At 49.0% G+C, this 1,153,433-nt stretch overlaps 3 protein-coding genes, 1 long non-coding RNA gene and 1 other non-coding gene across 11 annotated transcripts; 2 read left to right on the top strand and 3 right to left on the bottom strand.

Annotated features, from left to right (window-relative positions):
• Positions 1 to 528: 528 nt before the first annotated feature.
• Positions 529 to 103,388, top strand: LOC140408296 (tetraspanin-5). The gene is made up of 8 exons (XM_072495288.1): positions 529 to 537; positions 54,666 to 54,717; positions 73,681 to 73,827; positions 84,426 to 84,596; positions 86,693 to 86,818; positions 88,423 to 88,470; positions 91,583 to 91,699; positions 101,764 to 103,388. Exons 3-8 carry the CDS (start codon positions 73,762 to 73,764, stop codon positions 101,827 to 101,829), a joined length of 594 nt encoding a protein of 197 aa, XP_072351389.1. The 5' UTR covers positions 529 to 537; positions 54,666 to 54,717; positions 73,681 to 73,761; the 3' UTR covers positions 101,830 to 103,388.
• Positions 103,389 to 131,511: 28,123 nt separating this feature from the next.
• On the bottom strand, positions 131,512 to 239,675 carry rap1gds1 (RAP1, GTP-GDP dissociation stimulator 1). 4 transcript variants are annotated; one of them, XM_072495291.1, is made up of 16 exons: positions 239,312 to 239,672; positions 235,227 to 235,326; positions 218,244 to 218,351; positions 196,534 to 196,656; positions 191,798 to 191,923; positions 181,825 to 181,971; positions 169,711 to 169,839; positions 169,316 to 169,441; positions 162,088 to 162,231; positions 158,102 to 158,233; positions 152,601 to 152,735; positions 149,678 to 149,803; positions 141,634 to 141,773; positions 137,915 to 138,041; positions 134,262 to 134,390; positions 131,512 to 132,199 (listed from the first exon to the last, which is right to left on the bottom strand). In XM_072495291.1, the coding sequence occupies exons 5-16, from the start codon at positions 191,916 to 191,918 to the stop codon at positions 132,072 to 132,074; spliced, it is 1,584 nt and encodes a 527-aa protein (XP_072351392.1). In that variant the 5' UTR covers positions 191,919 to 191,923; positions 196,534 to 196,656; positions 218,244 to 218,351; positions 235,227 to 235,326; positions 239,312 to 239,672; the 3' UTR covers positions 131,512 to 132,071. The 4 variants fall into 4 exon arrangements, 3 of the variants coding, with proteins under 3 accessions (XP_072351392.1, XP_072351390.1, XP_072351391.1); XM_072495289.1 differs by lacking the exon at positions 235,227 to 235,326 and having other exon boundaries at positions 239,312 to 239,673; XM_072495290.1 differs by lacking the exons at positions 181,825 to 181,971; positions 235,227 to 235,326 and having other exon boundaries at positions 239,312 to 239,673.
• Positions 211,325 to 211,488, bottom strand: LOC140409657 (small Cajal body-specific RNA 16). The gene has a single exon (XR_011940460.1).
• A 39,894-nt stretch (positions 239,676 to 279,569) lies between the features above and the next one.
• On the top strand, positions 279,570 to 929,315 carry stpg2 (sperm-tail PG-rich repeat containing 2). 3 transcript variants are annotated; one of them, XM_072495293.1, is made up of 15 exons: positions 279,570 to 279,629; positions 282,100 to 282,319; positions 287,551 to 287,657; positions 296,189 to 296,338; positions 307,666 to 307,815; positions 362,474 to 362,589; positions 367,545 to 367,653; positions 407,558 to 407,665; positions 415,235 to 415,394; positions 457,243 to 457,397; positions 473,767 to 473,856; positions 609,772 to 609,925; positions 685,459 to 685,574; positions 907,123 to 907,277; positions 924,858 to 929,315. In XM_072495293.1, the coding sequence occupies exons 2-14, from the start codon at positions 282,196 to 282,198 to the stop codon at positions 907,243 to 907,245; spliced, it is 1,662 nt and encodes a 553-aa protein (XP_072351394.1). In that variant the 5' UTR covers positions 279,570 to 279,629; positions 282,100 to 282,195; the 3' UTR covers positions 907,246 to 907,277; positions 924,858 to 929,315. The 3 variants fall into 3 exon arrangements, with proteins under 3 accessions (XP_072351394.1, XP_072351395.1, XP_072351393.1); XM_072495292.1 differs by lacking the exon at positions 279,570 to 279,629 and having other exon boundaries at positions 280,875 to 282,319; XM_072495294.1 differs by lacking the exons at positions 279,570 to 279,629; positions 609,772 to 609,925; positions 685,459 to 685,574; positions 907,123 to 907,277; positions 924,858 to 929,315 and adding an exon at positions 506,743 to 507,347 and having other exon boundaries at positions 280,871 to 282,319.
• LOC140409469 (uncharacterized) lies at positions 696,068 to 753,666 on the bottom strand. Of its 2 annotated transcripts, none has more exons than XR_011940337.1 (3): positions 753,552 to 753,666; positions 718,714 to 718,891; positions 696,068 to 696,612 (listed from the first exon to the last, which is right to left on the bottom strand). It is a non-coding gene; the product is annotated as an uncharacterized lncRNA (long non-coding RNA). The 2 variants fall into 2 exon arrangements; XR_011940336.1 differs by lacking the exon at positions 753,552 to 753,666 and adding an exon at positions 721,053 to 721,296.
• Positions 929,316 to 1,153,433: the final 224,118 nt, after the last annotated feature.

The raw sequence follows: 1,153,433 nt of genomic DNA on the forward strand, positions 1-1,153,433 counted from the left end.
CCAGGGACCCGGGTTCTATTCTGGCCTCGGGTGACTGACTCTGCGGAGTTTGCACGTTCTCCCCGTGTCTGTGTGGGTTTCCTCCGGGTGCTCCGGTTTCCCCCCTCGGTCCCAAAGGATGTCATGAAATTTGGCTTGTCAGCTACGACTCTCACCAACTTCTACAGATGCGCCATAGAAAGCATTATTTCTGGTTGTATCACAGCTTGGTATGGAGCCTGCTCTGCCCAAGACCGCAGGAAACTACAAAAGGTTGTGAATGTAGCCCAGTCCATCACGCAAACCAGTCTCCCATCCATCGACTCTGTCTATAATTCCCGCTGCCTCAGAAAGGCAGCCAGCATAATGAAGGACCCCACTCACCCCGGACATCTTCCACCTTCTTCCGTCGGTAAAAAGATACCAAAGTTTGAGGTCACGTACCAACCGACCCAAGAACAGCTTCTTCCCTGCTGCCATCAGACTTTTGAATGGACCTACCTCGTATTAAGTTGATCTTTTCTCGACACCTTGCTATAACTGTAACATTATATTCTGCAGTCTCTCCTTCCTTCCCTATGTACGGTCTGCATTGTTTGTACAGCAGGCAAGAAACAATACTTTTCACTGTATACAATACATGTGACAATAATAAATCACATCAAAAGGATGTGCAGGTTAGGTGGTCACGGGGATTAGTTTTATTGTCATGTTTGCTAACTGGATCTGCGCCAGTTGCTGAAGTGAAAACACACGGATGCATTCTGTGCTGGAGAGCATTTTATTGACTTGGTTCACAGTCAACACTACTCCTTACCTATGTGGGAGCGAATGACACAGGGGAGGTAACGGTGGCAGTGGTGTGGGAGGCTCTGAAGGCGGTCGTTAGGGGAGAGTTAATCTCCATCAGGTCCCACAGAGAGAAGGAGAGGGCGGAGAGGCTGGTGGGGGAGATCCTGCGGGTAGACCGGAGATACGCGGAGGGCCCAGAACGGGGGCTGCTGAACGAACGCCGGAAACTTCAGGCGGAGTTCGACTTGCTGACCACGGGGAGTCTACGAATATGGGGAGAAGGGGAGTAGGATGCTGGCGCACCAGCTGCGCAAGATGGAGGCGGCTAGAGCGATTGGGGGAGTGCGAGATAAGGAGGGCAACATATTGCTGAGCCCAGAGACGGTCAATGAAGTCTTCAGGGAGTTCTACGTGAAGTTATAAGAGTCGGAATCCCCTAGGGAGGGGGAGGGATGAGGCAGTTTATGGACCGGCTGAGGTTCCCGAGGGTGGAAGTGGAGCGGGTGGAGGGATTGGGGGCCCCGATTGAGTTGGATGAGGTAGTCGGGGGGCCGGCAAGCATGCAGTCGGGCAAGGCCCCGGGTCCGGACAGCTTCCGGGAATGCGGAAGTGGTGGCTGCAATGGACTCGGAGAAGGCCTTTGACAGGGTGGAGTGGGAGTATTTGTGGGTGGCGTTAGGCAGGTTTGGATTCAGTGAGGGATTCATTGGGTGGGTCAAGTTGCTGTATCAGGCCCCTGTAGCGAGTGTGTCCACGAACCGGCTAAGGTCAGTTTGTCAGGCTGCATTGGGGGACAAGGCAGGTGTGTCCCCTGTCCCCGTTGCTGTTTGCCCTGGCAATTAAGCCGTTGCGCTCAGGACTTCAAGGGATTGGAGGGGGCTGGTGCGCGGGGGGGAGGAACACCGGGTCTCCCTCTACGCGGATGACCTGTTGTTGTACATTTCGGACCTGCTAGAGGGGATGGGGGAGGTCATGCGGATCCTGAGGGACTTTGGGAGCTTCTCTGGGTATAAATTGAACGTGGGGAAGAGTGAGCTGTTCGTGGTCCAGCTAGGGGCCAGGAGGAGAGACTGAGGGAGCTCCCGCTAAAGGTAGTGGAGAGGAGCTTTCGGTACTTGGGGATACAAGTGGCCAGGAACTGGGATGCCCCGCACAGGCTCAACTTAACCCGGCTGGTGGAGCAGTTGGAGGGAGAGTTTAAAAGGTGGGATATGCTCCCGCTTTCCTTGGCGGGATGGGTGCAGACTGTGAAGATGACGGTTCTCCCCAGGTTCCTCTTTGTATTTCAGTGCCTCCCCATTTTCATCCCCAAGTCCTTTTTTAAGCGGGTGAATAGGATTGTTACGGGATTTGTGTGGGCGAATAAAACCCCGCAAGTTAAAAGGGCATTCTTGGAGCGTAGCACTTTCCCTAGCATGCAGGCGCTGGAGGAGAAGTTTGGCCTGCCCCCGGGGAATGGGTTCAAGTACCTCCAGGTTCGGAACTTTCTTAGAAAACAGGTGGGGACGTTTCCGCTGCTACTCTCGCTTATGATCCAGGACAGGATGGTGTCTGGTATCTGGGTAGGGGAGGGAAAGGTGTCGGACATATATCAGGAGCTGCAGGAGGTGGAGGAAGCCTCAGTGGAGGAGTTGAAGGGCAAGTGGGAGGAGGAGCTGGATGAGGGCCTGTGGGCCGATGCCCTGGGCAGGGTGAACGCCTCATCATCATGTGCCAGGCTCAGCTTAATCCAGTTTAAGGAGGTGCATCGGGCGCATATAACGGCGGCAAGAATGAGTACGTTTTTTGAGGTGGAGGACAGGTGCCCGAGATGTGCAGGGAGTCCGGCGAACCATGCCCATATGTTTTGGGCATGCCCGGCGCGTAAAGAATTCTGGCAGGGGTTTGCGAGGGTGATGTCTAGGATTTTAGTCACTCGGGTGAAGGCGAGTCCAACAGTAGCGATATTTGGGGTGTCGGAGGATCCGGGAGTGCAGGAAGGTCGGAGGATCCGGGAGTGCAGGAAGCGAAAGAGGCCGAGGTTCTGGCCTTTGCCTCCCTGGTAGCCCGGAGACGGATCTTGTTAATGTGGAGGGACTCGAAACCCCCGAGTGTGGAAAATCTGGGTTAGCGATATGGCGGGGTTCCTCAGCCTGGAGCGAATAAAGTTCGCCTTGAGAGGGTCCTTGATGGGGTTCTCCCAGCGGTGGCAACCGTTCCTTGACTTTCTAGGGGAGCAGTAATTGTCGGCAGCAGCAGCATCCTGGGGGGCGGGGGGGACTGTTGATATAATGTAAGTTTTATATGAAGACAATATATAGACAAACAAAAAATCCCCTTTCTACCATTGTTTCGTCGCGCTATAAATCAGTGTCATCTGGTTGTTGTTCTGTTTAATAATTCTTATTTTTATTTTTAATATTATTTGTACTTCTATCTTTATGTAAAAATGTTGGTTGGAAAAGCTTTAATAAAACATTTATTTAAAAAAAACACTACTCCCTACATTCCAGTGTCTCAGCTATCCCCACTTATTGGTGTACAAACACCAATTACCTGTTTAACAATGTAATTGCCAATAAATGTACAATATAATTCAGAGTTCTGAGGAGTCATAACTGGATTTGAAACGTTAACCCTGTCTCTCCCTCTCCTCAGATGCTGCCAGACCTGCTGAGTTTTTCCAACATTTTCTGTTTCTATTTCATGATTTTCATGCTTGCGGCTATGTTGGGACCTTGACTAACCAGTCGGGTAACCCAGTATTAATGCTGTGATTCACATGGGAGCAGATGCTCGGGCTAAAAGACTGAGCATGTTGTTATTGTTCAAATTTGTTTTTAGTCCATTCACAGCACCTGTTGAAGTTGGTTGGGGGCAGGGGTGAAGGGCGGACAGAAGAGTCCTGATAATCAGATCTTACAGCTTCCTTCATTTCAACAACTCCAATCGTCCACTAGCGTTTGTAGTTCACTATTCCTGAGGCCTGTGAATACGCAGTGGTTGAAGCCATTCTAGAACGAAGATCAATTTTTTTTTTTTTTTTGCATGCTGTGAGAAACAAATGATTTGGGGATAGGGTGAGGAAGGTAGAGTTGATCAGCCATGATATTGATGTTGGAGAAGGCTGGAGAGTAATGTTCCCTCTGAGCTGTACAGCAAACTGGAAGCTGTCTTGCACATCATCCCCTTTTAGATGTGCCTGGCCGTGTAAAGAATATTTAAAGGTACTGTGTGCATAAATGAATAGACCGTGCACAACAAATATTTTGGAGAGGACATTGCTTAAGGGGCTATGTAGAATTATAGAATGGGGATACCGAACAGAATAAGGCCATTCAGCCCATTGTGGATCTACTAGCGCCCTTTAAGTACAATTTACCGTGGGTCACTCCCCTGCAGTTTCCCTATAACCTGTAGTGTTTACCTCTTGATAATTATCTGATTTACCTTTGAAAGCCTTGATTGAATCTGCTTCTGCCACACTCTCAGGCAGTGCATTCGAGATCCTAATCACTCGCCTGTGTAAACAAAAACAAAAAATCCCCTTTCTGCCATTGTATCGTCTCGCTATAAATCAGTGTCATCTGGTTCTTGATCCCTTCTGCCAATGGAATCAGTTTCTCCCCACTCTGTACAGACCCCCTCATGATTTTGGGACATTTCCATCAAATCTCTCTTCGACCCTCTCCAAGGAAAACAGTGCCAACTTCTCCAATCCATCTACTTAACTGGAGTTCCTCCTCCCTGGAAACATTCTCGCGAATCTTTTCTGCATTCTCTCTGAAATAGAGAAACATGCAAAATAGGAGCAGGAGAAGGCCATTCGGCTCATCGAGCCTGGTCCGCCATTCATTACAATCCTGGCTGAAGTACTACACCCAATGCTCCATCTGAGGCTGAACTAGCGACCTATACAAGTTCAACATAACCTCCTTTCTCTTGTATTCTAGGCCCCTCCTACAAAGCGCAAAAAGCAATGAACCTGCATAAAACGCTAGATCAGCCCAACTGGAATATTGCATCCAGTTCTGAGCAGCACATTGTAGGGAGGACATGAAGGCATTGGAGCAAGTGCAGAAAAGATTCTCGGGAATGTTTATAGGGATGAGGAGCTGGAGTTATGAAATGGATTGGAGAGGTGAAGGCTCTGAGGAGATGGGTAACTGTGTGGAGTTTGTACATTCTCCCCATGCCTGCGTGGGTTTCCTCCGGGTGCTCCGGTTTCCTCCCTCAGTCCCAAAATGTGCAGGTTAGGCGGATTGGCCATGATCAATTGCCCCTTAGTGTCCAGGGATGTGGGGGTTAGGTTATGGGGATAGGGTGGGGTGCTGCTCATTCGAAGGGTCGGTGCAGACTCAATGGGCCGAATGGCCTCCTTCTGCACTGTGTGGATTCTATGATTCCATGATTTGATGGGGGTGTTATTTTTGAAAACTCACCACTATTCCTAGAAGGCCCCCTATACCAAAAAGGGCCGACATTCTAAATGGTGATCAGGGATTCTCACTCCCCGACTCCGATACAGGCTTCAGTGGGTGCTATTCAGGTCAAACTATGTTTTCAAGTTATCCCCCGGTATAACCCATACCTTCACCAAAGATTTCATCTACTTACCACTTAGTAGCATCGACCCTGGGTCCCGCATTGCTAAGTAAGTAAAGTAGACTTTGGAATAACCACTATTTCAGGTTAAATTAAGTTATTTTATTTATTTTTTTTCTTTTAAAAGCTGCAATTCCTGTCTTTACAGGATGGGAAAAAGATCTTGCTTCTGGGTCCTTCTGGTTGGTTGAAGGGACCTTCAGGCCCAACTTGACAATCAATCTTCTTTAAAGTCTGGTCTTCTTTAGATGTATTTGCTGGTTAGCTCAGTAGCTGTGTCCTGTCTTTCCCATGTACCGAGCTGTGAGAGCTGGCTCTGCTGGCTGTCTCTGAGCTGACTCTGCCTACTCTTTAAATTCTAGTCTTCCTTAGATGTATTAGCTATTTTAGCTCGGCTGCTTTGCCCTGTCCCTTTCCCATGGCCGAGCTGACTGTAATCTGACTCTACTTCTCCTCTCTCTCTCTCTCTCTCTCTCTCTCTCTCTCTCTCTCTCTCTCTCTCTCTCTCTCTGAGTTCTGGTTCTGCCTTCGGGTTTATATATTTTTCCAACAGTTATCTAGTTTTTATGACTTTATGGTAAAGTAACTCCTGATTTTCTTTGATTGTAAAAAGTATCTTTGATCTAAACATTCTAATCCAACTAAGTACTCATTTTGACATGACTTCATCTCATTGACCTGATTACATTGTTTCCTTTGTGATGTTCAAAATGCTTTGACTTCAAGAGGTGTAAATTTTGGTTTGGTTCCTGTCATTTCTATAGTTTTATTTTCCAATTGTGTCCTCAGCTCATAATTTTGACTTTGATTTTGGCTTTGAATTATGTTTCTCGTAGACTGACAGTTTTCTTTAATTAACTTGGTATGAGCAAAATTTCACACCTAGAATTATCAGCAAATTCAACTGAACCTCATCCATTCTTTTCCAGATCCTTACTAAGATAGTTACTTTCAATGAAGGTGTGAGCCATTGTTTTTGGCTTCATTCAAAATCCTGTTTGTCTTGTTTGCTAAGCCTGCTTGACCAAGGCTATCTGCGTTTTACAATCCTTCCCTGGCAGCTGCTGTTAACCCTTTGTGGGATCTTGCCCTGTAACCTCTCATGTTTCTCTCAGGCCAGATATTGCCAGACTTCCATGTTTCAAATGACACATCTTTCCATATTTTCAATTACAGTGTTCAAAATCATGAGGGGACTGTATAGAGTAGATAGAAAGAAACTGCTTGCCCTTGTAAAAGGACCACAAAAGGAGAGGGTACAGGTTTTAAGTCATTGGTAAGAGGAATGCGAGCAGAAACCTTTTTCACACAGCGAGTGGGTAAGGTATGGAATGCACTGCCTGAGAGGGTGGCGGAGGCACGTTCAATTGAGGCTCTGAAGAAGGATTAGAGGTGGATTGGCCATGCTAAATTGCCCTTTATGCCCAAAAAGGTTAGGTGGGGTTATGGGGCTGTGGTGGAGGTGTGGGCTGAAGGGTGCTCTTTCCAAGGGCCGGTGCAGACCCGATGGGCTGAATGGCCTCCTTCTGCACTGTAAATTCTATGAGCTATGACTGCTATCTGGAAAGGAAGAATGTGCAGGGTTACGGGGAGGAGATGAGGGAATGTAACTCCAGGACTGAGGGTAGCTGAAGGCACAGCCATTAATGGTGGAGCGACCTCAAATTAGGGATACGCGGAAGGCGGGAATTGGAGAAGCGCCAAGATCTCGGAGGGCTGGAGGAGGTTACAAAGATGCGGAGGGGATGAGACCATGTGGAGGGATGTGAAAACAAGGATGAGCACTTTAAAATCATGCCATTTCCAGACCTGGAGCGGGTGTAGATCAGTGAGCACAGTTCAGGATGGGTGCAGATTAACGAGGCATTTTATTGTAAATGTAATTGAATAGAGGTGCACTTCACAAAATATTTTATTTTGCTAGCAAACCACAGGATTTGCACCAAAATAAATATCGCCTCGCGTGTGTTCAGCCTGTCACAACCCCCAACAGATAACGATTCGTCCAATAACCCTTCATGAAGGTGGTGAAATGTGTTCCAGTTCTATAGTTTTTTTGTTTCTGATCCATTATTTCCAGCATCTCGTGCATTTTCTTGTGATGACATTTGTAAGGGGTGTGGGTAAAAACAGGCAACATAAATCTTTTCAAATTCTTTCATGGGTTGTGGGAGTCGCTGGCGGGTTGTTCCCCATCCCTAATTGACATGGAACTGAGTCGCTTGCTCGGCCATTTCAGAGATGCAGTTAAGTTACCCCATCGTTGGGCGCCCAGGTTCGGTCCCGGCTCTGGGTCACTGTCCGTGTGGAGTTTGCACATTCTCGCCGTGTTTGCGTGGGTTTCGCCCCCACAACCCAAACGTGTGCAGGGTAGGTAAATTGCCCCTTAATTGGAAAAGAAATGAATTGGGCACTCTAAATTTAAAGATACCACATTGCTGTGGGTCTGGAGTCACATGTAGGCCAGACCGGGTAAGGGCGGGCAGATTCCCTTCCCTAAGGGATAGTCGATGGTCATTTCACGATCACCATTAGTGAGACTTTCAATTCCAGATTTTATTAATTGAATTTAAATTCCACCATCAATGTGATGGGATTTGAACCCAAAGCATTATTAGCCTGGGCTTCTGGATTACTAGTCCAAAGACGATACCAGTACACACCTGATTAACCAGGATTTTACAAGCCAGTGAGTCTAACTTCAGTGGTAGGGAAACTACTGGAAAGAACTGAGGGACAGAACTCATTTCCACTTGAAGAGGCAAGGATTAATGAAGGATAGGTAGCATTGTTTTGTCAAAGGGAGATCATGTCTTACAAATTTGATTGAATTTTTTGAGGAGGTGACTAGGTGTGTAGATGCAGGTATTGCAGTTGATGTAATCTACATGGACTTCAGTAAGGCTTTTGACAAGGTCCCACATGGGAGGCTGATGAAGGTAAGAGCCCATGGGATGCAGGGAAATTTGGCAAACTTGATTCAAAGCTGGCTTAGTGGTAGGAGGCAAAGGGTGATGGTTGAAGGTTGTTTTGTGACTGGAAGCCTGAGTCCAGGGGTGTTCCGCAGGGATCGGTGCTGGGCTCTTTGCGGTTTGTAGTGTATATTAATGATCTGGATGTGAATGTAGGAGGTATGATAAGGAATCACAGAACAGTACAGTGCAGAAGAGGCCCTTCAGCCCATCAAGCCTGCACCGACGAATGGAAGGCCCTGACCTGCCCACCTAATCTCACTTGCCAGCACTTGGTCCATAGCCTTGAATGTTGTGACGTGCCCAAGTGCTCACCCAGGTACTTTTTAAAGGATGTGAGGCATCCTGCCTCTACCACCCTCCCAGGCAGCGCGTTCCAGACCCTCACCACCCTCTGGGTTAAAAAGTACGAGGTAATGAATTTTGGGATCACTAACAAGGCAAGGGAATACACACTGAATGGTCGGACCCGAGGAAGTTCAGAGGGGCACAGATCTCTGAAGACAACCGGACAGGTAGATAAGAAGGCCGAGGATTCTTACCTTTTATTAACCGAGGCATTGAATATAAGAACAGGGAGGCTATGCTGGGGCTGCGTAAAACGCTGGTTAGGCCCCAGCTGGAGTGTTGTGCAGAGTTCTGGTCACCACATTATAGGAGGAAGGAAGTGATTGCATTGGCCAGGGTGCCGAGGAGATTCACCAGGATGTTGCCTGGGCTGGAGTGTTCCATTATCGAGCAAAACTGGATCGGCTGGAGTTGTTTTCCCTGGAGCAGAGAAGGCTGAGGCGGTGACCTGACTGAGGTGTATATAATTATGAGGGGCATAGATAGGGTGGATAAGGAGGTACCTTGCCCCTTAGTGAGGGGTCAATAACCAGGGAGCATAGATTTAAGGTAATGGACAGAAGGTTTCGAGGAGATGTGAGAGAAAACCTTTTCACCCCGAGGGGGGTGGGAATCTGGAACTCGCTGCCTGAAAGGGTGATAGAGGCAGGAACCCTCACCGCTTTTAAAAAGTACTTAGATGAGCACTTGAAATGCCATTGGAAACAAAACTCTGGACCAAGAGCTGGGAAATAGGATTAGAATAGATAGGTGCTTGATGGTCGTCACGGCAGCCATGGGCCAAAGAGCCTCTTTCCATGTTGTAAAACTATATAACTCCATGGCATGAGAGCCAGGTGGAGAATTAAAATGGCAAGGCCGACCTTCAGTATTTTGGGGGAGGGGTTCCAGATTTACAGTACCCTTTGTGTGAAGAAGTGCTTCCTGACATCACCCCTGAACAACCCACCTTTCTACCCTATCAAATTCTTCAATGATGTCAAACGTATCAATTAGATCACCCCTCCATCTTCTAAGCTCTCATGCAACAGGTCCTCTTAGTTTTTGAAAATATTCTTATTGAAGTTTTCATTTGATAAAACACAGAATAAACATTCATACAAACAGAATGCCACTTACAAACCCCTACCCTTGTGGGGGGGGGGGAACAAACCCAAACCATAACCCCCCCCCCCCCCCGACCTACTGACTGTGACCAATTCCTAAAGGCAAAAGGCCGAGGCCGCCACCTCTGGCCATCCCGGGCCCAGGACCCGCTCAAGACAGCCACCAATCCCACCCTCAGGATGAGACACAGAAAAGCCCTTAGTCCCAGTCAGATCCCTCCCCCCATAACACCATATACCTGAAAATAGCTTTCCAGAGAGACAGCCCCATCTTCTCTAATCTTTGTGGGGGTGAAACCCACACAGACACGGGGAGAATGTGCAAACTCCACTCGGACAGTGACCCAGGGCCGGGATTCGAACCCGGGTCCTCAGCGCCGCAGGCTGCAGTGCTAACCACTGCGCCACCTGCCCCCCACAAGTCCCCCTCCGCACCCTCAGTGCCTCCCCATGCTCCTGCACCGCCTGCAAAGTTTTTTTCCGCCTCATCCCGAATTGGGTCAAGTGCCTCCTCAGTTGACCGCTTAAGGGTTTCCATCATTACCTGCTCCTCAAAATGCTCCGCAAACTGTTTTTCAAAGTCCTGCGTCATCACCCCAGTCAGCGTTTCCATGGTGATTTGGGTGGCCACACCCAAGGCCTGGTCCGCCACCTTCCCTCCTGCTGGGCTTCGTGTGCTTACTGGCTCCGTTGAAGGATTTTACCCCCGTGTAATCTTCTAACCACCAGCCATCTTCATACATGTCAACATATTTTTGCTGACACATTCCTGATCCCATAAGATGGGTCAGTTTTGATGACTAAAATCCCCGGACACGGGGTTCAAAAAGTCCAACAAACAAAGACCATGGCGGGAGCCACCTTGTGTGTGACCTTCTCCTCCCTGTCGCCACCGGAAGTCCCATGTCCTCTGTCGTGTTGTGTGTTCCAATACACAAACGAACCAACACGGTTGTAGATGGTATAACTCAGTTATTATTGTACAGAATAATAAAACAATTAACTTCTGGCTGTGGTTCGCCAGCTAACCTGTGGACCCAGCCCTTGCACTATCTTAGTGAGGCACTCCGCACATGGTCTATGTCTGAGTGGCGCGTTGTGAGCTCTGTGCTCTGAGCTATCTCCTGGTGGAATGAGCGGGAACTGTGGTGTTCCCTGTTTTATAGTGCGTGTGCTCTCTCTGGTGATTGGCTGCGATGTTGTGTGATTGCACCATGATATGTTAATGTGGATATCATGTCATCCTCCTAATCCAAAAAGATAAAGATCTGACGGAATGTGGATCATACAGACCCATTTCACTGCTGAACGTGGATGCGAAACTACTCGCAAAGGCCCTGGCCAAAAGGCTGGAGGGCTGCGTACCAAAGGTGGTCGCAGAGGACCAAACCGGCTTTGTCAAGGGTAGGCAGCTCACAGCGAACATCAGGCGGCTGCTGAACGTAATAATGACCCCCTCCGGGGAGAGAACACCAGAGGTGATCGTCTCCCTGGATGCAGAAAAGACCTTCGACAGAGTTGAATGGAAATACCTCTTCGAGGTTTGGGCTGGGAGTGGGGCTCACCGCCTGGGTGAGGCTCCTGTACAACGCTCCCAAAGCGCGCGTCCGAACTAACACCACCAGCTCTGAATACTTCCAGCTGCAGAGAGGAACAAGGCAGGGCTGCCCCCTGCCCCAGTCTTGTTCGCGCTAGCGATCGAACCCCTGGCGATAGCCCTGCAGGACGCGAAATGCTGGAAGGGAATCCGGAGAGGAGACAGAGAGCACAGAGTCGCACTCTATGCAGATGACCTGCTCCTCTATGTCTATAAGCCACGGGAGGGACTGAAGGCAATACTACAAATACTGAAAGAGTTTGGAACCTTCTCGGGCTACAAACGTAACCTGGGCAAAAGCGAAGCATTCCCAGTGAACCCAAAAGGGGGAGGGAGAGTGCTGGAGGGACTCCCGTTCAAAACAGCCCAGAACAGATTCCGTTACCTGGAGATCCAGATAGCCAGAGACTGGACACAGATCCACAAGTGGAACCTGACCAGCCTGGTGGAGGAAGTAAGAAGAGACCTTCAAAGGTGGGGCTCACTCCCACTCTCCCTGGCGGGAAGAGTGCAGACGATCAAGATGAACGTACTGCCAAGGTTCCTTTTCCTGTTTAGATCCATTCCGATCTTCACCCCAAAGCCTTTTTCCAAAACGTAGACAGTCCAATCATGGCGTTTGTGTGGGGGAACCCGAGAATTCCCAAACAGACACTGCAAAGAAGGAAAATCAAAGGGGGTTTGGCCTTACCAAACCTACAATACTAACACTGGACAGCAACGGCAGAAAGAGTGAGGGGATGGGTACAAGAACCCGACACAGATTAGGTACAAATGGAGGAGGCATCCTGTAAAGCCTCCCCGAACAGGCGCCGGAATGTGGCGACTAGGGGCTTTTCACAGTAACTTCATTTGAAGCCTACTTGTGACTAAGCGATTTTCATTTCATTTTTCATTTCATAAAGGAACGACCCGCCAGGACCTGGCTACAGCAGCACTCCCATCCTCCTCAACAAGATACACAACGAGCCCAGTGGTAGCGGCCATGCTGAGAACGTGGACCCAGTTGAGACAACACTTCGGGATAACCAAAATGTCCCCCGTGTCTCCCATATGCGGCACTCACAGATTCCCCCCAGCCATGCTGGATACCACCTTCAAAAGATGGAGGTGGGATGGGGGTGCATTAACAGTCGGGGACTTCTACGTAGGGCACAGACTGGCGACACTGGACAAACTGACGAGGAAGTGGAGGCTAGCAAAAGGACAGGAAATGAGACACCTCCAAATAAAACACTTCCTCCGCAAAGAGACAGTGAGGTACCCTGGGGCCCCAGAAAGCACACTACGAGAGGACCTGATAGGCACAAGCATGTGTGAGAAAATATACAGACAGCTACTGGACAGAGCCCGGACTCCACTGGACAGAAACAGACAAAAATGGGAGGACGAACTGGGGACAGAGGTAGGATGGGGACTCTGGAGCGAAGCACCGAGCAGGGCTAGCTCCACCTCCTCCTGCGCAAGGCTAAGCCTAATGCAGCTCAAAGTGGTGCACAGAGCGCACTTGGCCAGAACCTGAATGAGCAGGTTCTTCCCGGAGATGGAGGACAAATGTGACCGGTGCCAGAGGGGCCCGGCCAACCACACCCACATGTTTTGGGCTTGCCCCAAGCTTGCTGGGTTCTGGACAGCCTTCTCTCCGAGGCAATGTCCAAGGTTATGGGGATGAGGGTGAAGCCTTGCCCAATAGTGGCAAGCTTCAGGGTATTGGAGCAGCCAGAGCTACACTTGGGGAAGGAGGCCAACGCCCTTGCTTTCGCTTCCCTAATCGCACGCTGGAGAATCCTGCTCTGCTGGCGATTGGCAGCACCACCCAAAGCTGCAGACTGGCTCGCTGACCTCTCGGAATTTCTCCACCTGGAGAAGATTAAGTACGCCACCCGAGGGTCAGTGGGGGAGGAACCATAGACCGATCCAGAGGGCAACGAAATGCACATAGGGTCAGTTAAACGAAGGACAAACTAAACCTCTCTGTATGATAAAGGAAATTAGCGAGGGCGAGAAAAATGTGACGTGTATATATACAACTGCTTATAAGTATGGACATGCCAACAAAAAGATTTATAAAACAAACCCGAATTCCTTTTTAAAAAAAAAAAAACATTTAGAGCACCCAATTCATTTTTTGCAATTAAGGTGCAATTTAGTGTGGCTAATTCACCTACCCTGCACATCTTTGGGTTGGGGGGGGGGGGGAAGTGTGTGGGGGGTTGGGGGGGGGTGGGGGGAGGGGGTTGCTGGTTTGGGGGGAGAGCGGGGGTGGTGGTGTGGGGGGTTGTGGGGGTGAGACCAACGCAGACACGGGGAGAATGTGCAAACTCCACACGGACAGTGACCCGGGGCCAGGATCGAAACCGGGTCCTCAGCGCCGTGAGGCAGCAGTGCTAACCACTGTGCCACCGTGCCGCCCTCAAAAAACATTCCTGTAGTAGTAATAATATAAATCTCAAACTCTTATTTCAGTCACACCTGTGGTAAAGCATTCGGACAGAGAAAACGTAACAAATATCTTGGTGGATTTCCATCCCAAAAATGTACTCTACATTCACCTTCCTGGTCATAATAAAATAAGGCTATTTTAAAAAAAAAAATTAATTTACTTGATGTGGGCGTCGCTGGTTAGACCAGCATTTATTGCCCATCCCGGGGTTGCCCTTCAGAAAGTGGTGATGAGTTGTGTTCTTGAACCGCTACAGTTCCTGAGGTGTAGGTGCATCCATAGTGCTGTTGGGGAGGGAGTTCCAGGATTTTGACCCAGCGACTGAAGGGACGGCCGACATATTTCCAAGTCAGGGTGGTGAGTGAATTGGAGGGGAGCTTCCAGGTGGCAGGGTTCCCAGATATCTGCTACCCTTGTCCTTCTAGATGGCAGTGGTCGTGGGTTTGGAAGGTGCTGCCTAAGGAACCTTGGTGAGTTCCTGCAGTGCAACCTGTAGATGGTACACACGGCTGCCACTGTTCATCGGTGGTGGAGGGATTGAATGTTTGTGGATGGGGGAGCAATCAAGCGGGGCTGCTTTGTCCAGAGTGGTGTTGAGCTTCTTCAGCGTTGTTGGAGCTGCACTCATCCAGGCAAGTGGAGAATAATTGGAGAAAAGGGAGCTAATGTTCCACGTCTGGATGACTTTGACGGAGATGCTGTCATACCTGTTGAGATTGTCCAATATTTTCTGTTTTGTGTTGGGGATTTGGGGATTGAAACCGGGTGCAATCTGAATATGAAGAGAAACCTTAGCAGTATGTAGTTTTTATTGTCTGATGAGTCCACCACGTTCAGATCTGGTTCACCACGCGGGTCCCCCTGTTCTGGGGTTGGAGTTACCGTCTCCTTATGAAGTTCAGCGTATCACTACTGTAAAGAACCTCGGCATGATTTTACTGCATTGGAGGTGCTACATCAAGGCAAGTTGTTGATTTTTATCCTTCCTCGATACTGGGCCCAGAGACATCGATCCATGTGTGATTGTGATTCCGATCAGTAGCCTGAATAGCGAGGTTCGGTAGAATGGGAACCAGACCACAACACGCGCGTGGTGCTGCGGTTGAAGTGAAATGTCTGGTTGCTCTGGCTCGGGCTTTGCAGTGGTTCAGTGGTAAACACTCCTAGCTAGGAGTTGCACGTTTTGAGTCTCACTCCGGGGAGGAGGGTTGAGTGTGTAATCTAGACTTGACACTCCCAATACAATACTGAGGAAATGGATGCGCTGTGAACGACTCTATTAAAATTACTCTTAACTTTCTCTGCTGTAAGGGCAAAAATCCAACGTTTCCATCCATTCCTTGAACCGGGCTATATTTTTAAATTCTGATAGCATTAAACATAGAAAATAGGAGCAGGAGGAGGCCATTCGGCCCTTCGAACCTGCGCCGCCATTCATTATGATCATGGCTGATCATCCAACAAAGAGCCTAATCCTGTCTCTCTTTCCCCCCCCCCCCCCCAATATCTTTTGATTCCCTTCTCCCCAAGTGCAATATCTAACTGCTTCTTTAGACTGGGTGAAGCGATCTTTGCCAGCCAGTGGGTGTGAAGGTGAGGCAGGACTAACACTGAGCAGCTTTTCCAAATAAATGAGTCACTGCAACATACTGGAAAATACAACTCGTGACCAAAACCACAGTAATGTCTCCGGATAACAACAGGGTGTTTGCTCCTGAAAAAATACAGTGAGTGGAAGATGTTTATGCAATACAAATGTTGTATGTTGCATCAGTCAATAGTGTGAGACTAATGGTGGGGTCACCCAATCATCCTTATTTTGGCGGGGAGTAGTGTCACTGTATGGTGGGACTCATTGAGATGCTTTCTTTGTAGAGAGCCAACACCGATATAATGGGCAAATAGCCTCCTCCTTTGCTTCAACCATTCTGCGAGATTATTTGATATCATCAGTGACTCGGTGGGTAGCACTCTAGCCTTTTGAACCGCAAGTGTGGTGGTAGGGTCTGGTACACATGGGGTTAATGTGGGATTGGGTACGGTACCACCCACGCAGTGATGTAAGAAGGCACATGACCCAGAGCCAGGGGCAGTCTAGAGATGTTTAACGACCTAGGATAGATTCTGCTCCATAACCTGTCCCCTCTATTGTGTGCGTAAATGTTTGAGTTGTGAATAAAGACTTGCCGTTATACTCAAAGACTATGTTGCCCATTTCATAGTGTCCAAAGCCGGATTTTTCAACATGATTCTGGATTCAAGTCCCAGTCCAAGTAGAGTACAAAAGGCTGACACTCCCGTGCAGTACTGAGGGATTGCTGCACTGTCAGAGATCCTGGGCGCGATTCTCCGGTCACGCGCCGGTTTGGAGAATCGCCTGGGTCGCCAAATTTTCCTGCCACGCCGTTCCGATGCCCTCCCGCGATTCACGGATGCGGCCAGATCGGCACAATCGCGTTTTGCGCGGCGTGGTCCAGTGAATCGCCCGAGACAGCCAAAATGGTGATTCACCGGTACCCCTGCGATTCTCAGTGCCGGATGGGTCGAGTGGCCTGCCCAAAACGGCGGGTTCCCCCTGGCGCCATCCGCACCTGGTCGCTGCCGGCGGGAACAGCGCGGGAACGCTGGGTGGGGGGTGGCCTGCGGGGGCGGGGGGGGGGGGGGGGGGGTGGGGGATCCTGCACAGGGTGGGGGGGGGGGGGGGGGAGGGCCTCAAATGGGGTCTGGCACGCGATCGGTGCCCACCGTTCGTCGGGCCGGCCTCTCTGTAGGAGGACCTCCTTTCTTCCGCAGCCCCGCAAGATCCGTCGGACATCTTCTTGCGGGGCGGACTCAGAGAGGACGGCAACCACGCATGCGCGGGTGACGCCAGTTATGCGGCGCTGCCTTTACGCGGCGCCAAGGCCTGGCGCACGTAAATGACGCGGTGCTGCTCCTAGCCCATTATCGGGCCCTGAATCGGTCGGGATAGGGGCCGTTTCGCGCCGTCGTGAACCTCGACGGCGCAAACACTGTCTCCATTTCAGAGAATCGCGCCCACTGTCTTTCAGCTGAGACATTAAATCAAGGCCCCATCTAGCTCCTCGGGTGGATATAAAAGACCCCCAGGCACCATGGTTACTCATGGAGGCATCGCCTTCTCAACCTTGCCCCTCGCCTGAGGTGTGGCGATCCTCGGGTTAAACCACCACCCTCAAAATGGAAAGCAGCCTGGTACTGTGGCGCCTTTTTATTCTTGTAGCAGTCAAAACAGATTGACCATTTGCCTCGAGCACTGTGCAAAAAAATAATGTTTGTGGGATTGGCTTAGCCAAATGTCCAACGCATTGAAAACAGTGAAGTAGGTGAGAGTTCAAGATGATTATGCTCTTGTAGCTAAATCCTGCTGGAGTGGGGGGAATCTGCATGTCCCGTTCTTTAGACATTCTCTTCCACTCTTCAGCTTGAGATTCCTTGAAGTGCGGTTTGGCAATGGGGTCTTCAGTGAACAATGGGATCAACAATCTCTCTCTAATCTTTGAGATTTAAAGATTGAGCAAGAGACAGAGATGATGGAGAAGGAAATTGTGCGAGTTAAGAGTCAAGTCGGCTACAGTAAGAGTAATTGAGAGGGAAAGAGAGACTGGAATGAATGAGAGAAGAAGGAATTTTAAGTGCAATTTGTTTAATATCACTCACAATTTGCAGGACTGAGGCCCCACGGTTTAAATTATTCTCTGTGCTGGAGAGATTGAGCATTGCAGAATTATAAATTTCCTCATTAAAAAGGATCTTGAGTCATTAAGTAGATGCCCTAAATTTACTTGTGGTTAATGCGTAAATCTTTACAGTCACAAGGTGCTCGAGGGCAAGCTGCCCTGTTTGAGAGGCACAAATTGCAATTCAGTAACTTGTGGCCATTTGCACCTGTTCCTTTTTCCAAGCGGCTGTGTTGTTTACATTATTAATATGAATGGATGGATTTGTTTATTGTCACGTGTACCGAGGTACATTGAAAAATATTTTTCTGCGAGCAGCTTAAACAGATCATTTTTTATTAGGGTATTTGTAGCTTTTATAATAGTAATAACGACAGCAGCAACATAAACATGGTGCATAAAACATTTCCATCCCTATCACGTTCTTCGTACCACCAATCAATGAAACAATAGCCTAAACCCCCCCCCCCTTAGATTTCTGCCTCTGCTGACGTTTAAATTTTCTCCGAGAAAGTCGGCGAACGGCTGCCCCCTCCGAACGAACCCTAACATTGACCCTCTCAGGGCGAACTATATTTTCTCGAGACTGAGAAACCCAGCCATGTCACTAACCCAGGTCTCTAATTTCAGGGGCTTCGAGTCCCTCCACATTAACAGTATCCGTCTCCGGGCTACCAGGGAGGCAAAGGCCAAAACGTCAGCCCCTCTCGCATCCTGGACTCCCGGCTCTTCCAACACTCCAAAGATCGCCACCTCCGGACTTGGCACCACCCGTGTTTTAAGTATCGTGGACCTAGCCTTAGCGAAACCCTGCCCAAACCCTCCAAGCTTCGGGCATGCCCAAAACATATGGACATGGTTTACTGGACCTCTCGCACACCTGTCCTCTACCCCAAAGAACTTGCTCATCCGGGCCACCGTCATGTGTGCCTGGTGAACTACCTTAAATTGTATTAGGCTAAGCCTGGAACATGATGAGGATGTGTTAACCCTGCTTAAGGCATCCGCCCAGACCTGGCTCTATCTCATTCCCTAGCTCATCTTCCCACTTACCCTTTAGTTCCTCTATCGGAGTTTCCTCCGAATCCATAAGTTCTCAAACCGATCATGAAGTACATGAAAATAAAATAAAAAGAAAATACATAAAAGAGCAACACCAGGTCCGCGATGTAAATACATAGACACCGGCATCGGGTGAAGCATACAGGGGTATAGTGTTAATCAGGTCAGTCCATAAGAGGGTGGTTTAGGAGTCTGGTGGTTTAGGAGTCTGGTAACAGCGGGGAAGAAGCTCTTTTTGAGTCTCTTCGTGCGTGTTCTCAGACTTTTGCCCGATGGAAGAGTGAGTAAGTCGGGTGGGAGGGGTCTTTTGGTTATGTTGCCCTCTTTCCCCAGGCAGCGAGAGCTGCAAATAGACATAAGTAACAATGAGTAATAAATAATGAAAAATAATAAATAACAATGCTCCCCATTAAACTGGCCAGCGAACTGTGTTTCTGAAACGTTCTCTATGCAGTGCTCTATAAGCAAGGTGAAGGTCACAGTGGAGAAAATAACATTTGAATTTGTTTTTAGTTTAAAAAAGGAGCTCAAGATGTTCCACTAACGGGACTGATACTGATACAACCTTTTGAAACTCTCTGCAGAGGGTCTTTTTAAAAAAAATAAATTTATAAAAAAAAAAAAAAAAAAAATATTCTACATTTTCACATTTTCCTTTAAAGATTTACACCCCACCCACAAACAGTAAACGGTAACAAATACAAAATCAATCCCCTCAACAATACCAACAATACCATCCTCCCACCACCCCAAACAACGGCCCACCTGTCAATATATGCATCCAATAAACCAAACCCTCCCACGGTGGAAACAGAAAACAAAGGAGAAAAAGAAAAAGGAGTCCGGGACCGCCCATGGTCACCATTGACCTATAGAGTCCACTCCCCCTCCCCCCCTACACTCAACGCCATCCAGCCTCTGAAAGAGTACCGTACATGATACCCAAGAGTTGTACACCCCCCCCACCCCCCCCCACCCCCCAAGTCTCCAGCTCCTCCCGTCCACTGCCTCTTGTAAAATTCCTCCTCCCAACCTCGGTTCCTTCCCCCCAACTTTCCACCCCGGCTAGACCACTCGGATGCCAAGCTCCGATGGCCGCAGCCCCTCCCCCCACCTCACTCCCGTTCACTGGCCGGCTTAAACCGGCCAGCGTGGAGGCCCCCGCCCGGGTCCCTTTCCCCCTTGCCCGGCCCTAGGAAAGCCCAGAGATCCCCTTTTAGCACACAAACCCCGCATATCTACCTACACCCCAAAGAGCCCTCATTTCGAGTGAAAGTCCCATCACTTCCCTTGTCCAAATATATACAACATTGGCTCCTTTAGCCCCTACACCCACGCGCAGTGAAACAAAAAAGAAGAAAATACAGTTATGAGGTTACATCGGCACATGGCCATTTCTCAATTTGTCAGTTCTGCCACAGTCCTTCTGCCTTCGCAAACTCCTCCGCTGCTTCCGCCGTTCCAAAATAAAAGCCCCTGAGCTTATAAGTCACCCTCACCTTTGCTGGATATATAATGCCGCACTGCACCTTGCTAATGTACAGTGCCCTCTTCACCAGTTTGAAGGCAGACCGCCTCCTCGCCAGCTCCACCGTAAAGTCCTGGTATACACGTATACCAGCTCCAGCCCACTGCACCACCCGCTTCTGCTTGGCCCAGCTCAGGACCTTCTTCACCCTGTACCTACGGAAGCACAGAGTCACTGCCCTTGGCGGCTCACTCGCCTTTGGTACAGGCCTCCACGACCGATGAGCCCGATCCAGTTCATATCGGGATGGATCCTCCCCCTCCTGCAATAGCTTTGCCAGCATCGCGGCAAAATACTCAGTCGGCTTCGGTCCTTCAACTCCTTCGGGCAGCCCCACAATCCTCAAATTCTGTCGCCTGGATCTGTTTTCCAGGTCTTCCATTTTTCCTCGCAGATCCTTGTTAATGTCCATCACCTTCCGCATCTCCTTCCCCATCGAGGCAAGTTGATCACCATGCTGCAATAACGTCTCCTCCACTTCCTTCAGCACCTCCCCTTGCTCTCGCACCTCCGCCACTGCGCTCGCCACCTCCGTCATCACCGGGGAAATCGCCTCCTCCACCAGCGCACTCAAAACCTCCCTCATCTCCTTCCTCACCGTCTCCATCCATTTCGCAAACTGCTTTTCAAATTCCGCAGCCATCACCTTAGTTATTCCTTCAGCCGTAAGCAGTGCGGCCTTCCCTGGTGCTCCAGCCTCCATTTTCTTTACTGACCCCACTGTGACCTTTCCACTCCCCAACGGACTTTTCAGCCGCTTTTTTCACGGCTGTTTTTTTTTTGCTGGTCTTCGACATTCTTCTCCTCTGTGCTGTCTCCCGACCTTTACTGCCTTCGCTGGCCCTAGGACCGGGCGTTAACTCCCGACAATGACGTTCCCGAACGGGAGCCCTCCAACGGGCGGCTGCCTCCCGCCCGCCGTCACCGGAAGTCGCCTCTGCACAGGGTCTTCTAAAGGCTGCTTTCACATTGCACTTTGGGCACAGGTTACTCCAGTACTAAGATTTGACAAAAAAAAGAGTCATCCTGACTCAAAACGTTAGCTCCCTTCACTCTTCGCAGATGTTGCCAGACCTAGAACATAGAACGATACAGCGCAGTACAGGCCCTTCGGCCCACGATGTTGCACCGAAACAAAAGCCATCTAACCTACACTATGCCATTATCATCCATATGTTTTCTCTGTTAAGAGTGCGCAGTATTTTCTGTTTTTGCTCTGCACTAATGTTGTGTAGGCCAAGAGTAGCCATTATCAACAGCCCCAAGTTGCATTTATATAACCAGTTGTAAACATAACACACACATCCCCACAGCACCTTGCAGAGGTCTGGGTGAAACACTGACGCTAAACCAAACAAAAGGGTGTTGTAAGGTAGGTCTTAATGTTTGAGGGGTTCAGAAAGGGAATTTCCAGGACATTTCCAAATTTCCTTGGCAGCTGAAGGCATGGCTGCAAGCTGGAGTCAGGTGAGGGGAAAGGGGGATGATGCACAAGAGATCAAAGTCTGAAGATTGAAGAATTTGGAGAGAGCCTGTAACCTCCTCCAGCACTACAACCCTCAGATCTCTGCACTCCTCCAAGTTCAGCCTCTTCCACACACTTAATCATTGGCAGCCATGCCTTTAGGTGCCTGGGGCCTAAGCTCCGGAATCTGTTCCCTAAAATTCTTTTTGTTACAGTAAGAAGTCTTACAACACCAGGTTAAAGTCCAACAGGTTTGTTTCGAATCACTAGCTTTCGGAGCGCAGCTCCTTCCTCGGGTGAATCCAAAGAAGGAGCTGTGCTCTGAGAGCTAATGATTCCAAATAAACCAGTTGGACTTTAACCTGGTGTTGTAAGACTTCTTACTGTGCCCACCCCAGCCCAATGCCAGCATCTCCACATCATGCATCGCTTGTTAGACCATAAGATATAGAAGCAGAATTTGGCCACTCGGCCCATCGAGTCTGCACTGCCATTCAATCGTGGCTAATATTTTTCTCATCCCCATTCTCCTACCTTAACCCCGTAACCCCTGATCCCATTATTAACCTAGGGCCGCACGGTGGTACAGTGGTTAGCACTCCTGCCTCACGGCGCCGAGGTCCCAGGTTCGATCCCGGCTCTGGGTCACTGTCCGTGTGGAGTTTGCACATTCTCCCCATGTCTGCGTGGGTCTCACCCGCACAACTCAAAGATGTGCAGGGTAGGTGGATTGGCCACGCTAAATTGCCCTTACTTGGAAAAAATGAATTGGATACTCTGTTTATTTAAAAAAAATAATTAATCAAGAGAACCTATCTATCTCTGTCCTTTTATTAAAAAAAATGTTTTTCTTTTATAAATTTAGGCTACCCAATTCATTTTTTTTCAATTAAGGGGCAATTTAGCGTGGCCAATCCACCTACCCTGCACATCTTTGGGTTGTGGGGGCGAAACCCACGCAGACACGGGGAGAACGTGCAAACTCCACACGGACAGTGACCCGGGGCCGGGATTGAACCTGGGATGTCGGCTCTGTGAGGCAGCTGTGCTAATCACTACATCATTGTGCTGCCCATAAGACACTGATTTGGCCTCCACAGCCTTCTGCGGCAAAGAGTTCCACAGATTCGCCACCCTCTGGCTGAAGAAATTCCTCCTCATCTCTGTTTTTAAAAAATGTTTTTTTTTAAATTCTCCTTTGTCACGTTTTCTCCCACATTTACATCCATCAACAATAATCAGCAAGATATGTCAGTCCCCATAATAACAACGATCCCATCCGCCCACCAACCCCCAAACCTCAACCCGCATGTTTACATAAACAAATGACAAAAAGGAATCAGGGATTACCCGTAGTCACCCTTAATCTACACGGCTCTCCACCCCCCCACCCACCCCCACAACCAACGCCATCCAGCCTCTAAGAGAGTACCGTACATGATACCCCAAAGTTGTACCCCCCCCCCCCCCCCCAAAGTCTCCAGCTCCTCCCGTCCACTGCCTCTTGTAAAACTCCTCCTCCCAACCTCTGTTCCCTCCCCCAACCTCGGTTCCCTCCCCCCAACTTTCCACCCCGGCTAGACCACTCGGACCCTGTTCTGCCAGGCTCCGATGGCCGCAGCCCCTCCCCCCACCTCACTCCCGTTCACTGGCCGCTGGCCGGCTTAAACCGGCCAGCGTGGAGGCCCCCGCCCGGGTCTCTTTCTCCCTTGCCCGGCCCTAGGAAAGCCCAAAGATCCCCTTTTAGCACACAAACCCCGCATATCCACCTACACCCCAAAGAGCCCTCCTTTCGAGTGAAAGTCCCGTCCCTTCCCTTGTCCAAATATATGCAACATTGGCTCCTTTAGCCTCTACACCCGCGCGCAGTGATACAAAAAAAAAGAAGAAAATACAGTCATGAGGTTACATCGGCACATGACCATTCCTCAATTTGTCAGTTCTGCCACAGTCCTTCTGCCGTCACAAACTCCTCATCTCTGTTTTAAAGGATCGTCCCTTTAGTCTGAGATGGTGTCCTCTGGTTCTAGCTTTTCCTACAAGTGGAAACATCCTCTCCACGTCCACTCTATCCAGGCATCGCAGTATCCTGTAAGTTTCAATAATATCCCCCCTCATCTTTCTAAACTCCAACGAGTACAGACCCAGCGTCCTCAACTGCTCCTCATACGACAAGCTCTTCATTCCAGGGATCGTTCTTGTGAATCTCCTCTGGACCCTTTCCAAGGCCAGCACATCCGTCCTTAGATACAGGAGCCAAAACAGCTCAATATTCCAAATGGGGTCTGACCAGAGCCTTATACAGCCTCAGGAGTGCATCCCTGCTCTTGTATTGTAGCCCTCTCGACATGAATGCTAACATTGCATTTGCCTTCCTGACTGCTGACTGAGCCTGCACGTTAACATGAAGAGAATCATGAACAACGACTCCTAAGTCTCTTTGTGCTTGATTTCCTAAGCCTTTTACCATTTAGAAAATAGTTTATGCCTCCATTCTCCCTTCCAAAGTGCAGAACCTCACGCGTTTCAGTCTAGAGTGGGGTCCTCAGGGTAAGGCTGGGCCATTTAGGGCAGCACGGTAGCATGGTGGTTAGCACAATTGCTTCACAGCTCCAGGGTCCCAGGTTCGATTCCCCTGTCTGTGCGGAGTTTGCACGTTCTCCCCGTGTCTGCGTGGGTTTCCTCCGGGTGCTCCGGTTTCCTCCCACAGTCCAAAGATGTGCAGGTTAGGTGGATTAGCCATGCTAAATTGCTCTTGGTGTCCAAAATTGCCCTTAGTGCTGGGTGGGGTGACTGGGTTATGGGGATAGGGTGGAGGTGTGGACTTGGGTCGGGTGCTCTTTCCAAGTGCCGGTGCAGACTCGATGGGCCGAATGGCCTCCTTCTGCACAGTAAATTCTATGTAATCTATATGTAAATTTGTTCTCTCGGGGCCGTCATTCTTTGAAATTCTCTGTCCCGGGGAGCTGTGCATGCTCAGTATGATCAAGATGGAGATCGATAGATCTTTGTGCACTAAGGGGATAGGAGCGAACAGAACACCCATGATCGTATTAAATGGCAGTCACAGCGCGAGGTTTGTATTTTAAAAAATAAATTTAGAGGACCCAATTCTTTTTTTTTTCTCCAATGAAGGGGCAATAGCATGGCCAACACCTAGTCTGCACATCTTTTTCTTTAAAATGCTTCTTGAACTTGTCTAGTTGGTCACGTGCCCTGTTATCTCCTGTTGTGTCCCAGTAACCATCTGTTAATGTGCTGGACGTACATCGGGCACAGTTGGAACCAGTCTGCAATGCGTAGGTTGGGTTAAGGGGTTATTGGGATAGGGCGGGGAAGTGGGGTTTGGGTAGTATGCTCTTTCAGAGGGTCGGTGCAGCCTCGATGGGCCGAATGGCCTCCTTCTGCACAGTCGGGAGCCTATGATTCAAATGGATTTATTCACAAAGCCCCATAAATACAGAATACTTTTCCTTTCCTTACAATTCCCCCACTGCACAGCTGGAAACTGGGTCTTATAGATGTGCCAAACCGTTCCCCAAATTAGGTTCAGCTGCTCTTAATCACATCTAGAGCATGCATTGGATTGTCAGAGCGTCTGCCACATTAACAACCATCTGAACAACGGTTGCCGTAAGACACGATGTACTTCTGTTTTAACAACACCGCCTAAATCCGTGACCCTCTACTACCTGTAAGGTCAGGAGCAGGAGGGATAAGGGAACACCATCACCTTGCGGTCTCCCCCTGAGCCGCTCACCATCCTAACATGGAAATATATCATTCTTCCTTCATTGTCATCTGCCCAAATCCAGGAACTCCCTCCCTAACAGCACTGTGGGTGCACCTACATCCAGATGGACTGCGGCAGCTCAGGAAGGCGGCTCACTGTCACCTTCAAGGGCAACCAGGGATAGGCAACAAAAGCTGTCCCTGTCATACGCCATCAACGAATAAAGCAAGGACATTGCATCAGGAACACCACATCGTCTACTCAGTCACCAGTGTGGTACAACGCATCCCATGCCAATCTTACAAAAGCCCAGCTCAGCACAACAATACGTACCATCTCTGGGACCTCCTGGTCATCTCCGGGACCTCCTGGGGCAGCACGGTAGCATTGTGGATAGCACAATTGCTTCACAGCTCCAGGGTCCCAGGTTTGATTCCCGGCTTGGGTCACTGTCTGTGCGGAGTCTGCACATCCTCCCCGTGTCTGCGTGGGTTTCCTCCGGGTGCTCCGGTTTCCTCCCACAGTCCAAAGATGTGCAGGTTAGGTGGATTGGCCATGATAAATTGCCCTTGGTGTCCAAAATTGCCCTTCGTGTTGGGTGAGGTTACTGGGTTATGGGGATAGGGTGGAGGTGTTGACCTTGGGTATGGTGCTCTTTCCAAGAGCCGGTGCAGACTTGATGGGCCGAATGGCCTCCTTCTGCACTTTAAATTCTATGATAATCATCTCAGTCTTGAGCAGCATCCCGCTCCCTCACATAAGGAGGGAGATTGCAACAAGAAAGCTCCCGGAGAAGGTTTACATCAGCACAAGCCTGCCGCTACACAAGGACTTTACCAATCCACCTGCTGCTGACCTCCCATCACGCCAGCCTGTATAGCTAAAGCCACCGTGCCGAGGAATAACCGCAGAGGCCGTGTGGCAGCGGGAATGAAACCAGCACACCACCATTAAAACCACTTCCTCATCACAGACCCCACAGCCCGCCCACCCGGCTTCAACCTTCCAGGCCATTATCAGACACTCGTCAACCATTTCCGGACTAGCCAAGGCGGTTGTTCAGCAAATGGGTACAAGTGGGACCTCATAGGGAACCAGGACTGCGGCTGCAGAGACTCACATCACTGAAGACTGCCGCCTGACAAAATTCAGAGCGGAAGCTATTACTTGACTTGATTATACTGCACATGCTAATAATAACACTGCTTCAGATGCTTATTGGGTTTTTAATGAATGGCAGTTGTGGTAGCGGGTAGCACTGTTGCTTCACAGCGCCAGGGTCCCAGGTTCGATTCCCGGCTTGGGTCACCGTCTGTGCGGAGCCTGCACGTTCTCCCCGTGTCTGCGTGGGTTTCCTCCGGGTGCTCCGGTTTCCTCCCATAAGTCCTGAAGGCGTGCAGGTTAGGTGAATTGGACATTCTGAATTCTCCCTCTGTGTACCTGAACAGGCGCCGGAGTGTGGCGACTAGGGGATTTTCACAGTAACCTCATTGCAGTGTTAATGTAAGCCTACTTGTGACAATAAAAGATTAATTTAAATATCGAAGCTGCCCTTGTATGTTGACCAGATTTTTCCTTTTGAATTAAAACCAAAAATGCTGGGTAAACTCAGCAGGTCAGGCAGCATCTGTGGAGAGAGAAACTGAGTTAACGTTTCAAGTCCATGTGACCCTTCTACAGAACTGAAAAGGGATAGAAGTGTGATTAGTTATATACTTGAAATGGGAGAGGGGGTAGGGCAGAATGGCAAGTCAGTGAGAGGTTGAAGTTAAGGAGTAACATTCTGAATGATTAGTACCATGGAATCCCTACAGTGCAGGAGGCCATTCGGCCCATCGAGTCTGCACAAGCCCTTGGAAGGAGCACCCTACTTGAGCCAATGCCTCCACCCTATCCCAGTAACCCCACCTAACCTTTTGGACACGAGGCGGCAATTTAGCATGGCCACTCCACCTAACCTGCACATCATCGGACTGTGGGAGGAAACCGGAGCACCCGGAGGAAACCCACGCAGACACTGGGGAGAACGTGCAAACTCCGCACAGACAGTGACCCAAGCCGGGAATTGAACCTGGGGCCCTGGAGCTGTGAGGGAGCAGTGCTAACCACTGTGCCACCATACCAGTAAAGCACATGTCAGTGGTACTGTGTTCACTACAAACATTCGCTGGCAAAGAGCGGTTAACCCAGGGACATGAACATCGCAGCTGTACTTGGAGAGTGAAAAGGCAGCTTGGGGCGGTTTAACATTTACACTGCCTTACACTGCCATATTGTGTGTGTGAAATTAATCAAATGGCCTTTAATGTGCCAGCCAAGATGCAATGGAACCCTCTAGGTTGATGAATCCACTTGTGTTTTCAGCCTTCAATAGTGAAATTAGCTGAGAGTTCTGGATGATGTCCCGTACAATAGAGGATTGTCCTTTATAACAGCGATTCTGTTGAACAGCTACAAACAATGCTGCAAGCTTGGAATGCAAAGCTCCCCGAAGCAACTCTCTATCACAAACTGGGTTGAAAGGCTTTGGGGCTTATCACAGGCAGCCATGTACGTCCAGCAAATAGATCTGCCCATTTCTCCTCCTCATTGTTGTCAGTTACAGAGGCACAGCTTAAAGCACAGTGAGCATGAGAGCTATTTGGTGCAATTCAGTCAGTACTCACCCCTGCGGATGTGGCCCATTGAGTCTGCGTTGACAATCCAGTTAGCCCCACTCCCCTGTCCCTTCCTCCACACCCATTAAATTATTCACCCAAGTATTTATCCAATGCCCTTTTGAGGGCAACTATCATCTGTATCCACCACCCTACCTACTATCAGTGCATTTCCAAATCCAACCATTCATTGGAGAAAAAAAAAAAAAAATTTCATGTTACCTTGGATTGGATTTGTTTATTGTCACGTGTACCGAGGTACAGTGAAAAGTATTTTTCTGCATGTAGCTCAAACAGATCATTTAGTACATGAAAAGAAAATATGTCCCCTCCTGGCTCTTCTTAGCTCTCTCATTAGGTCCTTCCTAGCTAACTTGGGTGCTCGAGAGTTACAAGTTAGCTCGGAAGGACCTAATGAGAGAGCTAAGAAGAGCCAGGAGGGGAGAAGTCTTTGGCAGGTAGGATCAAGGATAACCCTAAAGCTTTCTATATATATGTCAGGAATAAAAGAATGACTAGGGTAAGAGTAGGGCCAGTCAAGGACAGTAGTGGGAAGCTGTGCTTGGAGTCCGAGGAGATAAGAGAGGTGCTAAATGAATATTTTTCATCAGTATTCACACAGGAAAAAGACAATGTTGTCGAGGAGAATACTGAGATTCAGGCTACTAGTCTAGAAGGGCTTGAGGTTCATAAGGAGGAGGTGTTAACAATTCTGGAAAGTGTGAAAATAGATAAGTCCCCTGGGCCGGATGGGATTTATCCTAGGATTCTCTGGGAAGCTAGGGAGGAGATTGCTGAGCCTTTGGCTTTGATCTTTAAGTCATCTTTGTCAACAGGAATAGTGCCAGAAGACTGGAGGGTAGCAAATGTTGTCCCCTTGTTCAAGAAGGGGAGTAGAGACAACCCTGGTAACTATAGACCAGTGAGCCTTACTTCTGTTGTGGGCAAAATCTTGGAAAGGTTTATAAGAGATAGGGTGTATAATCATCTGGAAAGGAATAATTTGATTAGACATAGTCAACACTGTTTTGTGAAGGGTAGGTCGTGCCTCACAAACCTTATTGAGTTCTTTGAGAAGGTGACCAAACAGGTGGATGAGGGTAAAGCAGTTGATGTGGTGTATATGGATTTGAGCGTTTGATAAGGTTCCCCACAGTAGGCTACTGCAGAAAATACGGAAGCATGGGATTCAGGGAGATTTAGCAGTTTGGATCAGAAATTGGCTAGCTGGAAGAAGACAAAGGGTGGTGGTTGATGGGAAGTGTTCAGACTGGAGTCCAGTTACTAGTGGTGTACCACAAGTACACCTGGAGGAGGGGGTAGAAGGTTGGGTGAGTAAATTTGCAGATGACACTAAAGTCGGTGGAGTTGTGGACAGTGCGGAAGGATGTTACAAGTTACAGAGGGACATAGATAAGCTGCAGTGCTGGGCTGAGAGGTGGCAAATGGAGTTTAATGCAGAAAAGTGTGAGGTGATTCATTTTGGAAGGAATAACAGGGAGACAGAGTACTGGGCTAATGGTAAGATTCTTGGCAGTGTGGATGAGCAGAGAGATCTCGGTGTCCATGTACATAGATCCCTGAAAGTTGCCACCCAGGTTGAGAGAGTTGTTAAGAAGGCGTACGGTGTATTAGCTTTTATTGGTAGAGGGATTGAGTTTCGGAGCCATGAGGTCATGTTACAGCTGTACAAAACTCTGGTGCGGCCGCATTTGGAGTATTGCGTGCAATTCTGGTCGCCGCATTATAGGAAGGATGTGGAAGCATTGGAAAGGGTGCAGAGGAGATTTACCAGAATGTTGCCTGGTATGGAGGGAAGATATTTATGAGGAAAGGCTGAGGGACTTGAGGCTGTTTTCGTTAGAGAGAAGAAGGTTAAGAGGGACTTAATTGAGGCATACAAGATGATCAGAGGATTGGATAGGGTGGAAAGTGAGAGCCTTTTTCCTCGGATGGTGATGTCTAGCACGAGGTGACATAGCTTTAAATTGAGGGGACATAGATATAAGACAGATGCCAGAGGTAGGTTCTTTACTCGGAGAGCAGTAAGGGCGTGGAATGCCCTGCCTGCAACAGTAGTGGACTCGCCAACACTAAGGGCATTCAAATGGTCATTGGATAGACATACGGACGATAAGGGAATAGTGTAGATGGGCTTTAGAGTGGTTTCACAGGTCGGCGCAACATCGAGGGCCGAAGGGCCTGTACTGCGCTGTAATGTTCGATGTTCTATGTAATAGGGCAACGCAAGGTACACAATGTAAATATATAAACACTGGCATCGGGTGAAGCACACAGAAGTATAGTATTAATCAGATCAGTCCATAAGAGGGTCATTTAGGAGTCTGGTAACAGCGGGGAAGAAGCTGTTTTTGAGTCTCTTCCTGCGTGTTCTCAGACTTTTGCCCGATGGAAGAAGTTGGAAGAGTGAGTAAGCCGGGTGGGAGGGGTCTTTGATTATGCTGCCCGCTTTCCCAAGGCAGCGGGAGCTGTAGATGGAGTCAATGGATGGGAGGCGGGTTTGTGTGCTGGACTAGGCGGTGTTCGCGACTCTGAAGTTTCTTGTGGTCTTGAGCCGTGCAGTTGCCAAACCAGGCTGTGATGCAGCCAAATAGGATGCTTTGTCAGAGAATATAACAGGATATAGATAAGCTGCAAAATTGGGCAGAGAAATGGCAGATGGAATTTAACCCGGACAAATGCGAGATGATGCATTTTGGTAGATCCAATTCAGGTGGGAGCTATAAAATAAATGGCAGAACCATCAGGAGCATAGAGATACAGAGAGATCTGGGCATGCAGGTCCACAGATCCTTAAAAGCGGCAGCACAGGTGGAAATGGTGGTACAGAAAGCATATGGCATTCTCACCTTCATAGGACGGGTTATAAGAGCTTGAAAATTATGTTACAATTATTTAGAACGTTGATCAGGCCACATTTGGAATACTGTGTCCAATTTTGGTCACCGCACTACCAGAAGGACATGGAGGCTTTGGACAGAGTACAGAAAAGGTTTACCAGGATGTTGTCTGGTATGGAGGGTATTAGCTATGAGAAGAGATTGAATAAACTGGGATTGTTCTCCCTAGAGAGACGGAGGCTGATAGAAGTTTATAAAATTATTAGGGGTATAGTGTTGCTAACTTTTGCCTTAGTTTAATTGCTCTGTTTTATCACCTTTGCTCTTGAGTCGCCAGGTATCTTTCTGATTCCGCCACGTGGTTCAAGTCCGAGTAATGATCAATAATCCAATACACCGCTTAATAAGATTTAAATCCAGGCACATTTATTATACACTGTAATCACTGCTCATGTACAAATTCTACGTCTAAGCTACTTCTACAGCTAACAGGCCAATACTTAACTTGGAACTGACCCACCAGGTCAGGGAAACAAATGGCCTTTCGTTCGGGTTTTGAGCCTGCGGGATTCGAAGTTGATACAGATTGGTAGCTAGGAGCGCCTATCTCGTAGCGAGTGTTGAAGTAAGACTTACTGGATATCGGCGGCGACTGAACCGGTCACTGTCAAGGGTTGGTTCGCGTTGCTGAGTGACCCGGTCAAGAAGAACGATTTGAACTTGGGGCTCAATTCTTATAGTCCCCAGGGGCTTCCCGCCTTTCGGGGCGGACCCTGTACCTGGTTCCAAGTGATTGGACTTTGTCTCAATCACTTGGTTCGATTTTCTCCAATGCTGGAGCGGTTCCCTGATCGATGGGCAGTCTTGAGGTGGTCGTTCACCTCCCTTTATGTAGGCTTCTGCTGGCGCCAAAGAGTCTGGTTTTGCTTTATGTGTCTAAATGTTGCTCATTGTTCCCGGGGATTGCTCATTAGTATGCAGATGGCTGGTGTTTTGTTATGCTGATGGTTGCTGGTATCGATCTTGTCTGGCCTTTCCAGAGGTAAATACACAGCCAACCTGCACCGGCTCGTTTTTGTCCTGTTGGCTGACTTTCCCATCAGCCTTTGCCGTTCGCCATTTTAAATCGGGAGTTAGCCAATTTAAGTGGCTACAATAGTTAGGGTGAACTGTTGGAGGCTTTTTCCCAGGGCGGAAATGACAATTACACGGGGGCACAGGTTCAAGGTGAGGGTGGGAAAGGTTCAGTGGAGATGTGCGGGGGAAGTTTTTTTTACACAGGGAGGTGGTGGCCTGGAATGCACGGCCAAGTGAGGTGGTTGAGGCAGATACGTTAGCGACCTTTGAGACTTATCTGGATAGGCACATGAACAGATGGGGTATAGAAGGATACAGGCGATAGATAGGATACGTGATCGGAGCAGGCTTGGAGGGCCGAATGGCCTGTTCCTGTGCTGAATTGTTTTTTGTTCTTTGTTCTTTCTATGGTGTATCTGTGAAAGTTGGTAAGAGTCAACGTGGACTTGCCGTATTTCCTGAGGAAGTATAGGCGCTGTTGTGCTTTCTTGGTCACAGCTCTGGTTCTTTTGCCAATCACCTTAATTCTGTGCCCAGTAGTTATCAACCCATCAGCCATCGGAAACAAGTTCACAGGTTGGAATCCTTCCATCTGGGAGAGGTGATGGAAATGCACCTCCGGGTGAGGTCAGATGAGACGATCAGCACCTCTTCTGATGGCTGAACTGGGCAATCCAGGAAAGGAAAAATCTGCCACACATGAAGTTGTCTCTTGCTGATGATCTTTGATGCCTTGTTTGTGGGGCTGGTGCCTGCTTTGGAGCACGTGTTGTCATGGTGACGAACCCCTGCCCACAGCTGGTGCCGCCATTTCCATCGATCGTCAGCGAGGGGTTTCCCCACTTGTCGTGATTGTTGCTGAGGGTTTTCATGTCACTTTTGACGACATCCTTGAATTGGGGGTTTGGGGCGCCCTCTTGGTACAGGCGACCTCCCCGTCCTTGCTGCCGTCTTCTATCCTGCACATGTGCCCAAGTCAATGAAGCCTCTGTTGCTTGATGAGCACTCGTACGCTTGCCATGTTGGCCTGAGGAAGGACTGCAGCTTGGTGATTTTGACCTTCTGAAGATGTGCTGTTGACTCCTCAGATGGAGGTTTTTGAGATTTTGTTCCTGGTAGTTGCAAGTTGCCTAGTTTTCACTGCTGTACAGCAATGTGGTGAGGATACAAGCCTTGTAGATAAGTGCATGAGTTCTGCGGGTCAGTTTCTGTGTTTTAGCCTGTTTTGTTAGTCGTCCAGAGTTGGTCAGTGTTATAAGATCTTCGTCAAGAGACAAGTTGTGTGTCACCATGGGTCCAAGTTAGCAGGATTTGCACATTATTCTTGTAGAATGATAACAGAACCGAGCGATTGGCAGGACGGATGTGGAGAAGATCTTTTCCACTTGAGAAAACCAGGACTCGGGGCCATAAATGCCAGTCACTAAGGAGGTAATTAGTCACATTCCATGAAGCACCAGAGACATCTCTGTCCATTAGGGAGAGAGGGAGACTATTCGTTATATAGCTCGAGGGACGCCACTCCGCACCAAGCATGGGGCAAGGCAAGAAGGTAGAGCTCCATGAACTACCGCAGTCAGTATGGGGATTGAGCCTGTGCTGCTGGCATCATTCTGCATCACACTCTATCCAACTGAACCAACACCCCACAGTCACTGATAAATCCATAGAGAATTCAGGAAAAGTGTGTTACTAAAGAGTGGTTAGAATGAGGAACTTGCTACCACAAGCGGTGGTTTAGTGAATATCATAGATGCATTTAAGGAGAAACTAGAAAAACACAGGAAGAATAGAGGACTAAAGGTTGGGGGGGGGTGGGGAGGAGACAAACTAGGGTGGGAAGAAATTTCCATGAAGCATAAACACCTACACAGACCCATTGGGACAAATAGCCTGTTTCTGTCTTATAAATACCACCTAATTCTATATTAGGGTGACACATTAGCACTGTTGCTTCACAGCACCAGGGTTCCGGGTTCGATTCCTGGCTTGGCTCACTGTCTGTGCGGGATCTGCACGTTCTCCCCGTGTCTGCGTGGGTTTCCTCCGGGTGCTCCGGTTTCCTCCCACAAGTCCCGAAAGACGTGCTTGTTAGGTGAATTGGACATTCTGAATTCTCCCCCGTGTACCCGAACAGGCGCCGGAGTGTGGCGACTAGGGGATTTTCACAGCAACTTCATTGCAGTGTTAATGTAAGCCAATACTTGTGACAATAAAGATTATTATTATTACATCTCACTGTGTCGCATACAAACACGCCCATTTGGATATTCCAGTTAAGGAGTTATTGAACCTGATTTTAACACCGTGTAAATGAATGTGTTAAAATCTTGCCCACCATCACATTTGCTTGATCTTGATATTTTTTTTAAAAAATGGCCTTCTGCTCCGCCTGTGATTTGCTAGTTTGCCGAATCTGGTCATCTGATATTCCAGTTGGCAGAACTTTCTTGGCCTCATCTTTGAGTGGCTGAATTATATTTTTCTAACCAAGCTGATTTCCTTAATAGTAAAAGCAAAATACTGTGGATGTTGGAGGTCGGAATTGAAAACAGAATGTCGGCAGCAGCATCTATGGAGCGAGGAAGCAGAGTTAACATTTCAGAACTAATAAGGATCCTTTTCAGAGCTCAGTTCCGAGGCTGATTTCCATGCCCGATTGTGCGAGGAATGTGTTGTTGTATGTAATACATCTGTCAGACTCTAATACACAGAAATTGGGCAGGATTCCCAAAGGCCTAATTTCCTGAGTGGCAAACTCTTGAAAGTGCTGATCCCCAGCATTGCTGCCCAGAGATGTTTCGTCGTTTGTTGCAGTCTGGCTATATCAATATTGTCGAAAGAAATGTGTTTGGCCAATGGAGAGATTTGTTGGTGTGTAGATCAGCACCTTCTGCAGTGTAATGAAAGAGCTGCTCCTTTTATGTGGCTGACCCATCTCTGTTGCAAACCGTGAGTAAGCCTCGCAGACGAGAGTGTGATTTATGCACACGCTTCTATTAAGCTCCATCAGCTTGTTTCAATAGCTCTCACCACTTCGTACAAAGCTTTTGAGAAGCCAAGGTTAATTACTTCAGTTCTCACAAATTATGAACTGAGAAGAAGCTTTATAGAATGAATAGCATTGTGGATAAATAGTCAGTTTTATATATACCCGGAGGAAACCCACACCCACACAGGGCGAACATGCAAACTCCACACAGTCACCCAAGGAATATATACATTCCTTGGGTGACTATCTGTGTTGAGTCTGCACGTTCTCCCCGTGTCTGCGTGGGTTTCCTCCGGGTGCTCCGGTTTCCTCCCACAGTCCAAAGATGTGCAGGTTAGGTAGATTGGTAAGTGTCCAAAGATTAGATGGGGTTGCGGGGGAATTGGGCCCAAGTAGGGTGCTCTTTCGGATGGTTGGTGCAGACCTGATAGGGTGAATGGCCTCATTCTGCCCTGTAGGGATTCTATATATAATATATTCCAAGCTATGGGATCTTTAGAAAGGTCATGTGCAGACATGAACACAAGGAATAGAGGGAGCAGGAGTAGTTCTTACAAAGCTCGAGTCGGGTTCGATCCCGGCCCTGGGTCACTGTCCGTGTGGGGTTTGCACATTCTCCCCGTGTCTGTGTGGGTCTCACCCCCCACAACCCAAAGATGTGCAGGGTAGGTAGATTGGCCACGCTAAATTGCCCCTTCATTGGAGAAAAAAATAATTGGGTACGCTAAATTTATTTTTAAAAATACAAACCTCACGCTGTGACTGCCATTTAATACAATCATGGGCGTTCTGTTCGCTCCTATCCCCTTAGTGCACAGAGATCTATCGATCTCCATCCTAATCAAACTCCATGACTGAGCTTACACAGCTCCCTGGGATAGAGAATTTCAACGAATCACGGCACCAAGTGATCAAATGGCCCAGCCCTCACCCTGAGGTCCCCCACTGTGTTCTACACTGAAACGCGTGATGTTCTGCACTTTGGTTGGAAGAATGGAGGCATAAACTATTTTCTAAATGGGAAAAGGCTTAGGAAATCAAGCACAAAGGGACTTGTTTGTTCACGATTCTCTTAAGGTTAACGTGCAGGTTGGGTCGGCAGTCAGGAAGGCAAATGCAAGGGCAGCACGGTGGCACAGTGGGTTAGCCCTGCTGCCTCATGGCGCTGAGGTCCCAGGTTCGATCCCGGCTCTGGGTCACTGTCCGTGTGGTGTTTGCACATTTTCCCTATGTTTGCGTGGGTTTTGCCCCCACAACCTAAAAATGTGCAGGCTAGGTGGATTGGCCACGCTAAAGTGCCCCTTAATTGAAAAAAATGAATTGGATACTCTTAAATTTATTTTAAAGAAGGAAGGCAAATGCAATGTTAGCATTCATGTCGAGAGGGCTAGAATACAAGAGCAGGGATGTACTTCTGAGGCTGTATAAGGCTCTGGTCAGACCCCACTTGGAGTGTGGTGAGGCCCCGTATCGAAGGAAGAAAGTGCTGGCCTTGGAAAGGGTCCAGAGGAGGTTCACAAGAACGATCCCTGGAATGAAGAGTTTGTCGTATGAGGAGCGGTTGAGGACTCTGAGCCTGTACTCGTTGGAGTTTAAAAGGATGAGGAGGGATCTTATTGAAACTTACAGAATACTGAGAGGCCTAGATAACGGACATGGAAAGGTTGTTTCTACTGGTAGGAATGACGAGAACCCGAGGCCACAATCTCAGACTAAAGGGACGATCCTTAAAAACTGAGATGAGGAATTTCTTCAGCCAGAAGATGGTGAATTTGTGGAAGTCTTTGCCGCAGAAGGCTGTGGAGGCCAAATCACTGAGTGTCTTTAAAACAGAGATAGATAGGTTCTTGATTAATATGGGGACCAGGGATTATGGTGAGAAGGCAGGAGAATGGGGATGAGAAACAAGTCAGCCATGATTGAATGGCGGAGCAGACCCGATGGGCCGAATGGCCTAATTCTGCTCTTGTGTCTTATGGTCTTAATCTACCCTGCCAAACACTCTTTAAAAATAGTTTACTTTGTTTCAATGGCGTCACCTCCTATTCTGCCAAAGTTGAAATAAAACAGGCTCATTTTGCTCAGATGAGACTTCCATGATTAATGAAGAAGATTAAAATGTATTTATTTTCACAGCCGAGAATAATGATCAGATGCCAGCAATACCAGCGAATCCAAAATACATCAAGGGGAAGAACCAAATGGATTTAATATAAGTTGTAAAAAAAAAGATGGGAATAGAGAAATTTACAGGGCATAAGCTGGACAATTCTTCTGGGCTTGATAGTTTCTATCCCAGTAATGTAAACCTACTTGTGACAATAAAGATTATTATTATAATAAAATAGGCCAGGAAGTTGCAAGTGTGATAGTATTACTTTTACAAAGACCCAGGAATTGTGATGTTGAATTGCAAACATCACACTGTTATTTAAGGAGGGAGGGAGGTTACACAGCCACTTCACATCAGCTGTGGGGAATTTATTGGAACCTATAAAGTGACTAAGTATCTGGGCAAACGTCAACTTGGATTCATGACGGGTGGGTCGGACCTGACTCGCCGAATTTAATTTTTTTGAGATCACTTGTTCTGTGTTGCCTCTGAATGTTGTCTCTCTGAACTTCGAAAGAGGAGAGTTAGTTACAAAGGGACCTGGGCTGGCATTTGCCTTGAGCAGGGGATCAAACTTTGTTTTTATGTGCTATGCAGATGGTTACCTTGGGGGAGGAGGAGGTGGGGCACTTAATATATCACAAAATGAAAACTTCTACATCAGTATTCGTGTCCTTTCCGAGCTGTCCTTTTGCCACTGTGTTCTTTTGATTTGTTTATGAAATGAAAATTGCTTATTGTCACAAGTAGGCTTCAATGAAGTTACTGTGAAAAGCCCCTAGTCGCCACATTCCGGCGCCTGTTCGGGGAGGCTGGTATGGGAATTGAACCGTGCTGCTGGCCTGCCTTGGTCTGTTTTAAAAAAACAGCGATTTAGCCCAGTGTGCTAAACCAGCCCCAGTGAGAAATAATTTAATTTTTCTAGTCTGTATAATATAATATTTTATTGTCACAAGTAGGCTTACATTAACACTGCAATGAAGTTACTGTGAAAATCCCCTAGTCGCCACGTTCCGGCGCCTGTTCGGGTACACAGAGGGAGAATTCAGAATGTCCAATTCACCTAACAAGCACGTCTTTTTGGACTTGTGGGAGGGAACCGGAGCACCCGGAGGAAACCCATGCAGACACTGGGAGAGCGTGCAGACTCCATGTAGACAGTGACCCGGGACCGGGATCGAACCCGGGTCCTCGGCACCAAGAGGCAGCAGTGCTAACCACTGCGCCACCGCACGATGCCCATTAATTCGCTTTTGATTGTATCTTAAGTTAATGTCTTTCGGTCTGGTTTTGGAGGGAATGCCATTGGAAATTGGCCTTTTCCAAAATAAGTCTTCAGTGTCCCCATAAGTTGAAACGAAGCAGCAAGTTTGATACAATTTACCTGAACATTGAGGATCAGGCTTCAGGAACACAAACTCGGCTTCAAGGTGTACAGGCCTTGATTGAAGGTGCCTTCCATTTGGAATGTTAAAAGTTTACACCTTGTCCACTGCTGCCGGAGTAAGATTTCTCCAAATCTTCAGAGCTACGGACAAGAGGTTTCCCCCCTCTTAAATGTAGCCTCCAAACCTCCAGTTCGGCACCACTGTGGAGGCCGCCAAAATAAAATGACGCTTACAACATTGAGTTATAGTGGTTTTTGTTTTCCTATTGGGCCCTTCCTTGTTCATTGCATAATTTCACCAAGCTTGCTGCATTTCTATGAAAAATTGCCCCCTTACTGCAATCAAGTGAAACTTGTCAACGGTGCCGGGGTCTGTGCTTAGGCGCAAATCATTTGAGTGCGAGTACTAACCCAACACAACAGAAGCACATTCTGGTGAGTGAAAAAAGTAACAGCTGTTTGTATGAAAAGTTGGCGGGTCAGCTTCCCTGATGGTGGAGAAACGATGCAACAATAAGAATTCTGCATTTACATAGTACTTTTCTCTTGGTAAATCATCCCAGGACTCTTCACAGGAAGTGATTGGCAGGCAAAATGTGCACAAAAGCTTTGGTCAAAGAGGTAGGTTTGGGGGCAGCACGGTGACGCAGTGGTCAACACTGCTGCCTCATGGCGCCGAGGTCCCAGGTTCGATCCTGGGTCACTCTCCGTGTGGAGTTTGCACATTCTCCCCATGTCTGCGTGGGTCACACCCCCACAACCCAAAGATGTGCTGGCTGGGTAGATTGGCCACGCTAAATTGCCCCTAATTGGGAAGAAAATAATAATTGGGTACCCTAAAAAAAAAAAAAAATTTTTCAAAGAGGTAAGTTTTATAGAACACTTGGAAAGGAGGAGAGAGAGAGATTGAGTAAGGCCGTTCCAGAGTGATGGGGAATTCATCAAATGATTGCCCCAGTTTACTCTAAAGATGCTGTGATCTTGTAGATCAAATAAGATTTGAAAATAAAGGCCTGAGGAACAATTTCAATGTGTTCCCATGTAAGACTGAGGAAGAGCCATTTCCTGAATGGACCATATGGTATTCCTGTGGAATAATTGTTTTGATTTCCTTGAGGTATTTATAAAAGCAGAGCTGGCACAAATGTTTCTTTTTTTCCCAGGATCTAATGATTTGTTGCTTATCTGCTCTTCAAAGTGACACCTTAATATACCTGCCATTGAATGATGCAGCACAGAAGGAGGTGGGCACTTGAAACGCCATACCATACAAACGCTGGAAAATTGGGTGAGATCAGATAGGTGTTTGATGGCCGGTGCAGACACGATCGTCTCAAGGTCCACTTTTTTGGTGCTGTAAAGCTCTGATGACTTTGTCCCACTGTCCGTGCCAGTTCAAATTTAAGAGCTATCCAGTTAATCTCCCTCCCCTGTTCTTTCCCCATAACTCTTATCAATTCCCGGGCAGCACGGTGGCGCAGTGGGTTAGCCCTGTTGCCTCACGGCGCCGAGGTCCCAGGTTTGATCCCGGCTCTGGGTCACTGTCCGTGTGGGGTTTGCACATTTGCCCCATGTTTGCGTGGGTTTCGCCCCCACAACCCAAAGATGTGCAGGGTGGGTGGATTGGCCACGCTAAATTGCCCCTTAATTGGAAAAAATGAATTGGGTACTCTGAAGTTTTTAAAAAAAAAAACTCTTTATCAATTCCTTTTCTGAAAGTTCCTATTGAACCTGCCGGCAGTGCCTTCCAGAACACAACATCTCCTTGCATTTAAAAAAAAAGAGAGCTCCATCTCCCTAATTATTCATTTGCTAATTATCTTAAATCTGTGTCCTGGAACAGAAGGAATAGCTCTTCTGCCCCTTGAGCCTGTTCAATTAGAACACGGTCTAATTAGATCTCACTTGCGCTCTTTGTACTTGGGTTTTCCATGTAAATGACTGAAGATTGCAGTGCATTTTGCAATTTAAAAAATGAGATATATAATTGTGGGGGAGAAAAATGCAGTCAGCCTGGCTCCAGCTGGTCTAGAATTGAAGATGAACATTGGACCAGCAATCAATTCTACTGGGGACTGGAGCAGGAATCTATTTTAAAATGTTTAATTGCACCGTGGCTAGGTTGTGCAATGCCCAGGCCCCGACTCCCATGAAAATTCTTTTGATAGTCGAGAGTCCAGTTTAATTACAATTGTGAGGATTGTATTCAAACAAGATGGCTAAAAGATGAGAATGGAAAACCTGCCCTCCCTGAGGTTTTGTATTGAGCACTGCGATAAACTGATTCCAGTCTCCACTGCTGTTTCCTCCCGAATCCTTGGAGTATGGAACCTCCTTGACAGGATCATGGTGCAATGTGTTTTCTGCGGTAACATCTGCCAAAGTCATCTCTGAGTTGTTAAAAGTGCACAAAGTTTAAAAACAAAGTCACGCGAACAAAGCGCCACAGATGCTGGAAATCTGAAATTAAAAACCGGAGATACGCCGCTCACGTTAAATGTTTCGGGCCGATGGCCTTTCGTTGAAGCTGGAAAAAGTTATGGACGTGACCGGATTTCAGCAGGTGCCGCAACAGGGAAATGGGAAGAGGTGGAACAAGGAAAAGGGGAAGTCTGCGATAGGGTGGATGGCAGGAGAGGTTAAATGAGAGAGGGATGATTGGTGCAATGCAAAGGAAGATGGGAATCGGACAAAAGATGCACGATCACCTTGTTGCTGCAAATGAGAGTTGGATTTGGTGGCTTGTTCTATACTGTGATCCTTACGGAGCTGGTTTCTATGGTGGGTGGTGGGGGGAGTACGGTTGTAAGATCATCTGCCATCGCTGGTTCTTCAGATGTAGTTTTACCATATTTGAAAGTTAATTGACTGTGAAGATTTGGTGTCTCAGCCGGGCCTTATCCATTTGCCGAAGAGCGATGGATTCGTGTATTTTTTTATTGGAACCTCAACTTGTGATGAGTTGATTCAGTTTGGAGAAGAAAAGCAAAGTTCTAATCTTCCAGATTTTTCTGATCCAATAAATATGTTATAACAACAACAAATCTGGGATTTATGTAGCATCCCTAGCGTTTCATTTTGGCATTACCAGACAACATCCAACACTGGCCCACGTGGCGAGGTTCATGGATTTACGTTTGCGATCCTTTCCCAGATATCTGACGGGTAGAGGGGCTGGTTTAGCACAGTGGGCTAAAGAGCTGGCTTGTAAAGCAGACCAAGGCCAGCAGCGCGGGTTCAGTTCCCATACCAGCCTCCCCGAACAGGCGCCGGAATGTGGCGACTATGGGCTTTTCACAGTAACTTCATTTGAAGCCAACTTGTGACAATAAGCGATTTTCATTTTTGTTATCTCTTCGATTTAATTTGTCCACGTAGTAATTTAAAAAAATGTATTTTATGCTTTTAACAGAGTAAGTTCCAAGGCAATAAAAGTTTCCCTTGTGACTCTCAGTCCTGCCCAAACCACAGAAGACAGTGTCTTCTAAACTAGTTGCTGCAACCTTCCAGACACTGCTATTTCAGCACTCTCCTGGCAGCACAGTGGTTAGCACGGCTGCCTCAGTGCCAGGGACCCGAGTTCGATTCCGGCCTCTGGTGACTCTGGAGTTTGCACGTTCTCCCCATGCCTGCGTGGGTTTCCTCCGCGTGCTCCGGTTTCCTCCCACAGTCCAAAGATGTGCAGATTAGGTGGATTGTGTTTTTAGATCACTGCACGATTTCACTCCTGTCAATCTCTCTAACTCCGGTCAGGGCTCTTTACCCTTCTCCAAATCTGGATTTCTGCACATACCTGATGTCAATCACTGCACCATTGGCAGCCATACCTTCAGGAGCCTGGACCCTAAGCTCTGGAACACCTTCTTTTTGTAAGGGCCACAAAGAATCCAGCACGAGCTTTAAGGATACAAAGTAATAACATTTATTTACAATAACATATATGACGACAGCAGCAGCAACTTCCCTTGCTGCACACTACTTCTTGCAGGTTCCAAACTGGCCAGCTTTATTTATACATGGAGTTTACTAATGGTTTCTCCGCCCCCCCCTCATTGGGGAAGCTCATACTCCCACAGGATTTTGGGATTGTCATTAGTCCCCAGCCAATGGTAAGCAGGCAGGTTATAACACTTCTCTTCCTCATGCCTCCATCCACCATGATCAATTGTCCCTTAGTATCCAAAGGTTAGGTGGGGTTACGGGGATAGGGTAGGGGATTGGACCTAGGTAGGGGCGATCTTTCGGAGGGTCAGTACAGACTTGATGGGCCAAATGACCTTTGCACTGCAGGGATTCTAGGATTCAATGATTCTCCCACGTTCGGTCCTTCTCAAAGGAAGGTCATCCAAAATTCTGCTACTTAAGGGGATCCCAACTTGCACCAAGTCCAGACGATATTGAGTTCTTCCTGCCCTCAGTCTGGTCTCAGTCAAAGGCTGAGTCGGATTTATAAACATTCCTTTGGTTTATTTCAAATACCTTGGAAGCTAGACTCACTCTGATAACCCAGGACCAACACTGTTCCTGAGATCCCCAGAGGAAGTGAGTGAAAACAAAGCACATAACATCTTATACACATGAACATAGAATCAAGTTTCACACACGACCAAATAAGGCAAGATGGCAAATGCAAGATTCTCATAGGTCTTTCTCACACATTCCTTGACCTGGCCATATCAGCTGACCCTGGGGCCCCTTTCACCCAGCATCCTCTGCACAAAGAATCGGTCCTATTGGCTGCCCATCCCCCTTCCTCCTCTCTTGAATTCCACTTGCAGGCTGCACATTAAGATTTTACTCCTAACTTGGCCTAACTACCCATCATGCCTTTCTGTTCATTTCCTCAGTCCTGTTCACCTATCAGCCCTGCGCTCGCTAACTACTGTGGCTCCAGATCAGGCAGTGCCTCCATTTTAAGATTCTCACCTGTGTTTTTAGATCACTGCACAACTTCACTCCTGCCAATCTCTCTAACTCCGGGATCAGGGCTCTTTGCCCTTCTCCAAATCTGGATTTCTGCACATACCTGATGTCAATCACTGCACCATTGGCAGCCATGCCGGACCCTAAGCTCTGGAACACCTTCTCTTCCTCACGCCTCCATCCACCAACACCAAAACTCTGCCTCTCTCTCTCCTTTTAAGACACTTTTTAAAATTTATCTCTCTGGCCAAGTTCTTGGTCACCTGCCCCAACACCCCCTTATGTGACCAAAAACAAATTTTGTTTGGTAATCGCTTGGGATGTCCCACTCGGCCAAAGGTCCTTTATAAAGGTCAATTGCTATTAATATGACTATTCGTCCATACCCCACACATCAAGCATCCTTGGGCATGTCTTAAGTAAAGATGCCAAGCCTGCATTAAAATGGGGGAAGTCTTGAACCAATGGAAGATTTTGTATGGCTACTGAAAGAGCACCCTATCCACACCCCTGCCCTATCCCCTTTTGGACAGTAAGGGTCAATTTAGCGTGACCAATCTACCTAACCTGCGCATCTTTGGACTTTGGGAGGAAACCGGAGCACCCGGAGGAAACCCACACAGACACGGGGAGAACGTGCAGACTCCAAACAGACAGCCGCTCAAGACCAGAATTGAGCCCGTATCCCTGTACTGAGGCAGCAGTGCTAACCTTGGACTCCAAACAGTAACTCTTTCCCTGTCCACAGATGCAGCCAGACCTGCTGAGTATTTCCAGCACTTTATGCTATTATTTCAGATTTTCAGCACCCGCAGTATTTTGCTCCATTGACCCCCCGGACATTTTCGCTGTCAAAAACATGTTGGTGCTTTCGGAGTCGACCCTCAGGGTTCTGAACCTGACATTGTTGTGTTGGTTGTTCCGATATACAAATGACCAAACACGGTTGTAGATGGTACAACTCTGTTTTATTGTCTGAAACAATAACAACTAATAACTGCTGGCTGTGGTTCGTACTTCACCAGCTAACCTGTGGACCCAGCCCTATCACTATCTTAGTGAGGCACTCAGCACATGGCGTATGTCTGAGTGGCGCGCTGTGAGCTCTGTGCTCTGAGCTATCTCCTGTTAGAATGAGCGGGAACTGTGGTGTTCCCTGTTTTATAGTGCGTGTGCTCTCACTGGTGATTGGCTGCAATGTTGTTTGTGTGTTGGTTGGTCCAACTACCTGTCCATCAGTGTGTGTGTGATTGCACCATGATATGCTAATGTGGATATCATGACAGACATTGTATCAAAACCATACTTCATTGGTTGTGAATCGCTTTGGGCTGACATGAGGTTTTGAAAAGCACAGTGTAAATAAATGCAAGTTCTTTGTTTTGTCCATTAGCAGCAGTCAGCTGTCTTGTCAGAGCAGAGATTGACATTAAAAAAAAAAAATACATTCAGCTGCTGCCATTTTTCGAAATTTTAAGTTGTGAAGTAATTCAGTTTTAAGTGCTGTAGATTTTTTAGTTTAGAAACGCATTGCCCCATTATTTCCCTCTTGCAGCTGGTCCTGGATCAGATGAAGTGACAGATGGGGCCTTGATCTCCATCTCATGTGCAGCCTTTGAGAAGTGGCCAGAGTGCCAGTGAGTGGGAGGGTAGATCTGCAGTCTGCCAATCCAATCTGTTCTGGAAGCACCCTCGCCGCAGGGCAGCTTGGCTTTTAACACCACTCCTGTTTTTAATTACACTGACTTCAACTGGCAGATTCACCGAAAACTATCAGTTATTCTGCCACCGGTTAAGGACATGTGGGGCGGGATTCTCCCAGCCCGGGGCCGGGCCGGAGAATCCCCGCAACCGGATCACGCCGCCCCGATGCCGGCACGCGATTTTCGGCGGAGCGGAGAATCGGCACCGGCGCGTTTGGCGTGGCGCCGGTCGCGGGCCGCTGTACACGGCCGGTCTGCCGATTCTCTGGCCCGGATGGGCCGAGCGGCCACTCTGAATAGGCAGAGTCCTGCCGGCGCCGTTCGCACCTGGGCGCAGGGTCAGGGGGAGGCCACCGCGCATGCGTGTGTTGCCGCCGGCGCCACTGTGCATGCGCGGATCCCGCGCCGCACATTCCGCGCCGGGGTGGGAGGCTAGAGCGGCGTGAACCGCTCCAGCGCCGTGCCGGCCCCCTGTAGGGGCCAGAATCGGTACTCCCAGCGGCCCGTTCACGCCGTCGTGTTTCCGACGGTGTGAACACTCTGCCGCTGAATGGGAGAATCCCGCCCCCTGTTCCTTGAAGGACCTTGGATAAGGCTGTGCCAATCATTTGTAAAGTTAAGTTTGACCATGTGAAAACCAAGTTTTCAATTTAACTGATTGTAATGCCTCCAAAATGTTACCTGGAGGTTTATAGATAACTTTTTAAATGTTGGTGTTCCACTGACTTGACTTTTGTTGGAATCAATGTGCTGATCCTTGTTGGCATTCAGGTGGCTAACAGCTTTGATAAAGAGTCATCGGGACTCGAAAGGGCAGCTTTCTTTCTCCCTCCGCAGAGGATGTCAGACCGGCTGCGACTGTCCAGTACTTTCTGTTTTTGTTTCCGATTCCAGCATCCGCAGTAATTTGCTTGTATTTTGGCTGAGATGGTGTTGTGTCTCTAGCTCCCTGTCTAAGTGTGTGGTGTGTAAATGTATAAAGGTATTGCACACGCGTGGACACAGGGTCATTACTGTGCATGTATGTGATAGAAATATTGGGCGGGAATCTCCGGTCCCCCAGTGGCGTGTTTCTAGGCGACGTGCAGTTCGCTGATGGCGGGTTTCTGTTCCCGCCGCTTGTCAATGGGATTTCCCATCGAAGCCACCCCCACACCTCCGGGAAACACGCAGGCGGGGGGTGCACTGCCGGTGGAAGAGGAGAATCCCAACGGCAGGAGAATACTTTTTTTTTGTCTGAACGGCAATTAGGATGGCATGGTAGCACAGTGTTTAGCACAGTTGCTTCACACTCCAGGGTCCCAGGTTCGATTCCTGGCTTGGGTCACTGTCTGTGCGGAGTCTGCACGTTCTCCCCGTGCCTGCGTGGGTTTCCTCCGGGTGCTCCGGTTTCCTCCCACAGTCCAAAAATGTGCAGATTCGGTGGATTGGCCATGCTCAATTGCCCTTAGTGACCCCCCCAAAAAAAGGTTGGGTGGGATTTCTGGGTTACGGGGATAGGGTGTGGGTGTGGGCTTAGCTCGGTGCTCTTTCCAAAGGGCCGTGCAGACTCGATGGGCCGAATGGCCTCCTTCTGCACTGTAAATTTTATGATTTTATGACGTGCACAAAATGGTCGAGATATACACGTAAGGTGGCGCAGTGGCTAGCACTGCTGCCTCACGGTGCCGAGGACCCCGGTTTGACCCCGGCCCCGGGTCACTGTCCGTGTACTTTGCGCACTTTAAATTTATTTTTTTTAAAATACACATATGAGTGGTATTCGATTCTTCCAATATTGTCATGGCAGACTTTAAATCTAGCTGAAAGGGCAGATGTCTCACTTTAATGTCTCAATCAAAGGACAGCACCATTGACTTCCTCAGCATTCCACTGGGATTGTCGGCCTGTATTTTGTGCTCCAGTCCCTAAGGAGTCTGTGTGCCTGTGCACTAGTCCCTTGTTCATTCATATTGCCAATTATATCCGGCTGTAGCTCTTGATGCTCTAAAACAGTGTTTTTCAAACTTTTTTGCCCGGGGCCCATTTTTACCAATCCTTCGCGACACACACCAGCCAACCTTCGCGACCCACCATTTTCTCTTACCTTTAATGCACAATGCCTGGGTTTATATTCTAGAGTAGCGAAGAATGAGAAGTTACCACATTGAAACAGGCATTATTCTCTCAGGTCTCTACAGAGCAGGTGCAGAATGTAAGTTTTCCTCAGGTGGGTGGTTCACAGCCTGGGGATATCGTCTGCAAATTACAATGCGACGATTTTGGACATCGAGGAGGAGGAATTACTTAACTCAAAGTATTGTGAATCTTTTTAATCTCTAAAATTCACTGTCAAAGAGAGTTCTGCAGGCTCAGCCATTGAGCATATTCAAGTCAGATGTAGGAAGACTAAATTGAATTAAAAAAAACCCCAAAAAACCTTCTCCTGCGCGCTGACGTCAGGAGGAGGCGGTGTTTCTCTCTGGGCTCCGGGCATGCGCACTGATGAGCGGGCACGCATGCATTTTTAAAAGCCGGCTGCTGCGGCCATTACGCCTGAATTCCCGTGATTGGGAACGCCACGATGGATAGCTCCCTCCCGACACACGCCTGCTACCCACCAGCGGGTCGTGACCTCCACTTTGAACATGCCTGCTCTGGGATAAGTCAGGTGATTCGAGATCAGCAGTGCCAAAACTGACCAGATTGTGACGGTGCAGTTGTGTGAGTTGCAGTCGCAATTTTCACCTCGACATTACGGTGATCGCTTACTGCTGAATGTTTGTTTCGAATATGCTCGATCTTAAATTTGCCCCCAAAAATCTTTTGTTTGAAGAAAATTGAACAATAGGAACTGAAACCGAATGTCGAGTTTGGAGTGTTTTCCAGTTCTGTATGTGCTTTCACTGAAGCTATCGCACCACACCCGCTGTAAAGTAACAGACATGGTCTTGAAATTCTCTTCACAGAGTGACTTATATTCTGCATTTCTTATTTATTAATGGAACCGTATATTTTTCTCCCCTTTCTGCCTAATGAACACAATAATTTCTAAAGCTCTTTTCATAATCATTGTGAGTGTTGCAGTCCACCTCCTGTACACATAGAATCTCTGCAGTGCAGAATGAGGCCATTCGGCCCATCGAGCCTGCGCCTGCCCTTGCAAAGAGAGCACCCTACTTAACCCAACGCCTCCACCTTATCCCTGTAACCCAGTAACTCCACCTAAACTTTGAACACTAAGGGGCAATTTACCTAACCTGCACATCTTTGGGAGGAAACCGGAGCACCCGGAGGAAACCCCATGCAGACACTGGTAGAACGTGCAAACTTCGCCCAGTCACCCGAGGCCGGATTTGAATCCGGGTTCCTGGAGCTGTGAGGCAGCAGTGCTAGCCACTGTGCCGCCCCAAATGAATGAAAATTGCTTATTGTCACAAGTAGGTTTCAATGAAGTTACTGTGAAATGCCCCTAGTCGCCACATTCCGGTGCCTGTTCGGGAAGGCTGGTACGGGAATTGAACCGTGCTGCTGGCCTGCTTGGTCTGCTTTAAAAGCCAGCGATTTAGCCCAGCGTGCTAAACCAGCCATTTCATTTCATTCATGACCATCTGGTGACCTCAAAATGCATGACGGTCAATGAAGTACCTTTTTGAATAATAAGAATAATCTTTGTTGTCACAAGTAGGCTTACATTAACACTAATGAAGTAAAAGCCCCTAGTTCCGGCGCCTGTTCGGGTACATGGAGGGAGAATTCAGAATGTCCAAATTACCCACCAGCACGTCTTTCGGGACTTGTGGGAGGAAACCGGAGCACCCGGAGGAAACCCACGCAGACACGGGGAGCACGTGCAGACTCCGCACAGACAGTGACCCAAGCCGGGAACCGAACCCTGGGACCCTGGCGCTGTGAAGCCACGGTGCTAACCACTGTGCTACCGTGATAATGACCAAATGATGGTTTTGAGGGATGGAAATGTTGGATATGGAGAAAACTCTCCTTTGCGTCTCCAAAATAGTGTCTTGGGATGTTTTATACCCACTCGAGCAGAATGATGGGGCTTCAGTTTAATGTCTCATTTAACCACATATGTATATTAAAATGCTCTTCAATCGCCATCACTTTGACCAAGCTTTTGGCCACTTGTCTTAGTGCTTCCTTATGCGACACGATGTCGGATTTTGTTTAAGAATACCAATGAATCACCTCACTATGTTTCACTATATTAGAGATGCTGTGTAAAGCAAGCTGATGTTGGACAAGATTAGTCAGGGCTGACTCTGTATTAATTCGATCCAGATTGGCGTGTGTGCTGCTTCCATCATGTGCTCTGTCAACACTGCCACTTTGACTCCTATATGAAGAAATTTGCCAGGAGCCGTAGCATTATACAATCTGGATCTAATTGTCACCTTCTGGAGTCCCCCCACTCCACCCACTATCCCCAGAGGAAACCATTACTCTCTATCTACCCTATCAAATACTTTAATTATCTTAAAGACCTGGATTAGATCAACCCTTAATCTTCTGTACTTGAGATACGATAAACCTAGTCTCCGCGACCTGTCTTTTTGATTTAATCCATTTTTTGTGTAACATTTAAGAGTACCCAATTATTTTTTTTCCCAATTATGGGGCAATTTAGCGTAGGTAGTTCAGGCAGTGTCCTTTTGGGCCCCCCTCCACCAAGACCCCAACTCCCTCCCTCCCCACCACCCTCCTTTCCCCTCTGTCTCCATCACCCCCCCTTCCTTTCCCTTCTGTTGGTACAGAGGCGAGGGTATCTGGTCTCTCCAGCGCAAAGTTTAGTGCGTTTAGCTCACTGGGCTAAATCGCTGGCTTTGGAAGCAGACCCAGGCAGGCCAGCAGCACGGTTCAATTCCCGTACCAGCCTCCCCGAACAGGCGCCGGAATGTGGCGACTAGGGGCTTTTCACAGTAACTTCATTTGAAGCCTACTTGTGACAAGCGATTTTCACTTCACTTGTACCATTTATTTTTTGTAGAAATGTGTTGTGAACTGTTTTAATAATCAGAGTATCCACCCCACCCCCTCCCCGTACATTGATACTGAGGGGAGGGCACCCTGTTTCTCCAACACAAAATTAGTGTTTGTACCGTTTGGCCTTGTGTATATTTTTTACTGTTTTATTAAAAAGATATGGCCAATCCACCTAACCTGCACATCTTTTGGGTTGTGGGGGTGAGACCCACAGACATGGGGAGAATGTGCAAATGAATTAAACTTTTTAACCTTTTTAGTTCTTGTCTCTGATTGCACACCGGTCAATTGGCCTATGCTCCATCTGTACCCAAACAGACTCCTGATTTCTCTTTCTTTCTCTCTCTCTCTCTCTCTCTCTCTAACTCTCGCTCTCTCGCTCTCTCTCGCTCTCTCTCGCTCTCTCTAACTCTCTCTAACTCTCTCGCTCTCGCTCTCGCTCTCGCTCTCGCTCTCGCTCTCTCTCGCTCTCTCTCGCTCTCTCTCGCTCTCTCTCGCTCTCTCTCGCTCTCTCTCGCTCTCTCTCGCTCTCTCTCGCTCTCTCTCGCTCTCTCTCGCTCTCTCTCGCTCTCTCTCGCTCTGCCCCCAACCCCCCACCCCCAACCACAACACCTTCTCAGCATTCGCCGCCCAATAGTAGAAAAGTAGGTTGGATAGCCCCAACCTGTCTGACTGCCGGTCCCTCTACAGGACCAGTCCGGATCCTCACCGCCTTCCCTGCCCATATAAATGGCAAAACCATGCTTTCCACCCCTACAAAGAACACCTTTGGTAGAAGCACCGGCTGGTATTGAACCAGGAACAAGAACTGTGGCAAGGTATTCCTCTTCACTGATTGCAATCGCCCAGCTGACGAGAGTGGGAGACTATCCCACCTCTGTGGGTCTCTCTTCACCCTGCTCACTAAGCTTGGAAAATTTAGCTTCCTCAGCTGTGACCAATCCCTTGCCACCTGTACCCCTAAGTACCTGAAATGCGAATTAGTCACCTGAACGTCAGCACCCCCAAATTAGTTCCCCTTCCCGGTGGGGTGACTGGAAAACATTCACTTTTGTCCCAATTCAGTTCATACCCGGACAAAGCTCCGAACTGCTTTAGCAGTCCCATTATATCCCCCATCGTTGGGACCAGATCTGTGATGTACAACAGCAGATCGACAACGTACAGAGACACCCTATGCTCCCCCTCGTTATCGCCCTCCACCCATCCAAGCTCCTGAAGGTGATGGCCAAAGGCTCATTCGCCAACGCGAGTAGGAGAGGGGACACAGGGCACCCCTTCCTCGTTCCCCTATGCAGTTGGAAGTGGCCCCCGCTTACATTATTCACCGTCGCATACCTACCTCCCAGTTCTCAAGGTCCTCCACCTTTGCTTCCAGACCCCTATTCCAATCTTCCATCGTGGCCATTTCAGCTTCAAAGAGGCAAGCTGGACATGTGCCTCGACAGTGCCTTCTCCACCCCTTTTTGATACATTGCCCTGCTCCTGCACTGCCTCTGACGTTCTTCTGAGTGTCTCCCTTATCGTAACCAGCAAGTCATCCACCAAATGATTGAGGGACTCCAGCATCTCCCTGGCCTCCCAAAGTATTTATTGAACTGCTGTTTGACCTCCATTGCCGTCACCTCCGTCAATGTATCCACCGTTGTATAGGCGGCCCGCTCGGCTCCGCCATCTACCCTGCCCATGCACCCTTCCTTGTGCGGCTCGAACCTCCGGTGGACTAGCGTTCAAATCCTTCCTCCCCTGATTTCTCCACAGGTTCTTGGTCATCCTCCACCAACCCCTCTCGATGGGGACAACTTTTCACGCAATTTTGCCCAGAACAAACACGTGATAAGGGCCTAAAACTCAGGACTATGGCGAGAGCAATCCAACCTGTGACAGGGCATCAACCGCAAGTCCCAGTAAAACATTTTCTCGTTAAATACACTTTCCGAACCCTTCATGATTTTGAACACCACAAATAAATCTCCTTAAGGACATATTTAGCCGATCATATGCATGACATTTTCCAGTCCCGACACCGTAAGAACCTCAGTCTGCACCTAGTTTTGATGGTTGTTAGCAAAGCTTCAGCATCATAAATCTGGTGAGCAAGTAGCAGGTAGTAACCACCGGGGCCACACGGCCATTGCAAACCATACCAGCTTGGTTGCCATTTCAATACTGTAACCGCAACTGGTGTTTGTGTAGGGCCTTCAACATTGAAACATTTTACAACATTGAAACATTTTACAACATTGAAACATTTTACAACATTGAAACATTTTACAACATTGAAACATTTTACAACATTGAAACATTTTACAACATTGAAACATTTTACAACATTGAAACATTTTACAGGAGTGAGAGATTTTGGGGAGTGTTTGCTTTAGGCCTGGAGGAGATTACAGGAGGGGAGGGGGGAATGGAGGGATGAGAATTTTGTAATTGAGGCATCGCCTAACTTTGGAGCCAGTGTAGCGAGCACCGTGGGTGACCGCCAAATAGGTTCGGCTAACCTCTGGTTTTAATTAAACCCAGGGCAGCACGGTGGCGCAGTGGGTAGCCTCCTAGCTCTGGGTCACTGTCCATGTGGAGTTTGCACATTCTCCCGTGTTTGCGTGTGTTTCGTCCCCACAACCCAAAGATGTGCAGGGTAGGTGGATTGGCCACGCTAAATTGCCCCTTCATTGGAAAAAAATGAATTGGGTACTTTAATGTCGGGTAGACAACAGTTTTTTTTTTTGTTGTTGCCTAGTTGCACTTTCTCTGCACTTTCTCGTAAATTTAAAGTACCCAATTCTTCTCCAATTAAGGGGCAATTTAGCGTGGCCAATTCACTCACCCTGCGCATCTTTGGGTTGTGGGGGTGAGACCCACGCAGGCACGGGGAGAATGTGCAAACTCCACATGGACAGTGACCCGGAGCCGGGATCGAACCCGGCTCCTCAGCACCGTGAGGCAGCAGTGCTAACCACTAGGCCGCTGTGCCGCCCCTTACTCACTGCACATCGAAGGGTGAGTAAATTGCAAAGGCATTGCCTCCACACGCAGGAGTTCAGTGAAGTATGTGTAATGTGTTGGCTGCAAATTTTTCACAATCGAGCTAGGGGTTTGCAGGTGGGGGGTGGATTCTCCATTCTGCAGCTGGAATAATTTATTTGCTGGCTTGTAAATTAAATAATTTACTACCCAGAAGGTTCAACATGTCAAAAGGGTGATTCTTGGGCAAGCTACAAGCTCAGGGCTGCAATGAATATGTGCAATGAGATGTGTGATGCGAAGACCAAACAATGCATTGCTGCACGAGTCCGTTTTATAACCACAGATTTGGAACCTTATTTCCAGTGAGCTGTTAGATTGTGCATTGTTACTTCAGTCTGAAGATCTATTGGGTTTTCTCGAAAAATGGAAAATTGTAAATTACCTGCTGTGGATCAGCTTTGAAAAGCTGCAGCTGTGATTTTTGCCCTAAAAATTACGGGTAGATGTCGTGTGCAGCAAAAAAGGAATTACTAAATCTGATTAAATTTAGTCTTTATAGAGGCATATTGAACAGAAGGTGACCATGGCCCATCATGCCTGTGCTGGCTCATAGGAGACATAGAATCTAGGAGAAGGAGTAGGCCATTAAAACATTCAGGCCTGCTAGAAACATAGGAACAGGAGTAGGCCATTCAGCCCCTCGAGCCTGTCACACCATTCAATGAGATCATGGCTGACCTGTGACCCCCCCCCCCCCCCCCCCCCGATGGGCCGAGCGGCAGTCCCACCGACGTGAATTACACAAAATCTATACTGGCGGGACCTGGCTCTGAGTGCTGCCTGTGGAGTCCTCGGGGGGGGAGGGGCGGCGAGGGGGATCTGACCCTGGGGGAGGGGGCCCCACGGTGGCCTGGCCCACGATCGGGGCCCACCGATCTGCGGGCGGGCCTGTGCCGTGGGGGCACTCTTTCCCTCCGCGCCGGCCTGTGTAAAGCTCCGCCATGGTCGACGCGGAGGCGAAACCCCCTGCGCATGCGCAGGAACCACGGCAAGGGTTCTGGGAACACGCTGGCGCTCCTGCGCGTGCGCCAACTCGTGCCGGCTGGCGGAGGCCCTTCGGTAATGGTTGGCGCGGCGACAACCACTCCAGCGCCGTCCTAGCCCCTGAAGGTGTGGAGGATTCCGCACCTTCCGGGCGGCCCGACGCCGGAGTGATTCACGCCACTCCTCGCCGCCGGTACGGCCCGCCCCGCCGGATAACGGAGAATCCCGGCCGATATACCTGCCTTTGGCCCATATCCCTTAATATGTTTGCTTAATGAAAATCTATCTCAGATTTAATTTAAAAAAAATCTTGAGTACCCAATTCATTTTTTCCAATTAAGGGGCATTTTAGCGTGGCCAATCCACCTACCTTGCACATCTTTGGGTTGTGGGGGTGAAACCCACGCAGACATGGGGAGAATGCGCAAACTCCACCCAGACGGTCACCCAAGGCCGGTGTTGAACCCGGGTCTCTGGCACTGAGGCAGCAGTGCTAACCGCCATGCCGCCCATTCAATTCAATGAGATCATTCCTTTATCTTCTATACTATATATTTGAGTGTCTCTACAAGCCTACAGGTTATTAGTAAAGGTTGATTATCCAATGACCATACTAATTTCCCCACTGTCCATTTCTGTTTTGCAGTTTTTGGGAGTGGCCTTTCTAGGAATTGGTCTGTGGGCCTGGAGCGAAAAGGTAAGGCAGCCAAGATACACTTACTGCATTATATAAATTAGACACAGGCTTACTCTGGTTTCATTTTAACAATGGGGAATCTTCCTCTTTGGTTCAGGTGACCAAACGTAAAAATTGAGATCCATTGAAAAATGTTGGGAAGGCCACATTCCACGATGATGCACATATTGGGTGACCAATGGCTATAGTCTGGGGGGGTGAGGGGGGGGGGGGGGCGGTAGGTCATGTAGTGGCAACAGAGGAACATAGGAATTAGGAGCAGAAGTAGGCAATTCAGCCCTTCGAGCCTGCTCCACCGTCCAATTAGATCATGGCTGATCTCAAATCCACCTCCCCACCTGTTCCCCAAATCCCTTTAACCCATTTTTAAAATCAGAAATATACACCCATCTCCTTGAAACCATTTAATGACTCCGATTCCACCGCACTATGGGGCAGCGAGTTCCACAAATTCACCACCCTCGGCGAGAAGTAGTTCCTCCTCATCTCTGTTCTAAACCTACCGCCTCTCAACCTATATCTGCGACCTTTCATTCTAGATTGCCCCACAAGGGGGAGCACTTGATCCACGTTTACTTTATCAATCCCATTTAGTATTTTATACACCTCTATCAGATCCCCGCTCAGCCTTCTAAACTCAAGCGAGTATAAGCCCGAACTGTTTAATTTCTCCTCATACGTCAACCCTTTCATCCCCGGAATCAATCTGGTGAATCTCCTCTGAACTGCCTCCAATGCCACCACATCCTTCCTCAAATAAGGAGACCAAAACTGGACACAATACTCCAGATGTGGCCTCACCAATACCTGACCCAATTGCAACAACACTTCTCTGTTTCTATACTCCAGCCCTTTTGCTTCCAATATATATAGCACTTGTGGAGAATGGGATCAAAGGCTATTGGGAGGAAGCAGGATTAGGCTATTGAGTTGGATGATCATCCATGATCGTGATGAATGACGGAGCAGGCTCGAAGGGCCAAAAGGCCTCCACCTGCGCCTATCTTCTATGTATCTATGTGTATCAAGTCAGGCTTGGCAACCCTATTATTAAGACGTTGGTTGAGCATGTCCCATGATTCCTGAGTGGGACTCGAGTGGGGCACAGTGCTTTGAGAGATCGCTTGGCAAACAGTGAGATCCAGGAATCATGGGGACACGTTATGTACTGCCCATGCTAAAGCTGAATTTAGCTTGCAATTCGGTCTATCTGCCAAAAGTTTCCGGAGCATGTCATCGATTACAGCATGGTTTCTTTCACAGTCACCATTACTAAATGGGCTTTCCGCAGCCGTAATCATAACTCTGATATTCACGTTTTCTCACACATCCCTAAACTCACCATTAGCAAATTCTCCCCCATTGTCCGTAAGGAATTTTCTGTCCCTATCCATTTTTCCATGATTTGATCGAGAATTACTTTTTTTTCTTTACTCCGTACAATCGTTGATTGACTAAATCTGTTGCTAAATCTACAAAAATGCAAAATAAATATATTGTTGGCTTTATCCCAGATCTTGAGGTCCATGGCCACAATGTCGTTAAAATCCCTGGCCAAAGGTAGGGTTACTATCGGTCGTGCTGGTGTCCTTCTGTACTTCCTACAAACTTCACAGCGATCACTAACCTGTTCTATTAGTTTAGTATAGTCGTCCCTTACCCCTGCACTCTTTAAGAACATTTTCAGCCTTCGAGGAGACGAATGCGCAAATTGCCTATGCAGTTTTAATACAACAAGCTTTTGATCAGCTAAAGTCCCATTTTCAACTGCCAACTCTACTTGAAATATTATTTGTCAGTAATGGAATACAATAGTGTCCCGACTGTATAAATTGTAAGTCCACAGTCTTTCCAAAAACTGTTGCCTTATCCTGTTCCATATCCAGTTTCATGTGTGCTTTCTTCATCGACGGTCTGCTCAGAAGCAAAGGTATCTCACTTGATACAACATCCGTGCTAATGAAATGATTCACTCCGGCAATATTGCAAGGGATCACCACTCTTTTCAGCGACTTCAGAGTATTATCATCCCCAAACCTGAAACTTGTGGAACTTTCAAATTCCTTCACCTTGTTACGATTTTCAGCATTCAAGGAGTCCAGGTAACATTTTAACCCTTTTTATAAATCTTATCCATATACCTTAATAGATTCTGCAGACCTTCTGAGTCTAACTCTTCCAATTCCAGCTCAGAAAACACTTTGCTCCGGATTTTACTGCCATATGGTAGAGAAAGAGCCAATGCCATACCTTGTTTTCTCTTTCCCAAGGCAATTACCTTAGTCCACATAACTCCTGCACTTCTCCATTGGTCGTACAATTCCCTTTCAGAAAATATGGGAGGGTAGTCATATCCCGCCATCTTTATCCTAGGTTCAGCCATATATCTTTTTTTTCCTTCTCACTTACTCCTGGGTTTGGTCTGGAAAAGTTGGATCTTTCAACCCTTCACATTGGCACTGCAACCAACCTCTGCTACCATCTGTTAGACATTTAGCTACTGTTGTATAAAGAACAGTCTTCAGAACAGTGACCACGACACCACACAACCCTGCCATGGCAATCTCTGCAAGACGTGCCAGATCATCGACATGGATACCACTATTACATGCGAGAACACCACCCACCAGGTACGCGGTACATACTCGTGCGACTCGGCCAACATTGTCTACCTCATACGCTGCAGGAAAGGATGTCCCGAAGCGTGGTACATTGGCGAGACCATGCAGATGCTGCGACAACGAATGAACGGACATCACGCGACAATCACCAGGCAGGAATGTTCCCTTCCAGTCGGGGAACACTTCAGCAGTCAAGGGCATTCAGCCTCTGATCTCCGGGTAAGCGTTCTCCAAGGCGGCCTTCAGGACGCACGACAACGCAGAATCGCCGAGCAGAAGCTTGTAGCCAAGTTCCGCACACATGAGTGCGGCCTCAACCGGGACCTGGGATTCATGTCGCATTACATTCATCCCCCACCATCTGGCCTGCGAAATCCTACCAACTGTCCTGGCTTGACACAATTCACACCTCTTTAACCTGGGGTTACCCGATCTCTGGATCTGTAAAGATTTAATCACCTGCATTCCAAGCATTGTCTGGCATCTTTGAATTTGTCTATATATATGTTTCTGGAACATACCTCTTCATTCACCTGAGGAAGGAGCAGCGCTCCGAAAGCTAGTGACATTGAAACAAACCTGTTGGACTTTAACCTGGTGTTGTAAGACTTCGTACTGTGCTCACCCCAGTCTAACGCTAGCATCTCCACATCGTTGTATAAAGAGTCAAAGGTTCTGCTCCTTTTCACAAACACCTTTATTTCACTTTAACAGACTCTACACAAAACTCTATCATCACATTACCTGACACAAAGACCCGCTGAAGTCCCTTTACATATCAGTGTCAATTATTGGATACTTAACATAAATGAGACAACTAATTGGAATGTCTTTTTTTAATTATAAATTTAGAGTACCCAATTCATTTTTTCCAATTAAGGGACAATTTAGCATGGCCAATCCACCTACCCTGCATGACCACTGCGCCACCATGCAGCCTTCTCCCCATAACCTTTGATCCCATTCTCCCCAGGTGCTAAATCTGGCCACCTCTTGAATATATTCAATGTTTTAGCATCAACCACTTCCTGTGGTAATGAATTCCACAGGCTCACCACTCTCTGGATGAAGAAATGCCTCCTCATCTCTGTCCGATATTTCAGTAGCAATGGAAGGGGGGGGGGGTTTGAATTAAAGCATGCTGTAGTTCTTGACAACCCCCAGTTTTTTTTTTTCATTTTAGAGGACCCAATTCTTTTTTTCCCTAATTAAGGGGCAATTCAGCGTGGCCAAGTAACCTACCCTGGACATCTTTGGGTTGTGGGGACGAGATCCACGCAGACACGGGGAGAACATGCAAACTCCACATGGACAGTGACCCAGGGTCGGGATCGAACCCGGGTCCTCGGCGCCGTGAGGCAGCAGTGCTAGCCATTGCGCCACCATGTCGCCAGAACAGCCCCCCTCAATTATAGAGTGACAGCTTTAAATCAAATTGGAGAGATGGGAAAGATTCAGCGCCGCCATCTTCTAGCTAAGCTCACACATTGAACTTCTTCCTCAGCATTTCCCACTGCCTGAGCAGTCCAATTTTCTGAGGAAGGAGCAGTGCTCCGAAAGCTAGTGTTTGAAACAAACCTGTTGGACTTTAACCTGGTGTTGTAAGACTTCTTACTGTGCTCATTCCAGTCCAACGCTGGCATCTCCACATCAGTCCAATATTCATAAGGAAGGAATTAAATGGAAGGACTTTATTTAAAAAAAAAAATTTTAGAGTACCAAATTCTTGTTCTTTTCCAATTATGGGACGATTTAGCATGACTAATCCACCTACCCTGCACATCTTTGGGTTGTGGGGGTAAGACTATTAAATGGAAGGGCATTGAGACACAGGACAAGGTACAAAAATGATTTACCAAGATGATGCCAGAACTGAGGGTGTTAACCATCACGAATGTCTGAACGGGCAGTGGTTCTTTATTCTGGGAAAGGAAGGCTGATGGGTGGGGAACTTGATAGAGGGTCGTTTAAAATGATGGACGTTTGACAGGCTAGACGTGGAGAAGGTGTTTTGCTTGTTGTTGGTGGGGTGGGGGTGGTGGTGGTGGTGGTGGGGTGGGGTGGGGTGGGGAGCAAAATGAGCATACGTAATTATAAAATGGTCACTAATACATTTCGTAGGGCATTTAGGGGAAACCTCTTTATTCGGAGAGTGGTGAGGATGTGGAACTTGTGTCCACAAGGGGCGTTTGAGATGAATAACATAGATGCATTTGTGGGGAAATGTGCAGGCAGAGGGAGAAGGGGATAAAAGGATATGTTGAGATGGCGAAATTAAGTGGGGAGGGGGGAGGAGAATGTAGATCATGAAGAGTGGCGTAGACCAATTGGGTCAAATGGTCTATTTCTGTGTTGAAATTCAATAGTAATTTTCCAATTTAGCATATAATTGGAGGGTTATAGGGAAGAGAACAGGACTAATTGGATATCTCTTTTAAAGAGGCAGATTGTGCACAGTGGCCCAAATGGTCACTTATTGTGCTATATGATGTTCTAACTCCGCATTAGAGGCTGCAGTCATGACTAGTTCAGTCCTGGAATGCGGTGGTGCCATTTAATGAATAATGAATGCAGTCAGAAATATTCTTTTTTTTTCTACACGTCCGATCGGTCCCTGAAAGCAACAAATGAAAAGGACACAGGGCATTTTTGTTTGTGACGTGCAGGGCATCGGGCGTGGGCAGCAGATGGGCGCCTGATGAAATAAATACTGAGTCGCTAATAATATGCTGGATTGTTTCAACGGTGTCCAATTGACTATCTGGGTCACTAACCCTCTCGGGCCATATGCTAACGTTGTAAACCATTGCTGGGCTGATTAATTAGTGTCATTTGGAATTCAATGATCCTAAATGTTTATTACAATGCAAAGCAAAATGGCTAGCAGCAAGCTCAATTTCAAAACTGTAAATAATTCTTGGTCGCTGTTATAAAGCAGGAAACGCAGCGAAGTCCCACAAACCACAATGACCAGATAATCAGTTTTTGTTATTATTGAGGGATAAATATTGTAAATGAAGGGTGATGCAGTGGTTAGCCTTGCTGACTCACCGTGCCGAGGATCCGGATTCGATCCTGGTCCCGAGTCACTGTCCGTGTGGAGTTTGCACATTCTCCCCGTGTCTGCGTGGGTTTCACCCCCAAAACCCAAAGGTGTGCAGGTTGGGTGGATTGGCCACGCTAAATTGCCCCTTAATTGGAAAAAATATAATTGGGTACTCTAAATCTTTTTTAAAAATCATGAGGGTGAATTGTCGTGTGTCCCCCCCCCCCCCCCCCCCCCCCCCCAGGTGTAGAAGCACAGCGGAGGTGCCATTTGTCCGTGAAAACATTAAACCAATCCACTGTCTTGTCGCCTCTGGTGAATGTAAAAGATCCCGTGGCGCAATTCTGAAGAGGTGCAGAGGGCTCACCCAAGAACAGATTATCGGGTCATTGTTGCAGTTATGCTTGTGGGAGCTTACTGTGCAATTCCTTTTAAAGCAGCTGTGTGTGTATGGTGGTTGGGGTTGAGGCCGGAAGGAGCTGGAGAGAAGGAATACAGGAAACTAGAAAAAGACTCCTGATGGAGTCGGAGTTCAGAGCCAGTGGGCGGCTCTCGCATCTTTGTTGTACCAGCATCAGGCAGCATGGTAGCATTGTGGATAGCACAATTGCTTCACAGCTCCAGAGTCCCAGGTTCGATTCCGGCTTGGGTCACTGTCTGTGCGGAGTCTGCACATCCTCCCGTGTGTGCGTGGGTTTCCTCCGGGTGCTCCGGTTTCCTCCCACAGTCCAAAGATGTGCAGGTTAGGTGGATTGGCCATGATAAATTGCCCTTAGTGCTGGGTGGGGTTGCTGGGTTATGGGGATAGGGTGGATGTGTTGACCTTGGGTGGGGTGCTGTTTCCTAAGGGCCGGTGCAGACTCGATGGGCTGAGTGGCCTCCTTCTGCACTGTAAAGTCTATGATTCTACCCGGTGTCGTTCGTGGGAGCTTGCTGTGTTCAAATTGCTGCCACGTTTCCTAAATAACATCAGTGACGCCGCTTCCAAAAGAAAAAGGCGGTCGATCGACTGGAACGGTCTTTGGGATGTCCTGAAGTTGTGGACCCGGATGTAAAAACGCAAATTTGTTCTTACTTTGGGAACCGAGTAAAAATCCTGGTGGAATTCTGAGTTTCTTTCTGCTTTCCCATTCACCCTAACCCCCACCACCTCCTTTAGCCTGCTGCTTCCCATTTTAAATTGTTCTGGTAATCCCTCTGATACGATCATCCAATAAATGCTGAAATCCTAATCTCGTCTGGACCATCGTGACTGCTGTACCTTCAATAGGATTACCTAGAAATTGAAATGCTGAAACCAGATTGTTAAGCCCAACCAGTCTGCATGGAAGTTTATCCCGCACTCAAACAATAATCTTAATCCTATATACTCTCCGCGTTCTCTATTTTTAAAAAATGGTTATTACATTTTTTTCCATAATGGTCAATACGAATCCGAACAAGCAAAAAGAGGGGGAAAAAAGGCAAAACGTCACAATCAAAAAAAAAAGAAGAAAAAAAACACAACGCCTAAACTAATGTCCTAACGACTGGCAGTGACCAACTCCTCAAAGGAAATAACTGGCTGCCACCTTAGGTGAACCACTCCACCGACCCCCTGACGGTGAACTTGACTTGCACAAATGGCATTAAGTCACCCAGCCAAGCAGAGGCATTGGGCGGAGTGGGAGACCTTCAACCAAGCAATGTTCGCCTCTGGGCCATCAACGGGACAAAGGCGGGGTCATCCGCCTTTACCCTAGACTGTATCGCGGCCAATCCAGATATGGTCACCAGCAGACAGGGATCCAAATCTACATGGAGTATCTCCGACATGTAAAGAATGAAGCCTTTACGTTTGGGGCAGGACCAGAACATATGCGCATAGTTAGCTGGCCCAGGGGAACAGCGCTCACCCCGATACTCAACACCAAGGAAGAACCCACTTAGAAAGAAAAAGGCTTGGATACTGAGAAGGGGGAAACAACCATATTTTACGGGTGACGTGTATTGGCTGATCATTGGCCCTTCACAAAGCCGGTTTGATCTTTCGAGATTATAATTGGGGGGAGGCAAGGCTCCAACTGAAGATCCAGCACCTTATCTTTGTCCCTCTTAAGAAGCAGGGAAATAGAGGCTTGAGTGGTGGGGGTGGGGGTGGGGGGGGCAACCTGGGATAGGGATTCATTGAACATGTCCAGAATTAAAGGCACAAGCTGCTCCGAGAACGTCTTGTAGAATTCAATCGGAAAACCATCCGGACCAGAGACCTTACCAGATTGCATCAGCCCAATACATTAAAAAAAATTCTTCACGGTGCAACGGGGATTGCAAGTCGCTGCTCCCATCTGCCTCAATCAGTGGGATGGGTAGACAGTCTCCACAAACCTGAACATGACCGACCCATCCGCAGGAAGCTCTGATCCATAAAGATCGCGGTAAAAGGATTCAAAAGCCGCATTAACTTTGAGGAGGGGCCTGAAGTGAGGTTACCGCTTGAATTGAGCATCTGAGTGATCTCCCGCGAGGCTGCCTGATATTGAAGCTGGTGAGCCAACAGGTAACTGACCACCTTCCCGTACTCATTAAAAAGTGCCGGTAACTGACTTGCCGCCTTGCCAGTTGACAATAGTTCGAACTCGGTTTCTACAGTTTTTTTCCTACTTGACTGTAACTTGGGAGTAGGATCAACTGAGAATTGGTGGTTCATCTCCAGAATGGAGTCCACCAGCCTCTGCTGCTCCACCCTCATTGGCCTCAACAAATGCTTTTTACAGGAGATAATTCCCCCCCTCCCCCATCGAGGATCACCTTAAGAGCCTCCCACAAAATGGAAGGTGAGTTTGAATCTGATTATTTATATAGTCCTCTATGGCAGTGGACATGCGCACAGAATTTTCATCCGCTAACAATGTTGCATCTAATATACAGGGTGGGCACTGGGTGGGGCCAGACTCTAGCGACGAATCAATAAAGTGCGGGGCATGGTCCAAAATAACAACCGCTGCCCGCCCAGTCGCCCCCCACTGAAGGGAGGAGAGCCCCGACCAAAACAAAAAATCAGTACGCGAATCCGGCTAGTGGGCTTGTGAAAACAATGAAAGTCTTTATTCTTTGTGCGCAAGAAGCACCAAGGGACCCCCCCCCACCCAAATCTACGTCATGAGAGATGATAACGCCCTGTCCCCAATCCAGCAAGAGATTTAAGCTTGGAACGATCCTCTCAAGACACTCCACTCAAGTCCCCCAGCTAAAATAAGTGGATTTGAATCTAAGTTCGGGAGGGAGGCAGGCAGGGAATTAATAAAATTCATAGCGCCCCTGTCGAGGGGTAAATGTTAACCATGACTGCCGGGGAGCCTCAGACAATAACATATCGTCTGTTGGGATCGGCTATGATCTTAGAAGCAGAAACCTTTTATTAATTGGTAACCCCATACCCTTGGCATTCAAACCCCTAACGATCCAGGTGACCAGACGATTCCGAGGTTTCCCACATCCCCCGCCCCCCCCCCCCCCCCCCCCCCCCCCCCTCAGTCCGGAGTTGGCCATTGCCACCCAGAGATATTAACCAAGGGATACTGAAAAGGTAAAGGAAAAAGTTCCACCCAAGGCGGCCAACAAACCGAGTCAAAAGACTGGACAAAGGAAAATCTACAGACACCGTCAGCAAACTGCCCCCACCCCCCTCCCCACGGCACCGTCACCACTGAATGCGACCACACCCAAACAGAAGCGAGGCAAACAAAAACCTCAGAATAAAGCCTACATTTAACAAACAAAACAAGAACTCTAAGCTCATTATCTAAAGAAAACTACTATAATGAGCTGCAGCGAACCTTCCAAAACTGCTCCTGTTAACATAACTCCTTAGTTAGCAGGGTGGCCCCCGACTGGAGTAAGGGAAAAATAGATATAAATAACAAAATAACCAAAACCTCACTTAACTTGGACACTGAAAGGAAGCTGTATATTAATACGAAGAACAGAACCCCACATCGTGTAAAACCCCAATTCGAATCAAGAACTATAATAACTCGACCTCAACAAGCACAAGAAGAAAACGAGGACAAGCACAAAACCCCAACAATGTAACAATACCACAGAGCCGGAAACCAAATTACAGCACGCCCAACTTGTGTTTTTTAACAAAAGAGTCCGTTTCTCCTGGCACTTCGAAGAAATAGTCCTTTCCCTCAAAGGTTACTCTGAGCTGGGTAGACCAACCCAAACTGGGCTCTTGTACAGAGCAACCTTGACTCTATCGAATGCGGCTCTTTTCTTTGCTAAATCCGCACCCATGTTCTGATTAAAATCTAATGAAGTGGCCTTCCCACTTAGTCCCGGTGTTCCCTTGCCCAGTGCAAAACCTACCCTTAAGCTATGGGACTCGCTATCACCGCACGCGGCGGGCCTTTCAGGTCGAGGCTTCGGCCGAAATATGTGCTGGGCTTGGTCCAATTCAGGCATCATTTTCCAGAACATGCCTGAAAAGTATTCCATGGGTGTAGGGCCCTCAATCCGCTCCGAAAACCCCCACAATCCGGATATTTTGTCTCCTGGACCTGTTTTCTAGGTCATTCATCTTGACTCTCCGCATTCGGTTCAATGACGAGGCCGTTCGGATTCCAGCGTGGCAATATGATAATCATGGTCCGACATGGCCACCTCCCTATCTTTGATCGTGGCTCCCAGGACATCGATGGCCTGATTAGTTTTCCCCAGAGCTGCTCGAATGGGGACCAAGGCCTCTTCTGCTTTTTTCAAAATTTAGAGTACCCAATTATTTTTTTTTCCAATTAAGGGGCAATTTAGTGTGGCCAATCCACCTACCCTGCACATCCAAAGGGTTGTGGGGATGAGACCCGCGCAGACACGGGGAGAATGTGCAAACTCCACCCGGGGTTGGGATTGAACCTGGGTCCTCAACGCCCTGAGGCAGCAATGCTAACCACTGTGCTACCGTGCCACCCTGGCCAAGGCCTCATTGATTGATTTTTTTTTTTAAGACTTCCGACCCAAGTAGTTGGTGCTTTTCAAATTCTTTCGCCACGGTTTGGAAAGAGCCACGACCGTTAGTGAAGTGGATGGAGAACCAGAAACCGACTCCGCATATTACTTACCGTTGAGCTCCGAGCATCCTCAGACCCGATGCCGACTGAGTTTCTGATCCCAGATTTCTGTTCCCTGATTTGTTTGAGCATTTGTCATAAAAACACTGTGCCTTCAGTTATCTGGGCCTGAGCCTAGAGGTCCCTCCCAATACCTCGCCACCCCTCTATCTCGCGTTCCTCCTTTAAGACACTCTTTTGACCAAGGTTTTGGTCGTCTGACCGAATATCGCCTTTTTGTGGCTTGTACTGAGTTTTATCACCTTGAAGGACCTTGTTTATAGAACATTAGACCATTACAGCGCAGTACAGGCCCTTCGGCCCTCGATGTTGCGCCAACCTGTGAAACCACTCTAAAGCCCATCTACACTGTTCCATTATCATCCATTTGTTTATCCAATGACCATTTAAATGCCCTTAATGTTGGCGAGTCCACTACTGTTGCAAGCAGGGCATTCCACGCCCTTACTCCTCTCTGAGTAAAGAACCTACCTCTGGCATCTGTCCTATATCTATCTCCCCTCAATTTAAAGCTATGTCCCCTCGTGCTAGCCATCACCAGCCGAGGAAAAAGGCTCTCACTGTCCACCCTATCTAATCCACTGATCATCTTGTATGCCTCTATTAAGTCACCTCTTAACCTTCTCTCTAATGAAAACAGCCTCAAGTCCTTCAGCCTTTCCTCATAAGATCTTCCCTCCATACCAGGCAACATTCTGGTAAATCTCCTCTGCACCCTTTCCAATGCTTCCACATCCTTCCTATAATGCGGCGACCAGAACCTCACGCAATACTTCAAATGCGGCTGCACCAGAGCTTTGTACAGCTGCAACATGACCTCATGGCTCTGAAACTCAATCCCTCTACCAATAAAAGCTAACACACCGTACGCCTTCTTAACAACCCTATCAACCTGGGTGGCAACTTTCAGGGATCTATGTACATGGACACCGAGATCTCTCTGCTCATCCACACTGCCAAGAATCTTACCATTAGCCCAGTACTCTGTCTTCCTGTTATTCCTTCCAAAATGAATCACCTCACACTTTTCTGCATTAAACTCCATTTCCCACCTCTCAGCCCAGCTCTGCAGCTTATCTATGTCCCTCTGTAACCTGCAACATCCTTCTGCACTGTCCACAACTCCACCGACTTTAGTGTCATCCGCAAATTTACTCACCCATCCTTCTACGCCCTCCTCCAGGTCATTTATAAAAATAACAAACAGCAGTGGCCCCAAAACAGATCCTTGTGGTACACCACTAGTAACTGAACTCCAGGCTGAACATTTCCCATCAACCACCACCCTCTGTCTTCTTACAGCTAGCCAATTTCTGATCCAAACCGCTAAATCACCTTCAATCCCATGCCACTGTATTTTCTGCAATTGCCTAACGTGGGGAACCTTATCAAACGCTTTACTGAAATCCATATACACCACATCAACTGCTTTACCCTCGTCCACCTGTTTGGTCACCTCAAAGAACTCAATAAGGTTTGTGAGGCAAGACCTACCCTTCACAAAACCGTGTTGACTATCTCTAATCAAATTATTCCTTTCTAGATGATTATAAATCCTATCTCTTATAAACCTTTCCAAGACTCTGCCCACAACAGAAGTAAGGCTCACTGGTCTATAGTTACCGGGGTTGTCTCTACTCCCCTTCTTGAACAAGGGGACAACATTTGCTATCCTCCAGTCTTCTGGCACTATTCCTGTAGACAATGACGACAAAAGATCAAAGCCAATGGCTCTGCAATCTACTCCCTAGCTTCCCAGAGAATCCTCAGATAAATCCCATCCGGCCCAGGGGACTTATCTATTTTCACACTTTCAATGTGATGGTTAATTATGTTAAAAGTGCAAAAGTTGTTGTATTCTGCAGTCTCTCAACCTCTGGATATATGTTAAAGTGCTTTTGTGCTGAAGCCCGAAGGCCTTTAAGTTTACTTCTCTTATTATTGACACCTTGATGCTGCAAAGCAGTTGTTTGTATCGCCAGTCTCAGGCCTTCTTACGAAGGAACCCCAGCCTGTTCGATCTTTCCCGATGGGTATAATAACTGCCCCGTTTTGGTGGTATTTTTGTACCTTCGCATGCCTCTACCCCCTCCCTCCCTCCCCCTCATCGCACAGTATGCCATGTGCGATCCAACTGTCAACATGTATTAATAAAATAAAAATTCTGCGGAAATAATATCCGAAAAGGCTGGAAAAACTCAGCAGGTCTGACGGCGCCTTTGGGGCGAGAGACGTTCCGAGTCTGTATGATGCTTCTACAGAACTATCAGCATATATTAACCACCATTGATTCATTACAATCCTGAATGGAGTCATAATTGTTGCATGATGGAGCGGTACAGTGGCGCAGTGGTTAGCACTGCCGCCTACGCCGCTGAGAACTCTGGTTCGATCCCACACTGTCTGTGTGGAGTTTGCACATTCTCCCCGTGTCTGCGTGGGTTTCACCCCCACAACCCAAAGACGTGCAGGGTAGGTGGATTGCCCCTTAATTGGAAAAAAATAATTGGGTACTCTTAAATTATTTTTTAAAAAATTGTTGCGTAATGTGTGCCATTCGGCACGGTAGCACTGTTGCTTCACAGCGCCAGGGTCCCCGGTTTGATTCCCGACTTGGGTCACTGTCTGTGCGGAGTCTGCACGTTCTCCCCATGACTGCGTGGGTTTCCTCCGGGTGCTCCGGTTTCCTCCCACAAGTCCCGAAAGACGTGCTGTTGGGTGAATTGGACATTCTGAATTCTCCCTCCGTGTACCCGAACAGGTGCCGGAATGTGGCGACGAGGGGATTTTCACAGTAACTTCATTGCAGTGTTAATGTGAGCCTACTTGTGACTATGATAAAGATTGTTATTAATTCTAGTTATTAAAAGCTTAGTCAGTCAGTTATGCAAGAACCAGCTCATGCTATCACTGTTTAGATTGTCAGCTGATCCCTCTGGCATCCAGCTGACTCCAGCTTTCATGGTTGGTGGAGTTGTGCGTGCAGTTAGCACCAACCTTGCTAATCAGCACAAAAGCTGGAGGAATGGTCAAACTGGGTCAGCCCTTCCAGTGCCTCCCCGTGTTTATCCCGAAGGCTTTTTTCAGACGGGTTAACAGGAGTATAATGGGGTTTGTGTGGGTGCGAGGTACTCCGAGGGTGAGAAGGGTGTTCCTGGAGCGGAGTAGAGATAAGGGGGGGGGCTGGCGCTGCCCAACCTCTGTGGGTACTACTGGGCCGCTAATGCGTCGATGGTGCGCAAGTGGGTGATGGAGGGGGAGGGGGCTGCATGGAAGAGGCTGGAGACGGCGTCCTGTGTGGGTACGAGTCTGGGGGGCGCTGGCAACGGCGCTGCCGCTCCCTCCAAGGAGGTATACCACGACCCGGTGGTGGTGGCGGCCCTCAAAATTTGGGGGCAGTGGAGGCGGCATGGGGGGGAAGTTGGGGCCTCGGTGTGGACCCCATTAGCTCGGAAACTTACCAGGTGATGCAGGAGGAGGAGGCCTTGGTGGTGGAGTTGAAAGGGAAGTGGGAGGAGGAGTTGGGAGAGGAGATAGAAATGGGCACGTGGGCAGATGCCCTAGGTAGGGAGGGTGAACTCTTCGTGCGTGAGGCTCAGCCTCATACAGTTTAAGGTGCTGCACAGGGCACACGTGACCGGGACATGGATGAGCCGGTTCTTTGGGGGTGAGGACAGGTGTGTTAGGTGCTTGGGGAGCCCAGCAAATCACACCCATATGTTCTGGGCATGCCCAGCGCTGGAGGAATTTTGGAAGGGCGTAGCGAGGATGGTGTCGAGGGTGGTAGGATCCAGGGTCAAACCGGGCTGGGGGCTCGCAATATTTGGGGTGGCAGAGGAGCCGGGAGTGCAGGAGGCGAAAGAGGCCGGAATTCTGTCCCTTGCGTCCCTGGTAGCCCGGCGAAGGATTCTCCTTCAGTGGAAAGATGCGAGGCCCCCAAGCGTGTTATCCTGTATCAGTGATATGGCAGGGTTAATCAAATCGGAGAGGGTGAAATCTGCCTTGAGAGGGTCGGAACAAGGGTTCCTTAGGCGGTGGCAACCGTTCTTAGACTTTCTGGCAGAACGATAGACATTGGTCAATGGCAGCAGCAGCTTGGGGGTGGGGGAGGGGTTACTTTATTTTTGTTTATGTTATTTACACTGGAGGGTCTGAGGGGGTGTATACACCTGTTGTGTTAAGTCAGGGTGTTAATGTTAATTTATTATTTATGTACGGGGGGAGGGGTTTGGGGAGTTGCTTTTTTAGATTGTGTTTGGTACAAAGAACAAAGAAATGTACAGCACAGGAACAGGCCCTTCAGCCCTCCAAGCCCCTGCAGACCATGCTGCCCGACTAAACTGCAATCTTCTACACTTCCTGGGTCCGTATCCCTCTATTCCCATCCTATTCATGTATTTGTCAAGATGCCCCTTAAATGTCATTATCGTCCCTGCTTCCACCACCTCCTCCGGTAGCGAGTTCCAGGCACCCACTACCCTCTGTGTAAAAAAACGTGCCTCGTACATCTCCTCTAAACCTTGCCCCTCTCACCTTAAACCTATGCCCCCTAGTAATTGATCCCTCTGCCCTGGGGAAAAGCCTCTGACCATCCACTCTGTCTATGCCCCTCATAATTTTGTAGACCTCTATCAGGTCGTCCCTCAACCTCCGTTGTTCCAGTGAGAACAAACCTAGTTTATTCAACCGCTCCTCATAGCTAATGCCCTCCATACCAGGCAACATTCTGGTAAATCTCTTCTGCACCGTCTCTAAAGTCTCCACATCCTTCTGGTATGGCGACCAGAATTGGAACACTATACTCCAAGTGTGGCCTAACTCATGTTCTATACAGCTGCAACATGACTTGCCAATTCTTATACTCAATGCCCCGGCCAGTGAAGGCAAGCATGCCGTATGCCTTCTTGACTACCTTCTCTGCCTGTGTTGCCCCTTTCAGTGACCTGTGGACTTGTACTCCTAGATCTCTCTGACTTTCAATACTCTTGAGGGTTCTACCATTCACTGTATATTCCCTACCTGCATTAGACCTTCCAAAATGCATTACCTCACATTTGTCCGGATTAAACTCCATCTGCCATCTCTCCGCCCAAGCCTCCAAACAATCTAAATCTAAAAGTGAGTTCTCCCAGTGAGCCAGAGAACGCTTTACTGAAATCCATGTACACCACATCAACTGCTTTATCCGCATCCACCTGTTTGGTCACCTTCTCAAAGAACTCAATAAGGTTTGTGAGGCACGACCTACCCTTCACGAAACCGTGTTGACTATGTCTAATCAAATTATTCCTTTCCAGATGATTATACACCCTATCTCTTATAAACCTTTCCAAGATTTTGCCCACAACAGAAGTAAGGCTCACTGGTCTATAGTTACCGGGGTTGTCTCTACTCCCCTTCTTGAACAAGGGGACAACATTTGCTATCCTCCAGTCTTCTGGCACTATTCCTGTTGACAAAGATGACTTAAAGATCAAAGCCAAAGGCTCAGCAATCTCCTCCCTAGCTTCCCAAAGAATCCTAGGATAAATCCCATCCGGCCAAGGGGACTTATCTATTTTCACACTTTCCAGAATTGCTAATACCTCCTCCTTATGAACCTCAAGCCCTTCTAGTCTAGTAGCCTGAATCTCAGTATTCTCCTCGACAACATTGTCTTTTTCCTGTGTGAATACTGACAAAAAATATTCATTTAGCACCTCTCCTATCTCCTCGGATTCCAAGCACAACTTCCCACTACTGTCCTTGATTGGCCCTACTCTTACCCTAGTCATTCTTTTATTCCTGACATATCTATAGAAAGCTTTAGGGTTATCCTTGATCCTACCTGCCAAAGACTTCTCATGTCCCCTCCTGGCTCTTCTTAGCTCTCTCTTTAGGTCCTTCCTAGCTAACCTGTAACTCTCGAGCGCCCTTACTGAGCCTTCATGTCTCATCTCTACATAAGCCAACTTCTTCCTCTTGACAAGTCTTTCAACTGCCTTAGTAAACCACGTTTCCCTTGCTCGACCACTTCCTCCCTGCCTGACAGGCGCATACTTATCAAGGACATGCAGTAGCTGTTCCTTGAACAAGCTCCACATTTCCATTGTGCCCATCCCCTGCAGTTTTCCTCTCCATCCGATGCATCCTAAGTCTTGCCTTATCGCATCATAATGCCCTTTTCCCCCAGATATAACTCTTGCCCTGCGGTATATACCTATCCCTTTCCATCACTAAAGTAAACGTAATGGAATTGTGGTCACTATCACCAAAGTGATCACCTACCTCCAAATCTAACACCTGTCCTGGTTCATTACCCAGTACCAAATCCAATATGGCCTCGCCTCTCATTGGCCTATCTACATACTGTGTCAGGAAACCCTCCTGCACACTTTGGACAAAAACGGACCCATTTAAAGTACTCGAACTATAGCGTTTCCAGTCAATATTTGGAAAGTTAAAGTCCCCCATAACAACTACCCTGTTGCTTTTGCTCCTATCCAGAATCATCTTTGCAATCCTTTCCTCTACATCTCTGGAACTTTTCGGAGGCCTATAGAAAACCCCTAACAGGGTGACCTCTCCTTTCCTGTTTCTAACCTCAGCCCATACTACCTCAGTAGATGAGTCCTCATCAAACGTCCTTTCTGCCACCATAATACTGTCCTTGACTAACAATGCCACCCTCCCCCTCTTTTACCACCTTCCCTGAGCTTACTGAAATATCTAAACCCCGGCACCTGTAACAACCATTCCTGTCCCTGCTCTATCCATGTCTCTGAAATGGCCACAACATCAAAGTCCCAGGTACCAACCCACCTGGGTCGGTACTTTGCAAGTTCACCCACCTTATTCCGGATGCTCCTGGCATTGAAGAAGACACACTTTAAACCACCTTCCTGCCTGCCGGTACACTCCTGCAACTTTAAAACCTTACTCATGACCTCACTACTCTCAACCTCCTGGATACTGAAGCTAAAATTCAGGTTCCCAAGCCCCTGCTGAACTAGTTTAAACCCTCCCAAAGAGCATTAGCAAATTTCTCCCCCAGGATGTTGGTACCCCTCTGGTCCAGGTGTAGACCATCCCGTTTGTAGAGGTCCCACCGACCCCAGAATGAGCCCCAGTTATCCAGAAATCTGAAACCCTCCCTCCTGCACCATCCTTGTAGCCACGCGTTCAACTCCTCTCTTTCCCTATTCCTCATCTCGCTATCACGTGGCACGGGTAACAACCCAGAGATAATAACTCTGTTTGTCCTAGATCTAAGTTTCCACCCTAGCTCCCTGAATTCCTGCCTTACATCCCTATCCCTTTTCCTACCTGTGTCGTTGGTACCTATGTGGACCACAACTTGGGGCTGCTACCCCTCCCCCTTAAGGATCCCAAAAACACGATCCGTGACATCACGCACCCTGGCACCTGGGAGGCAACACACCAACCGCGAGTCTCTCTCGTTCCCACAGAATCTCCTATCTATCCCCCTAACTATGGAGTCTCCAATGACTAATGCTCTACTCCTCTCCCCCCTTCCCTTCTGAGCAACAGGGACAGACTCTGTGCCAGAGACCTGCACCCCATGGCTTACCCCTGGTAAGTCTCCCTCCCCCTCCCCTCCCCCCCCCTCCCCCCCCCCTCCCTCCCCTCCCCCCCCCCCCTCCCCTCCCCTCCCCCCCCCCTCCCCCCCTCCCCTCCCCCCCCTCCCCCCCCTCCCCTCCCCCCCTCCCCCCCTCCCCCTCCCCCCCCCCTCCCCCCCCCTCCCCCCTCCCCCTCCCCCCCCTCCCCTCCCCCCCCTCCCCCTCCCCCTCCCCCCCCTCCCCCCCAGGTTAGGTGGATTGGCCATGATAAATTGCCCTTAGTGACCAAAATTGCCCTTAGTGTTGGGTGGGGTTCCTGGGTTATGGGGATAGGGTGGAGGTGTTGACCTTGGGTAGGGTGCTCTTTCCAAGAGCCGGTGCAGACTCGATGGGCCGAATGGCCTCCTTCTGCACTGTAAATTCTATGATAATAACACCATTCAGGAATTTGCTGCACCAGGAGATAAATGACCATTGTTTTCTTGTTTTGATGAAGTTTCTTTAAGATATTTCAAGTGTTAAATTTTGTAACGATGTGCCGTTTAATGAGGAAGGTCGAGCCTATTGGGGTTTTGAATTGTGTCTATATCGTCCTTTGAGCTGTGTTTCTGTTTGTTTTCTTCCAGGGAGTATTGTCCAATATTTCATCAATCACAGACCTGGGTGGCTTTGATCCGGTCTGGTTATTCCTCGTGGTCGGAGGTGTGATGTTCATTCTGGGATTTGCAGGCTGTATTGGAGCTCTACGTGAGAACACCTTTTTGTTGAAGTTTGTAAGTACGCCAAATATACTTCATGGGGGAAGTCCCTGGAACTGTGACAGCCCAGTTCTTGTCTTTTGAACTGGGGATAACTAGGGGTACTCTATATGTGGAACAGAACTTACCAAGTAGTGAAAACAAAGTGCTGGAACTGGTCAGCTAGCCTGGAAGCAGAGAAAGTGGTCGGCACAGTGGTTAGCACTGCTGCCTCACAGCGCCAGGGAGCCGGGTTCGATTCCGGCCTCGGGTGGCGAGTGACTGCGTGGAGTTTGCATTCCCCCTCCGGGCGCTCCGGCGTGCAGGTTAGGTGGGGTTACGGGGATAGGGTGGGGGAGTCGGGCCTAGGTCGGGTGCAGACCCGATGGGCTGAATGGCCTCCTGCACTATAGTGATTCTGTGGATTCCTGCACTTTGTGTTTTTATTGTAGATTTGGAGCATTTGCGATATGTTGCTTCTGGTTACCGAGGATGGGTGGTAAGGGTATTTGATACAAGCTGTCGTATCAGATAGCTGGCCCACTTCTACTAACTCCGATGTTTGAATGCAAAACAAAATAAATGCTACAATGGTATATCGACAAATTTGGCTCTGGTGAGAAAGTGGAACCCCCCCCCACACACACACACAGTGGTGCTGTCACTTGACTTTGCATCATTCTCCGACTTTTTGTTTTTTTTTAAAAGAATCTAATTTCAAATTAATCAAAAAGTGCTCTGTATGTCGAATAGCAATAGTGAATTCTATAGTTCAGTTTCATCCTGTGAAACAAACTAACTGAGCCACTGGCAGTCTTGAAATGCTGTAATTTAGGAAACTGGGCAGCCAATTAGTGCACAGCGAGCTCTCTCGAATAATTACGTGATTGTGACCAGACAATCTGTTTTCGGCTGGTGGTTGAGGGTTGAATGAGGGTTGAATGCGGGTTAGGACACCCGAGATAATCCTCCAGCTCTTCAGAATAGTGCTGTCTCGTCTATTACGAGATGCAAAGGCATCTGATAGATGGTACCTCCGGCAGCGCAGCACTCCCTCAGTACTGCACTGGGCTTATTGGCCTAGATTCTCTGCACCGTCTTCTGACACCGTGACGCGAGTGTTACCCACTGAACCACACCGACATCTTTGCGCCATTGCCACCAACTCAGACAGAAGGAGCAAATGGCAAAGAATTAATTTACCAATGGCAAAGAATTAATTTACCAATTTAGATCAAGTAATTGATTTGTATTCTTTTTTAGAGAATGAGCAACTTATTTAAATGTTCTGCCTGTGCTGAAAGCAGCTGTGGGACTTCTTCTGCTGTTGGTTAAACATCAATTCGTTTGCGTGGAGGTGTTATTTCATGGTAGAGGGAGGCCATTCGGCCCATCGAGTCTGCACTGAACCTTCGAAAGAGCACCCTACACATGTCCACTCCGCCTTACCCCGTAACCTCATAACCTAACCCCTACATCCCTGGACACTCGGAGCAATTGATCATGCCAAATCTACCTAACCCGCGCACCTTTGGATTGTGGGAGGAAACTGGAGCACCTGGAGGAAACACACGCAGCCACGGGGAGAACGTGCAAACTCCACACAGACAGACAGGCACCCGAGACTGGAATTGAACCCGGGTCCCTGGCGCTGTGAGGCAGCAATGCTAACCACTGCACCACCGTGCTGCCCTACTGTGCCACCCTGGGGACAGGTATGTTGATGGAAGTGTGGAGGCTAGAGTTTTGGAGCAGTCAATTTTTTTTAAAAATAATTAATTAATTAAGAGTACCCAATTCCCTTTGTTTTTCCAAATAGGGGCAATTTAGCATGGCCAATCCACCGACCCTGCGCGTCAAAGAACAAAGAAAAATTACAGCACAGGAACAGGCCCTTCGGCCCTCCAAGCTTGTGCCGATCCAGATCCTCTATCTAAAACTGTCGCCTATTTTCTAAGGATCTGTATCCCTCTGCTCCTTGCCCATTCATGTATCTGTCTAGATACATCTTAAATGACGTATCGTGCTATCGTGCCCGCCTCTACCACCTCTGCCGGCAATGCGTTCCAGGCACCCACCACCCTGTGCGTAAAGAACTTTCCACGCATATCTCCCTTAAACTTTTCCCCTCTCACCTTGGACTCATGACCCCATGTAATTGAGTCCCACACTCTGGGGAAAAAGCTTCTTGCTATCCACCCCGTCTATACCTCTCATGATTTTGTAGACCTCAATGAGGTCCCCCCTCAACCTTCGTCTTTCTAATGAAAATAATCCTAATCTACTCAACCTCTCTTCACATCTTTGGGTTGTGGGGGCGACACCCACGCAAACACGGGGAGAATGTGCGAACTCCACATGGACAGTGACCCAGAGCCAGGATCGAACCTGGGACCTCAGCGCCGTGAGGCAGCAGTGCTAACCCACTGCGCCACCGTGCTGCCCTAGGAGCAATTAATTCCAAGTTGGAGCGGTCTGGTCTCCACTGCTCAAGTCGATAAACGGATTGTGTTCAATAGTTTCTCTTTCATTTTGGGTGTTTCTGAATTCAGCCGTTGAGCACAGTGCTCCCATTGTTCCAGGCTCTTAAGCAGCAGGAATTCCAACGCTCTGTGCACTTGCAAACTTGGCCACACCACACATCCTGTTATGCTCAGTGGATCTAGTGAACATTATGTTAGTAATGGGTGAGATGATGCCAGGACAATCTCTTGAATGTTGCAATGTGATGGGACACCTTCAGCGTGTGAAAGATTTCAGGGCTTGCCATTTTGCGGTTGCTTTGAGGATTTTTGGATATTAACTGCGCAAAGCGTAAAGAAAAGGTTATAAAAAGCAAGAGCAAAATCTTTCATTTATACAGCACCTCGGGTGCTTTATAGAAGCCGAATCAAATGATGTATTTCACCCAAGTCATACTAAGAGATATTAAAACAAGTGCTCAAAGTTTGGCCAATGAGGTCAGTTATAAGGAACGACTTAAAGGAAGAAAGAGAGGGGGATAGTTTTAAGGAGGGAATTCCAAAGCTTGAGGTCCAGGCAGCTGAAGACACGGAGGCCAATGGTGGAGCGATTAAAATCAGCGATGCTCAAGAAACCAGAATTGCAGAGGCCTCAAGAGGGCTGAAAGAGGTTACCGAGATCAGACAGGGGACAAGGATGGAGATTCGGAAATTAAACCAAATGATATTGTTTCCATTAATGATTGCACGCACCAGTCATTTTGGTGCTCGCTGGTCCTGGGATACCTCATGCATAACTGAACATTGGACCCTCTCTCCCCAAGGCCTTCTCTGCACGCACAAGGCCATAGAAGAGAAGTGATTAGATCCAGAGTGATCCCAATGGCTCATGTCCATGGCCATTTTGGCCGGGCTCAGCAACAGGCCAATATGAAGGTCCTCTCAATGTCTGCTGTTATTGAGTAACTTATTTGTTTTCTGTTACTCCACTCACTTTTCCTATTTTGTAATGAAATTACTTTTTTTAGGTTTTAAACATTTTATGCAAATTATATAAAATATCAATCAAAGCAACAAACCATGTATCATCAACCTCATCATCCGCCCAACAGCTAACAGTGACCAAATCCTTGAAATGCAATGTAAACAGATGCCATCTCAGGCAGAACACGTCAAGCGCTCCCCTCATTATGAACTCAACCGTCTCAAGATGCAAGAACTCCATTAAATCATACAGACATGCTGTGTCACTGGGCGGTGCCGCCTGTCTCCAACTCAGCATGATCCACTGCCGGGCCAGCAATGAAGCAAAAGCCACAGCGTCTGACATCACCCCCGCCCTCAGTTCTGGTCTGACACCCCAAATATCGCTACTAATGTGCAGGGCTCCAAATCCACATATAAATTGCCGATATGGGTCAAGGAAAGGCCGCCAGAAACCCACATATTTGGGGCAGGGCCAGAACATGTGCGTAGAGTTTGGAGGCCCTCTCGAGCCCCGCTCACACCTATCCTCAAACCCCTCAAAAAACACGCTCATTCAGGCCTTGGTGAGGTGCGCTCTGAACACCACCTTGAGCTGAATTAAACTTAACCTCGCTCAGGATGACGTAACGTTCACCCTACAGAGAGACTCACTCCATGCCTCCTCCTCCAAAATGGACCCAGCCCCCCCACCCCACCCAGCCTTCACCTCCTCTACCGATACCAAGTCTTCCCCCATGATCCGTCCATATAACCTGGCCGTACTATCCTCCTCTGACCCCGCACATGAAACAATTCTCTCCCCCCAAAAATGGGGAATGTTGGGAACGCTCATCCGATCCAATCACGCACCTGAAAGTACTTGAACGTATCCATCCCACCAAGACCTACTTTCTCCCTCAGCCCCTCCCAGTCAGCAAACTGACCCTCCCTCCGAAAATAACTCCTTTACCCACTCCAGCCCCTTACCTTACCACCCACCAAACCTGGCATCAATTTTCCACGGCAGAAACAAATGGTTCCCACAGGGGATATGGGACCACCTTGACACTGCTCCCAGCTTGATATGCTGGCGAAGCCGCTGCCATATCTTTAGCGTATGGATGAGCATCAGGTTCGATGAATACTTTCTGGAGCGGACGGGAGAATAACCGTCACCAATGCCTCCAGACACGACCCTTTACGTGGCCCCGACTCCATCTGTACCCAGACCACATCCTGGACCTCGAACCAACCCAACACCTTCTCCGCAATGTCAGCCTAATGGTAAAACAAGGGGTTCGGCAGCGCCAGCTCCCCCACCTGCCTCTCCCTCTGCAAAATCCGTCTCTGATTCTGAGGCGGTTGCCCCACCCATATAAACCCCGTTATGAGCCGCTCTAGACCCTGAAAGAACGCTTTAGCAGAAAGACCAGAAGGCACTGAATCAAGAACACAAATCTTGGCAGGATATTCATCTTGATCACCTGCACCCAGCTGCCGGAAACAACGGAAGGCTTGCCCCATCTCAGCAAATTCACCCTTGGTCTACTCGCCAAGCTATTAAAGTAAGGCGCCATCTGAACCCCCAAAGAGCTGAAGCTAGTTCCAGCACACTAAGAGGGCAGCCCCCCCAGCTCAGGCCCCCCCCCCGCCAGTCACAGTGCAAACCACAAAAAACTCTCACTTCCCACCATTCAATTTATACCCAGAAAACAAACCGAACCTCTCCAATATCCCCATAATATCACCCATCACCGTCCCTTGGGTAGGGTGCTCTTCCAAGAGCCGGTGCAGACTCCATGGGCTGAATGGCCTCCTTCTGCACTGTAAATTCTATGATAATCTATGATTAATCTAGGACAAAGGTTCGGCACAACATCGTGGGCCGAAGGGCCTGTTCTGTGCTGTATTTTTCTATGTTCTATTTTCTATGATGCCAGCTCCGAAACCCCCCATCTATCCTTCCCGGGACGAACCGATGATTCTCCCGAATCGGGGACCAAACCGAGGCTCCCACCTCACCCGTGTCGCCTCCACTGCCCCCAGATCTTCAGCGTCGCCGCCACCACCGGACTTGTCGGCGAGAGCGGCAGCGGTGCCGTCACCAGCGCCCTCAGGCTCGTGCCCACACGGGATGCCATCTCTAGCCTCTTCCACGCCACCCCCTCTCCCTCCATTACCCACTTACGGATCATCGCCACATTGGCTGCCCAATAATAGCCGCACAAATTCGGCAGCGCCAGCCCCCCCCTGTCCCTGCTACGCTCCAGAAACACACTCTTCACCCTCGGGGTCTTATTCGCCCACACAAAACCCATCATGCTCCTGCTTACCCGTTTGAAAAAGGCCGTGGGGATCATAATGGGAAGGCACTGGAACACAAAGAGAAACCTCGGGAGGACCGTCATTTTGACCGACTGCACCCTACTAGTGAGAGTGGCAGCATATCCCAGCTTTTAAAATCCTCCTCCATCTGCTCCACCAACCACGCCAAATTGAGCTTGTGCAGGGCCCCCCAACTCCTAGCTACTTGGATCCCATGGTACCGAAAGCTCCTTTCCGCCCTCTTCAGCAGTAGCTCATCTATCCCCCTTCCCTGGTCCCCTGAATGCACCACAAAGAGCTCACTCTTCCCTATGTTGAGTTTATACCCCAAACTCCCTTAGGATCCGCATGACCTCCGCCATCCCCTCCACTGGATCTGCCACATACAGCAACAGGTCGTCAGCATACAACGACACCCGGTGTTCCTCTCCCCCCCCGGACCAATCCCCTCCATTTCCTGGACTCCCTCAGTGCCATGGCCAGAGGCTCAATTGCCAGTGCAAACAACAAGGGGGACAGGGGGCACCCCTGCCTCGTCCCCCGGTACAGCCGAAAGTACTCCGACCTCTGCCGATTCGTAGCCACACTCACCACCGGGGCTCTATGTAGCAGCCTGACCCAGCTGATGAACCCCTCCCTGAACCCATACCTCCGCAACACTTCCCAAAGATATTCCCACACCACCCGGTCAAAGGCCTTCTCCGCGTTCATAGCTGCCACTACCTCCGCCTCCCCCTCCACCGGGGGCATCATAATCACATTGAGGAGCCTCCACACATTTGTATTTAGCTGCCTACCCTTCACAAATCCCGTCTGGTCCTCATGAATCACCCCCGGGACACAGTCCTCAATTCTCGTAGCCAGCACCGTTGCCAGCAACTTAGCATCAACATTGAGGAGCGAGATCAGTCTATACGACCCACATTGCAGTGGATCCTTGTCCCGCTTCAGGATCAAAGAAATCAGCGCCCTAGACATTGTCGGGGGCAAGGTCCACCCCCTCCGTCGCCTTATTGAATGTCCTCATTAGCAACGGGCCCAGCAGGTCCACGTATTTCCTGTAGAATTCAACTGGGAACCCATCCGGCCCCGGGGCCTTCCCCGCCTGCATGCTCCCCAATCCTATAACCAGCTCCTCCAGCCCAATCGGCGTCCCCAAACCAGCCACCTCCTCCTCCTCCACCCTCGGGAACCTTAGCTGATCTAAGAATCGTCGCATCCCCTCCTCCCCTGCTGGGGGCTCAGACCTGTACAGATCCCCATAGAAGTCCCTAAATACCTCATTTATTCTCACCGCACCAGCACCATGTTGAAGTCGTCTCCCCCCCCAACCCCCATTATCAAGCTTCCTACCTCCAGATCCGGAATCTGACCCAGCATGCATTTCATAAATCCGGCATCATCCCAATTCGGGGCATATACGTTCACCAGTACCACCCGCACCCCCTGCAACCTACCACTCACCATCAGATAGCGACCTCCATTATCCACTACAATATTCATTGCCTCAAACGACACCCGCTTCCCCACCAGTATTGCAACCCCTCTGTTCTTCGCATCCAGCCCTGAATGAAAGACCTGTCCTACCCATCCCTTTCTCAGCCTCACCTGATCTGCCACCTTCAGATGTGTCTCCTGGAGCATAACCACGTCTGCCTTCAGTCCCTTTAAGTGCACGAACACCCGGGCCCTCTTGACCGGCCCATTCAGGCCCCTCACATTCCAAGTTATCAGCCGGATTGGGGGGGCTACTCTTCTTTCCCCCCCCCCCCCCCTGCCGACTAGCCATCTCCTTTTCTAGGCCAGCCACGTGCCCGCGCCTCCTGCACCCTCCAGTCCCCCAGACGGCGGGACCCCCGCACCGACTACCTCTCCTACTTCCAGCTCCCCTTTGGCCAATGCAGCAGCAACCTTCATCCCCCCCCCCTCCTCCTCCCCCCGCTGGATCCACATCTAGCCATTTTACTCCCCCCATGACACTCCCGTAAGTCAGCTGACTCCTGCTGACCCCAGCCCCTCCCGCCATTCCATCGACCCCCCAGTGTGGGAATCCCCCCACCCCTTGGCAGTCAGTGTGTGCTCCTCTCCAGCACCCCCCCCCCCCCCCCCCGGCCCCACCCCCATCTTTCCCTACCGCGGGGAAAAGCCCATGCTTTCCTGAGCCGGCCCCGTTCCCTCTGGCGCAGCTCCTTTTTGCAGCCTTACCCCAACTCCCCATCCCCGTGCCTCCACTTCCCTTCTTCCTCCGTGGGGCCCTGCCCCTCCCAACACCAATGCCCACACTCTCCCACAGCCCCCACATCAAATCCATTCACCCATCCCCACCCAGCACTCAAACCATGAGAACATTCCCCAAACGCAATAAACACAGTAAACATCCCCCCACGACCAACCCTCAATTTGAGTCCCAACTTTTCAGTTTGTATAAAGTTCCATGCCTCATCGGGCGTTTCAAAATAGTGGAGCCGATCTTGGAACATGACCCACAATCGCGCTGGCTGCAGCATCCCGAACTTCACCCCCCTCCGATGGAGCACCGCCTTAGCCCGGTTAAAACCAGCCCTCTTCTTAGCCACCTCCGCACTCCAGTCCTGGTAAATTCGGATTTCCGTGTTCTCCCACCTGCTGCTCCGCTCTTTTTTGGCCCATCTCAGGACACACTCTCTGTCCATAAAGCGGTGGAACCTCACCACTACAGCCCTTGGCAGCTCGTTGGCTTTGGGTCTCCTTGCCAGGACCCGATGAGCCCCATGTAGCTCCAGGGGCCTCGTGAAAGCTCACGCGCCCATCAGCAAATTGAGCATCGTGCTCATATATGCGCCGGCATCGGGCCCCTCCACTCCTTCAGGGAGACCCAGAATCCGAAGATTCTTCCTCCTCGACCTATTCTCCAGGTCCTCTAATTTTTCCGCCCACCTCTTGTGCCGCGCCTCGTGTGCCTCCACCTTCACCGCCAGGCCCGAGATCTCATCCTCGTTCTCAGAGGCTCTTTGCCGCACCTCCCGGATCGCCACCCCTTGGGCCTTCTGGGTCTCCACAAGCTTCTCAATCGCCACCTTCATTGGCGCCAGCATTTCAGTCTTCAGCTCCTCAAAGCAGCGTTTAAGAAACGCCTGCTGCTCCTGCGACCACTGCGCCCATGCTGCTTGGTCTCCACCCGCCGCCATCTTGCTTTTCCTCCCTCGCACTTTTCGCTGCCCCAAGATAACTTTTTTAACCGCTCCACTCCTGGTCCAATCCATATAATGGCGGGGGGACCTTGCTGTCACCTTCCCACACTGGAAGCCGTCAAACAATTGCCGTTGGGGCCCCTCTGGAGAGCCCAAAAGCCCGTTCCCGGCGGGAGCTGCCGAACGTGCGACCTACCTCGGCATAGCCACAACCGGAAAACAAGGTTCAACCTTAACGGCAAAACTTTACCTTGAAGTTTTACATCCACATTAAGCAGAGAAATTGGCCGATACGACCCGCACACCATGGGATCCTTATTCTTGCACGGGACTGGGGGGGGCACGGGAGGCACGCATTTCAACATTTTTCAGACTCAAGGAGGCCTATGAGCAAATTTTGGAAAGATCAAGTTTGGCACAACATTAAACATGCATTCAGTATGAAAAGAATCAACTTGTTAAACAAAGTACCATGAGTAACAAATAAAGATGAGCATTAGGGTTAAAGGGTGTGTGTGTGCGTTTTTCCGACTCGCTCAGTCACATCTCACCCTCTGTAATGAGAGTGCATGATGGTGTGTGAGGGGGAGTGAGAATCACGATACTGGGAGTTAGCCAGGCTTTTGTGGACACATTCTGTTGCCGCATTCTCTACCCACTCCACAGTCTCGCATAACCCAATCTATTTATCCCTAAGCTTATTCAGCAGCAAACATCGGAAAGAAACAGCCTGTAATTGGAGGAGCAGCTCCTTGCAGATGCTTCTATTTGACCGGCATTTTGAAACTGGGTCAAGGGGCCGCAGAGAGTGGCATTGATGGCCCCGGGCGGCCCTCGGGCGGCATGTTGGAGGAGCCTGGTTTACATTGAATGAACAGCACAGAAACAGACCTTTCAACCCAGCAGGTCGATGTTGGTGTTTATGCTTTACTGAAACCTCCTCCCACCCCACCTATCTCCCCCTATCAACATACCCTTCTATTCCTTTCTCCCTGTTCCCTTTCAATGTTTCTATATTATTCATCTCAGCCACTTGTGCAGTAGCGAGTTCCACATTCTCACTACTCTCTGGGGGGGAAAAACATTTCTCCTGAGTTCATTTTTAAAAATCATTTAGAATTTCTTTTGGATTCAGAAGTTAATTGCTTAAAAACTTTTCACCACCGTTCTACTTTTAGCCTATTCACATTGCGGTTTTATTAATTTCCTGGTGCATTCTCCATGCTAATGCATCGACCAATCAAAATCCACTTGCTAACCAATTGACACCCTCTTCTCGTGCAGTATAAATTATTACTTCCTTTAAAATTTGGTATTCTTGCGTCTGTCCTGATGACTTCGAGACGACAAGCTTCAACGACATCTATACTCAAATTCGGCACTGCAAGCGACTCATTGATATAATTCGGTTTGTTCATTCAACTCTTTTTGTCTTTTTAAAAAGAAATAAGGGGAAAGAAACTGTATAATCCAAATATATATGGAGTGCACTCTTAAAATAATCAAGAAAAAATCCCTTAAATGGTTAATGAGAAATAGAATTCTGTAAAAATGTAACTGATGCTATGCAGGGCAGTATGAATGTGTGAAAGGAAAATCTCTGGTTTTAGATAACATGTCATTTTGTTATAATCTTTGGGAAGCTAAATGCGTAAGTAGACACAAAAGTTCTTAAACCATACTACTACTTTTGGATTTTTGTTTCAAACAGTTCTCTGTATTCCTCGGTGTGATCTTCTTCCTGGAGCTCACTGCTGGCGTCCTAGCTTTTGTCTTCAAAGACTGGATCAGGGATCAACTTAACTTCTTCATTAACAAGAATATCAGAGCGTATAGAGATGACATTGATCTCCAGAATCTTATTGATTTCACACAGGAATATGTAAGTGCTTTGTACTGGGATTTAAGGAAATCCTGAAAGTCAAGCAGAGCGACGTGCATCCTTTCGGGAAACCCTTTCCGGAGGCCGCTGTAGCTTTGGGTCAAGCTGGGATTGCCTTGGGAGATGGTTGATCAGGATGTTAGCGGGCCTACAAAGGTTAAATTGGGAGAAGAAATTCCATAAAGTAGGCTTCTATCCCCTGGAATAAATAATGGTAGTAGGTGATTATATTGAGGTTTTTTTAAAAGCATTTTGGAAGGAATTAATAGGAGAGAAGGAGAGAAACTATTCCCGTTAGCAGGGAAGCACAGGACAAGGAGACATGAACAGATCGAGGTAACAGTAATATTGCAATCCTGTCACAGTGAGGTGCGTGTTCTAGTTGTAAGTGAGCGCAGCCGTTGATAATTGGGGAATAGATTGGGGCATTATTCTTAAGTATACATAAGAACTGGTGTCTTATGAAGGTGAGGAGAGTCAGATGAGTAAACAGACGATGTTTATTTATAAGAACGTACTATTTACAAGTGGCCTGGTTAAACCTCACTGAGTCTCTCTCGCTCTCACTGCCCTTAGCTGAAGGCCCATAGTCCAGGACATTATCATGCTTACAGGACCAACACCAATAGTGCAGGAAGATTAGGCAATGATATATTCTTTCATAGGTTGTGGCATTGCAGGCATGGCCAACATTTTGCTTATTCCTAATTGCCCTTGAACTCGGGGTCATTTCAAAGGCCAGTTAAGACTCGGACACATTGCTATGGAACTGGAATGAGACCAGACTAGGCAGAGACCAGATAAGGATGGTGGTTTTCCTTCCTAAAAGGTCATTAGTGAACCAGATGGGTTTTTACAACAATCGATGAAAGTTTCGTAGTCACCATTACGGAGACTAGCTTTCAATTCCAGATTTTATGAACTGAAATTAAACGGCCATTGTGGGATTTGAACCTGTGTCCTCCGAGCCGAACCATGAGTCTCTGGGTTACTAGTTCAGTGGTATTACCACTGTGCACTGGGTACTGATATAGCTGGAGTGCTAGAAATGATTGGGGGGTTTGGGAGAATCCAGGATAAACTGGCTTAACCTTAAAATTAGAGCCAGACCATTTGGGAGGGGCGATGCCAGGAAATCTGAAGCATTCTTACCCCAGGAAGCTATCGAGATTAGTGGTCAACTGGGAATTTTGAAACTGCGAATAGATTTCTGTTAGGCACGGGTGTTGAGGATTACTGAGTCAAAATGCTAAACAAAGTTGAGGCTCAGCTTATTCATGATCTAACAGAATGATGGAGCAAACTCGAGAGACTGAAAGTCCACCTCTTGTTCCAATGTTCTTATATCTAGGGTAATGCTAAAGTTGAAATGTGTAGGAGCAAAGACTATATAAATCAAGAGGTTGAGTTTTGAGACCGTGCAGTTAATGGCAGGAGGGAGATAAGTTGTACTGGTAAATGTTATTTTAATATATTTTTTTAATTTAGAATTACAATTTTTTCCAATAAAGGGCAATTTAGTGTAGCTAATCTGCCTAACCTGCACATCTTTGGGTTTGTGGGGGTGAGACCCACGCAGACACGGGGAGAACGTGCAAGGTAGGATGTTCTTAACTAAAACCTGCACATAAACTACGCACGGGAGCACAGTGGTTCGCACTGTTGCTTCACAGCGCCAGGGTCCTGGGATCGATTCCCGGCTTGGGTCACTGTCTGTGCGGAGTCTGCACCTTCTCCCCGTGTCTGCGTGGGTTTCCTCCGGGGGCTCCGGTTTCCTCCCACAAGTCCCGAAAGACGTGCTTGTTAGGTGAACTGGACATTCTGAATTCTCCCTCCGTGTACCCGAACAGGCGCCGGAATGTGGGGACTAGGGGCTTCTCACAGTACCTTCATTGCAGTGTCAATGTAAGCCTGCTTGTGACAATAAAGATTATTATTATTTTTGTCACTGCAATTGGACAACTTCAGTCGTAGCACTTCGAAAGCTGAATTCAGATCGCAGATTATTGTGATGTAATTGTGTGCGCCATTTGGTTTGAAGCTTGGAAAAGCAGTGAGATTTGAACCCTTGTTATCCTCCTTTTTCCTATATCCAGTGGGAGTGCTGTGGCGCCCATAATGCAGATGATTGGAACTTGAATATTTACTTCAATTGTACAGATGGCAACACGAGTCGGGAGCGCTGTGGAGTGCCCTTTTCCTGCTGTACGAAGGACCCCACGGTAAGGCAGCGCTGCTAAAGTGGTGAAGCATTTCGCTCAATTAGCAGCAAGGCCCTTAAAGTTGAAACCGAGCAGCAACATTTGGCATTCATTTGCAGGAGTGTTTCAAACAAGATTTCAGTATTAGGACAGGTGGCCAAAGGTTTGGTCAAAGAACTGTTTTGAAGGAGTGCCTTAAAGGAGGAGAGAGATCGAGAGTCAGCAATGTTTGGGAGAGGCAATTGGGAACATAGATAGGGCTCATGCAGCTGAAGGCACAGACACCATAGAATTTACAGTGCAGAAGGAGGCCATTCAGCCCATCAAGTCTGCACCGGCCCTTGGAAAGAGCACCCATCTAATCCCACACCCCCACTCTATCCCGTAACCCGGTAACCCCACCCAACCCAACCTTTTTTTATGGACACTACGGCAATTTATCATGGCCAATCCACCTAACCTGCACGTCTTTGGGCTGTGGGAGGAAACTGGAGCACCCGGAGGAAACCCACACAGTCACCTGGGAGAAAGTGCGAACTCCGCGCAGACAGTGACCCAAGCTGGGAATCGAACCTGGGACCCTGGAGCTGTGAAGCTACTGCGCTAACCACTGTGCTACCTTGCCCCCCCACCACCACCACCACCAGTGGTGGAGTGGTTAAGAGATGTGCACGCGGCCCCCATTGAGGGAGTGTGGAAATTTCCGAGTGTTGTAGAGAACTTCACAGAGATAGGGGCGCATCCATAAATTTAACCAGCAAAATGCCAACGTGACAAAACATGTCTGGACAAGGACAAAAACGTGAGAAAGATTCAGGGATAGAAAACCCTGGAGGTGTAGAATGTTTGAAATGAAGACACAAAATGACGTAATCGCACTGTTGGTTCTGACCTATTATATTAACACCACTGCCAATGCCCTCGACGCAAAGTGCTCAACTCTGGGCTAGAACTGTCCTTAAAAATAGATTTGTTTTCTGGATTTGGGACCGATGCTCAAGTTACCATCAAACCTAGATATGGAACCTGAGAGAATATTAAACGACTTTGTAGCTAATTAGCCACTTTAAAAGGGACAGAAAGAGAAAGTGATTGGAGCAAGTCGCATGTGGGATGCGGCATTGTTGGAGGTGCCGCCCGTCGGATGAGCCATAAAACCCACAGTCGCAACTATCCCCTCGGGAGGATCTAAGAGATTCCGTGGAACTATTTTGCAGAGGAGCAGGGGAGTTCTCACCAGTGCCCCTGGCCAGTATTTATGCCTCAGCCGACATCACAAAAAGACAGATGATCTGGGTGTTTTCGCACTGCTGTTTGTGGGAGCTTGCTCTCTGCAAATGAGCTGGCACCGCTCCTACATTGAAACAAGAACTGAAATTAAAGTACTTCCTTGGCTGTAAAGTGCTTTTGGATGTACTGAGGTCACGAAAGACACTATAGAGAAGTAATATTTATTTATTGCAAACTCACCCCGATCTGATGGTCAAATAGTGAAAATATAATGCACCTCCACTTATTTATATAAATATAGGGCTATGACATTAGTGGAAACTTGTTTAATTCATGTGGTAAACCTCATGTTTGCTAATAGTTAATGTTGTTTCAATATTATCTTCTTTCTTCAGGAGGATGTCATTAATACCCAGTGTGGTTATGATGTGAGACTGAAGGAGGTGAGTAGGAACGGGTGGCAGCACCAAGGACTAAAGGGGTTTCTTTTTTAAATTCACTTTTACAGGATGTGGGCCTCGCTGGTTAGGCCAGCATTTCTTGCCCGTCTCCAATTGCCATTGGGAAGGTGGTGGTGAGTTGCCTTCTTGAACCGCTGCGGTCCCGAGTGGTGTAGGTGCACCCTCAGTGCTGTTAGGGAGGGGGTTGCCATGATTTTGACCCAGCGACAGTGAAGGAACGGCGCTATATTTCCAAGTTAGGGTGGTGAGCGACTTGGAGGGGAACCTCCAGGTGGTGGTGTTCCCAGGTATCTGCTGCTCCTGTCCTTCTAGATCGTAGTGGTTGTGGGTGCTGTCTAAGGAGCCTTAGATTGTGGTGGTCGTGGGTTTGGCAGGTGCTGTCTAAGGAGCCTTGGTGAGTTCCTGCAGTGCATCTTGTAGATGATACACACGGCTGCCACTGTTCGTCAGTGTTGGAGGGTTTGAATGTTTGTGGAAGGGGGAGCAATCAAGCGGGCTGCTTTGTCCTGGATGATGTCGAGCTTCTTGAGTGTTGTTGGAGCACTCATCCAGGCAAGTGGGGAGGATTCCATTACACTCCTGACTTGTGCCGTGTGGATGGTGGACAGGCTTTGGGGAGTCAGGAAGTGAGTTACTCACCACAGGATTCCTCGTATTTGACCTGCTCTTCTAGCCACAGTATTTGTATGGCTGGGTCCAGTTCAGTTTCTTGTCAATGATGATGCCCCAGGATGTTGATTAGTGGGGATTCAGTGAAGATAATGTCATTGAATGTCATGGGGTGATGTTTTATTCTCTCTTATTGGAGATGGTCAGTGCCTGGCACTTGTGTGGCACGAATGTTACTCGTCACTTGTCTGCCCAAGCCTGGCTATTGTCCAGGTCTTGCTGCATTTGCACGTGGACTCTTTCAGTGTCTGAGGAATCGTGAATGGTGCTGAACATTGTGCAATCATCAATAAAGAACCTCCTGTCTAACCTTATGTTGGAAGGAAGGTCTTTGCTGAAACAGCTAAAGATGCTTAACATTAAATTATATTTTGGCTTTCTGTGCATGTGATACATTTAGAGTGAAGACATTTGGTTGGCTGCATAGAGTGTCACCACTATTCCGAGCCCACGTGGAGATGGTTGAGTAATCCGCCTCTTTATCAAGCTCGGAAACTACACTGGTGTGGGTGACTGGATTGATTTTCCACACTCCATTTGTATTATCTAACTACCCCACTCGCCGCATTTTGCTGACAAATAAACCTGCTTTTACACTGTAGTTTCAGAAATGAGTTCTATTTGCAGTAGGTTGTAGGGCCTCTGTTTAAATAGACTCTGTAGACTGTTTGCTGCAGTGCATTGTTTGAGTAGATTCTTGATGTAAAATAGACCGTTTGCTGTGAGTTCTGCTTCAAGTCCCAGCCCATTTCCAACTTATTGATTGACTGAGTGGTGTCAATAGGGAGATACTCTGGACATTTTGCAGAGTGAGAGTGTTAGCTCCTCAGGTATTCAGAGTTCCATTCCTTGTTTTTGAATTTGCTGTTGTCTGTGTCGACAATTCCAAATGTATGAAACCTCCACATGGAGTGAAGGAAGAATAGGTTGTTCTTGTGCTGCTGGTTAGAATTGGGGGTGCCCAGGGAACAGACACTTCCAGCTCTGACTTCAGTTGCAATACCTGGAAAGATGAGATATTTGGGAAGAGGTAATAGGAACATGCGAACTGGAGTGGGCCATTCAACCCCTCAAAACCTGTCCCACCATTCAGTTAGATCTGTACCTTAACTCCATCTAACCATCTTGGTTCCATATTCCTTAATATCTTTGCCTAACAAAAATCTATTGATATCCGCTTTGAGATTTTCCATGGAGGTATTGATACTTGTTGGAAAATCCGGAATGGTTTCCCTGCTTTGCAAATGTTCATTGTCACACTGCCAATCTGGTTCATAGTATGTCCGAGATTTTGTGTTGACAAAGTGTTTGCATTCCTCTTAGACTGTGGGTGCAGTCGGGATGAGGTCCAAATTTGTGCATTGAAGTAAGACGATCAACCTCACCCACTCCTCCACCTTCCGATAATCAAGTCGGAAAAATGTTAGTCGACACTGCAATAAATTTGTTTCCTTGGAGGAATATTGTAAATAGTTTCCTAGGCTGTCTAATTTGCTCTTCTGGACATTCCAAAATGGGCAACTGTACACTGAAGGGTTCACCATTTGTGCCCAGACTGAAACTGAGAGACCCCTACAGTGATACAGGTTTGGTGAGGGCTGCTCTATTGATCTCCCCTTTCCCCAGCTTTGGTCATTTCTTCAATAAAGCCCTCATCCATGCCTGCTGCACCTTCAGGAGTGATTATTTTTGTTGCTTTACTAGTTGATGTCCCGCAGTTCACCTTCTGTAAACTGCAGTGATCGAGGGTTGGCTTCTCCGATTCTGCGGCTATGTCCGCTGGATTCGTTTGGTCTTACGACCAGAAAGTCGGCGCCGCCCCCGCCGATCCTTCGCCCGGTGGGGGTGGGGGTGGGGGGGCTAGCAGCTGTGCAGCGTAAAGCCCCCGGCTTTACCTGCGGATACGGCCGCAGAATTGCCGGGTTCCGTGACCGGCAGACGGACCCTCTATTTAACATCCGATGTGGAAGGTGGCGCCTCTGACAGTGTAGAGCTCCCTCCTTGCTGTGCTGGGACTGACGGGCTAGATTTTGTTCAGGTCTCTGGAGTGAGACTTGAACCCTCGAGCATCTGACTCCAAGGCGAGAGTGTCACCCTCTGAGCGAGGGCTGACACTAAAAATGATTTGTAATTGCTGCTTTCCCCGACTGTGGCCAGCTCAGGACATCGGAACAGGAGGAGGCAGTTTAGATCCTTGTAGCTGTTTGCCATTCAATGAGATCATGGCTGACCTGTGACCTAACTCCATCAGATTTGTGTGCTCGCTTGGATTAATGTTAAAAAGGCATTTTTCAAACGTAACGGGAAACTCGAGGATCGTTCTACCCGAATGTCGGCTGCACAGAATTTTCACATTGTGTTTAGTTTTTTTTGCATTGCTGATTCCAATGTGACTTCACTCTAATTACATTTGCATTACTTGCAGGTGCTCGAGCAGCAGAATTATATTTACACTAAAGGTTGTGTGGGACAGTTTGAGAAATGGCTCCAGGAAAATCTGACGGTGGTCGCAGGAATATTTATTGGAATCGCATTGTTGCAGGTGAGGGTTACTGTTGTGCGGTCTTGTGCTTGCTTCACATATTCCCTCCATGGTCTCATCCCTCCCCTGTCTCCGGGATTGCCTCTTCCAATTCCACATCCCTGGGGTCCCTGCGCTCCTCCCATTCTGGCCTCTTGAGCATCGCCATTGGTGGCTGTGCCTTCCACTCTCTGGGCCCCGACTTCCGCCTGGGCCCCGAGTTCTCGAATTCACACCCCAAATCCCTCTACCTCTCTCCTCCTTTTGAAATGCAATGAAATGAAAATCGCTTATTGTCACAACTAGGCTTCAATGAAGTTACTGTGAAAAGCCCCTAGTCGCCACATTCTGGCGCCTGTTCGGGGAGGCCGGTACGGGAATTGAACCGGGCTGCTGGCCTGCCTTGGTCTGTTTTAAAAGCCAGCGATTTAGCCCTGTGCTTAAGACGCTTTTTAAACGCCTCCCTCTTTGACCGTGTTTTGGGTCTCCTGTCATAGTTTCTGCTTGATGTCAAGTTTCATTTGATAATCACTGCCATAAGGCACCAGGTTTAGCTCAGTGGGTTGGGCAGCAGGTCCATGATGCGGAGCGAGGCCAGCAGCGTGGGTTCAATTCCCGTACCGGCTGAGGTTATTCATGAAGGCCCCACCTTCTCAACCTTGGTCCTCGCCAGAACTGTGGTGATCCTCTGGTTAAATCACCACCAGTCAGCTCTCCCCCCTCAGAGGGAACAAGCATGGTCATCTGGGACTGTGGCGACTTTACTTTTCACATGATTTATGCTGGCATCTTCCATCAGGGTGAATTTCACTGGACCATTGTTACGGAAAGCAGGCATTCCTTGGAGGCTGGGTGGTGCTGTGGAGGGAAAAATGTTTTCCTTTCCATTCTGCAACTGGGCAAGATCCAACTTGGATAGATAGCATCAGTGTTTCCTCACTAATACTAAATAAAGTTCACTTTATGTAAACTCTAGTCCCTTGGGGACAGGATTGGTTGCATGATGTCTACCCAGTGTGTTCTCTCACTGAAAGGTCTTGAGAGTCGGTCATGTACAAAGTGAAAATAAAACACCAGAATGTCAGTGTTGCCCTGGAAACATCACAGAATTGTTACAGCACAGTCGGAGGCCATTCAGCCCACCATGTCTGTGCCAGCTCTTCAAATCAGCAATTCTCCGAGTGCCATTACCCCGCCTTCTCCCTGCACACCAGGGGAGGCAGTGGCGCAGTGCTATTGTCACTGGACTAGATTACTGAAGCGCTGGGGACCCCGGTTCAAATCCTACCAAGGCATGATGGTGAAATTTGAATTCAATTTAAAAATAATAATAATCTGGAATTAATGGGTGACCATTGTCGTAAAAACCCATCTGGTTCACTAATGTCCTTTAGGGAAGGAAATCTGCCGTCCTTACCTGGTCTGGCCTACATGTGACTCCAGACCCCCAGGTATGTGGTTGACTCTTGATGTGGGAATTTGGGAAGGGCAATAAATGCTGGTCCAGTCAATGAAGATTAAAAAAGAACCTTTTCAGCTGGTAATCCAATTCCCTTCTGAATGCTTTGAATTACCCTGTCCCCACGCCACACTCGCTCAATGCTGCCCACTCGCAGTGTGACAACATTTCTCCTAATTCCTCCACTGCTTCTTTTGTGAATTACATTAAATTGGTGTCCATAAGACCATAACATGTAGGAGCAGAAGGAGGCCATTCGGCCCATCGAGTCTGCACCGAACCTCTGGAAAAGCACCTAACTAGGCCCACGGCCCCCGCCCTATGCCCATAACCCCACCTAACCTTTTGGACACTGAGGGCCAATTTATCACCGCCAATCCACCTAACCCGCACATCTTTGGAGCGCCCTGAGGAATTCCACGCAGACACATGGAGAACGTGCAGACTCCACACGGACAGTTACCCAGCGCAGGAACTTTACCCGGGACCCTGGAGCTGTGAGGCAGCAGTGCTTACCACTGTGCCACCCTGCTCCCTATCTACTCAGTCCAGATCACTCATTATTTTGGGAAACTCTATCAAATCTTTTCTCTGCCTTCTCTTCTCCAAGGACAACAGTCCCAACTTCATTCTCATGAATCTTTCCTGCACTCTCTCAATGCCTTCACAACTTGCCCCTCGGCAGATACACATATATTTTGCTGCCGCCTCTATCTTTATCCCCCATTACTAAATTGGATTAAGAAGGAGACAGGATTAACATTGCTATTTTTCAAGTCTGTATTTTTTTTTGCAGTGATCAGATAACGAGAGAGGAAATAGGTTGAGTCAGGGGCAGTTTTCCACTTGCGACACTGGATAACAGTGACACTCGCCTGGGAGTTGGAAAGTTGTGGGTTTAAGCCCCACCGTGGAGACTTGAGCCCAATTATCTAGACTGACGCTCAACGGCAGTACCTCAGGGAATGCTGCACTGGCAGAGGCTCTGTCTTTTTGAATGAGGCATTAAACCAAGGCACTGTCTTTAAAAAGTTATTCATGGGATGTGGGTGTGACTGGCTTGGCCCAGCATTTACTGCCCATCCCGAATGGCCCTCAAGAAGGTGGTGGTAATCTCCAAGTTTCTGGGGTTTTATTTTGTACTTTCTCTTTGTTCTTTTGATACTGCGGAGCCGAGAACTGTGCACGTAATATTGTGGAAGTTAAATCTGCACAGATTGGCAAAATCACTAATAACGCTTCGCTTTCCTGCTGGAAGGTGGGATCGCACATCTGAAAACAGCATGCCACCTGCCTCCAACCTCCTGACTCTTACTTTTGTTGTGAATTTGATCATGGAATGTGAGTATTGCTGATGAGGTCAGCAAGATGGACGGCGCGGCAGCACAGTGGTTTGCACCGGCTCTCCAAATGAGCACAATGACTTAGTGCCATTCCCTTTTTCCCCGGACCCCTGCACAGTGTTTCTATTCAAATAATCATCGAATGCCCTCTTGAATATCAGGAGCGTGGGCCTGAAGTGCAAACAAAACTAATGGCATGGTAGCACAGTGGTTAGCACAGTTGCTTCACAGCGCCAGGGACCCGGGTTCGATTCCCGGCTTGGGTCACTGGCTGTGTGGAGTCTGCACGATCTCCCCGTGTCTGCGTGGGTTTCCTCCGGGTGCTCCGGTTTCCTCCCACAGTTCCCGAAAGACGCGCTGTTAGGTGAATTGGACATTCTGAATTCTCCCTCAGTGACCCGAACAGGCGCCAGAATGTGGCGACTAGGGCCTTTTCACAGTAACTTCATTGCAGTGTTAATGTAAGCCTACTTGTGACAATAAAAGATTATTATTATTATAATTGTTGCCCATCCCTTTTGAGAAGTTACACGCAAGGAAGTTCGGCTAAATTGACCGTTCAGTTGCACATTGCGGGATCCCATGAAATCATCGTGGGCTCAATCTGTCTCTCTAAATCTGGTACATTGGCTCAGAATTACTGACTTCTACTCCTGCTAATTATATTTTTGAATTGCTTCCTTTCGGATAAACATCTGTTTTTTTTTAATGCACGTCAGTCGTCAAGCTATCTGGCCAGTTCTTCTGACCTTTTTTGGGGGGGAAAATGTGGCGCCACATGGGTGTTTATCATCATCGAGCTTCAAACACCCCTGGCGGCTGCCTATCCTTACCCTCAGCCCAAGCCTCAGGGGAACAGGCTAAATCACAGCTGCTTAATAATAATAATCTTTATTCGTGTCACAAGTAGACTTACATTAACGCTGCACTGAGGTTACTGTGAAAAACCCCTAGTCGCATATCCTCCGTCAAGGGGCAGTCGGTTCTCCAGTAAACCTTGTGAGAAGGTCCTAGCACGTCGTACCTGTCCAGGTGTGGTCGCCTGCTCTGATTGGTTGATTTCCAGGAGGTTTCATCGCGTAAGAAACTGGCCTGTCCAATCAGAGGTTTTTTTCCTTGGGCAGCACGGTGGCACAGTGGTTAGCACTGCTGCCTCACGGCTCCGAGGCCCCAGGTTCGATCCCGGCTCTGGGTCACTATTCGTGTGGAGTTTGCACATTCTCCCCGTGTCTGAGTGGGCTTCGCCCTCACAACCCAAAGATGTGCAGGGTAGGTGGATTGGCCATGCTAAATTGCCCCTTAATTGGAAAAAATGAATTGGGTGCTCTAAACTTATTTTAAAAAAGAGTTCCCCCCCCCAGCTTCAATGTCACGAATGAGCAAAAATGTTCTTGGAAAAGTGGAAAATATGCAAAACGCCAGATGTATTGGCGCAGGTCAGACAGTGTCTGTCGAGGAATAGTCCACTCCTCCGGTCAATAACCATTCCTCAGAACTCCGGTCACAGATACGTCAACCCTGTTCCTCTCTCTACAGATGCTGCGTATTTCCAGCCTTTTCTGATTTTCCAGTACTTGCTTTTGTATTTTTAATGTCTGTGTGATTTCCTATCTTTCAGCTTGTTTGATATTGAATTCCCAGCGACTCTGGGGCATTCCTGCAGGGTAGGCAGCCCGATTTGCTGATTGGGCAGGGAGTGTGGCATTTCAGAGGGTTGGTATGCATGAGGGCAGAGTAATGATGAGACGGCGACAGCGGCGGGGAAAGGTTTGGACATGAAAGTGAAATGAAATGAAAATCGCTTATTGTCACAAGTAGGCTTCAATGAAGTTACTGTGAAAAGCCCCTAGTCGCCACATTCCGGCGCCTTTTCGGGGAGGCTGTTACGGGAATTGAACCGTTCTGCTGGCCTGCCTTGGTCTGCTTTCAAAGCCAGCGATTTAGCCCAGTGTGCTAAACAGCCCCTTGACATGATTGACAGGATGTGGCTACGCCATCGACTCCCGAGAAGGCCACGGTGGGTATGCATCTTTCCTCAGACTTGTCAAATAAAATCAGAAACCGGGCTGGGCCTCAGACTGAGGGGGTGACCTGATAGAGGTCTTTCCGTCCGTTTAGGGGTAGATGGGGAGATGTTTCCACTTGGGATGGAGTCCAAAATTTAGGGAGCTTAAACGTAAGAGCGTTACTAATAAACCCAAGAGGGAATTCACGGGAATTACCCAGCGAGTGGTGCGAGGGTGGGTGGAACTCGCCCCTGCAGGGATAGCTGAGTCAAAGAATCTTAACTGAATCAAAGAACAAAGAAAGAACAAAGAAAAGTACAGCACAGGAACAGGCCCTCCGGCCCTCCAAGTTTATTCAACCTCTCCTCATAGCTAAAGCATTCCATACCAGGCAACATCCTACTAAATCTCTTCCGCACCCTATCTAAAGCCTTCACATCCTTCGGGTAGTGTGGCGACCAGAATTGAACACTATACTCCCCAAGTGTGGCCTAACTAAGGTCCTACACAGCTGCAACATGACTTGCCAATTTTTATACTCAATGCCCCGGCCAATGAAGGCAAGCATGCCGTATACCTTCTTGACTACCTTTTCCACCTGTGTTGCCCACTGAAAGACAGGGTAGGGAATCCATGTGTGGAGCCAGAGGAAATGGGCGAGGTACTAAATGAATACTTTGCATCAGTATTCACCAAGGAGAAGGAATTGGTGGATGATGAGTCTGGAGAAGGGTGTGTAGATAGCCTGGGTCACATTGAGATCCAAAAAGACGAGGTGTTGGCGTCTTGAAAAATATTAAGGTGGATAAGTCCCCAGGGCCTGATGGGATCTACCCCAGAATACTAAAGGAGGCAAGAGAGGAAATTGCTGAGGCCCTGACAGAAATCTTTGGATCCTTACTGTCTTCAGGTGATGTCCCGGAGGACTGGAGAATAGCCAACATTGTTCCTATGTTTAAGAAGGGTAGCAAGGATAATCCAGGAAACTACAGGCCGGTGAGCCTTACGTCAGTGGTAGGGAAATTACTGGAGAGAATCCTTTGAGACAGGATCTACTCCTATTTGGAAGCAAGTAGTCGTATTAGCGAGAGGCAGCACGGTTTTGTGAAGGGGGGTCTTGTCTCATTAACTTGATAGAGTTTTTTGAGGAGGTTACAAAGATGATTGATGCAAGTAGGGCAGTGGATGTTGTCTATATGGACTTCAGTAAGGCCTTTGACAAGGTCCCTCATGGCAGACTGGTACAAAAGGTGAAGTCACACAGGATCAGAGGTGAGCTGGCAAGATGGATACAGAACTGGCTAGGTCATAGAAGGCAGAGAGTAGCAATGGAAGGGTGCTTTTCTGATTGGAGGGCTGTTACTAGTGGTGTTCCGCAGGGATCAGTGCTGGGACCTTTGCTGTTCGTAGTATATATAAATGATTTGGAGGAAAATGTAACTGGTCTGATTAGTAAGTTTGCGGACGACACAAAGGTTGGTGGAATTGCAGATAGCGATGAGGACTGTCAGAGGGTACAGCAGGATTTAGATTGTTTGGAGACTTGGGTGGGGAGATGGCAGATGGAGTTTAATCCGGACAAATGTGAGGTAATGCATTTTGGAAGGTCTAATACAGGTCAGGAATATACAGTGAATGGTAGAACCCTCAAAAGTATTGACAGTCAGAGAGATCTAGGTGTACAGGTCCACAGATCATTGAAAGAGGCAACACAGGTGGAGAAGGTAGTCAAGGAGGCATACAGCATGCTTGCCTTCATTGGACGGGGCATTGAGTATAAGAATTGGCAAGTCATGTTGCAGCTGTATAGAACCTTAGTTAGGCCGCACTTGGAGTATAGTGTTCAATTCTGGTCGCCACACTACCAGAAGGATGTGGAGGCTTTAGAGAGGGTGCCGAAGAGATTTACCAGAACATTGCCTGGTATGGAGGGCATTAGCTATGAGGAGAGGTTTAATAAACTCGGTTTGTTCTCACTGGAATGACGGAGATTGAGGGGCGACCTGATAGAGGTCTACAAAATTATCAGGGGCACAGACAGAGTGGATAGTCAGAGGCTTTTTCCCAGGGTAGAGGGGTCAATTACTAGGGGGCATAGGTTTAAGGTGCGAGGGGCAAGGTTTAGAGGAGATGTTCGAGGCAAGTTTTTTTTTTTTTTTTTTTTTACACAGAGGGTAGTGGGTGCCTGGAACTCGCTGCCGGAGGAGGTGGTGGAAGCAGGGACGATAGTGACATTTAAGGGGCATCTTGACAAATACATGAATAGGATGGGAATAGAGGGATACGGACCCAGGAAGTGTGGAAGATTTTCGTTTAGACCGGCAGCATTGTCGGCACAGGCTTGGAAGGCCGAAGGGCCTGTTCCTGTGCTGTATTTGTCTTTGTTCTTTGTCATCTTTAGACTTTTAATTCCAAATTTGTATTCAATACAAATTTCACCATCTGCAGTGGGGGATTTGAACCTGGGTCTCCAGAGCATTACTCTGGGTCTCTGGTTTACTAGTCCAGTGACAATACCACTGCCACTGCCTGCCCCGACTGCAAACGTCTTGAGCAGGCCAACACATTTAAGTCTAAATCATTAATATATACCTCATAAAGCAGGGGTACTGTTACTGAGCCCTGCGGAATCCCAGAGGAAACAGGCCCCCCAGTTGCAAAAATACCAGTCAACCATGAGCCTTTGCTTCCTTTCACTCAGTCAGTTTTGTATCCAGTTTGCTACATTCCCCGAGATCCCAGGGGCTTTTATTTTGCTGTATGAGACTTTGTCAAAAGGAAGGAAGGTGGAAAAACACATGGAGGAGGAAAGAACAGTGGGCGGCAAGCAGTGGTTAGCCCGCTGTCTCATAGCGCCAGGGACCCGGGTTCAATACCCGCCTTGTCGAGTAGGCTTACATCCTTAAGTAGGCTTACATTAACACTGCAATGAAGTTACTGTGAAAATCCCCTAGTCGCCACACTCCGGCACCTGTTTGGGTACACAGAGGGAGAATTCAGAATGCCCAATCTACCTAAGAAGCACGTCTTTCGGGACTTGTGGGAGGAAACTGGAGCACCCGGAGGAAACCCACGCAGACACGGGGAGAACGTGCAGACTTCGCACAGACAGTGACCCAAGCTGGGAATCGAACCCGGGTCCCTGACGCTGTGAAGCAACAGTACATAGAACATAGAAAATACAGCACAGAACAGGCCCTTCGGCCCACGATGTTGTGCCGAACCTTTGTCCTCGATTAATCAGAGATTATCATTGAATTTACAGTGCAGAAGGATGCCATTCGGCCCTTTGAGTCTGCACCGGCTCTTGGAAAGAGCACCCTACCCAAACTCAACACCTCCACCCAACACCAAGGGCAATTTTGGACATTAAGGGCAATTTATCATTGGCCAATTCACCTAACCGGCACATCTTTGGACTGTGGGAGGAAACTGGAGCACCCGGAGGAAACCCACGCAGACACGGGGAGGACGTGCAGACTCCGCACAGACAGTGACCCAAGCCGGAATCGAACCTGGGACCCTGGAGCTGTGAAGCAATTGTGCTATCCACAATGCTACCGTGCTGCCCTTAAGAACAAATAAATCTACACTATATCATTTTACCGTAATCCATGTACCTATCCAATAGCTGCTTGAAGGTCCCTAATGTTTCCGACTCAACTACTCCCACAGGCAGTGCATTCCATGCCCCCACTACTCTCTGGGTAAAGAACCTACCTCTGATATCCCTCCTATATCTTCCACCTTTCACCTTAAATTTATGTCCCCTTGTAATGGTTTGTTCCACCGGGGAAAAAGTCTCTGACTGTCTATCTATTCCCCTGATCATCTTATAAACCTCTATCAAGTCGCCCCTCATCCTTCTCCGTTCTAATGAGAAAAGGCCTAGCACCCTCAACCTTTCCTCGTAAGACCTACTCTCCATTCCAGGCAACATCCTGGTAAATCTTCTTTGCACCTTTTCCAAAGCTTCCACATCCTTCCTAAAATGAGGCGACCAGAACTGTACACAGTACTCCAAATGTGGCCTTACCAAAGTTTTGTACAGCTGCATCATCACCTCACAGCTCTTAAATTCAATCCCTCTGTTAATGAACGCGAGCACACCATAGGCCTTCTTCACAGCTCTATCCACTTGAGTGGCAACTTTCAAAGATGTATGAACATAGACCCCAAGATCTCTCTGCTCCTCCACATTGCCAAGAACTCTACCGTTAACCCTGTATTCCGCATTCATATTTGTCCTTCCAAAATGGACAACCTCACACTTTTCAGGGTTAAACTCCATCGGCCACTTCTCAGCCCAGCTCTGCATCCTATCTATGTCTCTTTGCAGCCGACAACAGCCCTCCTTACTATCCACAACTCCACCAATCTTCGTACCGTCTGCAAATTTACTGACCAACCCTTCAACTCCCTCATCCAAGTCATTAATGAAAATCACAAACAGCAGAGGACCCAGAACTGATCCCTGCGGTACGCCACTGGTAACTGGGATCCAGGCTGAATATTTGCCATCCACCACCACTCTCTGACTTCTATCGGTTAGCCAATTCGTTATCCAACTGGCCAAATTTCCCACTATCCCACGCCTCCTTACTTTCTGCATAAGCCTACCATGGGGAACCTTATCAAATGCCTTACTAAAATCCATGTACACTACATCCACTGCTTTACCTTCATCCACATGCTTGGTCACCTCCTCAAAGAATTCAATAAGACTTGTAAGGCAAGACCTACCCCTCACAAATCCGTGCTGACTATCCCTAATCAAGCAGTGTCTTTCCAGATGCTCAGAAATCCTATCCTTCAGTACCCTTTCCATTACTTTGCCGACCACTGAAGTAAGACTAACTGGCCTGTAATTCCCAGGGTTATCCCTAGTCCCTTTTTTGAACAGGGGCACGACATTCGCCACTCTCCAATCCCCTGGTACTACCCCTGTTGACAGTGAGGACAAAAAGATCATTGCCAACGGCTCTGCAATTTCATCTCTTGCTTCCCATAGAATCCTTGGATATATCCCGTCAGGCCCGGGGGACTTGTCTATCCTCAAGTTTACTAACCACTGTGCTACCACGCATGGAAACTGGTGGCTATATTTAAAACAAACTTTTACATTTCACCCAGAATTCCTGTGCATTTCATTGGACGCTGGACCCTTTGGAATATTTAAACTATTTTTGAAGTGACTTTAATATTTATATACCGAATAGTACCTTGGTATTTAAAAATGCAATGTGTTTTTAATTTCTCCCTTTCTCTCTCTCACAGATATTTGGCATCTGCCTGTCTCAAAATTTGGTCAGTGATATTGAAGCAGTTAGAGCGAGCTGGTGACTTAACACCCCCATCATGGAGTGAATACAGCAAGGGACCAGGACAAGAACACAGCAGCTCCCTGAATGTCACTTGCACGCCGAGCCCTGCGATATTCCAGGATAAGGGTGGGGAGAGATGCACGTGATGCTTTGTGAAATGGATGCTTCCCTCCCAACTCTTTCCCACCTCCCCACCCCACCTATTCCCACCCCACCTCAACTGCTCTCCAAAAGTGTGACTGCAATTGGATTATGCAGGATGGATGCTGTTGTCACAAACCCGCCCAGAGGAGATTCAAAACAAAGCATCTTCAGTGATCAATGATCGCCTGGCTGAACATGTCCTCCCTCCTTAACAGTCCTTACACAAGTGGTCGTGGTGATAACTTCCGGTGCTAGCATTGCCGAGATAGCCGTCCTGCGTTTGAAAGCACAGAGTAAAGTGTCTCTTCCCTGACGGACTCAAACTTTACCCCCTTGTAAAATGTTTTAAATTACATTGATCACAGAATTTGCAGCCCAGGAGGAGTCCATTGTAGTTGGGCCACTGCTAACCTGTCTGTCCCTGCCTTTCCTGGTTGGTGTCTTGTTCAATCTATTCCCTCTCCTCCCAGTTGGAAACTTCGCAGCATCTTGCAACCCGAGACCGAGGGGGGTAACAACGCAGACGAGGGACCTTCACAGACTGATTTAGATGGTTGAATTTTATGTGCCTGTGACCTGAGGCAGTAATTTGATGGTTTTGTGAAGTTCTTTGCCAAATATCTGTACACTTTTATTAAGTGCAAAAAAAAAGGGACAATGTACATTTTCTAATTCTGCAGGGTGGTATTTTCCTCCTTCAAACTTCCTTCCTGTCCTTCATGTAAATAAATGAAAATACAAAGTTATAGTGTTATATGTAGGATAATGTCTTCAGTTAATACGTTTTCGTAGAAGCACAAGATAACAGAAACCAATGTTACACATGGACACCTTTAAGGTTATTTTGTTAAAGCAAAAAAACTATTGTAATATATTTTTAAAAATCGATGTACCCCAAAAGCATTCGTACGAAGCATTTCAGAGAGATGCAGTAAATTGCTAAATTACTCACTTGCAAATGATAATTGAGATAGAATAGTAGTCCCATTCACTTGCAGTATAACCCAAGGTTATAGAGCTAAAACTGGGCGAGTTATAAAGAAAGAATGCATTTTCGCAGTGATGAATATTCAGTATTACTTAGTCCTAAGACTGTCAATTTCCTCTTGTACTTTTGTTAATTCTGCCTGCATCCAGCTTCTGTGCCAGCATCGGGTGTGACGTTTATGATCATGTTTAATCAGCTCCCTCCTGTTTGCACAGCGTTGCATGATTGTTTGCTGGGATCGCTTGTTGAGATATGAGTGGATAACCCCTCCATGTAAAGAGTTTTACGTGTACGACCCAATGACACTGTGGACCGATCAACCTTATCACTGAGTGACACCGGTTCGTGAGACCCACAGAAGATGCTGTTTCAGTCAGATGTCACTATACTGGTTTGTGGATGGCGGACATCCACTTTTAAATAAAAGAAACACTTTTCTACACTGATGGCCGTGTGTGCTTTCAAAATACAGAGGTTTCACACCAGGTGCTTTTTAAATATCTCGCTATGTTACCCATGACAAGTCCTCAAAACGTAACTGCTCACTTGCCCCAATTTTATATGAACGTTACACCTCCAGCTTGCATCTGTAAAAACACCGCATGTTTTTTTTTGACTTCATGGTGAACTTTGGACAAAAATAAATGTGCCAGAATAAAGCAAATATATATTTTTTGCTGCCCTTTTTTTTTTAAAGACATGGGGGGAGGGGGGGGGGCGGGGTTGACGCTCGAAGTCCTTCGAAAATTAATTGGAATCTAACCCAGATGCTGGCACTCTGAAATTAAACGCAGAAAATGCTGGAAACACTCAGCAGGCCAGACAGCATCTGTGGAGAGAGAGAAACTTTTGTGGATCTGATGGAAGGTCACAGACCTGAAACACTAAATCTGTTTCTCTCTACTGCCATACCTGCTGAGTTTGGGCGTCGCTGATTCGGCCAGCATTTATTGCCCCATCCCTAATTGCCCCATCCCTAATTGCCCCCCGAGAAGGTGGGGGTGAGCTGCCTTCTGGAACTGGCTGCAGTCCCTGTGCAGTAGGTACATCCACCGCGCTGTTAGGGAGGGAGTTCCCGGATTTTGACACCGCGACAGTGGGGAAATGGTGATTATAGTTCCAGCATTTGCCTATGGTCTTTCTACCCGTGTCAATGACCACTTCCGAACCTCTTCCAACTTGACCAATCAAGGGTGGGGTTGCCAACTCTTCAAGGTTGTCCTGAAGTCTCGGGATTAATCTCTAAAATGTTCCTGTGGGGAGAAAAAAATCAGTGCTAGAATTTTATTTTTGTGCTGCAGTTAGTTTCAATCGTTAAGAAAAAATATCACAACTGAAATTGACCGACGTCAAGATTTAACCAATGGGACGTTGAAGACTTTGTTTTCAATTGGCCGAGGGAAGATGGGATGGTCCTAAAGGATATACGTGTCAGCTGGTGAATGGCAGGAATTTGGGATAGCAGTCATCGGGTGGTCTGCGACCAAACATCCTTGAATATTCCCGAGGAGGAATGACCGGAATCTTCAATCGAGGGAAAGCCTATAATGCTCAAAGTAGCTTGGTTTTGGGAAGGTGAACCGACCTTACCCTGGGTAGGGGCAGGTCCAATGGCTCAATAATGTACAGCAGTGACTAAATGCATGTGAGTAATTGACAAACTCTGCACTTTGCCCCCCCCCCCCCCCCCCCCCCACCCCCTATTTTACTGCAGTCACAATTCATGAAAAATAACTTCATTATTTTAACAACTTAATGGAGCTTCCTCTGGATGGGTTCCTGAGATGATACTGTGGCACGGGTAAAGGCCATCAGTTTATCTCAGTGTGCTGTGCGTTTGTATCACACTCGACTCTGTGTCAAAATCACAAGGACTCAAACACAGAAATCCAGGCCGCTGACCCTATGTGAGGGAGTGCTGCACAGTTAGAGGTGCCATCTTTTGGACTAAACACTGAACCATAAGGCCTTGTCTGTCCCCTGAGTGGTCTCAAGGATCCTCGTACTACTTTGATCAAGAGCAGGACAGTTTTTATTGGCAGATATTCATCCCTCGGCCAACACCCAAGAACATTATTTGGTGGTTATCACATTGCAGCTTGTAGGAGTTTGCCGCCTGGCTATCTTGTTCCTCCGACATTGCAACAGTGTGAAGCTCTCGAGGTCATCAACGTTGCTATTAGATCAGAAATCCACGTTTTTTTTTTTTGGAAACCGCAGCGCTGAGCCTGAGCATTCCTGAATCAAGGAAAATCACTGTGGGTTTGCTCCCTCATCACAACATTTACGTTTTCCAGAACATTGGACATGTCGAGGTTTGGGCCTAGATTATGATGGCTTCCAAAGTCGAATAGCATGGTTTTTATGTTCTTTTATGGGATGTGGGCATCGCTGGCTGGAGTCAAATGTAGGCCAGACCAGGTAAGGACGGCAGATTTCCTTCCCTAAAGGGCATCAGTGAACCAGGTGGGTTTTTACAACAATCAGGGACTGTTACATTTTCACCATTCCTGAGACTAGCTTGATATTCCGGAGTTATTAATTGAAAAGCTTAAGTTTAAAAAGTCAGGGTTAAAGAGCACCTTTGAGGAGAACGAGGCAGAAGATTTTGCAAGAGGAATTCCAGAGCTTGGGAAGAAGGCATCTCGAAAGCACCCCGCCAATGTGGAGCAATTACAATCACAGCTGTGTGAGCAGCAAGAATTGGTAAGTTTCAATCTAGGTTGATAGATGAGGATTGAATCTTTGGGAGAGGATGGTTAATCCCCACAAAAGTACCCTGTGATGATGCAGCATCTACATATGCAGTGCAGAGAATTAGAAAGAGGAAAAAATAATCAAGAAAAAGTACTGAACTACTTAACACAAGATTTAAGAAGACCAGTTGTTATATTTGGAATCCTATTGTACGGAAGGAGGCCATTTGGCACATCGTACTTGTACCAACAGAGCTACCCAGTTAGGCGTATTTGCACAGTTATTTTCCCCTGGACTCTGCGGTTATCTCTGCTGCAAGTATTTAATCAATTCTCTTTTGAAAGTTGCTGTTGGAACCACTTTCACTAACCCAGGAGGCAGAGCACTCCAGCCCACAACTCACCATGTACCAAAATTTAGTTCTTTTCCCAAACGTTATCAATCTGTGTCCACTGGTTTCTGAACGTACTACCGGGGAAACTCTCTCCTCGTTTACTCTGAGTAAAAACACTCATTTTGAGCAGGGTATCTTTTTTTTGGTTTTATACATTTAAAGTACCCAATTCATTTTTTCCAATTAAGGGGCAATTTAGCGTGGCCAACCCACCTAACCTGCACATCTTTAGGCTGTGGAGTCGCAAACACGGGGAGAATGTACAAACTCCGCACGGACAGTGACCCAGAGCTGGGATCGAACCTGGAACCTCGGTGCCGTGAGACTGCAGTGCTAAACACTGCGCCACTGTACTGCCAGGGTTATGTATCTCGAATGGGGCAGCACGCTGGCACAGTGGTTAGCACTGCAATCTCACGGCGCCGAGGTCCCAGGTTCGATCCTGGCTCTGGGTCATTGTCCGTGTGGAGTTTGCACAATCTCCCTGTGTTTGCGTGGGTTTCGTCCCCACAATCCAAAGATGTGCAGGGTAGGTGGATTGAACGCGTTAAATTTCCCCTTAATTGGAAAAATGAATTGGGTACTCTACATTTTAAAAAATAATTTATAAATTTAATGAACTTTAAATTTAAGAATGTGGCCTAAAGTCAAACTAAAGTGAAATTTGTCAGTACGACTTGTGTTCTAGTACGTTGCAATGATTGAGTCTAGTTCGTGACTAGTTAAAGATTTATTAAATTACAATAACGTGGGAAGGAAAACAATACTAATACTACTAAACTTGAACTGGTGATAGCTATAATATGAGAGCTGATACAAAACACAACACCTCTTTTATTACACTCCTGTATTATCTAATGTGTTCCTCAAACCTTGGTTACTGATGAGGTCTTCTGAATCTCGATGAAGACTCAAACTTGTCCAGTGGTAACAAAGGGGTTAACATAAGGGGTTAATGTGTAATCAGTAGCACCACATGATCACCAGAGGGCCGGACCAACGGGTATAAAGATAACCACATTGGGAACAAGGCAACTTGTTGTAACTATAACAATAATTGCATGAGTTCTTTACTTTAACATTGATACTAGTGATAAGGTTGACAAGATCTAACTACAGTAACTGCACTAACCATCTGAGCTAATCTGATACTCCTGCCCTTATCACAATCCATCCAAAAGAGAGGGAGAGACCCAATGTGGTTGCCTTTTGTACCCCTGTTGGCCCGGCCCTCTAACGATCATGTGGTGCTACTGATTACACATTAACCCCTTGTGTACATGCACATACAGAGATCACTACATCCCCATTTTTTCCTTGTGTTACATATTTTCTGTATGTTGTAAAGAACATTGAACAAACATAATGGATGCAGTTTGCAAATGCATGACAAAATCATTGAGTTAATCAGTCAAATGTTAATATATTTAGTCTCTTAGGTTTTTCTTTTTTGTTTGTTTGAAACAGGTAGATAAATGATGATATGTGCAAGTTATGGTATTGGTGATTATACAAAGCCAATTAATATTTGAGTCCAAACTTAATACAAAAAACTGAGTCCAACTTTATGAATTTATTCGGCTGAGTTGCTTTCTTCTGATGTTGATGTTGTCATTTCTTTGTGAACGTCATCAGTGTTCTTGTGTTTAGGTAACCAATAAGTCATCATGAGGTGTTCGAATGGTCGAATCACTGTGTTGTCTGATTTTGACTTTTTTTCTCTGCTTGTGGTAGCGATTCTGTGTTACATCTTTGTTGTCTGATGTGGACTTTTTCCTGTGCTTGCGGTATTGATTCTGTATGTCATCTTTCTTGAAAGCTGGTTTGCTTGTTTGTAGTGGAGCAAATGTGAATTTGTGAGATTCATTGTCATGCCATCTTATGTTTGTACTCTTGCCATTGTTTTGAGCTGTGCTGTTACATTGTCCTTCATGTGCAGAGTTGTACCATGTCGTATAAGTTGTTGTTTCATTGTTGTTGTTTCTGTCATTTCTGTCTTTGTTGTTTCTGTTGTTATTCTTGTTGTTGTTTTTGTCATGCTTGTTGTTTCTGTTTTTGTTGTTTTTGTTGTTATTTTTGTCGTGCTTGTTATTGATGTTGTTGCCTTTGTTCTGTTTCTTGTTGTTTTTGTTGTTGTGCTTGTAATTTTTGTCGTTGTGCTGTAGTTTTTGTTGTTATTCTTGTGCTTGTTGTTTTTGTTGTTGCTGTTGTTCTTGTTTCTGTTGTGCTTCTTGTTGTTCTGGTTACGCTCAATGACTGTTCCGTGTGGATAATTTGAGTCATTCTCAAAGTTATTGGTGTCAGTGTCCTTTGTGGTATCTGATGTTTCATTGCGCGTTTCTTCTTGAGGATTGTAAGAATGATCTGATGTTGTGTTGATCTTGGTGACATCAGTCATTTGTGGTGGTTTTGATTCCTCTTTGATTCCTTGGTGCTCCTCTTCTGGAGTCATTTCTGGTTCACTTGAATCATATTTGGTTTCTTGGCGCTTCTCTTCTGGAGTCAAAGTCTTCAAGATTTCATTTTCTTGTGGGTAGTTTAGAGTAGATGAGGTTTTAATTGTTGAGTGCTTCTGTACATACGAGCTTTGATCTGCCAGTCTCGCTGTGATCTTGCACATCCTGTATGTCGATTGTGATCACATTGTCACTATTCTCACATACAATGGGTAGACATTCAGTGTCTTCTTGTTGGTTAAATGAGCTTGGTAGACTTTCATAGTCTTCTTCTGGTGGCCCAAATAAGCTGGGTAGACTTTCATAGTCTTTTTGTTGTTCACGTGAGCTTGGTAGACTTTCATAGTCTGCTGCTGGTTGCTCAGGTAAGGGGGATAGACCTTCATAGTCTTCTTCGGGCACGGTTGTCGCTCCGGAGTCTTTAATTGCTTCCATTCTGGAGTCTGGTAAGAAGTCTTACAACACCAGGTTAAAGTCCAACAGGTTTGTTTCAAACACTAGCTTTCGGAGCGCTGCTCCTTCCTCAGGTGAATGAAGAGGTATGTTCCAGAAACACAGAGATAGACATATTCAAAGATGCAAGACAATGCTTAGAATGCGAGCATTTGCAGTTAATTAAGTGTTTACATATCCAGAGATAGGGGTATCCTCAGGTTAAAGATTGTCGCGCGATCACCAGGCAGGAATGTTCCCTTCCACTTGGGGACACTTCAGCAGTCAAGGGCATTCAGCCTCTGATCTCCGGGTAAGCGTTCTCCAAGGCGGCCTTCAGGACGTGCGACAACGCAGAATCGCTGAGCAGAAACCTATAGCCAAGTTCCGCACACATGAGTGCGGCCTCAACCGGGACCTGGGATTCATGTTGCATTACATTCACCCCCCCCACCATCTGGCCTGCAAAATCCTACCAACTGTCCTGGCTTGAGACAATTCGCACCTCTTTAACCTGGGGTTACCCCTTTCTCTGGATATGTAAACACTTAATTAACTGCAAATGCTTACATTCTAAGCATTGTCTTGCATTTTTGAATTTGTCTATATATATGTTTCTGGAACATACCTCTTCATTCACCTGAGGAAGGAGCAGTGCTCTTACTGTGCTCACCCATGTCCAACGCCGGCATCTCCACATCATTCTGGAGTCTGTCAACGAGCTCTCTGTGGACGCTTGCGTCGCTCTCTCTGTGGAGTCTTTCATCGCTCTCTGTGGGGAGCCATGCAGTTTTCTCTCTTTGGGGTCGTTCTGTGCTCTCTATGTGGTGTTGTTTTCTTCTTGGCTGATTGACAGGTTGCTGTCATCCAATGTTTCAACGATCTGCCATTGCATCATGGTATTGGATTCATCTACCATGAGTAGATTCGTATTGAGCTTTTCAACCGTGCTGCTGATGCTATGATCATCATGTCTGAAGAACTCCGCCATGTCTGAGTAGTGTTCTTCAATATACAAATCATCTATTTCTGTTTTGCATTCGTTATTGTGCTCTTCATGTTCAATGAACAAATCATCTTCTTTGGTTTGGGGTTTGTCACTGTGCTCTTCACTTTGGGTGGTGCAAACTGCTTGTTCCATGGTGCTGCGGAGGTTATTTCCAACTGCTGGTAGAAGTTCAGGCATTGTTCTGTCTTTCGAGGTAAAAAAACTTGTGTTTTGTAGCTTTGAAACTCTTTCTTTTTCAATTTTTGGGTATTTCCCCTTTAAGTGGGCGTGGTCTAGGTCCTCTGACGTCATGACGCGCGTGACATCATGCGTTGGACTCGATTGCGCATGCGCACGCCGAGTTTCCTTAACTGCGCTCTTTTCGCAACTGCGCATGCACAAGAACACTGTTCTGCCGGTTTGCGTCTTTTAGGGAAGTGCGCATGTGCGGACTGGTCAGACTGCACACGCGCAAAATGGCTGCCGCTCAGAACTTCCGTCTTCTTCATTTTCAACCCTGCCTCTACCTCGTGGTGAGAATTCGCGCCATTTTTACAGATTTCGTTTTCTGGATACTGATTCTTTGTTTGTAAAGACCCAAAGTATTGATTTTGTTCATAAGCAAGGCATTGTTATATAGCGATTTCTATCATTAGAAACTTATTTTGTGAAATTCTTCCCTCAAATTTTTATCAGATAGTCCAGAAATTAATTGATTCATTATCATAATGTCTCTGAAATCAGCATAATTACAGCCTTTCTCTGGCATCTGTGACAAAAGTTAAATCTTTCCAGCATCTCACCAGACTGACTTTTACAGTGTTCTTCAAATTTTGCAATAATCACTTTAAATTTAGTTTTATCTTCACCTTCCAAGAAATTAAAGGAGTTATAGATCTCGATGGCTTCATGTCCTGCTATTCTGAGTAGTAGTGCTATTTTCTTTTTTTCAGAGACCGTGTTTAAATCATTAGCTGCCATATATACTTGGAACTTTTGTATAAACATTTTCCAGTTATTATTTAAGTTACCGTCAGTTTTCAGTTGCATTGATACTTGATCGTGGTCCATCGAATCGTTTAGTCGTCGAGGATCCATCTGCTGTGAAGTCTTCCACATTCGAATATCCGGTCTGAATTTTCTTCTCATTTTGTCTAACCTAATCTGACTAGTTCTTTTAAAGCCAACATGCCTGGTACCATCTTTTATTACACTCCAGTATTATCTTGATATACTACGGAGTGTAATATGTGTTACTCAAACCTTGGTTACTGATGAGGTCTTCTGAATCTCGATGAAGAAGACTCGAACTCGTCCAGTGGTAACAAAAGGTTTATTGAGTAACTATAACAATAATTGCATGAGTTCTTTACTTTAACATTGATACTAGTGATAAGGTTAACTACAGTAACTACACTAACTATCTGAGCTAATCTGATACTCCTGCCCTTGTCACAGTCCATCAAAAAGAGGGAGACACCCAATGTGGTTGCCTTTATACCCCTGTTAGTCCGGCCCTTTAGTGATCATGTGGTACTACTAATTACACATTAACCCCTTATGTACATGCACATACAGAGATCACTACACCTCCTAACCCCAGATTCCTCGAGGCTACAGTATTGCGTGGTACATCTCTATTGCCACCTGCCGGTTGGAGGTCTGACATGTTAACATACAGAATTGCTTATGCATATCATTACAACGAGGTTGGAAATGTATCCTCCTTTGAGGTCATTCACATCACCGGGTAGTTTAGCATTGAACACAGGCTTGTTCAGCTGCCCCACCTAGTGGGCATTTAGCCACATTGTCTTAAAGTACCCAATCCCAATACTGAAAAGTGGACCCTTTGTGGAATGAAAATTCTTGTAAAAAGCAATTTCATTGTTCAATTTATATATATTTTTAAAAATGGATGAAAATTATTTTATTAATTTTCCAAGTTTCCCCTGTAATTTTTCTGCAAGATGAATGGACGATCTAATAAAGTATTTGGCACCTGCCTGGGGAGACAATGGGCACTTTGTCATTTGCAGATTGGGTGTTGCTGGTAGAGACTGATTGGTGAGTGGCAGTCCCTTCCGCAGCTGGCACAGATGAATAATGTTGGCTTGTGGCCGACTGATTTTTTGTTTTCCTTTCCCAGGACTCTCTTCATGTGAGGCATTTAAGATTGCATTTGATAGGGTGGGTAGACCACAAGACAAAGGAGCGGAATTAGGCCATTCGGCCCATTGAGTCTGCTCTGCCATTCGATCGTGGCGGATATGTTTCTCATCCCCATAACCCCTGATCCCCTTATTAATCAAGAACCTATCTATCTCTGTCTTAAAGACACTCAGTGATTTGGCCTCCACAGCCTTCTGTGGCAAAGAATTCCACAGATTCGCCACCGTCTGGCTGAAGACATTCCTCCTCATCTCAGTTTTAAAGGATCGTCCCTTTAGTCTTGTGCCCTCGGGTTCTGGTTTTTCCTACAGGTGGAAACATCCTCTCCACGTTCACTCTAGGTAGCCTGCAAAAGAGGATCTTTCCACTTGTGGGCTGTGGTAGGCTATATTAGGGGTATCGCGGTACCTAGGTGGGATGTACCTTATACTGTAGTATGAGTGGTAGAACCTGCCTGCTGGTTCCGCCCAGCAGGCGGAGCATAAGAGTCTGTGTTTCACCCACAGCAGTCATTCTGTACCGGAGCTGCTGGGGTAACTACTTGTTCATTAAAGCCTTCAATTGGACTACAATCTCGCTTCAGTCGTGATTGATCGTGCATCATGGGCAAGACCAGAATTTGAGGCCATCAATATGATCGCGGCTAATAAATCCAGATGGGAATTTGGAAGAAACGTCTTTAGCCAGAGACTGGTGGGAATGTGGAACTCGCTGCCGCAAGAAGCATTGGGTGAATGGTATAGAGACGTTTTTTAATATTAAGGGGCAATTTAGTGTGGCCAAGCCACCTACTCTGCACATCTTTGGGTTATGGGGGTGAGACCCACGCAGACACTGGGAGAATGTGCAAACTCCACACGGACAGTGACCTGGGTCCGGGATCGAACCCGGGCCCTCGGTGCCGTGAGGCAGCAGTGCTAACCACTGCACCGCCCGTTGGTGTAGAGACTTTTAAGGGGAAACGGGATAGACACGAGGGAAAGGGAACAGAAAGACATGCTGATAGGGTGAGATGGAGAGGTAATGGACGGAACTTGTCCGGCGCATCAATGCCAGCAGCTGGGCTGAATGACCTGTTTGCTGTAAATTCTATGTAATTCTAGACTTGCACCCCCATTGAGAGGGTAAGCCTGTGTTTGTCTGTACGTCACTGACACTTCCTGTGTGCGCACGGGGCTTTGTCAGATTCCCCCGTACCACATCTGGTGTGAATTTGCCCCCGTTTTCTTTCTGTGATGGAGTTGCGTCTGCCCTCCTTACGCTCTGTCGCTAGTTTCCAAAATCCTGCTTCCACACAAATGAAATGAAATGAATGAAAATGGCTTATTGTCACAAGTAGGCTTCAAATGAAGTTACCGTGAAAAGCCCCTAGTCACCACATTCCGGCGCCTGTTCGGGGAGGCTGGTACGGGAATATTACTTTCATGACTGTGTCTGAACAAGTCTGCTCAATAAAGCCTCGATTGAAGTTCTTTACGTCTCTCCTCGTGTGTGATCGATGGTGTTACAGAGGGGAAATGAGAAGAATTTCTTTTCACATACAAGAGTTGTCGTGATGAGGAATGCGCTGCCCGAAGCAGGTTCAATAGCAACTTTCAAATGGAATTTGATAAAAAATTGCAGGTCTCAGGGGAAGGAGTAGGGAGGAGAGAGACTGATTGGATAGCTCTTTCAAAAAGACAGAACAGGCACTATGGGCCAAGTGGCCTCCTGGGCTGTATCAATCTATGATTCAATAAGTCAGAGGTTAAAATTGGGACACATGGCAGGGGAGTGTTTGTAGCTTGAGCTTTATATATCGTACTATTCTCTCAACATGATCGTCCGAGGTCCTTCATTAGTTTTGTCCCCTTGATTCAAAAACCCAATGCAGATATCCGTAATTTGAACATTTTCATGCAATATTAACAAAGTGATAACATGACTGCAGTGTTAATGCCCTCATGCATCAGCAGACATTGCAGCCTGCAAGTACTCTCAAACAAGGTTTATCAAATTAGGGGTCATGGCACGTGGGTGGGTGTCAGGAGGGTCGCAGAGTGACTGGTCGCAGTGTTCACAATAGGTGCTCAAGGGCCACGACTGGCTCTTAAGAATGCCAGCCACAACCGGCTCTTAAATGCGAATGCTCATCTTACCGCCAGAAGCAGCACCAGAGAGCCGGTTGCGGGCCCGGCCTGTACACTGACATCATGTGCCCTGTACATCCATGCTTTTGCCGTGAAATTGTGGAGGAGAAATTCCTCCATTTCGTCGCTGCAAGTGAGGAACTGAAGACGGATTGTTTTGGTATAAGGATGAGAAGACACGAGTTACAAACAGGCCAGGATCGCACAAATGAGTCTGCTGGAGAGAGCTGCTCAGGAGTCAGCTGACAGGACAAAGCAGTGCTGGTGTGAGCTGTATGCAGAGCTCCAGGGCCTCTGGTGAACAGCCTAAGAAGAAACTGAAACCGGGAACAAAGCAGAATAAAAATAATTTCTTGAGGTATAGCTTTGTTAATTGTGCCAATGCAAATCAGGGTACAAAGTCCATGTGTGTTATATGCAGGGAAATACTGGGAAATGAGGGTTGGATGTTGAATATGTCTTACCGTCCAGACATTTTTTTCAATTCCAAATGAACTGAACCTCAAATTGCAAGGGAAGGATTGCTTTCAGCACTGAAGAAATAGATGCTTTCCAAAACTCATTGAAAGTTTGGCAAGTGCGAGTACAAAGCCAAAACTACTACATGTTCCCCACACTGCTACAACACATTGTTTCAATAGGTTGGCAAGTTTTATTCAGTCGCATCTGGCTGTGCTGATCAACAGATTTTGTCACTACTTTCCAGAGACGTTTCAGATTTTGAAAGGGGAGAGGTGAGTTTAAAAATCTTTTGAGATCCTAGAGTCAATTATTAACTTACGGGCAGCATGGTGGCGCAGTGGTTAGCATTGCAGCTTCACAGAGGCGAGGTCCCCAGGTTCGATCCCGGCTCTGGGTCATTGTCCGTGTGGAGTTTGCACATTCTCCCCGTGTTTGGGTTGTGGGGGCGAAACTCACGCAAAGATGTGCAAGCTAGGTGGATTGGCCACGCTAAATTGCCCCTTAATTGGACAAAATGAATTGGGCACTCTAAATTAAAAAAATTATTAACTTACAACTGACTCCAAATGAAGAGACTGAACTTCTGCACCTCACCTGTGACAGTACATTAAAAACACGTCACAAGTCCATGAGGCTGTCAGCATTCTAGAGTACTATCTCAGGAGTATCCAGTGCTGAGTAAAACAAGCATTTTGTTGCTAATGCCCTTCAGAATGACCCGCATGCGCGAGGCTGGAAATTCTGTCCTCACAAAGATGAAGACGGTACAAAGGACCCGGTTGAACTCTGCAACTGATACGCGCATTTCCCTCTGCTCCTGTCAACCGGAGTGAGATCGTGAGGACCTAGCAAGCTCACCCGTCACATTGAAGATGAGCGGAAACGGTGGGTTGCGAAGGTCGGCCGATTGGTAAAAGTGGGATCCCGGGGGAAAAGGTTGGAAAAACACGGATCTAGAACATCACAGGGCTCGCGTTTAACAAAACCAAATAAAAATTCCCACTGACCATCACAGCAGTGAAAATAAGTAGCAAAAGCTCTTTCCAAACACAGTAATGCACACACGGGAAAACTCTTAATATTTCAGAAACTCATCAGTCTTATTCCAAATTTAGATTTCTACCGTGAGTCCGTTATAAAAATTATGCTTTGACTTCACAGCTGTTTCAAACTGCTGTTTTATAACATGATATTTATAAGGTGTTACCAGAGCTGAGAGCTTATGCCATCGGGGAAGATTGAAAAGGCTGGGTCTCTGCTCCTTAGGAAAAGAAGATGAGGGGGTGACTGAATAGAGATCTTAATAATATTATAAAAGGATTTGATAAAGATGTTTCCATTTGCAGTAAAGATCAGAATAAAGTGTCATAAATATAAGATAGTTACTAATAAATCCAACAGGGGATTCAGGAGAAACCTTTAAAAAAAAATGAGGCGGGAATATGTCACACCTGCCACGGGGGGTGGAGGTGAATAGAAGAGATAAATAACACATGAGGGAGGAAGGAATAGAGGGATATGGGTCGGGGCTTGGATGGAGTTGGGTGGAACAAGGAGGATGGTAATCACCAGGATAGACCAGTTGGGCCAAATGGCCTGTGTCCCTCTGTTGAAAGGAAGATATGTTGTCAAAGGAGGAATATTTTGTCATGTTTCCTTGGCAAATCCTGCTGGGATTTAAATCTGTTCTGGAATGTACTGTTTGAAGGTCTCACACAAGTGAATGATGGTTTGTAGGTTCTGGTCCTTTCACAGTCTTTGATAAATCTCTCTTGATGGTCCTGGTGTTTTTTTTTAAACTTTCTGGCAAAGTGGGTTCCCAGGGAATTAAAATGTAACTTTAATAGTTCTTGCCTGTTGCTCAACGTCCTTTCTGACCCCGATTGCTAACTTCTGAATATTAGGTTATAATGAATGGACAATAGGATTTTCTTCTGACCTTTTCCAACATGCATTCCTTACTTAGCCTCTTTGTCCCTCGAGGGCCATAAAGCTGCTCTGAGCTTCCACCATCTTTCTCTATCTTTAGTCACATTTTGTGCTTTGTCCCATCTCATTCAGCTCGGCCATCACAGCTCTGCACCAGGTTGTCTTTGGCTTGCCTAGCATTCTCTTCCCTGGTGGTGTCCATCCAAGGGCCAATTGTGCCAAACAAGTTTGCTGATGACACGACCATAGTGGGCCGAATTTCGAACAACGATGAGTCAGACTACAGGAGGGAGATAGAAAACCTAGTGGCGTGGTGTAATGACAACAATCCCGCCCTCAATGTCAGCAATACTAAAGAGCTAGTCATTGACTTCAGGAAGCAAAGTACTTTACACACCCCTGTCAGCATCAATGGTGCCGAGGTAGAGATGGTTGACAGCTTCAAATTCCTAGGTGTGCACATCACCAACAATCAATCCTGGTCCACCCACGCCGATGCTATGACCACAAAAGCATAACAGCGCCTATACTTTTTCAGGAAACTAAGGAAATTCGGCGTGTTTGCATTGACTCTTACCAATTTTTACAGATGCACCATAGGAAGCATCCTATCTGGCTGCATCACAGCCTGGTAGGGCAACTGCTCGGTCCAAGACCGTAAGAAACTACAGACAGCCATGAACACCGCCTAGTCCATCACACAAACCCGTCTCCCATCCATTGACTCTGTCTACACCTCCCGCTGCCTGGGGAAAGCGGGCAGTATAATCAAAGATCATTCCCACCCGGCTTACTCACTCTTCCAACTTCTTCCATCGGGCAGGAGAAGTCTGAGAACACGCACTGACAGATTCAGAAACAGCTTCTTTCCCGCTGTTACCAGACTCTTAAACGACCCTCTTATGGACTGATCTGATCTCTTCACACCTTCTCTACTGATTGATACTACACTTCTGTAGGCTTCACCTGATGCCTGTGTCTATGTATTTACATGGTGCATTTTGTTTCCTATTTTCTTTTCATGTACGGAATGATCTGTCTGAACTGTGCGCAGAATAATATTTTCACTGCACCTCAGTACACATGACAGTAAACAAATCCAAAGTCCAAATCTATTCTCTCCGATGGCATTCTGAATATGTGACCAAGCCAACGGAGCAAGTCTTAGCTGGAGATCTTGCTTGGACAGGAGGTGTGGTAGATTTTCCTTTAACATTCATTGTGGAAAGCTTCCACTTTGCTTGAATCTGACTTTCTGACTCACCAGCACTCATAGTACCATGGGAAATATCACTCGACTGTTTATACAATTGTCACATTGTGCTGAATTCAACATCTAATTATCTCCTACAAAAATGTCCTGCTTAATTATTCATAGGTAAATAAATGTCAACATACTTATGAATTTTTTAAAAACAGGAATTAATTTTTCTGTCAGAATGCTCAGGTTAATTTGGTGGGTGGGAAATTAAATGTGCTTTTTCAAGTTGGTTTTAGTTTAGCATATGAGCATCAAAATATAAGATCAATATATTTAAGGCCGAGATGGACAGATTCTTGTTCAGTAAGGGAATCGAGGGTTATGGGGAAAGGGCAGGGGAGTGGAAGGAGGAATGTTGGATCAGCCATGACCCTATTGAATGGTGGAGCAAGCTTGAGGGGCCGAATGGCCTCCTCCTGTTCCTATTTCTTATAGTCTTAATACACGTCTCTAATTGACCCATTAGTAATCATGGTCAATAAATGGACAAGAGGTCTGTTTTATATACCAGACCCCTTCTCTTCCTAATTACTCAGTTTCTGAAAATTCCCAGGCAAGTGGCGAAACACTGCAGATGGTGGTATTCGGAAATAAAAACAGAAAATGCTGAAAAGTCTGTTTGGATGAAAATTCACCAGCCTGAAATGTTATCTCGGTTTCTCCCTCTGCAGATGTTGCCTGACTTGCTGAGTATTTCCAGCATTTTTAACATTGTATAATTAACAGAGGTCAGGTCTGACAGAGGTCCTCAGTAAAGGCAGTGTACAAAATACCATATTGATCATGAGATGTTTGCGAGAGCCAGGTAAACATTTAAATCCTTTTTCCATTTTACCGAGAATGCGAGCGGTATTGACTTATAGCAGTGAATAAGTTTACCAAATCAGTGTAAAGAGGGGAAGTCCAGTGGCTTTGTTCATCTTGCAGTGCATGGGTTTGGCACCCATCTGCGACTGCCATTGCCTTGGCTGCCTTCTGGAGCCCAGCTGCACCTCGAGTCATGGATAATGTTGACTTGGCATCATGGGTTTCTGCCGTGGGTCTTGCGACCAAGCCGGCTAATTTGACCCTCAGATATTTTAGGGTATGTGGGACAGGACACTCCACAGGTTACTGGGATCCGGGGTTCAGGATTTGCTTCTTTTCCTTTCCTTCTCTGAAGTCACCATCTCTGCACAATCGAGAAGGCATTGCAACTCAAAATGCGGTGCTACTTGATAGTTAGCATGAAAATCCCAGGCATTGTCAATGCTGCTGTGCCTCCAGGAGAGACTCAAAGTGTTTCCTTTTTCAACCCGTAGAACATTGGCCATTTGAGAGTTGAAAGAACAGTCCTGGCGAAAGAGATATATTTCTGGCTATGTTGGGCCTCTCGAGGTCAATGGCAATTTAGCAGCCGCACGTATCTTTTCATTAACAAAGGATTTATCAACTGAGGTCTACCTCCTCCAACTCCATTCAACCACTCCTCTCTCCATCCTACCCTCCTCCTTCCCATATTGTTTTTTTTTTAAATTTAGAGTACCCAATTCATTTTTTCCAATTAAGAGGCAATTTAGCGTGGCCAATCCACCTACCCTGTAGATCTTTGGGTTGTGGGGGTGAGACCCACGCAGACACAGGGAGTACGTGCAAACTCCACACAGACAGTGACCACGATCGAACCTGGAACCTCGGCGTCGTGATGTAGCAGTGCTAACCACCGCGTCACCGTGCTGCCCTCCCACAGTATAGTTTCTATTGATCAATACAGCATTGAAAAGATATTCTGACATTATTCTAAAGATATTCAGCAGAATAAATATCGTATATCATGCCAGTTTTTTTTAGTTACTTACAACTTTACATAGCATCATTTTTTAAAATTGTAAGATTTTTTAATAGTTCTTTTATGACCAAGTGTCACTTTGAAAGGTTGAAATTCTGTAAGAGGTGAAAAAATGCATTTTTAATCCAATTAGCTAAAGATGCAATTTTTATAAATTCAAACCATCAAATTGCTGTTAGTTGATGGTTATTGGCCAAATTTATTCGTTGGAAAATACTGTAATGATTAACACTTTAAAAATATTTCACTTGCTGCAGCATTACCTCACCCCTCAGCTAGCTTCTCTTTTGGAAAATTGTTGTGCCAATATGTGCATTTTGGATATTTGAAAGTGTTCTCAAATCTGCGTGTCTTTAACATTAAGTCTGACATTGTTACAATCCTAGTTGGAGTCATAACGAGTCAGGCATACCAGAATGGAACCCTGGCTCAAAGGACTGGAACTTTTACTTGTTTTTAATGAAACGTGGAGGAATAGAGTCACAGGACCACTAAATAGTTTTAACAAGAAAACCAATTAAGCATGGAAAAAATGGATTATGATACACTGCTTTACTCCCCCCATATCAACGAATACACAGGTTTAAGATGAAAACAGATGATAAAGTACATGGAAAGCTACAATGCTCTCATTAACACCAGAAGTCCATTCGACACCCGCAAGATGCCTGTGGTCAAGTACACACTCCAGTCTGAAACCCCAAGTAAAGGACGTCTCCTCAGAAGTGCCCAGATGATTGTCACATGGAGGTTTCCAAATTCTAATCCCCAAAACATGCTTTAAAATCTTATCACAATTATTCTCTTCGTTAGCGGTTTACATGCTGAAATCCATTTTTTCCATGCTTAATTGGTTTTCTTGTTAAAACTATTTAGTGGTCCTGTGACTCTATTCCTCCACGTTTTCCAAAAGACTCGTGAAGAACTTTTGCTCCACATTTACCTGTGAATCCACTCTCGGATTTTACACCAACACCTCCGTATTCCTTTGTCTTGACTGATTTCCACTGTTACACCTCTGGAAAGACAGTATTGGCTGGATATCAATTACTTTTAAAATTTGTTTTGCAGACTGCAGTAAGACAGTCCAAAAGTCTAGGATTACTTTCAAAACCTATCTCCTCACCAGCTGATTCCTTCTCAGCTCTGTGGTGCCGTGAACAATATCCTGCTATCGCCAGGTTTCTGGAACCAACTTTCCGTTAGTTCCTCTGGAGCTTGCTTTCTTGCATATTACTCCATTATACAGCTTCTCTTTCCTCGAGCAGAGCTAAGAGAGGTTTCCTCTCCAGCTGTCTATCTGCATCTGTTCTGGCATTCAGTTCAGTTCAGTACTGGTCTACCTTACAAAGGCCTCTAGTTGCTAAGCAACCATTTATCCTTGCCCAGGATTTATATTTCACAGCTTGGCCCTCTCCAAGCACCAAAATTATCCCAGTTGGAATTGAAATCAACCCCCACACAAACACCTTTGTCCAGCATGAATTTAATTATAGGTTTTACCCTAAAAACATTACATTAAACACACTTAAACCTACACCTTATTTCTGAGGTTTACCGATACAAATATAAATCATTTAAAACTACCTTAGTCTTCCTAACATCTCCCCCGTTGAAAGTTATTTACATTGGTGTTATATCCACTTCACACAAACTTAACATGATAAATATCTACTCACATAAATTATTACATCATAAAGTATGATAATACTCCTTTCCTCCCTCTTATCAACAAATACACACATTTTAAGATCAACACAGATGGCAAAATACATGAAAAGCTAGAATGGTCCATTATCAGAAGTCCATTTGACACACACAAGATGCCTCTGGTCAAGTACGCGCTCCACTCAAACCTCAAGTGAAGGTCCGTGGGTATCTCCTCAGAATTCTCTCAGATGATAGTCACCAAGGTTTCCAAACTCTTTAAAATCTTCTCAGAATTATGTTTTCATAGTTCACAATTACACGTCACAATGTATAATTGCAATGATTTAACCAAACCAAAGCAATAACTTTAACAGCAACATCGGAATCTATACATGGCAACAGCATCATAACTGAAGTCTTGTTTTTCTTTTTCTTCGGATTTCCAGTTTTCAACTCAGAAAATGTTTCATTTAAGTGTACGGTTTAACCGACCCTCCTTTTCTTGTTCAAGGTATTGTAGGCATGGGACAGAGGCACCTGCAATATATGTGTGTGTGTGTGTGTTAAGTGCATATCCATGCACAATCTACAGACATGCACGAATCACAAATCACAGTAATATATAATTACACACTTACTAACACACAACCATAATAATAATAATAATAACCTTTATTAGTGTCACAAGTAGGCTTACATTAACACTGTAATGAAGTTATTGTGAAAAGCCCCGAGTTGCCACTTTCGGGCGCCTGTTCGGGTACACCGAGGGAGAATTCAGAATGTCCAAATCACCCAATAGCACGTCTTTCAGGTCTTGTGGGAGGAAACCGGAGCACCCGGAGCAAATCCACGCAGACATGGGGAGAACGTGCAGATTCCGCACAGACAGTGACCCAAGCCGGGAATCGAACCCAACAGTGCTAACCACTGTACTGCTAACAATCCTAAAACCTGCTTTAAAGTGAAACATAGCAGTTCACGAGGCATAGTGGGGTTTATGGCTAATGAACTTGACCATTTGTGAAACCTTGTTACTTCCACGGACATACATGGGAATGGCTTATTCAGCGGGAAATCCATCGTCAGCAGCTGCCTCCGAGGAATGTGCTTGGAACCACAGAAACAAAGGACAGTGGATAAGGGAGGGGCCACCACCTGTTGTTGAGCAGACTATGCAGCCTAACATCCAATAACGGTTATTGAATTGTATCCAGTCGGCATGGACTGCGTAGCTGTTTCCATTACTATATAAAATGCAAATGATTTCACATGTCCAGCGGACATAAGCTTGGTATTCCAGCGGATTGCTCCCCGCTAATATAGTAAACTCACGTTGAAGCATACCAGAGTGTCGAGTAATTCTTCTGGATTCATTCCTGCTAACAGTATTTTACATGATACTTCACAAATACCTCTGATGCTTGAAGTTCAGCCAAGTGTTAAATGAAGATCATTTTTGCCAAGACTAATATTTAGACCGTTCAACTCCTCCGTCAAATGCTCCACCTTTCCTGACTGATGCTCAATTGTTCTCATCTGTTCTCTTTTTCCATTTCCAAACTCCTCTTTCATATGTGCAAGTTGGTGCGTGTCAATCTGGTTTTCCTTCAGTTGCTTGTCATCTGCAATAAGTGTTTCATTTTTCTTCACAGTAGTTTTCAAGTTTGTTAAGGGAGGGGGTCATGTGATGTGAACGCGGGAGCGGCCGAGTTTTCACGAGTTTCGGCTTTACAACTCCAGTTTTAAATCATTGATTTTATCTAATGCATGGTCCATAATTACTATTTTGGGGGTGTATGTCTTGCGCTATAACCCTGGGCGATCCTGGTGATGAGGAATGAAGTTAAATCAGAGAATTCCCATTTGATTGAGCTGGTCGGAGATGGCTGGGGTGAGGTCCAGCTTGCAGTGCCGTTTTTTCTGGTGAGTGGGCCCAGCCTCAGTGGTGCTGTTTGCATCGGGATGATGGTGGCTGCAGTAGCCACCGGAGTTGGGCACTTCCCGACTTAAAATGGAGAACCGCAAAGGCTGAAGGGAAATTTAGCCAACACAGGCAAAAACTAGCAGGCACAAGTTTACTGTGTATTAGACTCTGCAGAAACCCAGGCAGCATCGATACAAGCAGCCATCTGCATAGTAATGTAGCAGCCTTCTACATAGTAATGAGCAACCCCCGGGTACAATAGAAACATTTAAGCTAAACAAAGCCAAGCCAGACTCCTCGGCGCCAGCAGGAGCCAACACAAGAGGTTAACGGACACTTAAAGACCGCCCAACGATCAGGGAACAGCTCCAGTATTGGAGAAATTGAACCAAGCGATTGGAACGACGTCCAATCACTTGGAACCAGGTACTGGCTCCGCCCCGAAGGGCGGGAAGCCCCATGGGATTATAAAGTAAAGCCCCCCCAAGTTCAAATCATCCTTCTTGACAGGGTCACTCAGCAACGCGAAGCAACCCTTGACAGTGACCTGTCCAGCTGCCTCCAAAGTCTCACGTCAACGCTCACTACGAGATAGACGCTCCTAGCTACCAGTCCATACCAGGTTTTGAATCCCGCAGTTTCAGAACCCGAACAAAAGGCCATTTGTTCCCCATACCTGGTGGGCCAGTCCAAAGCTAAGTATAGGGCCTGATAGTGATAGAAATAGCCTAGAAAGTAGAGTTTATGCATGAGTAGCGATTTACTGTGTATAATAAATGTGTATCGATTTGAATCTTACTAATTGGTGTTGAGTTATTGATCATTACTTGAACTTGAACCTCGTGGCGGTATCATAAAGATACCTGGCGACTCTAGAGCAAAGGTTATAAAACAGAGCCAATTGAACCAACCAAAAGTTAGCAACACTGCCATGGCGAATTATGTTGAATGATGGTCTCAGCTCCGTGATGCAGGTCTTTGGTGCTCACATTGATGAACTGTGAAGGGAGAATGGTGGAAGTACAGAAGAGAACCCGGAGAGCAATTTCACTGGTAGGGGTTCACCTTCGGTTCATAGAAACCCTGCTGCATGGTGTGTCCTGACTGATTCAGGACGTGAGGGCCAGACAAGGAGCGTTTGTGAGGCCGATCGAGAGATGCGGAAAGCAAGCTCCCGATGAGTTTGCAAATAGGCTGCCAGGTTTTAGCAATCTTGATTTGGAGGCTTGGGTTCAGTTGGGGGGGGGGGGGGGGGCAACCACAGGTCTTATATCATCACGTTCTTGATGCTTGTCATGACAGGTTTGGGGTGGCTGGTCGTGTTGAGCAATGCCCCCCGGCCGGGGCCTCGGTTCCTAGTTGTCTGGGTGTTGGGGCGACTGAATGGTGGAGGTGCTTCGTTTGATGACCTCTCAACGGGCTTAATGTTTTCTCTACCATTAATGCTTGTATCCCAAGTGTCAAAACTGTTTTGCTTCACACTCAAATTCAATGAGCTTGGCCTGCTGGCTGCTTTCTTGCATTTTGAAATTTCTGTCTACGCCTCAGGGACCACTAAGGATAAAGCGGTGGTGCGGGCCAAGGGTAGGATGCTCTTTAAAGGGTCAGTGCAGACCCAATGAATGAAAATTGCTGGTCACAAGTAGGCTTCAATGAAGTTACTGTGAAAAGCCACTAGTCGCCACATTCTGGCACCTGTTCGGGCAGGCTGGTATGGGAATTGAACAGTGCTGCTGGCCTCCCTTGGTCTGCTTTAAAAGACAGCTATTTAGGCCAGTGTGCGAAACCAGCCCGGGTCGAATGGTCTCCTTCTGCACTGGAATTCTACGGATAGCTTTCTTCACTGCATCATAATCTAGATACCTCTTCTGACAATCATGCATACACCTTACAAGCTCTACCTACCAATCCACTTTGTAAAAGTAATGTCCAAACTTCTTTTTTGCCATTTCATCTGTTTAGCCACATTTTCAAAAGAAATAAAGAATGCTTCCCCATCTTTTCCCTCAAATTTTGGAAGAGCTTGTAAAAACGTAAACATTTCTCCACTGGGTTCATGTCTAGAACTACTTCCTTCCGCAACCTGCTCTAGTGTCTCTGCTTTAAAGTCCAGCATTTTAAATTGAATTCTCTCTGCCATTGCCAACTTCTCCATTTCCAATTTCCTTTTAAAAGCTCTTTTCTCTTTCCTGCATTTCTAATAGTTTCATATTTCTAATAGTTTCATTGACTTTAGCTAATTAAATGTTCTCACAATCTCAGCTTTCCTTACCCTTGCAGTTAACCCCAACTCCGATTTGTCCGCCAATTCGGTTAACTTACTCTTGGTTACCTTCTCTAAACTCGTCAAAATTCCATCTTTAACAGTCTTCGTAATTTATTTTTAAAAATATTTTTATTGATTTTTTAAAAATGAATAGAGAAATAAAAAAACACATCCTCAAACGAAACCGCAACTGCGCCCCCTCCCCAACCAGTTGTGACTAGCTCTTTAAAAAACTGAAAGGACGCAATCTTTCATAAAATAACCCAATTGCCAGTCTTTGCAATTTCCAATGCCGTTTTGGATTCAAACCTATGCACCTCACAGTAACTCTAATTATTTTAACCAGTACCGTTGTACCCCACTTACTCTTTGATGGCTCTTCACAAAATCCTTGGCGTTACAATATAGGCATAGAATTTTAAGATGTGTGTGTATGTATGTATAAAATTTGTATGTTGCCGTACACTGTATTGGTTTCACATATATGCTCACTAGGGCTGAATTGTACACTCTCCTAGCAGTGGGTTTGCAGGCCAGGTGGAAACCTGTCATTCCATTCCCCCTCCTCCTGCCGGTCCACAATTTTACTGTAGGTCAGTTGAGCCTGTCCATCCTTGCCCCAGTTGAGGCTCTCAAGTGGGCAGTTAGTCATTTCCCTTGGCCTCAATTTTCAGGCTGGCATTCTGGATCAAGGGAGCCTGGAAAGGCTGCTTTGGGTGTTGAGTGGGAAGGGAGAAGCCTTGCCTCTTTAGCGAATAGAGTACCCCATCTCATGAGATTTCCCCCCCCCCCCCACCACATCCCCCCCAATCCCCCATCTTCCAAGTCCCTAAAGGCCTCACACCTCCCTCCTCGACACCATTTCCACTTTGTTCTTGACTCTGGGATTTAACTTAGAACCTAGAAAATAGTCCCAGTACTGGCCACTGTGCTATAGGCTATTGTGCCAAGGCCAGATTGGCTGGCGGTTCTTTGAGGTAGGATGTCCTCCTGAATGAAGGGCATAAATTCCATTTCCCGCTAAATAATGTTCCTCAGAATAACAGTTGCAGGGCAGCCAGTATCAGAGGAAATATGTTCCTCACCTATTTTCTGGGTGGTGGGTCAGGAAACCCAACCCTCTGAAAAATCCCACCCCATGTCATATATAACAAAAAATTATGGAGCTACACAGGTCCGGCAGCATCTATGTGGCAAAAAAAAACATTTCAGGTCAATGCCATTCCATACACATGTAATAGTTGGTAGTAATGGTTAGCAGTGTATGCTTAATTTGCACGAATGCCTGTTGAAATGCTTACTTTAAAAAAAACCATCCATTCTTTAAAACCTACCTCTTCAACCAAGCTTTAGGTCATCTAGCCTCATTTTGGGGCTGGTTTAGCACACTGGGCTAAATCGCTGGCTTTTAAAGCAGACTAAGGCAGGCCAGCAGCACGGTTCAATTCCCGTACCAGCCTCCCCGAACAGGCGCCGGAATGTGGCGATTAGGGGCTTTTCACAGTAACTTCATTTGAAGCCTACTTGTGACAATAAGTGATTTTCATTTCATTTTCTTTTATTCATTCATGCAATGTGGTCTCCGCTGGCCAGGCCAGCATTTATTGTCCATCCCTAACTGCACTTGGAGAGGGTGTTGAGCCACCTTCTTGAACCTCTACAGTCCATGTGTAGGTACACCCACAGTGCTGTTAGGCAGGAAGTTCCAGGAGTTTGACCCAGCGACAGTGAAGGAATGGTGATATAGTTCCAAGTCAGGATGGCACGTGGTTTGGAGGAGGACTTGCAGGCAGTTGTGTTTCCCAAGTATCTGCTGCCCCTCGCCTTCTGGATGGTAATGATCGGGGGGTTGGAAAGTGCTTTCTGAGGTGTGTTCCTGCAGGAGATGGCACACATAGCTGCCACTCTGCATCAGTGGAAGGGGCACTGAATATTTGTAGAAAAGGTGCCATTAAGTGGACTGCATTGTCCTGGATGATGTTGAGCTTCTTGAATGTTGTTGGAGCTGCACTCATCCAAGCAGTGGAGAATATTACATCAATGGCGCTAATGCCATTGCCACCAGCCTCCACATTATGCGCTCCACTGCCGTCGCACCTCTCACACTCCTCGTACACAGCTCTACAGCAGACGCCGCAACCTGGAAACCAAGATAGAGTCCATATTTTGAACTTGCGGTCAGGATGCAGCAGACCAGCTGCAGAACACCGCCAAACAGATGAGACGATACTATGCCACCTATATGCACACCAAGAACAGGAAGCTTGAGAAACCCGGCATCACCACCAGCAGCAACCAAGCCTCCCCGGTACCACAGTAGAAAACAATACAGGGAAATCTATTGTCAACTTGTTGGACTACACCCTTCAACCAGACGAAATCGAAGTCCTCAGCCGAAGGCTCAATTTCTGCACCACCACCAAAATGGACTCCATCAGTCTCACGGCAGACACGGAGGAATTCATCAGGCGAATGAGGCTCCCAGAGTTATTCCACAGACCCCAAGAGGTCAACAGCGAACCCGATGAGACAACCAACGAACCTGAACAGCAGACCGAGAGAATGTTGCCTGGTATGGAGGGTATTAGTTATGAGGAGCGGTTGAATAAACTCGGTTTGTTCTCACTGGAACGAAGGAGGTTGAGGGGCGACCTGATAGAGGTCTACAAAATTATCAGGGGTATAGACAGTGGATAGTCAGAGGCTTTTCCCCGGGGTAGAGGGGTCAATTACTAGGGGGCATAGGTTTAAGGTGAGAGGGGCCAGGTTTAGAGTAGATGTACGAGGCAAGTTTTTTACGCAGAGGGTAGTGGGTGCCTGGAACTCGCTACCGGAGGAGGTGGTGGAAGCAGGGACGATAGTGACATTTAAGGGGCATCTTGACAAATACATGAATAGGATGGGAATAGAGGGATACGGACCCAGGAAGTGTAGAAGATTGTAGTTTAGTCGGGCAGCATGGTCGGCACGGGCTTGGAGGGCCGAAGGGCCTGTTCCTGTGCTGTACATCTTTGTTCTTTGTTATGCTCAAGCCGTCAGGAGTTGCATCAATGCCAGATTCACCAGTCGCATTCACAAGACAGCCCCGAACGTCACGCACAACGCAACGCCATCCACGCTCTCAAGACCAACCACAACATCATCACCAAACCAGCAGACGAAGGAGGGGCCACCGTCATACTGAACAGAACGGACTACTGGAAAGAAATGTACCGGCAACTCAACATCCAGGAACACTACAGTTACCCGCAGATCCGACCAAGGAACACACCCACCAACTCAACACTGATCAGGACCTTGGATCCAGACCTTCAGAACATCCTACGTCCTCTCATCCCACGTACTCCCCGCGTTGGAGATCTCTACTGCCTCCCGAAACCAACACACCAGGCCGTCCTATCGTATCAGGCAATGGGACCCTGTGTGAGAACCTCGCTGGCTACATCGAGGGCAGCTTGAAACCCATCGTACAAAGGAACGCCGAGTTTCTGTCGCGATACGACGGACTTCTCACAGAAACGCAGCACCTATGCACCAGTTGAACCAGGAACATTCCTCGTCACAATGGACATCACGGCACTCTACACTAGCATCCCCCATGACGACGGCATTGCTGCAACAGCCTCAGTACTCAACACCGACAACTGCCAATCTCCAGATGCAATTCTGCAACTTATCCGCTTCATTCTGGATCACAACGTCTTCACCTTAGACAAGTTCTGCATCCAGCCACAGGGACCAAATTCGTAACTCAATATGCCAACATCTTCATGCACAAGTTTGAACAAGATTTCCTCACCACACAGGACCTTCAACTGACGTTATACACCAGATACATCGATGACATTTTTTCCCTTGGACCCATGGCGAAGTTACTGAAACGACTACGCAATGACATTAATAAGTTCCATTCCACCATCAGACTCGCCCATGGACTACTCTCCAGAATCGGTTGCATTCTTGGATACACATCTCCATCAAGGACGGTCACTCAGCATTTCGCTTTACCACAAGCCCACGGATAACCTCACGATGCTCCACTTCTCCAGCTTCCATTCTAAACACATTAAAGAAGCCATCCCCTATGGACAAGCCCTCCATATACACAGGATCGGATCAGACAACGAGGAGTGTAACAGACATCTATAGATGCTGAAAGATGCCCTCGTACAAATGGGATATGGCGCTTGACTCATCGATCGACAGTTCCAACGCGCAACAGCAAAAAACCACACTGACCGCGTCAGAAGACAAATATGGGACACAACCGACAGAACACCCTTTGTCGTCCAGTACTTCCCCGGAGCAGAGAAACGACGACATCTTCTTCGCCTTCAACACGTCATCGATGAAGACGAACATCTTGCCAATGTCATCCCCACTACTTGCCTTCAAACAACCATGCAACCTCAAACCATTGTTTGCAGCAAACTACCCAGCCTTCAGAACAGCAACCACGACACCACACAACCCTGCCATGGCAATCTCTGCAAGACATGCCAGATCATCGACATTACATGTGAGAACACCACCCACCAGGTAGTTGGTACATACTCGTGCGACTCGGCCAACGTTTTATAACTCATACACTGCAAGAAAGGATGTCCTGAAGGGTGGTACATTGGTGAGACCATGCTGACGCTGCGACAACGGCTGAACGGACATCGCGGGACAATTGCCAGGCAGGAATGTTCCCTTCCAGTCGGGGAACACTTCAGCAGTCAAGGGCATTCAGCCTCTGATCTCCGAGTAAGCGTTCTCCAAGGCGGCCTTCAGGACGCGCAACAATGCAGAATCGTCAAGCGGAAACTTATAGCCAAGTTATGCACACGAGTACGATCTCAACCGGGACCTTGGATTCATGTCGCATTACATTCACCCCCCACCATCTGGCCTGGGCTTGCGAAATCCTACCAACTGTCCTGGCTTGAGACAATTCACACCTCTTTAACCTGTGATTATCCCTCACTCCAGTTGTTCCGTCTGGACCTGTAAAGACTCGCATTCAAAGTATCGTCTTGCATCTTTGACTTTGTCTATATCTGTATGTTTTTGGAACCTACCTCTTCATTCACCTGAAGGAGCAGTGCTCCAAAAGCTAGTGATGCGAAACAAACCTGTTGGACTTACTAACCTGGTGTTGTAAGACTTCTTACATTACGCGAGGCAGTGTTCAGTTTCCTTCAATAGGCACCCAGGAGTCCCTCTCTCCTTTGCTGTATTTGGAGCAGTTGTAGGTTGGTCCAATTTAAAATCTATTTTTGCCCCTTCGATGCTTGTTACTGCAATATTTGGTCATTGTTGGTTTCTAAGAGCCATATTCATTGTTGCGAACTGTGCTGCAGACTTGCTTGAGGCTCCTAAGATAACCTGGCTGCTTTTACCAGCCGGCTCAAGGTGCAAAATCAAACAAGCGGGGATATATAATTTCAGCAGTCAAATGCCATCTAGAATTGCAGTACCCAACATTTTAGTGGAGTGAAAGTCAATGGAATTTACACCATAGTTTTCCCACTCTCCAACCATAATGTCACAGAAGATTAGATTTTGATATTAGAGAAATAACAAATGGCCATTTCTCTAAAGTTAGGTTGGGATAATAAGAGCATGCTGTAGAAATCAACCTCAATATACCTCATTCTACCAACCCCTCAAGGAGGATGTGGATAAATTACAGGATTGTAACAGGTACAACATTTGAAGGAGAATGCGCTATTGGAGGTTAAGGTGAGGAAAGGGAGACACCAGAGTGCAATTCTGCCATCTTGGTAGCACCACCACCGTGGAGTTTGTGGAAGATAGTACAACCAGATGACAAAGCTTTTTGTACGAGTCACATTTCACACAATAAGCCATGTTACCACAATCACTCATTTTGTGAAAGGGAAACATGAACAAAAGTGTGGTCAAGCAAATAGTTTACCAGGAGTACCATATTCAGAAATCCGGTTCTTAAAATACAACACATACACAGTGGGGAACTCGAGATTTAATTTATTAATTCTATGTACCATGATTTTACATCATTAACAGCCAACATCTGGACACCTGGAAGGACTGATGATGCACGCTAGTTTATTTTTCCACTTTTTGAGAGGCTTTTGGAAGCATGAAGAATGAAGCAAGCTTCAACATCTGAATATAAAGGAAATCTAAGGTCTAATTTCTGCATCCTGCACTATCCCCAGTTGATAGCTTTATAGGGCTGTACGAAATGGAATGGGATAGCTGTACGGGTGGTGTGCATTTTTTCTACAAACATGGTCACATTGTTATTTTACTACAACATGCAAGTTCTACCACATTGCTTCAGGCAATAAGGGACATTAAGTGGACATGGCATGACAAATGGCTATGTTTTTTTTAAAACCACAGCTTACAGCTGAAAGTACCTTGGCCCCAGTTTTCTTTTGTCAAGGCTGGACCAATCTAATGCATGCACGACAAGTGAGAAGCAAGGGTGCTGCAAGAGCATTTCACAGCAGACAAAGGTGACTCAGTGACAAGACACTGAAGAACAGGCAAACAGGAACAAATCTCAGCTTTCAATAATCAGTCTTTGCTCCGTCACTAATGCCTGCTGGGCTACAAGTTTATTCTCGTGGCAACGAAGCTTTGACATGACCTCTTTGAATGGCATATTTTGTGCTTCCTTTCTCAGGAGCTCTGAAAAATATAAAACCAAAAAAACCTTGCTTACAATACATGACTACAAACATACAGGTGACAAAAGTCTGTTTGATGCGCACTTATGGTAGTAATAGTACATTCACTGGTAGTAACTTCACATAATCGAATAAGTCAAGACACTATTATTGATCACACCAACTTGACGATTACACCATTTATCACTCACTATAACTGAATGAGGCAGTCAAATGTATAAATGATGCCAAAATATCCCTCCACACAACCATTGTACACATACAATTTTAAAGCTCAAAAAAAGTCTGCAGTGAAAACAGAGGAGAGAAGAGTTCCAACCAGTTAACTACAAGTGGTGTCGACTACATCCACAGATCATTGAATAAAGCACAACATTGAATTGTTTAAAAAAACAACAGGAAATATTTGGTTAACTGTTATGCCCTACAATTCTGTTTTCAGCAGGTGCATCATAAAAGTGTTAGGGGAGGAACAAACATAAAATTGGGCAAAGCAATTGAGAAATCTTCATGGGCAATAATGAAAAATGAAACTTTTGAAGGATATACGGAGAACTTCTCAAACAATCAATGCTGGAAACACGGAGGCTCCGAGCCCTGAACATTATAGCAGAGATGTGAAATGTATGAAGGCAGTGATACGCAGAATTTTTTCTTCTTCAAATTACTGTAGAAATATATTCATAGTTTATTTTATTCCCCGTTCTAAATAGCTTAATTTTAGCGAAAGTGCATAAGGAGCAGAATTTTGTCGATCATTTCAAAGATAAACATCAAAACCCCTGTTGGGATGGGCACTTTTGTTAAACAGTTGAGATACCAATTAGCATATCAGCAGTAATTATTTGCTCAAATATAGTCAAAATGCCCCGGATGAGTCAGCATCAATTACAAAGTTTCCCTCAGAATCTTGCACCCAATAATCTTTGCAAAGATATTCAAATGGTTGAGAAAAAGAGATACCAGCCCCAATTTTACATAATTCTCTCTTCTATGCCCCCCCCCCCCCCCACCTCCAAAGGAGCTGTAATTGACAAGAGTCAATCATTAAGCAGCGTGTTAATATTACTAGAAGGAACTGGTTGAGGAGTTGCCTTACTAATTTTGACATTTGTCACTGTAACTCCTCCAAGGCAGTTTCCATCAATATTGTTGACATTCACTACTTTCTTGACCTCCCATTTTGTGGAAATAATTTTCAACTGTTTGATTATTAATGGTGATACGGATATAATTCCAGGTCTAAACAAATCTCCATATGGGGGAATAATCAAAGTGACTGCAAATACTTAACACTTTATTGACACCATAAGGCCAGTCTGAACTTGGAACTTATGACAAGTAAATTAGTGACATGCAGGGAAGTCAGCCTAGCCTGCTAAGCTTCATCAGGCATTCACACGAAGTACAAGAAATCTAATCAACATAGCTGCTACACAGGTACCAAAGGGCTGCTAAAGCGAGTTTAACTAGCCAGCAGCAAGCAGTCTGTCAGCCATTACCAATGACCTGTCAGTCAGATAAGAGTTAATGGTCTTAAAGGCTTCAATGTGTAGGCAAAAATCTATTGCACATCACCAAGACTCCCAAAGATCTTTCTGGCTTGTTCGCACTAGGTTTGGAAGGTCTTTCAGTCTATCACTGAAAACAATTACTTTTTTGCTGCACTATATTATTTATTCAATTGAACAAGCTGGCGCACTCTTCTCTAGCACAGGGAAAACTGCAAAATGGCCTAATAGAGTCCTTCAAGATGAATGGTTTGACAGATTAAATGCAGATGTTTTCATTTGCAGGTGAGACCAGAATTAGGAGTTATAAATATAAGATAGTTACTAATAAATTGGATAAAACATTTCTACCTAGAGAGTAATGAGAATGTGTAACTCACTGGAAAGCTAGATAAACACGATATAATGGTGGGATTAGATGAAGCAAAGTGGAAAGAGGGTCATGTGAACTGCAACAGCCTGTGTTGCTGATACTTCATAACAACTGCACTATTTGAATTTGCAAACAAGGTTATGCATTTAACAGGGATCACTTCTGTCCATTAGCCTCACCTGATCCCATTATGGTACAAATCATTATCATCGAGTTGTACTTGATTTCAGGTGCACTGGTGTCATCAGAAAGCAATTTGTGCAGAATTTCCACAAGTTTAGCATTCTCTAGATCCTGTTCAGCTGTACCTAAGTAGGAGAGAAAACAAAAAGGCACATCAAAACTGAGCATTTGAAACAAAATACTAAGTTGCAGACTGTACCATTTCTAATAGATACACATCAACCCACTATTCATGAAGCTGTTTCTCTTCGTACACACTATAATTAATCCCATGCTAAACATTTTCCTCGGTAACAATGACCAGTGAATAATTTCTGATGTACTCAAGTATAAATCATTTCAAGCTTGATTTTTAATCACATTAAATTTCCTAAATTGAAAATGTCACGAATCTGCTCAAGTTGTATTTACCTGAAGTGAACTCAAGCCGAGCCTATAATGAACTTGCTACTTGGCTGAAATGTTTAATTGAATATGGCAGAGAGTAGCAATGGAAGGATGCTTTTCTAATTGGAGGGCTGTGACCAGTGGTGTGCCACAGGGATCAGTGCTGGGATCTTTGCTCTTTGTAGTATATATAAATGATTTGGAGGAAAATGTAACTGGTCTGATTAGTAAGTTTGCAGACGACACAAAGGTTAGTGGAATTGCGGATAGTGATGAGGACTGTCAGAGGATTCAGCAGGCTTTAGATTGTTTGGAGACTTGGGCGGAGAGATGGCAGATGGAGTTTAATCCGGACAAATGTGAGGTAATGCATTTTGGAAGGTCTAATGCAGGTAGGGAATATACAGTGAATGGTAGAACCTTCAAGAGTATTGAAAGTCAAAGAGATCTAGGAGTACAGGTCCACAGGTCATTGAAAGGGGCAACACAGGTGGAGAAGGTAGTCAAGAAGGCATACGGCATGCTTGCCTTCATTGGCCGGGGCATTGAGTATAAGAATTGGCAAGTCATGTTGCAGCTGTATACAACCTTAGTTAGGCCACACTTGGAGTATAGTGTTCAATTCTGGTCGCCACACTACCAGAAGGATGTGGAGGCTTTAGTGAGGGTGCAGAAGAGATTTACCAGAATGTTGCCTGGTATGGAGGGCATTAGCTGTGAGGCGCGGTTGAATAAACTCGGTTTGTTCTCACTGGAACGAAGGAGGTTGAGGGGAGACCTGATAGGAGGTCTACAAAATTATGAGGGGCATAGACAGAGTGGATAGTCAAAGGCTTTTCCCCAGGGTAGAGGGGTCAATTACTAGGGGGGCATAGGTTTAAGGTGAGAGGGGCAAGGTTTAGAGTAGATGTACGAGGCAAGGTTTTTACGCAGAGGGTAGTGGGTGCCTGGAACTCGCTACCGGAGGTGGTGGTGGAAGCAGGGACGATAGTGACATTTAAGGGGCATCTTGACAAATACACGAATAGGATGGGAATAGAAGGATACGGTCCCAGGAAGTGTAGAAGATTGTAGTTTAGTCGGGCAGCATGGTCCTGTGCTGTACATTTCTTTGTTCTATGTCTGTGGATAGTGTTCAAATGAGTCTGTCATGTGCATTTAAAAAAAAACACTGCAGGAACTTCAAAAGCATAACAGACATTGAAGATAAACTGACATGAGAAAATCAGCTGCTTTGCCAATCTGTAAACTTCAAACCCAAATCCAAGTGCTCAGAGTGTAGATGTGAATCAGTGCCTTGATTCTTGAGGGATGTGCTTCTGCTGTGGTGGTTTTCTACTTGCTTTGTAAATTCATCCATCATTAAATGGGGGTGGAAATCGGCTAATAACTGTAGAATCTGTACAACTTCAATGTAATGGATGAGAAAGCAATGATACTTTGATTCATTAATGTACCATGTCAGCACCTTTCTCACATTGTAAGCTGTCAGAGGAAATACTGAGCAAAGCATCACACCAGGGCAGAGGCAGAGTATTAATCATTTCTATATATTGCAATTATCAGTAGAAATTACCTTTTGCAAGCACTTCATTTGAGTTTGAGTTTAAAACCCTATTTCAACCTTTATAAAATGAAACATCAGCCTGTCAAGCCATGTGTTTTTCCCCAAACCGAACTCATTGGAAATGCCTAGACCTTTCCTTCCCCCTACATCACTGGCTAAGGAGAGTTCAATGACATTGGGCAGTTTGTAAGAGTGGCCACAATTCACAAAGAAGCTCAGTTAATCTATTCCATCAAAGAATCATAGGCCAGTTTGATCTTGCCCTCCCATAACGCATGCAGAAAAGGAGACGGGATAGCTATTGAAAACCTTTGCAGATATTCACCCCCTGTAGCCTGGGGCCTATGGAATAGACTATGGTGGTGCTAATGCAGCAGAAGTCAGCTAGTTCAGTATTAAAAAAAAGAAGAAAGAATTTTGCACAATCAAGTTAAGACATATCAGAGAGTGTCTTCACTCACTATCCATTGTAATGGTTGAGTCCTACTTTAAATAAAGTCAGCATGAAATACTTTGTGCTCTTTGGAACCTTTTAACAAGACTGTTCTAAAAAGAATTAGTATATGTTTTCTTTTCCATGATCCCTTCGCAAAGTTCTTGATCAAGGTCGAAACCCAAAGAGATGAAGAAATATAGAAATGTAAAAAGATTTCCAGTGAAGAGTGTGTGTATGTATTGATTTCTCCAGAATGTTTTGGTACGCAGTGAGCTGGCTGCAAATGAGCTTGTTAGAACATGATAAAATTTCATGGCAAAGACCGTACATATTTCCCTCCAGAACCAGAAAATATCAGATCACTGGGGCACAAAGGATGTGAAATTGAAATGAATGAAATGAAAATGAAAACCGCTTATTGTCACAAGTAGGCTTCAATGAAGTTACTGTGAAAAGCCCCTAGTCGACACATTCCGACGATAAAACATTGCTTTATTTTTAAGCCGAGAAACCTAGCTACCGAGCCATGGGCATAATGAAAGGAAACACCAAGGCTGAAAAGATAGAGAAAGCTGAATTAATAATTCCAGAAATGCCAAAGCTGCACTGGGACCTGCAGTTTCCTGGTTTTGCCCTGATACCAGAGTTTTGCATTTCCAGGATCAAAATTTCCTTGGTAATGGGAGTTCTTAAAATTTACTCCCTTGAACCGTCTCCCCCATGATCAGCGAAAGGAAGTGATACTTGTCCAGAAAATGCTGGTTAGTATTTCCCATCTGCATATCTGTTGGGAGACGGAGTGTGAATGACTGGCAGTTGTTTTTTAAATTGCACTATTGCCATACAATCCCTTTTGGTAATATATTCTCTCTGCCTCAAGCAGATGGAACACTACACCATACGATTCTGTGCAGTGCACAGGACAGAATTGGCTTACATTTCTTCAAGATGCTCGCTACGTGATTTCAGTAACAAAGATGTTCGAGAAGTAGACTTCCACTTCTTACATGCCAAAAATACTCATTACTGTGCAGCACGATTCTTTGTCTTGGGATTGAACACTTGGGACATTTAAATGGACTAGAATGGTGCACCAAATCCAAAACGCCAACTTTACCTGGTTTTCACAGCTATTCAGAAATCATTGTTTAATGACAATACGGGTATGCGTTCAACGCACTCACGTTGCTGCTCCCTCAAGCAGAAAGTTGCAGTAAATTGCCTAAAACAAGCCCCAAAATTGTATGGTCACCACTCACCAAGTTCCAGAGCAGCAATCAGTCCCAAAGCGACAAGAGCTTCATTCTGCATTATAACATGCTCACTTGTTGCCATAGTGACCAAATGCTTAACACCACCACTTTGAACAATGGTCTTGACAACATCCTTATGAAAGAGAAGACAGGAGATAACAGTTAGTATTTTGAAGAACAATGAACATGAATATACTTAAATCCAAGAGTCTCCATATTTATAATACTAGTGAAGTTAAATGAGTGATTAACATTTATGGCTTACTGGCTCTGGTGCTATTTCAAATCAGTGGTAAAGAGCACAAAAACCTTAAAGTTAACAGTTAATGTTCTTTTAATTCAGTCAGCCAATTTTCAACATAATGGTGCACCTCTTCTATAATCAAACTAAATGGCCCCTTTAATGGCCTTGTTCCTCCATGATGCATACGTGCACAAACATGAAGGCATGAAAGTAGCTAACCAAACACTTTCTGAAAAGGGAAACTTATTGTTGATGTTTTGTCTTGCAGTCATCAGGACAAAACAAAGAATGCCAAATTTCAAACAATCACAACATTTTATGCCACAGGAGAAAAGGGATGTTAATTGGCTGGCAAGTCAATGGAAAGGCTCCCAGAGCTTTGGATAATACATTAAAGATGCAAGGCATGAACGTTCCTTTTTCGGCAAAGAATGGGTCTCTGCATATGAATGTGTGTCGCTTCTAGCAAGCATAAGTGAGCCACTTTAGGAGCTCAACGGATTATCTTAAATTTGTTGTTAGTGTAGCTTTTAGTGCACTCAGGATTGTTCAGCAAGTGCTGCCTAATCGTACAATTGCATCCAACAGTAAATGAACATGTTCCTTTGGCTGTTCATAATAGGCAGAGTATCGATCATACTGAATCAGCCCACGTTTTGCAAAACCCAAAATGTCTACTATCAGATACAATTCTGCTTGGGGAGCCTCCATGCTTTCTCGCTGGCAGTGCTTTGGCCAATTAGAGAATACTTTCTTCTGTAATATAAATTGCTGAGACCATTTGAAATTTGGCCTGATGAGTGCAAGACAAAAAATTTCAGTAACATGTCTCTTTTCAGCAATATTGAACTCACTTTAGTATGGGAGCACAAAACTGTCAAAGTAGCACTTCTTGTCCTAGTCAGCACAGACCCCACTTAAAATTGTCATTTCACTAGAGGGCTGGGCAGATGGCAGTACAATTCTTGTGGTTTTACCACTAGGGTCATGCGCAATCTAACTGACAGATTTACAAATCAAATTCTTCTTTTTAAAATAATTTAAAGTACCCAATTATCTTTTTCCAAATAAGGGGCAATTTAACGTGGTCAATCCACCCATCATGTGCATCTTTGGGTTATGGGGGTAAGACCCACGCAAACATGGGGAGAATGTGTAAACTCCACACGGGCAGTGACCCAGGGCTGGGATCGAACCCGGGTCCTCAGTGACGTGAGGCAGCAAGGCTAACCACTGCACCACCTACAAATCAAATTCTGCCGTTTTCTACTTGCAATATATTCTGGTGCCACACATCACGTACACAGTTAAACTCAACTGTTATTGGGGTGCAAGAGCTGAATTTACTTTCTATCATAGCTGAACACATCCATTATGCAACAGTTAAACCAAAACACATACAATAATAAAAACTGAACAAATATATTTATATAGAAATATGGAGGAACCCTGTAAGCTGCACAAATTTTACTCCGATCTCTATGGCCCAAATGTTTCTATGACAAGCGAAAAAGAGGTGCCGTTGTTTATTAGACTTGTTTTATATAGATGCTATTTTGCACTGCAAATTGTGAAGAAGATGGAAACAACATGGTGCCCTCCATAGGACATCAGAGTCCTGAATGAACAGGACAAGCAATCATGCATCTTCTCAAACAGTCTGATTGAAGGTGTGAAATTAACATTGCAGGGACGGGGAAGGAAGTGCAAGTTGGAAGTTGGGGTGGATGAACTCCTTATCAAATCAGGTACAGAAAGAAATGAGAAGGAAAGAAGAATTGCCTTGGGAGGGGGAAAAAAGGACACTTTAAGTAAAAAAAAAGTATTGTTTTTAAAAGTCTCCAACAATCAAAACCTGAAGAAATGATATTCCATACCTGCGACAGTTAATTTTTAATGTCAGAGAGGTTAACTGACAATAATTTTACCCATCACATTGTTAAAATGGTACTTGAAATAATGACTTGTGGCAAATATAGTTCATATCTATCATTTAATGCATTTGAGACAGTTGTTTTCACAAAGTTAACTGTTGAGCACCACATCTACAACAGCAAACCTTTTATTTCTACATTTAACTTCATATCTCCTCTTGCCTGAAGTTGCTGTGGCATTTGTGCATACATAACTGTGTGCTCTATTAGCTTTATTTTTTAGCATTATCATGACAACAAATTTTGGGCCAACATGTCTGAACTTTGTAGAGACTGTGCACCAGAATAATCTACAGATGCTGTAAGCTATAGCTGCTTCAGGTTTGTTAGTAAATAAATACTCCACACAAGGGCTGAGCATGCTCAGAAAAACAATAAACAGCATTGGGAATTATCGTTAGTGAGTCAGGGTCAGTGTGTGGCGCCAGGGAATTTGATTCATTTACTCAATATATTTACATGCAATTTTATTGAAATGAGAGAGCTATGATTGCTTATTTTGTAGTTTTACCTGTTGAAACACAGCATTTTCCAATTGAGTGTAGTGTAGTCCTGGCATTTAAATAAAAGTTGACTTCATCTTTCACTGGAATTTCCAACATTAGTCTTCTACCCACTTTTTGTAGTTAAAATAGACAGTAGTTTCTACATTAGATAGATCAACTTATCACCAAAGGTTACAGGTTCTACTTCCATTTTAGAAGAGTCACTTATTTTTATAATGAATACAACTCAATGCTATATAAAGCCCTTAAAATGCAGCTTTTATTTATGGACTTCTTTTTTACTATACAAATATATTACTATACATTGAAGAGGGAGAAACATTCTGAAAGTATCGCCGTATTGCTAATCGCTACCTTGAATCAATTTCCGTTAATTTGACTTTTTATTTTAAAATATCTGCAACAGGTTCTTGGTGGTACCATTTAGATATCCATCACAGAGAAGTAAGTATGAAGTTATTCTGGATAGCATGCCAAAATCTCTCAATTAGCTCTTTTAAGTAAAGCTGCAAAAAAATAAAACAGCAGGTAGTGCAAACAGTGTGAGCACACTGCTTTGTCTCCAAGAAGCAAATATGCAATTGTTTACTGCAAAGATTGTACAATTAGTCTCTTCAACCACAAAACATTACACTTGCTGCAATACTCTAGGACGAACATGACAATGGTCCCTGAAAACATATGCATGCCATAACTCTTTTACAAATGGAGTTTCTTCCATGTCATCATAGGCTATTTTACTGCAACCAGTTCCCCCCTCCCACCCCCAAATGTGTTGATGCAAAGTTCAGTTCTCACTGATTTATTTTTCTACTTTAGTCACTTTCCAATTAATTAATTTTGGTGGATCTGATTTTTCATGGAATGATTGTAAAATTTAGCCATTCTGCACCTTCGTGTTGCACCCACACACACATTGACCTACTTATCCAGTACTGTATATAGAAGCATTTTAATATCTCAAGATGTGCAGATTCCCAAATTTACCGTTTACCACACAAGGATGCTAGATTTTAGAAAGTAGCATTCCTGAAAACAGACCTTTGATTTACTGTGTCTGATAAGTGCAGATAGCAGCCGGTTTGATTCACCCATGACACCTGCATGATCCTTCGCATCACACCATTCTACCAAACGCTCCACCAGTTTAATGTTCTTCCCCAGCTTATCAGCTGCTTCAGCTACATTGGAAAACAGAGAATTAGAACACGTGGAAGAGCACTTTAGAAAACAGTTCCTCCACAAATCATCAGTTTAGAAGCTGAAGAAGAAACTTTTCTGGGTGGATTTAGTGAAACTGCTCTACTTTTAGTGTGCAGCTCATACCCCTGATTTAAACTCAGCTCAGAAGAGTTAAAATAGCAAATTGAGCAGATGAATTTTGGGATAATTCAAAATCTTCATCGGATGTAAGTGGCCGTTGTAAACAAAAACAAAATTGCTTTAAGAAAGTGCACTAAATGTACAAAAGCATCCCAAAGCACTCCCCAAGAGATGTAATCAGACAAGAATGAATAGCGAACTAAAAATAGAAAGAAAAATTAGGAGTCTGACTGCTGTTCCTATTTTCTATGGCAGAGGAACTGGATAATAGACTCAGTGTGGGATAGGCATGAGAGTTTTGGATGAGCCAACGGTTCCAGAGAATTTAGGATTGGAGGAGAGGAATAGTTGAGTTTCAACAGCAGATGGGTTGAGATGGGGATCGAGATAGACAATGTTATAAGTGGGGAAGTAAAGGGCCTTTGTGATGGAGCATATAGCTCAGCTTGGACTGAAAGAAAATACCAAATACAAACAAGCTGAACCAGACTGATAATAGCTGGTGAACTATTTGAATGAGTTGCAGCATGTAAGGAGGCAGAGATGGGTGCTGCAATCGTAAATGCCAAAGATGGGTTCAATCCTGGAAAGCAGCAAAGTTGCAACATAGTGCAGTGTAGGAAAGTTAATGTTCAACAATTAGTTTGACGCACATTCTCCCGTGTCTGTGTGGGTTTTGCCCCCACAACCAAAAAAGATGTGCAGGGTAGATGGATTGGCCACGCTAAATTGCCCATCAATTGTAAAAAATAAATTGGTTACACTAAATTAAAAAAACAATTAGTTTGAGGGGCGGCATGGTGGCGCAGTAGTTATCACTGCTGCCTCACAGCGCCCAGGTTCGATCCCGGCTCTGGGTCACTGTCCGTGTGGAGTTTTCACATTCTTCCCGTGTTTACGTGGGTTTCGCCCCCACAACCCAAAGATGTGCAAGGTAGGTGGATTGGCCATGATAAATTGCCCCTTAATTGGAAAAAGGTATTCTAAATTTATATTTTTAAAAATTAGTTTGTAGTGCAGTTGTGTAACAATCAAAACATATGAATTAATTACCCAATTATATTCTGTTTAATTGTAATCTGTATAGGACACGTGCCCATGCAACTTCCCCTTTGTCTGTAATTGCATCCTTACTTTACAAGTGAAAGATACCACATGGCCCCAAGTCTATGCAAAGCTCCACTTGTATAGTTTAATTGCAGGCTATTGCTGCAAAGCTTGTCACGGTTCATTAGCTATACTGGAGTTCGAAATGTTCTACTGTGTGAAAGGGTAGGCAGAAGATTTCAAACTTCAGCCCTCTTATCTTAAATTAGCTTACGTAGGAAAAGGGATCGAGGCCCTGAAAGCAGATTTTAGGGAGTTAGGAAGGAGACAGAAAGCTAAAACAATAATCTTAGGATTACAATTACTCCCATTCCATTGCAAGCGAGTGTACAGATAGGAGAATTGAGCGATTAAACACATGGCTGGAAAGCTGGTGCAAGAGGGATGTCATCAGATTTCTACAGCATTGGGACCAGTTCTGGGGAAGGTGGGACCTGCACAAACCAGGCGGTCTACACCGAAACAGGACTGGGACGATTATTCTTGCAGCAAAATTTGCTAGTGCTGATGGGAGGGGTTAAATTAGAAATAGCAGGAGGATGGGAACCAGAGTGCAAATTCAGAGCAGGGAACAGGAGATGAAGAATAGGTGAGTGACTCTGAAAGACAGAAGTAGCACAGGTTTAAAAAAAAAAGTGCGCAGCATAGGTGGCAGTGTTAAAACATCTATGTAAATGCGAACATAGCAAATAGAGCCGATGAGCTGAGGGCAAAGAAAGACACATGGTAACATATCATCTTTGCTACAACGGAAACTTGGCGTAAGGAAGGGCAAAAATGGCCCTGGATATAGAGTTTTCAGGCAGGATGGGGAGTGGTGTAGCAGTATTTGTTTAAGAATCAATTATAGCTATGAGGGATGATGGACTAAATGAAGCATAAAATGAGGCCATATGGGTGGAGTTCAAAAATAATACTGCTAGGATACTATATACCCCCAAATAATGGAAGGGAGTTGTAAGAGCAGATACGTAGAGATTTCAGTTCAAAAACAATAGGGCAGTAATTGTTGGGGACTTTTAACTGGAATACGAACAGCGTGAAGAGCCGAGGACAAAGATTCGTGGAATGTATTTAGCCAGCAGCAATAAGCCCAACAAAAGGGGGCGCAATTCTAGACTTAGTCTTGGGAAATGAAGCTGGACAAGTAGATGTAGTAGCTGGGGGATAATGGCCATAATATAGATAGATTTAGCATCTTATGCAAAAGGACAAAGAATAGGAGTAAAAGTTCTATGTTTCCAAGAGAGGTGAGCTGGCCAGAATGGACTGGATACTGCTGTCAGAAAGAAAGACTGTCAAATCAGTAGGAGGCATTCAAAGGCAAAGTTCTAGAGGCATAGTGTAGACATGTCCTCACAAAGACATTCTGGTTAAAGTGTGAAATATTAAAGCACGAAAAGTATAGGTGAGAGGGGAAGTACTGGAGGGACTGACATCCTTGAAGGTGGATAAATCATTAGGGCCAGATAGATTGCATCCCAGGCATTCGAAAGAAGCCAGGCAAAATATAATGGAAGTTTTGCAGATCATTTTCCAATCCTCACTAGATACAGGCAAGGTCCCAGAGAATTTGAGGTCTGAGAACATTGTACCATTATTTAAAAAGAGTATGACATATAGACCAGAAAATTATAGGCTGGTCCATCTGGCTTCAGGGTGGGCAAATTATTGGAATAAATTCTGAAAGACACTAATTGAGCAGAGATAGTCAGCATGTTTCTGTTAAGGGAAGATAATGTCTTACTAACTGAATATAATTTTTTTGATGTAACAAAGATTATGAGGGTAGTGCAGTGTATATTGTCGACATGGATTGCAATAAGGCATTTGACAAAGTCCCACATGGCAGACTGGTCAAAGAAGTGAGATCTCATGGGATACAGGGGAAGGCGGCAGGTTGGATCCAAAAATGGCTCAGTGACAGGAAACAAAGGGTAATGGTCGATGGATTGTTTTTCTAAATGGAAAACAGTTTCCAGTGGTGTCCCACAGAGCTCAGTGTTAGGGCACTTGCTGTTTGTTGTATATATTAATGATTTAGACTTAAATGTGGGAGGCATGATTAGGAAATTTGCAGGTGACACAAAAATTGGCTGTGTAATTGATAGCCAAGAGGATGGCTGTCAACTCCAGAATGATTCATAAAATCACTTGTACAGGAGGCCGCCATTGTGTCTGCACTAACCCTCCAAAGTGCACCTACCTCGGCTCACCACCCCACCCCATCCCTGTAACCCCATTTACCTGCACATCTTTGGATAGTGGGGGAAACCCACGCAGACACAGGTAGAATGTGCAAACTCCGGAGATACTCACACAAGGTCAGAATTGAACTCTGGTCCCTGGTGCTATGAGGCAGCAGTCACTGTGCCGATGAGTGGGGGGGGAGAAATGGCAGATGGAATTCAATCCGGAAAAGTGTGAGGGAATGCATTTGGGGAAGACAAGCAAAGCAAGGAATACTCAATAAATGGGAAGGTATCGAGGGGTTGAGGAAGTGAGACGCTTTGGAGTGCCTGTCCAGGTGTAAAAGAAAGAACATGGAATGCTTTCCTTTATTGGACAAGGAAAAGAATACAAAAGCAGGGATGCAATCTTGGAACTGTATAAAATGCTGGTTGGGCCATAGCTGGAAGTGTGTAGGGCTCTGGTCACATTACAAGGAGGACATAATTTCTCTGGGGATAGTGCAGAGCAGATCAACAGGAATGCTGCCGGAACTGAGATGTGGGTTATACCATGGTTGCTTTTCCTTAAAACAGAGGGGAGAGGGGTGACCAAAGTGAGGTGTACTAAATTATGATGGATGTAGCCAGGCAAGACTTGTTTCCCTTATCGGAGGGATCAATTGCCAGGTGGCATAAATTTGAGGTGACCGTTAGAAGGATTAGAGGTGGCAAACTGTGCTGGAAAGTGGAATTAATATGGGGTGGCTGGTTTCTTTCTTATATTCTGGCTGGCGATGAAACGATGGGTCGATTGGCTGCTTTCTGCACTGTGACCTTTCTGCGTTTTTGCAATGCCTTAAAAATAATTCACTTGCTTTTAAATCATATAACAAGCCTAGGTATTGCTTTGGTTCTGCAAGTTTAAGAATCAAGTTCTTGTAGCTATGTAACTCTGATTACTTATGAACATGTAACAGCAAAAGGGGTTATTATTTAAATGATAAAATATTAAAACATGCTGCTGTGCAGAGAGACCTGGGTGTGCTAGTGCATGAGTCGCAAAAAGTTGGTTTACAGATGCAACAGGTGCTTAAGAAGGCAAATGGAGTTTTGTCCTTCATTGCTAGGGGGATGGAGTTTAAGACTAGGGAGGTTATGCTGCAATTGTATAAGGTGTTAGTGAGGCCACACCTGGAGTATTGAGTTCAGTTTTGGTCTCCTTACCTGCGAAAGGACGTACTGGTGCTGGAAGGTGTGCAGAGGAGATTCACAAGGTTAATCCCAGAGCTGAAGGGGTTGGATTATGAGGAGAGGTTGAGTAGACTGGGACGGGACTCGTTGGAATTTAGAAGGATGCGGGGGGATCTTAGAGAAACATATAAAATTATGAAGGGAATAGATGGGATAGATGTGGGCAGGTTGTTTCCACTGGTGGGTGAAAGCAGAACGAGGGGGCATAGCCTCAAAATAAGGGAAAGTAGATTTAGGACTGAGGATTAGGAGGAACTTCTTCACCCAAAGGGTTGTGAATCTATGGATATCCTTGCCTAGTGAAGCAGTTGAGGCTCCTTCATTAAATGTTTTTAAGATAAAGATAGATAGTTTTTTGAAGAATAAAGGGATTAAGGGTTATGGTGTGCGGGCCGGAAAGTGGAGCTGAGTCCACAAAAGATCAGCCATGATCTCATTGAATGGCGGAGCAGGCTCGAGGGGCCAGATGGCCTACTCCTGCTCCTAGTTCTTATGTATCATTGGGTGCATCCTGCTGCATTTTAGAAGTACACCTTGCTACCAGCTTTAACACACTTGTTGTCTTAATGCATCAATTTTATACATGCTGTGTGAAATAACTATTTCTTGTAATTTTTGTGTTAGTTTTAAGGTTATGTGCCACGTCTTACTCTTTTGCTATTTTAAATTAATTTGTGCTGAGAACCAATCACTATAGAAAGCCACACGATATCAAAACAGTTCTCGCAACCAAAACTGATAAGCGCTTTTCTTAATGAGAAGTCTGCAGGACATGCAATATTGATACCCATTATATACATAAATTAGGCATGTTGGGTGGTGAGCCCTGAAGTTAATTAGTACATTGACACCACTCACTTTTATCTCAAATAAGCAGTCACAGAAACTAACTAAGACACCTTGTTATTTTAGTGCCTGCTCTTTGTAAGTTTTGATTTTCTTGACTAAGAGGACGGACTGTTCCACAGGAAATGGACACCTGCGGGGACCAATCAGGAGGTAACAGGAAGTGACATCTGTAAATGACTGCCATTCTCAAGAAACCAGAGACTGATCACGCACGATCTAAACCAAGGTTTATAGTCACAGATCATAGCCAGTGTTTCAGAAAAGGTTAATAAGCAGCAGTTAGACATGCAGAGTTTGAAAACTGAAGTAGCATGCAGTCAACAGACTGCTTTCCAGCTGGGGAAAGACCACAAAAGTGAGGGAGAGTGAAGATCATGTGTCCCCTTGCACCTCAAGCAGAATCAGGGAGCTTAATAAATGCTTCCTGAAATTAGGCCACCAGACCATCTCCTAATGTCTGAATGGTTAAAGATGCAAAAGAACAAATTAAAATTAGACGAGTGAAGAGAGTCTTAAACACCCCCAAAAGACAGAAGTAATGGTCTCAGGTTGGGTGGCAACCAAAATGGACACATCCATACACTTTAAAATTGCTTGAAAACAATGTTGTTACATCAAATTTGGAAGGAGGTCGAGTACTTCTCGGATAAAGCATCATTTAAAAAAATAAATTTAGAGTACCCAATTATTTTTTTCCCAATTAAGGGACAATTTAGCGTGGCCAATCCACCTAATCTGCACATTTTTGGGTTGTGGGGGTGAAACCCACGCAGACACAGGGAGAATGTGCAAACTCCACATGGACAGTGACCCAGGGCTGGGATTCAAACCCGGGTCCTCAGTGCCGTAGTCCCAGTGCTGACCACTGCGCCGAATGCCGCCCTCGATAAAGCATCATTGACACCAGGTAACATACACTCTCCCAAAAAGATTAAAAGAAAATGACATTTATTTTGCACCACATGCAATTAAGCACTTTCCTGTGACTTCAGTAGGTAAACATGGCAATTTCTAACACAATAAGATGAAGGCTATGATATCTGACATTTTTCCATCTATCCACATAACCCTTGGTTAGTGTGAATTCAATATTTCAATGAAAAATTGGATTTTATCTTTGTTGCCAGAAACGGATTTTGAAAAAACAGTGTATTGCAGTTCTGCTAGATTCAACACAAAGAGGGTTAAATTATATTTGCCAAGGCTTCTCAGGGTGGACGGGAATTCATAGGAGGTCCGTTTATAGATATGGCACTACTTGAACTATGAAACAAAATGAAGAGACACCCCAGTAGTCAGTTGGTCTTTGTCACTATATGGTGAATTAGCTACTCAGTGAATTGAATCAAAAGCGCATATTGTCTCCACACATAAGGGAGAACATTTCAGTGAAAATAACCCTCCCTCAAATAGTGCATTTTTTGGGGGCAGTATAATTATTGATAAGATGTTACTAAGCAGGAAAAACTAACATATGCATTGTGAAATTAAAATGGGGACAGAATCAAGTCAAGTTAATCTCACCCTGCAACTCCACAAAACTTAGGTTTTGACTTGCCATTTGTAATTATACAATTAATCAGGTCTCTAATTATTCAGACCACTGGCAACTAGAACACTATCACATTATAAAATATCAATGTCGTGTGAAATTCATTCTGGTCACTGTCATTTTTAAAATTCGACCATTTCATAATCCTGAAGTTGCACCTGGAAACAGGAAAGAACTTGTAAAGTTTGTACCAAGTAGGCTTTTTGTTTCTCATGTGTAGTCAGTCAAACCTCAATTCACTGCTGCAAATGCTTCTTGCTTAGTGACTCTGAAAACTAGCAGTTTATGCTGGAGTGTGGCTGCACAGGCAACGGCAACCCCCTCCCAGCATGTCATGACAACCTCTGTGCATTAGCAGGCTATAAGCACAAGAACACTTGCACCAACTGTGCTGCCCCCATTGCTTAAATAAGCTAAACGCTAACCAGGGAAATTTGCTTATCTTAAGCATTAGAACAAGTTATTTTTTTCTTTCTCGGGTGCCCTCTACACACCCTGGCGGAATCTTGCTGGCGGTGGGATTCTCTGCGTGTTTCCCGGTGGCGTGGGGTGGTTTAAATGGGATTTCCCATTGACAGCGGTGGGAGCAGAGAATCCTCTGTAACCAGTCGTTAGTAGGTTCTGAAGACAAGCAACTGTTAAACAAATTTCCTTCTCTTTTACGAGATTGTTCATCTCCTCTCTAGGCATCTTTAGAATAGCTATTTGGTAGGAGACAGCTTGCCATTTTAAATCATAGACTGATCACACAGGATTAAAAAAAACGAGCAATTAACATTTCTCAGAAATACAATTTTACTATGAACAAATATCTTGCACACAACCACAATACCTTGTGCATCAATTAGCATGCGTAATGTTCCAAGCAGTTTGAATTGGACGGGAGGCATCTCAGACTTGAGAAATTTCAGCACTTGCTCTGCAACTCCTGCTGACAGCATCTTAGCTTTATTTAATACTAGAGAAAATAAAAAATTCAAGTGAGTGTGATTTTCATGTTTACCTGGACAAAAGTTAGATGGTTTTGGAGGCCAAATCACGGAGTGTGTTTAAGACAGAGATAGATAGGTTCTTGATTAATAAGGGGGTCAGGGGTTATAGGGATCATAGAATTTACAGTGCAGAAGGAGGCCATTCGGCCCATCGAGTTTGCACCTGCTCTTGGAAAGAGCACCCTACCCAAGGTCAACACCTCCACCCTATCCCCATAACCCAGTAACCCCACACTAAGGGCAATTTTGGACACTCAGGGCAATTTATCATGGCCAATCCACCTAACCTGCACATCTTTGGACTATGGGAGGAAACCGGAGCACCCGGAGGAAACCCACGCACACACGGGGAGGATGTGCAGACACCGCACAGACAGTGACCCAAGCCGGAATCGACCCTGGCACTGTGAAGCAATTGTGCTATCCACAATGCTACCGTGTTGCCCCTTGCTTGGAGAAGGCAGGATGAGAAAAATATCAGCCATGATTGAACGGCGGAGCAGATTCAATGGGCTGAGTGGCTTAATTCTGCTCCTATGTCTTATGGTGAGAAGCTGGTAAGCAGAAGAGATGGCGAGAATATCCAAGAATAGATCATTCATGTATTTTCAATAAAACAAAGCTACATTAAAATGTGAGGATTCAATATTCTCCTTGTATTGATTTTCATTGCATTAAATCCTTTACTGGTGCTGAAATATAAATAGAAGATATTAAGGATTAAAACCAGAAATATCATGATCTAGGCTGTCAGACACGAGCTATGCTGTCTGTATTGGTATGGCCTGTATAGCCAAGTTCTGCACACGAGTACGGCCTCAACCGGGACCTTGGATTCATGTCGCATTACATTCAACCCCCACCATCTGGCCTGGGGTTGCGAAATCCTACCAATTGTCCTGGCTTGAGACAATTCACACCTCTTTAACCTGGGGTTACCCCTAACTCTGGATCTGTAAAGATTTAATTACCTGCAAATGCTCACATTCAAAGCATTGTCTTGCATCTTTGACTTTGTCTATATATATGTTTCTGGAACATCCCTCTTCATTCACCTGAGGAAGGAGCAGTGCTCTGAAAGCTAATGTTTGAAACAAAACTGTTGGGACTTTAACCTGTTGTAAGACTTCTCACAGTGCTACCCCAGTCCAACACCAGCATCTCCACATCATGTATTGGTGTGTGTGCGCAATGTATCTGTCAGTTGATTATATTACTATAATAAATTCAGTAAGCTCTGCATTTTGCATATTAACAGCCAAACATCAAATCTGTTCTGTTGAGTCCTGGTAGAATGAAAAGTGATTACTTATTTTTTTAAAACCAAATCTACATTATAATCTTGCCCTGCATTCAGTTTCCTATGTGAATGAGTGGATCAGTTTCCAATAAGCAGATAACAATTCCAAAGTGAATCACATTGTTACAGCTGTTGACCTTCACCCAAAATGAATAGATGGTGAAGGGGGCAATTTGGGCATCTTTAGCTATCATACTGCAACCAGTTTAAAAACTCTAGATCCATTATTTACTAGGGAAGTTAAAATCAATTCTGACTGTGGGAATCAACAGATACTACAAGGACATAATTTGCCAGTGAGGTGCCAGATTCCAAGGATTAAAATCTGCAGGTGTTAAAATTAAAGGTCTGTTCGATAGTGTATTATTTGCTATGGCTCCAAGATGTCTGCCGACAGCGGCAGGGAGGGCGAGGGGACTGGTTAGCTTCCATGCCTCGAGAGGAGCCATTAAACAGCAGCGAGGAAGGTGATTGATAGCTACACCCCAGATGTCACTAATTGCAAGACAACATATGTGCCTTTGTAATGATTGGACAGTTTAATGAAGCATACGGACCTTTAATGTGATTGGTTAATTATTCTCATATACTATGCATGATGTAACCTTAATCGATGGTCAGAATTGGACATAGATAACTAGTAACAAATGTTTGTTATATGCTAATTTCTTGTAATCGAATCTCGTATAACTGCCTGTACGATCCTTGAATTTGTACGGTCTGGTGTCCCAGTTTGGAATGCCAATTGCCCTTGCAATAGCTTGTAATAAAAGACTAGTTTTCTTTACTCCAAGAGTCTTTGCCTGGTTTCTCCTGAGTGGAAGAATGAGTACACCAAGGTCAAATAGCTATATTTTTCTCTGCAGCAATGGATAGAAATAAATGCATTCTACTTGTTATGGCCTTGGACTATGCTATCTTGTAACTAGGTATGAAGTGGGAATGATATTCAACAAGTCACAGAGGGCATGGATATACACACGGGAGGTTGGGCGTGATTGTTATCTTGACTGTGTTAAAAAAATCCAGTGCAGGCCTGGAACTCTTGGGGTGTGCCAGGAACAGCAGTTATATGCCAGCAATTTTTTTTTTTTAAAAACTGGGTTATTTCACACTGGAAGCTGCACAGGTAGTATGTCATCTGATCTGCTTCCTTCCACATCCCACCCTCCCCAATATAGGGAGATATGGCTTCCTTCTGTGCTGTACTAGTCTATGATTTTATAAAAAACACCACCTGGTTTGATGTATTATTCAAGCTGAAACCTTTGCAAGTATTAAGTTTTCACAAAAGGGAGAGAGAGAATGAGACTAATGGTTCAAATCTACGAATAAAAACAAAGATTTGTTTCAGTCGACAAGAATTTAAAAATAATTTGCTCAGAAGGTGGTTGTTACAAAATGTAAAAAAACATTTTACACATGCATTTTCCATAGTTGAGCGTTAAAAATCTAACCCGTACCAGGAATAGCCAGATTTCGGAGTGCACTCAGTGCAGCATGTTGTACTGTCACGTTCCCCTCCTCTACATGTCTATCCAGTAAATCTAATAGCTTCTGCACAATTCCGATTTCCACCATGTGAATGCAGTTTCCATCTGGAGTGGGAGAAAAGAAAACATGTTAGCTGCATTAAGGATGTACAATACCGAACCAGCTTTGAGCACAGTATAGGGGTAAAGGTGTTAAAAAGCAGGATACACGATGACAATTGTATTTGTGGTGATGGTCACGGTGAACTGTTTAAAATTATATCTCCCACCAACTGTTGGATATGACATTAATATGTGGTTGCTAGCCAATGTCAGAACTTACATCCAAGTGGAAAAATAAAATGAGGAACAGACATTAGAGGAAAAAGAAACGACGGATTAAAAAGGTAATTAATCAACTATGCAGCATTGCTCATCATGGTTTTCAATTCTACATCAGAAAGATTTTTGGGATTGCTAATTAATATTAATGGTTCATTTTAGGCCATCAATATTAGATTTTTCCCCCCAATTAAGGGGCAATTTAGCGTGGCCAATCCACTTACCCTGCACATTTTTGAGTTGTGGGGGTGAGCACCAAGCAGACATGGGAGAATGTGCAAACTCTAGCCGGGATCGAACCCGGGTCCTCAGCGCCATGAGGCAGCAGTGCGTTGTGCCACCTTCATCAATATTAGATCAACAAATACCACAATCTTCAAGATTAGCAAAGACAAAGAATATCACTTCATATTTACCTCTTATTGGACTGAAATAACCTAAGAAAGGCATAGCAAGAATTTTAGACTTTTTGCCCGCAGAAACTAAATCAATGATCCTGGATGCAGCGATTTCCTGTTGCTGGCAATACATCCTATTGAATATTTCAAATTTGTTACATACAGCTGAAAATAGAATGCTGTTGGACAAAGGGAACGGGAGAAAGCTCATGTCAAATTTTACATAAGGGTTTATAATACTCTTGGATTACTGTGAATTCACAGGCTGCAGTGACGTGCCAGTGAGTGGTTTTGAGGGAAATTTGACCCTAATTGCACAGTACAGTATTAAGGGATTTAAGAATATATCAACAACTTCCTTCTGATTAGTATATGTAGAAAATATTCCAAGTGTGCTATGTAACTAGAGTTAGGCTGTCGATATGACCGAACACTAAATGATTCTGATGATCTGAGGCAGATGATGGGTGAGCTATCGAAAGTGAAGATAATGCACAGAAAATATACTTAAAAGAGCAAAGTGTGCTTGTCCAGACACAATAATAGAACAGGATGCACAGGTGGGGGTGACTGAACGAAAGGTCTAGAATTTAAATTCAATGCAGTGGGTGACACTGATTCAACAAAGACCAACAAGGGTAGGAATGCTGGGTTAGTGCAAATTGCTGCACAACTGGATATTGAAATTACAGTGTTTTCTCAACCAATTTTCTTGGGGCAGGGTGGGGGGGGGGGGGCATGATTATAATTGACACTCAAACCAGACTTTAATCCTAAGAAATCCAGATTTCTCAATCTAAAGCACATTCTACCTACCTACCATGGCTTGAGTAGTTGCTAATTCTGCATTAATTTAGCAATAATCATAAAGAGAGAGTAAGCACTCAAAGGGTTGGAATTCTTGAAAGTTGTTAAGTTGCCAGGGCCAGATGGATTGTTTCCGAGACTACTGAAGGAGGTCAGGGAGGAGATAGCAAACGCTTGGAAGATGATTTTCCAATCCTCACTAGACACAGCGGGGGTACTGGAGAACTGGAGAAATGCAAACGTGGTTCCATTAATAACGTGGTTGGTTCTGCTGCAGGGAGGCGGAGCAAAAAGTGTGGGAATGCAATAGTTATAGGGGATTCAATTGTAAGGGGAATAGATAGGCATTTCTGTGGTCGCAAACACTCCAGGATAGTATGCTGCCTCCCTAGTGCTAGGGTCAAGGATGCTTCGAAGCGGTTGCAGGAGATTCTGGGGACTGGTTCTAGGGGAGGTGGGACCAGTAAAAACTGGGCGGGTTACACCTGGACAGGACCAGGACTGATGTCCTCGGGGGGAGTATTTGCTAGAGTGGTTGGGGAGGGTTTAAACTAAAATGGCAGAGGGATGGGAGCCTATGCAAAGAGTCACAGGAGGAGGAAACAAGGACAAAAACAAAAGACAGAAAGAGGAATAAGAAAAATGAAAGACCGAGAAACCAAGAGCCAGATTCAAATAGGGCCACAGTGAAAAATATTGAGAGCAAGACAAGTAATGTTAAAAAGACAAACCTTTTTTAAAAAATGAATTTAGAATACGAAATTCATTTTTTCCAATTAAGGGGCAATTTAGTGTGACCAACCCACCTAGCCTGCACATCTTTGGGTTGTGGGGGCGAAATCCTCGCAAACACAGGAGAATGTGCAAACTCCACATGGACAGTAACCCGGAGCCGGGATCGAACCTGGACCTTAGCGGCGTGAGGCAGCAGAGCTAACCCACTGCGCCACCGTGCTGCTCAAAAAACAAACTTAAAGGCTTTGTGCCTTAATGTGCAGAGCATCCGCAATAAAGCGCATGAACTAATCACGCAAATAGACGTAAACAGATATAATAATTGATTTATTACAGCACCGAAAGAGGCCCTTTGGCCCATCATGTCTGCACTGTCCATCAAGCACCTGACTACTTTCCAGCACTTGGTCTGTACCTGTAGCCTTGTATGCTATGGCATTTTAAGTGCTCATCTAATACCATTTGAATGTCATGAGAGTTCCCACCTCTACCGTTCTTTTTCAGGCAGAGTTCCAGATTCCCATCACCTTCTGGGTGAATAAGCTTTTCCTCACATCCCATCTAAACCACCTGCCCCTTAAAATCTATGCCCCCTGGTTATTTCCCCCTCCTCTAAGGGGTAAAGTTCTTTCCTATCCACCCTATCTATGCCCCTCAATTTTATTCACCAATCAGGTTCCCCCGAAGGAAAACAATCCCAGCCGATCCAGCCTCGCTTGACAGAAACATAGAAAATAGGAGCAAGGAGGCCCATTTGAGCCTGCTCCACCATTCATTATGATCATCCACCTCAATAAACTAATCTCGCTTCTCCTCCCCCCCTCCCCCGATCTCCTTTGATCCCCTTCATCCCAAGTTCTATAATCTAACTGCTTTTTGAAAACATGCAATGCTTTGGCCTCAACTACTTCCTGTGGTAACAAATTCCACAGGCCCACACACTCTGTGAGGAAATGTCTCCCATCTCTGTCCTAAATGGTCTACCCCGTATCCTCAGACCCTATCTAGTCCTATTAGAAAGATTTCCCCCCCCCTCGCCTCATTCTTCTGAACTCCAGCGAATACAATCGTAACCGATCTCTCTCGTACGTCAGTCCTGCAATCCCAGAAATCAGTCTGGTAAACGTTCGCTTCACTCCCTCGAGAGCAAGAACATCCTAAGGAGACCAAAACTGCTCACAATATTCGAGGTATGGCCTCACCAAGGCCCTATATAATAATTGCAGCAAGATATCCCTGCTCCTGTACTCTAATCCTCTCACCATGAAGGTCAGCATACCATTTGCCTTCTTTACTGCCTGCTGTACCTGCCTACTTATCTTCAGTGACTGATGTACGAAGACACCCAGGTCTTGTTACACATTCCAGTTTCCTAATTTATGGCCATTCAAATAAGTCTGCCTTCTCATTTTTGCTATCAAGTGGATAACTCTGACTCGCTCTACTGTTCAACATCGTAGGGTAGAGGGCTGATGATAAGGTACTTTGTGGGTTCACCTCACCAAGATAATCAGAATTGGTTTGGACGATAGACTATTTTGGAGCAAGAGAATGTTTGTGGGCAGAAAGACAAGCAGGTTATAATCTGCCCCCATCTCTGACAGTGACAAGCAAGATCAAAGAATCTCTCCCTTCCACAAGCTTTTTCTGACATGCTCTGCCTTGCTACAGTATAGATCAACAGCAATTATTAGGCCAAGGATCTGAAACTGAAGATAATTTGCACCCCTTAATGAGTAAATTGGGTGGACAAATTATCAGTTCATCTTCATCAAGCTATTGTTTTCAACAAAAGGCAAGCCTCCATCTGTCAGCCCACCATGCAATTCAGCGTGTACATGTTTTTAATGATGCAGCTGCTATCCTACTTTCATAAGGAGAATTAACCATTACATCGATAAAGAATTGAACCACACAAATGTAATCAATAACCCTTTTTATTCAGCACCATAAGTACTAGCGAATTTTGTTTCTCACCTATTATCGAATATTCATAACCGTTTCTAATATTTAAAGATTTTATGCTTCAACCGTACAATTTATTTCATACCCGATTTGCATCTTTTAAAAATTCTGTTGAATTTGCAGCATAGGAACAGTCTGGCACAAGTCAGCTTTAGGCTCCAAATGAGCAGTCTCCCACTTCCACCTCACCCTATAAACATTTCTTTCTCCCTAATGTACTCGTGCATTTCTTACTGCATTTGCTAGTGATGGCTTGATATTTATGGCCCCTAGATTTGGTCCCAAGCAGCAACATTTCTCTACACTACGAGCACCATCAATAGGGGGATGTTAAAAAAAAAATCTCCAAGTAGACCCTCTCCTCCCTTTACTAAGGAAACTAGCATTCCATTCAATCTTTTTTTTTTTTTAAATATAAATTTAGAGTACCCAATCCATTTTTCCCAATTAAAGAGCAATTTAGCTGGCCAACCCACCTACCCTGCACATCTTTGGGTTGTGGGGGCTAAACCCACGCAAACACGGGAGAATGTGCAAACTCCACATGGAGAGTGACCCGGGGCAGGGATCACACCTGGGACCTCGGCGCCATGAGGCAACAGTGCTAACCCACTGCGCCACCGTGCTGCCCTATTCAATCTTTTCTGATAACTACAAGCCTTTCAGTTCTCTGGGTACAAACAGCAAATAAATGCTACGAAAAAATTATAAACTCACTCAGTGGAGCGTAACTTCTTTTAAAAAAAAAAAAAATTTAAGAGTACCCAATTCTTTTTTCCCCCAATTAAGGGGCAATTTGGCATGGCTAATTCACCTACCCTGCACATCTTTGGGTTGTAGAGGTGAACCCCACGCAGACACGGGGAGAATGTGCAAACTCCACACATAGTGGCCGGGGCTGGGATTGAACCTGGGTCCTTCACTCCGTAGATCACAGTGCTAACCTTTGCGACACCATGCCGCCCCTAGTTGAGCACAACTTCTACAGGTGATGCATTGCAAAGTCATAAGAAAACATTCGCAACCTATCGATATGAAAATGTGAAGATAACAACCGTTTCCAAATACAGCTGAGAATGGGGAAATCAAGAAAAACTTGTCTGCATATTTATATAATCTAGGAGATTTAAAGGAGGATTATGCATTTTAGGTAAAACCCTGAAGGTGAAAAATTGAGCTATTCTGTTAAGATGAGTAGAATGAGAAGACTATTGTTTGCGAACGGCAAGTTTTCAGGAAACTCACCATTTCGTGCAAAGTTTGCAATGGCCAGTGCTCCAGCAAGCTGTAGCTGATGATTATTTGAAGGAAGCCATGACAGCACTTTTTGAAAGACACTGCCTTTACCCGCATCGAACAGCTTCTGCATGGATTCATCTGCAAGAAAGGAGAAACGTCTACATAAATGAAGATAACTTCCATAAAACTAGTATAATTCTGGAATGATATTACACTTTTGGGGTTCCAATGTTTTATGATGGGGGGGGGGTTTGCAAAATGCAGGGTTTTTATTACTGAGCAAAATTTAGGAACAGGAGGAGGCCATTCACCTCAAGATTATTCCACCATTTAATTTGATCATGCCGAACGGTTTACCCTCATTCATCCATATCCCTTAATAATATTATCCGGCACCTGTTCAGGGAGGACTGTACGGGAATTGAACCCACGCTGCTGGCCTTGTTCTGCATTACAAGCCAGCTGTTTAGCCCACTGTGCTTGCCGACCAAAAATCTATCAATCCCAAGATTTATTTTAAATTCGATAGTCTCAACAGCGTTTTGAGAGTTCCAGATTTCTACTAGCTTTGGAGTGAAAAGGTTCTTCCTGACAACACCCAAATGATAGATTTATTAGAATGATTGAAAGTATTCATCGTTCAACTTTTCTTTGTGCTTTTTGGAATTTCAAACAGTGGCTTGGCAGAAATGTTAACCGTTTGTGCGAGGAATTAGGAGTATCAAATTATATGTTTTCACTCTGTATCGCAGAATCTTCAGTCCCAATATTTACTGGGCCTGGTTTTGAAGTAGGGTTTGCAGGGAGGAGTTATGGACCTGAAGGGCTAGACTTTTATAGGCTATTTTGATTGGACAGATTTGGCTGCCTGTTGCTGGGGAAGACGGAAGCCTAGGTTTCATGATGGATGCCTCAATACTATTTAAGCAAGCTATCATTATTTCCCATAATCCCATCCTTGCTACATCTTCTGCTGTCAGTACTGCATTTACTGTTGATTAATAATGGTTATTTTTTTTGTCTCCTTTCCCTCCCCACCTCTACTCCCCAGTGGCTTTAGAAACTTAGCAAATCAAACATGTGGGTAACAATGTACAGATATGGATTGCAATCTCCCAATTACTATTCCACTGATTCAGTCTAAATTCTATCCATGCATTCATCAGAATGTTAATCCAAAAGAAAATATCATTTTTGACCCAACTTCAACTACTGTGTAAAGTTTAAAAGTTGAATTATAAAATTACCACTCGGAGCCATTACTTCGCCACCATTTTGGCTTTACAGTAACACGGCGGCATAGTGGCAAAGTGGGCAGGCCTATAATCACTAATTTTTGTAATTTTGTATTTTATTTCTGCTTTGCTCTAGATTTAAGCCTATAGTGAGTATTAAGTCATTTTGTATTAAGACACTAATCTTAACCCAACTACGATTGTGCTTTTGATTAATTAATCAACAATAATCAGTAATGGCATGTTTTCCCACAGTTTGTTTTTTTCATACCAGCTATCATAGAATCCCTACAGGGCAGGAGGCGGCAATTCGGCCCATCGAGTCTGCACCGATCCTATGCACTGCTGATATTTGGACTGCATCTTAGTTTTCCATTTTTCAAGCTAGAATACTAAAATATGTTTTTTTCTGTTTATCAGAAGCAATTTTTTGTTACTACATTGTGACCCTTGGGACTATAGGCCAAGATGTTGAGTAACCTTATATAGGGTGGTCACCTGAAGCATCGAGGATGAAGTCTGACTGATGGTGTTACAACGTTAGAGAAAAGGCTTGGGAGAGTGGTGCACGTAAATATTGGACTTAAAAAAAACCAATGTTGTATATTTCTTTTAATGGACATGAGACACCGAAGATGGCTGATGAATTCACCATTGGCCACTGACAGGACTGACTGCAGGGAGTCTCTACGGAATGGGGCACCTTCCTGTGCTTCCAGACAACTCAAGGTGCTTGTTTTTAAAAAACACTAAGGTTAATTATCATTTCTGGAAGACAAGGGGACATAACGAGTATCTCATCTCATGGTCCCTGGCTATGATGGCCTATGCAGGCGAGTACATATCAGCCCCTTTAACACACATCTGGGGTTTAAAAGCGCATGTGCTGGCCTGCCTGCCAGGCATTCGTCTGTGACTCTCTCAGTCTGCATACCGGTTTGTCTGTGCGTGCGCTGAGGAACCGCAGCTGGAAGTTACTACACATACCAAGATAATACCAGTGATCCAGGCAGTGTCTGCTGCTGGGAAAAGAATGGAAATCTCTATCGAACTACAGGACACCTGAACCGAAGAATCAACTATTTGTCAGCAGAGGCCAACTAGAAATCAGAGAATTTTACAGTTAGAAGGCCATTCGGCCTATCGTGTCTGCACTGGCCCCCGAAAGAGCTACCTAGTTAGTCCCATTCCCCAGCCTCATCTTTTAGCCCTTTAAATTCATCATTTTCAAATACATATCCAGCTCGCTTATAAAACCTCCTATGGATACCACACATTCCAAACCCCAAAAACTCACTGAATAAAGAAGTTTCTCCTCATCTCACTCCGAGCTCTCTTGCTGACCATCTTGAAATTGTGAACCCAGTCACTGACTTACCAACTAGTGGAAACAGCATACCCTTCTTTACCCTGTCAAAATTGTTCATAATTTTGAACACCTCAATAAGGCCGCCTCTTGATCTTCTCTGCTCCCAGGGGAACAAGCCAATTTCTCTAATCTTTCCTTGTATCTAAAATTCCTCATTCCTGGTATCATTCTAGTAAATCTCCTCTGCACTCGCTCAAGGACTTTAACATCCTTCCTTAAATAAGGTACCCAGTACTGAACACAATGGTCAAAATGTGGTCTGACCAATGATTTGTCGAGGTGTAGCAACACTTTCTTGCTTTTATACATAAACCCAAGAATCTCATAAACCCTCTGAACAACTGTTTCAACTTGCCTGGCCACCGTCAGAGAATTCTACAGAAATTCAGTCCTCACAGCTGCAATGTATCATCTTCTACTCTTTGCAATTCAAGGGATTCCATATAGCTTTTTAATTTATATTTATTTGTAATCCGGATGAATGCAGATGCATTTGTTTTGCTGTTTCTAAAGTCTGCAGGAAGACCGACCTCGAGTGTTCAGGCACCCAGAAAAGACAATAGAACGAGTGGGGACTGGGGTTAAGGAGCAGCTCCGGAGATATTAATGGGCCTAGATAAGGATCAGGCAACACTGGTGGAATTTAAGTCAGACAAAAAGAGGGTGACCTGGAAATCGTAGGTACATTCTTTTGCAGAGTTAAATAGGGACCAGGCAAACTCTCAGACAAGGGGCAGGGAGGGAGGTGCCACATCGAACTGGAGTGACTGGAAATTTAAAGGCCAGCAGTAACAAACAAGGTCCAGGAGGACATTTCTCATTACTTTTATTTAGTAGTTAATAAACTTACTCCATCCCAGGCGGACATGACAAATCGAGCAGTCTTACCTGGATCAATAATTTTTGGGAAACACCAATGGGCTACTTGGGCCAATTTTAAATAAATATTTTCCAAACGGAACACCACAAAAATATTTACAATAGATTCTTAAGGGTATGAGAGAATCTCCTGCACTGTCCCCACCTCCCAACAAAATGATGACATTGATAATAATAATGTCACAAGTAGGCTTAGTTACACTGCAATGAAGTTACTGTAAAAATCCCCTCGTCGCCACATTCCAGCGCCTGTTCGGGTACACCTAGGGAGAATTCAGAGCGTCGAATTTACCTAACAAGCACGTCTTTCAAGACTTGTGGGAGGAAACCCACGCAGACACGGAGAACGTGCAGACTCCGCACAGGTGGTTTCCCAAGCCGGAATCAAACCTGGGACCCTGGCACTTTGAAGCAACAATGCTAACCACTGTGCTACCGTGCCACCCATTTAACTTACTAGGTATTGACAAAGAGCAACTATTGATTAGACACCAATGAAGCAAACTCACCACCCAAAAGCAGCAACACCATGAGATCAGAAGCTGTTTTAAGTTCAGAGACATCATCATCTTTATTGCTGTCCACAGTCTCTTGGACAAGCTCCAGCAGACAGTCGACTAATCCTGCATCAACCAGCTGTAGTTTGATGACATCTGAACCGTAAGACAAATGAAACACATGTCAGCTTATAGCTCTGGGTAGCAGTGATTTCAAATCTCATTTGATAGTTTCTAGACCCTCTTCAGTCTTGGGCCACAGAACCATTTTCAGCTATAAGGATTCTGTCATGATTTGTTTCATAATGTAGAATGGAAAATTATTTGTTAATAACTGAAAATGCAAAGCTTCACTTCAGTATGGTAGCGATCAACCTTTAAGGTTCAGCCACAGCATCGAAGCAAGTGTTAGTGGCAATGGAGACATTACCCCACTGCCATTAATTTCTATCTTTAGGATTCAAAGTTTTTTTTTTAATCCACTTACTAGGGCAATACCACCCACTGCCAGTGTAGCCTTAACAATGGACATGTGGTCTTATTGCAAATTCCCAGGAGAGTCCCTAAGTGTTTCAGCACCTGAAAAAGAGGAAAATGAATAGCTGAATGTCTTTTAACCGAGAGAAATAGAAAGGAGGCATTAGAAAATTTAAGTTGAAATAATTGAGAAATGCGAACATTATTTCAATCAAATGGCCATTACTGAAACTGGCAGATCTCTTAAAATTGCTTCCATTCCACTATATATTTCAATTTTTGGATGAATGCTAAGAGACTGAATGGAAGAGATTTGAAAAAAATGTAAATGTAGTTCTAGTACCTGCTGGCTTTAGAAACCCTGCAGTGTCCATGACATGCACTAGAATGTCAGTCAATAGGAAGTGAAGCAATTATTTTATGATCTCCACTTAGTTTTCAGCAACAGTGATTCGATTGAGATGAAGTTCTAACTACATCTTATTGCTTACTATTTCAACTTTAATCTCCAACTGCCTTCACTTCCATTTAAAACACCTGCCAAACAAATCTCTTCAGCTATTTACTTTGTGCTTTTTCAGATGATTTGATACAGAGCATTTTTATTTGACATTGGTGGTAAGAAACGGGAAATTAATTCGGCAATATTTTGCTGATAGCAGAGAACAGTTTCCCAAGACATGCAAGTAGCGTTTTTTTCCTCCAAGAAAATAATAAATTATGTATTTCTTATTATTAAATTCACTTTAATACTAGTGTGCAACATCTGACTTTTTTCCCCCTTTACCAAACAATGGCAAATTAAGTTCATTGCACCTGCATCAATGCCAGCATGGATTAGTTCAGAGATAATAGAATGATATACAAGGTAGGTCATTTTAACCCATGCAATGTAATCGAAGAAAGAAGTTCTGCTCTTTACCGCAGCCCAATGCAGCATCCAACTGTACTCTACCTGGAAGTATACATTTTCTGATGCATGCCCTAACTTAAGCCTACTTTTTTTTTTTTTACCCGACTCAATTTTTTTTAAGAATGTTTTTTCTCCAGTTCTGTTACCGTCTCCAAGATTACTTCTCCAACATCTATGCCGGCTGAAATGCTCAAACCTCTCAAGTAGTTTCCTCACATCTTTGACACTAGCGATCAGCTTTGTTGTGGTTCAGTGCTGCCTCCAGCTCTTGAATGTCTCTGCCCTGCTTGGCAATCAAACTGGCTGCAGTTTAAGAGACCTGATTTATGCCAAAGCGATCTGATTTTACTGCGGTTATCTCACACTTTCCCTAGTCAATAAATCCAAATATTTAGAAGTTTGTGCTCGTCCTCTGTTCCAAGTCTATTTGCATCTTTTATGGTTACAACCACTTGCCTGACTGCCCTCTTGCTGTCGGGGTGAAAAATTGGAGCTCTAATCCAGGACTTGACACTGGAGTACATACTGATGCGGCGCTGCACTGTTGGAAGGGTTGCTCTTCAGATGAGACATCATTTCTGGCAGGTATAGTTGTTCAGCAGGGGGTTCTCTGGGTATCCTGTGGCCAATATTCTTACTTCAATCTCCAAAAGCTGCTTGAAGAATCTTCCCATGTACAACTGGATTCGCTCACCCAACAATAATTGCATATTATTGCAGGGCTGGTTTAGCACAGTGGGCTAAACAGCTGACGTGTAATGCAGAACAAGACCAGCCGTGCGCGTTCAATTCCCGTACTGGCCTCCCCGAAACACAGGCGCCGGAATGTGGAGACAAGGGGCTTTTCACAGTAACTTCATTGAAGCCTACTTGTGACAATAAGCGATTATTTATTATTATATGGACCATTCATTCAATGTAAAGGATCGGAGAGATAGAAAATCTGAGAAATTATGCCTTTCTTTTCTGATGATCTAACATGGAGCTTTGTGGGGTCAGGTTTGGATGAGAAGCTTGGGTGAAATAATATTTTTCTAAACCCTCCTTTTTAAAAAAAAAAAATGCATTCTCATTCTCATTCTCATTAGCAAGTAGCAAGCCATCCCATGCTGGGATCATTATCTCTATAGTTTTGCATCAATTTTCTCAGATAATTGAAAAATTGCCAACTGATTAACTACAGATTTTTAAAAAAAAAATCCAAATTAGCAAATTTAGGACACTGGTCACATTTTGGTACTAGCTACGGAAGTGTAAGTGAATTTCTTGTTCATTCAGAGGCTTGGGTGAAATTGCACACAATTTGCCGTAAAGAGCCTTAACTGAAGTAGTCAGAACATCAATCAATTGTACTGCAGATTTAACGCAGTCTTTCGTATATGTTTAATCATTTTGCAAAAATTAACTAATTCCCATTGAGGGACTTTAAATGCACTTTAAAGATGTGCATTTATAACAAGTCTTAAATATTTTAAAGCACTTCCTAGTAAGTTACATGACTGAGGTAGGAAAAAGGGGCAGCTACTTTGTACACAGCAAAATCTGAAACACCGATCAGGTGAATGACCAATAAATCTATTGTGGAAGGTAAAACAGACTGCATTTGCTGTGCAATTGCCTGTACATCAGAAAGGCGGAACATAGATCAAATGAAAGGTTTGGCGAACATCTTCATTTAGTTTGCAAACACTGATCTGGCCTTCTTGCAGTTTGTCACGAACAGTCACACAAATTAATATCTGCACTTTTGATCTTTCAGGCTATTCCAACAAAGACCAGCTTTATAATGAAATGAAATGAAAATGAAATGAAAATAGTTTATTGTCACAAGTAGGCTTCAATGAAGTTACTGTGAAAAGCCTAGTCGCCACATTCCGGCGCCTGTTACGGGAAGCTTCAGGAACAATGGGGGACCGGGGGGGGGGGGGGGGGGGGAGGGAGGGAGAAGAGAATTTCCACCCCTGTTCTCAGCGAGAATCCAACCGGAGTCCCAAAATGGTTTTTACAACAGCGTGAATCCCCCCCCCGCCCAAGCCAATGATATAATGGGGTTTCCACCTTGAAACCGGTTGAGATTGTTCCCTCCCCTGTCAATGACATAACATGTCCCATCATGAAAGGTTGGCAACCCCATTCGCATGCATTTACTGTTATCAGCAGGCTTTCCCGCTGTATCAGCTCTCTCCGCCCGCTCCCTCCCCACTCCCTGACATCGCGTTGGCAGGGTTTACAACAGGCCCTGACAAACAGGGATCTGGCACACGGAACCCGCTGGGGGTGCACAGCAAGTACAGCCCTCCCCACCCCCCACCGAGTGGAGTGTGTCATGCCGGGCAGTACCTGTCACTTCCCCCGACATGGTTCTGCCAGGGGTGGGGAGATTCCGTGTCACTGGGGAAGGTCGCTTTTTTCCCCCCAGATTGGTGTCCTTTAAAAAGGGCAGCCCTATTTATCAGAAGTCGAGGTTGCTGGTGGGGTGGGCTCATGCGGCTGCCCCGCCAGCATGACATTGTCAGACCTACCCCATCCATTTCCCCCCCGCTCTTTAGGTGTTGTAATGCAACAAGAAAACCCTGCAAGCAGCTGGTGGGCTACTGCCTGTTGAAAAATTCCACCCTATAACTTTTTTTGTCCAATGCTCCAACACCCTTTGCCCTGAACACAGATTTTAGAAACTTCAGACCATGGCTCTATTTTCTCCACAGATGCAGGTTCTCGTGATGTAAAGTCATACACAATAGATGTTCGCTTGGCCCACTGTGCCCGTACTGGCTCTTTGAAACAACTATTCAGTAAGTCCCCCTGATCTGTTCTTTCCTCAATCGTTCAGCAATTTCACTCCACTTGAAGTATTATCAGATGTCTGGAAGACAGAAGGCATTGTTTTTGGTCCCCATCTCAAACTCTGTTCCCAGGGCGGCATGGTGGCATAGTGGTTTGCACTGCTGCCTCACGGCGTTGAAGACCCGGGTTCGATCCCGGCCCCGGATCACTGTCTGTGTGGAGTTTGCACATCCTCCCCATGTCTGCGTGGGTTTCACCCCCACAATCCAACGATGGGTAGGTGGATAGGCCACACTAAATTGTCCCTACATTGAAAAAAAAGAATTGGGTACTTTAAATTTAAAAAAACTCTGTTCCCTCATTACCAATTTCATCACACTCCCTGGCAAATGTGCAAAACGGAGCTACACTGTTTATTATATATAATCAGTGAGTTTCCTACCACACATCATCACTAAGGCTGCCTATTTCCACATATGTAAGATTGCCTGGCTTCCATCTTGTCCAGTTTATCCATGGCTGAAGTTCTAATCCATACCTGCTACTTCTACATTGGATATTTCTATTGAATTCCTGGCCAGTCTCCCACATTCCATCTATCACAAACAGGAAGCTGTTCAAAGCTCTTGCTGCATGTACCCAAACTCCACAAAAAAAGGTCAAATCTAATCCGGCCTATGACCATCTCATCAGCTTCCTCTCGATTATCTGGAAAGTGATGGAAGGGGCCATCGCCAGTGCTATCAAGTGGCACTGGCATAGCAATAATCTGTTCATGCACGTGCAGTTTATCTTCTAACAGGGCCAATCAGCTCTGGACCTCCTTACGGCCTTGGTTCAAACAGACAAACGAGCTGAATTCCATTTCCCTGACTGAAGTTTATTTCTCAGGCTACAGCTTTAATGAAATGTTGCAACCCGTCCTTTCTCTTTACATCGGCTGAATGAAGGTACTATTTCCATTTTTTGCTGTTGTAATTTCTAACCTAGGCAGTTCTGGTTAAGGGAGGAAACTGGTGGGAAGTGAATTCTGTCTTCTGGACAACTGGTGCAATGGAACGTTTAGCATCCAAGTGAACCCCTGAAGCTTATGAGGCAAACAAACCAACTACTTGTGACTCCTGCAATAAATCAGGTCAGTCAGCGTGGTTGATTATCAACCATTTCATTTGTTGAACAATTTTAATGATGTACAAGTTGTTTTATTCTTTCTAGTATGACACAGGTAGTTTTCTAAAGAAAACAGCACGGTTTTTCAAATCTAAGGTGCCATCCCCTCCCTTCCAACCAGATAGCCCAGTAGGTAACATCCCTACCTCTGAGCAAGCTCTAGGTTCGAGTCCTACTCCAAGCTGCGATCATAATACGGCCAAGCAAGTGGAGTATTAACGTGAAAATCTTTGCAACACATGCCGATTGCAGGCAGAGAGCGGGAGAGATTCCTGGTCAGTCATCTGATGGAAAGAAGGCTGGATCCTCTACCATTACTATCCATAGCTCCAGATTACAACAAGTTTTACTCCAAGTGAACTGTAACACCACCATGTGCAAATTCTTATTTATTTCAGAAGGATCTTCCAAACGTGCATCTTTCTGGTTGGGGAACCATTCGTTTTTTAAAAATCTGATCATAAAAATCATGCGACAAGACCGAGGATGCCCATTGAATTTTATTAAACTCTCAAGTCATTCCGTGGCTAACACATACGGCCCATGCTACCAGGAAAGTCCTAGCTTTGAACTCTGGTTAGGAGTTAGCTGATTTAAATGAATATACAAAATATTTACATTTACGATGATGTTCTAGTTACAAATGCTCATCTTGGTCACAAGTTTGACTTTTTACAATGGCACCAAGAATCACAATTAAGTGGGGCAAATAGAAACCAAGTCCTGAGCCGACCCTTAAAGACAGATGAGAATATGGTTTACCATTACATTAGGTAGAGAAGCTCTAAAGGATTGTATAGGCTGAGAGAGATTATCACAAACAGCAACGTACTTGAACCAACAAATCTCAAGTTTCAGCAGTCAACCTTAGATGCCAATCACCTGGAAGGTCGTTTGTTTTTGAGGATACTTCTCAGTTTAGATAAATCAGTTTAACAAATTAGCAAAAAACAAAATGTTGAACTATGATTTAACCTGAGAAATTCCAAACAAACCGAAAGAATGTACATAATTTTTGTACATGCAAATGATACGTAGTAGTTGAGTCGGAAACATTAGGGACCTTCAAGCAGCTATTGGATAGGTACATGGATTACGGTTAAATGATATAGTGTAGATTTATTTGTTCTCAAGGGCAGCACGGTAGCATTGTGGATAGCACAATTGCTTCACAGCTCCAGGGTCCCAGGTTCGATTCCGGCTTGGGTCACTGACTGTGCGGAGTCTGCACGTCCTCCCCGTGTCTGCGTGGGTTTCCTCCGGGTGCTCCGGTTTCCTCCCACAATCCAAAGATGTGCAGGTTAGGTGAATTGGCCAATGATAAATTGCCCTTAATGTCCAAATTGCCCTTGGTGTTGGGTGAAGGTGTTGAGTTTGGGTAGGGTGCTCTTTCCAAGAGCCGGTGCAGACTCAAAGGGCCGAATGGCCTCCTTCTGCACTGTAAATTCAATGATAATCTATGATTAATCTAGGACAAAGGTTCGGCACAACATCGTGGGCCGAAGGGCCTGTTCTGTGCTGTATTTTCTATGTTCTATGTTCTATGATACGCAGTCATTAACAAGCATTTGACTAATACACTTTAACATCATGGTTCGGTCAAGACTTGGGGTGGGATTTTCATCCTGGCATCTAACATCGATACGAGTATTTTGCATAAGGTACATAACAATGGAAGTATTCAGAGTTGTGAGAAGTGGGTCGCCACGGTGACTGGAAAAATTTGATAATCAGACTGACACTGGGACTTAACAGCACAAAGCTAATATGTTACAATTAGCAACACCACAGTATTACCTGTCTAATTATGATTAAGCAACTTGAAAATAAGTGAATGGGTCTTTTAAAACAATGGGCCATCGATAATGTTCTCTTATTAATTAAAATAATACGCACCATGTTCTGCCAATGGAGCCAAGACTTCAAATATCATCTCTTTCTTCTCGTGTTCAGTTTGCTTTTTGAAGAGCTTTACAAGTTCATCCGCAATCTGAGTTGATGCAAACTGCTCTTTGCTGGACTCTTTATTAAATTCAAATTTACAAATATATTAAAACAAAAGGCAATTAAAAATGAACAAACATACATTAAAAAGGGAAGACCATCCTTTAATATGGTCTTTCACATTAGTTATGTAGTGGTTACTTTTCTTGTCCTGCATTGAAAATAAATATGACGAAAGTCTTAAATTACTTGCTACTGGCTGGATGTAAAACATCTACAAAATACTACAAAACAGACGTTTTCAGAAGTCACAAATTTGTTAGGTCTCTTGATGTATCCTAGCTTACCTATCTCTGCTAGGTTACCGAATGCAACCAAGCACATTTCTGTCAGTGCTGTATGTTGAGAATGTATTCCCAATAACTGAACCAGAGTAGGAATGACCCCCATATTTATCAACTGGGCTTGTAGGGCATCTGTAAAGTAATAATTTGAAAAAACAATATCAAGTTGACATTTAATTCTTAAAGTCCAAAACACAAAATCTATCATATGACATTATAAACAAACAGTTAGAAAAGAAAAAGATTGCAAAACATATACCGTCTGAAAGAAATGGACTGAAAGGAGAGAGATTAAGTTGCTTGGAATGATTAAAGACTTGATGAATTTGAACCACTAAACCATGCTGGCTTTAACAGCCCTAATATATTGGGAGAGTTTGTAAATGTATGTTCTGAACCACAATGGATGATACAAAGTTGAAGAGTTTGTTTATTCGAAGTGAAGGTAAATCTACAAATACAATAATAAATGATGCAACCCATTTCCTCCATGTTACTTTCTGGGAGAGCCATCGACATCGGAGGGCCAATTTTAAAATTATTTGAAGCATCACCATTTATTTTTTAAAATCACACTGACATAAGGCAACAACTTATTAAAATATAAAAGGGAACTTGTGTCAAGGCACTACAGGTGAAGTGTTCCTGTGAGGGAAGAAATCGCCAATTCCCAATAATCGCAATCTATCGCCCCTCTCCTAGAAAGCGGTGCATACTTGCATGCAAGCGTAAACAGGGTTAGGTTAAACTTTGGCATTCAAGTAGTCTGTTAAAACCTATGGTCAAGTAACGGTCACTATCAGTGAATGTGGAATGGAACCTCGTCAAGAGTCACAAACTTCAGAAGACAAGTACACAGGATGATGTAATTTCCCAAATTTGTTCCAAGTCCTGTTGCAGGATATTGCATGCCTATAGCATTTATTGTGCCAGTGGACTTGGTAACAAATTGTTGGGGGGAAAAAATAAAACTTTTACATCTTAAATGGAAAATGCAACAAACCATACCATGAAACTGGTCACGCAACTGGATATAGCACAGGTTTTATGATTTGTTAGCCTGGCTGTGTAATTTGATATGCCTCTTATTTTGCTAACTAACATCTATGTCCAAACTCCTTAGGCGAGAATAATTTAGTACAAGCTATGAAAACAGCTCCAAGCTATTTTGAAATCAATTTCACTTTATATTAGTTAGAAACAGGCATTTACAATGGTTATAAGCAAACACACTGCGCATTAGTTTCACATTTTCTCATTCTCAGTATTTATAATCGTGCTGGCATTATTTATATTGTAGGGCATCTGTGTTTGCTTGATCTCTCATGTACATAAACCAAATTTTATGCTATAACATCCACAGTAGTAATATCGGTCACCACATTTATATTCAGTATTTACCATTACTAACAGGCAGCTTTAGATATCAACCACACTACATAGTATTCCTGAGTGCAAAAGGATGGTAGACAGGTGAAGCGGAGTTTCAAGTCAGCCATCTTTTATACTTACACAAGTCAGTATGAATGCGTCCTTAGGCCAAAGTCAGTGCAACTATAAAAGGTTTCAAATAAGTAGCAAGGACAATAAGATACCATTTATACTGGTCACGTCACATTGCACTGTCTTAGTGACATAACATGGTTATAGGACTAAATTAAAAACACCCAAGATATGGGTTTCTGACATTTGTTTTGAAGATCTTTAACCTGGAGGCCATAACAATGCTACTACTATGGACTAAATGGAAACTCTTAATTGATTTAGTTAAATAAATCATTGATTTTGTTGATGTGCTACTTGCAATTGTTACTGAACAAAATAGAATAAATCTCAGAATAAATGAATGCAGAGGAATAGTTAGCTGTACATTTGAATGAAAATGCGACCAAACTTTAATGGCAAACTACAGTAACTGTTTGAAAATTAGATTTATAAAAATAGCTTTATAACATCTTGGTCAATTAATTCTGGAATAGTAATACATTTTATGGTTAATTGTTTCAGAGGTTTAAAGTAATTTTGAATGAATATATTAGCATGGAAATTCTCTATAGTGTTTTAACTAAGGTGTCTAACTATTTTAAGTGGCTCACATTTTTGCTAAAACAGTGAACAGAGGAATTTCCTAAACACACATTAAAGTAATCAAGGTCACTTTGCCAGATTTCAAATAAGGGAATGAGTGAAAAGTTAATTGTTACATTGGGGGAAATGTGCGGGATAACAGGGCAGGGTTCTGGATGAAATGGTGCATGTGCAGCTGCAGGAGATGCTGCAAAAATGTAAATGCCCACAAAGATATACTCCCTCAAGCATTATCAAATAAGTCAAAATTCTGGAACTGCAAACAGAGTTTTGAATGCATAAACTTTCTCCTGGTTGCAGCCAGGCAATGTTAGTGCCTATGAATTGATAACATAGCTACTAGGCAGAGGTTGCCGACTACAATGTAACTGCAGCCACGAACAAGACTGAAAGGTCAAGGTCTAATTACTGAGCCAAGATCGGAGAGATTAACTGCTTTTTGAATAAATTTAAGTACCCAATTAATTTTTTCCAATTAAGGGGCAATTTAGCATGTTCAATCCACCTACCCTGCACATCTTTGGGTTGTGGGGCGAAACCCACGCAAACACGGGGACAATGTGAAAACTCCACATGGACAGTGACCCAGAGCCGGGATTGAACCTGGGACCTCGGCGCCATGAGGCAGCAATGCTAATCACCGCGCCACCATGCTGCCCTTAACTGTTTTAATAGTCCCTACAAAGATCTCAATTTCAAGCCAAGAACAAAAAGTAGAAATAATGTAAAATTTGAGTAACAAGAGGAAAAAAATAATATTTGCATTTTTCTTGAATATTTGTTTAAATTATCCAATTATTACAGGTCCAAGAGCCTACATAAATTAGAATCGAGAATATTCTGATGTCAGAGTTTAATATACAATGGGATATTTACAAAGTAATATGGTCTTAAAAACAAATAGATTTCTCATGTTAAACAAACAGAATTCGAATCACTCAGCATAGATTCCCACAGCCATTAGGGTGATAGAAACTCTGTCCATCTGGCACATTTATTACACTTTGAAGAATCTCAAATTCAACACTCGTCACATATGCAACAATTATTTAAGACAGGAAACCCACCAAAGAAATAGCATATTTTTTTTATAGTATTCAAGCAATGCTGGCAAGGACAGCATTTATTGCCCATTCCCAAGTGCCTTTGAGGTGGTAGCAAGCTGTCTTCTTGAACTCACTGCAGTTCATCTGGCATAGGTATTGAAAGTCTGTTCCAGACATATAGTCCAGCAGTGAAAGAACTGTGAACAGTTTCACACCACAATGCTTTGTGGCTTGGAGTGGAATTTGCAGCTGGTGGTGGTCCCATGAGTTTGCTGCCCTTGTCCTTGGTGGTAGAAGTCGCAGTTTGGAAGGTGATGTCAAAGGAGCCTTGACAAGCTACCGCAGTGCAGCTTACAGATGCCACGCACTGCTGTCACTGTGTGCCAGTGGTGGAGGAAGAGAATGTTTAAAGTGGTCAGTGGGGTATTGATCAAGCAGGTTGCTTTACCCTGGATGGGGTTAACCTCGAGTTGTTGGTGCAGCTGCACACATCCAGGCAGGTGATGATAAAATAAAGGGAAGCAGATTTAGGACTGAGTTGAGGAGGAACTCCTTCACCCAAAGGGTCGTGAATCTGTGAATTCCCTGCCCAGTGAAACAGTTGAGGCTACCTCATTAAGGCAAAGGGAGATAGGTTTTTGAACAGTAAAGGAATAAAAGGTTACGGTGAGCGGGCAGGTAAGTGGAGCCGAGTCCACAAAAAGATCGGCCATGATCTTATTGAATGGCGGGGCAGGCTTGAGGGGCCAGATGGCCTACTCCTGCTCCGATGAATATCCCATCGGACGCCTGGCTTGTGCCATTTAGATGGTGGACAGGTTTTGGGGAGTCAGAGGTTGAGTCACTCACTGTAGAACTCCCAGCCTTGGACCCGCTTTTGTAGCCACAATATTTATATGGCTGATCGAGTTAAGTTTGATCAATGGTAACCACCGGGATGTGGATGATGGGGGTTTCACCAATAGTATCAATGTTAAATAAAGGGGAAATGGTTAGGTTCTCTCTTGTTGGAGATAGTCATTGTCTGGCATTTGTGAGGTGGAAATATTACTTGCCACTTATATGCCCATGTCTAGCTGCATACAGAAACAGGATACTTCAGTATCTGAGGAGATGCAAATGGTACTGAACATTGCTCAATCAGCAAACATCCCCAATCTGACCTTATGATGAAGGGAAGGCCATTGATGAAGCAGTTGAAGATCATTCCGTCTAGGAAATTCCTCAGAGAATCTCCCAGTGTTGTCCTGGGGCAGAGATGATTGGCCTCCAACAACCAACCGCCTTGATTATAGGTATGACTCAGATTTCCATTGACTTCAATTTTGTCAGGGTTCTGTGATGCCACACTCAAGTCAAATGCTGCTTTGATGTCACGGGCAGTCACTCTCAACTCACTTCTGGAGTTCGTCGGTTTTGTCCATTTTGGACCATGGCTGTAATATGATCTACAGCCGAGTGGCCGTAAAGGTAACCAAACTGAGCATCGGTAAGCACGCTTGACATTACCATTGACAACACCTTCTATTATTTTGTTGCTAATTGAGAGTAAGCAGATCGATGGGACAGAATTGATCAGATTGAATTTATCCTGCTTTTTGGGGATTGAACATACCCAGACAATTTTTCACATTATCGGTTAGTGCCAGTGCTCTAGCTAAACACAATCAGCTTGGCATGGGGTGCAGATAGTTCTAGAAAACAAGTCTTCAGCACTACAGCTGCAGTGTTGTCAGGGCTCATAGCCTTTGTTGACTTCAGTGTTTTTTTTTTGGCTAGCATGTGGAGTGAATTGATTTGGCTGAAGACTGGCACCCATGAAGCTCGGAACTTCAGGGGAGATTGAGATGCATCATCCACTCCACTTCTATTTTCCGCAATTGCCATGAGCTTATCCAAGTGCTCTATTATAACTTCTTTAATAGCAGCTTCCAACATTTTCCCTACAACAGATGTTAAGCTAACCGGTCTGTAGTTTCCGGCTTTCTGTCTGCCTCCCTTTTCGAATAATGGGAGTTACATTTGCGCTCTTCCAAACTAATGAGACCTTCCCAGACCAACTATCTCACTAGACGCTTTATGACCCCAATATGACATTTATCAGGATCCGGACTCCTCAGCCCACACCTCCAACAATTTACTCAATATCACTTCTCTGGTGACTGTAACTTTCCAGAGTTCCTCCCTTCTTCCATTTATAGCTGCTTCTGGAATTTTAGAGGCAACAGATTCTCAGGGGACTTGACAGAATAGATGTGAAGACGTTGATTTCCCTTGTGAACAAAGAACAAAGTCTTTGGCTTTGATCTTTCAGTCACCTTTGTCAACAGGAATAGTGCCAGAAGACTGGAGGATAGCAAATGTTGTCCCCTTGTTCAAGAAGGGGAGTAGAGACAACCCCGGTAACTATAGACCAGTGAGCCTTACTTCTGTTGTGGGCAAAATCTTGGAAAGGTTTATAAGAGATAGGGTGTATAATCATCTGGAAAGGAATAATTTGATTAACCATAGTCAACACGGTTTTGTGAAGGGTAGGTAGGTCGTGCCTCACAAACCTTATTGAGTTGTTTGAGAAGGTGACCAAACAGGTGGATGAGGGTAAAGCAGTTGATGTGGTGTATATGGATTTCAGTAAAGCGTTTGATAAGGTTCCCCACAGTAGGCTACTGCAGAAAATACGGAAGCATGGGATTCAGGGAGATTTAGCAGTTTGGATCAGAAATTGGCTAGCTGGAAGAAGACAAAGGGTGGTGGTTGATGGGAAGTGTTCAGACTGGAGTCCAGTTACTAGTGGTGTACCACAAGGATCTGTTTTGGGGCCACTGCTGTTTGTCATTTTTATAAATGACCTGGAGGAGGGCGTAGAAGGATGGGTGAGTAAATTTGCAGATGACGCTAAAGTCGGTGGAGTTGTGGACAGTGCGGAAGGATGTTACAAGTTACAGAGGGACATAGATAAGCTGCAGCGCTGGGCTGAGAGGTGGCAAATGGAGTTTAATGCAGAAAAGCGTGAGGTGATTCATTTTGGGAGGAATAACAGGAAGACAGAGTACTCGGCTAATGGTAAGATTCTTGGCAGTGTGCATGAGCAGAGAGATCTCGGTGCCCATGTACATAGACCCCTGAAAGTTGCCACTCAGGTTGAGAGGGTTGTTAAGAAGGCGTACGGTGTGTTCGCTTTTATTGGTAGAGGGATTGAGTTTCGGAACCATGAGGTCATGTTGCAGCTGTACAAAACTCTGGTGCGGCCGCATTTGGAGTATTGCGTGGAATTCTGGTCGCCGCATTATAGGAAGGATGTGGAAGCATTGGAAAGGGTGCAGAGGAGATTTACCAGAATGTTGCCTGGTATGGAGGGAAGATCTTATGAGGAAAGGCTGAGGAACTTGAGGCTGTTTTCGTTAGAGCGAAGAAGGTTAAGAGGGACTTAATTGAGGCATACAAGATGATCAGAGGATTGGATAGGGTGGACAGTGTGAGTCTTTTTCCTCGGATGGTGATGTCTAGCATGAGGGGACATGGCTTTAAATTGAGGGGAGGTAGATATAAGACAGATGTCAGAGGTGGGTTCTTTACTCAGAGAGTAGTAAGGGCGTGGAATGCCCTGCCTGCAACAGTAGTGGACTCGCCAACAGTAAGGGTATTCAAATGGTCATTGGATAGACATACGGACAATAAGGGAATAGTGTAGATGGGCTTTAGAGTGGTTTCACAGGTCGGCGCAACATCGAGGGCCGAAGGGCCTGTACTGCGCTGTAATGTTCTATGTTCTAAGTACAGTACAGGAACAGGCCCTTCGGCCCTCCAAGCCCGTGTCGACCATGCAGCCCGACTAAACTACAATCTTCTACACTTCCTGGGTCCGTATCCCTTATTCCCATCCTATTCATGTATTTGTCAAGATGCCCCTTAAATGTCACTATCGTTCCCTGCTTCCACCACCTCCTCCGGCAGCCAGTTCCAGGCACCCACTACCCTCGGTGTAAAAAAACTTGCCTCGTACATCTACTCTAAACCTTGCCCCTCGCACCTTAAACCTATGCCCCCTAGTAATTGACCACTCTACCCTGGGGAAAAGCCTCTGACTATCCACTCTGTCTATGCCCCTCATAATTTTGTAGACCTCTATCAGGTCGCCCCTCAACCTCCGTCGTTCCAGTGAGAACAAACCGAGTTGATTCAACCGCTCCTCATAGCTAATGCCCTCCATGCCAGGCAACACTCTGGTAAATCTCTTCTGCACCCTCTCTAAAGCCTCCACATCCTTCTGGTAGTGTGGCGACCAGAATTGAACACTATACTCCAAGTGTGGCCTGACTAAGGTCTATACAACTGCAACATGACTTGCCAATTCTTATACCCAATGCCCCGGCCAATGGACGACTGCGTGCCAAAGAAAGCAGTACGTGCGTTCTCCAACCGGAAACCATGGCTCAATCGCGAGATTCACTCCCTACTGAAGGACAGATCGGAGGCGTTCAAGGCAGACGACCCTGACCTATACAAGAAATCCAGGTATGACCTCCTCAAAGCCGTCAGAGATGCCAAGAGAGAATATCAAACCAAGCTAGAGTCACAGACAGACTCTCGGCGGTTGTGGCAAGGACTAAACAACATAACGGGCTACAAAACGAAGCCGAACAGTATCTCTGGCAGCAGCGCACCCCTCCCGATAAACTCAATGCATTCTATGCTCGGTTCGAGCAGGTAACCAACAATCCACTGTCGAGTGCCCCAGCAGCCCATAATTCACCCATACCCACCATCACAGCTTCCGAAGTCAGATTGGCCTTCCTGAAAGTGAACCCTCGGAAGGCGACGGGCCCGGACGGGATCCCTTGTCGTGCACTCAGAGCCTGCGCGGACCAGCTGGCAGAGGTATTCGCGGACATCTTTAACCTGTCCCTACTCCACTCCGAGGTCCCCTCCTGCTTCAAGAAGACCACCATCATACCGGTACCAAAGAAGAACCAGGCAACGTGCCTCAATGACTACCGACCAGTGGCCCTGACTCCAGTCGTAATGAAGTGCTTGGAGAGGTTGATCATGAAGCGCATCACCTCCATACTCCCAGAACGCCTTGATCCACTGCAATTCGCATACCGCTGCAACCGGTCCACATCAAATACCATTTCCCTGGCCCTACACTCTTCCTTAGAGCATCTCGAAAACAAGGACTCCTACATCAGACTGCTATTTATTGACTACAGCCCCGCCTTCAACACCATAATCCCAGCCAAGCTCATATCAAAGCTCCAAAACCTAGGACCTGGCTCCCCACTCTGCAACTGGATCCTCGATTTTCTGACCAACAGACCACAATCAGTAAGAATGAACAACAACACCTCCTCCACAATAGTCCTCAACACCGGCGCCCTGCAAGGCTGCGTACTTAGCCCCCTACTCTACTCCCTGCACACACACGACTGCGTGGCAAAACTTGGTTCCAACTCCATCTACAAGTTTGCTGACGATACGACCATAGTGGGCCGGATCTCGAATAACGACGAGTCCGAATACAGGAGGGAGATAGAGAATCTAGTGGAGTGGTGTAGCGACAACAATCTCTCCCTCAATGCCAGCAAAACTAAAGAGCTGGTAATTGACTTCAGGAAGCAAAGTACTGTACACACCCCTGTCAGCATCAACGGGGCCGAGGTGGAGATGGTTAGCAGTTTCAAATTCCTAGGGGTGCACATCTCCAAAAATCTGTCCTGGTCCACCCACGTCGACGCTACCACCAAGAAAGCACAACAGCGCCTATACTTCCTCAGGAAACTAAGGAAATTTGGCATGCCCACATTAACCCTTACCAACTTTTACAGATGCACCATAGAAAGCATCCTATCGGGCTGCATCACAGCCTGGTATGGCAACTGCTCGGCCCAGGACCGCAAGAAATTTCAGAGAGTCGTGAACATCGCCCAGTGCATCACACGAACCTGCCTCCTATCCATTGACTCCATCTACACCTCTCGCTGTCTGGGGAAAGCGGGCAGCATAATCAAAGATCCCTCCCACCCGGCTTACTCACTCTTCCAACTTCTTCCATCGGGCAGGAGATACAGAAGTCTGAGAACACACACAGACTCAAAAACAGCTTCTTCCCCACTGTCACCAGACTCCTAAATGACCCTCTTATGGACGGACCTCATTAACACTACACCCTGTATGCTTCACCGATGCCAGTGCTTTTGTAGTTGCATTGTATATGTTGTGTTGCCCCATTATGTATTTTCTTTTATTCCCTTTTCTTCTCATGTACTTAATGATCTGTTGAGCTGCTCGCAGAAAAAATACTTTTCACTGTACCTCGGTACACGTGACAATAAACAAATCCAATCCAATCCAATGAAGGCAAGCATGCCATATGCCTTCTTGACTACCTTCTCCACCTGTGTTGCCCCTTTCAGTGACCTGTGGACCTGTACACCTAGATCTCTCTGACTGTCAATACTCTTGAGGGTCCTACCATTCACTGTATATTCCCTACCTGCATTAGACCTTCCAAGATACAATACCTCACATTTGTCTGGATTAAACTCCATCTGCCATCTCTCCACCCAAGTCTCCAAACAATCTAAATCCTGCTGTATCCTCTTGACAGTCCTCATCGCTATCCACAATTCCACCAACCTTTGTGTCGTCTGCAAACTTACTAATCAGACCAGTTACATTTTCCTCCAAACCATTTATATATACTACAAACAGCAACGGTCCCAGCACGGATCCCTGCAGAACACCACTAGTCACAGCCCACCAATTAGAAAAGCATCCTTCCATTGCTACTCTCTGCCTTCTATGACCTAGCCAGTTCTTTATCCACCTTGCCAGTTCACATTTTGTACTAGTCTACCATGAGAGACCTTGTCAAAGGCCTTACTGAAGTCCATATAGACAACATCCACTGCCCTACCTGCATCAATCATCTTTGTGACCTCTTCGAAAAAGTCTATCAAGTTAGTGAGACACGACCTCCCCTTCACAAAACCATGCTGCCTCTCACTAATACGTCCATTTGCTTCCAAATGGGAGTAGATCCTGTCTCGAAGAATTCTCTCCAGTAATTTCCCTACCACTGATGTAAGGCTCACCGGCCTGTAGTTCCCTGGATTATCCTTGCTACCCTTCTTAAACAGAGGAACAACATCGATTATTCTCCAGTCCTCCGGGACATCACCTGAAGACAGTGAGGATTCAAAGATTTCTGTCAAGGCCTCAGCAATTTCCTCTCTAGCCTACTTCAGTATTCTGGGGGTAGATCCCATTAGGGGGAGTCTAGGACCAGAGGGCATAATCATAGAGTAAGGGGTCGCCCATTAAAGACAGAATTTATTTCTCTCAGCTTAGTTATCCCTCTTCAGGAACAATGTTCCTCCCTTCCTACTCTGGAAAAAAAATCCAAAGTTATTAATATCCCTTAATTTTCCTCTCTACAAATATAAATTCAGCCCAAGAATAACGGATAGTGAGCCTGCCATTTTGCCCCGAAAGCACCTGCTCAAGTATACCATCCCATAAATAGGATAAAATAGTTGCACCCCAAAATCTGATCTGCCTTGTATGACTGAAACCAAATCAGATCACTTTGCTAACTTTTTGTCCCATCGTAATCTGCACAAATTTACTGCTTCTTTTATCAATAGAATGGACCAGTGCATTTAAGCCAAAAAATCTTAAAATGGACAGTTTGAATAGAATTGTTGGATTAATTCTTTTACTTGGTATCTAACCCCAAAAACAATGCATGGTGTGAAACACGCCAAATGCCTCTACAATAACTCACATCCACTTTTGTTTGCTTAATCAAGGTGCCACAAAAACTGGCCAAAGTCTAACCCCTAGCTGCTGCACTGTCCTCTGAAGCAGATACAAGCCTTGCAACTGCTTTCTAATGCATATGAAAGAAGTTAAAATAAAACAAAATTTAAAAAATCATTTTAAGTGTTTTTTTTTAATGTATACACCCTGCAATTCTGCAAGTTATAGTCTACAAAAGCATTAGGAAACATCCCAACCTTATTTTGCTTTTTATTTCTTGTGGGTCTAAGGGATAAAAGTTAATGGAACCAAATACCATTTCAGATCAAGTCACTAAAACTCTCATGATGTGGAGATGCCGGCGTTGGACTGGGGGTGAGCACAGTAAGAAGTCTTACAACACCAGGTGAAAGTCCAACAGGTTTGTTTCAAACACTAGCTTTCGGAGCACTGCTCCTTCCTCAGGTGAATGAAGAGATATGTTCCAGAAGCATATGCATAATATATATATATATATATAAAAATATATATATATAGACAAATTAAAAGATGCAAGGCAATGCTTTGAATGCGAGCATTTGCAGTTAATTAAGTGTTTACAGATCCAGAGTAAACACTTAATTAACATCTATTGGACTTTAACCTGGTGTTGTAAGACTTCTTACTGCACTAAAACTCTCAACAAGGCAAATAAAAAATTGCATTGAAAAATGTCCTTTCGATTATACAGTAGTCAACGTAAATTCAAACAGTTTTTAAATATAATGCTCTGCAATAGTATCACTGACAAGATGAAGCAGATAGCAATAGAGAGATTAACCGTCTTGACACTGTGCAGAAAACCTCTTGACTGTTCAAAATGGAATAATTTCATGGGACACTAATTAGATAGTTTTAAATTCATATATGAGAAGTTTTTTTCCCCTCCTCTTTTCCTCTACAAGATGGGGCTATTTTAAATAAATCAATGCAACTTAAAGTTGGTCTTTCCTTTGACCGATAAGCATCAACTTTTGGGACTTTTTTTATGCCAGTCAAGGATCTTATTGTGATAAAAAGCAATCGATTACAAAAATAAGGTGAAAAGGTAGGGAAAGAGGACAAGACAAAACATTCATGTCAAAGGTTGATGGTTTTATGTTACATTTACTATCGAATATAAATTAAATTTGCTTTAAGATGTCAAGTATGTATGCAAACTATAAAGTTTTCTTTAGTTTACCATTATCATTGCTATAGTTCAACAGGAAGCCACAAAAGACAGTCAAGAGCTTCTGATTGGCCGCATCAATATTACTGCATAGTGTCTGTAAGTGGTCAACTACTATCTGTGCGCCACCAGATAGGTCAACTGCACTCCTGCCCTCATCTGCAAAACAAAGAATTAAATTAAAAAATCTACAACATAAAGATAAATTTAAATAAGACAGTGAAAATAAAGTAAAATGCTTTAAAATAAAAAGTTAAGCAATATTCATAAAACCACCAGGAAAGCCTCCCAGGTGGTGTTCTAGGCAAACCTATGAAAAATATTTGAATAGAATAAAATGAATACAATTTTTGAACCAATGAATAAATCAATTTTTCTGGGACTCCAAAGCACTAGTTTACTGAATTGTTACAGGATATGTTTCCAAGATCATAGGAGACAAAATAAATAGATTAATAGTTTGACCCCTCACCATGGTTGACAAAGTGAAATCCTGTACTACTTTGTGCAGATGCATTACTCAATGGTCCACAATCAAAAGTAAAACTTACTAGAAATGAAGGTAGCAAAGCAGGACATGAAACAGACTCTGGACTTGAAATGACAACCTTCAGACAAGGATTACTAAAAATGATTTCAGTTTTGGGACTTGGAGGAACCAATTTTCTTCACTTCACAAATCAACACAAATTAAAATGGTCAAGATATCACTGAAATGTACACGGTGATGAAAATAATATCTTGAAAACTAGTGAACACGTTGGAAAAACAGAAATAAATACAAATGGACTTTTACTCTGTCTGGTTTTGCAAATGGCTGATGATTATGTCAACTACTTGTCAGCTACCCGTCGCATCAACTGAAAATATCAATAATGTTGCTTCACCCTTTTCAAATAGGGCTTTTAGAGCTCCATCTTTTAGCTTTGTGCTACAGTGCAATTTGGCGAATGGAAATTATGGATGAGGTTAAAGTAAATCATTTAAAGAGAAATCATTAATAATAAAAATATGCCTTAATGATTCATGTTTTTGAAGCAGCTTTTGCAGAAGGAGCTGCTGAAGAAAGCCTTTGGTAAGGTGCTGTACCAGAATGTTATTCATGGGGAGGAAGAAATAAATCATTCTCTCTCAAATGTGTCCTACATTCAAGTCAAAGATCCAGACTGTACAATTTAATTGGCATTTCGTACATTCAACATTTGGATCAAAATTTTAAATCAAAATAAACTTGAAAGCTATAGGTATACCAAACAGTACAAACCAGATGGTCTGCACCTGGGCAGGACTGGAGCTAATGTCCTAGCGGAGTGTTTGCTAGTGCTGTTGGGAAGGGTTTAAATTAATGTGGCAGAGGGATGGGAACCGATGCAGGAAGTAGGAGGGAAGTAAAGTAGGGACAGAAACAAAGGCAGTAAGTGAAAAGTGAAAGACAGAGAAACCAAATTCAAAAATCAAAAAGGGCCACAGTACAGAGACTGTGGATAATTCGATGAATAGGTCCAGTAAGGCTAAGAGAAATAAAACACAGCGAGTGTACAAAACATGACCGGACAGATGGTTTGAGAAAGCAGAGCAGAGAGCAAGGGAAGTCTAGATTAAACTGCATATTATTGCAATGCATGAGGTCTGACGGGCAAGGCAGATGAACTCAGGGCATGGGACTGGGATATTATAGCTATTACTGAAACATGGCTATGGGAGGGGCAGGATTGGCAGCTCAATGTTCCAGGCTAAAGATGCTATAGAAAAGATAGAACAGAACAGGAGACGAGAGGAGGGGGGAGCTGCATTTTTGATTGGGGACAATATCACAGCAGTACTGAGCGGGGATATATCCAAGGATTCGCCCACTGAGTCTATATGGATAGAATTGAAAAATAAAGATCAGTTTGATAGGATTGTACTTCAGGCGCACAAAGTCAGCGGGAAATTGAGGAGCAAATGTGCAAGGAGATTACAGATGGCTGCAAGGAAAATAGGGTGGTAATAGTTGGGGACTTTATCTTTCCCAATATTGACTGGGACAGCCATAGCATTAGGGGCTTGGATGGAGAGAAATTTGTTACGTGCATTCAGGAGGAATTTCTCATTCAGTATGTGGGTGGACCGACTAGAGGGGGCAAAACCGGACATCCTCTTGGGAAATAAGGAAGGGCAGGTGACGGAAGTGTTAGTGAGGGATCATTTTGGGACCAGTGACCATAATTCCATTAGTTTTAAGATAGCTATGGAGAATGATAGGTCTGGCCCAAAAGTTAAAATTCTAAATTGGGCCACGGCCAATTTTGATGGTATTAGACAGGAACTTTCAAAAGTTGACTGGGAAAGTCTGTTCGCAGGCAAAGGGGCAGCTGGTAAGTGGGAGGCTTTCAAAAGTGTGTTAACCAGGGTTCAGGGTAAGCACATTCCTTTTAGAGTGAAGAGCAAGGCTGGTTGAAGTAGGGAACTCTGGATGACTTGGGCTATTGAGGCCCTGATCAAAAAGGAGGCATATGACATGCATCAGCAGCTGGGATCATGTGGATTCCTTGAAGAGTATAGAGGTTGTCTGGTAGAAGTAGGGAACCCTGGATGATTTGGGCTATTGAGGCCCTGATCAAAAAGGAGGCTTATGACATGCATCGGCAGCTGGGATCAAGTGGATCCCTTGAAGAGTATAGAGGTTGTCGGAGTAGAGTTGAGAGAGAAATCAGGAGGGCAAAAAGTGGACATGAGATTGCGTTGGCAGATAAGGCAAAGGAGAATCCAAAGAGCTTCTACAAATACATAAAGTGCAAAAGAGTAACAAGGGAGAAAGTAGAGCCTTTTAAGGATCTACAAGGTCATCTATGTGCGGATCCACAAGAGGTGGGTGAGATCCTAAATAAATATTCCTCATCTGTATTTACTATTGAGAAAGGTATGGATGTTAGGGAACTTGGGGAAGTAAATAGTGATGTCTTGAGGAGTGTACATATTACATAGAAGGAGGTGCTGGAAGTCTTAAAGCACATCAAGGTAGATAAATCCCCAGGACCTGATGAAATGTATCCCAGGACGTTGTGGGACACTAGGGAGGAAATTGTGGGTCCTCTAGCAGATATTTGAATCGTCGACAGCCACAGGTGAGGTGCCTGAAGAATGGAGGTAGCAAATGTTGTGCCTTTGTTTTATAAAAAAAATAGGCTGGAGGGGAAAGCCTGGGAACTACAGACCGGTGAGCCTAATGTCGGTGGTGGGTAAGTCGTTAGAGGGTATTCTGAGAGACAGAATCTACAGGCATTGAGAGAGACAAGGACTGATTAGAGACAGTCAGCATGGCTTTGAGTGGAAAATCATGTCTCACGAATTTGATTGAGTTTTTTGAAGAGGTAACCAAGAAGGTAAATGAGGGCAGTGCAGTCAACATTGTCTACATGAACCTTAGCAAGGCCCTTGACAAGGTTCAGCATGGTAGGTTGTTGCATAAGGTTAAATCTCACGGGATCCAGGGTGAGGTAGCCAATTGGATACAAAATTAGCTTGACGACCGAAGACGAAGGGTGGTTGTAGAGGGTTGTTTTTCAAACTGGAGGCCTGTGACCAGCGATGTGCCTCAGGGATCAGTGCTGTGTCCACTGTTATTTATATTAATGATTTGGATGAGAATTTAGGAGGCATGGTTAGTAAGTTTTCAGATGACACCAAGATTGGTGGCATAGTGGACAGTGAAAGTGGTTATCTACAATTGCAATGGGATCTTGATCAATTGGGCCAGTGGGCCGATGAATGACAGATGGAGTTTAATTTAGATAAATATGAGGTGATGCATTTTGGTAGATCGAATCAGAGCAGGACCTACTCAGTTAATGACAGGGAGTTGGGGAGAGTTATAGAACAAAGAGATCTAGGAGTACAGGTTCATAGCACCTTGACAGTGGAGTCACAGGTGGACAGGGTGGTGAAGGGGGCATTCAGCATGCTTGCTTTCATTGGTCAGAACATTGAATACAGGATTAGGACGTCTTGCTGAAGTTATACAAGACATTAGTAAGGTCACACTTGGAATACTGTGTGCAGTTCTGGTCACCCTATTATAGAAAGGATATTATTAAACTAGAAAGAGTGCAGAAAAGATTTACTAGGATGCGACCGGGGTTTGATGGTTTGAGTTATAAGCAGAGGCTGGATAGACTGACTTTTTTCCCTGGAGCATAGGGGGCTTTAGAGGTGATCTTAGAGGTGTATACAATAATTTGGGGCATAGGCAAGGTAGATAGTCAACATCTTTTCCCAAAGGTAGGAGAGTCTAAAACTAGAGGGCATAGGTTTAAGGTGAGAGGGGAGATACACAAAAGGGTCCAGAGGGGCAATTTTTTCACAGAGGGTGGTGAGTGTCTGGAAGAGCTGCCAGGGCAGCAGTAGAGGCGGGTACAATTTTGTCTTTTAAAAAGTATTTAGACAGTTATATGGGCAAGATGTGTATAGAGGGCTATGGGCCAAATGCGGGCAATTGGGACTAGCTTAGTGGTAAAAAGTGGGCAGCATGGACAAGTTGGGCCAAAGGGCCTGTTTTCACGCTGTAAACCTCCATGACTCTATTTGCCACAAATTAAATTTGCTATGTGCTATTAGAAGTGTTTTCAATTCTTGATAAAGTGTAAATAGATTTAATCCATCTACATGGTGGTTACTGAAGGTGATAAAGGTTGTGTTCACTACATTCCTCACCATTGAGAACTTAATTTAAAACCTATTTTTAAAAAAGAGAGAGGCTGGCAAGTACTTATACACAAGGTATTTTTACAGCTTTTTGCCTTTACATTCGATGAAAATAATCCTGCCATCTTTGTGTGCGCGCATGCATTATATATATGGAAGTCCATTCTATTAGTATGCAAATTCATTCACAATAAAGCATTTTAAACAGCTGTGGTCAAAAAAAAAAAAATCTACTATTTCATTGACAAACCTGCACACTTTACATCTTGTGACAATTATCTAACTTTCTGGTTAACTGAGATTACTTAGCTTTGACGGGCTTTTGAAAACTTTTAGATCAAAAGATTTACACAGAAATATGCCATGCATATGTGCTTTTCTGCAGGGAAGAATCACACGAGGCAATGCTTATGGATTATTTACTTTATCTCACGTACTGAGGTTTCAATTTGTTTTATCTCAACCAAGTAAATTATAAACATCTTTAGCCCTATCTATTGGGACAGCCAAATATTAGTGCAGAGCTATGGGCCTGTCTTTTATTTTAAAATGCCTACCGTTATATGATCAATCTTCTGAGAGTGGTAAATGTTGAAATTCTCTCCCTCAAGGGGGTTGTGGAGATTCAGTCAGACTATTCAAAACATAGATCAATCTATGGGGATAGTGTGGGCAGAAGATCAAACATGATCTAGTTAGCTGGCGCAGCAGGCTGAGGGGCCAAATAGACTACTCTAGCTCTTATTTCCTGTGTTCCGGAGATCAGAGTTTTTCATACACAGCAAGGTACTGACAAAGTAGGGCCCAAAGAGATCACAGTCTCCCATCACGAGACTGACCTGCAAAAGCAAACAGCTGGACTAAATTAAGCTAATATTTGGTGAAAGGTATGCAGGTCGATCCGGGTCACAATGTTTCCGATATTTAAAAGCAAATAGATTCAAGTGGAAGGAGATTGGGTAGAGTGCCAAATTCCCTTCCCAGAGATATGATAGAAGTGAATGACGTGCTCGAGTAGACATTCACCAGTCGGTTTGGAAATTGATTTCCTTTGGGTTCGTGCCATGAAGAGCTGACAAGATCAATTGGAAATTTTAGTACATGAAATAGCACTTCAATTCAGATGGGTGCGACGTGGAACAGAATAAAGATGTACTCACCGGATGCAAATGAAACAAAGAGCACACCCAGATTTAATTCAGCCTGTCACAGCAGGAAACATAGCGGCCAGCTCCATTTAATCAAGGGAAAGCCCCTGCATCAGACTTCTGGTGATAGCAGAACCTCCCCTGATTAAGCGGAACAACTGACATGGTTATCTTGGCCGCCCGACATTCATTATCTGAACCCACTACAACTTGGTGCCTCCGGGACTAAATGGGGGCTGTGCGGCTTTTGCTTTTGGCTTTGCCAGCAGCCTCATGGTTGGGTTGGGGGGGGGGGCTCTCTCCCTTGCAGTCAGGCACTCTGCAGATCCAGGGATGTAGCATCGAAGAGAAGATCCCACCTCCTACTGACGCAATCACAAACTCTACCCCATCCACCTTTGGTCTGGGTTTCCATGGTGATCCTGGTCATTTGATGGGTACATTGCTGCCAGCTGTCACCGCTTCCGCTGGGGCCTTAAACAGGGTCAGAAGCTCCTTGGTGGGCAGGGCTTCAGCCGCCAGGATCGCCGCAATCACAAGGAAGGCTTCAAGGTGGCCACTTAAATACCTAAAGGACACTTGATTCTGTCTGGCCTCCCCCACAGAGCTCCGAGTTTTCCACGGTTCGCCAACTGGTAAGTGAAACCCCCTTCAGCCCGACAGAATCCTGGCCATAAATCTTTTTAGAAACTGGAGGTGCAACTCAAGTACAGCTAGATTAGAATGCAAGATCACATATTTACTTGTGGTACGGTAATTTTGCTCACCTTAATTCATTCTTCCAGAATAACCTTTCACTATAACAGTGCAGCTAATTCTCTTCTTAAATTATTCTACAATTTACATCTCCACTATTCTACCTGGAAGTCTATTCGAAGTGAAGCAGATCTTGATACTTGCCCAAAAATGACTCTCTGTCCCCTTATCCTATTCCAGTTGTGTATTTTAATGTAGCATTACAATGAACCTTTTCCATGATTCATTGTTTAACATCACCTCTCAGATGCTTAGAGCCTAGAGATTCAAAGTAAAAATAATTGAGTTGCTAAAGAACTGCAGTAGAAATTCCATGAAGGAAATACTCAAAGCAAAGAGGATCAAACTTCCAAAACACTTCCAATAAAATCTGAAGAATATAAGTCTCCGTAAGACTATCAAAGGATCGTCTCCAAGGGATACACCTGAAAGATCACAAAACTGCATTAGCCCCAACATGAACATGATTTGATTTGAGTGCATTAGCTGTCAGTCTGTTTACCTCTGACAAAAGGTAAGGGTTAAGCTTAATGGACAATCAAGAACTGACAGGGATAGTAAGTATGAGCTGTGGCTTCACCCAAAGGAAAGATGTTATAACTTTTTCAAGATGACATATCCTCTCCAGTAATGTTCTCACCCTCTAAAAGGACCCCCATGACTCCAGATACTCTCACTGTTGAACCTGCTCCTAGCTCTCGGAAGGAAACAGACAATTCCAGAGTCCAAGTGGAGATTCCCATGCCAATTTTCCTGGCTGTTGAATCATGATTATGACAACCTGTAAAACTGTGAAGACCATGCTGTTCATTTGTCGGAAGACATAGGACATCCTTTAAAACCTAAATAAAACCATGCATTTTTCAGTCAGAACAAACAGGTGCCAATAATCTACAGATGAAATAAATGGATAAATCAGCCAATAAGAGTGTTTTCCCAAGTTGAAACAAGGGAAGCTAAGTTTGAGGCTGAAGTATATAGTGTAGTGCAGGATATTCAACAACAGTGGAATGTTGTCTATCCTGACTTTCCCTGTGACACATAAGTGGGGCCTCACTCCAACAGTGCATGGGGATACTGAAAATGTGCTCAGTTAACAAGCTAGCTAAAAAATTACCATGACTGTTAAAGGGATGGATAGATCGAGGTTTAGACCATATCTTGTATTTTCAAATTGCTGCAAGAAATAGTTCTATTCTGTTCCTCTTTGCACCAAGGGATTTTTTTGATAATTTACCATCTCATGGCATTTTAGTCACCTTCCTAAATTCTTCAAATAAGGCACATTGCTCTGATCTTCTGCTTCACCTAGCCTTTTACACATGTAACAGTACAGAATACATTTTAACGATCACGAAAAATATCTGCAGAGGCATTTCGTCAGTGCATTTATCGAAAGCATCATGGGATAATTGAAAGAAAAGCATTAGACATTTTAGCACACAACCAACCCAAAATAAACTGGTTAAAACAGAACATTGCATAAAATGTGTTCAAGATTATAGCTATTTATCTGCCAAACAGTACAATTGTGTTTAACATTGCAGTATTTTTGGAATTTGCAATGTTTTCATGGACCTGCATACATAATGGAATCCGGAATCCTAAGGGATAAATGAAGTTCTAAATCCATACATTAACCAAACTGGCTATTAACAGTCATTATTACTTCATATGAGTAATGAATGACTGAAATAATTCTGAGAATTAGACTTGTAGGGAAGAGGTTAGATGCATTGGCAATTTCATATGTATTTAGAGGTTACTGTAAAATATACAATATAATACAATCACTTAGTGCTATTTAAACTTGTATTTTAGCAGTTGTAGAGAATTCAAACATATGTGGAACATGAACGTTGCCAATTTCTACACTTGTATCCCTGCCAACATCTTCACAACTCTCTCGACTGACAAGCTGACTCACCAGACACTTCAGTATTATCAGTAGATTCATTCATCATTCAAGAATATTTACCAATTGTATAAATTTAGCCTGTACACCAACTTGCGGTTCTAACCATGTTACCATAAGGTGCCAAGGAGCTCATGGCTGAGAGCAAATCCTTCGCAGTATACTGGGGAAGAGGGAGAGCAGTTGAAGAGGGGCAGGGGGAGGGAATCAAAACATAAGGAGTGGTACACAGATTATACAAAGGATTAAAACATCATTTTGCTCCATCATCCATTTGCTTAAAGCTGGTGCATCAATAAAACCGTCAGAAGCTTCTGTATCTATCCTACAGAGTTCACATCTTAATTGTATTAACTATGATTCGACGGTAGCACAGTGGAGAACACTGTCATAGAACATAGTGCAGAAGGAGGCCATTCGGCCCATCAAGTCTGCACCGACCCAATTAAGCCTTCACTTCCACCCTATCCCCGTAACCCAATAACCCCATATAACCTTTTCTGGTCACTAAGGGCAATTTATCATGGCCAATCTACCTAACCTGCACGTCTTTGGACTGTGGGAGGAAACCTGAATACCCGGAGGAAACCCACGCAGACACGGGGAGGACGTGCAGACTCCGCACAGACAGTGACCCAGCAGGGAATTGAACCTGGGACCCTGGTGCTGTGAAACCACAGTGCTATCCACTTGTTCTACCGTGCTGCCCCTGTCGCTTCACAGTTCTAGGGTCCCAGGTTTGATTCCCGCCTTGGGTCACTGTCTGTGCGGAGTTTGCACGTTCTCCCCGTGTCTGCGTGGGTTTCCTCCGGGTGCTCCGGTTTCCTCCCATAGTCCAAAGATGTGCAGTTTAGATGGATTGACCATGCTACAATTGCTCTTAATAGTGTCCAAAAAGGTTGGATTGGGTTACGGGGATGGAGTGTGGGCTTAGGTAGAGTGCTCTTTGGTAGGGGCTGGTGCAGACTCGATGGGCTGAATGGCCTCCTTCTGCACTGTAAATTCTATGATTCAATAGTAGCAAAATTGAAAGGAGCAAATTATACCCCTTGAATTAGCAATTCAATACAAGAGCAAATAAAGAAACAAAATTACTACACGGCTTTGATAACACCCAGGATTATTAATAGGAGTCTAGAGCACATTTATATGTTTGCGGCAGGTGTTTTTAATTAAAATTAGAATGCCGTTCAAAAATAGCATTGTTATTAAAACCAAATCTTAATCACATTTAAAGCAAATGTATATTAATTTTACAAGGATTTAAAAACCTCCTGGTGCTTCCTGACATTGATGCACATACTGCTAAATATGGTTTGTATTTAATATTGATGGATGATGACTGGATAATTCATGGATTTTATTTTGACAGTAAAGTATTGATATCATAGATGGTCTGCTAGTAAAAGAGGATTTGTTAAAGAGTGCTAAATATAGTCGCGAATATCATATCATTGCAAAAGTGTTTTTATTCTGGACTTACGGCTGTCATAGCAAATGTTCCCCAGTGCACGTCCTGTTTGAAGAAGTACTTCTTGATCTCTGTTGTTCAAGAGCTGAACCAAAGGTGGTATCAATGCTGTATCCACACAGGGATTTCGCATGAATTCTGCAAACAGTATGGATAGCAAATCAAGCTATTGCTCCAAGCAACCCGATTGCAGTCGAGCAATTAATTGAATATTTGATGCGGATATTAATTTCTAGGTTTCAAGACAATGCTCATATTGAAAGGTGAATGTATAATATTTGCATATCTTCTAAACCTACATATTCTACTTAATGTTGTTCTGCCTTGGACAGAAACTGCAAGGCACATTTCAATATTTTCATTGAAAATTGTAATAACCCAAGACTGCTATTTTAAACACAAAAATGAATACACACATGGTAATCTACAACACTGGCTCATGACCAATCTTATATTTATACGGATGTTATTCGGGAAGAAACCTTTTGGACTTGCAACCATTTTGTTTTAACACAAGGAATTGATGAAGGGGCAATACAAAGCAAGCTTCTTCTGCAGGTAATTTTACAAAATGGCTCATTAAAATTTTAACTATAAACATAATTGATCTCTGGAATGCATCACTAGACATAACCATTGTAATCTGCCAAAATCGGGAGTGCACAATTCTGTCAAGAGTGACATTTAACAAAAAATATTTTCTTTTCCTTTTTCCTTCAAGTCCATCTGTGATATGCACTATTTTGTGGCCAAAAGAACAAGCAATCTGCTCCTAATGCAACTCTCAACAGATACCAAGTAGCACACACAGACAACCTCCCAACTAAATTTTGATGGATCCTCAAGGGGCTAAACTCTTCTACTTGTATTTATAATGTACCTTTAACATCGAACAGAAATTGATTGTTCACAAGGCACGACCTGACGAGTTTTGAAGAAATTAATCGAAGGCAGGAACTAGGGCGGTATGGTGGTGAACACCGCTGCCTCACGGCACCGAGGACCCGGGTTCGATCCCGGCCCCGAGCCACTGTGGAGTTTGCACATTCTCCCCCTTGTCTGCGTGGGTCTCACCCTCACGACCCAAAAAGAGGGTAGGTGGATTGACCATGCTAAATTGCCCTTACTTGGATAAAAAGAATTGGGTATTTAAATTTGAAAATAAATTGAAGGCAGGAACAGAGCTGGAAACATGCAAGGGTTTTACAGATAGTGATGGGAATACAGCCAGCTTAAGGGCCAGTCAATAGTTAGGAGATTGGCTGAGGACATGGATGAGATGCAACAAGGCCAGAGGTGAAACATTGGTGAGCTTGTTTTGGCACATATGATGGGATGAGGTATAGTGGAATGTAGTCACTGTAAACTAGGACCAATATTTAATCTGTTAAACTGAATGGGTAGGGGACCAACAGAAACTCGAACAAAAGGGGAGCAGGACAGTGCAGCATAGGATGAAAGAGATTTTCCACAAATTACGACTTCATGCAAGGTAGGGCATGGCAAACTGGTAATGCAAATGTCGAGAGTTGAGAATGTCTGGATGACTGCATCACTGGAAGAATAAAAGTAAAAAATGGAATTCCATTCTACTGCAGAGATGGAAAGGGACAGTCCTGATAAAAGGCTGGGTTTGAAGCAGATCTCAGGGTCAAACAGAAGACTAAAGCGGTCTTCAACCTAAGCAAGCAGCTGGAGGGGTATGACTAGCATTTTGAAGGGCTTGGTGTGGTGGAGAGCTGATGAGTGATTTGGGTCTGGAATGCACTGCTTGGAAGTGTGTTGGAGGTAGTTTCAATCGATGCATTCAAGAGGGCATTAGATTATTACGTGAATAGAAACTATGTGCAGGCGCACGGGGAAAAGGCAGGGAAATGGCACAAAGCCACAATGCTCATTTGGAGAGCGGGTGCAGACATGATGGGCCAAATGGCCTCCTTCTGCACCATAACAATTCTGTGATTCAGCATGCAAAACGAAGCTAACACCATGTCTATACATCAGGTCAGAGGAAGAGAGGGGGATATAATAGTGGGGGATTCTGTGGTTGCAGGAGAAGCCATTGCAGAAGATGAACAAGCTTTGTTGGGACACCAGTTAGAAATTAAATGGAACATGGTCAGCACCAAGCTGGCAGAAAATGGAGCAAACACCGGGGAAGGAGGGAGTGGTTAACCATGGTAACCACCATAAAAGTTTTAAGAGAATGATGAAAGGCACGCATAACAATTTCAATCATGAAATATGTCGTGACAATGATCAAGAGAGCTTCAGTGTTGTAGTTAGGGTGCGGGGAAATCAGGTTTAGGGGATTTGAAGGGAAGATTTGGTCAATGAGGGGTGAACATGAAGCGGGTGCTGATGATAGAGTCAAGGGCATAGAAATGCACAGGGGTTAAAGTGAGCACGAATGCACATTCATACTTTATCCCAGCTAATAGTCCTCAACATGGCTTTTCTGATGAAAAGGGGCACACAATGTGTAGTCTTTGGTTCCTTGAGCATAACCTCCCAAATACCCAAGAAATAAATACAGCATAATGATGGAATATGCATCAAGGTTCCCAGTCACAATATCTGTGCCAGAATTTAGCCCAGGTATTGTAACATTTTTTGAGTAATGTATGAAAAGGAGATAGAAAACTATATCCACAGTTGTTTAAATGAACCAAGTGAGTGAGTTTAGAGTTGTTAGAACACTAACTGGAAGGTCTACATAAAACATTTACAGGCATCTTAAAAATAGTTGTAAAGTCCAAAGGGCTAATATTGTTAGGACTAATCCCGATCCCATTTCTTTTTTTAAAATTTAAAGTGCCCAATTTTTTCTTCTCCCAATTAAGGGACAATTTAGCGTGGCCAATCCACCTACCCTGCACATCTTTGGGTTGTGGGGGTGAGACCCATGTAGGCACGGGAAGAATGTGCAAACTCCACACGGACAGTGACCTGTGGCCGGAATCGAACTTGGGTCCTCGCCGCCATGAGACAGCAGTGCTGACCACTGTGCTACCCTCCTCTCCCATTTCTGTTGTTCAATACACACATCCGCCCATCTGGGAACCTTTCAGGTCACAATGCCAGAACCTGTTCCTCTAACGTGGGATGATAGCTTTAAAAAAAAAGCTAAATACTGTGTGAAGGTGTATGACATACATCACAGACAGGAGAACAGACTCAAGAGAACTCAATCTATAAATGAAAACAGAAGTCAAGTCAGTCAAACCAGAAGGAAAAAAACAGGAAAGTAAAAACCAAATGAACAAATTAAATTTTAAATACACAATTAATGTAGTATTGGAAATTAATGACAAAACAAAAAGTGATTAATATCAATGTTTAATGATTTTGATGCTACACTTTCCAGTGCTACAAGCACTTGAGTACAGAAGCTGAAAATGTACTTACCAACTAAAACAGCATTAGCATGATGCTAATCAAACATATAGTTTGACAGTTAAGAGGTTCTTAGAGATCCAGATACATGGCTCAAACCAAAATTATAATAACTGTAAGAACTTCAAAAAGGTTCATTAGAAACCAGCTTTAAGCTTTCTTTCACAAAAATATATTTTGCTGAATCAATTACATGCACAAAATTAACCCATCAAATAATATCACCACGAGTTACCAGCAATACATTAACTACAGCTTCATGTTTTGGGTTCATTCCTTCTCAAAATGTAGAAAAAATGCATAAGTTAACTTTAAAAGAACATAAAACAATAGCACATCATGATACTTTATAAGTCATCATAGTCAGTACAGTACAAATAATAAAAGTCAGAAAAATAGTCACTATGGTAACCGTTTATAATCAACTGGAGAAAACAAAAATGGCTACGTCATAATGATGTAATAAATATATATAAATTATATATCCTGAAAATTTTACCTGCACACATTTCCCGTCTAACTTCTGGTTGTATTTTCCCCGATTAAAATTTCCTTAAATTATTTGCACTGCACATTGCCTGCATAAACTTGCTTCCCTGGGACAACTTCCCATTGGTGGTACATTGGAGGCCCCTTGAGCCTCCTCCACCATTCAATAAGATCATGGCTGACGCGATTGTGACCTCAACTCCACATGCCCCCTCCTCCCGGTAACCTTCGACTCCCTCGTTAGTCAAGATTTTATCTACCTTTGCCTTAAAATATTCAATGACCCTGTCTCCACCGTTCTCCGGGGAAGGGCGTTCCAAAGGCTCAACCCTCAGAAGATAACATGTCTCCTCAGCTTAGCCTTAAATGGGAGACGTATTATTTTTAAACCGTGTCCTCTAGTTCTGGACTTCCAAATGGCGAAACATACTTTCAGCATCCACCCTGTCACATTCCCACAGAATCACCTCTCATTCTTCTGAACTCTAATGGATAAAGGCCCAAGTTTTTCTCATAAGATAACTCACCTCCAATCCCCCCCACCCCAAAACACCCCAGGTATTAGTCGAGTGAACTCAAATAAAATGTACAACTTAAAAATCCAAACTACATCTAATCTCTGCCTGCCTTTCAACCCATTTAAATTAAGACTACACTTTTCATGCAAGATCAAATATTTACTCTAAGTAAATTGCAGATTTTGTTATACTGAAATCAGCAAAATATTCACTGCACCATTTCTTATTTTATGCAACTACAAAAGGCCGCTGTCTAAAAAAAATAAAACAATTAAAAACATACTGACAGATGAGGTGCAAAACTGAAGATGTTCCACCAGAGAAAGTTCTTGTTGAAAACCTCACCATTTTTGGCTATTTCTGCTATGATGTTTGCTACTTTTGCTACACAGGAACAATGTGGAGACAACAGACGCGGGAAAACTTGAAGGATTCCACTCTCTTGGACCTTTAAACTGGTTTCTGCATCTGCAATAAACACAAACAAGTCCAATCAAAGTCATAGAATACAATAGTACATGTCCTTACCCATGGCAAACAACAAAGAATTGACTGGGAATTGTATTTTGTACATATGTGAAGCTTTTGATCTGCTGGGAAATAAGATTACAAATCACACATTACATGTGACAGTTTTGAAAAAAAAAGTGAACTATCAGTTGTGTCAACAAGTTGTCTTTAATATGGAAGCATTTCTCTATGTGCTTCAAAGAGGAAATATGCAAATCAAAGGAGATATTAGGATAGGTGGCTTTAAAAGTTCACATTTAAATGTGCATTTTAAGGAAAAATCTTAACAAAGGAGTTTATGCTGAGGTTTAGGGAGGAGTTTTAGAGCATGGGATATAGACAAATAAATATTGCCATCAATAGTGGGGTGAAAGCAGTGACGTTACAGATAGGGAGGAGCAAGTTCAAGGGAAGGAATTAATTGTGCACAAGAATGAAACTTTACACAAGGTGTGGAGAAGTGGGAGCCAATGTAGGCACCAAGGACAGGGGTGGTGGTGGATAGGATTGATGCACAACAGAATACAACAGCTGCATGCTGATCACTGCTCTCCTGTTTGACCTTGAGGACTGCACAGTTTTAGTAGAAGGAAATGGTTGATTTGGACCTGCTAGATGGATGGTGATGAATAGCTATGTCAGGTGTGAGTTCATTTTTGTGCTTCTTGAACTTGAGATGAGATAGAAGACCGAGGGTTTGCTGATGACAAGGACAAGGGTGGAGATGAGGAAGTAGATGAGCAAATCAATAGCTGTAAAGTTAATGTAGCTAATTAGGGGGATCAAAGGCTAACTATATGTTGGTTTCATATGGTTCCAATGTTTTCCATATGGGTCTCTCGAGCACGTGTCTGATAAATATGGTCAGATTTCAAATGCATGAGTGGTTCTTTCACATCAATAATTACTGTTCCTCTGCTTCCTATTTCCCTTTTAAAGGCTTGAGCTCAAGAAGCAGAATCACAAACTTTAGCGATTCTACTATTAAGAAAGCAACCAAAATATATTACGTATTTCAAACCAATGATCTTCACAGTACCTGCTTCACTAATACTTTCAGATTATTACACCAAAATCTGAATTAGAGATGGTAAGATAAAGTAAATCACAAATAAAGAAATCATTTGGGATTCACAGACTTAGAAGGAAATGGTTAAGATGGTAATGATTTAGCATATAGTTCAAAATTCTCTTCAATTACAATTCCATTTTACTTCAGTGGATAGCTATCATTTCACTGGATTTTACATTTGATATTATGAATTGGGATATAAAAATTTTCATTGAAAATGTTATTTAAATTTTAATTTTTTTAAGAGTAGCCAATTATTTCTTTCCCCAATTAAGAACCAATTTAGGCCAGCACAGTGGCGTAGTGGTAGCACTGCAGTCTCACGGCGCCAAGGTCCCAGGTTCGATCCCAGCTCTGGGTCACTGTCCGTGTGGGTTTGCACATTCCCGTGTTTGCGTGGGTTTCGCCCCCACAACCCAAAGATGTGCAAAGTAGGTGGATTGAACATGCTAAATTGCCCCTTAATTGGAAAAAATTAATTGGGTACTCTAAATTTTATAAAAAAGAACCAATTTAGCATATCTGTGTTTCTCCAGCGCCAAGTTTAGTGGTTGTACCGTTTGTTTTTTGTGTTGTGAACTGGTTTACTAATCAGAGTATCCTACCCACCCACTCCCCATACGTTGGCACTGAGGGGAGGGTACCCTGTTTGACCAATGCAAAATTAGTGTTTGTACCGTTTGGCCATGGACAAATGTGATGGTTACTGTTTTAATAATCAGAGTATCCTACCCCCTCCCTGTACGTTGGTACAGAGGTGTTTGTACCGTTTGGCCTTGTATATATTTTTTACTGTTTCATGAGGCTGGTTTAGCTCAGTGGACTAGATAGCTGGTTTGTGATGCAGAACAAGGCCAGCCGCGTGGGTTCAATTCCCTTACCAGCTGAGAATTTGGAATTCTCCCTGTGTACCCGAACAGGTGCCGGAATGCGGCGACTAGGGGCTTTTCACAGTAACTTCATTGCAGTGTTAATGTAAGCCTACTTGTGACAATAGAGAATTTATTTATATATGGCCTATCTGCCTAACTTCACATCTTTGGGTTGTGGGGGTGAAACCCACGCCGACACTGGGAGAATGTGCAAACTCCACGCAGTCACCCAAGGCCGGAACTGAATTAAGGTCCCTAGTGCTGTGAGGCAGCGGTGCTAACCAATGTGCCATTGTGCCGCACAAGATTGTTTTTTGTTCCTCAATCCTCTAGCTGTACTCTGAAAAGAGAAATTCCTTCTTAAAACTGTTCCCTTTGAGCCTTCACCCATCATTGTTTCAATCATGTGACAAAACTTAAATTTCTTTACCCGTCAGCCTGGCCTCAATAAAAGTAGAGATGGATTTGCAGGTACAGCATTAGTTATTTTATTTGACTTGCAAGTCTGATTCATTTCACACAGGCACAGGACACAGAACTAGTCTCCTAGACCCCTGGAAAACGAATGAAGGAGACAAAGGGATTTCTGCAAATACAATCAAATGGCATCAAGTTTCACATACACGATTCCCATAGGTCATCCTATACCCCTCCTGACCTGGCCATACATCCTGATTGGCTCACTTCTCATCCCTTCCTCTGGCCTATTACCCAGCATCCTTTTCCTTTCCTTATCTGGACACCCCTGCCCCTTGCTTTGCCATGCGTTCTGAAATCCTTTGTCTGTGAACTAACAGAATCAGACCGGCCTATGTTTACATTACAGTAACTAATATCTCTAAAGTAACTATTTTATATCACATTCATCACATGCACCAATCTGAAGTGAGAGTTTAAAAGGAGTCGACATAATTCAGCACTTGGAGCTCACTAATGATAAGGGTAAGAACCTCCATTTTCCTCCAAATTCTCTGCAGATTTGCAGCCCTGGTAGGTGCATCAAAATGGGCAATATTCTCTTGGACCTCTGGAAAAAAAAGCCAGCATCCAACATACTTATGGGAAGGGACTTTATTTCTCTGAATTTACCATCTTCCAATCAGCTCTCCAGTGCAGTATATTTGAGATGGGCAATTTGAGGAAGTGGAACATCACATCTGTATCCGGGAGAGGCAGAATAGTGATGCTCCACTAAACAGAAAATCCTCAACACAAAATGCACTCATATCCAATACTATGCAGGCTGGAAATCCATGCCTTGTGGAAGATATAGAAATATATTTGGACCCTGATTTCTAAGTTTTTATGAATGGCTTGCAGTATGGGGGGGGGGGGGGTGGAATATGGAAAAAGGATTATTCATATTTGACAATAGGGTAGGAAAAATACTGTTCATAACTTCATGATTGTAAAAGTTCTTTGGAGTTGGGCTGAGAGAGAAAGCAACGGTGATGCAAATATTCAAGACCTTGATATGTTTGGGAGGTGTAAAGAGGGAAGGAAACAAAATTTAAGTTGCAGCAAAATCTGTTTATCAGGAGGGATTAGGGAATCAAACAGGCTATTCAACTTGTTCCAATACACTAGAGCTATGTTTAACAATCTTAAGGAATCCAAAAAGAGTTTGTTTAAGTAAGATAGTTAAGCAATTAAGATTATATACAGAAATGTAATTTAACACAAATGTAGCATTTCAAGAGGATTTAATGACTGAAATCCTTTGCATCATCAGTTCTCAACTCTTGGAAAAGGCTGCATATTTTAAAAGCAAGAGTTTATATTCCAAGTTGCAGCTCTTCACTGCATCTGTAATTTGAATATAATCATATAAAATAAACAGCTTTTTTTTTGTTGCATACTTTTAATAGAAGTTAAGCAGTTCTGAATTAAGAATATACTGTTTATTTTGTACATCCAGATAGCAAACACCATTCGAGCTAGTGAAAGGGATTAGGAGAAACATACATGCAATTAGTTGTCCTTTGCAGTTAATTTTAAACTGATTTAGATATTAACATGCTGGCTTATTTAATGCAGAGTTTATGCTTGATCTGGGCACTGCATACCCAAACAGATGGGATGATCTGTCTGGACTGTATGCAGAACAATACTTTTCACGGTACCTCGGTACACATGACAATAAACAAATCCAATCCAATCCAACGAGGACATAGGATTTGCAACACCTAGCTAGGCAGCTTCTTTCAGTGGCAGACTGGATTAATGAAACGCCAAATAGGAAAACAGATCACTTCTCCATTTTGTAATTTTTAGCCAACTGAGATTTAAATTTTATGCAACCTGTATTGAGACTGCAACAGCTCAATTTTTAAATTACTCAAAGTTCAGGTGAACATTATGCACAAGGGAAATCGGACCCGAAACAATAGTTTTAAATGACTAGAATGCATGCATTGCTATAAAAAAATTAAGAAACCTGTAGAATTATTCTACTCCGAGGGCACGCTATGATCTAAAATATCACGAATGCGAAGCTAGCCACCATGGACATTACAAATTTTGAAGGCACAACCTAGGTACAAATCTATGTATGCCAAATTACCTAGGATATTGCCCTCGTGGCCATTCTTCTTGTGCGAATGTAGAAATTGAATCTCGTTACACTATTAAACTTTGGATACATCACAGAAATCTTACTTATTCATTTATGGGATTAGTGTGTCACTGGCAAGGTCAGCAATTATTGCCTATCCCTAATTGCCTGATAAACTACTGGTGAGCTGCCTTCTTTAACTGCTGCAGTCAGCACTACCAAAGTGCTGTTAGCTAAGGAATTACAGGATATTGGCTCCGCAACAAAGGGGCAAGGCCAAATAGGAGTAGGCCATTTGGCCTGTCAGACCTGCTCCGGCATTCAAACATATCTTGGCTGATCACCCGCCTCTGCCATTTGTCCCAAACTATCCCCACATTCCTTAATGTTGTGAGTATCCAGAAATCTATTAATTTCGGCCTTAAACATGCTCAATGATTGAGCTTCCAGTGCTCTCTATGGTAGAGAATTCCAATGATTCACCACCGGAAGTGAAGAAATTCCTCCTCAGTTCAATCTTAAATGGCCTGCTCCTTATTCTGAGGCTGCGATATATTTCCAAATCAGGATGACGAAGAAGCCTTGGCGAGCCCAATCCTGCTGTCTTTGACCAAAGTCTCACTTTCTAGTAATTATCAATACATTGCGCTCCAGTCTAGGAGCAGTGCCAAGATAGGTCGCAGGATCTCTGTGCCATCCTGGTTGGTATGAACCAGTGAAACTCTTACTGCAGGCTGAACTTGCAATTGGTTTGACTAGCTCAGTAACACAATATGCTCTACAGATTTAATCAGCAGGCAATTCAAAACAGAAGTCATAGTCAACGGTGAAAGAACAAGCATGCATTTGTGTAGTGAAAGGCTGAAAGTCTAGGATGTGAATGCTAAATCTGGGAATCAGTGACAAGGAAGAAGGCCAAAGTGGGACTTCCTCTTGCCTATTACCAGTCTCAAGACGTCATAGGTCTTTGTTGCTTCTGGACTTATTATTTAAACGCTTGCCTAGTCAGCTTTCCGTATTTCATAATGCATCATAACCTACACAAATTTTCTGGTTAAGTATAATTATAGTAACAGGGAGGATAATCGGTTTCCAAATTTGGGCCAGAATCTCTCTCTTGGTGCAGCCTTCCAGGAAACAGGCTTCAGATCACATATTAAAAGGCTCAAGAGAGGTACATTATTTTGTCGAATAGCAAGTTTGGTGCAAGATGATAGTTCAAATTCCAAACTTTTGCCACAGACACACAGCAAATCTGAAGCAAAAAGTTAGTTACATAGCACTTTTAACAGTAAAATGTAAAGACAATTAGAACAGGAAAAAAAAATTAACACTGGGCCAAGGGAGAAGACAGGAGTACAAATGACCAAAAGCTTGGTTTCAAGTGTTGTAATGAGGAAAGAGATAGATAAGGGACTCCATAATGTGGGGCTTCAGCAGCTTACAGCACAGGTCCCAATGACAGAAAGCAACACAGTTTGAAGGATGTAAAAGACCTGAGGGAGGGATGAGACAATGAAGACAATTGAAAACAAGAATTAACATTTTTAAAATCCGGTGCTCAGAGTCTCGTGATACGACACCCTGGGCTCGCGGTCAATTTCAGCCCCACAGGCCACAGAGTGCCAACTCAAGTGAATTAACCATTAATTTGTATAAAGTATCTGTGATCTTTGGCCATTGACTGCTTCAATGACTTACAGGCATCAGATTTGTAAGTGAAGCACAACAGCTGTTTATTTATGACAAGAGATAAGGCATGAAATAATGATACTAGAATAATGGCCAGCTAATCTACTACACCCCCCCCCCCCCTTTACAACCCCACCTTCTGCCTAAACACACAAGATATACAAATGCAGAGGGAGGAGAAAATAAAAGAGGATTAATCAGAAATGGAAGATAAGAAATGGTCCCAGGTTCGATTCCCCGCTGGGTCACTGTCTGTGCGGAGTCTGCACGTTCTCCCCATGTCTGCGCGGGTTTCCTCCGGGTGCTCCGGTTTCCTCCCACAGTCCAAAGACGTGCAGGTTCAGTGGATTGGCCATGATAAATTGCCCTTAGTGACCAAAAAGGTTAGATGGGGTTTTGGGGATAGGGTGGAAGTGAGGGATTAAGTGGGTTGGTGCAGACTCGATTGGCTGAATGGCCTCCTTCTGCATTGTATGTTCTATGGTAACACCAATCAGCATAGACTATTAGCTAAAAGCCTGGCAAAGTAAACAGCTCATTTGCCGACAGCCTAGTTCATCAAGGTGAGTCATCACCAATGTCAACACATCTGGCTGGACTTTCTTCTTAAAATTAAGAGTGAAGTGGAGAGGCATAGGCACATTTTTGTCCAGGTACAAAAATTATAAAAGCCAAAATAGCAGACAATAAAGGAATACACAGGGAAAACAAGATTTCCAAGATTTCAAGAGGAGGATCCTAACAGAGGTTTTGCTGAAGAACAACGTTCGACAGAAATTGGGTGGGGGTTGCAGAACAGGTCCATGGACTCTAGGTAAAGGCTCAGGAGCACAAGCCTTTGAAAAAAAATTCTCTGGATAGGTAAGAGTAGAACCAAATTAGGGCCAGGCCCACTCAGTTGGTCAAAAGTGACTAGGTACTGGAGGAGAAGCATGTGGTCACCAGTGTCAAAGGCTACCGACAGGAAGTTTCTGGCCATATGGGGTTCAGAATCACCAATGTTGATATATTTCAATTCCTGAACTGTAGAATTTGCACCACAACCTAACTGAAACCACTAACATGTTTTTAAAAATGCATTCATGGGGCGTGGGCATCACAGGCTGTGCCAGTATTTATTGCCCATCCCTAATTGCCCTTGAGGGGGCAGTTAAGAGTCAACCACATTGCTGAGGGTCTGGAGCCACATGTAGGCCAGACCAGGTAAGGACGAGATTTCCTTCCTTAAAAGGACATTAGTGAACCAGATGGGTTTTTATGATAATCGGCAATGGTTTCATGGTCATCATTAGACTTTTATTTCCAGTTTTTTTTAATTGAATTCAAATTTCACCGTCTGCAGTGGTGGGATTCGAACCTAGGTCCCCAGAGCATTACTCTGGGTCTCTGGTTTACTATTCAATACCACTATGCGACCACCTCCCCTTCCTGCAAGTGAACCTGGCTCTGTAAGGGAACCATTCACTGATATAGCCTCTGGCACCCTTACCAGTGTGTTACTGAGTATTCCTTCAAGGGAGACTCTCAATTTGTATAGTTGCTTCCAGCCATCACACAGATGCAGTAGGAAACATGAGAATTTTAATCATGGCGTCTACAGGTCTGAACATTAAGTGAGATTTTAGAATTGGCAAATTGCACATTTACACTGTGATGTTGGAGAGTGCTGCAATTGCTAGACAACATAATGCTGGTCTATAGCTCCTTTTCGTTTACAAAAAAAGGAGTTGTGCTTCATTGCAAATGCAGAAAGCATTATCTTAACAAAAAGCTACCAGTGCATAGACACACTTTGAAGGATCACATAAAACAAAGAACCTCGAAGCTGCACAATTTTATCAAGTGACAATAGAATAAATTAACCTCCATTATTCAATTTGATTATTTTCCAGATTATTTGCTGTAATGCAGTACAATGTTCAGTAGTTTGTTATTGAGAGCTAACAAATGTATTACTATACCACTGTTGTTGCTTTTAAAATTGAATTACCAGAATGAAAGCCTTTTGCATATTGGCCATTTAGTGAATGGTACAGCAAAGTATAATTAAATTTAAAGTAAAAGCTGCTCTCCAGCTTTTATGTAACAAATATGCCTATATTTCAATTATTAAAACTGCAAACATGCAATTAAGCAATACACAAGGCACGAGAAGCAGCTTTTTGCTGGTTTCTCTCATCTTTCTAAACATTCAATATTCTTGCTTTTGTGAATTCTTACTTGCTCTTTCCCAATGATTGAGCTGCATGCTTACTGAAGTTAATGATTGCTAATGTGCTAAGTCAACACAACCGTGCCCTTTGGTTTGGGGGGGGGGGGGGGGGGGGAGAGAAAGAGAAAAGCATACTAGTCTCATTCCTGTATCTTGGTAAATTTTATACTCAAGGTGAACAAATTTCATGAATCAAATCACTACGATCAGTACTGAAAGCTCCTTGGGTCATATACAACATATATACTGCTAATCTACAAAATAACGGCTTCATTTCCCACATTGGGTATTTCTCTGACCCAATTTCGGGACAAATGGGTGGGCAGATCATGTCTCCAATTAATTAAGAGCATCATCAACGAAGAGGGATAAAAATTTCACCCGCTAATCTAAATTGAATTGGAAACAAGTAGCTAAAGCAATACTCTAATCCAGTGTTGTGTTACCAACTTTAATTTGCCCCACCATTTCTTTATTTGACAAAAGATGTTAAACATCTAACCATAATGCAATTCCATCATACTAATGATGGATGCAGTGGTTAGCACTGATGCCTCACCCCAGGTGACTGAGTGGCGAATGTGGGGGTTTCCTTCGGGTGCTCCGGTCTCCTCCCAGTTCAAAGCTGTGCATGTGCAGTTGCTCCCAATTAGATCATTGTGAGCAACAGGTCCCATTTGGTGGTGATATTTGTGTACACCACATTCCCGATTTCACTTTTCAGTGAAGCGACCTACTGTATTTGCAGACCTTGGTTCAAACGTTCATATCCTTTAGAGGATTCTAATTTCCATCCTATTCCCGAAGGAATGCATCACAAGAGGTGGATAAATAAGAAAGCAAGCACACAATGCAGAGTTATTTTCCCTTGCAAATTTAATGTGCAGTTGCATTGAGAGCTTCTTTTTCTTCAGTATTTGAAAACTTTAACCATCCTGGTACAGAATAAATATTCAATAAGCCACCACTGTCGCCCATTCCTGCTTCCCCACTCTAGCCATAAATCAAAGTTATTAACTGGGGTGCAGTGTGATTGGTTTTCTGCTCATGCCGGGGCCTGTGCACATGCAGGCAGATATGTATTGGTGGCCATCTTGCATTGGCAGGTGACCGCATAAAAATAAAGACTCGATTGATTGATTTTGATTTGCCACGTGCACCGAGGTACAATGAAAAGTATTATTCTGCGTACTGTCCAGATAGATCATACCATACAAGAAGAAAAGTAGGACATACATAAATACACAATGTAAATATATGGGCATCGGGTGAGCATACGGAGTGTAGTATCTCTCACTAGAGAAGATGTGCAAAGGGATCTGCCTAGTCCATAAGAGTGTCATTATTCAGGACTTGCTGCCCCAGAGTACTTCACAGCCAATTAATCACTTCTAGAAGCGTAGTTACTGTAAACTCATTCTGCCAGACTGGAAAGCAAAATAGAAGTCGGCTCCCACTCGCACGGTTTCTCCAACCCCTTAAGTCATCAACTTGACTTAGTAGTACCTTTGGTGGAGTGAAAAGGTTGTGGGTTTCAAGCCCCACTCCAGAGATTCTAGCACATATGATAAATTGGCAGTGCTGATGCTACAGCTCAAAACGTTCAAAGCTGCACTATTATCTCAATGTCACAGATTTCTTTCAACTCGCAACATGGGATTGTTCCCCAAAGTCAATCAATGCCCATTTTGTATTTAAACTCAACGAAAATGTGCTATGATAGCTCAAAATATGGTTGGCAATGGTAATTTCACTCGCCTCCCCCTCCTTTTAAAAACAACAGCAGCCCCCTAGATCTCAGTTGCAGCCAGGGGGAACAGCCAGCAACTGGCCTCTATTCATTTGTCTCAAAAAAGCTTTTGAACAACTCCAATTTCCTTAATAGCTTCAGTTTTTGGGCATCACGCCACAGATTCCCATCGCAGTGAGACAAATGTTAGTGACACAGACCACTGGCCGTGAAGCACATTCTACTACATCATGCTATTTACTGGTGTGCAAGGCTCCAATATGCTATACTATACCATCCACAATCACCATCCTTCCATTTCCCCAGAACGGAAATCGTTTTGACAGTAATTGAATCTGTTCCAAAAATTCTAATTTTGTACTTTAAATTAAGGTACACTGTAGGACTTGAAATCAATATTTGAAATTGCAGCAGTCAACTAGCTTCTTGTGGCGTTGCAAAGCCCAATTTGCAAGTGTCAACAAATTTGGGAAAGAGACAAGAAAGCACATCAGTTTGTAATTCATCAGCAGTTTGAGTTCATCAGCAAGTCTGCAGTGAAGTTCACTTTATGGCATACATTATCTGCCTGATAAGACTAGTGAAATTTAATTCATAATCATAAAATAAGATACCATATAAGGAAGACAATAAGGGGTAGAGAAATTAGTATGAGAATAATGCAGGATAGATCAAAACTAACAAGTTTGGTTTAGGAGAGCATAACCTAAATGGATTAACAAATCAATCAAGGTACAGAAAAAAAATAAACTCAAAAGTCCTGCTAGAAAAAGCAAGGAGTTACAGTTCAATCGGATGCAGAAACATAAATGCCAAGCTGAACAGCAAGAATTTTTTTCAATACTTCAACAGGGGTGCAATCTGAAATGAGATGCAGAAACAGAGGAAGAAAGCATATATTCCAAATGATTATTTCTTCCAAACACCTACATGGGAAGATGAAGACAATTTGCTCCCCAGGGTTAACCCAGACAAAATTGGCAGAAACTCGAGGGGATTGGATATATACTGAAATGAAAAAACATTACAGGTTTATGGGGACAAAGCAAGGTAATGTTACAAATTTCATTGGTCTTTTAAATGAGCCAGTACTGGCATGGTGGATCAAATAGGTTCTTGCTCTGCTACAACATTGCATGACAAAGGAGTTGGAAGCCCTAAACTGGCTACGGGTCTCAAAATAAATAGACCACAGTGATATACTGGTTTAAAAAAAAGAGTAAGAAAGAGCTGTAAGGCATCGGCAGACTTCTGAGGGAGTCTGTGAGATCAGGGACATGGACTCGGAGAATTAATTTGGTAAAGCCACCACATGAAAGGCTATTAAACCAAAGCTGTGGTGATCCAGGATGAAACCTTAGCATGGATATTATTAAGTACTTATTATAGGAGCAGTATCAGTTAGCAGAGAAGATGGGGTGCTCGACTGATCAGTGTTAAGGCTATTACTGTTTTTAATTTCTGTCCATCAAAACTGGCCACATTTGTAAATGACACCAAACTAGGAAACAGCACAAAAATCACAGAACAAGCTAACAAAATATGCAACTGACCAGGACAATGGCAGATGAAATGTAATACATCTCAAACAAAATCCCGCCTATAGGGAGGAACGGTGGGTTTCCTGTGTACTGTCATGATCGCAGCTGATGTTACTGCTCGGCAAGTCCGATCCCAGAGTATAACTTGGTTTATAGATCCTAACTTTTTTGTTTAGAGACGTGGATGAATGAGTCACAGGACGCCGATGAACATTTAACAAAATAAATCATTTATTAAACAAGATTAACTATAACACAAATATATCTATGAAGGAGTAGTGCAAGGACACAATAAAATATCTTGTACTCTACTGTTCTCAGTAAGCAGATGGTCTCTGCAATGTGGTCAGACACACCAAACGCTGAAACCAAGTGACAGATGCCACTCAAAACAATTCCTGTGAATTTCTCATCAAACCCCCCCAGATACTTGTCACACTTAGAACCAACTTGTCCCACTGGAACTCAACTTTAACACAAGGGTTTTCAAATTCCACTCTCTAAGAACATGCCTTGGAATCTTCTCCAACACGAGGCTCTCTCTCGGGTGCCTTCACCAAGGATCTACATCCAGGGTTTCAACCTCTCTCCTTTCAGTATTCCTCTGCCCTGTGACTACAAATTCAAACTTCCACAAAATCTCTCAGGTGCCCAGCCACACCAACAGAAAGAAGTCTTACAACACCAGGTTAAAGTCCAACAGGTTTGTTTGGAATCACTAGCTTTCGGAAGCTAGTGATTCCAAACAAACCTGTTGGAATTTAACCTGGTGTTGCAAGACTTCATACTGTGCCCACCCCAGTCCAACGCTGGCATCTCCACATCATGGACACCAACAGAACACTACTGCTTCACAGACTATGCTAATGTTTCACTAACCTTAGGATCACCACAGATGTCTAGCTTCGCGCAAGCCGACACCTCCAGGTCTGCATCTTGCAGCACTCTCTTTAACTGGGAGCCTCTCTCTCTACTCCTCTTCGCTAAACAAAACCCTTTTCCCAGATTTGTCTCCTTTATTCCTGCAACTCGCTGGAACTTTCTTTGGTCCCATTCACTGTTTTTTGAGACTTTGTTCTTTAGCTTCTGGGACTTGCTTATTGTCCCACTGTGGTTAGCTTTCTTGGCTTTAGGTATCTGCAGGTGATGGATTGCATGAGTGGAGGTGCTATCCTTCATGGGGCTGCCGCCTCCGGCGTTGAAGGACAAATTGTCGGAAATGAAATTAGGGAGGGGTAGGTATCAGATATTTGCAAGGAATTGATGGAGGGAGGGTGTCCCGGTGGAGGAGATTAAGTGCAAGTGGGAGGCGCAGGGAGGGGAGGTGCAGGCCAGGGCATGGGTAGAGGCCTTGTGGAATGTGAACGCATCTTCGTGTGCGAGGTTAAGCCTCATCCAGTGACGGTGACGAGGAGGAGCAGGTTCTTTGTGTTGATGGAAGACAGGTGTGGGTGGTATGCAGGGGGACCCATGAATCACGTCAACATGTTTTGGGCATGTCCAAGACCGAGGGGCTCCTTGGATCCTGCAGCAGATAGCTCAATTCATAACTCCCCAAAGCCTGTCCATAATCTATAAGGCACAACTCAGGAGTATGATGGAAAACTCTCCACTTGTCTAGATGTGTGCAGCTCCAACAACACAAGGTGCTTGACACCATCCAGGACAAAGTAGCCTGTGGGATTGGCACCTGATCCACTAACATTCACACACCCTCCCATCACCAACACACCACAGCAGCAGTGTACATCACCTACAGGCTCCTCAGGCAGCAGCTTCGAAACACACGACCGCTACCGTCTAGAAGGACAGGGGCAGCAGATACATGGGAACACATCCACCTGGAAATTCCCCTCCAAACCACTCACCATCCGGACTTGGAACCATATAGCCTTTTGTTCAGTGTCACTGGGTCAAAATTCCCAAATTCCTTTCCTTACAGCACTCAATGTACCTACACCACATGGACTTCAGCAGTTCGCCACCACCTGCTCAGAGGCAATTAGGGATGGGCAATGAATGCCGGTCTAGCCAGCCCAAACCCACATCCCTTGAATAATAAGATACAGTGCAGCAAAATGAAAAGAATGAACTACTACAAAAGCTCCTCTGACTTGCACTCAATTTTTGGCTGTTATCAAACTGAGCCTCGAGCTTTGGGAGCAGGTCACTGTGCATGCAGAGTTTGCATTCTCTCTGTGTTTGCGTGGGTTTCCCCCCACAACCCAGAGATGTGCAGGCTAGATGGATTGGCCAAGCTAAATTGCCCCTTAATTGGAAAAAATGAATTGGGTACACTAAATTTTTTTTTAAAGTCAGTGTTATTGGAAAATTTGGGATTGATAATTATTCAGAGTAAGCTGGGCTGTAGGGTAGCACAGTGGTTAGCACGGTTGCTTAACAGCTCCAGGGTCCCAGGTTTGATTCCCGGCTTGGGTCACTGTCTGCACGGAGTCTGCACATTCTCCCAGTGTCTGCATGCGTTTCCTCCGGGTGCTCTGGTTTCCTCCCACAGTCCAAAGATGTGCAGGTTAGGTGGATTGGCCATGATAAATTGCCCTTAGTGTCCACAAAGGTTAGGTGGGGTTACTGGGATAGGGTGGAGGTGTGGGTTTAAGTAGGGTGCTCTTTCCAAGAGCCAGTGCAGACTTGATGGGCCAAATGGCCTCCTTCTGCACTGTAACTTCTACTATACATGATCATGGAATACATGGAAGAGAATCTTGATGATTTTCACCTCCACGATTCTATGTGTGTAGTCATATTTGCAGTGAGCAAATCCAAATTCATTCATGGGCATTTCAGTAAATTCTCATTACCTTGGAGATAAATTTGACTGTTTTAAGTATACCTAGATCACAATCCATTTCCCCACATTAGAGTATTGATTCAAATTCTTAAAATTGGCAGAACACAATTTTCCAAAATTAATGTTTTGTATGCAGCATTATACATGAACAACAAAATCCTCTTAAGATGTTCACACCTGTTACTGCCAAGATGAACTTTGAAGTTCAACTTTTGTTAATCTAGGTCAAGGCTTGAACTCCTGAATCGGACGAGAAACCCCCAGGAGTGGAACATTTTCCAAGACCATTATTATTCTGTACAATTTATCGTAAAACATTACAAAAAAGTCATATGGCAAGAAACAAAACAGAGGATTTGGGAGGGTCTCCTCGCTTCCAGGCAGTACAATGATATTCCAGATAGGAAATTCAGGCATTCCATGGCAGCAGTGCTCAAAGTAAAATGGTCTGCAATTTCAAATTGGTTTGGAAACTGATCTGGGGCCACCTTACTCCAGGAAAAGATTATCTGCTGCATAAATTTGTTACAATCCAATTAGGGACCAGTACATTGTTTATAGCATACAAAGTTTGAAATACCAGTTATTAATTTAGGAGAATAAAACCACAAGATTGCATGGTTTTAAACAGTCAAAATAAATTTTACTATACAAAGTCAGAAAAGAAAAACAATTTACAATCTACATTCAGAATTAACATTAGGTAAATAGGAATTAAAAAGCAAACTGGTCAAACGCCAACATTAAATGGCAGGTGCAACCAATACATATCCCGTGGATTTCTTAGCAACCCAACTAGACATCAATAACCAAGAGTCACAAAATCTCATTAAAAAAACATCTTCCTCATTGGAGAATACAACTCCTCGCTTTCAAATAGTCTTCAATCAATGCCCCAACGACTCGTCTCATCTTCTGAGACTTTGTTCCACAGGATTCACAAAGCTACACTCACCAGGCTCATTTCCAACTCTGTCACAAACAGTTTGCTTCACTGAGCTGGCACTGCCCCTGGGTTTCTCCAAGTTCCTGTTTCCCCGATGCATTGAGCTACAAATGGCTCCCAGAGCTTCTCCGAGGCCCGTCTCCATCACTGAACCAATGACCTTCCAGTGCCGTCTCAGGCTTCAAGGACTTTTTCTGAGCCCTAACAACACCAAACAGCTGCCAGGGTTTCGCCATGAGCTGCAAACCACACAAGGTCCCAACTCAATACCTCAATAGATTCAAAAACAGATTCTTCCCCTCTGTTATCAGACTCCTGAATGACCCACTTATGGACTGATCTGATCCTTTCACACACCTTCTCTACCGAGTAGTACTGCACTCCTGTATGCTTCACCCGATGCCGGTGTCTATATATTTACATTGTGTATTTAGGTGTGCCCTGTTTTTTTTAATGTATGGAATGATCTTTCTGGACTGTATGCAGAACAATACTTCTCACTGTACCTCGGTACACATGACAAGAAAACAAATCCAAATCCAATCCAATCTCACATTTGAGCTGCTGCGAGGGTTTTCTGAGATCTAACTGCCTGAATCTACTAACAGCAGCATCTTTTAGGTGTGGTGCCTCTTCCCCCTGCTACTAACAGTCCAGTAAATCAAAATCAGAGAATCTCCTTAAACTGCACTCGTCTCCATGACGACTGAGCCTTTCAGGCTGCGCTGAATGTTTTACAAATTGATTTAACTCTAACCTCCAAGTTAAACTTCTCTCTGGACTGTACCTCTTTGCAGGAAGTGTAGACATAACTTCTCCAGCTCCCCCATTAAGCCCACCTGCTGTTTTAGAATCATATCAATCTGGCTGCTAACCCCTCAAGTCTAACATGCCTCTAACCCAGTATAATATGGAAAGCTGCTTTAGTTGCATCTATCCCATGGTCCACAGTTAATAATGTTCTCAGAACAAAAAGATTACCGCTAAAATACTACTACGAACTACAAAATAGATATTTGTCACAGTGTAAAAATTGGGCTTGGTAGGAACAAATGCTGCAAAATGTGCAAACTTGAGTAAATGAGGATGATAAGGACAAGGGTTATAGTCAAGAAAAGACACAGGGAATGCAGCTTGGAGGAACCAACAGGTTGGAGGTTGGCCCATACAAGTAGGGAAGGGCTTGCGATACACCGTGTTTTAGGATGCTGACAGCAATTAATAGAATACATTCAAAGAGGTCACTCAAGAAGTTTGGGGGTCTGAATGACACCATAAAAGATGGACCAGACAACCAGTGGGGAGACGGTAAAGCCAAAATATAAACTATGATGGTTGGGGCGTGGAGAACATGGGTATTGAGTAATATAAATAAATGTTAAAAATATTCAAAACACATGTTCATTATGTTCAAAAGCTTAAAATAGAATACCTCAAAATATGACAAAATTCCAATCCAGTATGGGGAGTAAAAAAGAAACACATGCCTCTATCTGACATTAAATCGAAGAAAGGAATGCCAGCTATCCTAATGGGCATCAAACGCGAGTATTTTCCCCATCTTGTTTTTTTATCACCTGCCCCGGGAGATTTCTGGCTGAGTAGTAGTGGGGATGGTGAAGCAGTGTTTAGCCAGAATAGTCCAGCCATCATGGTGTGGGGATGTTTTAAATATACTAACTGGTCTTTTCTTACATGATATTTTCATATATCCGTACCACTTTCCCATTTACGGGCCTGCAGAATATAGATATGCATGACAGAAACTGATTCCGGAATGTTTGATTCTGAAGAAAATATCAAGTTTAAAAATCAGTAACTTCAAAGGTATACATTAGAAATCAAGCTGTGAGGAATTGAAAATATAGCATGCATGCCAAATCCCACCATAAACAACCTCCGCAGGCAGCTATGAGGTGAACGGTTTCACAGAAGGTGGCTCTAGCTTGGGGATTCTGTTTTTGTCCCTTTTTGCCTGTTTAACGGCTTCATCGTGCGAGAGGGACGTTTTGAGAGTATGGTGAAGAGTGAGAGAGAGGCCAGCGTTTATTGGCTCACCAGCTGAGGCAACAGGCAGCCTCTCGGAAGATAGTTCAGGTTAAGAGGTTGGTTTCTGCTCCAGAGAAGGTAAATGTGGTTTTCGAGACCTTTCATCAGGGTCTATACAAGTCTAAGTCTCCGGAGGAAGTCTCTACTATGGTAGTTTCTGGTTGGGTTGGTCTTCACCGTAGCGGAAAGGGAGAGGGCGGGAGCTGGAGGTGTCTCTTGGGCTGGAGGGAACCATGAACCATATTAATTCAATGCAGTCGGGGAAGGCACTGGGCCCAAAAGGATTCGCCGTGGAATTTTATAAACAGATCGCAACTGTGTTGGGACCACACCTGATGGACATGTTTAATGGTTCTTTGTTTCGAGGGAGATCCTGGCACATCCTGGCGTACCTTTTTGAGGTATTGGGTGGTTTGACTTCAGGCCAAAATTCATTGCATGGGTTAGGCTTTTGTACAGGGCCCACCCCACTGCTAAAGTCCATACCAATGCATTGGGTTTGGGGTATTTTCTGTTTTATAAAGGGTACAATGCATTTTCCCCATTACCGTAGGGAGTAAAGAGTGTCCCTATATAGACGATTTATTGCTGTACATCATGGACCCTCTCTCCAATGTGGGTAAATAATAGAAATTTGGTTCCTTCCAGGATATAGATTGAACGAGGGCAAGTGAAGTTTTACGGTGAACCCTCCGGGGAAGGGAGGTGATCTGGAGAGGCTACGGTTTCGGCTGGCCAGGATTAGTTTTAGATACTTGGGAATACAGGTAGTTCACGAATGGGCCTCCTTAGATTAGTTAAACCTGTCCAGTCTGGTAGAGGAGATAAGGCAGACTAGATGAAGTGGGATGCCCTCCCGTTGCCCTTGGCGGGAAGGGCAAGATGAACATTCTTCAGAGTTCTGGTGTTTTAATGTTTCCCAGTTTTTCCTTCCCAAATCTTTCTTTAGTAGGGTCAACAAGTTTAGACTTGTTTGGGTGGGTAAGATTCCCCCACCTCACGGGTTCGAAGGGTGTTCTTGCAAAGGGATAGGCAGTCGGGGGATTGGCATTACCTAATTTGATGTATTATTACTGGGCTGAAAATATTTGAGAAAATATGGGGGCGGCTTCTTGTACAGGTTTGAATTTGAGGGCACTTGTTACTGCTCCTCTTCCGTTCTCTCTGGCTAGGTTCTCTTTGAGCCCAGTGATAATAGCCCCTCAGAGAATATGGAATCAATTCAGACAGCATTAGGGACTATGCCGCTACTGGAGCCGATCTGTGGGAACCATAGGTTTATACAGGCTGGGATACGTTTGTCATACAAGATCTGGGGGAGGGAGGAGGGCTGAGAGGTTCAGAGATTTGTTAGCGGAAGGTCGGTTTGCTGGGCTGGAGGAGTTTCCAGGAGGGAATTTTAAAAAAAATTTTTTTTTTTTTTTTTTTTTTTTTAAAAAGGTACTTGCAGGTACGGAGCTTTGTGTGTAAGAATGGTGTTTCCTTGGTTGCTGGCGCCTTCACTCTTGACAAACTAGGGAAAGGGAGGATATCAGATATATATGGGCAGATGATGGCAATGGAGAAGGCTTCACTGGAAAAAGGGGAAAATTAAAGGAAGAGTTGGGTTTGGTTGGGGGGGGGGGGGGGGGAGAAAAGAGGTGGGGAAGGGGTGTGGAGTGAGATTCTGCATAGGGTCAATTTTACCTTCTCGTGTGCAAGGCTGGGTTTAATTCAGTTTAACGTGGAGCGCTGGACGCACTTGACCAAGATACGCACGAGTGGGTTCTTTCCAGGTCTGAAGGATAGACATCGTTGGTGTTGTTCGAGGGGGCCGACAAAGCACTTCCATGTTTTGGTCTTGCCCCAAGTTGGCTACGTTTTGGGCTTCCTTCTTCAAAACAATGTCAGACATTTTGGGAGTTAGATTGGAGCCACGCCCAATGGTGGCAGTTTTTCCAGGACTGCAGACGGGAAGAAAGCTGATGTCTTGGCCTTTAGTATTGCCCAGTTGGAGGGCATCAGCAGCACCTAAGGCATGGTTGGGGGTGTTTGTTGGAATTCCTGCATTTGGAAAAGATAAAGTATGCCATAAGGGGATCGAGGGACGTGTCTGTTTACTGCAGGCGGCTGTTCATTGCCTTCTTTAAGGAGCTGGTTGTCGTGGGGAGTTCTGGGCAGATAGGGCACCCAGGTGGGGCTGGGTTGTGGGGATATTTTTTGTCAAAATTGTATTAATTGTTTAACCATTTTGTATGTTATAATTGAAAATTTTCTGAAAAATACTTTTTTAAAAACCTCAGGGTCACCGCTGAGCAGAAACAGAACTGGATAAGCCATGTCACACTGTGGTCGCGAGAGCAGGTCAGGCTGGGAATTGTGGTAAGTCACTCACATCCCCCCCCCCCCCCACCGACTCCAAAGTCTCTCCAAAATCTACACAGTACAAATCAGGAGTATGAAATACTCTCCACTTGCCTGGATGAGTGCAGCTCCAACAACACAAGAATCCCGGCACCCCACCCAGCACAATGGCAACAGCGTGTACCATCTACAAGATGTGCTGCAGCAACTGTCAAAGCCTTTTTCAACAGACTGTACAAATATGTGACCTCTAACACCTAGAATGACAAGGGAGGCAGATGCATGGATATATTGCACTTTCTCCCAGTGTCTGCGTGGATTTCCTCCGGGTGCTGTGGTTTCCTCCCATAGTCCAAGGATGTGCAGGCTGGGTGGATTGGCCAGGCTAAATTGGCCCTTAGTGTCAAAAGAAGTGTAGGTTAGTGGATTGGCAGAATCCATGCACAAGGTTAAGGGGATAGGGTGGGTGGGGGGGGGTCTAGATAAGTGCTCTGTCAGGGGTTCGGTGCAGATGCGATGGGTCGGGTGGCTGCCTTCTGTACTGCAGGGACTCTGGATTATGTGATGTTGTGTTCTGTGCTCTTAAGCATCATGCTAATGAAATAATAGAATGAAACTGATTTTGCACATTTTGTTTGGGGATGAACAACTGTATGAGTAGCATGGGCAGCACGGTAGCATTGTGGTTAGCACAATTGCTTCACAGCTCCAGGATCCCAGGTTCTATTCCGGCTTGGGTCACTGTGTGCGGAGTCTGCACATCCTCCCAGTGTGCGCGTGGGTTTCTTCCAGGTGCTCCGGTTTCCTCCCAGTCCAAAGATGTGCAGGTTAGGTGGATTGGCCATGATAAATTGCCTTTAGTGTCCAAAATTACCCTTAGTGTTGGGTGGGGTTACTGGGTTATGGGGATAGGGTGGAGGTGTTGCCCTTGGGTATGGTGCTCTTTCCAAGAGCCGGTGCATTCGATGGGCCAAATGGCCTCCTTCTGCATGTAAATTCTATGATAATCTATGATACAACCACCTGCAAGCTCTCCTCCAAGCAGACATCATCCTGACTTGGATCTACTTTGGCGTTTCTTCACTGTTGCTGGATCAAAAATCTAGAACTCCCTCCTCAACAGACGTACCTACATTAGATGGACCGCAGCACAAGAAGGCAGCTCACCGCCACATTCTAAGGGGTAATTAGATATGGGCAACACCCACATCCCACGCAAGAATAAAAAAGCAATACACTGACCATTTTTATTTCATAGAATTTATTCAGCATTCAAGTAAAAGAAAGCAAGGCTGAAAAACAGACGGCAAAAAGCACTCTCTCCATGGGCTACAAATCATACTTCAAGATGACTGGCATAAGAATTGGTCTTGGGCCAGGTTGTATGAGCAGAGTCCTTTCCTGCAGGGAAGTAACTAATAAACACTCATTTCAATGCCACTTGAATCAGAATCAAGGTGTAAGCTTGTAAGAGAGATATCCAGACATGAACCTACTTATTACCACATGCGTTAGAGCAACCTTAAATCATTAAATTTTTTTAGCTATGAACAACATTAGGAAAATCTGTAAATTCGGAGTACAAAAGATCATGACTGACAAAGCTCAGCTGTCAGCCATGGCATATCCTTGGTTTGGACAGCTTGAACATGCAATGTTTCTTCAGACTATTTAGCTTAAGCAATATACCCCATAATCCACTCACTGTTTTGAGTCAGGGCTTGGAGTAAGCAGTCAAGACATCCCTCTACGTTATCAGATGTACCATCAGCAGCAGTCAGCTTCAGTTTTTGTAGGGCATCATTTAGATTATCTATGAGAAAAAAACAACTCATTTTAGATACTATATCAAAGCTGCTCATCAATAGACAAACACTATGCTGGTTATGTGACTTTCCCCCAGACAATCATTAATAATGGCAGCAATGTTCCACAATACATTTTCCTGTTCAAGAATGAATCATACTGAATAGAGTTTGAGCAGTATTTGAACAAATGTTTTCTTTTTAAAAAGTTGAGAACTTAATTTGGAATCAGCTTTTCGCAGACTTTTTGCACTACGTTTTGTGATGCACATCCTTTTCTGTTTGCATCAGCATTTCACAATGCTGTTCAATCACGCTTTGCAAGGAAATTGATTTGTTAAATCATCACTTGTTTAAAGGTGAGGTAAAACTGCAGTGATTTTTTAAAATCAATTCCATTTTAAGATAATGGCATGAGGGCAGCATGGTGGTGCAGTGGGTTAGCCCTGTTGCTTCACGGCGCCGAGGTCCCAGGTTTGATCCCGGCTCTGGGTCACTGTCCGTGTGGAGCTTGCACATTCTCCCAGTGTTTGCGTGGGTTTCACCCCCACAACCCAAAGATGTGCAGGGTAGGTGGATTGAATACGCTAAATTGCCCCTTAATTGAAAAAAAAATGAATTGGGTGCACTAAATTTAAAAAAAAAGATAACGGCATAGGATCAAATCATATATGTAAACAGTGTGATTTTCAAATAGTGATCTTTGATTTAGAATATGAACTATGAACACGAGGTATCATTTGTGTAACCTGGCAGGCGTTATTACAACAGGTCACACTTACGTAGCACTGAGCAAAATACCTTTGGACGACTCAGAATTTTTCAGCATTAAGACTACAAGTAGAAATTCTGATGTGGTGACTGAAGACTTGGGTGGGTTTTTCTTTAAAAAGAGGCTCAGGAAAATAATTCCAGACAGCAGGACAAAAGAGGAAGTGCATGATAACCAGTCAAAGGACTGGACAGTAAAAAGCTGAAGAGGGGTTACAGAATTAGGTGGACTGAGACCACTTGCAAAGAACGAGGATTTAAACATTTGGTGTGCTGGGGAACAGGAAGCCAGTGTCGTTCGGCAAAAGCATTTAGCACAGGAGAATGTGAAGCGTGGGTAGGATTTTTGTGCACGTTTGAATCCCTACAGTGCAGAAGGAGGCCATTCTGCACCGACCCTTTGAAAGAGCACCCTACCTAGGCCCACTTCACCTCCAACTCCATAATCTAACCTGCACATCCTTGGATAGTGGGAGGAAACTGGAGCACCCGGAAGAAACCCACGCAGACATGGGAGAATGTACAAACTCAACACAGACAGGGACAGCACGGTGACACAGTGGTTAGCACTGCTGTCTCACAGCGCCAAGGACTCAGGTTCAACCCTGGCCCACGATCATTGTCCGTGTGGAGTTTGCACATTCTCCCTGTGTCTGCGTGGGTCTTACCCTAACTCAAAAAGATGTGCAGAGTAGGTCAACACATTAACTTGCCCCTTAATTGGAAAAAAACATTTATTAAAAAGAAACTCCAGTGACCCACAGCTGAAATTAAACCCGGGTCCCTGGTGCAGTGAGGCAGCAGTGCTAACCATTGTGCCAAAGTTGCAACAGTGCATGTCACGAATCCAATAAGTAGTGAACTGGAGACTTCCGGTGTCAGCCATGAACTGAGCGGTTGCACCGAAGTTGGCTCTCTCTTGGGAACTTCTTACTAGCCCTTTAAACCTGTCAAAACTCCAACAGTACTCATTACATCCTTGCTTCAAACATGGACAAAAGAGCTGAATGCCAGAAGTGAGGTGAGAGTGACTGCCCTTGACATCAAGGCAGCATTTGACCGAGTGCGGCATCAAGGAGCCCTAGCTAAACTGGAGTCAATGGGAATCAGGGGGGAAAACTCTCTGCTGGTTGGAATCAAACTTGGCACAAAGGAAGATGGTTGTGATGGTTGGAGGGCAATCATCTCAACTCCAGAACATCACTGCAGGAGTTGCTCAGGGTAGTGTGCTAGGCCCAACCATCTTCAGCTGCTTCATCAATGACTTCCCTTCCATCATAAGGTCAGAAGTGGGGATGTTTGCAGATTACTTCACAACATTCAGCACCATTTGTGACTCCTCAGATAATGAAGCAATCCATGTCCAAATGCAGCAAGTCCTGGACAATATCCAGGCTTGGACTGACAAGTGGCAAGTTACAGTCACGTCACACAAGTGCCAGATAATGACAATCTCCTACAAGAGAGGATCTAACCACCATCCCGACATTCAATGGTATTACCATTGCTGGAATCCCCCACTATCAACAACCTGGGGGGTTACCATTGATCAGAAGCTGAACTGGACTAGGCAAATTAATACTATGGCTACCAGGGCAGGTCAAAGGCTAGGAATCCTCCAGCGAGTAACTCACCTGACCCCCCCCAAAGCCTGTCCACCATCTATAAAGGTACAAGTCAGGAGTGTAATGGAATACTCTCCATTTGCCTGGATGAGTGCAGCTCCAACAACACTCAAGAAGCTCAACACCATCCAGGACAAAGCAGCCCCCTTGATTGCTCCCCCTTCCACAAACACTCAAATCCTCCACCACCACCGACAAACAGTGGCAGCTGTGTGTACCATCTACAAGATGCACTGCAGTAACTCACCAAGGTTCCTTAGATAACGCCTTCCAAACCCACGACCGGTACCATCTAGAAGGAGCAGCAGAAACCTGGGGATCCACCAACTGGAGGGTCCCCTCCAAGTCACTCACCACCCTGACTTGGAAATATATCTCTGTTCCATCACTGTCGCTGGGTGACACCCACATCCCGTAAATGAATTTTTTAAAAAAACGGACACAAAAATACCACAAAATCCCCCAGTTTCACCCCAATTAATACCCAACCGACTGAAATGCCGTCAAACCAGCTCAGCAAGTCAGGAAAGGAAACCATAACCCCAGAACAAGGGACATGCAGGGCGATCCAGATCGGAACTTGGTGGACCCAGTAGTAAACAAATCCAAATACCTACAACGGAGGAAAAGTGGAAGAAGCTGGACATGGAGATCGGGAGAGGACTCTGGAGCGAAGCAGCCACCCCCGGGAACAATTGCTATAAATTAGCAATTGAAAGCTGACCCAGACCTTTCGGCGCCAGCAGGGGCTGACACAAAGGAAGGTAATCGACCACCCCCCGATCAAGGAATCGCCCTATTATTGGAGCATATCGAACCAAGTGATTGGGACCAAGTCCAATCACTTGGAACCAGGTACGAGGTCCGCCCCGAGAGGCGGGAAGCCCCTGGGGACTATAAGAATAGGGGCCAAGTTCAACTCGACCCTTCTCTTCCTGCTCGCAACCTTCGAGACCCTTCTACAAGAAACTGTAAGTGTTACTCCAGCGATCGCTACCAGATAGGCGCTCCAGACTATCGACTTGTACCAGCTTTTGAATCCCGCAGGCTCAGAACCAATTCGAAAGACCATTCGTTTCCCTGACCTGGTGGGTCGTTTCCAAAGTTATGTATTGGCCTTTAGTGGTAGGTAGTAGTCTAGAAGTAGGATTATTGTACAAGTATTAATTGCTGCATATAATAAATGAGCATTGATTTAACTCTTACTAAGCGGCGTGTTGCATTATTAATCATTACTTGGACTTGAACCACGTGGCGGTATCAGAAAGATACCTGGCGACTCATGAGCAAAGGTGACAGAATAAGAATAAAGTAAACTAAGGCTAAAACTAGCAACAATGTGAATGGTGACAAGGAATGTTCTGGTCCTGCCTCAAATTTGTCAGGTACTAGACCACCGGCGTTTCCGGAGAGAGAAGCGAGAAAAGAGGATAGGAGGCAACACCCAGAATTCGGGGAAAAGAGTGGTTAAAGGGGGTCGAGAGAAGGGAAGAACCTATTTATGCTGCCATGGCGACCAATGTGTTATGCTCCTGTTGCCTTGATCACGCCCCTAAAACATTTTAATACAATGGGGGTAGCCTGTATATAGTTTATGGTATGGTTGTCAGAACCGATCATTTGGATTCTACTGTTAATTAATATGCCTCGTGTTCCTATATGTTTCCTGTGTACTCTTATATTTTCTGTACAAATAAATAAAAAAAAATTTTAAGTAGTGCATTGGAGCTTATAGAGTTGAATCAGTGACAAAAAAAAGTGAACAAGGGTTTCAGTAACCACGAGGGTTCGGAACAGATGGAGACAAGATATGGTGATACTGAAAATAAGTGATTTTGGTGATGTTGAAATTATGGAAGTTACAATCCAAGTTCTGGCTTGGCGCGGCATTATGGCAGTTAGCACTGCTGCCTCAGCATCAGGGATCCAAGTTCAATTCCAGCCTTGGGTGACTGTCTGCACGTTCTCAGCGTCTGTGGGGGTTTCCTCCCAGTCAAAAGATGTGCAGGTTAGGTGAGATTACAGGGTTAGGCGGGAGGATTGGTGCAGACATGATGGGTCGAATGGCTTCCTTCTGCACTGTAAGAATTCTAAGGACACCAAGGCTTTAAATAATCAGCTTCAGTTTGAGCTTCCAGCAAGGTGGCGGTGTTGTTCGCAAGGCCAAAAAACAATGGATTCAAATTTGCTTAAAATTTAATTAAAAGTAGATTGGGGCAGTTTGTGGATTAGACAGGTGAGAATCAAAGTTGGATCTATGAGAAAGTCTAGAGGGATCTATGCTGCAGAGAGAAGAGAAAGCTTCACTGGTTGCACTAAGATAATTAAGGACAAAAAGCTGTCAGACCTAATGGAATTTCTCCACCCGGAGAAGATCAGATACACCATCGGAGGGTCAGATGATGGCTTCCACAAAGTGTGGGGGCAATTCATCAGCCTGATCTCACACCTGTTTGAAGCCAACAACGGATAGAATTGGGGGGGGGGGGGGGGGGGGGAAAGAGAAGAGGAAGAAAGAGACCCCCCCTCCCCCCAAGGAAATGCCAGGAGGGAACCCAGGGAGGCGCCAACACGGGGACCAGAGGGCCCCCAAGCAAAACAAATCATGTACAGTGCTGGGAAGGGCCTACGGTAGGACCCGGAGACAGTAAAAAGGGGGTAGGGAGGTGCCAAAAAGGGACAATGTGTAAATTATAAATAATAAGTTTCATCCATCTCTTGTAGTGTAAAAAATTTAATTTTAATTAAAATATTTATTTTAAAAAATAAATTAATAGGAAAAATTCAGAAGCAATATGTTCAAAGGCTCTGGACGGGGTAGAAGATAGTAAATTGAGAGAATGCATGGGTCAAGTCTGGGACAATGTTAGTTTTTGAAGTGACAAGAATTGATTTAAAGCAAAAGGTGACTGCCAAAGATTCTGGAAAGCACATCACAGGAGGCCATTCAGACTACTGCGCACATGCCAATTCCTCGAGAATCATCTAATTAGCATCAGGACTAGATAGGGTTATGATGTGAAGCTGGACGGAAAGTCATCAAGGGGATGGAAGATCCCAGAAATGGAACTGGAGAAGGTAAACAGAAGAAAGTTAATTGTGGGACAATGGTAGACATGGTTGCCTGTGGAACAGCATCCAATGGCAGAGGCACAGTTTGCTATAGAGGGCAAAGAGACACATGAGCAAGAGAGTAGACAGCATAGCCTGGTGACTGTCCAAGAAAGGGAAGATGGGGCTGGAATCTACATTACAAGTAAGTTAGATTAGGCCATTCATCCCATTGGGCCTGTTCCACCATTCAAGATCATGGGTATGTAATTATAGCCTCAACTCCACATTCTGGCTCTTTCTCTCTCCTCCCCCCCCCACTCCTTCCACCAAAACACCCTTTAACTGTTTTGTTAGTCAAAAATGTATCTACCTCCCCGGGGAAAGAGAATTCCATTGACTCTCAACTCTAAAAAACAATCTGCCTTAAATGGGGTATCCCTTATGCTTAAGCCATGTTCCATAGTTCTGATCTCTCTCAAGGGAAAGATCCTTTTCGCTCCCACTGTTAAGCCATCTCAGAATCCTGTATAATTCATGAAGATCAGCTCTCACAAGGTTAATCTAGGAAGGTCAGGTTTTGTAAATAGTTACTTCAAGCTATCTTAAGATAAAATAAAATTGGGGGAAGGGAAGGGGGTGTTAAGGGGTAGCTAATTAGCATTTCCCCCTGGATACATGGCCCAAGTGACTCATGCTGCCATGGAAATAAGGTATGGGAAGGTAGAAATCCATAGAAAGACACTGTAGGATTGGACTGCAGGTTTTCTCAAAGATCCCTGAACCCCACAGACATAACCAGTCTTCAAGAATCAGAGAGAGACACACAGAAACAGTGAGTCTCTATTTTTCACCACAGTACACAGGTGAAAGCTCATGCTCAAAGTGACTAACTTTGAGAGGATTTTAATGGGGCTGGAAGATTTACATAGCTTTGGCTAGAGGGAAAAATCTACAGCCCCCCCCCCCCTCCCACTGCAAAACTCAGTTTGGGGATCAGAAACCGTCTGACTGGGAAAGGAAAGAAGGAAGCCATCAGCAGCTGAGCATAGCTTTGACGTGGTCCCTGAGAATGAACTGCCCACTTATGGAAAAAACTAAGTAAACCTATGGAATGGAATTTTCAGTCGTTTACAAGTTAAATGCGGGATGATTTTTATATCTCAAGAGCATAGATTGTCTACGGAATAGTATTTAGACAAGAACCGAGAATGCTGGAAAAACTCAGGGATAGAAAGGAGTTTAACATTCAGTCTGACTCTTCAGAATACGGTGTTCTCTCCCTACAGATGCTGCCAGACCTGCCAAATTTTTCCAGCATTCTGTTCTTCTTTCAGATTCTAATATCAGCAGTATTTTAGTATTTAGACAAGGTTGCTTTTAGTTTGTTTATTTAAGTAAAAGTTTTAAAATTGAAATCTTGTTGTGCGATCCTTCCAGTCACTAAGAATTCAAGCACTTTTTAAAAAAGCTATTGGTCTCTATGGGATCATAACATTGAACACAAATTATGACCTCAGATTACATCATAAAAGTGCTAGAGAATCAGTGTGAGGAAAAGAAATGTAATTGGTTCACAAGATGTTTGAACTGTTCTGCCATTGAATATTAGTTTGGACCTCAATGAATCATCAAAGGCTCCATAAATTAATACTTTCCCAAAACACAAGATGAGATTCTTAAGAATACTAACATTATACAGTAGCATTAAAACAGTTTAGCTCGCCATTACGTTATTTGGAGGACCTTGCTGTACAGAAATTGCTGCCGTGTTGCCTATATTACAACAGTGACCAAATTCAAAAGTGCTTCCATTGGCTGTAAACCTGTTTGGGATGTCCTGTGGTTGTAAAAAACATTTCTTTTGAATGGAAAAACAGCTACAGCACGTATTAAAAGGCAAATTAATAACAAGGTCACATTGATTTTAAAGATAATCAATTTTGAGTTTCTGGTTTGCTCTCGCATATAAATGAACACTTAAAAAGTAACCCTCTTTGAAACTGTACAAGTGGGCTGAGCAAAACAGCATCAATTATTCCCCATTATCTGGGATTTCAAACAATCCAGATTCCTATCAATCGTGCCAACACCTTCACAGTAAACTGTGGGTTTGGATAACTTGGCAGCAAGCAGTTTCCTTGGTAACTTATAATACTGTAAAAAATTACAAATTGTAGCATTGTCACTGGAAATATGGCAACTTACATCGATCAATTATTATGTAACAGCATAACCCTGTTGCAATATATTCACAAGATATCTTTGGCAGCATAAGGAACTAGGGAAAAAAAAATCAAGGCCACAAAAAGCAATAGGCACAAAGACCGATAACTCAGGCAGGTCTCTAGTCCGATTATGAAAATACCCTTACGCAAAAAAAAATTGTTAAGGGGCAATTTAGCATGGGCAAACCACCTACCCTGCACATCTTTGGGTTGTGGGGGTGAGACCCACGCAGACACAAGGAGAATGTGCAAACTCCACACAGACAGTGACCTGGGGCCAGGACTGAACGTGGGTCAAGCGCTAACCACTGTGCCACCCTATTCATTGCATTTCATATGTATGTGGGCAGCAGATTTTTTTTTTTTAATAAATATTTTATTGAAAATTTTTGGTCAACCAACACAGTACATTGTGCATCCTTTATACAATATTATAACAACACAAATAACAATGACCTAATTTATAAAAAAAAATGAATAAATTATAAATAACAAAAATGAAAACTAACCCTAATTGGCAACTGCCTTATCACAAGTAACACTCTCCAAAAATATAATTTAACAGTCCAATATATAATTATCTGTAGCAACGACCTATACATATTATACAGTATATATTAACAACCCTGAGAGTCCTTCTGGTTCCTCCCCCCCCCCCCCCCCCCTCCCCCCGATCCTGGGCTGCTGCTGCTGCTGCCTTCTTTTTTCCATTCCATCTATCTTTCTGCGAGGTATTCGACGAACGGTTGCCACCACCTGGTGAACCCTTGAGCCGACCCCCTTAGAACAAACTTAATCCGCTCTAGCTTTATAAACCCTGCCATGTCATTTATCCAGGTCTCCACCCCCGGGGGCTTGGCTTCTTTCCACATTAATAATATCCTGCGCCGGGCTACTAGGGACGCAAAGGCCAAAACATCGGCCTCTCTCGCCTCCTGCACTCCCGGCTCTTGTGCAACCCCAAATATAGCCAACCCCCAGCTTGGTTCGACCCGGACCCCCACTACTTTCGAAAGCACCTTTGTCACCCCCATCCAAAACCCCTGTAGTGCCGGGCATGACCAAAACATATGGGTATGATTCGCTGGGCTTCTCGAGCACCTCGCACACCTATCCTCCACCCCAAAAAATTTACTGAGCCGTGCTCCAGTCATATGCGCCCTGTGTAATACCTTAAACTGAATCAGGCTTAGCCTGGCACACGAGGACGACGAGTTTACCCTGCTTAGGGCATCTGCCCACAGCCCCTCCTCGATCTCCACCCCCAGCTCTTCTTCCCATTTCCCTTTTAGTTCATCTACCATAGTCTCCCCTTCGTCCCTCATTTCCCTATATATATCTGACACCTTACCATCCCCCACCCATGTCTTTGAGATCACTCTGTCCTGCACCTCTTGTGTCGGGAGCTGCGGGAATTCCCTCACCTGTTGCCTCACAAAAGCCCTCAGTTGCATATACCTGATGCATTCCCTTGGGGCAACCCATATTTCTCGGTCAGCGCTCCCAGACCCGCGAACTTCCCATCCACAAACAGATCTTTCAGTTGCGTTATTCCTGCTCTTTGCCACATTCCATATCCCCCATCCATTCCCCCCGGGGCAAACCTATGGTTGTTTCTTATCGGGGACCCCCCCAAGGCTCCAGTCTTTCCACTATGCCGTCTCCACTGTCCCCAAATCTTCAGTGTAGCCACCACCACCGGGCTTGTGGTGTAGTTCCTCGGTGAGAATGGCAATGGGGCTGTCACCATAGCCTGTAGGCTAGTCCCCCTACAGGACGCCCTCTCTAATCTCTTCCACGCCGCTCCCTCATCCTCTCCCATCCACTTACTCACCATTGAAATATTAGCGGCCCAATAATACTCACTTAGGCTCGGTAGTGCCAGCCCCCCCCATCCCTGCTACGCTGTAAGAATCCCTTCCTCACTCTCGGGGTCTTCCCGGCCCACACAAAACCCATGATGCTCTTTTCAATCCTTTTAAAAAAAGCCTTGGTGATCACCACCGGGAGGCACTGAAACACAAAGAGGAATCTCGGGAGGACCACCATCTTAACCGCCTGCACCCTCCCTGCCAGTGACAGGGATACCATATCCCATCTCTTGAAATCGTCCTCCATTTGTCCACCAACCGCGTTAAATTTAACCTATGCAATGTGCCCCAATTCTTGGCTATCTGGATCCCCAGGTAACGAAAGTCCCTTGTTACCTTCCTCAACGGTAGGTCCTCTATTTCTCTACTCTGCTCCCCTGGATGCACCACAAACAACTCACTTTTCCCCCATGTTCAATTTATACCCTGAAAAATCCCCAAACTCCCCAAGTATCCGCATTATTTCTGGCATCCCCTCCGCCGGGTCTGCCACGTATAGTAGCAAATCGTCCGCATACAAAGGTACCCGGTGTTCTTCTCCTCCTCTAAGTACTCCCCTCCACTTCTTGGAACCCCTCAACGCTATCGCCAGGGGCTCAATCGCCAGTGCAAACAATAATGGGGACAGAGGGCATCCCTGCCTTGTCCCTCTATGGAGCCGAAAATATGCAGATCCCCGTCCATTCGTGACCACGCTCGCCATCGGGGCCCTATACAACAGCTGCACCCATCTAACATACCCCTCTCCAAAACCAAATCTCCTCAACACCTCCCACAAATAATCCCACTCCACTCTATCAAATGCTTTCTCGGCATCCGTTTCCCCCTCTGGTGGGGCCATCATCATTACCCCTAACAACCTCCGTATATTCGTGTTCAGCTGTCTCCCCTTCACAAACCCAGTTTGGTCCTCGTGGACCACCCCCGGGACACATTCCTCTATTCTCATTGCCATTACCTTGGCCAGGATCTTGGCATCTACATTTAGGAGGGAAATAGGCCTATAGGACCCGCATTGTAGCGGGTCCTTTTCCTTCTTTAAGAGAAGCGATATCGTTGCTTCAGACATAGTCGGGGGCAGTTGTCCCCTTTCCTTTGCCTCATTAAAGGTCCTCGTCAATACCGGGGCGAGCAAGTCCACATATTTTCTATAGAATTCGACTGGGAATCCACCCGGTCCCGGGGCCTTTCCCGCCTGCATGCTCCTAATTCCTTTCACCACTTCTTCTACCTCGATCTGTGCTCCCAGTCCCACCCTTTCCTGCTCTTCCACCTTGGGAAATTCCAGCCGATCCAAGAAGCCCATCATTCTCTCCCTCCCATTCACTCTCTCCGCTCCCCACTCCATCTCTCCTTCCTCATCCCTCACTCCCCCGATTTCCCTCGCTGCTCCCCTTTTCCTCAATTGGTGTGCCAGCAACCTGCTCGCCTTCTCCCCATATTCGTACTGTACACCCTGTGCCTTCCTCCATTGTGCATCTGCAGTGCCCGTAGTCAGCAAGTCAAATTCTACATGTAGCCTTTGCCTTTCCCTGTACAGTCCCTCCTCCGGTGCTTCCGCATATTGTCTGTCCACCCTCAAAAGTTCTTGCAGCAACCGCTCCCGTTCCTTACTCTCCTTCTTCCCTTTATGTGCCGTTATTGAGATCAGCTCCCCTCTAACCACCGCCTTCAGCGCCTCCCAGACCACTCCCACCTTGACCTCCCCATTATCATTGAGTTCCAAGTACTTTTCAATGCACCCCCTCACCCTTAGACACACCCCCTCATCTGCCATTAGTCTCATGTCCATTCTCCAGGGTGGGCGCCCTCCTGTTTCCTCCTCTATCTCCAAGTCTACCCAGTGTGGAGCGTGATCCGAAATGGCTATAGCCGTATACTCCGTTCCCCTCACCTTCGGGATCAACACCCTTCCCAGCACAAAAAAGTCTATTCGCGAGTAGACTTTATGGACATAGGAGAAAAACGAGAACTCCTTACTCCTAGGTCTGCTAAATCTCCACGGGTCTACACCTCCCATCTGCTCCATAAAATCTTTAAGTACCTTGGCTGCTGCCGGCCTCCTTCCAGTCCTGGACTTCGACCTATCCAGCCCTGGTTCCAACACCGTATTAAAATCTCCCCCCATTATCAGCTTTCCCATCTCTAGGTCCGGAATGCGTCCTAGCATCCGCCTTATAAAATTGGCATCATCCCAGTTCGGGGCATATACGTTTACCAAAACCACCGTCTCCCCCTGTAGTTTGCCACTCACCATCACGTATCTGCCCCCGTTATCCGCCACTATAGTCTTTGCCTCGAACATTACCCGCTTCCACACTAATATAGCCACCCCCCTGTTTTTCGCATCTAGCCCCGAATGGAACACCTGCCCCACCCATCCTTTGCGTAGCCTAACCTGGTCTATCAGTTTCAGGTGCGTTTCCTGTAACATAACCACATCTGCCTTAAGTTTCTTAAGGTGTGCGAGTACCCGTGCCCTCTTTATCGGCCCGTTCAGCCCTCTCACGTTCCACGTGATCAGCCGGGTTGGGGGGCTTCCTACACCCCCCCCTTGTCGATTAGCCACCCCCTTTTTCCAGCTCCTCACCCGGTTCCCACGCAGCTGTATCTCCCCCAGGCGGTGCCCCCCCCGCCCATCCCCTCCCATACCAGCTCCCCAGCAGCAGCAACCCAGTGTGGGCAGCAGATTTTGAGAAGCATAAATAAGCTTCTTTATGGGAATAGTTCACTGCTGAGAGAACGAATATCATTTCTTCAGTTGTTAATCTACCCCGCAGACCACTTTTGATCCCAAGCTTCAATCATGTACCAAACGTTCAATTGCTACCAAGGCACTTTAAAAATGAGTGCACTCTACTACAATTAGATACCTCAGAAATTCTACATCTCCCTTTTAATAATTTTGCAAAGTAATACAATCGCCAGTTGTGCTTAGGAGCAGACTTTCGTTATTAAGCACTGAGAGGGAAGCATTGGTTAGCACCACTGCCTCACGGTGCCAAGGACCAGAGTTCGATCACAGCCCTGGGTCACTGTCCGTGTGGAGTTTACACATTTTCCCAGTGTCTGCGTGGGTCTCACCCCCACAATTCAAAAGGATTTGCAGGGTAGGTGGATTGGCCACGCTAAAAGTGCCCCTTAATTAGAAAAAACGAGAAAAAAAATTTAAAAGCACCAACAATGATATACATTATGGTAGGCGTCAACATTTTCTGTAACATTCATCAAGTTTTATTGGTCATTAATATACAATGTTACATAATTAAATGTTTTCCCCTCTTTTTTTTAGTTCCATTTAAAATTGCACATACGGACACCAAATTGCAATTCTTAATACAAGTTTGTTGAAACTTCTGCTCAGCAATATATAACTGGTGCCATGTAAAACCTTGCATTTATATCACACTTTTAACAATACCAGGATATTCCAAAGAACTTTAAGTACTTAGAGTAGTTATTTGTACTGTGAAAGTCAAAAAATTGTGCACAGAAAGGTCCCATAAAAAACATTTTGGTGGTTGCTTTAATAAGGGCAAACGAAAACGTTCGGAAACATGTCTCTTTCTTCAGTAACATTTACAGAACATTACAGCGCAGTACAGGCCCTTTGGCCCTCAATGTTGCGCCGACCTGTGAAACCACTCTAAAGCCCATCTACACTATTCCCTTATCGTCCGTATGTCTATCCAATGACCATTTGAATACCCTTAGTGTTGGCGAGTCCACTACTGTTGCAGGCAGGGCATTCCACACCCTTACTACTCTGAGTAAAGAACCTACCTCTGACATCTGTCTTATATCTACCTTCCCTTAATTTAAAGCTATGTCCCCTCGTGCGAGACATCACCATCCGAGGAAAAAGGCTCTCACTGTCCACCCTATCCAATCCTCTGATCATCTTGTATGCCTCAATTAAGTCATCTCTTAACCTTCTTCTCTCTAACGAAAACAGCCTCAAGTCCCTCAGCCTTTCCTCATAAGATCTTCCCTCCATACCAGGCAACATTCTGGTAAATCTCCTCTGCACCCTTTCCAATGCTTCCACATCCTTCCAATAATGCGGCGACCAGAATTCCACGCAATACTCCAAATGCGGCCGCACCAGAGTTTTGTACAGCTGCAACATGACCTCATGGCTCCGAAACTCAATCCCTCTACCAATAAAAGCTAACACACCGTACGCCTTCTTAACAACCCTCTCAACCTGAGTGGCAACTTTCAGGGATCTATGTACATGGACACCGAGATCTCTCTGCTCATCCACACTGCCAAGAATCTTACCATTAGCCGAGTACTCTGTCTTCCTGGTATTCCTTCCAAAATGAATCACCTCACACTTTTCTGCATTAAACTCCATTTGCCACCTCTCAGCCCAGCGCTGCAGCTTATCTATGTCCCTCTGTAACTTGTAACATCCTTCCGCACTGTCCACAACTCCACCGACTTTAGTGTCATCTGCAAATTTACTCACCCATCGTTCTACGCCTTCCTCCAGGTCATTTATAAAAATGACAAACAGCAGTGGCCCCAAAACAGATCCTTGTGGTACAACACTAGTAACTGGACTCCAGTCTGAACACTTCCCATCAACCACCACCCTTTGTCTTCTTCCAGCTACCCAATTTCTGATCCAAACTGCTAAATCACCCCGAATCCCATGCCTCCGTATTTTCTGCAGTAGCCTACCGTGGGGAACCTTATCAAACGCTTTACTGAAATCCATATATACCACATCAACTGCTTTACCCTCATCCACCTGTTTGGTCACCTTCTCAAAGATCTCAATAAGGTTTGTGAGGCACAACCTACCCTTCACAAAACCATGTTGACTATCTCTAATCAAATTATTCCTTTCCAGGTGATTATGCATCATATCTCTTATAAACCTTTCCAAGATTTTGCCCACAACAGAAGTAAGGCTCACTGGTCTATAGTTACCGGGGTTGTCTCTACTCCCCTTCTTGAACAAGGGGACAACATTTGCTATCCTCCAGTCTTCTGGCACTATTCCTGTAGACAAAGATGACTTAAAGATCAGAGCCAAAGGCTCAGCAATCTCCTCCCTAGCTTCCCAGAGAATCCCAGGATAAATCCCATCCGGCCCAGGGGATTTATCTATTTTCACACTTTCCAGAATTGCTAACACCTCCTCCTTATGAACCTCAAGTCCTTCTAGTCTAGTAGCCTGAATCTCAGTATTCTCCTCAACAATATTGTCTTTTTCCTGTGTGAATACAGACGAAAAATATTCATTTAGCACCTCTCCTATCTCCTCGGACTCCAAGCACAACTTCCCACTACTGTCCTTGACTGGCCCTACTCTTACCCTAGTCATTCGTTTATTCCTGACATATCTATAGAAAGCTTGAGGACGAGATCCCTTGTGTCTGCCCTAATGTATTATTTATTAATAATCTGATCAAATAAACGGTCACTAAATCACAATCATTATGACGGGTTTCTGGGGAAAACTGCAAAAAATGAACTAGATATAATATTTTACACAAAACGACAAACCATTGAGCCACATTTTGTGGACATGATGGAACTCTGAATTATTAGTGCCAGTTAACAAATTTCCATAAGCAAAATATGGAGGAGACTGATAGAAAACAATTCCTTTCCATCTACTAACACACTCTGGTCTTTGCATCAAAGTGCCAATTATTTAATTTACTGGATACTTAAAGGCTCTCCATCAAGATGGGAAAGTTCGGTGCTTACTGGGAACTTTCACTCAACTGTCCATGAACCCGTATTTTAAGCCTTATGTCCTTTATAACTATGTTAGCATAGCTATGGCAATTCAAATACACAATTCTACATTAAATGAATTTGGGTCACCTCACCAGTAATGCCAATACCGGACCAGTCCCCAACATTTGTTATGATGCTGGACAAGAACCCCAAACAATCTTTCTATTTGTCAAACTGTGAGGAAAGGATACTTTATCCCAAGAGTGGTGACTCTGACCAGTAGGGGCCTTTTATGTTAAAAAAAACTTAAATTTAAGCACGGAATCCACCACATAAACAGTTGTAACGCACTATCTACCCCTGCCACTAATTTCAATTGAGCAACCCAACACAGTTCAAATGCCACTTATAAATAGAGTTAACAAAACAGGTTTCTTGCATAGCTGTGTCAGGACTTTTAAAGAGAGATCCTTTCAAGAGCAGACCCTGTACACTCCTGCTCAACCAAACAGCATTTGGCAAAACGGCTGTTCAACTTAAAATCTGTTAACAGAGTGCAAAACCAGACAGACCTGGCTGCTCCCATTAATTACATCATCTATATCCCACTAAGTTCCATGCCCTGCTTAGCTAAACACCACTCCCTAAAAGTATATATACTCCAGGGAATATGCAGCAATCAAAACATTATTCTACTAGCTCTTTATCTGTAACCAAATAAATGGTTGGAATAAGTGATTACCTCACCTTTTACAAATCTTTAATTACAGCTTTAGCAGACATGCTGCATGTATTTTAAACCAGGGGTTTTCAATAACATTACTGCAACAAAATATAAAATATCAATTTATTACATTCACAATATTTCACTCAATTGCAATGGGATAAGATACCTAAACTTGAATTTTGTAGAAGTACAAGTAAAACTGGTACACTAAACACAATATATTAACGAGTATGACTGATCCTCATCTTAACTCCACTGACTTGCCTTGATTCCTTAAAACCTTTGCCGAACAAAAAATCTCAAGTTTTGAAATTTAATAACTCTGCTTTTTGAGAAGAGTTCCATATTTTCACTACCCTGTGTGTGAAGAGCTGCCTGACATTACCATTAAACAATCTCGCACTACCCTTTGCACCAGAATAAGGGGGCAATCCTAATTTCCCTTCCCAATCTCCCAATGTTAGTGAAACACTTGGGAAATATTCTGAACCAATGTTTTAAATGGAAGAAAGTAGCCATCTCCATGTTAGAAATGAAGCTTTATTTCTTTTAAAAATCCGTTAGGTAAAGTTTCTAAGTAAAATAAACTGGTCCAATGTTTTCTTAAACCTTTTGCCAAGCTCCAAAATGATTTCAGTTACTTTGCCATAAAAGGCACCAATTAAATTTGAAAATTCAATTTTTTGCATTGAAAGGGTCAGAAACAGAATATGTATTTACATATTTCAACAACCATTTCACCTTGGATCTCATGTCAACACTCTTCATTACGCCTGAAAAGTTACCTTCCTTCCTGCTGAACAATGGTGTCACAATAGTGGCATAATAGGGGGGAAATAATCAGGAGAAGAAACTAGAAAAAGAACATTTTGTCAACAATTCAACAGAGATCATCACGGCTTCAGCTCACCCTGTATGCGATAATGCAGCCTTCTTGTGTTCTTTTACTAATTTCACTTCTGCTTCAGCAGCCAAGCGATTCACTGAAAGACTACTTGTCATACCATATCCTGAATGAAAAGCATGATTAAAACACATTTTATGCCTTAATGTGGATTACTCGGCAAAATACAGTTCAGCATATGTAGCTGTAGGATTTTTCCTGAGGATATTAGCATTTTTAAAGCTGGGATGGAAATTTTAAAGGCTAAAATTGGCCAGTGTCATTATTTCCTTTTATTTTTAAAATATCAAAATGGAAGGTCTGACCAGCTGTGCTCCAAATTCCCTCCCAGACCTGCCAGATAAACAGAATACTAAGTATGGAGTAGAAACAGCCAAGTCATAACATAACTGGCCACTGGCCCAGATTTGCCAGGTTATTGATCTTACTGGAGAAGATCTATTTTTCGCTATTCCTTTTTCTCCCACATCTATCTTCATCCCTCATTTCACTACCTTTTGCAACTGGGGCCGGATCCATACGGCAGAATAGTGGATCAGTGATGCATTAAATTGCTTTCAGCTCAAAAAATCTTGATTAAATGCAACATTTAACTTGTTCAGGGCTAGAGCACATTCATGTCTATTGTGTATTATCAGGAAAAATAATTTACTTATACTGAAATGTGATTAAATTCAAGAACGTGCAAACCTGACTGGAACATACAATTTAACAGAAATTTATGCTTAAAACCACTCAATGCATGTACAGCAGAATGGAATATTTAAGAAAACAACTAGAATGGTCCTCTCAGACACACAACCACCTTCTCAAGGGCAATTAGGGATGGGCAACAAATACTTGGCAGCAACACTCACATCCCATGAAATATTTTTTTTAAGTCCATGATCTTGTGTAATGTTTTATGCTTATGTAGTGGTAGTCTACAGCTTAGATGAATGGAAAATACCGATGCATTTGTTTTACATCGCTGCAGTAGGGCACAGAATGTAGCCACATTGTCTTAATGAGATTAGCTCAGGACTGCAGCAGATATGGCTTTTAAAATAGTTCCAGTTATTTTTTCATGAACTGTTCTTTGTCAGGAAGGAGTATTTAGAAGAATGCACTGGCCTGGATTTTGCAGTGGCAAACAATGCAAAATCACCAGCCTGCTGCAGTTACAATCCTTCTGAAACGGACAGATGTCTGCAATTTGCAAACATGGAAATGCAGAAATTGCTGTCAGCAGTGCGGCTTCCTAGCCTGCAATGAGGGTATCCATGCACAGAGATCATCCGAACTTTAACGCCAACTTTTTTCATGGGCGGTGGCATCATTTCGCCACGACCGTGAAATACAGGTCAGTTATTACATTTTCGAACTAGTCTTGGAAAGGAGACACCCGGTTAAAACTGCACTGTGCTCAAAATAACATTTGTTACATTTTACAAAGAATTCCAGATACATATAATGTACAATTAATAAGCGAGAGACTTGAGTCTTGTATCACTATCTGAAAGCACAACTAAGAATCTTCACATGTAGAATTAGGAAATATTTTCATGGCGGGCCCTCGGAGGATGAAAATGGAAACACTCAGCCATATATCTCCATTTTTAACATTAGGAAATAGCTGCGTAACATGTTAAAAACTCATCATCATTTGTCTTTCTTAAGAGCGACAGCTTCCTGGAATACAATTTTGCAGATACCCTCTGGCACGTCAGCCATGTGGCCATTGTGATTGGAGGTCTTTTTAAATTTAGAGTACCCAATTATTTATTTTTTTCCAATTAAGGGGCAATTTAGCGTGGCCAATCCACTTACCCTGCACATCTTTGGTTTGTGGGGGTGAAACCCACGCAGACACAGGAAGAATGTGCAAACTCCACACAGACAGTGATCCAGGGCCGGGATTCGAACCCGGGTCCTCAGCGCCGTGGTCCCAGTGCAAACTACTGCGTCACATGCAGCCCCCAGTGGTTTGAGTTTTTGAGTGTTGCTATTTTGTCATGAGAATTGCACTCAAGGTCAACCTTGTTCTTATCCATGTTCAAGGGTTGTGACATAGAAACCATACAATCAGGGCCTTCACACAGCTGAATCACAAACCTCATTAACACAAATTATCTTTGTGCATTGATGCACAGCTGAATAGGAATAAAGATGTTCTCAGTTCTAAATTTCAAGTCGCTTCCTGGGATTCTGTGGTTTTTGGATTTGCCATTCCTTCTCCTTCAAGCACCTAGTTTAAGCACTAACATCTCTCCAAAGCAGCTACTTAATGTAAACCGAGAAAACAACAGCATCAAGATGGATTCCATTATGTGACAAACACACCTGGGTACTTGCTTACAAGATACCAATCAGAACCAAGTCTCTGGTTGGTCTCCCGACCTTCAGCAAGGGGTTCTGAAGGCCAGTTCGAACACCATCCTCAAAAATTGTTCTCAATGCTCGACAAAACAATGCAAATGGAGTTCATTCATCCTTGCAGTTGTCGTAAAAGATAACTGCAGACGAGCAGGGCAAACAGAGCAAAGTAATGCTTACATTTTGCTACACTCCTTCAGATTGAGATTTAACACTTGGAGAAGATTACACTTTGAAATCTTGATCTTGGGTAGTTTAAGGGGCAAACAAGGCAGTCAGTTGAGATAGCAATCCTCACGCTAGGGAAGGCAAGTAGTGAGGATAACAGTGTCTACAGAGGAGTATAGGCTAGGTGAGTGGGCAAAAACTTGGCAGATGGAATATATTGTAGTAAATTGTGAAGTTATGCACTTTGGTAGAAGGAGAATGGAGAAAGATTGCAGAAAACTGCAAAAGAAGGATTTAGGGATCCTCATACATAAATCACAAAAAGCTAGCATGCAAATTCAACAGGTAATAGTGAAAGCAAATGGAATGGTGGCCTTCATTTCAAAGGGAATGAAGTATAAAAACACGGGAGTCCTGTTAAAAGTATGCAAGGCACTAGTTAGACCACACCCACATCTGGAAAACTGAATAGTTTTATCTCCTCATTGAAGGAAAGATATACTGGCATTGAAGGCAGTCCAGAGAAGGTTCACTAGGTTGATCGCAGGTATGTAGGATTTTCTTATGAGGTAGGTTGAGTAGATTAGGCCTGTACTCATTGGGGTTTAGAAGAATGGGAGGTGACCATACTGAGACATTTAGGATTTGTTGGGTGCTTGACAGGGTAGATGGTCTATGACCAGTGGGAATAATCTCAGATCAGGGGTGGCATAGTGGTAGTCACTGGACTAGCAATCCAGAGACCCAGAGTACTGCTCTGGGGTCCCAGGTTTAAATCCCGCCGCTGCAAATGGTGAAAATTAAAATCAATGAAAATCTGGAATTAAAAGTCCAATGCTGACCATTGTCCAAAAAACCCACCTGGTTCACCAATGTCCTTTAGGGAGGGAAATCTGCCATCCTTACCTGGTCTGGCCACCTGTGACTCCAGACCCACAGAAATGTGGTTGACTCTTAAGTGCCCTTCAAGGGCAATATATGGTGGCACAGCCCACATCCCATGAACAATTTTTTAAAAAATTGAGCCCATCTAAGACACGAAGGAAGAAATTCTTCTCCCAGAGGGTAGTGTATCTGTGGAATTCTTTACCGCAGAGGGCAGTAGAGGTCGTTAAGTATGCTGAAGGCTGAGATACACATTTTTCACCAGCCAGGGATCAAGCGTTATGGGGATTAAGGCGGGAAAGCAGAGTTGAGGATTGTATCAGATCAGCCATGATCTCATTGAATGAACGGCCTCGATGGGCCGAGTGGTTGAGTTAAAAGCATCTGCTTTGAAAGGGGGGGGGCACAATTGGACGCATGAACCAGCGTGGATCCACTGTTGCAATGTCGGTTACTGATTACATCGCCGCGCATTGCTTCCCGCCCCGGGAGAGGGGGCGCTGGGACGTGGAACGCAGGAATTCCCCGGCGCGAACAGGGGGAGGGGCAGTAACCGGCTCTCGCGCACGCGCGGTGAAGCCCGACTCGGGAAGATCGCGCACGCGCGGCCATGTCCGCCCTCCCTCCTCGCGCGAGGGGGGTGGCGCGCCCCGTGCACGCGGCGCGCATGCGCGGACACATACCCATGACGCGCCCCTTCGGCGCGAGGCCTCGCCGCCGCCGGGTTGTTGTGGTTCCTCCTTCTCCTCCTCCCCCACCGGGGAGGGTCGCCCAGCTCCGGGGAAAGAGACTCCGCTCCTCGGCTGAATTAGCAAAAGGCACCGATCCGTGAGGGCACAGCGACGGGATGAGAGGCCCGGGGTGAGGTGGGGGACGTTAAAGTTCAGCCTTTCCACTCGCTCTGAGACTGGAAGCCGGACACTGTGGATAGGCTGATGTTGGGAAGGCGGAGGCCTCGCCGAACCGGTGGTCGCTCCGCTGCCGCTGTTCCCCTCACGAGTCCTCCACCGCCCAGGCTGCTCTCGAGCTCACAGCAACTGGCCCCGCCTCTGCTCGCGGCCCATTGGTGCGCCGGCAGCCCCGGACGTGCTGACCTCCTCGCCGGGCGCGCTCTCTGATCGGTCGACGTGCAAGTCAATCAGGATGACCTCGCGCCTGGCCGCCGCCCCCGATTGGCGCAGGAGGTGGGGGCGGGATTAACGGGTCGGACCTCTCCCCATTGGTTCGCGCTCCTTGGCTCACCCCGCCTCTTTCCCTGTGCCGCCTTCCGGGCATCCCGGACGTGATGTCACAACACAGCGCCCACTGTGACTGGCTGCCTGAGATGTCGATCAGAGGGGCTTTTCCTGCAGCAACCGCAGGCGGCGCCATTCTGCCCCTCCTGTCACTGACTCATTCACTCCTGTCCAAGGTTTCCTAACCTTTGCATCACCCACAACAGGGGCTGGATTCTCCGCGCCGAAATGCCGATGGGGGCACAGAATGGGCGTCAACGACGAAATCCAGTCTGACGCCACTCCCTTCCCCGGAGAATCGTGCGCGTGCGGTCTATTTCATATTTCATAGAATTTACAGTGCAGAAGGAGGCCATTCAGCCCATCGAGTCTGCACCGGCTCTTGGAAAGAGCGCCCTACCCAAGGTCCACATCTCCATCCTATCCCCATAACCCAGTAACCCCACCCAACACTTAAGGGCAATTTTGGACACTAAGGGCAATTTTAGCATGGCCAATCCACCTAGCCTACGAGCCGTGGATGGCCCCCCCATTGACATGGCGATTCTCCGCCGAAAATGGACGAGTTCCCGACGGCGTGGTTTTAACCACGTTTTACCTGTTGGGTGGGCTGGGGACCCTCCCATATTGCGTTCGGGCTGGGGGGAGGCTGGGGATTCTTTTGGGGACCTTGGATAAATGGCATCCCGATCTATCGCTACAGCAGGTAGTTCCGGCGAGTAGAGCTCCCCAATGTAAAAACTGGGCTATGTGCAGCCTCAGCCGCATGTTCCCCATTCAGGCTCCTTATTCAACACCAGTCACGTTGACTAGACATGTGTTTATGGTGGCGCAGTGTTTATCACTCCTCCCTCACGTGCTATGGTCACAGGTTCGATCCCGGCTCTGGGTCACTGTCTGTGTAGAGTTTGCACATTCTCCCCGTATTTGGGTGGGTTTCACCCCCACAACCCAAAGATGTGCAGGGTAGGTGGATTGGCCACGCTAAATTACCCCTTAATTGGAAAAAATGGATTGGTTACGATAAATTTATTTTTAAAAAGCCATATGTTTATCGGCCAGGAAACACGGCTAAACGCACTTGCTTGGGGACTTTGTTCGCTTTTGGGAAGATCACGCCCTTCGAGTCTCGGAATCTATCTATTTCCTTAAATATATTCAGTGACTCGACCTCCACAGGAGAGAATTCACCAGATTCACCACCCTCGGAGTGAAGAAATTTCTCCTCATCTCAGAGGATTGGCGATCACTAAGGACCCTGACCAGCGCTGTAGTTTAATGGCTCCCAGCCCACATCACGGAGGTCTCCGGAGTTCCCCCCCCCCCCGATTTTCATCCTCAGCATCACCCCACAGCCTCCACCCACTACACAGACAATGGGGTCCCACTGGAGTCTGACCCCGGCACTACCCCTTGGTAAAGGTTGTAACCTGTACAAGGAGGCGGCATGTGCCTCCACCTCCCTGGGGGGGCCAAACCTACCTCTGCGCTCCCAGAGAGATCCCCTTGACTGCCTCACACCTGGCCAAACCTGTTGTAAATGACGCTGACATGACATCACACCGGCACCCGGATAATATTCTGCGAGGACTGAGGGTCTGGAGAAAGTGCTAACTAATGACATGCTAATGTATTAAAATGAGTTTCCTGGGCTCCCACAATGCGATTCGGACTACGGGGAGGGCAGGGGGGGTGAAAAGTTCAAAATCCAATCATGCCGGAGATTTTTTTGGTAAGATTCCGCCAAGAGAGATTTTCAAGCACGGAAAGTAGCTCTTTGGCCCATTGTCTCCGCTCTGGCCATCAAGCTCCCAACTACTCTAATCACATTTTCTAGCATCATGTATGCTGTGGCAGGTCTTAAATGTTGTGAGTCCTTAGTGACCTACCCTGTATCCTGAGACTGTGACTCCTTGTTCTAGACCCTCCAGCCAGAGGAAACATCATCCCTGCATCCAGTCTGTCCAGCCTGTCAGAGTTTTATACGTTTCAATTGAATCCTCTCGCATTCTTCTAAATTCCAGTGAATACAGGTCCAGTCGACCCAATCTCTCCTCATACGACAACCCTGCCATCCCCGGAATAAGCCTGGTGAACCTTCACTGCACTCCCTCTATGGCAAGTATATCCTTTCTTCGATAAGGAGACAAACTGCACACACTACTCCAGGTGCGGTCTCACCAAGGCCCTGTACAGCTACAGTAAGACATCCTTGATCCTGTACTCAAGTCCTCTTGCAATGAAGGCCAGAGAGAGGGTCCTGGATATATATGGTGACCGGACAGGTTGAGTGGTTAATGAAGCATATGGCATCCTGGGCTTTATCAATAGGGACATAGCGTTAAACCTGTATGGAGTACAGGTTAGGCTCAACAGACCATTGCGTTCTGGGCACCATGCTTTGGGAGGGTGTGAAGGAGTTAAAGAGGATGCAGAAAAGATTCATGAGAATGGGACTTCCGTTACATAGGAACGTCAGTTATGTAGAAAGATTGGAGAAGTTGGGACTGTTCTCCTTGGAGATGAGGTTAAGAGGAGATTTGATAGAGGGATTCAAAATCATGAAGAGCCTGGACAGAGTAGACTGGGAGAAACTGTTCCCATTGGTGGGAGGATCAAGAGCCAGAGGACCCAGACTTAAGGGGACTTATTCTCCCATACCCGGCGGGGCGGAGGATCCCGGTGGGACGGAGTGGCGTGAACCACTCCGGCGTCGGACCGCCCCAAAGATGCGGAATCCTCCACACCTTCAGGGGCTAGGCCCGCCCCGGAGTGGTTGGCATGGAAGGTTTGGCGCCGCGGCTTCCGGGGCCGAAGGGACTCCGCCGGCCGGAGAGGGTCCGCGCATGCGCGTGAGCGTCAGCGGCTGCTGACGTCATCCCCGTGCATGCGCAGGGGGGGTTCACCTACGTGTCGGCCATTGCGGAGGCTTACACGGCCGGCGTGTAGGAACAGAGTGCCCCCACGGCACAGGCCCGCCCGCGGATCGGTGGGCCCCAATCGCGGGCCAGGCCACCGTGGGGCCACCCCCCGGGGCCAGATCGCCCCGCGCCCCCCCGAGGACCCCGGAGCCCGCCCGCGCCGCCAGATCCCGCCGGTAAGGGACCAACTCCAATTTACGCCGGCGGGACCTGCATAGAACGGGCGGGACTTCGGCCCATCGCGGGCCGGAGAATCACCGGGGGGGGGGGGCCCGGCGCGGCGCGATTCCCGCCCCCGCCAAATCTCCGGCGCCGGAGAATTCGGCAGCCGGCGGGGGCGGCGTCCGGCGATTCTCCGAACCAGCGGGGGGGTCGGAGAATCCCGCCCAAGGTAATTGGCAAAAGAAGCAATGGCGACATGAGGGAAAACCTTTTCCTATAGCGAGCAGCTAGAATCTGCAATGAGCTGCCTACAGTGGCATTCGGTGAATTGCTCCTCCAGAGGGCCAGCACAGACATGACCAACGGAATGGCCTCCTTTTGAGCTGTCAGTATTCTATGATTCGCTTTTAATTTAGAGTACACAATTTTTTTCCAATTAAGGGGCAATTTAGCGTAGCCAATCTACCTACCCTGCACATCTTTGGGTTGTGGGGGTGAGATGGTTAGGGTTATGGAAGAATGTGCAGACTCCACACGGACAGTGACCCGGGGCCGGGATCGAAGCTGGGTCCTCGGTGCCGTGAGACAACAGTGCTAACCACTGCGTCTATGGTTCCTCCTTGTTTTGAAATTCCTCCAAAGCCTTGCCTGCCCTATCTCTGTAATCTCCTCCAGCCCCACAACAGCCCTCTGAGGTCTCTAATTCTGGCCTCGTCAGCATCCTGTCGTTAATCACTCTGGCATTGTTGGCTAAGTCCCTCAGCTCCAGAACCCCCTCCCTAAACCTCTCAACCTTTCTATCTATTTCTGCTCCATTAAAAAGTACATATGCAACCAAACTTTTGGCAATCTATCTCCTTATCTGACATATTTTGCTTTCTAATAATGCTTTGCTATTTGAAGGTATATAAATACAAGTTGTTGCTGTTCATGTGTTTATCTGGTTTACCTCAAACACGTATCCCACGGCCAAATACTACCAGCGGACATCAAACAAACAGTGTGACAAATCAAAGGGAGTGAAGAGAGGTGGTGGTGAAGTCGAGCTGGAGAGCGTCAGTGCACATGTAGAACCTGGTGTTTCCACAACTCAAACTGCTACACTCCTCACTGAAACATCCCTACCTGTGGCATCCTCGTTGAATACAACAAATTGGAAAACCCACCTTTGCAGACACAGATCTCAAAACCAGCAACCTCGGGACTAAGCCCATGCTCCATTTTGGACCTTGCTGGTTTACAGGAAAAAAAAACCCGGAACCGCTTCAGTGAAAAGGTGACAACGTGAAAACCAAATGATATAATTGTAAAGCACTTGGAAGTTAATTCACATCTCGGATTGGATTTAACAACTCTTTCTTGCCACCCCCACGTCAGTACACACCGTGTTTAAAATGAAAGAGAGCAATCAAACTGAAATGCTTTTATAAAAACAGTTGAAACTGGAAACTTGTTTTTAATCCTTGCAAGATCGTACAGTAAGTTCTCTCTTTGAACTGACTTGGGCCAACTGCAAGGAGGGAGCCGGTCCCCAGAGGAATTAAAAGTTTTTCTGGAATCGAGAGCAATTTTTGAATTGAAACTTCTGCTTCTATTTGCGGCGGTCTTAATATCATCAAAACTCAACAATGGAGCAGGAATAGGCGTAGGTCCTGATCCAAGTACAAAACATAGCTAAATATTCGACCTCATTAGATTCTGCGTTTTGTTCTTACTGGATGAGTGTAACCATCTCTGCCAGAACACTGACCGCTCGGAGTACAGGGAACCAATAGGCTTCGCTGGAACTCCACAAACCTGTCCGAGCTGGTTTGGGTGGGGGGGTCAAAATTCACTCAGCCACTAAACATCAGACGCATGAACCAGATAACTACTCGACACACTATCGTGCCAATGCAGCAATTCCCCAAAGAAGGCCCGTTAGTTAGCCAGCTAACAGTGGTTAGCACTGCTGCCTGACAGCGCCAGGGTGCCGGGTTCAATTCCAGCCTTGGGTGACTGGCGTTTGCACGTTCTCCCTGTGTCTGCATGGGTTTCCTCCCTCAGTCCAGAGATGTGCGGGTTAGGTGGGGTTACAGGGATAGGGCGGGGGAGTGAGCCTAGGTAGGGTGCTCGTTCAGAGGATCGGCACAGACTAGATGGCCCATAGAACATAGAACATTACAGCGCAGTACAGGCCCTTCGGCCCTCGATGTTGCGCTGACCTGTTAAACCAATCTAAAGCCCATCTACACTATTCCCTTATCGTCCATATGTCTATCCAATGACCATTTGAATGTCCTTAGTGTTGGCGAGTCCATTACTGTTGCAGGCAGGGCATTCCACGCCCTTTATACTCTCTGAGTAAAGAACCTACCTCTGACGTCTGTCCTATATCTATCTCCCCTCAATTTAAAGCTATGTCCCCTCGTGCTAGACATCACCATCCGAGGAAAAAGGCTCTCACTGTCCACCATATCCAATCCTCTGATCATCTTGTATGCCTCAATTAAGTCACCTCTTAACCTTCTTCTCTCTAACGAAAACAGCCTCAAGTCCCTCAACCTTTCCTCATAAGATCTTTCCTCCATACCAGGCAACATTCTGGTAAATCTCCTCTGCACCCTTTCCAATGCTTCCACATCCTTCCTATAATGCGGCGACCAGAATTGCACGCAATACTCCAAATGTGGCTGCACCAGAGTTTTGTACAGCTGCAACATGACCTCATGGCTCCGAAACTCAATCCCTCTACCAATAAAAGCTAACACACCGTATGCCTTCTTAACAACCCTCTCAACCTGGTTGGCAACTTTCAGGGATCTATGTACATGATTGTAGCGCACAATGACTTACGAAAGAGACGAATAGAGATGAAGTTGATGAGGCTTTATTAAGCGTGACTTGTTCCCCCCGCAGTTCAGCAACAGACTGGAGCGGCGGGGAGAAACGCGGGTTCTTATACTCCGCCTTCAGGGCGAAGCTAGGGGTCAACAGCCAACCAGGACCCGGGATCTGTCAGCCAATAGCATCACGGCTTCACAGTCCCACATGACCCCTAATACATACTACCACATTCACCCCTTGTTAAAAATGAACCCGGCGGGGTGGTGGTTTGCATGGTGGTAGGGGTTTACAAGGCTGGTCCTGGGTGGAAAATTTTTTGGCATGTCATTACAATCTTAGCCCTACACTGGGCTATGTACAAGGTTTGTGAACTATTTACAATATTCGTTACAGTCCAACAACATTCTTGTGTTACACCGATGCCACGAGTCGAGCGGGCGGTCTGGTCTTCCTTGTCGATCGCCTCAGACCCGGTGGTGGTGCAGGTGCTTGTTCCAGCGTTGTCGTCTCCGGGAGCGTTTCGGTGTCTGTTTCTGTTTCACTCCTGGTCGGACACGGGAGGAGGACCGATCCTCCCGGGAAGGGGGCGGTCGCGGGGTGCGCCGGTGGCAGGGAGGGGGTGATCGGTGTCGGGGGGGGGTGTGCGTGTTGCCGGCGGGCGCCAGGTCTCGCAGGGAGACCGTGTCCTGTCGGCCGTCGGGGTACGCCACGTAGGCGCACTGCGGGTTCGCGTGGAGGAGGTGAACCCTCTCGACCAACGGGTCCGACTTGTGCGCCCGCACATGTTTCCGGAGCAAGATGGGTCCTGGGGCCGCCAGCCAGGTCGGCAGCGACGTTCCGGAGGAGGACTTCCTGGGGAAGACAAGGAGGCGCTCGTGAGGCGTTTGGTTAGTGGTCGTACACAGCAGCGACCGGATGGAGTGGAGAGCGTCCGGGAGGACCTCCTGCGACCGTGAAACTGGGAGATCCCTGGACCGTAGGGCCAGTAGGACGGTCTTCCAGACCGTGCCGTTCTCCCTCTCTACTTGCCCGTTCCCCCGGGGGTTGTAGCTGGTCGTCCTGCTCGAGGCTATACCCTTGCTGAGCAGGAACTGGCGCAGCTCGTCACTCCATCCCCTGTCGCTATGGATATATGCGGGGCAACCGAACAGTGTGAATATGGTGCTAAGGGCTTTAATGACTGTGGCCGCTGTCATGTCAGGGCAGGGGATGGCGAAAGGAAAACGGGAGTACTCGTCCACCACGTTCAGGAAGTATGTGTTGCGGTCGGTGGAGGGGAGGGGCCCTTTGAAATCCAGACTGAGGCGTTCAAAGGGGCGGGAAGCCTTGATCAGGTGCGATCTATCCGGCCTGAAAAAGTGCGGTTTGCACTCTGCGCACATGTGGAAGTTCCTGGTGACTGGCGCACAATGACTTACGAGAGAGACGAATAGAGATGAAGTCGATGAGGCTTTATTAAGCGTGACTTGTTCCCCGCAGTTCAGCAACAGACTGGAGCGGCGGGGTGAAGCCCGGGTTCTTATACTCCGCCTTCAGGGCGGAGCTAGGGGTCAACAGTCAACCAGGACCCGGGATCTGTCAGCCAATAGCATCACGGCTTCACAGTCCCACATGACCCCTAATACATACTACCACAATGGACACCGAGATCTCTCTGCTCATCCACACTGCCAAGAATCTTACCATTAGCCGAGTACTCTGTCTTCCTGTTATTCCTTCCAAAATAAATCACCTCACACTTTTCTGCATTAAACTCCATTTGCCACCTCTCAGCCCAGCGCTGCAGCTTATCTATGTCCCTCTGTAACTTGTAACAAATGGCCTCCTTCTGCACAGTAGAAATTCTATGAAGCCAGTATGTTTTTTCACTTGTTTAAAATTTTTGCACAGCCCACTTAAAAATAAATCCAATTTTCGGACAACTCTGGTATTGGGGTAGCCAGATTTGAGGTACTGTACCTGTAATGTGAAGTAATGAATAGCACTTCTGTACATGGAAAAATCTTCTATTCGCACAGTTCTGGTATTGCTGATTGTATATTTTGCAGATCATTTGTGTATTCATTGTGATGAGGGACATTAGCTCTAGGAAAACCCCCAGGACTTGTTCCCAGAGGGCAACAGGCACCTTAAGATGCACTGAAAATTTCAGCTTGGTGTACCTCAAAGTAATCATCTTGTACAAGAGCATAGCAAAGATCAAGAGTTCTTCACTGTTTCCAGAGGACACATTTAAGGTATAAAAATAGAAAATGCTGGAGAAACCCTGCAGGCCTACCTGGAACTGTGGAGAGAGAAAGAGTTAACGTTTTGAGTCCGCATGATTCTTTTTCAGGGCTTTATGGTGATTGGCAAAAGAACCAGGAGCATGGAGTCAGATTCAACCACAGCTTTCAAAAATAATTTGGATAATTATCTGAATAGAAATGTTTGAAAGGCTAAAGGAGCATTGGACTAGCTCAATGGCTGTCACAGAGAGCTGGCACACTTTTTTTTTGTGAACATTTTATTGAGGTATTTTTGGTTTTACAACAACAACAAAATAAACAATATACCTGAATCTATAAACATAGTGCAAAAGCCGTCGCCCTCCCTTACAGGCCCCACCTTTATTAACCCCCGACTCTAAGCTAAACTAACCCCCCTCCCTCACTTCTGCTGACGATTAATTTTCCACAAAGAAGTCGACGAACGGTTGCCACTTCCGGGCGAACCATAACATTGACCCTCTCATGGCGAACTTGATTTTCTCCAAACAGAAAGCTAGCCATGTCCGATAGCCCGGTCTCCGACTTTGGGGGCTTTGAGTCCCTCCAAGCTAATAATATCCGTCTCCGGGCTACCAGGGAAGCAAAGGCCAGAACATCTGCCTCATCTCCTGGATTCCCGGATCTTCTGACACCCCGGAAATCGCCACCTCTGGACTCGGTGCCACCCTTGTTTTTAACACTGTGGTCATGACGTCCGCAAACCCCTGCCAGAATCCCCTAAGCTTCGGACATGTCCAGAACATGTGGACATGGTTCGCTGGCCCACCCGCACACTTTGCACATCTGTCTTCCACCCCAATGAATCTGCTCATCCGGGCCACTGTCATGTGAGCCCGATGAACGACCTTGAACTGTATCAGGCTGAGCCTGGCACATGTTGTGGACGCGTTGACCCTACTCAACGCGTCTGCCCATAGACCATCTTCTATCTCTCCTCCCAGCTCCTCCTCCCACTTGCGCTTCAGCTCCTCAGTCTGCATCTCCTCTGACCCCATAAGTTCTTTGTAAATGTCAGAGACGCTCCCTTCTCCTACCTACCCTCTAGAAACTACCCTATCCTGAATCCCCCTAGGTGGTAGGAGCGGGAAGGTTGAAACCTGTCTACGTAGAAAGTCCCGCACCTGCAGGTACCTGAATTTGTGTCCCCCTCGCCAACCCAAACTTCTCCTTCAGCGCCCTCAAACTCGGAAAGCTCCCCTCTGTAAACATATCCCCCATCCTCTCAATCCCTGCTCTCCGCCATCTCCGGAACCCCCCATCCATACTTCCTGGGGCAAACTGGTGATTATTCCAGATTGGAGACCAAACTGATGCTCCATCTGCTCCCACATGCCTCCTCCATTACCCCCAGACTCTCAGGGCCGCCACTACCACGGGGCGTGTGGAGTACCATGCCGGCGGGAACGGCAGCGGCACAGTTACCAACGCCCCCAAACTGGTGCCCTTTCATGAAGCCGCCTCCATACGCTCCCATGCCGACCCTCCCCCACCACCCACTTCCTGATCATGGCTATATTCGCTGCCCGGTAATAGTTACTAAAATTTGGCAGCGCCAGCCCCGCCCTCTCCCCGACTCCGCTCAAGCATTACCTTCCTTACTCGCGGGTTCTTGACGCCCAAATAAAGCCAGTGATCACTTTGTTGACCCGTTTAAAAAAGGACCGCGGAATAAAGATGGGGGTACATTGAAATACAAACAGGAATCTCGGGAGGACCATCATCTTCACCGTCTGCACCCTCCCAGCTAATGACAACGGGAGCGCGTCCCACCTCCGAAAGTCGTCTTTCATTTGGTCCACTAGTCGGGCCAGATTTTATTTATGCAGCCGGTCCCATTCCAGCGCCACTTGGATGCCTAGATACCTAAAGCTTCCCCCTACTAATCTAAATGGCAGCTCCCCCAATCGCATCTCCTGTCCCCTCGCCTGGACCCCAAACATCTCACTTTTCCCCATATTTAGCTTATACCCTGAAAACCGGCCAAATTCCCCTAGAATCCTCATGATGTTCTCCATCCCCTCTATTGGGTCCGATACGTACAAAAGCAGGTCGTTTGCATAAACAGTGGGGAGAGGCGCATCTCCTGTCTCGTCCCCTGGTACAGTCTAAAATAGTCCGGTGTTGTCCTTATTCAGCTGTACGCTCGCTATAGGAGCCTGATACAACAACCTGACCCAGCCAATAAAGCCCCGCCCAAATCCAAACTGTCCCAGTACCTCCCACAGATATTCCCATTCTACTCGATCAAGGGCTTTCTCTGCGTCCATTGCAATCACTACCTCCACCTCCCTACCTTCTGGGGGCATCATGCTCAATCCTGGAGGACAACATTTTGGCCAGCAGTTTGGCGTCCACATTCAACAAGGATATCGGACTGTAGGACCCGCACAGCTCTGGGTTCTTGTCCCGCTTCAGAATCAGCTAAATCGTGGCCTGTGACATCATCGGGGGCAGCACCCCTCTTTCCCTTGCCTCATTGAACTTCCTCATCAACAACGGTCCCAATATCCCAGAGAACTTTTTATAGACCTCCACTGGGTGCCCGTCTGGCCCCGGGGTTTTACCCGACTACATGGCCTTCAGACCCTCCACTATCTCTTCCAACCCGATCGGGGCCCCCAGCCCTTCTACCAACTCCCCGTCCACCCATGGGAAATTCAGCCCCCCTAAGAAGTTCCTCATCCCCTCCGGCCCCGTTGGGGTTCTGATCCATACAGCCTACTGTAAAAATCCTGAAACGCCTTGTTCACCCCTGCTGAATCTCCAACCAGGTTCCCATCTCCATCATTTACTTTCCCTATCTCCCTGGCTGCCTCCCTCTTTCTAAGCTGCTGTGCAAGCTTTCTGCTGGCCTTCTCTCCATGCTCATAAATAGCCCCCCTCGCCTTTCTCAGTTGCTCCACCGCCCTCCCTGTGGTTAACAAACTGAACTCTGCCTGTAGCTTCTGCCGTTCCCTTAAAAGCCCTGCCTCTGGGGTCTCTGCATACCTCCCATTGATCTGTAGTATCTCCTTTACAAGTCGGTCCGTCTCTGTCCTGTCTACCTTCTCCCTGTGGGCCTGTATCTAGATCAGCTCCCCTCTAACCACTGCCTTCAGTGCTTCCAGACCACCGCTGCTGAAACTTCCCCCGTGCCGTTGACCTGCAGATAGTTCTGAATACATTTCCTCAGCCGCTCGCACATCCCTTCGTCAGCTGAAAGACCCACATCTAACCTCCAGTGCCGGCTCTGGTTACTGTCTTTATGAACCTGCAGGTAAACCCAGTGCGGAGCATGGTGTCATGTGAGAGTACCTTTACGAAATGGGTGTTTATAAATGGATGTGTATATAAATATCTGTAGTGAGAATACCTTTAAGAAATCGGTGTTTATTACTGCAGTGATGTCAGAGAGTGGGTGGAGCTGGGCTGTCTGTCAGCTTTTTACTTTTGTTTTAGGCTGTTTGCTGCAGGGTGTGTTTTAGTTTCGTTTTCAGTGTTGGAGCTGAAGCCAGACAGAGCAGGTGTACTGTTGATCTCTCTGCCATGAAAAGACTATCTCTTGATCATTTGGTGAATTCACAATTATAAATGTTTTTAGTCGTGAATTTAAACCTAATGAGCTTCTGTTAAAAGGTGTTTCTTTTGTCTTCTGGATGTTGTTTGGGAAGTTATTAAGGATTACTTAGTGTTGTATTCTTTGGGGGGTTGTATTTGAATTGATGGTTGCTAAGATGTTCACTGTATGTTTTAAAAAGGTTAACTTGAGTTCATAGAATAAACATTGTTTTGCTTTAAAAAATACTTTTCCATTTCTGCTGTACCACCCCTGTAGAGTGGGCCGTGTGCTCCCCATACCACAATCTATTAAAAGTTGTGGGTCAGGTGAACTCCATGATACACTTTAGGGTTCTCTAAACCCTGGCCCATAACAATGGTCTGAGATTGTGATCGCCGAGTACCCCGTGTCCACAACCTCTGCCCGTAAGGCCCTGCTCAAAATAAAGAAACCAATCCCAGAGTACACCTTCTGCACGTGTGAGTAGAAGGAGAACTCCTTCACCCTCGGCCACCCAAATCTCCATGGCTCCACCCCCCACATCTGCTCCATGAACCCTTTTAGTTCCTTTGCCATTGCTGCCACCCTGCCCGTTTTCGAGCTTGACCGGTCTAGGCCAGGGCCAATAACTGTGTTAAGTCCCCTCCCTTGACCAACTTGTGCGAGTCCAGGTCCGATATCTTCCCCAGCATCCTCTTTATGAACTCCACATCGTCCCAATTTGGCACATACATATTTACTAATACCACCTGCAACCCCTCCAGTTTTCCACTGACCATAATGTACCAACCTCCTACATCCGAAACTATTCTACCCGCCTCAAACACCACCCGCTTATTGATCAGGATCGCGACCCCTCTAGTCTTTGAATCTAGTCCCGACTGGAAGACCTGACTGACCCAGCCTTTCCTCAATCTAATCTGGCCAGCTACTCTAAGGTGCGTCTACTGCAACATTACCACGTACGCCTTCAGTCCACTCTGAACATGCGTGCACTCTTGACCGGCCCATTTAGCCTTCGTACATTCCACGTGATCAGTCGAGTTGGGGGGCTCATTGCCCCCCCTCCCCCCTCGCCGATCAGCCATCCCCTTTTTTGGGCCAGACTCACGCCCGTGCACCGCGCCTCCACCGGCCCGCCCCAGGTAGCCTCCGCCTCCAACCTCCTCTCTGTCCCTTAGCACAAGTCCCTCCCTCGTCAGCAGAGCATTTTCTTCCCCCCCCCCTCCCAATAACAGCATAATGTAATTCAACCCTTTAATAAACCTAACATATGCACACCCCCCACTATGCTTCCGTGAGCTAGCCCACCCAACTAGTTTGGTGGCCCCCACCCCTGGCGCCGAAAAGTCTCCCACCTATTGTTCCCTCTCCACCCTGCTCATAATACATATTCTAATGACAAACAATCCTAACACAATTACCCAACAGAAAAAACAGGAAGAAAGATCAAGTAAGAGATCCAAAATCTAAACAAGCACACCTCCATCCCCCAACAGTGCAAATGTAAACCTTAACTTATTCATCTCTGCAACTGGCCCCAAATCAATACAGAAGGCATCAGAGACAGCATCCACAAACCAAAAAACAAGAAACTTAAAAAAAAACAATGAACGTTGCAGCAAAGTTCAAAGGTTCTCAGTCCACCACCAGTCCTTTCCTTTTCGTGAAGTCCAGCACATCGTCAGGCGACTCAAAATAAAAGTGCTGTTCCTCGTACGTGACCCAGAGACGGGCCGGATACAACAGTCCGAACTTCACCTTTTGCTTAAAACGGATCGACCTGATCTGATTGAATCCTGCTCTGTGAGCTCTGTCCACCTCCAAGGATCGGGAGAATGCCCCATCCCCCAACAGCTTCTCAAACATGTTCACGATATATGCCCCAGCGTCCGCTCCCTCGGACCCCTCCGGGAGCCCAATGATTTTCAAGTTCTGCCGGCGGGACCTATTCTCTAGGTCCTCCACCTTCTCCAGGAGCTTTTTCTGCTGGTCACTCAGCATCCCCACCTCCAACTCCACCACGCTTTGATGTTCCTCCTGGTCAGCCAGCACCTTCTCTACTTTCTGGATCACCCGATCTTGGGCATCCAATCTAAGCTCCATCTGCTCAATTGACTCTTTTATCGGGTCCAAGCAGTCCCGTTTCTGCTTAGTGAAGCCTTCCTGAATAACTTGCATCAGCTGCTCCGTTGACCGCTGGGTCGCCGAGCCAGAGGTCCGATCCTCCGCCATGCTTTCTCCCCCTGCAGCTTCAGCCCAAGCCTTCTCTGTCTTTCTGTTTCTGCCTTTACGAGCACTTCTAGTCCTCCTCTCCATGCACCAATGTGCGAATTCAGTGCACAATTGCCTCTGTCATCAATATTTCAATTCAAGTCCGGTAGAAAATCGGGGGAAAAGGTCCAAGAGTCCGACCCGAGCAGGAGCCACCAAATGTGCGACTTACTCTTTCATAGCTGCCACTGGAAGTGAGCCAGCACAGACCTGATGAGCTGAGTGGCTTCCTTCTGTGCAGTAACCATGCTATGAATGTATCTAGGTGTGGGTTTGACAGTGGTGTCCGTGTGATGGGAAAATCTTCCACAGCCCCTGACCTAATTTCCTGGATGAAGAATCTCAATAGAAAAGGACATTCAAGCTGCACCTATTTTGAAGAGTTTATGTTGAATGGGGTCATTATAGTTGTGATTTATCATATGAGCTGAAATGGAAGGTGCCAACCAAACTGATGTTTGTTTATGATTTTGTCAAACAACCTGCTTGTGCTGAAGGCTGGAATACATCAATCCTTCCGTGCATTCGAGTTTGAAAGTGACATTCAAAACTCCTTGGGAGTGAGGAGAACTCCTTGATCCCTTTGTTTCACCATGTTGTACTGCTAGCCGGTTAAGAAACTGTGTGATGTCTCCACAGCATCGTGCAGTGTGTGGCTCAAAGTCCACTGCCCACTTCTGTAATTGTGCAATGGAACCATAGAATTTCTACAGCGTAGAAGGAGGCCATTCGGCCCATCGGTCTACACTGACCCTCCGAAAGAGCACTCTATCCCATCCCCCGTAATCCAACCTGTACATCCCTGGACACTAAGGAGCAATTTAGCGTGGCCACTCCACCTAACCTGCACATCTTTAGGATGTGGGAGGAAACCGGAGCACCCGGAGGAAACCCACGCAGACACGGGGAGAACGTGCAGACTCCGCACAGACAGTGACCCAAGGCCGGAATTGGACCCGGATCCCTGGAGCTGTGAGACAGCGTTGCTAACCATTGCACCACCGTGCCTCCCAATGTAAAAATATAATGCAAAGTAAAAGTCGAGGATTATATTGAATTTACAACAAACAACAGGCCATTTGGGACCGTGGGTTCAAGGCATTCTCCACACAAACCTCCCAGCCTGCTTCATCCCACTCCATCGCATATCCTTCTATTCACTGCTCCATCATGTGTATATCCAGCTTCCCTGTTAAATGTATTGCGGGTTTAAAGTGGCACTTTGTTTAAAAGGGATGTGGCTGGAGATGCACCTATTAATTTTGTTCAGAAACAGCAGACTGTTTATGTTCTGTGTTTTATTCATGGGCTTTGAGTGCTTTGTACCATTACTATTTTATCTGCAAGCTATTTACTGTTACATGTATTTTGCTTTACTTACGGACTTTGCAGTTGGGCTTGTGTTGCCTAGTGAGTAGGCATTTCATAGAATTTACAGTGCAGAAGGAGGCCATTCGGCCCATCGAGTCTGCACCGGCCCTCACAAAGAGCACCCTACTCAAGCCCACGTATCTACCCTGTCCCCGTAACCCAGTAACCCCCACTTAACCTTTTTTGGACACTAAGGGCAATTTTAGCATGGCTAATCCACCTTAACCCGCACATCTTTGGACTGGGGGAGGAAACCGGAGCACCCGGAGGAAACCCACGCAGACACGGGGGAGAACGTGCCGACTCCGCGCAGACAGTGACCCAAGCCGGGAATCGAACCTGGGTCCTTGGAGCTGTGAAGCAACTATGCTAACCACTATGCTACCGTGCTGCATTGGTGCATAGAAACAGCTTTGGCTCAGTGGGTAGCACTCATGCCCCTGAGTCACAAGGTTGTGGGTTGAAGTCTCCTTTCAGCGGCTTCAGTGTAAAGCTTGGGCTGACACGCCAGTGAGTGCTGCACTGTCAAAGGGGTTTCCATCTTTCAGAGAAGATGTTAAACTGAGGCTCTTGTAAGTGGGCATAAGCAATCCCCTGTTGCTATTTCAAATCAGAACAGGGGAATTCCTCCTGGTATTCTGGCCAATATTTATCTCCCAATCAAACTCTGTAAAATAGATTAGTAGGTGATTGTCACATTGTTGCTGGTGGGAGCTTTCTGTACGCAAATTGACCACCACATTTCCTAAATTACAAAAGTACATTTCAGAAAGTACTTCATTAGCTGTAAAGCACTTTGGCACACACTGAGGTTATGAAGGCACAATGCAATATAATTCTTTGATTTAATAACTATTTTACTATCCGCTGCTGTTTGCTTATATTTTTTCTTGTTGCCAACATCTTTGTGGCAGACGAAGGTCATGATTTTTTCTTCCTGATTTGTCACTCTCTGGTTGTCTCAAGTCTGAGTATAATGTTCAGTGATTGCGTTCCTCTGTACCACATCCAATAACGGCCACAATCCCGAGGCTGCACTCGCCACCTGTGGGATTGGCGGCCAGGGTGGAAAATCTCACGAGAATCGGGAAATGTGATTCTTGCTGGAGAGATCACGTTTCCCGATGTTTCCTGCTCCTCGTCGACAACGTCATGAAATTCACGCCCACAAAGGGTCATGCGCCCTGGCATTGCCAGGGATGGATCCTAGTGGGAATCCCATGGGGGTGGCACGTACATGTGTGGTGGGGGGGGGGATGGGGCAGAGAGCGGACACTGGACGGGGCTGCCAGTGATGAATGTTGAGGGGGGACGCGGTGTTTACCGACGATGAATGGTGGTGAGTGGGGGGTGATGGGGGAGAGCCCCCAAAACCTCCGTGATGTGGACTATGGGTCCTGATATGCAGCACTGATCAGGGCACCCTTTAAAGATGCACCCCGATCTTTTTGTAGCCAGTTCCCAGCTCCAGGTGCCCAGCCTGGAGAGTTCCATGCCAGCTCTCTGTGTGAGTCTGACACTTCGCCAAATTCTGGTAAGAATCCGCAGATTCACAGGCAATAGATGAGTTGAAATACTCAGGCATAAAAGGGAAATATTTCCTAGTTGCTTGTTCAAAGAATTGTTTGTGCCAGACCTTCGAACACAGTCAGAAGGGAGGCACGGGAGCACAGTGGTTAGCACTTCCAGGGTCCAAGGTTCAATTCCGGCTTGGGTCACTGTGGGGAGTCTGCACATTCTCCCCGTGTCTGCATAGGTTTCCTCCAGGTGCTCATTTTACAGTTTATAACATCTTTAAGACTAGCTAGATATTGTGAATTTGGTATAGCAGTTGATACTCTTCGAGGCAGGTTAGTTTGTGGGTTACACAGTGAAGCAATTCAGAAGAAGCTGCTTACTGTAAGTGATTTAACTCTGAAAGCTGCTGTGGAAGTTGCTCCATCAATGGAGCTTGTAACACGAGAAGCTTCACAGAAAAGGGTTTGAGCGAAGATTCACAAAATGGAATTCTCAAGGAACATATCTGCAAAGTTGCAACCGTATCAACGTTGGACACTCACCGGGGGAATGCTGGAGTTAATTAAATACTTGCAAAAACTGTGGTAAGAAGGGCCACATTGCCAAGGTGTATTGGGCTCAGAAAAAGCCTTCTCCACCAAGAAAGTGCAAAAATCAAAACACAAATAAACAGTTTAGTCTTGTCTACAAATTAGTGGATGAAGCTCATGATCCCTCAAAAGTTAGCGAAACCGGGCGACTGCAAGAGCTAAAGCATTTGTCAATGCAGGGTGATCAACGACGTTTTTAGGCATATCAAAAACTTGAAAGTCTTGAAATTAAAATGGAAGTGGATATGGACACAGCAGTATCACCAATACCTGAGACAATTTATCATCAAAAGCTGAGGCATCTGCCTTTAAAACTATCAAATGTGATCGTAAGGACATGTGCTGATTTGGCAGAGCATGGTTGGCTAAGATTAGGCTTAGTTGGGAAAAAGTCAATCAATTAGTGGATTCAAAGAGAAACTTGTAACAACTTCTGAAGAAGTATGAGGAGGTGTTCAAAGATTCACTTGGTTCTATGACTGGAGTTGAGCTACATCTGAAAACCAAGCCAGACAACACACCCAAATGTCTCAAAGCTAGAACCGTACCATACACCATCAAACCTAAAGTTGAAGAAGAGCTAGAAAGATTAGTAAAAACAGGGGTAATTGAAACTGTTGCTACAAGTGATTGGGCGACACCAATCATTCCTGTATTAAAACGGGATGGCTCAGTGAGAATTCGTGGCGATTTTAAAACTACTATCAGTCCAGTTTTGTGCATAGATCATTACCCACTGCCACTGATTGAAGACTTTGCTGGATTTTCTGGAGGACAGAAATTCAGTAAAATTGATCATTCACAGGCATATCTGCAGATGAATGTGGCTGCTGAGTCACAGCCACTACTCACCATCGTGACAGACAAAGGTCTGTTTCATTACAGATGACGGTATGGTGCGGTAGCATTGTGGATAGCACAATTGCTTCACAGCTCCAGGGTCCCAGGTTCGATTCCCGGCTGGGACACTGTCTGTGTGGAGTCTGCACGTTCTCTCCGTGTGTGCGTGGGTTTTCTCCGGGTGCTCCGGTTTCCTCCCACAGTCCAAAGATGTGCAGGTTAGGTGGATTGGCCATGCTAAATTGCCCTTAGTGTCCAAAATTGCCCTTAGTGTTGGGTGGGGTTACTGGGTTATGGGGATAGGGTGGAGGTGTGGGCCTGGGTAGGATGCTCTTTCAAAGAGCCGGTGCAGACTCGATGGGCTGAATGGCCTCCTTCTGCACTGTAAATTCTATGAAAGACTTCCTTTGGGAATAACATCTGCACCTGCTCTTTTTCAAAGATTCATGGATCAAATTCTAAGTGGGTTGAATGGAGTGTAATCTATAATAATCTTTATTGTCACAAGTAGGCTTACATTAACACTACAATGAAGTTACTATGAAAAGCCCATAGTCGCCACATTCTGGCGCCTATTCGGGTACACTGAGGAAGAATTCAGAATGTCCAATTCACCTAACAGCACGTCTTTCGGGACTTGTGGGAGGAAACCGGAGCACCCGGAGGAAACCCACCCACGCAGACATGGGGAGAACGTGCAGACTCCACACAGACAATGGCCCAAGCCAAGAATCGAACCCGGCTCCTTGGCGCTGTGAAGCAACAGTGCTAACCACTGTGCTACCGCTACGATTGCCATTACAAGTCAAGCATGGCCCAAGATAAAATTTTGTATTTCTCGTTTGTGGATAGTGTAGCTGTGATGTCATCCCAAGTTCAAAGATATACAAGAACTGATCTAATGATGGGGAAGGTGATGGACTTGGTTTCAAAAGGGATGCTGTCAGACATTCATTGGAAAAATCCAGACCTACAGCCTTACATCACACAAACACTTGAGTTGACAGTACAGTTTGGAGTTCTATTATGGGGAATCCCTGTGATTATTTCTCTGTGCTCGTGTAGAATCCTTGACCAACTGCATGAGGGCACAGCCTGGTGTGGTGAGGATGAAGGAACTGGCACAGAGTTATTTTTGGTGGCCAGGGTTAGATGCTCAAATTGAAGAGAAAATTGGGCAATGCCAATCTTGTGTAAAGCTCATGAACACTCCACCTTTGTTCTTTGTTCATTGCAACCATTACATCTGTGGGAGTGGCCGAAACAGCCATGGCAGAGAACACACATCGATTATGCTGGTCCACTGGAGGATCACATGCTCTTAGTGATCGTGGACGTGTACTCAAAATGGCCGGAAGGTGTGATAGAGGGCGGGAGATACAGAAGTCTGAGAACAAGCACGAACAGTCTCAAAATCAGCTTCTTCCCCGCTGTTACCAGACACCTAAACGACCCTCTTATGGACTGACCTCATTAACACTACACCCCTGTATGCTTCATCCGATGCCAGTGCTTATGTAGTTACATTGAGTACCTTGTGTTGCCCTATTATGTATTTTCTTTTCTTCCCTTTTCTTCCCATGTACTTAATGATCTGTTGAGCTGCTCGCAGAAAAATACTTTTCACTGTACCTCGGTACACGTGACAATAAACAAATCCAATCCAATCCAATCCAATCCAATAATGAAATCAACTACAATAATAATAATAATCAACTGAGCAGACCATTAAAAATCTCGATGAAATATTCACAAGATTTGGGACACGATAGTCAGTGATAATAGTACTCAGTTTGCTTACCACGCAGAGTTCACCGGCAATGCTGTTGTTCAAGACGAAAGACACAGTTTGATTTGTTAACTCCACCTGATATTTCAGAGATTGTCAAATGGCAACAACAAGCACAAAGGAGGGAGAAAACCTCTAAACGACGAGTGTTTAACCAGGGAGAGAGTGTGTTAGAATTTACAGTGCAGAAGGAAGCCATTTGGCCCATCGAGTCTGCACCGGTTCTTGGAAAGAGCACCCTACTTAATCCCACACTTCCACCCTTTTCTTGTAACCCAGCAACCCTATCTAACCTAAGGACAATTTTTGCATGGTCAATCCACCTAACCTGCACATCCTTGGACTGTGGGAGGAAACCAGAGCACCCGGAGGAAACTCGCGTAGCCACGGGGAGAACGTGCAGACTCCGCACAGACAGTGACCCAAGCCGGGAATCGAACCCGGGACCCTGGAGCTGACGAGCAACTGTGCTAACCACTGTGCGGCCATACCGCCCTAACGGCCATGCCAGTTAGCTAGGAATGACACAATTAACGAGAAACGGGTACCTGCTATGATAATAGCGAAGACAGATCCAAATGTACAGGTCTAAAATGTACAGAGAGATGATGAAAGAGTTTGGTGATGTTCTGCTGATCAGTTACTTGCTGCATGAAGTGAGTTTACAGAAACCTCTCAAGTGGTTCTACATTTAGAAGATCTAGAGAGCTCGACTTTGGAATGGAGACGAGAGACAGTGACGAGTTCAGATCCTGTTTCTCAGGACTTTTCAATGCCCATAGTGACAGACACTGAAATAACTGCTCAAGAAAGGAATAGGACACTTTGCAAGTAGCTGAGTTCAAGAACTCCAACTTCTCCAAAAAGAAATAGGCGGTCACCACAGCGACTGTCTTATTGAATTATACATATGTAAAGATTAACATTTCAGGGGATCTGTTGTATAAATGTGAATTGGTGTCATTGCACTAATGGAGTAAAGATGGAGGGTTGTTATATATTTGTGAATATATTCTTGCTGGTTCTGCATCACATGATGTGCAGTGGCGTTAGCAGAGTCTTTGCGGGGGTTTGGGCAGATCACCATCTTGATTGTAGGAGCAACACCCGTAATAAACCTCTCATCGTGCTGTGCAAGAATCTAGAGTGTGGACACCTCCATACCTTTCCCCTTTGCGACAACAAAGAAATATAAGACTGTTATAACCCCAATGGAGCTCCCGGGATCAGGACTATACGATTTCCCGTGTTCTCCCCAGAGTATGAACTTCCCCTTTAAGACAGGCAGGCCTTCCCCTTTAAGGGGGTGGGGTTTCCCCTTCACAAGGAGAGCCCCAGTTGTATAAACCCCCCGGCCTACTTGCAGGTCGGGGAAGGAGACCCTTTGGGGTAGTGGAGGATTTTTGTATTTGTATCGAAATAAATCTTGTTCTGTAATTTCTACTTCCGTTTATGTGTTCTGCCTAACGTGGATTCAACAAAGACACTTCCTGATTTAAACTCTGTGACTTACACTTCCTGATTTGGACTTTGTGATTTTTAGACTCTGTGATTTACAATTCCTGATGTAGACATTTTGATTTACACATCCTGATCTGGACTCTGTGATTTGCACATCTCTATGTTAGAGAGAAGAAGGTTAAGAGGTGACTTAATTGAGGCATACAAGATGATCAGAGGATTGGATAGGGTGGACAGTGAGAGCCTTTTTCCTCGGATGGTGATGTCTAGTACGAGGGGACATACCTTTAAATTGAGGGGAGATAGATATAAGACAGATGTCAGAGGTAAGTTCTTTACTCAGAGAGTAGTAAGGGCGTGGAATGCCCTGCCTGCAACAGTAGTGGACTTGCCAACACTAAGGACATTCAAATGGTCATTGGATAGACATATGGACAATAAGGGAATAGTGTAGATGGGCTTTAGCGTGGTTTCACAGGTCGGCGCAACATCGAGGGCCGAAGGGCCTGTACTGCGCTGTAATGTTCTATGTTCTATGATTTGGACTCTGTGATTTGCACATCCTGATTTGGACTCTGTGATTTTTAGACTCTGTGATTTACAATTCCTGATGTGGACATTTTGATTGACACATCCTGATTTTGTCCTTGTGATTTACACTTCCCGATTTGGACTCTGTGATTTACAATTCCCGATTCAGACCTTGTGATTTACACTTCCTAAATTTAATCTCTGTGATTTACTCTTCCTGATTTTGATTTTGCGATTTACACTTTCTGATTTAGACTCTGTGATTTACTCTTCCTGATTTAGACTTTGTGATTGATGCTTCCTGATTTAGACTCTGTGATTTACACTTCCTGATTTAGACTTTGTGACTTATACTTCCTGATTTGGACTCTGTGATTTATACTTCCTGATCTAGACTCTGTGATTTACACTTCCTGATTTAGACTCTGTGATTTACCCCTCCTGATTTGGACTCTGTAATTTACACTTCCTGATTTAGACTTTGTGATTTACACTTCCTGATTTAGACTCTGTGATTTACACTTCCTGATTTGGACTCTGTAATTTACACTTCCTGATTTAGACTCTGTGATTTACACCTCCTGATTTAGACTCTGTGATTTACACTTCCTGATTTGGACTCTGTGATTTACACTTCCTGATTTAGACTGTGATTTACACTTCCTGATTTAAACTTTGTGATTGATGCTTCCTGATTTAGACTCTGTGATTTACACTTCCTGATTTAGACTCTGTGATTTACACTTCCTGATTTGGACTCTGTGATTTACACTTCCTGATTTAGACTCTGTGATTTACACTTCCTGATTTAGAGTCTGTGATTCACACTTCCTGATTTAGACTGTGATTTACACTTCCTGATTTAGAGTCTGTGATTCACACTTCCTGATTTAGACTCTGTGATTGACATTTCCTGATTTGGACTCTGTGATTCACACTTCCTGATTGAGACTCTGCAAGCCTGATTTTAACAGTTGGGTTTGAATTGGTGAGATTCAGCAATCTGATTGGTTTAGCAGCCGGTTCACAGTGTATCCAGATCCCATGTGGAGGGTGCCGGACTGAATCAGACATCGGATGACAGCAAGTCTCCACTCAAAAAACCACAAATTTGATGTAGGGATGCACTGAGGGGAAGAAGTTTTTTGTTACCTACTCAGGCTCTGGGTGGTGTCATTGGCAAGAACAGCACACTCCCAATTGCCTTGAACAGAAGAGTTTGCTCAGGCATTTTAAAGGGCTGTTAAGAATACTACACACTCCTATCTGCTTCACCCGATGCTGGTGTCTATGTATTTACATTATGTACCTTGAGTTGCCCTATTATGTATTTTCTTTTCATGTTCTAAATGATCTGTTTGAGCTGCTCGCCGGAAAATACTTTTCACTGTACCTCAGTACTAGTGACAATAAATAGAAACCCAATCTAATCAAAGAGCCAACCACAACCACATTACTGTGGTCCTTGAGTCACAGATAAGGACAGCAGAAACCCCTCCCTGAAGGGTCATTCTGGGAGTTTCACAATATTAGCTTTTTATTCCAATTTTTATTTATGAACTGCAATTACATTTAATGGCCATGGTGTGATTTTAACCCATGTCTGGATTATTAGAACAATAGCATATCCACGATGGTACCATTCCCAATCAAGGTGCAGTAGTGAAATTGTTCTTAGACAAGAGGCAGCACAGTGGTTAGCACTGCTGCCTCACGGCGCCGAGGACCCGGGTTCGACCCCAGCCCTGGGTCACTGTCTGTGTGGAGTTTGTACATTCTCCCTGCGTGGGTCTTATCCCTACAACCCAAAGATGCACAGGGTAGGTGGATTGATGAAGCTAAATTGCCCCTTAATTGGCCAAAAAAAAGAATTGGGGACTCTAAATTTATTTTTAAAAGTAGACCTGAAAGAAAGACTTCTGAAAGCGTGTTTTGTGACGTTGGGATATTCCAAAGTGCCTCACAGCCAGTAAAGTGCCATTTTAAATGTATCGCTGTTGTAAGAAACGCAGTCGCTAATTTACAACCTACACTGAGGTAGTTGCTAGATAATATTGTTTTTTAAACTGTAGATTGAGGGATAAATAATGGGAGGGGCCACCAGGGATAACTACCCTACTCTTCTTCACACAGCACACCAGTGGTGGGCAGCACAGTTAGCCCCGCTGCCTCACGGCACCAAGGTCCCAGGTTCGATCCTGGCTCTGGGTCACTGTCCGTGTGGAGTTTGCACATTCTCCCCGTGCCTGCGTGGGTTTTGCCCCCACAACCCAAAGATGTGCAGGCTAGGTGGATTGGCCGCGCTAAACTGCCCCTTAATTGGAAAAAATGAATTGGGTACTCTAAATTTATATTTTAAAAAACAGCACACCAGTGAAAAAGAAGCCCATCAAAGTGATTGTTACCAATTTGTGAACCTAGACTAAATATTATTTTGTTTTGGGTGTCAACATTCACTCCCTGCAGTGTACCTCATGCTCTTAATGTTCTGGAATGCATATGTATTTTTAAAAAAAAAATTTAGATTACCCAATTATTTTTTCCAATTAAGGGGCAATTTAGCGTGGCCAATCCACCTACCCTGCACATCTTTGGGTTGTGGGGGCGAGACCCACGCAGACACGGGGAGAATGTGCAAACTCCACACGGACAGTGACCCAGGGCCGGGATTCGAACCCGGGTCCTCAGCGCCGTGAGGCAGCTGTGCTAACCACTAGGCCACCGTGCTGCCCTGGAATGCATGTGCATTAACATTAACATATATTTATGTATATGGACTCACAGATCACAACAATATACCTCTTATTTTATGTAATGTACAAGAAATGTATAGTACACGATATGCATCCTCTTGTCCCATAATGGGTGACCCTGACTGTGATGATATGCATAATGTAAGCTTGTACATAATGTTATGCACGACCTCTGACCACTAGGTAGCATTGTAAACCCATCACGTCACCATGCGATCTGGGAGTTGGTCGTGCTGGGAGATAGACCTATTTGCAGTAGGTCCACGAGACTTGTTTAGTTAGTTTGTTAGTTAATTTATCCTAGTTATCTTACCATGCAGTTTGTTCTGTAATATATTATTTTAAACTACATGTTCTGTAGTTCGTCATTCACTTCGGCCACTCCACAGCACGTGACACTGACCGGCTGGCCCGGTGAGCAGGTGAGCCTGACCCATTGGGCGGTAAGTTGCAGGCTGACACTCAATTGGCACTCTCACTGGAAGTGCAAAGGACTGTCTCCAAGTGAGATGCTCCAAGCTGCTTTTCTGGGTGAACCTTAAAGACCTTCTGATGAAACGTAAACACAAAATTGGATAAAGATCTCAAGGGGAAAAAGAAGTGCAGGGTTTTGGTGGAAAGAGTGGAGGAGGCGGTGGTTAGGATTAATTAGGCACCTGATTATTACCCAGGCAAGCACAGGTTGTGCACTTGTGAAAGGGGTAACAAGACACTTGAACTGGTGCTATACGCTGAGGGAGCCGGCGGGGATTGATGAGATGAAGGTCTTGCCTGACAGATTTACTGGAGCTTTTCCAGGCAATTACAGACGTTGCTGACAGCAGGAGCTGTGACGTATTTGGATTTCACAGCTTTTCACCCTGTGTTGGAGGGGGATTAGTGCACAACGCTGTAAAGCCTGTGTAGGGGACAAACCCCGGGAAGCTGACAATTGGCCAAAGAGGAGAAAGCAAACTGGACGGAGTCACCTTCAAAGTGGTATCAGGATCAGTGCTGGTGCATCTCTTGTTATTCGTACTGGCTATGTATTACACACACTGGGGGAGGGGGTCAAGCAATAGTCAAGAGCCAAAACGAATCCAAAGTAATTGGGGTGGCTCAAAACAATAACAACTTATATTCATAAAATGCCTTCAGTGTCTACAACTCGGGGGCACAGTCGCAGGATAAGGAGTTGGCCATTTGAGACTGAGATGAGGAGAAGTGTCTTCACTCAAGGACGTGATTCTTTGGAATTCTCTGCTCAGACTGTTGTGTATGCTCACTGATTGAGTTAATTCAAAACTAAGAGGGATAGAGTTTTGGGCACTAAAGGAATCAAGAGACACGGGGATAGGACAGGAAAGCGCTGTTGAGATAGAAGGTCAGCCATGATCACATTGAACAGCGGCGCATACGCGAGAAGTCGTATGTCAGGCTCTTGTTCTTACTTCTTAATGCAGAGGGAGCTGGGTGTCCTTGTGCATGAATCACAAAAATACAGGCACAGCAAATAATTAGGAAAACTACTGTGAGGGTAATTTAGAACAGAAGTAGGGAGGTTATGCTTCAGTTGTACAGGGCATTGGTGAGACCACAACTGCCGTATTTTGTACAGTACCGGTCTCCTTATTTAGGGAAAGGTTGTAAAGGTAAAAATGGGAAAATATGTCATTTGAAACATAGAAGTCTGGCAAAACCTGACCTAAGGATACATGAGAGAATGTGAAGGGAAAAATCCCACGAAGGGTTAACAGCAGTTGCAAAAGAAGGTTTTGAAATGCAGATAGCCTTTATCAAACAGCGTTAAGAAAACAGCTGTGACTATTCAAGCTGTAAAACTGACGCACATCTTTTAAGTCACAGCAGATTGAACTTTTAGTTATATGGAAAAAAGCAATATTTCGCACGTTCTTTGAAGTTAATGATTTTAGTAAGCAGCTAAAGAATTACTAGGATCGTCAGTTGAATTGGGTGACAAATGTTTAGGTGTGAATTTCTGCTGACACCAGGTGAATATGGGAAGCTGGAGACAACGTGACAACAGGAACACACATTAGCCCCAAATCGGAGTCAGAGTTCTGAGTTGGGGGCACTATTTGGTAATAAAGCAACTTTAGAAATGGCAGAAACCAGATGTAACACCCCTCTGGGATCAAAGCACTTTTGAACATCACAAGGGAAACAATGTAATCAGAGTTCGATGAGCTGAAGTCATGCTCAATATGAATACATAGTCGTGTTAGAAATAATTCAGATTAAAGGTACCTTGTACAATCAAGAGTAAAATAAAGTTACTTTACAATAATGTCATATAAACTTAATAACTGCTAGAAGGAGAATATAAGCCCTAATTCAGGACAGCCAGCGGAGTCAGCTCTCATAGCTGCCCTTGGTCATGGGACGGATCGAGCACAGAAACCGAGCGGAACAGCAAATCCATCTGAAGAAGACCAAAAGCTAACAAAAAGAGGTTGTCAAGGTGGACTTGAAGGTCTTTTCAACCAACTAGGAGAATCCAGAAGCAAGATATTTTTACTTTTCTGTAAAGACAATGATTGCATCTTTTAAAAGAAAAAATATAATAATAAAATAACTTAAAAGTTTTAACCTTAAACAGTGGTTATTACAAAGTCTACTTTACTTACTTAGCAAAGTGGGACCCAGGGTCAATGCTACTAAGTGGTAAGTAGATAAAATTCTTCTATGAAGATATGGATTATACCGGGGGATAACTTGAAAATATAGATTGACCTGAATAGCACCCACCTAAGTCTGCATAGGAGTCAGGGAGTGAGAATCCCTGTTCACCATTTCGAATGTCTTATTGACCCTTTTTGATATAGGGGGAATTCTAAGAATAGTGGTGAGTTTTTTTACTTCAAGGTGTAAATGCTTTAGAAACAGTTCAGAGAAGGTTTACCAGACTAATATCAGCATTGGGTGGGTTGTCTTCTGAGGAAAGGTTGGAGAGGTTAGGTTTGTATCCACTAGAGTTTAGAAGAGTAAGAGGTGACTTGATCGACGCCTTCAAGGTTCAGAAGGGCATTGACAGGGTGGATGTGGAGAGGATCGTTCCTCTTGTTGGCTAATCTAAAACCAGGGGATGCTGTTTAAAAATAAAGGATCATTCATTAAGACGGAGATGAGGAGGATGTTTTTCTCTCAGAGGGTTGTGAGTTTCTGGAATCCGCTTCACCAAAAGGCGGTGGAGGCGGGGGGCGGAATTCTCCATTCCTGAGGCTAAGTGCCAGCGGCAACGGAGGATCCACGGGTGTTTCACAACAGGAAGATTGGCGCAAACCCCTCACCAATTCCGGTACCGGTGAGGCGTGGAACAGCCGCGGAAAACAGCTGGAGAATCACCGGGTCCCGGGGCGTGCATGCGCAGGGCTAACAAACTGCACCGGTCACGCTGGAAAACATGGCGGCGGCCATGCTGGAACTCTAACCCGCCCAGCCCGACCCCACAGCCCACCGCCTGGCCACCCCCCGCCCACCCACCACTCCCCCCAGCGCTGGCAGAAGCCCCCTGGGCAGCAGCACGGATCCTGGATGAGTGTGGAGATGTTGGACACTGTCCGCAGCCGGCACGCCAGGTTCCCGACCACCCGAGACATCGGGAACTCGGCCCATTGGGGGGCGGAACACCGCGGGAGGCTGGCTGAAGACGGGCCAATGGCATTGCGGCTGCACACGGCGCGTGTCCCGGCGCCGCCGATTTGGAGGGAGCGGACCGGACGAACCGGCGTCAAACCGCCACCTGCCCCGAATCCGGCATCGGAAGCCATTCTCCACCCGATCGTCGATCCCGATTTTGGCGGGCTACGGAGAATTCCGCCCAGAGTCTTTGACTATTTTTAAGATGGAGATGGATAGATTCTTGATTAACAAGTGGGTGAAAGGTTATCGGGGTCGGCAGGAATGTGGGGCTGAATTTACAATCAGATCAGCCATGGCCTTATTGAATGGCGGAGCAGGCTCGAGGGGCCGAGTGGCCTCCTCCTGCTTCTAACTCGGCTGCCTTTTCCAGAGATGAATAGTGAGAAAATGTAATTGATCTGTCCCTCGACTCTGTTTGTCAACCTAGTCCACCAATTCCTTTTCAATTAAAATTAGCGCCTTGAAGGAACTTCCCAGGGCAATTACATTCCTGCATAGCTACAATCCCTTCTGGGTGCATTGAATTACTGGCATTTTGCATATCAGATACAGATGGCTGGGGATATGATCAATGATATACCATCAACATAGTGATTATTATATACAATGATATTTATACGTGATGATTAATAAAACACAATTAGTATACCTGCACATAGTTTCTCATTATTCCAAAAAGTAATTATGATGCATTTTGATTATTATGTGTAATGATGAATATAGGGGCGCAATTCTCCCAAAAGGCAGCAAAGTCCTCTAGTGAGCGAGTTTAGCCGCGTGTTTCCCGGCACTCACGGTGCCGGGAAACACATGGGGCGGGATCCTCCGCTTCGCCGCCAGCGCACTCACACCCGCGGATTTCCCGGTGGCGTGGGGGTGGCCACAATGGGAAACCCCATTGGCCGGCTGCTGGGACGGAGAATCCCGCTGCCGGTGGGGGGCGCGCTGCAGCAGGAAACAGCAGGGTGCGGCGGGACGGGGAATCCCGGCCAATGGCTATTCAACTCGACTCGGGGCTGTTTAGCACAGGGCTAAATCGCTGGCTTTGAAAGCAGACCAAGGCAGGCCAGCAGCACGGTTCAATTCCCGTACCAGCCTCCCCGAACAGGTGCCGGAATGTGGCGACTAGGGGCTTTTCACAGTAACTTCATTTGAAGCCTACTTGTGACAATAAGCGATTTTCATTTCATGAAATAAGGGGCCTGAATGCGCAACACGCGGCCGAGACCCCACATAGCCCCGTCTGTCACAGAGCGGAGCTCTGCTCACTGGAAATCCCCATTGTAGTGAGAGATCGGGATGCCATTTTTAAATGACGTCCCAATCTCTGAGACCCCCGAAACAATCCCCGACCTCCCTCCAGCCCAAAAAACCTGTCCAAAGGGAATGGAGCTAGGGGCCTCTGATCCCCTGGGAGACCCCACGAATGCCATCTAGCTGATCTCCGTTTGTAGGAACCAGTGCCAAGCGGCGCTCATCCAAGGTCCCTGAGGCAAAGAGGTTGAATTCCAAAGCCTCAGGTACCTCGGGAACCTGCACATTAAAGTGAGACGAACAGTCTCGCTCTAATATGAAGATTTGCTAAAAAGCGATCCTGCCCATTGTGGGCGGGATTCACATCACAATGTCTCGCGAGATTGCGTTGAATCGCGCGAGGCGTTGCGAGCTGGGTAGATCCCGGGAGGGGGTCTTCCAGCTTTAAACAGCCACGCTGCGCCACGGTGAGCTGCTTTCCGGCGCAGTGTGGCATAGTATCATGCCCTAGACATACGTTCGGAAACAAGATAGTTTTAAGGGATTTATATTTGTATTGGTAAATATTAAAAATAAGGTATAGTTTTAAGTGGGTTTTATTTAATATTTCTGTGGCAGAAAGGGTTAAACCTACGGTTAGATTCATGCTGGACAAAGGCATCGGTGTGTGTGGGGGTTAGTTAAGTTCCAACTGTGATTCTATTGTGCTTGTTGCAGCACGAAGAGTAAATATAAGGCTAGAGAAGGATAGGTTGTCACTTAGCAACGGGGGGCCATGATCCAGAGGGAAGGGATTTCCTATGTTCTTAGTTTTAGCTGAATTCATTGGCAGTTGGAGATCGTTAATGAGAGAGAAGGCAACTCTCATAGCTCCAATAGAAGCAGTTGGTTTAGAAGGCCAAAGAGGGAACATGTCTCTCAGCCTTGCTGGAAGAAAAGCCATACAATGGAGTAATGGTTAAGCAACCAGATGCTGGAAATCTAATGTCCAGCTAGTTAAGGAAACTAGAGAAACAAAGAGAAGTTTCTAAGACGTCTGGAGTTAACGGAACTCCAGGGAACCAGGAGAGATTACTGTTCAGTAAAGTCACAGAGAGTTGGAAAGGCTCTGGATCGTGAGAGGCCAAAAGGTATCTGCAGTAGTGCTAAGGTTTGTGAGAAATTATTACAGTTTGGGAGACATTATTTAAAATCATTGTGGAAATCGATGGCTGGACCTCGGAGTTTGTGTCAAACCCTTTAAGAGAAAGAAAACCTGAAAGGAGAGGTATAAAACCTGAAAGCGAAACCTTGGCAGAAGCAGCAGAGGGAAAGAATAATTTAAAAGAAGATTTGAAAGTGTGACTTTTGAAAGTGGAATTTGAAATCACTCGTGTGGAAGCCGGAGTTCAGTGAGAAAAGGTGGCTCACGGTGTAAGAATCATATAGAAATCCACAGACATTCTCTTGGTTTCAGAGAGGAGTGCGTCTGACCACAGTCACCTTGTCTGCTTAAAAGGGACTTTGTGTGTTAATGAGACCATTGTAGCTTAAAATGTACTTTGTAATCTGTGTTCTTATGGACTGACCTGATTAACACTACAACCCGGTATGCTTCACCCAGTGCAGGTGTTTATGTAATTACATTGTATACCTGTGTTGCCCTATTATGTATTTTCTTTTCTTTTCTTTTATTCCCATGAACTTTAAAAAAAAAAAATTTATTAAAGTTTTTTAACACAATTTTTCTCCCTTACAAACAATACCCCCCCCCCCCCCGTAACAAAAAAACCTGAGAAATCGCGCAGAGCAAGATATATACATGGCAAAATGATATATTTACACAGCTTTGTACACTGGCCCTCACCCGTACGTGCCAGTTTCCCCAACCCTTTCCCATGAACTTAATGATCTGTTGAGCTGCTCGCAGAAAAATACTTTTCACTGTAGCTCAGTACATGTGACAATAAACAAAATCCAAATCCAGATCCAAATCTTTGTGTAACTGTTAACCTAAAGGGGAGTAAAGGAGTGTTGTTTCATACTCCAATTTTTCATGTTTATTCATTTTTTTTCTTCTTGTTGTTAAAACTAATTAGTCTTCGTGTGACTCGACTCTATTCCACCACGTTTTATAGAAGAAAAGGTAAAAGTTAAGCCAGGGTTCCATTCCGAGACCTTCCCGTCCTGTTATAACACCAACTGGGATTGTAACAATATATATATTCAATACTTCGTACACAGTTTAGAGAGTTCATTAATCCGTCTTCCATTTTAAATATAGCTTCACTGAATTCTCATTGACACGCAGGGGAAAGTTAATTTTTCATTTCATTTAGTCCAATAAAACTGTTCATTGCAACCTGTTGTGATTGTTCCGGCACAGGTCAATGCTGGATCCTCATTCAACTGAGTTCTACACTCACTGAAGAGCGGTTTGCAGGTCAGAGGAACCATGTTACATTAACTGTGAGGATTGATTTGGGTCCAACGCTGAAACGCAAGTCAGTGCAATGTGGCAGAAACATCATTGTGTGGACTTTAAATAAACGCACAATATTTTTGACAGACATATGTAAAGGTGGATGTGTATTATTGCGTGTAGTGTGGAGTATATGGATGTTAAACATTTGTCAGCTAACACTTAGAAATGGATTTTACAGGGGGGAGGGGCATATTGGCCGTACCCTCCCCCCCTCCCCTGCACACAGTTACAAAAGCTGGTTTCAAACAGACCAATTTTTAAAAACAAGATATGTCATGGGCTTTTAGGGCAGAAAGTGATCAGCACTCTAGGGAGAGGTGGTTGGGGGGGACGACGACATATTTTGGAGGTCAGGAGGGGAAGCAGAAAGGTGGGGTTCACTTAGTGAGGTGGGGAGTGGGTGGTCTTGCCCCCAATGTGCGCACAGGGCAACCCAGCCCCCCTCCCCCGAAAGAAGTTACGCTCCCTCCCTCCTTCCTCTTTCCCCTACCGAAAGAAAATGCCTAATGGGGGCTGGGGGTGGGGTGGGGGGGGGGGGGGGCACATAAAATCCAGGCATTACAACCTGAAATAATCAAAATAAACAGGATTTCTGGAAAGGAGAATGGAACACGGGCTCATCATATTAGCTACGCCAGACATTGATGGGTTAGAGCTAATGCACCTGAAACTTCTGCCTGCTGTGAATTTACTTGCTAAAAGTGCTGTCTAAAATAATGATTTGAATCCACAAGTGAATTTGATGTCCTAACACACTGAGCAGCAACTGGAGCTATTTCGCAGGCGGTATGTCTCGATGAGGGCAGCAGCTCTTTCTTTCTAATTGCTGTGCCCATTAATAATGTTGAGGGTTCCGAGGCCCGTCCGTGACATAGAGCTTTGCCAACAGCTCGTCCCCCGACAGGGTCATGAGGTGTTTGTCAAAGTGCCAAACGAAACATACTAGCGGGCAGGCAGTGCCACCTGGTGGCTAGAGAACACTAGGCAACGGTTACATGTGGAGAATAAGTTATTTTGTTCACCTGTTTCTGGGTTACTTTGCACCTGTGCACATGGGGCAGGTTGCTTTTGTTGTCACGATGCCATTCTCCCAACACACCTGCATCCCAGGTGAGAACTGAGGTGGAATTTTCACATTTGTTGACTTTCCCCTTTCCCAGCCTGTTAGCCGTGACTACAACTCGTTCTGCTGTAAACAAGTTCAGTCTGTCCTGGTAAAGTTTTTAATTCCCCCCTGAAGGATCAGCAACACCGTTTTTTTCAAAGAAGAATTCTTTAAAAAAAAAATTTAAAGTACCCAGTTCTTATTTTTTCCCAATTAAGGGGCAATTTAGCGTGGCCAACCCACCTACCCTGCACATCTTTAGGTTGAGGGGGTGAAACCCACGCAGACATGGGGAGAATGTGCAAATCCCACACGGACAGTGACCCAGAGCCAGGATTCGAACCCGGGTCCTCAGCGCCGCAGTCCCAGTGCTAACCACTGCGTCACGTGCCACCATGACAAAGAAGTTCTCTATCCCCTGCAGCTCTGATTGGTGCTGAAGCGGCACCAAATTTTTAATCAATTTTCACAGCATCAAAGGTTTGGAGCAGGTTTTTTCTGTTCTTGCAGCTGGGGTAAGGGATGGGGGCTGTTGCTGGATTCCCCGGGGCACATAAAATTCATGGGAAGTCAATTGGAGAGGAACTAGGGTAGCCATCGCGACAGGACTGACCTGACACGGCACTAGCACTGTTACTTCTTAGATCCGGGGTCCCAGGTTTGATCCCCGGCTTGGGTCACTGTCTGTGCGGAGTCTGCACGTTTTCCCTGTGTCTGCGTGGGTTTCCTCCGGGTGCTCCGGTTTCCCCCCACAAGTCCTGAAAGACTTGGTGTTAGGTGAATTGGACATTCTGAATTCTCCCTCAGTGTACCCAAACAGACGCTGGAGACGAGGGGCTTTTCATTGCAATGTTTTTTCCCCCAAAATTTAGAGTACCCAATTCATTTTTTCCAATTAAGTGGCCAATCTACCTAACCTTCACATCTTTGGGTTGTGGGGGGTGAAACCCACGCGAACATTGGGAGAATGTGCAAACTCCACACGGACAGTGACCCAGAGCCGGGATCGAATAGAACATAGAACATAGAATTTACAGTGCAGAAGGAGGCCATTCGGCCCATCGAGCCTGCACCAGGCCTTGGAAAGAGCACCCCACTTAAGCCCCACATCTCCACCCTATCCCCGTAACCCAGTAACCCCACCTAACCTTTTGGACACTAAGGGGCAATTTAGCATGGCCAATCCACCTAACCCGCACATCTTTGGACAGTGGGAGGAAACCGGAGCACCCGGAGGAAACCCACGCACACACGGGGAGAACGTGCAGACTCCGCACAGACACTGACCCACGCCGGGAATCGAATCTGGGACCCTGGAGCTGTGAAGCAACCGTGCTAACCACTGCACCACCGTGCTGCCCTGGGACGTGTCTGGGACCTCGGCGCCATGAGGCCACAATGCGAACCACTGCGCCACCGTGCTGCCCCTACTTCATTGCAGTGTTAATGCAAGCCTACTTGTGACAATACAGGTTATTATTATTATTACCTTGAAGGTTAATCTTGAGAGGAACCCAACAAGCATCCCTGGAGGAGAGTCATGGGAAATTAACTAAATTTTAAACAAATATTTCCATGATTGCTTTTTATTATCAGTAAGAAAAATATCGCAGATTTCAAGGAAAGGCCGCTTGACAGTCAAGAATCTTTCAAGCAGATAATAAGGGTCTTGTTCACTTTCCAGTGGTTGAGGGAGGGGTGGGGAGGAGTCGCGAGGATAAACTTGTTGGGCCACCAATCGATGTGGGTTGGTTGGAGGTTAAAGGATGAAATCTCACAGAATACAACCAATCAGAGTTGGCAACCCAAGGAACTGTGTGTGTCCTTCGAGCCCCTGACCTTCCATTCATTTAAATTATTGGATTGGGAACTGTGCAGACTTTAAAAAGAAAAATTCCAATTAAGGGGCAATTCAGCGCGGCCAATCCACCTCCCCCGGCACAGTTTCGGGTTGTGGGGGTGAGACCCACGCAGGCACGGGGAGAATGTGCAAACTCCACACGGACAGTGACCCGGGATCAAACCCGGGTCCTCGGCGCCGTGAGGCAGCAGTGCTAACCACTGTGCCACCGTGCTGCCCCAAGGGAACTATGCAGAGTCCTTGACAGGAGTGTGCTCTCCCTGTCCGCAATGCCTATATTTGCTACACTTGGACAATAGCTCCAAGCAGAGGAACTGGAAAGCCTGCTTGTCTTGCTGAGGAATTATCACACAGAAAGATGCCAAGCGGCCCATCATTTGAAAGGGCCGTCCAATTACTTCTATCCCCTGGCTCTTTCCCCGTAGCCCTGCCTGCTTTTCCATTTCAACTATTCATCCAATTCTCTTTTGAAAGTTATTCAATCGCTCACGCCATCATTTCAAGCAGCTCTCGTATCATACCAATGCGCAACGGAAAAACAAATCTCCTTATCTTCCCGCTGCTCCTTCTGCCAGTAACCTTCAACTTGTGACCACCTGACAGTGGAAACAATTGCTTCTTCATTACCCCATTGATTGCAGCGACTGGTCCAGTGACTGCAGGGCGGGAGTATTTAAGAAAAGTTTAATTTTAAGATGTGGGCAATGCATTCAAGGGGAGGAGAGCTAAGCACAGAAGGGGGAAAGGTATAGAAGGAGATGTTAACCCAGTTAAATGAAGTAAGGTGGGAGGGAGCACATGAACACTGGTATAGCTCGAGGGTGCAGGATGGCCTGTTCCTCCGCAACGTAATTCTATCCAATGCTTGACAAGGCTGGATTTAATTGGCTTGTGAAGCAATGGCTGGGACGCTCCAGTCCTGCCAATGGCTGGAATTAGCGCGGTCGGGAAGGAAGATTTGATGGACCATCGAAAGGTCCATTGACCTCCGGCGGGAGTTTACGGTCCCGGAGCAGGTGGGATTGGAAAGTTCCGGTCACTGGATGAGGGAGCAAGTTTCAGAATGTTGACCCAGTGATGATGAAGGAATGGCAATACATAGACAAGCCAAGGTCCGACGTAACCTAGAGGCCAAATTGGTAATGGTAATGTGTCCAAGAGATTGTTACTCTTGTCCTCAGTGGTAAAGGATTCACTAAAATTTACTTCACTAAACTATCGAGGCGCGGTCTACTGGCCGCGTAACGGCGGGCGTGAAAACGAGCGGGCCGGTTCGATAGCTGGTGCGGCTGCAACCGGGAACCACACCGGGCGCCGATCGGGTTTTGATCTGACCAGCCCGCTCCCGTTAGAGGGATCCGGATCCTGCCGCAGCGAGACGGGAAACCAATAATCACCAATTAAAACCAATCTCCACCCCATTAACGGGAAGGAGCCCCTATCGAACGGCCTCCCGTGAAATAACCGCCTCCCCAGCGAGCACGTGGGAACCGTTCAATACACCTATTTAAGAACTTGAAGCTAGCGAGCTGGCTGCTGGGTGCGAGGAGGCGGATAACCATCTACAAAATCGGACAGTCAGCCTGGGAGCACCGGGGCCAATGCCAATGCAGCCACCTCCGAGGGGGAGGAGGAGCTGGACCAGGAGGGGCTGGAGGATGAGGCCAGGGAGGACCCACGAAATAGCTCAAGGATGGCAGACAGCCGTGGCTCCGTCCAGCATCTCTTCCCCTCTGTCCTTCCCACCCACAGTCCCCCTCACCAGTGCCCCCCCACCTGGTCCAACCCACACTACCCCCTCCCTTCAACCCCCTCGACCATTCTCCTACCCACCAATTACCCCCCCGCCCCACCATTTGCCACAGTCTGTTTAACATCACTCCAGGGTGATGGGCCTGTGACAGCACTGTCAGCGAGTCAATATACAAGGCAGGAAACCATTATGAGAGACCGGAGGAGTGTGAAGAAGATCAGGATCACTGTGAAGAGAGCAGGAGGAGAGTGAAGCAGATCAGGATCACTGTGAAGCAGACCGGGAGGAGAGTGATGCAGATCAGGATCACTGTGAAGCAGACCGGGAGGAGTGTGAAGCAGATCAGGATCATTGTGAAGAGAGCGGGTGGAGAGTGAAACAGACCAGGATCACTGTGAAGAGACCGGGAGGAGTGTGAAGCAGATCAGGATCACTGTGAAGTAGACCGAGAGGAGAGTGAAGCAGATGAGGATCACTGTGAAGCAGACCGGAAGGAGAGTGAAGCAGATCAGAATCGCTATGAAGACACCGAGAGGAGATTGAAGCAGATTAGTATCACTGTGAAGCAGACCGGGAGGAGAGTGAAGCAGATCAGTATCACTGTGAAGAGACCGGGAGGAGAGTGAAGCAGATCAGGATCACTGTGAAGCAGACCGGGAGGAATGTGAAGCAGATCAGGATCACTGTGAAGAGAGCGGGAGGAGAGTGAAGCAGGTCAGGATCACAGTGAAGACTCAGGGAGGAGAGTGAAGCAAATCAGGGTCACAGTGAAGAGACCAGGAGGAGAGTGGAGCAGGTCAGGATCACTGTGAAGACTCAGGGAGGAATGTGAAGCAGATCAGGATCACTGTGAAGCAGGCCGGGAGGAGAGTGAAGCAGATCAGAATCACTATGAAGACACTAGGAGGAGTGTTAAGCAGATCAGGATCACCGTGAAGATTAAGTCTGCACCGGCCCTTGGAAAGAGCGCCTCCACCCCATCCCTGTATCCCAGTAACCCCACCTAAACTGTTTTTTGGAAACTAAGGGGCAATTTAGCGTGGCCACTCCACCTAACCTGCACATCTTTGGACTGTGGGAGGAAATCGGAGCCCCTGGAGGAAACCCAGGCAGGCAAAGTGCAAACTCCATACAGACAGTCACCCGAGGCTGGAATTCAACTTGGAGCTATGAGGCAGCAGTGCTAAACAGTGTGCTGCAGCAGTTCAAGAAATCAGTTCACCAGCACCTTCTCAAGGGCAATTACGCGTAGGTGAAAAATGGTGGGACTCATCAGCGACACCCACACCCTGTACAAGAATCAAACAACAATTTGAAATGAAAATCACTTATTGCCACAAGTAGGCTTCAAACGAAGTTACTGTGAAAGCCCCTAGTCACCACATTCCGGCGCCTGTTCGGGGAGGCTGGTACAGGAATTGAACCGTGCTGCTGACCTGCCTTGGTCTGCTTTCAAAGGCAGCGATTAAGCTTGGTGCTAAATCAACCCCTGGGTCATGTTGTGGGAACCAGGAGCTTACCATGGTGGCGGATAAATGGGTGCAAAGACTATTGGGAGAGACAGATGGTTCTCGAATAGGAAATGAGCATAACAGGGAAAATAATGAAGTCTAAACTATGGTTACAGTGCATGTATGTGAATGCAGTGCGCAGAGTATAGTAAATATAGTAAAGATAGGTGGAAAACTGATGTTATGGTGATCACAGGGACTGGCTTGAAGAAGAGCAGGTTTGGGTGTTAAATATTCCTGGACACAAGTGGCAAGAAAGGAAAGAATGGAGGAGTGGTGGTATTGATTAAAAAGAATATTGCACTGCTGGAGGACGCAAATTGCCACAGCTGTCAAGGGCAGAATGTATTGGGCTCGAGCTAAAGGACAAAAATATGAAATGATATTCTTTGCTGTGGTCTATCAACTAGAAGGCCAGCAACTAAAGGGAAAAAGGTAGAGCACCAAATTTGCAAGGAAATTACAGAGAAGTGCAAGGATTATAGGGTAGTTATAATGGGGAATTTAACTATCTGAATATAGACTGGGATAGTTGGAGTGTAAAGGGCAGAGAGAGACAAAAATTCTAGAGTGTGTTCAGGAATATTTTCTACAGCAGTATGTTCCCAGTCCAATGAGAAAGGAAGTACTGATGAACCTGGTTCTTGGGAATAAGGTGGGATAAGTGGATCAAGAGTCAGTCGGACAATGTTTTGGGAGGCACAGTGATCACTGTATCGTACGTTTTAAGTTCCTACCTCCCACACAGTCATCAGCAATGCGGCAGAGTTGCTAACCCTGTTTGTAGCGTAGTCGAGCCTAGTGCGGTGGTGGCTGGGTCACACCAGTGCCACCCTATTGATTCACTTAAAATAAAAAAGGCAAGTATTGGATTTTATACGTCTTTCACAACCTCACAGCACTTTACAGTCTCAAGCATAAATCCAACAGGCATGTCAGGAGGAATTTCCTCAATAAAGGATTGGTGAGAATGTGGAACGTGCTATCACATGAGGTCACTAGTTGAGGAACATTTACGGGGGAAGCTGGGCGTAGCGTGTGAAAGAGAGGAATGGACGGATAAGTTGAGAGGGTGAGATGAAGAGAGATGAGAGGAAGCTCACATGGTGCAGTAACCAGTTATCTGGATGGCCCATTCTCTGCTGTACATTCCATGTAATTTCATAATGCAATGACATCACAAAGCAGCTGGAATTGATCTTTGGTGATCATAAAAGAGAAATATTCACTTAAATTCCCCCTTTGCAAGTGACTCCAGGCAACATGATTTCTAGATACAGTACTTAACACCTGTCTGTCTTTGAAACACACCCACTGACCTTTGTGTAACAGGTAATAAATATTATCATATTTAATTCCACTGACTCACTAATTGGAAAGCTGATTGCAAAATAAATAATGGATATAGATCTCATCGATTGGAAAGGGATTGGGGCTGTGTGTGGCATCAAACTTGGCTCATTGTTTGCCTTGGAGTTTGTCCAACTCTATAGTCTCGAGCACAAGGTCTAGGCAGGCTCATGCTTCACTGGAGTACTGAGCGAGTACTGCACTGTTGTCGATGCCAACTTTCAGATGAGTTTTAAAAGATCTCCCAGTACTGCTTGGCAGGAGCAGAGCGGTGTCCTCCTGTTGACCTGGCCATCAGTCCTCTCTTACTGGTCAATTGGAACAGATGACCTGGTTGTTTATTTCATTACTGTTTGCGGGATCTTGCTATGCAGAAATTGGCCACCATGCTTCCTCTGTTGCAACAGTGACAATATTTCAGAAAACAATTCATTGGCTGTAGATCCATGTGGTGTAGGTACACCCACAGTGCTGTTAGGAAGGGAATCCCAGGATTTTGATCCATCGATAGTGAAGAAACGGTGATATAGCTCCAAGACTGGATGGTGTGTGGGAATATATCGGCCGTTCCTTCACTGTCACTGCGTCAAAATCCTGGAGCTCCCTCCCTAACATCACTGTAGGTGTACCTACAGCAATTGGACGGCGGCCGGTTCAAGAAAGCAGCTCCTCAAGGACAATTAGGGATGGGCAATAAATGCTGGCCGAGCCAGCAACTCCCACCCACATCCATGAACAAGTAAAAGAAAATATTCTGCTCAACAAAATGACTGCTGGGGCAGGGAACACAATCTCATTTGTGACCCTGTCTCTGCACAGTGCCCCGCCTCTTTTGGGGAGAGGGATCAGGCTGAGGGTGGAACAACACTCACGATCCTTAGCTGCTGGGCAGCATGGTACCGGGGGGAAGATGACAAACTTTAGGTTTCTCCCCTTGTGTTGTGTACTAATTTGGAACTAAACCTTGAAATAGCAAGAGCAGTGTAGCTGATTTAATTGGCAGAAAAAATACCGTCGGGTCAATTCATTCCAGGAAGCAGGTTGAACAGAGCTGGGCTGGGGAGAGGGGGGGGGGGGGGAGTAGGCCACGTGGGGACGCAGCGGTCTCCATGGTAGCAGCTACACAATGGAACAGATACAATCGCACAATAGGGGTGTGGGGGGGGGGGGGGGGGAGGAAGGAGCAACAGCAGCTATACACAGGCAGACAGATACACACAGATACAGATACAGAGAGAGAGAGATTTAAATAACATCGAGTTACAGGAAGAAGAGATACATTTAGAAAATGGGAGAGTGTTTTAAATACACATGCATTGAGATACAGACATTAATACATTTAGATACAGGGAGATAGACTTAAATACAGATACTTAGAGATACAGACAGATATATTTAGATACAGAGATTTAAATACAGATACATTGAGATACAGACAGATACATTTAGATACAGGGAGAGAGATTTCAATACAGATACATTGAGATACAGACAGATACATTTTGACGCAGGGAGAGAGACTTAAATACAGATACATTGAGATACAGACAGAGATACATTTAGATACAGGGAGAGAGATTTAAATACAGAAACATTGAGATACAGACAGAGATACATTTAGAGACAGGGAGAGAGATTTAAATACAGATACATTGAGATACAGACAGAGATACATTTAGATATAGGGAGAGCGATTTAAATACAGAAACATTGAGATACAGACAGAGATACATTTAGAGACAGGGAGATAGATTTAAATACAGGTACATTGACACACAGACAGAGATACATTTAGATATAGGGAGATAGATTTAAATACAGATACATTGAGATACCAACAGAGATACATTTAGATACAGGGAGAGAGATTTAAATACAGCTACATTGAGATACAGACAGATACATTTAGATACAGGGAAAGAGATTTAAAAACCGATACATTGAGATACCGACAGAGATACATTTAGATACAGGGAGAGAGATTTAAATACAGATACATTGAGATAGACAGATACATTTAGATACAGGGAGATAGATTTAAATACAGATACATTGAGATACCGACAGAGATACATTTAGACACAGAGAGAGAGATTTAAAAACCGATACATTGAGATACATTTAAAGGGATGCATTTAGATTCAGGGAGAGAGAGATGTAAAGTTCAACACACACTCATATACAGTTAGATGCTGAGAACCAAAGTGAGTGAGAGAATCAGGGAAAAGGTCCAACTGAAAGAATTATTTTCTGCAGTGGCCCAACCAACTGGTAAAACCCCAAGAACGGAAAGAAAGTCAAAGGAAGTAATAGCGTGCAACAGAATACCTTTAAACACTCTCGCCCAGCCTGACCCGCCCTGCGTTCGCCTGTGGAGAAGTTCTATCGGTTGTTTTTGTTTTGTCTTTGGAAGAAGGAAGTGTCCCAATTTATTCTGTGTTTCTCCCGGCAGCGTTTGCAGCTTTACTGATCTGAGGGACTCGATCCTGCCTCGGCTGTGAGTGGGGAATTGGGAGCTCTTTACCCCCCACACCGAGTCTCTGCAGAGATGTACGACCGCGCCCCGAGGGAGACGATCTTCGCCTCGGCTCTGGGCAGCACCGGCCCCAACGTGGGACCAGCTTCCTACAATGCCAACGGCAGCAAGCATTACGGTGTCTGGAAGGACGGAGGTGAGGGCACACACTGACCGCAGCAATGTTTCAGCGCCGACTCTCCCAGACCCAAACTGGAAGAGTTAGTTACAAACCAGTGTGTAATCAATGTGTGTTAGCTACAAACATGAGTGTGTGAGAGAGAGGGCGTTTCAAGGCACAAATCATACAGTGTGTTAACATTAGCAATGAAAACACAAAATGCTGGAAAACACAGCACGGGCTAACATTCTGGGTGTCAAAATGTATCTCTGTGGAGAGATTTAAATACAGACACATTGCGATACAGACAGATATAAATACCGATACATGAATGAAATGAAAATCACTTATTGTCACAAGTAGGCTTCAATGAAGTTACTGTGAAAAGCCCCTAATCGCCACATTCCAGCGCCTGTTCGGGGAGGCTGTTACAGGAATCGAACTGTGCTGCCTTGGTCTGCTTTCAAAGCCAGCGATTTAGCCCTGTGCTAAACAGCCCCTGAACATTGAGCTAACCATTGAGATACAGACAGAGATTAATTTAGATATAGGGAGATAGATTTGAATACAGATACATTGAGATACAGACAGAGATACGTTCTGTGTGTTTATCCATGTATTGCTGAGAGTTAACTTGACTTTGATTTACACATGCTTTGTTGTCCTTGATTTAATTCTTTTTGTAGCATATATGTGTAACGTGCGATCTTCAATTGAAAAGGGTGAATTTGAGGCAGCATTTTTTGGTTTACTGATCCAGAGAATCAATAGTGTTTGCTCTTGTTATTGAATCAGTCACCTGGAAACACAGCTTTAAATCCCTGCGCCAGGCAACGTCAGTGTGCCCGGCAGGAGCACTGCTCAAGAACCACAAACATTTTGAGTGCCTGAGCCAGCTCCCTTTACCAGATCAATCTAAAACTAATCCCACTGTTTCAGTCTCTCTTTTTTCACCAATATCCTCCTGTGCCTCAATTTACCTGGAAACTGACAGTGTGTCTACCTCACCTGCTCCCTTGTGTCCAGACATTTCAGGCTATGTTTACTGTAAAGAAATTTATTCCTTCCACCTCCTCTGATCACACTCATTATGACAATTTTAGATCGAATTTTCAGTTCATTTCAGCCAAAGGGCACACTCTTCCTCCATTCACCCTTTATAATAGCTCCAGGGTCCCAGGTTCGATTCCCAGCTTGGGGCACTGTCTATGCGGAGTCTGCACGTTCTCCCCGTGTGTGCGTGGGTTTCCTCCGGGCGCTCCGGTTTCCTCCCACAGTCCAAAGACGTGCAGGTTAGGTGGATTGGCCATGCTAAATTGCCCTTAGTGTCCAAAGGGGTTGGGTGGGGTTGCTGGGTTACGGGTATGGGGTGGAGTTCTGGGCTTAAATGGGGGTGCTCTTTCCAAGGGGCCGGTGCAGGCTCGATGGGCCGAATGGCCTCCTTCTGCACTGTAAATTCTATGTCTATGTCTAATTAGAAATATCCTCGTTAATTCTCCTCTTGGACCTGTTTGCTTAATAGTGTAAGTGACACAGATGACAGCCTGTTGCTGTAACCTCCCATTGCTGACATCCAGCTGAATCGCCGGCACACACTATTGCTTTAATACCCCTTTAACATTAGGATATTCAAAGCTTCAGACTGCTTACTCTGAATGTCTTGCTGCTCCAGCTTGCCTTCATGTAGCACAGTTACCGCAGAGAACTGTAGAGGCTGGGCCATTCAGTATGTTCAAGGCCGAGATAGAGTTTTAATCAGTGAGGGAATCAAGGACTATGGAGATAAGGCAGGAAAGTGTGGAAGTTGTGGATTGTATCAGATCAGATCAGCCATGATCGCATTGAATGGTGGAGCAGACTCGATGGGTCGAATGGCCTACTTTGCATCTTATGCCTGCCTTCTCTTTCTGTTAAAAAAACTGCTATGGACTCTGCTAATTTCTGTAGTACGAAACTATCTTGGGCGAAAACAGTAATAATTGACAAGTATCTTCCTGTTGTACGTAACCAGTGAAAAGCCAGGCAACACTGGCTGCATCATTCCAGTCCAACACCCAGGGAACAATCAAGGACCGAATATAGCTAGAATGCCACCTGCTGGATAAACCGGTCCTGCAGAATGTACATCCCAGATCGAAGAACTGAGAATTTGTGATCACCCAGAAAAGCGAGGATTGAGAGGTCAGAGATCATAAAGATCACGAAAGGTTTTAACGGGTGGACTGCGAGAAGATGCTGCCATTGACAGGCAAAGACCAGCACTCGCGGCCGCAAATCTCAGGCAGCCACGAATTAATCCGAAAGGGATTTCAGGAAAAACGTCATTCCCCACAGAGTGGTGAGAATGTGTAACTCACCCCCGCAGGGCGTGGTTGAGATGAGCAGTGTAGATGTTTTCAAGGGGAAGTTGGATAAACGTAAGAGGTAGAAATGAATAGAAGGTTTCGCCGAGCGAGAGAGGTGAAACCGGGTGGGAGGAGGTTGGTGAGGATCATAAACATCAGCATGATCCTGCTGGGCTGAATGACCACTTAGATTTAGATTTATTATCACGTGTACCGAGGTACAGTGAAAAATATTGTTCTGCGTACAGCTCAAACAGATCATTCCGTACATGAGAAACATAAGACATACGATAAATACACAATGTAAATACATAGACATAGGCATTGGGTGAAGCATTCGGAGTGTAGTGCTAACAACAGTAGAGAGGATGTGTGGAGAGATCAGATCAGTCCTTAAGAGGGTCTTTTAGGAGTCTGATAACAGCGGGGAAGAAGCTGTTTTTGAACCTGTTAGTGCGTGTTCTCAGACTTTTGTATCTTCTGCCCAATGGAAGAAGTTGGAAGAGTGAGTAAGCCGGGTGGGAGGGGTCTTTGATTATGCTGCCCACATTCCCAAGGCAGCGGGAGGTGGAGACAGAGTCAATAGATAGGAGGCAGGTTCATGTGATGGACTGGACTGCGTTCACGGCTCTCTGTAGTTTCTTGTGGTATTGGGCCGAGCAGTTGCCATCCCAGGCTGTGATGCAGCCCGATAGGATGCTTTCTATGGTGCATCTGTAAACGTTGGTAAGAGTCAATGTGGACATGTCAAATTTTCTTAGTTTCCTGAGAAAGTATAAGCGCTGTTGTGCTTTCCTGGTCGTAGTGTTGACATGGGTGGACCAGGACAGATTGTTGGTGATGTCCACACCTAGGAATTTGAAACTGCTAACCATCTCTCCCTCGGCCCCGTTGATGCAGACAGGGGTGTGTACAGTACTTTGCTTTCTCTGCTGTGAGCACTTTGTAATAAGCAAACCGACCCCCACCCCTCCTCCCAGAGAGACCTCATTATTTAATGTAATTGGTAAAGATGACACATCGATGGGTCAGTCTTGGGAAAAGACTGGGCTGAGATAGTGGAAGAAGAAAAGGATTTCCAATGATTGTGTAGTCAGTGTCTAAAAATGAAGAGGCTCCAGTTAAATAAATAAACAGGCAAGAGGAGCCCTGTTGCAATGTTCACTGTGGCCGATGGTACTTCACACAGGTTGTGTTCCTAAATGCCTATTTCACACTTTTTAAATGATTGGAAACTCTTTCTCTTTGCTGTTGTACAGACTTACTGCTTAGCTACAAATTAACATGTAAAAGAGAGGAATCAATTAAATAAGTAGCTATTGCAATACTTTTCTGTTGTTGTCCTGGATCTGACCAATTGGACTCACTGGCTGCCGGGTGGAATATTCTGCTGGCCATTGTCGCTGTTTGATTATACTCGTAATGACTCTTCAGTTCTCAGCCACGTGTGTTGCTGCCAAAGTCATAGTCCCTTGGACCATGGGAATTAACATTCGGATAAAACCCCTTTGCTGTTCTGCTCCCTTTACAAGATTCTGGGGGTCACTCTGCTGTGGGTTAACCTGGTGCCTTATGCCGCTTGGTGTCAAATCCCGTCTGATAAAACTCCCACCAGATTCTCCATCTTACCAAACGCCAATTACTGCGGATGCAGGAACCTGAAACAAAAACAGAAAATGCTGGACAATCTCAGCAGGTCTGACGGCCTCTGTGGAAAGAGGACGGAGCAAACGTTTCGAGTCTGGGTGACTGGCTGGCTTTGACAAAGAGTCATCCAGATTCAAAATGTTAGCTCCCTTCTCTCTCCGCAGATGCTCCCCCCCCCTCCCATCCTTTAAGAAATAAAGACTTGCTTTTCACATTAATCTCCGGATCGTACAGCAAATTAAGTACTTTTGAATAGTCCCTGTTGTAATGTATCTATGGATGGCCATAGCAGCCAATTCGCACGCAGGACAATCCCGCAAGGAGCAATGAGCAGATAATTTGTTTTAGTCAAGTTCATTGAGGGATGAATGTTGTCCAGGGCACTTGCAAGAACTCTTGTGCTCATTTCAAAATAGTGCCATTGGGTTTTTTATCATCCACCTGGAGATGCAGACTGGGTCTTGATTTGACATCTCGTCCAAAAGATGGTGCCTGGGACTGTGCGGCACTCCCTCAGTACTGGCACCAGAGGGTCTGTCTGGATTTTTTTGTTCGGGGGTGGGACTGAAGCCCATCGCCTGCTGCTGCCCGCCAATATTATGACCTTTAAAACATTTTTTTTTAGAGTATCCAATTCATTTTTTCCAATCCACCTACCCTGCACATCTTTGGGTTGTGGGGACGAAACCCACGCAAACACGGGGAGAATGTGCAAACTCCACACGGACAGTGACCCAGAGCCGGGATCGAACCTGGGACCTCGGCGCTGTGAGACAGCAGTGCTAACCCACTGCGCCACCGTGCTGCCCATGAAGACCTTTTAAACCTACTTCTTTCATCAACCTTTTGCTTATAGTGCTCCAAATAATTTCCTCTTTGGTCTGATGTCCACTTGGGTTCCTACTGCCTCTGTGAAGCACCTTTGGACATAGTTCTATGCAAATTAGTTGCAAGTGGCAGCCCAGGTTCAATTAAGTTCACTTCTATTAAACACAGCTCCCTACTGATAGTGTAAAATCACTGACTTTTACCATTTAAAACCCACCATTTCCATGTATCTGCAAACTCTCCCCCAGGTCCGACCAGCTGATGGACAACTAGGCACCATTGCTAGATTTTAATTAATCAACATAATCGTTTGAAGATTTTGGAGGTTCGACCATGCAGTGATTTATTAATCCCTGACGCTTTGCACGGCATTTCAATATTAGTTCTTTAAGAGCTTGTTTATTGGATAACTATGAAAACCCCAGTAACCCGAGTTCCTCTCTGCAGATGGATATGCTCCGTTTCTGTCTTTGGCCAACCGTGATTCTATATTCAATGTTCCGGGTGCACTTCTATCTCCGGGTCCACAGCACTATGACATTAACCCAGTGCAGGTAAGATGGAGTTATTGCCAGCTCAATGTAACCGATAAAAGCCAGCTCGCTCTGTCAGGAGAACAAATAATTCAAAATAATTGCACAAGTCCTGTTATTTATAAAGGTAAAGTCGCCATAGTCCCAGATGACCTTAGGCTGCTTTTGATTTGAGGGGTAGAGTTGTTTGGTGGTGATTTAAACTGTACACACGTCACCCTTTCTCTTCTGTGAAATATGTACAGTTCCTTTGTACCTGTCAATGCAGATCATCAATTATGTGCCGGGATGTCTCATTATGAATCCTGAAAATTTCTACAATTAACATCGCCTGCATAAACATTTCTAGAGACAGGGTAACTATGCACGCACATATAATAGATTTGAATGGTGACAAATTATTACTCGGATTATTAAATACTAAAAGTCTCTGCCAAAATATTCACTCACGAATATATACAGAGCTGCAAATGAGCAGATTTCACTGCTAACCTCTCACTGCTTGTACATAGAATCTGTTATCACCTGCCTGGTTCCTATTGGCAATTGGTTATTTTTTTTCTTTATTCGTTGCTGGGATGTGAGCATCGAACCTGGGACCCTGGCGCCGTGAAGCAACATTGCTCCCACCCATGTCTCCAGAACATTACTCTGGGTCCCTGGATTACTAGTCCAATAACACTACGCCACCGCCTCCCCATGACTCTTGGGGAGTATGAGTTCCCCCAATGAGGGGGGGCAGGGCAATCATTAGTAGGTGCAGCTGTATAAATATTTATATTCGTGGCCCTCACAAAAGAATCCCTACAGTGCTGAAGGAGGCCATTTGGCCCATCGAGTCTGCTGTCTGAAAGAGCACTCTACCTTGGACCACTCCACCATTCCTGTAACCCCACCCAACCTTTGTACACAAAGGCGCAATTTAGCGTGGCCAATCCACCTAACCTGCACATCTTTGGATTGTGGGAGGAAACCGGAGCACCCGGAAGAAGTACAGACACGGGGGAGCGCACACAGTCACCCGAGGCCGGAATCGAACCTGGGCCCGTGACTCTGTGAGGCAGCAGTGCTAACCACTGTGCCGCCCTATGAGGGGAGATTTTTCTTGGATGCATTTAGGGTTCACATTAGATCATTCAGCCACCTTCACCTGGTGTCATAACACTTGCATTTTTGCTTTACGGGAGTAAAATTGGCCCTATACAAGAATCCAGCGGGAGTAGGCAGTCAATGTAATTATTGTGCCGCACTCGTGTGTTCAAAGCCCACCTCACTCAGCAAGTTATGACGACTGAGTTCAGTAAGTCCTGCTAAATTATGGCCTACTACCGAGTTAGTGATGTTGAAAGCTGCCAGGTTCTCACAATCGCCCGACGGGTTGCCATTCAGGGACATGAACGCACCAACCTAAGAGAGACTCCAGCCCGTACATGGCTGTCTCTTAAAGCTTTAGAGTAACGATGGATGACCGATAAATACAGCCTCACCCGTATCAAGCATATGTGAAGAACAAAGTTGAAAAATTCTAAACTATCAAACTCAACTATTAAAGAGTTTAGTAACCTCCTTTTAGAGCAGCTGATTATTTATTTCTAAACGTTGGAAACAAACGTGGGCCAATCCAATGGGCGTCCATGGTCACCAACACTGTCTTAGGGAAGGGTACCTGGTAGGAGGAGCACTTAAGGGGAAGCTGGGTTAATATGTATGGGGGAGATTTGAGGGCTATGTTAACAGTTGGATGAGGAAGAATGGACCGATCTGCTTTATTTCTAGATGGTAAATTCTATCTAATGATAAGTTACATTTATTAAGCATCTTCGATGCCACCAAACATCCCAAAGTGCTTCACACGTTATAATGCAAAAGTAGGGACAGAGCCGTGAAGGGTGACACTGGGGCAGATAGGCCAACAGCTTGGTCGAGGAGCTTGGGTTCAGGGAGGATCTTACCGAAAGAGGGGTTGAGAGTTAGAGCGACTTAGGGAGGGAATTCCAGAGCTCAGGACCCAGGCAGCTGAGGACAAGGCCACCAATTGTGCAAAGCAATCAAAGTTGGAATTAAAGATTTTGGTGATTACAGCCGTTCCACAATGGTTATTTTCATCCTGACTAAAAAGCTTACCAAGATCAAAGCAGGACCAGTCCATCTAACTCTGTGACGGTATGCAGAAATTTCATCCCGAGCAGTAGGCACGTGTGTACAATTTATTCACATTGGCTGCTTCCAAAAATGTACACCTCATCAACAAATTGCTGTTCTCAAAAATCACACCCAGCAGTCCAAATCTCCACTTTAGTAATTGATTTTTATTTTATCTTATAGCCTAGTACGCGGATAAATCAAACCAAATGTTCTTGGTGGTGGTAAAAGTAAATGTTTCTGCTGGATAGACTCAGTAAGATCCATCGGATTTTGGACATCAATATCTGGACGTTTAAACAAAATGATCCGCCACATATTCTTTAAGATTAATTTTCGGGCAGCACGGTAGCAGAAGCGGATAGCACTGTGGCTTCACAGTGCCAGGGTCCCAGTTCGGTTCCCTGCTGGGTCACTGTCTGTGCGGAGTCTGCACGTTCTCCCCGTGTGTGCGTGGGTTTCCTCCGGGTGCCCCGGTTTCCTTCCACAGTCCAAAGACATGCAGGTTAGGTGGATTGGCCGTGCTAAATTGCCCTTAGTGACCAAAAAGGTTCAGAGGGGTTATTGGGTTACGGGATAGGGTGGAGGTGAGGGCTTCAGTGGGTCGGTGCAGACTCAATGGGCCGAATGGCCTCCCACTGCACTGTATGTTCTTTATCATTACATGATTTGTCATTCTGAAACAGTTTGGCTGGGATCTTCACACACCATTGCCAAACAATAATTAATTCCATTGACATTTTCCTGTTACCTTCCTGCACATTTTTTGGAAATCGAGGGCTCAATTTTACGGGCTAAATTCTAAGTGTCATTTTGTGTCATAAGTGTCATAGTGCAGGGGCTGGTTTAGCACACTGGACTAAATCGCTGGCTTTTAAAGCAGACCAGGCAGGCCAGCAGCACGGTTCAATTCCCGGACCAGCCTCCCCGAACAGGCGCCGGAATGTGGCGACTAGGGGCTTTTCACAGTAACTTCAGTGCAGCCTACTCGTGACAATAAGCGATTTTCATTTCATTGGGCACGGGTTTCCGGGTGGCTCCCGACAGCCGATCCAGCGAGACCGCGGCCCATAATTTAACGCCACTTTGTGCCGGAAATGACACCCGCCAGCTGTTCCGCCAGCTGATTCGCCGGGACCGCGCCCGGCAGTTCACCGCTAACATGGGGGAGCTGCACATCAATGCTCCCTCCGAACACACTGTAGTCAGCACGCCACCGCGTAGACCCGCTCCGTGCTTCGGAGATGCTGACCAGGCCAGGCTGCTGGACGCCGTGGACGCGAGAAGGGTCACCTTGTCCCCCGAGGGGGTCGGACGACTAACTACAGGGCCGCCAATGCGACCATCAGTTCAGACACCTTGACCAGGAGTACTGCCGTGCAATGTTGGAAGATGACCAACGACGTCCAAGGTCTGCATTGGGTAAGTCGACACCCGTTTGGCACCAGTCCCTCCTGCCACCACCCTGACCTCCCCACCCACCCAATGAGTCAGCGGCTGGCACCCCCCCCCCCCCCCCCAGCATAATACTGCACCCATACCCTAGCACACCCTGGCACCTATCCGCACAACCCACCTGGCCCATGAGCGGTGCCCATACATGTCATCTGCCATATGCCACCTCCGCTCCCCAAAGCAAAGCGTGTGCTCACAATGTCCTCTCATTGTCCCCGCAGGAGCAGCTGGCCCATGGTAGGCGGGAAAGAGCCCAGACGAGCGGCGGGTGCCGGACATCAGAATCCTCACCCCCTTTGAGGAACGGGCCTGGAGATCGCGGGGTTGCCCGAGGAGAGAGCAGTCTCCGACAGCGAGGTTGGCCTGCTGCAGAGGTGAGGATCCATTGCCCCTTCACCCAGATGACCCGCCGCAAGTGAGCTGTTCACGTCAGACAAAGCGATCCTTCACTCTCACTGACCACATGTCCTCCCTCTCGCAGGGTCACCATCTGATGGGCCTGGGCCATCCGGGGTCACATGCACTCCGGCCTCCCGTGAGAACGCCTCTGAGGAGAGCTCCAAGGAAGCCACCATCGATGTGTCACAGCGGTCATACCCACCCTCCACCAGCACAGAGACACACACCTCGGTGGGCGGCGCCAGTGGGCAGGCTTCAGGGGCACAATCTGGTGAGCAGCACACTGCTGCCGGTGCCCATCAGATGGAGGCAGGAACGCCCATGGGAGGCAGCAGTCGGAGGTCTGCTGGATCCCAGGACTTAGCTGAGTCCCAATCAGGCGCCAAGCCTCTGGAGCTGATGCAGATGATAGACATGGCCAGAGATTCAGGAGGGGATATCAGCCGATTGGAGGAGTCTCAAAATCTATGGGCGCAAGGGATGGCACCAGCAATGTGTGGCATCAAGGCCAACACTGCAAGGTTGCCGACCGCAATGGAAAGCATGGAACATGAGATCAGCACCATGGGTGGTGGCGTCTAAGGTGATGCTCAGTCAGTGATGGCCATGGCTGAGGACCTCAGCAGCATGTCCTAGTCACTGGCGGACGTGTACCAGATGTAGGTGGACATTGTCGAGGCACGGCAGTGCATGTCCCAGTGGCTCAAACAAGTGGACATTGGTCTGGGCACTCCAGAGCGTGGCCCAGTGACTGAAGGGCATTGCTTTTTTTGAATATAAATTTAGAGTACCCAATTCCTTTTTCCAATTTAGGGGAAATTAAGCGTGGCCAATCCCCCTACCCTGCACATCTTTGTGGGTTGTGGGGGGGTGAGGCCCACGCCGACACGGGGAGAATGTGCAACCTCCACACGGACAGTGACCTGGGGCTGGAATCGAACCCGGGACCTCGGCGGCGTGAGGCAGCAGTGCTAACCACTGCACCACCGTCCCGCCCTGTACTGAAGGGTATCGCTGAGGGCATCAACACCATGGTGCAGACAGTGGGGAGGCACCAGGGCTGGCAGGGCAGGATGATGCAGAGACCTCTGGAGCTCACTCCAGCTGCCTCTCAATCATGTGGTGATCCTGTGGGCCACTCACTGAATGTTCAAATCAGGGAGGGGGAAGCACTGGCGGCCAACCTGGTGCCTGCCACCAAAGCGACAACAGTGGTGTCTAATTCTTCCACATCTCCCCCCTTCCTGATACCAGCGCATCGCAAGGTCAGCGGGCAGAACAGGGTGGCATGGCGACTTCACCGGTAAGGCAGCCAGGGCCCTCTGGCTCCAGGCAGGCCCACCAGAGGACGCCATTCGGCCCATCGGGTCTGCACCAACACCCTGAAAGAGTACTTGGTCCATGCCCACCTACCCGCCCTCTGCCACTAACCCCTTAATCTAACCTAAACATCGTTCTAGACACTAAGGAGCAATTTATCGTGGCCAACCCACCTAACCTGCACATCTTTGGAATGTGGATGGAAATCGGAGCACCCGGAGGAAACCCACGCAGACACGGGAGGACGTGCAGACTCCGCACCGACAGTGACCCAAGACCAGAATTGAACCTGGGTCCCTGGCGCTGTGAGGCAGCAGTGTCACCGTGCTGCCTGAGGATCTCCGAGTGTCCCCGAATGTAGCGATCATGCAGGCTCCCTGAGAAGCGAGCACACACGTGCATGATCTGGAGGTGGTGTTCGTACACAATTTGAACATTCAGTGAGTGGAACGCCTTCCTGTTAATAAAGGGTGCTCCCTGTTGTTCCGATATGCGCAAGGCGACATGAGTGCCATCAATTATCCCCTGGAGGTGGGGCATCCCGCCGAAGGTGGCGAATCCTGCTGCCTGGGCATCTTGATGGGCCTGGTCCAGCTCAAGCTGGAATGGACTGGTGGCGTAAAGGTTTAGGGCTGCGGTGACCTTCATGGCCACTGGGAGCGGGCGTCCTCCTGGTCCGCGTGGTGCCACGTCCGTGAGGACATGGTAGGGGTGCCGCACCCTCTCCCTGCTGGGGCAGACCCATGCTGCCCATCATCTCCACGAATGACCAGCGACGCCTGTACCTTGGGCCGCCACTGGCGCCCTCACCTGGGTCTCTCCCCGGCCCGATAGGCTGCTGGGTCTGCAGGGTGGGTCGCGGTCCCCTGCACATGGGTTGCCGCCTCCAGCCTGCGCCGTCGCTTCTGCCACCTTCACCGGCGCCTGGCCGCCTGGGCTGCCACCAGCACTGCGAAGGTTTCCACCGCGGGTCAACAACACCATCCATATTTGTACATCTGTAAAGAATTGGAGAAGGCGAGAGACCGACAATCAGTTAGGGCTTCCACCCCGTGACCCTCAAATCCCACAAAGCCCCCCCACACTTACCATTCCCGCCTTCCCTTAGAGTGCCATCCAGCGAGCCAGTTGTGCTGCGGGATCTTGCTCTGCACTCTGACCCCCGGCCATGTCAGGAACCCCTAGACCCCAGACCCCTGCTGGGAACACTCGGGGGACCGTGCTCAGATGCCCTCCCCTGATCTACACACACCCTCTGGTCGGGGGATCTCCCCAGTTCTGGCCCTGCTCTGAAGTGTTTGATGGTTGGCTGCTGCCTCTGTGGTGTTCATGGATCATAGATCATAGAATTTACAGTGCAGAAGGAGGCCATTCAGCCCATCGAGTCTGCACCGGCTCTTGGAAAGAGCACCCTACCCAAGGTCAACACCTCCACCCTATCCCCATAACCCAGTAACCCCACCCAACACTAAGGGCAATTTATCATGGCCAATCCACCTAACCTGCACATCTCTGGACTGTGGGAGGAAACCGGAGCACCCGGAGGAAACCCACGCACACACGGGGAGAACGTGCACACTCCGCACAGACAGTGACCCAAGCCGGGAATCGAACCTGGGATCCTGGAGCTGTGAAGCAATTGTGCTAACCACAATGCTACCGTGCTGCCCAATGCTACTGTGTTAACACCGCCAGTGTTAGGGCAGCACGGTGGTGCAGTGGTTAGCACTGCTGCCTCACGGTGCCAAGGTCCCAGGTTCGATCCCGGCTCTGGGTCACTGTCCGTGTGGAGTTTGCACATTCTCCCCATATTCCCCCCCCCCCCCCCCCCCCCCCCCCCCCACTCCCGCCGGCCCCTCCTGGGCATCCCCCCCTTTTGTTTTGGGTGTTCTATCCCAGAGCTCCTGTTCTCCCCTCCCAGCCTCATTCTGCAGTGGTTTCTGTTGCAGGCATTGTGAGTTCGGGGGGGGGGGGGTTTATTGCCCCCTCTCTCCACCCTCACCCCCCCCCCCCGCCTCCCGCCCCCACACACCTCTTCCTGGGTTCTCCTGAGTTTCCTCCTCGCTTCCTTCCCCCCCGTCCCTTTGTATCACTGAGCGTTGTGTATCTCTGTCTGCTCTCTCCCATCTCTCAATCTTTCCCTCGTCGCTGTTGGCTGACGACCTGACCCCATGCTTTGAGGAAGCCTTCCTCGGTTCTGAATGTTGAAAGGCGACCTTAACCTCCTGAGCCGGATTGGCGCCAGAGCTAATAGAGGTAAAGTATGAGCACAGGTTGAATAAATTAGGCTTCCCTTTCTTGATTTTCGGAAATTGCGTGAGGCTTCTGGAACAATTAAAGGATTTGATCGGGTTGATGGGGATAAACCTTTCCTCCAGCGGGGAGACAGGCCTTTGATGGACAAGGGAGTGCAGGGTAATGGGAGACGGGCAGGAAAGCGGAGTTAAAGCTCCAATCAAATTAGTCGTGGACCTATTGAAGGCCCAAGGTGCTAAATGGCCGAGCCCTGCTCCGAATTGTAATGTTCTTGCAAGTGGACAAAACCTTGAAGTTAGAGCCAGGTCATTCAGGGATGATGTCAGGAAGCACTTCATGCAGAGCGGGGAAGAAATCTGGAACTCTCTAGAAGCTGTTGAAGCTCGGGATCAATTGATCATTTCAAAACTGAGATGGACAGATTTTTGTTCGGCAAGACTATGAAGGGTTATGGGGAACCAAGATAGTTGGTGGAGTTACGATGCAAATCAGCCTTGATCCGATTCAACAGAACAGGCTTGATGGGCTGAGTGGCCTAAATGTTCCTAGAACCATAGAATCCCTACAGTGCAGAAGGAGCCCATTCGGCCCATCAAATCTGCACCAACCCTCTGAAAGACCACCCTACCCAGGCCCACAGTCCCCCCACCCTATCCCCGTGAATCCTTGGACACTAAGGGGCAATTTAGCACGGCCAATCCACCTAACCTGGACTGTGGGAGGAAACCGGAGGAGACACACGCCAACACGAGAAGTACGTGCAGACTCCGCACACAGTCACCCCAAGGCCAGAATTGAACCCCGGTCCCTGGCACCGTGCCACCCCTGTGAGTTTTAGAACAGTAACTCTGACTAAACTGAAAATGATCCCATGGGCCTCAAACAACCAACAAACCAAACGTGCACTGTTAGCATTTGCCCTTGTTAACCTAAGTAAAGTCCTACCACAAAGCACCAATTCTCTGTGTTGTGAATTTCAGGACCACGTCAAAGGAGGGCAGAGCATGAAGAACAAGGAGGTCCGTTTCAAAACAGCTGGAGGAAACCTACCAGGACCTGGTTACTACAATGCATACCCCATGGAGTTTGTTGAGAAAACGAGTAAAGTGTTTAAACCACAGAGCTCAGTGGTGAGCCCAAGTCTGTTCTATCCGGTATCTTTGGCTGTGCTTTTACTAAATCGCAATCATGATCCTTATCCAGCAGCCACAGTAGCAGCATCATTGAAGTTACATTGATGATAAATATGAGATATGTTAGCCTCAATATCAAAATGTCATTGTAGGCATTTGGTTTTAAAAAAAAGCACAGAGTATTTTTTTATTGAAGTCCTTCTTCAGGGGCGGAGTGGGGGGTGGACAAGTTGATCTCGTTCATTTGGGGAAGGCAGGTGGCCAGGATTAGGAGGTTGGTCCTGCAGATAGGACGACATATGCGGGGGGGGAGGGGGGGGGTTAGGCCTCCCGAACTTGCTGTATTATTATTGGGCGGCGAATACAGAGAAGGTACGGGGTTGGAGTAAGGAGGGGGCAGCTCTGTGGGTGAAGATGGAGACGGGCTCGTGTAGGGGGTAGGTGCTGCGGGCGTTGGCCAATGGTACCGCTCTCAGTGGCTCCAGGAAAGTACTCGGTGAGTCCAGTGGTGATGGCCAGACTGAAGATCTGGAGGCAGTTTTGGCAGCATTTTAAGCTGGGGACCGGACCCGGGGGTGGGGGGGGGGGGGGGGAGGCGAGCCTCGAGGAGTTGGGAGAGAAGTATGGGTTGGCGTAGGGGGAAGGGTTAGGTACGTGCAGATTCGGGACTTTGCAAGAAAGCTTTCCCCAAACTTTCCAATAGTGCCTGCTTTGTTGCTCGAGGCGGTGCTGTCAGCGGGAGGGCTGGCGAGGGGGTTGTTTCGGAGATCTAGGGGAGGATCCTTGAGGAGAATCGGGTGCCCATGGAGGGGATTAAGGCAAAGAGGGAGGAGGAAGTGGGGGGGAGATCCCGCTGGAAGAGGGACTATGGTGCAAGCTGCTGCGGAGGGTGACTGCCTCGACTTTGTGTGCAAGGTTGGGACTGATACAGCTGAAGGTAGTGTACAGGGCGCACCCCACAAAATCAAGGATGAGCTGGCTGTTTGAGGGGGTGGAGGATGTCTGTGAGCGATGTGGGAGGGGCCCCACAAACCATGTTCACATGTTCTGGCCCTGCCTGAAGCTGGAAAGGTTTTGGAGGACGGTGTTCAGTACAATCTCGGGGGGTCTTACATGTGGATGTGGAGGCCGGTTCCTGGAAGCCATATTTGGAGTGTCGGACCGGCCGGAGTTGCAGGCGGGTGTGGGGGCAGATGTTTTAGCCTTCGCCTCGCTAATCTCTCGTGGGCGGGCCTTGTCGGGGTGGAGGTCAATATTTCCACCCTGTGCCCTGGCCTTGTGGGGAGTGGCGGGGGGGGGGGGGGGGGGGGGGGGAGAGGGGGGGCTTCTGGAGTTTTTGACTATGGAGAAGGTGAAGTTCGATCTGGGGGAGAGGGGAGGAGGTTTGGATTTGTTGGGGTTGGTTCATCGTGCACTTTAGTAAATTGGTTACGGTTGACTGTTTGGAGGGTGGGGGGTGATCGGTGGGAGGGTTGGGGGAGTTTCCTGGGATTGTTTTGTATTCTGTTGGGGTTGTTCTTCTTTTTCTTTACACCCCCAAGGTTGCTGCTGCTGCTGACCGACCTTCCTCTAACGCTCCGCGAGATAGTCTAGGAACGGTTGCCACCGCCTGTAGAACCCCTCTCAAGGCGAACTTAATCCTCTCCAACTTTATGAAACCAGCCATATCATTTATCCAGGCCTCCACGCTGGGGGGCTTTGCCTCCTTCCACATTAGCAAGATCCTTCGCCGGGCTACTAGGGACGCAAAGGCCAGAATGCCGGCCTCTTTCGCCTCCTGCACTCCCGGCTCATCCACTACTCCGAATATTGCTAGCCCCCAGCTTGGCTTGACCCGGACTTTCACCACCTGAGATATTGCTCCCGCCACTCCTCTCCAGAACCCCTCCAGTGCCGGGCATGACCAAAACATATGGACATGGTTCGCCAGGCTCCCTGAGCACCTTCCACATCTGTCCTCTACCCCAAAGAACCTACTCAACCTCGCCCCCGTCAAGTGCGCTCTGTGGACCACCTTAAATTGTGTCAGGCTGAGCCTGGCACACGAGGAGGAGGAATTAACCCTACCCAGGGCCTCAGCCCACAGCCCTTCCTCGATCCCCTCCCCCAGCTCCTCCTCCCATTTACCCTTCAACTCTTCTACCAGCGCTTCCCCCTCTTCTTTCAACTCCTGGTGTATTTCCGACACCTTGCCCTCTCCGACCCATACACCCGAGATCACCCTATCTTGAACTTCTTGTGCCGGGATCAACGGGAAATCCATCACCTGTCGCCTCACAAAAGCCCTCACCTGCATATATCTAAAGGCATTTCCTGGGGGTAACTCGAACTTCTCCTCCAGTGCCCCTAGGCTCGCAAACGTCCAGTTGATGAACAGGTCCCCCATTCTTCCGTTGAATCTTCAAACGTGATTGGTGGGGTATTTACAATAAATGGAGTCTATTTTGACGAAATACTTCAGACTAGCATTTATGTGATAGTCACCACGGTTGTATTATATTGTATATATGGGTATTACGGTAAGGCCCCTGTACTACAGGTACGGGGGTAGATCCCTGCCTGCTGGCTCTGCCCAGGAGGCGGAGTATAAATGTGTGTGCTCTCCGAACAGCAGCCATTTTGTAAGCTGCTGTAGGCGGCCACACATCTCTGCGTAATAAAGCCTCGATTACATTCTACTCTCGTCTCGTCGCAATTGACAGTGCATCAATTTATATCACAACTTTCACGATCTCAGGATGTATCAAAGTGATCTTCAGCCAGTGAAGTATTCTCTAAAAATGTAGTCACTATTGTGTTGCTGAAAATGCAGCGGCCAATTGTCACGCCACAAATTCCCACTAACTGCAGTGTGGTAACCACCAGATAATCAGCTTTAGTGATGTTGATTAAGAGGTGAGTGAGTATTGACCCCAGGGCGCTGGGGAAGGAGCCTCTCTGCTTTACAATGACGCACACACAATCCTTCACACACACCAGAGAGGGGCGCATGGCTTAACACCTCATCTGAAGGACAACATCCTCTGACAGTGGAGCACTCCCTCGCTACCAGATTAGAATTTTATATTTAAGTCTCCAGAGTGGGATTCGAACCCACAGACTCAGAGGCAAGAGTGCTACCAAGTAAGCCACGGCTGACATACGTTTTATGGCAAAGAAAATGTAATTTTACAGCGGAATCTATATAAAGTGACTCCAAATTACAACAAACGGAACTCATGACAGAGATTTACAGTGTTGCCAGCTGGACTGATTGGGACTGACATAGGAACTTGCATGGTGGGGTTACTGTTAACAGCAACAAGCAAAGTTTGGAAAAAAAGGTGGGAAGTACCTTCATACCTGCCCGTCTACAGGCGGGTCTGGCCTGGGCTCTCATGAGCTTGTAATATCCCCCAAGGGAGCTACGGGGTGGGAATGCTTGTCTTCCTGGTGCTCCTTGTGGAGAATGAGCTCCCCCCACTAGGCAGGGGGGTATCTCACTTACCCAGCGTAGACAAGGTTGGCCAGTAAGGCACTGACCAAGCAGGAACCCAGTAGGGACCTACCAGGAAGTGTATGTATATTGTTTGTCAATAAAACTTTGTTCTTATTTTTACTCGGTGTGGACTCCCCGTGTTCTTATTAAACTGGCAACGAGGAGTAAACTGGTTTGCTGTCGACGCTGCGACCTACTCAGCTGAGCCACTTCCCTGATTTTATGGACCCAGGTTTGGATTTATTTGATTTGCCGTGCCTCCGATTGGTGGTTAGATACATTTCACGCCGGTGTTGAAGACTGGAACTAGTACGCTGAACGGATGCGTTATTTCTTCTGGGCCAACAATACCACGGCGAACGAGCACCAGACGGTCAAACTGTTGATGGCCTTTAGGCCGCATTAGGGGTGATCTGGAGCACGCCCCACTTGCTTTTGAAAAAGCGCCAGCCTTGGGCTTGGGGCAAGCCCAGGATACGGTGTTTAACCAGGTGAAGCGGCGGTTGTCTTCTTCAGGCGTAATGACATATTTTGACTCCTCAAAGTTGTATGTCATGTGCGATGATTTGCTGTTTGGTATTGGGCAGTCTGTCCCATCGAATGGACGACAGTCATGACCGTCCGATCACTTTTGCCCCCTGGAAGCTGGCTGCAGCTGAAAGAAAATACACCCAGATCGAAAAAGAGGGTCTGGCGGTCGTATTCGGTGTAAAGCCATTCACCAATACGTCTATGGCCGCCATTTATTGATCGTCATCAATCACAAGCCATTGCTGGGCCTCTTCCGTGAAGGCAAGGCAATCCTGCCAATAGCGTCTGCAAGGGTTCAGCATCGGGCTCTGTGATTGGCTACTTGCGAATACTCTTGCGAACACCACCCAGGTACCCAGGTTGCGCATGCTGTGCGTTGAGTCGCTTTCAGATCGAATCCGCAAACCCTCTACGGTGGACAAAGTGATTGCTGTCCTGAACTTCATGGACTCCTTGCCCGTCACTGTCTCCTGTGTTTGTGATTGGACGTGAAACCAGCCTGTGCTTACCAAGGTGCGTCATCTGATGTTATACGGTGGGCAGAATCAGCAGCTACCAGTTGAAGGCGTTGTCCTCAAAATTGTCGGAACAGACCGTGGAGGACGGCGTCTTTCTGTGGGGCACCAGGGTTGTCCCGGTGAAGGTCCAGGCTGTGGGACCTTCACAACGGACATCCCGGAGTGCCCAAAATGAAGATGCTGGCGAGAAGCGACGTCTGGTGGCCAGGTTTGGACAAATGTCCGCCACGTCGTTCCTGCCGCAAATGGCATTCACTGGCGTGGTATCCACTGACTGATTCGGCACATCAACTCCATGAGGACTTACCAGAGCCAAAGAGACTCCAATGTCTTCCGTCTACTTCTCCTTCTCTGTCTGATTGCTCAGGCTGGGACTTTTGTTCTTTGGAGTGTAGGAGACTGAGGGGTGACCTTATAGAGGTGAATAAGATCAGGAGAGGCATGGGGATAGGGTGAATGCACTCAGTCTTTTTCCCAGGCTTGGGGAATCGGGAACTAGAGGGCACAGGTTTAAGTTAAGAGGGGAAAGAATTAATGGGTACCTGAGGTGCAACTTTTTTACACCGAGGGTGGTACGTATGTGGAATGAGCTGCCGGAGGAAGTGGTGAGGCAGGGACATCGACAACATTTAAAAGGCATTTGGACAGATACATGGATAGGAAAGATTTAGAGGGATATGGGCCAAATGCAGGTAAATGGGGTTCGCTTCGATGGGCGTTTTCATTGGCATGGACCAGATTGGGCTGAAAGTCCTGTATCCGTGCTGTAGATTCCATGATTCGTTGCTCGTTGAGGGGTCTTCGAATTTTGTGGGGGGGGGGGGGAGGAATGTAATATCCTGTAATGTACATACAGGGTGTGAATGCTTGTCATCCCCATGCTCCTTGCAGAGTACGAGCTCCCCCGCTAGGGGGCGGGGTATCTCAATTACCCAGTAAGGTCAGCCAGTAAGTTACTGACCAAGCATTAGCCCAGTAGGGATCTACCGATACACATAGTTTGTAAATAAAACTTTGTTTTTAATTTTACTAGGTGTGGACTCCCCGGGTCCTTTATTAAAGAGCTGATTCCCTGACCCCAATTGCAGTCACTTTAGGTGTCCGTTATGGATTTTTGCTGTTTGCAATGAAGCAGAGCCAGCAGCTACTTCAGTAGCCCGAGCTGGCTTTGCACTCTTTGTAAACTTGATCTCACCCAAAAAGCCCTGTATTTTCACTTGCACCCAACTCTGTTGACCTTTTACCCCTTTGCTCAGGCACCTATATTGGATCCCACAGTTCCGCAATGCCTCCCAATTCTCATCCTTTTCAAATCTCTCTGTGGCCTTGCCCCTCCCTATCACCGTGACCTCCCTCAGCCCTACAATCCTCCGAAATACCCGCTGCCCCACCAATTCCAGGCTGTAGCCCATCCCAGGTTTTAGTGGCTTTGAGATGTCCTGAGGTAACGGAAAGCATTGCAAGGACAAAAAAAGCTTTCTTTTGCCCTTTTACTTGCCCGTTGTGCTGGCTACCTAACCCAATGCTCGTCTTCATCTTGCTGAATGCGTTCCCTCTCAGCAGCAGTTTGACATAGAACATAGAACAGTACAGCACAGAACAGGCCCTTCGGCCTTTGATGTTGTGCCGAGCATTGCCGAAACCAAGATTAAGCTATCCCACTCCCCGTCATTCTGGTGTGCTCCATGTGCCTATCCAATAATCGCTTGAAAGTTCCTAGGGTGTCCGACTCCACTATCACAGCAGGCAGTCCATTCCACACCCTAATGCTCTCTGAGTAAAGAACCTACCTCGGACATCCCTCCTATATCTCCCACCCTGAACCTTATAGTTATGCCCCCTTGTAACAGCTACATCCACCCGAGGAAATAGTCTCTGAACGTCCACTCTATCTATCCCCCTCATTATCTTATAAACTTATTTTAAGTCACCTCTCATCCTCCTCCGCTCCAAAGAGAAAAGCCCTAGCTCCCTCAACCTTTCCCCATAAGACCCATCCTGCAAACCAGGCAGCATCCTGGTAAATCTCCTTTGCACCCTTTCCAATGCTTCCACATCCTTCCTATAATGAGGTGACCAGAACCGCACACAATACTCCAAACGTGGTCTCACCAGGGTCATGTATAGTTGCAGCATAACCCCACAGCTCTTAAACTCAAGCCCCCTGTTAATAAACGCTAACACACTATAAGCCTTCTTCACGGCTCTATCCACTTGAGTGGCAACCTTCAGAGATCTGTGGACATGAACCCCAAGATCTCTCTGTTCCTCCACATTCCTCAGAACCCTGCCGTTGGTCCTGTAATCCGCATTCAAATTTTTTCGACCAAAATGAATCACCTCGCACTTATCAGGGTTAAACTCCATCTGCCATTTTTCGGCCCAGCTCTGCATCCTATCAATGTCTCTTTGCAGCCTACAACAGCCCTGCACCTCATCCACTACTCCACCAATCTTGGTGTCATCAGCAAATTTACTGACCCACCCTTCAGCCCCCTCCTCCAAGTCATTAATAAAAATCACAAATAAGAGCCAGGACAAACCATGTAGTCATCTCTGGTTTGTTGCCGGTGCCACGTGCTAGTGAGGTGAGGAACAGGGAGAGAGTGCAGATAAACACGTGGCTGCAGGGATGGTGTAGGAGGGAGGGTTTCAGGTACCTGGATAATTGGAGCACATTCTGAGGAAGGTGGGACCTGTACAGACAGGACGGTTTGCACCTGAACCAGAGGGGCACCAATATCCTGGGAGGGAAATTTGCTCCCCGGTTCTTCGAGGAGATTTAAACTAATTTGTCAGGGGGCTGGGAAAACGAGCTGTAGTCCAGAAGCCAGTGTCGAGAGTAGTGAGGTACTGAGGAAGGTATCAAGGTCGCAGGAGTGTGCCGACTGGACCCAGCACTGATCCCTGTGGTACACCGCTGGTAACTGGTCTCCAGTCTGAAAATTTTCCATCCACCACCACCCTCTGTCTTCTATGTGATAGCCAGTTACTTATCCAATTGGCCAAATTTCCCTCTATCCCACACCTCCTTACTTTCTTCATGAGCCGCCATGGGGAACCTTATCAAACGCCTTACTAAAATCCATGTATACGACATCAACTGCTCTACCTTCATCTACACACTTAGTTACCTCCTCAAATAATTCAATCAAATTTGTGAGGCAAGACCTACCCTTCACAAATCCGTGTTGACTATCCTGGACTAAGCTGCATCTTTCCAAATGGTCATAAATCCTAACCTTCAGGACCTTTTCCATTATCTTCCCGACCACCGAAGTAAGACTAACTGACCTATAATTACCAGGGTCATTCCTATTCCCTTTCTTGAACAGAGGAACAACATTCACCACTCTCCAGTCCTCTGGCACGATCCCCGTGGACAGCAAGGACCCAAAGATCAAAGCCAAAGGCTCTGCAATCTCATCCCTTGCCTCCCAAAGAATCCTTGGGTATATCCCATCTGGCCCAGGGGACTTTTCGACCCTCAGGTTTTTCAAAATTGCTAATACATCCTTCCTCAGAACATCTACTTCCTCCAGCCTACCCGCCTGAATCACACTCTCATCCTCAAAAACATGGCCCCTCTCCTTTGTGAACACTGAAGAAAAGTATTCATTCAACGCCTCTCCTATTTCTTCTGACTCCATGCACAAGTTCCCACTACTGTCCTTCACCGGCCCTACCCTCACCCTGGTCATTCTTTTATTTCTCACATAAGAGTAAAAAGCCTTGGGGTTTTCCTTGATCCGACCCGCCAAGGACTTCTCCTGCCCCCTCCTAGCTCTCCTAAGCCCTTTTTTCAGCTCATTCCTTGCTACCTTGTAACCCTCAAGCGACCCTACTGAACCTTGTTTTCTCATCCTTACATACTCTTCCTTTTCCCTCTTGACAAGACATTCACCCTCTTTTGTGACCCATGGTTCCCTCATACGGCCAATTCCTCCCTGTCTGACAGGGACATGCCTTTCAAGGACACACAGTATTTGTTCCTTGAACAAGCTCCACTTTTCATTTGTGCCTTTCCCTGCCAGTTTCTGTTCCCATCTTATGCTCCCTAATTCTTGCCTAATCGCATCATAATTACCCCTCCCCCAATTATAAACCTTGTCCTGCCGTATGGCCCTATCCCTCTCCATTGCAATAGTGAACGACACCGAATTGTGGTCACTATCTCGAAAGTGCTCTCCCACAAACAAATCTAACACTTGGCCAGGTTCATTACCCAGTACCAAATCCAATGTGGCCCCCCCCTCTTGTCGGCCTATCCACATATTGTGTCAGGAAACGCCCTTGCACACACTGTACAAAAACTGCCCCATCTGAACTATTCGACCTTTATCAATATTTGGAAAGTTAAAGTCACCCATGACACCTACCCTGAGACCCCCACACCTATCCATAATTTGTTTTGCAATTTCTTCCTCCACATCTCTATTACTATTTGGGGGCCTATAGAAAACTCCTAACAATGTGTCCGCTCTTTTCCTATTTCTAACTTCGGCCCATATTACCTCAGTAGGCAGATCCCCTTCAAACTGCCTTTCTGCAGCCGTTAAACTATCCTTGATTAACAATGCTACTCCTCCACCTCTTTTACCACCTTCCCTACTCTTACTGAAACATCTATACCCTGGTATTTCCAACAACCATTCCTGTCCCCGTTCTAACCATGTCTCCGTAATGGCCACAACATCGTGGTCCCAAGTACAAATCCACGCTCCAAGTTCACCTACCTTATTCTGGATGCTCCTTGCATTGAAGTAGACACATTTCAACCCACCTTTCTGTCTGCCGGCACACTCCTGCGACCTTGATACCCTCCTCAGTACCTCACTACTCTCGACACTGGCTTCTGGAACACAGCTCGTTTTCCCAGCCCCCTGACAAATTAGTTTAAATCCCCTCGAAGAACCGGGTAGCAAATTTCCCTCCCAGGATATTGGTGCCCCTCTGGTTCAGGTGCAAACTGTCCTGTCTGTACAGGTCCCACCTTCCTCAGAATGTGCTCCAATTATCCAGGTACCTGAAACCCTCCCTCCTACACCACCCTGCAGCCATGTGTTTATCTGCACTCTCTCCCTGTTCCTCACCTCACTAGCACGTGGCACCGGCAACAAACCAGAGATGACAACATGGTTTGACCTGGCTCTCAGCTTCCACCCTAGCTCCCTAAATTCCTGTTTTAAATCCCCGTCCCTTCTCTGACCTGTGTCGTTGGTACCGATGTGTACCACGACTTGTGACTGCTCCCCCTCCCCTTTAAGGATTCTGAAAACATGGTCCGAGACGTCACGGACCCTGGCACCCGGGAGGCAACATACCATCCGTGAGTCTCTTTCGCTGCCACAGAACCGTCCATCTGTCCCTCTAACTATTGAGTCCCCAATAACTATTGCTCTCCTCTCCCTCCTTCCCTTCTGAGCCACAGGGATGGACTCGGTGCTGGAGATCCGTTCACCGTGGCTTACCCCTGGTAGGTCGTCCCCCTCAACAGTATCCAAAGCGGTAAACTTGTTACTGAGGGGAACGACCACAGAGGATCCCTGCACTGACTGCTTCCTCCCAGCCCCTCTCACCGTCACCCATCTACCTTGATTCTTCGGAGTAACTACATCCCTGAAGCTACTATCTATGACCACCTCTGCCTCCTGAATGATCAGAAGTTCATCCAGCTTCAGTTCCCTAACGCGGTTTTCTGTGGAGCTGGAGATGGGTGCACTTCCCACAGGTGAAATCAGCAGGGGTGTCCGTCACCTCAAACATTCTGCAGGAGGAACATTGCACTGGCATCCCCTTTAGATAAAAAAAAAGAAAAAGAAAGATCTTACCTGTTATTCTACCCCTTAGGTTAAAGGAGGTGGAAGGGTGGGGGACACTGCAAGTATAGTGTCTAGGGTTTCGAAACTGCCCAACTTAAATACAGATAAAAATAAAACACTTAACCAGCAACCACTGTGCCCCACACGAGAACAGCAATCAGCTGTTATGGGCCTGCGCAAACAATTTAAATCTTTACTACTTACCCAGCAGTCACTCTGTCCTCACTCCAACCGGATTCAGCTGGAAACTCCCAACAGTAAGTTTAAAAAAATGTTTACTCCACTTCTCAGCAAGCACTCACTCAGCAACCACTGCGCCCCACACGATAACACCTCAGGGAAAAGAAAAACTACTTACCAGTCACCAGCCAATCACTTACCTGCAGGCTGTGATGTCACGGTTCAACTTATTTCTACTTCTACCTGCCCTCGAGTCTCCCTCTTGATCTTTACTGGGCTGGGATCCTTACAGTGATTGCCTTTTATTTTTGGTTAGAGGAGGAGGTAGGGAGGTAAACACTGAAGATGTGTTTTGACTTTAACTGTCACTTGACAAACCACCTTCAAGATACGGTGACCGCAGTGCACTGATGCAAATTTTCCCCGCAACAGCTAATCAGCAGCTCTGCTCTACTGCCCTCTGCTGGATGCTTGCCTTCACTTGACCTAGGGTGTCTTGCTCAGGTACACTTTCTGGATGCTGTGACCGCAATGCACTGATGCAAATTTTCCCCGCAACAGCCAATCAGCAGCTCCGCTCTACTGCCCTCTGCTGGATGTGTAAATGAGAAAAGGGGCAAGAGGTGAATGCTGCTCTCCCTATTTCCCTAAAGGTACCACTTGGTAGACCTTCAACCGTGCAGGCATTGCTAAAGTGGGTGGTCATTTCTAAACCCGAGGAAAATATGTGTTAACAGATTAGGAATTATGCTCTTGGGGCAAGGCTTAGTAACTTCCTTCTCTTTTTCCTTGCAGATACTCCCAAGCCCTTCAGTCAGTGCACCATCAATCCCTTCATCCAATCAGACCTACGGCTATGAAGAAGCTGAAGACGGTGTTCTGTCCAGGCACTTAACTCCTTCCAGAGATGGAATACTCGGCCCTGCATATTACAATCCACAATATGTAAGTTACAGCAATGGAGCATTCTCATTCAATTCTTATGTAATTTTAGTATTGCTGAAAAGTCACACGCTGTCAAAACTTTGTGTCTTGCACTCATCAGGGCAGATCGCAATAGTAAAGGGAACAAACATGTGTACTGCATGAGAAAAAGATGCTGATTGAATAATTTACCTGTTCTTAAGTTACTTGAGAGCCAACCTTTGTTATTAATATCCCAAATTTGGTCTTTGTTCTACCTCTGTCTCAGATATACAAATAGCCACTCTTTTTTTTGAAGCAGTATTCAAGCTCTGTACTAATAAGTGTCCAGTTATCCAATCAGCATCCTTTTCTCATTGCTCTCTTTGAAATTTGGTATTCTTGCTTCTGCCCTGGTGATTGCAAGACACAAAGCTTCAGCAGCATGTCTCTTTTTTGAAGTCGTACCCGTGTTATGAAATTGATTAAATGTGAGTGAGTTGGTTAACAGTGAGTTAGAGGCTATGCTGGTTTAGAACATATGCCTGCTGACCCAAAACGCTCTGTTGCATCCAGGCATTGCTCCTCTTTGCTTCCTGTTTAATCTCTTAATCTCCACACATTTCAAAAGCATTTCTGCCTCCTCCTCCTCCCTACCCCATACTTGAACAGAGGCCCAACGAGGCCCCATCCACTACCAACCCCACCACCATTTCCTCACGGCTGAATGTGTTATCACACTGAACAATTTCCCCTTTGCCTCTTCTCACTGCCTCCAAATAAGAAGTGTTTCCATGGGTCCTGCTTTCTCGTGGGATATGTGTGGAACATTCCTCTTCCAGTCCTACTCAGGAACGGTGAGCGCTGCGGTCCCCAGGCTTCACGCCTCAGCCCCCCCGGATGGCACGTATGGTCGTCAGCATCTCCTACTGCTGCACGCGGTTGGAATCCTGCAACTGCACCTGCAGGTGCTGGATGCTCGCCGGCATCCCCTCATATAGTCTCTGGCTCTGCCACTGCATCTCCACGAGCGATGGGACCGTCCTTTCCAGAAGCCCAAAATAATAATAATCTTTATTTTTGTCACACGTAGGCTTACATTAACACTGCAATGAAGTGACATGTGAAAAGCTCCTAGTCGCCACATTCCGGAGCCTGTTCGGGTACTCGGAGGGAGAATTCGGAATGGCCAATTCCGCCCCCCCCAACCATCTGCCCCCTCGAGAGTTCCTACTTCCATCTGCTGTGCCGGAGCATGTGACTGGTGTGCACAGAATGTGCCCCAGGAGTCTCTTCACTAAATTGCCCAACCGAGGGGTGGCATGATGGCACAGTGGTTAGCACTGCTGCCTCACAGCTCCAGGGACCCGGGTTCAATTCTGGCCTGGGGTGACTGTCTGTGTGGAGTTTGCACTTTCTCCCCGTGGCTGCGTGGGTTTCCTCCGGGTGCTCCAGTTTCCTCCCACAGTCCAAAGACATACAGGTTAGGTGGATTGGCCATGCAAATTGCCCTTTAGTGACTAATGGTTAGGTTAGGTTACCAAATAGGTAGGGGGCAAGATGCTCTTTCAGAGAGTCGGTGCAGACTCGATGGGCCGAATGGCCTCCTTCTGCACTGTAAGGATTCTATGGTTCTATGATTCTAGTAGGTGAGTGTCTCTGTGACGGTGGAGGGTGTTGGAGACAGCTGTGATGGGTAATCAGTGTCATCCCTGGTCTCGAGCTCCGAGATGGCTCGGGATGAGGGGTCCCGTTCATGTTGGTCTCATCCTCATCGCTGGTCGAAACACTGGGTTCTAGCTGTGGCCGGGGTCAGGGGACACCAGAAAGGCCCACACCATCACCAGCAGCTCCTGCGAAACACAAGACTAGACGTATGATTGCATTGCGAACCTGGGGGGAGTAGGGGTGGTGGAGGTGTGTGGGGAGGGGTGGATGACAGACCTGCCATGGGAAACTGCATCGTAGCGGGGTCTCACTTCCTCGCTCAATGCCGACCTCGATCCGGCGACTGCCCTTTCCCCGACCACATCCAGTGCCCTCTTCTGCCACAGCGAGGGGCCGCAGGTCCAGCGGTCCCCTCCAGTCTCCTCCCGTTCTCGCCGGTTGTGAGCGGACTTCTCCTGGGGGTCGGGGAACCAGAAAACGCAGTGTTAGACACTCCACCGCATGCAGCCCAGGGGGCGACTAGCTGGTGGCTTCAGTTTCCAGGGCACCCGGCCCTGGCGGCCGATTTGGGTGTCGGAATGTGGTGCAGGGTGGGGGCCACCCTCCGGGTTGGGGGGAGGGGTGGTGGGGTAACGGGCGTGGGGGACGGGGGTTTCTGCTAGGGGCACAGTGCTGCCTACTCACCACGGCCACCCTGAAGACATTGTGCAGTTTTTTCGGCACTGTTGTCCGGTCTGGGGGGTGTTCCCCATGGCCTTGACTGCCTCTGCCACCTGTGTCTAGCCAGGCCCGGCGAACGATGGGCGCTGGCTTCCTCCTTCCCACTCCGAGGTACAGGGCCAACCGCCTCGCCTCCACATCCAGCAGCGTCACTAGTTCCGTTAGTTTACATTGTCATTGATAGTATCTTTGTTTAAAAATAATCTTCAACAATAGAGTGGGCAAGCTTTGCATTACAAGCATTACAGCAAAAATTATTAAAATTCTTAAAGAATTATTATTATAAAACAACAATTAACCAATTAATCAAATTTGATTCCACTGATTCAGTATTAATCTTTTGGCAATATGTTAGTAATACAGTCAAATAATTGATTGGTTAGTAACAGTTCAACAATAATATTATAGTTCTATTTCATCTAATGGTGGTGCAGTGGGGTTAGTGTGAATCATTCTGACTGTTGGGCCCTTGCGTTTAGTGAATAGTTGTCTAATGCATTTGATCACCAGGAATGTCATGTAAATGATGAATCCTGCTACACAGAAGAAAAATATTATTCTTACTGTGGACATTCCTGTGGGTCCCAACCACCCGCAAAGTTTCTCCCAGATAGAAGTATCTGAGGGTGAATCAAGTTTTTTGATTTCCTTTTGAATGTGTGCTGCCAAATCTTTAACTTCATAGAATTTACAGTGCTGAAGGAGGCCATTCGGCCCATCGAGTCTGCACCGGCTCTTTGAAAGAGCACCCTACACAAACCCACACCTCCACCTTATCCCCATAACCCAGTAACCCCACCCAACACTAAGGGCAATTTTATACACTAAGGGCAATTTATCATGGCCAATCCACCTAACTTGCTCATCTTTGGATTGTGGGAGGAAACCGGAGCACCCGGAGGAAACCCACGCAGACATGGGGAGGATGTGCAGACTCCTCACAGACAGTGACCCAAGCCGGGAATCGAACCTGGGACCCTGGAGCCGTGAAGCAATTGTGCTAACCACCATGCGACCGTGCTGCCCATGCACGGCACTGCTCAAACTTCCTTTGAGTTATCTGGAATAAAAGGGCAACACTCCGCACCAATCAGGGCGCAGGTGCCATCTTTTTCGGCTAGCACATAGTCAAGTGCCATTCGATTTTGTAGTGCCATGGTTCGAATTGCTCGCATTTCGTCAGAAATTTTGTCAAGGGCAGTGGCGGTGTAATCGGCTACGTTTTGTATGATGCTTGTTATTTTGTCCAATTCATTGGCAACCCTTATTTCCCAATAAAAAAGAATAATTTTAGCACAGATTGTGTCTCGTGCACTGAGGGCATGTTTATTTCTTAAAGCGAGTATTCCTGATCGAGAAGGGAAAAAGGGGAAATTACTTAGTAAAAATTGATAAGTTGCTTAAAACATTGATATACTGATTAAAAATTGATATCATGGTTCCCTAATTCAGTAATAAACAATTAATAATAATAATTTCATGTATACAAATAAAATGATTATACAGCAATATAACTGAAGTTGAGTACATGATTTAGTAATAAATGGCAAAATTATTATCACAATTGACTATGTAATTCAGTAATAAAATTATTAATAATAATTCACTAATAAATGAATAATACTGCAGTAAATAATAGTTCAACAGAAACTTTCCATTTTGATGTTATTGACTAATGGTGCATATGAATTAATATGAACCATGTGGATTGGTGGGGCACTATGGGTAGGCATGCAATAGCAAAAGTATCTGATCAGCAACCTTAGTACCCAAATGATAAGTCCAAATATGCAAAATAGGAAAAGTCCCTGAATGATGTTAATTCCTGTGCCACCTAACCATCGGAAAGCCAACCCCAAAGAGTGTAATCAAAGGGTTGGTCAAGTTTAAAAAAAACTTTGTATTGGATGTGAATTGCCAAGTCTTTGACATCTTCTGGATTATACACAAAAGCCTGTTGAAAGGGTTAATTTTCCTGCAGAAACAAAAAAGGGCGTATAGTGGGTGGATAACTTGGAATGATGCCATTTGCATCCTAAACATTTTTTATATATGTCACTCAAATGGACTGGGAGTAAAAGTTGGATTGCTGCCAAATTCCCGTTATCAACTGTCTTAGAACAGTGTGTTCTGAAACATAGATTTGCTTTTAATCAGAGTTTTTTTTAAAAAACAGCTTCCACAATTGTCTGAAGTTTTAATTTCCAAGCTAATTTTAAACATTTATTTTAAAATATCAAACACAATAACTTATTGAATATATGACTGAATCAATCTTGCGCTGAATGAACGTGGTTTTCTGTAGATGAATTCGCCGGCTCTATTAAAAGAAGCACAGCTGACAAGATTTGTTAATTTCTTAAAATTAATAAAGCAACATTCAAAATAATGACAATTTTCTCAAGTTACCAGTTCTTGGCAACTTTTTGGCGATACATGACGTGGGGCGTATCCCTGTAGCCAGGAGGCGAGTTTTTATCGTAGGAGTCCAGTTTGTAATCATGAAATCCGAAATTCGCAAAATGGCCTCTTCAACAGGAAAAAGGAATTTCATATCTTCTCTGGAATTCTTTTTCGAAGTGAGTACAGGGGTTGGATATGTTGTTAACGGAGGTGGAGAAGCAACGATTGACGTGCTATTTTTAGCAGTTGCTATTTCGGACTGAGACTGAGGTCTGGGTTGGATCAAGTTTAAAGCTGCAGACAGTTCTGGTCTGAAACATATGACAAAATGGGTTTTAAATGATCCTAATGCACTCATTTCACAGTTTTCCTCTTTTGGCTGGAGTTCCATTCCAGAAAACTCCTTCCAAACTGTTTCAAACATTTCATCATAGTTTTTGAGATCTTTTAAATGGTCCAAAACCCAGGCTGTTGTCTTTATCACTTCAACTCCAAGCTGTTTGGTGCTTAATGGGTTAAAAACAAAAAGGACAAAGAACAATGAAAAGTACAGCACAGGAAAAGGCCCTTCGGCCCTCCAAGCCCGTGCCGACCATGCTGCCCTAAACTAAAATCTTCTACACTTCCTGGGTCCGTATTGTTTTTGAAAACTCACCACTATTCTTAGAAGTCCCCCTATACCAAAAAGGGCCGACATTCTAAATGGTGATCAGGGATTCTCACTCCCTGACTCAGATGCAGGCTTCAGTGGGTGCTATTCAGGTCAAACTATGTTTTCCAGTTATCCCCTGGTATAACCCATACCTTCGCCGAAGATTTCATCTACTTACCACTTAGTAGCATCGATCCTGGGTCCCGCATTGCTAAGTAAGTAAAGTAGACTTTGGAATAACCACTATTTCAGGTTAAATTAAGTTACTTTATTATTATATTTTTTCTTTTAAAAGCTGCAATTACTTTCTTTACAGAAAGGGAAAAAAATCTTGCTTCTGGGTCCTTCTGGTTGGTTGAAGGGACCTTCAGGCCCAACTTGACAATCAATCTTCTTTAAAGTCTGGTCTTCTTTAGATGTATTCGTGGGTTAGCTTGGTTGCTATGTCCTATCTTTCCCATGTACCGAGCTGTGAGATCTGGCTCTGCTGGCTATCTCTGAGGTGACTCTGAGCTGACTCTGCCTCCTCTTTAAATTCTAGTCATCCTCAGATGTATGAGCTGTTTTAGCTCGGCTGCTTTTCCCTGTCCCTTTCCCATGGCCGAGCTGACCGTAATCTAACTCTGAGCTGCTTGCTCCTTCTCTGCTTATCTCTCTCTCCTTCTGAGTTCTGGTTCTGGTCTAGTCTCTAGGTTTATATTCTCTTTCTAACAGTTAATAAGTTTTTATGACTTTATTGTAAAGTAACCCTTATTTAACTTTGATTGTAAAAAGTATCTTTGATCTAAACTTTCTAATCCAACTAAGTATTCATTTTGACATGACTTCATCTCATAGATCTGATTACATTGTGTCCTTTGTGATGTTCAAAATGCTTTGACTTCAAGAGGTGTTACTTTTATTTCCTGTCATTTCTATAGTTTTATTTTCCAATTGTGTCCTCAGCTCATAATTCAACTAAACCTTATCTTTTCCTTTCCAGATCCTTACTAAGATAGTTACTTTCAATGAAGGTGTGAGCCATTGTTTTTGGCTTCATTCAAAATCCTGTTTGTCTTGTTTGCTCAGCCTGCTTGACCAAGGATATCTGCGTTTTACAATCCTGCTCCTGAGCAGCTGCTGTTAACCCTTTGTGGGATCTTTCCCTGTATCCTCTCATGTTTCTCTCAGACCAGATCTTGCCAGACATCCATGTTTCAAATGATACATCTTTCCATATTTTCAATAACACCCCGTCTTGACATTTGAAACATAACTATATCTTTTGGTCAATTATCCCCCCATCTAATTGTACTAAGTAATATATATCCCCGATCTTTCTCATTTGTATGTACATGTTTTGTGATTTTAAATTGTGCACCAAAATCAATTCGTAAATGTATCCATATCACAGACCAGTGTCTTTTTTTGTTCTTTCCTCAAGCCCAATTACCGTGAACCATAGCCGCAGCCGCTCAGGAAGGCAACACAATAGCTATATCCGTGTGTCCCACTGCCTAAGGCATTTGACTTCCTTGGGGTAGCAGCACCGTAGAGGCTTCCTCATGTCCCTTAGAAACAGCACACAACTCAGTCCATCTGAAAACCAAAAAGGTCATTTGTCCATCACTGGCTGTTTCCTGTCCCATTTTTCGATCATTAAAATTGCTTTTCATGTCTCATTGGAATGGTAAATTATGATATCATGTACCACCCACTGATTCCCTTGCTTCATTAATTTAAAAGGTTCAATCGATCCTGCTTCAGTTCCTGGCTTCTCGACATTAATGTCTAATATTGTCCTGAACCATATATGTCTGCCAGCCCCTGGTGTCCATGAGAGAATATCTTTCTGAAAAATTTCTTTCAAATCCCTTTCGTCTGTTATCATTTCCCTTACAACATTTGCAATACAATATGCCGACAGTATTCGCAAAACCACATCGAACTGTCACTTTTCCTAAATAAATTCTCCCTATTGATAAATACACAGTAAAAAAAAAAATTAAGTCTTATCTTAATACATTACCCATTACCTAACCACACAAATAGACTGTGTGTTACAACTTTACATATTTGCAACCGTTATCACAATTTCAATACTAAAATTAAAGTATAATATCGACACATCACTTCGTGGCTTTGGGACCAATAGTCATTACATACTAAATATGGCGTGTAAACAACATCAATATTATTTGTGATGTTCTATGTAGTTAAATCAGGAAAACACACTAAACTACCACTATTCCCCCTCTATTAAAACATTCACACATCTTAGAAATGCTGATCAAGTTCTTGAACGGCACACATACCCCCATTATCATACATACATAACAGTGCCTACCAATTTACATGACACTTCTTCCTTAATAACTTGCAGCTCATCAATGCAATATTGTTTGCTGCATTGGTAATAATTTTCCCGCCATTGCATCAAGCTGCAAAAATTCTTAAACTATTGTCTTTTGTCATATTGGGGTTCCTCGTCAGTCGCTGCTGTCTGCCGAGACCCTTAGTAACTCCACCGCGTAGTACATACCCCGTGGAGACCGCAGATCATCCATCAGCTGATGTCCAATTAGAGATGTCTGACCGGAGGTTTCATTGCTCAGTAATAATTTGATATTTTGATTTGTTTCTAACCCATAAAGGTTTCCTCCAGGCTCGGTCATTTAATTCTCTCAAATATGTAGCCAATTGTATCATTAGTTTCCCCCCAATCCTGTCGAAAACATTCTTCTCTGGAGAGTACTTCTCTGCCTTCTTGTGAACTGGTTTGTCTGTTATTTATTTTTTCCATCTGAAAAATCAAATGAACAGGTCAAGGGTGGAGAGGGCCCTATTCTTCAATTTGTACTTTCTATCTTCGTTTGGATTCCCCAGAAGTGCCCTCTCCAGGACTTCCGGATTTCTTTTGCCACCATTTCTTTCCTTTTTTTTTTGAACTGGTTTATTTTCCTTATCCTTGATATACATCATACAATTAAAGCCTGTTAAGCCTCCTCCTTCTGTCATTGCACCCCTGAGTGAGATTCGAAGAATCTCAAACTCCTACTCTTTTGCTCACTCTGATCCAATCTGTCGAAACCTTACCCTGATACATTCCTGATATTGCTACTGCATTTACTTTAATTACTTTATTTTGATTATGACTGGATTTTTATGAAGGTAAGTTCTGAACATGACATTTTAACTTTATCATCTGCCCAATCAATGCTGCTAATGGGCTTTAATTCACTGTCTTCCCACCAATTGGGTCATGTGTTTTAATTGTGATATAATTTCTTTTGCTCCAGACACCATGCTTCTCTAATTCAACTGTATGTTTACCCAGATTCTGAACAATCTTGTCTTTACATTTTACAGCTTCACTGATTATTTTCCCTGCAGTCTTAGTTGGTAGCTTCACCCAAGCCTCCTCTATATTATCAATTGGTTTTAATATCTTAATTTTACCTGCATCTATTTTTATCAAATCTTTCCCTGCCATCAGATTCTCATTTCCTTATACTGTAAATAATTCTCTTAATCTAACTGTTGGTCCAAAATCTTTATTCTCTAAAGCTCCATCTTCAATGTATTTAACATTCTAAACATCATTATTTTTGCTAGTGACATTCTTGTGATTGTTGGGCACTAGGACCCTGCGGAGCTATGCAGTGTCAATTTCAAAGCCTGCAAGCAGCTGACTGCTACCCAGTACAAACTCTTTATCTGTTTAATCTGAGACCAATTTAGCTCTGAACATTCTGATTTACCACCTCATAATACTGATCACATTTCTGCCTGCCATTTATAACTTCCAATTGATGTGAAACTCGGTTTTGCAAAATACAACATTTAAAAAAAATACAAACACCAAAGGAAATTCACAACTCCTTATTAGACATAGACACACTCATTCATCCACTCAGATCTTGGATCTCTACTTTGTAGGGTTTCACAAACCCTTATTAAACACACACTCATTTATCCACTGAGATCTTGGACCACTACTTTGTAGGGTTTCACAAACCCTTATTAAACACACACTCATTTATCCACTGAGATCTTGGACCTCTATTCAGTAGGGTTTTAGTTACTCTTAACAAAAATTGAGACCCCTCCGTGCTGATAAGTCTTACTTATGCAGGAGTTCTTTGCCTCTGTTAATTTCTTCCACTCTGTTTCATTGCTTCAACTCTCTTGACCGTGTTTCAGAGCAAGAGGATTATTCTAATTGCCATTTTTCGGAATTCTACGTTCTGTTCCTGGTTGTCCCTTTCAGTTGCAATCTGAAATTAAGGATAAGTACCCTTTCTGGGCCCTATCCAAGGCTAACTAAGGCACTATCTTCCTGTTTTAGTTAAGGGTCGATTGGTTATTGGTCTCTAAAGATTCTAGGCATCCCCTATTTCTCTAGGATTTAACCTCACAATCTGCCTTATATTTATATTTTGGCCTCCTTTTACCAGTAATGGATGCAAGATTTTTAGTGCTGTCACCAAGATGTCTTGCAGACTTTTTCTCAGGGTCAGCATCTTCTAGTCTGCTGATTTTACACCCAACCTGAGCTTCAGTCCACTCGATCCACAGAATATCCTTACAAAAGTCAATCACACATGACTTTCCAAACTAAACTCGGCAGGTAAAGTCTGACTCACACACAGACCAGAAACTTCTAATATTCTAGCCTTTGTGCCGGTTAGAAACTTCTAATATTCCAACCGTTTCCTGGGAACTAGAAACTTCTAATATTCCAGCCCCCACTCTAGCCCCCATTCTGCTCAGCTAGAAACTTCTAATATTCTAGGCCTCCATGCTGGATGCCATGGAGAAAGCAAAACAACTGGCTGGGCGTAATTAACACAGTGTTAACACGTCGGGTGCCATGTAAAAAATAAAGCAACCCGCTAGGCGTAATTAACAGGGTTTTAATTTAAACGTTGGGCGCCATGTTTTTGAAAACTCACCACTATTCTTAGAAGTCCCCCTATACCAAAAAGGGCCGACATTCTAAATGGTGATCAGGGATTCTCGCTCCCTGACTCCGATGCAGGCTTCAGTGGGTGCTATTCAGGTCAAACTATGTTTTCAAGTTATCCCCTGGTATAACCCATAACTTCACCGAAGATTTCATCTACTTACCACGTAGTAGCATCGATCCTGGGTCCCGCATTGCTAAGTAAGTAAAGTAGACTTTGGAATAACCACTATTTCAGGTTAAATTAAGTTATTTTATTATTATATTTTTTCTTTTAAAAGCTGCAATTACTTTCTTTACAGAAAGGAAAAAAAGATCTTGCTTCTGGGTCCTTCTGGTTGGTTGAAGGGACCTTCAGGCCCAACTTAACAATCAATCTTCTTTAAAGTCTGGTCTTCTTTAGATGTATTCGTGGGTTAGCTCGGTTGCTATGTCCTATCTTTCCCATGTACCGAGCTGTGAGAGCTGGGTCTGCTGGCTATCTCTGAGGTGACTCTGAGCTGACTCTGCCTACTTTTTAAATTCTAGTCTCCCTTAGATGTAGGAGCTGTTTCAGCTCGGCTGCTTTGCCCTATCCCTTTCCCATGGCCGAGCTGACTGTAATCTGACTCTGAGCTGCTTATTCCTTCTCTGCTTCTCTCTCTCTCCCTCTCAGGTCTGGTTCTGGTCTAGTCTCTAGGTTTATATTCTCTTTCTAACAGTTAATAAGTTTTTATGACTTTATTGTAAAGTAACTCTTATTTAACTTTGATTGTAAAAAGTATCTTTGATCTAAACTTTCTAATCCAACTAAGTATTCATTTTGACATGACTTCATCTCATAGATCTGATTACATTGTGTCCTTTGTGATGTTCAAAATGCTTTGACTTCAAGAAGTGTTACTTTTATTTCCTGTCATTTCTATAGTTTTATTTTCCTATTGTGTCCTCAGCTCATAATTTTGACTTTGATTTTGGCTTTGAATTATGTTTCTCGTAGACTGACAGTTTTCTTTAATTAACTTGGTATGAGCAAAATTTCACACCTAGAATTATCAGCAAATTCAACTGAACCTCATCCATTCTTTTCCAGATCCTTACTAAGATAGTTACTTTCAATGAAGGTGTGAGCCATTGTTTTTGGCTTCATTCAAAATCCTGTTTGTCTTGTTTGCTAAGCCTGCTTGACCAAGGATATCTGCATTTTACAATCCTGCTCTTTGCAGCTGCTGTTAACCCTTTGTGGGAACTTTCCCTGTATCCTCTCATGTTTCTCTCAGACCAGATATTGCCAGACTTCCATGTTTCAAATGACACATCTTTCCATATTTTTAACAACAGTATCCCTCTATTCCCATCCTATTCATGTATTTGTCCAGATAAGTTATATTACACTTTGTTTGCCACTAGGCTCATTGTTCAACTGAATAGGCTTTTCTTGTTTAACACTCTCACAGTCTATTAAAGCTACCATTAGAGGCTTTTGGATCAAGGGCAGCAGCATTTCTTGGTTGAATAGTTTGTTCTCGGGAAAAAGGATCCTTAAACCGGGAACGGATAGATCGTCCATTCGGCCAGACTCCCCCTGTGGAACTTCGATCAGTGTATTCATTGTTTTCATGTCAGTAGCAGCTTGCAATAATGTAGAATCTGATCTAGTTACCGCTGGTACATCTTGGGCCTTAGTTAAAATCATTTCAACTCTTCCCAATGGTGGCGCTGTTTGCTTTGGAGAGTTGAACTGAGGTTTTAAAAACAGATTTGGCAAAATACATTTTTCCTCAAATAACTGGCAATTTTGACTTTTAAGACCATCATTTTCTGATATTAACTGTTGAAATTTGGATGCTGAGTCAGTATTTTTCTTTTGGAGTTCATCAATTTGTAATAGTAATAGTTGAGTTCTGCATTTTGAGTCTGCCAATAGTGTTTCAGTTTGATCAGATTTCTCGAGCTTAGATATTGCAACTCGCAATTGGTCAGTGACTGCCACTAGTTTTTCTTTGGCAGTTTTAAGTTCGCAATTGTGTTTTGTGTTTGTGATTGTTTCTTGCTGCTTATGGAGCTGTGCCATTACTGCAAAAGACCATTTCATAGATTTCTTTTTGGTCAATCGTGTGTTTTTTTTTCCAAACCTTTTTGATGTCGTCAAGGAACCACTGTCCTTCAGGGATGTCATGTTTTGATTCAATCTTTGTAGCTACTTTAGATAATCCAAAATGTCTATAAATTGAAGATCTAAGGTCTCCCAATATATTGTCAACAGAGAGATCTGGTACAGCATGGCCTCTGCTAGAAGTTGTAGGAAGTAGTTCTCTACCATTTGAAGATTCTGAACCTATTTTAGGATTTCTGTCCGCCATCAACTCAGCCTTACACCCAATTTTTTGGTCGTCAATTACGTTGTGTGCAATCTGATGATCATACCGCTGCAATTATTTACTATTCAGTCCCGTTTTATTTTGTTTCTACGACCGGCACCCGATTGAATAACACTTTCTGAAAAAGGTCCTTTCTAAGGGATCGAAGCACTATTTGATGCGGCTTTAAGACTTTTAATGGGTGAAAAAGATATTCTCTTACCCCAGTCTTAGCCTTTTTTTGGATAGATGTCTTTGGGTCTTCCGTCCTTCTGGTCTTTCTTCGGTCTTCCGATTTCCTCCGACTCTGCGCTCCTCCCCTTTTGCCGACTGCGCCAATTGTAGAGATCTACCGTGCAGTTCAAGTGCAGTCTCGCAAATATTATAGCAGTCCGTAGAAATTTGAGTTACACTTCTCGGATGCAAGTAAGAATCTTTTATTGCCTCTACTGATTACAATTGAGAGAAACTTAAATCTATTCTCAATAAAGCCTTGCCAGCAAAAGACTTAAAGAGAAGTAATTAGTAAAACAATTTTAACTTTCAAAAATAATACAGAAATGGTTTCTTGCTTAAAGCAAAACAGCTTGCGCAAACTTCAAGAGTTAGAGTGGGAAAGTGAAAATACGAAAATAAAGATAGCAAGTAGTTAGATCAAAGTATAGAGTGATCCTGGATAGAAAATGGCTGTGCGGACCCTCATGTTTAAGGAGAATGTTATCAGTCTGAAGCCATCTTCATCTACAAGATGATCAGAGGATTGGATAGGGTGGACAGTGAGAGCCTTTTTCCTTGGATGGTGATGTCTAGCACGAGGGGACATAGCTTTAAATTGAGGGGTGATAGATATAAGACAGATGTCAGAGGTAGGTTCTTTACTCAGAGAGTAGTAAGGGTGTGGAATGCCCTGCCTGCAACAGTAGTGGACTCGCCAACACTAAGGGTATTCAAATAGTCATTGGATAGACATATGGACGATAAGGGAATAGTGTAGATGGGCTTTAGAGTGGTTTCACAGGTCGGCGCAACATCGAGGGCCGAAGGGCCTATACTGCGCTGTAATGTTCTATGTTCTATGTTCTATCTGTCCATACCGCTCTGTCGTCCTAATTGGTTTGGGTGAATTTCAAATACATTTGTTTCGATGGTTAACTGTCAATCCTCAATGTGCAACATAAGTTTTAAATGTTTCATGTTTGAATATTTGTGTGAGCTATGGAATGTGATTTTGTGCTGTAATCAAGTCTGGTTTTTACTGGTTTTCTGCTGACTTTCACTTTATCCATATTCTGAACAATGGTGGCTTCATATTGCTATGATGCTTATTTTGACCTTGATCCTGATTACTGGTACAACGCATTTCTCAATATGAAACTTTCTTTGAAATCTGTTCATTAGAACAATAATCCATTCATATTGCCAGGCTTTTGGATGTGTCAGGCTTTGTACCTCTGTTTAAGTTATGTATTTTGTCATGACCTAAGGTTATGAATACTGAAATCCTTATTTTAAAATGGGTATTAAAGACTGGGCTTTAATATTTACATTAAAATGGCCTTTAACCTATCAGAAATAGCTGATTTCCTTCAGGGACTTTGTCAAAAGCCTTCGGAAAGTCGAAGTAAATCACAACCTTTGGCTCCTCTTCATCAACTCTACTAGTTACATCCTTGAAGAATTGCAGTAGATTTGCCAAGCATGATTTCCCCTTATTAACTCATGCTGACTCTGTCCGATCCTGCCACTGTTTTCTAAGTGCTCCACTATAAAATCTGTGATAATGGATTCTAGAATTTTCCCCACTACCGACGTCAGGCTTACTGGTCTATAATGTCCTGTTTTCTCTCTACCTCCCTTTTCGATTAATTCTTTGCTCCTTTTTCCTTTTCAGCAAGATAAGTTCTAGTCTCCGAAGTGACTTTCATGATGTGAGTTACCTGGAGATCCTTCCTTCTAGCCAAAGCTAGGCAAATCTTCCAGCTATGTTTAAACCCTCATGACCCTGCTCTCTTCAAGCAGGAGCTCCCACCCACAAGTGTGTGTGGTGGACCATGAAGACTTGATGCCTCCACCTCTCAACTCTCTCTACCTCTTGCAGATTGAACCTGTGTGAAATTTTTCTGTAACCTGATCCTTTAATCGCTTCCTATAAACTTTTACCTTCTCTAAGCCCATCTTAAGGGTAACATTAAATCACATGGGCCTTGTATCGAGGTAGAAATGCTAATTAATATCCTTTAAACTCCAACTTCATCCTATCTTGAAGCAAAATAGACTGTTTAAAATATAATTGTTTACCAAACCCGATATTCCTGAGCCTTCCTGGGACTTTGGAGATGTAACGCTTTAACCATTGTCAGCACAGGTGGTTTGGTCATTGTGTACAGGTGTGGTGAACACCTTGCACCTTCTTCGCAGTAAAGCAACATGGGGCCCTTTATACCCCCAAGCCATCCAGGCTTGCTGTCAGCAGAGTTCAGAACTTGACCCCCTTCATTCTTCAATTTTGCACTCAACTAAAGACCCAGTCCCAAAACAGAATCTTATAAAACTCCACAATTGCTACAGCACATGGGAATGCAGGTAAAGAGTGCAGAGGTTTAGGGAGGGAATTCCAGAGTTTGGGACCTGGATAGCTGAATGCTCACCAGGTCTATTCTTTAAAAAAAATAAATTTGGAGTACCCAATTATTTTTTCCAATTAAAGGGCAATTTGGTGTGGCCAAGTCATCTTTGGGTTGTGGGGGTGAAACCCACGCAGACACGGGGAGAATGTGCAACCGCCAGACGGACAGCGACCCAGGGCTGGGATTTGAACCCAGGTCCTCAGCGCTGCAGTCCCAGTGCTAACCATTGCGCCACATGCTGCCCTTCCAGGTCTATTCTTCTTTGTCTGCACTGAACCAAATTCTACTTGCCGGGCCTCAGGGGTGCCCGCTCTTGCCACTGTTACTCCAAGATCTTCCTGGTTCTCCCTCCTCTCTCAGTCCAACTTCTGGAAATTCAAGATGGAAACCGTCTATACCTTATGTCCTCCATCAGTTCAACCATCCACCTTGGAAGCTACCAGCATTTCACGGAGAAAATGGTACATAATATCGTTTTGTATTTCTAATGTCATGTGCAATCAGGATGATGCAACAAAGAAAAATGCCATTCAGCCAATCACACCTCTGCCGGCTCTCTCAAAGTGCAAAGTCATTAGTCCCACTCTCCTGCCCTTTCCCCAAAGCCCTTTCCCATTCAGCACCAGAAGTGAACGCGTGAAACAAGCTGGATACAAACCATTTCAGATAGCCAGATGCTGAAGGGTAGAACTGGAGCCGAATCTTCACGCGCTTACAAACTTTGTGCAGAGTATTTATTTACAAAGACCACACAAAAGGTTGCTGCATAAGATAAAGGTGCATGGCGTTAAGGGTAAAGTAGTAGCATGGATGGAAGATTGGTTAATTAATAGAAAGCAAAGAGTGGGGATTAATGGGTAAGTTTTCTGGTTGGCAATCAGTAGCTAGTGGTGTCCCTCAGTGTTGGATCAAGGATCAATTTACAAAGATGATTTGGAGTTGGGGACCAAGGGCAATGTGTCCAAGCTTAGCACACTGGGCTAAATCGCTGGCTTTGAAGGCAGGCCAGCAGCACGGTTCAATTCCTGTACCAACCTCCCCGAACAGGTGCCGGAATGTGGTGACTAGGGGCTTTTCACAGTAACTTCATTTGAAGCCTACTTGTGACAATAAGTGACTTTCATTTCATTTCAGGATGAGTGGTAAAGCAAAAAGTGCAGAGGATACTGGAAGTCTGCAGAGGGATTTGGATCGTTTGAGTGAATGGGCTAGGGTCTGGCAGATGGAATACAATGTTGACAAATGTGAGGTTATCCATTTTGGTAGGAATAACAGAAAAAGGGATTATTATTTAAATGATAAAATATTAAAACATGCTGCTGTGCAGAGGGACCTGGGTGTCCTAGTGCATGAGTCGCAAAAAGTTGGTTTACAGGTGCAACAGGTGATTAAGAAGGCGAATGGAGTTTTATCCTTCATTGCTAGCGGGATGGAGTTTAAGACTAGGGAGGTTATGCTGCAATTGTATAAGGTGTTAGTGAGGCCACACCTGGATTATTGTGTTCAGTTTTGGTCTCCTTACCTGAGAAAGGACATACTGGCACTGGAGGGTGTGCAGAGGAGATTCACTAGGTTAATCCCAGAGTTGAGGGGGTTGGATTACAAGGAGATGTTGAGTAGACTGGGACTGTACTCTTTGGAATTTAGAAGGATGCGGGGGGATCTTATAGAGACATATTAAAAACATTTTTTTTTTATAAACAATTTTATTGAGGTATTTTTGGCATTGTAAACAGTTACAGTGTACAGTAATATGCAAATATCAACACAAAGCAGAAACATAGTGCAAAAGACCACTCCTCTCTCATAAACAGTACCCGCCTATTTATCCCTCCTATTCTACTCAAATCTACCCCCCCCCCCCCCCACCCCTGCTGGCATTTCATTTAATTCCCCGCGAAGAAGTCGATGAATGGTTGCCACCTTCGGGCGAACCCTAATACCAATCCTCTTCAGGCGAACTTAATTTTTTTCCAGCCTTAAAAAGCTCGACCATGCTTCGGTCTTTGGGGGCTTTGAGTCCCTCTATGCCAGCAGTATACGTCGCCGGGCTATCAGGGAAGCAAAGGCCAAGACGTTGGCCTCCCTCTCCTTCTGGACTCCCGGATCTTCTGAGACCCCAAAAATTGCCACCATTGGACTCATCACCACCCTAGTTTTCAGTACCTGGGACATGACGTCCGCATCCCAGTACCTCCTAGGTTTTGGGCATGCCCAGAACATGTGGACGTGATTCGCTGGCCCTCCCGCACACCTAGCGCATTTATCCTCCACCCCAAAAAATTTACTCATCCGGGCCACCGTCATGTGGGCCCGGTGGACGAACTTGAACTGAATCAGGCTGAGCCTAGCACATGTTGCAGTTGAATTTACCCTACTCAGGGCTTCCGCCCATACCCCCGTCCTCCATCTCCTCGCCGAGTTCCTCCTCCCACTTAAGCTTCAGTTCCTCTGTCTGGGACTCCTCCCCTTTCATAAGTTCATGGTGAATATCCGAGACTTTCCCCTCTCCTACCTCTCCACTACTCTGTCCTGGATCCCATTTGGCGGGAGGCGTGGGAAGGATGGGACCTGTCTACGTATGAAGTCACGCGCTTGCAAGTACTGAAAGTCATTCCCTATGACTAGTCTGAATTTCTCCCTCAAGGCTCTCATGCTCGAGAAGCTCCCCACCAAGTACATATCGCCCATCCTTCCCACCCCCGCCCACCGCCACGCTCTGAATCCACCGTCCATTTCTCCCAGGGGTGAAACGGTGGTTGTCGCATATTGGAGACCAGACCGATGCGCCCACCTCCCCTACATGCTTCTTCCTCCACTGGCCCCAGATTGGCAGGACTGCCACCACTACAGGGTTGGTGGAGTACCTGGCCGGCGGGAGCGGTAGGGGGGCCGTGACCAGGACTGCCAAACTGGTGACCCTGCACGAAGCCGCCTCCACTCGCCCCTCAAATAGACCCCGTACCCACCATCCAACTCCTTACCATGGCTATGTTGGCCGCCCAGTAGTACTTGCTGAGGTTCGGCAGCGCCAGCCCCCCCTCGCTATGGTTCCTCTCAAGCATCGCTTTCCTCACCTGCGGGGACATCCTCCAGCACCTTTTTAATGAAGTCAGCGTCGTCCCAATTTGGAGCATATACATTCACCAGGACTACCCTCACCCCCTCAAGCGTACCCCGGACCATATGAAATCTACCACCTCCGTCTACAATTGTGCCCTCCGCCTCAAATTGAACCCGTTTATTGATCATGATTGCCACCCCCCTGGACCTAGAGTCCAAGCCCAAGTGGAAGACCTGGCTGATCCAGCCCTTCCTTAGTCTGGTCTGGTCAGTCACTTTCAGATGTGTCTCCTGCAGCATGGTTACGTCCGCCTTTAGAGCCCGCAAATGTGCGAACACGCGCTTAGTCCTCTGACATTCCAGGTAATCAGCCTGGTTGGAGGGCAGCTGCCCCCCCCCCTCTTGCCCATCAACCATCCCCCTTCTTGGGCCCACCCCCAGCCCATGTGCCGTGCCCCTCCCAGTTTGCCTCCTGGCAGCTCCCACCCCCGACCTCCACTCTGTTACCTACTTTACATCCCTCCCATGTCAGCAAAATAACTTCCCCCCCTCCCCCCCCCAGAAACAACACCCCTCTGTAACCCTCCCCCTGCCATGTACTGGCTGCGTGCAACCCCCCCCCCCCCACCTGACTCCCTTGACTAGCTTCCCGCTAGCCCGGTGACTCATCCCTCCGGCGCCCACTTGTCTCACTCCCATTGTTCCCCCACCCATCCACACACATCCCCCTGATGTGTCCTGCTCGAGCAGTCTCTCTCTCTGCAATACAGGAGATCAATCAAAAAGCAAGGGCAATCAAACAAAGACCCGAGCCCGCTCCAGCTGTAATGCTGTTCCAGTTGTGTAAACAGATGAGTGATATCGATCACCCCTTTCTCCGCATTAATAATAAAAACACACAGCAACACAGTACCCGCGTCACCCCCTACATCCAATACCTTTAACCCCCATCGCTTCCCGGCCACATCTCTGTTACGTTGGAAGCTCCAAAATGAGAAAAACACAAAGAAAAAGCAAAAAGACAACCCAAAAGAGGGAGAGGGGTCACCCCCCCCCCCCACTCTCCTCCTCTCCCATTGTACCCACAGGCAGCGAAAACGGAAAAAAGCAACTACAAAGCACCTGTGAAGCAACAAAAAATATAAAGTCAGTCCAAGAAAACTAGAAGTCCCACAGACAACAATACTCAGACTCTGACTTTGGTCCGTGGGCCCTCAGTTCGGCACCAGTACCTGATCCTTTGCAAACTCCATCGCCTCATCGGGGTCCATAAAGAGGTAATGCTGGCTCTGGTGCGTGACCTAAAGCCACGCAGGGAACAGCAGACCGAACTTCACGTGCTTTTTGAACAAAATCTCTTTAATTCCTTTAAAGGCTGCTCGCCGCCTGGCCACCTCCTGACTCAGGTCCTGGTAGATGCGCAGGACATTGTTGTTCCATGTACAGCTCTTCGTACTCTTTGCCCACTGAAGGACCCGCTCCTTGTCTGTGAACCTGTGGAACCTGACCACCACTGGTCGGGGGGAGGGGGGTGGGGGGTGGGGGGGGGGGGGGGGGCGGTCGCGGCTGCCTCACCTGCACCCTGTGTGCCCGGTCCAGCACCAGCGGTCGCGGGAAGGAGCTAGCCCCCATCAGCTGCTGCAACAGGTCTGCCACAAACGTCGTGGCGTCCGCTCCTTCGGCCCCCTCCGGGAGGCCAATAATTCGCAAATTCTGTCTGCGGGCTCTGTTTTCCAGGTCTTCAATTCTGTCCAGCAGCCTTCTCTGTCGCTCCTTCAACCCATCCATCTCTATTGCAGCGATCATTTGTGTGTCCGCCTGTTCCTCCACCGCTTGCTCCAGCTCCTTGACCTTCTTGTCCTGGGCCTTTGGTTCGAAGTTATCCCGCTTCATGTCTTCAAAACCTCCTTTTATGACCTGCAGCATGTTGTCCAGCGCTGTTGGGCCGCGTGGTCCGCGGTCCGGTCAGCCATCTTTGGTCCCGGGTCAGCTCCCACGCCACTTTGTCTCTGCCCCTTCTTTTCCTGCTTTCGCTGCTTTCTGCTCTTCTTTGTTTCCATACAGCTGCGCACACTTCAATCAGCAACTTTGTGGCCGTCTTTTCTCAAAAGCTCAAAAGTTCTGACAAGTCGGGAAACCAGGTCCAAAAGGCCAGCCGGAGTGAGAGGCACCGAATGTGCGACTCACTCCCTCATAGCTGCCACCGGAAGTCGGCAAAACATATAAAATTATGAAGTGAACAGATAGGATAAATGCGGGCAGGTTGTTTCCACGGGCAAGTGAAATCAGAACTAGGGGGCATAGCCCCAAAATAAGGGGAAGTAGATTTAGGACTGAGCTTAGGAGGAACTTCTTCACGCAAAGGGTTGTGAATCTATGGAATTCCCTGCCCAGCGAAGCAGTTGAGGCTCCTTCATTAAATGTTTTCAAGATAAAGTTAGACAGTTTTTTGAAGAATAAAGGGATTAAGGGTTATGGTGTTCGGGCCGGAAAGTGCAGCTGAGTCCACAAAAGATCAGCCATGATCTCATTGAATGGCGGAGCAGGCTCGAGGGGCCAGATGGCCTACTCCTGCTCCTAGTTCTTATGTTCTAAGACGTACATTACAAACATACCTCTGAAGCCAACAACCACACTTTCAGTTGGTTCCTATATACTCTATTGAAGCAAGAGGGCAAATTAACAAAAGATCAAATGAACTAATAAATAACCGCTTAAAGGGGCACTGTGAACAAAGAACAAAAACACAAAGGAAACTTAAAGTATTTCGAATTTAAATGTGATTACGAGGGTCAATAAAACAACTCCACCCCCATGGTGCCCACCTGTCACGGAAGGTCTGTTCTGATATAAATGAACAAATAGTTCAACTAAATCAAACAAACTAAGGGACAAAATTAAAAGAGCAACCCTTAAAGGAATACAGTATCAAAGAGAAACAAATTGCAAAGGAAATTTAAAACATCAAACCAAAATGTGATAAAAGGGGTTGATAAAACACCCAGTCCCTGTAATGCTGACCAACCATGGAAGGTCTGTCCATATATACATGAGCCTAAGTGAATTTGCCGCATCTACACTTTCTAGGAAGCACTTGAGAACAAAGAGGCAGACTCATTAAAAAACAACTAAGGTTAGAAAAACACCTGCTCCCCTGATCACTACAGAGCTACAAAAATAAACAATCCGAAACTCCCGTTTGAATTTGCCTCAACCTGTCAATCAAAAAACATTTAGCAGGCAATGGTGTATGAAATTGAATGTAATAAATGCAGTTCAAAGCTTTCAGCCATAAAGGCATACCCACACACACAGACCTCTATACTTTAAAAAGCAATTAAATTGAATGTGTGAAAAGCCACTTCAAATGTTTCCATCACTTAAAGAGATTACTTTCACCTTCATCTTACAGACCTTTAAACTTGACAAACTGACAGACTTTATAAAAGTTTTAGCGGTACAGAGGGGATCAGTTTCACTTTATTATGAGAGATGTGTATTTCTGAGATCCTGAGTGACTCTTCAATGGGGTTAGGGGTAAATATGAACAAAGAAGAACAAAGAACAAAGAAAAGTACAGCACAGGAACAGGCCCTTCGGCCCTTCAAGCCTGTGCCGACCATGCTGACCGTCTAAACTAAAATCTTCTACACTTCCTGGGTCCGTATCCCTCTATTCCCATCCTATTCATGTATTTGTCAAGATGCCCCTTAAATGTCATTATCGTCCCTGCTTCCACCACCTCCTCCAGCAGCGAGTTCCAGGCACCCACTACCCTCTGTGTAAAAAACTTGCCTCGTACATCTACTCTAAACTTTGCCCCTCGCACTTTAAGCCTATGCCCCCTAGGAATTGACCTGTCTACCCTGGGAAAAAGCCTCTGACTATCCACTCTGTCTATGCCCTTCATAATTTTGTAGACCTCTATCAGGTCGCCCCTCAACCTCCATCGTTTCAGTGAGAACAAACCGAGTTTATTCAACCGCTCCTCATAGCTAATGCCCTCCATACCAGGCAACATCCTGGTAAATCTCTTCTGCACCCTCTCTAAAGCCTCCACATCCTTCTGGTAGTGTGGTGACCAGAATTGAACACTATACTCCAAGTGTGGCCTAACTAAGGTTCTATACAGCTGCAACATGACTTGCCAATTCTTATACTCAATGCCCTGGCCAATAAAGGCAAGCATGCCGTATGCCTTCTTGACTACCTTCTCCACCTGGTTTGCCCCTTTCAGTGACCTGTGGACCTGTACTCCTAGATCTCTTTGACTTTCAATACTCTTGAGGGTTCTACCATTCACTGTATATTCCCTACCTGCATTAGACCTTCCAAAATGCATTACCTCACATTTGTCCGGATTAAACTCCATCTGCCATCTCTCCGCCCAAGTCCCCAAATGATCTAAATCCTGCTGTATCCTCTGACAGTCCTCATCGCGAACCGCAATTCCACCAACCTTTGTGTCGTCTGCCAACTGCCTAATCAGACCAGTTACATTTTCCTCCAAATCATTTATATATATCAGGAGCAGCAAAGGTCCCAGCACTAATCCCTGCGGAACACCACTAGTCACAGCCCTCCAATTAGAAAAGCAGCCTTCCATTGCTACTCTCTGCCTTCTATGACCTAGCCAGTTCTGTGTCCATCTTGCCAGCTCACCTCTGATCCCGTGTGACTTCACCTTTTGTCCCAGTCCGCCATGAGGGATCTTGTCAAAGGCCTTACTGAAGTCCATATAGACAACATCCACTGCCCTACTTTCATCAATCATTCTTGTGACCTCTTCGAAAAACTCTATCAAGTTAGTGAGACACAACCTCCCCTTCACAAAACCGTGCTGCCTCTCGCTAATACATCCACTTGCTTCCAAATGGGAGTAGATCCTGTCTCAAAGAATTCTCTCCAGTAATTTCCCTACCACTGACATAAGGCTCACCGGCCTGTAGTTCCCTGGATTATCCTTGCTACCCTTCTTAAACAAAGGAACAACATTGGCTATTCTCCAGTCCTCCGGGACATCCCCTGAAGACAGCGAGGATCCAAAGATTTCTGTCAAGGCCTCAGCAATTTCCTCTCTAGCCTCCTTCAGTATTCTGGGGTAGATGCCATCAGGCCCTGGGGACTTATCTACCTTAATATTTTTCAAGACGCCCAACACCTCGTCTTTTTGGATCTCAATGTGATCCAGGCTATCTACACACCCTTCTCCAGACTCAACATCCACCAATTCCTTCTCTTTGGTGAATACTGATGCAAAGTATTCATTTAATACCTCGCCCATTTCCTGTGGCTCCACACATAGAGTCCCTTGCCCATCCTTAAGTGGACCAACCCTTTCCCTGGCTACCCTCTTGCTTTTTATGTACGTGTAGAAAGCCTTTGCGATTTTCCTTAACCCTATTTGCCAATGGCTTTTTGTGACTCCTTCTAGCCCTCCTGACTCCTTGCTTAAGTTCCTTCCTACTTTCCTTATATTCCACACAGGCTTCGTCTGTTCCCAGCCTTCTAGACCTGACAAATGCCTCCTTTTTCTTTTTGACGAGGCCTACAATATCTCTCATTATCCAAGGTTCCCGAAAATTGCCGTATTTATCCTTCTTCATCACAGGAACATGCCGGTCCTGAATTCCTTTCAACTGACATTTGAAAGTCTCCCACATGTCAGATGTTGATTTACCCTCAAACATCCGCCCCCCAATCTAGGTTCTTCAGTTCCTGCCTAATATTGTTATAATTAGCCCTCCCCCAATTTAGCACATTCATCCTAGGACCACTCTTATCCTTGTCCACCAGCACTTTAAAACTTACTGAATTGTGGTCACTGTTCCCGAAATGCTCCCCTACTGAAACTTCTACCACCTGGCCGGGCTCATTCCCCAATACCAGGTCCAGTACCGCCCCTTCCCTAGTTGGACTGTCTACATATTGTTTTAAGAAGTCCTCCTGGATGCTCCTTACAAACTCCGCCCCGTCTAAGCCCCTGGCACTAAGTGAGTCCCAGTTAATATTGGGGAAGTTGAAGTCTCCCATCACAACAACCCTGTTGTTTTTACTCGTTTCCAAAATCTGTCTACCTATCTGCTCCTCTATCTCCCGCTGGCTGTTGGGAGGCCTGTACTAAACCCCCAACATTGTGACTGCACCCTTCTTATTCCTGATCTCTACCCATATAGCCTCGCTGCCCTCTGAGGTGTCCTCCCGTAGTACAGCTGTGATATTCTCCCTAACCAATAGCGCAACTCCGCCACCCCGTTTACATCCCACTCTATTACGCCTGAAACATCTAAATCCTGGAACGTTTAGCTGCCAATCCTGTCCTTCCCTCAACCAGGTCTCTGTATGGCAACAACATCATAGTTCCAAGTACTAATCCAAGCTCTAAGTTCATCTGCCTTACCCAGAATACTTCTTGCATTAAAACATATGCACTTCAGGCCACCAGACCCGCTGTTTTCAGCAACATCTCCCTGTCTGTTCTTCCTCAGAGCCATACTGGCCCTATTCCCTAGTTCTCCCTCAATGCTTTCACTTTCTGACCTATTGCTCTGGTACCCACCGCCCTGCCATACTAGTTTAAACCCTCCCGTGTGACACTAGCAAACCTTGCGGCCAGGATATTTATGCCTCTCCAATTTAGATGCAACCCGTCCTTCTTATACAGGTCACACCTACCCCGGCAGAGCTCCCAGTGGTCCAGATAACGGAAACCCTCCCTCCTACACCAGCTGTTTAGCCATGTGTTTAGCTGCTCTATCTTCCTATTTCTAGCCTCACTGGCACGTGGCACAGGGAGTAATCCCGAGATTACAACCCTAGAGGTCCTGTCTTTTAACTTTCTGCCTAGCTCCCTGAACTCCTGCTGCAGGACCTCATGCCACTTCCTGCCTATGTCGTTAGTACCAATATGTACAACGACCTCTGCCTGTTTGCCCTCCCTTTCAGTTTATTACATTTTTACACACTGACTGTTTGAAGGGCTAAAGGCTGCAGATGGGTAGAGCAGCCAAACGAGTCCCATCCCAGGAAAGACCTCCAGCCTGAGCTCATCCAGCCCAGCACAAACCCCCCCATACCCACCTCCCATGAAGGACTCCTCCTCAGCACCCAGAGGCTATTGTTGAGAGGGTACCCACCTCCTGGCCACCCATCGGACTGCAAGCCACCAGGCTATGTTCCTCAGGAGTTACATTGATTCACGTCAGTGGGACCCTGGGCTGGGGGTGGGTGGGTGGGGCTGGGGGGGGGGGTTGGAACATCCCAGCTGGCAAGTGAATCGGGTTTCTTGCCCGTCAGTGAGATGTAAAACAGTTCCAATGAGCTATTTGCACGGTCCCGCTGGGTTGGGGCGGGAAGCTTGGCTGGGAAGTCGGGAAATCCGTTATGGCCGGTGGGGAGGAGTGGGCAGGGAGACCGGCGACCGGTTTGACGCCCGGCATGAATCCTGATTGTGACCCAACATGTGATTTAGCGGGACATCTCGGGCGTCATTCTCCGCTGGCGGGAGACTCCGCTTTGCCGGCCCCCGGGGGTTTCCCGACGGCGTGGGGCTGCCCCACAATGGGAAACCCCATTGACCGGCCGGTGTAACGGAGCATCCCGCCGGCGGGTCGGGGCATAAATGTGGCGGGGCGGGATGGAGAATTTCGCTCCTCGAATCCCAAGGCTAGCGGGCGGCCACGGAGAATCCGGCTTTGGTCGCGGTTCGGGAGAATCCCGGTCTTTGTCTTCTAACTTTCAAACAATATTGGCCTCCAGGAGTTGTGCAGAATTTGTTTTCTCACCATGTTTTACTGTGAGCTGATTAACGGAAGAATTGGAATCGACAGTGAATGCACAAATTAATTTACACATTTGAACCTTCAGCACAGGAACAGGCTGATCGAATGATGCAAAACACATTTTTTTCAAGCATATTGGGCGCGATTCTCCACTCCCACGCTGGTTGGGAGAATTGCCAGGGCCGCCAAAATTTCCGGGGACGCCGGTCCGACGCCCTCCCGCGATTCTCCCAAGCGGCGGGAATGGCCCGGTCGAGTTTCGCAGGCCGCATGCCGGAGAATCGCCGGAGACACCCAAAATGGTGATTCTCTGGCATCCCCGCTATTCTGAGGCCCGGATGGGCCGAGCGGCCAGGCCAAAACGGCGGGTTCCCCCCGGCGCCGTCCACACCTGGTCGCTGCAGTCGTGGGCGGTGCGTGAACGCTGGGGGGGCGGCCTGTGGGGGGGGAGGGGGGATCCTGCACCGGGCTTCACTTGGAATGTGGGGTGGCCCGCGATCGGTGCCCACCGATCGTCGGGCCGTCCTCTCTGAAGGAGGACCTCCTTCCTTCCGCGGCCCCGCAAGATCCGTCCCCCATCTTCTTGCGGGGCGGACGGCAACCACACATGCGCGGTTTGGCGCCGGCCAACCCGCGCATGCGCGGATGACGTCCGTTATGCGGCGCCGGCCGCGTCATCTATGCGGCGCCGCTTTTACACGGGCGACAAGGCCTGGCGCGTGTAGATGACGCGGCCCCGATACTGGCCCATTGTCAGGGCCTGAATCGGTCGGGACCGGGGCCGTTCCGCGCCGTCGTGAACCTCGACGGCGTTCACGACGGCGCGGCCACTTCGGCGTGGGGGTGGAGAATCCCACCCATGGTTTGTGTGTGAGACACAAGTTGTAAACTTACAAAAAACTGGAGATTTCTCGATGCAATTATTGTTGATGGGTAAAAGAATACTCTCTGTGCAAAAATATTTAATTAATTGTCACCTTTCTTGCCTTTAAAAGCAATTGATTGTGAAATGGTGTGCTAACAGGATTGATGTTCCGTCTGGTTTAGTTGCAATGTTTGGAAAGCACTTGCGTTTCTATAGCGCCTTTAACAGCCTCAGGATGTCCCAAGGTGCTTTGCAGCCAATGAAGGTCTCTCGAAGTGTGAACAATTGTTGCAACACCGGAACTGCGGCAGCCAGTTTGCACGATGTAGGCTTCCAGGAACAGACATGTGACCGTGGCCAGATAATCTGTCTTTAAGAATGTTGGGGCAGCACGGTAGCACAGTGGTTAGCACTGTTGCTTCACAGCGCCAGGGTCCCAGGTTCGATTCCCAGCTTGGGTCACTGTCTGTGCGGAGTCTGCACGTTCTCCCCGTGTCTGCGTGGGTTTCCTCCGGGTGCTCCGGTTTCCTCCCACAGTCCAAAGATGGGCATTAGGTGGATTGGCCATGATAAATTGCTCCTTAGTGTCCAGAAAAGGTTATGTGGGGTTACTGGGTTAAGGGGATGGGGTGGAGGTGTGGGCTTGAGTAGGGTGCGCTTTCCAAGGGCCGGTGCAGACTCGATGGGCCAAATGGCCTCGGCTTCTGGACTGTAAATTCTATGTTTCTGTGATTGGGGAATAAATATTAGCCTCAGGGCACTGGGGAGATCTCCCCAACTCTTCCTGATGATGGCGGCCATGGGGAAGTTCTAGGCCCCCTGAGGAGGGCTGGTTTGGTTTCAATCTCGCATCTGAAAGACGGCAGTTTCAGTGGTGCAGCGTTCTCCGGGGAGCGACAGCCTGCAACTTGTGCTCGGGTACCTGGAGTGGAGCCTGAACCCTTAAACCTATGGAGAATTCGGGGGGCAATTTACAGTTTTCAGAAGGTTGGCGGGGGAACATTGACATGAGAAAAAACATAAAGGCAGCTCGATCTTAAGTGGCCGCAGAGAGTGACATTACAGTCTAAGAATTCGATTTGTAAAGGATTTTATTTTACTTGGGATAATAGGTTAAACGGATTTGAACAGGATTAGGCTGCACATCATGGATTCTGGCAACGCGGGTTTTCCCCGAAGAGGTTGAAGGTGCTCTTGTGTGTAATGTATACTGTAGCACCGTTTAGGAAAGTGGAAACTTGGCCCCTGCGGCTGTAAGGCTGGAAGACCCTGAATCGTGCGGTGGAGATAAAAATCCGGTGAAGTTAAAAGATCCCGTGGTGCTATTCGGGAGGAGGGCAGGGGGAGTTCACCCCCACTTAGTTCCTGGGACGATAATTATCCTAGCTGGCCCTCTCGAAGGGCAGTCCCGCGGCGATGATATCACTATAAGCCCAGCAAGGGAAGCGCTGCCTGAAAACCAGTCTCCAGACCCCCTTAAAACTTTGAGGGTGGCGCTGATGCCTCACAGTGCCAGGGACCCGGGTTCACTTCTGGCACTTTCTCCCCGTGTCTGCGTGCGTTTCCTCAGGTGCTCCGGTTTCCCCCCATACTCCAAAGATGTGCAGGTGAGGTGGATTAGCCACGCTAAATTTCCCCATAGTATCACAAAGTTGTCCAGGTTAGGTGGGGTTACGGGGATAGTACGGGGGAGTGAGCCTAGGTAGGGTACTTTTTCAGAGGGTCGGTGCAGACTCGATGGGCCAAATGGCCTCCTTCAGCACTGTAGGGATTCTATGTTTCACAGCCATGAAGGGCCACTAAGACCTGGGAGTGACTCCGTCCCCCCCGAGATGCTGAGACTGAGCCCACCGCATGCTGCCCACCGACCCCAGGTTGCATTTATCTGGGACCCCCACGTCCTCTCCAGTACGGCCCCCACTCTGTAGCTGAGGTCCCAGGTTCGATCCCGGCTCTGGGTCACTGTCCGTGTGGAGTTTGCACATTCTCTCCGTGTTTGCTTAGATTTTGCTCCCACAACCCAAAGATGTGCAGGGTAGGTGGATTGACCGCGCTAAATTGCCCCTTCATTGAAAAAATGAATTGGGTACTCTAAACTTATATTTAAAAAAATAGCACCGGGGATAACGTCACTCTGGCACCCGCCAAATATTCAGTTTGGGAGGGGGGGTGTCCTGGCGGGGGGGCTTGCAAATAAGCTGCTAATGTATCTAAATGAGGCTCCCGACCTTCCATGTCGGGATTCTCATTACCTCAGTGGCGAGGGGCCCGGTCTCTCAATTCTCCTTCCCCCTTATCTCCATTAGGAATAAAATTGGGTGAAAGAAGAGTGCACGATAGAGAAATCTCAGCAGATGGCAGTAGAGATATTCCGATTGAAATAGAGTGCTGAATGATGGCAATATGGGATTTAGATTAGGCATCAAGCTATGCCCAGTTTTCTGTGAAGCAGATTAAAGCAGCAGTAACTCTTATTGATTACCTACTGTAGGCATTCTGAATCCAAATGTTACGGTGCTATGTGGCGGGAGTCCTCGTTACCCAGTGTATTTCACAGCACAAGTTTCTCTCGTTACCTGGATTGATAGTGTCCTTCATGACTCCAGATTGTTTCCAGATCACTTTGTGGCAGATGAAATACTCTGAAGTGTAGTCACTGCTGCAATGTAGAAAGCGGGGCGGGCAATTCACCCAGAGCAGAGGAAGCTCCCACAAACAGCAACAGCCAGGAGGTGGTCTGCGTTTTTAAGTCATGCTCAGTGATGAGGGATATATTGCGGACCGGAAACTGGAGGGGGGGGGGGGGGGGGCGGGGGGGAGAACTCCTCTGCTGCTCTCTGACTTCCACATTGGGATCTTTTACATCCACTTGCGAGGGCAGGTAGGGCCTTAAGGTTTAATGTCTTATCTGAAAGACGACACATCCCCGACACTGCAGCATTCCCTCAGTACTGCACTGGGAGTGTTTGCTTCTTACAGATCCAGAGCGTGGGACTTGAAAGAATATTCCCCACTGTGACGACCTTGGAAAATGATCTCTTTTTTCTTAAAACTACATTGTTGGACGTCTCTTACGCGTCTCCACAGTGATCATGCAGGCGCGGTGGGAGATTGCTTCCAAATGCCTAAATCCACAATAGACATGTGCTTGCCAACTCCTCACTTGACTGTGACTAAGTAAAATTGGTCTTACGTTACCAGCAGTTAGTGCTGGGAACAGTGAGAAAGGTGTTAACAGACAGTTCATCCTTGACTACCTGCTACCCGACCCACCCACGCGAGAGTTAAAACCCACCCAGTCTGATCCGGCACCACCCACGGATGAACGTGAAATTTATTCTATTTTCCTCAACCCACTCCCTGTGGCAGTGAGTTCCATATCCTCACCAACCCCTTTGGATAAAGAAGTTTCTTTTCGGATTTCATCAAACCCCCTTGACAATTTTAAATACCTCTATCCGGTCAATCGTTCCTGATTGTTCTGGTCTCCCCTTAGGAATCATTGTTTACACTTTCTCCTTTCAATGACATGGAGAGTAGGACTTTGCAAAGTGACCCAAGAGTGGTCTCACTTGTACGGGGCATGACTTACTATCAGAGTTTTTAAAAATTTGTTCGTGGGATGTGCTGACTCAGCCCGCATTTATTCATTTTTAAATAAATTTAGAGTGCCCAATTCATTTTCTCCAATTAAGGGGCAATTTAGCGTGGTCAATCCACCTACCCTGCACATCTTTGGGTTGTGGGGGTGAGAGCCACGCAAACACGGGGAGAATGTCCACACGGACAGTGACCCGGGGCCGGGATCGAACCCAGGTCCTTGGCGGCATGAGGCAGCAGTGCTAAACACTACGCCACCGTGCCGCCCGAGCCAGCATTTATTGCCCATCCTTGGACAGCACGGCAGCACAGTGGTTAGCACTGTGGCTTCACAGCGCCAGGGTCCCAGGTTCGATTCCCCGCTGGGTCACTGTCTGTGCGGAGTCTGCACGTTCTCCCCGTGTCTGCGTGGGTTTCCTCCGGGTGCTCTGGTTTCCTCCCACAGTCCAAAGACGTGCAGGTTAGGTGGATTGGCCATGATAAACTGCCCTGAGTGTCCAAAAAGGTTAGGAGGGGTTATTGGGTTACAGGTGTAGGGTGGAAGTGAGGGCTAAAAGTGGGTCTGTGCAGACTCGATGGGCCAAATGGCCTCCTTCTGCACTGTATGCTCTATAGTCCGTGAGGGTATTTAAGAGTCAACCACATTGCTGTGGATCTGGAGTCACATGTAGGCCAGACCAGGTAAGGATGGCAGATTTCCTTGTGATGGGTTTTTATGACAATCGAGAATTGTTAGGCTTTTAATTCCAGGTTTCTATTGAATTCAAATTTCACCATCTGCCGTGGCAGGATTTGAACCTTGGACCTCAGAACTCTCTGGATTACTAGTCCAGCGACAACACCACTATGCCACTGCCTCCCCACATTCAATAAATATTCCACTGGAATTAGAGAAGACTAACTATGCAGGCCATATGTGGTGCATTATTGAAGCAACAGGCTCCAGTGTTTTGCTTGCCCCAAGGAGAATTAGCGGCATTAATTTACTGTGTTAATTCATTCATTATAAATTAATGGTGAACTTGGGAGGTTAGAAAAACTAACAGTGCACTGCCCAGGGATTGGCGCCAATGGAGAACTTGCCACCACGAGGGGTTCTTGAGGCAAATAGCAAAGATGCATTTAGAGGGAAGCTAGATTAGCACACGAGGGAGAGGGGATTGGCGGATATGCCAAGAGGGTGCGAGGAGGGAAGGGAGGGAGAAGGCTCGTGGGGAGAATAAACACCGGCATGGACCAGTTGGGCCCAGTGGCCTGGTTTTGTGCTGCAATCTCTATTAACTGTAATAGAAATGGGCCATTCGGCCCATCAGCTCTATGCCAGCGCACATGTCCTACACGGGGCTCCTTCCACCCGGTATTCCACGCTCAATTTGAAATGAAACCCGGGAATTTACTTTGGATGGATGGAACAGGCCTACAAATTGAATCCCCCCCCCCACCCCACACCCTCCCACAGAATTGTCTGCAATATACGAATTAAATGTTAATGGGTGATCGTACTTCATAATAATGCTGATGTATTGAGGCGACTGAAATTGATTTTGGATAACTTTAAAATGAACTCCCCACCATCTCTGATGCTTTCCGCACTCGTCGCTTTGGTGACAGAAATCTGGTTCAAATCCAGGAATGTTGCGCTGTGATGAACTTCTAATTAAATGAATGGTGCTTTGTGATTTTGTTTCAATATCATGAAAGCGGCGGCTCATTACCACTTCCAATTAAGGTCATTACATATTTCCGTACCTGACGGGGCTGGTTTCCCAAGCCTGGTCTGCCTATGGGGATGTATGGAATTATAAAAGGGTACACACAGCAGAGAAGGAGGCTATTCGGCCCATTGTTCTGCTGCTGGCTCCTCGAAAGAGCTCGTCTCAATCCCTTCCCCTATTCTTTCCCCATTCCCTGCAAACATTTCCAATTCAAGTATTTATCCAATTTCTTTTGGAAAGTTACTATTGAATGCTCTAAGGTTTTGAGTGCGAGTGCCACGAATGCCTAAGATCGGCAATCGGGTATTCGTAAGGAATTTTAAGGTAGGTTATTAAGCTTATTAAGAAGTAGCAGTTTAGCTATGACTCATTAACAAGAAAAGTGTACGACCGGCCACAGCGAGGTGATGACGTAGTGGTATTGTCACTGGACTAGGAACAAACTTAAACTCGTTGTTGGATTGGAGGTGGATGATATGCAATGTACGTCTTTGTAATAAAAGGTTGTAAGTGTATAAAGGGAGGTCTTACGGTGCAGTGGGTAACATCCCTTCCTCTGAGCTAGAATCTTCAGGTTAAAGTCCCACCTCAGGAAAGTTACATTGATAACATGGGCAAACCGGTTGAGTATCAACTTGTAAATCCTTCCAACACGTGGAAGGCAGTAAGAGTGAGTTAGAGGGGTAGATTCCCCCGTGTAACCACAGTACATTGGAGGCACTGATATCACTGGTCATAGCCTCAGGCTACAATATGCATGCAAAAGCCAATGTTAGGAACATAGGAGCAGGAATAGGCCTCCTGGCCTCTCGAGCCTGCTGCACCTTTCATTATGACCATGTCTAATCCTCTATCTTGATCCCAAACTCCCGCATTCTCCCCATACCCCTTAACGCCTTTAGTGTCTGGAAATCTATTTCATTCTTAACTATATTCAGTGATTTGGCCTCCACAGCCTTCCTTTTTTTCCAATTAAGGGGCAATTTAGTGTGGCCAATCCACCTACCCTGCACATCTTTGGGCTGTGGGGGTGAGACACACGCAGACACGGGGAGAATGTGCAAACTCCACACGGACAGTGACCCGGGGCCGGGACCGAACCCGGGTCCTCGGCGCCGTGAGGCAGCAGTGCTAACCACTGCGCCACCGTGCTGCCCATCTCCACAGCCTTCCGTGGTGGTAGGGAATTCCACAGGTTCACCACCCTCCATAGTGAAGACGTTTCTCCTCATCTTAGCCCCGTATCCTGAGACTGCACCCTCTTGTTCTAGACTAAACCCCCGCCCCCCAAACCCCCTACAGCCCGGGGAAACATCATCCCTCCATCCTGACTGTCCAGCCCTGTCGGAATTTTACATGTCTCAATGAGATCCCCTCTCGGTTTTCTAAACTACCGATGCCACCAGATGCTGGGCTGCCAGAGCAACAGACTCCCGGCAGCAATGGGTTTGACCCCCTTTCCAGCGGGACCGAACCCGTCTCCTTGCCCTGGTGACGACTGTAGCACTGTGGGTCGGACCGGCCTTCGGGCAGAGAACTGAAGAGAAGGTATGTCCAAACGAGCCTCCAGTTCTACCCCTCACTGTCCAGTTATATGAGTTTTAACATCCTGCTTTTAAGGCACCTCTCTCTTGGTCAGGTTTTTGGCCCAGGTAGCAGTCCTAATATCTCTTTAGATCTCACTCCTCCGAAGCACCTTGGGAGGCTTTGTTATGATACAGGCACTACGGGTGGGATTTTATGTCCGTACCCGCTGGCGGAATGTTGCGGCCCTGCCAAATGCACCCCCCCCCCCCCAAGCGGGACTGGAATATCCCGGTAGCAGCCAGAGCTGCCTCTGCGGTGGCAGAATCCTGGCCCGACACAAACGCAAACCGTTGTCGTGAATTGTGACCAACGTGTGACGAAAGAAAAATTGGAGTGTGCTTTAAAAATGTACCTCTGCGCAATAGGTACTGCCATGTGTATGTTGTTGTGTGTATGTAATGACCTTGAGGAAAGCTTAAGCACGTTATGAAGTTACATGATTTATGAAGGAACTCCCCCCACCCTTGGGAAGGGACCTGCTTTTGCTGTGGGGTGGTTTATAAGGTCTGTTATTAATGGGCATCATTTGTAGCCTTCAGGAAAACATATGTTTTGGGAGTTTGTTAACCTTCACTGTTGAGCTTCAAAGTGAAGCATTCAAAGATATACGTGTCAAAGAAATAGACTTTCCTCTCTGCTCTTTTGTTGCACTTGAGCTGTTGTAAATAAAACGCAAGGCCGTAAATAAAAGCCAAAAGTTTCTGTGCACAGCCCCATGTTCAGTGAGCAGGGCTGTTGCGTTTAGTTGGGTGTGACATTTAAATGTTTGAAACCCTTAGCAAATCCCCTAGAACGCAGGCGTCCTGAGTTTAACAGTTTATTTTCTGGATTGTAAGAATGATCTTGCAGACTGTGATCTTTTTAAAAAGACAACACACAATCTAGATTCCAAAGGTGTCCGAATATAGTGACCCTCCCATTGATGCCGTTGTTTGTACATAAGCTGAAATGGGATTTAGGGATGGCAGTGGAGGTTTTCAGTGGTGGGGAGAGGGCTGAGGCAGGGGCACAGACGACAGAAATGACAAGTTTTCGTATTTGTTCCTGGGATATCTGCGGCAATGACTAGGAGGGCATTTATCGCTAATTGCCTTTGAAAAGTGAATGGTGAGCCGGCTTCTAGAACCGCTACACCCCATGGTGAGTCCTCGAGCCCCTGGGCCCAATCCCCGGCGCGGGCAAAATGCCTCCTCAGTGCCCCTGCCTGCCGGGTAGTGCCACCTGGGCATCTCGCGAGGTGTAGCAAGCCGGCATCTTGTGAAATTTACCAGCTGCATTGTGTCCGAGTTGGGCATGATATGACCGTTCAATCGAGCCCGTACGAATTAAACATGGTGGAGGTGAGCAAAACAGTCCCAAGTTGACATGGCCCTCACAGTAAATGGGGGATCAGTAATGATGGAGGTCGAAACCAGGGCATCGACCACAGTTGTGGGTGGACAAACATTGAAATATTTTAGAGAAGGTGTTCAACCTTCGAACTTAAGTGAGACAACAGCCAAGTTGACAACATACACTGGGGAAACCCTAAATATTTTGGGGACAACCTTGACTCTAGTGGCATATCAGCAGCAAGATGTCCCGTTACCAATGAACCTATGGTCATTGTCGAGGAACATCGACCAAGCCTGATGGGGTGGGATTGGTTGCATCAAATCAAGGTGAACTATTTGGAAATTTTTTAAATCTCGGGCAGCGTCTTTCAGGAAGTCTTATACAGACACAAGGATGAATTCCGGAACAAATTGGGTCAAGTAAAGGAGTAAATGCCATCATTTATGTCAACCCAGGCTTAACACCAATGTTTTTTGGAGCAAGATCGGGTCTCTTACACCTGGCACCAAAAGGTGAAGCAAAATTTAAATGCCTGGAAGCACTGTGAATTAATTATCAGACCCGTGCAGTTTTCAGAATGGGCAGCCCCCATTGTACCTGTATTGAAGCCAGACCGCTCCAGTAGGATATGTGGGGACTACAAACTTACAATCAACCCGGCAGCACAAAGTAGACAAATACCCAATTGCATGAATTGAAGCAAAGTTGGTTGGGGGGGGGGCCTCACATTATGATTGTAACTGATCAACACAATAGTCTAATCCCGCTTTCCCTCCATAACCTTTGATCCCCTTTGCCCCAAGTGATATATCTAACTGCTTCTTGAAAACGTAGTGTTTTGGCCTCAACTACTTCCTGTGGTAATGAATTCCACAGGTTGACCACTCTCTGGGTGTAGAAATTTCTCCTCATCGCTACCCTAAATGTTCTTCCCTGTATCCTCAGACCGTGACCATGGTTCTGGACACCCTCACCATCAGGAACATCCTTCTTGCAACTACCCTGTCTAGTCCTGTTAGAAGTTCATAGGTTTCTATGAGATCCCCCCTCATTCTTCTGAATTCCAGTGAATACAATCCTAACTGATTCAATCTCTTCTCACACGTCAGTCCCGCCATCCCAGGAACCAGTCTGGTAAACCTTCGCTGCAGTTCCTCTCGAGCAAGAACATCCTTCCTCAGATAAGGAGACCAAAACTGCACACAATATTCTCACCAAGGACCTGTAAAATTGCAGCAAGATTTCCCTGCTCCTGTACTCGAATCCTCTCGCTATGAAGGCCAGCATGCCATTTGCCTTCTTTACCGCCTGCTGTACCTGCATGCTTACCTTCAGTGACTGGTGTACAAGGACACCCAGGTCTTGTTACACATTCCCATTTCCTAATTTATGGCCATTCAAATAAGTCTGCCTTCTCGTTTTTGCTACCAAGTGGATAACTCTGATTTCTCCAAATTATTCTGTAATTGCCATTCATTTGCCCACTCATTCAACTTGTCCAAATCACACTGAAGGATTTCTGCATCCTCCTCACAGCTCACCCTCCCACACAACTTGGTGTCACCTGCAAATTTGGAGACATTGCACTTTGTTTTCTCATCAAAATCATTAATATATATTGTGAATAACTGGGGTGCTGGCACCAATCCCTGCGGTACCCCACTAGTCACTGCCTGCCAATCTGAAAAAGACCTGTGAATTCTTACTCTTTGTTTCCTGCCTGCCAACCAGATTTCTATCCATCTCAATACACTATCCCCACTCCGATGCGCTTTAATGTGACATGCTAATCTCTTATGTGGAACTGTATCAAAACCCTTCTGAAAGTCCAAACATACCAAGGACATCCACTGGTATGAGAGATTGAATCCCCTTGTCAACTCGACTAGTTAGTCATAGAGGTCTACAGCACAGAAAAGGCCCTTCGGCCCAGCGCGGCTGCGCTGGTCAAAAGCAACCACCTAACTAATCTAATCCCATTTTCTAGTAATTGGCCCACAGCCGTGTCTGCCTTGGCATCGCAAGTGCACATCTAAATACTTTTTAAATGTTCTGAGGGTCTCTGCTTCCACCAGCCTTTCAGGCAGCGAGCCCCAGACACCGATCGCTTTAATAAGGCTCGGGGAGTCCAAAGTCAGTAAAAGTAAGCAAGATTTATTTGACAACAACTATAAACGAATACTGGTGGAACCTCGCCAGGTACTCTCTCTCCTCTCGGTCGGTTCCAGACTGGCTGACCTTTTATACAAGTACATGTAAGTTACCTCACCCCTGGCGGGGAGCTCGTACTCCTCAAGGAGCAGGGTGAAAACAATCATCCCCACACCATATACCCCGTGCAGGTTATTACAGCCACCATCTGGGTGACATCCCCTCTAAACCTCCTGTCCCTTTCAGTAAATTCATGCCCCCTGGTCATTGATCCCTCCACCTGTCATGATGTGCAGACACACACACGCAATGATATACAGACAAGCTAAGTTTGCCGATGATACAAAGATAGGTGGAGGGGCAGGTAGTATGGAGGAGGTGGGGAGGCTGCAGAAAGATTTAGACAGTTTAGGAGAGTGGTCCAAGAAATGGCTGATGAAATTCAACGTGGGCAAGTGCGAGGTCTTGCACTTTGGAAAAAAGAATAGAGGCATGGACTATTTTCTAAACGGTGACAAAATTCATAATGCTGAAGTGCAAAGGGACTTGGGAGTCCTAGTCCAGGATTCTCTAAAGGTAAACTTGCAGGTTGAGTCCGTAATTAAGAAAGCAAATGCAATGTTGTCATTTATCTCAAGAGGCTTGGAATATAAATGCAGGGATGTACTTCTGAAGCTTTATAAAACATTAGTTAGGCCCCATTTAGAATACTGTGCGCAATTTTGGCCCCCACACCTCAGGAAGGACATACTGGTACTGGAGCGGGTCCAGCGGAGATTCACACGGATGATCCCAGGAATGGTAGGCCTAACATATGATGAATGTCTGAGGATCCTGGGATTATATTCATTGGAGTTTAGGAGGTTGAGGGGAGATCTAATAGAAACTTACAAGATAATGAATGGCTTAGATAGGGTGGACGTAGGGAAGTTGTTTCCATTAGCAGGGGAGACTAGGACCCGGGGGCACAGCCTTAGAATAAAAGGGAGTCACTTTAGAACAGAGATGAGGAGAAAGTTCTTCAGCCAGAGAGTGGTGGGTCTGTGGAATTCATTGCCACAGAGGGCGGTGGAGGCCAGGACGTTGAGTGTCTTTAAGACAGAAGTTGATAAATTCTTGATTTCTCGAGGAATTAAGGGCTATGGAGAGAGAGCGGGTAAATGGAGTTGAAATCAGCCATGATTGAATGGTGGAGTGGACTCGATGGGCCGAATGGCCTTACTTCCGCTCCTATGTCTTATGGTCTAAGCAGCTAATGGACACAGAGAACAGGACATGACCACTAAGCAGGCACGACACTCAGGGGTGGGATCTGACTATAAAAGACACGAGACACTCACACTCCACCCCTTTCCACTGATGAACATCTAGAGAGTCAGTCAAGGGTGTTGTTACAATCTCACACCTCCACCACGTGGCTAAGAGCTAGTCTGGTTCAGTCAGACAGAGTAACCACACTTAAATTAGCAGAGAGTCGAACTTACAGAGAACTGTGCTAACTGTGCTATTAGTTCAATAAACCTGATTGAACCTAACTTCAAGGTCTGGAGTATCTTTCTGTTCTAATCTGCATCCGGTTGCAGCCAGTGTTAGACCAGTGTACCTAACATGACACCACCAAGGGAAAAAGTTTCTTCCTGTCTACTTAGTCCCACTCCCTTGCTCTTTCACACCTGCAAGTGTTACATTTTCAATCAATTGTCCAATTCCCTTGCAAAAGTTACCATTGAATTTGCTTTCCTGGCCATTCAAGCAGCACATTCCATTCCAAATTGCAACGACCCATTGCAAAAAAGCAACTCCTCACATCCCCTGTGGTTCTATTGTGCTGCCTCTCTGTGTACTGTCCTTTCTGACAGGGGAAACAGTTCATCCTAATTTACCCTTTCAAAACCTTCTAAGATTTTGAGCACCTCTATTGAATCTCCCCTTAACCTGCTCTGCAGTAGGGAGAACAATCCCAGTTCTCTCAGCCTCTCCGTGTAACTGAAGGCCCCTCACTCCTTAGCACCATTTGAGTGAAAAGGGAATTGATTTGTGGAAGCACGTTGAAATCCTGGCCACTATCAAATTTCATCTAAAATATTAAATTATTCATTCCACGGAGAAGAATGTGAAGCAACATTAAATGTTTATGGAATACAACCTTGGTCTGACCTTAAGTTTAAGTCATCATACTATTTTTAATAATTCACACAGATAACGCCACTAAGAATGACAGGAATCTATAGTTGTGGTAATTTCATATCGCGGACTACAATAGGTGGGTAGCTTTGTGAACCCACTGCCCAAATATTTACCATCAACCTCTACTTTGTGAGCCCAGTGCTAAAGTTAGTTTATTTTGCATTTTCTGTTTCCTGCAGCAGTGCAGCTGGATAATTAGATTTAAGTTAGCAGATTTCCTTCAGGAAACTCGCTTCAAAGGTCATGCTAAAAGTCAGCTTCATTGTTCATGGTGACGGACCTGGAACTATTTCAGGGCGGCACGGTAGCACAGTGGTTAGCACTGATGCTTCACAGCGCCAGGGCCCCCGGTTCGATGCCCAGCTTGGGTCACTGTCTGTGCGGAGTCTGCACCTTCTCCCCGTGTCTGCGTGGGTTTCCTCCGGGTGCTCCGGTTTCCTCCCACAAGTCCCGAAAGACGTGCTTGTTAGGTGAACTGGACATTCTGAATTCTCCCTCCGTGTACCCGAACAGGCGCCAGAGTGAGGCGACTAGGGGATTTTCGCAGTAACTTTATTGCAGTGTTAATGTAAGCCTACTTGTGACAATAATAAAGATTATTATATTTTCATTCTTCCTGCCGAGTCACCTGTGAGAACTAATGAAAGAAAACCAGCCCATTAACAGGTGAATTAAAGTGTGAGGGTACTTTAATTTGGTATTCCATTTTGAATTTACTTACATGCGAGATCATTTAAAAATAATTTTTTTTAAAAATCGCTTATTGTCACAAGTAGGCTTCAATGAAGTTACTGTGAAAAGCCCCTAGTCGCCACATTCCGGCGCCTGTTCGGGGAGGCTGGTGCGGGAATTGAACCGTGCTGCTAGCCTGCCTTTGTCTGCTTTCAAAGCCAGCGATTTAGCCCAGTGTGCTAAACCAACCAATAATCGCTTATTGTCACGAGTAGGCTTCAATGAAGTTCCTGTGAAAAGCCCCTAGTCACCACATTCTGGCGCCTGTTCGGAAAGGCCGGAACGGGAATTGAACCCGCGCTGCTGGCCTTGTTTTGCATTACAAGCCAGCTGTCTTAGCCCACTGTGAATATGATTCAAAGCACTGTCCCCATCCATTTGCCTGTCAGGCTGAAGTAAAGTCAGTAATCCGCACGCATATTATATTGCACCTTTCGCCGGAGACATGAGGCAGGACCAAGATGAATTTGCTCCAATTAAATCATATTTTATCAGCTAAATGAGTAATTATGGCCCAGGATGACCTTGAAATGGCATTTTGAGGCAAGGAAGAATTTGGTGATTTAAGATTATTGGGCGAACATTAATTATTTTATGCAATGTTTGTTTTTTTCTAACAGGCGTTTAATCCACTGATAAATGGGGAAGTTGTACCTGAGTGCCAGAGAGGTCTCTAAAGTAGTGGTCAATTTGCATTATTTATAATTCAGTGCTTTTCAGTTTCCAGTGCAGTAATCAATACTCTGAATGGCAGACAGTGGGTCTTGATATATTTCTTGCTAATATTGTGTTATCTAAGGAGCAAGTTTACAAATATGCCTCTGTTTGAAATTAGATTATTGAAAGAATGGTGGGCAGAAATAAATAACCCTTGAGTCAAGAAGTCAGGAAAACATTTTTTCACTGGAATTTTGTTGATACTCTCACGGTGTTTTTTCAAATCAGAATTTACGACCTATTTAGAGGTGCAAATGACATTCTGGCTTTGCAATCTGAACCCAGGGGTTTCCGCACTCCTGACGGAAAGCAGATCCACAAACTATGCTCAGGAACTATGCTCACTATGCTGAGTCTCTCGAGTTTAATACGCCACTATTCGTGGAGGTGATGGCTGATCCGTCGCTACCAGTGTGAATAAAAACATCTTTTTCAGCCCTTCATCATAATTTCAACCTCCCATTTACAGTATCATTTTAATGAATATTCTCCGCGTCCCCTGCCATGGTTTCAAGTATTGTGAATTGTGACGAGGATGCAGGGATCCTACAGCAAGATCTGGACAGGTTGGGCGAGTGGGCAAACCAATGGCAGATGCAGTATAATTTGGATAAGTGTGAGGTTATTCACTTTGGAAGTAAAAACAGGAAGGCAGATTACTACCTGAATGGTTGTAAATTGGGAGAGGGGAGTGTGCAGCGGGACCTGGGTGTCCTTGTGTACCAGTCGCTGAAGGTAAGCATGCAGGTGCAGCAGGCGGTAAAGAAGACTAATGGTATGTTGGCTTTCATTGTGAGAGGTTTCGAGTATAGAAGCAGGGATGTGTTGCTGCAATTGTACAGGGCCTTGGTGAGGCCACACTTGGAATATTGTGCGCAGTTTTGGTCTTCTCTGAGGAAGGATGTTCTTGCTCTCAAGGGAGTGCAGCGAAGGTTTACCAGACTGATTCCAGGGATGGCCAGACTGTCGTATGAGGAGAGATTGACTAGTTTGGGATTGTTCTCGCTGGAGTTCAGAAGAATGAGGGGGAATCTCATAGAGACTTATAAAATTTTAACAGGACTAGACCGGGTAGATGCAGGAAAGATGTTACCAATGATGGGTGTGTCCAGAACCAGGGGTCACAGCCTGAGGATTCAGGGTAAACCATTTCGGACAGAGATAAGGAGACACTTCTTCACGCAAAGAGTGGTGAGCCTGTGGAATTCATTACCACAGGAAGTAGTTGATGCTAAAACTTTGAATATATTCAAGAGGCGGCTGGATATAGCACTTGGGGAGAATGGGAGCAAAGGCTATGGGGAGAAAACAGGATTAGGCTATTGAGTTGGATGATCAGCCATGATTGTGATGAATGGTGGAGCAGGCTCGAAGGACCTAAAGGCCTCCTCCTGCTCCGATCTTCTATGTATCTATGTATTCTTCCTGTCGGATGCCCGGGATACAATGCAATACTGCAGCACTGACAATTAGAATCAAAAACAGAAAATGCAGGAAAAATCCGCCAGGTCTGGCAGCATCTGGGAAGAGAGAAGATAGAGTTAACGTTTTGGGCCCGTATGACTCTTCTTCAGACTTCTTCAACTGTTAGAATGTCAACACCACTTCCTTGTTTGTCTATTTAATGCTTGGATAACGTCCAACAGGTGATGATGGAGCTGCACTCCGAAAGCTAGTGATCTCAGATAAACCTGTTGGACTATAACCTGGTGTTGTAAGACTTCTTACTGTGCTCACCCCAGTCCAACGCCGGCATCTCCACATCATATTTAATGCTCCTGTATATAAAACCCAGAATTCCATTGAGGATTATAAGAACAGGATTAAAGGCCATTTCACCTGATCCACCATTCAATTAAATCCCAACTCAATCTCACTTACCCACCTCACCAACACCCTTATCTAACAAAAAGCTCAGCTTCGACATTTTCAATTTTGTGAAGGAATTTCCGGATTTCTTCTCCCCTTTGTGCGAAGAACGGCTTCTTAACGTCACCCTTCAATGACCTGGCTTTACTTTTATGGCTCTGCCCCCTTGCTTTGGCCTCTCTCATCAGAGGCGATTATTTCTCTCTATCTCCTCCTCCTGCCCCAAATGGGTGTTGGTGACCGTGGACTTTCATTGGGTTGGTCCATGATTCTCTTTGGTAAAGTAACTCGCTGTGGGCTTACCCTCACCTTCTGCCGTCCGGCTGACCAGGAAATTCAGCTGTTAACGCCTCCCGTCAGGAGTACTGAAAGGATTTCCAGGCTGATTGATCAATGTTACTCGGATTATTAGGAAGGAGAAACAAGCCCAGAGAGCCATGGATGACATGGAGACATTCAGGATACGATGAGAAGGCTTTTAGCAAGTACAAGGGGAAGAAATCAGCAGAGGCATTAGTGGAGCACAGAAAGTGCAGGATGGAGCTTAAGAAAGTAATTAGGAGAGCAAAGAGGGCATATGAGAAATCTCTAGCTGGTAAATGTAGGGAAAATCCTAAAATATTCTATAAGTATATCAATGGGAAGAGGATAACCAGGAAGAGATTAGGGCCCATTAGGGACCAATAGAGAAATCTGTGGGTGGAGCTAGAGGAAATTGGTAGGGTATTGAATGAATATTTCACACCAGTCTTCACCCAGGAGAATAAGGAGATAGTTATGGAACATGAGCAGAGAGATTGTGAGGCTGCTGAGCAAATTGTCATCGGGAGTGACAAGGTATTGCAGGTATTGGCAGGCTTAAAAGTGGCAAATCTCCAGGTCCAGATGAATTGTGTCCCAGGAAGCTGTGGGAGGCGAGGGAGGAGATTGCAGGGGCTCTGGCCCAAATTTTGAATTCCTCTCTGGCCACAGGGTAGTGCCAGAGGACTGGAGAACAGCTAATGTGGTCCCACCAGTTAAGAAAGGTTGTAGAGATAAGCCAGGGAACTACAGACCAGTGAGTCTCACGTTAGCCGTTGGGAAACTATTGGAGAAGTTTCTGAAGGAGAGAATCTATCTCTACTTGGAGAGGCAAGGTTTGATCAGGAATAGTCAGCATGGCTTTGTCAGAGGGAGGTCATGCCTAACAAATTTGATTGAGTTTTTTGAGCATCAGACCAGGTGTGCAGATGAGGGTAGTGCAGTTGAAGTAGTTTACATGGATTTCAGCAAAGCCTTTGACAAGGTCCCACATGGGAGACTTATAAAGAAGGTAAATACACATAGGATACAGGGTAACTTGATAAGGTGGATTTAAAATTGGCTTAGCGGTAGGAGACAGAGGGTGATGACAGACAGCTGCTTTAGTGTCTGGCGTACCACAGGGATCTGTGCTGGGTCCCCTATTGTTTGTCATATATATAAATGACATAGATGACTATGTGGGGGTAGGATCAGTCAGTTTGCGGATGGCACAAAGATTGGCCGGGTGGTTAACAGTGAGGTTGAGTGTCTTGGGTTACAGGAAGATATAGACAGGATGGTCAAATGGACAGATAAGTGGGAGATGGAATTTAACCCTGAAAAGTGTGAGGTGATACACTTTGGAAGGAGTATTGTGACAAGGGAGTATTCAACGAATGGCCTGACACTGGGAAATTCCGAGAAACAAAGAGACCGTGGCTTTGTTTATCCATAGATCTCTGAAGGCAGAAGGGCAGGTTAATAGGGTGGTGAAAAAGCCATAAGGGATACTTGCCTTTATGGCACAGGTTACAAAAGCAGGGAGGTCATGTTGGAGTTGTATAGAACTTTGTGAGGCCACAACTGGAGCACTGTGTGCAATTCTGGTCACATTATAGGAAGGATGTCACTGCACTGGAGGGGGTGCAGAGGAGATTCACCATAATGTTGCTTGGGATGGAACATTTCAGCTATGAAAAGAGGTTGGATAGGCTTGGGTTGTTTTCGCTGGAGCAGAGAAGGCTGAGGGGTGACCTGATCGAGGTGTACAAGATTATAAGGGGCATGGACAGGGTGGATAAGGAGCAGCTGTTCCCCTTAGTTGAAGGGTCAGTTGTAGTGATCTGTACATCTGTACATACATTTGCACATACACCAGGGACTGCAGCACAGATGTAACAGCCACAGCATCACTAGAGGGCAGCATCAGAGACGGGTATAAAGGGTCCAGCCCAAGGGAGGATCCGCCTCTTTCAGAAGCACAGGGCTAGGGAGCAGCAGCAGACAGAGACAGCTCAGCATAGGCAGCTTACCTTAGCTTCACTGGTCATACCTCTTGACTGTATTATATCTGGTTAAGCTCTGGAAACAGAACAAACCCACTGAATAAAGTATTTGTGTTAACTGGAAGACTACAATCTTTATTCAGACTTAGAGAATAACATATGGTACCACAAGTGATTTCAGAAAGCTAGCTAGACACCAGCAAGAGAAGAAAAACTTAAACCGGATATTCGACTGTGGAAGACTTCACAGCAAATGGATCCTCGACAACTAACTGATTCGATGGAACTTGTCGGAACTCCATGGCAGCTGGAAATTTAAGTTATAACTGGAAAATGTTTGAACAAATGTTCCAAATATTTATCAAAGCTAATGATTTAAGCACTGCCTCTGACGCAACAAAAATAGCCCTAGTACTCTCAACAGGAGGGCATGAAGCTAGAGAAATGTATAATTGCTTTAATTACCTAGAAGGTGAAGACAACACCAAATTTGACGGTACACTCAAAAAAATTGCTAAATGCTGCAACAGTCAGGCTGGTGCGATGCTGGAAAGATTTAACTCTTGTCAGAGAAACGGAGGGCCCATCTCTGATTTTATTATAAATCTCAAGTTAATACCACAAGGCTGTGATTATGCTGATTTCAGAGACACTGTGATAATGCATCAATTAATTTCTGGACTAGCTGATAATTTGAGGGAAGAACTATCACAAAATATATCTAGAAACTGCTATACAAAAATGCCTTGCTTATGAACAAAAACAAAATCAATCCTGTCAGTCTTTACAAACACAGAATCAGTGTGGAGAAAAGAAAATTGGAAAAAACGGCGCCAAAACTTACCACAAGGCAGAGGCAGGATTGAAGGAAGTTCTGAGTGGCAGCCATCTTGAGAAAGGAGCCGCACATGGCAGTTGTGAAAAGAGCGCACAGTACAGGAAACTCGGAATGCGCATGGGCAATCGAGTCCTATGCATGATGTCACGAGTGTCATGACGTCAAGGACCAGGACCATGCCCACTTAAAAGGGAAATGCACGAAAATGAACAAAAAGAAATTTAAAGCTGCAAAACCCAATTTTCTTGCCTCAAAAGACAGAACAATGCCCGAACTTACACCAGCAGTTGGAAATAACTGTCACAACACCCTGGAACAAGCAGTTAGCACCGCCCTACAAGATGATATGGTCCTTGTAGACTACGACCCAGACGAAGATTTCATCTTGGGAGGTGGCTATCCCAGTATCAAATCCGAACCGCAACTAGAGGTGTTGCAATACCCAAGACGAAGACGACCCCACACAGAGAGCACAGAACGACTCAGTTGAGAGAGCACAGATCGACTCTACAGTGACAACACTGCACGACTCCACAAAGAGAGCGATGACAGACTCCACAGGGAGAGCGATGACAAACTCCACAGAGAGTGATGACAGACTCCACAGAGAGCGCGATGAAGGACTCCACAGAGAGAGCGATGAGGGACTCCACAGAGAGATCGATGAAGGAGTCCACAAAGAGAGCGACACAAGCCTCCACAAAGAGAGCGATGACAGACTCCACAGAGAGAGCGATGACAAACTCCACAGAGAGAGCGATGACAGACTCCACAGAGAGAGCGATGACAAACTCCACAGAGAGAGCGATGACAAACTCCACAGAGAGAGTGATGAAGGACTTCACAATGAGAGCAACGCAAGCCTCCACAAAGAGAGTGACGCAAGCCTCCACAGACAGCTCGGCGACAGACTCAAAAACGGAAGCAAGCAAATACTCCATAGCGAACGCCATGCATGTACAAGACCATGAAGATCTATCAAGCTTATTTGAGCCACCAGAAGAAGACACTGAATGTCTACCCACTGTATGTGAGACAAGTGACGAAGAAATCACAATTCCCATACAGATGTGCAGGATCAAAGCGACACTGACTTATTTCAACTCGTCTGCACAGAAGCACTCAATAAACAGAGGACCGCCACCCACGCGTCCAGAGAGACCGCGTCAATTGAAATCTTGAAGATTTTGACTCCAGAAGAGGAGCACAAAGAGATCACAGATGACTCAAATGAACCTGAAATGACTCCAAAAGAACAGCACCAAGAAATCAATGATAATTCAAGTGACCCTGAAATGACTCCAAAAGAGGAGCACCAAGAACGCAATGATAATTCAAGTGAACCTGAAATGACTCGAGAAGAGAAGTACCAAGTAAGCAAAGAAGAGGAATCGAATCCACCACAAATGACTGATGTCACCAACATCAGTGCAACATCTGATCATTCTCACAATTCTCAAGAAGAATTACGCTCAATGTAGCAGAGACCACAAAGGACACTGACACCAATAACTGTGACAATGACTCAAATCATCCACATGGCACACTCATTGAGCGCAACAAGCAACAAAAACCGCAAGAAGCACAGCAGAAACAAGAACAACAACAGCAACAACAAAAACAACATGCAGCGCAACAAGAACGACAAAAGCACCAAGAAGCATCCCAGAAACAACAAGCACGACAAGAAAAAGAACATGAATAAAAGTGAAAACAACGAAAACAGAATCAACAAGCGCGACAACAAGAACGACAACAACAAGAACACCAACGAAAACAGCAAAGACAGAAACGACAGAAACAACAACAATGAAATAACAACCTGTACAACATAGTACAACTCTGCACGTGAAGGACAATGCCACCGCACACTGCGAAACAATGACAAGGCTACAAACATGCCATGGCATGATAAAGAATCTCACAAATTCACAGCTCCAGAACAAACAAGCAAAACAGCTTTCATGAACGATGACATACAGAATCAATGCCACAAACACAAGAAAAAGTCGAGGTCAGACAACGGTGCGACACAGAATCGCTACCCACAATCAAATGGAACAGGGGAAAAAGGTGTCCACATCATTAAACGACTCATCAGCAAAGCAGCCGAGTCACGTTCCGACATCAACCTAGCTCTGTTATCGTACCGAGCAACCCCATTGAGCTCAGGACTGTCACCAGCGCAAATGCTCTTCGGCAGAGACATCCGGACAACCCTACCGGCAAAGCAATTCCGAGACCCCGGCAACGCACCGGTTCTCGACGACATGCGGGCACTATGCTCCAAACAAAAACTATACTACGACCAACATATGATCCCACTCAAGCCACTGACAATAGGTGACGCCATCAGAATCAGGGACCCAGGAGGCGGATGGTCTGAGTCAGCTACGGTGATCAGGCAGGAGGCACCGCGGTCCTACATTGTCAAATCGTCTGCGGGAGTACTTTTTCACCGTAACCGCCAGGGTCTATTAGAGATTCGACCTACAACGCCAGTATTTCCCACACTGTACTTGACCAAGTCCATTCGTCCACAAGAAGTTCCTCGCCACACAACACCAGACAGCACTCTTGATGACATCAAACCATCATCCCTACTACCACCGTTAAGACGCTCCAGCAGAAGCCGTAAGGCACCCGACCGATAGATTTGTAACAACACTTCAACATGCACAAGACGAATATGGACATTTCTCACGATGGACTCACAACACAGTTAATTGTTTCTGTATTACTTTTATCATTTTCACAGTGTGCAGATTTGCATATTCTCACCACTTGTTATGTACAGTTTTCTTGCGGCCAATCTAGAAAACATATCAAATCAAAAGGGGAGGGATGTAGTGATCTGTACATATATCTGCACATACACCAGGGACTACAGACAGATGTAGCAGCCACAGCATCACTTGAGGGCAGAATCAGAGACGGGTCTAAAGGGTCCAGCCCAAGGGAGGATCCGCCTCTTTCAGAAGCACAGGGCTAGTGAGCAGCAGCAGACAGAGACAGCTCAGCAAAGGCAGTTTACCTTAGCTTCACTGGTCATACCTCTTGACTGTATTATATCTAGTTAAGCTCTGGAAACAGAACAAACCCATTGAATAAAGTATTTGTGTGAACTGGAAGTCTACAATCTTTATTCAGACTTAGAGAATAACATATCAGTTACAAGGGGACACAAGTTCATGGTGAGGGGTGGGAGGTTTAGGGAGGACCTGAGGAAAAACGTTTTTACCCAGAGGGTGGGGACGGTCTGGGATGCGCTGCCTGGGAGGGGGGTAGAGGCGGGTTGCCTCACATCCTTTAAAAAGTACCTGGATGAGCACTTGGCACGTCACAACATTCACGGCTATGGGCCAAGTGCTGGCAAATAGGATTAGGTGGGCAGGTCAGGTGTCTTTCATGCTTTGGTGCAGACTCGATGGGCCGAAGTACGTTTGGAGATTTCATTGTCTGTTCATTACAAGTAACCGAGTACTAGTTAACAATTTAAAAAAAAAACGTTTTCAGTCCACAAGTTGAGTCTGTACTCAGTCTTCACTGGGATGGTGCATTGAAGCACCAACAAGCCATCAGCCCAAATTGATCAGGTGGTCGACTGGTTGAACCACTTTTGTTGTCAGACCTGGGGTTGGATTCTGCGCACCCCGGGGAGTACGCCGCGCCGCGTATCCCCGACCTGCGGCCATTGCCAGAGACCGACCCCGCCATTCTCCGCCCCCGACCGGCTGAAGTCCCGGCGCCGTGGACCACTCATGGTCCTGCTGTTCGGGATACTCGCGTGGCGATCCGTGGCGGCCATGGTCGGGGGCGGGCCGATCGGTGGGCGGGGGGGGGGGGCCTCGTATGGCACCGGGCTACTTTTGGGCGGACAGTTTGGGTCGGGTGAGGGACCAATCGGGGGCACTATTCCGGAGGTTCAGCTCCGCGATCTGAGTCCGCCACGGAGCACAGTGTGGCCGCTGGAGGCCACCGTCCTGCGCATACGCGGCCTCTGACCCGGACGTGCGGGGGCCCATATCTGCAGCTAAAGCTGCGAGATTCACGACGGGTCCCTGCCAGCCCCCTGTGGGCTATGAATATGGGGCCTTTTGACGCCAATTGTTCTGGTGTGAAAGGCCACAGTTTTCACGACGGCGTGGGCGACAGAGTGTCTGAAACGGAGAATCCAGTCCCTGGTCTTTTTACTGTGGTGGTGGTGTCGAGTTTGTGTGCCCTTTGCCCTAGAAAACGGTTCGCCTTTTGGTCTTTGATCAAATACGAACTCATTAAATTTGTTGGCATGACTTCTATTTTGTCCAAACAAAGCCTCTTCTTCATGACATTGGTGCCATTGTGCATGAATTTTGTATTGTCCACACACACATTTGTTTGTTCGACCTCGACCTGTAGCTGTGTTTCACACACTGTCCTGCAGACCCGTGCTCGGTTGCCATTTGGATTTCTGTCCAGATTGTAAGGTCTATCTGTATGCGTGGGTTTCCTCCGGGTGCTCCGGTTTCCTCCCACAGTCCAAAGATGTGCAGGTTAGGTGGATTGGCCATGATAAATTGCCCTTAGTGTCCACAATTGCCCTTAGTGTTGGGTGGGGTTACTGGGTTGTGGGGATAGGGTGGAGGTGTTGACCTTGGGTAGGGTGCTCTTTCCAAGAGCCGGTGCAGACTCGATGGGCCGAATGGCCTCCTTCTGCACTGTAAATTCTATGATAATCTACGATAATCAAGTGGGACTGCGAATTCACTTTCTTGCCACTGCATTGGACTGTGCTGTTCAGTTGTCCTTCGTTTTCAGAGTCGTGCCATGTGTACAGTCTGTTGTTCCTAGTTGTACTTTGTGTACTCAAGATCTGTTCCTTCTGAATTGTTCATTTGCAACCTTTGTACTATCAGTGTCCTTTGTATTATCTGATGTTTCGCTTTACTTTATGATCTCAGGTTCCTGTGGGTGATCTGATGTATTGTTGAGCTTTGTGACATCAGTCCCTTCTGGAAGATCCGATGTATTGTTGAGCTCTTGGTGCTTCTCAACTGCCATCAACTTCTCCAAGATGTCATTTTCTTGTAGGTTGTTCACAATTGATGTGTTCTCAATTGTTTTCATTCATTGTTGCACTCAGATTGTCATGTTCTTTTGTACAATCCAGCTGAGATGTGTTAGTCTCGCCTTTGTCCTGCACAACTTGTATGCTGCTTGTGATCACTTTGTCACAATTTGCAAATAAAGTAGATAGATCTTCATAAATGACCTGGAGGAGGGCGTAGAAGGATGGGTGAGTAAATTTGCAGATGACACCAAAGTCGGTGGAGTTGTGGACAGTGCGGAAGGATGTTACAAGTTACAGAGGGACATAGATAAACTGCAGCGCTGGGCTGAGAGGTGGCAAATGGAGTTTAATGCAGAAAAGTGTGAGGTGATTCAATTTGGAAGGAATAACAGGAAGACAGAGTACTGGGCTAATGGTAAGATTCTTGGCAGTGTGGATGAGCAGAGAGATCTCGGTGTCCATGTACATAGATCCCTGAAAGTTGCCACCCAGGTTGAGAGAGTTGTTAAGAAGGCGTACGGTGTGTTAGCTTTTATTGGTAGAGGGATTGAGTTTCGGAGCCATGAGGTCATGTTACAGCTGTACAAAACTCTGGTGTGGCCGCATTTGGAGTGTTGCGTGCAATTCTGGTCGCCGCATTATAGGAAGGATGTGGAAGCATTGGAAAAGAGTGCAAAGGAGATTTACCAGAATGTTGCCTGGTATGGAGGGAAGATCTTATGAGGAAAGGCTGAGGGACTTGAGGCTGTTTTCGTTAGAGAGAAGAAGGTTAAGAGGTGACTTAATTGAGGCATACAAGATGATCAGAGGATTGGATAGGGTGGACAGTGAGAGCCTTTTTCCTCGGATGGTGATGTCTAGCACGAGGGGACACAGCTTTAAATTGAGGGGAGATAGATATAAGACAGATGTCAGAGGTAGGTTCTTTACTCAGAGAGTAGTAAGGGCGTGGAATGCCCTGCCTGCAACAGTAGTGGACTCGCCAACACTAAGGGCATTCAAATGGTCATTGGATAGACACATGGACGATAAGGGAATAGTGTAGATGGGCTTTAGAGTGGTTTCACAGGTCGCGCAACATCGAGGGCCGAAGGGCCTGTACTGCGCTGTAATGTTCTATGTTCTATGAATCTTCCAGCCTTATTTTTTGTTTCTTTTGCAGTTGTTTACTGAGCTTTACATTTCTTTTAAGCTCACAATAATGATTTTTAATGACCACTTCAAAGTTTCTTTTCAACTTCATTCTCAAAGTGCAATGAGTTATACATGCCTATAGCTTATTGTCGAGCCCAATTCAGTAACAGCGCAATGTTTTGCTTTTCACTGACCACTTCACGTTTTAAGTCTGAGGGGCATTGTCAAATGCTTGTTTGGAAATTTTCCAGTTCACATCTACATTACCCGATATGCTGAATGCCTTTGGAAATTGCAGACCCTCCAAGATTCTTCGGCTGGGCATTTTGTTTTTTGTGATGCTGCTGGTTGTTGCTACTGGAGTCTGGTTGAGATTTTTCTTTCCGCACGTTTTTTTTTCTTCGAATGGAATTCTTTCTTTCTCCTTGAACCTGACTAATCTACGCTTGGATCACTTCTGGTACCATGTCAGAACTGTCCACTCCTTGTACCATGTCGTGTTCTCTATTCTGCTTCACCTGGATGGCTCGAATGCGTAGTGTTGAATAAAAACACAAAGCTTTGTTTCTTTAAAATCAATTTAGAGTGCCCAATTCATTTTTTCCAATTAAGGGGCAATTTAGCGTTGCCAATCCACCTACCCTGCACATCTTTGGGTTGTGGGGGCAAAACGATGCAAACACGGGGAGAATGTGCAAACTCCACATGGCCAGTGACCCAAAGCCGGGATAGAACTTGGGACCTTGGCGCCGTGAGACAGCAGTGCTAACCACTGCGCCACCGTGCTGCCCGAACACAAAGCTTTGTTAACAAACAAACTATAAATTTATTTACACTACTAAGATTCGTTCACATTCCTAAAGTAGAAAGTTATTGCAGAGAACTATGCTATCTCTAATTTACAGAACTCTCAAGTATACAACTGCTCTTTCTCACACCTCACCATCTAATCCTTTCATTATCTAACCTTCTTAATCTTCTAATCCCAGAATCACCAAGTCACATGATATATATATATATATATATATGACTGTTCTGTGATTCCCTCTAGTGGTATGAATCATTATCATTAACTTGTTAATCCTTTACATCCCAGCCAATATACATATCATGACACTGTTCATGTGTGAAATTTGAAGGTCTGAATCACAGGATAAACAGCATCGAAATGAAAATTGCTTATTGTCACAAGTAGGCTTCGAATGAAGTTACTGTGAAAAGCCCCTAGTCACCACATTCCGGCACCTGCGGGGAGGCTGGTACGGGAATTGAACCGTGCTGCTGGCCTGCCTTGGCCTGCTTTCAAAGCCAGCGATTTAGCCCTGTGCTAAACCAGCCCTGTGCTAAACCAGTGCATTCTCGCAGCATGTGGGCACGGGACAGTGGCCTGACTCAGATAGACTGAGGGGCAGTTGGTCACCCTGCCCTGCAAGACCTCTAAGTTGAGGGTCTGTGCCCCAATCCAGAGCCGTGTACCCAAAATCGGTACTGATACTCCCAGCGTAATACACAGCTGCAGTGCCAGAAGTGACATCTTTCTGGTGATATTTTAAACCGGGACCCTCTTTGCCCCCTCAGTTGGCAGTAAATGATCCATTGACACTTAAAAAAAAAAAAATTTAGAGTACCCAATTCATTTTTCCAATTAAGGGGCAATTTAGCGTGGCCAACACACCTACCCTGCACATCTTTGGGTTGCGGGGGCGAAACCCACGCAAACACGGGGAGAATGTACAAACTCCACACGGGCAGTGACCCAGAGCCGGAATCGAACCTGGGACCTCGGTGCCGTGAGGCAGCAGTGTTAACCACTGCGCCATCGTGCTGCCCTTATCCATTGACACTTTAGAGCAGCAGAGTTCCTCCAGTGCCCTGACCAATACCTGTCTCTCACCCACACCAACCAGTAAAGCAGATAATCTGGTCATTGACAATATTGCATTTACACAGAGCCTTCGACCTCAGGATGCCACAAGTCACTTGACAATCAATGAAGCAATTCTGAAGCACAGTTACATTTGAAATGCAGGTAACAGAGCTGCCAATTTGTGCTCAGCAAGCTCCCACAGACAGTGAATGGAACTTAAAGCCGCCATTGTCCCCGAGGACCATAGGCTGCTCTCCCATTTTGAGACTGGAGGTGGTTTAACCCGAGGGTCACCACACCTCAGGTGAGGGGCAAAGTCGAGGAGGCGGGGCCTTCATGGATAACCTCAGCCGGTACGGCGATTGAACCTGCGCTGTGGTCTCGCCCTGCGTCATAAACCCCTCCCCCGCCGACAAACAGTAATGTGTTAACAACCAGAAAATAGTTTTTTGCGATATTGGCCAAGGCTGAAAGACTTTCCAAAATGCTTAACCCATCATTGCTATCGATGAGATTTAATTTAGTGCAAGGAAACTAAGTCAGAATTTTGTAATTCTTTTGTTTCAGAATGAACCATATTCCACTCGACAATATAAAGGGGTGCATTTTGGCAATCGGACATCCAAACGTATTGATTTTAAAATTCCTGAGGGCCCTGGACCAGGGACGTACGATCTTCTGAAGTCAGTAGAATTTTACTCACGATTATCAAATGCTATTTGTCACATTGGTGGCTTGAAATTTGCCGGATATTTATTACAATTACCTGTGCTTTTGCAATCCCTGTTAAGTGGAATTACTGCACGGGTACACTGATAGCAATACAGGATAGCTACTGATAGCACTTAAAACATCCAAGGTTAAAATGGGCGGTTCTCGCTTTTGAGCAGAAAGCAATCCTGCAGTAATGATTACACACTTGGGCTGATGTCAGTTTCAAATTTGCTGGTTACAGCGTCTGAAATGCTCTGTCATTGTGGCAGACACAGCGATGCTTTCTCAATAGTTTACTCCTCATTAAGTGCAAGAATAAGGATGAGTAGATAACACCTCATTAATGTTCAATCACCTTTTAAATACTTAAGCCTCCTCAACGTCTCTGCAAGATTTGGGGTCACAGTTTGTATTTGGCACTGATACTGAGTTTAAATAATTAAGTAGTGCATCTTTGTCATGTATCAGCTTGGGCAGCGCGGTGGCACAAGTGGTTAGCACTGTGGCTTCACAGCTCCAGGGTCCCAGGTTCGATTCCCGGCTTGGGTCACTGTCTGTGCGGAGTCTGCACGTTCTCCCCGTGTCTGCGTGGGTTTCCTCCGGGTGCTCCGGTTTCCTCCCACAGTCCAAACACGTGCAGGTTAGGTGGATTGGCAATGCTAAATTGCTCTTAGTGTCCAAAAAGGTTAGGAGGGGTTATTGGGTTGCGGGGATAGGGTGGAATTGAGGGCTTAAGTGGGTCGGTGCGGACTCGATGGGACGAATGACCTCCTTCTGCACTGTATGTTCTATGTTCTACCACACTCTTGTAATATACTATAACACTGTCTCGCACCCAGTTCTGTCTGTCATAAGTAATGGGGAGAGTAAATCTACTTCTAATGGATACCTGTCAGAACATTTTTACTTTTAATCTCAAATAAGACCAGGAAATGCTGGAAAAACTCCTCAGGTCTGGCAGCACCTGCAGCCCGAGAAACAGAGTTAACATTTCTTGTCCGATCTGGCGTTTTTCAGGGTTCGCTTGTTGATTTGGGGCATCTTTGCTGAGCAAGGAGCAGCCTAGCCTCTGTGGGTATAAACCAGGGTCCTGATCACATATTCTAGACTGACTCTGCCAGTGTCAGCACTGAGGTGTGCTGCACTGTCAGGGGCGTTGTTGTCTCTCAAACGAAATGTGAAACTGAGGTCTCTCATTTAGACGTAAAAAGATTTCGCAGGATGATCAGGAGCCAAACCATGAACGAAGGTACGTCAACCGTGTGGCCAGTGATGCAAAGGTCCCCCCCCCCCCCCCCCGCAAAGTGACTACATAAGGCAGCAAGGTGGTACAGTGGTTAGCACTACTACCTCACAGTGCCAGGGACATGGGTTCAATTCCAGCCTCGGGTGACTGTCTGTGTGGAGTCTACACGTTCTCCCCGTGTCTGCGTGGGTTTCCTCCGGGTGCTCCGGTTTCCTCCCACAGTCCAAAGATGTGCAGGTTAGGTGGATTGGCCATGCTAAATTGCCCCTTAGTGTCCAAAGATGTGCGGGTTAGGTGGGGTTACGGGGATAGGGTGGGGGAGTGGGCCTAGGCAGGGCGCTCTTTCAGAGGGTCGGTGCAGACACGACGGGCCGAATGGCCTCCTTCTGCACTGTAGGGATTCCATGATTCTAAATAGTTATTTGGTGGTACAGAACTTGCTTCTTACTGAAAAAAGAAATATGCCATCAAAGCTTTTCATCTTGCAGTCAACAGGACAGCTCGCAAGAAATTATCAACAGCAATGGGAGAATTTATACTGCATCAGAAATGAATCTGGTTAGTGGAGGCATTACCATGAAAAGCTTTGATAGCATGTCCCGTTTTTCAGGACTCTGCAGGTTTTGCAACATCATCCGATCGTGTTCTAGGGACTGATTGGCAAGTTTGTGCTGATCTTAATATTAACATTCCTCTTGATGCATTACCCAATGGCATTAAAGGGAAGACAATCTGGGCGCAATCTACCCGAATGGGGCAGAGTCCCGTAACGAGCAGGTTTAGCCGGGTGTTTCCTGGCACACCACGCTATCTACCGGGATCCTGGTCCTATCCGGAGCCTCAGCAGGGCACACCCTGGATGGCCGCACTCAGTCCTGTTGCCTGCACCGAGGAGCTCCGCTCGCCGGAACTCCTACCTGCAGGTGGAGATCGGGACGGCATTTAAAAATCCCCCCCACGTGATCCCCGAACACCCCCAAAACCCCTACCCATCTATAGGGGGCTCCTCAGATGGCGTTAGATCTCGCGAGGCGCGGCGAGCCGGAGAGATCCCGGAAGAGGGACCTGCCGGCCACGCCATGCTCCCTTTTGGGCTCAACGTGGCTGGTAGATTGCGTCCAAAAAGCAAGTTCAATTGTGGATAGTGGAATTTCTATAAAAATGTTTACTTAAGGACATTAATTTATACTCAGCTCACTAAAGGAATGACACAGGCTAATAAGCCAATGGAAAAAAGGAATCAAAGCACTAGAGTGGATTTTTGGATGAATAATGTTGAATAGTAGAGACTGGAAATGTCCGGCCGATCAGGCAGTGTCGTGGAGAGAAAAGCAGAGTTAACATTTCGGTCAATGATCTATCCTTGGAACACACAACTAAAAGATTAACGTTGTTTTACTCTCCACCGATACTGCCTGATGTGCAGAGCTTCTCCAGGCTGGACTGTTTTTATTTAATATTTCCAGCGTTCGCTGTATTTTGATTTTGTAGTCGAGATGCTATGTTAAATTTGTACAAAAGCTTGGCTAGACCATACTTGCATTACTGTGGGCAATTCTGGTTTCCAATTTATTTTTTTAAAAACGACACATAGAACAGAGAACATTACAGCGCAGTACAGGCCCTTCGGCCCTCGATGTTGCGCCGACCTGTGAAACCACTCTAAAGCCCATCTACACTATTCCCTTATCGTCCATATGTCTATCCAATGACCATTTGAATGCCCTTAGTGTTGGCGAGTCCACTACTGTTGCAGGCAGGGCATTCCACGCCCTTACTGCTCTCTGAGTAAAGAACCTACTTCTGACATCTGTCCTATATCTAACTCCTCTCAATTTAAAGTTATGTCCCCTCGTGCTAGACATCACCATCCGAGGAAAAAGGCTCTCACTGTCCACCCTATCTAATCCTCTGATCATCTTGTATGCCTCAATTAAGTCACCTCTTAACCTTCTTCTGTCTAACGAAAACAGCCTCAAGTTCCTAAGCCTTCCCTCATAAGATCTTCCCTCCATACCAGGCAACATTCTGGTAAATCTCCTCTGCACCCTTTCCAATGCTTCCACATCCTTCCTATAATGCGGCGACCAGAATTGCACGCAATACTCCAAATGCGGCCGCACCAGAGTTTTGTACAGCTGCAACAAGACCTCATGGCTCCGAAACTCAATCCCTCTACCAATAAAAGCTAACACACTGTACGCCTTCTTTACAACCCTCTCAACCTGGGTGGCAACTTTCAGGGATCTATGTACATGGACACCGAGATCTCTCTGCTCATCCACACTACCAGGAATCTTACCATTAGCCCAGTACTCTGTCTTCCTGTTATTCCTTCCAAAATGAATCACCCCACACTATTCCGCATTAAACTCCATTTTCCACCTCTCAGCCCAGCGCTGCAGCTTATCTATGTCCCTCTGTAACTTGTAACATCCTTCCGCACTGTCCAGAACTCCACCGACTTTAGTGTCATCTGAAAATTTACTCACCCATCCTTCTACGCCCTCCTCCAGGTCATTTATAAAAATGACAAACAGCAGTGGCCCCAAAGCAGATCCTGGTGGTACACCACTAGTAACTGGACTCCAGTCTGAACATTTCCCATCAACCACCACCCTTTGTCTTCTTCCAGCAAGCCAATTTCTGATCCAAACTGCTAAATCACCCTGAATCCCATGCCTCCGTATTTTCTGCAGTAGCCGACCGTGGGGAACCTTATCAAACGCTTTACTGAAATCCATATACACCACATCAACTGCTTTACCCTCATCCACCTGTTTGGTTACCTTCTCAAAGAACTCAATAAGGTTTGTGAGGCACGACCTACCCTTCACAAAACTGTGTTGACTATCTCTAATCAAATTATTCCTTTCCAGATGATTATACATCCTATCTCTTCTAAACCTTTCCAAGACTTTGCCCACAACAGAAGTAAGGCTCACACAGAGACAGAGGAGAAGCTACAAAATAGACGCAGATGTGCGATACCAGAACTTCACCGTTCTACTTTTCAGGAACGGTTACAAACAAACTGAAGCTCTTTTCTCTGAAAAATTATGAATAGATTTGTCAGGATGGATGTAGAGAATATGTAACTTCCTGTTGGGAAGACCAGAGCTAAGGATCTCAAATATAAGATCGTAACTAATAAAGAGTCCGGAGAAACATGCAGTGTGGTGACAATATAGAACTCGCTACCACAGGGAGTTATTGAGGTGAACAATGATGCGATCAAGGGGAAACTAAAGAAGACAGGGGGCAGCACGGTGGCGCAGTGGGTTAGCACTGCTTCCTCACGGCGCCGAGGTCCCAGGTTCGATCCTGGCTCTAGGTCACTGTCCGTGTGGAGTTTGCACATTCTCCCCGTGTCTGCGTGGGTTTCGCCCCCACAACCCAAAGATGTGCAGGGTTGGTGGATTGGCCATGCTAAATTGCCCCTTAATTGGAAAAAATGAATTGGGTACTCTAAATTTATTTTTAAAAAACTAAAGAAGAGGGAGAAAGGAATTGAAGACTATAGGAGGGGGATGGGGGCAAGACTTGTGTGAAACGTAATAATGGACTGGTAAGGCCTAATAGTCTGTGCTGCACTTTCTGTATAATTCTATGTAACGTCAATATAAACACAATGCTCAAAACCGTTAGCTAAATGTTGGCCTTTTTCCTTTGCTTTAGGGACCACACCATTTATTGCGAAAATCTGAACATGAGGAATAATGATCAAAAATACGAGTCTTATGTCCCCCGATATCTTGACGCAGTCGTACAAGAGGAGGAAAAGAAGGTAAAGGAAGGTGATTGGAGAAGCTGGTGTTGCTTTCTTCATTGTTTTCTGCCGTCCAGCTTCTGTTACACTTTTAGCTCCTCAGCAGAATAGTTCGAATCGGTTACATGATTCTATTTGTCACACCAATGACAATTTTCCGTCTCACTGTGCCCATTTATTTTGCAAATGTCAGTCATGCCACAGATTCCAATAGCCTCTTTCGTCAAAATGTAGAAGCCAGTCTCCTTGTGACATGTAATAATAGCGATAAATCTGGGGCCACTGAGGTTCGGTTGAGGTGCGGGGAGGGGGGAGGAGGAGGGGGAGGGGGGGTGGTAAAGTCAGTTTCAGAGCAGCATGGTAGCATAGTGGTTAGCACGATTGCTTCACAGCTCCAGGGTCCCAGGTTCGATTCCCGGCTGGGTCACTGTCTGTGCGGAGTCTGCACGTTCTCCCCGTGTCTGCGCGGGTTTCCTCCGGGTGCTCTGGTTTCCACCCACAGTCCAAAGATGTGCAGGTTAGGTGGATTAGCCATGCTAAATTGCCCTTAGTGTCCAAAATTGCCTTCGTGTTGGGTGGGGTTACTGGGTGATGGGGATAGGGTGGAGATGTGGGCTTGGGTAGGGTGCTCTTTCCAAGAGCCGGTCCAGACTCGATGGGCCGAATGGCTTCCTTGGGTGGGGGGGGGGGGGGTGTTATGAAGAGGAACGCCCGTTTTTATGCTGAGGTCGATAATAATTGCTCAGGTCGATAATGATCTCCCTCAACATCCAGGAAACGTAAAAGTCAGGTGGGATCTAGAACCAACATTACGTCCAGATATCTCTGTTTTCTGAGGGGGGGGGGGCTTAAAATTGGAACCCTGTCTGATCTTCAAACTCGAATTCTCTCAGATTGGTACAGCACGCCACAGATCGAATGCAAAATACTCCGGTAAAACCTGTAAGATTGGAAACCTCAATTGCATTGGGAAGATCGGCTCTGCTGTGTTCCTCACTTAGATGTGTGTTCCCTCTGAGTGAAAATATGAATGGGAGGACTCTTTGTAAGCTTCGTTAGGATTATTGAACAGGGGCAATATTCATCCCACTGATCTTGAGCTGGAGATAGCTCCTAAACTGTAGCAATGTGCACTTGCCGAGAACTGAGCTTAGCCAAGGTTGTCATTTGTCAGAACAGGGGCAGCATTCTCTGTTCACCGATGTCGATTTCGTAATCGGTGATCAAGCGGAGAATCCCTTTTTATGGTGTAATCGGGGGGAGGGGGGGGGGGCGGTGCCTGTTTTTGGATACTCCGCCCCCTCCAAAATGGCTTCATTGCAGCGCGCGCTGCCCACCGTTGGGATGGCCTCAGGACGTGACCTGAAGGCTCTCCCCCGATGCGCCATCCTCGATGGGCCGAGTTCATAATCGCGCGGGGGGGCGTGTGGTCTCAGCAGTCGGGGACCTGGCATGGCGGCTGCGGACTGTGTCCAGCTCCGCCACAGTCGGGGGGGGGGGGGGGGGGAGCCGTGCTGCTGGCTGGGGCAGCTTCGGCAAGGGCTGGGGCGACTGATGGGGGGTGGCCCCGGGGGTGGCGAGGGGGTGTCCAAGGGGGGCACTATCTGGCGGGTCTGGTCCGTGCACAGCCGCGCCATGTTGTACGGCGGGACCACTGCAGGTTGTCACCGTGCGCGTGCACGGCCAAGGACCCGGCAATTCTCCCGTCGATTGTATCGGGAAGGCCGTGCGTTTTACGTGGTGCGGCTGCTAGCCCCTCACCGGTCGGAGGATCCGTTCTGGGGCCTCGCGGATTTTTCCCACGTAAAATGCCATGGATCGTCCGGACATAGCCCCAAAATCGGAGAATCCTGCCCAAGATCTTTGCAGCTAGTGGGACCTGATATGATTTGATCCTGGACTGCAACGTGAATAGACAATAGAAAGACTTGCAATTCTATAGCATCTCAGGATGTCCCAGGATATGTTACAACCAATGAAATACCTTTGGGCGGCACGGTGGCACAGTGGTTAGCACAGCTGGCTCGCATCGCCAGGGACCCGGGATTGATTCCGGCCTCGGGTCACTGTCTGAGCGGAGACTGCACGTTCTCCCCGTGTGTGCGCGGGTTTCTTCCGGGTGCTCCGGTTTCCTCCCACAGTCCAAAGATGTGCAGTCCCCGCCGCACCCCCCCCCACCCCGCTGCACCACCACCCACGCCACTAACCTGAGTGACGTTAGCAAGCGTTGTGTTTCTCGGCCCCAATGGGCACGATTTAACAGAAAGGTTTCCAAGTGTGATTTCAGGTGGGTTTGGCCGGGAATTTCTCCCGGCTCTGTTGGCGAGCTCCCCACCGTTATCGAGCCATGCTTAGTCATTTTCTGTGGCCCTGGTAAGTTTCTCTCCAGGCTAATCCACAAAAACTGTTTCCATCACTCGAAAGCTGAAGCTGCCAGCCAGATGGCACCTCTGTGATCGGGTCGTCATTTTGAAAGGGTGCCCTGATCTCTAAGTGAGCTTGAGGGTCTCCCAAACCACCCAGCCATGGGCAATGTCACCCCCCACACACACATGGGCATTACCCACACCCCCCAGGTGAGGACGCCCCACCCTTCACCCCCTCCAACCTACTGGAGGATCCTTCATACCTGCCCTTCACTCCCACCTTTCATAACCCCCTCATCCCTCCTTTCATGGGCATGGCCCCTCAGGCCCTGATTCTTGGCAGTGCCACCCTGCCACCTGGGCACCGTGGCACTGGCACCCTGGAAGTGCTCCTGCCAGCCTGGCCGTGCCCCCAGGGTGGCAGCGTCAAAGTTCTAGCCTGGCAGTGCCAAGGTACCCAGGTGCCAATCGAGAGCCAGGATGTCACCATGCCTTGTCCCTTACCATCCAGGGGTCTCCAAAGGCCTGGGACACCCCCCCAGGTGCCGTTCCGCTTGGTCCACATTTGGGTGGACCAGTACTAATTGCCGTCTGGCTGGGGTCACCTAGTGTGGACCGATACAAGGGCTGGCCCACCGCAGTGTCCACCACGTCAGGTTCACGACTGCTGACACCACAAGTGATCCACATGATTCCCGGCCTCGGGAAGCGGAGTATCACAGGAGGCCGGGGCGCCGGACCCACAAAATAGACGCAAACGGGTCATTAAGACCCATTTGGTTTGATTTTCATCCCCCCAACCGGCGCGCATCGTGGACCTCGGTCACGCTGCCCACAAAGGGTTGGAGCATCGCATCCAGGTGCCCATCCCGATTTTCCCCCAGCGCCCAATTCTCCGTTCCATTGGGGGACACATTCCGGGGGTCCCGTGACGGAGAATCCCGCCCATTGTCTTTCCATCTCCTCTGGCCCTTTTGCCAATTTCCTCAAATCTGCATCCACCTGGCTACCTGCCATTGAAACAATATACTTCTCCAGCACCCATCAGAGTCTGAACGCCCCCATTAAGTCTCCCCGTAACCTCTGCTTCAAGAAGAACAACACGGTTTCTCAAGTCTGCCCACGTAGCTGCAGTCCCTCATTCCATGGCCCCACCGTAGCAAATATCCTTCACCCCTTTGACATCGGGTTGGTTGGCATTTTGTGAAAATGCTGCTCTCCCCAAAAAACGGGTTAACTTTAAAGCCAAGAGAAAGTTTGAAGCTGTCGAATTGATGCTGCACGTCACAGAACTGAGAAAGAGAAGACAAAGTGATCCGTGGGTGATGTGTATCTTGCTGACTATCATTTGACGAACTTTAATCAATCTGGCACAGGGTTGTAATCTTTGGCAGCATGAAATAGCTGTGTGTTTTCCAGTATAATTAAAGTAAGTCAACCAGAATATGGTAATATTTCAATAGGTGGCAGTTTCAGTATAAGATCTGCACAGTATTAAACCATGACACTTGGATGAAAGAACGATTGTGATTTCCTTCAATGTTTCACTCCCATTATAAGGGCATTGTAGTTGAAAATAATTTACATGCAGCAATTTAAGGAGATGGGATCTGGTTGCAGAATTGCATCGGCTTCTCGCTGTATCTGTCGATGATGGTTATTTAAATGACAGGGCATAAGCTGTTTAGAACTTGATAGAAAACTCGTACTTTGACCAGAAATTGAATTGGACTAGCCAAATAAATAATAATGATGATAATAATTGTCACAAGTAGGCTTACATTAACACTGCAATGAAGTTACTGTGAAAATCCCCTAGTCGCCACATTCCGGCACCTGTTCGGGTACACAGAGGGAGAATTCAGAATGTCCAATTCACCTAACAGCATGGGCGGGATTTTCCGTAATCGACGCGACGTCCGCCGACCGGCGCCAAAAACGGCACGAATCAGTCCGGCATCGCACCGCCCCAAAGGTGCGGAATTCTCCACATCTTGAGGGGCCAAGCCCTTACCTTGAGGGGCTAGGCCCGCGTTGGATTGATTTCCGCCCTGCCAGCTGGCGGGAAAGGCCTTTGGTGCCCCGCCAGCCAGCACGGAAATGACTTTGCCGGGCGGCGCATGCGCGGGAACGTCAGCGGCCACTCACGGCATCCCCGCGCATGCGCAGTGGAGGGGGTCTCTTCCGCCTCCGCCATAGTGGAGACCATGGCGAAGGCGGAAGGAAGTGTGCCCCCACGGCACAGGCCCGCCCGCGGATCGGTGGGACCCGATTGCGGGCCAGGCCACCGTGGGGGCACCCTCCAGGGCCAGATCGCCCCGCGCCCCACCCAGGACCCCGGAGCCTGCCTGCGCCGTCTGCCCCCGCCGGTACGGTAGGTGGTTCAATCTACGCCGGCTGGCGTGGGTTGACAGCGGCGGGACTTTGGCCCTTGCCGAAGGAGAATCGCCGGGGGATTCCCGCCGACCGGCACAGCGCGATTCCTGCCCCCGCCGAATCTCCGGTGGCGGAGAATTCGCGACACGGCGGGGGGCGGGATTTACGCCAGCCCCTGGCGATTCTCCGACCCGGTGGGGGGGTCAGAGAATCACGCCCCATGTCTTTCAAGACTTGTGGGAGGAAACCAGAGCACCTGGAGGAAACCCACGCAGACACGGGGAGAACGTGCAGACTTTGCACAGACAGTGATCCAAGCTGGGAATCGAATCCGGGACCCTGGCGCTGTGAAGCAACTGTGCTAACCACTGTGTTACCATGCCACCCTATAGCTGTGACTACACAAGCAGGTCAGAGGATGGGAATTCTGCTGTGAGTAGCTCCCTAAAGCCTGTCCACCATCTACAAGGCACAAGTCAGGAGAGCGATGGAACATTCTCCACTTGCCTGGATGAGTGCAGCTCAGAAAGCTCGAAACCGTCCAGGACAAAGCAGCTCTCCACCACCTTAAACATTCACTCCCTCCACCACCAAAGCACACACAGTAAAATGTGGCATCTGCCAGATACATTGCAGCGACTCATCCAGTCTCCTTTTTGACAGCACCTTCCAAAGCCATGACCACTACTGTCTAGAAGGACAAGGGCAACAGGCCCATGACAGTCTCACCCGCACCTGCAAGTTCCCCTCCAAACCACACACCATCCTGAACTGGAACTATATCACCGTTCCTTCACTATTGCTGGATCAAAGACCAGGAACCCTCTCATTACAGCACTGTGGATATACCTACGCCACATGGAGTGTAATGGTTCAAGGTGAATGCTCACCACCACCTTCTCAAGGGCAATTAGGGAAGGGCAATTAAGGCTTGCCAAGTCAGTAATGCCTGCATTCCCTGAACGAATAAAAAAAACTCATTCCAGTGCAGACATTTAGCAACCAGCATTGCTTACATGTGTAAAATAAGACGACAATACAATTTGCACATTGTAAATTAAGTATTGTCGTGTGAAGCATGGTGGCGCAGTGGTTAGCATTACTGCCTCACGGTGTCGAGGTCCCGGGTTCGATCCCGGCTCTGGGTCACTGTCCGTGTGGCGTTTGCACATTTTCCCCGTGCCAGCGTGGGTTTCGCCCCCACAACCCAAGGTGGGTTGGCCACGCTAAAAAATTGCCCCTTAATTGGAAAAAATGATTTGGGTACTCTAAATTTATTTTTAAAAAGTATTGTCGTGTTCCAGTATATTAGGAGTTTCAGTCAATACTTTATTTTTTAAAAACCCACAAAAGGCTACAAAAGGTTGGTCACCTGACTTCTCTTATGGATTCAAACATTCCCCTGTCTCAAGAGGGAACAAAAGGATCTTCCAGGACTGCTGTTGACTCAGCACTTTTCCTGAAATTAATACAGAAGGGTAATTTCAAACTGAATGGATCAAAGTCTGAAATGTTCCGACCATTCCCACCGACGGGAACATCCGTTAATGCTGATGATGACCTCCAGTGGTGCGTTCCCCGGTGGCGGGGGGTTTGGGGCAGACAAAACCCCATAGACATGACTCCCCACTGGCCAGTGGCAGGCCTGCTCCACGGGGTCGGGGGGGGGGGGGGGCGGAGTTGGGGTGCTTGCAGAATGTCCCGCCCAATTACACTAACTGGCTCAAACTTTCAGGGTGTGAAAGTCATCAAACAAGGTGTATCTAGACACCTGCCTTATTTGGAAAAAGGACTTTGTAACTGGTGAGGCAGCCATTTTCGATGCTGCTTTTAAAACAGCAAAGCGCACGGTCATCCAAGCTGCCAAGACAACAAAGGGTAAAAAGTGAGGGAAGAATTTACTTCAATCTGTTCAAACATAAGATTCACCTGAGAACCAACCTGCTGGATACTCTACGGTAGGAAGGTCTTACTGAAAATCCTCTGGTTTATAAGACTGTTACTTCAATCAAAACATCAACTGATCTAAGAAACTACAGGCCTCCAACAAAAGAAGCTGATACAATTATTGTATATTTTTTTCCTTGGGCGCGATCAAACGGAAAAGTTTCCAAGTGCCATTTGGGGCGGGTTTTCCTGCCGGGTCTGCCGCTATCCAACCACACTTAGACCTATTTTTGGTTCCTGGGAGTTTCTCCCCAGTCTTGCCCACACTTAGAATTATGTTCGTCACTGGGGAGCTGAACTCACTGGTCAGGTCAGCTCCTCAGCAGTCTGGCCACCATTTTGAAAGGGTGCCCGAGATCTAAGTGAGATTGAGGGTCCCCCGCATCGATGGGCAGTGTCACTCCCCACACACATGGGCATTACCCCTACCTAAGTGAGGACACCCCACTGACTGCCAGGGTGGCCATGCCAAAGTGCCAACCTGGCAGTTCCAAGGCGCCTGGTTGCCAGAGGGAGAGTCAGGGTGCCACCCTGTCATGAGCCTAACCACCCAGAGGTCTCCAATGGCCTGGGAGACCCCTCCCCAGGTGCTGTGACGCCTGCGGGTTCACGGACGTGTGGACCAGTACTAATCGCGACCTCTCGCTGCAGAGCCAGTTAGGTCACGGGAAGTTGTTATTTTGGGCTTCCATCTCGCTAATGAGATGGAAATTGCTCTTAATTAGCCTCAATTAGCTTCGCATCACGTCTGGGCTGGTTCTGGATCCTGACAATAGGGCTGGGCTGGTTCGATCGCAAACCACCTTCCGCCCAGCACGGTTCCTGATTTGGGCCTCTCCTGTGGTCTGACTGGTCTGCACGGATCCACGCCTGGGGCAATGTGGCTGTTAAATCATGCCCTTCATCTGTATCCAATCTTTGTGTGCGCAGTTCTGTGGGTAATTTAAGTGCGTGAGATTTCACATTTTGAAAACTCTGGGGAAATATGTGATAATAAATAACCTTCCTTATTTCTAAATTCACAAAACCTTGCTGCTGGAGTTACTTGAATTTGGACAGTCACTCTGAGGGTAAAAAAACACATGTCCCTCACATACAAAACACCCAGATCATGGACAGTAAAAAACAAAAAAATTCTATCTGTGGCAATATAATCACATTCCTATCGTCGGCACCTACATGTAAAAAGTTAAATGGTCCACTATTCCAATACAATGACTGTTTATCAATAATGTGATTGATGTGCCTAGATGTCACAGTTTGGCATTCCTGCAGATCCTAATCCAGGTTGTTTGTGAATGAGTAACTGCTTACCTGTGTGTTGCAATGGACAACTATTTTTTAAATTTTTTGATTTGATTTGATTTATTATTGTCACATGTATTGTATACAGTGAAAAGTATTGTTTCTTGCATGCTGCACAAACAATGCAGACCGTACATAGGGAAGGAAGGAGAGACTGCAGAATATAATGTTACAGTTATAGCAAGGCGTAGAGAAAAGATCAACTTAATACGAGGTAGGTCCATTCAAAAGTCTGATGGCAGTAGGGAAGAAGCTGTTCTTGAGTCGGTTGATACGTGACCTCAAACTTTGGTATCTTTTTCCTGATGGAAGAAGGTGGAAGAGAGTATGTCCGGGGTGCGTGGGGACCTTAATTATGCTGGCTGCCTTTCTGAGGCAGCGGGGATTATAGATAGAGTCGATGGATGGGAGGCTGGTTTGCGTGATGGACTGGGCTACATTCACAACCTTTTGTAGTTTCCTGCGGTCTTGGGCAGAGCAGGCTCCATACCAAGCTGTGATACAACCAGAAAGAATGCTTTCTATGGTGCATCTGTAGGAGTTGGTGAGAGTCGTAGCTGACAAGCCAAATTTCCTTAGTCTTCTGAGAAAGTAGAGTCGTTGGTGGGCTTTCTTAACTATAGTGTCGGCATGGGGGGACCAGGACAGGCTGTTGGTGATCTGTACACCTAAAAACTTGAAGCTCTCGACCCTTTCTACTTCGTTCCCATTGATGTAGACAGGGGCATGTTCTCCACTACGCTTCCTGAAGTCGATGACAATCTCCTTCGTTTTGTTGACATTGAGGGTGAGATTATTGTCGTCGCACCAGTTCACCAGATTCTCTATCTCATTCCTGTACTCTGTCTCGTCATTGTTTGAAATCCGACCCACTACGGTGGTGTCATCAGCAAATTTGAAAATCGAGTTGGAGGGGAATTTGGCCACACAGTCATAGGTGTATAAGGAGTATAGTAGGGGGCTGAGGACACAGCCTTGTGGGTACCGATGTTGAGGATGATCATGGAGGAGGTGTTGTTGCCTATCTTTACTGATTGTGGCCGATGGGTTAGAAAGTTCAGGATCCAGTCGCAGAGGGAGGAGCCGAGGCCAAGGCCACGGAGTTTGGAGATGAGTTTCGTAGGGATGATGGTGTTGAAGGCTGAGCTGTAGTCGATAAATAGGAGTCTGACATAGGTATCTTTGTTACCTTGGTGTTCCAGAGTAGAGTGCAGGGTCATGGAGATGGCGTGGACCTGTTGCAGCGGTAGGCGAACTGTGGTGGATCAAGTCAATCCGGGAGCCTGGAGTTGATTTGTGCCATGACTAACCTTTCAAAGCACTTCATGATGATGGATGTCAGAGCCACTGGACGATAGTCATTAAGGCACGCTGCTTGACTTTTTTTTGGTATAGGGATGATGTTCGTCTTCTTGAAGCAGATAGCGACCTCAGATTGTTGTAAAGAGAGGTTGAAGATGTCTGCGAATACCCCCGCCAGCTGATCCGCGCAAGACTTGAGTGCCCGTCCTTGCCAGTGGCTTTCCATGGGTTGACCTTCGAGTAGGCTGCTCTGACCTCTGAAATGGTGATCTCAGATACAAGTTCATCTGGGGTGGAGGGCTCGCTCTCGCTGACCTCTTGTTCAAAGCGTGCATAGAATGCGTTGAGCTCATCAGGGAGGGGTGCATTGGAGTCGGTGATTTTGCATGCCTTCATCTTGTAGCCCGTTATGTCTTGCAGACCTTGCCATAGACGGCGGGGGTCTGTGTGGCGAGCCTGGGACTCGAGCTTGGTCCGGTACTGTCTTTTGGCATCTTTGATGGATCTCCTTAGATCATATCTGGCTTTCTTGTAGAGGTCAGGGTCACCTGACTTGAATGCCTCAGACTAATCAGACTAATTTAAAGTGCCCAATTCTTATTTTTCCCAATTAAGGGGCAATTTAACGTGGCCAATCCACCTAGACTGCACATCTTTGGGTTGTAGAGGTGAGACCCACGCAGACACGGGGAGAATGGGCAAACTCCACACAGACAGTGACCCGGGGCCGGGATCGAACCCGGGTCCTCAGTACCGTGAGACAACAGTGCTAACCACTGTGCCACCCTGCCACCTTCGTAATGGATAACTTAAAACCTCAATTCACTTTTAAGAGTTTATGCATTATACATTTCATTACTTTAAAGACAGGAGAATTAAAATGCTGGGGTGGATTCTCCGGTTCCTCAAACGCGTGTTTCTCGGCCGCGCCCCACTCGCTGGCCGCGGGATTCTATCTTCCCGACACATGTCAATGGGATTTCCCATTAAACCCACCCCACACCGCCGCCAACCCGCTGGCGGGGGTGCGCGGCCAGCGGGAGCATTGATTCCCGCCAGCCAGAGGATTCTTGCCACTAACCTTTCTTTTCCCGTTGAGTTCAGTTGCAAAAGCAATCCAAAGGATTTAATGACTTTGCTCTTTGTCACTTTGATGTTTGAAATGGACGATGTTAATTGCTTAATTGCAATAGCAGACTCAATGTGATACATAATTTATTTTGGCCTGTTCTGAAACTCTTTCAAATACATCTCGTCCATTTGCAAACCAATTGCAATGTTATGGATATGTCAATCTCATTGCAGATAAAATGACAAACATTTTTTTTGCAGTGTTCCTGTTTTGCTTCAATCCCCAGCTGTTACAGTGACACCATATACAGATTTGGAATTACAATATTAATTATTAAAACACAAAAAAATTCCACAGAATTAATTTGATATCCTTCGCATTAAAACGTGCATATATTACTGCCTTGTTAAAAAAAAATAATTGTCTCCAGTAAATTGTTTAGCTATGGTCTTGGCTTCCTTGGACTTTACAAAATGAATATGTTTTTTTCACTTCTTTCTGAGTTGAGTTTCATTTCATATAAAATGACAGATCAAAATAGTGGACAAACATCGCAAAACAGAATTCTCGGTGTGAGCCATTTTGTTTTCCAAAGTTTCTGACCAATCTATAGTTTGTCAACATTGCTGAAAGGGTGCCCTCCTGCATCTAGACAAACCTGTAACAAGATAACAGTACAGCGTTTGCACGGCTGGAGGGCTAAACTTGAAACACAACAGGAATTCAGGATTATTATTTCATTCATGCGAGGTATGTGACCTTGGTCCAAACTGCCCATATCCATGCGCAGCAAGACCAGGACAACATTTACCTCTCTAACCTCTCCTATTTCCTCTTCCCTTTCACTCCTACTGTTAGAAGTCTTATAACACCAGGCTAAAATCCAACGGGTTTGTTTGGAATCACTAGCTTTAGGAGTGTAGCTTCTTCCTCAGGTGAGTCTCACCTGAGGAAGGAGCTATGCTCCGAAAGCTAGTGATTCCAAACAAACCTGTCAATTTGATTTGATTTATTGTCGCATGTACCGAAGTACAGTGAAAAGTATTTTTCTGCGGCCGAGGGAACGTACACAGTATGTACATAGTAGACAAAAGAATAATCGACAGAGAACATTGACAAATGGTACATCGACAAACAGTGATTGGTTACAGTGCGGAACAAGGGTCCAAACAAAGCAAATACATGAGCAAGAGCAGCATAGGACGTCGTGAATAGTGTTCTTACAGGGAACAGATCAGTCCAAGGGGGAGTCGTTGAGGAGTCTAGTAGCTGTGAGGAAGAAACTATTCCAATGTCTGGATACATAGAAGATAGGAGCAGGTGGAGGCCTTTTGGCCCTTCAAGCCTGCTCTGCCATTTAGCATGATCATGGCTGATCATCCAACTCAATAGCCTAATCCTGCTTTCTCCCCGTAGCCTTTGATCCCATTCTCCCCAAGTGCTATATTTAGCCTCCTCTTGAATATATTAAAAGTTTTAGCATCAACTACTTCCTGTGGTAATGAATTCCACAGGCTCACCACTCTTTGTGTGCAGAAATGTCTCCTTTTATCTGTCCAAAATGGTTTACCCTGAATCCTCAGGCTGTGACCCCTGGTTCTGGACGCACCCATCGTTGGTAACATCTTCCCTGCATCTACCCTGTCTAGTCCCGTTAGAATTTTATAAGTCTCTATGAGATCCCCCCTCATTCTTCTGAACTCCAGCGAGAACAATCCCAACCTAGTCAATCTCTCCTCAAATGACAGTCCCGCCATCCCTGGAATCAGTCTGGTAAACCTTCGCTGCACTCCCTCGAGAGCAAGAACATCCTTCCTCAGAGAAGGAGATCAAAACTGCACACAATACTCCAAGTGTGGCCTCACCAAGGCCCTGTATAAATGCAGCAACACATCCCTGCTTCTATACCCAAAGCCTCTCGCAATGAAGGCAGCGTACCATTAGTCTTCTTTACCGCCTGCTGCACCTGCATGCTTACCTTCAACGACTGGTGCACAAGGACACCCAGGTCTGGCTGTGCACTCCCCTCTCCCAATTTACAACCATTCAGGTAGTAATCTGCCTTCCTGTTTTTGCTTCCAAAGTGAATAACCTCACACTTATCCAAATTATACTGCATCTGCCATTGATTTGCCCACTCGCCCAACCTGTCCAGATCTTGCTGTAGGATCCCTGCATCCTCATCACAATTCACCCTCCCACTTAACTTGATATCATCTGCAAACTTTGAGATGTTACATTTTGTTCCCTCATCCAAATCATCAATATATATTGTGAATAGCTGGGGTCCCAGCACCGATCCCTGTGGTACCCCACTGGTTACTGCCTGCCAATTTGAAAAGGACCCATTAATCCCTACTCTTTGTTTCCTCTTTGCCAACCAGTTTTCTATCCACCTCAGTACATTTCCCCCAATCCCATGCGCTTTAATTTTACGCAATAATCTCTGCAGCATAGTAGCACAAGTGGATAGCACTGTGGCTTCACAGCGCCAGGGTCCCAGGTTCGAGTCCCCGCTGGGTCACTGTCTGTGCGGAGTCTGCATGTTCTCCCCGTGTCTGCGTGGGTTTCCTCCGGGTGCTCCGGTTTCCTCCCACAGTCCAAAGACGTGCAGGTTAGGTGGATTGACCATGCTAAATTGCCCTTAGTATCCAAAAAAGATTAGGAGGGGTTATTGGGTTACGGGGATAGGGTGGAAGTGAGGGCTCAAGTGGGTCGGTGCAGACTTGATGGGCCGAATGGCCTCCTTCTGCACTGTATGTTCTATGTTATGCGGGACTTTGTCAAACGCCTTCTGAAAGTCCAAATATACCACATCAACTGGCACCCCCTTGTCAACTGTACTGGTTACATCTTTAAAGAATTCCAACAGATTTGTCAAGCATGATTTTCCCTTCATAAATCCATGCTGACTCTGACTGATCCTGCCACTGCTTTCTAAATGTTCCACCATAAAGTCCTTGATAATGGATTCAAGCATTTTCCCCACAATCGATGTTAGGCTTACTGGTCTATAATTCCCTGCTTTCTCTCTAACTCCCTTTTTGAATATCGGAGTGACGTGAGCTACCCTCCAATCTGCAGGGACAGTTCCAGAGTCTATAGAGTCCTGGAAGATGACCACCAATGCATCCACTATTTCCAGAGCCACCTCCTGAAGCACTCTGGGATGCAGATTCTCAGGCCCTGGGGATTTATCTGCAATCAATCCCATCAATTTTCCCAGCACCATTTCTCTACTAATGTTGATCTCCCTCAGTTCTTCAATCTCACTAAACCTTTCATTTTCCAGCATTTTTGGTATCTGATTTGTGTCCTCTTTTGTGAAGACAGAACCAAAGTATGTATTCAATTTCTCAGTCATTTCTTTGTCCCTTATTTTGCATTCCCCTGTTTCTGCCTGTAGTGGGCTACATTTCTCTTTACCAATCTCTTTCTCTTCATATATCTATAGAAACTCTTAGTGTCAGTCTTTATGTTCCCTGCAAGCTTCCTTTTGTACTGTACTTTCCCCTTCTTAATCAATCCCTTCGTCCTTCTTTGCTGAATTCTAAACTGCTCCCAATCCTCAGACCTATTATTTTTCTTGGCCAATCTGTATGCTTCTTCCTTGGATTGGATACTATTTCTAATTTCCTTTGTAAGCCATGGATTGGCCCTCTTACCCGCTTTGTTTTTGTGCCAGACAGGAATGAACAGTTGCTGTAGTTCCTCCATGCATTTCTTGAATGTTTGCCATTGTCTATCCACTATCATCCCTTTAAGTAACTCTCCCCAATCTTTCAAGGCCAACTCACGCCTCATATCTTCATAGTTCCCTTTATTAAGATTCGGCACCCTAGTCTCCGAATCAACTACTTCACTCTCCATCTTGATAAAAAAATTCTATCATGTTATGGTCGCTCATCCCCAAGAGGTCTCGTACAGCCAGATTGGCAACGATTCCCTTCTCATTACACATGCGCAGTCTGAGATGGCCTGATCTCTAGTTGGTTCCTCCACATATTGGTCAAGAAAACCATCCCGTATACACTCCAGGAATTCCTCCTCTACGGCATTGTGGCTAATTTGATTTGCCCAATCTATGTGAAGATTAAAATCACCCATGATCACCGATATTCCCTTATTACATGCATCTCTAATTTTGTGTTTAATGCCATTCCCAACCTCACCAGTGCAGTTTGGGAGTCTCTATATGACACCCACTGATGTTTTTTGTCCCTTGGTATTTCTCAACTCTACCCATACAGATTCCACATTGTCAGAGCTAATATCCTTTCTCACCACTGCGTTAATTTCCTGTTAACCAGCAGTGCCACGCCACCACCTTTTCTTTTATGTCTGTCTGTCCTAAATACTGAGAACCCTGGGACATTCAGTTCCCATCCCTGGTCACCCTGCAGCCATGTCTCCGTAATCCCAATTATATCAGACCCATTTATATCTATCTGCGCGATTAGTTCATCGACTTTATTGCAAATGTTCCGTGCATTAAGGCACAGAGCGTTGGGCGAAATTCTCCAGTATCGGCGCGATGTCCGCTGACCGGCACCAAAAACGGCGCTAATCAGTCCGGCATCGCGCCGCCCCAAAGGTGCGGAATCCTCCGCATCTTGGGGGGCCGAGCTCTAACTTTGTGGGGCTAGGCCCGCGCCGGACTGATTTCCGCCCCGCCAGCTGGCAGAAAATGCCTTTGCTGTCCCGCCAACTGGCGCGGAAATGACATCTCCGGGCGGCGCATGCGCTGGAGCGTTATCGGCAGCTCACGACATCCCCGCGCATGCGCTGTGGAGGGAGCCTCTTCCACCTCCGCCATGGTGGAGACTGGCGAAGGCGGAAGGAAAAGAGTGCCCCCACGGCACAGGCCCGCCCGCGGATTGGTGGGCCCTGATCGCGGGCCAGGCTACCGTGGGGGCACCCCCCGGGGCCAGATCGCCCCGCGCCCCCCCCAGGAGCACGGAGCTCGCACGCGCCACCTTGTCCCGCCGGTAAGAGAGGTGGTTTAATCCACGCCGGCGGGACAGGCATTCTAGCAGCGGGACTTCAGCCCATCCGGGCCGGAGAATCGAGCGGGGGGGCCCGCCAACTGGCGCGGCGCGATTCCCGCCCCCGCCGAATATCCGGTGCCGGAGAATTCGGCAACCGGCAGGGGCGGGATTCACGGCAGCCCCCGGCGATTCTCCGACCCGGCGGGGGGTGGGAGAATCTCGCCCTTTAAGTTTGTCTTTTTCACAATGTTTTTCTTGCTCCCAATATTTTTCTCTATTGCCCTGTTTGAATTTTGTCCTTGGTTTCTCCATCTATCACTTTTTTAATTCACTTTTCTACCTTGTGCTTCTGTCCAGCTCCCTCTTTCTCTGACTCCTCGCATAGGTTCCCATCCCCCTGGCATATTAGTTTAAACCCTCCCCAACTGCTCTAGCAAATACCCCCCTAGGACATCAGTTGCAGTCCTGCCCAAGTGCAACCTGTCCAGTTTGTACAGGTCCCACTTCCCCCAGAACCGATCCCAATGCCCCAGGACTCTGAAACCCTCCCCCTGACACCATCCTCTAACTAGCACGTGGCACCGGTAGTAATCCTACCTTTGAGGTCCGATTTCTTAACTTCCTTCCTAGCTCCCTGTATTCTGCTTTTAGGACCTCATCCCTTTTTTTACCCATGTCGTTTGTACCGATGTGTACCACAACCACTGGCTGTTCACACACTCCCTCCAGAATGTCCTGTACCCGCTCCGAGACATCCTTGACCCTAGCACCAGGGAGGCACCATACCATCCTGGAGTCTCGTTTGCGGCCACAGAAACGTCTGTCAATTGAGTCCCCTATAACTATTGCACTGGCACACTTATCACCCCTCCCCTCTGCAGCAGAACCAACCATGGTGCCACGAGTTTGGCTGTTGCTGTTTTCCCCTGAGAGGCCATTCCCCTCAACAGTATCCAAAATAGTATATTGTTCTGCAGGGGAATGGCCACAGGAGATTCCTGCACTACCTGCCTAGCTCTCTTGCTCTGCCTGGTGGTCACCCATTCTATTCCTGCCTGCGGAGTCTGAGCCTGCGATGTGACCACCTCTCTATACGTGTGTGGGTCTTCAGACTTCTGGATCTTCTGCCTGATGGAAGGATCTGGAAGAAGGCAATGCCTGGGTGGGAGGGGTCTCTGATAATGCTGTCTGCCTTCCTGAGGCAGCGGGAGGTGTAGAACGAATCAATGGGAGGGTGGCCAGCTTGTGTGATGCGTTGGGCTGAGTTCACTACACTCTGCAGTTTCTTGCGATCTTGGGCCGAGCAGTTGCCATACCAGGCTGTGATGCAGCCGGATAGGATGCTCTCTATCGCACATCTGTAGACGTTTGTTAATGCAGTCATGCCAAATTTCTTTAGCTTCTGTAGGAAGTAGAGACGTTGTTGGGCTTTCTTGACTGTTGCATCAACGTGAGTGGACCAGGACAGACTGTTGGTGATGGTGACCCCCAGGAACTTAAAGCTGTCGACCATCTCCAGTTCGGAGCCATTGATGCAGACGGGAGTGTGTGTCGTGCTGCGCTTCCTGAAGTCGATGATCAGCTCCTTGGTCTTTCCAGCATTTACAGAGAGGTTGTTTTCGGTACACCATGCAACCAAATGATCTATCTCCCTTCTGGTAGTCTGATTCGTCGTTGTTTGAGATACGGCCCACCACACTCATATCATCCGTAAACTTATATATTGAGTTGGAGTTAAATCTTGCCACACAGTCGTATGTGTATAGGGAATACGATAGAGGACTGAGCACACATCCTTGTGGGCCCCGGTGTTGAGGACTATTGTGGAGGAGGTGCTGTTGCCTATCCTGACAGATTGCGGTCTGTTGGTGAGGAAGTCAAGGATCCAGCTGCCCAGGGAGGGGTCAAGTCCAAGATTGCAGAGTTTGGTTATAAGTCTTGTCGGGATAATGGTGTTGAAGGCGGAGCTGTAGTTGATGAACAGCATTCTCACGTAGGTGTCCTTGTTGTCGAGGTGTTCGAGTGTTGATTGCAGAGCCAGGGAGATGGCACCTGCTGTGGACCGGTTGTGGTGATAGGCAAACTGCAGTGGATCGAGACCGTCTGGGAGGCTGGCAGTGACCCGTCTCATGACTAGCCGCTTGAAGCATTTCATGATAACAGACGCCAGGGCCACCGGTCGGTAGTCGCTGAGGCAGGCCACCTTGTTCTTCTTTGGTACTGGTTTTATGGTGGTCTTCTTGAAAGCGGTGGGGATATCAGAGTGGAGGAGTGAGGTGTTGAAGATGTCTGTGAATACTCACGGCAGCTGGCCTGCGCAGGCTCTGAGTGTTCACCCAGGGACTCCGCCGGGGCCCGTTGCTTTCCGCGGCCTGGACTTTAACCTGTTGTTGTAAGTCTTCTTATTGTGCTGACCCCAGTCCAATGCCGGCATCTCCGCATCATGACTCCTACTATTAGAAGGGGCGGTGATGCAAAAATAATAGTAACATCCTTACAGGATGGCTCTCATAGAATCATAGAATGTATGGCACGGAAACAGGTCCTTTGGCCCAAACTGGACCATGCCAATCAAAAGACCCATCGAAGCTAACCCCATTTGCCTGCATTTAGCCCATAACACTCTAAACCTTTCCTCTCAGTGTACCCGAACAGGTGCCGGGATGTGGCAACTGGGAAATTTTCACAGTAACTTCATTGCAGTGTTAATGTAAGTCTTCTGGTGACAATAATAAAGATTATTATTAATAGAATCATGGAATCTAGTGCCAATGCTCCATAAAGCTGAAACTCTCTTCCTGACTCTGCCTCCCCAGCCATGCCTCGGCTTCCCTGAGCTTCCTAATAATAATAATCATTATTATTGTCACAAGTAGGCTTAACACCGCAATGAAGTTACTGTGAAGTCACTGTCCTCACTATTCCAGTACGTGGCTGAGATTAATTCAGGGATGATTACTCCTGTTAAACACTGATTGCCTTATATTTATATTTGTGCATTACTAACAGTACCAAATTCTGATCAGCAGCTGTGCAGAGAGAGTAGAATCAATGTAATGGGGGATAAGTGACACTTTCTACTGTGAAAATGATCTCTCATTTATTTTCATATACTTGTGCTGTTTATCAGGATGAATGTTCAAATTAATTTTTGGTTCTCAGTCTAGAACTTGGGTCAGTTAAGGTCATTTTAAAATGATCATCCCCATTTTTCACATCACTGCATGGTCTGGCTATCTCCTCTCGATCTCTGTAACCTCTCTGTCTCTGTAAACTCTCTATCTCTGTAACATCTCTATCTCTGTAAACTCTCTACCTCCGTAAACTCTCTATCTCTGTAACCTCTCTATCTCTGTAACCTCTCTCTGTAACCTCTCTATCTCTGTAAACTCTCTACCTCTGTAAACTCTCTATCTCTGTCACCTCTCTTTCTCTGTAACCTCTCTACCTCTGTAACCTCTCTATCTCTGTGACCTCTCTATCTCTGTAAACTCTCTACCTCTGTAAATTCTCTATCTCTGTAACCTCTCTTTCTCTGTAACCTCTCTACCTCTGTAACCTCTCTACCTCTGTAACCTCTCTATCTCTGTAACCTCTCTATCTCTGTAAACTCTCTACCTCTGTAAACTCTCTATCTCTGTAACCTCTCTTTCTCTGTAACCTCTCTACCTCTGTAACCTCTCTACCTCTGTAAACTCTCTATCTCTGTAACCTCTCTATCTCTGTAACCTCTCTACCTCTGTAAACTCTCTATCTCTGTAACCTCTCTATCTCTATAACCTCTCTTTCTCTGTAACCTCTCTACCTCTGTCACCTCTCTACCTCTGTAAACTCTCTACCTCTGTAAACTCTCTATCTCTGTAACCTCTCTATCTCTGTAACCTCTCTATCTCTGTAACCTCTCTATCCCTGTAACCTCTCTATCTCTGTAACCTCTCTATCTCTGTAACCTCGCTATTTCTGTAACCTCTCTATCTCTGTAATCTCTCTCTCTGACCTCTCTATCTTTGTAACCTCTCTATCTCTGTAAACTTTCTACCTCCGTAAACTCTCTATCTCTGTAACCTCTCTCTGTAACCTCTCTATCTCTGTAAACTCTCTACCTCTGTAAACTCTCTGGGCGCGATTCTCCGACCCCCCACCGGGTCGGAGAATCTCCGGGGGCTGGCGTGAAGCCCGCCCCCGCCGTGTCCCGAATTCTCGGCCACCAGATATTCGGCGGGGGCGGGACTCGCGCCGCACCGGTTGGCGGGAATCGCGCTGGTCAGCGGGCCCACCCCCGGCGATTCTCCGGCCCGCGATGGGCTGAAGTCCCGCTGCTGTCAACCCTCGCCCGCCGGCGTGGATTAAACCTCCTTTTGCACAGCGGGATAGGGCGGCGCGGGCAGGCTCTGGGGTCCTGGGGGGGGGCGCGGGGCGACCCGGCCCCGGGGGATGCCCCCACGGTGGCCTGGCCCGCGATCGGGGCCCACCGATCCGCGGGTGGGCCTGTGCCGTGGGGGCATTCTTTTTTTTTTGCCTTCGCAATGGTCTTCACTATGGCGGAGGCGGAAGAGACCCCCTCCCCTGCGCAAGCGCGGGGATGCCGTGAGCGGCCGCTGACGCTCCCGCACATGCGTCGCCCGGCAAAGACCTTTTGCCGCTGGCTGGCGTGGCACCAAAGGCCTTTCCCGCCAGCTGGTGGAGCGGAAATCACTCCGGCGCGGGCCTAGCCCCTCAAGGCGAGGGTTTGGCCCCTAAAGGTGCGGAGAATTCCGCACATTTGGGGCAGCCCGACGCCAGAGTGGTTCCCGCCACTTCATCCCGCCGGGACCCCCCACCCCGCAGGGGAGGGGAGAATCCCGCCCTCTATCTCTGTAAACTCTTTACTTCTGTAACCTCTCTATCTCTGTAAACTCTCTATCTCTGTAAACTCTTTACTTCTGTAACCTCTCTATCTCTGTAAACTCTCTTCCTCTGTAACCTCTTTACCTCTGTAACCTCTCTATCTCTGTAATCTCTCTCTCTCTGACTTCTCTATCTCTGTAACCTCTTTATCTCTGTAACATCTCTATCTCTCTGTAACTCTCTATCTCTATAACCTCTCTATCTCTGTAACCTCTCTACCTCTGTAACCTCTCTATCTCTGTGACCTCTCTATCTCTGTGACCTCTCTACCTCTGTAACCTATCTATCTCTGTAACCTCTCTATCTCTGTAACCTCTCTAACAATGTAAACTCTTTTCCTCTGTAACCTCTCTACCACTGTAACCTCTCTATCTCTGTAATCTCTCTCTCTCTTACTTCTCTATCTCTGTAACCTCTCTATCTCTGTAACATCTCTATCTCTCTGTAACATCTTTATCTCTGTAATCTCTCTCTCTGACTTCTCTATCTCTGTAACCTCTCTATCTCTGTAACATCTCTATCTCTTTGTAACTCTCTATCTCTATAACCTCTCTATCTCTGTAACCTCTCTACATCTGTAACCTTTCTATCTCTGTAACCTCTCTATCTCTGTGACCTCTCTATCTCTGTGACCTCTCTACCTCTGTAACCTATCTATCTCTGTAACCTCTCTATCTCTGTAACCTCTCTAACAATGTAAACTCTTTTCCTCTGTAACCTCTCTACCTCTGTAACCTCTCTATCTCTGTAAACTCTCTACCTCTATAACCTCTCTACCTCTGTAACCGCTCTATCTCTGTGACCTCTCTATCTCGGTAACCTCTCTATCTCTGTAACCTCGCTACCTCTGAAACCTCTCTATCTCTGTAACCTCTCTATCTCTGTAAACTCTCTATCTCTGTAACGTCTCTTCCTCTGTAACCTCTCTATCTCTGTAAACTCTCTATCTCTGTAAACTCTCTTCCTCTGTAACCTCTCTATCTCTGTGACCTCTCTACCTCTCTAACCTCTCTATCTCTGTAAACTCTCTATCTCTGTAACCTCTCTTCCTCTGCAACCTCTCTATCTCTGTAACCTCTCTATCTCTATAACCTCTCTATCTCTGTAACCTCTCTACCTCAGTAACCTCACTATCTCTGTAACCTCTCTCTCTCTCCGTAACCTCCTTATCTCTGTAACCTCTCTACCTCTGTAACCTCTCTATCTTTGTAATCTCTCTATTTCTGTAAATCCTGTCTCTGTAACCTCTCTATCTCTGTAACCTCTCTATCTCTGTAACCTCTCTATCTCTGTAAACTCTCTACCTCTGTACCCTCTCTATCTCTGTAACCTCTACCTCTGTAACCTTTCTATCTCTGTAACCTCTCTATCTCTGTAAACTCTCTATCTCTGTAATCTCTCTATCTCTGTAACCTCTCTACCTCTGTAACCTCTCTATCTCTGTAAACTCTCTACCTCTGTACCCTCGCTATCTCTGTAACCTCTATCTCTGCCTCAAATTGAACCAGGAAATGAATTTAACCTCCGAAGAACCCTGCAACAACCTATGCACAAACCGATAATTCCGACCTTGAATACTTCGATACCGACCTTTACATTTTCTCTGGACTTCGCGAGCCCAATGACAGCTCCATGGTCCTAGACGACTATGACTCGGACGAACCTTTCACCTTGAGAGGCTACCCCAGTACCAAATCCGAACCGCAACTGGAGGTGTTGCACATTGGCGACCCCCGCATTGAATCCGATGCAGATGCGGATTCATTCTTCGGATTTGAGGATCTTCAGCCCAGCAGATATGACGTCCCCACTCATCAGTGCAGGATGATGCTGCAGCCTGAAATTAAGAGACAGAGAGCGGTACAAGCCTACAGAGAGCGGCCTGCTGCCACACAGAGCGTGGTCCATGCCCCGCTCAGGGTTCCTGACTCTACGAAAGAAAACATGCAAGACTCCACACCACAGTCCTTGCATGTACAAGAAGTGACTCCAGTATCACAAGACTCCACAGCAAGCTCGTGGACAGACTCCACATTGGCAGAAACGCATGACTCCGATGCGCAGTCCTTGCAGGAACAAGACCATGAGGGTCTAGCAACCTCCTCTGACCAACTAGGGGCAGACGATGCAAGTCTGCCATGCTTACGTAAACAGCAAGAAGACTATAACAGTCTACCAGGCTCCACTGCACAGCAGGACGACAATGACGGTCTATCATGCTACAATGAAGGACAAAGCGATGATGACTGTTCAAGCCCAAATGAAGGACAACGGCAAGACAGTGACAGTCCACCCACATTGTTTGCACCATCAGATGAAAACTCTGACAATTTACCCAACCCTAGTGAACAGCAAGCAGCTGCTGGGGATCTACCCACGGTATGTGAGACGAGTGACGACAGCATCCCACTTCCCATGCAAGAGGTACAAAGTGACAGACCTCAGCTGGTGTGTACAGAGGCACTCGATGATCACTGTGAGACCACTGGTGACGCTGGTGACACCACACTACTTCCACTCTCAATTGCTCGAACCTCTCCACTAGTCAATGCATTCCTGCATGTTCCGACTCCAGACGTGCAGCTTCAAGAAATCTCAGCTGACTCCAGTGAACCTGCTAAGACTCCGGACGGGGAGCATCAACAAAGAACAGACCAGACTCCGGATGGGGAGCAACCAAACGCCGACTCTGATTCACGTAAGCCGGACTTTACTCCAGACAGGGAGTGCCGCAACCTCAGTGATGGCACGCTCAGGGTGACAGCAGATGCCACAATGACAGGAGATGGATCACTTAACAATTACACTGGATCAGTAATAACAAGCAGCGGCTACAGTCCAAGAGGAATACACCAATATTCACCACAGCTATATCCACACATTTTTTCCACACCAGCAGTGCAGCCAATGACAGCTCATGCTGGACAAACCCAGTATTCAGGCATGCAGCAGCCAGCAGTCTATGCAGCATATTCTCAAACAGGCCAGCACTACGGATTGCCCACTAATGGAATCAAGACCGAAGGAGGACTACCGCAAGCACAATCTGCACTACAGACTGGATGCTTTAGTCACTGCCCAGGATTTGCTGCACCCCAGCCTGGCCAGACGGCATATTCCTATCAGATGCAAGGTTCTAGTTTCACACCATCACTAGACATTGATGCGAGCAGCGCAGCAATTCTGTCTCCAATTCGACAAGCTTCAACGCTTTTCAGCAGGATCACCCTTCCAGCACAGCATGTGGCCAGAACCAGTATGCACAGTCTCATCCAACTTCAGCATATGGCACATCCATGACCTCGAATGATACTGTTGATGGTACCTCTTCAATGTCAATGACCTATCAGCTACAAGATGCCATCCGACAGCACCACCACAAACATAAAAACAGGAAAAGACTCCATATCGGACAGCGAAGTGATTTGACCACTTCTTGGTTCCTGTGGCTCGGAAACGTTGATGGCGTTCATAACCAAGAGAGACATTTGACCATGATGATTGATGGTTTATGGACTCACATGAATGATTTGGACTTATTGCTTAATTACCGTTCCCATGACTTGTATATACCTTACCTTTTCTACCTGTTCTTTGTTCAGTTTTTCTTAAAGTGTACAGAAAATATGAACATATAAAAAAGGGAGGATGTGGTGATGTGCATCACTGTAAATACATGTAAGCTAGCCAGACACTAGAGGGAGCACCAGAAACATCACACACACACACACTCAACCAATAGATAAGTTAGATAGGAGGCGACCAATGGACATTCACGATAAACAAGGAGGTGACACGACCACAGGGGGGCATTACACCAACCCATATATAAAGGACACCACACACATGATCTGCCCTTTGGCCAGTGGAGACAGTCAGTGAGGAGAGGCACAGGGTTGATTCAATATTAACCCACCACGTGGAAGACAGCAGCTGGTTAGTCAGTTTAGGTAGCTACAATAGGATTAGCAGTAGTGTCGAACTCAAGTTATAAAAGTGTACATAGTGTAAATAAATGAGTTGAAGTTATTTACACGTCTCGACCTTCCTTTGACAAATGCAACACAAGGGAGCCGCTTATGTTACAAAGGAAATATAACAAAACACTCTCTATCTCTGTAACCTCTCTACCTCTGTAACCTCTCTACCTCTGTAAACTCTCTACCTCTGTAACCTCTCTATCTCTGTAAACTCTCTATCTCTGTAACCTCTCTACCTCTGTAACCTCTACCTCTGTAAACTCTACCTCTATAACCTCTCTACCTCTGTAAACTCTCTATCTCTGTAACCTCTCTACCTCTATAACCTCTCTACCTCTGTAAACTCTCTATCTCTGTAACCTCTCTATCTCTGTAACCTCTCTATCTCTGTAAACTCTCTATCTCTGTAAACTCTCTATCTCTGTAACCTCTCTATCTCTGTAACCTCTCTACCTCTGTAACCTCTCTATCTCTGTAAACTCTCTATCTCTGTAACCTCTCTGTCTCTGTAACCTCTCTATCTCTGTAACCTCTCTATCTCTGTAACCTCTCTGTCTCTGTAACCTCTCTATCTCTGTAAGCTCTCTATCTCTGTAACCTCTCTGTCTCTGTAACCTCTCTATCTCTGTAAACTCTCTATCTCTGTAAACTCTCTAAATCTGTAACCTCTCTATCTCTGTAACCTCTCTATCTCTGTAACCTCTCTGTCTCTGTAACCTCTCTATCTCTGTAAACTCTCTATCTCTGTAACCTCTCTGTCTCTGTAACCTCTCTGTCTCTGTAACCTCCACCAGGCCTACAGACCTCCAAGATCTCTGTGCTGCTCCAGTTCTGCTCCCTTGTGTGACCGTGATGTCCATCCTTCCACCATTGGTGTCCATTGTGCCGTTTAGGCCCCACACTCTGGAATTTCCTTTCTAAACCTCTCTACTTCGCTCCCCCTGTAAGATGCTCCTCACCAAAATCCACTTTGGTCAAGCATTTGGTCTCATCCTCATGGCTCCTCTTGTGGCTCAATATCAAAGTTTATAGATGCCGGCCGGAGTTCTCCAACCCGCCCGCGAGTTTCCCGGCCAATGGGAAATCCCATTGACAAGTAGCGGGGGAGACAGAATCCCGTGGACAGCGAACGGCGGGCCGTCGACAAACATGCGGCTGGGGAACCGAAGGATCCAGCCCAGTTTCTCTCTATCCATCCGACCAACCCCACTTTAATCATCTTAAACACCGGAATCTTCTATACTCGAGGCCACCGGAATATTCTGTACTCAAGGCCGTACGAGGCTATCTGTGCAATCCGTCCTCCTAATTTAACATTTTCAGTTCGGATCCTGGGAGTTGATGAACACGTGGCGACAACTGAGCTACTTTGTTTGCTGATTTTCCCTGGACAAGTCGGAGTGAAATATTCTTCACGGGAACGCCAGTTGCCAGGCTCTGAATAACCACAGCTGTTTTCTGGGACGCGCTTTGACAATAAGGGGATCTTAGGACATCAGCATCACAAATCATCAGCTTTCCGTTTAGAATATCTGCTGATCTTTGTACCTGCGCCCAGGGCAAACAAATTGGTTGCTGAGTTTAGCAGCAGGAGTCACTCATCTCTCACTCTCCCTCTCTCTCCCTCCTCTCTCTCTTTTTCTCTCTCTCTCTCTCTGTCCCCACCGCCTCCCCACTCTCCAACCCTGCACTGCACCCCTCCTCGTTATACAGCAAAAGAGAAAGAAAGAACACTTGCATGTCCCCAGCATTTTTAACGACCACCTATTCCAGTCACTGTTGTAACACGGGATGTGTGACAGCTCGTTGGAGCACAGCAAGATACCACAAACAGCAACGTGACTAATGACCGGCTAATCTGGGTTTTATTTTTGCGATTTTGACTGAGCGATAATCATTGGCCAGCAGATTGGGGATAATCGCCCTCCCCACCCGGCCTTTATAGCATTTACAGTGCAGACGGAGTCCATTCGGCCCATCGAGTCTGCACCGACCCTTGGAAAGAGCACCCTACCTAAGCCCACAGCCCCTTCCTATCCCCGTAACCCAGTAACCCCACCTAACCTTTTTGGACACCAAGGGCAATTTAGCATGGCCAATCCACCTAACCTGCACATCTTAGGACTGTGGGAGGAAACCGGAGCACCCGGAAGAAACCCACGCAGACACGGGGAGAACGTGCAGACTCCGCACAGACAGTGACCCAAGTCGGGAATCGAATCTGGGACCCTGGAGCTGTGAAGCAACAGTGCTAACCACTGTGCGACCGTGCCACACAAAATTGTGATCTTTTACACCCACCTGGGAAGGCAAATCGAGCCTCGGGTTAACGTCCCACCCTAAAGACGGAACCATCCGACAGTGTAGCTCCCCGTCCTCCCTGCATCGGCGGGTCAGCCGAGATAAGTGATCTCAGGTCCGGAGTAGACCTTCCGTCTTGAGTCTCGCCTACTGAGCCAGGGCTGACAAAATCTCTGCAGCCTCCGGTTTGGTGCCACGCTGAAAGCTGGCTCTGCCTTGGACCAAAGTATGCCAATTACTCTTGCCATTTTTCTATGCTGTTTATTGTTAAAAACCCTCAGCCTCATCAGGATACTAAATTTTCTATTGATCAAATAAATGCAAGTTCACTGTCACTTTATAATTGTTTCAATCTACTCTGCAGCAGTTATTCCCATTTGTCCCCGGTTTGGGATATTTAATCATAACCGTGTAGTCTATTATCTGTCAAGCCCTGCCTGATGACAAAGCTTCATTATAAACTGGTTGAACTCAGCAAATTTGTCTCTAGATTTCAGACGACGTAAGTGCCACACCAGCAGTACCTGGTATAAATTGTCACAGTGTGTACTTGTTCAACCATCTCAGGTGTGGCTCGTTGGCCCGCACCTGTCAGAAGGTGTTGGGCTTGAGCCCCACTCCAGAGATTTGAGTGTAAAATTCTTGACTGACACACCCAGTGCTGTGCTGAGAGAGTGCCTCACTGTCAGAGTTCCATACTTTGGATCAGATGTTAAGCTGAGGCACTGTGGGCGCGGTTCTCCGTTCCCGCGCCGGTTGGGAGAATCGCCTGGCGAACCATTTTTCCACGTGACGCCGGTCCGACGCCCTCCCGCGATTCTCCCAAGCGGCGAGAACAGTCCCGTCGAGTTCTGCATGACGTAGGCCGGAGAATCACCCGGGACACCCAAAATGGCGATTCTCTGCTATCCCCACTATTCTCCGGCCCGGATGGGCCGAGCGGCCTGCCCAAAACGACGGCTTCTCGCCGGCGCCATCCACACCTGATCGCTGCCAGCGTGAACAGCGCAGGAACGCTGGGGGGGGGGGGGGGGGCCTGTGGGGGGGCGAGGGGGATTCTTTCACCGGGGTAGGACTCAAAAGGTGTCTGGCCCGCGATCGGTGCCCACCGATCGGCGGGCCGGCCTCTCTGAAGGAGGACCTCCTTTCCTCCGCGCCCCGCAAGATCCATCGGACATCTTCTTGCGGGGCGGCCTCGGGAAGGACGGCAACCGCGCATGCGCGGGTGACGCCAGTTATGCAGCGCCGGCCGCATCATTTACGCGGCGCCTCTATTACGCGGCACCAATGCCCGGCACGTGCTGACGACGCTGCTCTCGCGACACGCCCCCCCCCGGGTTTCTCGCGGCCCCGATCCTAGCCCATTTTCGGTCCCTGAATCGGTCGAGATCGGGGCCGTTTCGCGCCGTCGTGAACTTCGATGGCGCGAAATGTTCCCTGTATGTCCCCTAAGGTGGGTATAAAAAAACTCATCAAACTATTCTGAAAAGTGGGTGAGTTCTCTCCAGTTGTCCTGTCCGGTATTGATCCTTCATTTAACATCACTAAAACAGATCATCTGCTGATTATCACATTACTGTTTGTGGGAGCTTGCTGCGCGCAAACTGAGCTCTGCATTTCCTACAACACTGGCCATATTTCAAAACGTGCTTCATTGACTGGGGGTTACCACTGACCAGAAACTGAACTGGACTTGCCATATTAATACTGTAGGTCCCAGAGCAGATCAAAGACTAGAGCCGGGATTCTCCCTTCTGGGGACTACGGCCCCATGCCGGTGGGAGAACCGGCGCCAACAGCTCCCGAGCTAGGTGGATGCCGGAAGGGTTGGCGCCGCTCCAGCCGGCGGGGAAGTGACGGCACGAGTTCGCACATGCGCCAAAGGGCCGGCGTGATCTCGTGTATGCGCGGAACTGCCGGCATGTTTTGGCGCATGTGCGGGGGTTCTCTTTTCCGCGCCGGCCATGACAGAGCCCTACAGGGGCCGGCGCGGAAGGAAGGGGTGCCCTCACGGCACAGGCCCGCCCACAGATCGGTGGGCCCCTATCGCGGGCCAGGCCATCGTAGGGCCGCCCCCCCCCCCCCCCGGGGTCGGATCCCCCCACGCCCCCCCGAGGACCGCCCCAGCTGACTTGTGACAGGTGTGGCGTGAACCCCGCCCTCGCCCGAAAAATGGCGGCGGAGAATACGCAGCTGGCGTCGGGGCGGGATTCGCGCCACCCCCGCCCCCGGGGATTCTCCGACCCAGCGGGGGGTTGGAGAACCCCGCCCATGGAATCCTGCAGTGAGTAACTCACTTCCTGACCCACTCCCCCCCCCAAAATCCCACCCCAAGTTGTCCACCATCTACAAGGCACAAGTCAGGAGTGTAAAGGAGTGGGCGGCAAGGTAACACAGTGGTTAGCACCGTTGCTTCACAGTGCCAGAGACCCAGGTTCGATTCCCGGCTTGGGTCACTGTCTGTGCGGAGTCTGCACGTTCTCCCCGTGTCTCCCCGGGTTTCCTCCGGGTGCTCCGGTTTCCTCCCACAAGTCCCAAAAGACGTTCGGGTTAGGTGAATTGGACATTCTGAATTCTACCTCTGTGTACCCGAACAGGCGCCGGAGTGTGGCGACTAGGGGCTTTTTACAGTAACTTCAATGCAGTGTTAATGTGCTTGTGACTATAAAGATTATTATATTACTCTCCACTTGCCTGGATGAGTGCAGCTCCAACAACGCTGAAGAAGCTCAACACCACTCTGGACAAAGCAGCCCCGCTTGATTGCTCCCCCTTCCACAAACAATCAAAACCCCCACCACCGACGAAGAGTGTCAGCCGTGTGCACCATCTACAAGGTGCTCGCCAAGGAACTCGCCATGGTTCCTTAGACAACACCATCCAAACCCACAACCACGAGCATGTAAAAGGACAAGAGCAGCAGATACCTGGGAACCCTGCCACCTGGAGGTTCCCCTCCAAGTCACTCACCACCCTGACTTGGAAATATATCGCCGTTCCTTCACTGTCGCCGGGACAAAATCCTGGAACTCCCTCCCTAACAGCACAGTGGGTGTACCTACACCTCAAGGTCTGCAGCGGTTCAAGATGACAACTCACCACCATCTTTTTTTAAAGTATATTTAAAGTGCTCAATTATTTTTTTTTCCAATTAAAGGGCAATTTAGCGTGGCCAATCCACCTACCCTGCACATCTTTGGGTGGTGGGAGTGAGACCCACGCAGACATGGAGAGAATGTGCAAACTCCACATGGCCAGTGACCCAGGGCCGGGATTGAACCTGGGACCTCGGCGCCGTGAGGCAGCAGTGCTAACCATTGCGCCGCCGTTCTGAAGGGCAATTTGGGATGGGCACATCCCGTAAATGAAATTTAAAAAGAATTCTTTGGTATGTTCTAAAGTTGTGGAGAGTAGGGCAGCACGGTGGCGCAGTGGTTAGCACTGCTGCCTCACGGCGTCGAGGCCCCAGGTTCAATCCCGGTCCCGGGTCACTGTCTGTATGGACAGGGCACCATTTCTCTCCGTGTCTGCGTGGGCTTCACCCCCACAACCCAAAAAGATGTGCAGGGTAGGTGGATTTGCCTCTTAATTGGGAAAAAAAAAGAATTGGGCACTTTAAATTGTGAGAGGTGTTATAGAAATACAGGTTTTCCTTTAGAATCAAGCTACTGCTGCTGTTCACTGTGCCAACTCAATAGAAAGCAAAATTGTTAATTTACATGACACGAGGACACAAGTATTCGGAGAAAGAATGGACGATGTGGCTCGCTGTGCGTGCTGCATAATTCAATATGATCATAGCTGGTGACACCTGGGTGCGGGCCTGACGCTGCCAAGGTGCCCACACATGGCACCGCCAGCTAGCAGGGGCACTGCCAAGCTGACATCTTTCACGCGACGGGGTGTGTGGGTGCGGGGAGGGGGATACCGCGGACCCCCTTATCGGCGAGTTGGGGGTTCGCGAGATCGGGACGCCTTTAAAAATGGCGCCCTGATCTCTCCCTGCCCGAGGGAAGCTCCTCAGTGCAGAAAAAGGGACTACATGCCCGTTCCCTGCTGAGGCCCTCAATCTATACGAAAGGCCGCTTGATAGAGTGGTGTTTTCTGCCACTCTGAGCGCCGCGAAAAAGCTGGCTAATCGCGCGCCCTCCGGGACTATGTCCCCGTTTGGTAGATCACGCCCTCTGTCTCTTTTTTCTTTCCGAAAATTTTGAATACCCAATTCTTTTTTTCCAATTAAGGGGCAATTTAGCGCGGCCAATCCACCTACCCTGCACATCTTTGGGTTGTGGGGGCGAAACCCACTCAGACACGGGGAGAATGTGCAAACTCCACACGGACAGTGACCCAGAGCCGGGATCGAACCCGGGCCCTCGACGCCGTGAGGCAGCAGTGCTAACCCACTGCGCCACCGCGCCGCCCTCCACGCCCTCTGTCTCAGTAGCGATAGGTTAAGAGGAGATTTGAAATTCGTTGTTGGGTCTCCGTAATACAAATCCGGTCAGAGCAGTGAGAGAGTCAATTAATTACTCTGCACTTTGACTTTCTCGGTATGTTCGTGCAGAACCCCTGCGCTGCTTTGTCGGGCAACAGAAACGGATTCAATAGTACCTTTCAAAAATGAATTAGATTCATACTTGAAGGGGAAAAACATTGCAGGCTGTAGGGGAAAAAAAGCAGAGAGGTGGGACTCTTTGGATAGATCTTTCAAAGAGCTGGCACTTACACAGTGGCTGAATAGCCTCCTCCGCTGTACAATTTTATCATTCAGCGGCTGTGCAGCAAATTCAGCCAGACTGTGGGCGAGACAAATAAGGGACGTCAAAAAGTTTCATCACAAAGTGACCAGTTCCTTCCAAGTCTTTTCCACTTGTTTAAGACTACCAGTATTTGTGAGGAATGAAATCTCTGCAGAGGCTCGCTTGCATGCAGCCTGAGCCAAGGTTATTGCAAATGACCGAAGGATAGAAGCGAATGTGGCTTCAGAAATGGGGAAGGACAGCGTGAAGGGTACGCTCGTCCCTCCCCATGACTAATGACCGCCTAATGTCATGGGCACTGCCTTCAGGTTCACACCGTGGTCATCAATCAGTCAAAAGAGGCAGCTAGTGACCATTAGATGGTTTCATTAGCACCCTGCAGGCTGCCGGCCCAGGGTACTCCCCATCTGTCTTCATTAGAGATTGCGAGCTGCCTGCAAGTGGTTAGCAGATGGGTCATTATTGGCAGCGCTGCCCTGTAGGCCTGGCTGAGAAGCTGGCAGAGTTGCTCTACTTAGGGACGTACAGCTAGTCATCTCACACAGAGCAAGCACAAATGCTGAGAACTTGCCTGAGGCTCGCTGTCCGAACATCAGTCCTCCATCGCATGGAAAACACGGAACACTTAATAGCTGCATTTTCTGAGCCCACCTAGTGTTTGCTGGTAACGTTTCAGAAATGGTTCAAGTCCCAGTTGGTTCAAACAGCTACAGCACTTGCGGAAAAACAACATTTGCTCAAATGAAAATGGTTTCGCTACATCGAGAGTCCCCTTGGTGCTGTGCAATTCTGATGGTAACACTCCATCGTCCCGCCTTCCCACCAGCTACTCTTCCGAAATTAGTTGGTGCTTTGGGGGTTACTTTTGTTGCGTTGCGCAAGGATTTATTTTTCTCTGCTCCACTCTCTCCGTCTCTGTCTCTCTCTCTCTCTCTCTCCTCAAGACATTGCTTCAAACCGACCTGAAACACAAAAGCCAATATGTAAATTCGATTTGTTGTTGGCCTAGTGTTTACGACTTGGGAAACTTGTTTAAAAATGGAGAAATTAATTTTGGCCGGCCCTCGTGAATTTGTACATCATGTTTACTGATGCCATGAGTACGTCTCGAGGGCTGAACTCCAACCGCTGTTTAGGCTGAGATGGGTTAGCAATGGAACTGAAAATTTAACCTGCACCGTTCAAGTCTATACAGCTGAAATTTAGACTAAATAACCGATTGACCCAGCTGTAACGTTACTTTTCTCTTCATTCGACCCACTTCGTCTTATCAGCTTTAATTCATTTTCATTTCTTTCGGCGCACAATATTGCAAGTGTTTTTTAAATTCTGTATTTGTAGGATAGGACGGAGGAAGGAGGCCATTCAGCCCATTAACTCCATGCCAATTCTTTGAAGGGCGACGCCGTTAGTCCAACTCAAGAACACAGATGTAAGGGCGGCGATGGCACAGCGGTTAGCACTGCTGCCTCACGGCGCCGAGGACCCAGGTTCGATCCCGGCCCGGGGTCACTGTCCGTGTGGAGTTTGCACATTCTCCCCATGTCTGCGTGGGTCTCACCCCCACAACCCAAAGATGTGCAGGGTAGGTGGGTCGGCCACGCTAAATTGCCCCTGAATTGGAAAAAAACCGAACTGGGTACTCTAAATTTATATATTTTTAAAAAAGAACACAAGACATGCGAGCAGGAGTGAACCATGTGACCTGTTGAGCCTGTTGCACCAGTCAGTGTGATCCAGGGGCTTCAACTTCATTCTGTCCCCACATCTCTTCATTACCGGAAAGACAAGCAATCTGTGTGTCCCAACGTACTCAATGCCGGAGCGTCCTCTAGGGTGGAGAATTCCAAAGAATCGCTACCCTTTGAGTGAAGAGGTTTCTCCTCATCTCGGTCCTAAATGATTGGCCCCCTTATCTGAGACTGTGACCCCGGGTTTTACATTCCCCGATCGGGGGAGACAATCTCTCAGCGTCCACCTATCAGCCCCTTCCGAACCTTCCATGTTTCAATGAGACTGCTTTTCATTTCTCTGAACTCAGAGTAATGCTCTGCGGATCCGGGTTCAAGTCCCATCGTGGCAGATGTTGAAATTTGAATTCAGGGCACAATCTAATCAAAGAAAATTAGAGCCCATTCTGGGTGAGAGGAGCGGGGCCGTTCAGCTGCAGGAATGACCCCGCTATCGAACGGCTCTCCGTTGTTATTTCGGGCCCCAGCGGGGATCTCCGCCCCCCCCGCCCCCCCCGCCCCCCCCTTCTCTCCCCCCCCCCCCCCCCCCCCCCCCCCCCCCCCCCCCCCCCCCCCCGAGGCCACACATAGTGTCATTTCCTGCACCGCAGAGTGCCAGCGAGCGGAGCTCCTCAGTACAGGAAGAGATCAGGATGCCATCTTTAAATGGTGCCCCAATCTTTTGATCCTTCCAATGCGACCCCCCCCCCCCCCCCCGCAATGCCCAACACACCTACACGGGGGTCCTCGGGCCCCCCGCACCTCACCTCACATGGGCAGAACACCACCCGGGCCTAACCCCCGGTGTGGGAAAAATGCTAGCCTCTGTGTAAAAAACGTACCTCGTACATCACTAAACCTTGCCCCTCGCACCTTGAACCTACGCCCCCCAGTAATTGACCCCTCTACCCTGGGGAAAAGGCTCTGACGAGCCACTCTGTCTATGCCCCTCAGAATTTTGTAGACCTCTATCAGGTCGCCCCTCAACCTTAATTTCAGTGGGAGCTTTTTCTGTCCCTTACTTGGGACACGCTTTTGGGACCTCTAACTGTCCACTCTCACCTTCTTCGAAACTCTCCTTGTTCCTTGCCTGGGACGCGTTTTAAATTCATCTATATGGGGTGTGAGGTCCGCTAGCTAGGACAGCATTTGTTGCCCATCCCTAATTGCCCCTGAAAAGGTGGTGGTTGAGGTGATATGCCTGGAAGCAATATTGTAGATGGCTGGTGGTGCGACCTCCAACCAGCAGGTGGCAGTACAGACCCAGCATGCGGTCTCGAGACAGGGGTCATGTGACAAGGCACTCAGATATAAGTGCGGGCACATCCGGTGATCGGGAGATGGTTATAAGACGTACAAGAGGAGAGTCATGCCTAGGGGTGGTTCCAGTGGCGTACAAAGAAACTCCATGATACTTGCGATGTAACAGATCTCTATCTTATCTTATCTGATTCAATAAAGAGCCTGGTTTGGACAAGTCACAAGTCGTTTGGTAGCTTCCTTGCTGGACATTGAACACCAAACACGACAGTGGTGAGCTGCCTTCTTGAACCGCTGCAGTCCAAGTGGTGTAGGTGCACCCACAGAGCTCGCAATGGTGCTCCGCTCCCAGTCGTAGAATCATAGAATTTACAGTAAAGACGGAGGCCATTCAGCCCATCGAGTCTGCTCCGGCTCTTGGAAAGAGCACCCTACCCAAGCCCACACCTCCACCCTATCCCCATAACCCAGTAACCCCACCCAACACCAAGGGCCTAAATCCGCAATATTTTGCTTTTATATTATCGACAATTCTCTTGACAGTTTGTCTGTTCCCCTCCCACCTTGAAGTTCGCATTAGCTTGATTTTATTTAGTTTTTAACATACATTCACATTTACCTTTGACAATCACAAAGGGCACTTGAGCTCTCCCAAAGGGCACCTTCGCACCTCCCAGAGGTGTCCATGGCACACTTCAGGAGGATACCCTACCTCCCAAAGGGCACCGTATGTCTCCGGAAGGGCACCCCTGCTCTCCAACTCCATCACCTTTCGACCTCCGCCTGAAAGATTTGGAGTCCACATGTTGTGCTCTGGACGGCGCACAAGCGTAAATTGTTTTGAAGATGGCTTCAATTTTACACATGCAGCTGCTTCTGTGAATCTTGGATGCACAAACTACACCGGCCCCTGTCTTGTCCCCCGCCCCCGGGTCAGTGTAGAGGGCCTGAGGCTGGAGTTCTTGGTCTCCAATTTCCCGATTTAAAAGGAAGATACGTTTCTGGGTTTTTTGCTAACGTGGTCGATAATGCAGGGCACCATCAACAAGCAAATATGAGGTAAATCATTAAGCAGTGATTAGATGACACTGCGATTTTGAAAGCCGATGATAGCGGCGCAAGGACAGACTTGTTTATGTAGTTGCAGGGGAAGTGAGGATTCTTGAAAGAAACTTTTAACGTAGATACATTCGAACAGTGAACATGGGACTCGAGTACAAATTGCACACAGCCTTTGTGTGCTGCTGTGTGAGGGAGTGTTGTCACATAGATACACAGTTACTGGATAGAATTAGTTATTATTGAATAGAATCACATGGAATATTTTACAGCGCAGAAGCAGGTCACGGTACAATGGGATTTATGCCCCACACAAAACTCCTCTCTCCCCACTTCAAATCACCCAGTGTACTCGTCCATTATAATTATTAAGGGTGTAAGCTGGATTCTGATGTAATTGGAATTTGTCCAGTGTTGACGTTGGTAAATGCTCCTTCATTGTTCAGTATTTATTAGTGTTCTTTGGGTGATTCCGAATTGATGTATTGTTTGTGTATATTTTCTAAACTGTAGCTTTATTGCATGCCAGATAATGCAACGATTTCTAAAAGATATATATATATAAATCGTAATTTTCGGTCTTCAAGAAAGGACGTCATTTTTTCCCCTTTTCTTAACTGCCACCTTTCCAGGATCTACAATGTTCTTCCGCTGTCTGCTGATAGGTAGCGTGGGCATTTATGGCTGAGGTCAAATTATATTCAGAGTTGATAGTACTCACTTATTTAAAAAAAAAATTTAGAGTACCCAACTCTTTTTTTTCCCAATTAAGGGGCAATTTAGTGTGGCTAATCCACCTACCCTGCACACCTTTGGGTTGTGGGGGTGAAACCCTCGCGGACCTGGAGAGAATGTGCAAACTCCACACGGACAGTGACCCGGGGCCGGGATTGAACCCACGTCCTCAGTGCGGTGAGGCAGCAGTGTTAACCACTGCGCCAGCGTGCGGCCCATATAATGTGCAACGGTGGGTACATGGAGTTGGGTTGCAGGATGGCTGTGAGCTCATTGAATGGGGGGAACAGGCTTGAGCAGGTTAGAAGCCTCCTCCCTCCTGTTCCTGCACGCACATGTTGCTGGAGGCCAGCGCCGTGCTTCAGACACTCTGAAAGTCGCACATTTATATATTCTTATGTCGAATCCCTGACTTAAGAGAAGAACTATTTTGTTCTTTCCCTTAGTCTGCAGTCCAAATCCTTTTAATTTCTCTGCTTTTCCAATTGGGAAACAAAGCCACAGAACAAGTATTTTTGCTTTGCTTTATGAAGTGTTTTAATAATTTACAGAACTCATCCTTTTGGTGAAGGACTGGGCGCCTGATAATAAAGCAAGGATGTGTGTTCTCAGTAGTGCTGGGTTCAAGCATTCCTTTTGTTACTGATTTTTTGTTTGCTGGTGTTTGTTCAGTTGAATGTGTGACTTTCTTGAACAGTTCGTAATGACATGAACCAGTCCTTGTGAATTGGACAGCCAGTGTATTTATTATGATTTCTCATTGTTTTCAGTAAGATATAGACTGGGGTGTCAGTGAACATGACCAATCGCAGTAAATAGCCACATGTGCACAGTGCACAAAGGCACAGTTCATCTTGTGGTCCTTTAGTAATCCATAGATGTACTCAGCGTGTCAAAAACTATGCTCTGTTAACCCCGTCAGGTCAACTGTTGACACCTGAATGTTGCCCCACAGAACACGATGCCTCACTTATCATCATTGATTGTTCTCTTGAATGACTTAACTGAGGTGCGTCCCGTGTAGCTTAATGATACCTGCCATGACCCAAGTGACACGCATTATGTCACACCAGGGGCCGCTGCTTAACTGCACATCATCACCCAAGGGATGTCAGTCCAAATTGCAACTTCCCTGGCCTTCCAATGCTCATTGCAACACATCCTCCGTCAGCTTCTGTGACCTTTATGACATTACCTTCATCATATTTCTGATTAAATGCAATTCCACGAACACATACTGTAGACTTTTTCTGTGTCTTTTGTTTCAGTATTTTCACATGGAGGTTTAAAACACAAAGGCGCTCTTCGGCCCAGCCAATCGATGATAGTCTATGCTCCACGTGAGCCTCCTCCCGTCCGACTTCAGAATGGGCGGCACGGTAGCACAGTGGTTAGCACTGTCGCTTCACAGCGCCAGGATCCCAGGTTCAATTCCCGGCTTGGGTCACTGTCTGTGCGGAGTCTGCACGTTCTCCCTGTGTCTGCGTGGGTTTCCTCCGGGTGCTCCGGTTTCCTCCCACAAGTCCCGAAAGGCGTGCTTGTTAGATGAATTGGACGTTCTGAATTCTCCATCTGTGTACCCGAACAGGCGCCGGAGTGTGGCGACTAGGGGCTTTTCACAGTAACTTCATTGCTGTGTTAATGTAAGCCTACTTGGGACACTGATACAGATTATTATTTATCTGCCGACATAACATATTTAATGGTTACTGAGGGCAGAGCTTTAACTGCTCCCATGGGAGGGGATTGGAAGTGGAGGGGTGGAGGGGTGGGGCAATAAAACCACGGGGAGCCATGGCAGAGTGCCTCTCTGTGCCCTGCCGGGGTGTTTTACCGATGGTGGGACTGGAATGGGCAGGTTACCCACTGCTCTGATACTCCATGCTTGCTCAAGGCTGCAGGTCCCCTACCTGCCTCATCGATGGCCGCTGCCCCTGGTGGTGCTGTGAGGCTTCTGCGCTGCCGGGTCCGCTGATTGGGTCAGCAGCTCGGGGCGGAGGGGTCGCCGTCCTCAATCGAACGGCAAATCCGGTGACAGGCACTTCATTGGGTGCTGCCCGTAAAATTCAGAGCCTAACGTCGGGCCATCCACCGAACCGGCAGAATAATGTCAACACACTGGGATCAGGCCATTTGGCCCAGGTGGTCTTTGCCAGCATACAGGCTCCACACTGGCCTCCTCTGACCTCTCTTCATCTAACCCTTTCGGAATGAGAAAATCTAAACCGTGATGTGCCTTGATGTGCTGACATTAATTATATCCTTGAAATTAAATTAAGTTTAAATTGAATGAAAAGCTGTTCTGATAGAGACCGGCAGCACAGAAAAGGCCCTACGGCCCATCGCATCTGCGCCGGTCAAAAACAACCACCGAACTACCTTAATCCCAGTTTCCAGCACTTGGCCCATTGTCTTGTCTGCCTTGGAATCGCAAGTGCACATCTAAATACTTCTTTTTAAAAATATATAAATTTTGAATACCCAATTCATTTTTTCCAATTAAGGGGCAATTTACTGTGGCCAATCCACCTACCCTGCACATCTTTGGATTGTAATGATAATAATTTTTATTATTGTCACAAGCAGGCTTACATTAACACTGCAATGAAGTTACTGTGAAAATCCCCGAGTCGCCACACTCTGGCGCCGGTTCGGGTACACAGAGGGAGAATTCAGAATGTCCAATCCACCTAACAGCACGTATTTCGGGACTTGTGGGAGGAAACCGGAGCGCCCGGAGGAAACCCACGCAGTCACGGGGAGAACGTGCAGACTCCGTACAGACAGTGACCCAAACCGGGAATCAAACCTGGGACCCTGGCGCTGTGGAGCCACAGGGCTGCCCACTGTGCTACCGTGCTGCCCACTGTGGGGGTGAAACCCACGCAAGCAATGTGCAAACTCCACATGGACAGTGACCCAGAGCCGGGATCGAACCTGGGACCTCGGTGCTGTGAGGCAGCAGTGCTAACCACTACACCACCGTGCTCCCCACAACTAAATCTTAACCGTTACGATAAATGTTAATCATTGTTTTCCTCATTACATTTTCGACGGAGAGTGATTTCCACACTTGTACCAAGTGCTGTTTGTGGAATACCCCCTTTTGCACACTGACTGACCCACAGTGATTCAATGTACAGTAATGCCTTGATTTTAACATTCTTACCCTTCTTTTCAGACCCTTGCGCTGGCCTCACCTCCCGACCTCTGTGATCAGTTGCCCTACCACCCTCCGGGATCTCCGCGTTCCTCCAATTCTGGCCTCTCACCTGTTTTCTGATTTTCATCGCTCCACCGTTGGCGGCCATGTTTTCGACTCGTGGGACCTGAAACTCTGGGGCTCCCAGCCCAAGACTCTCCATTTCTCTTTTCTTTGAGGCAAACCTGCCTCGTTCACTGACCAAAGGTTTTGGTCACTTGTCCGAAAATATCCTTATGTGGCTTCACAGCGCCAGGGACCCGGGTTCGATTCCCGGCTTGGGTCACTGTCTGTGCGGAGTCTGCACGTTCTCCCCGTGTCTGCGTGGGTTTCCTCCGGGCGCTCCGGTTTCCTCCCACAAGTCCCGAAAGACGTGCTGTTAGATGGATTGGACATTCTGAATTCTCACTCTGTGTACCCGAACAGGCGCCAGAGTGTGGTGACTAGGGGCTTTTCCCAGTAACTTCATTGCAGCGTTAATGGAAGCCTACTTGTAACAATAAAGATTATTATTATTATGGTTCAGGGTCACAGCTTTGTTTGATAATCACTCCTGTGAAACACTTTGGGATGCTTTGCTATGTCAAACACACTGTAAAAAGTTGTTGTACTTGAGAATTTAACCGGCTTTCTCATCACTGTCTTTTATAAGGGCTTCCCTGGACCTGCGAAATATGAAATAAAAGGCCTGTTTGACGAGAAGACGAGCCCCTTTGATAAATTCAGTCCTGGACACCCTCCATTCCTGTCTCAGACCAAGGTAAACATTGCTGCTCGCTTTGCATTAATTCCTTTGATTTTCCTCTGCTCAATTTTGTACTGTCTCCAATTACCTTCCCCCAGGTTGTAGTTTTAAAAAAAAAACTTTCTTGTGGGGTGTGGGTGCCAGCAGCTGCTGCCTGATTAATTGCTTTTACATGAGCGTGGATTACTAACCTGTCTGACTGCCTCACGTTGCCTGATTAGCTTGGATTGCAACAATGGGCAGCACGGTAGCACAGTGATTAGCACTGTGGCTTCACAGCGCCAGGGACCCGGGTTCGATTCCCGGCTTGGGTCACTGTCTGTGCGGAGTCTGCACGTTCTCCCCGTGTCTGCGTGGGTTTCCTCCGGGTGCTCCGGTTTCCTCCCACAAGTCCCGAAAGACGTGCTTGTTAGGTGAATTGGACATTCTGAATTCTCCCTCCGTGTACCTGAACAGGCGCCGGAGTGTGGCGACTGGGAGAGTTTCACAGTAACTTCATTGCAGCGTTAATGTAAGCATACTTGTGGCAATAAAGATTATTAAAATTTAAAAAATTAATATTTGTCGTATGGGTTACAAAAGATTAGTTTATATCAATGAGGAGGCGGCTAATCGTTTTTTGTCGGGTTGTCATATTGTGGTGTGGGCAGCGTAATATTCAGATCAATAGGCTGGCTAACCTAATGGGGCGCTAATTAATTAATTATTTACGGCGGGTGGCTGTCAGATTATGTGCGCCCCCCCCCCCCACCGCCCCTCCAACAGCATAATATGACGGTCAGCTCAGAGGTAGGGGGATGCCACGTGACCTAATTTACATGACCCCCCACTCTTATCCCCGAAAACATACCCGGTGGGAGGCATGTCAAACCAACCCCTCAGCTGGGTCCTGAACCGACATCTTGTATCTTCGAGGCAAGATTGCTACCCACAGCCAAAAATGTAGATGACAGTGAAACACAGATAACATGTGACAATCTTTGGGTCATAAACATATTGATGGAACTGGAAATTGGAAGGTGAGAGAGTTCCTTTAAAAGGAGGATAACAGTGGGTAAAAGTGCAGTGTTAGGCATAAGGTCAGTGCTCAAAATATTGAGGTTCTTTGATGCACGCTCTGCATTTTTTCATTTTCTGATTTTCAGCATTTCCTTCAAGTTACTATTTGCCTGTTTGCATTGCGCTGTACTTGCCAGGAACTGCTTATATTGCAGCTACTGTAATAATGCATCTTGCTGAGCAAGGTGAACCTCAGCAACACAGCCATAGGATCTGCTTCACTGGACTACAGGGGGAACATTTATAGGGTGTCAACTTGTGCATTTTTGATTTCCTTCATTGGCAGCTGTGACTTTACCTTATCTACCTGGGCCTTGGGATCTGGATCTCCGCAAACCTCTTCACATCTCTCTCTTTCTCTCTGGGGGTGACCTACCCAAATGGGATTAGAGTCTCATAACGAGCAGGCCGGGTGTTCCCGGAGCGCTCCGAGCACCGACAAACACCACACCATCAAACCGACTCTGTTCCCTGCGGGGAACCCCCCCCCCCCCCCCCCCAAGAGGCTGCACTTAAACCCGTTTTCTGCAGTTAGGAGTTCCGCTCGACCACCCCCCCCCCCCCCCAACACAACCCAGGAAACCTCCCAAAGCCCCAACTCAGCTCTCGCAAGCCCCCCCCCGCCACACCCACATAGGGCAACCCCCGGTCCCGATTCCCGGCGTGGGAAGAATGCTAGCTTGGCACCTTGGCAGTGCCCCAGTGCCACCTGGGCACCTTGGCAGTATACGCTTTCCCCGTGTCTGCGTGGGTTTCCTCCGGGTGCTCCGGTTTCTTCCCCCCACAGTCCAAAGGTGTGCAGACTAGGTGGATTGGCCACGGTCAATTGCCCCTTAGTGTCTACCGATGTACAAGTTAGGTGGGATTACGGGGATAAAGGTCTGCAGATCTGATGGGCCGAATGGCCTCCTTTTGCACCGTCGGGGGTTCTATGGATGATAATGGGACATCAAAGAAACAAAAGATGGGTTGAAAGGAAGTGAAAATGCCAACAGCAGAATAATTGTCAACCACTGCCGTCTGCCATCTGAAAAACCAGAAGCGTGATCTAAAATTGTTTTTTAAATATAAATTTAAAGTACCGAATTCTTTTTTCCAATTAAGGGGCAATTTAGCGTGGCCAACCCACCTACCCTGCGCATCTTTGGGTTGTGGGGGTGAAACCCACGCAAACACGGGGAGAATGTGCAAACTCCACACGGACAGTGACCCAGAGCCGGGATCGAACCTGGGACCTCGGCGCCGTGAGGCAGCAGTGCTAACCCACTGCGCCACCATGCTGCCCCCATGATCTAAAATTGTTGGAATCAGTAGCAATTGATGCAAGATAAATTGTAAATTTTAAACCTGAATTAGATATATTTTTGTTATCCAAAGCCACTAATTCAAATATATGGGACAAAGACTGATGTAAACCATCATCACTCACTGATCAACCACACAAAACTGAAGGGTGGGAGATGTTTGAGGCCTCTCCCTTTTCCTGGGTTTCTTATGTTGAGTCCAGCAGTCTGTGAAGTGCCTGACTACAATCTGAAGGGTTGTCCTTAATCGTGTTTCATTACAACAGGGCAGGAGACCAGAGTGAGAGGTGAGAGTGGGTGACAGGTGACGGGAACTCAGGGTCACGCTGGTGGTCTGAATGATGGCAACCCACACAGCAGTCGCCCGATCTCCGTTTGGTCTCCCCGATGTAGAGGGGTTTGCACCGTGAGCGGAGAATACAGTGTGCTAAACTGAAAGAAGCCCACCTAAATCGCTGCCTCACCTTGAAGGAGTGTTTGAGGTCTTGGATGGTTGGAAGGGCAGAGGTTAAAGGGCAGGCTTAAAAATAAATCAGGTGGCTATCACATAGTTTGCATTCTGTCTTTGCTCTGTTTTGGTTTTATTTCCCCCTGCGTATATTTGGCTGGACAGAGCGGGTCTTAGATTCATTCGGGTCTTCGGAAAACCCATTTAGTAACACGACGTCCTCTGGCCTACAAAGAACAAAGAAAAGTATAGCACAGGAACAGGCCCTTCAGCCCTCCAGGCCCGTGCCGACCATGCTGCCCGACTAAACTACAATCTTCTACACTTCCTGGGTCCGTATCCCTCTATTCCCATCCTATTCATGTATTTGTCAAGATGCCCCTTAAATGTCACTATCGTCCCTGCTTCCACCACCTCCTCCGGCAGCGAGTTCCAGGCACCCACTTCCCTCTGTGTAAAAAACGTGCCTCGTACATCTCCTCTAAACCTTGCCCCTCGCACCTTAAACCTATGCCCCCTAGTAATTGACCCCTCTACCCTGGGGAAAAGCCTCTGATTATCCACTCTGTCTCTGCCCCTCATAATTTTGTAGACCTCGCTTAGGTCGCCCCTCAACCTCCGTCGTTCCAGTGAGAACAAACCGAGTTTATTCAACCGCTCCTCATAGCTAAACTGTTCTGACCGTTCTTTTTCAGTTTCTTCTATAACAGTCGGATTATTAAAATCCAGAAGACTGTTGATTGGAGCTAAAAGGAAGTTCACCGCCAAGTTAAAGATGTCTTTCCTTCTCGTGGGGAATATTCTTATTTGCAGTGGTATTTATTATCCCCCTGGATACTTGTTTCTACCTGCCCCCAGCAGATCGCCCCCCCCCACTGTTAATTGTGGAAGTACAGAAGGGTTGCGCTCCATGGGTGGAATCTTCTTCTCCTACTGATGCCAAGCTTGGAGTTGGGCGAGTATTTAATTAGCTGGGATGTTGGCATACCGGGACCCCGCTGCTTTCCGGCTCTGCCAGCGTTAGGCTTTGGATGGAATGGCCCACGGCTGACCTTCCTGTCTTGTCGCCTATTGAGGCCCTTAAGCGGCCAATGAACAATAACTTGAGAAGCTCCCTCATTGCTGCCGTTGGTATTGACTCAGCTGCAGGCGAAGCTGTCACCATGGGGCAAGCACGGCAGCCAAACCCTTGCGGCCGAAATGACACCTCCAGGGGGCGTCCCTCAATCAAAAGGCACTTGCCGCCTGATTGGAGGACTCGACATCGGGAGTGGCGGGCCCGCTAGGGGGTGGGGGGGGGGGGAGCTTTCAGCTTTATTTCGTTGCTCAGACAAATATCCTAATAATGGCGGCAGAAGCCACTGATGCCAGCCGCACCCCCCCCCCCCCCCCCATCCCACAAAATCGAGCCCACCAAACCCCGAATCCCACGTGCTCTTTGATTCTTCTCGAGATCTAACTGCTGAACCACCTTATTACACGCAAGGCAGTGAGGGTTAATAACTGCAGCTGAGAGTTCCCTACCTTTACACTCTCCATGTCCTTGGAGCAACATGGATTGTCACACACACCACTGGTTCCGACAATGAAGAGAAACCTTCCCAATGTCGCCCCAGATGAGGATATTTGTCACTTGCTCCGGACTGACCTCTGAGCCAGCGCAGAATTGTGATGTTTCTCGAATGTCCACCGCTTTGGGCGGGCTCTGGGACTCCAAGGCCTCAGGCAGCCAGCCCTTGTTCTCTGCTGTGAAGGCAGCCTGTGTTTACCCACTGTCCACACCACCAGCTCGCTCTCGTGTACTCTGTGAATCACATCCTCGCTGACCGATATTGCGGGAAAATGCGAACTTGTCCGCTTTGGCGGGCAGAGTCGAAAAGCAGCATATTATTTAAATGGCAAGAGATTGAAGAACTCTGAGGTACAGAGGGATCTGGTGTCCTGGTACATGATTCACCAAAAGTTAATATCCAGGTAAGACAAGCGATTAGGGAGACAAAATTGAATGTTGTTGTTTACTGCTGGGGAATGGAATATAAAAGTAGGGATGTTTTGCTTCAGTTGTACAGGGTGTTGGGGAGATCACAGCCAGGGCGCAATCTAACTCCCCAAAAAAGAGTCCATTCAGGGTGGGGATCGAGGGGTCATTCCCGGTGCTACAAGGCTGGCACACAGGTGGCACTGCCAGGGTTACCAGGTGGCACTATCAGAGTGCCAGGCTGGTGGTGCCAGGGTGCCACCCTGCCCCGAGGCCAACCCCCTGGGACCCTCCGATCCCCTGGGAGACCCCTCCCCCAAGTGCCATCCCACCTGGTCCCTGTTTGTGGGGACCAGTACTTAACGGGGCCCAACTAAGGTCCCCGAGGCGATTGGGCTAGATCCCAAAGCCTCAGGTAGATCAGGGGAGTGTACATTAGAGTGGAACTAGCTATTCACTCTAATATGCAGATTTGCCGAATACTGGTGCCGCCCATAATGGGCAGGATCCAGATTGCGACGTCTCGCAAGGCGTGGCGGGTGGGCTAAATCCAGGAAGAGGCCTCTCCCGGCATCTACCGGCTGCGTCGTGCCCCGGTTCGGGCGGAACATGGTCAGTAAATCGCACCCCTAGAGAACGACATTGTGTTCTCCTTGAGGAATAACTGCATCAGGAGCAGTTCAATGAAGGTGCGCTTGACTTGGTTCCAGGGATGAGTGTGCTATTGGACAGGCTGGGCCTGTATCCCCTGGACTTTAGAAGATCGAGAGGTGATCTTATTGAAGCATATAACATACTGATGGGGCTTGACAGAGCGGATGCTGAGGGCATGTATCCCCGTGCGGGAAAGACTACCATGAGGGAACACATGTGAAAAATAAGATGGAGATGAGAAGGAATCTTTACTCCTGAAGGGTTGTTAATCTGTGGAACTCTCTTTCGTAGAGTGGTGGGGGCGGGGTCATTGAATATTTTCGGGCAGAGGTAGATAGATTCTTGAACAACAAGTGAGTCCAAGGATTTCTGGGTTGAGGGCAATGTAGAGTTGAGGCTCCAATCAGATCAGCCATTAATTGCTGAATGGCAACTCAGCCTCGAGGGGGAGAATGGCCGCCTCCTTGTTCCTAGTTCACATGCCCTTATGTCATTGTTTATTCAACTTAAATGCCACGATTAGACCACCCATTAATCATCAGGACTCGAGGAGTTACAGGCCTAATCTATGAAACCTGTCCTCATGATTTAACCCTTTTAGCCCTGGTATCTTTCTACATCTGTACTGAACCCCCCTCCACTCCAAGACCAGTTTATTCTCCAGTGCAGTGCCTACAGCTGAACACAGTACTACAGATGTGGCCGAAACATAGGTGTATCCTTTTTCTGTAATCTACAACCTTCAGGGCAGCACGGTAGCATTGTGGATAGCACAATTGCTTCACAGCTCCAGGGTCCCAGGTTCGATTCCGGCTTGGGTCACTGTCTGTGCGGAGTCTGCACATCCTCCCCGTGTGTGCGTGGGTTTCCTCCGGGTGCTCCGGTTTCCTCCCACAGTCCAAAGATGTGCAGCTTAGGTGGATTGGCCATGATAAATTGCCCTTAGTGTCCAAAATTGCCCTTAGTGTTGGGTGGGGTTATTGGGTTATGGGGATAGGGTGGAAGTGTTGACCTTGGGTAGGGTGCTCTTTCCAAGAGCCAGTGCAGACTCGATGGGCTGAATGGCCTCCTTCTGCACTGTAAATTCTATTTTAAATTCAGTGGGAACGGCAACATGTATTCAGTCTTGAATTGAAGTGTCGTGGCTGTAAATATTCCAGGGCTGTTGTGGAATAACCTGTGCTGTTCAGGAATGATTTGATACATTGGTGCTTTTTAAGTAATTACATTAGGGATCACGTGTTCTCCTCCATGTTTGTCACCGTTTTGTGGACGGGATTTGTCACTGCGGGAATTTCCCAGTCCCCGTGATTCTTTCTCTCTCAGCTGGTCTGCAAATACCTCGATTGTTTTTGTTTGGCCTTGGGGTTCTGTTAATGCTGACAAGCAATTAGGAAGGCAAGTGGTATATTGGCCTTTACCGCAGGAGGGTTTGAGTGCAGGGTAAAGGGGATTCAGCGACTCCGTTCCACTCGACCCAGATCTGGCACAATGGGTGAATCGTGCGAAAGTCCCAAAACGGGCGCCAGGCAGATCATAAATCACCCGCCTTACACCGCCCGATGTGAGCTGGATCTCTCCCTCGCTGGCTTATTTAAATATTTGCACGCCGGGTTCACCCGGCACCCAGGACTCCATGGCCCCGCCTGCGAGACCTTGCCAGGGCGGCATTTAGTACTGGTCCACACACCACCTGGACCAGCCATGATGGATCCCGGGGTGTCGCGCAGGCCATTGGAGACCACCGGGCTGTCAGGGATAGGGCAGGGTAGTACCCTGGCACTCCCCTAAGCACATGGACACTGTGGCAGTGCCACCCTGGGGCGCCAAGTGGGAAGTGCCAGGGTGTCCGGATGCCAAGTTGGCATTGCCCGGAGGGGGGGGGGCCTTGCCTTTGGAGGGGGGTATCCCAGGGGCCTTGCCAAGGTTGGAGGTTTGAGGGGGGGGGGTTGATAATGGAATGGGGGATGATGGGGGCTGCGGATCAATGAGTATGCTCAAGACTGAGATCAATTGATTTCTAGTTATTAATGGCATCGAGGGATATGGCGCGAGGGGCCGAATGGCCTACGTCTTCTCCAATGTTCCTCTGTTATATAATATGGCAACTCCTGTAATCAGTTCTCTCTTTGTTGCACTAGAGGTTTTTGCCCGTGAAATCCATCACCCCAGCTCCCGGATGGTACGATGACCCACGGACTGCTTTACAGTCCTTGAAGAGGATATCAACGAAAAGCAAAAGTCCCTTTGGTCAGAACGCAGCAAGGTTTGTGGAGAATATGCGGACAGCAGAAGAACCAGGTTTGTAGTTCCATTTTGAAGGAAGAAAAGCATTTAGAAAGGTTACTGCCCCGGTCTTCAGTGACCTGTGGATAGGTTAGGTGAAATAAAACTCTCCCAGGAACTGGGCGGCGCATGGATAATTATGCTTTTGAAACACAGCTAATTGAACGTATCCGATCTAACTTAGCACTGGGTTCCAAGGGATTTTGTAGGAACAATGCAGCTTGCACTAACAGGTCACAGTTAAGTCACAGAGTTCGGACGATATTGAAGATTGCTCGAAGTTTTACTCTACTCTGTACAGAACTGAATTGTGTCTTATGGTTTCCTATTTTGTTTGGTTTTATGTGAGAATGGGGCCCTGTGAATTCTGGAGCAGAGATGTAATTATGACATTTGGAAAATGTGTAGCCTGCATGTGATGTCTATAATAGTTTGTATGTCCCACAGTTTGTTGGCTACAGAGTTAAGTGACAGCATTCGAAGCCCTCCCAAGCATATTGTTTTACAAAATATCAGAAGATCATTAGCAGGTCATGTGTTGCACCAAAGGTTTTTGCCCGGTTTTGTGTCCATCAACAGCAGGGCTGTTTAGCACAGGGCTAAATCACTGACTTTGAAAGCAGACCAAGGCAGGCCAGCAGCACGGTTCAATTCCCAGAACCGCCTCCCCGAACAGGCGCCGGAATGTGGCGACTAGGGGTTTTTCACAGTAACTTCATTTGAAGCCTACTTGTGACAATAAGTGATTTTCATTTCAGGGGCTGTGTCTTTTTGATACGTAAGGGATGTTGTGAAGTATTAGTGGAGGAACATGTCACAGGGAGTAGGTGTGACCAGCAGAAGATGCCGATTAAATGAGAAGACATTTAATATTGTTAATAATTGGGAAGAATTAAGATTAAAAAAAGAATTGGGATAAAATTAAAAAGGGCGGTTTGATTTGCGAATTTGCATACTGGTGTTTATCTATGTGACTGAGGGAAAACAGTGGGATGTGGAAGAGGGAACTTCAAGTGGAGAGGTAAAGGAATCGACCCTTATGTACAAAAAAACCAGGTCTGCAGGCCTCTAAACTCTTGTGGAAGCTGCTTCTCTGATACCTTGTTTTCCTCAGTAAAGGGCATCGGGTGAGTCTGGAAACCAGTTAAGTTTAAATCACAGGTTGAAGCTGGAGCGAGGGTGAGACTGAGGGGCTTAAGCATCAAACTAACCTGAGGCTGTTCATTTGAGTGAATGCCCAGGGTAATAAAAGTTAAAGTGACTCCCCCCAGAGGAATCCTTACAACCTGGGAGTTCTGACTGAATGCTCTTGCCAGAAGATCTTCATGAGCAGTCCAACCGGTGGTTTTAATCATTCTGGGAGGACTGCCAGCTGCAAATACTTTAACATCCGCAGCAAGGACACTCCTCTTCCATTTCATATTAATCCTCTTATTTTACCCCTTCTGTGTACCCTCCTTCCGAGTGTGTCTGTCTTGTGTGTGCTTGGGTAGAGGGTGCGAAATATCAGGTAGAACGGAGATAGCGATGCATGATGTTGATGTGGGGAAACAGGTCCAATAAATAAACAGCCATAGAGGTTAAATCCAACAAAGCTGTCACAAGTACAGGAGGAAATTTAATAAATGCTCCAAAATGGCATTATTGAATTGAGTTCTCGTGATTGGAATTCACCAATCGTAATGGTGCCAAAGCCTGATGGGACACAAAGGGCGACACTGCTGGTTGTCGTCGAGGAGAGGCGGGACACCCTGTTCCCCGGGGTGGGATGGAGGCTGCCACCCACCGACGTCAACGGGGCCTGAGCACAGGTGGCAGAGGCGGTGAGCGCCATGTGCTTCACCGCATGGACCGGCTAGCAGTGCAGGAAGAAGCTGTACGATCTCCTTAGGGCGGCTAGGGTGAGTCACCACCACCATGGTGCCCCTGGCTCCCACACTCCCCACACCCATCACCGCCTCCCTTACCATGCGCCCACCAACAGGCAAACCGGGAGATAGCGCTGGATGAGCCACAGAGCGACCTGGCACAGTCACAGAGTGACCCGGCACAGTCACAGAGCGACCCGGCACAGTCACAGAGCGACCCGGCACGGTCACAGAGAGACCCGGCACAGTCACAGAGAGACCCGGCACAGTCACAGAGAGACCCGGCACAGTCACAGAGCGACCCGGCACGGTCACAGAGAGACCCGGCACAGTCACAGAGAGACCCGGCACGGTCACAGAGAGACCTGGCACAGTCACAGAGCGACCCGGCACGGTCACAGAGAGACCCGGCACAGTCACAGGGCGACCCGGCACAGTCACAGGGCGACCCGGCACAGTCACAGAGCGACCCGGCACAGTCACAGAGAGACCTGGCACAGTCACAGGGCGACCCGGCACAGTCACAGAGCGACCCGGCACAGTCACAGAGAGACCTGGCACAGTCACAGAGCGACCCGGCACAGTCACAGAGAGACCCGGCACAGTCACAGAGAGACCCGGCACAGTCACAGAGCGACCCGGCACAGTCACAGAGAGACCCGGCACAGTCACAGAGAGACCCGGCACAGTCACAGCGCGACCTGGCACAGTCACAGAGCGACCCGGCACAGTCACAGAGAGACCCGGCACAGTCACTGAGCGACCCGGCACAGTCACAGCGCGACCTGGCACAGTCACAGAGCGACCCGGCGCAGTCACAGAGAGACCCGGCACAGTCACTGAGCGACCCGGCACAGTCACAGAGCCACCTGGCACAGTCACAGAGAGACCCGGCACAGTCACAGAGCGACCTGGCACAGTCACTGAGCAACCCGGCACAGTCATTGAGCGACCTGGCACAGTCACAGAGCGACCCGGCACAGTCACAGGGCGACCCGGCACAGTCACAGAGAGACCTGGCACAGTCACTGAGCAACCCGGCACAGTCATTGAGCGACCTGGCACAGTCACAGAGCGACCCGGCACAGTCACAGAGCGACCCGGCACAGTCACAGAGCGACCCGGCACAGTCACAGAGAGACCTGGCACAGTCACAGAGAGACCCGGCACAGTCACAGAGCGACCCGGCACAGTCACAGAGCGACCTGGCACAGTCACAGAGCCACCCGGCACAGTCACAGAGCGACCCGGCACAGTCACAGAGAGACCCGGCACAGTCACAGAGAGACCCGGCACAGTCACTGAGCGACCTGGCACAGTCACAGAGAGACCCGGCACAGTCACAGAGAGACCCGGCACAGTCACAGAGAGACCCGGCACAGTCACAGAGAGACCCGGCACAGTCACAGAGAGACCCGGCACAGTCACAGAGAGACCCGGCACAGTCACAGAGCGACCTGGCACAGTCACAGAGCCACCCGGCACAGTCACTGAGCCACCCGGCACAGTCACAGAGAGACCCGGCACAGTCACAGAGAGACCCGGCACAGTCACAGAGAGACCCGGCACAGTCACAGAGCGACCCGGCACAGTCACAGAGCGACCTGGCACAGTCACAGAGAGACCCGGCACAGTCACAGAGCGACCCGGCACAGTCACAGAGAGACCCGGCACAGTCACAGAGCGACCCGGCACAGTCACAGAGCGACCCGGCACAGTCACAGAGCGACCCGGCACAGTCACAGAGCGACCCGGCACAGTCACAGAGAGACCCGGCACAGTCACAGAGCGACCTGGCACAGTCACAGAGAGACCCGGCACAGTCACAGAGAGACCTGGCACAGTCACAGAGCGACCTGGCACAGTCACTGAGAGACCCGGCACAGTCACTGAGCGACCTGGCACAGTCACAGAGCCACCCGGCACAGTCACAGAGAGACCCGGCACAGTCACAGAGCGACCCGGCACAGTCACAGAGCGACCCGGCACAGTCACAGAGCGACCCGGCACAGTCACAGAGCGACCCGGCACAGTCACAGAGAGACCTGGCACAGTCACAGAGAGACCCGGCACAGTCACAGAGAGACCCGGCACAGTCACAGAGAGACCTGGCACAGTCACAGAGCGACCCGGCACAGTCACAGAGCGACCCGGCACAGTAACAGAGCGACCTGGCACAGTCACTGAGAGACCCGGCACAGTCACTGAGCGACCTGGCACAGTCACAGAGCGACCCGGCACAGTCACAGAGCGACCCGGCACAGTCACAGAGCGACCCGGCACAGTCACAGAGCGACCTGGCACAGTCACTGAGAGACCCGGCACAGTCACTGAGCGACCTGGCACAGTCACAGAGCGACCCGGCACAGTCACTGAGCGACCCGGCACAGTCACTGAGCGGCCTGGCACAGTCACAGAGCGACCCGGCACAGTCACAGAGCGACCCGGCACAGTCACAGAGCGACCCGGCACAGTCACTGAGCGACCCGGCACAGTCACAGAGCGACCCGGCACAGTCACAGAGAGACCTGGCACAGTCACAGAGCGACCCGGCACAGTCACAGAGAGACCCGGCACAGTCACAGAGCGACCCGGCACAGTCACAGAGCGACCCGGCACAGTCACAGAGAGACCCGGCACAGTCACAGAGAGACCTGGCACAGTCACAGAGCGACCCGGCACAGTCACAGAGCGACCTGGCACAGTCACAGAGCGACCCAGCACAGTCACAGAGAGACCCGGCACAGTCACAGAGAGACCCGGCACAGTCACAGAGAGACCTGGCACAGTCACAGAGCGACCCAGCACAGTCACAGAGCGACCCGGCACAGTCACAGAGCGACCTGGCACAGTCACAGAGAGACCCGGCACAGTCACAGAGAGACCTGGCACAGTCACTGAGCGACCTGGCACAGTCACTGAGCGACCCGGCACAGTCACAGAGCGACCCGGCACAGTCACAGAGCGACCCGGCACAGTCACTGAGCGACCCGGCATGGTCACAGAGAGACCCGGCACAGTCACAGAGAGACCCGGCACAGTCACAGAGCGACCTGGCACAGTCACAGAGAGACCCGGCACAGTCACTGAGCGACCTGGCACAGTCACTGAGCGACCCGGCACAGTCACAGAGCGACCCGGCACAGTCACAGAGAGACCCGGCACAGTCACAGAGAGACCCGGCACAGTCACAGAGCGACCCGGCACAGTCACAGAGCCACCCGGCACAGTCACAGAGCGACCCGGCACAGTCACAGAGAGACCTGGCACAGTCACAGAGAGACCTGGCACAGTCACAGAGAGACCCGGCACAGTCACAGAGCGACCCGGCACAGTCACTGAGCGACCCGGCACAGTCACAGAGCGACCCGGCACAGTCACAGAGCGACCTGGCACAGTCACAGAGCCACCCGGCACAGTCACAGAGCGACCCGGCACAGTCACAGAGAGACCCGGCACAGTCACAGAGAGACCTGGCACAGTCACAGAGCGACCCGGCACAGTCACAGAGCGACCTGGCACGGTCACAGGGCGACCCGGCACAGTCACAGAGCGACCCGGCACAGTCACAGAGCGACCTGGCACAGTCACTGAGCGACCTGGCACAGTCACAGAGCGACCTGGCACGGTCACAGGGCGACCCGGCACAGTCACAGAGCGACCCGGCACAGTCACAGCGAGACCTGGCACAGTCACAGAGCGACCCGGCACAGTCACTGAGCGACCCGGCACAGTCACAGAGAGACCTGGCACAGTCACAGAGAGACCTGGCACAGTCACAGCGAGACCTGGCACAGTCACAGAGCGACCCAGCACAGTCACTGAGCGACCCGGCACAGTCACTGAGCGACCCGGCACAGTCACTGAGAGACCTGGCACAGTCACAGAGAGACCCGGCACAGTCACAGAGAGACCCGGCACAGTCACAGAGCGACCCGGCACAGTCACAGAGCGACCCGGCACAGTCACAGAGAGACCTGGCACAGTCACAGAGCGACCCGGCACAGTCACAGAGCGACCCGGCACAGAAACAGAGCGACCCGGCACAGTCACAGAGAGACCCGGCACAGTCACAGAGCGACCCGGCACGGTCACAGAGCGACCCGGCACAGTCACAGAGTGACCCGGCACAGTCACTGAGAGACCTGGCACAGTCACAGAGCGACCCGGCACAGAAACAGAGCGACCCGGCACAGTAACAGAGCGACCCGGCACAGTCACAGAGAGACCCGGCACAGTCACAGAGCGACCCGGCACAGTCACAGAGAGACCCGGCACAGTCACAGAGAGACCCGGCACAGTCACAGAGCGACTTGGCACAGTCACAGAGCGACCCGGCACGGTCACAGAGAGACCCGGCACGGTCACAGAGAGACCCGGCACGGTCACAGAGAGACCCGGCACGGTCACAGAGCGACCCGGCACGGTCACAGAGAGACCCGGCACAGTCACAGAGCGACCCGGCACAGTCACAGAGAGACCCGGCACAGTCACAGAGAGACCCGGCACGGTCACAGAGCGACCCGGCACGGTCACAGAGCGACCCGGCACAGTCACAGAGAGACCCGGCACAGTCACAGAGAGACCTGGCACAGTCACAGAGAGACCCGGCACAGTCACAGAGAGACCCGGCACGGTCACAGAGCGACCTGGCACAGTCACAGAGAGACCTGGCACAGTCACAGAGCGACCCGGCACAGTCACAGAGCGACCCGGCACAGTCACAGAGAGACCTGGCACAGTCACAGAGAGACCCGGCACAGTCACAGAGAGACCTGGCACAGTCACAGAGCGACCTGGCACAGTCACTGAGAGACCCGGCACAGTCACTGATCGACCTGGCACAGTCACAGAGCGACCCGGCACAGTCACAGAGCGACCCGGCACAGTCACAGAGCGACCCGGCACAGTCACAGAGAGACCTGGCACAGTCACTGAGCGACCCGGCACAGTCACAGAGCGACCCGGCACAGTCACAGAGCGACCCGGCACAGTCACAGAGCGACCTGGCACAGTCACAGAGAGACCCGGCACAGTCACAGAGAGACCCGGCACAGTCACAGAGAGACCTGGCACAGTCACAGAGCGACCCGGCACAGTCACAGAGCGACCCGGCACAGTCACTGAGCGACCCGGCACAGTCACAGAGCGACCCGGCACAGTCACAGAGCGACCTGGCACAGTCACAGAGCGACCCGGCACAGTCACAGAGAGACCCGGCACAGTCACAGAGAGACCCGGCACAGTCACTGAGCGACCCGGCACAGTCACTGAGCGACCCGGCACAGTCACAGAGCGACCCGGCACAGTCACTGAGAGACCCGGCACAGTCACTGAGCGACCCGGCACAGTCACAGAGCGACCCGGCACAGTCACAGAGAGACCCGGCACAGTCACAGAGAGACCCGGCACAGTCACAGAGAGACCCGGCACAGTCACTGAGCGACCCGGCACAGTCACAGAGCGACCCGGCACAGTCACAGAGAGACCCGGCACAGTCACAGAGCGACCCGGCACAGTCACAGAGAGACCCGGCACAGAAACAGAGCGACCCGGCACAGTAACAGAGCGACCCGGCACAGTCACAGAGAGACCCGGCACAGTCACAGAGCGACCCGGCACAGTCACAGAGCGACCCGGCACAGTCACAGAGCGACCCGGCACAGTCACAGAGCGACCCGGCACAGTCACAGAGAGACCCGGCACAGTCACAGAGCGACTTGGCACAGTCACAGAGCGACCCGGCACGGTCACAGAGAGACCCGGCACAGTCACAGAGAGACCCGGCACGGTCACAGAGCGACCCGGCACGGTCACAGAGAGACCCGGCACAGTCACAGAGAGACCCGGCACAGTCACAGAGCGACTTGGCACAGTCACAGAGCGACCCGGCACAGTCACAGAGCGACCCGGCACAGTCACAGAGCGACCCGGCACAGTCACAGAGCGACCCGGCACAGTCACTGAGCGACCCGGCACAGTCACAGAGCGACCCGGCACAGTCACTGAGCGACCCGGCACAGTCACAGAGCGACCCGGCACAGTCACAGAGCGACCCGGCACAGTCACTGAGCGACCTGGCACAGTCACTGAGCGACCTGGCACAGTCACAGCGAGACCCGGCACAGTCACAGAGCGACCCGGCACAGTCACAGAGCGGCCCGGCACAGTCACTGAGCGACCTGGCACAGTCACTGAGCGACCTGGCACAGTCACAGCGAGACCCGGCACAGTCACAGAGCGACCCGGCACAGTCACTGAGCGACCAGGCACAGTCACTGAGCGACCCGGCACAGTCACTGAGCGACCCGGCACAGTCACAGAGCGACCCGGCACAGTCACAGCGAGACCCGGCACAGTCACAGAGCGACCCGGCACAGTCACAGAGAGACCTGGCACAGTCACTGAGCGACCCGGCACGGTCACAGAGAGACCCGGCACAGTCACAGAGCGACCTGGCACAGTCACAGAGAGACCCGGCACAGTCACAGAGAGACCCTACACAGTCACTGAGCGACCTGGCACAGTCACTGAGCGACCCGGCACAGTCACAGAGCGACCCGGCACAGTCACAGAGCGACCCGGCACAGTCACTGAGCGACCCGGCACGGTCACAGAGAGACCCGGCACAGTCACAGAGAGACCCGGCACAGTCACAGAGCGACCTGGCACAGTCACAGAGAGACCCGGCACAGTCACTGAGCGACCTGGCACAGTCACTGAGCGACCCGGCACAGTCACAGAGCCACCCGGCACAGTCACAGAGCGACCCGGCACAGTCACAGAGAGACCTGGCACAGTCACAGAGAGACCCGGCACAGTCACAGAGCGACCTGGCACAGTCACAGAGCGACCCGGCACAGTCACAGAGCGACCTGGCACAGTCACAGAGCCACCCGGCACAGTCACAGAGCGACCCGGCACAGTCACAGAGCGACCCGGCACAGTCACAGAGCGACCCGGCACAGTCACTGAGCGACCCGGCACAGTCACAGAGCGACCCGGCACAGTCACAGAGCGACCTGGCACAGTCACAGAGCCACCCGGCACAGTCACAGAGCGACCCGGCACAGTCACAGAGAGACCTGGCACAGTCACAGAGCGACCCGGCACAGTCACAGAGCGACCTGGCAAAGTCACAGAGAGACCTGGCACAGTCACTGAGCGACCCGGCGCGGTCACAGAGCGACCCGGCACAGTCACAGAGAGACCCGGCACAGTCACAGAGAGACCCGGCACAGTCACAGAGCGACCCGGCACAGTCACAGAGAGACCTGGCACAGTCACAGAGAGACCCGGCACAGTCACAGAGAGACCCGGCACAGTCACAGAGCGACCTGGCACAGTCACAGAGCGACCCGGCACAGTCACAGAGCGACCCGGCACAGTCACAGAGCGACCCGGCACAGTCACAGAGCGACCTGGCACAGTCACTGAGCGACCTGGCACAGTCACAGAGAGACCTGGCACAGTCACAGAGCGACCCGGCACAGTCACAGAGCGACCTGGCACAGTCACTGAGCGACCTGGCACAGTCACAGAGAGACCTGGCACAGTCACAGAGCGACCCGGCACAGTCACAGAGCGACCCGGCACAGTCACAGAGCGACCCGGCACAGTCACAGAGCGACCTGGCACAGTCACTGAGCGACCTGGCACAGTCACAGAGAGACCTGGCACAGTCACAGAGAGACCCGGCACAGTCACAGAGCGACCTGGCACAGTCACAGAGCGACCCGGCACAGTCACAGAGCGACCTGGCACAGTCACAGAGCCACCCGGCACAGTCACAGAGCGACCCGGCACAGTCACAGAGAGACCTGGCACAGTCACAGAGAGACCCGGCACAGTCACAGAGCGACCCGGCACAGTCACTGAGCGACCCGGCACAGTCACAGAGCGACCCGGCACAGTCACAGAGCGACCTGGCACAGTCACAGAGCCACCCGGCACAGTCACAGAGCGACCCGGCACAGTCACAGAGAGACCTGGCACAGTCACAGAGCGACCCGGCACAGTCACAGAGCGACCTGGCAAAGTCACAGAGAGACCTGGCACAGTCACTGAGCGACCCGGCGCGGTCACAGAGCGACCCGGCACAGTCACAGAGCGACCCGGCACAGTCACAGAGAGACCCGGCACAGTCACAGAGAGACCCGGCACAGTCACAGAGCGACCCGGCACAGTCACAGAGAGACCTGGCACAGTCACAGAGAGACCCGGCACAGTCACAGAGAGACCCGGCACAGTCACAGAGCGACCTGGCACAGTCACAGAGCGACCCGGCACAGTCACAGAGCGACCTGGCACAGTCACTGAGCGACCTGGCACAGTCACAGAGAGACCTGGCACAGTCACAGAGCGACCCGGCACAGTCACAGAGCGACCTGGCACAGTCACTGAGCGACCTGGCACAGTCACAGAGAGACCTGGCACAGTCACAGAGCCACCCGGCACAGTCACAGAGCGACCTGGCACAGTCACTGAGCGACCTGGCACAGTCACAGAGCGACCTGGCACAGTCACAGAGAGACCTGGCACAGTCACAGAGCGACCCGGCACAGTCACAGAGCGACCTGGCACAGTCACTGAGCGACCTGGCACAGTCACAGAGCGACCCGGCACAGTCACAGAGAGACCTGGCACAGTCACAGAGCGACCCGGCACAGTCACAGAGAGACCCGGCACAGTCACAGAGCGACCTGGCACAGTCACAGAGCGACCCAGCACAGTCACAGAGAGACCTGGCACAGTCACAGAGCGACCCAGCACAGTCACTGAGCGACCCGGCACAGTCACAGAGCGACCCGGCACAGTCACAGAGCGACCCCGCACAGTCACAGAGCGACCCGGCACAGTCACTGAGCGACCCGGCACAGTCACAGAGCGACCCGGCACAGTCACAGAGCGACCCGGCACAGTCACTGAGAGACCCGGCACAGTCACTGAGCGACCTGGCACAGTCACAGAGCCACCCGGCACAGTCACAGAGAGACCTGGCACAGTCACAGAGCGACCCGGCACAGTCACTGAGCGACCCGGCACAGTCACAGAGCGACCCGGCACAGTCACTGAGCGACCTGGCACAGTCACAGAGCCACCCGGCACAGTCACAGAGAGACCTGGCACAGTCACAGAGCGACCCGGCACAGTCACAGAGCGACCCGGCACAGTCACAGAGCGACCCGGCACAGTCACAGAGAGACCTGGCACAGTCACAGAGCGACCCGGCACAGTCACAGAGCGACCTGGCAAAGTCACAGAGAGACCTGGCACAGTCACTGAGCGACCCGGCGCAGTCACAGAGCGACCCGGCACAGTCACAGAGCGACCCGGCACAGTCACAGAGCGACCTGGCACAGTCACTGAGCGACCTGGCACAGTCACAGAGAGACCTGGCACAGTCACAGAGAGACCCGGCACAGTCACAGAGCGACCTGGCACAGTCACAGAGCGACCCGGCACAGTCACAGAGCGACCTGGCACAGTCACAGAGCCACCCGGCACAGTCACAGAGCGACCCGGCACAGTCACAGAGAGACCTGGCACAGTCACAGAGAGACCCGGCACAGTCACAGAGCGACCCGGCACAGTCACTGAGCGACCCGGCACAGTCACAGAGCGACCCGGCACAGTCACAGAGCGACCTGGCACAGTCACAGAGCCACCCGGCACAGTCACAGAGCGACCCGGCACAGTCACAGAGAGACCTGGCACAGTCACAGAGCGACCCGGCACAGTCACAGAGCGACCTGGCAAAGTCACAGAGAGACCTGGCACAGTCACTGAGCGACCCGGCGCGGTCACAGAGCGACCCGGCACAGTCACAGAGCGACCCGGCACAGTCACAGAGAGACCCGGCACAGTCACAGAGAGACCCGGCACAGTCACAGAGCGACCCGGCACAGTCACAGAGAGACCTGGCACAGTCACAGAGAGACCCGGCACAGTCACAGAGAGACCCGGCACAGTCACAGAGCGACCTGGCACAGTCACAGAGCGACCCGGCACAGTCACAGAGCGACCTGGCACAGTCACTGAGCGACCTGGCACAGTCACAGAGAGACCTGGCACAGTCACAGAGCGACCCGGCACAGTCACAGAGCGACCTGGCACAGTCACTGAGCGACCTGGCACAGTCACAGAGAGACCTGGCACAGTCACAGAGCCACCCGGCACAGTCACAGAGCGACCTGGCACAGTCACTGAGCGACCTGGCACAGTCACAGAGCGACCTGGCACAGTCACAGAGAGACCTGGCACAGTCACAGAGCGACCCGGCACAGTCACAGAGCGACCTGGCACAGTCACTGAGCGACCTGGCACAGTCACAGAGCGACCCGGCACAGTCACAGAGAGACCTGGCACAGTCACAGAGCGACCCGGCACAGTCACAGAGAGACCCGGCACAGTCACAGAGCGACCTGGCACAGTCACAGAGCGACCCAGCACAGTCACAGAGAGACCTGGCACAGTCACAGAGCGACCCAGCACAGTCACTGAGCGACCCGGCACAGTCACAGAGCGACCCGGCACAGTCACAGAGCGACCCCGCACAGTCACAGAGCGACCCGGCACAGTCACTGAGCGACCCGGCACAGTCACAGAGCGACCCGGCACAGTCACAGAGCGACCCGGCACAGTCACTGAGAGACCCGGCACAGTCACTGAGCGACCTGGCACAGTCACAGAGCCACCCGGCACAGTCACAGAGAGACCTGGCACAGTCACAGAGCGACCCGGCACAGTCACTGAGCGACCCGGCACAGTCACAGAGCGACCCGGCACAGTCACTGAGCGACCTGGCACCGTCACTGAGCGACCCGGCACAGTCACAGAGCGACCCGGCACAGTCACAGAGCGACCCGGCACAGTCACAGAGCGACCCGGCACAGTCACAGAGCGACCCGGCACAGTCACAGAGCGACCCGGCACAGTCACTGAGCGACCCGGCACGGTCACAGAGCGACCCGGCACAGTCACTGAGCGACCCGGCACAGTCACAGAGCGACCCGGCACAGTCACTGAGCGACCCGGCACAGTCACAGAGCGACCCAGCACAGTCACTGAGCGACCCGGCACAGTCACAGAGCGACCCCGCACAGTCACAGAGCGACCTGGCACAGTCACAGAGCGACCCGGCACAGTCACAGAGCGACCCGGCACAGTCACAGAGAGACCCGGCACAGTCACAGAGAGACCTGGCACAGTCACAGAGCGACCCGGCACAGTCACAGAGAGACCCGGCACAGTCACAGAGCGACCCGGCACAGTCACTGAGCGACCCGGCACAGTCACTGAGCGACCCGGCACAGTCACAGAGAGACCCGGCACAGTCACAGAGAGACCTGGCACAGTCACAGAGCGACCCGGCACAGTCACAGAGCGACCCGGCACAGTCACTGAGCGACCCGGCACAGTCACAGAGAGACCCGGCACAGTCACAGAGAGACCAGGCACAGTCACTGAGAGACCAGGCACAGTCACAGAGAGACCTGGCACAGTCACAGAGAGACCCGGCACGGTCACAGAGAGACCCGGCACAGTCACAGAGCGACCCGGCACGGTCACAGAGAGACCCGGCACGGTCACAGAGAGACCCGGCACGGTCACAGAGCGACCCGGCACGGTCACAGAGAGACCCGGCACAGTCACAGAGAGACCCGGCACAGTCACTGAGCGACCCGGCACAGTCACAGAGCGACCCGGCACAGTCACAGAGAGACCCGGCACAGTCACAGAGCGACCCTGCACAGTCACAGAGCGACCCGGCACAGTCACAGAGCGACCCGGCACAGTCACAGAGCGACCTGGCACAGTCACAGAGCGACCCGGCACAGTCACAGAGCGACCCGGCACGGTCACAGAGAGACCCGGCACAGTCACAGAGCGACCCGGCACAGTCACAGAGCGACCCGGCACAGTCACTGAGCGACCCGGCACAGTCACAGAGCGACCCGGCACAGTCACTGAGCGACCCGGCACAGTCACAGAGCGACCCGGCACAGTCACTGAGCGACCTGGCACAGTCACTGAGCGACCTGGCACAGTCACAGCGAGACCCGGCACAGTCACAGAGCGACCCGGCACAGTCACTGAGCGACCAGGCACAGTCACTGAGCGACCCGGCACAGTCACTGAGCGACCCGGCACAGTCACAGAGCGACCCGGCACAGTCACAGCGAGACCCGGCACAGTCACAGAGCGACCCGGCACAGTCACTGAGCGACCTGGCACAGTCACAGAGAGACCTGGCACAGTCACTGAGCGACCCGGCACAGCGACAGAGCGACCCGGCACAGTCACAGCGAGACCTGGCACAGTCACAGAGAGACCCGGCACAGTCACAGAGAGACCCGGCACAGTCACAGAGCGACCCGGCACAGCGACAGAGCGACCCGGCACAGTCACAGCGAGACCTGGCACAGTCACAGAGAGACCCGGCACAGTCACAGAGAGACCCGGCACAGTCACAGAGCGACCCGGCACAGTCACAGAGCGACCCGGCACAGTCCCAGAGAGACCTGGCACAGTCACTGAGCGACCTGGCACAGTCACAGAGCGACCTGGCACAGTCACAGAGAGACCCGGCACAGTCACAGAGAGACCCGGCACAGTCACAGAGCGACCCGGCACAGTCACTGAGCGACCCGGCACAGTCACAGAGCGACCTGGCACAGTCACAGAGAGACCTGGCACAGTCACAGAGAGACCCGGCACAGTCACAGAGAGACCTGGCACAGTCACTGAGCGACCTGGCACAGTCACTGAGCGACCCGGCACAGTCACAGAGCGACCTGGCACAGTCACAGAGCGACCCGGCACAGTCACAGAGAGACCCGGCACAGTCACAGCGAGACCCGGCACAGTCACAGAGAGACCTGGCACAGTCACAGAGCGACCCGGCACAGTCACAGAGAGACCCGGCACAGTCACAGAGCGACCCGGCACAGTCACAGAGAGACCCGGCACAGTCACTGAGCGACCTGGCACAGTCACAGAGCGACCTGGCACAGTCACAGAGAGACCCGGCACAGTCACAGAGAGACCTGGCACAGTCACAGAGCGACCCGGCACAGTCACAGAGAGACCCGGCACAGTCACAGAGCGACCCGGCACAGTCACAGAGAGACCCGGCACAGTCACAGAGCGACCCGGCACAGTCACAGAGCGACCTGGCACAGTCACTGAGCGACCCGGCACAGTCACAGAGCGACCCGGCACAGTCACAGAGCGACCCGGCACAGTCACAGAGCGACCTGGCACAGTCACAGAGCCACCCGGCACAGTCACAGAGCGACCTGGCACAGTCACAGAGCGACCCGGCACAGTCACAGAGCGACCCGGCACAGTCACAGAGCGACCCGGCACAGTCACAGAGCGACCTGGCACAGTCACAGAGCGACCTGGCACAGTCACAGAGCGACCTGGCACGGTCACTGAGCGACCCGGCACGGTCACTGAGCGACCCGGCACAGTCACAGAGCGACCCGGCACGGTCACTGAGCGACCCGGCACGGTCACAGAGAGACCCGGCACAGTCACTGAGCGACCCGGCACAGTCACTGAGCGACCCGGCACAGTCACAGAGAGACCTGGCACAGTCACAGAGCGACCTGGCACAGTCACTGAGCGACCCGGCACAGTCACAGAGCGACCCGGCACAGTCACTGAGCGACCCGGCACGGTCACAGAGAGACCCGGCACAGTCACAGAGCGACCCGGCACAGTCACTGAGCGACCCGGCACAGTCACAGAGAGACCCGGCACGGTCACAGAGCGACCCGGCACAGTCACAGAGCGACCTGGCACAGTCACAGAGCCACCCGGCACAGTCACAGAGCGACCCGGCACGGTCACAGAGAGACCCGGCACAGTCACAGAGCGACCCGGCACAGTCACAGAGCGACCCGGCACGGTCACAGAGCGACCCGGCACAGTCACTGAGCGACCCGGCACAGTCACAGAGAGACCCGGCACGGTCACAGAGCGACCCGGCACAGTCACTGAGCGACCCGGCACAGTCACAGAGCGACCCGGCACGGTCACAGAGCGACCCGGCACAGTCACTGAGCGACCCGGCACAGTCACAGAGCGACCCGGCACGGTCACAGAGCGACCCGGCACAGTCACTGAGCGACCCGGCACAGTCACTGAGCGACCCGGCACGGTCACAGAGAGACCCGGCACAGTCACAGAGCGACCCGGCACAGTCACAGAGCCACCCGGCACAGTCACAGAGAGACCTGGCACAGTCACAGAGCCACCTGGCACAGTCACAGAGCGACCCGGCACAGTCACTGAGCGGCCCGGCACGGTCACAGAGAGACCCGGCACAGTCACAGAGAGACCCGGCACAGTCACAGAGAGACCCGGCACAGTTACAGAGAGACCCGGCACAGTCACAGAGCGACCCGGCACAGTCACTGAGCGGCCCGGCACGGTCACAGAGCCACCCGGCACGGTCACAGAGAGACCTGGCACAGTCACTGAGAGACCAGGCACAGTCACAGAGAGACCCGGCACAGTCACTGAGCGGCCCGGCACGGTCACAGAGAGACCCGGCACAGTCACAGAGAGACCTGGCACAGTCACTGAGCGACCCGGCACAGTCATTGAGCGACCTGGCACAGTCACAGAGCCACCCGGCACAGTCACAGAGCCACCCGGCACAGTCACAGAGCGACCCGGCACAGTCACAGAGAGACCTGGCACAGTCACAGAGCGACCCGGCACAGTCACAGAGCGACCTGGCACAGTCACAGAGCCACCCGGCACAGTCACAGAGCGACCCGGCACAGTCACAGAGCGACCCGGCACAGTCACAGAGCGACCCGGCACAGTCACAGAGCGACCCGGCACAGTCACTGAGCGACCCGGCACAGTCACAGAGCGACCTGGCACGGTCACTGAGCGACCCGGCACAGTCACAGAGCGACCTGGCACAGTCACAGAGCGACCTGGCACGGTCACTGAGCGACCCGGCACAGTCACTGAGCGACCCGGCACAGTCACAGAGCGACCCGGCACAGTCACTGAGCGACCCGGCACGGTCACTGAGCGACCCGGCACGGTCACAGAGCGACCCGGCACAGTCACTGAGCGACCCGGCACGGTCACAGAGCGACCCGGCACGGTCACTGAGCGACCTGGCACGGTCACTGAGCGACCCGGCACAGTCACAGAGAGACCCGGCACAGTCACAGAGAGACCCGGCACAGTCACAGAGCGACCCGGCACAGTCACAGAGCGACCCGGCACGGTCACTGAGCGACCCGGCACAGTCACAGAGAGACCCGGCACAGTCACTGAGCGACCCGGCACAGTCACTGAGCGACCCGGCACAGTCACAGAGAGACCTGGCACAGTCACAGAGCGACCTGGCACAGTCACTGAGCGACCCGGCACAGTCACAGAGCGACCCGGCACAGTCACTGAGCGACCCGGCACGGTCACAGAGAGACCCGGCACTGTCACTGAGCGACCCGGCACGGTCACAGAGAGACCCGGCACAGTCACAGAGCGACCCGGCACAGTCACTGAGCGACCCGGCACAGTCACAGAGAGACCCGGCACGGTCACAGAGCGACCCGGCACAGTCACAGAGCGACCTGGCACAGTCACAGAGCCACCCGGCACAGTCACAGAGCGACCTGGCACGGTCACAGAGAGACCCGGCACAGTCACAGAGCGACCCGGCACAGTCACAGAGCGACCCGGCACGGTCACAGAGCGACCCGGCACAGTCACTGAGCGACCCGGCACAGTCACAGAGCGACCCGGCACAGTCACTGAGCGACCCGGCACAGTCACTGAGCGACCCGGCACGGTCACAGAGAGACCCGGCACAGTCACAGAGCGACCCGGCACAGTCACAGAGCGACCCGGCACAGTCACAGAGAGACCTGGCACAGTCACAGAGAGACCCGGCACGGTCACAGAGAGACCCGGCACAGTCACAGAGCGACCCGGCACGGTCACTGAGCGACCCGGCACGGTCACAGAGAGACCCGGCACAGTCACAGAGAGACCCGGCACAGTCACTGAGCGACCCGGCACAGTCACAGAGCGACCTGGCACAGTCACAGAGCGACCCGGCACAGTCACAGAGCGACCCGGCACAGTCACTGAGCGACCCGGCACAGTCACAGAGAGACCCGGCACAGTCACTGAGCGACCCGGCACAGTCACAGAGCCACCCGGCACAGTCACAGAGCGACCCGGCACAGTCACAGAGAGACCCGGCACAGTCACTGAGCGACCTGGCACAGTCACAGAGCGACCCGGCACAGTCATTGAGCGACCTGGCACAGTCACAGAGCCACCCGGCACAGTCACAGAGAAACCCGGCACAGTCACAGAGAGACCTGGCACAGTCACAGAGCGAACTGGCACAGTCACAGAGCCACCCGGCACAGTCACTGAGCGACCCGGCACAGTCACAGAGCGACCCGGCACAGTCACAGAGAGACCTGGCACAGTCACTGAGCGACCCGGCACAGTCATTGAGCGACCTGGCACAGTCACAGAGCCATCCGGCACAGTCACAGAGCGACCCGGCACAGTCACAGAGAGACCTGGCACAGTCACTGAGCGACCCGGCACAGTCACAGAGCGACCCGGCACAGTCACAGAGCGACCCGGCACAGTCACAGAGAGACCCGGCACAGTCACAGAGCGACCCGGCACAGTCACTGAGAGACCTGGCACAGTCACAGAGAGAACTGGCACAGTCACAGAGCGACCTGGCACAGTCACAGAGTGACCTGGCACAGTCACAGAGAGACCCGGCACAGTCACTGAGCAACCCGGCACAGTCACAGAGCCACCCGGCACAGTCACAGAGAGACCTGGCACAGTCACAGAGCGACCCGGCACAGTCACAGAGCCACCCGGCACAGTCACAGAGAGACCTGGCACAGTCACAGAGCGACCCGGCACAGTCACAGAGAGACCCGGCACAGTCACTGAGCGACCCGGCACAGTCACTGAGAGACCCGGCACAGTCACAGAGCGACCCGGCACAGTCACTGAGAGACCCGGCACAGTCACAGAGCCACCCGGCACAGTCACAGAGAGACCTGGCACAGTCACAGAGCGACCCGGCACAGTCACAGAGCGACCCGGCACAGTCACAGAGCGACCCGGCACAGTCACAGAGCGACCCGGCACAGTCACTGAGCGGCCCGGCACGGTCACAGAGAGACCCGGCACAGTCACTGAGAGACCAGGCACAGTCACAGAGAGACCCGGCACAGTCACAGAGCGACCCGGCACAGTCACAGAGCGACCCGGCACAGTCACTGAGCGACCCGGCACAGTCACAGAGCGACCCGGCACAGTCACTGAGCGGCCCGGCACGGTCACAGAGCCACCCGGCACAGTCACTGAGCGACCCAGCACAGTCACAGAGCGACCCGGCACAGTCACAGAGCGACCCGGCACAGTCACAGAGCGACCCGGCACAGTCACAGAGCGACCCGGCACAGTCACTGAGCGGCCCGGCACGGTCACAGAGAGACCCGGCACAGTCACAGAGAGACCCGGCACAGTCACTGAGCGGCCCGGCACGGTCACAGAGAGACCCGGCACAGTCACAGAGAGACCCGGCACAGTCACTGAGCGGCCCGGCACGGTCACAGTGAGACCCGGCACAGTCACAGAGCGACCCGGCACAGTCACTGAGCGGCCCGGCACGGTCACAGAGAGACCCGGCACAGTCACTGAGAGACCAGGCACAGTCACAGAGAGACCCGGCACAGTCACAGAGCGACCCGGCACAGTCACAGAGCGACCCGGCACAGTCACTGAGCGGCCCGGCACGGTCACAGAGCCACCCGGCACAGTCACTGAGCGACCCGGCACAGTCACAGAGCGACCCGGCACAGTCACAGAGCGACCCGGCACAGTCACAGAGCGACCCGGCACAGTCACAGAGCGACCCGGCACAGTCACAGAGCGACCCGGCACAGTCACAGAGCGACCCGGCACAGTCACAGAGCGACCCGGCACAGTCACAGAGCGACCCGGCACAGTCACAGAGAGACCCGGCACAGTTACAGAGAGACCCGGCACAGTCACAGAGCGACCCGGCACAGTCACAGAGCGACCCGGCACAGTCACAGAGCGACCCGGCACAGTCACTGAGAGACCCGGCACAGTCACTGAGAGACCCGGCACAGTCACAGAGCGACCCGGCACAGTCACAGAGCGACCCGGCACAGTCACAGAGCGACCCGGCACAGTCACAGAGAGACCCGGCACAGTCACTGAGCGGCCCGGCACGGTCACAGAGAGACCCGGCACAGTCACAGAGAGACCCGGCACAGTCACAGAGAGACCCGGCACAGTTACAGAGAGACCCGGCACAGTCACAGAGCGACCCGGCACAGTCACTGAGCGGCCCGGCACGGTCACAGAGCCACCCGGCACAGTCACTGAGCGACCCAGCACGGTCACAGAGAGACCTGGCACAGTCACTGAGAGACCAGGCACAGTCACAGAGAGACCCGGCACAGTCACAGAGAGACCCGGCACAGTCACAGAGCGACCTGGCACAGTCACAGAGCCACCCGGCACAGTCACAGAGAGACCCGGCACAGTCACAGAGCCACCTGGCACAGTCACAGAGCGACCTGGCACAGTCACAGAGCGACCCGGCACAGTCACAGAGCCACCTGGCACAGTCACAGAGAGACCCGGCACAGTCACTGAGAGACCAGGCACAGTCACAGAGAGACCCGGCACAGTCACAGAGCGACCCGGCACAGTCACAGAGCGACCCGGCACAGTCACAGAGCGACCCGGCACAGTCACAGAGCGACCCAGCACAGTCACAGAGAGACCTGGCACAGTCACAGAGCGACCCGGCACAGTCACAGAGAGACCTGGCACAGTCACAGAGCGTCCCGGCACAGTCACAGAGAGACCCGGCACAGTCACAGAGCGACCTGGCACAGTCACAGAGAGACCCGGCACAGTCACAGAGAGACCCGGCACGGTCACAGAGCGACCTGGCACAGTCACAGAGCGACCTGGCACAGTCACAGAGCGACCTGGCACAGTCACAGAGCGACCTGGCACAGTCACAGAGAGACCCGGCACAGTCACAGAGCGACCTGGCACAGTCACAGAGCGACCCGGCACAGTCACAGAGCGACCCGGCACAGTCACAGAGAGACCTGGCACAGTCACAGAGAGACCTGGCACAGTCACAGAGCGACCCGGCACAGTCACAGAGAGCCCTGGCACAGTCACTGAGCGACCCGGCACAGTCACAGAGCGACCTGGCACAGTCACAGAGCGACCTGGCACAGTCACAGAGCGACCTGGCACAGTCACAGAGCGACCCGGCACAGTCACTGAGCGACCCGGCACAGTCACAGAGCGACCCGGCACAGTCACAGAGCGACCCGGCACAGTCACAGAGAGACCCGGCACAGTCACAGAGAGACCTGGCACAGTCACAGAGCGACCCGGCACAGTCACAGAGAGACCCGGCACAGTCACAGAGAGACCCGGCACAGTCACAGAGAGACCCGGCACAGTCACAGAGAGACCCGGCACGGTCACAGAGCGACCTGGCACAGTCACAGAGCGACCTGGCACAGTCACAGAGCGACCCGGCACAGTCACAGAGAGACCCGGCACAGTCACAGAGCGACCTGGCACAGTCACAGAGCGACCCGGCACAGTCACAGAGAGACCCGGCACAGTCACAGAGCGACCCAGCACAGTCACAGAGCAACCCCGCACGGTCACAGAGAGATCACCCTGGCGGACGGTGGAAAGTGCAACTGAGGGCCGGAGTCAGACTTCATCAAACGATGTAGAGCAGCAGAAGTCATCGTTGATTGAGTCATCATCATCCTCCATCTCATGGACCAGGCCCACTGATACCCAGAACCAGCACCCGATAGTGAAGCAGGTAGGAAGGCCGGGCCCCATGTCCTGCCTGATGTGCTGGGTGTTCTGGATCACATACAGGTCACCAACACTTCAAGTAGTGCAACACTATTTTATTAAAAGGTTAACTATTTAAGCATACTTGAACTGTGGGTAAATACAATACTAGCCTTAACTAAAGACCTTTGCCTTGTCCTAACCAGTCGATGCACTCAGCACATGGTGAATGTCTGTGTTGCAGGCTGCGAGCTCTGTGCTCCTAGCTAGCTGCTACTCGAATGAGCGGGAACTCTGATGTCCCCTGTCTTTATAGTGCGTGTGCTCTCACTGGTGATTGGCTGCGGTGTCGTGTATGTTGATTGGTCCCACTGTGTGTCCATCAGTGTGTGGCTGCACCATGATATACTGGTGTATATTATGACATCCCCCCTTTTATATTAAAAAAATGTGCCTGCGTGACAATAAATAGTGTGTGGTGAATGCTCCTGACTACGTGTGTGCAAAATATTTACAGGACTATGTACATAAAACTAAACTATTTACATGGGAAGGTGCCTGGTGCAGAAAAAAACAGTGTGTCACACAAATAACGAGATGAACACTATATATAAACCACTTGAACGATTAAACGGAAGAACAGAACAGACCAGAGAGTCCATTAGTGCAAAGTTCACAAATTAAGTCTCTGAGGTGGGTGATGAATTCTGGTTGACCGCCTCCAGGGTGGGTCAGGAGCCACCAGCTGAGGAGCGTCAGAGTGAGGAGGATGCAGAGTAACCGGAATCTCTGCATAGTCCAGATCAGGGACAACAGGAGGGCGTGTCACTGGCGGAGGATCACGCAGCGAGCGCGGAACGAGACGAAGGGCACGCCGATTACGGCGCAGAATGGAACCATCCGGTAGATGAACCAGGAACGAGCGGGGGGCCACCTGCCGAAGAACCACAGCAGTTGCAGACCAGCCACCTTCTGGAAGATGGATGTGGACGTTGTCATCTGGAGCCAGAGCAGGGAGATCAGCTGCACGGGAGTCATGAGCCGCCTTGTGCTGTGCACGAGACAGCTGCATCCGGCGAAGGACCGGAACGTGGTCGAGGTCTGGGATGTGAATGGACGGCACCGTCGTCCTCAGGGTGCGACCCATGAGCAGCTGGGCTGGCGACAGGCCAGTGGACAGTGGGGCCGAGCGATAGGTCAGCAGGGTGAGGTAGAAGTCGGATCCCGAGTCGGCAGCCTTGCAGAGGAGCCGTTTGACTTTGTGGATGCCCTTCTCCGCTTTGCCGTTGGATTGGGGGTACAGGGGACTGGATGTCACATGCACAAAGTTGTACCTCCTGGCAAAGTTGGACCATTCCTGGCTTGCGAAGCAGGGGCCATTGTCCGACATCACAGTGAGTGGGATGCCGTGACGAGCAAAGGTGTCCTTACAGGCACGGATGACTGCAGACAATGTGATGTCGTGCAAACGTACCACCTCCGGGTAGTTTGAAAAATAGTCTATAGTCAGAACATAGTCCCTGCCCAGCGCGTGGAACAGGTCGATGCCGACCTTGGACCAAGGGGACGTGACCAACTCATGGGGCTGCAGGGTCTCACGTGGTTGGGCCGGCTGGAACCGCTGACAGGTGGGGCAGTTGAGCACTGTGTTGGCGATTTCGTCATTGATGCTGGGCCAGTACACTGCCTCTCGGGCCCGTCGGCGGCACTTCTCCACGCCAAGATGGCGCTCGTGTAGCTGTTCCAAGATGAGCTGGCGCATGCTGTGCGGGATAACAATGCGGTCCAGCTTCAGGAGGACACCATCGACTACCGCTAGATCGTCTCTGATGTTGTAGAACTGCGGGCATTGGCCCTTGAGCCACCCGTCTGTTAGGTGGCATATGACACGCTGTAGCAGGGGGTCAGTCGCAGTCTCGCGGCGAATTTGGACGAGGCGTTCATCCGTGGCCGGTAGATTGGAGGCCATGAAGGCCACATGGGCGTCAACCTGGCAGACGAGTCCCGCTGGGTCACACGAAGTGTTCACTGCCCAGGACAGAGCGTCGGCTGTGATCAGGTCTTTGTCCGGGGTGTATACGAGCTGAAAGTCGTATCGCCGGAGTTTGAGCATAATCCACTGGAGGCGAGGCGTCATGTCATTCAAGCCATTTTGTATTATATTGACCAGCGATGGTCGGTCTCGACGGTGAATTGGGGAAGGCCGTACACATAATCATGAAATTTGACGACACCGACTTCAGGTTGCGGTGATGCCGAGCTAGCCGCACGTTTCGGCGGCTCCAGCTCCGACGGACCTTCGGGCTCTTTTAAGAGCCCCAACGGGGAATTTTTTGTCGACCCAGCCCGGTGTGGGGTGTGTGAGAAGGGAGTCCCCCCCAAACGAAGGAGGAAAAAACCGGCGGTGGCGGCTGCAGCCCGAGGAATCATCGACCAAAAGGTCAGAGGGAGAGAAGTTCAAGATGGCGGCGGAGAAAGCGCAGGCGACATGGGGGCCTGAGCAGGATGAAATTGTGAGACGGTGCGTGGAGCTGCTGAAGAGGGAGGTGCTGACCCCGTTGCTACAGGCAATTGAGGGGCTCAAGGAGACATTAAAGACCCAGGAGACAGAGCTTCGCGTGGTGGAGCAGAAGGTGACAGATATTGAGGACGAGATCCTGGGCCTGGCGGTTAAGACTCAGACGCACGAGGCACTTCATAAAAAGTGCACTGAAAGGATCGAGGCCCTAGAAAACGGAGCGCGAAGGAAGAACCTTCGGATACTTGGTCTCCCTGAGGGTGTGGAAGGAGTGGACTGTGGAGCGTACGCAAGTACGATGCTGAGCTCACTGATGGGTGCTGAGGCCCCTGCGGGCCCCATGGAGGTGGAGTGGGCAAATCAGATTCCGGCGAGAAGACCAAAAGCGGGAGAACCACCGAGGGTGATAATCGTGCGATTTTACCGCCTTAAGGACAGAGAAGAGGTCCTGAGATGGGCTAAAAAGGTGCGGAGTAGCAGATGGGAGAACGCTGTGGTACGGATATACCAGGATTGGAGTGCGGAGGTGGCGAGAAGGAGGGCGAGCTTCAACCGAGCCAAAGAGGTGTTGCATAAAAGGAAGGTGAAGTTCGGGATGCTGCAGCCGGCAAGACTATGGGTCACGTATCAGGAGAGACACCATTATTTCGAGACGGCGGAGGAAGCATGGTCCTTCATCAAAGAGAAATTGGATGGGAACTGAGGGACTGATGCTGCAGGAAATGTTATTGTTATTGATTTTGTTAATGTTATGGGTGAAGTTAATTGAGAAGCAAACTGGGAAGGGGGGAGACATTGGGGAAATGTGGGTGCCGGTGATGGGGGAAAGACGGGACACAGTCGGAGAATGGGGAAGGGGAGGGGGAGGGGAAAGGGAGCTGCGCCATAAGAGGCGGGTCAGGTAAACGGATGTTCCCGCGCCAGAAAGAATAAGGCGGGAAGACAGGCGCAAGGCGGATGGGAGTTCCCCCACACGGGGGGGGGCCGAGGAGTGAGCAGGAGTAGCCGGGGTCAGTTGAAGTCAGCTGACTTACGGAAGTGACATGGGGGGAGCAATCAAGCTAGATAGGGATCTAGCGGGGGGGGGGGGGGGGCGGGGGGGGGGGGACAACTGGGTTGCTGCTGCGGAAATCCAAAAGGAAATGGCTAAAGAGTGGGTGGGCGGGGATGGTGTGCGACGCTGTGGGAGCGAGCGGGAGCGCGGAGGCGGGATATGGGACTGGCCTAGAGAAGGTAATGGCTAGTCGACATGGGAGGGGGGCAGGTAGCCCCCTAGTGAGGCTGATCACGTGGAACGTGAGAGGCCTGAACGGACCGATAAAAAGGGCCCGAGTGCTCGCGCATTTGAAAGGACTAAGGGCAGACGTGGTTATGCTCCAAGAGACGCACCTAAAGGTGGCGGACCAAGTTAGGCGAAGGAAAGGATGGGTGGGACAGGTGTTCCACTCAGGACTGGACGCAAAGAACAGAGGGGTGGCCATTTTGGTGGGGAAACGGGTAGCATTTGAAGCAAAGAACATCGTAGCAGATAGCGGAGGTAGATATGTAATGGTGAGTGGTAGGCTGGAGGGAATGGAGGTCGTGTTGGTTAATGTGTATGCCCCAAATTGGGACGATGCGGGATTTATGAGACGGATGCTGGGGCGTATACCGGACCTGGAGGTAGAAAACTTGATTCTAGGAGGGGACTTTAATACGGTGCTAGACCCGGGGCTAGATAGATCCAGCTCAAGGACCGGAAGGAGGCCGGCAGCGGCCAAGGTACTTAAGGGGTTTATGGACCAAATGGGGGGAGTGGATCCATGGCGATTTCTTAGACCTAGGGCTAGGGAGTTTTCCTTCTTCTCCCATGTCCATAAAGTGTACTCCCGGATAGATTTTTTTGTTTTGGGAAGGTCGTTGATCTCTAGGGTGGAAGAAGCTGAGTATTCAGCCATAGCGGTTTCGGATCATGCCCCACATTGGGTGGACCTGGAAGTAGGAGAGGGCAGGGAGCAGAGAACACTCTGGCGATTAAATGTGGGACTGATGGCGGATGAGGGAGTGTGTTCAAGAGTGCGGGGGTGTATTGAGAGATACCTGGAGGTCAATGACGACGGCGAGGTCCCTGTGGGAGTGGTTTGGGAAGCACTAAAAGCGGTGGTCAGAGGAGAGCTGATCTCTATTGGGGCCCACAAAAGGAAAACAGAGGCCAAGGAAAGGGAAAGATTACTGGGGGAGATTTTAAGGGTGGACAGGGAATTTGCAGAGACCCCGGAGGAGGAATTGTACAGGGAGAGGAGATGACTCCAGACGGAGTTTGACCTTCTGACCACCAGAAAGGCGGAGGTACTGTGGAGGAAGGCACAGGGGAGGAGGTATGAATATGGGGAAAAGGCTAGTCGCCTGTTGGCTCATCAATTGCGAAAGAGGGCAGCAGCGAGGGAGATAGGAGGAATTAGAGACGAAAGGGGAGACACGGTGCGAAGGGCAGGAAAGATAAATGAGGTGTTCAAGACCTTTTATGAGGAACTGTATAGGTCTCAACCCCCAGAGGGAGAGGAGGGGATGCGGCAGTTCCTGGACCAATTGAGGTTCCCGAAAGTGGAGGAGCAGGAGGTGGTAGGCCTGGGGGCACCGATTGAGGTGGACGAGGTCATTAAGGGACTGGGAAGCATGCAAGCAGGGAAGGCCCCGGGGCCAGACGGGTTCCCGTTGGAATATTACAGAAAATATGTGGACTTGTTGGCCCCGTTGATGGCGAGGACGTTCAATGAGGCCAGGGAAGGGGGGACTCTACCCCCGACGATGTCGGAGGCGACGATATCGCTAATCTTGAAGAGGGACAAAGATCCGTTGCAGTGCGGGTCCTATAGACCTATTTCACTATTGAATGTGGACGCCAAATTGCTGGCAAAGGTACTGGCATCGAGGATAGAGGACTGTGTCCCGGGGGTGGTGCACGAAGACCAGACAGGGTTCGTAAAAGGGAGACAACTGAATGTTAACGTGCGACGACTATTAGGGGTGATAATGATGCCCCCAGTGGAGGGGGAGGCAGAGATAGTGGCGGCAATGGACGCAGAGAAGGCATTTGATACGGTGGAGTGGGAGTATTTATGGGAAGTGTTAAGGAGGTTTGGGTTTGGGAACGGGTTTATTAGCTGGGTTAGACTTCTTTATGGGGCTCCAACGGCAAGCGTAGTTACAGGTCGACATAGATCGGAGTATTTCCGACTATATAGGGGAACAAGACAGGGATGCCCGCTGTCTCCATTGTTGTTCGCGTTGGCAATTGAACCTCTGGCCATGGCGTTGAGAGACTCCAGGAAATGGAGAGGGGTGATTAGAGGGGGAGAAGAACACCGAGTCTCGTTATACGCGGATGACCTATTGTTATACGTGTCGGACCCAGCGGGGGGGATGATAGAGGTTATGCAAATTTTGAGGGGGTTCGGGGAATTCTCGGGGTATAGGCTAAACATGGGGAAGAGTGAATTATTTGTGATACATCCAGGGGACCAGAGTAGAGAGATAGAAGGCTTGCCGCTAAGGAAAGTGGAAAGAAACTTCCGATACCTGGGGATTCAGATCGCTAGGAGCTGGGGAACCTTGCACAGACTTAATCTGACACGGCTGGTAGAACAAATGGAGGAGGACTTCAAGAGGTGGGACATGCAGCCTCTATCGCTGGCGGGCTGGGTGCAAGCAATTAAGATGATGGTCCTCCCGAGGTTCTTATTTGTATTTCAATGTCTCCCTATATTAATCACCAAGACCTTCTTTAATAAAATAGACAGGAGCATCACGAGCTTCGTGTGGGCAGGGAAAGTCCCGAGAGTAAGGAGGGGGTTCCTTCAGCGTAGTAGGGACAGAGGAGGATTGGCACTACCGAACTTGGGCGATTACTATTGGGCCGCCAATGTGGCAATGATACGGAGATGGATGATGGAGGGTGAGGGAGCGGCGTGGAAAAGACTGGAGAGAAAGTCCTGTAAAGGGACGAGTTTAGAGGCGCTGGTGACGGCGCCGCTACCGTTCTCACCTAAAAAGTTTACCACGAACCCGGTGGTGGCGGCAACACTGAGTATCTGGGGACAGTGGAGGCGACAGAGAGGGGTACGGGGAGCCCTGGTGGGGTCCCCTATCAGGAACAACCATAGGTTCGCCCCAGGAAGAATGGATGGAGGATTTCAGAGCTGGTACCAGTTGGGAATTAGGAGGGTGGGAGATTTATTTATAGATGGGACTTTTGCGAGCTTGGGAGCATTGGAGGAAAAGTATAAGTTGCCCCGGGGAAATTTCTTGAGATATATGCAGGTGAGGGCGTTTACTAGACAACAGGTGAGGGAATTTCTGTTGCTCCCGACACAGGGGATACAGGACAGGGTGCTTTCAGGGGTGTGGGTCGGAGAGGGCAAGGTGTCAGAGATTTATCGAGAGATGAGGGAAGAGGGGGAGGAGTCGGTGGGCGAACTAAAAGGAAAGTGGGAAGAAGAATTAGGGGAGGAGATAGAGGAGGGTATGTGGGCTGATGCCCTAAGCAGGGTGAATTCCTCTTCCTCATGCGCCAGGCTTAGCCTGATCCAATTTAAGGTGCTACATAGAGCACACATAACGGGAGCAAGATTGAGCAGGTTCTTTGGAGTGGAGGACAAATGTGGGAGGTGTGGCGGGAGCCCGGCAAACCACGCACATATGTTTTGGGCGTGCCCGGCACTGGAAGGGTATTGGAAGGGAGTGACGGGAGTGATTTCGCAGGTGGTGAAGGCCCGGGTCAAACCAGGCTGGGGGTTAGCTCTATTTGGAGTTGCGGAAGAGCCGGGAGTGCAGGAGGCGAAAGAGGCCGGCGTTGTGGCCTTTGCGTCCCTAGTAGCCCGGCGTAGGATCCTACTCATGTGGAAGGAGGCGAAACCCCCCGGACTGGAGGCCTGGGTAAATGATATGGCGGGGTTCATTAAACTGGAGCAGATAAAGTTTGCCCTGAGAGGATCGGCTCAAGGGTTCACCAGGCGGTGGCAGCCATTTCTCGACTACCTAGGGGAACGTTAGAGGGAAGACAGATGACCAGCAGCAGCAACCCAGGGGGAGGGGGGAGGGGGGGGGGTTTAGTTTAGTTTAGGTCAATAGATAAGGGGGTTTTGTTACTTGTGTATTGTTAAAAATTTCTGTATTGTTACTGTTGCGTTTGTTTTGTAAGAGGAAAAATTGTTGTTTGGGAATTTTTTTTTCGATAAAATATATTTAAAAAAAAGAAATTTGACGACATCGGTCAACAGGCCAAGGCACTCCTTTCATATCTGCGCGTAGCGCTGTTCCGTGGGGGTCATGGCGCGTGATGCATATGCACCGGGGACCCATGATGAGGCCTCATCACGATAGAGGAGCACTGCCCCAATGCCAGATTGGCTGGCATCGGTCAAAATTTTTTGTCTCTTTCGTTGGATCAAAAAAGGCCAATACCGGGGCCGTGGTGAGTTTGGTTTTAAGTTCTCTCCATTCGCGCTCGTGGGCGGGAAGCCATTGGAAGTCTGTCGCCATTGGAAGTCTGTCGTCTTCCTGACCAGGTTCCTGAGAGCTGTGGTATGAGAGGCAAGGTTAGGGATGAACATCCCTAGGAAGTTGACCATGCCCAGAAATCGGAGGACTGCCTTCTTGTCCTCTGGCTTTTTCATGGCTGTGATGGCAGCCACCTTGTCCGCATCCGGCCGCACACCCAACTGGGAGATGTGGTCCCCTAGGAACTTGAGTTCCATCTGGCCGAAGGAGCATTTGGCTCTGTTGAGGCGTAAGCCCTGCTCCCGTATGCGTTTGAACACGCGCTGGAGGCAACTGACATGCTCCTGCGGGGTGGTGGACCAAATGATTATGTCGTCAACATAGACGCGAACACCTTGTAAATGAAATGAAATGAAAATCGCTTATTGTCACAAGTAGGCTTCAAATGAAGTTACTATGAAAAGCCCCTAGTCGCCACATTCCGGCGCCTGTTCGGGGAGGCTGTTACGGGAATCGAACCGTGCTGCTGGCCTGCCTTGGTCTGCTTTCAAAGCCAGCGATTTAGCCCTGTGCTAAACAGCCCCTCCGTCAATCCCCTTCATTGCCTTCCATCATTTGTTCCATGATCCTTGTGGAATACTTCTGATGCCGATATGATCCCAAACGGCATCCTGTTGTAACAATATCTGCCAAAAGGGGTGTTAAAGGTACACAGTTTCCTGCTGGATCTGTCTAGTTGAATTTGCCAGAATCCTTTCGAGGCGACAAGTTTGGTGAAGAGCTTGGCGCGAGCCATCTCGCATGTGATCTCTTCGCGCTTGGGGATTGGGTAATGCTCCCTCATTATGTTGCGATTCAGATCCTTTGGATCAATGCAGATTCTGAGCTCGCCGGAAGGCTTCTTTACACACACCATGGAACTGACCCAGTCGGTTGGTTCCATAACTCTGGAGATCACTCCTTGGTCTTGGAGGTCCTGCAGCTGCTGCTTGAGGCGGTCCTTGAGGCGTGCTGGGACTCTGCGAGGTGCATGCACCACAGGCGTGGCATTCGGTTTGAGTATGATCTTGTACGTATATGGGAGCGTGCCCATGCCTTCGAAGACGTCGTGGTGCTGGTCGATGATGGCGTTGAGTTGCGCCCTGAAGTCAGCATCCTAGAAGGCAGATGTGTCATCAGGAGAGAGAGAGTGAACTCTTTGAACGAGGTTTAGCAATTTGCATGCCTGTGCGCCAAGCAGAGAGTCCTTCGAGGAGCCCACGATCTCGAAAGGAAGGATGGCTTTTCGTGACTTGTGCGTCACTTCAAGTTGGCATGAGCCGGTAGCAGGAATGATGTTGCCATTGTAGTCCAATAGCTGGCAGGCCGATAGGAGAATGGTTGGTTTGACACAAAGGCTTTGGAAAGCAGACCACGCCATGAGATTGGCGGAGGCACCAGTGTCCAGGCGGAATCGTATTTGGGACCGGTTGACCGTCAGGGTGGCACACCACTCATCGTCTGGATCGATGCTGTATACCGACAGCGGCTGGTGTCTTTGCTTCGGGGACAGCCTGTTTTTCGTTACGACACCGACTCGAAACGCCGCCTTCGGGTCCTCGGTGTCACTGCTATGTGGGAGGTCGGAATCGGACTCGGTGACCGTGGGTTGAATTGCCCGAACATTCCTGCGAGGCTGGCTGAAGCGATATGAATTGGCAGGCTGAGCTGCTCGACAGCAGGCAGCATAGTGGCCAAGTCTTCCACATCGTAGGCATTGTCGAGATTTTGCGGGGCATTGCCGCGTTAAATGGGCGGAGTCACAGTTGCCGCACGTCGTGACGTCAGCACGTTCGCTGCTCCACTGCGCATGCGCGGTGCGGTCCTGCATGGTGCGCATATGCGCATTATGTTCCTCCGTGTTGCTGTCCCCTCGTTTGGTGCGTACAAGCGCTGGAGTCCGCGAAAAGCGCGCGAAATGGCCGCCCTCATCCAGGCTGAGGCCCTGGAGGTGTTCAATCACTTGGACCCGTTCCGCCTCGTCGGGACCTTGCCGCGCCGTTTCAGCCACTTGTATATGGGCGTACCGACTCGTGGTGTTTTCATGAAGGACACAGGTCTCGATGGCGGTCGCTAGGGTGAGTTGCTTTACTTTGAGGAGCTGCTGACGTAGGGGGTCCGACTGAACACCGAAAACGATTTGATCGCGTATCATGGAGTCGGAGGTGGGCCCGTAGTTGCAAGATTGCGCAAGGATGCGGAGGTGCGTTAAAAAGGATTGGAAAGGTTCGTCCTTACCCTGCAAACGCTGCTGGAACACATAGCGTTCAAAACTTTCATTCACCTCTACGTTGCAGTGAGTGGCAAATTTGAGGAGAACCGTCTTGAACTTCGTCTTGTCCTCGTCATCTGCAAAGGTGAGAGAGTTGAAAATGTGGATGGCATGGTCCCCGGCCGTGGAGAGGAGAAGAGCAATCTTTCTGGATTCCGAGGCGCCCTCCCTGTCCATGGCTTCGAGGAAGAGCTGGAAGCGGTGTTTGAAAATCTTCCAGTTGGCCCCGAGGCTGCCGGCGATGCGGAGTGGCGGCGGCGGGCTGATGTTGTCCATGTTGCAGAATAACGGAATGCTGGCGGAAGGCAGGTCACTTGCAGGTAGGTCTAAGAAGTGCTAATATCCCTCAACTCCTTTAAGATAATGAATGGCTTAGATAGGGTGGACGTAGGGAAGTTGTTTCCATTAGCAGGGGAGACTAGGACCCGGGGGCACAGCCTTAGAATAAAAGGGAGTCACTTTAGAACAGAGATGAGGAGAAATTTCTTCAGCCAGAGAGTGGTGGGTCTGTGGAATTCATTGCCACAGAGGGCGGTGGAGGCCGGGACGTTGAGTGTCTTTAAGACAAAAGTTGATAAATTCTTGATTTCTCGAGGAATTAAGGGCTATGGAGAGAGAGAGGGTAAATGGAGTTGAAATCAGCCATGATTGAATGGTGGAGTGGACTCGATGGGCCGAATGGCCTTACTTCCGCTCCTATGTGTTATGGTCTTATGGTCTAACTCCTGGTATCATGCTGTGTTGGGTGTTCTGGATCACATACAGGTCACCAACACTTGAAATAGTGCAACACTATTTTATTAAAAGGTTAACTATTTAAACATACTTGAACTGTGGGTAAATACGATACCAGCTTTAACTAAAGACCTTTGCCTTGTCCTAACCAGTCGATGCACTCAGCACATGGTGAATGTCTGTGTTGCAGGCTGTGACCTCTGTGCTCCTAGCTAGCTGCAACTTGAATCAGCGGGAACTCTGATGTCCCCTGTCTTTATAGTGCGTGTGCTCTCACTGGTGATTGGCTGCGGTGTTGTGTATGTTGATTGGTCCCACTGTGTGTCCATCAGTGTGTGTCTGCACCATGATATACTGGTGTATATTATGACACTGCCCATCCTGGCCTCCCCCCACATCCTCCTTGTCGGACGAGGCCTGCTGTTTATCCTCCTCCTCCATCATGTCTCTCCTTCCTTCCCTGTGTACGGTATGCATTGTTTGTACAGCATGCAAGAAACAATACTTTTCACTGTATACTAATACATGTGACAATAATAAATCAAATCAAATCAAATGTCATTGCCGCGCGATGTTGTGGAGGATGCAGCAGGCTGCAATTGTATAAGGTGTTAGTGAGGCCACACCTGGACTATTGTGTTCAGTTTTGGTCTCCTTACTTGAGAAAGGACGTACTGGCACTGGAGGGTGTGCAGAGGAGATTCACTAGGTTAATCCCAGAGCTGAAGGGGTTGGATTACGAGGAGAGGTTGAGTAGACTGGGACTGTACTCGTTGGAATTTAGAAGGATGAGGGGGGATCTTATAGAAACATATAAAATTACGAAGGGAATAGATAGGATAGATGCGGGCAGGTTGTTTCCACTGGCGGGTGAAAGCAGAACTAGGGGGCATAGCCTCAAAATAAGGGGAAGTAGAATTAGGACTGAGTTTAGGAGGAACTTCTTCACCCAAAGGGTTGTGAATCTATGGAATTCCTTGCCCAGTGAAGCAGTAGAGGCTCCTTCATTAAATGTTTTTAAGACAAAGATAGATAGTTTTTTGAAGAATAAAGGGATTAAGGGTTATGGTGTTCGGGCCGGAAAGTGGAGCTGAGTCCACAAAAGATCAGCCATGATCTCATTGAATGGCGGAGCAGGCTCGAGGGGCCAGATGGCCTACTCCTGCTCCTAGTTCTTATGTTCTTATGATGTAGGCTGCCCTCCTGGGGCAAGATTGGAGGGCCCCTCCAAAGCGGCCCAGGCACCTAAACTGTACCTTCGGGACGCCGATGCACTGCTCGATCATGGTCCTGGTCTCAGCTTGGGCGTCGTTGTCGTGGGCCTCCATGTTTGTCTGTGGCCTCCGGATAGGCATCATCAGCCACGACCGCAGCGGATAGCCCCTGTCCTCGACCTGTAGGGCGGCGGCTCTCCATCCTCACCGGCTGGCCCCTGCTCCTTTAGGGTCGGCTCCTCATCAACAGATGTATTCCGCAATTTAAAAAAGTTTTGATATTGGCATTCCAACATTTTGCGTTTTATGTTTCCTATAATTCAGTAGAAACCATCATATATACAGACCATAGTCGGGAGAGATTTAGAAATCGGAACACCAGGTTATTTAGATGGAGTTTGTTTCTACAACTGTTTAATTTGAAACTCATTCCTGGAAAAAGAAACATCATCGCTGATGGATTGTCACGAGTGTAAAAGGGACTATTGGGAACTTTGATTCTAAATACTTTGGGGAAGATTTCATGTTCATGCACTCTACCCTGGAACACCTAGCTAACAAAGACACCTATGTCAGACTCCTATTTATCGACTACAGCTCAGCCTTCAACACCATCATTCCTACGAAACTCATCTCCAAACTCCGTGGCCTTGGCCTCGGCTCCTCCCTCTGCGACTGGATCCTGAACTTTCTAACCCACAGACCACAATCAGTAAGAATAGGCTACAACGCCTCCTCCACGATCATCCTCAACACCAGTGTCTAACAAGGCTGTGTCCTCAGCCCCCTACTATACTCCTTATACACCTATGACTGTGTGGCCAAATTCCCCTCCAACTCGATTTTCAAATTTGCTGATGACACCACCGTAGTGGGTCGGATTTCAAACAATGACGAGACAGAGTACAGGAATGAGATAGAGAATCTGGTGAACTGGTGCGGCGACAATAATCTCTCCCTCAATGTCAACAAAATGAAGGAGATTGTCATCGACTTCAGGAAGTGTAGTGGAGAACATGCCCCTGTCTACATCAATGGGACCGAAGTAGAAAGGGTTGAGAGCTTCAAATTTTTAGGTGTACAGATCACCAACAGCCTGTCCTGGTCCCCCCGTGCTGACACTATAGTTAAGAAAGCCCACCAACGACTCTACTTTCTCAGAAGACTAAGGAAATTTGGCATGTCAGCTATGACCCTCACCAACTTCTACAGATGCGCCATAGAAAGCATTCTTTCTGGTTGTATCACAGCTTGGTATGGAGCCTGCTCTGCCCAAGACCGCAGGAAACTACAAAAGGTTGTTAATGTAGCCCAATCCATCAAGCAAACCAGCCTCCCTACCATTAACTCTATCTATAACTCCCGCTGCCTCAGAAAGGCAGCCAGCATAATTAAGGACCCCACGCACCCGGGCATACTCTCTTCCACCTTCTTCCGTCAGTAAAAAGATACCAAAGTTTGAGGTCACGTACCAACCGACTCAAGAACAGCTTCTCCCCTACTGCCATCAGATTTTTGAATGGACCTACCTCGTATTAAGTTGATCTTTTCTCTACACCTTGCTATAACTGTAACATTATATTCTGCAGTCTCTCCTTCCTTCCCTATGTACGGTATGCATTGTTTGTACAGCATGCAAGAAGCAATACTTTTCACTGTATACTAATACATGTGACAATAATAAATCAAATCAAATCAAATAATGGATGTTTTTAAATCTTTGTAACGTTCAGTAAGGTAGAACTGACAAAAAATGGTTGAGAAATGAAATTGTCTTTCGAATTAAGGGGTTTCTTTTGAAAAAAAGAGGGAAGGTGTTATGAATTGGGGAATATTAAGATCAAAAAAATAAAATTGGGTTAACATAAAAAGGGGAATTGATAAGGTGGGGGGGGGCTGATATGCGAATTAGCATACCGTGACTATTACAAATGTGACTAGAAGAAAACGATGGAATGTAGAAGAGGTAACTTCAAAGTGGAGAGATAAGGGAATTGACACCAGTATGCTAAAAGCCGGGTCCACAAGGTTGGTAACACCAAAGCGAAAGAACAATATTTCTATAGCGCAATAACTGGAGGAAGGGGCACAGTAGCAGCAGCTCCATTGACAGCCACATCCATCTGCAAAGAAAGACGCCCCTGAAAACGAAGTTATTGCTAAAAGGGCAGCTGGTTAAAATCCAAAATTCGAACCTATGAAAATTACCCCTTCGATGAAACTGAAGACAGTTTTCCCAAATGTGGACAAATAACCTGTGCATGGTAACTATCTGCTGGATTTAGCTCATAGAGTTTTATGATATTGGATGTTGTTTGGGAACAAGGTGCGTCTCAGAGTTCAGGAAACGTTGGTGGGTTGGGAGCAAAGGGATAACTTCTTCATGTACTACTGTGTGTATAGCCAGCAGTGTCATTAAGAGTACTGTTGTAGTGTATTATAGCCCTTCTTACCATGTGTTTTTCTTTTTAAGTTAATAAATATTCTCTATTGATTGATCATAGAATGACTGGACTATTCCTCCCTTGTTTGCATATCTTTTCTCACTCCATACTAAATTGAAAATATATACAGCTCAGAACCAGTGTTCCAAGTTACCCATCTGGGTTTGGGATACCCTCGCAATTAACATCTGCGAGGTTCTTAACAATATGTATTATTAAAATCTACCCTGGGGCACGGCTTAGGGTAAATCTGAACATATGATCGGGGCAGGTAACAACATGTAGGGTTTAGACACAACTCTGGCATGTAGGGAAGATGACCAAGTGTTTTGTCAAAGAAATAGGTTTTAAGAAGTATCTTACATGCAGAGAGAGAGGTAGAGAGGTGGAGGGGTTTGAATGTGGCGAGGTGGGTGGGGGGGAGAGAGAGAGGTGGGGAGGTTTAGAATTGGGGAGAGAGGTTTGGAGTTGGGGGAGAGAGGTGGAGAATGGTTTAGAGTTGGGGAAAGAGAGATAGAGAGTTGGAGAAGTTTGGGAGTCGGGGAGAGAGGTGGACACATTTAGAGTTGGGGGGATAGAGATGGAGAGTTGGAGGAGATTGGAGTTGGGGAAGAGAGAGGTAAAGAATTTGAAAGGTTAGGAGCTGGGAAGAGAGATTTGCCAATGGACACCCAGAATGTTCATCCTTACAGATTTACCACGGGAACTTTGCAATTAGAAAGTCAATAGGAACGACACGGTAGCACAGTGGTTTGCATTGCTCCCTCACAGCGCCAGGGACCCGGTTCGATTCACGCTTGGGTCACTGTCTGTGCAGAGTCGGCACGTTCTCCCTGTGTCTGTGTGGGTTTCCTCCGGGCGCTCCGGTTTCCTCCCACAGTCCAAAGATGTGCAGGTTAGGTGGATTGGCCATGATAAATTATAATCTTTATTTATAACCTTTCTTAATGCCACAAAATTACCCCTTAGTGTACAAAGATGTGCAGGTTAGGTGGGGTTGGAGGGATAGGGCGGGGCCACGGGCCGCGGTAGGGTGCCCTTTCAGAGGGTCGGGGCAGACTCGATGGGCCGAATGGCCTCCTTCTGCACTGTAAATTCTATGATTCTTCCATCAATTGATTGGATGATTCTTGCCAGGCAAATGGCCTTGCCCTATCTCTGATATTTTTATAACTAGTCAAAACAGAAGTTCAAACAATTTAAGAGAACAATGTTTCTCTGCCTCTATAATTTTACTCCCCAGTTTTGTTTGCTGCGGTTTCCTGGAATCCTGGAGGTCAATCCTGGAGGGATGACAATTCTACGCAGAAGACATTAGCAAGGTCCTATCCTAGGATACACAATCTGTTACAGTTAACGTGTGTTTTAGGCAGAAACGTTCTGTGTTGGCAGTAAATGAAATGGAACAGTGTAAGAATGCTGCTTTGTATTGTCAAGGATGTAGTTGTGCTGCCTGCTAGTGGATCACCTACCACTCAAACACCTGCTCAATTAGTAAGAGGTACTCATTTGAAGATGGCGCTGTTGGCATGGCGCCTTGCTGACCTTGGTGACCTGCGGATGGTGATCGCTGGTTTCTGATGTTCCTGGTTTTCTGGTTGGAGAATTGGGGGGCGCTGAAAATTGGCCCTGCACAACCTCTCTGCTCGATTCCCCGATCTGGGGCGGGATTCTCCGAGCCCGCGCCGGGCCGGAGAATCGCCGGGGGGGGGGGCATGCAATCCCAATCCCACGTGCCAATTGCGCCGGCGCGGTCGCCGAGGCGATTCTCTGCGCTCGACGGGCCGAGTTCGGCCGAGTCCCGCCGCCGTCATTTGCATATGGTCCTACCCAGCGGGACCGCGCCGTTACGGCTGCGGGGGCCGTCCTGGTGGGGGGCTGGGGGGAGCTGACACCGGGGAGAGGGGGCCTCCACGGTGGCCAGTCCCGCGATCGGGGGCTATCGATTGGCGGGCACGCTCATTCGAGGGGGGGCTATGTTCCTCCGCGCCGGGCCCCTGTAGGGCTCCGCCATATTTCCCGGGGGCCGGCGCGGGTCCGTGCATGCGCACCACGGGCGTAGCGCGTGCATGCGTGGATCTGCACCGGCTGTGTAGGGCCGTCCTTCGCCGCTGGAGCAGCGCACAGTACTCTGGCGCCGTTCTAGCTCCCGAGGGAGGGGAGAATGACTGGGACTGGAGGTCCGTTGACGCCGGCGTCGCCGCTTGGCCGGGATTTCGGAGAATCCCGGCCCAGAGCTCCCGACAAGCAAGTGACTTCATCGGCAGCGCAGTTTCCTAAAACCTATGCCCCGACTTCTTCAAAAACTAAATTTAAATCTACCCATGATTAATGTTCATTGACTAACCTGGGGAACAAATATTGAAATTAGTCGCACTTAAATGAAGATTCTAACTACATTGTCAAATCTTTGAAAACTCCCCAAGTGATGGCCCCTGCAGTCGATGAAAGGGATACTTTCCATTATGCTGCCATTTTTCATATCTCTTCTCTGTGACGTGTCATACAATAAAAATGGATTTTAGGAAAATCACTGACAGCAGAAGTGATAAAAAGATTATTAGAGCCGATGATTATCAGTCATTGATTTTGTTTTTTTATGTTAAATGCTTTCTTTCTCTGCAAAGTGCTGCACTCAAAGGTACTTACGTGACTTCTTTGATTGAGGAAGGGGAATATTGAGTTGTCAGCCTAATACTAGGATTAGTTTCATTCTCTCCTATTCACAAAAAAACAGGGAAATATGAAGGCCACGGTAAGATTATGTTTTCATTCTGCTGTTGTTCATTCAAAGTAGCTTCACCTGAATTATTCAATGATTTGCATTTTGAATATGTATCTATTTCAATCCCTGTTGCCTCTCCTATTTGAGTCCGAAGAACAAATGAGTTGATATTTTTCCACATTGAATTCCCAGAAATGGTGTGAGACAATTGGTGTCTTAGGCCGAATAACTAGAGTTTACTCTTCCGTATTTGGGTTAATTGGAAAACCTTGGAAATGTCATTTAGTGACGTCTTGCATGAAACTTTTTATTCCAACTCTGAAACAAAATGACATAGGAACAGGTGGAGGCCATTCAACCCCTCGAGCCTGTCCCACCATTCATAGAATCATAGAATTTACAGTACAGAAGGAGGCCATTTGGCCCATCGAGTCTGCACTGGCCCTTGGAAAGAGCACCCTACTTAAGCCTACACCTCCACCCTATCCCCGTAACCCAACCTAGCCTTTTGGACACTAAGGGCGATTTATCATGGCCAATCCACCTAACCTGCACCTCGTTGGATAGTGGGAGGAAACTGGAGCACCCGGAGGAAACCCACACAGACACAGGGAGGACGTGCAAACTCCACACAGACAGTCACCCGAGGCCCGAATTGAAGCTGGGATCCTGGAGCTGTGAGGCAACAGTGCTAACCACTGTGCCACTGCGTTACCCCACCATCCCCAATCCAGTGCCCACCATCCCCAATCCAGTGCCCACCATCCCCACCCAGTGCGTATCATCCCTAACCCATTCAATGAGATCATGGCTGATTTGTGCCCTAACTCCACATGGGCCTGCCTATATCTCTTAATATCTTTGCTGAACAAGCATTTATCTATCTCAGATTTAAAATTTACAACTGACCTAGCATCAATTGCCATTAGTGGGAGAGAATTCCAAACCTCTACCACCCTTTGAGTGAAGAAGTTCTTCCCAAAATCTCTCCTGAACGGTCGGGCCCTGATTTTTAGACTATGCCGCCTAGTTTTAGAATCTCCAACCAGTGGAAATAGTTTCTCTTTATCTACCCTACCTTTTCCTGTTAATATCGTGAAGACTTCAATCAAATCACCCTTAACCAACTAAATTCTAGCAAAAACAGGCCGTATTTGTGTAATCTCGCCTCGTAACTTAACCCCTGTAATCCAGGTTTCATTTCCCCCTCCAAAGCCAAAATATCCTTGCTAAGATGTGGTGCCCAGAGCTGCTCTCAGTAACATGGGTTGCTTATACTGGGCGCGATTTAACCTGCAAATATGGGGCGTGATTCTCCGACCCCCGCCGGGTCGGAGAATCGCCGGGGGCTGGCGTGAATCCCGCCCCTGCCGGTTGCCGAAATCTCCGGCACCGGATATTCGGCGGGGGCGGGCATCGCGCCGCGCCGGTTGGCGGGCCCGCCCCCCCCCCCCCCTCCCCGGCGATTCTCCGGCCCGGATGGGCCGAAATCCCGCTGCTGGAATGCCTGGCCCGCCGGCGTGGATTAAACCGCCTCTCTTACCGGCGGGACAAGGCGGCGCAGGCGGGCTCCGGGGTCCTGGGGGGGGTCGTGGGGCAATCTGGCCCCGGGGGGGTGCCCCCACGGTGGCCTGGCCCGCGATCGGGGCCCACCGATCCGCGGGCGGGCCTGTGCCGTGGGGGCACTCTTTTCCTTCCGCCTTCGCCACGGTCTCCACCATGTCGGAGGCGGAAGAGACCCCCTCCACTGCGCATGCGCGGGGATGCCATGAGCGGCCGCTGACGCTCCCGCGCATGCGCCGCACGGCAAAGTCAGTTTCGCGCCAGCTGGCGGGGCACCAAAGGCCTTTTCCGCCAGCTGGCGGGGCGGAAATCAGTCCGGCGCGGATCGAGCCCCTCAAGGTTAGGGCTCGGCCCCGCAAGATGCGGAGGATTCCGCACCTTTGGGGCGGCGCGATGCCGGACTGATTTGCGCCGTTTTTGGCGCCGGTCGGCGGACATCGCGCTGATTACGGAGAATTGCGCCCCAGAGTCCCGTTTTTGGGCGTGTATATGGGACTCAGTCGGGTTCTTTTGGCTTCGGCGAGGAACATCCCATCTCATTTCCGTGGCCTCGGGACCCCCCCACCCCCCACTGCCCCAACTTACCTCTTAGGGAGTTCCTAAGACCCCATCACCCCATCTCTCATCCCCGGGCCCAATCCTTGGCATGGGAAACCTGGCACCCGGGCACGGCCAGCCTGGCACACTGGTAGTGCCCTTCCAGTATGCAGTGCCACTCGGGAACCCTGGCAGTGCCACTCGGGAACCCTGGCACTAGCAGGCTGCCTGGGTGGCACTACCAATGTGCCAGGCCAGCAGTGCCGTGGTGCCAGTGGGAGAGCCAGGGTACCACCCCCCCCCTCCCCCCCCCCCCCCCAGGTGCCGTTACACCTGGTCCACGTTTGTGTGGACGGCACTAAACGCTGCCATGTTTTGAGGTCTCCCAGATGCAGGTGTTCCCGGGCCTCGGGAGAATCGGGCGCCGACATATTTAAATGAGGCCTCATGTCTTAAATCAGTAGTGACAACAATGTCTTAATGGATGCCCGCAGCTTGACTCCATATCTTGGTGGCAAACAGGGATTTCTCAAGTACATAGAGTGCCAAGTGTTTCTGATTTCAACAGGTCCAGGAAGCTACAACATCACGCACCACACTCTGGCTTGGGAAAGCCAAAGGAAAGCCAATTTAGAGAGTCCAATCGGAGGAGGATTTGGATCAACAGCTCCCCGTTTACATTCCACCGCCAGACAAAAGATGCCGGGCCCCGCTGATTATAAGGTATTGTCCCCTGTCGAATAACTTGTTGAAATGCTCAGTTTTTACAATTAGGCGGCATCTTCCAGTCTCGTCGACACCCCCCTTCACCCCCCCCACCCACCCGTGGCAGGTTCCCAGGCGGTGGGGCAGGCGAGCCATGCAAAAGCCCATTGATTTGGGCCGAACTGGAAGATCCCGCCAGTGGGCACTGCCATCCACAGTGGGATAATCCCATCTTTCAGGCATTACGGTAACACAGCGGCTTCACAGCTCCAGGGGCGCAAGTTCGATTCCCGGCTTGGGTCACTGGCTGTGCGGAGTCTGCACGTTCTTCCCGTGTCTGCGTGGGTTTCCTCCGGGTACTCCGGTTTCCCCCCACAGTCCAAAGACCTGCAGGTTAGGTGGTTTGACCATGATAAATTGCCCCTTGGTGTCAAAAAGGTTGGGTGGGGTTGCTGGGTTATGGGAATGGGGTGGAGGTGTGGGCCTAAGTGGGGTGCTCTTTCCTAAGGGCCGCTGCAGACTCGATGGGCCAAGTGGCCTCCTTCTGCAATGTAAATTCTGTGATTCTGTAAATACTCTCCACACAAAGTTAGCTTTAAACTGATCAATAGTAGTCTGGGTAATAACTCCATTTCTTAACATGGCGTACACTAAGTGTTCCTCAGTGTTTACACATTGTTTACAGTTTTATGTTTTTAATCATCTCTACGAGAGGGAGTTGGCTCTCCCCCATCCCAATCTTTGACCAGCGCTGTTTGAAAAAGGAATAATGAAAGAAGGAACTTGCATTTAAATAGCACCTTTCACCACTTCAAGACATACCAAAATGCTCCATAACCAATGAAATACCCTTTGAAGTGCAGCGACTGTTGTACTGTGGGAAACATAGCAGCAAATCCGTGCACGGTGTGGTAGTCACCACTAGCAGTATTATATATATTACGGTAAGACACGTATAGTAGAGATACATGGGTAAATCCCTGCCTGCTGGCTCCGCCCAGTAGGCGGGGTATAAATGTGTGCGCTCGCCGGTGCTGCAGCCATTCTGGTTCCAGCTGCAGGAGGCACAACATCTTTGCTCAATAAATTATTCCACTACTCTCGTCTTTGTGGTAATTGATAGTGCATCACACAGCAAGATCCCACCATCAGCAATCAGACAATGGCAGATGGTCTGTTTTACTTAGGAAGGTTGTTCAAGGAATAAATGATGGTCCGCGCACCAGGGGAACTTGATTCCTCATTATGGGATGACTTATTCACTCTTCGTGACTCTTCAGGATTCCCTGAGGCACACCACTCTTGATCTTGTTGCAGTATTACATCCCTCTGAATTCTGGCCCCTGAAGATTACCATGGATATCTTCAAAACCTTCAGCATGCATTTATAATCAGGTTATTAACACAGGCAATCTCTACAGTGCAGAAGGAGGCCATTTGGCCCATCAAGTCTGCACCGACCCTCTGAAGGAGCACCCTACATAGGCCCACACCAACGCCCTATCCCTATAACCCCATCCAACCTGCACATCGTTGGACTGTGGGAGGAACCCGGAGCACCCGGAGGAAACCCACCCATACACGGGGAGAACATTCAAACTCAGACAGTCAAGGCGGCACGGTGACAGAGTGGTTTGCAATGCTGCCTCACGGCGCTGAGGACCCGGGTTCGATCCTTTCCCTGGGTCACTGTCCGTGTGGAGTTTGCACATTCTCCCTGCGTTTGCGTGTGCCTCACCCCCACAAGCCAAAGATGTGCAGGGTAGGTGGATTGGCCACGTTAAATTGCCCTTAATTGGAAAAAAGTAATTGGGTACTCTAAATTAAAAAAAAAAACGTAAAATAAGAAAAAAATGAAACAAAACTCAGACCGTCACCCAAGGCCCGTGACCCATGCGGCACAGCCAACCCCCCCCAGAAAGCCCAACAATGTTTGAGTGCTTTTCTAGCCTCCTGCCCCCCCCATCAGCCATGGCACCCAGGCCCCTCTGGCAAATACTCGCACCAATTCGTGCCCGTGTGACCTCCGCCTGAAAGGGGTGGAGCATCGCGGAAGGGTGGAGCTTGAAGTGTCCAACCCGCTGATGAGATTTAAATCCATGCGAATGACTTGTTTTGCATTCACCCCAATGTCTTTGAATACCTTTAAGGCAGAAGTAGACAGATACTTGATGAAGAAATTCCTCCTCATCTCAGTCTGAAATGGCTGACCCCTCATCCTGAGAGTGTGACCTCCTGACTGTCCACTCAAGGGGAACATTGACGTATACATTGGTTGCTAATATCAGGCTCACACACACACAACTGTCCTCAAAAGTTGAGTAATTTTGCTCCGAGTGTGTAAGGATGGGAAGTGGAAGATTTCGCAATGCTGAGGTACCACAGAGTCACACAGTGCAGAGGAGGCCCTTTGGCCCTCCAAGTCTGCACTGGCACCTGAAAGCCACCTGTCTCACCTACCTAACCCCATTGGCCAGCACTTGGCCCATAGCCTTGAATGTTGTGACGTGCCCAAGTGCTCATCCAGGCACTTTTTAAAGGATGTGAGGCAACCCGCATCTCCCAGGCTGTGCGTTCCAGACCGTCCCCACCCTCTGGATAAAAACGTTTTTCCTCAAGTCCCCCCCGAAACTCCCACCCCTCACCTTGAACATGTGTCCCCTCGTAACTGAACCTTCAACTAAGGGGAACAGCTGTTCCCTATCCACCCTGTCCATGCCCCTCATAACCTTGTCCACCTCGATCAGGGCACCCCTCAGTCTTCTCTGCTCCAGAGAAACCAACCCAAGCCTATCCAACCTCTCTTCATAAACTTAAATGTCTCAGTTGACCTTGGGTAGGGTGCTCTTTCCAAGAGCCGGTGCAGACTCGATGGGCTGAATGGCCTCCTTCTGCTCTGTAAATTCTATGATGATCCCAGGCAACATCCTGGTGAATCTCCTCTGCACCCCCTCCAGTGCAATCACATCCTTTCTATAATGTGGCGACCAGAATTGCACACAGTGCTCCAGCTGTGGCCTCACCAAAGTTCTGTACAACTCCAACATGACCTCCCTGCTTTTGTAATCTGTGCCTCGATTGATAAAGGCAAGTATCCCATATGCCCTTTTCACCACCCTATTAACCTGCTCCTCTGCCTTCAGAGATCTATGGACAAGCCCGCCAAGGTCCCTCTGTTCCTCAGAACTTCTAGTGTCAGACCATTCGTTGAATACTTCCTTGTTAAAATTCTCCTTCCAAAGTGTATCTCCTCACACTTTTCAGGGTTAAATGCCATTTGCCACTTATCTGCCCATTTGGCCATCCCGTCTATATCTTCCTGTTACCCAAGACACTCAATCTCACTGTTAATCACGCTGCCAATCTTTGTGGAAAAGACCATAAGATTTAGGAGCAGAATTATGCCATTCGGCCCATCGAGTGTGCTCCGCCATTCAATCATGGCTGATATGATGTTCATCCCCATTCTCCTGCCTTCACCCCACAACCCCATGATCCCCTTATTAATCAAGAACCTATTTATCTCTGTCTTAAAGACACTCAGTGATTTCGCCTCCACAGCCTTCTGCGGCAATGAGTTCCACAGATTCTCCACCCTCTGGCTGAAGAAATTCCTCCTCATCTCTGTTTTAACGGATCGTCTATTTAGTCTGAGATTGTGTCCTCTGCTTCTAGTTTCTCCTACCAGTGGAAACGTCCTCTCCATGTTCACTTTATCTAGGTCTCTCAGTATTCTGTAAGTGTCATCTGCAAACCTACTGACCCTACCCCCCCCCCCCCCCCCCCCCCATATCTATGTCGTTTGTGTAAATGACAAACGATAGGGGACCCAGCACAGATCCCTGTGTACACCACTAGTCACTGGCTTCCAGTCGCTAAAGCAGACGTCTGTCATCACCCCCTGTCTCCTACCGCTAAGCCAATTTTGAATCCACTGTACCAAATTACCCTGTATCTCATCCTTATCTTCTTTATCAGTCTCTCATGTGGGACCTTGTCAAAGGCTTTGCTGAAATCCATGTAAACTACATCAACTGCACTACCCTCACCTATACACCTGGTCACATGCTCACAAAATTCAATCCAATTTGTTAGGCATTGCCTCCCTCTAACACAGCCATGCTGCATGTCTATCCCTGATCAAACCTTGCCTCTCCAAGTGGAGATTGATTCTTTCCTTCAGAATTCTCTCCAATAGTTTCCCTATCACTGACTGAAGCTCACTGGTCTATAATATTTGTTTTGTCTCTACAACCTTTTTTAAATGGTGGGACCACATTAGCTGTTCTCCAGTCCTCTGGCACCTCCACCTTAAAATTTGGGTCAGCGCCTTTCTGGGGCTGGAACCGTAGAATGGTTTCAGCATAGATGGTGGTTATCCAACCTGTCGAGCTCGAGCTGGCTGACCGGAGGGGCAATTTAATAATCCCACTCCTCTTTTCCCACAGCAAATTTTTCCCCCTCCAGACGCTGACCCAATTCCCTTTGGAAAGTCGGGATTGAATCTGCCTCCACCCTCCTCTCAGGCAGTGCCTTCCAGACTGCACCTACTCCCTGTGTAAAAAAGATTGTCCTCATCTTGCCATTAGTTGTTTTGTCAATTTACTGTTTGCTGAGTCGGTGGCCTTGACCCTTCCACTAATGGGATCAGTTTCTTTGATTGATTCTGCCTCAAGCCCTCATGGTTATTACCCTGCATTTGTTCATGCGACATGGGCGTCTCCTCATCCCTAATTGCCCTTGAGGGGCCAGTCAAGAGTCAACCACATCGCTGAGGGTCTGGAGTCTGGAGTCACATGTAGGCCAGACCAGGTAATGAGGACAGATTTCCTTCCCTGAAGGACATTAGTGAACCAGATGGGTTTTTAACAACAATCGACAGTGGTTTCACGGTCATCGTTAGACTTTTAATTCCAGATTTTTATTGAATTTAAATTTCACCGTCGGCAGTGACGGGATTCAAACCTGGATCCCCAGAGCATTACTCTGGGTCTCGGGTTTACTCGTCCAGCGACAATACCCACTACGGCACCAGTAGTCCCCTAAAGTGTTTCTGCAGCCCTCCTGGGAGTCTCCCATTGCGACTGAATTCTGAGTGGAGCAGCTGCAGGGGTAGGAATGTCACGACCTGCCCAGCGGCATTGTGTTTGAGCGATTAGTGCCTCAATGTTGGACATGCTGGCTTGGGAGAGGATGCTGCCATTCCCGCCGCCTGGGTTTGGAGGATCTTATGAAGGCTCTGATGTTGGCACCTCTCCGGTGCCTTGAGGTGACTGCTATAGGTTGTGCGAGTCTCCAAACCGTATGGAGTGCAGGGGTCGCTGCTGCCTGGTAACCATGACATTAATCTTGTGTTTGAGATGCTCGTCCTTGAGTACTCTTTTTTTAACGGCAAACCAAATACTGAGCTGCTACAATGGAGGTGATGATGAATTTTGTTGTCCATGTCTGTCTTTGTCGAGAAGGGTCCTCCAACTTGTGAAAAAAGTCCCCGTTTTCCAGGATCTTGTCTTTGATCTTAATCAGTGGTAGGATGTTTCGTGCTGAGGGAGCCGGTTGGTAGGGGACCTTAGTTTTCCGGGTGTTTAACAAGAGGCCCACTTTCTCACATGCTTCACGGAGGAGTCGACAATGGGCTGGAGCACATCCCGCAGAGTGAGTGCGCGCACAAGAATTTGCGTACTGAAACTCTGTGACTGAGATTGGAGTGGATTTGCTTTGGATTGAAGGTGGGGTATGTTAAACAGTTGAACTGAGGGAGTGCAGTACTATTGGTGATCCAGTCCCTTGGACAAGATGTCAATCTGAGGCCTAGTCAGGTAGGCGTAGAAGATTCCACAGCACATTTTCGAAGAAGAACGAGGAAGTTCTTCATGGTCTCCTGGCTATATTTATCCCGTGATCATAATTCCGACAATAGATTTTTTTTTGCTCATTATCAATTTGCCACTTGTGGAAGTTAGCTTTGTGCAAACTGGCTGCTGCTTTCCCTACCTTACAACAGTGACTACACTCCAAAAGTACTTAATTGGCTGTAAAGTGCTTTGACGAGTTGTGAAAGGCATTATATAAATGTAAATTTTTCTTTTTATGGAGTCGTTTTTTTACTAACATGATAACTGATTTCCTTTGGATTTTTACCTCCGTGAAGTTACATCTAAAATGAAATGCTTGTCAAATGGAGCTATTACATTTTTTCAGCTAATGTTAAACTGGGTGACTGGAATATTATGAAAAATGAAGGGCAGACATTTTACTTTCCTTTACTAGCAGAAGTTGCAAAAAACCAAGTATGTCATCATTTTTGGAGTTAATTAATATCTGCTAGTTGTCTGGTATTTTATGACAGCCTCTTAATCCTAAGTTTCTGAAGTGCCAATTGCAACTAGTTATTAGATGCTTTTATATTTGGGGGAATGACTGCTAGCTGGCGGGTATTTAATAATAACTGAGGAACTACACTTTCTCTGGCCTTCAGATAATAGAAATCTAGGCCAATTTGTAATGCAGCTTTTGTGAGTCTTGATTGCGCAATGCCGCAGAACTTTGGGCTATGATGTGATTAGGGAGGGCCCTGTTTTAGTGTGTGAATATTTGCTGGTGTGCAATGTGGTAAACCACTGTCACACCTGTATTAGGTGATGTAAGGTAGGACCTGAGCTACAGGTTCGCCGGTAGCCCCTGCCTGCTGGCTCCGCCCAGTAGGCAGAGTATAAATATGCATGTCCTCCATTCAGCAGTAATTTCACCCGCTGCTGTGGGAGGCCACACATCTTAGAGCAATAAAGCCTCAGTTGTATCCCACTCTCGTCTTTGTTCAATTGATCGTGCATCAGGCAACTGAAGGCATCACCCATAATCTTCTTGTAATTTTAACTCGCAACCTGGGTTGCAGAAAAGAGGCCAACAAAAAAGGAGACCGAAGTTCAGGTTTTAGCTCCGCTGTTGACCCGTTGAGTGACGATATTGGTTCTGCACAGGTGCCGAAGGATTCCCTTAAATTGACAATTTCACTGGCATACCTTTATCAGCCTGGAAACCATTGTGTGTGAGCCTATCTATATTAGTCTGCACTATTGAGATGTTGAACTGAAAGTGCGACGAGGAAATGTTTATTTAAATAAAGAAAGGGGCTCGAGTGATTCAGTGACAAAAATCAGATTTGTGGATACGGGAGAATCAATGGCAGGACAGATGTGAGGCAATATTTAACAGACAATTAATGGTTGCAGTTGACTGGTGGTTGATCTATGACACCCCTGTGGGGAAACTAATCAATGAAGAAAGTGTACACTGTAGTCAAAGAGGTAATGGTGCGCACTGCCCTCCAAAAACTCTGGAGGATGTAATGTTGCCGCTGTGGATCAACACCTACATTAAACACGAGGTACTTTAGGCTAATGCACTTTTTATGGAAATAAAGCCATGATTCACTCTTAAGTGTCCTAATGCACCATGTGGAGAAAGTTACTGGCCATCATAATATTGATAAATGTGACTGGATGGAAACTGTGTGGAACATCATGCTCATTATGGAATGATGCAAATGTGATTTGTCGAAATCAGTAACCTCAGCTCAGAGCTCACGGTTACACAAACTCTGTCTTTATTGGCAAGATTTTGATCTCCAAAATCTAAAATTCATGCAGCTTAATGAGAGAACATACAGTGCAGAAGGAGGCCATTCGGCCCATCGAGTCTGCACCGACTCTATCTCCCTAACCCACCTTATCCCCATAACCCAATAACCCCTCCTAACCTTTTTGAACTCTAAGGGCAATTTATCATGGCCAATACACCTAACCTGAACGTCTTTGGACTGTGGGAGGAAACCGGAGCACCCGGAGGAAACCCACGCAGACACGGGGAGAACGTGCAGACTCCGCACAGACAGTGACCCAAGCCGGAATCGAACCTGGGACCCTGGAGCTGTGAAGCCACAGTGCTATCCACTTGTGCTACCGTGCTGCTCTTACTGTGAGAGGAATGGTGTAGTAATTAGCACCGCACAACGTGATCCCCCAATATTTGGTAAAGTTACTGTGCTCCTGAATTGCCTGGGATTCAGGAGGACTGAGGGTTTGGGAGATGTCCAGGAGAATCGGAGTGGGGAGGGGGTGGGGGGGGGGGGGGGGGGGGTGGGGGGGGGGGGTCAGTTTCCCCCCACACTCAAATTCCTGGTTACAGTTTGTGGTAGTATGTATTGGGGGTCATGTGGGACTGGAAGCCCTAATGTCATTGGCTGACAGATCCCGGGTCCTGGTTGGCCGTTGACCTCAAGCTCCGCCCTGAAGGCGGAGTATAAGAAGCCGGAGTCTTCCCCCGCAGGCCAGTTTACTATCGAGCTGCGGGGGAACAGACACGCTTAATAAATTGTAGCGCACAAAGCCTCATCGACTTCACTCTATTCGTCTCGTGGAGTCTTTGTGCGCTACAGTTTTTTACCCATCTCCTCTTGTCCTAAAACTGAGTAGCTTGCGTCCTGCCCATTTGAGGGAGCATTATGAGCCAACAATGTTAATACGCTGGACGTGTCCACCTGGTGAAGGAAGAATCAGGAGCCAGTCTGTCTTCAACATAGGATTATTCACATACTCAATATAACGTAAGTGCAGCCTACCTCTCCCTTCCACTACAGATGGAAACTGGTTCTGAAAGATGTGCCCGAACCCTTCCCCAATTAGTGTCACCTTCTCTTAATCACAACTGAAGCATACACTCAATTATCCCAGCATTTGCACAAACAACAATGTGAAAAACTGAAGTCACGTTTTCTTTTCATTCATCCATGGGACGTGTGTGTCGCAGGCTGGGCCAGCGTTTATTGGCCATCCCTAATTGCTCTTTAATCGAGTAGCTTCCTTTTGTAAGGGGCAACGAAAGGAGTCCACACCGGGTTGCGGAGATAAACAAAACTTATTTGATTCAACACGTTAACTATTATGTACGGTGCCAGTAGTTCCCCACTGGGTCTTCCCGAGTTGGTGCATGACTAGCCGACTCTATTTATACAAAGGGCGGGATTCTTTGTCGGTGCCCGTCCAGCGTCCGAATTCCCGCCCGGGGTCTGCGTCCCACCCGTGGCGATCCTGCGCTGGGCGCGGCCGAAGGACCCGAAAGGCACAGGAACTGTGTTAAGGGTCCCTGGCCCCCTTATCCTGCGAGCTCCACGGGGTAGTGTATCGTCCCCACCCCGTGAGACCCGTGCGGGGTATAACACTTCCCTCGCTTGAAGGAACCAGTTAAGATTTGGGAGCACTGCGGGGTTAGGGCACGGTCTTTGAGATTTCGGTGTTTGCCCGCTGTGCAGTCGTGGACAGAGAGAAATCCTCCCCCTGACTGACTAGAAGCACCATTGGTGTTCGCTCTGTTGTCGCTCGATTTACCAGAACGTTTATGGTGCAAAGCCACCCGAACGTGCAGAAATTGAACAATTGAAGGCGAGGGATGTGGAAACTCCTAGCTCAATTCTAATTGGTAGAGTTATAGAATCATAGATTAGGATAGCACAGAAGGAGACATCCGGCCGATAGGCCCACACTATCCTTTGCAATCACCTTAAACTTTGCCTTTGGTTCTTGCTAAATTCAGCCACCGGAAGCAGTTTCACTTCATTTGCTTCAAACTCTTCATGATTTTCAACAGTTCCATCAAATCTCCTCTTAGCTCCTACTGTGTTTCAAATGACATGAAAGTGCTTTAACACGAGGGACTGGACTTCCGGTGGCGTGGCCGAGCAGGGCGGCCGCAACAACAAGAGCTCCCGCCGGTGGCAGCGATTCGCGGAAATCCCCGAGTCCCCATGCACTCCCCGACTATTGTCGGCCTTTGAGGCCGTCGTGAGCAGCCAGCAGCGCCGGTTTAAAAACCGGCGAAGAACCCCGCGCGGGTGTCGGGCGGCGGGGGCTGAGGCGCTGGGCCCGGCGCGGCAGGTCAGAGCAGCGGGGGCGGAGCGACGAGGAGGCCGAGGTGGCAGACCCGAGGCCAGGGCACCATGTAGGGAGGGTGCTCCACGTCGGATGGCTCCCACCTAGGAGGAAGAAAGAAGGCTGAAGCCTGATCCCAGGGGAGCTCTGGGTGAATGCAGAGGAGAAAAAGAAAGTTTAAGGAAGTTTGGTGAAAGTTTTTTTTGTCAAAAAACGAATGTCAGATTGATGAAGGACAGGAGGGTGAAGGGGGAGAGAGGAGAAAAGAAAGAAGATAAAAAACAATAAGCCACTAAAGGATGCGAAGAGCAGCGTCGAAGAAAGGAGGAAATGCGGGTTCGCCGCCGAAGGAGAAGACGAGCAAAAGTGTTGACAGGATGGCAGAAGCCGAGCTGCAAGGCGGGGCCGCACTACTTACGGTGGAGAAGATGACCGAGGTGATGGCGGTGGAGCTGGAAAAACATTTGGTGAGGCACATGGAGGCCTTGAGGAAGGAGACGGCGGTCGTGTTGAGGTCATGGGTGGAGGAGACAATCGGCCCGATGAAGGTGGAGGTGGCAAAGGCATCGGCCGAGGTGAGAGAGCAGGGCGAGAAGATGAAGGAGGTGGAGGAGGCCGTGACACGACACAGCGACCAGGTCACCTCGATGGGGGACGAGCTGCGGAGGGTGGTGGAGGTTAACAGAGGAATCCGAGCAAAGCTGGAAGGCTTGGAAAACCGCTCAAGGCGGCACAATTTGAGAATTGTGGGCTTGCCCGAAGGGACAGAGGGCCCAAGGCCAATGCAATACTTCGCTAAGAAGTTGGCGGAGCTGATGGGGGAGGGTGAAAGCCCCACCCTGTACAAGCTAGACCGAGCTCATCGGTCATTAAGGCCGAAGCCCAAAGTGAATGAGCCGCCAAGTGCAGTAATGACCTGCTTCCATAAGTTTTGCATGAAGGAGAAGGTATTAAGCTGGGCGAAGCAGGAGCGTGAGGTGCTGGGGATGGTACTGCGGTTCGGATCGACCAGGACTTGACGGTGGAGTTGGCAAAAAGACGAGCGGCGTTTGGGCGAGTGAAGGCGGCTTTGTACAAGAAGGGGATACGATTTGGTGTGGTGTACCCGGCGAAGTTGAGAGTAACATATAACGCCAAAGACTTTTATTTTGAGACAGCGGAGGCGGCTGAGGTGTTCATGAGGGCAGAAGGCTTGGGACAGACATGAAGAGCGGAACTGGAAGAGAGACTGTGGACTGTGTTTGAGCGGCTGGAAAATGTACAAATGTTACAACTTTCTTTTTACTGATTTGTATTGAAATTTACTTCTCTTTGCATTGTTACAGAGTTCAAGTTAATGGCGTTCTGTGTTGCGACGGTTAAATGTTATGTTAGTGATTGTAGGGGTTGGATTGTTGGGTTTGTTTTGCAGTTTCTTTCTCTGGGACTGGGTGGAAGGGGGCGAGAGGTCTTGGCGGGGGGAGCCACCTGCGCTAGCTAACTAAAGTCAGTTAGTGATCGGGGTTGTGGTGAGAGGAGGGCTGCGGACGTTGGAGCCTGGATAGCAGGCTTCAATGGGCCTACGAGGCGAGCAAGAGGGGGTGGAGGGATGGATGTTGGGGGTTGTTTTTGTAGGGGGGTTTTTTGGGAGGGGGGAAGGGGTTCGATGTTAACAATGGACAGGGGCGGTCAGGCTTATGGGGCAGGGCCCAGTGGTATGGTGATGGTGGGTAAGAAAGGTGGAGGGGGGGGTGAGAGACCCCCAGTCAGGATAGTCACGTGGAACGTGAGAGGGCTAGGAGGTCCGGTCAAGAGGTCAAGGGTGCTTGCACATCTTAAAAGTTTGAAAGCCGATGTAGCAATGCTGCAGGAGACTCACTTGAGGGTGAAGGACCAGGTGAGACTTAAAAAGGGCTGGGTTAGCCAAGTGTTTCACTCCGGATTTGATGGAAGGGCTCGAGGGGTAACAGTATTGGTCAGCAAAAGGGTACGCTTCCAGATGGAGAAGGTGGTGGCAGATCAGGGGGGTAGATATGTGATTGTGGCAGGGGCGCTGGAGGGGAGATTAAGTGTATATGGTCCCAATTGGGACGATGTGGGTTTTGCGAGGAAGGTATTTGGGGCTATCCCCGACTTGGACACGCATGAGCTGATTGTGGGGGGGGACTGGAACTTGGTGCAGGAGCCAAGGTTGGACAGATCACGGCCGCGCTCGCTGGTCCCATCGGGGGGGCGATGGCGCTGGCTGGGCTAATGGTGGAAATGGGAGGGGTGGACCCTTGGAGGTTCCTGCACCCAAGGGAACGGGAGTACTCATTTTTCTTAGCGGTCCATAAGGTACACTCGCGGATCGACTTTTTTGTGGTGGGGAAGGCTTTGCTGGCTGGAGTCAAGGGGTCGGGATACTCTGCAATTGCAGTGTCAGATCACGCTCCACATTGGGTGGATATGGTGCTAGAGAAGGGGGCAGCGCAGAGACAGGGGTGGAAACAGGATGTGGGGCTTTTGGGGAACCAAGTGTTCTGTGAGAAAATTGAAAAGGTAATTAAGGAATATGTAGGTTTCAATTGTACGGGTGAGTTGTCGAAGGCAGTCGTCTGGGAGGCTCTAAAGGCGGTGGTGAGGGGTGAGGTAATTTTATTTAAGGCCAGGGTGGACAAAGAGGAGAGGTTGGAGCGGCAGAGGGTAATAGATGAGATGTTGGAGGTAGATAGGAGTTATGCAGAGGATGGAGACCCGGCGAAGCTGGAAAAGAGGAAGGAACTACAGGTGAGCTTCGACCGACTGTCCACCAGGAAGGCGGTGCGCCAACTGAGATGAGCAAGGGATGCAGTTTATGAACATGGAGATAAGGCGGGGTATGTTAGCAGGTCAGCTCCGGAGGGAGGCAGCGGCAAGGGAAATTCTTCAGCTGAAGGATAGGGCAGGGAAGTTGGTGGTGGCTCCAGTGCTGATTAACAAGGTTTTTGAGGAGTTTTATGAGAGGTTGTACAAGTCAGAACCACTCGGGGGAGACCGCGAGATGCAGGAATTTCTAGATGGGTTGGAGTACCTGAGGTTAGGGGAGGGGGACAGGGCTACATTAGAAGGAGCAATAGTGGAGCAGGAGATAAAGGATGCGATTGGGAGGATGCAGTCGGGGAAGGTGGCAGGGCCGGATGGGTTTCCGGTGGAATATTATAAAAAATTTAAGGATAGGTTGGCACCCCTGATGGTGGGGATGTTTGAGGAGGCGATAGGGAAGGGGGTGTTGCCGCAAACCTAGGGGCAGGCATCGATTTCACTGTTGCTAAAAAAAGATACGGATCCGACGGAGTGTGGGTCGTATCGGCCCATATCACTTCTGAATGTGGACGTAAAAGTGTTGACGAAGGTACTGGCGGGTAGGCGGGAGGAGTGCCTCCTGAAGGTGATAGGGGAGGAGCAGACGGGGTTCGTGAAAGGGAGACAGCTGTTTTCGAACATTAGGAGGGTTTTGAACGTTGTTATGGCACCGGCGGAAAGAAAGGAAACAGAGGTAGTTGTGGCATTGGACGCCGAGAAGGCGTTTGATCGGGTAGAATGGGGGTACCTGATGGCAGTGCTGGAGCGGTTTGGGATTGGACCAAGGTTTGTTAACTGGGTAAAGCTATTATATAAGGAGCCGAAGGCAAGTGTCTGCACAAATAATATCAGTTCCAGATACTTTTCTCTCCACGTGGGACGAGACAGGGATGTCCTATGTCCCCCCTGCTGTTTGCACTTGCGATTGAGCCGCTGGCCATCGCATTGAGAAGTTCGGGAGCATGGAAAGGAATAGTGCAGGGGGGGGATAGAGCATAGGGTGTCCTTATATGCCGACAACTTGCTGCTGTATGTGTCGGAACCGAGTGCGCGATAGGAGGAATATTGGAGCTACTGCGGGTATTTGGGTCTTTCTCGGGGTACAAGTTGAACCTGGACAAGAGTGAGTACTTAGTGGTGTCTCGGCCGGGGGTAGGTGCAGGGGTGGGGGGGCTGCCATTCCGTAGGGCAGGGACTCATTTTAGGTATCTGGGGGTGCAGGTTGCCCGGGAGTGGGGGAGGCTTCGCAGGTACAACATCACTAGTTTGGTGGGGAGTGTGAAAGCCGATCTGGCAAGGTGGGACAGCCTTCCTCTGTCACTGGCGGGTCGGGTACAGGCGGTTAAAATGAACGTGTTGCCGCGATTCCTGTTTATTTTTCAATGCCTACCGATTTTCCTGCCAAAGTCTTTTTTCAGGGAGATTGAGGGAAGGATGACCTCATTCATATGTGGAGGGAAGGTGGCCAGAGTGAGAAAGGTGCTGCTACAGAGGGGAAGGCAGGCAGGGGGTTTGGGTCTCCCGAACCTGTTGTACTACTACTGGGCGGCGAACGTGGAGAAGGTGCGGAGCTGGGTCAGAGGGGTGGATTCTCAGTGGGTCAGAATGGAGGAGAGTTTGTGCAGGGGGTCGGGGCTGAAGGCACTAGCAACAGCGCCGCTCCCGATAGCTCCGGGAAATATTCAGGGAGTCCGGTAATAATAGCTTCATTGAAAATCTGGAGGCAGTTTCGCCAACACTTCGGGTTGGGTTTAGGGTCAAGGGAAATGCCGATTCGGGGGAACCACAGATTTGAGCCAGGGAGGTGGGATGGAAGTTTTCGGAAATGGGAAGAGAAGGGGATTAAGACGCTAAAAGATATGTTTCTTCGGGGTCGGTTTGCAGGATTGGGGGAGCTGGAAGCGAAGTATGGGCTAGAGCAGGGAGAAGAGTTTAGGTACATGCAGGTTCGGGATTTTGCCAGGAAGGAGTTACAGAGCTTCCCAGAGGAAGCGGCCTCCACATTGCTGGAGGGGGTGCTGACGACAAGGGGACTGGAGAAGGGGGCAGTGTCACCGGTGTACGGAGCTATTCTGGAAGAGGATAAGGCACCACTGGAAGGGATCAAAGCAAAGTGGGAGGAAGAGCTGGGAGAGGTTATAGAGGAGGGGGGTCTGGTGTGAGGTGCTCCGGAGAATGAATGCCTCCACCACATGTGCGAGGTTGGAGCTGATACAGCTGAAGGTGGTATATAGAGCGCACCTCACGAGGGCGAGGGTGAGCCAATTTTCTGAAGGAGTAGAGGATGTGCTAATCATGTTTTGGTCCTGTCCAAAGCTAGGGGAGTACTGAAAGTAGGTGTCTCGGGTAATTTCCAAGGTGGTGCGTGTGAAACTGGACCCGGGTCCCCAGGAGGCCATATTCGGGGTGTCGGACCAGCCAGGGTTGGAAACGGGTGCGGAGGCAGATATCATAGCCTTCGCCTCGTTGATCGCCCAAAGGCGGATCCTGCTGGGATGGAGAGCAGCCTCTCCACCCAGTGCCCTGGCGTGGCGGGGGGACCTGTTGGAATACTTGACCCTTGAGATGGTTAAGTTCGAATTGAGGGGAAGCTTGGAGGGGTTCTACAAGTCATGGGCACTATTTATTAGACACTTTCAAGAACTGGATAACATCGAACATTAGTTGGGGGGGGGGTGGGGGTGGGGGTGGGGGGGGGGGGTGCAGCAGAGGGGGGCTGTGTAGATTAATGGTGACTCTGGGTAATCCCTGATTCCTTTTTGTCATTTGTTTATGTAAACATGCGGGCTGAGGTTTGGGGGTTGGTGGGCGGATGGGATCATTGTTATTATGGGGACTGACATTTCTGTTGCTGATTATTGTCTGTTGTTGATGGGTGTAAATGCGGGAGAAAATGTGAAGTTTATGGGGCTTCTTGTTCCACCAGCCGCCAACCCCCCCCCCCCCCCCCCCCCCCCCCCCCCCCCACCCCCCCCCCCCCCCCACCCTATTAAAAAGTCTTGGGGCGGCCTGTCTGTGAACAAGCATTTGATGGGGAGTTAAATGGTCAAGGGCCACCTGGGGAGGAAGACCCACCTGAGGGGGCAGTTGGATTGGCCAGAGGTTCTGTCGTCCCAGCCGCACCAGCGTCACATGGTGGCCCAAAGAAGAGGAGGTTATGGAAGCAGACGTCTGGTAAGTCCGGGGAGGGCGGTACGGCGGCGCAGTGGTTAGCACTGCGGCCTCACGCCGCCGAGGTCCCAGGTTCGATCCCGGCTCTGGGTCACTGTCCGTGTGGAGTTTGCATATCCTCCCCGAGTCTGCGTGGGTTTCGCCCCCACAACCCAAAAGATGTACAGGGTAGGTGGATTGAATACGCTAAATCGACCCTTAATTGGAAAAAATGAATTGGTTACTCTAAATTTAAAGTCCGGGGAATGGGCAGAGCCCGGCTGGGACACCATTGCCACGGTCATAACACAGAACAGAACAATCACCACCACCCAGTAAAATGGGGGACAAATCAGGGGGTGGCAGGCTAACCCACAAGCTGCACTTTACCCACCAGTGGAGCACGGAAAGATCCAATCTTATGTCACTATTGTACAGCGTCTAAATAACTGGCTTTCACAATGCGCGCAGAGCGAAGCTCTTAAACGTCTCTCTGTTTACTTGTGCAGATTCAGGAAAAAAGTCACCACTTTCACAGAAAACAGAAAACGTCCTCCTTTGCATCGATGACGGACAGAATGCCCGTTTCAGGGCCCCAGGTAAGGAGATCTTCGAGCACACTCACTTTCACTGGTAAAAGCAATTGGCATGGGAAGCTTTCTCACTCTTCGTCATTTCAAAAATCTAACCTTCAATTACGGAGAAAAATGACACTCCGATTTCTGCTGGAGTTAAACCATTTGGGCTCTTTCAAACAAAAGGACTTAATATGATCATAGCATAGAGCCGTAGGAAGCCCAGGTCACTGAATCAAGGAATCACTTCGGGCAGAATTTCACTTAAGTGGCAGCCAGCGTTAATTGAGGCCGCATTTGTGATGTTCCCTGTTTTCTTTGTCCGGGTGGCTTGAATGCGTAGTGTTGAATAAAGAACATAGAGTTAAGTAAATTAACAAAGCTGATTTATGAACACTACTTAAATAAGATCCGAACATATTTCTAGGTACAAGGTTGATAAATACACTATGCTAAGACTAACTCTACAGAACTCTCAAATACCCAACTAGTCTCTTGCACGCCTAAACACCTTCTCTCAGAATCCGGGGAGTCACATGATATATATATCACTGCTCTTGATCACCATCTGGTGGTAAGAGGTATTTACATGAAATTGTTAACTCTTTATCTCCCATACAATGTCCATATTGTTACAGCATTGAGCCAGTGAGGGCGGGCGCGCGGCGGGCACCATGTCCAATGGCGCCCCGCCGTGAAGTTTAAAGGCAGCACGCAGAGGCCGCAGAGGCATCACTGCCTGACGAATGGGCAGCGCTGGTGGACATAGCAGGCGGGGAAGGGGAGTTCTGGCGGTCAGCATGAGGACAGCCATGTTCTGAGAGCTCTACACTGCGCTGAGCCCAACGCGCAAAACACTCCCACAAAATGCCCAAAACATCACCTCTATTCCCTCCCTGAAACTCGCAGTTCAGAAGGATGGGGGGGGGACCTTATTGAAACTTACAAGATGCTGCGAGGCCTGGATAGAGTGGATGTGGAGAGGATGTTTCCAGTGGTAGGAGAGACTAGAACCCAAGGGCACAGCCTCAGACTGAAGGGACGATCCTTAAAACTGAGATGAGGAGGAATTCCTTCAGCCAGAGGGTGGTGAATCTGTGGAACCCTTGGCCGCAGAAGGCTGTGGAGGCCAAATCACTGAGTGTCTTTAAGACAGAGATAGGTAGGTTCGTGATTAATAAGGGGGTCAGGGGTTATGGGGAGAAGGCAGAAGAATGGGGATGAGAAACATAGCAGCTATGATTGAATGGTGGAGAAGGCCCGATGGGCCGAGTGGTCTTTTATCTCACCCTTGAATCCCAAAGTTAAAAATCGTTTGGTCTGCCTTCCCATGTTTCCCGTGCACGGAGCTGGAAATTGCACGGGGCTCATAAAACCCGAGTGAGCTGGGAATTTAATCCCCCCAGCAAGCAGCATAATTGTCGGCGGGGATTTGCCGATCTGCGCCTGTGCCCGCCAACCACAATATCGCACGGGGGCGCGCAATGACGTTCGGCCATGTGGCTGCCGTTATCACGTGCTATTTAACCTGCTTCCAGCTCCTGCGTGCACCCGCCAGACAGACGTTAAGTTCTACCCTTGGAAAGAAACATCAGAAGCCAGCTGAAAATTGAGTTCCTTGGCAATCAAAGTGGTGGCTAAATGAATGATTATTGGACTTGCAACCTCAACACAGAAGCTGGTTAAAACGATTTTACGACGCCAAGCTCTTCTTTAGTGTCAGGGGATCTCTCACTACCTCTGAGAGGGAAGATCGTGCCTCAGTTTGTCATTTCATCTGAAAGATAGCACTGTGAATTTTCCCGATGGTGGACAGCAACACTTGTGTTTCAGAAATGGCTCTGGAGACTGAGATCCCCAAGTCCCGCCTTGAACATGGTCCCCACCATTTTGGCAGGTGGGGCAGGGGGGTTGATGTGGCGGATTTTAAATTGCACGTCCATGGTTCATGAAGGTAGATGCCCATCTTAAACCAGAGTGATCCGCGTCATGTCTAATTTTCGCTCACCAGGAATGGGAAGCATGACATCATAGAATCATCATAGAATTTACAGTGCAGAAGGAGGCCATTCGGCCCATCGAGTCTGCACCGGCTCTTGATAAGAGCACCCTACCAAGCCCACACCCCCACCCTATCCCCATAACCCAGTAACCCCACCCAACACTAAGGGCAATTTTGGACACTAAGGGCAATTTTGGACACTAAGGGCAATTTAGCATGACCAATCCACCCGGAGGAAACCCACGCACACACGGGGAGAACGTGCAGACTCCGCACAGACAGTGACCCAGCAGGGAATCGAACCTGGGACCCTGGCACTGTGAAGCAATTGTGCTATCCACTATGCTACCGTGCTGCCCCTCAGGCCCTCAATTTTTTGAAATGGGACATGTAGAATAGACTTGGTAGGTTTGGTCTAAACTTTGTGGAGTTGTTTGGATAGGTTAGAGTACTCTTTTTGGAGAGGTAATGTACTCTTTTGGATATGGTCGCTGGACACTTTGGGGGAGGTAGGTGCCCTTTGGGAGAGGTAAACTGCCCATTGGGATTGTTAACAGGGGACATGAATGTGTGTAAAAAGTTCATAAACCCATTGGAACTGACAACAGACCTGTGCAACTTGACACATTGACAGCTCCTTTTCACAGCTCCTGGAGCTGTCAATCTGTCAAGGCATTCAAAACTCCTGCCCTTTAAATATTTGAACAAAAACTGTCTGCAGTTAAAAAATCAGTGCTTGTTATTTCACTCTGTCTGTTGATATGAGCCCGAGGGTTGTCATTACTGGATTAGTGCTGGATTACTGATTTCACAACCTTCCATTATCAAAGTGGGATGGATGCCTCTCAGTTCACATTTAGATTGACAACTCCAAGTGGTAATAAACTTTTTGAAATGGGACTATGAATACAAATTCTTCACTTAATGAGGAATTAAGCACTTGAATGAAATATTTGTTTTTATAAGGGTTGCAGCATTCGAACAAAATGTTTGTTTATCATTAGGGATTAAGAACTTGAAAGAAATGTTTTTTTTAATGGCTTACATCGTTGAAGGAATATAAATGTAGTAAATGGGTGAGTGTTTCTTTTATAAAAATAAAGTCTGCAATAGACACTTGGAATTTTATTTTATTTCATCTCAGCATGGATCATGAGGCCTTCCCATGATGGATACTGGATAAGTTGGTGTGGAGGGCGTAAGGGAAAAGGATGGTAGGTGGGATATGAGTTGGCACTAAATTGGCAAAGGGGGTATTGAGGGCCTGAGGGGTGTGAGTAGAAGTGTTTTTTTTAAATTTAGAGTACCCAATTATTTTTTTTCCAATTAAGGGGCAATTTAGCGGCTGGTTTAGCACAGTGGGCTAAATAGCTGACTTGTAATGCAGAACAAGGTCAGCACATGGGTTCAATTCCTGTACTGGCCTTCCCGAACAGGCGCCGGAATGTGGCAACTAGGGGCTTTTCACAGTAACTTCATTTGAAGGCTACTTGTGACAATAAGTGATATTATTATTTAGCGTGGCCAATCCACCTAACCTGCCTGCAGATCTTTGGGTTGTGAGGGTGAAACCCACGCAAACACGGGGAGAATGTGCAAACTCCACACGGACAGTGACCCGGAGCCGGGATTCGCACCCGGGTCCTCAGCGCCATGAGGCAGCAGTGCTAACCACTGTGCCTCATGCTACCCTGCGAGTAGAAGTATACAGGTTTGCATGGAGGGAATGAGGACCATGGGGATGGGTAGAAGGGCAAGAGATGGCATGGAGGATATGAGGGATTACGGGAGAGTGGAGGGGGGAACCATAGACTGGCATGGATGAGGCACGGGGAGTGTGTGGAGGGACAACTTACATTTTATTATTTTTGAAAAACCTTCGGCAAAGTGCCAGTGAACCCAGGTCGGCCTTCCGATCAGCCCATCCCCCCCCCCACCCCCCCTGCAACCCCCCCAACCCACCCATCAGCCTCCTCACTGTTTCTGGGATTTCTCATCATGACTTTTCTTTTTTCCTGTACTTTTCTTTGTTCTTCTACTTTTCTTTGTTCTTTTAGAAGATTGTAGTTTGACGGGCAGCATGGTCTGCACGGGCTTGGAGGGCCGAAGGGCCTGTTCCTGTGCTGTACTTTTCTTTGTTCTTTGTTCTTTGACTCTCAGAGCTAGGTATCGTTCGGTCTCTGCATTTCAGGCCAGCTTTTCCGACAGTGCTCCCTTAGAACTGCACTGAACTGCCAGTCCAGCTTCTATCTTCAAATCTGTGGAGTCGGGCTTGAACCCACACCTTTCTCTCTTGGAGTCACAGCCCCGGAGTCGTAGTTAACACCATAAAGCAGAACATCGCGACAGGACATGGATGTGATGCTAGTTCGTCTCTCTGGCCTGATTCAGTTCAAAACTTCCCCCTATATCCACATTTCTCTTTTTACCTTTACTTGCGCCGTAACAAAACAATGTTTGCAAAGTTTACCTTACCTGGAGCACAGTTTTGATCCCCCTCCCTCGGAAAGGACATTATTGCCACAGCGGGAACGCAACAAAGGATCACCAGACTTATTCCGCCGATGGCGGGACTGTCTCACGAAGAGAGGTTGGGGCAATCTGGACCTGCATTCTCTGGAGTTTTGAAGGATGAGGGGTGATCTCATTGAAACCTACAAAACACTTAAAGGAATGGACAGGCTGGATGTGGGTAAGATGTTCCCCTTGATCGGGGAGTCTAAAACCAGGGAACACAAATTCAAAACAAGGGTCAAGCCATTTAGCATTGAGATGAGGAGAACACAGGGGGTTCTGAATCTTTGGAATTCTCTACCCCAGAGGCTGTGGAAGCTCCGTCACTGACTGTGTTTAAAGCAGTGGTCGACAGATTTCTGATTAACAATAGCATAAAGGGTCCTGGGGATAGTGGGTGTCAAAGGCATTGAAGTGTCTGATCAGCCACGGTCTTTTTGAAGGGTGGAGCAGGCTTGACGGGCTGAATGGCCCGCTGTCCCTCCAAATTGCGCTAATAAACACAGAAAATGTTGGAAACACTCCACAGGTCAGGCTGCATCTATGAAGAGAGAAACAGGGTTAACTTTTCACGTCAACAACTTTTCAACAGAACACAACGTGAAGATTGCAGAAGGGACTGGCACCCTGGAGGTGAGGTATAAATACCGTCATGTCCTTTGATTAATACGTTTACGCACATCCACCAGTTTAAAATACAGAAGCACGGTGAATAAACTAAACCTAAATTTGGCCAGATACGCAAAGGAGATAAAATGAGCCTAATTGATCTTAAGGTACTTGAGTGAGCTTCTACTCTACACTAGTGCAAGGCAGGTTTACTGTGCACCAGTGATGTAACTGTGGCCTAAATTTGGAGTCATCAGCCAACCTCAGATCAGAGGGCATTTCAATGACTTTGCAGCTGTAGAGTAAACACATCTTGCAGTGGTTGAAGTGAAATTTATCCAAAAGTAACAATAATAATTTTTAGTAGCATTGGGCAGCACGGTAGCATTGTGGATAGCACAATTGCTTCACAGCTCTCGGGTCCCAGGTTTGATTCCGGCTTGGGTCACTGTCTTTGCGGAGTCTGCACATCCTCCCACAGCCCAAAGATGTGCAGTTTGGGGGATTGGCCATGATAAATTGCCCTCAGTGTCCAAAATTGCCCTTAATATTGGGTGGGGTTACTGGGTTATGGGGATAGGGTGGAGGTGTTGACCCTTGGGTAGGGTGCTCTTTCCAAGAGCCGGGGCAGACTCGATGGGCCGAATGGCCTCCTTCTGCACTGTAAATTCTATGAAGTAGGCTTACACTAACACTGCAATGAAGTTACTGTGAAAAGCCCCCAGTCACCACATTCCGGCGCCTGTTCGGGTACACGGAGAGAGAATTCAGAATGTCTAAATTACCTAACAGCACGTCTTTCAGGACTTGTGGGAGGAAACCGGAGCACCCGGAGGAAACCCACGCAGACACGGGGAGAAGGTGCAGACTCCGCACAGGCAGTGACCCAAGCTGGGAATCGAACCTGGGACCCTGGCACTATGAAGCAACAGTGCTAACCACTCCGCTACCGTGCCGCCCTTATATATTATATTTATAGATATGTATATTAGAATTGAAATATTGCGAGAACTTGCTTTGTACAAAACGACTGCTGCCTTTTCTACATGACCGGCATTGAAAATACTTCATTGACTGAAAAGCCCTTTGGGATGTCCCGTGGCTGTGAAAGATGCTCCATGGAAATGCACATTTTATTTTTGCCTTTTACACACTAGCCAGCAGTCTGCAATTCTGACCGTCAGCAATTTAGCGAAAGAGCTGGTGAGTTCCTAGGAGTTGCCATGGAAGAAAATCATTTCAGCGGCAAAATAATAACATAATAATAATAATCACTTATTCTCACGAGTAGGCTTCAATGAAGTTACTGTGAAAAGCCCCTAGTCGCCACATTCCGGCGCCTGTTCGGGGAGGCCGGTACGGGAATTGAACCTGCGCTGGCAGCCTTGTTCTGCATCACAAGCCAGCTGTTTAGCCCACTGTGCAAATCCAGCCCCTAAAACAGGTTACTGGGTGATGATTTTCCCTTTTCCTTCCCCCCCACCAAAAAAAAAAACACGAATGCCAATTAAAACCCTGTAGAAACTGTAATGTGTGGAAATTAAGGGGGCATTGTAAACAGATTGCTTCTCTAAAGAGATCTAAAGGGATACAGGTGAACTGTATCATTAAAAACAGCATCACAAATCAACCAAGCAATTAAAAGTGGGATTTTGTTCAGCAAGTTACTATCGATGCTGAAATGATGGCAGAAAATACTGGAGCTTTGCAGATGAACATAAGAACATAAGAACTAGGAGCAGGAGTCGGTCATCTGGCCCCTCGAGCCTGCTCCACCATTCAATGAGATCATGGCTGATCTTTTGTGGACTCAGCTTCACTGAGTTTGAGCCTCTACTGCTTCACTGGGCAAGGAATTCCATAGATTCACAACCCTTTGGGTGAAGAAGTTCCTCCTAAACTCAGTCCTAAATCTACTTCCCCTTATTTTGAGGCTATGCCCCCTAGTTCTGCTTTCACCCACCAGTGGAAACAACCTGCCCGCATCTATCCTATCTATTCCCTTCATAATTTTATATGTTTCTATAAGATCCCCCCTCATTCTTCAAAATTCCAACGAGTACAGTCCCAGTCTACTCAACCTCTCCTCGTAATCCAACCCCTTCAGCTCTGGGATTAACCTTGTGAATCTCCTCTGCACACTGGGCTAAATCGCTGGCTTTTAAAGCAGACCAAGGCAAGCCAGCAACATGGTTCAATTCCCGTACCAGCCAGGGGATAGAAAGAGTGTGCTGAAAGGCTGAGATGTCACGTTGGAACGGGATGAGGCTTGGGTGAAGTATATAAACACCAGCGTTGACTGGTTGGGCCAAATGGACAGCTTTTGTGGCGTGTATTCCATGTAATCCAATGTCTGAAGTTATTTCATCATGGGACTGCATCGCTGTACTCTGCATTCTCCAGAGTCCAGCTCTCGGTGTCTATTTGGAACTGTGCCCAGTCTGTATTGCGTCTCTCACTGTGCTTTGTTTCGTTGATTAATTGCGGGAGGGAGTTAAAGTTTAGTACACTGCATTTATTCACCCCCCCCCTCCACCCCCTCCCCACTACAAAGTAAATCAATGCCTGCGCCTGAATTGTTTCATTACAAAGAGGTGGCCGAACAAAGCTCCCAAACATCGGGCAGCTCTCCTTCTGCAACACATTAAAAATGATGATTTAAGGAGGTCCGAGTTGATGGAGGAGCCAATATTTCTGAAATCCATTAATTTAGAACAGAGTAGGAGAAATGGAGACTTTTCTTCCCCCCGCACCGACCCCCCCCGCCCTCCCCCAAGCACAGTCCAGCTCTCCACCACAACAAAAAAAAACGTTTTGAACCAGCGAACACTGCAGGAAAAAGGGAGACTGTTGGTCGTGTTCTGGCTGAAAAACTGCAGAGTTGTAAATGGTTTTTTGCCACAATCACATTGTCTCTGGTGGTTTGTGATGTTGAACAGAGATATGGGGCAGCAATGTAAACATTCTTTGTTTAATAGGTACGGTCCATTCTTTTTTTTATTAACAAATACCAGCTTTTTATGTAAATGACGACAAGAGATGATTTACTGCGCTGTAACCTGATAAACAGCTTCCTTTCTTCAAACTGGAAACTGTGAGGTTTGTCTGGACCTTTGTAAAGCCACATCGACCCCTCCACCCGATTAAATACGGCAGGCACTGAATGCTCAGGATAATACCAGTGTTTAGAATTTAAACTGGCATCCTTACCGCCCCTCCCAGGATCTTTCACAATGGGTACAAGCACAGAAAGAGGCCATGTGGCCCATTGTGCCCTCGCCAGCTCTCTGTCAGAGATATGCGGCTCGCCCCACTACCCTGCCCTCTCCCCGTAGCCTTGCAATTGTTTTTCGCTTCGGCTGCCGATTTAATACCCTGTCGAAAGGGCACGATTGAATCTGCCTCCACCAGACTCTCAGGCAATGCATTCCAAATCCTAACCACCCACTGCGTTGGAGCACAGCATCAGGAGTAGGCCATTCAGCCCATCCAGCCTGCTCCACCGTTCAATACGAGCATGGTTGATTGGACATTTCAATGCCTTTTATCCCCATAACCCTTTACTTTATTGCTAATCAGATATCTTTCAATCAGAGAGGGAGGAGGGGTGGGGGGGGGGGGGGGGGGGCGGGGGGAGCAGGGTGGAAGGAGGGAACAAAGAGGTAGAGAACGCAACCATACCCAACACGAAACATACGTAGCACCACACTACCACAACAGGCCCAGGTTGGAAGATCCAACAAACAACAGAGACGCACCAGATAGCGATAAGGGGAGAGGGATCGTGAAGAAAGAGGGGGGAAGTTGGGAACAGGAGGCCAAGTCAACACCAGGCCATTGCTGAGAATTATTGATTGATATTTATTGTCACATGTACCAAAGTACAGTGAAAAGTATTTTTCTGCGGCCAAGTGAAAGTACACAGTACGTACACAGTAGACAAGAGAATAATCAACAGGGTACATTGACAGTGATGCATCAACAAATAGTGATTGGTTACAGTGCCCAACAAGGGCCAAACAAGAGCAGCATAGGATGTCATGAATAGTGTTCTTACAGGGAATAGATCAGTCCAAGGGGGAGTCGTTGAGGAGTCTTGTAGCTGTGGGGAAGAGGCTGTTCCTATGTCCGGATGTGCGAGCCTTCTGTACCTTCTGCCTGATGGAAGGGTCTGGAAGAGGCCAAAGCCTGGGTGGGAGGGGTCTCTGATAATGCTGTCTGCCTTCCTGAGGCAGCGGGAGGTGTAGACAGAATCAATGTGGGGGAGACAAGCTTGTGTGATGCGTTGGGCTGAGTTCACCACAATCTGCAGTTTCTTGCGATCTTGGGCCGAGCAGTTGCCATACCAGGCTGTGATGCAGCCGGATAGGATGCTCTCTATCGCACATCTGTAGATGTTTGTAAGAGTCGATGCAGACGTGCCAAATTTAGAGATGTTGTTTGGCTTTTTAAAAAAAAAAATTTTTTTTTAGAGTACCCAATTATTTTTTTTTCCAATTAAGGGCCAATTTAGTGTGACCAATCCACCTACCGTGCACATCTTTGGGTTGTGGGGGTGAAACCCATGCAGACATGGGGAGAATGTGCAAACTTCACATGGAGAGTGACCCAGGACCGGGATTCGAACCCGGGTCCTCAGCGCCGCAGTCCCAGTGATAAACACTGCGCCATATGCGCCCGTTGTTGGGCTTTCTTGACTGTTGCATCAACGTGAGTGGACCAGGACAGATTGTTGGTGATGGTGACCCCCAGGAACTTAAAGCTATCGACCATCTCCACTTCGGAGCCATTGATGCAGACGGGAGTGTGTGTCGTGCTGCGCTTCCTGAAGTCGATGATCAGTTCCTTGGTCTTTCCAACATTTAGAGAGAGGTTGTTTTCGGTGCACCATGCAACCAAATGATCTATCTCCCTTCTGGTAGTCTGATTCGTCGTTGTTTGAGATACGACCCACCACAGTTGTATCATCTGCAAACTTTAAAACAAAATTTAGAGTACCCAATTCATTTTTTCGAATTAAGGGGCAATTTAGCATGTTCAATCCACCTACCCTGCACATCTTTGTGTTGTGGGGGTGAAACCCACGCAAACACGGGGAGAATGTGGAAACTCCACACGGACAGTGACCCAGAGCCGGGATTGAACCTGGGACCTCAGCGCCGTGAGATTGCAGTGCTAACCACTGCGCCACCCTGCTGCCCCTTCATCTGCAAACTTAAAGATTGAATTGGAGTTGAATCTCGCCACACAGTCATGTGTGTACAGGGAGTCCAGTAGAGGACTGAGCACACATCCTTGCGGGGCCCCGGTGTTGAGGACTATTGTGGAGGAGGTGTTGGTACCTATCCTGACAGATTGCGGTCTGTTGGTGCAACTGATGTTTACAGTGAATGGTAACTAATGAATAAAGTTTCTGTGTATGTTCACTTTCATTTTTTTTTGTATAAAAAGAAAAACCCTAATAAAATTTTTAAAAAAAAATCTTTCAATCTCCACCTTTAAACATACTCGGTGACTGAGCTTCCACAGCTCTCTGGGGTAGAGAATTTGCTGCGTAGAAATGTTTTTCCTCATGTTGATTCTGGCTCTTTTGCCAATCACTTTACATCTGCGTCCTCTAGTGCTCAACTGGTCAGCCAGTGGGAATAGTTTCTCTCCGTCTATTCTGTCCAGATCCTTCAGTTTAAGGACTATGATTTGTTTCCATTGGTCACCATTCCTGCCAGGATTCCAACCATGGGCGGGATTCTCCGTCCTCCCAGCTGCGTTTTCCTTGGCGGATGGAGGTGGAGCGCCATCTGCTCCCGCTGCTGTCATCAGGAATTTCCATTGAGGCCACCCAGCACCGTCGGGAAACCCACGGGCGGGAGTGCGAGGCCGGACGGACCAGAGAATCTCACCGCCGGCGAAGGGCTGGAGAATTCCGGCCCCTATTTCCAGAAGATCATTCGGCCTGGCAATTTCCAACTCTTTAACATCACTTGACTCTACCCTGCCTCAGCTCATCCATCACAGCTCCAGGGTCCCAGGTTCGATTCCGGCTTGGGTCACTGCCTGTGTGGAGTCTGCACATCCTCCCCGTGTGTGCGTGGGTTTCCTCCGGGTGCTCCATTTTCCTCCCACAGTCCAAAGATGTGCAGGTTAGGTTGATTGGTCAAGGTAAATTGCCCTTTGTGTCCAAAAAACGTTAGGTGGGGTTATTGTTAAGGGGATACGGTGGAAGCGTGGACTTGTCTTTAATATAAATTTAGAGTTCCCAATACATTTTTTTTCCAATTAAGGGGCAATTTTAGCGTGGCCAATCCACCTACCTTGCACGTCTTTGAGTTGTGGGGGTGAAACCCACGCAGACACGGGGAGAAGTGCAAACTCCACACGGACAGTGACCCATTCGAACCCGGGTCCCCAGCGCCGTGAGGCAGCAGTGCTAACCACTGCATCACCGTGCTGCCCTAAGTGTGGACTTAAGTAGGGTGTTCTTTCCAAGGGCCGGTGCAGTCTCGATGGGCTGAATGGCCTCCTTCTGTATTCTATGATTCTCTGATCATATGACGAGGAAAGCCTATAATGGGATGTCTAGTTTGGTTATCCGTTCGATGACTCAAGGTGACGAGTGGTGAAATGAGGTTCCTCCTATAGATCTTAGTGGGACTGGTTGATGTGGGGTGTTTCATGGTCTAGGACTCATGGACATAATCCCACTTTGGCTTGACCGCCACTTAGTGAGCAGGTGGCCACATGATCCACGCCCTGAGTGGATTTGGCTGAGCGCTGCCTTCGAGGCAGGTCAAAGCCAGGGACCTCTGCTGCTGGGTCAGAAATGAAGTGTTGGTTCCTTAAGATGCATGCACGCCCCAATTCCATCCACCTGGACAGTGGGTTGACGGCGTCCAACATGTGGTCTCCCTGTGTGCTCTAATTCATCGAGAACTTGCCAGCTAATACCACCAGGAAGACAACCAAACACCCAGAAGTGCCTCCTGGTCTGAAAAGCATCAAACATGTCAATCAAAGGTTCCTCGCGGGACAAACCAAGATAACTTGTCTAGTATTCTGCATTCATCAACCCACCTACCCAGTCATGTTACACTGGCCATCACAAATGGAAGCTGGCAGCCACAATTCGTAGTGGGGACTGCAAGTGACCCCCCAAAAAATGAAAGTCGTGATTTTGATTATACGTGCCAAAAATAAGAAAACTGGGAACAATGTTGTGCTTTTTTGTGTCTCAAATGAATCTCAAATTCCTTAAAAGTGGATTTGTTTTTAGGAGGAGATTGAGTGGTCATTTTTCACACAGCAAGATCCCGTAAATGACAGTGTGATGGGTGACTGGTTAATCCCGTTTCTGATAGTATTAGCTGGGCATTGGGAGAATTCCCCTCGGCACCAAATGTTGCGAAGGGATCTTTTTAAGTTCGCGAAAAGGATAAGGGAGTTATTGTGCTACATGCGTCACACCGTCTAAAGTATTTCTTGAGCATCTAAGTGACATATCCTTGTGTGGCCCAGCGCGCCTGTTGTTCTGTCTGTGATTTGCTGAGATGCAAGGGTTAAGCAGACTTCCTGCACCTTGTGCACACCTCCAACAATCCAGCCATCCATCATTAATTTATTTGCAATGAACTGTGTCAGATTTGGCTGCCTCATAATGAAAGAATCATGCATTTGCGATGGGAGTGGAACTGAGGTGTGTTATTTTCTGATGTGGGTTGTACATCATTTGCACTCTGATGGATTAATAATCCTCACTATTTAGATATGCTGCGAGGCTGTTGGTGTGGGTGAATTCTGTAATCTTTGTTTTCAAGCCCCTCCATGGCCTTGTCCCTCCCCAGTTCTGTAACCTCCTTCAACCCTGTATTTTCTGACATCGCTGTGCTCCTCCAATTCTGGCGCTTCGGTAGCAAAAATAGGACGGCAGATTATTATTTGAATGGGTGTAAATTGAGAGAGGTGGATGCTTAGCAAGACCTCGGTGTCCTCGTGCATCAGTCGCTGAACGTAAGCGCACAGGTACAGCAGGCAGTAAAGAAGGCAAATGGTACGTTGGCCTTCATAGCGAGAGGATTGGAGTCTAGTGATGTGCCATCAATTAACACAAGACGAGTAGTGAACGAAACTGTGGCTTTAATAAGCTAAACAGAAAGCCCCCTGGCCACTGATCCCGAACTGGGGCAGGGCCGGAGGTCAGCCACCTTTATACCGAGCCCGAGGGGAGGCGGAGCCATCAGGCAGTGGTTTACCACAATACATGTAGTACAGTAACAGTTTACCACAATACATATAATACACTAACAGTGGTTCACCACATATAGGAATAAAGATGTTTTACTGCAATTGGGCATTGGTGAGGCCACACCTGGAGTATTGTGGGCAGTTTTGGTGTCCTTATCTGAGGAAGGATGTTCTTGCTGTGGAGGGAGAGCAGTGAAGTTATACCAGGCAGATTCCTGGGATGGCGGGAATGTCATACGAGGAGAGACTAAGTGGGTTAGGATTATATTCATTGGAGTTTAGGCGAGTGAGAGGGGATCTCATAGAAACTTACACAATTCTAACAGGATTAGACAGGGTAGATTCAGAAAGAATGTTGCCGATGGTGGGGGAGTCCAGAACTAGGGGTCATAGTTTGAGGATAAGGGGTAAACCTTTTAGGACTGAGGTGAGGAGGAATTTGCTATAGGCATCTGCATGGGTTCCAGTTATGCTTGCAGGGTATGTGTAACATTTAGTATTCCAGCTAATCTTGTCCCCTCCCTCACCTCATTTTGTGGTCTATTGACAACTGTGTCAGTGCCGCCCCCTTTGCTCTCTAAACAAACTGAAAACATTCATTGACATTGTTTCCAATCTCCACCCTTCTCCCACCTTCACCTGTTCCATTTCTGACTCTCCCCTTCCTTGACTTCCCTACCTCCACTTTTCGAGATCGGCTATCAATTAATAATGTTCACCACAACCCCACGCTATCTCGATTACACCTCCTCAGGCCCTGCTTCCTGTAAGGACTCAATTCTGTTCTTCCGGTTTCCCTGCCTCCATTGCATCTGTTCCGATTATCCAATCACCTCGTCAGCAATTCCCAAATGCCTTCGTTTTCCCTCAACTGAGGCTTCCTACCCAGTGTGGCTGCAAGGGCCCTCCACTCTGCCTGATCCGCTCCAGGTAACATGTTCTCACCTGCGGTGGAGGAGAGGTGAGTAACCCTGTATCCCGGCCCGTGAAGAAGGCTGCCAGACGCCGCTCGCCATGCCTGGATGTAGATGGCAGAGGTGGTCAGCGCGGTGGGCAGCACTGGCCGGACTGGCCAGCAGCGTCGGACACAACGGCACGACCTCCTCACGGTGGCCAGGGGGAGTAGGCAGCACTGTGCCCCTTGCACCAACCCCCGTCCCACACACCCGTACCCCCTCCCCCCTCCCCAGCAGGAGGATGACCAAACCCCTCAACCCTGAATCACACGCTGGAGCCCAGACCAGCCGCCATGCCGGGTACCCTGGCCACTGAGGCCACCAGCTACCCACCCCCCAGGCTGCATGCGTTGCACTGTCTAACACAGATGTTTTCTGTCCCCCGGCCCCGCCCCACCGCCTCCCCTCCCCCCCGCCCAGGAGAAGGGTGCCCACAACCGCCGGGAGTGGGAGAAGACAGGAGGGGGACCGCCGGACCTGCAGCCCCCCATCAAGGCAGAGCGGAGGGCCCTGGATGTGGTTGGCGGCCTTGAGGAACGGGAGGTCGTCAAGATAGAGCTCGGCTGCGGGCAAGGAAGTGAGTTGTGCTTCCATGTGACACGTGTCAACCCCCTTAACACCCCCCCACTATCCATACCCCCATAACACCCTCACTACCAACCACGCTCACCCCCACACCACACCCCCCAACCACCCTCACCCCCACACCATCCTCAACCCCACACCACCCTCACCCCCACACCACCCTCACCCCCGCACCACCCTCACCCCCACACAACCCTCACCCCACACCACCCCCACAACCACCCTCACCCCCACACCACCCTCACTACCAACCACCCTCACCCCCACACCACATCCCCAACCACCCTCACCCCCACACCACCCTCACTACCAACCACCCTCACCCCCACACCACATCCCCAACCACCCTCACCCCCACACCACCCTCACCCCCACACCACCCTCACCCCCACTCCACCCTCACCCCCACACTACCCTCACCCCCACACCACCCTCACCCCACACCACCCTCACACCCACGCCACCCTCACCCCCACGCCACCCTCACCCCCAACCACCCTCACCCCCACACCACCCTCACCCAACACCACCCTCACCCCCACACCACCCTCACCCCCACACTACCCTCACCCCATAACACCCTCACCCCTACACCACCCTCACCCCCACACCACCCTCACCCCTACACCACCCTCATCCCCATAACACCCTCACCCCAACCACCCTCACCCCTACACCACCCTCACCCCCACACCACCCTCACCCCCATATAACCCTCACCCCTACACCACCCTCACCCCCACACCACCCTCACCCCTACACCACCCTCACCCCCACACCACCCTCACCCCCATAACACCCTCACCCCCACACAACCCTCACCCCCACACCACCCTCACCCCCACACCACCCTCACCCCCACACCACCCTCACCCCCTCACCACCCTCATCCCCTCACCACACTCACCCCCACAACACCCTCACCCCTACACCACCCTGACCTCCACACCACCATCACCCCCACACCACCCTCAACCCCACAACACCCTCACCCCCAGCCACCCTCACCCCACACCATATCCCCAACCACCCTCACCCCCACACCACCCTCACCCCCACACCACCCTCACCCCCAACCACCCTCACCTCCACACCATCCTCACCCTCACACCAACCTCAACCCCACACCACCCTCACCCTCACACCACCCTCAACCCCACACAAACCTCACCCCCACACCACCCTCACCCCCACACCACCCTCACCCCTACACCACCCTCACCCTCACCCGCACACCACCCTCAACCCCATACCCCCTCACCCTACACCACCCTCACCCCCACACCACCCTCTCTCCTACACCATCCCCACCCCCACACCAACCTCACCCCACACCACCCTCACCCCTACGCCACCCTCACCCCTACACCACCCTCACCCACACACCACCCTCACCCCCACACCACCCTCAACCCCACCCCATCCTCACCCCCACGCCACCCTCAACCCCACACCACCTTCACCCCCACGCCACCCTCACCCCCACACTACCCTCACCCCCACGCCACCCTCACCCCACACCACCCTCACCCCACACCACCCTCACCCCCACGCCACCCTCACCCCCACGCCACCCTCACCCCCAACCACCCTCACCCCCACACCACCCTCACCCAACACCACCCTCACCCCCACATCACCCTCACCCCCACACCACCCTCACCCCATAACACCCTCACCCCTACACCACCCTCACCCCCACACCACCTTCACCCCTACACCACCCTCACCCCCAATACACCCTCACCCCCAACCACCCTCACCCCTACACCACCCTCACCCCCACACCACCCTCACCCCCATATCACCCTCACCCCTACACCACCCTCACCCCCACACCACCCTCACCCACTCACCCCCACAACACCCTCATCCCCTCACCACCCTCACCCCCACAACACCCTCACCCCTACACCACCCTCACCCCCACACCACTCCTCCAACAACCCTCACCCCCACACCACCCTCACCCCCACACCACCCTCACCCCACACCACCCTCACCCCACACCACCCTCACCCCCACACCACCCTCACCCCACACCACCCTCACCCCTACACCACCCTCACCCCCACACCACCCTCACCCCCACACCACTCCTCCAACAACCCTCACCCCCACACCACCCTCACCCCCACACCACCCTCACCCCACACCACCCTCACCCCACACCACCCTCACCCCCACACCACCCTCACCCCACACCACCCTCACCCCTACACCACCCTCACCCCCACACCACCCTCACCCCACACCACCCTCACCCCACACCACCCTCACCCCCACACCACCCTCACCCCACACCACCCTCACCCCCACCCCCACACCTCCCTCACCCCAACAGCACACCCCCCAACCACCCTCACCTCCACACCACCCTCACACTAAAACCGCCACCTCCCACCCCCACCACCACACGCACTCTTCCTCCATCCAACTGTCGAATCATGCGTCTTGACTTGTGTCTTGCAGGACCTGCTGGAGTTGGTCCGGTTCCATCAGGCGCCCCCGCCCCCAGCAAGAGCCACAGCCAGGTCCCCCCGTCAGATGAGCAGTGATGGGAGAAGCTCGGACACCAGCCGTCCGCACGAGACCCAGGACACCCCTGAGCTCGGGTCGGAGGGTGACAGTGGTTTCCCGTCGCAGCTATCTCACTCTCCACCATCCCAGAGACACTCACCTCGGTCGGGCACTTTAGTGAAGTGGCTTCTGGGACACTCTCTGGTGCTCACCACACAGCTGATCGGGTACAGCAGGTGGAGGTAGGAGCACCCGAGGGTAGTCTGATGCCAGGGACCAGCTGCCGTCCAGCCAGGTCTCGAGCTTCTGGAACGGACGGTCCCATCAATCATGGCGATGCAGTCACCGAGCCAGGGACTACAGGAGGGGTTTTCGGCGAGCATCCAGTACCTGCAGGCGCATTTGGAGGTGTCAAACCGCGTGCAGGAGCAGGAGGTGGTGCCGAACATGCGTGCCACCCAGGGTGGCGTCCGCGGTAGAGACAATGGGTGTGCGACGGTTTTGGCTATGTCCAAGGCCTGGGGTATTCTATGCAAGCGCTGGCCGAGGCCCAGGACAGGGTTGCCGCCGCACAGGCGACCGTCTCAGAGCCACCTGGATATTGCAGCGGCGATCCTGAGCGTGGCCCAGTCACAGCAGGCCGTGGCTGGGAACGTCAGCAGCATTGCCCAGGCGCTGGCCGACATGGCACAGACCCAGAGGGAGGTGGCACAGTTGCAGCATGATGTGGCGCAGTCCCAGATGAATTTTGTCCACTCCCTGGGCTCCTGGACGAGACCAGTGAGGGCCTCCAGGACTGGCAGTGCCTGCTGGTGGGGGAGCCTCAGGGGATAGCTCCTCCCGCACCCCTGTCCAATGGAGTAGCCCGGGGACCATCGGCAACCCGGGGGAAGAGGAGGTGCTGGTGCCAATGCCGGCAACTCCTGCAGGGAAGGTCCTGGAACACCGCAGCGCCCCCCCCGCTCCCACCGCCTCCTGTCCCTGGCGCATCTGGTGGGCAGCAGGCAGAACAGGGTGGCACCATGCCACCGGGGACACCCAAGCAGACGCCAGGCTCATCCATGCCCGGTCGCCCTAGAAGACGCCCGCCAATGGGGACCCAGGTCGCAGGATGGGAATCAGAGCAAGCCACCTCCCCTCCTGATGTACCGTCTGGGGAACCACCTAGACGTTACGTTAGGGCCCATGAGGCCAGAAAGTTAGACACCAGTTAAGTTGGCACGGGTGCAGGGCACAGTTTAGTTATAGGGGGCTAGGGCACATATATTCGTTCACATAACCTGTTACCACTGTTGCAACCTGCCTCAGTGCTCTGTCTGATGGGTGTGAGGGGTGGGCGGGTCTGCGCAGGTATCAGACATCATCATTTGATGAGGAGCATCAGAGCTCAACGCAAGGCAGGTTGTCTTCATCCATCCCATGGACCCGATCCGGCGCAGAGGTGAATGATGTGCATCTGATGGTCACACACCAGCTGCATGTTCATGGAGTGGAACCCCTTTCGGTTTGTGTAGAGTGGCCTGTCAGCTCTTGGTGCTCGTAGGGGGACATGTATCCCGTCGATCACTTCCTGGACCCGGGGCATCTCGGTGATGTCGATGAGCCCTGCTGCACGGGCATTCTGGTGGACATTGAAGTGGCCCTATTGATCCGCCTGGGCATAGAGGCCTCTGTGATATGCGCAGATGCACCTGTGCACCGTGGTCTGTGAGATTGAGTAGAGGTTCAGGGCGACCGTCACCTTTACAGGCACCGGGAGCGGGTGTCCTCCCCCAAACTCCCACAGTGCCAGGCATGCCATCATCTGGCAGACATTCTCCCTGCTCAGTCAGAGTCTTCGACGGTATGCCGGGTCCGGCAGGTCCTCGAATGACAGGCACTGCCGGTACCCACAAGGCCTCATGCGGCACCTCCTTGGCACCACCTCCTCCTCGGTCTGTTGGGTGGCTGGCTCTCCAACCTGGTCGGCTGCCACCTGACCCTCTGCTACCCGCTCCGCTTCTGCCCGCTCCGCTGCTCGCACGCTCTGCTGCTGCAGCCCCCTCCTCCTCGAGCAGTGCCAGCTCATACAGCTGTAGTCTGTCCCCCAGGGCTGTGGCAAACAGCAGGAAGGTCTCCATTGCTGGATGAATTCCAATATCCGTTGTCTGCAGAGGGTGAAAGGTCGACATACTAGCATGGTGCTTACCCTCCTGACCAACCAGGTCCAACGGGCTACATGGTGGCCCTGGCTGTCACTATGGGCTCTGCCCCCACATGTCCCCCCTTCACCCCCGGCCCCGTCGGTGGCCGGCACCGTGAGGGCCTCAGGCTCGGGTACCCCCCCATCCCTGCACCCCTAGCCCCGTCGGTGGCCGGCATCGTGAGGGTCTCTGGCCCTGGCACCCATTCCTGATGCCAGTGGTAATGTTGGCTGGCACTGCCCCCGCCAGGGGTAGGCAACACGGCCCTCGTAGGGGCTACTGTAGGCGTTGCCCTGGGTGGGCCGCCAGCGGGTGGCGCCCGGATACGGGGGTGGAGGGGGGGGGGGGGAATGCGGCCGGGGAGGGGTTTGGAGTGCCCATACGGTCGGTGTCACTGCAGAACCAGGGGCCAGGGAGTGGGTGGTCAGTGCAACACGATGGCTACCTTGCAGGCGGTAAGGGCGGTAATACCAGGCCGGGCCTGCTAATGACTTGCGAATGGTGTTTACTGTATGTGAGTTCCGGAATGCATTGGCGCCGCTGTCGTGGCGACAGAGAACCACAATTCTCCACCCTGATTTCCTGATTCCGCCGTCGGCTGACGGAGATCCTCGCCCATTATTTCTCCTCAACTCGGTTTTAAATTTGTTGCCTCTTATCCTAAGACTATGACCTCTCGTTCTGCAGTGTATTGGGCTCAGTCAAGGACTTCGGTTATGTTGAATAAACTCTAGGGCGGCATGTGGCGCAGTGGATAGCACTGGGTCTGTGGCGCAGTGGATCCGGGTTCGAATCCCGGGTTTGCACGTTCTCCCCGTGTGTGCGTGGGTTTCCTCCGGGTGCTCCGGTTTCCTCCCACAGTCCAAAGACGTGCAGGTTAGGTGGATTGGCCATGATAAATTGGCCCCGAATTGGAAAACAAAATAAATGGTACTCTAAATTTTTTAAAAAATGTTGAATAAAATCTAATTCCACGTGTGTTGCGTCTCTGGGGCAAGTGGGGCTGGAATTGACTGTGGAGTGGTCCAGGGCGTCATGCGTGACAACAGTGATCATGCCTGAAGATTAAAGCTTACAAAGCACATGGACATGGACAATGCCGGCAAATTAGCTTTTGGATGTGAGCTGCCTTGTATCGGTAACAATTACCCAAATGTTTCTTTCTGCAAGTTTTTGAGTTGGGCTTACTTCCCCCAGTTACAGCAGATCCAACATTTTGTGTATCTTCAGCTCTCAATTAACCTTGGCTGTTTGATGAATGCTTTCGAGTTGCTTGATTAATTAGGCAATCAATCAGTGTGATTCTCTGCTAACCTTGTTCATGACTATATTACCTGATAATAGCTTCCTGCTCCTGTTCCTGGACTGTCACTTTGGGCGATCTGCAAGGCTTCATCCTCGAACTCTCCCAGCCCCCCACCCCCAGCATCGATTGCGTGATGCCCCTTGGTCACATGACCTGAAGACACGGGGTGGTGGTGATGGGGGGCGGGGTGGGGGGGACACGGTCAGCTTTCTCAGTCGTAATGGGGAGACCAGCAGCTCTACTCTTTCACTCCAATGTTTCACTCCAATCCCTCGGATGCATTTAGACAACTTTTTTCTCCCATTTTGGATGGTGGGCAACTTAAACTTTGCAAGCACTGCTGAAACTAGTCCCTTTGGCCCTCGCCACAAACTGGATGAGACGCTAAATTGAGTCCCGTCTGCTCTATCGCACAAACATGAAAGATTCTGGGAAATCCGTTCAAAGCGGAGCAGAAGAGTTATCCCCAGTCTCCTGGCCAATAATGTCCCCTCAGTCAACACCACTGAAGCAAATTATCTGTCCTCTGTCGCCGAGCTGTTTGTAGGAGCTTGCTGTGCCCACATTTGCAACAGTGACTGCACGTGAAAAAGAATTCCATTGGTTTGCGATGTCCTGAGGTTGTAAACGCCGCTAATCTCAATGCAAACCTTTCTTTCTTCAGCACCCACTGGGAGCAACTACATATGTCCATCTCTGGAACACACTGGCCTTCACCCCTGCCCCTTCCCTACTTTTGTGAGGGCCACGAAGAATCCAGCACGAGTTTTAAGGATACAAAGAAATAACATTTATTTACAATAACATATATATACAACAGCAGCAGCAACTTCCCTTGCTGCTCACTCCTTCCTGCTGGTTCCAAACTGGCCAGCTTTATTTATACAGGGAGTCTGCTAATGATGTCTCCACCCCCCTCATTGGGGAAGCTCATACTCCCACAGGATTGTGGGATTGTCATTAGTCCCCAGCCAATGGTAAGCAGGCAGGTTATAACATCCCTCCCCCCCCAAAGTCCAAGGAATCCACCGAAGACCCTGGCGAAGGAGGGTGTCGGACTCATTTTACCGCAGGCTGGACACCATTTGCACGAGGCGCTGGATCAGGCGGCGTGTAACGAGACGGAGACCGGTGCTTCCGTGATGAACGGCATAACGGTTGTACATCCACGGCCCGTGGGCCCAAGGATTCCCCTTCTGATGCGTCCTGTGTCTCCATCTCGGAGTCAGAGTCTGCTGCCCCCGTCATCTCGGCGTCTCTATCTCCACGCGGTTCTGTAACGACCTGCGCAGGCTTTGAGTGAGGCACCAGAGGAAGATTGTGAGGACTACTTTCCATTGTCTCTGGTCTCTGTGGCTGTAGAAAAGAGCCCCGGGGGCGGGGAATTTTTGGAAGGGATAGTCTTCTGGACCGAACGTGGTCTACATGTTTGCGCTGGAGACGACCCTGGACTTGCACCTGGTAAGATATAGGGTCTGTTTGGCAAAAGATTACGCCAGGGACCCACTGGGCACCACCAGCAAAATTGCGAACGAACACTGGATCACCGGGCGGAAACTGTCGAATCGGCCGATGCCGAGAAAATCCCTGTCCCTGTGTGCAGCGTACTTTTGCGCCAATGTCCGAGAAAACCATGCTAAGGCGGGTGCGAAGTCTCCGGCCCATTAGGAGTTCTGCGGGAGCTACCCCAGTCACCGCATGGGGGGTGGTCCTATACGAAAACAAAAATGCGAGCCAGTCTCGTGTCCATTGTCCCGGAACACTGCTTCTTTAGGCCTCGTTTGAATGTCTGCACTGCGCGCTCTGCCAACCCATTTGAAGCCGGGTGGTAAGGGGCAGTGCGGATATGGCGTATGACGTTCATCTTCATGAACCTCGCAAACTCCTCACTCGTGAATGGAGTGCCGTTATCCGTGACCAGCACCTCGGGGAGGCCATGCGTACTAAAAGACAAACGCATCTTCTCAATTGTTGCGCAGGACGTTGTGCCTAGCATCTTATGCACCTCTAGCCATTTAGACTGGGCGTCGATTAATAGAAGGAACATGGATCCTTGAAAAGGGCCGGCGAAATCTGCATGCAAGCGCGCCAAAGACCGCCCTAGCCATTCCCAGTGATGTAGGGGCACGGCCGGCGGAAGCTTCTGATGCTCCTGGCAAATGGAGCAGTTTTGGGCCACCTTCTCAATGTCGGTGTCGAGGCCTGGCTACTAGACATAACTCCGGGCCAACATTTTCATTTTGGTCACACCTGGATGCCCATTGTGCAAGTCTCTTAGTATCAGCTCCTGGCCTTTTTCCAGGACAATCACACTCGTCCCCCACAAGAGGATGCCGTCTTCCACGCTGAATTCTGACAGCTTGGAGGAAAATGCCCACAACTCGCCTGGGAGCTGCCTATGCTGCCCACCATACAGGACTATGTGCCGAACCTTTGACAGGACTGGCTCCGTCTGGGTCCACTCACGGATCTGTGATGCCATGACAGGCAAGGTGTCCATAAAATTTAGGGTTGCAACCACTTCATCGGTCGTGGGGGTCGACATGGGGCCGGTCGATAAAGGCAATCGGCTCAGTGCGTCGGCATTCGCTATCTGCGTTCCTGGTTTGTGCTCCAGAGAATACTCGTATGCAGCAAGCAACAAAGCCCAGCGCTGGATCCGTGCAGAAGCAATGGCCGGTATTGACTTATCCTCTCTGAAAAGTCCCAGCAGAGGCTTATGATCAGTCATGATAGTGAAGTGGCGGCCATACACGTACTGGTGGAAACGTTTCACCGAAAAGACCGCTGCCAGGCCCTCCTTCTCGATCTGCGCGTACTTTTTTTACGCTGCTGTCAATGTGCGGGAGGCAAAAGCTATCGGCTGCTCGGCCCCATTCTCCATCTTGTGGGACAGGACGGCCCCAATACCATACGGGGATGCATCACATGTGACGAGCAAAGGCTTTCCAGGATCATAGTGGGTTAGTAACCCAGACGACGACAATTGTTGTTTTACCCGCTGGAAATCGGTTCCTTGCGGCTGACCCCAAACCCAGGTGTGATTTTTCTTTAGCAGAAGGTGCAACAGGGCTAGCGTAGTTGCCAGATTGGGGAGGAACTTCCCGTAATAGTTTACGAGGCCGAGAAAAGAACGAAGATGCAAAGTGTCAGTCGGGGTGGGGGCCTGTTGAATCGCGTGCACCTTCTCTGCGACGGGGTGCAAACCTTCGCGGTCCACCCGATAACCCAGGTTGACTACTTCCTTCGCCTGAAAAACGCACTTTGTGCGACGTAAACGGACTCCAGCCTCCGAAAAGTGTCTAAGGACAGCCTCCAGATTTTCCAAATGTTCCTGCTCCGACGTCCCTGTGATCAAAACGTCAACTAAGTAGACAGCGACATGCGGTAAACCTCTCAAAATGCCCTCAATAACGCGTTGAAAAATAGCGCAGGCAGAGGATACTCCAAAGGGCAAACGTGTATATTCATACAGGCCCCGGTGTGTATTAATCGTGACATATGGTCGGGAGGCAGGGTCCAGCCCCAACTGTAGGTAAGCGTGACTCATATCTAATTTTGTGAACGAGAGTCCGCCTGCAAGCGTCGCGTAGAGATCCTCTACGCGAGGCATTGGATATCGGTCGAGTCGGGAAGCCGTATTCACTATAAGTTTATAGTCGCCGCACAAGCGAACTGTGGCATCTGGCTTCATTACAGGTACAATTGGTGCTGCCCAGTCAGCGGAACGGACGGGCCTGATGATACCCAAAGTCTCCAAATGAGTGAGCTCCCCTTCTACCTTCGCGAGCAAGGCGTAAGGCACCGGGCGCGCCCGGAAATAGCGCGGCTGGGGGAGGAAAGGAACCAGCGCCCGTTGTGGCGCTTGGAGGTGGGGCTGTTGGCGGATGAGGAGGTGAGCAAGCGGCTCCAAGGAAGCATAGAGAGATACCTGGAGGCCAACAATAACGGGGAGGTCCGTGTAGGGGTGGTCTGGAAGGCGCTGAAGGTGGTGGTTAGGGGAGAGCTGATCTCCATCAGGGCCCACAAGGAGAGGAGAGAGCAGAGGGAGAGGGAGAGGCTGGTGGGGAAGATGGTGAGGGTAGACAGGAGGTACGCAGAGGTGCCGAAGGAGGGACTGTTGAGGGAGAGGCATAGCCTCCAGGCCGAATTCGACCTGTTGACCACCAGGAAGGCGGAGGCGCAGTGGAGAAAAGCCCAGCGGGCGATTTATGAATATGGGGAAAAGGCAAGTCGGATGCTGGCGCATCAGCTTCGGAAGCGGGACGCAGCTAGGGAGATCGGGGGAGTTAAGGATAGGGGAGGGAGTGTGGTGCGGAGGGGGTTGGCATCAATGGGGTCTTCAGGGACTTTCATGAGGAACTGTATCGGTCCGAGCCCCCACTGGAGGAGGAAGGGATGGGCCGCTTTCTCGACCAACTGAGGCTCACGAAGGTGGAAGAAGAACTGGTGGCGGGATTAGGGGCCCTGATTGGGCTGGAGGAGCTGGACAAAGGGATAAGGAGCATGCAGGCGGGGAAGGCACCAGGGCCGGACGGTTTCCCAGTCGAATTTGACAAAAAATATGTGGACCTGTTGGGCCCGTTGCTGGTTAGGACCTTCAATGAGGCAAGGGAGGGGGGGGGCGTTGCCCCGACGATGTCCCGGGCACTGATCTCCTTGAGCCTGAAGCGGGACAAGGATCCCCTGCAGTGTGGGTCGTACAGGCCGATTTTGTTGTTAAATATAGATGCGAAGGTGCTGGCGAAGGTCTTAGCCACGAGGATTGAGGATGGGGTGCCGCAGGTCATCCACGAAGACCAGACGGGGTTCGTGAAGGGGAGTCGGTTGAATGCGATTGTGCGGAGGCTCCTGAACGTTATGATGCCGGCGAGGGAAAGGGAGGCGGAGATAGTGGCGGCGATGAACGCTGAGAAGGCCTTCGATAGGGTAGAGTGGGGGTACTTGTGGGAGGTGCTGAAGAGGTTTGGGTTTGGGGAGGGGTTCATCAGGTGGGTTAGGCTGTTGTACGAGGTCTCGATGGCGAGTGTGGCCACGAACAAGAGCTGGTTTGAGTACTTTCGATTGCATCGAGGGACGAGGTGGGGTGTCCCCTGTCCCCCCTGCTCTTCGCACTGGCGATTGAACCCCTGGCTATGGTACTGAGGGAGTCGAGGAACTTGAAGGGGCTGGTGTGGGGTGGGGAGGAGCATAGGGTGTCACTCTATGCGGATGACTTGCTGCTATATGTGGCGGACCCGGTGGGGGGAATGCCAGAGGTAATAAGGATCCTCAGGGAGTTCGGGGATTTCTCAGGGTACAAGCTCAACATGGGGAAGAGTGAGTTTGTGGTTCACCCAGGGGACCAGGAGAGGGGGATTGGTGAAATCCCACTAAACAGGGCGGAGAGGAGCTTCAGGTATTTGGGGGTCCAGGTGGCCAGGAGCTGGGGGGCCCTGCAGAGGCTTAATTTCACGAGGCTGGTGGAGCAAATGGAGGAGGAGTTTAAGAGGTGGGACGCGTTGCCGCTGTCCTTGGCGGGTAGGGTGCAGTCAATCAAAATGACGGTGCTCCCAAGGTTTTTGTTCCTGTTCTAGTGCCTCAACATTCTTATCCCGAAGGCCTTCTTTAGGCGGATCAGCAGGAACATAACGGGGTTTGTGTGGGCGCGAGGGACTCCGAGGGTGTGAGGGGTGTTCCTGGAGCGGAGTAGGGATGGGGGGGAGCTGCCGCTGCCCAACCTCTGTGGGTACTACTGGGCCGCCAATGCGGTGATGGTGCGCAAGTGGGTGATGGAGGGGTAGGGGGCGGCATGGAAGAGGCTGGAGACGGCGTCCTGTGTGGGTACGAGTCTGGGGGCGCTCGCAATGGCGCCACTGCCGCTCCCTCCAATGAGGTATACCACGAGCTCAGTGGTGGCGGCTACCCTCAAAACTTGGGGGCAATGGAGGCGGCACAGGGGGGAAGTGGGGGCCTCGGTGTGGACTCCGATACGGGGGAACCACCGGTTTGTCCCAGGGAGAACAGGCGGAGGGTTTTCGGGGTGGCACAGGGCAGGGATAAGAAGGTTGGGGGACCTGTTTGTGGATGGGAAGCCAGGGTGAGCTGGAGGAGAAGTACGGGCTCCCCCCCGGGAAACACCTTTAGGTATCTACAGGTAAGGGTGTTTGCCAGGCGGCAAGTGGTGGAATTATGAAGGGAATAGATCGGATAGATGCGGGCAGGTTGTTTCCACTGTTCGGGGAAAGCAGAACAAGGGGGCACAGCCTCAAAATAAGGGGAAGTAGATTTAGGACCGAGTTTAGGAGGAACTTCTTCACCCAAAGGGTTGTGAATCTCTGGAATTCCTTGCCCAGTGAAGCAGTTGAGGCTCCTTCTTTAAACTTTTTCAAGAAAAAGATAGATACCTTTCTAAAGAATAAAGGGATTTGGGGATATGGTGTACGGGCCGGAGAGTGGAGCTGAGTCCACAAAGATCAGCCATGATCTCATTGAATGGCGGAGCAGGCTCGAGGGGCCAGATGGCCTACTCCTGTTCCTAGTTCTTATGTTCTTATGTTCTTCTGAATTCCCGTGGCTGCTGCCACACACAGTACAGGATAGGGTGCTCTCGGGGCTGTGGGTCGGAGGGGGGAGGATTTCGGCAACATACCAGGTGATGCAGGAGGAGGAGGAGGCCTCGGTGGAGGAGCTGAAAGGTAAGTGGGAGGAGGAGTTGGGGGAGGAGATCGATTAGGGGACGTGGGCAGATGCCCTAGGGAGGGTGAACTCTTCCTCTTCGTGCGCGAGGCTCAGCCTCATACAGTTTAAGGTGCTGCACAGGGCACACATGACCGGGACAAGGATGAGCCGGTTCTTTGGGGGTGAGGACAGGTGTGTTAGGTGCTCAGGGAGCCCAGCAAATCACACCCATATGTTCTGGGCATGCCGAGCGCTGGAGGAATTTTGGAAGGGCATAGCGAGGACGATGTCGAGGGTGGTAGGATCCAGGGTCAAACCGGGCTGGGGGCTCGCAATATTTGGGGTTGCAGTGGAGCCGGGAGTGCAGGAGGCGAAAGAGGCTGGTATTCTGGCCTTTGCGTCCCTGGTAGCCCGGTGAAGGATTCTTCAGTGGAAGGATGCGAGGCCCCCAAGCGTGGAATCCTGGGTCAACGATATGGCGGGGTTTATTAATTTGGAGAGGGTGAAATTTGCCTTGAGGGTATCGGTGCAAGGGTTTTTCAGGCGGTGGCAACCGTTCTTAGACTTCCTGGCAGAATGGTAGACATTGGTCAATGGCAGCAGCAGCAACCCTGGGGGGGGTGGGGGGGGGTTCTATTTTATTTTTGTTTGTCTATACTGGGGGATCTGAGGGGGTGTATATATTTGCTATGTTTGCTCTGTGTTTTGGTGAGTGTTAATTTATTATTTATGTATAGGGGGAGGGGGGCACTGGGTTGTTTTGTTTTGTATTTAATTCTATTGGGTTCCTTTTACATTTGTTGTTGATATTTTGTGAAAACTTTAATAAAATTTTTTTTAAAAAAAGATGCCTTTTGAACGTCGTTCAATAACCTCCCCTGGCAACACGTTCCAGGCACTCACCATCCTCTGTGTAAAAGACCTGCCTCGCACATCTCCTCTAAACCTTGCCCCACAGACCTTAACCTATGCCCCCTGGTGACTGACCCCTCCACCCTGGGAAAGAGTGCCTGCCCATCCACTCTGTCCATGCCCCTCATAATCTAGTAGACGTCTATCAGGTCGCCCCTCAACCTCCGTCTTTCTAATGAAATCAGTCCGAGTCTATTCAGCCTCGTCGCATAGCTAACACCCTCCAAACCAGGCAACATCCCAGTAAACCTCCTCTGCACCCTCTCCAAAGCCTCCACATCCTTCTGGTAGTGTGGCGACCAGAATTATGCGCAAGTGCGGCCTTACCAAGGTTCTATACAACTGTGCCAGTTTTTATACTCGATGCCCCGTCCAATGAAGGCAAGCATTCCATATGCTTTCTTGACTGCCTTGTCCACTTGTGTTGCCACTTTCCTCTGTGCTGTGTCATTAAAACCATAGCAATTTATTATATGATTAGGCAATTGACCTAATCAGGTAATATGTTTTAACATTTTTGCATGAAGCGCTGCCTGCCTAAGGGTAACTTACAATTATTTTATGAGTTGCCTTTTTATTATTTGATTGCTAATTAACAATGCGTCCCTGATTGAAATGTGAGCCAACATGGCTGAACTAATGTGCGGCAACATGCTGAGAGTGTCGGAGCCTAATGACCCATCGGTACTGACAGGAGATTCCACACTGACCTCTGCATTGCTTCAGGAGCGCATTAGCTTCCCATGAACAATTACAACAACCCGTACCTTAACACAGAAAAAGTGAACAATAGAAAACTGCTTCATTGAGCTGAGAGATTAATTGGACACTAAGTCAGAGGAGGAGGAAATGAGGTTCGAGTGGGGGGGAGTGGGGGCGGGTTGGGGTAGCAGTGGTTCACCAAGAGATTGGCCAGAGGGTTTTAAGGGAGAGAGGTGGGTGAAGAGGTGCTTGGGGTTTTCTCAAAGTGCCATGTTGGGTGTTGCGTAGACGATCATGGTCCTCCAAACATTTCAATCAGACCAACCGTGGATGTTGTTGGAGTTCTGGTCAGTATTAACACAATGGCGTCGGGGTCCATCTACAATTCGTGGACGTACCGAGCGAGGTGTTGACACGAATGGTGCCAACCCCCATTCACGCGGGTGTTTTGATAATAATTGTTTGTATTGACTGCATTTTATGGTAGCACTGTGATTAGCAATATGGCTTCACAGTGTCTGTGTCCCAGGTTCGATTCCCGGTTTGGGTCACTGCCTGTGCGGAGTCTGCACATTCTCCCCGTGTCTGCGTGGGTTTCCTCCGGGTGCTCCGGTTTCCTCCCACAAGTCCCGAAAGACGTGCTTGTTCGGTGAATTGGACATTCTGAGTTCTACCTCAGTGTACCCAAACAGGTGCCGGAATGTGGTGACTAGGGGCTTTTCACAGTAACTTCATTGCAGTGTTAATGTAAGCCTACTTGTATCAATAAAGATTATTACTATTTGACTGCGAAAAGGGAAGCATGAGGTGTTTTCCCGTTGCCTCCCTTTTGTTGAAGGGAACACAAACAACCTTCCCAGAGGGGCCTCCTCTGCCTGGCACCAGTCCGCTGTTTTCTTCCACCTTTGCTGCCATAGGTACCGCCAGATCCACCAGTGGCCATCACTTATAACCCTGAGCCCGGGTCCCTTTCAGGTACTGCTGGCTGGTCTCGGGGCTGGCAAAAGAGCAAGGTCATCCACATGCTGGGGCTCATTCAGAAAACCCCTGCTAACCCATGGCTTAGGGAGGAAACGGCAGCTGAAGGCATGATATCAATGGTGAAGCACATGGAATGGGGAAAGGAACAGAGACTTCGGGAAAAGCGGAGTGTAGTGGTGGAAAGGGTTACAGGGCAACAGCAGGGGCAAGACCCCGGAGGTATTTAAACATGAGGATGAGAGTTTTAAGTTTGACGATGGGGTTGATGGGTAAGCGGGAGAGAATTCAGACAGCAGAGCTTTGAATGAAATTAATTTGCAATAAAATAGACAAAAGACAACTTATAAAATAATTGCAAATTATACTTAGACAGGCAGCGCTTCGCGCAATGATGTTGAAACATGCATTCAGAATCTATCATGTCATGTAAAATGCCTATTCATAGAATAAATTGCTACGGTTGTAATGACCCTGGTTGTAAGCAGCAGAAAACAGACTAGGCAGATAGCTGCTAACAAAATATTTTTACTTGCGTGTAAAATGTGATTATAACGATAGAAGCATGCAGCAATTTGTAGTGTAAGTAACTGCCCCTGAGCCATTTACACTGTCACCCTTACCTGGATTAGTTGGCGCAATGGAATTCTGCTAAATTGTCACCTAACCCCTTGGTGAATCTGGATGGCTGCACTAATTAACGAGGTGCCGTGACATTAGATCGAGTAGCTGAGGCTATTTGAGTTTCCAAGAGCGAAGAATCGTAATGCTGGGCTGTAATTTTTTAAACTTTGCATTCATTGACCACTCCCAGTTCAGACATTGAGCGTATTACCTGGACAGTTGTAAAATAAACCCTATTCTTAAAAGGAATCCACCATTAGTTGAACACAGCCTTTTCTTGGCTTCTATGGTAACGAGTGTGAACTTGTAGAATTGTGGAATGCGATAGCAGGGAAAGAGGCATTCAGCCCATCCTGCCTGTGTTATTCATTGGGTTTCATTGGTAGCACCCATAGAGTACTAGTGACTAAATTGCTGCTGACAGTGTGGGAGTGGACCATTGCGAAGAGCGCGTGAAGCAAATTGAAGAGGGTGAAGACAGAGGGGAGGAACATTTACAAAAAAGAAGCAGATAAACAGTTGGCGGCAACACCTCTTTATATTGCTTTAGAACAATGACAGGACGTATTTAAGATTCTTTAAGCTCTGGTTAAAAATCATTGTTCCGCCTTTGGGAGACTGCAAAACTAGAGGGGCATGAATGTAAAATAGGCACTAAAAAAATGACAACAGCAACGTATATTTATAAAGCATCTTTAATGTAATAAAATGTCCCAAGGATCTCCACAGGAACATTATAATACAAAGTATGGCACTTTTGTTTATTCATTTATGACTGGCCCAGCAGTTGCCCTTGACAACGCGGTGGTGAGACATTCTTGAACCCGCTGCAGTGTCTGATGGGTACCCCATAGTGCTGTTAGGGAGGGAGTTCCAGGATTTTGACCCAGCAACAATGAAGGATCTACGATATATTTCCAAGTCATGAAGGTGAGTGACTTGGAGGGGGACCTCCAGGTGGTGATGTTCCCCGGGTATCTGCTGCCCTTGTCCTGGATCAGTGTTCTTCAAACTTTTTTTCCCGGGACCCACTTTGGGTCAACCGGCCGCCTTCGTGACCCACGTCGACCGACCTTCACCACACCTAAAAATAATAATCTTTATTGGTATCACAAGTAGGCTTACATTAACACTGCAATGAAGTTACTGTGAAAATCCCTAGTCGCCACATTCAGGCGCCTGTTTGGGTGCACAGAGGGAGAATTCAGTATGTCCAATTCACCTAACAAGCACGTCTTTTGGGACTTGTGGGGGAAAACCGGAGCACCCGGAGAAAACCCATGCAGACACTTGGCGAACATATAGTCTCCGCACAGGCAGTAAACCAAGCAGGAATCGAACCCGGGACCCTGCCGCTGTGAAGCAACAGTGCTAACCACTGTGCTGTCACGTTCGCTTACCTTTAATGCGAAAAGGGAGATTGGTTCTCCCGATCTCCCTCCAATGAGATTCAAAGGAGGAGAGGGCAATGCGCATATCAGGTGTAGACTTCAGCCAGTTCATTTGTGCCTTCTCCATCTTTATGAAAACGGAAAATCCAGTCTCGACATGCAGTTCGCCATGAAGGGTAATAACAACAAAATGCCTATTTTACTCAGCACTGGATACTCCTGGGAGATGCTACTCCAGAATGCTGACAGACTCATGGGTTTTTTGGCCTGTTTTTAATGTGGTATCACAGGTCAGGCACAGCAGCATTGTCTTTTCATTTGGAGTCAGCTTTAGGTTAATAACTGATTCTGGAGTCTCAACCACAAAATACATTTTTCATCCACCACTTCTCTTTCAAAATCTGAAACTTCACATCTCTCATTTGCCCGTACTTCCCTGCATGCAACACACATGGGCTTTGCATCCTTATTTGCATTGACACAAATGACAAAACTGTACCTCAAGAAATTATCTTTATACTGCTTTGTTCCTTAGTTAAATGTCTTGCTGTTAACCAGAAGCCCTGGAACTCTATACAGAGCTAACACTGGCATTGCTCTGCCCTGCCCTGGACTCTCCTGAGCAGCTCTCTCCAGCAGATTCTGTTGTGAGATCCTGTTGAATAGATAAACTGCCTATTTTGAGTCTCAGGCTGTCACTTACTTTTAAGAAAACCTTTCATCTTCACAGGTCACTTGCCTTGCCTGCCGACAGCTGGAAAAAGGAAGCAACACTGCTCCGTGATTTGGGGCCAAAAGGCAGGTACCTGCAGGGCACCAGACATCAAGTGTGCGTCCAGGAAGCATGACCAGCTCTCTGCTGCCACCATGCTGGAAGACTCCATTTATTTCCATTTGAAAGTCGGCAGCAGCTGCCATTCTCGATGTAAATGGTGAACCTGCCTCCCATCCATTGACTCCATCTTCACCTCCCGCTGCCTGGGGAAAGCGGGCAGTATAATCAAAAATCCCTCCCACCCGGCTTACTCACTCTTTCAAGTTCGTCCATCGGGCAGGAGATACAGAAGTCTGAGAACACGCACGAACAGACTCAAAAACAGCTTCTTCCCCGCTGTTACCAGACTCCTAAACAATCCTCTTATGGACTGACCTCATTAACACAACACCCTGTATGCTTCATCCGATGCCAGTGCTTATGTAGTTACATTGTATACCTTGTGTTGCCCTATTATGTATTTTCTTTATTTTATATTCATGTACTTAATGATCTGTTGAGCTGCTCGCAGAAAAATACTTTTCACTGTACCTCGGTACACGTGGCAATAAACAAATCCAATCCAGTCTAAAAGGCGGTAGCGGCTGTTGGGCGCTTCCCCTGCGAATCGGGACCACGGCGGGAATGCCGCAGCTTCTTCGCTCTGCGACCCTCCCAACACCCACCTGCGACCCACCCGCGCGGTTTGTCCAGCATTCAGGGCTCCTGAGGAATCCAGGGAAAACCTCTTTATCCAGAATATGGGACTCACCACCACAGAGGGGTTGAGGTGAGCAGCGTGGATGCATTTCAGGGGAAGTTGGATGTGCACAAGTGGGAGAAAGGAATTGTAGTATGTACTGACAGGGTGAGATATAGTAAATCTAGTGGGAGGGTGGCTCGTGTGGAGAATAAAACTGGCTGGGACTGTTTGGGGTGAAGGGTCTGCAGAAGGGGCTGCAGAAAGATTTAGACAGTTTAGGAGAGTGGTCCAAGAAATGGCTGATGAAATTCAACGTGGGCAAGTGCGAGGTCTTGCACTTTGGAAAAACGAATAGAGGCATGGACTATTTTCTAAACGGTGACAAAATTCATAATGCTGAAGTGCAAAGGGACTTGGGAGTCCTAGTCCAGGATTCTCTAAAGGTAAACTTGCAGGTTGAGTCCGTAATTAAGAAAGCAAATGGAATGTTGTCATTTATCTCAAGAGGCTTGGAATATAAAAGCAGGGATGTACTTCTGAAGCTTTAAAAAGCATTAGTTAGGCCCCATTTAGAATACTGTGAGCAATTTTGGGCCCCACACCTCAGGAAGGACATACTGGCACTGGAGCGGGTCCAGCGGAGATTCACACGGATGATCCCAGGAATGGTAGGCCTAACATACGATGAACGTCTGAGGATCCTGGGATTATATTCATTGGAGTTTAGGAGGTTGAGGGGAGATCTAATAGAAACTTACAAGATAATGAATGGCTTAGATAGGGTGGATGTAGGGAAGTTGTTTCCATTAGCAGGGGAGACTAGGACCCGGGGGCACAGCCTTAGAATAAAAGGGAGTCACTTTAGAACAGAGATGAGGAGAAATTTCTTCAGCCAGAGAGTGGTGGGTCTGTGGAATTCATTGCCACAGAGGGCGGTGGAGGCCGGGACGTTGAGTGTCTTTAAGACAGAAGTTGATAAATTCTTGATTTCTCGAGGAATTAAGGGCTATGGAGAGAGAGCGGGTAAATGGAGTTGAAATCAGCCATGATTGAATGGTGGAGTGGGCTCGATGGGCCGAATGGCTTTACTTCCGCTCCTATGTCTTATGGTCTGATGGTCTGTTTGTGTGCTGTAAATGTCTGTTAAAAAAAAAGACAGAGAAGGGAGCTTTTCTTCAGGATTTTAGTTTGTTGACGAGTGCACAGCCTCGGGGTTTGAGAGACGATACAGAATTCTAGTTGAATTAAATCAGTTGGCCTGTAGAGGACTCTGCTGTTAATTTAATTGATCCACCAGAGTGTTTTTGTGGACCAGCTGCCTAATTAATTCAGAAGCTACGAATAAAAGGTTTTTTCTTTGGGGGGGGGGATGTCTAAGAAGGCACCCGGCACCCTGCGAGCACGGTCACATTGGTGAGAACATTGGGGGTGCCTCAGGTTGTTGGCTGGTGCTGACAAAATGGCCGGAAGCGAAGTTTCCCCTTCCTCTGAACGGTCCACTGCCTCGATCAAGGAGCCACCTTGCCAGAGGACCTGGACGCTTGCCCAGGTGCAGCCACTGTTGGTCTTTGAAGTTGAAAGGCTCAGTGTGAGACAGATGGCTCGGACCACAGAGCGAAGCAACAACAATATGAATATGTATTGGGACAGTTTGCTTGTTGCCAAAGTGTTAAAGTGGACATAGTCAATCGTGTGAATTAACCAATGTGGGTGGCCTATTAGAAAAGTTGATTACATATCAGTGAATCTTAGATTTTAGTCGGTTACTAGTTTAGTTTAGTTATGTTGGAAGCCGCAGGGATTCGGAATGTGGCGACTAGGGGCTTTTCACAGTAACTTCATTTGAAGCCTACTTGTGACAAGAAGCGATTTTCACTTCATTCATAGTTCAGCAGGGAGGATAATGTGGGCAAATGTGATTTGATCCATTTTGGCAGGATAATAATAATCTTTATTTGTGTCACAAGTAGGCTTACATTAAAGCTGCAATGAAGTCACTGTGAAAATCCCCGATTATCCTAAATGGTGAGAGATTGAAGAGCTCTGAGATGCAGAGCTGCCCCAGTGCATGAATCTTAAAAATGCTAACAAGCAGGTACAGCAAGTAATTAGGAAAGGTAATAGAAGGTTATGCTTCAGTTGTACAGGGAATTGGTGAGGCCATGCGTGGAGTACTGTGTACAGTTTTGGTCTCCTGATTTAAGGAAGGATGTAAATGCATTGGAAGCGGTTGAGAGAAGGTTTACCGGACTAATACCAGGAATGGCCGGGATGTCTAATGAGGAAAGGGTGGACAGGCTTGGCTTGCATCCGCTGGCAATGAGAAGAAAGAGACGACTTGAATGAAACATGTAAGATCCTGAGAGGTATTGACAGGGTGGATGTGGAGAGGATGTCTCCTCTTGTGTGTGAACCTAGCACGAGGAGGGGGGGTCACTGTTTAATAATAAGGGGTCGGCCATTTAGGGCAGCGACGAGGGGTGGGCTGTGGGGTTGCGGTTGGCGGGTTGGGTTCGCGCACAGCCGGTGGCATGTTTTACGGCACGACCGGGGCAGGTCAGCAGCGATGCGCATGCGTGGCCCGGGACCCGGCCATTCTCCAGCCGTTTTCGGCGCGATCTGCGGGAGTTTCACTCGGCGACGGTGCTAGCCCCTCACCGGCTCGGTGAGGGTTTCGCGCTGGTTTTTCTGTCATGGAAGTCCACACATACTCCGCTGGCGTCAACAGATGGTCTCAGAAACGGGGAATATTTTAAACATAGATATTTGGATGTATATCATGTCCTCGTACTTACCAATTATTTATGTAGAGTAATTGTTTTAATTCACACATAAACATACATATTTGGTGCACATTTACTACCTACTGCTTACAAATGTTTGTTTTGGTTAGATATCACAACGCAGTGGCCTGGGTGTTCAGGATACCGCGCACTCGCCATGCAGCCCATCCCCACCGACTCTGACAGGCCCACTGCCATTTTACACTCAATTAAACGTTGATTGGAAGTAGGCGGACCTCAGCTAATCTGATTGGCTGACAGCTCTCCAGCCTGCTCAAGCACAGCACTGCAGTGCCAGGAAGAGGTACTGCAGCACAGTGCCTCAGCCTGCGTCCCAGAGTGCACTTGAGGTACGACCCGGGGGTCCCGCGGTGGGAGGGTGGGGGATGCCCTGGGGGTTGTTGGAGGTGAGGGGAGGGGTCATCTCGCCATTGGGGGTTAGGCCAGGTGGGGGAGGGAGGGCTGGAGGTCTCAGGCTCCGGAGGGGAGGGCGCCCCAAATTTGAAGGGGCCTTCGGATTGAGGCCCCCTCCTCCCCCATTCCAGCCAAGATGGGGGTTCGTTCACTGTTCAGCTTCCACCCTTGCTCTGACCCAGGCACGCCAGCCTACAAATTGAGGCTGAGCAGGACGTGGCCCTGAAGTGACCATAAAATGGCCTGATATTGTCTGTCCTTGCTTGTCCTGTGTTGACTGAGTAGAGTTCATCTTCATTCGATAGAGAGAATGGTTTCTCCTGTAGTATTCTTCTGGGCAGCATGGTAGCACAGTGGTTAGCACTGTTGCTTCACAGCTCCAGGATTCCAGATTCGATTTCCGGCTTGGGCCACTGTCCGTGCGGCGTCTGCACGTCCTCACCGTGTCTGCGTGGGTTTTCTCCGGGTGCTCCGGTTTCTTCCCACAGTCCCAAGATGTGCAGTTTAGGTGGATTAGCCATGCTAAGCTGCCCTTAGTGTCCAAAAAGGTGTGGTGGGGTTACTGGGTTATGAGGATGGGGTGGAGGTGTGGGCTAAAGTAGGGTGCTCTTTCCAAGGGCCGATGCAGTTTCGATGGGCCGAATGGTCTCCTTCGGCACTGTAAATTCTTTTTCTTTCAGCAAATAAACACCCCGGGAAACATTCTTCCCAACAATCAACTATACAGTATGTACAGATTTTCCTCCTCTTTCAACCCCCCCTCCCTATCACCTCCCCCCCCCGCTCACGACGTATACCTCCTTAAACACGGTCACAAACATCCCCCACATTTTCTCAAACTCCCCTGCTGAGCCCCTTAACTCATACTTTATCTTCTCTAACCACAGGAAGTCGTACAGATCACCCAACCATGCTGCCACCCCCGGTGGCGATGCCGACCGCCACTCCAGCAAAATTCGTCGCTGTGCAATCAGAGAGGCGAAGGCCAAGACATCGGCCTTCCTCCTCTCCATGAGCTCCGGCTTCTCTGAAACCCCAAATAGCGCCACCAAAGGGTCCGGGTCCACCTCCTCCACTATCCTGGCTAAGACCGCGAACACTCCCGCCCAGAATCGTCCCAATTTTTCACAACCCCAAAACATGTGTGCGTGATTCGCTGGCCCCACCCACACCTCTCACACTCATCTGCTACCCCCTGAAAGAACCCACTCATTCTCGCCCGAGTCATATGCACCCTGCGCACCACCTTAAACTGTATCAACCTCATCCTTGTGATGCACGATCAATGACCACTAAAACAAAGTTGTAGTCCAACTGAAGGCTTTAATAAGCTAGATGTTTCCCCCAGCAGCTCAGGTACAGAAAGAAGGCTGCTGGGGCGGCACGGGATCTTATACCCCGCCTTGCAGGGCAGAGCTACCATATAGCTTGACCAATAGGAAACATATAATATCTACCAATGGTGTTCCAGCATTACCAGATACCGTAATACCTCTACACAGACTACCACATTCACCCCCTGTTAAAAAAGAGTCTGGCGGGGGTGGTGGCCTCATATTACAACATGGTAACGCGGTAGAAATTATAGTTATGGAGGTACTGTAATACCTCCGTACAGCGTTTTGTAACTATTTACAATTTTATTTACTATTTACAATTTATGATTCACAATTTTTTTTTTTAATAAATATTTTATTGAAAATTTTTGGTCAACCAACACAGTACATTGTGCATCCTTTACACAATATTATAACAACACAAATAACAATGACCTATTTTATAAACAGAAAATGAATAAATAATAAATAACAAAAATGAAAACTAACCCTAATTGGCAACTGCCTTATCACAAGTAATACTCTCCAAAAATATAATTTAACAGTCCAATATATAATTATCTGTAGCAACGACCTATACACATTATACAGTATATATTAACAACCCTGAGAGTCCTTCTGGTTCCTCCTCCCCCCCCCCCCCCCTCCCCGATCCTGGGCTGCTGCTGCTGCCTTCTTTTTTCCGTTCCATCTATCTGCCTGCGAGGTATTCGACGAACGGTTGCCACCGCCTGGTGAACCCTTGAGCCGACACCCTTAGGACGAACTTAATCCGCTCTAGCTTTATAAACCCTGCCATGTCATTTATCCAGGTCTCCACCCCCGGGGGCTTGGCTTCTTTCCACATTAGCAATATCCTACGCCGGGCTACTAGGGACGCAAAGGCCAAAACATCGGCCTCTCTCGCCTCCTGCACTCCCGGCTCTTGTGCAACCCCAAATATAGCCAACCCCCAGCTTGGTTCGACCCGGACCCCCACTACTTTTGAAAGCACCTTTGTCACCCCCATCCAAAACCCCTGTAGTGCCGGGCATGACCAAAACATATGGGTATGATTCGCTGGGCTTCTCGAGCACCTCGCACACCTATCCTCCACCCCAAAAAATTTACTGAGCCGTGCTCCAGTCATATGCGCCCTGTGTAATACCTTAAACTGAATCAGGCTTAGCCTGGCACACGAGGACGACGAGTTTACCCTACTTAGGGCATCTGCCCACAGCCCCTCCTCGATCTCCTCCCCCAGCTCTTCTTCCCATTTCCCTTTTAGTTCATCTACCATAGTCTCCCCTTCGTCCCTCATTTCCCTATATATATCCGACACCTTACCATCCCCCACCCATGTCTTTGAGATCACTCTGTCCTGCACCTCTTGTGTCGGGAGCTGCGGGAATTCCCTCACCTGTTGCCTCGCAAAAGCCCTCAGTTGCATATACCTGAATGCATTCCCTTGGGGCAACCCATATTTCTCGGTCAGCGCTCCCAGACTCGCAAACTTCCCATCCACAAACAGATCTTTCAGTTGCGTTATTCCTGCTCTTTGCCACATTCCATATCCCCCATCCATTCCCCCCGGGGCAAACCTATGGTTGTTTCTTATCGGGGACCCCCCCAAGGCTCCAGTCTTTCCCCTATGCCATCTCCACTGTCCCCAAATCTTCAGTGTAGCCACCACCACCGGGCTTGTGGTGTAGTTCCTCGGTGAGAACGGCAATGGGGCTGTCACCATAGCCTGTAGGCTAGTCCCCCTACAGGACGCCCTCTCTAATCTCTTCCACGCCGCTCCCTCCTCCTCTCCCATCCACTTACTCACCTTTGAAATATTAGCGGCCCAATAATACTCACTTAGGCTCGGTAGTGCCAGCTCCCCCCCTATCCCTGCTACGCTGTAAGAATCCCTTCCTCACTCTCGGGGTCTTCCCGGCCCACACAAAACCCATGATGCTCTTTTCGATCCTTTTAAAAAAAGCCTTCGTGATCACCACCGGGAGGCACTGAAACACAAAGAGGAATCTCGGGAGGACCACCACCTTAACCGCCTGCACCCTCCCTGCCAGTGACAGGGATACCATATCCCATCTCTTGAAATCCTCCTCCATTTGTTCCACAAACCGCGTTAAATTTAACCTATGCAATGTGCTCCAATTCTTGGCTATCTGGATCACCAGGTAACGAAAGTCCCTTGTTACCTTCCTCAACGGTAGGTCCTCTATTTCTCTACTCTGCTCCCCTGGATGCACCACAAACAACTCACTTTTCCCCATGTTCAATTTATACCCTCTGGCACCTCGCTCCCAACCTGGCTGGCAGCACCCGGACCCATCCTGCTCCGAAAACATGTGCGAGCGCACAAGTTGGACCCGTTGGCCGAGAGGGTCCATCTTCTCCACGCTAACCCCCAGTACGCCTAGGCGTACCCCGATGGCCGACAAGGTACGCTCTCCCTACGAGACCTGGCGCCCGCCGGAGCCCCACGCACACCCCAGCCACCTCCTGGGGAAGACAAGGAGACGTTCGTGAGGTGTTTGGTTGGTTGTGGTACAAAGCAGTGACCGGATGGAGTGGAGGGCATCTGGGAGGACTTCCTGCCAGCAGGAGACTGGGAGATTCTGGACCGTAGGGCCAGTAGGACAGTCTTCCAGACCATTCCGTTCTCCCTCTCTACCTGTCCGTTACCCCGGGGGTTGGAACTGGTCGTCCTGTTCAACGCGATGCCCTCGCTGAGCAGGAATTGACGCAGATCGTCGCTCATAAAGGAGGACCCCCTATCACTGTGTATGTACGCGGGGAAACCGAACAGTGTAAAGATACCCTGGAGGGCCTTGATGACGGTGGTTGCTGTCATATCGGGGCAGGGGATGGCGAATGGGAACCGGGAGTACTCGTCATTCACGTTCAGGAAGTGCGTGTTGCGGTCGGTGGATGGGAGGGGGCCTTTGAAGTCCATGCTGAGGCGTTCAAAGGGACGGGAAGCCTTTATCAGATGCGCTCTCTCTGGCCGGTAGAAGTGCGGTTTGCACTCCGCGCAGATTTGGCAGTCCCTTGTGGCTGTCCTGACCTCCTCGATGGCGTAGGGCAGGTTGCGGGTCTTGATAAAGTGGAAGAAACGAGTGACCCCCGGGTGGCAGAGGTCCTCATGGAGGGCTCGGAGGCGGTCCACTTGTGCGTTGGCACATGTGCCGCGGGACAGGGCATCAGGAGGCTCGTTTAGCTTCCCGGGACGATACAAGATCTCGTAGTTGTAGGTGGAGAGTTCGATCCTCCACTGCAAGATCTTATCGTTTTTTATCTTGCCCCGCTGTGCATTATCGAACATGAAAGCAACCGACCGTTGGTCAGTGAGGAGAGTGAATCTCCTGCCGGCCAGGTAATGCCTCCAATGTCGCACAGCTACTATAGCCTGGGCTTTCTTTTCGACTGAGGAGTGGCGGATTTCGGAAGCATGGAGGGTACGTGAGAAGAAGGCCACGGGCCTGCCCGCTTGGTTGAGCCACGTCAGACGCGTCGCTCTCACCTGGAAGGGGAGGGACTCGTCGATGGTGCGCATCGTGGCCTTTGCAATGTCCGTTTTGATGTGGCTGAAGGCCTGGCGGGCCTCTATCGACAGGGGAAAAGCTGTGGATTGGATCAGGGGACGGGCCTTGGCCGCAGAGTTGGGGACCCACTGGGCATAGTAAGAGAAAAACCCGAGGCAGCGCTTCAGGGCCTTGGAGCAGTGAGGGAGGGGGAACTCCATAAGGGGGGGCATGCGTTCAGGGTTGGGGCCTATAACTCCATTTCGCACTATGTAGCCGAGGATGGCTAGGCGGTCGGTGCTAAACACGCATTTATCCTTGTTGTGTGTAAGGTTAAGGATCTTTGCGGTCTGGAGGAATTTTCAGAAGTTGGTGTCGTGGTCCTGCTAGTCGTGGCCGCAGATGGTGACGGTATCGAGATACGGGAATGTTGCCTGTAAACCGTAGCGATCAACCATTCGGTCCATCTCGCGCTGGAAGACCGAGACCCCGTTGGTGACACCGAAGGGAACCCTTAAGAAGTGATAGAGCTGCCCATCTTCCCCGAAGGCGGTCACTAGTGCGGATGGGGAGCTGATGGTAGGGGGTCTTAATATCCACCGTGGAGAAGACCTTGTAATGCGCGATCCTGTTTACCAGGTCTGATATGCGGGGGAGAGGGTACGCGTCCAGCTGCGTAAACCTGTTGATGGTCTGACTGTAGTCGATGACCATCCTATGCTTCTCCCCGGTCTTTACCACCACTACCTGAGCTCTCCAGGGACTGTTACTGGCTTCAATGACTCCTTCCCTCAGTAGCTTTTGGACCTCTGACCGAATAAAGATCCGGTCCTGGGCACTGTACCGTCTGCTCCTAGTGGCGATGAGTTTGCAATCCAGGGTGAGGTTCGCAAACGGAAGGCAGATCGACCTTGAGGGTCGCGAGGCCGCAGACAGTGAGGGGGGTATAGGGCCGCCGAATTTGAAAGTTAGACTTTGGAGATTACACTGGAAGTCTAAACCTAGGAGTGTGGCCGCGCAGAGGTGGGGAAGGACGTAGAGCCGGTAATTTTTAAACTCCCTTCCCTGGACCGTGAGGTTTGCTACACAAAACCCCTTTATCTCTATTGAGTGGGAACCGGAGGCCAGGGAGATTTTTTGATTAACGGGGTGGACGAGGAGAGAACAGCGCCTTACCGTGTCAGGGCGTATGAAGCTCTCCGTGCTCCCAGAGTCGATTAAGCAGGACATCTCGTGCCCGTTGATAAGTGCAGTTGTTGTAGCAGTTGAGAATGTTCGAGGCCGGGACTGGTCCAGGGTCACCGAGGCTAACCGCGGCAGCAGTTGAGTGTTCTCTTCGGGCGATGTGCGGTCAGCCGAGCTGTGGTCCTGGGAGTCCATCCAAGATGGCGGCTCCCATTGGTCGCACATGGCTGGGGGTGCACAAAATGGCGGCGCCCGTCCATCGAACGTGGCGTCCGTGGGACAAGATGGCAGCGCCCGGGGGGGGCGCACGTGGCCCTGGAGTAGGAAGATGGCGGTGCCGGCTGGCCGCACGGGGACCGTGGAGAGGTTTGTGGTGGCGGTCCACATTCGCCGCCGGAGACCGCGGCGACCGCCCGGGCCTGGCATACCACCACGAAGTGGCCTTTTTTACCGCATCCTTTGCAGGTGGATGTGCGGACGGGCAGCGCTGCCGGGGGTGCTTGGCCTGCCCGCAAAAGTAGCAGTGGGGCCCCCCGGAGTTGCCAGGCCGCCTTGCAGCTCAAGCTTGTGGGGGGATGGGAGATGCCTCGGGGTTGGCCCCGGGGGGGTTCCACGCTGCCCAGGGGGCTGCCGTGCGGTCGGGAACGTAAGCGCGGGTGTTTCTGGAGGCCACATCCAGGGAGCCTGCAAGGGCCCGTGCCTCCTTGAGGCCGGGGGTGTCTTTTTCCAGCAATCGCTGGCGGATTTGGGAGGACAGCATACCTGCCACGAAAGCGTCCCGGATCATGAGTTCTGTGTGGTCGCTCGCCGAAACTTGCGGGCAGCTGCAGTTTCTCCCCAACACCAGGAGCGCACGGTAGAATTCTTCCAGCAATTCTCCAGGGATTTGTCGCCTCATTGCTAGCAGATGTCGGGCGTAGACCTGGTTTACCTTTTGTCCTTTTAGCAGCTCTGTTGCTGCATCAAAATCTTCTGTGTCCTCGATGAGGGTGTAAATTTCCGGGCTCACCCTCGAGTGCAGGACTTGCATTTTCTGTTCTCCCGTGGGTGTGTTTTCGGCTGTTCCGAGGTATCCTTTAAAACACGCCAGCCAGTGCTTGAAGAGTGCCGCTGAGTTCGCCGCATGGGGGCTGAGTTGCAGACACTCCGGCTTGTTTCGGAGCTCCATCCTTTTAAATCTAGCTTATTAAATTGATGCACGATCAATGACCACTAAAGCGAGGTTGTAGTCCAACTGAAGGCTTTAATAAGCTAGATGTTTCCCCCAGCAGCTGAGGTACAGAATGAAGGCTGCTGGGGCGGCACAAGCTCTTATACCCTGCCTTGCAGGGCGGAGCTACCATACAGCTTGACCAATAGGAAACATATAATATCTACCAATGGTGTTCCAGCATTACCAGGTACCGTAATACCTCCACACAGACTACCACACCTTGCACAAGAGGAGGTCCTGTTTACCCTTCGCAGTGCCTCACTCCATACTCCCCAATTGATCTCCATTCCCAACTCCGCTTTCCATTTCTCCTTAATCTTCACCACCCGCTCGCCTCCCTGCTCCCCCAGCCACTTATATATTTCCCCAATTCATTCCTCCCCTTCTACATCTGGAAGCAGCAGTCGCTCCAGCAGGGTGTATCCTGGCAATCTCGGGAACCCTTTCCAGACCTTTCGTGCAAAGTCCCTAACCTGCAGATACCTGAACTCACTACCCCTCGGCAGCTCTACCCTCCCCCTTAGCTCCTCCAGACTGTCGAACCCTCCCTCCAAATACAAATCCCTCATCTTGAGGGATAGCGAGGAGGACTGTCAGAGAATACAGCAAAATATAGATAGATTGGAGAGTTGGGCAGAGAAATGGCAGATGGAGTTCAATCCAGGCAAATGCGAGGTGATGCAGTTTGGAAGATCTAATTCAAGAGCGGACTATACGGTCAATGGAAGAGTCCTGGGGAAAATTGATGTACAGAGAGGTCTGGGAGTTCAGGTCCATTGTACCCTGAAGGTGGCAACGCAGGTCGATAGAGTGGTCAAGAAGTCATACAGCATACTTGCCTTCATCGGACGGGGTATTGAGTACAAGAGTCGGCATGTCATGTTACAGTTGTATAGGACTTTGGGTAGGCCACATTTGGAATACTGAGTGCAGTTCTGGTCGCCACATTACCAGAAGGATGTGGACGCTTTAGAGAGGGTGCAGAGGAGGTTCACCAGGATGTTGCCTGGTATGGAGGGTGCTCGCTATGAAGAGAGGTTGAGTAGATTAGGATTGTTTTCGTTGGAAAGATGGAGGTTGAAGGGGGACCTGATTGAGGTCTACAAAATTATGAGAGGTATGGCAGGGTGGATAGCAACAAGCTTTTTCCAAGAGTGGGGGTGTCAATTACAAGGGGTCGCGATTTCAAGGTGAGAGGGGGAAAGTTTAAGGGAGATGTGCGTGGAAAGTTTTTTACGCAGAGGGCGGTGGGTGCCTGGAACGCTTTGCCAGCGGAGGTGGTAGAGGCGGGCATGATAGCATCATTCAAGATGCATCTAGACAGATATATGAATGGGCGGGGAACAGGGAAGTAGATCCTTGGAAAATAGGCGACAGGTTTAGATAAAGGATCTGGATCGGCGCAGGCCGGGAGGGCCGAAGGGCCTGTTCCTGTGCTGTAATTTTCTTTGTTCTTTGTTCTTTGTTCTTGACCAGCCCCACTTCTCTCCACCTCCTGTATACACTACCCATCCCCCGGCTCAAACCCATGATGCTCGCACAGCGGCGTTAGCACCGACATCCCTTCCACCCTAAAATGCCTCCTCAACTGATTCCATATCTTCACCATGGACTGCACCACTGGGCTCCCTGAATACCTACTCGGAGCCATTGGCAATGCTGCCGTCACCATAGCCCTCAATCTAGACCCCTCACAAGATGCCTCCTCCATCCTAACCCACTCTACCCCTTCTCCTTCCCACCACCGCTGCACCTTGTCCACGTTCGCTGCCCAATAATAATGAAGCAGGTTTGGCAACGCCAACCCCCCCCTGCTGCCTCTGCCTCTGCCGCAGGGTCCTCCCCACCCTCGGCACCTTCCCTGCCCATACAGAGTCAGAGATGATTGTGTCCACTTTCCGAAAACAGGCCTTTGGTATAAAGATCGGGAGAGCCTGAAAGATAAACAAGAACCTCGGCAGAATATTCATTTTCACCACTCGGACCCTCCCCACCAACGTTAAGTGCAGTGTATCCTCCCTGGCCTTGTCCAACAGCTTTGTTAAGTTCCATTTATGGAGTCCCGTCCATTCCCTCGCTACCTGAATCCCCAAGTACCTAAACCTATCCCTCGCTACCGTAAATGGCATCCCCCCTAAATTAGTCCGCTGTGCCAGCTCATTCACCGGGAATACCTCAGTTTTCCCTACATTTAGCTTGTATCCCGAGAACCCTCCAAACCTCCCCAGCAGTCCCATAATCCTTCCTATACTCTCCAACGGATCCGAAACATACAGCAAGAGGTCATCGGCATAGAGCGACACCCGATGCTCCCTCTGTCTCCTCATTATCCCCGCCTCTCTGCCGACCCCCTGAGAGCCATCGCCAATGGCTCTATGGCCAGCGCAAACAGCAGCGGCGACAGCGGGCACCCCTGCCTCGTACCCCTGTGTAAGCCAAAGCTTCGTGAGCTCATATCATTCATCCTCACCCTCGCTCTTGACACCACATACAGCAACCGTACCCATGCAACAAATCTCGGCCCAAACCCAAACCTTCCCAAAACTTCGAACAAGTACCGCCACTCCACCCGGTCAAATGCTTTCTCCGCGTCCATGGACACCACCACCTCCGATACCAGAGCTCACGACAGATTCATCACCACATTCAACAGTTGTCTTATATTACTTGCGAGCTGCCTGCCCTTCACGAAGCCTGTTTGATCTTCTGCAACCACCCCCGGGACACAACCCTCTATCCTCCCCGCCAACAACATAGCCAATATTTTCACATCTGTGTTCAATAGTGATATAGGTCTATACAAAAGAACAAAGAACAAAGAAATGTACAGCACAGGAACAGGCCCTTCGGCCCTCCAAGCCCGTGCCGACCATACTGCCCGACTAAACTACAATCTTCTACACTTCCTGGGTCCGTATCCTTCTATTCCCATCCTATTCATATATTTGTCAAGATGCCCCTTAAATGTCCCTATCGTCCCTGCTTCCACTACCTCCTCCGGTAGCGAGTTCCAGGCACCCACTACCCTCTGCGTAAAAAACTTGCCTCGTACATCTACTCTAAACCTTGCCCCTCTCACCTTAAACCTATGCCCCCTAGTAATTGACCCCTCTACCCTGGGGAAAAGCCTCTGACTATCCACTCTGTCTATGCCCCTCATAATTTTGTATACCTCTATCAGGTCGCCCCTCAACCTCCTTCGTTCCAGTGAGAACAAACCGAGTTTATTCAATCGCTCCTCATAGCTTATGCCCTCCATACCAGGCAACATTCTGGTAAATCTCTTCTGCACCCTCTCTAAAGCCTCCACATCCTTCTGGTAGTGTGGCGACCAGAATTGAACACTATACTCCAAGTGTGGCCTAACTAAGGTTCTATACAGCTGCAACATGACTTGCCAATTCTTATACTCAATGCCCCGGCCAATGAAGGCAAGCATGCCGTATGCCTTCTTGACTACCTTCTCCACCTGTGTTGCCCCTTTCAATGACCTGTGGACCTGTACTCCTAGATCTCTTTGACTTTCAATACTCTTGAGGGTTCTACCATTCACTGTATATTCCCTAACTGCATTAGACCTTCCAAAATGCATTACCTCACATTTGTCCGGATTAAACTCCATCTGCCATCTCTCCGCCCAAGTCTCCAGACAATCTAAATCCTGCTGTATCCTCAGACAGTCCTCATCGCTATCCGCAATTCCACCAACCTTTGTGTCATCTGCAAACTTACTAATCAGACCAGTTACATTTTCCTCCAAATCATTTATATATACTACAAACAGCAAAGGTCCCAACACTGATCCCTGTGGAACACCACTGGTCACAGCCCTCCAATTAGAAAAGCATCCCTCCATTGCTACCCTCTGCCTTCTATGGCCTAGCCAGTTCTGTATCCACCTTGCCAGTTCACCCCTGATCCCGTGTGACTTCACCTTTTGTACTAGTCTACCATGAGGGACTTTGTCAAAGGCCTTACTGAAGTCCATATAGACAACATCTACTGCCCTACCTGCATCAATCATCTTAGTGACCTCCTCGAAAAACTCTATCAAGTTAGTGAGACACGACCTCCCCTTCACAAAACCGTGCTGCCTCTCACTAATACGTCCATTTGCTTCCAAATGGGAGTAGATCCTGTCTCGAAGAATTCTCTCCAGTAATTTCCCTACCACTGAAGTAAGGCTCACCGGCCTGTAGTTCCCGGGATTATCCTTGCTACCCTTCTTAAACAGAGGAACAACATTGGCTATTCTCCAGTCCTCCGGGACATCCCCTGAAGACAGCGAGGATCCAAAGATTTCTGTCAAGGCCTCAGCAATTTCCTCTCCAGCCTCCTTCAGTATTCTGGGGTAGATCCCATCAGGCCCTGGGGACTTATCTACCTTAATATTTTTTAAGACACCAACACCTCGTCTTTTTGGATCACAATGTGACCCAGGCTATCTACACCCCCTTCTCCAGACTCAACGACCCACATTCTATCGGATCCTTCCCTTCCTTTGGGATTAGCGTGATTACTACCTGCTTCATCGTCTCCGGCAACTCCCCCTTCTCCAGTGCTTCATTAAACGCCCCCAACAGATGTGGTGCCAGGTCCGCCGCAAATTCCTTATAAAATTCTGCCGGGTTCCCATCTCGCCCAGGGGCTTTCCCGACTTACCCCTGATACTATCCAGCATCTCCCTCAGCCCCAGGAGCTCCTCCAACGCCTGCCTCTTTGTTCCTCCACCTGGGGAAATTCCAGCTCGTCCAGAAACCACCCCATGTCCCCCTCCTCTCCTCCTGGTTCTGCCTCATAAAGTCCCTGGTAATACTCTCTAAATGCCTCATTTATCTTCCCTGGCTCTGACACCACATCCCCAGCCCCAGTCCGGATCTTCAATATTTCCCTGGACGCAGCCTGCCTCCGCAGCTGGTGCGCCAGCATGCAGCTCGCCTTCTCCCCAAACTCGTATTGCACCCCTCTTGCCCTACGCAGTTGCCCTACTGCCCTCCCCGTTGTCAGCCTATCAGATTGCCCCTGCAACCTTTTCCTCCTCGCCAATCCCTCGAATATTCCCTGTCCACCTCCACTATCTCGCTCACTAGACGGTCATGTACCGCCCTCCTTTCCTTATTCGCACGAACCGTAAATGAGATAATTTCTCCCCGGACCACTGCCTTCAGTGCTTCCCAAAAAATGCCCTCCGACACCTCCCCATTCTGGTTGAACTCCACATAATCCCTAATTGCCAACCGCACCTTATCACAAAAACCTCCATCCGCCAATAACCCCGAGTCAAACCTCCACCCCGACCTCTGCTGTCGTCCCGTACTGAACCGCATATCCAGCCAGTGGGGTGCGTGGTCCGAGATAACTATCCCCGCATACTCTGCCCCCTCCATCCCAACCAAAATCTCCCGACTCACTACAAAGTAATCAATCCTCGAATACACCTTATAGACGTGTGAAAAAAAGGAATACTCCCTTCCCCCTGGGTTCTGAAAGCGCCATGGATCCACCATACCCATCCTTTCCATAAACCCCCCCAGCTCCCTTGCCATTCGTACCCTACCCATCGACCTGGGGCTCGATCTCGATCTACTGCACTGTAAATTCTATGATTCTATTCTTTATTGACTTTGTGTTTTTCTTTAATTGAAAAATAATGACCAAATTTCCCGGGAGCTTGTCCTGCTCCAAAACAGGAGAACTTAACCTGGAGCGCAGCAGAAACTCAATTTATAACCGCGTGTGTCATTACAATGACATGGCGAGGTGGGGGACTGGCTCAGCGAAAACTCCAGATCATATTCATTTCTCTCACTTTTTATTGCAAGAGTTTTGTACCTATAGCAAATAAATCGCTGACAAATCCTGCAGAGAGTTCAGGAGATACCTCTTTATCCAGGGAGTGATGGAGATGTGGAACTCGCTCCCACATGGAGTCAAAAAGCGCAGATGCAAGGAAGTTAATTAAACACAAGGGGGAGAAAGAATTAGAGAGTTATTCTGATGGCTGAGTTGAAATAGGGAGGGAGGAGGTTCAATTGGGATAAACAACAGCAAGGAGCAGTTGCTATAAATTGAATAAAGGGCTTGAACTGTTTGGAACTTAAGAGTAAACAAAATCAGCAATTGAAACTTTGCTGCAGGCTTTCTAACATACTTGTAAAGAGAATGTAATAACAAAGTATTATTGATGTGATGCATTGCACAGAATGTTTCCCTTGGGTTAATTTTTTATTTCATTGTATTTAATTAAGATTTACAGAGTCTATCCTATAACTCAGAGCAGCTGCGTTATTGTGCTGTGTGAGAAAGTCACTCCTTCTCCCCTTTAAGATGCTCTGTAAAACCCAGTTTTTTGATCAAGCATTTCCCTCATATCCCCTCAGTGTCAAATCCTGTCTCCAGGTTGACCATAAAGTTCATGATGCGGCCAAACAGGTTGTGTATTAACTTGTAAGCCCTTCCAACAAAAGCCAATGGCAGGGGATATGAGTGGTGTGATGTTCCTTGTATAGTTCTCCAACTTGGCTAAAAGCCGTAGTGTTGACAAAGAACATGATGAGAGGGATAGATAGAGTGGACGTTCAGTGACTTTTTCCTCGGGTGGATGTAGCTGTTACAAGGGGGCATAACTATAAGGTTCATGGTGGAAGATATAGGAGGGATGTCAGAGGTAGGTTCTTTACTCAGAGAGTGGTTGGGGCGTGGAACGCACTCCCAGCTATGGTAGTGGAGTCGGACACTTTAGGAACTTTCAAGCGGTTATTGGATAGGCATATGGAGTGCACTAGAATGATTGGGAGTAGGTTGATTTGATCTTAGTTTCAGACTAGTTCGGCACAACATCGTGGGCCGAAGGCCTGCTCTATGCTGTACAGTTCTATGTTCTAACATCAAGCTATGTATTTAAAACAAAGCTAGTTTATTTTACACTACTTTAAATGGTTCACACACTCTACTAAGTAATAGGTAACAAAACAACAGTATTGAATCTATGCTACAGTAATCTATAATGTCTTTCTAATACAACGAACACTCTATCTCAACCTCTCACTATCCTTCGTCTTAATATTCTCCCAGAATACTTAGAGACACAGCCTTTTATAAGACTACTCAGTGATGCCATCTAGTGTTGAGATACATGAACATCATCTTGTTAACCCTTTATTCTCCTTAGATTATACATATCATTACAAATGGGAGAGATTCCTATAGAACCAAGTGATGGAATGAAAATTGGAGCCTCTACCAACACTATCCAGGTTACAAGCTTCAGGCTACAACATGCATGTAAAAGTGCATAGTGCCACAGCGACTCAGACCCCAGGGCATGGTGGCACAGTCGTTAGCACTGCTGCCTCACAGCTCCAGGGTCGCAGGTTGAATTCCGGCCTCGGGTGACTGTCTGTGCGGAGTCTGCACATCCTCCCCGTGTGTGCGTGGGTTTCCACCGGGTGCTCCGGTTTCCTTCCACAGTCCAATGATGTACAGGTTGGGTGGATTGGCCATGATAAATTGTCCCATAGTGTCCAAAAAAGGTTAGGTGGGGTTACTGGGTTACGGGGATGGGGTTGGAGTAGGATGCTCTTTTCAAGGGCCGGTGCGGACTCGATGGGCCGAACGGCCTCCTTCTGCACTGTAAATTCTGTAAATTGCTTGAGGGGCCAATTGGCTCAATTGGCTGGATGGCGGGTGTGGATCAGATTGGTGCCAATGGCACCGTGTTTGATCCCCAATCCGGCTGGGGTAGATTTGGGACCTGCCTCCTTGCCCGTTCCATGGGTCGGACCTGCCTCTGGGCAGAGAATCATAGAATCATAGAATTTAAATCTTTGGGCTGTGGGAGGAAACCGGAGCACCCGGAGTAAACCCACGCAGACACGGGGAGAACTTGCAGACTCCGCATTGACAGTGACCCAAGCCGGGAATCGAACTTGGGACCCTGGAGCTGTGACGCAACAGTGCTAACCACTATGCTACCGTGCTGCCCATAAACCGAAGAAGAGGAATGCCCCAGTGAAATGCCTGAGGATATTTAAGTAAAAGTGGTAATACAAATGCAAGTTCTTGTTGCGATAGAATTCGCCTGTGAAATTTTCCCCACATGCTGGACATTATTGCCATGGACACAGGTTCCCATGACCGGGTTTGGTGAGGAGCTACTACAAAGCTTGGAAAATGATGAGGCAGCACGGTGACACGATGGTTAGCACTGCTGCCTCACAGCTCCAGGGTCCCGGGTTCAATTCCGGCCGTGGGTGAATGTGTGAAGTTTGCAGTTTCTCCCCGTGTCTACGTGGGTTTCCTCCGGGCGCTCCGGTTCCTCCCACAGTCCAAAGATGTGCAGGTTAGATGGATTGGCAGCAATTTAATTTCAGCTTGCTTCAGTCATTGCAGAGAAGCGAGTGCGTTTTTACTCTGGATAACTTTTTCTTTCTCAGCTCCGTTGTAAAGTGACAGACTGCAAGAATATATTATGTGAATTAAGTATTACTCACCTACATGGATCTGTCAAAGTGGATCGTTGCTTTCAGATGTGACACCTGCTGTCTGTCATTTGTACAGGGTACTGAACTTGATCACGAGTGCCAATAGGTTATGTCTGTGCTTCACACTGCATAATCAGTGGGGGCTCAGCAGTGTGATAGTCTAGGGTAAAGGCTCCCACCCCTTTGTTGATCTGACCTTACTCAGTGTTTAAACTGAACTTCACTCATCAAACATCATCGATAGACTTGCGCAGCAGCAGTGGGAATGTTCATTACCTTTACGGACTATACTGACTATATACCCGAGGTGTCCAATGTGTTCACGATGGGACCGGCTATTGAGGATTGAGATCAGGGAAGATATCTTCATGCCGAGGGGTTTTGAACATTTGCAGTTCTTTACCCAAGGGGTCTGTGGTTGGCAGGTCATTGAGTATATTCAGAGGTGCTGTTGTGTTACCTGCGTGGTCGATAACACGTGTTACTCAATCCTTGGTTGATGGTGAGGTCCTCTGAATCTTGTTGAAGAAGACTCGAACTCGTCCAGTAACGACAAAGATTTATTGAGTAACTATAACTATTAATTCATGAGTTCCTTACCTTAACATGGAAACTAGGAATTGGTCAACAAGATTTAACAATAATAACCAAACGTAACTCCACTAACTATCTGTGTGATTCTGATGTTTCCCTGTTCACAGCACACCCGAGAGAGAGACAGAGACCCCGTGTGGCTGCTTTTATACCCCTGTTGGTCCAGCCCTCTAGTGATCATGTGGTGCTGCTATTTACCCATTAACCCCTTGCGTGCATGCACCTACAGAGATCACTACAGGTGCGACTGTCAGATTGTTGGACATTAAGAGAAATGGAGATGATGCAGGAAGATGGATTTCAGATAGAAGATCAGTTCACATCTCATTGAATGTGGAGCAGGCTTGAGGGGCCATATAACCTACCTCTGCTCCTTTTGAAAGGACACACGGCTCTCCATAAAACCAGTTTTAATGGTACGATCTACTTTGATGTTTCGTGGTACACTAGAGCTTGCTGGTGGACTTCTGAAGATGGGGGAAAGGGGTTCCCTTGTTGAAAGGTACCCAGTGCCTAACCAATGGCTGTATCATTGGGAACGGTCACCTCACTGAGAACTACACCCCTGCCCTTTCTTCCAATCCTCCCAGCCCCATTAGCCAGCGACCCTCTCCCCCCCAGTGCCCACCCGGCCCCCACTCCTCTGTGGTTGAGGTCCCTTGGCAATCCTAGGTGAGTGCATTACCCATATATACCCCTGGTGATGCTGGCGGGCAATGGAGAGCTGCGATCTCTGATTGGCCAGCAGCTTGCAAGGGCCATGATTTCCTACCCGGGATCCTGAATCTTCAATTTAGTTTTGAGAGGCACACAGTCAGCCTTGGATGCAGCTATCTCGGAAAGTGATGGATGCACATTGGTTTCTTTTGGGTGAAGGGACAATTGGAAGGAATGTGACTGGATGGGTTTTGCAACAATTAGCATCAACCTGGAATTGTTCTCGGATTATGGTTCCTTGTTTTAATTTCATTCACCTGCTCCGAACATTTATTCTTGTTAAGGATCGTTGAAAGTTACAAGAGGTCATACAGTCCATGCCTGTCCGAGAACCATAGAAAAGTAACAGCACTGAAGACCATTCGGCCCAGCTTGTCCATGCCAGCCTGAGGACACCCAGGTGCCCTTTGTAATCCCACCTTCCTGCACCCATTCCATAGCCCTGTAGCTTAGGAATTTTTCCAATTAAGGGGAAATTTGGCGTGGCCAATCCACCTACCCTGCACATCTTTGGGTTGTGGGGGCGAAACCCACACAGAATCGGGGAGAATGTGCAAACTCCACACGGACAGTGACCCAGAGCCGGGATCGAACCCGGGACCTCGGCGGCGTGAGGCAGCAGGGCTAACCACTGTGCCACTGTGCTGCCCCTTTTTAAATGGAGTTAAGGGTCTATGCCTCCACCGCCAACTCGGGCAGCAAATTCCAGAATCCATACTGCCCTCTGCGTACCCTCTGCCCTTGGAAAGAGTCATCCAGTTTGTCCCACTTTCCTTCTGCTCTGTCTCCCATTGCGTTGAAAACCTGCCCCCTACCTTTTCATATTTTTCCAATAATGTTGGCAATTATATTTCCGCTAAAGGGTGCTGCACATCCTTGCGCTGAAAAACAGACTAAACTAACATTGTGAAATAACCAGAAATAGTGGAAACATTTTCTATCTTTTTTTTAATAGACAATTTTATTGAGGTATTTTTGGTTTTACAACAGCAACAAAATAAACAATGTACATGAGTCTGTAAACATAGTGCAAAAGCTGTCTCCCTCCCTTCCAGGTCCCACCTTTATTAACCCCCTACTCGAAGCTAAACTAACCCCCCCCACTTTCTGCTGACGATTAATTTTCTGCAAAGAAGTTGATGAACGGCTGTCACCTCCGGACGAACCCTAACAGTGACCCTCTTGATTGTCTCCAAACAGAGAAAGCTAGCCATGTCCGATAGCCAGGTCTCCGACTTCGGGGGCTTTGAGTCCCTCCAAGCTAATAGTATCTGTCCCCGGGCTACCAGGGAAGCAAAGGCCAGAACGTCTGCCTCTTTCTCCTCTTGGATTCCCGGGTCTTCCGACACCCCGAAAATCGCCACCTCCGGACTCGGTGCCACCCTTGTTTTTAACACCATGGACATGACATCTGCAAACCCCTGCCAGAATCCCCTGAGCTTTGGACATGTCCAGAACATGTGGACATGGTTCGCTGGCCCGCCCCGCACACCTGTCTTCTACCCCAAAGAACCTGCTCATCCGGGCCACTGTCATGTGAGCCCGGTGCACGACCTTAAACTGTATCAGGCTGAGCCTGGCACATGTTGTGGACGCGTTGACTCTACTCAACGCGTCTGCTCACAGACCATCCTCTCTACCTCTCCTCCTAACTCCTCTTCCCACTTGCACTTCAGCTCCTCAGTCTGTGTGTCCTCTGACCCTATGAGTTCCTTATAGATGTCGGAGACCTTCACTTCTCCCACCCTCACTCTGGAAACTACCCTATCCTGAATCCCCTTTGGTGGTAGGAGCGGGAAGGTTGAGACCTGTCTACGTAGGAAGTCCCGCACCTGCAGATACCTAAATTCATTTCCCCTCGCCAATCTGAATTTCTCCTCCAGCTCCCTCAAGCTAGGAAAGCTGCCTTCTATAAACATATCCCCCATCCTCTCAATCCCTGCTCTCTGCCATCTCCGAAACCCCCCATCCAGCCTTCCCGGGGCAAACCGGTGATTATTACAGATTGGGGACCAGACCGATGCTCCCTCTGCTCCCACATGTCTCCTCCATTGCCCCCAGGCTCTCAGGGCCGCCACCACCACGGGGCTGGTGGAGTACCGTGCCGGCGGGAGCGGCAGAGGCGCAGTTACCAACGCCCCAAACTGGTGCCCTTACATGAAGCCGCCTCCATACGCTCCCATGCTGACCCTCCCCCACCATCCACTTCCTGATCATGGCTATATTCGCCGCCCAGTAATAGTTACTGAAGTTTGGCAGCCCGCCCTCCCCCCAGCTCCGCTCAAGCATCCCCTTTTTTACTCGCGGGGTCTTGCCCGCCCATACGAAGGCGGTGATAACTTTGTTAACCCGTTTAAAGAAGGAGCGCGGAATAAAGATGGGGAGACACTGGAACACAAACAGGAATCTCGGAAGGACCGTCATCTTCACCGTCTGCAGCCTCCCAGCTAGTGACAACAGGAGCGCGTCCCACCTCCGAAAATCGTCCTTCATTTGGTCCACCAGACGGGCCAGATTAGGTTTGTGTAGCCGTTCCCATTCCCGCCCCACTGGAATGCCTCGATACCTAAAACTTCCCCCTACCACTCTAAACGGCAGTTCCCGCAGTCGCCTCTCCAGTCCCCTTGCCTGGATCACAAACATCTCGCTTTTTCCCATATTTAGTTTGTACCCCGAAAACCGGCCAAATTCCCTCAGAATCCTCATGATTTCTTCCATCCCCTCTGCTGGGTCCGATACATATAGGAGCAGGTCATCTGCGTAAAGCGAGACTCTGTGTTCCACTCCCCCCCCCGGATCAGCCCCTTCCAGCCCCTTGAGGCTCTCAGCGCAATTGCCAGCGGCTCTATAGCGAATGCGAACAACAGTGGGGAGAGGGGGCATTCCTGTCTCGTCCCCCTAAGTAGCCTAAAATAGTCCGATGTTGTCCTGTTCGTCCGTACGCTCGCCACAGGAGCCTGATACAACAACCTGACCCAGTCAATAAAGTCTCGCCCAAATCTGAATCGTCCCAGTACCTCCCACAGATATTCCCATTCTACTCGATCAAAAGCCTTCTCTGCGTCCATTGCGATACCTCCACCTCCCTACCTTCGGGGGGCATCATGATCGCGTTTAGCAGCCTTCTTACATTGGCCACCAACTGCGCCCCTTAACGAATCCCGTCTGGTCCTCCCCAATCACGTCCAGAACACAGTCTTCAATCCTAGAGGTCAAAATTTTGGACAACAGTTTGGCGTCCACATTCAATAGGGATATCGGCCTGTAGGACCCACACAGCTCCGGATCCTTGTCCCGCTTCAGGATCAGTGAGATCGTGGCCTGTGACATCATCGGGGGATGCACCCCTCTCTCCCTTGCCTCATTGAATATCCTCATCAACAGCGGCCCCAATATCCCAGCGAAAGTTTTATAGAACTCCGCTGGGTACCCATCCGGCCCCGGGGCTTTACCCGACTGCATGGTCTTCAGCCCCTCCGCTATCTCTTCGATCCCGATCGGGGCCACCAGCCCTTTTACCGGCTCCCCGTCCACCTTCGGGATATTCAGCCCCCCCTCGGAAGTGCCTCATCCCCTCCGGCCCAGGTGGGGGTTCTGACCTGTACAGCCGATTATAAAACTCCTTAAACACTTTATTCACCCCTGCTGAGTCTCCCACCAGGTTCCCGTCTCCACCCTTTACGTTCCCTATCTCCATGGCTGCCTCCCTCTTTCTAAGTTGCTGTGCAAGCATTCTGCTGGCCTTCTCTCCATGCTCATAGATCGCCCCCCTCACCTTTCTCAGCTGCTCTGCTGCCTTCCCTGTGGTTAACAAGCCGAACTCCTCCTGTAGCCTCCGCCGTTCCCTTAAAAGCCCTGCCTCTCGGGTCTCTGCAAACCTCCTGTCGACCTGTAGTATCTCCTTTACCAGTCGGTCCGTCTCCGCCCTGTCCACCTTCTCCCTGTGGGCCCGTATCGAGATCGGCTCCCCTCTAACCACCAAGAATTTTCTGTCTCAAGCACTAACTTTCTTTCGGGAAAGCCAACAAACAATTACAACTGCGATATTCTTCAAATCTCCCTGCCTCTTTTATTTGTCTCCCCCCCCCCCCCCCCCCCCCCCCCCACCTCTCGGCAAAACATCCATTCACTCCCGACGAGGCTCTCGATGGAGGAAGCTCATATATGCAGCACAGTCAGATTGCTCCTTATCTGCATTCATCACCTTTCCAGATGGTCACAGCCAGGCTTGCTGTGTGAGAGACTGGAGGTGTGAAGCTGAGTCCTAGGTTGCGATATTAATGAAGAACGTATAAGAGGAGCAAAATTAACGTACATTGGAATATTCTATAAATAATCATTTAATCTGGGAAGCTTGAATGATTAATGCTATTGGAGAACACTTTAAAAAATGAAGAGATTTGAAAAACAAAATCATTTACATTAAGAATTCAGAATTTGGGATGAACTTTAAAACCCTTAGTCTTCCACAGGGGGTATCTTTGAGTAGACAGGGGTTGCTTTGCTTCTCAGTGGCTGAGACGGTGAATGGACTGACTAATGTACGATTGAGCCCTCCAGACCTGGAGAGGGCGCCATACGTGGTGTAGAGATTGCTGATTTCCAGCTGGGCCAGTAATTTGGCGGCTCCGATGTTCCCAGGCAAGGGAGGGGAAAGGTCAGCCAAGGTTCTCGGTCCTGATTGCAGTTGGATTGAGGCCTATGTGAGTGGCGGCAGGAGAAAGATTCAGCTTGACTGAGGCACTCAGATCGTTATGCGCCTTGTGGGGAGTCCAGGCTGGCTTGGCTCACCGCCCTGTTTTCTGATGATGCAGCCTCCGTGCATACCTGTCAATTCTAAACACCTTCTCAACCCCTGCAGAGAACGTTGGGGGGGGGGGGGGGTCACGCTCGGCCTACCACAAGACACTGACAGTGACTCAGGGCGGTCTGCCTGAAGCAATGGGGGTGAGTGGGAGGGTGGGGCAACGATGGCATCGTGGTAATGTCATTGAACTCATAATTCAGAGGCCTGGGCTGTTGCTCTGGGCTTTAAATCCCACTGTAGCAGCTGGTGGAATTTAGATTTAATTATTGAGTCTGGAATTGAAAGCTAATCTCAGTAATGGTGATCATGAAACCACTGATGATTGTTGTAAAACCCACCTGGTTCACTAATGTCCTTTAGGGAAGAAAATCCGACATCCTTACCTGATCTTTCCTATGTGTGACTCCAGACCCACAGCAATGTGGTTGACTCTTCATTGCCCCTCTGCAATGGCCCAGTGAGCCACTCAGCCACACAGTTCAAGGGCAGCAGTTCGTGTCCAACTGCAGAAAGACCTGGAAATATCCAGACTTAGGCTGACAAGTGGCAAGGAACATTTGCGCCACACAAGCGCCAGGCAATGACCATCTCCAACATGAGAGGATCTAACCATCGCCGCTTGACATTCTATGGGACTGCCATCGCTGAATCCCCCTGGGAGTTACCATTGACTAGAAACTGAATTGCACTAGCCATATAAACACTGTGGCTACCAGGGCAGGTCAAAGGCTAGGAATCCTGCAACGAGTAACTCACCTCCGAACCCCCCAAAGCCTGTCCACCATCTACAAGGCATAAGTCAGGAGTGTGATGGAATACTCTCCACTCGCCTGGATGAGTGCAGTTCCAACAACACTCAGGAAGCTTGACACCATCCAGGACAAAGCAGCCCGCTTGATTGCTCCCCCTTCCACAAACATTTAATCACTCTGCCACTGACGCACAGTAGCAGCCGCGTATACCATTTATAAGATACACTGCGGTAACTCACCAAGGCTCCTCAAGCAGCACCTTCCAAACCCACGACCACTCCCATCTAGAAGGACAGGGCAGCAGATACCTGGGAACCCCACCACCTGGAGGTTCCCCTCCAAGTTACTCACCACCCTGACTTGGGGATACATCGCCGTTCCTTCACTGTCGCTGGGACAAAATCCCGGAATTCCCTCCCTAACAGCACGGTGGGTGTACCGACACCTCAGGGCCTGCAGCGGTTCAAGAAGGCGGCTCATCACCACGTTCCGAAGGGCAACTAGGGATGGGCAATAAATGCTGGCCGAGTGATGCCCACGTCCCTTGAAGACATTTTTAAAGATGTATCTCTACACCTAAACTACAATGAAATAAAAAATGTTAACAGATTCTGCTACCTGATGGTCAATGGTCTGAAGTGACATGATGCTCGATGAGATTCAGCATTTGGAAAGCATTAGGCGAGAGCCTGGAGAAAGTTCAAAGTACATGCGACTAAGAATCTTTAATGACCCATCTTCAAAAACTCAACCATGGTGCCACCATGCCACTCTGTGCCCCAAGTCATGCCACGTGTCTTGACCTCCCAATCCCAGCTCCCCGCTCCACTCCCACACCCCCAAGATCCCTCACTGGGAATGGCCTGACTCCAACTGGTAAAGCCTCCCTAATTACCTGGTCATTTGGCATCTGCTGCTGCTCCTCATCAGACTGACTGTAGTACCAGCAGTGACCACTGCACCCGGTGGCGCTGCTGAGACCAGAGAGCTCCTGGCCCTCCAATTGGATGGCAGCTTTTGAAGGTGGGTCAACCTCTCACAAGGGGGGAGAAGCCACACCCTTGTACGGCACGCCACGTATCCACGGCTTCAGGCCATTGCCTGAGGCCCCCCGATGCTCCGCCCCTGACCGGCCGAGTTCCCGGCGGCGTGGGTCTCTCATAGTCTCACCCGTCAGCGTGGCGGGTGCGGACTCAGTCCAGCATCGCTACAGTCGGGGGAGGGCTGATCCGCAGGCAGGGGTGGACATAATCGGGGCTGGGGGCACTGTGGTGGGGCGGTCTGTGGCGTGCGAGCCGGCCGAAGGGGGGCACTGTTTTGCGGGCCGAGTCTGCGAGTGGCATCCGCCATGCAGCGCGGCCGCTGCAGGCCGCCGCCGTACACACGTGCGGCCACGGACCCGGCAATTCTCCAGGCCCTATCGGCAGCTAGAGCTGGGTGCTAGCTCCCAGCAAAATGGGGAATCGGTGGCCGTTTTGGGCCAGATTTCCTCCGTTCCCACGCTGGCGTGGGGACATAGTCTCCAAATCAGAGAATCCAGCCCCAGAGCTTGGAAAGGGAATTGGCAGAAATACTCCAAATCCAAATCAAAAAGTTGTCGGCACTTTAAAGCCAGTACTGCTAGTATTGTACACGTGTGCAAGTGTGATGCTAGTTGTGTTCATGTTGCTGTTGGTGCTCTGGACTCTTTGTGAAGTGCAGCAGTCCGAACATTGATTGGTGTAAGTGGGCCATGAACAGCGTTAGTTGGTGTTCTGTTCGTCATTGGTTGTCCTTCGATTCAAGAATGACATCTCCTCGGGGTCTCGGGTTTCTGCCTCGGGTCTCCATGTGATTGAACAGGCCGATTTTTTTTTGTTTTAATAAATTTAGAGTACCCAATTCTTTTTTTTCCCAATGAAGGGGCAATTTAGCGTGGCAAATCCACCTAACCTGCACATAGAATTATCATAGAATTTACAGTGCAGAAGGAGGCCATTCAGCCCATCGAGTCTGCACCGGCTCTTGGAAAGAGCACCCTACCCAAGGTCAACCACCTCCACCCTACCCCCATAACCCAGTAACCCCACCCAGCACGAAGGGCAATTTTGGACACTAAGGGCAATTTATCACGGCCAATCCACCTAACCTGCACATCTTTGGACTGTGGGAGGAAACCGGAGCACCCGGAGGAAAGCCACGCACACACGGGGAGAATGTGCAGACTCCGCACAGACAGTGACCCAAGCCGGAATCGAACCTGGGACCCTGGAGCTGTGAAGCAATTGTGCTATCCACAATGCTACCATGCTACCATGCATCTTTGGGTTTTGGGGGTGAAACCCACCCAGACACTGGGAGAATGTGCAAACTCCACACAGACAGTGACCCAGGGCCGGGATTCGAACCCAGGTCCTCAGCGCTGCGAACAGGCCGATTTCCAACCCACAGATCTCTGGCCACATGGGGCAGGAATTCCCAAGAGGTAGTGGGATCTGGAGTGTGGGACTTGCTTCTTTTTCTTCCCTGCTTCGCCGCCACGCTGCCTCGTCATCAAGACATTGAGATTCAAAGCGTGATGTCGTTTGACGGACAAGTTGTCGCCATGTTGAATTATTGCTTGCAAACTCCCCCCGGTCACCAATGTCAATGCAGCCCAGCTTCAAGGAGAATGTTTCTGGAGTGTTTTCTTCATCCTTCCTCAGAACAATAGCCATTTGAGAGATGAGAGAACAGGACTTGGTGGGGGAGACTCTTTTTGGCCATCTGGAAACAGTGCGCAGTCCACTGGAGTTAATTATGCAGGAGTTTTGCCTGAATCCTTGCAGCGGTGCCTTCAGGAAGGACATTAGCATTTGTTTGATTGAATTCGGAGGATATGGCGGAGGCATTGCTGGTGGAATTTCTCTAATGCTCTTAAGTGTCGCTGATACACAGTCCAGTATCACTTCCATGATTTTGTGAAGCTACGTATACAGGAATCCATCTACACTTTTGCACTTGCTTCATTTATAGTTTAAAAAAATGTTTTTTTAAAAAAATTCTCCTTTTTCACATTTTCTCCCACATTTACATCCATCAACAATAAACAATAATCAGCAAGATATGTCAGTCCCCATAGTAACAACGATCCCATCCGCCCACCAACCCCCAAACCTCAACCCGCATGTTTACATAAACAAATGGCAAAAAGGAATCAGGGATTACCCGTAGTCACCCTTAATCTTACACAGCTCTCCCCCCCCCCCCCCCCCCCCCCCCCCCCGCCTCACCCCCCAAGTCTCCAGCTCCTCCCGTCCACTGCCTCTTGTAAAACTCCTCCTCCCAACCTCGGCTCCTTCCCCCCAACTTTCCACCCCGGCTAGACCACTCGGACCCTGTTCTGCCAGACTCCGATGGCCGCAGCCCCTCCCCGCATCTCACTCCCGTTCACTGGCCGGCTTAAACCGGCCAGCGTGGAGGCCCCCGCCCGGGTCCCTTTCCCACTTGCCCGGCCCTAGGAAAGCCCAAAGATCCCCTTCTAGCACACAAACCCCGCATATCCACCTACACCCCAAAGAGCTCTCATTTCGAGTGAAAGTCCCGTCCCTTCCCTTGTCCAAATATATACCACATTGGCTCCTTTAGTCTCTACACCCGCACGCAGTGATACAAAAAAGAAGAAAATACAGTCATGAGATTACATCGGCACATGGCCATTCCCCAATTTGTCAGTTCTGCCACAGTCCTTCTGCTTTCGCAAACTCCTCCGCTGCTTCCGCCGTTCCAAAATAAAAGTCCCTGAGCTTGTAAGTCACCCTCAGCTTCGCTGGATATACAATGCCGCACCGCACCTTGCTAATGTACAGTGCCCTCTTCACCCGGTTGAAGGCAGCCCGCCTCCTTGCCAGCTCCACCGTAAAGTCCTGGTATACACGTATACCAGCTCCAGCCCACTGCACCACCCGCTTCTGCTTGGCCCAGCTCAGGACCTTCTCCTTCACACTGTACCTACGGAAGCACAGAGTCACTGCCCTTGGCGGCTCACTCGCCTTTGGTACAGGCCTCCACAACCGATGAGCCCGATCCAGTTCATATCGGGAGGGATCCTCCCCATCCCCCAATACTTTTGCCAGCATCGCGGCAAAGTACTCAGTCGGCTTTGGTCCTTCAACTCCTTCGGGCAGCCCCACAATCCTCAAATTCTGTCGCCTGGATCTGTTTTCCAGGTCTTCCATTTTTCCTCGCCGATCCTTGTTAGTGTCCATCACCTTCCGCATCTCTTTCCCCATCGAGGCAAGTTAATCACCGTGCTGCAATAACGTCTCCTCCACTTCCTTCAGCGCCTCCCCTTGCTCTCGCACCTCCGCCACTGCGCTCGCCACCTCCGTCCTCACCGGGGAAACCGCCTCCTCCACCAGCACACTCAAAACCTCCCTCATCTCCTTCCTCACCGTCTCCATGCATTTCGCAATCTGCGCCAACTGCTTTTCAAATTCCGCAGCCATCACCTTAGTTATTTCTTCAGCCGTAAGTAGTGCGGCCTTCCCTGGTGCTCCAGCCTCCATTTTTCCTGGTGACCCCGCGGTGACCTTTCCACTCCCCGACGGACCTCCAGCTGTTTTTTTCCCGGCCGTTTTCTTGCTCACCCTCGACATTTTTCTTTGTTCCTTTTTTCCTCCTGTGTCTTCACTGTGCCTCCTCCGTGCCTTCTCCCTTCTTCTGCCGCCTCCGCGGACCCTGGGACCGGGCTTAAAGCCCCGAAAATGCCGTTGCCGACTGGGAGCCCTCCATTGTGCGGCCGCCTCCCGCCCGCCGTCACCGGAAGTCGCTTCATTTATAGTTTTGAAATGCAAATGACTTAATGCTGGTTATAAAAGTCTCAATGATGTAAAAACAAAATCTATGAATTATTTTGCTCGGTGGTGTTTTTAAGAGTGACGAGGCAAGAAGGCCAAGTGGAAGTGGATCAGTCTAGGGGACAATGATAGAATCATAGAATTTACAGTGCAGAAGGAGGCCATTCGGCCCATCGAGTCTACATCGGCTTTTAGAAAGAGCACCCCACTTAACGCCATGCCTCCACCCTATCCCCGTAACCCAGTAACCCCACCTCATCTTTTTGGACACTAAGGGGCAATTTAACATGGCCAATCCACCTAACCTGCACATGTTGTGATTTAGGTGAGCACTTTGGTGATAGTGACCACAATTCGATTACGTTTACTTTAGTGATGGAAAGGGATAGGTATATACCGCAGGGCAAGAGTTATATCTGGGGGGAAAGGCAATTATGATGCGATGAGGCAAGACTTAGGATGCATCGGATGGAGAGGAAAACTGCAGGGAATGGGCACAATGGAAATGTGGAGCTTGTTCAAGGAACAGCTACTGCGTGTCCTTGATAAGTATTTTTGCAGGTAGAATCAAGGACAACCATAAAGCTTCCTATAGATATGTCAGGAATAAAAGAATGACTAGGGTAAGAGTAGGGCCAGTCAAGGACAGTAGTGGGAAGTTGTGCGTGGAGTCCGAGGAGATAGGAGAGGTGCTAAATGAATATTTTTCATCAGTATTCACACAGGAAAAAGGCAATGTTGTCGAGGAGAATACTGAGATTCAGGCTACTGGACTAGAAGGGCTTGAGGTTCATAAGGAGGAGGTATTAGCAATTCTGGAAAGCGTGAAAATAGATAAGTCGCCTGGCCCTAGGATTCTCTGGGAAGCTAGGGAGGAGATTGCTGAGCCTTTGGCTTTGACCTTTAAGTCATCTTTGTTTGCAGGAATAGTGCCAGAAGACTGGAGGATAGCAAATGTTGTCCCCTTGTTCAAGAAGGGGAGTAGAGACAACCCCGGTAACTATAGACCAGTGAGCCTTACTTCTGTTGTGGGCAAAATCTTGGAAAGGTTTATAAGAGATAGGGTGTATAATCATCTGGAAAGGAATAATTTGATTAGAGATAGTCAACACGGCTTTGTGAATGTAGGGCGTGCCTCACAAACCTTATTGAGTTCTTTGAGAAGGTGACCAAACAGGTGGATGAGGGTAAAGCAGTTGATGTGGTATATATGGATTTCAGTAAAGCGTTTGATAAGGTTCCCCACGATAGGCTACTGCAGAAAATACGGAGGCATGGGGTTCAGGGTGATTTAGCAGTTTGGGTCAGAAATTGGCTAGCTGGAAGGAGACAAAGGGTGGTGGTTGATGGGAAATGTTCAGACTGGAGTCCAGTTACTAGTGGTGTACCACAAGGATCTGTTTTGGGGCCACTGCTGTTTGTCATTTTTATAAATGACCTTGAGGGATGGTTGAGTAAATTTGCAGATGACACTAAAGTCGGTGGAGTTGTGGACAGTGCGAAAGGATGTTACAAGTTACAGAGGGACATAGATAAGCTGCAGCGCTGGGCTGAGAGGTGGAAAATGGAGTTTAATGCAGAAAAGCGTGAGGTGATTCATTTTGGAAGGAATAACAGGAAGACAGAGTACTGGGCTAATGGTAAGATTCTTGGTAGTGTGGATGAACAGAGAGATCTTGGTGTCCATGTACATGGATCCCTGAAAGTTGCCAACCAGGTTGAGAGGATTGTTAAGAAGGCGTACGGTGTGTCAGCTTTTATAGGTAGAGGGATTGAGTTTCGGAGCCATGAGGTCATGTTGTAGCTGTATAAAACTCTGGTGTGGCCGCATTTGGAGTATTGCGTGCAATTCTGGTCGCCGCATCATAGGAAGGATGTGGAAGCATTGGAAAGGGTGCTGAGGAGATTTATCAGAATGTTGCCTGGTATGGAGGGAAGATCTTATGAGGGAAGGCTGAGGGACTTGAGGCTGTTTTTGTTAGAGAGAAGAAGGTTAAGAGGTGACTTAATTGAGGCATACAAGATGATCAGAGGATTAGATAGGGTGGACAGTGAGAGCCTTTTTCCTCGGATGGTGATGTCTAGCACGAGGGGCATAGCTTTAAATTGAGGGGAGATAGATATAGGACAGATGTCAGAGGTAGGTTCTTTACTCAGAGAGTAGTAAGGGCGTGGAATGCCCTGCCTGCAACAGTAGTGGACTCGCCAACACTAAGGGCATTCAAATGGTCATTGGATAGACATATGGACGATAAGGGAATAGTGTAGATGGGCTTTAGAGTGGTTTCACAGGTCGGAGTAACATCGAGGGCCGAAGGGCCTGTACTGCGCTGTAATGTTCTATGTTCTATCTTTGGACTGTGGGAGGAAACCGGAGCACCCGGAGGAAACCCACGAACCATATAATTGTATAGAATTGTTGTTCTGATTAATATATTACATTCAAATGAGTTAATTTTTTTAAAATTTAGAGTAACCAATTTTCTTTTTTTCCCCAAATTTACTGTGGCCACTCCACCTCCCCTGCACATCTTTGGGATGAGGGGGTGAAACCCACGCAGACATGGGGGGAATGTGCAAACTCCACACAGTGGACAGTGCGCCAGGACTGGGATCGAACCTGGGACCTCGTCGCCGTGAGGCAGCAGTGCTAACCACTGCGCCACCGTGCCGTCCCCCAAATGAGTTCATAAAGCAATAATTAACTAACTTCCCAAACGTTTAATTCTGGTTTGTCTCTCCTGGGGTGGTTGTTGCCAGGCGACAGCTCGCCTGTTTGTGACTTGTATTTAGCAACGAACAGGAAACTGCCTTTAAAGTGCCACATGCATAGGTCATAAAAAGATCACAAATCATTTAAATCAAACATTAATTTCTGCTTATTTAAAAATGGGCTTTGAAACATGGCTGTTCCAGGCCACATGATTTTCAAGTTGGCTACAGTTCTGGAAATTTCCAAGAGTAATTGCAGGTCAAAACTCAACCCTCCCCCTTGTGGAATCTCACACCAATCCTTGTGTGGATCCATTAATGAAAGAAGGAAGAAGCAAAAGTTCCATCGCTCCAGCCTGGGCTTATAACAAAGATTGAGCCATTAAAACTCAATATATTTGCAGAGACGCTAATAGCCACCTTCTGTCTCTTAAGGTGAACAATGGATTTTGACCAGAGACATGGAAACTGATTGTTTACCTAAAGCCGACTCATCAATGGGCAACGCCACATCACCTAAACTCCTCTGGTATTTAGGAAGTTTAAATGTTACATTCCTGGACTCCCAGGTCAGTGTGCTGTTAAACATCCAGCCTGTGAACACCAAAGCAGGAATCCAGGCTGACAACAAAGCCTGCCTCAGTCTAAGCATCTTTGAAGCCTGGGTCTTTGGAGGATTCCTGACATCGACTGTAGAGTGGGCCAGGTCTTTGAATGGAAACCTTACCTTGAACTCGGCAACGCCTATCTTTACCTAGCTGAACCTGCCTGAACTTGAAGTTTTATGTGAATGAACCCTCACTGGACATTGACTTTCATGTAAATCAATATCCATGGACGGGATTCTCCGATCGCCGGCGGCAAAATCCCCGTTTACGCTGGAATGGCGGGCGGTGCCGTTTTTGCGATGCCCCGCCCCCTCAGAAACTACACCGCACGGACGGCCTCAGGACATCACCTGAGGCCCTCCCCTGATGCTCCGCCCCCGATGGGCCGAGTCCCCGACGGCGTCCTCACAATGTTCGGGGACCTCGCGTGGGGGCTGCGGACTGTGTCCAGCGCCGTACCGTCGGGGGGGGGGGGGGTGGCGAGCCGTTCCACTGGCAGGGGGGGCTTCGGCAAGGGCTGAGAGGGCTGGTTGGGGGGGGGGGGGTGTCTGGGGATGGCGAGGCGGGTTACAGGAGGGCAGTTTTTGACAGGTTGGGTCCGTGTGTGCCCGGCTTCATGTGGCGCGGCAGCCACAGGCCACCACCGTGCGCACGTGCAGCCATGGGCCCAGCAATTCTGTGGCCGTATCCCCAGGTAAAACCGAGGGGCTTTACGCTGCGTGGCTGCTAGCCCCCCACCCCCACCGGGTGGAGCATCGGGCGGGGGCGGCGCCGACATCCTGGTAGGTCTGCCAGCCAGTCTGCAGCTGTGGGTGGTGTTGCTGATCGCCAGCCGAGCAGGATTCTCCGGCGTGCGACTAAAGAAGCAAAAGCGAGGGCGTCGGCCCTCTATCCCGAGTGTAGCTCTGGCTATTCAGACACCCCGAAGATTGCCACATTTGGGCGTGGCTTCACCCTCGCCTCCACAACCTTGGACATTGCCTCGGAGAGAAGGCTGTCCAGAACCCAGCAAGTTTGGGGCAGGCCCAAAACATAGGGTGTGGTTGGCCGGGCCCCTCTGGCACCGGTCACATTTGTCCTCCACTTTCGGATGCGGTGATATACATCACTGTAAGTACACAAAGGGTTAATGTACATACACTACACCTAGTTAGACACTAGAGGGAGCACCAGAGACATGACACATAGACAGTCAACACATAGATCAGTTAGATAGGACACGACCAATGGGCATTCACGATACACACAGAGGTGACACTACCACAGGAGGGCATTACACCAACCCATATAAAAGGACACATCACACATGCTCAGTCACTTTCCAGTGGAGACACTCAGTGAGTACAGACACAGGGTTGATTGAACATCACACCCACCACGTGGATTGTGGCAGACTGGTTCGTCAGTCTGAGTAGCTATAGCAGGATTAACAGTAGCGTTGAATCCAAGTAGGAGAATTGTTAATAGTTTAATAAACGTGTTGAAGCTATCTCCAAGTCTGAACCTTCCTTTGTCAGAGTGCAGATCAAGGGAGCAGCTTATGCTACGTCAAGAGTATAACAAAACACCGGGAAGAACCTGTTCATTCGGGTTCTGGTGAGGTGTGCTCTGTGCACCACCTGTGAACTGTTGGTAGTTCCCATTCCTCTGTCTGTTTGTTCAGTGTCACTAGTCTGTCTCCTATGTAGAGGTCCTTAACTCTCACCATTCCCCCGTCTTGTCTCTATTTTTTAAAGGTTGTGTCTAGCATGGCTGGTGGGAACCTGTGGTTTCCGCAGACGAGGGCCATGGGGGACAACTTGGTCAGCCCGAAGTGTTGTCTTAATTGGTCCCACGTTTGCAGTGTGGCTGCTACCACTGGGTTGGATGTGTATTTTGCTGAGGGGATGGGAGTGCTGCTGTGGCTAGGGCCCGGAGGGTCATCCCCTTGTAGGAGGCCTCCTCACTCCCTACCCACTCCGAGTTGGCTTTATGTACCCACCCCCTCACTCTTTCCGCTGTTGCCGCCCAGTGGTAATATTGCAGATTTGGTAATGTCAGGCCACCCTTAATTTTCACCCTTTGCAGTGTTGGTTTGGGGCCTCTTGGATTCTTACCCCCCACACAAACGCCATAATTAAGCCGTCTACGTTTTGGAAGAAGGCCCTGGGGATGAAGATCGGTATGGATCTAAACAGGAAGAGGAACCTCGGCAGCATGTTCATTTTAATCTTCTTGAATGGCTTTGATAAGGAGTGTTGAATGCTGACAATGTATTGGTTGGATGGGCATAAATGAAGAAACGCGATATACGGAGATGTTACAGAAGGTTTTGATACAGATTTAAGCCTGATTAGGAACACCATTATAGAAAGGGTGAAGTTCGATAGATGTTCCCAAAGGCCCGGAGGGAGCATAGATTCCTTCATTAACGATTTATATCGACTAGCTGTGAATTGTGAATATAGTGCCTTGAAAGCAGAATTCAGAATCACATTGTTGCGGGAGTCTTGGAGGAGACTTTATCAAGGGCCTTATCCTGATGTTGCAGGGATTTAATCAATGGTGGGCGAGGCTTTTCTGAAGAAAAATTATGATATCAAGGCAATGTTGAGTGATTGTTCCACATCATTCCAGAATGATCTGGCTCTATCTGAACATCTAATGGGAAAATGATCCTGGACTCAGCTTCTTGTTCTTCCAGGAGTTCGCTAATGCTAAGTCTCAAGGCAGCAGAGAGAGTAAGGGAGAAGGAAGGCCAGTGTTGTGCAAATCAAACCAGAAACTATAATTGCTGTGTTATGTACTCAGGGACCCCACTCCTGGTACCATGTTGTGTTATGTACTCTGGGATAACACAGGCTGCAACTGGATGCAGCTTTAACCAAAAGATACTCCAGACCTTGAAGTTAGTTCAATCTGATTAATTGAACCAGTAGCACAGTTAGCACAGTTCTCTGTGAGTTCGACTCTCTGCTAATCTAAGTGTGGTTACTCTGTCTGACTGAACCAGACTAGCTCTTAGCCACGTGCTGGAGGTGTGATACTGTACCTATGACAAATTATAAATTTCTTTACCCGTCAGTCCGGCCTCAATAAAACTCGAGATGGATTTGCAGGCATAGCGTTAGTTATTTTATTTGACTTGCAAGTCTGACTCGTTTCACATAGACACAGGACACAGAACCAGTCTCCTGGACCCCTGGGAAATGAATGAAGAAGGAGACAAAGGGATTTCTGCAAATATATTCAAATGGCATCAAGTTTCACAGACACGATTCCCATAGGTCATCCTATACCCCTCCTGACCTGGCCATACATCCTGATTGGCTCACTTCTCATCCCTTCCTCTGGCCTCCTAGTACCCAGCATCCTTTTCTCCTCCTTAGCTGGGCACCCCTCCCCCTTGCTTTGCCATGCGTTCTGAAATCCTTTGTCTGTGAACTAACAGAATCAGACCGGCCTATATCTACATTACAGTAACTAATATCTCTAAAGTAACTATTTTATATCACATTTGTCGCATACACCCTGACTCACTCTGTAGATGTTCATCAGTGGAAAGAGGCGGAGTGTGAGTGCCTCGTGCCTTTTATAGTGAGATACCACCCCTGAGTGTCCTGCCTGCTCATGGGTCATGTCCTGTTCTCTGTGTTCATTAGCTACCTGTCTGTGCCTGTCTGTATATCATGAGAATAATAAATACCTAAAGAGTGTGTAATCCAGGCAGGAGTGTAGCTTACCAGAACTCCAGACAGGGGAGTCCGTATTTGTAACCAAAATCGCAAAGTCCAGGTTTTTGAAAAACCGCAACATCCCCAATCGTATCCTGTTGGAGACTGGATATGGGAGAGTGAGAAAAAACAGAAAGTGCACTCGCTGCTACCAGAAGAAGAGCTTCAATGCAACGGACCAACTACCCAGAAGATCGGGATGATAACCGGCACAGAGTTGGTCACTCTGATGATTCACACGCTACTCGACCGGGTGCGAGAGCGTACGTGGTGAACATGAAGCCTGGACTGAGACGCTGAGAACACGGAGATTGGTGAAACCATCGCATCGGTTAGCTCAGTGAACTCAGAAAGAAGGCAGAGACTTTGGGGAGGGGGGTCGGGGAGAGATGTGGTGCAAAAGGTGACTGTTAAAGAAATAAATGGAACAGTCTACATCATCATTGATGTTACATCCCGTGACAACAGAGCCAACTGAAGGAGAGTTCTATGTGAAGCCTCGTCATAGAATAGAATCCCAACATTGTAGAAGGAGGCTATTCGGCTCATCGAGTCAGCACTGGCCCATGGAAAGAGCACCCTATTAAGCCCATGCCTCCTCCCTATCCCCGTAAACCAGTAACCCCACCTAACCTTAGGAAACTAAGGGGAAATTTATCATGGTCAATCCACCTAACCTGCACTTCTTTGGACTGTGGGAGAAAACCAGAGCACCCAGAGGAAACCCACGCAGACACGGGGAGAACGTGCAGACTCCGCACAGACAGTCACCTGAAGCCGGAATTGAACCTGGGACCCTGGAGCTACGAGGCGGCAGTGCTAACCACTGTGCCACCGGGCTGCCCAGTGCTAAGCCTTGTCCTGTTATATAGTTTGAAGAATGTTGAATAAAAGTTAAAGTTTACCAACCAATGATTCCTAACCAAGGGCAACCTAAGCTAAGGCCCACAGTGACGATGACAGATTTTGGGGGCTTGGATGTTGAGGAGAGCGAAAGGATAAGGGTAGGTATTACTTACATGTGATTGCATGGGGAGGTGCTGTGGGAAGGCGGTGAGGCAGGCATTGGGGGTGACTGAGGAATGGGCCAGGGTGTAATGGAGCGGAGTAGTTTTGAAGTGTCATCACTATTTAGCGTTGGGAACCGTGTTGCACAGCAAGATCCCACAAACAACAATGACCATAATGAATTTATAATCTGTCTTTTTGAGATGTTGGTTGAGGGATAAATATTGACCAGGGCTCTTGAGAGAACACCCCTGCACTTGCTCAAAATAGTGCATCCGCTTGAGAGGTTTGATGGGGCCTGGAATTAACAATATACCTGAAAGACGGATTTAACTCTTCATTCCTCGCTCTTTATTGGAGAGGGTGGGCTCTCGTGGTGGCTGACAGGAGTTGAGAGATTTTTTTTGTCCGCTGCGCAGTTGTTTGGTTGACTGAATCAATTAGAAAACCGAGAGATGAGCGACTGTCAGACGGTCAATACAGACTCAAAAACTAGTGGGTATTGAGCAGGCCTCCCCATGAAGCTGACATCCTGAAGGATTGATTAATACTTGAATATGATCAGTGCAAATGCATTTTAATGATAATTTGCTGTTGGCATTTACTACATAATAACAGGTTTAGTGGAGCAGATACGGTGGCATTTGTTTAATATCACATGATGCTCTGTGCTTGACATCCAATTTTTCAATCCATCGTTTTTCTATTGCAGAAGTTGATGGGTGGACACAGAGAAACTATTGTTGCTGCCGGGAGAGTCTAGAACAAGGGGGGGGGAGGGAAGAAGCTTAAAATTAGGGCGAGACTATTCACGGACGATCTCAGGAAATGCTTCTGGAACTCTCTCTCCTTAAGAGATTGTTGAGGCTGAAAATTGTAAAAGTTGAGTTGCTTGAATGTTTGTTAGACAAGGGTGTTAAAAGTTATGGAACCAAGGCAGGCGGGTGGAGTTGAAATACAAATCAGCCATGATCTCCTAGAATCGCGGCTAGATAATTTTCGATGGGCTGAATAGCCTCCGGCTGTTCCTTTTCTCATTCTATCTGAGACATTGTACCTGTACAATGGTTTGAGCAACGTAAATGGAATTGACTGATAAAGTAACGTACCATGCTTAAAAAGATGAATTAAATTGGAGGAAATGTGCGACAGTTGACTGGTGGGTCTCTGCTGAAGGAGGCACATCCTTTGCACAAAGGTGCAGATCCTTTCTTTTGTGGTTTCCAAAGAGAAACATAACTCATCAGCTTAAACTATGTGACAATGTCCCATTGCATCAGGTGCATATGGGGCGCACGACAATAGTTAGACTTTTTCCTGAACTTTTCAACTTGTGGATTCTTTACCCCGTAAATTGTTAGGAGTGAGTCGATAATGGCATAGTGAGAGGAACAGTTGACATTTGGAACCTTGGTGCACAGTGGGACCAACAGTCCCATCACCTGAACCAATGAGATTTTAAGGATTGAGAAAGACACAGAAGATAAGTGGGTGGAATCTGGCGGCAGGGTGGCGCAGTGGTGAGCACTGCTGCCTACGGCACAGAGGTCCCAGGTTCGATTCCGGCTCTGGATCACGGTCAGTGTGGAGTTTGCACATTCTTCCGTGTCTGCGTGGGTCTCACCCCCACAACCCAAAGATGTGCAAGGTAGGTGGATTAGCAAAGCTTAATTTTTTTTAAATGAATTTAGAGTACCCAATTATTTTTGTTTCCAATTCAGGAGCAATTTAGTGTGGCCAATCCACCTAACCAACACATCTTTGGGTTGTGGGGGTGAAACCCACGCTGACATGGGGAGAATGTGCAAACTCCACACGGACAGTGACCCAAAGCCGGGATTCGAACCCGGGTCCTCAGCGGCGCAGTCCCAGTGCTAACCACTGTGCCACATGCCGCCCATATTGGCCATGCTGAATTGCTCCTTAATTGGAAATAAATAATTGGGTCCTCTGAATTCATATTTTTTTTAAAAAGTGAGTGGATTCAAGTCAATTCAGGAACAAAAAGATAAATGAACTGAGGGAAAGAAAGAGGTGATGGGAAGGAAAAATAAAAAACAAATGATAAAATTCAAAGTCATGACATTTTTTGAATCTCTAAGAACAATGCACTACCTGGAGGAATTGGTTCCTTTTCCGGGCAAGAGAGGTTGACTGACTTTGCATTGACAACTAACGTATCATTAAAAAGGTATTTATGTTGCTAAGTTCCAGCCCTCACTCTGCAGTGAGTTTAATGGGTAATTAAGGTGCAAATCCAACCATTATTTATCAGAGGGAGCCCAAGGGCGAGATGCCATTTGTGTGAAGAAAGTGACAGAGCAATCCGTGACAATTCACAATTCAACTGTGTCTCTTCACCCCCTGAAACTGTTAGCTGATTTGTTCATCAATAACAGGCATGCATCATTGACATGAAATGAAATGAAAATCGCACGAATAGGCTTCAAATGAAGTTATTGTGAAAAGCCCCTAGTCGCCACATTCCGGCGCCTGTTCAGGGAGGCTGGTATGGGAATTGAACCCGCGCTGCAGGCCTTGTTCTGCTTTACCCGCCAGCTGTTTAGCCCACTGCGTTTAACCAGCCGTTTGTCATTTTCTTTAGTAAGACCCAGACCAGGACGTTGCCAGAACCAAAGTAAAATCCTCTCTGCCTCCTAGTTCCTCATCCTAAAAAGGAAACTGAGAAACTCTTTACTGTGAAAACCGAAACAACCATCTTTCTAAAATACAGTCAAACTGTCATTCGTAGTTGTAACCTACGGTTGTCATTACAGAGGATGTAGTTTTATTATTGTGTTGAAGAAAATAACATAATGGCCGTGATCAATTTTTGTTAAATTTAGAGTACCCAATTTATTTTCCCTATTAAGGGGCAATTTAGCGCGGCCAATCCACCTACCCAGCACATCTTTGGGTTGTGGGGGTGAAACCCACGCAGACACGGGGAGAATGTGCAAACTCCACACGGACAGTGACCCGGGGCCGGGATCGAACCTGGGACCTCGGTGCCATGAGGCAGCAGTGCTAACCACTGTGCCAGCGTGCCGCCCATATTGGACGCGGTCACACGGCTTCATCTCACCCGACCCGGTGACGTGATGAGGCCAATAAATCGCGTGTCAGGCCTGTTGTGAGCTTTATGAATCGAGGGAAGCCTCGCGAGAACTAACGAGATCTGGTGAGATGTTGCGATGTGGACCTCGCCATCAATGGGCGGGATCCAGATTTGCATATTTGCCCGAAAGTTAGCTCCACTTAAATATGTCTAAGCCGGAGTCTCCCGTGGCGCGGGATTGAATGAATGCACCTGGGAGACCTCGCCATGGTGCTACTTAGCACTGCTTTCCACAGATATGGACCAGGCGCTTGGTGGGGGGAGGGGTCTCCCAGGCACTCTGAGGTGCCCAGGGTGGGAGGGGTCTCCCAGGTGCTCCGAGGTCCCCGGGGTGGGTAGGGTCTGGGCAGGCCAGTACCCTGGCGCCTCCGATGCCACCCAGGCACCTTGGCACTGCCATGGTGACCGAGTGGCACTGCCGGGTTGGAAGGGGCACTGCCCGGGTGCCTGAGTGGCACTGCCAGGGTGCCCTGGTCTCCTGTATCGGCGGAACGGGCCCAGGCGTTCCCTGTCTTTATGAGGTGGGGTGAAGGGGGGGGGGGGTGGTGCTTGAGGGGCGCCCTGATGGAAATGAAGGTAAGTGTGGCCTCGGTGGGGCGTTCCTCGTAGAGGCCCCCCCCCAAAAAAAACAAAGTCCCGGTTAATAATGGGGTCGTTCTCTGCGCTTCAGGTTCCGAGAAACACCCCGCTAGTCGCGCCCTCAACGGCACTCTGGTTTTATTTCCAGTCATAGGGCGCCCAGAATTTGGTGTTTACTGCACCATTCTTCAAACTTCAATCAAGGTGGACATAAACTAAGAAGCAGGGGTGGAACAAATGGCTTTTAAAATTGAATCTGGTGACTACGTACAAACAAACGCTCCTGGCACAGAAGCCTCAAGACCCTGCAGTATATGATAACATTTCTGCTCACTTATGATTGGATTATTGTGGGGTGTGGACGGGGACTCCCTGACCTGCACTCTGGCTGGATGAGGCTGTGCATTGGGAAGCACACACAGTCGCAAGATGATTCATTTAATCTAACTTAATTCCTACAAAAATCTGAATTCAAAGTCAGGTAGCTCAGAAATGGTCTCAATCCACGGTTCCTTGCTTGTGAGGGCACTGTAAGATTTAACTTGCTGTAATGCTCGCGTACTGAACTACTTTTGTCTTTTGTGTTTTCCGTTGGCCCAATTCCACTGTGACGCCATTTCTGGTTAACTAGTTTCCTCCATTATCCCGTGTAGCGCTGTTTCCAAGCATCGGGATTTTCAATGCCAGGTGACCTTTTAACCTGTTCCACTTGACAAACTTCAGCAATGCCCGTAGAAGTCCCTGCTGTTCTTAGCTGTATCAATGACAGTGCAAACCTGCTGTGCACACCGTCTGCCCTGCTGGGCTGATGGGACTGTGTTCACGCCCCCAGCTTAAATGTTAGGGCTTTAATAATAGAAGAGCTTCTGTGGCACATTGATCGAAAGCCACAAGGGCAGGCAAGATCACTTTCTCTGGGGTTTGGCTGGAGCAACGTGATACCATCTTGCTGTCATCCAACAAGCCAAGCGGAAAAAGGCAAAGAGGAGCTCGCGGCATAACAGAGCTTTACGGGCCGAATATTAAAAAGAGAATTGCGTCCAATCTGTAAACACAATCTGAGCATTTCCTGAACTTGGATGATTTTCAAGTCGATGGAGTTTTATTTCAATGAATGGCATTTCTTAATGTTTCCTGGCCATGCTATAGTGCTATTTAAGAAAAAATATAGTCCTTGTGGTTACGATCCCTGAAGGGGAAGTGCAAACCAAAATACAGGTTGAGCATCACTCATCCGAAAAATTCCCAAAATCCGCACTTGTTTTCGAGCGCTGACGTGACATCACGAGTCCATGAGCGATGCGCAGTTCTGAATGTGCTGCACTAACGCAGTTTGCAACCGGTGCCATGCACAGTTCCAAACGCACCATAATATGCGGTTCCCAACGTGCTACATATGTGCAGTTTGTAACCTGTCGCACATACAAAGTTCCCAATGCTCCGCAGATGCACATTATATTCCAAAATATTAAAAATTCCAAAATCCGTAACACACTCAGCCCCAATCTTTTCGGATAAGGGATGCTCAACTCGTAACCATTTCTGCCAGACAACCCCCAAAGAAGAAATGACCGTTAACGTTAATATAACTTGGAACCAACATAAATTACAAATGGGGGCAGCACGATGGGGCAGTGGCTAGCCCTGCTGCCTCAAGGCGCAGAGGACCCGGATTCGATCCCGGTCCCGGGTCACTGTCCGTGTGGAGTTTGCACGTTCTCCCCGTGTCTGCGTGGGTTTCACCCCCACAACCCAAAGATGGGCAGGTAGGTGGATTGGCCACGCTAAATTGCCTCTTAACTCGGAAAAAATATAATTGGGTACTCCAAATTTATAAAAAAAAAACAAATTTAAAATGGATTGACAGGCAAATTATACTTCAAACAAAAATAGAAAATTTACTCCAAGTAGTCTATGTAGCAAAGATACATCTTCGCAACAACAAAAGTACCTCTGCAAAATGCATAGCATTACATTGCTACCCCGTTCCCCAATATACTGTTCTTCATTCAGGTACGGTAGGTCAGGATCCTATCCAAGAACAGCTTTCACCTCTAGGCTTCACGAGTATGATTATCACCAGTATGACACATGTTTACAAACCCTCTCTCCCTTGGGTCATGACAGTGCTGATAGGCAGCATGGTGGCACAGTGGTTAGCAATCCTGCCTCACGGTGCCGAGGACCCAGGTTCGATCCCGGCCCCAGGTTAACCCAAACACCACCCCAAAAGAAACCCCCCACACCCTCCCCCTCCCCCCCCCTCCCCCTCCTGGGTTGCTGCTGCTGACCTCCTAACACTCTGCGAGATAGTCTAGGAACGGTTGCCACCGCCTGAAAAACCCTTGCACAGACCCTCGCAAGGCAAACTTTATCCTCTCCAGCTTGATGAACCCTGCCATGACATTGATCCAAGCTTCCACACTGGGGGGCTTCGCATCTTTCCACAGTAACAAAATCCTCGTAGCTTTCCTTTTCAACTGACCAACCAGTAACAACCCGGTTCATGGTTTGGCCACTTCTGACAAAACACCCAGCTCTTTCGCCTCTCTGAGCTATTGCACACAGCTTTGCAGGTTTTAGACCTTTTTAGCCAGCTTTTGTCTCCTTTTCTGCTAAACAGAAAAGCCGGCCTCTTCCTGTGGTGCAATGTGCTTCCACACCTCACAAGAAGTCTTTCTGCTTCTCTTTCTCTGTCTCTGTCTGCTTTCTCTTTATGTCTGTGTGGTGAACCACTGTAATAGGAGATGTAAGGTAGGACCTCCACTACAGGTTCGCCGGTAGCTCCTGCCGGCTGGCTCCGCCCACGGAGAATTGTATAAATATGCATGACCTCCAGTGCCCTGCCATTTCGCCAGCTGCAGCAGGAGGCCACGCATCTGACTGTAATAAAGCCACAGTTGTACCCAACTTTAGTCTTTGTGCAACTGATCGTGCATCAATTTATTACAGTCATTTTTCCACAGAATGGATATCCGAATTAAGCCCGATCGCCTGCAGCTGGATCTGCACTAGGCCGATGCCAGGAAAGACTTTACTCACTGGCTAGCATGTTTCGAGGCTTACATCAACGCGGCGGACCCCGCGCCAACGGAGGCTCAGAAGATAAATGTCCTGTACTCCAGACTGAGCTCCAGCGTGTTCCCGTTGATCCAAGATGCCACAACTTAAACAAAAGCGATGGAACTCCTCAAAGAACACTACACACAGAAGGCAAACATGGTCTTCGCCAGGCATGTACTTGCCACCCGCTCGCAACTACCTGGTGAGTCCATCGAAGACTTCTGGCGGGCCCTAATTCCACTCGTCCGAGACTGTGACTGTCAGGCCGTCACGGCCGCCGAATACGCGAATCTCCTCATGCGCGATGCCTTCGTGACGGGGATTGCGTCGGACCGCATCCAAGAACGATTGCTGGAAGGGGCCACACTCGAACTGACAGAGACGAAAACCTTGGCGCTCTCCATGACGGTTGCATCCTGTAACGTACAATCGTACCTCTCCCGCCGCGCTGCCCACCCTTCTACCCCTTCCTACCCCTCCTGGACCCCGCCGACGACCTCCTCAGCCGGGGCCCTGCCTTCGCAATACGCCTGCGCCGCACGCCGATCCACGCACCCCGGGGGTCCCCGCTGCTACTTCTGCGGTCAGCAGAAGCACCCCCGCCAACACTGCCCGGCCGGCACTGCAGTTTGTAAAGCCTGCAGTAAAAAGGGCCACTTTGCGGCTGTGTGCCAGGCCCGCGCAGTCGCTGCGATTGCGCCCGCTATCGCCCCTCCCCCACGCTAGACGCACAATGGGAGCCGCCATCGTCTCCTCCCAGGTCCATGTGCGACCAATGGGCACCGCCAAGTTGTCCCCCTTTGGCCACGTGCGTCCCATGGGCGCTGCCATCTTGTCCCGACCCTGCAATGTGCGCACCATGGGCGCCGCCATCTTGTTCCTCACAGAGTCCCTGGACATCCCGACATCGGAACCGCACACGCTCGCCACCCGAAGCATCCGATGGCTACCCGCAGCTCGCTTCGATGATGCTGGACCAATCAACGGCCACGCGTCCTCGTGCCTGCTGGACTCCGGGAGCACCAAAAGCTTTGTTCACCCAGATACGGTAAGGCGCTGCTCCCTCGCGGTCCACCCTGCCAATCAAAGGATCTCCCTAGCCTCCGGATCCCACTCCGTCCCGATCCGAGGCCTCTGTACAGTCACCCTCACTGTCCAGGGCGTAGAATTTAGTAACTTCCGCCTCTATGTCCTTCCTAATCTCTGCGCTGCATTTCTGTTGGGCCTGGACTTCCAGTGCAACCTCCAGAGCCTCACCCTCAAATTCGGCGGGCCCTTACCCCCCCCTTACCGTTTGCGGCCTCGTGACCCTCAAGATCGATGCCCCTTCCCTTTTTGCCAATCTAACTGCGGATTACAAGCCCGTTGCCACTAGGAGCAAACGGTATAGCACCCAGGACAAGACCTTCATCAGGTCCGAAGTCCAGCGGCTGCTTAAGGAGGGTATTATCGAGGCCAGCAACAGCCCCTGGAGAGCCCAAGTGGCAGTGGTTAAAACTGGGGAGAAACACCGGATGGTCGTGGACTACAGCCATACCATCAATCGGTACACGCAGCTCGACGCGTACCCCCTCCCACCCATATCTGATATGGTCAATCAGATTGCGCAGTACCGGGTCTTCCCAACAATTGACCTGAAATCCGCCTACCACCAATTCCCCTTCCGGAAGTCGGACCGGCCATACACTGCCTTCGAGGCGGACGGTCACCTCTACCACTTCCTTAGGGTCCCTTTCGGCGTCACAAATGGGGTCTCTGTCTTCCAAAGAGAGATGGACCGAATGGTCAACCAGTACGGTTTGCGGGCCACCTTTCCGTACTTAGATAATGTCACCATCTGCGGCCATGACCAGCAGGACCACGATGCCAACCTTGATAAATTCCTCCGCACTGCCACTCTTTTAAACCTGACCTACAACAAAGAGAAGTGTGTGTTCAGCACGACCCGGTTAGCCATTCTTGGCTATGTAGTCCAAAACGGACTTCTCGGGCCCGACCCCGACCGCATGGAACTTCCCCTCCCCCACTGCCCCAAGGCCCTCAAACGCTGCCTGGGTTCTTTTCCTACTACGCTCAGTGGGTCCCAAACTATGCGGACAAGGCCCGCCCACTCATCCAGTTCACCCAATTCCCCCTCGCGGCCGAGGCACAACACGCTTTCGCCTGCATCAGAGCAGACATCGCCAAGGCCGGGATGCGCGCAGTGGATGAGTCACTGCCTTTCCAAGTAGAAAGCCCCTCTAAACCAGGCAAGCAGACTCGTGGCATTCTTTTCCCGCACCCTTCATGCCTCTGAAATTCGACACTCATCCGTCGAAAAGGAGGCCCAAGCTATCGTTGAAGCTGTGCGGCATTGGAGGCATTACCTGGCCGGTAAGAGATTCACTCTCCTTATGGACCAACGGTCGGTAGCCTTCATGTTCAATAACACACAGCGGGGCAAGATCAAAAATGATAAAATCTTGTGGTGGAGAATCGAGCTCTCCACCTATAATTACGAGATATTGTATCGCCCCGGTAAACTCAATGAGCCCCCAGATGCCCTTTCCCGAGGTACATGTGCCAGCGCACAAGTGGACCAACTCCGGGCCCTACACGACAGCCTTTGTCACCCAAGGGTCACTCGATTGTACCATCTGGTCAAAGTTCGCAATCTGCCCTACTCCGTCGAGGAAGTAAGGACAGTCACCAGGGACTGCCAGGTCTGTGCGGATTGCAAGCCGCATTTCTACTGGCCGGACCATGCGTGCCTGGTGAAGGCTTCCCGCCCCTTTGAACGCCTCAGCGTGGATTTCAAAGGGCCCCTCCCCTCCACCGACACGTATATTCTCAGTGTGGTCGATGAGTACTCCAGATTCCCCTTCGCCATCCCCTGTCCCGATATGACGTCTGCCACCGTTATCAAGGCCCTCAGCACCATCTTCACTCTGTTCGGTTTCCCCGCCTACATCCATAGTGACAGGGGATCCTCATTCATGAGCGATGAGCTGCGTCAGTTCCTGCTCAGCAGGGGTATAGCCTCCAGCAGGACGGCCAGCTACAACCCCCGGGAGAACGGGCAAGTAGAACGGGAGAATGGGATGGTTTGGAGGGCCGTCCAGCTGGCCCTACGGTCCAGGAACCTCCCAGCCCCTCGCTGGCAGGAAGTGCTCCCTGACGCTCTACACTCCATCCGGTCACTATTGTGCACCGCCACTAATAACACACCCCATGAACGTGTTTTTACCTTCCCCAGGAAGTCCACATCCGGGGTGTCGCTCCCGACTTGGCTCGCTGCTCCAGGACCGGTCCTTCTCCATAGGCACGTCCGACTCCACAAGGCGGACCCCTTGGTGGACAGGGTTCACCTGCTCCACGCCAACCCTCAATATGCCTACGTTGAGTTCCCCAACAGCCGCCAAGATATTGTCTCACTCAGGGACCTGGCACCGTCAAGTTCCGCCCCAACACCCCCCCCCGCCCCCACACCTCCCACCGCGTCGCCAATATTGACCCCACCAGAGCACCCCCCCCTTTCCCTTTTCCGCAGAAGAGGACAAAGCGGACTTCTGCACGCTCCCGGAGTACCCCGATGACTGGCCAGCATCAGCACCGCCACCACCGCCATTGGTGCCACCTCCACCACCGACTTCGCCGCCACCGTTACGCTGCTCCCAACGAAGCAGCAAAGCACCGGACCGGCTGAACCTTTGACGGACTCCAGACCGTCAACATGGACTTTACTTTCCCTACCACTGTACATAATTGCACTAATTGTATATAAAGTTTCACGTCACCCCCGCCGGACTCATTTTTAACAGGGGGTGAATGTGGTGAACCACTGTAATAGGAGATGTGAGGTAGGACCTGCACTACAGGTTCGCCGGTAGCGCCTGCCAGCTGGCTCCGCCCACGGAGAACTGTATAAATATGCATGGCCTCCAGTGCCCTGCCATTTTGCCAGCTGCAGCAGGAGGCCACGCATCTGACTGTAATAAAGCCACAATTGTACCCAACTTTAGTCTTTGTGCAATTGATCGTGCATCAGTCTGCATCTGCGCTTCACCTTATTCAAGAAAATTACATTTGATGCAAACTGTTAAAAGCCCCTTTCAAAGCATACAAACAATTCCAGGTTCAGATAGTTCTTTGGTGGTACAAAACAATCGGAGGCGAATCTCTCCACAGGCAACTCATGTTTGGAATTAGCACGCTTAAGGTGGCACTTCTGCAGTCTTCTAGACAGGAAGACCCTCTCCCCCCTTAAATAGCCAATTAAATAGCCATCAACTCCTCTGGCCCCAGCAATGCTACTGCTGGTGGCCAATGCTGGGACTATAACATTTCTCAACATTGATGTGGAGATGCCAGCGATGGACTGGGGTGAGCACAGTAAGAAGTCTTACAACACCAGGTTAAAATCTAACAGGTTAATTTCAAACACTAGCTTTCGGAGCACTGCTCCTTCCTCAGGTGAATGAAGGGGTATGTTCCAGAAACATATATATAAACAAATTCAAGGATGCAAGACAATGCTTAGAATGCGAGCATTTGCAGTTAATTAAGTCTTTACATATCCAGAGATAGGGGTAACCCCCGGTTAAAGAGGTGTGAATTGTCTCAAGCCAGGACAGTTGGTGGGATTTCGCAGGCCAGATGGTGGGGGATAAATGTAATGCGACATGAATCCCAGGTCCCAGTTGAGGCCGCACTCATGTGTGCGGAACTTGGCTATAAGTTTCTGCTCGGCGATTCTGCGTTGTCGCGCGTCCTGAAGGCCGCCTTGGAGAACGCTTACCCGGAGATCAGAGGCTGAATGCCCTTGACTGCTGAAGTGTTCCCCGACTGGAAGGGAACATTCCTGCCTGGTGATTGTCGCACGATGTCCATTCATTCGTTGTCGCAGCGTCTGCATGGTCTCGCCAATGTACCACGCTTCGGGACATCCTTTCCTGCAGCGTATGAGGTAGACAATGTTGGCCGAGTCGCACGAGCATGTACCGCGTACCTGGTGGGTGGTGTTCACACATGTAATGGTGGTATCCATGTCGATGATCTGGCACGTCTTGCAGAGATTGCCATGGCAGGGTTGTGTGGTGTCGTGGTCACTGTTCTGAAGGCTGGCTAGTTTGCTGCAAACAATGGTTTGTTTGAGATTGCGCGGTTGTTTGAAAGCAAGTAGTGGGGGTGTGGGGATGACCTTGGCAAGATGTTCATCTTCACCGATGACGTGTTGAAGGCTGCGAAGAAAATGTCGTAGTTTCTCCGCTCCGGGAAAGTACTGGACGACGAAGGGTACTCTGTCGGTTGTGTCCCGTGTTTGTCTTCTGAGGAGGTCGATGCATTTTTTTGCTGTGGCGCATTGGAACTGTCGATCGATGAATTCACCATAAGACATAGGAGTGGAAGTAAGGCCATTCGGCCCATCGAGTCCACTCCACCATTCAATCATGGCTGATTTCGACTCCATTTACCCGCTCTCTCTCCATAGCCCTTAATTCCTCGAGAAATCAAGAATTTATCAACTTCTGTCTTAAAGACACTCAACGTCCCGGCCTCCACCGCCCTCTGTGGCAATGAATTCCACAGACCCACCACTCTCTGGCTGAAGACATTTCTCCTCATCTCTGTTCTAAAGTGACTCCCTTTTATTCTAAGGCTGTGCCCCCGGGTCCTAGTCTCCCCTGCTAATGGAAACAACTTCCCTACATCCACCCTATCTAAGCCATTCATTATCTTGTAAGTTTCTATTAGATCTCCCCTCAACCTCCTAAACTCCAATGAATATAATCCCAGGATCCTCAGACGTTCATCGTATGTTAGGCCTACCATTCCTGGGATCATCCGTGTGAATCTCCGCTGGACCCGCTCCAGTGCCAGTATGTCCTTCCTGAGGTGTGGGGCCCAAAATTGCTCACAGTATTCTAAATGGGGCCTAACTAATGCTTTATAAAGCTTCAGAAGTACATCTCTGCTTTTATATTCCAAGCCTCTTGAGATGAATGACAACATTGCATTTGCTTTCTTAATTACGGACTCAACCTGCAAGTTTACCTTTAGAGAATCCTGGACTAGGACTCCCAAGTCTCTTTGCACTTCAGCATTATGAATTTTGTCACCGTTTAGAAAATAGTCCACGCCTCTATTCTTTTTTCCAAAGTGCAAGACCTCGTACTTGCCCACGTTGAATTTCATCAGCCATTTCTTGGACCACTCTCCTAAACTGTCTAAATCTTTCTGAAGCCTCCCCACCTCCTCCATACTACCTGCCCCTCCATCTATCTTCATATCATCGGCAAACTTAGCCAGAATGCCCCCAGTCCCATCATCTAGATCGTTAATATATAAAGAGAACAGCTGTGGCCCCAACACTGAACCCTGCGGGACACCACTCGTCACCGGCTGCCATTCCGAAAAAGAACCTTTTATCCCAACTCTCTGCCTTCTGCCTGACAGCCAATCGTCAATCCATGTTAGTACCTTGCCTCGAATACCATGGGCCCTTATTTTACTCAGCAGTCTCCCGTGAGGCACCTTATCAAAGGCCTTTTGGAAGTCAAGATAGATAACATCCATTGGCTCTCCTTGGTCTAACCTATTTGTTATCTCTTCAAAGAACTCTAACAGGTTTGTCAGGCACGACCTCCCCTTACTAAATCCATGCTGACTTGTCCTAATCCGACCCTGCACTTCCAAGAATTTAGAAATCTCATCCTTAACAATGGATTCTAGAATCTTGCCAACAACCGAGGTTAGGCTAATTGGCCTATAATTTTCCATCTTTTTCCTTGTTCCCTTCTTGAACAGGGGGGTTACAACAGCGATTTTCCAATCCTCTGGTACTTTCCCTGACTCCAGTGACTTTTGAAACATCATCACCAACGCATCCACTATTTCTTCAGCTATCTCCTTTCGAACTCTAGGATGTAGCCCATCTGGGCCCGGAGATTTATCAATTTTTAGACCTCTTAGTTTCTCTAGCACTTTCTCCTTTGTGATGGTTACCATATTCAACTCTGTCCCCTGACTCTCCGGAATTGTTGGGATATTGCTCATGTCTTCTACTGTGAAGACTGACGCAAAGTACTTATTCAGTTCCTCGGCTATTTCCTTGTCTCCCATCACAAAATTACCAGCGTCATTTTGGAGCGGCCCAATGTCAACTTTTGCCTCCCGTTTGTTTTTAATGTATTTAAAGAAACTTTTACTATCATTCCTAATGTTACTGGCTAGCCTACCTTCAAATTTGATCCTCTCTTTCCTTATCTCTGTCTTTGTTATCCTCTGTTTGTTTTTGTAGCCTTCCCAATCTTCTGACTTCCCACTACTCTTTGCCACATTACAGGCTTTCTCTTTTGCTTTGATGCATTCCCTAACTTCCTTTGTCAGCCATGGCTGCCTAATCCCCCCTCTGATAACCTTTCTTTTCTTTGGGATGAACCTCTGTACTGTGTCCTCAATTACTCCCAGAAACTCCTGCCATTGCTGTTCTACTGTCTTTCCCACTAGGCTCTGCTCCCAGTCGATTTTCGTCAGTTCCCCCCTCATGCCCCTGTAGTTACCTTTATTTAACTGTAACACCTTTACATCTGATTCTACCTTCTTTCTTTCAAATTGGAGATTGAATTCGACCATATTATGATCACTGCCTCCTAAGTGCTCCCTTACTTTAAGATCTTTAATCAAGTCTGGCTCATTACATAACACTAAGTCCAGAATGGCCTGTTCCCTCGTGGGCTCCATCACAAGCTGTTCCAAAAAGCCCTCCTGTAAACATTCAATGAATTCCCTTTCCTTGGGTCCACTGGCAGTATTATTTACCCAGTCCACCTGCATATTAAAGTCCCCCATGATCACTGTGACCTCGCCTTTCTGACATGCACTTTCTATTTCGTGGTACATCTTGTGCCCCTGGTCCTGACCACTGTTAGGAGGCCTGTACATAACTCCCATTATGGCTTTTTTGCCTTTGTGGTTCCTCAACTCTACCCACACAGACTCCACATCATCCGACCCCATGTCGTTTAGTGCTATTGATTTAATTTTATTCCTAATTAACAAGGCAACCCCGCCCCCTCTGCCCACCTCTCTGAGTTTTCGATAGGTTGTGAATCCCTGGATGTTTAAATGCCAGTCATGAACCCCCTGCAACCATGTCTCTGTGATGCCTACCACATCATACCTGCCAGTCACAATCTGGGCCACAAGCTCATCTACCTTGTTCCGTACACTGCGCGCATTTAAATATAGCACCTTTAATTCTCTATTGACCGTCCCTTTTTGTTTTCTTAGTGTGGTGAACCTTGGTTTACTGAGCCTTTCCATACACTGTGTCATATTTTGTGGGATGGGGTCTATTATAACCTCTCCTGAGTTCTGTCTTTTCGTGCTTTTTTGTATTCCTAAGCAGCTACGCTTCCCACTGATTACTTCACCTTTTGGTTCCCTGACTTTCCCTTCCCCCCCAATCTTCAGTTTAAAGTCCTATTGACCACCCTATTTACTCTTTTCGCCAGAACACTGGTCCCAGCTCGGTTCAGGTGGAGACCATCCCAACGGTATAGGTCCCCCCTGTCCCAAAACTGATGCCAGTGTCCCATGAAAAGGAACCCCTCATTCCCACACCACTCTTTCAGCCACGTGTTAACTTCCCTTATTCTTGCCTCCCTATGCCAATTTGCACGTGGCTCGGGCAGTAATCCGGAGATTATGACCCTTGAGGACCTGTTTTTTAATTTGAATCCTAGCTCTTTATAATCTCTAAACAGGTCCTCTTTCCTAGACTTGCCTATGTTGTTGGTACCAACATGGACCACAACAACTGGATCCTCCCCCACCCTCTCCAGTATCCTTTCAAGCCGGTCAGAGATGTCCCGCACCCTAGCACCGGGCAGGCAACCATTGAGCGCCATATCCCGTTCATACGAGGGCATCTTTCAGCGTCTGTAGATGTCTGTTACGCTCCTCCTCGTCTGAGCAGATCCTGTGTATACGGAGAGCTTGTCCATAGGGGATGGCTTCTTTAATGTGTTTAGGGTGGAAGCTGGAGAAGTGGAGCATCGTGAGGTTATCCGTGGGCTTGCGGTAAAGCGAAGACATTACTCAACATTGAAGAGCCTAAGTGGAGGAAAAGGTAGCGTGGAGCGAGGGGTACTGCGGGGGCCAGGTTTGCCATGAACCGAAGGGGTTTGTGATATACAGGCCAGGAGGTGAGGGTACCTGGAGAGTGGTGAACAACCTTGGGGCCCTTAACCCCGTGCCAGCCACCAGTATGCTCTGTGACGGCTACCGGGCTGGACCTGGGTGTGGCCCTCTCTCACCTTGGTTAAATCCCAGTGGGGTCAGGATAGGGCCCCTAAGTAGCACCAATTGGTAACTTGTGAGTCTTCATTGGGCCATGGGCAGCTGGGTTACCGAAAGCCTCCCTGCCACTTGTAAAATTACAGTGGGGGCCTGGGCGGGCGGGCAGGCAGTGGATAGGTCACCCAGGGCATTTTTATTCTCCTCCCCATCTGCAAACCCGCCACCGGGTGACTGTAAAATCCAGTTTTACGTGTGTGAGACAGGTCCAAAGACATTGAACAGAGTACAGTTTCGTATGTGCCTCAATACAGACTGAAACATCTTTTATCTTTTTACCATTTGGATAGAGGTGTGTTGATGAATAAACCAGGAAGAAATCTCTGTTTTCTTCTAGCCTTGCTTGTCTGGAGAAGTATGTTTTTGAGACCGTAACAATAATAATAATAATCTTTACTGTCACAAGTAGGCTGACATTAACACTGGAATGAAGTTACGATGAAAAGCCCCTAGTTGCCACATTCCGGCACATGTTCGGGTACAAAGAGGGAGATTTCAGAATGTCCAAATTACCTAAAGCACAACTTTTGGGACTGTGTGAGGAAACCAGGGCACCCAGAGGAAACCCACGCAGACACGAGACGAATGTGCAGACTCTGCACAGAATGTACAGACTCCGTATGAGACATGAACTAAGTTTGTCTGGAAACAGTGATGTGCATTTGTCAAACTGCATCAAATCAGCAATGCCAAGTGATTTTCAGCTTATTCATAAAAAATAGATCTATTACAGGATAATGGTGTTAAGGGCAAGATCCTGGCATGGATAGAGGATTGGCTGACTGGCAGAAGGCAGAGAGTGGGGATAAAGGGGTCGTTTTCAGGATGGCAGCCTGTGGCTAGTGGTGTGCCTCAGGGGTTTGTGCTTGGACCACAACTTTTTACAATATACATTAATGATCTGGAAGAAGGTACTGAAGGCACTGTTGCTAAATTTGCAGATGATACAAAGATCTGTAGAGGGACAGGTAGTATTGAGGAAGCAAGGGGGCTGCAGAAGGACTTGGACAAGCTAGGAGAGTGGGCATTGAAGTGGCAAATGAAATACAATGTGAAAAAGTATGAGATTATGCACTTCGGAAGGAGGAATTTAGGCATAGACTATTTTCTAAATGGGGAAATGCTTCGGAAAGTAGAAGCACAAAGGGACTTGGGAATCCTTGTTCGCGATTCTCTTAAGGTTAACGTGCAGGTTCAGTCGGCAATTAAGAAGGCAAATGTAATGTTAGCATCATGTCAAGAGGGCTAGAATACAAGACCAGGGATGTATTTCTGAGGCTGTATAAGGCTCTGGTCAGACCCCATTTGGAGTATTGTGAGTAGTTTTGGGCCCCGTATCTAAGGAAGGATGTGCCGGCCTTGGAAAGGGTCCAGAGGAGGTTCACAAGCATGATCCCTGGAATGAAGAACTTGTCGTATGAGGAGCGGTTGGGGACTCTGGGTCTGCACTCGTTGGAGTTTAGAAGGATGAGGGGGGGATCTTATTGAAACTCACAGGATACTGCGAGGCCTGGATAGAGTGGACGTGGAGAGGATGTTTCCACTTGTAGGAAAAACTAGAACCGGAGGACACCATCTCAGATTAAAGGGACGATCCTTTAAAACAGAGACGAGGAGGAATTGCTCCAGCCAGAGTGTGGTGAATCTGTGGAACTCTTTGCCGCAGAAGGCTGTGGAGGCCAAATCACTGAGTGTCTTTAAGGCAGAGATAGATAGGTTCTTGATTAATAAGGGGATAAGGGGTAATGGGGAGAAGGCAGGAGAATGGGGATGAGAAAATATCAGCCATGATAGAATGGCGGAGCAGACTCGATGGGCCGAGTGGCCTAATTCTGCTCCTATGTCTTATGGTCTTAAAAAGATCTTTGTTGTGCACGGTTGATGTAATTTATATGTGTGAAAAGTGTATTTTTGTGTCAATGGAGAGTTAGTGGAATGGTTGAAGTTTGAATTGCAAAACAAGGGTATACCCACGGCAGGCAACACTGAGTATGGCTTCACATTGAATAAATGCTTGCATGTGTTAACTCTGAGAAGGTCTAGTGGCACAGTGAGTCGCGTCTCTGCCTCTGAGCGAGGAGCTACGGCTTCGGGTCCCGCCCCAGGACTTGATGGCCGAGGAAGGTGCGTCCATAACGTTGTCAAACAGGTGGAGTGGGTCAACATGCAATTGCTTTAAAACATGCCACTGACTGACGGTAAGAGCGGGAGAGGCCCCTAGTCAGCCATGCTTGATGCAGAGTGGCACCCCTCAAGCTGTAAGCCCCTGGCGACAGACTAGCGACCTGTCCCGGTAATTACTAGCTATGGAAACAGACGAAAATCTGCCTTGGCGCACCATTCGGGGCAGGAAGAGAATTGGAATGGAATGTGTTGACTCGAAATAATGATTGTCACAAGCTGCCAGATATTCCTTATGACATAAACCCAACTGGATCAGTTTACACATGTTCTCCCAGTGATGCCAAACATGATCCTGCAACTGTGCAAATTGCAAATGCAATATTGATAGCATTGCCTGGTTCAAATCTTACCTTCCTCCTCTCCCCTACACACACACACACACACAAAATGGCACTTCACTGAATTTACAATAAAAACGTCAAATGAATATTATTACAAAGACCAAATCCTTGTGTTTTGGAAGGTTGGGGGTCCCTAAATGGAGCTTTAGGGGATTATTACACTTCATGTGTTCTGTCATAAGTGGTTTTTGCTAACAGCTTTGTATAGCCGAGTTATTAGGCCTGAAGAAGAATCTAATGTAGTTATCTACGCAGGAGTCCTTCAGTTCGCCTGATTGTCTTGCGCGATTACATTTGTGCTCTGGTGTGAGATTTCGCTTGAAAAAGATTTTTAAAACTTGCACATGCAGTCGCACCTTTAAGGCTCCCTTGAACACTAACTTGTGGAGGAAGCACGATCCTGTTGTGTTGGGTAGATAATGCAGCGTTCCTGTTTCACCCATTTTATAATTCAGGCTGGTGGAGAAATGTATCGACAATTTCTCCAGTCGAGAACCGTTAAGATGTAACACAAGGAGCTGGAAATCCACCCAGTCCAGAAGCCCATTTGTAAAAGATACTTAATTACAATTCTCTTCATTTGCCCGGGGATAAAAATATACTGTCAATTTCTTCATCATCAAACCTGTGAAGTTAAAAAAAAATAGAAATAGCTTTCCTTTATACAAAATTCTGGTGACTTACAACAAATTTAATTCAGAAATGAGAATCTCCTCTCTATGCGCTGGTATATAATTGCATTTCCTGATTGCCCCAAAATGGAAAGAAAGTAATATTCACTCAACTTGATACAGACATTTTTTAAAAAATTGCTTCGCCAATATGGCAGAAGTCTTTCAGCCACAGATGCCTGTATTTAAATAGGGGCTGTTTCATCTGGCGACTGTTTATTCTCCCTGTGTAAGGACTTGAAAAGAAAGAGGGGGATTGGTTCTGTCCACTTTAATGTATCTTTGTAGGAGAGCGATTATTTTGACAGTTTTGAATGTTACAATGATATGACCTAATTAAGCACTCAGGCCTGGAACCCCTGCTTCTACGTAAGGACCAGGAATGTAATGGGGCCTGCCTTTTCTCAGATAACCACACACAGTGCTTAAAATTGCCTTCACTCTTGACATTTATTAAACAATCCATAAATTTACTTTTTAGTGTATTAAATAGAACGAAATTGGGAAATGAGTGGCGTAACATTAAAGCTGTTAGAATATATGAATACTAAGTGCTTACTATTAAATTGATTCTGGGTAAATACGAGCCTTGTGTTGTGCGGCAGAAAGTGATTGGTGGTCACAACAGGCTCCTTCAGCTTGAACGCATCAACACCAGGCAAAGCAAAAAGAAGGTTCTGTCTGAGCCATCAGGAACGCGCTGAGCATTATTAGCCTAGCCGTGAATTCCAGGCTTTAATAATGCTGACATCAAATGGAAATGTTCTACTATTTCTTGACTGAGTTTCTGTCTGAAGGCCTTTAGAATATTTATCAGGCAGCGAAGTGGAAAAGCAAGGGAAGCCATCTTAACAATCTGGTTAAGAAGGAAGGTAGTAGTGGGCAAGCTAATGGGGCTAAAGGTAGACAAGTCTCCTGGACCTGATGGAATGCATCCCAGAGTGCTAAAAGAGATGGCTAGGGAAATTGCAAATGCACTAGTGATAATTTACCAAAATTCACTAGACTCTGGTGTGGTCCCGGCGGATTGGAAATTAGCAAACGTGACACCACTGTTTAAAAAAGGAGGTACGCAGAAAGCGGGTAACTATAGGCCAGTGAGCTTAACTTTGGTAGTAGGGAAGATGCTGGAATCTATCATCAAGGAAGAAATAGCGAGGCATCTGGATGGAAATTGTCCCATTGGGCAGATGCAGCATGGGTTCACAAAGGGCAGGTCGTGCCTAACTAATTTAGTGGAATTTTTTGAGGACATTAACAGTGCGGTAGATAATGGGGAGCCAATGGATGTGGTATATCTGGATTTCCAGAAAGCCTTTGACAAGGTGCCACACAAAAGGTTGTTGCATAAGATAAAGATGCATGGCATTAAGGGGAAAGTAGTAGCATGGATAGAGGATTGGTTAATTAAAGAAAGCAAAGAGTGGGGATTAATGGGTGTTTCTCTGGTTGGCAATCAGTAGCTAGTGGTGTCCCTCAGGGATCAGTGTTGGGCCCACAACTGTTCACAATTTACATAGATGATTTGGAGTTGGGGACCAAGGGCAATGTGTCCAAGTTTGCAGACGACACTAAGATAAGTGGTAAAGCAAAAAGTGCAGAGGATACTGGAAGTCTGCAGAGGGATTTGGATAGGCTAAGTGAATGGGCTAGGGTCTGGCAGATGGAATACAATGTTGACAAATGTGAGGTTATCCATTTTGGTAGGAATAACAGCAAAAGGGATTATTATTTAAATGATAAAATATTAAAACATGCTGCTGTGCAGAGAGACCTGGGTGTGCTAGTGCACGAGTCGCAAAAAGTTGGTTTTCAGGTGCAACAGGTAATTAAAAAGGCAAATGGAAATTTGTCCTTCATTGCTAGAGGGATGGAGTTTAAGACAAGGGATGTTCTGCTGCAATTGTATAAGGTGTTAGTGAGGCCACACCTGGAGTATTGTGTTCAGTTTTGGTCTCCTTACTTGAGAAAGGACGTACTGGCACTGGAGGGTGTGCAGAGGAGATTCACTAGGTTAATCCCAGAGCTGAAGGGGTTGGATTATGAGGAGAGGTTGAGAAGACTGGGACTGTACTCGTTGGAATTTAGAAGGATGAGGGGGGATCTTATAGAAACATATAAGATTATGAAGGTAATAGATCGGATAGATGCGGGCAGGTTGTTTCCACAGGCGGGTGAAAGCAGAACTAGGGGGCATAGCCTCAAAATAAGGGGAAGTAGATTTAGGACTGAGTTTAGGAGGAACGTCTTCACCCAAAGGGTTGTAAATCTATGGAATTCCTTGCCCAGTGAAGCAGTAGAGGCTCCTTCATTAAATGTTTTAAAAATAAAGATAGATAGTTTTTTGAAGAATAAAGGGATTAAGGGTTATGGTGTTCGGGCCGGAAAGTGGAGCTGAGTCCACAAAAGATCAGCCATGTTTTCATTGAATGGTGGAGCAGGCTCGAGGGGCCAGATGGCCTACTCCTGCTCCTAGTTCTTATGTTCTTATGAAGCATGTGCTACACCTTCATCCTAGCTACTGGGGGAAAGTCCCACTCTTACCGAGATGTAGGAGGCTTCCCGCATCCAGAGACACACGAGGCAGACAAAGCACATGCTTTTGTCTGCCTTCCCTGGAACAGGGCACCAGCCTTGAGCCAGAAGCCGTAGCTTGAGGGCTGGCGCTCCGCATCAAGCATGGCTGACGAGAGCAGTGTTTTTCAAACGTTTTTTCCGGGGACCCATTTTTACTATCCAGCCAACATTCGGGACCCACGCCGGCCGACCTTCGCGACCCACGCCGGCCAACCTTCGGGAACCACGCCGGCCGACCTTCGCGACCCACGCCGGCCGACCTTCGGGACCCACGCCGGCCGACCTTCGCGACCCACGCCGGCCGACCTTTGCGGCCCACGCCGGCCGACCTTTGCGGCCCATGCCGGCCGACCTTTGCGGCCCACCATTTTCTCTTACCTTGTTTGTTGCTGACAAGAATGGAGGAAATGGTTTTGGGTCCCTTTGGCACCAATGGTCCCTTTGGCCCCCCGAACTTGAAAAAAAAGGCTGTGACCACATAAAAAAAAATGCGGCAGCATTCTAAATGCACATCGTGCGCATGCGCACCGATGATTGGGCCCACTTACGCAGTGCGGCCGAATTTTAAAAATCTGTTCCTGGCCATTTTGAAGGCCGCTCGTAGCCGGCATTATTAAAAGCCGTCTGTTGCGCGCGGATTTGCGCGATCGGGAGCGCCGCGTCGGACGGCTCCGTGACCCTCCCGACACCCGCCCGCGACCCACCCATGGGTTGCGCACCCGAGTTTGACAACGCCTGGACTAAATGACTCTCCCGCTCTTACCAGCTGACATGGGAATATTGGAAGGATTTGCAGGCTGATATTCAACCGCTTTGGCCACGTTATGAAGGCACTTACCTTGGCCATCAAGTCCTGGAGTGGGACTCGAACCTGGAATTACTGGCTCAGAATGTGTCACAAGGCCTCCTCACTCTTATCGCATTCATCATATTAAACATGGTGGTGCAGTGGGTCGCACTGCTGCCTCATGGCGCCGAGGTCCCAGGTTCGATCCCGGCCCTGGGTCACTGTCCGTACGGAGTTTGCACATTCTCCCCGTGTCTGAGTGGGTCTCACTCCCACAACCCAGAAAGATGTGCAGGGTAGGTGGATTGGCCACGCTAAATTGCCCCTTAATTGGAAAAAATAAATATATATATATACATAGTATAAATGCATTAATTTATTTTGTGGTCCAAGGCATCGACGTGCCTGACTCTTCTCGCGAGATTTACCGGCATCATCACGCCTCGCAAGATCTCACCAAGCCTCGCAATCTGGAGCCCGGCCATTGTGGTCGGGATCCAGATCTGGATATTCAAGTGAGTAGTTAGTCTCACTTGAATATGTCTACTCCGGATCTACCCAGCGTCCGGGATCAAACGGCCTCACCTCGGAGACCCCGAGTGGTCGCTTTTTAACACTGGTTTCCACAAACATGTGTGTACCGGAACTTGGGGGGGGTCTCAGGGGGGTCTCCCAGGCGATCGGCAGGCGATCGAGGTCCCTTAAGGGGTTGGAATCTGGGCAGGGTGGTACCCTGGCACCCCTGATGCCACCTAGCACTGTCAGCCAGGCACCCTCGCAATGCCACTTGGGTGCGACCCTGGAAATTGCAGAGGGGCCCAGGTGGCACTGCCAGGTTACCAGGCTGGCAATACCAAGGTCCCCAGGTGGCATTTTGCCCATGCTATGGATCGGGCAGGGGAGATCCTGCCCTTATGAGGTGGGGCACGGGGTGCTTGATGACCCCTTAACAGGTTCAGACTTGGAGATAGCTTTAACACGTTTATTACTGTTAATGATTCTCCTACTTGGATTCGAAGCTACTGTTAATCCTTCCATAGCTACTCAGACTGATGAACCAGTCTGCTACAATCCACGTGGTGGGTGTGATGTTCAATCAACCCTGTGTCTGTACTCACTGAGTGTCTCCACTGGAAAGAGGCTGAGCATGTGTGATGTGTCCTTTTATATGGGATGGTGTAATGCCCTCCTGTGGTAGTGTCACCTCTATGTGTATCGTGAATGCCCATTAGTCGTGTCCTATCTTACTGACCTATTGGTTGAATGCCTGTGTGTCATGTCTCTGGTGCTCCCTGTAGTGTCTATGTAGGTGTAGTGTATGTACATTAACCCTTTGTGTACTTACAGTGATGTATATCACCACAACAAGTAGGCTTACATTAACACTGCAATGAAGTTACTGTGAAAAGCCCCTGATCACCACATTCCGGCGCCTGTTCGGGTCACAGAGGGAGAATTCAGAATGTCTAACTCACCTAACAAGCACGTCTTTCAGGACTTGAGCAACGAAACCGGAGCACCCGGAGGAAACCCACGCAGACACGGGGTGAACGTTGGGGGGGGGGGGGGTTAGGGGGTCCAGAGACCATGGTGGGTGGCCTAGAGGCGAGCTCAACTCTTAGCGCACAGAAAGTGACCCAAGCCGGGAATCGAACCTGGGACCCTGGCGCTGTGAAGCAACAGTGCTAACCACTGTGCTGAATATAGTGTGTTGTTACAATTAAGAAGACATTTTTCTTCTCCATGATTCTATTTGAAAAACATCCGTTCATGGGATATGGGAGTTGCTGGGCCAACATTATTGCCCATCCCTGAGGGCCAATTAAGAGTCAAATACATTTCTGTGGGTCTGGAGTCACGTGTAGGCCAGACCAGGTAAGGACATTAGTGAACCAGTCGGGTTTTTACGGCAATTGATATTTGTTTCATCGCCATCAAGAGACTTTTAATTCCAGATTTTTAAAATTGAATTCAAATTTCACCATCTGCAATGGTGGGATTCGAACCAGGATCCCCAGAGCACCACGCTGCGTCTCTGGATTACTAATCCAGCACCAATACCACTACACCACTGCTTTCCATTCTTTCATGGGATGTGGGTCATTATTTATCTCCCATGGCTTACTAAGCCAGTTCAAAGCGCAGTTAATATTTTCTTCCCTAAAGGGTATTGGTGAACCAGTTTCATGGTCACAATTAGACTTGTAACTCCACCATGCGGTGGGCTTTGAGCCCGAGTCCCGGGATTACTGGTCCAGTGACAATACCACTATGCCCCTGCTTCCCCTGTGCAACGGGTTGTTGCAATTGGGAAAATGCTGCCCGAAATAGTGATGGAAGGAGATTCAATAGTAACTTCGAAAACGCAAGTGGATAAATACCTGAAGGGAAAAAAATGCTGCTGGGTTTTGGGGAAAGACTGGGTGGTGGGGTCAGACAAAGTCTTTCAAAGGTAGACAGCTTACCTCGAACATCAGGCGCCTGCTGAACGTGATAATGACCCCCTCCGGGGAGAGAACACCAGAGGTGATCGTCTCCCTGGATGCAGAAAAGGCCTTCGACAGAGTCGAATGGAAATACCTCATAGAGGTACAGGAGCGGTTCGGGCTTGGAACAGGGTTCACCTCCTGGGTAAAGCTCCTATACAACGCTCCCATGGCGAGCGTACAGACCAACAATACCAACTCCCAATACTTCCAGCTGCACAGGGGCACCAGACAAGGATGCCCACTGTCCCCGCTGCTGTTCGCTCTAGCAATCGCGCTCAGAGCAGCAAAAAGCTGGAGGGGGATCCAAAGGGAAGGCAGAGAGCACGTAGTCTCACTCTATGCAGATGACCTGCTCCTCTACATTTCGGATCCACAGAGCAGCATGGACGGAATCATCGCGCTCCTGAAAGAGTTTGCCGCCTTCTCGGGCTACAAACTCAACATGAGGAAACGAGAGATCTTCCCAGTACACCCACAAGTAGGGGGGGCAGCACTAATGGGACTGCCGTTTAAACAAGCCCGACACAAATTCCGCTACCTGGGGATCCAAATAGCCCATGACTGGAAAGGGATCCACAAATGGAACCTCACCAGTCTGACGGTGGAAGTAAAAAAGGACCTGCAAAGATGGAACACACTCCCACTCTCCCTCGCAGGGAGGGTCCAGACGATCAAAATGAACGTACTGCCTTCCTACTCTTCCTACTTAGATCCATTCCGATCTACATCCCCAAGGCCTTTTTCAAAGAGCTGGACAAACTAATCATGGCGTTCGTATGACGGGGGGGGGGGGGGTGGGGGGGGGAATGCTAGGATCCCAAAGAATCATAGAATCATTGAATTTACAGTGCAGAAGGAGGCCATTCGGCCCATCGAGTCTGCACCAGCCCTTGGAAAGAGCACCCTATCTAAGCCCACATCTCCACCCTATCCCCGCAACCCACTAAGTTGGACACTAAGTGCAATTTATCATGGCCAATCCACCTAACCTGCACATCTTTGGGCTGTGGGAGGAAACCGGAGCACCCGGAGGAAACCCACGCAGACACGGGGAGAATGTGCAGACTCCGCACAGACAGTGACCCAAGCCGGGAATCGAACCTGGGACTCTGGAGCTGAGAAGCAACTGTGCTAATTACTGTGCTACTGTGCCGCCCAAGGTCCTACAAAAAACAAAATCCGGGGGGGGGGGGGGGGGGGCTGGCCTTCCGACGGCCGAGCGAATAAGGGGATGGATCAAGGAGCCAGAAGCCGAGTGGGTGCGTGCGGAAGAGGCCTCCTGCATGGGGACCTCCCTCCGGGCCCTCGCCACGCTGGCACTCCCATCCCCACCCAAAAAACACTCCAGCAGCCCGGTGGTAATAACCACCCTCCAATCCTGGAACCAACTACGGCAGCAATTTGGCCTGACCAGAATGTCAGACAAAGCTCCCATCTGCAACAACCATAGATTCAGACCAGCACTGACTGACGCCACCTTCAAAAGGTGGGGGCAGGACGGAGGGACACTGACAGTCAGTGACCTATACACGGACGGCAGGATCGCAACACTGGACGAACTGACAGAGAAATTCCAGCTAGACAGGGGGAATGAGCTAAGGTATCTACAGCTCAAAAACTTCCTACGAAAGAAGACAAGGACGTACCCACAACCGCCACGACTGGAAGAACTACTGGACGCAAGCATACTAGATAAAGGAAACTGTAGTGACATGTATGACCGACTGATAGAAAGGGCCGACACCGTACTGGACGCAACAAAAAAGAAATGGGAGGAGGACCTGGGGATTGAGATAGGGTGGGGACTCTGGAGCGAAGCACTGCATAGGGTCAACTCCACCTCCACGTGTGCAAGGCTCAGCCTGACGCAACTAAAAGTGGTACATAGAGCCCACTTAACAAGAACCCGTGTGAGTAGGTTCTTCCCGGAGGTGGAGGACAGATGTGAACGGTGCCAAGGAGGCCCGGCCAACCACGCCCACATGTTCTGGTCCTGCCCCTGACTTGCAGGGTACTGGACAGCCTTCTTCGAGGCAATGTCCAAAGTGGTGGGGATGAGGGTGGAGCCATGCCCGAAAGTGGCGGTCTTTGGGGTTTCAGACCAGCCAGATCTATTCCTGGGGAGGAGGGCAGACGCCCTTGCCTTTGCCTCCCTGATCGCCCGCCGTAGAATCCTGTTCAGTTGGCAGTCAGCAGCACCACCCAAAGCTGCGGACTGGCTGTCCGACCTCTCGGAATCTCTCCAAATGGAGAAACTCAAATTCGCCATCCGAGGGTCAGACGACGGCTTCCACAGAACGTGGGAGCCATTCACGCAATTGTTCCGGGACCGGGAAGGGGAGGGGAACAGCTAAACCTACAACCTACGAGGAAAGAAAGGCGAACCACGGGAGGGGGGGAGGGGGGGAGGGGAGGGGAGAGGGAAGAGACAGAGAACAAGAGAGGAGAATCAGGAGGTTGGGAGGGGGGGAGACAGGGAAACGAGAGCCGGAAGGAAGGCACGGGATACAATAACGAACAGGGCATCTCCAGGAGTAGGGAACGAGGAGAATGAAGACGAAAGACGGGAAAGAGGAACGGCAGAAGTGGCGGTGAGTGCGAGACGGCAGCGAGATCCGTCCGGGAAAAGCGACAACAACACCAAACCCATTCGAGTATTGCCCACTGTAATTGTCTCTCCGGCACCCGAATGTATATTTACCTCCCGGTCTCCACGCCCCCCCCCCCCCCCCGCAAACAGTCGCCTACTTATGTGTTGTAAATAATTTTGCCAGTTGTACAGAGTTGCTGCTGTTGAGCTGGTGTACAATACCCTACCACGTATCCTATTTTTAAAAAAAATTGTATATTTTTAAAAAACTATTTACTATTTTCTTCTCTTTGGTATGTTTGGGTGTGCACCTCGCTTCTATATATGTGTATATATATATATATTTCTTATCCTGTGTACATGACGGTAAATATACTTTGTTCAAAAACCCAATAAAAAACATTTATAAAAAAAAAATGTGGAGTGACTGTTGGAGGGGGTAGATGAATTCCCCAGCTTTGCAGCGTGCCCTATAGAGACCTGACTCAGTTCCACTCAAATGTTCAGATTGTTTGATCACAAAGACTTCTCCCTTTGGATTAATCCAGTGTTGTTTTGTTCACATGAATGGGATTGAATTTACAGCCCCTGAGATTGGTTTTCAGAATCCTAGTTTGTATCCTAGTTTGATATGTCCCATGATGCAGGTTCCCAAGCTCAACCTGGCATGGAACACCACCATCGGTACACGGGAATCGCCCATGGAAGCTAACTGGCTGACCCGGCAAAGTTGGGCTCTGATGAGTGTGCTCTCGATACGAGGTCTGCAGGGCCCCTCGGTATTCGGCATTTTGTCTTCGGCAAACAAGAGTTCCCTTAGTAGCTGTTGAGTGATTTTTGTGTGAGCGAAGGACCGAGAGTGATACATTTCCAAGTTAGCATGGTGTATAATTTGGGGTGAAGCTTCCCGATGGTGGTGTTCCTATGTGTCTGTTTTCCTCATTCTTCTTAGTGGTAAAATAAGGCGCTGTCAAAGGAGCTGCCACTGTGAGTTGGTGGTGGAGGGAGTGAATGTTTGGGTATGGGAGCCAATCAAGCGGGGCTGCGTTGTCCTAGATGCCGTTGAGCTTCTTGAGTGTTGTTGGAGCTGCGCTCATCCAGGCAAGTGGAGAGTATTCCATTACACTCCTGACTTGTGCCTTGTAGATGATCGTCCGACTTTGGGAAGGCAGGAATTCACGGCAGAATTCCCAAACTGTTCTTGTAGCCACAGTATTTATGTCACTGGTCCAGTTAGGTTTCTGGAGAGTGACGACCTCAAGAATATCGATTGTTCAGTATTCAATAATAGTATTTATAATAACTCAGAAGTTATAACAAAGATGAATTTTTTGACATATGTGCAATTACATGCTGAGAACTGAATCTCACTTCCAGTGCAAACCTCGCTGGGACGATAGGTCTCACCAGACCTTGGGTTGGACCTGCTTTTATCCACTGCCTTAACAAGCCCCAGGTGGTTGGCTTCCGCACCCTACTTGGGGAGCACGTACTCCAATCAATGGTTGTTTCCCCGTAGTCCTCATGGGGGTTGTAACAGTAATGTCATTGAATATTAAGGGGAGACGGTTAGATTCACGCTTGCTGGAGGTGGTCATTGTCTGGTACTTGTGTGGTATGGCCTTTACTTGCTAGTTTTCTTGGGCTGTTTCAGTGCCTGAGGAGATGTGAATAGAATAGCTGCCGAGATTCTGTGGATATTGGACAGTTGAGTGAATGCTGAAGCCTCCACATCGAATAGAAAGAAAATCTGCTCAATATTCCTCAGCAGACTTAAAGGAGGAAAATTGGATGTGTTTGTTTATACTGAACTCCCAGCAAACCCATCTGCTTTCCTTTCTGCCAATGTCCTTTCACTCCCTACTGCCTCTGATCTAATTCATGCTCTCTGCTTCACTGGCTTTTATTGGTAACATAATTACATCATCCTTTGGATGAAAGGGCTTCACTTGACTTCTTTTTTTTTACTACTAACATACCAATTGTATGCTTGAACCCATCTCCCCACAGTCCCTCCAAGGCCATTTGCGTATCTGCAGAAACAATATTAAATTTGAGTATGTTTTGCTGCCTAGGTGTAACAGAAGGTTGACTCTCCACTGGGAAAGGGCAAAGGGCAAAGGGCCATGCCGGTTATCGTTCAGGATTCTGGGAAACAGGCCAAAAAGGACAGCCCACTTTAAAGATGCTGAGGATAATTTTGACTTTGGAACGTAGTTCAACATGGGTGACATGAGTTCGGCTGTTCATTAAATTCTTCTCCTCATTTGCATTTCTGTCAAAATCAATAGAAACAAAAGCAGAGAGAGGTTTGAACAATGAACCGTGCAACATATGCTATCACTTCGGCTGAAAAATAAATCGCATTGTTTCTTTGGGAATGGAAAATCCTTACCCGATGTTAAAGAAAGTCGAAATTCACTGCCAAACTCTGATCGTAAATGCAGCGGAGGAATAAAGGAGGAGCGATTGTCACAATATCCATTTCTGACATAGAATTTGCAACACAGAAACAGGCCATTCAGCACTGCAGGTCTATACTGGCATGCATGCTCCACATGAGTCTCCTCCCCGCCCCACTCCCATTTCAGCCCATCAGCATTTTCTTTAATTTGCCTCCTGTGTGTGTGCCCTGCTGTTTCTCTCAGCTTCTCTTAGTGGTAATGAGCTCCATCTTTTGAGGGCGGCGCAGCAGCACAGTGATTAGCACCAGGGTCCCAGGTTCGATTCCCCACTTGGTGTGACAGTCTGTACGGAGTCTGCACGTCCTCCCCGTGTCTGCGTGGGTTTCCTCCGGGTGCTCCGGTTTCCTCCCACAAGTCCCGGAGGACGTGCTTGTTCGGTAAATTGGACATTCTGAATTCTCCCTCAGTGTATCCGAACTCGCGCCGGAATGTGGCGACGAGGGGATTTCACAGTAACTTCATTGCAGTATTGATGTAAGCCTACTTGTGACAATAAAGATTATTATTATTCACCTCTCTGTAGGAAAACAAGCTTCCCCTGAATTCTTTACTGGAGTCTTGGTGGCTTTCTTATATTTACTGTCCCTAGTGTTGGAATTCCGCACTCTCTCTCCCCATCACCCTCGGAAGGGGAAACTTCACCTTGTCTGGTTCTACCCAATCGAACCCTTTCAGAATTTTGAAGCTCTGAATTAGGCTGCCCCCTCGGCTTCCCCACCATGCTTCCAACCAGTACAATTGACACAGATCTGCCCCTGCTGATACTGGCAATCGCTTTGTGGCGTTGTGGCAATTGACAGTAATAAACAGAGTTGTTTTCCTACACCCAACCGGGTTGAACCAAATCGCTTGTATCCAAATGTGTGTCAGGTCAGAGCCACTGCGGCAAAAGTAAAATCTACACCACAGATTGTGGCTAAGTTCCTTTCAGATAATTGGTCCGTTTGTTAAGTTGTCTTACCTTCCTAATTTGGAGCAACTAAAGGAGATAAACCTACTTAAAACCACACATCTGCAGCGCTGCTCCGTCTCGGGCTAGGAGGCTATGAATAAGCTTACGGCAGCTATAAATAGATGAACCTTTCTTGCCATGCTTATATGATAGCCGTTTAATAATTCCATACTGGGCCTCCTTACAGCAGATTTAATGAAAATCAGCATGATATAGCGGCTGTTGGTATTGCATTCTGTTCAATCTCTCCACGTCCCATGGTGAGAGAGATTACAAAGTGGCTAATAATCCAGTATTTACTGCTGGAAGCCTTTCTTGCGGAAGGAAAAACAAAAACTGATGGGGGCCTTCAGGGGCAGATCCGCTTCCTCTGCTAAAATCTCACAGAGTTTCTAATTGCTGTGTTGGACTTTGAAACTTTGGAACTTTAACGATAGATAGTTTGCGAAGTGCCCACCTAGTCTTTATATTCCATGTCAATGTGGGTAATGAGATACTCTGGAGTTACCCGAGCAGATGGTAATGACTTTATCTGTAACACACTGAGATCACCACTCCCAACCGTCACCCAGCCAGTCATCGAAAATTTACGAATTAATCTCGTAACGCTATTACTGGTACTGATGGACTTTTTTCATAGGGAAGTGTTAGAGTGAGAGTCATCGCTCCTCAGGTGACTGATATTTATTCGTTTCACAGACCAGTGATGTTCTCTACCCCTCCATTGTCCTATTATAAGGCAGCACGGTAGCACAGTGGGTAGCACTGTTGACTCACAGCGCCAAGGGCCCGGGTTCGATGCCCGACTTGGGGCACTGTCTGTGCGGAGTCTGCACGTTCTCCCCGTGTCTGCATGGGTTTCCTCCGGGTGCTCCGGTTTCCTCCCACAAGTCCCGAAATACATGTTAGGTGAATTGGACATTCTGAATTCAGTGTACCCGAACAGGCGCCGGAATGTGGTGACTTGGGGACTTTCACAGTAACTTCATTGCAGTGTTAAAATGTAGGCCTACTTGTGACACGAATAAAGATTATTATTATCTATTTGTTTATTGATGTGAGCATCACTGGCAAAGCCAGCATTGATTGCCCTTGAGAAAGAGGTGGTGAGCTGCTTCCTTGAACCTCCACAGTCCATTTAGTGTAGGTACACCCACCTTGCTGTTAGGGAGGGAGTTCCAGGATTTTGACCCAGCGACAGTGAAGAAATAGCAATATATTTCCAAGTCAGGATGGTGTGTGGCTTGGAGAGAAGCGCCCAGTTGGTGGTGTTCCCATGCCTCCTTTGCTCTTGTCCTTCGAGGTTGTGGCGGTCACTGGTTTGGAAGGTGCTGCTGAAGGAGCCTTGGTGAGTTGCTGCATCTTATATTCTGAGGCTGCAGAAGGCTCTGGTCAGACCCCATTTGGAGTATTGTGAGCAGTTTTGGACCCCGTATCTAAGGAAGGATGTGCTGACCTTGGAAAGGGTCCAGAGGAGGTTCACAAGAATGATCCCTGGTTTGAAGAACTTGTCGTATGAGGAATGGTTGAGGACTCTGAGTCTGTACTCCTTGGAGTTTAGAAGATGAGAGGGGATCTTATTGAAACTTACAAGATACTGCAAGGCCTGGATAGAGTGGACATGGAGAGGATGTTTCTACTTGTAGGAAAAACTAGAACCAGAGGACACCATCTCAAATTAAAGGGATGATCCTTTAGAATAGAGATGAGGAGGAATTTCTTCAGCCAGAGGGTGGTGAACCTGTGGAACTCTTTGCCGCAGAAGGCTGTGGAGGCCAAATCACTGAGTGTCTTTAAGACAGAGATAGATAGGTTCTTGATTAATAAGGGGATCAGGGGTTATGGGGAGAAGGCAGTAGAGTGGGGATGAGAAAATATTAGCCATGATTGAATGGAGGAGCAGACTCAATGGGCCGAGTGGCCTAATTCTGCTCCTATATCCAAACCAGTGACCGCTACAACTTCGAAGGACAAGAGCAAAGGAGGCATGGAACACCACCACCTGGGCGCTTCTCTCCAAGCCACACACCATCCTGACTTGGAAATATATTGCTATTTCTTATAGATGATGCACACTGTAGGCACGATGTGTCAGTGGTAGAGGGAATGTTCAATCAAGCAGGCTGCTGTGTTTTGGATAATATCAAGCTTCTTGAGGACTGTTGGAACTCCAATCATCCTGGAAAGTGGGGAGTATTCCATCACACTGTTGACTTGTGCCTTGTAGTTGGTAGATGGCTTTGTGGAGTCAGAGGTGAGTTGCTCACCGCAGAATTCCCAGCCTTTCGCTTTGTATTGTAGCTGCAGTATTATATGGCTGGTCCTGTTAAGTTTCTGGTCAGTGATAGGGGCCAGGATGTTGCTAGTGGGGGATTCAGCGACGGTAATGCTGTTCAGTGTCAAGGGGAGATGGTCATTGCCCAGCACTTGTGTGGCGCGAATGGTAGTTGCTGTTGTGATCTCTGATATAACCGTTGTAATGATGTACACAGAACATATAGTTGCTTAACTATAAAGATGATTTATTAACAAGCACATGAAAAAGAGAATTGATGAACTATAATACAGACGATGGCTACTAAATGAATTCAGTGAATTCTCCTGGAGTTACTTTAAGTGCGATTATCTTCTTGTACGGCTTACTACCAACTGCTGGGTGTCCAGAGTCACGTAATCGATCTCTGACGCCACCTGCTGGTCGGAGGTTGTACCGATAACTATGTGCACTGATAGACAACTATATACATTAATGTGTACATGCATATCACCACAGTTGCCACTTGTCAGACCAAGCCTGGACGTTGTCCAGGTCTTGCTGAATGGCGGGCATGCACTGCTTCAGTGCCGAGGGAGTTGTGAATGGTGCTGAACATTGTGTAACCACCAGCAAACATCCCCACTTCTGGCCCAGTGATGGGTCATTGATGAAGCAGCTGAAGGGCTGTGTGAGGGCAATGACCTGGGCTGGATGAAGAGGCTGGAGCTTTTTTTTTCCCAGGAAAAGAAAAGATTGGGAAGGTGACCTGACAGAAGATTTGGGAATTATGAAATTACAGAAAAAGCGCTTCCACTTGTCGAGGAAACCGAAATTAGAAGCCGAGGTTATAAAATATTTACTAATAAATCCAATGAGGATTACTCAGTGAGTGATGAGAATGTGGAACTCACTCCCAGATGTAGTAATTAAGGTGAATATTGCAGGAGGAAACGAGATGCACTCACTGGGTATTTTGACAGCGCAAGAGGAAGTAAGATGGGAGGAGGCGTGTGTAGGGATGAACGTTGGCAGAGACCTCTCCGGCTGTTGGTCTGTGTGGAAAACTCCGGACAATCGTGACTAATTGCACCAGTAATTTTGGAATCTGTTGAAATTCACCTTTTTATAAATCATTGAGGGGCTCTGAGCATTGCTGGCAAGTCCATGTTTAATTCTCTCCCTAATTGTCCTTGAGAAGGTGCCGGAAGGCCACCTTTTTGAATCGCTGCAGACCATCTGGTGAAGGAACCTCCACGGTGGCTAAGGTGGAGGGGGGGGGGTGGTACTGGAGCATCCTCGCCGACAGTGTGAAACCGATCATTCAACAAAAGTCACGTGCATTTATGTAGCACCTGTAACATTGCAAAATACCCGAAAGCCCTTCGCAGGAGTGTTATCAGACGAAATCTGACAACCGTGCCAGACGTGGAGCCTTTAAGGCAGGTCGGTTTTAAGGAACGTCTTAAAGGAGCAGAGAGTGGGAGAGAGCCAGAGAGGTTTCAAGGAGGTAATTCTGGAGTTTAGACCCGGAAGACCCTGCCGCCAGTGGTGGAGTGAGAATTGGAGGAGTGCAGAGGTCACGGAGGCTTGTAAGACTTACGGTGAGTTGGATACAGACATCAGCATTTCAGAAGCCTTTTAAATGATTTAAGGCTTATCAGGAACCTCACGATTGCAATGTTGTTTTACCCTAAAACAACAGGGAGAATTTAGAGAAAGGGAATCAGCATGCAGCCTGACAGATGTTACAGCCGCATCTTTAGTCACCTAAAGCTCTGCCATTTCCTCCCTAAACCCCTCCATGTCATCATCATCCTTTAGAACGCTTCCTAATATCTACCATTTTGACCAGGGGTTTGGTCGTCTGTCATAATGTTTCATTCTTTACCTTGGGGTCAATGTTTATCTAAAAATCACTCCTGTGACATGACAATTGGGAACTTAAACTATGCGAAAGTTGCTATGCAATTGTACGTTTTGCTGAAACAGTTGTTAATGCCTTTGTGAGCCAGTCACTGAAATTTGGCATTGTTATTTTAAAGATTGGGAGTAAGCCTTTTGAAATATGACATTAAAATGATGCCTCCTGACTCACTCCAACACTGCAGGCTCCTGGATTGCACGGAACTGTTACTTTCCTTGTACCACAAGTGTCTCTTTAACTGACATTGATTTAATGGCATTTGTGGTGTTGGGTGTTCTGACACACAGATGAGCCAACACAGTTGCATATGGTACAACGCTTCTTTATTTAAACTCACTATTTACAGTTTGGTCTTTGCACTCTGCACGTGGGGGGCTCCCTGCTTGTGGTGTTTCAACAGCTCTTTCTTGTTCCCTTCTCCCCAGACCTACTGACCACCAGGTGTCGTGCTCGTGCTTTTTATGTAGTTGGTGTTCTTGTCTGTGATTGGTTGTGGTGTTGTGTACTCTGATTTGCCTGTTAGTGTGTCCATCATGATGTGTGTGTTTGAATATCATGACATCCCCCCTTTTTACAAAGATATGTGCCTACGTGGTATTCAATATGATCGTGACGTGAGTGCATCTAAGAGTGTGTGCGTGTCGTGTGCAGCATGTGTCTATGACGGAACTATGTACATGGGGCGATGTCGAGTGCGTCACATGAATCCAGTTGTACCATAACATAACAGAAATGCGAACGAGAGAAGAAGAAAAAAAACAAAACTTGAACAGTTGTCCAGTCAGACGACATCTGGAACGATAAACAACAACAGGTTATCATGTAAAATTGTGCAACTTATTAAACATATGAACTGTATTATAAGTCCATTCTAATGGGTTTGCGACGAATTCGGGTTGACCGCCTCAAGGGTGGATCAAGAACCACCGGCTGCTGTGCAGGCATGGCCATGGGTGGCGATGGAAAGGGCGTGATGTGCGGCAGCTCCACAAAGTCATCCTCGGAAGCCTGTTGAGGATCTGGCGTGCTGTGTGGCTGTGAGCGTGGAAGTCGGCGAAGGGCGCGCCGATTGCGGCGACGCACGGAACCATCCGGCATGCGAACCAGGAACGAGCGGGGAGCCACTTGTCGGAGGACTTCGGCCGGTGCTGACCAGCCACCATACGGTTGATGGACGCGTACTTTGTCTCCGGAGGACAGGGGGGGCAGGTCCGTCGCTCGTGTGTCGTACCGACCTTTCTGGCGATCACGCTGCAGTTGCATGTTCCGAAGAACCGCCTCATGGTCTGTTGTCGGTGCCAGGACGGAAGGTACCGTCGTCCTGAGGGAGCGACCCATTAGTAGCTGCGCTGGCGAGAGGCCCGTGGATAACGGGGCCGATCGATAGGCCAGCAAGGCAAGGTTAAAGTCCGATCCGGCATCAGCCGCCTTGCACAGGAGCCGCTTTGCGATGTGGACACCCTTTTCAGCCTTCCCGTTCGATTGTGGATGCAGAGGGCTGGATGTCACATGAGTGAAACCATATGCTGCGGCAAAAGACGACCATTCACGGCTGGCAAAACAAGGTCCATTGTCTGACATGACAGTCCTTGGAATGCCATGGCGAGCAAACGTTTCCTTGCAGGCCCCAATGACTGCGGACGACGTCAGATCATGGAGAGGCATGACTTCCGGGTAGTTTGAGAAGTAGTCTATAATAGCAATGTAATCTCTGCCGAGCGCGTGAAATAGGTCAACACCCACCTTCGCCCAGGGGGACGTCACCATCTCCTGTGGTAGAAGTGTTTCCGGAGGTTGCGCCGGCTGAAACCTCTGACAGGTTGTGCAGTTGAGCACCATGTTGGCTATGTCTTCATTAATACCCGGCCAATATACCGCCTCCCGGGCCCTTCGTCTGCATTTTTCGACGCCCAAGTGGCCTTCGTGTAGTTGATGAAGAATCATCTGGCGCACACTGTGTGGAATAACGATCCTATGCGATTTCATAAGGACCCCGTCTATATTGGTGAGATCAACTCGCACATTATAAAACTGGGGGCACTGCCCTTTTAGCCACCCTTCCGTCATGTGGCGCATCACTCGCTGCAGAAGGGGGTCAGTCGCCGTCTCTGCGTGTATGTGGGCCAGACTAGGATCATCAGCTGGCAGATTTGCTGCTGTCAGAGTCACGTGTGCCTCAATTTGACGCACGAACCCCTCTGCATCTGGTGGTGTGCTCACTGCTCGGGAAAGAGTGTCCGCCACGATTAGTTCCTTCCCCGGAGTGTAGATCAGTTCAAAATCGTACCTCCTGAGTTTAAGTAAGATGCGCTGGAGGCGAGGAGTCATGTCGTTCAGGTCTTTGTTAATGATGTTGACCAGGGGGCGGTGGTCAGTTTCGACCGTGAATCGTGGCAGGCCATACACATAGTCGTGGAACTTGTCCAGTCCAGTTAACAAGCCCAGGCATTCTTTTTCGATTTGCGCGTAGCGCTGTTCGGTAGGGGTCATGGCTCGTGAGGCATACGCAACCGGGGCCCATGATGACGTGCTGTCTTTTTGCAGGAGTACCGCTCCAATACCAGATTGGCTGGCGTCTGTTGAGATCTTTGTAGGGCGAGTCGTGTCAAAGAAGGCCAGCACTGGTGCCGTGACCAGTTTGTGCTTGAGCTCCTCCCATTCCCGCTGATGCGATTGGTGCCAGTTGAATTCCGTTGATTTTTTTACGAGATGGCGCATATTTGTTGTATGAGAAGCCAGGTTGGGAATGAACTTCCCAAGGAAGTTGACCATGCCCAGGAATCTTAAGACAGCCTTCTTGTCAGCCGGTCGTGGCATGGCTGTGATGGCGCTAACCTTGTCTGCATCGGGACGGACCCCGGACCTTGAGATGTGGTCCCCGAGGAATTTCAGCTCCGTCTGGCCGAAAGCACACTTCGCACGGTTGAGACGCAGGCCATTTTGCCGTATGCGGGTAAAGACACGTCGAAGACGATGCATGTGTTCCTGCGGAGTGGTGGACCAAATGATGATATCGTCCACATATACACGTACCCCTTCGATGCCTTCCATCATCTGCTCCATAATGCGGTGGAATACTTCAGATGCCGAAATGATGCCGAATGGCATCCGGTTGTAGCAGAATCTGCCAAAAGGGGTGTTGAATGTGCATAGTCTTCGGCTGGCCGGGTCCAGTTGGATCTGCCAGAATCCTTTGGACGCATCCAATTTAGTGAATATCTTGGCTCGCGCCATCTCGCTGGTGAGGTCTTCTCGTTTCGGGATGGGATAGTGTTCCCGCATGATGTTGTTGTTCAGATCTTTTGGATCTATACATATACTGAGCTCGCCAGAGGGCTTCTTTACACAGACCATGGAGCTGACCCATGGCGTGGGCTCCGTGACCTTGGATAGGACCCCTTGGTCCTGAAGAATCTGCAGTTGTGCCTTGAGGCGGTCTTTGAGTGGCGCAGGAACCCTGCGAGGTGCGTGAACGACAGGGATGGCGTCCGGTCTGAGTCGAATCTTGTACGTGTGTGGCAATGTCCCCATGCCTTCAAAAACCTCCTGGTTGTGAGCGAGGAGGGAATGGAGATTCGCGTGGAACTCAGCATCCGGGAAGTCGGATATCTCATCTGGAGAGAGAGACATAATGCGCTGTACCAGGTGAAGGACCTTACACGCTTGTGCGCCCAGTAACGAGTCCTTTGATGAGCCCACAACTTCGAAGGGGAGTGTGGCCATGTACCTCTTGTGAGTCACCTGTAGCTGGCAAGATCCTATGGACGGGATAACGTTCCCGTTATAGTCAACCATCTTAAGCCGGGATGGTGTGATGGGTGGTTTGACCTTCATGGCCTGGACTGCAGAGTAAGCAATCAGGTTGGCGGATGCGCCGGTGTCCAGACGGAAGGCGACGCGCGATCGGTTGACCGTCAGGGTGGCACACCACTCATCGGCTGGATTGATGGCATTGACCTTGTTGACATCAATGACGGCAACTCGGAAGGCATCCTGGTCATCTGCATCACTTAACTGGAAGTCTTGATGCGTGGGCTGGACGGTCCTGACTCGTGTGCGAGGTTGTCGAGGATGCGCCGGATCCATGGGTTGAGCCGCACGACAGCGGGCTGCGTAGTGGCCCATCATGGCACATCTGTGGCACTGTCGGTTTTTTGCAGGACATTGCCCTTTTAAGTGTAGACCTCCACAATTGCTGCACGTCATGACGTCACGGCGTTCGTTGCGCCACTGCGCATGCGCAGTGCGATCTTGCGGTGGGCGCGCCTGCGCAGTGCGTCCCTCGTTGTGGCCGTTATTTTTGGCGCGCACCTGCGCGGGAGACCGCGAAAAGCGCGGGAAGCGGCCGCTGTCGTCCGGGCCGTGGGGCGGGAAGAAATCGACGGCCTGGATGCGTTCGACGTCGTGGGCGGCCTGGCTTGCCGATTCGACGGCTGGGGACCCCCTCCGTGCCAACTCGGACGCCTGAAATCGGGCAAAACGGCAGGTAGCATTTTCATGGAGGACACAGGCTTCCACAGCAGACGCTAAGGTGAGGCTTTTCATTTTAAGAAGCTGCTGGCGTAGGCCACTAGAGGCAACGCCAAAAACAATCTGGTCCCTGATCATGGACTCTGTAGTGGTGCCGTAACCGCAGGACTGCGCTAGAATCCGGAGGTGCGTCAAAAAGGGTTGAAAAAGCTCCTCCTTACCTTGCAGGCGTTGCTGAAAGATGTATCTTTCAAAACTTTCGTTTACTTCAACTTGAAAGTGCTGGTCCAGTTTGAGGATGACCGTGTCATATTTGGCCTGGTTTTCGCCTTCTTCGAACACCAGTGAGTTAAAGACATCGGTTGGGTGCGGGCCTGCGTAGAAGAGGAGCATTGCAATCTTCGAATCATCGGAGACATTCTGTTTTTCGGTGGCACGGATGTACAGGTCAAATCGCTGCCTGTAGAGCTTCCAGTTGGTGCCTAGGTTCCCCGTGACTTGCATCGGCTGCGGTTTGCCGGTGTGGTCCATGTCCAGAATGGCAGGTTGGTAGGCAGGTATCGATCCACTCCTGTACCATGTGGTGTTGGGTGTTCTGACACACAGATGAGCCAACACAGTTGCATATGGTACAACGCTTCTTTATTTAAACTCACTATTTACAGTTTGGTCTTTGCACTCTGCACGTGGGGGGCTCCCTGCTTGTGGTGTTTCAACAGCTCTTTCTTGTTCCCTTCTCCCCAGACCTACTGACCACCAGGTGTCGTGCTCGTGCTTTTTATGTGGTTGGTGTTCTTGTCTGTGATTGGTTGTGGTGTTGTGTACTCTGATTTGCCTGTTAGTGTGTCCATCATGATGTGTGTGTTTGAATATCATGACAGCATTGACACACATTCGATTACTGCGTTCAATTGAACAACTGCAATGAACAACTCTCCATTCTCTTAGTCCTGAAAGACATTTTAAAAATAATTTACGAGCAATTATTCCACTCCAAAAGAGTCTTTCAGATCTCTTCCCCCGCTGCATTGAATTTAGTGCCGGGTAATCCTCCGCACCTTCAGGGCTAGGCTGGCGCTGGCGGGGTTGGTGTCGCGCCAGCCGGGTCAAAGGGCTTGGCGCCATGCCAACCAGCGCCGAAGGGCCTCCACTGGCCAGCGCGAGTTGGCACATGTGCTGCCGTCATCCCAGCGCATGCGCAGGGGGGTTCGTCTCTGCACCGGCCACGGTGGAGGTTGACAGCGGCCTATGTGGAGGGAAAGAGTGCCCCCACGGCACAGGCCCGCCCGCGGATCTGAGGGCCTTGATCGTGGGCCAGGCTCCCCCGCACCCCCCCGAGGACCCTGGAGGCTGCCCACAGAGCCAGGTCCCGCCGGTAAGTACCTGGGGCGTCATTCTCCGACCCCCCGCCGGGTCGGGGAATCGCTGGGGGCTGGCGTGAATCCCGCCCCCGCCGGCTGCCGAAGTCTCCGGCACCGGATACTCGGCGGGGGCGGGAATCGGGCCGCGCCGGTTGGCGGGCACTCCCGCTGGATTCTCCGGCCCGGATGGGCCGTAGTCCCGCCGATAAATTGCCTGTCCCGCCGGCGTGGATTAAACCACCTTTTGAACGGCGGGACAAGGCGGCGTGGGCGGGCTCCGGGGTCCTGGGGGGGGCGTGGGGCGATCTGGCCCCGGGGGGTGGCCCCACGGTGGCTTGGCCCGCGATCGGGGCCCACCGATCCGCGGGCGGGCCTGTGCCGTGGGGGCACTCTTTCCCTTCCGCCTCCGCCACGGTCTCCACCATGGCAGAGGCGGAAGAGACTCCCTCCACTGCGCATGCGTGGGAAACTGTCAGCGGCCGCTAACGCTCCCGCGCATGCGCCGCCTGGAGATGTCATTTCCGCGCCAGCTGGCGGGGCAACAAAGGCCGTTTCCGCCAGCTGGCGGGGCGGAAATCCCTCCGGCGCCGGCCTAGCCCCTCAATGTTGGGGCTCGGCCCCCAAAGATGCGGAGCATTCCGCACCTTTGGGGCGGCGCGATGCCCGTCGGATTGGTGCCGTTTTGGGCGCCGGTCGGCAGACATCGCGCCGTTTCCGGAGAATTTCGCCCCTTGTCTAATTTACGCCGGTGGGACCGGCCTAAAACGGGGGGGCCGCTCAGCCCATTGCGGGCCGGAGAATTGCCGGAGGGCCGCTGACAGCGGCCACCGACTGGCGCGGCGCGATTCATGCCCCCACCAAAACCCCGGCGCCGGAGAATTCGGCAGCCAGCAGGGGTGGGATTCACGCCGTCACCCGGCAATTCTCCGGTCCGGCGGGGGGTTGGAGAATCCCCCCCGAAATCTTTTGGATTGGATTTTATTGTCACGTGTACCGAGGTACAGTGAAAAGGATTTTTCTGTGAGCAGCTCAACAGATTATTAAGTACAAGAAAAGAAAAGAAAATACATAATAGGGCAACACAACATATACAATGTAACTACATAAACACCGGCATCGGGTGAAGCATACAGGGTGTAGTGTTAATGAGGTCAGTCCATAAGAGGGTCATTTAGGAGTCTGGTAACAGTGGGGAAGAAACTGTTTTTGAGTCTGTTCGTGCGTGTTCTCAGACTTCTGTATCTCCTGCCCGATGGAAGAAGTTGGAAGAGTGAGTAAGCCGGGTGGGAGGGATCTTTGATTATACTGCCCGCTTTCCCCAGGCAACGGGAGGTGTAGATGGAGTCAATGGATGGGAGGCAGGTTTGTGTGATGGACTGGGCGGTGTTCACGACTCTCTGAAGTTTCTTATGGTCCTGGGCCGAGCAGTTGCCATACCAGGCTGTGATGCAGCCCGATAGGATGCTTTCTATGGCGCATCTGTAAAAGTTGGTTCAGAGTTAATGTGGACATGCCAAATTTCCTTAGTTTCCTGAGGAAGTATAGGCGCTGTTATGCTTTCTTGGTGATAGCATCGACATGGGTGGACCGGGAAAGATTTTTGGAGATGTGTGCCCCTTGGAATTTGAAGCTGCTAACCATCTCCACCTCGGCCCCCTTGATGCTGACAGGGGTGTGTACCGTATTTTGCTTCCTGAAGTCAATGACCAGCTCTTTAATTTTGATGATATTGAGGGAGAGATTGTTGTCACTACACCACTCCACTAGATTCTCTATCTCCCTCCTGTATTCTGACTCGTCGTTATTCGAGATCCGGCCCACGATGGTCGTATCGTCAGCAAACTTGTAGATGGAGTTGGAACCAAATTTTGCCACGCAGTCGAGTGTGCACAGGGAGTAGGGTAGGGGGCTAAGTACGTAGCCTTGCGGGGCCCCAGTGTTGAGGACTATTGTGGAGGAGGTGTTGTTGTTCATTCTTACTGATTGTGATCTGTGGGTCAGAAAATCGAGGATCCAGTTGCAGAGTGAGGAGCCAAGTCCTAGGTTTTGGAGCTTTGATATGAGCTTGGCTGGGACCTAAACCCAGGCCTTCACCTGCCCTCTCAGGCATACGTGAAAGATCCCACGGCACTATTTCGAAGAAAGCAACAGTAGAGTCCTCCCTGGTGTCTGGCCAATGTTTATACCTCGGTCAACCACATTCAAAACAGGTTATCTGCTCACTTATTTCAGTCGTGGTGTCGTTTGACTCCCGTTGTTTCCTGCCCCGTAATAATGTCTAAAATTCAAAAGAGCACCACCGGGTGTGAAGCAGTTTGGGGCTTGCTCTCTCCCTGAGGAAAATCATGCGATAATCTAACAGTTTTGTGAATTCATTGTTCCTCAATCTCTTTCGGACAGAGCTTTTAAAATTTGCCCCAGGGATGTGGGCGTCGCTGGGCTGGGCCAGCGTTTGTTGCCCATCCCTAATTGTCCTTGAACTGAGTGGCTCGCTCGGTCAACTCAGTGGGGGGGGGGGGGGGGGGGGGAGGAGTTAAGAGTCAATTGCATCACTGCGTGGGTCCGGAGTCACGTGTAGGCCAGACTGGGTAAAGACGGCAGATTTCCTTCCCTAAAGACGTTAGTGAACCGGATGGGTTTTTGTGACAATCGGCACTGGTTTCATGGTCATCATTCGACTTTTAATTCCAGATTTTTATAGAATTCAAATTTCACCACCTGCAGTGGTGGAACTTGAACCCAGGACCCCAGATCATTACCCTGGGTCTCTGGATTACTAGTCCAGTGACAATCCCACTACGTCACCGCCACCCCAGAGAACAGGGGCGGGATTCTCCACAATTGGCACGATGTCCGCCGACCGGCGCCAAAAACGGTGCAAATCAGTCCGGCATCGCGCCGCCCCAAAGGTGCGGAGAATTCCGCACCTTGAGGGGCTAGGCCCGCGCCGGACTGATTTCCACCCCGCCAGCCGGCGGGAAAGGCATTTGGTGCCCCGCCAGCTGGCGCGGAAATGACTTTGCCGCTCACGGCATCCCCGCGCATGCGCAGTGGAGGGGGTTTCTTCCCCCTCCGCCATAGTGGAGACCATGGCGAAGGCGGAAGGAAAAGAGTGCCCCCACGGCACAGGCCCGCCCGCGGATCGGTGGGCCCAGATCGCGGGTCAGGCCACCGTGGGGGCACCCCCCGGGGCCAGATCGCCCCGCGCCCCCCCCAGGACCCCGGAGCCCACCTGCGCCGCCTTGTCCCGCCGGTAAGAGAGGTGGTTTGATTTTCGCCGGCGGGACAGGCATTCCAGCAGCGGGACTTCGGCCCATCACAGGCCGGAGAATCGCCGGGGGGCGGGCCCGCCAACCGGCGCAGCGCGATTCCCACCCCCGATGAATATCCGGTGCCGGAGAATTCGGCAACCGGCAGGGGCGGGATTCACGCCAGCCCCCGCCGATTCTCCGACCCGGCGGGGGGTCGGAGAATCCCGCCCCAGGTTTCAGAACAGTCCCAAAAATATTGGTTAAAATATTGGTTAATAATAGATTGTTATTTATCTCTGTGCATACATGAACAGAACTCAGCAATATGCGACTAAGACTGTTAATTCAGAAAGGAGTTGGTGAATGTCTGGTTGGGAATAGGTTTGCAGGTCACAGGGGATAGACATTCACTGAGAATTTGAGAAGTGTAGCGCAAGGTAGTCCTCGCTTCAGGTGAGGGAAGCGGAGGTTGGGTGGCAAGGGGTGGGGGTGTTGGGGAGGAGAAATGTGGGTGGTTGGCAGTGAAGGACAAACCAGTTTCAAATAAAGGAAACGTAAGTACAGAAAGTTACTCTGAAGTTTGCTTGATTATTTGTTTGACAATTTGGGATATCTCTACTTTCCCTCGAAGATATAGTGGGTGGACTCTGGCTGTGAGTGATTTCTGCATGGTCGAGGCCACTGGGGGACTGCTGAATCCCAGGGCCTGTAGACACTTTCCAGTGGATCTGGGCAATACTTTGTGTGAGTTGTGGGGTGCGAGCAGAGTGTCTTACTTAGGTGGGGAGTGGCCTTGGAGTTGTACTGAGATCAACATGCAAGCGAATGCCTGTGTTCATAAATGCCTCAATAAAACACTCTTTGCACGGGGCAGCAAGGTTGCGCAATGGTTAGCACTGCTGTCTCACGGCGCTGAGGTCCCAGGTGCTGGGTCACTGTCGGTGTGGAGTTTGCACATTCTCCCTGTGTCTGCGTGGGTTTCGCCCCCACAACCCAAAGTTGTGCAGGGTGGATGAATTAGCCACGCTAAATTGCCCCTTAATTGGAAAAGCTGAATTGGGTACTCTAAATTTATAAATAAACACTCTTTACATGAAGCACTTTCACATTATAAACATTATACAGTATTATAATCTGTGATTACTAATCCACTTGAAAAGGCGTCTTTCAACCGAAAACATTGATGAACCAGTGGTCTGTGGAAAGAGTGGACAAGAGGTCCAATTTATTTACTGGGAAATGTCACAAAAGATTTTGATATGCCTGGAGAATGATGATGCGACCTCACCATCTACAATGACCAGATGACTGATTACTGAAATCCCAGGTCTCTGATCTACTGTTCCCAATCTTATGGCCTGTATTTTTGAAAAAGGATGACGTTGAATATTCAAAATTCGTTTTCTTAAGAAGGATGGAAGAAGTTAAGATCCTCATGTGACCAACTCCTTGGATTCCTCCCTGCATGTATAATAATAATAATCTTTATTGTCACACGTAGTCTTACATTAATACGGCAATGAAGTTACTGTGAAAACCCCCGAGTCGCGACACTCCGGCGCCTGTTCGGGTACACAGAGGGAGAATTCAGAATGTTCAATTCACTTAACAAGCACGTCTTTCGGGACTTGTGGGAGGAAACCGGAGCACCCGGAGGAAACCCACGCACACACAGGGAGAATGTGCAGACTCCACACAGTCAACCAAGCCGGGAATCGAACCCGGGACCCTGGCGCTGTGAAGCCACAGTGCTAACTACTGTGCTACCGTGTCGCCCTTGCTATCCTCCAATTCCTGCTCTCTCTAGCACATGGAACTTAGGAGTAATTCTAAGATTACTACATTTGAGGTTCTGCATCTTAGTTCATCTCCCAACTTCCTCAGCCTGCAGATCTTCATCCTTTAGTTTACCAATGTCATTGCTACCAATGTGCGTCCAAGAACATCCAAAGAATGATTTTTTAAAAAATCCGGAATTGTCCTTGTGCTGAGTGGTTTGGTCGGCCATTTCAGACAAATTCAATCACATTGCTGTAGACCTGGATTCACTTGTAGGCCAGACCAGGTAAGACATATTGAAGACATGAGTGAACCAGATGGGCTTTTACAACAATCGTTTCATGAACAGCATTACTGACAGGAGCTTTCAACTCCAGATTTTATGAATTGAATTTAAATTCTACTAGCTTCCATGATGGGATTTGAACCCATACCCAGGTGTACCGGCCTGGGCCTAATAAGAGCCATGGGGTGTGTGGGGGTGAGTGAGGAGGGGAGAGCAAGTGTCACTGCACGTGGCTATATTCACCACCCTGCAGCTATCCATGGTGACTTTGGCTAAAGCTAAGTGATCGCCCCAATCCAACGACGAACATATTGCTGCAGCTGAACAAATGTTGGAAACCTGTCAGAGAGGAGACATTGGGCAGGACTTTCTGGCCCATCCCGTTGGTGGGATCTTCCATATCCCACTGAAGCCAACGGGGATTTAAACGGATCGCAGCACTCGCCACGGGAAAACCCACGGACTGGAAACTCTCGGTGATTGTGTATGTGCGTTTGCGGCAGAGTTTATCTTTCCTTAAAGCAGCAACAACAAAAGTTCCAAATGAATTGTTAATCCGTTCATCAAAGCAAAAGAGAGAGGAAATAGAATGGCTGGGTGCAGACATTGACTATTATTCATCTTGACTCAATAGCTGTAATGTTATAATACTAGCAATGGGCTTCCTGATCACCCTTTACTTTACATTAGTAAGTAATTGGTTTGGAGCTGAAGCTAATGGACTGATGAATACAGAAGACTAGTTTCTTCACATAAAACATTGGATAGTTTGCACCAAAAATACGTTTTGCAAGTTCATAAAACACGAGGTGTTGGGCGTCTTGAAAAATATTAAGGTGGATAAGTCCCCAGGGCCTGATGGGATCTACCCCAGAATACTGAAGGAGGCAAGAGAGGAAATTGCTGAGGCCTCGGCGGAAATCTTTGGATCCTCACGGTCTTCAGGTGATGTCCCGGAGGACTGGAGAATAGCCAATGTTGTTCCTCTGTTTAAGAAGGATAGCAAGGATAATCCAGGGAACTACAGGCCGGTGAGCCTTACGTCAGTGGTAGGGAAATTATTAGAGAGAATTCTTCGAGACAGGATCTGCTCCCATTTGGAAGCAAGTGGACATATTAGCGAGAGGCAGCACGGTTTTGTGAAATGAAATGAAATGAAATGAAAATCGCTTATTGTCACAAGTAGGCTTCAAATGAAGTTACTGTGAAGAGCCCCTAGTCGCCACATTCTGGCGCCTGTTCGGGGAGGCTGTTACGGGAGGTTTTGATAGAGTTTTTTGAGGAGGTCACAAAGATGGTTGATGCAGGTAGGGCGGTGGATGTTGTCTATATGGACTTCAGTAAGGCCTTTGACAAGGTCCCTCATGGCAGACTGGAACAAAAGGTGAAGTCACACGGGATCAGAGGTGAGCTGGCAAGATGGATACATAACTGGCTAGGTCATAGAAGGCAGAGAGTAGCAATGGAAGGGTGCTTTTCTGATTGGAGGGCTGTGACCAGTGGTGTTCCACAGGGATCAGTGCTGGGACCTTTGCTGTTCGTAATGATTTGGAGGAAAATGTAACTGGTCTGATTAGTAAGTTTGCGGACGACACAAAGGTTGGTGGAATTGCGGATAGCCATGAGGACTGTCAGAGGATACAGCAGGATTTAAATTGTTTGGAGACTTGGGCGGAGAGATGTCAGATGGAGTTTAATCCGGACAAATGTGAGGTAATGCATTTTGGAAGGTCTAATGCAGGTAGGGAATATACAGTGAATGATAGAACCCTCAAGAGTATTGAAAGTCAGAGAGATCTCGGTGTACATGTCCACAGGTCACTGAAAGGGGCAACACAGGTGGAGAAGGTAGTCAAGAAGGCATTTGGCATGCTTGCCTTCATTGGCCAGGGCATTGAGTATAATTATTGGCAAGTCATGTTGCAGCTGTATAGAACCTTAGTTAGGCCACACTTGGAGTATAGTGTTCAATTCTGGTCGCCACACTACCAGAAGGATGTGGAGGCTTTAGAGAGGGTGCAGAAGAGATTTACCAGAATGTTGCCTGGTATGGAGGGCAGTAGCTATGAGGAGCGGTTGAATAAACTCGGTTTGTTCTCACTGGAACGACAGAGGTTGAGGGACGACCTGATAGAGGTCTACAAAATTATGAGGGGCATAGACAGCGTGGATAGTCAGAGACTTTTTTCCAGGGTCAGGGGTCAATTACTAGGGGGCATAGGTTTAAGGTGCGAGGGGCAAGGTTTAGAGTAGATGTACAAAGCAAGTTTTTTACACAGAGGGTGGTGGGTGCCTGGAACTCGCTGCCGGAGGAGGTGTTGGAAGCAGGGACGATAGTGCCGTTTAAGGGGCATCTTGACAAATACATGAATAGGATGGGAATAGAGGGATACGGACCCAGGAAGTGTAGAAGATTGTAGTTTAGTCGGGCAGCATGGTCGGCGCAGGCTTGGAGGGCCGAAGGGCCTGTTCCTGTGCTGTACTTTTCTTTGTTCTTTGTTCATTGAAGATGGAATTATTCTTTTCTTACAGATGTCTCTGAAGTTTACCAGGTGACATATTCAGTGACATGGTGCACTCAGCCCCAGTTGACTGTCATTCTTTCTAATTGTATAAATTCACTTCTCGGTGCTTCTGATCCACATGAACTGTTTTTATTGTTTATGCCCGTTGTTTTGTTGAATAAGCACAAATATTATCGTGATTTAGATAATTTTCCTTTTATGAATTATAAGTTGGTCTCGATGCCAGTTCTTCAGTGAGTGTACAAATGGAGATGGTGAAGGTATAGATCATAGAATTTACAGTGCAGAAGGAGGCCATTCAGCCCATCGAGTCTGCACTGGCCCTCTTGAAGAGCACCCTACCTAAACCCACACCTCCACCTTATCCCCGTAACCCCACCTAACCCAACTTTCTTGGACACTAAGGGTCAATTTATCACAGCCAATCCACCTAACCTGCACATCTTTGGACTGTGGGAGGAAACCGCAGCACCCGGAGGAAACCCACGCAGACGCGAGGAGACTCCGCACAGATAGTGACCCAAGTCGGGAATCGAACCTGGGACCTTGGAGCTGTGAAGCAACTGTTCTAACCACTGTGCTACCGTAGCTACACAAAAGCCGTTTGTTGAAACCCAACAGGGCTGGCCCGACGGTCGAATGCTCAGAACTGGAGAATTCTGATGAAGTGGAAGCTGAATTGTTTTGAATGTTTGTGACCTGGGAACAATGCAGCCCTGGCATTTTGACTCCCCTTGCCTCCCATGACGGAAGGCTTGCTTTTGAAACTTGGACTTAAGCTGATGACCGAGGCTGATGCTGCTACGCATATCAACTCTTAAAATCAAAATGGCCAATAAAAGTATTTCTGAAATCTCGGAATTTGCGAAGAAGTCAAGCTGATCGAACATCCGTGGAAGGATTTCCTGCAAATAGTGCAACTGGCTTTCTATCGAGTTGGATGCAGTGAAGTGCTGCGATGTGAAACACACTGGGTGGAATTCTCCGTTTGGGGTGTTGAAGGCGTGGTTGAATTGCGTGCAGTTCGCGTTCCCATTGGGGGTGCTATTTATGGAGCAATGCAGGACACGCTAATGGGCCAGCACTCTGCTGACACGAATTCGGAGTAATTCCCGGCCCCGCCGACGTTCTAACCACTGGGCCGGAGTTAGCGGAAGAGAGCCTGGTGGCTGGAGCTGATTTTAAGCACTCCACTTACCACACACTCACTGCAGCCACCAAGATGACTCTGAGAAGACCCCCCCCCCCCCCCCCCCCCCCCGAATATGGGGGTCCGAGGTGCCATGTCAGTGAGCAGCAGAGGGACACCTTCTTTCCCAGAGTGGGCCACAGACTCAGGTCTACCCCGCTGAACACCACCTGGGAGGTGGTGGCAGAGGCAGTCAGCGCTGCCAGTCTCACCAGGAGGAATTGACAGCTGGTGATCCGGAGGGGTGGGGGTCGCTGGTGAGTCCCCTGTCCTGAGAGGGGCAGAGAAACAGGGAGGGTTCCTAAGGCTGCGGTGCAGATGTCCTCTGGTTGGGGTGAGCTCTGCTGATCCCCTGCTTCCTCTGCAGTGGGGCAGCGCTTCTGAGGAGTGCCAACACCTGGTGGGCCCCTGATTGAGCTTGGCCCTTGATCATACAGCTGGGGTATGAGGGTGTCCAGAGCAGTGGCCTGGGTGGGCTCCCAGATGACCAAAGGCCTTCTGAGCGTTTAAAGGACACAGGCAGCACTCATCAGTGTCAGCAGCCAGGAGACTGTAAGTAGCACCTACGAGGTGTGTATAAAAGACAGACTGCAGCAATGGCGGTCTGAGTCAGGCCACTCTGACCCCAAGGGGGACACCCCAAGTCCATGGACTTGGCACCAAGTCACTTCCCACTACTGCCCCCCGGCCTATGCAGCCAACCCCCAGCAAGCCTGAGAGTTTTCAACGGTATTTCAGGGTTCTTTTAGCCTCCCGCTCCCCCTCCCCAGCCATGGTGCCCAGTCCATGTTAGCAGCTACTTGTGATAATTCACACCTGCAAGACCTCCGCCTGCGAGGAGCAGAAGGGGTAGAGAATACTGGGCGTCATTCTCCGACCCCCCGCCGGGTCGGAGAATGGCCGTTGGCCGCCGTGAATCCCGCCCGCGCCCCCGCCGAAGTCTCCGGTACCGGAGATTGGGCGGGGGCGGGAATCGGGGCGCGCCGGTTGGCTGGACCCCCCGCTCAATTCTCCGGCCCGAATGGGCCGAAGTTGCGCCCAGACATTGCCTGTCCCACCGGCGTAAATTAAACCTGGTATTTACCGGCGGGACCAGGCGGCGTGGGTGGGCTCCGGGGTCCTGGGGGGGGCGCGGGGCGATCTGACCCCGGGGGGTGCCCCCACGGTGGCCTGGCCCGCGATCGGGGCCCACCGATCCGCGGGAGGGCCTGTGCCGTGGGGGCACTCTTTCCCTTCCGCCTCCGCCACGGCCTCCACCATGGCGGAGGCGGAAGAGACTCTCCCCACTACGCATGCGCGGGAAACTTTCAGCGGCCGCTGACGCTCCCGCGCATGCGCAGGGAAACCGTCAGCGGCCGCTGACGCTCCTGCGCATGCGCCGCATTTCCGCGCCAGCTGGCGGGGCAACAAACGCCATTTCCGCCAGCTGGCGGGGCGGAAATCCCTCCGGCGTCGGCCTAGCCCCTCAATGTTGGGGCTCAGCCCCCAAAGATGCGGAGCATTCCGCACCTTTGGGGTGGCGCGATGCCCGTCTGATTGGCGCCGATTTGGGCGCCAGTCGGCGGACATTGCGCCGTTGGGGGAGAATTTCGCCCACTGTGTCCAACGTGCCAATCACATTTAAATGCATGCAAATATATGCATTCCACCGCCAGTGCGGGTCGCAAACCTCATTATCGCCGCTAGCTGGGCCCGGATCTCGATTTTGGCCAGTTGCCTGATTCTCCGGCTGATCACGGTTCACGTTTGTGGTGTCGCGAGGCGGAGAATTCCGCCCCCTGTCCGAACGGGCGATGGATGGAAGCAGATTCAGTGACTTTCAAAACGGAATCGGATAAATAGTTGAAGAGGAAGAACTTTCGGGACTACAGCAAAAGGGCAGGGAGATTGGGATTGGGTCTCCCATTGGAATGAAAGCTTCCTTCCGTGCTCCTCGATTCTGCAATTCTATGAGTTGCAAATGGGACGTCAAAAGTTTGCCAAATGTATTTGGAGTAAAGTTAAAGACAATAAGACCGCATTCGTATAGCACCTTGTCTATCAGAAACCTCTAAGTGAAATGAAATGAAAATGGCTTATTGTCACAAGTAGGCTTCAATGAAGTTACTGTGAAAAGCCCCTAGTCGCCACATTCTGGCACCTGTTCGGGGAGGCTATTACGGGAATTGAACCGTGCTACTGGCTTGCCTTGGTCTGCTTTTAAAGCCAGCGATTTAGCCCTGTGCTAATGTACACCACATGGAAAAAAACTGCTTAGAACTGCAACATTTCAACTAAAAGAAACAATGCAGGGGCGGAAACAACTTTTTCGAAAAACAAAAGTATCTGAGAAATGAGAACCATTTAGAGCTCGACTATCTGATGGCGAAGCATAATCTGTTGGCAATGTATACAGTCTATTGTTGCTTCATGGTTTCACATCGAGCTTTAGATTTCTCTTCAGATGGTTATCATTGCGATCAAATGCCCTCCTGTTCAGATCACCTTGCCATTAACCTGACTCTAAATGAGGTGCTTCATGAAGTGCGTGCAGCAGCAGAGTTTACAGCAATCCATTCAATTGGGTGCATTTTCCTGGAGTTGTCGACAAGCTGGGACGGAACAGTGGCAGGCGGGAGGACATCTGTATCCTTACACACACTGGGGACGCAAGCATTAGGACAGGACAATTCTACCGAGGCTTGTTACTGAGCAGCTCCTTTGTGTGTGAAGATGATAGTGTTCACCAGGAACACCCTGCAGCGTTCCCTGTGGGCATTCTGCCCCTCAACTGTTGAATGTGCCTTGTTAATCCTCATTCAGCTTGAAAACTTAATTAAACATTGTTGTTCAACCCTCTCCAGTATGTCATTCACTGACCTGTCCTGTTGAATTGCAATGCATTACAAAAAACACATAGGTCGGAATTCTCTAGCCATTGGGATTCTTGTTTCCCGCTGGCAGCGCCTCCCCGCCCTCGGTTTTCCCGGAGGAATGGGGTGGATTCAAGGGGAAATTCCATTGACAAGCGGTGGGAGTATAGAATCCCGCCACCAGCGAATGGCGCATGGTTGAGAAACACGTCGGAGGGAACAGGAGAATGTAGCCCTAAATTTCCGACGCTGTTCAACGTGTATGCACAAGGTGCAGTGATCTTCACCCATGCCTTTGCTACCTCCAACGCTTACAATTCCAACGCTCTCCTGGCCAACCTATCTTGCACCCTCCATACACTTAAGCTCATCAAAAACCGCGGCCTGCATCCGAACTCAGATCAAGTTCCATTCAGTTATCACCCCGGCCCCCGCTGGCTTTCAGTCCGGCGACTCCTCACTTCCAAAGTCTCAGTATCCTTTTCAACTCCTTCCATGTTCTCATCCGCCCCCATCTCTGCGATCTTCTTCATCCTTTAGAAAATATAAGCTCATTTTATCTCCCCGACATTTCGACGTTCCTGCAATGCGCATCCCCAAATTCGACTGCTCTACTCTTGGTGGCCGTGCCTTTCAGCTCTGGAATTCCTCTTCATAAATCTCTCTGCCCCCTTCCGTATCCGTGTCCCGCACGTGGGAGCAGGTTTGGTTGTGTCACACAAAAGGCTAAAAGAGCCCATGATGTTGGGGCCATTAGCCTGGATAGAGGACTGGCTAACGGATAGAAGACAGACTTGGGATAAGAGGGGCATTTGCAGGATGGCAACCTGTAACTGATGGAGTTCCACAGCAATCTGTGCTGGGGCCACAATTATTTACAATATATATGAATGAATTTGATTGATTTGATTTGATTTGATTTATTGGCACATGTACCGAAGTACAGTGAAAAGTATTTTTCTGTGGCCGAGGGAACGTACACAGTACATACATAGTAGACAAAAGAATAATCAACAGAGAATATTGACAAATGGTACATCGACAAACAGCGATTGGTTACAGTGCGGAACAAGGGGCCAAACAAAGCAAATACACGAGCAAGAGCAGCATAGGGCGTCGTGAATAGTGTTCTTACAGGGAACAGATCAGTCCGAGGGGGGGTCGCTGAGGAGGGAAGTGTATGTATTATTGCCAAGTTTGCAGATGGCATAAATTTAGGCGGGAAGGTAACTGGTGAGGATGGCGCAAAGGCTGGAATTCTGCGGCCATTGTGATTCTCTTTTGCCGCTAGCAGCACATCCCCACCTGCGGGTTTCCCGGCGGTGTAGGGTGGCTTCAATGGAAATGCCATTGACAAGTGGCGGGAAGAGAGAATCCCGCCGCCAGTGAACAGCGCTGGAGGACCGGAGGAGAATCCAGCCTTCAGAGTATACACAGGGATATGGACGGGTTAGGTGAACAAAGAACAAAGAAAATTACAGCACAGAACCAGGCCCTTCAGCCCTACAAGCCTGCACCAACCATGCTGCCCATCTGAACTAAAATCCCCTATTCCTCTGGGGACTATATCCCTCTTATCCCGTCCTATTCATGTATTTGTCAAGACACCCCTTACTATCGTATCTGCTTCCACTCTCTCCGCCGGCGGCGTGTTCCAGGCTCCCACCATCCACTGTGTAAAAAACCTACCTCGTACATGTCCTTTAAACCTTGCCCCTCGCACCTTAAACCTATGCCCCTTAGCATTTGACTCTTCGACCCTGGGAAAAAGCTTCTGACTATCCAGCTGAGTGAGCAATAACTTGACATGGAATATAATGTTGGTAAATGTGAGGTTATGCACTTTGGTAGGAAGAATAAAGGAGCTGAATATTATTTTAATGGAGAAAGACTGCAGAAATTTGCAGTTCAGAGGGAATTGGTGGTCCTCGTGCATAAATCACAAAAGCTTAGCCTGTAAGTTCAGCAGGTATTTGAGAAGGCAAATGAAATGTTGGCCTTTATTTCAAAGGGAATGGAGTATAAAAATAGTGAAGTTCTGCTACATCTGTACAAGGCACTAGTTGGACCACACCTGGAGTGCTGTGAACAGTTTTGGTCCCCTTATCTTAGATATACTGGCATTGGAGGCAGTCCAGAGAAGGTTCATGAGGTTGATCCCGGGTAGGGAGGGATTTTCTTATGCGGAGAGGCTAAGTAGGTTGGGCCTGTACTCATTGGAGTTTAGAAGAAAGACCTTTGTAAGACATGTCGGATTCACAGGGGGCGTGACAGGGTAGACGATGAGAGGATGTTCCCTCTTAGAATCTTAGAATCCCTACAGTGCAGAAAGAGGCCATTCGGCCCATCGAGTCTGCACCGATACTCCAAAAGAGCATCCTACCGAATGCCCCAATCCCCGACCCTGTCCCCACCTAACCTTTGGATACTAAGGGGCAATTTAGCGGGGCAGTCCACCGAACCTGCATATCTTTGGACTATGGGAGCACCCGGAAGAAACCCACACAGTTCCTGGCGCTGTGAGGCAGCGGTGCTAACCACTGTGCCACGGTGCCGCCCTTGTGGGAGAGTCTAGGACCAGATGGCATAATTTCAGAGTTAGGGGTCTTCCATTTAAGACTGAGATGAAGAGGAATTCTCTCGAGGGTAGTGAATCTGGGGAATTCTCTATCGCAAAGAGCTTTAGAGACTAAACTGTTAGCAAATTTAATCAGGGGGAGGGTAGGGGAAGTTAGGCTATACTTTTGTCTAGCTTAGGCGGGAACAGTGGGAGATGGAGGGGTGTGTTATGCACTGAATTATGTTTACATTTGTATTTGTATCTTCTGTTGTTATAAAACCATAAATGCCTTAATAAAATGTTTGTTAAAAAAATATATAATCTCAGAGCTGTTAATGCATTTTATAATTATTTTGCACAATAAATGATTGAGTGGCAAAAAGAAACTTTAGAGGCTGGGTCATTAAGGATGTTCATGGCTGAGACAGACCGATGTTTAATCAGTGAGGGAATCCAGGGTTATGGGGATAAGGCGGGAAAGTGGAGTTGAGGATTATATCAGATCAGTCATGATCTCATTGAATGGTCGAGCAGTCTCGATGGACCGAATAGCCGACCACTGCTCCTATGTCTATGGTCTTGTTGTCACATTCTGTGAGATGATTTGCAAACCCTCTGAGCGAAGAAATTTCTCCCCATCTCAGTCCTAAATGGCTGACCCCTTATTTTGTGACCCCCCCAGCTCTAGATTTTTGAATCCCCAGCCAGGGGAGACATGCTACCGGCATCTAGCCCCCTCAGAATTTTATACGTCGCAGTGCAACCACCCCTCAATCTTCCAAACCTTTGAAGAGTATCGGCCTCGACTACTCAATCTGTCTTCGTAGGTTGGAGGTCTTTGGCACCAAAGCACCATCATCTTCATCACTCACCAGTCCTTTAACTGGTCCAATTGGATTGGCTGATACAGCACAGGCCCCAAGTGAAGTAGCCCAGTGATAATCTCGTTACGTACTCCCTGCATCCGTCGCCAATTCTGACTGAGGTCTGTGAAAATCATTCAAGCCTGCCGTGGAGATTAGAGGGCAGGACCCTAAACTAATACAGCCCCTGATATCTTGCGTTGTCAGATGAGGTGAGACAGTCCGAATGGGACAATCAGGCCTATTACGGGCTTCGTTATGGCTGCGTTTCTGACAAGATACAGGCTGGGCTGTTGGGGCCCACAGAGCGTGTAGCCTCTCCACCTGGGCTGGGTCTGCAATCTTATTACAAACAGGAATTAATTGGATCCACTGTTCCTGACCCATTGCTTATGTCTGGTGGTGATTGAGCTTCTCAATGGGAATGAAGCTGACTTTTCAATCCGCTGGAAATTGTGGGGGGTAAAGGTCAGATGGGCTCAGAATGAACCACGCCGACATCAATTTTTGCATCAGATTATATGGACCAACCAAGTATTTAAAATTAATTTCCTTTTAGTTTTAGGGGCAGCAGACACTGGGAGGGGTGGGGGGGTGGAGCATTTTGTTTTATTCAACTGGTTAGAAACATAGGGCGTGATACAGCGGCCAAGCTACGCCTGAAAAGCAGCTTGCCGCGACGCAGCGTGGTCGATAAAAGCCGGCAGGCCCCGTTCCTGGGATCTATCCGGCCTCGCAATGCCTCGCGAGATCCAATGCGACGTTGTAATGTAAATCCTGCCCATTGTTGGCGGGATCACTTTTTACTAAATCTGCATATTAGAGCGAGACAGCTAGTCTCACTCTAATGTGCAGATTCCCGAGGCACCCGAGGCATTGGGATCGATCCCCTTTGCCTCGGAGACCGCGGGTGAGCACTGTTCAGTACTGGCTTCCATAAACGGGGACCACCCAGAATGGCACTTGTTGGGGTCTCCTAGGGAATCGGAGGCCCCAGGTGTGTGCCCTTTGGGCAGGGTGGTACCCTGGCACTGCTGGTGCCACCTGGGAACCCTAGCATTGCCAGCTAGTATCCTGGCAGTGACCCTTGGGTGTCAACTTGGCACTGACAAGGTGCCCAGGTGGCACTGGCAGGCGCAGTTCCAGATTGGTACTGCCAAGCTGGCATCTTCTGTGTGCTGATGATTGGGCCAGGGGTGCCCTTGACGAATGTGATATAAAATAGTTACTTTAGAGATATTAGTTAATGTAATGTAGAAATAAGCCACTTTGATTCTGGCAAGTAGAGACAAAGGATTTTAGACCGCATGGAAAAAGCAGGAAGAGATGTGTCTATGAGAGTGATGCTGCATTGATAGGGGCCGGAGAAAGGGATTGGAAGTGAGCCAATCAGAATAGATCAAACAAGTCAGGAGGGACATAGGATGACCTATGGGTGTCGAGTATGTGAAACTTGATGCCATTTGAATGTATGAGTACTGATCTCTTTGTCTGGGACCTTCACTTAGTTCCCGGGGCTGCAGAAAGCAACATGTTATCTGTATCACTGTGGACTAGGTAGCTTGCAAGCTGAATAAAATAACTTCTGTTTTACTTGCAAATCCATCTCGACTTTTATTGAGGCCAGACTGACGGAGAAAGAAATTTGGGATTCAACACCCTGAGCGGGTGTTATGGCTTAGTGGGGCGTTGGGGGTCAACTGGGGGCTTTGTAGATCGTGAAGCCATGTTCCCATTTAGTTGACTCGCACCCATAGATTTCCTGCAGTGCAGAAGGAGGCCATTTGGCCCATTGAGTCTGCCTGACCCTCTGAAAGAGCTCCTTGCCTAGGCCCAATCCACTGCCCTGCCCCTGCAACCCCACCTAACCTGCACATCTTTGGAATGTGGGAGGAAACCGGAGCACCCGGAGGAAACACACGCAGGCATGGGGAGAAAGTGCAAACTCCACACAGTCACCTGAGGCCGGGTCCCTGGCGCCGTGAGGCCGCAGTGCTAACCATTGTACCACCACGTTGCCCTTTGGGAAGGAAATTAATTTTACTATTACTTTTTGTGGTAATTTTTAAACTGTCTTTCATGGAGTCGTAAAGTAAAGTCGCCATAGTCCCAGGTGACCATCGGCTACTTTCTCCTTTGAGGGTGGAGAGCTGACTGGTGCTGATTTAACCTGAGGGTCACCGCACCACAGGTGAAGGGTGAGGTTGAATAACCTTCATGAATAACCTCAGCCGGTTTGAACCCACGCTGGTGACCTCGCTCCGCATCACGAACCAGCCATGCAGTCAACTTTTCCCAAAGCGGTTCTGACGTAAGGTCATTGTCCTGAAACGTTAATTGTATTTCCTCTCTCTGTACTTGGAACCAGGCCTGCTATTTCCAGTACTTGCTGTTTTTGTTTTATGTCCTTTTGCCAATCACCTTCAATCCCCTGGTCACCAAACCCCTGCCATTGGATACAGTGGCCAGAATTGTCTGTTCCCGCCGGCAGCAACCCCCCCCCCCCGCCCCTCCTCCCGCCCATTGGTTTCCTGATGGCGTCGGGTGGCTTCAATGGGACATCCCTTTGAGAAGCAGCAGGAAGTAAGAATCCGGCAGCCAGCAAACGGTGCGCCGTCACAACAAACGGCTGGGGGACCGGAGAATCCTGCCTTTTATTTTTAATTCCTCTTCTTCCTCCAGGTACCAGGGCCCTAAGAGGCTGTTGCTGTCCATGGACCTCCATTGGATTGGTCCATGATATGCTCAGCAAAGTACCACAGTGTTTTACCTCCTTCAGCATGGCTGACCAGGAAACTCTTTCACGCTTTTAGCACCTGCCATCAGGCATATTGGAAGGATTCACAGGCTCGTAAGCAACCTGTTTGGCCACGTTTTGAATGCACGTTCCTTGACCACCAAGTCCTGAACTGGGACTCGAATCTGGAGCTTCTGGACCAGAGATAGGAAGACTACCAGTGGACATTCTCCCCATGTCTGCGTGGGTTTCCTCCGGGTGCTCCGGTTTCCTCCCAAAGTCCAAAGATGTGCAGGTTGTCATAATATCCACTCATGTATATAATGAGATGCAGACAGGCAGTGATTGACACACAGGATAACCAATGAACACACACGACACATAACCACCAATCAGCAGACAGGACACCGCCATTGTAAAGCACACAGGGCATTAAGACTCTCCCTCTCTCTACAGGACCACAGCTACTGAGATAGTTAGAGTGCACAAGCCAGTGAGCACTATCACCACGAGGTAGAGAGTTAGTCTGCTCAAGCCAGTAGGAGATTATCAGTTAGATTGATAGAGTGTCAACTCACAGCAGACTATGTACAGCAATCAGGAAGTTCAATAAAACAGTGTTGGACCATCTCCTGTGTCAGGAGCCTGTTTCTAGTTTCACTGCATCCAGTTGCAGTCAACGTTGAACCAACTTACTTAACACATCACAGGTTAAGTGGATTGGCCATGCTAAATTGCCCTTAGTGTCCAAAAAAGGTGAGGTGGGGTTACTGGGTTACGGGGTTAGGGTGAAGGTGTGGGCTTGGGTAGGGTGCTCTTTCTGAGGACCCAGTGCAGACTCGATGGGCTGAATGGCCTCTTTCTGCCCTGTAAATTCTATGATTCTATGAAGTTAGAACCTTCCTGAACAAATGCCCTGTGAAAGATGTTTTCGTGTCATGAGTTTTAAGAGATATTACTTCCGGCTGGCAGCGTTACAACATTTACAATTAGAAGCAAGAAAGATTCAGTGATTTGTGGCTTCTTGCAGAATTCTATCATGAATAAAATAACACACGGCGCAGGTCCAGCTGATTAACCACTGGATACAATTCTGAAATCACCTCTGGTTTTGACCAGAGGAAAAGTTTTCCAAAGATGTAATTTTATAAATGAAAATGGAATTTAAAACTTTTATACAGCACATTTCATCGTGTGGCCTATTAGGCAGCCTGTAAAACTGCTGGTCCTATAATTTATTTAATACTCATTTTGTTAAATCAGAAGTGGATCCTCCAGCATTGACGATCTGGGTTCGCCGTTATAAGGTTTAATTACTTCACCTATTTTTGCACCTGTTCTTTCCCGGATTTGACTTTCCTTCCCGAGGGGTACGGAATCGGCAGCCACAATTTGTCGGATGCCAAGGCCACGGTGGGATTTGGCATTCTGGCCAGTTCTAATGGACTCTGGGCGTAAAATGGCTTCACCTTGGGAGGGGTTGGTTGGAAGGAAGTCATCCCCCCCCACTTCCGGTCATACACTCCATTCTATTGAGGTTTTGGAAAGGAAGATTGAGATTGGAGTGGGGATGGGATGAGGCAGGGATAGGGGTGGTGGGGTTACAATGATTGAGCATCCACTAACCCCCACTTCCTAGGCCTCAGAAATGCTGATGTTGCCTCCTTTGTGTTTTGTTTTCAATTTACTGCTTCTTTCACTATGACCTCTCTCTTTCCTCCTATCTTTGCCTTTCGGCCTCTCTTTTTCCGTTCCCCCCCCAATGCCTCTCTTTTTCCATCCCCCCTCCCCCTCATGCCTCTGTTTTATTTCTGGCTCTCTGTGTTCCGCCTGTCCGTCGCTACGTTTGTCAATCTGTCCTTTTTCTGACTCTTTCTCTGCCTCTCTTTCTCACTCGCCATTTCTTTGTCTCTCTCTGGCTCTCTCTCTGTGTCAGTCCCCATGTCTCAATGCGTGTACGTGTCTCTCCCTTTTTGTGCCTTTCCAATCACAATAATCTTTATTAGTGTCACAAGAAGGCTTACATTAACACTGCAGTGAAGTTACTGTGAAAAGCCCCTAGTCGCCACACTCCGGCGCCTGTTCGGGTACACTGGGGGAGAATTCAGAATGTCCAATTCAGCTAGCAGCACGTCTTTCGGGACTTGTGGGAGGAAACCGGAGCACCCGGAGGAAACCCACGCAGACACGGGGAGAACGTGCAGACTCCGCACAGACAGTAATCCAAGCCGGGATCGAACCCGGGACCCTGGCGCTGTGAAGCAACAGTGCTAACCACTGTGCTACATGGTCTCTAACCCATATCTCTCAATTTGCACTCTCTCACTCAACCTCTGTCTGTCTTTCCCCTCTCTCTCTCTTGCTTTATCTTGCACGGCCTGTTAATCTTTCTCTCTAGTTCTCCTTTTGCTCCTCTATACCTTTCACTCTGACTCCATACCTGCGACTCTTTCTCTCTCTCTCGCTTCCTCTCTCAATATCTCTCTCTCTGACCTTCTATACTCTCGCATGAGCCACATGGTAATTATCAGCTGGCGAAAATGAAATAACCTGCTTTAAAATGTCTTCTGTCACCTACCAGTAATTACAGAGTGTAATTCACTGCACAAAATTAATACAAATGATATTGCCTTTGTGTGAATGCATGTGAGAGCAAATAAATCCGACGGACCTTATCAGAAATTATTGAATAAGAAATGTAAAAACATATCACTGATTATTCATTAGTCTTGCTATGTTGACAGTGTCAGTCTAATAAGATACAATAATATTTACTGCCTCTCACTATATTACGTTCCACTTAAAAACAACAATAACTTGCATTTATATAATGCAGTAGAAGACACTTTACAGAAGTGTTATCAAACAAAAGGTGCCATTGAGCTACAAAAGGAGGTATTAAGACACGGCGGTCGAATGTTTGGTCAAAGAGGTGGGTTTTGAGGAGGAGAGGGAGGGAGAGAGGCAGGGACGGAATTCCCGAGCTTCCAGGCAGCTGAAGGCACCTTGCAGTCGAAGGTGGAATGATGAAAAATGAGGAATAGACAGGGTATTGTGTTCATTGTGTTGCTAATTTTAAGAATGGTTGGCGTAGTGTACACAAAGACCACAAATAGCTTTTAACTTGAACAAGGCTATACATTTCTGAAAACTACTTAATTGGATTCAACACTTACTCCTATAGAATACACAGTTGACAATAAATATATAATCTACACTCATCTACACACAGGGCAGGATTCTCCCACCCCGGGGCCAGGCCGGAGAATCCCCGCAACCGGGCCACGCCGCCCTGACGCCACGCCGCCCCGACACCACGTCAACCCGGATGGGCCGGGCGGCCGCTCTAAAAAGGCAGAGTCCCACCGTACTGTCCACACCTGGAACTCTGCACGCAGGGCCGGGGGGCGGCCTGTGGGGAGGGGGGCTCTGACCCCGCTGGGGGGGGGGCCTCCGATGGGGCCTGGCCCGTGATTGGGACCCACCGATCGGCGGGCCGGCCTCTCGCTCCCTGGGCCTATTTTCTTCCGCGTTGGCCCCTAAAACCCCGCGCCATGTTGCGTCGGGGCCGGCTCGTTGAGGGAGGCCACTGCGCATGCGCAGATTGGCATTGGCGCCACCGCGCAGGTGCGGATCCTACGGCGCACAGTTCGCGCCGGGATGGGAGGCTGGAGCGGCGTGAACCGCTTCAGTGCCATGCTGGCCCCCTGTAGGGGCCAGAATCGGTACTCCCAGCGACACGTCCACGCCAACGTGAAACGCGACGGCGTTTCCGACGGCATGGACATTCTGCCACCGAATGGGAGAATCCCACCCCTAATCTCTGCACTATTACATTAATTATGATCTGCTCTCACTTACACTATGTTTCCTTCAGTCTGCCCTCTAGCTTTCTCCTCAACCTCTCACCCACAAGGCTTAGCATCAATACCTTATATAGGTGTACATCTCGCTCCTTCTATTGGTTGATTTAGACATTATATTAACCCTTACAGTTCTTTACATTTATGATAATGTCACACAGGGGTGGGGAAGCGCAGAGATCCCAGACGGTAGCAGGACAGGAGAAGGTTTCAGGGAGGGGAGGGAAGGGGAAGGGGGGGTGGGGTGGAAAAACACAAAGAGTTTGAGGAATCCTAAAACTGGGGTATTTGTCAATGGGGAGCCAGTGTTGATCAGTGAGTAGCAGGGGTGAGGGGTCAGATTAAAATACCAGTATTGAGATTGATCGATGTTTTGACAAGGAATTTGGAACCAAGGCAGGTAGCTGGAGTCGAGATACAGACCAGCCGCCATCTAATTGGATGGCTTGAGAGGGTGAATGGCCTTGTGCTTGTTCCGATGCAACTTTCGAATGCTGGCACTTCCAAAATGTTAATTTCAAAGGGAAATTTGTTTATTTTCTGCAAGTGTTGCTAAACTTCTGTTTTTATTTCAGAACTATCCAGCACCAGGTTCCTATGACGTGCATCGGTCCTACGAGAGAACTCAAGGCAGAGGACAGTGCGCTTCAAGTGAATTTATGTGCAGCTCCTTTCTCACTACGGTACCGAGGAACGTCAAAATAGCTCGACAAAGTGCAGACAAACCTGGTAGGTTTGAGGGCAGGTTGTGTACGCTATAACTGCTGATCCTACACTTGGCCTGCTGTAGTTGTTACTTGTGTTCCGGGCGCACCCTGTTCAGAGGATGCAGCATCTCCAACCTCAACAGAGCAAGGATCAGCATTCCTACTCTTCCTCAAGTCCTTGGCAGCAACACTTCAAATTGTGTTGGCTTCGCTTCTCGGATTTTCATTTCAAAGAGTTGGAAAGTGGAACCTGTACCCAGTCCGCCTTCTTCCTGACACCGAGCCTGTCTGATATGAAAGACATATTTTTGTATGCAATTCACATTTACTACCCCTTTCAGACGGCACGGTAGCACAGTGGTTAGCACTGTTGCTTCACAGCTCCAGGAACCTGGGTTTGATTCCCGGCTTGAGTCTCTGCCTGTGCGGAGTCTGCACGTTCTCCCCGTTTCGACGAGGGTTTCCTCCCGGTGCTCTGGTTTCCTCCCACAGTTCCAAAGATGTGCAGGTTAGGTGGATTGGCCACGCTAAATTGCCCATCGGGCAATTCTTCCATCGGGCAGGAGATACAGAAGTCTGAGAACACGCACGAACAGACTCAAAAACAGCTTCTTCCCCACTGTCACCAGACTCTTAAATGACCCTCTTATGGACTGACCTCATTAACACGACACCCTGTATGCTTCATCCGATGCCTGTGCTTATGTAGTTACATTGTATATGTTGTGTTGCCCTATTATGTATTTTCTTTTATTCCCTTTTCTTCTCATGTACTTAATGATCTGTTGAGCTGCTCGCAGAAAAATACTTTTCACTGTACCTCGGTACACGTGACAGTAAACAAATCCAATCCAATCCAATCCCTTCGTGTCCAAAAAGGTTAGGTGAGGTTAATGGGTTACATGGATAAGCTGCTCTTTACCAGGGCCGGTGCAGACTCGATGGGCCGAATGGCCTCCATCTGCACTGTAAATTCTATGATTCTCTGAAAACCTAAACGGGCAAAGCTATTCATCCGGGCCGTATCAGCCCGATTGGCCTGAAATTAGGCCAAGTACTCATTGGTATTGGTACCCAAGCTGCCAGCACAAGTGGCACAAATTGCTCTGTGGGCAATTTGCACATAAGCAGGGTGTGACTGTCAGCCTGTTTCCCTCACTGGCAGTGCTTCCGAGGCTTTGGCTTGGGTGAAAATTAGTGTTGAGAAAGTTTGCTTTCAGTTGCAACAGCTAAGGATCCCTGTGCCCTAAGGGGCTGCCCCACCTTTCGCCATCCAATATGTTGTGATTACAACACAAAAAGAGGCCATTGACCCATCGTCCTCATGCTGCCTCTCTCTGCAAGAGCAATTCAGCAAGCTCACCTATCCCCTCTAGGTCCAATCTCCTTCAGAAAGCCTCAATGAAATCTGCCTCCACAACACTCCGTTCCTTCTTTTACCATTCGCCTTAAATCCACGCCCTGGGGTTCTTGCCGCCTCTTGCGACTGGGAACAGTTTCTCTGAAGCAGAAGTGAAGTCACTTTATTTGCGTATGGAAGGGTCTCCACGCCTGGCTCAGAGGCGGCCCAGCCCAGCCCAATTTTGAAGCAGAGGTTTTGCAGTTGCCCTTGAGGCTGCAGGATCTGAATTGTAACAATCAGGCCTCGTTGCATTCATTCTGTGCCCATAAACAGGGAACGCTGAGGTCCAATTTCCACCCAGCAAGTGTAAGTTAGGATTGCCTTGTAGGTGATAGTTAAATCCTCATGTGGCCCTGAGAATTATATTGACCAAGAGGCTATTCTGGATGCATGTTTCACTGTCACATCGAGATGGAATAATCAGAAATACGTCTTTTAGACAAGGCATCTATTTAAGAAAAAACATGGGGCGGGATTCTCTGCAATTTAGGCAGATTGTCCGCGCCATCGTGAACGCCGTCGCGGGCACGGGCACGGGCACTACCTATTCTGGCCCCCAAAGGGGGCTAGCACGGCACTGATGCAGTTCACACCGCTCCAGCCTCCCTTCTGCAGAGGAATTTGGATAGGCTAAGTGAATGGGCTAGGGTCTGGCAGATGGAATACAATGTTGACAAATGTGAGGTTATCCATTTTGGTAGGAATAACAACAAAAGGGATTATTATTTAAATGATAAAATATTAAAACATGCTGCTGTGCAGAGAGACCTGGGTGTGCTGGTGCATGAGTCGCAAAAAGTTGGTGCAACAGGTGATTAAGAAGGCAAATGGAATTTTGTCCTTCATTGCTAGAGGGATGGAGTTTAAGACTAGGGAGGTTATGCTGCAATTGTATAAGGTGTTAGTGAGGCCACACCAGGAGTATTGTGTTCAGTTTTAGTCTCCTTACTTGAGAAAGGACGTACTGGCACTGGAGGGTGTGCAGAGGAGATTCACTAGGTTAATCCCAGAGCTGAAGGGGTTGGATTACGAGGAGAGGTTGAGTAGACTGGGACTGTACTCGTTGGAATTTAGAAGGATGAGGGGGGATCTTATAGAAACATATAAGATTATGAAGGGAATCGATAGGATAGATGCGGGCAGGTTGTTTCCACTGGCGGGTGAAAGCAGAACTAGGGGGCATAGCCTCAAAATAAGGGGAAGTAGATTTAGGACTGAGTTTAGTAGGAACTTCTTCACCCAAAGGGTTGTGAATCTATGGAATTCCTTGCCCAGTGAAGCAGTAGAGGCTCCTTCATTAAATGTTTTTAAGATAAAGATAGATAGTTTTTTGAAGAATAAAGGGATTAAGGGTTATGGTGTTCGGGCCGGAGAGTGGAGCTGAGTCCACAAAAGATCAGCCATGATCTCATTGAATGGTGGAGCAGGCTTGAGGGGCCAGATGGCCTACGCCTGATTCAAGTTCTTATGCTCTTATGTTCTTCCCGGCGCCAACTGGGTGCCACGCCAACCCGCGCATGCGCAGGGGACTTCCTCAGCGCGCCGGCCCCGACGCAACATGGCGCAGGAGTTCAGGGGCCGGCCGCGTAACAAAATAGGGCCGGGCTGGAGAGGCCGGCCCGCCGATCGGTGGGCCATCGCGGGCCAGACCCCATCGGAGGCCCCCCTGGTGAAGGAGGCCCCCCCCCCCCCCCCCCCGCCACAGGCCACCTCCTGACCCTGCGCGCAGAGTTCCCACCGGCTGCGAGCAGGTATGAACGGCGCCGGCGGGACTCTGCCGTTTCCGCCCGGCCGCTCGGCCCATCAAGGCCGGAGAATCGGCGGCCCGGCCGCGGACAGCGGCCTGCGACCGGCGCCGCGCCAAACGCACCGGCCCAAATGGCGCCGATTCTCTGCTCCTCGGAGAATCGCGTGCCGGCGTCGGTGCGGCGTGGCGCGGTTGCGGTGATTCTCCGGCCCGCTGCAGGGCTGGGAGAATCCCGCCCAGGTTTGTGTTAAGGTTCAGCAGTAAGTTAATGCAAAGCGGCAAAAGTAGTTATCAAAACATTTGTCTCACTGCAAAGATTAGCCGCTCCACGGCGTGGGGTGGTTTGAAGCAATCACATCGGCCTGTCTAAAGACAGTTTCTAGCAACAGTTACATTGGAGCAACAAAAGGAGAGAAAAAAGATCTTTAGCAATGCGATTAACATAAAAAAACCTGAATGTTGGAATGTTACTGCTTCCCTGGGTGAGAATTTTTGCTTTGGGTCCAATTGACAGTCTGGATGGATGCAAATTGCCGTCAAAATTTTGGTAGTTTCCAGAATTAAAATCCTTGCTCTGGTTTGTGGTCAAATATATTTGCAAGTCGCTGAACATGGAATTAGACAGCGTTTCAGAACAGAAAATAAAACAATACAATATTCATTACAAATGTTCATTGATACTGTACATTCAGGAGCGATAACCTGGTTTAGTTTGAATAATACTGTACCCAACCAGAAATACTGTGGCTACAAGAACATGTCAGAGACTAGGAACTCTGGGTTAAGTAACTCACCCCCTGACTCCTCAAAGATTGTCCACCATCTACAAGGCACAAGTCAGGAGTGTGATGGAATACTCTCCACTTGCCTGGATGAGTGCAGCTCCAACAACACTCAAGAAACACAACACCATCTGTGGTGAATGGGACTACTGTTAATTCACCAGTGCACTGTGATATCATGTTACTGCTGTATCATGTTACGTTATGTGTTTAACCCTGTGGGCTCCACCTATGGGCCATTGTACGGCTTCACCCACAGGGAGATATGTCAGGGCATGTACGGGCTCGCCCATGGCTCCACCCCTTACAGGAAGTATAAAGGCAGCTGACCTGCGGGGCCGCATTCATTGTTGTACCGGTCACAGGCAGGCTCAGTTGTAAACTGATTAAAACCATGGTTAACTTCTCAACGTGTCTCTCAGTGAATTGATGGTCGCATCACCATCCAGGACAAAGCAACCCCGCTTGATTGACACCACATTCACCAACTTAAACATTCACTCCCTCCTTCATTGATGAACAGCGGCAGCCTTGTGTACCATCTACAAGATGCAGTGCAGGAATTCACCAAGGCTCCTTCGACAGCACCTTCCAAACCTGTGACCTCAACCGCCTAAAGGGACAAGGGCAGCAGATGCATGAGAACCCCCACCAAGCCACACACCATTCTGACTTGGAAATATATAACCATTCCTTCAGTGGCGCTGGGTCAAAATTCTGGCTCTCCCTTTCGAACAGCACAGTGGGTGTATCTATCCCACATGGACTACAGCGGTTCAAGAAGATGCCTCACCACCACCTTCTCAAGGACAACTAGGGATGTGCAACATGATGCCCACATCCCATAAAATAAATGTTTTAGGCTCCATTACAGCTGATCGGAAGGACAGAGGGATAATACTCTCGAAACAGGCTTGAGTAGACAAGAACAAAGAACAAAGAAATGTACAGCACAGGAACAGGCCAGAGTTGGATCAATACTGGTGGAGGAATTGAGCCCGTGCCTCTGGCGCTGTGAGACAACAGTGCTAATCGCCATGCCACCGTGCCGCCCCTGAGTAGGAAAGTGAAGTTAAGGCAGCGGACCTTAAGGCCGCGTACGCTCAAAGGGTGATGTGGTCTATCCCTGCTCTAATTTCTCACATTCCAAACAGGGCTTGAGATAAGAATAAACCTTCCAATATCATTTCTTTGTTTTGCTTGGAGGTAGCATATCATGTAAACTATCACTTTGTTATTAGAAATCTGATTGAAAGCGTGTGTGCAAATGATGATGAATGTAGCAGCGACTCGGGCACTTATTAAGGTTGTTGCCCTCGGGGATTTTGTTTCTGCATGAGAAGAAACAGTTTAATGAAATTATTGCTTTTAGGCTAAACCTCTGTGTTTGCTGTTATTAGAACTTTTAATTGAAATATTTCAACAACGTTATCGGCCCTTTTATTTTTCTGTTGCGCCTTGGCCCGCGCGAGCAGAATTCGTAACTCCTTCACTTTGTGTCCGTTTTTTTCATTCTGCCCTTGCCTCCCTGTCGTTTTCCCCTCCTGTTCGTTGTTGAGACCTTGTGCGAAAACGAGGAGAAAAGTTAACGAGGGCTGTAATTTCTGACCACGGCCCTCTGGTTGGGCTGTGTTGTCACATACATCTGGGTTCAAAGGGTCAATTTCTGTGTACTTTACGATGATGCGCTATTAATGCACTATTAGGTAAGAATTGAAACATGACCACAACAGTAAGCAGATGGTAAATGAGCTGGTATTGTGTCCTTAATGATACGTACTAAAGTGAGTTTAACCACTTTAGCTGTGCTGACTGATTGGATTTTGCCATTAAAAAGCAGCACAGTCTGAATGACGACAGCTGTGCAAAGCCATTAATTGGTGGATCTATTTGTCAGTTTATTGTTTGTTTCAGAAGACTTACTCACTCTTTTTCCGGAATTATTGAATAGGCCACCATGTAATTAAATGCTCAATTTCATTTTCGCTTTGCTGTAAAATACCACTTTTGCACAGTACAGCAGTTTAAAAGAACAGCATCTTCCCGGTCCTAGGTATGGCTATCCACTTTGCATTAACCCTTAGACGGTGCTCTTCAATTTCTCAGGGGAGGGGGGGTCAGCGATAACCCCCTGCTTCTTAGATTCTTAGCGGTTTGGAAGACCCTCGGTCCAAACCGCTGTCTGCGGGCCCCTCTGCCACTGTCCCGGACCTGTTTCCGGAGTTATTTCCGGGGCCTTCCGGTGACCAGGCGACAGAGGCGGAAGCAGGCACCTGCACCACCGCCTCCCACTGGCCCGGGACCCCGGGAGGAGCCTGAGGAGATCCCGCCTGTTGATGATTCCGGTGGCGGGATGAAGGCAGGCCCTGGGTTGGTTGGTGGGTCCGTGTCGCCCGCTGCACTCAGTGTGGCGGAGGAGTCGGGCCCAGGGGGCGACTGACGGAAGGCTGTCAGCCGCCCAGTTTCGGGAGCGCAGGGCGCACATGAGGCGCTCTGTAGCGGGGTGTGGGGCTCACTCATGCCTGACACTGTGTCGCCCCTCACCCCCTCTGGGGGACTTGCGGAACCTGGCACATCATAATTGAAGGGTCTTTTATTTTTCTGCCTCCGTAGATAGTTCCGGCAGTGCCCTATTGGGCTCCACCAACACCCGACTCCCTCCCTCCCCACCACCCTCCTGACCCTCTCTCCCCACCACTCCCCTTCCTTTCCCTTCTATTGGTACAGAGGCAAGGGTATCTGGTCTCTCCAGCGCAATGTTTAGTGCTTGAACCATTTGTTTTTTGTAGAAATGTGTTGTGAACTGTTTTAATAATCAGAGTATCCACCCCACCCCCTCCCCGTAGTACGCATTGATACTGAGGGGAGGGCACCCTGTTTCTCCAACACAAAATTAGTGTTTGTACTGTTTGGCCTTGTGTATATTTTTTTTAACTTTTTTAATAAAAAGATATGCCAGGTGCTTAGTGACACATTGCACTCACTCTTTCTATTCATTTATCATGAGACAGCACGGTAGCACAGTGGTTAGCACTATTGCTACACAGCTCCAAAATCCCAGGTTCGATTCCCGGCTTGGATCACTGTCTGTGCGGAGTCTGCACCTTCTCCCCGTGTCTGCGTGGGTTTCCTCCGGGGGCTCCGGTTTTCTCCCACAAGTCCCGAAAGACGTGCTGTTAGCTGAATTGGACATTCTGAATTCTCCCTCCGTGTACCCGAACAGGTGCCGGAATGTGGCGACGAGGGGCTTTTCACAGTAACTTCACTGCAGTGTTAATGTGAGCCTGCTTGTGACACTAATAAAGATTATCATATTATGGCACATCAAAAGTATTTCATTGGACCGGAAGCTCTTTGGAACACTTGAGTTCATAAAAGACGATCTCGGATCACAGAACAGTCACAACACAGAAAGAGGCCATTCAACCCATCCGTCTGCGCTGACCGAAAAATAAAAAATAAAAGAACAAGCCGCCCATTCTACTCCCATCTTTCGGCTCTCGGTCCACAGCTTTGCAGGTTGCAGCACTTTACGTGGCGATCAAAGTATGATTTGAGGTTTCTGCCCCATCACCAAAGCAGGCAGCGAATTCCAAACACCCACCACCCTCTGGGTGAAGCAATGCTTCCTCATGTCCCCTCTGATCCTTCTACCAGTGCCCTCTTGTGGGTGGCAGGGTGGCACAGTGTTTAGCACTGCTGCCTCACAGTGCCAGGGACCCGGGTTCAATTCCGGCCTCGGGTGACTGTCTGTGTAGCGTGTGTACGTTCTCCCCGTGTCTTGCGTGGGTTTCCTCCGGGTGCCCTGGTTTCCTCCCACAGTCCAAAGGTGTGCAGGTTAGGTAGATTGGCCACGCTAAATTGCCCCTTGGAGTGCAGGTTAGGGTGGGGTTACGGGATAGGGCGAGCGTGTGGGTCTAGGTAGTGGGCTCTTTCAAGAGGGTCGGTTCAGACTGGATGGGCCGAGTGGCTTCCTTCTGCACTGTAGGAATTCTATGATTCTATATACACGTGCGAATCTTCCTCTACAGCCTATCCATAACCTGTAAAGACACGTGTGGTTAAAAAATAGTGGAGTTTGAAAAATGAATACATGATTGAAGGCAGTGCTATTTTATGATGCAGAGAATGGGCGGAATTTAAATCCCACATCCCCTGCCCCCAACTGGGGGACGGCTGGAGTGGCGCATTATTGGGTGGGAAGGCGGTGGCGCGTGGCGAGGGTGGGTGGGGAGGGTCTGTCGCCTTTCTAACACCGTCCCCATCACATATAATACAGAGGAGGGGTAGCTCTAGGAGAGCCTTCTTCCTCCAAGGCCAGTTGAGGCCCTTAAACCTGCACTGCATCTTGTCGGTGGTACATATAGCAGCCATGGTGCTTGGTGGTGGAGGGAATGAGCAGTTAGGATGGTGGAAGGGGTGCCAATCAAAGAAGCTGCCTTGTACTGGACGGGTGTCGAACATAACACCCGGATACTCCCTAAACTCTGGAAGCACCCCTTTTAACCTCACCACCCCTCTCCCTCTCTCCTCCTTCAGGTTACACCTTAAAATATACTTGTTTGAACCACCTTGCTCGCCCGTCCTAATACCTACTGACGCCACTCAGCATCAAATATTGCCCACTCACACTCCTGTGAAGCACCTTGGGATGTGTTGCTACATTCAAGGTGCGATATTAATACAGGTTATTAGCATTTGCACAGTCATGCCATCTTTGCAAATTATAACTTTGTGATGTTGCATATGCCGGTGCAAATGGAATTCTGCTGCATTTGAGGAAATTGTAAATAGGTTCCTTTGAATTACGCAGCCTGGTTTCTCATTCTGGCCCAATCCTGCAATGTCAGCGCTTACAGCCACACTGACAAATTTATATTTGACCTTCTACCATCACAGAACACACACAAAAATAAAATGACAAACTGCGTCCAAACCCCAATGAGGTGGGAAAGGACATTGGCCATCCCAAATTGTTCCGGAGTCAGAGAGGTTTCTGAATGATATTCCCGTTCTTTAGGAGCATGTCGAGGAAATAAAGAAGGGCCTGCATTTATATAGAACCTCTCACAATCTATCTCAGGTTGTCCCGCAGTGCTTTGCAGCCAATGAAATACTTTTCGGAAGTGCAGCCACTGTGGTAATGTCTGGAACAGTGCAGGAAATATGCACACAGCAAGATCCCCAAAACAGTAACAAGAACATAAGAACGAGGAGCAGGAGACGGCCATCTGGCCCCTCGAGCCTGCTCCGCCGTTCAATGAGATCATGGCTGATCTTTTGTGGACTCAGCTCTACTTTCTGGCCCGAACACCATGATGCGCGATCAATTACACTCAAGACGAAGTGATTTCATAACTGAAAGCTTTAATCGACTAGAACTTGTTCCCAGCAGCTTCGGTACAGAAAGTGAAGGCTGCTGGGACGGCACCGTTTCTTATACTCCGCCTGTCAGGGCGGAGCTACGTATCAACAGCCAATGGTAAACTCCTAGGTTTAACCAATAGTCATCAGTCTCTTAGGTACCGCAATACCTGATAATACCACATTCACCCCCTGTTAAAAAAGAGTCCAGTGGGGGTGGTGGCCAGTGGTAACAGTCGCCTTTAACATGGTGTGATCAGATATGGAGGTACCGTGATACCTCCTTACAGGGCTGCCGAGAATATTTACAAAGTGTTCGTTCACGGTTAAAGTCACAGCAAAGCAATCAGTCGACCGGGTGGCCTGGTCGTCCTTCTGGATCGTCTGGGCTTCGGTGGTGATTCTGGTGGGGGTCCAGGTGGTTGCGACTCCGGGAGCGTGATTTTGGCCTCCCTGGCAGCTTCGTCACCCCTAGGCGGCGCTGTTGGGGCAAACGGTTGACACGGGGGGGGGGGGGGGGCGCGCCCGTCGGGGGCGTTGGTGGGTGGGCGGGCCTAGGCAGGAGCGGTGGGAGTACTGACCCTCCAGTGAGGTGCTGTGGGGAGGGGGTGGGGGTAATGGTTCGGGTGCGCGTGGGGTTCCGGCGGGTGCCAGGTCCCGTAGGGAGACCGTATCATACCGGCCGTCACGGAACGCCATGTAGGCATACTGTGGGTTAGCATGCAGCAGGTGGACCCTCTCGACCAACGGGTCCGACTTGTGCGCCCGCATGTGCTTCCGAAGCAGAGTGGGTCCGGGTGTCGCTAGCCAGGTTGCGAGCGAGGTCCCGGAGGAGGACTTCCTGGAGAAAACAAGGAGACGTTCATGAGGTGTCTGATTGGTAGCTGTACAGAGCAGCGACCGTATAGCGTGGAGGGTCACTGGGAGGACTTCTTGCCAGCGGGAGACTGGGACATTCCTGGACCGTAGGGCCAGTAGAACAGTCTTCCAGGCCGTTCCGTTCTCCCTCTCCACCTGTCCATTTCCCTGGGGGTTGTAACTGGTCGTCCTGCTCGAGGCGATGCCCTTGCTGACCAGGAATTGACGCAGTTCGTCGCTCATAAAGGAGGACCCCCAATTACTGTGTGTGTACGTGGGGAAACCGAACAGTGCAAAGATACCCTGGAGGGCCTTGATGACGGTGGTTGCGGTCATGTCGGGGCAGGGGATGGCGAATGGGAACCGGGAGTACTCGTCAATCACGTTCAGGAAGTACGTGTTGCGGTCGGTGGAGGGGAGGGGGCCTTTGAAATCCATGCTGAGGCGTTCAAAGGGACGGGAAGCCTTTATCAGGTGCGCCCTCTCTGGCCGGTAGAAGTGCGGTTTGCACTCCGCGCAGATTTGGCAGTCCCTGGTGACTGTCATGACCTCGTTGATGGAGTAGGGCAGGTTGCGGGTCTTGATGAAGTGGAAGAAACGAGTGACTCCCGGGTGGCAGAGGTCCTCGTGGAGGGCTCGGAGGCGGTCCACTTGTGTAGTGGCACAAGTGCCGCGGGACAGGGCGTCAGGAGGATCGTTTAGCTTCCCCGGACGGTACAAGATCTCGTAGTTGAAGGTGGAGAGTTCTATCCTCCACCGCAAGGTCTTGTCGTTTTTAATCTTGCCCCGCTGTGCATTGTCGAACATGAAAGCAACCGACCGTTGGTCCGTGAGGAGAGTGAATCTCCTGCCGGCCAGGTAATGCCTCGAATGTCCCACAGCTTCCACTATGGCTTGTGCCTCTTTTTTGACCGAGGAATGGGGAATTTCGGAAGCATGGAGGATACGGGAGAAGAAGGCCACGGGCCTGCCCGCTTGGTTGAGGGTGGCCGCCAGAGCCAAGTCGGACGCATCGCTCTTGACCTGGAAGGGGAGGGACTCGTCGATGGCGCGCATCGTGGCCTTTGCAATATCTGCTTTGATGCGGCTGAAGGCCTGGCGGGCCTCCGTTGACAGGGGGAAGGTTGTGGACTGGATTAGGGATCGGGCTTTGTCTGCGTAGTTGGGGACCCACTGTGCGTAATAACTGAAAAACCCGAGGCAGCGCTTCAGGGCCTTGGGGCAGTGAGGGAGGGGGAACTCCATGAGGGGGCGCATGCGCTCAGGGTCGGGGCCTATAACTCCATTTCGCACTACGTAGCCTAGAATGCCTCGACGGTCGGTGCTAAATACGCATTTATCCTTATTGTACATTAAGTTAAGGATTTTCACTGTCTGGAGAAATTTGCGGAGGTTGGTGTCATGGTCCTGCTGGTCATGGCCGCAGATGGTGACGTTATCCAGATACGGGAACGTTGCACGTAAGCCGTACCAGTCAACCATTCGGTCCATCTCTCGCTGGAAGACCGAGACTCCATTAGTGACACCAAAGGGAACTCTTAAAAATTGATAGAGCCGCCCATGTGCTTCGAAGGCAGTGTACTTGCGGTCACTATTACGGAGGGGGAGCTGGTGGTAGGCGGACTTGAGATCCACCGTGGAGAAGACCTTGTATTGTGCGATCCTGTTTACCAGGTCGGCTATACGGGGGAGAGGGTATGCATCCAGCTGCGTAAACCTGTTGATGGTCTGACTGTAGTCAATGACCATCCTATGTTTCTCCCCTGTATTTACCACCACTACTTGAGCTCTCCAGGGCCGCCGAATTTAAAGGTCAGGCTTTGCAAATGGCACTGGAAGTCCAGCCCCAGGAGGGTAGCCGCGCAGAGGTGCGGCAGGACATACAGGCGGAAATTGTCGAATTTCCTGCCTTGGACAGTGAGGTTCGCTAGGCAGAACCCCTGTATCTCCGCCAAGTGAGACCCGGAGGCCAGGGAGATACTTTGGTTTACAGGGTGGGTAACAAGTGAACAGCGCCTTACCGTGTCGGTGTGAACAAAGCTTTCCGTGCTCCCAGAGTCAATCAGGCAAGACGTCTCGTGGCCGTTGATGAAGACCGTCGTTATTGCTGGTGCGAGTGTCCGAGGTCGACTTTGGTCCAGTGTCACCGAGGCCAGATGAAGCAGTTGCGAGTTCTGATCGGGCAGCGTGTAGTCGGCTGTGCTGGGGGCCTGGGGCCCCATCCAAGATGGCGTCTCCCATGGGTTGCACATGGTGGCCGGGGATGGACAAGATGGCGGCGGGGATGGACAAAATGGTGGCGTCCACCTGTCCAGCGTGGTGTCCGGGTGGAAAGATGGCCGCGCCCGTGGGTCGCACGTGGCCCTAGGATAGGGAGGTGGCGGTGAGCGCTGGCCGGCCGAGGCCTGAAGGGAGGGTTGCCGCGGCGGTCCAGAGTCACTGGAGACCGCGGCCACAGCGCGGGCCTGGCAGACCCCCACAAAGTGGCCCTTCTTGCCGCACCCTTTGCAGGCGGCGGTGCGGGCCGGGCAGCGCGGGCGGGGATGATTCGCCTGCCCACAGAAGAAACAGCGGGGCCCGGCGGCGTTAGCGGGCCGTCTCGGAGCGCAGGCCTGCGGGGTCAGGGGAAAGGTCTGTGGGGCTGCCGCTGCGGGGTGCCACGCAGCCCAGGGGGCCGCCGCGCGGTCGGGCACATAGGACTGCGCGTTTTGGGAGGCTACATCCATGGACCCTGCCAGGGCCCGTGCCTCTCTAAGTCCCAGGGTGTCCTTTTCTAGGAGTCTTCGGCGTATCTCTGAGGAGCTCATATCTGCTACGAAGGCATCCCTGATTAATGTTCCGTGTGCTCACTCCCCGAAACTTGCGGGCAGTCACAGTTTCAGCCCAGCACCAATAGCGCCCGGTAGAAATCCTCCAACGATTCCCTGGAGCTTTGCCGTCTCGTTGCAAGCAGGTGACGTGCGTAGACCTGATTTACAGGGCGGATATAATGTCCTTTTAACAGTTCGATCGCGGCATCATAGTCCTCCGTCTCCTCGATAAGAGTGTAGATCCCAGGGCTGACCCTTGAGCGCAGGAGGTGCATTTTCTGTCCCTCTGAGGGGGTGCCTCCGGCCGTCTCGAGGTAGCCTTGAAAGCACGCCAGCCAGTGTTTAAATATCGCAGCCGAGTTCTCCGCGTGGGGGCTGAGTTGTACGCACTCCGGTTTGATTCGGAGATCCATCCTTCCAGCTTAAGACTACTCGATTAAATTGATGCACGATCAATTACACTCAAGACAAAGTGATTTCATAACTGAAGGCTTCAATCTACTAGAACCTGTTCCCCAGCAGCTTCGGTACAGAAAGTGAAGGCTGCTGGGACGCCAATGGTAAACTCCTAGGTCTAACCAATGGTCATCAGCCTCTTAGGTACCGCAAACCTAATAATACCACACACCATAACCCTTAATCCCTTTATTCTTCAAAAAACTATCTATCTTTATCTTAAAAACATTTAATGAAGGAATCTCAACTGCTTCACTGGGCAAGGAATTCCATAGATTCACAACCCTTTGGGTGAAGAAGTTCCTCCTAAACTCAGTCCTAAATCTACTTCCCCTTATTTTGAGGCTATGCCCCCTAGTTCTGCTTTCACCCGCCAGTGGAAACAACCTGCCCACATCTATCCTATCTATTCCCTTCATAATTTTCTATGTTTCTATAAGATCCCCCCTCATCCTTCTAAATTCCAATGAGTACAGTCCCAGTCTACTCAACCTCGCCTCGTAATCCAACCACTTCAGATCTGGGATTAACCTAATGAATCTCCTCTGCACACCCTCCAGTGCCAGTACGTCCTTTCTCAGGTAAGGAGACCAAAACTGAACACAATACTCCAGTTGTGGCCTCACTAACACCTTATACAATTGCATCATAACCTCCCTAGTCTTAAACTCCATCCCTCTAGCAATGAAGGACAAAATTCCATTTGCCTTCTTAATCATCTGTTGCATCTGTAAACCAACTTTTTGCGACTCATGCACGAGCACACCCAGGTCCTTCTGCACAGCAGCATGTTTTAATATTTAATGATAATGAGCAGATACTCTGTTTTCTAGCGATGTGGGCTGGGAGATAAATATTGGCCTGGACACTTCAAAATAGCACCACGCGATCTTTTTCATTCACCTGAGAGCACAGATGTGGCTTTAATGTCTTATCCAAAAGGCAGGTCAAGATGGCAAACCTTGAATTAGTACATTCAAATTGAGTAGTCAGGTCGGAAGCAACACGTTACTTGTTTCTTTCAATTATTCCACGATATTGGTTAAAGGCACAGGGTTGGGTTCTCCGTTCTGCAGACGAAGTGCTCCCGCTGCAGTCGAATTGCTCTCGGTTGGTACTCGGAGCGACGCCCAGGAGCATTTTCTTATCCATTCCATGGAAATTTATGCATGGTGGGAAGCTCCTGGGATTCTGTTGTAATCCCGGCATTGGGTTGACATTTTGAGCGGGCGGCTGGATAATGAGGTCCGGGGGGCTGGGCTCCCTCCCTCCCGCAATGCAAATCCTCCCCCCACCCCCCCCCGCAGACAAATAGGGGCATCTTCTCCATCACCACGGGAATAACGGGTCATCCGCCTGCAGCATGTACGCCTGAGGGTGACCCCCCTCCTCAACCGAAGCCCCCGCTGGACCGCCCCATCATCAGAGACCCCCATCAGACCCCCAACAGAGATTCTCCAGAGAGACCTCTCCCACAGAGACCCCCTCCATCATACCCCCACAGAGAAGCCCCCTCCCTATCAGTCCCAACCAGCCTCCTCATCAGACCCACCACCAGAAGCCCCCATCAGAAGCCCCCATCAGACACCCCTGAATGAAAGCTGATGAGCAGTCGAGGCAGTAGGCTGAAAAATCACTGCATTTTCACTTACCCTTTCCTCACATCTTCTGCCTGAGCCAAAGGTGTTCAAAGCAACAGCTGTTACAAGTGTCGGAGGCTTCCTTGAAAGCCAAGTACACTTCAAAGGACTTGAAATCCCTTGACAGCCTTTGAAATGCAAATCTTCCATTCAATTTCACACAGCAATACATTGCATTAGCCAATGATCAACAGATTTATTACTCCAGAGACAGCTACTTGGTGGATTGTTAATTGATCTTTCCCTTCACGCTTGAATGCATCTCCATTACCCTGCTTTGATGCTAACCACAATCTTTATAAACACTCCTGCTATGATTGCCAGTCACTGACCACATCAAAGTGCGTCCTGCTGTGGAAAAGAGGAAGTCAAAGGATTTGCATTGTGGGAGGAGGGTGGTTTCCGATGGACTTTGGGGGGCACCTCTGTTACACACCGACCCCCTTGACCCACCACGGGGTCCACCAGGTTTGTGGATGGAATGTCAATCAAGTGGGGCTGCCTTGTCCTGGATGGTGTCAAGTTTCTGGAGTGTTGTCGGAGCTGGACTCACCCAGGCAAAGGAGAATTATCCATCGCACTCCTGTCTTGTGCCTTGTAGATGTTGGACAGGCTTTGGCGGGGGGGGGGGGGGTCAGGAGGTGAGTTACTCGATGCACGATTCCCAGCCTCTGAACCGCTCTTGTAGTCATGATATTTCATAGAATCATAGAATTTACAGTGCAGAAGGAGGCGATTTGGCCCATCGAGTCTGCACTGGCCCTTGGAAAGAGCACCCTACTTAAACCCACAGCTCCACCCTATCCCTGTAACCCAACCTAATCTTTTGGACAATAAGGGCAATTTAGCACGGCCCATCCACCGAACCTGCATATCTTTGCACTATTGGGAGTGAGCCGGAGCACCCGGAGGAAATCAACGCAGCCACGAGGCGAAAGAGCAAATTATGTTAGTTATATAGAACGTTGGTTAGACCACATTTGGAATACCGTGTCCAATTAGTGACAGGCACGGCACTCGGTCAAGGCCTCGCTGGGGAGGCCATTAGTTCCTCGGCCACCAGGAGAATCTGGCGCATGCATATTTAAATTAGCACAATAGCTCATTTAAATCTGCTGAGCTGGATCTCGTGTGAGACGCCTTCAGGGGCGCGAATCTCCTGAGAGGCAACGGCCTTGTCACGATGCCAGGTTGGCGCGAGAAGGCTGGTAAATTGCACCTGTGATGTTTTGTCTTTTGGGTTCCCCATTTTAGGAAGGACATTAAGCCTCTGGAAAGAATGCAGGACATCAATAAGTAATTAAATTGATACCAGAAAGAGTAGTTATTGTTACATAGAAAGATCCAAAAATCTGAGATCTTCTTCCTTGGACGAGTAACGGTAAAGGGGGATCTCATTGAGGTCTTTAGCAGTGTGAAGAAGAGGGATAATTATGAACAATTGTTTTCACTGATTGTGGAATAGTAACAACAGGCCTCACTAGAACAAGAAGGAAAGTTAAAATACCTTATTACCGATCATCCCAGTACTCGCTGGCCAATGTTGACTCCTGGTCTGGAAACTCCTCAATTTTACAATTCTCACCCTTGCTTTCAAATCCCTGCATAGCCTTATTCCTCCTTTTAGTGTAACCTCCTCCAGACCCTCCCTATCTCTAACCTCCTCCAGGCCCTCCTTATCTCTGTAACCTCCTCCAGACCCTCCCTATCTCTAACCTCCTCCAGGCCCTCCCTATCTCTGTAACCTCCTCCAGACCCTACCTATCTCTGTAACCTCCTCCAGCCCTCCCTATATCTGTAACCTCCTCCAGACCCTCCCTATCTCTAACCTCCTCCAGACCCTCCCTATCTCTGTAACCTCCTCCAGCCCTCCCTATATCTGTAACCTCCTCCAGACCCTCCCTATCTCTAACCTCCTCCAGACCCTCCCTATCTCTGTAACCTCCTCCAGACCCTCCCTATCTCTGTAACCTCCTCCAGCCCTCCCTATATCTGTTTAAAAAAAAAAAATTTAGAGTACCCAATTCATTTTTTCCAATTAAGGGGCAATTTAGCGTGGCCAATCCACCTACCCTGCACATCTTTGGGTTGTGGGGGCAAAACCCATGCAGACACGGGGAGAATGGGCAAACTCTACACGGACAATGACCCAGAGCCGGGATCTAACCTGGGACCTCGGCGCCGTGAGGTTGCAGGGCTAACCCACTGCGCCACCCTGCTGCCCTAGCCCTCCCTATATTTGTAACCTCCTACTGACCCTATATCTGTAACCTCATCTAGAGCCTCCCAATGTCTGTAACCTCCGCCAGACCCTTCCAATCTCTGTAAGCTCCTCCAGACACTCCCTATCTCTGTAACCTCCGCCAGACCCTCCCTATCTCTGTAACCACCTCCTGACCCTCCCTATCTCTGTAACCTCCTCCTGACCCTCCCTATCTCTGTAACCTTCTCCTGACCCTCCCTATCTCTGTAACCTCCTCTTGACCCTCCCCTATCTCTGTAACCTCCTCCTGACCCTCCCTATCTCTGTAACCTCCTCCTGACCCTCCCTAACCCTGTAACCTCCTCCTGACTCCTCCCCAATCTCTGTAACCTCCTCTTGACCCTCCCCTATCTCTGTAACCTCCTCCTGACCCTCCCTATCTCTGTAACCTCCTCCTGACCCTCCCTAACCCTGTAACCTCCTCCTGACTCCTCCCCAATCTCTGTTACCTCCTCTTGACCCTCCCCTATCTCTGTAACCTCCTCCTGACCCTCCCTATCTCTGTAACCTCCTCCTGACCCTCCCTATCCCTGTAACCTCCCCCTGACTCCTCCCCTATCTCGGTAACCTCCTCCTGACCCTCCCCAATCTCTGTAACCTCCTCCTGACCCTCCCTATATCTGTAACCTCCTCCTGACCCTCCCCAATCTCTGTAACCTCCTCCAGCTACTCCAGTCCCAGCCTCGGGCATATCGCTGAATGTCATCACTCCACCATTGGCTGCTTCTTCATCTCCCTGGGCCCCGCACTCAGGAACTTGCTCCCTAGGCTTCTCCACCTCTCTATCGTCACTCTCCCCCTTTCAGACACTGCTTTTTGACCAAGCTTGTGATCACCTGCTCTAATATTTCTAATGCAGCCACGTGATCACATTTTGTTTAAACACTCTCCCACGACGCACCTTGCAATGTTTCACTCTGATAAAGAAGCTATATGAATTCAAGTTGTTGTTCAATTCAAGTCGTTGGAGGGTGAGCTAGGAAACGAGCATTAAAAGAACGTCCATCGAAGGAGCCCTGTTGGGTGTCTCAATTGGTACAGGTGTGGGGGGAACATCATGCTAGATCTGGGTGGGTGGGGAGGGGGGCTTTTGGGTGCCCAGAATTAAGCGGCCCAGAATTTACTGCCCCTCCACCACAACTCGTGGTATTTAAGAGAGCCCGACAGACACAATAGACAAGGACTATCAGGAGAGAACGATGCTGAATGCACAGAGGGGTAGTAACAGGGGACAGCGTAAAGCCAGCATGCAACACAGAAGGCCAGGCAAGAGAGATGAACAAAAGTGGAAGGAGGGAGAATTAACTCCGCAACAGGAAAAAAAGGAGCAGATGGGAAAGATGGAGAGGGTGGTCTGGTAAACAATATAAAATGTGCTTCTGTTCTGAGTGAAAGACTCACAGTGAAAGCGTGAAAATTTGCCAGATGCGTAAATAAACCACTGCTTCCAAATCAGTTTGTGCTGCTGCTCGGTGAAATGCTTGTGGGGTGGGAGGTTTGAACAATGTGGCTTGTTTGGCCAACTGCATCAATCCATCTTAGTTAAACAAAGATTTGGATACAATATAGTTGCGCTGAATGAAAGTACTCACAATGGCAAGTGATTTTTCTTTGTCAGCAGAAGGACTTTCTTGTGTCTGTAATTTGTGTAAGGCCGGAGCTGAACCATGATGAGGCAAGTTGTAATTGTGGATATGAATGACACGGAATTGCACAGAATATACCACACAGGAAGTCGTTTGGCTCCCCCATGGGCCTCCTCCTACTCCCCCTCCATTTCACTCTGCTGCCAAATTCTTCTGTTACTTTCTGTCTCATGCTAGGGCACGGCAGCACAGTGGTTAGCACCGTGGCTTCACAGCACCAGGGTCGCGGGTTCGATTCCCGGCTTGGGTCACTGTCTGTGCAGACTCTGCACGTTCTCCCCGTGTCTGCGTGGGTTTCTTCCGGGCGCTCCGGTTTCCTCCCACAATCCTGAAAGACATGGCTGTTGGGTGAATTGGACATTCTGAATTCTCCCTCTGTGTATCTGAACAGGCACCGGAATGTGACGACTAGGGGATTTTCACAGTAACTTCATTGCAGTGTTAATGTAAGCCTACTTGTGATAATAAAGATTATTATTATGGGTTTGCCTAGTTTCCCCTTAGATGTATTTATATTATTCACCTCAGTTACTCCCTGTGGGAACGAGTTTCACATTCTCATCACGCTCTGGTAAATACATTTCTCCTGAATCTTCTGTTGGATTTATTCGTGATGATCTTTATGTTCTTTACTTTTCATTTCCCTATTCAGCCCCTTCCATATAAGCATTGATGCAATTATATTACCTACTGAAGGGACTGAATGCAAGTTCAGTTTTTCCTGTAATTAAACACAATTAGTTAAGGGTTAAGCAGCGATCCTTTTCTCAAACACTGAAGTGTTTTCTTGCCACACACTTTGGATTGGGGCCCACTGGATATATGGACATTTGATGACAACCAATTCAGCTCCTTAATCTGTGAATGAATGTAGTGTTCCGATGATGCATAATTGTTGCGTGGCCTTCAAGACGCGCGACAACGCAGAATCGCCGAGCAGAAACTTATAGCCAAGCTCCGCACACGAGTACGGCCTCAACCTTGGATTCATGTCGCATTGCATTCACCCCCCACCATCTGACCTGGGCTTGCAAAATCCTACCAACTGTCCTGGCTTGAGACAATTCACACCTCTTTAACCTGTGATTATCCCTCACTCCAGTTGCTACGCCTGGACCTGTAAAGACTTAATTACCTGCAAAGACTCGCATACAAAGTATCGTCTTGTATTATTCACTTTGTTTATATATATGTTTCTGGAACCCGCCTCTTCATTCACCTGAGGAAGGAGCTGTGCTCTGAAAGCTAATGATTCGAAACAAACCTGTTGGACTTTAACCTGGTGTTGTAAGAATTCTTACTGTGCTCACCCCAGTCCAACGCTGGCATCGCCACATCATGGCATAATTGTTGGCCAGTGAAGAGAGTGAAGGTTGGTGAAGAACAACGAGTGGGAGGGGTGCTGGTCCCAGACTTTGGCCTCGTTTTCTGGCGAGAATGTTGGTTTTCGACCCCAGTGAAAAGCCGCTAAACGGCGATGTCAGTAAACACTTCTCCACGCTGCAGGCAGTGGAAATCTGGAACGCTGTCTCCGAAAAGGATATCGAAAAATTTGAGACAGGTTGACTGCACTGAGGTGATTACTATGGTTGTCTTTACAACTCCCACTCCTGCACACCAGTGAGGCATAGCTAATTGCCGAGTGGCATTGCACTTGTCCCCAAAGCGATGAAGAACGGGTGAAAAATAATGAATGGCCGTCAAATATAATTTGAGCAATTGCCGCACAGTAAAGTCCATCGGTAACAAGTATTCGGATTCCATCAACGAAAGCACAGAGGGCACATTTTGCTCTGCCCTATGTTTGCATGTGGAGGATACAGATTCAAAGAGGAAACTGGGTGAATACTTGAAGCAGACAACATTGTGGGGATATGGGGAAAGAGCGAGCGTGAGTGCGACTATTTGGATTGCTCATCACGGACTCGATGGATCCAAAGTCCTTCTTCTGCGACGTACTCTTTTACGATTTGCTTGATTTGGAGCCCCTGATCTGTGTCGGCTTTGTAAATGGCCCAGAGAGAAAATGAAACAGGGCTCTCTCTCTCTCCCTCTGTATCCTTTGGGAGTCCTTTGATGAATACGCCCCTGTGCCTTTTAGTTCACAGACAAACATGAATGGTTCAATGAAGCGGGGGAGGAATAGCATCACAAATCTATTCATAGAATCTTTTTTTCTAAAATTTTAGAGTGCCCAATTCATTGTTTCCAATTAAGGGGCAATTTAGTGTGGCCAATCCACCTGCCCTGCACATCTTTGGGTTGTGGGGGCGAAATCCACGCAGACACGGGGAGAATGTGCAAACTCCACACAGACAGTGACCCAGGGCCGGGATCGAACCTGGGACCTCGACGCCGTCATGCAGCAGTGCTAACCACTGCACCACCGTGCTGCCCTTTATTCATAGAATCTTATCGCACAGAGAGGCCATTCGATCCATCATGCCTGTGCTGTTTCTTTGAAAGGGGTATCCGATGAGTCACAATCCCCATTGAGCATAACTCTCCAAATGTTTCCCTTTCAAATGTATATCCAGTTCCCCTTTGAAAGTTGCTGTTGAATCAGCTTCCACTGCCTGTTCAGGTAAAACATTCCAGATCATTGCAATTCACTGCTTAAAGTAAGTTACGCTCCTCCAACTACTGGCTCTTTGGCTAATTTGTCGTAAATCAATCAAAGTGTTGTGAATCCTTGGAATTCTCTTCCCCAAAGGGTTGTGAATGCTCCATTGAGAAGCCTGGGTAAGGCTGGGATAGACAGGTGTCTCAGGGAGTAATGAGATACGGGGAACAGGATGGAAAATGGAGTTGAAGGCCAAGACTAGCCGTGCTGGTATTGAGAAGCGGACCGTGTGGTCATAGAATTTTTTTTTTTTACAGTGCTGAAGGAGGCCATTCGGCCCATTGAGTCTGCACCGGCCCTTGGAAAGAGAACCCTACCCAAGCCCACACCTCCACCCTATCCCCGTAACCCAGTAACCCCGCCATACTTTTTTTTTGGACACTAAGGGCAATTTAGCATGGCCAATCCACCTAACCCGCACATCTTTGGACCGTGGGTGGAAACCGGAGGAAACCCACGCAGACACGGGGAGAACGTGCAGACTCCGCACAGACAGTGACCCAAGCCGGGAATGGAACCTGGGACCCTGGAGCTGTAAAGCAGCTGTGCTAACCACTGTGCTGCCCCTACTCCTGCCCCTCATGCTCACGTGTTCTTGCGTTCTTGTGCTCTTGTCCTCTGAACCCCTTGCAAGAGTTTCTCCTGATTTACAAGAACCTTCATGAATTTGGGACACGTCAATTAAATCCTCCTTTGACCTTCTCTGCTCTGAGGAGAACAACTCCAGATTCTCAAGTCTCTCCGTCTGACTGAAGTCCCTCGTCTCTGATAGAATTCTGGTAAATCTCCTTTGGAAGAATGACTCCTCAGGATTTTATTTCTAAATCTTGGACCCTTTGTCCCAGCCGCAGTTGTAAAATATTTTAGAAATTGTGATATCTACATCGGTTTGTACTTACCTTTTGGGGAAAATACTTTACTGGTTAATGAAATAAATAATACAGTTTACCGTTTTAACGAATAATTATTATATTCCGCAGACAGCTCAGTAATCCCCATCCAGGAATGTCATCAACTATTCTCTCCAATTTTAAACACAATGCTCCTGACAGATTGAACATTGCAGCTGTCGCATTTATAATGACTATTATTGGCATCTCTGCCTTACCTGTCTGCATATGTATTTATTGGCTAGAATTGACTGTAGGCAGTGTGGATATGTAAGATAGAATGGGAAAATGGCCAGAAGGCTTTGACAGCTCTGCTAGACTACCGTCTACTATATCTTAATAATCTTTTATTGCTGACAGTACAGTAATGTTAGGGCCCTCCAGGTAATGTACCATGTGCAGTGGGTTTGTTACAGATCAAGGTTTAAGGAACAGCCAGGGTTCGATGAACAAGCAGAAAACCTTTTCTCTGGGAGAAGAGGAAGCTAAGGGATGACCTGGCAGAGATGTTGAAGGTTATGTCGGGCTTTTAATTTGGTCAGTGTGGAGAATATGTATCCACTTGTGGTGCGATCCTCTGGCCACGCTGCGGCGGAAAAGCAGCGCACTGTGGCGCAGCATGGCCGTTGAAAACCAAGAGACGCCGCTCCCGGGATCTACTCGGCTCGCAATGCCTCGCGAGGTTCAACGCAATCTCGCGAGTCGTTGCAAGGTGAATCCCGGCCATTACGTTTTGGAAACTCTGTATATTAGAGTGAGGTAGTAAGCCTCTCTCTATTGTGCAGATTCCCGAGGTACCTGAGGCTTTGGGATTCAATCCCGTTTCTTTGGGGATCTCAGGCAAGCGTCGTTTGGTACTGGACCCCATAAACTGGGACCAAATGGAACGGCACTCGCGGGGGTCTCCAAGGGGATCGGAGGCGCCTGGCTTCATACCCTTTGGGCAGGGTGGTGCCCTGGCTATGCCAGCCTGACACCCTGGCAGTGTCACCTGGGTGCCAGCCTGGTCCTGCCAAGGTGCCTGGGTGGCACTGCCATCTGGCAGGGGCACTGTCAAGGTGCCAGGTTGGCATTTTATGCGTGTGATGACATCGGAGTTGCCTGGCATTGTTGTTGGAGGGGTGTGGGGGACCCTCCCATATTGCGTTCGGGCTGTGGGGGGAGTTCCGGCGAGCGGAGCTCCCCATTGTAAAAAACGGGGCTATGCGGGGCCTCGGTCGGGCGCGCCCCGTTCAGGTCCCTTATTCAACACGAGTGGCGTTGAATAGCCATGTGTTCCTCGGCACTGCGAGTGCCGGGAAACACGCGGCCAAACGCGCTCGCTCGGGGACTTTGCACCCGTATCCAGTGACCACAAATATGAGACAGTCACTGATAAATCTTGTCGGGAATTCACCTTACCTGGAGAGTGGCGAGCGTGTGGAACTCTACCATAAGGAGTAAAAGTTGGGAATAACATAGATACATTTCAGGGGAAGCTGGATTAATACATGAGGATAAAAGGGAAAGATGTTTATGGTGATGGGGTGGGATGGAATAGAATAGAAAGAGGCTCATACGGAGAGTAAGCCAGCTTGTTCTGCCTCCGTGCTGTAAATTTTGTTTAATTCTAAAAAAAATTAAAATTAGGGATGGAAGAGCGACCAGAAATAGGGAGCGCACATTCCTTGGAGAGTCTGGAGGAAATCCCAGAGAGGGGGAAGAACAGGCCATGGGAATTTTAAAATCAGACTTTGCTTGCCCTGAGTTTAAGTTGGTCGGTGAGCACCGTGGTGACGGAGGAACGGGACCTGCTGCGAATCAAGACACTGGAAGCAGGGTTTTGGTTAACTTGGATGCTCTCACAAAGTCACATGTACAGAATCACTTCCATCATAATAATCCTTGGGCAAATCCTCTGGCTGCACAATGATATATCCATTACCTGTTCTATTATCCGTAGAATCCATACAGTGCCGAAGGCGGCCATTCGACCCACAGAGTTTGCACCGACCCTCCGAAAGGACAATGCTGTTTGTGAGTCCTTTCTGTGTCTGCAGATGGGGTGTGATTTTCACATTACATCACACGCTCTGACGACAAGTCAATAAACTCGAAACGTTCTCTCTCCACAGATGCTGTCAGACACACTGACAGTGTCCAGCATTTTCTGTTTTTGTTTCACCTCATTTCACAAATTGTGTGTGAAGCGCTTTGGGGCACTCTGAGGTTTTGAAAGGTGCTCCATAAATGCTTTAAACCTGTCGTGTCGGGTGTTCTGATGCACAAATGATCCAACACGGCTGTAGATGGTACAACTCTGTTTTATTGTCTAATCAACGGTAACAACTAACAACTGGCTTGGGTACGTGCTTCACCAGCTAACCTGTGGACCCAGCCCTATCACTATCTTAGTGAGGCACTCAGCACATGGTCTATGTCTGAGTGGCGCGCTGTGAGCTCTGTGCTCTGAGCTATCTCCTGGTGGAATGAGCGGGAACTGTGGTGTTCCCTGTTTTATAGTGCGTGTGCTCTCACTGGTGATTGGCTGCAATGTTGTGTGTGTGTTGGTTGGTCCAATTGCCTGCCCATCAGTGTGTGTGTGATTGCACCGTGATATGTTAATGTGGCTATCATGACAAAACCTTTCCTTAAGGGCTTCAGATGCAACTGTTACTCTGCTGGACAGGTTGGAGGTGTTGAGGTTGGTGTTGTTGGGTGAATCATAATCATCTCCATTGTATCATTTCACAGCCTTTTGAGGTGTTTTGTTGTGATAGGATCAGGAAATGGGTACACTGATTCACGGGAATAGGTCCTGATTCACAGGACCCCCTCCAGCCACCCCCCCCCCCCCCCACCCCGCTAAACGGCAGTCCCAAGTAATCTGCCAATCCTTAAGGAGCCTAAACTTTGTCTAATCAAAGAACCTGGGACCTCAGTGCCAAGGGGCAGCAGTGCTAACCACTACGCCACCATGTTGCCCCACAGTGTCCCAATGTAACTAGAAAACAATTCTGTATATTTTCTAAAAAGCCTTTTTCAGTTATTCTCAACTGGTGGACTAGGCACTCTGACTAAAAATACTTCTTGTGATTAAACGCATTTTCAGCTGCAATAGTCAAGAAACACCAAGTTATTTTTTAAAAATTTAAAGTCCCCAATTCATTTTTTGACCCACGCAGACACGGGGAGAATGTGCAAACTCCACACGGACATTGACCCGGGGCCGGGATTGAACCCGAGTCCTCAGCGCCGAGAGGCAGAAGTGCTAACCACTGCGCCACAATGCCGCCCAAGCTACACCAAGTTCGACTCGTAAATATATCGAGGAGTATTTGTAAAGCGTTTGTAAAATAAAAATTACATTTTCGATTGCGGCCGATTTAGATTGCTCCGTGCAAATTTTGCGTTTGGCAATGTGCAAAGGGAAAGTCGGAGGGAAACTGAAACTTCCCCAAAACAGGTGGCATTTTGGGAGCGACATCCACCTGTTTAGGCATGTGCACCAAAATCAGAAACTTTACCCGAGCGATTCATAGAATCATAGAATTTACAGTGCAGAAGGAGGCCATTCGGCCCATCAAGTCTGCACTGGCTCTTGGAAAGAGCACCCTACCCAAGGTCAACACCTCCACCCTATCCCCATAACCCAGTAACCCCACCCAACACTAAGGGCAATTTTGGACACTAAGGGCAATTTATCATGGTCAATCCACCTAACCTGCGCATCTTTGGACTGTGGGAGGAAACCGGAGCACCCGGAGGAAACCCACGCAGACACGGGGAGAATGTGCAGACGCCGCACAGACAGTGACCCAAGCCGGAATCGAACCTGGGACCCTGGAGCTGTGAAGGAATTGTGCTAACCACTGTGCTGCCCTGATTGACCAGTTGGTGCTAAGTGAGGAAAGAAAAGAAAGATTTCCACTTCTCCAGCATCTTTCACAGCCTCAAGATATCCCAAAGTTCCTCACTGACAACGTGGAAGTACTTTTGAAGTGTGGTCACTATGTTAGTGCAGGAATCGTGGCAGCGGGGGCAGCACGGTGGTGCAGTGGTTAGCACTGCTGCCTCACAGTGCCGAGGTCCCAGGTTCGATCCTGGCTCTGGGTCACTGTCTGTGTGGAGTTTGCACATTCTCCCCGTGTCTGCGTGGGTTTCGCCTCCACAACCCAAAGATGTGCAGGGTAGGTGGATTGGCCACGCTAAATTGCCCCTTAATTGGGAAAAAATGAATTGGGTACTCTAAATTTTTTTTAAAAAGGAATTGTGGCAGCTGCTTTGTGTGCAGCAGATAGCAATTGTGATAACGATCAGACAATTTGTTTCTTACGATTATGGTCGAGGGATAAACAATGATCAGGAGAGTGGGGAAGAACTCACCTTTGAAATAGTGTCATGAAATCTTTCACCACCCAGGAAGAAATATGGGGCGTTGTTTCAACGCCTCATTCAAAAGACGGATCAAAAGGTGATTATAGATCGGTCAGCCCACATTATTTCACCCGTCCAGCAAACCTCCCAATTCCATCATCAAATCGGTCCTGAATGGATTTCCAGGTTTTCATTTCCAGGAGGACTTGCTGATGCCCTGACATAATCTTATACGTCTGTGCGTGGGAACTTCCCGTTTGGAGGGACTGTCACAATTGCAGCAAACGATAAGGCCAAGGCTCGCCTCCAATAAAATAAATGCCGGATGCAGCATTTTCTGTGATTGGTTCGTTCAGCTTGCCCATATTCAGTGACACGCTTTCAAAAGCCCGTGAAAAGGCAAAGAAATTGCTCTGTTGAAAGCGGGGTGGAGAGAGATAGATTAGACAGAGGCTTTTTATAACTGCAGGGAGATCGCATAACGAAGGCTTAATTGACCGGAACATAGACTTGGTAAGAGTAGAAAAATACGGAGCAATGGGAATTCAGGGGAATACTTGCCAGTGGAATAGCAATTCAGTAAAAGCATGCTTTACACCTGCAGATGCCAGGGTCGAATATTCACACTGACAGTTTAATGAATCAGTTGGTGCGTTTTGAGGGGAATTTTAAAACCTTCCAAAGTGGGCAGAATTGGGTTGGGAGGGATGTAGCTTTTTCATATCATAGAATTTACAGTGCAGAAGGAGGCCATTCGGTCCATCGAGTCTGCACCGGCTCTTGGAAAGAGCACCCTACCCAAGGTCAACACCTCCACCTTATCCCCATAACCCAGTAACCCCACCCAACACTAAGGGCAATTTTGGACACTTAGGGCAATTTATCGTGGCCAATCCACCTAACCTGCACATCTTTGGACAGTGGGAGGAAACCGGAGCATCCGGAGGAAACCCACGCACACACGGGGAGGATGTGCAGACTCTGCACAGCCAGTGACCCAAGCCGGGAATCGAACCTGGGACCTTGGAGCTGTGAAGCAATTGTGCTATCCACAAGGCTACCGTGCTGCCCCAAACACCCAAATCCAACCCACCATGAACCTGCGCCCTCCGGTTTTAAGACCACAGCATTTGAGGGCCGATTTCCAGTATCCTGACCAGAACTCCCCCGACACGGCCCAGCTCCAGTTTGTTTAGAAATCCAACCCCAGTAAACACCGTGGCCTTTAAACTCTGATTTCAGCTTGCCTCTTGTTTCCCTGACAGTTCCTGCTCCACACCCCTCTGTCTGCTGCTGACCTTGTCTTCTTTACCATTGATGTATGGGTTAGGTGGATTGGCCGTGCTAAATTGCCCTTCATGTCCAAAAGGGTAGGTGGGGTCTGGGCTACGGGGATAGGGTGGAGGTGTGGCTTAAGTAGGGTACCCTTTCCAAGGACTGGTGCAGACTTGATGGGCAGAATGGCCTCCTTCTGCACTGTAAGTTCTATGATTGGCAATGTTCCCATTTTAATTATAGAATTATAGAATTTATAATGCAGAAGGAGGCCATTCGGCCCATCGAGTCTGCACTGGCTCTGGGAAAGAGCGCCCTACCCAAGGTCAACACCTCCACCCTATCCCCATAACCCAGTAACCCCACCCAACACTAAGGACAATTTTGGACTCTAAGGGCAATTTAGCATGGCCTATCCACCTAACCTGCACATCTTTGGACTCTGGGAGGAAACCGGAGCACCCGGACGAAACCCACGCAGACACGGGGAGAACGTGCAGACTCCGCACAGCCAGTGACCCAAGCCGGGATTCGGATCTGGGACTCTGGAGCTGTGAAGCAATTGTGCTAACCACTATGCCACCATGCTGCCCATTGAATTGCTTTAAGCGGACGTAGCCTTTGAGAAGCGAAGCAAAGGGCCTGGTTTGATCCTAACGAGCTCGAAGAAGCAGAATGTGTCTATGTCAGATGTCCCATTGACATCAGTGCAGCCTCTAATTGGATTCAGTGTAAAATAGGGTGGGGCGTATATTTGAGTTAATTCCAATTGCCCTTGAGTAGGTGGTGGTTGTAATGTTCACTATGTTCACGGATGGCGATGTCTTTGTGATTGAATTAATTAGAGAACATGCGGCTTTGTTAAATAACAAAACCATTTATTAACCAAAACCACTTTAAAGGTTTCTACGATGTGAATGATAAGTACAGTTGGATGCAATGGCTAAATACAAATAATTATGGTTCACTAGTATTAATTACTACTGACTAAGGAGCTACTCGAAAATTGACCTTACTCTACGCCTGCTATGCACGTTCTGCTGGACACCTGGTGTGTCCCAGTAACATTCCTTTCTGCTGATGCCACTTATTGGTCCGATGCTAGAATTATAATCTATACATACAGGCACTAATGTTTATATACAGTTTGGTTATTACATTATACACACAGATGATTGTTCACATATCATCACAGTGATGAGTTGCATTCTTGAACCGCTGCAGTACATGTGGTGTAAGTACACCCACAGTGCTGTTAGGGAGGGAGCTCCTCGATTTTCACCCAGCGACAGTGAAGGAACATCGATATATTTCCAAATCAGGATGGCGAGTGGCTTGGAGAGTAACCTGGAGCTGGTGGTGTTCCCATGCATCTGTTGCCCTTGTCCTTCTAGGTGGTAGAGGGTTTGGAAGGTGCTTTGAAGGAGCCTTGGTGAGTTACTGCAGTGCATCTTGTAGATGGTACACACGGCTGCCATTGTGCATCGGTGGTGGAGGGAGTGAATGGTTAAGGTGATGGATTAAGGGCCTGCTTTGTTCTGGATACTCTTGAGTGTAGTTGGAGCTGCGCTCAATGAGACAAGTGGAGTGTCATTCCATCACACTTCTGGCATGTTCCTTTGTAGGTGCTGAACAGACCTTGGGGAGCCAGGAGGTGAGTTACTTGGTGCAGAATTCCCAACCTCTGACCTGCTCTGTAGCCACAGCATTTATATGGCTAGTCCAGTTCAGTTTCTGTCAATAATAAACCCAGGTATGTTGGGAATGATGGTAATGCCATTAAAATGTCAAGGGGGGGTGATGTACCATCAATGACCACGAGACGAGAATGGTGAAACAATCGAGGCTTTATTGCACAAGATGTTGTGCCTCCTGCAGCTGGAACCAGAATGGGAGCAGCGCAGGAGAGCTTACACTTTTATACACCGCCTGCTGGGAGGAGCCAGCAGGCTGGGATTTACTGTGGTACCTGTAATACACAGGCAGTGCCGTAATACATGCAATGTGTTACCAGTGGTGTTCACCACATTCACCCCCTGTTTAAAAAAAAAGTCCGACGGGGGTGAAGAAAACATTACAGATTGAGTCTGTCGGGGGCTCTGACCCTCCGCTGTGATCGCCTCAGTCCTGGTGGTGGTGTGGGAGCCGACGTGGTCACCTGCGACTCCGGGAGCGTGTTGGCCCCTCCTTCGTCACCCCTTAGTGGATCCAGTGAGGGGACGGATTCTGCTGGGGTGGGGGCTGCGGTGAGGTTCGCTGGTGGGAGGGTGGGTGGCGCAGGGGTGAACGAGGCGGTATCAGGTCGGGGGTTGTGGGTGGGGACCCAGCAGGTGCCAGGTCCCGGAGGGAGACTGTGTCCTGTCGCCCGTCGGGGTGTGCCACGTAGGCGTACTGCGGGTTTGCATGGTGTAGGTGGACCTTTTCAACCAAGTGATCCAATTTATGGCTCTGCACGTGCTTCCGGAGGAGGACGGGTCCAGGAACTGTCAGCCATGTTGGGAGCAAGACCCCGGAGGTGGACTTCCTAGGGAAGGCAAACACACGTTCGTGAGGCGTCTCATTAGTGCCGGTGCACAGGAGCGACCGGATGGAGTGGAGCGCGTCGCGGAGGACCTCCTGCCAGCGGGAGACCGGGAGATGTCTAGACCGAAGGGCCAGCAGGACGGCCTTCCAGACCGTCCCGTTCTCCCTCTCCACCTGCCCGTTACCCCAGGGGTTGTAGCTGGTCGTCCTGCTCGAGGCGATGCCCTTGCTGAGCAGGAGCTGACGCAGCTCATCACTCATGAAGGAGGATCCCCGATCGCTATGGATGTAGTTGGGGAACCGAACAGGGTGAAGATGCTGTGCAGGGTCTTGATGACCGTGGCGGAAGTCATATTGGGGCATGGGATGGCGAAAGGGAACCGGGAGTACTCGTCAATCACGTTGAGGAAGTACACGTTGTGGTCGGTGGAGGGGAGGGGCCCTTTGAAGTCCATGCTGAGGCGCTCAAAGGGGCAGGAGGCCTTCACTAGGTGCGCTCTATTTGGCCGGTAGAAGTGCGGCTTACACTCTGCGCAGACTTGGCAGTCTCTGGTTACAGTCCTGACCTCAATGGAGTAGGGCAGGTTGCGGGCCTTGACAAAATGAAAGAACCGGGTGACCCCTGGGTGGCAGAGGTAATTGTGGAGAGCCCGGAGTCGGTCCACTCGTGCGCTGGCATCAGGGGGCTCATTGAGCTTCCCCGGGCGATACAAGATCTCATAGTTATAGGAGGATAGATCAATCCTCCACCTCAAGATCTTGTCGTTTTTGATCTTGCCCCGCTGCTTATTGTTAAACATGAAGGCAACCGACTGTTGGTCAGTGAGGAGAGTGAATCTCCTGCCGGACAGGTAATGCCTCCAATGTCGCACAGCTTCCACAATGGCTTGGGCCTCCTTTTTGACAGAGGAGTGCCGAATTTCGGAGGCAAGGAGGGTGCGGGAAAAGAAAGTCACGGGTCTGCCTGCCTGGTTGAGGGTGGCGGCCAGAGCTACGTCCGATGCATCGCTCTCCACCTGAAAGGGGAGGGTCTCGTTGACTGCGTGCATCGTGGCCTTGGTGATGTCCGCCTTGATGTGGTTGAAGGCCTGGCGGGCCTCAGCCGTCAGGGGAAAAACCGTGGACTTGATGAGTGGCGGGCCTTGTCCGCATAATTATGTACCCACTGGGCGTAATATGAGAAAAGCCCCAGGCATCGTTTCAAGGTCTTGGGGCAGTGGGGGAGAGGGAGTTCCAGGAGGGGGCGCATGCGGTTGGGGTCGGGCACTAGAACTCCATTTTCTACTACGTAGCCGAGGATGGCGAAGCGGTTGGTGCGGAACACGCACTTCTCCTTATTGTAGGTGAGGTTAAGGAGTTTGGAGGTATGGAGGAATTTTTGGAGGTTTGCGTCGTGGTCCTGCTGATCGCGGCCGCAGATGGTGATGTTATCCAGGTACGGGAAGGTGGCCCGCAGCCCGTACTGGTCAACCATTCGGTCCATCTCTCTCTGGAAGACCGAGACCCCATTGGTGACGCCGAAGAGAACTCTAAGGAAATGATAGAGGTGGCCATCTGCTTCGAACGCAGTGTATTGGCGGTCCTCCGGGTGGATGGAGAGCTGGTGGTAGGCGGACTTCAAGTCAACTGTGGAGAATACTCGATACTGCGCAATCTGATTGACCATGTCAGATATGCGTGGGAGGGGGTACGCGTCGAGCTGCGTGTACCGGTTGATGGTCTGACTGTAGTCAATTACCATCCTGTGCTTCTCCCCAGTCTTCACCACCACCACTTCTTGAGCTCTCCAGGGGCTGTTGCTGGCCTCAATGATTCCCTCCCACAGCAGCCGCTGGACCTCCGACCTGATGAAGGTCCTGTCCTGGGCACTGTACCGTCTGTTCCTAGTGGTGATGGGTTTGCAGTCCGGGGTGAGGTTTTCAAACAGTGAGGGTGGATCGACCTTAAGGGTCATGAGGCTGCAGACGGTGAGGGGGGCAGGGGTCCGCCGAATTTCAAAGTAAGGCTTTGGAGGTGGCATTGAAAATCGAGACCGAGTAACGGGGCAGCGCAGAAATGGGGGAGGACGTAGAGCCTGAAGTTGCTGTACTCTACACCCTGAACGGTGAGGGTCGTGACACAGTGCCCCCGGATTTGCACGGAATGGGATCCGGAGGCCAGGGAGATTTTCTGAGTGACGGGGAGTACCGGGAGGGAGCAGCGCCTTACCGTAGCAGGGTGGATGAAACTCTCTGTGATCCCGGAGTCAAAGAGGCAGGTTGCCTCGTGCCCGTTGATCTTCACCGTTGTCGTAGCGGTTGCGAGGTTGCGGGGCCGAGACTGATCCAGGGTGATGGAGGCGAGCTGCGGAAGATGTTGGGAGGTCCCGGGCTGATCAGCGGGCGGCAACGGCCAGACGAGCAGCGGTCCAAAATGGCGCCGAAGATGGCGGCGCCCAGGGGCGCACATGGCGGGCGGCACCAAAGATGGCGGCGCCCACGGGCCGCACGTGGCTTGTGGTGGAGAAGATGGCGGCGCCCCTGGATCACACGTGGGGGGTGTAGCAATGCCGGGCCTGGAAACAGCGGCGACCGACCGGGCCTGGCAAACGGAAATGAAGTGGCCCTTCTTCCCGCACCCATTGCAGGTCGCGCTCCGCTTCGGGCAGCGCTGTCTGGGATGTTTGCTCTGGCCACAAAAATAACATTTGGGCCCTCCGGAGTTGGCTGGCTGCCGCGCGGCGCAGGCTTGCGGTGTACTCGAGTCGGCAGCTGGTGGGGCCCACGATGCCCACGAGGGTGTCGCACGGTCGGGGGTGTAGGCCTCCAGATTACGGGAGGCCACTTCTAGGAAATTAGCACAGTCTCTGCAAGATCGAGTTTGCCCCTTCCAATAGTCGCTGGCGAACATACGTGGACTTAACGCCCGTGACATAAGCGTCTCTGATTAGTAGTTCGGTGTGTTGGACTGCCGAAACTGCCTGGCAGTCACAGTTCCTACCGAGAGTCTGTAGAGCCCGCAAGAAATGGTCCAGAGTCTCCACCGGGAGTTGCCGTCCCGTGGCCAGGAGGTGCCTGGCGTACACTTGATTCACCGACTTAATGTAATGTCTCTTCAGTAGCGTCATCGCTTCTGTGTAGGTGGGCGCATCCTGAATGAGGGGGAAAACTTGAGGTCTCACCCGTGAGTAGAGGACTTGGAGCTTCTGTGGGTCCGAGAGTTCTTCACTGGCTGCTCTGAGGTAGCCTTCAAAGCAGGCTAGCCAGTGCTCGAAGCTGGACATGGCGTTGGCTGCGTGAGGGCTCAGCTCCAGGCGATCAGGCTTGATTAAGACGTTCATCTTTTAAAATCTTGTGCAATAAATTGATGTACCGTCAATGACCACGAGACGAGAATGGTGAAATAATCGAGGCTTTATTGCACAAGATGTTGTGCCTCCTGCAGCTGGAACCAGAATGGGAGCAGCTCAGGAGAGCTTACACTTTTATACACCGCCTGCTGGGAGGAGCCAGCAGGCGGGGATTTACCGTGGTACCTGTAATACGCAGGCAGTGCCGTAATACATGCAATGTGCTACCAGTGGTGTTTACCACAGGGAGATGGTTAAATTCTCTCTTGTTGGAGATGATATTTGCCTGGTATGGGAGTGGTATGATTGTCAAAATGTGTGAAGTCAAGTGAGGTGTGAAATCGGGTGGAATGTAAAAGGAGTTGGATGCTTAATCCAGGAAGATACTTCAGTGGGATGTTGAGGGAAAGCTGCATGTGGGTACAGGGTGTGGTAATCAGGGACGGCTCCCCGCCGGGGACCCCACTCAGCCAATCCTGCGCCTGTGCCACGCGCCAGCCAGCCAACCCCGGGGGCCCCAGATGTTACTTCAGTGGGCAGCAAAAACCCCCCGCCAACGCTGCCCGGCCCGCAGCGCCCTTTGCAAGTCCTGCGGCAAGAAGGGGCACTTCGCCGCGGTGTGCCAGGCCCACTCAGTCGCCACGATCGCCCCGATCCCCCCCGCGTACGGACAGTGGACGACGCCATCTCCCTCTCCTCGGACCACGTGCGGCCCATGGGTGCCGCCATCTTTCTCAACCCCCGCCACGTGCGGCCCGTGGGCGCCGCCATCTTGTCAACCTCAGGATCTTCAGGCGCCGCCATCTTGCCTGCCCCACGGCACATGGGCGCCGCCATCGTACCAGGACCCATGCCCCCCCCGGGCACCCCATCGTCTGACACCAGCGACGACCAGCCGCGACTCGCCTCGGTCACGATTGACCAGTCTCGCCCGCACAATCTAGCCACCGCCTCGACAAGCGTGAGGATCGATGGGCACGAGATCTCCTGTCTGCTGGACTCCGGGAGCACCGATAGCTTCATCCATCCCGATACGGTAAGGCGCTGCTCCCTCGGGGTCCACCCCTCCAATCAGAGAATCTCCCTGGCCTCCGGGTCCGATTCCGTAGCGATCCGGGGGTACTGTATAGCCACGCTCACGATCCAGTGCGTAGAAATCAGCGGCTTCCACCTCTACGTCCTCCCCAACCTCTGCGCTGCCTTGCTACTTGGCCTGGACTTCCAGTGTAACCTCCAGAGCCTAACATTGAAATTCGGCGGGCCCCTACCACCCCTTACTGTGTGAGGCCTCGCGACCCTAAAGGTCGACCCACCTTCCCTATTCGCAAACCTAACACCTGATTGCAAACCCGTCGCCACCAGGAGCAGACGGTACAGCGCCCAGGACAGGACCTTCATCAGATCTGAGGTCCAGCGGCTGCTTTGGGGAGGCATCATCGAGGCCAGCAACAGCCCCTGGAGAGCCCAAGTGGTAGTGGTGAAAACTGGGGAGAAACACCGAATGGTTGTGGACTACAGCCAGATCATCAATCGGTACACGCAGCTCGACGCGTACCCCCTCCCACGCATATCTGATATGGTCAATCAGATTGCACAGTACCGGATCTTCTCAACTGTAGACCTAAAATCTGCCAACCACCAGCTCCCCATCCGTAAAACAGACCGCCCGTACACTGCCTTCGAGGCAGATGGCCGCCTCTACCATTTTCTTAGGGTTCCCTTCGGCGTCATCAACAGGGTCTCAGTCTTCCAAAGGGAGATGGACCGAATGGTCGACTGGTACGGGCTGCGGGCCACTTTCCCGTACCTAGACAATGTCACCATCTGCGGCCATGATCAGCAGGACCATGATGCTAACCGTGCCAAATTTCTCCAAACCGCCACTCTCCTAAACCTCACCTATAACAAGGAGAAGTGCTTATTCAGCACAAACCGCTTAGCCATCCTCGGCTATGTGGTCCAGAACAGAGTTCTGGGGCCCAACCCCGACCGCATGCGCCCCCTCATGGAACTCCCCCTTCCCCACTGCCCCAAGGCCCTCAAACGCTGCCTGGGGTTCTTTTCTTACTACGCCCAGTGGGTCCCAAACTATGCGGACAAGGCCCGCCCACTCATCCTGTCCATTCTTTTCCCCCTGACGGCCGAGGCTCAACAGGCCTTCAACGGTATTAGGGCCGACATCGCCAAGGCCGCGATGCACGCAGTCGACGAGACGTTACCCTTTCAAGTCGAGAGCGATGCATCAGACGTCGCTCTGGCCGCCACCCTCAACCAGGCAGGCAGGCCTGTGGCATTCTTTTCACGAACCCTTCACGCCTCCGAAATTCGGCACTCCTCCGTTGAAAAAGAGGCCCAGGCCATCGTTGAAGCTGTGCGGCATTGGAGGCTTTACCTGGCCGGCAGGAGATTCAGTCTGCTCACTGACCAACGGTAGGTAGCCTTCATGTTTAACAACACACAGCGGGGCAAGATCAAAAACGATAAAATTATGCGGTGGAGGATCGAGCTCTCCACCTACAACTACGAGATTTTGTATCGCCCCGGTAAGCTCAACGAGCCCCCCGATGCCCTATCCCGAGGTACATGTGCCAGCGCACAGGTGGACCGTCTCTGGACTCTGCACGACAATCTTTGTCACTCAGGAGTCACACGTTTGTACCACTTCATCAAGGCCCGCAATCTGCCCTACTCCGTTGAGGAAGTACAGACAATCACCAGGGACTGCCAGGTCTGTGCGGAGTGCAAACCGCACTTCTACCAGCCGGACCGCGCGTGCCTGGTGAAGGCCTCCCGCCCCTTTGAACTCCTCAGCGTGGATTTCAAAGGCCCCCTCCACCGACCGTAACACGTATATTCTCAATGTGGTCGATGAGTACTCCAGATTCTCCTTCACCATCCCCTGTCCCGACATGACGTCTGCCACCGTCATCGAAGCCCACAACACCATCTTCGCTCTGTTCGGCTACCCCGCCTACATCCACAGCGACAGGGGATCCTCACTCATGAGCGATGAGCTGTGTCAGTTCCTGCTCAGCAGGGGTATCGCCTCCAGCAGGACGACCAGCTATAGCCCCAAGGGAAACGGGCAGGTGGAGAGGGAGAATGGGACGGTCTGGAAGGCCGTCCAACTGGCCCTACAGTCCAGAAATCCCCCGGCCTCCGGCTGGCAGGAGGTCCTCCCCGATGCACTGCACTCCATTCAGTCGCTCCTATGCACTGCGACTAACGACACACCCCATGAACGTCTCTTCGCCTTCCCCAGGAAGTCCACATCCGGGATGTCGCTCCAGACTTGGCTCGCAGCTCCAGGACCCGTAAGCATGTACGACTCCACAAGGCGGACCCATTGGTTGAAAGGGTGCAGTTACTCCACGCTAACCCCCAGTATACCTACGTAGCGTACCCCGACGGCTGCCAGGGACCTGGCACCAGCAGATTCCCCACACACACACCCCTCCGGCCCAGCGCCACCCTCCCCTCCCCGGCGCACCCAGCAGCAACCCCCCCCCGGGGCCATCAGTCCTCTCCCTGCCCACACCCTAGTATGAGGAGGATTTCGGCATGCTCCCGGAGTCACCGAGGACCAGACCGGCACCGGAATCGCCGCCACCACTGCGTCGCTCCCAACGTCAGATCAAGGCCCCGGACTGGCTAAACCTGTGATGCACTATTAATGACCACTAATACGAGGTTGTAGTCCAGCTGAAGGCTTTAATAAGCTCGATGTTTCCCCCAGCAGCTCAGGTACAGAATGAGGGCTGCTGGGACGGCACGGGTTCTTATACCCCGCCTATCAGGGCGGAGCTATCATACACTCTAGCCAATAGCAAGCATATAGGTTCTACCAATGATACTTCAGGCTCTCAGGTACCGCAATACCTATAATACCACATTCACCCCCTGTTAAAAAAAAGTCCGGCGGGGGTGGTGGCCAGCAACTACAAAACATAACAACGTGGTATAATTAGTTATGGAGGTACCGTAATACCTCCGTACAGTGTTTAGTAACTATTTACAGGTCTGGTAGTTATGTACATTCGGTGTTTTATATTTACAGATAACGGTTAAAATGAAGCAATCAGTCGATCGGGGGCCCTGGTCGTCCTCTGTGATCGTCGGAGCCTCGGTGGTGACTCCGGTGGAGGCTCGGGCATCTGTGACTCCGGGAGCATGGCTTCGATCTCCATGGCAGCTTCGGCACCCCTAGATGGCGCTGCTGGGGAAAACGGCTAACCTGGGGAGGAAGCGCCTGCGGGGGGCGTCGGTGGGTGGGGGGGCCTAGGCAGGGGCGGCGGAAGGACCGATCCTCCTGTAAGGTGCTGCGGTGGAGGGGAGGGTGGAACTGGTGGCAGGAATGTCATAGATTTCATAGAATTTACAGTGCAGAAGGAGGCCATTCGGCCCATCGAGTCTGCACCGGCTCTTGGAAAGAGCACCCTACCCAAGCCCACACCACCCTATCCCCATAACCCAGTAACCCCACTCAACCAACACTAAGGGCAATTTTGGACACTAAGGGCAATTTAGCATGGCCAATCCACCTAACCTGCACAACTTTGGACTGTGGGAGGAAACCGGAGCACCCGGAGGAAACCCACGCACACACGGGGAGAACATGCAGATTCCGCACAGACAGTGACCCAGCCGGGAATCGAACCTGGGACCCTGGAGCTGTGAAGCAATTGCGCTAACCACTATGCTACCGTGCTGCCCTTGTGCGTGGAGTTCCGGCGGGCGCCAGGTCCCGTAGGGAGACCTTATCTTGTCGGCCGTCGAGGTACGCCACATAGGCATACTGGGGGTTAGCATGGAGCAGATGGACCCTCTCGACCAACGGGTCCGACTTGTGCGCCCGCACGTGTTTTCGGAGCAGGATGGGTCATGGGTCCGGGTGCTGCCAGCCAGGTTGGGAGCGAGGTCCCGGAGGGGGACTTCCTAGGGAAGACAAGGAGATGTTTGTTAGGTGTCTGATTGGTGGTTGTACAAAGTAGTGACCGGATGGAGTGGAGGGCATCCGGGAGGACTTCTTGCCAGCGGGAGACTGGGAGATTCCTGGACGTAGGGCTAGTAGGACGGTCTTCCAGACCGTTCCGTTCTCCCTCTCTACCTGTCCGTTACCCCGGGGGTTGTAACTGGTTGTCCTGCTCGAGGCGATGCCCTTGCTGAGCAGGAATTAATGCAGTTCGTCGCTCATAAAGGAGGACCCCCTATCACTGTGTATGTAAGCGGGGAACCCGAACAGTGCAAAGATGCTATGGAGGGCCTTGATGACGGTGGTTGCGGTCATGTCGGGGCAGGGGATGGCGAATGGGAACCGGGAGTACTCGTCAATCACGTTCAGGTAGTACGTGTTGCGGTCGGTGGAGGGGAGGGGGCCTTTGAAGTCCATGCTGAGGCGTTCAAAGAGACGGGAAGCCTTTATCAGGTGTGCTCTCTCTGGCCGGTAGAAGTGCGGTTTGCACTCCGCGCAAATTTGGCAGTCCCTGGTGGCTGTCCTGACCTCCTCGATGGAGTAGGGCAGGTTGCGGGTCTTGATAAAGTGGAAAAAGAGTGACCCCCGGGAGGCAGAGGTCCTCGTGGAGGATTCGGAGGCGGTCCACTTGTGCGTTGGCACATGTGCCACGGGACAGGGCATCAGGAGGCTCATTTAGCTTCCCGGGACGATACAAGATCTCGTAGTTGTAGGTGGAGAGTTCAATCCTCCACCGCAATATCTTGTCGTTTTTTATCTTGCCCCGCTGTGCATTGTCGAACATGAAAGCCACTGACCATTGGTCCGTGAGGAGAGTGAATCTCCGGCCGGCCAGGTAATGCCGCCAATGTCGCACAGCTTCCACAATGTCCTGGGCCTCCTTTTCGACTGAGGAGTGGCGGATTTCGGAAGCATGGCGGGTACGGGAGAAGAAGGCCACGGGTCTGCCCGCTTGGTTGAGGGTTGCCGCCAGAGCTACGTCGGACGCATTGCTCTCGACCTGGAAGGGGAGGGACTCGTCGATGGCGCGCATCGTGGCCTTTGCAATGTCTGCTTTGATGCGGCTGAAGGCCTGGTGGGCCTCTATCGACAGGGGAAAAACTGTGGCTTGGATCAGGGGACGGGCCTTGTCCGCATAGTTGGGGACCCACTGGCCATAGTAAGAGAAAAACCATAGGCAGCGCTTCAGGGCCTTGGAGCAGTGAGGGAGGGGGAACTCCATAAGGGGGCGCATGCGTTCAGGGTCGGGGCCTATAACTCCGTTTCGCACTACGTGGCCGAGAATGGCTAGATGGTGGGTGCTGAACATGCATGTATCCTTGTTATATGTAAGGTTAAGGATTTTAGTGGTCTGGAGAAATTTTCGGAGGTTGGTGTTGTGGTCCTGCTGGTTGTGGCCGCAGATGGTGACATTATCGAGATACGGGAATGTTGCCCGTAAACCGTACCGGTCAAGCATTCGTTCCATCTCGCGCTGGAAGACCGAGAACCCGTTAGTGACACCAAAGGGAACCCTTAAGAAGTGATAGAGCTGCCCGTCTGCCTCGAAGGCAGTGTATTTGCGGTTACTAGTGCGAATGGGGAGCTGGTGGTAGGCGGACCTGAGATCCACCGTGGAGAAGACCTTATAATGCGCGATCCTGTTTACCAGGTCGGATATGCGGGGGAGAGGGTACGCGTCCAGCTGCGTAAACCTGTTGATGGTCTGACTGTAGTCGATGACCATCCTATGCTTCTCCCCGGTCTTTATCACCACTACTTGAGCTCTCCAGGGGCTGTTACTGGCTTCAATGACCCCTTCCCTCAGTAGCCTTTGGACCTTTGACCTGATAAACATCCGGTCCTGGGCACAGTACCGTCTGCTCCTGGTGGCGACGGGTTTGCAATCCGGGGTGAGGTTCGCAAACAGGGAAGGCGGGTCGACCTTGAGGGTCGCGAGGCCGCAGACAGTAAGGGGGGGTATAATGCCACCGAATTGGAAGGTCAGACTTTGAAGGTTACACTGGAAGTCTAAACCTAGGAGTGTGGCCGTGCAGAGGTGGGGAAGGACGTAGAGCCGGTAATTTTTGAACTCCCTTCCCTGGACTGTGAGGTTTGCTTCACAAAACCCCTTTATCTCCACTGAGTGGGAACCGGAGGCCAGTGAGATTTTTTGATTAACAGGGTGGATGAGGAGGGAACTGCGCCTTACCGTGTCGGGGTGTATGAAGCTCTCGGTGCTCCCAGAGTCGATTAGGCAGGACGTCTCGTGCCCGTTGATGAAAACGGTCGTCGTAGCGGTTGAGAGTGTTCGAGTTCGAGATTGATCCAGGGTCACCGAGGCCAATCGCAGTAGTTGGGAATTCTGTTCAGAATTAAGTTGCAGACACTCCGGCTTGATTCGGAGCTCCATCCTTTCTTCTGAAAATCTAGCTTATTAAATTGATGCACGATCAATGACCACTAAAGCGAGGTTGTAGTCCAACTGAAGGCTTTAATAAGCTAGATGTTTCCCCCAGCTGCTCAGGTACAGAATGAGGGCTGTTGGGACGGCACAGGTTCTTATACCCCGCCTATCAGGGCGAAGCTATTATACACTCTAGCTAATAGCAAGCATATAGGTTCTACTAATGGTACTTCAGCCTCTCAGGTACCGTAATACCTATAATACCACAACCTGTAATTGGTTCGGGATTGTGAAAGCACCTTGTACTGGACTCAAAATTTTTTTTTGCCTCTGTATATTAAAACTTGTTCAGTATATAGTTCTCCGCCACCACCGCCAGACTCAATTTTAACAGGGGGTGAATGTGGTAATCACCACTGTTGTATATATTAGGAGATGTGTGGTAAGGCCCTGTACTACAGGTACGGGGGTAGTCCTTGCCTGCTGGCCCTGCCCAGTAGGTGGAGTATAAATATGTGTGCTCCCCGTACAGCAGCCATTTCGCCAGCTGCTGTAGGAGGCCACACATCTTAGTATAATAAAGCCTCAGTTGTATTTATCTCTCGTCTTTGTGCAATTGATCGTGCATCACAGGGGCACTGCTGTGCGTACACGGACACTGCTGTGCGTACAGGGACACTGCTGTGCGTACACGGACATTGCTGTGCATACGGGGACATTGCTGTGCATACAGGGACACTGCTGTGCATAGGGGGACACGTCTGTGCATAGGGGGACACTTCTGTGCATACAGGGAAACTGCTGTGCATACGGGGGCACTGCTGTGCATACAGGGACACTGTTTTGTGTACACGGACACTGCTGTGCATACAGGGACACTGCTGTGCGTACACGGACACTGCTGTGCAAACGGGGACACTGCTGTGCATACAGGGACACTGCTATGCATAGGGGGACACTTCTGTACATCTGGGGGCACTGCTGTGTGTACAGGGACACTCCTGTGCATACAGGGACACTGCTGTGCATACAGGGACACTGCTGTGCAAACGGGGGCACTGCTGTGCAAACGGGGGCACTGCTGTGCGTACAGGGACACTGTTGTGCGTACAGGGACACTGTTGTGCGTACAGGGACACTGTTGTGTGTACAGGGACACTGCTGTGCGTACACGGGCACTGCTGTGCGTATAGGGGCACTGCTGTGCGTACACGGACACGGCGGTGCGTACAAGGACACTGCTGTGCATACACGGGCACTGCTGTGCGTACAGGGACACTGCTGTGCATACACAGACACGGCTGTGCGTACAGGGACACTGCTGGTCATACACGGACACTGCTGTGCGTACAGGGACACGGCTGTGCATACAGGGACACTGCTGTGCATACACGGGCACTGCTGTGCATACAGGGACACTGCTGTGCGTACACGGACACGGCTGTGCATATAGGGGCACTGCTGTGCGTACACGGACACTGCTGTGCGTACAGGGACACTGCTGTACATACACGGACACTTCTGTGCATATAGGGGCACTGCTGTGCGTACGGGGACACTGCTGTGCGTACAGGGACACTGCTGTAAATACGGGGGTACTGCTGTGCGTACGGGGACACTGCTGTGCGTACAGGGACACTGCTGTAAATACGGGGGTACTGCTGTGCGTACAGGGACACTGCTGTGCGTACAGGGACACTGCTGTGCAAACGGAAGGGGGGCACTGCTGTGCGTACAGGGACACTGCTGTGCAAACGGAGGGGGGGCACTGCTGTGCGTACAGGGACACTGCTGTGCGTACAGGGACACTGCTGTGCAAACGGAGGGGGGGCACTGATGTGCGTATGGGGGCACAGCAACAATTACGTGCCCTAACATCCTCCACTGGCAGTGCAGACCCGTGAGGGAAAGCATTGTCAGAAAACACAAGAAAGACATCTCAGGAGAAACCTTGAGCCCAATGGGGTTGATACCAGGGGCTGGTTTAGCAGGGGCTGGTTTAGCACAGTGGGCTAGACATCCGGCTTGTAATGCAGAACAATGCCAGCAGCACGGGTTCAATTCCCGTACCAGCGTCTCCAAACAGGCGCCGGAATGTGGTGACTAGGGGCTTTTCACAGTAACTTCATTGAAGCCTACTTGTGACAATAAGCAATTTTTATTATTATTAAAGAGCTCTTGCTTTCCGGATGGTCAGTCTAAATTGATATAATGAACTTGAGTCTGAGACTAGAGTCACATCTAAGCTATTCACAACCGGTGCGCATGTCCGCTTGCTCCACCGTTTCCATGGGATTACAATCTTGGTTCGGGTTTTTAAAACCGTTTTCCAGATCTAAACTGCAGAGAAATTGCCTGCGGGCAGGAGAGGATCCTTTCTGCTGTGACCACCACGTCCCTGTTTGTAAGCTGCAGTGGGCTCTTAGATCACCGTGTAACCGATCGATGATCCAGTCTTTGCCTTTGTGACCTGGCTGTCAATTCCGTCCAATCGGGAAGAATTTAAGAAGCTCTCAGGACTTTCCACGTCTCTTTGGGTCTAATCATTGGAAACCCAAACAATCACGCTTTTTCATAGTGTTTATCAAAGCGTGATTTACAGTACAAGGAGGAACTTGTAGCCTGCATTCTGGTGCAATCAATCAGTGTCACAGCCACCTGCAATTAGATTTTATTCCCAGTAATACAACAAGTGGAGTTCAAAATAACTCGCCGATTGTCCGAACTGATCTTTTCAATTCTTAATATCCAACTTTTATACATTATGGAAAGAATGTCATCTTTTTCATTAATTAGCAATTTATAAAGTTCTATTTAACATTGGGAACATAGAGTAAAGATGTTATTTTGTTTTCCATGCCTACCGTCTGGGTATTGTGAATGGCTTTTGCATTGTCAATCTTCGTCATTCCAGTCTACTTGTGCTTAACAAACTTCTGAAATAATAATTCAATAACACAAAGAATTTACCAAAACTATTAAGCACCAGCACTTGCTTGCAGTTGGTTTACTAAAATTGAACAGAGTCATAGAGTTTTGCAGCACGGAAAGAGTCCATCATGTCTGTAGAGGCCATAATCCCATTTTCCACACGTGGCCTTTCAAGTGCTCATCTAAATACTCCTTAAATGTTGTGAGAGTTCCCGCCTTTACCACCCTTTCAGGAACAGAGTTCCAGATTCCCACCACCCTCTGGGATTCCCTCACATCCCCATTGAATCTCCTGCCCCTTACCTTAAATTTATGGTTCCAGTTATTGACCCCTCTACTGATGGGAAAAGTTTCTTCCTTGGCACCCTAGCTATATCCCTCGTAATTTTGTACCCCTCGATGAGGTTCCCCCCCTCAGCCTTCTCTGCTCTAAGGAAAACAACCCCAGTCTAACCAGCCTCTCTTGATAGCTGAAATGCTCCAGCCCAGGCAACATCCTGGTGAATCTCCTCTGCACCCTCTCCAGTGCAATCACATCCTTCCTATAGTGTGGTGACCAGAACTGCACACGGTACTCCAGTTGTGATCTAATGAGCATTTTATACAGCTCCAACATAACCTCTGTGCTCTTATATTCAATGCCTTGTGATCAGGTACATTCTAAATGCAAATTCTCATCATTAAATTACTTAAGAAGGCAGTAAGATGCTTTGAATGGGGCTTTTTGAATGGGTTGTATATATCCAGCAAACGCTTTTGAAACTCAGCCAAACATTCACAATAGCCCTAACTATCAAAATAAACCAGTGGAAATGTAACCAATGTAGTCAATTCAAACTAAAAACATGTGTTTTTTTTTTCATTTCAAGCAAGTCGCCTGTAATGGAATGGGGCAGATTGAGAAATTTAAAAAAATCAATAGCTTAGCATTTCTTTCAAAGGTAAAGATCTCTGGACATTCAAATCACAGTACGAAGCATGACAGGAGATATTCCCAGGATACTTTTCTGTGGTTTTTGTATTCATTATCACACTTTCTCCTGTAGGAGAAGTACTTTATTACATCACAGCACTCAAACAATGCTGGTTCATGTAATGCTCAACATACCTTTTCAGAACAGAGCTCTATGATCAATCACTGTTGTTAAAACAAATCTACATAGCACCTAATAGTGACATTTGGCTGCTAGAATGTTCTCAACCTTTTAGCAGCAACCCCCCCCCCCAACCCCACCTGGGTCAAGAACTTTCCAACTCACCACTTTGTTTGCGACTTCCAAAACACCTGGCAGTGAATGGAAATAGCGGGGGAAGGAAATTTAAATTCCCTATAGGGCTTATAATGGCGACCCCCGTCATCAGAAGAGGGGCATGCTGGTCCTAAGCTGCGAAAAGGTCACTCAAAAATAACGTGGGGGTCAGTTTTGCTTCTCGATCCTATTTCCACTTCAGTTGCCAGAGGGTAATCTGACCCAATGTCTCCTGGCTCTTGACATTTTCCACCTCTTTTCTTCTTGACTGCTCAGTTCATGTAAAACAGATTTACATTTCGAAAGCACCTTCCTTGACCTCAGAATACCCAAAACGCTTTACAGCCCCATGTGTTCTTTTGAAGTACAGCCACTGCAGCAATGTGGGAAATGTGTTCGCCAACTTGTCCACAGAAAGCTGCCGAAAACAGCAATGTGGTAAGTAACCAGACAATCATGTTTCGGATGTATTGACTGGGGGATAAATATTGGCCAGGACACCGGCATGAACCCACGTGTTCAGCTTCAAAGTAGAACTGTGAGATCTTTGGCATCTGAGAGAGCAGATAGGGCCCTGGGAGACAACGCCCCTGAGAGTGCAGCTATCCCTCAGTACGAGCACACTTAGATTTTGTGCTCAGGTGCCCAGACGTGCTGCTGTAATTTGAATTGTACAGGCTTAAACCTCAACATATGCCGTAACTACGTTGAAAATAGGAACACGGGGTAGAGAATAGGCCATTTGGCCCAGCGATCCCATAAGGAAGGATTTAAATGTGTGGGAGGCCGTTCAGAGGAGGTTTACCAGATTGCTACCCGGAATGGATGGGTTGCCTTATGAGGGAAGGTTGGGCAGACTGGGCTTGTTCCCACTGGAGTTCAGAAGAGTGAGGGGGGAGACTTGATTGAAGTCTAGAAGATCCTGAATGCTATTGACAAGGTGGACATGAAAAGGATGTTTCCTCGTGTGGGTGAGCCCCCAGAACCAGGATTAGAGGTCGCCCTCTTAGGGCAGCGATGAAGAGAATTTATTTTCTCTGAGAGGGCTGTGTGACTTTGGAGCTCTGCCTCAGAAGGTGGTGGAAGCAGGGGAGGTGGGGGGGGGGGGGGTCACTGAATATTTTTAATGTGGAGGTAGATAGATTCCTGTTTGGTGAAGGAATCAGATGTTATCGGGGGTAGATACGGAATGTAGAACTCAACACAAGCAGATCAGCCATTGTAAGGCTTCGTACTATGATCTTATTGAACAGCGGAGCAGGCCCGAGGGGCCGAATGGCCTACTGCTGCTCCTATTTTGCATGTCCGTGTGTTCCAGCATTCAATTAAATCATCGCCAATCGGCATGCTAACTCCATCTACCCGCTTTGGTTCCTTAAACATTCCACCCTTGCCCAACAGAGGTTTTATCGCACTTGGTTTAGAAATTTTCAAACTAACCCCCAAATCTCAACAGGCGTTTGGGGGCGAGAGTTCTAACTTTCCACCGCCCTTGGTGTGAAGGAGTGTACTTCTTGACCTCACTCTGGCTCTGATTTTAAGGTTATATCCCCATTGTTCCGGATACGTCCAGAAGTGACAGGATGGATATGGAAGCAGTCGCCTTCTATTGCCTGGACGTTGATAGCTTTTGAAGCTACACGGAAAACAAAAGGGAGTTTAAACTCTTTACAGACAAAGTGACACATGGCGAGATAGATAGAAACAGCAGAATGTTTCCTGAGCACTAACAGAGAAAAAAAAAATTGAACTGTCTATCATTCGGCTCACGTAGTAATGATCATAGCAGCTTTTGTTTTTATGACACATGTTGGCCATAGGGTTTCCTGGCACTCAGTCACAATAGCATTTCTCAATATAATTGCGGTATAACATCACAATCATTAGTTTCCCGGTGTCACCACAAATCAACAATCACTGACGCGAAGCCACCCATAAAATTAGCAGTACATAAACACAAAACAAAAATACCCCAGAGTGTTTTCATAATCAGTAATCCAATTTTAGAGAGTTCAGATCATCTATCCGTCTTTATTAATCTTCTGCTAAAAATGACATGTCAGCATGCACTGATGTCGCAATTTGTTATCGATGCAAAGTGATCTGGAAAGGTAAGGGTGCTTCTGAATGACAGCCTAAAACTGACCGGCACATTCCAATTTGCAAATCCCCTGCCAATAAGCAATGAGCTTCCGATTTCTCCAGCAATTAGTCCCAGTAAAGACCTTAATACAAATCTGCCCAAGCAGCAGAATATCACATCTGGCTTTATATGGCGTAGCATTCCTGCCAAGCAGAAAGCCAACTGATTTACCACGTGTGTTGCGTGGGAGATTCTCTTGCCATATATTAAAATGTTATACTGAGCACATGCAGATGTCAGGCTCCAGGCGTTTCACCTCAAGCTGCCAAATTCTGTTGCAAAAGTCAAAATCAATCCTAGAATGATGGTTTTTTTCTAACCCCACGTCCCTGACCAATGACAACAACATCATTAATATAGTGCCCGTAACAACATCTCCCAGTGTGTTTCACAGGAACATTGTTGGGCAGAATTTGACACCAGGCCATAGACACCAGTTGATGAACATTTTGGCCGAAGCTATAGGTTTTAAGGACGAGCCGAAATAGAGGGGCGGAGAGGTTGAGGGAGGGGACTCCAGGGTTCCGAGGTCCAGGCAGCTGAAGGCATGGCTCCAATGGTGTAAAGAGTCAAAATTGGACTTATTACCCTCTGACGTTCCAACCTCTCCTCTTTGTCTAGCCTAGCCTTGAACGAGATCACCTCACCCCTCACCACCGCCTTTAAAGCCTCCCAGACAACCACCTTTGACACCTCACCCGTGCAGTTAAAAGCTACATATTCCTCGATTACTTTTTCAATTTTGTCACAGAACCCTCGGTTTCCCAACAGTCCTGCATCTAACCTCCGCCCTGGTCTCTGTACCATCCCCTTCTCCAGCACCATATTCACCCAATGCGGAGCATGATCTGATATTGCAATTGCCGAGTACTCCGACCCTTTAACCCCAGCCAGCAGCGCCTTCCCCACCATGAAAAAGTCAATCCCCGAGTACACCATATGGACCGCTGAGGAAAAAGAGTACTCCCGCTCCCTCGGGTGCAGAAACCTCCAAGGGTCCACCCCTCCCATGTCCACCATTAGCCCAGCCAGCGCCCTCACCCCCCCCCCCCCCCCCTGACGGGACCAGCGAGCGTGGCCGTGACCTGTCCAATTTTGGCTCCTGCACCAAAGTCCAGTTCCCCCCCCCCGCACTATCAGTTTGTGTGTGTTCAAGTCAGGGATGGCCCCACACACCTTCTTCCCGAATCCCACATCGTCCCAATTGGGACCACATACACTTACCAGCGCCACTAGCCTCCTCATAGAACATAGAACATAGAACATAGAACAATACAGCGCAGTACAGGCCCTTCGGCCCACGATGTTGCACCGAAACAAAAGCCATCTAACCTACACTATGCCATTATCATCCATATGTTTATCCAATAAACTTTTAAATGCCCTCAATGTTGGCGAGTTCACTACTGTAGCAGGTAGGGCATTCCATGGCCTCACTACTCTTTGCGTAAAGAACCTACCTCTGACCTCTGTCCTATATCTATTACCCCTCAGTTTAAAGTTATGTCCCCTCGTGCCAGCCATATCCATCCGCGGGAGAAGGCTCTCACTGTCCACCCTATCCAACCCCCTGATCATTTTGTATGCCTCTATTAAGTCTCCTCTTAACCTTCTTCTCTCCAACGAAAACAACCTCAAGTCCGTCAGCCTCTCCTCATAAGATTTTCCCTCCATACCAGGCAACATCCTGGTAAATCTCCTCTGCACCCGCTCCAAAGCCTCCACGTCCTTCCTATAATGCGGTGACCAGAACTGTACGCAATACTCCAAATGCGGCCGGACCAGAGTTCTGTACAGCTGCAACATGACCTCCCGACTCCGGAACTCAATCCCTCTACCAATAAAGGCCAACACTCCATAGGCCTTCTTCACAGCCCTATCAACCTGGGTGGCAACTTTCAGGGATCTATGTACATGGACACCTAGATCCCTCTGCTCAGCCACACTTTCAAGAACTTTACCATTAGCCAAATATTCCGCATTCCTGTTATTCCTTCCAAAGTGAATCACCTCACACTTCTCTACATTAAACTCCATTTGCCACCTCTCAGCCCAGCTCTGCAGCTTATCTATATCCCTCTGTAACCTGCTACATCCTTCCACACTATCGACAACACCACCGACTTTAGTATCATCTGCAAATTTACTCACCCACCCTTCTGTGCCTTCCTCTAGGTCATTGATAAAAATGACAAACAGCAACGGCCCCAGAACAGATCCTTGTGGTACTCCACTTGTGACTGTACTCCATTCTGAACATTTCCCATCAACCACCACCCTCTGTCTTCTTTCAGCTAGCCAATTTCTGATCCACATCTCTAAATCACCCTTAATCCCCAGCCTCCGTATTTTTTGCAATAGCCTACCGTGGGGAACCTTATCAAACGCTTTGCTGAAATCCATATACACCACATCAACTGCTCTACCCTCGTCTACCTGTTCAGTCACCTTCTCAAAGAACTCAATAAGGTTTGTGAGGCATGACCTACCCTTCACAAAGCCATGCTGACTATCCCTGATCATATCATTCCTATCTAGATGATTATAAATCTTGTCCCTTATAATCCCCTCCAAGACTTTACCTACTACAGACGTGAGGCTCACCGGTCTATAGTTGCCGGGGTTGTCTCTGCTCCCCTTTTTGAACAAAGGGACCACATTTGCTGTCCTCCAGTCCTCTGGCACTATTCCTGTAGCTAATGATGACATAAAAATCAAAGCCAAAGGTCCAGCAATCTCTTCCCTGGCCTCCCATAGAATCCTAGGATAAATCCCATCAGGTCCCGGGGACTTATCTATTTTCAGCCTGTCCAGAATTGCCAACACCTCTTCCCTACGTACCTCAATGCCATCTATTCTATTAGCCTGGGGCTCAGCATTCTCCTCCACAACATTATCTTTTTCCTGAGTGAATACTGACGAAAAATATTCATTTAGTATCTCGCCTATCTCTTCAGACTCCACACACAATTTCCCATCCTTGTCCTTGACTGGTCCTACTCTTTCCCTAGTCATTCGCTTATTCCTGACATACCTATAGAAAGCTTTTGGGTTTTCCTTGATCCTTCCTGCCAAATACTTCTCATGTCCCCTCCTTGCTCGTCTTAGCTCTCTCTTTAGATCCTTCCTCGCTACCTTGTAACTATCCATCGCCCCAACCGAAACTTCACACTTCATCTTCACATAGGCCTCCTTCTTCCTCTTAACAAGAGATTCCACTTCCCTGGTAAACCACGGTTCCCTCGCTCGACGCCTTCCTCCCTGTCTGACCGGTACATACTTATCAAGAACACGCAGAAGCTGATCCTTGAACAAGCCCCACTTATCCAGTGTGCCCAACACTTGCAGCCTACTTCTCCACCTTATCCCCCCCAAGTCACGTCTAATGGCATCATAATTGCCCTTCCCCCAGCTATAACTCTTGCCCTGCGGTGTATACTTATCCCTTTCCATCATTAACGTAAACGTCACCGAATTGTGGTCACTGTCCCCAAAGTGCTCTCCTACCTCCAAATCCAACACCTGGCCTGGTTCATTACCCAGATTTGGGTAGATTATCATAGATTATCATAGAATTTACAGTGCAGAAGGAGGCCATTCGGCCCATCGAGTCTGCACCTGCTCTTGGAAAGAGCACCCTACCCAAGGTCAACACCTCCACCCTATCCCCATAACCCAGTAACCCCACCCAACACTAAGGGCAATTTTGGACACTAAGGGCAAATTTATCATGGCCAATCCAACTAACCTGCACATCTTTGGACTGTGGGAGGAAACCGGTGCACCCGGAGGAAACCCACGCACACACGGGGAGGATGTGCAGACTCCGCACAGTCACCCAAGCCAGAATCAAACCTGGGACCCTGGAGCTGTGAAGCAATTGTGCTATCCACAATGCTACCGTGCTGCTCCTCTCCAGTGCTCCTGTCACAATCACATACCTACCCCTCTGATCTGCAACCACCTTCTCCATCTGGAACCGTACCCTTTTGCTGACCATTACCGCTACCTCTCGAGCTCTTCCGTCAAATCCAGAATGAAAGGGCAGCACGTTGGCGCAGTGGGTTAGCACTGCTGCCTCATGGCACCGAGATCCCAGGTTCGATCCGTGGGTCACTGTCCGTGTGGAGTTTGCACATTCTCCCCGTGTTTGTGTGGGTTTCGCCCCCACAAACCAAACATGTGCAGGCTAGGTGGATTGGTCATGCTAAATTACCCCTTAATTGGTAGAAATTAATTGGGTACTCTAAATTTATTTTTTTTAAATCCAGAATGAAACACCTGACTAACCCAGCCCTTTTTAAGTCTCACCAGGTCCTTCACCCTCAGGCGAGTCTCCTGCAGAATTGCTACATCGGCCTTCAAACTTTTAAGATGCGCCAGCACCCTTGACCTTTTGACTGGGCCTCCCAGCCCCCTCATGTTCCATACGTGGGGGTCTCTCAGCCCCCCACCTTCTTATCCACCATCATCATACCACCGGGCCCTGCCCCATGAGCCTGACCCGCCCCTGTCCATTATTAACATCGAACCCCCTCCCCCCCTTCCAGAATCCCCCTCTGCACTTCTCGAAAAAATCTGATCCAGTATTGATCCTCCCCGCCCACCTGTTGAAATAACTCTTTCTGAAACAAATCTAACGTCACAACACCATTGTGTTACAAATTAAACCCAAATCGCTTTCAGGCCAAATAAACAACCAATTTATAATCTTGCGGCTATTGCTGAGAAGCACACAGGAGTTTGTTAAGGGTGGCTGCCTTGGCAATTATCAAGTTTCTTACCCCAAGTCGGTGCTTTCAAGAAAGGAAGGGGGAGGGATGGCACGGTGATGCAGTTGTTAGCACTGCTGCCTCACGGCGCTGAGGACCCGGGTTCGATCCCGGCCCCGGGTCACTGTCCGTGTGGAGTTTGCACATTCTCCCCGTGTCTGCGTGGGTTTCGCCCCCACAACCCAAAGATGTGCAGGGTAGGTGGATTGGCCACACTAAATTGCCCCTTAATTGGGAAAATAAAAGAATTGGGCACTTTAAATTAAATTTAAAAAAAGAAAGTGCTTAATAGGAGAATAATCAAATTGGAAAGAGAGGTTTTCTAACAAGTTCGTCATTCAAGAAAATACTCATGCTTAATCACTAAAATAGCCTGAGGGACATGTTGCCAACGAATGTTTCTTAATTGGCTGTCAAATTAGTTTGCAAATTGCTAATGTTATACTGTAGATGGCATAGGGGAGATGGGAGTGTCACTGGACAATCCAGAGGCCCAGGCTAGTGCTCTGGGGACTTGGGTTCAAATCCCACCAGGGCAGCTTGCGGAATTTAAATTCAATTCATAAATCTGGAATATAAAGCTAGCCTCAGTGATGCTGACCATGACAGCTGTCATTTGTTGTAAAAGTCCGCCTGGTCGCGAATGTCCTACAGGGGGGTAACTCTGCCACCTTTACCCGGCCTGGCTTACTTGTGATTCCAGACCCACAGCAATGTGGTCGCTTGAGGCACAGTGGTTAGCACTGCTGCCTCTCAGCGCCAGGGTCCTGGGTTCGATTCCGGCCTTGGATAACTGCCTGTGTGCACGTTCTCCCCGTGTCTGCGTGGGTTTCCTCCGGGTGCTCCGGTTTCCTCCCACAGTCCAGGGATGTGCAGGTTAGGTGGATTGTCCATGATCAATTGTCCTTTAGTCTTAGGTGGGGTTACAGGGGAGTGGGCTGAGGTAAGGGTGCTCGTTCAGAGGGTCGGTGCAAACTCGATGGGCCGAATGGCCTTCTTCTGCACTGTAGGGATTCTATAATTTCTATGACTCTGAAACGGCCTTGGCATTTAGCGATGTGCAAGAAATGGCAGCCTTGTTTGCGATGGCCACATCCATCCCATTGACAGAATAAATTAAAAAGATTCTTATAAAACCAGGCACTTTCTTTGAAGTCACAAAACGAAGCGGTGATTCTGTGAGCTGGTACTTGGCAGCTTGGAGTGACATTCTGAGAAATTCCATGCACCCAGAATCACAGACTTCGCCCACGTTTTACCTCATTTCCACCTGTACAATACAAATTCCACTTTACATTTGAAAGGATATGTAAGCACTTCCATAAATGATTGTGTTTTCAGGAGGGTTCTTGTATAGTTCCTTTATTTACTCCCAAGTCATTTTCACAGTGATAATGAATTATATTTACATATAAATGAATTTCCACCTGACAAGGATCCAGCTTTACATACACATTACCAAACTACGTATGGACTTTGAATTAACTTCCACTGACTGATAATGTTTTGCATTATCCAAAATATTGTTTATAAAACTGATTTTTTTGTTTCCTTTTCCCACGTTTCCATTTTTGTATCCTATCGTCCACGGGCATTTCTAACAATGCCACAGAATCAACATGTGTATGAAACTGTCTTCATAATTTAATCCTTTTCTCCAAGGTATTCTTCTATGAATGTCCACTGCACCCTCCTCCAGCCAGTCTATCCTTCCGATGGTGTAATGCCCAAGACTGGGTGCAGTGGCTCAGACAGGGTCAATCCACCACAGTTACCTTCCCCTGTGTCTTATAATTCTTCAACAGGAGCAACAGAGCCAGCCCCCCATTTAAGCCTGTTGCTAACTTTTGCCTTAGTTTAATTGCTCTTTTTTGTCACCTTTGCTCTTGAGTCGCCAGGTATCTTTATGATACCGCCACGTGGTTCAAGTCCGAGTAATGATCAATAATCCAATACACCGCTTAGTAAGATTTAAATCAAAGCACATTTATTATACACAGTAATCACTACAAATGCATAAATTCTACGTCTAAGCTACTTCTACAGCTAACAGGCCAATACTTAACTCGGAACTGGCCCACCAGGTCAGGGAAACGAATGGCCTTTCGTTCGGGTTCTGAGCCTGCGGGATTCGAAGTTGGTACAGATTGGTAGCTAGGAGCGCCTATCTCGTAGCGAGCGTTGAAGTAAGACTTACTGGATATCAGCGGTGGCTGGACCGGTCACTGTCAAGGGTTGGTTCGCGTTGCTGAGTGACCCGGTCAAGAAGAGCGATTTGGACTTGGGCTTAATTCTTATAGTCCCCAGGGGCTTCCCGCCTTTCGGGGCGGACCCTGTACCTGGTTCCAAGTGATTGGACTTTGTCTCAATCACTTGGTTCGATTTTCTCCAATGCTGGAGCGGTTCCCTGATCGATGGGCGGTCTTGAGGTGGTCGTTCACCTCCCTTTGTGTCGGCTTCTGCTGGCGCCAAAGAGTCTGGTTTGGCTTTATGTGTCTAAATGTTGCTCATTGTTCCCGGGGATTGCTCATTAATATGCAGATGGCTGGTGTTTTGTTATGCTGATGGTTGCTGGTATCGATCTTGTCTGGCCTTTCCAGAGGTAAATACACACTCAACCTGCAGCTGCTTGTTTGTGTCCTGTCGGCTGACTTTCCCATCAGCCTTTGCCGTTCGCCATTTTAAGTCGGGAGTTAGCCAATTTAACTGGCTACAAGCCTTTCTCTCTGCCCCATCAAATTCTTTAATTATCTTAATCACCTCAATTGGATCGTTCCATTATCTTCCCAACTCAAAAGAACACAAAGTGTTAAATAACAGGCGCGACCTACCAGCCACGTTGTGCCTAAAAGTCAGTGCAACGTGACGGCAGCTTCAGGGAGATCCTGCACCTGCGATCCACCCGGCTCGCTACGATTCGCGAGATCTAACGCGATCTCGCGAGGCGTCGTGACGTGAATCTTGCCCATTGTGGGCGTGATCACTTTTTGGCAAATCTACATCTTAGAGCGAGACGGCTAATCACTCTCTATAAATGCCGTTCCCTCAGGGAACCAAGGTATCTTTCCCCTTCGTCTTGGAGACCTTTGGTGACGCCATTCAGTGCTGGTCTCCACAAATGGGGACCAGGCGGAATAGCACTCGTGGGGGTTTCCCAGGTGATTGGAGGTCCCCGGATACATGCCTTCCGGGCAGGGTGGTACCCTGGCACTGCTGGTGCTGTCTGTCACCCTGGCACCCTGGCACTGCCACCTGGGTGCCAGCACCCGATCTACCCGGATGGGCGTTAGATAGCAGGGTGTTACTCGGTGTCCGTGCATCTGAAATCAGGGGGTTAATCTCGCGCACAACGGGTGCATCGGGCTCTGTACCTTGACTCCATAAATTTCCCGCATTTCCCCATTCCTCCTATTGCACTCAAATCTCCGCACTTATTCAGTGCTGACACAATGCAGATTGTATTCAAATTCATCTCCAACAATGGCTGAGAATTCACTGGGCCTCGTCAGCTGGTCAGCATGTAGTTTTGGCCGTTGCCTATTGAGGAATGCGGGGGTAGGCGGGGGGAGGCGGGGAAGGGGGGGGGGGGGGAGTGTCACCTGTGTTGCTACTTGGTTTGCACGGCTCATCTCCTCTTAGAATTCCTAAGGTGCAGAAGGAGGCCATTCAGCCCATCGGGTCTGCACCGACCCTCTGAAAGAGCATCCTACCTAGCCCCACCACCCTGCCCCGTCCCTGTAACCCCACCCAACCGGCACTTCTTTAGACACTAACGGACAATTGATCATGGCCAATCCACCTAACCTGCACGTCTTTGGACTGTGGGAGGAAACCGGAGCACCCGGAGGAAACCCACGCAGACACGGGGAGGACGTGCAGACTCCGCACAGTCAGTCACCCGAGGCCGGAATCGAACTCGGGTCCCTGGCGCTGTGAGGCAGCAGTGCTAACCACTGTGCTGCCGTGTTGCCCCAACTGTCTGGAGAACATCAGTCAGTGCGACAATAAGATGGTTCTGATTGTTAGAGGTCTGTCATCTCAGCCCCAAGACAGCACAGCAGAAAGTCTTCATTCGTGTGTCCTTGGATCAGCCTTTTCAGCTGCTTCACGAGTCATCATTGCTCCTCATTCGATCAGAAGTGGTTATGTTCACTGATGATAAGACTATAAGATAGAGGAGCAGCCCATTCGGCCCATCGAGTCTTCTCCACCATTCGATCTGGTTGATATGTTCCTCATCCCCATCCTCCTGCTTTCTCCCCACAACCCCTGATCCCCTTATTAATCAAGAACACCAGATCTGAGCTTGGGGTCCCCTTACCTATGGTAGCACGGTGGCACAGTGATTAGCATGGATGCCTCGCAGCGCCAGGGACCTGGGTTCAATTCCGGCCTTGGGTGACTGTCTGTGAGGAGTTTGTACGTTCCCTCCGTGTCTGCGTCCTCCGGGTGCTCCGGTTTCCTGCCACAGTCCAAAGATGTGCAGGTTACGTGGATTGGCCGTGATAAATTGCTCCTTATTGTCCAAAGTTGCGTAGGTAGGTGGGGTTATGAGGGGAAGAAATGGGACTAGGGTAGGGTGCTGATACAGAGGGTTGGTACAGACTCAATGGGCCGAATGGCTTCCTCCTGCACTGTAAGAATTTGATGATTCTATACCTACAGGGCTACTGACCAAGAGCTGGAAGGTGGAATTAGACAGATTAGTTCTTTCTTAGAACATAAGAAGATAAGAACTAGGAGCAGAAGTCGTCAATTTAGCCTCCCGAGCCCGCTCCACCACTAAATGTGATCGTGGCTGATCCCATCCCGGCCTCAACTCCACCGTCCTGCCCGTTCTCCATAACCCTTCAACCCATCACCAACTAAAGATCTGTCTAACTCCTCCTTAAATTTACTCACTGTCCCAGCATCCGCTGCAATCTGGGTTAGCGAATTCCACGGATTCACGACCCTTTGGGAGAAGTAGGGCAGCACGGTAGCATTGTGGATAGCACAATTGCTTCACAGCTCCAGGGTCCCCGGTTCGATTCCGGCTTGGGTCACTGTCTGTGCGGAGTCTGCACGTCCTCCCCGTGTGTGCGTGGGTTTCCTCCGGGTGCTCCGGTTTCCTCCCACAGTCCAAAGATGTGCAGGTTAGGTGGATTGGCCATGATAAATTGCCCTTAGCATCCAAAATTGCCCTTAGTGTTGGGTGGGGTTACTGGGTGATGGGGATAGGGTGGAGGTGTTGACCTTGGGTAGGGTGCTCTTTCCAAGAGCCGGTGCAGACTCGATGGGCCGAATGGCCTCCTTCTGTAAATTCCATGATATTCTATGAAAGTAGTTTCTCCTCATCTATGTTCTAAAATGCCCCACAAGAGGAAGCATCTGCTCCACGTCTACTTTATGGATTGCCTAATGTTCAGCACTGTTTATGACTCCTCGGATACTAAAGAAGTGAATGCCCGCATGCAGCAAGGCCTGGACAAAATGCTTCATTTGATAAGTGGCAAGTAACATCCGTGCCACCCAAGTGCCAGGCAATGACCGTCTCTGACATGAGAGAATCTAATCATTTCTCCTCGACATTCAAAAGCATCACCATCGCTGAATCCCCCACTGTCTGGGGGTTACCATTGACCAGAAACTGAACTGGACCCAGCCATATAAACACGGTGGCTGTCAGGGCAGGTCAGGAGCTGGGTATTCTGAAACTAGTAACTCACCTCCTCACTCCTCAAAGCCTGTCCATCATCCGCATGTCAGGAGTCTGATGGAATACCCTCCACTTGCCTGGATGAGTGCAGCTCCAACAACACTCAAGAAGCTTGACACCATCAAGCACTCTGCTTGGTTAGTACCCCATCCACCACCCCAAACTCACACACCCTCCACCACCGACACAGAGCGGCAGTGGCGTATACCAGCAATAAGATGCACTGTAGGAACTCATAAGGCTCCTTCAGCAGCACCAACCAAACCCATGAACTCTATCACCTAGCAGTACAAGGGCATCAGATGCGTGGGAACACCATCAACTTTAAGTCATTTGGCGGCACAGCGGTGCAGTGGTTAGCACTGCTGCCTCACGGCGCCGGGGACCCGGGCTCGATCCCGGCCCCGGGTCACTGCCCGTGTGGAGGTTGCACATTCTCCCCGTGTCTGCGTGGGTTTCATCCCCACAAGCCAAAGAGTAGTGGATTGGCCAACCTAAATTATCATAGAATTGCAGAAGGAGGCCATTTGGCCCATCGAGTCTGCACCGGCCCTTGCAAGGAGCACCCTACCTAAGCGCACCCTATCACATAAGCCAGTAACCCCACCTAACCTTTTTGGACACTAAGGGCAATTTAGCATGGCCAATCCACCTAACCTGCACATCTTTGGACTGTGGGAGGAAACCGGAGCACCCGGAGGAAACCCACGCACACATGGGGAGAACGTGCAGCCTCCGCCCAGACAGTGACCCAAGCCGGGAATCGAACCTGGGACCCTGGAGCTGTGAAGCAACTGTGCTGACCACTGTTGCTACCATGCCCCTTAATTGGGAAAAAAGGAATTGGGTACTTTAAGTCAAAAGAAAACTAAATCTTTCATCGCCCTTAGGATTGTATTGTCGTTCTTTTACTGTCGCTGGGTTAAAATTTTGAAACTACCTCTCCAGTAGCACAGTGGGTGTACCTACACCGCAGGGACTGCTACGGTTCAAGAAGGTGGCTCACCTCCACCTTCCCAAAGGCATTTAGGGATGGGCAATAAATACTGGTCTTATCAGTGATCTGCTCACAGGAGCGAATGAAGAAAATTGATTGATTTAGGCTGGGATCGGGATCTGTGAGTGCGGCTGATTTTTAAAAGGAAACACCGCCAAATTAAAAGTGGATTAAATTTTGCCGCCATGTGTTGGCCATGATCGTTGCTCCCTTTGCTGTTAAGGGCTGTCATGGAAAATCTGGTTCACACAGCCTCCATCGCTCTGATTTGCCACAATTTGCGGGGTATTTTGAGATCTCATTTTGCAATTATTTTCATGTTTGTTCGAAACCAGTGCAGAGAAATAGTTGGCGAGTTTACGTTTGAGTTGGTTTTGTTGCCAGGAGGCAGAAGATTTGTTTGCGCCTCGGTTTTGATGTGAACCGCAAACGGATTTAAAGTGGAAATTTGACGTTTGATGCATGCATGGGGCATATATAATTTAATGCAACATTTAATTAACCAACTCACACTCTTCTGCAGTGGAGCGCCGTGGGGACTGTGTGGCGTTTGGATTGGATCATCGTCACTCAAAACCGAATATAGTCTTGGGCTGTTTGTAAAGTCTAATTGAAGCGAATGCAGAGATAGCTCTACACTGTATTTATACAGGGCAATTAACATAATAAAACACCCCAAGGTGCTTCACAGGGTTGATTAACAAACAAAATGTCACACTGAAACCACACAAGGAGAACACAGAACATAGAAAATACAGCACAGAACAGGCCCTTTGACTGAAAGCTTGGCAAAGAGACAGATTTTAGAGAGCGCTTTAGAGAAGAGTGAGGTCGGGTGCCTGAGAGGTTTGAGAAGGGAATTTACGAGTTTAGGATCTGCGCACCTGAACAGCTGAGGCAGAGATTTGAATATGAGTACTCAAATTTTAAAACTGAGCTGCAGTCAGGCCAGCTGCCAATGTAGGGTCAGCGGGTTCCGAGTGTGAACTGGGATACAGACAATTCCAATGTAGGGTCAGCATGCACAGAGGTAGCGGGTTCCGAGTGTGAACTGGGATACAGACAATTCCAATGTAGGGTCAGCATGCACAGAGGTAGCGGGTTCCGAGTGTGAACTGGGATACAGACAATTCCAATGTAGGGTCAGCATGCACAGAGGTAGCGGGTTCCGAGTGTGAACTGGGATACAGACAATTCCAATGTAGGGTCAGCATGCACAGAGGTAGCGGGTTCCGAGTGTGAACTGGGATACAGACAATTCCAATGTAGGGTCAGCATGCACAGAGGTAGCGGGTTCCGAGTGTGAACTGGGATACAGACAATTCCAATGTAGGGTCAGCATGCACAGAGGTAGCGGGTTCCGAGTGTGAACTGGGATACAGACAATTCCAATGTAGGGTCAGCATGCACAGAGGTAGCGGGTTCCGAGTGTGAACTGGGATACAGACAATTCCAATGTAGGGTCAGCATGCACAGAGGTAGCGGGTTCCGAGTGTGAACTGGGATACAGACAATTCCAATGTAGGGTCAGCATGCACAGAGGTAGCGGGTTCCGAGTGTGAACTGGGATACAGACAATTCCAATGTAGGGTCAGCATGCACAGAGGTAGCGGGTTCCGAGTGTGAACTGGGATACAGACAATTCCAATGTAGGGTCAGCATGCACAGAGGTAGCGGGTTCCGAGTGTGAACTGGGATACAGACAATTCCAATGTAGGGTCAGCATGCACAGAGGTAGCGGGTTCCGAGTGTGAACTGGGATACAGACAATTCCAATGTAGGGTCAGCATGCACAGAGGTAGCGGGTTCCGAGTGTGAACTGGGATACAGACAATTCCAATGTAGGGTCAGCATGCACAGAGGTAGCGGGTTCCGAGTGTGAACTGCGATACAGACAATTCCAATGTAGGGTCAGCATGCACAGAGGTAGCGGGTTCCGAGTGTGAACTGGGATACAGACAATTCCAATGTAGGGTCAGCATGCACAGAGGTAGCGGGTTCCGAGTGTGAACTGGGATACAGACAATTCCAATGTAGGGTCAGCATGCACAGAGGTAGCAGGTTCCGAGTGTGAACTGGGATACAGACAATTCCAATGTAGGGTCAGCATGCACAGAGGTAGCGGGTTCCGAGTGTGAACTGGGATACAGACAATTCCAATGTAGGGTCAGCATGCACAGAGGTAGCGGGTTCCTAGTGTGACCTGGGATACAGACAATTCCAATGTAGGGTCAGCATGCACAGAGGTAGCAGGTTCCGAGTGTGAACTGGGATACAGACAATTCCAATGTAGGGTCAGCATGCACAGAGGTAGCGGGTTCCGAGTGTGAACTGGGATACAGACAATTCCAATGTAGGGTCAGCATGCACAGAGGTAGCAGGTTCCGAGTGTGAACTGGGATACAGACAATTCCAATGTAGGGTCAGCATGCACAGAGGTAGCGGGTTCCGAGTGTGAACTGGGATACAGACAATTCCAATGTAGGGTCAGCATGCACAGAGGTAGCGGGTTCCTAGTGTGACCTGGGATACAGACAATTCCAATGTAGGGTCAGCATGCACAGAGGTAGCAGGTTCCGAGTGTGAACTGGGATACAGACAATTCCAATGTAGGGTCAGCATGCACAGAGGTAGCGGGTTCCGAGTGTGAACTGGGATACAGACAATTCCAATGTAGGGTCAGCATGCACAGAGGTAGCGGGTTCCTAGTGTGAACTGGGATACAGACAATTCCAATGTAGGGTCAGCATGCACAGAGGTAGCGGGTTCCTAGTGTGAACTGGGATACAGACAATTCCAATGTAGGGTCAGCATGCACAGAGGTAGCGGGTTCCGAGTGTGAACTGGGATACAGACAATTCCAATGTAGGGTCAGCATGCACAGAGGTAGCGGGTTCCGAGTGTGAACTGGGATACAGACAATTCCAATGTAGGGTCAGCATGCACAGAGGTAGCGGGTTCCTAGTGTGAACTGGGATACAGACAATTCCAATGTAGGGTCAGCATGCACAGAGGTAGCGGGTTCCGAGTGTGAACTGGGATACAGACAATTCCAATGTAGGGTCAGCATGCACAGAGGTAGCGGGTTCCTAGTGTGAACTGGGATACAGACAATTCCAATGTAGGGTCAGCATGCACAGAGGTAGCGGGTTCCGAGTGTGAACTGGGATACAGACAATTCCAATGTAGGGTCAGCATGCACAGAGGTAGCGGGTTCCTAGTGTGACCTGGGATACAGACAATTCCAATGTAGGGTCAGCATGCACAGAGGTAGCGGGTTCCTAGTGTGAACTGGGATACAGACAATTCCAATGTAGGGTCAGCATGCACAGAGGTAGCGGGTTCCGAGTGTGAACTGGGATACAGACAATTCCAATGTAGGGTCAGCATGCACAGAGGTAGCGGGTTCCTAGTGTGAACTGGAATACAGACAACAGCGGCTGGATTCTCCGTTTCCGCGGCTAAGTGCAGGCTGCCACAGAGAATTTGCAGGCCGTTTTACGATGCCAAAATCGGCGCCGAACTCTCACCGATTCCAGGACCGGTGAGGGGCTAGCAGCAGCGCCGGGTGAAACTCCCGGCTCCCGCGCCAAAAATGGCCGGATAATGGCCTGGTCCTTAGCCGCGCATGCACATGGCGAGGACCTGCAGCTGTCGCGCCGTACAACATGAGCCCGACCGTGCGCAGACCCTACCCGGCAAATGCGACCGCACAGTCCACCCCCTGGCCACTCAGAGGCGGAGCATCAGGGAGGGCCTGCATTTGACGTGCCAACGGCGTGTGGCGCGCGACGCCATGATGCCATTTCGGAGGGAGAGGGGGGTGGGGGGGGAGACTCGATAACCAGCATCAAACCAGCGCCGCCCCCGATTTGGCCGTCGGTGTGGATTCTCCGCCCGATCGCCGATTACAATATCGGCTTCAGGCAACGGAGAATCCCGCCCCACAGCTTCGGATGAGCTCAGGTTTAAGAAGGATGGGGGATGGAAGGTGAGCCAGGAGAGTATTGGAATAGTGGCATCAGGAGGTGGAGGTTTCAGTGGCTGGGGAGAGTTGCGGAGATGTCCAATATGACGTGTAGTCCTGGAAATGGAAAAGATGTTGCGGTGGGGCGGAATGGGGTGTAGTTTCACCTCGGGGTCAGATAGAACATCGAGGTTGGAAAACAGTTCTAGAGCCTGAGACAGGGAGGAGAATGTGCTTCCATTAACTGGGCAGCACTGTAGCTGGGAACTGGCACTGGATGCCTGTCACAGTGAACTCTTCCATTCCTTACAGGGCCATCAAATTGACACAGGAAAGTCATATTTTCAAAAGAGAAACTGCACTCAAATGAAAGTGAAACGCCGGTGGGACTGTGAGGTTCTAAGCTGCGTATTACTGATAACCAGTTTGTGTAGCAAATAGTGGCTCGAGTGGATTTTCAGTGAATTCTTTTGATTTGTGCAGTGTTCTCGTGCCAAAGAATAAATACGGGGTGATTATCTTGTCTTTTCTGCCATTGTACTTGCTGGTTTGATGCCAGTAGTGGTGTGAGCCAGATAGAGTTGTTTGCAAAGCAGAACACTCCCATTGCTTTGTAACTGATATCCAAAAGTGTTTGATCTTTTCCCCCACTATGACTTGTTTCCCTCTCCTCCCGTCCCGGCCCCCTTTGAAGTGTTGTCATTATCCCAACCTATTAAACAGGCCAGCCAACTGAACGAGCACCCAGCAAACCCTCGCAAACATCGATGTGGTAATAACTTGATCACCTGTCAGGGATTTGGGGATAAGCCATGGCCGTGGCATCTTCTGCCTTCACCTGAGAGGGCAGGCGAGACCTGGGCTGTACACCCAACCCAAAAGGCGGCACTTTCGACCGTTCAGCCCTCGCTCAGTACTGTCCCGCGGCACAACCATTATGGGCTTAGCTCTCTGAGGTGGGGTTTGATTCCATGACCTTGTGACTCTGAGGTGAGAGAGTGCTACCCACTGAGCCACCGCTGAAACCTGGAGGAATTGAAATGAACAGATAGGCGAAGTGAGGCTGAGACTTACATACATACATAGAAGATAGGAGCAGGAGGAGGCCTTTTGGCCCTTCGGGCCTGCTCCACCATTTAGCACGATCATGGCTGATCATCCAATACAATAGCCTAATCTTGCTTTCTCCCCATAGCCTTTGATCCCATTCTCCCCGAGTGCTATATCCAGCCGCCTCTTGAATATATTCCACAGGCTCACCACTCTTTGTGTGAAGAAATGTCTCCTTATCTCTGAATCCTCAGACTGTGACCCCTGGTTCTGGACACACCCATCATTGGTAACATCTTCCCTGCATCTACCCTGTCTAGTCCCGTTAGAATTTTATGTCTCTCTGAGATTCACCCCTCATTCTTCTGACCTCCAGTGAGAATAATCCCAACCTAGTCAATCTCTCCTCATCTGACAGTCCCGCCATCCCTGGAATCAGTCTGGTAAACCTTCGCTGGCATTGTTCCCAATCCTCGGTTCTAAATAAAGATACAAGAAATAAGAGCATGAAAAAGGTGTTTACTCCCTCAAACTTGCTCTGCTGCTTAATAAGATCAGGGCTAAACTCTTGAACAAGCTCCACCTTCCTGTCCTACCCTCGTATCCCTTAAGGCAGAAGGTCAGCCATGATTGTATTGACTGGTGGGACTGGATTGAGGGAACTTGTGGCCAACTCCACTCCTATTTCGTTTCGTCTGCTTCGTCCCTTCGTGTCCATAATCTACCAATCTCAGTCTTGAATACACTTAATGATGGAACAGGCATAGTTCTTTAGAGTAGAGAATTCCAAAGATTCACAATCGCCCGAGTGTTGAAATATTTCCTCATCCCAATCTGAAATGGATGACTCATTATCTTCAGCTTGTGTCCCGTAGTCCCAGTGGATGGCGCGGTAGCACAGTGGTTAGCACTGTTGCTTCACAGCACCAGGGTCTCGGGTTCGACTCCCGCCTTGGGTCACTGTCTGTGAGGAGTCTGCACGTTTTCCCCGTGTCTGCGTGGGTTTCCTCCGGGGGCTCCGGTTTCCTCCCACAAGTCCCGAAAGATGTGCTGTTAGGTGAATTGGACATTCTGAATTCTCCCTCTGTGTACCCGAACAGGTGCCGGAGTGTGGCGACGAGGGGATTTTCACAGTAACTTCATTGCAGTGTTAAGCCTACTTGTGACACTAATAAAAGATTATTATTATCAATGAGCATGATTTACATCCTGTCACTGGTGGCTGGGAATCCTGCATCAGCCTCTTTCGCCCTCCAATTTAACCGGGTGAGGTTTTCCCACTGCCTGGAGACTGACAGTGGGCCTGACTCTGGATGGAGTGGGCCCAACCATCGGGGTTCCAGCCATGGCAAGCTGCATTAAATCCAGCCCCACGTTTCTCAGCCTCTCTCTGCTTCCCAGGTGAGGGTGTTGGAATTTGATTGCCGGTCACTATTTCCCATGCTGGGTGCTCCTGCGTTACTCTTGTCAGCTTTGCTCCGTGTGCCACTTATTTAATAAGGCGGCTCTTAACCGGCGGTGGAAGCTGGTCACAGCGGACAAAGAAGAAGAATGGAAAATGAGAACAGGGAGAGAAAGAATAAAGCACCTTGGGTTAGAGAAGGCATTGTCAAACCCGGGGGCGCGATCCGCGGGTGGGTCGCGGGCGGGTGGCGGGAGGCTCGCGAAGCCGTCCGTCGCGGCGCTCCCAATCGCGCGTATCTGCGCGCAACAGCCGCTGCAGCCGGCTGTTAAAAACACCGGCTGCAAGCGGCCTTCAAAATGGCCACGAACATGTACAAATATGCAGCCACATTGGGGCTGGTTTAGCACAGGGCTGAATCGCTGGCTTTGAAAGCAGACGAAGGCAGGCCAGCAGCACGGTTCAATTCCCGGACCAGCCTCCCCAAACAGGCGCTGGAATGTGGCGACTAGGGGCTTTTCACCGTAACTTCATTTGAAGCCTACTTGTGACAATAAGCGATTCCCATTTCAGTTTTTCATTTCATCATCCAATAGTGTAATTTCCGATTTCTCACTCACCAATTGTTCCTTAATCAATTTAAGTGGTCCTCTTACCTCATGACCAAAGATTAGTTCAAAAGGACTACATTTGGTTGACTCATTAGGTGCATCCCTAATTGCAAACAGTACGGATGGAATTCCTCTATCCCAATCCTCTGGATAATCGTGACAATAAGCCCTCACCATTATCTTTAATGTCTGATGCCACCTTTCTAACGCTCCCTGCGATTCTGGATGGTACGCAGTTGATTTAAATTGTTTTATTCCTAAGCAATCCATAACTTCTTTGAATAACCTTGAGGTAAAATTCGATTCTTGATCCGATTGTATTTTTGTGGGTAGTCCATATCTAGTAAAGAATTTAAGTAACTCCTCCACAATTTTTTTAGCTGTAATATTACATACTGGAATGACCTCTGGAAACCTAGTAGACACATCCATTATAGTCAAAATATATTGATTCCCACTTTTCGCTTTAGGAAGCGATCCTACGCAATCAATTAGGACCCTTATAAAAGGTTCCTCAAATGCTGGAATGGGTATTAAGGGCGCTGGTTTTATCACTGCTTGAGGTTTCCCTGTCACTTGACATGTGTGACATGATTGACAAAATTTAACTACATCTTTATGTAGTCCAGGCCAATAAAAATGTTTTTCTATTTAGCTTGAGTTTTCCTTATTCCCAAATGACCTCCCACTGGTACCTCATGTGCAACTCGCAACACCTCCTTTCTATACCCTACCGGCAATATGACTTGATGAACTTCTGCCCACTTTTCATCCGCCTGCATATGTAAAGGTCTCCATTTTCTCATCAAGACATCACTTTTACGGTAATAACACTCTGGTATACACTCAGATTCCTCTTCCGTGTATGCTTTCTGATACATCTATTTTATTTCTATATCTTTTTGTTGTAACTCCATCAATTTTCCTGACCTAAAAATATCCGTCTCATCCTCCACCTGTTCTTGTTCTTTTTCAACCATCTGATCAAAAATAATTTCTGATAATTGCACTTCAACTTCATCTTCACTCTTTGATTTATCCTCTTGTCTTACCCTGTGACTTTGCGACCTTGTTACTACACAGTATGGAAAAATCCCACGATATTCATCCTTCAACACTTCAGTTGTCTGATTTTCCACTGGCCTATCAACCACAGTAGGCATCACTCCCTCCTGCGATCCAGCATTACCCAAGATAAACTGTATTCCTGGACAAGATAGTTTCTCCATTACTCCTACTGCCATTTCATGACTCTTCACTGGACTTTCCAACCTTACCTTATATAATGGAATACTATTCCTCTCACCCTGAATTCCACATATTACCACCTTTTCTGACAACATTCTTCCCAAACTACATAACTCCTCATCTCTTACCATTAAAGATTGACGAGCTCCCGTATCTCTTAAAATTGTGACTTCTTTACCTGCTCCTCCTGATACACATGAGTAAACTTTACCCATACAAGTAAATTCTTTAAACAGATCTGGCACCTTCTTATCAATCAACTCTTGATCAGGCTGTACAATCTTATGCACCTCCTTCGCTTCACTTGGGCTTTCCTTTACCACTTTAACAAACACGACTGTCTTATCTTGTTTTACCACATCAGCCTTCCCAGTGCTTTTCTTCAACACTATGACTTTACAAGGCCTAGTTTATTACAGTGAAAACATTTGAAACTTTTCACTTCTTTTCAACCCTCCTGGATTTCTTTTTTAATCTGAGGCACACTCTCCTTATTATCTCCCATCAGATCACCTTTACCTTTACCACTTGAGTATTTCTCATGTCCCCAGTTTCTATCCCTCACAGGCTGAAACTGATATCGGAAACCAAGCTTTGATTTATGAACTAATTCATAATCATTTGCCATTTCTGCTGTTAATCTCGCAGTTTTAACCTTCTGCTCTTCCACAAGATCTCACTACATCAGGAATTGAACTTTTAAACACCTCCAAAAGTATAATTTCTCTGAGAGCTTCATACGTTTGATCTATTTTCAAAGCCCTTATCCACCTACAAAAATTACTCTGTTTGATCCTTTCCAACTCCATGTATGTTTGACCAGGTTCTTTCCTTAAATTTCTAAACCTTTGTTTGTAGGCTTCAGGCACTAGTTCCTGTGCACCTAGGATGGATTTTTTCATCTCCTCATACGACCCAGATAGCTCCTCCGGTCGTGATGCAAGCACTTCACTAGCCCTACTTACCAACTGTGTTTGAATCAGTAATACCCACATGCCCTGTGGCCATTTCATTTGTTTAGCCACCTTCTCAAATGAAATGAAAAAGGCTTCCACCTCCTTCTCGTCAAACCTTGGCAATGCTTGGACATATTTAAATAGATTCTCACCAAGCCTTCGACTTTGACGCTCTTTCTCACTATCCTCATCACTATCATCCAACTGTATGTTTCCCATTACGTCTGCCAATTTTAACTGATTGTTATGTTTCATGACCATTTTCTGAAGTTCAAACTCTCTCTCTTTATAAGACCATAAGACCATAAGACATAGGAGCGGATCTGTATCTCCCTTTCTCTTTCTTTTTCCTCTCTATCTCTTTTGTATTCAAGCTGCTTTAATTCTTTCTCATGTTCCATTTGTTTAATTTGTAACTGAATTTTTGCCATTTCCAATGAATCAAACTGTATCTCTGGCAACTTTAAATGCTTAGCCACCGCCATAATTACCTCATCTTTTCGCATTTTGTCAGGTAATGTTAACTGCAATGTTTCTGCCAAATCTAACAGTTTGCTTTTAGTCTCTGTCCATAAGGTACTGTGTGTGACCGTCTCCACCCCCAAAAACTTCAGAGCCTCTGAAAGAGCCACTGTCCACAACACACTCCCTACTTAAACTGAAATACCACACCTGAAAGGCAGCCACAATATGCTCACCTCTCACTGTCTTTAAGTTCACTAAGCCAATCCAATAGATAGCCTTTTATCCCAGACGAGCCCCCAATTTGTTATGGACCAGGGTTTAAAGTACCCCAAAGTGTATCATGGAGTTCACCTGACCCACAACCTTTAATAGATTGTGGTATAAGGAGTACACAGCCCACTCTACAGGTGTGGTACAGCAGAAATGCAAAAGTATTTTTTTAAGCAAAACAATGTTTATTCTATGAACTCAAGTTAACCTTTTTAAAACATACAGTGAACATCATAGCAACCATTAATTTAAATACAACCCCCAAAGAATACAACACTAAGTAATTCTTACTTTCCTTTTAACATCCATAAGACTTAAAACAAAACCTTTTAACAGAAGCACATCAGGTTAAAGTGACTACTGTTATTATTTACTGAGAGCAGTTATCAGTTTTGAATCACCAGGATCGATTTACAGTCTTTAGGTTACAGAGAGAGAGACTCTAATACACCTCCTGGCTGTGACTGCAGCTATCCAGCTCTGAAAACGAAACTAAAACACACCCTGCAGCAAACAGCCTAAAATGAAAGTAAAAAGCTGACAGACAGCCCAGCTCCACCCACACCCTGACATCACTGATAAACACCCATTTCTAAAAGGTACATTTCACATGACAAATGCCACGGGGCGGGGGTGGGGGGGGGGGGGGCGCGGGAGTCAGGGGACAACGAACATGGACTCCTTGCCTCATCTTTCAGGCTCTCTTGTTCCTCCCCCTCACTCAGGTTCACTTTGCAGCAAGAACAGCAACATCTCATCATAGAACGTGCCTTTAAGGTGATGAAATGTCCGAAGGTGCTCCGCAGGATAATTATAAAACAAAATGTGTCACCCAACCAGGTGGGAGATATTAGGTCAGATGGGCAACATCATGGTTGATGGCGTTGGTTTTAATGGAGGGAAGTCAGGTGGAGAGGTGTAGGGAGGGTATCCCAAAGCTTAGGGCCCTGGCAAGTGGTGAGACCGACAGCAATAGGAGAGCAATCAAATTCCAGATGTGCAAGGGGCCAGAATTGGAGGAGCGCAGATATCTTGGAGCATTGTGGGGCTGCAGGAAGTTACAGAGATAGGGAGTGGTGAGGCCATGGAGGTCTTTGAGAACAAGGGTGATAATTTTAAAATCAAGACATTGCTTGACAGGGAGCCAGTGTAAGTCAGCAATGACAGCGGCGATAGGGGAACAGGACATGGCGTGAGTTCGGGCATGGGCATAGAGTCTTGAGTGTCTTATTTGTCTGTCCGGGAGTCCTCGCAGGGGTTCACTCCCCTACACTGGAGCACTCGTGAGGTGCAGGAACCTGTCTGTCCCCCCCCCCCTCACTACAGGCCCGGCCCTGCCCCGAGGCAATGGCTTTTGCAATGCAGTGAGCGACTGAGCATACACACCGGGGAAAATGTGCAGTTCCGGACTCGGTTACCACTTACTTTACCTGACATATAGCATTAGTGAGGATGGACTGTAAGCCTCAAAGGAGTGTGTCGAGGAGAAAGGAGAGCAACAAAAAAGGAGGTGGGTCGCTTGCGACTGATTTGCCAACCGTCCACCCTGACGGGGTGTTCTGGTCCCACGGGTGGAGCACCCCCGCTGCAAGTTTTAAAATGCCTCTGGTTAAAACATAGCGAGAATCTTCTTGCCAGAACAATTGATTTGCTTCTACGCGAAATGCTTCAGTCACACAATGCAGTATTGTGTGGAACCGTGACATTCCAGCCTTCAGCTTTTGCAGGCTCGGGAAGATGGACAGGGCATTGAGAAGATGTAGAAGCTGCGAGCATAATGGCACTCTCCTCTGCAGACCAAAGTCAATGAAGGTGTTGCAATTGAGAATTATTGTTTTACTGTTCTCAGGTCCACGTGTAATTAATTCTCTTTACTCTAATTAATGATGATCTGAGCGCAGAACGCCAAATTAGGTAGTATCACGGAATCACACAGTGAAGAGGTCCTTCAGCCCATCGACACTGGACCGACACGTGAAAAACACCTGACCTGCCCACCTAATCCCATTTACCAGCACTTGGCCTTGAATGTTATGACATGCCAAGTGCTTATAGAATAGAATAGAGTTAACAGGGCAAAAGGAGGCCATTCGGCCCTTCGAGTCTACACCAGCCCCTGAATGAACACCCTACCTAAGCCTATACCTCCACCCTATCCCCGTAGCCCAGCAACCTCACCTAACCTTTGGACACTAAGGGTCAATTTAGCGTGGCCAATCCACCTCACCCGCCTTGGACTGTGGGAGAAAACCGGAGCACCCGGAGGAAACCCATGCAGACACGGGGAGAATGGAGAACGTGCAGACCCCACACAGACAGTTACCCAAGCCAGGAATCGAATCCGGGTACCTGGTGCTGTGAAGCAACAGTGCTAACCGCTGTGCTACCATGCCGCCCCAAAGTATCAAGGTACTTTTTTAAAATATAAATTTAGTCTACCCAATTCATTTTTTCCAATTAAGAGGCAATTTAGCGTGGCCAATCCACCTAACCTGCACATCTTTTGGGTTGTTGGGGTGAAGCCCACGCAAACACGGGGAGAATGTGCAAACTCCACACGGACAGTGACCCAGAGCCGGGATCGAACCTGGGACCTCGGCGCCGTGAGGCGGCAGGGCTAACCCACTGCGCCACCGTGCTGCCACTTATCTAGGTATGTTTTAAAGGATGTGAGGTAACCCACCTCTACCACCCTCCCAGGCAGTGCATCCCAAACCATCACCACCCTCTGGTGAAAAAAAGTTTTTCCTCAGATCCCCCCTAAACCTCCCGCCCTCACTTTGAACTGGTGTCCCTCGTAACTGACCCTTCAACTAAAGGGAACAGCTGCTCCCTATCCACCCTGTCCATGCCCCTCATTATCTTCAACACCTCGATCAGGTCGCCCCTCAGTCTTCTCTGCTCCAGAGAAAACAACCCAAGCCCATCCAACCTCTCTTCATAACTTCCATGTTCCATCCCAGGCAACGTCCTGGTGAATCTCCTCTCGGTGACATCTGCCATTTTTATTTCAATGGTTCTGTATGGAAAACAAATTCGGGGGGATTTTCCGCGCAATCCACCGCGTGTTTCGCGGCTGGGGCGACGGCCTGCCATTGGCTGATGGGGGGATCGTCCTGTCCCTTTGTTGTCAACAGAGTTTCCCGTTGAATGCACCCCTCGTCACTGGGAAACCCATGGGGGGACGGCGGGGGCCTGTCGCCGGTGGGATCAGAAGGTACGCCTGTGTGGACGGCTGGAGAATTCCAGCCAAGGTATTAACGCAACACTTGCTTCTTTTTTGTAATGATTTACCAGCAAAGAAGGTTTCATGAATCTTGATTCTGACTCTGCAACCCTCTCAAATTCCACAACCTTCTCTCTCTTTCTGTCACAGGTCTCTGCTCTGCTCCAGGTCTAGCCTCCTGCACATCCCTGATTTTCATCAGCCCACCATTGGTGTCCGTGCCTTCAGCTGCCCGGGCCCGAAGCTCAAGAACTCCCTCCCTCAGTCTCTCTGCCTCTCCTTAATTTTAACGATGAAGGAGCTGCGCTCCGAAAGCTAGTGATTTGAAACAAACCTGTTGGACTTTAACCTGGTGTTGTAAGACTTCTTACTGTCCTTCATTTTAAGCAAGCTTCTTAAAACCTACCTCTTGTGGCCAAGTTCTCAGTCACTCGTCCTAATCCTCATAGAATTCCTACAGTGCAGAAGGAGGCCATTCAACCCCTTGAGACCCTCTGAAAAAGCACTCAAACTAGACCACTCCCCTACCCTAACCCCATAATCCCAGAAGCCCACCTAATCTTTTGGACACTAAGGGGCAATTGAGCACGGTCAATCCACCTAACCTGCACATCTTTGGACTGTGGGAGGAAACCGGAGCACCCGGAGGAAACCCACGGGGAGGAGGTGCAGACTCCGCACAGACAGTCACCCAAGGCTGGAATTGAACCCGGGTCCCTGGCTCTGTGAGGCAGCAGTGCTAACCACTGTGTGCCCTCCATAAATGACTCAATTACAGCTTTTATTTGATACTCGCTCCGTGGGATGTTTTAGTACGTAAAAGGAACTACGCTAATGCAAATTGTTAGATTGGTGCACACAATATGGATTAGATTTCAGTTTATTTTTTGCGCTATTTACTCTGAAAGCATCGTTGTGCTGTTGATGCACAGATTTTAAAATTACGTATACCTCCAGTGGTCCATGTAGCATGAATGTACAGTAACTGGCCTTTTATTAAATTCTGCTCGGAAGCATTAATATTGTTGCGGCTGTTGACGGGGGCTGTCCTGTCCTCTTCAGGTTCACCTGACCCCGTTCTCTGTAAAACAAAAATATTGCTTTTTAACACTGATGTTTCTTTCTTTCCCTCGCCACTGATTCTCGATACTTTTCTTCACTCCTTCCTCAGTGTGCAACATGCACGCCACCAAAGAATTGTGACCAAGAATAGGGCAGCACGGTAGCATTGTGGATAGCACAATTGCTTCACAGCTCCAGGGTCCCAGGTTCGATTCCGGCTTGGGTCACTGTCTGTGCGGAGTCTTCACGTCCTCCCCGTGTGTGCGTGGGTTTATTCCGGGTGCTCCGGTTTCCTCCCACAGTCCAAAGATGTGCAGGTTAGGTGGATCGGCCGTGATAAATTGTCGTTAGTGTCCAACATTGCCCTTAGTGTTGGGTGGGGTTGCTGGGTTGTGGGGATAGGGTGGAGGTGTTGACCTTGGGTAGGGTGCTCTTTCCAAGAGCCGGTGCAGACTCGATGGGCCGAATGGCCTCCTTCTGCACTGTAAATTCTATGCTATGCTTTTGTTGTTGCTGAGGATCTGCAGCTGTTAGCAGAATTCACAGGGTATATTACAAAGCTCAGAGATCAGCCAATTATTTTCCCTTGCCTGTTTTGGGACTGAAGACATGAGCAATGCAGGGGAGTCCCTGTCAGAACGGAAGCATAACCCTGCGTGAATGACCTCCCACAATAAGATAGATTTGCCTCGAGAAAAGTGCCATCAGGGTGGGCTGCAGCCTCGAAATAACCCACTTGAAACTGGAATCCAAGTGCAGACTGCTGTGCATGAGCAACTCCAGGGAGCCACGTGACTGTCTTGCCCCAAATCACCACGCACTGCATGGTCCGGGTGTAACTTTAGGTTTTATTTTGTATCCAGTAATCTGTTCTACCTGTCGGGAAAGACTGGGATCCCTAGCTCTGGAAAAGGCAACTGAGAATGAGCTGATTGAGGTCATTAAAATTATGAAAGGGTTTGATCAGGTAAACACGGGGAAGCTGTTTCCACACATCAGGGGAGACCACAATTAGGAGCCATAACTATAACAGAGTCTAATATTGTTAAAAATACAGGCATGCTGCCGAAGCTTTACGTCTTACACTTATCAGGATAGATGCAAGAATGCCAAATTTTAAACAATTGCAACAATTTATATGACAGGAGAAACAAACAGGATTTTTTGGGTTGTCCATGATAGGCAGAGTACAGACTGTATTCAACCAACCCGTGCTTGCAAAACCCAAAACGAAACGTCCTCTGTTCAATGTGATTCTGTGAATAGGCAGCACTTGTCGAGCAATCCTAAGTGCGCCTATAGCTACACTAACAAGGGATATTGAAATAATTGGTCAACCTCATAATGTGGCTCATTTACGCTTGTTAGAAATGACATACATTCATATACAGGGACCCGTTCTCTGTAAGTGAAAGGAATATGTTCAAGAGGGTCAGGTAGTATTGAGGAAGTAAGGGGGCTGCAGAAGGTCTTGGACAGGCTAGGAGAGTGGGCAAAGAAGTGGCAGATGAAATACAATGTGGAAAAGTGTGAGGTTATGTACTTTGGAAGGAGGAATGGAGGCATAGACTATTTTCTAAATGGGTAAATGCTTAGGAAATCAGAAGCACAAAGGGACTTGGGGGTCCTTGTTCAAGATTCTCTTAAGGTGAATGTGCAGGTTCAGTCAGCAGTTAGGAAGGCAAATGCAATGTTAGCAGAAGAAAAAAATTGCAGGCCTCTTCGGAAGGAGCTGGGGGAGTGGAACTAATAGTTCTTTCAAACAACTGGACAAGGCACAAGAGGTTGCATGGCCTCCTTCTATGCTGTGTGATTCTGTGATGCCATTGTTTCCGAGGAGATTTTACCAGGAACCATTTAGTAAAAAACAAACTTATAGCAGCAATGAAATAATTTGACTCAATAATATTTTCCCCTTCATTTACCTCTTTTTATTTTAAGTGTGTCGGTAAGTGTGGTCGCACAGACAGAACAAACAAAGTAATTTTGGAGTTTATTTTAAGAAATCCAGGATTGTAACTTTCCTTAAACCACTTTGTGCTTCTCTGCAAAAACAAATAACGCTGTAAATAAATTAGCTAAATTGGCATTGATTTGGCATCTGATGTATGACGAGCTCCATGGGGAAAATGCGATTGCCAGTCCAGATTCCATTCATCAATTCCTTTTTTAACATTGCTCCTCAGGACCTGGTGCGTACAAACCCATCCTCAAGTCCACGCCCAAGATGGCTTTAATAGTGTCCAGGCAGCCACGCTTTAAAGACCAAGGTTTCCGCACTCCCGGTCCGGCAGACTATGAGGTAAGGCACTTGCTTATTCTACCCACTGTTTTAAACAAAGACAGGTTGTCTCTCTTACATAGGTGGATTCTTAGAACATCTTTGATCTCCAAAACAGAAAGGTTTGCAATGATGCTAGGGGAAGTTAAGAAGGAGCATGTGACCAGGAATAGGCCAGTTAGCCACTCAAGCCTGTTCCACCGTCTCGTTCGGTCATGGCTGATCTGTATCTCAATTCCATCTACCCATCTGGTACCATTACCCTCAGTACTCTTGCTGAACGAAAGTGTATCCATCTCAGGTTTGAAACTTTGGTTGACTGGTGGGAGTGGAAAGGAGTGAAGTAAAAGTGGAGGTGGTGGATTGACTGCCCTATTCCCACTCTGACTGGAGTCCTTACGTTGGGGTCTAAGGAGTCAGGTGGGACTGGGTTGTCAGTCTGCTAGAATTGCCCAGTAATCTCCAAGCATTGAATATTATCTCCTGGGGACTTTCTATGTGTGTAACAGGTTCTACTCACAGTGCTTTGAAATGTCTACTCCATGCTTCTAACTCCAGCTTCCAGCCCTTTCTACAAATGTGTTTACTTTTCTCTGAATCCAAACCCAGCCTTAACGGAATAAGCATAATGTACATTGATTGTAACAAACTCACATCATCAAACATCGAACAATTGAACACTAAAACTCCCAAGAGCAAACCCCGGAACAAAATTATGAGTGACGATTTCATTTTCAATGACCATTTCCATTTCTTAGTTGCAAATGTATTTGAGATGTGGGGACAGGCTGTTTGACAGTCAAAAATAAAATCACTCAGTTGAGTAACAAAGAGCCTGCTCACTTTGCGATTGGCGGGCATGGGAAGGGGAGGGGTTAGTCAAGGTGGATGCATGAGGGCGTGTGTTGGAATCCACCCAGCATGTGTTGGCAGCCCGAGATGAGAGCCTGATTAATCTGTGTGAATCAGGGTCTCAACATTCTGATGGAATTGTAACCTTCTACGTAGGGGAGTATGAATCAGATGTGGCTCTGACAGGTAAGTGTTAAAGTTTATTTTTTGCTGGGCCTCCACAGGAATAACGTGAGCTGCTGCTGCGCTCGACTCCACTATCCTCCTCCCTGATTGCACCCAATCACCCCCTCTACCCAAACATCAGATCAATGTCCTAGCGTCCAGGCATTGGTCCAATCGGTCCTCTCTTCTGATGGTTAAGACCCACCCTACCGTGCGTTACGCTAATTCACAAAGCAATTGTCCAATATGAGAGTTGTTGTGTATTGAGACCACAGCCGTTACCCGGTCAATTAAGTAACAGTTGAGAGCTTGCAACAATTTTATGCTCAATTAATTTTGTTGGGGCAGTGGGGGCAAAATAACTCAAGTAAGCATCTGTGTTGGACGGACGGACGGGTGGGGGGGGGGGGGTCTCCACTGTTTTATACACACATATACATACACACACTCTTCCTGTATGAAGAAAACCCCCAGCAATGCAGCAAGAATTAGTTGTGGTATAGGAAGAGGTTTCACAACGAAAGGGGGAAAACAATGACACTTTGAGTAATTATAGTAGCACCAGTTCACATTTTTAATGATTAGTACACTGGTAGTAATCTAATAAGTGTATAATGCCCTGATTCATTGTACGTCACGCTACATCATGCAGCTGACTGTACATCTTGTTTCAAAATGTTATTGTGCCCTAGCCCTGGTTCGAACAAGAGTGTTGTTTCTGCCTTGATAAAGAGGCACACATACCCAAAGCTTATCGACTGATGTGAGGGATATTTTGACCTTTTCACTGTTGATATCATGGCAGGTATATTTAATGGATGAAAATCTCTCCTCTTCCTTGGATCTGATCTTCTATATTTGTTACATTGACAGTCTACGTAAGAAGAAAGACTTGCATTTCTATAGCACCGTTCACACCCTCAGGACATCCCGAAATGCTTTGTGGCCAATTGTTCTCTTTGAAGCGTAGTCACTGGTGTGAGGTTGGAATTGCAGCAGCCATTTCGTGCACAGCAAGCTCCCACTAATGTGGTCAAGGTCACATCGACTTTTTCTTAGTGATGTTGATGAGGGAGGAATATTGCTAACCCTGAAGGTCCTGAATTCACATCCCGCTCACAGCACTGTCGGAGTTGCTGTCTTCTGGATGAGACGCTAAACTGAGGCGCTGTCTGCCCTCTCGAGTAGATGCAAGATAATCTTGTGGAACTGTTATGAAAAAGAGCGAGGGAATTCTCCCTGGTGCCTTGTCCAATATTTAATGTCTCAGCCGACATCACTTAAAACAGAGAACCTGGTCGGTATTATGTTGCTGATTGAGGAAACGTTATGAGTGCACATCAGCTGCTGGGTTTGATATATCAGATCAGTGAGTAAAGTGCTCTGGGGCGTCCTGAGATTGTAAAAGGCACACAAGTCTTTTTTCTTACCAGCATTAGGTGACTCAGTGCAGTGTGAGAATTGGATCTGAATGCCTGATGATGAAAAACATTCCTCTTCAGACTCCTTTCAAATAGGTTATCATTCTGTTATGGATAGGGACGAGATGCTGGGTAATTTCCCCATTTTTCACCTCTCAACAGTTCACTGCAAGATGTGTTTGCAAGAAGGGGTATTTTTTAAAAAACAAATTAAGAATACCCAATTCATTTTTTCCAATTAAGGGGCAATTTAGCGTGGCCAACCCACCTAGCCTGCATATCTTTGGGTTATGGGGGCGAAACCCACGCAAACACGGGGAGAATGTGCAAACTCCACGCGGACAGTGACCCAGAGCCGGGATCGAACCTGGGACCTCGGCGCCGTGAGGCAGCAGTGCTAACCCACTGCGCCACCGTGCGGCCCAAGAGAAGGGGTATTTTAACCACTTTAGTGCTGATGTTTTTGAGAACAGACACAAAACAAGCTTTCTTGTAAGTTTAGATCAAAGGAAAAGTATATTTTCACAACCACCAGAATATAATCACAACAATCACCAATCCTCATTCACACAAGACACACAATAAAAGATGATTTCTAACAATGTAGCATGCACTTAGATTTCTTAAAGTCCCAAAAGTCAATGTTACTCTTGTTTTTCAAGAAGGTTGTCGGAAGCATTGCAGACCAGACAATACTCCTAGGTTCACTGGAGGAAAAATAGACGTTGAAGATGATGAACTCCCAATTGTTTAATCCAGACAACAACAGGTTTCTGTTTTTTACAGCTGAAGTTGTCATTGAGCCCCTGTAGCAAAATTATAGAGCGCGGTTCAGCAACCCCGGAGCACCCGCTGTGGATCTGGGCACAACAGGCAAATCGTGCGTGAGCCCCAAATCAGGCTCCCGCCAGGCATGAAACCACACACGAGTCACCTGACTCACTCAGCCAGGTCTCTTCCTAGCTGGGTAAGATCGAGATCTTTTGCTCATTTGAATACCCGGACGACGGATTCACCTGGAGCTTGGGACCCACCGGCTGCGCCTGGGAGAGATCGCCAGGCCGCTGTTTAGCGCTGGTCCACACAAACATGGACCAGTCGTAATGGCAACTGGGGGTCCCCCCCCCAGGCCATTGGAGATCCCTGGATGGTTGGGAACAGGGTACGGTGGCACCCTGACACTCTCCCCTGGCATTTTGGCACTGCCAGCCTGGCAGTGCTGCCTGGGAACTCTGGCCGGTTTTCTGGTTGGCACTGCCAGGGTGCCAGGTTGGCAGAGCCAGGTTGGCTGCCAGGCATCAGGCTTGGGGTGGCCTTGCCAGGTAGAGTTGGGGTGAGTGGAGTTTGGAGGGGTGGGGATGTCAGAAATGCAAGGGGGCCTGAGGGGGGGGGGGGGTAAGATTGGGGCTGCCGGACACAATGGTGCCCTTATCTCTGAGGGGAGAAACTCCCTGAGGTAAAGAAGAATGGCAAAGTGCCATTGGATAGTGGGATGTTTCTTGCCCTGCAGTTGCCGGGAACTGCCTCGCTAAACATGTCATTCAGGCGACATTTTAAAAAGCTTTTCCAATTAAGGGGCAATTCAGCGTGGCCAATCCACCTACCCTGCACATCTTCGGGTTGTGGGGGTGAGACCCACGCAGACACGTGGAGAATATGCAAACTCCACACGGACAGTGACCCGGGGCCGGGATCGAACCCGGGTCCTTGGCGTCTTTCAGTAAACTTTAACTACAATTCGCTGAATCGCGCCCAATATCTTGCAGGTAAAACAAATTAATACCACTCCACTGCCTGTGGAGGATTTTCGAGGCAGGGTGCCTCCTTTTGCAATTCATAGAATTTACAATGCAGAAGGAGGCCATTCAGCCCATCGAGTCTGCACCGGCTCTTGGAAAGAGCGCCCTACCCAAGGTCAACACCTCCACCCTATCCCCATAACCCAGTAACCCCACCCAACACTAAGGGCAATTTTGGACACTAAGGGCAATTTATCATGGCCAATCCACCTAACCTGCACATCTTTGGACTGTGGGAGGAAACCGGAGCACCCGGAGGAAACCCACGCACACACGGGGAGGATGTGAGATGCTTCCCTCTGATGCTCGTATCCCAGACAGGATTCTTTGGGCTGTTATTAGAATAATAACAAGATATTTGCTGCCACATGGCTGTTTCTGTCATGCGACCACAGAATCAAGATTCCCATTATTCACACAAATGAGTGGATGGCATGAGCCATTGCCACACAACGGGGAATGAATAAAACAATTTCCGCCTTACTTGTGATGAAGTGGTTCCTTGCCAATGCTCTTTGTCGGATCTCAAGTTTGCAGATGCCAAGTCTGGGGTGACCATTGTATCCCAGTTTCTGTAAACATCCTGACAATTGTAATTGTGAATTCCACAAGTGACCTATTGCATCCTGGGGCGAAATTCTCCGTTATCGGTGCAAGGTCCACCGATCGGCGCAAAAAACGGCGCAAATCTGACTTGCGTCACGCCGGAAAAATCGTTGCAAAGTCTCCGGCCCGAAATGGGCTAGCAGCGATGTGATGGGATCCGCGCTTGCGCACGTGGTTCACGCCGTGCAGTGTCATACACGCCGCACGGCGTGACGGTTCATAAGGACGCGCTGCTCCCCCCCACCCGACCGGAACACCCGACCGGAACACCCGACCGAAACACCCGACCGGAACACCCGACTGGATGGCTGGCCGCCGCTCAGCCCCGAGGTTCGAGTCACGCGATGTGGAGGCGCTCCTGGACGCGGTGGAGCAGAGGAGGGAGGCCCTGTATCCTGGGCACGGCCGCAGAGTTGCCCCACGCCACAGCTGGCGTCTGTGGAGGGAGGTGGCAGAGGCCGTCACCGCTGCGGCCCTGACACCACGGACAGGCACCCAGTGCCACAAGAAGGTGAATGACCTGTCAGAGCAGGCAGGGTGAGCTTCCCCCCCCCCGCACGATATCCATATCCCCCCCTCCCCCTCCCCATATCCCTCCCTCCCACATATCCCCCCTCCCCCATATCCCCCCTCCCCCATATCCCCCCTCCCCATATCCCCCCTCCCCCATATCCCCCCTCCCCATATCCCCCCTCCCCCATATCCCCCTCCCCATATCCCCCCTCCCCCATATACCCCTCCCCCATATCCCCCCTCCCCCATATCCCTCCTCCCCCATATCCCCCTCCCCCATATCCCCCCTCCCCCATATCCCTCCTCCCCATATCCCCCCTCCCCATATTCCCCCTCCCCATATCCCCATATCCCCCCTCCCCCATATCCCCCCTCCCCCATATCCCCCATAACCCCCCTCCACATATCCCCTCTCCCCATATCCCCCCTCCCCATATCCCCAATCCCCCATATCCCCCTCCCCATATCCCCCCTCTCCCATATCCCCCCTCCCCTATATCCCCCCTCCCCCATATCCCCCCTCCCCCATATACCCCTCCCCCATATCCCCCATATCCCCAAGTGATTCCAGCCCTAACCTTAACCTCTGCAATACACGTGCAACCGATGGCGTGCATTCATATACCTGCCTAACACTGTTGCCTTTTACCCCTGCCACCCCCCCCCCCCACAGGAGAAGCGCGCACACAACAATAGGGAGCATGTGAGGACTGGAGGAGGCCCCGCTGATGAGAGGCCACGGACCGAACACGAGGAAAGGGCCCTGGAACTGACTGGCGGACCTGAGGACCGGGAGGTTGCTGATGCAGAGGTTGGGGGCGTACTAGCGAGTGAGCCACCGACAGCCCGTCCCCATATCCCCCCTCCCCTATATCCCCCTCCCCCATATCACCTGATCACTGCCTGCGTGTCTAACTATGCATGCTTCATTGTGTATCGCAGGAGAAAACGTCGAGGCACCCATCCCCGCAGATGCAGACCGCCCGCAGGATGCCCCTCGGAGGCCACGGGAGACGGAGAGACCCGGACCCTCCGGCATGCGACGCCCGCAGGATGCCCCTCGCACACCACGGGAGATGGAGAGACCCGGACCCTCCGGCATGCGACGCCCGCAGGATGCCCCTCGCACACCATGGGAGATGGAGAGACCCGGACCCTCCGGCATGCGACGCCCGCAGGATGCCCCTCGCACACCACGGGAGACGGAGAGACCCGGACCCTCTGGCATGCGACGCCCGCAGGATGTCCCTTGGAGACCACGGGAGACGGAGAGACCTGGAGCAACAGGGAGACGACGCCCCCGTCACGTGCGGGTGCGATGACGCAGGCGTGTGCCACCCAGCGACGAGAGGGGCAGCCACAGGCCCCCGTCACAGCCGAGCCAGGACACCACTACCCAGGACACCACTACCCAGGTCACCACTACCCAGGACACCACTACCCAGGACACCCCTACCCGGGACAGCACTACCCGGGACAGAACTACCCGGGACAGCACTACCCAGGAAGACGAAATACCGGACAGTGACTCAGAGTGGATGGGTGGAGACGAACCCCCACCCCAAAGTGCCATGGACTCAGAGTGGGACGAAGAGCACGACACAACGCCACTGCTGTCACCAACACCCTCCACCATCGCAGAAACACTCACCTCGGTTGGGCACTTTAGTGATGTGGCGTTGTGTCGTGCTCTTCGTCCCACTCTGAGAGGACATAGCTGCCCTCTCACAGGAGGCCATGAGCCAGTGCCAGCGCCAGATGGCAGAGGCGCTCAACGCCATGGCCCAGTCTCAGCAGGCCATAGCCCAGTCTCTGCAGGCCATGGCTCAATCTCTGCAGGCCATAGCCCAGTCTCAGCAGGCCATCGCTGAGGGCATCGGCGCCAGTGGCCATGTACGAGCTGGCGTCGCACAGTCACAGACAGGGTTTGCCAACCCCCTGGGCTCCATGGCTGCAAACCTGCAGACCCATGTCGATACCAGCACGGGTCTCCAGGACTGGCAGCGCCAGATGTCGGGGGGGCGTCGGATGGCCAGTCCGTTCGCATCCCCCACCCATGTAGAGGCCTGGGGGCCATCGGGCACCCCGAGGGAGGAGGAGGTGGTGTGGTCCGTCCCGGCTCCCCCTGTAGAGGATGTCCCGGAACACCGCAACACCTCGGACTCCCCTCCTTCCGTCCCAGGTGCATCGGGTGGGCAACGGGCAGGACAGGCTGGCAGCTCGCCATCCCAGTCGCCCGGGCCGCAGCCTGGCCCATCTAGGCCAGGACGCCCCAGGAAACGGCCGCCAAAGGGATCCTGTGTCAGAGGGCAGGAATCACAGGAGTCCACCTCCAGTTCTGCTGTACCGTCTGGGGAACCACGTAGACGTAGTCAAAGGGCCCGTAAGGCCAAACAATTAGACACTGAGTAAGTTGGCACGGGTGCAGGGCACAGATGAGTTTTAGGGGCTAGGGTACGTGCATGAACTCCTTTGGTTATTAAAGTCAATGTTACACCTACAGAAGCTGCCTTTGTGCTCTGTCCAAAGCGTGCGGGGGTGTCATGTACGTTGAGCGCAAGTGTGTGTGTGAGGGGTGGTCTTACCTCAGCCCCAGGTGAGTCTGCCCCCTTCCCCCTGGGCCGCCATCAACATCCCCCCGGGCAGAGGACGGGACTGTGCGCTGCAGTGTCACAGCCGCATGCAGGGATGGTCCGGGTGGATGGTGGTACTGTGGCCATGGGTCAGACATAGTCCAACGATGTGGAGCCAGGAGCTCATCGCAGGGCGGGTTGTCATCATCCTCCATGGCCTGCGATAGACACGTGTCCACCCGCAACTGTGTGAGCCCGGCCCGTTGTGCCACAGGTGGATCGGCAATGGGGGGGGGGTGGTGTGCATGCGGGTGGGGTGGGTGGGGTTGGGGAGGGGGGTGAGGGTGCTGGGTGGGTGAATGGGTGGGGGTGTGGGTGGTCGGCTGTTGCCATGGTGTGCGGTCTGTGGCCACACTACCCGATTCCCACGCCCATCTAGTCAGTGAAGCGGGCGGCTATCAGTCTGTCCCGTGCCCGCTGGGCCAGCCGGTAACGGTGGACAGCCACCCGCCTGTGTCTAGCCCGTCTGCCCTGACCATTGCCCCAATCCCCCTCATCTGGGAGGACTGCGCCTCTTCCTGCTGCTCCTCCACTCCGCCCTCCTCTGCCTGCGGCACATCGCCCCTCTGTTGGGCTATGTTGTGCAGGACGCAGCACACCACAATGATGCGGCCGACCCTATCTGACCGATACTGGAGGGCGCCCCCAGAGAGGTCCAGGCACCTGAAACGCATCTTCAGCACGCCAAAGCACCTCTCTATCTCTCCCCTTGTCGCTACATGGGCATCATTGTAGCGGTTCTCCGCCTCATTGCGTGGCCTCCGTATAGGCGTCATCAGCCACGATCGCAATGGGTAGCCCCTGTCGCCCAGCAACCAGCCCCTCAGCCGGGGATGGCATCCCTCTACATGCCGGGGATGGATGACCGCGACAACACGAATGAGTCGTGTACGCTGCCTGGGTAACGGGCGCAGACGTGCAGGATCATCATGCGGTGGTCGCAGACCACCTGTATGTTCATCGAATAGGTCCCCTTCCTGTTGGTGAACACGGCCCTGTTATCTGCAGGTGGCCGCACGGCGACGTGCATCCCATCAATCGGTGGGGGGGGGGTGGGAACGACGACATGTCATCATTGCCCATATCCCCTCCTTCCCCCCAGCCAGGTGGCATGGACGTGACTGGTCATCACGTTGACGGGACTTCGGCCCATCCGGAAGGGAGAATATCGGCAGGCCCAAAATCGGCTGCCTTGCGCACACCCGTGCCATTCTCCGACGTCTGCGGCGCCATTAACGCCCCGCCGACTTTTCTCCCTTCGGAGACTTCGGCAACCTGGGGGGTCGGAGAATGATGCCCCTGATGTTCCTTCTTTAATGAGGGATACCCCAAGAAATCATTCACATTTCAATGGCTTTCCAGAGGCGTGTACACATAAACTGCTCCCTGGCTGTACCAAAACCACAAAGATTCCCTGAACGGTGCTTTCCCGAGGTCTCCCAGGCGAAGGTGATAGATCCCAATGCCACGGGTGCCTCGGGAAACTGCATATTACAGTGAGACTAGCTGTCTCTCTCTAACATGCAGATTTACAAAAAGGTGATGCCGCTTACAATGGGCGGGATTCATATCGCAACGTCTCGCGAGATAACGTTGGATCTCACGCGGCGCTGTGAGCCGGATCGGTTCTGGGAGTGAGGTCTCCCGGCTTCTATCGGCCACGTCGTGCTGCGCCACGGCACACTGTCTTTCAGGCACAACATGACCCGTTCAATCATGCCCTATATTTTGGAACTGTCTCTTTCATTGAAAGTAATCTGGAGCAATGAAAAGGGTCATGCGATCTGTTATGCGTTCTGTTGAACAACAGGTCGAGGGGGTCTTGTGGCGTCCCTACCGCTGGACCAGAAACTCCGAGTTCGTGTCCAACTCCAGGACCGGTTGGACACCGAAGGAGCGTTCAATGTGGTTCGATGGGCTGATAATCAGCTCTGGAATCCCGCCGCCACTCCCCCCCCCCCCCCCCCCCCCACTATTCCCCAAAGGGTAAAAAACAGCGTGGGTGCAAAGCTGCGCCTTAAAACTCAACACGCCTGGGTGGCTTGGTCCCTGTGAGGACAGGGAGAAAAAAACCTTTCCGCACAGCGAGTGATTTGGGTTCAATTGAGGCCGGTTCCACTGGGGCATTCAAAAGGCCATTCGATGATTCCTTGAATAGAAACAACATGCAGAAGCATTGGGGAAGAGGGGGAGGAATGGCACTTTTAGACATGATGCTCGTTTGAAGAAACGGTTCAGATAAGGTGGGTCAAATGTCCTCAATCTGCACCATAGCAATTGTGTGATCGACTGAGAACAAAATGTCCACCACTGGAAACAAAGACAAGAGCAGCTGTGCTGACTGTGGAGACACTTTCAGCCTCCAATCTTTGGGCAGAAAGGAGACAGAGAGAGAGTCCTGAGAGAGAGACAGAGAAAGACATGGCTTCGTGGGAGTGTATAGTTTTGTTATTGGAGTGGACTGAGGAGTAAACTCAAACCCCAATTTGATTTGATTTGATTTGATTTGATTTAATTTGATTTGATTTATTGTCACGTATCGAAGTACAGTGAAAAGTATTTTTCTTCAGCCGAGGAACATACGCAGTACGTACAGAGTAGACACAAGAATAATCAACAGAGAACATTGACAAATGGTACATCGACAAACAGTGATTGGTTACAGTGCGGAACAAGGGGCCAAACAAAGCAAATACATGAGCAAGAGCAGCATAGGGCGTCGTGAATAGTGTTCTTACAGGGAACAGATCAGTCCGAGGGGGAGTCGTTGAGGAGTCTTGTAGCTGTGGGGAAGAAGCTGTTCCTATATCTGGATGTGCGGGTCTTCAGACTTCTGTACCTTCTGCCTGATGGAAGGGTCTGGAAGAAGGCAATGCCTGGGTGGGAGGGGTCTCTGATAATGCTGTCTGCCTTCCTGAGGCAGCGGGAAGTGTAGACAGAATCAATGTGGGGGTGGCAAGCTTCTGTGATGCGTTGGGCTGAGTTCACCACAATCTGCAGTTTCTTGCGATCTTGGACCGAGCAGTTGCCATTCCAGGCTGTGATGCAGCCGCATATCTCTATCGCACATCTGCACAATGAGAATAAGCAACCCAGTTATTGTGTAACAATTATTAAAGATTATTAAAGAAAAGACATACACACGAACAGGACTATACCACGCCAAGAAAATTTAAGTGTATGAATTACTAAACAGTTTACGTAAAACGTACCCTTGTTACAAAATATATCCATGATCTCAATGGCGACACGGTGGCACAGTGGTTAGCACTGCTGCCTCACAGCTCCAGGGACCCAGGTCAATTCCAGCCTTGAGTAACTGTCTGTGTAGAGTTTGCACATTCCTCCCCGTGTCTGTGTGGGCTTCCTCCGGGTGCTCCCGATTTCCTCCCACAGTCCAAAGATGTGCAGGTTAGGTGGACTGGCCATTCTAAGTTGCCCCTTACAAACAAACAAAGAACAAAGAAATGTACAGCACAGGAACAGGCCCTTTGGCCCTCCAAGCCCGTGCCGACCATGCTGCCCGACTAAACTACAATCTTCTACACATCCTGGGTCCATATCCCTCTATTCCCATCCTATTCATGTATTTGTCAAGATGCCCCTTAAATGTCACTATCGTCCCTGCTTCCACCACCTCCTCCGGTAGCGAGTTCCAGGCACCCACTACCCTCTGCGTAAAAAACTTGCCTCGTACATCTACTCGAAACCTTGCCCCTCTCACCTTAAACCTATGCCCCCTAGTAATTGACCTCTCTACCCTGGGGAAAAGCCTCTGACTATCCACTCTGTCTATGCCCCTCATAATTTTGTAGACCTCTATCAGGTCTCCCCTCAACCTCCTTTGTTCCAGTGAGAACAAACCGAGTTTATTCAACCGCTCCTCATAGCTAATGCCCTCCATACCAGGCAACATTCTGGTAAATCTCTTCTGCACCCTCTCTAAAGCCTCCACATCCTTCTGGTAGTGTGGCGACCAGAATTGAACACTATACTCCAAGTGTGGCCTAACTAAGGTTCTATACAGCTGCAACATGACTTGCCAATTCTTATACTCAATGCCCCGGCCAATGAAGGCAAGCATGCCGTATGCCTTCTTGACTACCTTCTCCACCTGTGTTGCCCCTTTCAATGACCTGTGGACGTGTACTCCTAGATCTCTTTGACTTTCAATACTCTTGAGGGTTCTACCATTCACTGTATATTCCCTACCTGCATTAGACCTTCCAAAATGCATTACCTCACATTTGTCCGGATTAAACTCCATCTGCCATCTCTCCGCCCAAGTCTCCAAACAATCTAAATCCTGCTGTATCCTCTGACAGTCCTCATCGCTATCCGCAATTCCACCAACCTTTGTGTCGTCTGCAAACTTACTAATCAGACCAGTTACATTTTCCTCCAAATCATTTATATATACTACAAAGAGCAAAGGTCCCAGCACTGATCCCTGTGGAACACCACTGGTCACAGCCCTCCAATTAGAAAAGCATCCTTCCATTGCTACTCTCTGCCTTCTATGACCTAGCCAGTTCTGTATCCACCTTGCCAGCTCACCCCTGATCCCGTGTGACTTCACCTTTTGTACTAGTCTACAATGAGGGACCTTGTCAAAGGCCTTACTGGTGTCCATATAGACAACATCCACTGCCCTACCTGCATCAATCATCTTAGTGACCTCCTCGAAAAACTCTATCAAGTTAGTGAGACACGACCTCGCCTTCACAAAACCATGCTGCCTCTCACTAATACATCCATTTGCTTCCAAATGGGAGTAGATCCTGTCTCGAAGAATTCTCTCCAGTAATTTCCCTACCACTGAAGTAAGGCTCACCGGCCTGTAGTTCCCTGGATTATCCTTGCTACCCTTCTTAAACAGAGGAACAACATTGGCTATTCTCCAGTCCTCCGGGACATCCCCTGAAGACAGTGAGGATCCAAAGATGTCTGTCAAGGCCTCAGCAATTTCCTCTCCAGCCTCCTTCAGTACTCTGGGGTAGATCCCATCAGGCCCTGGGGACTTATCTACCTTAATATTTTTTAAGACACCCAACACCTCGTCTATTTGGATCTCAATGTGACCCAGGCTATCTACACACCCTTCTCCAGACTCAACATCTACCAATTTCTTCTCTTTGGTGAATACTGATGCAAAGTATTCATTTAGTACCTCACCCATTTCCTCTGGCTCCACACATAGATTCCCTTGCCTATCCTTCAGTGGGCCAACCCTTTCCCTGGCTATGCTCTTGCTTTTTATGTACGTGTAAAAAGCCTTGGGATTTTCCTTAACCCTATTTGCCAATGACTTTTCGTGACCCCTTCTAGCCCTCCTGACTTAGTGTACAAAAGATGCACAGATTTGGTGGGATTACGGGAATAGGATGGAGGAGTGGACCTAGTTAGGGTGCTCTTTCAGAGGGTCAGTGCCGGCTCGATGAGCTGAACAGCCTTCTTCTGCACTATAGGAATTCTATGGTTCTATGGATGCTGAACTCCTTAAGATTTCCCCTTTCCCCAAACAACATCCAAATTAAATAGACCTATAAATCAAAACCAGCTGAGAGCTACCATCCAATATCGGGATCATAATCAGATCTGGGAACCATCTTGTCCAGTGAAGACATTTAAACTGGCTTTACAAAGGTTTTCTGCACTGCCTTGGTTCTAAGACTTCGAGACTGTTAGATGTATACCTGGCCCTCTTGGCTATTATATGTAAAACCTGGGCTCCAGGCTGCTAGATATAAACTGGCCTCCCTGCTAATGAGAGCGCTGGAAATTACACCAGTGTACCCCTTTGATTGTGAATTCTGTATATTTGACTGTGTGTTCCCCCACAATCCTTGATTCTAGGAATTAGCATGTGTGTACCTCGCCGATCTCCTAATCAACTCGGTAAGCTAATAGGCGATTCACCCCTGATTCTATCTCGATGCCTGCTAACCTCATTACTTTGGCCTTTTGAAGACTGGCTACTGCTGTTGCTAGGCAGATTTCTACCTGTTGCTGGGCAAATGGCACCCTATTAAGTCTTGTTAAATTCGTTTTACTGCTGTTACCAGGCAAATCCATGACACTTGCGGACTTGAAGCATTCTGATAACATGATAAATCAACTCAGGAACAGTGTTGGTATTGATGTCTTGAGCAATCTTTGTCCAAAATGTGTGTTCCGTTGGCTGGAAGATTAGACTGTGTTAAAGTCTGTGTCTGATCACTGGACGAGTATAGGTAACTGCTTTCCCAGGTGGCGTGGACTCGGAAGTGTCTGTGCTTTATAAGGACATATAGAAAATTCTATAGAACCCACAGCACAGAAAGGTTATCCACACTGCTGTTCATACTCCAGCCAAGCCCACTGTCCCCCTACTCCCTCCCACCCAGTGAACATAGCCTTTCCTTTCTCCCTTTTGCATTCACCTGGTTTACCCATCAACGCCATTTGTCTCAACCGTTTTCTGTGGTAGCACGTTCCATGCTCCCACCCCTCTTTAGCTTTCAGGTTCCAATCGATTGGCTTCAGGTAGGTTCGAATTTGGAATCTCCGAAGCCACATTTATACCACAGCAGTCTGCAACGCGGCCCATGTTGTGCAACAGACTCAATTTTTCTTTTAATTGCCTAAAACCCTTCAGCAAGACTGGTTTCTACTCTTGGGATTGATCATGTAGATTTGATTTATAGCCGACTGAAATCTTCTGGCAGGTACCAATAAACAGGCATACCTTTGGACTGCGAACATTCAGCAGACTGAGAAGCAGCAATTAACCACATGCCCAGTCAGAGTTTAAACAAATAGAAGGTCAATATGTGGCTTCATTTGCACTTCACCAGCTTAACAATCGATTCTGTGAATGAATCTCGTTGCGCTAGAATTGCCGATTCTACCTTTTTCTTAATGGCCAGTGACAAAATCATAATACTTCTGAGTTGGAACGTAACGGGTTTCAACCCTGACTCAGATACTTGAGCTCAAAAATCAGAGACTCCCGTGCAGTACTGAGGGAGTGCGGAACTGTTGCGAAGGCAATCTCCAGGGTCAGATTAAATGGGGGGGGGGCACCATCTGTTCGCTCAGATGGTTAGAAATGATCCCAGAGAAGAATTTTGAAGAAGAGCAGGAGAGTTCTCCCTGGAGTCCTGGTTAATATTCATCTCTCGGTCAACATCAGTTTAAAAAACACACAATTGTCTGGTCGTTATCACATTGCTCCTTCTGCACAAATTGGCTGCTCTGGATTGGATTTGTTTATTGTCACGTGTACCGAGGTACAGTGAAAGGTATTTTTCTGCGAGCAGATCAACAGATCATTAAATACATGGGAAGAAATAGGAATAAAAGAAAATACATAATAGGGCAACACAAGGTACACAATGTAACTACATAAGCACTGGCATCGGTTGAAGCATACAGGGTGTAGTGTTAATGAGGTCAGTCCATAAGAGGGTCATTTAGGAGTCTGGTAACAGCGGTGAAGAAGCTGTTTTTGAGTCTGTTCGTGTGTGTTCTCAGACTTCTGTATCTTCTGCCCGATGGAAGAAGTTGGAAGAGTGAGTAAGCCGGGTGGGAGGGATCTTTGATTATACTGCCCGCTTTCCCCAGGCAGTGAGAGGTGTAGATGGAGTCAATGGATGGGAGGCAGGTTCGTGTGATGGACTGGGCGGTGTTCACGACTCTCTGAATTTTCTTTCGGTCCTTGGCCGAGCAGTTGCCATACCAGGCTGTGATACCTGGTACCTCCCGGGGCCAGATCCCCCCGCGCCCCCCCAAGAACCCCGGAGCCCTCCTGCGCCGCCAGGTCCCGCCGGTAAGGGGCCTACTCTAATTTATGCCGGTAGGACCGGCAAAGAACGGGTGGGACTTCAGCCCATCGCGGGCCGGAGAATTCGTGGACCCCCGGGGCCCATTGAGTCGCGCCGGTCCCTGCCATTCTCTGAGGCGGGTGGCGCGACTCACGCCGGGGCAATTTTTTGGGGGGCGGAAGAATTTGGAGGACGGCGGGGGTGGGATTCACGCTGACCCCCGGCGATTCTCCGACCCGGCGGGGGTTGGAGAATCCCGCCCCTGAAGTCAATGACCAGCTCTTCCTACATGTTTTTCCTACATGTGACTATGCTTCAAAACTGCTTCCTTGGCTGCAAAATACATCGCGGCATCCTGAAGCTGTGAAGATGCTCTCTAAAAACAACCATTCCTGAGCTCGATAGCAAGCAGCTGACAATACATCTTGTACATGTCTGCCATATGCAGACTGTGTCTGAAGGTGGCACCAATTAGGGTTTTAGAAACTCTAACGTTAAATGAAACAATGAAAACAGCGAAGGACTATTCTCAGCAGGACCAACCTCTTCACCCCGGCAAAGTCTTGCTCTGAAGATTTAAGGCTCCATTTCATCTTTCCCCCCGTGTATTTGTGAGTACACAGGCTAAACTTTCCTTGCAAAGATTTGCTTTCAATTCAAACAAAATTAGTTTAAGTGGCACGCAAATGGCTCAGCACATTTTTGTAGTATTCTATAAACACACGCATTTGGCCCATCAGACCAGTGCAGGAAATATTCAGCAGAATCTGTGGAAAGAGAAACACATAACGTCTACAACGAGAGGTCACGGATAGAGGCTGAGAGGCGGTAGATTTAGAACTGAGTTGAGGAGGAACTACTCCTCGCCGAGGGTGGTGAATTTGTGGAACTCGCTGCCCCATAGTGCGGTGGAATCTGAATCATTAAATTGTTTCAAGAAGGGGATAGATATATTTCTGATTTAAAAAATGGGTTAAAGGGGTATGGGGAGCAGGTGGGGAGGTGGATTTGAGACCAGGAAGAGATCAGCCATGATCTGATTGAATGGTGGAGCAGGCTAGAGGGGCTGAATGGCCGACTTCTGCTCCTAATTCCTATGTTCCTGTGTTTTAAGGCATCTCCACACCTGTGTTTTAAGTCAAACTTGGCTCTTATTAAGAACCAAAGTTCCCAGTTCTTTACTTCCAGATTCTGAAGAAGAATTACATTTGTCTCAAAGTATTAATTTTGGCTCTTTCTCAGATGCCGCCAAATCAGCTGAGGTTTTTCAACAATTTCTGTTTTAATTCAGATTTCCAGTATCTGCAGTGTTTTGCTTTTATATGTAAGTCTGTACTGGTGTTTATGTTCCACACTATTCCATTCCATCCCAGCAGCATATCTTTGGAGGGTCGCATGTTAGCACAGTGGTTAGCACTCTTGCTTCACAGCTCCAGGGTCCCAGGTTCGATTCCCGGCTTGGGTGGGTCACTGTCTGTGCGGAGTCTGCACGTTCTCCCCGTGTCTGCGTGGGTTTCCTCCGGGTGCTCCGGTTTCCTCCCACAAGTCCCGAAAGACGTGCCTGTTATGTGAATTGGACATTCTGAATTCTCCCTCTGTGTACCCGAACAGGCGCCGGAATGTGGTGACTCGGGGCTTTTCACAGTAACTTCATTGCAGTGTTAATGTGAACCTACTTGTGACAATAATAAAGATTGCGATTGTTCATTCCTTTATCCCTCTTCTGTTTATCTAACTTCCCCTTAAATGTAACTGCATCAATACTATTCATCTCAAACATGAGTTCCAAATTATAACCACTTGGTGAGTAAGATTATGGAAATGATTGGGTGTATAAAATTCTCCTTGAAGCCGTCAAATTAAAATAATAAAATGGTTGGCATTTATAATGGCATTTATAATGGCACCCTATCTCATAGGAAAGTCCAGACTGCTTGATGATTGTGAATCCTTTTTGAACTGTTTTGGAGGCCAATGCAATGTTGCGACTGAGAAAAGGAAGTCTTGCATTTATTTAGCACCTTTCAAGACCGTAGGATGTCCCACCGTGCTTTACAGCCAATTAAGCATTTCCCAATGTTGTTAGAGTGTTGTAACATAGGAAATACATTGGCGCACAAGGTCACACAAACAGCAATCTGATCGTCAACCAGGTATCTGCTATTTAGTGGTGTTAATTGAGGGAAAATATCAGCCTCAGGCCACCAGGGAGATCTCTCCTGCCCTAGTTTGAAACAGTGTCACAATATATTTTACATTCACCCGAGACAGTGACAGATGTGTCATCCGAAAAGACAAGAAACTAGACCAAACCTCATTCCAAAGACAATTTGGAAAGAACAGACATTTTCTGGTCAGTATTTAGGAACTTCTATCTCTTTTAATTGGGAGATTAACCGAAAGGCGGCACATTCAACAGTGCAGCACTCCCTCAGTATTCACCCTCTGACAGTGCAGCACTCCCTCAGTGCTGACCCTCTTAACAGTGCAGCACTCCCTCAGTACTGACCCTCTGACAGTGCAGCACTCCCTCAGTACTGACCCTTTGACAGTGCAGCACTCCCTCAGTACTGACCCTCTGACAGTGCAGCACTCCCTCAGTACTGACCCTCTGACAGTGCAGCACTCCCTCAGTACTGATCCTCTGACAGTGCAGCACTCCCTCAGTGCTGACCCTCTGACAGTGCAGCACTCCCTCAGTACTGACCCTCTGACAGTGCAGCACTCCCTCAGTACTGATCCTGTGACAGTGCGGCGCTCCCTCAGTACTGACCCTCTGTCAGTGCAGCACTCCCTCAGTACTGACTCCCTGATAGTGCAGCACTCCCTCAGTACTGACCCTCTGACAGTGCAGCGCTCCCTCAGTACTGACCCTCTGACAGTGCAGCACTCCCTCAGTACTGACCCTCTGACAGTGCAGCACTCCCTCAGTACTGACCCTCTGACAGTGCGGCACTCCCTCAGTACTGACCCTCTGACAGTGCAGCACTCCCTCAGTACTGACCCTCTGACAGTGCAGCACTCCCTCAGTACAGACCCTCTGACAGTGCAGCACTCCCTCAGTACTGACCCTCTGACAGTGCAGCTCTCCCTCAGTACTGATCCTCTGACAGTGCAGCACTCCCTCAGTATTGACCCTCTGACGTTGAGAGCGCCGCAGTGCTGGTGGCGACTCAGGCGTCGGCTTGGTCTTTGGTGACTCCGGGAGCGTGTCAAAATCCTCTTCATCCCCGGGTGGGAGCAAGGGGAGGACGGATTGTCCTGGAGCGGGGGCTGCGGTGGGGTGCGCCGGGGGAGGCGAGGGTGGCGCCGGGGCAGGGGTGTGCGTGTTTGTGGGGACCCAGCTGGAGCCAGATCCCTGAGGGAGACTGTGTATTGGCGGCCGTCGGGTACGTTACGTAGGCGTACTGCGGGTTCGCATGGAGTAGCTGTACTCTCGCAACCAACGGGTCCACCTTGTGGAGCCGCACGTGCTTGCGGAGGAGAACGGGTCCTGGAGCTGCCAGCCACGTTGGGAGCGAAACCCTGGAGGTGGACTTCCTGGGGAAGGCAAAGAGACGTTCATGGGGGGTTTCATTAGTCGCGGTGCACAGGAGCGACCGAATGGAGTGAAGTGGGTTGAGGAGGACCTGCTGCCAGTGGGAGGCCGGGAGGACCTTAGGGCCAGCTGAACAGCCGTCCAGACCGTCCCATTCTCCCGCTCCACCTGCCCGTTTCCCCTGGGGTTGTAGCAGGTCGTCCTGATCGACACAATGCCCCTGTTGAGCAGGCGCAGTTCCTCGCTCATAAATGAGGATCCCCGGTCGCTGTGGCCGTAGGCGGAGAAACTGAACAGAGCGAAGGTGGTGTTGAGGACTTTCATGACGGTGGCAGACGTCATATTGGGGCATGGGATGGCGAAGGGGAATTGGGAATACTCGTCGACCACATTAAGAAAGTACGTGTTGCGGTCGGTGGAGGGGAGGGGCCCTTTGAAGTCCACGCTGAGGCGTCCAAAGGGGCGAGAGGCCTTCACCAGGCGCGCACGGTCTGGCCGGTAGAAGTGCGGTTTTCACTCTGTGCAGACCTGGCAGTCTCTGGTGACAGTCCTGACCTCCTCGATGGAGTAGGGCAGATTGCGAGCCTTAATGAAGTGGTAAAAGCGGGTGACTCCCAGGTGACAGAGATCGTCGTACAGGGTCCGGAGTCGGTCCACTTGTGCACATGTACCTCGGGACAGGGTATTGGGGGGCTCGTTGAGCTTATCGGGGCGATACAAAATCTCGTAATTGTAGGTGGAGAGCTCGATCCTCCACCTCCAGATTTTATCATTTTTGATCTTACCCCGCTGTGTGTTGTTAAACATGAAGGCTACCAACCGTTGGTCAGTGAGGAGAGTGAATCTCCTGCTAGCCAGGTAATGCCTCCAATGCCGCACAGCTTCAACGATCACTTGGGCCTTCTTTTCGACGGAGGAGTGCTGAATTTCGGAGGCATGGAGGGTGCAGGAAAAGAATGCCATGGGCCTGCCTGGTTGAGGGTGGCCGCCAGAGCGACGTCTGATGCATCGTTCTCGACTTGGAAGGGGAGCGTCTCGTCGACCACGTGCATCGCGGCCTTGGCGATGTCGGCCTTGATATGGTTGAAGGCCTGGTGAGCCTCGGCCGTCAGTGGGAAAGCGGTGGAGTGAATGAGTGGGTGGGCCTTGTCCGCATAGGTTGGGACCCACTGGGCATAATACGAAAAGAACCCCAGGCATTGTTTGAGGGCCTTGGGGCAGTGGGGGAGGGGGAGTTCTATGAGGGGGCGCATGCGATCGGGGAGGGGCCCTAGAACTCCGTTCTGAACCACATAGCCGAGGATGGCTAATCGGTTCATGCTGAACACACACTTCTCCTAGTTGTAAGTTAGGTTGAGGAGTGTGGCGGTGTGGAGAAATTTGGAAAGGTTGGCGTCATGATCCTGCTGGTTGTGGCCGCAGATGGTGACGTTGTCCAGGTACGGGAAAGTGGCCCGCAGCCTGTACCGGTCAAACATTCGGTCCATCTCCCGTTGGAAGACCGAGAGCCCGTTGGTGACGCTGAAGGGAACCCTAAGGAAATGGTAAAGGCGGCCATCTGCCTCGAAGGCAGTGTATGGGCGGTCCGCCTTACGGATGGGGAGCTGGTGGTAGGCTGATTTCAGGTCCACTGTCGAGAAGACCCGGTACTGTGCAATCTGATTGACCATATCAGATATGCGTGGGAGGGGATACGCATCGAGCTGCGTATACCGATTGATGGTCTGACTGTAGTCAATGACCATCCTGTTTTTCTCCCCCGTTTTCACCACTACCAGTTGGGCTCTCCAGGGGCTGTTGCTGGCCTCGATGATACCTTCACGCAGCAGCCGCTGGACCTCATACCTGATGAAGGTCCTGTCCTGGGCACTGTACCGCCTGCTCCTGGTGGTGACGGGTTTGCAATCCGGGGTGAGGTCTGCAAACCGGGAAGGCGGGTCGACCTTAAGGGTCACGAGGCCGCACACAGTAAGGGTTGGTAGGGGCCCGACAAATTTCAGGGTTAGGCTCTGGAGGTTGCACTGGAAGTCCAGGCCGAGTAGCAAGGCAGCGCAGAGGTTGGGGAGGACGTAGAGCCGGAAGCCACTAACTCTACGCCCTGGGCGGTGAGGATGGCGATGCAGAACCCCTGGATCGCCACGGAGTGGGATCCGGAGGCCAGGGAGATTTTTTGGTTAGCGGGGTGTACCACGAGGGAGCAGCGCCTTACCGTATCGGGGTGGCTGAAGCTCTCAGTGCTCCCGGAGTCCAGAAGGCAGGAGATCTCGTGCCCGTCGACCTTCACCTTTGTCGAAGCGGTCGGGAAGTTGTGCAGTCGAGACTGGTCGATCGCGACCGAGGCGAGACGCGGCTGGTCGTCGGCGGTTGCAGGCGATGAGCGGCCCGATAAGGTGCCCGATGGGCAGGGGTCCTGAGGCGGGTAAGATAGTGGCGCCCACGGGCCGCACGTGTCCTGGGACAGGAAAGATGGCGGCGCCCTCGGCCCACACGTGTCTTGGGGCAGGCAAGATGGCGGTGCCCATTGGTTCTGAGGAAAGCAAGATAGTGGCCCCCACGGGCAGCACATGCTGTGAGTGAAGCAAGATGGCGGCGCCCACGGGCCGCACGTGGTCTGAGGAGAGGAAGATGGCGGCGCCCCCTGGCCGCACGTGGGGGGTGCCGGGAAAATAGCGGCGATTGAGCGGGCCTGGCACACTGCAGCGAAATGTCCCTTCTTACCACAGGCCTTGCAGAGCGCACTCCGTGCCGGGCAGCGCTGCTGGGGGTGTTTTGTCTGTCCGCAGAAGTAGCACTTGGGTCCCCCGGGGCTGGTTGGCTGCCGCGCGGCGCAGGCATGGGGTTGGCTGAGGGCGGTCGCTGATGGGGTCCACGATGGGGTGGCCGCTGGCGGGGTCCATGATGCACAGGGGGGTTGGGCCGTGCGGTCGGGGGCATACGCCTGTACGTTGTGTGAGGTGACCGTGAGCAAGAGGGCTAGATTCTTGGTCGCCGCGAGGTCAAGCGTGGCCCCTTCTTAGAGGCGCTGGCGGGTGTAGTCAGACCCTATGCCCGTAACGAACACGTCTTTAGCAAATGCAATGTTGTCATTCATCTCAAGAGGCTTGGAATATAAAAGCAGGGATGTACTCCTGAAGCTTTATAAAGCATTAGTTAGGCCCCATTTAGAATACTGTGAGCAATTTTGGGCCCCACACCTCAGGAAGGACATACTGGCACTGGAGCGGGTCCAGCGGAGATTCACACGGATGATCCCAGGAATGGTAGGCCTAACATACGATGAACGTCTGAGGATCCTGGGATTATATTCATTGGAGTTTAGGAGGTTGAGGGGAGATCTAATAGAAACTTACAAGATAATGAATGGCTTAGATAGGGTGGATGTAGGGAAGTTGTTTCCATTCGCAGGGGAGACTAGGACCCGGGGGCACAGCCTTAGAATAAAAGGGAGTCACTTTAGAACAGAGATGAGGAGAAATTTCTTCAGCCAGAGAGTGGTGGGTCTGTGGAATTCATTGCCACAGAGGGCGGTGGAGGCCGGGACGTTGAGTGTCTTTAAGACAGAAGTTGATAAATTCTTGATTTCTCGAGGAATTAAGGGCTATGGAGAAAGTGCGGGTAAATGGAGTTGAAATCAGCCATGATTGAATGGTGGAGTGGACTCGATGGGCCGAATGGCCTTACTTCCACTCCTATGTCTTATGGTCTCTCATTAGCAGGTTCGATTGTTCAGTGGCCGAAACGGCCTGGCAGTCAAAGTCTCTCACCAGGGTGAGCAGGGCACGCCAGAAACCTTCCACAGACTCACCAGGAAGTTGGTGCTGCGTGGATAGGAGGTGCCTGGCGTAGATCATGTTGGTCTATTGATCGTAATTCTCCTTCAGTAGCGCCATGGCCTCTGCGTAGGTAGGCGCGTCCTGGACGAGGGTAAAAACGTTGGAGCTCAGCCGCGTGTACAGTATCTGGAGCTTCTGAGATTGGGTCTGGTGCCGACCCGCTGTATGCTTCAAAGCATCTAGGCAATGTTGGAAGTCCTTTTTGGCGTTGTCTGCTTGAGGATGCAGCTGCAGGCGATCTGGCTTGATGCGGAGGTCCATCTCTGAAAAATCTCTGTGTAATAAATTGATGCACTATCAATTACGACGAGATGAGAGTAGAATGTAATCAAGGCTTTATCACACAGAGATGTGTGGCCTCCTACAGCAGCTTACGAAATGGCTGCTGTTCAGAGAGCACACACATTTATACTCCGCCTCCTGGGCGGAGCCAGCAGTCAGGGATCTACCCCCATACCTGTAGTACAGGGGCCTTACCGTAATACCCATATATACAATATAATACAACAGTGGTGACTACCACAAAGATGTTCACTGTATGTTTTAAAAAGGTTAACTTGAGTTCATAGAATAAATATTGTTTTGCTTAAAAAAATACTTTTCCATTTCTGCTGTATCACGCCTATAGAGTGGGCTGTGTGCTCCCCATACCACAATCTATTCAAAGTTGTGGGTCAGGTGAACTCCATGATATACTTTGGGGTTCTCGAAACGCTGGCCCATAACAAATTGGGGGCTCATCCGGGATAAAAGTCTATCTATTGGATTTGTTTGTTGGATTGTCTATTTGTTGGATTGGCTGAGTGAACTTAAAGACAGTGAGGGGTGAGCATATTGTGGTTACTTTTCAGTTGTGGTATTTCAGTTTAAGTAGGGAGTGTGTTGTGGACAATGGCTCTTTCAGAGGCTCTGAAGTTTTTGGGGGTGGAGACGGTCACACGCAGTACCTTACGGACAGAGACTAAAAGCAGACTGTTAGATTTGGCAGAAACATTGCAGTTAACATTACCTGACAAAATGCGAAAAGATGAGGTAATTATGGCGGTGGCTAAGCATTTAAAGTTGCCTGAGATACAGTTTGATTCATTAGAAATGGCAAAGATTCAGTTGTAGATTAAGCAACTTGAACATGAAAAAGTATTAAAACAGCTTGAATATGCAGTGAGAGAAAAAGAAAGAGAAAGGGAGATACAGATCAGGGAAAAAGTAAAGGAGCGAGAAGAAAGAAACAAAGAAAGAGATAGCGAGGAAAAGGAAAGAGATAGAGAGGAAAGGGAAAAAGAGAGAGAGTTTGAACTTCAGAAAATGGCTTTGAAACATAACAGTCAGTTAAAATTGGCAGACATAAAGGGAAACGTACAGTTGGAGGATAGTGATGAGGATAGTGAGAAAGAGCGTCATAGTCGAAGGCTTGGTGGGGATCTATTTAAATATGTCCAAGCATTGCCAAGGTTTGACGAGAAGGAGGTGGAAGCCCTTTTCATTTCATTTGAGAAGGTAGCTAAACAAATGAAATGGCCACAGAGCATGTGGGTATTACTGATTCAAACAAAGCTGGTGGGTAGGGCTAGTGAAGCGTTTGCATCACTACCGGACGAGGGATCTGGGACGTATGAGGAGGTGAAAAAATCCATCTTAGGTGCATATGAACTAGTGCCTGAAGCCGACAGACAAAGGTTTAGAAATTTAAGGAAAGAATTTGGTCAAACATACATGGTGTTTGAAAGGCTCAAACAGAGTAATTTTGATAGGTGGATAAGGGCTTTGAAAATAGATCAAGCATATAAATCTCTCAGAGAAATTATACTTTTGGAGGAGTTTCGAAATTCAATTCCTGATGTCGTGAGAACTCATGTGGAAGAGCAGAAAGTTAAAACTGCGAGATTAGCAGCAGAAATGGCGGATGATTATGAATTAATTCATAAATCAAAGCTTGGTTTCCGACATCAGTTTCAGCCTGTGAGAGACAGAAACTGGGGACATGAGAAACACTCAAGTGGTAAAGGTAAAGGTGATATGATGGAAGATAATAAGGAGAGTGTACCTCAGATTAAAAAAGAAATCCAGGAGGGTGGAAGAGACATGAAAAGTTTCAAATATTTTCACTGCAATAAACTAGACCATGTAAAGTCAGTGTTGACGAAAAGCACTGGGAGGCTGATGTGGGAAAACAGGATAAGACAGTGGGGCTTGTTAAAGTGGTAAAGGAAAGCCCAAGTGAAGCGAAGGAGGTGCAAAAGATTGTACAGCCTGATCAAGGGGTGATTGATGAGAAGGTGCCAGATCTCTTTGAAGAATTTACTTGTGTGGGTAAAGTTTACTCATGCGTATCAGGAGGAGCAGGTAAAGAAGTCACAATTTTAAGAGATACGGGAGCTAGTCTATCTTTAATGGTAAGAGATGAGGAGTTCTGTAGTTTGGGAAGAATATTGCCAGAAAAGGTGGTAATATGTGGAATTCAGGGTGAGAGGAATAGTGTTCCATTATATAAGGTGAGGTTGGAAAGTCTAGTGAAGAGTGATGAAGTGGTAGTAGGAGTAATGGAGAAACTAGGAATACAGTTTATCTTGGGTAATGATATAGCTGGGTCACAGATGGGGGTGATGCCTACTGTGGTGGATAAGCCAGTGGAAAATCAGACAACTGAAGTGTTGAAGGACGAATATCCTGGGGTTTTTCTGGATTGTGTAGTAACAAGGTCACAAAGTCACAGGTTAAGACAAGAGAATAAATCAAAGATTGAAGATGAAGTGGAAGTTCAATTATCAGAAACGATTTTGATCGGATGGTTGAAAAAGACCAAGAACAGGTGGAGGATGAGGCGGATATTTTTAGTTCAGGAAAATTGGCTGATTTACAACAGAAAGATATAGAAATAGAACGGACGTATCAGAAAGCATAAACAGAAGAGGAATCTGAGTGTATACCAGAGTGTTATTACCGTAAAAGTGATGTCTTGATGAGAAAATGGAGACCTTTACATATACAGGCGGATGAAAAGTGGGCAGACGTTCATCAAGTAATATTGCCGGTAGGGTATAGAAAGGAGGTATTACAAGTTGCACATGAGGTACCAGGGGAGGTCATTTGGGAATAAGGAAAATTCAAGAAACATTTTTATTGGCCTGGACTACATAAAGATGTAGTTACATTTTGTCAATCCTGTCACATATGTCAAGTGATAGGGAAACCTCAAGCAGTGATAAAACCAGTGCCCTTAATACCCATTCCAGCATGTGAGGAACCTTTTACAAGGGTCCTAATTGATCGCTTCCTAAAACAAAAAGTGGCAATCTTTTGACGATAATGGATGTGTCTACGAGGTTTCCAGAGGACATTCCAGTACGTAATATTACAGCTAAAAAGATTGTGGAGGAGTTACTTAAATTCTTTACTAGATATGGACTTCCCACAGAAATACAATCGGATCAAGCATCAGATTTTACCTCAATGTTATTCAAAGAAGTTATGGATAGCTTAGGAATAAAACAATTTAAATCAACTGCGTACCATCCAGAATCACAGAGAGCGTTAGAAAGGTGGCATCAGACATTAAAGACAATGTTGAGGGCTTATTGTCACGATTATCCAGAGGATTGGGATAAAGGAATTCCATTCTTACCGTTTGCAATTAGGGATGCACCAAATGAGTCAACCAAATTCAGTCCTTTTGAACTAATTTTTGGTAATGAGGGAAGAGGACCACTTAAATTGATTAAGGAAAATTTGGTGAGTGAGAAATTGGAAATTACATTATTGGATTACGTGTCAAATTATGTGTCAAATTTTAGGGAACGATTAAATAGAGCAGGTGAATTGGCGAGACAACATTTAAAAGTTGCATGAAATGTGATGAAACAGGTAGCGGACAAGAAATCCAAAGTTCGTAGTTTTGTCAGTGGAGATAGAGTTTTAGTGTTGTTCCCAGTAGTAGGTGAACCTTTAAAAGCAAGGTTTTGTGGACCTTATCAGATTGAAAGGAAATTAAGTGAGGTGAATTATGTGGTAAAAACACCAGATAGAAGGAAGACTCACCAAGTGTGTCATGTGAATATGCTTACAAAGTACTTTGAAAGGGAAGGAGAGAAAAAAAAGGAGGTTTTAATGATTCTAACTCAAAGTGACAAATCAAATCCAGGTGACTGTGAATTCCACATACCTCAAATTAAATTGGAAAATGAGGATGTTCTTAAAATTAGGGACAAATTGTTGAGTTACCTTCCAGAGAAAAAACGGACTGACCTGAAAGAGTTATTGATATCACATGGGCAAGTTTGTAGAGATAAATTGGGAAGTACTAAAATGGCTATACATGATGTAGATGTGGGAAATGCTGTTCCAATCAAACAACATCCATATAGACTTAACCCTTTAAAATTGGCACAGGATAACAAAGAGATTGAGAGTATGCTTAAAAATGGCATAATTGAAGTGGGTTGCAGCCAATGGAGCTCACCCACAGTGATGGTACCAAAACCAGACGGTACCCAACGGTTGTGTGTGGACTATAGAAAGGTTAATGCAGTTACAGGAATGGACTCTTATCCTATCCCATATTTGGAGGATTGCATTGAGAAGGTGGGACAATCAGATTTTATTTCCAAACTGGATTTACTTAAAGTTACTGGCAGGTACGTTAATCCGAAAGAGTGAAGGGGATTTCAGCTTTTGTGACTCCAGATGGTATATACCAATTCAAAGTTATGCCATTTGGCATGAACAACGCCCCAGCCACATTTCAACGGTTACCGAACAAAGTTGTTTCAGGATTACCCAATTGTGCGGTAGACATCGACAATCTGGTAATTTTCAGCCAGACATGGAAAGAACATTTAAAACATCTGATGGAGTTATTCAATCGACTTCAGGAGACGGGTTTGGTGATAAACCTAGCCAAAAGTGAATTTGGGAAAAGCCCAAGTCACTTTCCTTGGCGATACAATCAGACAGGGCCGAATGGTCCCACAGGATGTGAAACCAACAGTTATTGAGGAGTTTCCGATACCCTCGACAAGAAGCGAAATAATGCGATTTCTTGGCTTGAGTGGATTTGATTGAACATTTATGAAAAATATTTGTACTGTGGTTGCTCCACTGATGGACTTGCTGAAGAAACGTCGAAAATTTCAGTGGACAACGAACTTTCAACAGGCATTTGACTGCCTGAAAGCTGTGATAACCAATGCTCCTGTGTTGGAGAATTACAAGGGACTCTGTGATCAGATTGAACTAAAGTATCTGACTTTAAAGAGAAATGCCGAGGCATAGAGAAATGGATGGATCGTGCAGAGACCTTCTTGTTCAAAGAGACTGTCAATCAGGAAGGATTTCAGTTGGAGGAAGAAGAACAACAATGGACTATATTACTATACCTGTTTGTGTGTGCTGTTTTTTGAAACAAAAAAGTATATTTACTGTGTGCATTTCTTAAAGGATAGTGAAAAGGTGAAAAATGAAACCATCTTGAAGTTGATGGTCTATTTTTTTTTCTTGGGGGGAGGTGTCATGTGAGAGTATCTTTAAGAAATGGGTGTTTTTATAGAATAACTGTGGTGGGTGTACCTTTAAGAAATGGGTGTTTATTACTGCAGTGATGTCAGAGAGTGGGTGGAGCTGGGCTGTCAGCTTTTTACTTTTGCTTTAGGCTTTTTTGCTGCAGGGTGGGTTTGGTTTCATTTTAGTTTTGGAGAAGCTGCAATCACAGCAGGATGTGTGTGAATCTCTGCAAGCTTATGAGTGTCCATTTGCTGATTTCAACGTGGTCACTGTTCTCAGTATTGAAGTTAAGCCTGATGTCTTTCTGTAAAAAGGTGTCTTTAAGTCTTATGGATGTTAAAAGGAAAGTTTAAAGGATTACTTAGCGGTGTATTCTTTGGGGGTTGTATTTGAATTGATGGTTGCTAAGATGTTCACTGTATGTTTTAAAAAGGTTAACTTGAGTTCGTAGAATAAACATTGTTTTGCTTTAAAAAATACTTTTCCATTTCTGCTGTCCCACCCCTGTAGAGTGGGCCGTGTGCTCCCCATACCACAATCTATTAAAAGTTGGATGTCAGGTGAACTCCATGAAACACTTTGGGGTTCTCTAAACCCTGGCCCATAACAATATCAGTCATACAGAACGCGGGACTGAGCATCTTGAGTGAAGTCAAGAATATCTTTATTTATGTCAGTTTCAAATTCTATTGATCATGTCAAATTCCAAACAAATACAGAAATTGAAAGTTGTTTGTCCAACGCAAATACGGATGATTGAATCCAAATCAAGACACAATTCAGTTTGCAAAATGCATGATGTAAAACTGGAACAAAAGTAAATGGCTGTTTGCGAAGCAAAGTAGAACTAGATTTTGTCGGTTAGGTTAAGATGAATTCCGAGAGAGAAAGAGAGAGAAAGAGAGAGGGCTTCAAGATGATTTTGGAGAGCACGAGAGAGAGAGAGAGAGAGTTCTCTCTCTGTCTCATAAGTAAAACATAATCGTTAATATTCTATCCCCTTTCTAACTGCGCTTGGGTTAAAATATTTATAATTCATTTAATTCGATGAAATGTCTTTCTATTCAGTTTTAAGTGATAATATGGCGTGGGAGAACGTCTCTTTGTTTCAAACCACCTGTTTCCCACCATGTTCTCCAGAACTGGGATGTTTGCCCAGTAATGACAACAATGAGTCTAAAGTCAGTCCGAACACTGACTTTCTTATCAGGGGCGGGATTCTCCGCGGTCGGCGCGATGTCCGCCGACTGGCGCCAAAATCGGCATGAATCAGTCCGGCATGGCTCTGCCCCCAAGGTGCGGAATTCTCCGCATCTTGAGGGGCCGAGCCCTCACCTTGAGGGGCTAGGCCCGCGGCGGACTGATTTTCGCCCCGCCAGCCGGCGGGAAAGGCCTTTGGTGCCCCGCCAGCTGGCGCGGAAATGACTTTGCCGGGCGGCGCATGCGCGGGAGCGTCAGCGGCCGCTCACGGCATCCCCGCGCATGCGCAGTGGAGGGAGTCTCTTCCGCCTCCGCCATAGTGGAGACCACAGCAAAGGCGGAAGGAAAGGAGTGCCCCCATGGCACAGGCCCGCCCGCGGATTGGTGGGCCCCGATCGCGGGCCAGGCCACCGTGTGGGCACCCCCCGGAACCAGATCGTCCCGGGCCCCCCCCCAGGACCCCGAAGCCCGCCCGCGCCGCCTTGTCCCGCCGGTAAGAGAGGTGGTTTGATTCTCGCCGGCGGGACAGGCATTCCAGCAGCGGGACTTCGGCCCATCGCGGGCCGGAGAATCGCCGGGGGGGGGCCCGCCAACCGGCGCGGCGCGATTCCCACCCCCGCCGAATATCCGGTGCCGGAGAATTCGGCAACCGGCAGGGGCGGGATTCACGCCAGCCCCCGGCGATTCTCCGACCCGGCGGGGGGTCGGAGAATCCCGCCCCAGATCTTTCCCATGCTCTCAGCATTTTCTGCTGTTGTGGCTAATATATATGATTTTCAGTAGTGTAATGTCACCTAAATCATTTCTTTCCTCAAACCTTTATTACCTATAAAAAAGAAGGTTTCTATCAAATGGCCTGAACTTTACACTTCGCTGCTGGTGGGTTTTTAGTACAACTGGGCCTCCTGCTGGATTGCCGCCTTCCTCGGCCGCTCAGCGATTTTAAGCTGGGGCCTTGGCCGGGCTGCCTGCCCTTTCCCCAACTGAGGCCAATTATTCATCACTCAAGGACCGTTTTCCACCCAACCTCAATTTTAATGCGGGTGGGAGAATTTCCCAGGCGCTGGTGGGGCCCAAAAATGATTAGGTTTGGGCCTCAGGCGGGAAGGGTTGCGCCACCCTCAGAAGCTCACTTTTAACTTTGGGCGACCCCTGTCCTTAAGGACCAATGGCCGCTGGACCTCCTCCCATCGACCCCCCCGCCCAGTCTCTCATTGAAACACCAATACACATGCTCCCCCCCTCCCCACCGCCACTTGTCTATAGCCCTGCAGGGGGCTGGCAGAGACCCGTCGTGGATCTAGCAGCTTCAGCACTTCCGGGTCAGAGGCTGCGCGTGTGCACGGCGGCGGCCTCCAGCTGCCGTACTGCGCTCCATGGCAGACTCAGACCGCGGGGCTGGACTTCCCAAAGAGTGACCCCGATGGGCCGCGTGCCCGAACCTGAAAACTTGCCCAGTCCCGTAGAGGCCCCCCCCTGCCCTCCGATCGCCCCGCCCCCGACCATGGCGGCCACAGACTGAATCTGCAGCCGCCATGTGATCCCGAATGGCAGGATCACATTAGATCCACCCCGGCGGGACTACGGCCGGTCAGGGTGCGGAGAATGGCCGGGCGGGCCTCCAGCAATGGCCGCAGGTAGGGGATACGTGGCGCGCGGGCTTTTCGGGGCCCGGAGAATCGGGGAACCTGCGCTGGACCCGATTCCATGCGGGAAACTGGATTCTCCGCCCCCTCCGCCGGGCTGCGGAGAATCCAACCCCTCGTCTCTGTCGACCTCATGAAATTCCTCTCCCGTCCGCTGCTGCTTCTGTCGCTGTAGCGACCAGGGAGCCGTCAGCCAATCAGGTTGGTCGGCAGCTCTGTCCGGCGGGGCCTCCTCCTGAGTGAGGGGACGGAACTCCCGCCTGTGGCCAATTGGCGCTCGTGGGAGGCCGAAATGGCGGCGGGGCAGGCAGTGTCGGCGGGGGAGGTGTTCTCCGTCAACTCATCGGATGGCGAGGTGGGAAACCACGTGAGCTATCCCGGCTGCTGTCTGTTACACCAGGCTGGGGTGGAGGGCCTAAATCAGGGGAACGTGCTTCGAGTGGGGAAAGAGCCAGAAAGTGTTTCGAAAAGCAAATTGTTCGGTAAACCAGCGAATCGCTGAAAATAACCGCAGAGGAAGTCATCACCGTGTTCAACAATGCTGCTCTCTAATTACAGACTTGTCTTTTCACCAGCCAGGTTCCGCAGTCATATAATAAAGTGCAGCCTTTCAGCTCGTCACAGCAGGGAGCAAGAGAAATGCGCTTCTCTGTCCATAACGACAAGCTGTAGTCAAGGTGCCTTTTAAAAAAAGGCAGGGCTGACAGATAGTTAACATTCCCACTGTCAGGGTGTACTGTCTGAGCATGCCCATTGCTGAGCTGTCAGGAGATTGAGTGTAGTGTACGGGTGGGTGGGGGGGGGGGGGGGGGGGGGAGTGTACATACAGTTGCACCTTGCCTACATCCCAGCAAGATGAATGTGCACATTGTCACCCTCTCCCGTGCTGCTCCCCCAAGTCATTAGGCTGACAATACAGTAATTGATGGCTTGACATGGGAGTCTGTTATGAAGCTGCCCCTTTCTCCCAGTTTTCAAGCTGGCCCCTGCTCGCTATTTAAACAGCGTGTGGTTATCGAGTATGTCAGCGCATCTGTCTTCCCGTCCAGATTCCCGTCGTCTAAGTAATGACATGGAAACGGCACAGTATCCGCTGATGGATGCTGGCGTCAAAAAAGGTTACTCTTGTGCCGAGGGGCTTCTGTAGGTGGAGGTGACTCAGTAATGGCCGGCGTGTTATTCTTAATGTACTGGGAACAGCTGAGCATAACTTGGTTAACTCTTTACAAGAGCAAGTAGTACACTGCGATGTGGGCGGAAACGAAGAGCTGTTTTAAACTCTGAAATCTGCTACAAGTCCTCTTATTAACTGGGTCAAGGGGCATGCATTCAAACTAAATACTTGGCACTTAGCCCCACTGTGATGTTGTACAGTGCTGTACGGCATGCAATGGCCTCTCTTTGATAGTGTGCCGATATGTTTTAATCCTCATCGGAAATAAAATGTAGATGAAGCATATTTTTTTAAAAAATCACTGTAATCCAATTCTGCTCCAGGATGTGACCATTCAGCTCTGTGCGTCTATGTCGGTTTTTATGCTCCATTGAGCTTCCTCCCAGTCTGCTTCACCTGAGTCCATCACAATGTCATTCTGTGCTTTTCCCCCTCATATGTTTATCCAACTTCTCCTGAAGTACACCCATACTATTTACCTCAACCCGTGCCTGCGGGGGTTTCCTCCGGGCGCTCCGGTTTCCTCCCACAAGTCCCGAAAGACGTGCTTGTTAGGTGAATTAGACATTCTGAATTCTCCCTCAGTGTACCCGAACAGTGGCGACTAGGGGATTTTATTGTGGCGGCGAGTTCCATGTTAATTCCCCCTGATGAATTCTGTATTGAATTAAAAAAAAGATTTTTATTAGAAGTTTCCAATTTTAACAATTCAACAATTAGACATATAAAACACATAATATTTACAGAAAAGGATGTTTCTTCGGCCCTCACCCTTTCCTTGCCCCCCCCCCCCCCATTGATAGTCAGGCTCCATCCCGGCCCCTTCTTCCGCCATGGGTGTTGTAGCGTTATATTCTTTCTTTCATTTTGTGATTTTTTCTGTTACCCCTATGGCTTCACTGGAGGCTCTCTGCCTCCTCCCCCCTCTCTTTGCCCATGTCCCCACCACAAATGTCTGCATCTTGTTTAAATGCTTACTATTTGGGCCGAAGGTCCATTTAAGAACATAAGAACTAGGAGCAGGAGTAGGCCATCTGGCCCCTCGAGCCTGCTCCACCATTCAATGAGATCATGGCTGATCTTTTGTGGACTCAGCTCCACTTTCCGGCCCGAACACCATAACCCTTCATCCCTTTAGTCTTCAAAAAACTATCTATCTTTATCTTAAAAACATTTAATGAAGGAGCCTCTACTGCTTCACTGGGCAAGGAATTCCACAGATTCACAACCCTTTGGGTGAAGAAGTTCCTCCTAAACTCAGTCCTAAATCTACTTCCCCTTATTTTGAGGCTATGCCCCCTAGTTCTGCTTTCACCCGCCAGTGGAAACAACCTGCCCGCATCTATCCTATCTTTTCCCTTCATACCTAGTGAATCTCCTCTGCACACCCTCCAGCCCCAGTATGTCCTTTCTCAAGTAAGGAGACCAAAACTGAACACAATACTCCAGGTGTGGCCTCACTAACACCTTATACAATTGCAGCATAACCTCCCTAGTCTTAAACTCCATCCCTCTAGCAATGAAGGACAAAATTCCATTCGCCTTCTTAATCACCTGTTGCACCTGTAAACCAACTTTTTGCGACTCATGCACTAGCACACCCAGGTCTCTCTGCACAGCAGCATGTTTTAATATTTTATCATTTCAATAATAATCCCGTTTGCTGTTATTCCTACCAAAATGGATAACCTCATATTTGTCAACATTGTATTCCATCTGCCAGACCCTAGCCCATTCACTTAGCCTATCCAAATCCCTCTGCAGACTTCCAGTATCCTCTGCACTTTTTGCTTTACCACTTATCTTAGTGTCATCTGCAAACTTGGACACATTGCCCTTGGTCCCCAACTCCAAATCATCTATGTAAATTATGAACAGTTGTGGGCCCAACACTGATCCCTGAGGGACACCACTAGCTACTGATTGCCAACCAGAGAAACACCCATTAATCCCCACTCTTTGCTTTCTTTAATTAACCAATCCTCTATCCATGCTACTACTTTCCCCTTAATGCCATGTATCTTTATCTTATGCAGCAACCTTTTGATTTATATGTGCAAGAGACGGTGCTTGAAGGAGACATTATGAGTCTCAAGTATAACATTTAATGTATCCCAAGTTCCGATGATAATGCTAAAGTGCATTTATTGATCCTTTTAAAAACTCTCACATAAATTAAGTCTGCCAGCGGCGATCATTGTGAAAATTATACTGTGAAAATTATAAATGCTAGTTTTTCCCTAAGATTTGGGAGTCTATCGTTTTATTCTGCTATCGAGAAATGAAAAGCTTGCAAAGTTATTTTTATCAGAGTGCGCTATCCTCATTTCAAAATTGGGAAAGATGCGAAACAAGGTGCTGAGTCATTATCACCTGTTTTACGCTAACCCACTAAATCAAAATGACCCCTTTCCGGTCATTAGAATTCGCCGCAACAAACATTATCTTCATTGCCTGAGTGGTGGTTTCCATGTAGAATTGTTGAATTTTACACCACCAAATTCACATTTTTACAATCGCCATGGAGAAACCTGGAACCAAAATAATCAAATTCATTGAATGACTCCCAAATGGTGAAATTACCAACAAGGTTCCACTTTTTGTAGCTTTCACTTTAACACAAATCAGAACCTATGCAAATTACACTCAAACTAACCAGCAAATGATACTTCAAATAAATTGATGAACCTCACTTGAAACGGTCGATACAACAAAGATATGTCTTCTGCAATCACAAGCTTCATTCCCCGGACAAAATGGCAACTTTACAACTCAGCCTCTAGTGCATAGGATTTCTTATTTTCCTACTAATATTTACGTGCTATTCACACTCCTTCTATGATTCAGTCCTTTTTGGCCCGGTTGTCCATTTCTTCGCCAAGAGTTTTGAGAATTCTATTTTTCCTTTCACTGACAGAGCACTGACCCTTTTGTTTTAGAGAGAGCTTGGCTTGCATCTAAACGTATCAGGAGTTTGCTGTAGCACTTCATTGTATCTACAAGGGCATGCTCAATGCTTTCTGCCTCCAAGTCTCGTTTGTGTCTGAAGCTCTCCTGTGTGTCTGAAGCTCTCCCTTGTGTCCACCAGTCACCTCTAGCATTAACTTCCTTCCTGTTGGTGCTGCTTCCAGGTCAAGGGTTACCAGGCCTCGTGGACCAGTATGTCTTATTATCCAAGAAAGTGACAATTAATCGCTTTACGATTGATGCAAACTCTTAAAAGAACTCTTCAAGGATTCTTAAAAATAATTACCAGATTCCACACATTTTGAAGAAATCACAAATTTCCGTGACTGCACCTACTGCGTTGCCAAAAGCCAACACAACGTCTGCTGGCTCTTTGCAAAAGCTAATCACTTAGCCCAATTCCCTGGCTTACTCCTCAGGAGTTTTCTTTTCTTCTGCAAATTATTTATCCACTTCCTTTTTGAAACTGTTTGTGTCGACATTCCGTGCCTCAATAACTACCTGTGTAAGGATATTCTCATTCTCATAATGATCTAACCCTAAGTCTTTTCACCAACTCTTATTAAAGCCCCACTGAACTCTATTTCATCTGAGCATCTCTCTCATATCCCCATTCCAATGAAAATAACTCAATTTTCTCCATCGCCTCCCCAAAGCTAAATCTTCTTATCTCCAATATCATCTTATTACATCTAAATGTAAAGAAAGAATTTACATTTATAAGGCAGCTTTCACAAACCCAGGGCACCCACAATGACAGGCGGTACGGTGGCGCAGTGGTTGGCACTGCTGCCTCACAGCGCCAGGGACCCGGGTTCGATTCTGGCCTTGGGTGACTGTGGAGTTTGCACGTTCTCCCTGTGTCTGCAAGGGTTTCCTCCGGGTGCTCCGGTTTCCTCCCACAGTCCAAAGATGTGCAGGTTAGGTGGATTGGCCATGATAAAATTTGCCCTTTAGTGTCCAGGCATGGGCAGGTTAGGTTGTGGGGTTACGGTGATAAGGCGGGGTGCACGGGGGAGTGGACATGGATAGAGTGGTCAGTCGAAGGGTCAGTGCAGTTCGATGGGCCGAATGGCCTACTTCTGCACTGTAGGGATTCTATGATTCTCTGATATGTACTGAACCACTTCAAAAATATATTTGAAGTGTACTCTGAATATTGACCATCAAGAGTAACCCTTGAGCTCATACTTACTGTTGAAATTCCAACAGCCAGTTAAATGCATAATAGTAATTTAATTAGCTTTGATTAAGGTTGGTTCGTTGGACACTTTTACTTAAAAGGAAAGTTAATAATGGCTTCAGAAATGTCAGCACTCTTAAAAGGGATGTGAGCAGCAAATTACCCTTGTGAGTTATTTGCAGAGCTAATGGCTAGTTCCCAGAACTTAATGTTCATTTGTCCAAGGGCTGGGTTGTCGTGGGGTATCTGAGAGAGTGAAGAAAATTGATGAGATTGATGACTTCCACTTTTCTCCCAAACTCCAGTGCCCAGATTGTAACCTTTGCCTGGATTTATTGCTCAATGCATCGAACCTTTCTGGAGTACAGCCGGTCAGTCTTTATCACAGTTTCATTTGTAAAGTACAACGTCATTCTGAAGAGGCACTCTGAATCTCCTGATCATTGGACAGAGAAAGAGAGAGATGGAGCAATCAGCTCTTAAATCACTGTGCATGCGGCAATCAAGCTTGTCACACAAGTGCAGAAATAGGAGAATGCGACATTTGAATATTGTGAGGGGCATAGAGAGTGGATAGTCAGAGACATTTTCCCAGGGTAGAGGGGTCAATTACTAGGGGCAAGGTTTAGAGGAGATATACGAGACAAGGTTTTTACACAGAGGGTAGTGGGTGCCTGGAACCCGCTGCCGGAAGAGATGGTGGAAGCAGGGACGATAGTGATGTTTAAGGGGCGTCTTGACAAATACATGAATAGGATGGGAATAGAGGGATGTGGACCCCAGAAGTGTAGAAGATTTTAGTTTGGATGGGCAGCATGGTCGGCGTAGGCTTGGAGGGCCGAAGGGCCTGTTCCTGTGCTGTACTTTTCTTTGTTCTTTGTTCTTTGAATACTTGGCTGGAGAGGTGGTGTCGAGGGAGATTCCTGCGGCACTGGGACCTGTTCTGGGGAAAGTGGGATCTGTACAAGCTGGGTGGTCTACACATGAACAGGAATGGCTGGGCGGCACGGTGGCACAGTGGTTAGCACTGCTGCCTATAGCGCTGAGGAACCAGGTTCGATCCTGGCCCGGGGTCACTGTCCATATGGAGTTTGCACATTCTCCCCTAAATATGTGCACGTTAGGGGGATTAGCCACGCTAAATTGCCCCTTAATTGGAAAAGAATAACTGGGTACTCTAAATTCATTTTTAAAAAATGAACAGGAATGGGGCAAATGTCCTTGGAGGGAGATTTCCTAGTGTTGTTCTGGAGGGTTTAAACTAGATTGGTAGGACGGGAATCTAACGGCATATTCAGATTGGGCAAATTCAGACAGAGCAGGAAGTGGATGACAGAAAATGAACGAATGACTCTGAAAGACAGATGAAGCGATGGTTAAAACGTGCACAGCACATTCATTTGGCAGTGTCAAAAGGTATAAATTTAAACGCAAGCAATGTAGCAAAAAAATCCGATGAGCTGAGGGCACCAACAGTCATGTGGCAGCATAGCTGTAATGGAAACCTGGCTTAAAGACGGGCAGAATTGGCAACTCAACATCTCTGGACAGGTGTTCAGTGGGACAGGATAGAGTGGGATTGTTAGTGCTGTGAGGAGGGATGATGTACTGAATGAAGCATCAAATGAGGCCATATGGGTTGAGCTCAGAATTGAAAAGGGGGCAGCAACACTTCTAGGATGGTACTATACACCCCCAAATAGTGCGAGGGAGATAGAAGAGCAAATATGCAGGCACAGGTCTGAGCGCAAAAACAATAGGTCAGCAATAGTTGGGGGCATCAACTACCTGAATGCCAACGGGGAGATGAACAGTGTGAAGGGCACAGAGGGTACAAAATTCTTAAATTGTATTCAGTAGCACCCTTTTAGCCAACACATAACAAGCCCAATGAGAGGCAGCGCATTTCTAGAGTTAGTCTCAGGAGATGAAATAGTACTGAGCGACCATTGTGAAGGCGGCGGCCATAATGCAATTAGATTTTGCATAATTATAATATATAATAATAGAACAAGAGTAAAAGTTCTAAATTGGGCAAAGACAAATTTTACGCAGCTGAGAGGTGACCTGGCGAATTTAGGCCGGATAGAATTATTGGAAGGGGAATCAATGACAGACAAGAGGACGCATTCAAAAGTGAGATTCCATGGACATAATGTAGGCATTTCCCCACAAAGGAAAAGGGCGGCACTGCCAAATTGTGAGCTCCTTTTGTTATCTAGATGATTCAGGGCAAAATAAAGCAGAAAAAGAAAGTTTATGGCAGTCACAAAAAATGAATACGCTAGAAAGTTGAGAGGAGTACAGACAGTACAGGGGTGGGGGGGGGGGGGGGAGGGGTGGGGGTGTGAAGTAAAAAATGAAATGGGGAAAGCAAATAGAGGAATGAAGGAATATTGGCAGGTAAGTCAGGGAAAATCCAAAGATGTTTTATCAGCACATGAAGAGCACGAGGCTATCTAAGGAAAAGATAGCAGGGCCTATCAGAAATCTACACGGTAACATGTGGATTGATACAGAAGATCTGGACAGGGTTCTCATTGGGTACGTTTCTCTCTGTCTTCACGAAGGAGAGGCATGATGCAGCCATTCTAGTTAATGAGGAGAAGTGTGAAATATTAGGCACATTAAGAGCTAAAGTGAGAGGAAGTGCTGGAGGAACTGACATCCTTGAAGATCGATAAATAATCCAGGGTCAGATGGATTGTCACAAAGGCAGTCAAAGGAAGCCAAGGAGTAAATAACGGATGCCCTGAGGATAATTTTTCAATCTTCACTAGATACAAGGTCCCAGGGGATTGGATGTTTGTGAGTGCCGTACCACTGTTTAAAAAGGGGGCGATGGGTAGGTAAAATAATTATAGACCAGTCGGTTTGACTTTGGTAGTGGGGAAATTATTTGTACCAATTCTGAGAGCCAGGATGAACTGTCACTTATTAGGGCAGGGATTAATCATGGGGTAGTCACCATGGTTTTGTTAAGGGAAAGTCTTGCCGTACTAACTTAATTGAATTTTGTGAGAAAGTAACAATGAGGAGTGTTGAGGGTAGTGTAGTAGATGCTGTCTACATGGATTTCAGGAAGGCATTTGACAAGGTCCCACATGGCAGTCTTGTCAGAAAAGTAAAAGCCTGAGGGAAATAGGAGAATTTGGCAGGTTGAATCCAAAATTGTCGCAGTGGTAAGAAACAAAGGGTAATGATCGGATGTTTCATACAATGGAAAGCAGTTACAAGTGATGCTCCACAGGGCTGAAAATGGGGCCCTTGCTGTTTGTTCTATACATGAATGACTTCGACTTAAAAGTGGGAGGCATGATTGAAAAATTTGCAGAGGATATAAAAATTGGCCGTGTAGTACATAGTGAAAAGGATAGCTGTGGGCTCCAGAATTATATCAATGATTTGGTTGAGTGAGCATTAAAGTGGTTGATAGATTTCAATCTGGAGAAGTGTGAGATAATGTATTGTGGGAGGACAAACAAAGCAAAGGAACACTCAATAAACAGGGTGACCTTGAGAAACGAAATGAAAATTGCTTATTGTCACAAGTAGGCTTCAAATGAAGTTACTGTGAAAAGCCCCTAGTCGCCACATTCCGGCGCCTGTTCGGGGAGGCTGGTATGGGAATTGAACCGTGCTGCTGGCCTGCCTTGGTCTGCTTTAAAAGCCAGCGATTTAGCCCAGTGCTAGAGGAAGTGAGAGATCACGGAGCGATGTCCTTGAAGGTGACAGAATCGGTGATGAATAAGGCATATGGAGTGTTTTCCTTTACTGCGCGAGGTATAGAATACGAAAGTAAGGATGTAATGCTGGAACATAAAATTTGGTGAGGCCACAGCTGGAACTTTGTGTACAGTTCTGGTCACCACCTGACAGGAAGGACATAAGTGTTGTGGAGAGAGAGCAGAGGAAATTTACAAGGGTGTTGCCAGGGCTGGGAAATTGCAGCCATGAGGAAAGATTCCGTGGGCGAGGGTTGGTTTCCTTCGAGCACAGGAGGCTGAGGGTTAACTTGATTGCGGTTTACAAAATTACGAGGGGCCTAGATAGAGAGACGGGGAAGATTTGTTTCCCCGAGCAGAGAGGCCAATTACCAAGAGGGTACAGATTTAAGGTGATTGTTTTTTTTCAAGCAGATCTTCCCAAACACATTTTTTCCCCCTTTGGGGAATAGTGGGGGAAGGATTCATGAGCTGAGAATCAGCTCGTTGAACTGTGTTATGAACTCTCCTTCATGGCCAACAAGCCCTGTCATGGACTTGAACCTGACGCTTCTGGTCCAGGGGAAGGGACTGTGCCACAAGACCTCCTGGGTGATTGGTAGAAGGGTTTGAAAGGATATTATGAAAACGTTTTCACCCAGAGGCCGGTAGGTGTCTGGAATTCATTGCTTGGACGAGTTGTTGAGGCAGAAATCTCCAACCCAGGTACCTGGACCTACACGTGAAGTGCTGTAAACTGCAGGGCTACGGACTGGATGCTGGAAGATACGATTATAATGGGCAGCTAGTTTTGTCTTCAGCTGCCACAGACAAGATGGGCTGAATGGTCTATTGCTGTGCCGTTACTTTTCTATGGTTCTTTGTCGGTAGTGCATAGAGTTGTTATGTCAGAGAAGGAGGCCATTTGGCCTCACAAGTCCAGGCTGGCTCACGCAGGACAATCCAGTCAGTCCCATTCACCCACCTGATCTCAAAACCTTGCAAGTTCATTTCCTTCAAGTGTCTGTCCAATGTCTACTGAAACAATTGGTTGTTTGCATTTCCACCACTTTCATGGGTAATAGATTCTAGGTCATTACCACACACTGTGTTAAATAAAGCCTTCATTACATTCCCCTGCATCTCTTGCCCCAAATCTTAAAAATTTGGGCAGCATGGTGGCACAGTGGTTAGCAATGTTGCTTCACAGCGCCAGAGTCCCAGGTTCGATTCCCGGCTTGGGTCACTGACTGTGCGGAGACTGCACGTTCTCCCCGTGTCTGCATGGGTTTCCTCCGGGTGCTCCGGTTTCCTCCCACAACTCCCGAAAGATGTGCTAGTAGGCAATTAGAACATTCTGAATTCTCCCTCTGTGTACCCGAACAGGCGCTGGAGTGTGGCGACTAGGGGTTCTTCACAGTAACTTCATTGCAGTGTTAATGTAAGTCTACTTGTGACAATAATAAAGATTATTATTATTACCCATGTGCCACCAGGTAAAGAAAACAGTTCCTGTCACAATCTTGCACTCCTCCAGCAACTCTCCTTTGTGCCAAGGAGAAGCCCTAACCTTTCCTTTTTCACCTTGTAACTAAAATCCGTCATCCATGGAACCATTCTGGTAAATCACTGTCTCGAGGACCCTCGCATCCTTCCTAAGGTGTGCTGAGCAGAACTGGGGGAAAAATTATAGTCAGGGCCTAACCAAAGCACAGTGGTTAGCACTGCTGCCTCACAGCTCCAAGGACCCGGGTTCAATTCCGACTTTTAGTGACTGTGTGGAGTTTGCACATTCTCCCCATGCCTGCGTGGGTTTCCTCCGGGTGCTCCGGTTTCCTCCCACAGTCAAAACATGTGCAGATTAGGTGGATTGACCATGATAAATTGCCCTTCAGGGTCCAAAAGGTTAGGTGGGGTTCTAGGGATAGCTTTATTGGAAAGGCGTTTTCTCCGTAGGCTGCTTAACTAGCCCTCCCAAACTGCCGATGGCACCATCAATACATCACATGGTCAAACTCTTAAAGTGATCTTGTTCGAACTAGGCAAAAATTTAATAACAAAACATATTCAGCGCCTCAGATTATGGAGCCCAAGATCCCATATGCATTGGCAGGCACCCTCTCAAAGTATCCTGCAACTATCAAAGGGCCTCAATTGGGATCTGGGCAGGAACGCCACCTGCAAGTCTTCCCACCCCCAACTTAACCAGAGGGAGGCCGGAAAACAGCAGGATCTCCATCCCACACCCTCCTGTCTGATCAAATGCCCCTCCCTCCTCTTCTCACCTATGAGGAAGCATTACATTCCATCCTGTGTCTCCGATGTAATGACTGGTCGGTCCAAACATGCATTTCTAAATAACTCTGTAACTGAATAAACAGTAATGCTGCATTGGACGTCATCCACCGGTCAAACGAAGGAGTGAATTTCCGCGCACTGGTGAGAGACAGTCTCTGCCATTTCCATTCAATTGCGCAAGGTACAACAGCCAGAACTACTTGTGCTATTGGTTCTTACCTTCTTTACAAACCTGCTGGTGAAAATTTTAAATGCCAATGGGTCCTTTTCCTCGAGCCTTTTCTCCCCCCATTTACGTCAACTCCCATTTCAGAACTGGCGGTGCTACGGAAGACCCTGCTGCAATGCAGCATTTCACCTCTTGGTGAATATATGATGAGTAAGAAGGACGACGAGGGGAAAATTGTCAGTCACTCAGCCTTTGAAAATCCATCAGTGTGAGTTCAGTGGGCTCATTGCTCGAGAAATTGTCCTTTGTTTGGGTCTTGGCTTCTCAAATAACCTTTCTGTGAGAATACCTTGTCTCAAGGGGGCAGCATCTACGATTGATGGTTTTCAGAGGTTGTTGCTAAAAAGTTACAATGTAAACCTACATATAGAGAGAGACTGCGGGCATCCACTGATGGAAGTAATGCTTCAGTGTAGTCGGTGATGTGTCGGCAGGGATTTCACACATCACAGACACAATTGTGTCCCCGTTTGACAGCAATACTTCTCAAAAACCAAAGTTTTACATTTGTAAAGAAGAATCTGATACCAATCTTACTTTTCTGTTTGAATGAGGAGCATTCTTTTTAATAGGGGTACAAGTTCTGTGAGCACTTCTTCAGCATTTAATATCCTTTTGTGACTAGGGAGATCAGTGCTGTGCAAAGTACTTCAACTGTGGTCTAATCAAGGTTCTACAAAAGCTAATACAACCTCAAGCTAGTTTTCTTACATTGACCCCAGAGCTTTATACTCTTATCAATTGGCATTATCAACTTCCATTGCTACTTCGGGCAATTTATGTGTTTAAACATAGCTTCAATATTTGTACCAGGTTCTTATTCACAAATTTAAAACTTTGGAACAAGAATGTGATGACCATTGTGAGGCAGCAGTTATATTGAAAATAATAATAATCTTTATTGTCACAACTAGGCTGACATTAACACTGCAATGAAATTACTGTGAAAATCCCCCAGTCGCCACACTCCGGCGCCTGTTCGGGTACATAGAGGGAGAATTCAGAATGTACAATTCACCTAACAAGCACGTCTTTCGGGACGTGTGGGAGGAAACCGGAGCACCCGGAGGAAACCCACGCAGACACGGTGAGAACGTGCCGACGTCCCACTGGGGTAGGAACTTTCCGGAGAGAGTTAGCTGGATCTTTCTGGAGAGAATTAGCTGGGTCTCTCTGGGGAGAGTTAGCTGGATCTCTCTGGAGAGAGTTAGCTGGATCTCTCTGGGGAGAGTTAGCTGGATCTCTCTGGGGAGAGTTAGCTGGATCTCTCTGGGGAGAGTTAGCTGGATCTCTCTGGGGAGAGTTAGCTGGATCTTTCTGGAGAGAGTTAGCTGGATCTCTCTGGAGAGAGTTAGCTGGATCTCTCTGGGAGAGGGTTAGCTGGATCTCTCTGGGGAGAGTTAGCTGGATCTCTCTGGGGAGAGTTAGCTGGATCTTTCTGGGGAGAGTTAGCTGGATCTCTCTGGGGAGAGTTAGCTGGATCTCTCTGGGGAGAGTTAGCTGGATCTCTCTGGAGAGAGTTAGCTGGATCTCTCTGGAGAGAGTTAGCTGGATCTCTCTGGGGAGCGTTAGCTGGATCTCTCTGGAGAGAGTTAGCTGGATCTCTCTGGAGAGAGTTAGCTGGTTCTCTGGGGAGAGTTAGCTGGATCTCTCTGGAGAGAGTTAGCTGGATCTTTCTCAGGAGAGTTTGCTGGATCTGCCAGGGGAGAGTTAGCTGGATCTCTCTGGAGACAGTTAGCTGGATTTCTCTGGAGAGAGTTAGCTGGATCTCTCTGGGAGATAGCTGGATCTCTCTGGGGAGAGTTAGCTGGATCTCTCTGGGGAGAGTTGGCTGGATCTCTCTGGGGAGCGTTAGCTGGATTTCTCTGGAGAGAGTTAGCTGGATCTCTCTGGGGAGAGTTAGCTGGATCTTTCTCAGGAGAGTTTGCTGGATCTGCCAGGGGAGAGTTAGCTGGATCTTTCTGGGGAGAGTTAGCTGGATCTCTCTGGAGAGAGTTAGCTGGATCTCTCTGGGGAGAGTTAGCTGGATCTCTCTGGGGAGAGTTAGCTGGATCTCTCTGGAGAGAGTTAGCTGGATTTCTCTGGAGAGAGTTAGCTGGATCTCTCTGGGAGATAGCTGGATCTCTCTGGGGAGAGTTAGCTGGATCTCTCTGGGGAGAGTTAGCTGGATCTTTCTCAGGAGAGTTTGCTGGATCTGCCTGGAGAGAGTTAGCTGGATCTCTCTGGAGAGAGTTAGCTGGATCTCTCTGGGGAGATTTAGCTGGATCTCTCTGGGGATAGTTAGCTGGATCTCTCTGGGGGGAGTTAGCTGGATCTTTCCGGGGAGAGTTAGCTGGATCTCTCTGGGGAGAGTTAGCTGAATCTCTCTGGGGAGAGTTAGCTGGATCTCTCCGGGAGAGAGTTAGCTGGATCTTTCTGGGGAGAGTTAGCTGGATCTCTCTGGGGAGAGTTAGCTGGATCGCTCTGGGCAGAGTTATCTGGATCTCTCTGGAGAGAGTTAGCTGGATCTCTCTGGGGAGAGTTAGCTGGATCTTTCTCAGGAGAGTTTGCTGGATCTGCCTGGAGAGAGTTAGCTGGATCTCTCTGGAGAGAGTTAGCTGGATCTCTCTGGGGAGATTTAGCTGGATCTCTCTGGGGATAGTTAGCTGGATCTCTCTGGGGGGAGTTAGCTGGATCTTTCCGGGGAGAGTTAGCTGGATCTCTCTGGGGAGAGTTAGCTGAATCTCTCTGGGGAGAGTTAGCTGGATCTCTCCGGGAGAGAGTTAGCTGGATCTTTCTGGGGAGAGTTAGCTGGATCTCTCTGGGGAGAGTTAGCTGGATCGCTCTGGGCAGAGTTATCTGGATCTCTCTGGAGAGAGTTAGCTGGATCTCTCTGGAGAGAGTTAGCTGGATCTCTCTGGGGAGAGTTAGCTGGATCTCTCTGGAGAGAGTTAGCTGGATCTCTCTGGAGAGAGTTAGCTTGATCTCTCTGGGGAGAGTTAGCTGGATCTCTCTGGAGAGAGTTAGCTGGATCTCTCCGGGAGAGAGTTAGCTTGATCTTTCTGGGGAGAGTTAGCTGGATCTCTCTGGGGAGAGTTAGCTGGATCCCTCTGGGGAGAGTTAGCTGGATCTCTCTGGGGAGAGTTAGCTGGATCTCTCTGGGGAGAGTTACCTGGATCTCTCTGGGGAGAGTTAGCTGGATCTCTCTGGGGAGAGTTAGCTGGATCTCTCTCGGGAGAGTTAGCTGGATCGCTCTGCGGAGAGTTAGCTGGATCTTTCTGGGGAGAGTTAGCTGGATCTCTCTGGGGAGAGTTAGCTGGATCGCTCTGGGCAGAGTTATCTGGATCTCTCTGGAGAGAGTTAGCTGGATCTCTCTGGAGAGAGTTAGCTGGATCTCTCTGGGGAGAGTTAGCTGGATCTCTCTGGAGAGAGTTAGCTGGATCTCTCTGGAGAGAGTTAGCTGGATCTCTCTGGGGAGAGTTAGCTGGATCTCTCTGGAGAGAGTTAGCTGGATCTCCCCGGGGAGAGTTTGTGATCTGCCAGGGGAGACTTAGCTGGATCTCTCTGGGGAGAGTTAGCTGGATCTCTCTAGGGAGAGTTAGCTGTTTCTTTCTCAGGAGAGTTTGCTGGATCTGCCAGGGGAGAGTTAGCTGGATCTCTCTGGAGAGAGTTAGCTGGATTTCTCTGGAGAGAGTTAGCTGGATCTCTCTGGGAGATAGCTGGATCTCTCTGGGGAGAGTTAGCTGGATCTCTCTGGGGAGAGTTAGCTGGATCTTTCTCAGGAGAGTTTGCTGGATCTGCCTGGAGAGAGTTAGCTGGATCTCTCTGGAGAGAGTTAGCTGGATCTCTCTGGGGAGAGTTAGCTGGATCTCTCTGGAGAGAGTTAGCTGGATCTCTCTGGACAGAGTTAGCTGGATCTCTCTGGGGAGAGTTAGCTGGATCTCTCTGGAGAGAGTTAGCTTGATCTCTCTGGAGAGATTTAGCTGGATCTTCCTGGAGAGAGTTAGCTGGATCTCTCTGGGGAGATTTAGCTGGATCTTTCTGGGGAGATTTAGCTGAATCTCTCTGGGGAGAGTTAGCTGGATCTCTCTGTGGAGAGTTAGCTGGATCTCTCTGGGGAGAGTTAGCTGGATCTTTCTGTGGAGAGTTAGCTGGATCTCTCTGGGGAGAGTTAGCTGGATCTTTCTGGGGAGAATTAGTTGGATCCCTTCACCGTGCTGCCAGAATCAAAACTGAGCCAAACGCAAACCTTGGGACTCTGGAAACACATCCCAGTGGAATAGGATCCAATCACCACCTGTTACTGGGCAGAGCACAGCCTTTTGGTCCAATCCTTCGACCACCAGCCAATCAATCAAACCAAGTCCCAACCCCATCTCCCTCTTTGGAGCCGGCCCGTCTGCAGCTCCTGTTTAAAGCAGCACTGGCTCCTGGATTCTGCTGCTTGAATGAAAGATGCAGACTGCTTGTCTTAAAATCAGGTGGCCATTAATCATCCATGGATCAAAAATGCCACGGCAAAAATAAAAGAATGTGGAAATAAGGGAATAATCACGGAGTAAACAGGACGGAACTTTACATTTGGAAGAGGTAAACAGACGGATCAAAGACCCCTGGCACTGGAATTGGTCGTGATCCATATCTGTGCAGTGGATTTGACGTAGTTTCGGGCAGAGGTCAGAGTGACTATTGACTGCAGGGCTTCCTGTTCTCAGCTCTACTATTAGGACATGGACTAGCTGAAAATCAGGTACGTCTGGTCAATAGCAACGGACGTGAAGCCCACCTGGAGTGAGCTGTCAGTCAGAGATCAGGTGCCGGGACGGGGAAAGGGAAGTGGGGGGGTGGGAAACGACCTTCATAATGATTTTAAAGCAGCTCCTTGCTAAAGGAGCATCTTCAAGGAGGAGAAAGATCTGGCGAGTCTTACGGCGGGAATTCCAGAGCGTAGGGCTGAGGGCCACGGATAGCAATAATGAAAATTGAGGATGTGCAAGGGGCCAGAATTGTTGGGGTACAGCGACCTTCGAGGGCTGAAGTCGATTACAAAAGGGACAGATAGTATGAGCCTCTCTGGACATTTAAATAAGAAAAGAGGTAACAAAGTGAGTGTTGGTGCGATAGAAAGTGAGTCCGGAGTATTAATAACGGAAAATAAAGATATGGCAAATGAATTGAACCACTATCTTGCATCGGTCCTCACTTTAGAGAATACAAGTCATTGGGGAACTGGAAGGGAAGGAGGAAGTAAGGAAAATTACAACCACCAGGGAATTGGCACTGAGTAAATTGCTGGAGCTACAGGACTTCATCCGAGGATCATAAAAGAAGCGTCTAGTGAGATAGCTGATGCATTGATTTTAAATTTCCAAAATTCCCCAGATTCAGAGAAGCATCCATGAGATTAGAAAATAGCCATTGCAGCCCCTTTATTCAAAAAGGGAGGGAGACAGAAAGCAGGAAACTACAGGCCAGTTAGCCTTACATGGGGAAAATGATCGAGGTTTTATTAAATACGTTATAACAGGGCATTTGGAAAACTTCAGCGCCATCAGGCAGAGTCAACTTGGTTTTGTGAAAGGGAAATCATGTTTACCCAGTTTATTTTATTTTATTCTTTTATTTGTTCATGGGATGTGGGCGTTGCTGGCTGGGCCAGCATTTGGTGACCATCGCTAATTGCCCTTGAACGGAGTGGTCTATTTGGTCATAGGGCATTTAAGAGTCAACCACATTGCTGTGGGTCTGGAGTCACATGTAGACCAGACCGGGTAAGGACGGCAGATTTCCTTCATTAAAGGACGTTCGTGAACCAGATGGGTTTTTGTGACAATCGGCAATGGTTTCATGGTCATCGTCGGACGTTTAATTCTAGATTTTTATTGAATTCAAATTTCACCATCTGCTGTGGTGGGATTGGAAGAATGGTCCGCAGAGAATTACCATGGGCCTCTGGGTCACTAGTGCAGTGACAATACCACCCCCTCTCATTTATTGGACGGGAGGTGGTGTGGGCTGTTTGGATGGGATTCGGGAAAACCAAATCTAATCGTATCCATAGGCGACAGCCCTTGTGTAATTCCGTCAGTGTGACACCTGTGGTGGCGTCGGGGAGGTTGAGGCGGAGGGTGGGGGGGGGGGGGGGGGGGTGGGGGGTTGGTGGGGGGTTGTGTTATTAGATAGAAGAAAGTTGGCCAACCTAAGGCAGAGTGGTCTTCTGGCCTGCTTCTTCATTGCTGCTTTGAACGTCTGCACAGCGCTCGCCGCTAACCCAATTGAGGCAGAGTGACAGGGGAACGTTCTAGTCAGCTAAATGTCATTTGTTTGCACAAAGTGTTGACACTCTTCTCCAGTGAACGCAGTGCTGTTGTCAGACACTATTGTTTCAGGAAGGCCATGGGCTCAGGGCCTCTAATTTGGCCGCTGAGTTCGCCACCCCATCAATTGAGCGTGCAATCACTTTGAGCTTCAACCAATATGAGGAACATTCTATCCAAGAACTGCAAAGTCCACATGTATCCTCGTTCATGGGTGGCCGTGTTATTCCCACGGGCGTGGGGTTGGCTGTGGGTGTCAACACTTGCTGTGTCTGGCAGGGGTTGCATTGGCGCCCCATGTGTTAATATCCGTATTTATGCCGGACCACCAAATATACCTCGTAAGTTGCATTTCATTTTTGATGGGCACTGCAATTCCTGCAACAGTGGCTCTCTTGCTGGGGGTGCTACCACCCCTCGGGAACCCCAGAGTATGACTCATGCTTACAACTGAGTCCACCTTTATGAGCGAGGTAAGGCTTTAACTGATCAGATTTATCATGATAGCACCTGGTTAGGATCATACGCTTCATGACTGGGCCGCGTAGCAAACAGTTCTTTATATGACCTGACCGATACTAACAAAGTGTCAAGAACGTTTAGTGCCAGGGCGATTTCTTGATGCACGGGTGGTTGTGCCAGGTTCTTTGGAAGTAGGAGCTGACTCAGTGCATCAATATTTTAAATTTGGGTGCCTGGGCTGTGCTGGAAGAGGTAATCGTGGGCCGCCAGCAACAAGATGTTGCCAACTTTTGGTTGGTTCAATTGGCTCTGTTTTATAACCTTTGCTCTAGAGTCGCCAGGTATCTTTATGATACCGCCACGAGGTTCAAGTTAAAGTACTGATCAATAACTCAATATGCCAATTAGTAAGATTCAAATCAAAGCACATTTATTATACACAGTTAATCGCTACTCATGCATAAACTCTACTTTTTAAGCTATTTCTATCACTAACAGGCCAATACTTAGCTTCGGACTGGCCCACCAGGTCAGGGGAACAAATGGCCTTTCGTTCGGGTTCTGAGTCTGCGGGATTCAAAAGCTGGTATGGACTGGTAGCGAGGAGCGCCTATCTCGTAGCGAGCATTGACTTGAAACTTGCGTTCTTTGGAGGCAGCTGGACAGGTCACTGTCAAGGGTTGGTTCGCGTTGCTGAGTGACCCTGTCAAGAAGGACGATTTGAACTTGAGGACTTTACTTTATAGTCCCCAGGGGCTTCCCGCCTTTCGGGGTGGACCCCGTACCTGGTTTCAAGTGATTGAACTTCGTTCCAATCGCTTGGTTCGATTTCTCCAATACTGGAGCGGTTCCCTGATCGATGGGCAGTCTTTACGTGCCCGTTAACATCTTTTGTGTTGGCTCCTGCTGGCGCCGAGGAGTCTGGCTTGGCTTTGTTTACCTTAAATGTTTCAATTGGACCCGGGGATCGCTCATTACTATGTAGATGGCTGCTACATTACTATGCAGATGGCTGCTTGTATCGATGCTGTCTGGGCTTTTGCAGAGTTTAATACACAGTAAACTTGCACCTGCTAGTTTTTGCCTGTGTTGGCTGAATTTCCCTTCAACCTTTGCTGTTCTCCATTTTACGTCGGGAAGTGGCCAACCCAGGTGGCTACAAAGGCCCACCGCTGAACCCTAGCGGAGGCAATTGGAGGTATCGGCCTGTCTTCATGGAGGAGCCCCAATAGAGGCTTGTGTTCAGTTATTATTGTGAAGCGATGTCCGTAAACATACCGGTGAAATTTTTTGATGAGGTAGATGATGACAAGACTTTCTTTCTCGATCTGTGCGTTTTTCTGATCGGCATTGGAGGAGTTCTGGATGCGAAGGCCATTGACCTCTCTGATCTCTCTGAGCCATCTTCCATTTTATTGGACAGAGCCACCCCTATTCCATATGGTGGGGGTGGGGGGGGGGGGGGGGGTGGTGGGGGGGGGGGGTCGGCTTCGGCAACATGGGAAGATCCCGCCGGCAAGAGAGGCTGGGGATTTCCACCCTTCGAATATTTTTAAGGCAGAGCAAAGGGGTGAAAGATTATCAAGGGTAGGTGGGAGGTGGAATTAAGGTCTCAATTAGCTCAGCAATGATCTCATTGAATGGCAGAGCAGGCTCGAGGGGCCGAGTGGCCTTCTTCTGCCGCTAATATGCTTATATGAAATGTTTTTAGAACAGCAAATTGATGAATGGCTTTCGTGGCAGTTAGGCGTCACTGAGCTGTGCTATATTCCAGCTCCCCTCACCAACAGAAGATGCAAATATTGGAACACGCTCAGTTGGGAGGTTTCATGACATAGTTCAGAATTTCTGAAAGTCTCTCTGGAGGCCTGAAAGGCTCTGACTCTGTTTCTTTCTGGGTCCTTTTAATTGTTTTATCATCCATTTCTTTTGTGGCAGCAATCCCTTTGGATAGACCCAACCCTCTCTCAGTTCGGAAGGTGGAAATTCAGAGAATGATAAGCCCAGTTTCCCGATACAGGCAAGGCCCCCGGATTTGCCAGTCTCGACCTGGTGGGGCCCGTCCCGGGGGAAGTAGCCCCTCCCAGCCAAAAGTCCATTGCCTTTCAGCGGGTGGGTAGGGCAGGAAAATCCCACCTGAGGTGCCACGCTTCCAAATTCTGCCTTCGGCACTGTTCCCACGGACAAAGGATTTTGTTTGTTACCCGTGCCTGCCATAGCGGGTAGCTCTCTCGCCTCTCAGTAGGCTGGACATGGGCTTAAGACCCAATCCAGATACTTGAGCACTTAATAATAACAATAATAATAATAATCTTTATTATTGTCACAAGTAGGCTTACATTAACACTGCAATGAAGTTACTGTGAAAATTCCCCTCGTCGCCACATTCCGGCGCCTGTTCGGGTTCACAGAGGGAGAATTCGGAATGTCCAATTCACCTAACAAGCACGTTTTCTGGGACCTGTGGGAGGAAACCGGAGCACCCGGAGGAAACCCACACAGACACGAGGAGAACGTGCAGACTCCGCACAGACAGGGACCCAAGCCGGGAATCGAACCCGGGACCCTGGCGCTGTGAAGCAACAGTGCTAACCACTACGCTACTGTGCCATCCACTAGGACTAAGGGGCATAAACTGAAGATAAGGAGTCAACCAGTTTGGATTGGAATCAAGGTTCCAGGGCAGTACTGAGGGAATGCTGCACCGCCAGAGGTGCCGTCCTTTGGACGAGGCGGTCAGTTGAAGTTTCTCTTAGATGACTGTGAAAGATCCCACAACATTACTTTGAACAAGAGCAGGGAGGTCCTCCTTGGTGCCCTGGCAACCCCCCCCCCCCTCGCGCCCCCCAGCACCTCAATCAGCCCCAACATTCAGCCAAACAAATGATTGAGTCTTCCCCGCAGTGCTGATTGTGGGATCTTACTGTGCATAAGCTGGCAATTTCCTACATTACAACAGGGAGCACACTTCAAAAGTACCGCGGTCTGTGAAGTCTGTTTGGGACGTTTCGAGGTCCTGTAAAGGCTTTACTCTCCTTGTTGGGATTTGAGGAGGTGGGGGGGGGGGGGGGGAATATTGTCGCCTGACCCGGCATCGATGCCGTGAGCACTTGCAGCTCGAGCCAAGAATAATCGTTCAAAAGGGAAGCAAAAAGAAATCTCCCTGCACAATATTCACCGTGTGGGTGTCCCTCCTCGGTACAGTGAGCTTGGGAGCATTTATTGATGTAATATTGAACTTGGTGAGATGATTTAATCTGCAGGGGTTAAGTAACAGAATATGACCACTGTCTGAGGCCAGTGTGCCACTGAACAGCAGACACGATATATGGAGAATGATTGGTCTCAAGCTGCTGGTCCATAAACCTTTCAGCTGAAGGAGCAGGCCGGGGCCTATGCCTTTCTTAATTGCGCATGGCAAAATAGGCACACGCCCTGCGACATAATCGTCCGAGTGAAACGATTTTACTCAGGGCAGAAATTGCTGCGAAAACTTTCTTAATCGTGACAAAGTGTCAGATCTGCCGAGCAAATGCCATTTACCACCAGATGGCGTAGTCGTAACAGCCCCTTGATGGTTTGCTCAGCCTAGCCCCCACACCCCCCCCCCCCCCTCCCCCCCCCCCCCCCCCCGGGTGCACGGACTGACACTCATGCAAATTGCTGGTGAACTGGATGACAACCCAATCAGGTGTGTCCTGGATGAATTAAACACTCTGTGAACTCGGAGCAGTCTCCGTGTACCCAGCCCCGACTGATAGACTGGGCAACCACTGGACCTCGGAGACAGCCCGTACCTCTGGAGCCAATAGGTGATTTGAAGATAAAGCTCATGCTTATGCTTGGAGCTCTTCCTTTGTGTGCTGAGTTGCTTGGTTTCTGCAGACAGGCGGTCTGGTGATTCTTTGGATGAGAATACAAACAGTAGGCCAAAGGTTGTGTTCACGATGCTTGTCTTGGCTACCAGAGCAACCGGACGTGATTTTAAACTCGGCGCAAGTGGAAGGATTTTGAATGAGTTAAACGGCAGGATTTTCCATTCCCCACATCTGCGTCGGGCGAAAAACAGGTTAGCCACCCTGCGCCAGCATGCAAACCGCCAATTTAATGCCCAAATTCTCCAACCCTCCGAACCTGGGGTGTGAGTATTTACAAGCAGGGCCCGGGCACCATGGCCTGTGAGGGGGGCCACGGAGTTAAGAAAACTTTGTACATTAATCGGGCTTGCTGGGGGGTGGGGGGTGGTGTGTTAGGCAGGTTGGTTCGACTGCACTCCATGCAGGGAAGTTAGAAACAGACGTCTAACACAGGAGAAGATCCAACACTGTTTTATTCAACTAGATGAACTGCTGTACATATTCAGCTGTGGGTCGACACTATACTGATCTGACGAGTGACCTTGTAGTAGCCTGACCAGACTTACTAGCTACCGCATGGTGTTTGCACTGTGCTAGCTCGTGGACTCTGACTGTCTCAGTAGCTGGGTCCCGAGAGAGCGGGAAACCTAGTGCCCTCTGGCTTTATAGTGGTAGTGTCCTGTCTGTGCTGTGTTGCATGCTTACTGGTCATCCTGTGTGTCAATCACTGCCTGTCTGCATCTCATTATATACATGAATGGATATTATGACATCTCCCCTTTTTTTTGAGTTAAGTAAATACTGAGGTATGTATATATATATGTATATATGCCTGACTATATACAAACGATGATTGTACAAATGTATATACATGAGAAGGTGTCGATAGTGCAGATACATGGCAAACTAAGCAATATTTACAAGAGTTAAGTCGATGGATTCAGTCACAAAATTTACAAAAGTTAAGTCTACAGATTCAGTCTTTGTGGCGGGCAACGAATTCTTGTCGATCACGCAGAGGTGGATCAGGAGCCGCCTGCACGTGGAGAGGTGGGATCGCTGCCATTGCAGTGGTCGCGTGGGCCGGCAGGATCGCTGGCAGATCGGTGGCCTCGTGGCAGGGTACGTCCGGAGGAAGCATGATAGCCGGCGGAGCACTGCGGTCAGGTGGTGGGCGTGGAACTCTTCGCAATGCCCGTCTGTTGCGCCGTAGCAGGGAGCCATCAGCCATGCGAACAATGAAAGACCTCGGGGCAACTTGTTTGACAACAACAGCTGTGGCTGACCAACCGCCCTCAGGCAACTGGACGCAAACATGATCGGCTGGAGCCAGCTCAGGTAAATCCATGGCATGAGCATCATATGTGGCCTTCTGTTGGGCCCGGGACTGCTGCACCTTTCGTAGTACCGTGAGGTGGTCAAGGTCTGGAACATGGATGGCTGGAACTGTGGTCCTCAGAGTGCGATTCATGAGCATCTGCACTGGAGACAACCCAGTGGACAGTGGCATTGCCCTGTATGCCAGCATCGCCAGGTTAAAGTCGGAGCCTGAGTCTGCAGCTTTGCACAGCAACCGCTTGACAATATGGATGCCTTCCCGTTTGATTGAGGGTAGTGGGGACTGGAGGTAACGTGACGGAAGTTGTAGGACTGTGCAAAATCAGACCATTCTTGGCTGCAAAAGCATGAACCGTTGTCGCTCATTACCAGGAGCGGTATCCCGTGCCTGGTGAACGTTTCTTTGCAGGCTTTGATGACCGCCTTCGACGTGAGGTCGGACAGTTTCACCACTTCTGGGTAACTGGAGAAGTAGTCGATCAGGAGTACGTAGTCACGCCCCTTGGCGTGAAAAAGGTCTACACTTACTTTGGACCATGGAGAGGTCATGATCTCGTGCTGTTGCAGTGTTTCCTTGGGTTGAGCCGGTTGAAACTTCTGACAGGTGGGGCAGTTGAGGGCCGTGTTGTCAATATCCTGGTTAATGCCCGGCCAGTAAACCGCCTCCCGAGCTCTGCGTTGGCATTTCTCGACTCCAAGGTGACCCTCATGGAGTTGACCCAGCACCATAGCCTGCATGCTTTGAGGAATAACGATCCTGTCGAGTTTCAGAAGGATTCCCTCCACAACTGCCAGCTTGTCTTTAACATTAAAGAATTGGGGACATTGTCCCTTCTGCCAGCCATGGGTAAGGTGCTGCATCACACGCTGCAGTAAAGGATCCTTGGCCGTTTCCTCACGAATTTGGACCACCCATTCATCAGAGGCTGGGAGGTTGGTGGCACACAATTGCACTGGCGCTTCTATGTGGCAGATAAAGTCACCTTGTTCACACCGTGTGGTGATGGACTGCGATAGGGCATGTGCAATGATCAGCTCTTTGCCTGGCGTGTAGACAAGTTCGAAGTCATAGCGGTGGAGTCGAAGAAGAATTTGCTGTAACCGAGGTGAAATGTCATTTAAATCCTTCTGGATTACGTGGACTAGAGGCCTGTGGTCCGTTTCCACCGTGAATTTCGGCAGGCCGTAAAAGTAATCATGAAACTTGACTATCCCTGTCAGGAGACCCAGACACTCCTTTTCGATCTGGGCATACCGTTGCTCAGTGGGCGTCATGGCCCTGGAGGCATATGCCACTGGAGCCCAGGACGAGGAGTCATCTCGCTGAAGGAGCACCGTCCGAATGCCGTCCTGGCTTCCATCAGTTGATATCTTGGTTTCCTTGGTTGGGTCGAAGAACGCTAGAACTGGGGCTGTGGTGAGCTTTGCCTTCAGCGCACGCCATTCCGCTTCATGTGTGGGCAGCCACTGGAATTCCGTTGACTTCTTGACGAGATGGCGGAGGGCCGTGGTGTGGGATGCCATATTGGGAATGAATTTCCCGAGGAAGTTGACCACCCCGAGGAAGTGGAGGACCGCCTTCTTGTCCTCCGGGGTCTTCATGGCGTTGATCGCCAAGACCTTGTCGGCGTCTGGCCGCACACCCTGCTGCGAGATGTGGTCGCCTAGAAACTTTATATCAGATTGACCAAATGAGCACTTGGCCCTGTTGAGCTGGAGACCATGTTCATGAATTCGCTGGAAGACCTGCTTGAGGCGAGCGATGTGTTCCTGGGGCGTTGTGGACCAGGTGATCACGTCGTCCACGTATACTCGTACCCCCTCGATGCCCTCCATCATCTGCTCCATGATGCGATGAAACACTTCAGAGGCAGATATGATACCGAAAGGCATGCGGTTGTAACAGTAGCGGCCGAACGGGGTGTTGAACGTGCACAGCTTGCGACTGGACGCGTCCAGCTGTATTTGCCAAAAACCCCGGGAGACGTCCAGCTTAGTGAAGAATTTGGCATGAGCCATCTCACTGGTCAACTCTTCACGCTTCGGGATCGGGTAGTGCTCCCGCATGATGATGCGGTTTAGATCCTTGGGATCAATGCAAATGCGGAGCTCCCCTGATAGCTTCTTTACGCATACCATGGAGCTGACCCAGCCTGTTGGCTCCGTGACCTTCAAGATGATGCCCTGGTCTTGGAGGTCCTGTAGTTGCTTTTTCAGACGATCCTTGAGGGGCGCCGGCACCCGGCGTGGTGCATGGATTACAGGGGTGGCGTTCGGCTTGAGCAGTATTTTGTATCGGTACGGGAGCGTGCCCATTCCATCGAATACACTGTGGTACTGCGTGATAATGTCGTCTGTGTCGGCTTGCCGATGACGATGACATGGTGTGGACTCGCTGAACCAGGTTCAGGAGCTTGCAGGCTCGAGCACCGAGCAGGGACGCTCTGTCAGGCCTGACGATTTCAAATTGTAACATTGCCTTGATCGCCTTGTTGGATACCCCTAGTTGACACAAGCCACTGGCAGCTATGGCATTGCCATTGTAGTCAAGGAGCTGGCAGGCCGGTGGAAGAATGCTTGGTCGGGCCGGGATGGTGTCGAGATCAGATTGTGAGATGAGGTTCGCAGACGCGCCGGTGTCCAGTTTAAATCGGATACGAGCCTTGTTAACTGTGAGGACAGCACACCACACATTGTCCGGATCCACATTGAGGATTGAGAGGCGTTGCGTAGGTGTGGTGGAGGCCAGCTCATGTGTGGTTATGATGCCCACCCGATATGGAGACTTGAGGCAGTCAGCATCAGGGTCCGTTGGGCTGTTGGGATCAGAATCTGGCATGCCTTGTTGTATTGAACGGATACTTCTGCGCCGCAGCTAGGTTCGCTGGCTGCTGAGCGGTGGAGCGGATCTGCAGAAGGCTGCGTAGTGGCCAAACTTGCCACACTGGAGACATCGGCGTCCTCCTGCCGGACAGTGCAGCTTTAAGTGGGCGGGCCACAATTCGGACACGTCATGACGCTGATGTCAGTGCGATCCGTGCACCATCGCGCATGCGCAGTGCGGTCGGCCGACGTACGCACCTGCGCAGTCGGGTTTTCAGTCTCGTCGTCCACTTGGTCGTGGCGCGCATGCGCAGGGATCCGAGAAAAGCGCGCGAAACGGCCACTCGACTCGATGCTCAGGCATCTGTGCAATGGCCTGTACCCTTCCTGCCTCGTGGGAGGCCAGCTTTGCAGTTTTGCCGCCCTGATGTGGGAGTAACGATTCTTGGCATGCTCATGGACAACGCACGTCTCGATAGCGACAGAGAGGGTCAACTGTTTGATTTTAAGGAGCTGCTGCCGCAGGGAGTCGGAGTGGACCCTGCAAACATGACTGCGCTAGGATGCGGAGATGGGCCAAGAAGGACTGAAAAGGTTCATCCTTACCCTGAAGTCTCTGTTGGAAGATGTACCGTTCAAAGCTCTCATCCACCTCAATGTCGCAGTGGCTGTCGAACTTCAACAGGACTGTTTTGAATTTTGTTTTGTCTTCGCCGTCGGCGAACGTAAGCGAATTGTAGATATGGATGGCGTGGTCCCCCGCAGTGGAGAGAAATAGCGCGATCTTCCTGGCATCCGATGATGCCTCGAGGTCGGAGACCTCGATGTACAAGAGGAACTTTTGCTTGAGGATTTTCCAGTTGGCGCCGAGGTTGCTGGAGATGCGGAGTTGCGGAGGAGGTTGGATGTTTTCCATTTCGCTGGATGGCTGCTTGCTGGTCAACGCTGATTCACTCGAGGTAGGTCCGTCAAGATCAATATCACTCTGGTACCATGATGTGTTAGGCAGGTTGGTTCGATATGGACTGCACTCGATGCAGGGAAGTTAGAAACAGACGTCTAACACAGGAGAAGATCCAACACTGTTTTATTCAACTAGATGAACTGCTGTACATATTCAGCTGTGGGTCGACACTATACTGATCTGACTAGTGACCTTGTAGTAGCCTGAGCAGACTTACTAGCTACCGCATGGTGTTTGTGCTTACTAGCTCGTGGACTCTGACTGTCTCAGTAGCTGGGTCCCGAGAGAGCGGGAAACCTAGTGCCCTCTGGCTTTATAGTGGTAGTGTCCTGTCCGGTGATTGGCTGCACTGTGTTGTGTGCTTACTGATCATCCTGTGTGTCAATCACTGCCTGTCTGCCTCTCATTACATACATGAGTGGATATTATGACCGGGGGTATGCCTGGAACTCTGGGACTAACGGGGGCCGACTTGCTGGTAAGTGTGTGGACTCGGGGTCCCCCTCAGGATCAGGGTGACCTGGCAGAACCTTCCACGGTCGCTCTAAACTCATTACAGTCCTTATGTGTAACGTCTGGTCTCCTGACTGTTGATTGCTGCTCGTATCCAGGAAGTGCCATGAGGTCTCCTGAGCCTGTGGAGACCCACCCAACTTGGCCATGAACATTCGCCAAGCTCTGATGCTCCTCATTCTGTGACAAAGTCTGAATCCTGTCTTTTAGACAACGTGCCATACTGTCTGCCCGGATGATCCCTAGTTGTGCGTTAGGGACTTCTTCTCAAGCGCTCCAGGATTTTGGGAAGGTGGGGGGGGAGGTTGGTGGGAGATGTTGAACGGTTTGGGCTCAGTCACTGGGAATGCTGTCCCACTAGGCTGCCTGACACTGCCGCTCCCACGGCCTGTCACTTTTCGGTGAGTGGAGGCGGCCTGCTCAGTGTCCCACCCTCTGCCCTGTGATGCCCGTGGTGGGTGTCCTCTGCCGCCTGGGCCTGGATGGGCACGGCTGAAGTTTGGGTGACACCGATGATGAGGTGTCAGGTGGGGGGGATTAGGAGGGGCTGAGGTTTCCCAGCACCTTCCCTTCAAGGGGCGCCGGGATGGGGCGCCCGGATGGAACCCCTCACTGCCTCCTCCCTCGGGGTGCTCGCTGGCCCCCGGGCTACTCCATGGGACAGAAGGGAAACCAGGGTGAGATCCGGGACCCTCATTGTCACCTGGCCCTGCCAGTCCTGGGTGCCCGCCCTGGTCTGAAACATTGCATCGATACCCTCAGCCATGGTGCTCTGTGACTGGGATATACCCCTCAGCGAATGAGCAATTGTCCTCATTGCCTCGTGTCCCTCTGTGACTGGCTAAGATCAGTGAGCACCCGGCCAATGCTCTCCATGCCCTCAGCCATGACCCTTTGTGAATGGGCCAAGCTCTGGAGCAGCAGCGATGTCCATCTTCCCCTGGGACATGTCTGCCTGTGACTGGGCCCTCCTGTCCTGCGCCTCAGCCATGGACAGCGCTGTCTGCCCCAAGCCTTGGACGTCCTTACACATGGTTCTGACCTTTCCCCCCAGACCTTCCCCCACAAACATCATCCTTCCATTGTTGGCCAGAGTGCCGTGCATTGTCAGAACCATCTCCTGCGCCTGAAGCCGGTTGTGCTCCTCCAGCTGTTCTTGCAGGCGATGGAATGTTGCTGACAATCCCTCCTGTATCATCTGACTCTGAATCTGCACCAGCGATGGGATCATCTTTTCCAGAGGCGCGTCATCTGTCTTGGTGGCAGCTGTTTCCCGGGATCGGACACCCCTCTCCGACCATCCGCTCCCTCGGGAATCTCTACCTCCACCTGGTGCAACGTGTATGTGTGGTGCTCACCCGGAGGGTGACCCAGGAGCCTGATCACTAGCTGTTCCCACCGAGGAGATCGTCTCTGCGATGGTGGGTGGTGCTGGTGAAAGCAGAGCGAGGAGTCGGTGACTTCCCCAGGATTGTGCTCCGCGGTGTTCTGAGGGTCGGGATAGGGGGCTGCGATCTATCAATTTATCATGGCCAATCCACCTAACCTGCGCATCTTTGGACTTGTGGGAGGAAACCGGAGCACCCGGAGGAAACTCACGCAGACACGGGGAGAACGTGCAGACTCCGCACAGACAGTGACCCAGCGGGGAATTGAACCTGGGACCCTGGAGCTGTGAAGCAACTGTGCTAACCACTGTGCCACCGTGCAGCCCCTCCTGTCGGCATGCTTAGATAATTTTCCCATGCTGGTAAAATATTTCCTATCAAGGTAGGTGACAGGAAATAGGCAACATTTGGCTATGACTGGAATTAAATAGAAATTGGCCTATGCCATTCAACGCCACACAGTTAGATTACAGCTGATCTGCATATTAACTCCGTTCACCAAATTTGGCCCTGGCACCACATCAGCCGCGGCTCGGACTACCAGCTCCTCAAGGGCAATTAGGGATGGGCAATTAAAATGCTGGCATAGCCAGCACACCCGTGTCATGCGAAAGAATAATGAGAAATTCTAATTAATCTTCGCTGCACCACCTCCAAGGCCAATACATCCAGAATTGCCTCCCCAAAACTCTTCACCTATCATTCTCTCCATTGTTAAGACACTTCCACTTTCCCCTCTTTCTCTGTAAACACTTCCGGTTGTACAGCCCTCCGAGCTCTCTGCACTCCTCCAATTGGGCCTCTTTCCCATCTCTAATTTTAACCGCTCCACCAATGTCGGCCGTGTCTTCCGCAGCCTGGACCCCAGCCCCAAACTCTGGAATTTCTTTCTCCGTCTCCCTTACCCCTCCTTCCTCCTTTAAGATGTCCCTTAAAGTCTGTGTCTTTGACCAAAGTTATGGTCACCTTTTCTCACCCTTCTTTGTGACACAACATCAAACCTAACCGGATAACGCTCCTGCTTCATTAAGATGGTATTCGAATCTTCATATGAAATCGCTGTTCCAGAAGCAGAATGTAGTAAGTGTTTTGATGCATGACAGTGGGTATACCCTCTTCCCTGACAAAAGTTGCAGGGGAAGTGTTTATTAAGCGGCGAGTTGTTGCGACTTGGAATGTCCGGTCTGACTGGACAGTGGGAACAGATCCAATGGTGTGCGGAATTCTAGGTTCCTGAGGCTAAGAGCCGGCACCAAAGGAGAATCCACCGTTGATCACGCCGGTAAAATTGGCGCGAACACGTCACCGATTCCGGTACCAGTGAGGGGCTAGCACCGGCACCCCGTGAACCACTCATGGAACGGGCGGAAAACGGCTGGAGCATTCCCGGATCCCGGGCCGCGCATGCACAGGGCTGACGGTCTGCACCAGTTGTGCCGGAAAACATGTTGGAACCCTGACCCGCCCACCCTGACCCCACAGCCCACCCCTGGCCAACCGCCCCCCCCCCCCACACCACTCCCCCCTGACCTAACAGCAGCCCCCCCCCCGGCCAGCAGCACGGATCTCGGTAAGTGTGGCGGCGCCGGACACTGTCGTAGCTGACATGCCTGGTTTGTGACCGCTGGGGCCACACTTGGCCGGCCCCGTCGGGAACTCGGCCCATTGGGGGCGGAGCATCGCGGGTGGGCCGGCCAAAGACGCACCAACGGCCTTGCGACGGCGCAGGGCGCACATCCCAATGACGACGATGTGGAGGGGGCGGGGTATCTCAAACAGGCGTCAAACTGCCACCTACCCCGGATCCGGCGTCGGAAGACATTCTCTGCCCGATCTCCAATCCCGATTTCGGCGTCGGGCTACGGAGAATCCCGCCCAGTAACTTCCGAAGAGGAGTGGGTGAAATCGGAGAAACGTTCAGGGCTGTGAGAAAGAACTGATGAGTGGGACCAATTGGATAGCTCTTTCAAAGTGAGTGAGCTGAATGGCCTCTTTCTAAGTTGTATCATCCTATATAAATGTGAGTTGTTGTTGTAGGCATGTGACTGTGAGGTGAGAGTAAGGGGCAAGTGAGTTTTGAGGAAACCAAGCCATCCAGCATACTATGGCATTCTGCTTAGGAACAGACATTGAGTATCGTCACTTTGGGTGGGTCACTGCAGGGTGGTCTTCCAGGAAATGCAGGGTGGGTTAGCCAGAATGGCAGCCGGACACCACGAAGGTTTAAATTCCGAGGAGACGTTTCGCAAACGAGGATTGTTACCCTGGAACTTAGGAGGCTAAGGCCAGATTCACCCGAAGGTTTCAAAATATTAAAGAGAACAGATAAAGCAGGACCTCTTTCCCGTGGCTGCGGACTAGGTGTCGAAACATTCGAGTCAGGCTTTAAGGGGTGAAATTAGGACGTGCTTCTCACAATCAAATGGGGCAAGAAGTTTGAAGCTCTCCTCTCCCTGTGGCAATTGGTGTTATTTCGATCTTAAATCTGAGATTGATGGATTTTTGTTATTCAAACGTTTTAATGGTTGTGGGGAAAAGGTGGCTATATGGAGTTAGTTCACAGAGCAGCCATGAGCTCACTGAATGATGAAGCACACTCGAAGGACTAAGTGGCCTGTTCGATTCCTAATTCCTATCATCAATTCAGCGCTTCCTGACTGTGAAGAGGAAACGGGAACAAACCTCGTACAAAACGAAAGACAGTTTTTAAAATGGCCGCGACAAACAGAACACGGTCCCTCTGATTCACAGCGCCCGGGTCCCGGGTTCGATTCCCGGCTCGGGTCACTGTCTGTGCGGAGTCCCGACGCTCTCCCCGTGTCTGCGTGGGTTACCGCTGGGTGCTCCGGTTTCCTCCCACAAGTCCCAAAAGACGTGCTTGTTAGGTGAATCGTGCATTCTGAATTCTCCCTCTGTGTACCTGAACAGGCGCCGGAATGTGGCGACTTGGGGATTTTCACAGTAACTTCACTGCAGTGTTAATGTAAGCCTACTTGTGACACTAATATAGATTATTATTATTAATTCTGCTCTTCATTTCTGAATATGCGAGGGGCCGATTTTATCATAAGTTGAACCCCAGCCTGCTCTCCCGATCAAACGAAGGTCTCTAAAGTAAATAAAGCGGCAAAATTGAATCATTTGCAGGCACACTTTCTTTTTTCAAAGCACACAGTTTTTTTTTGGACAGGACAATCAGTGGAAAGTAATAGCCATTTAACATACTGCAGGGCCGCCTCCTATTTCTAAGCATGAAAGTGTATCCCCATGTTTCCAATAAATCACAAAGCGATGGCACCGGTTGGGGCTTTGTCTTGACGATATTTTTCATCATCTTTGAAAAGTAGGTCGGCTAGTACTGCCTGCAGCCTTGGACATTGGAAAATCTTTAGCGGTGGCTCATGCAACCTTAACAGAAACAGCAGTCACAATTTGTATTTTATGCGGCACTTTCAATCATTTCGCATTTAGCTTTGTCTCCTTAGTTAACTGCTGTTTGACACACCGCACTGCTTGCAGTGTGGGACAGGTCTCATAAATAATATAAGGACCTGATACTGGCTGAAATGTGCGGCTGTTCCAAAGTGTGGATTCTACCAGGTGAGACTCTTGAGTGGTAGGATCCTGAAGGAGTCGGCCAGGAGAGAGCTTGCAGACGCAGGCATGTCTGAGTTTTAACGGTTTAAGTTACTGAGGGCAGGTTGCATAATTAGGCTAGATTAGGGGGTGACCCGATTGAGGGGTTTCGTGATGATGGGAGGATTTAACAGGCTCGATGGAGAGAACGTTCCTCTGGTGGGGCGTTAAGATCAAAGAGAGGGTAGAAACCTAAAAGTTAGAGACAGGCGCCCCAGAGGGTGATGTCACGAAGCACTTCTTCACAGAAAGGATAGTGGAGACCAGGACGTCTCTCCCCCAAAGAGCTTTTGAGGCTGGAGGACAACTGAGAATTTCAAAACTGAGATTGACTGAATTTTGTAAGATAAGACTATTATGGGCTACAAAATCAAGGTGGGCAGGTGGAGGTAGGACACAGATCGGCCATGATCTAACTGAGTGTTGGAACAGGCTTGAGGGGCTGAATGGCTCTGCCTTTGTTCGGATGTGCCTGGATGGGATTCCGAGTTCTATGTAAAGAAGCATCAAAGTACAAGCAAGACAGATAGCGGTTTGTCTGCAGTTGTGACATTGTGCACAGCCCACTGAACCTTGGGGGCAACACAGAGAAGGGGCTGGATTCTCGGGTCCCCCGGCCGCGTGTGTATCGGTGGCGTGCCTCTCGCCGTCGCTCGTCAATGGGGTTTCCCGTGGAAGCCACCCGACGCCGTCGGGAAACTCCCGGGCAGTGCGATGTCGGCGGGAACAATGGGCGAGATTCTCCGATCGCCAACGGCGAAATTGCGTTCAGCGCTCGGCCAGAGAATCCCCGTTTGTGCTGAAATCGGGGATGGCACAAACCGATGCTCCGCCCCTCCCCAAGTAGACCGCACGCCGTATGGGTGGCCTCAGGACACCACCTGAGGCCCTCCCCCGATACTCCCCCCCCCCCGATGGGCTGAGTTCCTGACGGCTCGGAACACTTATGGGATTTTTTCCGTGGCCCCTGCGTGGCAGCTGCAGACTGTGTCCAGCGCCGCCACAGTTGTTGGGGGGGGGGGGGGAGCCGTTCTGCTAACAGGGTGGGGGGGCTTCGGCGGGGGCTGGGGGGACTGGTGGGGGGTGGTCCGGGGGTGGCGAGCGGGGTTACTGGCGGACATTATTTGGCAGGCCGTTGAACAGCACGGTTGCCGCCGTGCACATGAGCAGCAATTCTCGGCAATTCTCCGGCTGTATCCGCAGGTAAAGCCGGGGGCATTACACTGCGCGGCTGCTAGACCCCCCCCCCACCTGATGGAGGATCGGTGCAGCTGTTGTGCCATTTTTTCTCACATAAAACGCCACCGTTCCCACGCCGGCCTCAGCACTTACTCTGTATATCGGGGAAGCCAGCCCAACGAATCCCAACATCCGCAGAATTCGGCCAAGATTTATTAAAATGTGAGCAGAAACAAGAATTATAATAAATTCAGAAAATTGAGCGATGAGGGAAAATTCAATAGAATGTAAAATTAAGTAAATGTTTAACTCGAAGCAGAGGGCACACTTTAATGGTAACATGTGTCCGGGGGTCAACAAGGATTTCACACAGCCAGTCGCGGTGAATGCGCTGTCTGAAAGGCAGGTGGAAGCGGATTATTCAGTAATAACCTCCGAAACAAATTGGACGTATACCCGAAGAGGAAAAGAGGTGAGGAGTATCCCCCTTGCAGAGGGCTGGCAGAGGCAGGAGGGGCTGAACGACCTCCTCCTAATTTCAGCCATTCCCTCTGCCTTCCCCCTAGACTTCGGTGCGGTGGAGCAGAACATGCAGGGCAATCGGCTCGGCTAGCCGAAAACGCTTTTGAGGTTAACCCTCCTCGGTCATCGCTGGAAAGGTAAAAGGGAGGGGTGCAGATCTGGGGTGACTGGACCTTTAAGGTCACCTGGCTTGGGGGCTCCAATTGGGAATCAGAGTGGGTGATCAACCGGGGGGGAGGGGGGGGGGGGGCGGCAGAGTCCTCTTAGGGAGGAGACGTGTCGAGAACAAGGTGCAGCAATGGGGAGCACTTTACTCAAGAGGCTGTTGAGGCCCGTTGGAAAGGAAGATGACAAACTGATACAGGAAAGAGACCAAGGGAGTCGTTAAGGACCAAGTACTGTTGCAGACTCAGAGGGCTGTAATGACTCATTCTCATCTTTCAAAAGTAATTATGAGCTACTTAAAAATTACTTTTGGTCTGGGTTTTCTCTCCCGGGTCGCATGAGCAGAGCTGGGACATTTCCCGGCTCTACAAACCCAACTCGGGTAAAAGAGGCCCCGTATTTGAGGTTTTCCTTCCGGTTGTGTGGGTGGTTCCTCCTCCCCCACCCCGAACGAGTGACGAGGCTGCTGGGTGCGGAGGTGGGCAGGGTAGGAGGCCTGATGTGTGTCGGCGCTGTTATGATCCTTGACCATAGAATCCCTACGGTGTAGAAGGAGGCGAGTTAGCCCATTGATGCTCTGAAAGAGTACTCTGCCCAGGCCCACTCCCCCACTCTATCCCCGCAACCCTGTGCATTGATCATGGCTAATCCGCTTAACCTGCGCATCTTCGGACTGTGGGAGGAAACCGGAGCACCCGGAGGAAACCCACGCAGACACGGGGAGAACATTAAAATGGAGCCTGTTTGTCTGCATCGCTGCTCAGCAGGGTTAAACCCCTTGTCGGTTCCAATGAACTTCGACAATTAACTTTGCTGTTTACGTGAGTTGTAACATTTCTTTGACAGCTTCGACAGTTCTTTGTTTGACAGTTGTGACCATTCTTTGATATCTTGACAGTTCTTTGACATTGTTGGCAGTTCTTTAGCAGCTTTGAGAGTTCCAGGGTGTTTATGCACTTTTTACACATAATCATGTCTACCTTTAACAATCCCAAATGGTACCTGACCTCCAGCAAAGGGCACCGTGTCCCGGGCCCATTGCTTCACTAAGACGATACCCTGGATACCCAAATGGTTCAGGACTGCTCCTACCAGGTATAATCTGCACACCTCGCGTTTCAAACGCTTCCCTCGGCAAATGAATGGAGGTAGCTGCTGATTTATATTCATTCCCACTCCGACTCCTGAGAAAATGGCGGCGGCTGGGGTTCGGGGGTGGACGCCGGAACAGGGGCCGGAATGTGGCGACTAGGGGCTTTTCACAGTAACTTCATTGCAGTGTTAATGTAAGCCTCCTTGTGACAATAATAAAGATTATTATTAGATTGGTGATGTGTTTCACATCCTAGTGCACGGCACGTAAAGATTAACAATAAAACAAATCACAGTTATCAGTGATACAGAGAAAATTCTTTTGAAATAGGATTTGCACACACAACATTTTCTGGCAGCGAGTCGTGTCAGTCCTGCCACAGTGTGACTACAAGCTGCAGTTGTATTGTTGGCAAATGTCATTACCGACCGAGAACAATGGAGTTACCAGCAGCTTGCATCCAAATTGACATCTTCTGCCAACAAAAATGAAGCAACAAAACACAGATCACAATGTAAGACTCTACATTGTAACTCAAAGGCAGTACTCCAATGCCAGAGGGGTTATCTATTGGACAAGGCGTTAAACCCAGACTCAACGTGCCTGTTCGAGCCAACATTAAATTCACCCAGACGCATTTTGATAAAAAAGCAGGGAACCTCATCTGGTGTCCAACAGGACCAAAAACAGATTAACTGACCGGTCAACATATTCGCACTTGCAGGGTCTTCCTGTCTTTTGTCCAGCTGCTGTGTTTGCCGACATAATGACAACAAGAACACTCGGTGCGAAATACTTTGGGTGTGACGTGACAAAAAAAAATAGAGTCCATCCTGGGCGGGACAAGCGGCAGGAACGGTCCCGCTATCTAACGACACTGGTGGGGAATGCTCTCCCGGGGCCACACTTGGCACGGAGGAGCTCTGGCGAGCGGAACTCCCCAGTGCAGGAAGAGATCGGGACGCCACTTTTAAATGGCCCCCTGATCTCTCAACCCCCGACGCGACCCCCCGGATCCCCCCCCAATGCCCCAACTCACCTAGAGGAGGGTCATCGAGTCCACCCACCCCCTCCTGCATCCCACCTCACATGGGCAGGGCACTCCTGGCCTGACCCCGGTGTGGGCAAAATGCCAGCCTGGTGACCTGGCAGTGCCACCTGGGCACCCTGGAAGTGCCAAGCTGGCACTTGGGTGGGACAGCCAGAGGTGGCAGTGCCAAGATGCCCGGGTGGCACCAGCAGTGCCAGGAGGCCACCCTCACACCCCCGTCACCTTTTATTGGCACCAGTACTGAACGGCACCTGGCAGGAGTCTCTTCAGCGAGGCTGATAGACGCCGGGTGTCTGTTAGATTCAGCAGCAGCACAGCTAAGTGGGTTCTTAAACCCCACAGAGGGCATGCGGACGAACGCCACCAGCTCCAAGTACTTTCGGCTGCACAGAGGAACGAGGCAGGGGGACCCGTTGTCCCTGCTTCTGTTCTCACTGCCCATTGAGCCACAGGCCATTTCCCTTAGGTTGGCAGACTGGCGGACGGGCATTCGAAGATGGGGTAGGGAGCACAGAGTTTCACTCTACCCAGATGACCTGCTCCTCTACGTTTCGTACCCCCCTGGCCAGCATGTGGAAGATAACGGGACTCCTTAAAGAGTTTTGTGCCTTCTCAGGTTACAAACCCAACCTGGGAAGAGCAAAATCTTCCCGATGAACCCCCGAGGGGGAGGAGTGGAGCTGGAGGGGTTACCGTTTAAGATCATCCCGACAAAGATCAGGTACCTGGGAATACAGGTGGCTCACAACTGGATCAGGCTCCACAAGTGGAACCTCTCCAGCCCGGTAGAGGAGGTATAGAAGGACCGACAAAGATGGGACTTGCTCCCGCTCTCGCTAGCGGAAACGGTATAAAATGAACATGCTTCTCAGGTTCCTCTTCACATATAGATCGCTCCCAATCACATCCCCAAATCCTCCTTCACCAGGGTTGATAAGTTAATCATGGCCTTTGTCTGGGGGGGGGGGGGAGAGTCCCGAGGATACAAAAAGCCATCCTGCAGAGAGGGCGACACATGGGAGGCCTGGCCCTGCCGAACTTCCTATTCTACCACTGGGCGGCGAACGCAGAAAGGGGAGAGGGTGGCTGGAGAAGCCGGAGATGGAATGGGCCCAAATGGAGGAAGCCTCCTGCTCTGCTCTGCTTCAATCCCGGTCCCCCGCACAAACACTTAAGGAGCCTGGTGGTAGTTGCCACAGTAAAGACCTGGCACTAGATGGCCCAGCCAACCATGCCCACATGTTCTGGCCCTGTTCCAGTCTCTATGGGTTCTGGACAGCCTTCTTCGAGGCCATGTCCAGGTTCTGGGAGTTGAGATGCAGCCATGTCGGTTGGACAGTCTTTGAGGTGTCAGAGCACCCAGAGATCTTCACAGGGAAGAGGGCGGACGCCGTGACCTCCCTCTCTCTCATCGTCTGGCGGAGACTTCTGCTGGGGTGGAAGTCAGCAGCACCTCCCAGAGCCTGAGAGTGACTCTCAGACCCGGCTTAAATCCCAAAAGATTGAAATGATAAAACTCTCAATCGGGGGTCCGAGGAGAGATTCCACGACACGTGGAGAAAGTTTGCCAAACTCTTCGAGGACCTGTTCATAGCCAGCAACCAATGGAGGGGGGTGTGATAAGAGAGGAGGGAAAAAGGCCCCAAGTAAAGGAACAGCGATCTGTGCATGCACAATTGCTTCCTACGCTCTACGTCACAAGCGTCATGATGTCAAAGGCCCCGGACCACGCCCACTTAAAGGGGAAATGTTGCAAAACACGGAAAAAAATTTTTACACCGTAAAACCCGATTCTTTCACCTTGAACGACAGCACAATGCCTGAAATTCGACAAGTAGCTGAAAGTAACCTCCGCAGAACCCTGCAACAAGCAGTTAGCACATCCCAAAGAGATGATACAGTCCTTGAAGACTATGACTCAGATCTTGAATTCTTCTTTGGACATCGCGAGCCCAATGCCAGCTCCGACACAAATCGTGATGATATGGTTCTAGAAGACAATGACTCAGACAAACATTTCACCTTGCGTGGCTACCCCAGTACCAAATCTGAACCGCAACTAGACGTGTTGCACATTGGCGACCCCGACGACGGGTTTTTCGGATTGGGGAATCTTCAGCCCAGCATATACGACATCCTGACTCGTGAGTGCAGTGTGATGCTACGGCCGGACACCAAGAGACAGAGAGCGGTACAAGCCCACAGAGAGCGGCCCACACGCCACGAAGGGTCCCAGCCTCCACACAGAAACGCTGAAAGACTCTGCAGCAAGACAACTGCACATCTCCACACAAGAAGTGACTCCAGTGACACAAGCCTCCACAGCGAGCTCGTGGACAGCCTCCACGATAGAAGCAATGCAAGACTCCAGAGCGCAGTCCTTGCATGAACAAGAAGCGATGACAGTTTCCACAGGAAGACCAATGCACGATTCCACACAAGGAACGCTGCAAGACTCCACAGAGGGAGTGGCACAAGCCTCCACAGCGAGCTCGTGGACAGCCTCCACGATAGAAGCAATGCAAGACTCCAAAGCACAGTCCTTGCGTGAACAAGACCATGAGGGTCTAGCAACCTCCTCTGAGCAACCAGTGGCAGACGATGCAAGTCTGCCACGCTCAAGTGAACAACAGAAAGACTATGACAGTCTACCCAGCTCAAGTGTACAGCAAGCAGACTATGACAGTCCATCCAGATTATTTGAGCCACCAGAAGAAGACTCTGACGGTCTAACCAGCTCAAGTGAACGACAAGAAGACACTGAGGCCCTACCCACTGTATGTGAGACAAGTGACGACGGCATCCCACTTCCCATACCAGATGTGCAACGTGACAGACCTCAGCGAGTGCGTACAGAGGCACTCGACAATCACAGTGAGACTACTGGTGACTCCACGTTACTTCAAACCCCATTCGCTCAAACCTCTCCACAAGCAAATGCATTCCCGAACGTTTTGACTCCAGACGGGGAGTATCAAGAAACCAAAGCTCATTCAGGTGAACCAGAAAGGGCTCCAGACGGGGAGCATCGACAAACCAAAACTGACTCAGGTGAAACAGACCAGACTCCAGACGGGGAGCATCGACAAGTCAAAGCTGATTCAAGAAAGCCGGACATGACTCCAGACGGGGAGCGCCGCAAACTCAGTGACGGCACGCTCCAGGAGACAGCAGACGCCACAAAGCACGCTAACACGAGTAACTGTGTGAAGGACTCGTATTATCCACAGAGTGTGGTCCTTGAGCGCAGCAAACACGGCAACAAAACCAACCAACACAACAACATCAAAGACAATAGCAAGAAGCGTACCAAAGGCAACAACGTCGACAACAAGCACGACAAACACAACGCCACTGGAACTACGGCTGGTGCGACATGGTACAACTCTGCAAATTAGCTGGTACGACATGGTACAACTCTGCCCATGAGGGACACTGTTACTGCTCAGCTCAGTACAATGACATACCATGGCAGGATGATGCATCTTACCAATTCACGTTTGCTGCACTGCCAACAGGCAACCTGGCTTTCAGGACAGATGCCATCAAGAATTACCACCACAAGCATCGTAAGAAAAAAAGAGTCCAAATCCGACAACGAAGTGATGTGACCACTTCTCGGTTCCTTCAGCACAGGGACACTGACGGCGTTTACAATGCAATGCCACCATCAACATCACCAACTCACCAACCAAACTAGAAAGCCACTCGACCATAATAATTAATGAACTTTGGACTTATGCATATGATTTGGACTTATTGTTTAATGATCACAGTTATCATAACTTGTACAGAGTATCACTCATCTACCTAGTTTGTTCAATTTTCTTTAACACTGTACAGAAAATATGTAACACGAAAAAAGGGGGGGATGTGGTGATATACATCACTGTAAGTACACAAAGGGTTAATGTACATACACTACACCTAGCTAGACACTATAGGGAGCACCAGAGACATGACACATGGACAGTCAACCAATAGGTCAGTAAGATAGGACACGACCAATGGGCATTCACGACACACACAGAGGTGACACTACCACAGGAGGGCATTACACCAACCCATATAAAAAGGATACAACACACATGATCTTCCTCGTTCCAGTGGAGACACGCAGTGTGTACACAGGGTTGATTTGAAACACATCACTCCCACCACGTGGATTGTAGCAGACTGGTTCGTCAGTCTGAGTAGCTATAGCAGGATTAACAGTAGCGTCGAATCCAAGTAGGAGAATTGTTAATAGATTAATAAACGTGTTAAAGCTATTGCCAAGTCTGAACCTTCCTTTGTCAGAGTGTACAACAAGGAAGCAGCTTCCGCTACGTCAAGAGCGTAACAAAGCAAGCGGCACGACTGTCAGCAAGCTATGGCGATGTTGGACACTTTCCGTACCCCCCCCCCCCCCCCCCCCCTCTCTCCCTCAGCAGCCACGGTGCCTGTTTCACGGTTTTTAAAAGCAAAAGTGAACCTCGCCTTCGGGAACTCGGCCCATCAGAGTCGGAGAATCGCGGAGGCCCCGGAGAATACCGGGTCGGGACCGCGAGTGAAATGCAAACCGTGTCTACTGCCCGTGCGATTTGATGTCAATTCGTGGCCTGCCACGATTCTGCCGTTGGAACCGATTCTCCGCCCAATCGCCTTTCCCAATTTTGCCGTTGTCTACCGGAGAATGCCGCCCAATATTTTTTACTGTCCTGAAGATTTTTTCTCCAATGCTGCGGAGAGCAATGTCCTGGACAATGGTCTTCAGTTCCCGGAGGCTCCTGGCCATTCCTGGAGGGTTGGCAATCCTCGTAAGGGCGACGCTGTACCGGCACACTCTCCGTGTGGTTTGTGAAGTCAAGAGTGGAGAACGACTAAAGTGACGAGTTCCTGGCTGACACATTCTTGCCGGAGACCACTGGAGTGTTGCATTCCAATCTGCCGGTTCCTAAGCATTTCTTTTCAGCCGCTTTCATTCTGCACAACCGTGTATTCAGAATTCCTGGTGTCCAGCAGGGAGTGCTTATTGCTTTTCAGTGAAAGCACATACAGGCTTACCGTGGAGAAACTAGTGTCCGCTATGTCAGTTTACACCTTGTGGTAGTACCAGGTATTGCGGTACCTAAGAGGCTGCTGACCATTGGTTAGACCCAGGAGTCTACCATTGGCTGTTGTTACGTAGCTCTGCCCTGACAGGCGGAGTATAAGAAACAGTGCCGTCCCAGCAGCCTTCACTTTCTGTACCGAAGCTGCTGGGGAACAGGTTCTAGTAGATTGAAGCCGTCAGTGATGAAATCACTTCGTCTTGAGTGTAATTGATCGTGCATCAATTTAATCTACTAGACTTAAGCTGGAAGGATGGATCTCCGAATCAAACCGGAGTGCCTTCAACTCAGCCCCCACGCGGAGAACTCGGCTGCGATATTTAAACACTGGCTGGCGTGCTTTAAAGGCTACCTCGAGACGGCCGGAGGCACCCCCTCAGAAGGACAGAAAATGCACCTCCTGTGCTCAAGGGTCAGCCCTGGGATTTACACCCTTTTCGAGGAGACGGAGGACTATGATGCTGCGATCGAACTGTTAGAAGAACATTATATCCGCCCTGTAAATCAGGTCTACGCACGTCACCTGCTTGCAACGAGACGGCAAAGCTCCAGGGAATCGTTGGAAGATTTCTACCGGGCGCTACTGGTGCTGGGCTGAAACTGTGGCTGCCCGCAAGTTTCGGAGAGCGAGCACACGGAACATTAATCAGGGATGTTTTCGTAGCAGGTATGAGCTCCTCAGATATCTGCCAAAGACTCCTAGAAAGGGACACCCTGGGACTTAGAGAGGCACGGGCCCTGGCAGGGTCGATGGACGTTGTCTACAAAAACGCGCAGTCCTATACGCCCGACCGCGGCGGCGGCCCCCTGGGCTGCCTGGCACCCTGCAGCGGCAGCCCCACAGACCTTCCCCCTGACCCCGCAGGCCTGCGCTACGAGACGGCCCGCTAATGCCGCCGGGCCCCGCTGTTTCTTCTGTGGGCAGGCGAATCATCCCGGCCCGCGCTGCCCAGCCCGCACCGCCGCCTGCAAAGGGTGCGGCAAGAAGGGCCACTTTGTGGGGGTCTGCCAGGCCCGTGCCGTGGCCGCGGTCTCCAGCGACTCCGGACCACCGCGGCAACCCCCCCTTCAGGTCCCGACCGGCCAGCGCTCACCGCCACCTCCCTATCCTAGGGCCACGTGCGACCCACGGGCGCGGCCATCTTGCCCCCGGACACCACGCTGGACGGGTGGGCGCCGCCATTTTGACCATCGCTACCGCCATCTTGTTCATCCCTGGACACCATGTGCGACCCATGGGTGACGCCATCTTGGATGGGGCCCCAGGCCCCCAGCATGGCCGACTACATGCTGCCCGATCAGAACTCGCAACTGCTTCATCTGGCCTTGGTCACACTGGACCAAAGTCGATCCCGGACACTCGCAACAGCTACAATGACGGTCTTCATCAACGGCCACGAGACGTCTTGCCTGATTTACTCTGGGAGCACGGAAAGCTTTGTTCACCCCGATACGGTAAGGCGCTGTTCACTTGTTACCCACCCTGTAAACCAAAGGATCTCCCTGGCCTCCGGGTCTCACTCGGCGGAGATACAAGGGTTCTGCTTAGCGAACCTCACTGTCCAAGGCAGGAAATTCGACAATTTCCGCCTGTATGTCCTGCCGCACCTCTGCGCGGCTACCCTCCTGGGGCTGGACTTCCAGTGCCATTTGCAAAGCCTGACCTTTAAATTTGGCGGCCCGAGACCTCCCCTTACTGTCTGCGGCCTCGCGACCCTTAAGGTCGACCCGCCTTCGCTGTTTGCGAACCTCACCCCGGATTGCAAACCCGTCGCCACCAGGAGCAGACGGTACAGTGCCCAGGACCGGACCTTCATCAGGTCAGAGGTCCAAAGGCTGCTGGGGGAAGGGGTCATCGAAGCGAGCAACAGTCCCTGGAGAGCTCAAGTAGTGGTGGTAAAGACCGGGGAGAAGCATAGGATGGTCAATTGACTACAGTCAGATCATCAACAGGTTTACGCAGCTGGACGCGTACCCTCTGCCCCGCATAGCCGACCTGGTGAACAGGATCGTGCAATGCAAGGTTTTCTCCATGGTCGATCTCAAATCTGCCTACCACCAGCTACCCCTCCGTAATGGTGACCGCAAGTACCCTGTATTCGAAGCAGATGGGCGGCTCTATCACTTTTTAAGAGTTCTCTTTGGTGTCACTAATGGGGTCTTGGTATTCCAGCGAGAGATGGACCGAATGGTTGACTGGTACGGCTTAAGTGCAATGTTCCCGTATCTGGATAACGTCACCATCTGCGACCATGACCAGCAGGACCATGACACCAACCTCCGCAAATTTCTCCAGACCGCGAAAATCCTTAACCTGACATATAATAAGGATAAATGCGTGTTTAGCACCGACCATCTAGCCATTCTAGGCTAAGTAGTGCGAAATGGAGTTATAGGCCCCAACCCTGAATACCCCAAGGCCCTGAAGCGCTGCCTTTTCAGCTATTGCGCACAGTGGGTCCCCAATTACGCAGACAAAGCCCGACCCCTAATCCAGTCCACAACCTTTCCCCTGCCCAGACATGACCACAACCACCGTCATCAAGGCCCTCCAGGGTATCTTTACACTGTTCGGTTTCCCCGCGTACATACACAGTGATAGGGGGTCCTCCTTTATGAGCGACGAGCTGCGTCAATTCCTGCTCAGCAAGGGCATCGTCTCGAGCAGGACCACCAGTTACAACCCCCGGGGAAACGGACAGGTGTAGAGGGAGAACGGAACGGTCTGGAAGACCGTCCTGCTGGCCCTTCGGTCCAGGAATCTCCCAGTCTCCCGCTGGCAAGAAGTCCTCCCGATGGCCCTCCACGCCATCTGGTCGCTGCTCTGTACAACCACAAATCAGACACCTCATGAACGTCTCCTTGTTTTCCCCAGGAAGTCCTCCTCCGGGACCTTGCTCCCAACTTGGCTAGCGACACCCGAACCCATCCTGCTTCGGAAGCACGTGCGGGCGCACAAGTCGTACCCGTTTGTCGAGAGGGTCCACCTGCTGCACGCTAACCCCCAGTACGCCTACGTGGCGTTCCTTGACGGCCGGCAAGATAAGGTCTCCCTTCGGGACCTGGCCCCGCCAGAACCCCACGCGCACCCGAACCATTACCCCCCACCCCACCCCCCCCACACAGCAGTGGGAGGGGTCAGTACTCCCGCCGCTCCTGCCACGGCCCGCCCACCCACCGACGCCCCCTACAGGCGCACCCCCCGTGTCAACCGTTTGCCCTAACAGCGCCGTCTAGGGGTGACGAAGCTGCCAGGGAGGCCGAAACCACTCTCCCGGAGTCGCAACCACCGGGACCCCCACCAGAATCACCACCCAAGCCCAGATGCTCCAGACGGACGACCAGGCCACCCGATCGAATGATTGCTTCGCTGTGAATTTAACTGTGAACAAACACTTTGTAAATATCCTCAACACCACGGTACCTCCATACCTGATCATACCATGTTAAAGGCGACTGTTACCACCGGCCACCACCCCCGCCGGACTCTTTTTTAACAGGGGGTGAATGTGGTAGTACCAGGAATTGCAGTACCTAAGAGGCTGATGACCATTGGTTAGACCCAGGAGTCTACCATTGGCTGTTGTTACGTAGCTCCGCCCTGAGAGGCGGAGTATAAGAAACGGTGCTGTCCCAGCAGCCTTCACTTTCTGTACCGAAGCTGCTGGGGAACAAGTTCTAGTAGTTTAAAGCCTTCAGTGATGAAATCACTTTGTCTTGAGTGTAATTGATCGCGCATCACACCTTATACTTTTACCAGTGCAAGTTCTCTGCTTAAGGCCGTATATCGCCCAGTCATAAACTCCTCGGCTGCACGTAAAACTGAAGGAGCAAGACCCCGACTGAACTAACCGTGTTGCCAAGAGTCAGTGCACTCAGGAGACAGTAACAACTGCAGTTGCCTTTCTACTTACATGTTCCAGGCCGGAGGCTGCATTCAAGCCCGGTATTAATATAAATCAAACTGACTCCTGCCAATGAATATAAATCTGGCGGGTTCTAATCCATCGCTCCCTGACCTTAAAGATTTATGATCTATAGATCTGCTCGTAGTCCATTTGCAATGTGTGATACAGATGTGAAAGTTATTTAAGGTGGTAAAGTAAGAGGAGACAATTGATTTGCGGCACGCTCCCACCATAAACAGTGGTTACATGCGAGCATCATATTTCTGAAGACATGCTGAAAGCAGCTGCTTCTTTCGAGAAAAGCCCAATAGAATCAAAGGAAGGAAGTTAAATCAGCGAAAACACTGAGAAGCCCGTCACTCCTCGACACCGTTTAGTTGGCTAATCTGTCACGGTCCAATAACGAAGGAAGAAAGGAGGATTTGCATTTATGTAGTGCCTGTGGCGATCACGGGACATCCGAAAGTGCTTTAGAGACAATGAAGTACATTGAAGTGAGGATAATAATAATCTCTGTTAGTGTCACAAGTAGGCTTACACTAACACTGCAATGAAGTTACTGTGAAAAGCCCCTAGTCGCCACATTCCGGCGCCTGTTCGGGTACACTGAGGGAGAATTCAGAATGCCCAGTTTACCTAACAAGCACGTCTTTCGGGAATTGTGGGAGGAAGCCGGAGCACCCGGAGGAAACCCACACAGACACGGGGAGAACGTGCAGACTCCGCACAGACAGTGACCCAAGCCGGGAATCGAACCCAGGTCCCTGGAGCTGTGAAGCAACAGTGCTAACCTCTGTGCTACCGTGCTGCCCAAGCTACTCTTGTAAAGTAAGGAGAGAGAGAGCAGGGTTAATGTTTCCAGGCCTTTTGGCTCCAAAGGGGACTGGAAACTTTAACTCTGCTTTGCTCTCCTTACAGGTGCCTTGTGTACCTTGTGTTGCCCTATTACGTATTTTCTTTTCATGTTCTAAGTGATCTGTTTGAGCTGCACGCAGTACAATACTTTTCACTGTACCTCGGTACACGTGACAATAAACAAATCCAAACCAATCCAAGATGCTGCCAGACCGTTAATAAGAATAATCTTTATTGTCACAAATAGGCTTACATTAACACTGCAATGAGGTTACTGTGAAAAGCCACATTCTGGCGCCGGTTCGGGTACACAGAGGAGGAATTCAGAATGTCCAAATTACCTAACAGCACGTCTATCGGGACTTGTGGGAGGAAACCGGAGCACCCGGAGGAAACCCATGCAGACATGGGGAGAACGTACAGACGCTGCACAGACAGTGACCCAAACAGGAATCGAACCTGGGACCCTGGCGCTGTGAAGCAACAGTGCTAACCACTGTGCTACCGTGCCACCCACATTGCGTTTCTCCAGCATCCTCTGTTCAAATTTCAGATTCCAGCATCCGAAACATTTTCCATATTTCACTCTTGTAACATCGAAGCCTTTCAACGCTCGTTGTCAAGGTTAACGCAGGTTGAAGAACCAATTTACCTTTCCGTAAGTGCTGGCTGACAGCAACCTGTCTCCACCAGGGGCGAGCGAGAGGGATGGAGGTACGAAATGTCCCTGCCCTACTATCCACTAGCCACCTTCAAAGCCTCTTTGTGAGGATTGTCAGCCTATGGGGGGGAGACACCGAGATGGAGATAATGAACTTTGATTACCAGGCAGTGAATTGTTTCATCAGTTAAAATAAAACAGCTTGCAGAATGGGATGTCCTGAAGGTGTGTGGATTGCATGTCTGGGAGACTGCTCCAATACCTGTGAAATCTAATGTGATTGATGTGCTGGTCGTTGCCAAGAAGTCTGTTTTGAGTATTCTGAACTAACTCATTGTGATGTTTCCCATTAGTTGGAGAGAGTGGGAGCGTAATGTGGCACTCTGTACTCCTGCCAGCACCTTCGCGCAAATGGGAAAAGGCATGTTGTTCGCCCAAAGATTTGTTACCCGAGACACTTTGCGCACAGCGTCAAGTTTCAGTTCAGAGAAGGCATATCTCTGCCAACAGAACAAGAGCATAAAGTATTCATACGGGATCCAAATTGTAACGATTCGCTTGGCGTGATCGATTTTTCTGTTAGTTTCTGCACGGTTATGGGTACATTAGGCTGCTTTGGGGCTAATTATTCCCGGTGGATTCCGCTGATTATGGGCGATTTCCTTGGGAGGTGAACTTCTCCGATCTGCCTTCATTACTCATTTCAATTACCAACACCTCTTGTGTCATTGTTGTTACGTAATGCAGTGGACGAGAGGACTCAGTGTCCTTAATTTCCTCTGAAATAGCTTTCATTACCTCATTCATAGATCAACATCGATTATTTTGTCTGACAGTGCACTTCAAGCTAAGAAAGCATTTTGGATAATTTCCTGAAGTTACGATGACATGTTTCATCAGAGTTCATTATACCACCACAAGGTGCAATCCTATAAAGCATCATGGTGTGATTCAGTAAGCTGAATGTAAATGCTCAAATACTGTTACACGGAATTGTAACCAGTCAGGTTAACGTTGGTGTTTACGCTCCATGGGAGGTTCTGACCTGTCGATGTAACCTTCTATTTACATTCTCCCTTATGCCTTACTTCCCCTTTTTTGAATTATTTTAAAATAAATTTAGTCTACCCAATTCATTTTTCCCAATTAAGGGGCAATTTAGCGTGGCCCTGCACATCTTTGGGTTGTGGGGGTGAAACCCATGCAAACACGGGGAGAATGTGAAACTCCACATGGACAGTGACCCAGAGCAGGGGTGGAATCTGGGACCTTGGCGCCGTGAGGCAGCAGTGCTAACCACTGCGCCACCGTGCTGCCCTCTTTTTCGAATGTTTTAAGTTAGACAAACTGAATTAAACCAAAGTCAGTGGGGACTGGGTGGTACAATAGGTGTGTACATCGTCCTTCCACTTTCCGAAACTGGCTTAAATCTCGTCGAGTTTGATGAACTGCAGGATTCCCCTGTCTGCCAGCTGGAAGTGTTCGACATGGAATCAGGTTGGCATATTAAACCCATTCCCACATGGGAGTCGGCCCATTACATTAGTCTGTCCATGACCACAAACAAATTGGGGATGTCAATGAGGATGTCTCTGAGGATTTAGGGAATGAACAGAATCATTTTGACTCGATAACAATGCCCTGCGAAATTTCCAACAGATTGTTTGACTGCAAAGAGCATTTTTCTGCACAATGTATCAAAAGCCAATGTTCCCACTTATGTAAAAAAGGGTTCCTTTTTTAACTTGATCTCAGGATTTCGTTGCCAGCAAGGTCGCTGTTATTGTTCCCGTCGAGTTGCTCTGATTATAATTGAATGGTCACCTGTGAGGGCATTAAGAGCCAAAAATCCATCCGTACCGTTTTAACTCAACTCCGGTCATGAACCATTCACAAGTCCCAGTTACGTTGGCCAGGTTCCCAATGACTATTCGACTGAACCAAAACCTCCACAAATAAGAGCATCATCTGTCGCTGCATATTACAGCGGGTGTACGACTTGCCTCACTACCGCCCTCCCCCTCCCCACCCGAACATCAGCTGGAAGCTGACCTGCTCCATGCTAGCTTGCACCCTGCCCCCACCCTGATTTGTTATGTTCTCGGTGTAACAAAAGTGGCTTCCTTTTGGTGCACTTGACAAAGGAAGGTTCAGACGTGGAGATAACTTCAACACGTTTATCAAACTATTTACACTTCAATGACTCGGGCTCGACACTACTGCTAATCCTACTATAGCTACCCAGACTGACTAACCAGTTGCTGCAATCCACGTGGTGGGTGTAATATTGAATCAACCCTGTATCTGTTCTCACTGACTGTCTCCACTGGAAAGAGGCAGATCATGTGTGTGGTGTCCTTTATATATGGGTTGGTGTAATGCCCCCCTGTGGTCTTGTCACCTCCTTGTGTATCGTGAATGTCTATTGGTTGTCTCCTATCTAACTGACCTAGTGGCTGAGTGTGTGTGTGTGATGTTTCTGGTGCTCCCTCTAGTGTCTAGTTAGCCTACATGCATTTACATTGATGCACATCACCACATCCCCCCTTTTTTATATGTTCATATTTTCTGTACACTTTAAGAAAATTGAACAAAGAACAGGGAGATAAGGTAAGGTATATACAAATCATGGGAACAGTGATTAAACAATAAGTCCAAAAACCATCAATCATCATGGTCAAATGTCTCTCTTGGTTATGAACGCCATCAACGTCCCTGTGCCACAGGAACCAAGAAATGGTCAAATCACTTCGCTGTCTGATTTGGAGTCCCTTTCTTTTTCCGATGTTTGTGATGATGCTGTCGGATGGCATCTTGAAGCTGATAAGGTGTTGATGTTGAAGAGGTATCATCAACAGTATCATTCGAGGTCATGGATGTGCCATAGATTGAAGTTGGATAAGACTCTACATACTGCTTCTGGCCACGTGCTGTGCAGGAAGGGTGATCCTGCTGAGAAGCATTGAAGCTTGTCGAATTGGAAACAGAATTGCTGCTCGCATAAATACCTGGTGATGGTATGAAACTAGAACCTTGCATCTGATAGGAATATGCCGTCTGGCCAGGCTGTGGTGCAGAAAATCCTGGGCTGTAACTAAGGCATCCAGTCTGTAATGCAGATTGCGCTGGCGGTAGTCCTCCTTCGGTCTTGATTCCATTAGTGGGCAATCCGTAGTGCTGGCCTGTTTGAGAATATGCTGCATAGACTGCTGGCTGCTGCATGCCTGAATACTGGGTTTGTCCAGCATGAGCTGTCATTGGCTGCACTGCTGGTGTGGAAAGAATGTGTGGATATAGCTGTGGTGAATATTGGTGTATTCCTCTTGGACTGTAGCCGCTGCTTGTTATTACTGACCCAGTGTAATTGTTAAGTGATCCATCTCCTGTCATTGTGGCATCTGCTGTCACTCTGAGCGTGCCATCACTGAGGTTGCGGCACTCCCTGTCTGGAGTAAAGTCCGGCTTACGTGAATCAGAGTCGGCGATTGGTTGCTCCCCATCTGGAGTCCGGTCTGTTTTAACTGAGTCAGTGTTGGTTTGTTGATGCTCCCTGTCCAGAGTCTTAGCAGGTTCACTGGAGTCAGCTGAGATTTCTTGAAGCTGCACATCTGGAGTCGGAACATGCAGGAATGCATTGACTTGTGGAGAGGTTCGAGCGAATGAGGGTGGAAGTGTCATGGTGTCACCGGAGTCACCAGTGGTCTCACAGGGATCGGCGAGTGCCTCTGTACACACAAGCTGAGGTCTGTCACTTTGCACATCTTGCATGGGAAGTGGGATGCTGTCGTCACTCGTCTCACATACCGTGGGTAGATTCTCAGTAGCTACTTGTTGTTCACTTGGGTTGGGTAAATTGTCAGAGTCTTCATCTGGTGGTGCAAACAATGTGGGTGGACTGTCATTGTCTTGCTGTTATCCTTCATTTGGGCTTGGACTGTCATCGTCGCTTTGTCCTTCATTGTAGCATGATAGACCGTCATGGTCGTCCTGCTGTGCACTGGAGCGTGGTAGACTGTCATAGTCTTCTTGCTGTTTACTTGAGCATGGCAGAATTGCATCGTCTGCTGCTAGTTGGTCAGAGGAAGTTGCTAGACTCTCATGGTCTTGTTCCTGCAAGGACTGCGCGTTGCTTCTATCATGGAGGCTGTCCACGAGCTCGCTGCGGAGGCTTGTGACACTGGAGTCACTTCTTGTTCATGCAAGGACTGCGGTGTGGAGTTTTGCGTGTCTTCGTTCGTAGAGTCGGGAACCCTGAGCAGTGCGTGGACCACGCTCTGTGTGGCAGCAGGCCGCTCTCTGTAGGCGTGTACCGCTCTCTGTCTCTTAATTTCAGGCTGCAGCATCATCCTGCACTCACGAGTTGGGATGTTGTATCTGCTGGGCTGAAGATCCTCAAAGCCAAAGAACGAATCCGCGTCTGCGTCGGATTAAATATCGGGGTCGCCAATGTGCAACACGTCTAGTTGCGGTTCGGATTTGGTACTGGGGTAGCCTCCCAAGGTGAAAGGTTCGTCCAAGTCGTAGTCTTCTATGACCATATCATCACTGTTTGCGTCGGAGCTGGCATTGTGCTCACGAGGTCCAGAGAAAATGTAATGGTCAGTATCGAAGTATTCAAGGTCGGAATCATCGGTTTGGGCGTAGTTAACTGCTTGTTGCAGGGTTCTTCGGAGGTTAATATCATTTCCTGGTTCAATTTGAGGCATTGTACTGTTATTCCAGGTGAAGGAAGGTTGTTTTACAGCTTTAATTGATTTTTTCTTTGATTTGGGACGTTTCCCCTTTAAATGGGCGTGTTCCGGGGCCTCTGACGTCATGACGCGCATGACGTAGCACGTAAGAAGCATTTGCACATGCGCAGATCGTGATTCCTTTACCGATGGCCGTTTTCGTGATTGCGCATGCGCAAACGGACCTTCCCATTCTGCGCACTTCTCGCGCAACTGTGCAAGTGCAGTCCCTGCAGAAAGATGGCCACCGACCAAAATTGTTCTCTGCTCCGGGATTTTGGCCTCGAAGTGAGTCCTGGCGCTTCTCTTACCTTTTCTTGCTGGTTGGACTGTGTTTTCCTCACAGTATTTGCTGAATTTGTCCTGGACTGCCTGGAAGTCGTTCCTGTTTTGCCCTTTGGAGAACTTGAATTTTTAAAAGATTTCTTCTGCTCTGGCACCGGCGATGGTGAGGAGAAGCTCTGTTTTTTCAGGATCGGCCACTTCTTCTAGTTCGGCTGCCACCAGGATGATTTCAAACTTTTGCCGACATGCCCGCCAGTTTTCGCGGAGATCGCCTTGGCACTGGAGCTGCTGCGGAACCCGGATCTCGAACATCTTGCCTGGGTATCGTTGCTGGCGTCACTGTACGCTGAGGTATGGCTATCTGGATTGAAACAGTTCAGTCCTGGTACCATGATTTGTTATGTTCTCGGTGTAACATAAGCGGCTTACTTGTGGTGCACTTGACAAAGGAAGGTTCAGACGTGGAGATAACTTCAACACATTTATTAAACTATTTACACTTCAATGACTCGGGTTCGACACTACTGCTAATCCTACTATAGCTACCCAGACTGACTAACCAGTTGCTGCAATCCACGTGGTGGGTGTAATATTGAATCAACCCTGTATCTGTTCTCACTGACTGTCTCCACTGGAAAGAGGCAGATCATGTGTGTGGTGTCCTTTATATATGGGTTGGTGTAATGCCCCCCTGTGGTCGTGTCACCTCCTTGTGTATCGTGAATGTCCATCGGTCGTCTCTTATCTAACTGATCTATTGGCTGAGTGTGTGTGTGATGTTTCTGGTGCTCCCTCTAGTGTCTAGTTAGCCTCCATGCATCTACATTGGTGCACATCACCACACACCCCTCCTAAGATAAAACGCACGCTGATTGGCTAATTTGACTAACGGTGGGACTTCCGACTCTCACCGAGGAGGAGATCCTGCCCTCGAGAGCTGACAGCTGATCAGATTGGCCGCCTCCTCCGGCAGTCCCTGCAGCACCAAGATCTCATTAAAGTGGGAACTGTGACCAGTCCCAAGACGTAGGCCCCGAGTGGATCCAGGAGTGGGATTAACCCAGGGTATTGGGTGGGAACGGTTTGCCCAGCCACAGAGGAGTGTGGTGTGTTCTGTAAAGTGGGCAGAGAGGAATAAAGTCACGGCAATATCTTAGAGGAGATGGTCCCCTGACGGACAAAGGGCGCTCCCAAAGATTCTATCCTCCCTCTCCTCACTGTCCCTTAAAAGACTTGTTAACAACAAAACTCTGCTCACTTCTGCCTGACTGCCCAGGCCAACTATACTCTGATTTGGCCAGTGTATTGATGGGGTCAATCAGCTTGATAACGAGCTCGGTTGGCCATGAATTGTTTATTTAGGTTTGGCAGACAAGCTGTTGATTTTGGTGCCTGCCCACTTCCCGTGCTATGGGGTGAGCTCCGGGGGTGTGAGCAGGAAGCTGGTGTGGTGGACCCCCCCCCCCCGATTTTACATGTCCCCCCACATTGCTGAAAACACACCCAGTGGGGGCACATAAAAGATTTATTCAGTCATTATATATCCGTGACTCTAACAATAAAATTGTGTTCGGTGGATTAATACCTATGTTCAAATGAAACATCGCCTCGGACTTTCCTTGGGAAATACTGTGCATTTCCCATGTTACACCTGAGATTGTTCCCTCGAGGGTGCCAATTAAGTTATTCACCCGGCATCTTTCTTTTCTCACTAACAAATGCAGGAACTATGAGTAGAATTCACCCAACCTGTCCGCAGGTGGGCTTGGTGGCAGGCGGGTGGCCGCGATGAAGAATCTGGCGGGAGTCAGGAATGTCACCCCCCCCACCCCGCCCGCCCCCCCCCCACCCCCCCCGCTCCCGACCGGCCGAGTTCCCGACGGCGTGGAACTAACCACCTATTGCCGGTCGGGACGGTGGAGTGGCAGCTGCGGACTCAGTCTGCGACCGCCCTGGTCAGGGTGGGGGTATCAGAGACGGGGGGGGAGGGGTCCTTATCGGCGGCCGGGGATTAAATCTGCGCGGTTTCAGGCTCGGGCGCGCGGCCGATCTGGGGGGTCTCTTTTTTCTGTTTGGCTCCGCAGCCCGAATCCGCCATGGAGCTCGGCACGGCTGCTGGAGGCCGCCGCTGTGCGCAAGCGTGGACTCCAATCCGGAAGTGCGGGGGCCCGTATCCATAGCTAAAGCTGTGAGATAGACTCCGGGTCCCTGCTCGCCCCCTGCAAGACATTGAATCAGTTCAACTTTTTAAATCGGAATTTCGGGAATAAAACTCCACCGTTTTTAAGCCGGCGTGGGGGACATAGTCTCATTCTGGGAGCGTTCAGCACAGCTGCCCGCCGACGTCCCGTCAGGTCTTTCAATCTTGCGTCGCGCCAACGGGGAATCACGTCGACTTCAAACCCTACTGCGAAAGAGTGACATGCAAGTGCGCAAGGAAGTCCTCACTTCACCAGAGACTTTGGGGTGAGGGCAACAACTTTCTGCCCTGCTCCTGATGCATTGCTCATTCTGCCGGGGCAGACTGGTTCCTACCCTCTATCTCCATGCCGAGCTGGTCGTCATGGGCAGACTGGTTCCTGCCCTCTATCTCCATGCCGAGCTGGTCGTCATGGACAGCACCGTGTTGCTGGACCCATGGATCCTCCTGTCTCACCGGGTCGGATCAGGACTGTGCCTCGGATTGGGGAGTACAGGGTTACCTTCTCCTTGGCGCCACACAGCAGCGTCTATCTGGACAGCTCTGTTCTGTGGGACCCATCCAGCCATCGCTGTAGGACCTTCCTCTGCTGCTGGCTGTGTGATCCAAAGAACAAAGAACAATACAGCACAGGAACAGGCCCAATCGGCCCTCCAAGCCTGTATCGGTCATGATGCCAACCTTTGCCAAAACCCTCAGCACTTCCTTGTGCCGTATCCCTCTTTACCCATCCTATCCATGTATTTGTCAAGATGCCTTTTGAACACCGTTAATGTATCTGCTTCCACAACCTCCCCTGGCAACGCGTTCCAGGCACTCACCACCCTCTGTGTAAAAAACCTGCCTCGCACATCTCCTCTAAACTTTGCCCCACGTACTTTAATCCTATGCCCCCTGGTGACTGACCCCTCCACCCTGGGAAAGAGTGCCTGCCCATCCACTCTATCCATGCCCCTCATAGTCTCGTAGACTTCTATCAGGTCACCCCTCAACCTCCGGCTAGGTTTGGCAAGTTGCATTAAAACCTTTAATCGATTCTCCCTGTGTCTGCGTGGGTCTTACCCCCACAACCCAATGATGTGCAGGGTAGGTGGATTGGCCACGCTAAATTGCCCCTTAATTGGAATTTTCTTGTTTAAACCTTGATGCATGATCAATGACCACTAAAGCGAGGTTGTAGTCCAACTGAAGGCTTTAATAAGTTAAATGTTTCCCCCAGCAGCTCAGGTACAGAATGAAGGCTGCTGGGGCGGCACGGACTCTTATACCTTGCCTAGCAGGGCGGAGCTACCATACAGCTTGACCAATAGGAAGCATACAATTTCTACCAATGGTGTTCCAACATTACCAGGTACCGTAATACCTCTACTACCACATTCACCCCCTGTTAAAAAAGAGTCCGACGGGGTTGGTGGCCTGATACTACAAACATGGCAACGTGGTAGAATTAGTTATGGAGGTACCGTAATACCTCCGTACAGCGTTTTGTAACTATTTACAATTCTAGTAACTATTTACAATTTATGATTTAAATTTACAATTTAAAATGAAGCAATCAGTCGATCGGGGGCCCTGGTCGTCCTCTGTGATCGTCGGAGCTTCGGTGGTGACTCCGGTGGAGGCTCGGTCGTCTGTGACTCCGGGAGCGTGGCTTCGATCTTCATGGCAGCTTCAGCACCCCTAGACAGCGCTGGTGGGGAAAACGGTTGACCTGGGAAAGGAGCACCTGCGGATTGCGTCGGTGGGTGGGGGGCCTAGACGGGGCCGGCGGAAGGACCGATCCACCTGTAAGGTGCCCTGGTGGAGGGGAGGGTGGGACTGGTGGCTGGGGTGTGCGTGGGGCTCTGGCGGGCGCCAGGTCTCGTAGGGAGACCGTATCTTGTCGGCCGTCGGGGTACGCCATGTAGGCTTACTGGGGGTTAGCGTGGAGAAGGTGGACCCTCTCGACCAATGGGTCCGACTTGTGCGCCCGCACGTGTTTTCGGAGCAGGTTGGTTCTGGGAGCTGCCAGCCAGGTTGGGAGCGAGATCCCAGAGGAGGACTTCCTGGGGAAGACAAGGAGACGTTCATGAGGTGTCTGGTTGGTTGTGGTACAGAGCAGTGACCGGATGGAGTGGAGGGCATCCGGGGAGACTTCCTGCCAGCGGGAGACTGGGAGATTCCTGGACCGTAGGGCCAGTAGGACGGTCTTCCAGACCGTTCTGTTCTCCCTCTCGACCTGTCTTTTACCCCGGAGGTTGTAACTGGTCGTCCTGCTCGAGGCGATGCCCTTGCTGAGCAGGAATTGACGCTGTTCGTCGCTCATAAAGGAGGGCCCCCTATCACTATGTATGTAGGCGGGGAACCCGAACAGTGCAAAGATGCTATGGAGGGCCTTGATGACGGTGGTTGCGGTCATGTCGGGGCAGGGGATGGCAAATGGGAACCGGGAGTACTCGTCAATCACGTTCAGGAAGTACGTGTTGCGGTCAGTGGAGGGGAGGGGTCTGTTGAAGTCCATGCTGAGGCGTTCAAAGGGACAGGAAGCCTTTATCAGGTGCGCTTTCTCTGGCCGGTAGAAGTGCGGTTTGCACTCCGCGCAGATTTGGCAGTCCCTGGTGGCTGTCCTGACCTCCTCGATGGAGGAGAGCAGGTTGCGGGTCTTGATAAAGTGGAAAAAGCGAGTTACCCCCGGTGGCAGAGGTCCCCGTGGAGGGCTCGGAGGCGGTCCACTTGTGCAGTGGCACATGTGCCGTGGGACAGGGCGTCAGGAGGCTCGTTTAGCTTCCCGGGACGATACAAGATCTCATAGTTGTAGGTGGAGAGTTCGATCCTCCACCGCAAGATCTTATCGTTTTTTATCTTGCTCCACTGTGCATTATCGAACATGAAAGCAACCGATCGTTGGTCAGTGAGGAGAGTGAATCTCCTGCTGGCCAGGTAATGCCTCCAATGTCGCACAGCTTCGACTATGGCCTGGGCCTCTTTTTCGACTGAGGAGTGGCGGATTTCAGAAGCATGGAGGGTGCATGAGAAGAAGGCCACGGGCCTGCCCGTTTGGTTGAAGGTGGCCGCCAGATCTACGTCAGACGCGTCGTTCTCGACCTGGAAGGGGAGGGACTCATCGATGGCGTGCATCGTGGCCTTTGCAATGTCCGTTTTGATGCGGCTGAAGGCCTGGCGGTCCTCTATCGACAGGGGAATAGCTGTGGATTGGATCAGGGGACGGGCCTTGTCCGCATAGTTGGGGACCCACTGGGCATAGTAAGAGAAAAACCCGAGGCAGCGCTTCAGGGCCTTGGAGCAGTGAGGGAGGGGGAACTCCATAAGGGGGCGCATGCGTTCAGGATCGGGGCCTACAACTCCATTTCGCACTACGGAGCCGAGGATGTCTAGGCGGTCGGTGCTAAACACTCATTTATCCCTGTTAAGGTTAAGGTTAAGGTTAAGGATCTTTGCGGTCTGGAGGACTTTTCGGAGGTCGGTGTCGTGGTCCTGCTGGTCGTGGCCGCAGATGGTGACATTATCGAGATACGGGAATGTTGCCCGTAAACCGTACCGGTCAACCATTCGGTACATCTCGCGCTGGAAGACCGAGACCCCGTTGGTGACACCAAAGGGAACACTTAAGAAGTGATAGAGCCGCCCATTTGCCTCGAAGGCAGTGTACTTGCGGTCACTAGTGCGGATGGGGAGCTGGTGGTAGGCGGACTTGAGATCCACCGTGGAGAAGACCGTGTAATGCGCGATACTGTTTACCAGGTCTGATATGCGGGGGAGAGGGTACGCGTCCAGCTGCGTAAACCTGTTGATGGTCTGACTGTAGTCGATGACCATCCTATGCTTCTCCCCGGTCTTTACCACCACTATTTGAGCTCTCCAGGGACTGTTGCTAGCTTCAATGACTCCTTCCCTCAGTAGCCTTTGGACCTCTGACCTAATAAAGATCCGGTCCTGGGCACTGTACCGTCTGCTCCTGGTGGAGATGGGTTTGCAATCTGGGGTGAGGTTCGCAAACAGGGAAGGCGGGTCGACCTTGAGGGTCGCGAGGCCGCAGACAGTGAGGGTGGGTATAGGGCCGCCGAATTTCAACGTTAGACTTTGGGAGATTACACTGGAAGTCTAAACCTAGGAGTGTGGCCGTGCAGAGGTGGGGAAGGACGTAGAGCCGGTAATTTTTAAACTCCCTTCCCTGGACTGTGAGGTTTGCTTCACAAAACCCCTTTATCTCCACTGAGTGGGAACCGAAAGCCAGGGAGATTTTTTGATTAATGGGGTGGATGAAGAGAGAACAGCGCCTTACCGTGTCAGGGTGTATGAAGCTTTCCGTGCTCCCAGAGTCGATTAGGCAGGACGTCTCGTGCCCGTTGATAAATACAGTTGTTGTAGCAGTTGAGAGTATTTGAGGCCGGGACTGATCCAGAGTCACCTAGGCTAATCGCGGCAGTTGAGAGTTCTCTTCGGGCAGTGCGTGGTCAGCCGAGTTGGGGTCCTGGGGGTCCATCCAAGATGGCGGATCCCATTGGTCGCACATGGCTGGGGGTGCACAAAATGGCGGCGCCCATCCAACTAACGTGGCGTCCGCGGGACAAGATGGCCCGGGGGCCGCACGTCGCACTGGAGCAGGAAGATGGCGGCACCCGCTGGCCGCACGGGGACCGTGGAGAGGTTTGTGGTGGCGGTCCGCATTCGCCGCCGGAGACCGCGGCAACCGCACGGGCCTGGCATACCATCACGAAATGGTCCTTTTTACTGCATCCCTTGCAGGTGGATGCGCGGGCCGGGCAACGCTGGCGGGGTGCTTGGCCTGCCCGCAAAAGTAGCAGCGGGGCCCCCCCGGGGTTGTCAGGCCGCCTTGCAGCGCAGGCCTGTGGGGGGATGGGGGATGGCTCGGGTTCGGCTGCGGAGGGGTTTAACGCTGCCCAGGGGGCTGCCGCACGCTCGGGAACGTAAGCGCGGGCGTTTCTGGAGGCCACATCCAGGAAGCCTGCGAGGGCCCGTGCCTCCTTGAGACCCAGAGTGTCTTTTTCCAGCAATCACTGGAGGACAGCATACCTGCCACGAAAGCGTCCCGGATCAAAGGTTCTGTGTGTTTGCTCGCCGAAACTTGCGGGCAGCTGCAGTTTCTCCCCAACACCAGGAGCGCATGGTAGAATTCTTCCAACGATTCACCAGGGATTTGTTGCCTCGTCACTGGCAGATGTCAGGCGTAGACCTGGTTTACCGGGCGAATATAATGTCCTTTTAGCAGCTCTATTGCTGCATCGAAGTCTTCCACTTCCTCGATGAGGGTGTAAATCTCCGGGCTCACCCTCGAGTGCAGGACTTGCATTTTCTGTTCTCCCGTGGGTGTGTTTTCGGCTGTCCCGAGATACCCATTAAAACACGCCAGCCAGTGCTTGAAGAGTGCCGCTGAGTTTGCCGCGTGGGGTCTGAATTGCAGACACTCCGGCTTGTTTCGGAGCTCCATCCTTTTAAATCTAGCTTATTAAATTGATGCACGATCAATGACCACTAAAGCGAGGTTGTAGTCCAACTGAAGGCTTTAATAAGCTAGATGTTTCCCCCAGCAGCTCAGGTACAGAATGTAGGCTGCTGGGGTGGCACGGGCTCTTATACCCCGCCTAGCAGGGCGGAGCTACCAAACAGCTTGAGCGCCTCAGCATGGACTTCAAAGGACCCCTCCCCTCCACCGACCGAAACACTTACTTCCTGAACGTGGTCGATGAGTATTCCCGATTCCCCTTCGCCATCCCATGCCCCGATATGACTTCTGCCACGGTCATTAAAGCCCTCAAAAGCATCTTCGCCCTGTTCGGTTTCCCCGCTTGTATCCACAGTGACCGGGGATCCCCCTTTATGAGTGATGAGCTGCGTCAGTTCCTGCTCAGCAAGTGCATTGCCTCGAGCAGGGCGACCAGTTACAACCCCTGGGGAAACGGGCAGGTGGAGAGGGAGAATGGGACGGTCTGGAAGGCCGCCCTGCTGGCCCTACGGTCTAAAAATCTCCCGGTCTCCCACTGGCAAGAGGTCCTCCCCGACGCGCTTCACTCCATCCGATCACTACTCTGCACTGCAACTAACGAAACCCCCCATGAACGTCTCCTTGCCTTCCTCAGGAGGTCTACCTCCGGGGTTTCCCTCCCAACATGGCTGGCATCTCCAGGACCCGTCCTCCTCCGCAAACACGTGCTGACCCACAAGGCGGACCCGTTGGTCGAAAGAGTATAACTACTGCACGCGAACCCGCAGTACGGTTACGTGGTGCATCCCGACGGGCGCCAGGACAGTCTCCCTCCAGGACCTGGCACCAGCTGGATCCTCACCCACGGCCCACCACCCGACCCCCCCCCCCCCCCGATTGCCCCGGCGCCACTCCCCCTCCCCCCCAGTGCACCTCACCACAGCCCCCGCCCCAGGACGATCCGTCCTCCCACTGGTTCCACTTGGGGATGAAGAAGAGGACAACACGCTCCCGGAGTCACAGGCGACCAAGTTGGCGCCCGCATCACCACCGGGACCGAGGCGATCACAGCGGAGGATCAAGGTACCCGACCGACTGAACCTGTAGATTTTGCCTGAACTTGTAAATTTTGCCTGTACTGTAAATTTTTCCACCACCCCCGCTGAACTCTTTTCTTAACAGGGGGTGAATGTGGTAGTCACCACTAACAGTATATTAGATGTAGTAACTGTATATTAGATGTAGTACGGTAAGGATCCTGCACTAGAGGTACAGGGGTAAATCCCTGCCTGCTGGCTCCGCCCAGTAGGCGGCGTATAAATGTGTGTGCGCACCAGAGCTGCTCCCATTCTGGTAGCTGCTGCAGGAGGCCACACATCTGAGCTCAATAAAACCTCGATTATTCTCTACTCTCGTCTTTGTAGTAATTGATAGTGCATCACTAATGAAGTTACTGTGAAAATCCCCTAGTAACCACACTCCGGCGCCTGTTCGGGTAACTGAGGGAGAATTCAGAATGTCCAATCCACCTAACAGCGCGTCTTTCTGGGTTTGTGGGAGGAAAGCGGAGCACCCGCAGTAAACCCACGCAGACACGGGGGGAACGTGCAGACTCCACACAGACAGTGACCCAAGCTGGGAATCGAACCCGGGGACCCTGGCGCTGTGAAGCCACAGTGCTGACCACTGCGCTGCCGTGTGCTTTTGATCTGCGGTCCGCAAAAAGCCGCCGGGCTGGTGATATGCTCCTGAATTGGGGGCGGGCAGCCTGTTCCACTGCGTTTCCGCCATTGGTGGAAATCTCTGGCAACGGGGCTTGGTCGAGCAGCCGCTCCGATGTGGCTCCCTGCGGTTTGGCCGGCCCTCCCGCCTGCCTCGGCACCTGCCAGGGGCTGGTAAAATCCATCCCAACGTGCGAAGAAGGGAAGAGATTCCGCCCTGCTGCAGGATGACTGAATTCTGGACAATCTACGCTGCATCGCTTCCAGCCGTGACACGCAGGGGGAGCTGGATAAGTTTGTGACAGAGAAAGGAATAACAGGGTATGGTGATCGGGTGGGATGAAGAGGGATTTGAGGTGGTTTGGCTGGAGCATAAACACGGTGCAGACTGAATAGGCTCCTTCGGTGCGGCAGACTCAGGTAATGTGGAAAATCGGTCCAATGACTGATAATGATCGGATCCAATTCCAAGGTATGAGGTGACTCATTCTGCATTTTATTTGCTGCCATTAAATCTTCCCCTATGGATGAGTCTTTGCTGATTATTTTGTCATTTTTATAATGAGGTTCTGTGCCCAGATGACTGTTGCTAATAATGTACAAACCCAGGACTATCAGTGGATATAAAGAGTGTGAATTCTACAAACTAAAATGAATGAGGTCAGCGAAACCCAAGGCTAAATTGGCTCAGAGCATCCATCTCACTAACACCTCCAATCCATATTAATTAGTCATAGAAATCTGATTATTTGAGGGCCGGCATGAATCTAATGAAGATAACTGAGCTGTTTCAAGTCCCAACTCTGCAGTGGGAACTTCAAATTGAGACATTTTCAAAGTATGAACAGAAAACGCTGGGGAGATTCAGCAGGCCCGACAGTACCTGCGGAACGGAGAGATGGACAGGGCATGATCTGGTGGCCTTGTTGGACCCGATTCTGGACGCGGTGAGGCCTCTTGCGAGATTTGCGAAGCTCGTCACGCCTCGCGAGGTCTAATGCGATCTCGTCGGGCCTTACGATCTGGGTCCCGCATATTTAAGTGTCCAGTTAAGCTCACTTAAATATGTTTGCGCAGGCGTTATCTGAGGCGCGGGATCTAACGGCCTCGTCTTGGAGACCCTGAGCCGACGCCATTTAGCCCTGGTTTCCACAAACGTGGACCAGGCGCACTGGCATGTCAGGGGGTCTCCCAGGCGATCGGGGGCCCCTGGGTGGTAAGGCTCAGAGCCGGGTGATATCCTGGCACCCCGATCGCTTCCTGCACTGCTGAGCTCGCTAGTGCAGGAAATGAGCCTAAATGCGGTCTCGTTGGGGCATTCTTTGCCGAGACCCAGAAATAAAGCAGAGCCTTGTTAAATAACAGGGTTATTCCCGGCGGCTAAATGTGCCCAAAAAGGGACGCTGTTTCCGTTAATTCGCGTCCGCAAAGTTTACGCTTCGGGTCAGCATCAGGGTAGCTCAGAAATGGAGAATGCCGCTCCAATGCAGTTGTGAGGGAGTGCTGTAATGTCAGGCAGTTCTGAGGGAGTGCTGTAATGTCAGGCAGTTCTGAGGGAGTGCTGTAATGTCAGGCAGTTCTGAGGGAGTGCTGTAATGTCAGGCAGTTCTGAGGGAGTGCTGTAATGTCAGGTTGTTCTGAGGGAGTGCTGTAATGTCAGACAGTTGTGAGGAGTGCTGTAATGTCAGGCAGTTCTGAGGGAGTGCTGTAATGTCAGGCAGTTCTGAGGGAGTGCTGTAATGTCAGGTTGTTCTGAGGGAGTGCTGTAATGTCAGGCTGTTCTGAGGGAGTGCTGTAATGTCAGACAGTTGTGAGGGAGTGCTGTAATGTCAGACAGTTGTGAGGGAGTGCTGTAATGTCAGACAGTTGTGAGGGAGTGCTGTATTGTCAGACAGTTCTCAGGGAGTGCTGTAATGTCAGGTTGTTCTGAGGGAGTGCTGTAATGTCAGGCAGTTCTGAGGGAGTGCTGTAATGTCAGACAGTTCTGAGGGAGTGCTGTAATGTCAGACAGTTCTGAGGGAGTGCTGTAATGTCAGACAGTTCTCAGGGAGTGCTGTAATGTCAGGTTGTTCTGAGGGAGTGCTGTAATGTCAGACAGTTGTGAGGAGTGCTGTAATGTCAGGCAGTTCTGAGGGAGTGCTGTAATGTCAGGCAGTTCTGAGGGAGTGCTGTAATGTCAGGTTGTTCTGAGGGAGTGCTGTAATGTCAGGCTGTTCTGAGGGAGTGCTGTAATGTCAGACAGTTCTGAGGGAGTGCTGTAATGTCAGACAGTTGTGAGGGAGTGCTGTAATGTCAGGCAGTTCTGAGGGAGTGCTGTAATGTCAGACAGTTCTGAGGGAGTGCTGTAATGTCAGACAGTTCTGAGGGAGTGCTGTAATGTCAGACAGTTGTGAGGGAGTGCTGTATTGTCAGGCAGTTCTGAGGGAGTGCTGTAATGTCAGACAGTTCTCAGGGAGTGCTGTAATGTCAGACAGTTCTGAGGGAGTGCTGTAATGTCAGACAGTTCTGAGGGAGTGCTGTAATGTCAGGCAGTTCTGAGGGAGTGCTGTAATGTCAGACAGTTCTGAGGGAGTGCTGTAATGTCAGGCAGTTCTGAGGGAGTGCTGTAATGTCAGGCAGTTCTGAGGGAGTGCTGTAACGTCAGGCAGTTCTGAGGGAGTGCTGTAATGTCAGACAGTTCTGAGGGAGTGCTGTATTGTCAGGCAGTTCTGAGGGAGTGCTGTAATGTCAGACAGTTCTGAGGGAGTGCTGTAATGTCAGACAGTTCTGAGGGAGTGCTGTAATGTCAGACAGTTGTGAGGGAGTGCTGTATTGTCAGGCAGTTCTGAGGGAGTGCTGTAATGTCAGACAGTTCTCAGGGAGTGCTGTAATGTCAGACAGTTCTGAGGGAGTGCTGTAATGTCAGACAGTTCTGAGGGAGTGCTGTAATGTCAGGCAGTTCTGAGGGAGTGCTGTAATGTCAGACAGTTCTGAGGGAGTGCTGTAATGTCAGACAGTTCTGAGGGAGTGCTGTAATGTCAGGCAGTTCTGAGGGAGTGCTGTAATGTCAGACAGTTGTGAGGGAGTGCTGTAATGTCAGACAGTTGTGAGGGAGTGCTGTAATGTCAGACAGTTGTGAGGAGTGCTGTAATGTCAGGCAGTTCTGAGGGAGTGTTGTAATGTCAGACAGTTGTGAGGGAGTGCTGTAATGTCAGACAGTTCTGAGAGAGAGCTGTAATGTCAGACAGTTCTGAGGGAGTGCCGTAATGTCAGGTTGTTCTGAGGGAGTGCTGTAATGTCAGACAGTTGTGAGGGAGTGCTGTATTGTCAGACAGTTGTGAGGAGTGCTGTAATGTCAGGCAGTTCTGAGGGAGTGCTGTAATGTCAGGCAGTTCTGAGGGAGTGCTGTAATGTCAGACAGTTCTCAGGGAGTGCTGTAATGTCAGGTTGTTCTGAGGGAGTGCTGTAATGTCAGACAGTTGTGAGGAGTGCTGTAATGTCAGGCAGTTCTGAGGGAGTGCTGTAATGTCAGGCAGTTCTGAGGGAGTGCTGTAATGTCAGGTTGTTCTGAGGGAGTGCTGTAATGTCAGGCTGTTCTGAGGGAGTGCTGTAATGTCAGACAGTTCTGAGGGAGTGCTGTAATGTCAGACAGTTGTGAGGGAGTGCTGTATTGTCAGGCAGTTCTGAGGGAGTGCTGTAATGTCAGACAGTTCTCAGGGAGTGCTGTAATGTCAGACAGTTCTGAGGGAGTGCTGTAATGTCAGACAGTTCTGAGGGAGTGCTGTAATGTCAGGCAGTTCTGAGGGAGTGCTGTAATGTCAGACAGTTCTGAGGGAGTGCTGTAATGTCAGGCAGTTCTGAGGGAGTGCTGTAATGTCAGGCAGTTCTGAGGGAGTGCTGTAATGTCAGGCAGTTCTGAGGGAGTGCTGTAATGTCAGACAGTTCTGAGGGAGTGCTGTATTGTCAGGCAGTTCTGAGGGAGTGCTGTAATGTCAGACAGTTCTGAGGGAGTGCTGTAATGTCAGACAGTTCTGAGGGAGTGCTGTAATGTCAGACAGTTGTGAGGGAGTGCTGTATTGTCAGGCAGTTCTGAGGGAGTGCTGTAATGTCAGACAGTTCTCAGGGAGTGCTGTAATGTCAGACAGTTCTGAGGGAGTGCTGTAATGTCAGACAGTTCTGAGGGAGTGCTGTAATGTCAGGCAGTTCTGAGGGAGTGCTGTAATGTCAGACAGTTCTGAGGGAGTGCTGTAATGTCAGACAGTTCTGAGGGAGTGCTGTAATGTCAGGCAGTTCTGAGGGAGTGCTGTAATGTCAGACAGTTGTGAGGGAGTGCTGTAATGTCAGACAGTTGTGAGGGAGTGCTGTAATGTCAGACAGTTGTGAGGAGTGCTGTAATGTCAGGCAGTTCTGAGGGAGTGTTGTAATGTCAGACAGTTGTGAGGGAGTGCTGTAATGTCAGACAGTTCTGAGAGAGAGCTGTAATGTCAGACAGTTCTGAGGGAGTGCTGTAATGTCAGGTTGTTCTGAGGGAGTGCTGTAATGTCAGACAGTTGTGAGGGAGTGCTGTATTGTCAGACAGTTGTGAGGAGTGCTGTAATGTCAGACAGTTCTGAGGGAGAGCTGTAACGTCAGACGGTTCTGAGGGAGTGCTGTAATGTCAGACAGTTCTGAGGGAGAGCTGTAATGTCAGACAGTTGTGAGGGAGTGCTGTAATGTCAGACAGTTCTGAGGGAGTGCTGTAATGTCAGACAGTTCTGAGGGAGTGCTGTAATGTCAGACAGTTCTGAGGGAGAGCTGTAATGTCAGACTGTTGTGAGGAGTGCTGTAATGTCAGTCAGTTCTGAGGGAGTGCTGTAATCTCAGGCAGTTCTGAGGGAGTGCTGTAATATCAGGTTGTTCTGAGGGAGTGCTGTAATGTCAGGCAGTTCTGAGGGAGTGCTGTATTGTCAGGTTGTTCTGAGGGAGTGCTGTAATGTCAGGTTGTTCTGAGGGAGTGCTGCAATATCAGACAGTTGTGAGGAGTGCTGTAATGTCAGGCAGTTCTGAGGGAGTGCTGTAATGTCAGACAGTTCTGAGGGAGTGCTGTAATGTCAGGCAGTTCTGAGGGAGTGCTGTAATGTCAGGCAGTTCTGAGCGAGTGCTGTATTGTCAGGCAGTTCTGAGATAGTGCTGTAATGTCAGACAGTTGTGAGGAGTGCTGTAATGTCAGGCAGTTCTGAGGGAGTGCTGTAATGTCAGGCAGTTCTGAGGGAGTGCTGTATTGTCAGGCAGTTCTGAGGGAGTGCTGTACTGTCAGACAGTTGTGAGGAGTGCTGTAATGTCAGGCAGTTCTGAGGGAGTGCTGTAATGTCAGACAGTTCTGAGGGAGTGCTGTAATGTCAGACAGTTCTGAGGGAGAGCTGTAAAGTCAGACAGTTCTGAGGGAGTGCTGTAATGTCAGGCAGTTCTGAGGGAGTGCTGTAATGTCAGACAGTTCTGAGGGAGAGCTGTAACGTCAGACGGTTCTGAGGGAGTGCTGTAATGTCAGACAGTTCTGAGGGAGAGCTGTAATGTCAGACAGTTGTGAGGGAGTGCTGTAATGTCAGACAGTTCTGAGGGAGTGCTGTAATGTCAGACAGTTCTGAGGGAGTGCTGTAATGTCAGACAGTTCTGAGGGAGAGCTGTAATGTCAGACTGTTGTGAGGAGTGCTGTAATGTCAGGCAGTTCTGAGGGAGTGCTGTAATGTCAGGCAGTTCTGAGGGAGTGCTGTAATATCAGGTTGTTCTGAGGGAGTGCTGTAATGTCAGGCAGTTCTGAGGGAGTGCTGTATTGTCAGGTTGTTCTGAGGGAGTGCTGTAATGTCAGGTTGTTCTGAGGGAGTGCTGCAATATCAGACAGTTGTGAGGAGTGCTGTAATGTCAGGCAGTTCTGAGGGAGTGCTGTAATGTCAGACAGTTCTGAGGGAGTGCTGTAATGTCAGGCAGTTCTGAGGGAGTGCTGTAATGTCAGGCAGTTCTGAGCGAGTGCTGTATTGTCAGGCAGTTCTGAGATAGTGCTGTAATGTCAGACAGTTGTGAGGAGTGCTGTAATGTCAGGCAGTTCTGAGGGAGTGCTGTAATGTCAGGCAGTTCTGAGGGAGTGCTGTATTGTCAGGCAGTTCTGAGGGAGTGCTGTAATGTCAGGCAGTTCTGAGGGAGTGCTGTAATGTCAGGCAGTTCTGAGGGAGTGCTGTAATGTCAGACAGTTCTGAGGGAGTGCTGTAATGTCAGACAGTTCTGAGGGAGAGCTGTAATGTCAGACAGTTCTGAGGGAGTGCTGTAAAGTCAGACAGTTCTGAGGGAGTGCTGTAATGTCAGGCAGTTCTGAGGGAGTGCTGTAATGTCAGACAGTTCTGAGGGAGAGCTGTAACGTCAGACGGTTCTGAGGGAGTGCTGTAATGTCAGACAGTTCTGAGGGAGAGCTGTAATGTCAGACAGTTGTGAGGGAGTGCTGTAATGTCAGACAGTTCTGAGGGAGTGCTGTAATGTCAGACAGTTCTGAGGGAGTGCTGTAATGTCAGACAGTTCTGAGGGAGAGCTGTAATGTCAGACTGTTGTGAGGAGTGCTGTAATGTCAGGCAGTTTTGCGGGAGTGCTGTAATGTCAGGCAGTTCTGAGGGAGTGCTGTAATATCAGGTTGTTCTGAGGGAGTGCTGTAATGTCAGGCAGTTCTGAGGGAGTGCTGTATTGTCAGGTTGTTCTGAGGGAGTGCTGTAATGTCAGGTTGTTCTGAGGGAGTGCTGCAATATCAGACAGTTGTGAGGAGTGCTGTAATGTCAGGCAGTTCTGAGGGAGTGCTGTAATGTCAGACAGTTCTGAGGGAGTGCTGTAATGTCAGGCAGTTCTGAGGGAGTGCTGTAATGTCAGGCAGTTCTGAGGGAGTGCTGTATTGTCAGGCAGTTCTGAGATAGTGCTGTAATGTCAGACAGTTGTGAGGAGTGCTGTAATGTCAGGCAGTTCTGAGGGAGTGCAGTAATGTCAGACAGTTCTGAGGGAGTGCTGTATTGTCAGGCAGTTCTGAGGGAGTGCTGTACTGTCAGACAGTTGTGAGGAGTGCTGTAATGTCAGGCAGTTCTGAGTGAGTGCTGTAATGTCAGGCAGTTCTGAGGGAGTGCTGTAATGTCAGACAGTTGTGAGGAGTGCTGTAATGTCAGACAGTTCTGAGGGAGTGCTGTAATGTCAGGCAGTTCTGAGGGAGTGCTGTAATGTCAGACAGTTCTGAGGGAGTGCTGTAATGTCAGATAGTTCTGAGGGAGTGCTGTAATGTCAGGCAGTTCTGAGGGAGTGCTGTAATGTCAGGCAGTTCTGAGGGAGTGCTGTAATGTCAGGCAGTTCTGAGGGAGTGCTGTAATGTCAGGCAGTTCTGAGGGAGTGCTGTATTGTCAGGTTGTTCTGAGGGAGTGCTGTAATGCCAGACAGTTGTGAGGAGTGCTGTACTGTCAGGCAGTCTGAGGGAGTGCTGTAATGTCAGACAGTTCTGAGGGAGTGCTGTATTGTCAGGCAGCTCTGAGGGAGTGCTGTAATGTCAGGCAGTTCTGAGGGAGTGCTGTAATGTCAGGCAGTTCTGAGGGGGTGCTGTAATGTCAGACAGTTCTGAGGGAGTGCTGTAATGTCAGGCAGTTCTGAGGGAGTGCTGTAATGTCAGACAGTTCTGAGGGAGTGCTGTAATGTCAGGCAGTTCTGAGGGAGTGCTGTAATGTCAGACAGTTCTGAGGGAGTGCTGTAATGTCAGGCAGTTCTGAGGGAGTGCTGTAATGTCAGACAGTTCTGAGGGAGTGCTGTAATGTCAGACAGTTCTGAGGGAGTGCTGTAATGTCAGGCAGTTCTGAGGGAGTGCTGTAATGTCAGACAGTTCTGAGGGAGTGCTGTAATGTCAGGGAGTTCTGAGGGAGTGCTGTAATGTCAGACAGTTCTGAGGGAGTGCTGTAATGTCAGGCAGTTCTGAGGGAGTGCTGTAATGTCAGGTTGTTCTGAGGGAGTGCTGTAATGTCAGGCTGTTCTGAGGGAGTGCTGTAATGTCAGACAGTTGTGAGGGAGTGCTGTAATGTCAGGCAGTTCTGAGGGAGTGCTGTAATGTCAGACAGTTCTGAGGGAGTGCTGTAATGTCAGACAGTTCTGAGGGAGTGCTGTATTGTCAGGCAGTTCTGAGGGAGTGCTGTAATGTCAGACAGTTCTCAGGGAGTGCTGTAATGTCAGACAGTTCTGAGGGAGTGCTGTAATGTCAGACAGTTCTGAGGGAGTGCTGTATTGTCAGGCAGCTCTGAGGGAGTGCTGTAATGTCAGGCAGTTCTGAGGGAGTGCTGTAATGTCAGGCAGTTCTGAGGGGGTGCTGTAATGTCAGACAGTTCTGAGGGAGTGCTGTAATGTCAGGCAGTTCTGAGGGAGTGCTGTAATGTCAGACAGTTCTGAGGGAGTGCTGTAATGTCAGGCAGTTCTGAGGGAGTGCTGTAATGTCAGACAGTTCTGAGGGAGTGCTGTAATGTCAGGCAGTTCTGAGGGAGTGCTGTAATGTCAGACAGTTTTGAGGGAGTGCTGTAATGTCAGACAGTTCTGAGGGAGTGCTGTAATGTCAGGCAGTTCTGAGGGAGTGCTGTAATGTCAGACAGTTCTGAGGGAGTGCTGTAATGTCAGGGAGTTCTGAGGGAGTGCTGTAATGTCAGACAGTTCTGAGGGAGTGCTGTAATGTCAGGCAGTTCTGAGGGAGTGCTGTAATGTCAGGTTGTTCTGAGGGAGTGCTGTAATGTCAGGCTGTTCTGAGGGAGTGCTGTAATGTCAGACAGTTGTGAGGGAGTGCTGTAATGTCAGGCAGTTCTGAGGGAGTGCTGTAATGTCAGACAGTTCTGAGGGAGTGCTGTAATGTCAGACAGTTCTGAGGGAGTGCTGTATTGTCAGGCAGTTCTGAGGGAGTGCTGTAATGTCAGACAGTTCTCAGGGAGTGCTGTAATGTCAGACAGTTCTGAGGGAGTGCTGTAATGTCAGACAGTTCTGAGGGAGTGCTGTAATGTCAGGCAGTTCTGAGGGAGTGCTGTAATGTCAGACAGTTCTGAGGGAGTGCTGTAATGTCAGGCAGTTCTGAGGGAGTGCTGTAATGTCAGGCAGTTCTGAGGGAGTGCTGTAATGTCAGGCAGTTCTGAGGGAGTGCTGTAATGTCAGACAGTTCTGAGGGAGTGCTGTATTGTCAGGCAGTTCTGAGGGAGTGCTGTAATGTCAGACAGTTCTGAGGGAGTGCTGTAATGTCAGACAGTTCTGAGGGAGTGCTGTAATGTCAGACAGTTGTGAGGGAGTGCTGTATTGTCAGGCAGTTCTGAGGGAGTGCTGTAATGTCAGACAGTTCTCAGGGAGTGCTGTAATGTCAGACAGTTCTGAGGGAGTGCTGTAATGTCAGACAGTTCTGAGGGAGTGCTGTAATGTCAGGCAGTTCTGAGGGAGTGCTGTAATGTGAGACAGTTCTGAGGGAGTGCTGTAATGTCAGACAGTTCTGAGGGAGTGCTGTAATGTCAGGCAGTTCTGAGGGAGTGCTGTAATGTCAGACAGTTGTGAGGGAGAGCTGTAATGTCAGACAGTTGTGAGGGAGTGCTGTAATGTCAGACAGTTGTGAGGAGTGCTGTAATGTCATGCAGTTCTGAGGGAGTGTTGTAATGTCAGACAGTTGTGAGGGAGTGCTGTAATGTCAGACAGTTCTGAGAGAGAGCTGTAATGTCAGACAGTTCTGAGGGAGTGCTGTAATGTCAGACAGTTGTGAGGGAGTGCTGTATTGTCAGACAGTTGTGAGGAGTGCTGTAATGTCAGGCAGTTCTGAGGGAGTGCTGTAATGTCAGACAGTTCTGAGGGAGTGCTGTAATGTCAGACAGTTCTGAGGGAGAGCTGTAATGTCAGACAGTTCTGAGGGAGTGCTGTAAAGTCAGACAGTTCTGAGGGAGTGCTGTAATGTCAGGCAGTTCTGAGGGAGTGCTGTAATGTCAGACAGTTCTGAGGGAGAGCTGTAACGTCAGACGGTTCTGAGGGAGTGCTGTAATGTCAGACAGTTCTGAGGGCGAGCTGTAATGTCAGACAGTTGTGAGGGAGTGCTGTAATGTCAGACAGTTCTGAGGGAGTGCTGTAATGTCAGACAGTTCTGAGGGAGTGCTGTAATGTCAGACAGTTCTGAGGGAGAGCTGTAATGTCAGACTGTTGTGAGGAGTGCTGTAATGTCAGGCAGTTCTGAGGGAGTGCTGTAATGTCAGACAGTTCTGAGGGAGTGCTGTAATGTCAGACAGTTCTGAGGGAGAGCTGTAATGTCAGACAGTTCTGAGGGAGTGCTGTAAAGTCAGACAGTTCTGAGGGAGTGCTGTAATGTCAGGCAGTTCTGAGGGAGTGATGTAATGTCAGACAGTTCTGAGGGAGAGCTGTAACGTCAGACGGTTCTGAGGGAGTGCTGTAATGTCAGACAGTTCTGAGGGAGAGCTGTAATGTCAGACAGTTGTGAGGGAGTGCTGTAATGTCAGACAGTTCTGAGGGAGTGCTGTAATGTCAGACAGTTCTGAGGGAGTGCTGTAATGTCAGACAGTTCTGAGGGAGAGCTGTAATGTCAGACTGTTGTGAGGAGTGCTGTAATGTCAGGCAGTTCTGAGGGAGTGCTGTAATGTCAGGCAGTTCTGAGGGAGTGCTGTAATATCAGGTTGTTCTGAGGGAGTGCTGTAATGTCAGGCAGTTCTGAGGGAGTGCTGTATTGTCAGGTTGTTCTGAGGGAGTGCTGTAATGTCAGGTTGTTCTGAGGGAGTGCTGCAATATCAGACAGTTGTGAGGAGTGCTGTAATGGCAGGCAGTTCTGAGGGAGTGCTGTAATGTCAGACAGTTCTGAGGGAGTGCTGTAATGTCAGGCAGTTCTGAGGGAGTGCTGTAATGTCAGGCAGTTCTGAGGGAGTGCTGTATTGTCAGGCAGTTCTGAGATAGTGCTGTAATGTCAGACAGTTGTGAGGAGTGCTGTAATGTCAGGCAGTTCTGAGGGAGTGCAGTAATGTCAGACAGTTCTGAGGGAGTGCTGTATTGTCAGGCAGTTCTGAGGGAGTGCTGTACTGTCAGACAGTTGTGAGGAGTGCTGTAATGTCAGGCAGTTCTGAGTGAGTGCTGTAATGTCAGGCAGTTCTGAGGGAGTGCTGTAATGTCAGACAGTTGTGAGGAGTGCTGTAATGTCAGACAGTTCTGAGGGAGTGCTGTAATGTCAGGCAGTTCTGAGGGAGTGCTGTAATGTCAGACAGTTCTGAGGGAGTGCTGTAATGTCAGATAGTTCTGAGGGAGTGCTGTAATGTCAGGCAGTTCTGAGGGAGTGCTGTAATGTCAGGCAGTTCTGAGGGAGTGCTGTAATGTCAGGCAGTTCTGAGGGAGTGCTGTAATGTCAGGCAGTTCTGAGGGAGTGCTGTATTGTCAGGTTGTTCTGAGGGAGTGCTGTAATGCCAGACAGTTGTGAGGAGTGCTGTACTGTCAGGCAGTCTGAGGGAGTGCTGTAATGTCAGACAGTTCTGAGGGAGTGCTGTATTGTCAGGCAGCTCTGAGGGAGTGCTGTAATGTCAGGCAGTTCTGAGGGAGTGCTGTAATGTCAGGCAGTTCTGAGGGGGTGCTGTAATGTCAGACAGTTCTGAGGGAGTGCTGTAATGTCAGGCAGTTCTGAGGGAGTGCTGTAATGTCAGACAGTTCTGAGGGAGTGCTGTAATGTCAGGCAGTTCTGAGGGAGTGCTGTAATGTCAGACAGTTCTGAGGGAGTGCTGTAATGTCAGGCAGTTCTGAGGGAGTGCTGTAATGTCAGACAGTTCTGAGGGAGTGCTGTAATGTCAGACAGTTCTGAGGGAGTGCTGTAATGTCAGGCAGTTCTGAGGGAGTGCTGTAATGTCAGACAGTTCTGAGGGAGTGCTGTAATGTCAGGCAGTTCTGAGGGAGTGCTGTAATGTCAGACAGTTCTGAGGGAGTGCTGTAATGTCAGGCAGTTCTGAGGGAGTGCTGTAATGTCAGGTTGTTCTGAGGGAGTGCTGTAATGTCAGGCTGTTCTGAGGGAGTGCTGTAATGTCAGACAGTTGTGAGGGAGTGCTGTAATGTCAGGCAGTTCTGAGGGAGTGCTGTAATGTCAGACAGTTCTGAGGGAGTGCTGTAATGTCAGACAGTTCTGAGGGAGTGCTGTAATGTCAGACAGTTGTGAGGGAGTGCTGTATTGTCAGGCAGTTCTGAGGGAGTGCTGTAATGTCAGACAGTTCTCAGGGAGTGCTGTAATGTCAGACAGTTCTGAGGGAGTGCTGTAATGTCAGACAGTTCTGAGGGAGTGCTGTAATGTCAGGCAGTTCTGAGGGAGTGCTGTAATGTCAGACAGTTCTGAGGGAGTGCTGTAATGTCAGGCAATTCTGAGGGAGTGCTGTAATGTCAGGCAGTTCTGAGGGAGTGCTGTAATGTCAGGCAGTTCTGAGGGAGTGCTGTAATGTCAGACAGTTCTGAGGGAGTGCTGTATTGTCAGGCAGTTCTGAGGGAGTGCTGTAATGTCAGACAGTTCTGAGGGAGTGCTGTAATGTCAGACAGTTCTGAGGGAGTGCTGTAATGTCAGACAGTTGTGAGGGAGTGCTGTATTGTCAGGCAGTTCTGAGGGAGTGCTGTAATGTCAGACAGTTCTCAGGGAGTGCTGTAATGTCAGACAGTTCTGAGGGAGTGCTGTAATGTCAGACAGTTCTGAGGGAGTGCTGTAATGTCAGGCAGTTCTGAGGGAGTGCTGTAATGTCAGACAGTTCTGAGGGAGTGCTGTAATGTCAGACAGTTCTGAGGGAGTGCTGTAATGTCAGGCAGTTCTGAGGGAGTGCTGTAATGTCAGACAGTTGTGAGGGAGTGCTGTAATGTCAGACAGTTGTGAGGGAGTGCTGTAATGTCAGACAGTTGTGAGGAGTGCTGTAATGTCAGGCAGTTCTGAGGGAGTGTTGTAATGTCAGACAGTTGTGAGGGAGTGCTGTAATGTCAGACAGTTCTGAGAGAGAGCTGTAATGTCAGACAGTTCTGAGGGAGTGCTGTAATGTCAGGTTGTTCTGAGGGAGTGCTGTAATGTCAGACAGTTGTGAGGGAGTGCTGTATTGTCAGACAGTTGTGAGGAGTGCTGTAATGTCAGGCAGTTCTGAGGGAGTGCTGTAATGTCAGACAGTTCTGAGGGAGTGCTGTAATGTCAGACAGTTCTGAGGGTGAGCTGTAATGTCAGACAGTTCTGAGGGAGTGCTGTAAAGTCAGACAGTTCTGAGGGAGTGCTGTAATGTCAGACAGTTCTGAGGGAGTGCTGTAATGTCAGACAGTTCTGAGGGAGTGCTGTAATGTCAGACAGTTCTGAGGGAGTGCTGTAATGTCAGGCAGTTCTGAGGGAGTGCTGTAATGTCAGACAGTTCTGAGGGAGTGCTGTAATGTCAGACAGTTCTGAGGGAGTGCTGTAATGTCAGGCAGTTCTGAGGGAGTGCTGTAATGTCAGACAGTTGTGAGGGAGTGCTGTAATGTCAGACAGTTGTGAGGGAGTGCTGTAATGTCAGACAGTTGTGAGGAGTGCTGTAATGTCAGGCAGTTCTGAGGGAGTGTTGTAATGTCAGACAGTTGTGAGGGAGTGCTGTAATGTCAGACAGTTCTGAGAGAGAGCTGTAATGTCAGACAGTTCTGAGGGAGTGCTGTAATGTCAGGTTGTTCTGAGGGAGTGCTGTAATGTCAGACAGTTGTGAGGGAGTGCTGTATTGTCAGACAGTTGTGAGGAGTGCTGTAATGTCAGGCAGTTCTGAGGGAGTGCTGTAATGTCAGACAGTTCTGAGGGAGTGCTGTAATGTCAGACAGTTCTGAGGGAGAGCTGTAATGTCAGACAGTTCTGAGGGAGTGCTGTAAAGTCAGACAGTTCTGAGGGAGTGCTGTAATGTCAGGCAGTTCTGAGGGAGTGCTGTAATGTCAGACAGTTCTGAGGGAGAGCTGTAACGTCAGACGGTTCTGAGGGAGTGCTGTAATGTCAGACAGTTCTGAGGGAGAGCTGTAATGTCAGACAGTTGTGAGGGAGTGCTGTAATGTCAGACAGTTCTGAGGGAGTGCTGTAATGTCAGACAGTTCTGAGGGAGTGCTGTAATGTCAGACAGTTCTGAGGGAGAGCTGTAATGTCAGACTGTTGTGAGGAGTGCTGTAATGTCAGGCAGTTCTGAGGGAGTGCTGTAATGTCAGGCAGTTCTGAGGGAGTGCTGTAATATCAGGTTGTTCTGAGGGAGTGCTGTAATGTCAGGCAGTTCTGAGGGAGTGCTGTATTGTCAGGTTGTTCTGAGGGAGTGCTGTAATGTCAGGTTGTTCTGAGGGAGTGCTGCAATATCAGACAGTTGTGAGGAGTGCTGTAATGTCAGGCAGTTCTGAGGGAGTGCTGTAATGTCAGACAGTTCTGAGGGAGTGCTGTAATGTCAGGCAGTTCTGAGGGAGTGCTGTAATGTCAGGCAGTTCTGAGCGAGTGCTGTATTGTCAGGCAGTTCTGAGATAGTGCTGTAATGTCAGACAGTTGTGAGGAGTGCTGTAATGTCAGGCAGTTCTGAGGGAGTGCTGTAATGTCAGGCAGTTCTGAGGGAGTGCTGTATTGTCAGGCAGTTCTGAGGGAGTGCTGTACTGTCAGACAGTTGTGAGGAGTGCTGTAATGTCAGGCAGTTCTGAGGGAGTGCTGTAATGTCAGACAGTTCTGAGGGAGTGCTGTAATGTCAGACAGTTCTGAGGGAGAGCTGTAAAGTCAGACAGTTCTGAGGGAGTGCTGTAATGTCAGGCAGTTCTGAGGGAGTGCTGTAATGTCAGACAGTTCTGAGGGAGAGCTGTAACGTCAGACGGTTCTGAGGGAGTGCTGTAATGTCAGACAGTTCTGAGGGAGAGCTGTAATGTCAGACAGTTGGGAGGGAGTGCTGTAATGTCAGACAGTTCTGAGGGAGTGCTGTAATGTCAGACAATTCTGAGGGAGTGCTGTAATGTCAGACAGTTCTGAGGGAGAGCTGTAATGTCAGACTGTTGTGAGGAGTGCTGTAATGTCAGGCAGTTCTGAGGGAGTGCTGTAATGTCAGGCAGTTCTGAGGGAGTGCTGTAATATCAGGTTGTTCTGAGGGAGTGCTGTAATGTCAGGCAGTTCTGAGGGAGTGCTGTATTGTCAGGTTGTTCTGAGGGAGTGCTGTAATGTCAGGTTGTTCTGAGGGAGTGCTGCAATATCAGACAGTTGTGAGGAGTGCTGTAATGTCAGGCAGTTCTGAGGGAGTGTTGTAATGTCAGACAGTTCTGAGGGAGTGCTGTAATGTCAGGCAGTTCTGAGGGAGTGCTGTAATGTCAGGCAGTTCTGAGCGAGTGCTGTATTGTCAGGCAGTTCTGAGATAGTGCTGTAATGTCAGACAGTTGTGAGGAGTGCTGTAATGTCAGGCAGTTCTGAGGGAGTGCTGTAATGTCAGGCAGTTCTGAGGGAGTGCTGCATTGTCAGGCAGTTCTGAGGGAGTGCTGTACTGTCAGACAGTTGTGAGGAGTGCTGTAATGTCAGGCAGTTCTGAGGGAGTGCTGAAATGTCAGACAGTTCTGAGGGAGTGCTGTAATGTCAGACAGTTCTGAGGGAGAGCTGTAATGTCAGACAGTTCTGAGGGAGTGCTGTAAAGTCAGACAGTTCTGAGGGAGTGCTGTAATGTCAGGCAGTTCTGAGGGAGTGCTGTAATGTCAGACAGTTCTGAGGGAGAGCTGTAACGTCAGACGGTTCTGAGGGAGTGCTGTAATGTCAGACAGTTCTGAGGGAGAGCTGTAATGTCAGACAGTTGTGAGGGAGTGCTGTAATGTCAGACAGTTCTGAGGGAGTGCTGTAATGTCAGACAGTTCTGAGGGAGTGCTGTAATGTCAGACAGTTCTGAGGGAGAGCTGTAATGTCAGACTGTTGTGAGGAGTGCTGTAATGTCAGGCAGTTCTGAGGGAGTGCTGTAATGTCAGGCAGTTCTGAGGGAGTGCTGTAATATCAGGTTGTTCTGAGGGAGTGCTGTAATGTCAGGCAGTTCTGAGGGAGTGCTGTATTGTCAGGTTGTTCTGAGGGAGTGCTGTAATGTCAGGTTGTTCTGAGGGAGTGCTGCAATATCAGACAGTTGTGAGGAGTGCTGTAATGTCAGGCAGTTCTGAGGGAGTGCTGTAATGTCAGACAGTTCTGAGGGAGTGCTGTAATGTCAGGCAGTTCTGAGGGAGTGCTGTAATGTCAGGCAGTTCTGAGGGAGTGCTGTATTGTCAGGCAGTTCTGAGATAGTGCTGTAATGTCAGACAGTTGTGAGGAGTGCTGTAATGTCAGGCAGTTCTGAGGGAATGCAGTAATGTCAGACAGTTCTGAGGGAGTGCTGTATTGTCAGGCAGTTCTGAGGGAGTGCTGTACTGTCAGACAGTTGTGAGGAGTGCTGTAATGTCAGGCAGTTCTGAGTGAGTGCTGTAATGTCAGGCAGTTCTGAGGGAGTGCTGTAATGTCAGACAGTTGTGAGGAGTGCTGTAATGTCAGACAGTTCTGAGGGAGTGCTGTAATGTCAGGCAGTTCTGAGGGAGTGCTGTAATGTCAGACAGTTCTGAGGGAGTGCTGTAATGTCAGATAGTTCTGAGGGAGTGCTGTAATGTCAGGCAGTTCTGAGGGAGTGCTGTAATGTCAGGCAGTTCTGAGGGAGTGCTGTAATGTCAGGCAGTTCTGAGGGAGTGCTGTAATGTCAGGCAGTTCTGAGGGAGTGCTGTATTGTCAGGTTGTTCTGAGGGAGTGCTGTAATGCCAGACAGTTGTGAGGAGTGCTGTACTGTCAGGCAGTCTGAGGGAGTGCTGTAATGTCAGACAGTTCTGAGGGAGTGCTGTATTGTCAGGCAGCTCTGAGGGAGTGCTGTAATGTCAGGCAGTTCTGAGGGAGTGCTGTAATGTCAGGCAGTTCTGAGGGGGTGCTGTAATGTCAGACAGTTCTGAGGGAGTGCTGTAATGTCAGGCAGTTCTGAGGGAGTGCTGTAATGTCAGACAGTTCTGAGGGAGTGCTGTAATGTCAGGCAGTTCTGAGGGAGTGCTGTAATGTCAGACAGTTCTGAGGGAGTGCTGTAATGTCAGGCAGTTCTGAGGGAGTGCTGTAATGTCAGACAGTTCTGAGGGAGTGCTGTAATGTCAGACAGTTCTGAGGGAGTGCTGTAATGTCAGGCAGTTCTGAGGGAGTGCTGTAATGTCAGACAGTTCTGAGGGAGTGCTGTAATGTCAGGCAGTTCTGAGGGAGTGCTGTAATGTCAGACAGTTCTGAGGGAGTGCTGTAATGTCAGGCAGTTCTGAGGGAGTGCTGTATTGTCAGGCAGTTCTGAGGGAGTGCTGTAATGTCAGGTTGTTCTGAGGCAGTGCTGTATTGTCAGGCAGTTCTGAGGGAGTGCTGTAATGTCAGACAGTTGTGAGGAGTGCTGTAATGTCAGACAGTTCTGAGGGAGTGCTGTAATGTCAGACAGTTGTGAGGAGTGTTGTAATGTCAGAGAGTTGTGAGGAGTGCTGTAATGTCAGACAGTTGTGAGGGAGAGCTGTTTTGTCAGACAGTTCTGAGGGAGTGCTGTATTGTCAGGCAGTTCTGAGGGAGTGCTGTAATGTCAGGCTGTTCTGAGGGAGTCCTGTATTGTCAGGCAGTTCTGAGGGAGTGCTGTAATGTCAGACAGTTGTAAGGAGAGCTGTAATGTCATACAGTTCTGAGGGAGAGCTGTAATGTTAGACAGTTGTGAGGAGTGCTGTAATGTCAGACAGTTGTGAGGAGTGCTGTAATGTCAGACAGTTCTGAGGGAGTGCTGTAATGTCAGACAGTTGTGAGGAGTGCTGTAATATCAGACGGTTCTGAGGGAGTGCTGTAATGTCAGACAGTTGTGAGGAGTGCTGTAATGTCAGACAGTTCTGAGGGAGTGCTGTAATGTCAGGCTGTTCTGAGGGAGGGCTGTAATGTCAGACAGTTGTGAGGAGTGCTGTATTGTCAGGCAGATCTGAGGGAGTGCTGTAATGTCAGGCAGTTCTGAGGGAGTGCTGTGATGTCAGACAGTTCTGAGGGAGTGCTGTAATGTCACATAGTTCTGAGGGAGTGCTGTAATGTCAGGCAGTTCTGAGGGAGTGCTGTAATGTCAGGCAGTTCTGAGGGAGTGCTGTAATATCAGGTTGTTCTGAGGGAGTGCTGTAATGTCAGGCAGTTCTGAGGGAGTGCTGTATTGTCAGGTTGTTCTGAGGGAGTGCTGTAATGTCAGGTTGTTCTGAGGGAGTGCTGCAATATCAGACAGTTGTGAGGAGTGCTGTAATGTCAGGCAGTTCTGAGGGAGTGCTGTAATATCAGGCAGTTCTGACGGAGTGCTGTAATGTCAGGCAGTTCTGAGGGAGTGCTGTAATGTCAGGCAGTTCTGAGGGAGTGCTGTAATGTCAGGCAGTTCTGAGGGAGTGCTGTAATGTCAGGTTGTTCTGAGGGAGTGCTGTAATATCAGGCTGTTCTGAGGGAGTGCTGTAATGTCAGACAGTTGTGAGGAGTGCTGTATTGTCAGGCAGTTCTGAGGGAGTGCTGTAATGTCAGACAGTTCTGAGGGAGTGCTGTAATGTCAGACAGTTCTGAGGGAGTGCTGTAATGTCAGACAGTTGTGAGGGAGTGCTGTATTGTCAGGCAGTTCTGAGGGAGTGCTGTAATGTCAGACAGTTCTCAGGGAGTGCTGTAATGTCAGACAGTTCTGAGGGAGTGCTGTAATGTCAGACAGTTCTGAGGGAGTGCTGTAATGTCAGGCAGTTCTGAGGGAGTGCTGTAATGTCAGACAGTTCTGAGGAAGTGCTGTAATGTCAGTAGGTTCTGAGGGAGAGCTGTAATGTCAGACAGTTGTGAGGGAGTGCTGTAATGTCAGACAGTTGTGAGGGAGTGCTGTAATGTCAGACAGTTGTGAGGAGTGCTGTAATGTCAGGCAGTTCTGAGGGAGTGCTGTAATGTCAGACAGTTCTGAGGGAGTGCTGTATTGTCAGGTTGTTCTGAGGGAGTGCTGTAATGTCAGGTTGTTCTGAGGGAGTGCTGCAATATCAGACAGTTGTGAGGAGTGCTGTAATGTCAGGCAGTTCTGAGGGAGTGCTGTAATGTCAGACAGTTCTGAGGGAGTGCTGTAATGTGAGGCAGTTCTGAGGGAGTGCTGTAATGTCAGGCAGTTCTGAGGGAGTGCTGTATTGTCAGGCAGTTCTGAGAGAGTGCTGTAATGTCAGACAGTCATGAGGAGTGCTGTAATGTCAGGCAGTTCTGAGGGAGTGCTGTAATGTCAGACAGTCCTGAGGGAGTGCTGTATTGTCAGGCAGTTCTGAGGGAGTGCTGTACTGTCAGACAGTTGTGAGGAGTGCTGTAATGTCAGGCAGTTCTGAGTGAGTGCTGTAATGTCAGGCAGTTCTGAGGAAGTGCTGTACTGTCAGACAGTTGTGAGGAGTGCTGTAATGTCAGGCAGTTCTGAGTGAGTGCTGTAATGTCAGGCAGTTCTGAGGGAGTGCTGTAATGTCAGATAGTTGTGAGGAGTGCTGTAATGTCAGACAGTTCTGAGGGAGTGCTGTAATGTCAGGCAGTTCTGAGGGAGTGCTGTAATGTCAGACAGTTCTGAGGGAGTGCTGTAATGTCAGACAGTTGTGAGGAGTGCTGTAATGTCAGACGGTTCTGAGGGAGTGCTGTAATGTCAGACAGTTGTGAGGAGTGCTGTAATGTCAGACAGTTCTGAGGGATTGCTGTAATGTCAGGCTGTTCTGAGGGAGTGCTGTAATGTCAGACAGTTGTGAGGAGTGCTGTATTGTCAGGCAGTTCTGAGGGAGTGCTGTAATGTCAGGCAGTTCTGAGGGAGTGCTGTAATGTCAGACAGTTCTGAGGGAGTGCTGTAATGTCAGATAGTTCTGAGGGAGTGCTGTAATGTCAGGCAGTTCTGAGGGAGTGCTGTAATGTCAGGCAGTTCTGAGGGAGTGCTGTAATGTCAGGCAGTTCTGAGGGAGTGCTGTAATGTCAGGCAGTTCTGAGGGAGTGCTGTATTGTCAGGTTGTTCTGAGGGAGTGCTGTAATGCCAGACAGTTGTGAGGAGTGCTGTACTGTCAGGCAGTCTGAGGGAGTACTGTAATGTCAGACAGTTCTGAGGGAGTGCTGTATTGTCAGTCAGTTCTGAGGGAGTGCTGTAATGTCAGGCAGTTCTGAGGGAGTGCTGTAATGTCAGGCAGTTCTGAGGGAGTGCTGAATGTCAGGCTGTTCTGAGGGAGTCCTGTCTTGTCAGGCAGTTCTGCGGGAGTGCTGTAATGTCAGACAGTTGTAAGGAGAGCTGTAATGTCATACAGTTCTGAGGGAGAGCTGTAATGTCAGACAGTTGTGAGGAGTGCTATAATGTCAGACAGTTGTGAGGAGTGCTGTAATGTCAGACAGTTCTGAGGGAGTGCTGTAATGACAGACAGTTGTGAGGAGTGCTATAATGTCAGACGGTTCTGAGGGAGTGCTGTAATGTCAGACAGTTGTGAGGAGTGCTGTAATGTCAGACAGTTCTGAGGGAGTGATGTAATGTCAGGCAGTTCTGAGGGAGTGCTGTAATGTCAGACAGTTCTGAGGGAGTGCTGTAATGTCAGATAGTTCTGAGGGAGTGCTGTAATGTCAGGCAGTTCTGAGGGAGTGCTGTAATGTCAGGCAGTTCTGAGGGAGTGCTGTAATATCAGGTTGTTCTGAGGGAGTGCTGTAATGTCAGGCAGTTCTGAGGGAGTGCTGTATTGTCAGGTTGTTCTGAGGGAGTGCTGTAATGTCAGGTTGTTCTGAGGGAGTGCTGCAATATCAGACAGTTGTGAGGAGTGCTGTAATGTCAGGCAGTTCTGAGGGAGTGCTGTAATGTCAGACAGTTCTGAGGGAGTGCTGTAATGTCAGGCAGTTCTGAGGGAGTGCTGTAATGTCAGGCAGTTCTGAGGGAGTGCTGTAATGTCAGGCAGTTCTGAGGGAGTGCTGTAATGTCAGGTTGTTCTGAGGGAGTGCTGTAATATCAGGCTGTTCTGAGGGAGTGCTGTAATGTCAGACAGTTGTGAGGAGTGCTGTATTGTCAGGCAGTTCTGAGGGAGTGCTGTAATGTCAGACAGTTCTGAGGGAGTGCTGTAATGTCAGACAGTTCTGAGGGAGTGCTGTAATGTCAGACAGTTGTGAGGGAGTGCTGTATTGTCAGGCAGTTCTGAGGGAGTGCTGTAATGTCAGACAGTTCTCAGGGAGTGCTGTAATGTCAGACAGTTCTGAGGGAGTGCTGTAATGTCAGACAGTTCTGAGGGAGTGCTGTAATGTCAGGCAGTTCTGAGGGAGTGCTGTCATGTCAGACAGTTCTGAGGGAGTGCTGTAATGTCAGGAGGTTCTGAGGGAGAGCTGTAATGTCAGACAGTTGTGAGGGAGTGCTGTAATGTCAGACGGTTCTGAGGGAGTGCTGTAATGTCAGACAGTTGTGAGGAGTGCTGTAATGTCAGACATTTCTGAGGGAGTGCTGTAATGTCAGACAGTTGTGAGGGAGTGCTGTATTGTCAGGCAGTTCTGAGGGAGTGCTGTAATGTCAGACAGTTCTCAGGGAGTGCTGTAATGTCAGACAGTTCTGAGGGAGTGCTGTAATGTCAGACAGTTGTAAGGAGAGCTGTAATGTCATACAGTTCTGAGGGAGAGCTGTAATGTCAGACAGTTGTGAGGAGTGCTATAATGTCAGACAGTTGTGAGGAGTGCTGTAATGTCAGACAGTTCTGAGGGAGTACTGTAATGACAGACAGTTGTGAGGAGTGCTGTAATGTCAGACGGTTCTGAGGGAGTGCTGTAATATCAGACAGTTGTGAGGAGTGCTGTAATGTCAGACAGTTCTGAGGGAGTGCTGTAATGTCAGGCTGTTCTGAGGGAGTGCTGTAATGTCAGACAGTTGTGAGGAGTGCTGTATTGTCAGGCAGTTCTGAGGGAGTGCTGTAATGTCAGGCAGTTCTGAGGGAGTGCTGTAATGTCAGACGGTTCTGAGGGAGTGCTGTAATGTCAGATAGTTCTGAGGGAGTGCTGTAATGTCAGGCAGTTCTGAGGGAGTGCTGTAATGTCAGACAGTTCTGAGGGAGTGCTGTAATGTCAGGCAGTTCTGAGGGAGTGCTGTAATGTCAGGCAGTTCTGAGGGAGTGCTGTAATGTCGGGCAGTTCTGAGGGAGTGCTGTAATGTCAGGTTGTTCTGAGGGAGTGCTGTAATATCAGGCTGTTCTGAGGGAGTGCTGTAATGTCAGACAGTTGTGAGGAGTGCTGTATTGTCAGGCAGTTCTGAGGGAGTGCTGTAATGTCAGACAGTTCTGAGGGAGTGCTGTAATGTCAGACAATTCTGAGGGAGTGCTGTAATGTCAGACAGTTGTGAGGGAATGCTGTATTGTCAGGCAGTTCTGAGGGAGTGCTGTAATGTCAGACAGTTCTCAGGGAGTGCTGTAATGTCAGACAGTTCTGAGGGAGTGCTGTAATGTCAGACAGTTCTGAGGGAGTGCTGTAATGTCAGGCAGTTCTGAGGGAGTGCTGTAATGTCAGACAGTTCTGAGGGAGTGCTGTAATGTCAGACAGTTCTGAGGGAGTGCTGTAATGTCAGGAGGTTCTGAGGGAGAGCTGTAATGTCAGACAGTTGTGAGGGAGTGCTGTAATGTCAGACAGTTGTGAGGGAGTGCAGTAATGTCAGACAGTTGTGAGGAGTGCTGTAATGTCAGGCAGTTCTGAGGGAGTGCTGTAATGTCAGACAGTTCTGAGGGAGTGCTGTAATGTCAGGCAGTTCTGAGGGAGTGCTGTAATGTCAGGTTGTTCTGAGGGAGTGCTGTATTGTCAGACAGGTCTGAGGGAGTGTTGTAATGTCAGATAGTTGTGAGGGAGTGCTGTAATGTCAGACAGTTCTGAGGGAGAGCTGTAATGTCAGACAGTTCTGAGGGAGTGCTGTAATGTCAGGTTGTTCTGAGGGAGTGCTGTAATGTCAGACAGTTGTGAGGGAGTGCTGTATTGTCAGACAGTTGTGAGGAGTGCTGTAATGTCAGGCAGTTCTGAGGGAGTGCTGTAATGTCAGACAGTTCTGAGGGAGTGCTGTAATGTCAGACAGTTCTGAGGGAGAGCTGTAATGTCAGACAGTTCTGAGGGAGTGCTGTAAAGTCAGACAGTTCTGAGGGAGTGCTGTAATGTCAGGCAGTTCTGAGCGAGTGCTGTAATGTCAGACAGTTCTGAGGGAGAGCTGTAACGTCAGACGGTTCTGAGGGAGTGCTGTAATGTCAGACAGTTCTGAGGGAGAGCTGTAATGTCAGACAGTTGTGAGGGAGTGCTGTAATGTCAGACAGTTCTGAGGGAGTGCTGTAATGTCAGACAGTTCTGAGGGAGTGCTGTAATGTCAGACAGTTCTGAGGGAGAGCTGTAATGTCAGACTGTTGTGAGGAGTGCTGTAATGTCAGGCAGTTCTGAGGGAGTGCTGTAATGTCAGGCAGTTCTGAGGGAGTGCTGTAATATCAGGTTGTTCTGAGGGAGTGCTGTAATGTCAGGCAGTTCTGAGGGAGTGCTGTATTATCAGGTTGTTCTGAGGGAGTGCTGTAATGTCAGGTTGTTCTGAGGGAGTGCTGCAATATCAGACAGTTGTGAGGAGTGCTGTAATGTCAGACAGTCGTGAGGAGTGATGTAATGTCAGGCAGTTCTGAGGGAGTGCTGTAATGTCAGACAGTTCTGAGGGAGTGCTGTATTGTCAGGCAGTTCTGAGGGAGTGCTGTACTGTCAGACAGTTGTGAGGAGTGCTGTAATGTCAGGCAGTTCTGAGTGAGTGCTGTAATGTCAGGCAGTTCTGAGGGAGTGCTGTAATGTCAGACAGTTGTGAGTAGTGCTGTAATGTCAGACAGTTCTGAGGGAGTGCTGTAATGTCAGGCAGTTCTGAGGGAGTGCTGTAATGTCAGACAGTTCTGAGGGAGTGCTGTAATGTCAGATAGTTCTGAGGTAGTGCTGTAATGTCAGATAGTTCTGAGGGAGTGCTGTAATGTCAGGCAGTTCTGAGGGACTGCTGTAATGTCAGGCAGTTCTGAGGGAGTGATGTCATGTCAGGCAGTTCTGAGGGAGTGCTGTATTGTCAGGTTGTTCTGAGGGAGTGCTGTAATGCCAGACAGTTGTGAGGAGTGCTGTACTGTCAGGCAGTCTGAGGGAGTGCTGTAATGTCAGACAGTTCTGAGGGAGTGCTGTAATGTCAGACAGTTCTGAGGGAGTGCTGTAATGTCAGGAGGTTCTGAGGGAGAGCTGTAATGTCAGACAGTTCTGAGGGAGTGCTGTAATGTCAGGAGGTTCTGAGGGAGAGCTGTAATGTCAGATAGTTGTGAGGGAGTGCTGTAATGTCAGACAGTTCTGAGGGAGAGCTGTAATGTCAGACAGTTCTGAGGGAGTGCTGTAATGTCAGGTTGTTCTGAGGGAGTGCTGTAATGTCAGACAGTTGTGAGGGAGTGCTGTATTGTCAGACAGTTGTGAGGAGTGCTGTAATGTCAGGCAGTTCTGAGGGAGTGCTGTAATGTCAGACAGTTCTGAGGGAGTGCTGTAATGTCAGACAGTTCTGAGGGAGAGCTGTAATGTCAGACAGTTCTGAGGGAGTGCTGTAAAGTCAGACAGTTCTGAGGGAGTGCTGTAATGTCAGGCAGTTCTGAGCGAGTGCTGTAATGTCAGACAGTTCTGAGGGAGAGCTGTAACGTCAGACGGTTCTGAGGGAGTGCTGTAATGTCAGACAGTTCTGAGGGAGAGCTGTAATGTCAGACAGTTGTGAGGGAGTGCTGTAATGTCAGACAGTTCTGAGGGAGTGCTGTAATGTCAGACAGTTCTGAGGGAGTGCTGTAATGTCAGACAGTTCTGAGGGAGAGCTGTAATGTCAGACTGTTGTGAGGAGTGCTGTAATGTCAGGCAGTTCTGAGGGAGTGCTGTAATGTCAGGCAGTTCTGAGGGAGTGCTGTAATATCAGGTTGTTCTGAGGGAGTGCTGTAATGTCAGGCAGTTCTGAGGGAGTGCTGTATTGTCAGGTTGTTCTGAGGGAGTGCTGTAATGTCAGGTTGTTCTGAGGGAGTGCTGCAATATCAGACAGTTGTGAGGAGTGCTGTAATGTCAGACAGTCGTGAGGAGTGCTGTAATGTCAGGCAGTTCTGAGGGAGTGCTGTAATGTCAGACAGTTCTGAGGGAGTGCTGTATTGTCAGGCAGTTCTGAGGGAGTGCTGTACTGTCAGACAGTTGTGAGGAGTGCTGTAATGTCAGGCAGTTCTGAGTGAGTGCTGTAATGTCAGGCAGTTCTGAGGGAGTGCTGTAATGTCAGACAGTTGTGAGGAGTGCTGTAATGTCAGACAGTTCTGAGGGAGTGCTGTAATGTCAGGCAGTTCTGAGGGAGTGCTGTAATGTCAGACAGTTCTGAGGGAGTGCTGTAATGTCAGATAGTTCTGAGGTAGTGCTGTAATGTCAGATAGTTCTGAGGGAGTGCTGTAATGTCAGGCAGTTCTGAGGGACTGCTGTAATGTCAGGCAGTTCTGAGGGAGTGATGTCATGTCAGGCAGTTCTGAGGGAGTGCTGTATTGTCAGGTTGTTCTGAGGGAGTGCTGTAATGCCAGACAGTTGTGAGGAGTGCTGTACTGTCAGGCAGTCTGAGGGAGTGCTGTAATGTCAGACAGTTCTGAGGGAGTGCTGTATTGTCAGGCAGCTCTGAGGGAGTGCTGTAATGTCAGGCAGTTCTGAGGGAGTGCTGTAATGTCAGGCAGTTCTGAGGGAGTGCTGTAATGTCAGGCAGTTCTGAGGGAGTGCTGTAATGTCAGACAGTTCTGAGGGAGTGCTGTAATGTCAGGCAGTTCTGAGGGAGTGCTGTAATGTCAGACAGTTCTGAGGGAGTGCTGTAATGTCAGGCAGTTCTGAGGGAGTGCTGTAATGTCAGACAGTTCTGAGGGAGTGCTGTAATGTCAGGCAGTTCTGAGGGAGTGCTGTAATGTCAGACAGTTCTGAGGGAGTGTCGTAATGTCAGGTTGGTCTGAGGGTGTGCTGTAATGTCAGGCAGTTCTGAGGGAGTGCTGTAATGTCAGGCTGTTCTGAGGGAGTGCTGTATTGTCAGGCAGTTCTGAGGGAGTGCTGTAATGTCAGGTTGTTCTGAGGCAGTGCTGTATTGTCAGGCAGTTCTGAGGGAGTGCTGTAATTTCAGACAGTTGTGAGGAGTGCTGTAATGTCAGACAGTTCTGAGGGAGTGCTGTAATGTCAGACAGTTGTGAGGAGTGTTGTAATGTCAGACAGTTGTGAGGAGTGCTGTAAAGTCAGACAGTTGTGAGGGAGTGCTGTTTTGTCAGACAGTTCTGAGGGAGTGCTGTATTGTCAGGCAGTTCTGAGGGAGTGCTGTAATGTCAGGCTGTTCTGAGGGAGTGCTGTATTGTCAGGCAGTTCTGAGGGAGTGCTGTAATGTCAGACAGTTGTAAGGAGTGCTGTACTGTCATACAGTTCTGAGGGAGAGCTGTAATGTCAGACAGTTGTGAGGAGTGCTGTAATGTCAGACTGTTGCGAGGAGTGCTGTAATGTCAGACAGTTCTGAGGGAGTGCTGTAATGTCAGACAGTTGTGAGGAGTGCTGTAATGTCAGACGGTTCTGAGGGAGTGCTGTAATGTCAGACAGTTGTGAGGAGTGCTGTAATGTCAGACAGTTCTGAGGGATTGCTGTAATGTCAGGCTGTTCTGAGGGAGTGCTGTAATGTCAGACAGTTGTGAGGAGTGCTGTATTGTCAGGCAGTTCTGAGGGAGTGCTGTAATGTCAGGCAGTTCTGAGGGAGTGCTGTAATGTCAGACAGTTCTGAGGGAGTGCTGTATTGTCAGGCAGTTCTGAGGGAGTGCTGTAATGTCAGGCAGTTCTGAGGGAGTGCTGTAATGTCAGGCAGTTCTGAGGGAGTGCTGAATGTCAGGTTGTTCTGAGGGAGTGCTGTAATGTCAGGCAGTTCTGAGGGAGTGCTGGAATGTCAGACAGTTCTGAGGGAGTGCTGTAATGTCAGGCAGTTCTGAGGGAATGCTGTAATGTCAGACAGTTCTGAGGGAGTGCTGTAATGTCAGGCAGTTCTGAGGGAGTGCTGTAATGTCAGGCAGTTCTGAGGGAGTGCTGTAAAGTCAGGCTGTTCTGAGGGAGTGCTGTAATGTCAGGCAGTTCTGAGGGAGTGCTGTAATGTCAGGCAGTTCTGAGGGCGTGCTGTAATGTCAGACAGTTCTGAGGGAGTGCTGTAATGTCAGGCAGTTCTGAGGGAGTGCTGTAATGTCAGACAGTTCTGAGGGAGTGCTGTAATGTCAGGCAGTTCTGAGGGAGTGCTGTATTGTCAGGCAGTTCTGAGGGAGTGCTGTAATGTCAGGTTGTTCTGAGGGAGTGCTGTATTGTCAGGCAGTTCTGAGGGAGTGCTGTAATGTCAGACAGTTGTGAGGAGTGCTGTAATGTCAGACTGTTCTGAGGGAGTGCTGTAATGTCAGACAGTTGTGAGGAGTGCTGTAATGTCAGACAGTTCTGAGGGAGAGCTGTAATGTCAGACAGTTGTCAGGAGTGCTGTAATGTCAGACAGTTCTGAGGGAGTGCTGTAATGTCAGACAGTTCTGAGGGAGTGCTGTATTGTCAGGCAGTTCTGAGGGAGTGCTGTAATGTCAGGCTGTTCTGAGGGAGTGCTGTATTGTCAGGCAGTTCTGAGGGAGTGCTGTAATGTCAGACAGTTGTAAGGAGTGCTGTAATGTCAGACAGTTCTGAGGGAGAGCTGTAATGTCAGACAGTTGCTAGGAGTGCTGTAATGTCAGGCAGTTGTGAGGAGTGCTGTAATGTCAGACAGTTCTGAGGGAGTGCTGTAATGTCAGACAGTTGTGAGGAGTGCTGTAATGTCAGACAGTTCTGAGGGAGTGCTGTAATGTCAGACAGTTGTGAGGAGTGCTGTAATGTCAGACAGTTCTGAGGGAGTGCTGTAATGTCAGGCAGTTCTGAGGGAGTGCTGTAATGTCAGGCAGTTCTGAGGGAGTGCTGTAATGTCAGACAGTTCTGAGGGAGTGCTGTAATGTCAGACAGTTGTGAGGAGTGCTGTAATGTGAGACAGTTCTGAGGTAGTGCTGTAATGTCAGGCTGTTCTGAGGGAGTGCTGTAATGTCAGACAGTTGTGAGGAGTGCTGTAATGTCAGGTTGTTCTGAGGGAGTGCTGTAATGTCAGGCAGTTCTGAGGGAGTGCTGTGTTGTCAGGCAGTTCTGAGGGAGTGCTGTAATTTCAGACAGTTGTGAGGAGTGCTGTAATGTCAGGCAGTTCTGAGGGAGTGCTGTAATGTGAGACAGTTCTGAGGGAGTGCTGTAATGTCAGACAGTTGTGAGGAGTGCTGTAATGTCAGGCAGTTCTGAGGCAGTGCTGTAATGTCAGACAGTTCTGAGGGAGTGCTGTAATGTCAGACAGTTGTGAGGAGTGCTGTAATGTCAGGCAGTTCTGAGGGAGTGCTGTATTGTCAGGCAGTTCTGAGGGAGTGCTGTAATGTCAGACAGTTGTGAGGAGTGCTGTAATGTCTGGTTGTTCTGAGGGAGTGCTGTAATGTTAGGCAGTTCTGAGGGAGTGCTGTAATGTCAGGTTGTTCTGAGGGAGTGCTGTAATGTCAGGCAGTTCTGAGGGAGTGCTGTAATGTCAGACAGTTCTGAGGGAGTGCTGTAATGTCAGGCAGTTCTGAGGGAGTGCTGTATTGTCAGGCAGTTCTGAGGGAGTGCTGTAATGTCAGACAGTTGTGAGGGAGTGCTGTAATGTCAGGTTGTTCTGAGGGAGTGCTGTAATGTCAGGCAGTTCTGAGGGAGTGCTGTAATGTCAGGCAGTTCTGAGGGCGTGTTGTAATGACAGACAGTTCTGAGGGAGTGCTGTAATGTCAGGCAGTTCTGAGGGAGTGCTGTAATGTCAGACAGTTCAGAGGGAGTGCTGTAATGTCAGGCAGTTCTGAGGGAGTGCTGTATTGTCAGGCAGTTCTGAGGGAGTGCTGTAATGACAGGTTGTTCTGAGGGAGTGCTGTATTGTCAGGCAGTTCTGAGGGAGTGCTGTAATGTCAGACAGTTGTGAGGAGTGCTGTAATGTCAGACTGTTCTGAGGGAGTGTTGTAATGTCAGACAGTTGTGAGGAGTGCTGTAATGTCAGGTTGTTCTGAGGGAGTGCTGTATTGTCAGGCAGTTCTGAGGGAGTGCTGTAATGTCAGACAGTTGTGAGGAGTGCTGTAATGTCAGACAGTTGTGAGGGAGTGCTGTATTGTCAGACAGTTCTGAGGGAGTGCTGTATTGTCAGGCAGTTCTGAGGGAGTGCTGTAAAGTCAGGCTGTTCTGAGGGAGTGCTGTATTGTCAGGCAGTTCTGAGGGAGTGCTGTAATGTCAGACAGTTGTAAGGAGTGCTGTAATGTCAACCAGTTCTGAGGGAGAGCTGTAATGTCAGACAGTTGTTAGGAGTGCTGTAATGTCAGACAGTTGTGAGGAGTGCTGTAATGTCAGACAGTTCTGAGGGAGTGCTGTAATGTCAGACAGTTGTGAGGAGTGCTGTAATGTCAGACAGTTCTGAGGGAGTGCTGTAATGTCAGACAGTTGTGAGGAGTGCTGTAATGTCAGACAGTTCTGAGGGAGTGCTGTAATGTCAGGCAGTTCTGAGGGAGTGCTGTAATGTCAGGCAGTTCTGAGGGAGTGCTGTAATGTCAGACAGTTGTGAGGAGTGCTGTAATGTGAGACAGTTCTGAGGTAGTGCTGTAATGTCAGGCTGTTCTGAGGGAGTGCTGTAATGTCAGACAGTTGTGAGGAGTGCTGTAATGTAAGGTTGTTCTGAGGGAGTGCTGTAATGTCACGCAGTTCTGAGGGAGTGCTGTATTGTCAGGCAGTTCTGAGGGAGTGCTGTAATGTCAGACAGTTGTGAGGAGTGCTGTAATGTCAGGCAGTTCTGAGGGAGTGCTGTAATGTCAGACAGTTCTGAGGGAGTGCTGTAATGTCAGACAGTTGTGAGGAGTGCTGTAATGTCAGGCAGTTCTGCGGGAGTGCTGTATTGTCAGGCAGTTCTGAGGGAGTGCTGTAATGTCAGACAGTTGTGAGGAGTGCTGTAATGTCTGGTTGTTCTGAGGGAGTGCTACAATGTCAGGCAGTTCTGAGGGAGTGCTGTAATGTCAGGTTGTTCTGAGGGAGTGCTGTAATGTCAGGCAGTTCTGAGGGAGTGCTGTAATGTCAGACAGTTGTGAGGGAGTGCTGTAATGTCAAGCAGTTCTGAGGGAGTGCTGTATTTTCAGGCAGTTCTGAGGGAGTGCTGTAATGTCAGACAGTTGTGAGGGAGTGCTGTAATGTCAGGCAGTTCTGAGGGAGTGCTGTAATGTCAGACAGTTGTGAGGAGTGCTGTAATGTCAGGTTGTTCTGAGGGAGTGCTGTAATGTCAGGCAGTTCTGAGGGAGTGCTGTAATGTCAGGTTGTTCTGAGGGAGTGCTGTAATGTCAGGCAGTTCTGAGGGAGTGCTGTATTGTCAGGCAGTTCTGAGGGAGTGCTGTAATGTCAGACAGTTGTGAGGAGTGCTGTAATGTCAGACTGTTCTGAGGGAGTGCTGTAATGTCAGACAGTTGTGAGGAGTGCTGTAATGTCAGACAGTTCTGAGGGAGAGCTGTAATGTCAGACAGTTGTCAGGAGTGCTGTAATGTCAGACAGTTCTGAGGGAGTGCTGTAATGTCAGACAGTTCTGAGGGAGTGCTGTATTGTCAGGCAGTTCTGAGGGAGTGCTGTAATGTCAGGCTGTTCTGAGGGAGTGCTGTATTGTCAGGCAGTTCTGAGGGAGTGCTGTAATGTCAGACAGTTGTAAGGAGTGCTGTAATGTCAGACAGTTCTGAGGGAGAGCTGTAATGTCAGACAGTTGTTAGGAGTGCTGTAATGTCAGGCAGTTGTGAGGAGTGCTGTAATGTCAGACAGTTCTGAGGGAGTGCTGTAATGTCAGACAGTTGTGAGGAGTGCTGTAATGTCAGACAGTTCTGAGGGAGTGCTGTAATGTCAGACAGTTGTGAGGAGTGCTGTAATGTCAGACAGTTCTGAGGGAGTGCTGTAATGTCAGGCAGTTCTGAGGGAGTGCTGTAATGTCAGGCAGTTCTGAGGGATGCTGTAATGTCAGACAGTTCTGAGGGAGTGCTGTAATGTCAGACAGTTGTGAGGAGTGCTGTAATGTGAGACAGTTCTGAGGTAGTGCTGTAATGTCAGGCTGTTCTGAGGGAGTGCTGTAATGTCAGACAGTTGTGAGGAGTGCTGTAATGTCAGGTTGTTCTGAGGGAGTGCTGTAATGTCAGGCAGTTCTGAGGGAGTGCTGTGTTGTCAGGCAGTTCTGAGGGAGTGCTGTAATTTCAGACAGTTGTGAGGAGTGCTGTAATGTCAGGCAGTTCTGAGGGAGTGCTGTAATGTGAGACAGTTCTGAGGGAGTGCTGTAATGTCAGACAGTTGTGAGGAGTGCTGTAATGTCAGGCAGTTCTGAGGCAGTGCTGTAATGTCAGACAGTTCTGAGGGAGTGCTGTAATGTCAGACAGTTGTGAGGAGTGCTGTAATGTCAGGCAGTTCTGAGGGAGTGCTGTATTGTCAGGCAGTTCTGAGGGAGTGCTGTAATGTCAGACAGTTGTGAGGAGTGCTGTAATGTCTGGTTGTTCTGAGGGAGTGCTGTAATGTTAGGCAGTTCTGAGGGAGTGCTGTAATGTCAGGTTGTTCTGAGGGAGTGCTGTAATGTCAGGCAGTTCTGAGGGAGTGCTGTAATGTCAGACAGTTCTGAGGGAGTGCTGTAATGTCAGGCAGTTCTGAGGGAGTGCTGTATTGTCAGGCAGTTCTGAGGGAGTGCTGTAATGTCAGACAGTTGTGAGGGAGTGCTGTAATGTCAGGTTGTTCTGAGGGAGTGCTGTAATGTCAGGCAGTTCTGAGGGAGTGCTGTAATGTCAGGCAGTTCTGAGGGCGTGTTGTAATGACAGACAGTTCTGAGGGAGTGCTGTAATGTCAGGCAGTTCTGAGGGAGTGCTGTAATGTCAGACAGTTCAGAGGGAGTGCTGTAATGTCAGGCAGTTCTGAGGGAGTGCTGTATTGTCAGGCAGTTCTGAGGGAGTGCTGTAATGACAGGTTGTTCTGAGGGAGTGCTGTATTGTCAGGCAGTTCTGAGGGAGTGCTGTAATGTCAGACAGTTGTGAGGATTGCTGTAATGTCAGACTGTTCTGAGGGAGTGTTGTAATGTCAGACAGTTGTGAGGAGTGCTGTAATGTCAGGTTGTTCTGAGGGAGTGCTGTATTGTCAGGCAGTTCTGAGGGAGTGCTGTAATGTCAGACAGTTGTGAGGAGTGCTGTAATGTCAGACAGTTGTGAGGGAGTGCTGTATTGTCAGACAGTTCTGAGGGAGTGCTGTATTGTCAGGCAGTTCTGAGGGAGTGCTGTAAAGTCAGGCTGTTCTGAGGGAGTGCTGTATTGTCAGGCAGTTCTGAGGGAGTGCTGTAATGTCAGACAGTTGTAAGGAGTGCTGTAATGTCAACCAGTTCTGAGGGAGAGCTGTAATGTCAGACAGTTGTTAGGAGTGCTGTAATGTCAGACAGTTGTGAGGAGTGCTGTAATGTCAGACAGTTCTGAGGGAGTGCTGTAATGTCAGACAGTTGTGAGGAGTGCTGTAATGTCAGACAGTTCTGAGGGAGTGCTGTAATGTCAGACAGTTGTGAGGAGTGCTGTAATGTCAGACAGTTCTGAGGGAGTGCTGTAATGTCAGGCAGTTCTGAGGGAGTGCTGTAATGTCAGGCAGTTCTGAGGGAGTGCTGTAATGTCAGACAGTTCTGAGGGAGTGCTGTAATGTCAGACAGTTGTGAGGAGTGCTGTAATGTGAGACAGTTCTGAGGTAGTGCTGTAATGTCAGGCTGTTCTGAGGGAGTGCTGTAATGTCAGACAGTTGTGAGGAGTGCTGTAATGTAAGGTTGTTCTGAGGGAGTGCTGTAATGTCACGCAGTTCTGAGGGAGTGCTGTATTGTCAGGCAGTTCTGAGGGAGTGCTGTAATGTCAGACAGTTGTGAGGAGTGCTGTAATGTCAGGCAGTTCTGAGGGAGTGCTGTAATGTCAGACAGTTCTGAGGGAGTGCTGTAATGTCAGACAGTTGTGAGGAGTGCTGTAATGTCAGGCAGTTCTGCGGGAGTGCTGTATTGTCAGGCAGTTCTGAGGGAGTGCTGTAATGTCAGACAGTTGTGAGGAGTGCTGTAATGTCTGGTTGTTCTGAGGGAGTGCTACAATGTCAGGCAGTTCTGAGGGAGTGCTGTAATGTCAGGTTGTTCTGAGGGAGTGCTGTAATGTCAGGCAGTTCTGAGGGAGTGCTGTAATGTCAGACAGTTGTGAGGGAGTGCTGTAATGTCAAGCAGTTCTGAGGGAGTGCTGTATTTTCAGGCAGTTCTGAGGGAGTGCTGTAATGTCAGACAGTTGTGAGGGAGTGCTGTAATGTCAGGCAGTTCTGAGGGAGTGCTGTAATGTCAGACAGTTGTGAGGAGTGCTGTAATGTCAGGTTGTTCTGAGGGAGTGCTGTAATGTCAGGCAGTTCTGAGGGAGTGCTGTAATGTCAGGTTGTTCTGAGGGAGTGCTGTAATGTCAGGCAGTTCTGAGGGAGTGCTGTAATGTCAGACAGTTGTGAGGGAGTGCTGTAATGTCAGGCAGTTCTGAGGGAGTGCTGTATTGTCAGGCAGTTCTGAGGGAGTGCTGTAATGTCAGACAGTTGTGAGGGAGTGCTGTAATGTCAGGCAGTTCTGAGGGAGTGCTGTAATGTCAGGTTGTTCTGAGGGAGTTCTGTAATGTCAGACAGTTCTGAGGGAGTGCTGTAATGTCAGACAGTTCCGAGGGAGTGCTGTAATGTCAGGTTGTTCTGAGGGAGTGCTGTAATGTCAGGCAGTTCTGAGGGAGTGCTGTAATGTCAGGCAGTTCTGAGGGAGTGCTGTAATGTCAGGCAGTTCCGATGGATGCTGTAATGTCAGGTTGTTCTGAGGGAGTGCTGTAATGTCAGACAGTTCTGTGGGAGTGCTGTAATGTCAGGCAGTTCTGAGGGAGTGCTGTAATGTCAGACAGTTCTGAGGGAGTGCTGTAATGTCAGGTTGTTCTGAGGGAGTGCTGTAATGTCAGGCAGTTCTGAGGGAGTGCTGTAATGTCAGGCAGTTCTGAGGGAGTGCTGTAATGTCAGGTTGTTCTGAGGGAGTGCTGTAATGTCAGGCAGTTCTGAGGGAGTGCTGTAATGTCAGGTTGTTCTGAGGGAGTGCTGTAATGTCAGGCAGTTCTGAAGGAGTGCTGTAATGTCAGGTTGTTCTGAGGGAGTGCTGTAATGTCAGGCAGTTGTGAGGAGTGCTGTAATGTCAGGCAGTTCTGAGGGAGTGCTGTAATGTCAGGCAGTTCTGAGGTAGTGCTGTAATGTCAGGTTGTTCTGAGGGAGTGCTGTAATGTCAGGCAGTTCTGAGGGAGTGCTGTAATGTCAGACATTTGTGAGGAGTGCTGTAATGTCAGGCAGTTCTGAGGGAGTGCTGTAATGTCAGACAGTTGTGAGGAGTGCTGTACTGTCAGGCTCTACTCTGGGAGTGCTGTAATGTCAGACAGTTGTGAGGAGTGCTGTAATGTCAGACAGTTCTGAGGGAGTGCTGTAATGTCAGGCAGTTGTGAGGGAGTGCTGTAATGTCAGACAGTTGTGAGGAGTGCTGTAATGTCAGGCAATTCTGAGGGAGTGCTGCATTTTCAGGCAGTTCTGAGGGAGTGCTGTAATGTCAGACAGTTGTGAGGGAGTGCTGTAATGTCAGGCAGTTCTGAGGGAGTGCTGTAATGTCAGACAGTTGTGAGGAGTGCTGTAATGTCAGGTTGTTCTGAGGGAGTGCTGTAATGTCAGGCAGTTCTGAGGGAGTGCTGTAATGTCAGGTTGTTCTGAGGGAGTGCTGTAATGTCAGGCAGTTCTGAGGGAGTGCTGTAATGTCAGACAGTTGTGAGGGAGTGCTGTAATGTCAGGCAGTTCTGAGGGAGTGCTGTATTGACAGGCAGTTCTGAGGGAGTGCTGTAATGTCAGACAGTTGTGAGGGAGTGCTGTAATGTCAGGCAGTTCTGAGGGAGTGCTGTAATGTCAGGTTGTTCTGAGGGAGTTCTGTAATGTCAGACAGTTCTGAGGGAGTGCTGTAATGTCAGACAGTTCCGAGGGAGTGCTGTAATGTCAGGTTGTTCTGAGGGAGTGCTGTAATGTCAGGCAGTTCTGAGGGAGTGCTGTAATGTCAGGTTGTTCTGAGAGAGTGCTGTAATGTCAGGCAGTTCTGAGGGAGTGCTGTAATGTCAGGCAGTTCAGAGGGAGTGCTGTAATGTCAGACAGTTCTGAGGGAGTGCTGTAATGTCAGGTTGTTCTAAGGGAGTGCTGTAATGTCAGGCAGTTCTGAGGGAGTGCTGTAATGTCAGGCAGTTCTGAGGGAGTGCTGTAATGTCAGGTTGTTCTGAGGGAGTGCTGTAATGTCAGGCAGTTCTGAGGGAGTGCTGTAATGTCAGGCAGTTGTGAGGAGTGCTGTAATGTCAGGCAGTTCTGAGGTAGTGCTGTAATGTCAGGTTGTTCTGAGGGAGTGCTGTAATGTCAGGCAGTTCTGAGGGAGTGCTGTAATGTCAGACAGTTGTGAGGAGTGCTGTAATGTCAGGCAGTTCTGAGGGAGTGCTGTAATGTCAGACAGTTGTGAGGAGTGCTGTACTGTCAGGCTCTACTCTGGGAGTGCTGTAATGTCAGACAGTTGTGAGGAGTGCTTTAATGTCAGGCAGTTCTGAGGGAGTGCTGTAATGTCAGGTTGTTCTGAGGGAGTGCTGTAATGTCAGGCAGTTCTGAGGGAGTGCTGTAATGTCAGACAGTTGTGAGGGAGTGCTGTAATGTCAAGCAGTTCTGAGGGAGTGCTGTATTTTCAGGCAGTTCTGAGGGAGTGCTGTAATGTCAGACAGTTGTGAGGGAGTGCTGTAATGTCAGGCAGTTCTTAGGGAGTGCTGTAATGTCAGACGGTTGTGAGGAGTGCTGTAATGTCAGGTTGTTCTGAGGGAGTGCTGTAATGTCAGGCAGTTCTGAGGGAGTGCTGTAATGTCAGGTTGTTCTGAGGGAGTGCTGTAATGTCAGGCAGTTCTGAGGGAGTGCTGTAATGTCAGACAGTTGTGAGGGAGTGCTGTAATGTCAGGCAGTTCTGAGGGAGTGCTGTATTGTCAGGCAGTTCTGAGGGAGTGCTGTAATGTCAGACAGTTGTGAGGGAGTGCTGTAATGTCAGGCAGTTCTGAGGGAGTGCTGTAATGTCAGGTTGTTCTGAGGGAGTTCTGTAATGTCAGACAGTTCTGAGGGAGTGCTGTAATGTCAGACAGTTCCGAGGGAGTGCTGTAATGTCAGGTTGTTCTGAGGGAGTGCTGTAATGTCAGGCAGTTCTGAGGGAGTGCTGTAATGTCAGGCAGTTCTGAGGGAGTGCTGTAATGTCAGGCAGTTCCGATGGAGTGCTGTAATGTCAGGTTGTTCTGAGGGAGTGCTGTAATGTCAGGCAGTTCTGTGGGAGTGCTGTAATGTCAGGCAGTTCTGAGGGAGTGCTGTAATGTCAGACAGTTCTGAGGGAGTGCTGTAATGTCAGGTTGTTCTGAGGGAGTGCTGTAATGTCAGGCAGTTCTGAGGGAGTGCTGTAATGTCAGGCAGTTCTGAGGGAGTGCTGTAATGTCAGGTTGTTCTGAGGGAGTGCTGTAATGTCAGGCAGTTCTGAGGGAGTGCTGTAATGTCAGGTTGTTCTGAGGGAGTGCTGTAATGTCAGGCAGTTCTGAGGGAGTGCTGTAATGTCAGGTTGTTCTGAGGGAGTGCTGTAATGTCAGGCAGTTGTGAGGAGTGCTGTAATGTCAGGCAGTTCTGAGGGAGTGCTGTAATGTCAGGCAGTTCTGAGGTAGTGCTGTAATGTCAGGTTGTTCTGAGGGAGTGCTGTAATGTCAGGCAGTTCTGAGGGAGTGCTGTAATGTCAGACAGTTGTGAGGAGTGCTGTAATGTCAGGCAGTTCTGAGGGAGTGCTGTAATGTCAGACAGTTGTGAGGAGTGCTGTACTGTCAGGCTCTACTCTGGGAGTGCTGTAATGTCAGACAGTTTTGAGGAGTGCTGTAATGTCAGACAGTTCTGAGGGAGTGCTGTAATGTCAGGCAGTTGTGAGGGAGTGCTGTAATGTCAGACAGTTGTGAGGAGTGCTGTAATGTCAGGCAATTCTGAGGGAGTGCTGCATTTTCAGGCAGTTCTGAGGGAGTGCTGTAATGTCAGACAGTTGTGAGGGAGTGCTGTAATGTCAGGCAGTTCTGAGGGAGTGCTGTAATGTCAGACAGTTGTGAGGAGTGCTGTAATGTCAGGTTGTTCTGAGGGAGTGCTGTAATGTCAGGCAGTTCTGAGGGAGTGCTGTAATGTCAGGTTGTTCTGAGGGAGTGCTGTAATGTCAGGCAGTTCTGAGGGAGTGCTGTAATGTCAGACAGTTGTGAGGGAGTGCTGTAATGTCAGGCAGTTCTGAGGGAGTGCTGTATTGACAGGCAGTTCTGAGGGAGTGCTGTAATGTCAGACAGTTGTGAGGGAGTGCTGTAATGTCAGGCAGTTCTGAGGGAGTGCTGTAATGTCAGGTTGTTCTGAGGGAGTTCTGTAATGTCAGACAGTTCTGAGGGAGTGCTGTAATGTCAGACAGTTCCGAGGGAGTGCTGTAATGTCAGGTTGTTCTGAGGGAGTGCTGTAATGTCAGGCAGTTCTGAGGGAGTGCTGTAATGTCAGGTTGTTCTGAGGGAGTGCTGTAATGTCAGGCAGTTCTGAGGGAGTGCTGTAATGTCAGGCAGTTCAGAGGGAGTGCTGTAATGTCAGACAGTTCTGAGGGAGTGCTGTAATGTCAGGTTGTTCTAAGGGAGTGCTGTAATGTCAGGCAGTTCTGAGGGAGTGCTGTAATGTCAGGCAGTTCTGAGGGAGTGCTGTAATGTCAGGTTGTTCTGAGGGAGTGCTGTAATGTCAGGCAGTTCTGAGGGAGTGCTGTAATGTCAGGCAGTTGTGAGGAGTGCTGTAATGTCAGGCAGTTCTGAGGTAGTGCTGTGATGTCAGGTTGTTCTGAGGGAGTGCTGTAATGTCAGGCAGTTCTGAGGGAGTGCTGTAATGTCAGACAGTTGTGAGGAGTGCTGTAATGTCAGGCAGTTCTGAGGGAGTGCTGTAATGTCAGACAGTTGTGAGGAGTGCTGTACTGTCAGGCTCTACTCTGGGAGTGCTGTAATGTCAGACAGTTGTGAGGAGTGCTTTAATGTCAGACAGTTCTGAGGGAGTGCTGTAATGTCAGGCAGTTGTGAGGGAGTGCTGTAATGTCAGACAGTTGTGAGGAGTGCTGTAATGTCAGGCAGTTCTGAGGGAGTGCTGTAATGTCAGACAGTTGTGAGGAGAGCTGTACTGTCAGGCTCTACTCTGGGAGTGCTGTAATGTCAGACAGTTGTGAGGAGTGCTGTAATGTCAGACAGTTCTGAGGGAGTGCTGTAATGTCAGGCAGTTGTGAGGGAGTGCTGTAATGTCAGACAGTTGTGAGGAGTGCTGTAATGTCAGGCAGTTCTGAGGGAGTGCTGTAATGTCAGACAGTTGTGAGGAGTGCTGTAATGTCAGGCAGTTCTGAGGTAGTGCTGTAATGTCAGGCAGTTCTGAGGGAGTGCTGTAATGTCAGACAGTTGTGAGGAGTGCTGTAATGTCAGGTTGTTCTGAGGGAGTGCTGTAATGTCAGGTTGTTCTGAGGGAGTGCTACAATGTCAGGCAGTTCTGAGGGAGTGCTGTAATGTCAGGTTGTTCTGAGGGAGTGCTGTAATGTCAGACAGTTGTGAGGAGTGCTGTAATGTCAGGTTGTTCTGAGGGAGTGCTGTAATGTCAGGTTGTTCTGAGGGAGTGCTACAATGTCAGGCAGTTCTGAGGGAGTGCTGTAATGTCAGGTTGTTCTGAGGGAGTGCTGTAATGTCAGGCAGTTCTGAGGGAGTGCTGTAATGTCAGACAGTTGTGAGGAGTGCTGTAATGTCAGGTTGTTCTGAGGGAGTGCTGTAATGCCAGGCAGTTCTGAGGGAGTGCTGTAATGTCAGGTTGTTCTGAAGGAGTGCTGTAATGTCAGGCAGTTCTGAGGGAGTGCTGTAATGTCAGACAGTTGTGAGGGAGTGCTGTAATGTCAGGCAGTTCTGAGGGAGTGCTGTATTGTCAGGCAGTTCTGAGGGAGTGCTGTAATGTCAGGTTGCTCTGAGGGAGTTCTGTAATGTCAGACAGTTCTGAGGGAGTGCTGTAATGTCAGACAGTTCCGAGGGAGTGCTGTAATGTCAGGTTGTTCTGAGGGAGTGCTGTAATGTCAGGCAGTTCTGAGGGAGTGCTGTAATGTCAGGCAGTTCTGAGGGAGTGCTGTAATGTCAGGCAGTTCCGATGGAGTGCTGTAATGTCAGGTTGTTCTGAGGGAGTGCTGTAATGTCAGGCAGTTCTGTGGGAGTGCTGTAATGTCAGGCAGTTCTGAGGGAGTGCTGTAATGTCAGACAGTTCTGAGGGAGTGCTGTAATGTCAGGTTGTTCTGAGGGAGTGCTGTAATGTCAGGCAGTTGTGAGGGAGTGCTGTAATGTCAGACAGTTCTGTGGGAGTGCTGTAATGTCAGGTTGTTCTGAGGGAGTGCTGTAATGTCAGACAGTTCTGAGGGAGTGCTGTAATGTCAGGTTGTTCTGAGGGAGTGCTGTAATGTCAGGCAGTTCTGAGGGAGTGCTGTAATGTCAGGTTGTTCTGAGGGAGTGCTGTAATGTCAGGCAGTTGTGAGGAGTGCTGTAATGTCAGGCAGTTCTGAGGGAGTGCTGTAATGTCAGGCAGTTCTGAGGTAGTGCTGTAATGTCAGGTTGTTCTGAGGGAGTGCTGTAATGTCAGACAGTTGTGAGGAGTGCTGTACTGTCAGGCTCTACTCTGGGAGTGCTGTAATGTCAGACAGTTTTGAGGAGTGCTGTAATGTCAGACAGTTCTGAGGGAGTGCTGTAATGTCAGGCAGTTGTGAGGGAGTGCTGTAATGTCAGACAGTTGTGAGGAGTGCTGTAATGTCAGGCAATTCTGAGGGAGTGCTGCATTTTCAGGCAGTTCTGAGGGAGTGCTGTAATGTCAGACAGTTGTGAGGGAGTGCTGTAATGTCAGGCAGTTCTGAGGGAGTGCTGTAATGTCAGACAGTTGTGAGGAGTGCTGTAATGTCAGGTTGTTCTGAGGGAGTGCTGTAATGTCAGGCAGTTCTGAGGGAGTGCTGTAATGTCAGGTTGTTCTGAGGGAGTGCTGTAATGTCAGGCAGTTCTGAGGGAGTGCTGTAATGTCAGACAGTTGTGAGGGAGTGCTGTAATGTCAGGCAGTTCTGAGGGAGTGCTGTATTGACAGGCAGTTCTGAGGGAGTGCTGTAATGTCAGACAGTTGTGAGGGAGTGCTGTAATGTCAGGCAGTTCTGAGGGAGTGCTGTAATGTCAGGTTGTTCTGAGGGAGTTCTGTAATGTCAGACAGTTCTGAGGGAGTGCTGTAATGTCAGACAGTTCCGAGGGAGTGCTGTAATGTCAGGTTGTTCTGAGGGAGTGCTGTAATGTCAGGCAGTTCTGAGGGAGTGCTGTAATGTCAGGTTGTTCTGAGGGAGTGCTGTAATGTCAGGCAGTTCTGAGGGAGTGCTGTAATGTCAGGCAGTTCAGAGGGAGTGCTGTAATGTCAGACAGTTCTGAGGGAGTGCTGTAATGTCAGGTTGTTCTAAGGGAGTGCTGTAATGTCAGGCAGTTCTGAGGGAGTGCTGTAATGTCAGGCAGTTCTGAGGGAGTGCTGTAATGTCAGGTTGTTCTGAGGGAGTGCTGTAATGTCAGGCAGTTCTGAGGGAGTGCTGTAATGTCAGGCAGTTGTGAGGAGTGCTGTAATGTCAGGCAGTTCTGAGGTAGTGCTGTGATGTCAGGTTGTTCTGAGGGAGTGCTGTAATGTCAGGCAGTTCTGAGGGAGTGCTGTAATGTCAGACAGTTGTGAGGAGTGCTGTAATGTCAGGCAGTTCTGAGGGAGTGCTGTAATGTCAGACAGTTGTGAGGAGTGCTGTACTGTCAGGCTCTACTCTGGGAGTGCTGTAATGTCAGACAGTTGTGAGGAGTGCTTTAATGTCAGACAGTTCTGAGGGAGTGCTGTAATGTCAGGCAGTTGTGAGGGAGTGCTGTAATGTCAGACAGTTGTGAGGAGTGCTGTAATGTCAGGCAGTTCTGAGGGAGTGCTGTAATGTCAGACAGTTGTGAGGAGAGCTGTACTGTCAGGCTCTACTCTGGGAGTGCTGTAATGTCAGACAGTTGTGAGGAGTGCTGTAATGTCAGACAGTTCTGAGGGAGTGCTGTAATGTCAGGCAGTTGTGAGGGAGTGCTGTAATGTCAGACAGTTGTGAGGAGTGCTGTAATGTCAGGCAGTTCTGAGGGAGTGCTGTAATGTCAGACAGTTGTGAGGAGTGCTGTAATGTCAGGCAGTTCTGAGGTAGTGCTGTAATGTCAGGCAGTTCTGAGGGAGTGCTGTAATGTCAGACAGTTGTGAGGAGTGCTGTAATGTCAGGTTGTTCTGAGGGAGTGCTGTAATGTCAGGTTGTTCTGAGGGAGTGCTACAATGTCAGGCAGTTCTGAGGGAGTGCTGTAATGTCAGGTTGTTCTGAGGGAGTGCTGTAATGTCAGACAGTTGTGAGGAGTGCTGTAATGTCAGGTTGTTCTGAGGGAGTGCTGTAATGTCAGGTTGTTCTGAGGGAGTGCTACAATGTCAGGCAGTTCTGAGGGAGTGCTGTAATGTCAGGTTGTTCTGAGGGAGTGCTGTAATGTCAGGCAGTTCTGAGGGAGTGCTGTAATGTCAGACAGTTGTGAGGAGTGCTGTAATGTCAGGTTGTTCTGAGGGAGTGCTGTAATGCCAGGCAGTTCTGAGGGAGTGCTGTAATGTCAGGTTGTTCTGAAGGAGTGCTGTAATGTCAGGCAGTTCTGAGGGAGTGCTGTAATGTCAGACAGTTGTGAGGGAGTGCTGTAATGTCAGGCAGTTCTGAGGGAGTGCTGTATTGTCAGGCAGTTCTGAGGGAGTGCTGTAATGTCAGGTTGCTCTGAGGGAGTTCTGTAATGTCAGACAGTTCTGAGGGAGTGCTGTAATGTCAGACAGTTCCGAGGGAGTGCTGTAATGTCAGGTTGTTCTGAGGGAGTGCTGTAATGTCAGGCAGTTCTGAGGGAGTGCTGTAATGTCAGGCAGTTCTGAGGGAGTGCTGTAATGTCAGGCAGTTCCGATGGAGTGCTGTAATGTCAGGTTGTTCTGAGGGAGTGCTGTAATGTCAGGCAGTTCTGTGGGAGTGCTGTAATGTCAGGCAGTTCTGAGGGAGTGCTGTAATGTCAGACAGTTCTGAGGGAGTGCTGTAATGTCAGGTTGTTCTGAGGGAGTGCTGTAATGTCAGGCAGTTGTGAGGGAGTGCTGTAATGTCAGACAGTTCTGTGGGAGTGCTGTAATGTCAGGTTGTTCTGAGGGAGTGCTGTAATGTCAGACAGTTCTGAGGGAGTGCTGTAATGTCAGGTTGTTCTGAGGGAGTGCTGTAATGTCAGGCAGTTCTGAGGGAGTGCTGTAATGTCAGGTTGTTCTGAGGGAGTGCTGTAATGTCAGGCAGTTGTGCGGAGTGCTGTAATGTCAGGCAGTTCTGAGGGAGTGCTGTAATGTCAGGCAGTTCTGAGGTAGTGCTGTAATGTCAGGTTGTTCTGAGGGAGTGCTGTAATGTCAGACAGTTGTGAGGAGTGCTGTACTGTCAGGCTCTACTCTGGGAGTGCTGTAATGTCAGACAGTTGTGAGGAGTGCTGTAATGTCAGACAGTTGTGAGGAGTGCTTTAATGTCAGACAGTTCTGAGGGAGTGCTGTAATGTCAGGCAGTTGTGAGGGAGTGCTGTAATGTCAGACAGTTGTGAGGAGTGCTGTAATGTCAGGCAGTTCTGAGCGAGTGCTGTAATGTCAGACAGTTGTGAGGAGTGCTGTACTGTCAGGCTCTACTCTGGGAGTGCTGTAATGTCAGACAGTTGTGAGGAGTGCTGTAATGTCAGACAGTTCTGAGGGAGTGCTGTAATGTCAGGCAGTTGTGAGGGAGTGCTGTAATGTCAGACAGTTTTGAGGAGTGCTGTAATGTCAGGCAGTTCTGAGGGAGTGCTGTAATGTCAGACAGTTGTGAGGAGTGCTGTAATGTCAGGCAGTTCTGAGGGAGTGCTGTAATGTCAGGCAGTTGTGAGGGAGTGCTGTAATGTCAGACAGTTGTGAGGAGTGCTGTAATGTCAGGTTGTTCTGAGGGAGTGCTGTAATGTCAGGTTGTTCTGAGGGAGTGCTACAATGTCAGGCAGTTCTGAGGGAGTGCTGTAATGTCAGGTTGTTCTGAGGGAGTGCTGTAATGTCAGGCAGTTCTGAGGGAGTGCTGTAATGTCAGACAGTTGTGAGGGAGTGCTGTAATGTCAGGCAGTTCTGAGGGAGTGCTGTATTTTCAGGCAGTTCTGAGGGAGTGCTATAATGTCAGACAGTTGTGAGGGAGTGCTGTAATGTCAGGCAGTTCTGAGGGAGTGCTGTAATGTCAGACAGTTGTGAGGAGTGCTGTAATGTCAGGTTGTTCTGAGGGAGTGCTGTAATGTCAGGCAGTTCTGAGGGAGTGCTGTAATGTCAGGTTGTTCTGAGGGAGTGCTGTAATGTCATGCAGTTCTGAGGGAGTGCTGTAATGTCAGACAGTTGTGAGGGAGTGCTGTAATGTCAGGCAGTTCTGAGGGAGTGCTGTATTGTCAGGCAGTTCTGAGGGAGTGCTGTAATGTCAGACAGTTGTGAGGGAGCGCTGTAATGTCAGGCAGTTCTGAGGGAGTGCTGTAATGTCAGGTTGTTCTGAGGGAGTTCTGTAATGTCAGACAGTTCTGAGGGAGTGCTGTAATGTCAGACAGTTCCGAGGGAGTGCTGTAATGTCAGGTTGTTCTGAGGGAGTGCTGTAATGTCAGGCAGTTCTGAGGGAGTGCTGTAATGTCAGGCAGTTCTGAGGGAGTGCTGTAATGTCAGGCAGTTCCGATGGAGTGCTGTAATGTCAGGTTGTTCTGAGGGAGTGCTGTAATGTCAGGCAGTTCTGTGGGAGTGCTGTAATGTCAGGCAGTTCTGAGGGAGTGCTGTAATGTCAGACAGTTCTGAGGGAGTGCTGTAATGTCAGGTTGTTCTGAGGGAGTGCTGTAATGTCAGGCAGTTCTGAGGGAGTGCTGTAATGTCAGGCAGTTCTGAGGGAGTGCTGTAATGTCAGGTTGTTCTGAGGGAGTGCTGTAATGTCAGGCAGTTCTGAGGGAGTGCTGTAATGTCAGGTTGTTCTGAGGAAGTGCTGTAATGTCAGGCAGTTGTGAGGAGTGCTGTAATGTCAGGCAGTTCTGAGGGAGTGCTGTAATGTCAGGCAGTTCTGAGGTAGTGCTGTAATGTCAGGTTGTTCTGAGGGAGTGCTGTAATGTCAGGCAGTTCTGAGGGAGTGCTGTAATGTCAGACAGTTGTGAGGAGTGCTGTAATGTCAGGCAGTTCTGAGGGAGTGCTGTAGTGTCAGACAGTTGTGAGGAGTGCTGTACTGTCAGGCTCTACTCTGGGAGTGCTGTAATGTCAGACAGTTGTGAGGAGTGCTGTAATGTCAGACAGTTCTGAGGGAGTGCTGTAATGTCAGGCAGTTGTGAGGGAGTGCTGTAATGTCAGACAGTTGTGAGGAGTGCTGTAATGTCAGGCAATTCTGAGGGAGTGCTGTATTTTCAGGCAGTTCTGAGGGAGTGCTGTAATGTCAGACAGTTGTGCGGGAGTGCTGTAATGTCAGGCAGTTCTGAGGGAGTGCTGTAATGTCAGACAGTTGTGAGGAGTGCTGTAATGTCAGGTTGTTCTGAGGGAGTGCTGTAATGTCAGGCAGTTCTGAGGGAGTGCTGTAATGTCAGGTTGTTCTGAGGGAGTGCTGTAATGTCAGGCAGTTCTGAGGGAGTGCTGTAATGTCAGACAGTTGTGAGGGAGTGCTGTAATGTCAGGCAGTTCTGAGGGAGTGCTGTATTGTCAGGCAGTTCTGAGGGAGTGCTGTAATGTTAGACAGTTGTGAGGGAGTGATGTAATGTCAGGCAGTTCTGAGGGAGTGCTGTAATGTCAGGTTGTTCTGAGGGAGTTCTGTAATGTCAGACAGTTCTGAGGGAGTGCTGTAATGTCAGACAGTTCCGAGGGAGTGCTGTAATTTCAGGTTGTTCTGAGGGAGTGCTGTAATGTCAGGCAGTTCTGAGGGAGTGCTGTAATGTCAGGTTGTTCTGAGGGAGTGCTGTAATGTCAGGCAGTTCTGAGGGAGTGCTGTAATGTCAGGCAGTTCTGAGGGAGTGCTGTAATGTCAGACAGTTCTGAGGGAGTGCTGTAATGTCAGGTTGTTCTGAGGGAGTGCTGTAATGTCAGGCAGTTCTGAGGGAGTGCTGTAATGTCAGGCAGTTCTGAGGGAGTGCTGTAATGTCAGGTTGTTCTGAGGGAGTGCTGTAATGTCAGGCAGTTGTGAGGAGTGATTTAATGTCAGACAGTTCCTAGGGAGTGCTGTAATGTCAGGCAGTTGTGAGGGAGTGCTGTAATGTCAGACAGTTGTGAGGAGTGCTGTAATGTCAGGCAGTTCTGAGGGAGTGCTGTAATGTCAGACAGTTGTGAGGAGTGCTGTACTGTCAGGCTCTACTCTGGGAGTGCTGTAATGTCAGACAGTTGTGAGGAGTGCTGTAATGTCAGGCAGTTCTGAGGGAGTGCTGTAATGTCAGGCAGTTGTGAGGGAGTGCTGTAATGTCAGACAGTTGTGAGGAGTGCTGTAATGTCAGGCAGTTCTGAGGGAGTGCTGTAATGTCAGACAGTTGTGAGGAGTGCTGTAATGTCAGGCAGTTCTGAGGGAGTGCTGTAATGTCAGGCAGTTGTGAGGGAGTGCTGTAATGTCAGACAGTTCTGAGGCAGTGCTGTAATGTCAAACAGTTCTGAGGGAGTGCTGTAATGTCAGGCTATTTTCAGGGAGTGCTGTATCGCTAATTGTGAATTGGCAATCGTGGTTAAGTGAGCACTTCCCAGATGCCAAGTGGATTCCCATGGGTGGGCCATGTAGCACGTGGGAGTCATTACCTAGCATCCCAATCACACCTTGATGCCTGGACACTGTGTTTGATCAATGCAAGAGGCAACCCCACATACACAACATCTGAACTCGCAGGGGATGGGACAGAGCGCGGCCGGATGGCGGGTGAGTGCCATGGGAAGTGGGGGGGAATGGCGGGAGAGATGGGGAAAGGTCCGGAGGTCAGCCTGCGTTGTGGAAGTGGCAGAGGCATCAGAATGGTTGTGGAAAAAGGTGTTTAATGGGTTGTACAATATCCCACTCCCGATGCTGCCTCCTCCCCAACCCCATCCCCCCACCCCACTCCCTATCTAGCCCCCTGCTCCCTCCCCCATCCACAGTGCTCTCAGTGATCCTCTAGGTGGGCCCTCCTAGCTATACCACTATGTTTAGGTGTCTCCCCCCCAGGATGCATATGAGAGGTGGAGGCAGCCCGCTCTGCTTACCAAGTCCCCGCAGCCTTCGATGCCCCTGGCCGGCGCCCTCTGGAGGCTCTGGGGTCGGAGGGCCCCGGCTCACCTGTCGACGGCACATGCACAGCCCTGCCGCCCTTTCCTATGTGCTGAACTCGAGACGCGGCCTCATCAGAGGCGAGGAACTCAGGGGAGCTGGTGCCCACCGTTGCCGCCCCATGTTACTGCGTCCAGGGTGGCACTCAGTGCCCCCTCCCCCGATCGGCGCCCATAAGGCCCTGGGGTTCACCTTGAGATGGAAGGGCAGCTGGTTCGAGCCCCAGCTGCCCCTGCATCATCTGGCTCTGCCAGCCCTGGCGGCTCCCCATGGTCCATACCATGGTGTCGATGTCTCCACACCATGGTGTCGATGTCCTCAGCGATGCTCCTCAATGACTGGGCCACACTCTGCAGCGTCTCAGCAATGCCCACCTGCGACTGGGTCAAGCTCCGCAGCGCCTCGGCCAGTCCCATCTGAGAGCCGGACCTGTCCCGCAGAACCTCATCAAGGTCGGCCTTGTGGTGATGTGCATCAGTGTAAATACATGTAGGCTAGCTAGACACTAGAGGGAGCACCAGGGACATCACACACACACTCAACCAATAGATCAAGTAGATAGGACACGACCAATACACATTCACGATACACAAGGAGGTGACAAGACCACAGGGGGGCATTACACCAACCCATATATAAAGGACACCACACACATGATCTGCCTCTTTCCAGTGGAGACAGTCAGTGAGTAGAGACACAGGGTTGATTCAATATTACACCCACCACGTGGATTGCAGCAGCTGGTTAGTCAGTCTGGGTAGCTATAGTAGGATTTGCAGTAGTGTCGAACCCGAGTAATAGAAGTGTAAATAGTTTAATAAACGTGTTGAAGTTATCTCCACGTCTGAACCTTCCTTTGTCAAGTGCACCACAAGGAAGTCGCTTATGTTACAGTTACAACATAACAAATCAAGCCTGGTACTGGGCAACACGCAAGGCGGACATTCTGCTGAGACCCTCAGCCATGGCCATCACCAACTGCGCGATGCCATGGACATCTTTACTCATGGTGCTGGCATTGTGCTCTCTACTGTGGTCGTCACCCTAGCAGTGTTGGCCTTGGTGCCACATATTGCCAGTGACATCTCCTGGGCCTGTAGCCTCTGGGACTCCTCCAATCGGCTGTAGATCTGTTGGAGTGACGCTGACATCTCCCTCTGAATGTCCCGGCTGCTCCCTATCATCTCCATCAGCTCTGGGTAACCCTGTTCCAGAGGCTCAGCATCTGACTGGGACACAGCTGGGTCCTGGGATCCAGCACTCCTCTGACTGCTGTCTCACCTGGGAGTTCCTGCCTCCACCTGAAGAACATCAGCAGCAGTGTGGTGCTCACCAGATTGTGCTCCAGAAGCCTGACCACTAACATGTCCCGCTGAGGTGTGTGTATCTGCGCTGGTGAAAGGTGGGGATGTCAGCTGTGACGCGATATAACAGTTGCATCCTCAGAGCTCCCCTCCGAGGTGTTCTCCTCGGAGTCAGGAGAGGGGGCCGCCCGGGATGGGCCGGCGCTGTCGGCTGGAGGACCTGTGGGAGAATGGACATGTGGTCAGCCAGTAAGGCAATCACTGCTCACGTTTGACAGGTCCTCCGGATGGAGCCCGGTGGTTCCCCGCATCTGCCAGCCTCCGCGTTTGTGATCGCTCTGTCCTTGGTCACCCTGGCCACCTTCAGGGCCCGTTCCTCGAAGGAGGTGAGGATTCTTAAGTCCGGCACCCCTCTGCCGGTCTGCGCCCTCTCCCAACGGTTATGGGAGAGCTTTTCCTGAGGAGACACAGAGAGGGCATCGTCAGCCACACACATGGTTCACAGTGGTGGGGGAGAGGGGGTGGTGTGAAGGAAGGATTGGAGGGGTTGAAGGACATAGGGGGTGGAGGAAAGGTTGGGGGGGTTGAAGGACATAGGGGATGGAGGAAGGGTTGGGGGGGTTGAAGGACATAGGGGATGGAGGAAGGGTTGGGGGTCGCATTGGGTGTTGGGGCGTGGGTGCTCCCTTTGGGGGTAGGGTTGGGGGGAATGATGGGGGGGGGGCGTTGGTGTCTACTCACTCCTGCTGCCCAGTGTAGGTCGTTGATCTTACGACATTGAAGGCCAGTCCTCCTGGTCACACTCCTCATGCTCACCTCGTCCCAGCCAGCACTGGCTGACTCTCCAGGAGCCTTGGGGGACCAGGACATCCCTCCTGGCTTTCACCGCGACTAGCAGCCTCCCCAGGTCAGCATACCGAATCTAAGGGCCGGTGTCCTCGCCGCCATCATCGCGAGCTGGCTGGGGTTTGTGGTGTTGGGTGTTCTGACACACAGATGAGCCAACACGGTTGTATATGGTACAACGCTATTTTATTTAAACTTACTATGTACAGTTTTGTCTTGACACTCTGCACGTGGGGATTCCCTGTTTGTGATTTTGTAACAGCTCTTCTCCGTGTCTTTGTCCCCAGACCTACTGACCACCAGGTGTCGTGCTCGTGCTTTTTATGTGGTTGGTGTTCTTGTGTGTGATTGGTTGTGGTGTTGTGTGCTCTGATTTGCCTGTTGGTGTGTCCATCATGATGTGTGTGTTTGAATATCACGACATCCCCCCTTTTTACAAAGATATGTGCCTATGTGGTAATAAATATGATCGCGTCGTGAGTGCATCTAAGAGTGTGTGTGTGTCGTGTACAGCATGTGCATATGACGGAACTATTTATATGGGGCGATGTCGGGTGCGTCACATGAACCAAGTTGTACCATAACATAACATGAATGCGAACGAGAGAAAAAAAATAACTTGAACAGTTGTCCAGTCAGACGATATCTGGAACGATAAACAACAACAGGTTATCATGTAAAATTGTGCAACTTGTTAAACATATGAACGGTGTTATAAGTCCAGTCTAATGGGCTTGTGACGAGTTCGGGTTGACCGCCTCAAGGGTGGATCAAGAACCACCGGCTGCTGTGCAGGCATGGCCATGGGTGGCGATGGAAAGGGTGTGATGTGCGGCAGCTCCACAAAGTCATCCTCGGAAGCCTGTTGAGGATCTGGCGTGTGCGTACTGTGTGGCTGTGAGCGTGGAAGTCGGCGAAGGGCGCGCCGATTGCGGCGACGCACTGAACCATCCGGCATGCGAACCAGGAACGAGCGGGGAGCCACTTGTCGGAGGACTTCGGCCGATGCTGACCAGCCACCATACGGTTGATGGATGCGTACTTTGTCTCCGGAGGACAGGGGGGGCAGGTCCGTCGCTCGTGTGTCGTACCGACTTTTCTGGCGATCACGCTGCATTTGCATGTTCCGAAGAACCGTCTCATGGTCTGTTGTTGGTGCCAGGATGGAAGGTACCGTCGTCCTGAGGGAGCGACCCATTAGTAGCTGCGCTGGCGAGAGACCCGTGGATAGCGGGGCCGATCGATAGGCCAGCAAGGCGAGGTTAAAGTCCGATCCGGCAGCAGCCGCCTTGCACAGGAGCCGCTTGGCGATGTGGACACCCTTTTCAGCCTTCCCGTTCGATTGTGGATGTAGAGGGCTGGATGTCACATGAGTGAAACCATATGCTGCGGCAAAGGACGACCATTCACGGCTGGCGAAACAGGGTCCATTGTCTGACATGACAGTCCTTGGAATGCCATGGCGAGCAAATGTTTCCTTGCAGGCCCCAATGACTGCGGACGACGTCAGATCATGGAGAGGCATGACTTCCGGGTAGTTTGAGAAGTAGTCTATAATAACGATGTAATCTCTGCCGAGCGCGTGAAATAGGTCAACACCCACCTTCGCCCAGGGGGACGTCACCATCTCGTGTGGTAGAAGCGTCTCCGGAGGATGCGCCGGCTGAAACCTCTGACAGGTTGTGCAGTTGAGCACCATGTTGGCTATGTCTTCATTAATACCCGGCCAATATACCGCCTCTCGGGCCCTTCGTCTGCATTTTTCGACGCCCAAGTGGCCTTCGTGTAGTTGATGAAGAATCATCTGGCGCATGCTGTGCGGAATAACGATCCTGTCTAATTTCATAAGGACCCCGTCTATGTTGGTAAGGTCATCTCGCACATTATAAAACTGGGGGCACTGCCCTTTGAGCCACCCTTCCGTCATGTGGCGCATCACTCGCTGCAGAAGGGGGTCAGTCGCCGTCTCTGCGCGTATGTGGGCCAGACTAGGATCATCAGCTGGCAGATTTGCTGCTGTCAGAGTTACGTGTGCCTCAATTTGACGCACGAACCCCTCCGCATCTGGTGGTGTGCTCACTGCTCGGGACAGAGTGTCCGCCACGATGAGATCCTTCCCCGGAGTGTAGATCAGTTCGAAATCATACCTCCTGAGTTTAAGTAAGATGCGCTGGAGGCGAGGGGTCATGTCGTTCAGGTCTTTGTTAATGATGTTGACCAGGGGGCGGTGGTCAGTTTCAACCGTAAATCGTGGCAGGCCATACACATAGTCGTGGAACTTGTCCAGTCCAGTTAACAAGCCCAGGCATTCTTTTTCTATTTGCGCGTAGCGCTGTTCGGTAGGGGTCATGGCTCGTGAAGCATATGCAACCGGGGCCCATGACGACGTGCTGTCTTTTTGCAGGAGTACCGCTCCAATACCAGATTGGCTGGCGTCTGTTGAGATCTTTGTAGGGCGAGTCGTGTCAAAGAACGCCAGCACTGGTGCCGTGACCAGTTTGTGCTTGAGCTCCTCCCAATCCCGCTGATGCGATTGGTGCCAGTTGAATTCTGTCGATTTTTTTACGAGATGGCGCATATTCGTTGTATGAGAAGCCAGGTTGGGAATGAACTTCCCAAGGAAGTTGACCATGCCCAGGAATCTTAGGACAGCCTTCTTGTCAGCCGGCCGTGGCATGGCTGTGATGGCGCTAACTTTGTCTGCATCGGGACGGACCCCTGACCGTGAGATGTGGTCCCCGAGGAATTTCAGCTCCGTCTGGCCGAAGGCACACTTCGCACGGTTGAGACGCAGGCCATTTTGTCGTATGCGGGTGAAGACACGTCGTAGACGATGCATGTGTTCCTGCGGAGTGGTGGACCAAATGATGATATCGTCCACATATACACGTACCCCTTCGATGCCTTCCATCATCTGCTCCATAATGCGGTGGAAAACTTCAGATGCTGAAATGATGCCGAATGGCATCCGGTTGTAGCAGAATCTGCCAAAAGGGGTGTTGAATGTGCATAGTCTTCGGCTGGCCGGGTCCAATTGGATCTGCCAAAATCCTTTGGACGCATCCAATTTGGTGAATATTTTGGCTTGCGCCATCTCGCTGGTGAGGTCCTCTCGTTTCGGGATGGGATAGTGTTCCCGCATGATGTTGTTATTCAGATCTTTAGGATCTATACATATGCGGAGCTCGCCAGAGGGCTTCTTTACACAGACCATGGAGCTGACCCATGGCGTGGGCTCCGTGACCCTGGATAGGACCCCTTGGTCCTGAAGATCCTGCAGTTGTAACTTGAGGCGGTCTTTGAGTGGCGCAGGAACCCTGCGAGGTGCGTGAACGACAGGGATGGCGTCCGGTTTGAGTCGAATCTTGTACGTGTATGGCAATGTCCCCATGCCTTCAAAAACCTCCTGGTTGTGAGCAAGGAGGGAATGGAGATTTGCGTGGAACTCAGCATCCGGGAAGTCGGATATCTCATCTGGAGAGAGAGACATAATGCGCTGTACCAGGTGAAGGACCTTACACGCCTGTGCGCCCAGTAACGAGTCTTTTGATGAGCCGACAACTTCGAAGGGGAGTGTGGCCATGTGCATCTTGTGAGTTATCTGTAGCTGGCAAGATCCTATGGACGGGATGACGTTCCCGTTATAGTCAACCATCTTGAGCCGGGATGGCGTGATGGGTGGTTTGACCTTCATGGCCTGGACTGCAGAATATGCAATCAGGTTGGCGGATGCGCCGGTGTCCAGACGGAAGGTGACGCGCGATCGGTTGACCGTCAGGGTGGCACACCACTCATCGGCTGGATTGATGGCATTGACCTTGTTGACATCGATGACGGAAACGCGGAAGGCATCCTGGTCATCTGCATCACTTAACTGGAAGTCTTGATGCGTGGGCTGGACGGTCCTGACTTGTCTGCGAGATTGTCGGGGATGTGCCGGATCCATGGGTTGAGCCGAACGACAGTGGGCAGCGTAGTGGCCCATCTTGCCACATCTGAGGCACTGTCGGTTTTTTGCAGGACATTGCCCTTTTAAATGTAGAGCTCCACAATTGCCGCACGTCATGACGTCACGGCGTTCGTTGCGCCACTGCGCATGCGCAGTGCGATCTTGCGGTGGGCGCGCCTGCGCAGTGCGTCCCTCGATGTGGCCGTTATTTTTGGCGCGCACCAGCGCGGGAGACCGCGAAAAGCGCGGGAAGCGGCCGCTGTCGTCCGGGCCGTGGGTCGGGAAGTAATCGACGGCCTGGATGCGTTCGACGTCGTGGGCGGCCTGGCTTGCCGATTCGACGGCTGGGGACCCCCTCCGTGCCAACTCGGACGCCTGAAATCGGGCAAAACGGCAGGTAGCATTTTCGTGGAGGTCACAGGCTTCCACAGCAGATGCTAAGGTGAGGCTTTTTATTTTAAGAAGCTGCTGGCGTAGGCCACTAGAGGCAACGCCAAAAACAATCTGGTCCCTGATCATGGACTCTGTGGTGGTGCCGTAACCGCAGGACTGCGCTAGAATCCGGAGGTGCGTCAAAAAGGGTTGAAAAAGCTCCTCCTTACCTTGCAGGCGTTGCTGAAAGAGGTATCTTTCAAAACTTTCATTTACTTCAACTTTAAAGTGCTGGTCCAGTTTGAGGATGACCGTGTCATATTTGGATTGGTTTTCGCCTTCTTCGAACACCAGTGAGTTGAAGACGTCGAGGGCATGCTGACCTGCGTAGAAGAGGAGCATTGCAATCTTCGTTTCATCCGAGGCACTCTGTTTTTCGGTGGCACGGATGTACAGGTCAAATCGCTGCCTGAAGAGCTTCCAATTGGTACCTAGGTTCCCCGCGACTTGCAACGGCTGCGGTTTGTCGGTGCGGTCCATGTCCAGAATGGCAGGTTAGTTGGCAGGTATCGATCCACTCCTGTACCATGTGGTGTTGGGTGTTCTGACACACAGATGAGCCAACACGGTTGTATATGGTACAACGCTATTTTATTTAAACTTACTATGTACAGTTTTGTCTTGACACTCTGCACGTGGGGATTCCCTGTTTGTGATTTTGTAACAGCTCTTCTCCGTGTCTTTGTCCCCAGACCTACTGACCACCAGGTGTCGAGCTCGTGCTTTTTATGTGGTTGGTGTTCTTGTGTGTGATTGGTTGTGGTGTTGTGTGCTCTGATTTGCCTGTTGGTGTGTCCATCATGATGTGTGTGTTTGAATATCATGGCAGGGTTGGCTGGGCAAGTGGAGCTTAAGGGCTGCTCGACCTTGTTAGCCGGGGGACTGACGAGGGCGGTCCCGGTGAATCAGCTGGCGAGCCTTCGTTTGTGACGAGAAGCCTGTGAGGCCTCGTTAAATGGACCAATTAATGCTGAATAGCGTTGCCGGCCTCGCTGGGCCGGAATCCGGGGGGCAGTCAGCAATTCCCTCTCACTATTACACTGAGAAATCTTTCCGGGGAATCGCGCTGTGTGGGCCATGGCTTGCCTGTGCCAGAAACCTTCTCTGATTCCACAAATGCAAATCTTCCTTTTTACCGTGTGTGTGTAGAGGTGATGCTGGCTGAAACTTCTCATTCCCTCTGTTTTGGTTGCTGCCCACAAGTGTCATTGTTGGAGGGGTTTAGGCTGCAGCCTCTGCAACCCCGATGGCTGAGTGCATGCTGTTGGCCGGGACAGCGGGATGGAAGGCGCTAACCAGGAATGATGTGCAGCACCGAGATGCAATGTGGACAAATATATTTTTATTGAAGAAAATAGGTTTGTCAGAAAAAAAGACTTGCATTCGCAAAGCGCCCTTCTCAGCCACAGGAGGTTCCAAAGTGCTTTGCGGCCAGTGCGTAACTTTTCTGGAGAGTGGTCGTGGTTGGCATGAGGGAGACGGGGCAGACCATTTCTACACAGAAGGATCCCACGAATAGAACACAGAACATAGAAAAATACAGCACAGAACAGGCCCTTCAGCCCACGATGTTGTGCCGAACCTTTGTCCTAGATTAATCATAGATTATCATAGAATTTACAGTGCAGAAGGAGGCCATTCGGCCCATTGAGTCTGCACCGGCTCTTGGAAAGAGCACCCTACCCAAGGTCAACACCTCCACCCAACACTAAGGGCAATTTTGGACACTAAGGGCAATTTAGCACGGCCAATCCACCTAACCTGCACATCTTTGGACTGTGGGAGGAAACCGGAGCACCCAGAGGAAACCCACGCACACCCCTAGCAATCTGACAAATGAGCAGATCCTCCGATTTTATTGAAGTTGGCTGAGGGGGATATATTGGTGAGGGCGCGAGGGAGGACTTCCTGTCTTGCCTTCGGACGGGATCTTCTCCATCCACCCTGGAGGGCGGAGGGGACCTCAGTTTAACGTCTCATCCACAGGGCGGTGCCTCTGGCAGTTTATCGCAGCCTCCGTGCTGCAATGTGGATGTCAGCCTGGATTTAGTGACTCGGCATGGGGAGTCGGGCTTGAACTCTCGACCGTCTGACCCGGAGGCCGAGAGCGACACCGGCTGAGGTCATGTAACCGACACACATGAAGCTGCAGAGGGTAAACAGGCATCTCCCTACCTGGTGAGAATTGAACTGACAAGTGTGATCGAAATCAGTTAGGACTCTGTAATCGGCTCAATTTATATCTGTTAAGTTAAGATCAATAATCAGCTGCAAAGCAATGAAAATGAAGTTCAGTCCAATCATTGTCTGAGACAGCAATATTTCGTCTTGTTTTACGAAGGCACCAGGGCCACCAGCTTGCTGCCTCCCCAGCACAAACACAAAGGTAACGTTAAAACAAAAGACCCACACAGCTTTGACAAATGAAGGCAGAGCAGCAGACAAGCAAAGGTGGTTGGCAGAAGCCATTGGTCGGCCTAATGACCTTGTGTTGTTAGATATGGTCCTGAGCGATCCCGTCAGCTCAATGTCGCGACAGTCACTGTGCACCCTCTTCAATTCACACTTGAAACGGAGGGGAGAATGAGGAATCACTCTTCAGCTAATGGCTGTGCCTCCGAGGTCTTGACTTCTGACCAGAATGACCCTTATGCAGGGTATCTGAGCTTTGTTAGCTATCTGATTGAAATAGCTACCTTGGAAGTGATTACTTGTGACAATGATGGATGATTGACGCCACCAATACACTCACTTAAATATAATATTATATTTCATTTCTTCTTAGGGAAAAACCTTTGGTTGCAGTAGGCAAAAGACAAATGTTAGAGCGTACACTTTTGCTGGCACAGTAAAAACATTCATCACTCGCATTTGTCCACAGTCATTCATCTATATTCCCCACAATATTTTCACAGCAAGCCCGTAGCCAGAATGAATTAACTACGTTCTCCAGGATATGTCTTTGGCCTTCACATCAACTTTATTTTCTTAACTCTAAGGGTTTATTTAATGCTCGGAGACCTGTCAGCGCTGAGAGTGGAACACATTCCCACTGTTGGCAAAGGCTACGGAGCAGAAACATGTGCTCACTTAATACTCTGCTGTTGGCCCGCGTCTTAACTTGTACTGAGTCCCGTTCACCCGTGAACCCCCCCCCCCCCTCCCTCTGCCGCGCCCCCCCTCCCCTCCCTACTCCGCCCCGTGACCTTCATTAGTTCCTGGCCCAGCGACGCATAAGTTTTAAAAATCGCACCCTTATTTTCAAATCCCTCCACGGCTGTTATTATTCAGAAGAAACAGGAACTTGCTGTGTATGCACCAGTGTGTGCAGGAATGGGTAATAAGAAAGAAAGAAGTTGCCTCTATCTAGCACTTTACACAACCTCAGAATGTCCCGAGGCAATTTACAGCCAATGAAATACTTTTTGATAAGGCCATAAGAGACCATAAGACATAGGAGCAGAATTAGGCCACTCGGCCCATCGAGTCTGCTCCGCCATTCAATCACGGCTGATATTTTTCTCATCCCCATTCTCCTGCCTTCTCCCCATAACCCCCGATCTCCTTATTAATCAAGAACCCAAATGTGTTGATGCGCTGTTATAATGTTGGGAACGCGATAGCAAGATCCCGCATTAAGGTGGCCATCAGATCATTCGTGTTCACTGTTGGATGATGGTGAGGGATGGCAGCCTTTTTCTTTCCTTCCTGCAGAACTCTACATGGCTGGTCGACAAGCGTCAAGAACTGCCCTCTTACCGTACCTCATACCAATTACTGTTATCATAGAATTTACAGTGCAGAAGGAGGCCATTCGGCCCATAGAGTCTGCACCGGCCCTTGGAAAGAGCACCCTACTTAAGCCCACACCTCCAACCAATCCCCATAACCCGGTAACCCCATCTAACCTTTCTGGACATTAAGGGCAATTTTGCACAACCAATTTACCTAACCTGCACATCTTTGGACTGTGGGAGGAAACCGGAGCACCCGGAGGAAACCCACGCACACACGGGGAGGACGTGCAGACTCCGCACAGACAGTGACCCAAGCCGGAATCGAACCTGGGACCCTGGAGCTGTGAAGCAACTGTGCTAACCACTGTGCTACCGTGCTGCCCATGCTGTTCAACCATCATCCCATATTGGCTCCTGACCTGGCAACGCTGAGACTTTTAAGCTATCATCCTTCGTTGACAGACCCCTCCTTATCGCCAATTTCCTGCAGCCCCACAATGTAAAGCAATTTTGGCAGATTTTGGCTGGTTTAGCACAGGGCTAAATAGCTGGCTTTTAAAGCGGACCAAGGCAGGCCAGCAACACGATTCAATTCCCGTACCAGCCTCCCCGGACAGGCGCTGGAATGTGGCGACGAGGGGCTTTTCACAGTAACTTCATTTGAAGCCTACATGTGACAATAAGCGATTTTCATTTTCATTTCTTGCACACCCCTCGATTTCCATCGCTCTGCCCTTGGCAGTGTGCCCTCAGTGCAGCAAGAGCCCTGGATTCTTGAATTCCCTCCCTAAACCCCTCCCTTCCCCTTTAAGATACTCCTTAAAACTTGCCTCATTGACCAAACCTGCCCTAATTTCTCCTTTTGCGGCTTGATGTCAAACCCTCATTTGATAACATTGTCCTGAAGTGCCTTGGGATATTTTAAAAGCAAGGCATGGATGTGTGGCAGAGTGCTCCGAGAATTATTCTGCAGTGGCTCGGCAATTTCTTTTTTTTTGTTGAAAAATTGCATTTTAAGTCAAAAGATCAATAGATGCAGTTTTTCTTTTGGAAAATATCACAGTGATAAGGGCACATAAAGGCTTTGCTTTGTACCAGATTCCTAGCATAAGACGAGACAGGCCATTAAATTAAGAATATGTTTGTGTGATTAAAATGAGAGAGGGTTGATCATGCTGAAATATATCACAGTAAATGCCATACAACAGACCCTTTAGAAAATTGGGATTTTGAGTTGGCATTATCTTTTGGCAGATGTGAACCATTCCCTTTCATGTATTTCTCCAGATAGATTCAAATTCTCCATTTCTAAGCAAGTGTCAAATATTCTTAAAACAAAAGGAGACGAGAAGATAAATTGCTTTTATAAACATAACTTTCTTCATAATAATCAGTCTTTCATTTCCAAGTGGAATGAAATGTTGTCATGTGTGTGTGTTCAGATCAAATTGAATTCAGTCTGTAATCTCTGCTTCATGACTACAGATTTAACCCTTCCCGGTTCAGATCCAATCTGAAGTGAGCACCCAAATTGTTCCAAATTTGTGGATGTCAAAATATTGTCTAATTTGAGATGGGCACTTGACCACATATCGGCACAGTATGTACAGCAGCATTGGTAGCACAGTGGTTCGCACTGTTGCTTCACAGCGCCGGGGTCTCGGGTTCGATTCCTGGTTGGGTCACTGCCTGTGCGGAGTCTGCACGTTCTCCCCGTGTCTGCGTGGGTTTCCTCCGGGAGCTCCGGTTTCCTCCCTCAAGTCCCAAAAGACGTGTTTGTTAGGTGAATTGGACATTCTGAATTCTCCCTCGGTGTACCCGAACAGGCGCCGGAGTGTGGCGACTAGGGGCTTTTCACAGTAACTTCATTGCAGTGTTAATGTAAGCCTGCTAAGGTTATTATTAACCAAAGAGAAAAGGCTGGAAAATCTCAGCAGGTCTGGCAGCATCTGTAGGGAGAGAAAAGAGCTAACGTTTCGAGTCCAGATGACCCTTTGTCAAAGCTTCTTCTTATTATCTGTACCGTCACTAAAATTGCCTACTTCTACTTCCGTAACATTGCCCAGCTTCTCCCCTGTCCCAGATCATCTGCTGCCTAAACCTTCATTCATGCGCTTGTTACCTCCAAACTTGTCGATTCTATTGCAACCCTGGTTAGTCTCCAAATAGTCGGTTGCGAACGTCAGGCTGATCCTGGCGTCTCGAACAATCGATTGCTGTGGCTTGCCGAACCGCACCAAATTGCGCGAGACCTGGGATTCTCGTCATGACGAGTGAATCAGCTCATTGCATGCCAAACCGCTGTCAGAAATCTGCGAAACTCGCAGGCATCAAAACTTGAAGTAAGCTGGTTAAAGACAAATGATGAGCAAGGAGCCAGGGACCTCCAAGAAGGCAAAAACCTACCGGGCCAGATTCTCCGATTCTGAGGCTAAGTGCGGAGGATCCGTGGTGTTTTACGTGGAATAAAATCGGTGCCGCCGCCTCACCGATACTGCGACATGTGAGGGGCTAGCAGCCGCGCCACGTAAAACTCCGGCCTCCAAGAAATAAACGGCCGGAAAATGGCCGGATCCATGGCCGCGCATGTTCACGGCAATGACTTGCAACGGTTGCGCCGTAAAACATGGCGCCGGCCATGGGCGGAGCCAACCTACCAGATAGTGCCCCCCTGGACACCCCTGTAATTAATAGGAGGAGCCAGGTCTGTCTATAGTTTTGCAGCATGATATAGAATTTGAAATGGAACAGCAGTTTTGCCAAATGCTGTCAGGTTGAGCAGGTGTACTGGATCTGCTCTCGAAAGGAACACTCTTCAAAGGTCTGCACAGCTAAGCAAGTAACCAGTTTTGTTAACTCTATTTATAAGTGGCATTTGAACTATATTGGGTTGCTTAATTGGAATAAGTGGCAGGTGTAGACAGTAAGCTCAAGTTTTTCCTTTTACTGGTATCCTAACAAAAGTTGGGGTCTGATCCGGATCCTAACATGAGTTAAAGGGAATTTTGAAAGCTCTGAATTCGAAACCTGTGGCTAAAGGCAAGGTTGCCAAAGGTGGATATTTTCGCAATAGCCATCTGCTGGTGAAACATTAGAAGCCATTCACCGATGGCAAAGTTTTCGAGAAGGCGATGACGGTTGCTGCCGACTTTGCTAAATCTTTGCTAAAAGACCTGAAAAACAAAGATGACAGCCCTCAAGAGCATGCCGCTTGGCACATTAACAATAGCCAAAGACGTGTCTCAGCAAATACACCATGAATCAGTAGGCATGACGGATATGGCCCTATCGCACGGCATTCAAAGACTCAACACAAAGGAGGACTTTAACGGACGATTTCAGGAGTTAAGCAAGATGGCACAAATTACTATGTTTGTCTCAAATCCTTTTCTTCGAGTGGACACAGGAGAACTGACAGCACAATTTCAGCAGGTGCTTGAACAAAGTGGTGGACTTGACATGGAAATCATCGCCCTGCAAACTGGCATGGAGCTGAAAGCTAGGTCAAGGGGCAAAGGGGACTCGTAGGCAGAGAGAAGTCCTCTCTTCAGATATCCTGCGCACTGAAGGTGAAGGCCTACTTTGGTTCCACGTGCCTCTGTGAGATGGCCTTTTTCCCAGATGAAAGTCATCCAGTCCAAGGATGCCCATCTGATGGACTGTATGAGACTTTCCACCGGACCCAGACTTCACGGCACTCACAGATAGTGTGAAGCACAGGCCTCACACTGAGAAAAGGTGAGCGCAGTGCATAGCGTACATTTTTGGAGTTTTAATAACGTCACTTTAAAAAAAAAAAATTTTGAGTACCCAATTCATTCATTTTTTTCCAATTAAGGGGCAATTTAGGGTGACCAATCCACCTATCCCGCACATCTATGGGTTGTGGGGGCGAAACCCACGCAAACACGGGGAGAATGTGCAAACTCCACACGGACAGTGACCCAGAGCCGGGATCGAACCTGGGACCTCGGCGCCGTGAGGCAGCAGGGCGAACCCACTGCGCCACCGAGCTGCCCCTAACGTCACTTTTTTATGCGTAGATCTTGTGCTGCATTTAGATTCTAAAAGTGACCTTGCGCTTAAAAAGATTGGAGACCACTGTTATACGCTCTGGGAACTTGAGGTCAACCAAACCCCAGCTGCCCGTCTCAGTATTCGCATCGAGCCCTGTCCACCCTTGTGCGCCCCCAAGTTACGTTGGCTGGGGCTTTGCGTTCTGTTCGCATTGCAGGTGAATGACGAGGGGAGTGTAGAATCTCACCAGGGCACGGCGACGTGAATTACAACTGGTCGCACACAGACTCGCCAGAGAATCTCAGGTGAGTGCATCGCTCAAGGGTACTGTCTCTTGGCACTACCTGGGCAGTTCAACTGCATTGCCTCCTGGCACTGCTGGGCAGTGCTGGGGGCAGAGCTGGGGGTGGGGAGGGTAGGAGGTATTATGTGAGGGGAGTTGCAGAGTGGGGGGGTTTGGGTGGGTGGGGCGACAGGTGGGTGTGTGCTCAATCAGAACCCCCCCATCCCCCCTCCCCAATCCCCCCTCCACCCCCCCCCCACACCCCCCACCAGTGTGACATTGTGGAACCTACCCCATGGAGTTCCTCACGATATGGCGGGGGGCCCCCGGAAGTTGATTTTCCCGCCTGCTGAGACACTTGTGTTATGCTCCTTCATGTAGCATAAGCTGCTTCTTTGATGTGCGCTCTGACAAAGGAAGGTTCAGACTTGGAGATAGGTTGAACACATTTATTGAACAGTTAACAATTCTCCTACTTGAGTTTGACTCTCCTGCTAATCTTGCTATAGTAACTCAGTCTCACTAACCAGTCTGCTCTAAGCCATGCGGTGGGTGTGATGCTTCCTGAACTGCCCCTGTCCTTCTCTCTGAGTGTCGCCTGTGGAAAGAGAAAGAGCATGTGTGCCCTGTCCTTTTATATGGGTTGCCCCCTTGTGGTAGTGTCACCTCTGGACGTCTTGACTGCCCATTGGTCGTGTCCTGTTCTGTGTGTTCATTAGCTGTGTGTCTACATGTCATAACATCTCCGGTGCTCCCTCGAGTGTTTACTTAGTTGTAATGTATTTACATTCACCCCTTGTGTATATACAGTGATGCATATCACCACAACACTCTGTAAAGAAAATGGAAAAATTCCACCCATTGACACCCTACCAAGCAAAGTCTTGACTTTAAAATTCTAATCCTTGTTTTCGAATCCCTCCACAGCCTCACACCTCCCGATCTCTGTGATCTTCTCCAGTGCCACAACCCTCCAAGATGTTTGCGCCTACCCAACTGGCTCCTTGAACAATTAAAACCAGGAATGCTCCAGCACCGGCTGTGCCTTTAACCTCCGAGGCCTTAAGCTCTGGAATTCCCTCCCTCAATATCTCTGCTTCTCCAGATGCTCCCGTCAAGCTTACCTCTTTCACCAAACATCTGGCCACCTGACCTAGTATCCCCCTCCCCCGTGCGGCTCAGTGTCATGTTCTGCGTTATAACAGTCCGGCCAAGCGTCTTGGGATATTTTATCAGATTGAAGGCGCTTTGTAAAGATAAGTTGAGCAAGCTCAGATTGCAGCGAGACGCCAATCTCCTGTCAAGAGGTTCTGGCAGATAAACTGTTGGATAATATAAATTGCTGGATAATTGAGCAGAGCAGTGTCCACTGTCAGGAATTGGTGGTAATCGATTTGGTGAGCAGCCCATGAGTTTTGAATGCGGGATTTACCGTTCTTCCCGACTCCACATTCGGCGGAGTCTAGTTTTGAATCTTACCTTTTTCAAAAAAAAATGTAGGCAACCCAATTCTTTTTCTTCCAATTACTGGGCAATTTAGCGTGGCCAATCCACCTACCCTGCGCATCTGTTTGGACCCATTACAGACACGGGGAGATTGTGCCATTTTAACAAAAGACCCTGCTCCCATGCCCACATGTCTATCCTTGGCCTGCTGCAGTGAAGTTCAACGCAAACTGGAGGAACAACACCTCATCTTCCGGTTAGGCACACTACAGCGTTCCGGTCTCAACATCGAATTCAACAACTTCAGATGATTAGCTCTACCCCACCTCGACCCATTTGTTTTCATCCCATTTCATTTTAACTGTCTTTTCTTAATATATATTTAACCCTCCCCTCCCCCAATCTTATCCACCTTTCCTTACCCTTTCTCCTCTTTGCTTCCCCCTTCCCCTCCCCCCACATCTACAGTTCACCCTCTGATGTTAGTTTCTCTGCTGTTTGGCCTTTCACATCTTTTGTCCTCTCTGGGGACTGCCATTAGCGCTCTTTCCCCTTGGTTTCTGTGGCCATTAGCACTCGGTTTCCCTGGGTTTCTGTGGCTGTGACTCATCTTTCATTCTCACTCCACAGTATAAATATTTCCCACTTTCTCTGTCTGTTAGCTTTGACAAAGAGTCATCGGACTCGAAACGTTCGCTCTTTTCTCTCCCTAAAGATGCTGCCAAATCTGCTGAGATTTTCCAGCATTTTCTCTTTCGTTTCAGATTCCGGCATCCGCAGTAATTTGCTTTTATCTTGTGCAAACTCCGCACGGACGGTCACCCGGGACCGGGGTCGAACCCGGGTCCTCGGCGGCGAGAGGCAGCAGTGCTAACCACTGCGCCGCCGTGCCGCCCCAGAATCTTACCTTTCAGAACTGCCACATAGGACCTTGTGGTCCTGGTTTTCCTGTGCAACTTCAGTGTCAGCTTTTTCAGAGCAAACTAATCGTGCAAAAAGGGCCGTGAACTGGCGATCGTTTCTGTGAATGCAAATGAAGGGTTAACACCTGCTTAAGTCGTGGGCATTGCATGCCGACTTATTTTAGCTTTAATCAATATGGTGGGCACTTCTGGGGCCTGAAGAGCTCTTGTCTCCTGCTCACAATATCGGAGCTCAGGAATCCCCATAACATCTGAATTCCTAAGGCTGAGCACGCACTCTAAACACTCTCAGTACAAGAACAACACAAAAGCTTCAAACAGCCAGCTGTACCCTGACTAACCACAATTTTTATTCCTCGTATACTGCAACCGCTGAAGTAGAAAAGAAATGTTTCCAGCTCGATTGTTTAATGCGATGGGAGAGTATTCAAACTTAAAATTCACAGCCCACTTTTTATAGTCTTGGAATGCAGAAACGCTGCCCACAGGCTCCACCTCATAACCCACACAAGTAAAGGGGAATGTTCAGACTTAATTGGCAGACTAAGGGTTAGTCAGCTGTTGCCGGATCCTTGGTAGATTGACCGGTGCAATAATTACTGATGGAAGCTATCACACAGTAGGGAAGCTGAAAGCAGAGTTAGCTTCAGAACTGTACATTACAGTTCTGCAGTGTGAAATATGTTCAACACTCTGCTTCTGTCAGAGCCCTTAATGGTCCTTCCCATCGATCGGCCATTGGCAGCCATACCTTCAACTGCCTAGACCTGAGAAAAAGAGCATTTAAGTGATGGGACAGGGACAAGGGATGAATAAACTGGTGTGTTCAACGGTTTAATTGATCCGTATTTGGTTATATTAGTCTGTTGATTGATCTATGTGCACTGTGCTTGATTAATTAATTGATTAAGGCTGGGTGCAGCCTCTGAGAGCTGAAGTAAACAAAAGCTTCTGGAGAAAGATCTGGGGCGAAATTCTCTGGTATCGGCGCGATGTCCGCCGACCAGAGCCAAAAACGGCGCAATTCAGTCGGGCATCGCGCCGCCCCAAAGGTGAGGAATCCTCCGCATCTTGGGGGGCCCAGCCTGAACCTTGAGGGGCTAGGCCCGCGACGGACTGATTTCCGCCCCGCCAGCTGGCGGAAAAGGCCTTTGGTGCCCCGCCAGCTGGCGCGGAAATGACATCTGCGGGCGGCGCATGCGCGGGAGCGTTAGCGGCCGCTCACGGCATCCCCGCGCATGCGCAGTGGAGGGAGTCTCTTCCGCCTACGCCATGGTGGAGACCGTGGCGAAGGCGGAAGGAAAAGAGTGCCCCCACGGCACAGGCCCGCCCGCGGATTGGTGGGCCCCGACCGCGGGCCAGGCCACCGTGGGGGCACCCCCCCGGGGCCAGATCGCCCCCCCCCCCCCACAGGACCCCGGAGCCCGCCCGCGCCGCCTTGTCCCGCCGGTAAGAGAGATGATTTAATCCATGCCGGCGGGACAGGCATCCTAGCAGCGGGACTTCAGCCCATCCGGGCCGGAGAATCGCGGGGGGGGGGCCCCCGCCAACCGACGCGGCGCGATTCCCGCCCCCGGCGAATCTCCGGTGCCGGAGAATTCGGCAACCGGCGGGGGCGGGATTCACGCCAGCCCCCGGCGATTCTCCGACCCGGCGGGGGGTCGGAGAATCTCGCCCCCGAAAAGCCAGAATCCTAACCTGTAGGTGGCACGGTAGCACAGTGGGTAGCACTTCGATTCCCGGCTTGGGTCACTGACTGTGTGGAGTCTGCACGTTCTGTAGCTGCGTGGGTCTCCTCCGAGTGCTCCAGTTTCCTCCCGAAAGACGTGCTGTGAGGTGAATTAGACATTCTGAATTCTCCCTCAGTGTACCCGAACAGGCGCTGAAATGTGGCGACTAGGGGCTTTTCACAGTTACTTCATTGCAGCGTTAATGTAAGCCTACTTGTGACAATTATAAAAATTATTTATTTACTCCAAAGTTATCTGGAACTTACCTGTATTATTTTATACTTTATGTTTTAATGTTGAAGATTGGAAATAAAAGGAACACAGTTCTTTACTTACTACGGACCCCCCTCGGCAATCACTCGCAAACGATTATGATTATTCACCTAAGAAATAATTCCGTGTCAGAGGTTCTGTGAGGCCTTGCTTGGGTGGTGAGCCCAATCCTAGAGCCACATCTTCGACCGCACTCTTGGCAGTTGTTCCCAGGGGGCGGAATTGGTCCTTGGACTCTAGATCGCTGGCATTCCTTTCTCAGGAACTTTTCCCGGCCTCCTCTTGTCATTGGGTGTTCTTGGAGAATTGTGTCCCTTCAATCAGGAGGTTTCTCCAGGTAGGTTTCTCCTGAGCAAGGGCTTCCCAGGTATTAGTGTCTATGTTGCATTTCTTGAGAAAAGCCTTCAGGGTGTCTTTGAAGTGCTTTCCTTGTCCTCCTCTTGTTCAGGAGCTGGACAAGGAGATTTGCTTTGGCAGTCAGGACTCTGGCATCCTAAGCACATCCCACCCAGCGGAGTTGGTTTTGGATTATCGTTGCCCCGTTGCCGGTGCTTTTGGCTTCTTCAAGGACACTGATGTTAGTACAGCTGATGTGGAGAATCTGTCTCAGCCAGCTTTGAAGGTACCTCTCCAGAGCCGTGAGGTGGTGTCTGTACGTAGTCCAGGTTTCTGAGCCATTTGGAGAGCTGGGAGGATGACTGCCTTGTACACGAGGGTCTTGGTGTTAGCACGAATGTCGTGGTCGTTGAAGACTCTCATCCTTAGGCATCCAAAGACGATGCTCATGGATTGAATACGATGTTAGATCTCCACGTCGAAGCTACCCGTAGGTGAGAAGTGGGGGTTTTTCTCCATTGATCTTGCTGGAGGAGAGATCGGATCTTGCCCTGAGGCGGGTTGGTAAAGGACTTGAGTCTTCTTGAGCTTGTGGTTGAGACCGATCTTCGGTATGTTTCCACGAAAGCATCAAGCCTGGCCTGGAGATTCTTGGCTGAGAGAGTGGCGATGACGTTGCCATCTGCATGCTCAAGCTCCACGAGTGATGGCAGTGTCGTTTTCTTCTTGGATTTCAGCCGGTTGTAGTTGAACATTTTTCCATCCATCGTCCAGAAGACGTCCACTCCACTGGGAAGCTTGTTCTTGACAAGGAGAAGGATGGTGGCATTGAAGATGGAGCAAATGTGATGACACATCCTTCCTTGATTCCTGCATGATGATTTTTATCATATTTTTGTCTTTGAGGTCTATCGCCGACATCTTGTGGAGGAGTCGGAAGATGTTGATGAATTTCTCTGGACAGTTGACCTTTGACAGGGTCTTCTATAGTGCTTTCTGATTGACTGAGTCAAAAGCCTTGGTCAGGTCAATGAAGGCCATGTAGAGTGGCTGATGTTGCTCCTGGTATTCCTCTTGAAGTTGTCGAGCAGTGAAAATCATGTCCATTGTTCCACAATGTGGTGGAAGTCACACTGGCTTTCCGAAAGGATTTCTTCAGAGACTGGAAGAAGATGGCTAGTGAGGATTCAGGTGATGATCTTCCCGGCGATACAGAACAGAGAGATTCTTCAGTAGTTCCCACAGTGCACTTTGTCTCCTTTCTTGAAGATGGTGGTGATGATGGCATTTCTGAGGTCCGCAGAGATTTCTTCTCTGTCCCAGATTTTCAGGAATGACTGAAAATGTCCAAGTTTGAAAATCCATGCTAGAACCATGCTCACTCCTGCAGCTTTTCCATTCTTCATGTTTAATGGCGGCCTCTACATCGTCCATGCTTGGCAGGAGCCCAAGTTCATCATTGAAGGGGAGTTGGGGGATTTCCTCGAAATGACCTCATTTGCAATTGTATCACGGTTGAAGTGTTTATGGGGCAATGTGTTGGTTTCCTCTGGGTAGATGCCTTGTGCAGGACATCTTTTAATGTGGGTGTGCCGTTGCACATCAGTAGACACAGGAAGATCCTGTTCCAGTGGCTAGGGAACCATGACGATTGGAGATCTCTCGACTGCAGCAGCCTTCATCCGCCATCACTACCATTGATACCGTACGAGTATCTTCCACCTGACCCGCCATTGAGGACTAGTTTTGGATTGTGTTTTGTCTGGTTCCTCCCCTCCGACCTTACCGTCATGGGTGACCCTGACAGGAGCTTAAGACTCCCGACGGCATCGCTCTCGGGACCAACTGAGAGCTCAAGTCTCTCCACCACAGCAATTCACAGGAAGGACATCCTGAGCACAATAGTTCATGCCACAGGTTATTGCGCTGTATTCCACTGGCAAATGGAACTCTCCGTTAATCAGCTTTTTTGATTGACCGGCTCCATCCATTCCTCGTGCATCTGGGGAATAAAGACTTTACTAATAAGGGCAGCATTGTAGCACAAGTGGATAGCACTGTGGCTTCACAGCTCCAGGGTCCCAGGTTCGATTCCCTGCTGGGTCTCTGTCTGTGCGGAGTCTGCACGTTCTCCCCGTGTCAGCGTGGGTTTCCTCCGGGTGCTCCGGTTTCCTCCCACAGTCCAAAGATGTGCAGGTTAGGTGGATTGGCCATGATAAATTGCCCTTAGTGTCCAAAAAAGGTTAGGAGGAGTTATTGGGTTATGAGGATCGGGTGGAAGTGAGGGCTTAAGTGGGTCGGTGCAGAGTCGATGGGCCGAATGGCCCCCTTCTGCACTGTATGTTCTATGTTCTACGGTACAAAACACGCATCCAACCAGAAAGTACACAACATAGACCGCTCCTGTTCTTATGTTCTTGTGGCTCAGTCAGGAATTTTGACCCCAAACCCTCCCCTCCCCCACCACCCGGCCAATTGCAGGGATGGGTCCTGTGGGAAAATGGGAATGGCTATACTGTCAGTGGGAACTTGCGAGCAGTGAACTTTCCATCATGCCTGGTGCTCTAAAATTACAAAATTAACAACTCGAGTTCACATCCCCTCTTTAGCACAATAAAGGTGCTTCACAAGAGTGTCATCAAACACATTTGGTACCAAGCCATACCATACCACCGCCCCCTCCCTCCCACCCCCGCCATTGTTTCATAGAGTGAAAGGAAGAATTAGTTTGTAAGACAGAAAAATTATGCAGAGCATATCCTCAAGAATTCCAACATGCATTCCTGCTGGGGATGAGGAATGAAGAATTGCCCCCTTTATACACTACAGCATCCTTGGCCCAAGGTGTCAGCACTGTTGCACTCTCACCTCTCTGAGTCACGAGGTCATGGGTTCAACTTACAGTTCATTGATTTGAGGAGTTGCCCAGCGCCGGAGGAGCTATAGCCCCCCCCCCCCCCCCCCCCCCCACCAAGCTGGACGTAAACCTTCCTGTGGCATCCCCTTGATCAAGGGCAGTGGAATCCTTTGGTCAGCATTTATCCCTCACCCAACATCACTAATACAGACCATCTGGTCACTTATCTCATTGCTGTTTGTGGGAGCTTGCTGTGCATAAATTGACTGCTACGTTTACTGACATTACAACAACAAATTTGCTTCTAATGTGATTTAGGAGGTCCTGAGGTAATTAAAAATACTGTATAAATACAATATCCAATATCCTGAGTCGTGTGAGGCGGTGCACTTCGGAAGGAGTTACACGACACAGGAGTGCTCAATGAATAGGAGGACACTAGGAAGCTCAGAGGATAGGGGGATCTTGGGGTCCATGTCCACAGATCCCTGAAGGCGGCAGGAAAAATGAAATGAAAATGAAAATTGCTTATTGTCACGAGTAGGCTTCAATGAAGTTACTGTGAAAAGCCCCTAGTCACCACATTCCGGCGCCTGTTCGGGGAGGCTGGTACAGGAATTGAACCGTGCTGCTGGCCTGCTTTTTTAAAAGCCAGCAATTTAGCCCAGTGAGCTAAACCAGCCAGTTAAGAAGGCATAGGGGACCCTTGATGTTATCAGTCATGGCATAGATTATAAGAGCAGGGAGGTTATGTTGGAGCTGTACAGGACTTTGGTTAGGCTGCAGCTGGAGAACTGTGTTCAGTTCTGGTTACTGCACGATAGGAAGGATGTGATTGCATGAGAGAGGGATTAGTGTGGATTTCGAGTTTTCTTTGTCGGTGCGGGTCTGATGGGCTGAAGAACCCCTTCTGCCTGTATGAATCTTAGATTCTAAGTAATTTCATTATAAACTTCAACCAACAGAGTAATAGGGGGTTGCTGAAAACCCACAATAGCATTTTACACTTATTAAGCGCAGTTCCTTGTTGTTGAAATGCAGCATCCACCTCAGTACCTTTGGGCGAGCTTCAAACTCAGTGAGACTGCGTCTCTTTAAAAGTTGCTGGTTTGATGTAGGGTTTCAATTACTTCATTCCTGCACGGTTTCCTACAGTATACAAGTAGCTTGCTTTTTTTTTTATTAGTTACCTTGACTTTCTGATCAACAGAAACATACTCCCAGCGTGAAGTGATGCTTGAAGGGTTTTTTCATCTGGTACTTGACAGAATACAGAAAACAGGCTTTGCTTAAATTGAGTCCTCAATCACTGGGAGGCAAAGTCGAGGCAGCGTAAGAAACAAGGGCATTTCCCCACAACTCTCCAACGCTGAAGTGGCGCAGGAGTACTTGAAAGTCCTTGCCGAAATTTAATACAGATTAATTACTCTCATTAAAGGTACGAAATGGAAACGAAATTCTGTTGGGAGGGTTTGGGCGACTTTAAACTTCACTTGAAAGTGCCCCATGAGGTCAGAAAAGTCTCCAGACTGCAGCACTGCTGAATAAACAGTGTGCAGCCCCCTGCCCCCTCTGGACTGGGGCTGGTCTCATTTCTATCTTTCTGGAATAATTACTCCTGTCTCTTTTTGGGTTACGTAGCACAGCTGGGTAGACAGATGTGCCATTATAGGGATGGGGAACTAGTGCGTGTTTTTTTAAAGCAATGTTTTTGTTCACGTTTTATGAAGTACCCAGTTTCAAGGGTTGCAAACATGATGTTATGTTGGGATTTAATCATCTTTATTGGTGTCACAAGTAGGCTTACATTAACACTGCAATGAAGTTACTGTGAAAATCCCCTCGTCGCCACACTCCGGCGCCTGTTCAGGTACACAGAGGGAGAATTCAGAATGCCCAATTCACCTAACAAGCACGTCATTCTGGACTTGTGGGAGGAAACCGGAGCACCCGGAGGAAACCCACGCAGACACGGGGAGAATGTGCAGACTCCGCACAGACAGTGACCCAAGCGGGAATCGAACCCGGGGTCCCTGGCGCTATGAAGCAACAGTGCTAACCACTGTGCTACCTTGCCGCCCCAGGCTATCTGAAGGGCAACGGGGGTAGGTGGCGTGGTTTTTTTCTGCCTTCCACCACCCCCAATCAGTGGGGACGGTTTACCTGGCACAAGAAAGGAGAAATCAGGGCAAGGAGAAGGGATCTGCTAAAGGAGCAGGATAGATCTGAAAACGTCAATCGAAGGACGAATGAACCTTAGCCCAGGTATTAAATTAATGAAAAGGAGATACTTCTGCTTCAAAAATCAAACCCGCGTTCCTTCAAACCGATTCCAGTTTTATAAACAGTTGGCATCTTTTCAAATAGACAGTCTGAGGCAGTGAGAACAATACAGAGCTGGCAGAAGCTCACACTGTTCCTCTTTAATGGTGCTTGAAAAACATTGCGGTGCATGGTTGAGATGGCCCAGAAGATTCAACACTGAAACATTTAAATGAGTTTCACTTTGGTTGATTTTTCTTTTTGTTTGGACAGTTTTGAATACCAACCTATGTAAATTTGTACTCATGTGTTTCCTTGCGCAAAGTCATGAATTGACTTATGAGTATTTCGCAAAACTGGTATGTTGCATCTTTCTCAAAAATGATTCACATAAATTAGGAGGTATCGTCAATGGTAAGCTATCCTCGCGCATTACCATTCTTTGCACAATAAAAGTTTCTTTAGGTATAAGAGTGAATTTGACCTGGAAAATAAAGCCTTCTCTGTTGGTGTGAATGTGGAGTAGATGCTGGCCTGACCTCCAATGCCCACAACCTGAAAATAGATAAATAAAAAGTAAAAGAAAACTCAGAAATAACTCCATGGAAGAATGCTTAATGCATCAGTTGACTTAATATTTCTATTGAATTCCTGCCCTCAGGAATCCCCTCCCTGGACCTCTCCACCTTAAAGCAATCTCGAAAAAAATCCTCTTTGACCAAGCTTTTAGCCAGCTACTGTAAAAAAACAAAATTGCTGGATAAACTCAGCAGGCCCGGCAGCGTCTTTGGAGGGGGAAACGGAGTTAACGTTTCGAGTCCGATATGATCCTTCTGCAGAACTGAAGAGGGGTAGAAATGTCACCAAACCTGCTATCTCCTTCTGCGCCTCTGTGCCAAACTTTGATCAATAACTACTCGTGATGTCGTGTTAGGTACACTGGTAGAACATTGGCTGCAACTGGATGCAGCATAGATCAAAAAGATACTCCAGACCTTGAAGTTAGTTCAATCAGGTTTATTGAACTAATAGCACAGTTAGCACAGTTCTCTGTGAGTTCAACTCTCTGCTAACCTAAGTGTGGTTACTCTGTCTGACTGAACCAGACTAGCTCTTAGCCACGTGCTGGAGGTGTGAGAGTGTAACAACACCCTTGACTGACTCTCTAGATGTTCATCAGTGGAAAGGGGCGGAGTGTGAGTGCCTCGTGTCTTTTATAGTGACCCCTGAGTGTCCTGCCTGCTTATTGGTCATGTCCTGTTCTCTGTGTCCATTAGCTGCCTGTCTGTATATCATTATGTGTGTGTCCGCATATCATGTCAGTGAAGCACCTCGGGATGTTGCGCTACAAATGGGGCACTATATAAATGCAAGTTGTTGTTGTCGCAGATTGGCTGGCTGAAGCTGGACGGGACGGGACGGGCAGCTGTTCCAGAGAGGAAGGGAGATTACCATCTGACTTGGTGGTCAGATCTTTTGGTTTGGTTTCCGAGACAGTAAAACACACTTCGCATTCTTCATTCCTTTCCCCCAAAATGCAGCTTTTCCAACTGGGTGAAGCTGGTTTGTTTAGTGCAGCGTTGAAGGAAACAAGAGGTGGGAGGCATATTCTAAATATTCAACCCTTGCCTGTTTACATTTTACATATCACCTTTCTAAACTGCAATGTCTACTGATGTTTCCTCTCTTTGTTTTGATAGAGATAGACTCAGTTTCTCGTTACTCCATGCCCACTACACAAATTAAACTTTATGCGCCTATTGGGAATATACATATTGAACAGAAGTTTATAGTTCAATTTCAGTGTTTACCTTGCCTTATAGAATTTCATAAAGAATCAGCCTTTGACTGTTTAAAGAAGTTTCCGACTGACAAACTTTGAAGTCATCAAGGAGTAATCCATTCGCAAAAATTGCAAATGTCATTGAGCTAACTTTTGAGATCACTTTTTGTTTGTGTGTCATGTACCTCTGGCAGTTCTGTGTAGCCGCTGGGTACATGTATGTGAAGGCTGGGGTGCAGAAGTAGAGTTACAGTCTCAAATACTGAGAGGCAAACCTGCCTTGCAAGGGTCTTTCAGAATGGAGCTTCAATGCGCAGCACTCACAATTCCTCACAGATTTACAAGCATTAGTCCTCACTCAGCTTCCTCCAGTCAGCCCCCTGTCCCATCACCAAAGCACCCAAGACCATACCCGCCATTGTTATCAACAGCATTCCGTGGACATGTTGGAGCTCGCTGGGAATCCTCATCCCCTTCAATCTGTACGCTTCCTTCAAAACCGCCAAGCACTCCGTCCTAGGGTTAACGGCACAGAGGGTAGAGCTGGAAAACTGAACGGACAGGGCCTCTTTTTTTCCCGAAAGGAGGAGGCAGAGAATGATCTGATAAAAAGTCTTGGTGATTACCAAGAGGCCTGATAGGGTAGACGGGAGAAGATATTTCTACTTGTGCAACCTCGGGGCAGCACGGTGCACAGTGGTTAGCACTGTTGCTTCACAGCGCCAGGGTCCCAGGTTCGATTCCCGGCTTGGGTCACTGTCTGTGCGGAGTCTGCACATTCTCCCCGTGTCTGCGTGGGTTTCCTCCGGGTGCTCCGGTTTTCTCCTACAAATCCCGAAAGATGTGCTGTTAGGTCATTTGGACATTCTGTACCCGAACAGGCGCCGGAATGTGGCGACTAGGGGCTTTTCACAGCAACTTCATTGCAGTGTTAATGTAGGCCTACTTGTGACAGTAAAGATTACAATAAAGATAAAAGAGTCACTGACAAATTCGATTTGAAACTCAGGAGAAACAGCTTTTGTGAAAAGACCCTGTTTCAGTAGATTCGAGAATCAGAGAATTTACAGCGCAGAAGGAAGCCATTCGGCCCATCGAGTCTGCACAAGCCCTTGGAAAGAGCACCCTACTTAAGGCCACACCTCCACCCTATCCCCACAACCCAGTAACCCCACCTAACCTTTTGGACACTAAGGGGTAATTTAGCACGGCCAATCCACCTAACCTGCACATCTTTGGACAGTGGGAGGAAACCGGAGGAAACCCACGCACACACGGTGAAAACGTGCAGACTCCACACAGAAAGTCACCCTATCCCGGAATTGAACCAGTGCCTCTGGTGCTGTGAGGCAGCAGTGCTAACCACTGTGCCACCGTGCCGCCCCGAACATGGATTCATGGTTCTGTAGACCTGGTGGGCGAAATGGCCTCTTTTTTGCCATGAATGACTCTGACTAGTTCTATGCAGCTTCTCAACACTGCTTAACTTCAGAAACACAGGGCGAGATTCTCCGACCCCCCGCCGGGTCGGAGAATCGCCGGGGGCTGGCGTGAATCCCGCCCCTGCCGGTTGCCGAAGTCTCCGGCACCAGAGATTCGGCGGGGGCGGGAATTGCCAGTCGGCGGACATCGCGCCGTTTCCGGAGACTTTCGCCCACAATCTCTATCATCGGAGATTTGTATTTTTCTATTCCACACCAGGAATCTGTAAATGGCCTCAACATGTAGACGTGTCAAATTACATTGAATTTTCAGCTCCCCCAGGCACCATTAACTGGTCAAAGATGTACGGACCCAGTCTGAAAGGAGGAAATGGCCTGTATTTATGTAGCAGTTTTCACATCGCAATCCACTTTTACAGCCAATTAAGCACTTTTTGAAGTGCAGTGACTGTTGTAATGTAGGAAACGTTGCAGCCAATCGACACACAGCAAGATCCCACAAATAGCAAGGTGATAATGACCAGGTCATCTGGTTTTAATGATGGGGTTTGAGAGGTAAACATTGGCCAGGGCACCGGGGAAAACCCCTATGTTGAATTGGATTGGATTTGTTTATTGCCACGTGTACCGAGGTACAGTGAAAAGTACTTTTCTGCGAGCAGCTCAACAGATCATTAAGTACATGAAAATAAATTAAAAGAAAAAAGAAAATACATAATAATAATCGCTCATTGACACAGGTAGGCTTCAATGAAGTTACTGTGAAAAGCCCCTAGTCGCCACATGCCGCGCCTGTTCGGGGAGGCCGGTACGGGATTTGAACCCGCGCTGCTGGCCTTGTTCTGCATTACAAGTCAGCTGTTTAGCCCACAGTGCTAAACCAGCCCCTAGGGCAACACCAGGTACACAATGTAAATACATAGACACCGGCATCGGGTGAAGCACACAGGAGTGTAGTGTTAATTAGGTCAGTCCATAGGGGCTGGTTTAGCACAGTGGGCTAAACAGCTGGCTTGTAATGCAGAGCAAGGCCAGCAGCGCGGGTTCAATTCCCGTACCGGCCTCCCCGAACAGGCGCCGGAATGTGGCGACTAGGGGCTTTTCACAGTAACTTCATTGAAGCCAACTTGTGACAATAAGCGATTATTATTATCATTATAAGAGGGTCGTTTAGGAGTCTCGTAACAGCGGGGATGATGCTGTTTTTGAATCTGTTCGCGCGAGTTCTCAGACTTTTGTATCTCCTGCCCGATGGAATACTTTGGAAGAGTGAGTAAGCCGGGTGGGAGGGATCTTTGATTATGCTGCCCGCTTTCCCCAGGCAGCGGGAGGTGTAGATAGTGTCAATGGATGGGAGGCGGGTTCGTGTGATGGACTGGGCTGTGTTCACGACTCTCTGAAGTTTCTTGCGGTCCTGGGCCGAGCAGTTGCCAGACCAGGCCGTGATGCAGCCCGATAGGATGCTTTCTATGGTGCATTTGTATAAGTTGGTAACAGTTAATGTGGACATGCTGAATTTCCTTAGTTTCCTGAGGAAGTATAGGCGCTGTTGTGCTTTCTTGGTGGTAGCGTCGACGTGGGTGGACCAGGACAGATTTTTGGTGATGTGCACCCCTAGGAATTTGAAACTGCTAACCCTCTCCACCTCGGCCCCGTTGATGCTGACGGGTGTGTACAGTACTTTGCTTCCTGAAGTCAATGACCAGCTCTTTAGTTTTGCTGGCATTGAGGGAGAGATTGCACCACTCCACTAGGTTCTCTATCTCCCTCCTGTATTCTGACTCATCGTTGTTTGAGATCCGACCCACTATGGTCGTGACGTCAGCAAACTGGATGGAGTTGGAACCAAATTTTGCCACGCAGTCTTAAAAAAACAGCACAGGAATTGTAAACCCCACCCTTGAGGATTGAGAGGGGCTCTGTTTAGTCTGTCACCCAAGAGGCAGCACCTCCAGTGGCGCGGCATTCCCTCAGTACTGCACCGGCAGCGTCTGCCTGGATTATGGGCTCAAGTGTCTGGAACGTGACTTGAACCCCGTCTGCCTCCGAAGCAGGAGTGCCAGCCGCAGAGCCTGGGTTCTTGCGCAAAACCTGTTTCCCGCCTCAAAAAAAAAACTGCAATTCTCTCAAACCCAAAGTGAAGCTGAAATGAAATAAAATTGAAAAGACTGAGGAAAAAGAGAGAACAAAGCAAAAAGGAAAGACGGAGCAAGCTGAATTTCAAAAATAGTATCCCAGAAAAGCTGAGATTTTCCACAGGCTGGTGACACCAAGGGTAAGTATCAGCGAATGATTAAATCAGATTGAACCACGGAACCTGATCAGACAGTTTTATGTCGTTTTTAACTGCTTCTGTAAATCCTTGATAAGTAGCATCAAAATCAGACATTGCCTCCAGATAATACAGGTGGGACCTTTTGCAATTTCCCATCTGTAGGATCTTCCAGTTCAGCTAAAGGTGACCGTCCATTGACCGTCCCAGTCCAGAAAAGCCTTTATTTTAAAATTCTCATCCTTGTTCTCATATCCCTCCGTGACTTTGCCCCCTCTTTACCTCCATCGCCGACGACGTTTCAAGGTCTCTGCCCTCCTCCAATTCTGATCGCTTGCGCATCGTCTATTTAAATCACTCCAATATTGGCGTTTCTGCCTTCAGGCTCCTCGGCCTCTTGTAGTATCTTGAGGAGGGGTCCCAAGAGGGGTTAAACAACAAAAGGTTCATTTAGGCAAACAAAAGTAAAGGCCGCAATCCGGCATACAGCACTTAAGCCAGGACTACCGACCACACCGGTCCCGATCCGGGCCGGCTTTCAGGTACCCGGTTTACGAGCCTTAGCTGCTAGGCCTCGTCCCCTCAGCGGGGGAGCTAGTATTCCGCCGGCCCCACGAGGAGGTCAATTGGGTCGTCCCCCTGGGTCCCTTGAGGGTTATTAGGGCCCAGAATTCTGGAATTCCCTCCCTAAAGCTCTCTTCCTTTCCACCTCTCCCTCCTCCTTCCAGTCGCTCCTTTAAACCTGCCTCATTGATCAGCCTGTCATTATGTGGCTCAATATCAAATTACGCGCACCTGGACTACTGTGTGCATCTTACGTAAGTAGGGACATATCTGCATCGGAGGCAGTTGTAGGGAAGGTTGATTAGGCTGATTCCTGGGCTGAAGGGATTGTCTTATGAGGAAAGGTTGAGCAGGTTGGACTTGTAGTCATTGGACTGGAGAAGAGTGAGAGGTGATCTTATTGAAACATAAGATTCTGAGGGGTCTCGACAGGGTGGACGCTGGGAGAATGTTTGCTCGAGTGGAGGGATCTAATACTAGGGAGGAACAGTTTAAAAATGGGCCGGATCTGCTACCAATGCCATGCATGCACAGTTGTAATGTTTTGCTTCATAACATCGTTGCATGAAATGCAAATGCTGTAAGAAAACACCAGTCTAGATCTGTCTCCAGACCAGTGAAAGAAATCCACATTGTGTCCATCAAAGTTCGCCCTTGTTAGGAAAATAAAGATAGTTTTAAGGGATTTATATTTGTATTGGTAAAGATTAGAAACAAAGTACAGTTTTAAGTGGGTTCAATTTAATTTAATTTCTGTGCCTGGGAGGGTAAAACCTATAGTTAGATTCATGCTGGACAAAGGTGTTTGTATGTATGGGGGTTGGTTAGATTCCAACTGTGTCTCTGTTGTGCTGGGAGAGGGCTACAGCGAGAAGAATAAATAAAAGGCATGAGCACGTGGGTGTTGCTTAACAACTGAAGAGATTGAGGAACTTTACATTTTTAGTTTTAGTTGAATTTGTAGACAATTGGAGGCAGGATCATGAGAATGAACATCTCTCAACTTTGCCAGAAGAAAGACTGGACAGGACAGAAGTTGCAGAGAATTAGGCTTCCTAAAGTAAAAGTTACAGTCCAGATAACCAGGGAATTGGGACAGGAAGAGTGTTCAAGGTGGCTGGAGTTAAGTGAACAGAGACCAAGACATGGTTCAGCAGAATTCAAGAATGAGTAAATAAAGTGTTCTGAGTTAAAGAGATAAATGCAGTAACCAGATTTAAAGTGGGACAGCAGCCTTCAAAGATGAAACAAACGTCTGATGCCATTTTAATACAGTCTGGGAATCGAGAGTTAAAGTGAGAGAGAGCAGTTTGCACAGCAGTCAAGACAAAGAAATCTAAGTGTGTTGGTGTAAAATCATGGACTGGATTTGTTGTTAAAAGGTAGAGTAGAAGCTTTGTTTAAAAGGATCATTTGGAAAATCGCGCCCCGCCGCCGGCTCCCCCATTCTCCGGTGCCGATTCTCGGGCGCCTGCGGGATTCCCACCGCGCCGCCCGGGTGCCGTTGACAGCCACCCCCCCCCCCAGCGATTCTCCGGGCCCCGACGAGCCAAGTGGCCGACGGGTTTGGCCGAGTCCCACCAGTGTGGGTTACTCAGGTCCACACGGCGGGACCTGGAAGGTGCGTGTGCGGGGGCCGTCCTGGAGGGGGGTGGGGCGGGAGGATCTGACCCCGGGGGGGGGGGGGGGCCAATGGTGGCCTGGCCCGCGCTCGGGGCCTACCGATCGGCAGGCGGGCTGGTTCCGTGGGGGCCTATTTTACTCCGCGCCGGGCCCCTATAGGGCTCCGCCATATTGCCCGGGGGCCGGCGTGGTGAAGGGAACCCCCGTGCATGCGTGGAAATACGCTGGCCGTAGAGCGGGCATGCGTGGAAATACGCCCGCCATTCCGCACATGCGCGGAATCACGCCAGCCGTTCCGGGCACGTGCAAACTTGCGCGGGCTGTTCCGCGCCGGCTGGAGCTGTGGGGATCACTCCGGTGCCAACCTAGCCCCCTGGGAAGGGGAGAATTCCTCACTTTCGGAGACCGTTGACGCTGGAGTGGTTGGCGCCGCTTTCCACTCCGGCGTGGGGGTCATATCCCCATTATTGGAGAATCCCGCCCACTGTGTTTACAAATGGGGGGTCTCTGATTGAAGACGATGGTGAGGAGGAATTTCTTCTCTCAGAGGGCCATTCGTGTCAACTCTCTTCCGCAGAGATCATGGAGTCTGGGTCATCAAATATATTCATGGCCGAGTTAGACAGATTATTGATAGGCAGAGGAGTCAAAGGTTAAGGGTGTGGGGGGTGTGGGCGGACAGGTAGGAAAATGGAGATAAGGCCACATGGGCTGGTTTAGTAGGCCGGACAGCTGGCTTGTAATGCAGAACAAGGCCAGCAGCGCGGGTTCAATTCCTGTGCCGGCCTCCCCGAACAGGCGCGGAATGTGGCGACTAGGGACTTTTCACAGTAACTCCATTGATGCCTACTCGTGACAATAAGCGATTATTATTATTATACATCAGATCAACCACAATCTTATCGAGTGGCGGAGCAGGCTCGATGGGCCGAATGGCCTATTTCTGCTTCTATTTCATATATTTCTATGTGCGATAACACTCCTGTCAAGTGACCTGGGATATTTTAGCCATTAGAGGTGCTATATAAATACAAGCGTCTTTGTCATGTGGCGTTGCGATTTAGCAAAGCGATTAAATAAAGTCATAGACAGCATTTCTAACTTGAGCTTACAGATCCTAAATATCCATAGCCGAATACTTTGCTATGTCCTACATTATGCTGTGTATTCTCAGAACGTCAAGGTAACTGGCAACAGTATCCAAACATTGCAATTACTCTGCTAAGTAATATTGTCTGTGGATTACTAGCTGCCACTCATGGCTCTCTTTATTGAAAAATACAGTTGCTAGACGGAACCCAGCATATTTTTCATAGCAGAGGAAGGGGTGAAGCAGAATATTTGTGTATGTTTCACTGGATCCCTCTGGTATACAAATAGCTCTGGCCCTCCAACAAACTGTGCAGGCTACAGATCAGAAACATATCAGGAACACCACTCAGGATCAGGAATGGAGTGAGTATATCCCTTTAAGATTAATAGCAGAGAGTGTCCATGAAGTTAATTAAAAAACTAGCACGGCGGCACAGTGGTTAGCACTGCTGCCTCAGAGCGCCAGGGACTGGGTTCAATTCCGGCTTGGGTGACAGTGAGGAGTTTGCCCCTTCTCCCCGTGTCTGCGTGGGTTTCCTCCGGGTGCTCCGGTTTACTCCCACAGTTCAAAGATGTGCAGGTTAGGTGGATTGACCATGTTAAATTTCCCCTTAGTGATTAGGGATGTGCAGGTTAGGTTACAGGGATAGGTGAGGTGGACTGGGGAGTTGGCCTAGGTAGGGTGCTCTTTCAGAGGGTCAATGCAGACTCGATGGGCTGAATGGCCTCCTTCTGCACTGCAGTGAGTCCATGATTGAGGATTGTAATATTTAACTTACATTCACTCTCAGATATGGGGCGGGCATCTCCCCTACCCGGCGGGGCGGGCGGTCCCAGCGCCAAGGAGAGACGTGAACCACTCCGGCGTCGGGCCGCCCGGAAGGTGCAGAATCCTCCGCACCTTCAGGGGCTAGGCCAGCGCTGGCGGGGTTGGCACCGCGCCAACCGGCGCGAAAGGGGTTTGGCGTCGCGCCAACCGGCGGCGAAGGGCCTCCGCCGGCCGGCGCGAGTTGCCGCATGCGCGGGAGCGCCAGCATGTACTGCCGTCCTCCCAGCGCATGCGCAGGGGGGGTCGTCTCCGCACCGGCCATGGCGGAGGTCCACAGCCGCCGGTGCAGAGGGAAAGAATGCCCCACGGCACAGGCCCGCTCGCGGATCTGTGGGCCCCGATCGCGGGCCAGGCCACCGTGGGGGCACCTCCCAGGGCCAGATCCCCCTCGGCCCCCCCCCTCCCCCCGAGGACCCCGGAGGCTGCCCGCAGAGCCAGGTCCCGCCGGTACGGACCTGGTGTAATATACGCCGGCGGGACTGGCCGAAAACGGACAGCCACTTGGCCCATCGTGGGGCGGAGAATCGCGCAGGGGGGGGGGGGGGTGCTGCCAACGGCCCCCGACCAGCGCGGCGTGATTCCCGCCCCCACCAAAACCCCGGCGCCGGAGAATTCGGCAGCCGGAGGGGGCGGGATTCACACCGCCCCCTGGCGATTCTCCGGCCCGGTAGGGGGTCAGACAATCCCGCCCCTGGTTTTTTAAAGGATAGGATTGCAGACCATGAAGGCACAAACAAACAAAAGCTTTATTGAAAAGGTGTTTTCTCACAGGCTGTTAGACTAGACAGACTATTATTCTGCCCAAACAGCCGATGGCATCATCCATATAATCACGTGATCAGACCCTTAAAGTGGCGTTGTTCCAACTAGGAACAAACAACACACAACACCAGGGTCGCCAACTCTGGTTGGTCAGGACGTACCAACACATGAAGACCCCCCTGCTTCCAAGTGCACTGCTTGCGCTGTCTGTCTGACACGTCCACTCTAACAGCAAACTGGCTTCACTTGCTCAAATGGGTGGCAAACAGAATGGGAGGAGGTTGGTTTTTGGGGGTGGGGGGGGTGCTTTTCAAAGTGGGGGGAAGGCTGTGATTGGGGTGGTCAGCGGAAGCTGGTGATAAAGGCAGAGGGAAGTTGGTGTCAGGGGGAGATGGGGGAAGGCTGGTATTGAGTGGGTGGGCTGGGGGGTTGGCAGGGGTCAGCAGGGTTCAGCAGCGGTCAGTGGGGCTGGAAAGAAATTAGCAGCGGTCAAGTTGCCCGATTCTGAAATTTTCCAACAGGTGAGAGAAAGTTGGAGTGATAGGAGTTAACCTCCTGGCCGGCATGTTTAAACCAATTGATCTATGAACAATCATTTAAAAAATCAAGGAGATTTGGCGTGTCACGCACCTACCTCGTTCAACCCCAAAATTATGTGGCCATTTAGGCTGTGTATTGAATTTGTGCACAGGTTTCATGGGGATACAGGACAACCGGGTCACTAACACCAACACCACTTAAAAAAATATGTTTGAGTATTGTATCTGAATTTGGTGTCCGCCAACTGCAATACTCATGACCCTCTCTCTCTGTGGACTATTGTACCTATGCGTCTGCCACCTTCTCGCTGAGATGGAAATAAATGAGTATTTGAAAGGCATTTTTAATTTTGTTTTTTAAAAATACCCTGCAACGTTTCATCTGAAGTAGTTTGGGGAGGGGGTAGCACGATGGCTCAGTGGTTAGCACTGCTGCCTGACGGCGGTGAGGACCGGGGTTCGACCCCGGCCTTGGGTAGCTTCCCGTGTGGAGTTTGCACATTTTCCCCGTGTCTGCGTGGGCCTCACCCCCACAACCCAAAGATGGGGCTGGTTTAGCACACTGGGCTAAATCGCTGGCTTTGAAAGCAGACCAAGGCAGGCCAGCAGCAGGGTTCAATTCCCGTACCAGCCTCCCTGAACAGGCGCCGGAATGTGGCGACTAGGGGCTTTTCACAGTAACTTCATTTGAAGCCTGCTTGTGACAATACACGATTTTCATTTTCATTTCATTCATTTCATTTCATGTGCAGGGTAGGTGGGTTGGCCAGGTTAAATCGTCCCTTAATTGGAACAAAAAAGAATTGGGTACTCTAAATTTTTTTTTATATAAACGGAGTAGTCTTGGGAGTTGGTGTAGAAAATGGAGTCTAATGTTAGACTACCCTTTGACTGGCAATGTTGTGCATAAAGAATTGGCAGTAGAATCATTGTGCTATACAACCAATCCCTTTCCCCGTTTCCCCAACCACCAACAGCAACACTCCCCCACCCCCCCCCCCCCCCCCCCGCCCCCGCCGCCCCCCATGGTGATAGCCGCAGCTCCACTCTTACCCTCCCCTGGGTTATCAGACTGCCTGTTTGTGCCCACAGCGTTTGAAAACAGATCAAGTATCTTGGGCGGGATTCTCCCTTTGGGGGACTAAGTCCCCACGCCCGCCGGAAAGCGGGCGAGAATCTGGACTTTTTCCTCGAAAGTCCAGGGCGATTCCCCGTTCTCCGGGGGCTAGCAGGGCCCCGGCATGCGTCCCGCAGCTCTGGCTTCTGGCGGAGCCCTGCTGGGCAGACCGCGCGGCCGCGCACATGTGCAGCAGCCAACCTCGGCGTGGGCGCCGCCGACATAACGGAGCCACACAGCGGGCCCGCGCGGAGGAAGATGGGTCGCTCCCGGATTGCGGTGGCCCATCGATCGGTGGCCCCCGGTTCCCGCCAGGTGGAACCACATTAGAACCACGGCGGCAGGATTCGGCGGGCACTCGGCCCGTCGAGCGCGGAGATTCGCCGGGTGGGGAGCTTTTCCAATGGTCGATCGCGAATGCCGCCGATTCTCCAGTCACCGGTGAATCGCGTGCCGGCGTGGGGGCCTACTTTGGGTAATTATCCACCCCCGCGTCGAGCGGGATTTTAATAAGCGTTTGCGAAGAAGGTGTGCAGATGCCTGGACACTGGCGGAGTGAGTTGAAGGATATAGAAGAGCAGGTGAGGTATCTCTGAATCTTGCAAAATAGAAAGGGACACTCGAGATATCAGTGCCTTTAGAAAAACAAAGAATCCGACCATGTAGAAAGCTAGAAGGCAAATTAAATGCAGGAGTGTGTGGTGCGGGCAGGGACATGTTATTATTGCTTAGCTGTAAGGATGTAATAGGTTATACGGTAGCACAGTGGTTAGCACTGTTGCTTCACAGCTCCAGGGTCCCAGGTCAGATTCCCGGCTTGGGTCACTGCCTGTGCGGAGTCTGCACGTTCTCCCCGTGTCTGCGTGGGTTTCCTCCGGGTGCTCCAAAGGTGTGCGGGTTAGGTGGATTGGCTGTGCTAAATTGCCCTTGGTGTCCATAAAAGATTTGGTGGGGTTACTAGGTTATGGGGATAGGGTGGAGGTGCGGGCTTAAGTAGGGTGCTCTTTCCAAGGACCGATGCACACTCGATGGGCCGAATGGCCTCCTTCTGCACTGTAAAGTCTACGATTCTATGATATTTTCTGGGTCCGGCTTTCCTTGTTTTGGGAAGGATTATGCATTAAGGCATCTTTTTGAAAAAAAGAATAGCAGATAGAGAGTGATTTGAAATCTATAAGGCGATCGCACATTCACTGAATATTCGGTTTCAATTCTACTAGTTGTCATTTCACCTGAAGATATCAACGAGAGATGAGGCTAATTTCTTTCTCTCAGAGAGTTATGAGTCTTTGGAACTCTCATCCGGAAAAAGTTGTGGAAGCAAAGACTCTTCAAAGGTTTCTAAGATGTGGAGATGCCGGTGTTGGACTGGGGTGAGCACAGTAAGAAGTCTTACAGCACCAGTTTTTATTTTACATTTTAGAGTACCCAATTCATTTTTTCCAATTAAGGGGCAACTTAGCATGGCCAATCCACCTACCCTGCACATCTTTGGGTTGAGGGGGCGAAACCCACGCAAACACGGGGAGAATGTGCAAACTCCACACAGACAGTGACCCAGCAGGGAATCGAACCTGGGACCTCGGCGCCGTGAGGCAGCAGTGCTAACCCACTGCGCCACCGTGCTGCCCCTACAACACCAGGATAAAGTCCAACAGGTTTGTTTAAAATCACTAGCTTTCAGAGCACTGCTGAGGAAGGAGCAGTGCTCCGAAAGCTAGTGATTTGAAACAAACCTGTTGGACTTTAACCTGGTGAAATATTTCTAAGGCAGAGGTGGATAGGTTCTCAATAAGCAAGGGGGTGATCGGTTACTGGGGGCAGGCAGGATGCAGATTTGAAGTTAAGATCAGCCATGATCTCATTAAATGGCAGACTAGGGTGGAGGGGCTGAAAGGCCGACTCCTGCTCCTCGTTTGTATGTTTGTAGAACGACAGACAAAGGGAGAGAATTTCCATCGCCGTGAGTAGTTGATAGGTTCATGTCAAATGACATCTCGTAGATTGAAGCTGGATACTAAGTGGACGTGTGATTACTTTACAGATTTTAAATCACTCCCTGCTATCGTTTTATTCAAAAAAATGCCTTAATGGAATTAAATTTATCATAATTCTTGTGTAAAACAGGAAACGCTGCAGGTACAGAGTCAGGGTTTGAAAAGAGAAATGACAGGTTAATATTTTCTAGCTCAAGCTGTCGATCAGATTCTGTGTATTGACAAAACTGGATTTCGCTCCCTCTTCAACTCAGCAGAACTTGACCAGGGCTAAATTCATCAGAAAAACAATCCAGGAAGATTTTTTTTTGCTGTGAGTGCTGACGCAAAGAAACCCCATCCCCCGACCGGCATTTCTGTTCGTTGGATAAATAAAGAATATTTTCCCTCAGGGAAGAGTTCCTCAGTAATTTAATTTCACTGTGGTTCTGGACGGAGCACATTGTATTAAAAAGTTATTTTTGGCCCGCAGAACATTAATGGCCCAGAACTTGCTCGCCTGAGGAACCTGACCGCCCGCCCCATGAGTTGGATTTTTCTTTTCTTCACCCATCAGCTCGAAAAGGAAAGTAACTCATCCCGGGGCGCTTCGCAGGAGCGTCATCGAGCAGGTGTCAGGAGGCGTTAGATCAGATGACCTGAAGCTTGGTGGGAGAGTAGCCTTCAAAGAGTATGGTGGAGGAGAGACAGAGAGAGGCAGAGAGGTTTAGAGAGAGAATTCAGGAATTCAGGGAACAGGCTGGTGAAAGCACGGGCGACAAAGGTGAGGCAATGGCAATTGTGGATGCACTGGAAAGCTGAACTGGAGGAGCAAGAGGTAATAGAATCATAGGATCCCTTCAGTGTAGAAGGAGGCTATGCGGTCCATCGGGTCTGCACCGTCTCTTTGAAAGAACCCACACCTCTACCCTATCCCCATAACCCCACCTATCCTTTTTTTTTGACACCAAGGGGCAATTCAGCGTGACCAGTCCACCTAACCTGCACGTCTTTGGCCAGTGGGAGGAAACCGGAGCACCCGGAGGAAACCCACGCAGACACGGAGAGAAAGTGCAAACTCCACACAGACAGGGGCGGGAATTGAACCCGGGACCCTGGAGCTGCCAGGCACATGTGCTAACCACTGTGCTACCGTGCCACCCATAACAGTAGATCTTGGAAGCTTGTGGTGCTGGGTGGAGGTTAAAGACACAGGGAAAGGATGAGGCCGCGGTGAGATTTGAAAACGAGGATGAGTATTTATAATTGTTGTCGGACCAGTAATTAAGGCAGATGAGTGGGAATGAGTGGGGGAGAGGGGGGAATCTGGTGTGGTGGGTGAATGGGACATGGTGCGAGTTAGAACCGGAAGAGCAAAGTTTTGGATGGTCAACCCATTCATCTCAAAAGGGTAAAAATGGCTCGTCGGAGGAAGTAGAGAACCTACACTTTGTTGCCTGGAGCAAGATACCCGCTGGGCGTCCAGTTGATTGTCGTAGAGGGCAGATGACACTAGAAATCATTGAATTTACAATGCAGAAGGAGGCCATTTGGCCCATCGAGTCTGCACTGGCCCTTGGAAAGAGCACCCCACTTAAGTCTCCACCCTATCCCTGTAACCCAGTAACCCCACCTAACCTTTTTTTGGACGCTATGGGCAATTTAGCACGGCCAATCCTCCTAACCTGCACATCCTGTGGGAGGAAACCGGAGGAAACCCACGCAGACATGGGGAGAACGTGCAGACTCCGCACAGACAGTGACTCAAGCCGGGAATCGAACCTGGGACCCTGGAGCTGTGAAACAACAGTGCTGACCACTGTGCTACCATGCTGCCGTAAAGCACCAGCTCAGACCGATTCTTAACTCTAGCTCCGATGTAGGACCTCTGGGGGCAGTTTTTAATCTAGACTCCGTGTGCTGGCAACTCTAAATCATTACTTTGGGGAAAAAAAACTTCAATTTCACAAGCAATGAGCTCATTTTAGTGTCAAAATAATTCTTGATTCCTCATGACACCTTTTAACTCTAAATCTCTTGCCGAAGAGGTATGATAATTACTGAAACCGCACTTGACAGAAAGCGTGTCAGATTCCATTAGGACGTTAAAATGTCAAATAAAGAAGCGAATGTCGCAGCTCGTGGCAGCCCTGAAACCTGCTGGCGAAATGATTCTCCTGCAGCTACTCATAAGTAACGTTCTTGCTGTAAAGGTTTCCGGACAAAATGTGGCGTTTCCCTTGTGAGAGGTGACATTGGACTTGTGGGAACCGCGTTTATATTTTAAAGGAGGAAGAATTCAATCTCCTCTCGGCTCACAGTGCATCAAAATGCTTCACCGGCCTGATAGTGAATCAGTTCACCATTAACGTGGGTTTAATCGTTAAAATTCAGGAAAGGCGATGACACCGACGGACAAATGAATCATTAACCTTTGAAGTGCTTGGACGAAGTCTTTAGTTTGCAAATAACGTGTAAAGTGTAGATTGTTCACCAGAGTAAGGGGCGGAGATTCAGAATTTACTTTATCTTAGAAGTGACAAAATGATGAGTGATTTCTGAATCTTGCTCGCGCGGTGAAATGACAATGTCACTTCACCAATCCCCACTGAGCATTCTGCTCACAGAGGTTGAGAAATGTAATCATGCAAGCTATTCTAACACAGACACGACGGGCAACTTTCCCCTCCATTCTAAGCCGTAATTTCAGTGAAGTAATTTTGGAGTGTTTGAGCCCAAAATATCATATGATCTTAGAGCTGGCTGCAGAGAGATTGCAAATTGAGTGCTATGATAGGACAGCGCTTCAAGGATATTGAAGGCAGCTTTGTATTTTACTTTGAAATGAGGACGTTTTGAAGGAGTTGGCAGCGAAAGCAATACCAATGTAAATAGCGCAATGGTTTTGCCTCCAGCTCCTTGTCCGTTGGCCATCTATTCCTAATCTCTTCCTCTTGCTTGTCTACATGCTGCCCCAGTGCCACATTGTTCACAGACAGGCCAGCTTCTATTTGTATGTTGGTGGCACTCAACACCTTACTTAACTCCTCCATTGCCATTGTGCCCGTCTCGTCTTTGATGATTTAAAAATGATTCGCACCTCCCCCTCTGTGTACCCGAACAGGCGCCACAATGTGGCGACTAGGGGCTTTTCACAGTAACTTCATTGCAGTGTTAATGTAAGCCTACTTGTGACAATAAAGACTAGGGACGGCATGATAGCACAGTGGTTGGCACTGTTGCTTCACAGCGCCAGGGTCCCAGGTTCGATTCCCAGCTTGAGTCGCTGTCTGTGCGGAGTCTGCCCTTTCTCCCCGTGTCGCCCCGGGTTTCCTCCGGGTGCTCCGGTTTCCTCCCGCAAGTCCCGAAAGACGTGCTGTTAGGTGGATTGGCTGTGATAAATTGCCCTTAGTGTCCAAAAAGGTTAGGTGGGGTTACTGGGTTACGGGGATAGGGTGGAGGTGTGGGCTTAAGTAGGGTGCTCTTTCCCATGCTCGGTGCAGACTCGATGGGCCGAATGGCTTCTTTCTGCACTGTAAGCCTATGATTCTCAGTACCTTTTTGCACAGGGCTAAAGAGCTGGCTTTTAAATCAGACCAAGGCAAGCCAGCAGCACGGTTCAATTCCCGCAACAGCCTCCCCGAACAGGCGCCGGAATGTGGCGACTAGGGGCTTTTCACAGTAACTTCATTTGAAGCCTACTTGTGACAATAAGCGATTTTCATTTCAAATGTCACCCCCCACCCCCAGCCCCCCCCCCCCCTCCCACCTGCCATGGGTACACAGTGAATCGTTTACAAGATGCACTGCAGCAACTCGCTAAGGCTCTTTCAGCAGAACCTCCTGAATATGCGACCTCAAGGTGAACAGATGCTTGGGAACTGTACCACCTGCATGTCGCCTTCCAGGTCTCACCGTCTTTTTATCCCTTGATTGGCACCTGAGTCAAAATCCTAGAACTCCCTCCCTAACAGCACTGTGGGTGTACCTACACCCCATGGACTGCGGCGGCCTAGAAGGCAGCTCACAACCACCTTCTCAAGGGTAATGTCATTTCACCAGACAATAAATGCTAATGAAGCAAAGGTCCCGTGAGTAAATAATGCATTTTTAAAATGAACTAAACTCTGGGACAATTGAAGCCGGCACCACTGGTTACATCCCCTACCTTCTTGCTGACTCAGACTGGCACTTTGTTCAACCTCAAGTCGAGTATTTTCCAATGTTCCCTCCATTACAAGGCTACCCCCCCCCCCCCCCCCCCCCCCAGCAATGTTGCCTATTTTAAACCCTCATCCTTGAAGCACTATTGCAATGTTCTCCTGACCGGCCCCTCCAACCCTTCAACTTCCATAAACCGGAGTTCACCCAAAGCTCTGGTGTCCATATCCCTTTCTACACCAAGAGCTGTTTTTACCTGGAGTCAGGCTGACCCCAGAGATCTTTGCTAAATGATGGGTGGACCCCGGTGTGGAGAAAACCTTAATTCAACCGGTCCATTTGAAATTAGTGCTGAGTTCAAACAGACCCCATTTTGGCTGTTTAATCTACCATACACAACAGTGTGGGAGACTTGACGAAGTAGACATAAGCGGGTACGTCAAGGCATCATAAACAAGTTTTAAAACTTCCAGCACTTTAAACATGAACAAAAGGCTGAAGCTTTCAGTTAGAGCCAAATAACAGCCTCTGCTGGACTGTTTGACTGCAAGGCCATCTGATGTAGGTTATAAAAGAACACCACCATCTGCTTTTGCAGCTTCAATAGAGTTACTTTGTTGACATTTCCCTGAGGGCTATTATTACAGCTGAGGTCATTATGAATATTTGGCTGAGATTCAAATGCTTTCAAATAGGGTGGCATGGTAGCATAGTGGTTAGCACTGTTGCTTCACAGCACCAGGGATCCGGGTTCAATTCCCGGCTTGGCTCACTGTCTGTGCGGAGGAGTTTGCACGTTCTCCCCGTGTCTGCGTGGGTTTCCTCCGGGTGCTCTGATTTCCTCCCACAAGTCCCGAAAGACGTGCTGTTAGGTGAATTGTGCATTCTGAATTCTCCCTCAGTGTACGCAAACAGGCGCCGGAGTGTGGCGATCAGGGAATTTTCACAGTTACTTCATTGCAGTGTTAATGAAAGCCTACTTGTGACGCTAATAAAGCTTATTATTATTATCGGGACCATGGCCGACAAGTACGTATCTCTGTGGAGGTGACTACGTTCATATTTTGATTGATAGTTTAAAGAGGTCATTGATGAATTAGCTGCCTTCGAAGTAGTTACTGAATAGAAGTATGTTTCTTTTTCTAACACATTGAACACTTGAGGGGATTTAAAATCTTTGAATGAATTTCATGAATGGGAGTTCCATTCAGGAGCAAGTGTGTATGAATGTGTATTAGATCATTAGACGTTCAATTTTGTTTCACCTCCACATGATGTCTGAGGTCTGCCCAGGGTAGATACTGGGTGAGTGGCCACTCTGATGACCTATCTGATTAGTTTTTAATGACACCTTCAAATATCTTCTTCTCTGGCTGTTTTTGTATGATTCCACTTTGAGTTGTCCTTGTCAATTCCACATAAACAAAAGGGTGTTTTTGTTCTTGTATTGCATTTTGAAAAATGAATTCTATCAAAGAAAGAAGGTGCATTGATGCGGCTTCACGTGTCACCTGGATGTGCTGAAGCTCTTCATGACTAACCAATTGCTTCTGAGTGTTGTCCCTTGTTCAACAGGCTAATGAAATGTGCAATACAATCACAGCAAGTTGCCTCAGCTGGGAAGAGGAGGTGAATGTCCAAATTTGATTTTGATGGTAGCCATTATGTAGTATTTACAGGACAGAAACAGGCCACGGTCAGTGTTTATTCTTCACACCAACCTCTTCACACCCTGCTTTATCTCACCCTGTCAACACATCCTCTAGACCTTTCTCCCTCGGGTATTTATCCAGCTTCCCTGTGGTTGACTCTTAATTGCTTGTGAGGACAATTAGGGATGGGCAATTAATGCTGGCCTTGCCAGCAATACCCATGGCCCATGAGAGATCTGTTCAAAAATTTGCTTCCAGGATGTGGGTGTCGCTGGTCAGGCCAGCATTTATTGCCCATCCCTAGTTGCCCTTCAGAAGGTGGTGGTGAACTGCCTTCTTAAACCATTACAGTCAATGTGTTGTAGGGACACCCACTGTGCTGTTAGGGAGGAAGTTCCAGGATTTCCATCCAGCGACAGTGAAGGAACGGCGATATATTTCCAAGTCGGGTGGTGAGTAACTTGGAAGGGAACCTCCAGGTGGTGGGGTTCCCAGGTATCTGCTGCTCTTGTTCTTCCAGATGGCAGTGGTCGTGGGGTTGGAAGGTGCGACCTAAGGAGCCTTAGTGAGTTAATTAAAACTTTCTAAGGGTTGTTGTAGGATTTGGAAGGAATGAATGGAGTGCAGACTCTGTGGGTTTCTTATTTGGCCTCAACCTATTTCATGAGTTAAAACTGCATTGCACATAGGGCAAAATCTACCGCCCGAGTTGCACCTGAAAGGCAGCGTGGTCCTGGAGCGGCGAGTAGATGCCGGGTGATCCCTCTTCCGGGATCTACCGAGGCGTCACAATGTGAGAGTGGAATCACTTTTTAGCAAATCTGCATATTAGAGGCAGACAGCTAGTCTGCATCCCCACGATCTGTCCAAGGCGTCGGTCGGATCTAACTCGTTCGCCTTGGAGACCTTGAGCAAGTGTCATTCAGTACTGGTCTCCACAAACTGGGACCAGGTGGATCGGCACTCGTGGGGGTCTCCCAGGGGATTGGAGGCCCCAAAGTACTTGCCCTCTGGGCAGGGTGGCACCCTGACACTGCCAAGATTGCCTTTTTCCCGTGCTGCGGATTGGGCCTGGGGGTATTTTGTGGGTGGGGGGGGGGGACTTGACGATCCCCTTTTAGTTGAGTTGGGGCTTGGGGGGGGGCGTGTTGGGGGGTCAGGTCAGGGGGGGGGGGGGGTCGAGAGATCGGGACGCCATAAATGGAAATGGCGCATCAATCTCCTTCTGCACTGATGAGTTCCGATGAGCGAAGCTCCTCAGTGCAGCGAACGGGACAAAGTGCATCCACAGCTGAGGCCCCCAACCCACCCGAGTGGCCATTCGATAGCGTGGCGGAAACACCCGGCTAATCGTGCGTATTACAGGACCCTGTTCCCATTCCGGCAGATCGCGCCCAACATCGCTCCAAGATTTCTGGCACAGAAGAGTCCACATTAAGGGGAATCTGGATGAGGGAAAAAGCAATAGAAAGACACAGGGAGGGATTCTCTGTTAGCCAACGCTGAAATTGGGAAATGCGATTTGCGGGAGGATAACGTCCGACGTAAAAATCGCAGCAGATACCGACTTGACGCAAAATGCGATCCTCCGTCACCTTGAAAACGGCGTTTCACTCCGCACGTACTGTAGGCATCATTTGCATATCATTAGCGGGCCTGACCTGGTATTCTCCAGGGCTTCCGCGATTCTCCGCCTCCGATAGGCCGAGTATCCGACTGCGAGGTTCACTCGTGCTTGTAAAAATCGTGAAACCGGCACCATGGCTGACGAGGGAGAGAAAGGGTGTTAGGGAAAGTGTCCAACATCGGCACAGTTTGCTGACAGTTGTGCCGCTGGCCGGGGGGAATGGGGGGTGGGGGGCTTCTGCCAGGACTGGGAGGAGTAGTGGGGGCTGGTCAGGAGTTGGGCTGCGGGGCCGGGGTGGATGGGCACGGAGAACCATTGCCGCAGCCGGAAAGGCAGCCATGCAGCTGCCACCACCCCACTATGAACCTGGTACGACGGGTCGTACAGGTGTCCCCCTAGGGCACCCCCCTGGCTGTCCTCTGGCCCCAGCCGACCCATCAGCTGCATGGGCGTGATCTAGTACAACTGGTACCTGGGATACGTGTGTGTGGGGAGTGTAACGTGTATACGCGGCTACAGCTTGTCAGCCTCCCGAGTGTCAATCGCAGACTCGGCGAATCCGGCACCGTTTCGCATTGGAATCGATTCCACGCAGCACCAGCGGTAGCCTCTCAATGCTCGCGGAATCGGCCCATGTCTGGCGGCAAGTTTTTCAACACTTTGGGCTGGATTCTCCGTTTCTGAGGCTACGTGCGGAGGATCTGTGGCATTTTACATGAAACAAATTGGCGACATCCCCTTACCGATCCTGCGAGCGGTGAGAGGCTCGCAGCCGCCCCGCGTAAAACCCCGGACTTCCACGATATAAACGACCGGAGAATGGCCGGGTCCGTGGCCGCGCATGCGGACGGCGACGAACTGCGGCGCTTCCACCGTGAAACATGGCGCCGGCCATGCGTGGTTCCGACCTGCCAGATAGTGCCCCCCCCTGGCCACCCCCCACCAGTCCTCCCAGCCCCCCCGCTGAAATCCCCCTGGCCAGCGGAGCGGCTCCCCCCCCCCACCCCCCCCGGACTGTGGCGGAGTTGGGCACAGTCCGCAGCCGGCACGCAGGGTGTTGACAAAACCTCAGAGCACAAGTGATCCACGCCGCAGGGAGTCGGCTCAACGGAGGCGGAGCATCGGGGGGGGGGGAGGGCCTTCAGGTGACGTCCTGAGGCTGTCCCGACAGCGCGCGGCGTACTTACCGATGATTCCATTTTGGAAGGGGTGGAGCAGCCGAAAGCAGGCACCGCCACCCCCCCCCCTGATTACGGCGTCAAGAGGGATTCTCTGCCCAATCGGCGAATGCGATTTCGGCGTCGGCAATCGGAGAACCCCGCCCTTAGTCTCTGAAACGGAGTATCCAGCCCACAGTGTCAGGATGAGATGAGACAGGAGGGAGGAGGCTCGTGTGGAGCAGGCTCGAAGGGCCAGTTGGGTTGAATAGTCTTTTCCTGCGACAGTAATTCCACGTTAAAGGCTGTACTGCAAGAACAAAGTGTTCATAGATTTGTGCAACTAATTTTAGGAACTATCGAGTGAGTCAAAAAACCCAGATGAACAAAGCAAGCTTTCTTCAAGCCTTTTACTGCAGTGGCTAGATAGAAATATGTTCAACATTTATTAGATACCATCAGTATATTGGATTTACATTGAACAGAGCACATCTGCTTTTAAACTTTAAGGGTCCCTTTTGTCCTCATAAAAAAAAACTATCCTTCAAAATTGTTTACAATTGCATCCTCATCGCGAGGAGCCAAAGGCATCGCGGTAATATTATGGTTGTCGCCATGGTGATGCAGATTTTATTTGGCCCAAATGAAAGCGTTTTTTATTAAATCAAGATTGGGTTTCACAAAAGGGAGGAAATCTTTTACGAAACATGTGAGCGGGAGACTTCTTTGGTGTTTGTTAAGATAACAGCCAGAGCTTTTACCTCTCCTGAATTCAGTGTGGACGGAGATGGCTTGCAAATGGAAATGTTTTAAATGGCGCAGGCGCCCGGTATTTTCTTTCAGCTTCAACTTGTTGTATCTTCAGAATCGAGAACGGAGGAAAGTGTTTTGCGCCGGGCTAAATCCTGTTACCTTCTTTCAGGCCGTGCTTTCTGTTTCAAAGTTAGTCTGCACTGTGGGGCGGAGAGGGAGTGCGGGAGTGGGTTTTAGAATTCAACTTCATTCCTTCTCTGGCGCACAATGCCATGGGTGGAATGTAATGCCCCTCCCCCAACCGGGAGCGAGCTGGGAGGTGGGAGAGGCTGTTTAATTGGACGGGAACGCAGAGGGTGAGAGCTATTTGCCTTCTCAGCGCCCCCTCCCTCCCCCCACTTTGATGAAGTCAGGGGCAGCGAAGGCCACCGTTGCCAATTGAGGCCCCGTAATGACCAATCAGGGGGTGACTTAAAGACCCCCATCCTGTTGCCACTGGTATTCCACCGGAGGCTGCTGTTGCGCCCCCCCCCCCCCCCCAAGGGCAGGTTGGCGGGTGGAGGGAGCCTCCGTTTGATCCTCAGGCAGGGTCTCACTGGCAGCAAGGGATGATGTCCCCTCCACCCACCCTCCACACCGACCCTCCTCCCCCACCTTGCCGTGGCCTGCCCGACTGGCCCTGACGAAGCACCCCACTCACCAGCCCGTGCTGCTCCTGGTCCAGTACCTCTTGTAGTCCAGCAATGTCAACCAATCCCAGTGACACTTCTGGAGCCAACCAGCTGCCAGTCCTCTGATTGGTCTGCAGTACAGGGAGACAGGCCTTTGCCCCCAAAGGCCCTGAGATCCCCGACGGCAGACCGGTAAGTAACTGATTGGGATTTCATCCCAACCTGGCTGCGAGAAATCACCACGGCGACAGTTGCCACTGGCACTCTGATAGGTGGATGGGGCCTATGGCACGGCCATTATGATTTGAGTGAACCTGCGACACTTTTTGGCAAAGCATGGTTGAAACAGACTTTATTGATGTTCAGTTTGTATGATTTGCTTAACTGACCAGTTTCTGCTTCTTCTGAGCTGTTAATGGTCTTGTCATTAAGTGTTTAATTGTACTCAGGTGGAGGGAATTAACTGGAGATTCAGCTGTGCTCCGATAAATAGCAGCAGACTGAAACTAGCTGCCGGATTTGGAAGTGCATGCTTGTGATGTGGGTCTCTATAAATAAAAGCTTATACAATGCCTAAATATTGGGTCCAGTTTTATCCTTCACTGTCTGGCTATCTAAAATAGGACACGGGCTGCCTGAAGAACTATTCAAAATTATGCTCACTTATATCCCATGTTTCACCTACATCAAAGGTAGATGTTACAGATCAGATCCCAGTCTAATGTTGTTTCCACTCCTGAATGCTTTGAAGACAGTCTATTTATAGAATTGTAGAATTTATAGTGCAGAAGGAGGCCATTCGGCCCATTGAGTCTGCACCGGCCCTTGGAAAAAGCACCCTACTTAAGCCCACATCGCCACCCTATCCCCGTAACCCAGTAACGTGCCCTTTTTGGAGGCTAAGCTCAATTTAGCATGGCCAATCCACCTAACCTGCACGTTTCAAAGAGCTTTAAAAAATAGTCATTCATACCTTTTTTGCAAAAAAAATCCTGTGAAAGGATCAACCAATCAGACCTGTAAAATATTGGTAATAGAAACTGCAAGCACTTGACACCTCTTTACCTTATATAAATAAACATTGAGCAATTCAGAAATAGACCTAAGAAAGAGAGTTGTTAATCAAGCAACGTCTTTCCTTGTGTGCAGATGTTTCAATAGACTAATGGATGCCTGGGTTCTCAGCCAAGAATGCATAATGAGACTGTGTTATATTTAGTTTTATAATGCTCTTGTGAAGCCCCTTGGAATATTTTATTATGTTAAAGGCACTATATAGTATAGGTTCTTCTTGTTATTACAACATATTCTTTTATAAATTTAAAGTGCCCAATTCTTTTTTTCCCCAATTAAGGGGCAATTTTAGCACGGCCAATCCACCTACCCTGCCCATCTTTGGGTTGTGGGGGTGAGACCCATGCAGACACGGGGAGAATGTGCAAACTCCACATGGACAGTGACCCGGGTCTTCAACGCCACGAGGCAGCAGCGCTAACCCACTGCGCCAACGTGCCACCCCTAAAGCTGAAGAGTTATGGGGACGCAAGTGGTCATCCGTTACCAGGTGGACAGTGGCAGAATGATGATATTACTGGACTAGTAATCCAGAGGCTGGGCTAATAATCTGGGAGGTTCAAATCTCACCACGACAGCTGGTGCAATTTAAATTGAATTCGTAAAATCTGGAATAAAAAGCTAGACTGGGTAATGGTGGCCTTTGAAACTACTGGATTATTGTTAAAAACCCACCTTGTTCACTCATGTCCTGACCTGGTGTGGCCGTCATTGATTCCAGGTCCATAGCAAGGTCCCCTGGAACAGCCAAGAAAAAACATTCAGTTATACTAAGCCGCTACAGAAAAGTCGAAAGCACTGTGGCCATACTTACACCGCATGGATTGCAGCGGCTTAAGAAGGTGGCTTTACCATCACATCCCCAAGGGCAATTGGGGATGGGCAACACATAGAACATACAGTGCAGAAGGAGGCCATTCGGCCCATCGAGTCTGCACCGACCCACTTAAGCCCTCACTTCCACCCTAGCCCAATAACCCCTCCTAACCTTTTTGGTCATTAAGGGCAATTTATCATGGCCAATCCACCTAACCTGCACGTCTTTGGACTGTGGGAGGAAACCGGAGCACCCGGAGGAAACCCACGCAGACGCGGGGAGAACGTGTAGATTCCGCACAGACAGCGACCCAACGGGGAATCGAACCTGGGACCCTGGTGCTTTGAAGCCACAGTGCTAACCACTGTGCTACCGTGCTGCCCACATGTTGGCCCACATCCCATGAAAGAATAAAAAAGTAATTCCTTTCCCTTAAAAGTCGACCTGTCAGTCCAGATTCGCACCAGCTCTTAATCATGTAGAAGCTGGTCTTCAGCTACAGATGAGAAAGATGAACCCTGTAAGTGGCGGCCAGCGATAACATACAAAATTCCAATTTTGTTTGGAAAATTCCAATTTTGATTGCTTTGAGAAAGCATCAGCAAGTATCCATGGTAATCTTTCTATGCTGTGAGTTATGCTTAATAGTTGAGCTCTCAAGCATCTACAATCAGACTAGAGTTGTGTGAGGCACGCAATGGCACACTTCAGCTCCTCCCCATTATTGATTCTTATCGATTTGTCTATCCAATCCCTTCTGCAAAACCTGTGTTTGTTGTAAAGATTAATTCCCTGCAATCAAATTCAAAATCTTAAAAGCACAGCCGTGTATCGGTGGGCCAGTGTGCTTCACTCATCCAAGGGCTGTGGGCGAGGGAATGGAAGCTTTACCAGTCACGTGTAGGCTGCCGTTCCTAACAAAGATGTAACGATGACTTTCATACTCAACATTTGTGGGGTCAGGAGAAATTTTCAACAGAGGCAACCTTCAGGTGGGATTGCTGCACTTGCCACCACGAGGGAGGTGAAGTGACGCACAGTTAAAACCGAAACACCTACGGGGCGGTATTCTCTGTCCCGCCGCACCTGTTTTCTGGCAGCCGGCCAATGGGGAGCTGGATTCTCTGATTCTGAGACTAAGCGCTGAGGCCGGCATGGGAACTGTGGTGTTTTACGAATGGAAAAACGGCGCAAAACGGCTACTGATCCTCCGTGTGGTAGAGGGGCAAGCAGGCACGCAGCGTAAAGCCCCTGGCTCTACCTGCGGAGAATTGCCGGGTCCGTTGGCCGGCCTGCCAAATAGTGACCCCCTTTGTCCAGGCTCACCACCGCCCCCCCCGACCACCCCACACCTGTGCCCCCAGCCCCCGCCAAAGTCCCCCGCCCGCGGATCAGCTCCCCCCCCCCCCCCCCGACTGTGGGGGCGCTGGAATTAGCCCACAGCCGCCACGCCGAGTCCCGGAAAAAATACCACATGCGACTGACGTCGTCGGGAACTCGGCCCATCGGGGATGGAGCACCGGGGGGGAGGGCCTCAGGTAACGTGCTGAGGCCGTCTACACGGCGGGCGGCGTACGTGCGCCGTTTTGGAGGGGGCGGAACTTCGCGAGAGTGGTGCCGCCCCGATATCGGCGCCAACGGGGATTCTCCGGCTGACCGCCAAACGCGATGTCGGCGTTGGAGACGGGGGAATCACGCCCGGGGTTTCCCATTGCGGGAACCCCCACACGGTCGGGAAATCCGTGGTTGTGAGTGCGCTGCCGGCGAAACGGAGAATCCCACCGACGGAGAATCCAGCCTAACTTGAGTTAATGGCATTACTAGTATTGCTACTTATTTTAATAATGTCTGTCAGAAGTCACGCTCGGTAAAGCCCCTCCTGGCTAATCCCCCAAATGACACTGTCAGCACTCGCCATTTCATTAAAATGTCAAGAGAAATAGAAAATAAAAATAATGATGTGAATGTTGATAATAAGCCTCTGCGACTGTTTGATTTTTTGAAAGATATCCTGGTGGTGGCACATTCTGGAAGTTAATGTTTATCCTCTTCCGATGGTTCATGCATGCATAAGCAAAGTGATTCAAATTCTGAAGAATCGGGAACTGATGTTTGACGACACCTGCTAAGGACTAAAGCGTTGGCTGTGATGTGTGAGAGTTGGTGTTTTTTATGGCATTATTGAGCGTAGCGTGTGTGCAAACAAAAATTTGAGGAGTAACTGATCATCTCTGGGCCGCTAAGGGAGTCACATCAAGATGGGGATAGGAAGGGAAGGTGGAGTTCAGGTCGAAGATCAGCCATGGTCTTATTGAGTGATGGAGCATGCTCGAGGGACCAGGTGGCTTACTCCTGCTCCTATTTCTTATGTTCTTGCAGGCATAGCAGAGTCTGGTAAGGTCACGCAATGGCAGATGGAATATGATCCGATGGAGATAGGATATCAGAACTTCTCAAAGGAACAGGAAAGTGCAATAGCCGTAAATGCTACAGTCTAGTTTGACTAGCTTTTACTGTTACTCTTTCGTTCTAGAAAAGCCTTGCATATAATCGATCCCTACCTCTGTTGCAGAAGTCAGTGACGGCTAACCTGTCATATAATTTTATCTAATTCTTGCATTTATATCCTGCCTTACACAACCTCAGGGTGTCCCCATCCCCTTTCCAGCCGATTCGGTATTTTAGTTTGGAATTGTAGCCACTATTGCTGGCAACACCGTTTGCACCCAGGAAGCGCTCATGGGTAGTAATATGGCCAAGGCCACATAATGTTTAATTATGGTTGAGGGGTGAATTTCACTTGGGACACAGGGAAGGACCTATTCCCTGTTCTTCATCAAAATGCTGCCGCGGGATCTTTTACATCCACCTTTTTACATTGCACGCAGCCCCAGTTTCATAATAACACGTGGAGTGTCTCCTCAAACACTTCCCCATCAACTGGAATGCTTACGGATTCGCATCAAACGGAATATTTAAAATTCATTGCAATAAATCTCATTAACTGGAGTTATATCGTCGCATTTTTTGTGCAGCGGCATTTTTGAAGCACTTTTCAGTGAAGGGGTGCATCAAATCACCCCTAATAAATATTCAAATTGAGCTTGAATATTGTGATTGGCTACTTAAACTGTAACTGGGCACCTTCGAACTATGGAACCATGGAAAAAGGGCCATTCAGCCCATCATGTATGCACCGGTCACAAAGATACTAGCCGCCCATCCGAATCCCACCACCCAGCACCTGGCCCATACGGTCACGGTACTTTCGGTTCAGATCCAGATTCCTATCTGCCTCAACCACCAACAACCAGGCAGCAAATTCCGGACACCCACCATCCTCTGTGTGAAGTAGCTTTTCCTCAGGTCCTCTCCAATCCTACGACCAATCACCTTTTAATCTCCTGGTGACTGACCACTCTGCTGGGGGAAAGAGGGCATCTTTGTCTACTATCTCTAGGCCCCTCATAATCGACCCTAGCCTATCCCGGCTTTCCTCATTCCTTCAATTTTCAGGCCCTGGCAACACCCTCGCAGATCTCCTCTACACTCTCTCCAGAGCAGTTCCAGTAATGTGGTGACCAAAACTCCACACAAAACTCCAGCTCTGGCTTAACCAGTGTTTCATCCAGTTCCAGCGTCACATCCCTGCTTCTGTATTCAAATACCTTGCCCAATGTTGTGTTCTGTACTCTGGGATAACACAGGATGCAACTCGATGCAGCTTTGACCAAAGGATACTCCAGACTTTGAAGTAAGTTCAATGTGATTTATTGAACCATTAGCACAGTTCTCCATGAGTTCGATTCTTCTGCTAATAGTAACTCAGACTAACTAACCAGTCTGCTCTAAGCCACGTGGTGGGTGTGATGCTTCTGATCTGCCCCTGTCCTACTCTCTAAGTGTCGCCTGTGGAAAGAGCCAGAGCATGTGTGCCCTGTCCTTATATATGGGTTGGGTAATGCCCCCTTGTGGTAGTGTCACCTCTGGGTGTCTTGACTGCCCATTGGTGGTGTCCTATTCTATGTGTTCATTAGCTGCATGTCTGCACGTCATGACGTCTCTGGTGCTCCCTCTAGTGTTTATTAGTCGTAGTGTATTTACAGTGATGCATATCATCACCCAATAAAGGAAATAAAGAATTCCATTTACTTTCTTTATCACCTTCTCCACCTGCCCCGCCATATTTTGGGACCTGTGGACAAGCGCTCTAACGACTCTCACTTCCTCAACTCCTCAATATCTTCCTGTGTATTGTTTTGTTTCCTTTGTCCTCCCCAATCTCATTACCTCACACTTTTCCAGATCGAATTCCATTTGCCATTCCCCCCCCCCCCCCCACTGAACCAAACTATTGATATTATTAAGACCCCGGAAGCTGAGCGGTAAGGTGAATGTTGTTTATTAAGATCACAGGAAGCCTGCCTTTGGCAAAAAACATATTGACAAAGTCCAGGCCCATTGGGACAACCAACATGCCGGTCCCTGTCTGGGCCGGCCTTTATACAGAGTTCTTATGAGCCCCAGTTGGGCGAGCCTCCACCCACTGGCGGGAAGCTGGTATTCCATGAGTCCCATGGGGGGGATCAATCAGGGTGTCCCCCTGGATTTGTGGGGGGTTATTACAACCCCCCCCTCCACCCTGCCAAGTTTGAAAGTTCCCCCTCTGCCACAAACTGAAGAGGTCTTCTGCACCGCTTTGCACGTGGCTGTGCTTCAGCCAGCAACGGGCCAGGGCCGGGTGGTATATAACGGTTTGTAGACTGCGTTTTCCGAGACGGTCTCTGGAGGGCTATTGCCGGGGATTCGATTCTGGACAGGACATCATCTGTGAGTGCCGATGCTTCGGTGTCCATCTCCAGGTTGTCTCCGCCACTGTCTTGACGGTACGGGCCACTGCCCACGGCGGGTGGCACGCCTTGGCGAAGGAGTGGTCCATGAGACGGCGGAGGTACCGACGTCCACGGCCGGGTGTCCTCTGAAGCAGGTTCTCGACTCTTAAGATGGTCATTCAATAAAACCAATGACGCGCGTTGGTTTGAAATCTGCGCTGGGAGGGGCAGCCTACAACTGGCGCTGGGTCCTCCTGAATGGGGCTCCGAGGTGGTCCCCGCTCCCCACTGAATCAAGGCCGACACTCTGATTTTATTTCCATGTTTTGGTTATTTGTTCCTGCTTGCTTTGCTCAGTGACCTATTGGGTGCAAAAATAAGAAATCTGAAGACAGTGCAGCTTGTGTTACAGTGGGAGAAAGACACTGTCTGATATGTAATGGATATGCAGCTCTATCCCTGTGGGGTTGTAGCCTTTACTTTAGACTAATGGAAGGTAATGTGAGAAAAGAGAAACAAACGGGAAAACATTGGGAGAGCAAACCAATATATTCATGTGGGGGAAATTAGTAAAGGCAGTGTGCATTAAAGAAAACATGAACAGAATTGAATAAAATGGTGATAAATGGCCAATAAACACGACAACATGATAGAAATTAAAACAATAACAAACTTTGCTGTGGGACAAAACCCCGACTAAGCAAACTAACAGCTTAATGACACTCGATGAGCAAATTCAACAGCAAATTGGTTCTCTGTCAACATAGAAGTTTATTATTAAAATAGTAATAATAACTGCACTCGTTTCTCTGGCTGTGGAACACTTTTTGACTGTTTTCTGGGCGGGATTCTCCCCTACCCGGCCCGGGGGGGGGGGGGGGGGGCAGTCGTGGCACCGACGAGTGACGTGAACCACTCTGGCGTCGAGCCGCACGGAAGGTGCGGAATCCTCCGCATCTTCAGGGGCTAGGCCGGCGCTGGCGGGTTGGCGCCGCACCAACCGGCAGGGAAGGGGTTTGGCGCCGCGCCAAGCGGCGGGAAGGGCCTCTGCCAGCCGGCGCGAGTTGCCGCATGCGTGGGAGCGCCAGCGTGTGCTAGCGTCATCCCAGCGCATGTGCAGGGGGGGGGTCGTCTCCGCACTGGCCATGGCGGTGGTCCACAGCAGTTGGTGCAGAGGGAAAGAGTGCCCCCACGGCACAGGCCCGCCCGCGGATCGGTGGGCCCCGATTGCAGGCCAGGCAACCGTGGGGGCACCCCCCCGGGGCCAGATCCCCCCGCGCCCCCCCCGAAGCCGCCCGCAGAGCCAGGTCCCGCCGGCAGGCACCAGGTCTAATTTACGCCAGCAGGACCGGCCTAAAACGGGCGGCCACTCGGCCCATTGTGGACCGGGGGGGCCGCCGACCGGCGCGCCGCGATTCCCGTCCCCGTCAAAACCCCGGCACCGGAGAATTCGGCAGCCGGCGGGGGCGGGATTCAAGCCACCCCCCGGCGATTCTCCGGCCCGGCGGGGGGGTCGGAGAATTACCCCTGAAGGTAGGTTGGGCTTGGGTTTGCTCCCAGATCAGCAGCTGACCCCTCCCCACACCCCCCAGCAGCTATGTGTCGTCAGCTGATAACGTCAGAGGCCCCCCCCCCAGAAGACGTAGTGCTATGGACAAGGATGCGAAAAGCACAGGTTTATGCTGTGCCGTTTACAATATTCCACCAGCCACCAAATCCCCTTCTTCATCGTTTCATTTAGTGTTTTTTTTTAAGCAATAATAATTTGCTTTGGCATGGACTAAGCTCTGCTGAATTTCCAGGGTCTGTTGCAGAGCAAAATAATTTTGTAAACTCCTCGTAATTCCACGGACGAGGTGGTGCGGGTGCATAGTGGTTAGCACTGCTGCCTCACAGCGCCAGGGATCCGGGTTTGATTCTGGCCTCGGATGACTGTCTGTGCGGAGTCCCCGTGTCTGCGCGGGTTTCCTCCGGGTGCACCGGTTTCCTCCCACTGTCCAAAGATGTGCAGGTTAGCTGGGTTGGCCCCTTAGTGTCCAGAGGTTAGTGGGGTTACGGGGATAGGGCAGGTAATTGAGCCTAAGTAGGGTGCTCTTTCAGAGGGTCGGTGAATACTCGATGGGCCGAATGGCCTCCTTCTGCGCGGTAGGAATTCTATGCCCAGTGTCCTGCTTGCTCCAATATACCCAGCCCCAGATGCATCATTGCACTTCTCCTCCGACGTCAGGCATTTGCGCATCAACTGAAACGCTTTTGAATTCTGATCGAAAGATTTTGGACATGTGTATCGTGGCACTTTTGTGCAAATCTACTTTTGAAGTCGTTTTCAGTGAAGGGGTGCACCAAAATACCCTTAAATATTCAAATTGAGCTTGAATAATATGACTGGCTGTTTAAACAGTTACTGGCAACTGTTTAGTGTAAATTGAGTCTCCCCACGTGCTTACCAAAGCCAAAGAGACATGGCTTTTCTTAAAAATGTGTGTTATTTTGTCAGTGATGTCACAGGAGTGAAAGACAGACTAAAAGCAAATCATTCCTGGTAAAATCTCTTGACAAACTTGTTGAAATTTTCCTCTGTTGACACAAACAAGGGGCAAAAGACTCCATTGGGGAAACGAATTGCACCGGATTTGCTCTCGAAATGAGGAAGCGATTCTCAATCCTTAACCGTGCAAATGTTTGCATGGCGAGGATTGTGAGGGATTCTCTCGGAATCCCACTAACGGGCCCCCGTTTTGAGCAAGGCGGCCCTACAGCGAGATCCCATGGCTGGCTACCCCTCACCCCTGCATTGCAATTCAGCTCCCCACCCAGAAAAAGAGATCCCCACCCCCAGAGACTCCTTAAATAAAGGGACCCCCCCCCCCGAGACCTAAAAAGAAAGACCCCCTCTGTAAAGGGGCCCCCAGAGACCCCCTAAATAAAGGGACCCCCCACAAAGACCCCCTAAATAAAGGAACCACCCAGAGACCCCTACATAGAGACCCCCCACAGATACACCCTTAATAAAGAGATCCCCCCAGAGTCCCCCACAGACCCCTCAAACTCCTGTCAGGTTACCCTCCAAAGGCTAGAGAGCAGTCCAGACAGTGAAAAAAATACTGCTTTAACACTCACTTGAGCAATACACCTGCTGGCTCAGATAGAGGAAGCAGCACCTGGCAATCCCTGGAAAGAGAGAACCAGTCAGCTGTGTTTAAACCCCGTTAGATCTTTGAGCTGCAAATCGTTCATTCATTTCTCTTTGATACTGATTATTAGCTTCCTGATTGACAGCGTCCACACACCCCAGCAGACAGCAAAGCTGCATTCATCTCCCTTCACAGTTGAGTAACCGCAATATTTATAAACATCAACCTTTGATTGACAGCTCCTGGACCACTTCAAATGCAATTAAATGCTGCTAATTTCCAGCTGACCAAGCGTGGGGGGCTTCCTGACAGGGGTCTCTCTTCTGGTGGGCTTGCTGACAGGGGCTTCTTTTCTGATGGATCTGTGGGGGTGGTCTCCTTATTTAGCAGGGATCCCGGGGGGGGGGGGGGGGCACTTTATTTAGGGGAGAGTCTGGTCAGGGTGAATAGGTCTTGCATTGTGGGGCAGGGGGGGCGGGGTTAAGGGTGACCCCTGGATGGAATTTGATGACAACCTCCTTAAAGAGTTACCCCTTTGCTCACTGCGAGGTCCACTGTGTCAAGGCCATGCTCATCAGGACCTGTAGTGATTTTTGCCCAGAGGACTGGCGAATCAAGCGGGCCCAGAGAATACGGTGCCCAGCCTGCTAAGTGGATGCAAATTTGTCTTTTTTTGCAGAAAATATTTTATTAAGGCATTTCTAATTTTTTTTTAATAAATATTTTATTGAAAACTTTTGGTCAACCAACACTGTACATTGTGCATCCTTTACACAATATTATAACAACACAAATAACAATGACCTATTTTATAAACAAAAAATGAATAAATAATAAATAACAAAAATGAAAACTAGCCCTAATTGGCAACTGCTTTATCACAAGTAACACTCTCCAAAAATATAATTTAACAGTCCAATATATAATTATCTGTCGCAACGACATATACATATTATATAGTATATATTAACAACCCTGAGAGTCCTTCTGGTTCCTCCTCCCCCCCCCCCCCCCAACCCCCCCACCCCCCCAATCCTGGGCTGCTGCTGCTGCCTTCTTTTTTCCATTCCATCTATCTTTCTGCGAGGTATTCGACGAACGGTTGCCACTGCCTGGTGAACCCTTGAGCCGACACCCTTAGAACGAACTTAATCCGCTCTAGCTTTATAAACCCTGCCATGTCATTTATCCAGGTCTCCACCCCCGGGGGCTTGGCTTCTTTCCACATTAACAATATCCTGCGCCGGGCTACTAGGGACGCAAAGGCCAAAACATCGGCCTCTCTCGCCTCCTGCTCTCCCGCTCTTGTGCAACCCCAAATATAGCCAACCCCCAGCTTGGTTCGACCCGGACACCCACTACTTTTGAAAGCACCTTTGTCACCCCCATCCAAAACCCCTGTAGTGCCGGGCATGACCAAAACATATGGGTATGATTCGCTGGGCTTCTCGAGCACCTCGCACACCTATCCTCCACCCCAAAAAATTTACTGAGCCGTGCTCCAGTCATATGCGCCCTGTGTAATACCTTAAACTGAATCAGGCTTAGCCTGGCACACGAGGACGACGAGTTTCCCCTGCTTAGGGCATCTGCCCACAGCCCCTCCTCGATCGCCTCCCCCAGCTCTTCTTCCCATTTCCCTTTTAGTTCATCTACCATAGTCTCCCCTTCGTCCCTCATTTCCCTATATATATCTGACACCTTACCATCCCCCACCCATGTCTTTGAGATCACTCTGTCCTGCACCTCTTGTGTCGGGAGCTGTGGGAATTCCCTCACCTGTTGCCTCGCAAAAGCCCTCAGTTGCATATACCTGAATGCATTTCCTTGGGGCAACCCATATTTCTCGGCCAGCGCTCCCAGACTCGCGAACTTCCCATCCACAAACAGATCTTTCAGTTGCGTTATTCCTGCTCTTTGCCACATTCCATATCCCCCATCCATTCCCCCCGGGGCAAACCTATGGTTGTTTCTTATCGGGGACCCCCCCAAGGCTCCAGTCTTTCCCCTATGCCGTCTCCACTGTCCCCAAATCTTCAGTGTAGCCACCACCACCGGGCTTGTGGTGTAGTTCCTCGGTGAGAACGGCAATGGGGCTGTCACCATAGCCTGTAGGCTAGTCCCCCTACAGGACGCCCTCTCTAATCTCTTCCACGCCGCTCCCTCCTCCTCTCCCATCCACTTACTTACCATTGAAATATTAGCAGCCCAATAATACTCACTTAGGCTCGGTAGTGCCAGCGCCCCCCTATCCCTGCTACGCTGTAAGAATCCCTTCCTCACTCTCGGGGTCTTCCCGGCCCACACAAAACCCATGATGCTCTTTTCAATCCTTTTAAAAAAAGCCTTCGTGATCACCACCGGGAGGCACTGAAACACAAAGAGGAATCACGGGAGGACCACCATCTTAACCGCCTGCACCCTCCCTGCCAGTGACAGGGATACCATATCCCATCTCTTGAAATCCTCCTCCATTTGTTCCACCAACCGCGTTAAATTTAACCTATACAATGTGCCCCAATTCTTGGCTATCTGGATCCCCAGGTAACGAAAGTCCCTTGTTACCTTCCTCAACGGTAGGTCCTCTATTTCTCTACTCTGCTCCCCTGGATGCACCACAAACAACTCACTTTTCCCCATGTTCAATTTATACCCTGAAAAATCCCCAAACTCCCCAAGTATCCGCATTATTTCTGGCATCCCCTCCGCCGGGTCTGCCACGTATAGTAGCAAATCGTCCGCATACAAAGATACCCGGTGTTCTTCTCCTCCTCTAAGTACTCCCCTCCACTTCTTGGAACCCCTCAACGCTATCGCCAGGGGCTCAATCGCCAGTGCAAACAATAATGGGGACAGAGGGCATCCCTGCCTTGTCCCTCTATGGAGCCGAAAATATGCAGATCCCCGTCCATTCGTGACCACGCTCGCCATCGGGGCCCTATACAACAGCTGCACCCATCTAACATACCCCTCTCCAAAACCAAATCTCCTCAACACCTCCCACAGATAATCCCACTCCACTCTATCAAATGCTTTCTCGGCATCCATCGCCACTACTATCTCCGTTTCCCCCTCTGGTGGGGCCATCATCATTACCCCTAACAGCCTCCGTATATTCGTGTTCAGCTGTCTCCCCTTCACAAACCCAGTTTGGTCCTCGTGGACCACCCCCGGGACACATTCCTCTATTTTCATTGCCATTACCTTGGCCAGGATCTTGGCATCTACATTTAGGAGGGAAATAGGTCTATAGGACCCGCATTGTAGCGGGTCCTTTTCCTTCTTTAAGAGAAGCGATATCGTTGCTTCAGACATAGTCGGGGGCAGTTGTCCCCTTTCCTTTGCCTCATTAAAGGTCCTCGTCAATACTGGGGCGAGCAAGTCCACATATTTTCTATAGAATTCGACTGGGAATCCATCCGGTCCCGGGGCCTTTCCCGCCTGCATGCTCCTAATTCCTTTCACCACTTCTTCTACCTCGATCTGTGCTCCCAGTCCCACCCTTTCCTGCTCTTCCACCTTGGGAAATTCCAGCCGATCCAAGAAGCCCATCATTCTCTCCCTCCCATCCGGGGGTTGAGCTTCATATAATTTTTTATAAAATGTCTTGAACACTCCATTCACTCTCTCCACTCCCCGCTCCATCTCTCCTTCCTCATCCCTCACTCCCCCTATTTCCCTCGCTGCTCCCCTTTTCCTCAATTGGTGTGCCAGCAACCTGCTCGCCTTCTCCCCATATTCGTACTGTACACCCTGTGCCTTCCTCCATTGTGCCTCTGCAGTGCCCGTAGTCAGCAAGTCAAATTCTACATGTAGCCTTTGCCTTTCCCTGTACAGTCCCTCCTCCGGTGCTTCCGCATATTGTCTGTCCACCCTCAAAAGTTATTGCAGCAACCGCTCCCGTTCCTTACTCTCCTGCTTCCCTTTATGTGCCCTTATTGATATCAGCTCCCCTCTAACCACCGCCTTCAGCGCCTCCCAGACCACTCCCACCTGGACCTCCCCATTATCATGGAGTTCCAAGTACTTTTCAATGCACCCCCTCACCCTTAGACACACCCCCTCATCTGCCATTAGTCCCATGTCCATTCTCCAGGGTGGGCGCCCTCCTATTTCCTCCCCTATCTCCAAGTCTACCCAGTGTGGAGCGTGATCCGAAATGGCTATAGCCGTATACTCCGTTCCCCTCACCTTCGGGATCAACGCCCTTCCCAGCACAAAAAAGTCTATTCGCGAGTAGACTTTATGGACATAGGAGAAAAACGAGAACTCCTTATTCCTAGGTCTGCTAAATCTCCACGGGTCTACACCTCCCATCTGCTCCATAAAATCTTTAAGTACCTTGGCTGCTGCCGGCCTCCTTCCAGTCCTGGACTTCGACCTATCCAGCCCTGGTTCCAACACCGTATTAAAATCTCCCCCCATTATCAGCTTTCCCATCTCTAGGTCCGGAATGTGTCCTAGCATCCGCCTCATAAAATTGGCATCATCCCAGTTCGGGGCATATACGTTTACCAAAATCACCGTCTCCCCCTGTAGTTTGCCACTCACCATCACGTATCTGCCCCCGTTACCCGCCACTATAGTCTTTGCCTCGAACATTACCCGCTTCCCCACTAATATAGCCACCCCCCTGTTTTTCGCATCTAGCCCCGAATGGAACACCTGCCCCACCCATCCTTTGCGGAGCCTAACCTGGTCTATCAGTTTCAGGTGAGTTTCCTGTAACATAACCACATCTGCCTTAAGTTTCTTAAGGTGCGACACCCCCTCCTTCCTGCTTCTCTATTCCCGCCATGATTATCATAGCGCGGGAACCAAGCCCGCGCTTCTCCCTTGGCCCCGCCCCCAATGGCCAACGCCCCATCTCCTCCACCTCCCCTCCTCCCCCCATCACCACCTGTGGAAGAGAGAAAAGTTACCACATCACAGGATTAGTACATAAAACTCCTCTTTCCCCCCTTTTTAACCCCCCTCTTCGCCCCCCACATTCGCCCCACCACTTTGTTCAAATGTTCTTTTTAATAACCCGCTCATTCCAGTTTTTCTTCCACAATAAAAGTCCACGCTTCATCCGCCGTCTCAAAGTAGTGGTGCCTCCCTCGATATGTGACCCACAGTCTTGCCGGTTGCAGCATTCCAAATTTTATCTTTTTATGAAGCACCGCCTTGGCCCGATTAAAGCTCGCCCTCCTTCTCGCCACCTCCGCACTCCAGTCTTGATAAATGCGGATCACCGCGTTCTCCCATTTACTGCTCCGAGTTTTCTTTGCCCATCTAAGGACCATTTCTCTATCCTTAAAACGGAGGAATCTCACCACTATGGCTCTGGGAATTTCTCCTGCTCTCGGTCCTCGCGCCATCACTCGGTATGCTCCCTCCACCTCCAACGGACCCGCCGGGGCCTCCGCTCCCATTAACGAGTGCAGCATCGTGCTCACATATGCCCCGACGTCCGCTCCCTCCGCACCTTCAGGAAGACCAAGAATCCTCAGGTTGTTCCTCCTTGCGTTGTTCTCCAGTGCCTCCAACCTTTCCACACATCGTTTCTGATGTGCCTCATGCGTCTCCGTCTTCACCACCAGGCCCTGTATGTCGTCCTCATTCTCGGCTGCCTTTGCCTTCACGACCCGAAGCTCCCGCTCCTGGGTCTTTTGTTCCTCCTTTAGCCCTTCGATCGCCTTTAGTATCGGGGCCAACAGCTCTTTCTTCATTTCCTTTTTGAGCTCTTCCACACAGCATTTCAAGAACTCTTGTTGTTCAGGGCCCCATGTTAAACTGCCACCTTCCGACGGCATCTTGGTTTTTGCTTGCCTTCCTTGCCGCTGTTCTAAAGGATCCACTGCAATCCGGGCACTTTCTCCTCCTTTTTTCATCCGTATCCAGGGGGGATTCCCTTCTGGTTTACCGCACAGTGTTTTTAGCCGTTAAAATTGCCGTTGGGGCTCCTATCGAGAGCCCAAAAGTCCGTTTCACCGGGAGCTGCCGAAACGTGCGACTCAGCTGGTCATCGCCGCACCCGGAAGTCAAGGCATTTCTAATTTTAACAATTTTAAACATCAGGGACGAAATTCTCCGTTATCGGCGCAAAGTCCGCCGATCGGCGCAAAAAACGGCTCAAATCTGACTTGCGTCACGCCAGAAAAATGGTTCAAAAGTCTCTGGCCCGAAATGGGCTAGCAGCGACGTGACGGGATCCGCGCTTGTGCACGTGGTTCACGCCGTGCAGCATCATACACACCGCACGGCGTGACGGCTCATAAGGCCACGCTGCTCCCCCCCACCCGACCGGAACACCCGACCGGAACACCCGACCGAAACACCCGACCGGAACACCCGACTGGATGGCTGGCCGCCGCTCAGCCCCGAGGTTCCAGTCACGGGATGTTGAGGGGCTCCTGGACGCAGTGGAGCAGAGGAAGGACGCCCTGTATCCCGGGCACGGCCGCAGAGTTGCCACACGCCACAGCCGGCGTCTGTGGAGGGAGGTGGCAGAGGCCGTCACCGCTGCGGCCCTGACACCACGGACAGGCACCCAGTGCCACAAGAAGGTGAATGACCTCGTCAGAGCAGGCAGGGTGAGCCTCCCCCCCATGCCCGATATCCATATCCCCCTCCCCCATATCCCCCTCCCCATATCCCCCTCCCCCATATCCCCCTCCCCCATATCCCCCCTTCCCCATATCCCCCCTCACCCATATCCCACCTCCCCCATATCCCCCTTCCCCCATATCCCCCCTCCCCATATCCCCCTCCCCCATATCCCCCTCCCGATATCCCCCCTCCCCATATCCCCCCTCCCCCATAATCCCCCTCCCCATACCCCCCTCCCCCATATCCCCCCTCCCCATATCCCCCTCCTCCATATCCCCCCTCCCCCATATCCCCCCTCCCCATATCTTCCCCATCCCCCATATCCCACCTCCCCCATATCCCCCCTCCCCCATATCCCCCCTCCCCCATATCCCCCCTCCCCCATATCCCCCCTCCCCCATATCCCGCCTCCCCCATATCCCTCCTCCCCATATCCCCCCTCCCCCATATCCCACCCTCCCCCATATCCCCCCCTCCCCCATATCCCCAAGTGAATCCAGCCCTAACCTTAACCTCTGCAATGCACGCGCAACCGATGGCGTGCATTCATATACCTGCCTAACACTGTTGCCTTTTACCCCTGCCACCACCCCCACCCACCCCCCCCCACCCCCCCCCCGCCACAGGAGAAGCGCGCACACAACAATAGGGAGCATGTGAGGACTGGAGGAGGCCCCGCTGATGAGAGGCCACTGACCGAACACGAGGAAAGGGCCCTGGAACTGGCTGGCGGACCTGAGGACCGGGAGGTTGCTGATGCAGAGGTCGGGGGCATACTCGCAAGTGAGCCACCGACAGCCCGTCCCCATATCCCCCCTCCCCTATATCCCACTCCCCCGTATCACCTGATCACTGCCTGATGTCTAACCATGCATGCTTCATTGTGTATCGCAGGAGCAAACGTCGAGGCACCCATCCCCGCAGGTGCAGACCGCCCGCAGGATGCCCCTCGGAGGCCACGGGAGACGGAGAGACCCGGACCCTCCGGCATGCGACGCCCGCAGGATGCCCCTTGCACACCACGGGAGACGGAGAGGCCCGGACCCTCCGGCATGCGACGCCCGCAGGATGCCCCTCGCACACCACGGGAGACGGAGAGACCCGGACCCTCCGGCATGCGACGCCCGCAGGATGCCCCTCGCACACCACGGGAGACGGAGAGACCCGGACCCTCCGGCATGCGATGCCCGCAGGATGCCCCTCGCACACCACGGGAGACGGAGAGACCCGGACCCTCCGGCATGCGACGCCCGCAGGATGCCCCTCGCACACCATGGGAGACGGAGAGACCTGGAGCAACAGGGAGGCGACACCCCCGTCACGTGCGGGAGCGACGACGCAGGCGGGTGCCACCCAGCGACGAGGGGGGCAGCCACAGGCCCCCGTCACATCCAAGCCAGGACACCACTACCCAGGACACCACTATCCAGGACACCACTACCCGGGACACCCCTACCCGGGACAGCACTACACAGGAAGACGAAATACCGGACAGTGACTCAGAGTGGATGGGTGGAGACGGACCCCCACCCCAAAGTGCCATGGACTCAGAGTGGGACGAAGAGCACGACACAACGCCACTGCTGTCACCAACACCCTCCACCATCGCAGAAACACTCACCACGGTTGGGCACGTTAGTGATGAGGCGTCTGCTACACTCTCTGGTGCGCACAACACAGCCGTCCCGGTACAGCAGGTGGAGGTAGGAGCAGCAGAGGTGCCGGGCGGTCGGAGGGCAGCCCAGCCCAAGCGAACATCTGCCGCCCAGATGGATCCTGGGTTCCTGGAGTTACCACACCCACACATAGATCCGATGCAACCACCGACCCGGAGACGAGCGAATAGGGTGACGGCCGGCTTGCGGCGGCTGCAGTCACAGGTGGAGGAGTCCACCCGCGTCCAGGAGCTGGAAGTGGTGCCGGTCATGCGTGCCACCCAGGCCGACACCGCACGGGTGGCGTCAGCGGTGGAGGCAATGGGTGCGACGGTGTCAGACATGGGGAACGGTTTGCGAGGCCTGGGGCTTTCCGTGCAGGCGGCGTCTGTGGCCCAGGACATGGCTGCCCTCTCACAGGAGGCCATGAGCCAGTGCCAGCGCCAGATGGCAGAGGCGCTCAACGCCATAGCCCAGTCTCAGCAGGCCATGGCCCAGTCTCTGCAGGCCATGGCCCAGTCTCTGCAGGCCATCGCTGAGGGCATCGGCGCCAGTGGCCATGTGCGAGCCGGCGTCGCACTGTCACAGGCAGGGTTTGCCAACCCCCTGGGCTCCATGGCTGCAAACCTGCAGACCCCTGTCGATACCAGCACGGGCCTCCAGGACTGGCAGCGCCAGATGCCGGGGGGGCGTCGGATGGCCAGTCCGTTCGCATCCCCCACCCATGTAGAGGCCTGGGGGCCATCGGGCACCCCGAGGGAGGAGGAGGTGGTGTGGTCCGTCCCGGGTCCCTCTGTAGGGGAGGTCCGGGAACACCGCGACACCTCGGACTCCCCCCCTTCCGTCCCAGGTGCATCGGGTGGGCAATGGGCAGGACAGGCTGGCAGCTCGCCATCCCAGTCGCCCGGGCCGCAGCCTGGCCCATCTAGGCCAGGACACCGCAGGAAACGGCCGCCAAAGGGATCCAGTGTCGGAGGGCAGGAATCACAGGAGTCCACCTCCAGTTCTGCTGTACCGTCTGGGGAACCACGTAGACGTAGTCAAAGGGTCCGTAAGGCCAAACAATTAGACACTGAGTAAGTTGGCACGGGTGCAGGGCACAGATGAGTTTTAGGGGCTAGGGCACGTGCATGAACTCGTTTGGTTATTAAAGTCAATGTTACACCTACAGAAGCTGCCTTTGTGCTCTGTCCAAAGCGTGCGGGGGTGTCATGTACGTTGAGCGCAAGTGTGTGTGTGAGGGGTGGTCTTACCTCAGCCCCAGGTGAGTCTGCCCCCTTCCCCCTGGGCCGCCATCAACATCCCCCCGGGCAGAGGACGGGACCGTGCGCTGCAGTGTCACAGCCGCATGCAGGGATGGTCCGGGTGGATGGTGGTACTGTGGCCATGGGTCAGACATAGTCCAACGATGTGGAGCCAGGAGCTCACCGCAGGGCGGGTTGTCATCATCCTCCATGGCCTGCAATAGACACGCGTCCACCCGCAACTGTGTGAGCCCGGCCGTTGTGCCGCAGGTGGATCGGCAATGGGGTGGGGTGGGGTGCATGCGGGTGGGGTGGGTGGGGTTGGGGAGGGGGGTGAGGGTGCTGGGTGGGTGGATGGGTGGCGGGTGTGGGTGGTCGGCTGTTACCATGGTGTGCGGTCTGTGGCCATACTACCCGATTCCCACACCCATCTAGTCAGTGAAGCGGGCGGCTATCAGTCTGTCCCGTGCCCGCTGGGCCAGCCGGTAACGGTGGACAGCCACCCGTCTGTGTCTACCCCGTCTGCCCTGACCATTGCCCCCATTCCCCTCATCTGGGGAGGACTGCGCCTCTTCCTGCTGCTCCTCCACTCCGCCCTCCTCTGCCTGCGGCACATCGCCCCTCTGCTGGGCTATGTTGTGCAGGACGCAGCACACCACAATGATGCGGCCGACCCTATCTGACCAGAGAGGTCCAGGCACCTGAAACGCATCTTCAGCACGCCAAAGCACCTCTCGATCACCCCCCTTGTCGCTACATGGGCATCATTGTAGCGGTTCTCCGCCTCATTGCGTGGCCTCCGTACAGGCGTCATCAGCCACGATCGTAATGGGTAGCCCCTGTCGCCCAGCAACCAGCCCCTCAGCCGGGGATGGCGTCCCTCGTACATGCCGGGGATGGAAGACCGCGACAACACGTATGAGTCGTGTACACTGCCTGGGTAACGGGCGCAGACTTGCAGGATCATCATGCGGTGGTCGCAGACCACGTGTATGTTCATCGAATAGGTCCCCTTCCTATTAGTGAACACGGCCCTGTTATCTGCAGGTGGCCACACGGCGACGTGCATCCCATCGATCGCGCCCTGGACCATGGGGAACCCGGCCACGGCAGAGAAGCCCACGGCCCGGGCATCTTGGCTGGCCCGGTCCACAGGGAAGCGGATGTAGCGGATATGGCATATAGGGCATCTGTCACTGCCCAGATGCACCGATGCACCGATGTCTGCGATATGCCGGACAGGTCCCCACTCGGTGCCTGGAATGACCCCGTTGCATAAAAGTTCAGGGCAACCGTAACCTTGACGGACACGGGGAGAGGGTGTCCCCCGCCAGTGCCACGCGGTGACAGGAGTGCCAGCAGGTGGCAGATGTGTGCCACGGTTTCCCGCCTCATCCGGAGTCTCCTCCTGCATTCCCGGTCCGTGAGGTCCTGGTATGACTGCCGGGGCCGGTACACACGGGGCGCCCTCGGGTGCCTCCATTGCCGTGGGGCCGCGACGTCCTCCTCCCCTCCTCGTCCTGTCGGTCAGGTGTCCCTACAGCCTGGGCGGCTGCCGCCTGCCCCTCTCTGGCACGCTCCTCCTCCCCCTCCTCATCCAGGGCAACATGGACATTAGCAGCTGCCGCCATGGCGGCCAACATCGCTGGATGATCGGAAAACATGACGGCCTGGTTTGGCGGGGGGGGGAAACGACGACATGTCATCATTGCCCCTGTCCCCTCCTTCTCCCCAGCCAGGTGGCATGGACCGCATGGGTCCAACTGTTGGAGGCTGGCACCTGGCCAGGTGGACCAACTCACTTGCCCCCCCCATCCCCCTCCCCGGCACGGACCCCCCATCCCCCTCCCCGGCACGGGCCCCCTTCCCAACCTCCTCCCCAGCACGGACCCCCCCATCCTCCTCCCCGGCACGGACCCCCCCCATTCCCCTCCCCGGCACGGACCCCCCCATCCTCCTCCCCGGCACGGACCCCCCCCCCATCCCCCTCCCCGGCACGGACCCCAACATCCTCCCTGGCACGGACCCCCCCATCCCTCTCCCCCGCACGGACCCCAACCTCCTCCCTGGCACGGACCCCCCCCATCCCCCTCCCCGGCACGGACCCCCCCCCCATCCTCCTCCCCGGCACGGACCCCCCCATCTTCCTCCCCGGCACGGACCCCAACCTCCTCCCCGGCACGGAACCCCCCCCCCCCCATCCCCCTCCCCGGCACGGACCCCAACCTCCTCCCCGGCACGGACCCCCCCCCCATCCTCCTCCCCGGCACGGACCCCAACCTCCTCCCCGGCACGGACCCCAACCTCCTCCCCGGCACGGACCCCCCCCCCCCATCCTCCTCCCCGGCACGGACCCCAACCTCCTCCCCGGCACGGACCCACCCCCCCATCCCTCTCCCCGGCACGGACCCCAACCTCCTCCCCGACACGGACCCCCCCATCCTCCTCCCCGGCACGGACCCCCCATCCCCCTCCCCGGCACGGACCCCCCCCCCCACCCCCCCTGCTGACAGCCTAATTTTTCTCGAAGAAGTCGATGAACGGCTGCCGCCTCCGGGCAAACCCCGGCAGCGATCCCCTCAGGGCAAATTTAATTTTCTCGAGCCTGAGAAACCCCGCCATGTCGCTAACCCACACCCCCGACTACGGGGGCTCAGCGCCCCTCCATCCCAGTAAGATCCGTCTCCGAGCCACCAGGGAGGCAAAGGCCAGGACATCGGCCTCTCTCACCCCCTGGGCTCCCAGGTCTTCCGACACACCAAAGATCGGCACCTCTGGACTCGGCCCCCACCCCCCTCACCTTTAAAACCTCTGACATGATGCCAGCAAACCCCTGCCAGAAATCCCTCAGCCTCGGACATGCCCGAAGCATATGGACCTGGTGATGTGTCTTAATCAGTCTTAAAGAGCCCTTTGCATCCCCCCGCTGGTGCGGGGAATGAGCTATGACCCGGCGGTGGGGCGGGAGCATCGGAGACGGATTGCCGTCCGGCGCTGATCCCGTTTTCTTCACTACCGCTGGATTGTCTGGCTCACCAGGAACTCCGCTACCGGGGGCACGAGGTGGAGAATTCCCCCCAAGAAGCTCCAATCGGTGATTGTAAGGTTCTATCTAGATCTTTTCTAACAGGCACTTTTGTCCAACCCAAGTTTTGAATGGCAGCTAAATTTAAAGTTTAAAAGTAGTGCGTAAAGACTAAAAGTGGGACAGGTCTAACTTGCGTCAAATACCTTATAAAATGTGCACTCCTGGGTGTGAATTTTGAAGAAGAAAGTGGGTTAACTTACGGTTTTCCCCTCTTTATGATCCTCCCAACGTTTTAGTTAAGATCCTGTTTAACGGCAAAGGTTGATCTGATATATTCCCAGTATATCCTTGAGAACATGTCCAATCCTTTGAGAACAAATTTAGCAAATTCCTCCCCCAACAATCTCCTTTGCCATCCAGCCAAGTGGCACATGACGATGAACAATTTCTACGCACAACATTTGTGGGGATGGGGCAAGGTGTGAAGGGAACTTTCCTGAAATAATTTTAAAATAGGGCATGAATAACAACTGCGATTTCCGTTAGCTCATTCTGATCAAATAGGAAATTGGGGCGTATCTAACAATTTCAATGTGTAAAGGCCATGCCACCATTCCTTCCAACACACTGTGGGCAGTCATCATATGTGGATATTTCTCGCAACGCCAGCATTTATTGTCCCTCCTGAATTGCCCTTGCCAAGGTGGTGGTTCTTCGATGACAGGAGATCTCGTGGTGCAATGGGTACCTGTGGGCCAGAGACTCCGGGTTCAAGTCTCACGCTCGGATTTTTGGGCCACAGAAGGAATGTTCCTAATGCGGTTCAATGGGCTGAGACTCAGTCAGGGAATCCTTCCACTGAAAGGGAAGAAAGCCTGAGTGCGTGTGAAGATGCTCGTAAAAGAAAGCCCTTCTTTTATCACTTCAGTCCGGGTGGTGATGATACATGCAAAGTGTTGTCAGGTCATGACAGGTTTTCAGAACAATTCGATCCAACTGAGAGGCTTGAGGGTAGTTAACCATTTGCCACATTGCTGTGGCTCAGGAGTCATGTGTAGGCCAGACCGGCTAAAGATGGCACATTTCCTTCCCTCAAAGGCAGATGGGTCTCCACAACAATTTAGTCATTTTATGGCTTCCATTATTTTAACTTTTTAACCCCAGGTTTATCTAATTTACTGAATTTAAATTCACCCAGCTGCCATGGTGAGGTTTGAACCCCTGTTTCCAATCGTAATCATAATAATAGTTATCTTTATTATTGTCACAAGTAGGCTTACATTAACACTGCAATGAAGTTACTGTGAAAAAGCCCTAGTCGCCACACTTCTGCGCCTGTTCAGGTACACAGAGGGAAAATTCAGAATGTCCAATTCATCTAACAAGCACGTCTTTTGGGACTTGTGGGAGGAAATCGGAGCACCCGGAGGAAACCCCCGCAGTCACCCCGGGGAGAAGGTGCAGACTCCGCACAGACACTGACCCAAGCCGGGAATCGAACCCGGGACCCTGGCGCTGTGAAGCAACAATGCTAACCACTGTGCTACCGGTGCCGCCCATCATCAGCCTCGGTCTCTAGATCGCCACTTCAGTAACCTAACCACTATGCTACAGGATCCCAACTTGATCCTCACTCCCTGAAGGCGATCGAGCAACAGAATCAGAGAATTGTGTTATCATCTGGCAGGTGGTGAGTGTCATACGTCCCAAATCCCCAAAAGGGAAACTTCACGAGTGATCACAACAATGGCAAAGATGTCGTTGGATTGCTAATGGCAACATTAAGGAATAAAGAAGTGCTGATAGTGGCATAAAGGTAAGATTGCAGAATATGTTAATAGGAGAACTGTCAGGAAGGAAAGGTAGAACAGTGGTGAAATGGGCAAGAAGCAAGTCGCAGAGAAACTAAAGGACAATTAGTTCTATAAACCAGGGGATGAAGAGAAATTCCAGGGAGTTTGAAGTCATAGGAACAAGAGGAACTGGAGTTGGAACTGGAGTGGAGCTGTTCATTGAAGCTAAAGTCTGAGCTGAAAAGTGCTGGTGAAGTTGACTGATGAGAAGCTAGAGAGGTTTGAAGTCATCCTAAAGGCTGGTGATATCTTATTACAGCCTGTGAAGTAAAAGTTGAAGCAATTGGTAGCTGGATCCCTGAGAGATTGTGTGAAAGTTTGGAAGGTTATTCAAGGCAAAAGAATACTGAAAGGAGAGTTGGAAATCCTGGAGGTGGATCCTTGCTGAAAACAGATGAGGGACAGCATTGTTTGTAAGAAGAGTTTACGCATGTATTTCCAAGAGTGGAGTTTGGAAACACTCATGTGGAGCCCAGTGAGACCTGTTGACTTACAGTGTAATAATCACCTGGCAGCGATCTGAGGAAAAATTCACAGAAGTTCGATTGGGTGCCATCTGCCCCTCGGTTTCAGAGTGGGGTATGTCTGACCACAGTTAGCCTGTAGGGTTACAGGGACTGTGAGTTGACTGAGAACGCTAGAACAAAAGAGATATTTTGTACCCTGTGCTATCCTCAAAATCTGTGTACATTTGTGAAGTTAAGTGGGAATGAAGTAGTACTGTACTATTGTCAAACTTTTCATGTTTAATAAATGTTTTTTTGTTGTTAAAAAGCTAATTGCCAATTTCTGACTCTGTTCACCCACGCTTTACATAAAAAGGTCAAAGTTATTCTATTCTGGGACCTACCCGTCCAGTAGTAATAACAACTATGTTCATAACAGAACAAAGGCTAGAGGTCAGTGAAAGAAAAACTGAAGAACAAGCGGTAGATGGCCCTGTGGGGAAGTGGGAGGGGTGGGTGGGGCGGGGGGGGGGGGCGGGGAAATGATGTTTGCATTGGGATAAAACAACGACACCAAAAAAAGGGGTGAAGGTGGAGGGGAACGGTCTCAGTCCACATTTGTTGCACTCACTCCCGAGGGCTGTAATGTGCGTGATGTCATGGCGTTCTTTGCGCCACCGCACATGCGCAGTCTGGTCCTGCGTAGAGCGTGCCTGCGAGTCACGTCCCTCTGCGTCAATGTCTCTTTTGGCGTGTATAAGCGCGGGAGGCCGTGGAAAGCGCGCGAAATGGCCGCCCTCGTCCGGGCCGCGGGCCGGGATGAACTTGATGGAGTGGACCCGCTCGGCCTCGTGGGACCCCTGCCGTGCCGATTCGGCCGCCTGGAATTGGGAGTACCTGCTGGTCGCGTTTTCTTGGAGGACGCAGGTTTCGATGGCGGTGGCTAGGGTGAGGCTCTTTATTTTGAGGAACTGCTGGCGTAGGGTGCCCGAGGTGACCCCAAAAACTATCTGGTCCCGAATCATGGAATCGGAGGTGGCCTCATAACCGCAGGATTGCGCGAGGATACGGAGGTGTGTCAGAAAAGATTGAAAAGGCTCATCCTTACCCTGTAGGCGCTGCTGGAAGAGGAACCTCTCGAAGCTCTCAGTCACTTCGACGCTGAAGTGTTGCTCAAATTTTAGTCTTGTACTTTGTCTTGTCCTCACCTTCCGCGAACACCAGGGAGTTGTAGATGTGGATGGCGTGTTGCCCCGCCGTGGAGAGGAGGAGGGCGATCTTCCTGCTGTCCGATGCATTCTCCCTGCCTGTGGCTCCTAGGAAGCGCTGGAAGCGCTGTTTAAACAGCTTCCAGTTGATGCCGAGGTTTCCAGCGATTTGGAGCGGCTGCGGCGGGCTGATGGTGTCCATGGCGCAGGATGGCGGATTCCTGAGGATGCGTAGGTAGGTCTCACAGGTACTGGGTTCCAATCCTGGTACTATGTCGTGTTGGGTATTCCGCTATACAAACGAACCAACACGGTTGTAGATGGTACAACTCTGTTTAATTATTCTTGATAACATCTACTGTATACTTCTGGCTGTGGTTCGTACTTTACCAGTTAATCTGTGGACCCAGCCCTTGCGCTATCTTAGAGAGGCACTCAGCACATGGTGTATGTCTGAGTGGCACGCTGTGAGCTCTGTGCTCTGAGCTATCTCCTGGTGGAAAGAACGGGAACTGTGGTGTTCCCTGTTTTATAGTGCGTGTGCTCTCACTGGTGATTGACTGTGATGTTGCGTGTGTGTTGATTGGTCCGTTGATCTGTCCATCAGTGTGAGTGTGTGTTTGCACCATGATATGTTTATCTGAATATCATGACAGGGACGATGTGAATGGCCAGATGATTATGTCGCTTAACTGCCTGCAGGCTGAGACCTGCTGACACAGCACAGACCAGGGGCCTGTAGACAGAACATCCACGGCTAAAGTGATTTGTTTTTTTAAATGGGACACCGGGGGACCCAAACAGACAAAGGCAGAGTTAATTGATTGAAAATAAACTGCACTGTAAGCTGTGTGGCTTCGCGCCGCTCAGCGATTAACCCGCCACAAACCACTGCAAACTGACATGTAACCTGCATTCAATAAGTAGGTAATAAGCTGGTTGTTTGCAGCTGCTGTAGATGGTGCTGTGGAAAAAGAAGATGATTTTGTGCATCCAGATGGTGGGTACCTGATGAGAAGGTGGCCGGGAATGCGTCAGGCCAGCTGTCAGTGAAAGAATAATAGCACTTGATAGTGTTTCTGAGTCTCTAATGGGCCGTTTGATGCAGTAGCCTTTGTGCAGACACTATTATCGGGTAGCTTGCTTCTGGTGGCATCAGTGACGTAATATGTTTTGCGAAATCATCAAACGTCGTTCAAGTATCTGAGAGTAGAACGGAGAAAAAAATGGGGCCTCCTTTTGCCCATTCTGCTTGTGGTTTGATTTCTCTTTTTTTATAGAGATTTAGAGCACCCAATTATTTTTTCTCCAATTAAGGGGCAATTCAGCGTGGCCAATCCTCCTACCCTGCACATCTTTGGGCTGTGGGGGTGAAACCCACGCAGACACGGGGAGAATGCGCAAACTCCACACGGACCCAGAGCCGGGATTCGAACCCGGGTCCTCAGCGCCGCAGTCCCAGTGCTAACCACTGTGCCACCCTGCCGCCCCTCTCTGCCTTGGTTTCTGTTACTTTTAAGGACCAATTTTCACACTTTCCCTTACGTCGACAGCTTCTCTCACTCACGTTCCTTTATGATCAAATATTCCATTTCGATGTTACCTGCCTGACAGGGAAAATGTGCAACATGAAATCCATGGATGGATGTACCAGGCAGGTGAACAAACCAATTTTTGAACAAGCACTGAAGCATTTATGCAAAATTAAGAATGTTCGGAACTTGGGCCTGATAAAACTCTCTGAGGACCATGGATCTGGTGGGAGATTTTCACTCATTTTGCAAAAAAAAAAAACACTTTCTCAAGAAAAGAAATTAACTTTGCCGTACGATGGATAATCTGCATTGCGTTGCTATGGCTAACGGCATACTAATATCTTGCAGATGTCAACCAAGGAAAACTGTTCATTCTCTGTATGGTGGAGTTCATAGTGCCGTTGTCACAGAGTGACGGGATACAGATTGAAGCCAAACCTACTTGGCAATCTTCCTCGTTTTGGTTCTAATTGATCAAGAGGCTTTTAATCAGGAAGCAATTTTTTTCTGAGAATTTCTGCTTCCCCCCCCCCCCCCCCCCCCCCCACCCCCAGCCTCACTTTTTCTTAACCTTTAACCTCCTTCTGTTTCCTGTCAGAGTAAGACTCAGCGATGAAGAATTGAACCTCTTGCTGTCGTTTGTACTTTGCAGAATTGTGCGATCGCCTCAGGTTAAGACGTATGTCTGTGCCCATATTTTGTGCTCTATCTGGTCAGTGTGTGCTCTAAGTGTCAACTCACGTGTTTACGTGTGGAATCATAAATTCTAACGGAATGGGAGGGGCCATTTGGCTTGTGTCCGTGTTGGATCATTTCAGGAGCTGTCCGGTTTCGTCCCACACCCCCAACATTTCCCCCGTCACCCTGAACGTCAATTCTCTTCACATAATTACCTTTGGAAACTTGGATACGGCATCCGATACTCTTTCAGGCCGTGCATTCCAGGTGTACAACCAGGCTCTGTGTGAAATGAAGTCTACCGATTTTCCCCTCTGGTTGATTTGCCAATTATTTCCAAACTGGCCGCCAACTCACTTGCCAGAGGAAACAGTTTCTCCCTACTTGCTGCGCCTGAGTCCCCCATCATTTTTGAATACCTCCATTTAGGTCTCCCCTTACCGTCTCTGCTCAAAGGAGAACAATCCCACTTTGTGCACAGCGAGCTTCTTGCACTGTGCAGTCAACACAGTAGAATGGTAATAATTGACAGTGGGGTCGGTGTGCGACACTGGCAGATAGAATGGCTGATTATCACCAGGGCGGGTAAAGCAACCCTTTACATCAGCTCGATTGTGCGCAGACTGTCCACACGCATTGTCCAGTAGCACATTATTTCCGAGGTTACGGTTCCTCATGGCATCCTGGTGATTTTGGAACAGTGCCTATCCGACGGCTATTTAATTGTTGCTTCACAGCGCCAGGGCCCCAGGTTCGATTCCTGGCTTGGGTCACTGTCTGTGCGGAGTCTGCACGTTCTCCCCGTGTCTGCGTGGGTTTCCTCCGGGTGCTCCGGTTTCCTCCCACAAGTCCCGATAGACGTGATTGTTAGGTAAATTGGACATTCTGAATTTGCCCTCTGTATACCCGAACAGGCACTGGAGTGTGGCGACTAGGGGATTTTCACAGTAACTTCATTGCAGTGTTAATGTAAGCCTACTTGCGACAACCCGGTAGCATTGTGGATAGCACAATTGCTTCACAGCTCCAGGGTCCCAGGTTCGATTCCGGCTTGGGTCACTGTGCGGAGTCTGCACATCCTCCCCGTGTGTGCGTGGGTTTCCTCCAGGTGCTCCAGTTTCCTCTCACAGTCCAAAGATGTGCAGGTTAGGTGGATTGGCCATGATAAATTACCCTTAGTGTCCAGAGTTTCCCTTAGTGTTGGATGGAGTTACTGGGTTATGGAGATAGGGTGGAGGTGTTGACCTTGGGAAGGGTGCTCTTTCCAAGAGCCGGAGCAGACTCGATGGGCCGAATGGCCTCCTTCTGCACTGTAAATTCTATGAAATAATAAAGATTATTATTATAATTGTGCCTCAGAGGGATTTAGAATTTAATGAATTTATGCTAACAGTGGAACATTGGCCACTTGACTCATATTTCATTTCCATAAAAGACTGAGAAGTAGGGCAACATGGAGGTGCAGTGGTTAGCACTGCTGCCTGATGGCGCCGAGGACCCGTGTTCGACCCTCGTGGAGTTTGCACATTCTCCCCGTGTGTGTGCGTGTGGGTTTCACCCCCACATCCGAAATATATGTTCAGCACAGGTGGGAATTGCCACGCTACAAATTGCCCCTTAATTGGAAAAAAAAAGAATTGGGCACTCTAAATTAAAAAAGTAAAAGACTGAGGATTTACCAGACATGTTAGGAAATGTGCAGAGTCTGTTTCCTTGCGTAGTTTCTCTGCAAAATCCTCACCTAGGTTTATCTACGTTTGTTAAACAAATGGATACTGAGTGTACTGCCTTACCAATAACTTGTTTGCTGCCTCTCTCTGGGTCAGCAGGCCCGCTCAGCGCCCACATCTCATTGACTTTATCTCACTTGAGAAGGAAAGGCAATCTGATCGCACATGGTTGCAAATAAAGACCATTGATTTTAGTGGGGATGATGTTATGCTGTTGCAATGAGATATCCCCACTTTGCAATGATGCACAAGGCATTTTGTAGCATGATTCAGTTCCAGGGTTACAAGAACACAGCTGTCAATGTCTGCAGTTAAAATAGCTAATCGTAGTTAATGGACAAGTTGAGTTAAATAAAAAAGGATTAGCAATGCTCTAAAACCTATGCCCCAGAGGAACAATCTTGTTAATCCACAAAGCAGGCTTTGTGTGGGGAATACAATGGGAGTGACCGCCTAATTTTGGATGTGTATTTTACAGTGAAGTGATTTAACTGCAGCCACAGAACCATCCAGTAACAGTTCACAGTTTATTTAACAAGCGCATTAGGAGTAAATATTTAAAACTTTTTAAAAAATCCAAACCAGAGCGAACTAATGATGTTGATCAGCAATGTCGATAAACAATGTGATGAGAACAAGGGTGATGATCAGGTGCGCACTTCCAGAATCCTCAGTCCACCTCCTCAGCTGAACTAAACGATCTGTACCTGCAGCCATCAGGCTATTGGCTGGCAAGAGGGTCTTCCAGTCTCGCCGCTGTCCATGGGATTCCCGTCGTTTGCACCCTCCACCGCCAGGGTACCCACAGTGGGGGGGCACCATCAACGGGTTCGAAAGATCACACCAACAGGAACAGTTGGAAAATCCAGCCCATATAGAACAAAGAACAATGAAAATTACAGCACAGGAACAGGCCCTAGGGCCCTCCAAGCCTGCGCCGACCATGCTGCCCGTCTAAACTAAAATCCTCTGCACTTCCGGGGTCCGTATCCCTCTATTCCCATCCTATTCATGTGTTTGCCAAGATGCCCCTTAAACGTCACTATCGTCCCTGCTTCCACCACCTCCTCCGGCAGCGAGTTCCAGGCACCCACTACCCTCTGTGTAAAAAACTTGCCTCGTACATCTACTCTAAACCTTGCCCCTCTCACCTTAAACCTATGCCCCCTAGCAATTGACCCCTCTACCCTGGGGAAAAACCTCTGACTATCCACTCTGTCTATGCCCCTCATAATTTTGTAGACCTCTATCAGGTCGTCCCTCAACCTCTGTCGTTCCAGTGAGAACAAACCGAGTTTATTCAACCGCTCCTCATAGCTAATGCCCTCCATACCAGGCAACATTTTGATAAATCTCCTCTGCACCTTCTCTAAAGCCTCCACATCCTTCTGGTAGTGTGGCGACCAGAATTGAACACTATACTCCAAGTATGGCCTAACTAAGGTTCTATACAGCTGCAACATGACTTGCCAATTCTTATACTCAATGCCCTGGCCAATGAAGGCAAGCATGCCGTATGCCTTCTTGACTACCTTCTCCACCTGTGTTGCCCCTTTCAGTGACCTGTGGACCTGTACACCAAGATCTCTCTGACTGTCAATATTCTTGAGGATTCTACCATTCACTGTATATTCCCTACCTGTATTAGACCTTCCAAAATGCATTACCTCACATTTGTCCGGATTAAACTCCATCTGCTATCTCCAAACAATCTAAATCCTGCTGTATCCTCTGACAGTCCTCATCGCTATCTGAAATTCCACCAACCTTTGTGTCAGCCACAAACTTACTAATCAGACCAGTTACATTTTCCTCCAAATCATTTATATATACTACGAACAGCAAAGGTCCCAGCACTGATCCCTGCGGAACACCACTAGTCACAGCCCTCCAATCAGAAAAGCACCCTTCCCTTGCTACTCTCTGCCTTCTATGACCTAGCCAGTTCTGTATCCACCTTGCCAGCTCACCCCTGATATATAGTTTTACTTTCAATTTAAGTTCATCACAAACATCTATTCATGCCGAGTGAAGAGGTTTTGATGCAATGCATGGGGAGAAATCAATTCCACTGGTAGGAAGTTCAGAGAACACAGCATTCAGATAATTGGCAGAATGGTCAGAGGGAGGGTGAGAACTATGTTTGAAGCCATGATGTGGAGATGCCGCCATTGGACTGGGGTGGGCACAGTAAGAAGTCTTACAACACCGGGTTAAAGTCCAACAGGTAATGTAGCACGGCCAATCCACCTAACCTGCACATCTTTGGACTGTGGGAGGAAACCGGAGCACCCGGAGGAAACCCACGCACACACGGGGAGAACGTGCAGACTCCGCACAGACAGTGACCCAAGGCTGGAATCGAACCTGGGACCCTGGAGCTGTGAAGCAACAGTGCTCCAGTTTAGTCTCTGGTCATCGGAACCTCAGGATGTTGGTAGTGGGGGGATTCAGTGATGGTCATGCCATTGAATGCCAGGCAAAGGTGTTTTGATTTTTTTTTGTTGGAGATGGCCGTTGCCTGACACTTGTGTGGCGCGAATGTTGCTTGCCACTTATCAGGCCCGAGTCGTGCTTCTGACGAACACGGACTGCTACAGTGCTTGAGGAGTCACAAATGGTGCTGAATGTTGTGCATTCATCAGCAAACAACCCCCACTTCTGATCTTAGTGGATGGAAGAAAGGGATTATACTCCACACGAACGTCATCACACCCCATCAGCATATCCTCCTGCTACTTTATGTCTCATATTTATCCGGCATCCCACCAATCTCCATATAAAGTAATTTCTCCTGAACTCAGTATCAGGTCTGTTGAAGATAACCTTATATTGATAGTCACTAGTTTGGGGCAGAGCCTCAGTTTGAAATAGTTCAAGACACACTCTAGAATTTAGATCCAAGATTTATTTCCACTGAAGTCAATAGAGCTGCTTATCGGTTTGAACAAAAAGATATAACACATTTCACAACCTCGGTTCATCCTGAAGCATTTACAGCAAATCATAGAATTTACAGTGCAGAAGGAGGCCTTTTGGCTTATCGAGTCTGCACCAGCCCTTGGAAAGAGCACCCCACTTAAGCCCATACTTCAAACCTATCCCCATTACCCAGTAACCCCACCTAACCTTTTTTGGACTCTAAGGACAATTTAGCATGGCCAATCCACCTAATCTTTGGACTGTGGGAGGAAACCGGAGCGCCCGGAGGAAACCCACGCAGACACGGGGAGGATGTGCAGACTCCGCACAGGCAGTGACCCAAGCCGGGAATCGAACCTGGGTCCCTGGAGCTGTGAAGCAACAGTGCTAACCACTGTGCCACCGTGCTGAAGAATGATGTAGTGCTGATTGAACTACATGGAATTCACGGCATTGAAACAGACCATTTGGCCGGTCTGTTCCTGTGCTATATTGTTCTTTGTTCTTTGCTCGACCCTCGTGCTGCTGCTTTGATTTGCCGATTGCTTCTAATATTGTTTTTCTGTCTTCCCGCAGCTCAGCCCGGTTGTCATGGACACGGTTCTAAAGGGAACCTTCAACGCCACCCTAATTAACCCGCTCCTGAATTTGCTGCCAGTTCCAACCCATCCTGATCCGCCACTATTCCAGGACATCTGATCGCAATCTGACATTCAAATCACCATCAGACAGTAAGTACAATCACTGAAAAATCAGGCAAAGCCATGCCAATCATCCTGGCTCTGCCAGCCAGTATTTATTGCCCACCCTTAGTTTCCCTTGAGGAGAGGTGGCGGTGAGACGCCGGCTTAAACCGCTGCAGTCCGTGTGGTGGAGGTGCACCCACAGGGCTGATAGGGTGGGAGGTCCAGGATCTTGATCCAGCGGCAGTGATGGGATGTTGATATGGCTCCGCGTCAGGATGGTGTGTGGCTTGGAGGGGAATTTGCAGGTGATGGTGCTCCCCGTGTACCTGCTGCACTGGTCCTTTGAGGTGGTAGAGGTTATGGGTTTGGAAGGTGCTGCCAAGGGAGCGGCCATCTGGGGTTTCCCCGTACCTTGGCGCAAGAGAAAGAAAGTCAGGGACCCAAGCTGACACGAACCTCACCGGCCACACCCTGGGCTGGATTCTCCCAAAATGGGACTATGTCCCACACCGGCGTAAAAACGTTGGCGTTGCACTCCCCAGTTTCCTGCAAAAAATAAAATTCGATTCACTTACCTGCCGGGGGCTGGCAGGGACCCAAGACGTTCCACGATGCTCTGGCTGCGGATAGGGGCCCCGCACTTCCGGTTCTGAGTCCACGCATGCGCATGGCGGCGGCCTCCAGCGGCCGTGCCGAGCGCCATGGCGGACTCAGACCGTGGACCAACACCAACAAACTAGGGCCCCCCCCCCCGATGCCACGCGCCCGAGGATCCTTCCGGCCTGATCGCTGCCCCGGCCGCCCATCAGGCCCCCCCTCCCAGTGCCCGATCCCCCCCGCCCTCCACCTGGGCGGCTGTGGACTGAGTCCGCAGCCGCCACGCGAGAGTGCCGACCGGCTACACCGTCCATGCCGTCGGGAACTCGGCCGGTCGGGAGCGGAGAATCGCTGGGTGGGTCATTGGCAATGGTCCCCCAGCCGCATGGAGTAATTCGCGAAAGCACCGATTCTCGGGTCGCGGAGAATCTCCGGACCGGCACCAGGCCCGATTTCGGCCCGAAAGTTGATTCTCCCTCCCCGCGCCAAACGCGATTTTGGCACGGGGCTGCGAAGAATCCAGTCCCCTATCTTTGGCACAGAAAGTCTAGCTGTTTGTCTGCATGGTTTACCTTACAAACCCTCTCCTACAAAGAGGACTGCAGATGGTGCCGTGGGTGGGACATTATTATAGGTACCCTGTATTTATTAATCACTGATACATCTTATTTTGCCAACCATTTTATTTACTTTGGACGAGAGCTAGCCGAGGCATAGGTCACTGTTGTGTAAATAAGGCCAGGTCCTGCATGCGGTATCCAGAAACCAAAATGAACTGAAATTCGCAACAAAGTTGGACCCGAGAATTGTAGACGAAGGATACTTGACCTGCAGCTGGTTGAGAACAAAATACTGCAGATGCTGGAAATTTGGAAATGTTGAGCAGGCCGGGTAGCATCTCGAGGGAGCATTAATGGGCTGAATGTTACAGTGAGAGCACCGGGACCCCGACGTTGGGACCATATGCAGTCACAGTGCCTGCCGGCACAACCTTATGTGTGGCAGGGTGCTAATCGGTCGCCTATGCATTTGCCGTCTATTCAACGGTGCCAAGAAGGGAGGCCCAACCAGAGGGCCCACGAAACAGGACAGCCGGTAGCCCCCAGGGTGGGGAGGGGGGTACTACTGAGGCAGAAAGGTGAGCGTGAGGGTGCCCCAATGTGGAGGCGCGCTCGGAAGCCTGCCGAATGTTTAAAATTAAAGCTGGCTCACGGTTGTGAGGTTTCAGCAGTGTGGAGGGGATGGGACTACAGCGCTGAGGACCCGGGCTTGAATCCCGGCCCCGGGTCACTGTCCGTGTGGAGCTTGCACATTCTCCCCGTGTCTGCGTGGGTTCCACCCCCACAACCCAAAGATGTGCTGGGTAGGTGGATTGGCCACGCTAAATCGCCCCTTAATTGAAAAAAATAATAATTCGGTACTCGAAATTTAAAAGAAAGCAAATCAGCGTGGAGGGGAATCCTCTCCACTCCTGTGGCTTTGGTCCTGGGTGTAGCCTCTGCATGTTTCAAGGTCATTCAATGGGCCAGGGAGAGGTGATTCCGCTGATGGCTTAGCAACAGGAGGCCACTTATTTCAGGGATTCTGCGGGGAGAGCAGTCCTTCAGCAAGGAAATGACATAAAAGGCTGAAAATGGCCTCTTAAGTAGAGCCTAACTGGCGGTCACATTCCATTGGCAGCTTGAATCGGGATACCCCCGCCTGGAAGCGGGACAGCATCCCAGAGCAGTCCCGACGGTGATTTCCACTCGCTTTCTGCACCCCCGCAACCCCTCCAGAAAACATGTCTCCGCGGGGCCAGTTAAATTGCAGCCAATATTTTAGGTCAATGACCTTTCATCAGAACTGGCAAATGTCAGCGAGGTAACGGATCTTAATCACGGCAGGAAAGGGGTGGGAGAGGCGAATAAACAAGAGGAAGCTATGTGCCATGGTGGAGGGCAGGAATCTTTATATATTGAAAGGAAATGGGGCAAGTAAAAAAAAATCAAAAGATGAGTCTGGAAGATGTATAAATACCGAAAACAGATTCATTATAAATATTGGCTGATTGAGAAAACGGGAGTGCCAGTTATCACAGAATCATAGAATTTACAGTGTAGAAGGAGGCCATTCGGCCCATCAAGTCTGAACCAGCCCTTGGAAAACCGCACCCTACTTATGCCCCCGCCTCCACCCTATCCCCGTAACCCAGTAACCCCACCTAACCTTTTGGACACCAAGGAGCAACTTAGCACGGCCAATCCACCTAACCTGCACATCTTTGGACTGTGGGAGGAAACCGGAGCACCCGGAGGAAACCCACGCAGACACGGGGAGAAAGTGCAGACTCCACTCAGTCACCGGAGGTTGGAATTGAACCCGAGTCCCTGGAGTTGTGAGGCAGCAGTGCTAACCACTGTGCCGCCGTGCGGCCCACCCGGAATTGTTGAACTCAGTTCTGTGTCTGGAAGGTTATAAAGATTGCCTCATTGAAAAACGAGGAGACAGTCCTGGAGCTGCACTGGATAATTCGAACATTTATGGGCTGGTAATAAAACAGCAAATTTTTCAGACAGAAGAATGATCCGAGGACTAGTGAACCATAGCAGTGGCCCTGCCTGCACCGATATTTCTGGAATTAAAACAGTGAAAGGGTCTCCACACAAAGGGACCTTCTCTGTAAAGCATTGGGCCCTGTCTTAAATAGATTAAGCCAAACTCATTGTTCCAGGTATTTCACATCAATGGCCAGTATCAATGAAGCTGTCAGTAGTTGCTCTAATCAAAATCTTTGCAGGGGAAAAAAATTAAAAAATATTTTGACTAGAAAAGGCCTTTTCAACCCTGCGAGTGGGTGGAGATCACGGAGGGGATACTGGTCCTGTAAGGGCAATGCATCAGGAGCATAAAGTGGTCTGTGTGATTCATACAATCTGGTTCCTGTGTTATTAGGGAAGTAACTCAGCCAGCAAGTTCTGTAACTGCCCTTTTCTTTCCTATAAATCTCCGAAGCCAGCAAGAAATTAGTAGAGTGGGTACATTGATCTTGTAAGGTTAATGTTAAATTGGCAGCAAAAAGTTATTATTGGCCGGTGAGACAGTTCAGAGAAGTTTCCACTGTTAACACTTGCAGTGCTCTTGGCTGATGACATGCTGTGCTGGTGCTCTCATATTCAGCCTATCAATCCCCATTCTCTTAGTGCTAAGCTTTTTACTGGTGTTGGTAACTAATGCAGCCGCAGTTATTTATGTGTGCAACACACCACTTTCCTCAGTCTTTCATCAATAGGGTTCTTCTTCAGCTAATCAAAATGAAATAAATCATTGCGGTGTTTTGCCAAATCCCTGGAGTGCATAAATCAAGGTGCACTTTGTGTGCACTTCTCGCAGGGCCCATAGTGCGACTATTGTTGAAATGTTGACTGCACCCTTATATTAACGATCAGATCATTATCAGATTTTGTTCCAAAGGCACTTTGTAGCAGTATTCTTTAAATATCACCAAGTAATGTTAGGCATAACATGGAATTTTGCAGCACAGATATAAGCCATTCAGCCCAGCCTGTTTCTGCTCCACACAAGTCTCCTCCCCTCCTTCTCCAACTCACCCGAGTGCTCTCTCCCTCATGCCTCTATCTAGCTTCCCTGTCAGTGCACAGTTGCCTCAACAACAACCTGTCGTGGCCAGTTCCACATCCTCACCTCTCCGGACAAAGACATTTCTTCTGAATTCTGTGGCGCTGAAGGAAGGCATTTTGTCGAAGCTTTTCCCCTCCCACTCATCAGGGCCATCGGAGGAATGCCAGTTTTGGCGGAAACGACAATTGCGTGAGTAGGGAGCGCCGGCCGGCCGGTTGAAAAGTGGACTCTGATTGGTAGAGAACTCAGAAACGGGGCTAAGGCTATCGTCACATTCGGCCCTGAAGAATGCCCAGTCAACCCCAGCTTACCCCCGGGAGGGCGAAGTGTCTCAAACATTTGAGCAACAGGTGAAGCCAGCTGTTTCAGGCTGTAGCAACACGGGGGTGCTCACCATTAACAGGACACTGCCGTCAGGCCATAAGGATATTTTGCCTATCAAGCAAATGAGTAATGTGGTGTATGAATTTCCACAATTGGACATTATTTGCTAAATAATTTTCAGTGTACGAAAAACTACGCTGACAACCAATTGGGGGAACTCACAGCATTTAAATGTACTGGAAGCTGCATGTATTGATACAAAGGGCCCTGTTCTTTACAGACAGAAAGGACATGGACACACATTGTGCCTGTTTCAGTTAAACGCGATAGTCATTAGCTGGTTCATTCCTCAGACCAATGCCTTGACCAATGGGAATCAAGCAGCCTGGTTTAAATTTTTAAACAATGCTTGGCAGTTAAATGCCAGTCACTTTTAACTGATGCGTTCTCCGTGGAAACCAATTAGCATCCTCTTCTAATATAGTATGGTGTTGTTGTTTCCTTTAATATAGGCATTCTTGCAATTGTCTTGATGAGTGATAGATGAAAAGCTTTGACAAAATGTCTTTATTCAGCAATACTCAAGTTCTGTGCCAACAAATGGGCGGCACGGCGGCACAGTGGTTAGCACTGCTGCCTCACAGCTCCAGGGACCCGGGTTCAATTCCCGCCTTGGGTGGCCGTCTGTGCGGAGTCTGCACCTTCTCCCAGTGTCCGCGTGGGTTTCCTCCGGGTGCTCCGGTTTCCTCCCACAGTCCAAAGATGCGCAGGTCAGGTGGATTGGCCATGATAAATTGCCCTTAGCGTCCAAAATTGACCTTAGTTGTTTGAAGGTTAGGTGGGGTTACTGGGTTACGGGGATAGGGTGGAGGTATGGGCTCAAGTAGGGTGCTCTTTCCAAGGGCCAGTGTAGACTCGATAGGCAGAATGGCCTCCTTCTGCACTGTCGGGATTCTACGATTCTAATAATGAAATAATGACTATTTATCTTATATTTATGATCCCCAGTTTTGGATCAATGGAAGCATTGGTCTGAATTTAATGTTGGCAATGCCACCTGGCTGGAGAGCTGAATGGAGCCCTGTGACCCCTTCATTGGCAAAGGTCTGCCGGAAATGAGTGCTCATCAGGTAACTAACTGGCTAACTACAGGATTTAGGACTCCATCGAGTCCTAAACCCAACATGCTCTATATATGGCTGCTCCCTCGACGACCACTGGTTGCATACTAATGGCAATGGGCTGAAACCCTCGAATGGCCATTGAACTATCCACTAAAGGACCTCAATTAGCATCTGGGCGGAGAGGCCGCCACCAGCCTTCCCGCCCGGGAATCAATGGAGCGAAGGCGGGAAGGTGATGGGATTCCCACCTCGCAGTCTTCCACCCGATTAAATGCTCACTCCAACATCAAACTCCCCATTGGGGGGGTGGAGTGAGGCCAGAAATTTCTGCCCCTCTTTTCTGATTGGCTCAACCAGACCCCTTAATAATTTTAAAGAACTCTATCAGGTAAAAGCTTTTAAACTGCTCGTCTGACCTTCTTCAGGAGTGAGCCACTTTTCCATATTTCTTACTTCAGGGCAGGATTGGCAGCTGAATGTTGGAGGATATAGATGCTTCAGGAGAGATAGAGGGGAATGTAAAAGGGGTGGGGGTGTAGCATTACTGGTTAAGGAGAAAATTATAGCCGTACTGCGGGAGGACACCTTGGAGGGCTCATACAATGAGGCAATCTGGGTAGAGCTTAGGAACAGGAAGGGAGCAATCACAATGTTGGGCGTTTATTACAGGCCCCCCAACTGCCAGCGAGGGATAGAGGAGCAGAGAGGTAGAGAGATTTTGGATAGGTGCAAAAGTAACAGGGTTGTTGTGGTCGGGGATTTTAATTTCCCCGATATTGACTGGGACTCACTTCGTGCTCGGGGTTTGGATGGGGCAGAGTTTGTAAGGTGTATCCAGGAAGGCTTCTTGATGCAATATGTAGATAGTCCAACGAGGGAAGGGGCAGTACTGGACCTGGTATTGGGGAATGAGCCTGGACAGGTGGTTGAGGTTTCAGTAGGGGAACATTTTGGGAGTAGTGACCACCTTTAGCCTCAAAATAAGGGGAAGTAGATTTAGGACTGAGTTTAGGAGGAACTTCTTCACCCAAAGGGTTGTGAATCTATGGAATTCCTTGCCCAGTGACGCAGTAGAGGCTCCTTCATTAAATGTTTTTAAGATAAAGATAGATAGTTTTTTGAAGAATAAAGGGATTAAGGGTTATGTTGTTCGGGCCGGAAAGTGGAGCTGAGTCCACAAAAGATCAGCCATGATCTCATTGAATGGCGGAGCAGGCTCGAGGGGCCAGATGGCCTACTCCTGCTCCTAGTTCTTATTTCTGTAAGTTTTAGGGTACTTTTGGACAGGGATGAGGGTAACCTTCGCGTTAAGGTGCTAAACTGGGGAAAGGCAAATTACGATAACAAATTGAAGAATTTGGATTGGGTGCGACTGTTGGATAATAAATCAACATCGGACATGTGGGTGTCTTTCAAGCGACAGTTGATTAGGATTCAGGAAAGTCACGTTCCTGAGAGAATGAAGGATAAGTATGGGAAATTTAGGGAGCCTTGGATAGCGAGGGATATTGTGAACCTCGTCAAAAAGAAAACAGAGATTTTTGTAAGGTCTAGAAGGGTGGGAGCAGTCGATACCCTTGAGGAGTATAAAGAAAGTAGGGAGGTACTGAAGCGGGAAATTAGGAGAGCTAGGAGGGGTCATGAAAAATCCTTGGCAAGAGAGATTAAGGTGAATCCCAAAGCTTTTTATTCATATGTAAAAAGCAAGAGGGTAGCCAGGGAAAGGATTGGGCCACTTAAGGACAGTGGGGGGAATCTATGTGATGAGCCAGAGGAAATGGGCAAGGCACTAAATTAATACTTTGCATCAGTGTTCACTAAAGAAAGGGACTTGGTGGTAGTTAATTCTTGGGTAGGGTGTGTGGACATAAGGATATTTTGCCTATCAAGCAAATGAGTAATGTGGTGTATGAATTTCCACAATTGGACATTATTTGCTAAATAATTTTCAGTGTACGAAAAACTACGCTGACAACCAATTGGGGGAACTCACAGCATTTAAATGTACTGGAAGCTGCATGTATTGATACAAAGGGCCCTGTTCTTTACAGACAGAAAGGACATGGACACACATTGTGCCTGTTTCAGTTAAACGCGATAGTCATTAGCTGGTTCATTCCTCAGACCAATGCCTTGACCAATGGGAATCAAGCAGCCTGGTTTAAATTTTTAAACAATGCTTGGCAGTTAAATGCCAGTCACTTTTAACTGATGCGTTCTCCGTGGAAACCAATTAGCATCCTCTTCTAATATAGTATGGTGTTGTTGTTTCCTTTAATATAGGCATTCTTGCAATTGTCTTGATGAGTGATAGATGAAAAGCTTTGACAAAATGTCTTTATTCAGCAATACTCAAGTTCTGTGCCAACAAATGGGCGGCACGGCGGCACAGTGGTTAGCACTGCTGCCTCACAGCTCCAGGGACCCGGGTTCAATTCCCGCCTTGGGTGGCCGTCTGTGCGGAGTCTGCACCTTCTCCCAGTGTCCGCGTGGGTTTCCTCCGGGTGCTCCGGTTTCCTCCCACAGTCCAAAGATGCGCAGGTCAGGTGGATTGGCCATGATAAATTGCCCTTAGCGTCCAAAATTGCCCTTAGTGGCTTGAAGGTTAGGTGGGGTTACTGGGTTACGGGGATAGGGTGGAGGTATGGGCTCAAGTAGGGTGCTCTTTCCAAGGGCCAGTGTAGACTCGATAGGCAGAATGGCCTCCTTCTGCACTGTCGGGATTCTACGATTCTAATAATGAAATAATGACTATTTATCTTATATTTATGATCCCCAGTTTTGGATCAATGGAAGCATTGGTCTGAATTTAATGTTGGCAATGCCACCTGGCTGGAGAGCTGAATGGAGCCCTGTGACCCCTTCATTGGCAAAGGTCTGCCGGAAATGAGTGCTCATCAGGTAACTAACTGGCTAACTACAGGATTTAGGACTCCATCGAGTCCTAAACCCAACATGCTCTATATATGGCTGCTCCCTCGACGACCACTGGTTGCATACTAATGGCAATGGGCTGAAACCCTCGAATGGCCATTGAACTATCCACTAAAGGACCTCAATTAGCATCTGGGCGGAGAGGCCGCCACCAGCCTTCCCGCCCGGGAATCAATGGAGCGAAGGCGGGAAGGTGATGGGATTCCCACCTCGCAGTCTTCCACCCGATTAAATGCCCACTCCAACATCAAACTCCCCATTGGGGGGGTGGAGTGAGGCCAGAAATTTCTGCCCCTCTTTTCTGATTGGCTCAACCAGACCCCTTAATAATTTTAAAGAACTCTATCAGGTAAAAGCTTTTAAACTGCTCGTCTGACCTTCTACAGGAGTGAGCCACTTTTCCATATTTCTTACTTCAGGGCAGGATTGGCAGCTGAATGTTGGAGGATATAGATGCTTCAGGAGAGATAGAGGGGAATGTAAAAGGGGTGGGGGTGTAGCATTACTGGTTAAGGAGAAAATTATAGCCGTACTGCGGGAGGACACCTTGGAGGGCTCATACAATGAGGCAATCTGGGTAGAGCTTAGGAACAGGAAGGGAGCAATCACAATGTTGGGCGTTTATTACAGGCCCCCCAACTGCCAGCGAGGGATAGAGGAGCAGAGAGGTAGAGAGATTTTGGATAGGTGCAAAAGTAACAGGGTTGTTGTGGTCGGGGATTTTAATTTCCCCGATATTGACTGGGACTCACTTCGTGCTCGGGGTTTGGATGGGGCAGAGTTTGTAAGGTGTATCCAGGAAGGCTTCTTGATACAATATGTAGATAGTCCAACTCGGGAAGGGGCAGTACTGGACCTGGTATTGGGGAATGAGCCTGGACAGGTGGTTGAGGTTTCAGTAGGGGAACATTTTGGGAGTAGTGACCACCTTTAGCCTCAAAATAAGGGGAAGTAGATTTAGGACTGAGTTTAGGAGGAACTTCTTCACCCAAAGGGTTGTGAATCTATGGAATTCCTTGCCCAGTGACGCAGTAGAGGCTCCTTCATTAAATGTTTTTAAGATAAAGATAGATAGTTTTTTGAAGAATAAAGGGATTGAGGGTTATGGTGTTTGGGTGGGAAAGTGGAGCTGAGTCCACAAAAGATCAGCCATGATCTCATTGAATGGCGGAGCAGGCTCTAGGGGCCAGATGGCCTACTCCTGCTCCTAGTTCTTATTTCTGTAGGTTTTAGGGTACTTTTGGACAGGGATGAGGGTAACCTTCGCGTTAAGGTGCTAAACTGGGGAAAGGCAAATTACGATAACAAATTGAAGAATTTGGATTGGGTGCGACTGTTGGATAATAAATCAACATCGGACATGTGGGTGTCTTTCAAGCGACAGTTGATTAGGATTCAGGAAAGTCACGTTCCTGAGAGAATGAAGGATAAGTATGGGAAATTTAGGGAGCCTTGGATAGCGAGGGATATTGTGAACCTCGTCAAAAAGAAAACAGAGATTTTTGTAAGTTCTAGAAGGGTGGGAGCAGTCGATACCCTTGAGGAGTATAAAGAAAGTAGGGAGGCACTGAAGCGGGAAATTAGGAGAGCTAGGAGGGGTCATGAAAAATCCTTGGCAAGAGAGATTAAGGTGAATCCCAAAGCTTTTTATTCATATTTAAAAAGCAAGAGGGTAGCCAGGGAAAGGATTGGGCCACTTAAGGACAGTGGGGGGAATCTATGTGATGAGCCAGAGGAAATGGGCAAGGCACTAAATTAATACTTTGCATCAGTGTTCACTAAAGAAAGGGACTTGGTGGTAGTTAATTCTTGGGTAGGGTGTGTGGACAGTCTGGATCATGTTAACATCGAAAAGGAGGAGGCATTGGGTCTTTTAAAATATTTTAAGATAGATAAGTCTCCTGGACCAGATGAGATTTATCTCAGAATACTGAGGGAAGTAAGGGAGGAAATTGCTGGGGCCTTGACTGACATCTTTGTATCCTCATTGGCTATAGGTGAGATCCCAGAGGACTGGTGAATAGCTAATGTGGTACCGCTGTTTAAGGAAGATAGCAGGGATAATCCTGGAAACTATAGGCCGGTGAGCCTCACGTCGATAGTCGGTAAATTATTGGGCAGGATTCTCAGGGACAGGATTTATGCCCATTTGGAAACAAATGGACTCATAAGCGATAGACAGCATGGTTTTGTGAAGGGGAGGTCGTGCCTCACTAACTTGATCGAGTTTTTTGAGGAGGTGACAGAGATGATGGATGACGGGAGGGCAGTGGATGTTGTTTACATGCACTTCAGTAAAGCCTTTGACAAGGTACCTCATGGCAGACTGGTGCAAAAGGTGAAGTCACAAGGGATAAGAGATGGTAAGACGAATACAGAACTGGCTCGGTCACAGAAGGCAGAGCGTAGCAGTAGAAGGATGTTTTTCTGAATGGAAGGTTGTGACTAGTGGTGTTCCACAGGGATCGGTTGCTGGGGCCTCTGTTGTTTGTGGTGTACGTAAACGATTTGGAGGAATATGTAGCCAGTCTGATTAGTAAGTTCGCAGATGACACCAAGGTTGGTGGAGAGGCAGGTAGTGTTGAGGATTGTCAGAACATATAGCAGGACACAGATAGGTTGGAGACTTGGGCAGAGAAATGGCAAATGGAGTTTAATCTGGACAAATGTGAGGTAATGCATTTTGGTAGGTCTAACATAGAGGGGAAATATACCGTAAATGGCAAAACTCTTCGGAATATAAAACGTCAGAGAGATCTGGGCGTGCAGGTCCACAGATCTTTGAAGGTGGCATCACAAGTGGACAAGGTAGACAAGAAAGCATACAGAATGCTTGTCTTCATTGGACGGGGCATTGAGTATAAAAACTGGCAAGTCATGCTACAGTTGTATAGAACCTTGGAAAGGCCGCACGTGGAATATTGGGCACAATTCTAGTTGCCACACTACCAGAAGGATGTGGAGGCTTTGGAGAGGGTGTCAAGGAGGTTTACCAGGATGTTGCCCGGTCTGGTGGGTGTTAGCCATGCGGCGAGGCTGAATAGACTCGGACTGTTTTCATTAGAATGACGGAGGTTGAGGGGTGACCTGATAGAGGTCTTCAAGATCATGAGGGGCATGGATAGAGTGGATGGGCAGGCACTCTTTCCCAGGGTGGAGGGGTCAGTCACCAGGGGGCATAGGTTTAAGGACCATGGGGCAAAGTTTAGAGGAGATGTGCGAGGCAGGTTTCTTACACAGAGGGTGGTGAGTGCCTGGAATGCGTTGCCAGGGGAGGTTGTGGAAGCAGATACATTCACGCCGTTCAAAAGGCATCTTGACAAACATATGGATAGGATGGGTATAGAGGGACACGGCATAAGGAAGTGCTGAGGATTTTGGCAATGGTTGGTATCATGACCGGTACAGGCTTGGAGGGCCGAAGGGCCTGTTCCTGTGCTGGATTGTTCTTTGTACTTCCATGGCTAAAAATGAAGTTATGTTCTGAGAAATACTGCCCATTACTATGACAACCTACCTTTGGTGGCCAGACTGAGTGTACCGCAATCAGATGTACCCCATAGCTGGGCCTGTTTCCGAGGCAACATGTGCTGCCTCAGTGGCTGATATGCTCTCCTCTCCTTCAGTGGCCAGGAGTGGGGGTCCTTCCCTCCATTATTTGTGGGCAAAACAATTCAATTTTTAAAAATGCCTTTGACGTTAATTGCAAGATTGAAAATCACCACATCCCAGACACAGGGTCATTTGGCCCGTCTGCTCCGTGCTGTTCTTTATGCCCCACAGAAGCCTCTTCCCACCCCGAATTCATCTCTTCCCAGGGGAGGCAGTGATGTAGCAGTATCGTCGCTGGACCCGTAATCCAGAGACTCGGGTTGGAATCTTGCCACAGCAAATGCAATCTGAATCGATTGTCGTAACAACCCATCTGGTTCAGTAATGTCCTTTTCGGACGGCAAATCTGCCGTCCTTACCCGGTCTGGCCTACACGTGACTCCAGACCCACCGGTCTGGTTGACTCTTACCAGCAAGCCATCCATTCCAAACAGGATGGACAATAAATGACCCAGCCAGCAATGCCCACATCCCATGTAAGGGTTTAAAAAAACACATAATCAACTATTCCTTTCTCCCTCATCTATTTAACTAGACTCCCCTTAAAGGCATCTCCACCGTTCACCTCAAGTGCTACTTGTGATAGCAAGTTCCACATTCTCATCATAAGGATGTTTCTTCCAAATTCTTGACTTGGATATATCAGCATCTTTCGTATGTTTATGCAAATAGATGCACAGTGCTTCCTGAAATAAGCAGCTCTCAGGCAGACTGTGAAATGTTTAACTTCCTTTAGTTCCTTGGAGCTGTTACAATTGTAAAATACCTCAGCCACTGCCTCCTCCCTGCGATATGTGACGGTGCCGTTTGGCACTGCCCTTAAAATCCTTTCATACATAAATGGCGGCCGAGGACTGGCTGGATAGCGGGCAAGGGCCCAATGTCGCCTCTGTTTGGGAAGGCCTGTCAAATTAAGTGCCAATCAGACACTTAGCTGGACAGGTACCCGTTTTCCGCAACGTCCCCCAGGTGCGAAGTCCCACCCGCCTTGAGCTGCTGACCAATCGGTGGCCGGTAGCCTTTCATTGCTCAGTACTGCCACCAGGGAGGCAGTGGCTGCTTCTGTTACTACACCTGTCCAAGGACCAGGATTGCTGATGATGGTGGGAGGTGGGTGAGGGTCGTGTGGGAGGGTGTTTAAGGGATTGGCTCTCAGTGCCTCTCCCTCCACCTTCCTGATGTTGGCTATCTTAATCATCTCTCTCCTGTTGTAGCACTCTACTCCATGGGCGAAATTCTCCGTCGGCGGACTCCTCCGCTTCGCCGGCAGCGCAGTCGCGCCCGCGGAATTCCCGACAGCGTGGGGGTGGCCACAATGGGAAACCCCATTGGCCGGCTGCTGGGACGGAGGATCCCACTGCTGGCTGGGGCGCACCACGCCAGTAAACGGGTCTGGCGGGACGGAGAATCCTGCCCCATATTCTTCACCTGATGTCTATGTCTATGTATTTACATTGTATATTTATCGTATGTCCTATATTTTTACGTATGGAGCGATCTGCCTGGACTGTACGCAGAACAATACTTTCCACGTACCTCAGTACACGTGACAATAAATCTAAATCCAAATCAGACACTTGCTTTGAACACGGAAACCCACTCACCTCAGAAGCAACTCTCTGACAGTGTTTACTTGACGAGCTTCCTGAATGGTGACTCCCTAACCCTGAGGGTCGAGGCCCTTGAGCGGGCCGGGCCCACTTTTAGGGCCTCAATTGGCAGCGAGATGGGATATCCATCTCTGGACCTTTCCGGCATGAACTTAATCGGGGCAGAGGTGGGACCATCGCACCCAATTAAATACGCTTGTGCCACCCAACTCACCAGGGAGAAAGGCATTAAATTTTGCCCAGTCAAAATCATCTGAATTTTTAGAAGGGTTTGAATAGGAATCCTTCCCTTGCCCAGTGTAAAAGTGACGAGTCTGAGTCATTGAGGAGGAGGAATAAAAGCACTTACATTTCATACTAAAAATGTTTTAATCAATGTAATTTACAAGTCAGGTAATTAGTCAATATAGGTCATGATACTAACTACCATTCTACAAATATTTTATATATGCTCGCTGGGATAATCAATGGATTTTTCAAAAAAGGTAATCACTATTACTGAGTATAAATACGAGATTGATGTATTTTTAAAAATTTATTTTTGCTCTGTTGATCACTTCCTTAGTCATACCAAGTCCTATCCACTGTGCTCAAGGACCTACGCTGACCCCTGGCCCAGCAATGCTTCAAGATAAAAATACTCGTCCTTGTTTTCAAACTCCTTTTTCCTCCCCCACCCAACCCTCGCTATCTCAGTAGTCTCCGCCAGTCCCTCAATCGTCCAAGCTCTCTGCCCTCCTCCATTTCTGGCCTCTTGTGTCTGCTGATTTTAACCGTGCCAAAATTGGGGGGGGGGGCTGTGCCTCCAGCTGCTTCAGAATTCCCTCCCTCCGGCTCTCCACCTCGCAAACTTTTTTTCCCATCGACGAGATGATGTTCCTTACAACCTACCTCTTGAACCAAGTTTTTTGATCACCTGTCCTAACATCTCCTTAAGTTTGGTGTCACATTTTGCATCGTGACAAAAACACTGGGGGACGTTTTATTACATTAGAAGCACAATGTCAATATAAATTGTTGTATTTGTATACTGTATCATTGTATATGTGTATGCATGTACCGACACAAATGTGCGTTTGTACATATCTAGATGTAGATACATACAAAAACACGACAAAACCACAAAGGTTGAGAACCATGCTCCCATACCTGATGCGAGTGATAAGGATTATATGATGCCTGGAATGAGTGTGTCCACCATCAGGGAGTCCTGTACGTGCTTTGATGGATCAATAATGGTTCCGCAACCAACCAAGGGGGGTCACGTTGATAGTGACTCCCATGAATTATTGAGGGGGGTCTCGGGTTGCAGAACTACTGAGCACCAGATTAAAAAGGGAAAATAGGGGACAACGAGGGGCAGAGCAGTCGTGTCTGGTTGCGGGGTCAAGGATAGGCAGTGAACTCTGCCCAAGGCAGCCTCCAGCTGTGCGTCAGTAAGGCCGTGTGCTGTTACCTTCCAACGCCATTGCTTCACTGTTCAGGTTTAAAAGAGAAAACACGCAGAAGTCTGAAAGAACAGATAGTCCCAGAGCAGAGGATTAAGAAACTGCTTTCCGCTCACATGTAACTATGTCACAAATCCTCCTCGTGCCAAACATACAGGTTTCAAAGGGAAAGACTGGGCACAAAAATAAATTCATATTAAATCTTCTCTTTTAGAAAATAGGATTTGATTACACAATCAGTTAACAGTTGGCAAGTTGCTGATGCAATACATCTGGAACTTGATTGCAAGCCAGTCAAACAGTATTATGGTGTTAGCTGTTCAGAGACCCAGAGAATGGTCCAACACAGATAGAAATCATTTGACCATTGAGTCTGTGCTGGCTCTTTTGAAGAGTAATCCACTTAGTCACACTGTACCTCCCCTTTTTCTCACTATCCGGGCAGCATGGTGGTGCAGTGGTTAGCAGTCCTGTCTCACAGCGCCAGGGTCCCGGGTTCAATTCTAGCCTTGGGTGACTGTGCGGAGTCTGGACGTCCTCCCTGTGTCTGCATGGATTTCCTCCGGGTGTTCCGGTTTCCTCCCAGGGTCCAAAGATGTTCAGATTTGGTGGAGTGGCCATGATAAATTATCCCTCGGATAGGTTGGGGGATTGGGCCGAGGTTGGTTGCTCTTTCAGAGGGTCAGTGCAGGCTCGATGGGCCGAATGGCTCATGGAGATTCTGGACTGGATTCCCCGCCCCGCCGCGCCGCATTTCTATTTCACCCCGCTGGCGGGATACTCCATTGTGCCGGCCGGTCAATGGGGTTTCCCATTGTGGGGCAGCCCCGCGCCGTCGGGAAACCCCCGAGTCTCTGGCAAAATGGAGCATCCCGCCGGCGGAGAATTCAGCCCTCTACGTTTCTGTGATTTTTCCCTTCCAGGATGTATCTAGTTTCTTTTTCAAGGCAGCTCTTTGATCCGGATGCACCACTCTATTAGGCAAGGTTTTCCAAATCCTAATCACTCGTTTTAAAAAAAATCCCCTCTCGTCAACGGATGCTGAATGAGCATCACAGGATGAGTCGGGATTTCCTCTAATTAAATATTGGTCAGATCAGAGTGACTGTCTTCAGATCCTGGACTCGGTTTCCTAGCTACCAGCTCTGTTGCTCTGCCTTGCAAACTCTCTGAGGCTGGATCCCACCCCTCCCTCAGCTCATCACTCATATGTATCTATATACCCTAATCCGCACTTTTGTTCCCCTCTGGACCTGACTATTCCACCGCACTTCTGGCTGAGCTCTCATGTTCTATCTTCCGCGGCGTGGCCACACAGTGGTTAGCACTGTTGCTTCACTGCGCCAGGGTCCCCGGTTCGATTCCCGGCTTGGCTCACTGTCTGTGCGGAGTCTGCACGTTCTCCCCGTGTCTGCGTGGGTTTCCTCCGGGCGCTCCGGTTTCCTCCCACAAGTCCCGAAAGACGTGCTTGTTAGGTGAATTGGACATTCTGAATTCTCCCTCTGTGTACACGAACAGGTGCCGGAATGTGTCGACTAGGGGCTTTTCACAGTAACTTCATTGCAGTGTTAATGTAAACCTACTTGTGACAATAAAGATTATTAATTAAAAATGTCACCCAGAACTCCAAACCCTGTTTATCCAACACCCCAGTGGTCGCTGACCTACACTGACTCCCAGTCAGTGTTAACATTTTTCATAGAATTTACAGTGCAGAAGGCCATTCGGCCCATCGAGTCTGCACCGGCTCTTGGAAAGAGCACCCTACCCAAGGTCAACACCTCCACCCTATCCCCATAACCCAGTAACCCCACCCAACACTAAGGACAATTTTGGACACTAAGGGCAATTTATCATGGCCAATCCACCTAACCTGCACATCTTTGGACTGTGCGAGGAAACCGGAGCACCCGGAGGAAACCCACGCACACACGGGGAGGATGTGCAGACTCCGCACAGACAGTGACCCGAGCCGGAATCGAACCTGGGACGCTGGAGCTGTGAAGCAGTTGCGCTATCCACAATGCTACCGTGCTGCCCAAACTTGTCTTCAAATCTCTCCAAGGCCTTGCCCCTCCCTATCTCGGTAATCTCCAGCACCCTCCAAGATCTCTGAATCCCTTTGATTCCAACCTCTTGAGCAGCTTCGATTTTAATCACACCACCATCTCTTTATGAGACTCAGTGTCAAACCTTGCCTTACAAACCCCCCCTGCAAAGTGACTCGAGAGGCCTTTTAATACATTAAAGACGTTATTTAGATAGATACGAGTAACCATCATTGTTGTTGCCAGCTACTACCCGGGCCAAGGGATTGTCAGTGGTGTCTTATTTCCTATGATTCCTTGAATTAAGGTGAGCAGATGAAGACAAGTGGAGTTTTTGAAGACAAAGAGAAACACACTGACTCTTCACAGCTCGCAAAGAAAATACCTTAACGTACTTCACATGGAGGAGGCTCCTCGAAAAGAAAGCAGCTGTTCCACGTGACCTTTCGGCCTAGTCTTCATTTCATACAGATTTGCCATCCTCTGACTGATTTAACAGCTGAAATGGGCCAGTCTGATCTACAGTAAAGAAACAAGACTGGAGATGGGGACTTGCTATTTGCAATAATGCTATTAGTTAATCTTCCATGTCACTGCACAGGAACAAAGCTAATAAATAAATTGTGTCTCTCTTGCCTTTATATTTGTCTAACTCCTGTGGACTTTTTCACAGCCTTCATGGAGGTTTGGCGGGTTTTTGCAGCAAGCTTTTCATTCTCTTTGCGAACCTCTCCGGATTTCCCTTCCAGCTCCCTTTACCTGTGTTCCTCTTCTGCCCTTTAGCCTTAAACTCTCCAAGAGACCAGTGTTTGTTAAATTCTGCCCCTACCCCCCGCACTCCCACTCACTTCATCCCACCATTGATGGCCATGCTGGTTGCTCTCTAAACCCTCTCTAAACCTCTCCACTCTCTAACTCTCACTCTCTCTCCCTCTTTATGTCACACTTTAAACCCTCCATCAAGCCTTTGGTTACCTATGCTGATACCTCGTTATGTAAGAAGTCTTACAACACCAGGTTAAAGTCCAACAGATTTGTTTGGAATCACTAGCTTTCAGGTCATCTGCTGAAGGAGCTACACTCCGAAAGCTAGCGATGGGACCAGAAGATCCCGCTGCTGGTCACAGGCAGGCAACCTCCGTCCACCGGGAAACACGTCAGAGGGATGCCAGAGAATCTCGGCCATTATCTTATCCTTCATCCCGACATACAGCCCTTGTGTTGCTTTAGCAGCAATCGAGGTTGTCCCATCTCACCAACCCAATATCAAAGCATTTTCCTAATTCCTTGCCTCGAGTACCAGCAGTCTAGAGATGGTCGAGTCAAACGATGGATTAGGGATTCAGTCCCATCATCACCCCCTCAACGTCATCTCCAAGTCCCTTCCCAAAGCCCACTGGGCTGAATATTACTTCCTGCCCAGTACTGAGAGGCACATGCTCAGGTTAAGTCCTCATCGGCACAGGGCCATCGGTGCAGAAGTGGACCATTTGGCCCATCGAGCCTGCTCTGCTGTTCAAACAGATCGTGTCTGATCATCCACCGCTACACCATGTTTCCCGCTTTCCCCAGATCCCCTGATGTCATTGGACTCCAGAAATCGATATCTGCTTTAAACATGCTCAGTGATTGAGCTTCCACAGCCCTCTGGGGTAGGGAATTCCTGTGATTCACCACCTTCAGAGTGAAGAGGGTCCCACACTCAAAAACCCGAGGGTCCCGCACTCAGATCGAGGGTCCCACACTCAGACCGAGGGTCCCACACTCAGACCGAGGGTCCCACACTCAGAGACCGAGGGTCCCACACTCAGAAACCCGAGGGTCCCACACTCAGAAACCCGAGGGTCCCACACTCAGAAACTCGAGGGTCCCACACTCAGACCGAGGGTCCCACACTCAGACCGAGGGTCCCACACTCAGAGACTCGAGGGTCCCACACTCAGAGACCCGAGGGTCCCACACTCAGAGACCCGAGGGTCCCACACTCAGACCGAGGGTCCCACACTCAGAGACCCGAGGGTCCCACACTCAGAGACCCGAGGGTCCCACACTCAGAAACTCGAGGGTCCCACACTCAGAAACCCGAGGGTCCCACACTCAGAGACCCGAGGGTCCCACACTCAGAGACCCGAGGGTCCCACACTCAGAGACCCGAGGGTACCACACTCAGAGACTCGAGGGTTCCACAGCCAGAGACCGAGGGTCCCACACTCAGAGACCGAGAGTCCCACACTCAGAAACTCGAGGGTACCACACTCAGAAACTCGAGGGTCCCACACTCAGAGACTCGAGGGTTCCACAGCCAGAGACCGAGAGTCCCACACTCAGAAACTCGAGGGTACCACACTCAGAGACTCGAGGGTTCCACAGCCAGAGACCGAGAGTCCCACACTCAGAAACTCGAGGGTCCCACACTCAGAGACCCGAGGGTCCCACACTCAGAGAACGAGGGTCCCACACTCAGAAACTCGAGGGTCCCACACTCAGAGACCCGAGGGTCCAACACTCAGAGACCCGAGGGTCCAACACTCAGAGAACGAGGGTCCCACACTCAGAAACCCAAGGGTCCCACACTCAGAAACCTGAGGGTCCCACACTCAGAAACCCGAGGGTCCCACACTCAGAACCCCGAGGGTCCCACACTCAGAGACCCGAGGGTCCCACACTCAGAAACCCGAGGGTCCCACACTCAGAAACCCCGAGGGTCCCACACTCAGAGACCGAGAGTCCGACACTCAGAGACCGAGGGTCCCACACTCAGAAACCCGAGGGTCCCACACTCAGAGACCCGAGGGTCCCACACTCAGAGACCCGAGGGTCCCACACTCAGAAACCGAGTGTTAAATAGAATAGAAACATAGGGAAGATGTTACCACTTGAGCAAAAGTGATTATACCAAATATAAGATCGGCCAGAATTTGGGCTGCCTCCCTAGGCGGGTCTGAGGTGAAGGGGGTGTGGGAGTGGGAAGTTACAGGGACAAGATTCCTTCCCGGTTCCTGCCTGCTGTGACCTCACTGGGGCAGGTGAGGCCTCAGTTGGGAACCCACCCTATTAAGTGGCAATTAACGGCCGTATTGGTTTTGTTCCCACCCAGCCTCAAACGCTATGCTGGCGCGCAGAGTGCAGCTCCATGTGGAGGAAACCCGAAAATAAAGAATGTTAGATTCTCGGACAGGAAGTGGGGAAGGGGGGAGTGCCCCTCCATCAGACACCGCTTCTAACTGGGGGTGCCCTCCCTCAAGGTCTGGTGATCACCGGATATCCCCACCCCCCTCCCCAATCTATTCCTCGAGACCCTGATCTCCCCCTTCACCACCCCCTCAGTCCTTCCCCCCGGACCCCCTACACTTACCTGCGTCTCCAATTCCCGGGACGTTGATGTTCCCGTGAATTCTCTGGTCCCACCGGTAGCGCACCTCCTCCTTCGGGTTTCCCGGTGGCTTGGGGTGGCTTCAATGGGAAATCCCATTGACAGGGTGGCAGCAGAGAATGCCGTCCCCAGCGACCGACGCGACGCCTACCGCCGCTGGGAAGCACGCGGCCGGGAGGCCGGAAAATCCCACCCTCCCTCTCAGGCAGCTATTTGCAGTTCCTCTTCCAGCCACTGCAGCGCTGTTGCGGCAAGGATTGGACAGCAGGCCTCAAAGGCGGGACTGCCACCTGAGTTATAGGGGTGGATGTCCTGCCTACAGCAAGTCAACGCATAAAATGGCTGCGGGGAAGCCAGAGTTGGCGGGGATGTGTTCCTGGTCAGCCTAAACATTCAGGCCACAGTCACTGATAAATCCAATGGGGAATTCAGGAGAATCCTCTTTACCCAGAGATCGGTGAGAATGTGGAACTCATGACCCATGGAAGCAGTTGAGTTGACTAGTGTAGAAGCAGGTAAGGGGAAGCTGGATAAACACAAGAGGGGGAAAGGAACAGGAGGAAATGTTGATGGGGTGAGATGCAGAGGCTCGTGTGCAGAATAAACACAGGTGGGGGAAATGGCCCCTCCCTGTGCCCTGAATTCTGTACACATGCTGAAAGCTAATTTGTTCAAAAGGCAGTTACTGAAATATCATCAGGAACAGTTCCAGGGTGTGTTTAGCGGAGACTACAGTAACCAAGGCACCCAGAAACTTCCAAACATTTATTAACTATATATAACTGTACGGAGATGGATAAACACAAGGCTCCTTCCAGAACCATCTCTCTCTCGACTTGTGATCTCACATGACTGATGATGTATATTCGCTCTTAGAATCATAGCAGTTAATTCTTTATTCTGCAGAAACAAAACAAAAATCATCAATTTTAATGTACGGATATATATAAATAGTCTCCGACAAATCGATTTAAGTTCATTAGGAAAGTTTTGGGGCTTCTTTTCGATTTGCCTCAATCTTCAAGTTCCAACTGAGTGGAATGTATGGAAGGAGGGAGGGTGTCTATCTGATAGAATGTTAAACACTTTATTTAAACGATTCAATCAACTGAATTAGAAATTAATGAAATCCTCATGAATTTATGCATCGGCGGTGAATGTGGGAACAAGGTGAGGTCTTATTTTCCCCAATAAATTGATATAGTACATGGGTTTCCGGGTTTTTTGGCGAATGGTTTGTCCGTTGCCTCATATGTATTAAGTTGTAAATTGGTTACAAATATTTACGTAGTGGTGTATGTATAGAGAACATCACTTCCTCTTTGCTGTGACACATCGATCTATTGTACAAATCAATAAACATGATGCTAAATTAAATGCCGGATCACTTTTCATTATTTTTACAGAAATTACTCCGTCCTTTATATTGGTTTTGCTTAATTGAAACAATTACTGATTATTGATTTCCCTAGTGCCATCAAACAATGGGGCACAATTCATAGAAGTCTAAAATCGCAAAAGAAATTCATCAACTTAAATAATAATAATAATTAAGTCATAGTGTCCCGGTCAATATTTATCCCTCAATCAACATCGCACGTAGAATAAACATTATTTGAGGTGATTATTGTCGTTTGCGGGATCATGCTGCGCGCAAATTGGCTGCCCTGTTTCCTCCAACAGGGAGTACGCTTCAACAAGTATATGATTGGCTGTAAAGTTCTTTGGGGAATCTCGAAGCTGTGAAAGGTGCTGTCTTAATACAATCTCTATCCTTCTGTCACTGCACAGTCCAGCCTCTTGACATGTCCATCCGTTGGGAAAACTGGTGGAAACCATGCACTCCTTCTCGAGACCCACCCAGGCAAGACTGTAGAGGAGAGGTGGGTTGCCACTGAATTGTGTTTACTCCAGTTTGGGTTTTCAGCTGCTGTTGTACCAGTTGACGCAGTTCCACACTTGACTGAGCCTGTCTTTGCAATCTTCACACTTGCCCCCATCCCCGCCCTGCTCGCACAGCCCCAGCTCCTTTCCTGCGTAGATGTAACGGCAGGGTCTCTCTCACCAAAGTCTGCCAAGCTGTGATTTGATTTTTCTATGCTGTTGAGTTGTGAGATGCGAGAGAGCCTGCTAGAATGTGCCAACAATGATTCTTGAGTAATGCTTTTGACAGAGCAGACATGAAAAATTTTCATTGTGGAGGCAGCAATATTTTCATTGTTAAATCTTCCTGAATTCCTTTACCTGAGTAACTCAGAGTCCAGTATTTACTCCAAGATCATTCCCATTTTCAACATCCTGAGCGTGCGTGCACTTTTTCATGCATACATGTCTGATTGTGGAGTTACATCACAACCTACAGTTTTCCCAAATGGTGCTCAGAATTATGCCAGATTTGAGAAGTGCCTTTTCCTCAAGTTTCCACTCAAACAATTTGCATATCAACGAGCATACAATTTGCCAAGAGACAATGCAATCAGGCAACGTCTTCGAATGGATTTTTTTAGACGTTTGCTTGGAAAAAAAACAATCTTTGAGATAGTTAAGAGTGGATCTTGTGTAGCTTGATTAATGCAATTTCAAAAGGGTTTATCGCTGAAAATTAACATTTTAATCAGTGTTGAGACAGCACCTGTGAGTAACCCACTAAATGAAAATGGTTTTTAAAAATTATAGAGCCATTTACATAATGACTGACGGTGCAAAGGTGATTATTTTAATCTGGGGGTGTGGCCAGTGTTACAGGTGAGGTTATCTTCCAGCACAATGTATTTAAACGAATGCGGAAGATTTCAGAAACTCAATTTTCACTCGGTGTAATTTGCATATGATATTTTGCAATTTGTTGCAGCGGTTTGTCCAATTTTGAGGAAGATTGTATTGAAATATTCAGTGCAACCAATCGGAAACTCCCACCTCAGATTCTCACAGCATGGACTATTTCACTCTAGATACCGGAACAACTTGGTTATCAACACTTTTGCCTCTGAATCAGGAGGATTTGTATTTGAGCCCCGCTGCAGAATTGAGGATTAATCAAGGCCGACACTTTACTCTACAACACTGAGGGAGTGCTGCATTGTCAGAGATGACAAACAGGATCTTTCCCAACGTTGGGGATTCCTTCCGGTGACTGGCATGCTGGGGCGAGCCACGGCCACCCTGCTAAGAGGGACAGGACCCAGAAGGTGAGGCGAGCGAGGTTACCGATTATGGAAGATGGGTGGGCTACCTGCCCACTCCGGGGGCTGGAAGCTCTGCAGAGACGGCCGCACCATTGAGGTGGGTGCTGCTGAGGAACGAGGGAAGCATGAGGGAGCTTCCATTTCGAGGCGCCCCAATCCCCAGGGCCGACAGTGTTTTTAAAATATCCTGTGGCATGCCCCAGTGACTGGCGGGGAAGCCCTCCAGCAGCAGAGTTGGGGGTCCACGGGGATGGCCTTTGCGGTTGGCCCCTACTCCCTTGGGCCCTTGAGCCTCTGCCTTTGAGGAAACGCTCGATCCCCAAGGAGTCGCAGGAAAGCCACATCTTGTGGCAGGGTATAGAACCGCCGCCAAATAAGTGCCGGCAGTCTAGGAAAATAGCCTTTAACTGGGCCTTTGGTTGTCAAATTTTACCTCCCACCACTGGTCAGCAGGCAGCTGGGGCACGGCTACTCCAGTTGCTGGCGACCCGCCCACTGGCCGCACTGGATTATTGAGCCATCCGACCTGGCTCGTAGAATCTTACTGGCCCACCCACCTCCGAGCCTGCTACCCAGGATATATTTTACATGTAACAAACCTAAACACTTTCTCCCTTCTTATGTGCCGGGACAGTATTTTGTAACTTCCTAACTGGGCGGTTGACATTTTGCTGGTGATGATTTCTCGCGGTGCAATGGCCATCATTCTTACCTTGACCAACGTCATTAGCACAGATTATCCGGGCCATCCGTTCATTTGTTTGCTTCCCATGGCCTATCACTGTGCACAAAAGTAGTTCTAGTTTTTATTGAGATGGCTGTGTTGTTCTCTGCTTTGTTTGACCTGGGTGGCTTGGATGCGTAGTGTTGAACAAAGAACAACATGCTTTGTTAACAAACAAAACTAATTTATTAACACTACTAAATAAGATTGGTACGTATTCTTAAAGTAGAAGGTTACTACAATAAACTATGCTATCTCTAACTACAGAACTCTCAAATACACAACTGATCTTTCTCATGCCTAAACACCTTCTGCCCAGAATCCCAGAAGTCACATGGTATATATATACGACTGTTCTGTAGTTCCCTCTAGCGGTAAGAAGCATTATCATTAACTTGTTAACTCTTTACATCCCAGTCAATATACATATCATGACAATGGCAACAGTGATTATTCTTCAAAAATAATCCCTTCAACATCAAAATGGACGTCATGATGAGTGATAGGTTGCTACATAAATGGAAGACTACTCTTACTTACGTATATTTGTAAGACCACTGGAAAAGGTGGGGTGAGAGTCAAGTGTTGGCGACAATATGAAGTGAAACATCTGGAAGGACGAGGTCAGGTTGGGAGAAGGAGTGGACGGATGGACAACATCAGAAGCTGGATGGAGGGAGGAATGGGAGCAGTGCACAGAACGGAAGTGAATGAAAACCTATTTGGGTCTGTTTAGCGATGATCAAAACGTGGTGGTCGATGATGGGTAGTTGGACATATTTTGTCCCTAGATTTATTTTGCACCCACTGTCTGTGCCTTTGCAAGTCAAGTGTAGGCAGCTACAGGTGTGACTTTCCTTTGTTTCTGCTGGGAGGACAAGGTGGCGTAGTGGTGATGTCACGGGGCAAATAATCCAGAGGCTAATGCTCTGTGAACATGGGTTTAAATCCCACCATGCCAGCTGGTGAAATGTAATGGTTTAGGGAAAGATTGAGCGCCTCACCACTTCTGACCATGGACCTATCATCAATCGCTGCAAAAAACCAACCTGGTTCACTAATGTCTCCTGAGGAAGGAAATCTGCCATCCTTACCCGGTCTGGCCTACATGTGACTCCAGACCCACAGCAATGGTTCAGAAGTTTGCCCCTCTCTGTGGGTATCTCACTGCAGAGACAAGCAGAGAGATTAATTCCTGAGATTCCTCTCTTATAGAATTTACAGTGCAGAAGGAGGCCATTCAGCCCATCGGGTCTGCACCAGCTCTTGGAAAGAGCACCCTACCCAAGCCCACTCCTCCACTCTAACTCCATAACCCAGTAACCCCACCTAACACCAAGGGCAATTTTGGACACTAAGGGCAATTTAGCATGGCCAATCCACCTAACCTGCACATCTTTGGAATGTGGGAGGAAACCGGAGCACCCGGAGGAAACCAACGCACACACGCGGAGGATGTGCAGACTCCGCACAGACAGTGACCCAAGACGGGAATCGAACCTGGGACCCTGGAGCTGTGAAGCAATTGTGCTAACCACTATGCTACCGTGCTGCCCATAAAACTCTTGTTTTCTGTTACATTGCTAAAATATCAAAAGTGGGCAGTTCTGGTTATTGCTGAATATGTGGTGCTGTTTTTCACCATCTAACTAAAACCTACAATCTTCCACTCCATGCTGAATTCGGTAGCTGACAAGTTTCTGTTTGAATGTTTTCGGTGAGTGTAAGGCTTCCTAACGTCTCCAGGATTGTCCTGGAGTCTCTAGGCATTAAATATTAATCTCCAGGATACTGCTACAAGCAGCCCAGGCGATAAATCATGACTTATTAATTTTTATTGAACATTTGTTCATTAGTTATAAAAATATCAGAGGTTGGGGTGAGGGGGGCGGAGGGACTGGGGGATGGAAGGTCACACAAAGAAACCTCTAGGAATACATCAAACGTAGTTAAGCGAATAATTGTCTTGCTAAATGATCGTATCTTCACACCCACACTTTCTTTTTCTACCCTTTTGGGGAATAGTGGGGGACGTGGTGAAGAATTCCTCAGCTGATTATCAGCTCGTTGAACCGTGTCACAAACGTTCCTTCCAAGGCCAACCAGTCCTAGTGTTGGACTCAAACCTGGAGCTTCTAGCCCCGCAGTAGAAACGCTACCATTGCGCCACAAGGCCTCTCTCTTGCTCAATCATCGATCCCTCAAAGACGTAACGGTGGACAATTGCTTTTATTCATTCGCGGGATGTAGGGGTCACCAATAAGATCAGCATTTAATTCTCCATCCCTAATTGCCTTTGAGAAGGTAGTGTCTTGCTGCCTACCCGGATAAAACTCAGTGGCTTGCTGGGCTATTACAGATGGCAGTTTCTAGTGGCAACCAATGGCTACATATAGGCCAGACCAGGTTAGAATGGGAGGTTTCCTCCCTTACAGGGACATTATTGGGGAGCCAGATGGGATTTTCCGACAATCTGGTAGCCTTTCTGTCCACATTTTAGCTAATCAATTGAATTTACATTGTACAGCTGCCTGGGTGGGATTTGAACTCAAGTCTCCAGAACATTAGTCTAGAATATTCACTGTTATGTTTAACTGTTGTGTTTTTATAGTTTATAATCGCAACAGCATGCCTCCTTACATCCACCTTCACAGTTCCAGACATTATTTCCGATCTTAGCGTTCTTTCTCGGTGGGGATAGATTTCAGTTTCCTAACTCGATGATCTAATAGGTGGAATTATCTCTGTTGCTCTTTTTTACAATGGCACTGAATAAATCAAGGAGCGAAAGTGGACGGATGGAATCACAGCAAGCAAATGAGACGTGAAAATAAGGAAAAATCTGCAGCAAAGTGATTGACTGTTGACTGTTCTCTCTGTGCATTTCCAGGCACTAATTTAGAAGGGAAAATGGTTGAAGGCTGGCAAGAAAAGAATTGCTCGGGACACAGAAGGGAGAGCCTGATTATCGCAGCGAGTCCTTTGGTCTTCATGACCCTTGAGCATTCGAGGCCGACGCGAAGCTCAGCCTCGTCGAAATGAAGAGCCAATGTCTTCATTTTGAGGATTAACGTTTGTAACTGTCCTTAACTTCTCTGCTCTGAGGACAGCACAGGCCCAGTTTATTTAGTCTGTCCCCGCAATGGAAGCCTTTCACCCTTGATGCTGTCTGAGTGAATCTCTCCCGCAACCCTCCCTAAATTCTGAATCTCTGTGTAGCCTGCCCAGTCTGAATGGGGTTGATCGTGGCTCTCTCACCGAGATACGGTGAGCTCAGTCCAAAATTTCAGGATACCTCTACCTCACACAAATCAGAAAAAGAATCATCGAAAACTATGAAGCTTCCCTGAATATGACGGGCCGGAAGCAAAGTCTCCAACATGATTGGCAGGGGGAAATATCCAAGGATAAGGTGAGCTGCGGTAACTTTATGGACGTTTTGTTTTTCAGGAAAATCTTTACAGCTACGCTGACAGATGTTGCCATGGCAACTCCAACCCGATCACAGCAAAGTCACAGAGACTTGTTGCGAAAGGGCAGCATCTGTTATTCTTTTTTTCCCTCGCAAAATATATGAGAAATAGACATCGTAAGGCGATGTGGGAAGCCCATGGACAGGCGCGCAAGAGAGGGGCAGGGAAACAGAGAGTTGCAATCGGAGCTAGAGAGAGAAAGGCAAACGGTTAGAGAACAGGAGAGGGGACGGGAGTAGGGATTCCCGTGCCCCATGATTACCCAGGAGTCCACATAAATTAAAGACACATTTTCAGGAAGCTGCTGAGGGCAAAAGCAACCGAACAATGATAAGCGTTAAAAAATGTATTTGAATACTCTAGCTGCTATTTCTAAAATGTATGCGAGGAAGAGACAAACAGGCTTTATGACCGATGGTTAAAAACCATCCAATCAGATTGCAAAACATCCATTTCCTGACTGGATTGGATTGGTTTATTGTCACGTGCACCGAGGTACAGTGAAAAGTATTTTCTGCGAGCAGCCCAACAGATCATTAAGTTCATGGGAAAAAAAGGGAATAAAAGAAAATACATAATAGGGCAACACAAGGTACACAATGTAACTACATAAGCACCGGCATCGGATGAAGCATACAGGGTGTAGTGTTAATGAAATCAGTCCATAAGAGGGTCATTTAGGAGTCTGGTGACAGTGGGGAAGAAACTGTTTTTGAGTCTGTTCGTGCGTGTTCTCAGACTTCTGTATCTCCTGCCCGATGGAAGAAGTTGGAAGAGTGAGTAAGCCGGCTGGGAGGGATCTTTGATTATGCTGCCCACTTTCCCTAGGCAGCGGGAGGTGTAGATGGAGTCAATGGATGGGAGGCAGGTTCGTGTGATGGACTGGGCGGTGTTCACGAATCTCTGATGTTTCTTGCGGTCTTGGGCCGAGCAGTTGCCATACCAGGCTGTGATGTAGCCAGATAGGATGTTTTCTATGGTGCATCTGTAAAAGTTGGTAAGGGTTAATGTGGACATGCCGAATTTCCTTAGTTTCCGGAGGAAGTATAGGAGGAAGTATAGGAAGTATACTAAGTCCCTTGGTGGTAGCGTCGACGTGGGTGGATCAGGACAGATTTTTGGAGATGTGCACCCCTAGGAATTTGAAGCTGCTAACCATCTCCACCTCGGCCCTGTTGATGCTGACAGGGGTGTGGACAGTACTTTGCTTCCTGAAGTCATTGACCAGCTCTTTAGTTTTGCTGGCATTGAGGGAGAGATTGTTGTCGCTACACCACTCCACTGGATTCTCTACCTCCCTCCTGTATTCGGACTGGATTGGTGACCATTCGCAGGATTGTTTTGTTCGAGGTTGTGGGAAGCAGGAGGTGCTACAGGCCAGTGAAACCTCCAGGAATGTGTTAAACCCGTTCGCAACCATGGAAAAGATATACATCATTAATTTGTATTCCATGGAACATGGAATATTGCGCACAGTTCTGGTCGCCACACTAACAGAAGGATGGGGAGGCTTTGGAGAGGGTGTCGAGGAGGTTTCCCAGGATGTTGCCCGGTCTGGAGGGTGTTATCAGGGGAAAACAGCAGCAGCCAGAGCAGTGGCACCACGGCTGGCTCTGATGTTCAGAAGGGAGGGTCAAAGCGCAGAAGAGTAATAGTAATAGGGGACTCTATAGTCAGGGGCACAGATAGGCGCTTCTGTGGACGTGAAAGAGACTCCAGGATGGTATGTTGCCTCCCTGGTGCCAGGGTCCAGGATGTCTCCGAACGGGTAGAGGGCATCCTGAAGGGGGAGGGCAAACAGGCAGAGGTCGTTGTACATATTGGTACTAACGACATAGGCAGGAAGGGGCATGAGGTCCTGCATCAGGAGTTCAGGGAGCTAGGCAGAAAGTTAAAAGACAGGACCGCGAGGGTTGTAATCTCGGGATTACTCCCTGTGCCACGTGCCAGTGAGGCTAGAAATAGGAAGATAGAGCAGATAAACACGTGGCTAAACAGCTGGTGTAGGAGGGAGGGTTTCCATTATCTGGACCACTGGGAGCTCTTTCGGGGCAGGTGTGACCTGCATAAGAAGGACGGGTTGCATCTAAACCGGAGAGGCATAAATATCCTGGCCGCGAGGTTTGCTAGTGTCACACGGGAGGGTTTAAACTAGTATGGCAGGGGGGTGGGCACGGGAGCAATAGGTCAGAAGGTGAGAGCATTGAGGGAGAACTAGGGAATAGGGACAGTGTGGCTCTGAGGCAGAGCAGACAGGGAGAGGTTGCTGAACACAGCGGGTCTGGTGGCCTGAAGTGCATATGTTTTAATGCAAGAAGTATTACGGGTAAGGCAGATGAACTTAGAGCTTGGATTAGTACTTGGAACTATGATGTTGTTGCCATTACAGAGACCTGGTTGAGGGAAGGGCAGGATTGGCAGCTAAACGTTCCAGGATTTAGATATTTCAGGCGGGATAGAGGGGGATGTAAAAGGGGAGGCGGAGTTGCGCTACTGGTTCGGGAGAACATCACAGCTGTACTGCGAGAGGACACCTCAGAGGGCAGTGAGGCTATATGGGTAGAGATCAGGAATAAGAAGGGTGCAGTCACAATGTTGGGGGTTTACTACAGGCCTCCCAACAGCCAGCGGGAGATAGAGGAGCAGATAGGTAGACAGATTTTGGAAAAGAGTAAAAACAACAGGGTTGTGGTGATGGGAGACTTCAACTTCCCCAATATTGACTGGGACTCACTTAGTGCCAGGGGCTTAGACGGGGCGGAGTTTGTAAGGAGCATCCAGGAGGGCTTCTTAAAACAATATGTAAACAGTCCAACTAGGGAAGGGGCGGTACTGGACCTGGGATTGGGGAATGAGCCCGGCCAGGTGGTAGATGTTTCAGTAGGGGAGCATTTCGGTAACAGTGACCACAATTCAGTAAGTTTTAAAGTACTGGTGGACAAGGATAAGAGTGGTCCTAGGATGAATGTGCTAAATTGGGGGAAGGCTAATTATAACAATATTAGGCGGGAACTGAAGAACATAGATTGGGGGCGGATGTTTGAGGGCAAATCAACATCTGACATGTGGGAGGCTTTCAAGTGGCAGTTGAAAGGAATTCAGGACCAGCATGTTCCTGTGAGGAAGAAGGATAAATACGGCAATTTTCGGGAACCATGGATGACGAGAGATATTGTAGGCCTCGTCAAAAAGAAAAAGGAGGCATTTGTCAGGGCTAAAAGACTGGGAACAGACGAAGCCTACGTGGAATATAAGGAAAGTAGGAAGGAACTTAAGCAAGGAGTCAGGAGGGCTAGAAGGGGTCACGAAAAGTCATTGGCAAATAGGGTTAAAGAAAATCCCAAGGCTTTTTACACGTATATAAAAAGCAAGAGCGTAGCCAGGGAAAGGGTTGGCCCACTGAAGGATAGGCAAGGGAATCTATGTGTGGAGCCAGAGGAAATGGGCGAGGTACTAAATGAATACTTTGCATCAGTATTCACCAAAGAGAAGAAATTGGTAGATGTTGAGTCTGGAGAAGGGTGTGTAGATAGCCTGGGTCACATTGAGATCCAAAAAGATGAGGTGTTGGGTGTCTTAAAAAATATTAAGGTAGATAAGTCCCCAGGGCCTGATGGAATCTACCCCAGAATACTGAAGGAGGCTGGAGAGGAAATTGCTGAGGCCTTGACAGAAATCTTTGGATCCTCGCTGTCTTCAGGGGATGTCCCGGAGGACTGGAGAATAGCCAATGTTGTTCCTTTGTTTAAGAAGGGTAGCAAGGATAATCCCGGGAACTACAGGCCGGTGAGCCTTACTTCAGTGGTAGGGAAACTACTGGAGAGAATTCTTCGAGACAGGATCTACTCCCATTTGGAAGCAAATGGACGTATTAGTGAGAGGCAGCATGGTTTTGTGAAGGGGAGGTCGTGTCTCACTAACTTGATAGAGTTTTTCGAGGAGGTCACTAAGATGATTGATGCAGGTAGGGCAGTGGATGTTGTCTATATGGACTTCAGTAAGGCCTTTGACAAGGTCCCTCATGGTAGACTAGTACAAAAGGTGAAGTCACACGGGATCAGGGGTGAGCTGGCAAGGTGGATACAGAACTGGCTAGGCCATAGAAGGCAGAGAGTAGCAATGGAAGGATGCTTTTCTCATTGGAGGGCTGTGACCAGTGGTGTTCCACAGGGATCAGTGCTGGGACCTTTGCTCTTTGTAGTATATATAAATGATTTGGAGGAAAATGTAACTGGTCTGATTAGTAAGTTTGCAGACGACACAAAGGTTGGTGGAATTGCGGATAGCAATGAGGACTGTCGGAGGATACAGCAGGATTTAGATTGTTTGGAGACTTGGGCGGAGAGATGGCAGATGTAGTTTAATCCGGACAAATGTGAGGTAATGCATTTTGGAAGGTCTAATGCAGGCAGGGAAAATACAGTGAATGGTAGAACCCTCAAGAGTATTGAAAGTCAAAGAGATCTAGGAGTACAGTTACACAGGTCATTGAAAGGGGCAACACAGGTGGAGAAGGTAGTCAAGAAGGCATACGGCATGCTTGCCTTCATTGGCGGGGCATTGAGTATAAGAATTGGCAAGTCATGTTGCAGCTGTATAGAACCTTAGTTAGGCCACACTTGGAGTATAGTGTTCAATTCTGGTCGCCACACTACCAGAAGGATGTGGAGGCTTTAAAGAGGGTGCAGAAGAGATTTACCAGAATGTTGCCTGGTATGGAGGGCATTAGCTATGAGGAGCGGTTGAATAAACTCGGTTTGTTCTCACTGGAACGAAGGAGGTTGAGGAGAGACCTGATAGAGGTATACAAAATTATGAGGGGCATAGACAGAGTGGATAGTCAGAGGCTTTTCCCCAGGGTAGAGGGGTCAATTACTAGGGGGCATAGGTTTAAGGTGAGAGGAGCAAGGTTTAGAGTAGATGTACGAGGCAAGTTTTTTTACGCAGAGGGTAGTGGGTGCCTGGAACTCGCTACCGGAGGAGGTGGTGGAAGCAGGGACGATAGTGACATTTAAGGGGCATCTTGACAAATACATGAATAGGATGGGAATAGAGGGATACGGACCCAGGAAGAGTAGAAGATTGTAGTTTAGTCGGGCAGCATGGTCGGCACAGGCTTGGAGGGCCGAAGGGCCTGTTCCTGTGCTGTACATTTCTTTGTTCTTTGTTCTTTGTGTTAGCCATGCGGCGAGGCTGAATAGACTCGGACTGTTTTCATAAGAATGACGGAGGTTGAGAGGTGACCTGATAGAGGCCTGCAAGATCATGAGGGGCATGGATCGAGTGGATGGGCAGGCACTCTTTCCCACGGTGGATGGGTCAGTCACCAGGTGGCGTAGGTTTAAGGTCCGTGGGGCAAAGTTTAGAGGAGATGTGCGAGGCAGGTTTTTTATGCAGAGGGTGGTGAGTGCCTGGAACGCGTTGCCAGGGGAGGTTGTGGAAGCAGATACATTAACACAGTTCAAAAGGCATCTTGACAAACACATGGATAGGATGGGTATAGAGGGATACGGCACAAGGGAGTGCTGAGGATTTTGGCAAAGGTTGGTATCATGACCGGTGCAGGCTTGGAGGGCCGAAGGGCCTGTATCTGTGCTGCATTGTTCTTTGTTCCCAAGCAATAACAGTAAGTTTCAATTAAAAATATGAACCTACGTCGAGTTGGTAGTAATTGCGACAACAATAAGGGATCTCTATCTTTAATTTACATTATTGAAAATAAGGTAGATCCACATTGCAAAAACAATTGGTTAGTTACATGTGAGTGACCACATTGCATTTAGCCTGTGCCAACTTACTCTGAATGTCTGCTCTCAATGTATGTTTTCAGGTTACTTCTTCTATCACAGTTAGCTGGTCAAAGGACAGTCCATTGTCTGCCTGTTCGGGATAATACGAAAGAATTCGTCTTGGTGATATTGGTCTAAAAATGTTGTTCCTTTCTTTACAGTTCAAAGAAATAATAACTGATTAGAACCTCATAGAGATGTCAATTAATTAAAGCTAAACTTCTACTTCAACTGATGTAAACAGACTCCTGCTGAACTCATCCGTTAGTGAGTCTTGGAGCTCTGCCAAACATTCATGGTGACTGGCCACCTGTTTCTGTTGATACAGTTCCCAGGGTGAAGGGGTGTGGGGAGGGGGGGGGGGGGGGAGGGGGGCGGAGGCCTGGAGGGCCTCACAGCTTTTAACACAACTGGGAGAAAGTCCCAGAGAACCAAGCTTGTCCTTCCAGCCAGCATGCCTTGGCACTTGCACACCTCCGTGGTCGCACCTACCCAGAGCAAAAATATTAAGTGCGGGGACCGTTTATATTGAGGGAGGCCTGTCAAATTGGGAAAGTTCCCTCATCACCAGAAAATGCAGACCAACAATGAGTAATTCTAAAATACGAATAGAGGAAAATTCGGAAGCATTTAAAAATACTTGCCGTCATTAACAACACCTTCCTGCGAGACTAGCACACCTCACCAACTCGATCACAGATCTCTGAGCCAGGAAATGCTGTAGTGAGGGAACAGTCATTTCAGAGGATTGCCAAACCTTCTTTTATCACGCGATTTACTGCTGCCATAGCAGCCCCCCCCTCCCCCCCCCCATACCCTTCTGTCAGCATGTCCGTCCTTGCTTGCTCCCTCAGTCCACAATCACTTACCCCCTTATCATGATGTGCAGACACACACACATAATGAATAACAGACAAGCAGCTAATGGACACAGAGAACAGGACGTAACCAATAAGCAGGCAGGACACTCAGGGGTGGGATCTGACTATAAAAGACACGAGACACTCACACTCCGCCTCTTTCCACTGATGAACATCTAGAGAGTCAGTCAAGGGTGTTGTTACAATCTCACACCTCCACCACATGGCTAAGAGCTAGTCTGGCTCAGTCAGAGTAACCACACTTAAGTTAGCAGAGAGTCGAACTCACATAGAAGTGTGCTAACTGTGCTATTAGTTCAATAAACCTGATTGAACTAACTTCAAGGTCTGGAGTATCTTTCTGATCTAAGCTGCATCCAGTTGCAGCCAATGTTAGACCAGTGTACCTAACACGACACCCCTCACTACTCCCCTCTCCCCCATCACCACCCCCGTTACGAGCAGTCTTCATTGCATGGTTGGCTGATTCTGTCAGTCAAACAGCCTTTTCCCCACATGCCCCAAACTTTTATAACAAACAAATATTTTTAATAAATAGAACCGTTACTTTTAATGACCCTTGTGACCTTTCTCCAGGATCACTTGGCGGCATTCTCCTGCAGATTAGTATTAATTTCATGGAGAATTCAGGACAATCCTGCGGGACGGGTGGGGGGGGGGGGGGGGGGGGGGGGGGGGGGGTAGTGGTTTGGCAAAGTTGGCCCTTGTCTCTTGATGATTGGTAATGTCACAGGACTAGTGGTCCAGAGGCCCCAGGCTATTGCTTTGTGGACACAGGTTCAGAAATCACCACGGCAGCTGGAATATAAAGCTAAAGTCTCAGTAATGGCGACCGTGACAACTATCATCGATGGTTGTAAAAACCCATCTGGTTCATTAATGTCCCTTTCAGGAAGGAAATCTGCCGTCTTTACCCGGTCTGGCCTACACGTGACTACAGACCCACAGCAATGTGCTTGACTCTTACCACCCCCTCTGAAATGGCCTCAGCTAGACTCTCAGTTCTAGGGCATTCGGATGTTCAACAAATGCTGACCTTGTCGCCAATGGCCACATCCCACGACAGAATGTAGAAAACAAAGAGACAGAATTATGCTGAGACACCCATATGTTCCTGTAAATTCTACATAAAAAAGAACTACTTCAGCAAGAGTACGCCATCCGATCCTTTGGGCCTGTTCCACCATTCATTACGATCATAGCTGATCCTCTACCATAATCTACCTTCCTTCCCTATCCCCATATCCCCCAATCTCCTTTGTACCCGAAACTCTTTCGACCTCTGTCTTCAGTAGAGACCAAAAGACCATAAGATGCAAGAGCACAAGTAGGCCAGTCGGCCCATCGAGTCTGCTCTGCCATTCAAAGAGGCCACGACCGATCTGATATGACAATCCTCGATCCCACTTTCCCACCTTATCCCCATAACCCTTGACTCCCTCTCTGATTAAAAACCTGCCTATCTCAGCCTTGAACATATATAAGGACCCAACCTCGAGAGCTCTCTGCGGTAAAGAGTTCCACAAATTCACGACCCTCTGAGAGAGAAATTCCTCCTCATCTCTGTCCCTTCCTCTGAGATCAAGCCCTCTGTTTCAGATTCTCCCACAAAGTGGGGGACATCTTCTTAGCATCTACGCTGTCGAGCACCCTGAGAATCCTGGATGTCTCAATTAGGTTGCCTCTGATATTCTTCTAATCCCAAATGAGTACAGTCCCAATCTAGGAAAATACTCACAAGTGGGCAGCACGGTAGCGTAGTGGTTAGCACAATTGCTTCACAGCTCCAGGATCCCAGGTTCGATTCCCGGCTTGGGTCACTGTCTGTGCGGAGTCTGCACGTTCTCCCTGTGTGTGCGTGGGTTTCCTCCGGTTTCCTCCCACAGTCCAAAGATGTGCAGGTTAGGTGGATTGGCCATACTAAATTGCCCTTCGTGTCCAAAATTGCCCTTCGTGTTGGGTGGGGTTACTGGGTTGTGGGGATAGGGTGGAGGTGTGGGCTTGGACAGGGTGCTCTTTCTAAGAGCCGGCGCAGATTTGGTGGGCTGAATGGCCTCCTTCTGCACTGTAACTTCTATGAACAGGTTGAACATTCTCAGCTCCCTGGGATAGAGAGTGCCAAAGATTCACAACCCTTTAACTGAAGAAATTTCTCCTCATCTCAGTCCTAAATGCTCGACCCTTTAGTGTTGAGGCTGTGGGCCAGTGTGCAACTGCAACAATATTAAATCGGCATGTGATTACTTTTAAAATACTTCCCTTTACAGAAAGCTGCCGGGAAATTGAATCAATCATACTTTTCCGATAAGTGCATCACTTTGAACCAGAGAAATAACAGGTCATAAATCTTAAATCATTAATTAACAGAGTTCATGATACCTGTGCAAAGCTGGTAAGTTTAAAATATCGAAGTAACACAACTTAAAAATATCATCACCTATCTGAAAGGAGGCTAGGATCCGGACAGCATCGGCATACAACATTAAAAAGTGGATTGCAGAAAGTTCACCATCTTTACATTGTGTGTGATTTATTTATGACCAAAATGATAACCTTAAGCAGTTTATTTTTCACCGAAACTTCTTTTGTTGTGTTGCTAATTTGCAGGTGTTTGATCCCAAGCAGCGACTCTTGGTACCTTTATTAATGACGCTCTGTCAGTCTACAATGGTGATGTATCTGCATCATTTAGGAAATGAAATGCTTCTAAATGCATAATTTCAAAAAGCAACGAGTAGATTTAAATGAATGCAAACCATAAAGTGACTCAAATCTATCATGATGTACGCTCGTTTTTCTGAGTGGTCACCATCTTCACGGCTATTTAAGCAAGCATTCTAAATGGAAATGTACTTGACTCTCTGTAATCAGGTGTAATCAAACAACGTTAGAATTCAACTGACGTTGAAGGCTGTGATTAATATTTCAATGGCAAGAAAGGAAGGTATTCTACATAATGGCTTGTGTCACTGTCTGCCCATGGTCACCATCACAAATGGAACAAGCAGCTTTAATTTTAAACAATCTCTAAAAAAAGACAACTGGTACTCAGCAGACAATAATATCCTGTTCAACATCGGATAACCTACAATTATTTTTATAACCCACGTCTGAGACACCTCTAGGTCTTCTTAATAAGCATCAAATGATATACGCCATTCTTCATAAACACAAGTTACCATTTCCCCATTACCAATTTTGCCTTGCAAGCATCATCCCTTTTATTATTGAATCTCTCCTTCCCGCTAACCTATCACAGGCCTTCCCTCTTCTTCTTGCCTTCCAGTTCTGAAATGTGGTCATCAGGTGGATAGCCCAATACCTTGCCCCTGCTGTGGTATGTTGCCAGAGAAGGAACGCTTGCAGAGCTCCTGCCTCAGATGGTCAATTGAGCCGCTGAAATGGCCAATTGATGGGCACTTCCCGCCTTTGTGGGTATCTTACCCGTCTTGAGAGGACCCGTCATAATGTAAGGAGTCGGCCAGGTAAATCCTTGTGGCCTCCCATTGGGTTCCTGTGCGGCGAGGGGCCTTTCTTGATGGCTGTTCCAAGGAGGGGTACCTTGCTCGCATTGGCCTTCCCTGTGCCTAACCCGGGGCCCAAATGGCAGCCTGTTCATAGGCTGCCGCTGGCAAAGTTCCACCCCAGGGTCCTGTTTCCCATTGCAGGGAGCAAGGTTGGCTCCCGGGTACGTGCCCAATGGCTGGACATCTTCCGAACTGAGAGCATTCAGTTCATTAACTGATTCTTCCTCCACAGGTGGCGCCTGAGTGTCTCCAGAACTTCCTGTTTTGATGTAAGTGGGTCATTGACATCATTTCCTGCATCTAAGGTGGTTGGAGAGGATTTTCTCAGAGTTTACTTTTCCCAAATCAGCTGGGGATTTATTTTGCTTTTTAGCTCTCCAAGGAGATCACGGATTCACAGAACCATAAAATTCATAGAATCATAGAATTCACAGTGCAGAAGGGGGCCATTCTGCCCATCGAATCTGCATCAGCCCTTGGAAAGAGCACTCTACCTAAGCCCACACCTCCACCCTACCCTATCCACTTAACCCAGTAACCCCACCTAACCTTTTTGGACACGAAGGGCAATTTAACATGGCCAACCCACCGAACCCACACATCTCTGGACTGTGGCAGGAAACCGGAGCATCCAGAGGAAACCCACGCTGAAACGGGGAGAACGTGCAGTCTCCGCACAGACAGTGACCCAAGCTGGGAATGCGAACCTGGGACCCTGGAGCTGTGAAGCAGCAGTGTGATTTGATTTGGTACCCGAGTGAGCCCGTTAATCTTAACTTGCCACCCAGGTACTGCATTAACGCCATCAGGTGCAGGAAATGTGAACATGTTTCCTTTACTACAGCTGCGTCTCTACGCTGAGGAGAGAGTTGGACTGTGAGAATTAGGTCATTCTTTTTATTTGTGGATGTGGGTATCACTGGCAAAGTTTTAAAATTAATCTTTCATGAGATGTGTGCAGTCGCTGGCTGGACCAGCATTTGTTGCTCATCCTTAATTGCACTTGAACTGAGTGCCTTGTGAGGCCGTTTCAGGGGGTAGTTGACAGTCACCCACATTGCTGCAGGTCTGGAGTCACATGTGGTCCAGACCGGGTAAGGACGGCAGATTTCCTTCCCTAAAGGGACATTCGTGAGCCAGATGGGTTTTTACGACGATTGAAAATAGTTACATGGTCACCGTTACTGCGACTAGCGACCAGATTTATTAATTGAATTCACCAGCGGTCAGTGCGCAGACCCGTGTCCGTAGAGTCTTAGACTGGGTGCCTGGATTACTAGCCCAGTGACATTACCACCATCTCCCCACTTATTGTCCATCCCTAATTGCCAATGCAAAGTTATAGGTGAGCCATCTTTTTGAACCGTTACGGCCCTTGTGACAACACATTGCTTATATAAAGTGCCTTTAACCCACTAAAATATCCCAAGGTGTTTGACTGGGACATAATCAGACTTCAAACGCATAAAGAAACATTTGCACAGGTGACCAAAAGCTTTGTCAAGGGGTAGGTTTTAAGGAGCAATTTGAAGGAGGACAAAGAGGTAGAGAGATGAAGAGGATTAGGGAGATACATCCGTTTGCTCACCTTCTTGACACTTCTTTTCAAATTTGTTGGTAATCACAGCCCTTCGCATGATTTTAAAGGATTTTTAAAAAAATAATGCCGACTTTTATCAGCTTATAACAGAGGTGGAGTGAGGATGCGGCCGTAATATTCATGTTCACTCCCCGAAAATAAGTGAAATAGGGGCCGCACGGTGGCACAGTGGTTAGCACTGCTTCCTACGGCGCTGAGGACCCGGGTTCGAATCCCGACCCGGGGTCACTGTCCGTGTGGAGTTTGCACATTCTCCCCGTGTCTGCGTGGGTTTCACCCCCACAACCCAAAGATGTGCAGGGTAGGTGGATTGGCCACACTAAAATTGCCCCTTAATTGGAAACAAATTAATAATTGGGTACTCTAAAATTTTTTTAAAAATAAATGAAGTAACTGTTGCACAAAGCAAGCTATTGTATAAACATCAAAAAAACTAATAGAACTGTCAGACTTGAGAATCAGGTGGCCAGGGAACGTGAAACTGCTCAATCGTGTAGCGATGATTTCGTACAATTTTTTAAAATTCATTCTTGGGATGAGAGCCTGAAGTCTTTCAATGGAATTCCAGACCTTGCAGTTAAGCACAATGGAAGGTTTTCAGATTGGATGTACAATTGTAAATCATAGAATTTACAGTGCAGAAGGAGGCCATTTGGCCCATCGAATCGGCACCGGCCCCTGGAAAGACCACCCCACCCAAGCCCACACTTCCATCCCATCCCCGCAACCCAGTAACCTCATCCTAAACAAACTGAAAAGCCCCCTAGTCGCCACATTCCGGCACCTGTTCGGGTACACTGAGGGCAAACCTACACAGAAATGGGGAGAATGTGCTGACTCCGCACAGACAGTGACCCAAGCAGGAATCGAATTCGGGTTCCTGACGCTGTGAAGCAACAGTGCTAACCGTGCCACCCACGTTATACCGTGCCTTGTTGACCAAGCTTTTGATCATTTGTCCCTAATATCTTCTAGCGTAGCTGTGATGGTGTCAAATTCTGTCTGCTTATGCTGCTGTGGTCAGAGTGGGAATAGGCACCATGAGATTAGTGCAAGTGTAACTTGAGGATATGCGGCATGTGTGTGTCTCAGGAATTCCATTTTGTTTTTCGCTACTCAGCAATGATAGGCACCACGAAGGAGAACAAATTTGAATTGGACAGCTAGCAATAATATGCAGATCGAAACATCAATTCATGAAGAACTGCAACACTAATTACTTGCGGCTGTAAGTAGTACTGTAGATAAGAAAGATATATGTCCTATCAACAATAATGTCATCTTCCCCGCTGTCTCTAATTAACTTAGCAATTCTTATCTTACCTAAAGCGTGACAAACTGCAATGCCTTTTTCTCAAAACGTAGGAGACGGTAGCAGACGCTAATTTCTCCTGTGCTTTAAGGGTTTGCTGAAGAAAAGAGAATGCGGATATTAATTAGGTTTAAGCCCCCGTTAATATTCAGCACTGTGGAAGAATGTGCCTCAGACGCAGCCAGTGTGAACTCTGTAACCCCGATAGCCACACGCACTCCTGTGGTGAAGGGCAGATTTGTTTCTGTCACTCTCGGTTGTGGATTACGAAGGATGGGCCTGGCCTCATTGCCGCGGAACGCTCCAAGTAGTTGGACCGTACCGTACCACCTGGCCCTCGTGGAAAAGTTTTTGAAGAAAAACACATTTGACCACAAGGCAATGAAGCAGTGGTCAGCACGTAATGTCCTCGAGGCCCTCAGGGAAAAGGAGACCGTGGAGGATGTTGGATGGTTCCCTGAGCAGACTGTCAGAGTCATCTGGCAGAACGCCTCATCACCAGAACTTTCAAACAAGCACCAAGACCTAGATTGGCTGGTGGTGAGAAGGGCCCTCCCTGTCAGAGTCTTCATGCACACCCGAAGACTCTGTGCCAATGCACGCTGCCCTCGGAGTGGCTGTGGGGGAAATGAGATGGTCACACACCTCCTTGTGGAATGTGCCTTTGCAAAGAAGGTCTGGAGAGAGATGCAGTGGTATTTGTCAAGGTTTATCCCGAACAGATCTGTGACACAGGACCCTGTGCTCTACGGACTGTTTCCAGGGACACACACCGAAACAAACATCAACTGCTGCTGGAAGGTCATCAACTCGGTGAAAGACGCTCTTTGGTCTGCCCGAAACTTGCTGATCCTCCAGTGCAAAGTGCTGCCCTCGACCGAGTGTTGCAGACTGGCACATTCCAAGGTCCAGGACTACGTGCTGAGGGACGCACTCAAGCTTGGGGCAGCTGCCGCCAAGGCGCAATGAGGAAAGACCACTGTGTAAAGTCTTTCCAGTAAATGTACACCGAGGGGCGGGTAACAGTGTAAACCCCCCTCGGTCTGGGTCATTAACACTCCAATGTATAAAAGAAACATGGCAATGTAAATATTTAAGAAGGAATTGTAATGTAAAGAGTGATATGTGTATAATAATATCAAAATTGAATGGAAGAAAGTCAAGGCAATGTGTAGCTCTGACGGAAATGTACAGTCAAGACAATTCGAAATGCTCTGTAATGCTTATGATAAATTTTATGAATAAAGTATATTTTTTTGAATAAAAAAAAACTTAGCGACAAAATAAGCTGGAGCAATGTGGGAATGATGTTTCAGGCGTGGCTTATGTTAAGCGGTGCCGTGTTTCTCCTTCTGCCCCTGAAAGCACCGTTTTTGTGATTCAGATCATATGAAACTGAAAAGTCAACAATCAGGTGGTTAATAATGGACTTCACAAAGTTATAGTCGTGTTGGCAGCCTTCTGTCTGGTGAGACGATGCCTTGTGCCGTGTTGGTCAATTCTGTTTAAGCATCGCCTGGCATAGCTCGGGAGCCTCAATCTGGCCTGGCAGCCTGTACTGTGCTTGCTGCAGTGGGAAAGAGTGGGCCAAGAAGGTGCAGGATTCGCTGGCCTCTCGTACTTCCTCTCTGCCCTCTTAGCTTTTTGTTTCCGCTCTCCTAACTCAATGCCCATCCAAGCAGTCAGCCTCCAGACATCAGCAGCTACCCTCAAGTTGTCAGTGCCAATGTCCGCCATCTTCGTATCTCACTTGCAGGTGTCCTTGTAGCAGAGGTGTAAATGCCCAATGTAGTAATATGTATAATGTAGGGAGCATAAAGGGTTAACAAGATGATGTTCATGTATCTCAACACTAGATGGCACCACAGAGTAGTCATATAAATATACTGTGACTCCTAGGATTCTGGGGAAAGGTGTCAGTGGTAGGTAAAGATAGGTTGTTCATTGTATAAGAGAGAGATTAGACATCACAGTTAGATATTATAGATTTCTGTAGCATAGATTTAATACTGTTCTTTTCTCAATTATTACTTAGTAAGGTGTGCAAATCATTTCAATGTAAATGTTAATGTAAATAAACTAGCTCTGTTTGAATACATAGCTTGCTGTTCTTTGTCCGCACTACGACTTTTAGCCAGCTTGAGGGGCTCCACAGAGGATATCACACCCCGGAGGCCATTTCACCGGACAGAAGATGTTCACCGTACGGTTAGACGGCTGTCATCTAGGCGATGAATGTGGCTGAGACTGCACAGCTTAGCAGTGAGTGAATGCTGACGGAATTGGCGCGAAGTGATGGATTTGGTAGGAGGACCCTGGAGAGGCCACATGAATAAAATGGAACAGGTATAAAAGGGAGATTTGCAAAACAAGATTTGAACAAATATTTGACGGTGGCAGAGCAAGAAGGATGTTTTAAAAATGCATATGGAGCTTTTGGCTTTATTGATAGAGGTAAAAATTTCCCTCCTCGCCTTTCTGCCTTTGACAGAGTTGACCACACCATCTTCCTCCAAAGCTGTTGTCTGGCTGGGTGGGACTGCGTCCTCATGGTTTCATTCTTTTCTATTTAATCGTAAACAGAGAATCACTTGCAATGACTTCCCATCCTCCCCTGGCATTGTTACTTCCTGGTGCCCCCTCCAGTTTATAACTTCCTCCACTCATTGGCATAATTAACCAATAGCACAGAGTTAAATTTCACATGTACGTTGAGGATACCCAGGTCTACCTCACCATCACCCCTCACAACCTTTCCACTGTCGCTAAATTATCAGACTAGTTGGCCTCTCCGCTGGGGTACCCTCCGTGGGGGTGGGTGGGGCCACCCTCGGTGGGGCCAGAAGACTCCGGTGGTGGGCAGGGCAGGAAAATCCCGGCCTTGGAATTTATTGATTTGAGCAAATGGAAAAAGTACCAATGTGCACGCCGTTTTGTTGGATTTTCAACCAGGGACAATTGCTTATTTCAGTAACGTTTGTAGGAACCGTACATTGTTCAACCCTCTCATTATTCACCCCTCTCATTAGCGATCACTCGAAACAGACACCCAAGATAAGGACCTCGACTTTCAGAAACTCACACTGAAGGTTATAGAATCTTTCTCAGCACCGGGGTGGCTTATCTCTCACTGCACACCTTAACCTTTGCACTTCTATCGTCTCTCACAGCATCTTTTTCAACGTTATTGACAACTGGACAAATTTGTAACTAAAACTTGTGTTTGAATGTATCTGAGCCCGTATGTCTGAATGGAGAAAACGGATGTTTTAATGAAACAATTGTCTGTGGTAATTAAGAGCTTGCCATTTGCTGATTGTTGAGCGGGTCCCAGAGAGGGTTCATTTCTTGAAGTGGGTTTGTTCAGTTTGTCTAGGTGATTATACCGCATCCAGTTTCAAGAAGACCCCTCCCTGGGTGCAGCCTGTGTCCCGATATTGCATTTGTAGATTGTGCGCTTGGCTCTGCTTTTGTACATTAAACTCTAAAGAGACATTGGTGACATGGGAGAAGAATAGTTTGAAGGTTTATGAAGAATTATCAGGAGCGTGGGACTAATTTTGGACAGCTCTTTCAAAGGGCCAGCAGAGCCGTGATGGGCCAAATGGCCTTATCTGAGCTGTAAGATTCTACGATACTAAAGTGTGTGGGCAGCTCCGCACAATCACTTCACAAGCAGTTTCCCTGACCTTGAGGGTAGAACCGCAGCCCCCTAGGATGACCACTGACATTCACTTACAACTCGGAACACAAGCCTATTGAACCAATTGCTCGATGCAGGGGTTTATTCTCTCCTTTTTCCTCCCCCCCCCCACCCCCGCCCCAACCTACTTAATGTAACCCTATTAGCATACCTTTCTATTTCTTAGTTCTTTCTCCCTTATTTGTCTATCTACCTTCCCCTTAAATATATTCCATAGAATCCATAGAATCCCTACGATGCAGAAGGAGGCCATTCGGCACATCAAGACTGCACCGATCCTCTGAAAGAGCACCCGGACCAGGCCTTCCACCCCTGCCCCCACCACCGCCCCATTCCCGTGACCTGCACATCTTTGGACACTAAGGGGCAATTTAACGCCGCCAACCCACCTAACCTGCACATCTTTGGACACTAAGGGGCAATTTAGCGTGGCCAATCCACCTAACCTGCACATCTTTGGACACTAAGGGGCAATTTAACGCCGCCAACCCACCTAACCTGCACATCTTTGGACACTAAGGGGCAATTTAACGCGGCCAACCCACCTAACCTGCACATCTTTGGACACTAAGGGGCAATTTAGCGTGGCCAATCCACCTAACCTGCACATCTTTGGACACTAAGGGGCAATTTAGCGTGGCCAATCCACCTAACCTGCACATCTTTGGACACTAAGGGGCAATTTAGCGTGGCCAACCCACCTAACCTGCACATCTTTGGACACTAAGGGGCAATTTAGCGTGGCCAATCCACCTAACCTGCACATCTTTGGACACTAAGGGGCAATTTAGCGTGGCCAATCCACCTAACCTGCACATCTTTGGACACTAAGGGGCAATTTAGAATGGCCAATCCACCTAACCTGCACATCTTTGTGCTTATTGGGCAGGATTCGGCAGACCCACCAAGGTGGTGAAGAAGGCATTCAGCATGTTTGCTTTCATTGGTCAGAACATTGAATACAGGATTAGGACGTCTTGTTGAAGTTGTACAAGACATTAGTAAGGCCACACTTGGAATACTGTGTACACTTCTGGTCACCCTAATATAGAAAGGATATTATTAAACTAGAAAGAGTGCAGAAAAGATTTACTAGGATGCAGCTGTGACTTGATGGTTTGAGTTATAAGGAGAGGCTGGACAGGCTGGGACTTTTTTCCCTGGACTGTAGGAGGCTTAGGGATGATCTTATAGAGGTCTATAAAATAATGAGGGGCATAGATAAGGTAGATAGTCAACAGGTAGGGGTGTCTAAAACTAGAGGGCATAGGTTTAAGGTGAGAGGGGAGAGATATAAAAGGGTCCAGAGGAGCAGTTTTTTCACACAGAGGGTGGTGAGTGTCTGGAATGAGCTGCCGAGGCAGTAGTAGAGGCGGGTATGATTTTGTCTTTTAGAAAGCAGTGAGACAGTTATATGGGAAAGCTGGGTCTAGAGGGATATGGGCCAAATGCGGGCAATTGGGACTAGCTTAGTGGTTAAACACTGGGCTGCATGGACAAGTTGGGCCGAAGGGCCTGTCTTCATGCTGTAAACCTCGATGACGCTGTGACTCCAGGACCAGAGAATCGTGCCCGAGTTCAATAGACGTTTTGTTGCCCATCAAGTTATCCATCCTTCCCACGGTGCGTGGGGCTGGAAGATTTGGGCCATCCATACTGTTCACTTCATTCGCACCCTGCGGTGTTCTCACCAATTCCTGAGTTCTCCTGAATTCCAGATTGGCTTTATTAGTAACTATCTTTATTTTGGGCCTCTAGGTGTGGACCCATGTATCAATAGGGTTTCCCCATGGCCATCCTTGCCCCCTGAGCCCACCACCTCCTGCAGTTCCCGCGTCTCTCCTGCAGATATCAATCAATACCAGGACCTGTCATTTGGGAGAAAAAAAGGGGATTGAGATTTAAAGTAACTAAAATCAACGTTAAGCCTGGAAGGACGAGATACGGTCCCTCGAGCCTCCATTGAGTTTCATGGAGTTTCATCTCGGAGGAGACCCAAGGACAGAGAGGTCAAAGGACTAAAATGGCAGGAAAGCAGGTTCATGGGGGATGTGGGGGGGGGGGGGGGGGGGGGACTAGCAGAGGTGCTCTGCAAAGTGATCACCTAGACTGCGTTTGGTCTCCCAGTGTAGGTGAGAACACACAGTGCAGCAAATACAGATAGAAGTATAGCGATTACACTCTGGAATGCCAGCAAAGGGAGAGATATTGAGCCAACACCTGCAGAGAGCGGCTCGTAATTGTGTCAAACACTGAAGCTGACAACAGCTTCTGTTTGTACAGCCTGGACTGGACTGTTTTGAAATGCAGATTGCTATTGTGGTGGCTTGCGTCTCACATTCAAAATCGCTCTCAGTAAGGTTTGAAATGTTCGATCACTACTTTAAAATCCAATACTCTAACCCATTGCCTTTGGAGTAAGGGAGTTGTTAACAGAGTTTGTTTCACGTCTAACAGCTCCCGACAAGTATTCTTCTGAATGCACATCTGTATTCTTGCTTTAGCAGACAGCCACGAGAGCCTTTGGAACATTACATACGATATGTATAGCTCAACGGCTTCAGGATAAAGAGCTGGAGGAAATTCCAGAGACACTGCAATTGATTTTGTACAAAATAACAGAGCTATGAATGGTTAATGGATCTTACAGGCAGTTACTGAGGTCTCAATCATCCATCCAGTAGCTTTTCCTCTTGTATTACTAATTTACCAAAACCTAGTATCTAATCCCACGAGGAAACTTTAAAGGTCTTAATTTTCAGACACGCAGAAAGGATATTAAAAATATCACGGTTTCTTGAAATTTAATAGGATCGAAAGCTTTCCTTATACCCATATGCCCCGAGACATAATCTCTGACTAATTAAGAAAGTACAATGTGAAGGCGAAGACTTGAGGTGGGCAGGCTGACATTGGCTTTTTGGGAGCCTAACTTCAGAATTCTAAATGACTAAATGTGACACATCGCGATACTAACACATCTGTGACTGCCATTAACTTTTCTTTATGTGATAGGGTGTGTAGTGATCTCTGTACGTGCATGTACACAAGGGGTTAATGTGTAATCAGCAGCACCACATGATCACTAGAGGGCCGGACCAACAGGGATATAAAAGGCAACCACATTGGGTCTCCCCCTCTCTCTTGGGTGCACTGTGACCAGGGCAGTATCAGATTAGTTCAGATGGCTAGTGGAGTTACGTGTAGTTACTGTAGTTAGATCTTGTTAACCTTATCACTTGTTTCAATGTTAAATTAAAGAACTCATGCAATTATTGTTATAGTTACTCAATAAACCTTTTGTTACTACATGGACGAGTTTGAGTCTTCTTCATTGAGATTCAGAAGACCTCATCAGTAACCAAGGTTTGAGTAGCACATGTTACCCACCACACAGGGAACAAAACAGTGTGTCTAGCTGTTCTATACTGTCTCCAAGTATGCCGAAAGATTCTGATCACTTTATGCAGTTGAAAGCAAAGTCACCGGGCGGGATTCTCCGTCAGTCAACGGCGGAATCGGGAAAGGCGATTGGTCGGAGAATCGTGCATGAGGCGAAAATCATGGCCAGCGCCGGCCGCCCGACAGAATGCCACATTCCGGTGCCTCGACAGCAGCGTCAATGCGTTCTACTCCGCACGTACAGTAAACGCCATTGGCATATCATTAGTGGGCCTGACCCAGTATTCTCCGGGGCTTCAGGAATGCTCTGCCTCCTCCGGGAGGAATTACCGACTTCGAGTTTCACTTGTGCTGTTAAGAATCGGGAAGCAGGCTTTGTGGCTGATGAGGGAGAGAGAGGAGGTAGGACACGGAGAGGCACGACAGTGGGCAGGGCTGGCTGTGGTGGTGGGGGTGGTGGGGTGGGGGGGGTTTCTGCCAGGTCAGGGGGAACAGCCGGGCGTGAGTGTGGGGGAGTAGGATGTGGGGTTGGAGGGGGACATGTGGGGACAGGGGCTGCAGTGCAGGCCGGTGCCACCATGTAGCCCGGTGGACCTGGTTGGGCAGGAGGGTACACACCATGCTAACATGTCGGCCTTTCACCCCCTGCAGACAATGGCTATCGGAATCTAACCAGGCTTGGTGGCCTTCACCCTAGTCGCCGCTGCCCTGGGGGATGCACTGAGGCTGTGCGATCAGGAGCTGCTCGGGGGGATCCTGTAGCAGCGGAGTCTGCCCCAGAGGAACAGGAGGCAGCTGACATCTTTAACCTGTCCCTGCACTACCTCCTTAGTGATAACAATCCTCTCAACGTCCTCACCTGTCATAGCCTCATTTCTATCAGTCACTGGCATGTTATTTGTGTCTTCCACTGTGAAGACCGACCCAAAAAACCTGTTCAGTTCCTCAGCCATTTCCTCATCTCCCATTATTAAATCTCCCTTCTCATCCTCTAAAGGATCAATATTTACCTTAGCCACTCTTTTTTGTTTTATATATTTGTAGAAACTTTTACTATCTGTTTTATAGTCTGAGCAAGTTTACTCTCATAATCTATGTTACTCTTCTTTATAGCTTTTTTAGTAGCTTTCTGTTGCCCCCTCAAGATTTCCCAGTCCTCTAGTCTCCCACTAATCTTTGTCACTTTGTATGCTTTTTCCTTCAATTTGATACTCTCCCTTATTTCCTTAGATATCCACGGTCGATTTTCCCTCTTTCTACCGTACTTCCTTTTGTTGGTATAAACCTTTGCTGAGCACTGTGAAAATTTGCTTGAAAGGTTCTCCACTGTTCCTCAACTGTTTCACCATAAAGTCTTTGCTCCCAGTCTACCTTAGCTAGTTCTTTTCTCATCCCATTGCAATCTCCTTTGTTTAAGCACAAAACACTAGTATTTGATTTTACCTTCTCACCCTCCATCTGTATTTTAAATTCCACCATATTGTGATCGCTCCTTCCGAGAGAATCCCTAACTATAAGATCATGAAACAATCCTGTCTCATTACACAGGACCAGATCTAGGACCGCTTGTTCCCTCGTAGGTTCCATTACATACTGTTCTAGGAAACTATCGCGGATTCATTCTATAAACTCCTCCTCAAGGCTGCCTTGACCGACCTGATTAAACCAATTGACATGTAGATTAAAATCCCCCATGATAACTGCTGTACCATTTCTACATGCATCCGTTATTTCTTTGTTTATTGCCTGCCCCACCATAATGTTACTATTTGGTGGCCTGTAGACTACACGTATCAGTGACTTTTTTGCCTTACTATTCCTGATTTCCATCCAAATGGATTCAACCTTATCCTCCATAGCACCGATGTCATCCATTACTATTGCCTGGATGCCCAACACATTAGCAGGGGTCCGCTCAGACGGGATTCCACCGCACACCTGCGCGTCCTCGAGACCGTGAGTGCCGGCGAGTTCAAGCACGACCATTTTAAGGTCACGGATGGCATCGGCCGCGAGCTGGATTGGATTTGTTTATTGTCACATGTACCGAGGTATTGTTCTGCATACAGCTTAGACAGATCATTCCGTGCATGAAAAGAAATTACTTTTGGCAAATATAAATGCACAATGTAAATACATAGCCACAGGCATCGGGTGCAGCATACAGGAGTGTAGTACTGCTCAGTAGAGGAGATGTGTGAAGAGATCAGATCAGTCCATAAGAGGGTCGTTTAGGAGTCTGGAACAGTGGACCCGCACTGCCCCTCGATGTGCCAATTCATGGGGTGTCATCCAACCCAGTCCTCAGCCACCCAGCACGCCCCGGACCCTGGTCACACCGTCAGCCACAGCCCTCTGCTCCGCCAGCCACGCAAAGAGGTCAGTCACCCAGTCTGCGTTTGATCGCTGCAACATAGGGGAGACCATATTGAGAGCAGCGAGCACGGTATACTAAATTGAAATAAGTCCAAGTAAATCACTGTTTCACGAGGAAGGTGCCTTGGATGGTGAGGCGGGAGGAGTCAAAAGGACAAGTGTTGCATCTTCTGAGCTCGCATGCCTTAGGAAAGGGAAGGGGCGTGTTGGGGGTGATTGAGGAGTGGACCAGGGTGTTGCAGAGTGAACAGTCCCTTCAGAATGCTGATAAGACAGGGCACAGAAAGAAGTGCTTGGTGGTGGCATCACTTTAATAATAATCGCTTACTGCCACAAGTAGGCTTCAATGAACTTACTGAGAAAAGTCCCTAGCCGCCACATTCTGGTGCCTGTTCAGAGAGGCTGGTACGGGAATTGAACCGTGCTGTTGCCTTGTTCTGCATTACAAGCCAGCTGTTTAGCCCAGTGTGCTAAACCAGCCCCATAGCAAGAATATTAGAGGGTGATCTGTTGAATGTGAAGGTGGGTGAGGTGAAAGTGAGGACGAGGGGAACACTACTGTGGTTCTGGGAGGGAGGAGAAGGAGGGAGAATAGAAGGGAGTGAAATAGATTGAATATGGTGGAGGTACCCTATCAATCAGTCTGGGGAAAGAGGGAGACATAGCGGAATGGTTAGTATGGCTTTTGTATCAATGATTCCAAGTATTGTACAAAAGGAGTCTTTCAATGCAATCAGCAGAAATGATTCTCGAAATAGAACATAGAGTGCAGAAGGAGGCCATTCGGCCCATCGAGTCTGCACCGACCCACTTAAGCCCTCACTTCCACCCCATCGCCGTAACCCAATAACCCCTCCTAACCTTTTTGGACACTAAGGGCAATTTATCATGGCCAATCCACCTAACCTGCACATCTTTGGACTGTGGGTGGAAACCGGAGCACCCGGAGGAAACCCACGTAGTCACGGGGAGAACGTGCAGACTCTGCACAGACAGTGACCCAGCGGGGAATCGAACCTGGGACCCAGGCGCTGTGAAGCCACAGTGCTATCCACTTGTTAAACACACAAACATACAGGTTAAGAGCAAAAGTAGGCCATTCGGTCCATTTATGAAAGCAAATTACCATGGATGCGTAAAAAGAAAAGGGTCATCTGGACTCGAAACGTTAGCTCTTTTCTCTCCCTACGGATGCTACCAGACCTGTTGAGATTTTCCAGCATTTTTTCTTTGGTTTTGCATTCGGTCCCTTTAGTGTGCTGCGTCTCAATAAGATCATGGCGAATTTGATCGTGGCCTCAACTTCACATCCTGCCTAGCCTCGATAACATTTGACCCCCTTGTTAGAGAATCGATCTAACTCTGCCGTCAAAACAGTCATTGACCATGCTTAGACTGGTCTCCGTGGAAGCGAGCGCCAGAAACTCAAAACCCACTGAGACAAAGCATTTCATAGAATCATAGATTCAGTGCAGAAGGAGGTCATTCGGCCCATCGAGTCTGTACCGGCCCTTACAAAGAGCACCCTACTGAAGCCCACGTATCTACCCTATCCCCGGAACCCAGTAACCCCCACTTAACATTTTTTGGTCACTAAGGGCAATTTAGCATGGCCAATCCACCTAACCTGCCCATCTTCGGGTTGTGGGAGGAAACCGGAGCACCCGGAGGAAACCCACGCAGACACGGGGAGAACGTGCAAACTCTGCACAGACAGTGACCCAAGCCGGGAATCGAACATGGGACCCTGGAGCTGTGAAGCAGAGTTGGAGAATCTTTTCTGTCCACCTGGGAGAGCAGCTGGGGCTTTGGTGTAAAGTCACCTGCGGCAGTGCGGCATTCCCTCAGCTCAGCGCTGGGGTTGACAATCCAGATGATGATGCTCGCACCTCTGGAGTGGGGATTTGAATGTGCTGAGCAAATTGGCCGCTGCATTTCTGGCATCACAACAGTGACTCCGTTTCAATGGTTATAAAGTGCTTTGGGATATCCTGAGGTCATGAACGGTGCTATATAAATGCAAATCTTTCCGTTTGCAGGACGAATTCTGATCCTCCCGCTAGCAAGGGGCGGGGACCTCAAACCCCACGCCAGTGGGGGAGGGGGGGGGGAGGGCCATCAGAAACACGTTTTCTTATTTTATTTTATTTTGTTATAAATTTAGCGTACCCAATTATTTTTTTTTCCAATTAAGGGGCAATTTGGCGCGGCCAATCCACCTCCCCCTGCACACCTTTTGGGTTGTGGGGGTGAGACCCACGCAGACACGGGGAGAATGTGCAAACTCCACACGGACAGTGACCCGGGACTGGGATTGAACCCGGGTCCTGGGCGGCAGTGAGGCAGCAGTGCTAACCACTGTGCCACCATGTCGCCCCCAGTGCCGTAATGCAGCAGTGCTAACCACTGCCCCACCGTGCCGCCCCTGGAGAAACGCGTTTTCTTCACAACCGCTGGATTCTCCACCCTTTCGGGAAATCCGCTACCGGCGGCGCAAGGCGGAGAAATTCTGGCAAGTGGCAGCTCCGACGGCCCGGCACCCTTCTGGAGCGTCAGTCCTTGATTTCCACACGTGGGCCCTGGGGTGCGACTTGAGCCGAGAACCTTGGGGCTGGGAGGTGCGAGTGTTCCCAATGTGCCACAGACTTAAACGGACTTCAGTTGGGCAAGAGCATTTAGAGTGAAGGAACATGGGCGGGTACAGGTTCAAGGGGCTGAATGGCCTTCTCCTGCGCTCCCTTTAAAAACTGAGTGACCGTACGTAGAGTGACATGGCATCACTGGGTGAATGAAAGCTCCCAGTTATTATCCTCTGACACTCGGCTCCAGATGGTGTGTGTGTGCGTGCAGCGAGGGAGATCAGAGTCAATGACAGCTGTCCGCAATGTTCTTTCCTTTTGACCGTCAGACATATTTTTGGCACCAAGCTGGGGGATGAAGCTTGCCTAAAGCGTTGCCTTATTAATTTCCTTTTAAAGCTTAAGCCATTTGCTGAAATATCACCACTGGCTCTTGGAGAACTCGCCCAGCCGTTGCACAGATTTCATAGAATCACACAGGAATTCCCAGCACAGAGCCAGGCAATTCACCCCCTCTCTGCCAGACTTAAGCATAGAATTTCATAGAATTTACAGTGCAGAAGGAGGCCATTCGGCCCACTGAGCCTGCACCGGCCCTTGGAAAGAGCGCCCTAGCCAAGCCCACTCCTCCACCCTATCCCCGTAACCCCACCTAACCTTTTTGGACACTCGGGACAATTTATCATGGCCAATCCACCTAACCTGCACATCTTTGGACTTGTGGGAGGAAACCGGAGCACCCGGAGGAAACCCACGCACACACGGGGAGAACGTGCAGCCTCCGCACAGACAGTGACCCAAGCCTGGAATCGAACCTGGGACCCCGGATCTGTGAAGCAACTGTGCTAACCACTGTGCTACCGTGCTGCTCCACACCAACCTCCTGACGCCCTGCATCAGCCTTGACCCCATAAGCAGAAACCTTCCCTCAGATCTTGATGTTGATATGCGAGGCTGAATCAGGAGATCTTGCAGGCTGTCTAACTGTGAGGAAGCTTTAATGTTAGTTTAATTCAGTTAGGTTCCCCGCTGTGTGGAGATTGATGTATCAGAGCGAGGTCACTGCTTATACTCATTCCTGATGGAAAAATAGCATACATTTAATTTGATTTGATGACGCTTTTTAAACTGAATGAGCAACCGGCTATTATCATTTGTCTTCTTTGGGAAAAAAAAAATTCCAGAAGTTGTGCAAATGTTTTTTTTTTCCTCGCCGAGCTCCAGCCTTTCCTGAAACCTTCAATACTCTGTGTTTTCTGCCTCAGTGCAACCACCACCTCCGGAATGCACCCATGGGGTTTGCCCCCTTATTACCACAATTACAATCTGTACACATTTCATTAAACAAATATGACTCCTCCAAAGCTTTATCTGTCACGTTGCACAGCGGGAGAGCCATTTCTCCACGTCAGCTGAGGCAGACTGACAGGTTAAAAAGCCTCTTAATGGCTGAAAACAGGTGTTTAGAAAAAAAACCAATCTGCCGTGCATCTAAAATGCCCACAAGATGGTTTATGGGTCTGGTGGGGGGCTGCCACATTGTCTTATCTGGGTTCCCTGGTTACCGACTGACCCTTCTCCCAGTGGAAACAATTCTCCTTTATTTACTCTATCAAAACCCTTCATGATTTTCAACAGCCCATCTCCCCTGCACCTTCCCTGCTTTGAGAACAATCCTGGATTTTCTAGTCTCTACCTCCTTGGCATCATACTGGCAAGTACCCTTTGCAACCCCCACAAGGGCCTGACTCACTCCTCCAAGTGTGTTACGGCATTATCTCGATGCTGTTTTTTTGGACATTGCTGCGCACAAACTGGCTGCCATGAGAACACCGACTGTATTCCAAAGGGTGCTTCATTTCGGGGCAGCACGGTAGCACAGTGGTTAGCACAGTTGCTTCACAGCTCCAGGGTCCCAGGTTCGATTCCCGGCTTGGGTCGCTGTCTGAGCGGAGTCTGCACGTTCTCCCCGTGTCTGCGTGGGTTTCCTCCGGGCGCTCCGGTTTCCTCCCACAGTCCAAAGATTAGGTGGATTGGCCATGCTAAATTGTCCTTAGAGTCCAAAAAAGGTTAGGTGGGGTTACTGGGTAACGGGGATAGGTTCGAAGTGTGGGCTTAAGTGGGATGCTCTTTCCAAGGGCTGGTGCAGACTCGATAAGCCAAAAGGCCTCCTTCTGCTCTGTAAATTCTATGATTTGCTGTAAATGCTTCAGGATGAACCGAGGTTGTGAAATGTGTTATATCTTTTTGTTCAAACCGATAATCAGCTCTATTGACTTCAGTGGAAATAAATCTTGGATCTAAATTCTAGAGTGTGTCTTGAACTATTTCAAACTGAGGCTCTGCCCCAAACTAGTGACTATCAATATAAGGTTATCTTCAACAGACCTGATACTGAGTTCAGGAGAAATTACTTTATATGGAGATTGGTGGGATGCCGGATAAATATGAGACATAAAGTAGCAGGAGGATATGCTGATGGGGTGTGATGACGTTCGTGTGGAGTATAATCCCTTTCTTCCATCCACTAAGGTCAGAAGTGGGGGTTGTTTGCTGATGAATGCACAACATTCAGCACCATTTGTGACTCCTCAGGCACTGTAGCAGTCCGTGTTCGTCAGAAGCAAGACTCGGGCCTGATAAGTGGCAAGCAACATTCGCGCCACACAAGTGTCAGGCAACGACCATCTCCAACAAAAAAGAATCAAAACACCTTTGTCCCAAACTTTGTACAGTTCTAACCCTAAAATGGCTGTTTTCCCAACCTGTTGAATCATGCTTCCTTATTAGATTGGGTTAGTCCCAATCTGGAGGGGGGTGGGGGAAGTGAGGGGGGGGGGGGGGTGGGGGGAGATGGTGTATCACAGCCCCATCATTCACTTTTTGGCCAAGGTAATCCACCTTTGAAATGTGTCAGCCGTTAACTTGAATGATTCCCAGGTTTGAGGAAATAGGAAAGAGCTATTCACTCCGCCAGGGAAGCCACAATGAGTTTCTGTTTGCGTTTGTGGAAGTGCTAATTGAATTTCAAATATCTTCACATGCCCGCAGCCCACTTGAAACCTTCTGCAGCTTGACCACATTGCAGTTGAAAAAGGCCAGGTGGCTTTTCGCAGCCGTCTTTAGGGCTTCTTGCGTCCATTTAAAAAGGAAGATTTGCGGTTTTACAAAAATCTTTAATGCCACAACTATACGTTTGTGACATATCAATGAGCTGGTATATCTGCCCTGCTCGATGCTGCTGTCTGTCATGTACAGATCACAAAAAACGCATCAACCGCAGAAATGGTGATTCTAAAGTTCACCAGATGCAGAAACAGCTTGTGTTATTTCGGAGAGAATATAAATATGAATCGCAGGCAGAACGAGAGCAATCTTTATTTTTTTTCCCCCTCCTCTTGTGTATTTAAATGTGATTCTCATCTGCAGGTTTTGACAGCTTCTCCCCACTCCAATAGTAATTTATCTTCAAACCTTTCGGTGTGGCGGCTCTGATCAGGCGGGGCTCTTCCTGTCGATGACACATCAGGTTAGTGAAATGTGGGACGGAAGGACATGGGCCAAGTGTGCCTTGTCCGGTCGGATCAGTCAGAAGGAGCAATGTCAGTTGGGGAGTGTGATTGCGGGTGCTGTGTGTAAATGAATGGAGCAGGATGAACCATCCCAGGGTTCCAGGGTCGCCCGGCCTGCGTGTAGAGGGCAACCAATCAAAGTCGCACTCTGAGCAGCCTCTGAACTGTTTCTCGGAATGGGCGGCTGCTGGGAACAGATGAAGACGGAGAAGGAATACTGCTCTTGGCATCTGCTGGGAGGGCGGGGGTGCCAGTTGACGGTGACGGGAGGCAGTTGCGTTAGCAGTGAGGTACGACCTGCATCGCTGCTCTGCAGATGTCAGTTCGTAGACTAAGATTAAAAAGAAACCCCTCCCTGTAACAACCATTGCTTCAGCTGCATGGGTTCTGTGAATAAAAACCCATTATACAGCTGAGAAAGGCAGAATTAGCCCTGTGGGACGCTTGTGTGTGTGACCGTATGTTTGCATGTGTCGTTTGTGGTAAATGAGTGTGTGAACAATGTATGTAAGAGTGTGTATGTGTGTGTGAGTAGCATCTGTATGTGTGTGTAAACAGTGTGTACGAGTGTGTGTGAGCAGTGAGTGTATTTGTGTGTATGTGAGCAGAGAGTGTGTGTGTGAGCAGTGAGTGTGTGTGTATGAGCAGTGAGTGTGTGAGCAATGTGTGAGCAGTGAGTAGATGTGTGTGAGCAGTGACTGTATGTGTGTATGAGTGTGTGTATGTGTGAGCAGTGTATGTGTGGGTGTGTGTGAGCAATGTGTGTATGGGTGTGTGTGAGCGGTGTGTGTATGGGTGTGTGTGAGCAGTGTGTGTATGGATATATCCTATTATCCTAGGATTCTATGGGAAGCTAGGGAGGAGATTGCTGAGCCTTTCGCTTTGATCTTTATGGCGTCATTGTCTACAGGAATAGTGCCAGAAGACTGGAGGATAGCAAATGTTGTCCCCTTGTTCAAGAAGGGGAGTAGAGACAACCCCGGTAACTATAGACCAGTGAGCCTTACTTCTTTTGTGGGCAAAATCTTGGAAAGGTTTATAAGAGATAGGATGTATAATCATCTGGAAAGGAATAATTTGATTACACATAGTCAACACGGTTTTGTGAAGGGTAGGTCGTGCCTCACAAACCTTATTGAGTTCTTTGAGAAGGTGACCAAACAGGTGGATGAGGGTAAAGCAGTTAATGTGGTGTATATGGATTTCAGTAAAGCGTTTGATAAGGTTCCCCACGGTAGGCTACTGCAGAAAATACGGAGGCATGGGATTCAGGGAGATTTAGCAGTTTGGATCAGATATTGGCTAGCTGGAAGAAGACAAAGGGTGGTGGTTGACGGGAATTGTTCAGACTGGAGTCCAGTTACTAGCGGTGTACCACAAGGATCTGGGGCAAAATTCTCCCCAAACGGCGCGATGTCCGCCGACTGGCGTCCAAAACGGCACCAATCAGACGGGCATCGCGCCGCCCCAAAGGTGCGGAATGCTCCGCATCTTTGGGGGCCGAGCCCCAACATTGAGGGGCTAGGCCGGCGCCGGAGGGATTTCCGCCCCGCCAGCTGGCGGAAACGACCTTTGTTGCCCTGCCAGCTGGCGCGGAAATGACATCCCCGGGCGGCGCATGCGCGGGAGCGTCAGCGGCCGCTGACAGTTTCCCGCGCATGCGCAGTGGGGAGAGTCTCTTCCGCCTCCGCCATGGTGGAGACCGTTGCGGAGGCGGAAGGGAAAGAGTGCTCCCACGGCACAGGCCCGCCCGCGGATCGGTGGGCCCCGATCGCGGGCCAGGCCACCGTGGGGGCACCCCCCGGGGTCAGATCGCCCCGCGCCCCCCCCCCAGGACCCCGGAGCCCACCCACGCCGCCTTGTCCCGCCGGTAAATAGGTACTCTTAATTTACGCCGGCGGGACAGGCAATTTATCGGCGGGACTTCGGCCCATTCGGGCCGGAGAATCCAGCGGGGGGGCCCGCCAATCGGCGCGGCCCGATTCCCGCTCCCGCCGAATATCCGGTACCGGAGACTTCGACAACCGGCGGGGGCGGGATTCACGGCGGCCAACGGCCATTTTCCGACCCGCTGGGGGGTCGGATAATGACGCCCCTGTTTTGGGGCCACTGCTGTTTGTCATTTTTATAAATGACCTGGAGGAGGGCGTAGAAGGATGGGTGAGTAAATTTGCAGATGACACTGAAGTCGGTGGAGTTGTGGACAGTGCGGAAGGATGTTACAAGCTACAGAGGGATATAGATAAGCTGCAGTGCTGGGCTGAGAGGTGGCAAATGGAGTTTAATACAGAAAAGTGTGAGGTGATTCATTTTGGAAGGAATATCAGGAAGACAGAGTACTCGGCTAATGGTAAGATTCTTGGCAGTGTGGACGAGCAGATAGATCTCGGTGTCAATGTACATAGATCCCTGAAAGTTGCCACTCAGGTTGAGAGGGTTGTTAAGAAGGCGTACGGTGTGTTAGCTTTTATTGGTAGAGGGATTGAGTTTCGGAGCCATGAGGTCACTGGTGCGGCCGCAGTTGGAGTATTGCGTGCAATTCTGGTCGCCGCATTATAGGAAGGACGTGGAAGCATTGAGAAGGGTGCAGAGGAGATTTATCAGAATGTTGCCTGGTATGGAGGGAAGATCTTATGAGGAAAGGCTGAGGGACTTGAGGCTGTTTTCGTTAGAGAGAAGAAGGTTAAGAGGTGACTTAATTGAGGCATAAAAGATGATCAGAGGATTGGATAGGGTGGACAGTGAGAGCCTTTTTCCTCGGATGGTGATGTCTAGCACGAGGGGACATAGCTTTAAATTGTGGGGAGATAGATATAAGACAGATGTCAGAGGTAGGTTCTTTACTCAGAGAGTAGTAAGGGTGTGGAATGCCCTGCCTGCAACAGTAGTGGACTCGCCAACACTAAGGGCATTTAAATGGATAGACATATGGACGATAAGGGAATAGTGTAGATGGGCTTTAGAGTGGTTTCACAGGTCGGTGCAACATCGAGGGCCAAAGGGCCTGTACTGCGCTGTAATGTTCTATGTTCTATCTGTGTGTATGGGTGTGTATGTGAGCAGTGGGTGTGTGAGCAGTGTGTGTATGGGTGTGTATGTGTGTGTGTGAGCAGTGTGTGACAGTGTGAGTGAGCAGTGTGTGTATGGGTGTGTGTATGAGTGTGTGTATGTGAGCAGTGTGGCTATGTGTGTGTATGTGAACAGTGGGTGTGTGAGCAGTGTGTGTATGGGTGTATGTATGAGTGTGTGTGAGCGTGTGTGTGTGTGAGCAGTATGTTTGTGTGAGCAGTGGGTGGGTGTCATTTGTGGGACATGTGTATGTGTGGATTGCATGTACACGCAGGCAGACATGCACACACATACTACAATGTCTCTCCTTCTTGATTCATGTCACTGAATGGCTGCAGGGCATTCTGAAGGAGGAGGACAAACAGACAGATATCGTGGTACACTTTGGTACCAATGACGCAGGCAGGAAAAGGGATGAGGTCCTGAAAGCAGAATTTATGGAGCTAGGAAGTAGATTATGTCATAATATACACCAGTATATCATAGTGCAGATACACACTGATGGACACACAGTGGGACCAATCAACATACACAACACCGCTGACAATCACCAGTGAGAGCACACGCACTATAAAGACAGGGGGCATCAGAGTTCCCGCTCATTCGAGTAGCAGCTAGCTAGGAGCACAGAGCTCACAGCCTGCAACACAGACATTCACCATGTGCTGAGTGCATCAACTGGTTAGGACAAGGCAAAGGTCTTTAGTTAAAGCTAGTATCGTATTTACCCACAGTTCAAATATGTTTAAATAGTTAACCTGTTAATAAAATAGTGTTGCACTACTTGAAGTGTTGGTGACCTGTATGTGATCCAGAACACCCAACACATCATGATACCAGGAGTGGTTGCATACTAGCACTTCTTAGACCTACCTGCATGTGATCTGCCTCTTCTGCCAGCATTCCATCATCCTGCAACATGGACAACATCAGCCTAAAAAACAGAACCTAGTAACTAGTAATCTGTGGAAGACTTCCGGTGCCACGTTCTAGTGAGTATTGGAATAGGAGGTTAGTCCAGATGAATGTGAGCTACAGTAATGCTGCAGGAGGGAAGGCTTTAGATTTCTGGGACATTGGGAGATCCTGTACGAGGCAGAAGGGTGGTAGATCCTGTACAAGGCAGAAGATTTGCACCTGAACTGAAATGGGACCAGTATCCTTGCAGGGATGTTTGCTAATGCTGTTGGGGAGGGTTTAAACTCACTTGGCAGGGGCCTGGGATCCTGAGAGAAGGTTCAGCAGGGGTACATAGAATTTACAGAGCAGAAGGAGGCCATTTGGCCCATCGAGTCTGCACCGGCTCTTGGAAAGAGCCCCCTACCCAAGTCCACACCTCCACCCTATCCCCATAACCCAGTAACCCCACCCAGCACTAAGGGCAATTTTGGACACTAAGGGCAATTTATCATGGCCAATCCACCTAACCTGCACATCTTTGGACTGTGGGAGGAAACCGGAGCACCCGGAGGAAACCCACGCAGACACGGGGAGAACGTGCAAACTCCGCACAGACAGTGACCCAGCGGGGAATCGAACCTGGGACCCTGGAGCTGTGAAGCAATTGTGCTAACCACCATGCTACCGTGCTGCCCAGTAATGGTCTAAACTGAGGGAAAGCAGAATTTAATAAAATCAGGGGCGAAATTCTCCGGATTCGGCGCGATGTCCGCCGAGTGGCGCCCAAATGGCGCAAATCAGTCGGGCATCGCGCCGCCCCAAAGGTGCGGAATGCTCCGCATCTTGGGGGGCCGAGCCCCAACTGTAAGGGGCTAGGCCCGCGGCGGACGAATGTCCGCCCCGCCAGCTGGCGGAAAAGGCCTTTGGTGCCCCGCCAGCTGGCGCGGAAATGACATCTCCGGGCGGCGCATGCGCGGGAGCGTCAGCGGCCGCTGACGGCATTCCCGCGCATGCGCAGTGGAGGGAGTCTCTTCCGCCTCCGCCATGGTGGAGACCGTGGCGACGGCGGAAGGGAAAGAGTGCCCCCACGGCAGAGGCCCGCCCGCGGATCGGTGTCCCCGATCGCGGGCCAGGCCACCGTGGGGGCACCCCCCCGGTGCCAGATTGCCCCACGCCCCCCCCAGGACTCCGGAGCCCGCCCGCGCCGCCTTTTCCCGCCGGTAAGGTAGGTGGTTAATCTACGCTGGCGGGACAGGCATTTTAGCGGCGGGACTTCGGCCCATTCGGGCCAGAGAATCGAGCGGGGGGTCCCGCCAACCGGCTTGGCGCGATTGCCGCCCCCGCCGAATATCCGGTGCCGGAGAATTCGGCAACCGGCGGGGGCGGGATTCACGCCAGCCCCCGGCGATTCTCCGACCCGGCGGGGGGTCGGAGAATCTCGCCCATGATATGATTTGGTCAGAGTGCACTGGGAGCAGTCACCTTTCGGTAAATCTGTGACAGAACAGTGGGACGCATGCAAGAAGGAAATAGGGAGAGTGCAGGGACAATATGTTCCAATCTAGAAAAAGGGAGGGGCCAACAAATCCAGTGATATCGAGGGATATACAGCATTGGATAAGGAGAAAAAGGGAAGCTTATGGTAGATATTGAAGGCTCAAAACAGCAGAAGTTCTAGAGGCAAGTAGAATGTGCAAGAGGAAACTTGAATAGGAAATTAGGAAAGCAAAAAGAGGAAATGAAAGGATACTGGCAGGTAAAATACAGGAAAATCCCAAGTTGTTTTACAATGGTGGCGCAGTGGTTAGCATTGCTGTCTCAGTGCCAGGGACTGTGGTTCGATTCCGACCTCTGTATGCAGTTTACACTTTCTCCCCGTGTCTGCGTGGGTTTCCGCCGGGTGCTCTGCTTTCCAACGCAGTCCAAAGATGTGTAGGTTAGGTGGATTGGCCATGCTAAATTGCCCCTTCGTGTCCAAAGGTTAGGTGGGATTATGGGGTAGGGTGGGGGATTGGCTCAGGTAGGATGCTCTTTCAGAGGGTCGGTGCAGGCTCGATGGGCTGAATGGCCTCCTTCTGCACTGTAGGGATTCTATGATATTCTTCTTTGGAAAGTACATTAAGGTAAAAGGATAACTAGGGAACGAGTAGGGCACTATTTAGGACCACAGTGGTAATTTGTATATGGAGCCAGAAGATGTAGGTGGGGTTCTAAATGAATACTTTGTGTCCGTGTTCACTCGTGAGAGGGACAGTGTGGGCGTAGAAATCAGGGGGAAGGATTGTGCTAAAATTATAGAGTCTAACATAGACAGAGAGGAGGTTCCGAGTGGTCTGGCAGGCTTAAAAGTAGACGAATCTCCAGGGCCAGATGAAATGTATCCCAGGCTGTTGCGTGAGGCAAGGGAGGAAATAGCAGAGGCTCTGGCATTCATTTTCAATTCCTCTCTGGCCTCAGGAGAGGGGCCGGAGGACTGGAGGATAGTCGATGTGGTGCCATTGTTCAAGAAGAGAGGAAGGGATAAATCAGGAAACTACAGGCCGGTCAGTCTAACCTCAGAGGTGGGGAAACTATTGGAAGCTATTCTGAGAGGCAGTGCCTCGACACTGAGGATGTTGGCCTGGGAGAGGACGCTCATGTTGGCACACTTACCCTGCCAGTGGAGCTGCAGGATTTTGCAGATGCAGCATTGGTGATATCTCTCCAGGGATTTGAGGTATCTGCTGTACATTGTCCATGTTTCTCGTGGAAACAGGAGGGTGGGGACTGTCATGATATTCAGATAAACATCATGGTGCAAACACACATACACACTGATGGACAGATCAATGGACCAATCAATACACACGCAACATCACAGCCAATCACAAGCAAAAGCAAACACACTATAAAACGGGGAACACGACACTTCCGATTCATTCCAGCAGGAGACAGCTCAGGGCACAGAGCTCACAGCAAGCCACTCAGACATTCACCATGCGCTGAGTGCTTCTCCAAGATAGTGTTAGGGCTAGGTCCACAGGTTAGAGGGTAATGAACGAACCACAGCAACCAGTTTGCAAATGTTAATAATTGTTCGTAATAAAACTGAGTTGTACCTTCCGCAACCGCGTTGGTTCGTCTGTGTAGCAGAGCACCCAACACGACAGGGACCACGGCTGTTCTGTAGACCATGAGCTTAGTGCTGGGTTTGAGCTCTCGGTCTTTGACCACTCTGTTCCCCAGGCATCCGAAGACTGCATTGGCACATCGGAATAGATGCTGGATTTCATCGTCGTTGTCTGCTCGCGCCGGGAGGGGACTCCATGCATTTACCAGAATGACACTCTGACTGCGACGGTTAAATTATGAGGGGGGTTCTCTGGGGTGGTCTGTCCCAAATTGAAAAGGTTCAAAGCCCATTTGCTCAAAGTTGTCAAGATATTGAGGGGAACAGACACGGTCGACAGGGAGAAACAGGGAGAAACTGTTTCCACTGCTTGAAAAAGTCAGACTAGGGGACATAGGGCGGCATTCCCTGCCTGCCAACCTCGTGTTGCTCAGCCGGGCGCCATTTGCTGACGACGGAACATTCTGGTCCCGCTGCTGTCAATGAGAATTCCCATTGAAGTCACCCCATGCCTCTGGAATCCCTCTGCCAGTGAACGGCTGGCGAATTCAGGCCGTAGTTTTAAAAATTTGATCCAGTGCTTTCAGGAGTAAAGTTAGGAAGCACTTTGATGGATGCTTGGAACCCTCCACCACGAACAGCAATTGATGATGGGTCAATTGCGAATTGTAAATGTCAGAGTGAAAGAGTCTTGTTATCCAAAATTATTACGGGATTCGGGGCAAAGGTGGGAATATGGGGCTGGATTCTGCGACCTTGCGCCGGTTCGGAGAATCGGCGTGCGCGAATCACGCGACGCCGCTCCGACGCCGGTCTGCCGATTCTCTGGCGACCAGAGAATTGGCGGGAACGGCGCCGGCGCGGTCGCAATGGTACCGGTCGGGTGCTGCTCAATGCGGCCCTCCCGGTGATTCTCCACGCTCGACGGGCCGAATGTCCGCCAAATTCGGCCGAGTCCCACCGCCGTCCTTTGCGTGTGGTCCTACCCGCCGGGACCTCAGCGTTCACGCTGCGGGGGCCGTTCTGGTGTGGGGGAGGGGGTTCCAGCTCCAGAGGGGGCCTGGCCCGTGATCGGGGCCTACCGATCGGTGGGCGGGCTTATTCCAGGGGGGGTCCTATGCCGCTCCGCGCTGGACCCCTGTAGGGCTCCGCCACGTTGCCCGGGGGCCGGCGCGGAGAAGGCCACCCACGCGCATGTGCTGGTGCCCGTATCGGCAGCTGGATCTGCGTGAAGCGCTCCAGTGCCAAGCTGGCTCCCTGTGCGGCGCAGGGTCGTTGCTTCTAGGGGCCAGGTGACGCCGTCGTGAAACGCTCCAGCGTTTACGACGGCGTCAACACTTAGCCCCATTATCGGAGGATCCCGCCCATGGTGTTCAGTTACTGATCAGCCATTTAATGGTGCAACAGGTTCAGGGGGCTGAATGGCCTCCTCCTACTTGTGTGGTCCTCCAGTATCTGACCTCCTAGCACCCGGCCCTATGCGCCTGTTGGTTTTTGCTGCAGATTTCCGCGGAAGGAATTTCTTTTTCATGAAAAAACCATCTTAGCCTGAAGGAAGAGTAATGTAATTAACCATAGAAAAAAAAAGCTTATAAAAGAAATTCATTCAAAAGAATGCTTGAGGGAAAATTTATACAGGATATAAAGAATTAACTCTTCAAGATATCAGGAGATTTGTTATTCAGCTTTTCAAAATGACCTTTGTGATGCTGGAGGCTACATGTTCTGTCACAATGCAATTCAAGCTGCTGCTCCTTCTATTGCCAAGAATTGTTTTAATACACGCATTTTACCTGCTGTAGGAACAGAGGATTTATGTCAGAACATCGACAGGCGCGATCCGGCTCTGACATTCTGTAAGATCATGGGCTATCTGATTGTAATGTTATCCCCCCCACCCCAAGCTCACCCCACCCTCACCGGCCACCACAGCACTGCCCACACTGGGTCCTCTCCGACTGTCCCTGGCAACCCTTTTGGCCGCGTGCGGCGCCCCGTCATGTTGCCAGGCTGGCCACTCCAAGTGGCAGAAGTGGGCACGGCTCCAGGAATTGTCTGAAGACCAACGAATCAGGTCTGGACTCCGGCACCACGCCCCCACCACCGCCATTGACCCCCCCCCCCTCCCCACCCCGAGGTGGGCTGCCCCCCAGCTTTCTGACCCGCTGCCCACTTCGCACAAATCAAAGATGTTCTTCAAAGCAGTGGGGAGTTTCAGGACGGAAGGAGCTGGAGGAGGAGCTTAATACAAAGCAGCAAGTCCTGGAGACGGACAACCACCGGCTGATTTTATGCATTAATAAATGCGTTTGACATTATCACGCTGTCATCTTTCAAGGAAGGTTTGATCCATTAATAAAAATCAATAATATTTTATCAAGAACGTCAACGTGCGAGGCTGTGATATTGCATTGAATTTGGACAGTCAGAATCAAGGCTTCTTGGGACATAATTAAAACATGTGTCACATGGATATTCATTATCCGGCCACACGCTGTCAAAATGTCGGCAGCATATTCAAAATAGTTTCAAAGGATTCCACTGGACTGCTTTATTTGCTGGCTTTTCAAGTTCCTTTCATCTTTTGTTCGTCAATCTTTATCAATGCTGCAAGTGGAAACTGTATTGTCCACTGGCCTTTCATTTCATTTTCCATACTGTTTGCATTAAAATATTTGACCGTATTTGGCGTTTGCCAAGTTGAGGGGCAATGGCCGCCGGGAGGAGTATTTATGTCCCGCTAAACTCCCTGTCCTTTTTTTTAAAATCAGTGATTGTTTCATCTGTAAAAGTACATCCTTCCCTATATTACTGATGTCTGAAACCTCCCACCTCTGTCACAGTCAGGAAGTGCCTCCATCCCAAACAAAATCAGTATCTGCAAGGGGAAGCAGATCTGGCAGCAACTGTGGAGAGAGGAATAATAATCTTTATTATTGTCACAAGTAGGCTTACAGTAACACTGCAATGAAGTTACTATGAAAATCCCCTCGTCGCCACATTCCGGCGCCTGTTCGGGTACAGAGAGGGAGAATTCAGAATGTCCAATTCACCCAACAGCACGTCTTTTGGGACTTGTGGGGGGAAACCGGAGCACCCGGAGGAAACCCACGCAGACACGGGGAGAACGTGCAGCCTCCACACAGACAGTGACCCAAGCCGGGAATCGAACCCAAGACCCTGGCGCTGTGGAACAACAGTGCCAACCACTGTGCTACCGAGTTACTGTTTCAGGTCAAGGATCTTCCTTCAGAACCATTCTGACCCAGTGGGATCACAAGAACAGGAGAAATAGGAGCAGGAGCCGAGCTCACGGCCCCTCGAGCCCCTCTGCCATGTAACACAATTGCACCTGATCATCAGCTCCAACTCTCCAGCCTGCTCCCCATATCGCCCAATTGCCCAAAAGGCCAATTTCTGTCCATTTCAGCCTTCAATGGATATATTTTTTCTTTATTCTTTCATGTGATGTGTGCATTGTAGGCTGTAACGTGCGTTACCATCCCTCATTGCCCTTGCACTGAGAGTCTTGCTCAGGACACGTCAGACGGGCAGTTAAGAGTCAGCTACATTGCTGTGGGTTTGGAGTCACATGTAGGCCAGGGTAAGGAAGGCGGATTTCCTTCCCTAAAGGATATTATTGAACCAGAGGGGTTTTTACAACAATTCCATGGTCACTGTTACCATGTGGCGGCACGGTAGCACAGTGGTTTGCACTGTCGCTTCACAGCGCCAGGGTCCCAGGTTCGATTCCCGGCTTGGGTCACTGTCTGTGCGGAGTCTTCACGTTCTCCCCGTGTCTGTGTGGGTTTCCTCCGGGTGCTCCGGTTCCCTCCCACAAGTCCCGAAAGACATGCTTGTGAGGTGAATTGGACATTCTGAATTCTCCCTCCGTGTACCCGAACAGGCGCCCGAATGTGGCGACGAGGGGATTTTCACATTAACTTCATTGCAGTGTCAATGTAAACCTACTTGTGACAACAATAAAGCTTCTTATTATTAAGACTAGATTTATTAATTGGATTTAAATTCCACCAGCTGCCAGCTGAGTCAGGATTTGAACCGGTGTCCCTAGACTATTAGCCTGGGGCCTCTGCATTCCCCAGTCCAGTGGCTTTACCATGGACCATTCACACCCCTCTGGTGTAGAAAATTCCAAAGATTCACAACATTTTGCGTGAGGTAATTTCTCCTCATCTCAGTCCTAAACGATTGGCCCCCTTATCCTGTGACTGTGCACCCCCCCCTCCTCGTGTGCATGAGACTCCTCAGCTAGGGGGGTGGGAATGGGTTTGACGGGAAACAACCATTTAGTGTCTACCCTGTAAGGCTGCTCCAGAATCTCGCATGCTTTGGGGAAGGAGCTGCAAATAAGTAGCCAAGATTCCTGTAAATACCTTTGTGGGATTGTAATTAGAAAATTGTGAGCTTGCAGCCAAAGATATTACAGTCAAGTGATTGTTCCAGCGTCCGGATTTATTGTTAAGAGCGGAGGTATCACAAAACGGAAACTGCATCCTTTATGTCGGGTCATATAAGATTGCAGTTAAACTATTAAAAATTAATTCCATGCCACAAGCTCTTCCTTTGTTTTATTTCCCAGCCATTTCATAAAGGCTTGCATTAAATCCAGGCAAGGAGAAATCAGCGGCAAGATTGCAGACGGAGGCATCATCTTTCCCAGCTTCGAGAAAGCACTTTTCCATTGCTGTAAGCAGATCTTTTAATGAAACTCAAAAGCAGTCCTATTTTCTAAAATATGTCAGCATTCAGGACTTACAGACAATATCGCTTTGGAGGTTTGATTTGCCAGGGTACTGCCGTTTTGAACCAAACTGTTGGCTCAAATCATAGGGGCAAAGAAAGAGAAACACATTTGTTTCAGGATTTCAGAAGGTTTTGGACAATACAATAAAAGCCATTTGATTGCCAGTCAAGGGTTGTCCAATCAGATCATGGTTGGTCGAATCAATTTCTGATTTCTCGGGGGAACCATGGTTACTGACGTGTTGGGTGACCAATGGTGGGAATCATAGAATTTACAGTGCAGAAGGAGGCCATTCGGCCCATCGAGTCTGCACCGGCCCTTGGAAAGAGCACCTTACTTATGCTCACGCCTCCACCCTATCCCCGTAGCCCAGTAACCCCACCTAAGCTTTTTTGGTCACTAAGGGCAATTTATCACGGCCAATCCACCTAACCTGCACATCTTTGGACTGCGGGAGGAAACCGGAGCACCCGGAGGAAACCCACGCAGACACGGGGAGAACGTGCAGACTCCGCACAGACAGTGACCCAAGCTGGGAATCGAACCTGGGACCCTGGAGCTGTGAAGCTAACCACTATGCTACCGTGCTGCCCACGGTAGTGTGGGGATAAGGTATGGGAGACGGGAGGCCACATATTGCCGCCAGGAATATGTCCAACCAGAGCTGGCGATACTCTCCTCACAGCAGACCAGTAGAAAGGGCTGTTAGGGTCCTTTTTTTTGCCTCTGTGGGAGTGCGACACAACACATGAAACGGGCGGCACAGTGGTTAGCACTGCTGCCTCACAGCGCCAGGGATCCCGTTTCAATTCCCGCCGTGGGTGACTGGGTGGAGTTTGCACGTTCTCCCCGTGTCTGCGGGGGTTTCCTCCTGGTGCCCCAGTTTACTCCCACAGTCCAAAGATGTGCAGGCAAGGTGGGGTTATGGGGATGGGGAGTGGAGGTAGGTAGGGTGCTCTTTCAGAGGGTCGGTGCAGACTCGATGGGTCAAATGGCCTCCTTCTCCACTGTAGGAATTCTATGATTCTATGTAAAGAGTGAGGCTCCCCCTGTCTGGCTGTAATGTGGGTTACGATCTAAAGCTGAAATACAGGCAACATTCACAACAACATGGACTGTTTTTGGCCTTTGTCACAAGAGGTTTCCTTGCAGTATACCAGGATGAGCTTTTTGAGCAGAACTATCAAACCAAATATCGAGCCAACGTCTGTCTCAATTCCTGATTTTTTATTCATCAAAAATGACAGGCAGGAAAAGTTGAGCTGGTCAAACCATCCGTCCTACCCTCAGGATGGATGGTGCGTCATGGCGAGATGCTTCCCACCAACTCTACCATCCCCACCTCCTCCTTCCCCTTTGGAATATTGCACATTTTGAAGATATGCCAAAAGGCAGGCAGGTGTACTGGAATAGACCTCTGTGTGTGTTTATCGTGACATACCCCCGGGAAGCATTATCTAATTTGAGTTGCTGGTACACGTGACTCATATCCAGCTTTGAGTAAGATTGACCTCCTGCCAGCTTTCCATACAGGCCTTCAATTTTCGGAATTGGATGTTTATCCAGTTTGGCAGCCTGATTAACTGTTAGCTTATAAATGCCACAAATGTGGATAGTCTTGTCTGGTTTCAATACGGGGACTATAGGTGCTGCCCATTCTAAGATCAGAACTGGCTGGGTAATGCGTAGTCCTTCCAACCTGTTTAACTCAGTGTTCAATTTCTCATGTAAGGCATATGCTACCGGTCTTGCCTTAAAGAATCAGTGAGTCGCCTTTGGATCCACATAAATCTCAGCTTGTAGCTCTTGGATTTTGCCTAATTCATCACAGGAGACGACCTCGTATTTTACATAACATGTAACACAGAACATACAGTGCAGAAGGAGGCCATTCGGCCCATCGAGTCTGCACCGACCCACTTAAACCCTCACTCCCACCCTATCCCCGTAACCCAATAACCCCTCCTAACCTTTTTGGTCACTAAGGGCAATTTATCATTTGCCAATCCGCCTAACCTGCACGTCTTTGGACTGTGGGAGGAAACCGGAGCACCCGGAGGAAACCCACGCAGACACGGGGAGAACGTGCAGACTCCGCTCAGACAGTGACCCAGCGGGGAATCGAACCTGGGACCCTGGCGCTGTGAAGCCACAGTGCTATCCACTTGTACTACCGTGCTGCCCACGCGGGTAGCAGCTCGGGCAGTCTCCCTTCCTGCACTTGAAAAATCCCAGCCCAATTCAACTTGATTTCTTGAAGTCAGTCACAGAAATATTTGGTCCTTCACCGTCACTATTATCACTGGGAACTGGGTAGACCGTTGTCCATAGCTTACAACGACCATTGTGGTGCCTTTTATTTTTATTGCTTCTCCTGTATGAAACTTCAACTCGGCAGAAGCAGTTATCATGGTTAGTACCTCTCTTAGATACTGGAATGCACGCTCACCCATCATAGTGACTGATGCCCCTATGTCTACTTCCATCTTAGGAGGCCTCCCATTTACAGTAATAGGGTCTCCCTTCCTGTTTTTAGATTAAACAGAGAGTGAATACCAGAATCATGGGTGCTAGGCTCCTTCAGATTATATACTTGTAGCACCTGGTTTGATTGATTACTCAGCGATTTGACTTAGCTCTGCACTGCTTTATCAAATGTCCTCTTTTGTGACAATAAAACCCTCAGCCTCTTTAAACCGACATGATTCAGGGGTGTGGTTACCTCCACATCGCTATTCATCCACTTTAAGCATTACTGACTGATTGCCTATTCTGTACCTTTTTGTTTTGTTGGCGGCTGAAATTGTTTCCCGCTTCGCGGCTGCTTCAGTGGTTTTAACGGCATAGCTGGCTGCAGGTTCCTGCCGTAACTGGTGAACAGCGCCAATTGATGATCTCTGAAGCTCTTGTAACCTTTTTTAGCTACTTCCATTGCTCGTTTAAAATTGATGTCGACCTCTGCAAGCAATCTGCATTGAATAGCATCGATGCTCATGCCACAAACTAACCTACCCCATAACATGTTGTTTAGGGTGGCTCCAAAATCACAATACTTTGATAATTGCTTCCATTTAGCAATGTAAGTCTTGATTGATATGCCTTGGGTTCTCACCCTCAAATTAAATTTGAATCTCTGGAGTTTGACTGATAGTTGACTTTGCAACTGAGCGTTCACTAAATCCACAAGTTCACTAAATGAATTGGAGCCGGGGGCGCTTGGAGCTGTAAGACTGCGGATAAGGGATGCCTGAGTTCCACAAACATTTTGGAGAATTACTTTGCATTTTGGCTCTTCCCCTACTTCATTTGCTTGGAGATAATGCCCAAGGCACTTGGCGTATTGTGTCCAACCCTCCGTGGAGGAATCAAATGGGCCTATTAGCCTAAAGAGAGGCATTCTGGTGAGTGCTTTCTTTTCAGATGTCGATTAAGGAGTTTGGTGAGGAGCTACTTCCGGCTTGGGTCACTGTCTGTGCGGAGTCTGCACGTCCTCCCCGTGTCTGCGTGGGTTTCCTCCGGGTGCTCCGGTTTCTTCCCACAGTCCAAAGATGTGCAGGGTAGGTGGATTGGCCATGATAAATTGCCCTTAGTGTCCAAAATTGCCCTTGGTGTTGGGTGGAGGTGTTGAGTTTGGGTAGGGTGCTCTTTCCAAGAGCTGGTGCAGACTCAGGGGGCCGAATGGCCTCCTTTTGCACTGTAGATTCAATGATAATCTATGATTAATCTAGGACAAAGGTTCGGCACAACATCGTGGGCCGAAGGGCCTGTTCTGCGCTGTACTTTCTATGTTCTATGTACTGCAGATCATGGAAAATGACGAGGCAGCACGGTGGAACAGTGGTTAGCACGGCTGCATCACAGCTCCAGGGTCCCAGGTTCAATTCCGGCCTTGGGTGACTGGCGCCTGGAGTTTACACATTCCTCCCGTGTCTGCGTGGGTTTCCTCCGGGTGCTTCGGTTTCCTCCCACAGTCCAAAGATGTGTAGGTTAGGTGGATTGGCCACGCTAAATTGCCCCTCAGTGCCCAAAGGTTAGGTGGGGTTATGGGGATAGGGCGGGGCGTGGCCTAGGTTGGGTCCTTTTTAAATACAGACTCGATAGGCTGAATGGCCTCCTTCTGGGATTCTTTAAGGATTCTATGGATAAAACAAGATTCTCAGAGGTGTTAAGCCAGAGGCAGTGTCCTGATAATTTATCCTCATTGCCAGATGTAAAGACGTACTTTTAAAGACTTCATTAGAAACACAAAAGATATTTATTAATAAGAAAACAGCAGCCGCTTGGTTGCAGTTCACTCCCAAAGTGTTTCTTTGCCGAAGAAGCCTTTCTCATCTTCTGTAATTCAACACTCTGACTTCCGATTGGTCACAAAGGCCATGTGACCCTTACTCTGCTGTGTTGCCCTTAAAGGGACAGTCACCACAGCACTGAAGAAGGGGATTTAACCTGTTCCTTACAAGCACCTGTCCCCTTGACGTAAATCGCTGCAAAAAACATTGCAGCATGACATGTTACATCACTACTGCTTTTTTGAATCTTCTAACTCCTTCAAACAAAAATATATTATGCCAGGTACATTTTGAGGAGAATAGTGCCCTTTAATATATTAATTGTGAGGCTGCAACACATTTGCATTTGTATTTTTTCCCCTGATAGTTTATCTGTTCTCTTATCATCTCTGTACCCAAATCCAAATGATTTTCATTAAAGATTCTGTGGCTGGCATTCTAGTGTCCTATTCACAGTAGAAAACTGAGGAAATTAAAATGGAGTTCGATGCGAAGACAATGAATTACTGACTCTTAGAGATTAAGCCTGCAGAATTGTGCGGAAAACCAGTTTGCACAAAATAATTGCTTATGTTTCCTCTTCTGGAGTTTGAGTGAATGCCAATGCATTTTGTGGTGGGATCACTGTCCCCTTGTGAGCATGGGAAGAGGAGCAGAAAAGTGCCTTAACTGCACATCCCAAAGTGCTTTAGCCACTTTAACGGTGTTGGTTGAGGGGTGAATTGTCTTGGAAGTTCTTCTCCACCCGTCTTTGAAATAGTGGCACGGGATCTGTTACATCCAACGGGGAGGGCAGGCAGGGCCTTGATTTAATGACTCATTTGAAAGACGGCACCGCCAACAGTGCAGCACTCCCTCGGTACTGCAGAGTGTTAATTGGATGGAAATTGAGTATTTGAGTGTATCCAGGTGGTGGATGTTACCTAGGGATTTGCTTCAGGCTCCATACATAGGAGCAGACTGAACTTGTGGTTGCTGGGTTAGGTGGTGCATGGTTGTAATGTGCTTCTCTGCAAATAAAAGCTTGGTGTGTACGTGAAGATTAGGCTCCAGTCCTATCCTGCACTGCCTGGCTATCCGGAGTAGAACGCACTGGAGCATTGACCTGGATTCTGTGCTCAAGGCTCTGGCATGGGACTTGAACCCAGAACCTACTGACTATGGCTGATTTAGGCATGCAAGACATGAATGAGCTACTCCATAATTTATAGAACTCTCTGCCTATTTGCTTTTAAAATTAAGAATCTAGCTCTTTTTTGCTTTTGCATGAGAAACTTCCCTCAAGCAACAAGGCGAATCCTTTAGGATTGTAGATTTTTGTACTGGGCCTCCATGCACCATCTGTAATCTCTTTGTTTAATAAAGAAAACACTGTCGCAGGTCTGTATACTCATGGAAGACTTACAAAAGAAGCCACATGACATGTATCCCCTCTCCTCCTCTTAACAGATTTATTAAGCAACCTGGTGGAAGCCTGTTAATTGGGACACATAGGGAAATGCAATTATCTTATCAGATTGTCTCTATTAAGCAAAGCCCATTGGCATTGCTTTGCATATGTTCAAAATTAATTCAGGCCCAAGAAATGGCCTTCCAAATTACTTCCTCAGCGACTGGCGTGTGTGACAGCGAGCACATGGAGAGTCTCTGGGGTATAAGTGATGGCCTGCTCCCATTAATGCACAGAGCTGCCTTCTCTTTAAAGGGGTAGCCTTGCTTTCCTTGACGCTTCATAAAGCTGTTAAACAATTCTTCAGCTATTTGAAATTCCGTAATCACTTCCCTCCAATGAAGTTTCTGTTCATGGTTATTCAAATTGCATTGCACTAATGTTCTCATTAAACTCAAACTGTTATGTCTTTGTTAATGGCATAGCGAGGATTACAGCACAAAGTCCACTCACTGCAAACTGCCTGTTTGAAACACTTTAGTGCCAAATCTCCGGGGCCTGGGTCCTCGCACCAAACCCTGTGCACCGATTGCCCCCTCTGCATATTGTGCCAGTCTGGCGATGCATTTATTTAGAAATTGCAATCCTGCTGTTCAATTCCCTCCATGGTCTCGCCCCTTCGCTGTCTCTGCAACCATTTCCAGCCCTCCAACTCGCTGAGCTTTTGGCGCTCCTCCAATTCTGGCCTCTTGTGCACCCCAGATTGTAATCACCCCACCATTAGAAGCCATGCCTTGAGCTGTCTAGGTCCTAATCCCTGGAATTCACGCCGTGACGTCCTCACCTCTCTACCTCCTTGTCTACCAAAATGCTCCTCAAACCCACCTCCTTCGCCAGGGTTTTGCTACCTTACTGTAATATCGTCTCCCGTGGCCCGGTGTTAAATTGGCCGGCAGCGAAATCTTACGGTCTCGCTGATGTCTTGAGTGGCTCGCCCATCTCGCCGTCGGGGAGCCTGCCATGGGAGGTTGCCTTCGGCGAGACTGGAAGATGCTGCAGGTGGGAAGGGCTGGAAGATCCCACCCAATGTGTGCAAGCTGGATGTGAATGGATCCTATCACCCTGCCGTTGTAATATGAGGGTTTCCATCATCCATATCAGGCTGGGTAAATCTCAAGGAGAGACAACACAGGAGGGATTGGAATCGATTGATGCACTGCCATTGTTTGGAAAAAGGACTTTGAACTTGTCACATGATGTAGTTTGTTTTTTAAACCGGCAAGAAGCTGTTTGCAGATGTTGCCCCAAAAGCCATTGACGTAGCCAAGCCACCATGGCAATGGACAGCAATGTCTTGGAAATGACAGTTCATAATACAGAGGGCACCCCAACCTGTTCGATCTTTGAGTCCACTTGAGATACCATCGGCTGGAAATTCGACTACAGAAAGCCTCACAGCTTAGTGAGAAACCTTTGTGTTACCATATCCTTCACTTCAACTTTAAAGCATCCAGGAAACTACGGACAAGAGACCGAGGTTGGGATTTATTGCCCCCCCCCCCACCCTCCCCCGCGGTATGTTTTCCGTCGGTGGAGGAGCGTCACCATTGGCTGCCGGTGGGATCTTCCGATCCCGCCAACGTCGAAGCTGATTTGTGTGGCTCGCCTCTCCCACCGCAGGGTAACCCTTCGCGCAGCGGACGGGGAGGTGGTTGCCGACTCGAGGACCGGAACATTCTGCCGTTGGGAAGAGTAGCGAAATCCCGCCCTGAGTTAATTATGAGCTATAACTGTATGTTACCTTTACTGTCTCTAATCTTTGTGTGTGTGAGACAGTGGGTGTGTAAGGTGCGGGAGTGAAACATTGCGTTAAATTCAGGGTACGTGTGCGATAAGAAACAACTTTTTGTTTTAAACTCACAAAATAGCTGAAAAATTCCCGTACCAGCCACCCCGAACAGGCGCCGGAATGTGGCGACTAGGGGCTTTTTACAGTAACTTCATTTGAAGCCTACTTGTGACAATAAGCGATTTTTACTTTCATTTCATTTTTCAAAATCTTGCTCTTGAAGTTATTTTATTTATTTATTTTTAATTTTAGAGTACCCAATACATTTTCTTTCCAATTAAGGGGCAATTTAACGTGGCCAATCCATCTACCCTGCACATCTTTGGGTTGTGGGGGGTGAGACCCACGCAGACACGGGGAGAATGTGCAAACTCCACACGGACAGTGACCCAGAGCCGGGATTGAACCTGGGACCTCGGCGCCATGAGGCAGCAGTGCTAACCACTGTGCCACCGTACCTCCCTTAACTCCTGGAGTTATTTTTTTACAAAAAATAAATTTAGCGCACCCAATTAATTTTTTTCAATAAAGGGGCAATTTAGCATGTCCAATCCACCTACCCTGCACATCTTTGGGTTGTGGAGGCGAAACCCACGCAGACACGGGGAGAATGTGGAAACTCCACACGGACAGTGACCCAGAGCCGGAAGCAAACCTGGGACTTCGGCGCCGTGATGCAGCAGTGCCAAGCAGTGTGCCACCGAGCTGCCCCTAATTCCTGGAGTTAATCAGGACACGCACTCTGAGAGTATAAACATGCACACTCCTTACTGCCAAAACACTGATCATGATCAGTAAAAGAATGCACATGAATTTTGCCCGTGACACAACTTGTACCATCTCAGTCCGCAATGCGTTGCACCCTTAACCTCCTACCTCCACTCGTTATCTCCATGTCCACTCCAGGATCGAATGCCTTCTTCCCAAGAGTCTCACAGCAGTTTAGTGAGCTGAGGTAAGCTGAGGCCTCTCAAGGGATGGAATTGCCTGAGAAAGTTAGCTTCATTCCCACACGTGCTCCGTAAGGGGTGAGGTTGGTCCATAGTCCGCCCGACTGGAATTTACAAGGCATTTGGAGAAGGCATCTCAAGATGATTCACCTTAAACGAGCATAATTGGACTAACCTTAACATCGAGCCACAGGAGAAAATATTCAGGCTGATGACAAAAGTTTTGATCAAGGAAGCTGGATTCATGGAACATCGTGCAGGAGGACAGAGAGGTAGAGAGGCAAAGGGATTAGAAAGGGAATTCTAGAGCTTGTTGTCGAGACACATGAGGGGAAGACACCCATTGAGGAGATGGTTAAAGCTGGAAGATGCACACGCAGTCAGAATTAGAGGAGCACGAACATGTGAGAGTGCTATTGGTCTGGAGAAGGTAACGACGATCAAGGAGGATTTGAACACAAGAATGGGAATTTTAACTTGAAAAATCTCACTAAATTGAAGTGAAGAATTGGAGTGTCAAAAAAGGATTTCTGAAAACACAAACAAGGTAGGGTTTGTTTGGGGAAAGAACATGCAGTGAGAGTGAGCCACTCATGGGTCTAAAGCTGGCATTAAAGCAGCCCGCTTGAACCCTTTCCACCACCTTAACCATTCACTTGCTCTGCCATTGGCGCACTGTTGCTGCAGTGTGTACCAACTCACCAAAGCTTCTTTGACCGAAAATGTGACATCTACCATCTGGAAGGATGATGGCAGCAGATGTATGGGAACACCACAATCCTCTCCCACTTACTCACCATCCTGACATGGAACTATAGCATTGTTCCTCCACTGTCGCTGGATCAGTAACCTGGAACTCCCTCCCTAACAGCACTGTGGGTGTATGTACACCCCCGGGACTGCAGCAGTTCAAGAAGACGGCCCCACTAACCTGACAAGAAACTAGGATTGGACAATATGTCGATTTTGCAGTGATATTGAGATCCCCAGAATATCTAAGGAAGGATGTGCTGGCCTTGGAAAGGGTCCAGAGTGTTGAGTCACCACTGTTGTATTATATTGTATATTTGGGTATTACGGTAAGGCCCCTGTACTACAGGTATGGGGGTAGACCCCTGCCTGCTGGCTCCGCCCAGGAGGCGGAGTATAAATGTGTGTGCTCTCCGAACAGCAGCCATTTCGTAAGCTGCTGTAGGAGGCCACACATCTCTGCGTAATAAAGCCTCGATTACATTCTACTCTCGTCTCATCGTAATTGATGGTGCATCACAGAGGAGGTTAACATGAATGATCCCTGGAATGAAGAGCTTGTTGTATGAGGATTGGTTGAGGACTCTGGGTCTGAACTCATTGGAGTTTAGAAGGATGAGGGGGGGATCTTATTGAAACTCACAGGATATTGCGAGGCCTGGATAGAGTGGACGTGGAGAGGATGTTTCCAGTTGTAGGAAAAACTAGAACCAGAGGACACCATCTCAGACTAAAGGGACGATCCTTTAAAACAGAGATGAGGAGGAATTTCTTCAGCCAGAAGGTGGTGAATCTGTGGAACTCTTTGCCGCAGAAGGCTGTGGAGGCCAAATCACTGTGTGTCTTTAAGACAGAGATAGATAGGTTCTTGGTTAATAAGGGGATCAGGGGTTATGGGGAGAAGGCAGGAGAATGGGGATGAGAAAATATCAGCCATGATAGAATGGCGGAGCAGACTCGATGGGCCGAGTGGCCTAATTCTGCTCCTATGTTTTATAATCTTACGGTATAATAACTTTTTTTGTTGCGGGCCCTTGGAGCAAGAGGTTTTGATAATGTGATGTGTAACCTTTCTCAGGGGATTGGTGCTGGAAACAGAACCTTCTGATGCGAAAATGAAACGGGAAAATGCTGGAAATACGCAGCAGGTCTGGTAGCGTCTGTGAACAGACAAAAACAGACGCTCCGAGACCGCGTGATTCTTCTGCAGAGCTGCCAATTGCACTCAAATTAATTGCCTTTTGCACTCGCCCGCCTGGTAGAAATGTATTTGCCCCGTTCAGTTTTAAGACTTGAAAAAAAACACTCAGCGGATTTTCTTTTATGGTTCACAGATCAAACACATCGTGAAAACATCAGCTGCGCAGCTTGAACTGGAGACCCTGGCAATGAAAACGATCCTTTGAGTTCCTGGAAGCTCGCCCTCACTCAGGATGAAAAAAAGAAAGGCACAGACATTTTGCTTGTAATTTAATTCTCCGCACTCTGGTTGTCACTTGAGAAAAAATGCAATTTATCATTTTGCATAATTTGCGTTTCGGGTCTTCCTGGCCAGAGGCCCTAATTGTCCCGTTCTGGTTACTTTCTGAGTGAGGGCTTGGTCTTTTTTCTCATGCGGAAAGGTTATTTCAACCTCGACAGGGGACCAACCAGAAAGCACTTCACTCAATCAGTATTTTCTAAGCTTCTAGCCTGAGGACTGGACCATTAGTAGGAAAAACAGGTTATTAGTTCATCTTGTCAACGCAGCGACTGTCAAATGATCTCCACTTATCCCCTTGCTTGAGTTGAAACAGACCCTCAGCTGCAAATGTCTTCTTCCTCTCACTGGGCAGCACGGTAGCACAGTGGATAGCACAATTGCTTCACAGCTCCAGGGTCCCAGGTTCGATTCCCGGCTTGGGTCACTGTCTGTGCGGAGTCTGCACGTCCTCCCCGTGTGTGCGTGGGTTTCCTCCGGGTGCTCCGGATTCCTCCCATAGTCCAAAGATGTGCAGGTTAGGTGGATTGGCCGTGCTAAATTGCCCTTTGTGTCCAAAATTGCCCTTACTGTTGGGTGGGGTTACTGGGTTATGGGGATAGGGTGGAGGTGTGGGCTTGGGTAGGGTGCTCTTTCCAAGAGCCGGTCCAGACTCGATGGGCTGAATGGCCTCCTTCTGCACTGTAAATTCTATGAAATTCCTGCAGTACATTCTCATTCCCTTCCCTCCCAGCATCACCATCGCCATCTCTGCGCCTTGTCGGAAGATGTGGATGGCCTGTCCTGTTATTCAGTCAGATCATAGAATTTACATTCGGCCCATCGAGTCTGCGCCAGCCCTTGAAAGAGCACCCAACTGAAGCCCACGTCTCCACCCTATCAGTAACTCCACCTAACCTTTAGATCATCTGTGACTTGGTTCTATCAGCTTTATTACCCTGACCCAATGAAACTCTGAGAGATCACAGTTGGAAAATTTGTTTTTATTAAGGGTTAATTTACCGTGGCCGACCCACCTCCCCTGCACGTCTTTTTGGGTTGTGGAGGTGAGAACCACGCAGACACGGGGAGAATGTGCAAACACCACACGGACAGTGACCCGGGGCCGGGATCCAACCCGGGTCCTGGGCGCCGTGAGGCAGCAGTGCTAACCACTGCTTCGGAAATTTCTAATTGATATCCAGCCTCCAAAGATTTTTTGGGGGGAGTGTTTCAGATTTCCACCATCACATTTGTGAAGAAATATTTCCTCAACACAGCCGAGCTCCAGTTACACGGTATAAAATAAAAAAACAGAAAGTGCTGAAACAATCCAGCAGGTCTGGCAGAGTCCGTGGACAGCGAGACACGGAGGGCCGGATATTCCGGCCCCGTCACGGCAGGTGGATCGGGAAAATATGGAGAACGGTCAAAATACAGTTTCCTGTCGGCGTAGAAATAATTTGCAATTTTCTTCTCCGGATTTTGGTGGTGAGTCGGGAACCGCATTTATATTGATTTGAACATAATGAATACTCATTATTCACCACAATCACGCCCCCCCCCCACTCCGCCGAAAGGCCACACTGGCGGCTAATTAGACTGACGTGATTCACCAAGGAGAGGGACATAGATTATCATAGAATTTACAGTGCAGAAGGAGGCCATTCGGCCCATCGGGTCTGCACCGGCTCTTGGAAAGAGCAACCTACCCAAGGCCAACACCTCCACCCTATCCCCATAACCCAGTAACCCCACCCAACACTAAGGGCAATTTTGGACACTAAGGGAAATTTATCATGGCCAATCCACCTAACCAGCACATCTTTGGACTGTGGGAGGAAACCGGAGCACCCGGAGGAAACCCACGCACACACGGGGAGGATGTGCAGACTCCGCACAGACAGTGACCCAAGCCGGAATCGAACCTGGGACCCTGGAGCTGTGAAGCAATTGTGCTATCCACAATGCTACCGTGCTGCCCCATGACGGATGTTGAGGCTAGGGATGGATGTTTAAATACTCTAGGTCAAGTCGGCATAAGGAAGGGGGAAGTTTTTGGGTATTCTAAAAGGCATTAAGGTGGACAAGTCCCCAGGTCCAGATGGGATCTATCCCAGGTTACTGAGGGAAGCGAGGGACAAAATAGCTGGGGCCTTAACAGATATCTTTGCAGCATCCTTGAGCACGGGTGAGGTCCCGGAGGACTGGAGAATTGGTAATGTTGTCCCCTTGTTTAAGAAGGGTAGCAGGGGTAATCCAGGGAATTATAGACCTGTGAGCTTGATGTCAGTGGGAGGCAAACTGTTGGAGAAGATACTGAGGGATAGGATCTATTCAAATTTGGAAGAAAATAGACTTATCAGTGAAAGGCAGCATGGTTTTGTGCAGGGAAGGTCATGTCTTACAAATCTAATAGAATTCTTTGAGGAAGTGACAAAGTTAATTGATGAGGGAAGGGTTGTAGTTGTCATATACATGGACTTCAGTAAGGCGTTTAATAAAGTTCCCCATGGCAGATTGATGGAAAAAGTGCTTGGACCACTGTTGTTTGTGATATACATAAATGATCTGGACGAAGGTATAGGTGGTCTGATTAGCAAGTTTGCAGATGATACTAAGATTGGTGGAGTTGCAGATAGCGAGGAGGACTGTCAGAGAATACAGCAAAATATAGATAGATTGGAGACTTGGGCAGAGAAATGGCAGATGGAGTTCAATCCAGGCAAATGCGGGGTGATGCATTTTGGAAGATCTAATTCAAGAGCGGACTATACGGTCAATGGAAGAGTCCTGGGAAAAATTGATGTACAGAGAGATCTGGGAGTTCAGGTCCATTGTATCCTGAGGGTGGCAACGCAGGTCGATAGAGTGGTCAAGAAGGCATACAGCATGCTTGCCTTCATCGGACGGGATATCGAGTACAAGAGACAGCAGGTCATGTTACAGTTGTATAGGACTTTGGTTAGGCCTCATTTGGAATACTGCGTGCAGTTCTGGTCGCCACATTACCAGAAGGATGTGGACGCTTTAGAGAGGGTGCAGAGGAGGTTCACCAGGATGTTGCCTGGTATGGAGGGTGCTAGCTATGAAGAAAGATTGAGTACATTAGGATTGGTTTCGTTGGAAAGATGGAGGTTGAGGGGGGACCTGATTGAGGTCTACAAAATTATGAGAGGTGTGGACAGGGTGGATAGCAACAAGCTTTTTCCAAGAGTGGGGGTGTCAATTACAAGGGGTCACGATTTCAAGGTGAGAGGGGAAAGTTTGAGGGAGATGTGCGTGGAAAGTTTTTTACGCAGAGGGTGGTGGGTGCCTGGAATGCTTTGCCAGTGGAGGTGGTAGAGGCGGGCACAATAGCATCACTCAAGATGCATCAAGACAGATATACGAACGGGCGGGGAACAGAGGGAAGTAGATCCTTGGAAAATAGAAGACAGGTTTAGATAAAGGATCTGGATCGGCGCAGGCTGGGAGGGCCGAAGGGCCTGTCCCTGTGCTGTAATTTTCTTTGTTCTTTGATTCACGGCCATGTATCAGTGACGTGCACCTGGCGAGCACCACTTCCTTTGTGACCCTGAGGTGTGCTCACCTACATTTCTTAGCGCTGCGCTCGTAGCTGCTCTGACTCCATGGCAAAGGAAGCACAGGCAAGACGAGCAGGAACTCAAGGGCGGGGCGTTACCATGTGAGACCAACAGGAGCATGAGGGGGTTGAGGGGGGGGGGGTGAGGGGCAGGAGGACAGAGGCTGGAATGTTGGAGAAGGAGGGGAGGGGTTGGGTTGACTGGGGAAGAGTGCAAAGAGACACACAAGTGGGAAATTCGTTAGGTTCAGAAAGAATAAGCAGCCCTAGGCATTGGAGGGACAGGTAGTCAGGGCCACAATGCATAGTCAGTGCTGTGGGTCTGCGACACAATTTAAGGGGTGCCCCTAATGCGACTGTCCTGGTTCCAGTCAAGGGAGAGGGAGGGCCTGTTGGTCATGCTTAGCGTGGTGCGCAGGCTGTGGTTAGTCCCTCATTCATGTCAATCCTGGGGGTTGGTAGCTTGATAATGGGCTTACAAATGGCACAGTCACAGCCAGTGGAGGCTTCTGCAGCCTGTAGATGGGAACAGGTAATGAGGAGGGGGGCTGGGGACGCGATGGTCTCTTGCAGGGAGGTCTCTGTAAGTCACATCACAATAGGCCTCAAAGTAGGGGAGGGGTCGAGTCAATCTGGGGCGTCGGAACATCAACGTCAAGTAGTTCAGCGGAGAGGTCACGGCTATCAACCACTTTAACAACAGGTGGGAGGGAGGGAAACCTCAAGGTGAGTCTCCTCCAGACTTACGGGAGGGATTGTGACGGTCACGGGGTGGGCTCGAAGCTGGTCAGTTGCTAAACCCCAGCACCACCAATTTTCAAACAATTTTCATTGACGCATTAGGTTAGATTTGATTTGGATTTATTGTCACGTGTACCAAGGTACAGTGAAAAGTATTGTTCTGCGTACAGACCTGGCAGATCGTTCCATACACGAATAACGTAGGACATACGATAAATACACAATATAAATAAATAGACACAGACATCGGGTGAAACATATGGGGCTGGATTCTCCGTTTTCGAGGGTATGTCCGGAGGATCCGTGGCGTTTTGCATCACAAACATCGCCGCCGCCCCAGCAACCGATCCTCCGGCTGGGGAGGGGCTAGCTGCCGGCCTCCATGACAAAAATGGCTGGCAAATGGCCGGGTTCATGGCCGTGCATGTGCACGGTGACGACCTGCAGTGGTCGGGCAGTACAACATGGCGCCGGCTGTGCGCGGACCCGACCTGCCAGATAGTGCCCCCCTGGACACCCCCTCGCCACTCCCGGGCCACCCCCCACCAGTCCCCCCAGCCCTCGCTGAAGCTCCTCCGGCCAGCAGCACGGCTCCCGCCCGACTGTGGCGGCACTGGACACAGTCCGCAGCCGCCACACCGGCTTCTCGACCGCTGTGACCACACGTTCCCCCGCGTGGCCAGAGCATCGGGGGGGGGGGGGGGGGGGGGGGGGCTCAGGTGGCATGCTCCTTGATGACGCCGTTTTGGATGGGCGGAGCATACGCTTCCCCCGGATTCCATCATAAAAAGGGATTCTCCGCCCGATCGCCGATTACGAAATAGGAGTCGGGGAACGGAGAATCCTGCCCATGGAATGTGGAGCTACAACAGCAGAGAAGATGCGTAGAGAGATCAGTTGAGTCCATATGAGGGTCATGTATCATTCCTTGTGTCTGAATAAAGCTCGTAGTCTTACAGCTGAAGTAGATGCTTTATTTGTATGAGTTCGCTCTCGCTCCAGCGCTTATACTATGTTACATCTCAGCTGCCTGTCTGTGTCCTGCTCACTAGCTGCCATTCCTGTGAAGAGTCTGTCTGACCTCCGGTCTGTCTGTATTTATACATCTCCCATGCTCCCTCTGGTGATTGCTTAGTTGTAGTGCATTTACATTGACCCCTGGTATAGATACACAGATATGCAGATCACTACATCCCCCTTTTTTCTTTTACATATTTTCTGTACAGTGTTAAAGAAAATTGTACAAAACAGTTAAATTAATTATATGTATATCTGTACAAGTGGTGATGATATTCGTTATTATACAAGGCCAATTAATATTTATGAGTCCAATCTTCATTAAAAAAATGATAAGTCTAAACTTTATGAATTTGTTCAGTTGAGTTTTTTTTTCTATTGTTGACGTGGTGATCTTGATATTGTAATTTCTTTGTTAATCGCGTCAGTGTTCTTGATTTTAAGTAACCAACAAGTCATTGTGAGGTGTTCGAATGGTCGAACCACTGATGTTGACTGACGTGGACTTTTTTCTGTGCTTGTGGTATCGATTAAGTGTGTCATCTGCTTTGAAAGCTGGTGTGCTTGTTTGTTCTGGAGCAAATGTGAATTTGTGAGATTCGTTGTCATGCCATTGTATGCTTGTACTCTTCTCATTGTTTTGGAGTGTGCTGTTGCATTGTCCTTCATGTGCAGAGTTGTACAGGTCATTGTTTCATTGTTGTTGCTTCTGTCATTTCTGTCTTTGTTGTTTTCATTGTTGTTCTTGCTGTTTTTGTCGTGCTTGTTGCTTTCTTTGTTGTTCTTGTTGTTTTTGTCATGCTTGTTGTTACTGTTGTTGTCTTTGTTATGCTTATTGGTGTTGTTTTTGTTGTTTTTGTTGTTGTGCTTCTTGTTGTTTTTGTTGTTGCTGTTGTTGTTCTTGTTTCTGTTGTGCTTCTTGCGGTTTTTGTCCTTCTTGTTGCGCTCAATGACTGTTCCGTGTGGATAATTTGAGTCATTCTCAAAATTATTGGTGTCAGTGTCCTTTGTGGTATCTGATGTTTCATTGAACATAGAACATAGAACATAGAACAATACAGCGCAGTACAGGCCCTTCGGCCCACGATGTTGCACCGAAACAAAAGCCATCTAACCTACACTATACCATTATCATCCATATGTTTATCCAATAAACTTTTAAATGCCCTCAATGTTGGCGAGTTCACTACTGTAACAGGTAGGGCATTCCACGGCCTCACTACTCTTTGCGTAAAGAACCTACCTCTGACCTCTGTCCTATATCTATTACCCCTCAGTTTAAGGCTATGTCCCCTCGTGCTAGCCATTTCCATCCGCGGGAGAAGGCTCTCACTGTCCACCCTATCTAACCCTCTGATCATTTTGTATGCCTCTATTAAGTCTCCTCTTAACCTTCTTCTCTCTAACGAAAACAACCTCAAGTCCATCAGCCTTTCCTCATAAGATTTTCCCTCCATACCAGGCAACATCCTGGTAAATCTCCTCTGCACCCGTTCCAAAGCCTCCACGTCCTTCCTATAATGCGGTGACCAGAACTGTACGCAATACTCCAAATGCGGCCGTACCAGAGTTCTGTACAGCTGCAACATGACCTCCTGACTCCGGAACTCAATCCCTCTACCAATAAAGGCCAACACTCCATAGGCCTTCTTCACCACCCTATCAACCTGGGTGGCAACTTTCAGGGATCTATGTACATGGACACCTAGATCCCTCTGCTCATCCACACTTTCAAGAACTTTTCCATTAGCCAAATATTCCACATTCCTGTTATTCCTTCCAAAGTGAATCACCTCACACTTCTCTACATTAAACTCCATTTGCCACCTCTCAGCCCAGCACTGCAGCTTATCTATATCCCTCTGTAACCTGCTACTTCCTTCCACACTATCGACAACACCACCGACTTTAGTATCGTCTGCAAATTTACTCACCCACCCTTCTGCGCCTTCCTCTAGGTCATTGATAAAAATGACAAACAGCAACGGCCCCAGAACAGATCCTTGTGGTACTCCACTTGTGACAGAACTCCATTCTGAACATTTCCCATCAACCACCACCCTCTGTCTTCTTTCAGCTAGCCAATTTCTGATCCACATCTCTAAATCACCCTCAATCCCCAGCCTCCGTATTTTCTGCAATAGCTTACCGTGGGGAACCTTATCAAACGCTTTGCTGAAATCCATATACACCACATCAACTGCTCTACCCTCGTCTACCTGTTCAGTCACCTTCTCAAAGAACTCGATAAGGTTTGTGAGGCATGACCTACCCTTCACAAAGCCATGCTGACTATCCCTGATCATATTATTCCTATCTAGATGATTATAAATCTTGTCTCTTATAATCCCCTCCAAGACTTTACCCACTACAGACGTGAGGCTCACCGGTCTATAGTTGCCGGGGTTGTCTCTGCTCCCCTTTTTGAACAAAGGGACCACATTTGCTATCCTCCAGTCCTCTGGCACTATTCCTGTAGCCAATGATGACATAAAAATCAAAGCCAATGGTCCAGCAATCTCTTCCCTGGCCTCCCAGAGAATCCTAGGATAAATCCCATCAGGTCCCGGGGACTTATCTATTTTCAGCCTGTCCAGAATTGCCAACACCTCTTCCCTACGTACCTCAATGCCATCTAATCTATTTACCTGGAGCTCAGCATTCTCCTCCACAACATTATCTTTTTCCTGAGTGAATACTGACGAAAAATATTCATTTAGTATCTCGCCTATCTCTTCAGACTCTACACACAACTTCCCATCCCTGTCCTTGACTGGTCCTACTCTTTCCCTAGTCATTCGCTTATTCCTGACATACCTATAGAAAGCTTTTGGGTTTTCCTTGATCCTTCCTGCCAAATACTTCTCATGTCCCCTCCTTGCTCGTCTTAGCTCTCTCTTTAGATCCTTCCTCGCTACCTTGTAACTATCCATCGCCCCAACTGAAACTTCACACCTCATCTTCACATAGGCCTCCTTCTTCCTCTTAACAAGAGATTCCACTTCTTTGGTAAACCACGGTTCCCTCGCTCGGCACCTTCCTCCCTGCCTGACCGGTACATACTTATCAAGAACACGCAGTAGCTGATCCTTGAACAAGCTCCACTTATCCAGTGTGTCCAACACTTGCAGCCTACTTCTCCACCTTATCCCCCCCCAAGTCACGTCTAATGGCATCATAATTTCCCTTCCCCCAGCTATAACTCTTGCCCTGCGGTGTATACTTATCCCTTTCCATCCTTAACGTAAACGTCACCGAATTGTGGTCACTGTCCACAAAGTGCTCACCTACCTCCAAATCCAACACCTGGCCTGGTTCATTACCCAAAACCAAATCCAATGTGGCCTCGCCTCTTGTTGGCCTGTCAACAAACTGTGTCAGGAAACCCTCCTGCACACACTGTACAAAAAACGACCCATCTAATGTACTCGAACTATATCTTTTCCAGTCAATATTTGGAAAGTTAAAGTCTCCCATAATAACTACCCTGTTACTTTCGCTCTTATCCAGGATCATCCTCGCCATCCTTTCCTCTACATCCCTAGAACTATTTGGAGGCCTATAGAAGACTCCCAACAGTGTGACCTCTCCTTTCATGTTTCTAACCTCAGCCCATACTACCTCGGAAGATGAGTCCCCATCTAGCATCCTCTCCGCCACCGTAATACTGCTCTTGACTAGCAGCGCCACACCTCCCCCTCTTTTGCCTCCTTCTCTGAGCTTACTAAAACACCTAAACCCGGGAACCTGCAACATTCATTCCTGTCCATGCTCTATCCATGTCTCCGAAATGGCCACAACATCGAAGTCCCAGGTACCAACCCATGCTGCCAGTTCCCCTACCTTATTTCGTATACTCCTGGCATTGAAGTAGACACACTTCAAACCACCTACCTGAACACTGGCCCCCTCCTGCGACGTCAAATCTGAGCTCCTGACCTCTATACTCTCATTCTCACTTACCCTAAAACTACAATCCAGGTTCCCATGCCCCTGCTGCATTAGTTTAAACCCCCCCAAAGAGCACTAACAAATCTCCCCCCCAGGATATTTGAGCTTGAGTGTTTCTTCTTGAGGATTGTAAGAATGATCTGATGTTGCATTGATCTTGGTGACATCAGTCATTTGTGGTGGATTTGATTCCTCTTCTTTGCTTCCTTGGTGCTCCTCTTCTGGAGTCAAAATGTCCAGATTTCATTTTCTTGTGGGTCGTTTAGAGTGGATGAGGTTTTAATTGACGAGGTCTCACTGGACTCATGAGTAGTTTTGCTTTGATTGTTGAGTGTACAGACGAGCTAAGATCTGTCAGTCTCGCTGTGATCTTGCACACCGTGTATGTCGATTGTGATCACATTGTCACTTGTCTCATATACAGTGGGTAGACTTACATTGTCTTCTTATTGATTATGTGTGCTGGGTAGACTTTCATAGTCTGCTTCTGGTTGCTCAGATACGGTGGGTAGACCTTCATGGTCTTGTTCATGCATGGCGTTCGCTGTGGAGTGTTTAAATGCTTCCATTTTGGAGTCTGTCAACGAGTTCTCTGTGGAGGCTTGCATCGCTCTCTCTGGAGTATTTCATCGCTCTCTGTGTGGAGTCATGCAGTGTTCTCTCTGTGGAGTCGATCTGTGCTCTCTCAACTGAGTCGGTTAGTACTCTCTCTGTGGCGTCGTATTCTTCTTGGGTATTTGACAGGTTGCTGTCATCCAATGTATCGACGATCTGCCACTGCATCATGGTATTGGATTCATCTACCATGAGTAGAGTCGTGTTGAGCTTTTCTACCGTGACGCTGATGCTATGATTAGCATATCCGAATAACCCAACCATGTCTGGGTAGTATTGTTCAATGAACAAATCATCTTCTTTGGTTTCAGAGTTGTCATTGTGTTCGTCACTTTGGGTGGTGCAAACTGCTTGTTCCAGGGTGCTGCGAAAGTTATTTTCAGCTGCTGGTAGACGTTCAGGCAATGTTGTGCCTTTTGAGGTAAAATTTGTTGGCTTTGTGCCTTTAAGAGTCTTGTTTGTGATTTTCGGGCATTTCCCCTTTAAGTGGGCGTGGTCTGAGTTTTCTGACGTCATGATGCTTGTGATGTAAAGCGTAGGAATCGTTTGCGCATGTGCAAATCGGTTTTCCTTTACTGTGTGCTTTTTCGTACACTGCACATGCGCGCGGCTTGTGCATGCACAGACCCATCGGCGAATGGTGTTCTATCTTCTTCCGACTGCACATGCACGCCTTGCGCACGCGCAGAGCGGTCTTTGCGCAAAACGGCTATTTTCAATTGCACATGCGCGGCTGCGGTTTCCTGCGCATGGCAGAAGCAGATTTGCGTCTATTGTTCCCCGGGCAGTTTAAAATGTGCTCCGACGTCATTTTAGCTGCTTTAGACCTGTGGAGAAGAACTTTCTTGGTGTTCTTTCTTGGTAAAGACTTAATGTTATTTTTTTCTTCCGGTCTGCACTTTTCAATCCCGATTTCCAGCGTTAAACCTTTCGGTTCTGATAATGATTGTTTGAGTTTTGCATCATTCATTCCCTGTGCAATTTGGTCTCTGAGCATTGAATGTCTTAAAGCAGCATTGTTGCTGGTGTTACAGTGATATTCAAGTTTTTTGAGTATTACTTCTAATTTGGTGCTGGCTTCACCTTCTACCTATTTAAAGCCTCTAGCTTCATGTCCTGTGAGGAGCCGTGCTATTTTCATTTCTTCAGAGGCTGTTCTCAAATCATTAGCTATGATATATATTTAAAACATTTGTTTAAAACTTTTCCAGCTATGACTTAAATTACCGGTTGTTTACAGCTGCGGTGGAGTTCCAACGAGTTTCATTGAATCAACGAAGTCTCCCCACGTCGAATGTCCAGTACGAGTGTTCTTGTCATTTCGATCTTTCTGTGTCTGCGTCTTGAGTAATCTTCTAGTAAGCGTTCTGAAGTCTCCTGGTACCATGTATTATTCCTTGTGTCTGAATAAAGCTCGTAGTCTTACAGTTGAAGTAGACGTTTTATTTGTATGAGTTTGTTCTCTCTCCTGCGCTTATACTATGTTACAACTGAGCTGCCTGTCTGTGTCCTGCTAACCAGCTGCCATTCCTGTGAAGTGTCTGTCTGACTTCCTGTCTGTCTGTATTTATACATCTCCCGTGCTCCCTCTAGTGATTGCTTAGTTGTAGTGCATTTACATTGACCCCTTGTATATATACACAGATTTGCAGATCACTACAGGTCACTCAGGAGAATGGGGGAGAGGAAGCTGTCTTTGAATCTGTTAGTGCATGTTCTCTGCCCGATGGAAGAGGTTGGAAGAGTGAATAAGCCGGGCGGGAGGGGTCTTTGATTATGCTGCCCGCTTTCCCCAGGCAGCGGGAGGTGTAGATGGGGTCAATGGATGGGAGGCGGGTTTGTGTGATGGACTGGGCTGTGTTCGCGACTCTGAAGTTTCTTGCGGTCCTGGGCCGAGCAGTTGCCATGCCAGGCTGTGATGCAGCCCGATAGGATGCTTTCTATGGTGCATCTGTAAAAGTTGGTAAGGGTTAATGTGGACATGCCGGACCTGCTGAGTTTATCTGGAATTTTCTATCTTTCTGATCTCTAGTAGTAGTGTGCTTCGCTATTAGTCTCTATGGCTCTGCCCCTTTTGTTCCGGACTCTCCAACAAGGGCAAATATCTTTATCAGCTCCTTTAATTCCACAGAATCTCTCCAGTGCGGAAGGAGGCCATTCAGGCCACCGAGCCAGCACCAGCCCTCTGAAAGAGCACTCTACCCACGGCCCCTCCACCGGCCTATCCTCGTAACCCCGCATATTGATCATGTCCAATCCACATCTTTTGGACTGTGGGAGGAAACCGGAGCACCCGGAGAAAACCCACGCAGCCACGGGGACAGTCACCCAAGGCCAAAATCAAACCCGGGACAACCCGGGTCCCTGGAGCAATGAGGCAGCAGTGCTAACCACTGTGCTACCCCCCCCCCCCCCGCCGCTTAAACACCTCGACCGGACCACCTGTTAATCTTCCATACTCAAGGAAATTTCTGCACATTTTGAAACTGAGAAGCTCGAGCAGAAACCAATGACTTGGCATTGGGAAAAGAAATGTCAGAATCTTGTATTACATCCAGACTAACTTTCTCTGGGGGCTTGTATCAAACATCACCACGTGAGCCCCTCGTGAACCTCTTGGCTGTTGCCTTATAGCTTCACTGATTACCTCCTTCCCAGATCTCCTGACCCATTGGACACAAAAGCAGCATTTTGTTTGAGCTGGGATAGAAGTGGAAAATCCAGCATCACACAACAATTCCAAATCCTGCTTGATTGTGTGTCGGAGGCTCGCAGAGTATTCTCGCTGCGGAGCTAGGAAAGGCTGGACAATAAATCAAGTATTATTTCAGTGCTGGGCTGCCCACTTGTAAAGCCATGAGCTAAAAGCAGTTAAACCGAGGCCCCTCCACAACTGAAAGCTCACTGTGAAATACAGTTAAACAGTATTACAGCAGTTTGTTATCATTTGTCCCACAAACCTTTCACATGAACTGATATTACGACATAACTTTATATCTGAGGCAAGCGTTTAAACCCCGCGCGATGGTTTTATGACTCTTTCAAAACCTAAGCTATAGCGGGACTACTTAAAGGATTAAATGCTGCATCAGATAAGGGCAGAGGTGCATGGAAATCCCCCCAAGTTATACACCAACCTGACTTGGAAAGATGTCTTTCAGATACGTCCAATATATATTCCTTCATCATTGATGGGCCAAAATTCTGGAACTTCTCTATCTAACAGAACTGCGAGAGTGCTATCTCCTCCTGAGGCAGCACTGGTTTAGGAAGGCAGCCCACCAGCACCTTCTCAAGGGAAACTAGGGATGTCAACAAATGCTGGCCGAGCCAGTGAGGATGCAACGCACGAGTGAATAACAAAATAATCTGTTTTCAGCTGCAGAGTTGAACATTCAAACGGTCTAAAACGGGTCAATTTCCCATCACCTACGCTCATAAAAGGTCACCAAAAAAAGATGCTAAATGCTTGTTAAATTTTAAGGATTTAATTCACGATTTTATCTTGCTGTTATTATTATAAACTATTGTAATCTAACCCTTCCCTGTCGCAGGGTGTTGGATACAAAGTCTTGTCTGTCATAACATACACCAGTATATCATGGTGCAGACACACACTGATGGGTACACAGTGGGACCAATCAACATACACAACACCGCAGCCAATCACCAGTGAAAGCACACGCACTATAAAGACAGGGGACATCAGAGTTCCCGCTCATTCGAGTCGCAGCTAGCTAGGAGCACAGAGGTCACAGCCTGCAACACAGACATTCACCATGTGCTGAGTGCATCAACTGGTTAGGACAAGGCAAAGGTCTTTAGTTAAAGCTGGTATCGTATTTACCCACAGTTCAAGTATGTTTAAATAGTTAACCTTTTAATAAAATAGTGTTGCACTACTTCAAGTGTTGGTGACCTGTATGTGATCCAGAACACCCAACACATCATTGTCGTCTTCAGTTAACCGTATGTACTTTTTATGTATTTATTAACTTCCAAAAACTGCGTGCATATATAAAGGGTTCAATCTAGGAGCTGTCTCCGTGCTTGCTTGCACACATGGCTCTGTCCAGCACTAGACTGACCCCTAGGTGTGGGTCATGTGTTCTCTCACATCACTGTGTCAGCGATACAGTGCTCAGTCCCATGTTAACCATAGATGTGCCGGACCCCGATATGAGATTCTCCAGCTTGTTCCCCCGAGTTGGTAAGTAAGTCAGCGTCAGCTGAGCGATTAATCCAGAGGACCCCAGATTTGATTCTCAGTGCTGAGATCGTTTTTCACAGCATGTGCAGGATAAGGAACCTTACGGTTGTTTTCAGCTTCATTGGCCATGGTGGGACGATGGGCAGCACGGTAGCATTGTGGATAGCACAATTACTTCACAGCTCCAGGGTCCCAGGTTCGATTCCGGCTCGGGTCACTGTCTGTGCGGAGTCTGCACATCCTCCCCGTGTGTGCGTGGGTTTCCTCCGGGTGCTCCGGTTTCCTCCCACAGTCCAAAGATGTGCAGGTTAGGTGGATTGGCCATGATCAAGTGCCCTTAGTGTCCAAAATTGCCCTTAGTGTTGGGTGGGGTTACTGGGTTATGGGGATAGGGTGGAGGTATTGACCTTGGGTAGGGTGCTCTTTCCAAGAGCCAGTGCAGACTCGATGGACCGAATGGCCTCCTTCTGCACTGTAAATTCTATGATAATCTATGATGGATAGGTTGCTCGGTCAGCAACATAGCATGGAAAAAAAATCAGCGATCACGAGCGCAGTATTTAGTGAATTAGAATTCAACATAAACAATATCTAAAACCTGCTCACAGTAAACACGGTCACAAAATTGTCAAATGGTTGGAAAAACCCAACTGTTTCATTGACGTTTCTCAATTAAGGAAACCTGCCTCCTTCAGTGACCCCGGTCAATATCTCTCGCAGCTTCCCCAGCATCAAACCGGATGACTAGGAATGGGCGGTGAGCGGCCTCGAGAATGAGGAGTGGAGCTCGCCAACATCCAGCAATACTTCTGAGGGCTGGATGTGAACGGCCCTCCCTACACTCTCAGTGTCTACAATCCACATGAAGAATGGACAGAGAGACTGCCAGTGGCCGTAGAAATGTGCCACAGCTTGAGTGAGGGCTTCAGGCAGAGTGGAGGAGAATATTAATGGGGCTGGCAGCAAATCAGTCAAAACCCTTTCTTCTCCAAAATTCCAATCTGTATGTTTTTCAAAGTTGAAAACGCACCGGCAATATTTCATCCCAGGACCCCTGTGAAGTTCACATTTGCAAAACCAAAGGATCTTATGAAAATGATGGATTGAATGGGGAATTATAGAGAGTTAAGTTTAAAGGCAGGCTACCCTCAGATTTCTGTTTGTTTGTAGTTTCTTTCTGCACATTCAGCCGACCCAAAAGCACTTCGGAATGACGAACGAGGAAAGGCAACGTGAGTTAAATGGTGGAAACTTTAAAGGGGCCACAGCTAGAAACAGAGAGATTAGGGAGTAGAGATGTATAAATCTTTGAGGGAGGCAGGACGGGTTGATGGGAGCATTGTGTTGCGGTCCCGGTTGACGTTATGACTGGATGGGAAGATCCCACAACGGGACCATGGCTGAAAGACCGTGGTGCTGCATTCTCCGCCTCATCACGCTGGAATCGCGATTGGGCAGGGAATTGGGCGTCAGTCGAAAATCGATTTTGGCACTGGCGGCAAAAATGTCAAAAATCGCAATGGCGAGCTGGCAGTTGTGCCTCTGGCTGGGGGGACGTCTGCCAGGGCCAGGGGAGAGTAATGGAGGGGGGGGGGGGGTGCCAGGAGATGGGCCGTGGGTTCGGGCTGTTCTCCTCCCGGAACAGAGTGGCCGAGCATATACCTCCATTGCCGTGGCCGGCAAGGCACGCTCCTGGCTGCGCACTCCACTGACTGCCCATTGTGTCCTATAGATGTACGGACTGCCACCCGCTGTATGGGTGCAACCCCTGGCCAGACCACGAGGAACCCCCACACCCCAGCTGACCCCCCACCCCACAACCCAGTGCCACCCTTCTGCCGGGGTATCACACAGCCCACCCAAAGAGGACACTGTGAACCGAAAAAAACCTCTCTCTAAATGTCAGAAAGACCAAGGAACTGATCAGCGACTTCCGGAAGCGCAGCACGACACACACACCCGTCTGCATCAATGGCTCCGAAGTGGAGATGGTCGATAGCTTTAAGTTCCTGGGGGTCACCATCACCAACAGTCTATCCTGGTCCACTCACGTTGATGCAACAGTCAAGAAAACCCAACAACGTCTCTACATCCTATGGAAGCTAAAGAAATTTGGCAAGTCTGCATCGACTCTCACAAACTTCTACCGATGTGCCATAGAGAGCATCCTATCCGGCTGCATCACAGCTTGGTATGGCAACTGCTTGGCCCAAGATCGCAAAAAAATGCAGAGTGTGGTGAACTCAGCCCAACGCATCACACAAGCTGGCCACCCGCCTATTGCTTCCGTCTACACCTTCCGCTGTCTCAGGAAGGCAGACAGCATTATCAGAGACCCCTCCCACCCAGGCATTGCCTTCTTCGAGATCCTTCCATCAGGCAGAAGGTACAGAAGTCTGAAGACCCGCACATCCAGACATAGAAACGGCTTCTTCCCCACAGCTACCAGACTCCTCAACGACTCCCCCTCGGATTGATCTGTTCTCTGTAAGAACACTATTCACGACGCCCTATGCTGCTCTTGCTCATTTAGTTGCTTTGTTTGACCCCTTGTTCCGCACTGTAACCAATCACTGTTTGTCGATGTACCATTTGCCAATGCTCTCTGTCAATTATTCTTTTTTTGTCTACTATGTACGTACTGTGTACGTTCCCTTGGCCGCTGAAAAATACTTTTCACTGTACTTCGGTACATGCGACAATAAATCAAATCAAATTAAACCCAGAGTAGACCCCACAAGAGGATGCAGAACAGGAGCAACAAAGCGTATCGCTGGCATGGGGAGCAGGTGGCAGGGCCAGAGGCTTCCTGGTGCCAGCCCTGATGGGGCCAGGGCTGCGGTGTGAAAGGTAAAGTGTCAGGTAGTGGGGGTGGCAACGGGGGCGGGGGGAGGGTGCGGATTGGAAGGGGGGTCATGCGGAAGCTGGAGCTGTAGCCTATTTGACCTGGATGGGGATGGGAGTACTCATGGGAGGCTGGAATTGAACCTGGGTCCCTGATGCTGTGAGGCAGCAGTGCTAACCACTGTGCCACTATACCACCCTTTTAAGTCCCTTAAGATGACAGTGGGAAAATACACTCTCCACTCTGAACCCCAAGTGAATGTATCTGAATGACTCATTTGAGTCCTCCCAGATGATTGTCGCATGAGAGTTTCCAACCTCCACTCCCAAAAACACACTTTCATATCTTCTCTCATAAGTATGATTTCCCTTGGCGGTTTGCATTCCAAAATCCAGACCAGGTTTTCAAAATGACACTTTTAAGCAAAGCTTCCACTCCATTTTTAAACATTAAATAGTGTCCAGGATTTCACACCAACCCCTTTTAGGGCTTCCTTGTCTTGACAGCTGTACAAGCTGTTCACAATTGCTTTAACACTCAATTCCCAGACAGTATTAAAATGACATCAAATGTTTCATCTACCTCTGAAGTCTGCTGTTCCGTTTTACATCTAGTTACTGCAATTGTCTCTTTAACTCAGAACACTATGGCCGGAATTCTCCAGCCATTGGGATTTTCTTTTCGCGCTGGCAGCGCAATCCTGCTCTCGGGTTTCTTGGCGGAATGGGTCGCTCGAATGGGAAGTTACATTGACAAGCAGCAGGAAGATTCTGCACCAGGGAATGGAGTGCCACTGAGTAACACATGGCTGGGGGACTAGAGAATCCTCATCCGTGTGTACTCTTCCTGGAATTCTTCTGAATAATACCTTGGTCTCTGTTCACTTAATTCTAAACTTCTTGGACACTTCCCTTCATTTCTCTAGTTTCCTTAACTAGCTGGACTTCAGAATTCTGGCATCAGTTTTCTTAACCATTATACAGTATGGCTTTTCTTGTAGCATGGCTGAGCGAGGTGTTCCCTCTTTTGCCTTCTAAAACCAACTGCTTCTCGCAGAGCTGTGAGAGCTGCCGTCTCACTCAGTACCTATCTCCAGCTGCAATCAAATTAGCTAAACTAAAACTTAAAAGCTTCTCTACCTTACAAAGCCCCAGTTGCTAAGCGACCACTGCTGGTTTATTTATTCTTCGTGCCGTAGCCCTCTCTAATCACAATAGAATAACATTTGGAATTAACCAACACCACACATACAAACACCTTTGTTCAGCATGAATCTAACTCTAGGTGTTACCCTTCCAGGCAGGGAATCATTAAATTAAACCCATTGAAAACTTTACCTTATTTCTAATGTTAACCAATACAAATATAAATCCCTTCAACCTACCTTTGTTTTCCGAACATCTTTCACAGCATTTTAAAATCTTATCCAAAGCCGCCACACCTCCCTCAGCAATGCACGGCAGAGTGAGTGAGGCCTAGCTTATGTGCTTGAGCCCTGGCGCGGAATGCTGCCATTTGAACTGGAGATGATATGATTAAAACTCGCCAGGGAAACTGTGCATCCTGTCAGGGTTCATTTGTCTCTCCCTTCCTGGGTATTAATGTGGCAGGATGGGTTACCTGCTCTGGTTAGAGATTTTATTTCCTTATTTTTTAAATATAAATTTAGAGTACCCAATTAATTTTTTCCAATTAAGGGGCAATTTAGCATAGCCAATCCACCTAACCTGCACAACTTTGGGTTGTGGGGGCGAAACCCACGGAAAATGTGCAAACTCAGAGCCAGGATTCAAACCTGGGACCTCGGCGCCGTGAAATGAAATGAAAATCGCTTATTGTCACAAGTAGGCTTCAAATGAAGTTACCGTGAAAAGCCCCTAGTTGCCACATTCCGGCACCTGTTCGGGGAGGCTGGTACGGGAATTGAACCGTGCTGCTGGCCTGCCTTGGTCTGCTTTCAAAGCCAGCGAGTTAGTCCTGTGCTAAACTGATACCTTCATCTGAGACTGCAGTGCTACCACTGCGCAACCCTGCTGCCCTGGTTAGAGATTTTATAAACCCTAACCCACATCGAGTTAAGGTGGGCAGGTTGTCCCACCAAGTTCGAAGCCAGATCGGAGTAGTACAGAAGGATTGAAAAGGCCGGCCCCTTTTCCCTAGGAAAGAGAAGGCTGGATTGAGGGCTTTGAGATTTCCAAAGTCTTTGGTCGGTAAGATTTACAATGGATGCAAGCATTTGACACCAAATTAGAGGCATAAATATGAGAGAGTCGCTAATAAATCCAATAGAATAATCTTTTTTCACTCATTCGTGTGATGTGACAAGGGCAACATTTGTTCTCCATCCCTAATTGCCCTTGCGCTGAGTGCCGTGCTAGGTCGTTTCAGAGGGGCAGTTAAGAGTCAGCCACATTGCTGTGGGTCTGGAGTCACATGGAGGCCAGATTGGGTAAGGGTGACAGATTTCTTTCCCTAAAGGGTATTCGTGAACCAAATGTTTTTTTTACAATATTCATGGTCACCTTTACTGAGACTAGCTTCTATTTATATTTTTTAAATGTATTTATTTCATGGGATATGGTAGCATTTATTGCCCATCTCTAATTGCCCTTGAGAAGGTGGTGATGGGGAGCTGCCTTCTTGAGCTGCTGCAGCCCGTGTTGTGTAGGTACACCCGCAGTGCTGTTGGGGTGGGAGTTCCAGGTTTTTGAACCAGTGACGGTGAGGGAATGACATGATGGTGTGTGTCTTGGAGGGGAATTTGCAGATGGTGCTGTCCCCAGGTTTCTGCGGCCCTTGTCCTTCTGCCTGGTAGAGGTTGCAGGTTTGGGAGGTGCTGTCGAAGGAGCCTTGTTCAGTTGCCGTGGTGCATCTTGTAGATGGTACACACGGCTGCCACTGTGCGTCAGTGGTGTCGGGGGTGAATGGGGTGTCAGTTAAGTGGGCCGCTCTTTTCTGGATGAGTGTTGTTTGAGTGTTGGTGTAGCTGCACTCATCCAGACAAGTGGAGAGTATTCCATCACATCTCTGGCATGGGCGGCACGGTAGCACAGTGGTTAGCACCGTTGCTTCACAGTGCCAGGGTCCCAGATTTGATTCCCGGCTTGTGTCGCTGTCTGTGCGGAGTCTGCATGTTCTCCCCGTGTCTGCGTGGGTTTCCTCCGGGTGCTCCGGTTTCCTCCCACAGGTCCCGAAAGATGTGCAGGTTAGGTGGATTGGCTGTGATAAATTGCCCCTTAGTGTCCAAAATGTTAAGTGGGGTTACTGGGTTACGGGGATAGGGTGGAGGTGTGGGCGTAAGTAGGGTGCTCTTTCCAAGGGCTGGTGCAGACTCGATGGGCCGAATGGCCTCCTTCTGCAATGTAAATTCTGTGATTCTCTGTGTGCCTTGTAGATGGTGGACACACTTTGGGGGAGTGAGGAGATTAATTACTCTCTGCAGGATTGCCAACCTCAGACCTCTTGCAGTCACAGCATACATATGCTAAAAGCAAAATACTGAGGTTGCTGGAACTCTCAAATCAAACCGAAAATGCTGGAAAAACGTAGCAGGTCTGGCAGCATCTGTGGAGGGAGAAACAGTGTTAACGTTTTGAGTTCAGTATGACTCTTCTTCATTATTTAGATGACTGGTCCATTCAGTTTCTGGTCAATGCTGACCCCCAAGGGGGCTGATAGTGGAGGATTCCATGATGGTAATGCTATTGGGTAGTTGGATAACATTTATTAATTGAATTGAAGGTACACCAGATGACATGATGGAATTTGAACCCATGTCCCGGAGGGTAGCTGGATTAATAATAATAATCTTTATTGTCACAAGTAGGCTTACATTAACACTGCAATGAAGTTACTGTGAAAAGCCCCTAGTCGCCACACTCCGGTGCCTGTTCGGGTACGCAGAGGGAGAATTCAGAATGTCCAATTCTCATAACGAACACGTCTTTCGGGGCTTGTGGAAGGAAACCGGAGCACCCGGAGGAAACCCACGCAGACACGGGGGGAACGTGCAGACTCCGCACAGACAGTGACCCAAGCCGGGAATCGAACCTGGGACCCCGGCGCTGTGAAGCAACAGTGCGAGCCACTGTGCTACCCTGTCGCCCAGTAACATCACCACTATTTCACTCTCTATAGTCCCCCTGTCTTTACCCAGGAAGTGATGAGAATGTGGAACCTGCTGTCAGTTAGTAGTTGCGGTGAGAAGCATTTAAGGGGAAGCTAGATAGACACACGAGAGAGAATGGAACAGGAGGATAATCTGATAGGAATCGATTAAGAGGGGTGGCAGTGGTCAATAGTATTGGGTCAGAATCCTGGAACTTCCTTCCTGACAGCACTGTGGGCACGCCCATGCCACACGGACTGCAGCGATTCAAGAAGGAGTCTCACCATCGCCTTCTCAAGGGCAATTAGGGAGGGGTAGTAAAACTGCTGGCCTGGCCAACGAAGATCACAGCTCATGAAAGAATAAAAACAAGGAGGACTCTTGCGGGGGAAGAATGCCAAGCTGTACTAGTTGGGAAAGGTGTCTGTTTCTGTGCTGGAAATTCAACGTAAATCCATAACTCCAGCCAGGTTCTGAAGCTGAAAGGATTGCTGCGAGGGACCGCACGAAAGCTTTCGGAAACGCCACTCCAGCGCTGTTGAAAAAGGAAAAGGTGCTGCCACACGCAATTTGTAACATGCTCCAACATGGATCTGTTAACTGAATAGTAACAAAATGCAAATTGAACATCTTTTCAGTTACATTATTTTTTAAATTCAAACTGACTATATTAGTCCTCCTGCAACACCAAATATCACCAACTGCTTAATGGAACCAAAGGCAACAATGCTAAACGATTTTTAAATGTCACACAAGCGAGTTACTGTATAATAATCTGTCTATTTTCATCTGGAAATCCTATCACGCTAACTTAAAGACATAATTGCATTTACTTTAATTAGACACTGACCGAATTTCACCTGCAAGCACTCAGTCTCTCTTACAGTCACCTAAAAGCTGATTATGCAGGGAGCAAATACGTGTTAAATTTTTCATTACTTTATTCAATTTTTCAACAAATTATAATGGCCTCTTCAATCACCAGTTGCTGTTGCTTCAGCTCCCCTGCATTAATCAGCAGCTTCTCTCTGGGGAAAACAGTGGCAGGTCACCTCAGTTAAAAAAGGGGTGGAGGGAATCGAGCAACGGGAGGACCAAGCTGATGGGCGAGTTGGTGCAAGCTGCTTACGGGCGCTACTCTACTCCCGACGGCAAGTTCCCACTTAACTGGAAGATCCCGCCGCTGGGCCAATGACGGGCACCTCCTGCTACGGCGGCACATAATTAGTTCAGATGACCCCAAACAGGTGGTCAAAGGGATCGGCTTCAAGGAATGTCTTGAAGGAAGAAGGCTGGGCAGAGAGGCAGAGAGGTGTAAGGAAAGAACTCTAGAGCTTGGGGTCCTGGCATCTGAGGGCACTGCCACGAATGGTGGAACATTTAAAATCGGGGTTGTATAGTTAAGCTGGATTTAGAGGAGCGGGGATATCTCAGACAGTTGTGGAGTTGGGCTGTATGAAGAGGCCGTGGAGGGAATTGAAAATGAGGATGTGAATTTTAATTAAAATCAAGACATTACTTGACTGGGAACCAGTGTGGGTCAGCGGGCACGGGGGAGGAGGTGGTGATAGGGGAATGGGACTTAATGTGAGTTAAGAGGCAGGCAGCAGAATAGGGTAAAGAAAAAGCCTTTTCACTTCCCAATCAGACATGTGGGGGTGGGATGACCGATGCCAGGAATGTGAGGGTAGGTGGCAGTCAGAGGTGGGGGTCATGTGCTGAAACGCCCAGGAACACATTCGCTCAGAATTGGCAACCCCCTGACCTTTGACTATATTACTGAGTGACCTAATGAAGAATTCTTCTGCGAGGTAAGCAGCAGGTGATTTAGACAGCCATCATCACTAAAAAAAGCAAACAACATTTACTATCGTTCCATGTCTAAACATACATGGTGAGCCCTTGGACAATGTGGATCATTTACCATACATCAGGAGCCTCCTCTCGGATCAACATCCAATCAAATGCGCCAGTGCAGTCTGCGAACGCCTGAGGAACAGAGTATTCGGAGGCCGAGACCTCAAATCCAGCCCCAAGCTCATGGTGTACAGAGCAGCCATGGTCCCCACCCTCCTGTATGCATCAGAAAGATGGACAATGTACAGCAGACACCTCAAATCCCCAGAGAGATATCACCAACGCTGCCTCCGCAAAATCCTGCAAATCCGTTGGCAGGATAGGTGTGCCAACGTGAACATCTCCAGTATCGAGGCACTGGTCACACTCGACCAGCTGCGATGGGCGGGCCACATTGTCCGCATGCCCGACACAAGACTCCCGAAACAAGTGCTCTACTCCGAGCTCCGCAATGGCAAGCGATCACTCGGAGGGCAGAGGAAACACTGCAAGGACACTCTGAAAGGCCCCCCCAAATAAATGCAGCATCCCCATCGACGCGTGGGAATCACTGACTTAGAACGCACAAATTGGAGAAGAAGCGTCCACGAAGGCGCCAGTCACCTCGAGCTTCGCAAGGTGGAGAACAGGGAGGCCAAGCATAAACAGCGGAAGGAGAGCGCAGAATCCTGAGTCCCCGTCCCGTCCCGTCCCCGTCCCCCACCCCCCCTCATCAAGCACCACCTGCCAAACCTGTGGCAGAGACTACGGATCCAGAATCGGACTATTCAGCAGAACTCACTTCCCCGGAATGAAGCAAATCATCCTCGACACTGAGGGACTGTCCGAGAAGACGTAGAAGGACCATGTAAAAAAAAACATTGACTATAGCTCCACGTATAAACATACAATCTAAATGGTAACATGCTCGATGTAGTGAAAAGGGAGAGCGATCTACATTTTGCAGACGCAGCAGTATTTAACTCCAGGATTGCAGGTGAAAAGGAACATTAAAAAACTCAAGGGTTTATGTGGCCCAGAGAAGGCCATTAAGAACCTGAAGCTACAAATGACATTGGTTAAGCCACATCTGGCCTGTCGTCTTGTCGTTTTGTGCACTCTGCTGTCGAAAGCACATCAGAACCACAGAGAATTTGAAATGTAGAACTACCGAGGGGAGAGAACGTAGATGCAATGAGACACGAGATTAGAAAGGCCACATTCTTTGGAACAGTAAGCTGAAGGAAGATCGAACAGATGTGTTCAAAGTTATGAAAGATTACAGGATACCTTCCGCTGTTTCGTGCCTCAGTAACAAAAGGGACATAAAAATAATGAGATCCAGAAACATAAAAATCGGTTGTGTGAAAAGAATGAAGAGGATATTTCGCTTAACCGAAAGAAAATGTCCCCAATGTAACTAAATCCTTGAGCATCTCAAGCTCTCCACTGAAAGCTTGGAGACTACTTTATGCAGCGTGGAAAGGTAATTGAAATCACTCTGTGGGGTGAAATCACCATGAAACTTGGTGGGAGTATTGAAATGTGCTGAAAACACTAGATCTGGTTGGGCAGCGATACTGAGTTTACTCTTGTAGAATCATAGAATTTACAGTGCAGAAGGAGGCCATTCGGCCCATCGGCTCTTGGAAAGAGCACCCGATGTCACCCTACCCCCGTAACGCAGTAACCCCACATCACCTTTGTGGACACGAAGGGCAATTTATCATGGCCAATCCCCCTAACCTGCACATCTTTGGACTGTGGGAGGAAACCGGAGCACCCGGAGGAAACCCACGCCGACACGGGGAGAACGTGCAGACTCCGCACAGACAGTGACCCAAGGCCGGAATCGAACCTGGGACCCTGGCGCTGTGAAGTAATAGTGCTAACCACTGTGCTTCCCGTGCCGCCATAGGTCTCTGATGCAGATCGTACCGAAGAGATTTCCCATTATATAACTGGGAACCATTAAAAGAACATAATTCATTCATTCTGAGGTATTACTGTTACTCGCTTGAAGGCTCATGTCTTGTATAGAAAGGATTATTTCAGGTTATTTTATTGCTTGTATTTTGCCGTCTGCTGCTCGTTCAATGATTATTTACCTCGCTGTTTGTTTATATTTATGGTGACCTGCATTGTTCAGTTAGCAGTGGCCAATTGTTGTGAACATTGATTCTCGAATCAGATAATACTTTATGCTCCCTGCACACTCAGACACGTGACAGTCACCTTGCCCAACAAAACGTTAATATGCATTTAAATCCCACAATAGTCACTGTTGCAATGTTGGAAACACAGCAGCCAATGGGCGGAATTCTCCGACCCCCCGCCGGGTGAAGAATCTCCGGGGGGGCGGCGCCGGTTTTTGGGCGGGGCCGGGATTCCCGCCACGCCGGTCAGGGGCCGTTGGCAGCGGCCCCTCCCGGCGATTCTCCGGGCCCCGACGGGCCGAGCAACCGTCCATTTTTGGCCAGTCCCACCGGCGTGAATCACTCAATTCACGCAACGGCGGGACCTGGCAGGTGAGTATGCGTGGGCGGTCCTCGGGGGGCGCGGGGGGATCCGACCCCGGGGGGGGGGGCCACGGTGGCCTGGCCCGCGATCGGGGCCCATCGATTTGCGGGCGGGCTTGTTCCTTGGGGGCCACTCGTCCCTGGCAAAATATGCTGGCCGGTCAGCGCATGCGCGAGATCACGCCGGCCCTTCGGCGCCGGCTGGTGCGGAACCAACCCCTCCGCCGTCCACCTAGCTCCCGAAAATGCGGAGAATCCCGCACTATCGGGGGACCGTTACGCCGGAGTGGTTGGCGCCGGTTTTCCCGGTTAGTCCTCAGAAGGAAGAATCCCGGCCCTCGTGTGCACAGCAAGCTCCCACAAAACATCAATGTGATAATGACCAGATAATCTATTTTAAGTGAAGTTGATTGAGGAATAATTATTGGCCAGGCTGCCAGGAAGTACTTGCCCATTCTTTTCCACAGGATCTTTCACATCCACCTTGCTGTGACTGGATAGGGTCACAGTATAAAATCTTACCCAGAAGTCAGCATCTCTGACAGTGCAGCATTCTTTCAGCTGTGTACTTGAGTCTCAACCTTGATTTTGATTCTCACACCCTGGAGTGAGGCTTGAACCCCCAACCGTCTGGCTCAGAATCCATATAATCACAACAGTGCAGAAGGAGGCCACTTGGCCCATCGAGTCTGCACCGTCTGTCCGAGAGAGGCCCACTCCCCGCCCCACTCTATCCCCGTAACCCCAGTTAAGCTGCGCAACTTTGGATTGTGGGAGGACATCGGAGCACCCAGAGGAAGCCCACGGGGACACGGGGAGAATGTGTCGACTCCGCACAGACAGTCACCAAAGGCCAGAATTGAACCCGGGTATCTGGCGCTGTGAGGCAGCTGTGCTAACCACTGTGCCATCGTGCCACGTGATACCCACTTCATCTCATGCAGTAAACCTGACCAACAACTTGAAGGAGGCGTATTCTTATTGTTTCTCCCGTCTCTTTGACTACTCAAATTTTGAATCTGGGGCGGGATTCTCCGCGAACCGGCGGGGCGGGGGGGGGGGGGGGGGCGGGCACTCCGGCGGGAAGCAGTGGCGTGAACCACTCCGGAGTCGGGCCGCCGCGAAGGGGCGGAATCCTCCCCACCTTCAAGGGCTAGGCCGGCGCCGGAGTGGTTTGCAAGGGGCTTGGCGCCACGCCAACCAGCGGCGAAGGGTCCTCATTTGTTAAATATACCCCATAGATTTTGATGCAGTTGCTGCTGTGGTACATTTAAGCCTTTCTGTGCTCGTTAGCAAAGCTTTACCCTGTTATGCGAGAAAGCCAAGTCTTCACATTGTTCTGACTTCTGCAGCACCAACTCAGCAAGCTCTTTGTGTCCACTGTTAGGAGCTCAAAATGTAAAAGCCCAGGGGCGGGATTCTCCGGGTGGTATTCGCTGAACCACCGTGCCGAAATCGCAATTGGCGCGGGGTAGGAGAATGGGCAGTGACGCCGAAAACCGGCGCGACTCTTCGGTCCCGCGGGTCACGCGCGGTCTACGCAATGCGGGTAGGGGACCATTGACAGGGGCCCCCGCGGCGATTCACCGACAAAAACTGGCCGAGTTCCTGATGGCGTGGTCCTAACCATGTTTCGCCTGTCGAAGGCTGCGGAGCCAGACCACGGCCGCCCTGGTGGGGGTAATCCTTCACCGGGTGGGGCCTCAGGGACGGCCAGGCTAGCGATCGGGGGCCACTGATCCACGGGCGTGCGCGATCTCGGGGGGGGGTCCTACATTTTCGGGGCCGGTCCGCGGTGTGAGTCCGCCATGTCGCATGAGGGGGCCGCCAAAGACCGCCGTTGTGCGCAAGCCCGGACTCCCGACTGGAAGTGCAGGGCCCCATATCGGGAGCCAGAGCTGCGAATGTCGTGTTATTCACCCTAGGGTAACACGGACTGTAACACGATGCCTTTAACTGATCAAGCATACACCAAACGTAGGCGTTGGGTCAATAAGATTTATTGAACTTCAGTAACGAAGCACACAGCTGCCTGTGGGTTGACTCTCTACTACGCTCAGTAAACTAACATTCGCTATCTAGACCAGGCTAGCTCTGATCCACGTGTAGAAGGTGTGGCACGATTTGTACACCCTGACTGTCACTACAGTTGTCACCAGTGGAAAGAGGCAGAGTGCTGATGCCTCGTGTGCTTTATAGTTGGAAGCCCCCTGTCATGATATTCAAACACACACATCATGATAGACAGACCAACAGACCAATTGGCACACATAACACGACAGCCAATCACAGACAAGGACAGAGACAGTATAAGACAAGAAACACGACACCTGGTGGTCAGTAGATCTGGAGACCAGGACAAGGACAGGACCTGATTTACAACACACTCAGAGAGTCACCACGTGCTGAGTACCAGGACAGATCTGTAAATAACAAGTTGGAATAAAACAGCGTTGTACCAATTGTAACCGTGTTGGTTCATCTGTACCTCAGAGCACCCAACACCACACCCCCCTCTGGTGTTCTGTCTGGTGATTGGTCGTGTTCTGTTCTGTATGTTGATTGGCTCACCTGGGTGTATGTCACTGCCTGCTTTTACCTAATGATGTGCAGGGGTGCATATTATGACAGTGTGGAGTTCTCCAGTACCCTGCTAGCCCCCTCTAGGTAAAATAATCACTTTGGACTTTCTTCAGGAAAGTCCAGAGTGAAACGCCCGCGTTTTGACGCTGGAGTGGGGACATAGCCCCATTACTGGAGAATTCTGTCCTCTGTTCCTGAGACTAAGGGTGGGATTCTCCGATTTTGAGGCTATGGTTGGGATTCTTCGATGGTCGACACCGAAATCGTGTTCGGCGATTGGCTAGAGAATCCGTACTTACGGCGAAATCGGGGACGGTGCCGTTTTTCGGATGCACCGCCCCCTCAAAAACGGCGTAATCGCTGAGTACGTCGCACGCCTTTGGGGCGGCCTCAGGACTCCACCTGAGGCCCTCCCCCGACGCTCTGGCCCCAATGGGCCGACCTCCTGACGGCGTGGGACACGTGTGCTCTCAGTTTCCGGGGACCTAGTGCGGCGGCTGCGGACTGTCCAGCGCCGCCAAAGCCAGCGGGGGGTGGAGCCGTTCCGCTGGCTGGTGCGGGGATTTCGGTGGTGGCTGGGGGCGGGGACTGTTGAGAGATGTGTCCAGTCTTGCCAGGCTGTGCTTGACAAAATATTGTTTATTCGCCCTTCATCTTGTGAATCCTTTTGTACTTTCCCGACCCGCCCCCGCTCAAAAAATAATAAAACCCACAAGCAACCATTCCAATCCCAATTGGGGGCTGAGCTGTAATTTCCTTGTCCTTTCCCGTCATGTTACCTGAGGTTGCCAGCTATACTGGACACCCTTCATCTCACCATTGTTGTTCCTCTAGGGATTTGAACATAGAACATAGAAAATACAGCACAGAACAGGCCCTTCGGCCCACGATGTTGTGCCGAACCTTCATCCTGGATTAATCATAGATTAGCATTGAATTTACAGTGCAGAAGGAGGCCATTCGGCCCTTTGAGTCTGCACCGGCTCTTGGAAAAAGCACCCTACCCAAACTCAACACCTCCACCCAACACTAACGGCAATTTTGGACACTAAGGGCAATTTATCATGGCCAATCCACCCAACCTGCACTTTGGACTGTTGGAGGAAACCGGAGCACCCGGAGGAAACCCACGCAGACACGGGGAGGATGTGCAGACTCCGCACAGACAGTGATCCAAGTCGGAATCGAACCTGGGACCCTGGAGCTGTGAAGCAATTGTGCTATCCACAATGCTACCATGCTGCTTGAAGGTCCCTAATGTTTCCGACTCAACTACTTCCACAGGCAGTGCATTCCATGCCCCCACTACTCTCTGGGTAAAGAACCTACCTCTGATATCCCTCCTATATCTTCCACCTTTCACCTTAAATTTATGTCCCCTTGTAATGGTTTGTTCCACCTGGGGAAAAAGTCTCTGACTGTCTACTCTATCTAATCCCCTGATCATCTTATAAACCTCTATCAAGTCGCCCCTCATCCTTCTCCGTTCAAATGAGAAAAGGCCTAGCACCCTCAACCTTTCCTCGTTAGACCTACTCTCCATTCCAGGCAACATCCTGGTAAATCTCCTTTGCACCTTTTCCAAAGCTTCCACATCTTTCCTAAAATGAGGCGACCAGAACTGTACACAGTACTCCAAATGTGGCCTTACCAAAGTTTTGTACAGCTGCATCATCACCTCACGGCTCTTAAATTCAATCCCTCTGTTCATGAACGCGAGCACACCATAGGCCTTCTTCACAGCTCTATCCACTTTCAAAAATGTATGAACATAGACCCCAAGATCTCTCTGCTCCTCCACATTGCCAAGAACTCTACCGTTAACCCTGTATTCTGCATTCATATTTGTCCTTCCAAAATGGACAACCTCACACTTTTCAGGGTTAAACTCCATCTGCCACTTCTCAGCCCAGCTCTGCATCCTATCTATGTCTCTTTGCAGCCGACAACAGCCCTCCTTACTATCCACAACTCCACCAATCTTCGTATCTGGTAGGGGGTTTACAGCCAGCTCCCTGCCACTAACCCTCCCTATTTACCTGAGTTTGACACCGGTAACGCTACTGGCTTGCCATCACAGTGGCTGTTTAATGGGTGGTAAAAGGATCTGGAGTAGCTCTTGGACTCGGAGAGGCAAGCGAGCCACCCGTTGGATCATTCCAGCTCCCCGGTTGGGCGAACTGTAACTAAATGAACCATTTGGTTAAAGGTTCCATAAACAGTTAAAGCTGCATAAATAATAAAAATAGTTTTTTCTGCATATTGTGCTGTCTCAGTTGAGAGCATGATACATACTGAAAATAATGAATGCCCTTTGGCTGATTTCTCATTCCTGGCCTTACCGTGAAGCACAGTAGGATTAACAAATCCAGTCTTGTCAGGCTGTGCTTGACAAAGCCAGGCTGAAGTGTTGTCAGTGATTGCAAAAAAATTGACACCTTTCTAATATTTTTTTCCTTGTAACAATGCGACTAGTATGGTTATTTCTTCCTTGGCAATGCCAGAATGCTACAGCACTTTCACATTCTGCAGCCAATGGGATAAATAAGAGATGCAGAGTTAAAGCTTTGAGCACTGAGTTTAGAGAGCTTAATCCTGGTGCCTCCTACCTACATCCTGGAATTGCCTGGCTGAATAGTCTCATTTTTTGTTTTCCATGGTACCCCTTAATAATTCATATTGTCCTGTATCTCGCTGATAACCCATATTGTCCCATCTTCCTGATAATCCATATTGTCCCATCTTCCCGATAACTCAGTGAGGGGTGGGAGGTTTAGGGGGGATTTGAGGAAAACATTTTGTACCCAGAGGGTGGTGGCGGTCTGGGACGCGCTGCCTGGGAGGGTGGAAGAGGCGGGTTGCCTCACATCCTTTAAAACGTACCTGGATGAGCACTTGGCATGCGATACCATTCAAGGCTATGGGCCAAATACTGGCAACTGAGATTAGGTAGGCAGGTCAAGTGTCTCTTATGCATCGGTGCAGACTCAATGGACCAAAGGGCCTCTTCTGCACTGTATTATTCTGTGATTTTATGAACCCATATTGTCCCATCCTCCTGATACCCAATATTGCTTCATCTCCCTAAAACCTACATGTCCATCTCCCTGACATTCAATATTGTCCCATCTCCCCGGTAACCCATATTGTCCCATCTTCCCCAATAACCCATATCAGCCCATTTCCCTCAATAATCCATACTGTCTCATCTCCCCAATAACCAATATTGTCCCCTCTCCCCAATAACCCATAATGTCGCATCTTCTCCCGTAACATATTTTCCTATTTCTCCTGATAAAACGTATTGTCCCATCTTCACCGATAACCTGTATTGTCCCATGTCCCTCAATAACCGATAATGCCTCATTTTCCACAATAACGCATATTCCCCCATCTCCCTGATAACCCATACTGTCCCATCTTCCTTATTGCCCATATTGTCCTATATCCCAGATAACATATATTGTCCCACATTCCCCATTAACCCACATTGTTCAATCTCCCCCATAACCCATATTCTCCCATCTCCTAGATAACCCATATTGTTCCATCTCTCCATTAACCCATATTGTCCCATCTCCTAGATAACCCATATTGTCCCATCTCCTAGATAACCCATAGTGTCCCATCTCCTAGATAACCCATATTGTCCCATCTCCTAGATAACCCATATTGTTCAATTTCTCCGATAACCCATATTGTCCCATCTCCTAGATAACCCATATTGTCCCATCTCCTAGATAACCCATATTGTCCCATCTCTCCGATAACCCATATTGTCCCATCTCCTAGATAACCCATATTGTCCCATCTCCTAGATAACCCATAGTGTCCCATCTCCTCGATAACCCATAGTGTCCCATCTCCTAGATAACCCATATTGTCCCATCTCCTAGATAACCCATATTGTTCAATTTCTCCGATAACCCATATTGTCCCATCTCCTAGATAACCCATATTGTCCCATCTCCTAGATAACCCATATTGTCCCATCTCCTAGATAACCCATAGTGTCCCATCTCTTAGATAACCCATATTGTTCCATCTCCTAGATAACCCATATTGTCCCATCTCCTTGATAACCCATATTGTCCCATCTCCTAGATAACCCAGAGTGTCCCATCTCCTAGATAACCCATATTGTTCCATCTCCTAGATAACCCATATTGTCCCATCTCCTTGATAACCCATATTGTCCCATCTCCTAGATAACCCATATTGTTCAATTTCTCCGATAACCCATATTGTCCCATCTCCTCGATAACCCATATTGTCCCATCTCCTAGATAACCTATATTGTTCAATCTCTCCAATGACCCATATTGTCCCATCTCCCCATATCACATGTATTGTCCCATATCTGCCTCACAGCCCATATTCCACCGCTATATGTTCACAAGCATCATCTGATCTTCCAGTAGCTGATTTGCTTAAGCCTAATACTGATATGAAAGGAGTGAATGATCAACTTTTCCCAGGGCAACAATGACTTTTTCACAAATTCACAGGAAAAATGAAGCTATATAAAAATGTAAACACCTTTCTTAATATTTTAGCTGTAAGTCACTGTTAGGAATGTTTCAATTCCCTGTCGTTCAGGATTTTAACCACAGTTTCTTGTACATTAACAATGGTTGCGTGATAATGAAAGCATATTCCAATAATAACTGTTGGACCACAACACTTAATTATTTTCGAACGGAATTGTCCCCAGGAGCAATAAATGTAAATATGCTAAATTCAATTATTCAAGTTCCCAATAGCTGGTCATTGGATTGTTGTTAAGCAATAGGGTAAATCAACAGGAATTTACATTTCATTTCTCCCCCAAAAACTCTAACCGCCTGTGTCACTATCTGAGCGTGTTAGTGTCAGCTTGGGTTCAAAGTTGTCAGATGGCGTTACTCTTTCCAACTGTAATTCATTGGCTGAATATCCTATTTGGAGGTCACAAGCCACTTAGAAAGTAAGTTGACTCTTTGTAATCCATCTCTTCTTTCATTTGCTACGATTGTTTGCAATGTTGTTTTAAAACTGATCATGATGTGAAGTTTGGTGACAGGGAGATCTGTTGATGATGGGATATCTGGTGCTCATGGGTTACCAGCGCTCCGGGATTGAAGCTTCAGCGGGAGTTTGATAGGGTGGACGCTGGGAAATAATTTCCGCTGGTCAGGGAATCCAACACAAAGAGACACGGTCTTAGGATAAGGAGCTAATCATTTAGGACTGAGATGAGGAGAAATTGCTTACTCAAAGGGTCGTGAATCTTTGGAATTCTCTACCACTGAGGATTGTGAAGGCTCCATCATTGAGTATCTTCGAGACAGAAGTCAATAGATTTCTAGATACTGATGACATCAAGGGCAGCACGGTAGCATTGTGGATAGCACAATTGTTTCACAGCTCCAGGGTCCCAGGTTCGATTCCGGCTTGGGTCACTGTCTGTGCGGAGTCTACACATCCTCCCCGTGTGTGCGTGGGTTTCCTCCGGGTGCTCCGGTTTCCTCCCACAGTCCAAAGATGTGCAGGTTAGGTGGATTGGCCGTGATAAATTGCCCTTAGTGTCCAAAATTGCCCTTAGTGTTGGGTGGGGTTACTGGGTTACGGGGATAGGGTGGAGGTGTTGACTTTGGGTAGGGTGCTCATTCCAAGAGCCGGTGCAGACTCGATGGGCTGAATGGCCTCCTTCTGCACTGTAAATTCTATGATAATGATGATACGGGGATAGCGAAGGAAAATGGCATTGAGGCAGAAGATCAACCATTAGAATGATGGACGTTGAGGGGTGACCTGGTAGAGGTCTACAAGATTATGAGGGATAGAGTGGATGGGCAGGCATTCTTTCCCAGGGTGGAGGGGTCAGTCACCAGGGGGCATAGGTTTAAGGCCCATGGGACAAAGTTTAGAGGAGACGTGTGAGGCAGGTTTGTTACACAGAGGGTGGTGAGTGCCTGGAACGCGTTGCCAGGGGAAGTTATGGAAGCAGATACATTAACGGCATTCAAAAGGCATCTTGACAAACACATGGATAGGATGGGTATGGAGGGATACGGCACAAGGAAGTGCTGAGGGTTTTGGCCAAGGTTAGTATCATGACTGGTACAGGTTTGGAGGGCCGAAGGGCCTGTTCCTGTGCTGTATTGTTCTTTATTCTGTAATCTAATTGAATGGTGGAGCAGGCTTGATGGGACAAATGGCCTACTCCTGCTCCTAGGTTCCTGCTTTAACGTATTGGGGGTAAGTTGGCTCAGTTGGCTGGATGGCTGGTTCATGATGGAGTAACAACTTGGGTTCAATTCCCACGCTGGCTGAGGTTAACCATTTGGGCCCTGCCTTCTCAACCTTGCCCCTCACGAGGTGTGGTGATCCTCAGGTTAAATCACCACCAGTCGGCTGTCAAAGGGGAAGAGAGCGCACGGTGGCAACATTTACTCTTCTATCTTAAAACAATTAAATTAATTGTTGAACTTTGGCAATGCTATCCCGAAAGGGTTATTGACCAAAATAAGCTGCACATTCAAACACTGGAGAGCAGTCGTTTAATGGATTTTTTGTGAACTTTGAATACACGATACTCAAAAGGAATACGCAAGGACTTTGCAAAAAACGCAGGCATGGTAAGTAGTGGAGGCAGACCAAAAAATCCAATAATATAAAAACAAGAGAAAAAATCCAATACAGCAGTACATTCAAGGTGGATTTAAAATGCAGAATAAAGAATCTGATTTTTTTTTCACTATTATTGAAATGTTCAGAGGAAAAGCAGAATATAGGGCGAAATTCTCTGGAAAAGGCGCGATGTCCGCCGACTGGCGCCCAAAACGGCGCAAATCAGTCGGGCATCCCGGGCAGCACGGCAGCATTGTGGATAGCACAATTGCTTCACAGCTCCAGGGTCCCAGGTTCGAATCCGGCTTGGGTCACTGTCTGTGCGGAGTCTGCACATCCTCCCCGTGTGTGCGTGGGTTTCCTCCGGGTGCTCCGGTTTCCTCCCACAGTCCAAAGATGTGCGGGTTAGGTGGATTGGCCATGATAAATTGCCCTTAGTGTCCAAAATTGCCCTTAGTGTTGGGTGGGGTTACTGGGTTATGGGGATAGGGTGGAGGTGTTGACCTTGGGAGGGTGCTCTTTCCAAGAGCCGGTGCAGACTCGATGGGCCAAATGGCCTGCTTCTGCACTGTAAATTCTATGACAATCGCGCCGCTCCAAAGGTGCGGAATGCTCCGCATCTTTGGGGGCCGAGCCCCAACCTTAAGGGGCAAGGTCGGCGCCGGACGAATTTCCACCCCGCCAGCTGGCGGAAAAGGATTTGGTGCCCCGCCAGCTGGCGCAGAAATGACATCTCCGGGCGGCGCATGCGCGGGAGCGTTAGCGGCCGTTGACGGCATTCCCACACATGCGCATTGGAGGGAGTCTCTTCTGCCTCCACCATGGTGGAGTCCGTGGCGAAGGCGGAAGGGAAAGAGTGCCCCCACGGCACAGGCCCGCCCGCGGATCGGTGGGCCCCGATCGCGGGCCCGGCCACCGAGGGGGCACCGTGGGGCCCCCCCCAGGACCCCGGAGCCCGCCCGCGCCGCCTTGTCCCACCGGTAGGATAGGTGGTTTAATCTACGCTGCCGGGCCGGAGAATCGCGGGGGGGGGGGGGGGGGGGTATCTGGTGCCGGAAAATTCGGCAACCGGCGGGGGCGGGATTCACGCCAGCCCCCGGCGATTCTCCGACCCGGCGGGGGTCGGAGAATCTCGCCCAAGATCATAGAATTTACAGTGCAGAAGGAGGCCATTCAGCCCATTGAGTCTGCACCCACACACCTCCACCCTATCCACGTAACCCAGTAACTCCACCCAACCTTTTTGGACGCTAAGGGCAATTTAGCACGGCCAATCCATCTAACCTGCACATCTTTGGACTGTGGGAAGAAACTGGAGCACCCGGAGGAAACCCACGCAGACACGGGGAGAACGTGCACAGACAGTGATCCAAGCCGGGAATCTAACCTGGGACCCTGGAGCTGTGAAGCAGCAGTGCTAACCACTGTGCTACCGTGCCGCCCAATTTCACAGAGTTTGAGATTATTTGGGCTCAAATTTACTGGGCCGTTTCCTGCAGATGGTCACTGACCATCACTATGGGGGAAGAGTCGCTAATTCTGGTGTGATGTATCCTGAAAGATTTAATCACAGCCGCCTCGGACCAACACACTGTTGTGTTTCCACGACGGGACAGATGACATGTCCATTCTCACACTCTCCCTCTGCATTGTCTTCCCCAGCCAATCAGAAAGCGAGTTGACTAATCTAATTGGCTGATTCTTGACCGTCAATCAATATCCTTCTATCGTCAATAGTTTTACGCGTGATGAACAAAACTGTTCCTGAAAAAGAAAACCCAAACCACACAAACATATGCAATTTATTTAATTTAATCTCCCCCTTTTTTCGTCCCCCTATTCCCCACTGGGGTATCCTGGAGATTAATCTTCAATTCCTGGAGGCTCCGATCCTGGAGGGCTGGTAAAATGGGAGAACAAGAAAGGCGGACGGGTGGTGTTGGATGCAGAGCAACTCTGGCTCAATGAATGGCAGAACAGGCGCGACGGGCTGAATGGCCTACTCTTGTTCCTGTGTTATTATTATTGGATAATATGGTGCAGCCTGGGACAGGGAGGCTATAGTTCGGGTTGAGATGAACGCACATTTCAAGCGCTATGGGGAAAAGGTGGCGGAAGGTGTTCTTGTGGAGAACTGGCATAAATATGATGGGATGAATGGCTTCCTGCTGTTCTGCACCATTTTCTGATTCAACGAGGGCAAAGCTGGAGACACGAGCCGATGGTTGAGCAGTTTATTCTACTCTTTAGTGCAGTGTGCACTGGGTTTCATTGCGAATGTGTTGCTGTCAAGTTTTGAAAATATCTCATGGCCTTCGAGTTTTGCAACCCCGAAGCCACGGTTTCAGCTGATGGGAGTGGTCAGAACTCTTGATAACTGTGTGACTTCCTGGTCTCATTCCAGATTAACACCAAAGAGTATTTGTCCTTCCATTGGAAGTGAGAGTGACCAGGCGGTCACCTTCAGTGTCAAGTTGCAGGTTTCGACCGAACACACAGAATTTGACGTCTTGAACATGATTACTTTTCAATGTCGTTCAACCTAATCCCGAAGCAGCGAGTTTGTCTACAGGCATTATCTTTGACTGAAAATGGGACAGAACGCAAGGAGATGCACAAATAGGCTTCTTAAAAGGGAGAAATATAGGAATCCAGCAGTGATGTCAATTTTGTTCCCGAGAAACCAATTTCTAGCTGCGGCTAGTTTCACTTCTGTCACCGCTTAATGAAATGGTTCGCCCGTCAACCAGTTTAGAGTACCCAATTCATTTTTTCCAATTAAGGGCCAATTTAGCGCGGCCAATCCACCTACCCTGCACATCTTTGGGTTGTGGGGGGCGAAACCCATGCAATAAATGCTGGCCCAACCCAGCAAAACCCACATCCCTTGGGCCTGGAGGGGGCCACAGAGAACAATCAGTGACAACCACCAGGGTCCCAATCATCGATGACTAGCTTTCAATTCCAGATACTTAAAAAAAATTAAATTCAGACACCAGCTGGTGGGATTTGAACCGTCCTAGTACAGTAATATCACCACGACACCACCGTCTCCCCATAGACATTAGCCGCTTGTCCACTCCTCCACTCTGCTAACTTACTCCGTGCTTTCAACCCTCTGGGCCCTGAGCTCTGGAATTCCCTCCTTGGACCTCTCTCTCCTCTTAAGGTTCTCCAAACTCTTTGGCCAGGCTTTTGGTCAATTGTCCAAATACAGCGAAGGAAAGCCAGGCCTTTCACAACCACTGGCTGTCCCGAGGTACTTGGCAACCAGTGAAGTGCTTTTGAAGCTTAGTCAGGTTTGGAATATTGGCAACCTATGCACAGCGAGCTCCCCAAAAACACCAATGTGCGAATGACCACAACGCCCAATTCTCCCCCTCTGTCCTAGTGTCAGTAGTTGCCTAATTCATGCACATGAGTTGTACCTGGGACATTTCACTACTTTAAAGAGACTACAACAACTTGCATTCAGGACGGGCGAGATTCTCTGGCCTCCCCGCGGCCAAGCCGTTGGTCGGCGGCGGTATCTTCTGGTGCCCCCCCCGCCCCACCCCCCACCATCAGTGGCATTTTCCGTAAAATCCACTCCACTGGGGAAACCGGTGGCAGAGGTGTGCCATCAGTGGGGCTGTAAGATCCCGCTGGCAGGAACAGCCAGAGGATCTCACCCCACAGTGGCCAGCACTGCTGCCTCACGGCGCCGAGGTCCCAGGTTCGATCCCGGCCCTGGGTCACTGTCAGAATGGAGTTTGCACATTCTCCCCGTGTCTGCGTGGGTTTCGCCCCCACAACCCAAAGATGTGCAGGGTAGGTAGATTGGCCACACTGAATTGCCCCTTAATTGGAAAAAATGAACTGGGTAGCCTAAATTTATATAAAAAAAGAGGATCTCGCTTCTGTACAGAAGCTCAATGCAGCAAGAAAAAATATACAAACATAATTTAAAAATTGAAACTGCTTGGGGGACTTAAGTGAAGGTTTGACGGACGACATGGCCTACCCCTGTTCCTATCTTCCATCCTGCTCGTTCTGTGTTTACAATATCTACATGCAAGGTATTTAAAATCCAAATGTGAATACATTTTATTTGCAGCTAATCACAGCCTCACTCGAGTGTTTCTTCCTGGCCTTTTGTTTCTAACCTGTTGTGGAAAGCTGCTTGTGATGCGTCTGCTGTATTTTCTCTGTTTCTCTGTCTCTCATTTTCCCTCCATCTCAACCACTTGTCCTCCTTGCCTCTTGCACGTCACATCCCTTCAGCTCCTTCAACAGTCCCACGTCCCTTTCAGGGAAATCCCTCCTGCCCTTGTTCCCGTCCATCGGTCTCTAATCGACCAGGACTCTTCATTCTGTACCTCCCTTCAATATAACAGCTTCTCCTGCTTGCCTGTCTCTCACACCCAATTTCATGGTTTCCCCTTGTGCCTCCTACCAGCTTATCTGCCGACTCCTGCTCCTCCTGCAGGCAGTGTCACAGAACACCACTGGGGGGCAGAGTTATCCCAACCTCCTCTGCAGTGTCTGCTACGGTGATTCCAAAAAGCCTTCCATGCGAGCTGTGTCTGTGGGGGCGAAAGCATCAGTGTACTTCATACTGAGCCTGACAGCTTGCAAGGCGAAAGTTACCCTATCAGCGCCTCTGTGTTAAAACAAAACCATTGAAAATGTTTTAAAAAGTAAATATCCTGAATGATTAGCCAAGAACAGGGCAGCACAAGAGGTTTGGATAGAGCAGTTAGAGAGTAACTGTTCCTACAGACAGGCACAAACTTCAAATGATTGGTTAAAAAAAAAATCAGATTAATGCAGTGAAATTATATGATTTGCTCTGGAACTCCGTCCCCAAACCTCTGAGCCTCACTTTCTTCCTGGTCAGATCCTCCTTAACACCTACATCCTTGACCAGGTTTTGAGTCACCTGCTCGCATGTATCTTCATGAGGCTTGGTGCCAAGATTGGTCTGATAATGCACCCATGGAACATCTCGCTGGGATGTTGCATTTGGTGAAAGGTGCTCTATAAATACAAGTTCTTATTGTTGTTGTACAGCCTGACAAAGGGTGTGTGGGGGGGGGGGGGGGCAGAATCAAAGGTAACTTCTAAAAGGGAATCAGGGGCGAGATTCTCCGACCGTCCGCTGGCTCGGAGAATCGCCGGGGGCTGGCGTGAATCCCGCCCCCGCCGAATATTCGATGCCGGAGAATTCGGCAACCTGCGGGGGCGGGAATCGCGCCGCGCCAGTTGGCGCCCCCCCCCCCCCCGCGCGATTCTCCGGCCCGGATGGTCCGAAGTCCCGCTGCTAAAATGCCTGTCCCGCCTGCGTAGATTAAACCACCTACCTTACCGGCGGGACAAGGCAGCGCGGGCGGGCTCCGGGGTCCTGGGGGGATCGCAGGGCGATCTGGCCCCGGGGGGGTGCTCCCACGGTGGCCTGGCCCGCGATCGGGGCCCACCGATCCGCGGGCGGGCCTGTGCCGTGGGGGCACTCTTTCCCTTCCGCCTTCGCCACGGTCTCCACCATGGCGGAGGTTGAAGAGACTCCCTCCACTGCGCATGCGCGGGAATGCCGTCAGCGGCCGCTAACGCTCCCGTGCATGCGCCGCCCGGAGATGTCATTTCCACGCCAGCTGGCGGGGCACCAAAGGCCTTTTCCGCCAGCTGGCGGGGCGGAAATTCGTCCGGCGCCGGCCTAGCCCCTTAAGGTTGGGGCTCAGCCCCCAAAGATGCGGAGCATTCCGCACCTTTGGGGCGGCGCGATGCCCGACTGATTCGCGCCGTTTTGGGTGCCAGTCAGCGGACATCGCGCCGATACCGGAGAATTTCGCCCCAGACCCCTAATTAAAAAAGGAAAAATAAATGTACGTGTCTCCAGGAATTGACGTTTAATCATCACAGCACTGCTACCGAAATTCACAGAGAGACATCCTGCAGTGTTTCCCCTGACTGGCAGCCTGACATTCCCATTTTCCGAAACTGTACCTGCGAGGCAATAACCACCAGTTAAATCTTCCAGCTTGCTCCCGAGACCGCATATCGTCAGCCACATGGAAGGGCAGTAAATGCATTGCAATCACAGGCTTGAGTGATTGGAATGCACTTAATTCTCTTTGATGTGATTGATGTTTTGGAGTTTGTAAACATTGGAGTTTAGAGTCACTCATCCATGAAGGCAGATGAATGAATCAAGGCTGCAGTTGTTTTGGTGAAACTGTCAATCACAGCCCAGTACTAGAACTGAATAAATGGCTTGCAGCTAATGGATCTGAGGGGTGGAAACATAGATTCCACCAGGGCTTTGGATGATCTACTTGCTCGGCAAAAGTGCCCAGGCTCCTGTCCCATATTCATAATACTACCAGACAAATATCAAAACCTCAAATCTCAATTGATTCAAAGTAGACCAATGCTTTTTTAAAAAAATATATTTTTTTATTCTCCTTTTTCACATTTTCTCCCAAATTTACACCCACCAACAATAAACAATAATCAGTAACAAATATGTCAATCATCATATCAATTACAATGATCCCATCCTCCCACCAAACCCCAAATATTAGCCCACATGTTCACACAAACAAACGACAACAAGGAATTAGGGATCACCCATAGTCGGCATTAACACACACAGCCCCCCTCCCCCCAACCCTCCCACCCACACGCCCCAACTAATGTTCGATGTTATCCAGTTCTTGGAAGTGCATAATGAATAATGCCCATGAATTGTAGAACCGCTCCATCCTCCCCCTCACTTCAAACTTAACCTTCTCAAGAGTCGAGAATTCCAACAGGTCCCCCCGCCACGCCAGGGCACAGGGTGGAGAGGCTGCTCTCCAACCTATCAGGATTTGCCTTTGGGCGATCAACGAGGCGAAGGCTACAACATCTGCCTCCGCACCCGTTTCCAACCCTGGCTGGTCCGACACCCTGAATATGGCCTCCCGGGGGCCCGGCTCCAGATTCACGTGCACCACTTTAGAGACCACCCTAAAAACCTCCTTCCAGTAATCCTCTAGCTTTGGACAGGACCAAAACATACGATCGTGATTAGTGGGGCCCCCCCCCGCAACGTTAAAATTAGACCAATGCTTAAGTTGGGTTTCCACCACTGAACATCCAGTTCTTAACAATTAAAGGGTAATGTCTCCACAGCCTCACCTCTCCCTCGGGCTGGATTCTCCGTTCTTGCGTCTAAGTGCTGATGACAACAGAGGATCAGTGGAGTTCCACGACAGAGCAAACGGCGTCGCACCCGCACCAATTCCGCTACCGGTGAGGGGCTAGCACCAGCGGCACGTGAAACATCCGCGGAACGTGCAAAAAATGTTGGGAGAATTGCCAGGTCCGTGCTGGACATGCACAGGGCTGACAAGCTGCAGCCACGTGTACGCCTACACCCTCACACGCCCACCGATCGCGCCCGAAAAGGTGGCACCGGTTGTGCTGGATCACGTACCCGTCCACCCCGACCCCACAGCCCACCTCCTGGCCAACCCCCACTACTCCCCCCGGCCCTGGCAGAAGCCCCCCCCCGGCCAGCGGCATGAATGTCGGCGAAGTATTGCGGTGCTGGTCACAGTCCGTACACCCACTCTCTCTCCGCAGCTGCCGTGCCAGGCTCACAGCTGTTGAGACCACACGTGGCCTGCAAGGTCGGGAACTCGGCCCATTGGAGGCGGAGCATCGCAGGTGTGCCCGATAATGATATGCAAACGCGGTCGCGACTGCACACGGCGCGCGTCTCGATGATGCCGATTTGGAGAGTGCGGGACATCGCGACCCGGCGTCAAACGGCGCCTGCCGCGATTTCGGCGTCGGGAGCCATTCTCTGCCCGATCGCCGTTCCTGATTTTGGCATCAGGCGAAAGAGAAACCTGCCCCCTATCTTTCTAATTAACAGGGTAACTGTAGCACCATCGATCACACACGAGGCGAGACGTAGAGAACTTCAATCGAGGCTTTATTGAGCAGACTTGTTCAGACTTGTTCCCCAGCAGCTCAGTCACAGAATGCAGCTGCGGGTAGTAAAACGGGTTCTTATACCCCGCCTATCTGGGTGGAGCCCAGTAGGCGGCGGATCCAATCGGGACCCAGCATCTGTCCTCCAATAGCTCCTCGGCATTCATGGTGGACCGTATTACCCCTAATACATACCACCACAGTAACGTTTCCATAGTCTCACCTCTCTCTATCTCTGTCATTACTGGGCTATGGGAGAAAGAGCAGAGAAGGGGACTATTTGGATAGCTCTTTCTAAGAGCCAGCATGCGTACAATGGGCTGGATGGCTTCCTTCTCTGCTGCACGATTCTGTGATAAATAAAGTTAAGCCGATTTTGTGTGTCTGTCGAAACTGCGATGGTCGCAATCAAAGCGCGATTGAGTGCCGTTGTTATGGACAGGTGGTTGTGGAAAATGGCAACTGTTAGTTTCTTGTACGGTTTGACATGAATATTTTTGGCTTTTAGTCTGGTGAAAAGTGAGACTAAAACCAAAGGTAAATTGCACTGCACAACATGCCGGATAGAGCAGCTGATTGAGAACTGAGAGCCCTTTGCTCATGAGAATTCTCACGTGACAACCCATATATGCTCTGTGGCTGTGGAAGGAAGAGGGGGAGGCGGGGGGAGGGGAGGTGAGGGGGGGAGGGGAGGGCGAGAGGGGGAGAGGGGAGGGGGGAGGGGGGAGAGAGGGGAGGGGGGAGAGGGGAGAGGGGAGAGAGGGGAGGGGGGAGAGAGGAGAGGGGGAGGGGAGGAGAGGGGAGGGGGAAGGGGGAGGGGGGGGGAGGGGAGGAGAGGGGAGATGGGAGGGGGGGAGGCAGGGGGACGGGAGGGAGCGACATCCACTGTTAATCCTGATCCCGCACTTGAGATTAAATTAAATGAAAATCGCTTATTGTCACAAGTAGGCTTCAAATGAAGTTACCGTGAAAAGCCCCTAGTCGCCACATTCCGGTGCCTGTTTGGGAAGGCTGGTACGGGAATTGAACCGTGCTGCTGGCCTGCCTTGGTCTGCTTTCAAAGCCAGCTATTTAGCCCTGTGCTAAACCAGAGATGCATTCAGTTGCAAGACAACTGGAGGAATATATTGGAGAGGGCATCAGATTTTTTTCTCATTCTGCTTTCAGATTCTCAAATATTTCTCTAATTCTTTGATCTTTTCCGTACACCACTTGAGGTGGTGTACACCCCTTAAAAACTTAGGGCAGGGAGTCCTTGTGAGTATGTCAGTATTTGAACGCATTTCCCCGGAGCTCTGGTAACATTTGCAGGGGGTTATCGTGAGTGTGTTAACATTTGCATGATGCCTCTGTCAGAGTATGTTTAATATTTGCAGGTTACCCTCAGAAGTATATTAATATTTGCAGAGTGACCTTAGGCCAGCCTTAATACATACTGGGGCTCCCAAGCTGTGCGCCAATATTTGCCAGGGCGTCCTTGAGAGTTTGTTAATATTTGCATGTCCTTCCCGCAGGGGAGTTTCCAGGCTGATGCAATTAGGCAAAACGTTTATTTTTAATGCCAGCTGTCAAACAAGTCAAGTTCAAATTGTTGCCTTGTCCTTTCTTGGGGTTCCCAACTTCCCCAGGTTTTCAAGGAGCCTCCAGGAATCGATGTTTAATCTGCCACAGACATTCACAGAGAAACACCTGGCAAAGTGTCCCCTTCCTGGCAACCTGGCATTGCCACCTTGCGAAACCGTGCCAGACAGGAAATACTCACCAATTAACTTAGGGCAGCACGGTGCACAGTGGTTAGCACTGTGGCTTCACAGTGCCAGGGTCCCAGGTTCGATTCCCGGCTTGGGTCACTGTCTGTGCGGAGTCTGCACGTTCTCCCCGTGTCTGCGTGGGTTTCCTCCGGGTGCTCCGGTTTCCTCCCATAGTCCAAAAATGGGGCTTTTTAGCACAGGGCTAAATCGCTGGCTTTGAAAGCAGACCAAGGCAGGCCAGCGGCACGGTTCGATTCCAGTAACAGCCTCCCCGAACAGGCACCGGAATGTGGCGACTAGGGTCTTTTCACATTAACTTCATTTGAAGCCTACTTGTGACAATAAGCGATTTTCATTTAATTTCATTTTCAAAATGTGCAGCTTAGGTGGATTGGCCATGCTAAATTGCCCTTAGTGTCCAAAAACTCTAATGCTTCCCGTACCAGCCTCCCCGAACAGGCGCCGGAATGTGGCGACTAGGGGCTTTTTAGAGTAACTTCATTTGAAGCCTACTTGCGACAATAAGCAATTTTCTTTTCATTTCATTTTCATTTCAAACAGGGTGGGTTGGGCTGTGGGCTTGGGTAAGGTGCTCTTTCCACGGGCCGGTGCAGACTCGATGGGCCGAATGGCCTCCTTCTGCACTGTAAATCCTATGATAACCCTTCCAGCCTGTTAGTGGAGAACTATTTTGTTTATCCCGGTTTCATCAGGGGTTTTGGCAATGTCTCCACCGTCTCACCCCTCCCTATCTCTGTAATCTTCTCTGGCCCCATCCGAGATATAAGCGCCCCTCAAATTCTTGTGCATTCCCAATTGTATTTGCACCACCTTTGGTCACCATGCCCTCACTTGCCTACTGGACCCAAGCTCTGGAATTTCTTCCCTAACCCTCTCTGCCTCTCATTCGCGCTTCCCTCCTTCAAGACACTTCTTAAAACCAACCTCATTGGCCAAGCTTTTGGGTCACATGACCTCCTTGATATGTATCGGTGTCATACTTTGTTTCCAACGCACCTGTGAAGTGACTTGTGGCGCTTCATCACATTAAAGGTGCTATATAAAGGTAAGTTGTTGTTGTCACGTGTTTTATGAGTTATTGCTCTTAGATTTGTAGGATGAGGAGAGAACCTTGGGAATTTGGATACCAGGACAAGGAAGATTAATGGTTGGGAAACCAATCTCTTTGGTCAAGCTCTCAGTCATCCATCGTAATCGCTTCATCGAAGACCCTAGGCGGGGTTCTCCAATAATGGGGCTATGTCCCCACTCCAGCGTCAAAACGCGGGCTTGAAGAAAGTCCAGAGTGATCTCCTACCTGAAGGGGGCTGGCGGGGCCCCGGAGTGCTCCTCGCAGCTCTGGCTTCCGACAGGGGCCCTGCACTTCTGGCCGGGAGACCGCGCATGCGCACGGTGGTGGCCTTCGGCGGCCAGCCCGCACGACTTGGCGGACTCACAACGCGGAGCGGCCCTGAAAATATAGGTCACCCCCCTGAGATCGTGCGCGCCCGCGGATCGATGGCCCTCGATCGCTAGCCTGGCCGTCCCTGAGTGCCCCCCTCCCCCCGGTGAAGGATCCTCCTTTCCCCCCAACCAGGGTGGCCGTGGACTGAGTCCGCAGCCGCAGACTCCCGTTCCCGATCGACAAAACGTGGTTAGAACCGCGCCGTCGGGAACTCGGCCAGTTGTCGTTGGTGAATCGCGGGGGGGGTGGGGGGGTGGGGGGATGGCTCTGTCAATGGCCCCCTACCGGCGCCGCGTAGACCATGCGCGCGTGATTCACGGCGTTTCTTCGGGGACCGGAGAATCGCGGGAGCGGCATCACGCCGGTTTTCGCCGTCAACACCCATTCTCCGCACGGAGAATCCCGCCCAGCGTTGGGGAATAGGACTAACTAGGTCGCTGTTTTGGGAGCCGGTGCAGACACAATTTTCCCCTTACGAAGGATAAGAGCCTCAATATGTGTTTGTTCTGAGTTAACATTGTGAACTAGATATGTATTTGACAACAAAGAAGTTACTGCAGCCAACATAGCAACCTTGGTCTGTGACATTAATTCTTATTTTGGCATTAGCTGAATGTTATTTTTATAAACCTAACCTGTTCTCCCGAGGGAGGAGATTTTCCCTGGGCAGGCCAGCAATCTTCATTTTAAAATGGTTGCGGAACAGGATGAGGAGATTGGTTGACAGACTCTGTGGGACGAGATTCTGTTTTCCCAGATGCAGCTTTTTGAAGAGCTGGTGATCCGAAGGAGAACCTTACAATATGGAGAAGATCCCAGGGACTTTTATCTTCCTTTGGGCGGGATTTGTGCGGTGGGATGTTCCCGGTTCAACAGACCTGGTTCGGAAAGGCAGGCTGTGCATCTTTTTGAATCGCGATGTGAACGCAGATGCTTCCTTACCTCCTTACCACGGAGCTTTGGCCCGCTGTAAGCTGAACTGGTTTGGGCAAAAGACCAAAGGCCTGGCAGCTCAAAGGAGATTCCCGGTTCCACATTCAAAAAAATAGCATTTATAGATCCTAAGAGCAGGGAGATTGTACAGTGAACATCTATCAATCACTGATTGCAAATCAATCAGTGCACGGATTCCAATTCTGGGCAGCGCACCTTCAGAAACATATGAAGGCATTGAAGGGGTTCAGAATGATTTATGAGAATGGTTCTAGTTTTTGTTATTTACACCACAGAAGGAGGCCATTCGGCCCATTGGGTCTGCACTGGCTCCTTAAACAGCTACCCAGCTAGTCCCAGTCCCTAGCCTCATCTCCCTGGCCCTCCAAATTCATCACTTTCAAATACATATCCAGCTCTCTTTTGAAACCTCCTATGGATACCGCCTCCCCCCACTCTCCCAGGCAGCGCATTCCAAACCCCAACAAGTCTCTCTCACTCCGAGCTCTCTTGCTGACCATCTTGAAATTGTGACCCCCCCAGTTACTGACATACCAACTGGTGGAAACAGAATATTCTTCTTTACCCTGTCAAAATTGTTCATAATTTGGAACACCTCAATAAGGTCACCTCTTACTCTTCTCTGCTCCAACGAGAACAAGCCCGAACTCTCCAATCTTTCCTTGTCTCTAAAATTCCTCATTCCTGGCATCCTTCTAGCAAATCTCCTCTGCACTCGCTCCAGGGCTTTAACACCCTTCCTTAAATAAGGTGCCCAGAACTGAACACAATATTCCAAATGTGGCCTGACCAATGATATGTAGAGCTGTAGCATTACCTCCTTGCTTTTAGACTCCATGCCTGGTTGTATCTGTAAAATCTCAGATACTTCAACCAGTGTATTGATCAAACGTTTTACCCAGGTGCTCTTATTTGCGAGATGAACAAAGGACAAAACGGGTTCACGGTTCAATGCAATTTTATTCACAATTCTCTGACTCAACACAGTATGACTCAGACTCACAGCTGAGCTTCAGGTTTTACCCGCACTTAGTGAAGGAGGCTGGCCAGGCTGTGATCACTCGATGTTGATATCTTCTCTGGGCCTCAAAACCGAGGGTCCTTTCTTCTTGGGATGATTGTACCTGGGGAACTCCCAGGTTATCGCTGAAGGTCTGTTCGATGTTGCTTTCTTTATACTGGTCTGCTAGCATTGAGTCACAGGTAAACGCCCATCACTGGCCATTGTCCCATCCTGACCCCAACTTGCTATTGGGAAAAACAGGATGCTCCCAATAATTCATGGTGTTTCAATCAAGACCCATTGTCCTCTGAAACTGCCCTTGCCTGACCAACCATCAGCTCATTATGGAGTCTGACGGCTTCTTTTCTCTGTCCTTCCTCCTGCTGCAAAGTTGATCACCTGTGTCTGGAAGTTTGTTACATGTTCATAGCATGGTCTTGTTCTTTTGTGAAAATGTGAGTGGGTAATCACAAAGTCCATATAGAAATAATGGGTTCATGTGTTGACTTGAGTGCTCTTGCAGACAGGCAGTATCAATTCCAGATAGGACCTCATGTGGCAGTTTCTGTTCCTGGCCGATGTGTCTTGTGCATCTGTTTTCAGAATCACGGCCTCTATTTATAAATACGTTATACACCAGATACATCGATGACATTTTTTTCCTTTGGACCCACGGCGAAGAATCACTGAAACTACACGATGACGTTAATAAGTTCCATCCAACCATCAGACTCACCATGGACTACTCTCCAAAATCAGTTGCATTCTTGGACACACTCGTCTCCATCAAGGACGGTCACCTCAGCACTTCGCTTTACCACAAACCCACGGATAACCTCACGATGCTCCACTTCTCCAGCTTCCACCCTAAACACATGAAAGAAGCCATCCCCTATGGACAAGCTCTCCGTATACACAGGATCTGCTCAGACGAGGAGGAGCGTAACAGACATCTACAGACGTTGAAAGATGCCCTCGTACGAACGGGATATGGCACTCGACTCATCGATCGACAGTTCCAACGCGCCACAGCGAAAAACCGCACCGACCTCCTCAGAAGACAAACATGGGACACAACCGACAGAATACCCTTCGTCGTCCAGTACTTCCCCGGAGCGGAGAAACTATGTCATCTTCTTCACAGCCTTCAACACGTCATTGATGACGATGAACATCTTGCCAAGGGCATCCCCACACCCCCACTACTTGCCTTCAAACAACCGCACAACCTCAAACAAACCATTGTTTGCAGCAAACTACCCAGTCTTCAGAACAGTGACCACGACACCACACAACCCTGCCATGGCAATCTCTGCAAGACGTGCCAGATCATCGACATGGATATCACTATTACACGTGAGAACACCACCCACCAGGTACGCGGTACATACTCGTGCGACTCGGCCAACGTTGTCTACCTCATACGCTGCAGGAAAGAATGTCCCGAAGCGTGGTACATTGGCGAGACCATGCAGACGCTGCGACAACGAATGAATGGACATCGCGCGACAATCACCAGGCAGGAATGTTCCCTTCCAGTCAGGGAACACTTCAGCAGTCAAGGGCATTCAGCCTCTGATCTCCGGGTAAGCGTTCTCCAAGGCGGCCTTCAGGACGCGCGACAACGCAGAATCGCCGAGCAGAAACTTATAGCCAAGTTCCGCACACATGAGTGCGGCCTCAACCGGGACCTGGGATTCATGTCGCATTACATTCATCCCCCACCATCTGGCCTGCAAAATCCTACCAACTGTCCTGGCTTGACACAATTCACACCTCTTTAACCTGGGGTTACCCCATCTCTGGATCTGTAAAGATTTAATCACCTGCTAATGCTCGCATTCCAAGCATTGTCTGGCGTCTTTGAATTTGTCTATATATGTGTTTCTGGAACAGACCTCTTCATTCACCTGAGGAAGGAGCAGCGCTCCGAAAGCTAGTGACATCGAAACAAACCTGTTGGACTTTAACCTGGTGTTGTAAGACTTCGTACTCTATTTATAAACGCAAGGATGCTATTACCCTTCTTAACAACTGTTTCAACTTGCATGGCCATGTTCAGAGAATCATGCACTTGAACCCCGAGGTCCCTCTGCTCCTCTACTGCCGCAAAGTTGCACCATTGAGCCTGTATTGTCTCCCCGTGTTTCTTCTACAAAAATGCAACACCTGACATTTCGTTGCATTGAGGTTCATCTGCCAGGTGTCAGCCCATTTGGCCAACTTGTCAATGTCCCTCTGAAGTCGCTCAGCATCATCCTCACAATTCACTATTCTCCCTAGCTTAGTATCATCTGCAAATTTAGAGATTTTGCCCTCAACACTCACTTCTAAATCATTTACATAAATCAGAAAAATTAAGGATCCCATCACTGAGCCCTGGGAAACACCACTTTCAACTCGTCTCCAGTCTGAGAAATGCCCACCTATACCTACCCTCTGCTTCCTATTTCTTAGGAGGTTGAGGGGAGACCTGATAGAGGTATATAAAATTATGAGGGGCATAGACAGAGTGGATAGTCAGAGGCTTTTCCCCAGGGTAGAGGGGTCAATTACTAGGGGGCATAGGTTTAAGGTGAGAGGGGCAAGGTTTAGAGGAGATGTACGAGGCAAGTTTTTTACGTAGAGGGTAGTGGGTGCCTGGAACTCGCTACCGGAGGAGGTGGTGGAAGCAGGGACGATAGGGACATTTAAGGGGCATCTTGACAAATATATGAATAGGATGGGAATAGAAGGATACGGATCCAGGAAGTGTAGAAGATGGTAGTTTAGTCGGGCAGCATGGTCGGCACGGGCTTGGAGGGCCGAAGGGCCTGTTCCTGTGCTGTACATTTCTTTGTTTTTTGTTCTTTGTTCTTAGCCAATTTCTAATCTATGCTGCCAATTGATGTGTTGGGTGGGCTGGGTCGATGTGGACTGCACTTGATGCAGTGTAGCGAGAGACAGACCTCCAACACTTGATAAGATGCAACACGATTTTATTTAACATCTAAACTATTATACATGTTCAACTGTGGGTTGACACTATTCTGTGGAACACCTGCTTGAGGCGATCGATGTGTTCTTGAGGAGTTGTGGACCAGGTTATGACATTGTCAACATACACGCGCACCCCCTCGATACCCTCCATCATCTGTTCCATGATGCGGTGAAATACCTCTGAGGCAGAGATGATGCCAAAAGGCATCCGGTTGTAGCAGGAGCGACCGAACGGGGTATTGAATGTGCACAGCTTGCGACTGGATGCATCCAGCTGTATTTGCCAGAACCCCTTGGAGCCGTCCAGCTTCGTAAAGAGTTTGGCATGAGCCATCTCGCTGGTCAACTCTTCTCGTTTTGGTAATGCTCCCTCATGATGTTGCGGTTTAAATCTTCGGGGTCGATGCAGATTCGAAGCTCCTCTGCCGGCTTCTTGGACGCAGACCATGGAGCTGACACAGTCCGTGGGTTCTGTGACCTTTGATATGATGCCCTGGTCCTGGGGGTCCTGTAACTGCTGCTTGAGGCGGTCCTTGAGGGGTGCCGGCACCCGACGTGGTGCGTGGATCACAGGGGTGGCGTTTGGTTTGAGCAGGATTTTGTATCGGTATGGGAGTGTGCCCATTCCATCGAACATGCTGTGGTACTGCGTGGTCATCAATTTCAGCCTGGAAGTTCTCATCAGGTGAGGCCGTTGCCTGTGAGGATGACATGGTGTGGACTCGCTGAACCAAGTTCAGGTGTTTGCAGGCCCGAGCACGGAGCAGGGATGCTCTGTCAGGTCCCACGATCTCAAATTGCAGTGTCACTTTAAATGACTTATTGGAAACTCCGAGTTGGCATGAGCCACTGGCAGCTATGGCATTGCCATTGTAGTCAAGGAGCTGGCAGGCCGGTGGAAGAATGCTTGGTCTTACGAGGATGGTGTCGAGATCGGATCTGGAGATGAGGTTCGCCGATGCGCCGGTGTCCAGTTTGAACCGGATGCGAGCCTTGTTGACTCTGAGGACAGCACACCACTCGTCGTCGGGATCCACGCTGAGGATCGGGAGGTGGTTCGCTGTCTTGGAGAAAGGCAGCGCATGCTTCGTAATGATGCCCACCCGGTATGGAGATTTGAGGCACGCAGCATCAGGATCTGTTGGGCTGTCGGGGTCGGAGTCTGGCATGGCCTGCTATATTGAACGGACGCTTCTGCACCGCGGCTGTGATCGCTGGATGCTGGGCAGTGGAGCAGATCTGCAAAGGGCTGCGTAGTGGCCAAGCTTGCCACACTGTAGATACCGTCATGATTTTGCCAGACATTGCCGTTTTAAATGGGCGGAGCCACAATTCGGACACATCATGACGCCAACGTCAGTGCGTTCCGTGCGCCATCGCTCATGCGCAGTGCGGTCGAATGACATACGCACCTGCGCAGTCTGGTCGTCGGTCTCGGCGTCCCCTCGGTTGTGGCACGCATGCGCAGGGGCCCGGGAAAAGCGCGGGGAATGGCCACTCTCGTCGATACTTAGGCCCTGCATTTGTGCGATGGCCTGCACCCGTTCCGCCTCGTGGGAGGTTAGCTTTGCCGTTTCTGCCGCCCTGATGTGGGAGTACCGATTGTTAGCATGTTCGTGGAGAACGCACGTTTCGATGGCGATGGTGAGGGTGAGTTGCTTGACTTTCAGGAGCTGCTGGCGAAGGGAATCGGAGTGGACCCCGAAAACGATCTGATCCCGGATCATGGAATCAGTGGTCAGGTCATAGTCACATGACTGCGCGAGGATGCGGAGATGGGTCAGAAAGGATTGAAAAGGTTCATCCTTACCCTGAAGCCTCTGCTGGAAAACCTACCGTTCAAAGCTCTCATTCACCTCGATGTCGCAGTGGCTGTCGAACTTCAGTAGGACTGTTTTAAATTTTGTCTTGTCTTCGCCTTCAGCGAATGGAAGGGAGTTGTAGATGTGGATGGTGTGGTCCCCGGCTGTGGAGAGGAATAGTGCGATCTTCCTGGCATCCGATGTGGCCTTGAGGTCGGTGGCTTCTAGATAGAGTTGGAACTTTTAGATGATCAAGCTGCCATTTGGCACCGTATCAAATGCTTTCTGAAAGTCCAAATATACAATATCCACAACACTACCCTCATCCACTGCCTGTGCCACCTCGTCAAAGAACTCAATTAAATTTGTCAAACATGACCTGCCTTGACAAAGCCAGGCTGACTGTCTAATATTCATTTATTTTTCTCCAAGTGTATATTTATCGCATTCCGTATTAAGGCCTCCATCAGTCTTCCCACTATTGATGTTGAGCTGACAGGTCTGTAGGTTCAGTTACGTGGATAGATTGGAGAATCCAGGGCTGTTCTCCTCAGAGAATAAAAGGTTGAGAGGAGAATTGAGATAGAGGTATTCAAAATCATGGGCGAAATGCTCCGGAAACGGCGCGATGTCCGCCGACTGGCGCCCAAAACGGCGCAAATCAGTCGGGCATCGCGCCGCCCCAAAGGTGCGGAATGCTCCGCATCTTTGGGGGCCGAGCCCCAACCTTAAGGGGCTAGGCCGGCGCCGGATGAAGTTCCGCCCCGCCAGCTGGCGGAAAAGGCCTTTGGTGCCCTGCCAGCTGGCGCGGAAATGACATCTCCGGGCGGCGCATGCGCGGGAGCGTCAGCGGCCGCTGACGGCATTCCCGTGCATGCGCAGTGGAGGGAGTCTCTTCCGCCTCCGCCATGGTGGAGACCGTGGCGGAGGTGGAAGGGAAAGAGTGCCCCCACGGCACAGGCTCGCCCGCGGATCGGTGAGCCCCAATCGTGGGCCAGGCCACTGTGGGGGCACCCCACGGGGCCAGATCGCTCCGCGCCCCCCCCCCCCCAGGACCCCGGAGCCCGCCCGCGCCGCCTTGTCCCGCCGGTAAGGTAGGTGGTTTAATCTACGCCGGCGGGACAGGCATTTTAGCGGCGGGACTTCGGCCCATCCGGGCTTGAGAATCGCAGGGGGGGGCCCGCCAACCGGCGCGGCGCGATTCCCGCCCCTGCCGAATATCCGGTGGTGGAGAATTCGGCAACCGGCGGGGGCGGGATTCACACCAGCCGCCGGCGATTCTCCGACCCGGCGGGGGGGTAGGAAAATCTCGCCCCAGGAGCGTTCTGGACAGAGGACATGAGGAGCAACCATCCCGATTGGCGGAAGGGCTGTGAACCAGAGGACACCGGTTTAAAGTGAATAGCAAAAGAACCCAAAGTGAGATGAAAAACACTTCTTTACTGTTGGAAAGCCATAAGCTTGAACTCTCCTGCCCTTCCTCATTTACATGATAAGAAGCCTTACAATACCAGGTTAAAGTCCAACAGGTTTGTTTCAAACACTAGCTTCGGGAGCGCTGCTCCTTCCTCAGGTGAATGAAGAGTTATGAAGGAGCAGTGCTCCAAAAGCTAGTGTTTGAAACTAACCTGTTGGACTTTAACCTGGTGTTGGAAGACTTCTTACTGTGCCCACCCTAGTCCAACACCAGCATCTCCACATCATTCACATGAAGCTGCTTTGGCCAATTGGCAAATCCTGGAATAGTCATTAATCTTGAAATTCTCCCCAGATCTATGATGGAATGGAAGTTTGGCATAATGCAGTCATATCCTGTGAATGCTGTCTCTGATTCATGTCATAATTTCACCTTTAATATGTATTGATGCTGTCTTTATGGTTTTAAAAAAGTGTATTTATTTTCTGATTTGTCACAAGCAGTGCTTTGTCTAATGTATCTCAGAGACCAAGTGATCTGATGACTGCTATCTTGCAGTCAAGTTCTATAATTAGTGTCAGACTTCCTCGATCTATCAATATTATTAACTGAAATGAGCAGCCATTCTTTCGTACATTTTGTATCAGTTGTTTATGCGCCAGTTCCTAAAACAGTTGAACTAAATCCTGAGGACTAAGCAGTGATTAAAGCACCTCCACCAATCCATTGACCAATTTAACACATTAGTCATTACAGACGAAAGCTAATCTATCAACTCATCAACAGCAAATTGGCAAGGACTCACTTCATGTCATCATTATCCCGAATCTACATGGCTAACTTGGTATTGAACAAGGTTCGTACTGACTGTGAACAGTGAAGTGTAAGTCAAGTTAATTTGGGTTATTGTGGACCAGTGATATCCAAGATCATGGGCGGGATTCTTCGGAAACCGGCGGTGTGGGCAACTCCGGCGGGAAGGAGTGGCGTGAACCACTCCGGCGTCAGGCCGCCCTGAAGGTGGGGAATCCTCCGCACCTTCAGGGGCTAGGCTGGCCGCTCCGGTGCCACGCCAACTGGCGCCGAAGGGCTTCCGCCGGCCGGCGCGAGTTGGCACATGCGCAGGGGGGTCCATCTCCGCGCCGGCCATCGCGCAACGGTACAGAGGAGGAATAGAGTGCCCCCACGGCACAGGCCGGCCCGCGGATCGGTGGGCTCCGATCGGGGGCCAGGCCACCATGGGGGCACCCCCGGGGGCCAGATCTGCCCGCACCCTCCCCGAGGACCCTGGAGGCCGCCCTCGGAGACAGGTCCCGCGGTAAGTACCTGTCATAACATACATTGGCAGGAGCCGGCGAAAACGGGCGGTCACTTGGCCACTGGGATGGCGCGATTCCCGCCCCCTCCAAATCCCCGGCGCCGGAGAATTCGGCAGTCGGCGGGGGCGGGATTCCCGCTGCCCCCCAGCGATTCTCCGGCCCGGCGGGGGGTCGGAGAATCCTGCCCATGTCTACACAAAGCTTGAAACACCTTGGGCGGGATTCTCCGACCCCCCACCGGGCCGGAGAATCGCCGGGGGGCAGCGGGAATCCCGCCCCCGCCGGCTCCCGAATTCTCCGGCGCTGGAGTTTTGGCGGCAGTGGCCGCCTTGCCGATTCTCTGGCCTGTGATGGGCCGAGTGGCCGCTCGTTTTCGCCGGGTCCCGCCGGCGTAAATTAGACTTGGTACTTACCGGCGGGACCTGGCTCTGCGGGTGGCCTCTGGGGTCCTCGGGGGGGGGGGGGGGGGGGGGGGGGGCGCGGGGGGGATCTGGCCGCGGATGGTGCCCCACCGTGGTCTGGCCCGCGATCGGGGCCCATTGATCTGCGGGTGGGCCTGTGCCATGGGGGCACTCTATTCCTCTGTGTCAGCCGGTGTAACAGTCCACCATGGCCGGTGCGGAGATGAACCCCCCCTGCGCATGTGCTGGGATGATGCCAGCATACGATGGCGCTCCTTCGCATGCGCCAACTCGCGCCGGCTGGTGGAGGCCCTTCGGTGCCGGTTGGCATGGCGCCAACCAAGCCGGCCTAGCCCCTGAAGGTGTGGAGGATTCTGCACTTTCCTAGCAGCCCGCGTCGGAGTGGTTCACGCCACTCCTCAGCGCCGGGACCGCCCGCCCCGCCGGGTAGGGGAGAATCCCGCCCCTTATTGTGTGGAGGATGATTTTCTCACGTATAATGATTGGGTAGGTTTACTTTGAGTCTTTACACACCATTCAGGAGCTTGTGAGCGATGAGATGAAGTGTGGCTGTAAAAATTAACTGACAAATGTTGGTATTCAGTGTCTCCCTATTTATTGATCAGAGGAGAGAGATAAGTCAGGAGCTGCGTAGGAATCATTGCAATTAAACCCCCTCTGACATCTCTGTAAGGGAAGACTAGCTTATATAAAATCAAGTGAACAAGACTAGTGAAATATGATCTAAAGGTTCAGAAGTTCGACTTGGTCTAATGTTTCTTCCATTGAGTTGACAGAGGGCTGGATGATAGTCCATTATTGCACGCGAATCTATATGTGTTACGGTATTGTTCTGTACCATGGAACTGTTGAATTGACAACTTACCCTTTGACTCAATTTCAGTCTCCAGATATTGTTACATACCATTGTTGATAAGCTGCATATTGATAGTTTCAATCATGAATGTTTCTTAAATTTGCCGAGACATTACCCCTTTCCAAGTGGTTGTACATTTTGCATGATATTCTTCTTTTATATAATGCCTTTCTAGGAAGTGATGAACTTTCAAATTGCTGCAAAGTTAATTTTAAAGTAGGATGCGATCTTCCAACAATAGCACAGTGTTGAATCAAGTGTGAAAAGCTATGTGAAGCTCAGCAGCTTTACAGCAGCTCGTTCTCGCTTGATTAAGCACGTTGTCTAATTTCCGAGTGCTGGTGAGGATCACACAGCCAGCTGGAGGGGCGGGGCCGAAACAAACTGGCAGCGCCGGGAATCTGCGATCGGGGCGCCATCTTTAAAAGGCACCCCGATCTCAAAGTTACATTTAAGGCTGCCCCCGGATCCCACAAGAGATATCAGATCCCCCCCATGGACATTGGGACCCCCACCCAGATGACAAGGGGAACACCCCCAACCCCCGCACGCAGAAGGGGACAATCCCCATCCATCCCCCATGGATAAGGGGAATTCCCCATCCACATGCAGAAGGGGAACCCTACCCCAATAGAGGAGGGTCAGCCATCTGCATGTGCCCCCTGCCAGTGCTCCCCTGGCAGTGCCTCTTTGGATATGCTCCCTTGGCATTTCCCCAAGAGGAAGAAGAGATGTCAAGCCCATTAATTAGATTAAAATGGATTTATATTTATGGATGACAGCTTAACACTCTCGTTGGGCATAAACCTGATTATATCACTGGCAGGGGCGGTGAGGGCGCGGGCGGGGGACGGGGGACGGGGGGGAATGATCTCCAGCTGAGATCTCGCCGGGACATTTCCCGTTCTTAGCCGCTTGTGAGATTTAACGGCCATTATGGGATTTGCGGCCATGGCTAAATGCAGCCGTAATGTTTTTGTTGAAAGGGAATTGTATCAATTTTCAGCAGAAAGGGGCCAAGTAACGTATGGGGTGGTTTTCGTTTGATTGGCTATCCCCGGGCCGTCAACGGGTCTAACAGCAACAAAGTGCATCTCATGTTTGAGAAAGGAACCAAATCTCTATTGTATAGTGTCTGAGTCATATCATTGTACAATCGCCCAAACATTAAACCACATGGTGTACAATCACTACAAGATATTGGGTGTGATTTAACTAAGTGGGAACACAGTCCCATAACGAGCATGTTTAGCTGCGTGCTTCCCCGCGCTCACAGCGCCAAGAAACTCAAGGCTATAAAATGCGACTCGTGTTTGATAAGGAGCCTCAATGGGGAATGCACGGCCGAGGCCGCACTCAGCCACGTTTTGTGCATTGAGGAGTTCCGCCCCCTGAGGCCCCCGAAGCGAACCCCCCGACCCCCCGCCAAGCCCCAAGGAACTATGGGGGGGTCCCCGCTCCTGCCTCCCTCCAAACACCTGTACAGGGCACTCCCGGCCCGATCGCAACCTCACAAATAATAATGCCACATGGGCATCTTGGCAGTGCCAGGCTGGCACCCATTTGGCACTGCCAGGTTGCCAGTTTGACAGTGCCAGGGTGCCTGGGTGGCACCAGCAATGTTAGGGTGGGCACCTTGCCCAAAAGGCATGCCCTGGGGGTCTCCGATCCCCTGAGAGACCCCCACGAGTGCCGTTCCATCTGGTTCCCCGTTTGTGGAGACCAGGGGCGGGATTCTCCAATAATGGGGCTACCTCCCTACGACCGCCAAAAGAACGTGCGCGAACCACTCTGGACTTACCTGGATTAAGTCCAGGGTGATTCTGCAATTTGCCGAAGGTTAGCAGGGGCCCCGGAGTAGTCCTTGCAGCTCCGGCTGCCGATACGGGGCCCTGCACTTCGGGTCGGGGGTCCGCGCATGGGCAGAGCGGCGGCCTGTGTCGGCATGACCGACCCACACGCATGGCTCAGTCCACCAGAGGGATTGAACCCTGCTAAGTATTGTTGAACAGACGTTGCCTGCTCACTGATAATGGCCATCCTATACATCTCTGGATTTCCCTCCCGAAACCTCTCTGCCTCTCTCTCCGTTAAAACGCCGCTTAAAACCTACGGTTTGGATCACCTGTCCCAACATCCCCTTATGTGGCTCCATGTCAAACGTTGTTGGAATAACTGATCCTGTGAAGCGCCCACTATATAAAAGGTGCTGTATAAATGCAAGTTGTTGTTGGATATTATTAGCTGACACCCAATTGGTTGAAGGGCATCTTGCCAGATTTGTTAGTGGGGGTTTGGTGTGTTAACTCATTTAAAACAAAATTAATGAATTCTTACTTTTGTTAAAATAATGGAGAAAAGTTTTGATAGAAAGTGGGCCATTATGCTAAAAATGCGTTGTGAAGTTTCTGTCGCCCTCCAGCCCTCTCATCACAACAGATATGCCTCCAAGTGTGTTCTTATCTGCTTTCTGATAAATTGATGTATTGAGTTCACGAAGAAAGTCATGAGCACCTCTTGTCTTTCATAAAAGAATTCCCGACGGTAAGTACAATTTGTTCATGCTGCTGATATATTTAATTTTCTATTTCAAATATATTATCTCATCAGCAACATGTAACCTTCCGACGGAAATAATTTCATTCATTCATTTTTCCATTTTGTTTCAACTCATCAATTCTTAGTAAAATAGATGTCCAACATCACTAGCTCCTATTTGTCTGCAGTTGGGTTGTCCTTGGCAATAAGATAGTTTCAGCCATTTGATTAAATGTATTGGCCTCTAGTTTTGCTATTTAATCAGCAGAAGGGATGATTGTTTCACAGGCTCCGGGTAATGTATGCAACATACAATAGTTCCCAACTTAGAGAGCTCTGGGCCACCTTACCTTTCACTTCATGGAATCCCTGCAGTACAGAAAGAGGGCCATTCGGCCCATCGAGTCTTCAGCGGCCCTCTGAAAGACCACCCCCACCTCGGCCCAGAACCCTGCCCTATCCCCGTAACCCCACCTAACCTGCACATCTTTGGAGAGTAAGGCGCAATTCTTTTTGGCACGGCCAATCCACCTAACCTGCACATCTTTGGGCTTCCTGCTGGCTCGATTACAGAAGGTACAAGACCAGTTTGTTTTTATAAAGCGCTTTTCATGCAGTAAATAGTCCCAAGGTTGGTCGTAGATGTGATGAGCAAATTTGGACTCTGAGTGACGTGTGGCGATGTCGAATTGAGTGAATAAAAAATTGCCGAATGAGGTAGGTTTGACGAGCGTCTTGAAGAAGGAGACAGGGGCAGAGAGGGGCAGGGAGGGGGTTCCAGAATTTAGAAGCGAGACAGTCAAAGGCTCAGCCACCAATCGGTGGAACAATAAAGATCGGGGATGTGCAGGAGAACAGGATTGGAGGAACACAGAGATCTTAGAGGGTTATTGGGCTGGAGGAGGTCACAGTGAGAGGGAGGTCGGAGGCCACAAAGCAACTCAATGCTATAGAGGCCTGATAACTTTCACCGTGTCCTGTGCACCTTTAATTGGTCAATGCGATATTTGCAAGTGAAATCCTAAACCATGGAAATGGCCTGAGCCGTTTTGTTTTGCAGTCATCTCTCTTACTGCTCTGTGGCAGCAATAAAACTGGAATCAATAACAGTAAAGAGCACTTGTATCTAATAAATGTCTTTAAAAATATTTATCAGAAGTAATGTTATTGATGAGATAGCTGGGAGTGTCTAGTTAGGCTACTCTCCTTTTCAAAGGTGTTATTAATACTTCTCGGCATTGCAAATTCCCACGTCTCAAAACTGGCTGCGATGTCTCTTGTGCCAGAAACCAACTCCAGAACCGCAAACCAACATTACAACAACAACAACTTGCATTTCCTTAGCACCTTCGGTGGCAGATTACCTGTAGGTGTTTCGCAGGAGTCAGTTTAACACTGAACCATTGGGCTGGATTCTCCGGCCGCCGAAATTGCGTTCGGTGATCGGCCCGAGAATTAGAGTTCCCGATCAAATTGGCGTGGTGGCATACCCCTTCAAAGTGGTGTACTCTAAGGGTACGCCGCGCCACGTATCAGCGGCCTCAGGACATTGCCTGGGGCCCGCCCTCCGATGCTCCGCCCCCGACCGGCCGGGTTCCCAGCGGCGTGGGTCGTCTGTGATCCCAATCCTGTCGGGATCTCGGTGTGGCGGCTGCGGACTCAGTCCAGCGCTGCCACAGTTGGGGGAGGGCCGATCCGCGGGCGGCGGGGGGGGGCTTTATCAGGGGCCGGGGTCCAGTGCGCGTGAGCCAACCAAAGGAGGGACACTATTTCGCGGGCCGGGTCCGTGAGCGGCCTCCACCATGTAGTATGGCTCAGCCGCTGCAGGCTGCCGTGCGCATGCGCGGCCACAGACTCGGCAATTCTCCGGGCCATATTGGCAGCTGGAGCTAACAGTGCAGGTGACCATAAGCTTGGTCTGAGAGATAGGCCTTCAGGAGCTGGGGTGTGTGACCTAGGTGGTTAGAACTATCAGCTCACCCAGTTTTCGGCAGGCAAGGTAAGGTTACAATCTCCTTCCCCTGTTGCACCTGAGGGTCGGAGGAGATAAAATGAAATCTGACCATTCAGAAAGAAAATCACGTCTCATCAATAAGAGATTGCATTTGCTTGGCGATTTTCCAATCTCAGGAAATCCCAAAACATTTTACAACAAATTAATTCCTTGATTTGAAGAGTACTCACTGTTGTAATGCCATGGGTGAGGCAGCAGATTTGTGCACAGTCCGATCCCACCATTGGCAACGTGATTATGGCCCAATAAACTGTCTTTCGTGATGTTCGTTGAGGGATAGATTTTGGCCAGGACGTCAGAGAGAAAGAGTTAACCAATTTAGTTCCACAAGCCAACATTTCCTCTTCAATTACATGTTCGATTGGATTTTCCCAATTAAAGTTTTCTTTGTGTTTTTTTAATGGGGTTCGATTGGATTTTCCCAATTAAAGTTTTCTTTGTGTTTTTTTTAATGGGGTCTTGTCGGGGAGTTTGAATGAATCCTGACACACTGAATGAATGAAACATTATCAATATGGGAGTCTCAGACCATGTTTAGCTTTGGGCTAGTCAGTTTTGTTGGGATCTCCCATCAGTATCCAATATCACAGTGCCGGTGAGGCGATTGTTCTGAGGACGAACGGCTAAACCAGTCAGCCATGACTTGAACTCCAGATGCATCATTGCAACTCTTTCAGGGGAGATGGTAAATCGAGGCCCTGTCTGCCCCCTCTCTCTCTCTCTCTCTCTCTCGTGAATGTAAAAGATCCCACTATCTCAAAGAAGAACAGCGCCATTCTTCCTCGTGTCCTGGCTAACATTTATCCCTCAGCCAGCATCACTGATAAGCAGATTGTCTGGACACTATCACATTGCTGATGTGGGATATTACTGTGGCACTAATGAGCTGACACATGGCGAAAATGAGCTCAAACTCTGGGATTCCTGATCCCGAAAGTGACATTTCCTATTTCCGTGGAGGCTGGAATGGAGTCGGGCTGGGGTTCAGGCTTGCGCGGTTTACAGAGGCAGTTGACCATTTAAACCACTGGCTGCCTCCATTGAAGTGAGCTTTAGGTAGGCTGGCCGTGTAAGATCCAACCTGTGCCGATTAGACCAGGTAAGAGAAAGTCTGAACCCACTGGATTCATTTGGATAGCCTGTGTACCCCTTTGCATGTAGTCATGTGGCAAATCTGGGGGAGCTCAGGTGCCCTCTGGAGTAGGTCAGGTGCCCTTTGAAATTGTTAAAAGTAGGCATGAATGTGCGTAAAAAATGCATAAACTCATTACCTTCAGGTTGATTGGAATTGTCACAGACCTGCCAAAATTATCAGAGGGCAGCATGGTAGAACAATGGTTAGCACAGTTGCTTCACAGCTCCAGGGTCCCAGGTTTGATTCCCAGTTTGTGCGGAGTCTGCACGTTCTCCCCGTGCCTGCGTGGGTTTCCTCCGGGTGCCCCGGTTTCCTCCCACAGTCCAAAGATGTGCAGGTTAGGTGGATTGTCCTTAGCGTCCAAAAAATTGGGTGGGGTAACTGGGTTATGGGGATAAGGTGGAGGTATCGGCTTGGGTAGGGTGCTCTTTCCAAGGGCCGGTGCAGACTCAATGGGCCGAATGGCCTCCTTCTGCACTGTAAATTCCACGATTCTATGATCTTTCAGAACACTTGTAAGATGGGCCTGCAAAGGTAGCTGTTAATTGACCTGCCTTTTAAATAAAAAAAAGCTCAAGGACTGTAAAAGGAAATTGCTTGCTATGGGCACAGGACCAGAGAGTAACATGGATGGCACATTTGTCATTAATCTTCCCTGCTTTCCAGCCTATCTCAGACGTTCCCTTTTGTTCTTTTCTCCCCTCCCCCACTCTTCGCAGAATGGCCGGGTCCGTGGCCGCGCACGCATACGGCGAAGGCCTGCGGTGGCCGCACCGTACAATGTGACACCGGCCGCGCGTGGATCCGGCCTGCTAAAAACTGCCCCCCCCCCGTTCCTCCTCGCCAGCCCCGGACCACGCCCCACCAGTCACCGAAGCCCCCACCGAAGCCACCCCTGCCAGCGGATTGGCTCCCCCCAATTGTGGCGGCGCTGGACACAGTCCAGAGCCACCTGGCGAGGTCCCCGAACGTTGTGAGGACACGTGCCCCACGCCGTCGGGGACTCGGCCCATTGGGGGCGGAGCATCGGGGGAGGGCCTCAGGTGACATCGTGAGACCGTCCCAACGACGTGCTGTTTTTGAGGGGGGCGGAGCATCGGAAAAACGGGACCGCCCCCGATTCCAGCATAATAGTGGATTCTCCGGCCGATCGTCGAACGCGATTTCGGTGTCGGGGACCGGAGAATCCAGCCCCACATCTGGAATACTGTGCACAGTTTGGGGACAGAATTCTCTGGCTGTTGGGAATCTCCTGGGATCGGGGATTATCTTATGAGGAAAGGTTGGACAATTTGAGCTTGTGTCCAGCGAAGTTTAGAAGAGTGAGATGTGATCTTATTGAAACATATCTGTTCCTGCTGGGTCTTGACAGAATGGATACTGCGAGGATGTTCCTGCTGAGGGAGTGACTAGAACCAGAAACACTGTTTAAAAATAAGGTAAATTTTCATTGATCTTTTATTTTAAGAATTTCTCTTAATTTTTGTGTTTCCAGTTAAGACGTTGATGAGAAGCTTTTTCTCTCCGTGGGTTGTTGTCCTCTGCGATTCTGTTCCCCAGAGAGCAGTGGAAGCGGTGGATCATTGAATATTTATAAGGCTGAGTTGGACAGATCCTTAATTGACAAGAGAGTCAAAGAGTATCGGGGATAGAGAGGACAGTGGAGTTCAGGCCGCAGTCAAGCTAGCCATGATAACATCAAATGGTGGGACAGCCTCGAGGGGCCGAATGGCCAACTCCTGCTCCTAGTTCAAAATTTTTGCATGTCCGTTTGAATCCATCGTCAGTCTGGATTCTGGATCGGGAACCAGCCCGACGTGACGAGGTTTTGGGTGTGGCCGTCCCCGGGGAAGCCAATGAAGGAGCGATGTCATCTGATTGGGGACGGTGGGCAGAACATGGAAAGAGGAGGATTGTGAGGCCAGGCGCCCCAAAGGGAGGCGTGGGCGCAACTGAGACGGGCAAGAGACCGCGGGTGCGCCCCAAGGCGGAGATGCTTTCCTCAAGACTCTGGAAAATTAAAACAAATAGTGTCTACAGCTATCAGGCCGTCAATGTGAAGCAGGAGCCTCTCCCAGGGGAATGCTTCTGGCCTTGACTTAGCCACTTCTCCCAACGGGTGCATGCTCCACCTGTCACCTACCCTCCCCACCCCTACCGACCTGCTGTCACCTCTACTCCCCCCCCCCCCCCCCCCCGCCCCCCCCCCCCACCCCGCCCTACCGACCTGGTGCCAGGAAGCTGACTCTTGCTCAATTCTGGACTTGGTCTTCAGTGAGGGGCCTGTCTGCTGAAGGGAAGATGTTGGTGCTGCAATCATAATTCACCCAGTTAGCCTGTGAATAGATCTAATTGGTTAGCCACTACTACTGGGCACTTAAACTCTGATGTGTCGATGCTAACAAGATCACACAGAGTCGATTTCAGCGGGAGCGGTGCGCCAGTGATTTCTGGGAGGTAAGTTTATCCTTTAAAAACACTTACCTTCACAGGAGCAGGCCAGTCGATTTCAGCGGGAGCGGTGCGCAAGTGATTTCTGGGAGGTAAGTTTATCCTTTAAAAACACTTACCTTCACAGGAGCAGGCCAGTCGATTTCAGCGGGAGCGGTGCGCAAGGGATTTCTGGGAGGTAAGTTTATCCTTTAAAAACACTTACCTTCACAGGAACAGGCCAGTCGATTTCAGCGGGAGCGGTGCGCAAGTGATTTCTGGGAGGTAAGTTTATCCTTTTAAAAAAACACTTATTTTCTGTTTTATTTTTTTCGACCCGCGGACTTCTGGGAAGACCCCCCCCCCCCCCCCAACCAATAAATTCTGGTGGAGAGGAAACCCGAGACACTACACGTGTAGTGTCTCCCACCCACCCGCCTCCTCTAACCTAATAATAAGACCCATTGGTGTGAGGAAAGTGCCATAATATATAATTATTATATTATATTATTAGCATTGTGCAGGTCAAGGTTCGGAGGTGGAGGAGCAGTCTCTGTCAGGGAGAGAACCTGAGAACATCTAAGACACTCAGAAGGTAAGAAGGTAAGTAAGTGATTTTTACTCATTTTTACTTTTATACCTTTTTCAAACTGTGTGTGTCGGGGGGAAACTGAAGTGACATCACAGAAAAGCTGTGGCCTGAGTGGCTGGTTGGGAATCTACACTAAATTAAAAAAATTAAGCATTGGTAACTAATTAAACATAATTACTTAATTATAATTTAGAGGGGTATCTAAGCCAGAGATCTGAGAGTACTATATTTAGCTTTCACATTTATAGTAGAAATCTAGTGCTAGGAAACAGATAGTTAACAGTAACTTTGAAATTAAAAAAAATATATGTTAAATTTTTTTTAAAAAATGTTTAAAATGTTTTTAATTAATTGACGCAATGTCAGTTAGAGGGGTGCAGTGCTCTGACTGTGAGATGTGGCAGGTCCGGGAGGCTACCAGCGTCCCGGATGGCTTCATCTGCAGAAAGTGCACCCAACTGGAGCTCCTCACAAACCGCATGGTTCGGTTGGAGCAGCAATTGGATGCACTTAGGAGCATGCAGGTGGCGGAAAGCATCATAGATCGCAGTTATGTAAATGTGGTCACACCCAAGGTGCAGGCAGAGAAATGGGTGACCACCAGAAAGGGCAGGCAGTCAGTGCAGGAATCCCCTGTGGTTGTCCCCCTCTCAAACAGGTATACCCCTTTGGATACTGTCGGGGGGATAGCCTATCAGGGGAAAACAGCAGCAGCCAGAGCAGTGGCACACCAGCTGGCTCTGATGTTCAGAAGGGAGGGTCAAAGCGCAGAAGAGCAATAGTAATAGGGGACTCTATAGTCAGGGGCACAGATAGGCGCTTCTGTGGACGTGAAAGAGACTCCAGGATGGTATGTTGCCTCCCTGGTGCCAGAGTCCAGGATGTCTCCGAACGGGTAGAGGGCATCCTGAAGGGGGAGGGCAAACAGGCAGAGGTCGTTGTACATATTGGTACTAACGACATCAGCAGGAAGGGGCATGAGGTCCTGCAGCAGGAGTTCAGGGAGCTAGGCAGAAAGTTAAAAGACTGGAGTTCTAGGGTTGTAATCTCGGGATTACTCCCTGTGCCATGTGCCAGTGAGGCTAGAAATAGGAAGATAGAGCAGCTAAACACGTGGCTAAACAGCTGGTGTAGGAGGGAGGGTTTCCATTATCTGGACCACTGGGAGCTCTTCCGGGGCAGGTGTGACCTATATAAGAAGGAGGGGTTGCATCTAAACCGGAGAGGCATAAATATCCTGGCCGCGAGGTTTGCTAGTGTCACACGGGAGGGTTTAAACTAGTATGACAGGGGGGTGGGCACGGGAGCAATAGGTCAGAAGGTGAGAGCATTGAGGGAGAACTAGGGAATAGGGACAGTGGGGCGCTGAGGCAGAGCAGCCAGGGAGAAGTTGCTGAACACAGCGGGTCTGGTGGCCTGAAGTGCATATGTTTTAATGCAAGAAGTATTACGGGTAAGGCAGATGAACTTAGAGCTTGGATTAGTACTTGGAACTATGATGTTGTTGCCATTACAGAGACCTGGTTGAGGGAAGGGCAGGATTGGCAGCTAAACGTTCCAGGATATAGATGTTTCAGGCGGGATAGAGGGGGATGTAAAAGGGGAGGCGGAGTTGCGCTACTGGTTCGGGAGAATATCACAGCTGTACTGCGGGAGGACACCTCAGAGAGCAGTGAGGCTATATGGGTAGAGATCAGGAATAAGAAGGGTGCAGTCACAATGTTGGGGGTTTACTACAGGCCTCCCAACAGCCAGCGGGAGATAGAGGAGCAGACAGGCAGACAGATTTTGGAAAAGAGTAAAAACAACAGGGTTGTGGTGATGGGAGACTTCAACTTCCCCAATATTGACTGGGACTCACTTAGTGCCAGGGGCTTAGACGGGGCGGAGTTTGTAAGGAGCATCCAGGAGGGCTTCTTAAAACAATACGTAGACAGTCCAACTAGGGAAGGGGCGGTACTGGACTTGTTATTGGGGAATGAGCCCGGCCAGGTGGTAGATGTTTCAGTAGGGGAGCATTTCGGTAACAGTGACCACAATTCAGTAAGTTTTAAAGTACTGGTGGACAAGGATAAGAGTGGTCCTAGGATGAATGTGCTAAATTGGGGGAAGGCTAATTATAACAATATTAGGCGGGAACTGAAGAACATAGATTGGGGGCGGATGTTTGAGGGCAAATCAACATCTGACATGTGGGAGGCTTTCAAGTGTCAGTTGAAAGGAATTCAGGACCGGCATGTACCTGTGAGGAAGAAGGATAAATACGGCAATTTTCGTGAACCTTGGATAACGAGAGATATCGTCAAAAAGAAAAAGGAGGCATTTGTCAGGGCTAAAAGGCTGGGAACAGACGCAGCCTGTGTGGAATATAAGGAAAGTAGGAAGGAACTTAAGCAAGGAGTCAGGAGGGCTAGAAGGGGTCACGAAAGGTCATTGGCAAATAGGGTTAAGGAAAATCCCAAGGCTTTTTACACGTACATAAAAAGCAAGAGGGTAGCCAGGGAAAGGGTTGGCCCACTGAAGGATAGGCAAGGGAATCTATGTGTGGAGCCAGAGGAAATGGGCGAGGTACTAAATGAATACTTTGCATCAGTATTCACCAAAGAGAAGAAATTGGTAGATGTTGAGTCTGGAGAAGGGTGTGTAGATAGCCTGGGTCACATTGAGATCAAAAAAGACGAGGTGTTGGGTGTCTTAAAAAATATTAAGGTAGATAAGTCCCCAGGGCCTGATGGGATCTACCCCAGAATACTGAAGGAGGCTGGAGAGGAAATTGCTGAGGCCTTGACAGAAATCTTTGGATCCTCACTGTCTTCAGGGGATGTCCCGGAGGACTGGAGAATAGCCAATGTTGTTCCTCTGTTTAAGAAGGGTAGCAAGGATAATCCCGGGAACTACAGGCCGGTGAGCCTTACTTCAGTGGTAGGGAAATTACTGGAGAGAATTCTCCGAGACAGGATCTACTCCCATTTGGAAGCAAATGGACGTATTAGTGAGAGGCAGCATGGTTTTGTGAAGGGGAGGTCGTGTCTCACTAACTTGATAGAGTTTTTCGAGGAGGTCACTAAGATGATTGATGCAACGTTTGCGAGTCTGAGAGCGCTGACGGAAAAATATGGGTTGCCCCAAGGGAATGCATTTCGGTATATGCAACTGAGGGCTTTTGCGAGGCAACAGGTGAGGGAATTCCCGCAGCTCCCGACGCAGGAGGTGCAGGATAGAGTGATCTCAGAGACATGGGTGGGGGATGGTAAGGTGTTGGACATATATAGGGAAATGAGGGACGAGGGGGTGATCATGGTAGATGAGCTGAAAGGGAAATGGGAAGAAGAGCTGGGGGAGGAGATTGAGGAGGGGCTGTGGGCTGATGCCCTACGTCGGGTAAACTCATCGTCCTCGTGTGCCAGGCTAAGCCTGATACAATTTAAGGTGTTACACAGGGCGCATATGACTGGAGCACGGCTCAGTAAATTTTTTGGGGTAGAGGATAGGTGTGCGAGATGCTCGAGAGGCCCAGCGAATCACAGCCACATGTTCTGGTCATGCCCGGCACTACAGGGGTTTTGGGTGGGGGTGGCAAAGGTGCTTTTGAAGGTGGTGGGGGTCCAGGTCGAACAAAGCTGGGGGTTGGCTATATTTGGGGTTGCAGAAGAGCCGGGAGTGCAGGAGGCGAGAGAGGCTGATGTTTTGGCCTTTGAGTCCCTAGTAGCCTGGTGCAGGATATTGTTAATGTGGAAGGAAGCCAAACCCCCGGGTGTGGAGACCTGGATAAACGACATGGCAGGGTTTATAATGTTAGAACGGATTAAGTTCGTATTAAGGGGTTCGGCTCAAGGGTTCACCAGGCGGTGGCAACCGTTCGTCGACTACCTCACAGAAAGATAGAGGGAATGGAAAAGAAGAAGACAACAGCAGCAACCCAGGGGGGGGGGGGGGGGGGGGGGGGGAGGGGGGAGGGGGAGGGGGGGGGGAGGAATCGGACGGACTCTCAGGGATGTTATTGTATATGTATAGGCACTTGTTTTAGGTAATGTATATTGGACTGTTAGATTGTATCTTTGGAGAGTATTTATTCTTGACCAGGCAGTTGCCATTTAGTTTGGTTTTTGTTTCTGTTCATATATTATTTATTTATTTGTTTAAAACTGGCCACTGTTATTTATATTGCTTTATTGTTGTTTAAAAGAAACACTTCGTACTGTTATGTTTGGCCAAAAAATCTTGAATAAAATATATATTTTTTAAAAAAGATGATTGATGCAGGTAGGGCAGTGGATGTTGTCTATATGGACTTCAGTAAGGCCTTTGACAAGGTCCCTCATGGTAGACTAGTATAAAAGGTGAAGTCACACGGGATCAGGGGTGAGCTGGCAAGGTGGATACAGAACTGGCTAGGTCATAGAAGGCAGAGAGTAGCAATGGAAAGATGCTTTTCTAATTGGAGGGCTGTGACCAGTGGTGTTCCAAAGGGATCAGTGCTGGGACCTTTGCTGTTTGTAGTATATATAAATGATTTGGAGGAAAATGTAACTGGTCTGATTAGTAAGTTTGCAGACGACACAAAGGTTGGTGGAATTGCGGATAGCGATGAGGACTGTCAGAGGATACAGCAGGATTTAGATTGTTTGGAGACTTGGGCGGAGAGATGGCAGATGGAGTTTAATCCGGACAAATGTGAGGTAATGCATTTTGGAAGGTCTAATGCAGATCGGGAATATACAGTGAATGGTAGAACCCTCAAGAGTATTGAAAGTCAGAGAGATCTAGGTGTACAGGTCCACAGGTCACTGAAAGGGGCAACACAGGTGGAGAAGGTCGTCAAGAAGGCATACGGCATGCTTGCCTTCATTGGCCGGGGCATTGAGTATAAGAATTGGCAAGTCATGTTGCAGCTGTATAGAACCTTAGTTAGGCCACACTTGGAGTATAGTGTTCAATTCTGGTCGCCACACTACCAGAAGGATGTGGAGGCTTTAGAGAGGGTGCAGAAGAGATTTACCAGAATGTTGCCTGGTATGGAGGGCATTAGCTATGAGGAGCGGTTGAATAAACTCGGTTTGTTCTCACTGGAACGAAGGAGGTTGAGGGGAGACCTAATAGAGGTCTACAAAATTATGAGGGGCATAGACAGAGTGGATGGTCAGAGGCTTTTCCCCAGGGTAGAGGGGTCAATTACTAGGGGGCATAGGTTTAAGGTGAGAGGGGCAAGGTTTAGAGTAGATGTACGAGGCAAGTTTTTTTACACAGAGGGTAGTGGGTGCCTGGAACCCGCAACCAGAAGAGGTGGTGGAAGCAGGGACAATAGTGACATTTAAGGGGCATCTTGACAAATACATGAATAGGATGGGAATAGAGGGATACGGACCCAGGAAGTGTCGAAGATTGTAGTTTAGTCGGGCAGCATGGTCGGCACAGGCTTGGAGGGTCGAAGGGCCTGTTCCTGTGCTGTACATTTCTTTGTTCTTTGTTCTTTGTAGATGGAAATGTGTTGGGCAGCTGACTCAATGGGCTATATTCGAATTCTGCTTCCCATCCCGCCTCCTAAGACACCTTTGCTGGATCAGGAATATTCCGTCCGATGGGTTTGTTGACAGAATGAAGGCGATGCCCATGACTGAATGACCTTTTGGATGTTTCATCAATGTGGGCAGCATGGTAGCACAGTGGTTAGCACTGTTGTTTCACAGCGCCAGGGACCCTTGTCCGATTCCCAGCTTGGATCACTGTCTGTGCGGAGTCTGCACATTCCCGAAAGATGTGCTCGTTAGGTGAATTGGACATTCTGAATTCTCCCTCTGTGTACCCGAAATGGCGCCGGAATGTGGCGACGAGGGGATTTTCACAGGAACTTCATTGCAGTGTTGATGTAAGCCTACTTGTGGCAATAAAGGTTATTATTGTTATTATTATTGGCACAAATTTTTTGTTGCTTGCGGCAATATTTAGGCGTCAGCCGTGAAATAATTTGGGAGTATTCTGCGGCACCTATGTTGAGGTGGCACAAGGTGGAAGAAAATGCCTGTCACCGGGACCATGGCTGACTGCAACAGGAGATTCTGCTGGAGAAGTTTTTTTCAAAGAGTTTTATTTTTGAGTGTTTTTGAGCCCTCCAGTAAAGAGGTGGCAGAGACATTCAGAGGGCAGGAGGGCCTTTTAATTTGTGGCCATGACCAACTTTCTCTTTGTGGAATTACCCCTCTGCCCCATGGCATCCTAGCCGAAGGTCGCGATTGGACGCAGAGCACCCCTTGCTTCCTGCTTGCTGGACATCGCTAATTGGCCATCTAACACTTGATTGGATGAGCTGAGACAGCGACGTCGGGAGGGAGTGGATCATCAGTTTCTGTTCTGCCTCCCTCACCCCATCAAGAAATGTAAAAGCCAGCCCAATATCTCACCCCCCCCCCTCCTATCCCATCAGTCAGTTGGGCTTTGTGTTAGTTTGTGACCTATCAGGCCAGACGGGTACATTCAATATGCCATTGGTGACATGGGTGTACACGCGTGACATTTTAATTAAGGCTTCCTGCCTGACCTCTGAGATTGTGCAAGGTGGGCAAGGGCAATGGAAGTGCCAATAGATGCATCCTAGTTTTTACACCACCATAATTACCTCAACTTTTCGCATTTTGTCAGGTAATGGTAACTGCAATGTTTTTGCCAAATCTAACAGTCTGCTTTTCGTCTCTGTCCGCAAGGTACTGTGTGTGACCGTCTCCACCCCTAAAAACTTCTGAGCCTCTAAAAGAGCCATTGTCCGCAACACACTCCCCACTTAAACTAAAATACCACACCGGAAAAGCAACAATCCTTCACTGTCTTTAAGTTCACAAAAGCCAATCCAATAGATAGACTTTTATCCCCCTCGAGCCCCCAATTGTTATGGGAGAGGTGTTTTCAGAACCCCAAAATGTATCATGGAGATCACCCAACTCCCACCTTTAATGGATTGTTAGCTTTTGAAGCACACGGCTTGTTCCCCAGGTGTCGTATTACAATTATGGACACGTGGGTTTTTAAACAAAACAATGTTTATTCAATGAACTCAATTTAACCTTTAAAAAAACAAACATTGAATATCTTAACACCCATTGCTTCAAAGATAACCCCAAAAGATTACAACACTAAATACTCCTTCAAACTGTCCCTTTAAACATCTAAAAGACTTCACCTTCAAAAACAGGCATGAGGTTACACTCAATGTATTTATAGTCTTTGTATTTGCAGACATCAACAAACCAGTTATGTGTTTTCTTCCTGCAGCTCTCAGTAAAACACACAGACACTCCCAGCTTTCTCAAACTGAAACTAAAAACTTCAAAATGGCCGAGCCGAAGCCCAGCTCCACCCACGCTCTGACATCACAGCATTTCTTAAAGGTACATTGCTTAAACATCCATTTCTTAAACGTACTCTCGCATAACACCAGTCATAGTCAGAGTTCCTCATCCTGAATTCTAGATTGATGTCCGGTGGCAGTGGGATGTGGGAGATCTTGCGTCCGATGGGTTCCTCCCTTTCAAATAAAGGGTAGGTTGGCTATTTCAATTTTGTTGCAGCCACCTAGGATCAAAAAATGTGAGGAAGGCAACAGGAGACCGTGTCCATTTTTCTACTAAGTGCGTCAGGAACCTCATGTATGAAACCTGAGTTAGGCCCGGGCCTGGGGCAGAATGCCACATTGTCCGATATTCCATTGTTTGCAGAAGAGTGGACTTTGTGAATTTGGGCTTGTACTGAGGACACAAACGTGCTCAGTCTATTTGAGAGTGTACACGGTGCATCATGAGAGTGAGTTAGTCTTGCACCTTGGCATGGCTTGACTTGGGTTGGCTTGGCTTGCAGTCAGCGCCGAGGACTGATTCTGGGGAAGGTGGCGGTGCCAGCATACTCTGCTGAGTTACTCTTTCTGAGGAATGATGCTGATGCTTGAAGAAGCCAAGCAGCGGATACCTCTCTCAGTAAAAATGGAGCTTACTGAGCAGAGCCTCTCCTCACTGATCAATCATCCCCACTTATCCTCTAACTAACGGGGTAGAGGGAACACAGATCACTTTGTCAAGTGTGAGCATCTACAGATCTGCATGATGCCAATTCCCACTGCTTTTTGAACAGTGATAAATTTTGCCATGTAATATTTATGTGCGCATCAATTTATGATCCTCATTTTTCATGCTCATTGCCCTTGAAGGAGACAGAAATAATTTTTTAACATGGCTCTATTCAGATTTTTTTTGTTTGAGGACTTTGCAACACATTTCATATTTTCTATTTAGACGTACTGCTATCAAATTGATATGACAAGAATCTTCCGCAGATTAATTTGAATTGATGAAATCAGCATTGGTGGCATGGGGGAGCTTTGCTGCGTTGAGCGTTGTCCTTGTCGGTTTGGAAGGTGAATTTCTATGCAAGTCTAGCCTGATAGATGATGCTGTTGACAGGACGAGCAGTCTACCTCTGCGCACCTAGGAACGGCAACTGACTCTTTTGATTCCATTCGTTCATGAAGAACTTATCTTCTGTGAGAATAGAATGCTTTAATGCCAGAGGTCCTGGAGAACGAGAAGGAACGCAAGGGCATATTGCAATAACTCCACACACTTGTTCATAGGAGTGGACCATCCTGCCCCTCGAGCCTGTTCAATTACATCATGAATAATCATGGGGAGGCAATGGCCGAGAGGTATCGTCACTGGACTAGGAATCCAGAGGCCCAGGATAGTGCTCTGGAGACCTGGGTTCAAATCCCATCACGGCAGATGTTGAAATTTGAGCAGTATAAAAAAGTTAAAAGTTTATTGATGATCCTGTTGTTCTAAAACCCCAACTGACTCATTAATGTCCCTTAGGAAATCTGCCATCCTTACCTGGTCTGGCCGACATGTGACTCCAGACCCAGAACAATGTGGTTGACCCTTAATTGCCCCTCTGAAATGTTCCAGCGAACCACTCACTACAAGGGCAATTAGGAATGGGTAATAAATGCTGACCTAGTCAGCGACGCCCACATCAAACAAAAAACAATCTGTATTTACCCACCTTCCTCCTGCAACCCTTAATACCTTTCCTAACAAAACTCTGTTGGTAATATTTGTCCCCTCCAGCCTCAACAGGGTGAGTAAACTTCAGGGGCGACATTCTCTGACCCCCCGCCGGGTCGGAGAATCGCCGGGGGCTGGCGTGAATCCCGCCCCCGCCGGTTGCCGAAGTCGCCGGCACCGGATATTCGGCGGGGGCAGGAAACGCGCCGCGCCGGTTGGCGGGCCCCCCCCCCCCCCGCTCGATTCTCCGGCCTGAATGGGCCGAAATCCCGCCGATAAATTGCCTGTCCCGCCGGCATAAATTAAATCCTTACCGGCGGGACAAGGTGGAGTGGGCGGGGTCCTGGGGGAGGGGGGCGCGGGGTGATCTGACCCCGGGGGGTGCCCCCACGGTGGCCTGGCCCGCGATCGGGGCCCACCGATCCGCGGGCGGGCCTGTGCCGTGGGGGCACTCTTTCCCTTCCGCCTCCGCCACGGTCTCCACCATGGCGGAGGTGGAAGAGACTCCCTCCACTGCGCATGCGCGGGAAACTGTCAGCGGCCGCTGACGCTCCCGCGCATGCGCCGCCCGGAGATGTCATTTCCGCGCCAGCTGGCGGGGCAACAAAGGCCGTTTACGCCAGCTGGCGGGGCGGAAATTCCTCCGGCGCCGGCCTAGCCCCTCAATGTTGGGGCTCGGCCCCCAAAGATGCGGAGCATTCCGCACCTTTGGGGCGGTGCGATGCCCGTCTGATTGGCGCCGTTTTGGGCGCCAGTCGGCGGACATCGCACCGTTTCCGGAGAATTTCGCCCCAGCTATCCATCACTTTTTGCTTTTTGACTGTAGTGATCTCTGTATTAAATAATACATGATCAGACTATGTATCAGACTACCGGATGCGCTGCCGGTAGGAAAATTGAATCGCAAGTGCAGGCAAATGAACACTAGATGGCCACACTATCGGGACCTATATAAATGTTTTCCCGCTCTTTCTTCGAGGAGTGTGTGTCAGGATTGCAGAGAGAACAGAAGTGAGAAAGTTAGAGAGAAGAAGTTATTAGTTATCAGAGTTTTATATCTACTTATTTAATAGTTAGTATTCTACAGTTGTTTATTTGTTTTACTAGTTTAGTATTAAATAAAAAGAACTCACGAGATTAGTTTGTAATAATCAATAAAATTACTTAATCGCTCCTGGAGGATTACGGCTATGATTTGACAACTCAGTTTGATTAAGGGAGTAATAAAAATATTATATATTGTAATATAACATTGGCATCACTCCTAAACAGCCCAGGTCTAATTTTAAAGTCAGTACCCTGGACTATACCCAACCCATCCTTCCCCCAACTCCTCCACCCACCCACCCCTCCAGCCTAACCCCTGCCCCCCCACCCCATCTCACCCCCGCCAGAGGAATGGTTCGCTCTGCAGCTACTTTGATTGTCGAGAACCGTTACCGTTGTGTCTTCTTCACCAAATAATTTACCAGGCGCTCACCAGTGAGTTGCAATATTGACCAGCCGACATAGCGACTGCACTAACAAGAGGAAGTGCTGGACAGGCTCAGCAGGTCTGCCAGCCTCTGTGGAGAAACAGAGTTAACGTTTCGAGAGCGCTGATAAAGAGCCAGGCAGACTCGGAAGGTTAACACTGGGCGCGATGCTCCTGCCCGCCAGACGTGTGATCTTCGCCACGCGTCGTTCGCTGGCGGTGAGATTCTATACACCTTCCGCTTGTTACTGGGATTTCCCGTTGTAACCGCTACCGGGGGTGCGCTGCTGGTAGGAAAATTGAATGGCAATGTTCGGAGAATTCCGGCCTCTGTTTCTCTCCACAGACACGGCCAGACCATCATAGAAAGCATCCTCTCTGTCTGCAGCACAGCCTGGGATGGCAACTGCTCAGCCCAAGACGGTAAGAAACTACAGAGCGTCGTGAACACAGCCCAGGCCATCACACAAACCCACCTCCCATCCATTGACTCTGTCTACACTGTCATGATATGCAAACACACATCGCAACACGCACATCCTGATAGACAGACCAACAGACCAATTAGCACACATAACACGACAGCCAATCACAGACAAGAGCAGACACAGTATAAGACAAGAAACACGACACCTGGTGGCCGGTCCATCTGGAGAGAGGACAAGGCCAGGACCTGATTAACAAGACACTCACACAGTCACCACGTGCTGAGTACCAAGACAGATGTGTAAATAACTAGTTGGAATAAAACTGCGTTGTACCAAGCGCAACCGTGTTGGTTCGTCTGTACCTCAGAGCACCCAACACCACATGGTACCAGTGAGTAAATCGATACTTACCGGCAAATCTGCCATCCTGAGCCATGGACACCCACAACAAACCGCAGCCGTTGCAAGTCGCTGGGAACCTGGGCACCAACTGGAAGCTCTTCAAGCAGCGATTCGAACTGTTCATGCGAGCCAACGAAAAACAGGGCGCCTCGGACGAAACAAAGATTGCCATGCTCCTCACTACTGCAGGTCAGCACGCCATCGATGTATACAACTCCTTGGTGTTCGCGGAAGGCGAGAACAAATCCAAATATGACACGGTCCTCCTCAAGCTCGACCAGCACTTCAACGTTGAGGTCAATGAAAGCTTTGAGAGGTATATCTTTCAGCAGCGCCTACAAGGTAAGGATGAGCTCTTTCAGCCCTTCCTGACGCACCTCCGCATACTCGCGCAGTCCTGCGGTTATGGCACCACCTCAGAGTCCATGATCCGGGACCAGATCGTTTTGGCGTTGCCTCCAGTGGCCTACGCCAGCAGCTTCTAAAAATTAAAGGCCTGACCTTAGCATCTGCAGTGGAAGCCTGTGTCCTGCATGAAAATGCGACCAGCCGCTATGCCCAATTTCAGGCGACCGAATCGACATGGAGGGGGTCCCAAGCGATCGAATCGGCAAGCCAGGCCGCCCACGAGGCCGAACGCATCCAGGCAATCGAGTTTCTCCTGGCCCGCGGCCCGGACGAGGGCGGCCGTTTCGCGCGCTTTTTGAGGCCTCCCGCGTTTGTGCGCGCCAAAACCAACGGCAACATTGAGGGACGCACTGCGCAGGCGCGCCCGACGCAAGACTGAACTGCGCATGCACAGTGGCGTAACGAACGCCATGACGTCATGACGTGTGGCAACTGTGGAGCTGCACATTTAAAAGGGCAATGTCCCGCAAAAACCCGACAATGCCTACGCTGTGGCAAGATGGAGCACTACGCTGCTTACTGTCGAGCGGCTCAACCTGTGGATCTTCCACATCTCCGACAACCTCGCAGACACGTGCGGACCATCCAGCCTCCACATCAGGACATCCAAACCGACGACACAGATGACCAAGACGCCTTCCGGTTGTGGTCATTGATGTGAACCGGGTCAACATCATCAATCCGGCCGATGAATGGAGTGCCACCCTGACGGTCAACCGATCGCCAATCACTTTCTGCCTGGACACTGGCGCATCCCCCAACCTCATAGCATGGTCAGCATTCTATGCCATGAAGGTCAGACCACCAATCCAGCCATCCCGGTGCAAGATGGTCGACTACAACGGGAACGTTATCCCGGCCATGGGATCCTGCCAGCTCCAGGTGACACACAAAACACACACGGCCACACTCTCGTTCGAGATAGTTGGCTCATCGAAGGACTCCCTGCTGGGCGCACAGGCATGTAAGGCTCTCCACCTTGTGCAACAAATTCTTTCTCTCTCTCCAGACGGCGCGTCTGACTTCCCGGATGCAGAGTTCTACGCACAGCTCCAATCGCTCCTCGCCCACAACCAGGAGGCATTCGAAGGCATGGGAACACTGCCATACACATACCGAATTCGCCTCAAACCAGACGCCATCCCGGTCGTTCACGCACCTCGCAGGGTTCCTGCGCCACTTAAAGACCGCCTCAAGCTGCAGCTGCAGGATCTCCAGGACCAAGGGGTCCTATCCCGGGTCACGGAGCCCACGCCATGGGTCAGCTCCATGGTGTGTGTCAAGAAGCCCTCTGGCGAGCTCCGCATCTGTATAGACCCCAAAGACCTCAATAATAACATTATGCGGGAACATTATCCCATACCCAAACGGGAGGAAATCACCAGTGAAATGGCCCAAGCGAAGATATTCACAAAACTGGATGCTTCTAAAGGATTTTGGCAGATCCAACTGGACCCGTCCAGCCGAAAGCTATGTACCTTCAACACCCCTTTCGGCAGATTCTGCTACAACCGGATGCCATTTGACATCATCTCGGCATCCGAGGTCTTCCACAGAATCATGGAGCAGATGATGGAAGGCATCGAAGGGGTGCGCGTATATGTGGAAGATGTCATTATCTGGTCCACCACACCGCAGGAGCACATACATCGTCTCCAACGCGTTTTTGCCCGCATACGGGAAAACGGCCTGCGCCTCAACCGAGCCAAGTGTGCCTTTGGCCAGACCGAATTGAAGTTCCTGGGGGACCACATCTCCCGGTCAGGGGTCCGTCCGGATGCAGACAAGGTGAGCGCCATCACAGCCATGCCGCAGCCGGCCGACAAGAAGGCTGTCCTACGATTCCTTGGCATGGTCAACTTCCTAGGGAAAGTCATTCCCAACCTTGCCTCCCACACAACGACTCTCCGCCACCCCGTCAAAAAATCTAGAGTTCCAGTGGCAACACACACACTAGCTGGAATGGGAGGAGCTCAAACGCAAACTCACCACGGCACCAGTGTTGGCGTTCTTCGACACGTCTCGTCCCACCAAAATCTCAACTGATGCCAGCCAATCCGGCATTGGAGCAGTGCTCCTGCAGAGGGGTGACACGTCGTCATGGGCCCCGGTTGCCTATGCATCGCGAGCCATGACCCCCACAGAGCAGCGCTACGCGCAAATCGAAAAAGAATGCCTGGGCTTGCTAACCGGCTTAGACAAGTTCCACGATTATGTCTATGGTCTTCCACGGTTCACGGTCGATACTGACCACCGCCCCCTGGTCAGCATAATAAACAAGGACCTGAACGAGATGACCCCTCACCTCCAGCGCATCCTACTTAAACTCAGGAGGTATGACTTCCAACTGGTCTACACTCCAGGGAAGGACCTCATCATGGCGGATGCCCTATCCAGAGCAGTGAGCACGCCGCCAGATGCGGAGGGGTTTGTATGTCAGGTCGAGGCACAGGTGGCCTTGACAGCGGCAAATCTGCCGGCTGACGACTCCAGTCTGGCCCGCATATGCCGAGAGACAGCGGCCGACCCCCTTTTACAGCAAGTGATGCGCCACATGACGGGAGGATGGCTCAAAGGGCAGTGCCCGCAGTTCTATAATGTACGAGATGACCTAGCCATCATTGATGGGATCCTTCTGAAGCTGGACAGGATTGTGATTCCGCACAGTATGCGCCAGCTGGTTCTCGATCAAATACACGAAGGCCACTTGGGGGTCGAGAAGTGCAGACGGAGGGCCCGAGAGGCGGTATGCTGGCCGGGCATCAGTGACGATATTGCCAACATGGTGATCAACTGTACAACCTGCCAAAGATTTCAGCCGGCGCAACCTCCTGAGACGCTTCTGCCCCATGAGCTGGTGACGTCCCCCTGGGCGAAGGTGGGTGTCGACCTATTTCACGCGCTTGGCATGGACTATGTTATCATCATAGACTACTTCTCCAATTACCCAGAAGTCATACACATGCACGATCTGACGTTGTCTGCTGTCATCAGGGCCTGCAAAAACACCTTTGCTCGCCACGGCATTCCGATGACTGTCATGTCGGACAATGGGCCCTGTTTTGCCAGCCATGAATGGTCGTCCTTTGCTGCTTCGTATGGCTTCACACACGTGATGTCCAGCCCTCTGCATCCCAAGTCCAATGGAAAGGCGGAGAAGGGCGTTCACATTGCCAAGCGGCTCCTCTGCAAGGCTGCTGCTGCTGGGTCGGACTTCTACCTCGCCCTGCTAGCCTATCGCTCGGCCCCGCTAGCCACGGGTCTCTCGCCAGCACAGCTGCTGATGGGTCGCACCCTCAGAACCACTGTGCCTTCCATCCTGGCACCAACAATAGACCATGCTCCGGTACTGCATAGGATGCAACTGCAGCGCGATCGCCAGAAGAGATCGTACGACATACGGGCAACTGATCTTCCCTCCCTGGCCCCTGGAGACAACGTCCGCATCCACCTACCAGATGGTGGCTGGTCAGCACCTGCCGAAGTTCTCCGACACGTGGCTCCCCGCTCGTTCCTGGTACGCATGCCGGTTGGATCCGTGCGTAGGCGCAATCGCCGAGCCCTTTGCTTACTTCCACGCTCGCAACGGGACCCTACACAGACGCCGTGTCCTCCACTGGTTCCTGATAGCGACTTCGTGGAGCTGCCATATACCATGCCTCTTCTGTTGCCGCCCGTGGCCAGGCTCGCACCTCAGCCGGTGGTTCTCGACCCACCCTTGAGGCGGTCAACCCGAATTCGTCGCCCACCTACTCGACTGGACTTATGAGACTGTTCACACGTCAAGTTTTAGCAACTACTGTATTGTAACATGTCACTGTTTTATCGTTCCAGGTCTCGTTTGATCGGACCACATTTCAACGTTCTTCTTCTTTTGTTATGGTACAACCTCGTTAGCATGCCACACCTGACATCGCCCCTTGTATATAGTTACGCCCCATGTACATGCTGTAAATATCACACACACACACCTTTAGCTGCACGCAGGACACATTCATATTTATAACCACGTAGGCACATAATCTTGTAAAAAAGGGGGGATGTCTGATATGCAAACACACATCACAACACACACATCATGATAGACAGACCAACAGACCAATTAGCACACATAACACGACAGCCAATCACAGACAAGAGCAGACACAGTATAGGACAAGAAACACGACACCTGGTGGCCGGTCCATCTGGAGAGAGGACAAGGCCAGGACCTGATTAACAAGACACTCACACAGTCACCACGTGCTGAGTACCAAGACAGATGTGTAAATAACTAGTTGGAATAAAACTGCGTTGTACCAATCGCAACCGTGTTGGTTCGTCTCTACCTCAGAGCACCCAGCACCACATACACCTCCCGCTGCCTGGGGAAAGCGGGCAGCATAATTAAAAACCTCTCCCGCCCTGGTTACTCACTCTTCCAAGTTCTTCCATCAGGCAGGAGATACAAAAGTCTGAGAACACGCACGAACAGATTCAAAAACAGCTTCTTCTCCGCTGTTACCAGACTCCTGAATGCCCCTCTTGTGGACTGAACTGACCTCTTCCCACATCTTCTCTACCGAATAGTATACACTCTGTATGGTTCACCCGATGCCCATGTCTATGCTTCGATTGAGCCTGCCTCCAATATACTCTCGGGCAGTGCGTTCCAGGCATTAACAACCCGCTGTGTGAACTTTTTTCTCTCGTGTCACTTATGCTCCTTTTGCCAATTACTTTAAATCTGCGCCCTCTCGTTCTCGATCCTTTCGTGGGTGGGATCAATTTTTCCCGACCTACTCTGACCTCATGATTTTGAATACTCTGTTCAATCGCCTCTTCTTTTCTCCGAGGAAAACGCTCCTAACTTCTCCAGTCTATCTTCATAACTGAACTTCGTCATCCCTGGCACCGTTCTCACCAACCCTTTCTCCAAATTTGTTTTCTCCAGTTTTTGTCTATGTTATTCACCAGCACAGAGACCGGAACTGTGCGCAATGCGGCCTGACCAGTGTTCTTGATGGGTTCAACATGATTTCACTATGTTCGAACCTCAAGAAGTTAACCCCAATTCTTCGCTGGCATTTCAAATTATCTTAAGCCCCTCAGTGGAATCCCTTGTCAGAGGGACTAATTCTTTACGGGAAATGCGACCGTATGTAATGCATTTGCATATTTGGTTTGAATTTAGGTGACGCGATGTCAGGTAATTCATTTTGTGAAAAACAAATGCCAGGACTGCGGAGAGGTGCAGATGGGTGTGGACGAGCGGACAAAAACTGGCGTTGTTAACTTGGCTCCCAGATGTAAAATTGGCTCTCTGATTGATTGTTCCTGCAGGTGTTAGTGGCCGGGGGACACATCTCAATCATGACCATCCCGCTGGGTCTGGGCTAACCCGTAAATTGCTTCTCTGTCATTTCCAGAGAGAACCTCAGTTATGTCTCGTGGTGTCCTAGCCGATGCAAGCCATTTACCCTGTGTGCATCATTCACGCCTTTGTTACCTCTAGCCTTCAACTCTTTTAATGGACTCCTGGCCGGTCTCCTTCATTTTACCTTCTATAAACGTCAAGCCATCCAAAACTCTGTTACCCATGTCCTAACTCTCATCAAATCTCACTGACCACTATTGGTTTATAATTGATTTGTAAATAAATGCGGGTCGGTTAGCTCAGAGAGCTGGAAGGCTGGTTCATGATGCGCAGCGCCACTTACAGTGAGGGTTTGATTCCTGCACCAGCTGAGGTTATTCCTGAAGACCTCACCTTCTTAACCTTGCCCTGTGGTGTGATGACCCTTCGGTTAAATCACCACAGGCCAGCTCTCAAAGGAAACAGAGGCATCTGCGACTTTGGTGACATTTGATTTTTAAATGTTCATCCTTGCTTTCAAATCCCTTCATGACCTAACCCCTCCCTATCTCTGTAATCTCTACCAGCCCCACAATCCTCCAAGGCCTTCGCACTCTTCCAGTTCTGATCTCCCGGGTGATGCACGATCAATTACTATTAAAGACGAGGTAGTAACATAACTGAAGGCTTTAATAGACTAGAACTGTTCCCCAGCAGCTTCGGTACAGAATGAGGGCTGCTGGGACGGCACCGGTTCTTATACCCCGCCTTTCAGGGCGGAGCTACATACCAAACAGCCAATGGTAAGCTCCTAGGTTTAACCAATGGTCGACAGCCTCTCGGGTACTGCAATACCTGATAATACCACGCCGAGCATCTCTGATTTTAATCGTTCTATAATTGGCGGGTGCACCTGGGCCTAAAGCTCTGGAATTCCCTCCCTAAATCCCTCAGTGTCTCTACCTCTCTCTCTTTTCCTTTAAGTTACTCCTGAAAACCTACCTCTTTGACCAAACTTGTACACATCTGCCATAAGATCTCCTTATGTCACTCAGTGCCATATTTTGTTTTGTCATGCCCCCGCTAAGTTTAAGATCATTTTGTTATGATGCAAACTGGTTGTCACTTGAGTTCTCAGTCACCTTATACAAAATGTAGTACTCCATCAAATCGGCAACTTCATTCACGGGCCATAATTCAATTTTTGCACCGGTGTGACATAGAACCAAGTCACAGAGTCACAAACTGCAGTGTAACTGAATCCCACTACATTAAATAGTGAAAGGCGCTCAGGAGGTGGTGGCACAGCGGTATTGTCACTGGACTAGTAAATCAGAGACCCCAGGGTAATGCTCTCGGCTCCCAGGTTCAAATCCCACCACTGCAGAGGGTGACATTTGGATTTTTAAAAAAGTCTAATGATGACCATGAAACCATTGTCGATTGTCGCAAAAACCCATCCGGTTCACTCATAATAATCTTTATTAGTGTCATAAGTAGACTTACATCAATCTTGCAATGAAGTTACTGTGACTCTTAGCAGCCCCCTCAAGGGCAATTTAGGATGGGTAACAAATGCTGGCCCAGCGACACCCACATCCGATGAACAAATAAAAAAATATGTACTCCTCAGCATTGCAGGATTGGGCGGCACCGGTAGCCCAGTGATTAGCACTATTACTTCACAGCGCCAGGGTCCCAGGTTCGATTCCCGGCTTGGTTTGGTTCACTGTCTGTGCGGGGTCTGCATGTTCTCCCCGTGTCTGCGTGGGTTTCCTCCGGGCCCTCCGGTTTCCTCCCACAAGTCCTGAAAGACGTGCTGTTAGGTAACTTGGACATTCTGAGTTCTTCCTCTGTGTACCCAAACAGGCGCCGGAAAGTGGCGACTAGGGGCTTTTCACAGGAACTTCATTGCAGTGTTAATGTAAGCCTGCTTGTGACACTAATAAAGATTTCTTCATTTATTTAAATTGAAATGGCTGATCCGAGAGGTACAGAATTCTCCGTCAAGCTATCGGCCCTGCAAGAGTTAACAACTCTTTATTTATTGGTGGGATTTTCATTTGATTCGAAGCAATGTACCTGCTCCTGATGGGTGACAAAGCACATTCTGTTTTTGATGCACGATGCTGTTCTCACAAGGATTTTGAGGCCTTGTTACATCGACAAAAGGGTGTTAACAATTTCTAATCTATGCTGATTGCCAGGATTTACAATGGTTACCATATATTATAATCCATCATTACTGGGATTTACCACAGGCAGCAGATTTTAAAATTCATCATTGCTAGGATTTATGACAGTCATTATGTGCCACATTCAAATTACATTTCCCAGTTTATGAAATATGTGAAAGCAAATGTTTTGCTGTTGGATGGCGAAAGGGGTGCTTAGTTTCACGAGGAGAGAAAAAAGTGTTTTACAAACTTTTGTAAAATTATTTCTGCAAAGGCACAATTAAACGGTGTAAATCATATCTGTCCAGATGGAAGTAAAATGCTGTAGGTGCTGGAAACCTGAAATAAAGATGGAAAATGCTGGAAATATCCGAGGTCGGGCAGCATCTGTGGAGAGAGAAACAGAGTTTGTGGGCGGGTTTCTCCGTCCTGCCGCACCTTGGGCGGGATTCTCTGACCCCCCCCCCCCCCGGCTGGGTTGGAGAATCGCCGGGGGGCGGCGTGAATCCCGCCCCCGCCGGCTGCCGAATTCTCCGGCGCCAGGAATTTGGTGGGGGCGGTAATCGCGCCACGCCGGTTGGCGGGCGTTGCCAGCGCACCCCCCCCCCCCCCCGCCGATTCCCCGGCCCACGATGGGCCGAGTGGCCGCCCGTTTTAGGCCAATCCCGCCGGCGTAAATTAGAGTAGGTACTTACCGGCGTGACTGGTCTGCGTGGGCGGCCTCCGGAGTCTTTGGGGGGGCGGGGGGGGGGGGGGCGAGGGGGGATCTGGCCCCGGGAGGTGCCCCCACGGTGGTCTGGCCCGCGATCAGGGTTGTGGTATTGGGTGCACACAGCCCACTCTACAGGTGTGGTACAGCAGAAATGGAAAACGTACTTTTTTAAAGCAGAACCATGTTTATTCTATGAACTCAAGTTAACCTTTTTAAAACATACAGTGAACATCTGAGCAATCATTAATTCAAATACAACCCCAAAGAATACAACACTAAGTAATGCTTGATAACTTCCCAAACAACATCCAGACAAAAGGAACACTTTTCAACAGAAGCACATCAGGTTTACATTCACTACTGAGAACATTTTTAAATTCTGAATTCACCAAATGATCAAGAGATAGTCTTTTGATGGCAGAGAGATCAACAGTACACCTGCTTGGTCTGGCTTCAGCTCCAACACTGAAAACGAAACTAAAACACACCCTACAGCCTGCTCAAAAACAAAAGTAAAAAGCTGACAGACAGCCCAGCTCCACCTACTCTCTGACATCACTGCAGTATTAAACACCCATTTCTTAAAGGTACTCTCACTACAGATATTTATATACACACCCATTTATAAACACCCATTTCTTAAAGGTACTCTCACATGACAGGGTAAAGGCCACAGGGCTGCGAACAGCACCAAGGTCCCAACCGGGACTACCGATCATTCCGGCCCCAAGGTTCCACTCTATCCAGGCCTCGCAATATCCTGTAAGTTTCAATAAGATCCCCCGTCATCCTTCTAAACTCCAATAAGGTTGAGACCCAGAGTCCTCAACTATTCCTCAAATGACAAGCTCTTCATTCTTGTGAACCTCCTCTGGATCCTTTCCAAGGCCAGCACATCCTTCCTGAGATATGGGGCCCAAAACTGCTCACAATACTCCAAATGGGGTCTGACCAGAGCCTTAAACAGCCTCAGAAGTACATCCCTGCTCTTGTATTCTAGCCCTCTCGACATGAATATTAACATTGCATTTGCCTTCATAACTGCCGACTGAACCTGCACGTTAACCTTTTGCATCCATATACTGATTGGTGAGGCTGTAACAGGTAACATATCTATGAAATTTAGTGTCAATACCACTTCGTCTGCTACCTGCAGGGTTGGGGGGCAGCGGGGGGGGGGGGGGGGGGGAATGGTGGTGAGGAAGCAGCAGTCAGCTGATGTTCCGCCCCCGACCGGCCGAGTTCCCGACGGCGTGGGGCTCTCAATAGCTGTTGCGAGTCTCTTCCTTATCCTCAGGGGAGATGTCTCGTTGGGCTGTGGTGGCTCTTGGCCAACGAGGTCCGACCACGACGTTGCTCAGGTGGCGAATGGGTCCCGCAAACTCTACTCTTGCGAGGCACCACTCGTCAGAATGGTGGAGGTGGGGGGGGGGTGGTGAGGGGGCGGCCAATGCTGTGTATGTCCATGGAACCCAGGGCTCCTGGTCCCCCTTTGTGTTTTCATGGGAAAGTGATAGGTCTACGGTTGATCCTGCCAACAGCTTCCGTCGGGTCGCCGTGTTATTAATGCCACAAACTAGGCGATCACTCAACATCTCAGGGAGGAACGGACCGTAGTCACAATGCTCCTTCAGCTTGCGAAGGTGCATCAGAAATTCTGTGACCCATTCCGCACGGGTTCGCCCAGCCGCGTTGAACCGATATCTCTGTCCGATCACTGAGGGTTTAGGGTCATTGTGGTCCGCGAGCTCGGTGAAGGTTTTATGAGTCTGGGACTGCCGGGTGGTAGACCTTTGATCACGCTGAAAGGTGGGGCACCACAGGTAGTCAGGACTATTACCTTTTGTCGGTCATCTGCAGCAATACCATTCGCCTGGAAGAAATACCGCGTCCATTCGGTATACCAGGCCCAATCTTCTACACCTGCGTCAGAGGCCTCTAGATTTCCCCAAAACGGCATTTTTTAAATCTTGCCGACCTCGCTCTCGTGGTGGGGAATTCCAGTGCGGTCAGGACGTCTAAGATCGCAGCCATAGTTTTCCTTGTCGCCACTATAGAAGCTCAGGCAACCCGAGAAGGTAAATTAAAATGGCGATTTAGTTTCTGTCAAAAGAAAAAGCCACAGGCACAAACCGGGACGACCGATCATGCTGGTTCTAATCTGGGCGTTTTTTATGAGGTGATGCCTACGAGCCCCAGCTGACGCGCCCCCACCCATTATCGGGGGAGATTGTATTCCACGGACCTCACAGGGAGATCAATTGGGCAGTCCCCTTGGCTCTGTAAGGATTATTACAGCCATATTATGAACACACCTCCCTTGGCCATTAGATTCTGGGATGGGACTCTGGCTAAGAGACAGGGGTGTTGCCCGCTGCACCACATGTCCCCCTCGATATACAAGGGGCACTGCAGCAACTCACCAAGGCTCCTGAAACAGCAGCTTTCAAACCCATGACCTCTACCATCTGGAAGGAGAAGGGGCAGCAGGCGCACGGGAACACCACCACCTGCAAGTCCCCCTCCAAACCACTTATCATCCCGAATTGGAAATATATCGCCGTTCCTTAACTGACACTGGGTCAAAATCTTGGAACTCCCACCTGTGGTAGTATGCATTAGGGGTCATGTGGGACTGTGAAGCCGTGATGCCATTGGCTGACAGATCCCGGGTCCTGGGTGGCTGTTGACCTCTAGCTCCGCCCTGAAGGCGGAGTATAAGAACCAGGAGTTCTCCCCCGCAAGCCAGTCTGCTACTGAACTGCGGGGAACAAGTCACGCTTAATAAAGCCTCATCGACTTCATCTCTATTCGTCTCTCGTGAGTCTTTGTGCGCTACAATTTATTAAGCGTGCTTAAAAGAACTATGGAGCTCAGGATCATCCCGGAATGCCTGAGGATCAGCCCCAACGCAGTGAACTCAGCAGCAGTTTTCAAACACTGGCAGACTTGTTTCGAGGCCTACCTCAGGGTCACAGAAGACCAGAAACTACAGGTCCTGCACTCGAGGGTAAGCCCGGAAATTTTCCCTCTCATCGAAGACGCAGAGGATTACCAGACGGCGTTCGCAACACTAAAAAGCATCTATGTTCGCCCAGTGAACCAGATCTACGCACGCTACCAACTCGCAACGAGACGGCAAAGTCCCGGAGAATCGATAGATGATTTCTACGCCGCGCTACTAATTTTGGGACGGGCCTGCAGCTGCCCGCCGGTAAACGCGATGGAACACACGGACATGTTGATGCGTGATGCTTTTGTGGCTGGTATGAACTCTTCCCAAATTCGCCAAAGACTTTTAGAAAAAGAGTCGCTAGGACTCTCAGAGGCACGGGCCCTTGCAGCCTCACTGGATGTGGCCGCGCGAAACGCCCGCGCCTACGGCCCCGACCGCGCGGCAGCCCCTTGGGCTCCGTGGACCCCCGTCGCGACAAACCCCCCCCCCACCCCACAGGCTTGCGCGGTTCAGACGCCAAGTCGTCCCGGGGGAGCCCGCTGCTATTTCTGCGGCCAGGCGAAACACCCCCGGCAGCGCTGCCCGGCCCGCGCAGCAATTTGTAAGAGCTGCGGGAAAAAGGGCCATTTCGCGGCTGTGTGCCGGTCCCGGGAGGTCGCCGCTGTCCCCGGCGAACAAGGATTCCTGCGCGTTTCTAATGCTCCCCAACCCCCCCAGCACCCCATGTACGACCCGCAGGCGCAACCAGTTTGGGTCCCGGCCACCGCTGTCCAGCGCCCCATGTACGACCCGCAGGCGCAACCAGTTTGGGTCCCAACTACCGCTGTCCCCGGAGAACAAGGCGATCTGCGCGTTTCTGACGCTCCCCAACCCCCCCAGCGCCCCATGTGCGACCCGCAGGTGCCGTCATTTTGGGTCCCGGCCACCACGAGGGGAGGATTGGGTGCCGCCATCTTGGGATCCCCCAGACCTGTGCGACGCATGGGGACGGCCATTTTGTCCACCCCCGCCGCCATCTTGTGACCCCCCAGCCATGTGCGATGCATGGGGGCGGCCATTTTGTTCACCCCCGCCGCCATCTTGGATGGCAACAACGGACCCCAGTGTCGACGGCTCCACGGGGTTCGAGGAAGACGCTCAAGCACTACGATCACGTCTGGCCTCAATGACGCTGGACCAAGCACGGCCCCGGACGCTCCAGATGACGACAACAACGGTGCTGATAAACGGGCACGAGACACCATGCCTGGTCGACTCCGGGAGCACGGAAAGCTTCATCCACCCCGACACGGTAAGACGCTGTTTTTTGACCATCCGTCCCAGCGCGCAAAAGATTTCCCTAGCTGCAGGATCCCACTCCGTACAGATTAAAGGCTTCTGCATAGTGACCCTAACGGTGCAAGGGAGGGAGTTTAAAAACTACAGGCTCTACGTCCTTCCCCAACTCTGCGCGCCCACATTACTGGGATTAGATTTCCAGTGCAACCTGCAGAGCCTAACGTTTCAATTCGGCGGTACAATACCCCCACTCACTATCTGCGGCCTCGCAACCCTCAAGGTTGAGCCCCCCATCCTTGTTTGCAAACCTCACCCTGGATTGCAAACCCGTCGCCACTAGGAACAGACGGTACAGCGCCCAGGACCGGACATTCATTCGGTCCGAAGTCCAGCGGCAACTGAAGGAAGGCATAATCCAGGCCAGCAACAGTCCCTGAAGAGCACAGGTGGTAGTAGTAAAGACAGGGGAGAAGCAAAGGATGGTCATAGACTATAGCCAGACCATCAACAGGTACACACAACTAGATGCGTACCCTCTCCCCCGCATATCCGACATGGTCAATCGGATTGCCCAATATAAAGTCTTCTCCACCGTGGACCTCAAGTCCGCCTACCATCAGCTCCCCATCCGCCCAAGTGACCGCAAGTACACAGCCTTCGAGGCAGACGGGCGATTATACCACTTCCTAAGGGTCCCATTTGGCGTCACAAACGGGGTCTCGGTCTTCCAACGAGAGATGGACCGAATGGTTGATCAACACGGGTTGCAGGCCACGTTTCCGTACCTCGACAACGTAACCATCTGCAGCCACGATCAGCAGGATCACGACGCCAACCTCCAAAAATTCCTCCAGACCGCTAAAGCCTTGAACCTCACATACAACGAGGACAAGTGCGTGTTTAGCACAAACCGGCTAGCCGTCTTGGGATATGTAGTGTGCAATGGGATAATAGGCCCCGACCCCGAACGCATGCGCCCCCTCATGGAATTTCCCCTCCCGCACTGCTCAAAAGCCCTAGAACGCTGCCTGGGTTTTTTTTCATATTACGCCCAGTGGGTCCCCCAGTACGCAGACAAGGCCCGCCCCCTAATACAGACCACGACCTTCCCTCTGTCGACAGAGGCTTCAGCCGCATCAAAGCGGATATCGCAAAGGCCACGATGCGCGCCATCGACGAGTCCCTCCCCTTCCAGGTCGAGAGCGACGCCTCCGACGTAGCTCTAGCGGCCATCCTTAACCAAGCGGGCAGGCCCGTGGCCTTTTTCTCCCGGACCCTCCACGCCTCAGAAATCCGCCACTCCTCAGTGGAAAAGGAAGCCCAAGCCATAGTGGAAGCTGTGCGACATTGGAGGCATTACCTGGCCGGCAGGAGATTCACTCTCCTCACGGACCAACGGTCGGTAGCCTTCATGTTCGATAATGCACAGCGGGGCAAAATTAAGAACGACAAGATCTTAAGGTGGAGGATCAAGCTCTCCACCTTCAACTATGAGATCATGTACCGTCCCGGAAAGCTGAACGAGCCGTCCGACGCCCTATCCCGCGGCACATGTGCCAACGCACAAATTAACCGCCTCCAAACCCTCCACGAGGACCTCTGCCACCCGGGGGTCACTCGGTTCTACCACTTTATAAAGTCCCGCAATCTCCCCTACTCTGTGGAGGAGGTCCGTACAGTCACAAGGAACTGCCACATCTGCGCAGAGTGCAAACCGCACTTTTTCAGGCCGGATGGTGCACACCTGATCAAGGCTTCCCGTCCCTTTGAACGCCTTAGTCTGGATTTCAAAGGGCCCCTCCCCTCCACCGACCGCAACATATACTTCCTGAACGTGGTGGACGAGTACTCCCGTTTCCCCTTCGCCATCCCCTGCCCTGACATGACAGCGGCCACAGTCATTAAAGCCCTTAACACCATATTCACACTGTTTGGTTGCCCCGCATACGTCCACAGCGACAGGGGGTCCTCCTTTATGAGTGACGAGCTGCGCCAGTTCCTGCTCAGCAACGGTATAGCCTCAAGCAGGACGACCAGCTACAACCCCCGGGGGAACGGGCAAGTAGAGAGGGAGAACGGCACGGTCTGGAAGACCGTCCTACTGGCCCTACGGTCCAGGGACCTCCCAGTTTCACGGTGGCAGGAGGTCCTCCCGGACGCTCTCCACTCCATCCGGTCGCTACTGTGTACTAGCACTAACCAAACGCCTCATGAGTGCCTCCTTGTCTTCCCCAGGAAGTCCTCCTCTGGAACGTCGCTGCCGACCTGGCTGGCGGTCCCAGGACCCACCCTGCTCCGAAAACATGTGCGGGCGCACAAGTCGGACCCGTTGGTCGAGAGGGTTCGCCTCCTTCACGCGAACCCGCAGTACGCTTACGTGGAGTACCCCGACGGCCGACAGGACACGGTCTCCCTGCGAGATCTGGCGCCCGCTGGCAACACGCACACCCCCCGACACCAATCACCCCCTCCCTGCCACCGGCGCACCCCGCGAGCGCCCCCTTCCCGGGGGGATCGGTCCTCCTCCCAGGTCCGAGCAGAAGTGAAGCGGAAGCAGAAACCGTAAGGCTCCCGGAGAAGACAACACGGGAACAAGCACCACCACCGGGGCTGAGGCGATCGACGAGGACGACCAGACCGCCCGACCGACTCGTGGCATCGATGTAACACTACTATATTGTGGACTGTAACGAGAACGTTTTCCTTTTTCCCCCTTTTACTGTAAATAGTTCAAAACAAAAAAACCTCTGTACATGCTGTGATGACATGCAAAAGTTTTCCTCCCAGGACCAGCCTTGTAAACCCTTACCACCATACGAAGCACCACCCCACCGGGTTCATTTTTAACAAGGGGTGAATGTGGTAGTATGCATTAGGGGTCATGTGGGACTGTGAAGCCGTGATGTAATTGGCTGACAGATCCCGGGTCCTGGTTGGCTGTTGACCTCTAGCTCCGCCCTGAAGGCGGAGTATAAGAACCAGGAGTTCTCCCCCGCAGGCCAGTCTGCTACTGAACTGCGGGGAACAAGTCACGCTTAATAAAGCCTCATCGACTTCATCTCTATTCGTCTCTCGTGAATCTTTGTGCGCTACACCCTAACCCCACTGCGGTGTACCCACATCACATGGACTGCAACGGCTCAGGAAGGCAGCTCGCCACCACCCCCTCAAGGACAATTAGGTATGGGCAGCAAATAGCCAGCGATAGCCACGTTCCGTTAAATCATTTTTTAAAAGGATGACTTACGTCTGATATCGTTTGTAAGCATCAAGGATTTAAGGGCGGCACAGTGGTTAGCTCCAGGGTCCCAGGTTCGATTCCCCGCTGGGTCACTGTCTGTGCGGAGTCTGCACGTTCTCCCCGTGTGTGCGCGGGTTTCCTCCGGGTGCTCCGGTTTCCTCCCACAGTCCAAAGACGTGCGGGTTAGGTGGATTGGCCGTGATAAATTAACCCTTCGTGTTCATAATGAGCAGGTTAGGTGGGGTTATGGGGACAGGGCAGGGGAGTGGGCATGGGTAGGGTGCTCTTTCAAAGGGTGGGGGGTCATTCGGCCCATCGGGTCTGCACTGTAGGGAGTTCTGTGGATTCTAATCCTGCTGACCTGAGTTCAAATAGCCAATCGTTAACGTAAGTTTCATTTCTTCAGTTGAAGACCCGTGCTGGGTTGTCACTTGCTGATGTGGTCATAGAATCATAGAAATGATGCCGCACAGAAGGAGGCTATTTGGCCCGTCGTACACTGTGCGGCCCTTTGAAAGATCTATCCAATTGGTCGTACCCCCATGCTCTTTCCCCACGACCCTTTCTCCAATTTCCCTTTGGAAGTTACTATCGAATCTGCTTCCACCGGCCTTTCAGGAAGCTGCTTCCTGGTCATAACAACTGGCAGGCGGCCTGGGATTATTACTCAAGGCTCGGTAAGTATCACTGTTTCTCCTTTTCAGGCTACCATCCTGTTGGTGCGACAGCGTTTCCGCTTGATCAACATTCTCACTCTTCCAGGAATTGGCTGACGTGTTCCAGACCGTTGATTGAAGGAAAACAGAGAGAAACACCAGCGAGCCTCACATCTGTCGAAGCAGACAGTCGACTCGTCGCGAACATTGCTGTCTTCCTCCAGATTCCGTTCTTTGATCAATTGGAGTCACGTCATCCTCTGCTTCGGCGATGGGCCGAATGGCCTTACTTCCGCTCCTATGTCTTAGGGTCTTATTAAATTCTTGATTTCTCGAGGTATTAAGGGCTATGGAGAGAGAGCGGGTAAATGGAGTTGAAATCAGCCATGATTGAATGGCGGAGTGGACTCGATGGGCCGAATGGCCTTACTTCCGCTCCTATGCCTTATGGTCTTATGGTCTTGGGATCTTCGGTGTGTCACTGAGCTGCAAATAAGCCATTGTGCAATTCAGATGTTCAGTCAAGGCGCAGACAGATTGTCGGGATCAGCCTCTCTTTCTCTATCAGGCACAATGTTCCACTGATCTCTGACTGAAGGACAGAAAATGCAACATCAGTAGTTTCAATCACCCTGCTTTTCCCAGCGCCGGCGCATCTCACAGTTTGCCTTTTAGAAATGTTCCCTTCAGTTTCAGCTCGAGACATGTTTATCCTGCAAATTACTGGAGTGTATGCTGATAGAACATAGAACATACAATGCAGAAGGAGGCCATTCGGCCCATCGAGTCTGTACCGATTGTTATGGACGAGGCGTTTTCAGAACCCCAAAATGTATCATGGAGTTCAACCAACCTCTCCCTTTAAAGGATTGTTGCTTGTGAAGCACGCGGCTCGTTCTCCAGGTGTGATATTACAATTATGGACACGTGGGTTTTTAAACACAAAACAATGTTTATTCCATGAACTCAACTTAACCTATTAAATAAACATTGGATCTCTGAACACCCCTTACTTCAAAGATAACCCCGGAAATATTACAACACTAAATAATCCTTCAGTTATCCCTTTCAACATCCATGAGACTTAACACCTTTAAACAGAAATACATCAGGTTAAAGGCTTTACTATTATGAGTTTAAATCACCCAAATGACCCAGAGATGGTCTTTCATGGCAGAGATCACAGCAGATCCAGCTCACTGCAAAACACAAACACACACCCAAGCACTTTTTCAAACTGAAACTTCTAAATGGCTGAACTGAGCTCAGCTCCACCCACTCTCTGACATCACTGTTTTCTTAAATGTACATTGCATAAACATCCATTTCTTAAAGGTACTCTCACATGACACCTCCCCCCAAGAACAAAAAAATAAACCATCAACTTCAAGATGTTTTCATTTTTCACTTTTGCACCATCCATAAGAAATGTACACAATAAATATACCTTTTCGTTTTTTTAAATAAAAAAACAACACACGCAAACTGGTATAATAATATAGTCCATCTTTCCCATTCTTCTTCCTCCAACCGAAATCCTTCTCGATTGACAGTCTAATTAAACAAGAAAGTCTCTGCATGATCCATCCATTCCTCTACTCCTCGGCATTTCTCTTTAGAATCAGATACTTTAGTTCAATCTGACCACAGAGTCCCTTGCAATTCTCCAATACAGGAGCATTGGTGATCACAGCTTTCAGGCAGTCAAATGCCTGTTGAAAGTCCGCTGTCCATTGAAATTTTTGACGTTTCATTAGCAAGTCCATCAATGGAGTAATCGCGCCACAAAACTTTTGCACAATGGTTCGATCAAATTCATTCATGTTAAGAGATCGCATTGCTCCCTTCATCTTGAGGGTATCGGAAACTCCTCAAGGAAAGTGATTTGGGCTTCTCCAAATTCACTTTCAGCTAGGTTCATCACCAAACCCGCCTCCTGAAGTCGATCGATGAACTCCATACGATGTTTAAAATGCTCTTTCCATGTCTGGAAGTTGAAAATAAAAGCAGATTGTCCCACTTTCTCAATGCAATCCTTCAAACATGGGATAGGATAAGAGTCCGTTCTTGTAACTGCATTCACCGTTCGATAGTCCACACACAACCGTTGGGTACCGTCTGGTTTAGGTACCATCACTATGGGTGAGCTCCATTGGCTGCAACCCACTTCAATTATGCCATTTTTACGCATACTCTCAATCTCCCTGTTAACTTGTGCCAACTTTAAAGGGTTAAGTCTATATGGATGTTGTTTGATAGGAACAGCATTTCCCACATCTACATCATGTAGAGCCATTGGAGTACTTCCCAATTTATCTCTACAAACTTGCCCATGTGATATCAATAACTCTTTCAGGCCAGTTCGTTTTTCCTCTGGAAGGTAACTTAACAATTCATCCCAATTTTTAAGAACATCCTCATTTTCCAATTTAATTTGAGGTATGTCAAATTCACAGTCATCTGGATTTGGTTTGTCACTTCGAGTTAGAATCATTAAAACCTCCTTTTTCTCTCCTTCCCTTTCAAAGTACCTTTTAAGCATATTCACATGACACACTCGGTGAGTCTTTCTTCTATCTGGTGTTTTTACCATATAATTCACCTCACTTAATTTCCTTTCGATCTGATATGATCCACAAAACCTAGCTTCCACTGGTAACAACACTAAAACTGTATCTCCACTGGCAAAACTACGAACTTTGGATTTCTTGTCCGCTACCCGTTTCATCACATTTTGTGCAACTTTCAAATGTTGTCTAGCCAATTTACCGGGTCTATTTAATCGTTCCCTAAAATTTGACACGTAATCCAATAGTGTAATTTCCGATTTCTCACCCACCAATTTTTCCTTAATCAATTTAAGTGGTCCTCTTACCTCATGACCAAAGATTAGTTCAAAAGGACTAAATTTGGTCGATCCATTAGGTGCATCCCTAATTGCAAACAATACGAATGGGATTCCTGTATCCAAATCCTCTGGATAATCTTGGCAATACGCCCTCAACATTGTCTTTAATGTCTGATGCCGCCTTTCTAACGCTCCCTGCGATTCTGGATAGTACGCAGTTGATTTAAATTGTTTTATTCCTAAGCTATCCATAACTTCTTTGAATAACTTTGAAGTAAAATTTGATCCTTGATCCGATTGAATTTCTGTGGGTAGTCCATATCTAGTAAAGAATTTAAGTAACTCCTCCACAATCCTTTTAGCTGTAATATTACATACTGGAATGGCCTCTAGAAACCTAGTAGACACATCCATTATAGTCAAAAGATATTGATTCCCACTTTTTGTTTTAGGAAGCGGTCCTACACAATCGATTAGGACCCTTGTAAAAGATTCCTCAGATGCTGGAATGGGTATTAAGGGTGCTGGTTTTATCACTGCTTGAGGTTTCCCTATCACTTGACATGTGTGACATGATTGACAAAATTTAACTACATCTTTATGTAGTCCAGGCCAATAAAAATGTTTCTGGATTTTAGCTTGAGTTTTCCTTATTCCCAAATGACCTCCCACTGGTACCTCATGTGCAACTTGCAACACCTCCTTTCTATACCCTACCGGCAATACTACTTGATGAACTTCTGCCCGCTTTTCATCCGCCTGCATATGTAAAGGTCTCCATTTTCTCATCAAGACATCACTTTTACGGTAATAACACTCTGGTATACTCTCAGATTCCTCTTCCGTATATGCTTTCTGATACATTCGTTTTATATCTGCATCTTTCTGTTGTAACTCCGCCAATTTTCCTGAACTAAAAATATCCGCCTCATCCTCCACCTGTTCTTGTTCTTTTTCAACCATCTGATCAAAAATCGTTTCTGATAATTGCACTTCAACTTCATCTTCACTCTTTGATTTCTCCTCTTCTCTTAACCTGTGACTTTGCGACCTTGTTACTACACATTCCGGAAAAATCCCAGGATATTCGTCCTTCAACCCTTCAGTTGTCTGATTTTCCACTGGCTTATCAATCACAGTAGGCATCACTCCCACCTGCGATCCAGCTATATCATTACCCAAGATAAACTGTATTCCTGGACAAGGTAGTTTATCTATTACTCCTACTACCACTTCACCACTCTTCACTGGACTTTCCAACCTTACCTTATATAATGGAACACTACTCCTCTCACCCTGAATTCCACATATCACCACCTTCTCTGGCACCATTCTTCCCAAACTACATAATTCCTCATCTCTTACCATTAAAGATTGACTAGCCCCTGTATCTCTTAAAATTGTGACTTCTTTACCTGCTCCTCCTGATACACATGAGTAAACTTTGCCCACACAAGTAAATTCTTTAAAGACATCTGGCACCTTCTTAACAATTACTTCTTGAACAGGCTGTACAATCGTTTGCACCTCCTTCGCTTCCCTTGGGCTTTCCTTTACCACTCTAACAAAACCCACCGTCTTATCCTGTTTTACCACATCAGCCTTCCCAGTGCTTTTCTTCAACCAGCAACACTGTAACTTTACATGGCCTAGTTTATTACAGTGAAAACATTTGAAACTTTTCATTTCTTTTCCACCCTCCTGGATTTCTTTTTTAATCTGAGGTACACTCTCTTTATTGTCTCCTATCAGATCACCTTTACCTTTACCACTTGAGTATTTCTCATGTCCCCAGTTTCTATCCCTCACCAGCTGAAACTGATGTTGGAAACTAATCTTTGATTTATGAACTAATTCAGAATCATCTGCCATTTCTGCTGCTAATCTCACAGTTTTAACCCTCTGTTCTGCCACAGGAGTTCTCACTATATCAGTAATTGCATTTTTAAACTCCTCCAAAAGTATAATTTCTCTGAGAGCTTCATACGTTTGGTCTATTTTCAAAGCCCTTATCCACCTATCAAAATTACTCTGTTTGAGCCTTTCAAACTCCATGTATGTTTGATCAAATTGTTTCCTTAAATTTCTAAACCTTTGTCTGTAAGCTTCAGGCACTAGCTCATATGCACTTAAGATGGATTTCTTCACCTCCTCATACGTTCCAGATACCTCCTCCGGTAGTGATGCAAACACTTCACTAGCCCTACCTACCAGCTTTGTTTGAATCAGTAATACCCACATGTCCTGTGGCCATTGCATTTGGTCAGCTACCTTCTCAAATGAAATGAAAAGGCTTCTACTTCCTTCTCTTCAAACCTTTGCAATGCTTGGGCATATTTAAATAGATCCCCACCACGTCTTCGACTATGACGCTCTGTCTCATTATCCTCATCCATCTCCTCCAACTGTACGTGTCCCTTTGCGTCTGACAATTTTAACTGATTTTCATGTTTCAGAGCCATTTCCGAAGTTCAAACTCTCTCTCTTTTTCCCTTTCCTCTCTATCTCTTTCTTTGTTTCTTTCTTCTCTCTCCTTTTCTTTTTCCTCTCTATCTGTATCTCTTTCTTTTTCTCTCATTGCATATTCAAGCCGCTTTAATTCTTTTTCATGTTCAAATTGCTTAATCTGCAACTGGAGCTTTGCCATATCTAATGAGTCAGAATGTATCTCAGGCAAACGTAAATGCGCAGATACCATGTTAAGTACCTCACCTTTTCATATTTTGATAGTCAGTGTTAACTGCAATGCTTTTGCCAATCCTGACAGTCTGTCTTTAGTCTCTGTCCGTGAGGTGTCACGTGTCACCGTGTCCACCCCCAAAAACTTCTGAGCCTCCGAAAGAGCCATTGTTCACAACACTCTCCCCACTTAAACTAAAATACCACACCGGAAAACCAATAATCCTTCACTGTCTTTAAGTTCACAAAAGCCAATCTAATAGATAGACTTTTATCCCCCTCAAGCCCCTAATTGTTATGCTGCGACAACGAATGAACGGACATCGCGCGACAATCACCAGGCAGGAATGTTCCCTTCCAGTCGGGGAACACTTCAGCAGTCAAGGGCATTCAGCCTCTGATCTCCGGGTAAGCGCTCTCCAAGGCGGCCTTCAGGACACGCGACAACGCAGAATCGCCGAGCAGAAACTTATAGCCAAGTTCCGCACACATGAGTGCGGCCTCAACCGGGACCTGGGATTCATGTCGTATTACATTCACCCCCCACCATCTGGCCTGGGCTTGCGAAATCCTACCAACTGTCCTGGCTTGAGATAATTCACACCTCTTTAACCTGGGGTTACCCCATCTCTGGATCTGTAAAGACTTGATTACCTGCAAATGCTCGCATTCTAAGCATTGTCTTGCATCTTTGACTTTGTCTATATATATGTTTCTGGAATCTACCTCTTCATTCACCTGAGGAAGGAGCAGCGCTCCGAAAGCTAGTGTTTGAAACAAACCTGTTGGACTTTAACCTGGTGTTGTAAGACTTCTTACTGTCATTATAGAGCCTAATTGGCTATTTGCCACTACTGGACAGCCAGCCTCTGCTGTGTTGACCCACCTCTGGCAAGAGTGCCCGGAGGTGGGAAGGCCTCAGCGAGCTGAGTATGGCAAAACAAAACAAAGTTGTTAAATCTCTCACCAATTTACTACCGACAGGAAGGAGACACCACAGTTTATATTGTTTCCTTTCAGAACCGGAGAGGTTGAGTGAAAAACTTTGTCCGGAGGGATTCTTGACGTGTGTGAAAGTATTTCTACAGCTTTTCCTTTTCTATCTGAAGGTTGCTTGCTTCACCTTGAGCTTTCCTGCAATCAAATGGACCCTCCTCTGGTTTCTTCTTCTGGGTTTTCATTCTGCTTTCCAAGACAGTCTTCATGTTGCTGAATGGTCATGCATTCCTTTTGCATTTGATCTTGAAGGACAGCCAACTGTTCTTTACACTGTTTAATTTTCTTGTTGACCTCTTGCCAACTTGCTCAGGGGTTTCTGTGCATCGCCCCATTGATGCAGCTCGAATCTTGCGCCTCCAATCTTCCAGTTCAGCTCTGATGTGAACATCTTCCTAGAGAATAGCTAAATTTACCTCTTGCACATTTTTGCATCTTTTGAGTTACCTCAGATAGCTTTCCTTCATTCGCAGTCATCTGCATACTCAGTACTGCCATCTGCTGTTGCAGTTAGGGCACTGCGTCAGTATTTTTAAGAAACTCAATTTAAAAAAAAATAATTTAGAGTACCCAATTCAATTTTTCCCAATTAAGCGGCAATTTAGCGTGTTCAATCCACCTACCCTGCACACCTTTGGGTTGTGGGGGCGAAACCTATGCAAACACGGGGAGAATGTGCAAACTCTACACTGACAGTGACCCAGAGCCGGGATCGAACCTGGGACCTTGGCGCCGTGAGACTGCAGTGCTAACCCACTGCGCTGCTGTGCTGCCCAAGAAAGTTAATTTTTGAGAGAATTGGCTGCTCCTCAGCCATTTCCTTCTTCTGTGCTAAACTCTTTGTCTCACGCATTGCATTTCAATGGTATGGTTGGCAAACAATTTTTTGGTTTACTTGAATATCGTCTCTCTCACTGGAGGATCAGCTGTTTCCCATACTCTGGGGTGTTTTGTTGCTCTTTCTCTGGAGTATCTTGTTTGCTCTTGGTGCTTTACTGGGAGTTGCTCTCTCTCGGGAGTCCTTTGTTGGTCTTGCCGCTTTATTGGAGTTGCCCATACTCAGTGGTTTCTATTAATTTTCTGCCCTTAGCAGTTTTTTTCTTGTAGTTACAGCTTTAAAGACCATTGCCCCATTAAGACTGTCGGTGCAGTAACCATTTTTTTTCCCACTTGGCTATCAGCAGCCTGTTGGTTTCGTGCTGCATGTTTCCCACGCTTTCTCACACGTTGTGGCTGTTTTTTTTAAAACTGCAGCACTTACTTCTCTGTTTTTTCTTCTTTTTGAACTCTGCAGGTCCTATTTATAATGAACTTCGGGGCTGTCCGCATGCAGCCTGCCGGTTTTCTCTCCGTAATCGTCCTGTGCTTTTTTGAGCTGGAAAGGGTCCCAGCAATTGTGGACCTTTTTAAAAAACTTTCAAGGTAGGGGCATTCATTTTTTTAGATAAGTCTTTCCTTTTTTCTTCTACCTCTGAAGGTGTTTTGAACTTTGCATTTTGGGAGTTTTGGTGGGTGTGTTTTTTTTTAAAGTTGCAAGCTGTGAACTCTGCAGTGTTTCTTATTTTAAACTCTGCAGGAGTCTGTCTTTAACCACGGTTTTTCCTGTGCCCTATCTGTCTTTTTTTAAAGGTTTTCTTTTAACATGCAGCTGTGTTGCAGCTCCTCTGTGCATACGCCAAGTAATGGGACTGCCACCTATTCTATCATTTTTAAAAATAATTCATTTACGGGATGTGGCCGCGGCTGTTCAGGCCAGCATTTATTGCCCATCCCTAATTGCCCTTCAGCGGGTGGTGAGTTGCCTTCTTGAATCGCTGCAGTCCTTCAGGTGTAGGTACACCCACAGTGCTGTTAGGGAGGGAGTTCCAGGATGTTGCCCCAGCGACAGTGAAGGAACGGCGATATATTTCCAAGTCAGGATGGTGAGTGACTTGGAGAGGAAACTCCAGGAGGTGGGGTTCCCAGCTATCTGCTGCTCTTGTCCTTCTAGATGGTAGAGGTCGTGAGTTTGGCAGGTGCTGCCTAAGAAGCCTTGGTAGTTCCTGCAGTACATCTTGTAGATGTACACATGGCTCCTACTGTTTGTCGGTGGTGGGGGGTTTGAATGTTTGTGGAAGGAGGAGCAATCAAGTGGGCTGCTTTGTCCTGGATTATGTTGTGTGTTGTTGGAGCTGCACTCATCCAGTATTCCATGGAGTATTGCATTAAACTCCTGACTTGTGCTTGTAGATGGTGGACAGGCTTTGGGGGGGGTCAAGAGGTGAGTTACTTGCAGTAGGATTCCTAACCTTTGACCTGCCCTGGTAGTCACCGTATTAATGTCGCTAATCCAGTTCAGTTTCTGACCAATGGTAACCCTGGGGGATTCAGCGATGGTAATAACATTGAATGTCAAGGAGCGGTGGTTAGATCCTCTCTTATAGGAGATCATCATTGCCTGGAACTTGTGTGGCACAAATGTAACTTGCCACTTGTCAGCCCAAGCTTGGATATTGTCCCGGTCTTGCTGCATTTAGACATGGACTGCTTCATTATCTGAGGAATGGTGCTGAACATTGTGCAGTCATCTGTCACCTGCAAACATCTCCACTTCTGACCCTTTGATGGAAGGCAGGTCATTGATGAAGCAACTGAAGATGGTTGGGCCGAGGACACAACCAGCAGAGAGTTTCCCCCCTGATTCCCATTGACTCCAGTTCAGCTAGGGCTCCTTAATAACATACTTGGTCAAATGCTGCCTTGATGTCAAAGGCAGTCACTCTCACCTCACCTCTGGTATTCAGCTCTTTTGTCCATTTTTGAACCAAGGCTGTAATGATGTCAGCAGCTGAGTGACCCTGACGGAACCCAAACTGAGCGTCAGTGAGTGAGAAGATAATTGCTGAATAAGTGCCACTTGATAGAACAGTTGATGACTCCTTCAATCACTTTGCTGATGATGAAGAGTAGACTGATAGGGCGGTAATTGGCTGGGGTGGATTTGTCCTGTTTCTTGTGTACAGGACACACCTGGGCAATTTTCCACAATGCCGGGTAGGTGCCAGTGTTGTAGCTGTACTGGAACAGCTTGGCTAGGGGTGCGGCAAGGTCTGGAACACAAGTCTTCAGTACTATTGCCAGAATATTGTCAGGGCCCATAGCCTTTGCAGTATTGGGCAGCATGCTAGCACCGTGGTTAACACTGTGGCCTCACAGCGCCAGGGTCCCAGGTTCAATTCCCTGCTGGGTCACTGTCTGTGCGGAGTCTGCACGTTCTACCCGTGTCTGCGTGGGTTTCCTCCGGGTGCGCCGGCTTCCTCCCACAGTCCAAAGACATGCAGGTTAGGTGGATTGGCCGTGCTAAATTGCCCTTAGTGTCCAAAAAAAGGTTAGGAGGGGTTATTGGGTTAGGAGGATAGGTTGTGAGTGAGGGCTTAAGTGGGTCGGTGCAGACCCGATGGGCCAAATGGCCTCCTTCTGCACTGTATGTTCCATGTTCTATCCAGTGCCTTCAGCCATTTCTTGATATCAGATGGAGTGAATCATATTGGCTGAAGACGGACATCTGTGATGCTGGGGACCTCTGGAGGAGAGTGAGATGGATCATCCACTCGGCATTTCTGGCTGAGGATTGTTGCTGATGCCTCAGCCCTATCTTTTGCAAATGTGTGCTGGGCCCCTCCATCATTGAGGATGGGGACATTTGGGAAGCCTCCTCTTCCAGTGAGTTGTTTAATAGTCCTCCACCATTCACGGCTGAATGTGGCAGGACCGCAGAGCTTTAATCTGACGTGTTGGTTGTGGAATGGCTTAGCTCTGTCTATTACTTGCTGCTTGTGCCGCTGTGATATAAGTACTGCTTCTTTCTTGTCATTTTTACTCACCGTCTTGTGATCTGTCCAGCATTTTTCACATCACATCATTCAGGGCCTTGCAATGTTTGTAGTTTTGCTCACCGTCTTCTGTGCACAAATCCTGAAAGACATATTTGTTAGGTGAATTGGACATTCTGAATTCTCCCTCAGTGTACCCGAACAGGCGCCGGAATATGGCGACTAGGGGACTTTCACAGTAACTTCATTGCAGTGTTAATGTAAGCCTACTTGTGACAATAAAGATTATTATTGTGATCCAAGTGTCTTAACTCAGGGTGTTGTAATCTTTTGTGATTTCGTGCACCTGTATTTGTGATCTGATTCGGCATTTACTCTGTCACTGGGGTTTTTAACAATGGGTTTCCACTCACTCTGGTGGATTCCTCTAGGTTTGTCGAGAAGTTTCTTTAACTTTGCTGTTAGATTTTCTTCTTGACCGCATGTCCGTCTCGCCTGGCTTCAGTTGCTCTCTTTTGTTACTTTTTCCAATTAAGGGGCCATTTAGCGCGGCCAACCCACTTCCCCCTGCACATCTTTTTGGGTTGTGGGGGTGAGACCCACGCAGGCACGGGGAGAATGTGCAAACTCCACACGGACTATGACCCGGTGCCGGGATCGAACCCGGGTCCTCGGCGCCGTGAAGCAGCAGTGCTAACCACCGCGCCGCCCTGGCTTCAGTTGCTCTTCGTCTGTCATTCCTTGGGATGCTTTTCTTGGTCCATCGTTTAAAATTCCACCTTTCATATCACTGCGGATCACTATGTTGTACGATAATCCCACTCTTGCCAAACATGTTGTAATATGGGTTGCATAGACGTCTCAATGATGGGATATTAAGACTTGTGTATTTAAGCATGAACCGTTTATTGTTAGCCTTTAACAGTTTACAGATCCCAGATATAGGGTGGGATTCTCCGACCCCCCGCCGGGTCGGAGAATCCCCGGGGGGGGGTGGCGTGAATCCCACGCGCCGCTGGTCGGGGCCGTTGGCAGCGGCCGTCAGTTTCTGGCCAGTCCCACCGGCGTGAAATGGGCATGGTCCATCACGGCAGGACCTGGCTTGGAGGCTGGCTAGGTGAGTCCTCGGGGAGGGGGGCGCGGTGGGATCCGGCCCCAGGGGTGCCCCCCACGGTGGCCTGGCTCACGATCGGGGCCCATCGATCTGCGGGAGGGCCTGTGCCGTGGGAGCACTCCTTCCTTCTGCGCCGGCCTCTGTAGGGCTCCGCCATGGCGGAGAAGAACCCCCCCCCTGCGCATGCGCAGGAACATGCCGGCCTGTCTGCGCATGCGCGGGATCACGCTGGCGCAAGTACTGCGCATGCGCAAACCCGCGCAGGCCCTTTGGCGCCGGCTGGTACGTTGCCAACCCCTCCACTGCCAGCCTAGCCCCCAAAAGTGCGGAGGATTCCGCACCTTCCGGTTGGCCCGACGGCGGAGTGGTTCGCGCTGCTCTTGGCGCCGGCGTCAGGCCATCCGTCCAGTTGCGGGAGAATCCCGGCCATAGTCTTGAATGATGCTGGGCTCCATGCATGTTGGCTTCCAGAGAGTTCTCTGAGTCTATTACCACGTGACTTATCACACCATGGACAGTACTCATCTCCCGTCTCACATTAACCCTTGCTCTGCTGAGCAAAGTTATATTACAATGGCACACACACAATATCACAATACTAATGACACTTGTGCTTGACTTGGAGTGTATGTGTCAGCTGGAGTCCAAAGATGTTGCCAACCTTTTGTTTGTCTTGAAACAAAGATTATAACAAAGGTTTCCCTGAGGTGAAAATTTCCACTCACTGAATGAACAAGAGAAACCAATTTGTTTTTGTTCACGACTTTTCATGGTGAATTGATCAGGAACAAGAGAGGTTGAATTAGGTTCCATCGCAGTAAATTCATCACGAGCTGTTTACACCTGTATATGAGGATTTTTGTAGAGCTAATGAGCAAGAAGTGGAAGAAACCCCAGGAAGTTTGCTCCTCCTGGTCTGCCCTTCCCCCATCCCCCAGGCCTTTGTGAACAAGGTGGATCCGGGGAACCCTTACAGCCCAATAAGAATCCAATAATCTAGGTTTTATGTTCAGTTGAGCCCGAGCCTCAATATCTTTTAGGCGGGGGGTGTTCCCTCCCCTTTGCCTGAAGAAGTACTTCCTATACCTTTTGCAGACAAGAACAAATATTTTGGAATTGCAAAATCTGAAGGGGAGGCAAAGGTTTACAAAGATCCTCCACCCATTTGTCACCAACTTCCAGTAACAAACCATATACCCGTACTAATGAGGATCAAGTGACACTTAACACTGGACTGAATGGGATCCCTTCCTTTTCCCAGAAGAGACCGACCCACGCATACACACTCTACCACCAGACCATAATCGGCCCCTCACCACCAAGTTACCAGGGAGACACTGGTCACTAGACTACTAAGCAATATTTGACCAGCATATGTTGAAGCGATGGCAATAGGTAAAAATTGGGTGGATCATGTGAAGATTGCCATCTCCCAGCCCGGGAAAGCATAGGGGCGGGTTTAGCATAGTGGGCTAAACAGCTGGCTTGTAATGCAGAACAAGGCCAGCAGTGTGGGTTCAATTCCCGTACCGGCCTCCCCGAACAGGGGCCGGAATGTGGCGACTAGGGGCTTTTCACAGTAACTTTACTGAAGCCTTCTTGTGACAATAAGCAATTATTTATTGTGATTATTTGACTGCATTACAGCAAATCTACAACTACCAATCCGCAAAGAGCTTCAGAATCTACTGAACCTGTGACTCCAATCCTGCCAACCGTCCTGGAACTCCGAGAATGATTTGAGTGATACAGGTTTTGACTAAAGGGAAAAACAATCTAACCTCTGGGCTGATATTGGTATCGGCAACATGAAAGGCTCATATTTTCAACCTCCCTTGAAAACTGTGGGCTGCACGCAACAGGATCCTGTTATGGTCCGATCAGGGATCAGTAACTTTGTGTTTGAGGCAGACAACGTTTCCAGGTACTTACTAAGCGAATAAAATTAAAAGATTCATTGTTTCAAAATATGTAAAATAAAACTTACTAAACAAAGCCAGAAAAGTAAAACAATTTACAATATCTACCGTATACTCTAATATTCAGACTCAATATGAAGTACGTGCAAATTAACAGGCAAACTATGATGTACACGCCATGCTGCATAATAAATGACAGGTGTGACCAAGATAGATGCCATGGATTTCTCAGCAAACCATCCAAATATCCGTGTCCATGCAATTTACACAATCTTATTAAAACAATGTCTTTCTCATTAAGGATTTCAAGTCTTCTCACCCAAAGATCTAACGACTGGATTCTCTCCAAGGGTTGCTCCGATTCAGACTTCCTCAATGATTACACAGTTCCTGGTGGTTTAATCGCTCCATTGCTCTCTGGAGTCTTGAGCTCCACCATTCCAGAGGATTACCTTCTCCCCAACAGCCTGAAGCACAGGGTCATCAATGGCCTGCTGCCTTTTTAGTTCTCCAGGACTCCTCCTCAGGCGTCATTGTTTGGAGCCTGCCAACAGCAGCACTTTTTCTGTCTCAAACCTCCTCTTCAACCTCCTCTCCCAACGGTTTCTCCCCGTGCTAGTGTCCTCCTGGTGGTTATTTCCCAGGTGGTCTCTCTCCCTCTGGGCCCTCTTTCTGGGATCTGCCTCTCTGCCCCAGGACTTACCTGCTGGGTCCAGTGATTGTTGTTTTTGTGCTACGCAGACACAGTCCCGATGTCCTGAATGGCCCAGTCCTTTAACAAAAGGAGCAAACTAGAATAGAGCATGTGTGACCTGTCACCCTACTTCACTCCGCCCATGCCTGGAATTGTTGGGCCTGCCAGGAAGTGGAGTCATCGCCCTCTGACGTGGAACCATGTATATTCCTATTTCTTAACAAACAACATTCTCCACGCAAAGAACTTCAAACCACCTCACCTCCTCCATGAATGGAATTTCAAAGCCAGCCCAGCATGCGACTGCGGTCTCCCATCTGGTGAATGAAAGGGGCCATGAACATTTGCCCCAGAATTTAAGGCAATCCACCTATCAAGACTGTGACATGGGCTGTCCAACAGGGCACTTTTAGTTATAAAACTGCACAATGCCACACGCAAGAAAACGAAGACAACAAAGCAATTTTTGCCAATTATATTGCCTAACTATCCTTTGGACTAAAGGCCGTACCGAAAGGTGGCATAAGTAGAAAATATTCCTATTATTTGTTTCCAAAGATTTACGAAACTAGCACTAGATGGAGGGACATCTATCTGTAAGTGTGCCTTTCAGCTGTTAATGACAGTTAACATTGTGGTCATGGTTTATTTAATTTGATTTGGTGCTTTCTTGGTCGGGGCATCAGTGTGGGTTGACCAGGACAGATTTTTGCTGATGCGCACACTTAGGAATTTGAAGCTGTCAACCTTGGCACCATTGGTACAGACGGGGTTGTGTACGATACTTTGCTTCCTGAAGTCAATGATCAGCTCATTAGTTTTGCTGGCGTTGAGGGAGAGATTGTTGTTGCCACTAGGTTCTCTATCTCCCTGCTGTACTCTGACTCATCGTTGTTCGAGATCCGACCCACTATGGTCATGTCATTAGCAAACTTTTAGATGGAGTTGGAGCCAAATTTTGCCATGCAGTCGTGTGTGTATAAGGAGTATAGTAGGGGGCTAATACGTAGCCTTGCGGAGCGCCGGTATTGAAGACTATTGTGGAGGAGGTGTTGTTTATCCTTGCAGACTGTGGTTTATGGGTCAGGAAGTCGAGGACACTGATGCAGAGGGAGGAATCAAGTCCTAGGTTTTGGAGTTTTGACATGAGCTTGGCTGGGATTATGGTGTTGAAGCTGTAATTAATGAATAAGAGTCTGACTTAGGAGTCCTTGTTCTTGAGGTGCTCCAGGGATGAGTGTAGGGCCAGGGTGTTAGCATCTGCTGTGGACCAGTTGTGGCGGTATGTGAATTGCAGTGGATCAAGGCATTATGGGAGTATGGAGTTGATGCGTCTCATAACCAATCTTACAAACACTTCGTAATGATAGATATCAAGGCCACCGGATGGTAGTTATTGAGGCACGTTGCCTGGTGCTTCTTTCACACTGTTAATGATGGTGGTCTTCTTGAAACAGACCGGAACTTCGGAACGGAGTAAGGAGAGGTTGCGAACACACCCGCCAGCTGGTCCGCGCAGGACCAGAGTGCAAAATCAGGGACTTTGTCAGCGCCTGTTACTTTCCGAGGATTCACTTTCAAGAAGGCCAATCTGACTTGATATGTCAGAGGCTGCTGGGGTAGTTGGCAATGATTTATTGGTTTCCTGCTCGAACCGAGCATAGAATGTATTGAGTTCTTCAGGGAGGGCTGCTGCCGGAGATTCTACTTAGCTTTGCCACAACTGATGAGCGTTCGTATCGTTAATCTGTGACGCTAGCTTGGTCTGATATTGCCTCATGCCATCCTTGATGGTTTTACGGAGGTCGTAGCTGGATTTCTTGTCTAGGTCAGGGTCGCCTGTCTTGAAAGCCTCAGACCTGGACTTCAGGTGGGAGTGAATCTCCCGATTAAACCGTGGTTTCCGGTTCTGGAACATTCATACTACCCTCTTTGACACGCAATCTTCGACACACTTGCTGATGAAGTCTGTGATGGTAGTGGCACACTCGCTTAGTTTGGCCGCTGAGTTCTTGAACGTGGACCAGTCCGCTGACTCCAAGCAATCGCGTAGGGGCTCTTCCGTTACCTCGGACCAGCATTGCATGACCTTCTTAACTGGTAGTCCAACCAGCATGAGTTCATTCTGCTGACTTCTTTTTTTGTTGTTGTTGTCAAGCTTCAGTGTCTACAGTGTAGAAACTATTGGACTCACTGCCAGATGAGTTGCATGAAGCCCCTTTTGCACCATCTTCATGATTCTCAAAGAGGAGGCAACCAAATCGGTTGCTGCATGGATTTTAGATCCAGGGATGGAGGAAGAACTGCCGATTTCTCATTGGATATCTATCTGTTAATGTGCCCAATGCTGGGCTTGATTTACAATGTGAATTATGAGCTTGGACGTTAAATGCTTCCGTTTATTCTCTCGACCTGGGAGATTTTGCCTTGCTATATATTTAACAAGGAATTGCCTAACATCATCTAATGCATCTTGCTAATAGAGCTGTTTATTATCGCTCACTGCAGCAGTAAATTTTACTTCAGACAAGATCGTCCTGTCAACTGTGAAAATATAAAAATTGCTGCTATTGTTGAGGAGTGTTGCCGTCTTTGAGCCTGCAGGCGTGTTTGCATCCACCTGTGCAAGTTTGCTTACAGCTGGTGCATCAGGCCCCGGAGCAGCTCCATTTGCTATTCCTGAAACAAGCCATTGCCATTTCACCAGCAGAACTACCCTTGTAATTTCAGTTCACTCATGAATTTACATCAGTGACCTTCACGCCTTGAACACTCGCTTGTTTTAAGCTCTCTGCTGCTCGCCCAACCATCAACGGTTTGGCAGCTTTCTGCAGCTAATAGGATTTTGACGATTCAGAACGAAAGAAAATGTTCCCGGCTCTTCCGTTTTGCATCGGGAAGGACCCCCCCCACTCAGCTTTGGTGGTGTAGCCGAGAGCGAATGATCGACATGATGTGCACCACCTTTCACCAAAGTCCAGCATTTTCACAGTGTAATCAGGACTGACGACAGCTTTATCGAGACATCAGCCGAGGTTTTCACAGGTCTGTGAATAGGAACTGTATATGTTCGGGTCCAAATGAAAGAGAGAACTGCAAATCCAGATTGTGTTAATAGTGCATGGCACCTGCACTCGCATTGATGTTACAGCACACAAAACGTGACAACTGATCTATCCGGTGTATTTATACTCCACGCAAGCCCTCACCCCACCCATTAAAAAAACAACAGGTACCATTGCAAGTAAAAGTGTTGAGAAGTTACAGTCTGCTGCTGCTGATTTGTATGTTATTTAAGTAATGGGTGGCATGGTAGCACAGTGGTTAGCACTGTTACTTCGCAGCGCCAGGGTCCCAGGTTTGATTTCCGGCTTGGGTCACTGTCTGCGCGGAGTCGGCACGTTCTCCCCGTGTCGGCGTGTGTTTCCTCCGGGTGCTCCGGTTTCCTCCCACAAGTCCCGAAAGACGTGCTGTTAGGTAATTTGGACATTCTGAATTCTCCCTCCGTGTACCCGAACAGGCTCCGGAATGTGGCGACTAGGGGCTTTTCACAGTAACTTTATTGCAGTGTTAATGTAGGCCTACTTGAGACAATAAAGATTATTATTATTAACCTATCTATGCCCCTTTGTCCTTATATCCTCTTCACAACTTACCTTCCTCCCTCTCTTCATCTCTTTTGGTCTCCTTATTTGAGGAAGGATGTGGTGGCATTGGAGGCAGTTCAGAGGAGGGTCACCGGATTGATTCCGGGGATGAAAGGGTTGACATATGAGGAGAGATTAAACAGTTCGAGCTTTTACTAGTTGGAGTTTAGAAGGATGAGAGAGGGTCTGATCAAGGTGTATAAAATACTAAAAGGGATTGATAAAGTAAATGTGGACCAAATGTTCCCCCTTGTGAAACAATCTAGAATGAGAGGTTATGGATTTAGGTTGAGAGGGGGTAGATTTAGAACTGAGATGAGGAGGAACTACTTCTCGCAGAGGGTGGTGAATTTGTGGAACTCGCTGCCCCATAATGCGGGGGAGTCGGAATCGTTAAATGGTTTCAAGAAGGCGATATATAGATTTCTGATTTTAAAGATGGGTCAAAGGGATATGGGGAATAGGTAGTGAGGAGGATTTGAGACCAGGAACAAATCAGCCATGATCTGATCGAAGGTTTGAAAGTCTGAATTCCTGAATTCTGCTCCTAATTCCTATGTTTCTATGTTTGTGTCGTCAGAAAATTTAGCAATCAAAACGTCTGTACCTTCATCCATATCTAATGCCCCAGTACTGATCTCTGTGGCCCACTACTTGCTACATCCCACCAACCAGAAAAAGACGCAGTTACGCCTACCGCCTATTTTCAATAAAAGACAATTATTTAATGCCCCAATATTTTTCTCGCGGAATTTGCTCACTGCAGAGTCCTGGAGGTGAATCTTCAGTTCTTGGACCCTGCAGAGCAACTCTAGAGGATTGGCAGCTCCACTAACAGCACACGTCTCTGAATCTCTGCTTGAGGCACGGTTGCACTGACATTAATGACTGGGAAGAACTTGCTGCCAATCGATCAGAATGGTAACAACTTGTCCATCAAGTTGCATCACGCTTTGTGTCCCAATGTCTTACTGATGAGGCAGAGGTGCAGCAGGGATGGATGGAAAGGAAGAAAATCTGGTACTATGGATTCCACTACCATAAGACCATACAAAACAGGGGCAGAATTAGGTCATTCGGCCCATCGAGTCTGCTCCGCCATTCAATCATGGCTGAAATGTTCCTCGTCCCCATTCTTCTGCCTTCTCCTCACAACCCCTGATCCCCTTCTTCATCAGGAACACCAGATTAGTGCTTGAGGCGCTGTTACCTACAGGGCTACAGACCAAGAGCTGGAAAGTGGAATTAGGCAGAATAGTTCTTTCTTAGAACGTAAGAACTAGGAGCAGGAGTCGGCAATTTAGCCTCTCGAGCCCACTCCACCGTTCAATATGATCATGGCTGATCTCATCCTGGCCTCAACTCCACCGTCCTGCCCGTTCTCCATAACCCTTCAACCCATTACTAATCAAACATCTGTCTAACTCCTCCTTAAATTTGCTCACTGCCCCAGCATCCACTGCATTCTGGGGTAGCGAAGCCCCACTACCTCGTGGGATGTCCTGCCCCATGTGCCCACAGATCTGTGGATCGCGAATCGGCCTTTTCAGTCGTGGCAGAAACTCGTGACCCAGAGCAGACGTCATCGTCAAATCGAGGGACAGCTGGCGAACAGCTCATTCATGTCAGCCGCCAGCAAATTCTGAATTCTGGGTTCTCCTCAAGTGATTTCAACAAACAGGTGTCGTTCTGCCACGACATTCATTTATTTCACATCCATCAAACTGTTAAGCTCACCTCCAAAAATATTTTTTTCTCAGTAAAAATAGCAGCCGTGATGAGGAAGGTTAAGGACAGACCATCCGCTGGCATAAATTCAAGATTAAAATAATCTGAGCTCATTGTAAACTCAGTCTCAAGTTTGAACTGAGCGAACTTTCAAATGCCGAAACAAATTCACTCGGCGTTCAAGTTAAGTTGTGTTTAATTGACTTTGAGCTCATGAGGATTCAGTGATCTCAGCTCCATCTCTGAAGTGAAACACTGCCATTTAAAGGAAGGTAGCCACGTTAAAATGTGAGGAAAACAGCGTGATGCGATCAGTTTCTCCTTTTTCAAACTAAATGCTGTCTTTTACTCATTTTCTTGCCTTGTTCTGAAATCAATGGTTTTGCCCAGATATTGTTAATAGGTGAAGCTTCCAGGAAAATCTCAGCATTTATACAAAGAAGAAAATAACTGGTGATTATACAACACTTTCCACCATGTCCAGATGACCCAAAGCACCTTACTGCGCCGTGGAACACTTTTTGAACCATAGTCACTGCTGCGAAAACACAGCAGGCAATTTTCACACAGCGAGATCGCGCACAAACAGCAGTGCGCAGGTCAGCGTGAATTGGACTGTGCGAGCGAGTGCGTTGGGCTGAATGAGTCGAAGCGGGCATGTGATTCAGTGAGCATGTGCACGGGGGAGTGTGTGCGAGCCGGTGAGCTCAAGAGGAGTGGAGTGAGCAAGGGCTCGAGTGAAAGAGTGAGCTTGAGTGAGTGCGAGAGTCAGTGCTCACAAAGGCTTCAATCAGTGAAACTCTTCACGTTCAAGCAGCCATCACTCACTGTGAACAGGATCAGGAATTCTGAACACTCTTTTCCCAACACTGAAGTCATGCTACATTCATAACTTAGAATCATAGAATCTACAGTGCAGAAGGAGGCCATTTGGCCCATTGAGTCTGCACTGGCCCTTGAAAGAGCACCCCACTTAAGGCCATGCCTCTACCCTATCCCTGTAATGCCAGTAACCCCAGCTAACTTTTTTGGACACAAAGGGGCAAATTATCATGGACAATCCACTTAACCTGGGCATATTTGGACTGTGGGAGGAAACCGGAGCACCCGGAGGAAACCCACGCAGACACGGGGAGGAAATGCAAACTCCACACAGTTACCCAAGGCCGGAATTGAACTCGGGTCCCTGAAGCTATGAGGCAGCAGTGCTAACTACTGTGCCACCGTGCTGAGGCCTTCAATTAGACTAAGCCTTCTGACCTGTCTTACCTCACTCCACATTGTAGTGAAGGACTGGATAAGCCAAATGGCTTCCTGTCGTGATGAAAACGTAGCTAGTTTCTGACCCACGCTCGAGGAGGAAGTAATCAATTAGCAGAACGAATTTTATCAAACCAGCATGAAAAACCTTCAACAGTATACAAGGGATAAATAGTGACCAGACTCGAAATTCAAAGCGGTGTCTTTCTTTATAATACCAATTTACGCTGAGCTGTAATCCATGTCACCTAGAACAGAACAACATGTGATAGAGTCAGTAAGTTCCCCGCTCCACCACTCCTCCCCGATTCCCCTCCTTGCCCTCACCCCCGCTCCCCTGCACCCCCTCGCCCCCACTCCCTCACCACCCCCCCTTGTTGCCTACTCCCCAGCTCTCCCACGCCCCCTCCCCTGCTCCCCTCCCCTCAAATGTTCTGCCAATCCTATGAAGCTTTGTGTCCAAACCGCTACAGCAGTGAAACGTTATAGTGAGATTGGAAAAGTCGCCCCGAGTTGAGTTTTAATCTCACCATAGCAGTCGGTGACTTTCATCTTAATGAAGCTGAAATTGTGGGTTGCCACCTAAAACAATGACCAGGAAAGCTGCCGATTTTGTAGAAACTCGGCTATTTATTACTAGGAAGGGCATTTTGAACAGTGTAAAACTGACCTATTTCAGGTGCTTGAACTCTCTCCTCGTCGGAGTTTACAGCTGATTAGGAAGACCATGACCGGAATCCTCCGCCTATTGAGATCCTCTGTTCTCGCCGGCAGTGCACCCCGACCCATGGGTTTCCCAGTGAGGTGGGTTGGCTACAATGGGAAATTTCATTGACAAGTGACGGGAACCGAGAATCCCGCCAGCAGCAAACGGCCCGCTGCCAAGAAACTCGCAGCTGGGGGGGCCGGAGAATCCAGCCCCCCATTCAATCCGCCACATCTTTCAGGGTCATTGGATGGACTAAAGTGTTTTACACCCAATGAAACACTTTGAAGTGTAGTCACTTGTGGTGATCTGCACACACACACAAATGTATATAGTTGTCTAGATGTATAAAGTTGCATATCAGTAAATGTAATCATAATTATGACCTCCGGCCAGCGGGTGGCGTCAGACATGCATCACATGACTGGAGTGACCCGGCAGTTGGTAATAGGACGTACAATGGGATAGTCACACTTACAGTAGCTCCCTAGGAATTCAAGTAACTTTGTCTGTATACAAATATGTTCCTTTCCTTTCCACGTGTTTGACAATAAATCATCGTTCTAGTTGAACACATATATGTTCTGTGTATATCTTTATCAATGGTGGAACCACAGAGCACAACATATGCAGCAGACAATTTGTACAAAGCAAGCTCCCACGAGCAGCAGAGCAATAATGACTAGATAATCTGTTTTGTGATTCTGATTGAGGGATAAATATTGGTCAAGAGACCATTCTAATGTTCTTTGAGGTGGCGTCGTGGATCTTTTCCATTATTCTGAGACAGGCCTTTGGTTCAGTGCTTTATCTAAAAGTTGGCACCTCTGACAATGTAGCACTGCGCCGGGATTGGCGGCCGAGATTTTGTGTTCAGGCCTCTGGAATGCCGCCTGATCCAGACTGCGGCTTGCTAAGGCCATGGCTGAAACGGTTGATGAAGAAAATCAGTGCCTCTCTCCTTTAGAGCTCCACTCAATTTTAATTAATGGACTTAAAACCAGCCCTTTGTTCCAGTCTGAGAACCCCCCCCCTCCCCCCAACTGCCCCCTCCCCCCCCCCCCGCCCCGCCCCCACCCGAAGACCAAACGGCGATATATGGCATTGAACTTGGGCTGCTCCACTTCCATCACTCTATATGTTTCAGCTCGCAAGTACTTGTACTTAATGCCACTTAGCACTTGGCAAGCGCAACACTCTTAAGGCTGTTAATGTGAAATGGCTTCCACATGAACGGAGCGCTGGACCATTGCGAAAGGAAAAACTGACTCTCCGGTTAATTTCAGGTTATGTTGATGCCCAAAAATTTAAGTCAAAAGGATTGCAGATGGTGCTGTTTCATGTGGCAGACTAACAGGTCAAAGAGTCAGTTCCTGGACTCGTCATTCAGTTTTATAGAACTGAACGGCTCCAAACCCAATCGGGGTTTGTAGAGAGGAGACGTCCCAGGTCGTAGCCAGCAGTGAACAGCACAGGTTCATTTAAAGGGGATAAGATAGCGACTTGAGGGAGGAAAGACGTGAAAAGTGTTCTGGGGTTGGGTGAAGAGGGGTGGGAGGAGTGCTCATGCCGAGTATAGATACTGGCATTGGGGGCCGAATGGCCTACTTCTGCATTGTAAATTCAATGTAATACCAGTTTTGCCAGCCGTAGACATCACTGGATAGCACAGCCGAGGGTACCGAGCGTGTAAAGATGAGTGAGCGAATTCATGGTGAATGAAAGCTGGCCACAAAGTCACGATGAAGCTGGGGAGACAGGATGAAGCTTGTGCGGAAGGCAACCAGCACAGGGGTTGCTCTCTAACTAATAGGTACTGACAGTTCTCACCTAGATTGCATATTTGTTTTTAAAGTATAATTTATTATTTATCAACCGAGAAAAGAGCCCGAGAAAAAGGTCAACATAAAGTCACGGTTCAGAAAAAAAAATCAGCCATGCAAAAGGACGACAAGCAAAAATGGTTTGTCACTGAGCAAGTGACACTTTGCTGATTGTTTCAACTTGCGGTGTTTGAGAGCAGAAGTCAGGAATAATTGTACGTTAAAGAGGCAAATGGAACAGTTAATATGTGTGTGTGTCTAATGTGATCTCTTGGACTGGCTTTCATTACTTGATGAGGTGGGAGAGCGATGTTTTTGTGAGTATTTTATTAACTTCTTTACGCACTTTTTATTTTTGTTTTTTCCAGGGCGGGAGTGTTTGGGGAGGTTGTGTGCGTTGGGGGTGGGGGCGGGTGTGTGGTGGGGTTGGTGGGAGGGGGGGGAGGGGGGTAATGGTTGTTGGCCAATCTGGCAGGTTGGGGTGGGGTATGGGGAGCGGGACCGGAAGCAACGTTCTCTCTAATTTCTCCCTGTTGTGTGAAGCCTGTTTGTCCTGCTGTGCGGAACCTTCTGGATTGGCTCCACGCCCACGTGGCCTGGGGGCAACATGGGTAGGAAGTGCACAGGTCGCCGTGGTCCAGTTTGGCGCAGCTGGTCTTTTTCCTGCCTCGCACGTTCGTATGAATTTGAGTGTTCTGTGAAATCGCAGAGGCCCCCAGGTCAGAGTTCAGTAATGGGGAACGCCGGTGATGTGCCCTCGTTTTGGGAGACGTACGTACGTGTATTAAGACCATAAGGCCATAAGACATAGGAGCAGAATTAGGCCACTCGGCCCATCAAGTCTGCTCCGCCATTCAATCATGGCTGATATTTTTCTCATCCCCATTCTCCTGCCTTCTCCCCATAACCCCTGACCCCCTTATTAATCAAGAACCTATCTATCTTTGTCTTAAAGACACTCAGTGATTTGGCCTCCACAGCCTTCTGCGGCAAAGAGTTCCACAGATTCACCACCCTCTGGCTGAAGAAATTCCTCCTCATCTCTGTTTTAAAGGATCGTCCCTTTAGTCTGAGATTGTGTCCTCTGCTTCTAGTTTTTCCTGCAAGTGGAAACATTCTCTCCACGTCCACTCTATCCAGGCCTCGCAGCATCCTGTAAGTTTCAATAAGATCCCCTCTCATCCTTCTAAACTCCAACGAGTACAGACCCAGAGTCCTCATCCGTTCCTCATACAACAAGCTCTTCATTCCAGGGATCATTTTTGTGAACCCGCTCTGTACCCTTTCCAAGTCCAGCACATCCTTCCTTAGATACGGGGCCCAAGATTGCTCACAACACTCCAAATGGGGTCTGACCAGAGACTTATACAGCCTCAGAAGTACATCCCTGTATTCTAGCCCTCTTGACATGAACGCTAACATTGCATTTACCTTCCTAACTGCCGACTGAACCTGCACGTTAATCTTAAGAGAATCGTGAACAAGGGCCGGGATTCTCCGACCCTGTGCTGGGTCGGAGAATTCCCGGGGGGCGGGGTGGGGGGGGGGGGGGTGGAAGGCGCGAATCCCGCTCCACCGCCCCAACGCCGGCTTCCCTATTCTCTGGCGCCATTTTTCAGGCGCTGGCGGGATTCCCTCCACTCCGGTCGGGGTCCGTTGACAGGAGGCTCCCCGGCGATTCTCCGGGCCCCGATGGGCAGAGTGGCCGACAAGTTTTGCCCAGTCCCACCGGCGTGAATTACTCACCGCACACATGGCGGGACCTAGCAGGTAAGTGTGCGGGGGCCGTCCTGGGGGGGGGGGGGGCCACACAGTGGCCTGGCCCGTGATTGGGGCCTACCGATCTGCCGGCGGGCTGGTTCCGTGGGGGCCTTCTTTTCTTCACGCCGGGCCCCTGTAAGGCTCCGGCATATTGCCCGGGGGCCGGCGCGGAGAATGGAACCCCCGCGCATGAGCGGTAATACGGCGTCCGTTCCGCGCATGCGCAAACCCGCGACGCCGCTTCGGTTCCGGCTGGAGCTGCGGGAACCACCCCGGCGGCAACCTAGCCCCCTAGAAAGATGAGAATTCCTCACTTTCGGGGGCCGTTGACGCCGGACTGGTTGGCGCAGGTTTTCACGCCGGCGTGGGGACATAGCACCGTTGCTGGAGAATCCCGCCCAAGGACTCCCAAGTCCCTTTGTGCTTCTGACTTCCTAAGCATCTTCCCATTTAGAAAATAGTTTATGCCTCCATTTCTCCTTCTCAAGTGCATAACCTCACACATTTCCACATTGTATTTCATTGCCACTTCTTTATCCACTCTCCTGGCCTGTCCAAGTCCTTCTGCAGCCCCCCTGCTTCCTCAATACTACCTGTCCCTCTACAGATCTTTGTATCATCTGCAAACTTAGCAACAGTGCCTTCAGTACCTTCTTCCAGATCATTAATGTATATTGTGAAAAGTTGTGGTCCCAGCACCGACCTCTGAGGCACACCACTAGTCACAGGCTGCCATCCTGAAAAAGACCCCTTTATCCCCACTCTCTGCCTTCTGCCAGTCAGCCAATCCTCTATCCATGTCAGGATCTTACCCTCAACACCATGGAACAGTCTCCTGTGCAGCACCTTGTCAAAGGACTTCTGGAAATCTCGATAAATCACGTCCACTGGTTCTCCTTTGTCTAACTTCCTTGATACCTGCTCAAAGAACTCTAACAGATTTGTCAGACATGACCTCCCCTTGACAAAGTCGTGCTGACTCAGTCCTATTTTATCATGCACTTCCAAGTACTCCGTGATCTCATCTTTCATAATGGAGTCTAAAATCTTACCGATGAATGAGGTCAGCCTCTCTCTGCAGATTAAGAGTTACAAAGCCAGAAGAAGAAAACAAAACAAAAAGGGAAAAAGCACCTCCTCCCACTCTGCACCGAATTACCAAGTTTCTATTGGAAACTCCAAGCCTGCGCCGACCATGCTGCCCATCTAAACTAAAATCTTCTACACTTCCGGGGTCCGTATCCCTCTATTCCCATCCTATTCATGTATTTGTCAAGGTGTCCCTTAAACGTCATTATCGTCCCTGCTTCCACCACCTCCTCCGGCAGCGAGTTCCAGGCACCCACTACCCTCTGAGTAAAAAACTTGCCTCGTACATCTACTCTAAACCTCACCCCTCGCACCTTAAACCTATGCCCTCAGTGAATCCCCCTAGCCAAGGTGAGGAGCAGGTACCCACAGTGCCACTCTCATGTCCTGGGAGGGCGGGAGTGTTAAAAAGCAGCACCCCCTTGTTAGCGGTGAGCAGCTGTGATGCACGATCCATTACACAAAGATGAGAGTAGGATGTAATCGAGGCTTTATTACACTGAGATGTGTGGCCTCCTACAGGAGCTGACAAAATTTATACTCCGCCTACTGGGTGGAACCAGCAGGCAGGGATCTACCCCTGTACCTGTAGTACAGGGGCCTTACCGTAAAGCACCTATATCAACATCCTATATATACAATATATACATCAGTGGTGACTACCACATTCACCCCCTGTTAAAAAAAATGAGTCCGGCGGGGGTGGTGGAGAACTATATACAGAAAGTTGTGTTTTAAAATTACAGATAATATTACTAATTCAGGTGGTCCAGTGCCTTGATCTGTCGTTGAGAGCGCCGCAGTGCGACTTCCGGTTGCGGCTATGCGGAGCTAAGCCACACGATTCGGCAGCTCCCGCTACCACGGACTTTCGGGCTCGCTAGAGGAGCCCCAACGGAACTTTTTTTTGACGCAACCCGTGGGGAAGGGACGAGAGAGGTCCCCCTCCAATTTCTATGAAACGGACCAGAAGTGCAACGGCCAAAGGAGCGGCACTGGAGCAACGGGAGAAGCGAGGGAAAGAAAACAAAATGGTGGCGGCCAGGGACAAAGGGGAGCTGCAGGAGTTCATCAAGCGCTGCTTTGAGGAGCAGTGCGAGGAGATGCGCAAGGAGATGTTGGCGCCTATGCTTTCGGCAATTGAAGGACTCAGGATCACCCAGAAGGCCCACGAAGCTAAGATCCAGGAGGTACAGAAAAGAGTCAGTCAGAACGAGGACGAGCTCATGGGCCTGGCGGTGAGAGTGGAGCAGAACGAGGCGCTACACAAGAGGTGGGCGGGAAGACTCGAAGACCTGGAGAACAGGTCGAGGAGAAAGAATCTGCGGCTCCTGGGTCTCCCTGAGGGAGTGGAGGGGGCCGATGCCGGGGCATACGCGAGCACGATGCTCGAGGCGATGATGGGCACGAAGGCCCCTTCGAGGCCGCTGGAGTTGGACGGGGCACATCGGGTGCTGGCGAGGAAGCCACAGGCAAATGAGCCGCCAAGGGCGATGGTGGTGAGGTTTCACCGGTTCACGGACAGAGAGTGGGTCCTGAGATGGACCAAGAAGGAGCGGAGCAGTAAGTGGGACAATGCAGAAATCCGAATATACCCGGACTGGAGCACGGAGGTTGCAAAGCAGAGAGCGGGTTTCAACCGGGCCAAAGTGGCGTTGTACCGGAAAGAAGTGAAATTCGGAATGCTGCAGCCAGCGCGACTGTGGGTCACATACAAGGGCCAACACTATTACTTTGAAACGCCTGAAGAGGCGTGGACCTTTGTACAAGCCAAAAAGTTGGACTCTAACTGAGGGTTTGTGAGGGTGGGGGGGATGTTTTGGGGTTTGATGTGTGATGGTTGTTGTATATAGGGGGTCAATCACGCGCAGGAAATGTTACATGGGCTGGGGGAGAGAGACAAGGCCGCGATAGGAGCTGCGCCAGAGGGGGCGGAGCGGGCTTTGGAAAGCGCAGGGTTTTTTCCCACGCACGGGAAGAAAGGCGGGAAGGGGAACAAAGGAATGCATATTGATTGGGAGACTCCCACGCGGGGAGGTCAATGGGACGGCGGGGGAAGCCGGGTCAGCAGGCGTCAGCTGACTTACGGGAGTGACATGGGGGAGCAAAAAAGCTAGACAGGGGTCTAGCGGGGGGAGGGGAAGGGGGGAAGTGGGGGGGAAAAGGGTTGCTGCTGCACTGGCCGAAAGGGAATGGGACACAGAAGAGGTGGTCGGGACGGGGGTCCCCCGTTTGGGGGACTGGAGGGTGAGGGAGGCGTGGACACGGGACTGGCCCAGAAAAGGAGACATTGGTGGGAAAGCGGGTGTCATTTGAGGCCAAGACTATTGTAGCGGACAATGGAGGGCGATATGTAATGGTGAGCGGTAGGCTGCAAGGGACGTGGGTGGTGTTGGCAAACGTATACGCCCCGAACTGGGATGATGCAGGATTCATGAAGCGCATGTTGGGGCGCATTCCGGACCTGGAGATAGGAGGCCTGATAATGGGAGGGGACTTCAATACAGTGTTGGATCCAGCACTGGACCGCTCCAAATCAAGGACTGGAAAGAGGCCGGCGGCGGCCAAGGTACTTAGGGGGTTTATGGATCAGATGGGGGGAGTGGACACATGGCGGTTTGCAAGGCCGCAGGCCAGGGGATTTTCTTTCTTCTCCCATGTACACAAAGCCTACTCCCGGATAGATTTCTTTGTTCTGGGTAGGGCGCTCATCCCGAGGATGGAGGGGACGGAGTATTCGGCCATAGCCATTTCGGACCATGCCCCGCACTGGGTGGAACTGGAGCTGGGAGAGGAGAGGGACCAACGCACATTGTGGCAGCTGGATGTGGGACTGCTGGCGGACGAGGTGGTGTGTGGGAAGGTGAGAGGGTGTACCGAAAGGTACTTGGAGGCCAACGACAATGGGGAGGTGCGGGTGGGGGTGGTATGGGAGGCGTTGAAGGCGGTGATCAGGAGAGAGCTAATCTCCATTAGGGCTCATAGGGAGAAGACAGAGGGTATGGAAAGGGAGAGGTTAGTGGGGGAGATTTTGAGAGTGGACAGGAGATACGCAGAGGCCCCGAAGGAAAGATTATTTGGGGAAAGACGACGGCTCCAGACGGAGTTTGACCTGTTGACCACAGGGAAGGCGGAGGCACAGTGGAGGAAAGCGCAGGGGGCGACTTACGAGTATGGGGAAAAGGCTAGTCGGATGTTGGCACACCAGCTCCGTAAAAGGATGGCAGCGAGGGAAATAGGGGGAATCAAAGATGTAAGGGGAGCCACGGTTTGGAGTGCGACGAAAATAAACGAGGTATTTAAGGCCTTTTATGAAAAGCTGTACAGATCCCAGCCCCCAGCGGGGGAAGAGGGGATGAGACGATTCCTAGATCAACTGAGATTCCCGAGGGTGGAGGAGCAGGAGGTGGCTGGTTTGGGGGCACCAATTGGGTTGGAGGAGCTGAGCAAGGGTTTGGGGAGCATGCAGGCGGGGAAGGCCCCAGGACCGGACGGATTCCCGGTGGAGTTCTACAGGAAGTACGTAGACCTGTTGGCCCCGCTACTGGTGAGGACCTTTAATGAGGCAAGAGAGGAGGGGACCCTGCCCCCGACAATGTCGGAAGCAACAATTTCTTTGATCCTAAAGCGGGACAAGGACCCACTGCAATGTGGATCGTACAGGCCGATCTCGCTCCTCAATGTGGATGCAAAGTTGCTGGCAAAAGTGCTGGCCACGAGGATCGAGGACTGTATCCCGGGGGTGATCCATGAAGACCAGACGGGATTCGTAAAGGGCAGGCAATTAAACACTAACGTGCGGTGGCTCTTAAACGTGATGATGATGCCATCGGAGGAGGGAGAGGCGGAGATAGTGGCAGCTATGGACGCGGAGAAGGCCTTTGACCGAGTAGAGTGGGAGTACCTCTGGGAGGTTCTGCGTAGGTTTGGGTTTGGGGGAGGGTTTATCAGTTGGGTTAAGCTCCTTTACAGAGCCCCGATGGCGAGTGTAGTGACGAACCGGCGGAGGTCGGAGTACTTTCGACTGTACCGAGGGACGAGGCAGGGGTGCCCCCTGTCCCCCCTGTTGTTCGCATTGGCGATCGAACCATTGGCCATGTCATTGAGGGAGTCTAATAAATGGAGGGGGGTGGTCCGAGGGGGAGAAGAGCATCGGGTGTCGCTATATGCGGATGACCTGTTGCTGTACGTGGTGGATCCAATGGAGGGGATGGTGGAGGTCATGCAGACTCTAAGGGAGTTTGGGGAGTTTTCGGGCTATAAGCTCAATGTAGGGAGGAGTGAGCTCTTTGTATTACAGGCGGGGAACCAAGAAAGAGGGATAGGGGACCTACCGCTGAGGAGGGCGGAGGGGAGTTTTCGGTATCTGGGGATCCAGATAGCCAGGAGTTGGGGGACCCTACATAAACTGAATCTGACGAGGGTGGTGGAGCAAATGGAGGAGGATTTCAAAAGATGGGACATGTTACCGCTCTCGCTGGTGGGTAGAGTGCAGTCGGTCAAAATGGTGGTCCATTTCTGTTTGTGTTTCAGTGCCTTCCCATCGTGATCACTAAGGCCTTTTTTAAGAGAGTAGGTAGGAGTATTATGGGGTTTGTGTGGGCGAATAAGACCCCGAGAGTAAAGAGAGGGTTCCTGGAACGCAGTAGGGACCGAGGAGGGTTGGCGCTGCCAAACCTGGGGAGCTACTACTGGGCAGCAAATGTGGCGATGATCCGCAAGTGGGTTATGGAGGGAGAGGGGGCGGCATGGAAGAGGATGGAGATGGCGTCCTGTAAAGGAATGAGCCTGGGGGCGTTGGTGACGGCACCGCTGCCGCCCTCGCCGACAAAGTATACCACGAGCCCGGTGGTGGCGGCAACGCTAAGAATCTGGGGCCAGTGGAGACGGCACCGGGGTGCAATGGGACCATCGGTGTGGTCCCCGATCAGGGGTAACCACTGGTTTGTCCCGGGGAAGATGGACGGGGGGTTCCAGAGCTGGCATCGGGTGGGTTTGGAAGAATGGGGGACCTGTTCATCGACGGGACGTTTGCGAGCCTAGGGGCACTGGAGAAGTTCGAGTTAACCCCGGGAAATGCCTTTAGATATATGCAGGTGAGGGCTTTTGTGAGGCGACAGGTGAGGGAATTCCCGTTGCTCCCGGCACAAGAAGTTCAAGATAGGGTGATCTCGGGTGTATGGGTCGGGGAGGGCAAGGTGTCGGCAATATACCAGGAGATGAAAGAAGAGGGGGAAGTGCTGGTAGAAGAGTTGAAGGGTAAATGGGAGGAGGAGCTGGGGGAGGAGATCGAGGAAGGGCTGTGGGCTGAGGCCCTGGGTAGGGTTAATTCCTCCTCCTCGTGTGCCAGGCTCAGCCTGATACAATTTAAGGTGGTTCACAGAGCACACCTGACGGGGGCGAGGTTGAGTAGGTTCTTTGGGGGAGAGGACAGATGTGGAAGGTGCGCAGGGAGCCCGGCGAACCATGTCCATATGTTTTGGTCATGCCCGGCACTGGAGGGGTTCTGGAGAGGAGTGGCGGGAGCAATATCTCAGGTGGTGAAAGTCCGGGTCAAGCCAAGCTGGGGGCTAGCATTATTTGGAGTAGTGGATGAGCCGGGAGTGCAGGAGGCGAAAGAGGCCGGCATTCTGGCCTTTGCGTCCCTAGTAGCCCGGCGAAGGATCTTGCTAATGTGGAAGGAGGCGAAGCCCCCCAGCCTGGAGGCCTGGATAAACGAGGGTGGGGGGGGGGGGGGGTGTTATTGTTTGTAAGGGAGAAAAATTGTGTTAAAAAACTTTAATAAATACATATTTTTTTTTAAAAGAGAGTGCCGCACTGCTGGTGACGGCTCCGGGGGTGGCCTGATCTTCGGTGACTCCGGGAGTGTGTCGAAATCCTCTTCATCCCCGGGGATGCGCAAGGGGAGGACGGATTGTCCCGGAGTGGGGGCTGCGGTGGGATGCGCCGGGGGGAGGGGAGGGTGGCGCCGGGGCAGGGGGGGGGGGGACCAGCTGGTGCCAGGTCCCTGAGGGAGACTGTGTCTTGGCGGCCGTCGGGGTACGCTACGTAGGCATACTGCGGGTTGGCGTGAAGTAGCTGTACCCCCTCAACCAACGGGTCCACCTTGTGGAGTCGAACGTGTCTACGGAGAAGGACGGGTCCTGGGGCTGCCAGCCATGTCGGGAGCGAAACCCCGGAGGTGGACTTCCTAGGGAAGGCAAAGAGACGTTCATGGGGGGTTTCATTAGTTGCGGTGCACAGGAGCGACCAAATGGAGTGAAGCGCATCGGGGAGGATCTCCTGCCAGTAGGAGGCCGGGAGATTTCTGGACCGTAGGGCCAGCTGGACGGCCCTCCAGACCGTCCCATTCTCCCACTCCACCTGCCCGTTTCCCCGGGGGTTGTAGCTTGTCGTCCTGCTCGAGGCAATGTCCCTGTTGAGCAGGTACTGGCGCAGCTCATCGCTCATGAATGAGGATCCCCGGTCACTGTGGACGTAGGCGGGGAAGCCGAACAGAGCAATGATGGTGTTGAGGGCTTTGGCAGACATCATGTCGGGGCATGGGACGGCGAAGGGGAATCGGGAATACTCGTCTACAACACTGAGGAAAGTACGTGTTGCGGTCGGTGGAGGGAGGGGCCCTTTGAAGTCCCCACTGAGGCGTTCAAAGGGCGGGAGGCCTTCACCAGGCGCGCACGGTCTGGCCAGTAGAAGTGCGGTTTACACTATGCGCAGACCTGGCAGTCTCTGGTGATCGCCCTGACTTCCTCAATGGAGTAGGGCAGGTTGCGGGCCTTGATGAAATGGTAAAAACCTGTGACCCCTGGGTGACAGAGGTTGTCGTGCAGGGTCCGGAGTCGGTCCACTTGTGCGCTGGCACATGTACCTCGGGATAGGGCATCGGGGGGCTCTTTGAGCTTACCGGGGTAAAACAAAATCTCATAATTGTAGGTGGAGAGCTCGATCCTCCACCTCAAGATTTTATCGTTTTTGATCTTGCCCCGCTGTGTGTTATTAAACATGAAGGCTACCGACCGTTGGTCAGTGAAGAGAGTGGATCTCCAGTCCGCCAGGTAATGCCTCCAATGCCGCACAGCTTCAACGATGGCTTGGGCCTCTTTTTCGACAGAAGAATACCGAATTTCAGAGGCATGGAGGGTGCAGGAAAAGAATGCCACGGACCTGCCTGCCTGGTTGAGGGTGGCGGCCAGAGCGACGTCTGATGCATTGCTCTCGACTTGGAAGGGGAGGGTCTCGTCGACCGTGTGCATCGCGGCCTTGGCGATGTCGACCTTGATACGGTTAAAGGCCTGGTGAGCCTCGGCCGTCAGAGGAAAAACAGTGGATTGAATGAGTGGGCGGGCCTTGTCCGCATAGTTTGGGACCCACTGGGTGCAATACGAAAAGAACCCCAGGCAACGTTTGAGGGCCTTGGGGCAGTGGGGGAGGGGGAGTTCCATGAGGGGGCGCATGCGATCGGGGTCGGGCCACAGAACTCCGTTCTGGACCACATAGCCGAGGATGGCTAAGCGGTTTGTACGGAACACGCACTTCTCCTTGTTGTAGGTGAGGTTGAGGAGAGTTGCGGTGTGGAGAAATTTGGCAAGGTTGGCGTGATGGTCCTGCTGGTCATGGCCGCAGATGGTGACGTTATCCAGGTACGAGAAAGTGGCCCGCAGCCCGTACCGGTCAACCATTCGGTCCATCTCCCATTGGAAGACCAACACCCCTGTTGGTGACGCCGAAGGGAACCCTAAGAAAGTGGTAAAGGCGGCCGTCTGCCTCGAACGCAGTGTATGGGCGGTCCGCCTTACGGATGGGGAGCTAGTGGTAGGCAGATTTCAGGTCTACTGTCGAGACGACCCGGTACTGTGCAATCTGATTGACCATATCAGATATGTGTGGGAGGGGGTAAGTGTCGAGCTGCGTGTACCGATTGATGGTCTGACTGTAGTCAATGACCATCCTGTTTTTCTCCCCAGTTTTGACCACTACCACTTGGGCTTTCCAGGGGCTGTTGCTGGCCTTGATGATGCCTTCCCGAAGCAGCCGCTGGACTTCAGACCTGATGAAGGTCCTGTCCTGGGTGCTGTACCTTCTGTTCCTGGTGGCGACGGGTTTGCAATCCGGGGTTAGGTTTGCAAAAAGGGAAGGTGGGTCGACCTTAAGCGTCGCGAGGCCGCACACAGTAAGGGGTGGTAGGGGCCCGCCGAATTTCAGGTTAGGCTCTGGAGGTTGCACTGGAAGTCCAGGCCAAGTAGCAAGGCAGCGCAGAGGTTGGGGAGGATGTAGAGGCGGAAGCCTCTACGCCCTGGACAGGGAGAGTGGCGATGCAGTACCCCCGGATTGCCACAGCGTGGGACCCGGAGGCCAGGGAGATTCTCTGGTTAGCGGGGTGTACCGCGAGGGAGCAGTGCTTACCGTATCGGGGTGAATGAAGCTCTCAGTGCTCCCAGAGTCCAGCAGGCAGGAGATCTCGTGCCCGTTGACCTTCACTTTAGTAGAAGCAGTCACGAGGTTGTGTGGTCGAGACTGGTCAATCGTGACCGAGGCGACACGCGGCTGGTCGTTGGCGGTTGCAGGCGATGAGCGGTCGGATGAGGTGCTCGACCGGCATGGGTCCTGAGTCGGGTAAGATGGCGGCTCCCACGGGCCGCACGTGTCGTGGGGAAAGCAAGACGGCGGCGCCCGTTGGTCCTGGGAGGAACGGGCCGCAAGTGTTGCGAGTCGGGCTAGATGGCGGCGTCCACTGGCTGCACGTGGGGGGTGCCGGAACAATAGCAGCGATTGAGTGGGCCAGCACATTGCAGCGAAATGTCCCTTCTTGCCACAGGCCTTGTAGAGGGCGCTCTTCACCGGACAGCGCTGTCGGAGGGGTTTTGACTGCCCACAGAAGTAGCATTTGGGCCCCCTGGGGTTGGTTGGCTGCCGCGCAGCACAGGCGTGGGATTGGCTGAGGGTGATCGCTGGTGGGGTCCACGATGGGGCGGCCGTCTGCGGAGTCCACGATGCACAGGGGGGGTGGGCCGCGCGGTCAGGTTCATAGGCCTGAATGTTGCGTGATGCGACCGTAAGTGAAAGCGCTAGTTTTTTGGTCGCCGCGAGGTCGAGCATGGCCCTCTAAGAGGCGTTGGCAGATGTAGTCAGACCCTATGCCCGTAACAAATGCGTCTCTCATTAGCAAATTCGAGTATTCCGCGGCCGAAACGGCCTGACAGCCACAGTCTCTAACTAGGGAGAGCAGGGCGCGCCAGAAATCTTCCACCGACTCACCGGGAAGTTGACGCCGTGTGGCGAGGAGGTGTCTGGCGTAGAGTGTGTTAGTCCGCTGAGCGTAGTTTTCCTTCAGTAGCGCCATGGCCTCTGCGTAGGTCGGCACGTTCTGGACACGTGGAAAGACGTTGGGAGCTCAGCCGCGTGTAAAGGATCTGGAGCTTCTGTGCTTCTGGAATTTCGTAGCCAATGTTCAAAGTCCTTTTTGGCATTGTCTGCTTGCGGATGCAGCTGCAGGTGAACCGGCTTGATGCGGAGGTCCACCTTCTGAAAAACTCAATGTAATAAATTGATGCACGATCAATTACACAAAGACGAGAGTAGGGTGTAATCGAGGCTTTATTACAGTGAGATGTGTGGCCTCCTGCAGCAGCTGATGAAATGGCTGCTGTACTGGGAGCACACATATTTATACTCCGCCTACTGGGCGGAACCAGCAGGCAGGGATCTGCCCCGGTACCTGTAGTACAGGGGCCTTACCGTAAAGCACCTATATCAACATCCTATATATACAGTATATACATCAGTGGTGACTACCACAACCTGAGGCATGAGTCGGGTGAATCAGACGGCGAGGGATTCTGGCATGGCGAGATTCACGTGGGGGCTGATTTTTGTGACTATGTGTGGTTGAATACAGGCCACGATCTCGCCAATGCAGCCTTCGCGAAACACCCCGACAAACACGCCCAAAATTACACTTTGATATTATTCCGCTAAATTGCGCCACAAGTGAACGGGAAGCTGCTGCACAAAGGAATGAGAAATCTTTGAATTGTAGGGCAGACACCCAGTATCTTAAAAAAGGTCTTACACCATCCTCTACATATCTGTCTTGGAAACAAACTCAATACCATTATAAATTGATTGCGATCTAAACACCTTGCTGCCTATAGCGAGGATATGGTTCAGGGGATGATATACAATGCCAGCGAAAAGAAACAAAGTCCTGCATTTATATAGCGTCCTTCACAACTAAGGGTGGTCCCAAAGTGCCTCGAAGCCAACGAAGCACTTTTGAAATGGTGGACAGGATTTTACGGCCCTTCCCGCAGGCGGTGTCTTCCAGTTCTGCCAAGTCGACGCCCTGCCGTAGGTCACCTGGTAGAGGGACTGGTGAGCCACGCAAGTTGCCATTGACTCCGGCGAGAACGGTCGACCCCACCGACAGCCAATAGCTCACTGCCCACCACTGCGGGAAAACCCACTGCGATGTGGGGGGTTGGGGGCGGGGGGTGGGGGTGGGGGGGCTGCAGAGTATCCTGGGCATGGTCACCATAGTAAAGTAGGAAACACAGCTGGCACTTTAGACGCACAGCAAGTTTTCAGAAGTACCAGCGAAGTAAGTGATACAAGCAGTAACTATGAAGGTAAGCAGGCAGGTGCGGCAGGCCCGTAACGAGGCAAATGGTATGCTGACCTTCAGAGGATTCGAGTCCGGGAGCAGGGAGTGTCATAATATACACCAGTATATCATGGTGCAGACACACATACTGATGGACACACAGCAAGACCAATCAACACACACAACATCGCAGCCAATCACCAGTCAGAGCACACTCACTATAAAGACAGAGGGCATCAGTTTTCCCGCTCATTCGGGATGCAGCCTCTCAGAAGGACAGAGCTTACAGCTTACAGCACAGATCTTCACCATGTGCTGAGTGCATAGACTGCAGGACAGGCAGAGGTCTTTAGTTTAATCTAACATCGTGTTAACCCACAGTGAAAGTATGTTCAACAGTTTCTAGCTTAATAAAATAGTGTTGTATTATTTTAAGTGTTGGTGGCCTGTATGTGTTCCACGGATCCAGAGCACCCAACACATCAGGGAGGTCTTGCTGCAATTATACAGGGCCTTGGTGAGACCACACCTGGGATATTGTGAGCAGTTTTGGTCTCCCTACCTGAGGAAGGATGTTCTTGCTGTAGAGGGAATGCAGCGAAGGTTTACCAGACTGATTCCTGGGATTGGAGGACGAGGAGAGATTGAATCAGTTCGGATTGCATTCGCTGGAGTTCAGAGGAATGAGGGGGGGGGGATCTCATAGAAACCTAGAAAATTCTAACAGGGTTAGATAGGACAGATGCAATATGGATCTTCCCGATGGTGGGTGTGTCCATAACCAGGGGTCACAGTCTGAGGATATGGTGTAGACCATTTAGGACAGAGATGAGGAAACATTTCTTCACCCAGTGAGCGGTGGGCCTGTGGAATTCCCTACCACAGAAAGTAATTGAGGCCTAAACATTGCGGGATTTTCCATCGGCGGGATCCTCCGCTTCTCCGGCAGCGCACTCACGCCTGCGGGTTTCTTGACAGCGTGGGGTAGTCGGCCGCAATGGGAATTCCCATTGGCCGGCTGCGGGAATGGAGAATCCCACTACCGGCAGTGGTGCGGCCTGCCGGAAAACGGGGCTGGCGGGATGGAAAATCCCGCCCTGTGTTTTTTCAAGAAGCAGACATAGCACTTGGGGTGAAGGGGATCGAAAGATATGGGAGGAAGGCAGGATTCGGCTTTTGAGTTGGATAATCAGCCATGATCATATTGAATGTTGGAGCAGGCTCGAAGGGCCGAATGGCCTCCTCCTGCTCCTATTCTCTATGTTTCTATGTGGTGGCATGCCTCCACTTCTTATACCCTGATGTTCTTCCTCTAAAAACAAAGGAACTCACTAAGATTATGATCCAAAATAAACATGATCATTGAAGTAAAGAGCGCTTGAAAATTTCCGGCAGAAAAGCATCTTGACAAGAGAAAATTACTCTGAAAGTTGCAATATTTCAAAGTGTACCAGTATCAAAACAATAGAACTGATTTATTAAAAGCAGAATTAATTGGAAGGAAAGATAAAAAAAGGTCTCAGTAACACTGGAAGATCTATCTCTTTCAGCATCCTTAATTTGTTTCATTCTAAGTAAACAACCTCTGCTGTTTTAAGCCATCATTTATATTCCACCCATGCTTTTCGAATTCACTGTATCCGATTACATTCCTACTGTGAGGATAAAAATTCCAGATTGTTTTTTGATGAACTTCATCAGTGAAATTCATATTGACATTTGTTTTAGTTGAATGTTGTGATTTTCAATAACCTTCAGGACTGAGATGTCATCTCAGTGTTCGGTAAACTTGTTTGGAAACAAGGGTTTTATTTCTTCCCTGTCGAGGTGCTTGAGATCCGCACATTCGCCTCATAGTGAAACGTGAGAATATTTGACTTTGATTCAATTTCCATTAAAACCCCCAGCAGAAAATGGCTGGAAATGTACAGCAGGCCGGTCAACATTAGCCTTGCCAACTCTATTTGCCCGCACTCCTGGACATTTTTGTCCACTAAGTCGCTTACTACCAGCATGCGGGAGATTATACTTTGATTCCTGGATTCTCCAAGACGACCATGGAAGGCTGGTAAACCGATTGAGAGTCAATGCGCAGAACGGACAGGCTAACATTTCAGAATGTCACACATTGGAATCCGCTGCCTTGATTGATTGATTGATTGTCACATGTACTGAAGTACAGTGAAAAGTATTTTTCTGCAGCCAAGTACGTGCGTACGTACATAGTAGACAAAAAGAATAATTGACAAAGTACATCGACAAATAAGTAATTGGTTACAGTGCGGAACAAGGGCCAAACAAAGCAAATACATGAACAAGAGCAGCATAGGGCGTCGTGAATAGTGTTCTTATAGGGAGGGAGCGTCGTTGAGGAGTCTTGTAGCTGTGGGGAAGAAGCTGTTCCTATGTCTGGATGTGTGGGTCTTCAGACTTCTGTACCTTCTGCCTGATGGAAGAAGGCAATGCCTGGGTGGGAGGGGTCTCTGATAATGCTGCCTGCCTTCCTGAGGCAGCGGGAGGTGTAGACAGAATCAATGTGAGGGTGGCAAGCTTGTGTGAGGCATTGGGCTGAGTTCACCATACTCTGCAGTTTCTTGTGATCTTGGGCCGAGCAGTTGCCATACCAGGCTGTGATGCAGCCGGATAGGATGCTCTCTATGGCTCTCTATGGTAGAAGTTTGTGAGAGTCGATGCAGACATGCCAAATTACTTTAGCTTCCATAGGAAGTTGAGAAGTTGTTGGGCTTTCTTGACTTCATCATCAATTGTATGTGGATCGTTTGTTTTCACTCAATGGTGGAGCGAACTCTGGAGATCTTTGAACATTCTTGGTCATATGCACGGTCAGCTGAAGATATATCTGTGTGAGCCGGGTTCCACTCCCAGTATTGGCTCTTGTCCAATGAGAGTGCAGATTGGGGAATTGTACTGGGCACCCTCAATTTGTGACTTCTTCTTATTTCCTGGCCTTTCATTTTGCTGAAAGGGCAAGTAGGAATCCAGTGTGCTGCCTGCTGCTTCCCATTCTGCAACCCCCGCTCCTGTGGATAAGCTATCTGGGGTGGGAAAGGATCTTGCCCTCTTGCTTCCAGCTGTAGAATCTGTGGCCTTTGCCTAAGTATTGGATACAACAGTTCAATGAATATCAGGAAGGAGGAAAGTGGATTTGTAACCTGTGAGCATGGATGAAAATTAGGGAGGATCAAAGATGTGAGTGAGCACTCTGAGCAAAGCTGTAATTCTCTCTTTCACCATCTGCACTGTAAAGCGTGAGACGCTTGGGAACTGAATGGTCTCGACAATGGGACCAATGACACTGTCGTGATCATGGGTGCATTGGGGAACAATGGAATGATAGGAAGCCCTGAGTTGAGCTTCCAACTCTATAACCTCTCCATCGCAAAGACTACCTTCTCTCGCCTCTGCAGCATCGGCCATTTGGTTGGCCCCACCTCATCCCATCTGCTGATCAAACCTGAATCGACGACCTTCCTCATCTCCATTGCAGTGCCCTCCTGGGTGCACCACCCCCCCCAGACTCTGTAAACTGTAGCTCATCGAAAACTCCTCTGTCGGTGTCCTACCCAATGCCAACCATGATTCCGTGCTTCTCACCTCTGCTGAGGTCATGCAACCCATCAAGTAGACACTTAACTCTGGCTCCTGGGAAAATAGAAAACTGTGTAGACGAGCCCATACCCGGCAGGAACTTGTTTCAAGATGAGCATGTTCACAATTAATGTCTTGCAAGTCCCAATTAATCTCCTGGAAGCATGCATTTTAAAGTCAGGTGTATATGTGCTAATTGTGTGTGGTATCAATCATTATCCAAAGTATAATATATAGAGATAAATGTCATCTCAGTGCTGATATTGCAGAAATTCAGGTGAATAAAATAAATTTACAGGACAGGTTGAAGGAAAGACTTGCATTTATAAAGTGTCTTCCACAACACCTGCCAACCAAAGACGCACTTTGGAAGTATAGTCACAGTTGTAATGGACGAAAAGTGAAAGGTAATTTACGTAGCAAGTTCACATGACCAGAAATAAGACAATCTGCTGGTGATATTTGTTGAGGGATAAATATTGGCCCTGGATGTTGGGGAGAGCACCAAGCAACCTTTAACATCCACCTGAGCTCACAGTTGAATGTCTCAATTGCAAGGTGGCACCTCTGACAGTGCAGCACTCCTTCAGTGTGGCATTGGAATGTCAGCCTAGATTTTGTGCTGAAGTCTGTGTAACGGGACTTGAACCGATGATCTTCTGTCGCCGTGGCATGACTGATACACATTGAGTCACAGCAGACACTCGCGAATGCCTGAGTTGTTTGATTAGAAACAGTGGAGGGAGGACATCTTCTGAACATATGAAATAGGAGCAGATGTAGGCATTCAGCCCCCCGAGCCTGATCCGCCATTTGAAAAGATCATGGGGGCGATTCTCCGAACCCCACGCCGAGCCGGAGAATCGCCGCAACCGAGCCACGATACCCCGACGCCGGCGCGCGATCCCCCGAGGTGCAGCGAATCGCCGCCATTTGCACCGGCGCGTTTGGCGCGGCGCTGGCCGCAGGCCGCTGGAATCGGCAGGGCCGCCGATTCTCCGGCCCGGATGGGCACAGCGGCCGCGCCGATACGACAGAGTCCCGTCGGCGCTGTTCACCCCTGGTCGCTGCCGGCGCCGTTCACCCCAGGTTCTGGGCGAATGGTCGGGGGCGGCCTGTGGGGGGGGGGGGGGGAGGGGGGGGGGGTGCTCCTTCACCGGGGGCGGGGGGTGGGGGCCTCCGATGGGGTCTGGCCCGCGATCGGGTCACACTGATCGGCGGGCCGGCCTCTCCCACCTCGGGCCTACTTTCTGCCCGACTACATGTTGAGTCGGGGCTGGCGCACTAAAGAAGTCCCCCGCGCATGTGCAGGTTGGCGCGGTGCCCATTTGGCGCCGCTAAAGGAGGGTGGAGCGGCGTGAACCGCTCCAGCGCCATGCTGGCCCCCTGTGGGGGGGCCCGGTTCGCGCTGTCGGGAAACTCGACGGCGTTCGTGACGGCGCAAACACTTGGGCTCCATATTGGAGAATCCCCCCCCCATAGCTGATCTGTTTGCGTTTCCAATTCCACATTCCCACCTACCCCCGATAATCTTTGATTCCTTCGTCAAACAAGAATCTATCTACCTCCACCTTAAAAATAGCCCCCCTCCCCTGCCTCCACCACCTTCTGAGGCAGAGAGTTCCGAAGTCGCTCAGCCTGCTGAGAGAAAATAAATTCTCCGCATCGCTGTCCTAGGAGGACGACCCCTAATTTTAAAGCAGTGCCCCCTAGTCCTGGGCTCACCCACAAGAGGAAACATCCTTTTCATGTCCACCTTGTCAATACCATTCAGGATCTTGTATAATTCAATCAAGTCACCCCTCACTCTTCTAAACTCCAGTGGGAACAAGCCCAGTCTGTCCGAACTCTCCTCATAAGACAACCTGTTCATTCCGGGTATCAATCCAGTAAACCTCCTCTGAACCACCTCCAACATATTTACATCCTTCCTTAAATAAGGAGAACAACAGTATTTGAGATGTGGAATGCCCTGTATAACTGAAGCATTACATCCTGTTCATTATTAATTGCTTCAATGATGTGCTTTGACTAAACGAAACAAAATGGATGAATGTATGAACCTCAAGGGGTTAATAGTCTGTACGAATCAGCCAAAGCCGGTCTGCCTCCCTAACCACTGAGTTTAAGTGACGGTTATTATTTCAAAGTATTGACAGACCGCTTGAAGAGCAGATAATCCTCAGAGGGTACAGAAGCAACCATTTTGCCGTTTCGCTCTAAATCCTGTCGCTCGGCCTTACCCCCTCCTGGTGCCGGGTAATAATGACAATATTTCCTTCGCATTTGGGTAAATGGCTTCCAATCAGGCCGCCTGCGGTGAGGGCCTAGTGCTTTTCCTGATCTGAGGAGCAAGAGAGTACAGCCGTCCTTATCTCTACGCTTCACTCCATCTGCCCTCAGCGGGAGGGGGGGTTCTTCATCTAATCGCTTCCAGTGGGGCAACAAACAAAGTGTCTGGGGGGAAATAGATAGACGCAACGCCAGAGGATGCCGGGAATTGACCGAGCTGTGTGTTGTGCTGCAGAAGATTTGATGTGTTCTCCAGTTCAAAGAGAGAAGCCTTTAAATCAGAGGCTAGCGCTTAATTATACAAATTCAGTGATCAAAGTTATTAGGGCTGCTGTAAAATGGGAGGGGGGGGGGCTTTAATTGAATGGATCAGCCCTATCTTTGTACAAAAAAAAAAGTATTCAATTCTCCAGGAGGGATAAATTGTGACCGCTGTTTACCGAACTGGCGGCTTTATGCGGGCGTTAATGAATAAGAAAGAAACAGAAAAGAAACAATAAATGTATATTTCAAGCTGTGTTTTAGCTTGAAAATAAAATTAAACGTCACGTTGATTTACTACATCTTTTCAAGTTGTCAAGTTTTCCAAAGGATCTCACAGCTCGCTTCTTTTAATCCACAGAGCAAATGTTTTATCTACAAACTCCTTTCCTGTATTAAGCTGAGGACTGGCTCCCCTTTCATTTTCCTCTGAGCCTCATTAATAATCCCTCTTTGAATTTTGAAGTGACGATGCTGTTGTCGCCCGTCTTACACCGCCGCTCAGAAAACCTGACACCCTCCAGGGAAAAGTTGCCCCTTCGGCCTCCCCACCTTGATCACCAGCTTGATTCCGGGGATGGCGGGACTGACGTATGAGGAGAGATTGACTGGTTTAGGATTGTTCTCGCTGGAATTCAGACGAATGAGGGGGGGATCTTATAGAGACTCATAAAATTCTAACAGGACCGCGCAGGGTGGATTCAGGGAGGATGTTTCCGATAGTGGGGGTGTCCAGAACCAGGGGTCACAGTCTGAGGATTCGGGATAGACCATTTAGGACAGAGATGAGGGGATATTTCTTCACCCAAAGAGTGGTGAGCTTGTGGAATTTGTTACCACGCGAAGTGGTTGAGGCTAATTCATTGATTCTGTGATTGACTGCATTCAAGAGTCGGCAAGATATGGCACTTGAGGTGAATGGGATCAAGGGTTATGGGGAGAAAGCAGGATTAGGCTACTGAATTAGACTCCCAGCCATAATCGTGCCGAATAGCGGAGCAGGCTCGAAGGGCTGAATGGCCTCCTCCTGCTCCTATCTTCTATGTCTCTATGTTTGTATTCACTCCCTCCACTACTAGTACATGGTGGCTGCATTGTCTGCCATCCACAAGGTGCATTGCAGCAACTTCCCAATCCTCCTTTGATAGCACCTTCCAAAGCCCAGGACCTCCAGGACAAGGGAAACAGGCACATGGGAATAAGACCACCTGGAAGTTCCCCTCCAAGCCACACGCCATCCTGACTTGGAAATATATCGGCGCTCCTTCACTTGTCGCAAACTCCCGGAACTCCCTGTACCTACACCACATGGACTGCAGCGGTCCAAGAAGGTAGCTCACCATCACCCCCTCAAGGGCAATTAGGGGCGGGCAACAAAGGCTGTCCGAGCCAGCGCCACCCGCATCCCGTGAATGAATTTTTAAAAAATGTTTACTTTCACAGATCTGACCTCGTTGCGAAAGGGAAAAGTGACATTTGTGTCGTTTTATAAAATCTGGCAGCACATCAGCAGTTGCTGTCACTTGCAGACATTGTGGTTCTGGTCAACACTTTAAAACAAATGAAATGCAGAAACCAGCGAACATCAGACTCCGCAAACCAGCGTGAGATTGAATAAGAGCGGAGATTGATTTTGGAATTTCAAAACCCATTTTAAACCCAACATTGAGGGGCTAGGCCGACGCCGGAGGGATTTCCGCCCCGCCAGCTGGCGGAAATGGCGTTTGTTGCCCCGCCAGCTGGCGCGGAAATTCGGCGCATGCGCGGGAGCGTCAGCGGCCGCTGTCAGTTTCCCCGCGCATGCGCGGGAGCGTCAGCGGCCGCTGAAAGTTTCCCGCGCATGCGCAGTGGGCGGAGTCTCTTCCGCCTCCGCCATGGTGTTGGCCGTAGCGGAGGCGGAAGGGAAAGAGTGCCCCCACGGCACAGGCCCGCCCGCGGATCGGTGGGCCCCGATCGCGGGCCAGGCCACCGTGGGGGCACCCCCCGGGGTCAGATCGCCCCGCGCCCCCCCCCCCCCCCAGGACCCCGGAGCCCGCCCACGCCGCCTGGTCCCGCCGGTAAATACCAGGTTTGATTTACGTCGGCGGGACAGGCAATTCCTGGGCGGGACTTCGGCCCATCCGGGCCGGAGAATCTAGCGGGGGGTCCCGCCAACCGGCGCGGCTGGATTCCCGCCCCCGCCCAATCTCCGGGAGCGGAGACTTCGGCGGGGGCGGGGGCGGGATTCACGGCGGCCAATGGCCATTCTCCGACCCGGCGGGGGGTCGGAGAATGACGCCCAAGATATCGAGACATTGGTTAAGTTGCATAAAACAATTGAGCAGGATGACGACAAAACAGACTATGGACACGATTCATCTAAATGGGAACAAAGTCCCATAGCGAGCGGGTTTAGCCGCGTATTTCCCGGCGCTCGCAGTGCAGAGAAACGCAAGGCTATAAAACGCCACTAACGTTAAATAAAGGGCCTCAGCGGGGAACGTGCGGCCGACGCCGCACATGGCCTCCGTTTCTACAACAAGGAGCTCCGCTCGCCGGAGCTGCTCAGTATGGCAAGAGATTGGGAAGCCTTTAAAAATGGAGTCCCAATCTCCGAGGCCTCCAGCGTGACCCCCAACCCACTCCAAGCCCCAAAGCACTATGGGTGGGTCCCTGGACCCCCCCCCCCAACATCCACGCAGGGCACCCCCGGCCCGATTGGCAGCACACATGAAAAGCAAGCCTGGCACCTTGGCAGTGCCAACCTGGCAAACTGGCTGTGCCCCAGGTGCTCCGGTGGCACCTTCAGTACCAGCGTACCATCCTGCCCAAAGGGCATCCACCTGGGAGCTTCCGGTCCCCTGACGAGTGCCATTCCATCTGGTCCCTGTTTGTGGAGACCAGTCCTGCATGGCGCTCGCCCGAGGTCTCCGCGGTGAAGGGGATCGATCCCAACGCCTGGGGTGCCTCAGGGATCTGCATACACTCTGACCTGGAAATTGAAGGCTTGGTAACACATGTTCGGGAGTTTGCCCGCGTGGCAGATTAAATGTGGTTCTTGAAGTTAAATCTGTGAATTTGAATGTCGCTCTTTCAGCCTGAGGTGTGACATTGACGATAAGGATAAATATGGGAATATTCCGGATTGTGCTTTGGCATTCGCTGGAACGGATATGTCCGCAGTCCAGAGAATTGTGTCGTTTAATCCAGCGGGTGATGCCAGCACCTTCAGCGTGATATGGAAAGGGCGGCTGGTAGTGTTTGAAGAACATGCTGACAGTCACGGTCTGCGTTTGGACAGGACCACAACGGGGCAGGGAGCTCAGAGATGGGCGCCTTCTTCCTGTTCAAGGCGGGTGCTTTGGTGGGGAAGCCAGTGCGGGACATGGGGGAAAAGGAGGATTGTAAACGTGCAGGGAAAGCTTTCCTCGTTGATATCAAAACCCTCATTCCAAAGACATGTTTTGTGTCAACTGAGGCAGAAACAGAGGCACAGGCCTATTCGAGGCAGGCTTTGGATGGGCACAATGATGTTGCGGTGGACCTGAATAACCAAATAATGGATCAGGTCGTCCCAACATTGAAAGTCAGATAAGTTGATGGAAGAGCTGCGGGAAAGGTTTCGCTGTTGAAATCGCTGAACAGCGGTTGGAGTCAGCAGATGGTTCTGGTTAAAGCACCGTGTGTCTTTGAGTGGCCTGTGAACGAAGGCGACCTCGGAGGACAAGGGAGGCCAGGTTATTCGCTTTCCCATCTTGAGGTTTCGCTGCCTGCATCCGAAGGTCACTGAGAGGAAGCCAGAACATCTATTAAATCCCACGAGCCAGAGATGAAATAATTACCTAAAGTTTGGCACCGAACCCAGAGCAAGGACTGTGGTGAAAATAACTGCAAATTGGGACATAAGTGTTGAACATACTGTTATTTTCACCGCAGTGCCCAGCTTTAGGAAATTCCGAACAATATAATTGATGCATCTGTGCCGAGTGGATGCAGCTGGTCGCTGACAATTAAGTGTCGCGTGGGGAAGGAGTTAATGAAGGGACCAGTGTTTGCATACACAAGATTCCCTTCTTTGAAATCGCACTGTTGCATCTTGAAGGCTTAAGACACCAGGGGGTTCGCACCACTTCCCAATCCTGGTGATGTGACCAATAATTGATGTGCAAGGATGAAGAAGGAGGTTTGGATTTGCCAACCCATTTACAGATTATCACAATCAGCACTTATTTTCCGCATTACTTGCTCACTCTGCATTATTAGCCCATTCGTCAGGTGGTGTTTGTTCAGACGTGTGCTACCCCTGTAGAAAGGAATGAAAACCCTTAACGCACCTTGAAATAGTTGCAATTGGAAATAAGAAGCGTTATATCTTCATTGTGCAGCTGAGTGAGTTAACGTCCCTACCCTGTGTCTAGGACGAGCCAGGGATTGAACCCTAGTCAGTGCGCAGTCAGACCAATTTGACGCAGGCGTGGAACCCCTACAATTGCAGAAGGAGGCCATTTGGCCCATCAAGTCTGCATTGACCCTCCAAAAGAGCACCTTACCCAGGCCCACTCCCCCTCCCTATCCCTGTAACCCCACCTAACCTTTGGACACTAAGGGGCAATTTAGCAGCGTCAATCCACCTAACCTGCACATCTTTGGACTGTGGGAGGAAACTGGAGCACCCGGAGGAAACCCACGCAGACACAGGGAGAACGAGCAGACTCCACACAGACTGTCACCCGAGAGAGGAATTGAACACGGGCCCTGGCACTGTGAGGCAGCAGTGCTAACCGCTGTGCCACCGTGCCGCCCTTGTCTGTAGTCATCAAGTGGAACTTCGATTAGACTGTGCTGTGAGCAAGCTGTCCAGGCTCACACATGAAGAACAGTCACTTGGGTCAAGAAACAATGTGTGGGCCAGCGCTGGTAGAAACAGATGTTAATATGATGGATTTTCAGATGGGAGATGAACTTCAGGCAAAGAAACAGCAAACTTGCATTTTATGTTGCGCCTGTCACATCCTTAAGTTATCTCCCGTGCACCCAACTGGACAAAACTCGGGATAAATGGGAGGAAGAGCTCGAGATGGAAATAGGGTGGGGACGTTGGCCAAAGCACTGTGCAGGGCCAACTCCACCTGCTCATGCATTGAACGTGGTGCACAGAGCGCACTTGACCAGAACCCGGAGGTGGAGGACCAGTGTGAACGGTGCCAGGGAAGCCCGACCAACCACGCCACAGGTTCTGTTCATGCCCCAGACTTGTCGGGTTCTGGACAACCTTCTTCGAGGCGATGTCCAAGGTTGTGGGGGTGAGGGTGGAGTGTGCCCAAAAGTGGCAGTCATCGGGTTAGCGGACCAGCCAGAAATATGTATGGGGAAGAGGGCCGCCGCCCTTGCCTTTGTTTCTCTAATCGCCCGCCGGAGAATCCTGCTCGGCTGGCGGTCAGCAGCATCACCCACAGCTGCAGACTGGCTGTCCGACCTGTAGGACGTTCTCCACCTGGAGAAGATCAAGTTCACCATCCGAGGGTCAGAGGAGGGCTTTCACAAAGCGTAGAGGCCATTCGCCCACTTGTTCCAGGACCTGTTTGAAGCCAACAGTCGATAGAATGGGGGGGAGAGCGGGGTGGGTGTACGGGAGTCAATGGGACCACAGGGAGCAGACAGGAAATGGAGGGGGGGTGGGAAGGGGGGGGGGGGATCGGGGGGCTACCGGGAAAATGAAGGGGAGGCCAGAAAACAACTGACCCAGAGGCCAGAGAGCCTAGAACAAGAATAGAGGAAAAAGGACCCCAAGGGAAGACTGAAAACAGGACATGGGGTGCGGGGGTGGCCCAGCAACAAAGTTGGGGGATGGGGGGAGGGCACTGCCCACTTATAAGTAATGAATAGCTACCCATTGTACAGTGAAGGACCCAGGAAAGGACCCTGAAACAACGTGTGAAGGGGGTGGGTGGGGAACCGGGGGGTATGTGTGGGGGGGGGGGGCACACAAAGGATATTGACATGTATATTGTAATCGGCACAGTTACCCTTACTGTTAGTATCATGTATAATATGTAAAAAAAAATCAATAGAAACATTCAAAAAAAAGTTATCTCAAAGTGTGTTTCAACTAAAAATCGATGTAGAAAGTATTGTGAAATGAAATGAAATGAAAATCGCTTATTGTCACAAGTAGGCTTCAAATGAAGTTACTGTGAAAAGCCCCTAGTCGCCACATTCCGGCGCCTGTTTGGGCAGGCTGGTACAGGAATTGCCCCATGCTGCTAGCCTGCCTTGGTCTGCTTTCAAAGCCAGTGATTTAGCCCTGTGAGGTCCCCACCCTATTTCCATTCTATCGACTGTTGCTTCGAGGGAAAAGATGAGAGTCAATTTGTGCACGGTAAGGTCACTCGAAAGCAATGACGAGAACGGTTAGTTACACAGTGCGATGTTGGTCTGTGCCTTTAAACTGAAATGGGTTTCCAGCGAATCAACAAGCTGCTTTGCAACCTTTCCATCAATGGAAACATTCGGCCAATTCCCTGAGTCAGATTAATGCTGTTGCCACTTCCACACTCGTTGCAGGAGCATAGGAACAGGAGGAGGCCAGTTGACCACCTCGACCCTGTTCTGCCAGCCAATGCGATCATGGTTGATCTCCGGGGTAACTCCGTACACCAACCTTTGATCAGTCAGTAACCCTTAATCACTTCGGTCAACAAAAAACTGTCAATCTCAGATTTAAGATTCACAATTGATTATCGATTGGCATTTGTGGAAGAGACTTCCAGGCTCCAACCACCCTCCGTGTGGAGAAGTGTTGCCTGATTTCAGTCCTGAAAGGTTAGACTCCACATGATTGGGTGACAAAGTCGATCTCCGTCCAGTTGGTGGGAATGTGTTGTGCATCTATATCAAAGTGGTGCAGGGGACGTTCCCCTGATGGTCAGGTCCTGGTCCCAGAAGTAAAATCCCTGCCCTACGTTTTGCTCACATTTATTAAGATGCCACTAACCTACTTAACATTGAAAATTGGAGTTTGCACTTCTTTCTTGTTTTTAGTTTTAATAACCCAGTTTATTTTTAACCGTATTAATCCCCTGTACTCAGCGAAGAGGGAATTAATTGAACTGTTCCCAGATTTTTAGGTTCAAATCTAAACTAGCCAACCAGATCTTCAGAAGCAGCGACATATTTCTTTTTGATATAAAAGGGAGGTTCTCCTCAAAACCTAACTCTTTGTTTTCTGGCCCCCTGATGCATGATCAATTGCACAAAGACGAGAGTTCAATACAACTGAGGCTTTATTACTCTAAGATGTGTGGCCTCCTTCAGCAGCTGGCGAAATGGCTGCTGTATGGGGAGCACACATATTTATACTCCGCCTACTGGGCGGAGCCAGCAGGCAGGGACTAACCCCGTACCTGTAGTACAGGGCCTTACCACACATCTCCTCATATATACAACAGTGGTGATTACCACATTCACCCCCTGTTAAAATTGAGTCCGGCGGGGGTGGCGGAGAACTATATACAGAACACGTTTTAATACACAGAGGCAAAAAAATGTTTTTCTAGTCCAAAACATGGTGCTTTAACAGTCCCGAACCAATTACAGGTTTAGCCGGTCCGGGGCCTTGATCTGACGTTGGGAGCGACGCAGTGGTGGCGGTGATTCCGGTGCCGGTCTGGTCCTCGGTGACTCCGGGAGCATGCCGAAATTCTCCTCATCCTCGGGCGTGGGCAGAGGGAGGACTGATGGTCCCGGGGGGGTTGCTGCTGGGTGCGCCGGGGAGGGGAGGGTGGCGCTGGGCCGGAGGGTGTGTGTGTGGGGAACCTGCTGGTGCCAGGTCCCTGAGGGAGACAGTATCCTGGTGGCTGTCGGGGTACGCCACGTAGGTATACTGGGGGTTAGCCTGGAGTAACTGCACCCTTTCAACCAATCGGTCTGCCTTGTGGGCTCGTACGTGCTTACGGAGGAGTACGGGTCCTGGAGCTGCGAGCCAAGCCGGGAGCGACACCCCGGATGTGGACTTCCTGGGGAAGGCGAAGAGACGTTCATGCGGTGTGTCATTAGTCGCAGTGCATAGGAGCGGCCGAATGGAGTGCATCGGGGAGGATCTCCTGCCAGCGGGAGGCCGGGAGATTTCTGGACCGTAGGACCAGCTGGACGGCCCTCCAGACCGTCCCATTCTCCCTCTCCACCTGCCCGTTTCCCCTGGGGTTGTAGCTGGTCGTCCTGCTGGAGGCGATACCCCTGCTGAGCAGGAACTGACGCAGCTCATCGCTCATGAATGAGGATCACCTGTTGCTGTGGATGTAGGCGGGGAAGTCGAACAGAGCGAAGATGGTGTTGAGGGCTTTGATGACGGTGGCAGACGTCATGTCGGGGCATGGGATGGCGAAGGGGAATCTGGAGTACTCATCGACCACATTGAGAATATACGTGTTATGGTCGGTGGAGGGGAGGGGGCCTTTGAAGTCCACGCTGAGGCGTTCAAAGGGGCGGGTGGCCTTCACCAGGCACGCGCGGTCCGGCTGGTAGAAGTGCGGTTTGCACTCCGCACAGACCTGGCAGTCCCTGGTGATTGTCTGTACTTCCTCAACGGAGTAGGGCAGATTGCGGGCCTTTATGAAATGGTACAACCGTGTGACTCCGGGTGACAAAGGTTGTCGTGCAGAGTCCAGAGACGGTCCACCTGTGCGCTGGCACATGTACCTCGGGATAGGGCATCGGGGGGCTCGTTGAGTTTACCGGGGCGATACAAAATCTCGTAGTTGTAGGTGGAGAGCTCGATCCTCCACCGCATAATTTTATCGTTTTTGATCTTGCCCCTCTGTGTTGTTAAACATGAAGGTTACCGACCGTTGGTCAGTGAGCAGACTGAATCTCCTGCCGGCCAGGTAAAGCCTCCAATGCCGCACAGCTTCAATGATGGCCTGGGCCTCTTTTTCGACGGAGGAGTGTCGAATTTCGGAGGAGTGAAGGGTTCGTGAAAAGAATGCCACGGGCCTGCCTGCCTGGTTGAGGGTGGCGGCCAGAGCGACGTCTGATGCATCGCTCTCCACTTGAAAGGGTAACGTCTCGTCGACTGCGTGCATCGCGGCCTTGGCGATGTCGGCCCTAATACGGTTGAAGGCCTGTTGAGCCTCGGCCGTCAGGGGGAAAAGAATGGACAGGATGAGTGGGCGGGCCTTGTCTGCATAGTTTGGGACCCACTGGGCGTAGTAAGAAAAGAACCCCAGGCAGCGTTTGAGGGCCTTGGGGCAGTGGGGAAGGGGGAGTTCCATGAGGGGGCGCAAGCGGTCAGGATCGGGCCGCAGAACTCCGTTCTGGACCACATAGCCGAGGATGGCTAAGCGGTTTGTGCTGAATATGCACTTCGCCTTGTTATAGGTGAGGTTTCGGAGAGTGGAGGTGTTGAGAAATTTGGCAAGGTTAGCATCATGGTCCTGCTGATCGTGGCCGCAGATGGTGACATTGTCTAGGTACGGGAAAGTGGCCCGCAGCCCGTACCGGTCGACCATTCGGTCCATCTCCTTTTGGAAGACCGAGACCCCGTTGGTGACGCCAAAGGGAACCTTAAGAAAATGGTAGAGGCGGCCATCTGCCTCGAAGGCAGTGTACGGGCGGTCTGTTTTACGGATGGGGAGCTGGTGGTAGGCGGATTTTAGGTCTACAGTTGAGAAGACCCGGTACTGTGCAATCTGATTGACCATATCAGATATGCGTGGGAGGGGGTACGCGTCGAGCTGCGTGTACCGATTGATGGTCTCGCTGTAGTCCACAACCATTCGGTGTTTCTCCCCAGATTTCACCACTACCACTTGGGCTCTCCAGGGGCTGTTGCTGGCCTCGATGATGCCTCCCCGAAGCAGCCGCTGGACCTCGGACCTGATGAAGGTTCTGTTCTGGGTGCTGTACCGTCTGCTCATGGTGGCGCCGGGTTTGCAATCCGGGGTTAGGTTTGCGAATAGGGAAGGTGGGTCGACCTTTAGGGTCACGAGGCCGCATACAGTGAGGGGTGGTAGGGGCCCGCCGAATTTCAATGTTAGGCTCTGGAGGTTACACTGGAAGTCCAGGCTGAGTAGCAGGGCAGCGCAGAGGTTGGGGAGGATGTAGAGGCGGAAGCCGCTGAATTCTATGCCCTGGATCTTGAGCGTGGCTGTACAGTACCCCCTGATCGCCACGGAGTGTGACCCGGAGGCCAGGGAGAGTCTCTGATTGGCGGTGACCCCCGCATGCATTCCAGCATAGTGTCCCATCGATTCCCTGAGGTGGTGGAGGTGGGGACGGGACAGGGGTAGTACACTGGCGTAGTGAGCGCTGGCTGACGCCCAGTCCCTGGGCCAAGTCCACCCCCCCCACGTCCTTCCATTCCCCCTCTTCCCCCCCCCCCCCCCCCCCCACGCCCCCTCTGCGGCCAGCCCAGACCAATCCAGCCCTCACACCCTTCTGACAGAGCACCGAGGCAGGTTGTAACAGGTATTTAATATGACAGCATATATACTGATTTGTGCCCTGGCCCCTATCGCTAAACTGTGCCCTGCACCTGTGCCAACTTAACTGGTGTCGGCCTTTGTGGCCTTATAGGCCCGAACGCAATGCCTAGGTGAATCCCCAGACAATACATCAGGAACGGAGGTGGCCTGCTGTGATTCCCGTCCTGTGACCTGGCTCCCCGTTGGCGGCCGCCCTCTGGTGTGACCGGGCCTGGCTGCTGTTCGGGTGACCTGGGGGGGGGCGTGGTGCTGCCCTGTTTTGCCCACTGTCCATGTGATGCGACAGGGGCAGGAGGGGGGAGAGGGGGGGCCCCGGGGAGGGGGGGTCCCCGGCTGCACCTGCATCATCTGACCCTGGCAGGTCCCCGATGTCCTCACCATCGTGTCAACGCCCTCGGTGATCCTCCTCAGTGACTGGGACATGCTCTGCGGTGACTCGGCAATGCTCACCTGCGGCTGGGACGTACTCCGAAACGCCTCAACCATTTGCATCTGAGAGCGGTACATGTCCCGCAGAACCTCATCAAGGTTGGCCTGGTACTGGGTCACATCCCCCAGCGCGTCGGACATTCTGCCGAGATCCTCAGCCATGGCCGTCACCGACCGAGCCACGCCATGGACACCTTCACCAATGTTGCTGACGTTGTGCGCCAGGCTCCCCACTGCGGTCGCCATCCTAGCAGCGTTCGCCTTGGTGCCACGCATTGCCGGCGACATCTCCTGTACCCGTAGCCTCTGGGACTCCTCCAATGGCCATGGACCTGCTGGAGTGACGCTGACATCTCCCTCTGAATGTCCCGGCTGTTCCCGAACGTCTCCATCAGCTCCGGGTAACCCTGTTCCAGAGGCTCAGCATCTGACTGGGACCCACGTGGGCCCTGGGATCCAGCAGACCTCCGACTGCTGTGTCGCCTGGGGGTTCCTGCCTCCGCCTTACGTGCATTGGCAACTTTGTGCTGGTCACCAGAATATGCTCCAGAAGTCTGTCCACTAAATCTTCCCACCGAGATGTGTGTATCTGCGCTGGTGGAAGGTGGGGATGACAGCTGTGACGCATCGACTGTTTCACCCTCGGAGCTCTCCTCCAAGGTGGTCTCATGGGAGGTGGGGGCCTGGGGCCATCCCGGATGGGCCGGCTCCGTCGGGGGTATAAACACGTGGTCGGTGGGAGGGATGGGTCAGTTTGTGAGACGCTCATAACTCACATGTGACAGTCCATCAGGGTGGGGCCCGGTGGACCATCAAATCTGCAGCTTGCGCTGACCTCCGCCTTGGTGACTGCTCTGTCCATGGCCACTCCCGTCACCTCCAGGGCCTGTTCCTCAAGGTCGTGAGGATCCTAATGTCCGGCACCCCTCTGCTAGTCTGGATCCTCTCCGGGCGATTGTGGGGGAGCTTCTCCTGTGGAGACACAGAGAGGGCATCGTTAGCCACAGGTGTGGGTCACAGTGCTTGAGCGGGTGCTGTGAAGAGAGGGTTCAGGTGATGGGAGGGTTGGGGTGAAGGGAGGGGGGTGTGAAGGGTGGTTTGGGGAGCAGATGGAGGGCTGGGGTGGGAGGTTAGCGAGGGGGGGTGGTGGCAAGGAGTGGGGGTGGGGTGTCAATTCACCCGTGCTGCGCCGTGTAGGTCGCACTGCAGGCCTGTCCTCCTGGTCGTCTTGCCCGAGCTGACGGTCGCTGCCACTTCATCCCAGGTGGCACTCGCTGCCCTGCGGCTCACCCTCTGGGACCCTCGGCGGAACAGGACATCCCTCCCGGCCCCCACCACATCTAGGAGCCTCCCCAGGTCTGCATCCCCGAATCGGGGTGTCGGTCATCCTGGTCCCATGGCTGCGAGCTGAATGGGGTTGGCTGTGCAAGTGCTGTTTAAATGCTGCTCGACCTTGTTAGGGGGGGGGGGGGGGGGGTGGCGGGGGGGCGTGCTGGCGAGCGCAGTCTCGGAGAATCGGCTGGCGAGCCTTCATTTGGGGCGTGAAGCCTGCGGGGCAAGTGGACCAATTAAGTGTTGAATATTGCCAGCCTGGCTGGGCCGAGCTCGTGGCAATTCCCGCTCGCTACAACACTCAGAAACCATCCGGAGAATCGCGTCCTTCATCTCAGGAACAGAGAATCCGGCTGACCGTGTTCAGGGGGAGAATTAAAAGATGAATACTTATTTGAAAAATCCCATTCTAAACCTTGTTTGATCACAGAGGGCATGCTGTCTCATTAATCAGATATTGCATCAACGTGTAGTCACCGGTTTTGGCTGGAGTCTATCTTTTCTACTTGGTGTGTTTTTCCTCCTAGTCTGTCTCCGTCCAATGACACTGATACAGAAAGGCATTTTAATTGCAGAACATTCCAGCATCATCACTTTATGATGGGTTTATTGCCACCTTGTACTCGTCAGGGCCTGGTGTTGTCAGGGCTCCAGATGATAAATTATCAGCAGAGCTTGGGGAGACAGTGCCATTTTAACTGAAGCAATTAAGTACCTCTTTTTTTATAGTAATTCTTCAGTACAATTCCATTCATCACACCATCTCAGTGATTTTAGCCAGATTTTACACTGCTGATTAGCTTATTACTGGGGTTAATTGGTGACATTAACTGACAAGAATTACTATTCAGGTATCAAATGGCACTATTCTGCTTCCTCTAATCTGGAGTGCAGCTCACATGAATTCACTGAAACTCTATGCATAAATGTCCGTGATTTCTTGCTACAGACCGTACAATATGTTTCCCCATTATTTCCACAAATTGTCCTGTAACGTTATTCACGCCATTTGGCACACGCAAGCCAGTGTTAACTCCTTGCAGCAACTTCACTCTCCCAGGTCAGAGTCGATGGACAGTGTCCAGCTTCCAAGTGAGGAACCTCACAACTCCAACGCACAAACTTTCCGTTTATGCCTCTCCCCTCTATCAAACTAAAGCCAAGATGAACTATTTTAAAAAAGTCGTTTTGCAACTTTATATAGTTCTTTATATACGATGCTTTATACAGTTCTGCATCTAGGTCCCTCTAGTGGTTAATTCAGACATAACATTAACCCTTACAGTTCTGTACATTTCTCATAATGTCACATTAGTGTCAATTAACGCTGCAATGAAGATACTGTGAAAATCCCCTGTGAAAACTGGGTTAAGTGGTGATTATTGGTTTCTCGCTATGATCTCGCCAATGGGAGCGAGTCGCTTCGATCGCAAACCCGGCCCGGTTCTCAGTTTAACGGCCTTGTCGTGCTCTCACTTCAGTGCAACACGGCCATTAAATCACACCCCACATATTGAAAACTATTCCAACGGACTAAAATGGCCGATTGCCATTTGTGACAATGTGGACAGAAGTCCTCTGGCAGCAGCGGGAATGTGGAGGGTTTCCCGCTGCAATGGCCGGAGGTAAGACATGTTGTGTTCTGCGATCCCATCATTGCAACGACAGACACAGAGCATGTAGTTGTTTAACTGGAACAATGATTTATTGTCAAACTCGTGGAAAGATAACTAACAGATTACTATACAGATAATATCATCATAGAATTTACAGTGCAGAAGGAGGCCATTCGGCCCATCGAGTCTGCACCGGCTCTTGGAAAGAGCGCCCTACCCAAGGTCAACACCTCCACCTTATCCCCATAACCCAGTAAACCCACCCAACACTAAGGGCAATTTTGGACACTAAGGGCAATTTAGCATGGCCAATCCACCTAACCTGCACATCTTTGGACTGTGGGAGGAAACCAGAGCACCCGGAGGAAACCCACGCACACACGGGGAGGACATGCAGACTCCGCACAGACAGTGAGCCAAGCCGGAATCGAACCTGGGACCCTGGAGCTGTGAAGCAATTGTGCTATCCACATGGCTACCATGCTACCGTAAAGTTACTTGAATTCTCTGGGAGCTACTGTAAGTGCGACTATCCTGTTGTACATCCTACTACCAACTGGCGGGTCCCTCCACTCACATGATGGATGACTGATGCCACCTGTTGGCCGGAGGCCATACCGATAGTTACGTGCATTGATATGCAACTATATACATTTATACAACCATATACATTTATATGTGCATGCATATCAGCACAAGACACGTCATACCATCCAGCCCTATTAGGTAACCAGGTGTTACGCACTGTATACCGTGGCAGGACTAACTGGCCGCCATATTGAAAATGCGCCCAACATCACTGGCCCACTGTTGAAGAAAGAAGATGGATCTCCAGGAACGTTCTGAGGCTGGAATGTGAACCCCCTCGGTGATACTGAATCTGGAAGATCCACCTGTATATGCTCCGCCGTGGTATTCCGGGGTCCAGGGCTGCCGGAGGTCTCCATCGTGAACTCCGGAGGCAGCCCCAGGCGTTGTTCAGGTGATTCCCGACATCTGCACGCCACATTCCAAACGTGTTTCACACCGGCGTGTTTTCCTGCCGGCACTGCAGAGAATCAGGCATGGGGGTGGGGGTGGATGGGGGAGCGGGGGGGGGGGGGGGGGGGCGGTGGTGAGGGGGTGTCAGGCTTTCATCTGCATTTCACTAGCGGGATGTAAATGAGTTTCGTGCTGGCTCTCAGCAAGTTTCCTGATCTGTCACGGCAGGTACCGGCGGAAGATCCCGCTGGAGATTTACGCCAACTTAATAATGAATTTTGGGCCTCCCGCCAAATTATCCCCCATCCCACCCATCGTTTAATCTGCTGGCGTGGGCTTGGAAGAATCTCACCTAGTGAGTCCCACCCTTATCCTCACCCAAATATCAAACTCCTGCTCAAAGTTCTTGTGGAGAAGGGTCCAATCGAGTTCAGGAACTAACTTGTCCTGCGATTGAGGGATTTGAATCTTTTCCCTTTGTCAAGTATCCTTAAAATGTCACTCAAGATTAGTATCAGGAGTTCTTTTCATCAGAGCCTTCTGGATAGGTAGACATCACTGAAGGTCAGTCGTTTCTTCTCTGCCGATAGCTCAATGGTAGGGTTGAAAGGTCCTCTCGTAAAGTGGCTGGGCTCCATTAGAAATGGCACTCCACAGAGAAATCCAAGACAGATCCATCCAGAATCCCCGATGGTGGCAGTCTTCCATGAAACCTTATTCCTTCCCTGTTCATTTTTTTCCTGTAATGTAGGGCTGGATTCTCCAGGTACCCCAGCCGTGTGTTTCTCGGTGCCACTCCGCTCGCTGGCGAAGGGATCCTCTCTTCCCGCTGCTTGTCAACGGGGTTTCCCATTAAAGCTGCCCACACCGCCGGGAAAGACATGGGTGGGGTGCACTCCAGTGGGAAAAGAGGATCCCAGATACATCCAATTCTATCTTTGCCCTTCTTCCCGCACATCGTTTGGTTGGGATGTTAATTCAACGCAAATTGTTCACATTAAAACAGTGACTACACTTCAAAGGTATGGGCTTTAAAGTGCTTTGGACCATCCTGAGGGAGTGAAAGGTGCATAGATAAAGGTTCTTTCCTCCTCTCTGTCCTCACTAAGCCACAACAGTTAATCCTTCTAAAAGTAGCTCCTTCTTGTCCCTTCCTCCGGCTCCTGTAAGGCCAGGAAATGAAGAAAAGCCCAAATGGACAAACAGGTTGCATCCTCCAAATTCAAAGTGAAAACATTTGTGCGCAATCAAACCCACCTTCCAAATGTTTCTGATTCTACGAGTCCCTTCTGTCCCTCTTTTTCCTTCTTTCCCACTTGAGACTTCACGTGTGGGATTCTCCGATCGACGCCGCCGAAATCACGTTCGGATCGGCCGGAGAATCCATTTTTACGCCGAAATCGGGGGGGGGGGGGGTGGGGTGACGTTGTTTTTCTGATGCTCCGCCCACTCAAAAACGGCGTACTCAAGGAGTACACTGCAGGCTGTTGGGACAGCCTCAGTACGTTACCTACCTGAGGCCCTCCCCCCATGCTCCGTCCCCAATGGGCCGACTTCCCGACGGCGTGGAACGCTTGTCCTCTCACTTTTCTGACCTTTTGGTCGTAAGACCAGACGGACCCTGCGGACATAGCCGCAGAATCGGAGAATCCAGCCCCACTTCTTTTCCACCGAGCTGGACTCAGTACAGGACAGAAAGAGGCCATTTGCCCCATCGGGTCTCCTCTGGCTCTTTCCAAGATCAATCCAGTTATTCCCGCTCCTCCGATTTTTCCTCTTTTCTCTGCATCTTCTTCACGTGTTCTTCTAGTTCCCTTTCGAAAGCTATTATTGAATTGGTTTCCTATTGTCCGAACGTGTTCCAAATTTAGTGAGATTGGTCAAACACTCATCTAATTTCAGATACCAAAGATATAGCCATAGTATTAACAATAGCAATTAGTAATCGAGGAAGTAAAATACAGTTCCCAATAAAAGCAAGCACACGCTCCATTCCTGAGCCCGTATCATGCTATCTTGATTGGTCGTTTGCTGAATTCGTCAGGTTGATTGTCCAATCCACTGCCCCCAACAGGGTGCGTGAGTCACATTTAAGGAAATTGTGGAATGTGCGACCAGAGGCTCTCCAAGATGTGTTCACTACCATGCACTGGGTACACCTGATTGCGGAATAACCACCAGTTAGTTTCCCATTTTATCATTGCTCAGAGTAGGAAATTAGCTTCCACTTAAGGTACAGTGTAGTCCCTGGTCAGAAAAGGCCAGGCACGTCCGGAGCAGAGTGAACCATCCTCTACCCTGCGAACCCCAACAGGCTTTAAGCCCGACCTCTCTTCAAGGTTTTCTTTGTGAAAATTAGGTTTCGGCCCTGGTTCGGTGGGTAGTCCTCTGAGCTCTTTGTCAGAAAGCTAGCTGTTTAAGACCCCTTCCAGAGATTTAAGCACTAATCTAGTTCGATCCCTCGTGTCGTACTGACGGAGCGCTGCATTGTCTGTCATGTCAGATGTTAAACCAGAATGCTGGCTGCCCTCTTGGATAGAAGGAATGGATCCCATAGCACCATTTCAAATGTTCTCTCCAGAGTCCTGGTCAATATTAATCCCTCAAAAAACAGATTTCCCCGTTCTTCTCTTGTGCTGTCTTTGGGAGCTTGCTGTGCGTAAATTAGCTGCTGTACTAAACTGCATTACAATGGTGACCACAATTCAAAAGTGCTATTAGCTGTCAAGTGCTTGTGGGACATCCTCAAAGTTGTGAAAGTGCTATTTCCTTAAGTGGCCCAGCGATAAGAATTTCTCTGGTCACTCCAGAGTGTGCCATTTCCTTCTCGGTATTCCTGGAGAAACTTTAGCCATGTTCTGAGAAGATTGAGAGTGACAATTAATGCCAGACTGTGAAGGATTTCATGCTGTGTGTTTGTGCCCACTGGAAATTAGGTTGAAACTGCCTAAAGTCAGTTTTGCCTAGCAACCGAGAGATGGTGGAAGCTTTGATTCCATCAACATATCCTGAATTCAAAACCCAGAGCCCAGAGGTGAAAGGCAACACGTTAACCCATTGTATTAACTAATTCAAGGTGCATAAACTGATTCCCGTTTTGACCAATACCCCTGCAAAGTAAGCCTGAGGGTATGTCTACATTAATAATATTTATCACTGCTTTTATGGGGCTTGGTTTTCTCCGATGAGCTATTTTTACATTTGTCGTTGTTATATTTGCCATTTCCTCTTGTTTTCCTAGACGGTGGTCATTTTTTATTATGCCATCCGAATGAGTATTTTAAGAGACACTTAATGAGTAAATGTTATTTATGGTCCTTTCTTCATCCAAAAAAATGCCTCGGTAAACAACAAGGTTTCAGACTTCCCTGGTAAAATGAGGTCACATTATTGATTCTAAGGTGTCCACTGTGTCTCGTCCTGAAGACAGGAGCTCTGAGCTACTCCAGCAGTGCACTGTGACCAGGGTGGTGAGGCACGATCAATTGAACAAAGACTGGAGTTGGATACAACTGAGGCTTTATTGCTCTAAGATGTGTGGCCTCCCACAGCAGCTGGCGAAATGGCTGCTGAATGGAGGACACGCATATTTATATTCCGCCTATGGGTAAGATATTCTTGTTCTATGGGTAAGATGGGTATAGAGGGTTATGGGCCAAGTGCGGGCAACTGGGACTAGCTTAATGGTAAAAACTGGGAGGCATGGACTGGTTGGGCCGAAGGGCCTGTTTCCATGCTGTAAACTTCTAACTTCTACTGGGTGGAGCCAGCAGGCAGGGACTACCGACGAACCTGTAGTACAGGTCCTACCTTACATCACCTAATATAGGTGCAACAGTGGTTTACCACATTCACCCCCTGTTAAAATTGAGTCCGGCGGGGGTGGTGGTGACCTATATACAGCAATGAATTTATATTTACAGTGTTTGAGCAGAAAAAAAAATGTCTTTTGAAGTTCGGCGGTTTATCCGGTCCGGTGCCTTGATGTTCCGCTGGGAGCGACATAGTGGTGGCGGCGATGTCGATGCTGGCCTGATGTTCGGTGACTCCGGGAGCGTGCCGAAATCCTCTTCATCCTCAGGCGTGGGCAGGGGAAGGACGGATGGTCCTGGTGGGGTTAATGCTGGCAGCGCCGGGGGAGGGGAGGGTGGCGCCGGGCCGGAGGGGTCTGTGTGTGTGTGTGGAACCTGCTGGTGCCAGGTCCCTGAGGGAGACAGTATCCTGGCGGCCGTCGGGGTACGCTACGTAGGCACACTGGGGGTTTGCATGGAGCAATTGCACCCTCTCCACCAACAGGTCCGCCTTGTGGAGTCGAACGTGCCTACGGAGCAGGACTGGTCCCGGAGCCGTGAACCAAGTCGGGAGCGACACCTGGGGAAGGCAAAAAAACGTTCATGGGTGTGTTGTCAGTGGCGGTGCACAGCAGTGACCGAATGGAGTGGAGTGCATCAGGGAGGACCTCCTGCCAGCGAGAGGCTGGGAGGTTCCTGGACCGTAGGGCTAGTTGGACAGCCCTCCATTCCGTCCCGTTCTCCCTCTCCACCTGCCCGTTTCCCCGGGGATTATAGCCGGTCGTCCTGCTGGAGGCGATACCCCTGCTGAGCAGGAACTGACGCAGCTCATCGCTCATGAATGAGGATCCCCTGTCAATGTGGATGTAGGCGGGGAAACTCATCGACCACATTGAGAATATGCGTGTTTCGGTCAGTGGAGGGGAGGGGCCCTTTGAAGTCCATGCTGAGGCGTTCAAAGGGGCGGGAGGCCTTCACCAGGCGCGCATGGTCCGGCTGGTAGAAGTGCAGCTTGCACTCCGCACAGACCTGGCAGTCCCTGGTGATTGTCCATACTTCCTCGACGGAGTAAGGCAGATTGCGAGCCTTGACAAAATGGTACAGCCGTGTGACTCCTGGGTGACAAAGGCTGTTGTGCAGGGCCCGGAGTCAGTCTACTTGTGCGCTGGCACAAGTACCTCGGGATAGGGCGCCTGGGGGCTTGTTGAGTTTGCCGGGGCGATACAAAATCTCGTAATTATAGGTGGAGAGCTCGATCCTCCACCTCAAGATTTTATCGTTTTTGATCTTGCCCCGCTGTGAGTTATTGAACATCTGGCTACTGACCGTTGGTCAGTGAGGAGGGTGAATCTCCTGCCGTCCAGGTAATGCCTCCAATGCCGCACAGCCTCAATAATAGCTTGGGCCTCTTTTTCGACGGATGAGTGCCGAATTTCTGAGGCATGAAGTGTGCGGGAGAAGAATGCCACGAGTATGCCTGCCTGATTGAGGGTGGCGGCTAGGGCGACGTCCGATGCGTCGCTCTCTACTTGAAAGGGCAGTGTCTCGTCTACTGCGTGCTCCCGGTCTTGGCGATATCGGCTCTGATATGGGCGAAGGCCTGTTGTGCCTCGGCCGCCAGGGGAAAGTGTGTGGACTGTATGAGTGGGCGGGCCTTGTCCGCATAGTTTGGGACACACTGGGCGTAGTATGAGAAAAACCCCAGGTAGCGTTTGAGGGCCTTGGGGCAGTGGGGAAGGGTGTTCCATGAGGGGGCGCATGCGGTCGGGATCGGGCCCCAGAACTCCGTTCTGGACCACATAGCCAAGTATGGCTAAGCAGGTCGTGCTAAACACGTACTTCTCCTTGTTGTAGGTGAGGTAAGCCGATGGTGAGTCAGTCGTGACCTATGATGATCACAATCAGTGGATCATAAATGGGACCTCAGTTTAACACCTTATCGAATATAAATTCACCTCCAATAGTGCAGCGCTCCCTCAGTAATGCACATGGCATGTCAACCTAGATTTTGGGTTCTAGTCTCTGGAGGGGTGGGGGGTTTAAAAGTATTTCAATGAAAACCTCTCACCTAATTTCCTGACATAGACAACGGAAATGGTTGCCTCGGGTATACCTTGTAAAGTTAATGCCATCACCCAAAAAATGGAATCATGGCATCTAGCCAAGCATTGATGAAGGTGACAAATACTGGAGAGCATCACTTTTCCCTTTACGTGGAATGGAATGGAAGGTAGCCATCCCATGGTTGTTCCCCCCCGAGGAAGTCACGCATCTGCTTTTACACGATAGCATCATTTTGTCCACAAAGGCTTCATTTCGAAGTGCCTGGGAGGCCTCTGGAAATATTGAAACTTACTGCTCAATTCTTGTGATTGGCATTCACAGATCCTTTCGGTCTCCGAACATCACACGACCCACTGAGTGGCAGGTGGCACCTGACGAGGTAAGGGTGGCAGATTTCCTTCTCCGAAAGATGTCGGAGAACAAATGGACAAAACCACAGCTTCGGGGTCACTTTTGCACGTGCTGGTGTTTTATTCCCAGGTTGTTCTTCATACGTTGAAATCAAATTGCATCGCAAAGTAACCGCCTCCGGAACAGAATCCCGGCCAAACGTGACAGGAGGACAATCTCCACCTGGAGGACTGCAGTGGTTCAAGGAGCAAGCCCATCGATAACTCTTCAGGGACAAATAGGAATGAACAGTCATTATGGCAAGCCAACATCACCGGTATCCCAGGAACAGACTTTACCCCTGCCATTTGTAACATTAAAAATAAAAAAACTCCCACAGTGTTTCACAACTTTGCACTGTGTTCCCAGTCAATGATTACCCACTTAACTATTTATAATTAAAATTAATGGTATGATGGTGTGGAGCTTATGCTGCAGAATTTATGATCCAATGATTGTGATCCGATGGAAGTTTGACAATTTGAATTCAATGCAAGAAGAGACAACACCATCAGGTGTAAAAGTGGGCAATTTATCATGGCCAATCCACCTAACCTGCACGTCTTTGGACTGTGGGAGGAAACTGGAGCACCCGGAGGGAACCCACGCAGACACGGGGATAAAGCGCAGACTCCGCACAGACAGTGACCCAGCGGGCAATCGAACCTGGGACCCTGGCGCTGTGAAGCCACAGTGCTATCCACTTGTGCCTCCGTCCTGCCCACAAAGTTGTGTATTCAAACCCCCTCCCCCCCAGCCCTCTAGAGACTGGAAGCCAAAATCTAGGTTGACATGCCTGGTGCATTACTGAGGGCGCGCTGCACTATTGGAGGTGTATTTATATTTGATAAGGTGTTAAACTGAGGTCCTATCTGCCCTCTCATGTAAAAGATCGCATGGCACTATTTTGTAGAATGTCGATCACTTAATCATCATCCCAGAAACAGGGGGCGACATTCTCCGACCCCCCCGCTGGGTCGGAGAATCGCCGGGGGCTGCCGTGAATCCTGCCCCCGCCGGTTGCCGAAGTCTCCGGCACCGGAGATTCGGCGGGGGCGGGAATCGCGCTGCGCCGGTTGGCGGGCCCCCCCGCTCGATTCTCCGGCCTGGATGGGCCTTGTCCCGCCGATAAATTGCCTGTCCCGCCGGCGTAAATTAAAACACCTACCTTACCGGCGGGACAAGGCGGTGTGGGCGGGCTCCGGGGTCCTGGGGGGCGCGCGGGGCGATCTGGCCCTGGGGGGTGCCCCCACGGTGGCCTGGCCCGCGATCGGGGCCCGCCGATCCGCGGGCGGGCCTGTGCCGTGGGGGCACTCTTTCCCTTCCACCTCCGCAGCGGTCTCCACCATGGCGGAGGCGGATGAGACTCCCTCCACTGCGCATGCGCTGGAAACTGTCAGCGGCCGCTGCCGCTCCCGCACATGCGCCGCCCGGAGATGTCATTTCCGCGCCAGCTGGCGGGGCAACAAAGGCCTCCGGCGTCGGCCTAGCCCCTCAATGTTGGGGCTCGGCCCCCAAAGATGCGGAGCATTCCGGACCTTTGGGGCGGCGCAATGCCCGTCTGATTGGCGCCGTTTTGGGCGCCAGTCGGCGGACATCGCGCCGTTTCGGGAGAATTTCGCCCAGGTTGTCTGATCATTAATAGATTGTGGGATAATGATGTGAACAAGTTGGTTGCCACATTTCTTATGTTACAAAACTGGCTACAATTTAAAAGTATTGAATTGGCGATAAAGTGTAATGGGACCATCTTCTTGGGGTGAATTGGTGTTGGACAATGAACGCGGGCCTTGTCAGCTACCCCCTTATCCGTCAAACAGTGAAACATTCCGACAATAAAATAATTGCAATTTTATGGTTTGCTTCAGATAACTATTGTTGCGGTACTGGAAAATATCGCAACATGATTGATGGTTAATCATAGTTTTGTGTTCTTTGAATGAAGACTAACATTTTGGATTTGCAAGAGGAATGTCACTGCAAAGTGTCAATAAATGTTGTGTCTTTCCCTGTCTCTCTTTTCGATTAGCCAACATTGACCTAGCCCATTTTTTAAGCACATTTCCATTTCCATTGGACCATTTCAGGGTTTACCTGAAGAGAAAGTGAATCTCCAGCACAGAATTGCTTTTATTGTTACAACATGTTAAACATGATGCTGCCATCTGAGTCAGGGAGGCGACAAGAATAGATCATTTGGGAATTGGAAGAGTCCCTGGAGACACTGCTTGGTAGCTCAGACCTGAGAATATTTTGCTTGCGTTGTGTGGGGCAGGGTGCGGTAATGCTGCTCCTGAGTTAGGATGCTCTCTGCCTTCAGGCACCATGTCTCACTGGGTGTTGGCCATGCTAAATCTCCATATTAACCTTGCTCCAGGGATGTGGGTCACCTTCGTTGGTGGCCCATTCGTCCAGTTTGCGAGGCTCTTTAGAAAAATTGTTTTTTCCCACCTCGATTTCTTTTACGATTGACTTTTCCCATCGGACTTTCTAAATCACAATTTCTGATGAAATTCCAGCTGCCTCTTCCTGATTTTGGTCATCAGAGTTCACCGAAAAAAGAACAAGGAAACAATACAGCACAAGGACAGGCCCATCAGCCCTCCAAGCCTGTACCAGTCATGACACCACCCTATGTCAAAACCCTCAGCACTTCCTTGTGCCGTATCCCTCCATACCCATTCCATCCATGTGTTTGTCAAGATGCCTTTTGAACGGCGTTAATGTATCTGCTTCCACAACCTCCCCTGGCAACGCGTTCCAGGCACTCACCACCCTCTGCGTAAAAAACCTGCCTCGCACATCTCCTCTAAACTTTGCCCGTTGGTCCTTAAACCTATGCCCCCTGGTGACTGACCCCTCCACCCTGGGAAAGAGTGCCTGCCCATCCATTATCCATTCCTGTATCAGCCTCCCCGAACAGGCGCCGAAATGTGGCGACTAGGGGCTTTTCACAGTAACTTCATTTGAAGCCTACTTGTGACAATAAGCGATTTTCATTTCATTTCATTATATCCATGCCCCTCATAATCTTGTAGACCTCTATCAGGTCACCCCCTCACCCTCCGTCATTCGCTGCACCTGCCCACCTCACCCAGCTGCAATTTTCCCAGAGGGTGGGGAGGCGAGCATCAACTGTTCTGCCCACCCGATGAGAGTGGCGGGCTGGTGGCTGGGCAAGGGGACAATGCCTTCAAGATATTTCCCGCCTCCATGTTTCCCAAACCCTTGTCCTGTGCAACCTAGCCTCATCCCACCTTTCCTCCCTCGCTGCGTCCTGCCAGCTCGGCCCCGGCTAGAGCCTGGACTTACCCTCCAGTCCGGCTCCATCGCAGTTCACTTTCCTTGGGGATTGTTGCAGTTCCAGCAGTGACCACCTCCCCTAGTGGCGTGGCTCGGACCAGCGAGCTCCTGGCCATTTCATTGACCAGCAGTGGTAGGACTTGCACCCCAGTCGGGGTAGAAGCCCCGCCTCAAGTGGCCCCACATAGGTTAAATGGCTGGGGGGTGAGCAGGCCGGGTGGGCGTCATTTTCTGGCAGTTTGTGATTTGTTATGTTCTCGGTGTAACATAAGCGGCTTCCTTGTGGTGCACTTGCCAAAGGAAGGTTCAGACGTGGAGATAACTTCAACACATTTATCAAACTATTTACACTTCTATTACTCGGGTTCAACACTACTGCTAATCCTACTATAGAACATAGAACATAGAACAATACAGCGCAGTACAGGCCCTTCGGCCCACGATGTTGCACCGAAACAAAAGCCATCTAACCTACACTATGCCATTATCATCCATATGTTTATCCAATAAACTTTTAAATGCCCTCAATGTTGGCGAGTTCACTACTGTAGCAGGTAGGGCATTCCACGGCCTCACTACTCTTTGCGTAAAGAACCTACCTCTGACCTCTGTCCTATATCTATTACCCCTCAGTTTAAAGTTATGTCCCCTCGTGTCAGCCATTTCCATCCGCGGGAGAAGGCTCTCACTGTCCAACCTATCCAACCCCCTGATCATTTTGTATGCCTCTATTAAGTCTCCTCTTAACCTTCTTCTCTCCAACGAAAACAACCTCAAGTCCATCAGCCTTTCCCTCCATACCAGGCAACATCCTGGTAAATCTCCTCTGCACCCGCTCCAAAGCCTCCACGTCCTTCCTATAATGCGGTGACCAGAACTGTACGCAATACTCCAAATGCGGCCGTACCAGAGTTCTGTACAGCTGCAACATGACCTCCCGACTCCAGAACTCAATCCCTCTACCAATAAAGGCCAACACTCCATAGGCCTTCTTCACAACCCTATCAACCTGGGTGGCAACTTTCAGGGATCTATGTACATGGACACCTAGATCCCTCTGCTCATCCACACTTTCAAGAACTTTACCATTAGCCAAATATTCCGCATTCCTGTTATTCCTTCCAAAGTGAACCACCTCACACTTCTCTACATTAAACTCCATTTGCCACCTCTCAGCCCAGCTCTGCAGCTTATCTATATCCCTCTGTAACCTGCTACATCCTTCCACACTATCGACAACACCACCGACTTTAGTATCGTCTGCAAATTTACTCACCCACCCTTCTGCGCCTTCCTCTAGGTCATTGATAAAAATGACAAACAGCAATGGCCCCAGAACAGATCCTTGTGGTACTCCACTTGTGACTGTACTCCATTCTGAACATTTCCCATCAACCACCACCCTCTGTCTTCTTTCAGCTAGCCAATTTCAGATCCACATCTCTAAATCACCCTCAATCCCCAGCCTCCGTATTTTCTGCAATAGCCTACCGTGGGGAACCTTATCAAACGCTTTGCTGAAATCCATATACACCACATCAACTGCTCTACCCTCATCTACCTGTTCAGTCACCTTCTCAAAGAGCTCAATAAGGTTTGTGAGGCATGACCTACCCTTCACAAAGCCATGCTGACTATCCCTGATCATATTATTCCTATCTAGATGATTATAAATCTTGTCTCTTATAATCCCCTCCAAGACTTTACCCACTACAGACGTGAGGCTCACCGGTCTGTAGTTGCCGGGGTTGTCTCTGCTCCCCTTTTTGAACAAAGGGACCACATTTGCTGTCCTCCAGTCCTCTGGCACTATTCCTGTAGCAAATGATGACATAAAAATCAAAGCCAAAGGTCCAGCAATCTCTTCCCTGGCCTCCCAGAGAATCCTAGGATAAATCCCATCAGGTCCCGGGGACTTATCTATTTTCAGCCAGTCCAGAATTGCCAACACCTCTTCCCTACGTACTTCAATGCCATCTATTCTATTAGCCTGGGGCTCAGCATTCTCCTCCACAACATTATCTTTTTCCTGAGTGAATACTGACGAAAAATATTCATTTAGTATCTCGCCTATCTCTTCAGACTCCACACACAATTTCCCATCCCTGTCCTTGACTGGTCCTACTCTTTCCCTAGTCATTCGCTTATTCCTGACATACCTATAGAAAGCTTTTGGGTTTTCCTTGATCCTTCCTGCCAAATACTTCTCATGTCCCCTCCTTGCTCGTCTTAGCTCTCTCTTTAGATCCTTCCTCGCTACCTTGTAACTATCCATCGCCCCAACTGAAACTTCACACCTCATCTTCACATAGGCCTCCTTCTTCCTCTTAACAAGAGATTCCACTTCCTTGGTAAACTACGGTTCCCTCGCTCGACGCCTTCCTCCCTGCCTGACCGGTACATACTTATCAAGAACACGCAGTAGCTGATCCTTGAACAAGCCCCACTTATCCAGTGTGCCCAACACTTGCAGCCTACTTCTCCACCTTAACCCCCCCAAGTCACGCCTAATGGCATCATAATTGCCCTTCCCCCAGCTATAACTCTTGCCCTGCGGTGTATACTTATCCCTTTCCATCATTAACGTAAACGTCACCGAATTGTGGTCACTGTCCCCAAAGTGCTCTCCTACCTCCAAATCCAACACCTGGCCTGGTTCATTACCCAAAACCAAATCCAACGTGGCCTCGCCTCTTGTTGGCCTGTCAACATATTGTTTCAGGAAACCCTCCTGCACACACTGTACAAAAAACGACCCATCTATTGTACTCGAACTATATCTTTTCCAGTCAATATTTGGAAAGTTAAAGTCTCCCATAATAACTACCCTGTTACTTTCGCTCTTATCCAGAATCATCTTCGCCATCCTTTCCTCTACATCCCTAGAACTATTAGTTCATGTTGCAGCTGTACAGAACTCTGGTACGGCCGCATTTGGAGTATTGCGTACAGTTCTGGTCACCGCATTATAGGAAGGACGTGGAGGCTTTGGAACGGGTGCAGAGGAGATTTACCAGGATGTTGCCTGGTATGGAGGGAAAATCTTATGAGGAAAGGCTGATGGACTTGAGGTTGTTTTCGTTAGAGAGAAGAAGGTTAAGAGGAGACTTAATAGAGGCATACAAAATGATCAGAGGGTTAGATGACGAATGTGATATAAAATAGTTACTTTAGAGATACTAGTTAATGTAATGTAGAAATAAGCCACTTTGATTCTGGCAGTTAGGGACAAAGGGGTTTGAGACCGCATGGAAAAAGCAGGAAGAGGTGTGTCTATGAGAGTGATGCTGCATTGATAGGGGCCAGAGAAAGGGATTGGAAGTGAGCCAATCAGAATAGATCGAACAGGTCAGGAGGGACATAGGCTGACCTATGTCCGTCGAGTATGTGAAACTTGATACCATTTGAATTGATTTTGCAGAGATCCCTTTGTCTTTTAGTTCAGTCGTTTTCTGGGATGTAAGAGGCTGGATGTCTCTTACGTTTCTGTAAGATGATTTAAGCTTGCAAGCTAAATAAATAACTTCTTTTTAAGTGCGAATCTATCTCAACTTTTATTGAGGCCAGACTGACAGAGAAAGAAATTTGGGGATCAACAAGATAGGGTGGACAGTGAGAGCCTTCTCCCGCGGATGGAAATGGCTAGCACGAGGGGACATAGCCTTAAACTGAGGGGTAATAGATATAGGACAGAGGTCAGGGGTAGGTTCTTTACGCAAAGAGTAGTGAGGCTGTGGAATGCCCTACCTGCTACAGTAGTGAACTCGCCAACATTGAGGGCATTTAAAAGTTTATTGGATAAACATATGGATGATAATGGTATAGTGTAGGTTAGATGGCTTTTGTTTCGGTGCAACATCGTGGGCCGAAGGGCCTGTACTGCGCTGTATTGTTCTATGTTCTATTAGGAGACCTATACAAAACTCCCAACAGGGTGACCTCTCCTTTCCTGTTTCTAACTTCAGCCCATACTACCTCGGAAGAAGAGTCCCCATCTAGCATCCTCTCCGCCACCGTAATACTGCTCTTGACTAGCAGCGCCACACCTCCCCCTCTTTTGCCTCCTTCTCTGAGCTTACTAAAACACCTAAACCCCGGAACCTGCAACATCCATTCCTGTCCCTGCTCTATCCATGTCTCCGAAATGGCCACAACATCGAAGTCCCAGGTACCAACCCATGCTGCCAGTTCCCCTACCTTGTTTCGTATACTCCTGGCATTGAAGTAGACACACTTCAAACCCCCTACCTGAACACTGGCCCCCTCCTGCGACGTCAAATCTGTGCTCCTGACCTCTATACTCTCATTCTCCCTTACCCTAAAACTACAATCCAGGTTCCCATGGCCCTGCTGCATTAGTTTAAACCCCCCCAAAGAGCACGAACAAATCTCCCCCCCAGGATATTTGTGCCCCTCAGGTTCAGATGTAGACCATCCTGTCTGTAGAGGTCCCACCTTCCCCAGAAAGAGCCCCAGTTATCCAGAAATCTGAATCCCTCCCGCCTGCACCATCCCTGTAGCCACGTATTTAAATGCTCTCTCTCCCTATTCCTCATCTCACTATCACGTGGCACGGGCAACAACCCAGAGATAACAACTCTGTTTGTTCTAGTTCTGAGCTTCCATCCTAGCTCCCTGAAAGCCTGCCTGACATCCTTGTCCCCTTTCCTACCTATGTCGTTAGTGCCAATGTGGACCACGACTTGGGGCTGCTCCCCCTCCCCCCTAAGGACCCGGAAAACACGATCTGAGACATCACGTACCCTTGCACCTGGGAGGCAACATACCAAACGTGAGTCTCTCACGCTCCCACAAAATCTCCTATCTGTGCCACTGACTATAGAGTCCCCAATTACTAATGCTCTGCTCCTCTCCCCCCTTCCCTTCTGAGCAACAGGGACAGACTCCGTGCCAGAGGCCCGTACCCCATGGCTTACCCCTGGTAAGTCGTCCCCCCCCACAAGTATCCAAAGCGGTATACTTGTTTCTCAGGGGAACGATCGCAGGGGATCCCTGCACTGACTGCTTTTTCCCAGCCCCTCTTACAGTTACCCACCTATCTCCAATCTTTGGTGTAACTAATTCCCTGAAGCTGCTATCTATGACCCCTTCTGCCTCCCGAATGATCCGAAGTTCTTCCAACTCCAGCTCCAGTTCCCTAACTCGGTCTTGGAGGAGCTGGAGATGGCAGCACTTCCTGCAGGTAAAATCAGCAGGGACACTAACTGCATCCCTCACCTCAAACATCCTGCAGGAGGAACATTGCACTCCCTTCCCTGCCATTCCTCTAACTTTCTACCAAGATCTGGCTAACAACTAAATTAAATTTTTTATAAAAAATAATAATATAATAAAATATGGTACTTACCTCAGACCAATGGGTTTTATTATTAGGTTAGAGGAGGAGGGCGGGTGGGAGACACTACACGTGTAGTGTCTCGGGTTTCCTCTCCACCAGAATTTATTGGTGAGGGTCTTCCCAGATGTCCGCGGGTCGACTTCCTGTTCCCGCCTAAAACAGTTCCTGCTGAAATTGACTAACCAGCCAGCTCCACTCCCGCCGAAACCGAATACCCAGACTGACTAACCAGTTGCTGCAATCCACGTGGTGGGAGTGATATTGAATCAACCATGTGTCTGCACTCACTGACTGTCTCCACTGGAAAGAGGCAGATCATGTGTGTGGTGTCCTTTACATATGGGTTGGTGTAATGTCCCCCTGTGGTCGTGTCACCTCCGTGTGTATCGTGAATGTCTACTGGTCGTGTCCTATCTACTTGATCTATTGGTTGAGTGTGTGTGTGTGATGTCTTTGGTGCTCCCTCTAGTGTCTAGCTAGCCTACATGCATTTACATTGATGCACATCACCACAATTTGGTCGTGCAATCCTTTCCTAACTTGGCATCAGCTGCATTTGTGTTTTTCTTCCCCTTATTCGTAGTAACAAAGTCAAGGCACCGAACACACATGAGGGATTGATTAACACAAAAGTAATTACAGCGTTGAAAAGTTGGTAGCAATCTTACACAGTCAGAAAACTTATACTCAACTGACATAAAACCATAGAATAGAACCATGGAGTACATACTGTACAGTTGGCCCATCGGGTCTGCACCGACCCTCTGAAAGAGCACCCCACCTAGGTCCACTTCTCTGCCTGATCCCCATAACCCCACCTAACCTGCACTAAGGGGCAATTTAGCGTGGCCAATCCACCTAACCTGCACACCTTTGGACTGTGGGAGGAAACCGGAGCACCCGGAGGAAACGCTCGCAGAC

The sequence above is a fragment of the Scyliorhinus torazame genome, chromosome 3, assembly GCF_047496885.1.
Source record: "Scyliorhinus torazame isolate Kashiwa2021f chromosome 3, sScyTor2.1, whole genome shotgun sequence".
Classification (NCBI taxonomy): Eukaryota; Metazoa; Chordata; class Chondrichthyes; order Carcharhiniformes; family Scyliorhinidae; genus Scyliorhinus; species Scyliorhinus torazame.

What these genes read in the sequence shown, in the direction of transcription:
- rap1gds1 (XM_072495289.1), bottom strand. An exon ending in GAACATTTGCTATGACAGCC is followed by an intron (nt 181,972 to 191,797) that starts GTAAGTCCAGAA and finishes TTTGTTTTGCAG; the next exon opens with ATGAGGGCAGGAGTGCAGTT. An exon ending in GGCTCCATTGGCAGAACATG is followed by an intron (nt 162,232 to 169,315) that starts GTGCGTATTATT and finishes CTTACGGTTCAG; the next exon opens with ATGTCATCAAACTACAGCTG.
- stpg2 (XM_072495293.1), top strand. Translation starts at nt 282,196, where the DNA reads ATGTACGACCGCGCCCCGAGGGAGACGATCTTCGCCTCGGCTCTGGGC. An exon ending in TACAAGAGGAGGAAAAGAAG is followed by an intron (nt 367,654 to 407,557) that starts GTAAAGGAAGGT and finishes GTCTTTTATAAG; the next exon opens with GGCTTCCCTGGACCTGCGAA. An exon ending in TGCCCGTTTCAGGGCCCCAG is followed by an intron (nt 473,857 to 609,771) that starts GTAAGGAGATCT and finishes TTTTTATTTCAG; the next exon opens with AACTATCCAGCACCAGGTTC.
- LOC140408296 (XM_072495288.1), top strand. Translation starts at nt 73,762, where the DNA reads ATGTTCATTCTGGGATTTGCAGGCTGTATTGGAGCTCTACGTGAGAAC. An exon ending in ACACCTTTTTGTTGAAGTTT is followed by an intron (nt 73,828 to 84,425) that starts GTAAGTACGCCA and finishes TGTTTCAAACAG; the next exon opens with TTCTCTGTATTCCTCGGTGT. An exon ending in ATGATGTGAGACTGAAGGAG is followed by an intron (nt 88,471 to 91,582) that starts GTGAGTAGGAAC and finishes CATTACTTGCAG; the next exon opens with GTGCTCGAGCAGCAGAATTA.